Below are 929,761 nucleotides of genomic sequence, written 5' to 3' on the forward strand. Positions count from 1 at the left end.
GTCCTTAACTTACATGGAGAGGAAAGGATAGAGTTTTAAAATGGAACCAGGACGACTCAGTGATGAATTGGATTGGGAGTAAACAATGAAGGAATGGTTGGATCTGGAATGAAGCCTAGGCTTCTGATATCTTCCCAAAGATTCCCTTCTCTATGGCCTCCATGGGAGGCACTAGAGGGCAGGAATTAATAGTATAGGCTTTGGAGTGTAAAAAATATGGTTTTAAAAGTTGGCTGTACTATACATTAATATGCTAATTTTGGGGGAAATTTCTTAACCCCTTTAAGCTTCAATTTCCTGATAGGTAAAATGGAAGTGATATACCACATAACTCATAGCAAAGTGTACATAATAAATGTTCAATAAACACTAGCTGTTTACTATTACTGTTATCTTTATTGTTCTAATTTATTTTTGCCAAATAAAGTAAGGCATTATTAAAGATGATTGTATTATACACATAAAACATTGAAAACTGCAACTATTATAATTCAAAAATTGCAAAAAACTAACATGACTATTCTACTTAAACAATTTAGAATTCTCAAGAAGTTTTAGCTAATGTATTTTCTTCTTTCTCTAAACTTCCCTTTAAGTGGCTGAGACAGTTTGTATTGCTTTATTGCTCTTGGAACTCAAAGATGGCATTCTCATTTTTAAAAAGTGATCTTGCTGCATCTAAATATCTGAAAATTTCACTTGAGACATTGTTAGGGTTTTGAAAACAAATATATTGATTTTAAAAATTATCTCAAATTTACAGACAAATTGCAAGTTCAGTACACAGAATTTTTTCTTTTTTCCATGCTTTAATATCTTAGTGTGTATTTCCTACAAACAAGGACATTCTTCAACAAAACCACAATACAACCATGGAAAGCAGGAAATTAACATCGGTTCATTACTACCATCTACTCCTGGGTTCCACCCATTGTCCTCATTATGTTCTCCATAGCAACAGGATGCAGTTCAGGATCATGCATTGCATCCAGTTGTCAAGTCTTTCGTCTCCTTCACTCTGAAAGAGTTCTTCAGTCTTTGCTTGACTTTCATGCCATTGAGCTGAAGATTACCAGTTAATTATTTTGTAGAACCCCTCTCCATTTGCATTTATCTGATATTTGCTCATGATGAGATTCAGGTTATGCATCTAATCATATATATGATTCCTCTTGGCAGGAATATCAACAGAAGTGATGCTGCTTTCTTATTGCATCCAATCAAGTGACTCAAGATTCCATTTGTACCATTACTGATGGCATTTACTTAATTAAGATGGTGTCTGCCAGGCTTCTTTGCTGTAAAATTACAACTTTTGCCTTTGAGGTTAATAAACATGTTGCAGGGATGTACCTTGAAACTATGCAAACACCTCATTCCTCATCAAACTTTCAGTTTATTCATTTACTAATGTATATGAACTCACGGTTTCCCATTTTATTCAATGCATCATAATCAGTTACTATTATTAATTTTGATGCACATAATGTCCTAACTTTGGCCAGTGAGAGTCCCATCAACTTGGTTCTGTGCCTTATACCATTTTCCCATCATTCTTTGAGCATTTCCTTGCTTTCTGGCTCGACACAATGTTCCATTCCAGTCTGTCCTTTCCTGCCCAGCCCTAGATTTAGCCACTTCTTCATGAAGCCCTGGTTCCTGTCAGTGGAGAATGGATTTAGGATGGATTTAGAGACCTGGGGCACTAGTTGTGTTCACTGGGGAGTCACTGGTTCCAGACCCTGAGGTGGACACCTAGGGAATGTAGAATATAAATACACTCACATATACACAGATATATACTTACTTTTTTTTATCTATTTATATTGATATCTATTTGATATATTCATTATATATTTATATTTATCTTGATATCTATCTATATATTGAAAATCATAAGTTTACATGGGTACTTATAATTTCTTTCTTTCTTTTTTTTTTTTTTGAGGCTGGAACAACACAAGCTTTATTCAACGGTCAAAGAATGGAGAAGTGGGCACCTAGTTCACAAATCAACTTCTCCATGTATTTATAATTTTTTTTTTTTTGCAGTACGCGAGCCTCTCACTGCCGCGGCCCCTCCCGTTGCGGAGCACAGGCTCCGGACGCGCAGGCCCAGCGGCTCCACGGCACGTGGGATCCTCCCGGACCGGGGCACGAACCCGCGTCCCCTGCATCGGCAGGAGGACTCCCAACCACTGCGCCACCAGGGAAGCCCTAGATTTATAATTTTAATCCAATACTACTAAGTTCATTCAGTTTTCTCCCCCTCCATATTTGCAATTCCCTTTTCTTACAGTGGCTCCCATTATCCTTAATATATTATATATTTGATCAATTGACCTGCATGTAACCAGTCTCCCACTGCAGCCACTCCGACTTTCTATGCCAGGCTGCGTCTCTGCGGGGATGCCCTCATCCTGTTGCTCAGGCTCAATGACTTATGTTGGGCCTCACCTTGTATGGGCACCCTCTTCACCCATCCACCTCCAGTTCTCCATGCGGTGCTGTCCTCCCTCTGCAGAAATGTCCATAAGCCCATTTGTCCTCCAGCACCCAACTCTGGGCCATCATGACTCCCTCACCTGGCACAGACATCACCCTGTTCTGTCCCATCTTAGGTGTTAGGACCAAACAGGTCAGGAAGAGAAGGAAAGGAAGAGAGAAAGAGGCAGAAGGGAAGGTCATCATTATCATTAACATCATTGTATTTCTTTCTATCTTGGTTATCAGTGAGTTCTTTCCTGGCTTATCTTCTTCCTTGTATCCGTCTACTCTGGGCATTTCCCAAAGTTCTGCTTCAGTAGGCAACAGGGGAACAACTCAGAGCTTGGACTAAGTTATCTGCATTACTGCTTTCCGGATCTGAGACCTTGGCAAGGTTCTTATCCTCTTTGTGCATCTGTCTCTCTATCTGAAGAAGTGGAAATAATAATGGTACCTAGTTATAGACCCATCTTTCCAATTTTGGGCACACAGTTCCAGATGAATGGGCTCACATCAGCTCAAATTCAAAATGTAAAAATCAGCTCATTTTCCCCTCACAAAGCATCTTCATCTTCCTGAATTTCCTATTTCTGTAAATATATACATTCATTCTACAAGAATTTATTGAGTGCTTACTATGCAGCAAGCGTGGTGGCTAAGGATCCAGATGTAAAAAGCAAAGTCTTTGCCCCCAAGATGCTTACAATCAAGTGAGGAAGGTAGTGTGATAAGCACCCTGATGGAGTGAAATGGTTGCACCTTTTCTCCTCTAGGAAGAGTCCCACGTTCCACCTTTCTAACAGGAGGACCATACAAGAGTTAGCTGGATGGAGAAGAGGGAAATGGCCTTCTGGGCAGAGTGAGTAGTATGGCCAAAATGCCAGAGATATAACACAACAGAGCACATTCTGAGGTTATGGACTTGAGAACTAGGTCGAGAGAGGCCATGGGGAGGGATGAGGTTGGAGTGAGAGGTGACAGGGTTCAGGGGGCACTGCTAAGGGCTTACTCACTGGTTCTCCTATACCCTTGGTCTCAAATGCCCTTCCTCTTCCCACTTGACTCATCCAAATCCTATCCATTCTTGCTGGCTTTCTCCTTGAAACCTTTTCTTATCTGATCCTTGAGCAACATCCCTTTCCTCTGAACTTTTCTGGCAATGACTATACTACACTGTATTTTATATGATGACGATAATAATGTCTTATATATGTAGAGTAATTACAGTTTTCAGAAACATTTTACCTTTATCCTAAAGTTTGATCTGCATACTAGAACAAGTGTTATTTCTTTTACAGCTACCTGACCCATTAAAATAACCACTGCTTGTGCCCTGCCCCTCTAAGTAGATTGAGAACTCCTTCAATGCAGCAGTTTTGCCTTTGTCTTATTTATATCTCTCACGATGCCTACCAGAAAGCCTCGTAGAGAACTGGTGCTCAAGACATGTATTGTCTTAATATTGATGTGAATTTTATTGAATTCATTAGCATTGTAGTGTTTTTAGCTAGTATGGCATAAATTGTCTTATATATGCTCAGAAATGACTTGTAAGTGGTATAACTAAGAAATGGCAGCGCTGGAAGTATACTATGTCAGGGCTCTGTTCTATGAACCATCTAGTGCCCTCAACTGAGAGAAAAAAACACTCATTACTTTTAAAAACTTTAGGGACCCTTTTGAACTCATCTTCGATGGTATGGCTCCAAATGGCCTGGCATCTTACACTTTGCTTGCTGGCTGGCTTGCTGGGTAGTTACTAGTAGCCTGGGTCAATAAAACTAATAGGAAACAGGAGTTTAAATCTGATAATCTAATTAATTGCTGCAACTCAAAAAAGGAAGGCTGGTAATCGCCCTTTTATTTCCTATAACCTCCTCTCTCTCTAGCTCCATCTCTGCTCACCCTTAGGAGTACTTCCCTATGAGATTTTCAGCCGAGTCTTAAAACCTAGATGTCTGAATAACTAGTTCCACTACCTAGATATCTTCTATCCTTCTAACCTGCAATGTGTTAAATTATTGAACTGTTTGAATTGGTTCCTTGTAAACCTGTGTTCTGTGTTATATGTTTGTGTTATATGTTCTGTGTTATATGTTTGCCCTTACAAGCTCCCAGGGTTAGGTTGGGGAAAGATGTATGTGCCTTGTGAACTGGAAAGATGCAGTGAACTTGGAAAATTGAGTTCAATCACTGATGTATTAGGTTTATTGAGAATCTCCCCTAAGAAGGGCCCCTGATGTAGCTGAGAGCACTAAACAATATAACATTGAAAAGAGGGAAAACAGGGATGAAAACTACAGGGGTAAAATTTTGAAATCTGTAAGAAAAAGTAAAGGTGGTAATAAGAAAAAGCCAATGGACAATTCGAACGTGGTAGAAAGCTGGGCATCCCAAGTCTCCACACAAAGGCAAATATTGGAATGTACTAGAAAGACATAGGTCTAAGTTTTGAAATCACTCAGGTCTAGGGTCAAATCTCACCTCTACTGCTCGATAGCTGGGTGACAGAGATCCATAACTTCTCTGAGTCCTAGTTTCTGCATCTGTAAATTGTGGGTGATTGTGGCGTGCTGGTAAATATTTAACAACTGGATCATAAAAACAAACATCGCAATTTTCAGGTTTTGCCCATTGCCATAGAGTAAATACTTCCACCACAGCTGATTTCAAGCTGCCTATTTAATGTCGCTGAACATAGGGTCAGGAAGAAATGCATAATAGCACATCATCATATAGTATCTTAATTCAAGAGCATAGGCCATATTAAAATGTAGGCAAATAATTAGAAAGGGATGTTTTTGAGAATTACCTATACTTTAAAATATAATTTTAAATTGTAAGTTTATATCATTTTTAATAATGGCTGTTTAATAACCAGTTTGCAAAATTTCAGAATATTTCACAATTAGCTCGTACAAGCTTGGTTCAGGCATATGTTTCGGTGCTTTTAGCTGTGAGTTCAGTGTTGATGAATTTACAATATGTATTACATAAAAGTGTCTTTAAACAAAAGCAAGTGTAAAACAAAGTTATGTATTGATCAGCTGATGAAACTGTTGTGAACAGAGGCTCGCAGGAACCCAGCCCTGTGCTTCTCATAGGAGCGATGATTCACACTGAGTTTATAGAACATCACTCCAGTGAGCAACAAGAAGCAAGTGTATCTACCTTTTCAGAGATGGTTTGATTGAGATAGTTCTGCACTTAGCATGATGCCTGCACACAGTAGGAAAGCCCTAAGAGGTCCCTTCTCTTCCGCAGCTCGCCTTCCCTGTCTGGGGAGTGCTGTGCTAAACCAGGCAGGCTAGCTCAGACGCTACCATCAGTTATGAAATGTACAAACAGCAAGTATTGTTATTGTTGGATGCTCGGCTCCTTCAGGGAGGTGTTTTGGAAATTGTGATCATCTGTCAATTTGCAGTCCATGAGATGCCTTTGAACTACACAAAGAAATGTGTTAACTTGACAACACAAAAGAACTACATTCAGTCAGGAAGTTTGCCCTCCCCGCCAGGGTTCTCCCTGGCTGATGATTGCCAATGTCATATTTTTTCAAGCTGCTTTCCTTAAAGGAAACTGGAGGCTTTTCCTGTCCCACAGCTCAGCATCAGTAAAATCTTACAGTAAAATCTTACAGTAAAATCTTCCACCTCTCATTCTCTGTCCAGACTTACTTTGTCGCCTATGGGTTGAATCCTCAGCAATGCTTAGTCCTTTATTTCTTCCAATGGCCATGTGCCCATCACCCTGCCTTGTCATGTGATGCCCACTACACCCCTGCACACACTGCTGACTCGCTCGAAGTTGGAGCAGTTTTTCCAGTAATGGTTAGGATGGGCATTGCTTAGCCCATGTTCTTTTTCTCATGAAAAATGACAACATGGGGCTTCCCTGGTGGCGCAGTGGTTGAGAGACCGCCTGCTGATGCAGGGGACACGGGTTCGTGCCCCAGTCCAGGAGGATCCCACATGCCGTGGAGCGGCTGGGCCCGTGAGCCATGGCTGCTGGGCCTGCGCGTCCAGAGCCTGTGCTCCGCGACGGGAGAGGCCACAGCAGTGAGAGGCCCACGTATAGCAAAAAAAAAAAAAAGACAACATGTCAGATTATGCTACTTCTTGCTTAAGTCCTTGAAAGGTTCCCCATTACTCTTATTCTAAAACTTGCCCTCCTTACCCTGGAACACAGACCCTGTATGACCCGTCCCTCCCTAACTTTCGAACGTCGTCACCTGCTCTCTCCTCATCTATCTTGCTTCATCACATTGGCCTTCTCGGTGCTCCTTGAACTTCCAAGCCTGTTCCCTCAGCGGCTTGGTGTTTCGGGCTCCTGCTGCCTGGTCTGCAGCTGTCCAAGTTCTTCCTCCAGCCCCTCCTGTCAGTTACATCTTAGCCCAAATCCCCTGTCTGGAAGTTGTCTGTGACCACCCAGTCTGACGAGCCCTGGCAGACATGCAATCACTTTGTTTCTTCTTTACTTTTGTCCTGTGTCACTATGTGAAATTATCATGCTTTATGCGCTAAGTTGTGTCCCCCCAAATTCATGTTGAAATCCTAACCCCTAATACTTCAGGAGATGACTGTATTTTGAGGTGAGGCCTTTAAAGAGGCCTTGAGATACCTTTCACATTTATGCATTCTATGTACATATCCCTAAAAGCCCCAGAAATAGATTACACGTATGAATCAGTGTTCATTGCAGAAGATGGAGGATGTTAAGTTTTTGCCAAATTATGATACCCTTGAAACTTTTTTTCCGTTTTGTTGGAAGAAGGAGATTAACATGATAAAAATTTCATCGATGGTTAGAAAAAGAGGTGATTAAGGTAAAACGAGGCCCTTAGGGTGGGCCCTAACTCAGTATGACTGCTGTCCTTAAAAGAAGAGATTAGGACACAGACAGATACACAGAGAAATGACCATGTGAAGATACAGTGAGAAGGCAAGCCAAAGAAACAATCAACCCTACTGACACCTTGATCTCCGACTTCTATCCTCTGTAGAGAAAGGGGTTGCAGGGGGGATAAATTTCTGTTAAGTCACACAGTCTGTGATATTTTGTTATGGCAGCCCTAGCAAACTAATGCTCCTCGTTTCTTTGTTTTCTTTTTTCCTTTTCTTACTAGATTGGAAGTTGCATGAAAGCAGGAACCATATCTGTGTTATTCTATTCTTAGTGCCTGCAACAATTCCTGGCACCTAATGGGCTCTCTATAAATATTTTTAAATGATTGAATGATGCAGCCAGGAACCTGAGACTTTGGTGTTCAAGTTGTCTCTGGCTAGGCCAATAGATTCATTACTCATTAATTAAAAAACAAACAAAACTCTTGCCTAAAGAATTGCTTCAAGACTCAAGTCATGAGTCCCAGTGCTTAGACCTTCTCACCCCATATTTTTCACAATTCCATTTGATTAATTCTCCAGCTCTCCAACACCCTCTCTACTCAGTTCTTCCGTTTGTTTCTAGACACTTCTCTAGCCTGCATCTTTCTCTGCTGATGCCCTGCATGCCTGGGTCTGGGAAGCTGGTACCGCAGGTGGCTTCCCTGACCTGAGTCCTGCCACAAAACCCCTCAGCTTTCGTGTCCGCAGCACCAGCTGTGGAGGTGGCCCCCACACAGGGAAATGCCGAGTTCAGAAAGACTTGGAGACGAAGTGTGATCTCATGCTCACCTTGTTTCCTAAGAGATGGAATGTTATTGTTGATAGCTCAGATCTCACCAGCAGTCTCCTAAGCGGGTTCTTTCATTCTGCTAACATTCTCTGTGTCCTATTACCTGCCAGGCCCTAGGTGAGGCTCCAGGAACACCACCAGCTTTATGCTGGTTACTCTGTTTGCCCTCCAGCTCCCCCTCCCACCAGATCTCTGCTCTACATGTGGCAGGTGGACCTGTGCTACCCACATCTCCCTGGGTGCCCACTGGCAGCTTTCTGGCGGAGTTCAGCCAGTGGTGGCACGAGAAAGCAGGAAGAGAGAGATGTCAGAGATGTTGACTCCCCATCCAAGTTTCCAGCTCCCATAAGGCAGCTTCTCCACCCACCCCCTCCCACTGGCCTCTGGTTACAGCCCAGGGGGCTAACAGCTTCCCATGCTTGCTGGCCTCTGGGTGCCTTACCATCCAGTTTGACCTTATAGTCCTGCCCAGGCCTCTGAAAATAGTCCTTCGGTTGAAGTTTCTTCCACTCAAACATCTACTAGCGACTTGTTTCCTGCCTGGACTCTGAAACACACTTTACATAATTCTTAAACTACAGTGTTTAGGAATGATGTAACTTTTCTCTCCTCATGCTACAGCGGCTTTGGGGATAATCCAGGATGTGGTCCTCAGGCTCGTCGCTGAGGTGATTAGTTCTGAGGGACCACCCTGCACCCTAGTAGATCCTGGTGCGTGACTCCGCTGTTGGGTTGTCCTGCCATCTTTCACCATTGTGGACACTGCTGCCACTGCTCCAGGTGAAGCAAGTACAGGGTTGGTAGAAACAGAATTAGGGGGCAGAAATCACATGCGCCTTGGAGGGATGTGGCCCAGCAATAAGGAACGGGGCCCAAGAGGAGCTGAGTTGCATCGTGGCTATTTGGTAGAGATGCTTGCAGAGTTAGACTCTGCTGTGTTAACAGAACTGGAAGAGTTCTTGGTCTCCCCAAATGGTGCATTTGCTTATAGTCTATCTTTCTGTACCTCAGAGAAATTCTGGTGGTTTAATTTATTACAATAACTCATGCTTGGAATCAGAATGTTGCTGGGGGTGGTTATAATATTTGTAAGATTTTTAATAGGCTGTCTGCTTTATTTTTTATAATGCTGGTGGTGGTGGGCATGACTGGTTGAATGTCAGTGCTATTTTTATGGCTCTTGAGATATGAGATGACATAAGCTTAAAGCAGAAGAGCAGCTGGGAAGACAGAGTTACACAGGAAAGACAAAGAGGGAGAGAAGGTCTAACAAAGTGGGGCACAGACCCCGAGAAGATGATGTCAGCCAAGCTCCTAAGAGTGCACAAACTCTGAGGGACCATTTTGTGTGTGTTGTGCATCCCAAATGCCTCTTTATAGTTTGGAAATACAGTCTGATATATTTGATCTGATATCTTTATAAATTACATTTTTCCAGAATGAAGTACTACATAAAACTTAACCTGAAGCTTTTATATCTTAATTTGCAAAGAGATACTATAACATAGATATATGTTATGTACGTGTGTGTGTGTGTATATATATATACATATATATATATATATATATATATATATGAGTTTGTTAAATTAACCTTTGTTAAGTGGAGCACAGGGTGTCGGATGGTGAACCGACAACAGAGTTCAACAGACCACAAGAGAACTTGAAACAGAGAGGTTTATTATTCACAGGTCCTGGGGGGAGTAAATGGCACACCTGAAGGGGCCACACAGGGAGGTCAAGGCAGGGTACAGACAGAGAGAAAGAAACAGGACCTGGGGTACATGCTTTTATCAGGGTCCACACGTGGAGTGCTCTGGGGTCCCTGGGCTATGGCCAGATCAGTCAATTCAAGCCAAAAGAGGGAGGTTTTGGTAAGCCCCCTGGGGGGGGTCTTATCTAAGGGATGCATAAGGCATACAAGCACTGGGAGGCAGGAGAGACTGTTGATCACAAGGGCTGAAGTCATATATCGGGGACTTACATTTGCTTGTGACTCTGGGCTGCTATTCAGGACATGCACCTGTATGAGGGGCTAGTGTCAAGTTACGGTCCCTGCAGGCTGCGTGGCAAACAAAATGGTTGCTAAGGCAACACCACCATCAAGTAGCTTAGCTAAATTCTCGACAAAATAACGTATAAATAGAACATTATATGGAACGTATAAATATTACATCCTTTTTTGTAATCATAGCGACTACTGGGGTTTGAGGAGGCTTACAAGAAACTCATAGGATGATGTGAGGATAAATCTTGTCCAGGAAGATGTGACGTATTACCAACACAAGCTCGGTAGTGCTTACAGAAAAGGGCATTTACACTGTACTCTTAATACTTATCTTTATTATGAAAGTGTTTTCAAAGTAAAATGATCCTCATTACAATGATTGCTTCCAGGGATCAAGAATGAATAATTATATTTTCATATAAAAATCAGCAAAACATAATAACAATACATAAAGTAATTCTAATTGGCTAACAGTACATCATTCCATTTCTGACAGCGATGCTCAAGCGCTGAATTGTCTTAACAAGTAAAGGTTTTGTCACCTATTCTATTTCTCACAGCAAGTTGAAAAAAATCAAATCCTCAAACTAACCACCTTCCCCTTGCATGACACCAAATGGCTATGGAGGTAACTGATCAGGTGGGTAAAGAGGTGATGAAAATCATGAGCTTAGAGGCTTTATGAAACTTTGGGAAATCAGACTTGGAGGGTGTTTTCCATGTTTAAATTAATGAAGCTCTAAGTTCCAGAATCACCACATAACTATTCCTATTACAGAGCTAATTTCTCTTTGGCAACTAATCTTTAAAAACCCCTCATTTTTAAGAGCAGTTTTACAATGACAGTTTTAAAAAATTACTGTAGATCCAAAAGAAAAAAAGATGTCTTTATAAAATCTAATTTTTCACTTAACATAGAAATCATACCAACAGCTGTTGTTCCCTGGTTTCCAGGCCATGCAACGTATACCGAAATAGGAAGCCAAGCTTTCACGGACTTGTGTTAAGGAAAACAGGCTCACGTGGGCACAATACTTTTTAGGAAAAATGGAATCAGGCATAGAAGGAAGTATGGTACACAACTGATCCAAAGGCTATTGGGAAATTGATAGCAGATAAGTGACAATATTCTGGCTTCCTTTTATTAAGAGTCCCAGGAGACTTAAAGGAATGTGAGTGAAAGATAAACAAGACAGATCCTAGGCTAGTGGTCCCCTCCCATTGCTTCCTGGGCAATCTTGAGACTGTCTAGTCTTGTGGAGACACCATATGATGGGCCGTGTGCCTGCAGAGACTTTGATCGGATGGGGTCTCAGCTTGTGGCCATTTGGTAATGTGCTCCTTTCAAAGGCTTCAGGTTGAACTCACGTTGGGAAGACTAAAGTTCTCCTTTGGGTGTCTACAGATCTTATTAACAGTTACTTATGATGTTTTACATTCTCTAACACAATTTTCTCCATAAAAACCATTATCAGGTATGCTCCCTCTGAGCGCATGTTAGAGGTGTTCCAACAGCATAGAGTGGCCCAGTGAACAGGCCTCCTCGGCATCTACTGAGCGCCCCCTAGGGGACGGGAGGGGACCATGCATACAAATGCAAACCACAGGGCCTTTTTCTGGCCTATTACTAATGAAGAATAAAAATGTGGCCACAGCGAACCAGTGCTAATTACTATCTGGTAATTTGATAATGGTACAATTTCATTTAACCAAGAGAAACTTATCCCTGCTCTGGGGACAACAATAACTTCATTTAAAAAAATATCTTGCTGCATTTTGCGTGAACTGTTTGTGACTGACAGTACTCCTTCTGTGGACAGCACACAAGTGCAGACTTTGATCTCATTTGATCTTTTCTTATTTTAACGTTAGGAACATTTCAGGGCTACTAATATTTATCTACAAAGCAGGAATGAGCCAAAGACAAAGTAAAAAAAGTGAGCTAATTAGAACCTTAAGATCTCAAATAGCACATGAAATGTAAACATTTAACCTCTTACTTCCAAAGGATTTCTTGAAACCTCTTTGGACATAATGATATCATCACACATACTGATAAAGAGAATTATTTAATACCTTCAGAATTATTCTGTATACTTTTCATACTTCAAATTAAGAAAAAAATACTCAAATATTCAGGCAACTTTGGCATTAACATCTCCAAGAAGGGGACAAAAATAACTACCAATGCAAAAATCATGAATAGATTGGGAACAATCACGGGTGTCCATAAAGTTCTCTTGGAAGAGCTCTTTTGTAAAGACTCAGGTGACTTGGAATGAAATGTAATTTTTTACTTTGGCCCAGATAAATGAGGTTGAAAAATACAGAGTGGAAGATTCAGGCCCTTTCTACCCAAGGTGCAAGCATTTAGTTTGCTCAAATTCAAACGCCATCCAATACTCAGAACGGAAAGTTTGGGAATAGAACTGGACATTTTGAGATTTACCCACCATTTTGGCTAAAGGTGACCTGATTTTATCCCACTAAAGAGTTATTTCTCTCATCCAATTGCTTGTTCTCTTTGGAGAGCCTATCTTTTTTCCTAGTTCATCTTTGTTAGATGCCTATTTCATTATCTGATGGTACCTCAGGATACCATCTGTCTAGCAGCCTAGCAGGAGTTGGATGTTAATAAAATCCTGGGGTGAAGCAGAAATCATGTGCATTTTTTCCAACACTTAGTTTAATAATCCAAAGTAGTTGCTCCCCCATTCTCAACATTCGTATCACTTAGTTTGGAAATGGGAACTACTTAGATGCTGACTTTAGGGCCTCCATGATCTTAGCTCTGAGACAAAGAGGCTGAAGGAGTCTACCACTCTCAGCTGTCGGGGGGCCATGAACAGGAAGTGGAGAAGGAGGTGGGAAGTTTCTATTGCACATGGCAGATGGTTTTCATGAAAAAAATATGGATAAGGACCAGTCAGTGATATTCTGGTTTTATCACCTTTTTTTGAGAAACATACAGGTACATACATAGATCACACATTTTTATATCATTTATTGACCCAAGGCCAAATTCTACTTGATTTTCTACATTTTTCTCCTTCTAATCAATCTACAAAAGCTATAGAATTGGAGAATAAGATATTACCTTTTCTAGACTCCTCCCTACATATCTCTTTGTACCTTGGGAAGGTTTGAATATGACCAGGACAGGCTAAGTTAATCAATGGGAAACAACACTCTTACTAAACCTACAGTTTACTTTACAAAATCCACTTCCAAAGCTATGGCTTGGCACAGGTAGAAAATAGGCTATCTCACATATTTTCCTCTCTCAGCCTTATCAGGCCACCATGGGAGAGCAGTAGACAAGATATATTATTCTTCATCTCAAAAGCCCTACAAACACCATTCTGATTAGTCAAAAAGAACTCTTTGCCTTAAAATGTAAAATGAAATAAAAATCCACAGATACACAGAGGACTGCGTTAAGTTACTGCCATTGGTCAGAGAGGCTCTGAGAATTCTCAATCCTTCTAAGTGACTTTTGGGAAAAACAGAAGATTGTTCAGATGTCTTTGCTAAGGACAGACTTAATTCTTCATTTCATGCAAATCTTCTAAACCTTTAATTTACAAGCTGATATTCTGAAATTATTTTTCTGTGCTAAAAGTGTCAGATGATCCAAAGTGGAACACACTGTGGTTCTCTGGTTTATTTCACCCATCAGGGGACTTGCTCTAGACACTAAAGCAAGGCACGAGTCATTCTTCTGTTCCATATTTTAGCTGATAAGAAACTTTCACCTTCTCAAAAATTTTCAGCTATAACATGCATGCTGTTTACTTTTTATATATCTGCATTTTAGCAGATGTTCAGATGACTTAACAAGTATATTTGGTATTTAATGATAGGTCTTACAAATACGACCATCCACAAATTACACTCCTAGACATATCCCTGTTCTGTGAAATAAAATAATAAGGCTTTACAAGAAGAGTTAGTTATACTGTTTCTTCAATAAACAAGCAGACATATTTCCAAGGCTCTTCAATCATTACTATGGACCATACCAAAAACACACTATTTTATAAATAGGTGGGAAAAGGGTTAACATTACAGTGTGAGGTTTTTGTTTGGAAGTATTAACACTCATGTTGCACACTGTGGGCACAAAGCTTTATTTCAATTTTTAAAAAAATTGAATTGAATACGAATGGTTTTGGGCAGGACATGCACTTGCTAGTATTTTGCTGTTCCCTTCACTAGCCCTGACTTGCACATTGATAGCACTGCATTGTGGTTTGGGGCTCCTTTTTTAGAAGATGGTCTTTCTGATTTATGAAATAAGTATTTATAATACCTTTTTATTCCCTCTTACTAAAAGTTGGTTTCAAGAAAAGAGATAAAATCTTTGGTTTATGTGTGTGGTTTTCTTATCTATACATAAGTAACACTGCCCTGTAGGAGACTATGGAAACTTATTTTTTCAGTAATCTTTCTCATTGCTGAGTAGAATTTTTATTGTTTTTTTTCTGGAAATAGCTCCCTTTGAACAAAAATTCCTGGAAACTGAGCAAGTTCTTCAAAGAAGCAAACAAAAGGACTTAGAGCATAACACTGCTCAGTTTCTAGTAACAGGAAATTCTGTTATGTTATGGGTTATGTTTAAGGAGAAAAGACGAACGGTAAAATAGTCTTTCTCCCATTGGCTTTATTTTGCTCAGAAAAATAAAAACATCAAGATCAAATACTAGAGAGGGCACTTTCTTTAAAGCTGGTTGCGGTAAAGTGCTTTGCATTAGAGGTGACTTTTGCCAACTCTTGGAAGTCTCCTTTATCTGTTCCAAAATATACTTAGCTTCTTTTTTTCATGACATGGCAAAAGACGGCGCTAATTACAGGGGTAGTGGTAAAACCTGGTTGAAATCTGCTGCTCTCTTTGTATTATTCTCAGATCATGGGACAAATTCTCAGTAGGAAGAGTGACTTCTTTGTTTGTAACCATGACCTTAAGTCTTCCTTCAGAGCCGGAGCACTGACCCCGTAATAGAGAATAAAAAAATCTCTGTAACCTCCAAAGTTAATCCCCAGCTAGCTGCCATTCTCACTGAAGAGATCTTGGCTGTGTGAATAAGAAATGACATCTAATCCAAAGCAATTTACTACAAAACAAATTTTTTAAGTCCTCCAATAACCACACTCTTTAATTGCAACAGCTAATCGACCACGAAGAGTGACAATTACAAAACTGAGCTCATCCTGTTCCAACTTTACACCGGGACAAAGCTCACTGAGACTGTACAGGCCGTTTCGAAACAGGCACTGTAACACAAAGAAAGCAAACCTATTTGGAGCTGTACGAGGATCCTGCACTGGGATTTGCTTGCTCTAAGTGACCAATTAAGCTAAGGCTCCTAGCGGACTGGCTTAGGGGAATAGAAAGGGATAGAAGCAGATGGAGCGTCTCCCTCACTGTCATGAACCCAGAGAGTAAAAAGGAGTGAGGAAACCCTCTTTTGTCCACAGATTCACAAACAAATACAAAAAAATAAATAATATTCTAAGACAGTACAAATGCAAATACTGTTCCCTTGTGCCAATTACATAAAGCATGCCTACATATACAGAATGGTAATTCTTCCTCATTCACAGACAGGACATATGGCAGTGCACTATTCAAAATGCTTTGATAATCCTAATTTTTGTTTCTGGTGCTGAGAGATTATGAAAGGAACTGCATTTGCAACTTATTAAATACTTCCAGGAACAAACAGTTCACTTTATTTGGGACTTGTAGTTTTGAGTAATTAATCTTCCATGGAGCAAGGGCCAGTGAGGAGATACCCGTTGGTACCACTGGTCCCATTGGTGGTGGTCGCGGCATGGGGGTTACTCCCCGGAGGTTCCGAGTCCTCCTCATCTGAGCTAGACTCAATATCGCTTCGATCGTCCTTGGACACCTGTGGAATACGAGAAGGTGAGTGCAGCCAGCTCTGAAGGAACCGTTAAGGTATGGCATGCTCAGAAGTATATGCACAATCACACATGAAGAAAAACAGATCTAACTATTGAAAACATCGAAGAGGATAGGAACATTGCCATAGTAATAAGTTCCCCTTCTTTGGAGATAGACATTTGGGTGACTAAGTCAGTTATCAAGGAATGTAGGTGGATTTAGGCATCGCAGGGGGCTAGCTTTGTTGACTTCCTTAAGGTGCCTTTGGATACTGAGAATGTACTAGACCATGAACCCCACTCTTACTGGCAAAGTAGCATATGGTACTACCGGAATGGCACTATAGGAATTCGGTACAAATGGATCCATTTATTCTCGGATGATCACATTCTCTCTGAGAATCATTTAAAGTCAGCTCTTAATTAACTACACTAATGGAGATATTCACTAGCTCTGTTCACTAAAACATCATTCTTATTTGGCTTTTTTTTTTTCTTTTTTTTTTTGCGGTACGCGGGCCTCTCACTGCTGTGGCCTCTCCCGTTGCGGAGCACAGGCTCCGGACGCACAGGCTCAGCGGCCATGGCTCACGGGCCCAGCCGCCCCGCGGCATGTGGGATCTTCCCGGACCGGGGCATGAACCCGTGTCCCCTGCATAGGCAGGCGAAGTCTCAACCACTGCGCCACCAGGGAAGCCCTTATTTGGCTTTTTAATGCATTCGTTGATGATTTAATTTTTCTTTTTTGTCTGCTAGAATTAAGTAGAAATTTTGTTTTGTATACCACATAACAACTAATGGCAGCAGGAGGCATCTGGGGCACTTGCTGGGTGAGGTCTAGTTGAAAATATTTCCCAAGAAAAATCTACTGGCTCGATCATCATGAATTGGCTCCCATCATTCCAGGGTTCTTCCCTCCTCCATTCAGACTCTACAAGTCATGAGTAAGGCACCAGGATATAAATCTATATGTTACCATAAAGGATGAAAAAAAATCATACTGTCTCACAAGGAGGTAATGTAGGAAGAAATTACAGAAATACTCTACTGCTTATAAAACTGAAAGAGTTTGAACCTCCTACTCTATGTCTACATCATGGTAAACATTTTTACCCCACAGGCCTTAAGACCTTTGAGTAACTGCGTGCTGTTTACTTATTGTCTAAGGCGGGTGGTGGTAGCAATAGGGACCTGGTGGCTTGCTTGGCTTCATAGAAAGTTTCCCAGTCTAGTCCCTTATGATTCTCTAAGAGGTGGCTTGGGAAGTCGGCAGAATCTCCTGGGAGGCTTTTCAGAATGAACTGAGTTCCACATCTCATCCTCTCTGTCACTGCTACCCCCAACCGGAGAACCCTGGAATCCACTGCCCTCCCAATTTGAGAAGCCACCATCACTGCAGGAGAACGTCACCTTCGTCAGGTGGGGTGGGGTGAGGTGGGGACAGGAGAAAGTCCTGAGCTGAGCACTGCTGCTCCAGCCTAAGCAGAGATGACTGAGTAAATATGTAAAAATGGATCTCACTCCAATGGCCCTTGAGATGAGATGAGACTCACAAGGACCATCTCCAAGAAGATTTAGATACTGAAACACCAAAATGACTGGATTATAAGGATACTTTAACTTAAAAAGACATGGGTCACAAAGACAGCATTAGAATAAAAGCTCCACTACGTTTGGAAATCCATTAGTCATAAATTAAGCTGCTAATAGGAAAGAAAACTCCAGTTTCAGAGAGCGATTAATTTACATTTGCATGCTTAGTAAGATTATTTTTAATTGCATTTGGGAAAAAAAATCTATACTTATGTTACCTCCAAAGGAAGGAACAATTTAGAATATCTCAAAATAAACCACAGGAAAACAGAGTCCATAACTCATGGCCAAGATGAATCTTACTGCTCTAGGTGAACAGCAAAGGCAGTTAAGATATTTTGAAGCCTGAGGTCTGGAATAAAATTGACTGTCTCCTAATAAAGTTGAAGAAGTAAACTAGAGAGAAGACAGCGTATCTGGTGGAAATAGCAATGCAATAAGGACACAAATCATCTAATCTACAGCCTCCCTGCATCTTCAGTTACCATTATCATACTGACAGTATTGTGCACATTGATTTAATTTGTATCCAAATGAGAACAGGAGCGTTTTTTAAAATAGAAATACATGCTCATTTTAAAGAGTACGAGGTCACAGAGAAAAAATGAACTCTTGCTTTTAAACAATTCATTGCTAAAAATATTTTGTATTTACATAGGAGCTGATGCGGAGAATTGGCTTCATAGTACGTGACTAGATGTCCCAAGCCCCGGCGGAAGGGGCTCACAAAGCGGTCACGTGCTGTTCCGCTGCCCAGGGCAGCCCTGGCAAAGAGCCGATGCTCTGGCCTCCCTTCCGGACCGCGTTGATCCTCTCCCCAACTTAGTTCTGTTTCTCATACTTCACTTTGGTCTATTTCTGTTTTTTAGCTGACATGTTGAACATCAATTAAAGAAATCCATCTCCTTCGTTGGATCATGCAAAATTTAGCAGAATGAAAGCTCACACAAAAGGTCACTAACTGAGCTGTCCCTAGCATCCCTCACAGCTGGTGGGAGCCACACCTCGGTTACAGCCTCCAGGCAGTGCCAACAGATTAGACAGAACAATATGCATGGAAACAAAAGCATCAGAGTGCCCCTCCAACGGGCTAACGTGGGACCCAGGACTGGCATAGAGAGAGAGGCGTGAGAAACTTACATGTAAAGGGTTCCACTTCCCAGACTTCCAGGTTGGCAGAAGGAAGAGAACGAACAATGAAAGTAAGAAAATGTCACAGAGAACGTTCCAGAAAAGTCACTGCTCTACACAGAGGGCTTGAGGCCTGGGAAGCTTTATTCAAATCAGCTTCATGAGCCCATTTTTAACCAAAGGGATTTAACTAAATTTTTACTGACAAAGTCATAAATGGTCATACTACATCAAGCAACCCTTTCTCATAAAATAAAAGAATTATTAAATTTCTGTCTGGTATAAGTATAATCAGAGGAGGACCAAGGGAGACAGAGAAAGGGAGAGTAGGAACACAACAAATAATATACCTCCATTGAATCTAAAATTATAAATGCAGATCATTCAGCAAAGCGATGCTACATGTAAAATAATCAACTAGACAGAAGAAAATGAAAGTTTGTATTATGTTTCAAAGAGGTTATGCTAAACCTTGAAGGAGAAAAAACAGTTCTGATGATATTCTAAATAATAAATAATGTTCTTGTTGATTAGAAGAACACAAAACCATAATTTTCTGGGACATATTAGAAAGGGTGAGTTTTATCTTACCTTGCCTTTTGAAATAGCTTTGCAAGCTATTTTTACGATCAAGTAAGACCAGAAGCAGTTCAAGCCTTGTATTACCAACAGCAGTAGGTTAAAAACCCACCAGGAAGGGTAAGGTCCAACAATCTCCCAACTTTCAAATAATGTGGTATTTAACACCCTAAGGAAAAGGAGAAAGTAATCATTGAACACAGCTTTTCACTTTGCCTTCAAAGGAACTCTAGTTACTGCAAAGAGGCACGAAGTCAATGATATCCACTGACTACTCCCTGCAAGGATGGTCTGAAGGCTGACAAGGTACTTAGAAGAGTCATCACCGGAACGATTCCCCTGGTGGCATAACATTCCTTTGGATTCTAGCTTGAATAGTGTACTTGTGCTCCCATTCACTTTTGTTGTCATTTCTCCCGTTAATTTTCATTACGTTTTCAATTGATTCTATTTCTCACTACTGGTTAAAAGGCCTGTATCATCCTTGAAGTTGCTTTTGGCCTTTAAATACATGTGAGGAATACCATTTAATAATATTACATTGCAAGGAAAAGAAAAGAGTAATTAATTCCAGACACACTAGTTAAGTTTAAACTATATGCTTAGCACAGTGAGTTAGAATATACTTAAGACCTAATGCCTGTCCTCAAGTGGTTTATAGTCTAGTAGGGGAGCCTGTACTGGGTCCTGAATTTTGTAAGCCTTCCCCTGGGCAAGAACTGGCAACTGAAAGATATCATATTGAAGTGATGTCTTGAGATGAGTGTTGGAAGGAGTTTTTTTTTTAATTATTAGAATATAATGAATATACGTAGTTTTAAGAGTATGTACTTGAGGCAGGTGAACATATTTGAAGTAACTGGTTCCCTCTGTTATCCACCATCAGGACCAGGATGGAGCAGCCACCTGGGGCAGATACAGGACGGCTGGTTTCAGGGCTTGGCTCTCATCCTTGCTGTATCTGCTCCTAAGCCTTTGGAAGTTGATTCATGCCTTTCGGACTCACACTGCTGCCACACAGAAGCACGGTAGCCACAAAATTTTGGAATTACTCTCACTTCCTTGCTTTCCTCCTTAGCTTAGTGATGGGCTGGTTTGGAGATCTAAGTGGACTGACAAAACTCATCGAAGTGTATTTCCACCAACTGTCCCTGCAGTGCTTTGCTGGGACCCTCAGGAGAGGTTAGGTGGACAATACTCAGTGACTAAGGGGGAGGGATGGAAAACTCTTGAATGTAAGACACAGACCACTCATACAAGAACAGAAGGCACATATACAGAAAATTTTAATATAAGAGTGTGATGAATGCTTCGAGAGAGGTTAAGAAAAGTACTTAGTGAATTCACAAAAGGAAAAAAAAACACATTGATTTGAGGTGGGATAAGAGGTAAAGAAAAAACGGAGAATGAATAATAGACATAAACAGGTTCTCCATGCCCAATTTCAGCAACCTGCATTCATAGACCAGAATGAGACAAACAGAGTGTGTCTCTAACCCTGCCATATTAGTTATCTCTCAAGAACAATGCTCAATACACATGGATTTAAAATCCTAAAATCAATAGTATGGAGCTGAATTTGACAATTCATTAAAAGTATATTACTCTATGATATAGTAGTATTCATTCTGGTGGAGGGGGACCAACATTAGGAAATCTATTAATATAATTATCACACGTCCACAGGCCAAATTGGAACAAACCTAATTATTCCACCTGCACTGAAAGACATTTGGCAATGTTCAATTCTCCACTGCTGATGTTTAAAACTTGGAACTTAAAGCACTTAATATGATTTTTATCCAGCTCAACTCAGCAGTGGTCATAATACTTAACAAATACCAGAGTTACTGACTTTATAATTAGGAACAAACCATGAACAACCAGCATCACCATTATTATTTAACCCTATTGTAGTAGTTCTGGCTGTTAAGTATGGTAAAAAGTCAGAGTTCATTTCAAATAATAGGCATTAAATCTCTGTAACTATTTCAAAAACAGCAAACAATCAAAATCTCCAATAACAGGTAGTGGTTAAAAAACTATGAAGATATTCCAGAAATTATAAAGTCATCACAATATTAAACATGTTTCAAGAGTTTCTTATGACAGAGAAAAATCGTAATATCTCAATTCCATAAAATAAATATATATTTGCACATACACACAGAAAAAGTAAGAGAATTATAATTCATTGGAAGGAATTAAAGCCATTATAGACTTTCTTTCTTTGGTGGATTAGGGAATTTTGTATTTTCTTCTTTATATTCTTCTCTTTTCCAAATCCATGACAAATAATTAGGGCAAAGTACAAGTAATTTATAAAAAGGAATGTTAGGATAATGCCTATATTCCTGCCTTGTTTGTTATCCCAAGAGGCAGCCATGTCTTTATACACAGTCTGCAGGCTACGGGACAACAGGTCTAAACAAAGGTGAACTCCACGACAGCAAGGGAGGACTTACACACCTTATGCTTTTCTATCTCCAGCACCTTGCAAAACACTGCGAAGTAATGTGCTCGCTGGACCTGATGGCTGATTGACTGTGTGTTTGTTCAGTAATCAAATAAATAGATATGCACAAGACAACTCGGGAATAATCACAATAATTTTATTTCAGAACCAGCTCTGCTTCTTGACATATTAAACATGTTGACCTTCAGAGGGAATTCAGTTTCATTTGAACAGAAAGAGGTCCTGTAGAAATGGCAACCACGACTGCGTGATGCTACGCGTTATAAATTAGCCTTTGCTGAATTATAAGTTTGAGAACCTTTCTCACCATTACAGTTTGCTTGGCTTATTATGAACAGAGTGTCATGCAGTCGCTGGTGACATGATATTCACATTAATTTCTGAAACACTGCATCAGAATTTACAGGCTTTGCCATGACAATCAGCGGCACCTCTGAAATGCCACTCAAAAGTAATGGGATTTCTTTGAAAATTGACTTGGCTGCCTGCAGAGACAATTGAGAAAAAACAATCAGTGCACCTAAGAGCTGTATCTCTCAGTGAGAAGCTTGGTAAGGAAAACAATATGTGAGGAATTGAGATTGAGGAGAGAGACATGATGCCACTTGGATTCTGAAAAACAGCAAACCCAGGAAATGGTGCCTTTGTTTAGCCACAGAATGTTTCTGATGAGAAAACTGTCCCCTTTTGGGCAAACTATTAAAATGGTGATTACAGGATTTTATCCTTTCCCAGAGGTTAGGATTAGGAGTACATACTTTAATGATGTCATTACAAATCTATGGTGACAGGGCTCTGACGAGTGGCATCTCTGAGGGAGGATTGAGGGGACAGGACAGGAGGGAGGCTGCTGGCATGCTGAAAACATTCTCTATCCTGATTCAGGTAGTGATTATGCAGATTATACATATGCAAAATTTTACAAATGTAAAAATGTATCATGAAGATTTGTGGACGACACTGTGTGCATTACACCTCAATAAACTAAAATGGAAAAAAGTACTCTGGGGCAAACACTGCCAATATGCAACCTCTGGCTTGCATAATTACTATAATATCAGTGTTTCTACCCCCGCCCCACTAGTTTGGGGTCAATATATGGCTTCTAAGAAAATAGATTTTTTTCTTCCCCCAAAATAGCCTACAGCATCAAACCTCCTGCTGCTCCAATCAAGTGGTGGAGAGTTTGGAAGCATAAGGGGCCAGAAAAGACCATTTTCCTTTTCATTAATGTTAGGGTCACTTAACCACTAGATGGCGCATCACGCATGTACAAAGCGTGCTCAAGTAGGTCTATTCTGCCAGAACCTTCTGCCAGTCTGGGTCCCAGCACAGAAATCACTCCATCTTCAGGTTACACCTTCCCTTCTAAGAATCTTCCCCAACAATGGAATGAAGAGGCTCCCGTCGGTGCTTGTTTCTTCCTGCGTGATTCCCAATAGAAACGATGCCTGCAGGGCAAAGCTCCAAGCAATCCACTGGTGATGTAAAGATGCACCACTTACCACCCCAACAGCTTAGCCCTGATGGGTTCTTTTAATGGCTGTCTAATGAATCATAATTTCATTTGACTTGCCCTATAGTTACTTTTGCTCAGGCTTATTACCCTTTATGGATTTTTCATCTTCAGTTTGATTATCACAGAAATATGTATATACAGGCTATGTGGGGATAGGAGGAGGGGAATGTATACATTCATGCAGAAAAGTTTAGCCACTTTTTCTTAAGCAAAGTCAGAGTAGTCTCATTTTAATACTATATCTAAGGCTTTACTCATTCATACTCCAAGCATCAATGTGACTTCTGCTTGCCCCTTAAACCTCAGAAGTCCAGAAGTCTACTGTCATAGAGCACAGTGTGAAAAGATCTCCACTGGTGTCTCATTCAGAAAAGCTATAACCAATGCTTTTTTTTTTTTTTCATTTTTATCGTGACTGCCAACTCAGAAGTTTATCTTTAGTATGCAAAGTTAGATAAATATCCTTCCTTTCCACTCCATATATCTTACTTTTAAAATATTCCAGTGATTAAGAGGCAGGATCACATAATGGTGGTTGAGTTATTAAAGATGACAGAGGCCTAGGTGCTCTCACTGTGTGAATGAAGTTACAGGTGGACGTTTACGATAAGGCCATGGCAAGTAATCATAAGCTTTGCCTGCGTCCCTTCCTCTTCTACCCCCACCAAAGAGCTCCACCTGAGCCTTGGTTGTGTGTTTCTGGAATGATCTATAGAAACACCACAATAATTAGATCCATGTCAAATATCCAAAGAGAGCCAAGATTGCTTCTCAGGGAGAGTCAGGTTCAGGGCCTCACGCTGAGGATTGCTGCATGATGCCAGGGAGGGTAGATTAAAAAGGAAAACTTGTTTTACAGTCAAAATTAAGGTGTTCTTTACTTCAGAGCTTTTGAATGGTCTTGACTTTGCTTTCCCAGACAGACCGCAGTATATTTCAGGATGTGTGTGCTTCTCTGGCATTTACTTTCATTTGACCTACACAAAACATAAAAGAAAAGTAGATTCTACCTAAAGCTTATCCGTAATCTACCGGCATGTTTTGCTCATTTTAAAGTAGATGGTAACAGAAAAGCATTTAAAATGTACTCTCAACAGAAACCATGGACACTTAACACCTGAAAAAGAAACGTCAGGTAATTATTTCACTGTTATAAGCAATGCTCTTTGTCCTGGTTTTTCTAAAGTAATAAAAGCTCCAGACTTAAGAACAATTTGGTCAAGCGTTGGGTAGTCAAGGCTGCTAGACAGCCGCAAACCTTGCTCACAATGCCTGGATGCCTAATTATCTCGAATAATAGATTCGCAGCCTGTAGCAGACACAGAAGTAGCTTCTCTGTCCCTGAAAGGAAGCTGAACTTGAACACAGAGGGACCATCTGTCTTTCCTCTAGCAATGGGCATATCGGTTCTGTCATATTGTTATCTGAGTAAGACATGGGGATCATCTCATTTATTTTTACTTTTAGGTCACAGCCTGGCCAGACTTAGACACTGATCCCTTATATCACAGGAAGTTTGTCACTAGTAACTTCCTGGCTGGGGTGGATGTTTTTCTCAAAATGAGTCATTGCCCTCCTGGTGCCCCATTTGCTGTCTGTCTGCCTGAGTTCCCAACCCCTCCACTGCCTGGTCTGCCTTTCTATGTTCCTCATCTCCCAACCTGAGTTTCCCGAGAGAAGAACATGTCCTTCAGGCTGTATCCTGATTCCAACATACTTACACTTTCAACCCTCCTCTTTGTTGCCTACGTGCCCCTAAAACAGACTTGTCTGGTTCTCAATAACTGCTCTTTTTTTAAAGATTTTTTTGATGTGGACCATTTTTAAAGGCTTTATTGAATTTGTTACAATATTGCTTTTGTTTTTTATGTTTTGGCTTTTTGGCTGCAAGGCATGTGGGATCTTAGCTCCCCAACCAGGGATCAAACCCATACCCCCTGCACTGGAAGGCGAAGTCTTAACCACTGGACCGCCAGGGAAGTCCCCATAACTGCTCTTTATTGAGTAATTAGTATGTGTTGAGCACTGGCCCAAACACGTTATATACATTGTTTTACTTAATCCTTTCAACACCTCATACAGAAGAATCCCCATATAGTAGAATTCTTACACTAGGCTAATATTTATTGAGCTTTATGTGTCAGGAACTGGGCTCAGGCTTTAATGTGCTAACGCATAATCCTCATGAAATAAACCCTATGTGATAAATTCTATTTTTTTTCAAAGTAGGTATTATTATGTCTATTTCACAGATGAAGAAACTGAAGTACAGGTTTGTGCTGTATGCCCAACACTGTCCCCACTGTTGGGGACACATATTCGTGGGCCTCAAAGAACTCATAATCTAGTTGGGGAGTTGGGGACGGAATATAAATCGGCATATTGTCTTTAGTGGGTAGTGTCACCACATGTATCAAAATGTACATACCTACTGAGTCTATGATTCTATTTCCAACCTTTTGTCCTAAGGAAGAATTTCAGGGATTTGGAAGATTTAGCCATAAGGATGTTCATTTAAATATTATTTATAGTAGCATACTACTTGAAACATCCTAGATGATGTTTACAAATAGGGTACTGATGAATAAACCATGACCTTCTCAGAAGATGGAATATTCTGTAACCGATATAATTATGTTATAGAAGAATACTTAATGAAATGGAAAAATGCTTATAGTACAACGTTAAATGAGAAAGACAAAGCTATGAAACAGTCTGTGCAGAATGATCGCATTTTGGTAAAGAAAAAGATGTAATTTTAAGCATATAAAATGTTAGAAACAAAGACATCAGATTATGAACAGTGGTTATTTCAGAATTATGGGATTGGGATTTTGTTTTCTTCTTTGTGGTGTTTCATATTCCATAAAATTTCTGTAATGAATATTTAAGTATAACGTGTATATAATCCCTATTAAATAAATATCAGTTTAAGTTAAAATTTGAGGAGACCATAGGAGAATGATAACAGATAGCCAAGTGCTAACAGAAGCCTCTAAAGGTCTTAACTAGGGCAAGGAGGGCAACAGGTGTTCGCAGAGCTGGATGCATTTCCCAAAAGCTACCTCACTAAGTCTCAGAGCCGCACAGGGGCGGCCTGGCTTGGCCATACACGGTTTTCCTCAAAGTCCCGGCGTCCTGCTCCAGACAAGAAGGCAGTGACTGACGGAACTTGTCTGTGGTCACACCAGCTGGTGCCCTCTGTCCCCTCAGGCTGGCATGTTTTATGTGAGTGGGGGATGGCTGGCTCCTGGGAGGGTCGAGGAGGAGAGCTGCTCGCAGGGCAGAGCAGGGCGTCCCAGTGGCGGCAAAGTCCCTGCCTCTCTGGGATAGGTCTGTTCACAGCGCTGCCTCCAAAGACAGATGCTTTTATTCCCCCTGAACAAAGGAAGCAGCTCTCTAGGTTCATTCGTGGTTATGGGTGTGGAGATTCTGAGACGGTAGAGAGGCCAACTTGAACACACATCATAAGCACATTTGATCGCTTTTGTCCCTGGAATGGGGCTTTGTTGGCATGTTTGGAGCTGTTTTTGTCAGAGTCCCCTGATTTTGTTAGAGCTTAATAACTGGCCTAAGAACTGTGAAACCTGCCTGATCTCTGCACTCTCCTTCTGTTACCTTCTTATTTCATGATTCTGTGGAAGAAATGTGTTTTGCAAGATATAAGACAGAGCTTCTGGAATCTATGGGGGCAATACCTGCAAATCTTGTCTTGGGGGCAGGAAGAAACGGAAACGAGGAAGGGGAAAGGAAAGAGAGAGAAGGGGAATGGGCGGATGGGAAACGGGCAGACAGAGGGGACGAGGAGACCTGCTTCCCTGAGGCACTGCTCATGTCTGTAACTTGAATCAGGACCAGGCCTTGCACAAACTCTGCACGACATGTAATACCACACCATTTCTGGGATTACATATTACACTAATAAAAAGAGAGCCACAAGACAAATGGTTGTGCCCTGGAGTTTAGGAGGGGGAAATGGCTGTGCAAAGCTCAGGGCCTGAAACTCAAAAGCTTCTTCCACCTGTAACTGCCGGGCTGGGAATCTGCCGGGTGTGATTTATCTGCTGGCAAACTCAGCGCAGGTACATATTCTAACAATTTACTGAGGAAGAAAGAAATACAAACCCTGCTTTGGAGAGAAGGATGGCTGAAATGCAGCAAACCCAGAGGCCTCCCCCGCCACCCCATCTGACTCAGGTGGTCCCAGGACAGTTGTTCAGCAAGGGTGTCCAGACTCAGGAGCTGGATAGCAAAGAGCTCTTTTGCAGAAATCCCAACCGCCAACATATCAAGATAGTGGCCCTCGAGACAGTGGTTTTATTTGGTAAAACTTGTCTTCGAATACAGTATACAGTGCCCTAGGGCAGCGGTCCCCAACCTTTTTGGCACCAGGGACCGGTTTCGTGGAAGACAATTTTCCCACGGACGGGGTTGGAGGGGGCGATAGGGTTTGTTCAGGCGGTAACGTGAGCGATGGGGAGCGGCTGTAAATACAGATGAAGCTTCCCTCGCTCCCCCGCTGCTCACCGCCTGCTGTGCGGCCCGGTTCCTCACAGGCCACAGACCAGGGGTTGGGGACCCCTGTCCTAGGGGGCTTCATCTAAACGGCAAAAAGCCAATTTAACTGACAGGACAAGACACTCTCTCTGCTCCTACTAGCTATAGTGTGCTTAACAGTGCTTACCCATTCAACCTCAATCACTTCTTTCCATAGTCCGTGGCCATGAATAGAATGTTTACAGTCAATGAGATGAATATAAGCCTTCTCTTCTCACGGACAGAAATAGCAATAGCCAAGGCCATACCTTAAATCACAAGGAATATTTCTTACACACCATTGGCTATCCGTGTGTACTGGGCCTAGCACCTTGTTAGGAGGTTTGAGTGGTATTTGGGTAGCATTTGATGCAGTTTTCACTCACATGCATCATAGATGTTGATGATGAAAGTGCTACATCATCAATGGAGAAGTAGGCAAAGGATATGGACAGTTCACAGAAAAAATACAAATACAAATGACATATGAAAACATGCATGAAATGTTCCGCTTATAATCCAATGAATACAAAATTAAAACAAGAGATATGTAGGCCATAGTTTTTGGAATGATGTGTCATGACATCTGCAACCCACTTTCAGATGATTTGACAAATGTAAGAGAAATGCATGTATGTAAAAGAAATGCAATGGGTACTGCAAGGGGTAACAGTTGATGAGGGCAGGTGGGACTATATGAGTATTCATTATATATGTTTTTCAAATTCTCTGTGGGTTTGGACATGTTCAAACTAACAAATTAAATTAAAAGAGAAAACGTTTAAACTATCAAATCAAAAGGCATAGAGTGGCTGAATGGATAAAAGAACAAGACCCATCTATATGTTGCCTACAAGAGATTCACTTCAGAAGTAAGTACACACAGAGACTGAAGGTGAAGGGAGGAAAAAGGATATTCCACGTAAGTGGAAATGAAAAGAAAGCTCAAGTAACTATACTCATATCAGACCAAGCAGACTTTAAAACAAAGAATGCAATAAAATCAAAACGAAAAGGCCACCTACTGAGTGGGAGAAGATGTTTGCAAACCATACACTTGACAAGGCTTAATAGCCAAGCTATATAAAGAACACATACAACTCAACAACAACAGAAAAACTCAATTAAAAAATGGGGAGATGGGCTTCCCTGGTGGCGCAGTGGTTGGGAGTCCACCTGCCGATGCAGGGGGCGCGGGTTCGTACCCCGGTCTGGGGGGGATCCCACGTGCCGCGGAGCGGCTGGGCCCGTGAGCCATGGCCGTTGGGCCTGCGCGTCCAGGGCCTGTGCTCCGCAGTGGGAGAGGCCACAGCAGTGAGAGGCCTGTGTACAGCAAAAAAAAAAAAAAAAAAAAAATGGGGAGAGGATCTGAATAGACATTTTTCCAAAGAAGACATACAGATGGCCAACAGGCACGTGAAAAGATGTTCATCATCACTAATCCTCAGGGAAATGCAAATCAAAACCACAGTGAGATATCACCTCACACCTGTCAGAATGGTTATCAGGAAAAAGACAGGAGTAACAAGTGTTGGAGAGGATGTGGAGGAAAGGAAACCCTTGAACATTGTTGATGGGACTATAAACTGGTGGAGCCACTATGGAAAACAGTATGGAGATTCCTCAAAAAATTAAGAATAGAACTACCATATGACCCAGCTATTCCACTTCGGGGTATTTACCTGAAGAACATGAAAACACTATTTTGAAAAGATACATGCAAAACGGAAGCAATCTAAGTGTCCATCAATAGATGAATGGGTAAAGAAGATGTGGTGTGTACACACACACACACACCACACAATGGAATATCCCTCAACCATGAAAAAGAGTGAAATCCTACTATTTGGGACAACATGGATGGACCTTTTTTTTTTTTTGAAGAGTAAACGATTCGGTTTTTATTAAATGAGTAAACATTTGTTATTCAAGTCACACATTATTTGACATTTCTTGCAAGCAAATAACTCCTTAGAAATTCTGTGATTGTGAAAATTAGACTGTTATAACTTACTGTATTTAAGATTGTGTTAATTGCCTCTGACTTCTTTGAACTCAGACACCCCTAACTTCATACACTGTCTCCTACTGAGAATAATCTTCAAACTTTATACTGATTAGAACATGGATGGACCTTGAAGGTGTGATGCTAAGTGAAATAAGTCAGATAGAGAAAGACTAATGCTGTATGATTTCATTCATATGTGGAACCTAAAAAAAACAACAAACAGACAAAACAAAATAAAAAAAACCTCCTTGATACAGAGAACAGAGTAGTGGTTATCAGAGGGGAAGGGGGTAGGCGAAGTGGATGAAGGGGGCCAACTATATGGTGCTGGATGATAACCAGACTTGTGGTAGTGATCATTTTGTAGTGTATACAGATGTTAAACTATAATGCTGTATACCTGAAGCTTATATAATTAAACTATCAAATACATGTAAAAAAGAAGATAAACCACTGTGCTGCCAAAAATAAAATAAAAGCAACGCTCTTGTAAGTGGCTGGTTGGAGTGTAAATTGGTGAAATCTTTATAGAAAATTTGGCCATACATAAAAATATTTTTAAATGATTGTTTATCCTCATAAATTTACTTTTCCAGTTATCTATCTTTATCTTTAAATAAATACATTGTCAACAAATTTAAAAACGTACTGTTTTTCATGGCAAAAAAGAAACAAATAAATGGTTAAAATGTGTATCTGTATGGTAGAATGTTATTCATACATTAAGATCATCTCTTCTATTTAATAACATGGGAGAATCCTCACAATTTAATGAAAAGTGAAAAAATCATATTAAAATCATATGCAGTATGAGCTCCAGTTTTCATATGTATGTGTTAATACATGCGTATATAAAATGCGATTAAATTGTGATTAAAAGAACATATTCTAAAATGTTCACATTGGCTACTTCTGATTCTAGGAATTTAAAATAAAAGATTTTCTACATGTATGTAGTATTCTTAGAGAAAACACTTAAGAACTTTTTTCAAGGATGATGGTCTAAAACACTTTAACCCTTTCAAGTTAGTTCAAAAATACCTATTTGTGTTCCACTCTCAGCGGGGGAAAAGGTGAAGCTGAATCTTCGGTGTCGGGGCCTGAACACCTTTAGGAATGCCCAAGGTGTACACATGGAGGGGAACTCGAACCTGAGCCACACCTGTTGGTTTTAGGATTCACATTTCTATGAGCGAGTATCCTTAGCATGGCACTCAGATGGTACTAGAGAAACAAATCCAAGAAGAAAAATCCCAGGAGGTCAGATGGACCTTCCCGATTATTCTGCCCAACTCTTCCTTTGACTGAGATCTCACCTGGAACATGATGGCAAGACATGGCCCTCCACCTGCATTCTTGTCCTGGGACCCCCAATGTGAGGGTGAAGAGTCTAGGGTGAAGCATATAGCAGGTGCTCCACAAATACCAAGTTTTTGGCAAATATTTTAGGTTAATGAGTAAATATACATGTGATTTCTGGAGTCTCTATAAATATATATATAAATATATATATATATATATATATATATATGTATAACATGTCCATTGACAATGTTCAAAATCAGTTTTTAATCAGAATGGTGTTTTCCAGTTTTAAACTAATTCCCTTTAATCTGTAGAATTTAGAAACCTGGTTTCTTCGAGTCCCACCTTGTGCCACGTGCTTCAGTGAGGCTGTTCTGCAGGGCGGCAGTTCCCAGGCCTGCTGCTCACTGGGATTCCCTGGGGAGCATTAACAGTACTGATGCCTGGGACGGCCTCCAGAGACTGTAATTCAGACGGTCTGGGGCATAGATTGGGTGGTGCAATCTTTAAAAGGTCCCCAGATGACTCCAATGTGCCGACAAGTTTGGAAACTGCCTCTTTTGTTCTCTAATTCCCTTTTGTACTTGTTTTTTTTTTTTTAAATCTACAAACAATTCTGAATAACTTTTGATGATCCATTTCTGCTCTCAGTAGACGTGATGACTGCAGGTCATTTATGATTGTGTGTGGCTGAATGACAGTTACCAGGCTGTGCATGAAATGTTTAAAATTTTGTCCCCTCGCCCACTTTAATGAGAACAATAGCACCCTGGCATCAGAACCCCCAACTCTGAGGTTTCAAACTGCCCCAACTCAGAGATAGTCGAGGACCCCACTCTTCCCAGCCCCTTGCTTACCCTCCTTTGGGCTACACAAAGCTTATGTTGAACCTCCCAGGATTTTGCAGAAATTGTCCTTCGAAGAAAGGGTCTGAAGCATGAGCTTGTAAACTCATTCAGACAATAAGTAAAGGCTGATGCAAAGGAGGGAGAGTGTCCACAGAACCAGATCAAGAAGCCCAAAACTGGAAAAGAAGATAGCGCCCTTATCCCTGCCCACATATAATTGATATTAAAAATGATTCCAAACCACAAAACAATAAGAAAATCCCTAAAAATCTTTTTCTCTTTTGGCATGGGGAATCAAGTCAATTCTTGTTGAAATGTAAAACTACAAAAAAAAAATGCTTATGGCCCACTTTGCTTGTGTCCTAAGCACACACTTAATTGATCTATTAGGCACCCAGCATGGAGCGTCCTTGGTGAGTGTTTGTGGTTCATCACCCAGTTACAATGACTTGGGTCACTTAACAACCATGTTGCTAAAGAGAGAGCAGTGTTCATTATAGATTTTTACTTGATAAGAATATTCCCCTTTAGCTTCAGTCAATGTCATCAAGTTTCCTAAGATATATCACTGGGCTTGTTATGTTTAAAACACCAGAGGAGACTATATAAAAGATTTTCATGTTCATTTTTGAAAAGCAGCTCTCACACGGCTCCAGCTAGTAACTCACTGTCTCTTCAACCTTACCTCAAGTTGCCCCTTCCATCAGGATGGAAAATATAAATATGGACACAAATATGACCCTACTTCTCTAACTGGAAGGGTTAGGAATGGTCCCAAGTAGTGTGTGAAGGCAAACTATCCCTTCCTCACCTAGGATATCGGGAAAATCAGTCTGCCTGGAAAGGCAACCGAAGTCCCAAATAATCCATCCCAAGGAGAAGGGTGTCGAGGGGCAGCAGGTAGCCATTCTACTGCTCTGTAGCAGTGATGCCGAAAGGTCTCAGGAATAATCATAACTGTTTGAATCACTCTCCTGCTTTGAGCCTTCTAATCACGGCCCACTACAATAAGAATAAAATCCCAAACACATCCCAAGGCCCATAAAAGTTCCTAATCTGGACCTCTCCTACCTCTCCAACCTCAACTCTGACCATCTCTCTCTTGTTCATCAAGCTTTCTGTTCCAGAAATAGGCCAACACTGTTCCCACCTCAGGGTGCTGGCACTCGCAGTTTCCTATGCCTGGCCTCTTCCTATGACTTATTCTTTAATGTGTGTCTGTTTCATTTTAGATATTTTCCCATGATTTCACTGCCTCTCGCTTTAAAGCATAAGCTCTAAGAGTGCAATGATTGTGTGCATTTGATCTGCTTTGGATCTGCCAATACAGAATATTAGGTGCTGAGAATGGGGGATGGTTGATCAGTTCCCTTTCCAAGAAAACTGACAGCAGGCGTGGCCCTCACTTCAGCAGTCCCCAGAGTATTCCTGCTGGATACACTGATTTACAAGTACCGATAGAGCAGGGCTGCTTTTCACACTTGCTTTGTGATATTTATACCCATAGGCATAATTATTCAGTGCATTGTGCCATGATAATTGTTTTGGGCTTGTTTACTGCCAAGATGTTCGTTTTAGCAGCAGTATTAGACACGCAACAGAAAAAAAAAATGAGAACATTAGGCCCCTGAAAATAAAATTATTAGGATGTTAGGCAATAAAGGAGATGATATCTCACATTGAGACTAACACAGAGTGGCTCTGGAAGCCTTTTCAAGTGAACACTATAACATGCAGAACCGAAGCAATTTGCAATACCAACAAAATGCTAATGTGCATTTTTATCATTATCCACTGTGATTTGTTTCTTTCTCCGCAGAACAAGAGAAATGACAGTGAAGTCAAAGCTCAATTTTTTTGTCCTTAAAGTTCTGACTTTTTCCCTTAAAGCCTGGGTCCTCAACAACCTCGGAGCTGCCAAGAATGCGCTCATCCTTTGAAACAAATGCTACGCTGAGATTGAAGTTTTCAGATGCTAACTGTATAACCCGGGGACTGCTATGTTATTCACATGCCCCTTGTACCAAGGAACCAATACTTAGAATGTTACCCCTGCTGCTCTTGAATGCAGCGGTCACATTTATGGTCTTTGGATATGAAGAGTGACATACCTTTACAGTGTGCCTGCCTAAGCCAGAAGCTGTGGTCCTGAAATAACAATTTTCTTGATGTCTCTGTGAACTTTGATCTCACTACCAGCCTGAGCTCATGAAACAAAAGAGCACACGTTCAAAGCCATGCTTGTGATTCTTTTCTTCAGTTTGGTTTTCCAGGCAAGTCTATCTTCTTTTGTTTTGTTTTGAAATGCTCCTAGACACACACACACACACACACACACACACACACACACACACACACACACAGACACACACACACACACACACACACACACACACACACGCCTGCATGGCACCCCCTCTTGGATATTTATGAGGCACCTCCAAAACCAAGTTTATATTTTCCCCAAGCCTATTCCTATTAAATGTAGCACCACTGCCACAACTACTGCCACTCTTATTATTAACCGTCATAACTCCAGGGACATACTATTGTGTTCATCCTCAAATTTTGCAGAAGAGTTTAGAGTGAGTAGGTAATCCACCCAGAGTCATACAGTCAGAGTGACAGACCCAGGATGTGAACATATACCAGGTTTATCCAGAGCTCATTCTGTTAACCACCATCTCCTTACTTCAGTAAATGGCGTTAGCCCTCATTGAGTTACTTAAGTCAAAATTGTGGTGTCACCCTTTACCCATCCCCTCTATCACCAATGTGGCTATACACCCTGTCAATCTCCTGAATTCCTCTGGAATCCAGTTACTTCTGTCTACACTGCTACTACTACTCTCTACCACCATCAACTCCTACCTAGGAAGTTACTGTAACAGGATTCTAACTAGATTAGTCCAACCTAGATCTTGTTGCAAGGTGATTACAAACAAAAAGACAATGTGAACATGTCAATCCCACACTCCCAATCTATCCCTCCCCCTTACCCTTGCCCTCTGTATTTAACCAACAGGGGCCTACTGCATAGCACAGGGATCTCTGCTCAATATTCTGTAATAACCTATGTGGGAAAAGAATTTGAAAAAGAATAGATACATGTATATGTATAACTGAATCACTTCGCTGTACACCTGAAACTCACACAACACTGTTAATCAACTATGCTCCAATATAAAATAAAAATTTAAATAAAAAACAAACAAAACTACCAATTCCATAAATACCACAAAAACCCAAGAAATAAAGTAACACTTTAACAACAAAAATAACAAAAAGACAATGCGAGTAATGAAATCATGTGGCAGTATTTGGTCAGGAGGGGGTCATCAGATAATCCAGATTATATATATTTTAAAAATTCAGATTATCACTGTGAACCATTTCAAAACACATTCTCAGTTCTTGAGTAGATCTGTGAGCCCTGAGTGCCCAAGCTGACCCAGACTCATTCTTCAGACGGCAGCTTCAAAGTCATTCCTTAGGGAATCATCCTCTGACCCTCAGAATAGGTCAGATCCTCACAGCAGCCTGAACGTCATCACAGTACTCACCACTGCAGCTGTGTGACTGGTATCTGCCTCCCTGGATTGAAAGCTTCATAAGAGCAGGGACTGAAATGTCTACCTTTTCACTGCTGGTCTCAAATACCTAGTAGAGTGTTTGGCAAAGGGTAGGATTTGAAATATGTGTAGGATAAATGAAATTTTTCCATAATTAGAATGGCTTTAATATTTTCTAATTCTGAAGGTCATATGTACCACATAGAAATTTCAGGCTATCTAGAAAAAGTTAAGAAAGTAAAGTCAATTCCTTTCCATTTTTTCTTCAAATTGGGCTAATCAACATTTATTTTCATCTGTTGAGAACCAAAGTTTTGTGGGAAGTGTCTTTAAATCACGTATATGTGATTGAAAATCCATGGGATTTTGCCCTCTTTAGGCAACATATATGCACAAATTTTGGAAAAGGACACAAGACTAATCTTTCTCTCACTCTTTTTGCCATATTGAACTTGTCAACATCAGTTTCTAATTTGACCTGGAGAACTTAAGCCACATCCCCCTAAACGCTGGCTCTTCCACCCACCTCTCTTTCGCACATGGTTTCCCATCCTCTTCATACCTTGCTAGACAGTAGAATCAGTTGTGTTATATAACATAAAACTGAGGATCCAGCTATTTGTACTTAGCAAGAATAAAATAAAATAAAATAACAGCATAAAATAACTGAGAACAAAAGAAAAATAATTTAAATAATGTGCTTAAATAATTTAACCCATCTGTCACTTTCTTAACTCACTGGAGTTAGGGGACATGAATCCTTTGGACACTTGGACACTCTCAGTTCTTACCTTACTTGCCTTTCAAAATGAGACCACCTTGTTACATGCATCATAAATTTAGGAATATACACTCAATTTTTACCATATGACCTAACCTTGGAACCTAGTCCCTGGGTGACATTCTATTGCATTTCATATTGTGTTCTTTCTTCTCTGCTTTCATTCATGGTGTTACCTTAGGATGGCCTGTCCTTCCTCCCATTTACCACCTACTTATCCCTCAAGGCCCAGCTCAAATATCACTTCCTCAGTGAAACCATCCTTGCATCCCTGATCAGAATTAATCAAAGCTTCTACTGTGCCCCTACCACAAAATTTTATACCTCTCTTTACTACTTTTTGCTGCCAGCTGTCTAATGTCAGAACTGAAACAAAAGCTCCTTCAGCAGAGGCATCATATGTATTTTTGTATCCCTGGTGGGTAGCCCAGAGCCTGAGTAAGCTTTTGATAATTTATACTTGGTAAAAAACAGAACCTCATGAAATTTTCTTTGACTTACAACCTCTTAAAACATCCGTGATACAAATTCTAAGTTATGATGTTCAGTTCCACGCTTGCTTCAAAGTTCATCCCCTCAATGGATTGTTTAATTTAATATATTCAAGTTTTATTCTGAAGAATGATAGTTAACATTAAGCCAGAGTTTAAAACTTTCTGAAGTTCAGTGTAATCTATAAAAATATTGAATCACTATGTTATACACCTAAAACTAATATAATATTGTAAATCTACTTTAATTAAGAAAAAAAAGAACATTAGGGAGAAGCAGAAAGTTGGAAACAAAACTTCCTGAAGTTCTAAACTTCCATACTTAGCAGAGCACACCAATCACGATGTTAAAATACCGATTATATAACAAAGGACAATTTAGACGCATCACCAGAAACTAAAAGTAGTTCTTTTCTGTTTGGTTCCTGATAAACTGGTATTGTTTATTGTTTAATAATTACCACCATCTGTCATTTGAAATTTTCACACCACCTGTCAAAAACTACATGGCAGAGCAAAGCTGATTCACGCCGCTTCTATTTGGTCAGATGTAACGAGCCCTGCCCAGATAAATGTTAGCAAAGAGCAACACTTGACTTTCACGCCCAGCTTCATTTTTCACAGAGGGAAGCTAAACTTAAGTCAACCAATTCACAATATAAGTCTCTCATCCTGTATATAAAATGGAACTAAGTTTCCTATTTTGGTTTTTAACTTCTATTACTGAAAATTTCAAATCCATACATGAGGAGAAATACAATAATATAAAGACCCGACACCTCAATACACACTCAGCATGTATTCAATAATGATCAACTCATGGTCAATGTGTTTTCATCCCTATCTCCCTCTCCCTGCTTACCTTCGATTATTTGGAAACTAATCCCCAACACCATATTATTTAATCTATAAATATTTCAAACTCTTGGGAAAAAAACCTAACCACAATGCTATCGTCACACCTAAAGACATGAACAATAATTCACACTCACCCATTGAGCCCATTTTGGTTCTGCTGCAGAAATGGATCTCATTAAATATTTCCCTGTAAGCAGCTCAAAAGCCGTTTATAAACTGTACACATGGTGATTGATTATACAATGCTACTTGAAGGGCAAAGGAAAACAGTTTGTTCCCTGAATGCTGCTTAATACTAAACTCAGTTTTTGGGAAGGGGTTGCATATTTTATTCCTCATTATTATAAGGTAAAGAAAACAGTCACTGGCGCCCACAGCCATTCTTTCAAACTTGCCTAGGGTCACAAATGCAGATAATTTCATGCTGGGCTTCAACTGTACATGTGAGCAATTGGTTTTAGACACTGCAACCATTCATTTTATAATCTCACATCTCCCCTAATGAATACTGGTATTAAAGAATCTGAAAGAGGTAGATCTTTAAAAAAGAAAACAAAAAACAAATGCCATATTTTTCAAAAGGTTGCTGCAGAGTTTTTTCCTTACACATTAGAGAAAAAGGACATTCATGCAGTGAAGTGTCTTACTGTGAGCCCAATATTGAATTTTCCATTGTTGGTGCTCAGTCACTCCTGGGAGGCTCTTAATTGAATCAGTCTTGAAAGGTTTTCATTGTGTTTTTCCTCAGACCCTCTTATGAACTACAGATGCATTCAGAGTGAGTATAGCCCTAATGGAAAATGCTGTCATCCCATTACTCAGTCTGGTCTCTGTCACAATTGCTCATACCTCTTAAGTGGCTGGCATACTATCAGGTCAAAAAGAGGTCAAGGAAGACAGACACAGGAAGCAATAGCTTTTCACAGGGGACAGAAAAATAGTGGTGGAGAGAAAGAGATAGTACAACCATCATTTAATAACCTTAGCACATATTCTAGACTAATTCACCCAAGCATACAGTCAGATCCACACATATATCCAATGAGGAAGAGAGGCAAGGGAACATAACAGAATTCTTTAATGGCTTCTGACGGCAAGGCACAGTGAGACTCAAGGAGCTTGTGGGGTGGGTTAGCACTAGTGGCATGGCCTTCATGCTGCCTGCCATACCAGGGTTGTTTTCACACATGCGTCATCTCAATCTGAAAACCTGGAAGGGAAAGGCTAGCTATCAGGAGAAAAATCCCTGTCTCTGTCTAAATGCTGCAGCTGAATTACTTGCAATTTTCCCTGTTCTATATTAAATAGTCGGACTTTTTCTTGACTTAAGCCTTATTTCCTTAAAGAATCCTCCTCTGCCTCAGTACCCCCACCTAAACTCCCTACCTAAAGCCCCCTGTGTCTGATCATGTCCTCATCGACATATATGAGCCATTATTTTCAAATGAGCTAGAAGCAGTGCTATCTAGCGCTTTAAACTTCTTAAGACACTTTTACATGCACTCTCATTGGTGCACATGAAAACTCTCTGCCAAAGAATGCTTTACTACACTCACACTTCACTCACTTACAGTGGAGATAGCAAAAGAAGGGAGAAGGCAAGTGATATGATCAGGTTCACTAAAAGTAAACTAGTATCAAAATGAAAACTTGAACAGGATTTTTTTTTTTGCGGTATGCGGGCCTCTCACTGTTGTGGCCTCTCCCGTTGCAGAGCACAAGCTCTGGACGCGCAGGCTCAGCGGCCATGGCTCACGGGCCCAGCCGCTCTGCGGCATGTGGGATCTTCCCGGACTGGGGCACGAACCCGTGTCCCCTCCATCAGCAGGCGGACTCTCAACCACTGCGCCACCAGGGAAGCCCCCGAATAGGATTCTTAATTCCTAGTCCAGTATTGTTTCCACGTTATCTCACTTAAGAGGCAATTTTGAAAAACAATCAGCCCCTCCAGACTATTGGGAAATAGCTTTCTAATATCCTTGGCCCATGCAAGTTCAATGACACATTCTATACATACACACATACACTCATACATTCATATATGTTGCTTTGTCATTATTATCTGATTAAATTGGGAGGAATGGTTTTAATAATTGAAAAAGTAGGTGAAATAGGATAATAATTAAAATGATATCTATGTACCCCAAATTGTGTATGTGTGTGCGTATATACATGTACGTATGTGTATATGTGTGTACACACACACACACATATACCTTTATTCATCAATTTTTCTTTATGTAGGGCCAAGGGTTTTTTTTTTTTTTTTTTTTTTTGCGGTACGCGGGCCTCTCACTGTTGTGGCCTCTCCCATCGCGGAGCACAGTGCAGGCTCAGTGGCCATGGCTCACGGGCCCAGCCACTCCGTGGCATGTGGGATCTTCCCAGACCGGGGCACGAACCCGTGTCCCCTGCATCGACAGGCGGACTCTCTACCACTGCGCCACCAGGGAAGCCCTAGGGCCAAGGGTTTTACTTTCGAATATCGGCTCTCTGGTTGGCCTTTCTCGCATACACCATTCTTGAAATGCGAAGTCTACAATTTCCACTTTGGGCTTCTTTAAAGTAGAGTGAAAACTAAAAGCCACTTGGAAGCGATATGAGTGCAGAAGACTTTTGGGTTTTTATAATTTTCCTCCCAGTCTTTTAGAGTTATTTCATCGACAGTCAACTTGATAGCAATCTCTTAGATACGGTCATCTCTCGGTCACCATGGGGGATTGGTTCCAGGACCCCATGGATACCAAAATCTTCTTGTGCTCAAGTCCCTTATAGAAAATGTCATACTACAGTTACCCTCTGTATCCATGGGTTCCTTATCTCTGGATCCAACCAATAAGCAGTTTGAACTTGTGGTTGGTTGACCCATGGAGGCAGAAACCAAGGGTAAAGAGGGCCAGCTACACCGGCTTTTTAGTTTTTACAAAGCATTTAATTTTTATAGTTTTAGAAGAAGCTATTTTGCTTTTACACTTATATGTTAATGCATCATTTAATATTATATTTTAATATTTATTTATTTTTGGCTGTGTCGGGTTTTAGTTGCTGTGTGCTGGCTCTTCCCTGTGGTGCGTGGGCTTCTCTCTAGTTGTGGCACGTGGGCTCCAGAGCATATGGGCTCAGTAGTTGTGGCGTGTGGGCTTAGTTGCTCCATGGCATGTGGGATCTCAGTTCCCTGACCAGGGATCGAACCTGCGTTCCCTGCACTGGAAGGCGGATTCTTAACCACTGGACCACCAGGAAGTCCCCAATATTTTATTATATTGAATGATAAAATCACACACACAGCTGGCACAAAGAGTTTTGCAGACAATCATTTGACTCTTGGGTGGCATGTGACTCGACCACTGGAAGCAGTTCTCAGGCATCTTTCACAGAGCAGTGAGCGCATCACGAGCTGTCTGAATGCCATGGGTTTGCTCTACTGGGGAAAAGGAGTGTCTGTTCACCTAGGCGAGCAGGGCAGGTAAGTAGAAGATGGCTAAGTGTTTCTGTTTTGTCTTCTTCTGAGAAGCTGTGCAGTTTGGTAGAAAAAACATTTAGCAAGAAGATGGCTGTCAAGAGCTCTGGGTCTGAGTCTGAAGGACTTTCTCTGGCATTTAGTTTTCTCATTAGAAAATTAAGAGAATGGACAAAGTAGTGGTTGCCTAGAGCACTGGGAATGAAAAAGATTCTTGGCCCTGGAATTGGCCCAGCGGAAAAATCATGCCCTGACTGACTGGCAATGTCTGCTATGGGTAGTTAAAGGGGAAATGGTAGAACACAAACATCTCTTCTTGGAGCTAGATAATCGATGATCCCTGTGTAATGAAAAGGGTGCCAGCTTTTACTTGCAATTACTCTTGTGACCTTCAGCAAAGTTAATTACTTCTATGAGCCTCAGAAAAGCAGGAAAACTCCTTGGGGACCTAGCCAAGATATTTTCTAAATGCTACCCCTGGATTAACCTCTACCCTAACCCAATTAGATGTTCCTTATATAGTCTCCAATAACATGCTGTACATCCTCTGTCTTAACATTTACTGCATAGAAATAAATCGTAATTATATTGTAAAGATTGGGGCTATATCTAGGTTATACTTTAAGGGTAAGAAGTGCATTCTACATATTTAAGCCCTAACAAAATACTAGCACATAGTGTGTACTCAGTAAATATTTGTCAACTACGTGGAACCATTGTTGTTGTGAGAATTAATTATCCAGAGCTTAGCACAATGCAGGTAACAGGTGCTCTGTAAATGCTACTTTTCCTTTCTTTCCTACATTGTACAATCCTGGATGACAAATTCCATACGCATAGGGACACAATTTCCTTTTCTCTTCTATCCTTGAATATCCTTGAATATCCTTTTCTCTTCTATCCTTGAATATTTATGCTGAATATAAAAATACAGACACCTGAAAAATGGGTTGGAAGTATCTTAGTATTAAAGTGTTGGAGTTTTTTGAGCCTTCTAACCTCACATAAAACTTCAATAGAATATGGGTGTTTGTCTAGTTCACTGGTTCCAAAGTATGGTATGAAGATGATTTTAGGTGTGAGATGAATATGTATGAGTTATATATTTATGTGAATGTTTATTTTACAAAATGTAACTCATCCTGTTTAATTTTCTGTAGTAATATATAGATTAAAAAAAATAAACTTCTATAAATAAAAGGAAGTGAGTCTGGGGCTTCCCTGGTGGCACAGTGGTTGAGAATCTGCCTGCCGATGCAGGGGACACGGGTTCGTGCCCCGGTCCGGGAAGATCCCACATGCCGCGGAACGGCTGGGCCCGTGAGCTATGGCCGCTGAGCCTGCGCGTCCGGAGCCTGTGCTCCGCAACGGGAGAGGCCACAACAGTGAGAGGCCCGCGTACTGCAAAAAAAAAAAGGAAGTGAGTCTATTAAGGAAAACTTTCAAGCAAGTAATAATAGTATGTGATTCTGGCACAAATTATAGTTTGGAAGTAGCCAAAGTTTAGGAAATTTATAACTAGATAAAAGCATGGAAATTCTAGAGCTAAAGTGAAATTTGCCTTTTCTCAGTTGTAGGAAAGACAATTCTCAAGTTTTCCGTAAACTTTTGTCATTTACTTAAATTAAACTTAAAGGTATATACAAGGAAATTGTTAATCATTTATCCTAGGCATGTGTATTGGAGATTATAATTTTCTATAGCTTATATGTTATAAAGCCATTTTCTTCTAGGAAAATCATTCAGAAATGAAACAATAGCATTTTAAAGATGACAATATCTTATGGTGTCCTATAAAGCACATCATTATTTCTAGGTCTTCATTTTCTAAACAATTTTGAGAATCTCTGGTTTAGAACAGTGGTGCGCAAGTGGGGCTGATTTTGGCTCCCAGGAAGCATTTGGCAACATCTAACAACATTTTTGGTTGTCGTAACTGGGCGTGTGTGCTACTGGCACCTAGTGGACAGAGGCCAAGAACGCTGCTAAACATCCCATAATCAAAAGGATAGTCCACAACAAAGAATTATCTGGCCCAAATGTCAATAGTGCTAAAGTTGAGAAACCCTGCTTCAGAGCTATGGTGATAAATGACTTATGAATATCCTGATCTAACACCCACAGCTGAATGTCTAACTGAATGGTTCTGATGAAGCTGTAAATACCTACTTCCAGATTTATTTTCAGGAAGCAAGAGGGAAAAGAAGACCTCACAGAATTTTAACATGCGTCCACCTTCCCCTCCTCCTTTTTTAAAAATTACTCCTCCATTTAGTTTTTGAGAGTAAGCTGCTTGAGAAAAGCACCTACATTATTATGGTACAACGTCTACCCTCAGTTTACAGGTCAGCTCAAGTCATCAGCTAAGGTCCTCCAAATGTCTTCTACTCTCCATGGCAAATAACCTCCAGTTTTGGGAGAAAATGTTCTCACTTCTGATTGTGTTGGCATCCACACGGGTGTGCGTGGGGGACATGTCTGCAATCCTAGTCTGTATTCTCAACGGTCACCTGGCACAATGCTGGGCCCAGTGCAGGGGGTCCACACATTCTTACTGTGTTCTATGGTATACCAGGTGATGGTAAGCTATCAGTGGGAAATGAATTTATTTAGCCTTTCTACACTTCCTTTCTTTTCTTTCTGTGCTCTGTTAGCCTAGAAAAAATATTTCCTAAGTGCTGCCAGTGACAAGGTCTCACTAGCATTTCATGCTCTGTACTCAGAAACCATTTCAGTCCAAGGATCACACTCTTAAGAGGCCTAAAGCAGTCTGATAATAAATGTTTCCACATTTAATCTAAACAGAAGAAACAGATTAGGGTGTCACCCTCCACCCCCGACACACCTCAAGAGGAAACTGTTCTTGTATACAATTTTAGGAAGCAGAAATGACTAAGGAGGGTACAGTAATTTGTAGACCTAAATCTACCATAACATCAATTGAATTAGTTCTTGATTTTATATGCTTTTTGGGGGGTTGGGGGAGAGGGAATAGAGGTGAAATTTGTTAAAAGCGTTAGAGGACATTAAGTTACATTAACACTGATAGCTCCGAATGAGCTAGACACAGAGCTAACTGGTCCCATACTGACTGAATAATCAAAGTGCTGTACTGTTCAACGGAGGAGGGGTGACATGTAAAGATCAGTCCTGTCAACTGAAAAGACACACACTCAGTAAAGAACTGGTCTGTTTGAGCAGAACGAAAGTGTTGCAATACTTCGAGATTTGTGACCGACTGGTTTTTAATTTTTAGCTCACAGGCCTGATTTTTATTTTTTCAAGATTCTTCCACTTTCTAGGCTTAAGGAGCTGAAATTCTACAGTGTCCTTTGCTAGGATACTGATTATATATAAGTGGGAGATTTTTTTTTATCAACAATAAATGTCTTGCACTGTGAAAACAGCAGCTTGACTCCCACATTCATTTAGCAGCAGGAGGCATGAAATGGATCGGCCCTTTTGAATTATTCCAGAAACGTGCTCCAGATGCATAGAGATAGACCACTAAACATAAACCTCGTTGTTTCTTTCTTTTGTTTTGCTTCACTGCTAAGCAACTTTTTGAACTAAACTGGTATAGGATAAGTTCTTTATCATTACTGTCCTTCAGAATAAAGTTAACTTTATCAGAAAGCAAAGCAATGTAGGTTCCCCAAATACAATCTGATAAACCCTGTTTGCTATTGAAATTTGTAACTGATTGGCTGCCAAACGCTGCCATTTTGATGTGTGAGTCTTTTGTTCCTGAAGGATTTGTTCATTTGAACGGTTTAGTATTAGTTTCCTGTTTATCGTGGCCTATGTTATACCAACGAGGTGTGCTGCTTACATCTCCTTTCTTCTTGAAGAACTTCCCATTCAGCGGTGAGAAGTGCAGTTAGCTGGCAGGCTCCAGCGGCAGGGCCTTCAGAATCTGCCACAGTGTCTGAGATGAGGCCTGGGCAGTGCTTAGCCAACAAGTGAACATGCAGCAGGAATAGGGGCTACCCATTTCTGCCCAAACCAGGACTCCTCTAATGGGCACTCATTGCTCTGTAGCTCTCTGTGGGGCTGGCTGAGACTGTCAGATCAACACCACTGTCTGAAGGTCTGCCTGCCCCACTCCTGCTTCCTTCACTTTATCTTTGGCAAGGATAACCACTTAATAAACCTCTGGCCCTCCTAACTTCATCTCAGCATCTTTTTTTCAGGGGACCCAACTGATAGACAACATATAGATGTTGTCACCAAAATGGGAAGAGTGAAAAATTCTATGCTGCATTTTGAGCCAGTGGCCCGTGAGCTGCAAACACTTCCTGGGGACCTTGACCACCACTGCCAACAACTCAGTTCATATTTGTGTTGTGATAGCACAAACTGGTACATCTGCTCTGATTGGGCAGTAGCAAAATCTCCCTGGTGTCCCTGGGGCCTCAAACCAGTAACCGTAACCATCTCTTGGGACCCTGAGGGTTAGTAAGGTCCACAGCTAGTGAGAATCCCCAAAGAGGATTAGCTTTATTCTCTTTCAAGTGATGTAGAAATTGGGTAGGAAAAGACTCCTCTGAACAGCAGGATGAGCTGCCTTGAAAGATATTAATTGTCATTTCCCCGTGAGATTTGGGGAATTAAGCTGATGAAAGGAAAAGCACTCATATGAAAGAGAATCCCTGTAAATTCACTAATTTAAACCAATTGGCTATTTTCAAATTATGTGTTTCAGTTGCTCTGCCTCCATGGACAAGCAAAATGCTCTACTTCCAAGTATTTACCCACTCCAAGCACTTCACTGCCTGCTGAGGGAAGAACAGAATGTATTACACCCTTCCCAGTGGGAGGGGGATGGAAGGACCCATGTTTCCTTCTGCCATAAAGAACGTGCAAACAAAGGTAAACTCAGAAAGGAAAACAAAAAATAAAACCATGAAGAAAATATAAAACCTGGATTCCTTCCTTTCACCTGGTCCATCCTGGGAATCTCTGAACTTCTCCCATGGTTGAATCCCATGGCCAGTCATGTCAACAGAGTCCCTGATAACAACAGGCTCCCCTGACCCCCTTGGTTGGAGGCTGATAATTAACACTGTTAGCAATCCTTACCTGCTCAACCCTTACTCATTTTCTTTCCTTGTCCTATTCCCAGGTTACACAGACTGGATTTAGAAAGTCAGAGAAACACTATACCCACTTTAAATTCTGAGTATAGGAGGTCATTCTATTCAAAGGAACATTGCCACCAAGAAAAAGCCATTTAAAGTGAATCCACTGAAAACAGCACATAAATTTCACAGAAAAGAGTGAATAAAAGGGTCCATCAAGACTTTGTTTTTTGAGAAATGAAATAAAATTCATGAAAATGAATTTCTTTTATCTTCCATTTAATCAAATTTAGGTTATAATTGCAATTATGCTCTAATTCTTAGAACAAACTAAAAATGAAAGAAGCACTGATTGGGAGGGTTACATAATTTTCTTCCAAATGGAATCGTAGTAGTATATGACAGTTTTAAAGAAGATGTAAGAAGGCTCGATGGCTTTAACATTTTATCAAGCGTCTCTCACAAGCCTTTGAAATTCACACCTTTCCTTTTTGAAGTACCTATCATGTCACCATCCTTGTTGATTTTCCTTTTTTCAATATTGAATGGTCTGCCAACTCCTTTGGCCATGGCTTAGGTATGTTTTGAGCAGAGATCTAACATGACTTTCATTGACTTCAAGAAATCTTGCACCTTCTGCATCAGATACAATTTCTCACTTTGCAAGTAACTTGCATTCCTTTGACACTCGTCTTTCATCTCACTAGACTGGTGAGGAAGGCATTAATGGCACGAGAGAGGAATATATGAGAGGGCACTAATCTTTTAAGTGGTTTATTCATCACTAAATCCTTTCTTGTAATAATGAACTCTCTTCCTTCTATAATCCCCTAACTGCTGGGAGCCAGTTAACAAAATCCCAGGTAGCCAGGACCTTGGTACTTAATTTCAATTAGTCCTTAAAGTTGCTGTACATTCTTTCAGACCTAGGATATTAAATTGGAAATTTTTTACCAGTAAGGAAGATGAGGTCTAGAGATACTAAGGTCAGTGGCAGAGCCAAGGATAAGGCCAAAGTTAGCCCACTCTAGGGTTTTATTCTTCAGACCACACTGCCTTACTGATCCCCTGGGCAGAATGAACTAAAGCAGAGAACACTAGGAAAGGAAACAGAAGGTGTATTTCTATTCTTGCTCATGATGAAAACTCACTGTGGCCCTGGGCAAAGTCACTTAACTCTTCTGGGTTTCGATTTTCTCTGAGGTCTTGTAAAACAGGAGATACTTATGGTTATTGGTTTGGGGCCCCAAGGACACCAGGAAGATTTTGCTACTACCCACTGAGAGAGCAGATATACCAATTTGGGTGGTCACAACACAGTACCTGAACTGAATCATTGGTATTAAATGGTCAAGGTCCCCAGGAAGTGACTGCAGTCCACTGACCATTGGCTCAAAGGGCAATGAGTTCATGTCATTGTTCTGTTACCATTCCCGGGACCTCTCACCCCAATCCCAATGCAATTCCCACATCTTGTCAGGTATGAGCATGGTTTTGTTAAAAAGAAACTACAGACCATCAGATATAGCTTTCTACTACATGCACACCCCTTCCAGTCCAGTCTTTCATTCTCTCTTTTTTTCCCTTGTCTCAAGCTTCAGAAGGACAAGTTTCCTACTTTTAGAGGGCTGCCCTTCCACCTGACTGTTAACCCTCTGGGACTCTGCTTGCTCAGTGTTCTTTCATCATCAGTATCATCGGTCTCTTCCTTTGCACTGACTCAAGGAATCATGGGTGCTTGAGAAGTCATCTAACTGGAACCAACACTGGACACTTGCCTCCCTTCCTTCAATTCTCTGTAAAGCAGGAGTCTCTTCTTTAATCATGGGTACTTCAGTGACACCTCCAAGTACTCTTTCTCCTCTGTTTTTACAAAGGAAGTACAGATGTCTAGCATTCTATAAAAATCTTTACTTGACACTATATTCAATCTAATAATCATCTTATTTCTTTCCTTCTACACACCACAAACCTTTTAAACAAGGCATCTATGTCCACTCTCTTCTTGCCTACCACCCCCCTGTCCCCTGCTCAGAATCCCTTGCAGGGATCACTCTATAAATAAATTTCTCACTGGAAGGTTACCAACCCTCTTGAAATTGTGAAATCATAAAATCTAAACATTTTGGAAGACATCTTTGACATTTGTCCCAAGTCTCCCATTTTACGGATGAAGAAGAGCACATGCACAGTTTCACCAGTGGTCTCATTTGCCTTGATTCCCCTTGCAGCATTTGACACTGTAGATACTTTCCTTTTTCTGAACAATGTATGTTAAATATAAAATCTTGTCCATCTGATTTTTTTTTTTTTTCTGATCAGCTCAAAGAGAAGGCCTGAAAATTTCCTGAGGATAAACTACAACAGGCACAAAGACAAGATGACTATTCACATGTGTTTGTTTCAATCCAGATTCTTGGGTGAGATCCCTATCACCCCCTACTATAACCTACTATAACCGGATTTCAAGTTACTTTCAAGCTGTTTTCATAATCATTAGAGGCTCTTGTTATTGCTGGAAGAATTTAACAGAAATGTACTTAGTCTCCCTCCTGTGGAGTTGAGCTGCTTATTCCTTAGGGAAAAAAACCTATATATTGCTCTTCTACTATAAATGAAGATATTCATTTGGTTAAATGATGACTCTAGGAAGTAACATACCTTACTGTCAAACATTTTTCTCCTTTCTTTGAAAGGAAAATGCATCATTTTTCACTGCCAAGCGGTTCTCAGATGTCAGAACAGTAAGGAGGAGAAGCAGGTCATCGTTACCCACCAGAACAGGGATAGAGTGTTAATTTGAAGATGAAAAACGAACTTCTCTTCCCTCTTTGCTTGGGGGAAAACAGTCTGGATCTGTTCTCAAGTGGTTTGGGAATCTACCGGCTATTTTTCAAGGCTCTCAAGATAGTGATATATCCTGAGGATGGGTAGAAACGATGGTGTGTTGTGTTTTAGACAGATTTGTAACATCAAGACTCTCCAGGTACAAAAAATGCCAGCAAAGTACAGTTTTAATGGAACTGTTAGGTTTTCATGTAAATGCAAGGAAACTGCCTTATCAGAAATCTCAAAGCCATTATGGCCAATTTATGTGGAAAATACATCATTCAATTCTATTCCCTTTGCAGCAGGCAGCAATCAATAGCCTCCCTGCTTCTTAATTACTAAGAGAAGCCCCATGAACTCATGGAAGCAGCTGGTGTGATATTTATTTGATGTTGATAAGAGTAAGCAAAAGTTTTACTATAGGATATATTTATATAAAATATATAACTATCTATACAATATATATTTACTTAAGATAAATATCTCACATATATTTATATATGATAAATAATATACATTTATGCACAAATATAGTTTTAAAATATATAAAACAAGAAATATATGATAAATATAAAGTATATATATAAAATATCTTTATCAAATATCTATATCTATCAACTATCTATATTTATTTATCTATCTGTCCACCTCACATATACACAAGAGAGCATCGCTTTATTTCACCTCTTTTTTTGTTAGAAAAAAGTAGGCCAGAAGATAAAAATAAGCAATGATCTTAGTTGTGCATGCAGTTATTTTCAGAATACGGCAATCTTTCATCATCTTCCCCAGACTTTTGAAGGATGGGTAGAAATCAAGTTAAAAAGAAAAAGAGAACAGTCACGCCAGTATGTCTGGTGTGGGCCACCAAAAGTCCAATCCCCCTACACTCTATGCCTGAAAGAGGGCCTGTCCCAAACACTAGCTACAAGGGTAGCACGTTGGGTGGATAAATTATGTAGGGGGATTAGTTAAGACATGTGGGCTCAAGAAAGGAGGGAATTTAAGTAAGCATTACTCTGGCATTATGAATATTTCTCCTTGATTTTGGGAGAAAGAAAATAAAAAGAATGATACTCTATTATATTGAAATAAGTAAACAAACTACCTGGCTGGGGAGAGCACCTTCATGAAAGTGAATTCTGAATTTAGACCTAGAATAAATCAGAGATCTATTGTGAGATAAATCAGCAAACTTACAGCATACTGAGTATTGCACACAGTACTGAGCATACAAATGGAGAAGGAAACATGGTTCCAGCCCTGTTGGAACTCACTCCCTAGTGGAGAAGGGCGACAAGGAAATGAATACCAAACAGTAGCACCAGAAGAAGCACCTCAGGAGAACGCCACGTGATTGCTACTGAGGCCAGGGAACTCAAACATCTAATTAAATTTTTGAGTGGGGTGAGGGGGGCACAATTTGAAATAAATGCAATCCTATGGCTAGAAGAGCAAAGGGGGATCAAGCTCCATGAATAGTTCACTGTTGAGAGAGACAGTCAAGCTCTGTTTCTTCTGTTACTTCGTCACGGCAACTTTAACCTATTTTTTGAAGCACCTGACTTATTTCTGGAAGATACTGTAGACTTAATGTTTAGGACAGGGTTTTGAGCCTTTTTAATAAAGTGCTGACTTTGCAAATTGTGCTCCTCACATAAGGTAGTGTTCTGGAAAGTGAAGTAATTTAAGAGGCTTGTACACAAAGAAAAATGCTTTCGGTACTTCATGTTAGCCCCTGAATTGGCCAAATAGGGTGTGTTCACACTGTACTTCAATAACAACTTATTCACGTCTGTATCAAGGTGTTTGCCCTTCAGTAGCAGACAAAAGACAGAACATCCCAGTGTATGTTCATGGGATAGGAACAAGGAAAATGTGGTGGACTAAAATTTTGAGTAATAGAAATACTCTAGTTAACTTAATGATAACCAGAAAAATTTCCTTATTTTGTTTTGTTCATTTATTATGGGTCAAAGCGCATAATAAAAAGTCACTGAAAATATTTTACTAATTTTTGATGGCTCATAATGATGTACTGTTTCAAGTTAACATCCTTACCACTAACTATGATTACAGAGCACAGGTGAGAATACAGAAGACCCAGGTCACTCCCTGGAGGCTATTTGGGGAAATAATCCCCAGTATTTCCTTATTTGATTTTCATACACTACTGGGCAGTAAGATTACAGTTAATAGACTATTCCATTTCAGTAAATACATTTTATTACATTTACATTTCAATTCAAAGACAACCTAAAAATAAAAATGTTAAGTAATTAACATAGCACTTCTTTACCTAAAAATTTAAAAACATTCAGAATTGTTTCAGTCTGGCTATTCTTATATGCCATTAAAAAGCAGAATGTATTCAGAATAACTTCTTCAAAATGTTTTCGTAAGTATTTCAATGAATGCTTCATGCTACATTTCTTCAAATTATTGAATATATAACTCAAAGAGTATAATACAATGTATTAGTAACAAACAAATCAAAATTTCTACCCTGATAACTATTGAAAGGCATAGGTTGGGATTGTGTGGGATACAAAGTAGTCTAAGACACTAGTGAAAATTAGGTCTGTGTTTATATGCTGTCCATTCAAAAAAAAAAAAAAGGAATCAAGACAGCTAAGTTAGGTTAGTGCAAGCTGCTCTGAGAGACGCAGAGTTTGCTACGATTTTGCGGTTGGGCACCTGACATAAGTCCCCAATGGTGGCTGGGAACAACTGTCCAGGGTGCTAGGACAGAATTAATTACTACATTGGGACGGTGTTCTGTGTGTTCCTGCTTACTTTCTTTGGTGGTCCCATGGATGTAGGAAAGATGCTCTATTTGTTTTTTGTGGGTTTTTTTGTGGTATGTGGGCCTCTCACTGTTGTGGCCTCTCCCGTTGCGGAGCACAGGCTCCGGACGCGCAGGCTCAGCAGCCATGGCTCACGGGCCCAGCCGCTCCGCAGCATGTGGGATCTTCCCGGACCAGGGCACGAACCCGTGTCCCCTGCATCGGCAGGCGGACTCTCAACCACTGCGCCCCCAGGGAAGTCCTCTATTTGTTTTTTCTATCTGTTCTTCTCATGGACAATTGCTCCCTTCCTACACTGCCCTGGAACCTCTGGACAACGTCCTCTCTTCACGCTGCCCTAATGAGGAGCCACGCCCACCACCAGGCTCCTAGTCAGCCTGCAGTTTCAGTATGTCTACATGTTTTATGATTTTCCTTATATATCTTGAACTCTTATATTTCCAACTCTTTGACATTTAGCATTCCAAATTAAGCATTTCTGTCTTATTATCTGCTGTGGACAAAGGCAGCAGTTATTAAATGATTGCACAATTCTGTTTCCATAAATTCTGTCTGAGCAAAATGATTCAGTGGCTGGAATGCCCCCCTGCTTTTAAAAGTTACTGAGTCATTCCCAGCTTTGTCTTCTTGGATTGGCCTATTCTGTCTTATAAGGAAAGATGGTAGGCTGCAGAGTCTCGGTCATGATTGTGCCAAACCACACGGGAAATTCTAAAATCTCAGCTATTCAGTTAACAAATACTTACTGGTAGTTTTGCAGTGCTGGATGTTCCTGGGCTCATGACCTAATCACTACCTATGTCCCCAACACCCACATTCTGCCTGAGATATAGCAGGCTCACAGTGAAGTGCATCAAACAGACCTGTAAGAATAAATGGCTCCTTGTCTAGGAGGAATTTGCAAAGTTTTTGCTCCCTGGCCCTAAAGACATAAAAAGTTAAATAATAATACATGGTAAGATACATCCCCCCCAAGGAACAGGATGACTCCAGAGATGCTGGTCATACTGTGGTTCTGTATTTTTGGCTACACTGTCATCCCAGAGGCGACAGGGGCATGGATAAAGTTCTGAAAATGAAAGGACACAGCCAGGGTGGTCTCCACTGACAGTGCTCTAGAGCCCTGTGTACTGGGATTGTGTAGGGAGCGTTTCTGGGAAGCTCAGGTAATGGTCCAGACTGGGAAGTAGGCAATGAGCAGTCACGAGCTGGTCCAAGGTTGAGCTCAGAACTGTGACAAGGGGCTTAGCATGAACAGAACAGCCAGTTGACAGAGACCCAGGGACCAGAGTCAGGGAGGTGAGTGTAGCTGGAGGAGAGAATTAGCCTGCTACACAACTGCCCTTTATGGTAACATAAGCAAATGGAAACAGAGCTGATGTGGGTCCTTCATTTGTTACTGCATTTTCCATAAAGCATCACTCTCAAATATGTGAGACCCTTGATCAAATTTTCATATCTCTGGCCTTGGCATTAGACTTTATTACAATACTCAGGTGTTTTTAAACAGAAGAAATGGCCATGTTGAATTTTTTCCATAGATGGTAATGTAAACACATTTTATAATACTTATAGCAAACAATCTTTTTGTTCTTTTCCTCCTTCCCCCAGCAAGATTCTCTGCAGTGACTGGAGGGAGGGAACACTTAAGACATTAATTCTGTGGAGAGAGTGTTACTAGGACGCCACATTTTTTTGTTGACTCAAGTCACAAAAGCAGAAAAGCTTACTTAATTGAGAGCATATTCTGCATATCCCATACCCACATGTAATACTAAGAATATCTTCATGTTTTTCGCCTAAGGTAGACAATACTTCTAGAAAACACCCAAAGGTTGAAAACATTTAATATGCCACTCCCCACATTGCTTCATTTTTACTCATCAGACTAATTCTTTTTTATTCCTATCTCAGACTTTTAAAAAATAATTAATTATTTTGTTTGTTTTATTGGAGTATAATTGCTTTACAATGTTGTGCTAGTTTCTGCTGTAGAACCAACTATATGTATACATATATCCCCTTCCTCTTGAGCCTCCCTCCCACTCCCCCACTCCATCCCACCCCTCTAGGTCATCACAGAGCACCGAGCTGAGCTCCCTGTGCGATACAGCAGCTTCCCACTAGCTATCTGTTTTGCACATGGTAGTGTATATATGTCAGTGCTACTCTCTCAGTTCGTCCCACCCTCCCCTTCCCCTCCTGTGTCCACAAGTCATCAGGCTAATTCTCAATGGTCTTGCCTACGAGTTGGCAAACTTGTTCTGTAAAGGACCAGCTAGTAAATATTTTAGGATTAACGGGTCACATACACTGTCCCAACCACTCAAGCCAGTGTAGCAGAAAGCAGACAAGGGCAATATGTGACAGATGGACAAGGCTGTGTTCTAGTAAAACCTTATTTATAAAAATAGGCGATCGGCTGATTTGTCTCAAAGGCCATAGTCTGTTGACCCCTGGTCTAGCCCTTCAATATTAAAATTATATTAAAATTATTATGTTTACATGAAAAGAACAAAACATCTCAACACACATTATTTCTATCCAACTCTACCTCACTTTATGAAGGTAGTAACTGATACTAGTATATATACGTATTATTATAAACATGCCAAAATACCTAACAGCCAAAAGACTTAGGTTTCATCCTTTACCTTTCAAATATGTTTAATACAGACCAGCATCAAGGAAAATTTCAGAGAAAATCTGTCAAGAAGAGTCTAGAAAAAAAAAAAATCCAGCTTGTCCAAATTTGTGAACTCTAAGACTAATCTTATAAGATATTCAGAAAAGCATATAAGCCACACAACTTTGGTAAAATATGTCTTGAAAAATAAATCAGAGAAGAAGATGATATTCTCTTATGTATCCAGATGAATTTCAAATCTTATTATGGAAAATGGTAAAAGAATGATCTAGGCTCCTCTGTAATATTTTTCTTTTTAACTGCAGAGACTTTCAGAGAGTACAAATCAGCAAATGATTCCCCTACTTTATAAGATAGAAATCCACAGAAAGTAACATTCTGAGAAGCCACGTGCTTCTGTTTGAATAGCAGCAGACCACTGAAGGTACATATTTGATTCTAAGTTTCCTGTAGCCAAGGGGTGGGCACTTGGTGGGACATGACTGGGGATGTGTAAAGTCAACATTAGGCCATAGAAGGAGGCTCTGGCAATTGTGGTATGCCCATTCGTCGCTGGACAATGACTTGTGAATCTGTCACTTGCAGTAAAGAACTAGCCTATTAAAGTGGACACAAACAGATGGAAAGATACACCATTGTTCTTGGATTGGAAGAATCAACATTGTGAAAATGACTATACTACCCAAAGCAATCTACAGATTAAGTGCAATCCCTATCAAACTACAAATGGCATTTTTCACAGCACTAGAACAAAAAAATTCACAATTTCTATGGAAACACAAAAGACCCTGAATAGCCAAAGCAATCTTGAGAAAGAAAAACAGAGCTGGAGAAATCAGGCTCCTGGACTTCACACTATACTACAAAGCTACAGTAATCAAGACAGTATGGCACTGGCACAAAAACAGAAATATAGATCAATGGAACAGGATAGAAAGCCCAGAGATAAACCCACACCCACATGGTCATCTTATTTTTGATAAAGGAGGCAAGAATATACAATGGAGAAAAGACAGCCTCTTCAATAAGTGGTGCTGGGAAAACTGGACAGCTACATGTAAAAAATGAAATGAGAACACTCCCTAACACCACACACAAAAATAAACTCAAAATAGATTAAAGACCTAAATGTTAGGCCAGACACTATCAAACTCTTAGAGGAAAACATAGGCAGAACACTCTATGACATACATCACAGCAACCCACCTCCTAGAGTAATGGAAATAAAAAAAATAATAAACAAATGGGACCTAATGAAACTTCAAAGCTTTTGCACAGCAAAGGAAACCATAAACAAGACGGAAAGACAACCCTCAGAATGGGAGAAAATATATGCAAATGAAGCAACTGACAAAGGATTAATCTCCAAAATTTACAAGCAGCTCATTCAGCTGAATATATATAAAAAAAAAACAACCCAATCCAAAAATGGGCAGAAGACCTAAAGAGACATTTCTCCAAAGAAGATATACAGATTGCCAACAAACACATGAAAGAATGCTCAACATCACTAATCATCAGAGAAATGCAAATCAAAACTACCATGAGGTATCACCTCACACCTGTCAGAATAGTCATCATCAAAACATCTACAAACAATAAATGCTGGAGAGGGTGTGGAGAAAAGGGAACCCTCTTGCACTGTTGGTGGGAATGTAAATTGACACAGCCACTATGCAGAACAGTATGGAGTTTCCTTAAAAAACTAAAAATAGAACTACCATATGACCCAGCAATCCCACTACTGGGCATATACCCTGAGAAAACCATAATTCAGAAAGAGACATGTACCACAATGTTCACTGCAGCACTATTTACAATAGCCAGGACATGGGAGCAACTTAAGTGTCCAGCGACAGATGAATGGATAAAAAAGATGTGGCACATATATACAATGGAATATTACTCAGCCATCAAAAGAAACGAAATTGAGTTATTTGTAGTGAGGTGGATGGACATAGAGACTGTCCATCAGACAGACAGAGTGAAGTAAGTCAGAAAGAGAAAAACAAATACTGTATGCTAACACATATGTAATGGAATCTAAAAAAGAAAAAGACAGAGTGAAGTAAGTCAGAAAGAGAAAAACAAATACTGTATCTAAAAAAGAAAAAAAGGTTCTGATGGACCTATGGGCAGGACAGGAATAAAGATGCAGTGTAGAGAATGGACTTGAAGACACGGGGAGGTGGAAGGGGAATCTGGGACAAAGTGAGAGAGTGGCATGGACATATATACACTACCAAATGTAAAATAGATAGCTAGTGGGAAGCAGCCGCATAGCACAGGGAGATAAGCTCGGTGCTTTGTGACCACCTAGAGGGGTGGAAAAGGGAGGGCGGGAGGGAGGGAGATGCAAGAGGGAAGAGATATGGGAACATATGTATATGTATAACTGATTCACTTTGTTATAAAGCAGAAACTAACACACCATTGTAAAGCAATTATACTCCAATAAAGATGTTGAAAAAAAGAACTAGCCTAACATATACTTGCATTTTGTGAAATTCTGTGACATCCTGTGAACAATAATGGTTACTTCTGCTGGCTCAGGATAGGAACAGTCACTTAGGATTTGAGGGACTAAGTCAACCCAGCTCATGTCCATTATTACATGCTCTGAGAACAGAAGTGACTAAAACAAGATACTTTGCCTCTCATAATTGGAGAGAGCATTTAAGAATTTTATTTCAAAAGTATCTATGCTTATGGTTCCTTAATCTAGACTACTTGGAGGTTTTAAAATGCAATAAAAATTTCTGACCACTTGGCCATAATGGAAATTTCCATCTCTAACAGTAATATAACACCTTTTTACAAAATGCTTAATAGTTATAAAGTACTTTATAGTTCTAGAACACTGCTACAAACAATAGTTTATTTGATCCTTAACATTTCCTGGTAAGGTAGATGGAACAATTACTACCATTCTTCTGTGACGAGTCCACAGATGCAGAGAAGCTACACAGCTGGTTTCCTGACATGCAGTGAGGAGAAGAACCGTGACTCAAAGCAAGCAGTCTCTCTACTGACTGCACCGTGCCCCTTCCCTTTCAGGTTCTTTGTGGATTTGCCTCTTTCGATACCAGATGCTAATGTATGGCTGAAAATTGATGATGCTTACAATGCAGTGTCTTGGTTGGGACAGAATAATAGGGACAGTGATTTAAAAATGACTCTTTTTTTATGTAGCAACTACCGGAAATGTGCCTCATCAACAGCTTTATGGCCTAATTCTTAAATAATATAGTACACTGTATTGTAGGAGGACAATTAAAATTTAGTAAGTACCTGATGAATTGAACTGATGTCAGGAGACCAGAGTCCAGAGAGACTAGGTAAATCATTGACTAAATGAATTGGCTTTCTCTGTACAATAGGAGAAAAACTGCACCTACCTACTTCACAATGAGTTAAGGAGCTCAACTAAGAAAACAGATGTGAGACAATTTGGGATTAAATAGTACCTAATTCGCTCAACAAATAGTTACTGAGTAGCCACTGGGAGCTAAGCACTGTGATAGATGCTATAATGGGATTAAGCACAAACTACCCTACGCCAATGGAAACCAAAGCTTCATAAAATATGGAAAGCTGTTAGGAACTTCAGGGATCACAGACAAACGGAGTTGAGGAAAGGCAGGTGCAGATCAACGAACACGGTAACAGCTTACAACGATGGATAGGCTTACTCTCAAAAAGGAGCAAATCATTCACTGTCCAGTTACAACGTAAAGGCTAAAATACATAGACTTTTGAGTAGATGCAGTAACGTGAACCACATACCTGATTTCAAGGATTTAGTATGCAGCAAAAGAACGAAATATCTCAATTTTTAATCCTGATTACATGTTCAAATCATATGATTTTGGATATACCGAGTTAAATAAAACGTTATTTAAACAGATGTCACCTGTTTCTTTTTACTTTTTAATGTGGCTACTAGAAAATTTTAAATGACTAAGAAGCCTGACTTATCATATTTCTTTTGGATAGTGTTGTTCTAGAAGACGTATTACGGCCAAAAGAAAAGTCCGGGCAGTGTATGGTTCTGAAAAGGCTAATCATGGTGTATGATGACTTTGTGAGGCGTGGACCAAAGATACAAGAGAGAATGAGTCAAGTGTCATCAAACACACAAATCACAAAAATTCTGATGGCTTACGTGGGAACACAACTGTAGTCAGGAGGAACCTGCAAGGTATTGCTGGTGATTCCAAAGCAAATGGGTTGAAAACTAAAAGAAGCGAGGGCACAGGAATCATTTTATTTCTCCTTCCAGCTGAAGCGCAAATATTTGAGGGAGAAATAAGTCTATGAAATGCTTGTTAGAACTGAAGTCCAGTGTACCTCCAGCACCTTCCCTCCAGCAGTGAGTGACTATTTTACACACATATACTCTACCTAGAACAATGCTTCATTCAGCTGACAGAGCTCCTCGGTACGTGCAACCAAACTAGTTAATACTGACAATCCACTTCCATTATTTACTTCCAATAAATGTTCAGAAAATAATTGAGAGTCTCTACGCCCCACACAATCATCAACCAGAATACTGAAGGGACCCGTAGGGATTCAACTGCAAGTGCCCCACGGGAGGCCCATGTCTCATTGAAGTCTCAACACCCAGCCCAGTACTGGTTACACAGTAAGTGCCCAATAAATATTCATTAAATACATAAAAAGTGGTAGTATGTTAGAAGGTAAAAGTCCACACCTAGACAATACGGAAAAGGCAGAAACCAGAAATTTTAGACTGGTAAGCCTACTGCTGCAGATGGATCATCAAACAGATGGGGGTGAGCACTTAGAAATGAGGAGCCAGGAGCCAGAAAAGGCCTCCTAAAACCAAGTCACCCAGATGGGCCGTTATTCTTTATTCACCCCGCCTCCACTTGTGCAGAGAATGACTTAAGTAACAGAGTAAATCTTCATGTTCACAAGACCTTTGACAAAATCTCTTATTACACCTTTTAAAAATATGGAAAAATAGCAGGTATAATGACACAGCAGTTCTAAGATGGTAATGAGTAGAAAAATCATAAAGACAGACTGGTGGTTGAGAGACTGAGGTCAGCTTAAAGAAACAGTGTACCAGGAGTCCCTCTGGGTCAACGTTCTTCTTCAGTGAGTTGGGAGAAACATGAAAGGCATATTTGCAAGTACCATAAAAGTAGCAGGGATAAGTGTGACACTGGATGTGGTTCAGAAGACCCTAATTGGGCTAGAATATCTGAAAACAGCATGATGAAATCTAACAGGAATAAATGTAGGTGGTATGATTAGGTATACAAATGAATCATAATTAGAAATAAAAATACATAAAAATGAAATAAATGTAGGATGAGGGCAATTTGGTCTGGCAGCAGCTCAGCTATTTATCAGATCGCCACCAGTGCGAGGTGAAAGCTCCTTAGACAATGTCAATGCAAAGGCAAGCTGTATCAGAAGAAATGCAGTTCCGAATACAGCTTTTTGTTAGTGGTCTTATATTTTCTATCAGCCAGTCCACATTTGGAACGTCGTGACAAGGATTCTGAGGAACAAAGGAGAACAAGCAGGAATAACTGAAGGGATTAGAGATGCTTTCTGAAGAGAAGGCCTACAGATGATATATTAGAAAACTTCACGTTCTTAAGAGCTTTCAATCAGAAGTGGTAGCGTACACTTTGTCTGTTTTCCAGAAGGTACTTTTTTTTTTTTTTTTTTGTGGTACGCGGGCCTCTCACTGTTGTGGCCTCTCCCATTGCGGAGCACAGACTCCGGACGCGCAGGCTCAGCGGCCATGGCTCACGGGCCTAGCCACTCCGCGGCATGTGGGATCTTCCCGGACCGGGGCACGAACCCATGTCCCCTGCATCAGCAGGCGGACTCTCAACCACTGCGCCACCAGGGAAGCCCCAGAAGGTACTTTTCTGAGAAGGGGAGGGAGTCACAGATCTTTTGAGAATCTGATAGAGCCACGGGCCCTGCCCCCCAGGAAAAAAATGTACACACATACGTTTTACAAACAGTTTCAGGGGGTTCTGAACCAGATTAAGAACTCCTAGCTTAGAAGCTATAAAGACCCAGGTTTCTGTTTCGTATTAAAAACTTATTTCTCCCTCGACCTCTAAAGCAATACTCCTAATCAGGAAATTGAGAGAATTCCTATCTGGGCAGAGGTGTGGGAGAGCAGTTTGGAGCCAATAACCTATAGGGTCCCTCCCAATTCTAGTATTCCCTAATCTAAAAGGAACTTTTGAATAATTTCATAGGATTAAGACAAATATTTAAAACACTATTTGTTATTGTCATTCACCTTACTAGTTTAAATACTCTCTATGCCCATTACACTCCAGAAATAGAAACAGGATCAAAACAAAGGTCATCCAAGCACTAACATAATTTATGAGACATATCTGACAAGGATTTCATTCACTGGATGCACAACCACAATGGCAGCAGGTATACAGAAATTACTTCTTGTCTCCCAAACAATAAAACATTTCCCTCCACAAGTTGCTTTTTGAAAAACTTGGCTGCGCTAAGGGCCGTGGTAGCAGAAGCCCTCCAGCATTTGCAATATCAGCTCTTGTTGTGTATTTGGTTACAAGGATTTTTCTAAGCAGCTGGTTTATATCATCATCACAGGGCATACCCGTGAGTTATTCATTAGCAGCATTACGTAATTTCTATATTTTGAGTTTATGTTCTAGGTAACTCATTGCTGTCTAAACCTGAAGAGCTTTTGCACCTTAGCTAGAAAGGAGGAGAAGAGATACATCTCAACGTTAACTCCATCCTTACAGGGAAATAAGCAAATGAAAGTACTTGATAGTGATTCTTACTTCTTTAAAATTCAGGTTCTCTCAGAAATCCTAAGCAGGAAAAGTTTTCTATTATTCTTTTGAGATATTTTTCCTGGATTTTGCTTGACTTCCTTCTATTTAAATTCCTACCACTAGTTCTGCTAGTAATCTTGAAAGAGCTCCAATCCTGAAATAATTGTAGATGCATTATATTCAAAATTACTTCAATGTTTGCTACCTACAATCATATAAAACTATAATGACATTTTATATATGCCTGTTGCCAATACACAGCACTGCTGCTGGGATACGATTTTCATAATAAGTAAGTATGAGAAAGAGCTGCCAGCCTCAAGGAGAAGGGGTGTGTGTGTGTGTGTGTGTGTGTGTGTGTGAGATTAATTTGTTTACGGAACCTCAGTGATAGATGTTACTCGCTTAAAAGCCCCAACTTTATTTTTGTAATTTCCTATTGGACTGAAAAGGCAGCCCTTCATTTCTCCACTTTCTCCAATTTCCGTTGCTGTCATTTCCCATTCAGATCAATTTCTCAAAATGGAAAGAAATCTGCCATCAATGGTAGACTTTAAGTGATATGGAGGGATCACTTTTTTCTAGAAGTAATAGCCTTCCATAAAAATTAATGACAGTGGACCTATTTTCTATAGAAAGGATTGTCAAATTCCATCCAAATCTGTCATTATCTTTTTCTTAGCTAATGACATCCAGACATTAAGGGGTCAGAGATCATTTTAAGGGTTACTTTTGAGTTATACTTTCCAGTTGCTTTAGTTATAAATGCAGCTGATGAGGAGAATTATACAGGACAGTGGTTCTCAAACTTTAATGTGTAGCAGAATCATCAGGAAGGCGTATCAAAATCCAGATTGCCAGGCCCCATCTCCAGAGTCTGAGATTCAGTAGGTCTGGGGTGGGTGGGGACCAATAGGTTGCATTTCTAACAAGTCCAGAGGTGACAGTTGCTGCTGCTGGGGGTCCAGGGACAACCTTTGGTGAACCCCTGGTACAGGATGATCCCTGATATCTAACTGACTGCAACACCATATTTCCTTTCTTAATTCAAACTTTCATGGCTAAGGTTTTTGAATCATACTCTAGATTGGAGCCTAAAATGGCAGACAGCTTCCTGTGGCTTAAGAACCTACATAAGCCACATCCTTCTCTAACAATCCTGTGGAAAATATCCGTAAAGAATGCAACCCCCTTCTGGAAGAAGAAATCAAGCTGTTTCTTGAGTCCCTCCCTCGCTTTCTTTAAACTTCTTACTAAGTATCTGGAGTGAAATTCAACAGGAAAATGGTTCATAAAACCTATCTGGATGGGGCGCCTTTATTGGAAAGAAGACTGGCATACTCACCAGAGAGGAAATATACCCAGTCGTGTGGTGATAAAAACCATGGCAAACATAACAAACAGGAGATCACAAATTTTCTGAAACTTGGCGTAATTTGCCATTTTGGCAGCCTATGAAAGGAAGAAATGTGACAGATTAATTTAGTTAAATTGATAAATGAAAAGCTTCTTTCAATATGCATGAGTCTCCTTTAAGATATAACCTACCAGAGGCATAAAACTGCCTGCTACTTTGAAATGTCATGCATCATGTATCATATTTATAAATTACCCATAAGTCGAGTGAAATGTGATATTAACCATAAGTAGAACTACTGACTGTCAGAGATTTAATAAAATATTCAGCAACCTGAAAAATTCAATTATATGGTTGATTTCAGGAAAACAGAAAAATATGAAATTCTTGCATTACAGATGATCTTAGCAAGCCAAAGATGCCAAAACAGGAATTTGGCATAAGAGGTCAAAACAGAAAGTGCTACATAATCCTTTAAACTTTTAATGAGTCCCAAACACTAAGGTCACGAACTCTATAGAGAATATTGAGCCTTCCTGCATTTTTTTCCCCCTTTCTACTTAGAATGATAGGTTTTCCTTAAACAGGTATAAGGAGTGCTCTGGGGAGACAGTTTCCTGGCTTATCCTCACAAATTTAGAAATGAATGTGTCAAGATCACATTATTTCAGCGAATCCACTTGGGTATAATTTTCAAATTTACATGAATGGGTCATTTTCTAGATGAAAGTCACTCATGTTCAGAATGTCTGTGAGAAGTACACTAATAATTTATGGTAGTGATTTAAGGGACCACTTTTTATATTATAAATTAGTCGAAGGAAGAAATGCATCCCTTTCTCTACCATCTACTTTAAAAAAAATTTATTTATTTATTTGGCTGCATCGGGTCTTAGTTATGGCACTCGGGATCTGCCTGTGGGATCTTTAGGTGTGGCATGCGGGATCTAATTCCCTGCCCAGAGACTGAACTCGCGCCCCCTGCATTGGAAGCGTGGAGCCTTAACCGCTGGACCACCAGGGAAGTCCCTGCCATCTACTTTTTATAGATGATTCTAAGTAAGAACAGGTGACACTGAAAACATAATTGTCCTTGATTACTGCTTTTTACATTTTCACATATAATTCACAGTACCCACACACAGGGTTATAAATTGAAGAGGTCTTTTAAATTCATAACATTATTTTCTACTTCTTGTAAAGTTAAATTAGCTGAGTCAAACTTGAAAGGATTGTTGACAGTATCCACAGAAGCTGTAATTTAATAGCTTTAAGTAAAATACAAAGCTACCAGAGAAATATATTCCTAAGGGGAAATATCTATTAATTGAGTGGAAGCCAGGATTATGAACTTTTAATTTCATGCATACTTTGGATGTGACACCACAACTTATACTAAGAAAGAAAAAAAGCATCTTCTGCCTCCTTCTGGCTACGTAAACCATGTAGCTTTCTTTTACGTTCATTCACCAGTATTCAATAAAAAAAGCATTCAACATCCATTTTTCTGAAATGTCTAAGCCATAGATTCCACTTTGAAGAGTCAACATATCTCATTATTTGGATATTCTCAAGCATTATTTTATGATGTCAAAGAGAATCCAAATGATGAAGAACATTTGCTTTTAAGCCACATGACTGGGATTTCTGGATTATTTTTCTTTTCTAGATAAAAGTGGTGGAGGATGATTCAACCCACATTTTCTGAATTATGGCTCTGCCAAGCACTATGCCATCCATTTCCCCAGACATTAGAGGTGGCAGATTATACAGGATTGACTTCAAAACTGTATATTGCTATATAAATTTCTACCTCCAAGCATACTTAGGATTTAACCACATGGTAACTGATTTTCAGGAAATTGCCTTTATACTAGTTTTATTTTTCCTTTAAAAAAATGTGCTGAGGGCTTCCCTGGTGGCGCAGTGTTTGGGAGTCCACCTGCTGATGCAGGGGACACGGGTTCGTGCCCCAGCCCGGGAAGATCCCACATGCCGTGGAGCGGCTGGGCCCGTGAGCCATGGCCGCTGAGCCTGCGCGTCCGGAGCCTGGGCTCCGCAACGGGAGAGGCCACAACAGTGAGAGGCCCGCGTACCGCAAAAAAGAAAGAAAAAAAAATGTGCTGAATAGAATCTAGCTTGACTCACTTAAAAACCATAGCGCCAAACTATCATCTGACATATCCAACCCATTAGGACTACTTTTCTGTTTCATAACCTTATAGGGACCAGAGTCTTTAATGAAGTGCTGTATACACTTCAAACCTTGACTAATTGCCTTTATAGCAGATTCAATTTTATGGCCTGGAATTTCTGCTTATATTGGAATAACAAATAATTACTTGAGGGCATCTCTATTCTACATTCACAGTGGTAGCACATGCTTCAAAGGGGCAGAACTGTGGGCCAACAGGAATAAAAAATAAACATACCGATTCTAAGACCCATTTCTACATGGAATTTGTACTCTGGTAAGTTCATTTTTGACCAGCTATATAAATTTCTTAGGACTAAAATGAAAAACACTATAGTTATATAACCTTATTGAGTATGTCTCTTCATGGAGGCCATGATTAAGAGTAAATACCGCATCAAAATTTTACCTGGGATTTTATCTTTTGAAATATGCTAGAAGCATTTTTCTTTTTTTTTTGCTACTTTAGTAATTTTAAGTGATAATGGTTTAGAAACTTAATCAAAGTGCAACCAATATTTCCTCAGATATTCTTAATACTTACATGCACAGAAAACATAGTTTTTATATAAAATTTGTAATTCATATATACTTTCACTATAAAAATACTAGGAATAATATGTATATTGGTAATAAAAACTATGACTACTCATTAATTTCATCAGGATGTACTATTACTAACTAAACTGAGCTATATACGCTTCCCAGATAAATCAGTGTGAAACCTGTAACACTAGAAACAAAACCTATTCAAATAGTAATTTTCCTATTGTAAAACACTCATTTCTTAGGTGTGGAAGGGTTAAGGTTTTTATTATTCTATTAATAAAGAATGCTAACTTGGTGAATGTTTTTTGCACACCACTTTATATACTAAAGTCTCACTTTCACCAATTTAACCTACAAAAAAACACTCCGCAGTTTCAAAGCAGTCATGTACTAACTTCTCCCAGCACCATCTATCAGACCCTAGAAAAACTGATGATCTGGGGGATTTCCTGAATTCCAGATTTTGTCTTCTTACAGATGAAAGAAAACTTTTACCTCTAGAAGAGCGTCGGCTGAATCATGGAGACAGAGGACTAGGGTCCCTACTCGGGCCATGTTGTTGACATATGAAAAGGTAATCAAAAAAATAGATACAAGATGATGCAGGAACATGACGCCAAAGTCCTGGGAAGGAGAAGACACAGGCATGTTAGTTAGGACTTTGCAGCAACACAGCTTTTCCATTCATCTATTCAACCATTCATCCAATAATTTTAAGGCTCTCTATGGGCCCAGCACTGGGAACACTAATGTGAGTAAGGGATAGTTCTACACTTTTGAGAGTTTACTGAGTCCTGGGAGAGAAACACAGGACACCAGTGACTGTGGAAAACGTGATCAACACCAGGACTAAGGCCAAATCATAAAGGATGTTTTGTAAGAAGCCAAGGAATTTGAAGCTATGGGAGAAACAGCCATAGGATTTGGTGAATGAAAAATATTGCCTGCCATATCAGTAAACAAAGGATGTTGTAGCCATCAAGCCATCACATTACAGCCTCCCCTAGAGTGAGCCCTGGGAAAACTCAGGATGGAAACAGGATGCCCCCCATCTAGCAGTCAGCTGCTGCAGCCACCCCTGACAGTGCACCTGAGGAGACTCAGGATGAGAAAGCACAGGATACTGGCCCCAGATAGCTGAGGTGCATATCGAAGGAACGATTCCAGGGAGCCCAGACTCTTGCATCTTCCCCTATACAGAAAAGAGCTAAATTCCTTAACTTGAGGTATCTGGTTTTCTTTCATTAACAGGAATCTTTTGATGTTCCGACTACCTGGTGTTTGTTGCAAAAAACCCTATATATTCTGGCTCCCCCTTTGTCTCTTCGGAGCAATCTCTCAGAGTGATTGGAGATGCTGTCCCCAGCTTAAGGACTCAGTTTTGTCCGTCATTTATTTGACAATGTGAGAATTATGTTTTATTATATAATTCTCAACTTTTAGGTTGTGCCTTTTTTTTCAGTCAACAGGTTTTAAGCAAAGGAAGGTATTACTTGGATTTGTACTTTAGGAAAATCTTTTGGGTAGCAGTGCAGGTCCAACTAGACCACTTCTCTGACTATGAGTGGCTGGAGATTTGGCATCCTTCTCCTGGAATATGCCCAATGAGATGTTAAAATAAGAATCATAATATGTTGGCCTTTCTGATGGGTCCTACACAAACAAGCTCTCAATTTTAACCATTATCCATCTACAGTCATTAGAAAAAAATAATTGGCAAAAGTAATGGTAAGCTGGCCATCCTCATTTTGGTCAACTTCAAGGGAGCTGCTTCTTGGCCCATGTGAAAAGATCATCTTTCTCTGGTACTGATGTATCTTCTGGCCACCTGGTTTATTGTAACATGGAATTTCTGTTGCTTAGAAATGGTGTCTCTCTTACTGATATTTTTACTCTTATTTAACCTGAATTTCTCCCAGAGTAAACTTGAACTTCTCTGGGGCTTAAATGCCAGGACTAGCCCTCAAGATGATCTACTTGAAACCATGGAGAAAGAGGACTACTCTCTTATGGGCCATTCATGTAGAGATAAATTAGCCAAAATGAGACGCGTATTTTGCAACTGAGAGAGAGAGAAAAAGACAGCAAGTGTGTGCACACATACATATGCTGTTGATGTCAAACAGTTTGCGGTCTGAAAGGTCGACTATGATGACTTTAAAATGGTTTTAAAACATTTAAACAATATTTTTTGTTTAGATCCTGAAAGTAACTAATGATAATCTGTAAGTAATGAAATATTGCTCCCATTAGGTCATTTTTCCGTTTATTTCACTGTATAGCTCCCATATTGAAAAAATTTCCAATTATTTGATTTTAATTTATATAACTTAAACCTATAAAGCTATGGATTTTTCTACCGTTTAAATTCCTGTACTACAGAACTCTTTAAGAATATCATTTTATATTTTATAAAATCAAGCTTTAAATGACAATGATGAAATAAAGTTAAAATGGGTATATTTAAAAAAACACACACAATGTTTAAATGGTTCTGTATACACTTTGGTGAACGTGTCCAGAGGTTACTTTTCTGCCTTGGAAAGTGCCAGACATTTACTGATAACCATATTGATTTATTACTAGGATAAACAATGTATTAGTTTCTTAAATAAGGTCGAATAATTTTAAAAATGAAGTACAACTATTTCTCTTATTTTCAATTAACCTAGTCTCCGTGTTGCCATGATGGTGAATACCACTGTTGGCAGAATCATCTGTCTTGCATTAATTCATTCTAATGGCCACAGTAGAACTACAGTACCAAGTTGTGCAAACTCCTGCCGCCTGTTGACCTACCACTATACTCCTTCCTCCAGACCCACATTTGCATCTAGTTCTCAGCTCACTGGCAGAGAGAAATGAAGACCATGCTCTGAGTTTATTTAATCAGTGATTATGGACAGACTCAACTTACCAGTTTTACCTACTTCTCTTGATTTTCTCTGATGCTTTTGTAGTCTCTAGGATTTTCCTAAAGCATTAGAGTTGAACAATACCAAAATGCCTAAGGCATACGAGAAAAATTGCTTTGATAACGTTTCCCACAGGAGGATGAAATCTCTTCACTACAGGCTGTTATCAGAAATGTATCACCTGGCATAGAGTGATCTACCAGACAATAGCTACTTCAAAACAATGGATCAATTAAAGTGGAGCTAACCTATCAACTGATATTTTATACTGTTTCATAAACATAATTAAATAAAAACACAGAGTGCTAATTCAACAGTTCACTGAGTTTATATTCTCCCATGCTGAATTCACAGATTTTAAAGTCTAACTAGCTGAGTACCTAACCAGAACAATACTTTCCACATTTCTCATTGTTTAGCCCTAAATGATTGCTCTTGATTCACTGAAAGAGAAGAGGTTTTCTCGATTTAATTTTAAAATGAATAAACATAAACTGATTAAAACACGTATGGAGGATTAGGGCCATTTTATAATTCAGTTTCCTAACATGTATCTGATATATATGTCAATAAATAAAACAACGCCCTTGGCAATATAGCAAGGCTGTCCTAAAAACAAAAGCCTTATTTTTCAGACAAAGTTTGCTTTGTGAAGATGATTTTTGCATATAAATCCCCTGGTCCTAGAAAACATTTATGACTGAGGGGCTCAAAGCTATGCTCATTGCAGAAGACCAATTTTCATTATACTGTCATATCTGTATGAACATGAAAAGCATGAATAATGGATTTTGTCTTTTACACTTCTGCTTCAGAAAGCATTATACACAATGAAATACCTTTAATAAAATCCCTGCAATCATTATTTTTTGTTACTCTCATTCCCTCACCCTGACACATTTTTTTGAATAGGCAGTGAATCTGGTCCAAATAACAGTTTTTAAATGAATTGTCAATTTACACTTTATCAGTGCATGGTGGGAAATGCCCATCCTCATGTTTGTTACTGCTGAAAGTGACTGGGTACAAGCAAGTTGCAGGAAACTTAGCATTTTAGGCTGAGAATATCTCCTTCCATTTTCAGTAGCATCAGTTAGGTAGAGATTGTGATTTCTTGTTGGCCCTTATATTGAAGACGGATCCCAAAGTCCTTAGACAAAATTGACGACTGGCCTGGCTACCTGCATCAGTGGTCCCCAACCTCCTGTCATTCTGCCATATGGTTTCTGGATACATTCATAGCTCTAGTCAAGGGGTCCTTCTACATTCCCTTCCTGATATTTACCCTGACCCCAGCCCCTCATTCCAGTGGCTTCTCCTACATTAATTATCAGAGACAAGGGGAAAAAATAGATATGGACTTGACTCAAGCACGATTAGAATAAGCCTAAAATGAAAAGATTCAAGGAAAAGCCATTCATTTTAATACCAGAAGTTGGTAAGAAAACGCTGTTTTTTCCTTATTATATTTCTGAATGACATTTAGCGAACCCAGAACAGAGTCTCAGTCTGTTCTGTGTAGCTTTCACATCAGAAACTCGTAGGTGCAAGTAAACCTGTAGCTACTTGGGCTCCATCCCCGACTCTTAGAATGAGAATCGGCATCCTTAACTCAGTTCTCCAGGGGAATTCTCTGCACAATAAAAGATCGGCATCAAAGGGCCAGAGAGGTCACCCTCTCATTAAGACATAAGTCTGATGTTCTATGTGATGCAACTCCATTTGCAATCGTCAGGCTGAAAGAGGCTTTGAAATAATACTCTGTTTTCAGGAAGCACCAGAAATTCACCTTGATATACATATTTTTATGAGAGCAAAATTAACTCTATTCTCATTTTTAAGCAACTCACTACAAATAAGAAACTTGTTCTCTAAATTCTCATTTGCTGGATAAAGTATTAACAATTTTATGCAGTTTCTTTTGGGAATAATCTTTGTAACAAATAAAGAAAAGCATTGGCGAACCTTCTCAAAAAGGAGTAAGAAGACCAAGGTTTTAAGTGATGGCTGATTTAGATGCTCACGTATGGTGAAAAATATGACATACCACTATGCAAGACAAAGAAAAGACTCTTCTTTCTTGGATGCAAATGACATGTGCCAGCTTTCCCAAATTTAATAAATATCATAAATAAATATCATTAATAAACATACTCTAACTCATGAATAGAAATCAGGTAATACCAGGTCAACCATTTAACAGATTTTCAAACTCTCTATGGAACAGAGGGACAGAAACATAATTTGAAACTGATTTCATTTTATGGCAACTATAGCAGTAATAGAAATCTCTCATTTCTGTGTGTTTTGTTTTTTTAAAACAACAGTTTTCTTATTTGAGTCTTCAAGGTACAAAGAAATGAGCAGGACTTTTAACAGAGTAACATGCTCTTTTTTTCTAGAGATCAATAACACTCTCCCTATTTCTTCCCTGGCGATTGTGCAACCCGGGGGTAAAACTCAGAATGTCGGGGAGCAATGTGGCTGTGCAGGAAGTGTACTTCAAGCCTGTAACTTGGAAACGTGCAGGGGAGAGTGTCCACTCAGGTTCCCCCTCCACTCACGGAGATGGGGAGAACTTCAGCTAAAACTTACGTGTGACAAGAATAATCGTAGTTAAATACTTTTCCCATTGAGGGAATATGAAAATATAATAGATTTTCAACCTTAGGCTATGAATAGCTGAAGTCCTGACTAAGAGTATGAACATATATATATTCCTCTTAAAAAGCAAAGAAACAAACGACTACAAAACTGTCCAGGTTGTAAAGACAATGACTGCAATGAAAGTATACTCAGAGTGATTTATAAAAATCAGTTGATTCTGATTTGCCCCATATTAGGCAACTTGAAAATTATACCTTTCTCTTACCAGCGCACGATGCAAGGAGTTCATATAATGTATGTAAATGTAAATGTCAACCTTTGGGTATCTGGAATCTCCCACATTTGCTTGGTTATTATATTTTTAGCTGGCCTTGAGTTTTGGCTCACTCTAAAGAGAACCAGTTAAATGTGCCATTTAAAGAAAGGTATTTCAAATAACAAGTTCTTCAAAAATTGTAACTAAAGTTCGCTCTCATTCTCATGTATAGCCTATGCACTCTGGTGTAAATATTTATGGGAAAATCTGGAAATGGATGAAAAATTGTGATTTATTTGGGAAACGTTTAATTATAAAGTAGAGGAGTCCTGGCAGGAATGATTCAATTATCTCATCTCTAAAAGCAGTCCATGAACAAAACCTCATTCACACAAAATCTAAAGTCAAATTTATTTTTACACTTTTTTTCCCCAATAGACTAGATTTTTCACCTTTGGGCCTAAATATATACAGATTTAGGTCCTTGAGGGAGATACCTGTCTCCTACAAATATAATTCTAAAAATAGTAAGTGCTAAGAAATTAATTGGTTAAAGACTTTAAACTTGCTACTCTTACTATCAAAATGTTTTTAAAATATATACTGATAGGCTTCCCTGGTGGCGCAGTGGTTGAGAGTCCGCCTGCCGATGCAGGGGACACGGGTTCGTGCCCCGGTCCGGGAAGATCCCACATGCCGCGGAGCGGCTAGGCCTGTAAGCCATGGCGGCGGAGCCTGCGCGTCCGGAGCCTGTGCTCCGTAACGGGAGAGGCCACAACAGTGAGAGGCCCGCGTACCGCAAAAAAAAAAAAAAAAATTAATTAATTAATTAAAAAATTATATATATATATATACTGATGTGATGTGAATATCTCTACTAGCTTCTCAAAGCTGACATCCTCACTGTTCACCAAATTTGTGCGTACAGGTGACTCAACTTTAGAGCAGAGAAAGACACACTATGGCCCCCAGGCCAAATCTGGCCCTCATTTGTTTTTGTAAATAACGTTTTATTAGAACACAGCCACATCCATTTGTTTAATTATTGTTTATGGCAGTGTTCTTGCTACAGTGGTAGGGTTAAGTGGTTGCAACAGAGACTATACAGCCTCCAAGTTTAGAATATTTACTAGCAGGCCCTTTACAGAAAAGTTTGATGAGCCCTGCCTTAGAGCCACATCAAAGGCATAACATGGGAAACTCAGCCATGTAATTTGAGATGTGGCAATTGCATAGGCTCAAGGCTGGCTTCATCACATTTTCTTTAAATACAGAATATGTAAGAGGTTTAATTTTCATAGCTATTCAGAAGTAACCCATTATTACTTTCAAAGTTCAGATAAATCATTAAAATAAAAAGAGTTTTGGCAGGTATCTCCATCAAAATTCTCATGATAAACTATAACTACAACTTCAAGATCATTTTAAAATCGAGGAGCTTCTTCAGAAAAAGCTTGAGCTTTTGTAAAAACAAGAGCTGCCTGTCCGGATGCAATATATTACTCTCTCTACTGCTACATGTGCCATTACTTCAGAGCTTCTGGGAACATACATAAATGAAATAAAGTACTTCTGCGTAAGCAGTGTTTACCCAATCTTTCTCCTGTGTAACATTTGTGGCACATTTTAACATCAAGAAGTCATATAATCTCATCTACTATGAATTATTTAGCTGATATTTAATCTTTAATTGATTACTGTGGAAAAAGATGCAATAAAATTTTATTTGCACAATAGAACACAGTAAGACAGTGCCCCCAATACCCTCCCACTGTGCCTGGCCAGAGCTCAGAACTTAATTTGCAACTCCCTGGAGTCCTCCTCCCTGCTTTCCTTTCCTCTTCCCATTGAAAGTACACTCTCCAAATGCACTCTGCTTTCAAATGATGTAGCTATTTTCCTTAATTATACACACGTCTTTTTTCTCATTGAATCTTTGTATTCAGATGTTCTCCATAACTACAAGTCTTGCCAAATTACAAGCTCCAGGAGTTGCAGGCCTTTATATACATCATCTGGACTTATATACATCATCTGGGCTCTGTTTAAACTACTCTTGGGGCTTCCCTGGTGGTGCAGTGGTTAAGAATCCGCATGCCAGGACTTTCCTGGTGGCGCAGCGGTTGAGAGTCCGCCTGCCGATGCAGGGGACACAGGTTCGTGCCCCAGTCCGGGAGGATCCCACATGCCGCGGAGCGGCTGGGCCCGTGAGCCACGGTCGATGAGCCTGCGCGTCCGGAGCCTGTGCTCCGCAACGGGAGAGGCCACAACAGTGGCCCGTGTACCGCAAAAAAAGAAAAAAAAGAATCCGCGTGCCAATGCAGGGGACACGGGTTCGAGCCCTGGTCCGGAAAGATTCCACATGCCGGGGAGCAACTAAGCCCATGCTCCATAACTACTGAGCCTGTGCTCTAGAGCCCGAGAGCCACAACTACTGAGCCTGCACGCCTAGAGCCCGTGCTCCGCAACAAGAGAAGCCACTGCAACGAGAAGCCCGCGCAACGCAACAAAGAGTAGCCCCCGCTCACTGAAACTAGAGAAAGCCCGCGCGCAGCAACGAAGACCCAACGCAGACAAAAATAAATAAATATTTAAAATAAATAAATAAATAACTACTCTTGGCCCAGCCACACTACTTTGTACAGCTTTTAATGCCAGAAGGGTCACTTCTGAGACATTTAAAATATACTCAACATAACAGTCTTAAGTGATACGCAGGTTAACAAACTTTATTCTTTTTTTTCAGGAGGAAAAAGGCAAGGGCAACACTTAATATCAAGTAAACCCATTCAGGTTGAAAACGTCCAGAATGATCAGTAGGGGGCAGACTGTGTTCAACTAAAATCAGGACGGAAAAGCCATCATCCTCATATCTACTGTAACGCCCTTGGGGTCCCAAATGACAATACGCCATCAAGGTCTCAACTTAGTGCTTTAGATGGAAGATGGAAGAAGTCTCCTTTAGGTCAGCCAGGTTGGGATTATGTTGTAAGTTGTCAGGAGGGGTGACGGGAAACTCTTATTATTGTCATCAGTCTTCGCTTCTCCTAATCCCTCTTCCTTCAGCAGCCTGAGCTCCCCACCTCCCTTCACAGACAGAACTCTACGTGCAGAATTCACTTGGCAACTTTCTTGCCCCCATGCAGGCCTCTGGCCCTTCAGGGCTTTTTTGTCTTTGTTTCTGTTTTCCTGGATGGAATTCTTGTGTATTCTCTTCTTTTCTCCAAGCCCCACTCCAACTTGATTACCTGGTGAACTTCTATCTATCCTGAGATTTGCCTACTAATTCTCAGGCTTCAAAGATTCTGACACTGAGATTTATTCTCAACAACCTCCACATAAGGTAAGTACTCTTCGAACGCCATTTATAAAGAAACTGAGGCACAGAAAAGTGACGTAATTTTTTCAGAGTTACACAGTAAGGACAGGCCACAGGCAGGTCTGCATCCAGTTCTGTGTGACTCCAGAGCTCAGGCTCCGATCACTGTGGGCTGCTTCTCAGAAACACGCACAGAAGGAAAGACAACAATAAGGAATGGGGCAGTGAAAGAGGACACTTTTTTCTTTTTTTTCACATCTTTATTGGAGTATAATTGCTTTACAATGGTGTGTTAGTTTCTGCTTTATAACAAAGTCAATCAGCTATAAATATACACATGTCCCCATATCTCCTCCCTCTTGCATCTCCCTCCCACCCTCCCTATCCCATCCCACTAGGTGGACACAAAGCACCGAGCTGATCTCCCTGTGCTATGGGGCTGCTTCCCACTAGCTATCTATTTTACATTTGGTAGTGTATATATGTCCATGCCCCTCTCTCGCTTTCTGACCTACTTCACTCTGAATGACAGCCTCTAGGTCCATCCACCTCACTACAAATAACTCAATTTCGTTCCTTTTTATGGCTGAGTAATATTCTATTATACATATGTGTCACATCTTCTTTATCTATTCATCTGTCAGTGGACACTTAGGTTGCTTCCATGTCCTGGCTATTGTAAATAGAGCTGCAATGAACATTGTGGTACATGACTCTTTTTGAATTATGGTTTTCTCAGGGAATAGGCCCAGTAGTGGGATTGCTGGGTCGTATGGTAGTTCTATTTTTAGTTTTTTAAGGAAGCTCCATACTGTTCTCCATAGTGGCCGTATCAATTTACATTCCCACCAACAGTGCAAGAGGGTTCCCTTTTCTCCACACCCTCTCCAGAATTTACTGTCTGTAGATATTTTGATGATGGCCATTCTGACAGGTGTGAGATGATATCTCATTGTAGTTTTGATTTGCATTTCTCTAATGATTAATGATGTTGAGCACCCTTTCATGTGCTTGTTGGCAATCTGTATATCTTCTCTGGAGAAATGTCTATTTAGGTCTTTTGCCTATTTTTGGATTGGGTTGTTTCTTTTTTTGCATATTGAGCTGCATGAGCTGCTTGTAAATTTTGGAGATTAATCCTTTGCCAGTTGCTTCGTTTGCAAATATTTTCTCCCACTCTGAGGGTTGTCTTTTTGTCTTATGGTTTCCTTTGCTGTGCAAAAACTTTTAAGTTTCATTAGGCCCCATTTATTTATTATTCTTTTTATTTCCATTTCTCTAGGAGGTGGGTCAAAAAGGATCTTGCTGTGATTTATGTCATGGAGTGTTCTGCCTATGTTTTCCTCTAAGAGATTTATAGTGTCTGGCCTTACATTTAGGTCTTTAATCCATTTTGAGTTTATTTTTGTGTATGGTGTTAGGGAGTGTTCTAATTTCATTCTTTTACATGTACCTGTCCAGTTTTCCCAGCACCGCTTATTGAAGAGGCTGTCTTTTCTCCACTGTATATTCCTGCCTCCTTTATCAAAGATAAGGTGACCATATTTGCGTGGGTTTACCTCTGGGCTTTCTATCCTGTTCCATTGATCTATATTCCTGTTTTTGTGCCAGTATCATACTGTCTTAATTACTGTAGCTTTGTAGTAAAGTCTGAAGTCCAGGAGCCTGATTCCTCCAGCTCCGTTTTTCTTTGTTAAGATTGCTTTGGCTATTCGGGGTCTTTTGTGTTTCCATACAAATTGTGAAATTTTTTGTTCTAGTTCTCTGAAAAATGCCATTGGTAATTTGATAGGGATTGCACTTAATCTGCAGATTGCTTTGGGTAGTAGAGTCATTTTCATAATGTTGATTCTTCCAATCCAAGAACATGGTATATCTCTCCATCTGTTTGTATTATCTTTAATTTCTTTCATCAGTGTATTATAGTTTTCTGTATACAAGTCTTTTGTCTCCTTAGGTAGGTTTATTCCTAGGTATTTTATCCTTTTTGTTGCAATGGTAAATGGGAGTGTTTACCTAATTTCTCTTTCAGATTTTTCATTATTAGTGTATAGGAATGCAAGAGATTTCTGTGCATTAATTTTGTATCCTGCTACTTTACCAAATTCATTGATTAGCTCTAGTAGTTTTCTGGTAGCATCTTTAGGATTCTCTATGTATACCATCATGTCATTTGCAAACAGTGACAGTTTTACTTCTTCTTTTCTGATTTGGATTCCATTTATTTCTTTTTCTTCTCTGATTGCCGTGGCTATATCTTCCAAAACTATGTTGAATAATAGTGGTGAGAGTGGGCAACCTTGTCTTGTTCCTGATCTTAGTGGAAATGGTTTCAGTTTTTCATTATTGAGAAAGATACTGGCTGTGGGTTTGTCATATATGGCCTTTATTATGTTGAGATGAGTTCCCCCTATGCCTGCTTTCTGCAGTTTTTATCATAAATGGGTGTTGAATTTTGTCGAAAGGTTTTTCTGCATCTATTGATCATATGGTTTTTATCCTTCAAATTGTTAATGTGGTGTACCACATTGGTTGATTTGCATATATTGAAGAATCCCTGCATTCCTGGAATAAATCCCACTTGATCATGTTGTATGATCCTTTTAATGTGCTGTTGGATTCTGTTTGCTAGTATTTTGTTGAGGATTTTTGCATCAGTGTTCATCAGTGATATTGGCCTGTAGTTTTCTTTTTTTGTGACATCTTTGTCTGGTTTTGGTACCAGGGTGATGGTGGCCTTGTAGAATGAGTTTGGGAGTGTTCCTCCCTCTGCTATATTTTGGAAGAGTTTGAGAAGGATATGGGTTAGCTCTTCTCTAAATGTTTGATAAAATTCATCTGTGAAGCTATCTGGTTCTGGGCTTTTGTTTGTTGGAAGATTTTTAATCACAGTTTCAATTTCAGTGCTTGTGATTGGTCTGTCTATGTTTTCTATTCTTCCTGTTTCAGTCTCGGAAGGTTGTGCTTTTCTAAGAATTTGTCCATTACTTCCAGGTTTTCCATTTTATCAGCATACAGTTGCCTGTAGTAATCTCTCATGATCCTTTGTATTTCTGCAGTGTCAGTTGTTACTTCTCCTTTTTCATTTCTAATTCTGTTGATTTGAATCTTTTCCCTTTTTTTCTTGATGAGTCTGGCTAATGGCTTATCAATTTCGTTTATCTTCTCAGAGAGCCAGTTTTTACTTTATTGACCTTTACTATTGTTTCCCTCATTTTGTTTTCATTTATTTCTGATCTGATCTTTATGATTTCTTTCCTTCTGATAACTGTGGGGTTTTTTGGTTCTTCTTTCTCTAATTGCTTTAGGTGTAAGGTTAGGTTGTTTATTTGAGATGTTTCTTGTTTCTTGAGGTAGGATTGTATTGCTATAAAATTCCCTTAGAACTGCGTTTGCTTCATCCCATAGGTTTTGGGTCATCGTGTTTTCATTGTCATTTGTTTCTAGGTATTTTGTGATTCCCTCTTTGATTTCTTCAGTGATCTCTTGGTTATTTAGTAGTGTATTCTTTAGCCTCCATGTGTTTGTATTCTTTACAGTTTTTTTCCTGTAACTGATATCTAGTCTTATAGCATTGTGGCCAGAAAAGATACTTGATATGATTTCAATTTCGTTAAATTTACCAAGGCTTGATTTGTGACCCAAGAAATGATCTATCCTGGAGACTGTTCCATGAGCACTTGAGAAGAAAGTGTAATCTGCTGTTTTTGGATGGAATGTCCTATAAATATCGATTAAGTCCATCTTGTTTAATGTATCATTTAAAGTTTGTGTTTCCTTATTTACTTTCATATTGGATGATCTGTCCATTGGTGAAACTAGGGTGTTAAAGTCCCCTACTATGATTCTGTTACTGTCCATTTCCCTTATTATAGCTATTAGTGTTTGCCTTATGTATTGAGGTGCTCCTATGTTGGGTGCATAAATATTTACAATTGTCATATCTTCTTCTTAGATTGATCCCTTGATCACTATGTAGTGTCCTTCTTTGTCTCTTGTAATAGTCCTTATTTTAAAGCTTATTTTGTCTCATGTGAGAATTGTTATTCCAACTTTCTTTTGATTTCCATTTGTATGGAGTATTTTTTCCATCCCTCACTTTCAGTCTGTATGTGTCCCTAGGTCTGAAGTGGGTCTCTTGTAGACAGCATATATACGAGTCTTGTTTTTGTATCCATTCAGCCAGTCTATGTCTTTTGGTGGGAGCATTTAATCCATTTACATTTAAGGTAATTATCGATATGTATGTTCCTATTACCATTTTCTTAATTGTTCTGGGGTTGTTATTGTAGGTCTTCTCATTCTCTTGTGTTTCCTGCCTAGAGAAGTTCCTTTAGCATTTGTTTTAAAGCTGGTTCGGTGGTGCTGAATTCTCTTAGCTTTTGTTTGTCTGCAAAGGTTTTAATTTCTCCGTCAAATCTGAATGAGATCCTTGCTGGGTAGAGTAATCTTGGTTGTAGGTTTTTCCCTTTCATCACTATAAATATGTCCTGCCACTCCCTTCTGGCTTGCAGAGTTTCTGCTGAAAGATCAGCTGTCAACCTTATGGGGACTCCCTTGTATGTTATGTTGTTTTTCCCTTGCTGCTTTTAATATTTTTTCTTTGTATTTAATTTTTGATAATTTGATTAATATGTGTCTTGGCGTGTTTCTCCTTGGATTTATCCTGTATGGGACTCTCTGCGCTTCCTGGATGTGATTGACTATCTCCTTTTCCATATTAGGGAAGTTTTCAACTATAATCTCTTCAAATATTTTCTCAGTCCCTTTCCTTTTCTCTTCTTCTTCTGGGACCCCTATAATTTGAATGTTGGTGTGTTTAATGTTGTCCCAGTGGTCTCTGAGATTGTCTTCAATTGTTTTCATTCTTTTTTCTTTATTCTGATCTGTGGCAGTTATTTCCACTATTTTATCTTCCAGGTCACTTATCCGTGCTTCTCCCTCAGTTATTCTGCTATTGATTCCTTCTAGAGAATTTTTAATTTCATTTATTGTGTTGTTCATCATTGTTTGTTTGCTCTTTAGTCCTTCTAGATCCTTGTTAAACGTTTCTTGTATTTTCGCCATTCTATTTCCAAGATTTCGGACCATCTTTACTGTCATTACTCTGAATTCTTTTTCAGGTAGACTGCCTATTTCTCCTTCATTTGTTTGGTCTGGTGGGTTTTTACCTTGCTCCTTCATCTACTGCGTACTTCTCTATCTTCTCATTTTGCTTAACTTACTGTGTTTGGGGTCTCCTTTACGCAGGCTGCAGGTTCATAGTCATGTTGTTTTTGGTGTCTGCCCCCAGTGGGTAAGGTTGGTTCAGTGGGTTGTGTAGGCTTCCTGGTGGAGGGGATTGGTGCCTGTGTTCTGGTGGATGAGGCTGGATGTTGTCTTTCTGGTGGCAGGACCATATGCAATGGTGTGTTTTGGGGTGTCTGTAAACTTATTATGATTTTAGGCAGCCTCTCTGCTAATGGGTGGGGTTGTGTTCCTGTCTTGCTAGTTGTTTGGCATGGTGTGTCCAGCACTGAAGCTTGCTGGTCGTTGAGTGGAGCTGGGTCTTTGTGTTGAGATGGAGATCTCTTGCAGAGCTCTTGCTGATTGATATTACAAGGGGCTGGGAGGTCTCTGGTGGACCAATGTCCTGAACTTGGCTCTCCCACCTCAGAGGCTCAGGCCTGACACCCGGCCAGAACACCAAGACCCTGGCAGCCACATGGCTCAGAAGAAAAGGGAGAAAAGAAGAAAAAATGAAAGAAAGAAAAAAATAATAAAATAAAAAAAATTATTAAAATAATTTAATAAAAGAGAGCAACCAAGCCAATAAACAAAGCCACCAATGATAACAAGCACTAAAAACTATACTAAAAAAATAAAAGGACCGACAGAACCCTAGGAAAAATGGTAAAAGCAAACTTATACAGACAAAATCACACAAAAGCATACACACTCACAAAAAGGAAAAAGAAAAAAATATATATATATATTTTAAAAAAGGAAGAGAGCAACCAAATCAATAAACAAATGTACCAATGATAATAAGCTCTAAATACTAAACTAAGATAAACATAAAACTACAAACAAATTAGATGCAGAAAGCAAACCCCAAGTCTACAGTTGCTCCCGAAGTCCACTGCCTCAATTTTGGGATGATTCGTTGTCTATTCAGGTATTCCACAGGTGCAGGGTACATCAAGTTGATTGTGGAGATTTAATCTGCTGCTCCTGAGGCTGCTAGGAGAGATTCCCTTTCTCTTCTTTGTTCACACATCTCCTGGGGTTCAGCTTTGGATTTGGCCTCGCCTCTGTGTGTAGGTTGCCTGAGGGTGTCTGTTCTTCGCTCAGACAGGACCGGGTTAAAGGAACAGCTGATTAGGTGGCTCTGGCTCACTCAGGCTGGAGGGAGGGAGGGGTACGGAATGTGGGGTGAGCCTGCGGCAGCAGAGGCCAGCGTGACATTGCAACAGCCTGAGGCATGCTGTGTGTTCTCCTGGGATCCGTGTCCGTGGATCTTGGGACCCTGGCAGTGGCGGGCTGGACAGGCTCCCTGGAAGGGGGTGTGGATAGTGACCTGTGCTCACACACAGGCTTCTTGGTGGCTGCAGCAGCAGCCTTAGCGTCTCATGCCCATCTCTGGTGTCCACGCTGATAGCCACGGCTCACACCCGTCTCTGGAGCTCGTTTAGGCGATGCTCTGAATCCCCTCTCCTCGCACACCCTGAAACAATGGTCTCTTGCCTCTTAGGCAGGTCCAGACTTTTTCCTGGACTCCCTCCCGGCTAGCTGTGGTGCACTAGCCCCCTTCAGCCTGTGTTCACGCAACCAACCCCAGTCCTCTCTCTGGGATCTGACCTCTGAAGCCCGAGCCTCAGCTCCCAGCCCTGCCCGCCCCAGCGGGTGAGCAGACAAGCCTCTCAGGCTGGTGAGTGCTGGTCGGCACCGACTCTCTGTGCGGGAATCTCTCCGCTTTGCCCTCTGCACCCCTGTTTCTGCGCTCTTCTCCGTGGCTCCGATGCTTCCCCCCCACCCCCCATCTCCGCCAGTGAAGGGGCTTCCTAGTGTGTGGAAACCTTTCCTCCTTCACAGCTCCCTCCCAGAGGTGCAGGTCCCATCCCTATTCTTTTGTCTCTGTTTATTCTTTTTTCTTTTGCCCTACCCAGGTACGTGGGGGAGTTTCTTGCCTTTTGGGAGGTTTGAGGTCTTCTGCCAGCGTTCAGTAGGTGTTCTGTAGTTGTTCCACATGTAGATGTATTTTTGATGTATTTGTGGGGAGGAAGGTGATCTCCACGTCTTACTCCTCCACCATCTTGAAGGTCCTCTCCCAAAGACACTTTTGAAAACACATGTAAGTGAGAGACTACCAAATAGAACAAGGTCACTTCTAGAAGACAGGAAGAAAAGGGGGATTAAGAGCAAAGGTGAGGATTAGCCATGAGTAGAAGAGCTTTCTCCTCTTGGGAGGCCAAAGAGAACGATATGAGATGGGTCTGTTTATATTTAAGGGGATAGAAATGGAGGGAATTCACCAAGTCAGGGAGTTAGAGCCATAACAAGCCAAAGTAGGTGTTTTCCCAAGACTCCTAGGATGACTTATGGGAAACCCCCCAAAGGAAGCAGGATGACTAAATCTCCCAATGAAAGTGATACCTTCCAAGCATCAGTGGCACCTCCTGAGAGAGGGTGGGATCCCTGAGGCCCCAGACTTAAGGACCCAGAGCCCTGGACCAGCAGCATTGTGTGGGCCTGGGAGTCGTCTCTCTGTAATGTGGTGATGATGTGGCCCCTTGCACCACGCTGGAAGAAGAGGTTCCTGCTGTCACCCTTCTTGCCCTGGAGAGCAGTATGTGCCACTGCACTGCCCCAGGGCTGTCCAGGGGCTGGTCATCTAACTGTGAGATCTAAAGACACTTAAGAGCCTCTCGTCTGGCCAGGCACCTGGGAGTTTGATTGCTGGAATAAGCTACTAGTTGAGGCAGCCTTTGAATAAAATCTCATAAAATTGCCCCATACAATATTTTTTCTTTCCCAGACAATGCTGTTCCATTGTTGGCCCACCAGCCTGCACACAGCCCTAGGTTGCAATGCTTTGATCACAAATGGTGGCTTACTAAAATGAACTGCCTCTTCTTCCCTTCTTTGATTCTGAAGTCACTGTAGTGAGAGAGAAACAGGACAGAGGACCCAGAGTCAGGAATATCTGCCTCGGAAGAAACCTAAGCTTCGAGGGCAGGATATTGCTACTCCAGTCACAAGTGGACACACAGAACACTTTGGTGCCTCTGTGAAAGAGAGGTTAAGTGGCCTGCCTGCCTGTGTCTGCAAGTAGCAGCACTGGGGTTACACAGAGAGAATTCTACATCATCCTCCATCCCTCTCGGGATGTTCAGATGTCATCTGGCATGATTTTAGCTTTTCAAGCAAAGAAAAGAGACGCTGATACAATCTGAGGCACTACCCGAGAGTCATCTCCTTAGGAGAGACTTAAAAATAATCTAGATGAGCAGTTCTCAAATGTTTTGGTCTCAGGAGTCTTTTATATTCTTAAAAATTATTGAGGACACCAGAAAGTGTTCGTTTATGTGGGTCATATCTATTGGTATTTACCACATTGGATATGGAAACTGAGAAATTTAAAAAACATGTAAAACACATTTATTCATTTATTTTAAATGAAGTTCATTATATGTTAATTAACATAATATATTTACGAAAAATATTTTCCAAAATTAAAAAAGAAATCGTGAGAAGAGTAGCCTTGTTTTACATGATTGCAAATCTCTTTGATGTCTGACTCATGCTGGATTCTCATCACTGCATATATATTCAATATGTTTCCCTGTTATTTTGGTTAAAGTATATAAAGAAAATCTGGTATCACACAGTTGGAAAAGGGAAAAGTACCTTAATAGTCTTTTCAGATAGTTAAGGATATTCTTTCTTGATACTGTACCAAAACTCGACAAGAGGGATATTCTTAAAGGTTACTTGCAATGTGGAATTGAAAACTATATAAATAAACTTTTCATATTCTGTTACATAAAATCCTTTGGTCTGTCTTGACCTTCGAGTGGATCTTTCACTCAGGCATAATTCTGGAGCATCATGCATTGTCACTTGGAAAATATTGGCTCACGGAGTTAATGAGACAGATTGTCACACAGTATTTTAAAAATCACATTTACTAACATCACTATCAATCTCATGAGAAAAGTCTTTAAGTATTGAGACGCTATCAAGGTCATGCTGTTGGACATAAGCTTTTCTAAAAATCTAATTTTTTTCTTGAAAGCTTGAGTTGTATCATTGACAACAATTAATGTCAATGGTTTTACTTGAAACAACCTTGAAAAGTTCACTTTGTGCTTTTCAAGAATGCGTCTACCAAATACACAAGTTGGAATAAACATAGTTTGTCATTCTTTCAAGTAAAAATGAGATTCTTTAGGGGAAAAAAGCAGCTAGTACGTCCCTCAATGCAAACCACTAACTACACATGATTTTTCTTGAGCACACTGTACAGTGTTCTGCCACAGAAGCTCTTTATGCCTCCTTCCCATTTCATCACACAAACTAATTTTTAAAATGTATACTCAAGAATAGAGATTTAATCAGATTAACACTTTTTACTGCTTCAACAAGAGCATTGTCAAGTGAAACTGACATTTTTTTTCTTCCTGCAAGCACACGGCAGCGAGGAACACAAAACTACTCATACTGTTTGGTGCCACTGCTAGCAGTTTTGCTGTTACTTTAGCACGATTAGTGCAAATTTCAATGCAGTAAGAAAGGCAAATGACATCCTAGTATTATGATGAAGTCAGTTTTAATGTTGCAGATCTCCTGAAAGGGTCTCAGAAATCTCCAGGTGTCTGCAGACCACACTTTGAGAACTGCTATATAGACAAATGATTTCCAAAAATTGTTCTAGGAGACGATAATCAGCCAGCTTATTAATAATAGCTGCACAGTCAGGATAAGCTAGGTTATGAGGCAAAAAGAAAGCCCTTAAAATCTCAGTGGTTTATACCAAAGGCCTGTTTCTTATTTACTACATGTTACCAACTGGCTGGACAAAGGGCACTCTGTTTATCACCATCACTCAGGGACCCAGACTGATGGAGCAGCCTCCATCTCAAATGTTACCAAGCGCTGTACTAGAGGGGAAAAGAGACTCTAGTGGGTCTCACACCAGCAATTACATTACATTACTGACTGGAGTCCGTTCTGCTTACAGCCTACCAGTCACATGGCCCCATCCAACCACAAGAAGGGGCAAGGCTGAGTACAATCCTCCATGTGCCTGAGAGTAGAGAGCTGGCAATATTTGGTGAATCATATTAATGATTACAGTTAACAGCTGACATACATGGTGCATTTGTTATGTGCCAAGCACTGTTTCAACAGCATGTGTCACTTATTTATGCTCTCAACACTCCCATGAGGTCAGTTATATGAACTCTATTCTTTGGATCAGGACACAAAGGTACAGAGAGGGAAAGTAACTTGCTGAAGGTCACACCAAATTAGAAGTGGTGCCGGGCAGGTAGATGGACTCCAGAGCCCATGATTTTACCCTCTAAGAAGCCATATTACCCATAATTTTTCCCCAGTCTAGAAGAAAATGAGAGAAATAAGAACTTTTTCATACTGATAAATGGAAAGGATTGGCCTTTATTACAAGGTGCCTTTTCTCCTTTAAAATATTAACATGTTCTTTCTTTTATGAATTGATGGTAGTAAGTGGTAGGTACTTTTAAAATTTCCTTACTAGGAAAAGTAAAAGGTTGGCAACCTTAAGTTAGTCCCTTTTCCTAATTAATTTTGTTCACTTTAATTGACCAAAAATACGAAAATTTGCGAGCACGAGTTTGGGAGGTTTTTTGATTTGTTTCTGGTCTTAGCACTGTGTTTTGATTCAACCCAACTTTGGTCATTATGTGCTAGGTACTGCTCTGAGCTCTGTCAAGCATTGTACTAGATGGTTTCACGGATATTGTTTTATTTAATTCTATGCCATACTGCTTCCTTATTAAATGATCAAAACATGCTTTTTTTTTTTTTTTTTTTTTTTACCCTAAAGCTAATTGAAGCAGGAAAGATCTGGAGCATGGCAGGCCCTCAAAAGGCAGCTGAAGCACTCATAGCAATGAACACCGGTTATTTTCTATGCAAGTTACTAAAGAGCAAACACAAGCCTGTCAATAAGTTTCTTGCTAAACTTAATCATCATCTTCTCTCTCTCTTAGGGATCTTTTATGAGATGTAGATTTTCTCTCAGGTTAAAGACCAAAAGAGCAACAAGCTGATTTTACCCGCTGGGCCCTGGAACTCGGCCATAGATGATTTCCTGCAAAGGAGCCCGAACACGAGCAAGGTTCACTGGCCAAGGGCCCAGGCCATCAAGCCCAACAGCAGCTTAGTTAAAAGGGACACAGGGCTTGGATACAAGCAAGCTGTTCTGAGCTCCATCACAGTCATATTTATTAGCTTCCATTAGAAAATGTAGATGTACGGGAGAAATACTCATGGTACACAGGTGCTAAAAGACAGAATCTTAATAAATATTAAGCCTTGGGAAATAAAAGGTGATTCAAACAATAGTGAATCCCAAGAATATACCTATTGTTTTTGAATAAGGTACCTTAACTATTTCATTTTACAAAAGAAGGAAGGAGAGGAATGGACAGAAAAAAGAAGTAAAAAGTAAGGAAGGAAAGAAAAATCTTCAAAGATATATATATATATACCTTGGTGGCATATAATAGAATACTTAAATTTGAATTCCATTATATTAAATGACTACATCTTAGCTAGTCCCTTCCCTCTGCGGAGATTAACAGTATGTATATCGTCACTGACCAAATAAGTACCAACCCTGGAAATGATCAAGAAAGACAGTGCATTCTGTCACCACAGGGATGAAAGTTCTCCAATCTTTTTTTTTTTTTTACATCTTTATTGGAGTATAATTGCTTTACAATGGTGTGTTAGTTTCTGCTCCATAACAAAGCGAATCAGCCATACATATACACATGTTCCCATATCTCTTCCCTCTTGCATCTCCCTCCCTCCCACCCTTCCTATCCCACCATCATTTTTAAACTCCAGATTCTATTTGGAAACAGAGCACTTAAAAGAAAAAAAAAAAGATGGCAATACTAGGACGTTTCTAAAGGGGAAGAGTTTGTGAATATAAAAGCCATTTTTAGAAAGACTCATGAACCAATTAAGTCACTAAGAGTTATTTCTGAACTTCATATTTTAAGGTACTGATTCTAACAGCTGGAGGCGTGCATTTGGATCAAACGTTTATGAATTCTGGTGGCTATTTGAAAATGGCTGTTCAAGTTCATTGTCATTTAATAAGGCAACTGTAGAAATATTTTTATAACCTTTCTTTTTTTTTTTTTTTTGCGGTACGCGGGCCTCTCACTGTTGTGGCCTCTCCCATTGCGGAGCACAGGCTCTGGACGCGCAGGCTCAGCGGCCATGGCTCACGGGCCCAGCCGCTCTGCGGCATGTGGGATCTTCCCAGACCAGGGCACGAACCCATGTCCCCTGCATCAGCAGGCGGACTCTCAACCACTGCGCCACCAGGGAAGCCCCCCCTATAACCTTTCTATTTAACAACCCTACGGATAGCCTTCAGAAGTTGATTTCCATGCTCTGTTGTCAATGGATGTCTTCAAACATCTCTATTCTATAATTAGGAGGCGGGCTGTTTTTAGAGGGTGAGGGTTTAGTTAACAGTTGCAACATAGAAGGTGGGGATGTATTTGGCAGGAGAATATACCATAAATCCTCGCTGATGGCTGGAATGGCAGGTCCTCTGGGTGGGAGGGCAGTGAGGAGGGAACCAGCAGGGACCTGCAGTAACAGTCAGCAAGATGCGAAGGAGAAAAGCATGGGCTACAACTCATTAATGAGAGGTGGCAACAGAGGAGAAGGCCTTCCTTATTAAAACCTGTGTGGAGTAACAAGCACGTACAGTAGTAGCCAAATTCCCATTTTGTGCAAGAAACAAGAATAAGCCAGCTGCACCATGAACCTGCAAAGGTACTCGGACCAAGGGAAGAAGGGAGGGGTGCCAGATGGCTACAATAAGCTATTAGCGTTGACCAGGAAAACGTATGTATCATTAATTTATAAACCTTGACAATATGTACAGGTCTAAATCAATTCCATGGACCTCACTGCAAAAATGCCCCTTTTTGAAGGCCTTCTCTACACTGATGCAAGATAAGTTAAAACCATAGAAAATTATACACTTCGACCCCTGAAAATAATCCACTTATAGTAACTATTAAGAAGATGGTCATTTGGCTTAAAACAACAGAGCCTCTATGAGTCCTCGTGGCTCAGTGAAAAGACATGGTAAATGCATGTTAGGAAGCTCAAGCAAGCAGAAGGGGCTTGCTGACTTCTGGTGCAGCAACGGCTCCCTAGGACTAGGCTCTTGGGGGCCCAGTAACAGTCAGTTTTGCCTTCATTAATCTCTTTGACTTGATGGCATCCCTAATTCTCATTAAGCAAAAGAGGAACTCATAAAATGGCAAAGAACTGCAGAAGGCCTACTATCTCTAACGTCAGGAGCATGGCCAGGCAACACAAGGCAACAATTGTGGACAATATCTCATCTATGAGTGAATCATGGACCTTCGCTTGGTAAACTTGGGCTCTAATTGATTCCCACATGGCACAACCTTGAAAATTATACATAAGTTCATCGGACATCAATTTTTCCAACTACAAGACCAGAAGAATAGTCAAGACTCCTTCTTTGTTATGCAACTGTTTTCTGTGACTACCTGGAAAAAATGCTCCTCAAAAGAAAATACAATCTGTATTCTTCAGCCTTAAAAAGGAAGGAAATTCTGACACATGCTACAACATGATGAATAAGACATTATGCTAAGTGAAATACGTCAGTCACAAAAGGACACATACAGTGTGACTCCACTTAAATAAGGTACGCAGAGTCATCAGATTCATAGAGACAGAAAGTAGAATGGTGGTTGCCAGGAGTAGAGATTGGGTGAGGAGGGAATGGGGGACTGTTGATTAATGGATACAGAGTTTGCTTTACAAGATGAAAGGGGTTCTGGAAACTGGTTGCACAACAGCACGAATGTGTGTAACACTACTAAACTACACACTTAAAAATGGTTAAGGGCTTCCCTGGTGGCGCAGTGGTTGAGAGTCTGCCTGCCGATGCAGGAGACACGGGTTCGTGCCCCGGTCCGGGAAGATCCCACATGCCGCGGAGCAGCTGGGCCCGTGAGCCATGGCCGCTGAGCCTGCGCGTCCGGAGCCTGTGCTCCGCAACGGGAGAGGCCACAACAGTGAGAGGCCCGCGTACCGCAAAAAAAAAAAAAAAAAAAAAAAAATGGTTAAGATGGTAAATTTTATGTTTTGCATTTTTCCCACAACTAAAGATTTCAAACATAAATAAATAAATAAAATGCACAATGGGCCTGGCACAGTGGAGACCATCAGTCTACAAGTATTGACCACAGGAATGAACAGGGCTCCTCATATAAGAGAGACGAGATCTAATTGGCATATCATCACTCAAGGATCTTTAAACGTTTTGAGAAATGGACCCAGAGCATTTGGCGCAATGAGTAAGGGAACCACAAACTTTGCGTGTCAATGAGTTATCTGCTACGCCTAAGCCTTAGCTCTTGCAGGGACCGTCCACTTCCGAGAATCAGGTGACATATACCACATTAAGACCATGCTGTCAGGAAAGACAGCCTTTTGCCAACCAAGTAAGCCACTGCCATAGGAGAGTGGCAGGAGCGTACCTGGGGAGGCGATGCAGGTACGAGGGCTGTAGACTCCTAAATGCTTTTCAGCTGCCACATGGATATTTTACAATTTGGCAGATTACCCATGTAACCAAGAAATGGAATGTTATAGTATTTCATTCTATCACAATGCACAGTCCTGTTTGCAAAGGAGCCTGGGAGATATCCATGAGTAAGGGAGGAGACATTCTGATGAGTCCCTTTATTCATTCACCCTAAACTTACTGAGCCCCACCATAAGCAGGTGCATTGACAGTCACGAGAGATACAAAGATGAACACATCCTGCTCTTTGCCCTCCAAGTCTGGTGAAGGGAGACAGGCAGGTCACCATACCATTAAAAAGTACACTATGGTAAGTATTGGGCACTGGCAAACTAAACACAGAGGAAGAAGTGGTCAAAAACCATGGGAATGAAGAAGGCTTCAAAGAAGAGCCTGCTTTGGGGCTTGGTCTGGTCTAGGAGGAAGGGGAATAGAGTAGATTCTAGCCACAGGCAAGGTCTTGTAAAAAACAAAGATGTTATGGGAAAAAAAATGTGTTTGAACAATGGTGAGAAGATATCTGTAACCAAGACATGTGTGTGTGTCAAAAGAGGGAGAGAAGGGTGGGCGATACAACTACAGAGGTGGGTTTGAATCGCGGTGACAACCCTGAATATCACTCCAAGTAGTTTGGCTTTGACTTAAGGTTTGAGAAACAGAACTCTTAGATGGCAGGAAGACAAGAATGACTATTTAGATAGGAGTGCCATTTAAGAGGCCGTTGTAACAGATTAAGCCAAAGTAAAGAGGACTCTAAACGTGTCAGTGATACTAAGGAAGTAGGTACAAGGGATGGCAAAGAGGAGAGTGAAGGAAAACGTCTAGCTTACATGACTGCCTGTGATAAAGATTACTGGAGGAAGAACAAGACTAGGACAAGATGATGTGTTCGGTCGGGAGCACTTTGTAAGGTTCAGTCTCCTCATTCATAAAAGGAAAATAAATAATAATAAGTGATAATAAAAGGAAAATAAATAATAAGCGATCAGTTATTACTTATTATTACTTATAAATAATAAGTAATAACAAGTAATCAGTCTTCGGGCGGTTGTGAGGATTAAATGATAAAATAACAAGAAGAACACAATACTATCACTTATGATTAGATTTGCGGAAGTGTGGACCCAGAGAGGATTTGGTACAGGAGAGAACCATTTGGGAGTTATTGGTATAGAAGTTATGGTTGACAGTGCTGGAGGGTATGAACCTGGATCACCCAGGGAGATGATGTCCTGTAATCTAGAACCACCAGACCCTGGTGCACGCAAGTATGCAGAGCACGGGGCACTGGGGTGGAGACCAGCAAAGATGACTTGAAGGAATGATCCAAATATGGGAACCTGGAGAAAATAGCTTCACGGAAAAAAAAAAGTGAATAGCCAAAAGTGCCAATTCTGCCCAGAAGCTGGTAGGATGAGAACTAGAATGAGTGGGTCTAACACTTAAGAGGTCAAGAGTACCCTCAGCAAAAGCTATTCCAGCCGAGGGGAGGGGTGAAAACCAGACCACAGTTCGCTTAGGAATGCTGTGTTTTCCTAATGTATTTTGACATTAGATAACTCTTTAATTGGGGAAATCTTCATTCTATAGGGCTGGAACACTGAGATTTTACTCTCTCCCCAGGAGCTACAGATACAATTTTTCTTCTTTTTTTCTCTTGTGGTACACGGGCCTCTCACTGTTGTGGCCTCTCCCATTGCAGAGCACAGGCTCCGGACGCGCAGGCTCAGCGGCCATGGCTCATGGGCCCAGCCGCTCCGCGGCATGTGGGATCCTCCTGGACCGGGGCACGAACCCGTGTCCCCTGCATCGGCAGGCGGAGTCTCAACCACTGCGCCACCAGGGAAGCCCCAGTTTTTCTTCTTTAATTTGGAGAACAAAGGGACTTGTGAATCAGACTGAGAGGAAATTAATGCTGTTAAGATTCACTGTTATACTTTTTCATGGAGAAAAGAACACTAGGTTTGGTGGGGGGGGGAGCGTGAAGAGACAATGGGAATAAAATATAAAACAGCACAAACAAAAGTAGAAAATTTTCTGTAATAATGCCGAAAGTTGTACTAATGCAGTACTGATGGGAGAACAGAAGTGAGTGCCTTTGAGACTCTATATCCATCTGCCTAGGGCCATGAAAGACACCTGTTTACAAGCCCTTTACAACACACCCACTCTTACCTTTCTTTTGATATCAGTGAACTGGGAAAACATTAAAGACCAATAAAACGACAGCTCCAGGATATAATAGTAGTGAAGGTCAGGCGTGAGTGGCTGAGGATCAAAGAGAAAAAGGCAAGATTAATAATTAATAGGAAACCAAATCTGTGTGTCAAACATCTCAAGCTCAGTACTGAAAAGTGACATTGTCTTACGCCTCCACAAATTCTGGCCCCATTCTCTCTGTGGATAAGGGAGCTTTGAAGGACGCCTATAATCCACAGCTTGATGTCATTAGCTTTGTTTCATCTCCAACTAAAAAAGTGTCAATCAGTATGAACATTTGGCATTGGTACCCGATTCACCACTCATTTTAACAATTGCATTTATGGTACTTAGACATGAGTCTCTAAAGATTCCTTTAGGCAACCTGCAAAAAAATTCTAACATATACACAGAAAGAGTAACTCTGGACAACTCCTGTGAGATTCCACAGCACAGGGACCAGGGAAGCTGAAAGAAACTGGAGTACTCTATGGGTCACTGAGACATAGTTTCAAATTCTGCCTTAATTGGAGCTTTCTTGTCTTTAGGAAATGTTCTGTACATTGTAAATATTAAAAAAAAAAAGATAATTCAAAAACATTTATTAAAAGGTCAGGGGGACGAGGAAGCTGCTAAGAGACACCAGACTAGGCGCCCAGCCAGGGAATCTGAGTTTGAGTCCCCGCTCCACAGCTTCAGTAGGGCCTTCGTTTACTTATTGGAAAATGGAGGTGACACCTGCTCTACCTGCCTCACAGGTCCAGGAAGGGGGAGAAGCTCAGGGAAGCAGTGGAAGTCAGTAATATTTATTTTGCACATAAATCCATAAAAACAAAACAGAGTTTTAAAAAACCATTCCTGACGAGTTGTTTTTAATTGTTTCATTGGGTTGTAATGAAACAACTTGCTTTCCCAGAATGAATGAAAGACCTTTGAAACTCATTACATGAACACCTCCACACGGCTGCACACAAGGTGTTGAAACTGAAATGCTTTGTAAACCAATAGCAGCATAATAAGTGACTTTCGCAAGAAGTCAGCAATCACTTAACTACCAACTCTAAGCATGGACATCAAGAAAAACAGTTGTCCCCCTCATTCATCTTTGTCGACAAAACACAGGAGGACAGGATCCTCTCCACTCAGTATACCATTGCAGGGCACAAAGAGAGGGGTAAATGACAATATTCCAAGTATTTAAGACAGTAAACAGCAGTTGGGTCTGTGAATTACAAGTGTGTACAGTAAGTCATTGCTTTCAACGTTGCTTTAGTCTTCATCAGATAGCCCTGGAATGTTCAGCTCTCTCTGACCATGTCATGTTGCTGATTTAGTCTTTCTTAATTTGAATGCACTACATGAAAGAGATGGAAATGCAAACTGGAATCCCCATTTCAACATGTCCCTAGCCTTGAACCTACCCGAGGGGTAGCCAACACCAGACCCTACCCGCTAATGCAACACTGTGTGTAACAGAGAACTTGCAGGGCACACCTGCTCCCATTAACTTTGTTAGACCAAACGCATCTAAAAAGACAACCCAAAGAATCCCAAACTCAAAAATCCAAATCGCTTATCACAATGTCCGTCTCTTTATCACTAAAATACCTGGTTGTATTTGTTTCCCTTAAATAATATATCCCAAATGAACTAGAAATTCTAGAAATGGTTCAGCAAGAAATTTCGAGAACAGTCCCAGCTTTAATATTCAAATAGTAACTGAGCTAGGGACCACAACACATGCTAATATTACTGAATTCACGGACAGAGGCAAAGGTATGTCTGTGGGCAGGGATCTGAAATGCTCCCTGTCTGGGATATGATTTTAATCTCATTTTCAATGATGCTATCTTTGTCTACATGTAATGGGACAAGCCCATTTTTCTGAGTTCAAGGAAATAGTGCTTTATTTACATCTTTAGAGGCCGCTCCTAAGTCACAGAGTGAACCAAACTCAGCACGCCAGCTCCAGCTCCTCCCTTGAGCTCTGCCCGCTAGCTGCCGAGACAGGCCAGGGCTGTTATCCGGTCCTCAGTGACCCAAAGCAGACTGCTGTTAGAAAAGGAATTATCCGGGCTTCCCTGGTGGCGCAGTGGTTGAGAGTCCGCCTGCTGATGCAGGGGACACGGGTTCATGCCCGGTCCGGGATGATCCCACATGCCGCGGAGCGGCTGGGCCTGTGAGCCATGGCCGCTGAGGCTGCGCGTCCGGAGCCTGTGCTCCGCAACGGGAGAGGCCACAACAGTGAGAGGCCCGCGTACCGCAAAAAAAAAAAAAAAAAAAAAAAAAAGAAAGAAAAGGAATTATCCACCTTCTGAAGTGATTGTATCTTACTCTCCAGCAAATGCACCTTCCACAGTTCCTCCATCTGCTCAAGCTTTGATTCTAACACAAACTACCTCTCTCACTAGGCTGTGTCCACCATCAAGCAGCAGGGGGTACGGCGGGGGCAAGCAAAGTGGCTGCCCAACCTGCTGGGACCTGCCTGAAACCATGGCTTTGACCTAAGAAAGGTACTTTACATGTGTAAAAACCCAGACGGTAATGTGTCCTTACCTGATAGGGGTAGTTGTACCAGCAGTGTCTTGTATTCCACAGCCAGGGGGTCTGTAAAACATGACAAAGAAACACATTTCACATGTTTTGGAAAAGAAGCGGGAGAAGGGATGTTTATGACAGGTTCTGGCCCCCCAGTATTTGGGGATTTCAACAAACTACCTGTGTGAGAACTGAAGGACTCAGTATAATTAGGAATAGGAGAGCAAAGCCATGAGGATTCCATCATACATTCTCTCTGAGTAATCTTCTAAACTCAACCCGCAGTATTTCAGGCCACTTCTGGGATAGAGTCCTAGCTGGTGTTTTTTAATATTTTGCTGGTCCTGTAGACACATCCCTGCTAGGTAACCAGCCTCAACAGCAGAGCCCTTCAAGTGTCTCACCAAGACCAGCTGCAAATCATCAATCTATTATCGATAAACAATGCTGACAGTTGGTGCAAATCTCCTTGAAACGCCTCCAACTCAATGTTTACAAAGCAACATTATTAATCAATTGTTTCATGCATTGAGTGGGGGTCAACAGCAGGCAGGTACTCTTATTTCAGTAGGACAGCTCTGACTAATTCCAGTTCTGAGGGAATTAACCCTTACAGTACACCCCACGCTCAGACTCATCGTCCAGGTCTTTCGAAGACAAAACAATCTTTCTTAATTTAACGGCAATCACTTGCCTTACCACCTTGTAAAATCAGAGAGAACATCTAAGTATACACACAGATTCCAAATATCTGTAATAAAGAGGGAGGGGTTGGTGTGGATTTGAACAGAGAACTGAACCATCCCATAATACCAGCACAAACTTTCTCATATTTCTGTATTAACTTTATCATTCTTTTTGCATTCCTGATCTATAGCTATCAGCACTTGGTGGTATACATCTATACACATTTGATACACATCAGTATGTTTCTAACTATTAAGAAACATAATCTATCATTACTACAATCTGTGTTTATATATCTCAAAATGATAATACTGTCATTGAGAGTTTAATGTCAGATATATTTGTACTGACCTAGCCTCTGTATCTTGTCCCAGGCCCTGTAAGATCAAAAGTTGCTGCCTCTGCAGTAGGATAATGTAGTTGTCTCTCTGAAAGCCACAGAGATAACCTTCCACCCGCCATGGTCCTCATCAGCCCTGCACTGATGCGGATGAAGATGTGGAGGATATTAGCTGGTATTTGTTGAGTCCTCCCTCTGACCATACACTTTTTATGAGGGTTTTCCTTCATGATCTGTTATTTATTTAACCAATTAAAAAGTTGTTTCTCTTTAGACTGTCCCATATAAAGGATCTCACATGTATGAACTCATTTAATCCTTACAGTAACTAGTAGTAGTATTTGCCTCATTTTACAGATGGGTAAACTGAGGCCCTGAGTCCGTAATTAACCATCCAGGTTAATTAGCGAGGCAGGGCTAGAGCTGGAAATCAAACTCAGACTGTCTGGTCTCAAAGCCGAACATAGCCACTGTGACCCTAACTTTGAGTCTGATAAAAACTGAACCAGGACTCAGTTTAGGGAGCCAGGTTGAAATAAAAAGCCATGCCATGCCCTAAACCTAATGATGTCCAGGGATCTTTACAGTCCCCTTTCATTCAAGCACTCCCGATTCTCCTTCCATTTTTCCTGCTTTCGCCATTTGCTACCTGTGCTACGCTGTACGTATCACGTAATCTCTCTGCACTTAACTTCCTTGGTGCCTGAGTTGTCTGTCTGTGTCCTCCATTTCTCATGTCCATGACACTGAGGTTTATGAGTGACTGACCTCCAGGGTGATGGTGAAGATCAAATGAGAGAGCATGTATAAAAATGCTGCAGATGGGGCTTCCCTGGTGGCGCAGTGGTTGAGAGTCCGACTGCTGATGCAGGGGACGCGGGTTCGTGCTCCGGTCCGGGAAGATCCCACGTGCCGCGGAGCGGCTGGGCCCATGAGCCATGGTTGCTGAGCCTGCGCGTCCGGAGCTTGTGCTCCGCAACGGGAGAGGCCACAACAGTGAGAGGCCCGCGTACCGCAAAAAAAAAAAAATGCTGCAGAGGCTTCAGAAGCTTAATCGGTTATTGACTTATATAAACGACATATATCTGTTGAGGAAGATATAGAAAATACTGAAAATAATTTTAAAAATAATTTGAATTCTCATCACTATTAACATTTATTTTAATGTACAGCCCATTTGGGGCCTTTTTTTCTATATAATATAGATATACATGCAGATATGGATAGTTTTTTTTTTTTTTTTTTTTTTTGCGGTACGCGGGCCTCTCACTGTTGTGACCTACTCCCGTTGCGGAGCACAGGCTCCGGACGTGCAGGCTCAGCGGCCATGGCTCACAGGCCCAGCCGCTCCGCGGCATGTGGGATCTTCCCGGACCAGGGCACAAACCCGTGTCCCCTGCATCGGCAGGCGGACTCTCAACCACTGCGCCACCAGGGAAGCCCTATATGCGTTATTTTTAAATGTGGGCACAACATAGCAAAATCTACTTTAGAGTACAAATGTTAGTTATTACCTTCCTCTCTGATAAAATTGTTTACTATCTCTACAATTAGCTGAAAGTCCCTGAGGAAAACGTATGTCATATTCTTACGTTTATCCCTCCAGGATGAGACACTCAAATTGACAGTTCAGCTTTCATTACTGAATGCTAATGAGAAGGAATGCAGAATGAAATGCAACACCTATAAAAAGCCTCGTAGTCTTTTTTCTGAATGCATCAGTCCCAAGCCCACAGGGCATGTGCGTGCTTGCCTCTAAAGACACAGCAGAAATCTCTTCCAATACAGTCATCCTTCCCATCACAGGCGGGAGAGCAAAGGTACAACTCCCAGTGACCCAGGAAAATCCATCATTTAGAGCTTTCCCTCCTCTGTGAGCTTCTTGGCTCCTTGGTTTTCTTCTAACACCCAGGCTTTTCCCTGAATGCATCAGATGTGCATCACCTAGACATGCTTGTATCATGTGCAGAAACCCGACTGACCTGCAGAAACAGTGGGCGAGTCTTTGTCTCTCAGTGGGTCCCACCCACTTGAAGCAGGAGCAAAGAACACTGAGAATTTGATGGGGCTACCAAGGCCATAGCTCAGCCTGCAAGCCTGTTTGCTAAACATTTAAGTAAGCACTTTCACATACTTATTTCACAATGCGTGTTCACATATACTTCCTACTTTGACAATACTAGATATTAATATCATCTTCTATGTGCTACATTTTTCTAGGATCTCATGTTATGGCTCCCAAAACTCTTTGAGACAGAACAAACACCATGTTTCCCAATTTACAGACGAGAAGACAAGTCCATGAAATGGTGATTCTCCTAATTTCTAATAGCTCAACACTAACATAGGTATCTGGATTGGCTGCTTACATTTAATGCATTAGGTATAGTATCTTTAGTTTCAACTGATACCATAAACCTACTGTTTTTTAAATCAGTTTTTCCAGATACCTTTTTAAGAATCATTTCCATGTTCATTTGATATCAAAATCTGTATAGGTAGTAACATAATTAAGAACATAAAAAGCTGCAATATTTAGATGTCAAGAAAGAATAATGGTTATGAAAAAATACACTGAAAACCCTCATTTTAGAAGGATGGGCCTAGCATCTTCCTACATAATTAGAGAAAAGCTCTGTACCTAGGACAGTGCAAGGTGATTCAAGCACGTCTTCTGAAAATAGAAATGCCTTTTTTACATGGCATTACAATATCAGGGGACATTATCAACATTGGAAAATCCCAAAACCCAATGATTCTCAAATCTTGGCATTTCAATAACTTAAGATTCACTTTATTCTCCCTCAGACATATACAGTTAAATAATGATATGAAGCACGTTACCGATTTTACAGTATTTTATACATATTATCTCATTTAATTCTCATAGCAACATTGTAAGTGCTCAAGATAACATAGCGTGCAGGTACCATAAAAGACAAAGAATATGCTGCTGTGGAGGCTCCTTAAACTATTAAAACACAGGATCTGATTCAGTAGGTCTGGCTTGGGGCTGAGAGTCTACATTTCTAACAAGCTTCAAGGTGATGCTTGGACCCTGGACCACATTTTGAGTAGTAAGGTGCTAGAGGAAAGTAAGGAGGGTGATCCAACTTGGTATTTACCAGGTGTAAGGCACCTTGCTAGGCACTTTGTTATAATATTTCACAATTCACTGTTAGGTGAATAAATTAATAAATTATTTCTAATCTTTACAATAGCCAAATGTGAAGCAGAAATTGTTAGTAAAACACTATTTAGCTGGAGACAATGCTTCTCAACCAACTTCTGTGATTGCTAGAACCACACATCTAAGCTCTGGTGGAAGAGATGTGAGCAGAATTGACACATGGATGCTGCCCCTAAAAGTAAATGTGAATGAGCTGTTCTCACCTTTTCTCCATTCCCACTGGAGGGAGATAATAAGAGCTGGAGCTGTCATCTTTCACCCTGGGATGGAAGTTTCTGTTGAAGTTGATGTTGGAGGCCTCCTACTAGCCCTGGTCTGCTTACCTCTGGATTATATGTGTGACACAGATAAATTCCTATCATCTTCTCATATCTAAACTACTGTGTTGTCATATACATATATATATATATATATATATATATATATATACATACACAGTAGTATAGCCTGTATTCTCATTAATAGAGTCATCCCTAGGTATTCTCGGGGGATTGGTTCCAGGACCCCCCGTGGATTCCAAAATCCAAGGATGCTCAAGTCCCTTATATAAAATGGCATGAACAGTCGGCTCTCTATACCCACGGGTTCTTGCACCCGTGGATACAGAGGGCTGACTGTATACGCATCAAGGTAAGTATGATTATTTTATAAACAAAAAGCAATCTCAAAGAGGTACCATAACTAACTGAAGGCTACCCAGCTGGTAAGTAGAAAAGCTGGGACACAAACTCAGGCCAGCCAGATTCTTCCATTATAACTTCCCAAGGTACTCTGGATGTACAAAGAATGCATAATGAAAGAAAATCATGGATATTTGGAATTGATTTATCCATAACTAAGAATCAATAATTGAGCTATTACCTAAAAATATTGAATTTTCGGGTTAGAAAGGACCTCCAAATCCTGCTTAAGCTACAAAAGAAATCACATGTCCCAGATGGCTAGCCATGCCTCTCACTGTTAAAGAGTTCCATGATTATAGGTCATTCACAAGATCCCTCAGATTTACTTCCTACTTTTTTTCTTTCTTTTTTTTTTTTTTTGGTCAACAGAAATTATACCAAGTTTTTTTGTTGTTTTAGCATCTGCTATGGACTGAATTCACATATTCAAGCCCTAAATCCTCAACGTGACTGTATTTAGAGACAGGGCCTTTAGGAGATAATTAAAGTTAGATGAGGCCATAAGGATAGGGCCCTAAACCGATAGGATTGGTGGCTTTATAAGAAGAGGAAGTGAGAGAGTGCTTTCTATCTTCACATGCTCAGAGGAAAGGCCACGTGAGGACTGCAGTGATCAGGAAGAGAGGCAAGCTAGGAAGAGAGTTCTCACTGAAAACCAAACCTTGCCAGACCTCGATCTGGAACTTCCAACCTCCTGAATGGTGAGAGGTAAGTTTCTGTTGTTTCAGCCACACAGTCTATGGCATTTTGCTTTGGTAGTCCAAGCTGACTAACACAGCATTGTAAGACAACTCTCTATAAAGCTCTTAAGGTACACATCAACTAATTTCAATTTAAGAAGACTTACAAAACATCTGAAAAAGACTAAGACAGACAGTAACAGAGTGGATACAAAATGACTTCTAACACTCTCGATTTAAATCACAGTGTATAATGGGATTTTTCATTATACAGTATAGGCACATCTGCTCCCAGACACATCACGTGAGACACAACTTGGCCACAAGCACATCCATCAATAACACAGTGTCCCAGGGGAGGCTTCTGAGGCTCTTCTCACCCTGAGCAAACCGAACCCCAGCACCAGGATGGAGGTCAGATGTGCTGCTGGAGGTCACCGAGCAGTCATCATTTGCCTTTGGACCAAACGCATAAGACCTGAGTGCTATGCATTCTGTGATTTTTTTTTTTTTTTTAAAGTAGAGAAGTCTTTTTTTTTTTAAGTGTCAGTAAATGTGTGTGTGTTTTTTTTTTTTTTTATCAGGTTGCTTCTTTTATCAGTTGTTCTGTAGAGGTTTCATAGTGAACAGAACTAGCAGAAATAGATCAGGTCTGATCATTTCACTTCACCATCTGGAATAAGACAGGCTTGTTCTTATTTTATTGTTTTTAAGTTCCATTTGATATACTTCTTAAAAATAATAGTTAAAAAACAACAAATGTACCTTTCAGTTTCCATGCCACCTATCATGATGATGGATCGATCATCTGACATCAAGAAGGCCTTGTTCAAGCCCATAGAACATACAACACTAAGGGTGAATCCTGATGTAGACTATAAACTTTGGGTGATTATGATATGTCAGTGTAGGTTCATCAGTTGTGACAAATGTACCGCTTTGGTGGTGGATTTGATGGTGGGAGAGAATATGCATGTGTGGGGACAGGGGTACATGGGAAATCTCTGTACCTCAATTTTTCTATGAACATAAAACTGTTCAAAAAAAAATGAAGTCTTAAAAATCAAGGCTAACTCAGATCACTGACATTTATCATGTCACTGTGAACTAAAGGAATAATTGAGTTCGAAGCAAAAGACCAGACAAAAGGATGCTCAGTTAACCAGGCAAGTGTTCAATGATTAAACAGAAATATAAATATACATACACACCGTTTTTCCCCCAAGAATCAGTAGGTACCTACGGCAGAACGAATAGTAGTTTCTTTGAATTAATAAATATTTTGATTTAACAAAAGAACATGAATCACATAAAGTATTAAAAGCATTTCGTTGCTTCATCAAAAATGTGAAAAATGTGTGGGTCTTTACCTGAAGTCAGCATCTTAGAAGCAAACTTCCATCTTTCACTATTTCCATCCAAACTCCTACATGGCTTTCATAAAGCCCTGGTATGACAACTAACAGTGAAGGAATACAGCCTAAGAGACATGCTGGCCTCTGAATAGTTTAGGTATGAAATACATAGAGCCTTGGATTATGTTTTTAAATGCCAGAAAGCTAGATCCCTGAACTACTCTGAAACTTCTTTCACTGAAACTACTCTGAAAACACTTCCACTGAGTTATACTTAAATCTTATACCTTTGGCTTATATTGAAGATTTACTGTAAGAAATAAACATGAGAAAAATGTTTCCTTGTCTGCAATGAGTTTATATTGGAAAGGTTACCACTAGGTAACCACTAAATTCAAATACATAAATTCAAATGATATTTTTCCTTTTAAATTTAACCCAGGGGGGAAAAATACTTCCCATCGTGAATGCTTTGTATGTTTCCTGTTACCCCATTATCTTTTTACCATGGTTTTGGGAAGCTGAGATCTAATTCTGAAGCTCAGTCACTGCAGTTATGATTGTCTCAACATTTTTGCTTATTTTTCCTTTTGTGTGTAACTTTTTGATGGTAATATCTATATTAATAATTTTATTACATAAATATTGCAAATTCTTTTTAGAAATGTTGAACTGTATGATTTCAATGAATATAAATCAAATCCATTCAAAATGATAATCTACAGTTTCCATTTAATACATATTTCTAAGTAACTCATAATGGAAAGAAATATTTTGTGCTTTGTGAGTTTAAAAACTGATCAATAAACTGTATTTGGTGGTACAGATGAACCGGTTTGCAGGGCAGAAGTTGAGACACAGATGTAGAGAACAAATGTATGGACACCAAGGGGGGAAAGCCATGGGGGTTGGGGGGGGTGAGGCGATGAATTGGGTGATTGGGATTGACATGTATACACTGATGTGTATAAAATTGATGACTAATAAGGACCTGCTGTATAAAAAAATAAATAAAATTTAAAAATTAAAAACTAATACTAAACTTTCTTTGGGTTATTTGTATGGAAATATGTTAATATAAATGTAAAAAAAAATTGTATTTGGGATGAAAAGAATGAAGCCAGAAGTCTCTGACAGCCTGAAGACGCGGCTGGTCAGTGATGAGTAGACTAGAACGCTCCCCAGCATGCAAGGGGTACACTTTCCTCCTTTCCTGGGTCAGTAGATATGCGACTGTAAATCTACAAAGCAGAGTGGTGACCCCTCCCTAGAGGCCCTTGGCATCTGCATTAGCTTTGAAAGCTCTTGTGATGTGCAAATGTAATTTAGACTTGACCCCATCCATGGCATTATATAAAGATAGCAGCTTTTCATATTGATCAGACTTTAAAACAGATGCTAGTCCTCAGGACCTAGTCAAGTATGTGCCTTCAGCACGTTCAGCAATCAATTTAGAAAGTAATTTGCAGATCTGCCAAGCATACAAAAAATAGAAGGAGTTCCTCAGAGATGGGCTCTAAGCTCAAAGGGTCTCTCTGTAGGCTTCATCATACAGCCAAAGAGAAAAGAAATCTAAGTGGCATTTCCATGCCTTTTAAAACCTTCCAGCCAGTGGTTCCCAACTTTTTCTGCCTTTGCTCAGCTGAGGGTCTCCACGTATACCTCACAGTAACTATGGCTGTGATTCTCAAGAGTCTGGGAAACAGGAAGCTTAAAAAGGCACATCTCTTATTGATTCAGATGTGTACTCTCCTCCAGGCCAGTGAGAATCACTGCAAAGTAGAATGGACAGATTAATTCCATGTTTAGAATAGAAATTAGGGATAAAGGAACCAGATGACGAAAAGAGAAGATGAAAGAAAATGAGGTGGAAAGACCTATAGAGAAAGGAAAATGGTGAGAATGTCAACACGGGGAGTGGGTTACGTGGGGGGAGAGACGTGTAGAGAGGGAGGCCAGTGCAGAATGTGGGAATGAAGCCAATTACAGTGGCTACTGCGAACAAAGAAGAACAAAAAGAGTGTTGCTCACCACCCACTGAATTGCGACTCACTGCAGTCACCCACCGACACAGTACAACCCTGAGAGGAATTCAGGATGAAAACAGGATGAGGCGCTCTGTGCTTTGAGTAAACAGACCCCATGGATAGTTAGATGGATATCTCAGGAAGAATTTCAATGACCCCAGATTCTTGCATCTTCCCATACATAAACACTAAAATAATTAACTTGAGATGTCTATTCTTTGTGATTAGTAATAATCTTTTATGAAGATGTATGCTTGACAGCATGTATTTCCTAGCCAAAAAAAAAATCATATATAAACTGGGTCCTCCCACCTCTTTGGAGCAGTTCCTCAGAGCTATCTCCCAGGCTATAGTCCTCAGTAAGGCCCTGAATAAAACCTAACCTCAAAACTCTTATGCTGTGTGTTTTTCTTTAAGTCAACACTATTAAGGAGCACAAAATTAGTCAAAAGATCATTTAAGGAAACAATTTATAACATATGACAAAGGACTAAGATCTCTAATATGTAAAGAGCCCAAAAACATTGATTTAAATATTTAAACATCTGATCAGAAAAATAGGAAGATACAAACAGGGAACACATCAAACAAAAGAATATGTGACCAAAAACATATGTAAAAATTACAGGTTAAAACGAGACAGAATTTTTAACCTGGTCTGGCAAATTATCTGAAGAGGTTAATACCCAGGGGTTAGCAGTGTATAGGGAAACCAACACTCTGCAAATTGGAATAAGCTTTCTAAAAAGTTATTTGATCTTTAAAATCTGCACATCCTTTAATCCAGCATTTATTGTAAAAAAAAAAAAATTAGACTCAGAGTAAAGACATTTGTATGTGGATTTCCATTGCAATTCCTTTTCTAGTAATGAAAAATTGAAATAAATCTAATTGTTCAATAATATTGAACATTGGCATGTTCTTAGCTGGGATTCTGTGGGAGCAGACTCTGAGACTTGGGTGCTGGCTAGGTATTTGAGAGGTGATTCCAGGAAAACAGAACTGGAAAAATGGAGAAAGTGAGATGGATGAAGGAGAAAATCCAATATGGTTTTCAGAAATGAGCTGGTTATTGCACCTCAATTCCGCTGAGGACCTCTGCAGAATTACAGAGCATGTATCTTATAACCGTCCCAACACAGGACGGGAAGCTGTGGCATTTATCCACCAACTCTCATACCCCACTGGTGAGGTTCCAGTATCAACGCCTCCATATGCCTAGGTTGTACCTTCCTGTGTCTAGGTAGCATTTGCAGCTTTGGAGAAAGCAGAGCAAAGATGTGGCACAGCTTATATCTGATGTGGGACACTGTCAAAGTGCATGGAACTGTCCACTACAGCCATGCGAATATCAGATGGGCTAAGGGGACCTAACTAGCATATTCATATTTTCAGTTAAAATCAAGTTACAAGTAGAATATACAGTGTGCCTTATGTTTAAAGTAGATATATATTTAGACACACACACACACACACACAATATGCCTGGCAGGATATTTACCAAAAGTTAATTAGTGTTTATCTCTGAGTAATGATTATCTTGAATGCTTTTTTTTTTTTTTTTTTTTGCGGTACGCGGGCCTCTCACTGTTGTGGCCTCTCCCATTGCGGAGCACAGGCTCCGGACGCGCAGGCTCAGCGGCCATGGCTCACGGGCCTAGCCGCTCGGGGCATGTGGGATCTTCCCGGACCGGGGCACGAACCCGTGTCCCCTGCATCGGCAGGCAGACTCCCAACCACTGCGCCACCAGGGAAGCCCTTGAATGCTTTTTACTTTTTAAAAACATGTTTATATTTTAATATTAAATTACACAAAGTAATTGTAGCTGTAATTTTCTACAATGAACAGGTCTTATTCGAATAATAAAAAGAAGCTAAGTCCATGTACCTTTAATAGGTCTGATTAAAAAAACACACATTTGCTCTATATTCACAAATAACATTAATGGTATTAATTACTAAAATCCTCAAATTATTCAATAATTCTAATTAATTTTTTTTTTTTTTTTTTTTTGCGGTATGCGGGCCTCTCACTGCCGTGGCCTCTCCCGTTGCAGAGCACAGGCTCCGGACGCGCAGGCTCAGCGGCCATGGCTCACGGGCCCAGCCGCGCCGCGGCACGTGGGAACTTCCCAGACCGGGGCACGAACCCGTGTTCCCTGCATCGGCAGGCGGACTCTCAACCACTGCACCACCAGGGAAGCCCAATAATTCTAATTAATTTTAAACTAAAAGCTAGTACATGAAATAGCTGCCTTCAGAATATTTACATGTTGACAGTGATGTTCAAGTATAAACCAATCATCAATAATTTAATTCTAAATTCTCCATTAAGAGAAAGTGGAAAGGGGAAAATAATAAGATGAAAAAATAATACAGAATAAACTTTGCACTAATTACAGTGATGATCAATCTTTGCCACCCAGCCCACCTACTCTCATTCTGAAGATCCTTATCAACCTCTTTCTTACCACTTCTAAACCAACTTGCCTACATCCTAATATCTTTGTGCTAATATTATTGCACCTTCCTCATTCACTTGCTCTTTCAAGTACTGAGTTGCTACCATAAATCAGACATTCTGCTAGGCATGAAGATACAATGGCCAAGTTCTCCATCCTCCAGGAACTTACCATCTCCTGGGTAATCAAAATAATGACAAGTTATAGCAGAGGTAAACACAGGACACAGAGGAGTAGATATAAAAAGATACCCAGCCCAGTCTTGAAGGGACAGTGGGAGGGGACAGCTCCACTAGTGGTGCCACAGTAGTTGAGGCCAGAAGGACAAGCAGAAGATGGTGAATGGAGACGGAAGAAGAACTTGAATTCTTTATCTTTCAGGAACCATGTCATATTTCCAACATCATTTTTTCCTAATCATCCCTTTCCTTGCGTTATTCTCTGAAGGATTAAAAAAAAAAACAAACCTTAAACGCCTTCTCCTCATTTCCAACTCAGAAGGTAAAATGTCTCTGCCTGGCTGTCCATGTTCCTGTTAGGTTGGCTGTCCACTGTGACCAGGCAAGGCTAAGTCCACTCTTCCCAATAAGCAGCGCCTGCTCTCTTCAGACCAAGCACCTTGCTGTGTGTGTTCCATTAACTCCCATCTCCATGCCTTAACTACTCCGGCACCTTGTATCTGGCTTGTCATCCCCACCTCACTGCCTCCTGATCAGTCTTCCAGGTGCTATTTTGTTGGCCTCCTGGGGCCACACAACCTCCTAGAGGCTACTAGCCCCACCAGGAATGGAGGGCTGGTGATACAAGTGTACCTGTCCTGTATACAAAGGTCTTCTCACTCCTACCTTTAACATTTATTCAGGACAGAGAGAGACAATAATACAAAGGTGGGGAAAACATGAAAAAACAAAACACTGAACTTAGAAGAATGAAATGTGAATGAAAACTTGGCTGTTTATTTTTCTTCACAATGGCTTTTATTCTGAATTGAGTATTTGTAGACACTTTCTCGAAAATGAACAAAGTGAGCCTGTGACTTCAAGAAACTCAAATGATAGCATTTGCTGCCACTGATAAAATTCAAGCTTTCAAGGAAATATTAGTATTTTGGAAAATACATATGGGCTACTATATGCCTAATAGCTTCCCATTTGTTAAAAACTTTTCAGAGGAGATTAGTGAAAACAATGACAAATATGCTTCTGTTTTTGCTTTTGATATTTATAATAACATGTCAACACTTGTAAGATCTGTATAACTCAGTGAACCAATACTTTCCAAATGACCAATGCATGATGTTAAATAATCATACATGGATGAAAGGGAAAGAGTAACCAATGGATGTTAATGTAACCAAGTACAAGAATTTCACTGACATTAAAGAAATGACTTTTGAGTTTTGGCATCATATCAAAGAAGAAAATCTACAGTTTTCTGGAAAACACTATTAAGATATTTCTACCTTTTACAATTTCATATCTTTGTGAGGCCAGATAGTCACCATATAAATTAACCACACAGACACACAGACACACAGACACACACACACACACACACACACACACACACCTGTGACAGACTGAATGTAGAAGCAGGAATGAGAACCCAGCTCTCATCTACTAAATCATAATTAGAGATTATCTCAAAAACCTCTAAATTTTGTTTTAGAAAATAGTTATTTTTCTTAAAATGTTATTTGTTACCATGTAATGATTTCTTGCTATTTTAATTAAATTCATAATGCTTTAAAAATTTACCAGTTTTAATTTCTAATACAATAAGTATCGATAGATATGACTAACAAAAACAAAAGCTCTTTAAAGTCCTGTATGATTGTTACCACCAGCGTAAAGCGGTCCTGAAACCAGAAAGTTTGAAAACCACTGCACCAAGGACGGCAGATCAACAAAACGAAAAGAACCAAGTTGTCTGAAGATGGTGTGGAGCAGAGCTGCCCCGCTGGCCCAGGCCACTGATATTGGGCCTGTCACATGAGGCAGAAATGCACTTTGTTCTTTAAGCCATTGTGCTGCTGGCTCTCTTTGCTACATTACTGCTGTAGCTTAGTCTTCATCCTGACCAATTCAAGGCACATATGGCAACAGATACACGCTGGGAAGAGCCCTGGTTCCCAGTAAACGAGTTCCTTTAAATCTATTCCCTGACTAAACAACCACAGTATGTGCAATGAATGCCACATCACCTGTATCTGATACTCAACTCGATGCATTTCTTCCTCCACACTACCCAGCCCTTAACACACTAAAATAAGTCTCAAGAATTCAAAGCTACCGAGTCAAATCAGGTGAGTGGGATCACGGAAGTGATACGATATTTAATCAGATAATCCATAGAGGTGGGAAGAGAATAAGGGTTAGCCTTTGAGACAATATAGTTGAAGAGACCTTCAGAATTTTCACAAGTCATCAATTTTTTTTTTTAAATGAATTTACCTTGAGCTAAGGTCTATCTACTTACAAATCATCTTCCTGAGAACACTTTAAAGGAATTACATAAGAGAAGAGTGAAAAGCCACTGCTTGCTCTCTTTTAAAAGTACTGGGCACTTCAGGCTTGATTTTTCTTATGTATGAAATTTGACTTGCTTTTTAACGTGTTATCTTGTCACCATGTCTGTGTATTATATCTGAAAACCCATAATAGGCTACATTCTATGAATCATGAATCCAAACATATTAAGTAGAAACAGTCCTATGTTTCCTGAACTCCTAAACTGCCAGTAATCTTCTGTCTAGATATTGCCATAAATGGCTATGGAAGACACATATTCTACATGAGAAATATGTTAGAAGAAAAAATTGTATCACGCTATCATTATTTGAGAAAGCTGCAAGAAAACACAAAATTCAGATACTTGCAAAGCAGCCAAGTCCCTGTAACATTCAATTATGTTAATCGAGAACACCACTTTTTGAAAGGCAGGGGAATCTAGAAATAGAGAAATGAAAGTTCCTTAATTTCCCAACCCCTGCAGTCACTGAAAGAACACATGATGGGGAAGAGAGAATCAGAAAGGACATAGGAACCCCTCTGTCTGGCCTCAGTCTGCCGTTAACCAGCTGAGTGACATTGGGTAAGTCGATTCACCCACCTGGTTGCTCATGTGTGAAATTAGGAGTTGGACTGCATAGTTTTTATGATACCTCAAGCCCTAAATTTCACCATCCTCTTTGCCCCCGCTTTTTTTTCTCCCAAAAGACAAAATCCTGGTTTGCTGTCTCTGATCTTGTTGCAGACTCTGACACCTCACAAATGGAAACCCAATATCAGAAGAAAACCCCCTTTTTCTTCTTTGTGAAGAAACTCCAGTTACCCACTGCAATTTAGATTTTTTGAATCACTGACAAAACTCGGTCAGTCTTATTAAACACAATCAGAGCAGTATTAGTAATCAATATAATAAAAAGCTCATTTTGCCCAATTTGATGATGTGTGAATAAAAGTTATAAAGTTGAGTAATTGCTTTTCAGTGTCCTTTATCTGTGAGGCTCAAGGTTTATATTATGTTTGGTATTGAAGATTAAAATTTTCTAAATTAAACACTGATGAAAATTTGATGATGATATTTTAATTTAGGCAAATAATTACTCCCTTTGCTTACGGCCACTTTCATACATTAAAATTCAGAAGGGAATTCACAATTCAGTTTACCATTACTCATTACTAATAGGACAAATGATCAGACTATACCCTTTAAATAAGTGGTACATCCTTATAGATTATTTATCTTCTAATTATGACAGAGAAATTATCCTCTGAGTTGCTGAGTTAATTGCAAAGAAGGAATTGGTCTTCATGCAGTTAAGTTTCTGATGTTAATCAAGCCTGTTTTCCTGTCTTCCCAGCTTCTGATCTTCCAAAGATATGTAATTATTTTGGGGGGAGGGGAAGCTGAAAGATATAAGTTGGATAGATTAATGCAACTGAATTATATCAAGGGGCTGAACCAGCAATTTAGAAGTGGTTTGCTGAATATAAAATAAAGTTTTCCCCTAGATGAATAAAGAGAGCATTTTTTTTTTTTTTTTTTTTTTGTGGTACACGAGCCTCTCACTGTTGTGGCCTTTCCTGTTGTGGAGCACAGGCTCCGGACGCGCAGGCTCAGAGGCCATGGCTCACGGGCCCACCCGCTCCGCAGCATGTGGGACCTTCCCGGACCGGGGCACGAATCCCTGCGTCGGCAGGCGGACTCTCAACCACTGAGCCACCAGGGAAGCCCTAGAGAGCTTTTAAAAATCAATGAGGTGGAAAGGCTGGGTGATTAATGAAATGTGCATGATACTGAAAATGTAATCTTAAATTATCTATTTATCTGGAAGCAAAAACAAGATGGCCAAGTAGTCACAGTATATCACTGACCGACCTTTCTATGGAAATAGAACCAGGTTCCTTTTTACCTTCTGTTGTACACGCATAACTTGGAGATATTGCAGGTTCAGTTCCAGACCACCGGAACAAAGCAAGTCACATGAATTTTTTGGTTTCCCAGTGCATACAGAAGTTATGTTTATACTATACTGTAGTCTATTAAGTGTGCAATAGCATTATGTCTAAAAGAACAATGTATATACCTTAATTTAAAAATACTTTATTGCTAAAAAAATGCAAACCATCATCTGAGCCTTCAGTGAGTCATAATCCTTTTACTGAGGGAAGGCCTTGCCTCAAGGCTGATGGCTACTGACTGAGAAGGGCGCTGGTTGCTGAAGGTTGGGGTGACTGTAGCAATTTCTTAAAATAAGACAACAGTGAAATGTGCCCCATCGATTGAGCTTTCCTTTCACAAACGACTTCTCTGTAGCATACAGTGCTGTTCTGATAACATTTTACCCACAGAACTTCTTTTAAAATTGGACTCAATCCTCTCAAATTCCGCCACTGCTTTATCAACTAAGTTTAGGTGATATTCTAAATCCTTTATTGTCATTTCAACAATCTTCACAGCATCTTCACCAGGAGTAGATTCCGTCACAAGAAACCACTTTCTCTGCTCATCCATAAAAAGCAACTCTTCATCCATTAAAGTTTTATCGTGAAATTGCAGCAATTTAGTCACATTTTCAAGCTCCACATCTAGTTCTCTTGCTGTTTCCACTATATCTGCAGTGACTTCCTCTACAGAAGTCTTGATCCCCTCAAAGTCATCCATGAGGGATGGAATCAACTTCTTCTGAACTCCTGTAAAGATTTATATTTTGAGCTTTTCCTGTGAATCACGAATGCTCTTGATGGCATCTAGAATGGTGAGTCCTTTCTAGAAGGTTTTCAACTGACTTTGTCTAGATCCATCAGAGGAATCACTATCTACAGAGCTCTTGGGTGACCAGGTGCATTGTCAGTGAGCAATAATACTTTGAAAGGAATCTTTTTTTCTGAGCAATAGGTCTCAACAGTGAGACCTATTTTAAGCCCCCTCAACAGTGGGCTTAAAATATGCAGGAAACCATGTTGTAAGCTGGTGTGCTGTCATCCAGATTTTGTTGTTCCATTTATAGCATAGACAGAGAAGATTTAACACAATTCTTAAGGGCTCTAGGATTTTCACAATGGTAAATGAGCATTGGCTTCAACTTAAAGTGACCAACTGTGTTAACCTCTAACAAAAGAGTCAGGCTGTCCTTTGAAACTTTGAAACCAGGCATTGACTTTTCCTCTCTAGCTATGAAAGTCCTAGGTGGAGCCTTCTTCCAAGAGAAGGCTGTTTTGTTTACACTGAAAATCTGTTGTTTAGCGTAGCCACTTTCATTAACTATCTTAGCTGGATCTTCTGGATAACTTGCTGCAATTTCTACATCAGCACTTGCTGGTTCACCCTGTACTTTGATGTTACGAAGATGGTTTCTCTCCTTAAACCTCATGAACCAACCTCTGTGAGCTTCAGACTCTTCTTCTGCAGCTTCCTCACCTCTCTCAGCCTTCATAGAATTGAAGAGAGTCAGGGCCTTGCTCTGGATTAGATTTTGGTCTATGGGAATGTTGTAGCTGGTGTGATCTTCCCTCCAGATCACTAAAACTTTCTCCACGTCAGCAATAAACTGTTTTGCTTTCTTTTTGTGTATTCATTGGGGTAACACTTTTAATTTCCTTTAAGAACTTTTCCTTTGCATTCACAACCTAGCTAACTGTTTGGTGCAAGAGGCCTAGCCTTTGGCCTACCTCAGTTTTCCACATGCCTTCCTCACTAGGCTTAATCATTTCTAGCTTTTGATTTAAAGTGAAAGACATGCGACTCTTCCTTTCACTTGAACATTTAGAAGCCATTGTAGGGTTATTAATTGGCCTAACCTCAATATTGTCATGTCTCAGGGAATAGGGAGGTCCCAGGAAAGGGAGCGAGATGGGACAGCAGCCTGTCAATGGAGTAGTCAGAACACACACAATTTACTGATACCAATTAACTCAGCTGTCTTATGTGGGCACAGTTCGTGGATCCCCAAAACAATTATATAATAGCAATATCGAAGATAACTGATCACAGATCACCATGACAAATATAATAATAATGAAAAAGTTTGAAATATTTAGAGGATTACCAATTTGTGACATAAAATTTTTGAATTTGTGACACAGAAGCATAAAGTGAGCAAATGCGGTTGGAAAAATGGCACTGATAGACTTGCTCAACGTAGGGTTGCCACAAACCTGCAATTTGCAAAAAAGAATATCTGCACACAGTAAAACAAGGTATGCCTGTATTTTTGAAGTGCTTCTTTGTTTTGTTTACCTCAGCACCTATGAATTTCTGAGTTCACTGATGTCTATGCTATTAATCCATCAATGTAGTTTGGTTCATGCTCTCATGAGGTTATATTTATTACTTGCCAAACACCTGATTCTTCAAGCACATACACTATCAGTTACAGAACTTGCCTGTGTAAACGAGTGAAAAACAAGGCCATTTATTGTACTAGAAATTGGCAATGCAGAAAAAGGCTATGAAGTTGAACCAAGCTGGAGCCATCTGTCTCCAGGCAAAGGTATACACATGACTTCATGATTTCAGTCCACAGTTCCAGGGACTACAGCACAGAAAACATGCATGAGGTAATCTTTAAATGGGAAACAGCCACAGACAATGACATTCTACTTGCTGCAATACAAGCAACTTTAGTAACTGAGCTGAGAGCACACACTATTCTGTTATCATTGGGAAGTATTATCTAGAAGACTCACTTCAAGCTGAAGTGTAATTATCCTTTAATAAATGCATCACTGAGTTAAATGACAATGGTATTTTGGCTCTTCAATTAGAGTTTCCAAGATAGTCTAATGGAGGGGTTCTGCCACTATAAATGTATCTTCTCCTCTATAGGGTGTCTCATTTTGGAGTGCTTAAATATTACTAGGGACCAGTTCCATACATACATGTTTTATATATAAACTGAATGAGAATCCATCAATTTACCTTCTGATTCTAGAACATACACCCTGGAAAACTGCCCCATTTTTTATACACCATTGGTTACAAATAGAAATAATGTACATCTTTTGCCTCTATTAATAATACATCTATTATCTTTATAATACAACAGTATTATAAGAGCATTGTATTATATGTAGTTACTGTTCCACTGAACAAAATGTAATCTAAGATAGAAACTGTAACATCAAACTGTTTTATAATGGGACTGACTGTAATTTTGTCCCTGGAAAAACTAAGAGGACACCCAAGGAGAGGAAAATTACAGTTAGTTCAAACAGGAAGTAACCAAAAACTGTCTAAATATAGGGAAAATGGGCATCTGTAACAAGCTCCAATAATAACAAGAGGAAACCACAAGGGAAGATCAGCTGTATCATGGATTTCCTTAGTTTAGGATTACACTTATCTAAATGATACCACTTTAATAAGTGGTGTAAAAAATAAACTGAATGCTGAGACCATTAAATTCCTAATACATTCTTATTATTTATCATGCAACAATATTCACTTAGCCAGCACCTGCTCTGCGCCTGGTCATATTCTAGGCACCAGGGATTCAGGAGTGAACAAAACAAACAGAAAATCACTGTTCCTGCAGAATTTATTTTCTGGTGGAGGAGACTGACAATAAACAAGATAAATAAACAAAAATATGTATGTTATATATGACGAAGGCTAAGGAGAGAAAATCCAGCAGGAAAAAGGATATGAAACGTCAGAGGGTGTGACGGGGAGACGACACTGATAGAGCAGCTAGGGAAGGCTTCACTCAAGTGGGGACTTTTGAGTAAAAACTTGAAGGAAATCATTCTGTCACTGTAACTTTCACTTTTCTGTCCTGACTATGTTACCGTTTAGTTTCTACCTTCAGTTATATGTAAATAAAGTAAACCAGTCACACAGAGGGGGAGAAAGCATGAATAAGGAGAGAAGAGAGGGACATCTAGCTTTTAACTGGTAATAGCTTTTCCACTGCTTTCTAAATCTATCAGTCTGTGTGTCATTTTTGTGAGTATTAAGTTGCATCCTCACGGGTGGTCCTGGCTAATTCCATTTACGACTTTGCTGAAAAGAGCACTGAAATGGGGGTGATGTGATGGGGTGGGGGTGATAGTTACTGAGACCCAGATCTTCAGCAAGGCTGGCATTCTCTGCCAAGTTAGAGGATGAAAAGGAAAAAAAAAACCACTGCAGATAAATCCACTGTCCTACTGCATGGAACTGCTTCCTCCTTTAAATTGACATGTTGTCAGCTGTCAACTAAAAATAGTGCGATTTTCTGTTTCAATTCTCTGCTGTAAAAAATGGCCATGATGATCACAGTACCAGGTTTTATGAAACTGAATATATATAGAGGTAAGAATTTTAAAAGAAGAAACATCTTAGGAATGGAAGTCACTGATTTTATTTCTTAGCTGACCCACATCACAACATACTGTGATAACAGAAGACAACAACAAAGGGAGGAATATAAAAGTGAATTCATTGGAGACACCAGACTGGGAGTATAATCAGGATTCTGAAACTGTTTTTACACTGAAGATACTACATGATGAATACTTAATTCTTCAATACTGTGTGCTTGACCCATATATCTAATCATTCAGGTCTTTAAAAAAAAATCTGCGGGTTTCCCTGGTGGCGCAGTGGTTGAGAGTCCGCCTGCCGATGCAGGGGACATGGGTTCGTGCCCCGGTCTGGGAAGATCCCACATGCCGCGGAGCGGCTGGGCCCGTGAGCCATGGCCGCTGAGTCTGAGCGTCCGGAGCCTGTGCTCCGCAACGGGAGAGGCCACAACAGTGAGAGGCCCGCGTACCACAAAAAAACAAAACAAAACAAAACAAATCTGCTGTTCCTATACCACACATTCTCCTCATACAATCCCGTATGTTGATCCAGACCCTTTATGACAATTTCCCATTTTATGTTTCAGAATAACCCAGGAGCAGATGACTTCATGCAGTGGTTGTTATTCCTGGAAAATACATAAGGGGAATAATCTCTGTTCATCAAATGCTGCAAATACATGAGGGCAATGACCAGAATCACTTTTATTTTTAACTTATGGATTCCTGGGATCGACTCCAGACTGAATAAGACAGAACCTTTGGGGGGTTATTAGTGTAAGCAAGCTCGCTGGGTGGTTCAGATCTAATGCAGCGTTAGAACTACTGCACTGAGGTAAGCTGCTGAAACCTACAAAACCTACAACACATAATGTGCCGAGTGAGGAATTCTACAGAAAAGCAGTTGGTCACCACCTACTTTAGCTGCTCTGCATGTTCCTACCTTTCTGTGAAGAATGGTGTTCGGGTTCTAAGTATCAATACTTCATGTGACTTGAAAAGCAGGGGAGCAGAAAGTGAAACTTGGAAGGTGATTTTACCCTTTATTTTAATAAAGATACCTTCTAGAATGGCAACCATATAGCATACGTATCTGAGACATGAAAGAAACACCCGATAGGACCAGTGATAATAGGCTTATTCTGCCCATTACAAAGACAGTTTTATCTATCCTGAGCAGTTGCCCATACCAACGTTATTTTCCCCTTTCTTCCTTAGTGGTAGAACCCCAATTTTAAGTTGAGCACACTGTCTCCTGGAAAAACAAAGAGTCATGGGCTTCCCTGGTGGCGCAGTGGTTGAGAGTCCGCCTGCCGATGCAGGGGACGCGGGTTCGTGCCCCGGTCCTGGAAGATCCCACATGACGCGGAGCGGCTGGGCCCGTGAGTCATGGCCGCTGAGCCTGCGCGTCCGGAGCCTGTGATCCGCAACGGGAAAGGCCACAACAGTGAGAGGCCCGCGTACCGCAAAAAAAAAAAAAAAAAAAAGAGAGAGACATTTCTAAGCCTTCTTGCAGCTAAGTATCTAGCTCTGTGTCTCAGTTCTGGCCTATGAAGTAGAAATGGTGTGTGAGATGTCCATAGAGCCTCCTTAATGAGAGGTGATTCAGCTGGCAAGCAACTTTTTACCTGTTCACCTTTCCTTCTTCGGGGGAACTGTTTCATTGAAGTGATGGCTGGCATTCTAGCAGCCATTTTGTAGCAGTAAGTAATCTTGAAGATGGAAGCTGTGTACTAGGGTACTGTAGCAGAAAGACAGACTATCCCTTTATCCTTAATGACATGATGGAGCCATCATATCAGACTGTAACTGCCTCCCTCCAGACTTATTTTATATGAGAAATAACCTTTTTTCTTATGTAAGCCACTATTATTATTATTATTATTAGCTATATGCTCCAAAGCTAATCTTAACTAATATAATAAAGAGGAACACCAAGGGACCTACAAAGTCAGAGAGCGATTTCAGTGGTATATAGTACCCATCCTGTGAATTCTTAATACACTGATATTGTTTCTAATATCCTTAAAAAAGCAGGTTGCACATGTATAACTCTAAGCTTGTAAAAAGATTTAATAGCATTTCAGCCTCGTGTGGAAGCAATATGGTAAAATAATTTACCTAATCTCTGTACACTGAAGAATAATTAATGTAAGAAAAGATTAGAGTTGAAAGTGGAGAGCAGGAGATGAACTAGAGTGCCAGGTCACAGGAAGAGTCATTGACACGTGCTGTCTTGTTGACCATGGTGTAGGGGATAAAGAGGAAGTGAAGAAGACCCCAAGATCTCTGGCTTGGTTGACTGCTGCAGATGGTGACGTCCATAAATAAGATGGGGAACGCCACAGGAGGAATAAAGGGTAAGGGAAGAAAACGAGTTTGGTTTTGACTTTGAAGAGCTTTTGAGATGCTTATGGGATATAAGTGCAAAGTCCAGGAGAAAGTTAGAAAACAGTCTAGAAATCCAGGTTCACTTGTTATTCTGCTTTTAAAAAATATTTGATGATTCCACAGCAATTATTCAATGAAGCCTGAGTTCCCTACCATGATTTCAAGGTAATTTACCACCTGGCTTCAACCTACCTTTTCAGATTTATCTTTTAACATCTCTCTTTGCCCACAAGGCCCCACCAAACACAAACGCAAACCTTATGCTCAGGTCACATAAAACTGTTCATGGTTTTGCCCAAACAAGCTTCATATTTCTTCCGTAACACATATCCAACTTCGCTGCAAATATCTCTTTACCTGTCTGTCCCACATGGGACAGAACTATTTGAGGGCCTAGCCAACTATCCTGGATAGAGCACATCGAAGAGATAAGCACTGTAATACTTGGTTAATTAACAGAGGCTCACGCGCCAAGCTTCCATGTTTTTGCTTACTCTGCTTTCCTTATCTGGGACATGGAAAGGAATCAATGATGACCCCGAGTGGTCAGGGCTGCGTAAATAATACAGTGGTGCCTGTTATCTGGAGAGATCAGATCAGAAAAGGATAGAAAAAAATGTCCAACAGCTAGCAGGAGTAGGGGAGTTTTATATAAAGAAAAGAAGAAACAAATGCAGTCAAGTCTCATGACTTTTACCTCACGGGGCAAAAGACATCCAGAGTGCGGAATGGATAGCTCATGCTCAGTAAAGGAGGGCAGGAGTACAACAAGGAAGAAAGCACCGGGTTTCTTGAGAGGCAGGAGTGGGCTGGATCCAGAAAAGCGTGACAGGAATCCTTCCCAGGCCACCAGAACACAAGAGCCACTTCACTTATAAGCTAGCTCCATCAGCAGCAAATGGATGTGTCACTCTCCTCGCTGGTCCTCAGCTGTGCTTCTGAACTTGACAAAGCTCATTGCTAGAGAAGGTCTCGGTTTTTCCTGCCTAAAGGTTTTCTACCTGCCACGAGGTCATCACAAACTCCACCATTTGTTGGACACAGCCAGTCCCAATCCAGATATATAAATTTCTTAGCTTCTCCAATTTGGAATAAAAAGGAAAAATAAAATAATGGCATACTGTAGTGTAGAAAACAGAGGAGCTTTATATGTCAAATGTGAAAGTTTCTGCCAGCTCTCTGTGACACATACTCTTATTGCTGAGAATTTACAAAGATTATTGAACGTGTGTACGTTCCTTTTAATTAGTGGGACACCATACAATATAAATGCAAGATTATGTCTTATTAGAACTATGAAGTACTGACAACATGAGAGCTGATTTGAGCTCTTGTGAAATAGTGTATTTATACTTTACACACATCTTTCATGTCTTTTATGCATGGCCCTGGAATGTGGTTTTAGGAGACACTTAAAAGAGAAGAATCGGAAAAAAGAAACTCACAGCATCACTCATTCCTCACTCAAATTTAAACTGTGTCAGGGTGTTGGTTCTCAATGCAGCCTCATTATAAAGACACAAAATGAGTATTATTTGATCCAACAGTCACCCTCCTTGGTATTTACTCAAATGAATTGAAAACTTACATCCACATAAAACCTGTACACGCAAGTTTATAGCAGCTTTCTTCATAACTGCCAAAATGTGGAAGCAACCAAGATATCAATGGTGAATGGATAAACTGTGGTATATCCATACAATGGAGTATCATTCAGTGATAAAAAAGAAATGAGCTATCAAGCCACAAAATGTGTGGGAGGAACCTTAAATGCATATTGTTAGGTGAAAGAAGCCAGTCTGAAAAGGCTACGTACTATAGTTTCCAACTATAAGACATTCTGGAAAAGGCAAAACTATGGAGACAGTAAAAAGATGAGTGATGGCCAGGATTTGGGTGGTGGGGGGATGAACAGGCAGAGCACAGAGGACTTTTCAGGCAGTGAAACTGTTTGGTATGATCCTGTAACAGTGAATACATGCCATCACATGCCTGTCAAAACCCACAGAATGCACAACGCAAAGAGTTAACCCTGAGGTAAACTATGGCTCATCGACTGTAACCAAAGTAACACACTAATGCAAAATGCTAAAACGGGGGAAACTGGAGGGAGGAACAGGGAGTGGGTACAGGGGAACTCTGTACTTACTGCTCAACTTTTCTCTAAACCTAAAATTCTTCAAAAAATAGGCAATTAAATTTCTTTGAAAAGAGAACATTACCTTACAACCTTCAAGTCATTTAATAACTAATTCAGAACAGCATTTTGTCAACAGTTAGAGAAAGCAAGCAGCTTAGAAGATAATCTAGCATAATAATTCAGAGTACATATAACTTCGTGAGCAAGTGGCATGCTCTATTTCATTTCAGTGAGAATTTGTTGAGCAAAACTGTATGCCGGTCACTGTGATAGGTACGTGGCATACGGCAGTGAACACACAAAGATAGCTGGCCTTGAAGAACATATGTTCTACTGTGCAGAGACAGACGATAAAATATAAACCAACAGAGAAAGTGAGAAGGGGACGAGTGCTAGAGGAAAAAGAAAAAGGAGAGGGGATAAGGGGCATCAGGGTTACTAAGGTGGGGCTGGGGAGTAATTTCCTCATCTGCTGAAGGGGATATAATAGTTCCCACCACCTGTGGGTGCTGTGGGTTCCAGGAGATCTCCCACGTAAGGTGCTTCAGTAGTGCTGGGCACACAGAAAGTGCTGTCAGTAAACGTGACCTCTTATTACTATGATCATTGCTAGGAAACGGCAGCACGTTTTTGAATAACTTTTATCATACCCACCATATTTTATTTCCTGATTTTTTTTTCTTGAATTGCTATAGTAGAAGCAATTATCGTGGGAAGTCCAAAATCCATACACTTCAGGAGAAACAAGCACTTGTTGAATTTGTGGTTGTTTACTAGTAAAAACCACTTTTTTATTAACCTTTCTTCTCACCTCTGCCAAGAAATATCATATAATCACATGGACAGATCCTAGAAAAGATATTGGTAACTGTATTTGTGCAGACTGGCTGTATATAACGGAGTAAGTCAAAGCAACAGAGATGTAAAACAAGGCAGGCGCTCATTGGTTACATAGAAAGTCTGGAGCTAGGCCATCCAGGACTGGTCTCATGGTTCCACAAAGTCATCAGGGACCTGGATTCCTTCTGGCTCACTGCTCTGCCACTCCTAGGGTGTGGGCCTAGTCTCTACGGTCCAAGAAACCTTCCAGAGCCATCACATCTATGTGGCAGGAAGCAGGAAGAGATAAGGAAGGTGCTCGAATTTTCCTTCAAAGAGACTTCCCAGAAGACACTTCCCACAGCACTTCTCACGCATGCTATTAACCAACACGTTGTCCTGGCTCCTGGTTGCAAGGGAGGGCAAGGGTTGTTTGGCTGGCAGCACTGCCTCCAGCTAGGATGCGAGGGGAATGGGGTCTGCGAGGTGACAGTGCCTTTTCAGAGGGGTGAAGCATAAGGGGCACGCCACTTCTGTGAATGGCTGGATGGAGCTCCCATGACTCCCACGCGAAGGGAGAAGGATCCTTTCTCTCTACAGATTGTGCATTGTTGCAGAGAGCAAGGGCAATTTGGTGGTAATTACTTGTTACTGTAAAGTAGACTTGTTTTGTGTGTGTGTGTGTGTGTGTGTGTGTGTGTGTGTGTGTGTGTGCGTGCGCGTGCGCGTTTTTTTTTTGCGGTTCGCGGGCCTCTCACTGTTGTAGCCTCTCCCGTTGCGGAACACAGGCTCCGGCGCGCAGGCTCAGCGGCCATGGCTCACGGGACCAGCCGCTCCGCGGCATGTGGGATCTTCCCGGACCGGGGCACGAACCCGCGTGCCCTGCATCGGCAGGCGGACTCTCAACCACCGCGCCACAAGGGAAGCCCTGTTTGCTTTTTTTAAACCGACCCCAAATCTATCAAAGACAAAAAGATTCCAATAAATTTTAGGACTGAAGAAAGATTTAGATTTTTAAGTTTGCATTATATATGATACTACAAGAATACTTAAGCAAATTATGGTAAATCCACACACACAAAGGTTTATCATGCAACTGTTGAAATAACATTGTCAAATATTATTTAAAGACATGGGGAAATACTTGTCATGTAATAAGTGAAAAGGCAACGTACAAGATAATGTTAACTATGCGACACATGTATATGAATTACAGTGAAGAAATCAACATAAATTAATTTTATACAGTTTCCAAAATCTCTACTTAGAAAATACGTTGAATTTTAAATTAGAGTTGTTTTCAAAAGTCTGTATTGCAGTAGCAGTTCTGAACTGCCAGACTGCCTTTGCATTTTCCCATGATCTTCTGCATTATTTTAGAACTATAATCCTTAATAGTATAGAATTTCAAAACTCCAAAAGCTGTGAATCACCAACGAACTAATAATGTACTTTAATAAGTACTATCACTTTTAACTTTGGGAAGAAGGGGGGAAAATACTCCTTAAGTGTTCAACTGGATGATGTGTGAAAGCATTACTACAAATCAGTAGCTCAAAAGCATTGGGTTTTCAAAGAAGAAAACCACCCAGTGCTAAATAAATGTGAAACAATATCAACTTCCTAAAGATTTGAGCTGAAGCAGGTCCCATCTTTACCAGGAAACTCTAGTCTAACAATATGCTCCTTTTTCATCCAATTTCAGGCTTTCATTTATCACTGGGATAACATATATTTTTTTGGTCCCCAGCCTTATTTTGATAATTTTGTCTATGCCTGACCACTCTAGATGGCATATTTCAATCTTCATTTCAATAATTGTTAAGTATCTACTATGCGTCAGCCACACGTTTGACAGGAGGCTCCTGAGACTTGACAACATGTTCCCTGCCGCGTGGGAGCCTGGGCGAGGCGAGCCTGGCTGAGTCTAGCTTTCTTTCCAGGGTGTTTGCTCTACAGCTGCCCCTTTCAGCGGCTGCCTTGTAGCCATCCTGTCACAAACTCTGCTCCTCCTTTTACAGCATCTCCTCCCCACCATTTCATTTACTATTTAACTGTACAACTGTACTGGCCAAAAGAAACCGTTGTGTGGAATCCAGGAATCATTTAGTATAATATAAAACATAGCAAAATATGTTAAATGTATTGGCTCCAAAATGATTTTTTAAAGTTGGTAAGAAAAAGTATATTTTAATTAGCAAAAACAGAAACAAAAAAAACGAAAGTTAGGTTTATAGGAATATGAGAATTTGTATACAATTTTAAAAAATAGAGCATTGAATGGTACACCGAGACTCAAAGATCTCAGCCAAAAATAATTATTACTGAGAATTTAGTGATTGTAATGGTCTGTCCCGATGCGTTGCCAACTGTTTAACTAGAGAACAGAATATTCTTATTTAAAAGAAACATCAATAAAACTGTAAGTCAATCAATTTGCATAAATCTTTTGGTAAAAATAACCTAAAAACTACATCCATTGATCCTTAGCAATATAATACAAAAAGATAGAAAAAAAAGAAGCCCAAAGGTACCACCAATGTAACGTTTTCCATGAAGCACAGCTGCATGTAGCGTCCTATGCAGACATTTGTACTGCATCCCAGTGGGAAGCCCACAGTATTGATGCTTCTGTATCTTGTTACTTTCTGTATCTGGCTCTCTGCAGGGATTCTGGTTTTCAAAGGTGCTGGTGATTCTTAGCTAAATATCCCTGGTAACTTTACATTGCTGCCCTAATGCATGCAAGAAAGACAAAATCTAATTCTAAACCTGAGGAGTGAAAATGTCAGGATTAAATTCGCTCTAGAGAAACAATAACCCTCTGAACTACTAATGAATAACTAGAAATACAAGCAGAAGATAAGAACTGTCAAGTGTCTTCCTGAAACCTTAAATGTGGAGAAAGGTTTTGTCAGAGATGAAAAATGGGGACCACTGTGCTCCTTTCCACTCATCGCCCATAACTTGTAAATTACAGCCTGTCTACAAATGACATATTTGGTACTTGGGAAATTATTTATAATTAATAGACTTCACAATTCTCCAGCTGATAGTCTAGCAGGTAATCTTACATGCTTAACTGAAATGATTTCTTAATCTTCATTTCATTTAAAAACCATAATTAAGAACATCAATGATGGAAATTTCAAATAAGCGTTTTTCTAGCATGTTCATTGTTGTGATACAACTATACTTGAATTTAATTTAGTTTCTCCTTTTCCCTTGTTTTCTTGAGTCATACCTGCATCCTCTCAAGACACAGACACCCCAGAACTGCTGATCTAACAAGCAACCCAGATTGTTCTGACCACACAGGATCCTCGACCCCTACCTCCATTCCAGATAGGAACCCCCTACAGATTTATTTAAACACACCATTCTTTGTTCTGTTACATGAAAATCAGGAGACATTTCTAATTATTATGCCTCTATGATTCAACATCAAATTTCAAGGGATCAAAGCATATACTCTAGGACAGAGGTGGTCAATTTTGAAATTGCTTCAGGGTCAAATTTATTTTTCCACCATGCAACAAAATTATCTATTAAAAAAAAGACAGAGATGAATTTTTCTTTCAAAGGGCTTCAGAACCAAACTGAAGCAAAGAGGAAATAATGAAAAAGATAATGTGACAGTGACAGACTATGTGAAATCTTTAGAGAAAATGGACACCCAAAGATAATGATAGCATTGGTACTGTTTTACTCACAGAGGAGACATGCTATTCAAAGACTTCCTTTTTAATTCCTATGAATGTGTTTAGAAAGTCACAGATAGGGGTCAGGATGTATTATGAACAAAACTTTTCTTACCGTATGTTTGTTTTATATTTCTTTCAGAGGTTAGAACGTAGTTTAAAAACATTTAGATAAACGTTTTTAAATTTGTTTCAATCACACCCCTCAGAAGAAAAAAAGAAAAGAAATGCCTTTGACAAGGCATTACTAGTTATAGGTGAAAACATCACCTTATAAAAAGCGACCTTATAAAAAGGCAAGATTGCTAGAAAGTAGAGGGGAAAACTCATTAGATGATAGCTGGTCAAACAAGTGGTAACATAAAGAGGAGGGTGTCTCAAACCTCCTTTATTTGGGGAAGGGAGGAAGCGAGGTTCTAGGTTCTCTTATCTGTAGAAGTCTTAGGGGCAGAAATCATAACCTCATTACAGTGCTCTCAGAACCCAACCCAGTGCCTCACACATAAAGGCTGTGCAATAGATGCGTTGAATGTTTTGCTGAGTGAATTTCCCAGCCAGCCATGTACATATGTACAGAATTTCATTTCTAGTCCACAAGTTGTCCACGTGCAGGGATAAGGACCTCCATGCCCTCGCTGTTGTCCTGGCAACAGAAAGCATATGCTCACTTCAAACAGAGCACTTCCACATTCTTATTCCATAATGGACTTTTCCCCTCCATTAAAATAGAAAATAATCTGTTTTCTGGACTTTGTGTCACAATGCAAGACTCAAGTTCCATGTTGGCTCTTTTCTAGAATATTCTATACAAAGAAAATGGCATTCATTTCTTCATCTAAATGTTCTCTCATGTGGGTGACTGTCTTAATTATATGTTGAATGCTCAGTCTGTGCTAATCATTGTGCCAGTCACCAGGGACATTATGATGAACAGGCCACAACCCAGGCAAAGAGTTCACAGCTCAGGTAATTTTTAGAAAAACCAGACAATATAGTACGATAGTATTAGAATAACATTAGGTACCATGAGGAGTGATAACACTGCATACTTTGAAGAGATGGGAAATGGTGGTTGGGGGTTAGTATTAACCTTTCTTTTATTTACATATCTTATGATAGTTTCTCTAGTTAAAATAAAAATTTTAAAGTAATGTGATCAACGACATATATTAGCTTGATTCTGTGATTTAAAATAACGCACATATGTTATTTATGCATAAAATATCTTCCATATACACAAGAAGTACTGAAAAAACTAAGGGTAGGAGTTGGTGGGGTAGAGGGAAGGAGATTTTTCATTTTTATGCTCTTCTATACCATATGAATGTTTTCCATACGGCATGTATAATTTGAAGTTAAAAATGACTTTTAAACGTGAAATGAAATAAAAAGAAAAGATAGTGAGAGATTGAAGGCAAGGGTGACAAAACCATAATGACAAATCAAAGGTGAGCTACAAACATGATTATTAGCTTTCTAGTGATCAACTCAAAAAGGTAAAGTTTATAATGTCCAGGAAATAAAAGCCAGTAATTTGCTCAGGGAGTTTACCTATTCTCATTATTAAGAACTGAGAGAGATTTCTCCTAGCAGTCCTCATGAGGAAGATACCATGTGACATAGAATATCCTGATAATATGCTCATAATATCCACAGTCACAGATTTCATACAACTTCTGCTTATAATGACACCCAGCGCACCAAATGTAACTCCCAAAAGCATTTCTGAAGGGGGCCAGTTCAGTGTAAAGGCTCTGGAACCAGACGGCCTGAGTTCAAATGACGGTCCCAGCACATAACTTTCTATAAGAACTTAGACAAATTACTTGACTTTTCTGTACCTCAGTTTCTCTATCTGCCCCATAGGGTTTTGTAAGGAATAAATGAATGAATACATACGTAAATTTTAGCAAACAATCCACACTGGCTAGTTACATACACGTCTTTGAATTTTCTCTCACCTAAACCTTTAATAGGGCATTAAGCATGCCCAGTCCTGGGGACTGTGGTCCTTGCTGGCCATGTACAGGCTCCTTTGCCCCAGTAAAGTGTTCCCTCTTCTGCGGAGGGTCAGGAGCCCAGCACGGAGCAGAAGCCAGAGAGGACCACCTACAACCTGACATGAGTAAGGGAGTAATCGGGAGCAAGGTCAGGTTATTTCTTAGAAAATATGATGAATATGTTTCAACACACTAAGATGAAGGCAGTAGAGGCCTCAAGGTTCTACTACATGGGACAGCTCAAGTCTACTTCCCTGGGATCCCCTCTAGGACCCTAAAAGAGATAACTTGCTGCACAGAGTTGTGTATATTCTGTTTATATTATTAGTATTATTTATATTGAGTATAAACTATGGACTAAGCATTGCTCATTTAATTCTTATAATAAGGCTCTTAGGTAGGTCCAATTATCATCTGATTTTACAGGTAAGGAAACAGGCACAGAGAAGGTAACTTGCAACATGTCACCCACCTAATAAATGGCAGAACCAAGACTCCATTCAGTCCAGCAGACTGGCTCAAGCCTACTCTCTTAACTGTGGCACTGTATTACACCACGCATTACACAGATCAAAGTTACAAAACATCCACCACATATAATATACAGCACAAAGAATATGGCCGATAATACTGTAATAACTTTGTATGGGTACAGATGGTTACTAGACGTATCAGGGTGATCATTTCATAACGTATGCAAATGTCAAAGCCCTATGTAGTACACCTGAAACTAACATAACATTGTATGTCAACTACATTTCAATTAAAAACAACCCATAATCTAATCTACAACAAAGTCAAGTTTCACACACATTTTCTAGTTAGTTCTCCAACATAATAACTACCAATTGTTTCAAAATTCTTCCTATCTTTAAAAAAGACAGGACACAAACCATGAAGGTGCTTTTTATTGTGATAATTTATATCATGGTCTTTTGCAGCGTATGAGGAACTCCTAGTGGGGGAAATAGCTATGGCAGCTCGGAATTTTTTTTTTTTTTTTTTTGCCAAACCTTGAACACCTCATCAGACAGATGGTTGTCCCAAAGATATCAGCCATTGGATGAGTCACTGCCTGAGACGTACCCCGCACAGCTTACTCTTGAACGGTCCCGGCAATATGCACAGTATTTCCCATGTACTCACTAACCAAGTCAGAAAACCCCACTATTAAGGATCCATTCCTTAAGGATAATATCATCCATTTAGTTATAAAAAAAAAAAAAAAAGAAAGAAAGAGAGGAAAAGCCAATTGTCCTAGGAAGAGTAATACAAACTATAATCAGCCACTGACACTCTGGTGTCAGAGGCTTCCTTAATGACCGTTGAAAGCAAGGCCTTCCAGGAATTTTTTTTTTTTAAGTATTAATAGAAGATTTAGTGAAGAAATGGGTATGTACTTGCAGAAGCAATGGGTGCCTACTTGCATTTTTGGTCATCAAAAATTCTGCACTAATATTTTAGAAACCATCAAGATGTCTTCAAAATTCCAACACACTAATATACAAACTGTATTTCCCAGAAAGCCTGTTACTCTTAGAAAAAGCATAAATTTTTTCGTGCTGTTAATTCACATGTCCTGTTTTTGGTTGGAAACATGTTCGGTGTCCCCAGGAGGCTAGGTATGGAGCCAATACTGAGGAAAAGAAAGAAAGAAGGGTGCAGAAAAGAGCGGCAAGATGACTCTTAAAGTAAATTGTTTAATTATTTTTCTCCAGTCAGCCCTGTTAAATGTTCAGGAAAGCATTCAGAAGGCAATCCTTCTCTTCTCCAATTGTTTCTCCCCTTTGTCCTCTATTTCACATACAGCAATTTGCTCTTTTTGAACACATCAGATAAGCCATACCCTTTTGGGACTTTCACATGTGTTACTGAAGTGATAAAATGAGAAAGTATTTACTCATCAAAAATTCCTTCTCCACTAAACATAAACATTGGTTTATGATACAGCTTGCCCACCATGGTGAAGTTCAGAATAGCCATTCTAGGGAAATTAGTAACCTGCCCACGCCCCTGCCAATGTCCTGACATTTCCATTTGGAAAGTACACTCAATTGCCTTAAGGATGAAGCATAAACTGAGACGTAGTGAAAGTGGTATAATGAGAATAATTCCAAATTCTCCTTCAATCATCTTAACCTATGAAATATAAATAGTATACAGATTTTTCTAAAAGTTCACAATACTATGATAAGCCATACAAGTATGTACAAATAAGTACTGTTACCTGTCCAGCAGCAAGTAAAACAGGTGACAGGTGAACCAGCTGGCACTGTGTGGTCAGAAGAAACTCTTGGAAATCTAGAAGTTTATCTTGGAATTTTGTCCCTTCAGTCTTATTTTCTGAACTTTGACTTTATGTACTCTTGACTTTTCTTTTGATTCTATATTTTATCAATTCTGAAAACTTAATGTTTATCCAGGTTGAGACAGGCTTTTTTTTTTTTTTTTTTTAATGTATAAATAACCATAGGTCTAGGTCTTTCAGCTGTTTTAAAAGAAGGAAAAACCCAAAGCCAGAGGAGTTCAGGATCTACCATGCAAACTCATCCTCTGTAAACAGGACACACTATCCAGAATCCCAAACTCCTGAGAATATTCTTTGTTGGCAACTCCCGAATGTGCATTTATTATACATATTTCTTGCTTTGCTCACAAGTCAATTCAGGATGAGTGCTATCAACACCTTTGGGTCAATGACTGCTTTGGAATAAGAGGCTCCACCATCAAAGCTCTCTTTCTAACCCTCGGGAATCTATTTAGGAGGAAAGCTCTACCAACCTCAAGAAGACTAACACTCAACATGAAGCCCACAAGCAAGTTGGTGCTTTTCTCTTGGAGGCCAAAATGCACACTGCCCTTATGATTAAGGATATGTATGTACATGGTTGTGGTCTAGCAGCATGTAACACCCAACTTAGGACAGGCAGGCTTAGGTTAAAACCCTGGTTGTGCCTAGATGTTTGAAGAAGGGACTTTGGTCATATTAATCTCCCTGGCCCTCAGATGCTTCACCTACCACAGAGTTCTTGAGATTATCAATAAGAGTAATTCTCTGTGCTTTATAAAATTAAGCGTGTCCTATAAAAGCATGAGCTAAGCACTGGGATCATTACTTATCTTCAAGTAACAGGACCTGAAATGTCATGACATAAAATATTCGACTTTCACATGAAATTCCACCACTCACTGATGGCCAGAGCATACTCAGAGCTGGTTTTGCACTGGGGTGGCCACCATGATTCATCCATATGCTTCTATATGTCTTGCCTTCTGAGTTACAGCATACATTTTTTTTTTTTTTTTTTTTTTTTTGCGGTACGCGGGCCTCTCACTGTTGTGGCCTCTCCTGTTGCGGAGCACAGGCTCCGGACGCGTAGGCTCAGCTGCCACGGCTCACGGGCCCAGCCGCTCCGCGCCATGTGGGATCTTCCCGGACCGGGGCACGAACCCGTGTCCCCTGCATCGGCAGGCGGACTCTCAACCACTGCGCCACCAGGAAAGCCCTACAGCATACATTTTTAAAATGTGTAGTAAAGTCACAGACCTTCAAGACAAACAACACCCATAACCGTGACTTTGGCAACACCTTATTCCAGTGACTAAGAACAAACTTCAATTAAATCATTTTATATGATATTTCATACAATATTATTATATCAACTTGTAATTTCTTTCTCTAGGCTCCAGTGTTTTTGATTCCCGAGATGCATGAAGAATCTGAGTTTACGAGTGCAAGTGCTTAGTAATTTAAAACCAAAGGTTTACAACTTTAAAATTCATAGGAAGATATGTGGAGAGAGATACATTACATAATGGCTAATAATGAGAATCATCTCTTCCCAGTGACTTTTCTTTCCAACATTAACACAGTGCCAAAAGGGCCATCTGACAACCATTTCCAAGCAGATGACTTTCTAACTATTTATTAAAGAGAAATATTTTCCAGGTCCCGAGGCCTATTGCTAAGACAGGGATTTGTAAGTTCCAAGGCGTTTATTGGTTCCGGCAGAATTTTACTGTCACAGTTGTTAGCTTTGCTGGCTGTGACAGCACTTCTCTGTTGTAGTAGTCCGCAGAAGAGATGTCCTGGATTAGTAATAAAAACTAGGGGAACCAAATAACAGTGATGAAGATTTAAACATGTAACAGATAATTGAAAACAATAACTCACAAATATTTAAGATAATTAAACTAGTGTAGCACACCACAAAAGGTCCTCAGGCCATGCAATTTTAGGACAAGGTTTTTCAGTCTTCTCTTTCAAAGGAGAACTGTAATCCTTCTTTGTATTGCAGGGAAAAAATTCCATCTGCATACGAACATCCTTGTTTTATAACTAGCCCCCTGATGCGATCTAGATGGCCATTAACTGTATCAGATCCATCCAGTTGAAAAAGGTCCCCCGTCAATAAAAGTGGAGCAGCCATTGGAAATGGTGGCTGCGGTGAGACTGCTGGGGTGCAGCCTGGCATTTACATCTCTCCCCTTCAGGGTTTCATTAGGAAAACAGTCATTTACAAACAGAATATTTAGTATATTCCATCGTTCTCCCAAGAGACTTGCAAACCCTTAAATGTTTTTCTTTAAAAACGTTCTTTCACTTGTTTTATTTTAGATTCCACATATAAGTGAAATCATATGGTATTTGTCTCTCTCCGTCTGACTTGTTTCCTTTAGCATAATTCCCTCTAGGGCCATACGTGTTGTTGAAAATGGAAAGACTTCATTCTTTTTTATGGCTGAGTAATATTCTCCGTGTGTGTGGGGGTCGGTGTGTGTGCGCACGTGTGCACCACATCTTCTTGATCCATTCATCTATCGATGGGCACTTAGGTTGCTTCTATATCTTGGCTATTGTGAAGAATGCTGCAGTGAACATATGGACGTAGGTGTGCATGTATCTTTTCAAATTAGTGTTTTAGTTCTCTTTGGGAAAATATGCAGAAGTGGAATTGCTGGATTGTATGGTAAGGTAGTTATAGCTTTAGTTTTTTGAGGAACCTCCATACTGCTTTCCACAGTGGCTCCACCTATGTATACTCCCACAACAGTGTACAAGGGTTCCCCTGTCTCCACATCCTTGCCAACACTTGTTATTTGTTGTTTTGATGAGAGCCACTTTGACAGGTGTAAGGTGATATCTCATTGTGGGTTTTTTGGGTTTTTTTTTAAGCGGGCCTCTCACTGTTGTGGCCTCTCCCATTGCGGAGCACAGGCTCCAGACGCGCAGGCTCAGCGGCCATGGCTCACGGGCCCAGCCGCTCCGCGGCATGTGGGATCCTCCCAGACCGGGGCACGAACCCGTGTCCCCTGCATCGGCAGGCGGGCTGTCAACCACTGCGCCACCAGGGAAGCCGTCACTGTGGTTTTGATTTGCATTTCTCTGGTGATTAGTGATGTTGAGCATCTTTTCATGTGTCTGCCATCTGTATGTCTTCCTTGGAAAAATGTCTATGTAGGTCCTCTGCCCATTTTTTAATTGGTCTTTTTTTTTTGATGTTGAGTTTGTATGGATTTTTTGTATATTTTGGATATTAACCTCTTATCAGATACATCATTTGCAAATCTCTTCTGCCATTTAGTAGGCAGCCTTTTTGTTTTGTTGATAGGTTCTTTATAGAAACAAAGTCATAGATACAGAGAACAAACAGGTGGTTGCCAGAGGGGAGGGGGATGGGAGAATCAGTGAAATAGGTGAGGAAAATAAAGAGGTACAAACTTGCAGTTACAAAATAAATGAGTCACAGGGATGAAATGTACAATGTGGGGAATATAGTCAATAATAATGTAATACCTTTGTATGGTGACAGATGGTAACTAGACTTATAATGGTGACCATTTTGTAATGTACAGAAACATTGAGTCACTATGTTGTGTGCCAAGAACACAGTGTTTGTTGTAAGCCAATTAAACAAATAAAGAAAGAAACTCACAGAAAAAGAGATCAGATCTATGGTTACCAGAGGTAGGAGGCAGGGGGAGGGGAAATTGGATGAAGATGGTCAAAAGGTACAAACTTCCAGTTATAAGGTCAGTAAGTACTAGGGATGTGATGTACAACATGATTAATATAATTAATACTGCAGTATGCTTTATATGAATGCTGTTAAGAGAGTAAACTCTAAGAGTTCTCATCACAAGGAAGAAAATATTTTCTTCTTCCTGTATTTTGTATCTATATGAGATGGTGGATGTTCAGAGCTTACTGTAGTGATCATTTCATGATGTGTGTAAGTGAAATCATTATGTAGTATGCCTTAAACTTATAGGGTGCTGTGTGTCACTTACATCTCAATAGACTTGGAAGGAAAAAAAGTTCTTTCATATTTACCTTACTTTCAATGACCTGATTACGCTACTGCCTAGTTTACCTTTAAAGAAGCCAGACTTCGTGCTCATGTTATCCACTCCATGTATCTAAATACACTACACATATAAAGGCTGAGGGCTGGACACAGATGTCTATGGATATTGTCAATATCAAATGGAAAAAGAGAATACAGTCCACTGGTCACAGAATTACAACAGGGATCCAAGTTATCTCTCCGACATGATTTTTCATTTACTCTTACAAGGAATGAAACTGAATGAATGTGAAACAGTGTGTGTCTGTGTGTTGGTGAGACAGATCAAGAGGAAGAGTATGATTCCCTCAAGACAGTCTCAGTTGGCTCCCTAAGTGCTTAACGTGAGGGGATGAGGGAAGAGCCAGAGTTCCCAGGATATTTTCGTCGTTGCTTATGTAACAATAAATTGGTTTTTAGTTATTTTATTTATTTATTCACTTATTGGTAGCCTCACATTATTTTACCTATTTGTAAATGTCTGACTAAACTTGAATTACAACTAACATAAGGATGGTTTAAAAAACAAATAGCAATTCATTATTTTTTTTTCCTTTTCTTAACACCCCACCCTGTTTATTTAGCAGGTAAGGACTCAGAACTTACAGACCATTTAACGTATTATGCGGTTTACTGAACGTGCTTGAGTTTCCTTTGAAAGCCAAGGATCAGAGCTGAGATAACGACCACGTGACTTAATCCGTATGCTCAAGCAATAAATTAGTAACTAAAGTAACATTTAGCCCTTGATATTAACTAGCTATTCATAAATTTGCTCCTTTCATTAGCTGGTAGTCCATTTTTAGAGGTAACATTTTGATTATCAATGTGAGTAGAGGCAAAAATTCAGAGGTCAACTGGCCTCCAAGAGTGAAATTTTTCAAATTAATGAAGCTTCTGGCCACAGATCCACCGGCAACCCTAATGACTAGTTTCTATGAACCGAGTTCTCTTATTTGATTAGCATCATTCCTGGCTGTCAGCAAATGCAATCACAATTTACAGTCGCTTAACAACCATTTTTTAACAGGTCTCACGCGATGGCCGATGGCGGATGACATGAGGATTATCATGAAGCTGCAGAAAAACAAAGTGAGATAACGTAGGAAAAGGGGATTTGTAAACAACAATATACTGCACAGAACTGATTTACCAGCTAATAAATTATCAGTCGCTATAGTAGCAGGGCCTTGTGCCTGATAACTGGGGTAGCAACCATTCTTTCAAAAGACCCATATTTGGAAACAGGACCAGGGCTTAGATGTGTTAGACCTGCCTCAAAACGAAGTCACTTTAAAAATCCTAATTAAGTGATTTGCTTCCTCCTTCTTCTCTTTAATTCACAGAACTAATTTATCATTGTTCCAAAGGCTATGGAGACTATAGTTAACGTGAGCATAAATGATCACTTTGGAAAAGAAACGTTGTTTGGCCCTAACACATTATCCTTAAGAGGAGGAAGAGAAAGTGCTACCTTAATATGACATGAAAACCTAGGTAAAAACAGAGCTGGGACTGCCATACAAAACTGCATCCCTGTGACAGGCGTCACTGTAAAGCATCACAAGTCCACTTCTCTTTAGTCATCTCAGTACTGCTATATATAAATTAGTTACCAAGTCTAATGATTATCATTTAAGAAAAATTACAGCACAGATTAAGCATTTGCTTCCCAAGAAGACCCCTTCATTCCTTTACAAATAGAAACTTTTTCTCCCCAGTATCCCCATTTCCCTTTCTCTTCCCACCCAATCTCCTCAAGCTACTCCTGCCCACTCCCACTCTGCCCAGTCCACAGGATTGCCACAGTCCTAAAAGCAGAAGGAACATTTTTACCTGTGTTGTTCAAGAAGATGATACTGATTAAAAATGAGATATGTGGAAATGAGTAATTGTTGGTGCTTTCACAAAGATGGTTTTATTCGGTAGCAGGAAGAACAAAAATGCATATTCACAACTGTACGGAAATCCTGTGAAAAAGACTGACAAAATAATTGAAGGCCCACATTAATGCCCATGTAGTGGCCGACGGCATAGACCTAGTAAGTAGAATCCACAAACTGTGGAAGTCGAATAAAGTAGAGAAAAGCAACCAGATACTGCTTCTGGAATGTCATAAATAGATAAAGCGAAAAAGGTACTTTAAATTGCCCCAGCAACTCTCTGTGAATTAATTTGGTGGTGATTTAAGTGCTTCAGGAGTCAGGCTATTTCATTTAAAGACGGCATTGATATTTGTTGGGAGGGCCAAAGACGTACAAAGAAACTGATGAGCCATTCTCACTGCTCAGAGCAGGAGGGAAGGCTGTAGGAATCAAGTAATAAACTCTGTTAATGATTTGGTGGTGAATGGACAGACGTGACGACAGGGTGGAGGGCACTCTTCCCCCTGGCTCTCTCCTGGGACTAACACACTCCTTGGCATTTGTGGCTCCTGCCCCTCCCCTGCTCACACCAACTCCAATGCCTGCAGGAAAGAAAATGGAAAATCGCGATATACTGTATCCTACCCAAATGGACAGACATTTCTTTGGCTTTTTTTTTTTTTTTTTTTTTTTTGCGGTACGCGGGCCTCTCACTGCTGTGGCCTCTCCCATTGCGGAGCACAGGCTCCGGACGCGCAGGCTCAGCGGCCATGGCTCACGGGCCCAGCCGCTCCGCGGCACGTGGAACCTTCCCGGACCAGGGCACGAACCCGTGTCCCCTGCATCGGCAGGCGGACTCGCAACCACTGGGCCACCAGGGAGGCCCTTCTTTGGCTTTTACCATCTATTCCCCTAATGTCCGAATTAAACCTGGAGCAAGTAAGCAACTACAGATAAAATATTAGTATGGAGAACAGCAGCTCCTTTTTTAAAAGCTAAAGAATGTTCACAGTCCTATTTCTTTTTTCCCTTCTCTATTTTTGAAATGTCTCATTTCTTAATAACCTTACTTAACGTAGCCATCAGTTTAATCTCATTGACCTCACAGACAAATAGCAGATCTGGTTCAACAACTATTTATTGAGACTGTATTTTCAGAAACTGACCTTTGGTGCTTTCAGTAAGGCTGGGAAAGGACATTGGTAGCCATGTGACAAGTACAGCAATCAAGCTCTTCCGAGTCCACTTTGGAGGTGCAGGGTGTTATGGGGCAGGGGAGGTAGGGACTTAGGACAGACAGCCCAGAGGGAGGAGAGGGAGAGGAAGGGGAAGAGGAAGGGAAGGGAAGATGGGCGAAGCTTGAGCAAGGCTTAACGTAATCTGTAGGAGGCAACTAGGTCAAGAAGGGGTGATACCATTGATGTCAACCACTGGCAAACAAACAGAGTTGTTAGCAGGGGGCAAAAGCCGATCTTTCCCATTACAAAATGAAATGTTCTACTTTCTAGCACAGTAAGTTAAAAGCTATATAAAAATAGGACTTCTGGAAACCTTATGCTCATATAAATTTTAGTAGAACTTAAATACTTTTAAAACTAAAAATATTCTTGCATTTTATCATTTCTCTCCCATCTTTCCTGCTATAAAGTATCCACAGGAAGACATAATGTAATGTCAGTGAATAAGGTTGCTTTTAAGGATCTGACTGAACATGGAAATGGAGTATTTTTACTGAGAGGCCATTGAACAGTGATGAATGTGGGCAAAGAATCCCAGGACCTGGGGCTGAATGCCAGCTCTGCCACTTCAAGTTACTTAGCCATTTTGAAACTGTTTCTTTTCTCTTTTAAATGGGGGTAATAACACACACATCAGAAGGCCAGGGAGAAGATCAATTAAATACCACAACACAGGGCTTAGCACAGAACAGCACGTGGCAAGAGACTGAGGAAGCATGTGCCTGCCAGGGCTGAATACCCTTCTTTCTCATTCCTTCAAAGTCAGCTGCCTTCTCTCCCCTAAATATCACAGAACTAAAAGTATATTCTTAAATTATTTGTATTATGGACTAAGTATAACTTTAAAAAAATAAAGAGAAGCTTTTGTCTCTTAAAATAAAAGGATTCACTATTTTCACTGAAATGTGGATATCCCTTGGTTTTTTTCTCTTCCTGCTAAGTTAGAGACCCTAAATGGAAGAGAAAAAAAGTGTTTTCTACCCCTGTGAAAACAAATCACAACAGAAATAGCTACATCTGGGGGGGAGGCAGGTTAGTAGCAGCCATTCTTCTGGAAAAGAAACAGGAGAAATCTTTTTTAAACATTCACTTGTTTCCCGCTCCCCCGCCCCGACCCCTTTTAGAAGCAACTTTTAAATGCAACTGAGAAGATTCTGTCTCCTCTTTTCTCCTTTTAAAAAGTCAACACTACCTCTTCAGTACTGGATAGGCCTTTATAACAAGCAGGAAATGCTTTACCTGTCTGAAACTGACAATTCTGGGGGGAGTACCTGACACAAAAATCTACAGCTGAGACACAAGAGCCCATTTCTCCAACGTAGGGGCCAGTGACAGGGACAATGGCTGTCGTGACTGTTACAGTGGCCAACACAGGTCCCCCTGCCTCCAGTTTTTGCACTTCTAATTCATTCCTCACACTGCAGCCAGGTGGCCTTTCTCTAGTTCAACTGTCTGTCACCTCCTTATTCTTTCTTTCCTAACTAAACAGAAGCTCAATTCTTGACCTGGCAAACACAGCCTTTCACTGTCTGTCCCATTTGCCTCCCAGCATCATCATGCTTGCTGTGCCCCCTTCTCTTTTGCCCCCAGACACACTCCCCGCTCCTCAAGTTACAGCCTTACCACTTTCTATTCTTCCCCAACACTGTTCTTCCCTCCACTTCCTTTGCTCATCACCATCATCAGCGGAAGTCTCCATATTTCATCCTCAACACCACATCCTAGTGCAGTCTTCCCTGAACACCTTGTCAGAAATTCTCATGTGCTACCTGATGTCATATACTTGTGAGCAGGTCATATTTTCCATTAGCCTGTCAACTCTTTAAGGATAAGGATAAGTGTCTCTTCCACAGAGACACTTGAGATTTTGTGCTATCTCAGTTCTTAATAAAAATCAAAATTGTGTTATAAAATTTAATTAAATTCTCTCTTCATGACTTTTTAAGATAGTAGAATAACATGAACATCTATTGCAGAGGCAGATGTGTTACCACCTGCAAATCATCTCCACTTTCATATAAGAAGCAATGAATGCAAAATGACTCCAAATTTAAATGTGCCAAATGACATTTCTTTCTGAATAGATTAGTGACTGCCTTCCAAGAGATCAGGAGAGAAAAGTAGGAGATTTTCACAGCGAGATAGGCTGCATAATGGCCTCCAAAGATATACAAGTCCTAATCCCTGAACTTTGTAAATGGTACCTTATATGGCAAAACCAACTTACAGATATGATTAAGATAAGGATCTTGAGATGGGGAAATTACCCTGGTTTATCTGGATGGGTCCTGACTATAATCACAAATATCCTTATAAGAGGAAGATAGAGGGAGATTTGACTACAGAAAAGGAGGAGGCAATATGATGACAGAAGCAGAGACTGGAGTGATAAGCTTTGAAGAAGAGGAAGGGGTCACAAGCCAAGGAATACAGGCAGCCAATGGGAGCTGAAAAGGCAAGTCAACAAATTCTCCCCTAGAGCTTCCCAAAAGAACCAGCTCTGCATGTACCCTGACTTTTGCCCAGTGAAACTGATTTTGGACTTCCAACCACAGGACTGTAAGAGATTAACTTTGTGCCGTTTTAAGCCACTGAGTTTGTGGTAATCTGTTACAGCAGCAATAGAAAACTAATACACCTGGTAAGTGAGTATTTAGCTTTTTCTGGGTACCACACTATAACACAGCAGTTCTCAAAGTGAGGTCTCTGGACCAGCATTGCCATCATCACCATTCGGGTACTTGGAAATGCAAATCCTCAGGCCTCATCCAAACCTACTGAATCAGAAGCTCTGGGTTAAGCCTAGCCATCTGTGGTTTAACAAGCCCTCCTGGTGATTCTGAGACATGTTCAAGTTTGAGAACCACTCCTGGAACATTTTTTCTTTGAACTTGGTAATTAATATAGGGTGTCCTATATTTCAACAGGATGAAATAATCGAATAGAATATCACTTCTTTGAAACAAATGTTATAGGAACACAAAGTGAAAAACAGCAAGCACACCCTAAATACACTGTAGCACAAGTAACAAAAAAGTCTTAAAATCCGCAACAAGAGAAGCCATCGCAGCGAGAAGCCCGCGCACCACAACGGAGAGTAGCCCCTGCTCGCTGCAACCAGAGGAACCTGCGTGCAGGAACAAAGACCCAACGCAGCCAAAAATAAATCAATAAAAATAAATTTTAAAAAAATAAGAAAAAGAAATAACAACATGAGAAGCTATTACCAATCTAAAGTCTATTTTATCTGTGCTTAAAGGTTTGAACCAGCAGCAGTCGATTATGAATACAATCACTGGAGTTAGCTACTAAATAAAATACTTTTTCTTAGCAAGCAAAATAGATTTAAAATTAATGGAATCACAAATTAGTACTTTTTCTCACAATTTCTCTATCATTCAGAAGGAGTCCATTCTGTACTTCTATCAATTTCTTGGCCTAGAATCGCCACGTTCAACACCTGAGGATAAAACCTTCAGTGTTGTACTGTGTGATTTTTTTTTTTAATTCAAATGTATGTCAGGAGGAACTTATAAAAGGAAAAGAATAGCATTTCCAAACTGATACCTAAAAAGAGCCATTAGGTACAACTTTTGCACAATATTACTACATGACACCTATTTTTTAGAAAGCCAGACTTCATACTATTAATACAAGCATCTATTGATTGAATGACTAATTAATGTGTCACATGTTGATAAAAGATGATCACAGTAATCAACTAGAATCAAAATCTAAACTCTGTTTTTAATTCCTACACTCTCATCTATGGGGCTACAGAAGTTATGTAAGGAATCTGTAGCACTCTTTTTCTTTGTGGTAGTAGCTGGCAATCATCATTTTGCCAATCTCTGTTGACCACACTCCGTGCTTATCAGTACTTCTTGCATTACGCAGAAATCAAGTAGAGGAGTCCACTGTCAGAGGTTAAAAGACTGGTTAACAAGGAAGGCTAGTGGGAACTCATTTCCCAGCCTTGGACCTTGTAAATTAGGTCAACAGGTCCCAAATCAAATTGCATCCATAGCATTTAGTAATTTCAGTTTTACATGGCCCTTTTTTCATAATTCACATGAAATCAAGAAAATTAGCAAAGCACCACTTTTTCTCAATTTCTTTACAGCTTCAACCATTAGTTTAAGAAAAAAGCTGAGGTGAGGGTGATAGGAGCCATGATTAAGAACAAAGTGAGAAGAGCTATTTCTTGATTCATACCTCATATACCAATGATGCATGCGCACACTTCATATACCAACGACGCTCAGGTGCACGCACACACACACAGAGCGTGGCAGTCTAGGTATTACCTCCATTTGTATTGGAATAGCTGGTGCCAAATATAATTGTTTTGCTTATGCTGAATACCATGCACCCTGTTAAGAATCTCTGTTAGGATATTTTATATTTACTTTTAACTCCCTAATCAAGGATCTGCTACGGAGAGGAACACATCCAAAGGAGAAGCTGGCAACTCACAAAAGTGCTATTGCCTGGGAAAACAGACTATGTTTACTTATACTGTGGTTACTAAATGTCCCACTAGTGCCCAAGTCACCATAGAAACAATTGCTAGAATATTACCAATTTACCTTGAGCAAGATGGGCCTGACTGTATTAAAGACAAGAAGGTGTAATGCGAATGGTTACTCTCCACTCTGCCATTTCATGGTATCACGAGGATACTATGTACTATAAAGGAGAGTGGAGAATACTTGATCTTTCAGTTTGGGGACCTGAGAATTAGTCTGATGCACCTGCATACACTGTTCACACACTGTAGTAATGGAATCCCTTAGACTTCCTGGCGCATCCTTCAGTCAGCTCCTAGCAGTGAGACCCTGGGTATCAGTCACCACAGCTTTACTAACTGGATTGTATACACTCACACACACACACGCTCCTTTAGACATAAGACAAAAATACTGGAAATCCCCAACCAACTACTCAAAACTAACACTCTAAGGGTAGATCTGGTTGGATGTACTAATCACATAAGAGAGAGAGAGTTTGGCCAGAATTCAAACTACCTACCAGTTCAGGGAAAGAAGTTAATTTTATTAAATTTTACTGCCAACCTTCTGTACAATACTAATGGGAAATAGGGTAACCACAAACAGTGAAAATTCTCAGCTAATCTCCATATTTGATTTCAGTCATTAATTTTAAGTTCTTTTTCCCAAAACTTTTAAATAAAACTGTTATGAAATAGCAAAGTTGCATATTTTTAATTTTATTACTCAAGTTTTTGTGAACTCTCTATTGTATTCTTAGCAGGATATTAGGCAGCATGGGGAAATGAGCAGCTTATAGAACTAGATGGAAAGAAATCTGAGATGAAAGTACACAGATTAGACACTTACTACTTAAGTACTGGATGATATTATACAATAATGATAACAATAACTCCTATTTATTGAACACCTTTCATGGCTCACGGACCAAGCTGGGTGTTTTACATATATGCAATATGTGCACTAAATGAGAGATTTAAAGGGCTTTAAGTTATAGGTTTTCCATAGTGAGGTGGATCTGTGAAGAATCAGGGCTGGTAGGCTTTGAGTTAGGATGAGGAAGGTCATTCTAAGTAAGTGATGCTACAAAAGTGAACCCAGTGGTAGCAATGGGACCAGCCAGAGTAAGACAAAAGTGGTTAGAGCAGTGGAAAAACACAGAGACTATGGGACAGTTTTTTGTCCTGTTTGCCTTTGTCAGAGGTGCTGATAACCAGAGGAAAAGCTGGGGAGTCTGTTCAGTGCAGTCTCTACAGGAAGCTAGGGCAGAAACCTCAAAAATAAACCAAGGGAGGCAAGAATACACAATGGGGAAAGAATAGTCTCTTCAATAAATTGTGCTGGGACAACCAAATATCCACATGCAAAAGAATGAAACTGGATTCTTACCTTATATCATCACAAAAATCAAAATGGATTAAAGCTTTAAACGTAAGACCTGAAACTGTAAAACTCCTAGAAGAAAATCCAAGGCCAAAGCTTCTTAATACTAGCCTTGGCAATGATTTCTTGGTTATGACACCAAAAGCACAGGCAATAAAAGCAAAAATAGACAAGTGGAACCACATCAAACCAAAAAGCTTCTGCACAACAGAGGAAGCAATCAGCAAAGTGAAAAAGGCAACCTACGGAATGGGAGAAAGTACTTGTAAGTCATACATCTAATAAATAAAGGGTTAAAATCCAAAATACATAAGGAACTCCCCTGCAACTCAATAGCAAAAAACTCTATTCAAAAATGGGCCAAAGACCTGAATAGACATTTCTCTTAGGACACACAAGTAGCCAACAGGTATATGAAAAGATGCTTAATATCACTAATCATCAGGAAAATGCAAATCAAAACCACAATGGGGTATCACTTCACACCTATTAGGACGGTTATTATCAGAAAAACAAAAGATCTTTTGTTTTTCTGATAATAACCGTCCTAATAAGCAAGGATGTGGAAAAAAAGGGGACCCTTGTGCACTGCTGGTGGAAATGTAAACTGGTACAGCTACTATGGACAAAAGTATGGAGATTCCTCAAAAACATCATATGATCCAGCAATCCCACTTCTGGGTATATACCCAAAATAATTGAAATGAGGACCTCAAAGAGATATCTGCATATTCATGATCACTGCAGCATTATTCAAAATAGCAAAAGAAATAGAAAACGAATATCTACTGACAGGTGAATGGATGACGAAAATGTATATAGATACAATGCAATATCACTGGAGCCTTAAAAAAAGAAGGAAATCCTGCAATTTCCGACAGTATGTATGAACTAGAAGACATTAGGCTAAGGGAAATAAGCCAGACACAGAAGAATAAATACTACATGATCTCACTTTTACCAGGAATCTACAATAGTCAAACTCACCGAAGCAGAGAAAATGATGATTACCAGGGGCTGGGGGAAGGAGAAATTAGAGAGGGGTACATAGTTTTACTTATGCAAGATGAATAAGTCTTAGAGATCTACTGCAGAGCATAGTACACAGAGTTAGCAGTACTATATTTTATACTTTAAAATTTCAGAGAGTAGGTCTTATGTCAAATGTTCTTATAAAAAAAGGGGGGGAAGGAGGAAACTTCTAGAGGTGGTAGATAAGTTTAGGACACTGTATATGGTGACATTTCATGGGTATATACTTATCTTCAAACTTATCAAGATGTATACATTAAATATGTACAGACTTTTAATACGTCAATCATACTTCAATGAAAAACAATTGTATGAAAATAAAATACGAAATAAATGAGAGTAAATCAGTTAAACTGACTAAAACCAGTTTAATTGAAAGAAATGTCTAAAAGGAGATGATACTCCAACAGGTAGGATACCTCCCTGGAATCTGACAGTGAGCAAGTTGGGCAGAGAGGGGTGAAGTGGGACTACAGGGGAAGACGAGTGGTTTGAGCAATCATGTTGCTTGCAGAGGGTTAGAACAGTAATGGAAGGAATAGTAATGTCAGTGTCTGGTTAGGCTCTGCTGGAGAGGGTTAAGGATATAATTTCACCGCCATTCATAGATGGATGAGGCTGGGAGGGTGAAGGTAACTGAACCGACTCTCCACCATTATCCTTAGAGTTCCCCACTCCATTCATTCACCCCTTGGGGTATGTGGAAGAGAAGGGGAGGGAACACGAAGAAGACATGAGGAAGAGGTAGCGTCACGTGTTACTAAGATGAGAGGCCGTAGATCGGGTCAGCGGGGAGGCCGGATGCCCCTTCCACACAAACACCAGGTCTCTTTACAATGAAGACACGGAGAAGAACTAAGCCCTCTTCAGCTGTAAAGGCCAATCTCTTTAAAACAACAGTTAAGTCCTCCCCAAACACATTACCAGTTTTATTTCCCAATTTCTCCATCATGTAGTCTCAAACAGACCCTGTTTTGTTTTGTTTTTTCCAGTTTTCCCACTCTGTTCTATCCGCCTAAGAATGCTTTCACTAACCCCCCTGTCAATGGCAACCCATTCATTAGGGCTCAGACTAAATCCTATTTCTCTGTAGTTTTCTTCAATTCCCTTAATTGGATCCCTTTCCCGTGCTCAGACAGAACTCTGTACTTCTATCATTTATCGCAAAGTCTCATATCGTAAGTATTTAAAGAGAACTCTTAACTCTTCTACCATACTATAACTCCTCTACCATACATATAACATCCTGGAAGACAGGGATTATTCCTTCCCTCTCCTCTTCCACCTGCCACTATGTCTTGGCAGAGCAGACGTTTAATAAATGTTAGCTAAGTTGAATTAAATACGTATGTCATTGATGATCCCAGAGAAGGGAAGAACAGTAATAATATTGCTCAGGGACCCAGACTGCCTTGCTGTTATATCCATGAGGCTTAGCATATTCCTTGTCATAGGTAGATACTCAACAGATACTGAATGAAAGAATGAACAAATGAACAGAGATCAGTACCTCCCATCAGTAATAGGCAGAAGCTCTTGGAAGAGCCCTTTAAATAACATCTTTTGATCCTCAAATGCCTTGTGCCCACATTTGCACTCAGCAACATGCAGTGGCTGCTTTACATGGCAGCTACAGGAAGACCAGACACCATTATTAAGTTTTCTTACTGAAGTGTAACTGACATACAGTTAGAGTGCACAAACCTAAGTGTACAGAAACTTGACATATGTCTATATGTGTATACACTTAACATCACCTGTCTACATAGTCAGGACATAGACACCTATGTCACCACCCCCCAGACCAAGATCTAGAAGATTTTTACCACTCCAGCAGGCTCTCTCCTGCCCACTCCCATACAACTACCTCTGTCACTACAGATTCATTCTGCCTGAAAAAATTATTTTATTCCTTCCACGGTTCACTGCCTTATAGAAGCCTGAATTCCTTGAGGACAAAATGGCCATCCTCCCTGTGCTTTGGAAAAGTCATTCCGAGGTGACTGGTATCACCAGACTGCTGCTCAAAAATTCCTAAAACAACGACGGCAATGGCCTCTAGCAGGGAGGCCTAGTCTCACGTGCATTAATAAAGGAGAAGGCGGCAAAAACCAAACAAAACCCTAAGCCATTTGTCCCACCTTACAGAAAACTGAGGCTGAGCCAGTATCCAGATGCTCCTTGAGCCAGTTTCTCAGAGCCGCACGTGCAGCTATAATTAGAGCATGAGCCGGTCAGCTCGGAATGCCTGATGCTCTGCTCCATATCCTTGTCCTAAGTACCTTCACCCCACCTCTCACAGCCAAGATTGGGTCTTCCCCGAAGAGACAAAACACCAGTTGCAGAAGTAGAAAATCTCATTACTTCTCCCAGAAAGCTGTTGTTTTTAAGCAAAGAACATCTGGTTTGTTTCATTACGGTTGATGAGGAAAATGTTTTATTATGATGACCATTGTATGTGAAAGCCATTAGCTCTCAAATTTTAGTAAAACAAACCTTAAAAAGAATGCTTTCTTTTTTGAATTCAGTAAAGAATTTTCCTTTAAGTGTCAGCTGAGGCTTCAGCTAATGCAGAGTGAATGTGCACATACAGATTTTGATACATGGATCAATATTTCGTACCAAATTACCTGAACTCTTCTGAGAGTGACTAGATTTCTATTCCCCATGGAAACAGGAGAGGAATAGCAATGCAATCCAATTCTCAGCCACTGCCCTCAGCCAAAGGAAGCCTGTAGCACTAGCTCTGTTACAGCATATAAATGAGGACCAATGTGTTTCACAGTCAAGTTCAGCTCTAAACTTTTTGAGAAGTTTAAGTCTATGCCTTTAGGGCACTGTCTAATAATGAACGTCATATTTAAATCAGGGTTATTTTAGTAGCCTCTGAACTATAAGTTAGTTTTCCCTTTATTTCTAGAGTTTCTGAAAAGTTGATATTTTATTGTGGGAGCTGAAAAGATAAGATTCATGGTTTGATCAGGCACCAAGTCTACAAACCCTTGTATAAATAACTACCTAAGAGCAAGTATCACTTAGTAGGGCAGCAGTCGCCACTTGTACTTGGGAATCCACACAAGCACCTCCTCCCACATCAGCTTCATGAACTCCTGCAAGTCCTGAAATCTTTCTACCTCAACGCCTGAAGAAAGCTTTGGGTGTGAAATGACCATCTCTCAAGACAAAGCCTGAACACAAAGCGAAAACGTGGGTAAAAGGCTTCTTGATGCTCTTTACGGAAAGTTTACACAACCAAAATCAAACTATTGCCATCTCATTAAATTAAAAGCTAAAAGCTATAACCTCAGGGCTGATGAAATGGTTTTATCACCTGAACAAGTTTTAATTTATTCTAGGCAATGAACAATTTCACATTTCCCAAGCTACAGAAAACACTGAGTTGTCCCAATCAAGTTCTTACTATGAATAGTGTATTAACAGTTTACTAGTCACATTGCAGAAACTAAGCATCGTAGAAGGACAGAATAAATTGTATGGCATAATTACATTATTTGTTTGTATAAAAAGGGACAACTATACCCAGTTGGAAAATTAGTAGACAGTTTCTAATAAGATCCCAAAATACTAAGAATACACCAATTCTCGGCTTTGCCGAAGTGAGTTCATTTGAAAGCAGAAAAATGAAGCAAATATGATGCTTAATTTGGACCTTCTGAATGTAATCGCTAAATTTAACTCTGTGCTCTGAACATGAATACAGTTCAAAGAGGGAGCCTTTGCTTTTCTTTGGTCACTGGTTAATCCTCGTCAACCCAGAAGATCTACTCAGTGAGTAATTAAACCTGGATACAAGTAGACTATATGGCCAAATATACCTGGATTTAAATCTCAGCCCTGCCACTGACTGGCTATGTGACCTCGGACACATTACTGAACCTTTGTTAGTCTTGGTTTCTTCATGCATAAGGATGAGAAGTTACACTGTATAACACATGAGGAACGAATGCTAAGTGATCAACGTAATGCCTGGCCCACAGTGAGTGCTCAGCACAGTATAGCTATCATTATTATGATAATGATTATTATCAGTGATGCAAAATTTCATCCTGGCTATGCACTAAGCCAACAGTGTTTTTTCAAGGCATTACCCCACTCAAAGGAGGTGGGACTTTCACTGCAAGAGAAGTTTATTTTAAAGTACTATATGGAGAAGAATTCCAGATTATCTAATATAGGCCATGTAAATCTGAAAAAGAGCTTAAATCTTACCAGAATCCCACTGGAGACTAAAAAAGTTCCTTAGAAAGTCTATGCTAGGCCCATTCTGGGGCATTATGGGCAATAAGATCTCAGGGAACCCCCAAGAGAAAATCCAGAGATTAGGGCTGTGAGGACTAGGCAAATGGGAACAGATGGAGTCTTTTTGATGAAACTTTTGTATGTCTTTGCCATTGAAGTGGAATTCAACTTAAACAAAAGTTCTCCTTTTTAAAAGTTACAACTGCAAACTCTCTCATAACCCACAATTTCATAAATTATGCATAATCATTTCCACCCTAATTCCTACATCTTAGGGTTAACTTTTTTTTTTTTTTTTTTTGCGGTATGCGGGACTCTCACTGTTGCGGCCTCTCCTGTTGCAGAGCACAGGCTCCGGATGCGCAGGCTCAGCGGCCATGGCTCACGGGCCTAGCCGCTCCACAGCATGTGGCATCTTCCCGAACCGGGGCACGAACCCGTGTCCCCTTCATCGGCAGGCAGACTCTCAACCACTGCGCCACCAGGGAAGCCCAGGGTTAACTTTTTTAATAAAAAAGAAACTAATAAAGATATTTGAAAAATATTAACCATCCACAGTTCCTCTCTAAAAGGAAACTTAACATTTTTACCTATTACATTCCATTTGCTATATATATATGATTATCACAGCAAAATGTACAAATGAGTTTGTTACTCATTTTCATGTAAAGTTCTACTAAATATTTTACTAGAACTATAAATAATATAGTAATTTTATAGTTATTATTTTTAAGTAGTTGCATGTTATTTTGCCACTTTGATAACAATTTAAACAATTCTAATATTAGACATTAGGATTGTTTTACATTCTGTTTTGGATTTGCTATAATTTGCATGCAAATGTATCTGTATGTATATACATATGCATTTCTTTAAGTTGCAATAATAACTTTATACATGTATATTTTTTGCTTCCATATAATTTGTTCCTCAGGATAATTCATAGGAGTTGAATTGCTGAGTCACAGTATATGAACATACTTAAGGTGATTCTTCTATATCGCTATTTTGCTTTCTACACAGGTACCAGCTTGCCATATGATACGCTATTTCAAAATCTTCACTGAATTATGGGATAAGAGTTTTTTAAATGTTACATTATATATATATTAAAAAATACTCAAATGAAAAATAATAAAAATAGTTACGTAGTCTACATTACTGATTTTAGAGCTGTAGCGATTCAGTCCCAGAGAGACTAAGTAACCTGCCTAAGGTTGCAAAACTGATTAATGCCAGGTCTTCTGGCTCCTTCTTCAGTGTCCTCACTGAATCACATTATCCTCAGTGTCTCCCTGGCCTCAGAATGTTCCCTTCAGATAGGATACCAGCCACAAGTCGACACAGAAGGGCAAAGGAAAGGTATGAGGGAATCAAAAAATATTCAAGAGGATAGATGTAGGTAGAAGGGGAAAAGGCAGATACAGTAAGGAGAAGCCTTGAAGGACAATTTCCTTGGGTCACGCCAGATAATTTCCATTCCAGGAAGCGCACTTACTTATTTGCAAGCATCAAAGCATGGTCATGACAAAGGATCTCACTGGACTAGGTGGCGCCAGCAGCACAATATTCAAAAGCTTCATGTCAAAGCACTGCAGGAGACATAGGCATTCATAGTTCTCAACAGAGCCCCCTCTAAATCAGCACTAATTAGTGTTATGCCTTACATTTTCCAAGTACAGTATAGCTTCACAGCATCCCTACACACAAGCCGAGGAAGCCAGGGCAAGCATCATCTTCCCATTTCACACATGAAAAAAATGAGGTTTCAGGGAACAAAGGTCCTATTAAGCACAACAGGCAGAACAGAGACTGAAACTTCAATCCTGACCTCTAACTTAATGTTCTCCCATAGTGATATGACTTGTATTTCTTAGTTAGGTAAATTTACTAATAAAAATTTAAAATATTCCTTGAACTGCTAGATTTTTGAAACTTGTTTGCAAATACTTTTTTTTTTTTAACCAACCTAGAAATTTTAAAGACCACAAGACTGGCTGCGATTTTTGCCTCAGGCAAGTCAATTCATCAAAAGCGTTTTCACCCCTAGTTAGCTATGAAGTCAACATAATAAGTGGCAATTTGCATAGTTTTAAAATGTAATACAATAAATTACAGTAAGTTGTCAGAGTACATCACAGAATGCAGCATAATGGGAAGTTTGGGCTAGTTATTAAGATATTGTGGATACATCTCAATAGAAGCAGAAAAAGCTTTCGACAAAATTCAACATCCATTTATGATAAAAACCCTCCAGAAAGTAGGCATAGGGGAAACTTACCTCAACATAATAAATGCCATATATGACAAACCCACAGCCACCATCGGCCTCAATGGTGAAAAACTGAAACCATTTCCTCTAATATCAGGAATAAGAAAAGGTTGTCCACTCTCACCACTGTTATTCAACATAGTTTTGGAAGTTTTAGCCACAGCAATCAGAGAAGAAAAATAAAAGGAATCCAAATCAGAAAAGAAGAAGTAAAGCTGTCACTGTTTGCAGATGACATGATACTACTATACATAGAGAATCCTAATGATGCTACCAGAAAACTACTAGAGCTAACCAATGAATTTGGTAAAGCAGCAGGATACAAAATTAATGCACAGAAATCTCTTGCATTCCTATACACTAATGATGAGAAACTAAGGAAACACTCCCATTTACCATTGCAACAAAAAGAATAAAATACCTAGGAATATACCTACCTAGGGAGACAAAAGGCCTGTATGCAGAAAACTATAAGACACTGATGAAAGAAATTAAAGATACAAACAGATGGAGAGATATACCATGTTTTTGGATTGGAAGAATCAACATTGTGAAAATGACTCTACTACCCAAAGCAAACTACAGATTCAGTGCAATCCCTATCAAAGTACCAATGGCATTTTTCACAGAACTAGAACAAAAAAGTTCACAATTTGTATGGAAACACAAAAGACCCCGAATAGCCAAAGCAATCTTGAGAACGAAAAACGGAGCTGGAGGAATCAGGCTCACAGACTTCAGACTACACTACAAAGCTACAGTAATCAAGACAGTATGGTACTGGCACAAAAAAAGAAATATAGATCAATGGAACAGGATAGAAAGCCCAGAGATAAACCCACACACATATGGTCACCATATTTTTGAAAAAGGAGGCAAGAATATACAATGGAGAAAAGACAGTCTCTTCAATATGTGGTGCTGGGAAAACTGGACAGCTTCATGTAAAAGAATGAAATTAGAACACTCCCTAACACCATACACAAAAATAAACTCAAAATGGATTAAAGACCTAAATTTAAGGCCAGACACTATAAAACTCTCAGAGGAAAACATAGGCAGAACACTCTACGACATAAATCACAGCAAGATCCTTTTTGACCCACCTCCTAGAGAAATGGAAATAAAAACAAAAATAAACAAATGGGACCTAATGAAACTTAAAAGCTTTTGCATAGCAAAGGAAAACATAAAACAAGACGAAAAGACAACCCTCAGAATGGGAGAAAATATTTGCAAATGAAGCAACTGACAAAGGATTAATCTCTAAAATTTACAAGCAGCTCATGCAGCTCAATATCAAAAGAAACAAACAACCCAATCCAAAAATGGGCAGAAGATCTAAATAGACATTTCTCCAAAGAAGATATACAGATTGCCAACAAGCACATGAAAGGAAGCTCAACATCACTAATCATTAGAGAAATGCAAATCAAAACTGCAATGAGATATCACCTCACACCAGTCAGAATGGTCATCGTCAAAAAATCTACAAACAATAAATGCTGTAGAGGGTGTGGAGAAAAGGGAACCCTCTTGCACTGTTGGTGGGAATGTAAATTGATACAGCCACTATGGAGAACCGTATGGAGGTTCCTTGAAAAACTAAAAATAGAACTACCATTTGACCCAGCAATCCCACTACTGGGCCTATACCCTGAGAAAACCGTAATTCAAAAAGAGTCATGTACCACAATGTTCATTGCAGCTCTATTTACAATAGCCAGGACACAGAAGCAACCTAAGTGTCCACTGACAGATGAATGGATAAAGAAGATGTGGCACACATATACAATGGAATATTACTCAGCCATAAAAAGGAACGAAATTGAGTTATTTGTAGTGAGGTGGATGGACCTAGAGTCTGTCATACAGAGTGAAGTCAGAAAGAGAAAAGCAAATACCATATGTTAACACATATATATGGAATCTAAAAAAAAAAAAAAAAAGGTTCTGAAGAACCTAGGGGCAGGACGGGAATAAAGACGCAGACCTACTAGAGAATGGACTTGAGGACACGGGGAGGGGGAAGGGTAAGCTGTGACAAAGTGAGAGAGTGGCATGGACATATATACACTACGAAACGTAAAATAGATAGCTAGTGGGAAGCAGCCGCATAGCACAGGGAGATCAGCTCAGTGCTTTGTGACCACCTAGAGGGGTGGGATAGGGAGGGTGGGAGGGAGACGCAAGAGGGAGGGGATATGGGGATATATGTATAGCTGATTCACTTTGTTATACAGCAGAAACTAACACACCATTGTAAAGCAATTATACTCCAATAAAGATGTTAAAAAAAAAGATCTTGTGGAGACACTTGAGCTGGCTCCAAGGAGCTAGTCCCTCGCTGAGTTCTGACTCCAGGAAGGCACTAGAGGGAGGGGGAAGACTGCAAGAGGAAGCTCGAATGTGCTCCTCTCTGTTTTGCTTCCATTCTTACCACCACTCCCTCAGCCCCACCCTAACTGGGCCCTCCAGCAATGCATCTGCACCCCAGCAGTGACAGTTCATCCCAGTGGTAGCAGCTGGTTGCCCTTTTTCCTCATTCTCAGAACCAGCCTCATTGTGGTTTCTGAGACATACCAGCTGGTCAGCGCTTTCTTGTCCAGCTCCACGGCTCCTCCTTGGAGCATCTAGGTTCCAATAGCTCCAGCCTCTTCCTATAAGCCCCCGTCCTCAGAGCCGTAGCCTCTTCCTGCCATTACCACGTCCAAGATACCTCAGTGCAGCGCTGATCAAAATGCTGTGGGCAGATGAGCGCCAGTCCTTGAAGCGTTTGTTACTGTTTCATTAGAATGTCAATTAACTATATCGTGAAGAGCGCTGTTCATTTCAGCTGACTTTCCTTCAGAGGTAGACTCTCCAAAAAAGAAGCAGTGAGTTGATTTACATTCAATTCAAGCTCCTTATCTCATGGCAGACAGGTAGCAAACAGCAGATCGATTGCTCTGAGTACATAGTCTTGGTGGCTCCCTCTTGGTGAATGATTCTTCACATTACAGTCACCCCAAGAATCACTCCTGTAGTTTCTGTCTCCTAACGTGGACCCCGACTGATACAGAGGTTAGGTATAGATATATTTTGAGTAACCTTTATTTTAATCATACACATGCATGTGTACAAAACTGTGATATAAAATGCACCATATGGTCAAAAAGTTGGAGATATATTAGCCTAACATGTAGATTACATGGAAAAAAATATTTACCTAAGTCCCAATTGCACATATATCTAATGACCTTCCTGTGACACTATAGTTTTAAAAAATAAGTAAAGAAACCCAAAGAAAAGTATTCAAAGAACTCCACTCAATATAAACCTCCATCTACAAACGAGAAAAAAAGGTAACAGTAAATGAGAGATAACTTACTCTATTTTTAAAGGCTTGACATATGGTCCCCTTCAAGACCTAGAAAAATGTGTTACTCTGTACGAGTACCTTGTGCTCTGGGACTTCAGAGCACCTGAAGTAATTCTGGGTCTTCTTTCATGAAAGTACTTGTCTCTGTTAATCATATTCATGGGGCTAAGGGTCACTTGTGTCAGCAATTACAGGAGCAGACTATTGAGACAGGCTTATGTCTTTCAACTATTTAAATATTTCCTACTAACCCAACAATGACTTTACTTAATAGCTCAGTGACATGTCTGTAAGATCAATGCCTTCTAGGGTCTACTTCCATCATCAGAGTTAACTGCTATCTGTAAAGGGGGCTCGGAGCTGAGAAAGCAAAGACGACATATATGTACACCTGTTAGCCCCTCACCATAAATGAGGCTCATCCTCTTATCTGTCATCACGAAACTACAGAAAACATTTTGTTGATTTCATATACATGACACACAAACATGCTTTCTTTACAGGGTGTCTGAAAATATGGGGCCAATTATTTCATCCTTTATTACAGAACTATTCATAGGATGACCACATAACTTATCACCCAAACTGGATCAGTACAAGAGGGAGGTAAGTGCCCGGGACCCTGAGACAACTCATGTGTGAAGTCAGACTGTGTCTTGCTCCAAAGATACATTCACACATCAACTACAGGAATTATGACATAATGGAGGGGAAATCAACGCACAGTAAATAAAATGATAAAAAGGCAAGGCGGAAATAGAGACAAAGATGTAGAGAACAAATGTATGGACACCAAGGGGGGGAAGCGGTGGGGGTGGTGGTGGTGGGATGAATTGGGAGATTGGGATTGACATGTATACACTAATATGTATAAAATAGACAACTAATAAGAACCTGCTGTATTAAAAAATAATAAAATAAAATTTAAAAAAAGGACAATAGATAAATATTTCTCTATGCTTCTAGATACCTTGCATATGAAAACCATTTCTATGTGGCATAAGGTCTTATTCCATGATGTATCCTTTCTGAAGAAAAGCTGGAATATTTTAAAAATTAAGCACACATGGCAACCATGAGAATGCACCTGTTAGATCTTGTACTGGTGGGAGTGTGGCTGACTCAGGGCCCCGCTGCTGTGCAGTAAAATCCACAGCAGTATTTGTATGAAGGCCCTGCTGCCCGCAGGCTGCTGGCAGTCTATGACTGAGCACAACAGGAATACTACAGCAAGCCCATTTCTTGGAGACACAGGTCTCCTTTGATGATCAACTGTGGCTCCAGGACTGCCCAGTGGCCTGACTGAATTTTTCTCAGAAAGGCACAGCAAGCAGTCTTAGAGGCTCACCCACACTTTCCTTCTTTCCCTCTCTCCCGCACACATAGTCAGACATACATTGTGGTCTGAAGGCTCTTCCAGCCTCCCGGCCAACTCCCTCCCCATTTTCTCTTATAGACACTTCCCCTAATCAATTTCTTACACATTTAATCTCTTCTTGGTGTCTGTTTCTCAGAGGGTTCAGACTAAGACAGCACAAGCGTGTACTGACATAAACCTAGTTTATATGTATTTAAAAACTCTCAACTGCCTTATTTCTCAATACAAAGAATATTTTTAAACTGAGGGCACTTAAATCGGTCATATATATACACTGAAAATCTACGATGACTTGGTAAACCCAGGAAAATATATGCGTTCTCCCCACAGGATTAAGCCAATTCAAATTGGAAAGGTTAACAGCGTTTAATAAAATTTAAGTATTCAGCCTGAATGTATTTGAATATGGCAGAGAAAACTCAAGCTATTCTTATACTAGAGATTGATACCTCATAGCCCCATCTATAAAATGAGGTATTTCGATGAGAGGCATGATAACATTTCCATCTAAAATTCTATGGTTTTCAAAATTTTTTATTAATTGATTTGTTTTTTATTTTTTAAGATTCTCTATCATGGGTGCGTGGTACTTTGCATTTGGTAAATATCTCTTTAACGGGAGCACAGAATTTCAGGGTAGAAAGGGTAGTTAAGGTTACTTAATACACCCTAGAAGATGAGACGCATCAGATTCATTTGACCTAAAAGCAGAAGAAAATTGGACAGTGCAAGTTGCCTAGGTATTTTTCTAACAGCACATGTAATGATCCACATTTTGGATGCTGGGAATAAGAAGCAGCTGTGGCCTTTGATATTTTAAAATTGGTCCACTACCCTGCTATTTTATTTTAAAACATTCAGGGTATTGTGAAAATTGGAATTACCTTGTTTTGACTATTTCTGGTGCTGCCTTCATAATAATTTCTTTTCCTTTTGGTTAGATGGGCAAATATATTGTCCATTCCAACAAGTTAACAGAAATATATTTTAAATATCCGTTAAGGTAAGTATTTAAAGTTCAAAACAGAAACAACGACTACATTAGGTTAAGTTTGCTAACTTAACTAAAGGAAGTCATGAGGTTAAGGTGGGCTGGGAAAGTGGGGGAAGTACTAGGATAAGAGATAGCAGTGTGCATTTCACTTGAGCTTCAGCCCTTTCCTAAACTCACTGTATGACCTGTGGAATGCCATCTACCCTCTCTGGACATCTGCCTCCTCAGCTGTGAAATGAAAGAGCTGGACAAGATAGCTTATGAAGTCCTTCACAGTTAGCTCATATGGAGTCTATGCACACTTTTCTATCTCGCAGTATGACTAGACACTAAACCGTACAGCTCATCCAAAACTGAGTGCTTCTTAGAGAGTATCAAAGGAAGAAACCCCAAATACAAATTAATCCAACAAGAAGAACAACATCTATTTCTCCTTTCATTTTTAAGCATTTGTTATATCTAGAGGCAGCTGAAAGGAAACTGTTACAGTTTAAGGAACAACGATTTCCAGGCAAACATTCTATTGACAAGCCCTTTTACTGCCTTCTACAGAGCCACGGAGGACTAGGGGATGAAAACTACTCTCATTCCATTCAGTCTGTGTAGGGACGGAATGAAGCAGAGCTAAGTGTCAAAGCGTTTCCTGTTCTGATGACAGATGGCCAGGCTTGCTGAATGAAAGCTTTTAAAAGAGACCACATCCTGCAGATCTAGGCAAAAGGGCAAAGAAGTGCTCCTGGCTTTCACCAGCTCTCCTTGCTCACCATCAAAGCCCTGCACCAACAGAACCCGACGTGAATTCCAAACCGTGACCTCAGTTAGCAACTCGACATTCCCATGAAGCCCAGCTCTCCCATGTCAGCTGAAATTCCATCCAAAGCTATTTCCTCTTCCAAGGTAGTCAAGTTGGAAGCATAAAAGCTCTACAGCCATTCTTTCTATTTTTTCCCCTAGATACATAAATCTGAAAACTAGAACAGTAGGGTTCCAAAATAAGCACTTTCCACCACATTTATTTACCCCAGTTGAGAATGTCTTCATACTTAGAAATCTTACAGAGTGAAGTTCATTCTTTTAAATCTATTCAAGTGACCTCTGGGCCATGTAGTCTTATTAAGTGACAAATAACTGCAGTTACTAAAGGAAAAGACAAGTAAAAAGAATTATTTCCTCTAGGAAAATATGATATTGGGAAACAACTATTATTTATAATAGAATTTGCCACGGGCGGACAATATCTTACAACTCAGACTTGAAAAATGAAAACGTATTTGCAATTTTCATATCAACATTGACATGAGAATTTACTAGTAAGGCGTGCCACTTGGCCCAATGCCCCAGTTTGAAATTTTTTTGCTAAATAAAGATAACACTGATATCACTTTAAAGGGTAATACCGTAAAACATTTTAAAAAATAATTTCCCATTTTCTGCCAACTCACTATGGCATGACTGTGAGAACGTCTTCGTGAGACTTGAAGTTAAGCAGCCTAACTTGTTACTAGTGCCATTAAGCACTGAAATCAAGAAGAAAAAGACTATGACGCCCTCAAAGAATTGCTTTCATAGGTAAAGGTGCCTTTGTTCATGCAGAAAAGCAACACAGCAGCCAGGGAACACAGTCTATAAAAGGAATTGAATTTTCCACTGGCAGTTGGTGTTACCCTGTTGGTAGCTTTGCAAGACACTAAACTCTAATTTCTACTGATAAAGGCTACAGTGATAACACAAAATGCCAAAAGTGATTCTTTCAAGTTGTGTGATGTGTGATGTGGAAACTCGAAATTCTTTCCAAGCCTGAGATGGATTTTATAAGGTTCTAATGCCCATAGGTAGCAAATAACCAACTAGCGTGGTCAATACGCTTAGTAACATCTATCACTGGAAAAACAAATTATTTTCAAAAGTTATTTTCGGCAGATGCCTGAAAGTTGTTTACTACAAAGAATGAACGGCCAATCTTTTTATAAATCAAAGAAAAATGTACAAATAATTCTTAGCAAGTGTGTTATGACTGTTTACAATTCTACTACTGCCACAACATAAAAAATGATAGAGGCTTACAGTTACATAAGAATTACATAAAGTAACTTGACAGAGCCTACCTTTTTCAGGAACCGGACTCCATAGGTAAATACATAAAGGCCAAATGAAAATTTCCACCTGTGGAAAGTTTAAAAAAAATTCTATGATATTCAATTTAAATATTTCACAGCACATTTTGAAACACGTGAGTGAAAAAAGTCTGTTAAATGAACCCCCCCTACACACACCTCTGCCCCAACCAGGGATTAAACTTAATGAGCGATTTCAGTTCTGGCTAAACACATACACTTATGTGCATGGCATACTGCAAATATTTAAAATATTAATAATTACATTCATAAAAAATTTTCTTTCACTCAGTTATTGTATTTACCCATCTTCTCTTCTACCAACATGTGAATTTCCTCTTGTTCATCGCTCATGAACGAACAGATTTTACAAACATGAAGGTATATAAGATAGCTTTGAATTCTTTGCCTATTTCAGATATTAAGTAAATGATTTAACTTCTGTTCATATTTGTTTTAAAAATAAAAGGTATAACATTTTTAAATCAGGTAACATATTTTTCCTTCATCTTTTAACTAATTTTTATTGGCATCTTTCTGGATATTGCTGACAGAACCCATTTGGCATCCAAATCATTCATCTGATGTGCAACTGTTAACAACAACCTTATACCATCCCAAACTCTATGTCTACCTGTTAGACATTCACTTTTTTAATGAGGAAAAAATTTTAAGTTCCCTTTCAGTGACAAATGAATTGAATGTTTAAATCTTTTAAAATACGAGACTTTGCAGACACGAAAAGCAATTTGCCTCCTGACAAATTAAAGTTGACTAGTCTTGTTCTCCTTTGTGTTCATTTACAACTTGTAACCCAAGGTACCATGAACAGCATGACCTCAGGAATGCTATTTAGTGAAATCAATCAGTTTTTAAAGGCATAGCTATTCACACTCAGAAAATATAAGAAGTAAAATCGGGAATTGAGTACCAGGGTAAGAGTTTTTTTGTAGTAACCGTATATATACACACACTATGTATATAAGTTATATGAAGTCTCGTATTCAAACATGCTGGAATTCATGTCAGAACTAACACTGAGAGAAGAGCTTTGAACTGCAGGGTTGAAAATCATCAACTAATCATCCATAAAGCCTGAATTCAGGAAGGAACAAAAAGCAACGATTCTAAAACCTCTTATAAAAGCCCTCTTGTGGGCTTCCCTGGTGGCGCAGTGGTTGAGAGTCCGCCTGCCGATGCAGGGGACACGGGTTCGTGCCCCGGTCCGGGAAGATCCCACATGCCGCGGAGCGGCTGGGCCCATGAGCCATGGCCGCTGAGCCTGCGCGTCCGGAGCCTGGGCTCCACAACGGGAGAGGCCACAACAGTGAGAGGCCCGCGTACCGCAAAAAAAAAAAAAAAAAGCCCTCTTGTAAGGAAGGGCAGTTCATATACTGCAGTATCAAAGTCAAGGATTTAATTTTTTCTTTTTTGGTATTATCCTTTTTTTTTATTATTGATATATATTTTTTTACATCTTTATTGGAGTATAATTGCTTTACAATGGTGTGTTAGTTTCTGCTTTATGACAAAGTGAATCAGTTATACATATACGTATGTTCCCATATCTCTTCCCTCTTGCGTCTCCCTCCCCGCCACCCTCCCTATCCCACCCCTCCAGGCGGTCACAAAGCACCGAGCTGATCTCCCTGTGCTATGCGGCTGCTTCCCACTAGCTATCTACCTTACGTTTGGTAGTGTATATATGTCAAGGACTTAATTTTAACCCCATCTCCATTATCAATTTTTGGTGGTTATGGGTGAAAGTATCTGTGTGCTTCCTTCTGTTGGGATGTACAAATTCTAAATCAGAAGTTAAGACCAGGGATGGCTCCAAGGGTGTGTAACTTGTGCAGTTACACAGGGTCCCATGCTTGGTTTAATGTTTTGCTGTCACTATCTCGAAATTCTTAGTAATTGTTGAACAAGGGGCCCCATATTTTATTTTGCATTGGGCCCTGCAAATTATATAGCTGGTTCTGGTCGAGATACATAAATTCTCCTAACTTCGAGCAAATCTACTAATATCCCTTGATCTCAGTTCCATCTCTATAATGGGAGAGTGGGTTTATATTATACTGGGTTTTTTGGGGTTTTTTTTTTTTTGCAGTACGTGGGCCTCTCACTGTTGTGGCCTCCCCTATTGCGGAGCACAGGCTCTGGACGCACAGGCTCAGTGGCCATGGCGCACGGGCCCAGCCGCTCCGCGGCATGTGGGATCTTCCCTGACCGGGGCACGAACCCGTGTCCCTGCATTGGCAGGCGGACTCCCAACCACTGCGCCACCAGGGAAGCCCTATTGTACTGTTTTTGATATTTACACTGTTTTGATATATTGATGGCCTAAGGATTTGGTGGAACAAGTAATCTCCACTTCTCTCGAGTCCCTCCCACTCCTGATGGTATTAAACCAACCAACTTCATGCATTTGCAAGTCATTTTTCTGGTCCCTGAAGACAACTGAATTTGCAACTCCTAGATTAAATGATTTATAACAGCTGTTTCAGATCTAAGACACTCAGATCAGGCAGTTTTTATGGATAACAAAAAACTTTATGGAAGTCACTGAAATCCCTACAATCACTCATGTAACTACATTTTCTTTCATAAAATAACCCCGCTTTCATAAGACATAGGTTGTATTACAGGAACATGAATGCCTCCATCATTTGAATAACAACCTGTGATGAATATCTATAAGGCAGACATTATTTCCACAAAATATCTACAGAAGCAAAATTTTCAAGCATTTTGCCACATTCGGAAAGTCCTTTTTTTATTTGTGTAGTTTCATGTAAGTTACAGTTTTAAATGGTGTCTAGCTACCAGCCCCTGATACAGCCTCTCTCAACCTCCCACTATAATATCTATGAAAAGAAAGGTGGATGCAACCACAAAAAAGGAAGAAATTACCTTCAGCCTACTACAAGAATCAGAGAATTTTACAGCAGAAAAAAAGAATAAAATTAGATTTAAAAAATGTAATTAGAGGCAACAAGAAACAAGCTATGGGTGTTAAAAAAGGAAGTAGGAAAATCTTAGTATATCTTCCTGTCTCCACTTTCTGCCATTTGTACAGAAATGCAAAAATCTGCCAGTCAGAAACCTAGACAGCTCTCTGTCATGAATGATACTTTTTGAGGCAGCAGGAGAATCCCTCCACCCCATCAATTAGTGACTGTTCAAAAGATGAGTGAGAGGGCTTCCCTGGTGGCGCAGTGGTTGAGAGTCCGCCTGCCGATGCAGGGGACATGGGTTCATGCCCCGGTCCGGGAAGATCCCACATGCCCCGGAGCGGCTGGGCCCGTGAGCCATGGCCGCTGAGCCTGCGCGTCCGGAGCCTGTGCTCCGCAATGGGAGAGGCCACAACAGTGAGAGAGAGGCCCGCGTACCGCAAACAAACAAACAAACAAACAAACAAAAAGAAATAGAGACACAGATGTAGAGAACAAACGTATGGACACCAAGGGGGGAAAGCCATGGGGGGTGGGCTGGGGGGGTGATGAATTGGGAGATTGGGATTGACATGTATACACTGATGTGTATAAAATCGATAACTAATAAGAACCTGCTGTATAAAAAAATAAAATTAAAAAAAAGAAACCATTGTCATGCTAAGAGAAATATAGTTAAAGAATGTTTCTTTAAAAACTTAAAGATGATGCCTGGTTAAAGATGGCAATGTGAATGCATGAATTTACCTGTGTGCCTTTATGAATGTAGCACTAAACAGGAAGAAGAGGAATTTTGTTAAGGAAAACATAAACTCAAAAGTACTCAGAAAACAGGAGTGAGGACAGCCACCCCATTTTGGAGCCTGGTTGCAGAACCAGGAGCTGTGGGTCCCAAGCTGTGGGTGGAGAATACTCAGAATCACCAGAGAGTCCCAGAAAGATTCCAGACGAGGAAGCAACTCTGCTAGGAACCTCTATTGGGAAGAGAGGCCTTAGGGATTAGCTTGCCCAAGTCCACACTGCTGCTAAGTGGCAAAACCAGGACACAAACCTAGTGCAGCACTGACTCGAAAGCCCCCTCTCAAATTCCACAGAATTCACGTGCATTTCTCTGCCTAGATGTGTCCCACTACATATATTTGGACATGGAAATCTCTTATATCCATCAGGCCTGAAAATTAGAATGGAAAGCTAGTAAAAACCACCACCCACTGAATCTGGTTTATTGTCCTTATGCAACAAGGCTGAAAGGGCTCTTTGTGAAAATCAAGACTACTAAAATGTGCCATAAAAGCAGGGAATCAGAGCGTTGAGGTCTTGTGTCTTACTGCCAGGTGTCACCCACGTGGCAGGTCCTAATCTATAGAGGAGACAGAAGCAGAGAAAGACAGCCAGAGCAGCCCCCTGAGCTCAACTCAGCACACCATCCTAGAGAGAGGAAGGTAGCACATGGGCCGTTTTCTTTACAACATTTCTGGAGTGCTTGCTCTGTGCTAGCAGCTGTTCTAAGCACTTTACAAGTAGAAAGTCATTTAGTGAAACTATTCCACACAACAAGGTAGGTCCTATTAACAACATCCCTAGTTTTTTTCAGACGAGGAAACAAGCACAGTGCGGTTTAATGACTTGCCCAAAGGTCACACAGCTAGAGAGGGAGAGCACGGGGACTACGGACCAGGCAGCATGGCTTCAACATCCCAGCTCTTAAGCATTAGGCTCTGCTGCCTCTTCCTGATTTTATACACCTGAAAACTGAAGACAGTGTATTCAGCTGAAATGGTGTTTCTGACCGAGGGGCCATTCGTGGACACCACGTGATGAGAACGCTCTCTGTCCTGATGAATAGAAACTGGCTGCTTGCAAAACTGGAAACAGGGAAGGACTGCATTGGGGATTCTTTTCAATACCAGGGCCCTTAAACAATACTGAGCTTGTCCACTAAAGTCACCAGTTATTATCCGGGCGCCCTTCTCCATCTTATCCACTCATCCTGTCCATGTACTGCAACACTATGCCTCCTTTGGGATTTGTGTCAAATGCTAGTTACACCAAAAAGCCACCTTTTCTCAATGTTGCAACACTGAAAGCATTGTAATTCTCTGACGGTGTGTTTCTTACCTCCTTACCTCGTCTTTGATTACAGCCACAAACCTCTGACTTGCTTGTGAGTTCCAAGTGGATGCGACTGAATCTTACTTATCTTTGTGTTTCTGACAGCAAACAGAGTGTCTGATGAGAAATAGCTCCTAAATTGACATCTGAATTTTTATTAACGGTATGAGTACTCCCCTTGACTTCTCTACTTTTGGCTTTATTTTAAGCAAAATTGTCCTTAATCAAATAGTTTTATCAACTATTTCCATAAACTGTGCAAAATTTGTATAGGAAAGGGAAAAGACATGCCAAATGCTGCTAACAATTTTTTACATGACCCAAAACAGGAGGAATTTGGAATCAAAGAAAGTCAACTCTGGAATGGTCTAAATAATAAAAAAAAAATACTGTATTGAGTGAAAAACTAAAATACCTTGTTAGGACACACAAAAAATAGCATATAGTTCCTTTGATTCTGATTGAATTTATTAATTTTGAGACATTTCCATTCTAGCTGTTCCATAATCTAAGGTAAGAAAAAAAAAATCATTGCTTATCAAATACATAAAGAAGAGTGAAGTAGGGCTTATATCTGTTTTTCATAAAATTTAATACTTAATATAAACATGCCACTATATCTTGCAAATTATTACAAACAAAGTGAAATTATGGAGTTTGATAAATGAGAATATATTTTGAAATAAATTAGTATAAACTTTGTATATTGATACAGTCGTCCCTCAGTGTCCATGGGGCATTGATTCCAAATATCAATATCAAATAACAAAACCCAAGGATGTTAAAACCCCTTATATAAAATGGTGTAGTATTTGCATACAACCTATACACATTCTCCTGTATACTTTAAATCATTTCTAGAATACCTCATACAATGTAAATGCTATGTAAATAGTTGCTAGTACGTGGCAAATTCAAATTTTGCTTTTTGAAACTTTCTGGAGTTGTTTTCTAGTTTGTTTGTTTGTTTTTGCGGTATGCGGGCCTCTCACTATTGTGGCCTCTCCCGTTGCAGAGCACAGGCTCTGGATGCACAGGCTCAGCGGCCATGGCTCACTGGCCGATGCAGGGGACGCGGGTTCGTGCCCCGGTCCAGGTGGATCCCATATGTCGCGGAGCGGCTGGGCTCGTGAGCCATGGCCGCTAAGCCTGTGCGTCCGGAGCCTGTGCTCCGCAATGGGAGAGGCCACAACAGTGAGAGGCCCTCATATCGCAAAAAAAACAAAAAACAGTTAGCAAGTAATGAATTTGGGGATTCAAATCCAGGCAATCTGATTCCAGAGACCACATTCCTTTCTACTAAATATCGCCTCTTTATTTTAACACAAAAGTTAAAATAGAAGGTTCTTTTTCTTTTTTTTCACCAAGAACATTACTCTATAGCTCTTTCTCCTATCACATTAGGCAAAATCAGTGGAGTTACTCTGACAGCTGCAGCCTCCACTTTCAAGCTCCTTTTCGATACTATGGCAGGAGGACAAGTAAGACTTTCTCTGTTGTCTTCTCTTCCTTTCTCCACAAACGTAAAGCACACACTCAAGGTGAAATGACCTGGCTACAGTCCTAGTTAGAGCTGGTGTCATGAGTGAATGCTGCATATCCTAGTAGGACAATAGCTCACCGAGGGCAAGGATTTGGTCTTATGGGTGTCTTATTGTAACATCAGTATATTTCTGTATATATAAATCAGAGTTATCCATCTCCCATTTTTTACGTGTTCAAACACAAATTTTTCTTAACAGTCTTGTTCTACCGAACAGCCTTGTTCTTCAGTGATCCCTGGGAGTCCATCCACACCCTTGTTCTACCGATGAAAACATCAGGTTCAAAGAAATGTGTAACTTCTCTACATTCCCAGGTAACTTGGTGAAAGAAAAGAGGTCTCCCCAGTTTTCACACCAGGTCTCCTTTGTTCACATCTTGTGTCCCTATGGCCTTAAAGTCAAGACTAGAAGCAGACAACGACACCATAAGTTTCAGAAAATACTCGGCAGACACCTGATACACTGCCAGTTCTCTAAGGAGGTAGTGTGATGTCCATTAGTGCACAGACAACACATTTCACAAATTAAGCCAAAACCTAAATTTTTTTTTACAAAGCCACAGGTGTCAGACTTCTATTTGTTTGTTTGGATGGTTGGTGGGTTGGCTGGACTCTTGGTTTGTAGAACAAAATAAGGCCCCTCAATTATATTTTGCATTTAATAAGTCTAACAAAGCCATCAGGCATCATTGAATCATGTTTATGATGCAGACACATATTTCTTTCTTGTTCCACAGGCTTTTAGCCAAAATACCTCCCCCAAAAGATGAGTTTTCTTTACATTTAGAACACAGGATTTTGAAATTAAGATAGACTCAAAGTCTTAGTTAAATAACTGGTAGGTTTCAACTGAGAACATTTTTTTTAAGACGTAATGATTTTTAAGTCAGTATTCTCCTTTTCAAGCTGTTACTGGGACACTAATTGTATTACTTGAGCACAATAGAGATGTTCATCAACTAGGGAGAAAGTAAATTGACTTTAGTTTGAAAAACATCCCATATAGCTTAAAGAATGAAACAAAGGTGAGATTGAAGATTCCTTTTTTGGAAACTCTGGTATACAATCTAATTTCCCAGAATAGCCTTCAAACTTTCATTAGTTTAGGAATCCAAAGAAAAACTCTAGCTAGGGGAAAAGATGTGACTCATCCCATGGACTGATTATGCAGACCTGAGTTTTTGCCATAAAGCAAACATTTCCTGAAATTATTTCTATCTCCATCAATAATTAACTCTGTGACTCCAAATAGTTTTCCTCATCTGCTCAGCTGGTTCTCTGTTTGACAAGCAAGTCTTATCAATGCAATCACTGAGGTTGGAGGTAAGTCAAACCTATTCACTTCATTTCCAGGGCAAAGGTGAACTTAATTTGAGCAGAACTGTCTTCACTAAACCACTGATTCAAAGAACAGGTTAAGCACTTACGTAAGTTTGGTAATATGCAAAATAACGCTATATCTTTCATGAATATATATACTTATATACACACACATATATAGCATAAAAATAAAGAAGGAAATATAAACACCAAATTCAGGATAGAGATTGCCTCTGGAGGGTAGAGTAGACAGAGAAGGGGTATACAGGGAGCCTCAGCTGCTTCTGTAATATTTTAATCCTTTAAAACAGGATTGGATAGAGCTCAGAGGGTCTTTGTTATATCAGTCTCTGTATTTAAAAATACTTCTTTATAAAAAAAAGGTAACATGAATAAGAATTATGTTCAGTAAAAACATATAAAATGACTCTTTTTCTTTTCTCACACCTAGAAACTATGAATGGCTTGTTCTTTATGTACCATCAGCCCAAGCATCCTTTTCTAAGCATTATAACTAATTTTACTCTTTTCCTGTCATTATATTCATGCTTTTAGGGCTAAAATTGCCATTGGAAATGTTTCAGGTATTGTCTGCATTTATGCTGACTTCTATATCTACTGTGCTCCATTTCTTAGACTTAGCTATGATTTAGATATTGGTGTGCTTTTTTTTAACGCTTTGTTTATAAGTTCTATCAGCAGTCAAATTTTACTGATTCTCTCTTCAGTTCTCTATTGAGGTCTATTCTTTTATCTCCAGGTTGACTTCCCTTGTCAAGTGCCCAGCCAGGTGGAACTCAGCATCGCTGGCATTTGTCCCTTCCCATGAGTCTTTCCAACACCAGTCCCAGGCCTCTACACTCTACTCAAAACACATCTGCGAAAAACCAGTCTCCACAAAGTACACTTCTGTTAGGTCATTCTGCCTATAAAATATTTCTCCTTACTCTTATAATTCCCCTGAATATAGACTAAACATATAATTGTGAGCTTAAAGTCCATTCATTTATAATCAAGTTTGAAAGGCCATGATTTGTGGAAATCAGAAAAAGATAAATGAGCATTTTCCAGCTAACACTTGTCTAGAATAAGGATAAAGGAAGGAATAAAACCAAGACTGCTCTCCTGTTGCCAAAAATAAAATTAGTCAATATGACTTTGGAACATGCACTTGCAAATGTCACAATTCTTAAGCATGTGGGTGAGGCAAAAGTAGCCAAATATTTATTACCATCTAGCGTCAAACTACTGTCGTGTGCCCCTTGAACATCAAGTGCTTTCATAGTCTCTATGTAATTTTTTTTCTTTTCTGAAAGCAGACTGAAGACAAGGAGTCATTTGTTCAGATGCTGTGATTGCACAGGAAAGACACAAATGGGAACTAATGGTACTTCAGTTTGCAAAAGGTACATACTTTTGAATTTAAGAAAGAAATGAATTGGCCCCTCTCTACTGCCCTGTTTGGTGTCAACTTTCTGCCGCAGGCTCTCCTGCACATGTCATAACTGGACGAGAGACTAAGCAGCAGACCGTTCACAGGGATCGGGGTGGAGACCCTCCTTACCCTTAAATCCTGCCTACAACTCTAATATAAAATTTCTTTAGTTTCCTCATCTGAAAATGGGGATAAAAATACCTATTTTTTAGGGCTGTTAGAATTTAATGAGAAGTGAAAGAAAAAATTAAAATACAGAGAGAGGTGCTCAGGAATGGATCCTAGGATGCTAACTAGGCTCATTCTTAACTCACTTGCCCTGACACACCAGTCTCACCATGCAAACATTAAATATCATAAATCATGGCTCACCTCCTGGAGTTTGTTTTTTTTCCTCATCTTTTTTCCACCCACATCCACACCTCTCATCCCCCTGCTCCTTCAGCCTGTTCGCCACCACACTCTCTACCTGGACTTTTAAGTTGTCTGTGAAGAATACCCATGTGTACATGTAGATGTTTATGTATGTCTATATGTATGTACACACATAGATACATGTATTATGTAAATATAGGTATATGTATGTGTATATACACACATATCTATGTGTATGTATACGTATATTCATGTACATATAAAAGTTAAATCCAAGAATGTCAAGGATCTTCCAATTGGAAACAAATACAGGTATGTAGGCTTCTGACCTAGTAGCCTCTACTTGGGAGGATGATGTTCTTGCTCCTTCCTCTATTAGAGAAAGAAACATAATCAGACAAACAATTTGTAATCACTGAGGTATTTTCCAGAAAAGTCAGTCAACCTGTACTCCCATTTAAGAAAATAAGCCATTTCACAAAACTGAACCTAGTTACAACACACACAATGAAATTTTTGGCTGACTAGTTGATGCCATGTGAGTTGTATGCTGATTGAAAGGGTAATGAGTTGCCCACACACCAGCTATATTCATACTGTGGCATCTCATGGTTTTTTTTTTGTTTTTTTTTTTTTTTGCGGTACGCGGGCCTCTCACTGTTGTCGCCTCTCCCATTGCAGAGCACAGGCTCCAGATGCGCAGGCTCAGCGACCATGGCTCACAGGCCTAGCCGCTCTGTGGCATGTGGGATCTTCCCGGACCGGGGCACAAACCCGTGTCCCTCGCATCGGCAGGCGGACTCTCAACCACTGCGCCACCAGAGAAGCCCCCACCTCATGTTTTAATTAACCTGAACCCTCCTTTCACTATGAGCATTGGAAGACAGTGGCACTGAGCTGCCCACTTCCAAGTAGCATCATGCTACCAAAAACTGTTAGCATTCATAAATGAATTCGGTAAAGTTGCAGGATATGAAATCAAGGTACAGAAATCTGTGATATTTCTATACACTAATAAACTATGAGCAAGAGAAATTAAGAAAATAATCTTTTACAATTGCATCAAAAAGAATAAAATATCGAGAAATAAATTTAACCAAGGATGTGAAAGATCTGTACACTGAAAACTGTAAGACACTGATGAAAGAAACTGAGGAAGACACACACAAAAAAGAAAAAATATTCCAGCCTCATCAATTGGAAGAATTAATAGTTAAAATGTCCATACTACCCAAAGCAACCTACGGATTCAATATAATCCCTACCAAAATGCCAAGGGCATATTTCACAAAACTAGAACAAATAAATCTAAAATTTGTATGGAACTACAAAAGATCCTGAATGGCCAAAACAATCTTGAGAAAGAATAACAAAGCTGGAGACAACATACTCCCTGATTTCAAACTATACTACAAAGCTATAGTAATCAAAACTGTATGGTACTGGCACAAAAACAGACACATAAATCAGTGGAACAGAATAGAGAGCCCAGAAATAAACTCACACATATATGGGCAACTAATCTACAACAAAGGATCAAAGAACACAGAATGGAGAAAGGAGAGGCTCTTAAATAAATGGTGCTGAGAAAACTGGACAGCTACATGTAAAAGAATGGAACTAGATCATGATCTTACACCACAAACAAAATTAACTCAAAATGGATTAAAAACGTGAATGCAAGACCTGAAACCATAAAATTCCTAGAAGAAAACATAGGTGGTAAACTCACCAACATTGGTCTTAGAGATATTTTTGTGGATCTGACTCCAAAGGCAAGGGAAACAAAAGCAAAAATAATCAAGTGAGATGACATCAAACTAAAAAGCTTCTGCACAGCAAATGAAACCATCATCAAAACAAAAAGGCAACATACTGAATGGGAGAAAATATTTGCAAATCAATACTGAATAAGGGGTTAATTTCCAAAATATATAAAGAACTCATATAACTCAACAACAACAACAAAACAACCTGATTTAAAAATGGGGAGAGGATCTGAAGACATTTTTCCAAAGAAGACATACAGATGGCTAACATGTACGTGAAAAGATGCTCAAAGTTGTCAGTAATTATCAGGGAAATGCAAATCAAAACCACAATGAGCTATCACCTCCAACCTATTAGAATGGCTATTATCAAAAAGGTAAGGAATAACAAATATTGACAAGGATATGGAGAAAAGGGAACTCTCATATACTGTCGGCAGGGATGTAAATTGGTGCAGTCACTATGGAAAACAGTATGGAGATTCCTCAAAAAACTAAGAATACAACTACCATATGACCCAGCTGTTCCACTTCTGGGTATTTATCCAAAGAATAAGAAAACAGTAATTCGAAAAGATATATGCAACCCCATGTTCTTTGCAGCAATACTGACAATATCCAAGATACAGAATCAACCTAAGTGTCTATCAATGAATGAATGGATAAAGAAGATGTGATACACACACACACACACACACACACACACACACACGAATATTATGCAGCCATAGAAAAGAATGAAACTTGTCATTTTTGACAACATGGATGGATCTTGAGGGCATGATGCCAAGTGTAACAGACAGAGAGAGACAAATACCATATGATCTCACTTACATGTGGAATCTGAAAAACAAACAAAAGCAAGCTCACAGATACAGAGAACGGATCAGTGGTTGCCAGAGGCAGGGGGAGAAATGAATGAAGGGAGTGAAATGGGCAAAATGAATCAAAAGGTACAAGCTTCCAGTTATAAAATTAATAAGTCATGAGAATGTAAAGTACAGCATGGTAACTATAGTTAACAACACTGTGTTGCATGTCTGAAAGTTGCTGAGAGGACGTCTTAATAGTTCTCATCGCAAGAAAAAAAAATCCTGTAACTACGTATGGTGACAGATATTACCTTACTGTGGTGATCATTTCACAATGCACATATATAAACACAAATCATTATGTCTCTACACCTGAAACTAATATAGTGTTGTATGTCAATTATAGTTCAATAGAAAATAACTAAAAAATAAACTAGCATCATGATCTCTCGTACTAGCTAGCATTACATGGTATGACATACTGACAGTAAACCTATACTTAGAAAATAATAAACGGCATGAAACAAAGGGATAAGCATGAGATTTCCAATCAGGAAACACTGTAATCATCCTCTGATGCTCTCAAAATGACCTTGGGCAAATTCAAGTCTTTTCTGGGGAAGCAATCAGACCTTTAAGTCTCTTTGAACTCTTATATGTTGAGTCTTAGTCATATTTTGATCCTGCAGTATTTGACAAAACTGGCCATTCTCCTTTGCCTGAAAAGCTGTTGCGTTGCTCTTTTCCTCTTTTGTCCCAACTCTCCAAAGTCAGAATACCCAGGGTTCCATCCTCAGCCTCCTTTTCACTCCATATGCTCCCGCTAGTGAAATCACCCACTCCCCGTATGCTGTGCGATAGCTGCCTCTAACCGGCTTTATAAGGCTGGATACCCAAACACCAGACCTCTCCACCAATACAGGCACCTTGGGCTCAAGATTAAACGTTTCTTATCTCTCTCCCAGAAATCCACTCTGTTTCTGACATATCTTTATCAAAGACATTATTATCCACTAAGTTTCCTCTCCTCCTCCTTCAACCCCTATCTCCCATCAGTCATCAAATCTAAAAGTTCTACTTTGGAAATATTCCTTTCATTTAACCTCTTTGCTCTATTCCCTGGTCCAGCACATGTAGTTTTCATCTCTCTTGAAGGGTGGGCTAGCCTTTGCCAAGCTCCACAGACAGACATTTAAGCCAGGATGTCAAATGATTGATTGAATCATGAGAAAAAGAACAGTCGCACAGTCCAGAAAATTTGCTTTGGCATGAATGAGAGTTTCTCTTCCAACAGGCAAACCTACACAGAAATCCAGGGTATCATCAGATTGATTGCAAAACAGAACAAGAAGAGTTGGTGATCTGAAGATGGGCCTAAGGCACTTTCGCCGAAGAGCATGTCTTCCCATTTCAGAAGCCAACACTCCTTTTCCCCGCTGCTCTAATAAGCTCAGACAACCTGTACCTCAGAACGTCCCATTATACCGTGCCTGCACCCCTGCCCTCTTCTCAGCTGGGTGAAGCTAATCAAATGTTGCCCTTAGCCGGGCCTGGAGCCACCTCTTTAAGGGGACTTGACAAATCTCATTTCTAATCCATCATATGTTGATTCCTTTTTTTTTTTAACCTTAACCCTAAGTTTGGAAATAATGAACACATACTTGTCTCCATGTATTGCTCACAAATCTTACCTCTCAGGTATCAGGGATGCTTTCCATCTTCTGAATAGCCCATTCACCTTTATGCCTCAGCCTCTTTGCTCATACCTTTCTCTCCTGGGACTTCTTTTCCTCTTTATCCAGCTCAACTTATCATGACCTTTCTGAAATTTTCCCTGGTCTCCACCCCCCAAGGCAGAAGTGTTTGTCCCCATAATTTACTATTTTAATATTAATATTTATTATAGTTATCCTTTAAGAGACCAACCACCAGTTGAATTTTCAGTTCTGAGTGAAAGATCTGTGCCTTAATTCTGCCCAGGACTAACATTAGGGAGGCTACGTTTGCACTGTCTGGGCTAGAATACTGGATCCATCATTTTCAAACAGTCTTTGTGAGCATGGGTGCTCCCTGTGACTCTATCACCCGGTCTATAAAATGAAGATAGTAACACCTATTCAAAGGGTTTGAGAGAGGATTAAATGAGACAATACTTGTAATGTGCACAGAACAGCATTTCAATGCATGGCAAGTGTTCAATAACTTAACTATCTTTACTATTTTTATATAGCATGTATATGACAGATTCCCCGTAAATGATTTCTGAATTAAGTTTTATGATTAACTGTATGAGCCAGTGCAGCCACACCACTAAACTACAACATGACTTTAGGACAGACATTTCGTATGAGATTTGAAGATACAAAGGTAGAGGAGGCCTTCATTCTATTGAAGTTGTTAAGCAGTGGGTCAGTGGGTCATGTAAATGAGACTCTCTGTTGCTTCTTTATTAAGTTGATGTGTCAGAATTTGGCTGACTTCTTATTTTTCCCCTTGTTTGCAGTTTTAAAGTTATTGAATATTTAATGCTACAAAACCACTTGAGATTGCTGCTACACTAAATCTGAACATTGTACAAGCAGCTCTGAAAATGTTAAGAGTAAAATTTAGTAGAGCTGGGAAGTGAAAAGTACAGCAGTGAATTTCCATGCTAATGTGGTGTTATAAATAAAATATGATACATGGAGTAATCAATCACTGAACATGTACAGATGAAGAGAATGAGGTTATGTTTATTCAGGGTTTTTTTAACTCCTTTGCTTTGCGATATTTTATAGCCACAAAATTATAGATCTGAACTTCAAGGTCATCACCTAAAACCTGTAAACCCACAGCCTCTAAACAAGAAGTTGCAAACTTAAATTCTTCGGGGACCAGGCCTGTTAGACAAACAAGGAGATGGTTAGGCTAAGCTCTCGGTACCGGGTGAATGGCCACTGGCACTCAGTTTCCATGTTGGCAATGGGACAGGAGGTGCTCAGGTCTGTGGCAATTTCAATACCCTACTGAAATAAGGGTCAGTCAAATGTCAAGAAAAATCCAAACTCAACTGTGGCCAGATTTTTTCCATTTTTCAGAGAAAGCTGGCAATCTGATATGTTACATATTTTATATGAAATCTGATTTTTTAAATAAATGCTGGCAATTAACTCGATTGAAAAATAAAACACCAAACAGGCCAAACAAAATCCATCTTGAAGGCTGGATGCAACTTGAGGTCACCAGTTCACAACAGTTGCTCTAAGTTTTTTACTCTCATATGTGGCAGAAATGGGTGGGATGTTTTATTTCTAACCCTTACTCTCTAAACTACATGAATAAGCCAGAATGAAACTCTTTGCTTTCTTGAGGCATGGAATTTTTGTGGGTAAAATTTCACCCTCATTCTCTAATGACCTAATGAACACTTGCTTGGTTCTTAGAAAATGTCCAGCAACCAAAACTGGACAGAAGTCAAATCAAAGAAATTCTATTTGTAACTATGCTCACAAACAGATAGCCATTCATTAAGGAGGATAAATTGAGGAATTATGAAATGCCTAGACATATGGGAATCGAAATATGAATAGGTCACAGTCCCTCTCTCAAGGAGCTGACAATCTGCTAAGCTGTTTCTTGAGGGGCTACAGCTGCAAATCTAAGGGAGCCTTACCTATTTGAGGTCATCATTCACATCCTCTGTCTGCACTCCCAGCTTGGGACAATACCCAAACAGTAATCTTTATTTCAGGATCATCCTGCCCTGGTGTCACTAGGCAAAAATGCCTGGAAAACTCAGTTCTTTCACATCAGATCTGGAAACCTTGTTAAGATGGAGATGGTGTCATACCCTGTCCCTTCTCTCCATGAGCTGAAGAGAGGGACTGGTGAGTAGAGATGCAGTGGGGAACCAGGCAGAAAACCCAAGAAAAAGTTCCACTGGGCCCAATGTCCAAATCCTCAGTGTTTCCCCAATGTCCAGATCCCCTGAAGACTTGTGTATTAACACAGAGCAGGAGAAATGGTCAGGAGATCAGTGGCTCCAACACAAGGGAAAAGGGGGCTTTCATTATGCATCTGGAAGTCCCTGCCCCATGTTAGTGGAATAATGGAGGAAAAGCTCATGGGGATGGGATATGAGAGTGACAGGGCCTGTTCTGGTCCCTTTCTGAACCTAAAAGGGAGTTGGGGCTAAAGGATTCTTGACATAATCAAACATTTATCGGAATGAACTGTTATATTCTTGTATTTCCTTTCCTTTTCAAATAAAAAGGTTAGTAAAGGTATATTAATGTTCACACTTGGAGAAACAACAATAAAAATAATTATTACAAAAATGTTTATCACACTGTCAAAGTTTTGATCATAGACGTTTTTAAGTCTGAAAAGGTATAATGAAAGGAGGAAGGGCAAGGGGAGTGGGCAGGTGGGGATGCAGGGAGGCAGTCGGTAAGACAGTTACAACTAGAGCTACGATAGCAAATCAGTCACTCATAGGTGACGGCAAATATTAACGGGAAAACAATTCAAGTTATAAAATAAAATGTATTCACAATTTTCCTGGAACATCTATACTATGTAATTCAAGGCAGAGATATACAATCACACAGACAAATTGATTTTCAAGTGGTTCCTTGTAATCACTTGTACGTATTTGGGATGTAATGGCTAATGTAATAAATACACATTCTTTCTCTGCTCCACTGCATGCTTTAGAGTAACATTATTTCCTGGAGCTATAAAAGCTCTTTCATGTAGAACCTCAGGTTAACTGGGGTAGCACTGCCAAGAAAGGAGACAGATTGAGAAGCAAGCAGGTCCTTAGGGAAAGAATCGCATGCAGATTTTCTCAGAACCAAGGACTTCTTTCTAAAGGGGTAAATAATTAAACCCCATAGTATTCCTGGAAGTGGCCTCTGCCTGCAAGATGTTGCCTATTTTTAGCCAGACTGAGGTTCCTAAAAGAACAATTCTGAAGACACTTTTATGACTTGACTCTGGTCTTCAAGGCTTTCAATAACCAAATCCCACCTTTAGACTCCTACCTTGGTCTCCACTAGCCCAATGTGTGTGTCTCCTGATATATCAGATCTGGGCCTGCTGCTGTCTTGACCCCCTTCATCATCTGTCCAAAACCACTCTCCTCTACAAGACCTCACTTATCACCTCCTCTGCAAGACTTTCCTTCTTTTTCCAACCCTTGCTCCACAGAAGATTACAGGATTCTTTTGCTCTGTTTATCACCCCCTCCTTAACATCATAGACAAACAAACAAACAAACAAAAACAAAAAATATCCTAGTGATGACCTACTATTTTCTGGCCACATGGCAAACATGGCTTGTCTGAGGTCACACAGTAAATACAGGAGCGGGGGACCAAACTCAAAATGTACTTAGGATGTCTGACACAAAACCCCTATGAGTTTTGTGCAACAGCACTCTGCCTATCATTTAACAATAACAATGACAATAATAAAAATAATAGCTAACACTTACTGAGTAATTACCAACGGATACACTTCTAAGCACTTTACATGTTCTAATTCATTAATCCTGACAAGAAGTAGGTATTACAATGACTCCCATCTTAGATGCCGAAGGAGACACGGAAAGATGGAGCAACTTGACTGAGCTCCCATGTCTTGTTAAGTGGCAGAGTCCAGGCTCTTAGCCCACCTACCAGACTGCCCCATCTACTGGCTAATAGTACCATCTAACTGCTTCCTAAGACTAGTATAGCTAGTTCTTATGTTCAACTGTTCTCACTATACTCCCTATCATTCTTTTTATATCAGAAAGAGAAGCCTTGAGAAAAAAACAAAATGTTAAAAGGGATGAGTGCTGGGAGGAGGTGGGAAGAGGAAAGGAGAGACATGGCAAAGGAGCAGTTTTATTCCTTGGTCTGAAAGGATGAAACCCTTACGCTATCCTCAAGATGAAACTAACCATCAAGTTGAAACTAACCATCTTCTCCTTTACTGATGTCCTTGAAGCCACCTTTGACAGCCACAAACTAAATGGAAACGATGGAGTAAACAGATATAGGTACCAGGTCAGCCTGCAGGTACCTAGAGCCCTGGCACAGTGTGGGTATCCAAAACCCCCAAAGGTGTGACACTACCACCAACCCAACCCCTCACTGATTCACTGCAGGAGTTCTACAAGCTCCTACAAACCTCAGTTTTGGAATATAATAACTAAAATATTGGACACTACTTCCATGTCACGAATTCACAATTCATGTTTCAAGGGGCACTGCCCTTCAAAAGACACCATTAAGAAAATAAAAGTCACAGACTGGGTACAAATGTTTGCAAGCCATCTACTTGATAAAGGATTTATGTCCAGAGTATTTAAAGAACTGTCAAAACTCAAAAAGAAGAAGACAAACCCAATATAAAAATAGGCAAAAGATCTGAACAGACATTTCACTAAACAAAATATATGGATGGCCAATAATCACATGAAAAGATACTCAACATCATTATTCATGAGAGGGATAAAAAAATTAAAACCACAATGAGATACCACTTTACAGCCACTAGGAAGGCTATAATCAGAAAGACAAGACCAAGTATTTTCCAGAATGTAGAGAAACTGGAACCCTCATACACTGCTGATGGGCATATAAAACGGTGCAGCCACTCTGGAAACCAGTTTGATAGTTTCTTAGAAAGTTAAACCTAAATTTACCATATGGCCCAGCAATTCCTCTTTTAGGTATCTACCCCAGAGAAACAACAACATGTCCACACAAAGACCTGTATGTGAATGTTCATAGCAACATTATTCCTAATAGCCGAAAAAACACAAGTAGTCCGAACGTCCACCAATTGGTGAATGGATGAACCAAATGAGGTCTATTCATCCAAAGTACTGATACATGCCACAAGATACATGAAACTCAGAAACATTACGAGAAATGAAATGGAACAAGCCACAAAAGAATACACACTGGATGATTTCATTTATATGAAATGTCCAGAAAAAGGAAACTCTACTGAAACAGAAAATAGATTAGTGGTTGTGAGTGGCTGGGGAGAATGACAGCAAATGGGCACGAGTGTTCTTTTTGGACTGATGGAAATGTTCTAAAATCGAATGGTGATGCTTGTACAACTCCGTAAATTGACTGTAGAATAACTGAGTGGTACCCTTAAAATGGATGAATCTTATAGTATGCAAATTATACCTCACTAAAGCTGTTAACCACATAACAATGCCTCTGCTCCCTGGTTCCCTTCCAGCAGCTCTCACTGAACGCACAACTGGCTGTCCTGCTCTCTGTCATTATTCTGTCCCCTCCACAGGATAATCAGCTCGCAACTGAGGTTCTCTCTCTGATGCACTCAAAAGCACAGAGCACTGAAGGACAAAGGTGCCCAAAGTATTTCATGCTAGAAGCAAACACTTAGGGATTGTTCCGCTCAGTGTGAGCCCTACAGCCGACTCCTTCATGTAAGAGGGCACTCTAGAATTCTCTTCTCCTTGTACACTTCCAATTGTGAGGAGTACTGGTTGATTTTTTTTTAACATGTGGCACCAAACCTCTTGTGCCCCCCTCCCTGACTCCTGAAAAGATTGCAAAAATATGAGACATTTCTATTAGAAGATACTAGTTTTGATAACTTGGAAGAGGAATTTAAAAGAATGGAACAAAGGGGTATGAGTATTTCTTATCATCAAAATTAGGAGAGATGCCTGTGACATCATTCCCTAGACTAGGGGTTGGCAAACTTTTTCTGGAAGGCCAGAAAATAAATATTTTAGAATTTGTTGGCCAAGAGGCAAAATCAAAGATATTAAGTACTTATATAACCATTTAAAATGTAACCACTTAAAAATGGAAAAACCATTGTTATCTCACAGGGCATACAAAAACTGGAGGCAGGCCAGACGCGACTGGCCGTAGTTTGCCAACCCCTGCCCTAGACACACATGCGTATCACACCCCACCCATCTTTGCAGACCTCCTGGCAGACCTCCTGGCAGACCCCACCCATCTTTGCAGACCTCCCAGTTATATAACCATTTAAAATGCAACCACTTAAAAATGGAAAAACCATTGTTATCTCACAGGACATACAAAACCTGGAGGCAGGCCAGAAGCGACTGGCCATAGTTTGCCAACCCCTGCCCTAGACACACATGCGTATCACACCCCACCCACCTTTGCAGACCTCCTGGCAATGTGGAATCAGAGCTCTGTGAAGTTGTGCATTTGAAAGCCATAACCTTTTAAGCAGCCCAAACCTACTATAAGCATAAGCTGCTGCTTGTTTTCAAGGTGGAGGGGAAATGAGGTTAAAGGAAAGGACTAAAACCAAAGGCAAATCTTAATTAAGATTAAGAAGGGTTCCAAGTAATGTAACAAATTTATATCTTCGTTTGGTCTTCCCTAAGAGACTGAGGATGACTCCCTTTAACACATTTGATTTCTAACAAGTTTTTTTCACTTTCATTTCAAACCCTATCTAACACAGTCCTCCATAATCCCACTACACAAATAAACCAAACAGGTTTACTGTTTCACTCCTTATCTCAGGGCCTCGGTCAATAGAATGCTGACATTAAGACCTAGAGACAGACTTGGATGTAGACTATGGCCAGGAGAGAACAGAACCAACCCACAGACGAAGCTCACCTGCCTAAACTCCATTTTTTACACTTACCTGGCTCTAGGATTAAAGGCCTTCTGAGGAAGCCCCTCACTCTGAGCCTCTATTGCCTTAGTCTCCTAATGACCATGGTTCTTTGCGAATTAGGCCAACAACTGTAGCCTGGCTTTGCGTCTGAAGACATCACATCACAGAAGCTATAGATACAATCAGGTCTCTCAGTGACATCTGTGAGAAAATAGGACCCGAAGAAGCCGAGCTACACCTGTGGCCCAGGTCACAGGTGAAAGATGTTAAGAGCGTGCTGCATAGCTGCTGGGAGGGCGGCTGCCAGTGCATGGAGAAATGAGCATCAGTGAAATCCAGTACATCCGCAAACATTAAAATCTCTTGTAAAATCAAGGCACTATTTAGCTAAATCATTATTTGATTTTATTGTTCAAAATTAATGCCCAGATGCTAATCTACCTACGTGCCTATTGATAATCATACCTTGTGCGTATTTTCCATAGATTTTATAAATATACTCATTGGGGTACCCAGTAGCTCTTTCCAATCCCTCCCTTACCAAGATAACACAAGTAGCCATCTAAATGGGTGATTCAATGGGGCTGAGAAAAGGGAAACGTTCAAATATGGAGGGAAGGTCTATACTCTCCCCACCCTCAAAGTGCCTTTGGGCACACTTTCTCTTTCCCCAAACTGATAAGATACTCAGCAAATACATCACAGTATTACAAACATCACCCGGACATTCAAAGGGCAACCCGGTGAGCAGCAGCTAATAAAGAAGTCAGGAACTCTGAGCTTCTGTTTCTCCTTCCATAGGATGGAAGATCATTGTTACAATATCTCACTACATGGGAATGTTGAAGTGGAGTCCCTCAACTATATAGAAGTAGATAATCTATACATTTCACAAAATGTAAGTTCATGGAATAAATTCTCTACAACATGTTTCCTGCTGACTTGGAGACTGTTCAGTGCCCCAAGGAGTTTCCCTTAAATTATAGCATTATAGGGAGATTTATTCTATTCTATTCTATTCTATTTTATTCTATCCTATTCTAGAATGCTGACCTGTTCAGATTTGAGAGCCTGGGGCCGGAAGTCAAGTATTGTCTATATCCCAGGGAGTGACTACTAAGGTCGAACCCCAAACTCCATTCCTTGATGTACACACAAATAACTACAACCCTGAACTTCACTAGATCAGATTTTTCCCTGTCCTTGATGTTAACTCATGAGACTAATGAATGCAATTTAAGTTATATCCATTGACTGCATTGCATGTGTAGATATTTATTACCTATTCTTCTCTGCTCCCTGGGAGCGAACAACACACCTGAGTTCTTAGTATAAACTCGCTCTGCATAATTCTGGGAGCTCAAAAATGTTATTTGACTACACAGTCCTCTGTACAAAAAAGTCTATACATGTAGGTAGGTTGATCTGGGTGATTTTTTTATTTATTAAAGCTCTAAAGACTTGGATTAAACTAAAGCTTCTAGAAATGGGCCAACATCATTTTAGCACTTATACATTTAGCGAAGATACTGAAATTATAGGGAATAAAGTACTATAGCAGGCAGGTAATTCATGTATCTTTTCTCTAGTTGCACTCAGAGATATATTTCTACAGAAATGTCGTATGTAGAATAAATACATAATATTTCTAAGTTCCTTAATTTTTGCTAAACTAATTTTTAATATGCCACTTGATCTGAAAATGGTTGTGAAAATCAATCTTCTTACACTTTTTAAATTAAAGAAAATAAAAAGAATGAACTGATGCCTATATTAGTAATATTCTTGGTATTTGTGACCACCATCTTCTTTAATTTCACTATTACCATCAAAATATGTACATAACATACTGACTGCCTCCCAGACTCCTGTCTAAATCAACTTCACTGACTTGGCATTTCATTTAAAGTATGTTATGACTTTGTGGTTTAGAAGGGCAGTAAATTTTACTTTATCTGTGCTTCCTTTTCTGGAAGTCCTTTAAAATATTCTGTTCCTGTGTTTTCCAGCTGAAACTTGCATGCAAATATAAGGCCTGTGAATTAAATTTGTTTTTAAAAGGTACCAAGATAAGGCCAAGAAATTGGCGTCTCCCTGAGAAGCTTTAATTTCCTCCCCTATAAATTGAGATGGCTGGACTAGTGAATGCTAGTGCTAGGAGACTGTTTAATCAGAATTGACCACCGGTCTTCTTCAGAAAGCAGAGGTCAAAGCGGAGGTCAACAAGGGACCAGCAAATGAGCATGCAATACTGCCAATAGATACAAAATAACTTTAAATCATGAGTCAACATGAAGGAAAGAAATAGATCAGGTGTACTGAGAGCTGCAATTGTACTGGGGGCTCCTTGAAAATTGTTTCCCAGATGAGGCCATGACCTTATGTGGGAGACTGTGCCAATATCTTTTATGGAATTCTAGATGGTAAGAGAGAGCCACCTGTTATGTCAGCTGACAATGGATATTTTTATCCACCTTTGTGAAGGGGAGTAGATGTAGCCAATCTGCCTAGTTGAATCATAGGGCGTAGGCTGAAGTATAATAAGTACTGGGTGGTGAGGGGTATGAAGAAACTGATAGAGAAGCCTTGAATTCCATGGTAATAATTCCACATTTGCTCTGGAGAGCAGAAATAAATCAATCTATGAAGTCTATTTGGGTGTGATGCTTCTAGATACATCGAAGATAGTTTGTAGTATACTGGTAAACAGACGGGGTGGTGGTTAACTTTGCCCAGTACCACAGAAAAGTAGGAACTGGACTTGGGTACCAGTTATATGTGAGCATTATAAAGGCATCAGATCAATTTCATTCAATCCTCAAATTTATTGAGTGCAAGGCATTGTATTAGAAGCCATGGGAAATGGAAAGATGCCTTTAAGGAATGTACAGTCTAGAACCTCCAGTCAAGAACTCAGGAAGACACATGAGAAATCCTATCAAGTTGCCTTCAGGTTTCAGAAGCCAAGTGGCTGAGCAGTAGAAACACTTCAAGGCTGAGAAGACATATGAAGAGGGTCTGGAGCAACAACACGGATCTTGAGGGTCTCTTGCTTGAAGAATACGGTCGTTTCCTAATCACAAGGTAAGAAGTTGAGTAAGTGTATCCATGACTAAGCAGACATCACTGTCATTTATAATGTTTACGGTGAGAAGCGAAAAGAGGAAGGCGAAGCCTTCCATGTGCAAGTTACAAACACTATAACCACCCAATGAGGAAAGCTTTACTGTATCACCAGTCAAGGGGGTCTCAGAAAGGCTCATGTGAAGGGAACCCAGACTTCAACCCTGGTGAATCTGACTCCAAAGCCCACTCCACTCCACCAGTATGTTGCCAGTATATGAAAATGCTACTACTAGAGACAGAAAACCTTGGTGAAGGAATGATTGGCTATAAAAATGCAAACATCCCTGGGTCAAATCACACATGAATGCATTACAAGTATTAATACTCTTGCTAAATTAATTTGTAAGGAAGTTGGAAGTGTATCTTTGAAGGCTAATAGAGGATTGGCTGGAGGGAAACAGGGCAAGAGCCAGACAGAAGAGATTTTTGTATCCCTCCTGCATGCTGAGTCCTTAGTAGCAAGAAGGTTCTGGATAAGAGGAAAGAGGTCAAGATAAAATAAAGACTCATCTCTCTTTGTCAAATAGAGTTTGATGTAGAAGCAACGTAACAGTAGCCAACACAGGTACTGAGTATTTTGTTCACATAGCTAAAATATCTCTAAGTTCAAAACACAGCTAGCTTTCTTCCTTTCCTACCTTCCTTCAAAAATCCTTTAAGGAATTGTCTCCCTAATCCACAAGAAAATCAGAATTCACCTAATGATCACAAAAACATTCATTACACTCTTCAGAACGTGCCAAGTCCACAATCACCTACTGTGTTTTCTTCCTGACTTTCTGAACTCAGTCCTAGTTTCCCAAATATACCCTAAACTTTCCAGCTTCCATGCCTTTGCTCGTGCTGTTTCCTCTAACAGAAACCTCCACCTACCATCTCAAAATACCTCGCTTCCTGGAGAGCCCATCCCAAACTGTGAAGCTCATCCTGATATTCTCAACCTCATGGGCATGCCCCCTCTGAACCTTTGAAGGGCTTACTTTATATTTCTCTTTTTGCATTTATTCATTCTCCTTTGCCCTGAAGTCATTTTTATTCTTGTCTTATGCCTACTACCAGTGTGTTAAACCCCCTTTAAGGGAAAGAGCTTCTCTCTGTATCACCAGCTCCACTTCGTGCCATATTCAGAATTCAATAAATAGTTGTGACATTGAATTAAATCTATCCAAGACTGTCAACCTGGTTACACATGGAAAGTCCAAGACAAGGTTCTCAATAAAGTGGGACTTGATGTTCTAGAAGGGTTCATATGGTTCTCAAGCTCTATCTTAAAACCTCAAATATATATAAAAACCACATATAAAAGTCTCAAACAGATGACACATATCTCAAATGACTGTCAGCAAATGATCTCCTTCCTGAACTTACTTCCAGAGAACAATGTTGTTTAATCTAAAAGATTTGGGGGGAGGGGCTTAGTGACTGAACTACTTAAATTCAGAAGTCTTTCAGAACGAGCTAATAAACCTTGGCAGTTCACAGTTGGATTTACTCTGACAATATTCAGGTAAAATTATATCGATGTCTCCTTTGTTCTTAAGCATACCTGCACTCTCAGTATTGACAGAAGCAAAGACGCAGAGAGCAAAATATAGAAAGGATAAGAATTTATTGCCCTTCTTCGAAAAACTAATGACCCATGGGAAGCATTTCTAGCATAATCACGTCTAAAACACATTTATAACTATGTTTTACGTGTCCCTAGAAGGAATGGGAGTGAGAAATAGGATTTGAGGAGAACAGGGGAAAAAAAAAAAACACACACACACACACACATAGTGCAACTGTACCAGTATTCTTCCTCCACCCAGAAAAGCAGCCCTGTTCCTGTTTTCCCATCTTCTACAAGGCAATCTGGGTCAATCTGCTTAAACTGTCAGAGCCTCAGTTTCCTTAAATGTAAAAAGAAAACAGGGGAGGTAGAGGAGGGAATCCTTCTATCTCTTTATCTACATCTCTGGGTTGTTGTGATGATGGAATTAAATAACACTCACAGAAACTCCTTGAAAAATACAGAGCTATACAAATGTCAAGTGCTGTTATCACAACCTGCCCACTTAGCCTCTTCTGACACGTCTTTTCTCTTGCTAAATAAGAGAGCCTGAAAAAGGTCTCAAGAGAGGAGAATTAGAGTTATGATCATTTCCAGTAAGATTCTTCTCCTGTATATACTTCCTCCCCCCAAACTTACCAGATTATCCGAAGAAAATGCTCAGATTTTGGTATTCATTCTCCTATGTCATCTGACTACAGTACTTGACACCACTTTTAAATGGAATTAAGATAGATCAAAAGACCTATATTGGAGAAGTGAAGATTAGTAAAAAAGTCTTACAAGCAGTCATTAGTTTTGCTTTCTGTAACTGGTTGGGGAACTGAGATCTATTTTTCCACTAATTCTGTAGCTTTATTTTCTATGACGGCACTGTATTTTTGGACTGCCACATACTATTAAGGTTATACAAGCACCATATGAAAATCATTAGCCTATTTAAATTTCCTGTTCCAGTAAACCACATCTTTGCAACTGTTTTTTTTACCTTTAAAAAACATATATGGGGCTTCCCTGGTGGCGCAGTGGTTGAGAGTCCGCCTGCCGATGCAGGGGACGCGGGTTCGTGCCCCGGTCCGGGAAGATCCCACATGCCACAGAGTGGCTGGGCCCATGAGCCATGGCCACTGAGCCTGCGCGTCCGGAGCCTGTGCTCCGCAACGGGAGAGGCCACAACAGTGAGAGGCCTGCGTACCACAAAAAAAAAATATATATATATATATATATATATATATATGAATTCAAAATGAGTCATGTAGCACAATGTTCATTGCAGCTCTATTTACAGTAGCCAGGACATGGAAGCAACCTAAGTGTCCATCGACAGATGAATGGGTAAAGAAGATGTGACACATATATACAATGGAATATTACTCAGCCATAAAAAGAAACGAATTGAGTTATTTGTAGTGAGGTGGATGGACCTAGAGTCTGTCATACAGAGTGAAGTAAGTCAGAAAGAGAAAAACAAATACCGTATGCTAACACATATATATGGAATCTAAAAAAAAGAAAAAGGTTCTGAAGAACCTAGGGGCAGGACAGGAATAAAGATGTAGACGTAGAGAATGGACTTGAGGACACCAGGAAGGGGAAGGGGAAGCTGGGACGAAGTGAGAGAGTGGCATGGACATATATACACTACCAAATGTAAAACAGATAGCTAGTGGGAAGCAGCCGCATAGCACAGGGAGATCAGCTCAGGGAGATCAGCTAGGTGCTTTCTGACCACCTAGAGGGGTGGGATAGGGAGGATGGGAGGGAGACACAAGAGGGAGGGGATATGGGGATATAGGTATATGTATAGCTGATTCACCTTGTTATAAAGCAGAAACTAACACACCATTGTAAAGCAATTATACTCCAATAAAGATGTTTTAAAAAATATATATGAATAACAAGAAAATAATCAGTTGTCCAAAAAAGAAGAAAACCCTTTCATTAATCACTATGCCACATATACTGAGGATTTCTTTTCTTTCCCCTGCAAAGAGAAGGGTGTCATATATTCAAGTCCTTACAGTCTTTTGTTTACAGAATAATCTCTCAAGTACTTTATTTGGAACAAAGAAGTATTCTTTGAATGAAGATACTCAAATCTGAAACAATCTCAATCAAAGGTCAGCTGATGGAATCATCTATTTTAAGGAGGCAAAGAAACTGAATAAAAGCTTAGTCATGATCTATAGGGTTGTAAGCTCACAATTGTTCATATTATTAGATGTCATTGTAAACAAGCCTTTTAAAGATCACTTTAAAAACAGTACAGAAAATGGCTACATTTTGGAGCTCTCCAATATACACCTATAGACAGGGAACAAAAAAATCCGAAATGTGTGCTAGGGACTGGGATAAACTTTAGAAATAACTTCATACATGTATACCCAAAACATGAAGGTCTATGCAGTTTAGATAGGAGTGAAGAGATGGAATCTGGCACACTATACCAGGTGACTTCAAAATAGCTCAGTTACATTAAAGACATGATATCAAAGATGCAAATGTCGTCTCTGAATAAATTATTACCTGAAAGTGAATAGAAAAAAAATTATTTCTACATAAAGACAGTAAATAATATGCTATGAATGTACGTCTCATATTATTCCATCTCCAAAAGTTTATATATCCAAGTTGGCCCCGAAGTATTTTTAATCTTATTATTGGGAAGCTGGGGACCTGCCTTACATCTGAGGGTACCCTACCTTCACGCATGTATGGGCATCTACAGAAAAAAAACAGAAGCTAATTTCCCAGTACTGTGAAAGTGAATGAGTGATGAGTTAGAATACTGAATTCAATGCTCAGCTACTAGATTCAAGAGAGAGCAAAGACACAGGGAACAGAGTATTGTATTTTAAAGACAACAGGGGATACTGTTCATCACTTTTGCTGTGAAGAAAGAATTCTCCCACTCAAACTTTCTATTTGAGCAAAACTCAAATACACAAAAAGCTGCACTAACACCAAAACATTTTTTGTTAACTAAAAATTTTGTGTACTAACAGGGACACAAAAGTTCAGTAAATCAAGGCAATAGAAACAAAGGCATTGAACTAATTTTGAGTTTTTCCTAACCTCACATTTTCCCACTCCCATTGTACTCTGCTGAGGCCACTTTTCTGCATTTCCCTGAACAAAAAATCATTCTAGAGGGAGGCTGAGAAGTCAGGTAAAAACTGACCCAAGAGCCCAAACTCCCCTCCCCGCCACGTAATTTATTAAGGTCTCATTTTGCATGATTATACAACCAACAATGAACCAAATGCCCTCAATGAGATCAAAAGCAGTCACTCATTTTACACCAAACTGCGTTTCTTCCCTTTGTGACTCATGAATAGAACCCAAGTCTATTAGCCAGATGTGTGAAAACGTACCAACAAATATTGAGCTCTGGCAGCTATTATAATTTTTTTTTTTTTTTTTTTTTTTTTTTTTTGCGGTACGCGGGCCTCTCACTGCTGTGGCCTCTCCCGTTGCGGAGCACAGGCTCCGGACGCGCAGGCTCAGCGGCCATGGCTCATGGGCCCAGCCGCTCCGCGGCATGTGGGATCTTCCCAGACCGGGGCACGAACCCGTGTCCCCTGCATCGGCAGGCGGACTGTCAACCACTGCGTCACCAGGGAAGCCCCATAATAATAATTTTTAAAGTCTTGCTACTTTGGGCACCTTTCCCTTACATCTGGAAGAAAACATGAGGCCCATCTAAGTCTATGTACATTGAACAATAAATGCTGTCAAAAATAAGAACCCATAAAATTCTCTTTAATCTCCTCCAGGAAATCTTAAGTAACTATGTAAACAGCAGCATACCTGTCTTGCCAATTGTAAGGTAACATGCATACAAGTCAAACGGTAGGAGATGTTACTGAACGTCTGTATGAAGAAAAGGTGAAGGTGATATCAATTCAAACCATTAAAATTCATTTGCTGTGCTATATCTGAACATATATAATAATAATGTTAAATGAGAGATTTTTTCATAAGTACCATCAGCCTCATATTAAACTTAACATTTAGTGCGACATCACTCAAATCAAAGTCGGTATCATAAAAAATCCAATGTAAGGAAATACAGCATTTAAAAAGAAAAAAAGAGTAAAGGGGGAAATGAATGAACGCAATTATGGCATTTATACTTCGGTCTTTCATTCATTGATTTTTACAGTTCTCAAAGTGCCTCAACCTTTACCCTTGGTCTAAATCTAAGATCTCTCAAGCAGAAACCACATGAAAGGAAAGTGCAGGCTAAAACCTCAGACTAAACAATAATTCCTCTCTTCAGACTGAAAATTGTTCTCCCAAACATCTCACCAGCAGACAGTCAGGAGTTAGGAGTGGAATTATTCCGAAGCGCTGCATGTGAATACATCTGCTCCTTGTACTCTTGTGTAAACACTTGCCCTGGTGAAAAACTGGATTCAGCAAACCTCCCTAAGGGCAACCAGGAAATGACTTGAAAATACGGGTGCTCACACCCAGGCAGTCTGCCCTCTCCTAGGCATCTTGATTCCTGGTGTCCACCAGTCCTCAAAAACATCCCCTGCAGGGCAGGGGCAGCATCGATCGCACTGGGTGCTGACCCAGGCGCCTCAGGTGAGATGTTTACTTAGCAGGATACTCTCCTTAGAAAGGCAGGGACTCTCTGCAAACCAGAAAGTGTCAACCAAACAGCCCAAGAGGGCCACATCGCAGAGTGCAGGGTGGGGGTGAGGGGAGCTCTTGTCTTTGTAACATTGATGGTTTAAACTCCAACTGAGGGCAATGGTCAGTTCTCTGAACTTGAGAGTTAGCTGCAAGCTGTAGTCCCACATCCTCATAATCCTGAAATAGCACTAGGCAACTCTCTTCATCTCAAAGGAAGAGTCAATCAACAAACCATCATATATTCACTAAGCATACTTAGCATACATTTCCTCAGTCTAGCTGGGGAGAAAACAAAACAACTAAGATAGATGGAACAAAAAGGGAATAATTCTAAATAGTAGCTAATGGCCACAACTGGTAATTATTATTATCACAGGGTTCAAAGAAGAATGTCTTCTCGGAGAGATTCATGTGAGAAAGAGCTGTAGAGAGGGTTCATGGTAACAAAATGACTTGGGCTGAACCTGGAAGGATCAGAGGGACTTACATAGGGGGAGGAAGGGAGAACAGCAGAGCTAAGGAGGGGAACCAGAAATAAGCAGGGATGTGCAACAAAGGGTGAGGGACCTGTTTAATCTAGAAGATAAGGGGGTGGGGCTGTGTGAGAAGAGAGAGCACGTAGACCTAGATTCTAGATGGCCATACGGTGTGGAGATGGACAGACAGGTAAGGAGGGGATGAAGAAGAAGAGGTGGGATGGGGAAGAATTAAATAGAAAATAATAAATAGAATGTAACGCAAAGAGATATGTGTGTTTATAACATCTCAACCCCCTCCATTAGAATGTGAGCACTGTTACTTCACCACATTCCCAGGATACAGCTTGTCACAAAATGATACAGAAAACCAAAGACTACTGAAAGGTTACTCTGAGCCACACTGTAGCCCATGACTTACATATATGAGCTATTCATTGAGAGTTTGTACTGTTTTCTTCATCTGATGAACGAGGAGACCAAGGATCAGCAATGTGAGCTGCTGCGCCGGAGGTCATATTGTTAGGGAACCACTGATCAAAACCTCCCGCCTTGGCCTTGGCCAGGCGTGAGGATAACCACTTGCCTGAGTTGTCTCACAACAGAGGTCCCGGTAAGGAACACGGTGCTGCCGAAGAAAACTAACAGGGAGAATTTGGGAGGGGCCAAAGAGAGGGAGGAGATACCAGCCCATGATACTGTCCTGCCAACCTCCCAGAACCCTTTGCGCTGGAATCCATCTTGGCTGAGAGATGCATGTGCCACCAGGAAGGACCCTAAATCAGATCAAGTATGGGCCAAGCAAGATCACTGGCCAGAGACAACCCGGAAAGTAACCCCATTACCATAAAACCTGAGACTGCAAGCCACGCGACATGGCAGGGCAGTCCACCTGGGTTCCCTGACCCTGCTGCTCCCCTGCCCAGGCGCCCCTTTCCAATAAGGTCTTTTGCTTTGTCACCAATGCGTCTCCTCAGACAATTCGTTTCCAAATGTTAGACAAGAGCCCACTCTCGGGCCCTGGAAGGGGTCCCCCTTCCTGCAACAACGTGGGCCTGGGACCCCACAGTGCATCTGAGAATGGAAGATCCTCCAGGGCAGGGCCTGTGTTCAGTCCACTGCTGCATCCCCATCAGCTAGAACAATGCCTAGGGTGCACAGCAGACACGCAGTACACATTTCTGAATGAACGAAACTTAACCAGCATTCATCTTGTCTTGCTACATAACAAGTATTCCTATTACGAGTGAGTCACTAAATGAAGCAAGCAAGCACAAGTGCTTTTTTACATAAGACACTAACAATAAAGGATTCAGGAAATTTTAAAACACTGCCATAGAAATAACTCTTGTAAGTTTAATAACAATACGCTCACAAAGCATAATTGTTTCTTTATTAAAGGCAAATATTCAGGAAGTTATTTGTATATAAAATGAAATAATCATGAACATTAACATAAGCCCAAAGGCACAAGATCTAAAATAATTTGGAGAGATTTAAAGTAAAACAAAAATATCAGAGAGTTGGTAAATTTCAAAGTACAACTGAAAGCAACCTGGCAATACCATTCTCAGGGCTTACTGACACACAAAGCAGAGCAATGAGGTGTTTATGGTAACACTTAGGGCTGGTTCATGTTTCCAGGGAACAGGCATTTCTGTACTAAGACAAAGGACTCTTAGTGTAGAGTCCCATGAACCACTAGGAAGTTCAGGCAGTGGGCTTCCCTGGCAATCTGGTGGTTAAGACTCTGTGCTTCCACTGCAGGGGGCGTGGGTTCAATCCCTGGTTAGGGAACTAGGATCCCACATGCCACATGGTGCGGCCAAATAAATAGGAAAAAAAAGAGAAAGTTTAGGCAAAATTAGTGGATATGTATAAATATAAATTTTTCTGGGGATAAATTTTTATCAGATTCTGAAAAGGAATTGGGAACTTTGAAAAGTTAGGATGTACTGCAAAGTTTTGTAACATAAAAAATGCAGGAGAAACTTCCTAGTTGTAACAAATTCTTTACAGCCAAAGGCTTTTTATTCTAGTGAAACCATTTTGGACTTCTGAACTCCAAAACTGTAAGATAATAAATTTGTGTTGTTTTAAACCACTAAGTTTTTGGTAAACTGTTACAGCTGCAATAGGAAACTAAAATAAGTAATAACACCCCAAGTGGGTCACCTTAGTGAAGCTGTTATTATAGGAATGGTGGGGGTTTTTTTAACATCTTTATTGGTGTATAATTGCTTTACAATGGTGTGTTAGTTTCTGCTTTATAACAAAGTGAATCAGTTATACATATACATATGTTCCCATATCTCTTCCCTCTTGCATCTCCCTCCCTCCCACCCTCCCTATGCCACCCCTCTAGGTGGTCACAAAGCACCGAGCTGATCTCCCTGTGCTATGCGGCTGCTTCCCACTAGCTATCTATTTTACGTTTGGTAGTGTATATATGTCCATGCCACTCTCTCACTTTGTCCCAGCTTACCCTTCCCCCTCCCCATATCCTCAAGTCCGTTCTCTAGTAGGCCTGTGTCTTTATTCCTGTCTTGCCAGCCAAAGCAATCTTGAGAAACAAAAACGGAGCTGGAGGAATCAGGCTCCCTGACTTTGGACTATACTACAAAGCTACAGTAATCAAGACAGTATGGTACTGGCACAAAAACAGAAATATAGATCAATGGAACAGGATAGAAAGCCCAGAGATAAACCCACACACATATGGTCACCTTATCTTTGATAAAGGAGGCAAGAATATACAGTGGAGAAAAGACAGCCTCTTCAATAAGTGGTGCTGGGAAAACTGGACAGGTACATGTAAAAGAATGAAATTAGAACACTCCCTAACACCATACACAAAAATAAACTCAAAATGGATTAAAGATCTAAATGTAAGGCCAGACACTATCAAACTCTTAGAGGAAAACATAGGCAGAACACTCTATGACATAAATCACAGCAAGATCCTTTCTGACCCACCTCCTAGAGAAATGGAAATAAAAACAAAAATAAACTAATGGGACCTAATGAAACTTAAAGCTTTTGCACAGAAAAGGAAACCATAAACAAGACCAAAAGACAACCCTCAGAATGGGAGAAAATATTTGCAAATGAAGCAACTGACAAAGGAATGGGTATTTTTATCATAACACTGATGGGCTCCCAGGCGCTTCCTCCAGCTCAGAGTAACATAAGTGTCGAGGAAAATCTACTCCCCCACCTCACTGGGAAGGGGTAAAAGCTAGGCTCTGCATCTAAACAGTTACTAGTCATGGACACTAAGCTCCCACCATCCCTGAAATCCCTCATCCCACTGCCCCCAGTCCTCCATTCCCTCAGTAATTCTCCAGGGGACCACAACAAAGGCCTGCCTTCAACCCACGCTGCACGTTGCTGTCAGGTTCATCTTTATTTTCCCTCCCATCAAAGACTCTTCTAGCTCAGAACTTTTAATGGCCACCATTGCCCCCTGGCTAGATTCTGCTGCTGGCTTTCAGGACCCTCCCCCCATGAGGCTCCACCACCTCACCAGCCTCATCTCCCTTCCCACAGCCTGAGCTCCAGCCAGAGGGCTAGATACAGGCTCTTAGGGCTTTCCTTGGCTAGAGTACTTTTTCTACCCATTCTCACTTTTTCACCTGACAAAATTTAATCCATTTTGTTGGCCTATCTGAAACACCACTTCCTCTATCAAGCCACTGTATCCTTAAAAACATTGTTCTCTCACCCCATTTGAAGCCCCATGGCCTCTTTTAAATAAAGTGTCTAGCACAATGCCTGGCATTAATACATTCCTCTCACTTGGGACATTTATTTTATTCTCACCTCATCCCTGCTCCTAAATCCAAAGTTTCATTAAAATTGTCTCACTTATATTTGGCGTGATACCCAGTTGACAGATGCCAACACAACCGACTTAAGTCTGGATACCAGATGCCATTCTGTATCCAGACTTAGGGGATCCATGGGGAGGATCACTCTATTCCTACAGAAAGTGTGTGTACTTCTCTCTTCAAGGTCCCCTTACCTAAAATCTGAGGAGGTTTAGGAAAGCCTAGGTTATTATTTCTTTTGAATTATGCTTCTCTGAATTCAAGCGTTTCATACTTTGAAAACTTTTTTTGGAACCTGCTTTTATGTATCTTTATAAACAATAAAATTAAACCAACAAACATTCTTAAAGGGGAAATAAAATATTTAACAAAGGGCACTGCAATAGCCAATAGTTAAAGTGACACAATTTACGTGACTGTGAAAAAAAGAAGGTCTACTATGAAAAACAATAAATGTTCCTCAATGAAGGCATTAGAGAATAAATAATGTTGACTTTAGGATGAAGTTAAGACTAGTAGTTGCATAAGCATTAGTTACAGAGTATTTCAAGGATAAGCCACACATATACTAGGTAACACTGCTAACCCAAGTTATTTAGACGTGAGATATCATTTAAATACCAGTAATCTCAACTTGGGATTCAAATTCTCTGCTGTCAGCCATTTTTCACATCTGCTAGTGAAGAAATTATTTTTCCTCTAGGGACAATGTGAAATTTCATGCCACAGACAGTGAAATTGTTTGGCTTCTACTGTCTTCTAGAGACAATGGGAAATAGCACCAACAATATTTTTAAATGACTTATGAATAATTTTAAAATCATCTTTCTCTTTTTAGAATTATAGGTATTTTGATCAAGCAATGAAATTACTTGGACTCTATTCTAAGGATACTCCAAAGTACAGGGGAAAAACATACACAGAGATGTTCATCACTCACAGAGATAAACCTGACACCTGACCCATTACAAATGGCTCTAAGACACTTAGAACAACAAATATATATTAAGAATGTTCCTAGGTAATAGGAGAACAATAAAATAAACCCTGGGACATCCACTAGATGCAATATTATATAGCTGTGTAAGTAAGCACTTAAACAGAAGGGCACTGACATGGGACTCTGATGCCATGTGAAGCAGCATCATGCAAATCCCACCTGTCCCTCTACAGGTGGAGAATACAGCAAGTGATTTTGATTCGTTCCTGTAATACACCGTCCTGGTTATGGACTTTGGGCAAGTTACTCAGATTCTCTAAGTCTCAACTTCTTTGACTATAAAATGAGCACAAAAAGTGAGCCTACCACACATGAGCATTGTGAAGATTTAATAATCCCCTAATGAACAGGGGATGCTTGGCCCAACATTGGCCTTTAACTAATAGTACACTTGCCAGTCTAGTGCTTTAAAATAGCAGGAGATAAAACTGTATATGCAATATGATCCTGCAACTATAGTAAAAAACATAAAATTATACACTGAACAATGCTTTAACTAATTATATTAAAATATTCCCCCATTTTCACTTTTTTATTTTCTAAAATTCTATAATTTTTATATATTCTTATATAATGGGGATAAAAAGCAATCAATTTTACTTTAAAACTTCATCTCCAAGAGACTTACATTAGGGACTTCCCTGGTGGCGCAGGGGTTAATAATCCGCCTGCCAATGCAGGGGACACGGGTTCGAGCCCTGGTCCGGGAAGATCCCACATGTCGCGAAGCAACTAAGCCCGTGTGCCACAACTACTAAGCCTGTGCTCTAGAGCTCGCAAGCCACAACTACTAAGCCTGTGTGCCACAACTACTGAAGCCCGCGTGCCTAGAGCCCGTGCTCCGCAACAAGAGAAGCCACTGCAGTGAGAAGCCCGCACACCACAACGAAGAGTAGCCTCCGCTCACCGCAAGTAGAGAAAGCCCACGCGCAGCAATGAAGACCCAATGCAGACAAAAATAAATAAATAAATTTATTTTTTAAAAAAGAGGATTGCATTAAAATGTCTGTGCATACGTACACACACATAATATATACACATACATATACATAATGTATATATAGGTTTGATAGTTAATTCAAATATTTTTATTTAGTAATTTTTCTCTCATTGACCTGATTTATAGGATAGCATATTTAAACTAGTTACTCAAGTTAGAAATGGCTAAAAGATCAAATTAAGCCACGCCTTTCCAACAAAAGGATAGGCTTTATTCTTCTGTTTCTTTTAACTATGACCATGACCTCTTTCAGCTGCCCAGGTAAAAGAAATTACACAGCAAGAAAGCTCTTGGTAATTTGGACAAATGCACCAGGTCAGATATTTAGCTGATTTGTTGGACTCCCTGAAGCTGGCCTTGCCCAACTGAGACCTCTCCCAGGCTGGGTTCCAGTCATCTGCTTAGTTCTAGAGTCTCCTCCCGGGGACTGCACTTGTTTAACAAATTTGAGGCAGTCAAGGTCTTTCAGCCAGTGAGGTCTTCTTTGAACTCATGGCCTGGGTGACTCAGCTTTTAATTCTACAACCAAACATAAAATGTATACACCCTTCAACCCAGAAATTCCAGTTTTAAGAACTTATTCTGCTAAAAAAAACTAACATGAGATACGCACTGAAGAATGTTCCTTGAAGCCCACTTTTCAATGCTTATGCCAATAAGGAACTAACTAACAAATTAAGTTTCTGCCAAATGCAGTCATTAGTCAGAATGACGTATATCTGTACGTACTGAACTAGAAAGATGTCTTTACTAAATAAGTAAGTAGGGCAGAAGAAGTACCAGAACAAAGTACAAAGCATGAACCCTTGTAAAACTTATATTCAGATATACAAAAACATGGAAATACACATTAGAGATTAATTCTAAGGCATGCATGCTATTAGAGCTAGGGGAAAGCTGAGTTGTTATCACAAACACTTCTAATATTATTTTATTTGCTTCAATGACTGTATAATGACAGAGGCTGTAATAGCAGGGTACTAGGAGCCAAAGCCCCAAAACCATGGTGCCTGGGCTCAAATCCCAGCTCCACTTCTTACTAGCCAACACTTTGATTCTTCTGTTTCCCCTTCTTTCAAATTCAGATGATGATATGACCTCCCTCTAGGATGCTTATAGATTAAATAAATTATACATTTAAAATAAAGCCCTCAACCTCACACGTATTAAGATGTCTACCACCCAGAAACGGAGAGAAAGGAGGGAGGGAAAATAGCAAATGTTGATGAGAATGTACAGAAATTAGAACCCTTGTTCACTGTTGGTGGAAATGTAAAATAGTGCAGCCTCTATGGAAAACAGTATGGTAGTTCCTCCAAAACTAAAAATAGAACTACCATATGATGCAGCAATTCCATTTCTGCCTATATACCTAAAAGAATTCAAAGTAGAGTCTCAAACAGATATCTGGGGACTTCCCTGGTGGTGCAGTAGTTAAGACTATGCGCTCTCAAGGCAGGGGGCCCAGGTTCGATCCTGGGTCAAGGAAGTAGATCCCACATGCATGATGCAACTAAGAGTGCGCACGCCACAACTAAGGAGCCCGCCTGCAACAACTAAGACCCAGCGCAACCAAATAAATAAATATTAAAACAAACAAACAACAACAAAAACAGATATCTTACGCCATGCACACAGCAGCATTCACAACACCCAAGAAGGAGAAGCAACAGAAGTGTCCATCAAAGGATGAATAGGTAAACAAAATGTGGTCTGCACATAAAATGGAATATTATTCAGTCTTAAAAAGGAAGGAAACTCTGACACATACTAAAACATGGGTGAACTTTCAGGACATCATGCTAAGTGAATAAGCCAGGCACAAAACTACAAATACTGTATGATTCTACTTATATGAGGTACCTAGAATAGTGAAATTCATAGAGACGGAAAGTAAAGTGGTGGTTTCCAGGGGCTGCAGGGAGGAGGGAACGGGAAGTTACTGTTTAATGGGTGTAGAGTTTCACTTTAGAAGATAAAAAGAAATCTGGAAATGGATGGTGGTGATGGCTGTACAACACATGTACTTAACGACAATGAACTGCACACTTTAAAATGGTTAAGCTGGTATATTTTATTTTATGTGTATTTTACCACAATTTTTTATAACTTTAATAAAATAAAAACTAAAGCCCTTAGAGCAGTATCTTGCCCAAAATAAGTGCTTAATAAATTTTAACACTAATAGAGATTGGTTCAAGATAGCAGAGTAGAAGGACGTGCTCTCACTCCCTCTTACAAGAACAACAGAATCACAACTAACTGCTGAACAATCATCAACAGGAAGACACTACAACTCACCAAAAAAGATACCCCACATCCAAAGACAAAGGAGAAGCCACAATGAGATGGTAGGAGGGGCACAATCACAATAAAATCAAATCCCATAACTGCTGAGTGGGTGACTCACAAACTGGAGAACACTTATACCACAGAAGTCCACCCACTGGAGTGAAGGTTCTGAGCCCCACATCAGGCTTCCGAACCTGGGGGTCCAGCAATGGGAGGAGGAATTCCTAGAGAATCAGACTTTGAAGGCTAGCCGGATTTGACTGCAGGACTTTGACAGGACTGGGGGAAACAGAGACTCCACTCATTAAGGGCACACACGAAGTAGTGTACACATCAGGACCCAGGGGAAGGAGCAGTAACCCCATAGGAGACTGAACCAGACCAACCTGCTAGTGTTGGAGGGTCTCCTGCAGAGGTGGGGCGGGGTGGTGGGGGTGGGGTGGTGGTGGTGGTGGTGACCGTGCGTCACCGTGAGGACCAGGACACTGGCAGCAGAAGTTCTGGGAAGTATTCCTTGGCATGAGCCCTCCCAGAGTCCACCATTATCCTCACAAAAGAGCCCTGGTAGGCTCCAGTGTTGGGTCGCCTCAGGCCAAAGAACCAACAGGAAGGGAACCCAGACCCACCCATCAGCAGACAAGTGGATTAAAGTTTTAGTGAGCTCTGCCCACCAAAGCAACAGCCAGCTCTAACCACCACCAGTCCCTCCCATCAGGAAACTTGCACAAGCTTCTTAGATAGGCTCATCCACCAGAGGGCAGACAGCAGAAGCAAGAAAAACTACAATCCTGCAGCCTGTGGAACAAAAACCACATTCACAGAAAGATAGACAAGATGAAAAGGCAGAGAGCTATGTACCAGATAAAGGAATAAGATAAAATCCCAGAAAAACAACCATATTAAGTAGAGATGGGCAACATTCCAGAAAAAGAATTCAGAATAATGATAGTGAAGATGATCCAGGACCTCAGAAAAAGAATGGAGGCAAAGATCGAGAAGATGCAAGAAATGTTTAACAAAGATCTAGAAGAATTAAAGAAAAAACAAACAGAGATGAACAACACAATAACTGAAATGAAAAATACACTAGAAGGAATCAATAGCAGAATAACTGAGGCAGAAGAACGGATAAGTGACCTGAAAGACAGATGGTGGAATTCACTGCTGATGAACAGAATAAAGAAAAAAGAATGAAAAGAAATGAAAACAGCCTAAGAGACCTCTGGGAAAACATTAACCACAACAACATTTGCATTATAGGGGTCCCAGAAGGAGAAGAGAAAGAGAAAGGACACAAGAAAATACCTGAAGAGATTATAGTCGAAAACTTCCCTAACATAGGAAAGGAAATAGCCACCCCAAGTCCAGGAGGTGGAGCGAGTCCCATACAGGACAAAACCAAGGAGAAAAAAAAAAAAAACAAGGAGAAACACGTCGAGACACAGAGTAATCAAATTGGCAAAAATTAAAGACAAAGAAAAATTACTGAAAGCAGCAAGGGAAAAATGACAAATAACATACAAGGGAACGCCCATAAGGTTAACAGCTGATTTCTCAGCAGAAACTCTAAAAGCGAGAAGGGAGTGGCATGATATACTTAAAGTGATGAAAGGGAAGAACCTACAACCAAGATTACTCTACCCAGCAAGGATCTCATTCAGATACACTGTAGAAATCAAAAGCTTTACAGACAAGCAAAAGCTAAGAGAATTCAGCACCACCAAACCAGCTCTACAACAAATGCTAAAGGAACTTCTCTAAGAGGGAAACACAACAGAAGAAAAGGACCTACAAAAACAAACCCAAAACAATTAAGAAAATGGTAATAGGAACATACATATCGATAATTACCTTAAACGTGAATGGATTAAATGCTCCAGACAAAAGACACAGGCTTGCTGAATGGGTGCAAAAACAAGACTCATATATATGCTGTCTAGAAGAGACCCACCTCAGACCTAGGGACACATACAGACTGAAAGTGAGGGGATGGAAAAAGATATTCCATGCAAATGGAAATCAAAAGAAAGCTAGAGTAGCAATACTCATATCAGATAAAATAGACTTTAAAATAAAGAAGGACACTACATAATGATCAAGGGATCAATCCATGAAGGTAATATAACAATTATAAATATATATGCACCAAACACAGGAGCACCTCAATACATAAGGCAACTGCTAACAGCTCTAAAAGAAGAAATCGACAGTAACACAATAATAGTGGGGGACTTTAACACCTCACTTACACCACTGGACAGATCATCCAAACAGAAAATTAATAAGGAAAAACAAGCTTTAAATGACACAATAGACCAGATAGATTTAATTGATATTTATAGGACATTCCATCCAAAAAGAGCAGATTACACTTTCTTCTCAACTGCGCATGGAACATTCTCCAGGAGAGATCACATCTTGGGTCACAAATCAAGCCTCAGTAAACTTAAGAAAATTGAAATCATATTAAGCATCTTTTCTGACCACAACACTATGAGATCAGAAATCAATTACAGGGAAAAAAATGTAAAAAGCACAAACACATGGAGGCTAAATAATACGTTACTAAATAACCAAGAGATCACTGAAGAAACCAAACAGGAAATCAGAAAATACCTAGAGACAAATGACAATGAAAACACAACGATCCAAAACCTATGGGATGCGGCAAAAGCAGTTCTAGGAGGGAAGTTTATAGCAATACAAGCCTACCTCAAGAAACAAGGAAACTTTCAAATAAACAATCGAACCTTACACCTAAAGGAACTAGAGAAGAAGAACAAACAAAACCCAAGGTTAGCAGAAGGAAATAAATCATAAAGATCAGAGAAGAAATAAATGAAATAGAAACAAAGAAAACAATAGCAAAGATCAATAAAACTAAAAGCTGGTTCTTTAAGGAGATAAACAAAATTGATAAACCAATAGCCAGACTCATCAAGAAAAAGAGGGAGAGGATTCAAATCAATAAAATTAGAACTGAAAAAGAAGAAATCACAACTGAGACTGCAGAAATACAAAGGATTATAAGAGATTACTACAAACAACTCTAGCCAATAAAATGGACAACCTGGAAGAAATGGACAAATTCTTAGAAAGGTATAACCTTCCAAGACTGAACCAGGAAGAAATAGAAAATATGAACAAACCAATCACAAGTAATGAAATTGAAACTATGATTAAAAATCTTCCAAGAACAAAAGCCCAGGACCAGATGGCTTCACAGGTGAATTATATCAAACATTTACAGAAGAGCTAACACCCATCCTTCTCAAACTCTTCCAAAAAATTGCAGAGGAAGGAAAACTCTCAAACTCATCCTATGAGGCCACCATCACCCTGATACCAAAACCATTCAAAGATACTACAAAACAAGAAAATTCCAGACCAATATCACTGATGAATATAGATGCAAAAATCCTCAACAAAATACTAGCAAACAGAATCCAACAACGCATTAAAAGGATCATACACCATGACCAAGTGGGATTTATCCCAGGGATGCAAGGATTTTTCAATGTACGTAAATCAATCAATGTGATACACCATATTAACAAATTGAAGAAGAAAAACCATATCATCATCTCAATAGATGCAGAAAAAGCTTTTGACAAAATTCAACACCCATTTAGGATAAAAACTCTCCAGAAAGTAGGCATAGAGGGAACCTACCTCAATATAATAAAGGCCATATACGACAAACCCACAGCAAACATCATTCTCAATGGTGAAAAACTGAAAGCATTTCCTCTAAGATCAGGAACGAGACAAGGACGTCCACTCTCGCCACTATTATTATACATAGTTTTGGAAGTCCTAGCCATGTCAATCAGAGAAGAAAAAGAAATAAAAGGAATACAAATTGGAAAAGAAGAAGTAAAACTGTCACTGTTTGCAGATGACATGATACTATACACAGAGAATCCTAAAGATGACACTAGAAAACTACTAGAGCTAATCAATGAATTTGGTAAAGTAGCAGGATACAAAATTAATGCACAGAAATCTCTTGCATTCCTATACACTAATGATGAAAAATCTGAAGGTGAAATTAAGGAAACACTCCCATTTAACAGAACACTAAAATACCTAGGAATAAACCTACCTAGGGAGACAAAAGACCTGTATGTAGAAAACTGTAAGACACTGTTGAAAGAAATTAAATATGACACCAACAGATGGAGAGATATTCCATGTTCTTCGATTGGAAGAATCAATATTGTGAAAATGACTATACTACCCAAAGCAATCTACAGATTCAATGCAATCCCTACCAAATTACCAATGGCATTTTTTACAGAATTAGAACAAAAAAAATCTTAAAATTTGTATAGAGACACAGAAGACCCCAAATAGCCAAAGCGGTCTTGAGGGAAAAAAACGGAGCTGGAGGAATCAGACTCCCTGACTTCAGACTATACTACAAAGCTACAGTAATCAGTACAATATGGTACTGGCACAAAAACAGAAAGATAGATCAATGGAACAGGATAGAAAGCCCAGAGATAAACCCACACACCTATGGTCAACTAATCTATGACAAAGGAGGCAAGGATATAAAATGAAGAAAAGACAGTCTCTTCAATAAGTGGTGCTGGGAAAACTGGACGGCTACATGTAAAAGAATGAAATTAGAACACTCCCTAACACCACACACAAAAATAAACTCAAAATGGATTAGAGACTTAACTGTAAGACTGGACACTATAAAACTCTTAGAGGAAAACATAGGCAGAACACTCTTTGACATAAATCACAGCAAGATCTCTCTTGATCCACCTCCTAGAGTAACGGCAATAAAAACAAAAACAAATGGTACCTAATGAAACTTAAAAGCTTTTGCAAAGCAAAGGAAACTACAAGCAAGACAAAAAGATAACCCTCAGAATGGGAAAAAATATTTGTAAACGAAGTCAACTGACAAAGGATTAATCTCCAAAATATATAAACACCTCATGCACCTCAATATTAAAAAAACAAATAACCCAATCAAAAAATGGGCAGAAGACCTAAATAGACATTTCTCCAACGAGGACATACAGATGGGCAAGAGCACATGAAAAGCTGCTCAACATCACTAATTATTAGAGAAATGCAAATCAAAACTACAATGAGGTATCACCTCACACCAGTTAGAATGGCCATCATCAAAAAATCTACAAAGAGTAAACGCTGGAGAGGGTGTGGAGAAAAGGGAACCCTCTTGCACTGTTGATGGGAATGTGAATTCATATAGCCACTATGGAGAACAATATGGAGGTTCCTTAAAAAACTAAAAATAGAATTACCATATGACCCAGCAATCGCACTACTGGGCATATACCCAGAGAAAACCATAATTCAAAAAGACAAATGCACCACAATGTTCATTGCTGTGCTACGTACAATAGCCTGGTCATGGAAGCAACCTAAGTGTCCATCGACATATGAATGGATAAAGCAGATGTGGTACATATATGCAATGGAATATTATTCAGCCATAAAAAGGAATGAAATTGGGTCATTTGTAGAGACGTAGATGGATCTAGAGACTGTCATACAGAGTGAAGTAAGTCAGAAGAGAAAAACAAATATCGTATATTAATGCATATATGTGGAACCTAGAAAAATGGTACAGATGAACCGGTTTGCAGGGCAGAAATAGAGACACAGATGTAGAGAACAAACGTATGGACACCAAGGGGGAAAGCGGCATGGGGGTGGGGGTGGGGGTGGGATGAATTGGGGGATTGGGATTGACATGTATACACTGATGTGTATAAAATTGATGACTAATAAGAACCTGCTGTTTCAAAAAAAGTTTTTAACAGTAATAAATAAAGTGAAACTATCATCATATTCCACTTTTGTATCTTAAAAATGAGATTTTCAACAACTAGGCTAAGATGAAAATTCTCACCTACCCACAACTCAAGTTCCTTCAACAATTTTATATTAATCTCACTAACTTGGCATGAATATCAAATGCCTTCAGTGAAGCTTCTTTCTTTAAACTGTTCCCCCTCCAGCAAGGCATTGGTTTTTCACAGCCAGGAGCTGTCACTTAGCTACTACCTCTGGCAAAAAGAAAACAGAGGAGAAAAAGCATTTGACATCACTCGGCACTGAGGCAGAGGCCAAGAAACCCTATTACGCACGCACAAGCCTTTGGCAAGGAGAAGCCCTGCTCTGCTCTTGTTTTTTCAGCTCCATCTCTATCTCCTAAATTGGTGTCTCCCAGCCACCACCAAAGTAATACTGTCAAAGTACGCAGCATGCTACCATATTCAGTAGCTACTGTGGGGTAGTAGTAAAATGGTAGTAAAATTGCCTCAACAAAATGTCTCTTTGGCCTGCGAATTATTTTGAGCTAAAAACAGTCAAGGCCCAAAAGACTCAGGAAGAAACTCTGACCTTCCCCTTGAGTGCCTGAAAGAATTCAGACAGACAGCCTGTTCACATAATAGAGCTATCACCAGACATATCTGCAAAGAATATGGGCAAGGGGTGGTGGGGAAACTCTAGGCAGAGCCTAGAGATCAGAGTCCAGGCTGTGTCCCATTATCTCTACAATGTCCAGCAGCACTTGTTTATCAACACTTGCTTTTCCAGCTCCATGTCAATCACCTTCCCTCCCCTTTGAAGTCCCAAACCACTACCCTCAACATCCTCTTTTGTCTTTAGTTGACAATGGTATTTAAGGTGAGGGCTTCTGCCATTTTGGCAAGTTTCTCAGTTTTCCTGAGTCTCTCCCAGGTATACATGCTCTTAAACTTTGGCTTGATTTTCTCCTGTTAACCTTGTCTCTTGTCAATTTAATTCTCAGAGCAGCCAGAAGAACCTAGAAGGAGAGAGGAAAATTTCTTCGTCCTCAGCACTACCACAGAATATGATCTCCCTGGTAATTTTTAACATGATATCATGAGATCCACAGAGAAGGATATCTTGAAATGTAATACGCATCCCAGTATGGATAGAACAGAATGAGCTGTATGGAGAAATCAGAATTGAAAGACATATTGATTCAGATTCAACTAACATTTATGAAGCACCCCTAGTACACAAAAATGTACCAAGAGATTTGACACATTGTATAATTTAAAGCTCACCACTGCCTTCTGAAGTACGTAACATTATACCCATTTTCTAAGTCAGGAAATGTCTTCTGAATTCCTAACATTATTTTCTGCTTCTTGGAAAGTTGAATTAGCTGAGTCACACTTGAAAGGACTGTTGAGCCACTTCGTATTTCTCCCTTTGGGTTCCCTGGCACCAGCTCAGCTGTGCCTACCTTGGCAGAAAAAGCAGGGGAAATTACACTGGTGTTTCACTTTCTAACTGCCCAACGTTTGAACATAAAAAAGATCAAATCTAAATAATGCCTGGAAGGGGAAAGAAGTTACAGAGCGAGACAAACAGTCCCACATTTGCCAAGGGTCAGCCTTATCTTCTTCCCTCGTGGGCTGGAACTCTATGAGCCTCTGGTTCTTTCCTCTGGCATACCTAGCAGCCACATTCTTCTAATTTATTTCAAACACTTTTCCTTTCACTCAAACCCTGAGGCCAGAACATAATCACAACAATGACCACAACAGCAGAGAGAGTTCACATTCAGAGCCACAGGCACTGTGAACAGCCCTTTACCTGCATGAATCTGTCTTAAACCCAAGTTACAGATGAAGAAACAGGAGTCTTACTGTGGCAAAAATGGCTTGGCCAAGGTCACGCATCTAGTAAGTAGAGTCCTTGAATACAGGTCTGCCTGAATTCATAGTCTGGGCACTTAACCATTAGACCATTAACTTTCGAGGGAGAGACAGTGACAGGCAAAGAATGCAGAACATAAGCTCCTTGGGGGCTGCCACTGTGTCCCGTCCATCACGGCCTCTCCTGCACCTATCGTCAGCAAACACTAGGTGCCCGATGAATATTTATTAAATGAATGAAACACCACTGTAACATGGAGAGTGACCAAGAAGCTGGTCTCAACATCACCCCCCGGACTCAGGCAAGTGCTGTTTCCTCTGTATCCTGTGAACAAGCATCTCCACTGTTATTAATGGCTGGGCCCCAGAGAAGCAGTGAGTCTCGTGTATTTCCTGAAACCGGTCAAAGAACCTACACCACTCACATGCTCACTACCATTTCAACTAGAAGAATCGACCGCTTCTTATGAGCACAAAAAAGATGGATTTGACCTTTGCTTCTGTTAAACTCTCAAGACAGGAGTTAAAAATCTTGGTCACTCTTTCTGCAAGTCTCTTCCATTTAGAGTGTTCCAAAGACTGACAATGAATGCAGCCATTAATTCTAGAGATATTTACTTACATATTTTCTACTTCCTCCAACCATTTCAAAGGAAAATAATCTAAGCCCTGCTCTTAACCACTTTATTTTATGCTATAAAACAAAACGCAAATAAAACATGATTTCTTGCAGCTGTTTTTGTTTGTCAATGTCTGGGGTAGGAACATGGAAAGACCTGGCCCCAAATTCTCCAGAGCAAATTGCAAGCTGGCGCTTCCCAACTTCAGTGAAAAGCCGCCTTGAAGTATGTGAATAGATTTTAACTCAAACGGTATTATCTAACCCTAAGTCACAGGTATTCACACCATTGTCTATTTCGACAGTCACTGGGATAAACTGATGAGCCCCTAGCACCCTAAGTTAGGGGAGAGGTCCCCAGCGAAATGGGAAAATTGTGTAAAAAGAAATGAGGAACGGTGGCCAAATTTAGTCTCGGTGAGACCCCCCCCCCCCGAAGCTGGGCACATGTGCTCCTACAATTTGGTCATAGATATATTAATATGATATCACTATGTCTGTCTGTCTCACACGTGCCATACATGCAGACTCCACTGGGAAGTTTTTCTGTGTACCTATTACCAAAAACACAACTGCAAGGGGTCTAGTATTTTCTATAGACAGATATTACACAAATACCAAACACATGGGAGTTGAGACACCTAAAAAACAGTTTTCTTTTAAAGCCACAGTTCATTGCAGCTCACTGGGAATACCCGTTATGTCAGTGACTCCACAATAAAAGAAAAATGAGTAATACCCAGGTCTTTAGAGAAAGTCAACACTGAAGGTGGCTTTGAGAGAAATTACTCAGGAATTCAACTCCATAAAATTTACTTACAATTAGTTACAATCTCAGTGGTTGTGAGGAGAAAGAAGCATGGGTGTGTTAGGATCAGTCACACACAGATTGACTCTCATTATACATCTCATTTTATACACACACACACAGGCAAATTAATTCACCTTTCTGAATTGGGGTAAAATCATCTATTCAATGGGAGTGTCGCGAGGATTAAATAAGATGACACAGGTAGAAAGCATGGCACATAATAGATATTCAATAAATGTTACATGCTATCATGATGGCAGAGGCCAGGTCATGATGGCAAAATGCTGTAAGAAATAATTACCAAAGAGAGAATATTCACAGTGCCTAGGAAAAGTCCCAGCACAGAGTCACCATTCATTTTATTGAATGAGAGAATGCATTCCATGTCCATGGATGACAAATAATGCTACATCAGAGTGGAAGAGCAAATAAAATACATGAATAAATTCATCTTATAGCCTTCCAACTAACTGCACATTCTAGGCAATCCAGTCCTCTGAAGGTCCTGCTTCATGCCCATTATCCTCTTCCCAAAGTTCAAACAACCCTGACAATATTAAGAGTTGGTATTTCTGAACTATTCTCTGAAGACCTAATGGCTGGTTTGGTCTTAGGCCCAAGGGGGCTACCCAAGAGCTCAGTTCACTGTATCTGGTTAAACTGCAGCCCTTTCCTCAAAGTCAAAAGAGAAAGTAAACACAGAAAGAAGCAAGGAAGGTTGAACAGATTGTATGATTGGCTGAAAACTAGCTGCAGTTGGCTTTGCCCCCATCCACATAGAATTGGGGCTGTTTCTTGAATGTAAGAAGTAAAGCATTTCCTGCTCTCCAATCACTTTCCTGGTGGAGTCTCTATCCTTGCCAAAATGACATGCTAATCAGTCCTAATACACTACTTGTTTGTACCTGTCTCTCTTTTCCTCCCTTCTCCACCAATATGCCACACTGTCACCAATGTATATTTCTAAGGTTTAAAATTTTACTCAAGATTCCCATCCTGTAAGAGAGACTTTGCTTAGCAGTCCTAACTTGATCAATCTGTGCTGAATATAACCAACATTCCCCACACCACTTCAATTTGATTATATTCACATCTGTCTGTGCATCACTTTGTGAGAGTAAGCCTTGCTCCTACATTGTCTTCTGGCACATATTAGCCAAAAATCCCTTTCCCAGGTCGTGCCTAATACACACCAGGGAACAATGTAGGGAAATCTGTATCTTCCATGTCTTTGAAAGGCCATGTCCCTCAAGACCTTTCTAAAACCACAGCTGTACACTGTGGCTACTTAGCAAAGATGGCTATTTCACTGCTCATTAGGAAAGTTGTAGTATGCAGTTTTAGGAAATTGCTGCAGTTAAAATGGGGAATCATACTGGATACAAGGCCAAGCTGACCTTGTGTAACTTCACATCAACATTAAAATGATGTATCACATAAAAGTGTATCCAAGTTCTACTTTTCAAAGTCCTTTATCTACCACATTCAAAACCTTTGTATGCACAGCACACCTAATGTTTTTTCATTACATGATACTTACCAGATTTAAGATCTTATTAATACTTCCTTCTCCAGAAATAGCAAGCTAGGCTATTCAGACCAATCCCTTGCCACCCTGACCTATTAAAAACAACTAAACTTCTCAATTTAAAAAATTCTAAAAGCAACAGGGTGACAAGATAGTAAGAAGCTATTGGGACAAAAATCTAAGGGAAATTGCGAACGCAAAGACCTAAGTAGAGCACCAAAGTTCTTTTCACCTTGAGGGCATCTGCCACAGTCAGTAAATCTGGGTTTCTGTTTAGGCAGCCTCCTGGAGAGAAGAGGAAAGAATCAAGGTACAAAGTGGGGGATATTATAGGAGACATTGTCCATGTTAAGATGGTACCTCAAATGATTACATACATAAGATGAGTGGAAACCATACGTAAACGCTACTTCTACACCTAACTATGGGAAACTATAGGGAGGGTTGCTTTTGCACTAAGCAGGATAGGAGAAAAAAGGAAAAGGAAAACTATTCCATGAGAAGCTGTGATCAAGACCCACAACCATGACTGAAACCTCAGTTCACTATGCCTTCGTGGTCCTGGTGATCTTAACCATGGACTTGTTTTAAGTGATAGAGTGGTAGTATCTGAAAATATTTGACAGAAGCAGTTGCATAAACTCTCCGGAGAAATGCATCTTCTTCCTAGGCCTCACGACTCACCCCAATACTTTTTAAGAACAAAGGGCAGCACAAAACTTAAAAACATAAGGAAAGAAGTTACCACAAATCAGAGTCAGTAAGAGACCCACAAATATTGGAACTAACAAATATAGATTTTAGAACAGGTTTGCTTACTCTAGGTAAAGAAATAAAAAAACAGGTTAAAATGTACCTGCAGAAAACAGGAAATATTTTATAAAAAATGACCAAGCAGTTTTTTACTTTGCTGTACACCTGAAACTAACACAACATTATAAATCAACTATATTTCAATAAAAAATTTATATGTAAAAAAAATGATCAAGCAGGTTTTTAAAAGGCCAAATAGAACTTCTACAAATAAAAGATACAACCAAATTAAAAACTGGTTGGAAAAGGAAATAATAAATTAGAAAGAGTTAGTAAGAGAGTTAGTGACTTGGAAGACAGGTCACATGGTATTTAACATACAGCTAGAGAAACAAGAAATGAAAAATATGGAAAAAAGTTTAGGTACATGGAAGATAGAATGAGATGTCTAAAATACATTTAATTGTAGTTACAAAAGAAGAAAATAGAATAGGGAAGAGGCAATATTTGAAGAGGTTATGGTTGAGAATTTTCCAGAACTGATGAAAGATAGCAATCCATCAATTTAAGAAGCCCAGAGAATCTTAAGAGTAATTTTTTTAACTATAGTTATACATAGAATACTGAAAATACAGAAAGATGAAGGCTAAGAGAAAAATCGTGAAGCACACAGAGGGGGGAAAAAAAGGCATTACCTTCAAAGTAAAACAGACCTACCATCAACTTCTCTACAATGTGAGCAAGAAGACAGTGGAATGATATCAACAATGTGCTGAAAGAAAATAACTGCTTATCGTATTCTGTACGCAGAGACACAACTTTCAAGAATGAGGGGAAAACACATTCATTTGCAGACAACAAAAACTAAGGGATTTATCTGTAGCAAACCTTAAGAATCTTCCGACAAGAACTGAATGACTGCAAATGAAAGGTCTAAGGACAGAAAAAGAATGAAGAATAAAGAAAATGGTAAATATGTGTGCAAATCTGAAAGAACATTGACTCTGTGTGGTCATAGGTTAACAATGTCTTAAGATTTGAAAACACAGATAGAATGAAAGGTATGACAAAAAAACATGAGTCACGAGTGGGTATATGGAGATAAAAATATTCCAAACACCTCAGATTTTCTGTGAGAAGGGTAAAAAAATGGATTAATATTTGATTTTGATAACTTAAGTATATCCATTGTAATTTTTAAGGTAACCACCAAATAACTTAAAAATTGAACTTATCATTTCAAAACCATCAGGGAAAATGGAATCATAAAAATAATAAAGCAAAAGTCAAGAAAGGAGAGATAAAGAAACATAAAACAGACAAAGCAATAGAAACCACAAACTAAGATGAAGATTTAAAATCATTTAAAAGTAATGATATTAAGTGATTATGGGCTAAGCTCCAGTGGAAAGAGAACAAATATTTTCAGACCGAATTAAAACAAAATCCTACCATATATTATCTAAAGGAAACACATTTAAACACAAAATTACAAAAGGATTAAATAAAAATTTGGGAAAAAACGATTATGCAAATAAACATTAAAATAAAACTGATGTGGCTACATTAATATGAAACAAACTGACTTTAAGGTAAAAAGCACTATTAGATATGAGAATCACTTCATACTAATAAAACATTCAATTTACCAGAAAGTCATTACAATTTTAAATGTGTATATACCTAACAGCATAGCCTAAAACATATATAATGCAAAAACTGACAGAATTACAAGGATGAACAGAAAAATTAATAATCATAGTGGGAGATTTTAAACATTTTCCTCAGTAACTGACAGAATAAGCAGGACCCCTCCACAAAAAATTAGAATACAGGAGATTTGAGGATCATGATTAAAATCTTCAACAAATGGAAATTATACAACACTATAATCAACAATTACAGAATTCACATTCTTTTAAAGCTTACAAAGAATCTTTGTAAACACTGACCATATACTGGACTTTAAAGCAAGCTCAACAATTTCTAAAGAGGAAAATCATACAGAGAACGATCTTCTATCACAAGCCAGAAATCATTTAAAAATAACTTGAAAATCCCGACATATTTGAAAACAAAAGCACATTTCTAAATAATTACTGAATGAAAGAAAAAAATATACTAGAAATCAGAAAATTTTACATAAAGTAATAATCAAATGCAAATGTTAAAAATTGTGGGATATAGTTTTTATCCCACAAAAAAAATGTCTTAGCTGGAACGTTAATTTATGGTTACCTTAACTATACCCAAATTCTCCACCTAGTCATACAGTAGAGAAACTCATGACAGTGTGCCTAGAAATGTATACAAGAATATTTATAGGATTATTTTTTTTATTTTTTATTTTTTTGCAGTACGCGGGCCTCTCACTGCTGTGGCCTCTCCCGTTGCAGAGCACAGGCTCCAGACACGCAGGCTCAGCGGCCATGGCTCACGGACCCAGCCACTCTGTGGCATGTGGGATCTTCCCAGACCGGGGCACAAACCCGTGTCCCCTGCATCGGCAGGCAGACTCTCAACCACTGCGCCACCAGGGAAGCCCATGATTATTTTTTGCAGAAGCCCCAATCTGTAAACAACCCAAGTATCCAACAATGGTAGAAGAGATCAATATACTGTGGTATGTTTATACAATGAAATACCATGCAGCAGTGAAAATGAATAAACTGCTGCCTATTACACATACAGAGTCAGCATGGATATACTTAGAAGCACACTGTGGACCAGAAGAAGCCACAAATAAAAGAAAATGTAGTAGCATATTGTTTAGCCTCCATGTGTTTGTATTTTTTACAGCTTTTGTCCTGTAATTGATATCTAGTCTCATAGCGTTGTGGTTGGAAAAGATACTTGATACGATTTAAATTTTCTTAAATTTACCAAGGCTTGATCTGTGACCCAAGATATGATCTATCCTGGAGGATGTTCCATGAGCACTTGAGAAGAAAGTGTATTCTGTTGTTTTTGGATGGAATGTCCTATAAATATCAATTAAGTCCATCTTGTTTAATGTGTCACTTAAAGGTTATGTTACTTTATTTGTTTTCATTTTGACTGATCTGTCCATTGGTGAAAGTGGGGTGTTAAAGTCCCCTACTATGATTGTGTTACTGTCGATTTCCCCTTTTATGGATGTCAGCATTTGCCTTACGTATTGAGGTGCTCCTATGTTGGGTGCATAAATATTTATGTGTCATGTTTTCTTCTTGGATCGATCCCTTGATCATTATGTAGTGTCCTTCTTTGTCTCTTGTAATAGTCTTTGTTTTCAAGTCTATTTTGTCTGATGTGAGAATTGCTACTCCAGCTTTCTTTTGATTTCCATTTGCATGGAATACCTTTTTCCATCCCCTCACTTTCAGTCTGTATGTGTCCCTAGGTCTGAAGTGGGCCTCTTTTAGACAGCATATGTACGAGTCTTGTTTTTGTACCCATTCAGCGAGGAGGGGGCTTTCCTGGTGGCGCAGCAGTTGAGAGTCCGCCTGCCGATGCAGGGGACATGGGTTCGTGCCCCGGTCCAGGAAGATCCCACATGCCGCGGAGAGGCTGGGCCTGTGAGTCATGACCGCTGAGCCTGCGTGTCCGGAGCCTGTGCTCCGCAACGGGAGAGGTCACAGCAGTGAGAGGCCCGCATACCTCAAAAAAAAAAAAAAAAGTGGGAACCTGAGCTGGACTCTGAAGAAATGAGAATGAGTCAAAAGCAGAGTAAAAAGGATGGGGCCAGGGCCTGAGTCAGACTGTGTACAGAACTCTGAGCAGTGACTTATGACTGGAGCGTAACATGCAAAGAAGGGATTGAGCAGGTACTGCTGAACTCTGTGAACTTGAGGCCATGGGGAACCAAGGTTCAGGCCATTTACAAACCTTTGCAGGCCCTAGGTCTCTAATTTGGAGCTCCACCCTAAAGCATATTAGGCATATTATCTTGTATCCACATCCCATATTAATGTTTTGTCTGTTCAAAAAAGTTTTAATAATTTTTATAACTTTCAGGTTAAGAATTGTTATCATAAAGAGATGGCAGAGTGTATACATCGTAGTTAAAGCCGTATGACAGATACAGGTAAATTCATTACAGTATTTTCTCTTCTTTTGTGCATATGTTAAAATTCCTATAATAAAAAGTCACAACTGAAAGAATGGTTATTTTTGCTATTGAGATTAAAACTTTATTATATTTATAGAAAAACTTTTGATTTGAGTTGAGCCATTAAATCATATCTTGCAGACATTTAATTAAACATTTAATAATTTTATAGGGAAAAAGGATTTTATTTGAGATAATTATCAGAGGCAGCAGACTACTTTTTAAGTATCAAAAGAGTTACACTCATGGGATTTTATGAAAATGCATCCCTTACAGTTTTTTATTCGCTTGATTGTCTTCTAACGAATTCCTTACTTTTAAAGGGAGAAACTTAGATCGAAATCACTTAATGAGGATACAATGTACAAAGTATAAAGAGAAAAAAATCGGGGGAAAGTGCTGCTTGCCTTTTTTCCTTTTTCTCTTTTATTTATATGCAGATTTAGAAAACTGGCTGGCTGGCTATGGGCATATCTGGATGTGTTTCTCAAAAGTAAAAGCCTAAATGAAATAAAAATATCTAACGCATCAAATCACCCAAAGCTCAAGTGGAATCCATGCGGCAGCTTAAGAATCTTCAGCATGTGGTACAGAATTTCTTAGGATAGAAGGGAGTTTGGAATGCAACGTCCTCCAATTTAACAAGAATTTACTACCTCAGCAGCTCACAGGACAATGAACTAAAAGATATAATAGTGCTTTATTAAGATGGGAACATTTTCCTTAAAGGTAACCGTATGCAAAATAGGCTCTGTGGGTCAGTTCTGTCCCCTCAGTATCTCCAAAGTTACAGATTGACTGAAGGACATAAGTGACTTGCCCTCCCTCCTTTAAACAGTAAATGTAGAAAGGATAATTAGTAAATGCTTATTGGTTGTCTTAGTCAACGCTGCTGCCATAAAATACCATAGACTGTGTGGCTTACACAGTAGACATTTATTTCTCACAGTTCTGGAGACTGGGAAGTCCAAGATCAAAGTGGCAGCAGATTCGGTTTTTGTTCAGGGCTCTCTCCGTGGCTTGCAGATGGCCACCATCTAGCTGTGTGCTCACGTGACCTCTTCGTGTGAGCAGAGAGAGCGAGCTCCGGTGCCTCTTCCTCCTCTTATAAGGGCACTGATCCCACCATGCAGGTACCACCCCCATGACCGTTTCTAACCCTAAGGCCCTCACCTCCAGCTACCATCATATTAGGGGTTAGGGCTTCAACATATAAATTTTGGAGGGACACACACATTCGGTCCTTAACACTGGTTAATACCAGTTCCACAGTCTGGTCTGATAAACGCCTGCAGTGAAGCTGCACCACCAGACACCTGAGCCAGGGCTCTAAACCCCTGCTTTCTACCTAGCTGCTCATTTAAGTAGCCATTCACTGCACGGTGAAGGCGTGTCCCAACCCAGCAGCTTTGGGCACTGAAGAGTGACCTCACTCTACTGACACTTCTTTCCTAGAAAAGGCAATCTATAATGCCCCACGCCCTCCCTGCCTGCCACCCCACACACAGATAAACATACTCCATCCAAAGAAATGAATCAATACACTTCCAGACAATTATTTCACACTTTCTCTTCTCTCTTCTCAAAATTCCAATACCTTGTCCTCCCTCTTTACTGTCTGCTGATTACCTCGTTTCCTATTTCACTAAGATGGTAGAAGTGATCTCTTGACTTCTCCCAACGGCTCAACAGGACTCTACCTGCCTGCATCCCGGCTCAGGTTCTCTGGCTTCCCTCCTGGCCACGCTCCTAATGAAGGCAACTGGTACGTGGGCACCGCATTCCTGCTCCCCCTGACTAGGCAGGGATACAGCTCTCGTCATCTCTCCCTCTCTCACATCATCCATTTCTCCCCCTCTGCTGGATCAGTCCCACTGGCTCACAAAATATGCCGTAATTTTTCCCTCCTTAAAAAAAGTCTTATTGTAAATCAACTGTACGTTAATTTACAAATCAATAAAAATTTAAAAACAAAAGAAGTTTTAACCCCACATCCCTCGAGTTACCACCCTCTTTCCCGGAACCACTCTTTTACAACAAACTCCTTGGAAGTTCCCCATATTCCATTTTCTCTCCTCCCATTTTCTCTTGAGCCTTCTTAGACTGAGGTTTCACCCCCGCCACTCCATCCAAACTCCTCTTGTCAAAGATACCGACGACTTTCATGACACCCATGACCAAATAAAATGGTCTCTTCTCCGTCCTCGACTTACATGACCCGTCAGCCGTGTCTGACATCGTTGGTCGCTAGCACCTTCTTCCGGCTTTCTCCTGCTTACTCTCCCTCCTTCACCATTTCCTCTATTAGCTCCTTCCTAACGCCACTGTCTCTAACACGAGCACACCCCCAGGGCTCAGGCCTCAGATGCTTTCTCCTCTTATCCTCATTCTCCTTCTGATCTCACAGTCTCTGGGCTGTAAATACCATCTATTACAATTCACTGACAGTTGCCATATTTATACATGCAGATGTGTCCCTAACCTCCCTATTCATACACCCAGCGGCCTAGGACACCCCTCCAGCATGCACAAACTTGACACAACCAAAACTGAGACCCCAGCTTGCTCCTAGACCTGCTCCTCTCTCACTTTCCTCAACTCAGCAAATGGCAACTCCTGCCTTCGACCTGCTCGGGCCAAATCCTGCGGGGCAACGTTGAATCGCTCACTTGCTCTCACATAACACAACCAATCTCTTGGCAAATTCTGTTTGGCCTGAAACTTACATAGATCTGAAACTTACATAGAAACAATACTAAAGCAACTAGGGCATAATATTAACAACTGTTGGACCTGGATAAAGTTTATACAGAATTTCTTATGCTAGTCTTAAAACTTTACTGTAAATTTAAACTTGTTACAAAATAGGAAAGTTAAAATGAAAGAGAAAGGTTTAAGAGACATAACCACTAAATATAATGAATGAATATTGATTAGTTTCTATCTAGAAAGAAACAGATATAAAAGGCATGTCCGGGATGACAACTATGGAAATCTGGATATGAGCTATCTATTAGTTTGGTATGATAATGGCACTCTGTTTCTGTAGGAGAACATCCTTCTTTCCTGGAGATTCATGCTGAAGCACAAAGTCTCGTGACATCTGTAATTTACTTTGAAATGGTTTACCAAAAACGGCATAGGTAAAGCAAATAAGTCAAAAATGTTGATGAATATATGGGTGTTGGCTAAATTTTCCCTTTTTTATGTTTGAAATTCTTCAAAATTAAAACTTTTTAAAACTTCCTAAACTCTTCTTACGACTTCCACTACTACTACATTGGTTCAAAGCCACGGAGAACTCTCCCTGGATGACTGCAGTAGCTTCTTCTACCTGGTCTCCCATGCATGCCCCTCTTATCTCCCCACAATCCATTCTGAACACATCAGCCAGTGTGATTAACATTAGGATGTTAATCAGACCACATCCCCACCATGAGTTCAAAACCCTCCATTGGTTGCTTTCGCAGAGTAAACACTACAGTCTTTCCAGGGACCTCAGGGCTCTGTACCATCTGGCCACCCCCTGGCCACCCCTTACCTCACCTCCTACTTCTCTCTCCACCACACGCCCTCAGCCCCATACACCCCTGACCTCACATCGGCCAGGCACGTTCTTCCTCAGGGTACTTGCACCTGCACCCCCTCCACTCAAGAGGTCTCCTCACCTCTTGGGCCTTGGTCCAAATGCCACCTTCTCAACTGTGACTTCCTGACAACCCCTAAACGCTCATACCCACACACACTCCTGATCTTCCTTTCAGCTTAATTTTCCTCCAGAGTGCTCCAAGCCAACTGATATCCTATATATTTTATTTACTTGTCCATTGTTTCCTCTCCCAGTGAAATGTAAACTATGTCCCAAGCACTTCAGGACTGCTGGCATACAGTAGGTACTCAAAATATATTTGGGCAATGCATGAAACAAAGACTTGGCAAATAATCCGTAGAAGGTTGTTAGCACTAAAAATGTGTTCACTCGTGCTGAAAACATTTATTGGGCACCTTCTATGTGCAAGCACAGTCCACGTGCTGGGTATTCAAACAGGGGTAAGATGGACCTTTGCCCTAGAGGAGTTGATAGGTTAGCTGATAAAAACAGAAGTAAGAGCAATGGACTGTCATTGTTATTATTAAGGGGGTACAGAAAAGTGGGAACTGTCTGGGCTACTAGGGGAAAAAGAGAATGGGAGTATGATGCCCCCTTCATGGAGGAGGTAAGGCCACACAGCTTTTAACGATTTGCTCCCAGATCTGCTCTCACTAGACACTAAGCACAGCACCTGCCATAAATTCCTCACTCACTAAATGCCCAGATTTGCTCAGTGAGGGTAAGTAAACAGAGTCTTGATGGGTGAGCAGATATCTGTCAGGACAAGGAAAGGGAAAGGGCATCCTGTGGGGGGGGGGGGGGAGGGGGGGGTAACAGTATGAGCAAAGACCAAGGGGCAGGAACCGGCACGGCACGTCTACCTAGCAGTACAATCCAAAGAGGGATGGATTTTTATAAATCCTCATGAAATTCTTAAGAAAAGCCAACACTTGTTCAAGAAATGAGTCCACACAGAGGAGGTCCTTCTTTGCTTCAAGGGCAACTATAGTGCTGCTACTACTCATCATTAGTATGATAACAGCTAACGTTTATTTAAGTGCTTGCAAATGTGAGTGCTTTATATGTCCAGAAAAACTTTAGGGCCTCATTTGAAATTTGAAGTACTATTTTGACCCATGTTAAGTTTCAAGACACTGATGCAGGGTGAGTCGGTAAGTAATAGAGACAGGCAGGTAGAATGGGCACCCCAGACCCTGATGTCTGCTTGCGCCCTGTGTGCCCTGACTTCTTCGCCAAAATATAAGCCTCCTGATTCCACCACAAGGGCCGTATCCTGCTGTTCTGGAAAAGTGAAGGACTTTGGTGCCAAATTTCATTTCACTTTCAAAGTCAGAAAGCCAGAAAACCACGTTCTCTCTCCAATCTCCAAGAAGCTTTTCTTAAAAGGGAAGAAGTTTTTAATTATTATTATATATTACTATATATAATTTAAATTATTATAAAATAGAAATAAAGCCTAGATAAAACGCATATGGGACACTAAGGTATTACGCACACTTGGAGTAGTAGCATTTGACTAGGTAAGGGAATTCAATTCATTTTTGCCCGCCTTTAACACAGAAATTCAGACTGATCAAAAGTAATTACTTGGGCTTCCCTGGTGGCGCAGTGATTGAGAGTCCCCGCCTGATGCAGGGGACGCGGGTTCATGCCCTGGTCTGGGAAGATCCCACATGCCGCGGAGTGGCTGCGCCGTGAGCCATGGCCGCGGAGCCTGTGCTCCGCAACGGGAGAGGCCACAACAGTGAGAGGCCCGCGTACCGAAAAAAAAAAAAAAAAAGTAATTACTTTTCTTGAACTCTTACTATGTGTTAGGCATAGAAACATAGAAATTATTTTAGGTCCTAGGTACTTCATAGAAATTATTTTATTTAATCATTATGACAAGTCTGCCAAGTTTTTAAGATTATTAGCCTTTTTACAGATAGGGAAACTGAGGTTTAGAGAGTGAAGTAAAGAAACACTGTCATTTATCCATCAAGGAAAGAGGTCCTAATTTTCCAACTAACATCTGACACAGAACCCAGCATGTAGTAAATGCTCAAAAATGTTGACTGAACCACAAAAGTATTGGGAAGAAACAGAAATAAGAATTTTAAACTCGTGAAGCAAGAGAAACTTTTAGACTTTAGTACACCAGAGGTTTGGCCAGGATTCATTTAAACCCTTCATAATTCAAGATAAAAACAGTATTTTATTTTGAATTGATCAACTTTAAATGATACACACAGGTTCAAGTCCTACTTCAGAATTAGAATCAACAAGGATGGAAATAAGCTCAAATTGGACACATTTTCACAACTAAAATTAATAATGGGAGAGAAAATCACAGATGAGAACTACCATCTGACTGAATCACAGAAGAAAAAGAAGAGCGTCCTTTGAAAAGGACACGTAAAGAACAACTTTGGAGGAAATTCTGCATCTGGCCACTTCTTGAGGTCTGTATGGACCTATCAACTAGTGTTACAGGTACAAATTTAAGACTCTCACACCTTATCTCACAAAATAGGGCATGTACCACTGAGAATTTCTTACTTGGTTTCCATTTTCCTGGAAACGGTATCCCAATCTTCAGGTCATTGGGTTGGACCTGAGAAAAGCCGGAAAGCACTTCTACAATGCCTGCCCCCTCCAGCCGGTCATCTATGCCTGTCCCCACCCTCCCACCCACAGAGAAGAAAGGGACACCTAAAAGAAAGCTCAGTGATGGCTGTGGATGAAAGCTGGTTTCCATTGATAGGAGCACCAGATAAGATCCAGCATAAGTAATGAATCTTCACACTTAATGACTCTCCCAGCAACCAGAACAATAATAACCACAGTGAGGCTTAGTGGTACACACTCCATTGTAGGAAGGTCTGGAAGGACCCCATTACAAGATGGTCACTTGTTATTCCACGGATATCACCAGATAAAAATTGTTCCTCGGTATCCAAAGATTTAAATTCCATAAAGATAATTCAATATTTTATATACTTCAATATTAATTCTGTCACTCAAATCCATCATAAAATGCATTTGTAGTATGTAGATACTCTCTACATGGACCAATTCTTAGATTTGTTTATCTCAAGTTTGGTTTGCGAACCCAAAGTACCCATTATAACATGATGACTCAGCCCTGTCCCCAGGGAGTGCTACATACGCATGTAGCCCTTTGCTAAATTGTTGTGTCTTTTTCCCCTCTTACACTCTGAGTACCAGAGAACAGCAATTTTGTCCTCTTTACTTGTAAATCTCCCAGCACCTAGCCCCTGCCACATAAAGACCCTTTGTAACCATCTGGGAAATTGAAGTGAATTAAGTCCTGTGGGCATATGACTTTTTTCTGGATTTTCTGGGACAATCTAGGTTTCAAATATTCCCAAAAGCATACACTGTCCCCAAAAGCCTACAAGCATGCTCACGCTTTCCTGACTGCACGTCCTGGTTTGTTTTGTTTTTTTAATGTTGGACCCTGACTACAGAGCGCTGAGTTTATGACACATAGCCCGTTATCATGGGTCCCATACCCTGATTTTTTTCTGTAAAATATGACACAGTTGGTATAGCCAATAGTGAGGTGATAATTTAACTTGGTTTTCTTTCTTTTTCCCTTAGATGTTTAATTTTTGCATGTTTGTGGCAGGACCGGGGTCGGGGGAGGAAAGGTCATCATGCCAATTCTATGCACTATATTATCCTCTTCAGAGGACCAGACAAAGGTTGGAAGGCAGACCACACAAGGAACACAGGAAGGTCCCTGCTCAAAATCATCGCTATTACGTATTTACCAATGAGAGATTTATGTTCAATGAGCAAGTTTTTTTTTTTCCCAACAAAAAGATAAACAAAAGGGTTCAGTCTTAGTCATACATTGGTATGAGGCACTGCTAATAAAAGCCAATTCCATTCTTAAATGAGCCAAGTACTAAGCAAACATGGGATTTCTGTGAAGGAAGGTAAAGTGAGGACATTTTAGAAAAAGGTCAGATGGCCCTAGACGTGTAGAGAAGAAAGGGTGGGAAGAAATGCCCAGGGCCTCAGCTTGGCAATGGGGCTGCAGTCACCTCTTAGCTCTTCCTCTCCTCTTCACCCTTCAAGCTGAAGTTCCCCAAACCCACCATACTCCTCAGGCGTTTTCCACTTCCTGAAGCAGGCTTTGGCACCCTCACTCTTGCTCTACCTGGCCAAAGTAATCACCCTTAAAAATTCAGCAGTGTCACCACCTCCTCCAGCAAGCCTTTCCTGCCCCCTTCTTCCCCATCTCAATCTTCCCTAGGACTACAGGTACACCTTAGAGATATAGTGGGTTCCGTTCCAGAACACTGCAATAAAGCATATATCACAATAAAGTGATTCAAATGAATTTTTGGCTTCCTAGAGCATATAAGTTATGTTTATGCTATACTATAGTCTATTAAGTGTGCAATAACATTATATCTTTAAAAATGTACATATCTTAGTTTACAAATACTATATTGCTAAAAAGAGCCAAAACACACTAGTAACATCAAAGATCACTGTTCACCACAACAAATATAATAATAATGAAAAGTTTGAAATTTTGTGAGAATTACCAAAATGTGACACATACATACAAAATGTGACAGGAAGTGAGCAAATGCTGTTGGAAAAATGATCCCAATAGACTAGCTCGACATAGGGTTGCCACAAATCTTCAATTTGTAAAAAATACAGTATCTACGAAGTGCAATAATGCAAAGCCCAATAAAGCAAGGTATGCCTATAGTGTATTTGAAAGACAATAAACTTGAGCTTCTTCTAATTAAACTTAGTCCTCTAGTCTCTAGAGGTTCAATCCAGCCACTGATCCAAATAATTTATTCTTTCAGTAGACATTTCCTGGGGTCTCACAAAACACCAGGCATGTGCTGAGCTGTGGGAATGAAAAGATGAAGAAGACAGTCCCGGAAGTCATGGTCTTGGTCAGTTTAGTAACAGAGAGAGATGCAAATAGTGAAAATAACAAGTCTCCAAGTGCACTGGTACAGAATTACTAACAGTGCCAAGAGAAAGCAATGAAGTCTGGTCCCAGGCTTTCATAAACTGGAGGTGAAGAGGAAAGAGAAAAGAGGCTGTGATATGCAAATAAAACACCACAGTGCCCCTTTTCCGTATTTGCTCTGGATGCGGTAACGTATAATGTTCCTGAGCTTTCTCTAGCATTGTGCAGTTGAAATAACACAAGCTCCTGGATTTAGGCAACGCTGGGTACAAATCCCAGCTCTGTGGCTTACTAGCTGTGTGAGCTCTATAGGTACTTTCGCTGGACGCATCTTTGCCTTAAACATTTTCGCTGCATAACTAATTGGCCGTACGTAAGGCAAGGCAATTTGCTGTAAAAGATAAAATAACCGGTTGACAGTTGGTCTCATTTCTCCATGGATGCAGTACTCCCATTTTTATATCACATAAATCTTAGCCCTCATAATGGTCTACACAGTAGCACAGAGTTGAACCCACATTTCCCATAGAACTATGCAACAGCTATTGACAGACAGGTGACAATATGTCAAGAAATAAAACGATCCTGTTTTTCTTTCTTCTTAATGAAGGAAGAAATTTTAGCAAAAAAGAAAAAGTACAATGCTGAACGAGGAGACGAATCAATAAGGAAAAAACATTTACACTATGAACAAAAACTTCAAAGATAAGTGCTTAGGTACAACCCACAAAATAAAATCAGTTATCTGCACAGCATTGCCATGAATCTATACACATTTTAAATGTACTCGAATATTTTGTATTTTGCAATAAAGTCTTTTTATTTTTGTTATTCATTTAATTTTTTTATTCACTTTCACTATTACATCTTTGAAGGCAAAATTGCCTTATGGCTAATTAGTTACGTGGCAAAAATGCTTGTGGCAAAGATGTTTACAGCAAAGATGCTTATGGTGGAAATACCAGACATGAGCTGTATGGTGCTGGGTGGGTTACTCCACCCTTCCTTGCTTTGGTTTCTACATGGGTAAGAAAGGCTTTTAAGACCTAACATATGACAGATGGTGGTTGTGAGGGTTAAGTGTAAAGGCCCCATTACAGAATCCGGAATATAACATAACCTCGGTAAACAACTCTTTCCCCTCCCTGCTGGGGGTCTGGTTCTCCTACCAGCATTAGGTGTTCACTGTATCTGCAAGAAAACCTACTGTGATATAATCAGATATAAGATGAAAATATGCAATTTCATTACATCTGTGGCTAAATACACGGAGTACAGGCCTTATCAGAATGCTACAGAATTAACCGACATGGCCAAGACTTGTATACTAACCTTTAATGCCAACTCTGCTGCTAACCTTGGCCTGGGTGTCGGTGCACCATGTGTGTGGCACGGCACAATTAACTTTCTACAGAGTTGAGCCCTAGGCACAGTATATAGCCTCCCATCAGTTGGCAACTGCTCTGAGACAGTATATAGGAAACATTTTAAAAACCGGCCAAATTTCAAGTGATTTTTCTGAAATACTTTAATTCGCTCAAATCATGCCAGCCCTACAGACACAGGCAGCAGCTCAACTTGCATTCAGAACGAAAATCATTGGCTTTAATCACTTTTAGCTAAGTTTTCCAATCTTATGGACAGCTCATTATGAATTTAGATTTGGGGAGGCCGGCAAATAAACCTTAAAGACTTGCTTCCCCCATAGTCACTTGGAATCTGTTCAAATCTTCCCAAAATGGACATGGCTGGACCTCCTGTTGCTCTGTTCCAAGTGCCCACCGTTCCCACCACCACCACCTGACATACAACACATTCACCCCTTACATTACTAGGTGCTATACTCAGACATCAGGAGTCATATGCCATGTCCCAACTTTTAAGACAATTACAGCCAAATTAGTAATGACAGAGGATCCTTTTAAACCTCCTGTCTGCCCCTGGCTAAGGAACGTGGCCACCATGAGCTAATCACAGAAGGGCAAAGAGCCAGGAGGAAACAGAAGGCAAGCGCCCCTGTAACAGCAGGAGGGGGTAGGTGAGTGCAAGGGATGGGGTAGGGTGGAAAGACAAAAGAGAACGAGAGAGAAAGAGAGGGCAAACCAGACTGGATTCCCAAGAGGAAGCCACAAAGCGCTTGCTTCTCAACAGTCTCAACTACGGTTCTCCTGATGGCAAATTGAGATACAAGACCCAGAAAACCCCACGGCCAGGGCCATAAGGAAGAGGCCCTAGAAAGGAGTCACATCACTTAAGTATTCCAGCTCATGGCTCCCTACCTAAGATAATGAACAACTTAACTAATAACAGAATCAACTGCCCCAAACAGCCCACTTGAAAGGGAACCAGGCACTGACAGACCCTCTCGTTTAATCCCCAGAATGACCCCATAAATAGGAGTCATCTCCCCTTTACAGAAGAGGCATCTGGGAAAGTTAAATTATTCGCTAAGGGTAACGGAGCTTGAGCCACGACATGAACCAGGTACATCTGATTTCCATCCTCAAATATGTTCAAGATCCATTGCCCCCTTACCCCTTCGCCTGCACTTAGGAAGTAACCAAGTATTACGTTTAACAGCAAACTCCTGTCCCCAGAAGCCACGCTGACCTCCTAAGGCTGCTCAGACTGTCCTGGCCCCAGCAGAGAGGGTTTTACCAAAGCCAGCACTGAGGGGATCCAGCCTTATTCCTCCCACCCTCTTGGCAGAAACAAGCTGTGTCCTCCTCAGAATCACCTGGGCAAATTTTAAATCTCTGTGGTTCGAAGATATTCACTGTGTGTTCTGACATCTCTCATGTGGTGCTTCAAAAGCCTGGGCTTCCAGAGGCACAGCGGGCCTGGCTCCCTGCTGAAGTAGGACACCTTTTCTCAGCCGCTTCTGTCACATCGCTACTCAGCAGCCAGCCAAAGGCTCCGATGCTCTGAACTCAGATAGAGGTTTGGCATCTTTTTTGTATGCTGACATCCCTGTGAGCCCACATGGATCCTGCCCCCTTGGGGTTCCACAGGATGAAAGAGTTTTGCTCTAAACTGAGAAGCTGCTCTCCTTGCATCTCCTTGGATTTCTCCTCTCAAACACCAGAGCCACCTCTGCTAGGGAATATGCCACGGCCAGTGCATGGTTGTGACAGGCTACAGTCCTCCCTTGGTAACCATGGAGGATTGGTTCCAGGACCCCCGCGGGTACCAAAATCCTTAGATGCTCAAGTCCCTTTCACAAAATGGCACAGTACAGTCAGCCCTCTGTATTTGCGGGTTCCACAGATCCACAGATACAGAGGGACAACTGTACTGTTTGTTGCTTCTCCTGTTACACCAACTTGACTTAACAGACAATTCAATGATGTTGAAGGTAGCTAACATTCACCACCCCCTTACTATGTGCAAGACATCTCTCTAAACACTTTATATACGTTAACTCATTTAGTCTTCACAATGTCCCTATGAGGCAGGCACTATTCATATGCCCGTTCTCCGAATAACGAAACTGAAGCGTAGGGTGGTCAAACAACTCTCCCAAACATCCCACATACATCTTTATGTTAGAGAGGAGACTCAAACTCATACTACCTGGCTCCTAGAGCTCACAACACCATAATGCTACTGTAAACCATATGCTGAAACCATAAATGTCTCCCAATATTACGTGAGCATAACACGAGCTTCATATCTGCTTACATGCGATTTAATCTGCCAGAAACACTAGGTGAATGCAGAAAACTGTAATGAGTTGAACTAAGCAGTGCAGGAATACACAAAACACACACATACCACACACACACACACCTCAACATCTCCAAGCTGCTTCAATTCACACATGTTGTGAGACACATCCACCTGTGTTACAACTGTCCCTCCCATTTCAGATCACCCTCCTTCCACCCCCTCACAGCAACTTATGAGCTGTAACCCTTCCAACACTGTTTTGGACTGAACTGTATTCCCACAGTTCAGTGGGAATACAGTTCATATGTTGAAGCCCTAACCCCTAATGTGACTGTATTTGGAAATAGGCCTTTAAGGAAGTAACTAAGGTTAAATGAGGTCATAAGAGTGGCATCTTATTCCAGTATGACTGGTGTCCTTATAAGAAGAGGAAGGGACACCAAGGATGAATGTGCAAGAGGAAAGACCATGTTACGACACAGGGAGAAGGGGACCACATGCCAACCAAGGAGAGAGGCCTCTGGAGAAATCAACTCTGTAACATGATCTTGGACTTCCAGCCTCCAGAACTGTAAGAAATACATTTCTGTTGTGTAAGTCACCCAGTCTGTGGTATTTAGTTACGCAGCCCTAGCAAACTAATATACCAACAACACCAAATTACAAGCAGTCTTCAGATCCTTTTCGAGGTATAAGTGCCATATTTATCACAGTCTTTATGTATTTCTTAACCATTTAACATGTGTAGAACTGTGCTATTTTTATCAGGTTCCTATCTTTATTTAAAATGTGTCCCTGATGATGTTTCGAGTGCTGTGCCTCGACTCATTTTTCTCATAAGCCCTGTATTGTGCTGTTATATTTTTTGGTGCCATTTTGCATAGTGGGGCAGTTTTTAGGAATGCATATGTCATGTTACAGCACAAGTGGCTGGACTTATAGATCTAAATGATCTATAGATCCTGAAGATAAAGCATCAAACATCATGTTTCTACAGCCTTCTTCAGGCACCCTGAGGAGGCAGGTTCTATGAAAAAATATCTCAAGAAGGGCAGGCACCAAGCTCAGATACATAGCATGTATGTGTATTTGTGTGGGTACATCTATAGAATACAATACCATATAGGTAAAAAAAGTTAAAGTATTTATATCTGGGTGGTAGGCTTTGGAGTGTTTTTTCCCCCAATTTTTTAATAAACATTATCTCTACATTTAAAAATTCTCTATAATCAAATTTGACTGTAATGATTTTCATGATCCTGTTCCAAATCAGAAATAAATATCTTTTAACATAGACTAAACAACAATAAGAAATGGCATATAAATTCAAAAACTGGCAGACAAGAATTAAATAAGAACAGTAGGCCTTACTAAACTGTTATTCCTCCATATACTCTGTCCTTTTCATCCCTAGCCATGTTGAATCAAATTACTGGAAAAAATACAGAGCCTTGAGAAATTTAGGATTTAAAGAAAACTGACCAGCAGTACCTCAGATACAGACAGCTTGGCCAAAGCATGGCCTCTCTGATATTTTTAGCAAAAATCTGTTTTCCTTAATTAGCCAGTACACATGAATTAGAGGCCTAGCCATATACCATCAAGGAATGTGAGAGGCTTGATCTAAACGGAAAACCTGAGTTCACTTTTCACAGATGGTAGGTGTGGAGCAGAAAGAGGGGAAAAGGTTTCAAAAGCTTACTCAAGGCAGAAGAGTAAAGGGTCTATAGTTCAATTCATCAATCTTCAAAATTTCTATAGTGAAAGTGATACCGTCTTAATAATACTAACAACTTCAAAGAGGGCCTGACTGAGCTAACGAAACAGCACAGCATCAAGGCACTGTGTCCCAGAAATATTACAGATGGGCATACAGAACTGTTCTAGTGTTTCTATTATATAGTGACACTCTGAGCAATGGTGACTGTGCCTGGTATCATAAGACCATATTCTTTTTCTTGAAACTCTGACAGAACTGCTAATAGTATTGTAATCCTCAAGCAGGATTTAGCAAACTATGGCTGGCTGGCCACATCCAGCCTGCCATCTGTTTTCATATAGCCCATAAGTTAAAAACAGTTTTTAAACGGTTGAAAAAATTTTTTTAAGAATAATGCTTCAGGACACATGAAAATGATAAGTTCAAACTTCAATATCCATAATTAAAGTTTTATTGGAGCCCAGCCACATACGTTTGCTTTGTCTCTGGCTGTTTTTGTTGAGACAATAGCTGAGTTGTAATTGTGACAAGGTTCATGTGACTGAAAATATTTCTTTTCTGGCCATTTACAGGAAAAGTTTGCTGCTCCCTGTTCCAAAGTTAAAACTGACCTCGATACAAGCCATAGATTTAAAACCATTTAAAATAGTCAAGAATAGTCTTGAACACCAAGACATTCACGGGCTCGACCAAATTTGAACAATAACTAGATGTGTAACTACATACCTTAAAAGTTTTTCATCGATCCAAGGACTGTTGTGTATTAATGGGAAATAATCACCATCACAACAGTAACAAAAGAACTCAGTCCTGTACTTTTCAAGAACTAAGAGGTTGTCCTTCAATTTTATGATTCATTTTTTCCAGACTCAGGATCAGCATCAATGAGTTGCTTCTCATATATCCCAGTACTAAAAAAATGAAGATGCCATTTCTCTAGAAGATAAGACAATACTTTCTTATTCTCCCCTTCAAAAACTACATCGATCTTCAGGAGAACTTTGGTGCTAAACTTTGTAAATGATGTCATGATCTGATGGAAAAAATAATCAAAGCTGAATTTTCTCTTTGGCAAAATTTCACCCATCATCAGACTGTAGAATACATGGAAGATTCTAGAACAGTTTACAATAATTCAGTTGGGTTTTTTTTGCAAACAGGTGGCGGGGTTTTAAAAACTTGTTGAATATATTCACCACACAATTTCCTGAGATCAAAGACCTAAACAGCCCTCTTCCCTCTCCCCACCCCCATCAATTATTAGGCTCCACTTTCTTACTGAGGTCATAAGACAGCATTGCTGACCTGTCCAAGTAAAACTGCTACCAAATAAAAATAGTGACTGAGTTGGTGGCATGAGGGTAACTAGTTAAGCCACTCTTTCCTCTTTGCTGAGTTATCCTTACTTCAGTGGAATCACAAATTAAGAATGTCACAGAGGGGCTCCTTTGCAGAAATAAAGTCACAATTCCAAAAGGGTCCCAGATTTCGGTCAATCTGCTGCCACTGAACAGAGCATCCAACTATGGCAGCGTGTGGGGTAGTTTTAATCAGCATCAACTCTAAAATGGAATTCCTAAAGAGAAGACAATCTTGGGCCCTCATCTTACAATAAGAGTCCACACGGAGCAAACTGCAACCCAAATAAATTACAGTTGACCCTTGAACGACATGGGTTTGAACTGCGCAGGTCCACTTATATGCAGATTTTTTTTCAACAGCAAATACTAAAGTACTGCCCTATCCAAGGTCGGGTGTATCTGCAAATGCAGAACCATGGATGCAGAAGAACCACAGATATGGAGGACGAAAAGGAAAATCACACGAGGATTTTCGACTGTTTGGAGGGTCGGCCCCTGACCCCTGCTGCTGTTCAGAGGTCGACTGTAGTACCAATCTGTGGAGTGTGAATACTCCTTGCCCTATACTTTCAGGTTAACATATGAGAGATTTATCCGTCCAGTCAATTGGAGACTGATCAAATGAAAGCCATATATAATATGTACTCCTGATGCGTGCTATTAAATGTACTGCACAATATTCAACAATGATGAGCACGGGTGCCCTCAATGAGAGAGAAGCCACTTATTCTGAAAACTTTATTTTTTATTGAAAATATTATTTATTTTTATAGTATCTTGATGCAGTTGTTGGAGGAGTAAAGCCAAGCTTTAGTAGCGTCAAACTGTGATCCCCCAGCTAAATGGCTCCCACTTAGAACCAGTTTCCCCTAAAATGTCTCACATGCTATCTCATTTTTACAAATCCTTCACTCCCTCTTGAAAATCTCTATTTCAGTTGCCAATAAGGATTTAAATGCTTCTGGAAGAAACATTCGTCAAAACTAACACAGCTGTTGATGACTGACATCAGGCATGAAGGAAAAAAAAAATCACATCCGTGTTTCAACACACTACTTGCTGAACAATTTCTACTTGGTCCATCTGTATTAAATGGGTGTGCCAAAAATTGGACACGCCAGCAGATGGCTACCAGCACTGTTTGGCATGCCTACTGGTGCTGTTCTACACTGCCAAAAGACGAACTACGACTCCCCTGAAGGGATTCTATAGTTTCTAAAATAGTAACTTATGTAACAGAAAAACTATAGAATCTTTTCATTTGGGCTCTAGATCTACAAGCCCCAGATTTGTGCTGTCCTCCTTTCTAATTTGATTTTTTAGTACTTCTGAACAGCAGTCATCTCCTTTCAGAGATTAGTGGTTCTTTTTTTTTTTGAATTGGTTTATTTAAATTTTACAGAAACCTGATTAGAGTTAAGTATGTAATTTTAAGTTCAGTAACAATTCTACAAAAATGCACATACAATGCCAGAATTTCTTAAAAGTAACTAATATCATATTCTTGTTTTGCATTAAACATGTAAGACATGTCATGTCTTCCTTATGACAGATTAGTGCTTCTTAACCAGGCATGTGTTATCATATGTACTCAGGGTATTCCTTCCAAGGTAGATATGTCCAGACCCCACTTGGGTCACCACACTGGATCAGACATCATGGGGTGGAGCTTAGGCATGTGTATTTTGAAAAGCACACCAGATGGTTGTAAAGGGCATCCCTGGTTAAAAACAACTTTTCCAGATCATTTTTTATACTGACAAGCAAATAACTATGACATACACATGTGTACACATAGACCAATATAATTCTGCTTAATTCCTCAGGGTGTTGTCTAAATGTTCTCCTTTGCAATCTTAGAGTTGTAGAAAAATCATTAAGTATTTTTTTAAATTTATTTATTTAATTAATTTATTTTTGGCTGAGTTGGGTCTTTGTTGCTGGGCGCGGGCTTTCTCTAGTTGCGTCAAGCGGGGGATACTCTTCGTTGCGGGGCACGGGCTTCTCCCTGTGGTGGCTTCTCTTGTTGAGAAGCACAGGCTCTAGGCGCATGGGCTTCAGTAGTTGTGGCACGCGGGCTCAGTAGTTGTGGCTCACGGGGTCTAGAGCGCAGGCTCAGTAGTTGTGGTGCACTAGTTGGGGGCTTAGTTGCTCCACGGCACGTGGGATCTTCCCGGACCAGGGAACGAACCTGTGTCCCCTGCATTGGCAGGCGGATTCTTAATCACTGCGCCACCAGGGAAGCCCCAAATCATTAAGTTTTAAAGTAACAGATCATGGAGACAGTAGTATTTTAGGAAAATTATTTTTTTTGTAGCAAATAAAATATCTATGAGTATGAGATAAAGAAGAGACCTGGGAGAGCAATTAGGATCGGGGCCATAGGAGTTGGCTTTACAAAGAACTAATGGAAGTCAGTGGATAATTGGGTTGAGTTTCCAGCTGTAACAGAATAGAGGCATAAAAATAGGAGAAAAGGGGAAGTCAGGAGTAGAAGCAAATCAGAGTTGCCTGGGGGAGACAGCAGAATGATGGCTCAAAAGAAACCTCTGCACTGGACACATGGCTTTGGAAGTTGGTGAGAGGAGAGAACTTCTACAGAGAGGGTGGAAGATAGGATGAGGAAAACAAAGGGTTAAGCTGGAGAAGTAGCCCATTAAAGACCCAGGGAAAATGTAGAATAAACAATGCAAACAAAGAAAGGCAAGAGTAAAACCTAGTGGCAACTCAGAAGCCAAGGAGGAAAAGAGTTTCAAAACAAAGTTCATGGGGCTTCCCCGGTGGTGCAGTGGTTAAGAATCTGCCTGCCAATGCAGGGAACACGGGTTCAAGCCCTGGTCCGGGAAGATCCCACATGCTGCAGAGGAACTAAGCCCATGTGCCACAACTACTGAGCCTGCACTCTAGAGCCCGTGAGCCACAACTACTGAGCCCGTGTGCCACAACTATTGAAGCCCGCGTGCCTAGAGCCCGTGCTCCACAACAAGAGAAGCCACGGCAGCGAGAAGCCCGCCCACCGCAACAAAGAGTAGCCCCCGCTCGCCAAAACTAGAGAAAGACCGCACCCAGCAACAAAGACCCAACACAGCCAAAAATAAATAAATAAATAAATAAATGTATTAACCAAAAAAACAAAGTTCATCAACATAGTCTTCTGAAACAGAGAGGTCAAGGTCACCGGTATGGACTCAAGTTCTAGTCCCAGGAACCCTGCTGTGTGCCCTAGCACACAGCTGATCTTTCTCCTTTAATCTCTACTTCCTGTCCATACCAACCGTACAGCACACATATACGTTTAGTTTTTTAAATCCATCATGGAATTTAAAAACTAAAATATCTACACATATGCAGATATTCTGTCACATCTCATACAAAGCTTCTTGAGGGAAAAAATCACAGTCGATACTTTACACACCGTCCACCCGCAATGTGCCTTCACATCACCATGCCTCCAGCTATCATTTAGAAATAGTTTTAACTAAGTATTAACTATGACCATCCTGGTGATTGTGGTATGCAGATAAAGCCCAGCTAAATTCAGGGAGAAGACACATACACCAGTACAGTGTCAAGCTTTGCTATTCAAAGTGTGGCCAATGGACCAGTGGCATCACCTGGGAACTTGTTAAAAATGCAATTTCAGCTGCTATACCAGACCAACTGAATCAGAATCTGCATTTTAACAAGATCCAGGTGACCGACTCTTATGCATACTGGCCTAGAAACTGGTGTCAACTCAGTACAGTATGCAAAGGGAGAGCACTGAGTTACCAAAGAAGTTAGCTGGAGGAGGGAAAGATGGCACATGAGTTTCAGTGCACAGGCATGTGCTTAGATGCTACTTCGTCTGCTCAGACCTGCAGCTCAGCGTTGGAGCCCAGGCCCTTTGCATATGTGGCACAACCAGGCCAGGAAACAATTCCGGCTTTTGATCAGGAACCCAGATGCATAAATCCTTCTTCCATTAACTGCCCCTAAGTTCATTATACGAAGGGCTTATGCAGATTCTATCTGCTAGGTTGTTTTTCCAGGCTTTATAAATATTCTGACCTCCTGAAGACCCTGTTTACGCTCCCCATACTTATCCAACCCTAGGATTTATGATATTATTCTGCGTCTCATTCGTTTCTCCCATAAAATTAGGTTCCCCTCTAGGCTTTAGATTGCAATTGCTAAAATACTTTTTCAGAATAATTGAAAGCTAAACCTGAAAATGCAACTTTAACCCCAAATGGAAAGAGCTACACTGACAGCATTGTTGTTTAAGTGACCAGGTGTCAGGGGAAAGCTCCCAAAGGAAAGAACCATTAGACAAAGGCACAGTCATATCTCAAAGGATGAAGACCAAATGGAGCAACAAGTCTCAAAGCAGAATCTTCCCTTCGTTGGGGATGCGCTCGACGCTTCAATATTTCTTTCTCTAACTTTTCTACAGATATACGTATTGAGTGTCACTATTTCAAAATATCTCTGTGCTCGAAGAGTTCTCTGTGGGTCTTTTATTATTTATAACAGCTTTATTGACTTATAATTTACACACCATGAAGTTCACATTTCAGAAATGGAAGAGACTTTCATTCCATCCCCCACTTCAAGCAATGCTTCATTAAACTCACCCAGGAATATAATACAGCCATTTCTTAAAACTCCAGAAAGACAGGCCATCATCACGACCCTCCGATAATATATCCTAGTATCTCAGCTTTTATCAGTGGAAAGAACATCTTGACTAATCCTCCTCTATGAAAATGCAAACTACAAAAGTCATTGGCGTATGTTAAAGGTGGCTGATTGAAAATACCACGGTAGACCCTTGTAATCTGACTGCTCTGTTGAAACTCCATTAGGAAGCAAACCTCGTTTACTGCATCCAAAGTGGAAATCACAAATTCCAACAAACCACTACCCCCCAGTTCTTCATGGACTACTTTCTTCCACCAGATGGCATGCTTTTGGGGGGCTGCTGGAGCCTGCACTGAGCTGTTATTTTTCACCTCAGGGATGGGATGAGTAAATTAGGCAGGTTTTTCTTTCAAAAAGAAAAACAGCAACTCACATGCTCTCACAGAACCTCTTCAGTGTGCTTGGCTTCTCCTGGTTGCGTCTTTGTCGGAACCAGCGTTGAATGCTGCGAACATCCCAGTCCAGCTGCTTGGAGAGGCCCTCCAATCTCTTTTCATCAGGATGCTATGAAACAAGGTACCAGGAAAATCATTTTCATCTTCACCATGAACAGATCTGCCCTTGTCTATACTGGAGATATCTGTTTTTCCTGTATTTTCTATCTGCTACTGAGATTTCTATATTGACCACTGAGGACCGAGGCCTTCCATCAGCAGCGTGAACGTAAACAACCACTTAGGACAAGAGAAGTTACTCATCATGAAACAACACTAAAAAATATGAATCTCACTCTAATGCTGGTACTTCTTACAGCAACAAAGGTTCGACGGAACAGTCAGCTGGCCGCGTTAGCTCCACCAGCCTTCAAAGAAAGGAGTTAGGTGAAGGTGAATTTGCAAAAAGACATCACTCAAACATTTCACTTTCTAATGAAAAAATGCTGTACCCATTATCACATATCAGGATAACGCAGGACAGAAAAAAAGCATGGAATCATCCCCAAATACCTCACCTTAGACTAAGGTATCAACTCCACTTACAAAACATGTTTTCTCTTCAGTCTCCCCTCTCCCTGGTTCTTCACACATTCCTCTTCTATTCCTTTCTTGGTCATCCTTTTGACCGGAACTCCCTCAAACTTTTTACAATGACTACGCATTACTTGAAGATGCAAACTTGGTAAAGGAGAAGGAGAAACTATCGATATTTACGCCTGCCATATGATGACACTACTCTGTCTCTCGCTCTCATTTCTATAACATTAGGAGAGGACAGACCTAGGTTCAATTCCTTGTTCCAATGAATTCTCCGAGCCTCAGTTTCCTTACCTGTTCCAAAGAAGCCTATTGATCCACCTAAACGGTGGAATGTAAAAACGTATGCAAATCTCAGCACATGTTAGTTCTGTCCCTCCTCTCTCTTCGGGGTCTTAGAGAGCATCCCGCCCACAATTACGTGAGGGCGACCTGCCGTACAACAAAACTAAACGGAGTTAGTTCTACTCCTTTATTTATTCGACCTTTGCTTTACAATTAAGGAGATGTTAATAATCAGAGGACAGAACCAAAAATGGGGTAGGGAAGGCAGGCCAAGCGGCTGTCGAGTCATAAGGGCGGAATGCACATGGGACTCCTTTTTAAAGCCTCTCAAGAAATTCAGTGTCAGACACACAGGAAACACAGCAAATGGCCTTAATGTCATGATCGAGGTTATAAACTGTGCTGAGCTTGTGTCTGTAAAAGTTATTTGCGAACTTGCCGGGTGGCGTGTACTTTGAGGTGTTTTTCTTAGAAGTCACGACACCGTCTACACTCTCCTTCCGTGTCTCTCAATTAAAAATATGGGAGAGAGAAAAGGCACAGCCTACACTATACCTTGGCTATACCATATTCTTAAAGGAATTCATTTTTAATTTTCATTCATTTTCTAAGTCTATTCAATACGTAAAGCGTTCACATGGTCCACAAAATAAAAATTATCCCCAATTTCACCTTCCACTTTGTTCCTGTTCTCTCAGTTCCTACTCTCCCCTTCCTACCAGGTAACAGGCTATTCAATCTATTTCTTTCCAAAGTTATCTTACCAAACATAAACAAATTTGAATGTGCATTCTTATGTCTCCCCACCACCACCTTCACACAAATGGTTCTATTATTCTGGACTTCGGGTTTTTCACTTTACAATGTATCTTGGAACATTTCCACATCAAAATATTGGGAACGTCCTCCTTCTTTTGTAGAACCGTTAAGGACATGCCATAATTTACTTATCCACTCCACTATTAATGCACACTTAGGTAGCTTCCGAACTTCTACTACTAACAATGCTGCAATAAATAACCTTATCATGGGTTATTTTATACACATACAGAGAGAGATAAGTTCCTGTAAGTGAACGTTGGAGATGAAAGGGTCCATGCATTTGCAATTTTTTTAGATATTGAAAAATTACTATCACCAATGATTTTACCAATTCAGACTCTCACAAGCAAGAGTACCCATTTCCCAAAGCCTCATCAACAGAGTATGTTATTGGATTTTTCCATTTTTTTCTAGCCTGATATATAAAAAGTAGTATCTCAGTATATCTTTAATTTGATTTCCTCTCTTATGAAAGAAGGATATTTTCTTGTGTTTTAAAACCATCTGTATTTCCTCTTTAGAACAGTCTTTTCATATCTACTGCCCCTATTTTTCTTGATCTGCTAGTAATTTGTTTATTGATTTGTAAAAGTTCTTCAGTTTTTAGAGTGATCAAACCTATATCTGTACCATAAACTGCATAGTATGTACTAATGTGTCACTTGAGTTTTAGAATTAGCTTATGGTGCATTTTGCTTGTGTTTTTTTACTTGCAGAAGTTTTTTTAAATCATGTTTGAATTTATCGATCTTTTCTGTTATACCTTCTGTATTTGTGGTCATAAGTAGAAAAGCATTCCCTACTCGGAAAATCCAAGAAATTCTCCTACATTTACAGCTTTGATTCTAATACATTTACAGTTTTGATTCTTACATTCAATCTTTAGTACATTTGGAATATATCCTGGTATACAGTGGGAGGTATGAATCTAATTTTAATTCTTTCCAAATGGCTACCCAGATAGGCCAGTACCATCATTCATGTTTTCTCCATGAGAAATCAAATCTATTCTCCCACCGTTCTATTATTCATGTGCCAGTACATATGGTCGGGTTACTCAGAAATCCTTATTTATTTTTCTACATGAACTTTAGAATTAGCTTGTCTAGTTTCAAAATAAACGGGAAAACAAGAAAACCTGTCGGTATTTATAATGAGATTATACCAAGTTCTTATACTAGCATAGGATGACTTGATATCTTTAACTGAATTTGTCTTTTGTGTCCTTCACAATGTTTGAAAATTTTCCTCACATACCTTGCACATCCTTGTTACATTGATTCCTAGGAATATCATCTTTTTTGGTTTCTATTATAATTAAGAAATTTTCTTATATCTTCTAACTGCTTTTTGTGTGTGTGCATGTGTGTGTGTATGGTAACTAATTTTGTACTAACATTTTGTAATGTTTATGGTAGTTTTTCACTTGATTCCCTTAATTTTCCAGGTATACAGTCATGTAATAGGATATTACTAGAATGTAAGCTCTGTAAACAAAGGAAATTTTTTGTGTCTTTTTTCACCAGTACCTAGAATATAGTCGGGACTTAATAAATACCTCTCGAATGCATGAATAAATTGTCACATAGCATAGCTTTACCTCCTCCTTTCTAATTTTTATGCCTTTATTTTCCTTCTTTTATCTATTTGCTAATGAAATGTAAAACTAAGCACAATGTATAACAGTGTTTATAAGCATCCCTATCTGTTCCAGACTTTAGCAGGAATATCACAACGTTTTTCTCATTAAGAGGCCAGATTTGGAGCTGATATACAAGTGTATTTTTCATGTAAATGAAACCACCTATCCCTAGTTAGATTGTTTTATTTTAATCAAAATGATGTTAGATTTCAGAATCCATGGAAGTGATCATCTACTTTTTTTCTTTATGTCAATTAACATGATGAATTACAAAAACAGATGTTTTTAATATTGAATACAGGGAAGGCCTTGCATTCCTAGAGTAAGTCGTACTTGGTGATGATGAATTAATTCTTTTAATATGCTGCAAAGTTCAGTTTGTGATTTTTTTATTTGGGACTTTTCATCAATAATAATAATAATCACAATTGGTCTCTAGTCTTATTTTTTAGTGAGATACTTATCAGACTTTGAGATTACATAAAAATAGAATCGATGATTTTCTTAATTTTCTATACTTCGGTATAGTTTAAAATAGCATTTTATTATCTGTTCTTTAAGAGTGTTAGAATTTTCTTGTGATAACACACATATGTAGTTGGTAAATTATATTTTCCTAGAATAATTTTCATTTTATCCAAGTGTTTATATTTTATTTGCCATGTTAATAGTAATATATCCTTTTTATTTTCAATTTATGTGATTGTTGATTATGTTGTTAATTGCTATGTTGTTAACTTGTGCTTTGTTTTTTCTTGATTGGGTTAGCTGACTTTCTGTTAAAAAAAAAAGTAAACAGTTACCTCTGGATTAATTTTCAATACTACAGTTTTACTAACTCAATTTCTATGTTTATCTTTATTAATTTCTTCCTTCTGTTTGCCTTCATTTATTTTGTTGTTGTTTTTCCAATGTTTAAGTAAGTGGTTAAATATATATATATTTATATAAGTGGTTAAACTTATATATATAAGTTTTCATCTGAGCACTACCTTGGCATAGTACCATAGCATAGTAGTGCTTTCATCACTGTTCTCTAAATATTCTGAAATTTTATTTTTACACAAAAGTTGATTAAGAAAGCAAGAGTCTTTCTGTTTTCTGATTTCTCATATTAGTACACTGTGCCTATTCTTAAAATGTATTACCATTTTTTATATAATAAAAGCTCAATTTTTAAAATATTTAACAGGCACTTGAAAAGAAAGTATAGTCTCTATATTCAGAATACAGGGTTCTAAATGTACCTGTCAGGAGCTTCCCTGGTGGTGCAGTGGTTAAGAATCTGCCTGTCTATACAGGGGACACAGGTTGAAGCCCCGGTCCGGGAAGATCTCACATGCCACGGAGCAACTAAGCCTGTGCACCACACTGAGCCTGTGCTCTAGAGCCCACAAGCCACAACTACTGAGCCTGCGTGCCTCAACTACTGAAGCCCGTGCACCTAGAGGCTGTGCTCCACAACAAGAGAAGCCACCGCAATAAGAAGCCTGCACACCACAATGAAGAGAAGCCCCCGCTCACCACAACTAGATAAAGCCCACGCGCAGTAACACAGCCAAAAATAAATAAATAAAAATAAATTAATTTTTTTTTAATTTTTAAATTAAAAAAAATAAATGTACCTGTCAGATCTTCCTCATTAATTATGCTTCTTAGAATTAATTGCTATATTGTTTTATATTTTATATATTCTGTTTTATATTTTGATCTGTCATGACTGAGAGGTAAATTAAAATTTCTTACTATTAAATAATTTCTTCTTTTTTTATAAGTATATGGATATGCTGGTATTCAATGCATATATATTCACAACCATTTTATCTTCATTATGAATTGTATCCTTTGGCAATAAAAAGCCAATTCTTCATTTCACTTCATCCTTTTGGTCTACTTTCTTTATTATTTATATTTGCCTGTATACCTTTACTCATACTCTTATTTCTAATATCTGTAATTACTTTATCTGAAGCGGTCTCTTATAAACTATGTGACCCAAATCTGAATTATTTTTTTATTAGATGTTAAACACATTTACATGCATTGATATAATTTATAAATTTGTTTATACTTACCTCACATTAATTATGTTTTCTGTTTTCATAATTTAATTTTTTTAAATTTTAACAAACCAAATATGGCTGATTTTCCTTTGTTTTTTGTGGGTAATTTTTATTCTAGTGGTTATCCATACAATCATAATACTCTTCTATTCATTTTCAGTCAATAAAAATTCCAAATGAGCAATATTTAAAACTAGCATATTTCCTCTTCCTTCCCCACCTACTATTAGTCAATAATTTTATCTCTCTTAGAGTTTACTCTTGTACTATTAAATATGCTTCTACCTCTATTACTCAGTTTGGCTGCTTAAACAGTTAAGCTTTGACTCCCAGCTACTAGAGCTTATGCAATTAGTGAATTTATTCTACCTCCAACCTTCCTTCCCTTGTCCTGCTCAGTTATTGTTACCTGTATCATTTCTACATTGTGAGAGCATATAATGCTTACATTCTGTTCTGTCATCCTAATCATCACATTTCTTTCTATCTTAGTTCTACAGTTTAAATGTATTCAAAACTTGCCAACATTCCCAGTAATCTCTTGGTCAGCTAAAATGAATGATTATAATAGTTTCTTCAAAAAAGGACTCACGGGAACAACTCCTCCAAATTTTTGCAAGTTCTAATCTTTTTGTCTTTAGCCTTTACACTATAAAAACAATTTACCTAAATATAAAATTCTTAGTTCCCATTTTCCTTGAAAATATTGGAAATGTTGTCCTATAGAATATTGCTACAGAGAAGACTAAAGCCATGCTGATATTTTCCTAGATAAATGATTTAATTTTTTGCTTGGCTGCTCAAGGAATTATTTCCTTTATATTTCAAGTCTATTTTTAATAATGTAAGTCTTGGCATAAACCTTCCTGGGTCAACTTTTACTACATTTTTATTAACATATTAATATAAATCTCCATTTATTTTAGGAAATTTTTCTTGATATCTCTCTCAATACTTACTCTACTTTGCTTTTCCTTAAGAGATTCCAATTATACATATGCTAGCTCTGCTTGGTCTATATATCTAATTATTTTTAGCTTTTTTTCATTTCATTTATTTCAGCTTTATTATTTCTATCTCCCATGTTCCCCACTGAGATTTCTGCAGTGTCTAGTGTTTCCTGTGTTCTTTCCAATTTTTCGTCATTTCTGTGATAGCTTCAGTACTTTTTTCCTGAACCAACTGGCTAACATTGCATCTCTTCCTGTTGACCAACTGCTTTTTTCTTTAGGTCTTGTATTTCTTTTTTTGTGATCCTCCTTACAGAGTTATTGCTTTTTTTAAAATTTATAGTAAAATATTTGATCTCAACTTTCAGTTGCCCTGTGGCCTCATTTTTCCAGTGATAATTTTTGTTAGTAAGCGATGCTACGAATTCTTTTTCTTGTCTTTGATGCTGTGTGTTTCTTCTTTATTACCCAACATTGAGTGAGTTGGATTGTCTCGATCAGCTCCAAGGAGGGTGCTTTTGTAGTTTAGCTGCCTCCAAGGTACACCGCCTCTGGAAAATGTGCCATCCACAAGGTTTTCTGTGTACTTCTTCCCCTTCCCTGAATTAAACTGAGTCTGGGAGAGCATCTGCCAGCCTTGCTCACCAGTTCCTGCACCTAGTGTTGCAAACAGTGATACAGCTTTGGTCTCACAATTAGGAGGTGTCATTTTTGCTGGCTTTCCTGAAATCTACCCCCACAGGGCCCTCCATCCACACTTCATGCTCATCCCTTCCTCCTACTTGGCTTCTGTCCAACCTCAACTGTTTTTGTTTAGCTTTTATATATATATTGAAATCTAGAGATATATATCTCTTAGTTTGCCAAAATTAAAGTTTGTGAGATTTTCCTTCTTTTTTTGTGTGTGTATATTTTTACTGTTGTGTTTTATAATTTTTCTCCATAGTTTTTTTCATTTCTTAAGATTTCCAAGGGAAAAAGTGAATAATTCTGACTTATATAGACATTTTTATACCAGAAAAACCTAGGTTAATTTTAATAAACATAACCCATACAAGGATGGAAAAGAAAAATAAAAAGCACTAGGCATAAGAGGAGAATGAGGAAAAACAAATTATAGGAAATCTGCATATAATTTTTAAAATACAGTATAATATACCAAATGCAGATTATGATGTGATAATCTCGTAATTCTCTAGATCATGAAACCTAGTTTCACAGCTGACATATCTGTTTTTCCCTTAATGGCTCAAGAACTGATTTGATTGATTAGAAAATGAGGCTGTTGGGATTATAGATATAATATGTGCCAAAAGATAGATATATAAATCAACAGATAAACTGATTGATTCATTGATTTATATCTATCTCATTCCGATAACTCTGGATATAGCCAGTTACGAAACGTGAACTCAAAAACATTCACTCTAAAGAGAAACAGTCATTCCATTCATTTAAGTAAGTCTGACAACTCATAATCGCTGGTTCTTGGGGCCATCACAAGGCTACTGAATCAGGATCTCTAGAAATAGGATGCGGCAATCTACATTTACCTCTCAGGCACTCCTAATGTAAATGAAAGAATGGGAGCGCCTGGCCCAAATAAATGCTCCCTCATTAACTAACCGACTTACAGCCCACGGCCACAACACTAGGAAGCAGCAGAGACAATGTTCCAACATACCAGGGGTCTGCAACCCCTGGGCCATGGACCAGTACCAGTCCACGGCCTGTTAGGAACTGGGCCGCACAGCAGGAGGTGAGCAGCAGGCACGAGTGAAGCTTCATCTGTATTTACAGCCGCTCCCCGTCACTCGCATTTCCGCCTGAGTTCCTCCTCCTGTCAGATCAGTGGCAGCATTAGATTCTCATAGTAGCGTGAATCCTACTGTGAACTGAGCGTGTGAGGGATCTAGGTTGCGTGTTCCTTATGAGAATCTAATGCCTGATGATCTGAGGTGGAGCTGAGGCAGTGATGTGAGTGCTGGGGAGTGGCTGCAAATACAGATTATCATTAGCAGAGAGGTTTGACTGCACAGAGACCATAATAAATCAATTGCTTGCAGACTCATATCAAAACCCTATCAGTGAGTGGCAAGTGAAAATAAGCTCAGGGCTCCCACTGATTCTGCATTATGGTGAGTCGTATAATTATTTCATTATATATTACAATGTAAGAATAATAGAAATAAAGTTCACAATAAATGTAATGTGCTTGAATCATCCCAAAACCATTCCCCCCACTCCCAGTCTTCCATGAAACCGGTCCCTGGTGCCAAAAAAGTTGGGGATCACTGCAATATACTGCTCAGGTCTGAGTCAAAAACCAATGCTTTCAACTATTTTGCAATAGAGGTAAGTTCTCTGAAATATTTATAAAATTTTAGGTTTACAGAGGGAAAAAAAAGAGTGAGAAAGACAAGCAGATGTTACCTCAAAAGAAAAGACTGCTGGAGAATATGAAGGAGTTCAAATTTATCAGCTAATTTCATAGATGAGAACTGCTCAGTCAGGGCGCATGACCAGTGAACTCACAAAGGGATCTGGATTCAGAAGGGCTCGCATGTGGGGTTTAAAGTTCTCTGGTTGCCATCTTGAAATTCTTGATAATTTTGTTATGGGAATGGTGTTTTGCTTATGAAGTCCATTGGGATAGGGGAGCATGTGTCAGGGGTTCGGAGTCTTGGCTCACACACAGTCCCGGCATTGCCCCCATATGAGTCTAGGTAACTTACTTCCCTGTCCCCCGCTACCCAGGGACCCCAGCTTTCCCCTTCCCACTCCTGCCTAGTGACTACTGCTGCCCTGGGTGCAAACACGGAAAGAGATGGGATTAGATATGCACACCCCACGGTGTCTCAGTGTGGGGTATAGGGATGCCACCTGCACCCTGGGCTGGCAGTGTCCCAGTGCGTTTGGTGGATGGCTCAGTGGGGACTAGCCTCTTGCTTACCCCAATCCAGGTACCTAGTGTGTCTTGGAGCAGAGACTGCAATACACTGGGAGGTCCCCTGTCCACCGTGGGTTGGGACAGTGGGCCCATGGAAAGGGGAGAGGCCTGTCTCAACTTCTACCCCGGCCAAAGAAGGGCAGACATGTTAGCCCAGGAGCTAGCAACTAGCCGCTGGCGACTAGCAGCAGCTAGTCAGCTGTGTGTGCATTAAATCACAGGGTGGCGTTCCTGGGTACCTGTCAGGATCTGCCCTTGCCTCTTGTGTATGCCTAAGGGGGCATGGCATTAAATACCAAATTAAAAAAAAATCTGGACAGGTCAAGAGAGAAAGAGACTGTGCAAGAAAGGAAAAAGCTTTCTATTTTTATGCCTTTAATGGCACTTTTTTGTGCTTTCTGAACAAGGGACCCTGCATTTTAGTTCTGCACTGGCCTCCAAAACTTACATAGCCAGTCCTGTAAGGAGTAGATTTTAAGGGTTTTCACACTTGAAAGATGATAACCATGCCCTTCTCCAAGGTGACCTGGAACCACGGCCAAGGCCAGAATGCTGGACGAGCACTGTTCAAAGTCTCCAAATCCTGCTACTTGTATTCTGGTCAACTGATCTGTTACTTTTTCATCTCACAACTAACACTGGAGAACTACAAAGAATTCAAGGAAAAATAGTTCCAGCTTTGGCTGCATTTATGTCCAAAACCTGAGGCTTCTGCTTTAATCGTGTAGAAACTTCCAAAAGAATCACCTTGGAAACCAAGAGAATATGATCATTAAAATTAGCTAGAAGCAAATATCCTCCAGAGCAGTCAACCTGCCTGCAAAATCCTTTCATTACCTTTATAGAGAAAATTTCCCCAGTAACCATAATAAACACAAAGCAAGGGAAATAAAATGTCCACTGCAGGATTTCTAAAGGGAGGTATACATTTGGGTAGAAAATTCATTTTTCATGCATTTAGAGTAGTTCACAAGGTAAATACAAATATGTTGTCATCACGTTAAAAAAAATGAACCTTGTAACTCCCTACACATCAGCTTTTCTAGAGGGGTAAAAGGTGTTTGCTGCAGTAAACTGATATATGAAATAAAAATGCAAGTTTCTTCTTAACATTTTCTTCCTTTAAACACTATAGGATATGAGCCCCTTCAGGTTAGAAACTGGCAATCTAAAATCATCTCACGTCTAGGAATAAACCTACCTAAGGAGAAAAAAGACACGTATGCAGAAAATTATAAGACACTGATGAAAGAAATTAAAGATGATACAAATAGATGGAGAGATATACCATGTTCTTGGATTGGAAGAATCAACATTGTGAGAATGACTCTACTACCCAAAGCAATCTACAGATTCAATGCAATCCCTATCAAACTACCACTGGCACTTTTCACAGAACTAGAACAAAAAATTTCACAATTTGTATGGAAACACAAAAGACCCCGAATAGCCAAAGCAATCTTGAGAACGAAAAATGGAGCTGGAGGAATCAGGCTCCCTGACTTCAGACTAAACTACAAAGCTACAGTAATCAAGACAGTATGGTACTGGCACAAAAACAGAAATATAGATCAATGGAACAGGATAGAAAGCCCAGAGATAAACCCACGCACATATGGTCACCTTATCTTTGATAAAGGAGGCAAGAATACACAGTGGAGAAAAGACAGCCTCTTCAATAAGTGGTGCTGGGAAAACTGGACAGCTTCATGTAAAAGTATGAAATTAGAACACTCCCTAACACCATACACAAAAATAAACTCAAAATGGATTAAAGACCTAAGTGTAAGGCCAGACACTATCAAATTCTTAGAGGAAAACACAGGCAGAACACTCTATGACATAAATCACAGCAAGATCCTTTTTGACCCACCTCCTAGAGAAATGGAAATAAAAACAAAAATAAACTAATGGGACCTAATGAAACTTCAAAGCTTTTGCACAGCAAAGGAAACCATAAACATGACCAAAAGACAACCCTCAGAATGGGAGAAAATATTTGCAAATGAAGCAACTGACAAAGGATTCATCTCCAAAATTTACAAGCAGCTCATGCAGCTCACTATCAAAAAAACAAAACAACCCAATCCAAAAATGGGCAAAAGACCTAAATAGACATTTCTCCAAAGAAGATATACAGACTGCCAACAAACACATGAAAGGATGCTCAACATCACTAATCATTAGAGAAATGCAAATCAAAACTACAATGAGATATCATCTCACACCAGTCAGAATGGCCATCGTCAAAAAATCTACAAACAATAAATGCTGTAGAGGGTGTGGAGAAAACGGAACCCTCTTGCACTGTTGGTGGGGACATAAATTGATACAGCCACTATGGAGAACAGTACGGAGGTTCCTTAAAAAACTAAAAATAGAACTACCATACGACCCAGCAATCCCACTGCTGGGCATATACCCTGAGAAAACCATAATTCAAGAAGAGTCATATACCAAAATGTTCATTGCAGCTCTATTTACAATAGCCAGGACATGGAAGCAACCTAAGTGTCCATCAACAGATGAATGGATAAACAAGATGTGGCACATATATACAATGGAATATTACTCAGCCATAAAAAGAAACAAAACTGAGGTATTTGTAGTGAGGTGGATGGACCTAGAGTCTGTCATACAGAGTGAAGTAAGTCAGAAAGAGAAAAACAAATACCGTATGCTAACACATATATATGGAATCTAAGAAAAAAAAAAAAGGTCATGAAGAACCTAGGAGCAAGATGGGAATAAAGACACAGACCTACTAAAGAATGGACTTGAGGATATGGGGAGGGGGAAGGGTAAGCTGAGACAAAGTGAGACAGTGGCATGGACATATATACACTACCAAACGTAAAATAGATAGCTAGTGGGAAGCAGCCGCATAGCACAGGGAGATCAGCTCGGTGCTCTGTGACCACCTAGATGGGTGGGATAGGGAGGGCGGGAGGGAGGGAGACACAAGAGCGAAGAGATATGGGAACATATGTATATGTATAACTGATTCACTTTGTTATAAAGCAGAAACTAACACACCATTGTAAAGCAATTATACTCCAATAAAGATATTAAAAAAAAAGATGTTAAACCCCCCCAAAAATAAAAAATAAATAAAATCATCCCACAAAACTAAAATTCCATTTATTCTACTCTTTTTCCTAAAATTCCATTTATTCTACTCTTCTTCCTAGCAGAGATGTTAAGAACACCAGGTGCTTTCTTCCACTTTTCCAGGAAAAATACCATTTTTAAAAGAATAGAGGGGGAAACCCTAGAGAATCCTGGCAGAAACGAAGAACATAAAATACACAAACATGTTTGAATATTTGAATTAACAGTCTTAAGACAAGAGAGAAGCAATACAAAATGTTAGCAATACAAATACCAAAAACGGAATAAAATTTGCTTAACATGGCCAAATCACATCTTAGAAGTCTGAGTAATTCTCCCAGAAAAATGAAAGTGGGAAAAGGAACACACGATACTTCTCATAGACTGTTATGCTCCTTTTCTTCTTTCTTGTCCACGAAAGGGTAAGACAAGAGAGAAATATGAGTAAGAATCAGCTTTTTGGATGCTGTGATTTGCTTAATTTTTTATGGCCTTAGCTTGAGGGTTTCTGACTTATGTCTTCCTCCCCTTTTTGTTCTTAAGGAAATACCAGCTGGCAGTGGATGGCGATCTTTCCCTCTGTCTTCCTCCCTGCCTCCTCTTCCTATTCCTGCTTTGGACTTTAACTCTCACCAGAGCGATCATCTCCTCTCCCGTTTTCTTTACAATGAATCTATACTTTATAACTCTCCTGACCCTCGCTCCTCATGTCTTCATATTGCAGCTCTTCTCTCCTTCCATTATTCCCTTTTGTTCACCTGCCTGTGTATCACAACTGCTAGAACATATGGACAATGTTATAAGCAAACCGGCGCTTTTTCTCACAATACATTAATTATATTCCTCAGCTCTCCCCAAAGTCCCATCCAACTGTTATACATACATACTGCTTCATGTCACGTGAGATTAAGAGGCACAGAATTAGACCAACCACCATCTAATCTAGACTGTGCCTCACAGACAAGCTCCTCACATCACCTTGGGAGTAAACAATCAGGTCTCAAACACACCCACGTGTATTTGGCTTCTACGCTTTTTGGTCTAGTCACGATGCCTGTGTGCTTTCCAAGAGGACACTTTCACACACGAGGCTAGTCAAATGTTAGTTCTCAAACCCAAGAGAGAAGGAACTGAATGATTTCAGATTGAGAACAGTGGTCATGACAATTCATATCCCAGAAAAGGACAATCATACCTTTGTAATTGCAGTAAAAACCTTTTCCAGAATGGCATTTGGCTGGGCTATTTGTGGTCCATTGGCCTGAATGTTGAGGGCTATGGCACATGGTTTGGCTACAAATCTAAAAAAAAAAAAAAAAGACACAAGTTATTCTCTCTATAGATGTTCTTAATGTCATCAGTTAAACATTACTCAACTGTCCCAATAAAGTGTCGATAGGATTTTATGGGTAGACATTGTCAACATTCATATGTCAGTACCTTTAAAGCAGATTTAACTTTTTTTTTCCTCCTTTAATCTCGCAGCAGTAACAGTAAAAAAAAAAATCCTTTTAAAATATTGAAACCTCCTGATACTCAAGTTCTAATGAGACTGAACAGATAGAAAGACTATCAAATGACAAATATAAATCTGCGTGAGATACATAAACCAAAAAACCACGATTTTGAAATGACAATTTACATTCTTCTTACTAACAAGTCATGTTATATTTTTACTCTAAGAAAGTGTTTACTAACCATCTGATTATACATACAGAAAGTATGCTTTTGATCAACCCTAGTCCAAAAATTCGCCATTTTTGTCTCTATGATCAAAGTGTGCTATGTTCAGCCCCAATTCCTTAGGACGTCTTAAAATTCTCTATGCTTATTTGCTTCTTTCTCATAGACAATCATGAAAGGTGTCAAACAGCACGATGTCCCAGCCAAGCTGAAAAGTCTGAAATGGTTATAAGCATCAGCTACACCGTTTTTATTGTAAGCAAATGGTTATGTCAAGAAGAACAGGAAGACTTAGCTGCATTTCTGGCCGTGTTTGATGTATGAACGAGGCATGGGAGGGATGCAGGTAGAGGGCATGGGGCCCCAAAAGTATGATGATGTCTCTAAAACTTTTTTAAAAAGAAAAGCATTACAGTTGTTTTAGACTAAATGGTCCAGAAATAAGGTGCGATACATGTTCCTTTCTAGTAGTGACATTTAACTTTTTCTATAAATACAAATAATATAATAACATATGAAAGTATGATCCAAATTAATTTAATGTTGGCCAAAAGCAACTGATAAATATACAAAACAGGGGCTTCCCCAGTGGCGCAGTGGTTAAGAATCCGCCTGCCAATGCAGGGGACACGGGTTCGAGCTCTGGTCCGGGAAGATCCCACATGCCGCGGAGCAACTAAGCCCGTGCGCCACATCTACTGAAGCCCGCGCACCTAGAGCCCATGCTCCGCAACAAGAAGCCACCGCAATGAGAAGCCCGCACACCGCGATGAAGAGTAGCCCCCGCTCGCCACAACTAGAGAAAGCCCACGCGTAACAACAAAGGCCCAACGCAGCCAAAAATAAATAAATAAAAACAAATAAATTAAAAATACATATATACAAAACAGATCATGAGTAATTCTTAGATGAGGCTTCTTTAATAATAATGAATGAGTTAAAGAACAGTAGACAAGGGAGGAATTTTTTTTAAGGGGGACTAATGATGTTTACATACATGGTAACACATAATATCCCACTGGGTTCTATTTCAAGTAAAAGACAAAAAAATGTATTCCAACAGGAGAATGGAGAACTATACGTGCAAGCCTAAACCAGGAAAGATACACACAGAAAATGCAATATAAATCCTGTTTCACTGGGCTCTCTGGCACGAAGTTAGGAAGAATAAACACCCTTTCCTAGTATGTATATCTAGAAACTGGAATTTTCCTAAACTTTTGCATTCTCAGTTCTTCGTAACATAAAATTTTCTAAAACATGTTACCTATGCCCCTACCTTCTTAAAGAGAAGTGCAGTATTTTTTTAAATAAGTTTGGGTCTTCACTGTGAACAGTAATCGTGGAGCTATGGATGTAGCTAGTGGAAAGAAATAAAGTTTGATGGGCAATAAGCAGAAGAATGTACAGAACTTGTTCCCTTGACAAAGTTTCCTGCTTCATGGTTATCTGCCTCTTCATCATAAGGTATAATGCGGGGTGTGAAAAGACATGAGATCAGCAAAAGTTTTTTTAAAAAGGTAAAAATTAGCTTGGTATAAAAGCCAAAATCAACACTTCCAATGGTTGCCTTCTACTCTTCCCTGTTGGATTTCTCCCCAGCCCTCCCTCGTCTTCCCAATTCCCACAACTTCTGAAACACTGCATTCAAATTCCCTTTCGGAATTTGGCATCATCATCCTTGGAACAACCTCCTGTTCTAGTACATGGTCTGCTTTCTTCCTCTAAAGAGCGAAGAGTCTAAATGCAAAGGCTGATCACGTCATCTCTGAATATGCCATGACAGTGCCAGGCATACGCAGGAGAGGGTCAAGAAATCTGATCAACTGGCTATCTTCTGTAAATGTGTTTTCACTGTTGCCATCATTGTTGTGAGTACTGTGGACAAGTTAACAGACTATCGCTCTGTGTCCCACAACAATGCGCGGGCAGATGCTAGGAGAGTCAAGAAATTCACTCAACAGAATCTCTTCAAAACAACTTCCTCACCTTTGCTATCATCTCCCAGTAACATACAAAAGCATTCAAAAAGGTTCTTTTTTTTTTTAACATCTTTATTGGAGTATAATTGCTTTACAATGGTGTGTTAGTTTCTGCTTTACAACAAAATGACTCAGTTATATATATACATATGTTCCCATATCTCTTCCCTCTTGCGTCTCCCTCCCTCCCACCCTCCCTATCCCACCCCTCCAGGCAGTCACAAAGCACTGAGCTGATGTCCCTGTGCTATGCGGTTCTTTTAGTATGTTATACAATATAAGGTTTTACACCTCACTCCTCCTCTTTTAAACTTCAGACCACTTTTTTGAAACTCTTCTCTAAATTTCCAGCACTAATAACAACAGCATCTTGAAGAAGGCATATCCCTTGGTCATCAAGCTTATGAAATTTTGATAATCAAAATTAACAAATATATATGATGCTCTGTAAACATTTTTTAAGCAGTGTCTAAAGGATAGGTGGGAATTATCTCTGCTACTGTCTGGCTACAGAGCCTTAGTTAGCTTCAGAAATTAATCTCTCTGTGCCCGATGTCCTCATATGTAAAAAATTATAATTACATAGGTACATAAGTTGTGTGTATATACAAACACACGTATATGTTAAAACACCATGTTACATGGTCTCTTTGTCTAAAATCTTTGACGGGAGCCATGTGTATGGTTTCCCACCACAGCATTTACACACTGTGACTCTCTGGGTCCAGCAACACACTAAGCTTCAGCTACGTTGTGTCAAGCCACGTGCCTTCAACAAGCTCTGAAAGTACCAAGCGAAAAAGAAGAGACCAGAAACCAAGACAGGCAACTGAAAAACACAAGGGTCATCAGGTAGAGTAACCACTTACCTCAGTTTACCCTCACAGTCTCGTTGTCCCAGCATCATTATTAATGGTACCACCTTTACTGACAAAAGCATCCCTGCTTGCTATTCTGCCACAATAATTTAAGTGTTCCCCATTTGGGCAATAAATTAGCAAGCCCCATCATCAAGCCTCAGACCTGAGTCCACACCAGCAATGCCTTCAGGTTCTGAGCCCATCCACACCTGGCCTTCTCTCAGGACCCAAACCTCCCCAGCTCCCCCATCAATCTCCACGGCCCTATAGGGTGGTGTGCCCACACTTATCACGGGAAGAGTTGCTATGTATATGTGTGTCCCTCTTCCCTGTGTGTGTGGTCTCTTTCGTGGAGGCTGGAATGACCTTAATGACACTTCCCATCTCCAGGGGACCCTAACACACCAACCCACTTACTCTCCCTCAACCAGATGAGGCAGGATTATCACTACCCGCACTTTGCAGAGAGGATCAGAGAGGCAAGTATCCTCTGCCTCCAGGGCAAGGGAAGCAGAGGACAGGATACTTCTTTCCCAGGAAGGTCAATGTTATCATCAGCTCCCCATCTTAATTTACTGGCCAAGCTAAGTCCCCAGTTCTGAGGATTTGTGGAGCGGGGTGGGGTGTGAGGAGTGACAGACAAATTTACCAGAATTTATCTCAATGTAAAGGTTGAAGATGTCTGCAGTTTAAATGGTCCATGATGGGTATGTACAATAAATCAAACCACTTCAACGCTTTGAAAGAAGTTCCTATGCCATAGAATATTTTTATAAAATGCCTGGCATACTGTGGGCACTCAGTGAATACCTAATGAATGAATGAACAAATCAGCTAAAATACAATGGCAGGTACCCGTCCTCTTTTTTTCATAGGGGTTGTGCATTTTAACACCCTTAAATACCCACATCTACTCAGGGTCCTCATTTGGGACTCAGAGGGTAGGAGACTGACCACTCAAACTCGAGAAGCTGTTTCTATCATTTCCATTGTCCCTATAACGTCACAGCAGCCCTACCAACCTCTCCCTAGGCATTCTCTTTTCAACTTATCTAGCACAGACAGCCAAACGCTTAATTTCCAAGATTTAAAAAACTTCATACTGTACAGCACAGGGAACTCTACCTAATGCACTGTGGTAACCCAAATGGGAGGGAAGTACAAAAGGGAGGGGATATCTGTATTCGTATGGCTGACTCGTTCTGTTGTGCAGTGGAGGCTAACACGACGTTGCAAAGCAACCATACTCCAATAAAAATTAATTAAAAAAATATTTCACAAGAGAGGCAGAAAACATTAATGTCAAATCCCAAATGAGAGAAGAAAGAAGATATAATTTTTATCTTCCTAAAAGTATTATATGATATATATACATAATATATTATATATATCTTATGTAAGATTATATGAAAATAAAAATTTTATTTGTTTATTCTCCAAAGAATTTGTGTATCACTGCTGGCATTTTTTTTTTTTTAAAGAGAGCATATTAGACACCAAATAAAACTCATGACAAAACTACTGTAATTTTAACACCTACTGTCATGGTCCATTAGAGAAACGCTGGATTTTTTTTTTTCTCCAGTGCTGGCTCTAACAGAAGTAAGGTCACAAAAACTGTCTTTCACAAGGGTTGTCGTAGGAGAGAGAGAAACAGAATGAGATAGACAGAGGGTGGGGTAGAGTACCTACAAATATAATAGTTGAAAGGGAATATGTACTTTTGAGCTTTGATGATTGCCTCTACCAGGAAATGCTCACCTCATTACTTTTTTAATCAAAGGCAGCAACACCATCTTCGAAAGATCAAACATCTATGAAGTACTTACATATAGTATAACATATTTGACAGTAAATATAATAAGGATGTAAGCTTTGAAAAATACTAGTCTCAATGTAAAAGCAGAGAAAACACCTAAGACATTCCTACTTTTTAGTTCTATTTAACATCGTGTATTTGTATTATAAACATGAATTGAATGTCTCTACACAGAGCACCAAGGTAAGCTCTAGGCTGTGGTGTGCTTAAAGGTATACACAAAACATGAAGTGATTCTTGCACTCAAACACCTTTACACTATGGAAAAAGAGAGTGATCAAAAAAAAAATTGTTTACAGGGTACACGTCAGTTCTAATCACTTAATACTATGTAATCAGCTTCAGTGGGGGAGCATGGCCAGAGACTTAGTCCTTCCTGACTCCAGCATTTCCTACACTTTTCAAAGTAGCTGGATGGCTGTGGTGGTGGACACACAGACCTACACATGTGATAAAAACTGTACAGAATTAAATCACATGCACACAATGTACAACTGGGGAAATCTGTGTAAGCTTAACAGATTGTATCAATGTCAATATCCTGCTAGTGATGTCATACTATAGTTTTACAAAAGGTTACCATTGGGGGAAAGTAGGGAAGGGACCATGAGTTCTCAGTGTATTCTTTCTTACAACTGCATGTGAATCTATTGCTATCTCAGGAAAGATACTGATTAAAAAATACTTAAAAGAAGCATTCTGTTTTTGACATGGAGAAATGAGCTCCCAATAAATCAATTTTTCATCCTTAAAAACTCTGCAAAACACGCCAAGCCCCTAAAAACAAAACCAAACTACTTGAGGGCTCTGGAGATGGAATAAAAGCAAGTAGACTTTGGAGGGGAGTAAAAAGCTGGAGCAGGAAACCAGCAGAGAACAAGCTCCCGTCTACTTATTTATATATTTAGTTTGCAGCTCAACTCTGAGATCAATCACAGCAGCAGATAAAGCTTTGACAGGAAAACACACTCTCTTGTCTAGCTGCAGGGACCAGGAAAGGAGCCTGGGGAAATCAGATAGTGGCTAGAGAACCACAAAAGAAAAAAGCCAACCTCTAATTCTGCATATAAATGAAGTTATGGCTGACCTCATATGTACAAGGTAAACTGAGAGCAGGTAGGAGCTGAGGTTGAAAGAACTGAATGGAGATTGAAGCCATGGTCCACTGCAGGCCTGACAGGCTACAATTTGAATCTAACTGAGTAAATTGCTTGTTAAGACAAGACATCTCAACACTCTTCAGAGCAATGCAAAAAAATCCAGAATCTCTACAACATAACTCGCACAATGTCCAGGATACAATCTAACATGTTGACAGAGAGCAAGGAAAATATGGCCCAATTTTAGGGGTAAAGACATGCAAAGACATTCAGTGAACCTGAAGATAGGGCAATGGAAATAATGCAATCTGAGAAAGAGAAAGAAAAAAATGACAAAATAAAGAAACACACACTGTGGAACAATTTCAAAAAGGCTAACATATGGGTAATTGGAGTTCCAGGAAAAAAGGAGGCAGACTGGGGAAGAAGAAGAAAATATTAGTAATAGAAAGAAATAACAGTCTATAACTTCCTAAGTCTGATAAAAGAGACAAATATACAGATTTAAGAAGCTCAAGAATCCCCAAAATAGATAAGTTCCAAAAAAAGGAAAATCTAGACAAAATCACAGTCAAACTGATGGAAACCAAAGATAAAGAGAAAATATTTAAAGTCACCAACAAAATGGCACATTATACACAGGGAACAATAATTTGAAAAACAAAGGACTTCTTATCAGACATCACAGGTTCAATGACAGTGAAACAACACCTTTAAAGTGCTGGTACCAAAATCAAAACCAAAAAAATTGTCACGCCAAAATTCTATGTCCAGCAAAATTTTTCTTCAAAGAATGAAGGTGACAGGAAAACAAAGGGAATTTGTCTACCACCAGACCCCCAATTCAGTAATACTACAGAGAGTTCTTTAGGCTGAAAGGAAGCAAAATCAGAGGGAAGCTTAGATCTCAGGAAAAAATGAAGAACATCAGAAATGGCAATATATTGATAAATAAAAAGTACTTGGAAGGTCTCTGAAATTAATCACAACCAATTAATAACAGATTAAATACTTAAACCCAATTATGAGAAATAACATATGTCCCACCCCAGACTGTGCTGGAAAGAAACCTAAGTATGAACAAGTGAACGTCCAAGAAAAAAGAAATGAACAGGCGGTGACTGATTCAATTCATTACTTGACCACCAGCACCTCCACAGGCTCCAACATTCACCAGTTATGGGTGTGCCATGGCTACAGTCACAGAAAGCATTACAAACGTTAAACTTACGAGAACAGTATAGATTGGATACTGAAAGCTACGTGGGCGCATGTTTAGATACACATGGGTGCATGTGCCTGGGAGAGTAGGTGTATGTGTGGGACTGCGTATTCTACAATCCTAAGATAAAGCTGCTTCCACATTTAGTGGAAAGATGGCCAGGATGGAGACAGGAGACTGATATTTATTGATAGTTATTAAGTGTCAAGTGCTTTGCAATGTTTTATGCTTTTTTTTTTTTTTTTAGTCCAACAACAACTCTTCGAAGTAAATTTTACTCCCATTTTACAGAAATATAAACTAAATCTCAAAGAAGTTAAAGGATCTCCTCAAGATCTTAACACTTAAATAGTTTAGACAAGATTTAGGCCTGGTCAATCCTAACATAATCTATTAATAAAAACAACATTTTCTCCTTTTCCTAAAATAATAAAACTTGATTAAAAAGGCACTGTTAAACTAATGTGATATAGTCATACACCTTCACTCAGAAATCTCACTTTTAGGTATTTATCTAGGGAAATCTGTCAAACAAAGAAAAAAAAAGCCATAAATGGAAAGATTTTCACGCACCATCATTTTATAATAGGGAAAATGGTAAACAGCTTAATGATTCACTAACAAATGACTCACTGAGTACCTATGATGAGTCAGCCCTGCTTTAAGTGTTGGGGATGCAGCAGTGAACAAAATTCCCTGCTTTTATGGAGTTTACATTCCAGTGGGGAAGAAGAGAGATGAAAAATAAAGTGATGCATGTGATGCAAGATAGTGAAAAGTACTACAGAGAAAAAGAAAGCCTGCTAAGAAGGATGAGGTGGGGTTGCAATTTTCAACGGACTGGTCAGGGACGGCTCCTGAGAAAGTGAGCAGATTCCTAAGAAGGTAAGGAAATCAAGTGGGAAGAGAAGTGGAGGAAGAACATTCTGGAAGGAACAGCAGCTAAGAGCAAAGGCCCTGAGAAAGGAGTATGCCTGAGATGTTGAAGACACAACCAGAGGGCCAATGAGGCTAGAGCAGAGTTAGGAAGAGCAAGAAGAGAAAGGTGGGGTCGGAGCAGCAAGGCAGCCACATCTTCGTACCTCGTGCACTACATGAAGGACTTCGGTTTTTACCATGAGTGAGGCAGGAAGCCACTGCAGGACTCTGAGAAGAAAACCTAAATGAGTGATTTATATTTAAACAGAATCACTGGCTCATCTCTTGAGAACTGACTAAAGGGGAGCGAGAATGGGAGCAGCCAGGCCAACTGGGGGGTTGCTCCAGTTATCCTGGCGAGAGATGACAGTGGCCCAAAGGGAGTGGTGGCAAAAGAGGTGGTGAGCTGTGGTCAAGTCCTCAAACTATCTTGAATGCTGGGCTCACAGCATGCACTGGATTGAATGTGGGATGAGACGGGAAGAGAGGAATAAAGGATGCCGACTGGTCTTTGCCCTGAGCCCTTGGAAGGACAGAGTTAGTCTGGGGCTAGTAAGTGTGAGGTTAAGCTTATAAGCTATTAGGCTTATACGTGGAGATGCTAAGTAGGCAGTTGGATGGAGTAGTCTGGGGTTCAGGAGAGGTTTGGGCTAGAGATGCAAATTTGGTGTCATCAACCTACAGATGCCACATAAAACCATAAGACTAATGAAATCATCTGGGCAGTGAGAATAAATAAATATTTCATACCCTTCGGGTTGATAATGCGGCATATAGCCGAGGATTTGGAGAACAAGAATGCCAGAGAGAAAAAGATGGCGGAAGCAGGGGTCAGAGAGGAGAGAGGCTGGAAGATACTATGCTTCTGGTTTTGAAGGTGGAGGAAAGGCTACGAGCCAAGGAATGCAGGTGGCTTCCAGATGCTGGAAAAGCCATGTTAATTTTAAAAAGTGATAAGTAGAAAAAAACAAACCTGATATCAAAACACTGTACCATTATCACTGTACCATTTGCCAAAAATTTTTAAATTTTGATAAATTCCAATACTGGCAAGAGTAAGAAGAAACAGGTACTCTGGTAAACTCTTGGTGGGTGTCTAAACTGGTGCAATCTTTGAAAGGCAATTTACCAGTATTTAGCAAATTGTTGAACTGCCTAAGCCCTTGTGAGTATTACTAGTTATATTTCTCCTAGAAATTTACCCTCCAGATATACTGGCATTTTTTAAAATAAAGTTGATTGCGGTACTGCTTAAAATAACAAAAAAGACAGGAAACAGATACTTATTAGAAGGAGCCACATGAAATACGGCACATCCATACAGTGGAATTCCATAAGACAGAATGAGGTAGATCTGCTATGCTTCAAGACATAATAGTCAATGCAGAAGGCAACATACAGCACAACAAGTATAATATCTCATTTGTGTACTTAAAAACAACACTGTTTTCAGGAAGAGCAGTGAGAAATCGTTAACAGTGATAATTTGGGGGGGTTAGGAAGCTTAATTTGCATTTTATACTTTTCTGTATTATTTAAGTTTGGGCATATGTATGCTTTATATTTATTTTAAAGGTAAACAACCTTTACATGTGTTCACTGAATATTTAATAACATGGAAAAAAGCTCAGAAACAAGAGGTACAATAATGTTTATATGCTGACTACTTCTCTATACATATAAATTTCTAACACATGAAAGAAGTTGAAGATAGGCTATTGCCAGATAATAGGATCGTGGCTTACTTTAACATTCTTTTTTATGCTTTCTTATGGTTTTCAACATCTTAAAATGAGGATGCAAACCTTTAACACCAAAAATAAAAAATAAACAGCTTTAAAAATAGAGATGAACCGAATGGTCTCTATGCCAGGTAAGACTCAAAACCTCAGTAACACCAAAACTGAACATGGAAAGCCCTACGACAGCCGCAATTCAGCTAATTCCATGGACCTCTTGAAGCAAAGGACTCCGCTGTGACTGAGACAAGGGAGAGAACAGTATGTAGAATAAAAATAAAATGCCATTTCAGTACCTTGTCAAGTAGAGAAAAGGATGAAGTTCAATGGCACACCAGAATATATGAAATGGCATGAAATCACTTCAAGAAAAATGTTACCAACATTAACTAAATACTCCAAGAGAGTTCTGAGATGCCTCCAGAAAATAATTGCTTCTGCCTGTGCCTGGAAATGCCATAGACCTTCTCTATTCCTTCATCTATATAATGAAAATCATAATTACACTCTGTTCATGTCGGGAAATATTTCTAAATCATTGGCATCTTGAGACTAACTGGAAAGGGACAGAGATAGGGGAAGATGGCATGCAAAGCAGCAGGCAGGCAGAAGACAATTCTCTCCTTGGGAAAAAATATGAATTTATTTCTAGGTAGAGTAGAAAGGAAAATTCCTTTCGAGCAAACCCATATCCGAAGTGAATCTGCTCTGAGCTTGGAATGTTGGAAAGTTCTTTAACATTTCTGAACCCTAGTTACCACATTTTAAAAATGGAGCCAATAAAACCTACTTTGCAGAATGTGCGAAGACTGACAGTATTCAACATTTGGAAAATATTCAATAAGTGCTGGCTGGTCTTAAATTCTCACTACAAGGAGCATACATTTCACACATTAGGAGGACCTCTCGTCTGTGCTGCTCAGTAAGCTGTAGTGGGAAACTTATGGGAAAAACACAAGGATGGCAAAAATTCATGAAAGACCCAGAAAAGTTAAGAGCTTACTATGTCACCTGGTCCAGCCTCCTTTTTCCAAGCCAAACTTTCTCTCTAGAGAGATCATTCAAAAACTTCCTTCAAGCATGAAACCTCCCTGTACATTTCTTTGCAATTTCCTGTGAATCTATAATTATTGCAAAATAAAAAGTAAAAAAAAAATCTTCCCTTGGTATCCTAGTTTAGTTTTTCATCACGTTTGACTCAAAATGTTCTTCCCGCATCATTCTTTCGAGCTGAAATATAAACCCATTTCCTCTTTTCTCAGCCCTCTGGAGAAATGGTACAGTCAATAACCTCCTCAAATATTTGAAAACACTGATGAAGTCATCCTGCATTCTTCTCTCCTCAAGAATAAACAGTGCAGATCCCACAAACCCTTCCTCATCCATCTTTTTCTGTCCTCACTTTAAATTTTTATTTTTTAGCATTTTAAGGGTTCTTTTCTGAATCTAACTGTATTCTTTTCTCTAAGGGTGTAGAAGAGACCCTTAGACAATGGCTGTTTTTATTAATACATAATCATGGGAGAGGCTTTGCTGTTGTTGTTGCTATTGTTAAAAAAAAATTCACAAGACGCTTTCCAAAAATTACAGCTAAATCCGGAACAGCTGTAGTAAAAGGGACCCATCAGTCTAGCCTATTCCAATCTCATCAGAGGTGCAGATCAGAGACTAGAAAGGCTGAGTGTCATCAGCTGAGAGCTGATTTTTTTTAACATCTTTATTGGAGTATAACTGTTTTACAATGGTGTGTTAGTTTCTGCTGTATAATAACAAAGTGAATCAGCTGTACATATACATATATCCCCATATCTCCTCCCTCTTGCATCTCCCGCCCACCCTCCCTATCCCACCCCAAGAAGTGAGATTCTTGGAAAGCCCAAGTTGACTTGAAAAATGTCAAAATTGTCTCCGCTTGCTATACATTTCCAGGATTCTGAAAAAATAAACAAAAACTCTGGACTTCGGATATTTCACCATGAGTTCAACTATTCAAGAAACATACAATCTAGCCATTAAAAGTGAAGTTCATAAAATTCAAAGAAATCGTGTCTTTCTCTTACACAAAGGAAAATATACCCCTGCATTTTGCATAAAATAAGATGCAAAAGGCATTTAAGATATTTATTAGAAGAAAAACTATACAGCATATATTTATATATGAAAATACCTTGTAGTCAGGAAAGTCTTTAAGACATTATCACAGCATTAGGATGCTTATAAAATTACCATAATGGTCAGTGAATCGCTGGGGAATACTGTACACGTATGAGGAAGGTTTTATTTTCAATCTGCTTTCCTTTGCACACTGAAAATGATGCCATCCGGACCTCTCAGTGAGGGATACAACGGTGCCCTCATAGCATCTGCCACTGTCGGCTATGCCTCTTTAACTTACCGAGTGCGATTGCGGCAACTCCATCTCTTACTGCTGCTTCCAGCAGATTCCCTCTGACTGTCCCCCTCAGCACTGTTACAGACACCTTCCTTGTCACTGTCCTCATCCTCGCTCTGTGACGGGATCTAGGCATCCCTTATCACTCATCTTCCTCAGATGACCAGCCAAGACTTGAAGAAGCAAGTCTTCAAGGTCTGCTGACAGATTGTCTTACAGGACCTTGTTACTGGTAGATCTGTCTCGAAATCGGCCCTAAAGCTAAACGTTAGGTCTGGGAGAGTTCCAAGCCTTCCTGTAACGCATTAATCCTTTAATTCCTTACATGTGCCGGGTGCCTTGCAATTCACCAAGTGCTTTCACACTCTCCTCTCAGTCAATCTTCAAAGTATCTCCAAGGGATATGCAAGCAGATTTTCTTATCACTGTTTTACAAAAGAGGAGTTCAGTGTTTCAGTGACTTGAACTAAAAATTAAGGGGTAAAGGTGCATGCAGTATAGACCCCTTTTACTCTACTCAAGAGCTGCACTCTCTAATATTTCTGTCTTTAGTTGGTTACATGTGCTCACGGGTCTGTGAACATTTCCTTTGGCCCAGATATCAGAATCACAAGGACTGTCCACTGTGCCTCAAAACCACAAGATTTGATCATCAATGAACCATGCCTGGTTTTATTTTACCCCTGGTCTACCGCTGAAGACTTCTGGGTGTGTGTGAAGGTAACGAAGACAGTGCCCTTGAGCCTAAGGGTGTATTACCAGGAACACAACGACTATCAAAACAGAATTTCAAAACAGAGTGAGCAGTTCAGGAAGGAGAGTTTCATAAAGGTTTTCATTTGAGGTCATGATCTACCAATATGCCAGAATTCCCCCCAGAAGAATTCGACAGCCTAACACCGATTTTAACACCAACTACCTATTGTGTGCCTGTTTCACCAGCAAAGAAGACTGTAAAAAACAGACTGGACGCCACCCATCACACACTGACAGGAAGGGAGAAAGCAGACTTGACATCAGCAAAATCAGTTTTGTCTGAAAAATGGTATAAGTTGAATGATAATATACGTACTGCATTGATCACAGTGCCAGGTCAGAGCAGGTCCTCTGACTGGTCATCAGCCCCCAAAATCCCCCACCCCAATATCTCTCAAAGACTCCTATGGCCTCAGCAAACTCCTTCCCATAGAGATCAAGCCTAATGACAGCACTGCAGTATTTACTTGATCATCATGATAGTTTACTTTCATCCAAGGCTTCATACTTTTCATAAGTATTCTTACTCTCCTAACTTCACCTGACTCCGTAATTAGCATTAATGAAGATTTATAGGTGAGGGGCTTCCCTGGTGGTGCAGTGGTTAAGAATCCGCCTGCCAATGAAGGGGACACGGGTTCAAGCCCTCGTCCGGGAAGATCCCACATGCTGCGAAGCAACTAAGCCCAGGCGCCACAACTACTGAGCCTGCACTCTAGAGCCCACGAGCCACAACTACTGAGCCTGCATGCCACAACTATTGAAGCCCGTGTGTCTAGAGCCCATGCTCCACAACAAGAGGAGCCACCGCGATGAGAAGCCCACGCACCGCAACGAAGAGTAGCCCCCGCTCACCACAACTAGAGAAAGCCCACACGCAGCAATGAAGACCCAACGCAGTCAAAAATAAATTAAATAAATTTATTTTTAAAAAAAGATTCATAGGTGAGGAAACAGAGGCCCAGAAACAATGTCATCCCCAAACTTAGGGGCAAATCGGACTCTAGGATAGACAGCTTCTCTCAGTCGGCTGCCTTTTCCTATTCCTTTCTCATATTTAACATGCTGTCCCAGGATGGAATTGTGTGGGAGGAATGTGAACCTAACAAATTTGTCTGCAAATCCCTCAAGTTCTGCTAGGACCTCTGCCTGACGCCCCCATGTCAGCAGTGGGCAGTGTGTGTTCACACCACGCTTCAGCACAGCTTAGGAGTTCTCTCTGAGAGAGTGTGCGTCCACGAGGATCTAGTCAGGAAAACAGAAACTGAAAGTTATTCTGACAGAGAGAATTTAATGCAAGGAATGAGTTAAACTGGTATAGGAGAACTGAAAGACACAAAGGCGACCCTGAGAGGTCACAGAGGAAGAAGAGCAGCCAACAGCCCTAGGGAAAGAGGGGAGAGTGGAGATGAGGGAGGGACCTCCAAAAAGCTGGACCCAGAGCCCTCAGGAGGGGGCAGTCCCCACCTGGGGATGATGCCCCTGAGGGGGATGTAACACAGCTGCTTCTAGGCAGGGGCCGAAGGTGGGGGTGGGTAAATAAGAAACCGGAATCAATTGCTGAAAATAAACCACCTCTCCTGGGTGAAGAACTGCTGCTGAGGTGACACTTGCAAGAAAGTAAGTAAAGAGGATAAGTAGGTCTGGTCTCCCTCCTCCAACCTCTCTCCTCCAGCCATGCAGGCCCCTCTAATGTCCCGTATTGGCAGAAACTACAGGGAAAGAGCTGGCAAAGGAGAACTGTGGTTTTTAGAGCCTCAGTCCCAAGCCACAGTCAAAATTAGAAGGGTGGGTTTACAGCTGGGAGATGGTGGTTCAATAATCAGCACAGAGTGTTCTCACTTGTTCAAAATCTTTAGCCTGAGGATGCTCCTGCCAAACGGTCATCTACCGCCGTTTGATTTTGTAGCACAGCTGATATGAGTTTGTTGGTGGCCGCTGGATAAGAAACTAAAGAGCTTCTGACTGGCCAGGACACTTATTTTCTCCCTCTCCCACTCTGAGCCCTCTACTGTCATGCCACTGTACACGATGTGGGAACACCTGCATTCCAAAGAATCTGCTGTTTATATTAGGAAGCCTCATCACATAGAAAGAAACTAAGTGGCTTTAAAGATAGGCCATCCTGGGTTCAAATCCTGATTGACCACTTACTAGCTGTGGGATGTTATTAGCTTCATCATTTTACCACGCTGAGCCAGATTCCCAATGATGTGACTACACCACCTGGGCCGTAAGAATTAAATGAAACGTGGACGTAAAGTGCCTGGCACATAAAGCAGGCAGATGCTGGTTTACTTCCCTTTGCATGAGAAAAACAACATATCGAAAGGTTAAAAGAGCTATTAATGATCAGCTTTTCTCCAACGTTATAAAGTATATACTCAATGACTTCTAAAACACAACCCTGATATCTGAGTAATCACTTATTTCATGAAAGAGGGAAGACAGAAAAACCAAAGAATGATGCAACTCTGAAGATCACATAAAAATGTTTTCTGATTATTAACATTCGTCTTTAATTTAGACTCTAGATGACACAGTCCTGCGTTTCTTAGAGTGTTTGTAAATATTCTAAATGAAAGAAATGTTTAGAACTGTATTTGAATAAAATATTGTTTTTATTTTCAAAAAATCAGCTTTTCTTTTTTGAGGTCTTCACCTTGTACTTCCAGTTGGTCTAAGAACTGCTTGTGATTCTATGAGAATATGCCCTTAATGCCAGAAATCCTAAACCTTAAAAGTGATGTAAACTCCCAAGATTAGAATCAAAGCTCACATAAGAGGTGGAAAGACAACTTTGAAGGCAGCAAAGGCAAAACACAGCTTATTCATACAGAGTAAATAGGAGAAAACAGAATAAAATATGCACTTGGTTCTTGACTGGGAAACATACTTTTCCCCACGAGAGACATTTCATTTTCTTAATGCAACCTTACTTATCCAAGCAATGGATATAGATCCATGTCATTTTTTTAAAGGATTAGTAATCTCTTGATTTACTGTAATCCTTCCATGGCCACAACCTTCCATGGCCACAATGAGTGGACATAATGGTATTAAACCGTCAAAATTCTTCGATGGGACCATTTATGAGAAATAACCAAATCTGCAAGTAAACATCAGAGCTCAATTGAATAAAAGAACATGAAGGTCATTTCCATTTAAAGCGCAGTGGTGGCTTCAATCAATGAGGCATTTTCCTGAGGGGCAAAAGCTTACAGAGTTAAATGAGCTCTTATTTAAAGACCTGAAGAGAAGGGTCATAAAATGTTAGTAATTATGGTGTGATAATTGTAACAAGAGGGTATTTTACCATGAAAAGAAAACATTTTTAAGCAAAAGTCAACTTTTTCTATGTCCCCTTCGGGGATTTACAAAATAAAATTATTTCGCAGAAGCTCAAAGTTATCTCATCTGGTCTAACTGCCCACTGGATGTTTAAATTTCCTCAAGCCTCATCATCCCTGATGGGTTCTTTAGCCCTGCTACTCAAGCACCATGGACCAGGTACACTGACATCACCTGAGAAAGGTTAAAAATGCAGAATCTCAGGCCCAGTCCCAAACCAACTGATTCAGATTCTGCTTTTTAACAAAAGTCCCCAAATGATTCCTAATTTGATAAGTATGTTTTAGCCCAGTGCCTCCCAAATTGTGGTCCCCAGATGACCAGCATCAGGATCACCTGAGAAGTTGTTAGAAATGAAAATCCCGCCCCCCACCCCACCCCAGCCCTACTAAATCAATAACTCTGAGGGTGGTGGTCTAGCAATCTGGGTTTGAACACGCCCTCCAGGTATTTCAACGCATGCTGAAGCCCGAGAACCACTCCATCAGCCTAGATTTGAACAGACTGGTCTTAAGGAATGCAGGAATTCCCTTGTGACCTAACGCAGCCCACTGCACCTATGCGAAGCGCTCTCAGGAAATTCTTCCTTAGAAATGAGCCCAAATGTCTCCCCGTAACTCTACCAATTGGGTCTCTCCTACCAAGAGGAACAAAGACGACAAAATTCAAACTTTCTTCCACACAACAATCCTACAACATTCAAAAATAGCTATGGGGCTTCCCAGGTGGCGCAGTGGTTGAGAGTCCGCCTGCCGATGCAGGGGACACGGGTTCGTGACCCGGTCCGGGAAGATCCCACATGCCGCGGAGCGGCTGGGCCCGTGAGCCATGGCCGCTGAGCCTGCGCGTCCAGAGCCTGTGCTCCGCAACGGGAGAGGCCACAACAGTGAGCGGCCCGCGTACCGCAAAAAAAAAAAAAAAAAAAAAAAACAGCTATGAAGTTCTGAATCTTCTTTTCTACAGGTAAAATGTCTACATAGCGACAAAGGCACAGATACACACATAGATACAGTCTGGTTATATACTATACATATAAATATGGTAAAATATGTTACTATTATATAAAAACATTACAACTAATTTTGTTGGGTATGATAAGGGCACTGTAACTATGTTAAAATAAGTCCTTTATACAGAGAAATTCATTACATATATTTATATATTTTAGATAAATTATATATATATATTTATTTATTTATTTATATAAAACACCATACCTAAAATCTTACACTAACTCAGAGAACAGTAAAACTATCATCTTTCTCATTCTAGAATCAAACATAAACCATCAGGAGTTAACACTAAGTTTCTGGCTGCCCCCTCATTCACCAGGCTTATGGTCAATCCAATCCCCTGAGTGCTGTATTACTAATATTTTTTAAATCTTTTTATTCCATGGGATTTTTTCCTTCTGCAAATACCGTTCTTTGAAAGGTCACTTGGGTCTCTCAGTTCTCTCCACTGAGCCCCCAGTCTTGCTTCAGTTCGACCACACTAAGAAGCAGTGCTGGGCAATCTGCAAGGAAACATTAAAGAAGACTATTTCTTTCACAATCACCGTTTCTTTTCGTTCATTTCTTTCCATCCAGAAAAACTAGCTCAATGACTGTGCTAACTGTACCAAAAATAACTTAGTATAATTTATTAAACATCAGGAAACTAACGTAAATCACCAGCATTATAAGCCTACCACAGTTCATTAAACTGCACGATATTATCACATCACATTAAGAAAGCTGGACCTGTGGCTTGAGGTCCTCTGGGACTTCCTTAAAAAATACTACCTGCAGGGCTTCCCTGGTGGTGCAGTGGTTGAGAATCTGCCTGCCGATGCAGGGGACACGGGTTCGAACCCTGGTCTGGGAGGATCCCACATGCCGCGGAGCAACTGGGCCCGTGAGCCACAACTACTGAGCCTGCGCGTCTGGAGCCTGTGCTCCGCAACAAGAGAGGCCACGATAGTGAGAGGCCCGCACACCGCGGTGAAGGGTGGCCCCCGCCTGCCGCAACTAGAGAAAGCCCTCGCACAGAAATGAAGACCCAACACAGCCAAAAATAAATAAATAAATTTAAAAATACTACCTGCAATATTTTGTAATAACCTATAAGGGAAAAGAATCTGAAAAAGAACATATATATGTATAACTGAATCACTTTGCTGTACACCTGAAACTAACACAACATTGTAAATCAACGATACTTCAATTTAAAAATTAAGTAAAACAAAATACTGCCTGAACCCACAGATTATAAACAACAGACCTCAGAAACACACATGAGAAAGAGTGGATATATGTATATGTATAACTGATTCACTTTGCTGTACACCTGAAACTAACACAACATTGTAAATCAATGATACTCCAATAAAAAATTTTTAAAAAAAGAAGGAAACACACATGAGTTTAAAGTTCAATTTTAAATGCAGTCCAGGGTGGCCCTTGAATGAGTGGAGCGCAGAGGGGAGAGACATGAACACGTCTACCAAGGAAGGGAAGTCTGTTTGGAAAAAACACGAGCTCTATACTTGGCACATAACAACGCAGCCTTTCAGAATACATTAAGTTGCACTTTCATTCATCTGCTGCTAATGCAATGCAGCAACCACCATGCCATGTTTGGGTTTCAAATGCTCTCCACGATTACCAGTGATTACTCTTCTGGGATATCTGCTATATGACCCAAGGCCATTTGGCTGCCCATCTACACCTGTTGAAAACTTCAGTGCTCATTTCAAATGCTATCTTCCCCAAGTTTTTCTTGAATCTATACACCTCTCTCCCAATCCTCCTATAATGGTATTGTATTCGCACCTCTTTGACACTGTTCTTATTCTACAGATTGCTGCAGACGTTTGGCCAGTTGTCTTCCCCCTACCATCAGGTAGTGAGATCCTCAATGACCAGGGCTTGCTCCCTCTCTTCTCTGAAAGCCTGGCACACGCTACCATGATGCACAGCGTTGGTCTCCCATCCAACAACCACCCCTCTTTTCTTGCAAACAAAAGCTCTTTTATTTGGAAAGCCTACTTATGAATTATGACTGATCTCAGACAATCATGAAAATCAGAATCTTGTCCTCCAAATGTCCTCTGCTTTCTCTGTTTCCCTAAGAGCTACTGGAGGTGTGGAAAAGACTCAGAAAATTTTTCTCCCATATTAAAAGAACTATTTATTTTTCCACTCCGCCTCTTACTTCCTCTTCCTTCCTATTGTAAAAGGTCATGTTTGGAGCAGTGGCAGCCATAATGGGATCAAGAGTTGACAAGCTTAAAGACAAATACCAAACATTGAGAATGGCAGAGCAGAAAGGCAGAAAGAGCCCAGGTCTCTACTGGCTTTGTAAAGCTACTGCATCCCAACTAGAACCACCAATCTCTATTACGGAAGATAAATAGCTTTTACATTTAGCTAATATCAGTAGGTATTGTTACTTAGCCAAAAGCATCACTAACACAGTGACTATTATTCTTGGCATATAATAAATACTTGAATATTTATTAAGATGTATTTTAATTGAGTTTGATTCATTCACTCAAGTAGTTAGAAAACACACAAAAGCTTTGGCATCTCACTACTACCATTTTCTCACCTTCATTACAGGGGAAAACCACTTCCTAACTGCCACTGAATGCTAACACTTTCAGCATACTAATAAAATTATTTAAAAAAAAATAACAGGGAAATGTTGCCAACAAGAGATTAGATTTGCAGTAACAAGGGAGCAAAAAAAGTTCTGACACCTGCTTTAAAGGATACTTTATAAATTTCAAAATAGTCAACACTTTGCCCTAAATGAAGTAGCTGGGTTACATTAGAAACCCACAAAAACTCATGCACTTAGCTCTCTGCTGCCTGTGCCCATTACACAGATCTCAGAATCTGGGATTATAATTGCCAAAGATTTGTGGCTCCTTTTCAGTACTCAAGACCAATGCTACACAACTATGTTAGAACATATAGTTGCAAAATTTTGAGCTTGATGGCAAGAATCCAAACCAGGGAAGTCAACAAAAAAATAATTCTCACAGTAAATTCTCCAACTGTGTTCTCAAATCAATCACTGCCCAGCACAGGAAATTTAGAGATAACACACTTAGCAAAACTGGCTTTTGTTGAAGGAGCTAGAAGGGCAGGAATAACTTCTACATGCCTCATTTTTTACTTTAGAAAAAGTGCTTCTAAGAAATTATAAACTTCTATTTCCATTCAAAGAAAATTTTGCTCTGTGACGCCCCTTAGCGCCTGAAGGTTTCTGAAGGCTATTCCTTATTTTTTTAATTAGGGTAACCATTCTCTTTAATTATTTTATGAAATTTTTCAAACACATGCAAAATGCAGAGAATAATAAGCCACATACACCCATTATGTATATTAAATAATTATTGTGATTCTGTCCCATTGGCTTAATCTATTTTCCTCTTCTCTTGAAGTATTCTCCTCTAATCTGTTTCACCCACTGATGATGTTTGACTGAATCCAATATTTCACTAGGGGTTGCAAAATGATGATTTAAAAAATTATTATATTTCCTCATACATTAGCTTGGTCTTTTTTTGAAAAGAAAGAGGTTTCCTTATCAACTAAAGGAATTTGGTTATCCTGAAATTACGATAAGTGATGAATCCATACAGGATGGGAATAAAGATGCAGACCTACAACTCCAATTTTAATTTCGATCTTTCCATTGTTCCTGTCAGAGACGAGTGATCTCTTGACTCCCAGACCTTGGAAACCTTCCGCAGGGAGGCTCCCAAGCTGCAGACAGAATTCCTTTCAACTTCTGGCCTTAATAATGTCATTTATTAGTTTAACATGACAGCATCTCATCCTTCACCTCTAACTCGGTGAGAAGAACCCAAGACACGTTGTCTGGAAGTGCCTCGTTTCAAATGCACCCGAAAAGTCCCTTTAGTAATTTGCTGGAACTGTCCCTCAGAGTTCTATTACTATCATCATCTCGGTCCCCTCCTTCCCCCCTTTCCCCCGTCCCTCTTTTCCTCCTCTCCCCCCCTCCCCTCCCCCATTCCACGCTTGCCAGTTCTTCATAGCCACTACTACACTCCTCATCTCGCAGGATCCTGGTGACAAATCTATCAGGCTTATGGGGTGGGCATTATCTCTCTCTGTTGTGGCCCAGTTTTGAACCATATCAATGGGGAAAAAATAAAGGCTTCAGTTTCCCTACTGCCCCTTGCTGACTGTTAGACTGGAACATTTTGCTCCACTCTATTAGGCTGGATTAGCAGCTAGGCTGGTCCCTGATCCCAGCTTTGGAAACTATGTGGATCTCCTCTGCTGCTTCCCAATGTTATGACTGTACAGCCTTGTCATTCTTAAATTTTGTCTACCAGATCAGATTTACTTCCCTGAAGGATTAAGCTTGAACCAGTTCTGTCAAACTTGACTTAGTAATCAATAGAAAATAGAAATCCAGATATCTATAGGAAATAGTAAACAGTATTTTAATGCCTTCATAAACATCGTCAAAGAAATTGTATTCATGGAGCAGGGAGGAAAAGATTTTGGAAGTCATTCCAAAATATATCTATAATATGTAGCTGAAAGCGTGTCATAATTTATTTCTTCTTTTGAAAAGTTTAAGACAATATCCCTTTGAAGAGAAATCTGCCCCTCACCTCCCGATACGTTTTTCTCCGTGTGGCAGAGTACTGCCAAGACTCTGTGGTTTATGATGTAGGGTTACTAAGACTATTTGAAAAATGCTACCAAGGCCAGCATTCCAGTGAATATCAACCAGCACCAAAACATTAACCCGTATTTATGATGTACATAAAATTACTATTTAATCAGTTCACAAGTATTTTTTGAACTTCTACTGCAGTGGTACCAACACCGCTTCACGTTACAATCCCCCAGAGCATTTTAAAACATGCTGACGACTCAGCTGGCCTGGGACCGGGGCATCAGCTTTGTCAAACGCTCCCAGGGAATTCTAATGTGCAGCCAGAATTAGGACCAGATTGTGCACAGTCCACTGGGGGATTGGGGCTGGGGGAAGGGGTATAAGGAACAGTGGCATGTGGGAGAGAAGGCAGTCTAAAAAGAGAAAACCAACGGTCAGTCTCAGAAGACACTCCCTTCTAATGACCAAAACAAAGAAACTTAGAAAGACATCCGTTCTGCAGGGAGAGAAACTGATCACTTTTCTACATGTCAGTGCTTACTGACAGCTGGAACAGAGCGGCTGAAAAGAGAAAGTAAATGGTCAAAGGCCCACGCGATGCGGCTGTAGGGACATGAGGCAGAGGGGTGTTGGCTGAAACCTCCAGATTACAGCATACGGCTTGGAGAGCTCTGGTACAGGTCCCCAGACGGGAGCCCTGGGAGATGGTGGTTATAAAAGGGCAGGAGAGCATAGCGAGTAGGAGGGCAGGGGAGGCTAGAGGCAGGAAGAAAAAGAGACAAATCCATACCTACAGGTTTCCAACAAAGTATGTACTAAGTCACTTAAGCATTCACTATAAAATGTTCAGAAATCCCAGTTGCAAGAATCATTTCTCACAAATGGGCAGAGCTATTTTTATATTCTTGGAGGAAGTGCTTTAATGATGATCTTACCATGTAATTCGTTCAACCACAACTTCAGAAGACACTGCATCCTCGGCTATTGTTAAGAAGGGGAACCAAAGGAGTATTCCCCACCCTCCAGGAATTTATTGTATGGCAGGTCCAGACAACGCAAGAAGAGACATTTAGAATATGTGATACAGGCAGCAGCTCTGCTTTATAGCACAGAGAAGGAAAAATAAAGCTGAATTTTCAGATTCGCACTTTCAACTAGATTCTCAATGCAGAGTAAATGAAAGATGACAACAGGAACAACGACTGAATTATGACACATTCTTTAATGTCCTTTAAAGTGGGCACGTGGGTTTTTTTAATAGATCTTTATTGGAGTATAATTGCTTCACAATACTGTGTTAGTTTCTGTTGCACAACAAAGTGAATCAGCCATATGTATACATATATCCCCATATCCCCTCCCTCTTCAGCCTCCCTCCCACCCTCCCTATCCCACCCCTCTACGTCGTTGCACCGAGCTGATAAGTCATTCACTGCAGAATTATTCATAAGAAGAATCTCTCTGCTATATTACTGTTGTATGCTAACATGCTACTTCAATGCCTTAAGGACCCGCATCTTAATTTTTTCTTTAGCCTGAAAAAATGTATGACTACATTAACTATTTGATATATCCCTGCCAAATAAAAAGTGGAAAGAACACTTCCTCTCCAAAATTTTAGAGGTTATCTTCCAACAGATAATCAAGAAGGGAGTAATCTCTTACACTCCCACAATCTCTGTGGTTTGTTAGTATGAGTTTTTGAAATTAATCCCAGTTCCAAGAAAAAAAAAATTTTTTTTTTGGCTGCTTTTGGTTCTTCATTGCTGCGTGTGGGTTTTCTCAAGTTGCGGCGAGCGGGGGCTACTCTCCGTTGCGGTGCGTGGGCTTCTCATTGCAGCGGCTTCTCTTGTTGCAGAGCACGGGCTCTAGGCATGCGGGCTTCAGTAGTTGCGGCACGCGGGCTCAGCAGTTGTGGTTAGCGGGCTCTAGAGCGCAGGCTCAGTAGTTGTGGCGCACAGGCTTAGTCGCTCCGCAGCATGTGGGATCTTCCCAGACCAGGGCTCAAACCCGTGTCCCCTGCATTGGCAGGCGGGTCCTTATCCACTGGGCCACCAGGGAAGCCCCCAAGAAAAATTTTTACAGAATCTTTAACAGTACACACACACACACACACACACACACACACAAAAGACATCTATGTCTCTTCCTTTTCGTGGAAGTTGAGGCTATTTTTGCCCCCAAAGCAAAAAAACAAGAGGTATCAAAGGTCCTGACATCCTCCCTAAAACCATAGCTAAAGCTTTACCTCCACAACCTCCACTCCCATCCACTGTATCTATAAGCACACAACTTCAGCAAGCATCCTCCTGAGCTTGACCTTTACCAGGAAAAGAAAGTGATTCAACAAAAGACCCACTTCTGGTTAATTTGGGCTATATGAGAACATCCAAACAAGGTATTACTCCCTTTTCTCCAAATCATGAGATTTCCAGAGTCTGAACAACAGCCATCAAACATTAAGTTCACTAGTTAACAGTAATGAGGGGCAAAAAAAGCCCAAGTTTGTCCTTCTTCTCTTCCTCATCATTTTGTGTGTGTGTGTGTGTGTGTGTGTGTGTGTGTGTGTTACGCGGGCCTCTCACGTTGCGGAGCACAGGCTCCGGATGCGCAGGCTCAGCGGCCATGGCTCACGGGCCCAGCCGCTCCGCAGCATGTGGGATCTTCCCAGACCGGGGCACGAACCCGTGTCCCCTGCATCGGCAGGCGGACTCTCAACCACTGCGCCACCATGGAAGCCCATCGTCCTCATCTTTTAGTACAAAGTACTATACCTTGATAAACCTGAGATCAAGGGTGCAAAGCTAAAAGCAGCCAGAATTCATCTGACTATAAAATGGGACTTCCACAAGAACTGCTCAGAAGTGGAATGGGCTGCCATATCATGAGTGAAGCAGGATGTTTAAAGGTGAAGAGCAGGTCTGGGCTTCATAGGTGGGCAGACGTGGCTTTCAGTTCTCAGGTCCTTCCGCCTAAGGTCACATATCAAATAACAACTTAAATCTCATGCTCTTCATTTCTAAAATGGGAACAGTTAGCACAACGACTCTGGGCCAGGCATTCTTCTAAGCTCCTTACACATGTCATCCTCGTGGAATCCTCAAAACAACCCTAAAAGATAGGTACTATTACATTCCTTTTACCAATGAGGAAACTGAGGCACAAAACGATTAAACAACTTGCCCAAGGTCAAATGGCAAACAAATAGGGAGCTGAGATTCTGTCAGACGATCTTGCTCCAGAATCTGTGCCTTTAATTGCTATACAATTGCTATAAGGCTTTTAAAAGATTAAATGAAATAATGTACACAGCACATGAACCGACAGTCATTCAAAACAAAATCGTAGCTACCATCGCAGTTAATTATCACTGACATAAAAATAATATTTTTATTATGTATATTATACAGTCTATATAATCATATTATTGTTCTTAAGCTGAACATGTTAGACACGTTCAAACAGAAGCTGGATGTCTCTACAGAATGATCTCTAGGATTCTTTTCCATTCTGTGACATTATTCCATGGTAGGTCAGTCTGGTTCTTTGAACTTTATGATATCTTAGATCTATATTCTTCCCTGGGCCAGGTCCCACAATCCCATTACCACCTGACAAAACTCCAGCCAAAGAAAATGCAGGTGGCTTTGAATATTCTGGAAACCACATCTGCAAGAAGGAGACTAAACTATTAAAAATGGAAGACTTGGGCCATTGTTTAAATTTTCAAGATGCAGCTTAAGCTGTCAGTACAAGCATCTGCTGAATTCTTAAGTTCCAGCTCCATCTGGAGACTGCCCAACAGAAAGGATGTGAGTTCTCTATTTCTTTTCTGTTATTGTGTAAGGCAAGAGACAGACATCTCTATGAGCTGGTGTCTCTCCAAAGAAGTCACCAGGGATAGGATCTCTGAAACCCGGAGAGTAATGTCAGCAATGGTACAGTTTCTCCAACAAAACTGCCTCATTATAGATTCCCTTCTTGGCACGATTTGTGTTTTTAAAAATAGTAGCCCAATTTCACAAGCAAGTTGGAACCTACAGATCCTGACTTCTAAAATACTTCATTCCTTCTGTTGTTAGTAATGCTCAAAGTATGTCTCTTAAAATTACTTGTCAAGCTGTCCTTTAAACAGGGCCAATGACTTTCCTCCTGAGACAAAAGCATGAGAACCAGAAGCCCTGGAGAATGAGAGAATCATTATTTTACTGACATGTTTAGCAATGAACTTAAGAGTGGGTCCCACTTTACCCATCAATGCCCCTCCCACTGGTGATCAGAATGCTCATGCTTCAAAAGATGTTAGAGCTGGACCATCTTTAAATTTAAAAGAATTTTCATATTAGAAAGTTGTCCACACAGTGACCGCATGGTCCAATTATGAAAAATTACTTTTAAGGAGAAAATCAAAAGTTACGTTACTAATTTATATCCTAGGCTTTGACAGACATCACTAATTTAAGCAATAAAATTATGGGTTTTTGTGTTTAAAATATAAATATCAAAATATATATGACTGTCACTTCTCAATGATTAAATTGTGAAACTATACTTTCCTGCAATGCTTAAATATAGGCAACTGAACTATTCAGTAAAAGAATTAAATTAGTGTCCATAATTTTAAAGGCTTTTCAAGGAAAAAGTCTAAAACATTTAATTTTCATTTTATTCCTATTATCCAGCTGCCAATGTCAGAAATCAATCATAAAGAAGTTTAAATTATTTTTCCATCACACATGCATGTGTGGGCAGACATGCACACATGACTGAAGTCCACTTATGGTGCGGGCGTGAGTCAGAACTGAGATTCAGGTGTGCTTGGGTCTAGTTCTGATGATGCTGCTAAGTCAGTCTTGACCCTTTGATCAACCCATTTGCCTCACTGTGACTCAATTTCTTCAACTGTAAAACTAAGGGACTGGATGATCTCACAGGTCCCTTCTAGTTCTATAACCTTTCTAGAAGGTTCTCGTTCTTCCCTTCTCATCCTTCTCATTAATGAAAGAAATAAATTTCTACCAGAAACGGATTCATTTTCACTTTCCACTAGCCATTATTTCTCTTTAACTGAAGTTAGTTCCTAAAAAAAAAAGAGTATGACTAACCCAAGAGGCAGATTCTTCTATTCTGTAACACCTGTTTCAGTGGCTTTGACAAGCTCATTTGGCAAGCAATCAACTCTTGCCTAATAAATAAAGAAAAAAAGGTAACCAGAGGCAGGCAACAGGACAAAGGAAGATAAAGAAGAGAGAGAAGGAAGGAGGACTAACAGAGAAAGTATGTTGCTAAGAAAGAAAGATGACTTGTGGATAAGTTACCATAGTTACGAGGCGAGGTCATCCTCACTCATTATGCCACACAAGCTTCTCAACACCATTGAAAGGTATGTGTATCAATCTCCGTTTCATAGATTGGAAAACTGTGGCTCAGAGAGGTTAAACACCTTGGAGAAAGCCCCATAGCATGAAGCTAGCTCAGGTCGGATCTCATCCACATCATGTCTGAAGTCAGAGCCCATCTTTTCCAGGGGAAGGGAAGGGAAGTAATGCCTACAGAGTGGAACGACAGTACTTACTGCAGGTCATACATTATATAAGACTCTTCACATCCATCATCTTTACAACAGTCATGTAGTAAGAAATTAAGTACTATTAACCTCATTTTCCAAATGAGAAAAGGTGGGCCCCGAGAGGCTAACTTGATCAAGATGATAACAACTGGGGGGTGGCAGAGCCAAGATTTAAACTCAGAGCATCCCAACTCCAAAGCCAGTTTCATGCTCTGTTTCTCATGGAAAAGATCACAAAATTACAGCTTAGAAAGCTTCTGCCTACACAGGATAGGCATAAAAGTGTTGCCTCGGGGTCCAGCCTGCAGTTCTTTCTTCCTTCTGTTCCTCTGGAGAGGGCTGGGACAGCAGCTACATTTCTTTAGGAGCTGCCACCAGTACTCAAGGCAAAAACTATACAAAGTGACTTCTGCACAGAACGCTATCAGGATTCTGCTCTTATCAAAGTCTTCTGGGCAACAGGCCCTTTAAGTAACAATGGTCTGATCAGCTCCTCAAGGAGCCCACATTCCAAGGAAATGTTTCAACCTGACACATTTCCAAGTAACAGGCATTCTTAATTATAGAGCCAGGAAAAAATAACTAGAGCAACGTGGAAGAAATACACTGTCTCACTAGCAAGGCTGGAAACAAATTCTTACCTGTTCTAATGTAAAGAAGTTTCAGGAGGAATGGCTAAATATGGCTTAGTAACATTACTCTTTGGGTGAGACTATTAAACCCAGGGCTCTTTTTGCCAATGCAGCAGTAGGAAGCAAAGTCTGTCCAGAGAGCTATAAAAATTTTGCATGCTGCATACAATGAATATTTCCACCCTTAGAAACACAGTTTTCACCTTTTGCTATGAACTTGGGGGCTTTTAAAATTTCTTTCTATCAATATGAGGGCATACTCTGAAGTCTCTGGTCTTTTAATTATAGAAGTAGAAAAGCATATTAATTTTAAGTGACTCTAAAAACCCACAATAATTTTTTCCAGACATCAATAAGAGACGCAACAATAAGAGATGCTGTTCCAGGGAAGCAATATCTATAAACTGAAAACCTACACTCAGAGGTTATAGAAAGAAGATGGATGGATGGATTCAAGTTTTTACTCAACATTTCAGAAATCATCAGTTGAAAAGTTTATAACTGGGGAAAAACAAAGCCAGGAATGCACAGACATGTTTAAATTCCACTATTTCCCAGTGGTATCCTAGTCATTTCTTCCCAAAAGAAAGAAGAAAATTGGAAAACCACCATCTACAGAAGGAAATAGCGACAAATGATGCAGATGCTGTTTGAGAATACCATGTACTCAGCCACCTAAGAAAGGGCGGAGGTGACCTCAAGCTAGGTAAGGCGAAGAGCAGAGATGCAAGTACCTCCAGGGATATATTCTGCCCAACAGCAGCAGAAGAAACAACAGCCAGGACCTTGGAGACCGGTCCAGAGACAGCGAGCCAAGTGAGCTGGGCACCTCACTAGGGACTCGCTCTTGTTGACCCAGTGTTCCAGTGACTCAGATTCCTGCAGCCCCTTTCTGCTGGCCCTTTGTCAATCTGGGAATCCCCACAGCAGCAGAATTTACCTTCTCTAAGAATAACCAAACCCCAGCAATTGCCTCTAGCAGCCTCTGGTCCAGCTTTGGCCCCAAACCACATGACTCACCACAGACCTCTATCCCAAACTCTTCCCAGTGCCATCCCAGTTGGGTAAACGGGTTGCTGCCAGTTGCCCCTTGGATGGTCCTGCCATGGAATTCCCTCTTGTCCCGTCTTGAGCGTGGTGATCTGGCCAAAACACTGGAGCCCGTACCACAAAGGGCAGCTAGGAAGTTCAGAAGCCATAGGTGGGGCCGACTCTCTAGTCTTCAATGATTATGGGATCTGAAATCACAGAATGCACTGTATAGCACTGTATACTGAAACTTCCTACTGATTCTTGAAGGCACCATGAGGAATCACAAGAAAACTATATATTTTTGGGATATTTAATCATACAGTGTATACTATTTTCATTGTTGTATAGTATTCCATTGTATAAATAACCCCAAAATACTAGGCATTCTACTATTAATTGAAAAAAAGTTTTAAGGCAGTCATGAGCACACATGACTGTGTGTACACAAGTGTGCAAATGCGATGAACACATGCACAAATACATGTGCTTATTATTGATTAAATGCAAGTAGATTTCAAATGCTCCAGTGTAATAAAGGTCATAAATTTCTTGATCATGTACCTTCCTAGCCCATGCTGCTCCTTAATAATACTTGAGAGCATCACAACTTTTCCTTCTTTTGCACAGTGACTGGATAGTCTAGTGTGTTTTCTGCTCTTCCTCGTATTCAGAGTGTCCAGAGCTGGAACACAGTAGGCTCACAATAGTGATGTGTTCGATGGAAAGAATGAAGGGAAAAGGGAGGGAGGGAAAACACTGATCAATACAAACCAGAGTCTTCCAAAATATCTCATGAAATAGAAAGGGCTTATACAGGACCTTAAGGAGAAAAAAAAGCATGGAAGAAAGGTGAAAAGACAGTAGTTAAAGCAGCATTTTAAAGGAATGGAAGCTGCCTTAAGTATTCTTAGCAGGGAAAGGGGTTTGGTGAGGGAGGAAGCTGGGAGACCTGGCAGCTAGAAGCAGTCTCTGGAGTCCTCACACCGCATCCCAGCTGTTCATACATTAACCTTTTCCCGAGAGCCTGGCATCTCTATCTGCTACTTTCTTGGGCTAGAATGCCTGGGATTGAATCCCTACCACTTAGCTGTGTGGGCTTAAGGGGAATGACACCCTCTCAGATCCTCAGTTTCTTCTACTGCAAAGTGAGGATAATGTAATACTCACCTCATAGAGTCACCGTCAGCATTAAATGAGTCAATATACATAAAATTCTTAGAATGGTATTGGCACACAACGGTCAATAACTGTTGTATGCTAGTAATATTTTTATTGTTATTATTAATATTGTCATTATCTTTGAAAACTAGCTAAAAGTGTCACTTCTCTCTGAAACTTTTAACTCCTGCTGCCTCGCGACACTGCCCCCTTCCCATGTGTCCCACTTCACTGATCACTGCACTTACATCCCACTTTAATGCACTTCATTTCATACTTGACTTCAGTTGTTTAAGGGGCAAGGGCTATACTTTACCTGTATTTGAATCCACAGTGCTATCATTTAAGGAATCAACTGTATCACCAAGGCCACTCTTTTGAAGTTTATGTGTCATTTGGGAGAGAGGGAGAAGAGGATGGTTGAACTGAAGGAAAAAGGAAGTTCCTAGATAAAAGTACACATATTTGGTCCCTTTGGGCCTAGACCCAGTAAGGATTTGTGTGTATGTGTGTTAAGAAATAGGCTTCTAGGGAAGAATAGTGAGTAATTTAACAGAAAAGGCTTCTGCAACACAAGAGGCCTAATTTACCTTATAACCTCCATCATGTATTGATGCTCCTATGAGAAGCAGATGTCATCTCACCTAAACACCTTGAGCTCCTCAGGAGGTAGTGAATTTCCCATGGTAGTGGGTGGATTAAAGAGGCCACAAATTCTCTGATTCTCCTCCTTTCAAGAGATGGGGGTTTATCTTCCCTCTACTTGGATCTGGGAGGCTCTGAGACTGCTTTGGTCAATGGGATACATCAGAAGCAATGTTGTGCCAGTTTCTGGGCCCAAGACTTAATAGACTGTCTATTAAGCACCCTGGGAGAAGCCAACTACCAGGTGAGAAACCTAGCTATCATGAGACTCCCATGCTGTGAGAATGCCCTAGCTAGCCATTTGAAGGCCACACAGAGAGCTGCCCCAGTTTTCCCAGCCCAGGGATCAGATGCGTAATGAGAAGGAGCCTTTGGGCATCTCCAGCCTTGGCCTCATTTGGACGCCAAGGATGTGCAGGCCCTCAACCAAAAACCACCCAGCGGAGCCTATCAAGCTCAGGACCATGAGAAATAATGATCAACTGTTATTTTAAACCACTACGTTTGGAAGTGGTTCATTATACAGCAATAAATATCCAGAACACTCATCACTGGAAGTGTTCAACCAAAATTTATCTGGTCACAGGCATTACGGTGAGATTTAAACACAAGATTAAGGCAGGGACTACACCACCTGTGGGTTCCAGTACAGAGGTGTCCAACACTACTCTCGACATTCCTCGATTTTACGTATCAGTGCCCAGCAGTAAGCGGCAGGTCTGGGTCTAGAGATCAGACTCCCTGACTCCCATGGAAGTTTTAAATAGGGTGTTCCATCTCTAGCTTAATTTAGCTATTGAGCCCTACTTTCACCAATGAGAACGTTCTGCAGCATAATACATTGATAGAGGACCACTATACGCATGTCTTTATATACCCCACATGCTGAATATAAAATACATTCTTCCAAAAGTTAAAATTTAAAATTTTTAATTGGAATTTTTTTACAATGTTGTGTTTCTGCTGTATAACAAAGTGAATCAGCTATACGTACACATATATCCCCATATCCCCTCCCTCTTGTGTCTCCCTCCCACTCTCCCTATCCCACCCCTCTAGGTGGTCACAGAGCACCGAGCTGATCTCCCTGTGTTATGCGGCTGCTTCCCACAACATTGTAAAGCAATTATACTCCAATAAAGATGTTAAAAAAAAAAAAAGGAAGGAAGGAAGAAAATTATTATTTGCAGAAAATGATTGCCCAAATAAAGATAATCCAAAGTGAAAAAAAATTGTTTTAATTGGAATTTTTAAAATAAGCTTCCTTTCCAATGTTACAAAACTCATTTTGAGAATGCCCACCCAAAGCTTATGTTCAGAACCAGTGAGTTATAATATAAGCAGAGAGCAATAATTATTTATTTACATAAAAGAACATCTGAAAGGGAGAAAATTCAGAAATATAAACATATGTACACTATATATTGCTGAAGGACAGGCATGTGGCTCAAGTAAAAATTTTTCTGACTTAAATTAATCATGCAATGTGGTATCCTAGATTAGACCCTGGATTACATAAAGAACACTGGTAGAAACAATGGTGAATTCCAAATATAGTCTGAAAATTAGTTAATAGTATTGCAGCAATGTTAATTTCTTAGTTTTGACAAATGCACCATGAATATATAAAATGTTAACACTGGAGACGGTACATGAAGGGCACGCTATTATTTAAAATTTTCGGTATATATAAAATTCTCCAAAATAAATACTTTTAAAACGTACAAAAAAAATCTTATTCTGTATGGGTCATACAAGACTAAACAGTAGATGTTTTCATATCCCACCAGTAATCATTTAACTTCATTCTTCTCTTTTTTTTCCTGTAATCTATGTCAGTCAAGATTTAGAATACCCTTCCTCAATGCAATTATTTCATTCAGCCTTATTTGTCACCTTCTGAAACTCTTTCCAAAGTTTTCTTTGTCTTGACAACATACAACTTTTCAGACAATTTAGAACCAACAACATAGACCAGACTAGTTCTAATTTCCATAAAACTTTCTACATGATTTCTTCTCATTTCAATCTAGAGGATCAAAATGATATTTTTATACCACTGGCAGGAAGCCATTATAATGTTATATTTTATTATCCCTAGAACAAATTACAAATATTAATAAACAATGAACGGTAGTAGTTTACCACCTCACGTTTTAAAAGCACAACTTTAAGAAAAGACTTTCTATTCCAAATGGTGGGTTGATCTCTTTCACGTCTTCTGACATCCATGATTAAAATGATAGGAAAGGAATGAAAATGGCACATACAGAACCAACAACAACAACAAAAAATAACTGGATTAGGGGAGGAGGATCTATAAGTGGAAGTTTTCAACAAAAAATTTCTAGAAGACAGATTTAAGACAGCTACTCAGAAGCAAGCAAAGGAAACCACAGCCTGGAGCACTCCAAGGAAGATGGCTGTGGGGTAGACGGGAGTTAATCAGCCTCACAGATGCTCACTCTGAGGATTTAGCCAAGGCAGGTGCAGCAGAGAGGGGCATAGATGTGGGGCAGTGCTTGAAGCCCTGTATATAGAACAACCTTCCAACCATCTAAGTAGACTGCCCAGAACATGATCAAACCTTGGTATCTCCCTCCAGAAAAAAAACTGAAGTACTGTACCCTCTAAGAAGAAGCTGAAGTACTTTGGGAATCAAATGTCAATAGATCCTGCCCATTCCTTAAAGGTGGGCTAAGCTTAGTGACTTCTCTCCAAAGAGTACACTATGGGAATGAGGACTAACTTTACAGCAGGGATACCTGGCGGACACTACTTCAGCCAGGGGATAAAGGTTAACAACAACAGTGGTGTGAACTCTTGTATGACAGGATGAGCGTGTACTTTCCCTCTGTGGTCTTCCTCCCCAGAACCCATAACCGTAGTCTAATGATGAGTAAAACATCAGAACCTTAATTGAGGCACATTCTACAAAATACCTGACAAATGCACTACTCATAACTGTCAAGGCCATCAAAACCAAGAAAAATCTGAGAAACTGTCACAGCCAAGAGGAGCTTAAGGAGACATAAAAGCTAAATGTAATATGACATTGTGAAAGAGTCATGCACCACAATGTTCACTGCAGCACTATTTACAATAGCCAGGTCATGGAAGCAACCTAAGTGTCCATCAACAGATGAATGGATAAAGAAGATGTGGCACATATATACAATGGAATATTACTCAGCCATAAAAAGAAACGAAATTGAGTGATCTGCAGTGAGGTGGATGGACCTAGAGTCTGTCATACAGAGTGAAGTAAGTCAGAAAGAGAAAAACAGATACCGTATGCTAACACATTTGTATGGAATCTAAAAAAAAGAAAAAAAATGGTTCTGATGAACCTAGGGGCAGGACAGGAATAAAGACACAGATGTAGAGAATGGACTTGAGGATATGGGGAGGGGGAAGCGGAGGCTGGGAAGAAGTGAGAGAGTAGGATTGACATATATACACTACCAAATGTAAAATAGCTAGTGGGAAGTAGCTGCATCGCACGGGGAGATCAGCTCGGTGCTTTGTGACCACTTAGAGGAATGGGATAGTGAGGGTGGGAGGGAGGCACAAGAGGGACGGGATATGGGGATATATGTATACATATAGCTGATTCACTTCGTTATATAGCAGAAACTAACACAACATTGTAAAGCAAATAACATCTACTAAAGACGTTAAAAAATAAAATAAATGTAATATGACAGTTTGAATGGTATCCAGGGAAAGAAAAATGACATTAGATAAAAAACTAAGGAGTTCTGAAAAAAGCATGGACTTTAGTTACTAAAATGTATCAATATCAGTTCATTAATTATAACAAATATACCACAGTAATGTTAACAGTAGGGGAAACAGCCAGTGGGATACATGGGAACTCTCTGCACTATCTTTGCAATTTTTCTGTATTCTAAAAGAAAATTTACTTTTGAAAGAGTCAACAGACCTCATTCTTGTACACACAGCTGCCAACTAACTTTTTACCGTGCCAATCCCAAATATGTGGGACAACAAGGAGAACTAAACATCTGAGGAAAAACTGCAAAATAAAAGTAAGAGGAAAATATAAACCCACAATAACAAAATGACCTCCCAGAAGGAGCAGAAGAAAATTAAGAGAGCTGTAAAAAACATTTTTAGTAGTATTCTCATAGGAATTCAAGAATATACTGCACTCATGATATACAAGCAAGGTTCTTTGAAAAAGGAACAATCAGAAATTGTGAAAGTACTTTGAAATTTAAAATATGATTATAACTGCTGAAATTTTACAAGAAACCAATAGGTTTGAAAAAAAAGTCATAGAAATATTACAGAATGTAGACCAAAAGGAGGAAGTGATTTTAAAAATATGAAAGAAAAAGAATTGGGTGTGGGGGAGGGGTGATGAGACTGACACTGTCCTGTATTTCTTTTTTGTTTTAAATTTTGGTAAAATAACACATAACAAAAATTTTACCATTTTAACCATTTTTAAGTATACAGATCTGTGGCATTAAGTCTACTCACATCGTTAAGCGACCATCGCCACCATCCATCTCCAGAATTCTTTTCATCTTGCAAAACTGAAACTCTGTACCCACTCAATGATAATTCTCCATTCTCCCCTCCTCCCTGGTAACCACCATTCTACTATCTCTATGAATCTGACTACCTAGGTACCTCAGATAAATGGAATCATACAGTATTTGTCCTTTTGTGACTGACTTATTTCACTTAGCAAAATGTCCTTAAGTTTCATCCATGCTGTAGCATATGTTAGAATTTCCTTCCTTTTTAAGGCTGAATAATATTCCATTGTTACGATATAGATAGGTGGATGGATGGATAGATAGCTGGATGGATGGATAGATAGACAGATATACCATGTTAAGCATGTCATATCATATATCATATATATATATATATCATATATCATATATGTTTATTCATCCATCAAGGAATACATGGGTTGTTTCCACCTTTTGGTTAACGTGGACCCTATATCTCAATTGCGATATTGGTTACATCACCGAATACATTTGTCAAACCTTATAGAACTGTACAGTAAAAGAAGTGACTTATACTGCACGTAACTTAAACTCCAAAAAAAAAAAAACTTTAAATATGAAAGAAAAAACAAGAAAAACTGAGAATTAATTGAAAAGCTCCAACAAACTAGAAAGAGTTTTACTTCCAGAATAAAGAACAAAGACTATCAAGGGAGACATTTTCAAAGAAACGATGGCATAAGGTGCCCAGACGTAAAGTTTCTAAGTCCTCAGGCTGACAAGGCCCACAAATACTCAGCACAATGGAAAACAAAACCACTCTTGCCCAACACTGTGAAACTTCATAATAGCAATAAGACATACAAAGAAAATACAATCAGAATGGATGAAGACATCTCATGAGCCACAACAGAAACAAAAAGACAACAGAGCAATGCCTTCAAAATTTCAAAGAAAAAGATTTTCGGCCCCAAGTCTTCCAATTAGCCAAACTATCAGTTTAATTGGATGATAAGTAAAGCAAATAAACAGAAGAAACACAAGGACCCAGAACATTTACTTTTTAAACATCCTTCTGTAGGAAGTTACTTACTGATGTGCTCCAGCAAAATGCAGAAGTAAACCATGCAAGAGGAAGCTCCAGATCAAGGAAAGAGTGGATCCAACCAGAAGAGAAACGAAGACTCAACAATTAAGACCTAAAAAAATATCTAAAGAAGACAGCTGTGTAGCAGACCTATAAAATCAATTAGTCTAACTGAAACAGGAGGATGGAGGGAGGCAGGAAAAATAAAGATTTGAGAAATTTAGCACATCAATCTGTGGAGAAAAAGAACAGCAAAGTGATTAAGAGCATGGCCTCTATATCCCAGTGGCCTACGTTCAAATCCCAGATCCACCACTTTGCACTTGTATAACCTTGAACAATTTACATAGCTTATCTCTATTATTGTCTCCTCATCTGTGATAATTCCCATATCATAGGTTGTCGTGAGGATTAAATCAGTCAAAGCATATAAAGCATAGAAATTACTTGGCACTTTAAGTCCTTAATAAAGGTTGGCCATGCTGATGGTAGAAAAAGCACGCAATATAGTGCATTTAAAAATCACAAACTACAGGAACAAGGAAAAAACCTAAACAAGAAAGGAAATGTAATCATAGTTCTTGGTTTTACAGAAAAATACTTACATATTGATGATAATATAAACACTGATTATTGATTTAACTACAAATAAAACCACATAGGTAGGATGGGGGAAGATAAAAACCACATAGGTAGGACAGAGGAAGGGAGTATTGAAAAATCATTTAAAAAGGTAAATCCTCAGCTATCAGAGCAGAATGTCAATATATTAGGTATCAACTGATTATTTAAGAAGTACCTCTATAAGCTTATTATTTAGTGATTTGGAGGTCACTGGCAGAAGAAACAGCTGAAAGAATTTCAAGTGGTTGCTTCTGTAACAACCAAAAGCATTGTGGGGATTTGATGAGTTTTTTTTTGAGCGGGGGGAGACAATTTGGGAAACTTTAATATGGACTGGGTTTATCAGATGATATTACAGCATTATAATTTTGTATGTGATCTGATAGTGATTATGGAGAAAAATGTTTTTTATTGTTAGGAGATACATGTTAAAGTATTTAGAGGTGAAATACCACAATATTTGCAAGTTATTTTCAAGATAAAGATTCAAGAAAAACATATATAGCATATATGTGTGCATGCACACACGTTTTTTATATACATACATACAGAGAAGGAGAGAGCAAATGTAACAAAACATTAATTAGATATTAACTGCTAAATATATGTGAAGGGAATAGGTGTTTCTTATACTATTCTTTCAATCTTTCTATATGTTTAAAATTTTAATAAAAACTGGAAAATATTGCTTTTTATTATATGTAAGCTCTTCTGTACTATAATCTTTTAGCCACACACATGATTTACTTTGGAAAAACAGAATAATTTAAAGAAAAAAGATCTTACTATTATTCCCCCAAAACTCTCAAGCTAGCTAAGAAACATACTATTTATCATTCATTTCTATTTTTTTTAATTCACATAATAGTTTAAGTTTCAATTTTTGCATTTTCTTCATGCTGTTTTATCAGCAAGTTATCCTCTAACTAGCCTATGTTTTCTGTTAATTAAAATAGATGGCACCAGGGCTTCCCTGGTGGCACAGTGGTTGAGAGTCCGCCTGCCAACGCAGGGGACGTGGGTTCAAGCCCTGGTCCGGGAAGATCCTACATGCCATGGAGTAGCTGGGCCTGCGCTCTGGAGCCCGCACGCTACAACTGCTGAGGTCCACGGGCCTAGAGCCCGTGCTACTCAACCCCCACACTCGCTGCAATTGGAGAGGGCCCGCACACAGCAAGGAAGACCCAATGCAGCCAAAAATAAATATATAAAATAAATAAATATTTATAAAAATATATGGCACTAAAACTGCTGTCTAAACCATTTAAGAATTCATAAGAAGGACTAAAAAGAATGCTTGTTTGAATACACAGTAATTGGACCCCAGGCTTTGTCTTCAGTAAGTCCACTGTGCAGCAATCCTATACATTTTGATAGAAAAAAATTCTCTATCGGCATTTGATAAACATCAAATTAAGAGGAAATGTTAACCTAAATTACTTGAATCTGCTGAGGGGTAAGTGTGCTGATGAAACAAATGTGTTTAACTTTTCTACCCACCAGTATGCAAAAAATATATAAATCATGTTTCAAACTTTTTTCTTACAGAAATAATTGCTATTTCTACCAATAATCATAAAATATCAAGTGCTGAACCTACATTATTAAATATGACATCTTTTTCTTAATTTTTCATGCAATTACATTTTGGAGGTATGTTGCTATTGTTACCCTCTTTTTATACGTGAGGAAATAAACAGCTAAACAGTATGGAAACTTCAACAACACAAATCTACCCACAGCTCTCCTCTGAAGAAAAGCCTTTGGTCTGGCCTCAAAACAATCTCTACATTAAACTCTACCGGTACAGCCAAGTACTCTTTTTTTTTTTTTTTGCGGTACACGGGCCTCTCACTGTTGTGGCCTCTTCCCATTGCGGAGCACAGGCTCCGGACGCGCAGGCTCAGCGGCCATGGCTCACGGGCCCAGCCGCTCCACGGCATGTGGGATCCTCCCGGACCGGGGCACGAACCCGTGTCCCCTGCATCGGCAGGCGGACTCTCAACCACTGCGCCACCAGGGAAGCCCCAAGTACTCTTATGGAGATTCATCATCTGTTACCAGTCTCCTCTACTATTTAGAATATAATTAGACCACAAAAGCCAGACATTAGATATTACTTAATCCAACATTCTCATTCACAGGTGAAGACCCTGAGGCCCAAAGCTACTTAACGATAGAGGCAGGACCACAACACAGGTCTGATCATCCCTGTTCCCTCTAAATGTTACCTGGTTCACAGATTCCTTTATTTTCCAAATGGAGACCGGAATCAATATGTAAAAACAGAAGTGGAAAATAATGCTGGAAATACACGAATGTGTTCAAAAATGAAACTCACTGTCTCAATGGGATGGAATTAAAGGTGATTTTTTCGCTCAGGAGATTTTACAATAAAAAGAGAGAAAATGGTTCCTGCTCTCCACAGTTTTGTTGTTGCTATATAAAAAGTAATTTAAGAAATTTCTTCCGTGGTGAAACTGTTCAAAACCGTTTGAATTTGTGTTCAATAAAAGAAACCATTTGGCCAAACCCCACAGGATTATTTATAAGCCAACTGAGGGTATAGAATCAGTCTTTAAAGAAGAACAGCTCTACCAAGACTGAGTTGGTCTGAACTCTTTTGTAGCCAATATGTCTGCACAGCAATGATGGCAATAAAGAAAGCGGGATTACCATTTAAATTACCGTCTAAAGAGTAAACTCCAAAATCAACCCAAGATAGATAAGAGACATATAAAGTCACCTAAGGAACCAAAATGGTTCCTAAAAACAGTTGACAGTGACTTGATTTGAGACACTAAAGTATCTAAAGAAAAGGTACACAGATGGTGCTTAAGGCAGGATAGAAGGGGGAAGTGAGAAGTGGGAAGGGGAAGTGGGGCTGGGAGGAAGCGTTAGAAGTGTCCACACAAGCCTTGTCCAGGGAGAACGTGGATTTGACTTGAGAGGAGTGCTGGCCTGAGAAAGTAAGAAACCCTATTATCTTTTTATATATCTTCTGTCAATTTTAATTTAGCATAATCCAACTGTTTCAATCTAGGAGGCTTTGCTATTGTTCCCAGATTTTGCTGATTCCCCCCCTCAGATATCATACTATGTGCCCTGAAGTTATAAATTTATTCTAACACTGATGTCACAACCCTATTGTAAATCAATGTTTTCCAAACCATGGCCATCAGTTAATGAGAAAAGTTTCATCAGCACTGTGCTTTCCCCAACACAAAGCATTTCCTTTTCTACCACACACTTGCAACACAATATAGGTCAATCATAGAAGATGGATGAGAGCAAATAAGAAAACCAAGAACTAAGTGCCTTCAGGCTCAGTAATACAACTTTACAGAGGCAACTGTCTAAGAAGAGATGGCATGACCTCTATGTCAGCCCATGTGTTACATATGTGTTAAGTTTACCTAGTACCTGTTCTCTGCAGTGCGTAGGGCACAATAACTAGAACATCAAATGGTTATGAATCTGAAAGAACTCTCCTAAGGAAGGAAGGCAGGACGGATGGAAGGAATGAAGGAAAGAAGAATGGGGGATGAGGAAGAGAAAGGTCTTTCTTAGAGCAAAATGCCAGATAATAAATGTAGACAGAAGATGGAAACAGGAAGCACCACCATGTGGCAAAAGTCATTGAGGTGGGCTGAGTTAGGCAGGAATTGCCAGTGGATGTTGGTGGGTATAGATTTGATAAGGAACAAGATGCCAAATTTGGAGACACTGTCCCACAAAATACTAGTCAGTTACAAAGAGGAAAACAGTAAATTTAATATGAATAAACCAGCATGACCAGGTGGTTATAGTTAACATCTTGTGACTCCGACTCCAACGTTGTGCCCTGGGAGGAACACAACATCATTTTGTGGGCTTCCACCCCAGAACGCAGTAACTGAACCTAGTTAGGAGGATATATCAGAAAGATCCTACCTCCCACGTGATTAAAGGCGTGTACTCTTAAACACTATCAAGAATAGAAAAGATAAAGACTGAGAAATTTTTCCAGATTGAAGGAATCTAAAGAGACATGAGAATTAAACACAATACCTACTCCTGGACAAGATCTTGGACCAGACAGGGAAAAGAGCCACTTCTGAGTTTACACTGCTAACACTGTGAACTGAATGGTAGTGTTGCACCAAAGCTTGCTTCTTCATTTGGAGTGTTGTTTACTGATTATGTAGAAGAACATCCCTATCTGGAGGAAATACACCCTGAAGTACGTAGAGGACATGGGACATCACGTCAGCAGCCTGCTCTCCTAAGGTTAAGAAAAAGACTGATGATCACACACACACACACACACACACACACTCAGAGTGCACACACAATGGAGCAAATACAGTAAAACATTAACAGAGGAGAAATCTGGGGGTAGATTCCATTTGGCAACTTTTCTATAAATTTGAAATCATTTCAAAATTAATCATTTAAAAATTAAGCCATTGGAGAAAATATATATTATTATAACCTAGGTCATATATTTAATTGAAGAGAAGGATGTCAATAATGAAAATGAGTCTAATTTTTCAGCCACTAAAACTTTCCAATAGGGAACGTTAGCATTCTAATCGGCTCAACTCGACTTTAAAAGGAACAATGCTTTATTCCTTGTGAAAGTGACTACTTTTTTGGCCTACGAATCAGATCTTTTTTGAGGAGTCTGAACTAAGACAAAAGAGTCAGCCGGTTAATAGCATCAGAAGCAGCAAAAGTGGGAGCAGATGACCCTGGGGACCTATAAAGTCTATTTCATGGATCCAGCAAGTCTGCCTCATTGACTGGATTCAGAGCCTTTCAAAGACAGCAACTGGACCTTGTGCTCCTGCTGCATCCCTCCGTGCCTGGAACAGATGCTCCCTGCCTCTTATACTGTGATGTGTACCACTCAGTCGTGAGGTACTCTGTAAATAATGTGAGGTACTCCATAAATAACAGCTAGTTGCCAAAGGGACCTCTTCCTTATAGAGAGGCCTTACTACACATTCAAAGAGATATACAAAAACATTCATTCATCAACAAGTAAAAGGATAAATGAAACACTACAGTCAGAGAACAGAGTTCTTCTTACCTTATAGCAGTGAAATAACTTAGATCCCTAACAAAGGATGCCTCCGAAAAGCAGGTTATACAATAATGACTGTATCACGTATGTAAATTTTCTATGGACTCAAGACTGGAATTTACATGATCAGCTCTCCCAGTCTCCAGCTTGCCAACTGCAGATCTTGGCACTTCACAGCCTCCACAATCATGTGAGCCAATTCCTTATAATAAATCCTCATAATAAATATAAATATGTAAAGAGACTGGAATAAAACCTATTGGTTCTATTTCTTTGGAGATAACTATAACAACAGGTAAATGTTTTAAATTTAGTTATTTATTTACTTATTTATTTATTTTTGGCTGCACTGAGTCTTTCTTGCTGCGTGCTGGCTTTCTCTAGTTGGGGCGAGCAGGGGCTACTCTTCATTGCAATGCGCGGGCTTCTCATTGCAGTGGCTTCTCTTGATGCAGAGCACGGGCTCTAGGCGCGAGGGCTTCAGCAGTTGTGGCACGTGGGCTCAGTAGTTGGGGCTCACGGGCTCTAGAGCGCAGGCTCAGTAGTTGTGGTGCACAGGCTTAGTTGCTCCGCGGCATGTGGGATCTTCCCGGACCAGGGCTCAAACCCATGTCCCCTGCATTGGCAGGCGGATTCTTAACCACTGTGTCACCAGGGAAGCCCTAGGTAAATGTTTTAAATGCTAATAAAATAATAGTTTTTAGTTCATGAGCACATAACCTAAATATGCAAAACTATAAGAAGCAGACTAGAAGGAGAGGCACTAAATTATGATGTTGATTGACGGGAGGATGGGAGATGGGAATGAGATAAAGGACAAAGTGAAATTTATCTGGATGTTCTATTTCCTTTATGAAAAAAGATCACCAACTTAAAGTGGCAAAATGGGGATTTTTTTATTCTTGGTGGTGGCTGTAAGATGCTTGTTATATAATTACATTGACACAGAAGGGGTTACTCACGATAACAACCCACTGAATCATTTCCAGGCCATATAATGTAACACAAAATACTGGCATATACCTAGGGTCTAAAATTAGTCCTGACTGTATGGTTGGAAAGCTAGCAGAAAACTCAAACTGAGTAGAATTCAGTTCCTGCAGTGTTTGATGTAAGACTTTTAAATGAATGTACTTGTCTTAAATGCTTTAAAACTTTGCAAATTGTTAATTTCTTTAAGTAACTCATAAAATTAAAATGAAGAATTCTTAATCCACAGCTTTTCTCTGAAACTCTAATAATTGGATAAGTGCTTAATAGACATGCTTCAGTTTCCATGATAGTGAGCTAATTTAAAAAAAAAAAGTTACAGCAAATATAAAGATAGTCCTGTAGATTTCAGCTTTAAAAATGCTAATTTAGGTACTCTAGTGAATCAGGCATATTGGCACCTACTTAATTTTATCACCTATATAAACTATCAAAATATACTCACCAAAAAGTATAGAATCAACCTATCTGAAAGCACTTATTGTACAAGCGCTATGTGGCCACCCCAGCTTACCCTTTTTTGGAGGAGGGTTTAACTATATAAATGATCATTGCTCATTACTACCCTATTACTACAGGAGACCTAGAGCTCTCTAATAAATGACCCTTGACCTAGTCGCTTATTACCTAATCGGAGAGATGAAAACATAAAACAAAAATAATTTCGTGCTAAATGACAACAGTGACTACAAGGGCAACCAGTAAGTGAGTGAGGAAAAGCTCACAGTGGAAACGTGGATGAGATGGAGAAAAGAGTGAGGGATTTCCACACAGAAGGAAGCACATGAGCTGTACAGAGGCAGCAAGGAATAGAACTGGTGGGAGCCAAGAGTTAAGTCCAAGTGTACACGTGAGCAAGTTTATGGGATGCCATGGTATTCTAGTTGGACAGGTGGAATTACAGAAATTTGGACTGAATGCTAAGCATTTGGGAAGTCTTACTGATTTTTAAGATGGGGTTTGACCTGATGATAGTACAATTTAGGAAAGATTAATATGATATAATCTTCTGAGGGCTCTCCACATCACTGCAGGTAAAATCAAAGTCCTTACAGTGGCCTACAAGGCCGTATATGATTTGGACAACTGTTCACTCTCTGACCTCATTTTCTGCTTCTGCCATCTTCCCCCACTTTCAGTTACAATGGCCTCCTTACCCAGCCTAACACGTGGCAGCCACGCTCCGCCTTTGGGGCCCTTGCACGTGGACTCACCTGGAACCAAAATGTTCTCCCCCAGACATCACTCCCTCACCTCCTTGGTCTTCCTTCAACTTACCACCTTGGGCATGTAAAATGGTGCAGCCATTGTGGAGGATAATATGACAGTTGCTCAAGAAATTAAAACTAAAATTACCGTATGATCCAGCAATCCCACTTCTAGGAACATACCACAAAGAACTGAAAACACAGTCTGGAACAGATATTTGTACACACATGTTCAGAGCAGCATTATTCACAGGAGCCAAAAGGTGGAACCAAGCCAAATGTCCATCAGCAGATGAATGAATAAACAAAATGTGGGATACACACAGTGGAGTATTAATTAGCCTTAAAAAATACTGGCACATGCTATAGCATGAATGAATCTTGAAGACATTATGCTTAGTGAAATAAAGCAGACGTCAAAGGACAAGTATTGTATGATTCCACTTATACGAGGTTCCTAAAATAGTCAATTCTATATAGAAGAGAGTAGAAGGATGGCTTCCAGGTGCTGGGGGGAGGGGTAAATGGAGAGTTATTTAAGGGGAGTTTTAGCTTGAAATGGCAGAAAAGTGCTGAAGATGGATAGTGGTGATAGTTGCACAACTATGTGAATATACCTAACTCCACTGAATTGTCCACTCAAAAATGGTTAAAATGGTAAAATTTTATGTTAAACATACTTTATATCAATAAAAAATGTTTTTAAGTCACCTTCTGTGTAAACCCTTCCTGACCACCTCATTTCTTTTTTTTTTTTTTTTTTTTTTTTCGGTACGCGGGCCTCCCACTGTTGTGGCCTCTCCCGTTGCGGAGCACAGGCTCCCGACGCGCAGGCTCAGCGGCCATGGCTCACGGGCCCAGGCGCTCCACGGCATGTAGGATCTTCCCAGACCGGGGTACGAACCCGTGTCCCCTTCATCGGCAGGCGGACTCTCAACCACAGCGCCACCAGGGAAGCCCCTGACCACCTCATTTCGAACCGCAAACCTCTTCCCCATCTGGCACTCTTATCCCCACCGTTCTCTCCTGCCTTTTTTTCTCTCCTCTCAGCACCGACACCACCAAGCATACAAAGTTTCTGTGTTTATTGGGTTCACAGTCTGCTCCTCACTCCACAATGTAAGCTCCTGAGGGCAGGACTACTGCTTATTTTATATCGCCGGCGCCTACAACAGTGCCTGGCATTCAATCAGCAGTCAGTAAAGATTTGTTGAATGAATTATCACTGTTACACCGAAAGGACTAGAGTGGAGGGAGGCTGGAAGCAGAATTAGCCACACAGGCTATGGCTGGGCTCCAAGAAGAAGACAGTAAGGCTGGGGCTGTCAGGTGTCTGTTTTCAGAGAAGAAAGTACAAACCTGAAAGACGCTCCCCAAAAAAGGATCTATAAGATTTGGAAACAGATTGGAAAAGAAAAGGAGCAGAAAAATGTGTTAGGATGGGCTCTATTTTGAGACAAGAAGAATGGAAACACCAACAAGAGAACTGGGGACGGGAGCTGGTTTTAATATGATATAGAGCAACACAGAGCTGCCATGTCAGAGCCGGAGCTGGGGAGCTGCGACCCCTGCCCAAGGATGGATTAAACTAAAGGTGCAGTGAATACACCAAGAGACCACTTATAAAAAAGAAGAGGAAAGGCTGGAGGACGTGGCTTTGGTGGACACACACAGGAAAAAAAAAGAAGAAAGATGGCATTCGGATGACATAAAAAGCTCCAGAATCATGGAAGCCAGAAGGGGAGTTCTGAGAAGTGGAGGGGCATTAGAAAGGGAAAGAGGCCACTCCGTTCGACAAGCAGGTTATTGGCAACCTTAGAAAATGGTTTCAAACACTGGCAAATCTTTTAGCCATGTGACTATTTTCAGAATTGTGATGTTTATAAAACTGAACTCTGTAAATAAAATTTTAATGTTTTAATTTTGAGGTTTCCTCCGCCAGGGAAGGAATGGAGATGTGTAGACTCCACTAGAAGATCAGCCCACTGGGAAGTGCTCAGGTGCAGCCTGGGATGGGAAGTGTGCCGGTGGCAGAGGTGAGGCACCAGGAGCCTTCCATTAAGATCAGGTGCAGTTTTCCATCGTTATTCTTAAGGACCTCCCTAACTGATCGTCCCCACTTACCCAAGCATCCTTAGATCCTGATGACTTCAAAGCCACGAGGATCCCCAAGGCCCTACACGGGCTGGCCTGACGCCACATACACATCCTGATCGCCAGGTGACTCACCCATCCCCACCCTTTTCATGGATCAGGTCATTCAGGTACTGCCTGGGGTCACTGTACGTGATTTTGGCTCCCCTCAGCCTTCAGGTCTCTGCTCAAAGATCACCTTATTAGAGAGTTATTCCCTGACCACCTACATAAAAGCTCACCTGCAGGACCCCCATCCCTCTGTACTTATGTCTTTCTTCCTTTATTTTCTTTCTTTCCTTCTTTCCTTCATTCTTTCTTTCTTTACGTCCTTCCTTAGTTATTTATTTTTATGGTACTTATCCATACCTGACATGTTTTACTTGTTCACGGTGTACTGCCTTAGGGCACATAAAAGGTATTTGTTAATTGCTCAATCCAAGTTAATGACTTCTACTATGACTAGACAGAACTGTCTAACACAACTCAGTCGCCATCTTCATCCTTAGAATATCCTCTCTATCTACCATACTTTTCTCTAAAAATGTATTCTAACTGCCTCAATTCAGAGTAAGCCTTCTGAGGCTACCCATGCACCTTTCAGACTGCGATTCACAGTGGTTTACTTACACTTTAGACACGATTATGAAACATCCAGGTCCGATTTCTTTAACTACACTGGGTTAGAAATGGCTGATTGGATAGAAGACCTTTAGAAGCAGGTGTTTTTAACGGCATGAATTAATATCTCTCAGCCTGAGAGGCCATAAGAAAACCACAAGTAGCAGGAATAAGATCAAAACACACACGTGCACACAAACTTGTACGTCTGAAGAGTCTTAGTGTAGGAAAAGCCTAGTGTAAAAATCTCACTATTTAAAGCATGTTAATCAACGTTGATAATGATGGTTGCAAACTGTCAGAAAATGGTTAGGTTGGGTCCAAACTCCACTTAGTAACCATGAAGCTGAAAATAAAGTTTTCTTTTAAGAAATTAAATGGAAACCTCAAACTAATCTAGAAAATTCCTACATGCAATATATGTTTTCTGATCATGCTGGATTCCTCTAAAATTTAGGGCTGTTACTAGAAACAAATAACGTAAGAAATATAACTAAGTACTATATAAATAACAATATCTTATGTGCAGTACTTTCAAGTTCACACAAAAAAAATTTCTTTTAATTTCATGAGACAGGTAAATCTGAAAGCAGAAAAGCAGATTGCATTTTTGAACTCTAACCAGCCTTTCTGACCCCGGTTGAGTTAATAAGCACTTGAACATTAAAAACCCAGGTGATGAGAAAACCATAATTCAAAGAGACATGTACCACAATGTTCATGGCAGCACTATTTACAATAGCCAGGACATGGAAGCAACCTAAGTGTCCATCAACAGATGAATGGATAAAGAAGATGTGGCACATATATACAATGGAATATTACTCAGCCATAAAAAGAAACGAAACTGAGTTATTTGTAGTGAGGTGGATGGACCTAGAGTCTGTCATACAGAGTGAAGTAAGTCAGAAAAAGAAAAACAAATACCGTATGCTAACACATATATATGGAATCTTAAAAAAAATGGTTCTGAAGAACCTAGGGGCAGGACAGGAATAAAGACGCAGACGTAGAGAATGGACTTGAGGACACGGGGAGGGGGAAGGGTAAGCTGGGACGAAGTGAGAGAGTAGCATGGACTTATATACACTACCAAACGTAAAATAGATAGCTAGTGGGAAGCAGCCGCATAGCAGAGGGAGATCAGCTCGGTGCTTTGTGACCACGTAGAGGGGTGGGATAGGGACGGTGGGATGGAGACGCAAGAGGGAGGGGATATGGGGATATATGTATATGCATAGCTGATTCACTTTGTTATACAGCAGAAACTAACACACCATTGTAAAGCAATTATACTCCAATAAAGATGTTAAAATAAATAAATTTTAAAAATAAAGTCATACAAGCTGGAAAAAAAACCAACAGGTGATTTGTTATTGTTCTGTCTTGAAATTAAACACTCTAAACGTTCCACAGCTTCAGGAGAGAGGGGTAGAGTAAAAGGAGTCAATTTTTACTGCTCTACAGTAAAATACTATTATTGGCTTTGACTAAATATAATTCAGAAATCTGAGAGTCAGACTACAGCAAGTATAAGGCTATGTTTCTTGCATAATTTGTTCCAGATGAGGACATTTTATGCATGAGAGTTCAGTCATCCCATGTGCCACTGTGTGTGCCACAGCAGTGACTGAATCCAAGGCAAGGATGACAATATTCCAGGGGAGCACAGCATCTGCAAACACATCTTCCACCCAGCTCATAGGAGAGGGCTGATAAAGACCCACGCATTCTTTCATTTAACAGATATTGAGCAACCGTTGTTATATATCTTGTTTAACACACATGCATATGCATTTATGACATGTCAGACACATGTCCTAATTTAAGTATTAATTTACTTGATCCTCATAATAACCCAAAGAGAGAAACACCATTTTTGTCATCATTTCACAGATGAGAAAATCCAGGCACAGAGAGGTTAAGCAACTAGTCCAGGGTCAGAGCTAACAAATGTGGGAGCTAAGGCAGACAGAGTCCAGAGCTAGGCTCTTAACCACTGAGCTCAACAAAAGGCACAAAGCTAAGCAGTGGGAATCTACTGGGAAACAAGATCAGTGGGTCTCTGCCCTCTTGGGGGCTTACCTTCTAGCCAGGAGGGATTGGGAAAGAGCAAACAATACATAACAATTGAATTACAGTGATCGGAGTGCCACAATGGAGAAGTGACAGGATATCTCAACATAGAAGGGTAAAGGATGATGGAAAACATTCACGGAGTTCTCATTGATTCCTCACAAAACCCTGAAAAATAACCGATAATATTCTTACTGTAGAGATGAGGCAGTTCCAGCTGGGAGAGGAGAAGTGAAGGCCAGAGGCAGGATTTGCCCCTAGTTTAAGCAGTCCCAACACCGGTCTGGTTGTTAGGAACAAACTACATACTTGACTTTCTTCTAGATCCTTTCCACAAATTGTGTCCTTTTTGCATTGATCCTCGGCATCCGCAAGGGATTGGGTCCAGGACCCCGCAGATACCAAAATCTGCAGACGCTCAAGTCCTTTATATAAAATAGCAGAGTGTTTGTATATAACCTGTGCACATCCTCCCGTATACTTTAAGACATCTCTAGATAACTTATAATACCTAATGTTAATGCTACACAAATAGTTGTAAATACAAAGTAAATGCACGTAAACAGTTGTTGGGCACACAGCAAATTCATTTGCTTTTTGGAACTTTCTGGAATTTTTTTTCCAGCTATTCTCAATCTGCGGTTATTTGAATCCATAGATACAGACAGCCAACTCTATAATAATTTAATCTCTTCTGCATGTGGCACTATGAGAGGTTTAAGCATTTATCCTGGGTGTCTTGTCAAACCCAGGAGAGTTAGCACTCTGACAATAGTCATTTAATACCAAGCACTCTGCTCACATAACACTGTAATGCATGTTGGTTAGCGGCACTCACCTGAAATTAATTCCTCTCATTGTTAACCTGAGGCTGCTCTATCCTGATAGCTGAGGAGTTACAGAGTTAAGCAGATACGAGTCAGAATAATAAACAAGTATCTAATGACTTCACTCCATGGGCCAGGCTAGGTGTTTTCACAGGTTATCTTATTCAAATGGTGAGAAGAGATCAGATGTTTCAGATAAGATGGATGTGAGAGGCTGCCGGGGCTGACTTAAAAACAAGCTATTCCACTAGCTATCTACCTAACGTTTGGTAGTGTATATATGTCCATGCCTCTCTCTCACTTTGTCACAGCTTACCCTTCCCCCTCCCCATATCTTCAAGTCCATTCTCTAGTAGGTCTGTGTGGGAAGCAGCCGCACAGCACAGGGAGATCAGCTCGGTGCTTTGTGACCACCTGGAGGGGTGGGATAGGGAGGGTGGGAGGGAGATGCAAGAGGGAAGAGATATGGGAACATATGTATATGTATAACTGATTCACTTTGTTATAAAGCAGAAACTAACACACCATTGTAAAGCAATTATACTTCAATAAAGATGTAAAAAAAAAGCTATTCTGTCATTTTAAAAGTACTATAAGGAAATTAAATACAATCAAGAGAACAGAAAATCTGCAGTCATTAAAAATTATGTTTGCGAGGAGTTTTCAACAAATGAAGAAAGTCATGTTCTAATAATATTTACAGTCAGAAAAAGAACAAAAATGGATAAGGTATAAGACCCTTTATAGACTAATACATATATATATATATATATATATATATATTTTTGTACGCGGGCCTCTCACTGTTGTGGCCTCTCCCGTTGCGGAGTACGGGCTCCGGAAGCGCAGGCTCAGCGGCCATGGCTCACGGGCCCAGCCGCTCCGCGGCATGTGGGATCTTCCCGGACCGGGGCACGAACCCGTGTCCCCTGCATCGGCAGGCGAACTCTCAACCACTGCGCCACCAGGGAAGCCCTAATACATATATTTTTATACATAAAACATTTCTGGAAATACACAAAGGAACAGTATTACTAACGGCTCCCACAGGGAGATGGATAGAGGAAATTTTAACAATTACTTTATACCTTTCAATTGTTCCCTCTACATAATTTTTTAAAATTAAAACAAAATTAGATTTAGGAAGAATTTTTAAATAATGTGTAAAAATGGTGACAATGCTTAGGCTACAAAGTTACCTGAAGTGGAAGGACAAAAGTTTTTTAATAGGCAATACTTTCAACTATATCCCCCTCCCAATACAAGGAACTAGAAATTTCCTGAAACTGAAACCCTGAGGGTTCAGTTTTCACTTTTTTACTTTGTAGGCTTTATTACTGTTTGAAATATTTACACTAAGTTTTTATCACTTTCACGATTAAAAAAATCCAAGTATTACATAAGAAATAGAATATAGGAAATGTACTCATATAAGTGATAAAATTATAGTAGTTGCTTTTGCCACATTCTCAAGTCAAATATAAAGAAGCCAAGATTGTCACTATAAAATTAATAATTCAAAGGAAACACTAAAAGATCACCTTGCTGAAATACAGCCAAATGTGGGCTCAAAGTCCTATTTCAAGGAAGACAGAACCACACCTTAATTTTAAATACTTTTGACCTAATCTTTTTTTCTCCTAATCTCCTTTGCTATGGTGTTAACCCTGCCTTCTTTCAAACATTCATCTGAGAAGAGAAGATGATAGTGACAATTAGCTGGAGTCAGGTCACAGACTCCAACCTCAGGGTGACTGGCAACTACCAGCGGACCAGAAGCCTCTTCCCTCACCTCTTAGGCACTGTTGGTTTCAATAGCTCCCGATTCCTTTTGGACTTTAGTTTTCTCTAAAACGTTACCTGCCTCCACAAAGTATTAACACAACCTGCAACTTACAAAACAGTGAAAGGAAGGAAATTAATTACTGCTTTAAGTTACCCTGATGCTGAAGTGTCATTTATTAGCAAAATATGGATCCTCTTTGCAAGCTCTTCTGGAAAACGTATAGGCATCATGTTTACTATCATCATGCATTGTCCCCTTTGAGGTACAAGATCCTTTGTGAGCAGGGAGTTCCAGTTCCTCTCTGCTGGGGTAAGCACACTACATTCTCTCTCTCTCACTTTTTACAACCAAAAGCTCAGGGCACAACACAAAAAGCAACTACTAAGGACTCTGAAAAGTGAACAAAAAGGGTGAATTGTGGAGGAGAGTCAAAACTTAAGAGAAGTGACCTAAAGGGGTGAATTTCCCAGGTTGTTTTATTTCCTTTTACTCTGGACCTCTGTCACACCCTGACACCATCACAGAGTTCCACAGAGAGCAACCGAGCAGTCAGCACAGCAGCATGAACAGCTAAATCTTCAAATGAAACCCTGTCTTTTGGGCTGGAGGGACCTGGAAAAGGACCCTTGAAGGCCAGAGTATGAGTGGAATCATAGGGAGAAAGATGATGGAGAAGGGAATCTCCCAAGTCTATACATAAGGCGGCACAATTCCCAGCCTCACCTGGAGCTGTGCATTCATGGGACAGACCCAAAGCACCACAACAAAGGCTTTGAAAACTGAACTGAGATTAGAACTACCACCCACAGAAAGTGACATGGAAATTCAGTCTGAATCTAGCCAGGTTCACTGCCTGTAAAAACAAATTTAGAAAAGACATTGTTCAGAGGGATACAATAGGACCCAGAATCTGCGTAGCATAATATACACAATGTCCAGGATACAATCCAATACCAATTCATATACAAAGAACTGGAAAAATATGACCAGTTCTCAAGAGAAAATACAATCAGATTCCAACCCTAAGATGACCCAGAGGATAAATACTATAATATCCTCCATGAGGATATGAAATGAATGGAAAGACCGAAGTTCTCAGCAGAGAAATAGAAACTATCAATAGAAAAATAGCCAAGTGAAAATTATAGAAATAAAAAAATATATCTGAAATTAAAAATTCACTGGATGGCTCAACAGAAGAACAGGGACCACAGAGGAAAGAGTGAGTGAGCCTGAAGAGTGAGTGAAATTATCTAATCTGAAGAACAAAGAGAACAAAATTCAGAAAAATAAGCAGAGCCTCAGGGACCTGTAGGAGAAGATTAAAACTTCTAGTATTTTTGTCACTGGAATTCTAGAAAAAGAGGAGAAAAAGACAGGTGGAAAAGTTATTTGAAGAAGTAATAGCCAAAAACTTCCCAATTATTAAAATACATAAATCTATAAAAGCAAAAAGCTCATAAACTCTAAATAGAATAAGCTCAAAGATAACCACCCTTAGACACATCAAAATCAACTGCTTAAAAGCAAAGATAAAGGAAAAATCTTCATAGCAGCTAGACAGCAATTACACATCATATATAGGGAAACAATTATTCGAATGACTGAAAATTTTTCATCAGAAACGAGAAAGGCCAGAAGACAGTGAAAAAACATCTTTAAAGTGCAGAAAGAAAAAAATAGCCGACCTAGAATTCTATATCCCTTGATAATATCCCTAAGGAAAGAAAGCTAAATAATGACGTTTTTAGACAAAGGAAAACTAAGAGAATTCATTTTTGGCAGAGCTACTCTAAAAGAAATGTTAAAGGAAATGGTTCAGGCTGAAGGGAAATGACACCAGAAACTTGGATATTCACAAAGAGCAACAACAGAAATGGTAAATATCTGGGTAAATATAAAAGGCTATTTTCCCCAGTTCTTTAAAATGTATATAATTGCCAAAAGCAAAAATTATACCATCGCTTAGTAGGGTTTTCAATGTACAGATGTAATTTATGTCATAAAGGTAAGTGGGGGAGGATAAAGGAACCTATACGGTCATAAGGTTTCTACATTTTACTTGATGTAGAACGATATTAACTCTAAGCAGACTGTGAAAGTTTAGATAGGTACATTGGAACTCTCAAACATGCACCGAAATTTTTTTTTCAGAGAAATAGTGCCAAAAATCCAATAGAGAAATGAAAATGGAATACTACAAAGACAGATTCAAATCATCCAAGAGAAGACAGGAAAGGAGATAAAGAGGAACAAGTAGCAGAGGGACATTGAGAAAACAAATAATAAAATGGGAAATGTAAATCCAATCATATCAATAATTATATTAAACGTAAGTGATCTAAAAATACCCATGTAAAGATAGAGATTGTCAGAATTTTTCAAAATAACAAGAACCAACTATAAGCTGCCTACAAGAAACCCATTTTAAATACAATGACTTAGAGAGATTAAAAGCAATAAATGAAAAAAGCGTATCATGTGTATAATAATCAAAGGAAAACCAGAATGGCTATATTAATCTCAGCCAATCTTGCATTGTTGCTTCTCTTAATCTTTAATCCCTCTATATTAATACATTTACTTACAGAGGCTTTTCCCTCATTATTCATAAAACCATTTCCAGGGTCTTAACCTGTGTTTGGCAATGTTTTACAAAATATATCAGCATACCCCTGCCCTTTATGCACTTACCATCTGAGACAGACAACATTAATTCAACAGTTTATTAATATATATTTATTTATATTGATATATATCAAAAAGATCTAAAGTACATATTTGGGAAAGGTGTTAAGTTCCCTATATACACAGAAGATTTCACAGGCTTTAAGAATGGCATGGAATTCTCACTAAACTTACAGTTTAGGTGGTTTAAAAAATAATGCTGGGGAAGACAGAATTCATACCAGAAGCTTGAGAAAAAAATATATGTATTTTCAGAAGCAACTTAACGCAGGTTTTGATTCAGCATGCCTAAAGCAAACATAGGCTATATAGTACACAGACAGATAAACCTCTTAAAATTTTATTAGACTTATAAAGATTAGCAACAGTATTAGTTGGATCATGCCTATCACTGCATCTTTTTTTTTTTTTTTTTTGCTGTACGCGGGCCTCTCACTGTTGTGGCCTTTCCCGTCGCGGAGCACAGGCTCCGGACGCGCAGGCTCAGCGGCCATGGCTCACGGGCGCAGCCGCTCCGCGGCATATGGGATCTTCCCCGACCGGGGCACGAACCCGTGTCCCCTGCCTCGGCAGGCGGACTCTCAATCACTGCGCCACCAAGGAAGCCCTGCATCTTATATTACAGTGATAAAATAATGTTTGGGGGCTTACACCTGATAGATGTCCTTCCAGTCAATATTTTGTGTCTAGCATTCTCACTAGGAAATTACAGCCTTACAGGCATCCCACCTCCTCTCCACCAGTTGTTTTTTTTTTAAAGTGACAGAGAGAAGAGGGAGACAGAGAGGGAGGCAGGGAAAAAGAAGGAGGAGGGGGTGATTATGCAAGGGTGCAGACACTTCTGCAATGGAAATTCACCAATTATCTAAAACATACGGATCAGGGTCTTCAATGCAAAGTTTTCAGTTATAATTAAAACTAGGGGAACAGACTGATCGTTTTAGGAGAAAGTATAAAATGAAGATAGGGAAAAGTGAAGAACTGAACCCTGTGGTACATGCGGACCATCACTGTACTCCCCCACCTCATGTGTTTTCACATGTATTTTGTGATTTGATAAAAAAAATTCTGCTCTTTCTAAGAGGAATATTATTTCTATTTTACAAATGAGGCAACAGACCGACAAAAAGTACTTAAGAGTATAGGCATCCATTACTTTTATGATACAGTTCATTCCTGGAAACCACACTGAAAAAATCATTAAGTGGACTGTGTGGAATTTATTAAAATTATTTACTAGAATAGGTTTGAATTTAGCAATGAAAGCCAGTGACAAATAAATGGATAAAGACATGGAGAGGTGAAATACTGGTCCCTTATTTTGCTATATCACAAGGAATGTCTGGAGGAATAAAATACTAACTACACAGACAAGCAGGGACCATCAGCAGTCACAGGTATAAATACTGACCTACACTCTAAGGAAAATCAACAGGAGGAGAGATCCAAAGCAACTGCTACAAATTTGCAGTTAAAAAACAAAGAGTAGAGAGTCCAGAAATAGACCCATACTAATACAGTCAACTGATCTTGGACAAAAGAGCAAAGACAATACATTGGAGAAAAGATAGCTTTTTAAGAAATGGTTCTCGAACAACTAGATATATACACGCAAGGGAAAAAAATGAATCTAGACATAGACCTTATACCTTTAACAAAAAGTTAACTCAAAATGGATCACAGATCTAAATTTAAAATGTAAAAACTATAAAAATTCTAGAAGATAACACAGGAGAAAACCTAGGTGACCTTTAGTTCAGTGGTGACTTTCTAGATACAAGAGCAAAAGCACAATCCATAAAAGAAAAAATTGATAAGACAGACTTCATTAAAATTAAAAACCTCTGCTCTGCAAAAGATACCGTTAAGAGAATGAAATGACAAGCCGTAAACAGAGAGAAAATCTCTGCAAAACACATGTCTGATAAAGGGCTAGTATCCAAGATATACAACCACCTTTTAAAACTCAACAATAAGAAAACAACCAAATTACAGAATGGACAAAGATTTAAACAGACACCTCATGAAAAAAGATATACAGGTGGCAAGTAAGCATATGAAAACATGTTCAACATCATTTGTCATCAAGGAAATGAAAATTAAAACAATGAGGTAACATTACACACCTATTAGAAAGGTTAAAATCCAAACGCTCACACCGGTGCTGCAAGTGCTGGTGAGGACGTGGAAAAGAAACTCTCAGTGGTTGCCGGTGGGAATACAAAATGGCACAGCCACTTGGGAAGACAGTTCAGCAGTTTCTCATAAAACCAAACATAATCTTATAACCCAGCAACTGTGCTCCTTGTTTATTTACCCAAAGGAGTTGAAAACTTACATCTACACCAACACCTACACACAAATGTTTACAGCAGCTCTGCGCACAACAGTCAAAACTTGGAAGTGACCAAGAAAGTCCTTTGGTTGATGAATGAATACACAAACTGTGGTACATCCAGACAATGGAACATTTTTCAAAGATAAAAAGAAATGAACTGTCAAGCCACAAAAAAGCCAGGAAGAGGATGTGTTAACTAACCTTATGGCAGTGATCATTTCACACACTGTGAAATGTTATATGTCAATTATATCTCAAAAAAGCTGGAAGAAATAAATTAAATAAATAAAATCAGTACATCATCCAAGACTGCATACTGTGCAAGAGAAAAAAAGTGGTATGGACATGAAGGACAGTGTGGAGTCAATTTATGGCTGAAATCCACACAGTTGGCTGGATACAGATGAGGGTTTGGGGTGGGTTTTTTTAAAATAACTGTACTGTGTGTAGGAGAGTATCCTTATTCTTGGGAGGTGACTGGGTTAGAAAAAATATGAATAATATGGGTGAATGTGAAGAAAGAGCAAGAAAGCAAGCAAATGGAACAAAGTGTAGGTGCACCTGGGTGTTACTGCATACAGGTGTTCATTGAGCTGTTCTCACAACTTACCTTGAAATTATTTCCAAATAAAAACTTTTTTTACGTATATCCCCAAGAAAGGCATGGAGGAACCTTAACTGCATATTGCTAAGTGAAAGAAGGCTACATACTGTTTGAGTCCAGCTACATGACATTCTGAATAAGGCAAAACTATGAAGACAGAAGAAAGACCAGTGGTTCCGGGGAGGGGGGAGGAGATGAATAGGTGGAGCACAGGGGATTTTTACAGCAGTGAAACTATTCTGTACGACACTGTAATGATGGATACATGTCATACATTTGTCAAAATGCACAGAATGTACGGAACAGTGAACCCTACTGTAGACTACGGACATTGGTTAAAAACAATGTATCAGTGTTGACTCATCAACTAAAACAAAGGGACCACACCACTATAAGATGTTAATAAGGAAAACTGCAGTGGTGGTGGGCAGTGGGAAGGGGAGATGGGACAACATATGAGGGAATATATGGGAACTGTTTCTATACTCTCCATTCATTCTTCTGTAAAGTGTAAAACTGTTCAAAAAATAAAATCTATTAATTTTTTTTAAAGCAAGGCAGTGTGTCACGTTTTGTGTTCTCGTTTGATGCTTATGGATCAAGATTTTTAAATGGCACCAAAAGATATTTTAATTTCCTTCAATTTCATATGCTAGAACTGTATTGAGGCAAACAGCTGAAATAGAAAACCACCTAATGAAAGCCTGCCTATAATTTTCTATGTCTACTTTTTTCATTAACTTCCAAAATGCCTAGTTGTTCATTTGTTTACTTTCATAAAGAAAATGCATTCTATTCCATTGTGAGCAATCATGAAGCATTATTTCAGTCCGCAAGGATGTATCTGTGGAAAATAGCCCTCTCTTCACATCCCCTTAAACCTGGAGCCAGGACAGCTTCAAATGACTCTCCTCAGGGCTAGAGATACTAACAGAGCAACTTAAATGTTAAATACCTCAAAAGAAAGAAATTTTGGGTAAAAAGACACTAAAGACCGTGTTCTTAACTGAAGGAGACACACACACCCTCACTTACTTTGAAAAATAGCTAAGTATAAACTCTCCCCACAAACACCATCAACAAGCAGTTAAGCATTTCAGCTGCTCAGGAGGAATGCTCAGTTTGGAAAGATTCATGATGATGTGTCTGCAAAGGAAGCTATCACCTTACTGGTGCGGTTAAAATGGAGAGATGTTTTCTGCTCTGCTTCTTAAGATGTGTAAAAAGCCTGGTACTAAAAAGACAGTACTTCTGTTGTGTTAAATGACACGTAGAATTTTCTCCTGGTTGCGCTTTTAATAAGCAGGGCCTAACTTTTAGCTTTGAATATGGTGGTACAATATTTTGAACACGTAGATATTCCTGACCTGTAGTTCTCAAAGTGTGATCGCTAGACCAGTAGCATTGGCATTACCAGGGAACTTACACAGAAACGCAATTCTAATCCAGATCTACTGAATCAGAAATTCCAGGGGTGACACCCAGCCATCTGTCCTCACAAGCCCTCCAGGTGACTACGATGCCCAGTGAAGTTGGAAAGCCATGGTTCTAGACTTCCTAAACATGGAAACTGTCTTACCTTCCTTTCTCTACGTTGACTGGAACCAATTATTCAGTTAAGCCTGGCTCAGGCTCTCACATTCATAACACTAGTACAGCTGGTGAAGAATCTCATCTTTTGGGCTTCCCTGCTGGCGCAGTGGTTAAGAATCCACCTACCAATGCAGGGGACACGGGTTCAAGCCCTGGTCCAGGAAGATCCCACATGCCGCGGAGCAACTAAGCCCGTGTGCCACAACTACTGAGCCTGCGCTCTAGGGCCCGTGAGCCACAACTACTGAGCCTGCGAGCCACAAGTACCGAAGCCCACGGACCTACAGCCCGTGCGCCACAACAAGAGAAGTCACCGCAATGAGAAGCCCGTGCACCCCAACGAAGAGTAGTCCCCGCTCGCCACAACCAGAGAAAGCTCGCATGCAGCAACGAAGACCCAATGCAGCCAAAAATAATTTAAAAAAAAAAAGAATCTCATCTTTTGACCCCTACCTTTCCACCATGCTAGAACATTCACATACTCCCCTAAGGCAGGAGGAAGACTCACATCCAGTGCCAACTCTTAACCAACATATGAAGAGCTCTGTTTTCTCAGTAAAAAAAAAAAAAAGTCTCTCTCTCCAAAGGGTTTGGCCTTTCTTGATAACCACAATACTTCCATCTTATACTGGATAGTGATTTTCAGTTTACAAAGCACCTCCAGATACACTAAGTAATTCAGCTGTCACAATAACCCTGCGATGCAGATTCTCCACTCCCCCTAACATTTCACAGAGAAGGAAGCTGAAGCTCAGAGAACTCTGAGTAACCAGTCACCAGTCCAAGACCAGCCAAGCAGGAAGTGTACACAGCCTCCGCGGCTCACGCCAAGCACGATGCTGTACGCAGTCTTCATCAAAGAAACAACAGCTATGTGATCTTGGATGAAGTATTAAAGCTCCATAAGCCTCATCCCCACATCCATAACAGAGAAGTAAAAGTAGTACCCACTTCACAGAGTTTATGTGAGGATTAAAGGAGATACTCCATGGAAGGTTCTAGAAACAGTGCCTGGCAATAGCATGTCTGCAATAACATTAGCCGTAATTACTGATCCTGACAACACCACCACTCCAGCTGTTACAACACTGCAGTCACTACTGCTCCAGTAAGTGGGCATTTTTTAACTTATTACTGTTTTCCTTTACTCCTGCCTTCAGAGTTCTTATACTGTCCAGACCATCACATGTTGAGTGCTCATGCAGTAGACGTGATCCCGTCCTCTACTGGGCTACAGTGGAGTTTACAATAGATTAAACCATCAAAAACCTTCATAACAGACAGATATTTTGTTAGCAGCTATTCCAACCACCTGACACTTCTATTTTTATTTCAATTTAAAGATTAGCTTTTACAAAGATAAACCAGATGATTATGTCAAATGTACACAGCCTTCACCCCGGAGAGCTGCTTGAGATTCAAGGAAAACAAAAACCTTAACTAAGTCTGGCAAATTGAAAAGCTGGCTCCGGCTCCTTGCCACTAAATTGATCAAAGATAGTCTGAGTCTCCAGTGGTATAAATGAAAAACAGAAACTCTTCTCTGAGCAAATCCTTCCAGATATATGCCTGATTGCAACCCTTTGAAGTTGACACAGCTGAAATCAGATTTTTTGCATGAATTATGCACTACGGCAGAACAGAAGGAAGACCACTCAGACTATGACTCATCGTACAAGAAAAAGCTAAAGACACAACTTGTTCTATGCATCTGGGAAGCCAATATTCCTGAACTAGGTGAGAGGCTCATGGCGGGGGTAACTTCAGCTATGGAGGTGCAGCAGCAAAGCCCACGGAGCTAATGACTTCAACAACTGCACAGACTAACTCATGTGTCTCTTTGTGGCTTCTGTCCCACTGACTTCAAAGTCCATTCATCTAATCTACCATAACTAATTAGTTAACTCCTCTGAGCAAATGAGAAATTAACATTCATTTTAATTCATTTCAATTAAGTCAACATAAACCCAACAAAATATTCTCCAAGTCTAACTGTAAAACTTCACTTAATTTTTTCCCTAAATCACGATTCGAGTTTAAATGCCATAATTTATTTTAGCATTTATATGCTTCATCTACGAATTCTACAAAGATTGTTCGTACTTACTGAATTTCTGAGGCCTCCATAACAAAATGTTTGAGTACCTTTGAAAAACGTTTTTAATGATTCTTCTAAACTTATCAAAAATTCAACTAAAGCTTAAATTGTTGTTTTCTAAAAGTAAATAACTTCTAAACTGAAACTACTTCTAAATCAAATGTATTCATGCTGGTACTATTTCAAATTCATCAAGACCCAAGATAATAGATGTTCATAGTTACATACAAATGGCTTATTAGCTCAATAAGTAAACCCATATTTGAGGAAAACAACTGCTCCGTCAGCTTGCCCATGATTCCAATATTATTCCTACTTAACTTATACAACAGATAAAGCATTTATTTCTCAACACTGAAGTCAAAAGCAAAGTCAGTTTGTCAGATTATGAAGCAACTGGAGTTAGAGAGTTGCATATTTTAAATGCCAGCTTTGGACCTAGAGCTAATGATGGGTCAGGAATTACTTTATTCACTCCATTCAATATTTATACCTAGAAACCCCAATCAGCTACAGTTGACCCCACCTGATCAGGAAATTTAAAAAAACTTCTGAGCAAAGGCAAAATAGGTGGTCACTTGAAAAGCTGGCCCACTGTTGATGGCTTGTAACTGTCCCTCTTTCAAACCACAAACTCCGCAGGACAGGATGCCCACTGCACCACCTCTCGGAATGGGGCTCAGGTTGGCGCTCAGCTCTTGTTGAAGTGATGTTTCATTCTTACATGCTTTTTGCTACGTTATCACTGAACCGGGCCTTCTAACCACTTGCTTTTGCCCATGATATGTGTGTGGTCCTTATTCTTGCCTGTCTTGTTGATGTGGAACCCACACCCTACCCAAGACTTCTATACAGGCACTTAGGTCCCCAACCAACTGTGGCTTATCTGAGGGCTCCCACTTTCCCTTTTATTCTTAGATGTATATCTACTCTGTTAAGAATGACCTTCCCCAGTGCTAGCTTCTCACCCTAAATCTACTGGCCCACACCCGAATATCACACAGTTGAAGCTGTGGTTATGAGTCAGAGGAGGGTATCTGGCTCTGAAATAACTCAGAGAGAGAGAGAGAGAGAGAGAGACAGAGAGAGACAGAGAGAGAAAGAGCAAAGGCTCAAAAGTGTTTCTGTTTCTCCAAGTTCATGGGTCCTTTATCTCACATTTGGCTGAGATCCCAGACATCAGTTCTCAGGCACATGGGTGGCTTTGGATATGTACCTAAGCAAATACAATCTTCAAGAATAAATTTTAAAAAAATTTTTTAAAGAATAAATAAAAAACACAGAACTGGGAGTTAACATACCTGTTTTCTGATCCTAATGCCACTAAGATCACATCACTGTATGATCTTGGGTGAGTCACTGTCTCTCTAGGTCTGTTTTCTCGTTTGTAAAATTAAAGGACGGTACTCTCAAAGTTTTCTTCTAGCTATGAAATTCTGTTAATATATTCTGCAATTGTCCAGTAAATTCCCAGCCATGTTGAAAGGCTTAAGATATTATCTACTGTTATTTACTCACGTCACTTCTCCCCTCCATGAGTGTGGACAATTGAAACTTGATCATGTACTCTAAAGCAAAGACATTGGGAAAAATTCCCATATCAACTTTTATTCTACCAGCACATCCGAGTGAGCAATTCAATGCTCCTGTTGATAAAAGCACTCTGAAAGACCATCCATATCAACTTCTCTCACAAATCTAAAGAAGCAGAACCCACTGGCTGAGTACCTACTATGGCCCAGGGATTTAGTTAAGCACTTTCCTGCATTTAACTCCAATCCTTGCATCTGAAAGGTTAATAGGATCTCCATTTCACAAGATCAGAGAGATTCCTTAACGTATCCAGAATCACAGCTCCGATAAGTTGGTGGTGTGCTTTGGGCTGGCCCACTGGAAGGAGCTAAACGAACCTTTAATATCTCAGTCTTGGATAGAGGTAATCACAACACACTGTCTGTTATACCATATTCACGCAGTAAAGCTTGCTATCGCATTTAACAGTGTTTACGCTGTACCCTTCTCAAAAGATGGGCAGAAACAGGTTTTCCTAGGAATGGCTTCAAATTTGTCATATGTGAAAAAAGTCTATAAAAAAATAATCATACATAGGTACATAAGACAAAGCATCTCTACTTCATATATTTTAAAAACCTAGTTAGAAATAAAAACATGTTTTTGACCCTATCACTTTGAATAAGTAAACATAAAAATGGGATGAATAAAAATAAAGATGAAAATAAATGGGAAATACAAAAATCATTTATTTTGACTTAGTTTTTAAACTGTCTTCTAAAAACGGAGAAGTACTAGTACTGCCAGATAGTAAAAAATAATACAAAGTTACGATAATTAAAGTAGCCAAGGGACTTGCCTAGTGGTCCAATGGTAAAGAATCCGCCTTCCAATGCAGGGGACACAGGTTCGATCCCTGGTCGGGGAACTAAGATCCCACATGCTGCAGGACAACTAAGCCCACGCACCATAACTACTGAGCTCATGCACCCTAACAAGAGAGCCCGCGTGCCACAAACTACAGAGCCTGCGTGCCCTGGAGCCCACACACCACAATTAGAGAGAAAATCCGCACACCACAACAAAAGTTCCCACGTGCCACAAGGAAGATCCCGTATGCTGCAACTAAGACCTGATGCAGTCAAAAAATAATAATAATTATAATAAAAAAAGTAGCCAAAATGCAATGGATATTTAGTATATGATAGGGATAGCATTTCAAGTAAGAGAGGAAAATAGGGATTATTTAATAAATCATGTTAGGACAACTGGCTAGCCAATTGGGAGTGGGGAGGACTAAATCTGGAGTCCTCTTTCTGACACCAAAATTAATTCAAGACGAATCAAAGATTTAAACATAAAAAAAAAGTAACATACTAGAAGAGAGAATTTTCATTAAACATAGTAAATAAAGTAAATGTTTTATCTCTAAGCCTTCTTGAAACCCCCCAAAAATCACTATAAAGAATAAACAAGGGAAGCTTCCAAAAGGACAAAAGACCATAATAACAGATAAAAGATATCACCAAGAGTGAGTGGCGGGGCTTCCCTAGTGGCGCAGTGGTTGAGAGTCCGCCTGCCGATGCAGGGTATACGGGTTCGTGCCCCGGTCCGGGAAGATCCCACATGCAGCGAAGCGGCTGGGCCCATGAGCCATGGCCGCTGGGCCTGTGCGTCCGGAGCCTGTGCTCCGCAACAGGAGAGGCCACAGCAGTGAGAGGCCCGCGTATAGCAAAAAAAAAAAAAAAAAAAAAAAAGAGTGAGTGGCAATATACAAATCAATTTTCACTGCAAAGTAAAGGAGCTGTTACAGTGGAGGATTACTGGACTGAATGTCAATATTATGCCATAGTATGGGTGTGTTTGGTAATTGCAATCATTGTTGCTTTTGTTGTGGTCATCCACTTACAATGCTTCGTGTTAGTTTATTTATCTCTTGTAAAAATAAAATAATGTGTGTGTGAAAACAAATTTTTAAACTGTCACTGAAAGCTACAAAACAAGGTTCAAATGAAGGGAGAGATATATGTTCTAGCTAAAATTTTTGACAAATATTCCAGTAGTGTTATGGAAACCCTTGACAATTTAATTCTGTATCTCACATGGTAGAATACTTGTTGTAAATTAACTAATTAAATTTTAGGGGGCATTTACTATGTTGAATGTGAAATTGTACTCTCAAACTACAGTGACTAAAATGTGATAGTATCTAGCATGGAAATAGACTACTTTAGATCTGGATATAGATTGTGTATATATGAATGTCTGATATTACAAAGCTTATATTACAAAGCTGTAGAAATATACAATTATTCAATAGCTTTAAAACTGGTATTATATGGGGCTTCCCTGGTGGCGCAGTGGTTGAGAGTCCACCTGCCGATGCAGGGGACACGGGTTCGTGCCCCGGTACGGGAAGATCCCACATGCCGTGGAGTGGCTGGGCCCGTGAGCCATGGCCGCTGGGCCTGCGCGTCCGGAGCCTGTGCTCTATGATGGGAGAGGCCACAGAAGTGAAAGGCCCGCATACTGCAAACAAACAAACAAAAAACAAACAAAAAAACTGGTATTATATGGAAAATACAATAAAATATTCATATATTAAAAAAAAAAAGTGAGTGGCGACTGATCCAGCCAAGTGGAGAGAGCTGAAGCCCACGTGCTTGCCAATGATGGAAGTCAAAGAAAGACACCCCACTCTTATGTGACAAGAACCACCTGGCGATCCCAAGAGCATGTAGATCCTGATTCAGTAAGCCTGGCATGAGGCCTGAAGTGCTGCATTGCTAACAAGCTCCGTGGCGATGTGGATGGAGGCAGCTGCTCTGGGGTCCACGCTTTGAGTAGTGAGGCTTTAGCGCAGAGGATGCCAGAAACATTTGAGACCCACTGGCATCAGAAACCTCTGGAGGTTGGGGGAGCAGAAGAACTGGTCCTAAGTCTGTAGAAGGAAGAGGGAGACCTCCAGATTTGGTCCTCAAAGCCAGATGATTGCTCTCTCTAGCCCCAGCAGAGGAGGGATGATTTACTCCTGGACAGAGTGAGTTACAGAGGACCTGGTCACTGGGACACTGAGCACAGTGACCAAATCAGGGGACTAAGTGAAAATATGTAAACTATATAGGACCTGCACCTCCATTTCATTGCACAGCTCTCAGGATGCAGGCAGCAGGCTCATAAGCCCTCAGGCAGGGAAGAAGAGGGTTGTTCTCTAGGGAAACTGACTAACTTAAGAGGAAGTACAGTGGACCCTTGAACAACACAGGTTTCAACTGCAGGGGTCCACTTACAGGCAGATTTTCTTACAATAGTAAACACTACAGTCCACAGTCCACTAGGGGTTGAATCCTCGGATACAGAGGAACCATGGTTACACAGGGCCCACTGTAAGTTGTACGTGGATTTTCAACTGCACAGAGGGTCGGCGCCCCTAAGCCCCGTGTTGTTCAAGGGTCAGCTGTACTCTGAAGGGAAAACACTGATTACTCAAACCACATAAAAATTAAAATCTTCAGTCCTGAAAAAAAATCATAATTAAAGTCAAAAGACAAAAAACATAAGATGTTTATAATACACATGAAAAATAGCTGATTTATTTTTGCGTAGAGAGCTTTCATAAATCCACAAACACTCCTCACAGTGACAAAAACATAACGTAATTCACAGAAATTTTTTAAGTGGCTTCAAAACATATGAAAATGGGCTGAATTTCACTTAAAAATAAAGGTAAATTAAAATGATACCATTTTTCACATAGCCAATTGGCAAACATTTGAAAGTTCTGTTACATGTCACATTACAAACCTTCCTTAGTGGGACTATAAACAGGTATAATCCCCTAGGAGAATAGTTTGATGATACCTATCAAAATTCAAAATGACCCAGCTTGGGGCTTCCCTGGTGGCGCAGTGGTTGAGAGTCCACCTGCCGATGCAGGGGACGCGGGTTCGTGCCCCGGTCTGGGAAGATCCCACATGCCACGGAGCGGCTGGGCCCGTGAGCCATGGCTGCTGAGCCTGCGCGTCTGGAGCCTGTGCTCCGCAATGGGAGAGGCCACAATAGTGAGAGGCCCGCGTACCGCAAAAAAAAAAAAATAAAAAAAAATAAAAGACCCAGCCACTTCAGACTATTAGGAGTTTATCTTAAACATTCACAAGTAAACAAAGATATATGCACAAAAATAGCCATTGTGGCATTGCTTTTAATAGCATCTGACTAAAACTGAACTAAAGATACAGTGATAGGGGATTGGTTACGGAAATTATGAGAAATATATTGTTGTGTATTACATATGTAAAATATATATTTTATGTGTTAAAATTCTACACAACCATTTAAGTGACAAACTACAAAGGAACAAGATATAACATTTATAGAGAGACATATATGTTTGGATATGCACAGAAAAAGTTCCAGGAAACAACTGCAAATGCTCGTCTCTGAGAAGGGAGTTTTAATTTGCATTAAATACAGCATTTTACCATTTGACAGTTTTTCCACAATAAGCCTGTATTGATTTTTTTCTTAATCAGTTTCCTTCCCAAGAATTACACAAGCAAGTTGAAGATAATAGGATGATAAGATAAAGAGGATTCTAGAGAGGAGCACAGTTAATGTGGCGCCTGGAAGCTGAGACTCCTTTTTCTGTCTGAGAATTGGTTTGGGGGCGATGTTAACTTCTTTTGCTACTCTTTCTTTCTGTACCTGAGAAATGGGAATAATAATAATAAAACACAAGTTTATTTCAGTGTATAATTTTAGGCCTGCAACAGCGCCAGCAACTATTTATTTAACAAACTTATATCTCATTTACGTATTTCAAACCCTGTCCAACTCATTGCCTTAGGCTTACTTAGCCAACAGAAATGGTGAGTCTGGACTTGCATTCTGAGAAGGTAACTGTACTCCAAATCTGCTTTGGAGCCTTGAACTCACCATGCTACAAGAACAAACATGACCCACAGAAGTGTAAACACTACCACATCAGGGGCAGGAGTCAGCAATCTTGAGAAATGTTTGACTGATGGAAATGAGTCTAACAACTTGATTTATGAGCCAATGTACTTCACATTGATTTTCAAATGCCATGAATTATTATTAATGAATAACTACAGAGCTACTCCTTGTAAACTTATGGCTTTCTAGCTCAAAATCTTGGACACAACTCCCATGAAATAGCAAGCAAGATATTACATATAATCGTCCATGTATTTTTCATTAAAGTATCACCTCAAGCCTTATTTTTATACCACCATTAAATTTAGTCACTGAATCTAAATTTATGGCTTTCCCTTACCTTACGATTTAACCAAATCCAGAATCCATATAGCTTTGAACCCATACATTTCAAAAGTTTTTTAAAAATAATAAATTCCACAGTGTAAAATTCTTTTTCAAAGAGTTACTTTTAAAAAGTCATCCTAGAATGTCTTTATTCTTGCACAACAGATGCGTGTTCAAGTATTTAAGAATGATGTGTCATAATATCTGAAATTTACTTTGCATGGTCCAGAAGAAAAAATAGAGAGAGACAAAAAAATGTTCATCATTGAATTCCAGTGATGAGAAAGTTTAGTATTCATGTCATTTTTTTAGCTTTCCTGTATATTTGAACATTTTCATAAAAGTCAACAAATTTTAATATATGCTATTCTACAGGTATAAGAACATAACTTTTCCCTAAACAGAAAAGCATGAGGAGATAATACGATGCCTGGGAGGTAGGATGGGGTGGGCAGACAGCTGTACTGAAGAATAACCTAGTTCTAGATTTTAAAATTTCTCTTGAGTTCTAGATTCTCAGTTACTTGTTGAATCTTGGTTACTTGTTACTTGGTGACTCGTTGCATAAAAATCTTTCTACCCTCAGAATAGCTTAATCATAAGGTGACTACTCAAATAACAGATTATTAGAAAACCTCATACAAGGAGGGATTTCCCTCATTCATGATTTCTTATACAAGGTGATTAACATTTACTATATCTATAAATGACTTTTATTTGTTATGAAAGAATATAACAAAATACTATTGCCTTGGGCTTACTTAACAGGAATAGTGAGTGTTTTGTTGTATTCTTTTATATGACAAATGCTGAAAAGGGTATAAACATATGAGATATATAAGTTTGTTAAATAAATGATTGCAGTAGATGTCAAAAGGTTCAATATTATAAACTTGAATGAATTTCTTTTTGTGTTTTATGGATTATTATTCCTATTTCTCAGGTAAAGAAAGAGCAGCAAAATGTCTTTTCACGGCAGATATTATTAAATTTCCTTCCTACCCAGAGCCCCAATCTGTTCTTCTTTGTTAAACAGCATGTTAAAACAGCTGTTTTCTTTATAGAGTAGGATAGTGTGTCAATATCACATCAAATTTGCAGCAGGTTAAGTCAGGGTGGGGCGGTTTCTCATACAGTTGGAAGAGGGGGGTAAATTGGTTTGATTTTTCGTGCAAGACTTCGGCAGCATTTATTAAAATTTTAACTTTGTACATCCTCTGACCCAGCAATTCTACTTCTATAAGTTAGGTTACAGTAATACACCTGAGTACAAAGAAGTCTGTATAGGAATGATGTTATAGCATTGTTTCTAACAGCATTCGTAAACAAATAATCCCAAACAATGGGATATTATTATCATATTAGAAAGAATAAAGCGGGTTCTACATTCACCAACACTGGAAAATCTTCAAGGCATAATGTTAAGTAAAAAGAAAAATAAGTTTCAGAATAGCACTTAGAGTACATCATTCATGTTTTAAACAAAATTTATATTTCCATGTGTGTGTGCGTGTGTGTGTATGAGTGTGTAGGTAAATGCGTTGAAAAAGTGCTGGAAGAACATATGTATCAACTGTTCATTCTGATCACATCTAAGGAAAAAAGTTGGATTGAGAAAACAGAGTGAAAATGGAAAGTTGTTGCTTTTTTTCTGCATTGAGAGTTTCCCAATGAGATTACAGACATATAACATCAGGTAATATTTTTAATGATTTTAAAAATGGAAGAGGTTTTATAATTTTAAATGCTCAAAATGTTTCAAATACTGTTTGTTTTGTAGATTAATCATTTTAGATACCAAAACATTTAAAAATCCACAAATGAATATCAATACATTAGAAATTAACAAACAGTTACTGCTGAGACAATACTACACCAAGAGTTCACAGTATATTGTGTTATTACAGTTCCAAGAAAACTAGGGGGAAAATTCAGAAGCTCCATTTAAAACTAGTGTGAAAACCCCATTATCTCTAGAATGCATAATTTGGAAGAATATTGTTCTACCATACTCCCCATAGCTCTCAGAAAAGCTCTGAAAACTTTGTCCCTCAACTGCAGTGTCATGGTCATTTGAACATTTAAGATTATGAAATGGTAGTCATAGAGCACTGAAGATTTTATCAATGAAATATATTATTTTTAAAGAAAACCATTCTATTATTCTGTGAGTCCAAAAACAATAGATTTTAACCAAGCTGCTTTTAAGATATCCTCTTTATAGAAATAAGCAGAAAGTGATCCAATATTTTCTGTGTTTTTAGACTAAAACATATGGATATGAACTAGTTGAATCTATGCACAAAAATCACAAAATAATAAGAACCAGAAAGCAAATGAAAAAGAATTACCCGCAGGAACATAGGAAGGCTTCAAACAAAAATTTTAAAGAAATTGCAGGCTACATGATTGCTTGTCAGAAAAGAGAAACCAGGATTCAGAAAGTGATAATAAAATTTTTAAAAAGTTGTAAAAAGAGAGACCAGTAGAACAGAGGGAAAATATTTTTTAAAAGATTAAAGCAACGTTAAGAGCAAGAGGATAAACAGAATAAACACTGAGTGAAAGGGATACCTGGCTGGTAGGTTTGACAGAAATTAATAAAACCACATGCAATAAAGTATATTAAAATATTGTACAGAAAAGGATATGAAAGGTAGACCAAAGAAATCTGATATATGTATAATTGGTATTCCTGAAGAAGAGAATAAATGGCATAGAAGATATATCCAAATATGGAACAGAAAAAAACTTTTACTCTTTAGGAATATTTAGATTAAAATATACATGTTTTTAAGGTAAGTATAATTTTCAAAACACAGCAAGTCTTAAAGATATTATTTTCAAAACAAACACAGTATTTCTATATCACAAACACTTAGTGTTCAAAATACATGGCTTATTCAAATTCAAAGTCTGAGTCCCTTGTCTCAAACTACAAATCGTCTCAGACCTTCTACAGTCAACGAACAGGATATAGAAGCTTTCCAAACATACACACATATCCCCTGTTTAACATCATTAATGTTTTCTTTTTAAAGTAAAGACATTGTATTTTGTCCCTTCATTAATCCTTATAAAACATTCTCACTGGGCTTCCCTGGTGACGCAGTGGTTGAGAGTCCACCTGCCAATACAGGGGACGTGGGTTCGTGCCCAGGTCCGGGAAGATCCCACATGCTGCGGAGCTGCTGGGCCCGTGAGCCATGGCCTCTGGGCCTGCGCGTCCGGAGCCTGTGCTCCGCAACGGGAGAGGCCACAGCAGTGAGAGGCCCGCGTACCACAAAAAAAAAAAAAAAAAAAAAAAAAAATTCTCACTAATTAAATAAGATGGGAAAGAAAATGAATGTTTTTGACGACAGTTCTTTCTCTCACTCACTTTCCCTACATCCTCTTCCTATTCCTTTCTAAACAATTTCTTTAACATATTAAATTTTATAGCCAAATACTAACCCATTTGGTATATAAATACACACACACCTTTACCCAAGCATGTGTACAAACTTAACCCAAAGAGAAGAAATATGGTTCCATGCATGAGGGCAAGTACCAGAGCAGAGCTTATGTTTTTCTCTATAAGGAACCAATGACCTTAAGCGGAAGAATGGGTATTGCTGCATAGATTAGGAATTAAAGTTGCCTTTCATCTTCACACTGCAAATAATTTTTCCTTAATTTATAAAATGGGTAAAAACTAATAAGGAGGAAGCTTCTACAGTGCTAGTAACGTTCTATTTCTAGGTCCACATTCTGATTAGTGAACGCATGGATGTGTTTACTTTGTTGTGATAATTCAATAAGCTGTACGCTTTACGTGTACTTTTGCGCATGTTTCTGTATGTATACTATACACACAGAATAAAAAGTTTACGTTAGAAAAATAAAGCACTTTTCAAACAACACCATACAAATATTTGTTAAGCAACTGATGATTGTACACTTGAATGATGGGTTTACAGCAAATACCCATTAGGGAATTAGCTGAACTGGGGTTCCACCAAGGTGGAATTTTAAGCCAAAGTCAGGGTTCTATGCTCCCTTTTGTTGTACACATATGGCAGGGAGAGAGAGTCACTCCCTCCCTCCCTCTCTTGCTCTAGCTCTCTCTCTCTAGCTCTCTCTCTCTCTACCTCTCACTCTCACTCTTAGTCTCTCCACAAATCTAAACACTCCTCAGGACCAAAAAGACTGTTTAGTTTCACCTGCAAAGACAAGTATAATCTGTGTCAACTTCCAAAATGTATCCTCATACACTATTTACTTTTAGCAGTTCCCATTCAGAGCAGCCTCCTGACTCTTTAAAGTTGGCTTTTAAAAAATAGGGCAGTAAGAAGTTTCTAGCAGCTAAGTGCATCTAATTCAGAAAAGCTTTAGACAATTTGAAAGGACTGAAATTCCTTAGATTTGACCCCTGAGTAAAGAATTAGATATTGGCTGGGAAAATGGAATGGAGAGAAAGGCTAACCACGTTTGGTACTCCTTTTAATGCAACATTTTTAACTCATCTTCAATTCTGCAAAAGGGGGAAAACTGCTTGCCAAACAATAAACTCTTGCTTTATAATTGTGGGACGTAATAACCAATTCTATTTCTTTTTTTTTTCAATCAGAAAAAAGAATCTGAAACTATGAACTTATTCTTGAAAACAGAAAGAACATTTATTCCATATTGTTTATTACTTATTTTTTAAACACACCAAAAAACTGAAGTTATCGGAAAAGATACTTGATACGATTTCAATTTTCTTAAATTTACCAAAGCTTGATTTGTGACCCAAGATATGATCTATCCTGGAGAATGTTCCAAGAAAACCATAATTCAAAGAGTCATGTACCAAAATGTTCATTGCAGCTCTATTTACAATAGCCAGGACATGGAAGCAACCTAAGTGCCCATCATCGGATGAATGGATAAAGAAGATGTGGCACGTATATACAATGGAATATTACTCAGCCATAAAAAGAAACGAAACTGAGGTATTTGTAATGAGGTGGTTGGACCTAGAGTCTGTCATACAGAGTGAAGTAAGTCAGAAAGAGAAAAGTAAATACCGTATGCTAACACATATATATGGAATCTAAGAAAAAAAAAGTAATGAAGAACCTAGGGGTAAGACGGGAATAAAGACACAGACCTACTAGAGAATGGACTTGAGGATATGGGGAGGGGGAAGGGTAAGCTGGGACAAAGTGAGAGAGTGGCATGGACATATATACACTACCAAACGTAAAATAGATAGCTAGTAGGAAGCAGCCGCATAGCACAGGGAGATCTGCTTGGTGCTTTGTGACCACCTAGAGGGGTGGGATAAGGGAGGGTGGGAGGGAGGGAGATGCAAGAGGGAAGAGATATGGGAACATGTGTATATGTATAACTGATTCACTTTGTTATAAAGCAGAAACTGACACACCATTGTGAAGCAATTATACTCCAATAACGATGTTAAAAAAAAACAAAAAACTGAAGTTAGCACAATGGGAGGTGATAGCTCTTATGAGTAACCATCCTTCTAAGTGGATTTTGCTCAAACTCACTATTCCCCTGGGAAATGTGAGTAATGACAGAACAGCTGGTAACCGGGGCTCAAGATCAAAAAACCAGGGGGTCAACGAATCAGGAGGGTCAGTTTACCCAGGTTACCTTCAATTCGAAGCAGAGGAGGATCTAAGTGGTAAACAGAAGATGTGGAATCTTCACTAAGTGAAAAGAAGCCAGCAGTTACAAGAAGTGAGAAGCCCTGGTCTTAAGCTGGTGACTAGTTGCCCTCTACCTGATCGTCGATGGTTTGACCCTACTCCGAGGTGTGGGCCGGCTGGGGGCAGGGGCACAGCATGGGTACTGAGCGTGGCGAAAGCCTTCTGCTTGCGTAGAGCCCCACGGCGAGAGCCTGCCTCTGAGGGAGGCTAGGTCAGAGCACTGGAATCTCCTAACGCTTCCTTCATTCAACTCTATGATACAGTTCACTGCAAGGTTTATTTCAGGAGCCCAGTTCTTTCCAATAAACCACAGGTACCTACCACCAGCAAAAGAAAGCTGTATACTTTATAAAACTCAACAAAACCATGAATAAAAAATACACACACAGAAAACCACTTGATCGCCTGAACACTCGTTAGAAATAACTGCCGAGTTTATGACGGCCACCTGTATATCTATTTTTGTTCTCTTCTCCAGTCCCTTTGCAATTCTGCAAGCAGCCATTTAAGTGTGGGTGCTTAACCCGCGCTGGGCTGAAAGTGGGAGGAAAATAAAACTGGGTGCGTGGTCTCAGTAACACAGGACAAGCGTGCTGGGGAGCCATCACCACACGAAGAACTGGTCCTGGGTATCTGCAGAATGAGTTCTGCTCTCAGGAGCTCCAACCCACATTTAATGGGGAGCCCTCCAATCACATGTTTTTTTAGAAAGCCATGAAATGTACATTGACAGTGGGGCAGGCAGCACATCTCAATCACCCGGGATGCTTCTCCCCACAGCCAGCCTCATTTACCTGTAGGAAGAGGAAGAGTAGCCATTTTTATTGTACAAATACTCCTGGCTGGTGACCAGACCAACTTGGGCGTTACAGAGCAAACTATTAGGTGGGGTGACCAACTGTTCCAGTTTTTCCCGGGCTGAGGCGTTTCCTGGGATAGTTCCAGATATACTGGGATCAGGTGGTCACCCTACAATGGCACTGTGAGCATCCCATAGCAGCCGTGCTCTCCCAGGACCTGGACCTGGGTGGGTGGCACAGAGCAAGTTACTTCAATTATCTCTATAGGCTTTGTTGTCCTGATACAGAAAATGGGAAGTAGAGATTCCTAGCTCTGCCAGTATTTCTCAAAGTGTGGTTTTCAGAACATCTGTGCCCTGAAATAGCATCTGGCAGAGGTGTTCCAAGGGGTGGTGGGATAGGGGTGGTAGGAACGGTGTGCTCTGGTTGGGGGGGTATTTTTTCACTCTATCAATTCTATGTTTAGAATTTGCTTCACATGGTGCTAATGAGAAGCAGAACAACTTTTAGTCAATTTTATTGTTTTCTTTTAAATCTATTGGTAGGTAATACAGCCCCTTACTGCCTGCACCCAGGGCAGACCTCTCCCACCACTACCACCCCTCCCCTCCTACTTCGGTACAACACTGGTGTGTAACACATGATAGACTCAAATATTTTTTAATGAACGAGTTTTCAATTTCCTTTCTAAGCAGAAAATCTGTGACTCTGTTAAACTATCACTGAATTAAAATAGAGGCAGTTTTTGGTAATTTGTCACTCCACAGCACTGTAGTTTCATCTTTGCCTTCCTTCCTCATTTAAAAGACAACCCACAAAAATGTCGTATTTGATCATCCTAAGATGCCCTCTATCAGCGCCTAAAGAAACTAACAGGCTTGTTAATCTATTTACACAGCAAACTTAATGATATGCTTAAGCTGCGCAGAGCTGCAAAAGTGCCTTTAGTAGAAATCAGGTACAACCCTCTTCTGAACGAATTCGGTCAGGCTAGGTTAGCCGTATTCATACCAAAGGAAGTTCAAATTTGGGGGTGTAGATTTGTTTCTCTTAAGGAAAAAAAATACACATATTTATTATTTTCAGCTAATTCTGAATGTCTGCATCTTCACAAGGATGATCCCAAGGACACTAGACTGAATTTCTTTCTTCTTAAGGATAAAATTAAGACAATCCACGAGGGTTAAAATTCTGAAAGAAATCAATAAACGTCAGTCTCAAGGCTTTCCTTTCTCTGGGAGGCTCTTGTGAGAAAAAGAAAATGTCTGAGCTGTCTAAATAGTAACATACAATCTCAGCAAAGTGCATTACATGACTATGAGATACAGAAGGCCCAGCTCTTCACTAACCTGCTGGGATTGTTTTCTGCTGACTACAGTTGGAAGAATCAGAATGTTCCTTGGAGGGGAAAAAAAAGCGAGAGAGAGAGAGAGAGAGAGAGACAGAAGAGGAGAAATAGGGAAAATAAAACTCAAATGGCTATGCCAGCAACCCCAGCTACTGAAAGCAGGAATGGAGCCTGACATACACATCCATGACATAAAGGTAATGCTAGAAAAGGGTTTCAGAAATCTCATGGTAAAGTCTCATTTCGAAACCTTCAATAAACTTGAACAGCAAGTAACTACCACCTCCATGAACTAGGCATTGCCCTAAAGGCAACGCATGCTTTATCTCATTTAATCTTCACAACAACCCTAAGAGTTTCAAATGGAAACTGAGCATGAAGAGATTAAGTAATTGGCTCCTAGATCTGTGTCTAGTAGGTGGCACGGCCAGAATCCAGTCTAGGTCTTAAATCAATATAAATGGTGAATTTGATGTTTGCCATTACCAGTGGTTGAAGAGTACCACCTCCATGAACTAGGCATTGCCCTAAAGGCAACGCATGCTTTATCTCATTTAATCTTCACAACAACCCTAAGAGTTTCAAATGGAAACTGAGCATGAAGAGATTAAGTAATTGGCTCCTAGATCTGTGTCTAGTAGGTGGCACGGCCAGAATCCAGTCTAGGTCTTAAATCAATATAAATGGTGAATTTGATGTTTGCCATTACCAGTGGTTGAAGACCCAATCAATTTTCCCTGGAGACCACGTGCAATAAAAAAACGACCATCAGGGCCAGATGGGGCAATGGGAGATAGACTGGGATATTTGCATAAGGCGTCCCTCCACTGAAAGGCAGTTTCCAGAGAAAACTCCATCTAGTGGAAGACCATCTTCCTGGGCTCTCTCTAAAGGCTGAGCCCCCTGAGAAAGCTTCAGGCTCTAAGTGGTACACAGCTGCCCATCACTTGTCTAAAATCCTACCATTAGAAATCCTACCATAGTTTTCTGCCACCAAATACAAGGAAGTCTCTGACCTACAATACACTATTAACTGTGGAGAAGAAAAGGCTAAGAAGCATTCTCCTCCCTAAATAAGCATAGCGCTGAAGAGATTGGGGCTTCAATGCCTCTTTAAAACTCTAAATATTTACTCTTCAACAGAACAAGTAAATCCTCCAGCTCCAGGATCAAATACATAAACAGATTCTACTGCCTCTATAAGCCATACCCTCTCCCGACCCACCCCCTGCCCCAGAAAACACATACCGGACACATGAAATAACATTACAGAATATTATTTCTCAGTCATACTAAATACTGTAGTGTACTATGTTATCAATTATTTTTTACACAATGTATATTTTTAGGAAGCCGTTGAGTCTCTTTCAACTACATTTTTGCAGATAGTCTTCTAATATCACAAAGTAGTCCCATTCCCCATTTTATAAGTGAGAATACCAAATTTCAGAGTATTCTGTTCACTACTGAATAGCTGAGAAAAGGTACTGTTTGGATTTAAACCCAAGTTTCCAGTCCTTCTGATACCTCTTCCATTTTCCTTTTAATTCTAGTTAGCAATATACATTTTTTTTCTGAAACCAAACACAAATACTTTTTTTTTTATGGGGTATCATTTTACATCAGTTCCATTAAAACCTAAAACCAATTTGCTGTACTCAAGTTAGGTGGCATAACAGTATTTTAAGGAATACACATTTCTAATTAAGTCCTATAAAAGTACACAACAGTAACATAATTTAAATGCACTGTCACCCTCCAGTGTATCCAAGCACTCAAAGATATCCACACTCCCACTGCCACACAATGCCCTTATATTCTCTTAATCTCCAGCATGCCTAAGTGACTGATTCTCAATTTTCCTTCACTCAAGCTATTGTGTCCAAAACTGCCACTCTGCTTAGAGCACCAAGTCACTTTATTCTGCTTTGAAATGGTGATCTACAGAGCCACTTAGACTAGCTGGCAGCTTTTACTCTGATACTTGCCAAACTGTGTCCCTGGACAAGATTTTTGATGGTTTTCTTTGCCTCCCTCCCCCACTCTTAACTCTGTGCTGTTCCTCTGCTCTCTAAACTAAACCTCCCTGTGTTTTTAAAGGATCTGTAACAATGAGAGCAGAAGGAACGAAGGTGGAGAGGGAGAGAGAGAGAAAAGAAGAAAGAGAGGAGAAGTAAGGGAGGGAGGGAGGGAGGGAGGGAAAAGAGAAGGAAAGGAGAGGAAAGGAAAGAGGGAGGAAGGAAAAAAGAATCACAATTACAGCTTCAGGACAGCAACAATAGCTTTGTAACCTGAAAACCTCACAGATAAGATGTGGCATTTATATAGGCACTGGCAAGTCACAAAATGTTACTCCTAGATCACTGTGTGAAAAAGGCCACCTAGCAAAGGAATGTATCTTCCCTGCAATGAAAAACCATTTGGGTGTAAAATAGCTAGTGGGAAGCAGCCGTGTAGCACGGGGAGGTCAGCTCGGTGCTTTGTGACCACCTAGAGGGGTGGGATAGGGAGGATGGGAGGGAGGGAGACCCAAGAGGGAGGAGATATAGGGATATATGTATATGTATAGCTGATTCACTTTGTTACACAGCAGAAACTAACACACCATTGTAAAGCAGTTATACTCCAATAAAGATGTTAAAAAAAATTAAAATTAACACATGTACACCTTAAAAAAAAAAAAAAACAACCATCTGGATGTCTCCAGCTCCACCCCTGCCAAAAACAACCGCCACGAGCCAACTGTGAGGAAATAAAAGCAAAAGTAGGAATAGGAAGCAGGAGTGGTCCGAAAGAAATTCACTTTGAAGACCAGCAGTGAGGAAGAGAAAGTCCTCCTTAAAAAAAAACAAAAACAAAAACCTGCCCAAAATATTCTCATAAATGAATCATAGAAAGCTGTGTTTTGTACAATGCAACTTGGAAAACTCCTTTTCAATAATATACTTGCCACTGCTTACAATCGATTGCCTTATAGCATACAGCATTTAAGGAAAAACTATGTTCAAATTTTCAGGTGTTTCAATCATTTGCTTACAAAAATGGTTGTGCAATTAAATCAAAAAATAGAGAGGAAGGTCAGATCTACTCTTCTTCCATGGCAAAAGCTTCCATGGGAAGAATCTCTGGCCTAGGTCACTCGCCTTACTAGAATTTGATCCTATCTTCCTGGTTTGCTTTAAATGGATCGTGAACTCACTAGGATCCCTTTACTTTAGTCCGAGGGATCCTCTGAAACTACACAGTGTGCTTTTCCAAAGACACTTTGCTCTCCTCTTCTGGACATGCCAATTATTAAACTGTTATATCGATAAATAGATTGTAGGAGGTTGTTTGGTTGAAGTACCTTTCAAAAAAGGCCCAGGGTACACGAGTGCTCTCTGGCCTTCAACCTTCCTTCCATCACCCTTCATGGAAGTGATACTTATTAATAACTAGAAAACTGTCAAGTTTAGAAAATGAAATCAGGTATTTCTAGTAAATGACTTTTTCTTTAGTCAGTGAATTTTCTTTTTTTCTATTATTATTTTTTTAATTGTGGTAAAATACACATAAAATTTACCATCTTAAACATTTTTAGTGTACAGTTCAGTGGCATTAAGTACATTCACATTGTGTGACCATTACCACCACTGATCTCCAGAACTCTTTCATCTTGCAAAACTGATGAAAGTACATGAGAATACTCATCAAACAATAAGTCCCCATTTCCCTCTCCCTCCAGCCCCTGGCAACCACCATTCTACTTTCTGTCTTTATGCATTTGACTATTCAAGTTACCTCACATAAGTGCAACCTTACAGTGTTTGTCTTTTTGTGACTGGCTTACTTCACTTAGTATAACGTCTTTAAGCTTCATCCATGTTGTAACATGTGTCAGAGTTTCCTTCCTTTTTGAGGCTAAATCATATCCTATTGCATGTATATACCACATTTTGTTTATCCATTCACCTGTCGGTCACTTAGGTGGCTTCTACCTTTTAGCTATTGTGAATAATATTGCTATGATCATGGGTATACAAATGTCTCTTTGAGACCCGCACTTCAATTCTTTTGGGCATATACCAGAAGTGCAACTGCTGGATCATATAGTAATTCTACTTTTAATTTTTTGAGGAAACTCCATATTGTTCTCCACAGTGGCTGTACCATTTTACATTCCCACCAACAAGGCAAAGGGTTCCAATTTCTCCACATCATGACCAACACTTGTTATTTTCTTTTCTTTTCTTTTTCTTTTTTTTTTATAGTAGCCATCCTAACGCTTGTGGGGTGATTTGCATTTCCCTAATGTTTAGTCTACTAAGTCGCTTTTATCCAAATGTTCAGAGAAACAATATAAAGGTGTTTAGGCTCTATCTCTGAGTTTTCCTTCATAAAAACCCATTCATTCTTCTTTTTTTAGTTTTGTTTTTAATTTTTTATTTATTTTTTGGTCTGCAATGGGTCTTTGTTGCTGTGTGCAGGCTTTCTCTAGTTGTGGTGAGCAGGGGTTACTCTTCGTTGCGGTGTGCAGGCTTCTCATTGCAGTGGCTTCTCTTGTTGCGGAGCATAGGCTCTAGGCACACAGGCTTCAGTAGCTGCAGCATGCGGGCTCAATAGTTGCGGCACATGGGCTCAGTAGTTGCAGCGTGCAGGCTCTAGGGCACACAGGCTTCAGTAGCTGTGGTGCGAGGGCTCAGTAGTTGTGGCTTGCAGGCTCTAGAGTGCAAGCTCAGTAGTTGTGGCGCTCAGGCTTCGTTGCTCCGCGGCACGTGGGATCTTCCCGGACCAGAGATCGAACCCATGTCCCCTGCATTGGCAGGCGGATTCTTAACCACTGTGCCCCCAGGGAAGTCCCAAAACCCATTCATTCTTAATCCCTGAAACTTATTCCAAACCCTTTCTCTCTGCCTCATCTTCCATAATAAAGTCAGGATATTATCTACTTCATCCTCTTGCATGTATCCTTTCCAGTATGTATTAATAGAATCTGAGAAGCTTCCTTCCTGATGATGAGGACTTAGGTTGTGGAGGAGAGGCAGGAGGCAGAAAGAAGTGAGTATAAACACATGACTAGAGAAACAGACAACACGAAACCATCCCGATTAAAAAAAAAAAAAAAAAAAAATCAGGGCTTCCCTGGTGGCGCAGTGGTTGAGAGTCTGCCTGCCGATGCAGGGGACACGGGTTCGTGCCCCGGTCCGGGAAGATCCCACATGCCGCAGAGTGGCTGCGCCCGTGAGCCATGGACTCTGAGCCTGCACGTCCAGAGCCTGGGCTCCGCAACAGGAAAGGCCACAACAGTGAGAGGCCCGCGAACCGCAAAAAAAAAAAAAAAATCAAAGGCCACCATTTCCTACCCAAAAAGTTGAGAAGCTCATCCCAGTAGGAAAATACACATGAATTCACAGAAGGTGAAATACAAGTGATTAATTATAAATATTTGAAATAAGTTCATCATGAGTAACATAAAACACACATTACAAGAGTAACATTTTTTTCAACTTTCAAAGAAAAAGATTTCCTCAAATAATAATAATCTGCAAGCTAATAAGGAAATACAAATGAATATAATCTTTCCCAAAACGAATTTGGTGATTTGTATCTATCAGGAACATTAAAATATTTATCTTTGGGCTTAGAAATGCCACCGCTGGGGAACATTCCTTAGGAAGTCTTCAGTAATTGGAAGATTTATATACACAAACTGGAAACAGCCTAAGTATCCAACAATAATAGGGGGACTAGTGAAATGAATTATGGCATATCCAAAGCGTAGAATAATGTGCAGCCACTGAAAACACTTTTGAATAAGTTTAATTACATGGAAAATGTTCAGAGTATATCATTACATAGCAAAAGGCGGCATATAAAACCATATATATATACAGTATGAGCTCATGATACTTGCTTTAAAATAGGAGATCAAAGATATTATTAGGAGATCAAGAAACCTGGTTCTAGATGCCTACCTTGTTATTTTAAGCTGTGTAAAGTTAGGTGCCTTTCCTAAATTTTCTATCCTTAGTATCATCTGTAAAATATTGGGAAGATTAATATCTACCACACAGGGCTTATAAGAGGATTATACGATGTAAACCATGTAAAGTAATAAACTCATACTAGGAAATAAATATTAGTTGTTATTTTTTTAATTAAAACTAAAAACTGGAGTCACTTGCAGGAGTCCAACATAAAACAAAACAAATGGTGAGCTCCAAGTTACAACTTCAGACCACATGCCCTGGGTACGCCATCATCCACAGCAGTACCCCAAAAAAGGCATTGCGAGAATCACCATTTTGTATTCGATCAGGTCATAGCACAGGCATTTGGAGAAGTCAATAGAAACTATGATGGCAGGAAAAAGATGACAAAAGAGCTTATGAAACCATTTTTTTAAAAGAGGGGATGTGGGAAAGAAGGGACCAAAGAATAACTTCAGGCATAAAGATTTTCAGGGCATCACTAATACAGAAGGATCCTTGTAATACGAGTGGCAATCTTGCTAACCTCTTATTTTTACAAATAAAAAGAAAGAAAAAATACCCCCCTAACACCATTAAGTGGCACACTAGTTACTAGCAAACAAAATTTGGAAACTCTGGTATCTTGACTCAAAAGTGCTTAAGAAATAAATCGATCAAATGAAGATGGGAGGGGAAAAAAACAATATAATTTTGAGGGTCATGGCTTTGTAAGAAATAGATGACCAGTAGCTTTAGAAAATCTGGTTTGCTTGGTGATGGAGGAAGGAATGTTAAGTGCGTGTAATAAACATTTAAAATCTTCTATGTACAACATGGACCGAGATTCTAGTGCTCACCAACGAAGTGCTATCAGGTGAGTAAAACAGGTAAAGAAAGCCTGAGGCAGGTGCAGTGATGTCCTATAAAGCCATGGGACTGGTCTGATGATGGAAGAAATTCATCTGAAACTCCATTATCTTGCCAAGGCCACCTGCCCTTCCCCATCACAGAAGACAAAACACTTCTGAAATACCTTTGGGACTGGAATTGAGGAAAAAAATCTAACCCTGTCCATGGAGAATTCAAATACTTTCAACAGAAAAGTCATTAAGTGAACTCAGGTTGTTAATTTCACCAGTCCTTGACGACATTAAATCATTTGTGATAATTTAAAGTTATCTCACCTGCCTTCCCCACTATTCTGCTGCCCGTTAAGAGTAATGTCATGTCTTTTATCCACAAATCAACCTATTACAAATAGCTACACTATTGCACCCTGTAAATACAAACCTTTTATTTTGCAAGATAAGAAGGCTGTACCAAAGTTCTGCAGAGAATACCACCCCTTTGATTTTAGGTTGTTTTCCAATGAAACATCCATTGTAATCCAATTCTTCTACCCCAGTCAGAAACTGTAGGTGTCAACCTGTTTGTGTCTGACCCAAACTCTTGCCTCTTACACCAGTCTGGCAAAGCAGGTATCTGTAAGTTTTAATCTGAATCACATAATCATGTAACAAGCAAAAAAGGTACATTTATGGAGTTAAACATCCAGGATGGATTGCATGAAAAAAGCATGTTTGTATGCAGGTTGTTCTCAAGTACTCCATCTTGGGCCATTCTGGCTGCTATAACAAAATATCGTAGGCTGGGCGGCTTATAAATAACAGAAATTTCTCTCTCATAGTTCTGGAGACTGGGAAGTCCAAGATCAGGGCACCAGCAGATTTGGTGTATGGGGAAGGCAATCTTCCTGTTTCACAGACAGCCATCCTTTTACTGTGTCCTCATGATGGAAGGGGTGAGGGAGGTCTCTGGGGTCTTTTTTAAAAAGGCACTAATCCCATATATGAGACACCACCCTCATGACCTATTCACTTCCCAAAGTCCCCACTTCCTACTATCATCACCTTGGCATTTGCAACTTACGAATAAGGATCGCCACTTATGGATTTTGAGGGCACATGAACATTTCAGTCCATTGCACACTCCAGTCTTCTAAAATATATCTGACAATATCAACCTCCATTACAAGCTACATTATAGGAACATCCTTCAGTTATGAAACACCTGACACCCCACTTTTTCCTGGCAGTCATTCACTCACACCTCCCCTCTCTCCTCTAACCATTAGAAATACATTCTCACTCGTCTTCCTTCTGTCCTCTCCTCTCGTCTCCTCAATGACCTCACCCAAGGCTGCTGCTAAGGCAAAGATATTAAGTAAACGCATGATAAAAATTGACCCACTGGCCAGACATCCCCTCTGATACAACTGAGACACTGTTGTTCTCTGAGGATTTGGTGGCAGGAGGTCATTATTTGGCTGAATGAGCCAGGTAAGACCGGTGTCAGCCTCTGAAGAATGACAGCTCTCACATAGCTTGGCACTTGAAGAAGCAACCTGACAGGAATGAGCTGCTCATTTCTTACCCAGACATCACAAGAGATGCAGATCTACTCTGGGATCCATCTAAAAAAGGTCTGAGGAAAGAGAGCAATTGCTTTCTCTGGAGAATCTTCTTTGTTGGTTATTCTGAAAGAGTGTCGCTATTTGGATCACAAATGATAATAGCCCAAATGATTCTTTTAACTCAAATCGTAATTGAAAAATACAAGAAACAAAACCATTAGCTAGGATATTTGTATGAAAAAAATCCCTTTATTCTTAGATGACTAATTTCTACCTGCAAAAAAATAACATTTAGCCTGCTTCAAAGTTTCATGAGATAACAATTAGTAAGCTTCAAATATATAGCATCCCTACAGGAATGCGATAACTGGGAAAGTGCAAGCAACCTTGGATTACAAAGGCCATCTGCTTCACTGCATAAATGAGAAAATAAGGCAGAGAGAAATTAGGTGGCTGCCCCAGTGTGAGGTAAGATTGACTAGAATGCTAATGTTCTGATTCTCAATCAGTACTTTCTGCATCTCTCTCCTAAACCCACAAGGGAGAAAATGCATTAATGTTATCTTTTGTAACAATAACTCAAAAAATTTTTATTCCCAAATAGAAATTCTGCAGAACTTTAATCCCGCATTTATGAATACCATAGCAACACACATTTTTTTAATGAATTTAGAAGAAGCATTTAGTATAACTCCAGAAAATGGCTCACTGTACCTAAACAAGCATTAAATCAAGACAATTCATCAAAGACATGATAATGCTACATTATTCAATAATATTCTGCTCCTTGTCAACAAGCCAACAACATAACAGTATACACTACAATTTTCATTCTAGGAGAAACCATCCAATTATTTTTAAAAAAAACAGATATTTTACTCAGTCAATCAGGTAATATCTATGGTGATCTTTCTGGTCCCTACCCAGAGCTAATTGTAGTTTAAAGACTAATGTAAAAACCACCAGACTTCAGGCTGTTCACAGAATCAGCAAAAAGTCATTGAATTTAGGCTGCTCCATTTTTAACCAATCATGCTGGACATTCATATTGCTGTCCATATGGTACTATAACATGGCATTGCTCTGGCCACCAGTGCCTTCACTGCCAACACCCAAACAGTGGGGGTGAAAACGGGAAAAGCCCAAATGGGCAAAGCCCGATTCAATTAATTCTTCAGTGCTTCTCTTTACAGAGAGAAATACGTAAGACTGAGGAGAATGAATTCAAATTCACAATTTTTGCCTCAACAGGGCATTAAAGACCCCCATTTAATAGAAATCAAGGTCTTGGATAATCAGCTGTTTCATAGATATGTTCTCAGCTCTGAAATAAATGACAGTAGGAGATAAAAGGAATAGAATCCTGGGGGAAAGAAATCCTGGGGGATTTCCCATTACAAATCATTTCATTTTTCAAAGAGATTTACAACCAGCTTTTAAAAATCATGTTATACGTTACAGAATACTGCAAAAGAAAAACATTTACCCACAACATGTTAGAAGGGTACCGAAAGTGAGTCATACCACTGCCAACAATATCGCTTGGTTCAGTTATATTGATTCAGGTCCCTGATGGGTGCTGAAATGAAGGCCACAGGTTGGATATCAGAATGTGTCATTTAGGTTTGAGAAGAGGAGAAACATGCAGAACTTGTAATTCTGGATACAACTACACCCTTGGATTTTCTGAGAAGTGAGAGAATCCCGAATGGTTAAAGACAGAGCTGTCACTACTACAGAAAGAAACAGACACCCTTCCAAAAGTCAGTAGCATCCTGTGGTATATGGGCCATACTGGATTATTATGCTGAACATTAATCATAAACTTTCACTTTCCATACAAGCTATTAAATCACTTCAATTTGGATCAATGGCTTGAAAGAAACCCACCAACTCTCTACGTATCAATATGAGGACATTTGCTGTGACTGATGGTTGAAGGCAGCTGACCCCTTTGTGTAAATTCTAAGTCACGGGATTGTGCAAAGGAAGAAAAAAATGTTCAGGAAGAGGAAAAATGAACTTCCAGTTTGCAACCATGAAATTAGCTTTTTTTTTTTTTTTTAAAGCAGAGAAAGTCAAAGTACAAAGCTATCTCCATTCTCTAACATGCATTTTTTCCAACCAAATGAACAGCCTGGAATCAGCTTTCTGCCCACAGTTCAATCGCTGACGTGGTTTTGTTTTCCAAAATATAGGACTACACATCTCTTTCAAAATGCATTAGCCAACTAAAAGTGAGCCCAGCCAGAAATGATCAGCCAGAATTGATCAGATGTCATTCGGCAACTGTGTGGAACCCCTACTATGAGTCTCCACAGAGCACCCGGCGTTCCCAAGAGGCTCTTTTGGGACGGATTGCAAGGTCAGATATGAGTTCCCATTTTCTGTAAGTAAACATCTGCTCTACGAAGCAACTCTAACCCTGCAAACACAACACACCCACTTTCTCACAGTTAAGTCTCAGCGCTGGAGAGGATCAATGATGTATCTGTGCTAGATTCCAATCATTTCAAAACAGGTCTTTAAATCTGTTCCTCTGTGCACGTCAATCTCTGCATGTGAACAGCTGACTTAGTTCTCAAGCAACAATACTGCCCATTGAAAAATACACCTTCCTTAAACAAAAGATACCTTTTGTTCCCATGAAGCATTGTCTGTTGCCATTTCCAGCAACAAATGACACAAAAGACAAATTCTGCCATCCTCAAGATTGGTTTTGGACAAACAGAAATACCAAAAAACAGAGCAAAAGCTCAAGAAACAAGACCAAGGTGAGTTGGGGGTAGAGGAGAGGTGGAGTGGAAGTGAGAAGTGGAATCTATACTCTGTGATCTAAGAAGTTCAGCCCCTACTGATGAATGGGGGACGGGGGAGGGGAAAGGAATGGGAGGTTGAGGTTTTCAGTTGAGAAAAAGAAGTGTGTTGCTGTCCCGGTTTTGTTTCAATAGCACCCGGAGAGTGCGTGGCAGGCACAATCTAGTTTGGTGACTAAGACTGATTCAGTGAGTAACACAAGTTTGTTTATGACACAAAGGAGCTACCCAACCAAAACCGGCAATTACACAAACAATAATATGTTAATTCTTTTAAATTGTTTGTGTTTGGGTACCAAATTAAAGTTTGTTTATTAAATTTCATAGGAAACATCTATCAATTTAATATCACCATTTTGCAGGCTGCGCACCCGTCCTGGAAAGAAATCGCTAATGGCCCGGAGTCCTGGAAACCTACAAACTACTGTCACCTATTTCCCAGCACTGTGGTCCTGATACTCAGTGTCACTGATGGAAACCAAACAGCGGCCATAAGCCAAGGAGTCCCTGGTGAATTTCTCCAAAGCACAGTCCGGACAAGCCGTGCGCCCGGGTGAAAGCATTTGGAAGTGTGCGCGGTTCCTCTGCCCTCCGGGCCGCGCGTCCGGAACGTTCCTGGCTGTCAGGTGGGTGGCGACAAGGCTCGGCAGGGAAGCGCTGCCTGGCAGCACAGCGTGCCCGCGGGGCGGAGAGGGACCAGCCCGGCAGAGTGTGGCGCGTCCCAAGGCCGGCAGTCGCTCACCTTTGTTCGCCCGCCCTCTCCGCGAGGAGGAGAGCGCGGGCCAGGCAGGAGTGCGGGGGGCTACCCCAGTGCTCCGCAGGCCCTCCCCAGCGCCCCGGAGGAAATCCGGAGGCAAGCCAGAGCCGCTCCGGCTCCCACAACCGCAGCCAGGCTGAGGGGTCAGCAACCCCTTCCCGAACACAAAGGTTGGGAGGCGTAAGCGCGAGCGCTGGGGGCGCGGGTGCGTGCGCCACAGAGCACGCGAGTGTGCGTGTGCGCGCGAGGGTGTGCGTGTGTGTGTGTGTGTGTGTGTAGGGGGAGGGGAGGAGCGCTCGCGAGGGTGTGCGCGCGAGGGTGTGCGTCTGTGTGTGTGTGTTTGTGTTTGTGTGTGTGTGTGTGTGTAGGGGGAGGGGAGGAGCGCTCCAGCCCGTCTTACCTCTCGAAGATGAGCCGTACCATTAACATGCAGAAGGCCAAGGGGAAGGCGAGATAGAGGTCCTCAGCCTGCGGGAAGGTGGCTTCCTCCGTGTTCTTCAGGTCCGCCCAGGTGACATTGTGAGGGAGCCAAAACCTCTCGTTCCAGAACCAGGCTAAGATTCCTGCCATCTTGCTTTGTCCAGTCCCGTCCTGGGCTCCCGCGGCCCGCCGAGATCTCCGCCACGCAGGGCGCCCGGGGATGCGCGCGCGGCTGGCTAGAGCCTGTGCCGCCGCCGCCGCCTCCTCCGCGGCCGCTGCTCTCGAAGGCTCGCGGCGAGCCCCGGTTCTCTCCTCCCTCTGGCCACGTTGGGAAAAGGAGCCGCCTCGCCCGTCACATGGCAGCCACGGCCGCTGGCCCTGATTGGCTCGTCCTCGCGTCAAGCAGCCAGGCACACGCGGCCGGCTAGCCCACGCCCCGAGGGCAGGGCGCAGCCGCTGCGCTCAGGGCGCCAGGGCACCGCTCTGGGGAGTGCCGCCCGGCCCCGCGCTCACAGTGCTCTCGAGCGGCGCTTAGGGCAGCGACCTGGGTTCGGCCGCCCGAATCCGTTCCGGCCCCGGGGCTTGCTCGCACATGCTCAGAACGCCGGCTTCTGCCGCGCTGGAGTTTCAGGCGTTTCGGTCGGCTTCCCGTGCGCGTACAGGCGCTGGGGAGGCAGGTAGGGGTCGGGGCGATATTCAGATCCACCCTTGCGCCGAGACAGAACAGCAGAAGGAGAAGTAGGGGGCGCAAAGAGCAAAGGAGGAAGAAATAGCAGGTAAAGAGTCATCCACCCCAGCGCTTGGAGAAGGAGGGGGAAAATCGGGTTCTGGGGCAGGATGGTTTGGCAAGAGGCGTCTGCCTCCACGCCGCGCCCGTCTTTCCCCATCTCTGACCTTCCAGCCTGGTTTTACTCCGCTCGTCACCACAATCCGCGCCCCCAGGGAAAAAGGCCCTCTTTTAATTTATGAGGTGGTAAGAGAAATTAGGCACTTAACTGCTGTTTGATAACGATGAGATGATGTTGATGATGATAACAACCGCAGCCTTCTGTAAAACTGCCCCACTAAATGAACCTCTCAGAAGATGGCTCCCGACCCCGTTTTGGCTTGGCCCATGGGTAGTGAACCTGCACTCTGCTACTTGATGGGCTTGTTGTTAACGCCTTTTGCATCGGAAACCTTTAAGGTGTTAAGTCTTTGAGGCCTAACCCAGGCACCTTGACTCCCACGATACGTTTCCTCACTGATAGGGAAACCATGTGTGGATCAATTAGGTGGTACATGCAGAACCTGGTTCCAGGGAATACTTTGTTGATTTTTCTCACAAACGTTCATTTCCTGCCTGGTTCTGCTAGTAAGTTCTACTGGACCCTTCCAAGAGGAAAATAAACAGGCTCTTAATACTTCTTTACCCTCCCTCCCCCTCCAGCTACCACCCTCTTTTCACTCCTTGCCTTTAAAGCGCAACTCTAAAGAACTGCCTATATCTGTTGCTTCCACTCTCTCCCCTGCATTCACTTTCGAACTTCTGTTTGAGCATTTGCCCCTCTTTGCTGCACTGAATTGTTCAAGGTCACCAATGATCTCCATGCTGCTAAACCCAAAGGTCAGTTCTCAACACCTCTTATCAGTAGCATTTGGCCAAGTTTGTCAGTAACTGCCTTTTGAAACACTTTCTTATCTTGATTTCCAGAATCCACATTCTTTCTGGTTTTCCTCCTACCTCATGACCGCTTTTGCTGAATCTCCTTTCTGGTTACTCCTCACTCCTTAAAGTTGGTGTGGCCTAGGAGTCAGTCTTTTGTCCTCTTCACTTTTCCACCTGTGTTCATTTACTTGGTGATCTTCTCCAGTCCCATAGCTTTCAATGCCATCTGTGTGGCTTTCAGTGTCATAGTGATTGCTCCCAAATTTGTATCTCTAGCCATGAACTTCTCCTTGAACTTCAGCCTCCTAAGTCCACTATCAAGTCAACTACTCCCCTTGGATGTCTAAAAGCCATTTCCTGTCCAAACTACTAATCTTCCCCCTAATTTTTTCCCACTCCTGTCTGGAGTCACCTTTTTTCCTTTTCTCTCTCATATCTCCTTTATAATCCATCACGTATCCTGTCACTTCCATCTTTAAACCGGAATGACACCATCTCTCACCACTTCTTCTGCAACCATCTTGGTCCAAACCACCACCATTTCTCTTCCGAGTTACCCTAGTAGCCTCCTAACTCCCAATTTCAACACTTGTCCCTCTACAGTCTATTTATTCTCAGCTCATGTGATCCAGTTGAAATGTAGTAAAATCATTTCTGTGCTTAAAACCATACTGCTTCCCCATTCCTCCTCAGTTGGAAGCCAAAGTCATTTCAGTGACCAAAGATGTGGCTCCATGTTACCTCTCTGACCTCATCTGTTCTCCTCTCTCATTTCCCTGTCCCTTACTCAGTGTGCTTTCATCACACTGGCCTCCCTGCCCTTCCAGCAAAACACCCAGCATGCCTTCGGGCCTTTGTACTTGCTTTGCTCTGTCTCTGGAACTTTTCCCTCAAGTATCCATGTCCACTCTTTCTATAATGCCACTCACTCGGTAAAGCCTTCCCTCGACACCCTAGTTAATCTATAATTGTCACTCCCCACCCCTACTCTTCCTAATCAACTTTCTTGCTTTGTTTCCCTCCAAAGCGTTTATCACCATCTAACACAATTTATTTTTTACTTTTTTTTCAATTGGTCTCCCCACACGCACTAAAATGTAAGCTTCTGAAAGTGAAAGATTTGTGTCTATAGCTGTTTTATCCCTAGCACTTAAAATAGTGCCAGCACATAGTAGGTACTCAATAAACTATTGAATTAATGAATCAACACTATTCTAACCTCACAAAAATCTCTAGGAGAGGAAAAAATCTGAATAAATAATAGTGTTAAATGTTTATAAATTCATGTGAAGAATAGTGTGGGCATAAAGAAGGGCTTCATCAGTTCTAAAGTGGGGTAGGGGTGGTGTCCTTGAAGTGGGTTCATCAGGTAGTAGTTCATCACCATCCTCATTTGAGACCATGTACCCAACTGCTCATTGTTACTGGTGACTTTCCAGGAAAATGCCTTGACACCAAATGCATTCTTGTAGGCCACAGAGAGGAGTTCTATTAAGGTCTCTTGCCACCTTTGTGGCAAAAGGTCATGTCATGGTGGACCCTGGCCTTCTGGACCAGGCAAACCCCCTCCACGGCTGCCACTGGTTCCTCATGTCACTCTCATGTATGACCTGACAGGACCTTGCCTTCTCTGCTTTCCCGAAAGACCCACTGTGTGCCCACACATACACACACACATGCACACGCACACACACACACACGCGCACACACACACATACACACACACATATATGAGGAAGTGTTGGTGACTTAGTGCCCTGGGACCTGAACTTTGATCCTGGGCAATGGAAGCCAGTGGTACATTTTCATTCTTTTCCCTCCCCTGCCCTGGGACACACACAGTAGCTTCAAACAGCCTCTCTGAAAATGTCCTGTGATACACAGCGCTCAGCTTATTTCAAAACTGTGGCCAGCTCAGGAATTGCCTTGTATTTCCTCTCTTTCTCTGTCTCACTCTCCATTTCTTTCATTCCTGCTTCCCTGAAATTACACCTCCCTGGAAATGCTCTTTTTTTCTAGAGAAGCCAAACTAAGATCATGTTGCTCTCCTATTCATCAACTCTGAGAAGGTGGTGAGATTTCAGGAACATTTTGAAAGATAGCTTTTGTTGGACCCTGGAAAGAGAACTCACGGCTTATCTGTGAATCTTGCACAAATCACTTAGTTTCTAAGAGCATGTGAACACCCTCCTGCGTAAGCTGCAAGTACCTGTCTTGCCTATGTCACCTGACTGTCATGAGGTTCACATGAGATAATATATGGGAAAGGGCTCGTAAACTCTTAATAACCTCTATACACATGCACAGTGCATGTTTTGTTTTGCTTTTTTTTTTTTTTTTTTTTTTGCGGTAAGTGGGCCTCTCACTGTTGTGGCCTCTTCCGTTGAGGAGCACAGGCTCCGGACGCGCAGGCCCAGCGGCCATGGCTCACGGGCCCAGCCGCTCCGCGGCATGTGGGATCTTCCCGGACAGGGGCACGAACCCGTGTCCCCTGCATCGGCAGGCGGACTCTCAACCACTGCGCCACCAGGGAAGCCCTGTTTTGCTTTTTTATGAAAAACAATGGATGAGCAAGTGAAGCACATCTGTTGGCCAGATTTACAATCTTCAGTTACTTCCTTGTTTTCACACCTAAGGGACTGTATTCATTTAGAAGGCCATATTTTTAAAGCAATACTATCTTAAAATGGACTTTATGCAGAAAACAACAGGCAAGATAGTGAAGGATATGGAAATCTTGAGGAGACATTTAGTATACATGTTAAGTGCACTAACTTTGGAGTTTTACAAAATGTAGGTTTAAGTGCTAGCTTTGCCAATAATAGCCTATTCTTCCTTAGAAAAAGTTCTTAATTACTTAACCTTTTAAGATCTCAGTTTCTTCACATGTACAAAAGGAATAATACTATTTACCACATGGGGTTAAGGTAGGATTTAAGTGAGATCATGTAAAGTGTTTAACAATTATATGGAGGTGGTTACCATTATTATTATGTACTGTCGCAATGTGGTGAAAATTCCATTGTTTCAGGGGAAGAAGGATCAGACTCTGCTGGGATGATTTACCTTCACGGCAGGCTGAGCCTTTCACATCTGAGGATGAGCAGGCCTTTACTTCTGAGATTAGTGGAATTAGCTTTCACTCAGCAGGGGAAGTGAGGATGATGTCAGGAAGGGAGAGACAGGGGAGTGGAGGGAGATTTCAGAAGCCTGTGCACCCTGCGTGAGATTCCTCCTGATGTTTTTGCTGCTAAGCTGCCATAACGTATTAGACACAAACTGCTGAAAACCAGTGATGTTTGGGAGAAACTTGTAAAGACACCAAGTTTTGATATAAGCGGCTTGTACAAACATGAAAGCCGGAGGATGTAAGCCGAAAAGAATTTGAAAAATTGTGGAGATGTATTTTAAATCTCAAGAGGTCAAGAAACTGGAATTTGAGTCAGGTGTTAAGCAGCCGGTGTAGTCCACAAGGATAGCTGTATCCAGTCACCCTGTGGACCATGGCAGGAACTAGGGGAAAGAAGATTCTTGGGAGGCCTGATATGTACGTTCCAAGATTGGAAGGGCTGTCAGGTGGGGGCAGTTTGACTTGATCTATGCGGATCTAGAGGGCAGAACTTGGAACAATTGGCTTAAATATCTGCAAGGCTAATTTTATCTCGGTAGGAGAAGTATGCAAAGCTGGCCAAAAATGAATCAACAGAGTCTCATCAAGCAGGGAACTTCCTATCATGGGAAGTGTTCAGGCAGGAGTCTACCTGTTAGATATGTTGGGAAAGCATTCCTGTCTGAAACTGACTTGGAAGTGGATGCCTTCTAAGCTCCCTTTAGTACTTTGGAGCTAACAGAAAACACTATTTGGAGAAGAATCTGCCTTGCCCTATGAATTTTTGCAGTTGGAAGAAGACATGAGGCAATGCCCTAATACTTTAGGACCTCTTCCGTACTCAATTTCTACTCTCTTAGAGGGGAGAGGGAAGAGGGAAGAAGGAGTGAAGGAAGAGGAAAGAAAGAAACAGAAGGTAATTACCGTGGGACAGAAATACATTCAAAAGTTAGAAAGAGAAATTTAAAAGTCCAAAATAATAGATCACTTCTTGCTAAAATGTTCTGATAAAGCCTAAAAGGGCTGGAGTATGTTGCTAGCTGCCTGCAGGATCCCAGTTGAAAACAAAATCAAAGGACTTAGGCCACATGGTTATATTGGCAGAGTCTGTTAGTTACCGGCTTCCATCCCTAGCACTTTGAACGTTTTTCTGTGCTGTTTTTAGTAGTGGGAAATTAGACATCAGAAATTACTCTGTTATATGCTATTTGAGAACTGATACTACCTCAGATGACTGTGTTCTTCCTTTCCTTCATTAGTTGTTAGAGTTTAAGTTCATCCTCGTGTGGATCTAAGGAGGGTAGAATTTCAAAGATAACCTTTCCTTGCAATCATTTAGTTTTGCCTTCAGAACTGCATCTAAGGCAAATGTTCACGTCCATGTCTAAAATAATCATTACCAGGAAATCTCAGTATATATTAAATTAAACTCTACATGCTCATATTTGGAAAGTACACATAGTTTTAAAAGTTTTTCCCTTTGAATTAAAAAATATGTAAATCTGCATAATAACCAAACAGATCAGCCCTCTTTCATTGTTAAATTAAGTGCAGAGTAGATACCTAGATAGGAGAATCATATCGTAAATATTCCAAGGAATTAATTGATCTCATTTAATTGAATTTGAGACCAATAAATTGTAATACCTTCTGCTGCCCTAATTACATGTGACATTGTAAGCAATCAGCTCCCTGTGATGGATGTGTCTAGGCTGCTATGTTTCTATTTGTCTCACATTTTTATGATCCCTAAATTCACTTAAACTTTAAAATGCAATTAAAATACAGCATAATCGTGCTTCCCTGGTGGCGCAGTGGTTGAGAATCTGCCTGCTAATGCAGGGGACACAGGTTCGAGCCCTGGTCTGGGAGGATCCCACATGCCGCGGAGCAACTAGGCCCATGAGCCACAACTACCAAGCCTGCGCGTCTGGAGCCTATGCTCCGCAACAAGAAGCCGCGATAGTGAGAGGCCCGCGCACCGCGATGAAGAGTGGCCCCCGCTTGCCACAACTAGAGAAAGCCCTCGCACAGAAACGAAGACCCAACACAGCAAAAATAAATTAATTAATTAATAAACTCCTACCCCCAACATCTTCTTTAAAAAAAAAATATATATATATATATATATATATATACACAGCATAATCAAGATTGAGAAAAAACAAGCTTTCAGAAGTCTACACAGATATGAGTTATGAGAAGATTTAGGTACTCTGATTTCACCAGCCATATATTTTTCAGAAGGCCTCCCCAGTGGTTGCCACAGAATTATTAACAAAATCCAGCGGCCCTGGAGCTTCCTAATGCTTGTGAATGATTTGGCTTAAAGGTTTTTGCAGTCCTCATTTGCATTGTAAAATGGACTTCAGCTCTAAGTTTAAGGAGAAGTTTTAGAAGCTTTGACATGGCAAGATGCCATGAGAATATTTTCCCTGTGGGGAAACGAAACTCAAATGTGCTAATTAAGGGTACTTAATATCCCTCAAAATTAATTCTTTGTTACCTGCAGTGGTTTAATTATTCCCTTATGGAAAGCTCAGAAATGCCCTGAATCTTTAAATAGCAGTGGACTGCTTGATTCTGAGTCAACATCCACTTTGAAGATATTTCTTCTACTCGTTGGCTACAGCAGTGGCCAAAGAGAGGAAGATTTTTCGATGACGCAATAAAACAGTAAGACAAATTTTCCCTGGTGGTTTGCGAAATCAGCTTCGTTAATATCATCATCCCTTACATGAGAGAACCTTCCAGAAAAAAAATTTATAGCGATAAAAATGAAAAGAGGGAAAGAGCTACAGTTAAACATCAGGCAATTCTAAGCTCTGACCACCAGAAGCAGTCAGCCAGCCCTGACACTTTCCCCACTAGCAGCCTGCCCTTTCCAGAAAAGCAAAAATCAGATGTCCTCAGAAGATTTTGGTTGAACTGAGAGAGAACTAACCATATACAAGGCTGTTTATCTTGAGAAATAAACGTGAGTGTTATCCAGGTAACTGTTGTTTCTCCTGGAATTCTTCTTGAATCAGGTATCCCCATGTAGCTATGGGACACACTAAAAAGCTCTAAATGTAGGTACATGTCTTGAGTTCAAATGTCACTTCCTCTGGTAGCCAACTCTGACCACCCAATCTAAAGCTGCTGCCCAGTCACTCTGTCACATCCCCCACTTACAGTCTTCCCATCACTCACAGCCATCTGATATCTTCTTGTGGGTTTACTTATCTACCAGTTTGTTCCTGTCATCCCACCTCAAACGTGCATTCTGGGAGAGCAGGGCCCTGGCCATCCTTGTCACTGCTGTACCCCAAGCTTTGAGCAGCCCTTGGGTCATGATGGCTGTTCAGTAAATCATTGTTAAAGGAGGGGAGTGTAGTTTTTTTTTTTTTTGATGTCAAACCCCTCTAACAATCAAAAAAAGATTTATTCTGGAGCCTGAGCTAGGAAAGGAGCTGGATATCCTGTGGCAGCAACCTGGAATCCGTGAATTTAATCAGGATAATGTGCGAGGACCCAAGTCCCCTGCACACACCCAAACCTCTGCACCAAAGCTGTCCGCTCAAACGAGTTTGACCAGAATCGGTCGATCAATTGATCACTTGGCAGGACTTGCAGGGTTATCATTCTCTTGGGCTGGAATGTCATCAGCTTAACCCTCGTCTATCTCCTCCCTCTGGAGCTGTCAGTGAATCTCTGGAACTCTCGGTCTAACCCTATTTTGACCTACATTTGATAAGGTCAAGTGTGAGGCATTTCCTAAACTTAGGAAAACTAGGCCAAATGCCCTGCACAGACCCTGGGCCTACCTGTGTCCTAATGTACACCTGTACTTCTGCTACTTCTTTCCTCTTAATTTTGTTTGGGCCACAGAACCAAGGAGTTCATTCCACTGGGCTGGTGAACAGTTTACATAGGAGTGCATGTATGTATTATCTCCTCAATTAATCTTAACTTAGCCAAACATATAGATATGGTTTTCTGTGCCTTCACTACCCCCTTAATTTAGTCTCTAACCAATAACTCTTTTGAGGGGTTAACTAACCTTCAAGCTGCAGGCCAGAGCTACACAGCACCTGCGGGGAAACATAGTAGCTTGTGTGGAATTAGACCATTTGTAAATTGTAGTCAGTTTGAAAAGAGAAAATTTCATTGAGTCAAAAAGCCTGCTTTATCTCCTTGCAAGATTTGATATTCGAGCAGGAGGTACAGATAGAGTCATTTGCTCAGGCCTTCCAAGGCTACCCACGGTAAAGAGACAATACGGTCAGGGCAGACATCGATTTTCTGGATTTCAGACCATCCTCAGAAATACTAGTTAACACAACTCTTCATAGATCCCAATGAAGAAGACCTCTTCTCAGTATCAAAAGGGAATAACAAATCATTTGGAAAAACTTCATGTCTTAAGCGTCAAGTAATGGGAATTTGTTTCAATTCTTGCAGGCTAAAAATATGAACAAACACCACTGAAAAGGCCTAGAAAAAAAGGCCCTAATGGTGAAGTAACACTTTTCCCATCTTGCTGTCTTTTCCCAGGTCACCTTCAGACAAGGGGCGGATTTCCTCCCACATGCATTCTTCCCCCTTGCAAAGCTTTGCCCTCTCCAGGAATGACCCATGGTCAACATTTGGCCTCTGCTTGAGAATTTAAGGACAAATCTCAGCCTTCCTTTTCCTGCACCATTAGAAAATGTCTAAGTAACATGAGAGCCATCCAAAAGACAAAGCCACAAATATCCAACTCAAGGAAACAAAATAAAACCTGAAGATTTTGGCAAGGTGTCCATGGATTTCTGCCCAATGCATCTGGCCTTCCCTTTGGTCTGCCCCAACCAGCTGGGCAGTAAAAGAGGTGGATCCGGAAGACTCATCCATTAGAGGAAATACAGGGCCTGCCTGGTATCTGAAACACCTACGCAATCTGCCACTACTCTGTGCAAGAGCCTCTGCCTGGCTCTCCTTGTCTACAGGACAAATCCAGACTCCTTCATAGGTAAGCAGGGCCCACACGTTGACTTTCCATCTCTCTTTCCTAATCCAACACTTCACTTTCCATCTCTTTCTCCTAATCCAAATCGTTGAACTTTGTACCCATCCCGACAGCTCAACCTTCCTCTCTCACACGTGTACTTAAACAAGTTTTTTTCTTCTTCATATTATTTCCTCCTGTTTAGAATGCCGTTCCCTTTCTTCTCTACCCATCAAAATTGTATTTGTAAGCTAACTTCTGTCTCAAAAACCACCTTCTGAAATTTAGATCACATCAGAATTAGAACGAATCCCTCCCTACCTGGGGTTAACGTTGGGCATTCCACCAGGCAGGTTGTCTTTTCTCTTGAACCGCTGGCTCCTTTAGGGCAGAACTAGTTCTTATTTCATCGCTATTGCCCCAGGGCCTAGCAGGGATTTTTGCACATAGCAGGTATTTAATAAAGTTTGGTCTAATTGTATTTCTTAGGAGAACAGCCTCTAACAGTTAATTTAGGGTGGGAGACAGTTGATATGAATTGTTAAGAGTTCAGGAGTAAGAATGAAGTTCACCTGTAAATCCCAGCTTCACTTCTTACAAGCTGTATGGCCTTGGAACTAACTAAATCTTTAAACCTGAGTTTCCTCATCTGAAAAAAATGAGGTATATTTACATCTGTAATACATAAAAGTATTCACCTCATCTAGCTATTGGAAGAACTAGATAAACACGTTTAGCACGAGGCCGAGCACTTGGTAAGAATTCAATGTGTTACTTCTCCCCTCCTGCCTCTCCCCTCCCCCGTTCTCCTCCTTTGCTTCATTACTCCTCCTCTTGCTATCTTAATACCATAAGGGGAAGGCCAGCTGTGGACTATAAACCTGGTTACCTCTCCCACAGCTGGGCTCCGTCTCTAGGCTATGTCTTAGGAAGACTTTTCCTTCTTGCAAAGAATACTGTAACTGTCACCGAAATGTGGCCTTGTTATCTTGGAGTGGAGAGAATTTGTCTTTGGGTTAACCCCTCTTTTGTTTGAGAAAACTACCTCACTAGCTCTTTGAGACAAACAAATGAAAAGTAAATGTCTACCCATTGTTTGGCTAGAAACCGTGAGGTCACCAATAATTGGAAGACCCATGTTTAGCACTCAGAGTTGATGTTTGGTGTGTAAGTTCTTGTATTATTGAAGTGAGCTTCTTCCTGTAGACTTTGTTGCAATGTGTGTGTGTGTGTGTGTGTGTGTGTGTGTGTGTGTAAAGGAAAAAAATATTTCTAAGCCTTGCAGGAGTGAGTTTGGAGAGCCAGGCTGAATTCTTGCTTGCCCTAGCTAGCACTGGGCTTGGGAGCCAGGTGATGTGAGTTGTTTTGCTTTATTTTATCAGCATCAATGGCAGGAAAAGGAGACTGATGTTGGGGTGAAGTTGAAGGGCGGCCTTTCATAGAACCTTGTCACCCTCTGGGAAGGGCAGTGCCGTTCCTCTGCCCAGGTGACAAGACAGTTGGAACAGAGTCATTTCTCCCACCTCTTTGCAAAACCAGCTCCCCTCTGCCTCCCCCAGCAGCTACTGGAGCAAGAAGACCCACCTCTGTTGTCACTGTTGCTCTCAGAAGTCCAACCACTGGCAGAGAAAACTAAGAACGCGGTAGCTGTTATGTAGTGGCCTGAAGCACAGATGGGTTGGTGGGCATCTTTAGGAACTATAGAAATAGTGGGGAAGAAAGGGAAACATTTCTGGGAAGAATGAGGTCAGGGACGTGACTTACTGAGCTCTTGTAACTTGGATGTTAAAATTATTGTGACCTCATATTACCATCCCCAGTTCCAGTTTTATAAAATCTGCGGCATGCTATTTGAATAAATAACTATTTGGTTTTAAAATGGATTACTATTTTTAATTTATTTTTTTTTAATTTAAAGCCAGAAAGAATTTGGGGTGGGAGATAGCATAGCATGGTGGGGTTTTTGTTTGTTTGTTTGTTTTTGATAGGTAATAAGTGGATTTATTTAGAGAGAAACACACTCCACAGACAGAATGTGGGCCATCTCAGAAGGTGAGAAAGGCCCATGGTGGTTTTTTTTAAGAGAATGGATTCTGGAAATCAGCATATTTCTATCTTGGCTTTTCTTTTTACTAGTGTAATCACAAGCAATTTATTCACCCTCTTTAAGCCTCTGGTTTTTATCTGTAAAATATAGATGTGTGGCAGGTTGTATCTTCCAAAAACAGCTGCACCAGTATATATTTCATCTCACATGCTGTTCTCATGAAGTGACTTTGACCTTCTTTCATTAAGAGATGGGACCAGTAATCCCTTCCCTTGAATCTGGGCTGAACTTTGAAACTGCCTCAACCAAAAGAATGTGGCAAAAGTGATGTGACTTCCAGCTAAGTTATAACAGGCAATAGGCTTCCATGCCTGGCTCTCTGTCTCTCTCCCAGCCTCTAGACCCCAATCGCCATGTTGTGAGGAAGCCCAGGCCACATGGAGAGGTCATGTGTGGGTGTCCCTGTTGACATCCCCACCAGACCCTCAGCTGACAGCCAGCATTAACTTCTCGACATGGGAGTGGTCGATTCTTCAGATGATTCCATAGCCCAGTCTTCAAATCCTCCAGCTGAGATCCCAGACCTCATGGAGCAGAGATAAATCAAATTTATCATGTTCTTTCTGAATTCTTGACCCACAGAAACCATAAGAGATGATAAAAGATTACTGTTGTTGTAAGCCCCTAAATTTTGTGGTGATTTGTTATACAACAATAGGTAACTAAAATGAGAGATAATGGTATGTAATCCATGGTGGTGTTATGAGAATTTAAAGAAATAGCACAAAGCTTAGCACAGCAGTGAGGGCTCAAAAACGTCAGATGCTTTTATTATAACAAAAAAAGGCAGTTCCTAAGCAAAAATTTGAGGGAAATGAGGGCTCTTAAGAGACCTTTTCTGGGTGTCTTAACAGATAACCAGGGGAAAGAGAAGTTGAAATTGTTGAGGAACCCACGCTAGAAGCAGAGATCTGTGGAGCTGGTGCGTGAATAAAATCACGTGAAGATTTGGTTTTCCCTCTCTGGAAGAAGTCCTCTTAAAATTCCTGGAGCCAGAACCTCAGGATGGGAGAGAGAATATATGTGTCGGGGCCACTGTCATATCTGCACCCTCACAGTGGTTGGCCCACCACCCTGTGGTGAGCACCAGTATTTAAGAGAAGCTAGCTTCTGTATGTAATTACAATGACCTCTCCAGTCAGTTACTCTCCAGGTAACCTGTACCTGTACATGCAGGTCTCATATTAGTTTCTTGGCATATTTCAGAAAGGTATCAGACTGTCATAAAGCCCTTCTGTAAGGACTGCTTCAGTGGGAACTTGGAGATATGTCAAGCTTGTCCTGTATCACTAAGGTAACAAGAACTCCATCATCCTCAAAATTGGCTCTAGTTTCAAGAGCCATCCATCATTTTGATGAAGATAGATGTGGACCACTGAATATTCTCCTAGTGTTTCCAATGACCAAGGATATCAACAGGAAAAGGAAAGACAATGGCCAGTTTATACTTCTAATCTTTTTCCCCCATACACACAAAAAAAGGTTATAAAGTATTATAAAGTCAGTAACAGAATAAGGACACTGAAAATTAACCGGAAAATATATCTTTTTCCCCCGCTGTTCCTGAAGGTGTGTTGTGTAAAATTTGGGATTATTTCAGATTTATAAACAATTATTTTAAGCAATGATTTGAAAAGAGAGGCAAGACTTTAATGGTGGTGTCTGTGGCATAGTAGCTGAGGAAATGGTTTTTAGGTTAAATGTCATTTTAACATCCTTTAAATCATCCTTTAACCCTACTGATGTGGCACGTGCTAGTAAATTTAGATACCATCTACTGAGTGCTTTTCCTTGTTCTAAGCACTATACTAATTTCTTTGTATGCATTACTTCATTATAATCCCCATCACGATCAATCTTATGAGATAGGCATCACAAACCCCAATTTTTTCTTGTGGAAATTGAGAGTTACAGAAGTCAAACAGCTTCTAAGAGGAGCTGAGATGGGATCCAAAGACCATGCCTTGCCCATTACTAACTTTAGCTGAGGTTGCTTCTCCACTCTGCATGTGCAAAGGCTGCTTCAAGACTCAGCTCAAGTGTCACCTCTTCTTGCATGGTTTTCTGTTCACACACACACACACACACACTCACAGGACATACTCTCCCACTCACTTCTCTCTAAACTTCTATAGCATCGCTGGCCAAATGAAATAATGTGAGCCACGTGTGTAATTTTAAATTTTCTAGTAACCACGTAAAAACGTGAAAAGAAACAGGTGAAATTAATTATATACTTTAACCCAACATATCCAAAATACTATCGTGTCCCATGTAGTCAATATAAATATTATTAATGAGATGCTTTGCATTTTTTGCACTGAATCTTCGAAATCTGGTGTGTATTTTATACCTACAGTACATCTCAGTTCGAACTAGCCACATTTCAAATGCCCAATAATCAATAGGTAGTGGCTGTTCTGTTGGACTGTGCAGTTCTATAGCATTTAGCCCATGTCATTTCCTTTTCATTCAGTGTAAAGTAAGTCTCTTGAGGTCAAGAAATGAGACAAACTCATCTTTGTATTTCCCAACATCCCCAAATATCACATAATAAATGTTTGAGTCAACATGTGAGTCAAGAACACAAGTACTGGCACCTTACTGGATTCCTAGAAGGGAAGTATCTGCCCCACATCAAGGCATGGGTAGTTCTCACAAAGTCATCTTCCCACCACGTAGTCTTAGGAGCTGCAAGATGCCCAGAGAGCTGCAAAACAGCCTTGAGGTTGAAGTTGTGAAACTGACAAGGAAGAAAAAGAGAGAATGCTATGGGGGTTATGAAAACCAAAGACAGACAAAGCCCCAGATCACTTTCTGGTGATCGTTCAAAAAAAGAAAACGAGACAAACACATGGTGATGAGAGGTTACCAAGTGACTCAACCGTCTGAAAATAATAGAGCAGTAATTGATACTTAGTGTGAAAGGATTCTTTAAATCTCTCCGGTGTGGCTTACACACTTGAAACACATCTTGAGCATATAAAAGTGGTATATTTGGAAAAAATAACCTTTTTTTGGCCACTCAGGTTATATCTGACTCAAAATCCAACAGGTAGTATCCATTAAAAAAATCAGTTGTCAATTAGTGTCTTAAGTATTGACCAGTTTTTTCTTTTTCCAGTGAGTAGCTCTTACTATATGGGAATATAGCTTCACAGTGTATTTACTGTATTGTTTGTGAATTTGTACTCAATTATTTTCCTAGTTGGCTGTGACAGTTAGTGACACATCCTAAAATACTTTTCATTTGTGTAGGACTTTAGAGTTCACTTTTGTATATATTACCTCCCCTTGATGAAACTCTTTGGGACATTTTGTGTCACTCCCCAGGAACCTTCTGTCGAGGATTTCTGGAGTCATACAATCAAAGTCTCAGGCTGTTGATTTTGGAAATCATGTCAATTCATAGTTTACAAGTGATTAAAATGCAGTCTTCTTTAAAATCAGAGCTTGCCTTTTAAGTACATACGGGTCTTTCAGGACATACAGGTGGATTGAATGCAGAAAATCCTCAGACGCTCCCTCTGCCTGTGAAGTAATAAGGTTTGGAAAAGGCATTTTACTGATGTCCTTTGGTTTCCGGCAAAAACATGTAGGACTAAGACCATCACCAGCTGAGAGGCCACTCATAAAATATGATGAGGCCCGGGCTTCCCTGGTGGCGCAGTGGTTGAGCGTCCACCTGCCGATGAGGGGACATGGGTTCGTGCCCCGGTCCGGGAAGATCCCACACGCCGTGGAGCGGCTGGGCCCGTGAGCCATGGCCGCTGAGCCTGCGCGTCCGGAGCCTGTGCTCCGCAACGGGAGAGGCCATAACAGTGAGAGGCCCGCGTACCGCAAAAAAAAAAAAAAAAAATGAGGCCCAGAAGTTTGGGGATTTTTAATGTCAAGAAACATTCTCCCTGGAATATCAGCCTCACAGTTATTATCATTTCAAGAGGAGGCCCGAAACAGGTAAGGAAACCTCTGGACACTGTTGGCTGAAGCAGGGCTTCATCTGAAATCTGCACTCAGAGCTGACTGCACTCAGAGCTTCATCTGACTGCACTCAGAGCTGACATTGTCCTGAGGTGTCTCTCTGTGGTCTCACCATGAGGTGATTGCCAAGTAGCTCAGTCTGCTCAAAGTTTCACTAATGGAGTTTGATGGTTGGTAACAGAAAAGTAAGATATAATGCAACTTCTTTTCTTCGTTTTCAAATCTCGTGCTAATTTATATTCAAATTCTTTTAAGCATCCAGGGTGGAAGGGAAAGTTTATTCCCTCACAGGGTGGTTAAGAGTAGGGCGTGGGTAGGGTTTCCATATGCCCTTTACACCCAATTAATTTTCTACAGAATTGAGCTCTCAGGAGGCTGCTAGTTTTAAAGCCTATCCCACCCCCTTTTATCAGCCGTTGAAATGGGCCATTAGATCTTCAATCGTTATCAACCCAAGATGTTATGGTTGTAGCTTAGCAAGAATAAAGCCATTTTCTAAAGGTGTGTGTGTATATAACAGGAAGAAAACTATGTTATCTAAAAAAATTGGATAGCGTTCTACATTCTACACTAATGGATCTTTCCTAACAGTGGAAGGGGGTGGGGGAGAGTAGGCTAGAAGATTGTGGGAAAATAAGAGAGGGCTTTAGGGCCATGGTTTGCCACCCTTTTTGATCAAACATCTCATTTTTATAATAAGGAATTAAGACTGCCACCTTGACTCTCCTGAAATGAAATTCAAATAATCTTTTCTAAAAATCCAATGTACTTCCCTAACTGTAGTATAAAGGAGCAATAAAAAGGAAGCAATTTATGAAATACATAAAAATATGTATTCAATACGCAAATGTTTGGCTAAGAGGACACTAGAAAGTCCATAATGGAATCAGATGCCTGCACTGATCCTAGAATCCAACAAACACATTGGTGACAACTGCACTCTGAACCGTTGTGTGTTGCATTGAGCAATGTTGCCATCCTGATGTGATGTCCTGAAATAGTGAACACCTCTTGGGGAAGTTCCAAACCAAATGCAATCATCCCTCAAAAAGTCAAAAATATGTTGTTTTTATATATAACTCAGAGTCAGGTTCTAGGTTCAGATAACAGGATTTATCTTTACCTACATGAGTGTCCAGGGGAACTTTGAAAGTAGCAGGAGATGCCAGACAATTCTTCATTATGTGAGACTATCTCACAGGTTGAGATAGGTTCAAGGTTAAGACCTTGAACACCATTTTAAGGTCTTAACGCCATTTCCTGTTTTATGCTATGCTGAAGTCTCCTATTCTTAGGCCCAGACCTCTCGCAAAGCTGGTGAATCAGGCTTGGAGAGCATCAGCCGTGAACAATGCCCCAAATCATGCCATGAAGCTAGTTTGGTGAAGACCCTGCCACTGCCACCACAGGGCACAGACAAGTCAGTGTGTGCAGCTGCCACCACTGACCTGGGAAGAGAACACAGCTGTCTCCCAGGTATCACCCTGTACTGCTTGAGGACCACATGGTGACTGCTTCTTCACGCCGCTGGCTTTCGCCTTTGAAGTGTGGTGAGTGAATCTGATTGGCTCAGCCTCTGTCACATGTCCTTGTCTTAACTGAAAGAGAGGTTCGGAAAGTATACAAACATCTTGACCTTCTAGAGTGGGAGGCAGGCTCTGCTTTCTCCAAAACAAGAAAAGGGTTCAGAGGCTGGACAGCCTACCAGAATGACCAATGCCCACTCTAGCTGGCCAAATGAGTTCTGCAGAAGTCCCATGGGGTTTTAGAGTAGAGAGTGGTCTCTGAGGAGTTATGGGCAAGGAAGGATTTATACAGGAGGTGAGGTTTGATCAAGACTTGAAGGATGAGGAAATTAATATGGTTGTGTATAGGGATGGGAGAAGGAATTCTCCAGAGATGGAATGACATGAACAAGTATGCAGAACTGGGAAAACAAGTGCAGGCAAAGGAGTCCAATTTCACTGGAGCTGAGTTCCACGGGGAGTCATTAGTGAAAGGAGAGAAGAAGGGACAGGAATGGCATGCAGAAGTTTGGTGAGTTTGTTTAACAGCGTTTTGACGTAATCAAAGTTGTGTTTGATGAGAGTATTTGCATATTTTCTGTATTGACTTTTATTGATTTATCAAAAAATAATGTCCTTGTCAATTTGAATCTCATTCTTAGTCTTTAGGGGAACAGACCTGTTTTTATGAATTGCTAGGAGCCTGAAGGTTTTTTGGTTATTTGTTTGTTGTTTGTTATTTTTGTCACTGTTGTTGCTGTTTTTTTCTGATAAAGAGGCTAACTCCTTTATACTTTTAATTTGTATTACATTGTCTCCACTGAGGAATTTCACAAGTATCTTTTAGCTGATTCTAAGAGTGACCCCCACCTGCAACTTTTAATCAAACTAGGTGTCATAATCCATTTTTTCCAACACTCGTTGCACACCTAACATGTACTAGGATCACTATTTAATGCTTTCATCTACATGTTTAATGTTACTTTCAAATTACTCTTTTATTTATGAAGAAATAGGATCTGAGAGAATAAATAATTTGCCCAATGACACACAATTTAGAAGTGGTGGGATAAGGGTTTTGACTCATGTCTGTCTAATTCCCACATGATCTAGTGGCTTCTCTCATCAGAGTGCAATCTGAAATTATTGGCTGTGCTATCTAGATGTTCTGTGATATTTTGGTTCTAGCCATTCTGAAGCCAAGAGTCTCTGAGACTCAGTTTTAAAGAACTCAAAGGAAGCAGATCTTTTATTATTATTATTACTTTTTTATTGACGTATAGTTGATTTACAATGTCGTGTTAATTTTCTGGTATACAGTGAAGTGATTCAGATATATATATATATGTGTGTATATATATATATATATATATTCTTTCTTTTCCCTTATAGGTTAGTACAAAATATTGAGTATAGTTCCCTGTGCTATATAGTAGGTCCTTTTTCTTTATCTATTTTATATATAGTAGTATGTACCTGTTAATCCCAAACTCCTAATTTATTCCTCTCCCCCTTCCCATTTGGTAACCATAAATTTGTTTTCTATGTCTATAAGTCTGTTTCTGTTTGGTAAATAAGTTCATTTGTATCATTTTTTTAGAGTCCACATATAAGTGGTATCATATGATGTTTGTCTGACTTACTTCACTTAGTATGATAATTTCTAGGTCCATCCATGTTGCTGCAAATGGCAATATTTCATTCTTTTTTATGGCTGAGTAATATTCCATTGTACATATGTACCACATCTTCTTTATCCATTCATCTGTCCATGGACACTTAGGTTGCTTCCATGTCTTGGCTGTTGTATAGTGCTGCAATGAACATTGGGGTGCATGTATATTTTCAAATTAGAGTTTTCATTTTTTCTGGATATATGCCTAGGAATGGGATTGCTGGATCATATGGTAACTCTATTTTCAGCTTTGTTTTGTTTTGTTTTGTTTGTTTGTTTGTTTTGTTTTTTGTGGTACGCGGGCCTCTCACTGTTGTGGCCTCTCCCGTTGCGGAGCACAGACTCCGGACGCGCAGGCTCAGCGGCCATGGCTCATGGGCCAAGCCGCTCCGCGGCATGTGGGATCTTCCCGGACCGGGGCACGAACCCGTGTCCCCTGCATCGGCAGGCAGACTCTCAACCACTGCGCCACCAGGGAAGCCCTATTTTCAGCTTTTTTAAGGAGACTCCATTCTGTTCTCCAATCTTGTTGGACATCTCACTCAGGATCACCTGGCTTAAATCAACAAATCTTTCATCTTGCCAAGGATGCCCTTTGCAGTAGTGGAAGTTAACTATGCTACTATAGTCTTTATGCCATTTTTGTTTGGCTGTTGGACAACTCTGCCTTGAGGTGATATAATCTGCCTTCCTTGGTACCTCCTTGACAGTACCTGGTACATCCTTGTGTGATAAAGTTACCCCTGAGAGGATGTGCTACACTCTTGTCTCATTCTCTGAACCAGAGGCTCCAAGTCCTAGAGAGTGGTAATACAAACCAACATCCAAGATCTAGGGATCATCATGGAGAAGAATGGACAACAGAGTCCAATGGTGATGTAACAACCCATTTGTGTCCCCAGTACATCCTCCACCCCCACCAAAGCTTGAGCAGAAATTTCAAGGTATGGCCATCCAGTATGCTATAACATTTGGTTTCCAATTTCTATTTTCTTTCTTTGTTCACGCTTTGAGAGAGAGACCAACAGGCATTAAAATGTCAGAAAAAAAGCAGGCAATGGGAGGAAAATGGAAAAAATAAGTAATCTTCGGTTTCAAGCTTGGCTGGACCTCTCCCCTGCTCTGCTGCCCTTAAGGAACAGACCTTGTAGCAGGTGTCAGAGGCATTCACCACCCACCTCAAGTCCTCACTCTCTAGATCCCTCAATCTGAAGGTCATTTTGTCTCATATTTCACTGAGAAATAGAGGCCAACGGTTTGAAAATCTTTCCTTTCCCTCACCCTGCAAACCTCCCTCTATTTAGAAAAGTGTACCTCCTACTTTTCAAAGTTAAGCTCTCCTCCCATGCTCCTAACACCAGTCCCACCTACCTTCTTCTGTAACTCGCTCCATCAACTACCTTTATTTTTGTCTCCTATGTCTCTCAGGTTACAAATATGTTCAAGGGCACCATATCTTAAAGGCAAACCAACACATGAAAAGGCTTTTCTACCCCTAACCCACCCACTGCCAGTTCACTTCTTTTCCCTTTGCACAGATTTGTTGAAAGGGTAAGGCTTCATGTACTGTCTGTACTTTCTCACCTCCCATTCACTCCCTGATGCAATATGGTGTCTTTGCTGAAACTGCTTCCCCCAGACCAATGTATTGGACATCTGGGTTTTTGTTGTTGTTGTTGTTTGCTTGTTTGTTTGTTCTGACTGGCATTCCTGACCAGAGTTCCCCTGGTGGTCACAGTCAGAGGGGACATTCACAGAAGCCAATGTAGACCTCTTGAGTTTCCTTCTTTGGAATCTGACACCTGAGCAGAGACACACTGAAGAAGATGTGAGTGCTGAGCATCAGCTGGCATCACAGTGAAAAAAGTCCACCTGTTTTTTTGATGCTCAGCACCCCAGGGCTCCTATATTTCCTGCCCTTCCTGAGACCTGGTTTCTCAGCTCTTCATGAGACTGTGAGCTATACTGTATGCTGATAGCTCCCCTTTTCCTTTTTAAGTTACTGAAGGGGAAATGGGGAGTAAAGGCTAATAAGCATAGAGTTTCTTTCTTCCCTGAGATATCTTTCTCACCCATGTCCTAAGATGATGGGAATACAAGGGGTAAATCCCTGACATCAAAACTCCCTAAAAGTCCGATATTATAGAGCAAGTCATTAGCATGAATCCACCAGACACCACTTCCCCTGAGTTGTCTTACACTATGCTAAAAGGGGCATTCAGAGGTGGAGTGATGATAGTTGAAAAAAAACAGAAGAAGTGCAACAGGGATGCTTATTAATTAGTTAGAAGAATAAAGAATCAAATTGGCTTATCCTCAGTTCTAGGAGGCCTGGAGAGGAGCACACATAAAATCAGGTGGACACAGATTCATGTTCTGGAAGATCCAGCTTTAAATCCCAGCTCCATTGCTTAATCTGGTTTTAGACTCCTTAACTTCTCGAAGCCTCAGTTTCTTTACCTGGAAAATGCAGGTAATAAACGTATCTACTGTGTAACGTTCTTATGAAGATGAAATGAGCTGTAAGAAATTTTAAATGGTTAGCAGAGCGTCTGTTAACCAGTGAGTGATCAATAAATGTAACTTGCTATGACTATGATTTTTTTTCTAAATTCATGTATAATCTCGCTGGCTTGCCATGAGTTAGGCCACAGTGGATGGTCATAAAGAAATATATTTTAACTGCTTTTTAAAATTATTTTAAAATCATCCTTAAGTTGCCCATAAGGAAAAAAGAATTAGCTTGGATCCTTCAAGAAGAAAAGATAGATCTGAGCATTCAGTGGTGATAGGTGAGCTTCCTAAGGAACGTAGCAACTTGGTTACTAGGGAATTTTTTTTTAACTGAGGAAGAAATGATTATGTGTTAACATATTTTAGATGTGTGTCATGTTTAGGGATCCTTACTGTTCAAGGAAGTCAAGTAAGGAGGGAGGCAGTTTCTCGTTGCACAAAATGAGACAAAAAGAAAGTACAATGGACCCTTGAATAATGAAAGGGTTAGGTATATCAATTCTCCCTGCAGTGGAAAATCCCTGGATAATTTAGTCAGCCTTCCTTATACGCGGTTCCTCCGTATCTGCGATTCCATATCCTTGGATTTAACCGACCTCAGATGGTGTAGTACTGCAGTATTTACTGTTGGAAAAAATCCGAGGGTTTTTTTCTCTCGGGGAAAGTGGCCCCACGCAGTTCAAATCCATGTTGTTCACTGGTCCACTGTATTGAACTGAGAGAGAAACTGAAGGTTACAATGGCAATTGACACTTCATCTAAAACTGCAAAGTAGACAGGTGAGTGCTGTGTGGCTCAGTGCTAAACCCAGAATATAACTTCAACAGTTTCCTAAAAGCAATAAGGAGTATGATAATTGAGTAGAGATTTATAACACTGGGACTTTAGTTCAATGATTTACAGGACCTGTACCTAATGTTGTTCTCTGTTCATGTCCTTACAGCACAGCATTAAACAGGTTGCTTGAAAATTAAATAAGAGGACTAGGCCTTAGTACCTGTGTGACCTTGGTTATATAAAGCGTGGCCATCTGTAAAGTTTAGCAACTAAAAACACCTGCCAAACTGACTTCGAAGAACTATTGGAAACATCAAAAGGAATAATTAATGTGAACACACTTTGCAAATGAAAAGGCAGGATACAAATGACTATCCTTGTGATTATGCGAAATCAAGTGGTTAGTAAATGGTTAAGCACTTTACATTTTATTTTAAAGGTACATTTTTATAGTGAAAACAGAATTGACTTCACCATAAATTCATTTTTTAAAATTAATTAATTAATTTTTTGCTGCCTCGGGTCTTCATTGCTGCGCACAGGCTTTTCTCTAGTTGTAGTGAGCAGAGGTGCGCGGTCTTCTCATTGTGGTGGCTTCTCTTGTTGCGGAACACAGGCTCTAGGTGCGCGGGCTTCAATAGTTGTGGCACGCAGGCTAAGTAGTTGTGGCTCACAGGCTCTAGAGCACAGGCTCAGTAGTTGTGGTGCACGGGCTTAGTTGCTCCGTGGCATGTGGGAATCTTCCCGGACCAGGGCTCGAACCCGTGTTCCCTGCATTGGCAGGTGGGTTCTTAACCACTGCACCACCAGGGAAGTCCCTGTAAATTCTTTTTAAATTAACAAAATATTTAAACTATGGGCTCCAGTGTTAGACACCACCTGGTGGCAGTTAAGAGTAATGCAAGTACATTGCTGAGCTGCAGCACAAATGTCACAGAAAAATGTTAGGTGGAATGGGTACCGAGAAGTTCAAAGAAAGGCTTAGACTAAAATGAGCTGAAATGAGACTTGGCATGCTCAGGATTGAAGCTAGAAAATGGCTCTAGGGTTCGTGTGCTACAACCTGCAGCAGTGAAGCCACTGCTTGCCTCAGCTGTAACTAAATTAGGGGAAGAAAGTCAAGCCTCTTCTTTATCCTCGTCTTCCCACTGACCAGCACAATAGTGCTCAAAAAGTTTATTAAATGAAAAAAAGAAAAAGGAAATAATAAGGGAAGGGAAAGAGAAAGGGAGATAGAGAGGGAGGGAAAATCTTAAAGGAAACTCTGTAAACGAGCCCATTCTGTGTGTTTTTATTTTGTTAGCTTTTTTTTCCCTTCTTGTTGCCATCTGGTTTCTTTTGAAAAATTCCAACTCTGTGTCAACTGAACTAAGTTAAAAGATGCTAAGTTGAGATGGATGAAAAGCAATAGTATATCTTTTTGGAAATTTTATTTTATTGAAGTATAGTTGATTTACAATGTTGTGTTAATTTCTACTGTACAACAAAGTGATTCATTTATACATATATATATATATACATTCTTTTCCATTATAGTTTATCACAGGATATTGAATATAGTTTCCTGTGTTATACAGTAGGATCTTGTTGTTTATCCATCCTATATATAATAGTTTGCATCTGCTAATGCCAAACTCACAATCCATCCCTCCCATACCTCCTCTCCCACTTGGCAACCACAAGTCTAGGAACAGTATATATATATATTTTTTGGCTGCGTTGGGTCTTCATTGCTGCATGCAGGCTTTCTCTAGTTGCAGTGAGCGGGGGCTACTCTTCATTGTGGTGCACGGGCTTCTCACTGAGGTGGCTTCTCTTGTTGTGGAGCACAGGCTCTAGGTGCTCAGGCTTCAGCAGTTGCAGCACGCGGGCCCAGTAGTTGCGGAGTGTGGGCTCTAGGGCATGCGGGCTTCAGTAGTTGTGGCGCACGGGCTTACTTGCTCCGCGGCATGTGGGATCTTCTCAGACCAGGACTCAAACCCGTGTCTCCTGAATTGGCAGGCAGATTCTTAACCACGGTGCCACCGGGGAAGTCCCAGTATATCTTTATAGGCTCTTTGTGATGGAACAAATCTGCCCTGACCTGGAATGCTAGGAAGAGTCCATGAAGTAGGGCAAATACGACCAAACATTGAGATAGTTTGTGGGAGCCAGCTAAGGTCACAGCTCAGCAGTTCCTTCTTGCCTAGATGATCTTCACAACACCAGCCCCCAAATGCAAGAGTAATTCCCCAGTCTCGGTTGGTTGCTACCTGCCTTTTGGTGCTGGTATTCCCTAGCAGAAACAGGGAAATGTCTCCCTTTAAAGCCATAGTCTTTATGCTCTGGCCTTCCTCCATTTTCTCTTCTCTAGGTCTCTGCCCTGCTCCCAGTAACAGAGCGTACTCAGAACGTAACTTGTCCATGATTACTTTTCCCTGCAATGTGAGAAAATTTGCAAACAAACTACTGACTACATCATACCAGCCTCACAGACAATCAAGAACTTGGGCTTCAATTACAGACTGAGCTGATAGAAATCTTCCAACCAGCTAGTTAACCCCAATCTTCCACGTAAAATTCATTTAATTTACATAATACTGTGAAGTAGGTACTATTATGACCCTCACTTTGTAGCCTATGAAAATAGGGACTCTTCCTTGATGAAGACTCTGAAGATATGTATTACTCCAAGGGTGATGTAATACAGAAACTAGAAAAAAAATCATGAAACATTTATTAAAGTCCTAATAGGATGGTCAAAGTCATTGCTATTATGACGAGGGAGCAGAAATTCATAAAGGAAAGAAAAAGATGCAAAATAGGATGGCTGACTTTTTTTTTTGGATAATGAATGCTAGGTTTTGAAAATGATATATATTGTCAAATTGTATCTCAAAGCACAGTAATAATCTATAGTCCTACACAAAAGTCCTGACAATGGTTATTTTATTTTGTTAGACATTGTGCATTTAAGAGTCTTTGCTACTTTAATACATAAGAAAATAATATTTAAGTAATTTTATATGTCTTTGAATATCTTCTTTTTTTTTAGATTTTTATTGGAGTATAGTTGATTTACAATATTGTGTTAGTTTCAAGTGTGAAGCAAAGTGAATCAGTTTTATATATATATATGTGTGTGTGTGTGTGTGTGTGTGTGTATATATCTCCATTCTTTTTCACATTCGTTTCCCATATAGGTTGTTACAGAATACTGAGTAGAGTTCCCTGTGCTATATATAGGTCCTTATTAGTTATCTATTTTATATATAGTAGTGTATATATGTTAATCCCAATCTCCTAATATATCACTTCCCCCCATGTTTCCCCTTTGGTAACGATGAGTTTGATTTCAAGATCTGTGAGTCTGTTTCTGTTTTGTAAATGAGTTCATTTGTATCATATTTTTTAGATTCCACGTATAAGTGATATATGATATTTGACTTTCTCTGACTTCACTTAATATGATAATCTCTAGGTCCATCCATGTTGCTGCAAATGGCATTATTTTGTTCTTTTTTATGACTGAGTAATATTCCACTGTATATATGTACCACATCTTCTTTATCCATTCTTCTGTTGATAGACATTTAGGTTGCTTCCATGTCTTAGCTATTATAAATAGTGCTGCAATGAACATTGGGGTGCATGTATCTTTTCCAATTATGATTTTCTCCAGATATTTGCCCAGGAGTGGGATTTCTGGATCATATGATAGTTTTATTTTTAGTTTTTAAGGAACCTCCATACTGTTCTCCATATTAATTGTACCAGTTTACATTCCCACCAACAGTGTAGGAGGGTTTCCTTTTCTCCATATTCTCTCCAGCATTTATTGTTTGTAGATTTTTTGATGATGGCCGTTCGGACCCGTGTGAGGTGATACCTCATTGTAGTTTTGATTTGCATTTCTCTAATTAGTGATGTTGAGCATCTTTTTGGCCGTCTGTATGTCTTCTTTGGAGAAATGTCTGTTTAGATCTTCCTCCCATTTGTTGATTGGGTTGTTTGTTTTTTTTGATATTGAGCTACATGAGCTCTTTGTATATTTTGGAAATTAATCCCTTGTCAGTTGCTTCGTTTGCAAATATTTTCTCCCATTCTCTGGGTTGTCTTTTTGTTTTGTTTATTGTTTGCTGTACAAAAGCTTTTAAGTTTAATTAGGTCCTATTTGTTTATTTATTTTCATTACTCTAGGAGGTGGATCATAAAGGATACTGATATGATTTATGTCAGAGAGTGTTCTGCCTATGTTTTCCTCTAAGAGTTTTATAGTATCCGGCCTATGAACATTTTCTTATATGTGGCTTCTTCTGTGTATTATCTATTGTGTCTTTTTATATTTACTAAGTTTTAATATTTAAATTATTTTATGATAAACATATTAACCTTTAAAAAGAAAACAAACATAATAAAATGAATGCAGGTTGTTATTAATTACATTGTGCATTAGAAGCAATAAGTATTATAGCACTTGAAACCATGAAATAGAAGAGAATCTTGAAAAGCCCAGTAGGAGTTCATACAAAAAGATAAAGAGGACTTCCCTGGTGGCGCGGTGGTTGAGAGTCCGCCTGCCAATGCAGGGGACACGGGTTCTTGCCCCGGTCCGGGAAGATCCCATATGCCGCGGAGCGGCTGCACCCGTGAGCCATGGCCGCTGAGCCTGCGCGTCCGGAGCCTGTGCTCCGCAACGGGAGAGGCCACAACAGTGAGAAGCCCGCATACCGCAAAAAAAAAAGAGATGAGAGATGTTGATCCCAAACAGGATAGAGAATGAAAATCAATCCTAAGAAGTATAGGTATTCCTATGGCTGGATTTGGCAATGTGATAGGATGGGAGGAGAAGATGAGAAGACTTGATATAGAAGAAATAACTAAAGATGTATTTTAAGAAATCTGAGTTGAAATAAAAGGCTGGAATAATATTAAATAGGTGATTCTATTGTGCATCTAAATTTGAAACCCACTGATCTAATTACTTTGTGCAGTTTCTTCCACCTGGAGCACTCTATGAATTTAAATTCCAGCAATATATTTATATTTTATCACATCCTCTGCCTTTCTGTCCACACTCACTTTGGAGGGAGAATGGAGAAGAAGAGTTTCTACAGAATTTTTGTAATTTAGTGATTTCAAAATAACGTATGATCTCAATGGCTTCATAGAAAAAAAAGTGTGACTTGATAAGAGGTCAAGTGAATTTATGAATTTTTTTACACAAAGCTCTTTGAGGAATTTTTCCTATTAAAAGAAGCCATCATTTTAGAAAAAATTTTTTTAACCTTTTACTATACTTGCTTTAATTTTTTGTTTATGAGGGTGTTTTAAATTATGAAAATGAATAAATTAATGGACAGAAATAGCCCCAAATCCTCTCATGTTGATTAACATGAATGGGGTTGGGGGCAGAAGAAAGCAACTCAGAATGACACAGAGGGAGAAACTTTAGACTTTCAGGGGATTTTTCTGTTAAAATCTCACTAGGAACTGACTCTTCAAAGACTTTACAGCAACTTTCCCTGAAAACATAACCTTCCTTTTTAGGTTGCCTGTTTTTTAGAGGACTTTTTAGCCAAAGGTCAAGGGAGAACTTCTTCTTAATGAGGGTCCAAATTAATTAAAATAGTTTGCTTTTATGTTTTGTTTTGATCAAAGTTGCTTACTCTTTTTAACATTATATTAAATTATAATCAGATAGAATTCGCATTGTTTCCCCTTTTACAGGTGAAATTTCTCTCTCCTGAGTCCCTAGAGGCTCTTCCTCCTAGTCTCTCTCTCCCACTTTTCCTCCTGTCCCATCTCCCCACGTTAGGAGAGACTGATAAAAAAAAAGGTTCACCAATTTGAAATGTTGGTGACATAACTTGGTCCCTCTTTTCTTCTTTGATGTTACTGGCCTCCCGACACACTGATGGCATTCAGGTATGACTTTCCTTTCTCATTTGGGGGCACTGGAAGCAGAATGTTCTCTACTTTCTAATAACGAAGTAGCAAGCATGCAACAATTTCTCTTGACCTCGCAAAAGACCAAGACTGAAGAACATCTTATGCTATCATTCTCTTTCTCTTTGTTATAACTTATATAAATTATCTCTTGGGAATGGAGTGACCTAGGCCTTTCTCTTCCATTCTCTCTTAATAATAGTGTACCATTCTGAGTTTCCAGATGAAGAAAATATTATCAAATGACAAATGGCTGTGAAGGCCCTTTGGCCAGATTGTCTAACGGTCCACTCATACACAGTCCCTGTAGGCTCTGACTTTTTAGAGTTTCCATTGTACTTTTAATAACACTTTTTTTTTTCTTACTGGAGCACCTTTGATAGGCCTGATGATGTATTATATTTTCTGTTTGGATGAGTTCCTAAGAGATGTGTCCATTATGGGAATTACATGTTTCCTCCACCTGTACTTTAGGCCCATCGCATTCAGGACCACCTCTGACTTGAGCTGGAGGGATAAAGGGAAACCTTGCTGAGTTTCAAACTCCACCCTCAGCTGCTGGTGTCCTCTGCCTAGATCTTCATTGTATAGTTCACAGACTTGGGCTTGGGATTTTGTTTCTGCTTGTCCAGAACTCCCAATTCCTTCACTCGTCCTTCTTTCTAGGCCCTCCTCTGATATCTAAGTACCCCATCCTTGCCACTGCCTTACCCAGACTTGAAGTCGGAAGAGTAGTTGGATGGAGGTGTGCGTTTTCAGGGGTGGAAGAGTCATGAGGGAAGCCACCACTGTCTTTGAGCACATTTCCCCAAAGTGGCACATTTTCAACAATTTCTCCAAGTAAATACGAACATGACTATTGTTAAGACTGAGAAATAAAGCCTTTAGAGAAGTGAATATAAGAATAAAACATGGTGATCAGACCATGAGTTGCATAGAGAAGGTGGTTTAAAGTTCAGCCTGCCCATCCATTTTGCACCCTACCATCATTCCACAAACAACCAGGCTCTATGCAGTGGCAGTTAGACCAGGCACAAGTCTCTGCTCTAAGCATCTTCCCTGCCTAGACTTACGGCATCTTCCTGCCTCTCCCTGATTTATGTCATCCTTTCTGAACTCAAACTTTCCATCCAGTTGACTTGTAGTATGTGCCATTTCTCCACTGGTCTTGCCAAAGTCCTGCTGTTGTTCCCCTTGACTTACAAGTTCACAGCCTGATCCCTTATTCACAAAGGGGCTCAATTGTAGATTTTTAGCCTTATGTTCTATTGAGGTATTACATACAGAGATACTAACGGGGTTAAGAGACAAAGACATTTGTTGTAGAACTTTACATTTTTGTCCCTTCATTGGAACAGACTTCCACAGTGCAGTATGAATTGATATTTTTTCATGATTTGTAGTTGTGATGAATAGCATAGTTGGATTTATGATAATTTGTGTTAAAAGCACTATTGTTAATTATAAACTTATTATATGTTTATGTACAATTATTCTAAGTCTATCTTGTATTTCATCATTTTTTTAATATGCTGGAGCCTCAGAAAAATAGAAGTGACCCAAACCTCTCTTGCCCTCTGAGAGGCTCTACAATCCTATTAATATAATGACATGTGATGGATACTTGGTTGAATAGTCTACTACTGTTGTTCAGAGTTTGAAGTTATTGTGCACTGATGGAGCTCAAGAAGACTTTCTAGAGCGATGGACTCCATTCTTTCCTTCTTCTTTCCTGATGTATTATATTTTCTCTTTGGATGAGTTCCTAAGAGATGTGTCCATTATGGGACACATATGTTATGGCTTCCTAGAGCTTTTCACCTTATTGGCATCTTACTCGGGAAGTGTGTAAATGTTCCTTAACAATGATGTCTTACCTAAGCCTCAAGGGACTTATGTGTCCTGCTTCATTTGTTATTTGTTATGCCTGTGCTCTGCCAGATGGAGTTGTTTGCCAGGGTGTAGGGAGAAGTCTCTGGGGATAACCTTTCTCCCACCTCTCTCTTTCCCTTCTAGCGCCCCCTCCTACCCCCACCATGGGAATCAGGTCCTTCTAAAAGAATTCAGGGAATTCTCGCAATGAACTTGGCTTTTGGACTTTCTCTTCTATTTTCCTTTCCATACCTAACCAGCAAGGTGACCCGATTCATTTCCTCAGAGACCTTTAGAAAAGAAAATTCCAAAGACACTTTGGGCATTTGATCTGCATGTTTGCATTATGTAAGAAGGAATTTATAAGTACATCTTTAAAATTGTGCTTAATTTTGAGAGAGTCAAAGGAGAAAAAATTACAAAGAGTAACATACCAGATATCTTATTCAGTCATTCTGAATTAAACATTGTCAATATTTTGTCTCATTGACTCTCAGTTTTTTGTTTATTGGTTAGTTAAGGAATAATACACTACAGATCTAGGTCAGCCTCCCTTAAACTATATCCCCGTCATATTCCCTCCCATTCCCCACACCCCCCTCTTCTGGTGTGTTTGTAGTGCTGTCTATTGTCTTCCAGTCTGTCTTCAAATAGGTTTACATATAGTTTTACATATCTCTACATATAGAAATATACACATATAATATGCCTATGCTTTTAAATGCTATGTGTATGTAAAAGATAAGTATAAAAATACATGTAAGGGCTTCCCTGGTGGCGCCGTGGTTGAGAGTCTGCCTGCCGATGCAGGTGACACGGGTTCGTGCCCTGGTCTGGGAAGATCCCACATGCCGCGGAACGGCTGGGTTCTTGAGCCATGGCCGCTGAGGCTGTGCCTCCGGAGCCTGTGCTCCGCAACGGGAGAGGCCACAACAGTGAGAGGCCCGCGTACCGCAAAAAAAAAAAAAAAAAAAAATACATGTAAGATTATTTTCTTTTGTATATGTATATGGTTAATACACACAAATAGCATCATACTATATGTATCAACCTCCATCTTGCTTTTCTTTTTCAGCATCACTTTTGATATCTATATCTATATTTATAGATTTAGAGATCTTTTAGCTGTCGTTGAATAGTGGATTGCATGGATATAATACATTTCATTCATCCATTCCCTTATTGATGAGCATTAAGGTTTTTCCACTTATTTACTAATATTAACAGTGCTTCCGTGAACATCCTTGATGTTTCCCCTTTGTGTACATACATGTGTTTTTCGAGAGTGTATACTGAGACATAGAATTAGTGAATTAGAGGTTATGTGTATTTTCAATTTTATTAGATGCTGCCATATAATACCACTTTATATTCCCAACAGCAAAGTATATTTTTCTCCAAATCCTGATCAGTAATGATATTTTCAGACTGAAATTTTGCTACTTTGATGGTTTAAAGTAGTATCTCAGTGTTGTTTTAATTTATGTTCTCCTAACATTACTGAGGAGGAGTATGATTTCATGAACGTATTAGACATGTAGATTGCTTCATTTGTGAATTGCCTATTTATATCCTTTGTCTTTTTCTATTGCATTGTCTTTTTTTCTATAAATTTGTAAGAGTTCTATATATAATACAAATATTAGTCCTTTTCTAATTGTTATTACTGAAAAGACTTTTCCCAGTCAATTGCTTCTCTTTTAACTTTGCTCAGTGTTTTTAACTATATAGACCTTTTGACGTAGTCAATTTTTTTCCTTTGGGTTGCTCCTTTTGCCTTTTTTAAAGACATGTGTGACCACTATATTTCCTATTCAAAAATTGCCTTAGCTATTCATGTACTTTGATTTACATGAATTTTGGATTCAGGTTATCAAATTTGCTGAAGAAATCATTTTGTAATTTTATTGGAACTTATTAAATATGTAGCTTAACTTGAGGAGATATTTTTATTAAAATGTGCCCTTTCATCCTTGAAAATATTCTTTATTTATTCAGATTTTCTTATTATGCCCTTCACAAAATTTTCAGAATTTCTCTATAAAAATCTAACATTGAAAAAATTAATTTCTTGACATTTTATAATATTTGCTGCTCTTGAGAATGACTTGGTATAAAAAAATTGGTAAAAGAAATACTTTTGAGTAGTTATGCTGACTTTTTATCTTACTGGAAAATTCTGCTGAATTATCTTATTCATAGTTTTTCTGTTCCTTGATGTTGATAAGATTATCATATCATTTGCAAATAGTGACAAATTTTTCTCTTCCTCTCAGAAGTGGACAACGTGGTTAACTTTTAAAATTTCCAAACCACAACAGATTGACTGATGTGCAATCTCTCTGACACATTCTCTAATTCTTACACTGCTTATTCTTTTCTTATTCTATTGACTAGGACTTATAGAACAATGTGCAATAGTTGTGGTCTCCAGACTTTAACAGAAATATTTTTAAAGTTTTATCATTAAATATATTTGCTGAAGGATCTTTAAAAATATCCTTCTCTCGTTAGGTTAAGGAATTTCCTTATTTTACTAATTTACTAAGCATTTTTTTTCCATAGAATTCCTTTTCTATAGCCATTGAAATCACCATTAAAACATGTATTAATGTGATAACATTAACAGTACCTATATTTTTTTGCTACTGATCATGACTTTATTTCTGGAATATGTACTACTTTATCATTATTAACAAATTTTGCGCTCAATTTACTTATAATTTATTTAGAAAGTTGGCGTCTATTTTATGCATGTATGTATATGTATGTATGTAATTAAAAGTGGTGCCTAACTCTGTTCATTTAAACACTTCCATTTAATTTTGCCACTTTGGTTTATTAAGTACCTGAGAAGTAAACTATCATTTCTTCATGGGGAACTTCTCTGAACTCCAGCCTAAATTAGAGCCCTTTGTTAGCCCTCTCACTCTACCCTGTATTATAATTACATAGTTATCTATGAAGTCGATTATTGACCGAGTCACCCACTAGGCTTTAAGTTCCATAAGGTCAGGGGATTTTATCTGTTTAACTCACTGCTGTAATCCTGGGGCCTAACTTGCAATTAGTACATAGTAGACACTTTAAAAATTATTTGTGGAATGAATACATGATTAAATAAATAGTAGTTTGAAAGCTGATGATGTTCCAGGGTCTTTCTCTGTTTAAAACTTGCCAGATGTTGATATAACAACTCAATGTTCGTTACTAGGCTGCTTTTTCCAATATCTTCCCCTACTTAGACTGATATGCCAAAGTATTTCTTTGAAGTCCCTGAGACTGGATAAATCCCAGTGAACCCCCTTTCTCCTCACTTAGTACACTGCACATCATGACAAATCAGGGTAGTTTTCTAAACTTAGCAATTAAATATTACTGAAACAAACACACCGCCTAGCAAGTATTTTTTTCCATTTTCATCTATGGGAAATTGTACATTCACATGCTTCAACGCATCCTACAAACCAAAGCACAATTAAGCAATGATTGTTACTCAAGAGTTGGTAAACACTGACTTTTCAGGGCCAAAGATAAATGTGCCAAAAGCCAGCTCTGGATGGGGCCTCCAGATCCTTGGAGATTAGTCAAATAGAGAGAGGCAGTCAGCCTTTCACACCACAGCTCCTTGGAAGGTACCAGGAATTCTGTGGACAGTATCTTGTTTCTCTGATTCCCTTTCTCACCAAAGGTTCCTAATTTTCAACACAATTGTTGACATTTAGGCTAGTTCCAGAGTGTTTAACAGTTGACTAAAGGTAATCTCATTCTTTGCCCTTAATTACACCTTTGAGGACGTTCTGTGGAATTGTCAAAACATTTTTTTTTCTGATTTCTTAGTAGTAAACATGTCATCATTAAGAAAAGGAATAGCCACCTTTTGCCAGTAGTGACATTTTAAAATTAAGTAATTTTACTTTACTATATTAATATCCCAAAATAATTGGAGGCAGTTGCAAATTTCCACCAATTATTAGGCTACCCATAGTGGTTAAAATTATTTAATGCATTGCTAAAATCGCATGGTATTCAAAGTTTGTCAATTTTACAATTCCAGTTTACAATTAAATCCTGGATAAGTTTTAATTCAAAGGGTGCTTTTTTAAAATGAGCAAATTCATTTTTTTCATGGACAAAAGTAGAATTTGTTCATTTAAAAGATGCATCCTTTGAATGACAACTTATTCAAGACATCATGAGTTGAAAACTGTACTAGATGCTGGGCACAAAGTATGTTCCCCACCATCATGGAACTTATAGGCGTGTAAGGGAATGGGTAGTTTTGTACTGTATCAGCCTAGCTTCCCCTTTTGTGTATAGTTCTGGTTTAATGTTGGCCACAAGAAACATCATCACTGTGAAATTCGGAAGGGGAGGGGAAGGGGAAGTAGGTGTAAGGCACCAGGCACTGCTGCCCTCATACACGTTGTCACTGCTCTGCTGGCTCACCTTGTTGGCATCGAGCAGCAGCCAGCCGGCAGCTTCTGGTACTCCTGCCCCAGACTCCCTCTGCTTTTCTGAGTCCTGGGCCAGATATTTGTATATTTCCATGGAGAAGGGTACCAGCTTCTTCCACACGTTTACCACATCATGAAGGTAGGAGGTTGCTATAGACTGAATGGTTGTGTCCCTTCAAAATTCATATTTTGAAATCTAATCTCCAACTTGATGGTTTTTGGAGAGGAAGCCTTTGAGAGATGATGAGTATAAAAGAGATCCCAGAGAGTTTCCCCATTCTTCCACCGGGTGAGGTTACAGAGAGAAGATGGGAATCAACGAAACAGGAAGTGGGCTCTCACCAGACACTGAATCTGTTGGCATCTTGATCTTGGACTTCCCAAAGTCCAGAACTGTGAGAAATAAACTTCTATTGTTTATAAGCCACCCAGTCTATGGCATGTTGCTATAGCAACCTGAATACACTAAGACAGAGGTGGTGTGAGATGAACATGGGTTCTGGTTGTCTTCATGGGTTATTGTTTATCCTTACTCTCCCCGCTTCATGCCTAGCATTTCTTCCTAACTGCTAATCCTGCTGACCTATGGAGACTTCAGGCCCACCACCAGAGGCAAGACAACAGCCTTCCATAGACTTCACCAGCATCCACAATTGCGTAAGGACTAATCACTATAATACTTCTTGCTTTTGATATTACTCAGGGTGGTTCTGTTTCTCTGATCAAATCTGAGTGATACAGGGAGACAGACATTGCTCAAAGAATCGTGCAATATACTCTACAGTTACCACTTGTTAGGGATTTCAAGGAGGAGTATGAGCTACAGTGAGATCATACAAATACAGTGCCTTAATTTAGATTGGGGAAGCAGGTGTCAGGGAAAGCCCCTTTGAAGAAGTAATATGTTAGCTGAGATCTGGAGTTTGAGTAGACACTAGCCAGGTCAAGAGTTAGACAAGAGGAATAGCAGTGGGCAAGAGCTCTGAGGACTGCCCCACTGGAGGAACTGAAAGAAGATGAGAGTGGCCAGGACAGAGGGAAGGAGGCACTGAGTAGTAGAAGGGCCAGGTCATCAGGGCCCTGTGCCCAGTTCAAGGTCTTGAGGCTTTACTCAACGGGGATATAACAGGAGCAGTTTTCTGTTTTTAAAAGACTTCTCTGGATGCTATGTAAACAAAGTGATTATCTATATATTTGCAAATGATCATCTGTTTGTTGACAATTAAGCATTTTCTATAATGGAATTCAAAATTCAGCACTTGGCTGTCTCTTGAAATAAAAATTACCTGTCAAAAACTCAAGATTGTGGAAAAATAAAGACTTGGCCCCATAGCACTCAAAGCCTGACTATCACATATATGGAAGGCAGCTTAATTGTTATTCTTGATGAATCACATTGTAATATGATAGATGCCTTATGCCTTCACATTTTTGGCAGTAGTGAGCAAGGAAAGCTCTACACTGTCAAGATTGTAACTGCAAAAAATGAATTAGAAAGAGAAGATTATTTGAACCTCAGTTTAAAAACATGCCGACTAGGGCTTCCCTGGTGACACAGTGGTTAAGAATCCACCTGCCAATGCAGGGGACGTGGGTTCGATCCCTGGTCTGGGAATATCCCACATGCCTCAGAGCAACTAAGCCCATGCGCCACGACTACTGAGCCAGAGCTCTAGAACCCACAAGCCACAACTACTGAGCCCATGTACCACAACTACTGAAGCCCGCATGCCTAGAGCCCATTCTACACAACAAGAGAAGCCACCGCAATGAGAAGCCTGCGCACCGCAATGAAGCGTAGCCCCCGCTCACCACAACTACAGAAAGTGCACTCGCAGCAACAAAGACCCAAAACAGCCAAAAATAAATTGATTAATTAATTTAAAAAAAACATGCTGACCTTATTCTGACACAGAAGTCTTCTTAAATATCATGAAATCTGTCTCTTTACATTAGATCTTGAGTTAGCCACATGGCGATAATTTTGCCTGTACAAAACATCTTGTTCTAGCAATGGAGATGCCTTCCACCACCTCTGTTGCACTCCAGATTTTTGTTATCCATTTTTATTTCTTCTAAGGAAGGAGGGTTGGGGCTATAATTCATCAAATTTCAAAACTGTATTTCCAGGACTCTTTGCTAACTTAAATGGCCAAAATCTGAGGCATATAAAGAAAAAAAATAACAGAGGTGATGATGATGATGATGATGATGATGATGGAATATGGAGAAGTAAGGGAAGACTGGCTTAAGAACAAGTTCTTTAGGAGCTGCAGATGGCGGTGGCGGTGGCTGTCTTTGGGATTGAGGAGTGGGTTCACAGTAAAGGTGCTAAGAAAGAGAACGTAAGACAGTAAAATAATTAAATATTTTTACTGAGCCGTGTGGCTGACAGGGTCTTGGTGCTCTGGCCGTGTGCCAGGCCAGTGCCTCTGAGGTGGGAGAGCCGAGGTCAGCACATTGGTCCACGAGAGACACCCCAGCTGCACGTAATATCAATCAGCAAGAGTTCTCCCAGAGATCTCCATCTCAACGCTAAGCCCCAGCTCCATTCAACAACCAGCAAGCTACAGTGCTGGACACCCTATGCCAAACAACTAGCAAGACAGGAGCACAGCCCCATCCATTAGCAGAGAGGCTGCCTAAAATCACATAAGGTCACAGACACCCCAAAACACAGCACCGGACATGGTCCTGCCCACCAGAAAGACAAGATCCAGCCTTATCTACCAGAACACAGACACCAGTTCCCTCCAACAGGAAGCCTACACAACCCACTAAACCAAACTTACCCATTGGGGGCAGAAACCAAAAACAATGGAAACTACGAACCTGCAGCCTGCAGAAAGGAGACCCCCAAATACAGTAAGTTAAGCAAAATAAGAAGACAGAGAAATACACAGCAGATGAAGGAGCAAGATAAAAACCCACCAGACCAAACAAATGATGAGGAAATAGGCAGTCTACCTGAAAAAGAATTCAGAGTAATGATAGTAAACATGATCCAAAAACTTGGAAATAGAATGGAAAAAATACAAGAAACTTTAACAAGGACCTAGGAGAACTAAAGAGCAAACAAACAATGATGAACAACACAATAAATGAAATTTAAAATTCTCTAGAAGGAATCAATAGAAGAATAACTGAAGCAGAAGAACAAACAAGTGACCTGGAAGATAAAATAGTGGAAATAACTACTGCAGAGCAGAATAAAGAAAAAATGAAAAGAATTGAGGACAGTCTCAGAGACCTCTGAGACAACATTAAACGCACCAACAAATGAATTATAGGGGTACCCGAAGAAGAAGAGAGAAAGAAAGGGGCTGAGAAAATATTTGAAGAGATTATAGTTGAAAACTTCCCTAATATGGGAAAAGAAATAGTCAAGTCCAGGAAGCACAGAGAGTCCCATAAAAGATAAATCCAAGGAAAAACATGCCAAGACACATATAAACCAAACTATCAAAAATTAAAGAAAAAATATTAAAAACAGCAAGGGAAAAACAACAAATAACATACAAGGGAAACCCCATAAGGTTAACAGCTGACCTTTAGCAAAAACTCTGCAAGCCAGAAGGGAGTGGCAGGACATATTTAAAGTGATGAAAGAGAAAAAGCTACAACCAAGATTACTCTGCCCAGCAAGGATCACATTTAGCTTCGACAGAGAAATTAAAACCTTTACAGATAAGCAAAAGCTAAGAGAATTCAGCACCACCAAACCAGCTTTACAACAAATCCTAAAGGAACTTCTCTAGGCAGGCGACACAAGAGAAGGAAAAGACCTACAATAACAAACCCAAAACAATTAAGAAAATAGTAATAAGAACGTACATATCAATAACTAGCTTAAATGTAAATGGATTAAATGCTCCCACCAAAAGACATAGACTGGCTGAATGGATACAAAAACAAGGGACATATATATGCTGTCTACAAGAGACCCACTTCAGACCTAGGGACACATACAGACTGAAAGTGAGGGATGGAAAAAATACTCCATACAAATGGAAATCAAATGAAAGCAGGAGTAGCAATTCTCATATCAGAAAAAATATACTTTAAAATAAAGACTATTACAAGAGACAAAGAAGGACACTACATAATGATCAAGGGATCAATCCAAGAAGAAGATATAATAACTGTAAATACTTATGCACCCAACATAGGAGCACCTCAATACATAAGGCAAATTCTAACAGCCATAAAAGGGGAAATCAACAGTAACACAATCATAGTAGGGGACTTTAATACCCCACTTTCACCAATGGACAGATCATCCAAAATGAAAATAAATAACGAAACACAAGCTTTAAATGATACATTAAACAAGATGGGCTTAATTGATATTTATAGGACATTCCATCCAAAAACAACAGAATACACTTTCTTCTCAAGTGCTCATGGAACATTCTCCAGGATAGATCATATCTTGGGTCACAAATCAAGCTTGGTAAATTTAAGAAGATTGAAATCGTATCAAGTATCTTTGCCGACCACACACTATGAGACTAGGTATCAATTACAGGAAAAAATCTGTAAACAATGCAAACACATGGAGGCTAAACAATACACTACTTAATAACCAAGAGATCACTGAAGAAATCAAAGAGGATATTAAAAAATAGCTAGGAACAAATGACAGTGAAAACAAGACGACCCAAAACCTATGGGATGCAGCAAAAGCAGTTCCAAGAGGGAAGTTTATAGCAATACAATCCTACCTCAAGAAACAAGAAACAGGGTTTCCCTGGTGGCGCAGTGGTTGGGAGTCAGCCTGCCGATGCAGGTGACACGGGTTCATGCCCCGGTCCGGGAAGATCCCACATGCCATGGAGCGGCTGGGCGCATTGGCCATGGCTGCTGAGCCTGCACCTCCAGAGACTGTGCTCCGCAACGGAAGAAACCACAGCAGTGAGAGGTCTGCCTACCGCAAAAAAAAAAAAAAAAAAAAGAAAGAAAAAACATCTCAAATAAACAACCTAACCTTACACCTAAAGCAATTAAAGAAAGAAGAACAAAAAATACCCTGAAGTTAGCAGAAGGAAAGAAATCATAAAGATCAGATCAGAAAAAAATGAAAAAGAAATGAAGAGAATGATAGCAAAGATCAATAAAACTAAAAGCTTGTTCTTTGAGAAGGTAAACCAAATTGATAAACCTTAGACAAACTCATCAAGGAAAAAAGGGAGAAGACTCAAATCAACAGAATTAGAAATGAAAAAGGAGAAGTAACAACTGACACTGAAGAAATACAAAGGATCATGAGCAATTACTACGAGAAACTGTATGCCAATAAAATGGACAACCTGGAAGAAATATACAAATTTTTAGAAAAGCGCAACCTTCTGAGACTGAACCAGGAAAAAATAGAAAATATAAACAGACTATCACAAGCACTGAAATTGAGACTGTGATTAAAAATCTTCCAACAAACAAAAGCCCAGGACCAGATGGCTTCACAGGCGAATTCTATTAAACATTTAGAGAAGAGCTAACACTTATCCTTCTCAAACTCTTCCAAATTATAGCAGAGGGAGGAACACTCCCAAACTCATTCTACGAGGCCAGCATCATCCTGATACCAAAACCAGACAAAGATGTCACTAAAAAAGAAAACTACAGGTCAATATCACTGATGAACATAGATGCAAAAATCCTTAACAAAATACTAGCAAACAGTATCCAACAGCACATTAAAAGGATCATACACCATGATCAAGTAGGATTTATCCCAGGGATGCAAGAATTGTTCAATATATGCAAATCAATCAATGTGACACCATATTAACAAATTGAAGGAGAAAAACCATATGATCATCTTAATAGATAAGGAAAAAGCTTTTGACAAAATTCAACACCCATTTATGATAAAAAAAAAAAAATCCCTCCAGAAGTTAGGAATAGAGGGAACTTACCTCAACATAATAAAGGCCATATATGGCAAACCAACAGCCAACATCGTTCTCAGTGGTGAAAAACTGAAACGATTTGCTCTAAGATCAGGAAAAAGGCAAGGTTGCCCACTCTCACCACTATTATTCAATACAGTTTTGGAGGTTTTAGCCACAGCAATCAGAGAAGAAAAAGAAATAAAAGGAATCCAAATCAGAAAAGAAGTAAAGCTGTCACTGTTTGCAGATGACATGATACTATACATAAAGAATCCTAAAGATGCTACCAGAAAACTACCAGAGCAAATCAATGAGTGTGGTAAAGTAGCAGGATACAAAATTAATGCAAAGAAATCTCTTGCATTCCTATACACTAATGATCAAAAATCTGAAAGAGAAATTAAGGAAACACTCCTATTTACCATGCAACAAAAAGAAAAAAATACCTAGGAGTAAACCTACCTAAAGAGACAAAAGACCTGTATGCAGAAAAGTATAAGACACTGATGAAAGAAATTAAAGATGATACAAACAGGAGAGATATACCATGTTCTTGGATTGGAAGAATCAACATTCTGAAAATGACTATACTACCCAAAGCAATCTACACATTCAATGCAATCCCTATCAGATTACCAATGGCATTTTTCATGAACTAGAACAAAAAATTTCACAATTTGTATGGAAACACAAAAGACCCCGAATAGCCAAAGCAGTCTTGAGAAAGAAAAATTGAGCTGGAGGAATCTGGCACCCAGACTTCAGACTTTATGACAAAGCCACAGTAATGAAGACAGTATGGTACTGGCACAAAAACAGAAATATAGATCAATGTTACAGGATAGAAAGCCCAGAGATACACCCTTGCACCTGTGGTCACCTAATCTATGACAAAGGAGGCAAGAATATACATGGAGAAAAGACAGTATCTTCAAGAAATGGTGCTGGGAAAACCGGAGAGCTACATGTTAAAGAATGAAATTGTGGGCTTCCCTGGTGGCACAATGGTTAAGAATCCGCCTGCCAATGGAGGGGACACGGGTTTGAGTTTGGGAAGATCCCACATGCCGTGGAACAACTACGCTCGTATGCCACAACTACTGAGCCTGGCTCTAGAGCCTGCAAGCCACAACTACTGAGCCCACACGTCACAACTACTGGAGCCCGTGTTCCACAACAAGAGAGGCCACGACAATGTGAAAGCTGCGCACCACAATGAAGAGTAGCTCCCACTCACCGCAGCTAGAGAAAGCCTGTGCACAGCACCGAAGACCCATCACAGCCATAAATGAATGAATGATTGAATGAATTTATTTTTTAAAAAAAGAATGAAATTGGAACACTCCTAACACCATACACAAAGATAAAATCAAAGTGGATTAAAGACCACAATGTAAGGCCAGACACTATAAAACTCTTGGAGGAAAACATAGGCAAAACACTCTATGACATAAATCACAGCAAGATCCTTTTTGACCCACCTCCTAGAGAAATGGAAGTAAAAACAAAAATAAACAAATGGACCTAATGAAATTTAAAAGCTTTTGCACAGCAAAGGAAACCATAAACAACATGAAAAGCCAACCCTTACAATGGAGAAAATATTTGCAAATGAAGCAACTGACAAAGGATTAATCTTCAAAATTTACAAGCAGCTCATGCAGCTCAATATCAAAAAAACAACCCAATCCAAAAATGGGCAGAAGACCTAAATAGCCATTTCTCCAAAGAAGATATACAGATTGCTATCAAACGTGTGAAAGAATGCTCAACATCACTAATCATGAGGTAAATGCAAATCAAAACTACAATGAGATATCACCTCACACCAATCAGAATGGCCATCATAAAAAAATCTATAAACAATAAATGCTGGAGAGGGTGTGGAGAAAAGGGAACGCTCTTACACTGTTATTGGGAATGTAAATTGATACAGCCACTATGAACAGTCTGGAGGTTACTTAAAAAACTAAATCAGAACTACCATACAACCCAGCAATCCCACTACTGGGCATATACTCTGAGAAAACCTTAATTCAATAAGAGTCATGTAGCGTAATGATCATTACAGCTCTATTTACAATATCCAGGACACGGAAGCAACCTAAGTGTCCATAGACAGATGAATGGATAAAGAAGATGTGGCACATATATATAATGGAATATTACTCAGCCATAAAAAGAAACGAAACTGAGTTATTTGTAGTGAGGTGGATGGACCTAGAGACTGTCATACAGAGTGAAATAAGTCAGAAAGGTAAAAATAAATACTGTATGCTAACACATATATATATCGAATCTAAAAAAAAACACGGTTCTGAAGAACCTAGGAGCAGAACAGGAATAAAGATACAGATGTAGAAAATGGACTTGAGGACATGGGGAGGGGGATGGGTAAGCTGGGAAAAAGTGAAAGAGGGGCATGGACTTGTATATACTACCAAATGTAAAAGAGACAGCTAGTAGGAAGCAGCCGCATAGCACAGTGAGATAAGTTTTGTGCTTTGTGACCTCCTAGAGGGATGGGATAGGGAGGGTGGGAGGAAGATGCAAGAGCGAGGAGATACGGGGATATATGTATATGTATATATATTTTTTCACTACTATATTTCTGTATGTATCTTTAATTTTGAATTTTGAATTTTATTTTATTTATTTTTTTATACAGCAGGTTCTTATTAGTCATCCATTTTATACACATCAGTGTATGCATGTCAATCCCAAACTCTCAATTCATCATATCACCACCCCCACACCCCGCCACTTTCCCCCCTTGCTATACATACGTTTGTCCTCTACATCTGTGTCTCAATTTCTGCCCTGCAAACCAGTTCATCTGTACCATTTTTCTAGGTTCCACATGTATGCGTTAATACATGATATTTGTTTTTCTCTTTCTGACTTCCTTCACTCTGTATGATACTCTCTAGATCCATGCGCGTCTCTACAAATGACCAATTTCATTCCTTTTTATGGCTAATATTCCATGGTATATAGGTACCACATGTTCTTTAGCCATTCGTCTGTCAGTGGGCATTTAGGTTGCTTCCATGACCTGGCTATTGTAAATAGTGCTGCAATGAACATTGGGATGCATGTGTCTTTTTGAATTATGGTTTTCCCTGGGTATATGCCCAGTAGTGGGATTGCGGGGTCGTATGGTAGTTCTATTTTTAGTTTTTTAAGGAACCTCCATACAGTTCTCCATAGTGGCTGTATCAATGTACATTCCCAGCAACAGTGCAAGAGGATTCCCTTTTCTCCATGCCCTCTCTAGCATTTGTTGTTTGTAGATTTTCTGATGATGCCTATTCTAACTGGTGTGAGGTGGTACCTCATTGTAGTTTTGATTTGCATTTCTCTAATAATTAGTGATGTTGAGCAGCTTTTCATGTGCTTCGTGGCCATCTGTATGTCTTCTTTGGAGAAATGTCTATTTAGGTTTTCTGCCCATTTTTTGATTAGGTTGTTTTTTTTTTAATATTGAGCTGCATGAGCTGTTTATATATTTTGGAGATTAATCCTTTGTCCGTTGATTCATTTGCAAATATTTTCTCCCATTCTGTGGGTTGTCTTTTTTATGGTTTCCATTGCTGTGCCAAAGCTTTGATGTTTCATTAGGTCCCATTTGTTTATTTTTGTTTTATTTCCATTACTCTAGGAGGTGGATCAAAAAAGATCTTGCTGCGATTTATGTCAAAGAGTGTTCTTCCTATGTTTTCCTCTAAGAGTTTTATAGTGTCCAGTCTTACATTTAGGTCTTTAATCCATTTTGAGTTTATTTTTGTGTATGGTGTTAGGGAGTGTTCTAATTTCATTCTTTTACATGTAGCTGTCCAGATTTCCCAGTACTACTTATTGAGGAGACTGTCTTTTCTCCATCATATATCCTTGCCTCCTTTTCATAGACTAGTTGACCATAGGTTCGTGGGTTTATCTCTGGGCTTTCTATCTTGTTCCATTGATCTATATTTCTGTTTTTGTGCTGGTACCATATTGTCTTGATTACTGTAGCTTTGTACTATAGTCTGAAGTCAGGGAGTCAGATTCCTCCATCTCCGCTAGTTTCCCTCAGGACTGCTTTGGCTATTCGGGATCTTCAGTGTCTCCATACAAATTTTAAGATTTTTTTATTCCAGTTCTGTGAAACATGCCATTGGTAATATTTTTTTAACATCTTTATTGGGGTATAATTGCTTTACAATGGTGTGTTAGTTTCTGCTTTATAACAAAGTGAATCAGTTATACATATACATATGTTCCCATATCTCTTCCCTCTTGCGTCTCCCTCCCTCCCACACTCCCTAGCCATTGGTAATTTGATAGGGATTGCATTGAATCTGTAGATTGCTTTGGGTAGTAGAGGCATTTTCACAATATTGATTCTTCCAATCCAAGAACATGGTATATCTCTCTATCTGTTTGTATCATCTTTAATTTCTTTAATCAGTATCTTATAGTTTTCTGCACAGAGGTCTTTTGTCTCCCTATGTAGGTTTATTCCTAGGTATTTTATTCTTTTTGTTGCAATGGTAAATGGGAATGTTTCCTTAATTTCTCTTTCAGATATTTCATCATTAGTGTATAGGAATGCAAGAGATTTCTGTGCATTAATTTTGTATCCTGCTACTTTACCAAATTCATTGATTAGCTCTAGTAGTTTTCTGGTGGCATCTTTAGGATCCTGTATGTATAGTATTATGTCATCGAAGAACAGTGACAGTTTTACTTTTTCTTTTCCAATTTCTATTCCTTTTTTTAAAAAATTTTTTTTCGTTACACAGGCCTCTCATTGGTTGTGGCCTCCCCCATTGTGGAGCACAGGCACCGGACACGCAGGCTCTGCGGCCATGGCTCACGGGCCCAGCCGCTCCACGGCATATGGGATCTTCCCAGACCAGGACACGAACCCGCATCCCCTGCATCGGCAGGCAGATTCTCATCCACTGCACCACCAGGGAAGCCCTCTATTCCTTTCATTTCTTTTTCTTCTCTGATTACTGTGGCTAAGACTTCCAAAACTATGTTGAATAACAGTGGTGAGAGAAGACATCCTTATCTTGTTCTTGATCTTAGCGGAAATACTTTCACTTTTTCACCATTGAGAATGATGTTTTCTGTGGGTTTGTCATATATGGACTTTATTATGTTAAGGTAGGTTCCCTCTATGCCAACTTTCTGGAGAGTTTTTATCATAAATGGGTGTTGAATTTTGTCAAAAGCTTTCTCTGCATCTGTTGAGATGATCATATGGATTTTCTTCTTCTATTTGTTAATATGGTGTATCACATCGATTGATTTGCATATATTGAAGAATCCTTGCATCCCTGGGATAAATCCCATCTGATTATGGTATATGATCCTTTTAATGTGTTGTTGGATTCTGTTTGCTAGTATTCTTTTGAGGATTTTTGCATCTATATTTATCAGTGATATTGGTCTGGAATTTTCTTTTTTTGTAGTATCTTTGTCTAGTTTTGGTATCAGGGTGATGGTGGTCTCATAGAATGAGTTAGGGAGTGTTCCTTCCTCTGCAATTTTTTGGAAGAGTTTGAGAAGGATGGGTGTTGGCTCTTCTCTAAATGTTTAATAGAATTCACCTGTGAAGCCATCTGGTCCTGGGCTTTGGTTGTTGGAAGATTTTTACTCACAGTTTCAATTTTATTGCTTGTGATTGGTCTGTTCATATTTTCTATTTCTTCCTGGTTCAGTCTTGGAAGGTTATACCTTTCTAACAATTTGTCCATTTCTTCCAGGTTGTCTATTTTATTGGCATAGAGTTGCTTGTAGTAGTCTCTTAGGATGCTTTGTGTTTCTGCGGTGTCTGTTGTAACTTCTCCTTTTTCATTTCTATGTTTATTGATTTATGTCCTCTCCCTCTTTTTCTTGATGAGTCTGGCTAATGTTTTATCAATGTTGTTTATCTTCTCAAAGAACCAGCTTTTAGCTTTATTGATCTTTGCTATTGTTTTCTTTGTTTCTATGTCATTTATTTCTGCTCTGATCTTTATGATTTCTTTCCTTCTGCTAACCTTGGGTTTTGTTTGTTCTTCTTTCTCTAGTACCTTTAGGTGTAAGCTTAGATTGTTTGAGATTTTTCTTATTTCTTGAGGTAGGCTTGTATTGCTATAAACTTCCCTCTTAGAACTGCTTTTGCCACATCCCATAGGTTTTTGATCATCGTGTTTTCATTGTCATTTGTCTCTAGGTAGTTTTTGATTTCCTCTTTGATTTCTTCAGTGATCTCTTGGTTATTTAGTAACATATTGTTTAGCCTCCATGTGTTTGTGTTTCTTACATTTCTTTCCCTGTAATTGATTTCTAATCTCATAGCATTGTGGTCAGAAAATATGCTTGACACGATTTCAATTTTCTTAACTCCACTGAGGCTTGATTTGTGATCCAAGATGTGATCTATCCTGGGGAATGTTCCGTGCGCACTTGAGAAGAAAGTGTAATCTGTGGCTTTTGGTTGGAATTTCCTGTAAATATCAATTAAATCTATCTGGTCTGTTGTGTCATTTAAAGTTTGTGTTTCCTTATAAATTTTCTGTTTGGATGATCTGTCCAGTGGTGTAAGTGAGGTGTTAAAGTCCCCCACCATTATTGTGTTACTGTTGATTTCCTCTTTTACAGCTGTTAACAGTTGCCTTACGTATTGAGGTGCTCCTATGTTGGGTGCATATATATTTATACTTGTTATATATTTTTCTTGGATTGATCCCTTGATCATTATGCAGTGTCCTTCCTTGTCTCTTGTAACATTTTTTATTTTAAAGTCTATTTTATCTGATATGAGTATTGCTACTCTAGCTTTCTTTTGATTTCCATTTGTGTGGAATATCTTTTTCCATCCCCTCACTTTCAGTCTGAATGTGTCCCTAGTTCTGAAGTGGGTCTCTTGTAGACAGCATATATATGAGTCTTGTTTTTGTATCCATTAAGCAAGCCTGTGTCTTTTGTTTGGAGCCTTTAATCCATTTACATTTAAGGTAATTATCGATATGTATGTTCCTTTTACCATTTTCTTAATCATTTTGGGTTTGTTTTTGTAGGTCCTTTTCTTCTCTTGTGTTTCCCACTTAGAGAAGTTCCTTTAGCATTTGTTGTAAAGCTGGTTTGGTGGTGCTGAATTCTCTTAGCTTTTGCTTGTCTCTAAGGGTTTTGATTTCTCCATTGAATCTGAATGAGATCCTTGCCAGGTAGAGTAATCTTGGTTGTAGGTTCTTCCCTTTCATCACTTTAAGTATACCATGCCACTCCCCTTTGGCTTGTAGAGTTTCTTCTGTGAAATCAGCTGTTAACCCTATGGGACTTCCCTTGTATATTATTTGTCATTTTTCCCTTGCTGCTTTCAGTAATTTTTCTTTGTCTTTAATTTTTGCCAATTTGAGTACTGTGTATCTCAGCATTTTTCTCCTTGGGTTTATCCTGTATGGGACTTTCTGCATTTCCTGCACTTGGGTGGCTATGTCCTTTCCCATGTTAGGGAAGTTTTTGAAGGAAATCTCTTCAAATATTTTCTCTGGTCCTTTCTCTCTTGTCCTTCTGCGACCCCTGTAATGTGAACGTTGTTGCATTTAATGTTGTCCCAGAGGTCTCTTAGGCTGTCTTCATTTCTTTTCATTCTTTCTCCTTTATTCTGTTCTGCAGCAGTGAATTCCACCATTCTGTCTTCCAGGTCACTTATCCATTCTTCTGCCTCAGTTGTTCTGCTATTGATTCCTTCTAGTGTAGTTTTCATTTCAGTTATTGTATTGTTCATCTCTGTTTGTTTGTTCTTTAATTCTTCTAGATCTTTGTTAAACATTTTTTGCATCTTCTCAATCTTTGCCTCTATTATTTTTCCAAGGTCCTGGATCATCTTCACTATCATTATTCTGAATTCTTTTTCTAGAAGGTTGCCTATCTCCACTTCATTTAGTTGTTTTTCTGGGGTTTTATCTTGTTGCTTCATCTGGTACATAACCCTCTGCCTTTTTATCTTGTCTCTCTTTCTGTGAATGAGGTTTTTGTTCCACAGGCCGCAGGATTGTAGTTTTTCTTGCTTCTGCTGTCTGCCCTCTGGTGGATGAATCTATCTAAGACGCTTGTGCAAGTTTCCTAATGGAAGGGACTGGTGGTGGGTAGAGCTTGCTGTTGCTCTGGTGGGCAGAGCTCAGTAAAACTTTAATCCGCTTGACTGCTGATGGGTGGGGCTGGGTTCCCTCCCTGTTGGTTGTTTGGCCTGAGGCGACCCAACACTGGAGGCTACCTGGGCTCTTTGGTGGGGCTAATGGTGGACTCTGGGAGGGCTCATGCCAAGGATTACTTCCCAGAACTTCTGCTGCCAGTGTCCTTGTCCTCACGGTGAGACAGAGCCACCCCACATCTCTGTAGGAGACCCTCCAACACTAGCAGGTTGGTCTGTTTCAGTCTCCCCTGGGGTCACTGCTCCTTCCCCTGGGTCCCACTGTGCACACTACTTTACGTGTGCCCTTTAAGAGTGGAGTCTCTGTTTCCCCCAGTCCTGTCGGAGTCCTGCAATCAAATCCCACTAGCCTTCAAAGTCTGATTCTCTAGGAATTCCTCCTCCCGTTGCCGGACCCTCAGGTTTAGAAGCCTGATGTGGGGCTCAGAACCTTCACTCCAGTGGGTGGACTTCTGTGGTATAAGTTCTCCAGTTTGTGAGTCACCCACCCAGCAGTTATGGGATTTGATTTTATTGTGATTGTGCCCCTCCTACCATCTCATTGTGGCCTCTCCTTTGTCTTTGGATGTGGGGTATCTTTTTTGTTGAGTTCCAGTGTCTTCCTTTCAATGATTGTTCAGCAGTTAATTGTGATTCTGCTGTTCTCGCAAGAGGGAGTGAGAGCAGGTCCTTCTACTCCGCCATCTTGAACCAATCTCCTGTATATGTATATCTGATTCACTTTGTTATAAAGCAGAAACTAACACACTATTGTAAAGCAATTATACTTCAATAAAGATGTTAAAAAAAAAAAAGGAAAGAAGCTCTTTAAATGGAAAGGCTTAAAGAAGATACAATTATGGGATGGGTTGTTTTTCCCAGAGAAAGAAAACTCTAATAATGAAGACTGATAAATACTAAAAAGTAAAGAGATAAGAAACAGGAGGTTATTATAATGGGTCTGATGAATGAAAGGGCTGTGGCAGTGGGAACAAATTGTAGCAGAGATGTGCAAATCTTTTAAGAAGTAAAGGCAAAAAGACCTGGAGTTTGCGGGAATTTTAACGGGATAGGAGACATGGTGACTCAGTAATTATATCACGTTTGAAACTGAGAGTTCTGGAGAATGGTAGAGATTTTTTTTATTTCAAAAAATTTTTGAGATTGAGTAGTGCTAATGAAGAATATGGTAACTCTGGGCCTTCTCTTTAGGTTAAGCAGAAGAACTGAGATTCCTTTTAAACTATCACAGAATTTCCATTGTCTTCAGATATTCAAATGCAATCAAAACTATTTCATTCTAGAGACTCTTGAGACCTCAGATATTTGAGAATGGAAAGCTTTATTTTTTCAGAATAACACAACATATGGACATGGTCTCTCAAGCCAGAATTGGTATGGCCTTTAATGGCCTTAGGTCTTCCCCTTTTTTAAGTTTGTAGCCTTGGTGAATTAATGCAGAGGGAAAGTATTTCAGAATGGAATTGCCATGATAATGACATGATTGGTATTTTGATTCTTTGTATTCGCCTGAACTACCTGTAGTTACATCTATGACAAATAGTATTATAAGAATATCACCATGCACTTGGATATTCTCCTACTCAGATTACAGGCTGCCCTTGGTATTCACTGGAACTAGGTTTTCCCCAAAGGCACGTGTTCTGGGGAAAAAAGAGTGTGTGAGCTGTTTGTATATTTTGGAGATTAATCCTTTGTCAGTTGCTTTGTTTGCAAATATTTTCTCTCATTCTGAGGGTTGTCTTTTTGTTTTGTTTATGGTTTCCTTTGCTGTGCAAAAGCTTTTAAGTTTCATTAGGTCCCATTTGTTTATTTTTGCTTTTATTTCCATTATTCTAGGAGGTGGGTCAAAAAAGATCTTGCTGTGATTTATGTCATAGAGTGTTCTGCCTATGTTTTCCTCTAAGAGTTTCATAGTGTCTGGCCTTACATTTAGGTCTTTAATCCATTTTGAGTTTGTTTTTTGTATGGTGTTAGGGAGCAATTCTAATTTTTTTCTTTTACACGTAGCTGTCCAGTTTTTCCAGCACAACTTACTGAAGAGGCTGCCTTTTCTCCATTGTATATTCTTGCCTCCTTTGTCATAGGTTAGGTGACCACAGGTGCAAGGGTTTATCTCTGGGCTTTCTATCCTGTTCTATTGATCTATATTTCTGTTTTTGTGCCAGTACCATACTGTCTTGATTACTGTAGCTTTGTAGTATAGTATGAAGTCAGGGAGCCTGAATGTCCATCAACAGAGGAATGGATAAAGAAGATGTGATACATATATACAATGGAATATTACTAAGCCATGAAGAGGAGTGAAATACTGTCATTTGCAGAGACATGGATAGACCTAGAGATGGTCATACAGAGTGAAATAAGTCAGAAAGAGAAAAACAAATATCGTATAATATTGCTTATGTGTGGAATCTAGAAAAATGGTACAGATGAACTTATTTGCAAAGCCGAAACAGACACAGCTGTAGAGAACAAACTTGTGGATACCAAGGGGGGAAATGTTGGTAAGATGAATTGGGAGATTGGGATTGACATATATACACTACTATGTATAAAGTAGATAACTAATGAGAACCTATTGTATAGCACAAGGAACTCTACTCAGTGCTCTGTGGTGACCTAAATGGGAAGGGAACCTAAAAAAGAGGGGGTATATGTATATGTATAGCCAATTCACTTTGCTGTGCAACAGAAACTAACACAACATTGTAAAGCAACTATACTCCAATAAAAATAAAAATAAAACAATGTGTGAGGAGGAGATGGTATTTGGTGCCAGCCTCCACCTACCTCCACCCATCCCCTCCTCTACCTAGTACGCCAGTCCCAGTTTGAGTGATCTTTTCTCTTGCACCTCATGGAATTCTAACTCACCTTTTCCCTGTCTGGGCCTTTCTCTGATCCTAGACTCTGTAAGTAGGAGAACAGATTCCATTATTTACGTTGTTGGCAAGAGAAAAAATAGCAATTCTTATCTATGACGAAAAGCTCCTCAGATGGGGGAGTTGTGAACATTCCATTAGTTCACTCAGAGAAGTAAAAAAGTTTGGGAATCTGGGAGTAAGAATTATGTTTTTAAACTGTAAATTGTATTCTGCTGTAGTTTCTTTGGATTCAGTTACTGAGGGCTGGTGGCTCCAACTCTAGGGCCCTAAGAGGGAGCTGGTAGAGTTTGTTGTGCAGCACATGCCCTGATTCTAGAAAGCTTCTGGAAAGAGACTTCATTGGCACTTCCCAGTGCTAGGCGTTTGGAGTCTGTTCCTTTTTTCTTTTTTTTCAACATAAAAACGGTATCAGTTTCAGCCTTCATTCTCTTTTAAGGCTACCATGGATATTCAAAATCTTCAAACTTTTTCCTCCCAGCTTTCTCCCTTCCACTGATGTGCACAAATCACTAAGTTGCTTTAAAACCTTTTTATCTTTAGAAAGACTAGAGCTCCAGAAAATCTGGGCAATTCTTAATCAAGACTAACCCAAGAGGTATTGTTTAATGGGTACAAAGTTTCAGTTTGGGATGATGAAAAATCTCTGGAAATGTATAGTGGTGATGGTTGCACAACAATGTGAATATACTTAATGCCACTGAATTGAATGCTTAAAAATGGTTAAAATGATAAATTTTACATTATGGGTATTTTACCACAATTTAAAAAAGTCAGGTTGGTGGTTACCTCAAGAAGGAGCTACGGATGGGAGTATTTTGGAAGGACCTGGCATTTTCTGTTTTTCCTCTAGTGTTTACATGTCTGTTTAGTAATTATTATATTTACCTTTGCTTTGTATTCCAACATAACATTATGTTATATTTCTTAGTAAAAAGAAATATAAAATTGTCTGAGTTGAAGCAATATCTTCTCTTAGCTCTCTGTCTGAGGCATGTCTGGCTCCTTTTCATCCTCTGTAGCCATCAGGATAGCACAGTGGTTGGGCACAGCTTCCGAGGTCAGAGAGCTTGGGGTTTGCATCCTGGTTCTCGTACTTGCAGCTGTGCGACACTGAAGGAGTTCTTAAGGTTCTAGGATTCACCTCCTCATGCGTAAAATCGTGATAACAATAGTAACTTCATCATCAGGCCGATGTGAGGATTTTTGAGTAAATGATGTATGTTAAGTGTTAGCTGTGGTTGCTGGGACACAGTAAACTGTCTAAAAATGGTTGGCAATTGTTATTGCCCCATTGTAATTGCATCTCATCCCTTTCCATCCCCCTACCTCTACCTAATCCAAATTCCTTTAAAATGGATGTCTTTTCTCTATATTTCTTGTGCTTTGGATTCTAGGGTTAGAAAGTTGGGGTTCTCTTGGCAGTAAAAGAGGGTACCTATCTACCTGGCTTGTCTTAATTCTCTTGCCATAGAAAAGCAACCACCATCTTTGTTTAGTAATCAGTTCAGGAGCTCAGTAAATGCAATGAATAGTTTCTGTAAAATGGTAGCCAACCAGAGGAATGAATGAGGCATGGTCACTTACAGAATGAATAGCTTATCGCTCAATTCCTGATGCAAACTAAACATGAGTTGCAAACTTGAAGGCAAATTAAGTCCCCAAAAGCAATGGACTAGGAAAAGAGAATGGAGTAGTATTTTACTTTGATGATAGCATTATTTGACAAAATTGGTTACTCCATTAACAGCACCTTTTTATGTTTCAGGCTTTGTTTTGGATACAAAGCATACATCAATAAAAATGATCAGATAAAAATCCCTTGTGGACTTACATCCTGGTAAGGAAAAAATAGATAGATAGATAGATAGATAGATAGATAGATAGATAAATAAACTTTACAGCACTAGAAGGTGATAACTGCTTCAGAGAAAAATATAGAGTAGGATAAAAAGAATCAGAATGAGAAAAGAGAATGGAATGTTGTTTGCATTTTTAAATATTTTGGTCAGCAGACATTTGAACAAAATTGTGAAGGATCTGAGAGAGTGAACCACAGGGACATTTGGAGGAAAAAAATTACAAGTCGAGGGAACACACTGTACAAATGCCTCCAAAGCAGAAGTATGTCTGGCTTGGGCAAGGAACAATAAGGAAGCCAGTGTAGAGGCCAGAAATAATAATGATAGGAATAAAGTAGCTAATTTCTGCTGAGCTTTCAACTCTGAGCAGTCTTCTAAGCATTATTATATATAATCTTCAAAACCTTCTCACAATGTAGGCAGGGTTATTCCTTCCATTTTATAGATAAATAAGCCAAGATCGTTAAGATGTTGAATAATTTGCACAAGATTACACAGCTAGCAACCACTGGAGCCGGATGTCTCCAATTCCAAAGCTCACGTTCTTAGCCACAACACTTTTTGCATTACATCTTTGTCTTGGAGGTCAAGACTGGATTAGCTCTACTCTGTTCCCCACTTGTCAAAACTGTGCAGTTCTTTGTTCTGACCTCTTTACTGGTTCACTTGTCCTTTAGATGCATTTTATTTTACTTTATAAATCTATTTATTTTATTTTTATTTTTGGCTGCGTTGGCTTTCATTGCTGTGTGTGGGCTTTTCTCTAGTTGCGGTGAGCGGGGGCTACTCTTAGTTGCCGTGCGTGGGCTTCTCATTGCGGTGGCTTCTCTTGTTGTGGAGCACGGGCTGTAGGCACACAGGCTCAGTAGTTGTGACACACAGGCTTAGTTGCTCCGCGGCATGTGGGATCTTCCCGGACTAGGGCTCGAACCCACGTCCCCTTCACTGGCAGGAGGATTCTTAACCCCTGTGCCACCAGGGAAGCCCTAGATGCATTTTAATTCAAATACAGAGTATAACGTGTTAGCAGGGGTTTTCCATGGCCCCTTTACCGTCTTGTGACATTTCCAAATTCTTTCCTCTTCTTTCCCATTCTGATCCTCCATAATTTTACCAGCTCTTCCTTTGCATACAAACCAGTTCAGCCTCAAGCAGAAATCTATACACCAGAGGGTAACCACATCCTCTTTGGGCTTCTTCCTCCAAAGATGTCTGGTGGAGCCTCTTCGGATTAAGTTTTACTTCGTGAATATAGGATTGTGAGCACTCATACGCAGAGACATTGCTTTTGCAAGTTATTTTAGTAAATCCTTTTTCCTTCCTCCTTTTATTTTTTATTTAAATTTACTTATTTATTGTAATTTTGGCTGCGTTGGGTCTTCGTTACCATGTGGAGGCTTCTCATTGCAGTGGCTTGTGGAGCACGGGCTCCAGGTACGTGGGCTTCAGTAGTTGTGGCATGTGGGCTTCAGTAGTTGTGGCTCATGGGCTCTAGAGTGCAGGCTCAGTAATTGTGGCACATGGGCTTTGTTGCTCCGCAGCATGTGGGATCTTCCCAGACCAGGGCTCGAACTCATGTCCCCTGCACTGGCAGGCAGATTCTTAACCACTGCACCGACCAGGGAAGTCCCTATTTATTTATTTTTGTATACAGTTTTAAAGATTCACCTCAGTCTTTGATAGTATTACTTTAAAAATTTCTAAATTCTCAACCCTATCTACCACCTTCTTAATCAAATGCAAAGTAGATTAAAAATAAAGCCAGGAAATTGTACTGAAGTTTTAAAAGTCTGTTCACTTCTCTGTCCATTGATGAATGTTTCTCATCAGAATTCCTATGAGCATTATCCCTGTCCAAATTAAATCATCTCCTTCTCTCTTCAAAGAAAACACAAGAGGATTGAACTACTTTTCCTTCTTCAATATGTATAAAATATTTTCTCCTGGTAAAAGTGTTTGTCAAATTTCAAACCAGAATCAGAAGGACAGAATGTTCATTCCTCTATTAGGTTATAAAATCCTTGAGCTAGAAAGACAATGATCTTGACAAGGAAGAAATTCATCTTTTTGCATTAGTAACTGAACTGAAATGGAAAAAAAGAGAGTGGAAAATTTGGATATTTTCCCCATGAAGAACATGTAAAATTACAATTGCTTGGCTATTGGTATACTTGGAATGGGTATTGAAATAGATATGGGTGAAGGAAACCATGAGTTTTGTGAATAATGCTTTTTAAAGGAAGTTCTAGTTTTTAAAAAATGGAAAGACAAGTATGTTGACCAAATTTTTGAGACTGATGGCATTAACTTGAATGGCAGAAAGCCAATCTATGGTAATTGCTTTCTTCAGAAGCTAAAGGTACATTTACTTTTTAAATCATATGGAAAAATCAGGCATAAGGAGTAACCAAGCACAAGTTATCATATTCCAAGTGGAAGCCAAATGGTTCTTAGACTGTGACATATACAATAGTACCCATGGAAATGGCCTGACTCAACTCTTCCCTCGAAAACCTCTCCAGGTTTCTTTGCCTTCCTAGAATGACTGAAACTGATATGTCCCTAAATAAACATGACTTTACACACTTTCTTCTTTATTCTTTCATGGAAATTTTCAAATAGATACAAAATGAGAGAGATCATTTTAATGAATCCTCAGCTCTTATCACACAGCTTCAACCACTATCAACACATGGTCAATCTTATCTCATCTATACATCATCCTCTTAACACCCTTTCATACAATTTTGAAGCGTGTCTAAGAGAGCATGTCATTTCATTTGTAAATATACAATTTCTTCTCAAGTTTAAAGAGTTGTAGTCTGAGACAGGCAGTAAATCAATGTTAAAGAAAAGTGGTGAAGTCACTCCCATCTTAAATGTGCTTCCTGATTCCACTGGCTCACCATAGCTTCTCATTTTAGCCCAAGAAAGATAAGAGCACAGTTTTAACCAAGACTAGTAGTCAATCTATTGGAAAAACAAAGTCAAGAAGGTGAAGATTCACTGTCATATATAGGAGACGCACATAATTATTTTTGTCTGCCTAGCATCTGAATACCATTTTCTGTCTTTGGAGACTTCTACACGTTGAAGCATCATAGAAGAAAAATCTGTTTCCCACTGTAGGAGCTGAAAATGCAGAAGCTCGCTTTTCCAGCTCTATTGTATCTAGAGCCATGGCCATAATGGAGGCTTAGCCATGAGACACACCTGCCCCAGATTGCAAAAAGGAGTTGGTGACCCAAAGAAGAACGGACACAGAGAGGCTGCTGTGGATGCAGCGGCTCTGGCAGCCATGTCCATTTTGTGGGTAGGGAGGGAAGAGGAGGAATACAGTGGGAGACAGTGACAGTGGTGCCAGTATCTGAGTTCAGCTTCAGCGTATACAGCCTATTGATGTATGCTCAGCCATGAAGTCAATGTGGGACCAGGTTGTAAATATGATTATGGCTGGGGTGCTAGCTGAATAGTTTCCAAGCTGGCTTTTCAGCTCTGCTGGCCATTCTTTGAGCTACCAATATTTTTTGACTAAATTATTCTCTGTATAATCAATGTTTCTGTTTTTGCTATCAAGAAACCCGACTGATGCACCTGGAGTTTATGTAAAACTTTAAATAAGCACCTCAAAGGGACCCTAAAATATAAGATGGATTAAGGAAGAAATAGAGAGGAGACCAAAAATTATTCAAAGATCACCAACAAAAAGCTGGTAGAAACATCGCAGTAGCAGTTTGAATAATTGTAGAGCAGTTCTGTTGGTGTGGTAGTTGAAGTTTTTTTCACTGCATTCCATTTGAACTTCTTGGTTCAAGGCATTGTTGATATAGAACAGCATTCATCAAACATTGCCTTTAAGAGTAAAACATGTGGGAAGAAAAGTCACCTTAAATATCCACCAGTTGGATTGGCCACATTAAGACAAACTCTGCTACACTTGTCTCTTCCACTGCCCATCCCACCCCCTCTTCTGCCAAAAGTTAATGGTTTTGGAAAAATGTCAGCGACACAATTTTAAGTTAAAAAAAAAAAAGCATGAAAACCCAACATCAAGCTAGATAGAAGAACAGTCCCAAGTATAGCCCCATTTCTGAAAGGTTCGTGTTTGTGAATATATACAGTATGTAAATATAAACACAGCAGAACTTCATGATGACCCTCAGTGGGAGACAGGAATAAAGAGAGAATTTTTGTTTGTTTTTTTTCCATAAGCTTTATGTATTAGTTTCCTATTGCTGCTGTAACAAATTACCGCAAATTTAGTGGCTTGAAACAACACAAATTTATGATCCTACAATGCTGGAGGTCAGAAGTCTGAAACGAGGGACTTCACAGGTGGCACAGTGGTTAAGAACCCTCCTGCCAATGCAGGGGACATGGGTTCGAGCCCTGGTCTGGGAAGATCCCACATGCCGCAGAGCAACCAAGCCTGTGAGCCACAACTACTGAGCCCACGTGCCACAACTACTGAAGCCTGCGTGCCTAGAACCCATGCTCCACAAAGAAGAGCCCCCGCAGTGAGAAGCCCATGCACCTCAACGAACAGTAGCCCCTGCTCACCGCAACTAGAGAAAGCCCACAGGCATCAACGAAGACCCAACACAGCCAAAAATAGATAAATAAATAAATATATTTTTTAAAAAAAGAAGTCTTAAATGAGCCTTATTGGGCTTAAGAGGTCAGCAGGGCTGTTTTCCTTCTGGAGGCTGCAGGAGAGAATCTGTTTTCTTTACCTTTTCCATCTTCTAGATGCTACCCACAATCCTTGGAGTGTGACCTCTTCCTTCATCTTCCAACTACATCACTCCAACCTCTGGTCCCCTCATCACATCTCCTTTTCTGACTTTATCCTCTTGCTCCCTCTTTCACAGGCCCTTGTGATTACATCAAGCTCACTTGGATAATCCAAGAAAATCTTCCCGTCTCGTGACCCTTAACGTAATTATATCTGCAGAGTCCCTTTTGCCATGAAAGTTAACATATTCATAGGTTCCAGAGATTAGGACTTTAGGAGGCCATTATTCTGTCTATCACACATTCTAAAAACAATCTAATGTTATTGAGAATTTATTTTTTCCCTTGAAGCCTTGTTCTCAATAGTTTTATAGTGTAATTGTAAAATTCCTACAAAGCCTCAACTAGAGTGCAGTATTTAAGCCAAATAGATTAAATGATTAGTTTTCATTTTTGTCACTTCGTTTTTTTAAAAAAAAAATAATATGTTTTTTTCAAACCCAAGATAATGCTAGAAATTAAAGAATTTATAGTTCCCCGTATTTCCTTTCTTTTCACTCTCTGTGGCTTTTTTTATATCACAGTTAGATTTTTTCATTTGACAAAATGTCTTGAAAGTATTGTTCAGTATAGGTATGGTTGACATTGAATCCATTTTCTCACTTCTTAAAGATAGATATTGTGCTAAGTGTCAATGAATATATACCAAAAAATTCCATTAACAATAATATAAATAACAAAGATAGTAACTTTTTTTTACCATTTTTTTTTTGTCAAATTTTTTTCAGATTTTTTTTCATGTGGACCATTTTTAAAGTCTTTATTGAATTTGTTACAATATTGCTTCTGTTTTATGTTTTGGGTTTTTGACCACAAGGCATGTGGGATCTTAGCTCCCTGACCAGGGATTGAATCCACACCCCCTGCATTGGAAGGCGAAGCCTTAACCACTGGACTGCCAGGGAAGTTCCTTTTTAACCATTTTGTAACCTTCCTTTCATTTATTTTTTTAATTAATTTTTATTGGAGTATATTTGCTTTAATGTTGTGTTAGTTTCTACTGTTTTAAGTAATAATTCATCAATGGATAAAGAAGATGTGGTATATATACACAGCGCAATACTACTCAGCTATAAAAAAGAATGAAATAAGGCCATTTGCAGCAACGTGGATTGACCTAGAGATTATCATATTAAGTGAAGTTATATTAAGTGAAGTTAAGTCAGAAAGAGAAAGACAAATACCATATGATATCACTTATATATGGAATCCAAAATATGACACAAATGAACTTATTTACAAAACAGAAACAGCTCACAGATGTAGAAAAACTTACGATTACCAAAGGGGAAAAGGGGTGGGGGAGGGATAAATTAGGAGTTTGGGATTAGCAGATACAAAGTACTATATATAAAATAGGTAAACAACAAGGTTCTACTGTATAGCAGAGGGAACTATATTCAATATCCTGTAATAAACCATAATGGAAAAGAGTATGAAAAAGAATATATGTGTGTGTGTGTGTATAACTGATTCACTTTGCTGTACACCAGAAACTAACACAACATTGTAAATCAACTATACTTCAATAAATAAACCATCAAATGCTAATATTTACATTAAAGATATACGGCTTTTTATGCCTTTAAAATTTGGCCCAAATGGTAGATAATAATAGAATAATTTCTAGTTCAAGTGTGCTTTATGCTTGAAAACAGAAATTCATGATTAATATATTTTTGTTTAACTACCTATAACTATTAATGGTTGGGAAAGAAATATTTCTTCCAATGTAAAAGGATTCTCAGTTTCTGTTGCTGTTATATAAAATAATATCAAATCTCCATCTCCTGATTTACAGAATATCTGACGGAAAAATACTCACTAATAACAATCTGTACAGTTAGGGATGCTCTCTCCAAGGATAAATGTGATTAACGGGCTTGCTAAGTAACTCAGCTAGAAAAAAAAAAATAGACAACATAGCTTTCATTTGTCAACCCGCCTTAAAAGCAAATGACAGGAGCAATTTCTCTTTTTCTTTTACTAGCCCAATATGAATTCATGATCATTAGAGGGTTGAGTGTGCAATGCCTTGCAGGTGTTCTTTTGTAACACAGGAATATTCATTAAGTCTTTGTACAATATCCAGTCACTAATTACTATTTAGCTCCACGAGTTCATGTCTCCGAGTCTTTATGTGTTGCTGTTTTTCCCTGCTCAGCCAGCCTCCTTTGCTTGGCAGTGTTTTGCATCTGCCTTCCCCCTGTGTGTTCGTAACTATTTCTCTGGTGTAGGTCATTCTCCAGCCTTCACAGAACCTCTGGAGCATAGTGGGTATATTTTGACTCCACTGAATTTCTGTTACAGAATTCTCTCTCCACCTCCTCTCACCGCCCACGATTTTCATGTTGTTCCCAATGATATCTTGCCAACCTTCTACTTTCCTGGGAAACTGTATGAAGACTTCTTTTTTTTCTGAACTATAGAATCTTGGCAGAAATGATCATAATGTTAATAGGTGGGTCTGTTATCATAGGGAAAATGTAAGGAATGGTTTAATTCATAGGAAAGAATGTGATCGTGCAGAAGTTTTCTAATTAGAATATTTTTCTCCTAATGGTAGAGTAGTTAGGAGTCAGGTTTGTAGAGAGTTGAAATTCCCCTGAGATTATTGCTTCATACTTGAGGCCCTCCCTGCACACTCTGGGCAACTGACCAACTGGAACGATTTCCGGGGTCTGGGAAGCTCCTTGGTCGCACATATTTTCTCTGACCAAGGTTCAGAAGAACCACTCCTTAAGGGCTTTCTGGTAAAGATGTTTTAGGATTAGTAGCTAATCTTTGGGGCTAGTTAAACCTGTCATCATTCACATTACCTAAACAGAGAGCAGACACTAAAGGTATGGGAACTCATGAAGTGTAATTTTTAAATGGAAAGGACCAATTAAGAGAAGTGATAGAGAAAAATGCCTGGAGGGCAGCACACTGTAAACAGTTCGTGGTTTGAAGTTCATCAAAGAAAAGAAGCAACAGGAAAGCTTTAGGGAATGTTGCATAGTTTTCCATATAGATGTATTTATTCATCATTATTTTACATGGTTCTTATTAAGTGTCTATTGCCTATGGTCCAGTTAAACCATTTGGTGTCAGCTATGCAAAGCAATAGTTTTTCACGTTTTTATTTTACTGGCCAAAATCTTTTCCAATAAAAAATTTACATATTCTCAGTGTGTAAACCAAATGAAAGGAGAGCTATCCTGATTGAAGAGGGTTGGAATATTTGAGGATTTCTCTTTCCCACAGCACCTGGCCTCTCCTTCCTCTCCCCCAACAATCTGTGAGGCAGCTCTCTGATTAAAGTCTGTTTGAGTAATCAACATCCTTTGAAATGAGGGGCATTTATTCAATAGATTCATGATTGAAACCACCACTTCAAGAAGAAAAATCACTCTTCATTGAAGTTGGCAAACTGAAGAAATTGCTGATACCCCACTTCATTAATCCATTCACTCATTTTCTTTTCCAAAGAATATTGATAACCTAGTATGTGCCACTGACATGCTCTGGAGATAGAAGAGTGACCAATGTAGACATGGGCTGTGCCTCACGGAATTTACACCCTAATTAAGAGTCAGCCATTTGAAGCAACATGGATGGACCTAGAGATTATCATACTAAGTGAAGTCAGTCAGGCAGAGAAAGACAAATACAATATGTTATCACTTATATGTGGAATCTAAAAAAAATGATACAAATGAACATATTTACAAAACAGAAACAGATTCACAGACATAGAAAACAAATTTATGATTGCCAAAGAGGAAAAGGGGGAGGAATAAATTAGGAGTATAAAATGAACAGGTACACACTACCACATATAAAATAAACAACAAGGATTTACTGTAGAACACAGGGAACTATATTTAGTACCTTGTAATAACTTATAATGGAAAAGAATCAAAAAAAGATTATAAACATATACATATATATGTATGACCAAATCACTTTGCTGTACCTCTGAAACTGACATAATACTGTAAATCAACTATACTTTAATTTAAAAAAAAGTCAGCTATGTGCCATCACATGCACTCTTTGAACAAATGATTTGCCCAAGATGTTTGTCCTCTGTCCAACCATATTTTGCTCAAAGCATACTTTTCCATAGATAATATTCTTAGACGTGTCTTATGACAACTTGCTCACACTGTATAAAGTTCAAAAGCTTATCTAGGTGGGGCTAATACAGCAATTGAGAACACTATTTGCAATATGTTGAAAGATTGCCAAAGCATTACCCAATCCCAAAAGACATTATTATTCTATAGTCAGAATATGCAGGATTAGAAGGAGTCTTTTCCATTCATCCATCCTACTGTTTCTCAGTTCCCTCTATCTATGAAGTTCTTTGAGACATTTAAAATTCATTCTCTGGGGACTTCCCTGGTGGCGCAGTGGTTAAGAATCTGCCTGCCAGTGCAGGGGACACGAGTTCGAGCCCTGGTCCTGGAAGATCCCACATGCCGCGGGGTAACTAAGCCCGTGCACCACAACTACTGAGCCTGCGCTCTAGAGCCCTCGAGCCACAACTACTGAGCCCACACACCGCAACTACTGAAGCCCGCAGGCTTAGAGCCCGTGTTCCACAACAAGAGAAGCCACCGCAATGAGAAGCCTGAGCACCACATGAAGAGTAGCCCCCGCTCACCACAACTAGAGAAAGCCCGTGTGCAGCAACGAAGACTCAACACAGCCAAAAAAAAAAAAAGTTCATTCTCTGAACAAACTCAAAAAATCTCAACAGCTCATTTCTTTTAAGGCTTTTTCTTTTCTATCACCAGCAAATCATAGAAGAGCAGACAAGTTGCACAGCCTGTGATCTCAGGAAGCTGTGCCCGCAGAGGCAGACTGACTGGCTTCATAGGGGCCGCTGTGTGTGATCCCCAGGGTCTGCCCTTCCAGATGCCCTACATGTATAACTGAGCCACTTTGCTGTACCCTTGAAACTAACACCACATTGTAAATCAACTCGACTCCTATATAAATTTAAAAAAAGAAAACCTTTCTAGAGTCAATATTTCATATCATGCCATCCCTCCTCTTGGTATGCCCTCCAAACTACTGCATGTTATGTTTTCTTTTAAAAACGTTCTTTACTTTTATTCTGAAAACCCTTGAAATAGCTCGAACCAGTCCAAAGTGAGGTAGAACAGTACCCGAAAATCAATGGCATAATAATAACTAACATAAATAGCACTAGTTTACTACTAGTTATTCATAATTAATTTGATCCTCAGAATAACACTGTGACAGATGGAGAAACTGAGCTTCAGCAATGCAGAATAACTAAAAGGCACACAGTTAGAAAGCATCTGAGCTTCAACTCAAAAGCTGGTCTTCTGACACTCAGAACTGAGTCAAATCGGTACCCGCTGCCCCACCCGCATTTCTGGACCTGGGATCATCCCAGGCCTCAGGCCTCCACATGGGCTCGCGTTTAGATTCTTGAGAAAACTCGTCAGAAAGACATTTTAATCTTGATTTCCTGCAAGAAGGGGGAGGCGTTGTGAGGAATTCGAAGCCGTCTATGAGAAAGAGGAAGGACAGGGTGGTGAGGTGACTGCAAGCACTGACTGGAATTGTGAGGTAGCGCCACTCAGCGCCCCAGGCCAGGCCTGCCCTGCTTCCCTCCACCTTCTTCCTGCCCCTCAAGCACTCAAAGCTCTTTCCCACCCAGGGGTCTTCACACTGCTGCCCACTCAGCCTGACGTGCTTCCCCAGACCTTCTAATGGCTGGTGCGTTTCCACGATTCCCATCATGTTCAGGTGGCCTCTCCTCAGGGAGGCCTCTTCTGACACCCCTCTATGACCCACCCCGTTGCCTCTGTCCTGTCACCTCATTTTGTTTTCCTCACACTGCTTACACTCTGAACTTGACTTATTGACTTTTTAAGATTGTGGCAAAACCCAGATAACGTGAAGTGTACCGTCTTAAACATCTTTAAGTTCAGTGGCATGAAGTATACTCACGAAGTTGTGCTGTGATCATGACCACCCAGCTGCAGAACTCTCTTGCAAAACTGAAGCTCTATACCCATCGTATAACTCCCATTCCCCTTCCCCAGCCCCTGGCGAGCATAATTCTGTTTTCCGTCTCTAGAAATGTGACTATTCTAGGCACCTCATGTAAGTGGAATCATACAGTGTTTATCTTTTTGTGAGCAGATTATTGCACTTAGCATGATGTCCTCCAGTTTCACCCATGTTGTAGAATGTGCCAGAATCTACTTCCCTTTTAAGGCTGAATAATATTCCATCGTATGTATAGATCACTTTTTTTTTTTTTACCCATTCATCCATTCATTGACACTAAAGCTGCTTCTACATTTTGGCTATTGTGAATAATGCTGCTGTGAACATAGGTGTATAAATGTCTTCAAGTCCTTTCTTTCAAACTTTTTGGGTACGATACCCAGAAGTAGAATTGCTGGATCATATGGTAATTGTATTTTTACTTATTCAACACAGGCTGGCATACAGTAGGTACTTGATTATTTTTTGATTGGACCAAGGATGGCCGTTGGGCCATAGAGCACATACTTCTTCATTTAATTTTCATTTAATTAAATTTTCATTTAATTTCATTTAATTTTCAAAGTATATAATACATGTAAATGGTTAAAAAAAAAACTCTATGTAATAGGGTTTCATTGACAAGTAAGTCTCTCTCTTCTTGCCCCCAACTAACTAATTTCTCTTGTTAGAGGCAATATTTTTACTAATTTTTACTAATTTTTACTATTTTTACTAATTTCTTGTATGTCTGTCTAGAAATATTCTGTGAATGTACAAACATATATAAGATATACTCTCTTTCTTCATTTAATGGTATACTGACTTATGAACAAAGTGAAGAATTACCAGGCAGGGTCAGACTAATGGACTGATTCTGGGAAGAGTTAAGACCTCAGGATAAGAGCCCAGAAAAGACAGTCCTCAACTTCTTCCATGTGTCAGTTAAGTCCCTACTTGCACCTGGCAACACCTCTTCTCTGCCCCTTGTACACCAATTAATTCTGGGTGTCCTCCCTGCCTGCCAAGGAGAAAGGCCACGTGGCAGGGCAGAAAGATGCAGCATGAGTTTGATTGAGGGGTTTGAGGTCACAGCATGATGTGGAAGTGGGAAGTACCCAATAACCATCACAGTTATGAGGATGGAAGTGGTGGGTATGAGTCTGAACTAGAGATAAAGTCTTGGGTGTCAACTATAGAGAAAGGGGTGCTGAATTTTGTGGGCAGCAATGAGACTTCAGAGAGAGTGTGTCAAGAGGGAAGAGCAGGGCTTCCCTGGTGGCTCAGTGGTTGAGAGTCCGCCTGCCGATGCAGGGTACACGGGTTCGTGCCCCAGTCCGGGAAGATCCCACATGCTGCGGAGCGGCTGGGCCCGTGAGCCGTGGCAGCTGAGCCTACGCGTCCGGAGCCTGTGCTCCACAACGGGAGAGGCCACAACAGTGAGAGGCCCACGTACCGCAAAAAAAATAAAAGAGGGAAGAGCAGTAAGCCAAGGACTGGGCTCTGCTGATGCCCCTGGACAGCAGGCAGGGAGAGGGAAATTGTTGAAAACAAGTTATCATCAGACAGCATCATCAATAACAGAGCAAATTTAGATAGGGGCATGACGGTGACGTTTCTTCAATTAATAACTTGGAAGTTCACTCTGAATCATGTAAGCTTTCCTTTTTAGTATTTCCAGTAATTTTTTGCTCTGAGACCAAATGCTTTCCTGGAACACTGTTCTGTAAAAATATGTAACTCTAAAAGACACCATTTGCCGATGAGGAACAAGGAAGAAACAGTGTGTTCTGGCCACAAGCAATATTCTGAACATGTTCCTCTGGCCAGATACTTGCCATATTTCCACTGTTCCTTCCAGTCCTTCTTTTCTTCTTCAACCTATTTTAAAATACCATGTTTCCTTTCTGACTGACCCACTCATTTCTAAACCTAAAACAATAGTTGTTCTTTTCTCTGCATTGCCGTGCCATTTTTCTCTCTGTGGGTGGGAACAATTAGCTCTTTCTGAATCTTCAATTAGGTTCTTGATGATTTACCTATAAAAGTTACTTATAGATGTCTCTTAGGAACACTGTCCACAGTGGCTTGTTTATATCTTAATCTTTTTTTCTTTTTCTTTTTTTTTTTTTTTTGGCCACGACGCCCAGCTTGTGGGATCTTAGTTCCCCCACTAGGGATTGAACCCAGGCCCTTGGCAGTGAGAGCCCGGAGTCCTAACCATTGGACCACCAGGGAATTCCCTATATCTTAGGATAAAAGCTTTGAATCTTCAAACTTCTTTTTTCCCTCTTCTCTCCTGTTTCTTTCAGGCCCAAATATATAAGACAGCCTTCTGAATAGTAAGTACATTTCTCATGGGACAACTTGAAAAAGTGCATTTTTTAAAAAAGGTCTTTTTGTCCTGAAGGAATAATGGGAATCCTGGTTCTTTGGCTGTTTTTTTGTTTTGTTTATTGAAGTATAGTTGATTTACAATATTGTGTTAGTTTCAGGTGTACAGCAAAGTGATTCAGTTATATGTGTGTATATATATATATAATATATATAATACATATATATAATATATATATTCTTTTTCGGATTATTTTCCCTTATAGGTTACTGAGTGTAGTTCTCTGTGCTATATAGTAGGTCCTTGTTGGCTACCTATTTTATATATAGTAATGTTCTTTGGCTGTTTTATGATGAAATTTCACCTTTGGCTTTCTATTTAGGGCTCACTGTGTATCAATGCTATATTGCTCTTTGAGGGAGAGCAAGAAGGTACTTGTGAATCCTAGTAAGCCCACATATTAGGGCTGCAAACACAAGTTCCAGAATCTATAAACTCATAAACATAAGTCCATGACATGTGGAGAAAAGAAAAATAACAAAGAAGGAGCCCAGTTATTCTCAAGAAAATACAGCTAAGGGGAAGAGTCTTAAAAATTATTTAAGCCTTCATATGTGTCTATACCTACTTATTTCTATTCAACTCGCCTTTATTGACTACTTATCATGTGTTAGGCACTTGTTAATGTGGTAACGTAAAGATAAATAATTTTATAGAGCATAGGTAGTAGGTAAAATGAATATGACCTTTTCACAGAGAAAAGTAAATATGACACCATTGGTGTTACAAAATCCCAATGGAATAGACTGTCAACTGGGAATGGGGCTTTGGAAGGGAAATCTAGTTCAGGAAAGTATCTAATGGAAGAGATCTGTTGAGAAGGTATAAAACCCTGCATGAAATTCAGAAGGACACATTGGCTCTATTTATTAGGAGAGAGTTAGAAGGTACCATACTTCTTCTGCATGCGTCATCCTGCCCAAAGAGGAACATCTACTAAATCCTTGACTTAGCTTGCTGACAGTTTCTCCTGTTAGGGTAGGAAAAACAATGAGGAAACAGCTGTGTTGGCTGTACTTCTAGCCAACCTGGAAGACTGGTCAGGGGTATGGAAATGGCAGGAGTCATGAGGGAAAGTGGTTCCAGTACATGATGATAACAAAGGGGGAGAAGTTGTGAGTGGCTAAGCACTTCCCTGAACTGTAAGAAAGGGACCTGTAGAAGGTTCAAAGGAAATGTACATGTGATCCATCATCTGAGACCAAGAAGGAATATGACTAAAAGAGAGAAGGAGGTTCTACCAAGTTAAACATTGAGAAGGTAATTAGAAATTATCTCGAGTAGAAAGAGAATGGGGAGATGGCCATAGAGACCAATGCAGGTACGTAGATACTCTGAGGACTTCTGATTTTGAAAGGCTGTGTGGAAAAGATGCAAGCTGGGACACAAAGTGAAGGGCACCTAAAAAAGTGATGCAATCTTTTCAGACTAGCAAGAATCAGCCTATATATGCTGATGGAGCAAGACACTGTTTTGACACATTAACTATGATGTTTTCCCTGGAGACTTCTTGCTACCTTGTGACTCTCCCTCATCAGCAAGCTAGACACAAGGCCCCTGTTATCTCGAGTGAGAATTGTAACAGCAGCAACCCGAAGAAAATGTAGTTCAGTTCTGGGACCTGCTTTGTCGTACAGCTTTGTCAGAATAAGAGATACCCCCAAACCCCATACTGACTCACTCTGCCCCATGGCTATGCCAAGTTTGATTCTTTTTAAAATCAATGAGAAAATTTCAGAAATCAATTTTGTCTTTTTTTTTTTACTTGAAGAAATGAATAATTTTTTACTACCTTCTTTTTTCTCTGAGATAATTTTAACAATAATAAATGTTACTCAGACTACTTAAAGACATTTCTACTACAGGTGAATTTTTTCACTGGATTATACATGAAGTCCAGGAGACCACTCCCTACCCATTGCCAACAACAACCCTTACCAGGCTCAAACACACAAGAACTCCAGGGCATGGTCAAGTGACTACCACAAGGAAAGGAGGTGTTTGACTCCTTTTATTAAGAGCCCTAGGGCAGAAATGGTGAGCTATAAAGCCATCACCACCTATTGTCAACTCATCTTAGGCAGTTTCAGTGGGTAGGTTTCTTGCTATGCTTTATCAAACTCAATTCAGGTGACCTCTAGACAAAGGAATTGCTCATAGAAATTTGGTGGTCATTACATGGTCTCTTCCATTTTCGCAACATAGATTTTTATCTCCTAGAAAAGGGTCTTACATATCTTACTATGACCTACTTTAGAATCATAGTCAACATCATAAATTGCTAATCCTAGTTGTTTCTCAGGAAACAAAATCCTAGTCATATTAATTGCATACAGTTCTTCTAGACTGTTGTTCAAAGAAGTAAATATAGTTGGCTATGACACTGGTCCCTCCTGATCTCTTTATGCACAAGACAGAGCTTCTGCACAATAATGATGCAAGGATTGGATTTGTAATAACTTGAATACTCATTGGAAAGAATAATGACTTGTGGACGGATGGCAATGTGAAAAGAAGCTTCAAAGAATATCTCAAAGGAAGCTGTCCTATTAACAATTGTTTAAAGATGACTAGGATGAAGACATGAAAAACATAAAGAATTATAATATATAAGCAAAATAAAGGTGGTGGGAATAATATACCAGATAGCAGAGTCAAAATATGAAAGTGTCACAATCAGTTGATAAAGTGGGGTGAAATAAATGATACCTGAGAAAAGAAATATAAATTCCCACATTAGACCTGAAAAAAAGTCAGGTTTTTCAAATCCAGATCATGGGGAAAATATCTTAGGAGCAGGTCTTGTGAAAAATGTCAAGTGTTTACACTGAAAAGAATGTCAACATGGACCAGATTAAAGAAGCCAATAAATTTTATTTGGGACCATGGGTGGTCAGTGCATTTTAAAGTTGCATTAATAGAGTAACGATGTCCACATCTAGGGTAGTACTTGTCTCAATTGTACTTTGCCCCCAACACAACTCATCCAGATGTTATATTTATTTCTTGGTACATCATGGAAAGTATTTTGGAGTAAGGTAAATGGAATTGCAAGGAACTCAGTCAATTTTTATATACCCAGAACCCCTTTTTACAAAAAAGAAATAAGCCCCCCTTTATTCCATGTGGTCCTGGTGAGATTATCCATCATTGTACCCTCCCTAGTCTTTGGTCCAAAGAGATTAGTTCAGGGACTGATGAGATTTGTGTATTTGAGGTTCAAGAATTTTTCATCTTTGTTATGATAGGCTGTAAGATGTAGGCTTGGGGCAGCCAGGTACCAATTATCTGGCCATAGGAGCCTGTTGCCTACAGAGGAGAGTGAGATCAGCATGTGAAGCAGAGATAGTGGTATGTTACAGCCAGCTCAAACTGACTCACGAGAGCCAACTCTTAAATTTTCATGAAATTTTATGAACCAGTAGTTAAAGGCAGCCATTTTTTGTTACTTTTTATTTTATTTTATTTTTATTTTTTTATAAATGTATTTAATTTATTTATTTTTGGCTGCGTTGGGTCTCCGTTGCTGCGCACAGGCTTTCTTTACTTGTGGTGAGCGGGGGCTACTCTTCGTTGCGGTATGCAGGCTTCTCATTGCGGTAGCTTCTCTTGTTGCAGAGCACGGGCTCTAGGCACACGGTCTTCAGTAGTTGTGGCTCACGGGCTTAGAGCGCAGCCTCAGTAGTTGTGGTGCACGTGCTTTGTTGCTCCGCGACGTGTGGGATCTTCCCAGCCCAGGGCTGGAACCCATGTCCCCTGCATTGGCAGGCGGATTCTTAACCACTGCGCCACCAGGGAAGTCCTAGTTTTAAGTTTTTATTTAAAAAATTTTTTTATTAAAATATAGTTGATTTACAACATTGTGTTAGTTTCTGTTGTATAGCAAAGTGATTCAGTTTTATAGATATAGATATATAAATAATATATAATTCTTTTTCATATTCTTTATATATATTCTTTTTCATATTCTTTTCCATTATAGGTTATAATAGAATATTGAATATAGTTCCCTGTGCTATACAGTAGGACCTTCTTGTTTATCTATTTTATATATAGTACTTTGTATCTGCTAATCCCAAACTCCTGATTTATCCCTCCCCCATCCCTTTTCTCCTTTGGTAACCATAAATTTGTTTTCTATGTCTGTGAGTCTGTTTCTGTTTTGTAAATTAGTTCATTTGTGTCATATTTTGGATTCCTCATGTAAGTGATATCATATGGTATTTGACTTACTTCACTTAGTATGAAAACCTCTAGGTCCGTCCATATTGCTGCAAATGACATTATTTCATTCTTTTTTATGGCTGAGTAATATTCCATTGTGTATATATACCACATGTTCTTTATCCATTCATCTGTCGATGTGCATTTAGGTTGCTTCTGTGCTGGCTATTGTAAATAGTGCTGCTATGAACATTGGGGTGCATGTATCTTTTTGAATTATGGTTTTCTCAGGATATATGCCCAGGAGTGAGATTACTGGATCATATGACAACTCTATTTTTAGTTTTTTGAGGAACCTCCATACTGTTTTCCATAATGGCTGTACCAATTTACATTCCCACCAACAGTGTAGGAGGGTTCCCTTTTAAAGACAGTCATTACTAAAAAATAAATTATATAAATATACACTTAAGTAAATTATAATTAAAAACAAAGGTAATACCTATTCAAAACTCATTTCTTCCTAATTATTTTACTACATTTTATTATTATCTGTGCTCTTGGGACTATTTACAGCTATTGTTCTCTAAATAGTGGAAGTACTAGATAATGGTGCATTACCGCACATCTCTTCCCAGTTCTGTGTTCAGTGATATTTACATTGGTAGATTGAAATTAGCCAATGTGGGAGTATTTATACTATAGAAATTGATAAACACTACAAATCAAGGCTGGATTTTTTGTTTTATTGATTTTGGGGATCAGAGGTCAGCCAACTTTTTCTGTAAAGGACCAAATAATAAACATTTCAGGTTTTGCGGGCCGTATCATCTGTCAAAACTACTCACCTGTACCACTGCAGTACAAAAGCACATATAGACAATACATAAACAAATGAATGTGGCTGCATTCCAATAAAGCTTTATTTAGAAAAACAAGCTACAAGCCAGATTAGGACCACAGGCATAGTTTGCTAATCCTGTCTCTGAAGTTGTAGAGCAAATGTTAATTATACAGATTAAACATAAATGTGTGTCGTGTCTAAGGAAGGTATATCACGTAGCATAAAGAAATGCGGAAATACTATCCAGGTATTCAAAAATTATAGTCTGATTCAGCAAAATCAGGCTTTGCAAAAGGAGTTCCCACATACATATTTATTGTTTCACTTTCATCTTATCTGTATCAGCTTAGGCTGCCATAACAAAGTACCATAGACTGGATGGCTTAAACAACAAAAATGTATTTCTCACAGTTCTGGAGGCTGGAAGTCCAAGATCATCAACATGCCAGCAAAGTAGGTTTCATTCTGAGGCCTCTTTTCTTGGTTTGTAAGTAGCCTCCATCTCACTATAGGCTCCCATGACCTCTTCTGTGTGTGCATGCAGAAAGAGAGAGAGAAAAGGATATCTTATTCTTTTTTTAAAATTCTATCGAAGTATAGTTGATTTACAATGTTGTGTTTAACCTCTGCTCTACAGCAAAGTGACTCAGTTATCCATATATATATTCTTTTTCATATTCTTTTCCATTATGGTTTATCACAGGATATGGAACATAGTTCCCTGTGCTGTACAGTAGGACCTTGTTGTTTATCCATCCTATATATAATAGTTTGCATCTGCTAATCCCAAACTCCCAACATCCCTCTCCCAATCCCCTCCCCTTGGCAAGTCTATTCTCTATATTTGTGAGTCTGTTTCTGTTTTGTAGATACATTCATTTGTGTCGTTTTTTTAGATTCCACATATAAGTGATATCATAAGGTATTTGTCTTTGTCTGTACCACTCGCATAGTATGATAATCTCGAGGTCCATCCATGTTGCTGCAAATGGCATTATTTCATTATTTTTAATCGCTGAGTGATATTCCATTGTATATATGTGTCACATCTTCTTTATCCATTCCTCTGTCAAAAGACATTTAGGTTTTTTCCATGTATTGGCTATTGTAAATAGTGCTGCTATGAACATAGGGGTGCATGTATCCTTTTGAATTATGGCTTTGTCTGGTTATATGTCCAGGAGCGGGATTTCTAGATCATATGGCAACTCTATTTTTAGTTTTTTGAGGAACCTCCATACTGTTTTCCATAGTGATTGTATCAATTTATGTTCCCACCAATAGTATAATAGGGATCCCTTTTCTCCACACCCTCTCCAGCATTTATTATTTGTAGACTTTTTAATGATGGCGATTCTGACTGGTGTGAAGTGGTACCTAACTGTTGTTTCGATTTGCATTTCTCTAATAGTTAGCGATGATAAGCATCTTTTCATGTGCCTGTTGGCTATCTGTATGGCTTCTTTGGAGAAATGTCTATTTAGGTCTTCTGCCCATTTCTTATTCTTTTAAGGCACCAGTCCTATTAGATTAGGATTGATTATGACCTCATTTAACTTTCATTACCTCCTTGTAGGCCCTATCTCCAAGTACAGTCACATTGGGAGTTAGGGCTTTGTCTTAGTTGACTCAGGCTGCTATAACAAAATACCATAGACTGGTAGCTTAAACACTATTTATTTTCTCATACTTCTGGAGGCTAGAAGTCTGAGATCAGAATGCCAGCATGATCAGGTTCCAATGAGAGCCTGGCTAGCAGATAGCCACCTTCTCACTGTGTCCTTACATTTGGTGGAGGGGTGGGTGTGGCTGTGGGAGGAGCTCTAGTCTGTTTCTTTTCTTATAAGAACACTAATTCCATCATGAGGACCCAACCTTCCTGACCTCATCCAAGTTTAATTACCTCCCAAAGGCCCCACCTCCTAATACCATCACATTAGAGGTTCACACTTCAACATATGCATTTTGGGGAGACACATTCAGTCCATAACTGACTTCAAACATGAGTTTAGGGTGGGGAGACCCAATTCAGTCCATAACATTGTCGTTCTTATTAATAAAAATAATAGCTAACATTCAAAACTACACTCATCCTTCAGTAACCACGACATTTGGCTACAAGTACAAGAGTTTGACAAAAATCAACAAAAGCATTCTATGAGAATAAATTAGCTGTATCAACTTTATATAAAAAGGATGATATATTTTGTTATTAGTAGTAAATTGTGCTAAACATCCTTTAGAGTAGTGAAATTTACAATAAGCTTATGTATGTATATGCATACGTACATTCTTTTTCTTCAGAGACTTAGTTGTTGAACATTTCCAGCCCACCACTAGGCAGACACAAGTAGAAGTGAATGATGAAAAAGAGCTTGAGGGACAGTGTTAAGCCCCCAGATCCAGCAGTATTTATAATGCCAGATCCACCCTTGTTTTCTCCAGTTACATGAACCAGTAAATTCCTCTCATTGTGATTGCCTAAAGCTAATTTTTTTTTTTTGCGGTATGCGGGCCTCTCACTGTTGTGGCCTCTCCCGTTGCGGAGCACAGGCTCCGGACGCGCAGGCTCAGCAGCCATGGCTCACGGGCCCAGCCGCTCCGCGGCATGTGGGATCTTCCCGGACCGGGGCACGAACCCGCATCCCCTGCAACGGCAGGCGGACTCTCAACCACTGCGCCACCAGGGAAGCCCCTAAAGCTAATTTTAATTGGATTTTTGTCACCTGCTTTCAAGAATCCTGACTAATGCTATGTGTCATAGGCAAATTCGGGGAACAAAACAATAATAATAATTATTATTTTTTAAAGCCCTGAGAAAGAAGTTTCTGCAGGTTTGAAGACACAGCCTTCACTTTCAGGATCATATCAGACTTGAAGCAGAAGGGATAAATGAGCTGTGTCCTGAAACTCTGGATTTTGCATTGCTGGCTTTACTGCTTCTCCAACTCTGCTCTCATGTCCCACTTTAATAACAGGATCCATATCTGAGCCCCAGTTCCCAGTTTTCACCCAGTTCTGAAAATAGGGCTCTTCTGGTTCTAGCGCCTGATCCACTTGTCCGGTCCCAGTCCCTTTAGGCCTGCTCTGTCTTTTCCCTCCCACATGCTCCAGGGCTTAGCTGTAGGAAGGCAGTATCCCCTGTGCCACTGTCCTGTGTGTAGCTTTGTTAGACCTGCCCCTCCCTGATTTCCCATCGCAGTGCTCTTGTGGGGATGTGTTCTGCTGGCTCTCTCTGATGCGATTTGCTGTTCTCAACAGTACCTCCAATCTGTAACATGACCCACATGTCACAATGTCCTGCCTGCCACGCTAGCCCCTTCCCTGAGTCTGCCGCTCATTGGAGCCCACCTGGCTGGCCCTTCTCAGCCAGGGCCCTCCTTACAGAGTGGGCTCTTCCCAGGCCTCCGCTGCAACCAGTCAAGCCAGGCCCTGATAAGTCTCTTCTCAGAACTGCAGCTCCTGATGTCAGCTTGTGGGGAACCATACACTGCAATTTGGAAACCATGTGCACAACTACTTTTCAACACAGGCTTGGCGTTCCCCTTGAATACTGAGGAGAATAGCTCTACCTGTGAAAATGAAGTGCTAAATATTGTTTAAATTTATCACTAAAAACCAAATTAATTCTAGGTAGTGGGTTGACATGTACTTAGGTGGTTCTACAAAATAAGGCTGAAGACCGTTTCCACCTGCCTACTTGTAACTTCCTTTACCCATCCCCCCACCTCCACCTGTTCTTTTGAGATGTCAAAGCCACTAAAATCAAGGGAGGAGAGAGAAGCATTAATCTAAAACCTCAAACAGCAATAAAAAGCTTAGTTCCACAGTCCTCGAGACAAGAATCACATGTATCTTTTATCTTTGTTAGTGTGTTCCTTTGCACGGTGGGTGCAGACACAGCCCAGCATCTTAATAATGGGTCCCATTAAATTGCATTTTCCTCTTTGCTTGAAAAAAATTAATGTCATCATACACATTGTGTTCAAGCAATTATAATGTGTCAACATCATAAAGTCTGGACTGATGTGTTCGAAAGATTGAAAATAGGGTAATTTACTTTGTTCCACTTGAGAGAAAGTAAGAGATGAAGCAAAATGGACTAATTAACAACCTTACCCTGTCTGGAATTTTTTTCAGATGGTACAGAAAAAAAAAATGGCCTTAAAGAACAGATATTGCAGAAAAGACAGGACCCATTCAAGATCCATGCATATAATAATGCAATTATTACAATAGAGAGTTTCTCTCACATCATATAAAGGCTTCCATTGGGGATTTTCCACAGTAATGGGACTTGTCTTAGTTGTTCCCTGGAGCAGCTGTGCTCAAACATTTTTGTACTACAACTCACTTGATGGATGACATGTAAATATTTGACACTCCCACAGGCATGCCCAGGTTTTAATGAATCAAAAACAATTTTTGTGTGCAGAAATAAAGCGCTACAATTATTTGTAATGGTCAGGGCTATTAAATGTAGATCAGTAATGGATAGGCAAGACTGCCAGTTACACTTAATTCCTGATACATTAGTGGTAATTCCACATCTTTTTCTCCCACTCAAGACAGCATTATGGATTTTAGATGATTGAGAGTTATGTTATTTGGGGGAGTAATCTTGAATCCACTCAAATGAATATTTTAAATTTCAAATATTTGCAAACTTGAGAACTTTAGTTCTCATCAGTTATACATTACTGTGACACACCTCACATATGATGGAGACTTACAGCCTTGGAATTTAGGTCATCAAATAATAAGAGGGAAAGTGGAAGGGAAAGGAAGAAAAACCATTTTTATAGGAAATGAAAAGGGGTGGGAAAGAGAATAGGGATGAAATGGAAAAGAAGAATTTGGCAGGCGGTGTGGAGTGTTAGAATACCAGCTTCTTTGACTTCCCCCAGTTTAGCAGATGTGTTTGGAAGTAAAGAAAGCAAATTGACTCCGGCCTTTATTCAGTGGAGCCTTAAGACCGGGTAGATGGGGAGAAGAAGGCCCAAGTTGGGACCAGCATGTCCCAGAACTTTTCATGAGTATACCTTGAAAAGTCAGGAGACAAAATACACTTTTGACATCCAGTCTAATTAGTTGAATGCTTTCCCAAGATGCACTGAGAAAAAAGATAAGGATCCACCATTTTAGTACCAAATACCTTTAGTCATGTTAAACTTCTACATTTAAAAAGATTCCGGTTTCAAAGCAGGACTTCTAATTTGAAAGACTTTCATATCCCAGCTTTTAACCATAACATGATGTTGAGAAATTGGGTAGGAATTTTGACATCCGAACAGGAGTATGTGTCAGAATACCAGCAGGAAACAGCTGGCACGCTCAAAGGGGGTGGAAGTTTAATAAGGGGACTATTGACAGAGGTGAAATCAGGGTCAAGGGAAAAGATAGGGGATGGTGAAGCGCCTAGGATTAGCAGCACTGTGAAGCCATTAGCATTGCTAAGTCTGAAGGGACCAGGGGAGGTGAAGTGAGCCAGAACCTGAGTGGAGCTGTACGGCTGTGGGAGGATGATTGCCCGACAGGAGTGTGGCTGAGGGGAGGGGAAGGAGACCTCAGCTGAAGCACAGCCAGGCAAGGAAGGTCCCTGGGGGTGGCAGAAGGAGTCCCGAAGTAATACCTTGTTGGCATTTCCCATTGGCTAATCCCAGTCCGAAGCCAGAGGGAAAGGGAATAGGAGTGCTAAAGTCAGTGGAGCGCAGCCTCCTTGGGCACAGAGCAAGAAGGAGAAGACAGAGGATGGATCTAAGTGGCAAATGGAGACTAACCTGCTCAAAGAGGTTCTCTCTATACAGACCTTCTGCCACCCTTCTGCCCTTCTGCCCTTCTGTGATGTGATTGACAATGTGAGTGGACAGGAAGAATTGGTAAACTGATTCTTCCTGGATTTTGCAATACTATTTAGATTTGGGGCAAATTCCTTTATAGAAGGAAAAAATCACAGTCAAAACAAGGCCAATAGCAGGTTAAAGAGGCAACCTGGGCAGTCTGATCAAGATTTGTTGCCTTATGGACATATATACATGACCAAATGTGAAATAGATAGCTAGTGGGAGGCAGCCGCATAGCACAGGGAGATCAACTCGGTGCTTTGTGACCACCTAGAGGGATGGGATAGGGAGGGTGGGAGGGAGGGAGACACAAGAGGGAAGAGATATGGGAACATATGTATATGTATAACTGATTCACTTTGTTATAAAGCAGAAACTAACACACCATTGTAAAGCAATTATACTCCAATAAAGATGTTAAAAAAAAAAAAGGATTCGGTGCCTTGTTTCTAAAACAGAAATACAACTTGGAACATAGTGTTTAATAGAATTTGGTCCCTGCAGACAAAGGCCATTGGAGTCAACAAATTGTTCTTAACTCTTTCAACTTCATTGCATTGAGGCCCCATAATCTACAGGAACCCAAGGGAAGACATGTCCTTACAACTTGACCGTTTATTCTTCTGCTCCAAAATGGCTTGAAGATTTTCTTTCTTTTAGTGAAATTCAAAATGTCAAAGAATAACTCGGCTTGAAATTAACAAGCTCCAAAAGGTTTTAATTCAGTATAAAAATAAAATTATTTTATTCTGATATCTAGGAAATCAATATAGAAACCTCACTTTGATGCCTGGGTGCAGGAGTTTTACTTCTTCAAGACTTGTGGTTCTGCTTGTGTCTTTCATGATGCCTCAGGGGCCAGGTAAAAGGAGCCTGTACTGTTATCCTGACTAGCAAGTCCTAACTTAAATTTTGTTAAGTTTATCTCATCTCTAACACACGTTTATTATTGTTATATATCTAGAAAATAGTTGATTAAACAAATATAAATGGGTTTTGTTACTATAGAATTTCTCATCTCCTTCATATTTTAATGGAATGATGTATTGACACAAGAGGAGGCTAATGTGTTCCTGAACTTCCTTGGCCGTGGAACCCTTGTGTCACACATCATCTTGTAGACTAAAATTTCGTGGAATGAATTTTGAAACACTGTCCTAACAACAGGTCTCCAAGTCCCTATTTCTCTAGTAACAATCTATCAATCCTGGCAAGATAAGTGGTGAGACTTTAGGCTTTCAGGAATATCTTTGGGCTGATGGAAGCTTACTGTAAGTGAAGAGTTGGGAGAACTAAGTTTTGTTTTGTTTTGTCTGTTTGTTGGTTGGTTGGTTTTACCACTTACTAGCTGAGTGACGTTGAGCAAATCAGCATGATGTTGTTGAGTCTGAATTTCCTCATCGCTGGGAGTAATTATTCTTACCTTACAAGGTCATTGAGAAGTTTTCAAAAATAGCTTGGCAGTTTCATAAAATGTTAAATATACACCTACTATATGATGCAGCCATTCCACTCCTAGGTATTTATTCAAAAGAAAGGAAGTCAGATGTAATAGAGGAATGTTCATAGCAGCTTTATTTGTAATTGCCCAAACTGGAAACAACTCGAAGTCTCCACTGACAGGCAAATGGATAAATCGTGGTATATTCAGAAAATGGAACACTACTCAGCAATGAAAAGGAGTGAGCCATTCATACACACAACATGGATAAAGCTCAAAAAATAATATCCAGTGAAAGAAGTCAGACAAAATCATCTATACCATATGATTCCTTTTATATAAAATTCTAGAGAATGAAAACAAATCAACTGTGACAGAGAAAGGATCAGTGACTTCCTCGGAACTGAGGGCAAGGGAGTGACAAGGGTTAGCAGGAGGGAGGATTTACAGAGTCAAGAGTAAAATTTTGAGAATGATAGCTATGTTTACTTTATTTTTGCTGCATATAGAATTCTAGGATGATGTTTTTTTCTTTCACTACTTTAAGGATGTTACTCACCATCTTCTTGTTTACCTTGTTTCCAGTGAGAAAATTGCCATCATCCTTATATTTTTTCTCAGTACCTAACATACCTTTATTCCTCCCCTCTGGCTGCTTTAAAATTTCCCCCTTTGTTGCTGATTTTGAGCACAGGAATGTGTTTTGATGTGGTTTTTTTCGTATGCTTAGGGTTCATTGAGCTTTTTGCAACTATAGTTTATCGTTTTCATCAAACTTGGGAAATTTTTGGCTATGATTTCTTCAAACATTTCTTCTTTCCCACCCCTCTCTTTTCTCTCCTTCAAGGACTTCAATTACACAAGTGTTAATTAGACCACTTGGAACTGGCCCACAGCTCACTAAGGATCATTTTTGTAACATTCCCTCTTCTCTTTGTGTTTTATTTTGGATAGTTTCTATTGCTATCTCTTCAAGTTCAGTAATCTTTTCTTTTGCAATGTCTCCTCTATATTTAATCTCATCCAGTGTTGTTTGTTTGTTTGTTTTGACCTCAGACATTGTAGTTTTCATGTGCAGAAGTCTAATTTGAGTCTTTTCAAAATTACCTTCTATGTCTCTACTTAATTTTTTGAACATTTGGAATACAGTTATAATATATAATATATAATTTTTATATAATATATTTTTATATAATTATATATAATATATAATTTTTATATAATTGTATATAAATATATAATAAATATAAATAAAATAGTAAATATAAATAAAAAATAAATAAATATAAATAAAATAATAAATATATAATTTTATATAATATACAATATATAATAATATATAATATAATAATAATATATAATTAATAATATATAATATAATAAATAATATATATTATAAATATATATAATAAAATATATATAATAAAATAATATATAATAATTTTTTGAACATTTGGAATTATATATATAGTAAATATATATACATAATAAAATAATATATATATAATAAAATAATATATAATAATAATTTTTTGAACATTTGGAATACAGTTATAAAAACTGCTTTAATGTGCTTGTCTGCTAATTCTAACTTCTGTGTCAGTTTTGAGCCCGCTTTGATTGATTTTTCTCCTCATTATGGGTCATATGTTCCTGCTTCTTTGCGTGCCTGCTTGGTGGGATGCCAGACATTGTGAGTTTTGCCTTGTTGGGTGCTGGATGTTTTTATCTTCCCATAAATATGCTTGAGCTTTGTTCTGGGACACAGTTAAATTATTTGGAAACAGTTTGATCTTTTCAGATCTTGCTTTTTATGACTTGTAGGCAGGACAAGAGCTGTGTTCAGTCTAAAGCTAATTATTTTCTACTACTGAGATAATACCAAGTATTTTTACTCCTTTACTCAAGGAATCTACCAAGATTCACTTGGCCTCAGTCTCCCTGACCTGTGGCCTGGAAACTCTCTCAAGGTAATCTCAAACTGTGGCAACTGTAGGATTCACCTCATTTATTTGCCATCTCTTAGAGAACACTATCCTTTGTTATCTGATGTTTGGTGTCATAATCCATCAGCCTTTCACTTAACTGTTTCATCAATCATTGATGTTCAAGTCCTAGAGCCATTATCGTATTAAGGGTTATAAACTGATGATATTTAATTCTCTCACTATTTCTGCATCTGTTAGATGGAATTATTTTAAAAGATCCTTTCTGCCTTATCCAGTTTGTTACCTAATAGTATAGTTTATAAAGAAAAGGAAGAATAAGTGCTGTCTTCCTATGTTTTTCAGTTTTCAGAATAATTAGCTGTTTCACTAGCATTCTCTAAAGGTAATCAGTGAGTTTCTTTTAAAAATTGTATTTAAGAGCTTCCAGATTGGTGAACACATGGGGATTTGGGCAGAATAGCAGGCTTAGAGAAGGCATGGACACTGCCCTCTATCCTCTGACTTTGCCCTATGCGTCTCTTCTATCCTGTGTTATATTATCCTTTTGTAATAGGTGGTAATCTAATCTGAAAGACTCTAGCTGTGGAGGGAAGAAACATAGGTGCAGAGGACAAAGGCTAAAGAGGAACAGAGAAGTACCGGTCCGCCTGCCTTCATGCTTCCTGGCCCATAAAGAACAGGCTCTGATTAAGGAGGAAGTTGGAGGAGACCCTCAGCTTCCACCCCAGCTCACTTCCTGTCTGCCCCAATTATTTATCTCTCTTTCTTTCTTTCTTTTTTTTTTTTTTGCCTGCATTGGGTCTTCGTTGCTGCACACAGGCTTTCTCTAGTTGCAGCAAGCGGGGGCTACTCTTCATTGCGGTGTGTGGTCTTCTCATTGCAGTGGCTTCTCTTTTTGCGGAGCACAGGCTCTAGGCACGCGGGCTTCAGTAGTTGTGGCATGCAGGCTCAGTAATTGTGGCTCACGGGCTCTAGAGCACAGGCTCAGTAGTTGTGGTGCACAGGCTTAGTTGCTCCACTGTATGTGGGATCTTCCCGGCCCAGGGATCAAACCCGTGTCCCCTGCACTGGCAGGCAGATTCTTAACCACTGCGCCACCAGGGAATTCCTCTCCCTTTATTATTTTCACTACAAAAAATGTATTTAAGTTATTATTATGAGCTCATGAAATTTAATATATTTGATGAGTTTTAATGTACTTAAAATTTTTTAAATATTCAAACTGTTCTATGACCAAGAAGTCCCTTCAGATAGGTTTCTATGTCCTTTTGACATTACTTCAGTAGTCTTAGATAGCTTCATTGCTTTCTGAAAAAACACAATATCCCAGGTTCATCTTGCATATTTCCTGACCCAGACATGGAACGAACTATTTGTCTAGATAGCACTCAATCTTTTGTAGTAGGGAATGGTATTTACAGACCATAACCTGGGTGCTAAGACTGCTTCTTTCTCCTGGATTGTCACTATTTCTAAGCTATTCAGCGGAGAGTTTAGGAATAAGTATTTACAGAAAGAGAAAAACACATCATGAATTCATACTAATATTTAGATATAAGATTATAGAGTTTTACTTAACTTTTTGGGTTTTATATTTGTAGTCTTTCCTTTCATGCTAAAAAAATTTTCGGTTCCTAATAAGAAAGTTATTAGTTATTTGCTTTATCATATATGTACATATACATACCACATAAACATATATATAAAATAAATATATAAATACGTGTGTTTAAATAGTCTTAATACTAGTAGTAATAATTATATTGTTACTTTGAAACTATCACATACATATATAATATGTATGTGGTACACGCAGAGGCGGGGCCAAATCCAAAGCTGAGCCCCTGGGAGCTGTGCGAACAAAGAAGAGAAAGGGAAATCTCTCCCAGCAGCCTCAGGAGCTGCAGATTAAATCTCCACAATCAACTTGATGTACCCTCCATCTGTGGAATACCTGAATAGACAACGAATCATTCCAAAATTGAGGCAATGGACTTTGAGAGAAACTATAGACTTTGGGATTGCTTTCTGCATCTAATTTGTTTCTGGTCTTATGTTTATCTTAGTTTAGTATTTAGAATTTATTATCATTGGTAGATTTGTTTATTGATTTGGTTGTTCTCTTCCTTTTTTTTAATATATAGATATATATTTTTTTCCTTTTTCTCTTTTTGTGAGTGTGTAGGTATATGCTTCTTTATGTGATTTTGTCTGTATAGCTTTGCTTTTACCATTTGTCCTAGGGTTCTGTCTGTCTATTTTTTTTTCTTTTTAGTATAGTTTTTAGTGCTTGTTATCATTAGTGGATTTGTTTTTGTGTTTGTTTTTTGTTTGTTTTGTTGTTGGTTTTTTTTTTTTTGCGGTATGCGGGCCTCTCACTGTTGTGGCCTCTCCTGTTGCGGAGCACAGGCTCTGGACGTGCAGGCTCAGCGGCCATGGCTCACGGGCCCAGCCGCTCCACGGCATGTGGGATCTTCCCAGACTGGGGCACGAACCTTTGTCCTGTGCATAGGCAGGTGGACTCTCAACCACTGCGCCACCAGGGAAGCCCAGTGGATTTGCTTTTTGGTTTGGCTGCTCTCTTCTTTCTTTCTTTCTTTTATTACTTTTTAATTTTTAATAATTTTTTTACTTTTTATTTTAATTTTCTTTCTTCCTTCCTTCCTTCCTTCCTTCCTTCCTTCCTTCCTTCCTTCCTTCCTCCCTCCCTCCCTCCCTCCCTCCCTCCCTCCCTCTCTCTCTCTTTCTCTCTCTCTTTCTCTCTTTCTCTGTTTCTTTCTTTCTTTTCTCCCTTTTCTTCTGAGCCATGTGGCTGACAGGGTTCTTCGTGCTCCAGCCGGCTGTCAGGCCTCTGCCTCTGAGGTGGGAGAGCTGAGTTCAGGACGCTGGCCCACCAGAAACCTCCCGGCTCCACATAATATCAAATGGCATAAAGCTCTCCCAGAGATCTCCATCTCAACGCTAAGACCCAGCTCCACTCAACGACCAGCAAGCTACAGTGCTGGACACCCTGCATCAAACAACTAGAAAGACAGGAACACAACCCCACCCATTAGCACAGAGGCTGCCTAAAACCGTATAAGGTCACAGACACCCCAAAACACACTACCGGATGTGGTCCTGCCCACAAGAAAGACAAGACCCAGCCTCATCCACCAGAACACAGGCACTAGTCCCCTCCACCAGGAAACCTACACAACCGACTGAACCAACCTTAGCCACTAGGGGACAGACACCAAAAACAATGGGAATTACGAACCTGCAGCCTGCAAAAAGGAGACCTCAAACATAGTAAGATAAGCAAAATGAGAAGACAGAAAAACACACAGCAGATGAAGGAGCAAGATAAAAACTCACCAGACGAAATAAATGAAGAGGAAATAGGCAGTCTACCTGAAAAAGAATTCAGAGTAATGATAGTAAAGATGATCCAAAATCTTGGAAATAGAATGGAGAAAACACAAGAAACATTTAACAAGGACCTAGAAGAACTAAAGACAAACAAACAATGATGAACAACACAATAAATGAAATTAAAAATTCTCTAGAAGGAATCAATAGCAGAAAAACTGAGGCAGAAGAATGGATAAGTGACCTGGAAGATAAAATAGTGTAAATAACTACTGCAGAGCAGAATAAAGAAAAAACAATGAAAAAAATTCAGGACAGTCTCAGAGACCTCTGGGACAACATTAAACGCACCAACATTCAAATTATAGGGGTCCCAGAAGAGGAAGAGAGAAAGAAAGGGACTGAGAAAATATTTGAAGAGATTATAGTTGAAAACTTCCCTAATATGGGAAAGGAAATAGTCAATCAAGTCCAGGAAGCACAGAGAGTCCCATACAGGATAAATCCAAGGAGAATGGGAGGGAGATGCAAGAGGGAGGAGATATGAGGATATATTTATATGTATAGCTGATTCACTTTGTTATAAAGCAGAAACTAACACATCATTGTAAAGCAATTATACTCCAATAAAGATGTTAAAAAAACCACTGTTTTAAAGTCAATTGAAATAATTTTTCTATTACTATGGCAGCTAAATGATATATGTTTGATAAATTTGTTTATTTCAGTTTCTTTTTTATTTTTAGTGATTACTCTTTTTAAAGTTTACTTTTACTTTTAAATCATGCGAATATTAACATGGTTCCATAGTAACAATGTGCTGGTAAATATTTGACAACTGGCTCCCTGGGATAAAAGACCTGATTTTGTTAATTTCTATGGTTTAGATATTACCATGACAGATTTCAAGCTACTAAAGTTATGTCATTGAATGCAGAATTTGGGAGATGCGCAGTCACATATCATTATATAGTATTTCTACCATACAGATAGAATAATCTCAGTAGCATAGATAATAGTAAAATAATTACACATTGATGAGTTTTGAGTATTTATTATCTTTATTTTTAATGTAATTTATCTAACATTAAGTTTATATAACTTAATTTTTATTAATGGCTATTGACTAACTGGCTCATAAAATTCTTGAAAATTTAACAATTGATTCTTGCTGGCTGGTTTGACCTGGCTCCAGCACGTCTCTCTTCCAAAGTCAAAATCACAAAACATAGCACATTGAGAAAAGGATTGCCTTCTACCTATCCTTTCCATCTGGTTCCCTCTCTTACTGTATAGGTAACCATTTGTATTAGATTTTTGTCTCTTTCATTGTTTACTTTTGCAAATACAGGCAGATATGATTTTATATTTTCTTATACAGAAGATAGCACAGGGCTTCCCTGGTGGCGCAGTGGATGAGAGTACACCTGCCGATGCAGGGGACACGGGTTTGTGTCCCGGTCCGGGAAGATCCCACATGCCACGGAGCGGCTGGGCCCGTGAGCCATGGCCGCGGAGCCTGTGCTCCGCAACGGGAGAGGCCACAACAGTGAGAAGCCCGTGTACCACACACACAAAAAAAAGAAAAGAAGATAGCACACAAATAACACTCTTCTGCTCCATGTTTAGCTTAGAATCGTGATTCCTGTTTAAATGTAACTCCCCTAGGAGAGGTAAAGAGGTGATATTGAAACTATTTCCAACATCACACTTCAGTAAAAATTAGTTTTCTTGAGAGCTGAGAAATGTCTGAGTGGGACCAGAGATTTCCATTGAGAATATGGGTGAAACCATATGAGAGCTTCATAGACAAACTTCACAATTTTACTCTGGATCAGAGAAGTGAGGGCCAGGCCTTGGAGCTGCTGAGGTGGCAAGGTTGCATTAATGAATGTTCAAGTCCTGGCTCAGCTCCCACCATATAAATGCAGCTACTTTCGCTGAAGTCATCCTACCTCCCTGTTATAAAACTTCCGGCCATCAGAGGGGGTAATTGGTGTTTTAATGTTTTAGTTGGGTTTTTCAGCTGAGGTAAATGGAATAGGAATATGCTTATCACTCTTCCGAAAGTCATTTCTATAATATTTATACACTTAAACTCTTTGAGACTGAAAACTTTTATTGATATTCTGTTTGTTTCTGATAACTTTGCCCTGGAAAGAAACGACTGAGATCTTGGAATTCACGTCATTATTACATGACCGCTTTGAAAGTCATGAGATTTTAAAGAAACCTCTTTATTTCCTACAATGAGGATATCCCATCTTGCCTTTGCCTTAATAGGTAATATCATTAGTGATTATTAGCACTTTATGACGCCATAATATTTGCACCATAATGAAGATCAGAGACATGAAAGGGCTATTGACATGATTCGCTGGCTCTTGCTGTTAACCAGAATGGGCCCTTTTATTCTGTGCAACCTCTAATTATTTCTGGATTTTATTATGTTTTTCTGTGAATTCTAGGGGAAAATATGTAATAGTGTTTATCACAAGAATACATGTGATAGCTGGTAAAAACAGACTGATACAGTGTTTTTAATGACTATCTCCCAGCTTAAGGTTAGAGATCCCATTGGCACACAGATCCTTTCTGTGAAATCAACATGGAAGAAATAAATGCAAGATATTGTATTGCAGTGCTGGGCCAGCACTTTCTATCCTATACAGAGAAGTAGCCTCAGAAAAAAGACTATGGCGGATAACTAGGGCAACCTCTCATGTCCTTACATAGTGCCCTGACCTTTATAATGGGTATGCACAGTTACCTGAGATTGGCACATAGAAAAGAGTGGGGGGGGGATTTACATGAGCTTACTGAAAGCTGCTTTGCAAACCTGCATTTAAAGAACCTCAAGACTTTTTTTTTTTTTTTGCGGTACGCGGGCCTCTCACTGTTGTGGCCTCTCCCATTGTGGAGCACAGGCTCCGGACGCGCAGGCCCAGCGGCCATGGCTCACGGGCCCAGCCGCTCCGCGGCATGTGGGATCTTCCCGGACCGGGGCACGAACCCGCGTCCCCTGCATCGGCAGGCGGACTCTCAACCACTGCGCCACCAGGAAAGCCCTAGAACCTCAAGACTTTTGACTTGCTTGATGATTGCTGCTCTCGGCTAATTGGTTGGCCACTAAAATTTGCTCCCTATCCTATTTACCTTGATAAGAAGTTCTGAAAGAATGGGCCCAAACCCCAATTTTTCAACCTGGTGCTACTATTTTCCACAATATGCTTATTCTAGGTTAGTCCAGTGATTCAAACATAACTGATTGTGGCTGTAATCTAGCACCCAAGTACCAAACGCATAGTCTTTGAGCCATGGAATACAACAAAGAGTCCTTTGAATACAAGGACTGTTGAATACAACCGGACTCCTTTCAGTTACCTTCTTCTCTAAGATGTATTTCAGTCAGACACACCAAGTAAGAGCAAAGACTCTGTATTAGAGACCTAGAGCTTCTGAAGGAAACAACTAAGGATATTAGCTTACAGACATGGAAAGGGGTGTGTCAGGGACTTGGGAGTGGGTGCAATTCACACAAAAGAATTGGCATCACACAATCTGGCCTAAGGCATTAATTCAAGGCCTGTCTTCTCTACTTGTGTATCCTTAGACACATTACCAGGGGACAATAATCTCTATTACTTGAAGGTCTTGTGACAATCAAAGAAAATATTTGTGGAAGAAAAACTCTTTAAAATATTATAGAGCTAGAAAGACTACCATAAGGAAAGAGTGAATCCGGAAAAATACTCCCAGTGGCTCAGGGTTACAATAAGGATGCTTTGCTATCTTGGTCTGGGCTCTGGGGAAAAAGTTTCCCTGGAGAATTTGTAAGCATGGGTCTGTCATTACATTAGTTCCAAGAATACTCAAGCTGTGAAATTATCATAAACCAAGGTGGGGGCAGTAATTCCCCTTGGGCAGCTACCAGAAACAAATGCAAAACCCACTTGTTCTGGAAGACGAGGTGCTTGTCCAAATCTCTCAGAATTTCTTCCAGCCGTTCACATATTTGAAGATGCTTCTTATGTCCCCCATAAATCTTATACTCTCCAGTTTAAATAGTCATAACTCTGTCAACTACTTTTCATACAGTAGTTTCCAGAGCTGTCTCCATCCATTTTCTTCTATGTTCTCTCTAACATATGGGTGTTCCATTTAAAATGTGCCGTCTTCATCCAGTTCAGGCCTAAAGGCAACATGTCTAAGGCAAATTATTACGTTTTGTTCATGAGTGGGATAATATGAGACCATTATAAAAATATAATAATAAAGTACTATAACATATATCACCATAGTAATTCATTAATGTAATGTCACTGCCATAAAGCTTACAGTATAATAGCAAATACTACTAAATGTGTTTTATGTGCTGAAAACGATACACTTTACATGCAGTATCCTTTTTAATCCCCATGAAACACTAAGACAGGTTTTATGATTATCCCCATTTCGCAGATAAGGAGAAAACCTAGTAACTAGCCCAAGGTTACTTAGCTGCTCACAGAGATAGTAATATGTATATAACCGAAGCCAGGATGCAAACCCAGACCTATCTGGCTTCAATGGCCTTGCTCTAAACCACTAATACTCTACGCACCTTAACATAGTCCTGGGAGGGCATCTGAAAATCCAAATGCCATTTTTAGGAACTGTCACTCTCTTGACTGTGTGGGCAGTGAGCTAAAATTGCTAGGATTTTTATTTCTTTAAAATTTAAATCACAGTTATTTTTCCTGAAGATACATTTTCATAGGATAAGGGGACAAATAAGAAGTAGGGAGACACAGGGAGAAAGGGGGCAGAAGACCAGAAGGTAAAGAGAAGGGTGGTTGGGTACACTAGTAATGACTTTTGTTTATTTCCCAAGCTTTTAGTCAACCAGACCTGGCAGGTGACAAGAAGCTCCTGTGGTCACACAGCCAGGAATTCTGCTCGGTCTTAAAGACGTTTTGGTGATTTTTATTTCCTACATTTCCTTTTATTTATTTTTTAAAACATCTTTATTGGAGTATAATTGCTTTACAATATTGTGTTAGTTTCTGCTGTATAACAAAGTGAATCAGCTATATGTATACATATATCCCCATATCCCCTCCCTCTTGCGTCTCCCTCCCACCCTCCCTATCCCACCCCTCTAGGTGGTCACAAAGCACTGAGCTGATTTCCCTGTGCTATGCAGCTGCTTCCCACTAGCTATCTATTTTACATTTGGTAGTGTATGTATGTCCATGCCACTTTCTCACTTGGTCCCAACTTACCCTTACCCCTCCCTGTGGCCTCAAGTCCATTCTCTACCTCTGCATCTTTATTCCTGTCCTGCCCCTAGGTTGTTCAGAACCATTTTTTTTTTAATTCCATATATATGTGTTAGCATATGGTATTTGTCTTTCTCTTTCTGACTTACTTCACTCCGTATGACAGACTCTACTTCCACCTACCTCACTACAAATAACTCAATTTCATTTCTTTTTATGGTGGAGTAGTATTCCATTGTATATATGTGCCACATCTTCTCTATCCATTCATCTGTCGATGGACACTTAGGTTGCTTCCATGTCCTGGCTATTGTAAATAGTGCTGCAATGAACATTGTGGTACATGAGTCTTTTTGAATTATGGTTTTCTCAGGGTATATGCCCAGTAGTGGGATTGCTGGGTCATATGGTAATTCTATTTTTAGTTTTTTAAGGAACCTCCATACTGTTCTACATAGTGGCTGTATCAATTCACATTCCCACCAACAGTGCAAGAGGGTTCCCTTTTCTCCACACCCTCTCCAGCATTTATTGTTTGTAGATTTTTTGATGATGACCATTCTGACTGGTGTGAGGTGATACCTCATTGTAGTTTTGATTGGCATTTCTCTAATGATTAGTGATGTTGAGCATCCTTTCATGTGTTTGTTGACAATCTGTATATCTTCTTTGGAGAAATGTCCATTTAGGTTTTTGGCCCATTTTTGGATTGGGTTATTTTTTTGATATTGAGCTGCATGAGCTGCTTATAAATTTTGGAGATTAATCCTTTGTCAGTTGCTTCATTTGAAAATATTTTCTCCCATTCTGAGGGTTCTTTTCTTCTTGCTTATGTTTTCCTTTGTTGTGCAAAAGCTTTTAAGTTTCCTTAGGTCCCATTTGTTTATTTTTGTTATTATTTCCATTTCTCTAGGAGGTGAGTCAAAAAGGATCTTGCTGTGATTTACGTCATAGAGTGTTCAGCCTATGTTTTCCTCTAAGAGTTTTATAGTGTCTGGATTTACATTTAGGTATTTAAGACACCTGGAGTTTATTTTTGTGTATGGTGTTAGGGAGTGTTCTAATTGCATTCTTTTACATGTAGCTATCCAGTTTTCCCAGCAACACTTATTGAAGAGACTGTCTTTTCTCCATTGTATATTCTTGCCTCCTTTATCAAAAATAAGGTGACCATAAGTCTGTGGATTTATCTCTGGGCTTTCTATCCTGTTCCATTGATCTATATTTCTGTTTTTGTGCCAGTACCATACTGTCTTGATTACTGTAGCTTTGTAGTAAAGTCTGAAGTCTGAGAGCCTGATTCCTCCAGGTCCGTTTTTCTTTCTCAAGATTGCTTTGGCTATTCAGGGTCTTTTGTGTTTCCATACAAATTGTGAAATTTTTTGTTCTAGTTCTGTGAAAAATGCCATTGGTAGTTTGATAGGGATTGCACTGAATCTGTAGATTGCTTTGGGTAATATAATCATTTTCATAATGTTGATTCTTCCAATCCAAGAACATGGTATATCTCTCCAACTATTTGTATCACCTTTAATTTCTTTCGTCAGTGTCTTATAGTTTTCTGCATACAGGTCTTTTGTCTCCTTAGGTAGGTTTATTCCTAGGCATTTTATTCTTTTTGTTGCAATGGTAAATGGGAGTGTTTCCTTAATTTCTCTTTCAGAGTTTTCATCATTAGTGTATAGGAATGCAGGAGATTTCTGTGCATTAATTTTGTATCCTGCTACTTTACCAGATTCATTGATTAGCTCTAGTAGTTTTCTGGTAGCCTCTTTAGGATTCTGTATGTATAGTATCATGTCATCTGCAAAAGTGACAGTTTTACTACTTCTTTGCTGATCTGGATTCCTTTTATTTCTTTTTCTTCTCTGATTTCTGTGGCTAAAACTTCCAAAACTATGTTGAATAATAGTGCTGAGACTGGGCAACCTTGTCTTGTTCCTGATCTTGGTGGAAATGGTTTCAGTTTTTCACCATTGAGGACGATGTTGACCGTGGGTTTATCATATGTGGCCTTTATTATGTTGAGGTAAGTTCCCTCTATGCCTACTTTCTGGAGGGTTTTTATCATAAATGGTGTTGAATTTTATCAAAAGCTTTCTCTGCATCTATTGAGATGATCATATGGTTTTTCTCCTTCAATTTGTTAATATGGTGTATCACATAGATTGATTTGCATATATTGAAGAATCCTTGCATTACTGGGTTAAACCCCACTTCATCATGGTGTATGATCCTTTTACTGTGCTGCTGGATTCCGTTTGCTAGTATTTTGCTGAGGATTTTTGCATCTATATTCATCAGTGATATTGGCCTGTAGTTTTCTTTTTTTTAGTTTTCCTGGTATCAGGGTGATGGTGGCCTCGTAGAATGTGTTGGGAGTGTTCCTTCCTCTGCTATACTTTGGAAGAGTTTAAGAAGGACACGTGTTAGCTCTTCGTTAAATGTTTGATAGAATTCACCTCTGAAGCCATCTGGTCCTGGGTTTTTGTTTGTTGGAAGATTTTTAATCACATTCTCAATTTCAGTGCTTGTGATTGGTCTGTTTATATTTTCTGTTTCTTCCTGGTTCAGTCTCAGAAGGTTGAGCTTTTCTAAGAATGTGTCAGTTTCTTCCAGGTTGTCTATTTTATTGGCATAGAGTTGCTTGTAGTTATCTATCATGATCCTTTGTATTTCTTCAGTGTCAGTTGTTACTTCTCCTTTTTCATTTCTAATTCTATTGATTTGAGTCTTCTCCCTTTTTTTCTCGATGAGTCTGGCTAATGGCTTATCAATTTTGTTTATCTTCTCATTGAACCAGCTTTTACTTTTATTGATCTTTGCTATCATTTCTTTTTCATTAATATCTGATCTGATCTTTATGATTTCTTTCCTTCCGCTAACTTTGGGGGTTTTTTGTTCTTCTTTCTCTAATTGCTTTAGGTGTAAGGTTAGGTTGTTTATTTGAGATGTTTCTTGTTTCTTGAGGTAGGATTGTATTGCTATAAACTTCCCTCTTAGAACTGCTTTTGCTGCATCCCATAGGTTTTGGGTCGTCATGCTTTCATTGTCATCTGTTCCTAGGTATTTTTTGATTTCCTCTTTGATTTCTTCAGTGATCTCTTGGTTATTACATAGTGTATTGTTTAGTTTCCATGTATTTGTATTTTTTTTACAGATTTTTTTCCTGTAACTGATATCTAGTCTAATAGCATTGTGGTCAGAAAAGATACGTGATACGATTTCAATTATCTTAAATTTACCAAGGCTTGATTTGTGACCCAAGATATGATCTATCCTGGAGAATGTCCCATGAGCACGTGAGAAGAAAGTGTATTCTGTTGGTTTTGGATGGAATGTCATATAAATATCAATTAAGTCCATCTTGTCTAATGTGTCATTTAAAGCTTGTGTTTCCTTATTTATTTTTATTTTGGATGATCTGTCCATTGGTGAAAGTGGGGTATTAAAGTCCCCTACTATGATTGTGTTACTGTTGATTTCCCCTTCTATGGCTGTTAGCATTTGCCTTATGTATTGAGGTGCTCCTATGTTGGGTGCATAAATATTTACAATTGTCATATCTTCTTCTTAGATTGATCCCTTGATCATTATGTAGTGTCCTTCTTTGTCTCTTGTAGTAGCCTTTATTTTAAAGTATATTTTGTCTGATATGAGAATTGCTACTCCAGCTTTCTTTTGATTTCCATTTGCATGGAGTATCTTTTTCCATCCCTCACTTTCAGTCTGTATGTGTCCCTAGGTCTGAAGTGGGTCTCTTGTAGACAGCATATATACAGGTCTTGTTTTTGTATCCATTCAGCCAGTCTATGTCTTTTGGTGGGAGCATTTAATCCATATACATTTAAGGTAACTATTGATATGTATGTTCCTCTTACAATTTTCTTAATTGTTTTGGGTTTGTTATTGTAGGTCTTCTGCTTCTCTTGTGTTTCCTGCTTAGAGAAGTTCCTTTAGCATTTGTTGTAAAGCTGGTTTGGTGGTGCTGAATTCTCTTAGCTTTTGCTTGTCTGTAAAGGTTTTAACTTCTCCATTGAATCTGAATGAGGTCCTTTCTGGGTGGAGTAATCTTGGTTGTAGATTTTTCTCTTTCATCACTTTAAATATGTCCTGCCACTCCCTTCTGGCTTGCAGAATTTCTGCTGAAATATCCGCTGTTAACCTTATGGGAATTCCCTTGTATGTTATTTGTTGTTTTTTTCCTTACTGCTTTTAATATTTTCCTTTGTATTTAATTTTTGATAATTTGATTAATATGTGGTTTGGCGTGTTTTTCCTTGGATTTATCCTGTATGGGACTCTCTGTGCTTCCTGGGCTTGATTGACTATTTCCTTTCCCATATAAGGGAAGTTTTCAACTGTAATCTCTTCAAATATTTTTTCAGTCCCTTTCTCTCTTCTTCTAGGACCCCTATAATTCAAATGTTGGTGCATTTAATGTTGTCCCAGAAGTCTCTGAGACTGTCCTGCATTCTTTTCATTGTTTTTTCCTTATTCTGCTCTGCAGCAGTTATTTCCAATATTTTATCTTCCAGGTCACTTATCCGTTCTACTGCCTCAGTTTTTCTGCTATTGATTCCTTCTAGAGAATTTTTAATTTCATTTATTGTGTTGTTCATCACTGTTATTTTTTTTCCACACACACACTGTATTTTATTTTTACAAATGATAAATAAACTGACACCAAGCATTGTAAATGGATGACCACAAAAAAAGCAAGAATGATTGCAATTACCAAACACGAAACACACTCATACTATGTCATAATATTGACATTCAGTCCCGTAATCCTCCACTGTAACAGCTCCTTTACTTTGCAGTGAAAATTGATTTGTATATTTTTTGCCTCTTATTCCTTGTGGGATTTTTTTTTTATTCAAACAGGAAGTCACAAAAATTATAATCATCCTCATCAGTTCACTCAGTGCCATGTAATTAATTTTTTTTCATCTTGATCTTTTGTTAGCACTGTTATGAATTCATCAGTTTTCCATTAGAGTTCTGGAAATGTGTATTCATTCAGTTCAGCAGTAAAATCAGTCACCAGAAACCTGTACTTGTCAGAGTCTTTTCCATGAATTCCTTGAAGATGAAACCCTTTTATAGGAACATATTTGCAAAAGCATCAGAGTCCACCCAGAACTGTCTGTAAATAACTAGACTTAAAAATGACCACGGTTAAAGATTTAATGAAAGTTCATAGTAATGCAATTGACAAGGAAATTTAGTTATTTCTGAGATATACATTTTAAAGTAATAACTAGAATTATGACTTATAACATTATACCAGAACATATAAGATTTTTAGAATTTGATGTAATGTCTGAAACGTTTATATTAACATATTTCCACACAAATAACCCAAAGAAAGTTTAGTATTAGTTATTTTGTTTCTTTGTTTGTTTATACTGCAGGTTCTTATTAGTCATCAGTTTTATACACATCAGTGTATACATGTCAATCTCAATGGCCCAATTCAGCACACCGCCATCCCCACCCCACTGCGGTTTTCCCTGCTTGGTGTCCATAAGTTTGTTCACTACTTCTGTGTCTCTACTTCTGCCCTGCAAACCAGTTAACCTCTACCATTTTTCTAGGTTCCACAAACATGCGTTAATATACGATATTTGTTTTTATCTTTCTGACTTACTCCACTCTGTATGACAGTCTCTAGATCCATCCACGTCACCACAAATGACTCAATTGCGTTCCTTTCTATGGCTGAGTAATATTCCATTGTATATATGTACCACAACTTCTTTATCCAGTCGTCTGTCAATGGGCATTTAGGTTGCTTCCATGACCTGGCTATTGTAAATAGTGCTGCAGTGAACATTGGGGTGCATATGTCTTTTTGAATTATGGTTTTCTCTGGGTATATGCCCAGTATTGGGATTGCTGGATCATATGGTAATTCTATTTTTAGTTTTTCAAGGAACCTCCATACTGTTCTCCATAGTGGCTGTATCAATGTACATTCCCACCAACAGTGCAAGAGGGTTCCTTTTTCTCCACACCCTCTCCAGCATTTGTTGTTTGTAGATTTTCTGATGATGCCCATTCTACCTGGTCTGAGGTGAAACCTCATTGCAGTTTTGATTTGCATTTCTCTAATAATTAGTGATGTTGAGCAGCTTTTCATGTGTTTCTTAGCCATCTGTATGTCTTCTTTGGAGAAATGTCTATTTAGGTCTTCTGCCCATTTATGGATTGGGTTGTTTGTTTCACTAATATTGAGCTGCATGAGCTATTTATATACTTTGGAGATTAATCCTTTGCAAATATTTTCTCCCATTCTGAGGGTTGTCTTTTCGTCTTGTTTATTGATTCCTTTGCTGTGCAAAAGCTTTGAAGTTTCATTAGGTCCCATTTGTTTATTTTTGTCTTTATTCTGATTACACTAGGAGGTGGATCAACAAAGATCTTGCTGTGATTTAAGTCAAAGAGTGTTCTTCCTATGTTTTCCTCTAAGAGTTTTATAGTGTCCAGTCTTACATTTAAGTCTCGAATCCATTTTGAGTTTATTTTTGTGTATGGTGTTAGGGAGTGTTCTAATTTCATTCTTTGACATGTACCTGTCCAGTTTTCCCAGCACCACTTATTGAAGAGACTGTCTTTTCTCCATTGTATATCTTTGCCTCCTTTGTCATAGATTAGTTGACCATAGGTGCGTGGGTTTACCTCTGGGATTTCTATCTTGTTCCATTGATCTATGTTTCTGTTTTTGTGCCAGTACCATATTGTCTTGATTACTGTAACTTTGTAGTATAGTCTGAAGTCAGAGAGTCTGATTCCTACAGCTCCATTTTTTTTCCTCAAGACTGCTTTGGCTATTTGGGGTCTTTTGTGCCTCCATAAAAATTTTAAGATGATTTTTTCTAGTTCTGTAAAAAAAATGCCATTGGTAATTTGATAGGGATTGCATTGAATCTGTAGATTGCTTTGGGTAGTAGAGTCATTTTCACAGTATTGATTCTTCCAATCCAAGAACGTGGTATATCTCTCCATCTGTTAGTATCATCTTTAATTTCCTACATCAGTGTCTTACAGTTTTCTGCAAACAGGTCTTTTGTCTCCCTAGGTAGGTTTATTCCTAGGTATTTTATTCTTTTTGTTGCAATGGTAAATGGGAGTGTTTCCATAATTTCTCTTTCAGATTGTTCATCATTAGTGTATAGGAATGCAAGAGATTTCTATGCATTAATTTTGTATCCTGCAACTTTACCAAATTCATTGATTACCTCTTGTAGCTTTCTGGTGGCATCTTTAAGATTCTCTATGTATAGTATCATATCATCTGCAAACAGTGACAGTTTTAATTCTTCTTTTCCAATTTGTGTTTCTTTTACTTCTTTTTCTTCTCTGAATGCCATGGCTATGACTTCCAAAACTATGTTGAATAATAGTGGTGAGAGTGGACATCCTTGTCTCGTTCCTGATCTTAGAAAAAATGCTTTCAGTTTTTCACCATTGAGAATGATGCTTGCTGTGGGTTTGTCATATATGGCCTTTATTATGTTGAGGTAGTTTCCCTCTATGCCCACTTTCTGGAGAGTTTTTATCATAAATGGGTGTTGAATTTTATCAAAAGCTTTCTCTGCATCTATTGAGATGATCATATAGTTTTTGTTTTTCAATTTGTTAATATGGTGTATCACATTGATTCATTTGCATATATTGAAGAATCCTTGCATCCCTGGGATAAATCCCACTTGATCATGGTGTATGATCCTTTTAATGTGTTGTTGGATTCTGTTTGCTTGTATTTTGTTGAGGATATTTGCATCTATATTCATCAGTGATATTGGTCTGGAATTTTCTTTTTTTGTAGTATCTTTGTCTGGTTTTGGTATCAGGGTGATGGTGGCCTCATAGAATAAGTTTGGGAGTGTTCCTTCCTCTGCAATTTTTTGGAAGAGTTTGAGAAGGATGGGTGTTAGCTCTTCTCTAAATGTTTGATAGACTTCACTTGTGAAGCCATCTGGTCCTGAACTTCTGTTTGATGGAAGATTTTTAATCACAGTTTCAATTTCATTACTTGTGATTGGTCTGTTCATATTTTCTTTCTTCCTGGTTCAGTCTTGGAAGGTTATACCTTTCTAAGAATTTGTCCATTTCTTCCAGGTTGTCCATTTTATTGGCATAGAGTTGCTTGTAGTAGTCTCTTAGGATGCTTTGTATTCCTGCAGTGTCTGTTGTAACTTCTCCTTTTTCATTTCTAATTTTATTGATTTGAGTCCTCACCCTCTTTTTCTTGATGAGTCTGGCTTATCAATTTCATTTATCATCTCAAAGAACCAGCTTTTAGTTTTATTGATCTTTGCTATTGTTTTCTTTGTTTCTATTTTATTTATTTATTTTTTTCTGCTCTGATCTTTATGATTTCTTTCCTTCTGCTAACTTTGAGTTTTGTTTGTTCTTCTTTCTGTAGTTCCTCTAGGTGTAAGGTTAGATTGTTTACTTGAGATTTTTCTTGTTTCTTTAGTTAGGCTTGTATATGTATAAACTTCCCTCTTAGAACTGCTTTTGCTGCATCCCATAGGTTTTGGATCATTTTCATTGTCATTTTTCTCCAGGTATTTTTTGATTTCCCCAGTGATCTCTTGGTTATTTAGTAACGTATTGTTTAGCCTCCATGTGTTTGTGTTTTTCACTTTTTTTAACTGTAATTCATTTCTAATCTCATAGTGTTGTGGTCAGAATAGATATGATTTCAATTTTCTTAAATTTACTGAGGCTTGATTTGTGACCCAAGATGTGATGTATCCTGGAGCATGTTCCATGCGCACTTAAGATGAAAGTGTAATCTGCTGTTTTTGGATGGAATGTCCTATAAATATCAGTTAAATCTATCTGGTCTATTGTGTCATTTAAAGCTTCTGTTTCCTTATTTATTTTCATTTTGGATGATCTGTCCATTGGTGTAAGTGAGGTGTTAAAGTCCTCCACTATTATTGTGTTACTGTCGATTTCCTCTTTTACAGCTGTTAGCAGTTGCCTTATGTATTGAGGTGCTCCTATGTTGGGTGCATATATATTTATGCTTGTTATATATTCTTCTTGGTTTCATCCCTTGATCCTTCCTTGTCTCTTGTAACAATCTTTATTTTAAAGTCTATTTTATCTGATATGAGTATTGCTGCTCCAGCTTTCTTTTGATTTCCATTTGCATGGAGTATCTTTTTCCATCCCCTGACTTTCAGTCTGTATGTGTCCCTAGATCTGAAGTGGGTCTCTTGTAGACAGCATATATATGGGGCTTGTTTTTGTAATCATTCAGCTAGCCTGTGTCTTTTGGTTGGAGCATTTAATCCATTCACATTTAAGGTAATTATTGATATGTATGTTCCTATGACCATTTTCTTAATTGTTTTGGGTTTGTTTTTGTAGGTCCTTTTCTTCTCTTGTGTTTCCCACTTAAAGAAGTTCCTTTAGCATTTGCTGTAAAGCTGGTTTGGTGGTGCTGAATTCTCTTAGCTTTTGCTTGTCTGTAAAGCTTTTGATTTCTCCATTGAATCTGAAGGAGATCCTTGCCAGGTAGAGTAATCATGGTTGTACGTTCTTTCCTTTCATCACTTTAAGTATATCATGCCACTCCCCTATGGCTTGTAGAGTTTCTGCTGAGAAATCAGCTGTTAACCTTATGGGAGTTCCCTTGTCTGTTATTTGTCCTTTTTCCCTTGCTGCTTTCAGTAATTTTTCTTTGTCTTTAATTTTTGCCAATTAGGTTTCTATGTTTCTCGGTGTGTTTCTCCTTGCTTTTATCCTGTATGGGACTCGCTGCGCTTCCTGGACTTGGGTGGCTATTTCCTTTCCCGTGTTTGGGAAGTTTTTAACTATAATCTCTTCAAATATTTTCTCTGGTCCCTTCTCTCTCTCTTCTCCTTCTGGGACTCCTATAATGTGAATGTTGTTGCGTTTAATGTTGTCCCCGAGGTCTCTTAGGCTGTCTTCATATCTTTTCATTTTTTCTTTAGTCTGTTCCGCAGCAGTGAATTCCACCATCCTGTATTCCAGGTCACTTATCCGTTCTTCTGCCTCAGTTATTCTGCTACTGATTCCTTCTGATGTAGTTTTCATTTCAGTTATTGTATTGTTCATCTCTGTTTGTTTGTTCTTTAATTATTCTAGGTCTATGTTAAACCATTCTTGCATCTTCTCGATCTTTGCCTCCATTCTTTTTCCGAGGTCCTGGATAATCTTCACTATCATTATTCTGACTTCTTTTTCTGGAAGTTTGCCTATCTCCACTTCATTTAGTTTTTTTTCTGGGTTTTATCTTGTTCATTCATCTGGTATATAGCCCTCTGCCTTTTCATCTTGTCTCTCTTTCTGTGAATGTGGTTTTTGTTCCATAGTGTGCAGGATTGTAGTTCTTCCTGCTTCTCCATCATTGTTTGCTCTTTAGTTCTTCTAGGTCCTTGTTAAACGTTTCTTGTATTTTCTCCATTCTATTTCCAAGATTTTGGATCGTCTTTACTATCATTACTCTGAATTCTTTTGCAGGTAGACTGCCTATTTCCTCTTCATTTGTTTGGTCTGGTCGGTTTTTAACTTGCTACTTCATCTGCTGTGTGTTTCTCTGTCTTCTCGTTTTGCTCAGCATATTGTGTTTGGGGTCTCCTTTTTGCAGGCTGCAAGTTTGTAGTTCCCATTGTTTTTGGTGTCTGACCCCAGTGGGTAAGGTTGGTTCAGTGGGTTGTGTAGGCTTCCTGGTGGACGGGACAGGTGCCTGTGTTCTGGTGGATGAGGCTGGGTCTTGTCTTTCTTGTGGGCAGGACCACGTCCCGTGGTGTGTTTTGGGGTGTCTGTAACCTTATTATGATTTTAGGCAGCCTCTCTGCTGTGGGTGGGGTTGTGTTCCTGTCTTGCTAGTTGTTTGGAATCGCATGTCCAGCACTGTAGCTTGCTGGTCATTGAGTGGACCTGGGTCTTAGCATTGAGATGGAGATCTCTGGGGGAGCTTTTGCCATTTGATAATATGTGGAGCCAGGAGGTCTCTGGTGGACGAATGCCCTGACCTCGGCTCTCCCACCTCAGAAGCAGAGGCCTGACACCCGGCCAGAGTACCAAGACCCTGTCAGCCACATGGCTCAGAAGAAAAGGGAGAAAAAAATAAAGAAATATAATAAAATAAAGTTATTGAAATAAAAAATTATTAAAAATAAAAAATTTTTAAGTAATTAAAAAAAAAGAGGAGAGCAACCAAACCTAAAAACAAATCCACCAATGATAAGTGTTAAAAACTATAGTTAAAAAAACCACAAAAAACGGACAGACAGAACACTAGGACAAATGGTGAAAGCAAAGATATACGTACAAAATCACACAAATAAGCATACACATAAACACAAAAAGAGAAAAAGGAAAAAAGTATATATATTGTTCCTCCTAAAGTCCATCTCCTCAATATGGGATGATTCGTTGTCTAGTCACATATTCCACAGATGCAGGGTACATCGAGTTGATTGTGGAGATTTAATCCGCTGCTCCTGAGGCTGCTGGGAGAGATTTCCCTTTCTCTTCTTTGTTCGCACAGCTCCCAGGGGCTCAGCTTTGGATTTGGCCCCGTGTCTGCGTGGAGGTCGCCTGAGGGCGTCTGTTCTTCGCTCAGACAGGACAGGGTTAAAGGAGCAGCTGATTCGCGGGCTCTGGCTCACTCAGACCGGGGGGAGGGAGGGGTGCGGATGTGGGGCGAGCCTGCGGTGGCAGAGGCTGGTGTGACGTTGCACCAGCATGAGGCGCACTGTGCATTCTCCTGGGGAAGTTGTCCCTGGATCCCGGGACCCTGGCAGTGGTGGGCTGCACAGGCTCCCGGGAGGAGAGGTGTGGATAGTGACCTGTGCTTGCACACAGGCTTCTTGGTGGCGGCAGCAGTAGCCTTAAGAGTCTCATGCCCGTCTCTGGGGTCTGCACTGATAGCTGCGGCTCGCACCCGTCTCTGGAGCTCCTTTAAGCGGCGCTCTTAATCCCCTCTCCTCGCGCACCAGGAAACAAAGAGGGAAGAAAAAGTCTCTTGCCTCTTTGGCAGGTCCAGACTTTTCCCCGGACTCCCTCCCGGCTAGCTGTGGTGCACTAACCCCTTCTGGCTGTGTTCACGCAGCCAACCCCAGTCCTCTCCCTGCGATCCGACCAAAGCCCGAGCCTCCGCTCCCAGCCCCGCCTACCCCGGCGGGTGAGCAGACAAGCCCCTCGGGCTGGTGAGTGCTGGTCAGCACCGATCCTCTGTGCGGGAATCTCCCCGCTTTGCCCTCCGCACCCCTGTGGCTGCGCTCTCCTCCGCAGCTCGGAAACTACCCCCCTCCGCCACCTGCAGTCTCCGCCCGCGAAAGGGCTTCTAGTGTGTGGAAACCTTTCCTCCTTCACAGCTCCCTCCCACTGGTACAGGTCCCGTCCCTATCCTTTTGTCTCTGTTTTTTCTTCTTTTGCCTTATCCAGGTACGTGGGGAGTTTCTTGCCTTTTGGGAGGTCTGAGGTCTTCTGCCCACATTCAGTAGGTGTTCTGTAGGAGTTGTTCCAAATGTAGATGTATTTCTCATGTATTTGTGGGGAGGACTAGACATCTCACTCCTCCGCCATCTTGAAGGTCTCCCCTTCCTACATTTCTTGAAGATAGTAGTGTTACTGCTTTACTGGAAGCCAACAGTTGCTATATTGAAGTTGGTTCATTGGAATCACCTTTGCTTTTCACAGAGCAAGGTCTCTGCAGTACAGAGCGTTTACATTTGTGAAGCATGCCTCCTGCTGGATTAGTGGAATATTACATTGCACGTTTTCAAAGCTCTCCAAAATTGGATCTAATTTGTAAAGATGACCTTAACTGCGGTTCAGTTTTGGAGAGTTTGGGAAGGGAATAAATATAGCTTTTTTAGATGATTTCTTCAAGCTTCTCAGATTATTTGTATAAACCTTTAGGTGTGGTTTATGGGTTTTCAAATCATATCTGCCCCCACAGCTCAAAATAAATGGTTTAAGGACCCAAAGAGATAATACCAACAACAATAATGGTAAACATTATATTCAGTGTTTTCTGTGTGCCAGGAATGTGCAAAAATACTCTGTGAACCCTGCCCCTTGCAACACTCACCAACACCCTAAAAGAAAAGTTTGGTACATTATCACCCACACTCCCAGTTTACAGAAAGACTTAAAGAAGTTGAGAGCTCTTTCACCCCTACTGTCACACACCCAGCCAGAGGTTGGGAGCCCCTAAAGTTTTTCTTGAACTACTTCACCCCATTAACTGGCCCCAGAAATAATCAGAAATAGTCAACCGAGCTGGGCTACCCAGATTCTTTCTCCTGGGAATTTGGAGTTGGATTCAAAGAGAACCTCCAGTCTGGCTGGTTACCTAAATGGAGGTCATATAAACTCAGGGGCCCCCAGTGGAGGAGCCTTGTGCATGGAGAAATAGAAAAAGGATGATCAGGAGAAAGGAAAAGAATAAAGCAAAAAGCACAGAGAAAGGCAACGAGGATAGTTTTTCGTTCTTGGTCCCAATCCCTCAGAAATTTCCTCGGCTGGTTTCATTGACTTGGCATATTGAAATATTTCTTTTTCTCTGTTAAAAAAAAGTGTATAAAACCAAGTCACGTGAGCAATAATATGTAAAAGTGAACCAAATCTAGTGTTATAATGAAATAAAATCTGAAGTTAATATGGCACATTGAATGATGTGCATAATTTTTATTATATTCCATGGAAATTAGACTAAAATAGGGAGCAATTAATGAAAATGACTGTAATTATTGTCATGTCAACAAAGCCAAACCAAGTGATTCCAGAGTCAGCTGTAGGGAAGACAATTTACAGCAGGAAGCTGTTCTGCAGTTCCTATGAAGAACCCTGGATTGAAAAACCAGGAGGCTAAGTCCTTTCCTTGCATCCACTTCTCTAGCAACGATAGTCCAGGTGGTTCAAGAGGTCCCAGCTGACAAGTGTGTGAGCCCCTTGGAGCTCCTCACCTCTGTGTTGCAGGACGGGGGACTGCTTCTAGGGCCCCAGAGTGGGCTCTTGTCTAACACTCAGAAATGAATTGTCCGAGGAGACACACGTGCTGACAGAGCAAGAGACTATTGGGAAGGGGCGCCCGGGCGGAGAGCAGCAGGGTAAGTGAACCCAGGAGAACTGCTCTGCCGCATGGCTCGCAGTCTCAGGTTCGTGGTAATTCTGTTAGTTTCTGGGTTTTCTCTGGCCAATTGCTCCGACTCAGGGTCCTTCCTGGTGGTGCGTGCATCCCTCAGCCAAGATGGATTCCAACAAGAAGGATTCTGGGAGGTTGGTAGGGCATGTGGACTGGCATCTCCTCTCTCCTTTTGACCTTTCCTGAATTTTTCCGGTTGGTGGTAGCTTGTTAGTTCCGTGTTGCTTACCAGGACTTCCTGTTGTAAGATAACTCATGCAAGTGGCTACTATCTTGACCGGCCAGGGCAGGTGGTTTCAGTCAGTGTTTCCCCTAACACCTGCACTGCCCCTCCCCCACTGCATCTCCAAGGAGAAGAATGCTGACATTGACGGGTTGTGTTGGAATGCTGACATTGACGGCTGCGACGGGTTGTGTTGGAATGCTGACATTGACGGCTGCGTCTGTTTGGGAGGCTCTCCTTTCCTCAACATTGGATTGGTGAGATACAGCGCATGGAGAATTTGAAGCTGCTCTTAGGAAGAGGCCGCCAGCCTGCTTCCCATGGTGCACTGTCCTTTGGTCTATGTCTACCATTAACTACCACAAGGCATCATCAATGTGGTCCAGTCTAGCTCACCTGGGGTCTGAACTGAGAGTGGAGGTGAAATCCTCATGGAAATAAAAAGTGTGAAATCGTCTGACTTTGCTCTCTGTGCAGATAGCTGTCTTCCTCAGTGGCTGGGGAAGGTTGAGGGAGAATTGGATTCTGGTTGTTGAGATTGCTGGGTCCCAACCAAAGGCCATCCTCTCAGTCTCTTTTCCATTGATGTAAGACCAACAAGGAACACTCAGAACAGTTACCATAAGCCAGAATCTTAGAGTCCTGGGACTGGTTTGGCTTAAAGTAGCCATTATTTACAAGGATAAAAATTCAATGATTCACAGTAGGAATACTTCATTTCAAATTATTCTTTAAGAGACTTATACTTTCATAATTTCGGTTTTATGGCATTTTTCACAATAAAAATAAAAGATTTTTAATATAAAAAAAATTCAATGATTCAGAAATATTCCATTTTCCTCCTTCCACACATGGCTAATCCAATACGCTAGTCTGGACTTTGACCTATTAGAGGTGCATTTGTGCTAATGAACAAATGCATCTCGAATATTTTAGATGTATTACTTCCTTGAAAATGTTTTTGTCGTATAATTAGCTATGATTCTGGCATGGGAGCAATGAGAATTACAGAAAGGACCAAGAAAGTTTTTCCTGGGATTCATTCAATATACATTATTGAGTAAATGCAAGGTGACAGGCATGGTGTACGGCACTAGAGAAAAAATTACAAAATAATGTCTGTACTCTTCAGGAGCTTAATGGGTCAGGTACTCATCACTAACTAGTGTGATGACTTAGGGGAGCTTAAAAAAAAGGCTATTCCTATCTTGGAATATTTTAATAACCTTGGAACATTTTATACAGATAATGTTGGGTTAAAATAAAGATTAAGAGGAGTCTAGGAAGAAAAGGATGGGGGTGGGAGTGGGAAGACAATTATAGGAAAGGGGAGGGTGCGATCTCGGGGCTGGAGATGAATGCGTACATATACATCTGAGGGCTGTTTTTAAATACTGTCTGTCTGAAGCCTCCCTCCACCCGCATCCTCCACTTTCCACCCTCCAACTCACCCTTCTTCCTGAGTCACCCAGATGGCCATTTCTCACTAGGAAAGGAGAAAAAGGAAAGGGTGCAATTTGTCTAAAATCCCTAGAAGCTGCCAGGATACATTCGTGCATTTCATCTGCACACCCCACCATGCGAAGGGTGGGAGTTCTGTGTAAAGACGGGGAAACCGAGGTGCAGAGAGGTTGTGTGACTTCTCCACATTACACAGTTTGGAAAAGGCAGTGCCAAAATGCAAGCTCACATTTTAAAATTATAACTAGACATATGTGTGCTTTTTAAAAAGTAAAAAAATAATAGAGAAGTATGAAATATAAAAAATAAATGTCTTCCCTTCTGCACATTCCAAACTGTTTGGGGTATATCCCTATAGACATTTTTCCCTGTACATGCAAATGTGTATTTACACACATGACATATAACTGTATATGTGAACATCTATAATTTTTACATAAATGGATATTCTAACTATATCATTCTGTAACTCACTTCCATCACCTAACATTACATCATGTATATCCTTCCTTATCAGAATCTATACATTTATTTCATTTTTACCTCTAATATGTATATTCAATTTGATGACTATATTACATCTTATTTAGACATTTCCTTATTGATAAGGCTGGCCCTGTTTTGTTTCATTTTGAAATTCAATATTAATGTTTTCTAATTAAAGTATTTTCTACATGTGAGTTTTCAAATTTAAACCATGAAAAATTCTGAGATGGAAATTGAAGGCTCTCTTCTCTCACCGTCCATTCCAGTTCCCACTCCCTGGAGTTTTGTTGTTGTCATTTTTGTTACTTTTGTTTTTGTTCTTCGAGGTATGTCACCTTACAACTGAATTAAATACAGATACTTGCAGTTCTTGATTTCTCTGTGTTAGAACAAACTGTTGTCCTGCCTCAGTGATAGCTGGGAAGTTTAACATACTTTTGCTATCTCAGCCTCCCTCTTTTAATTGTTAGCTATATTACGATTTTTAAGTTATTTAGGTTAATTACAGTTATACTTTTCTCTAATTAGGTCTTCTGTGTTTGTTAGAGGTTTCAAAAAATGTAAAGCCCCATCTCAATGCAAATATATTCTGATTATGTAAATATTACACACTGAAGTGCCCAGTAGTATGCTAGGACCCATAGAGAAGTAGGTACTATCCTCTGTGACCTAACCATGCTGACAGCTCTAAGGAGAAGCACTGAGGTCCCATGGATTCTTTTTATTTCTTCTCCATTTCCTTCTAGGCTGTACTGGGCTTCCGCTTTTCCTTGTAGATCATATCCAAGCTAATGGATCCAAGCCAAAGGGCTCCATGTTCTCCAAAGCCTATAAGAGGCATGAGGGGCTGGGGGCTGAGGGAAAGTAGAACTTCCATTATGTCCCCACTGAGGGGACATGGAAGTCCTCAGAGGGCCCCTGAACTGCCAGTGACCACAGGTTGTATCCAAGAGGCTGCCAAAGGCAGAGATGGGCTAAACCATCAACTTCACCTCTGAAGTCGAGAATGTAACATCCGTAAGTGCCAAAAAGGACCAGACTCTATGCCAGGGTTCTGGTTCTAGACGCAAAACAGGAATTTTCGCTAGAACCTGCATGTGTTGATCTGAGGCCTCCCTATTCCCAAGCCCCAAGGTTACCTGTTCCCCAGCGCCAAACACCCAGATACCATTTTGGAGAGGAACAGCAGAAGGGAGAAGAAATACAATCTAAAAAGACTGTTTGAACCAGAATAGACTAATATACTGAGATTTGTCTAGTTTAGTTCTTTCTACCCCCATATCCAATGGGAAAGAGACCGAGAAGGAACATTAGTTCAGGAGACAGACAGAGACCAACCAGCTTGTTCACTAAACCCCTTTCCCTTCCTCATGGACTACATTTCCCAGCCTTCTATGCAGTGAGGTGCGACCATGCAAATGAGTTTTGGCCCCCAAAATGTGGATGTAAGTGATCTATCCCATTTCCAGGTCTGGTACCTAAAGATCTCCTCTGCATTAGTCTTCAGGTTCTTTTCCTTTTCACAGTGATCTTGGAAACCCCATATTGAAAATGGTGGAGCTTCATATGGAAGACCTCTGGGTCATCAGAGAGTTAAGGCAACCCCCTGCCGACCAGAAACACGTTTTCTGGGCTTTGAGGTTGTGTTTCAGTTACTATCACTGTGTAACAAACCACTTCAAGACTTAGTGGATTAAGTCTTTATTATAATCTCTATCATTGTAATCGACACTTTATCATAATCTCTATCAGTTTTGTGGATCGACTGGGCTCAGTTGGGTGGTTCTCAATGGGGGGTCTCATTTGGCTGAAGTCTGATGGAAGCATCTTTCTTTTCATTCATAATTCATTCACTGCCTAGATCCTTAACTAGCTCCTAGGAAATATGTTAAGAATTCAACTTCCCAGGCCCTGTTTCTGGGGAGTCTGGAGATTTGCATTTATTTTAAAGAAGATGTTGGGGTAGGAGTTCATTAATTAATTAATTTATTTTTGCTGTGTTGGGTCTTCGTTTCTGTGCGAGGGCTTTCTCTAGTTGTGGCAAGTGGGGGCCACTCTTCATCGTGGTGCACAGGCCTCTCACTATCGCGGTCTCTCCTGTTGCAGAGCACAGGCTCCAGACGCGCAGGCTCAGTAGTTGTGGCTCACGGGCCTAGATGCTCTGCGGCATGTTGGATCCTCCCAGACCAGGGCTCGAACCCGTGTCCCCTGCATTAGCAGGCAGATTCTCAACCACTGCGCCACCAGGGAAGCCCTGGAGATTTGCATTTTAACCAGCACTGTTTGGAGGGCTTTATTCCTCTTGTTGGTTCTCTCCATTTCCCAAGTCCTTAATTACCTAGACGATAGAGGTCAGCCTCTTCGTAGACCTAGTAGGCTTTGCTTTACCCAACGCTATATTTCACAACACACTTAGGAAACCTTCGATTTTGTCAATCACTAGGAATTGGAGAAGTCCTGGAGCCCTTTCAGTCCCATCCTCCAGAGAGGAGAAAAGCAGAATTGCTTTACTCAGAGGAACATTGATCCTATTTCAGAAGACCACCAGGGAGTAGAAGTGTCACAAACTAGACTGCTCAAACACAGAATTAGCTTCTGTTGTGATTAGATTAACCTCATCTAGTTGACCTACAATTATTTCAAATCCAGAATGTTAATCACAAAACAAGCCTCCCCCCACCCTCCTTGTCTTTTTTTTTTTTTTTTTTTTAATGCTTTGATCTTAGTCATTCTTTCTCTGAGCTCTCCACAGGCACTCAGCTCCCTTACTTAAAATTCTCAGCTCCTGCTTTCTGCAACTCCTCCAGACTTTCCTTAATAGTCATGCTCCTTGCCTGGGATGTGGGTTTCCCACCCTGGCCCTGCTACATTTTTACCCTCTTTGAGAAAACACTGCTAATATTGACCTGGCTCAAACAGCAAGCCATGTGGGGAGGATCAGAAAATGAGGAATGAGAAGAACTCTGTTCAAGGTCTGTCTTTGCCACCTCCTGGCTGTATTAACTGTCAACAGAAAAAAAAAAAGCACAACGTGAGAGTTGTGAGTTAAATTTTATTTGGGGCCAAATGAGGACTATAGCCCGGGAGGCAGTATTTCAGATAGCTCTGGGAAACTACTCCGAACAGGTAGGGGGGAAGGTCAGTCTATATGTGATTTTGGTGAAGGGGGGGCAGGGTACATCCATCAAGTACACATTTTTGCAGAAGGTTTCTGCTAGTCACGAGGAGCAGACATCACCATGAAGGATTTTAGTGCTTTTCTGGATATGAGGAGATGCAAGTATTGGGTTCATAAAATCTTCTCCTGAAAATATCTAACTATCTGAAGGCCTGTGCTGCCAGTTTTTCCCAGAACGCAGAGTGCCTCATTCCTGATCTCCACCCTGAACTCCTTTCAGGGGGTGTTGAAGGTCAGCAGCTATAGCAGGCTTGTAGTTTTACCCTTGTAGAGGCAGATGGCCAGTGTCGAACTTAAGTGGGCGTACCAGACAAATGAAGTCCAGTAACTGGTCTTCATTTTCCTCATCTGTAAAATGGGTTTAGTATTAATCCAACTGTAGAGGGCTTTTGCTCCAGGCCCACGGGTTTTCTTTCAGTTCTTGGAAGGCACCATGCCCCCCTGCTACCACAGGGCTTTTGCAGAATTTATTCCCTCTAAATGGAACAGAGTGTCCCTCCCCACCCCTTACCCTGGTAAATGCCTACCCTTTCTTCAGGTATCAGTTCAGTGGTCGTGTCCTCAGGGACTCGGCCAATGTCCCTTTCCTATCACTATTACCTCACCTTCAGGGCACGGTTCACAGTTCCAAATTTATATTGATTTGTGAGATTCTTTAACTAACATCCATCTCCTGTAATAGACTATATGTTCCCTGAGAACAGACACATCTGTTTTCTCTCACCCTTTTATCTCCAGCACCCAACACTCGATAAATCAGTGAATGAATATGAATGAATGAATGATAGTTGTGAAAATAAAGGGGACCATGCATGTCAATCACTTACCACTGTTTTGTTATTAATAATATTATCTTCTCCAAAACAGATTTTATAATAATAATACCGATGATCAGGTTCACAAGAAGGGAAGGTATATACAAGTTGTTCGTAAATTGTAAAGAAGTAGACAAATATTAGATTTTTGTGAGCATTGATATCCCTTAGTTCTTTTTCTTGCAAACACCTCAGCAATCCCCTGCACAGCCATCTAACGCATAAGTACATAGAGACAGCTGAGCCTCTAGAAAGTGATATTTATCTGGTTTGACTAGTAAGTAATTGTCTTCATAAACAAATCACAAGTCAAACAGCAATGGCACCATGAATGGAAGAAGTGATGCATTTTAAGGAAATGGCTCTCTTAAATCTCAGACACAGAGGTGCCTGTGATTATGGAGCAAACTTTGTCATAGAGAGAGTGAGCAAGGGTAGAGGGGGCTGAGGCTGTGCAGGATGGGGAACTGAGCTGTCTACTGCCCTGCTTACAGGGGGGCGTTGGGGCAGCCAATGCCCAAAAGGGTACGGCAAGCTCACGAGAAAGGCTTAGGCAATCATCCGTCCTGGTGCACGACCTGTTGGATGCAGCATGGACATAAATGGAGTCAAGCACAGCTATGTGCAGTAGCTCCTAATGGTCCAGTCAACCACAGCAGGACTCCTCTCAGTGGCTGAAGCCACAGGGACTTCAGGGGAAAGGGGTCACGGCAGATTCGAGATGGCCTCAAACTCTTTGACAATCCTGCCACTGAGAAGCGGAGTGTAGTCCCTTCCCCTTGAATCTGGGCAGACTCTATGACTGCTTTGGCTGATAGAATTTGCCAGAAGTGATGCTGTGCCAGTTTCTGAGCCCAGGCCTTGTGAGACTAGCTGCTTCCAAATCCTATCTCTTGGAACAGTCTCTCTGAGGAAGCCAGATGCCATGTAGGAAATCCACCTACTCTGAAACCTTCATGCATGAGAAGGCCAAGCCACCGTGCTGTCACTAGGCCCTGAAGGATGTGCCTGGGCGGGGTGGCAGGGTGAGAGATCGAGGAGAGAGAGAAAGAGAAGGCCTAGGGAGCACTGAGGCAGCACACGAAGAAATCACGATTGTTTGAAACCACTGCATTTTGAGGAAGTTGATTGATTCTGCAGCAATAGATAGTTGAAAAGGAACCTACTGGCAAGAGACAGAGACTCCCAAGCAGGTGAGGTTCAGGGAAGAGCTGTGATCCTAAAGGGAGATTGGGCTATTAGGTAACTCATCGGGCTGAGTCCTAAGAAGGAGAAGGCTAGGGAGATGACTCAAGGTTACCTGACACTCAGCATGTCCCTAGACACTGGACACACTTCACACTAGCCCACCAGAAGTGGGCCGAGGCCACTTGCCACACCTAGGCCATGCAGGTGACTAGACGAGAAACTGTCAGAGACTGAGCAGAAGGTAGGACCCATCAGGTTGCCAGGAGGAAAGAGAGAGACAGAAAGAGAGACAGAGAAAGCGTAGGGGGCTGTGTAAAGATAAGATGAAACAATACAAGAGTTGTGAATTCCAGTAAGTTGATGAGTTGTAGTAAGACTTTACAAGACTTGACTTTATAAGACTTGGAGTGTTCATATATTACTACTACTACTACTTATTCTTTTCTTTTAAATTTCAAGTTTAATGAAGGCAACAACTGTTCCGCTATATTTTTTTCCCCTCAGAATGTAGAATACATATGTTACAGGGGTTAATGTGATTTTGTTACCAAAATCCAACTTTCTTGCAGCTTCTTTGCGCAACCCCCTGCTTTTGGAAATCATAGGAGAGAGACATGAAACAGAGAATTGCAGATGACTGAGATCCCGAGGGTGGCGGAATTCTCAGGACCAAGTTATTTATATGAAGAGTAGGCAGTAAGAAAGCCTAGTTTAGCTCACAGTATTAAACAGAATTAAGAGAAAAACAAAAGAAGTTTTTGTGTAGGCTGCATTGTTTTGTTTACTAAATTACTGCAGTCATTCTCATAAAAAATTTTAATTACAGCGAGAGACAGTTCAATAACATTTTCAAATAATACAAAATTGTCCAATCCAAGAGTCCAGATTAGTATATGCCAATTCAGTGGGGAGTTTGTTATTCTGTTTTGTATTGTTTTTCCTTGTTTTGTGACCAACCAAGCTGAAAATACAGAAGGAACCTTGCCAGATTTAAATGACTACAATGCCTTAGAACTGAAAGCATGCATTTCCTATCATTTAGGGAATTACTTCCTTCTTCTCTGACATAAAGGCTCTGTAGTCAGAGGTAATTCTCTTGGATTCTCATCTCAATGTACCTTTTCCACCAAGCACTCCTGCCTAGTGGTTTCAAGTGAACAAATCTTACTGTGTTCACTAGACTAGAAGATTCACAAGGTCAGGTTCTATATATTAACTTTTTAAATTTGTTAAATCTTTATTGAAATATAGTTGATTTACAATGTTGTATTACTTTCAAGTATACAGCAAAGCACAGCAATTCAGTGACATGTATTATATATATATATGTATATATATATACACACACACATATATATACAAACTTTTTATTTAATTTAAATTTAAATTTATTTATTTATTTATTTTTGGCTGCATTGGGTCTTTGTTGCTGCATGCAGGTTTTCTCTAGTTTCAGCGAGCAGGGTCTACTCTTCGTTGCGGTGGGTGGGCTTCTCATTGCAGTGGCTTCTCTTGTCGTGGAGCACGGGCTCTAGGCGCTCGGGCTTCAGTAGTTGTGGCTCGCAGGCTCAGTAGTTGTGGTGCAAGAGCTTAGTTGCTCCGCGGCATGTGGATCTTCCCGGATCAGGGCTCAAACCCGTGTCCCCTGCATTGGCAGGCGGATTCTTAACTACTGCGCCACCAGGGAAGCCCCTGTTTGAACTTTCAAAATGTTCATCACATACTTTAGGAGAATTAATGACACACTATAAAAACTTTATGAATATGGTTGAATTAACTTAATTTCAAGGAACTCTTATAAACCACTGGTGATTACGTAACTACCCTTTTATGATACTAGAATACCTTATCATAGTGGCTGTGTGCTTTAAAAGAATAATTGTTCTCTCAGTTATTTTAAGCCCTAAATTTGCCTATTACAGGGATTAATATTTTTTGCATTGAACAATATTAATAATCTGTCTTTGTAGTTGAAAGTAGTAAGATCACTTGGGTTTATAAAACCCTGTTAAAAATCTATGCTCACCTCTTCTACCCAATCAAATAAATAGGCAACAAGACGGTACTTTCAAATACAAGTAAGGTCCACACCAGATCAGCTAGCTCTCCTTGGTAGTAATTATATGAATTTTTAAAATTTCATATTTTATAAATACAACAAAAAGAAAGGTTGAAAAACAGAAAATAGACTTTGGAATTAACTATTTACAGTTTGCTAACAACTAACAAATATGTATTAGAAATTAAGTTTCTCGGGCTTCCCTTGTGGTGCAGTGGTTAAGAATCTGCCAGCCAATGCAGGGGACACAGGTTCGACCCCTGGTCCAGGAAGATCCCACATGCCGGGGTGCAACTAAGCCTATGTGCCACAACTACTGAGCCTGTGCTCTAGAGCCCACGAGCCACAACTACTGAGCCCACATGCCACAACTACTGAAGCCCATGTGCCTGGAGCCCATGCTCCACAGCAAGAGAAGCCACTGCAATAAGAAGCCTGCGGGCACCGCAGCTTGCTGAAACTAGAGAAAGCCCGCACGCAGCAACGAAGACCCAATGCAGCCAAAAATAAATAAATTTTTTTAAAAATTAAGTTTCTCTCCTCATCTTCCAAGATTATATCCTTAAAGATTCCCAAAGTAGAAAATGTCACTGAAAAGAATTTAAGAAAGAATTAGATTAGGGGCCAAGATTAGGGGTACATCTATAAAATCTATAAAAACTTTTTAATGTTCACTAAAATAAAGCAATAGATTCTACAGCTAAGTAAAGGAGAAATCAGTGACACTTATGCATCTTAAATAGTAGTGTCATTGTTTGAATCATCTCTTGCTACGTAACGAGCCACCCCAAAACTTAGCGGCATAAACCACTTTATAAAGTTCCTGAATTCTGCAGATCAAGAATACAGAGAGGGTCCAGCAGGGATGACTTGTCTCTCATCACAAATTCTGGGCCTTCAGCTGGGAAGACTAGTATGTGGGAGATAGAATCACCTGGAAGCTTCTTCAGTCTCATGCCTGGCACATGGACCATGATGAATTGAAGGCTGGGCCTCTTGTCATGCCTTGGGCTTCCTCATAGCATGGCAGCCTCAGGATGATCCGCATTCTTACGTGGCCCCCAGGGCTCCAAGAGCATGTGAATGAGGAGAAAGCTACGTGGCTTTTATGACATAGTCTCAGGTGTCACATAGTGAAAGTCTGTGATACTTTCTGGTCAAAATAGTCACAAGCAGGCTTCCCTGGTGGCGCAGTGGTTGAGGGTCCGCCTGCCGATGCAGGGGACGCAGGTTCGTGCCCCGGTCCGGGAGGATCCCACATGCTGCAGAGAGGCTGGGCCTGTGAGCCATGGCCGCTGGGCCTGCACGTCTGGAGCCTGTGCTCTGCAACGGGAGAGGCCACAGCAGTGAGAGGCCCACGTACCGAAAAAAAAAAAAAAATAGTCACAAGCTCACCCAAGATTCAAGGGTTGGGAACATACCTCACCTCTTGATGGGAAGGATGTCAAAGAGTTTGTGACTGTTTAAAAACCACCACAATCACACATTTTACCTCTCCTAACTTACTAGAAATAGTTCTAGATCTCATCTGCCACCTGTATTAGGCACGGTTCTCCAGAGAAACAGACCAATAGCATGTGTGTATATATGTATACAGTGGACCCATGAGTCACACGGATTTGAACTGTTTGGGTCCATTCATAAGAGAATTTTTTTTTACTAAGTACATACCACAGTACTACACTATCTTCAGAGGACTGACTGTGAGGTTATATGAGGATTTTTTTTTTTTTTTGATGTTGGGGGTAGGAGTTTATTAATTAATTAATTTATTTTTGCTGTGTTGGGTCTTCGTTTCTGTGCGAGGGCTTCCTCTAGGTGTGGCAAGCGGGGCCCACTCTTCATCGCGGTGCACGGGCCTCTCACCATCGCGGCCTCTCCTGTTGCGGAGCACAGGCTCCAGACGCGCAGGCTCAGCGGCCATGGCTCACGGGCCCAGTCGCTCCGCGGCATGTGGGATCCTCCCAGACCAGGGCTCGAACCCGTGTCCCCTGCATTAGCAGGCAGACTCTCAACCGCTGCGCCACCAGGGAAACCCCTATATGAGGATTTTTGACTGCACAGACTGTGGCCCTAACCCCTGTGTTGGGAACTGTTTCAGAAGGAATTGGCTCACACAGTTATGGAGGTGAACAGTTCCAGAATCTGCAGGATAGGCCAGCTGCCTGGAGACCCAGAAGAGCCAACACTGCAGTTCTAGGCCGAAGGATGGAAGACTGCTTTCGAACCAGGAGGAGCTGATATTGTAGATGAAGTCCAAGGGCAATCTGCAGGGGAATTCTCTCTTGCTCTAGGGAGGCCTCTTTTTGTTCTATTCAGGCCTGTGCTCGATTGGATGGGGCCCACCTACCCCATGGAGTGCAATCTGCTTTACTCAAAGACCACTGATCTAAATGTTAATCTCATCTAAAACACCCTCACAGAAACACCCAGAATAATGTTTGACCAAATATCTGGACACCCTGTGGCCCAGCCAAGTTGACACATAAAATTAACCATCACCCCATGCCATACCACATTCTCGGTTTTAAAAAGTACTTTAAAATTCCTTTTGTTTTACTGCCAGATAACATGCATACTAAGGCTCGTTCTTCTTTTTTGTTGTCTGCCTTTCTGGTTTCATCAGCGCTCAGAATCGTTTTCCTAAATTACTATTTGGACTGACTGGAGAGTCACATATATTTGATCCTATAATTCTCAGTTCCTAAAGGGACTCAAAGAAGTACAGCTGCATTATACTTGAATTTATAATGCACAAGTTCAGGCCGCGGAGGCATAACCCCTGTGGTCTCCAGGTTTAAACCATCAGAGAGCAGCTGAAATGGTATCTCCATTTTGGTCCTAATGCAGATCCTAGTTCACATTTGTTATCCTGCTTCCATGTCTCCAACTTCCATTATCCTCATCTATATTCCATTCTGTTTCCTGCCTCACATTAATTAATACTCATTGTAGAGAGCTCTCAGCCCGTCAATAATTGTACAAAGTTCAAGCCATGAAATTCAGGCATTCTCTGCAGCTACAAAAATGCATCATCTGTGTTTGTGTTGCTCTTTTTCTGCTTCTAGTAGTTATTACAGAAAACATGCAATGCAGGAATCACAGGAAGGGTGACTCTCCCATGTGGCTTCCTTCAGATGAGGTGTAGAGCCCTGGATGAAGGCTTCTTTTCAGATTTCTTACAGTCAGAAATGTTATGGACTTCTGTGCCCTTGCAGGAAAAAGAGTGCCTGGAAACTCTCCCATTAAGCAAACCCCTCACTCACATAAGACTTTACTGCAAAGGAGCTATTTTTCCTAGAGCTGAGATGGAGGATGTGTTCTTCCGACACCTGTTCTGGAGCACGCTGGGCTGGATGTTCCAGATTCCTGGGCCCTACCCAGACCACTTGAATCACATTCTCTAGTTGGAGGACTGCCTCAGGCATTTGAGTTTTGTTTGTGTGTGCGTGCATGTGTGTTAAAATATATGATGTGTATGTGTATATATGTACACACGTGTATATGTGTGCATATATATACATACACACATACATAACATAAATTTATCATTTTAACAAATTTTAAGTGGATAGTTCAGTGGCATTAAATACATTCATACTGATGTGCAACCATCACCGTGACTCATCTCCAGAAATTTCTCATCATCTGAAACTACAACTCCATGCCCATTAAAAAGTAACTTTCTTGGGCTTCCCTGGTGGCGCAGTGGTTGAGAGTCCGCCTGCCGATGCAGGGAACACGGGTTCGTGCCCCGGTCCGGGAAGATCCCACATGCTGCGGAGCGGCTAGGCCCGTGAGCCATGGCCGCTGAGCCTGCGGGAGAGGCCACGACAGTGAGAGGCCCACGTACCGCAAAAAAAAAAAAAAGTAACTTTCTTTCTCTTTATTCCTCAGCCCTAATCTTTATTCTTCTTTCTGTCTCTATGAATTTGACTATTTTGGGTACCTCACATAAGTGAAATCATATAATACTTGTTTTTTTGTGTCTGGCTTACTTCACTTAGCATAACGTTTTCAAGTTTCATCCATGTTGCCGCGGTGTTAAAATTTTCTTCCTTTTTAAGGCTGAATAATATTCCATTATATATATACACACACATATATATATATACATATACATACCACATTTTGATTATCCATCGATAAACATTTGGGTTATTTCCTCCTTTTAGCTGTAGTGGATAATGCTGCTGTGAATATGGGTGTACAAATACCTGTTAGAGTCCCTTTCAATTCTTTTGCATATATATTGAGAATGCATTTGCATTTTTAATGAACTTCCCTAGTGAGCCTCTTGCCCTAAATTTTGATAGCCACTAGCTTAGAGGATTTCCTAGTTAATTGTTTTGTCAAGTCTGTGCAAAGGTATCTTGAAATTTAGTTTAAAGGGGAATGAATGAGTGGGTTTTTGCACCGTCTCTTTTCTTTTGCTATTCCCTCTTCCACATCCATGTTAAGGTCCTAAAACCTTGGGCCTCACCTCCTATGAGAATCTCCTGGGATGAATCTTTTCCTTTTCCAAGTTATTCTCAGCACAGTGGTCAAAGGACGCTTCCTAAAACACCTCTCTCATTTTTCAAATCCATCCCAATTTCTTCCAAAACCTTACAACAATTCACAGTTGGGCTCCATTCATCTTTTCAGCCTCCTCTTCCCCTAGAAAAGCTGTCCTCTTGCTTAGGGGTTCTCTGAGTAAGCTCGCTGGACCACCAGCATCATCATTACCTAGGAACTTGTTAGAGATACAAATTCTCAGTTGGCTTCAGATCTATTCAATGAGGAAGGGTGCAGGGTGTGGAACCTGGCAGCTTGTGTTCTAACAAGCCCTCAAGGTGATTCTGAGTGTGAGAACCGCTGCTATTACCAAGCAAATTGAGATAGTCTTCCTAAAACACTTCTCCTCTGCCAATTGTTTGTCTTCACACTATCCCACTTGGCAGAGATTACCCCCTCTTTCTGCCCATTCAAATCCTGTGTGGGCTCCAAGCCCCAAGTCATTTGCTACCTTCTTCACAGAGCCTCGGTTGAATACGCAGTGGGAAATCCCTCCCGTAGCTCTGCACTCGAATGGGCCCTTTTCTGCGAGCCATTTGGCAGTTCATCCTGTACTGGCTTGTATCCTCTCTTTCTCGCACATGGCAGGTAATGACTACATTTTCTTGATTCGAGCAGATTCGCTTTACCTCTGCTGGATTAAAAAAAAAATTATTGAAGTATAGCTGATTTACAATGTTGTGTCTAATTTCTGCCGTATAGCAAAGTGACTCAGTTATACATAAATATATATAATTTTTCATATTCTTTTCCATTATGGTTTATCACAGGATACTGAGTGAGTATAGTTCTCTGTGCTATACAGTAGAGCCTTGTTCATCCATTCTCTACTGGATTTTAAAGGAAGCTAAGGAATTCCTCAGACTATAGCCCTGGTCCCTTCAGACCAGCTAGAGTGCCATGTTGTTAGTCCTAAATCATTGATGAGAACCAGACCTTTCAGACAGAAATCCCACCATGACTTAACAGCCCTGAGCCGAAGGTGGGTGCTGTGAACTGGTGTGAACTGGTGTGAACGTCAGAAATAAACATTTCTTTCAGGAAATGAGAGAGACTCAGCTGTAGCCACAGATGGGTAGTGGGCTTGGGGAATCAGCCGCCTGCAACCATCAGAGCGAAAGGGCTGCAGCAAAGCACAGGTGCAAGGCTTTTGTTCCCTAGCTCGCTCCCTGTGGACTTATGGAAATGTCTGACAGCCCTTCCCTTTTCTTTCAAGCTTTATGGCCCACAGAATCTAAAGGATGCATTTGCTTCCTCGCAATTACTCTAAAAGGAATAAATAGTGAATTTTGTGTAGAAGATCTAGGAGAGTGTGCCAGGTTCAATTAAATCTTCTACAAAGCCTGTGAGAAGCAACGGTGGGAAGGAGGGATTTAATTTTCCCCCAGAGGCTGAAGAGCCTCTGTAGTCTGTGGGGAATGCTGTAATGTGTTTGGAATGGGAACGTCTATCTTTTTGTTTAAGTGCTGCCTAATTCACTAGAAAATGGGGAGGGAAATGCTTTTCTACACATAACTTAATAAGAGGATTCATTGGAAATACTGTTGTAGAATTAATAAAATGTTGAATGATTTTTCCATCATTTTTATTCCTAATAGTTGGTTAATGAGAATGAAAAGCAATTATTTTTATAATACATTTTCACGTAATTGACAGCTAAGTGTACTCAGTAGAGAATAATGAATGTACTCATTTGCAATGAATTCTGTAAAAGGAAAGAACAGAATTGGGAAGATTCTGAAAAATTTTACCCTTTGGGCTACAAACACAGACTTCCTGTCATCCATCATTACCTATAATTTACAATATTTTAAACACTAAAGATGGTGTTATTATTTCTTTAAAAAGGCATAATTCTTTGAGAGTTCTGCATTTGGAACTAGTCTGTAGTGTTGCTTCAAATCTGCAAGCTGCATACAGTGGCAGGAAAAACATGTTTGTTATTTTAAGTTGGCCATTTTTAGCTATACAGGCTAACTAGAAAAAGCCATCGTATTTAAAATTGTGCTATTGAATACGATTTCTTGATATATGAAAGGAAACTGTTTTCACTAAATGAAATTCAAAAACTACTCAGTGCATACAGGGGTCGGGGGGCAGGGAGTTGCTTAGTCTAAGAACTTTTTTTAGATCCTCTGTTCAAGAAGCTCAAGAAGGGAATCACCACCTGATATTTACATATTGTGATCACAACAGCCAATAACCATTTAGAACCTTCAAGGAAATGACTCCAGTTTACGTCTCTAAAGACTCAATCATTTCTAAGTCCTAGGAAGAGGTCTCAAATACACATGAGAATGTTTGGAGCACTCACTAGTTTCTATTTATCTTTTCAACAGAACTATTTTCACTATTACATACATAGCTCTAGGTCTCTACTTTAACCCCCTCCTGTATTCCCTTGGAGTTCTTACTGCTATTGATGGAGAGTGTTCTTCTTGGGGCGCTGTCTGATTCAAGGTCAGATTTGAAGTTATACAAAGGAATTTCCATGGGCATTCATTGTAGTGACGGCAGAACAGTACAGGCACGTAGCTTCTATTCCTTCTAAAGAGGGAAATAATTTGATGTCTGTGAAAAAGGTTGGGATTGCTAGGTGGTCCTGTGGAAATATCAGAACTTGTGGAGTGGGGGATCTCAATTTTTATTCTCTTTTTCTGCACAGTTTTGCTAAAGAGAAATTGTTTGTTAGTTTTGTGAATTAATTTCAATAACCTTACTTCAGCTGCTTTCTTCTTCATATTTAAGACATGCATTTGAATTTCTCTTTCTCCCCCAAACTTGTTTCCATACATGACTCTTGTCTGCTCTTCTCCTGAGACATGGCCAGCTCTAATGACAAACAGTCTTTAATAACTCCTCGGTCAACCATCAGGTAGGAGATCTCTGAAAGAATCTCACTGGGCCAGGTGTCAATTCGACAGGAAATTACTATGCTGCATTCCAGCAGCCTGAGAATCAAAATTTCAGCTGGTGAAGTAAAACTTGACAGAGACATTGTGAAATCTTGTTTGACTAGTGACTGTATTCATGGTTGATTTGGTTCTATCAAGCCTTGCACCCATCATGCCATGCTTTATATATGCAAAGGTACTTCCCATAACAATATGCTCATTTCTTTTCTTCATAAAAAGACACCTGGTCCCTTCTGTCTGTCTTCATCTTCCAAACACTATAACTACCATATAATGCAGACCCTGTGTGTTTTCCCTTGTATACTGCCATCTCCCCACACGATTCCACCTTCTCTATGCTCATCAAATTAAGCTTCCAAAATTGAAGCTCTGTCATATCATTTTCCTTGGAAACCTTCAGCTTTTCTCTCTTGCCTGATGAACTTACACTGGCATCCAAGGCTCTGCAAACTAGAGCTTTAGCCAACTTTTTCAATCCTATTTCCCACTCTCTCCTCCCCCCTGCAAACTTCCATAACCTTCAGCCAAAAGGTAACATACTGCAGCTTCTCACATCAACATCTTTGTTCATGTGGCCTACAGGAGGGGTTGGCACACTCTGCCCTGTGGAATTGGGTCTGCGGCTTGTTTTTGTATAGCCCTTAAGCTAAGAATGGCTTTACATGTTTAATGCTAGAGGAGAAGAAGTGTAAAAGTATGCAGTGGAGACAGGATGTGACCTGCAAACCTTAAAGTATTTATTTTCTGTCCTTTACTGAAAAAGTTTGCCAACCCCTTGCCTAGAGAACACCCTTCCTTCTACTGTTGCCATGAAAATCACATTTATTACCGCAGGCCTGTGCTAAATGCTAAATACAGCCACACACACCCCTTTCTGCCCAACTGCCCAAATGTCTCCTTTCTTCAAACCAGCTTAGGACCTTCTTGGACTCTCAGAGCTCTTACCTTTCTCTGTTATATAATAATTATATATGTAAATTTTTATTAAGCTACAGCTCCTTGAGGATAGGGATGATTTCTTTCTTTCTTTTTAAATACATCTTTATTGGAGTATAATTGCTTTGCAATGGTGTGTTAGTTTCTGCTGCACAACAAAGTGAATCAGCTATACATATACATATATCCCCACATCCCCTCCCTCTTGAGCCTCCCTCCCACCCTCCCTATCCCACCCCTCTAGGTGGTCACAAAGCACCAAGCTGATCTCCCTGTTCTATACAGCAGCTTCCCACTAGCTAGCTATTTTACATTTGGTAGTGTTATATATGTCAATGCTACTCTCTCACTTCGTCCCAGCCTCCCCTTTGCCCCCATGTCCTCAAGTCTGTTCCCAATGTCTGCATCTTTATTCCTGCCCTACCACTAGGTTCATCAGCACCATTTTTCTAGATTCCATACATATGCGTTAGCCTACGGTATTTGTTTTTCTCTTTCTGACTTACTTCACTCTGTATGACAGACTCTAGGTCCATCCACCTCACTACAAATAAATCAATTTCATTCCTTTTTATGGCTGAGTAATATTCCATTGTATATATGTGCCACATCTTCTTTATCCATTCATTCATCTGTCAATGGACGCTTAGGTTGCTTCCACGTCCTGGCTAGTGTAAACAGTGCTGCAATGAACATTGTGGTACATGAGTCTTTTTGAATTATGGTTTTCTCAGGGTATATGCCCAGTAGTGGGATTGCTGGGTCATATGGTAATTCTATTTTTAGTTTTTTAAGGAACCTCCATACTGTTCTCCATAGTGGCTGTATCAATTTACATTCCCACCAACAGTGCAGTAGGTTTCCCTTTTCTCCACACCCTTGAGGGTAGGGATGATTTCTTTTTTTTTAATTAACAAATTCCTGGGGCTTCCCTCGTGGTGCAGTCGTTAAGAATCTGCCTCCTAATGCAAGAGACACGGGTTCGAGCCCTGGCCCAGGAAGATTCCACATACTGCTGGGCAACTTAGCCCGTGAGCCACAACTACTGAGCCTGAGCTCTAGAGCCCGCGAGCCACAACTACTGAGCCCACGTGCCACAACTACTGAAGCCTGCACACCTAGAGCCCGTGCTCCACAACAAAAGAAGCCATGACAATGAGAAGCCCACGCACCACAATGAAGAGTAGCCCCTGCTCGCCGCAACTAGAGAAAGCCTGCGTGCAGCAACGAAGACCCAATGCAGCCAAAAATAAATAAATAAATAATAATTTTTAAAAAACAAATTCTTTCCAGCATCCCAGAATCTGGTAAAATGAATTAGAGACCAAATAAACTTAGTAAATATTTGTAATTGAATTCAATTAGGGTCAAGTAAATATAAGCCATTTCCTAGGTTCCTAAAAATGGATGAGAAGTTTCCTCTTTACCTGAGCCTCAGGTTATGCTGCTCCAATAAGCAGTGTTCCCTGGAGAGGGGTCCCAGAATACAGTGGAAGGGTGAGCTGGGAGCTGAGTGAACCCACAGGGGTTGCTGGAAATTCTCTTGGCCAAGGGAAGAACACATGTGAGTTAACTCCTAAAGATGTCACTTACTCTAAAATGCTCTCATGTTTGTGGAGTTTACTATTTAATAGTGGGGTGACTAATTGATTGAGATCATTCTTTTTAAGAATTTTTTTTTTTTTTTAGCCACACAGCACGGCATGTGGATCTTAGTTCCCTGACCAGGGAGCGAACCCACGCCCCCTGAATTGGAAGAGCAGAGTCTTAACAACTAGACCTCTGGGGAAGTCCCTATATGAATTTTTTTTTTTTTTTTTTTTTTTGGTACGTGGGCCTCTCACCGTTGTGGCCTCTCCCACTGCGGAGCACAGGCTCCGCGGCCATGGTTCACGGGCCCAGCCGCTCCGCGGCACGCGGGATCCTCCCGGACCGGGGCACGAACCCGCGTCTCCTGCATCGGCAGGCGGACTCTCAACCACTGCGCCACCAGGGAAGCCCCCTATATGAATTTTTATATTGTAATTTGGAAATTTACATTCTGAGTCTGTGAGGATCAAAAGTTTCCCAATCCCGGTGTTCTCTGAGGCACTCTCTCTAAAACTACTGCAAACATTTAGTAGAAGTTCTGGCATAATTCGATGATATACAGAGGTAAAATAAAGAAGTGGGCATGTGGGGTAACATGACTGATAAGTTGTTAAAGAGCCATGAATGGGGTTGATCTGCCAAGCCAGGATAAAGCTGGTCATTCGTTGGATTTTGTGCATGTCAGTCATTTTCACTCGACAATGAGTTACTATAGGAAGCATCCTTTAGACAGGAAGTAAACCTAGTGGGTGTTCCAAGGAGGGACATGGACTTTGAAATAGGAAAAGAAGAGCTGATGTGTTTCACACAGGTTTCATGCGCGTCAACATGGTCATCAATGTGAAGATCTTGTCTCATATTTGTGACAAATCCAGCAAGGACACACACTCTGAACTGGGAAGAAGTCCAAAGATGTATGTTAGGAAAACTCATGTCATAGAACCAGAAGGAGAGCTTGAATCATAGTTGAGGAAGGAAGCAAAATACTGAAGCCAGAAATGGAGTGCCTAATTTCAGGTCTAAGGAATGAGGCAAGGCCGTCATTAGCTAACAGGTAACCATGTCAGAAGTTGGAAGATTGGACACAGAGTCAGAGGGTGAGGCAGGCAAGGGGAGTGAATCATGGTGAAGACTGTGCCTGGTATGAGGGTGTCAAACACATGATCATAACTACATGGGTAAGAATTTTCAGATCAAGATCAGTAAAAAGTAGCGATCTTCTAGTGAGATTGTATCCAGAGCACAGTCTAGGGCTTTAGAACTTTAAGCACCAATGACATTTTCCTAAGTAACCACAATATCCTTGTTACCCCTAAAAGAAAAAAAAGAAAAAGAATTACTACTTAATATTATCTGGTACCCGGTCCATTTTCTAATTTTCTCAATCGTATGGAAATTCTTTACACATTTCTCATGGTGACATATTTTCAAAGACTGTGATGGAACCTAATGTTTATTGATTTTCCGTTCAGTCTGTGAGGGTTGTGAATAAATATTTTCAGAATCCCATGATGACAGAAGCAGTAGCATGATGTCATCTTGGAGACTCCAGCAAGGTCAGGAGCTGGACCGAGGGGGTGTTAATCGAAACACAAGAGAGAAGCAGGGCTTGAACTACACCACGGTGAGCAGGCAACTGCCTACAGAGGGCTGCTTTCAGGGTGAAAACTCCTTCTCCAGCTATCCCATCTGTTAACTCCTCCCTGCCACCCAGGGGAGCAAGCACAGGCACCTGGAACTACTGAGAGCCCAAATCAGGACGCTCTGGCTGGCGCTTCCCAGCCTCGTTCTTTTCTCGCAACGTGATCAGCCGTGCTGCCCGCTCTGTTTCAAGTCACGTACTATCTGCTTGCTCTGCGGCTCCCCCCTCACTCCTCTTCAGTTTGCTTTGACATTCTGACTCCAACTTGTGCTTCGTTATATAGTTCCATGTCCTCTGGCTGAATTTCAGATACCCCTCAATTTGGGATCTCCACCCCTTACTTCATTGTGCTTGCCACCTGCCGCTAGTAATGGCCCTTCAGCTCCCAAACTCCGATAGGAGAGGGGCCCTAGTCTGTGCTTCCACATCCCGGCCAACATCTTAACCGCAACTCATGAGAAACCTTGCGCTAGAACCACAAAGCTGAGCCATTCCTGAATTCCTGATTCCCAGGAACTGTGAGATAATAAATGTTTGTGTTGTAAGCTGCTAACTACAAGGTACTGTTGTTACGTAGTAAGAGATAAGTAAGTTCCTAATTTCTTCCTACATTGATTCATTTGACCCAACAAATAATTATTGAGCTCTATTGGCTCAGTTGCAAAGCAAAGTCTGTGGCAGGGTATGCAGCACAAACATCTGCGGACAGAAGAAAATGGCTACATCCCAGACTTACAGCCACAAATGGGCATCTCCCAGCCTTAGTTGTAGAACAGCCCCTATTTCCAAAGAAGCTGCATTTAACGCACCCCTGTCAGACAAAGGGGAAGTACCCTATTTTTGAGTATTTTAGGGACAGAGATTGTATCAATTCTCCCAGAGTTGTTTTCACATCTCATTACTTTGTTTAGGAAGTTAATTTCCACCCTCCCGCAAAGTTCTTGCTATGATTTGCGTCCTTTTATTCTTATCACTTCTTTGGTGAAGTTGGGAAACATGCTCAGTATAACAAAGCCTTCACTGGCTCCAAATTACCCATTTCAGCATCTACATAATTAATTTTTAAAGGGCACAGATCCCACTGTGCTAAGTACAACAGAAATAAATAATGTATATCTATGCATTTCTCATGTGCTTGTCCCTAGCCATAGTGCATGGGTGAGAGTATTAATCAATCCCAGTTTGGCCTCAGAGACCAACCCAGTGATGCAGTGTTATTACCGTTTGGTACAAGTATGCTTCCTTCAGTATGTAATTCTTTTTAATGCTTAGACCCACAGGAGAAAAAAGCGTAAGCCATCAGCCTTAGTTTCCTGTCATTTGTTTACTACACATCCCTGTTGGTACATTGCTGTTGCACATTCTGATGTATGACTTTCTTCTTCAATACAAGAATTTTAAGTGAAGTATGATTTTTCCATGATACTTGTATAGACTATACAGCAGCTTTGAATTCTTGAATAAATTATTATTATAGTCATGGCGCATGACCTAGGCCACTATATTAGACAGCTGAGGGGAAAATACATTCTTTAAATCAGCTGTAACTTTTCATTCCAGTAGAAAATAATTTGTTGGGCAAATGAGTAAATACATTTGAATTGTAATTCTATTCAAACAGTTTCCTCCAGAGCCCCCTTTTAAACCATGTTTACTGAAGACGCAGGTATGCCAATCGTTTATTAAAAGACCTTCTGACCACAAGTTGCATAAATTAGACTCCCTAAATATAGTCGTTTTTCCAATGAAATTCCTTAGCCTTTTGGTCACAGAAGCAAAAGTGAATCATTTTTCTTTGCAGATTCACATTTTAGCTACCAAAAAATGTATGATGTTTGAACATTGGAATTATTCCTGAGTGGTCAGGCATTTTTTAATATATAATTTTAGAGACTGGAGGCCCAGTGAGTGAGAGAGAAGGTAAATGGATCTTTGGCAACTAACTTCAGACCCTGTGGCAGAGTATACAATTGTCCAATATGAACAGGCTTCTAAAAATAACCATGGGCAAACGGTGCCCGCATGGTAAATTAAAATACCTCCTACTGAAGACAACGGAGCTTCATATATATTTAGTGTTTTGGGTAGGACAGAAACCCGAGTCTGTTAGATGAGACTCTTAACCAGTCTCAGTCCTGTTTTAGTTGAAGGCAAGTTGTCAAAGAGATAGTAAGCCCGAAGAAATAACATAAGTTCACATTTATTTTTAGTTTCCAATTTCTCTACACAGTAGAGTCTTAAGAGGCAAAAAAGCACATTTCATAAATGAGTCAATTCATAGAACAGCTTTGTCAGACAGGTTATGTTGACAGAAAGATAGGTTGTGGGGTTGAAGAATGTCTCTCTGCACTTGAAATTCAGTGTGTGTTAATTTTGGAGAGAAATATTTATGTTACCATTGCAAATGTTTAACTTATAAAAGCCATGCTGTGGAAGAGGGAAAGGCTGATGGGTAAGGCTTATGCAGCAAAAATATCTGGTTCTAATGTTTATAATAATCTTTTGTTTTGATAAAAGAACAAAAATACACATTTTCAGCATGTGTGTTTTTGAAAAATACCAGATGAAGCATTTGTTTAGTTTGGTTTGAAAAGGAGTTTAAACTCAGAGTTAAGAAAAAAATTCACTCTGGAAATGAATTTTGATTAATTTCTTTCATAAAGAGTAACTAAGGCAAATACTCTGTCCAGTGCATTAACTATGAGCCATGCATGCTATTTAAATTTATCTAAAATTAAATAAAATTAAAATTTCAGTTTCTCAGTCGCATGTGCTCAGTGGCCCCATGGGCCTAGTGGCTACCACATTATAGAGCACAGATAGAGAACATTCCCATTTTCACAGAAAGTTTTACTAAACAGCACTGCTCTATATCCCACCTGGAGAATAGACAAAAATAAGTCCCACCTAAAATTGTTACCTAGGGGGGCTTCCCTGGTGGCGCAGCGGTTGAGAGTCCGCCTGCCGATGCAGGGCACACGGGTTCGTGCCCCGGTCCGGGAAGATCCCACGTGCCGCGGAGCGGCTGGGCCCGTGAGCCATGGCCGCTGAGCCTGCGCGTCCGGAGCCTGTGCTCCTCAACGGGAGAGGCCACCACAATGAGGAGCCTGCGCACCGCAATGAAGAGTAGCCCCTGCTCGCCACAAATAAAGCCCTTGCACAGCAACGAAGACCCAACGCAGCCAAAAATTTAAAATAAATAAATAAATAAATTTAATTTTTAAAAATTTAAAATATAATAAAATTGTTACCTAAATTCAGTACCTAAGAGAAGATATAGGAGTTCATTGGAAAAAGTAAAGATATTTTAAAAATAGGGAGGCACCTGAAGATTCTCATGCTACATAATGGTATAAAAGTAGTGGGGTGACCCACCAAAGGTTTAACTTCTGTTTTGAATTGTGTCGTTGTTGGTAGTAGTGGTGGTTATTTACCTGTGGCATTAGCAAGATAGATTCCAGAGATCCCCTTGAATTATGCTGGGCAGGATGACTGATCAGGGAAGCGGAGAAAATATTGATATTTCCCATTAAAAATAATCTTGACCCAATCAAAGACAAGCAAGCTCTGTTTTCTGATGAAGCGTGTGGAATGAATACTCGATGTCTTGAAAGTTGGAAAGGAAAGGAGGTTGGCCAACCCCTCTCCAGCCTCCCCGAATTTCTGAGACTGGCAAGAGTAGTTGCATATTCAGTGATGGACTGACCCTCTAATCAGCTCAAGCACAGCACTTCTGGGCAGAACTTAGCTGCCTGGGCCCTTAGGTGATCTCCAGAGACCTCAAGGGAAGGAATCCTGCATCAAGCTGAGCCACGCACCTATGTGGCCTCCTTTGAAAGCTTAGGATGACCTGTGGCAGAAGTTGGCTGAGGGTGACTTCCCTGCAGCTCTGGACAGTCAAGTGGACACGCAGAAGCAGCAGTGTGTAGCAGCAAGGAATGATGACCACAAGACACAGAAGATCTTAAGACACAAAGTTCCTCCCCAGATGGACGTGAAAGTGGATTGCCCTCTTCGTTGTATAGAAAGCCACCACAATTTTTGGATGAGCAAAGGGATTGTGGGAACCCCAAGAGTGTATTCTAGGATTTCCTTCCCATCTGGCGTGAAGAGGTTTAAGCAGTTTTCATTTACCTCGGGAAAATGAAAATAGACTTGATGTTAGACTTGAACCACATGTAGTAGAGTAGTTAATACTTTTCTCATGAAGACATGGACAGCTGTAGGCTAACAGCTCACCCCTGAGCAGTTTGTATAAATATCCCAAGTTTAGAAATACTTCAATTGGCAAGAAACTCAAATAACTGGTAAATTAGCAGATGAGACATGCCCATCTGCTGAGAAAACTTAATTCAGAGAGTGAACCAGTGAAGTTAATTTTAAAACACTTTTTGAGTAAATAAGAAAAAATTTAAAGATATATTTAAATTCCCATAAGTTATAATTTTTATTAACAATTTTCAAACCCGTAATATCTCAATGAATAACATATTTGAAAATATGGACTTTTTGTTTATTAAGTTCTAAATTAACTTTTTCAGTTCTTTAGGCAGGTTTGCAAATCATTGGTTTCTGTGTATGATTCTGTACGTAACAGACTTTGTGTGTTAAAATTCATGGCAAAAATTGTCCTATTTTCAGATGAATTAACCCATCTTCAAAATTGTGGGATTTTCTAGAATAGAATAAAATAGAATTTGCTTTTACTTAGGTTTTGGAAAATAGTTCTGTTAATTTAAAATATTCTCATAATTGTCATAACTTTTTAAATGATCATGATTTGAAATATTTGACTCATTTTAATTCACATGCTTTTCTTAGAAACTTAGCTCCTTTTATAATTATAAAATTATGTTAATTTTTGTACATAGATTATTAATGTCACAAATTTACAAATGCATCAGATTGGTATTAATATGCATAACATTTCAATGTTTTCTCTTCCACTATGTACTCCAGTTCCCTGAAACCAATTTATTAGCTGTAGCTATTAGACATTTCCCTGACTAGTACCATATGAAAGTTTTTAATTGTTCAGTTCCCTGGTTTCCCAGAAGAAATGTTTATCAAAATATGTTTTCGGATAGGGTATGCTGAGCCTCACTCAACCCCACCCTATCTCCAAAGTCTGCCACTCCCACTTTAAATCCTGGTTTCAGGATATTGATGATGATAAAAGGCAAAAGAGCTATAGTAATTCTCTTTCAGTTTTTTACTAAAAGTTTACAAAATTGCTGTCTTAGACATAGCTACATACTTATACAACTATTCAATTTTGTGTGGTGTCGAGAATGACTGGCAAGTAAGTTCAAGACTAAAATAAAGATGGGATATTAAAAAAAAAAAACTTTCACATTTGAGCTGGCTAGTGGACTTGCTGAATTACTAAGTGAGCAGATTAAACATGCTTGGGCACCAAAAAAATGAGTGAGAAAGAGAAAGAAATTTAAGTTCAGTTTCAGTGAATTTATCCAGAATATTATAATCTGAAAATCCAGGGGAAAAAGTATTTTAATTTCTCTTTAATGTAAATTGTGCATATTCCAGCTTAATATTATTTTAATTTTTATCCATACGTTTTGGAAAAGGGGCACCATATCTTCCAACGGGTAGAGGCTCTAAGGGCAACAACTTTAGTAGGTTTCATAGTATCCAAAAGAGATGTGTTTCCACCATCAAGTCAGGCCATATCTGTCAGGCAATAGTGCATTTCTGTTCAGATGTAATGAACATATGTCCTCAGCCATGCCAGCCAAGGACTCAGATGGGAGGAAATTCCCAAGGAAGTAGTACTTACTACCCTAACATACCCCTGGGTTTCAGGCCCCTGTCCAGATGTCTTATGTATTCCTGACAAATCCAGGTCTCTATGTCTCCACTATCATTAGAAGAATTCATAGACTTTTTTTTCCAACCTACCATAACCTGGCTCTTAGGAGATTTCACCCACCAAACTGGCATTTCTTTCTGGTTTGGGTGTGAATGAAACTCAGCCTATACTAGGTGAGCCTGAGCCAGGGCCCCAGAAAACACTTCCTTCTTTTCCAAAGAAGGTGTGAGTATCACCAGGTCACCCCTTTCCCAATTGGAACCCCTATCTTTGCCAGGGTAACCTTCTTTTTCCCTCCTCTTAGCCACTACTTCCTGCCTCTATCAGTAGATTCTCTACCTAATAAGATGAGCAATTCTCTTCTGGGGGCTTTAAACACATGCATAATTCAATCACTAAGATTTTATGTGCTGAAAGAAAGATTTGTCTCCTGCCAGGAGTTCAAAAAGCACAGCTACTTTCCAAGTCTCTCAACCGCTAACCCTGTAAGAAAAGGTAAAATTTCTTTCAGTGAACCAACCCAGAATTTTGTTTTCATTTAGACAGATATGAACAGTGTCTTAAATAAAACCATTGTGATGCTAGCAAAACCCTCAGCTTTCTCAATCCAAACTGAAAGAATTCATAGGCCCAAAATTCTGGCCTCAGTTACAGGATATGTATGATGATACAAGTTTTACACAATGAACACAGCCATCACTCCAGTTGACTTAATCTGGCAAGATCTTCCTTAGGTATGAGTATGAGTTTGGGCCTTGAGCCAGCAATCAAAAGGGATTGTACATTTAAATGATTACCTCATTTAGTGAAGTCTGCTTTTTGGCTAGGTCAGACGCACCTTCTCCAAAATTTATTCAGAATACATTTGAATCATTCTAGCTGTGTGACCTTGGAAAAATTATTTAATCTCTCTGTAGCTCTGTTTCTTCATCTGTAGAGTGACGTAAATTATAATATTTACCTCACAGGCTTATTAAGCAAGTTAACATATATAAAGCACTCAGATTACCTGGCACATAATAAAATCTATATAAGTATTAGCTATTATTATTATTACTTTTTTTTTTTTTTTTTTCTGTAGTACGCGGGCCTCTCACTGCTGTGGCCTCTCCCGTTGCGGAGCACAGGCTCCGGACGCACAGGCTCAGCGGCCACGGCTCACGGGCCCAGCAGCTCCGCGGCATGTGGGATCTTCCCGGACCGGGGCACGAACCTGTGTCCCATGCATCGGCAGGCGGACTCTCAACCACTGCGCCACCAGGGAAGCCCTATTATTACTATTTTTATTAGATCGGTAGAGGGAAGCTGGAAACACTTTACATTTATTCTGAACCCATGTAATTATCTAGCTAATACAATTTCCACTTAGAGAATATTTTAAGATGTATTTTTTTTGTAGTTAAATATTCTCCAAATAACTATCTTAAATCAAATATAAACCCCTCTGGAAACAGTTTCTTTTTAGAAGAAAAATATTTTGCAAATGAATGGCTTATCTTTGGATGATGAAGGAAGAGATAAAAATGGGAGGGACATTCACGGAAAAATTACACCATTAAAAACTGGCAAAAGAATAAAATATTAAACAAGAGAAAAAGAGGATTAGAGGCATATGCAGATAGAGAGATAGCTGGGTTTGTATTTTTGTTCTAATACATAGAGTGTGTGTATCTGTATGTGTGTGTGTGAATATAAATATATATAATTATAGCCAGGCTTATTATTTATATGAAATTATAGCCAGCTTTTTCATTGTTGGAAGACTCTCTGAAAAAATGACTGATTCCAGGGCTTGGGCAGGAAGAGCACAAGGGAGCCTGGAACACTGTATTAGTGTGCTATTGCTTCATACAAAACTCCACAAACTTAGCAGTTAAAAATAACACCCATTTATTATCTCAACATTTCTGTAGGTCAGAAGTCCAGGTATAGCTCAAATGGATCTCTGCTTAGCATCTCACTAGGCTGAAATCAAGGGACCAACCAGGCTATGTTCTCATCTAGGGTTCAGAGTCCTCTTCCAAGCTCATGTGGGTTGTTGGCAAGATATTCAGTTCCTTGTGATTGAAGACTGAAACCCCCATTTTCTTTCTGGCTGGCAGTGGTGATTTCTCTCAGATCCCAAAAGCCACCCAAAGGCCCTTTATGACCCTCTTACTTCATGGTAGCATTCTTCTTCAGAGCCAGCGGGACAATCCCTGCAGAGAGTTTTATATAATGTTTTTATAATGTAACAGAGTTTTATATCATGTAACACAATCATGGGAATCACTATCCTGCCCCCTTCCAAGGGGAGATGATTATACCAAGTTTGTACATCAGGGGGCAGAAATCTCAGGGATCATCTTAGAATTCTGCCTGGTCTAAACATCTTGTGCCAAAAAGTAAGGAAGTTCTGAAAAAATGATGTCAGATGGATAGAACTGCCATCTTGAAAAGGCATCTTCTCCTTTCATCTTGATCAATTTGAGCAAAATAGATAAGAGTAATGGGCTAAAATCCATTAAATAAAATAAAATAAGAACATATGAATTGGTACTGATATATTGTACCTACTGATACATATATACTGAAATATATACATTTTTATATATATTGCTGTATATGGATATATACATATATATGAATAAATAAATGGAAAACAAAAGAAAGCTCTTTTTTATGATGGATCCCAGACCCTGTAATAAACGTTAGAAAATTACTATTTGTCAACCATCACAGTAGTATTTGTTTCAGGCAAGCATCACCAATAGATGATAAAATTAGTGGCCAGAAGTACAGTGAGAAACAGATTATTCACAAAGTCTCCTCTACAAGATACAAATGAATGATAAAGGAAAAGGTAGCCACTTTACAGTGGAGGAACCTGGCAGTCATTAGTTAACATCACCAGTAACAGGACAAATTATCATCATGTTCCTCCTGATGTGCTCGCTGGGATGGCATGATATCCATTCTTTAGTGTCCTGTCTGAAATGCATAACCTGATCAAATCATGAGGAAACATCAGGCAAACCCAAACTGAGGAACAATTTAAAAGATAACTTACTGGGCTTCCCTGGTGGCGCAGTGGTTGAGAGTCCACCTACCGATTCAGGGGACGTGGGTTCGTGCCCCTGTCCGGGAAGATCCCACATGCTGCAGAGCGGCTGGGCCCGTGAGCCATGGCTGCTGAGCCTGCGCGTCCGGAGCCTGTGCTCCACAACGGGAGAGGCCACAGCAGTGAGAGGCCCGCGTACCGCAAAAAAAATAAATAAAATAACTTACCAATATTCTTCAAAAGTGTCAAAGACAAAGAAAAAGAAAGACTACAGAACTGTTAGAAGCTAAAGGAGACAGAAGAAATATGACAGTTCACAAAAAATGAGATCATACCTTGAAGCCTGGACCCCCAAAAGGACATTAGTGGAACAATGGAGAATTGTAATAATGTCTGTAAATTAGATATCATTGTATCAATGTTAATTTCCTAATTTTGATAACTGTACTATAGTTATATAAGAGAATGTTCTTGTTTTAAGGAAATATATATTTCAGTATTTAGAGGTTCTTAAAAAAGTCAATCATTATAGGTCACCATATTAACAGAATAAAGGAGAAAAAAACATGTTTATATCAACATACACAGGAAAAGTACTTGATAAAATTCAAAACCCATTTATGATAAAACAAAACATGATCAAACAGCAACAAAACCCTCAAACTCTTGGCAGACCAGAATAAAAGGAAACTACCTCAATCTATGATGAAAGGTGTCTATGAACACTCTACAGTTAACATATTTAATGGTGAAATACAAATACTTTCCCCCTAGGATCAAAGACAAGGCAAAGATATCTGTTCTCACCATTTATATTCAACATTGTATGGGAGACAAGAAAAACATACAGGACATATGGGTTAAAAGGAAGATATAAGACTGTCTTTACCACAGACAACATGATCATGTATACAGAAAATTCTAAATACTCTGCCAATAGACTACTAGAGCTAATAAATGAATTTAGCATTGTTGCAGGACAAAGGTCAATATATAAAAGTCAACTATTTCTATATACTAGCAACAATTTTAAAATTAAAATAAAAAATACATTTTACAATAGGATCAAAAACCTAAAATACTTGGGATACTCTTTTTTTTTTGCATTTTGTTTAATTTATTTTTTTTATACAGCAGGTTCTTATTAGTCATCAATTTTATACACATCAGTGTATACATGTCAATACCAATCTCCCAATTCATCACACGACCACCCCCCACCCCCTGCCACTTTCCCCCCTTGGTGTCCAAACATTTGTTCTCTACATCTGTGTCTCAATTTCTGCCCTGCAAACTGGTTCATCTGTACCATTTTTCTAGGTTCCACATATATGCATTAATATACAATATGTATTTTTCTCTTTTTGACTTACTTCACTCTGTATGACAGTCCCAAGATCCATCCACGACTCTACAAATGACCCAATTTAGTCCCTTTTTATGGCTGAGTAATATTCCATTGTATATATGTACCACATCTTCTTTATCCATTCGTCTGTCAGTGGGCATTTAGGTTGATTCCATGACCTGGCTATTGTAAATAGTGCTGCAATAAACATTGGGATGCATGTGTCTTTTGGAATTATGGTTTTCTCTGGGTATATGCCCAGTAGTGGGTTAGTTGGGTCATATGGTAATTCTATTTTTAGTTTTTTAAGGAACGTCCATATTGTTCTCCATAGCGGCTGTATCAATTTACATTCCTACCAACAGTACAAGAGGGTTCCCTTTTCTCCACACCCTCTCCATCATTTGTTGTTTGTAGATTTTCTGATGATGCCCATTCTAACTGGTGTGAGGTGGTACCTCATTGTAGTTTTGATTTGCATTTCTCTAATAATTAGTGATGTTGAGCAGCTTTCGTGTGCTTCTTGGCCATCTGTATGTCTTCTTTGGAGAAATGTCTATTTAGGTCTTCTGCCCATTTTTGGATTGGGTTGTTTGATTTTTTAATATTGAGCTGCATGAGCTGTTTATATATTTTGGAGATTAATGCTCTGTCCGTTAATTCGTTTGCAAATATTTTCTCCCATTCTGATGTGTTGTCTTTTCATCTTGTTTATGGTTTTCTTTGCTTTGCAAAAGCTTTTAAATTACATTAGGTCCCATTTGTTTATTTTTTTTTTATTTCCATTACTCTCTGAGGTGGATCAAAAAAGATCTTGCTGTGATTTATGTCAAAGAGTGTCTTCCCATGTTTTCCTCAAAGAGTTTTACAGTGTCCAGTCTTTTATTTAGGTCTCTAATCCATTTTGAGTTTATTTTTGTGTATGGTGTTAGGAGTGCTCTAATTTCATTCTTTTACATGTAGCTGTCCAGTTTTCCCAGCACCACTTATTGAAGAGACTGTCTTTTCTCCATTGTATATCCTTGCCTCCTTTGTCATAGAGTACTTGACCATAGGTGTGTGGGTTTATCTCTGGGCTTTCTATCCTGTTCCACTGATCTATATTTCTGTTTATGTGCCAGTACCATACTGTCTTGATTACTGTAGCTTTGTAGTATAGTCTGAAGTCAGGGAGTCTGACTCCTCCAGCTCCGTTTTTTTCCCTCAAGACTGCTTTGGCTATTCTGGGTCTTTTGTGTCTCCATACAAATTTTAAGGTTTTTTGTTCTAGTTCTGTAAAAATTGCCATTGGTAAATTGATAGGGATTGCATTGAATCTGTAGATTGCTTTGGGTAGTATAGTCATTTTGACAATATTGATTCTTCCAATCCAAGAACATGGTATGTCTCTCCATCTGTTTGTATCATCTTTAACTTCCTTCATCAGTATCTTATAGTTTTCTGCGTACCGGTCTTTTGTCTCCCTAGGTAGGTTTATTCCTAGGTATTTTATTCTTTTTGTTGCAATGGTAAATGGCAGTGTTTCTTTAATTTCTCTTTCAAATTGTTCATCATTAGTGTATAGGAATGCAAGAGATTTCTGTGCATTAATTTTGTATCCTACAACTTTACCAAATTCATTGATTAGCTCTAGTAGTTTTCTGGTGGCATCTTTAGGATTCTCTATGTATAGTATCATGTCATCTGCAAACAGTGACACTTTTACTTCTTCTTTTCCAATTTGTATTCCTTTTATTTCTTTTTCTCTGACTGCCATGGTTAGGACTTCCAAGACTATGTTGAATAATAGTGGCTAGAGTGGACATCTTTGTCTTGTTCCTGATCTTAGAGGAAATGCTTTCAGTTTTTCACCATTGAGAATGATGTTTGCTGAGGGTTTGTCATATATGGCCTTTATTATGTTGAGGTAGGTTCCCTCTATGCCCAGTTTCTGAAGAGTTTTTATCATAAATTGGTGTTGAATTTTGTCAAAAGCTTATTCTGCATCTGTTGAGATGATCATATGGTTTTTATTCTTCAGTTTCTTAATATGGTGTATCACATTGATTGATTTGCATATATTGAAGAATCCTTGCATCCCTGGGATACATCCCACTTGATCATGGTGTATGATCCTTTTTAATGTGTTGTTGGATTCTGTTTGCTGGTATTTTGTTGAGGATTTTTGCATCTATATTCATCAGTGACATTTGTCTGTCATTTTCTTTTTTCGTAGTATCTTTGTCTGGTTTTGGTATCAGGGTGATGGTGGCCTCATAGAATGAGTTTGGGAGTGTTCCTTCCTCTGCAAAGTTTTGGAAGAGTTTGAGAAAGATGGGTGTTACCTCTTCTCTAAATGTTTGATAGAATTCACCTGTGAAGCTGCCTGTGAAGCCGTCCTCAGACCTGCTGAGCAGGTCGTCTTGAAAAGAGCTGGGAGCTCACACACAGAACAGGACCTTCTGGACTTGAGTAATTACTGTAATTTTGTGTATAATGGTTTCTTACAAGATTTCACACCTTTACAATTCTGATGCTTTTTAAATAAAAAAAAAAAACTAAGAACTCTTTAACATTTCCCCTTAACTGTACTAAAATGGGAAAGTACCTACAAAATCATGTTGTTTTTTCAGATTATAAAGTTATCTTTTCTAATAACTTGGCTATTGTAAATTTTCAGGGAGTTTAGTGGACCTCAGAGCCATACCTTTCCTGATGTCTCATCTGTGTATCTGTTTCCAGAAGCTGATTTCACAGGGTTCGGGGCGGGCGGCTGCATGTTTCTGTGCGTGGCTGTGTCAGCTCATCTCTGGAATGTTGAGAAACAGCAAACTTACAGATGCATCTTTCTCTTGTCATAAAGAAATTTGAATTACAAACTTCAACCAGGAAACAAAACACGTTTCTTAGTTTTACTCAGTGTTTATGTATCACCTTACATGTTTTTTTCCCCCAAAGATGATTAAAAGCAACATCTGAATAGAAATTGTTGGATTTTAAGTAACAATTTATTTTAAAAGGTTTAAATTTTACCAGCCTAAAGAAAGTGAGAAAATAAACCAATTAAAAGGCAGTGTGGGTGGAGAGAGTAGCTTTCTTTGATTTGAATAATCAGGAACATTTTGTTTGTTGAACTTTACCATCTGAGCAGTTCTTTCTATGTCCCAGGAAAAGTGCCCTAGCTCCACATTGTGATACTTGTCAGGTGACAAATCTCAACGTTTGTCATTGAAATGGAACAATATTTGTATAAAGCCTGAGATGAAAATAGTGATATTAGCTTCAGGACTACAAACTAGAAAGCTTTTCACTGTGAGACACAGTATACTGCTTCTTGTCATGTATTTTCCAAGTGCTTCTGAAGTGCAAAAGAGAGAAAATACTTGCTAATTTATTTGACTGTACGAATATGCTTTGATAATTTTTTAAATATTTTCACAAACGTACTTTTGCAAATATAAAATTAGAGAATTTCATTTGTTCTGTGGAGTCTGTTCCATTGTACATCACAACAGACTTTTCACTTTCAAGCACAAACAGTTAAGTTATCAGAACATGGAGATCTTAGCAATTTGGGGTGATTGCTGTTATAGACCCTGTCAGTAGGTTACATTAAAGTGGCGACGGGTTCCAACATCTAATGTGATGTGAAGGGTTTTTTTAATGTGTAAAACAAAATTTTTCTAATCTAAATACAACAAATGTAAAAAATCAAGTGTGTTTCCTTAGGTTTACTTGATAGAAATTTCTGTAAATTGTATTTTGTATTGCAAAGTGTTATATCACTGTGCATTAAAACATGGAACTTCATAGCTTTGTTACTTGAAGTAGAATAAACACCTACAGAAGGAAAAAAAAAGTCCTGGACTTTTGTTTGTTGGAAGATTTTTAATCACAGTTTCAATTTCATTACTTGTGATTGGTCTGTTCATATTTTCTATTTCTTCCTGGTTCAGTCTTGGAAGGTTATACCTTCCTAAGAATTTGTCCAGTTCTTCCAGGTTGTCCATTTTATTAGCATAGAGTTGCTTGTAGTAGTCTCTTAGGATGCTTTGTATTTCTGCAGTGTCTGTTGTAACTTCTCCTTTTTCATTTCTTATTGTATTGATTTGAATCCTCTCCTGCTTTTACTTGATGAGTCTGGCTAATGGTTTATCAATTTTGTTTATCTTCTCAAAGAACCAGCGTTTAGTTTTATTGATCTTTGCTATTGTTTTCTTTGTTTCTATTTCAATTATTTCTGCTTTGATCTTTATGATTTCTTTCCTTCTGCTAACTTTGGCTTTTGTTTGTTCTTCTTTCTCTGGTTCCTTTAGGTGTAAGTTTAGATTGTTTATTTGAGATTTTTCTTGTTTCTTGAGGTAGGCTTGTATTGCTATAAACTTCCCTCTTAGAACTGCTTTTGCTGCATCCCATAGGTTTTGGATCATCATGTTTTCGTTGTCATTTGTCTCTAGGTATTTTTTGACTTCCTCTTTGATTTCTTCAGTGATCTCTTGGTTATTTAGTAACATATTGTTTAACCTCCCTGTGTTTGTGTTTTTTACATTTTTTTCCCTGTAATTGATTTCTAATCTCATAGCTTTGTGGTCAGAAAAGATGCTTGATATGATTTCAATTTTCTTAAATTTACTGAGGCTTGATTTGTGACCCAAGATGTGATCTATCCTGGGGAATGTTCCATGTGCACTTGAGAAGATAGTGTAATCTGCTGTTTTTGGATGGAATGTCCTATAAATATCAATTAAATCTATCCGGTCTATTGTGTTATTTAAAGCTTGTGTTTCCTTGTTAGTTTTCTGTTTGGATGATCTGTACATTGGTGTAAGTGAGGTGTTAAAGTCCCCTACTATTATTGTGTTACTGTCGATTTCCTCTTTTAGAGCGGTTGGCAGTGCCTTATGTATTGAGGTACTCCTATGTTGGGTGCATATATATGTATAATTGTTATATCTTCTTCTTGGATTGATCCCTTGATCATTATGTAGTGTCCTTCCTTGTCTCTTGTAACATTCTTTATTTTAAAGTCTATTTTATCTGATATGAGTATTGCTAGTATTGCTACTCCAGCTTTCTTTTGATTTCCATTTGCATGGAATATCTTTTTCCATCCCCCCACTTTCAGTCTGTATGTATCCCTAGGTCTGAAGTGGGTCTCTTGTAGACAGCATATATATATATGGGTTTTGTTTTTGTATCCATTCAGCAAGCCTGTATCTTTTGTTTGGAGCATTTAATCCATTCATGTTTAAGGTAATTATCAATATGTATGTTCCTCTTACAATTTCCTTAATTGTTATGGGTTTGTTTTTGTAGGTACTTTTCTTCTCTTGTGTTTCCCACTTAGAGATATTCCTTTAGCATTTGTTGTAGGGCTTGTTTCGTGATGCTGAATTTTCTTAGCTTTTGCTTGTCTGTAGAGCTTTTGATTTCTCCATCCAATCTGAATGAGATCCTTGCTGGGTAGAGTAATCTTGGTTGTAGGTTCTTCCCTTTCATCACTTTAAATATATCATGCTACTCCATTCTCGCTTGTAGGGTTTCTGCTGAAAAATCAGCTGTTAACTTTATGAGATTTCCCTTGTATGTTATTTGTCATTTTTCCCTTGTTTTTTTCAATAATTTTTCTTTGTCTTTAATTTTTGTCAATTTGATTACTATGTGTCTCGGTGTGTTTCTCCTTGCTTTTATCCTGCCTGGGACTCTCTGTGCTTCCTGGACTTAGGTGGCTATTTCCTGTCCCATGTTAGAGAAGTTTTCGATTATAATCTCTTCAAATATATTCTTGGGTCCTTTCTCCTTCTGGGACCCCTATAATGTGAATGTTGTTATGTTTAATGTTGTCCCAGAGGTCTTGTAGGCTGTGTTCATTTCTTTTCATTCTTTTTTCTTTATTCTGTTCTGCGGCAGTGAATTCCACCATTCTGTCTTCCAGATCACTTATCCATTCTTCTGCCTCAGTTATTCTGCTATTGATTCCTCCTAGTGTAGTTTTTATTTCAGTTATTGTATTGTTCATCTCTGTTTGTTTGTTCTTTAATTCTTCTAGGTGTTTGTTCTTTAATTCTTCTAGATATTTGTTAAACATTTCTTGCATCTTCTCAGTCTTTGCCTCCATTCTTTTTCCGAGGTCCTGGATCATCTTCACTATCATTATTCTGAATTCTTTTTCTGGAAGGTTGCCTATCTCCACTTCCTTTAGTTGTTTTTCTGGGGTTTATCTTTTTCCTTCATCTGGTACATAGCCCTCTGCCTTTTCATCTTGTCTATCTTTCTGTGAATGTGGTTTTTGTTCCACAGGCTGCAGGATTGTAGTTCTTCTTGCTTCTTCTGTCTGCCCTCTGGTGGATGAGGCTATCTAAGAGGCCTGTCCTTATAGGGTATCACTTATTGCTTTCAGGGATTAGGCCTGATATTTTTTTCTTGGAGTTGACAGAGGAGGGCAGTATTTTGCCTATCACTATAACCACTAACAAAATTAAAATTTCAGATCACCAAAGGGAGAAAATAAAGCAGGCATACTAACGCAACCAAGTAAATTCTACTATAAAATGAAAAGGATCCTCAGATTGAATTAAAAGCACCTCTAAGTGTAAGCTAGTAATGAAAGGCCCAATTCAAACAAACCAGTAAAAAGTTAAAAATGAAGGTTATGCACAAAAGATAAAGAAAGAAAAAGTGACATTATTTGTATCAAAATAGAACTTAAGACAAAAATCATTAAATGGAACAAAGAATAATTTTATATTGATTAAAAGTAAAATCCACAACAAAAATATATTTAATAATATCTATATGCCAAATGACATACGTTTAAAATATATAAACAATTGTCAGATACAAAGTGAAACCACTAATGAGAATATACCTCCCTCTGTTTCTAAAGATGAAGTCTACAAAATTAATCAAGGAAATGGAGAAACTGAAAAAGCCAATATAATTACAAAAGTGCAGAGAAAATTTTTGAATCAGCTCTGCCCGAGGTCACTTCAGTTTTTCTAGGTGTATAAGAGAGAGTGACTCAAATGCTCTATATCTGGTAAGGAAACAGCAGCTAAAATGGTGGGTTAATTAGCACAAGTCTGATGAGTTCATGTACAGCTTAAGTGAGCAAATTCAATTTCTTACAACAAATACCAGTGTGCTGGCAAAGGTTTTACAATCAGCAATCCAGGGGGGAAAAAGGGACTCTGTTTTGTACTATTTGTGCATTTCTGTGGTGTAAATACTCCCACCATGGCTGATTTCACACTAACAATGTGAAGTTACTGAAGATCGAGCTGGGGAGACATACACCCAATTGGCTCTCACAAGCCCTCTGAGTTGACTCCAGCCTATGACTGATGCACTTAATGACTTAGATAACACGCACATTTTCCTTTTTACTGAACAAATTTAACAAGCGTTCTGGTCACTAAAGTCTCATTGATAAACAGTGCATTCTTGGAGACATAACTAAAACTTTATAGGTAAACAGTTAAGTATCACAAAAATCCACCTGCCTTTCCTTATCATCAAACATAAAAATAGGAACTGATAATAACCCTAACAAGAAACAGAGCACATATAGATATAAACTTATGGCTCCCCCAGCCCATCTCCAATGGTGCTTGTTGTTTACTATTTCTTTGTGGCCACCTGAATATAAATGAATATAAAAAGAATGATTTCAACCTAGCATTTGAATACTTACACCTACAGATTATTCTCTTTTCAAAGCTTCTTATCAGATAAGATTGTAACCTAAAGTCTATCACTTTTTATTTATACAGTCACATACACACATATAGAGATTTACACCCTACTGAGTATGTATTTCCCTTGAATATTAATTGTTAGTCCATAGGCAATTTAATAATCACAAATGTGAAAAAACTTAGAGAAGACATGGTAAGATTGAACTTAAAATATATAGAGATATATTTATAAATCAATAAACAATTGCTTATTAGTTTTGCTGTAGGCTAATATTGAATAGAGGAAGAAGAGAGGGAAAGAGCCAGATTATTTTATGGGAAGAGAAGAAATTTAGATTCATGTAACAGATGGGAAAATGATGGACAAAACCGATCAGAAGAAAAAAGTTTTAGGTTAATGGTAACTACATAAATGTATTTGTTTTTAGAGCATTTGTAAGCAGATAATTATATAATTATTCTTGGACATATTATGTATATGTGGCAATAGAAGCAGAATGTACTAAATTAGTGGATTTATGAGAACATGTATTGGTCAATTAGACGTATGAAGACACTGGCAGGACAAGAAGGAGGCAACTGCTTGTTTTTAATCCTGCAACCACGAAAATGAGACACAGTTGTAGTTCATCAAATTGGAACAAAGGGTACAACTATGACAACTATTTAGGCACCATTTCTAATTGCCCCAATGATTTACTTAAGATTAAGTTTTGATGTGTGGTCTGTAGACTGAGAGCAGCAGCATCAACTGAAAATTTCTCAGAAATGCAAATCTTGGACTACACTCCAGACCTAATGAATCAGAATTTCTGGAGGGGATGGGGGCACAGGAATCTGTGTTTTAATAAGCACTCCAGGTGAATTCTAAATGCTAAAAGAAGCATTGTATTAGTAGAAGCTCTTGAACAATGTAACTAAAGCAAGTGTTTTTTGAATCCAGCTTGTTTCCCTGATCCTGGCACTGACCTTGCATAAAAGGAAACATTAGATGGAGCTGGATACAGACATCAGCATTAGTAAAATTAAAATGGAATGTTTATATATTTAAGAAAACAAGAATAAATCTTCCCCACACTTCCGTATATAGCTGTATTTATAAATATGAATATATATGTATATGAGTGTTTCATATTACTATTAACTGGTATTATGCTTGATGTGGAAAAATTAGACATTCAATGCAATCAGTTGTTACTATTATTTAATGTAACCAGTGCAATTAATCCCCAAATCAAAATAAATATGATAAATACTGGAAAGAATGGTACAAATTTACCATTATTTATAGATATGAATGCATTTTTAGAGAAATAAACTTGCTTGAAAGAATCATGGGAAACACCTAACTATAAGTATGCCAGTTTTCCATAGCCTAATGTAGTTAATTAAAGATATTAAACTAAAACCTCAAAGCAGTTTTTTAGAAAAAATGCAACAAAACTATCCTAATATTCAACTATGAGCAAAAATAGCTATGAAAATTCTGAAAAAATTGGGATCTTGGTTTAGTATATATTATATGAACAAAGAAGAGAAAGAAATGAAAACATTGTAGTAGTGACACCAGAATAGGAGGATGAAACAATATAACACAATGGGAAACATGGATTCAGAGGTATAGATGTAAAATAATTTAATATATGATAAAAGGGTCATTTCAAGATAGTGGAGAATGAAGGATTTAGTCAATAAATGAGGTCCGTACCCTTGGAAATATTCATATGCTTTGACCAGAGATATGTATGAATGGGTATCCCAAATATTTATTTATACGTTTTTAGTTCATGACAGGAGTGGCAATTTATAGTGAGAAAAGGTAGAGTTTATTGAATTCATAGAACTTGGATAATTTATTTTACAGGAAATACAGGACTATTTTGTAGGACTATTTTGTCCTCTCAAACAAAATAGTATTTTCTAGAATGATTAAAACATTAAAATAGTTAATGGATAGAAATGCAAATTAAAATTAAAATGAGAGGGGCTTCCCTGGTGGCGCAGTGGTTGAGACTCTGCCTGCTAATGCAGGGGACACAGGTTCGAGCCCTGGTCTGGGAGGATCCCACATGCCGCGGAGCAGCTAGGCTCATGAGCCACAACTACTGAGCCTGCGCGTCTGGAGCCTGTGCTCCGCAACAAGAGAGGCCGCGATAGTGAGAGGCCTGCGCACCGCGATGAAGAGTGGCCCCTACTTGCCACAACTAGAGAAAACCCTAGCACAGAAACAAAGACCCAACACAGCAAAAATTAATTAATTAATTAATTAACTTCTACCCCCAACATCTTCAAAAAAAAAGAGAAAACCACAGCTTTAAAAAAAAAAAATTAAAATGAGATACTTTCTTAAACTTACCAAACGGAAAGTTTGAAATTGCACTATGCTGGTGAAGGTATAGGGGAGACAGAAACTGTTAAGTATTGCTTGTGGGTATATAAATTGTTATAAGCCCTTTAGAGGACTCTTTGGCAATATCCATGAAAATGAAAAATACTCATCCCCTTCAACTCACGGTATCAGTCAGGACTCTCCAGAAAAACAAAACTAATAGGATGTATGTATAAAGAAATTTGTTTTTAGGAATTGGTGCACATGATTAGGGGGGATGGCAAGTCCAAAATACATATGGCAGGCCAGCAGGCTGGAAACTCAGTCAGGAGTTAATGCTACAGTCATGAGGCAGAATTCCTCCTTTTCTGGAAAACCTCAGTATTTTCTCTTAAGGCCTTCAACTGATTGGATGGGACCCATCCACATTATCAAAGATAACATTTACTTAAAGTCAACTGATTGTATTGAATATATGTTAACCACATCTACAAAATAGTTTCACAGCAACACCTAGATTACTATTTGATCAAAGAACTGGGTACTATAGCCTGACCAGGTGATTCATAAAACTAACCATCATACTCACCCATCTCACTTCTAAGTTTACTCTAAAAATATACTTGCACATGTAAAATTTTATACGTATACACACATATTTATGGAAAATCTTTGCAGCATTGTTTTATAATAACCAAAGACTAGGAACAACCTAAATTTAAACAGAGGACTGGTTAAGTATTATATATATTGAGATGAAATATCTGAAATATTGTTAGGTTAAGAAAACTAGATACCATTTTGTGTGAAAATATCTTTAAAAAGTATTCACACTCGGGCTTCCCTGGTGGCGCAGTGGTTGAGAGTCCGCCTGCCGATGCAGGGGACACAGGTGCGCCCCGGTCCGGGAAGATCCCACATGCCGCGGAACGGCTGGATCCGTGAGCCATGGCCGCTGAGCCTGCGCGTCCGGAGCCTGTGCTCCGCAATGGGAGAGGCCACAACAGTGAGAGGTCCGCGTACCGCAAAAAAAAAAAAAAAAAAAAAAAGTATTCACACTCATATGCACTGTAATATGCACAGACTGTCTCTGGAAGAATATACAAGAAACTGCATGGTAGGGTAAAGGCCAGGACAAAGGCTTCCCTTCTAGTATGGTCTTTAGCACCTTTTGAATTTTGAACTAGACGACTATGGTAATTATTCCTTAAATCAAATACTTAAAAAGCCAACTGGTCATATATCTCTAGAATGGCTAAAATAAAAAAGACTGACAGCACCAAGTGCTGGAGAGGATGTGGAGTAGCCATAATTCTCACACACTGTTGGTGGAAGGAATTAGAAAATGCTAACTTTGGAAGAAGTTATGGTGGTTTCTTATAAAATGAAACATATATCTACCCAACAGTATAATGATTTCATTCCTTTGTGTTTACCTAAAGGAAATGAAAGCATGTGGCCACAAAAAAAGACCATTACAGAAGAATGTTCATAACAGCTTTATTCTCAATAGCCAAAAACTAGAAAGAGCCCAGATATTCATCAACAAAAGAACAGCTAAACCTATCATGGTATATTCATATAATGGAATACTAAGTAAGGAAACAGAAGAAACTATTAATACTTGCTATAGCTGGAGTGTTTGTGTTCTACCAAAATTTATATGTTGAAATCTAACCCCCAGTATGATGGTGTTTGGAGGTGGGGTCTTTGGGAAGCTGTTATGTCATGAAGGTTGAGTCCCCATGAATGGGATTAGTAGCCTTATAAAAGAGACCTCAGAGAGCTTCCTCTCCCCTTCCACCATGTGAAGCCACAGCAAGAAGACAGTCCTCTATGAACCAGGAAGGAAGCTCTCACCAGACACTGAATATGCCAGTGCCTTGATCTTGGACTGCCCAGCCTCCAGAACTATGAGAAATAAACTTCTGTTGTTTATAACCATGCAATCTACGATATTTTTGTTACCATATAGCAGCCCAAGCAAACTGAGAGACTACTCCAAGATGCAACAGTATGGATAAATTTAAAAGACATTATGCTATTTGGGGCTTACCTGGAGGCACAGTGGTTAAGAATCCGCCTGCCAATGCAGGGGAGACGGGTTCAAGCCCTCGTCCGGGAAGATCTCACATGACGCAGAGCAACTAAGCCCGTGCGCCACAACTACTGAGCCTGCACTCTAGAGCCCGCGAGCCACAACTACTGAGCCCACGTGCCTAGAGCCCGTGTTCTGCAACAAGAGAAGCCACTGCAGTGAGAAGCCCGCACATGGCAACGAAGAGTAGTCCCCACTCACCACAACTAGAGAAAGCTCGCATGCAGCAACGAAGACCCAATGCAGCCAAAACAAAAAAAAAGACATTATGCTATTTGATAGAAGTTTTAAACAAAACACTACGTATGATATCATTACACTTATATAAAGTTCTAGAACAGGCAAAACTAATCTGTGATAGAAAAAGTTAGAACAGTGGTCTCTGGAGAATGAGGGTGCGTGTTGACTAAAAGGGGGATGAAGGAACTTTATGGGGTTGGTGGTAATTTTCTACATCTTGATAAGGGCTTGGGTCACATAGGTCAAAGCTTCTAGAATGGCACACTTAAGGCTTGGATATTTCACAGTATATAAATTTTAATTTGAAAATATTCTTAAACAAATATAGAACTCTAGTTGATATGCATACGTAGTTACTATATAGTAAATATATATTAAATATAATAAATTATAAATATACTTTTACCTATCAAGGAAGCAAAGTTTGTGTTTATTTTCAATGTAAATATACAGTATTGGCTATGGTTCAGTGAAAGGGGCACTGTTATACATGATTGATGGAAATGTTAATGTACAAATAATGTTTACTATATTGTTATTCACAAATCTAAGTAATTGGAATTATTATTATTATTATTTTTTTTTTGTGGTACGTGGGCCTCTCACTGTTGTGGCCTCTCCCGTTGCGGAGCACAGGCTCCGGACGCGCAGGCTCAGCGGCCATGGCTCACGGGCCCAGCCACTCCGCAGCATGTGGGATCCTCCCGGACCGGGGCACGAACCCGTGTCCCCTGCATCAGCAGGCGGACTCTCAACCACTGCGCCACCATGGAAGCCCTGGAATTAATTTTTAAATTGAAAATATTTAAAAGTTAATTATATATATGAGGTGGAATACTTAAGCAAACTATTAAAAATTATAGAATATCAATTATGTGGAAATGTTTGAAAATTTTTATTTCAGACACAAGATGTCTGAAATAAAAATTTTAGTTAAATAGAGAATAACTCAAATTATGTAACATTTTGTGTCAATATTTAGAAATTTTATGAGGCATTGTCTTGCAGTAGAATATCACATACTAATTTTATTCCTTTTTCTGAATTTCAGTGTTTTTCAATTTTTTGACAGTTAATATGTTAATTTTGAATAGAAAAAAAGTGCAATTTATTTATCTATTTATTTATTTATTTACTTATTTAAAGTATAGTTGACTTACAATATTATTTTAGTTTCAGGTGTACAACATAGTGATTCAAAATAATATTATAGATTATACTCCATTTATAGTTATTATAAAGTACTGTCTATATTCCCTGTGCTGTACAATGTATCCTTGTAGCTTATTTACTTTGCACATAGTAGTTCGTACCTCTTAAACCCCTACCTTTATCTTGCCACTCCCGCCTTCCCTCTCCCTACTGGTAACCACTAGGTTTCTCTCTATATCTGTGATTCTGTTTCTTTTTTTTTTATATTCACTAGTTCATTGTATTTTTAGATTCCACATATAAGTAATAACATACAATATTTGTCTTTCCCTGTCTAACTTAGTTCGGTAAACATAATACCCTCCGCATCCATCCACGTTGTTGAAAATGGCAAAATTTCATTCTTTTTAATGGCTGAGTAGTATTCGTGTGTGTGTGTGTATGTCATCTTCTTTATCCATTCATCTGTTGATGGACGTGTGTGTGTGTGTGTGTCATCTTCTTTATCCACTCATCTGTTGATGACAAGTTGCTTCCATATCTTGGATATTGTAAATAATGGTTCAGTGAACATAAGGGTACATATATCTTTTCAAATTAGTGTTTTTGGATATATACCTAGAAGTGGAATTGCTGGATCATAGATTTTTGAGGAAACTCCATACTGTTTTTCACAGTGGCTGCACCAATGTACATTCCCACCAACAGTGTATAAGAGTTCCCTTTCCTCCACATCCTCACCAACATTTGTTATTTGTGTTCTTTTTGATGATAGCCATTCTGACAGGTGTGAGGTGATATCTCATTGTGGTTTTGATTTGCGTTTCCCTGATGATTGGTGATGTTGAGCATGTTTTCATGTGCCTGTTGGCCATCTGTATGTCTTTTTTGGAGAAATGTCTATTTAGGTGTTTCTGCCTATTTTTTGATTGTGTTGTTTGTTTTTGTTATTGAGTTGTATGAGTTTATATATTTTAAATATTAACCCTTTATTGGTCATATCATTTGCAAAGATTTTCTCCCATTCAGTAGGTTTTCTTTTCATTTTGTTGATGGTTTCCTTTGCTGTGGAAAAGTTTTTAAGTTTGATTAGGTCCCATTTGTTTATTTTTGCTTTTGTTTCCATTGCCTTAGGAGACAGATCCAAAAAAATATTGCTACAATTTAGGTCAAAGAGTGTTCTGCCTGTGTTTTCTTATAGGAGTTTTATGGTTTCTGGTCTTACATTTAAGTCTTTAATCCATTTTGAGTTTATTTTTGTATTTGGTGTTAGAGAATGTTCTAATTTTATTCTTTTACATGTAGCTGTCCAGTTTTCCCAGCACCACTCATTGAAGAGACTGTCTTTTCTGCATTGTATATTCTTACTGCTTTGTTATAGATTAATTGGCCATAGTGTGTGGTTTTATTTCTGGGCTCTCTATTTTGCTCCATTGATCTATGTGTCTGTTTCTTGTGCCAGAACTATACTGTTTTGATTACTGTAGCCTTGTAATATAGTCTGAAGTCAGGGAGTGTGATATCTCAGCTCCATTTTTTTCTTTCTTAAGATTGTTTTGGCTATTTGGGGTCTTTTGTGTTTTCATACAAATTTTAAAATTATTTGTTCTAGTTTGAGAAGGATAGGTGTTAACTCTTTCTAAATATTTGGTAGAATTTACCTGTGAAGCTATCTCATACTGGACTTTTATTTGTTAAGAGGTTTTTTTTAAATTACTGATTCAATTTCATTAATGGTAATTGGTCTATTCATATTTTCTATTTCTTCCTCATTCAGTCTGGGAAGATTTTACATTTCTAGAAGTTTATCTGTTTCTTCCAGATAGTCCATTTTATTGGCATATAATTGTTCATAGTAATCTCTTATAATGCTTTGTATTTTTGTAGTATCACTTGCAACTTCTTTTTTATTTCTGATTTATTGATTTGGTCCCTCTCTCTTTTTTTCTTCATGAGTTCAGCTAAATTTTTATCAATTTTATCTTTTCAAAGAACCAGCTCTTAGTTTCACTGATATTTTCTGCTGTTTTTTTAGTCTCAATTTCATTTATTTCTGCTCTGATCTTTATGATTTCTTTCCTTCTACTAACTTTGGGTTTTGTTTGTTCTTCTTTTTCTAGTTCTTTAGATGTAAGGTTAGGTTGTTTATTTGAGATTTTTCTTATTTCCTGAGGTAAGCTTGTATTGCCATAAACTTTCCTCTTAGAACTGCTTTTAATGCATCCCACAGATTTTGGATTGTTTTGTCTTTGTTTTCATTTGTCTTCAGGTATTTTTTAATTTCTTCTTTGATTTCTTCAGTGATCCATTGGTTGCTTAGTAGCATCTTGTTTAGCCTTCACATGTTTGTGTTTTTTGCAGTTCTTTTCCTTATAGTTGATTTCTAGTCTTATACCACTGTGGTCAGAAAAGATGCTTGATATGATTTCAGTTCTATTAAATTCACCGAGGCTTGTTTTGTGGCCTAGCAAGTTATCTATCCTGAAGAACACTGCTTTTGGATGGAATCTTCATACCTATTAAATCCATCATGTCTAGAGTGTGATTTAAGACCAATGTTTCCTTATTGATTTTCTGTATGGGTGATCTGTCCATTGATTAAGTGGGGTGTTGAAGTCCCTTACTTTTATTGTGTTACTGTCAATTTCTCTCTTTATGTCTGTTAATATTTGCTTTATGTATTTAGATGGTCCAATGTTGGGTGCCTATATATTTACAATTGTTATACCTTCTTCTTGGACTGATCCCTTGATCATCATGTAATGTTCATCTTTGTCTCTTGTAGCAGTCTTTAATTTAAAGTCAATTTTTTCTGATATAAGTATTGTTACCCTGGTTTTTTTTGAGTTCCATTTGCATGGAATTCTTTTTTCTATCCCCTCACTTTCAGTCTGTGTGTGACTTTAGATCTGATGTGAATCACTTGTAGGTAGCATATTTATGAGTCTTTTTTGGATCCATTTAGCCACTCTAAATCTTTTGATTGGAGCATTTAGTTCATTGACATTTAAAATAATTATTGATAGGTATGTACTTATTGTCACTTTAATTGTTTTTGGGTCGTTTTTGTAGTTCTTTTTTGTTCCTTTCATTTTTTTTTGTTCTCTTTCCTTGTGAATTGATGATTATCTGGTTTTATGTTTGCATTTTTGAGTCCTTTGCCTTTTTTGTGTGTGTATAGATTTTTGGTTTGTGGTTTACCACGAGGTTTATACATAGCCATATGTGTGTGTGTGTGTGCATGATTTTAAGTTGCAGATCTCTTAATTTCAAATGCATTTGAACAACTTTGCATTTTTACTCCCCTTCCCTCATGATTACTGTTTTTGACATCATATTTAACATCTATTTGTTTTGGGTATCCCTTAACTGCTTATTATGTATATAGATGATTTTACTACTTTTGTCTTTTAACATTCCTACTAGCTTTGGATATGGTTGATTTCCTACTTTTACTGTATATTTGCCTTTACCAATGAGCTCTTTCCTGCCATAATTTTCATGTTTATAGTTGTGGCCTTTTCTTTTTTTGCTTAGGGAAATTCCTTTAACATTTCCTGTAAAGCTGATTTGTGATGCTGAACTCAGATTTTGCCAGCACCAGTGTCCACATGGTAGAACGAGCTCCCCAAAATGCCTGGCACCAGTATCTGTGTCTCCAGGGTGAGCTCCAGTTGCCTTCTGCCTCTCCAGGAGACTCTCCAAGATCAACAGGTGGGCTTGACCCAGGCTCCTTTTAAACTACTGCTTCTATCTTGGATCCCGGAGTGTGTGAGATTTTGTGTGCACTCTTTAAGAGTGGAGTTTCTATTTCTCCCAGCTCTCTGGGTCTCCCAAAAGTAAGTCCTGCTGGCCTTCAAATCCATACATTCTGAGGGCCAGTCTTTCTGGCACAGGAGCACTGGGCTGGGAGCCCATTGTGGGGTTCAAACCCCTCACTCCTTGGGAAGAAACTCTGCAATTGTTATTATTCTCCTCTTTGTGGGTTTCTCATCTCAGGGTGTGGGTCTTTACTATACCATGAGTCCACCCCTCCTACCTGTCTTGTTGTGGTTCCTTCTTTATATATTTACTTGTAGAAGACCTTTTCTGGTAGGTTCTGGTCTTTTTCATCAATAGTTTTTCTGTAAATAGATGTAATTTTGGTATGCCTGTGAGAGGAGGTGAGCTCAGGGTCTTTCTACTCTGCCATTTTGGAAACTTCCCCAGTACTTGCTATTCTTGGAAGGAAGTAATCCAGATATTTGAGGCACTCAGAAAATTTAAACAAGGTTAACTGAGAACAGTATTTAACTTTGCTGCATAACAAATACCCCAAAACTTAGTTTTTAAAACAATAACCATTTATTTAGTTCATGATTCTGTGGATCAGCAATGTGGGCTGGGCTTAGCAGGGTGGCTTTTCTGGCCTCAGCTGAGGTAACTCATATGACTGTGATCAGCTGCCAGATTGACTAGGGGTGGCTGGCTATTGACTCGGGTGTCTTGGCAGTCTTCCATGTTGTTTCTCATCCTCTAGTAGGCTAGCCTAAGTTTGTTCACAAAGTCACTCAGCAAGTGTCCAACAGAGCTAGTAGAAGTGTGCAAGGACTCTTGATGCCCTGGTGAAATTGGTACACATTTTTTCTGTAGCATTCCATTGGCCAAAGCAAGTTACAAGACCAGCTTCGATACTAGAGGTAAAAAAGAGACTCCACCTGTTAATAAAGTGAGCTGAAAAGTCACATCATGTAGCAGTTTAGATAACAGGGGGGGAATAATTTGTGGCCATTTTTGCAAATCTATGATAGTGAACACTAGCCCTTATGTTATAAAAAGATAATATACTGACTGTTAAGGGTATGAATAATATGTAAAGATTTTTAATGGAAACTTTCCTGGTGGTCAATTGGTAAAAAAACCACCTTCCAATGCAGGAGATGTGGGTTTGATCCCTGGTCGGGGAACTAAGATCCCACATGACATGGGGCAACTAAGCCCATACACCGCAGCTACTGAGCCCACGCACCACAACTAGAGAGAGAAAACCCACACACCACAACTACAGAGAAGCCCGTGTGCTACAATGAAGACCCAACACAGCCAAAAGAAAAAGTAATAAATAAATAAAATAAAAGATTTTTAGTGATAAAATTATAAGTAATCAACCAATTCATATGTAATTACTTACAAAAGTTAATAAAATTCTACTTTTATAGTAGTTATTCAACATGGTAAAGCCCATCCACAACTTGCTATTCTTTTTTATATCTGGAAAACCTTAGTCATGCTAAATTTAATGAGCCTGATTCATTTTAGAAAAAAGAAATGTGGGAAGCAAATATAAGAATTCAAAACCAGACAAAAACGTGAAGCAGAGTCTACTTCATTGTCTATATTTACCATATGTATTGAATTTCTGCCAGTTTGCTTTTACCTAGTCATGAGAAATTTTATTCATGAGAAACTTTAATTGACTTGCATTTACATGCACAATGCATACACGTGGGCGCACACACACACACATTCCTATACAAATTCTCCCCCTCCAAAGAGTAAATCTACTCTCTGCACCTCTTTGAAGACAATTAAACGTTTACATACACGACATTGTAACTCACCTATACTCCAATAAAAATTTAAAAAAAAGAAAATTAAAAAAAGAAAAAAAAGTTTACATAGTGTTAGCATGTAGGTGCTGTAGAATTTCTATCCAGTATCTTTTCTCAAGAAAGTCTAGAAAACTATGTAAATAAACATGTGGAAAATATGTTTTTATATACAGATTTATATATGGTTTAAAAATTTAGAATTTTTAAATTTTTAAATCAATCTTAGTTTTATACAGATAACTGAGATCCAGGAAATTAAGTGATTTAATACATTTAATGCTGGTAATTTCTGAATTAAAGGAATAATTGCATGAACTATCTGTAGTAAATATGGTGGATTGGTGCTTAACATCTCTTTTATCTTCCTGTACTGTGTTGTCTGGAAAACGAATAACTATACTTCCTAGCCTCCCTTGCAGCTAGGGTTCTGGATGTGATTTAGGACTGACCAATCAGATGCTTTTGCCACTGTGAGGCATAGGCTGTGCTTCTGCTGCATTTTCTTCCTCCACTGCTGGAAAAAATGATGATGGAAGTGTTTGCTTTTTCTGTGGGAGTATCAGCTAAAGTCCTATTGTTCAAAGAACGCTGCAGTATGCCTTAAGACAAGGTGTGGACTGTTTGTAGGAGGTGTGCCACAATGCTGGAACCAGGAGTAGTGACATTCCTTGACCATGGCAGGTTGCCTGATCCTGTTGGTTTCCTGATTGTAGTAGTTTCCTGATCTTAAAGTCTTATTAACTATTAAGGTTCTGGAACTGGAGGATCCCTGATTATGAAAGATTCAGCAGCTCCCTTGGTGCCTATGTTAGTTTGCCAGGGCTTCCCTAACAAAGTTCCACAAACTGGGGAAGCTTAAGACAACATAAATGTATTCTTTCACAATTCTGCAGGCTAGAAGTTCAAAATCAGGTTATCAGTAGAGCCATGCTCTATCTGAAGGCTCTAGGGCCAATCCTTCCCTGCCTTTTCTAGTTTCTGGGGGTTGCTGGCAATCCTTGGCATTCCTTGGTTTATAGAGGCATCACTCCAATCTCTGCCTCCAGCTTCAAATGTCCTTTTTTCATGTGTCAGTGTCTCTTCTGTCAGTGTCCTTTTAAGGACACTAGACATTGGATTAAGGCCCACCTTAATCGAGTACAACCTCATCTTAACTTGATTACATCTGCAAGATCCTATTTCCAAATAAGGTCACATTTACAGGTTTCAGGTAAATATGACTTTTGGGGGGATAGTATTCAACCCAGTATAGTGCCTCAACAGTGAAATGTAGCTGTGGCAATCTTTCCTGAAAGTTCAATCCAGACTCAAGTCCCTTTATCCCTCCTCCAAAATCTGAAAGTCTTTTAATATCCTGTAAACTAGCTAGAGTGGATTCTATTCTTCGCAAATGAACTCAGACAATATATTTTTGTACATTTTTTCCTTAAGTGTTCCACTGAAGGTTTTTTTTTTTATCACAGGTGTCAGTAAAAGAAAATTCTTCCTAATTTGAAACCTAAATCTTTCATACTCAGTCCTTTGAAATCTCAAGAGTTTCATTTTTAATTGCTACTTTTGGGTCCATCGACAAAGTCCTAATCAGATACAGATATGGGGAAGAGAACCAGAATTTTTTTTTTTTTTTTGCGGTACGCGGGCCTCTCACTGTTGTGGCCTTTCCCATTGCAGAGCACAGGCTCCGGACGCGCAGGCTCAGCGGCCATGGCTCACGGGCCTAGCCACTCCACGGCATGTGGGATCTTCCCGGACTGGGGCACGAACCCACATCCCCTGCATCAGCAGGCGGACTCTCAACCAGTGCGCCACCAGGGAAGCCCGAGAACCAGGATTTTTTGAGAGACTACTATATGACAGAGACTTTATTAGTTAATTAGGCACTATAATTTGTTATCTGAATTTAACAGAAAAGAAAACTGAGGCCCAGGTAAGAGGCATAACTTTAATAATACTTTGCAGCAAATAAGTGGGAGTCTAATAAATTAAACAATAATGGTTTTTTTTCTATAATTCTATTGTTCCATGAAGTACTTTATTGGAGAGGGAAAGGGTAGTTGAAGGATTTTAAGTGTCCCTGATTGTTAGATTAACATGGCATAAATAATATAATTATCCAGCAATGGAACCAACTTAAAATAAGAACTTCTAAATCTAAGAGAGTATTGTTTCCTCCAAATAAGTCACATTGGGAGCTATGTAGTGATTTCAAGTATTGCCCCAAGTATTTTGAATGTTTTCTGTTGGAATTACCATTAGAACTGAAGTCACTGTCTTTTGAATATCCTCAATGGCAAGTTTTCTTTCCTTTTTGGGTTGCTTTTTCCCTTTTAGAATGGCACTGATTTTAAAGACTAGTCAAAGGTTGTCCAGAGCAAAGTGTAGTAAATAAAGTGGATGATCAAGCAGTGATTTGTGCAGTGTACAATACCACAGATGTTTTAGAATTTCTGCATAATAAGCTTGCCTGGCCGTTTGACCTTGTAGATTAATTCGGCATGGACAATACCATTTATGTTGATGAAACAAATTAACATTGTCTTCATTTGTGATTCAGGCAGGCATACTTTCTTAGATCTTTGGTTTCTTGGACTTTTCCATTCAAGAGTTTGGCATCTTCTTTTCAGGTGATACTTGAAATATCAAGTTTCCTTAGGTTTCTATTGTCCTCAGAAACACATTACTTTGTCCAACTTCTCTTGAAAGGTTAGAATAAATGTCAAGTCTTCTGTGTTTCTGTTCATCACTCCAAATACATGGCAGTCTTCACAGCACCTCTGCTTTGGCTCAGATTTTCTTTTGGAATGAAGCTATTTTTTTTTTTTTTTTTTTTTGCGGTACGCGGGCCTCTCACTGTTGTGACCTCTCCCGTTGCGGAGCACAGGCTCCGGACGCGCAGGCTCAGCGGCCATGGCTCACGGGCCCAGCCGCTCCGCGGCATGTGGGATCCTCCCGGACCGGGGCACGAACCCGTGTCCCCTGCATCGGCAGGCGGACTCTCAACCACTGCGCCACCAGGGAAGCCTTGGAATGAAACTATTTAATGCTTCTTAAACACACGAAAAGATGCTCAGCATCCTCCGAATGAGAGAAACAAAATTAAAGCTACAATCACCCTTTATCCACCTACCAGTGGGCAAAGATCAAGAAGTTTAATAACCACAGTATACTGCAAAAAAAACTTTCATAAATTGTCAGCCAGAGTGTACAACCCCTATGGTATGTAATTTGTCAATATCCTTCCGAGTTAAAAATGCACATACCCTTTGATGTAGCAATCCTAATTCTAGGAAATATCCCATAGGTGTACTTAGACACATGCAATATCATACATATACATGTTATTCACAGCAAACTTATTTATAACAGCAAAAGAGAGCAAAAGTAGAGGTTTGGTTAAATCAGTCGTGGCACATCCATGCAGTGGAATATTAATTAGCTCTCAGGAATTATTATGAAATATTCTAAATCTTGCTTTGAGAGATGGATACACCCTTGTATTCAATTCTCCAAATGTATGAAAATGAATCTTAGCATTTTACTAAGTGCAAATTTTACCCCAGTATAAAAAGAAACATGGACAGCATAGAGCTAGGTTAAAAAAAAAAAAAAAAATTAGGACTCCATGACACCTTTTCCAAGACATTTGCTAAAGTAAAAAAATGGGACTATGGATCAGTATGTATGTTATTATTAGTATAGAAAACAACATATAAATATGGTTGCATAGGCATGGGATATCTCTTGAAGGATGCAAGAACAAGGTAATAGTAGTTGCTTCTAGGAAAGAGAACCACATGGGTGAAAGATAAAGGCAGGAGGGAGATACAGTTTTCACTTTATACCCTTCCTACTTTCAATTTTTATAACTTGTACATCTACTTATGTATTCAAAAGGAAAAAAAATTTTAATGAAGCACTTTCATAATCTAAATTTGTCATCAGCCACTATTCCCATGATTAATTGCTTATCTGAAAGAAAAAACCTGTCAATAGATACATGAACTCTTTGGGCTTCTACTGTGCTACTGTTTTCCACCTCACAATAAACATTCTTGCTATCTTTGAAAAAAATGTTTGTCCCAATAAAATAATATTTTCTTGACATGATATTACCTCCATAAGCTCTTTCTTTTAGTATAACGAGTACCTCATTTGCTGAATTAAATCCATCTGTGGCAGTATCTGGGCAATACAAAATGGGCCATGCATTTTCATGAGAAAGGAAAAAATAATGGCCTTTCTTTATGCACACAGCTGGTTAAGGCAATGATCGGCTTCCTTTGACAGCCCCAGTCACGGGAACACAAAGTGGTAAGCCGGCTATAATGCTCAATATTCAAATAATGTGTGCATTAAATGACTTGAAAATAACACCAAAAACACTGTGATTTTTTTTCTCTTTTTTCAAAACTTTCTTTTATGTTTTAGTGGAATTTTAAAGAGTTTAACTCATGAAAATGAAAACATTATTGGATTATCTATTGAAATATGTATCAAAATTCTGTAACATTACCTGGCCTTTTCTAGTCTCTTGAATTGCTTATATATACACCACTCTTCTTTGTATTTAAGGAACAACAGATTTGAAGACTACTTGACTGAACTATCTGCTTCATTGAGCTGTGAAATACTGTCATATAGCTTCTACTTGATTTGGAGATCAAACTAATAGATTATTTATATTGATTATTCAAATTAACGGTTTCTTTAGCATTTTTAAAACACAGATTAACAACAGCCATCGTTCACAGAGTATTGTTGCAGGTGCATAAAGGTAGTTTTGGAATTAATATTTATAATATTTGGATGGAGGATACAGGCACATATGGAATATTTGTCTCTTAACTGAAAATTACCAAAAATTGATGCTTGAAGAAAGAACACTCCACTCTTAGTGATTGTCTCCTGGCTATCTACAGCCTTACCTTCTGGCTTTAAATGGTCTCAAACTGCATAGTACCTCCGTAGGCATTTTTAATTAAAATAAAATTGAAATTTAATTTAATTAATAAAATTTTGTTTAAAAGTTTTAATGTAATAATAGCGAATATGCCTTGTCATATAGGAATATAGTGCTGAGTTTAAGTTTTAGCCTTTGGAGTCAGAGCATGTTTGAATCCTGGTTCTGCTGCAGATAAACTGAGATTAGGGTTCGGTTTGTTATTTAACCATCATGACCTTCAATTTCTCCATCTATAAAAATGCACATAATGTGATCTACCTCAGCAGGTTGTAGGTGAAGATCAGTCAGGAGAATGTATCTAAAAATGCTTAGTGCAGTGTATCCATAAACTATAGCTATTGTTATTGTTGTAAAAGGAAATGCTTTGAATCATAGACATTCCTGAAAATTATCCTAAAGGAGTATATTATGATTCAATGTTATCTCTGTTATGAGGATTGAATTCTATTCATTCACTCAGTGATTCATTCACATGTGGGGTTCTGAAAGAGAAAGTCATACCAAAGTCTTCTTTATAGCAAAGGAAAAAAAATTTCTTTGTATCAAGAACAAAGCTTTTGTGGGACTTCCCTGGTGGTCCAATGGTTAAGACTCTACGCTCCCAATGGAGGGGGGCTGAGTTCAATCCCTGGTCAGGGAACTAGATCCTGTATGCCATAACTAAAAGATCCCACATGCTGCAACTAAGACCAGGTGCAGCCAAATAAATAAATAAATAAATAAAAAGTATTTTTTTTAAAAAAGAAAAAAGTTTTTGTGGATTAACCTGATTAACTTATAGTAAGAATAGTCTTTCGAGACATCATTTTTAAAAAATTTATGTTATTGAAGTATAGTAAGTCCCCTACATACGAACAAGTTCCATTCGAGAGTGCGTTTGTAAGTCCAATTTGTTCATAAGTCCAACAAAGTTAGCCTGGGTACCCAACTAACACAATCAGCTATATAGTACTGTACTGTAATAGGTTTATAATACTTTTCACACAAATAATACATAAAAAACAAACACAAACAATAAAGAACATTTTTAATCTTACAGTACACTACCTTGAAGAGTACAGTAATACAGTACAACAGCTGGCATACAGGGGCTGGCATCAAGTGAACAGGCATGAAGAGTTACTGACTGGTGGAGGGAGAGGAGGTGGGAGGTGGTAGAGCTGAAAGATCGTCAGCAGTAGGAGACGGAGGGCAAGCTGCAATTTCACTCACACCTGACGTTGATAGAATGAATGTTTGCATCTTTGAAAGTTTTCAACTTAAAGGTTCATATGTAGGGGACTTACTGTATAGTGATGTACAATGTTGTGTTAGTTTCTGGTGTACAACAAAGTGATTCCGTTATATATATATATATATATATATATATATATATATATTCTTTTTTGTATTCTTTTCCATTATGGTTTACTACAAGATATTGAGTATAGTTCCCTGTGCTATACAGTAGGACCTTGTTGTTTATCCATCCTGTATATAATTGTTTGCATCTGCTAAACCCAAACTCCCAACCATCCCTCCCCCGCCCCCACCCCCCACCCACCCCGACCTTGGCAACCACAAGTCTGTTCTCTATGTCTGTGAGTCTGTTTCTGTTTTCTGGATAAGTTCATTTGTGTCACATTTTAGATTCTACATATGAGGATATGTAAATACTAAATATCATATAGTATTTGTCTTTCTCTGTCTGACTTACTTCACTTAGTATGATAATCTCTATGTCCATCCATGTTGCTGCAAATGGCATTATTTCATTCTTTTTTATGGCTGAGTAGTATTCCATTTTATATATGTTCCACATCTTCTTTATCATTCATCTGTCAATGGACATTTAGGTTGTTTCCATGTCAAGGCATCATTTTTGAACCCTTCATATATTTAACACTGTCTGAAGTCAAAGTCATTTTGAGACGATTCCTTTCCATTCTGCTCTTCTCTCCCAGCTTCTGGGGTCTCTCCACCAAACCCAGGCCATCAGAGAATGGTTAAAATAAGACCCTGTGACCCAATAACTTGAATGCTCTAGTTTTGGAGTCTTTGAGTCAAAACTACAGTCATACTCACATGACCAGTCTCCGTCTCCCAAAACGACAAATTATTTGTTGACATGTCTGTCTGCCCCATTAGATGTTGTTTCTTTGAGAGTAAGGGATGGGGCTCATCCATCTTTCCATCATTCCACAACTCTATGCAGAAAGCTTGCACACAGTAGGTACACAGTTTGTTTCTTTAAAATAATGTACTGAATAATATTTTATTCTAACCATTTCAATGAAAATATTTTTTTAAATAGTTACTCTTTCAATAGTTCTTATTTCAATTTTCTTATTACAAAAAGACTTAGTCCTTTTTAATGAGTATTTTGCTTTCATTGTCATTTGTTATGTCTAATTCCAGGAAAGCCACCAGTGACCACTGAGATTTTTAAAGCTGTCACCTATCTGGGAGCCCCCCCCCCCCCGACTCAGGTGCTTTTCTAGTTGTGGCTTTCCTGTGTCACAGTAATCTTCTCAGAACTATCACAGTTATTTTCAACTCTGGTTGCACATTAGAATCCCCACGCTGCCCAGTTTCTAGATGCAACTTATTATTTAGTAGAATCTAGGTGACACCCAGGCATGGGAAGTTTTAACAAGCTGGACAGGTGACTCTGATGTCCAAGCAGGTTGAAAACCACCTGAACCACCTATGTTTTACTCTTGGGGGGAGGGGTGACCAAAGTCTGCTCACCCTGGTCTAACCTGAGTGTGAGCTCTATGCCTTTTGAATCATGCTATGCAGAGTCTGCAAAATTCTGCTCCACTGGTCTGATGTGGACTAAAAATGTTTGGCCTGTGCAGTATTATTGTCTTATAATTGTGAAATATTTCAAGCGTACAGAACAGTAGGGTCACTAATGTAATAGAAACTCATGGACCTATCATCTAGTCTAACAAATCTTATCATTTTGCTATATTTATTACAGATTTTTATTAAAGCAATAAAACATTACAGATGCCATAGAAGCTCTTTATGTGCCTCTCCCCTGCCTACCCTCTCAAGGGATCACCACTGCCCAGAATTTGAAGTTTATCGCTCAGGCCCATGTTTCACTATGTATTTATTCAAAGACTGTGTTTAGCATTTTCTTGTTTTGAAACATTACGTATATGGTATCAGATTCTGTGCAGTATTTTATAAAGTCAGGCCAATATTTAAAAATGGAAATATTTCACATAAAATCAGATTTGTTGGCTTCTCCTAAAACAACCAGAAGATCTGGCAGCACTGGGCGAGCTTTCTGGCATGATGGTATACCATGCTGGGCCAACGCTGGTCGGTGTGACACTGTCCCACTGCTCACACTGTGTAGACATATGTGCTTGCACCTGGGCTGTGTCTCCTTGGATGCAGGTCTGGCCCCTGATACTGAACTTCCTTCCGTCATGATTCTTTGCTTTCTTCAAGGCCATTTCTGCCGTCCTCTCCTAACTGCTTAATAGCAAAGGCATCTACCTCTCTAGCTGCCTCTAATATCTACCTCTCCTTCTGCTGTTTTGTTGCATTTTTATTTTATTTTTTTGCCATGTTGTGTGGCTTGTGGGATCTTAGTTCCCCTACCAGAGATTGAACCCCTGCCATGGCAGTGAAATTGCCGAGTCCTAACCATTGGACCGTCATGAATTCCCTCTTTCGTCTGGTTTTCATTTTCATTTTCTTGCTATTTCCTGCCATTTCTCTTAGAGTTCTTGCCTTTAGCAGCAGTAGGGCATGGGTTTTTTGGTTTTGATTTGTAGACTTTGCCAGTCAATAGTAAGAGAAGTGATTTATTTTGATCAGCAAATCAACCCATCATATGGCATCTCTGGGACCTCTGGTTTGGGCTAGTCTCCTTATTTTAAGTGTTGTTTACATGTTTCAGTAACTTGGGGGCAGCTGGGGTGCTGGAAGATTGGACACTGGATAAAATGGGATTGTATGGGTTATACAATTCTTAAGGGCTAGAGATAGTTTTTGGAAGGCCAACTGGCCCGAGGCAGGGGAACGCAATCAGACTCACAGGTTGCATCAGACCGAAACTTTCCGGACCACCCAGTTCCAGAAACTGACCAGGAGACTTTCCGGACCACCCAGTTCCAGGAACTGACCTGGGGACTTTTCCACCCGGCCCAGCCTTCCCGCCTTTCGAGGGGCGGGACTAACGGTCCCAAGACTGGTGCAACCGGCACGGGATATTGCCACGATACCCGAAGAGACCACCAAATAAGGAGTAACCTGCGCCCTCCCGGATTCACCACACCCCTTGCCCTTCTTCCCCTATGAATTCTGCCCAAACCCTCGCCCGGGCGCGCCTTCTCTGGCCCCTTTGTCTCAGATCAGTGAACCTCGCCCGGGAGCGTTCCCAAATAAATCTTGTTTAAGCTCTCCTCCGTTTCTTGGTGCCGTTCCTTACAGTTTTGTCTTTTATTTTTCTACAGCATTTGGCAAAGTGTCATGCAAATTATAGTCCCTAAAAATGTATTTACTGAATGAAAGAATATTAGTAAGTTAAATTATTAAATGTTTTATTACATACCCCTTATAAACCAGGGCAGCCCCTGACCCTCTTTTGTTTTTCAGAATACAGGTAACTCAACATGCCTCTCCTGATAAAGATCTGAGGCTGGCATGGAGGCCGGAGAGGCAGAGATGAAAGAGTGTTCAGGGTTTGTTGATAGTTTTGGTGGGAGGATTTTTTTAATAGAGAGGAAAAGAGAGGCTTTGAGACATCCTTGGTGTTTGGAAAATTTTGAAGTTGAGAAGGGTTGAACAAAAATTTTCAGAAAATGCTGTTTTGTGTAATGAACAGGATTCCTATTTGAGATTCTTCAGTGGAGACAGCAATAAAGAATCAAATTGCTTTTAATTACATTTTTATGTCAGTCTGCCTGGGACAAGACTATCAGGTTTTAGACAGGTTAAAAGACATATATATGCCACAGATTTATGATAATGCCTTTGGATGTTTTAGCAAAGGGCAAGCCTTGCTAAATATGGAGGTCTTCCCTATGCATACAGAGAGTAGGGCTTCTAGTGAGACTTCTATCAGGACCCAAATCATAGTCAGAAACCTCTAAGGTAAGTGAAGAGGCATTAATTGTCACCAGAGCAATTTTGTCTGTAACATAAAATGCAATAGAAAGTCAGTTTCAACAGTAGGTTGGGAAATAAATGAAAACACGTGTCTGGAAGTTACAATTCATATAAGTTTAATTCCTTAAATCACATGAATTTAAAAAGCAGTGTCTTTGCAATCATTTAGCTTAAAATAGATTTAAGCCTCTCTTTCCATTTATGGTTGGGAAATAGGCACCAATGACTCCTTAACATTAAATTGTGTTAACCTGAGAAAACTGGATCACACCAGCTCTGGACTTGGGGTAACAGATATCATCAGCTGTGTCAGTGGCAAGCACATGACATCTCTATGGGTAAGCTCATTGTAGGTTGCCTGGGTCTTCAAAGTTGGAAAGGTTCATATGTTCTCAAATGCATTTTTCAGATGGACATTTGACATCTGTGCTGAAAATTCATTCAGATATTTACTCTGCACTTTTTTGTGTTTTTTTCCCCCCACTTAAAATTGGATTAAAAACAAGTTGTAGCGTAAGGTCCAGGGCTTTGGTAGAGTGATGGCTCCAAAGCAGTGGTTATTTCAATTGGTGCTCATTGCTAAATTTGGTCCAAATGAAATGCAGTTGGCTAAAGAACAAATCCCATAATCCCGCAGTATTACTTCCTGTAACAAAGTACCACAGACTTCAGTGGAGTAAAACAACAGAAATTGATTCTCTCCCAGCCTGGAGGCTAGAAGTCCAAAATCAAGGTATTAGCAGTGTTGGCTCCTACTGGAGGCTCTGAGGGAGAATCTGTGCCATGCCTCTCTCCTAGCTTCTGGTTGCTGCTGGCAATCTTTGGCATCCCTTCACGTGTAGACATACCGCTCCAGTTTCTGCCTCTCTCCTCACATGGCATTCTTCCTGTATCCCTGGGTCCAAATTTCCTCTTCTTGTAGGGATACCAGTCATTGGAATAGGCCCAGCCTAATCTATTTTGACCTAATCTTAACTTGCCAAGACCCTATTTGCAAATAAGGTCACATTCACAAGTGTTGGGGTTTGAGCCTTTGACACGTCTTTTGGGGCGATGCAGTTCAACCTGAGACCACCACCCTTGAGTCCCTCCCAGGAGGAAATTCTGGAGCCACTGCTATACTACTGAAGTGTGTCCCTGTGGGTAAGGTGTGTTACACATACCAACTCATTTCATCTTTACTGCAACCCAATCATCCTGGGATAATTGTCCCTATTTTAAGAAAACAGAAGCTCAGAGAGTTTGAGCTGCCAACTAGTAAGTGCAGATCAAGTATGTAAATCCAACTATTACAGACTTAAACCCATACCTTTTCTACTATGGCCCTGCCATCACTTTAACTCAAAAAAGTTGGGTGCTTGTCTTTGGAAGCAATTGTTGAAATAAATGTTCAGCTCTGTCACAACTTTCCCCTCAAACATAGTTACTAAAACAGGAATTATAAGAGAGTTGAAAATGGGAAATATGGTTATAGATATTCTTCACACCCAAGAACATCTGGCCTTTTCTCACCAGGCAATGGAAGTGACTTTACAATAGATTATAGGTTAGCCATGGGAGAAGGACCACCTGTCAATCAAGAGAACCTCTCATTCCTTCAATAGAAGTATTTCTAAAACACTGTATACATTGTACTTGTGTTCATCTACTTTTTTAATGGATTTGGGCAATTTGACTTTTAAAGGAAACTCATCTGTCATTAAGTTCCATTTTTCTGCTCCTTAAATAATTCTTAAATCTACCCCCTCATCATTATCCTCAATATCATGGCTTTATTCATATACACATTTCTCTAACTTTATTGCAGTGGCTTCCAAATCCGTCTCTCCGCCTCCAGTTTCCTCCCATCTAATCCACCCTTGGCATGGCTGACTCATTCTGATGCTTAAAAGCATGTTTTTATCCATTTAAAAAGTGTGATATTCATTCAACAAATATTTACTGAGGATATTCTGTGGCAGATGTTATTCCAGGCACTGGGATACGGCAATGAACCAAAGGAACAAAAATGCCTGCCCTCAGGGAGCTTATAGTCTGTACAGTTCATGATTGCCATTATTATAAATCTTTCTCTTCTATGTTTTGTTACAAATCTTGGCAGATAGGAATAATGATGAAGACATTGATAAGGGTTTTCATTTTATTGAACATTTACTGTGTCAGCCATTATGTTAAGCTGTTTACATACAAATTATGTTGTAACAACCCATGTCAAAGTTATGATGCTGATTTTGTGAATGAGGACATTGAGACTCAGAAAGTTAAAGTCAGTCCAAAGTCAGAGATTAAAAAAAAAATTGTTGTTGGTGGTAAGATTTGAATCTGGCACTTCCTTTCTTCAAGGTCTTGGCCAGTACACTACACATCTTCTTTTAGATGTTCAAAAGGTTGTACAGGAGGAAAAGCTTTAACTTCTCAAATTTAGTAACTGGAGGCCTGTGAATTAAACTGACAAAAGACAGATTAGCAAGAGGAAAAAACACAGTTTATTTGCATGTGAAATGCACATTTGTGTGGGAGTACTCAGTGATGAATAACTCAAAGGGGTGGTTAGAATTGGGGGCTTATATACCATTTTAACAAAGGGTGATAAATTATGGAGAAGTGACTAGACAAGGAAAAGGGAGTTTGGGCTTCTGGGGGTATGGGTAAGTTGTGGGAAGGTAACTAGGAAATGTATGGGGGAAACTACTGGTAGATAAGAGTTGTTTGTGCAGACTCATCTCAGCACTATCTCCACGATAACATTCCTGGTATGGGAGAGGGGGCACCTTTGCAAATGGAAATTTCCTTTATAAATGGAAATTTCATTTACAAAAGGGCAATTTATGCCATGTTTTTAGGCAGACTGGGGGAGGGAAGAGAACTCTTCCTGTGTCTATTGTTTCTTAATTGCCTTCAGCTCAAAATAATTCTTATGCCAAAGTGGCATATTTGGGGTAGCATATTCTGATCCTCTTCAGGATTTGTGAATAACTAAACTCTATTTAAACTCTTTGTAATGCAAATAACCACTGCAATAATCTGTTTATAAAATGACAATTTTGTATATTCAGTTTACCTAAAGCAGTGATTTGCTCTTCAGAGGACATTTGGCAACATCTGGGGTCCTTTTTGATAGTCCTGACTGAGAGCGGGGGTACTACTGGCATCTAGTGAGTTGAGGCCAGGAGAACAGACCTCTACAACACAGAGAATAACCCGGCACAGAATATCAAAACTGCTCAAGTTAAGAAACCCTGACATATAATGAGGTAGTTGTAAACACTTAACAAAATTTGGCCTCTTATTTTTTCTTTCTAATGTTTTAAAGTCTCTGACTAAATGTAAATAAAGATAAATAAAGAATAAAGATATGTATTGAAATAATCGTTGTTTACATTTTAAAGGCTTCCTCCCCTGCCACCTTTCAGTTTAAATTTAGTAATAGGTTTTCAGGGGAAATTGCATATCAGTTAAATACTTTTTAAATACATATATTTCCTAGTTTTAAGTACCACTCTACTCAGTTGTTTATGGAAACATTAACTTAAAATTTGAATCCAATGCTTTTATATAATTTAAAAATATAATTCATGCTCTGTTCTTCATATATAAAAATGATGCCAAAGGCCACTGATAGTAAATGTTCTTTAAACTGATTTACTGGCAGTAGTGATGGGTCTGCACTCAGTCATCAGTTCTTACAAGTCATCATCCTAGGAGCCACTTGGAAAGTAGTCTGCTGGGTACAGATATCTGGTATATGACTACAGAACACTTGTTCTTTGTGGGAAACTAAGTGATCTGTGTTTGATTCAAATCTGTGCTATTGGTCTTGACAACATTATGTTTTCTTATTAAGTTCCAAGAACTTTCCTGGCCTTCACAGTTTCCCGGCCTTCATGGTTTGAAAGTCAAAATATAAATTCATGTGACAAAATGGAAGTCATATTCATTTAATCATTTTTCTTTTCCCTAAAAAATAGTCCTTAAATGTTCTTCGGCTTGGGAGTAGCACTTTAAGAGGTGAACAGTTAACAGCATTCCTGTTCCCTGTTCTTTCCCCCCTTGAAACATCAGAGGCCTAGAATTTATTTGTTCTTGAAGTTGTCTGTTTCTTGACAGACATTAAAATTAATACAGTTTTTGAACACTCCTTCATAAAAGAATGTACAACTTCTCAGTTCAGCATAAATTTCTGTGTGTAGACCAGAGCACAGGAGTTGCTTTACCCCAAGTGTTCCATCATGCTGTGAGAGATTAAGCATACTCACCGTTCGGTTTCCATCAATATTTTGATTAGACATACAACGTTTCTCCTAATGAATTTCTGGGTTTCATCGGAATTATCTTTAAAAAAAATTAAGGAGATTTTTGTATATAAACACGGGAGACAAAGTATCACAATCTGATTTTCTTTTTTTAATATGCTCATTATTCTTATTCAGTAGTCCTCATCATGAAAACGACACAAGATAATTTTGGCCAAATGACCATTATGACCATTGGGTCACTGCACCGTTTCACCTTAAGACAAGGATGGTGCAATCTTGGTCATCTATACCAGGGGAACACAGAGAACATTCAGCGTTAAATATGACACCTGTAATTAGGAAGACCTATGGTTATACCATAGCAATTTTAAGGATGAGGTAATTTTGGGAGTGATGAAAAGCAGCAATTGTTTCCAACGCAGTTTATTTACGCTGCGGTACAAACTTTCACAACCAGTATGCTCTGTAAAAGAAATGCCTGCTATCTGTTGTCCTAACGGGTTAATGTGGCTTGTTATTAAGGGTCTAAAATTTGAAATAGTGTCCAAAGTTTTCTTACACTTCTTATTCTAGCTGCACAGGCCCTTTCATCACCTCCCTGGGATCCAAGCGGCTTGGAACAAATGAGTAAAGTCTGTGAACAGCCAGAGACCTAAGGAATCATGTTTCACTAAGAAAAAACCAGAAGGGCTGCGATTAGATTAGGCAAGGTGGGGAAAGGGATATTGGCAGGTAGGTGGCCGGAAAGTTACAACTCGGGTTGTTTTTTAACTGGCGTCCTACAAATGGCCGGCGTGTAGGTGTCTCACTCGCTGACTTGTAAATGAACTTCAGGTTCTCTTTACTTGGGGAGACTTCTGAATCTGAGAACCTGGCGGCGGCTCAACGACCCCGTCCTCGGGGTCCCCAGGGGACATCTTCCGGAGAGTCCGACTGTCTGGGGCGAAGGCGCACGGAAAGCAGGGAGTGAGGGGGCGAGGAACGCGGGCCCCGAAAGCCAACCTAACCCGGCCTCGCTCCCCTCCGGTGGAAACTTCCCCGGCCGCAAGCAGGGCGGGAGAGGGCGGCGGGGCGGCGGTTCCCCTCGCGGAGACAGAGAACTGCGCGCGCGAGGCGCGGGGCGCGCGGCGAGCGCCGCGGCCGCCGCCTCCTCCCCTCCCCGCCTCCGGTGGCGCTGCCTCCTCCCTCCGCCCGGCTCGGCCTCCCTTGCTCCCTCCCCTCGTGGCTGGCTCCAGCGGCGGCGTCGGCGGCGGCGGGCGGGGAGGGCGTGCGCCGGTCGAGAGGTGTCGGCAGCGAAGGGAGGGAAGGGAAGTTTCAAGTGGAAGGTCGTCCGCCGGCCGGCGCGTCTTCTCGCTCTCCTCCGGCAGCATCATGGCGGAGCCGAGCGGCTCGCCCGTGCACGTCCAGCAGCCCCAGCAGGCGGCCCCGGTGACACCGGCGGCGGCGGCCCCGGCGGCCGCGACAGCAGCGCCGGCTCCGGTGGCACCCGGGGCCCCAGCCCCGGCGGCGCAGGCGGTCGGCTGGCCCATCTGCAGGGACGCGTACGAGCTGCAGGAGGTTATCGGTCAGTGCTGCGGGCGCGGCGGGGCTGGCTCAGCCTGGGCGCTGAGGCCGGGCGGGAGGCGCGACCTGGGCGGGAGGGGACGCGGGATGCTGGGCTTGCCTCCATGCACGCCCGGGAGGCAGAGCGGTCGGCTTCTGGGCCTACCGGCTTCAACAGCTTTTTTTTTTTTTTTTTTTTTTTAATTTATTTGTTCGTTCCGTGAGCGCTGGTGCTGCAGGAGGCGGCGCGGCGGATGTGACTCGCACTGCAGACGAGCCGCATGCTGCAAACTTTTATCTCCCCGATCGCTGGGGCGGCGGAACTGGGGACCCGGCAATGCTGCCGCATTTTCTTCCTCCCGCGCGCCGGGCCCGCAGCCTGTGGTCGGTGGCCACGCGAGCAGGCAGCCGCGGCCGGGGTGGGGTTGCGGGGGCGCCGCCCTCGGCTTCCAGCGCCCCCGCGCCGCGCCTTGGGGGCCGCGTCCTGGGGGACCCAGCGGGCGCAGCCGCGCCTCTGCTCTCCAAGCTCCGCGCCTCGGTCTCCCGTCAGCAGCCTCTCGGCGTGGGTAACCGGGCTACGTAGGAGTTGCGGAGGCCCAGGTTCTTTCCCGAGGCCGGGGAGGATGCTGGCCTCCCTCCCTGACAGCCGCTGCTCCACGCCCGCCTCACAGCCCGGCTCTCCGCGCCGCCCGGCGTTCCCGGGTACCCGCCTCTCGGTAGCTGGGCGCGCCGCCTACTGCCCAGCCCGGTCGCCCGTGGAAAGCAGGCACCCTGGCCTTCTGCCCTGCGCCGGGCCGATGCTTCCCTCTGGTCCAAGGCCGAGCTGCAAGAATGAAAGCCGAGGCTGTCGGTGATCTGCTCTCTGCCTTTCGGTGCCTTCTAGTCGGCCCACAAATACCACCTTATCTTACATTTTAAAAACTTGGCAAAGTCGAATGGCAAGAAGCCGGCATTACCTTTCCCTGGGCCAAGCACGTGAAGGACCAGGAGAGTTGTGTTGGCCCTTATTGGATCATCTCGTCTGAGAGGCTTGTTAAACCCAGTTAGGGAACCCACCAGGTAAAGTGGGCCCTCAGCTTCTAACCTTACTGGCGCTGGGATGGGATGCTGCCTTCCCATATCTTGATATTTAAGTACGGTGATGAAAAAGGAATTCAGGATATTCCTCTTAAACTTTTTTTTTCTTTTCATTAAAAAGAATGCTCCACTCCTCCCTTAAAAAAAATTAAAACAGATACTAAGAATTTCATTAGGTGTTTAAACGAGCCTTTATCATCTGCTACTGTGTGAATGAAACAGCATAGACTGAAATAAATACTGAAGGGCAGAACCCTAACCCTAACCTAGGCTATAAAAGCTCCAAATAACCTAAAATAAGCATCTGTACATAAAATTCTTTGAAAACCAAAAACTTTCATAACTTTTGGCCAAAGACTCTAAAAGGATGAGTCTTCCTGTCACTGCGTGGATTAAATATTTTCAAGGGCTTCTCAAAGCCTAGAGTATTTAGTGAAAACTCCTTTAACCTGGTAGCTAAGCCCCTTCGTCTTCCCAGTTTTAAGGCCTGCTCTCAACTGGCTTGCCCCCTCTCATATTCTGATTGCATTGATTGTATCCTGAATAGTCAGCTGTCTTAGGACCCGTCTGGCCTTCCATTCCTTGTTGCCTTTCACAGGCTCTTTAAGTGCCCATCTCTGTAGTGAATCTCACTCAGCTTTCAAGGCCAGTGTGAATGTTCTTGAGAAACCTTCTCCTTCTCCCAAGGCAAAGTATGGTGGCTTCTTCTGCCCCTCTTTTTATATCTCACAGCATGTAACTCCATAATTTTTATGTGGTCAACAAAATCTAAAGGCCTACTATGTCCCAAGCATCGTGCTAGGTGCTAGCAGTATAGAAATTAATAAAAATGGTCCCTGCCTTCAAGGACTTCCCAAGTAAACGACTCTGTAAGATGTGATGAGTGAGCACTGGTAGAGCACAAAGGAGGGATTGACTGCTAGGAGAAATAAGGAAACAGGGTATTCCACAGAAGACATCAGAGCTGAATTTTGAAGTCTGAGTAAGTTTGTAAGGTGCCTGATTATTTCCATTGCTGCCTTTCCTAGCTAGGAGTTCCTAGCTGTGAACTCTTCCAGGGTCTTATTTCTCCCTCTGTCTCCAGCACATAGGGATGATGCATACAAGTTGAATGATGGTGTCAGCCACATAGTTTCCATAGGGTCAGGACCAGCACTTACTTATAATCAATTTATATGCTTATTTTGTTAATTATTAGGGTCAGTATGCAAGCTTTGCTTTTTGAAAACAATGTTCTGAGCTCATCAGTTTTGTCAACTAAACTGAAGAAAATCTTAGTTTAATTAAGGTGAGGGGATTGATTGCAGGGCTTCCTTCTGCTTGCAGTAGCAGCATTGTTAATTATGGTTGGTCCATTTAATTAAAAAGAAATTTACCTGAGGAATTTTCAAGCAGAAACACCTGCTTATTACTTCTACATTGATTTTTGCACATTCACAGTGTGGAAAGGGCTTTTCTGCATTTAAAATTTATCTCGTAATTTTCCAACTGAAAGAGATGGCCTGTGGGGGGCCCGTGTTGAAGTCAAGTTGCTGGAATAGGGCTTTCCAGGGTCTTAATGTTTATAGGGAATTACAAACCCATTTCCATTTAGCGTTTAATGCTTGTTAAGTAATGAAGAGTGAACTTGCAGTTAAGCACTTCTGCTTAAACATTACACGCAGAAGTTAGTAGTTCAGACATTGGACCAGTTTCGGCATGAGTGCCGGTGGACAGCCTTGGCCTCTCCCGGCTACAAGGCAGGTGTCATATGATAGGGCTGCGGCAGTGTGAACCGTGACCAGCAGGAGGCTCAGATGTGCCTGAGCAGAAGGCCAAGAGAGGCAAGGTGTTTTAGCTTTGCAGCGTGGCACCGAGCACTTTTTCTTCTTCGTTTCCTTCTGGCAGAGGTTGGGGGTCTCAAGATTAGAGGAGAAGAGGCTTACTAAAGTCCAAACAAAGCAGGTTCAGTTGTTCGACTTCTGTTTTAGAAAAATAAACACAGGATTTTGCAAGTCTAAAAATAAAGTTTTCTCTTTGTTATATTGTTGTTCTTGTGTGATGAAGGATCAGTGGAGAGTTTGTAATGGTAATCTGGTTCTAAAGTTTGTGTGCGACCTGGAAATGATGTACAATCTATTGGAGGGAGCTTTATACTTAGGGGTTAACCATGTTATGAAATGATTAAATTCCTTGTTTTAGCCATCAATATGAGTAGATTTCAAATATTTCTGTCTCCTATAGAAATAACTGCTCATGGGAGGTGTTCTAGCTTAATACTCTTCAGCCTCATCAATCCTTGTTCCTCAACCCCCCCCCCCCGCCGCCATCTCTCAGATTCGCTCTTTAGAAGTATATGGGGCACCCAAAGATATGCTAGTTGAAAAATTAGTTTATTTGTTGGTGGTATTAATATTATCACTTTGATTTGCTAAACAAAGAACAAAAAGTGAATCATGTAAATGTTGACTTGGGCTTCCTTAATCGATTGAACAGCCTCAAGGAACTTTCCTGTCAAAGAGTTATATTCAATGCAGTATCAGTTTCCTTATTAGAATCGGATAGTTCTAGCAGGGTCTGTTATCTTTGTTGCTTTTCCTCTGAGAAACACTAAATAGACCCATGCCTCAGAGCATGTTTGATTTTCTTAGATATTTTTTGCAGGATGAGTCTGTCTGTAGTTTTGCACCTTATTTCTCAGCGTTGCTTCACTTTTATCCTGGGCAGTCATTTAGAGTGATCCAAAAGTACCACCTGCTGCATTTCTGGTTCTAGTCAACAAAAAGAATTTGGTTCCTAGACTCCTAACTGTAGTTTGACAGAGGGGTTCTCAAGTACTCTGTTTTCTCTCCCGGGAGCTTTGTTTAACCATTCCGGTGCATCTTCCCCAGGCACAAGTAATAGGCAACTCTCCAGGTCTTCAAGGAGCAGTAGCCCAGAGCTCTGCTCTGTGCTCTCAGAGGTTCTGTGGAGCTCTGTGGTTTAGGGATTAGAACTGGTTTTATAGATGTTCTAGAGGGATCTTGAGGACAGTGGAACCATACTGCGTCACACTCTTTTGAACAGGACCTCAGAGGCCTGGAGCACTGAGTGTGTATTTTAATCTCCCAGACCTTTAAACTGGGCTGCTTTGCTGTTGCTGTCAGTTGTTAACTTGCCTTTTATTTATTTATTTATTTGGCTGCGCTGGGTCTTAGTTGCAGCACGCGGGATCTTTAGTTGGGGCATGCGGGCTCCTTAGTTGTGGCATGTGGGCTCTTAGTTGGGGCATGCATGCGGGATCTAGTTCCCTGACCAGGGATAGAACCTGGGCCCCCTGCGTTGGGAGCGCTGAGTATTAACCACTGGACCACCAGGGAAGTCCCATGTTGGCTTTTTTTTTTTTTTAGAAGAAACAGAGTCCTGAGATGCTTAGCTTCGCGCAGGTGTTTTGATTTTCATATCGTTTCACTATTTTTTTTTTTGTAAAGAGAAAAATGTATATAGAACTGCTCTTTTCGTTTTTTTTCATTATTGTGGTAAAATATACAAATATAGGTAACATAAGACTTACCATTTTAACCATTTTCTAAGTGTACAGTTCGGTGGTGTTAATTAATTCAATAGAAATGCTTTTAAATGTGCTGTTCAAACTAGCATGTGGGAAAAATCTCTGGGTTAAGAGAAGCTAATGTTAGAATTTCTATAATACTTTATGCATTTGCTTTGTGACAGATAAAATTATAAATTTCCCCCTGTCTCTTATAAGTCTGTTGTATCCCCCATTTTTGATGGTGTTGGAGAGTAAATTAAAACGTGGCGGGCTCTGGAGTCAGATGGCCTGGCAGTGGCAGTCGCTGGCCTCGCGACCTTGAGCCAGTTATTTGGAGGTGTCTGTACTCGGTTTCCTCATTTTCGACCTGGAGATGATAACGATAGGGTTGCAGAGAAAGGGAGACTCTGGAGCACTTAGAACAGTGCCTGGCACAGGGCGAGCTCTCCGGGAGTCTGAGCCTGCGCTGCCGTGCGCTGCGCCGGCTGATCAGGTCCGAGTTACCGGCAGAGAATACTGCCCTGACTCTGGCCAGACTGTGGAGCGTCCTGTAGAGTTTCTCTGCTCAGTTTGCATCAGGGAGTTTGCAGGAGGGGGAGTTGGCCCGCGAGCCCCCGCCTTCCAGTGGGCGGCGCCTTCCAGTGGGCTGCTGGCTGGGCAGCCTGAGGCCCCTGCGGGGAGGTAGCTGCAGAGACCTGTGGAACAGGACAGCTCGGGGCCTCGGGTGCCAGATGGCCCTCTGACAAGTGGTGAGAGCATCCTGCGGGAAGGTTGCTGGAGATACGGCCCGTCGCGAAAGGGCTCTGTGAGCAACCTGCTCCGACTGCATTTTTCTCCCACCTCTGCATCCGCCCTGCGGAGGCTGCCGTGCTGGCAGGAAATGCTGCTGACTAAAAGAAATGGTCACTGTGTGCCCCAGCGGGTCAGGGGACGGGGCATTTGTCTGCAGATCAGGTCATCACTGTTGCTCTCCTGTCTCCTTCCTTGCCTTGCTGCTCTTCCCTCTACTTATAAATATTCTCGTCTCCCTCTAATCATTCACAGCAAAAGAGAACAAAACACCGACACTCTCACTACTCCTTCTTCCTCTAGCTCCTGCCTTATCTCTTTCCTTCCCTTCCCAGTGGAGAACCTCCCATCCACTTCTCAGCTCACTGCAATCTGGCGTCTGCCCTCTTGCTAAGAAGCCAAAATTGGAATGTCCACAGTCACCGTGACCTTCTGTGGCTGCAGCCAGTGGACACTGCAGGCTTTCCCTCTCTTCCTCTCTCTGCAGGAGTCGGCACCATCTGCCGTTTCTCCTGCTCCTTCCCCGCGTATCTCTGCTACAGGATCCACTTCTCTATGGGTCTGAGGCTTCAACCACTGCCTAAAATGCCCAGGGCCTCTCTGGTCTTTGGACTGGTATGAGGGCTGCCTTTTAAACATCTTTGTTTAGATACTTCACAGAACTTCATACTCACAGTGAAACTCACTGCCTCGCCACCTTTGCTTCATCGTAATCCTGCTCCTTCAACGTTCTCCATCTTACACAAGGCCCTTGAGTGTGAAGCAGAAACATGCTGCTCAGCCTGCGCTTGCCCGTCTCCCTTCTCTCCCACATCTGATTGGTCCTCAGTCCTAAATACTCTGCGTGCTGGATCCCTTCTTTGATCTGTCTCTCACTCTTCCTCTTGGCCATTGCCAGTTCAGTTCGGGCTCTTATCAGTTCTTAACTTGGATGACTGTAGTGACTTCCTGACCAGGTTCCTTGTCTGCAGCCTTGCTTCCAGCTCTAGTGTGCCTTGCTACCAAAGCGATACTGCTGTACCCAAAGTTTTATCAGTTAACCCCAGGCTTAAACGCTTTTAGTGGCTCTTCCATCATCCTTAAGATGAACTCTGAGCAGGTGTTTAAGGCCTTCGGGAATTGTCTCTTGCCTCCCATTCACTGTTTCCCCCCTCTGCCCCACACCCTTTGTCATTTCTATTCTCAGGACAGACTCGCAGCCAGTGGGAACCTTTTTGCAGTTGCTGAAATGCTTCATGCTTTCTCAGCCCCTGCTAGGCAAGTTTTCCCTGTGCTTGGAACACCCTTCCACACCCCTTCCGTTCCATTTTCATGTATTTAACAGAGAACTCCGGTCTCTCCTTTTAAGCGTTACCTTTACTGAAGTATAATATGCACAAGGAAGAGTATACATGTCATAAATGTATAGCTTGATGCATGTCCATAAACGGAGCCCACCCTGATCCGGTCTCCCTTTTAAGACCCGGAATAAATGATTTCACAGAAACAGTCTCTGCCCCTGAACCGCCTTCCCCTCTGCTCCTCTCTTGTCTCTTTCACCCCTGGTGGTCCTCATACCCTGTGCAGATGGTTTGCCTCCTTGCCCATCCCGGCACTCCTCCTTGAGGACAGGCCTTTGGCCTCCATAGCCCACACCTCCTATTAAAGATTCGCTAAGTGTTTTCTGGATGAAGGTCTGAATTTTAGGGATAAATGCCCTCCCACCCCCTGTGGAAGAGGAACATTGCCTCGCTTCTGAATATTTGCCTCCTTGGATCCTGAAGATTTCATCTTGCCGGTGGTTAATGATGATGCTTATTCAGTTGCGTTTGGGCCAATCAGCTTAAAGGGCTCTGTAGAAATTAGCTCATTAATCCTCCCAGATCAAGAGTAAGCACTTTGAGTACTTGCACCTGCCTTGCTGTGCAGGCAGGCAGGCAGCCAGCCAGAGGCCTGGCTTTCCTGAGGTCATTGTTCTGCGAGGTGGCCTCTGCAGATTAAAGGACCCGGAGCTCCCTGCCACAGTCTCTGCGTCCTTTCACTCAGGCATTGCAGAGCAGGGTGGGGGGAGTCCTAGCGCGCCTCTCCTCTTCTTCAGAGCTTTCCTTTCTTGAGTGTACCCATGAGCTCTCTCTTGCTGTTTGTGTAGTTATATATAACCCAACCTTGAAGATCTGTGGGCCTTCTTGCTGTGTAGAAATCAGGACTGTTGAAGAAGATCAGGGATACAGGTGAAACACAGCAGCAGAATATCAGACGGGTGGTTTTCAAAGGTTGATACGATGGCAGGAATTGTATTTTTATAAGTGACAAGGGACTGGGGGGTGATAGGATTGGTGTGGTACATGCTAAGACCATAGAACTGGATCTTTTAAAGTCAAAACCAGTCTAATAGGTATTGTAATTCCTCTGTGGTGTATTTTTGGGAAAGGTTTTTTTCCCCATTAAAAAAAAAAATTCTCCATGTAATCAAGTGAGGTTTTACGTTTTCCTCCAGGACAGTTCTGCTTAAATTATCCCCAAACAACTCCAAGATGGCTGAAGTGATTCAAGTGCTTCAGGTGTTTCTTTTTCCAAATCCGCTGTTCATTGGTCAAGTTTTTGCTGCTAAAGAAGAATTCAGTATATTAATTAGAAAGGCATTTTAGATTCGGCTTAACTGGAAAGTAGAGGAGAAATAGCAGTCCTTTAGACAATGGATTGGCAGAGCTTTAGTTCAGAATTGATTTACATAAACATTTTGGGAACCTGATGTGAGTAAATGCTGATGTATTTCAAGTTTCTTCCCATTTGCCAAACAAATATTTGGGAATAAACTCTCACTTAAAGCTTTAAAAAACTTCTTGGACATTGAGGAATTAGATGAATTGACCTTTTAAACTAATTGTATATTTTGATGTATGGGAAAACATCATTTTAAGATAGAACTTAAAACATCATTTTAAAATAGTTTTATCTTCAAACTTCTTCCTAGTAAGTGGCATTTAGTATAACTCAGAGGCCTAGTCCTGGGTGTTCATTCACTTCTTCGCTCAGGTGAAAATACACATTCTTGTGACATTTATGGGGTTCAGGTTTCCAACGTTTAGTCACTGATGTACCAGAAGAACTAGTATGGTAAGTAGAGATGGATGACTTTCTATCATGTGAATGATAGATCTTCATTGGGGGAGTGTTTTAGAAGCCAGTGACCTGTGACAATTCTGAAACTTCTCACAATCACTCTATTTGATGGTTGAGGTCTTAGAAGAACTTGTGATCTTGTTTTGAATGGTAGCATCAGTTTGTACCGGGGCTTGTAATAAGGGGCATCCCTACTGGTTTCTTTCCTGCTCTGTTTTGTTTGGGGATTGAAAAAGGATTCATTTTATGGATTGGTTCCTATTGGCGTGTCTTGTGTTGTTGACATTTTACTTTGAATTATTTGGTCTGTCCTTCCTTCTTCCCTCCCTCACTTCATCCTTTCCTCCCTTCCTTTCCTTTCTTCCTTCCTTCCTTTGAAATTGGCAATGTCACCAGCCCCTTTCTTAATTATGAGATGACTCAAGAAAGCAGGGGAAGAGAGTGCCCAGGGATAGGAATGATAGGTTAGTGCTGGCTTTTTAAGGTCAGCTCCTAAGTGAGGAATAGCATAGGAATATAGGGGGATAATGAAATTTAATTTTGGAGGAAACTGAAGAGAAGGTCCATTCCTGTTCCTTTGTTTCTACAACTGAAGATTCTAACAACCTAACTTAATTTGCCTGTGGTCCAGAAGTCCTTAGAATCTCAGGCCGATGCTTCCTACCCGGTTCAGTGTTTCTTTTTTTCCTTATATTTTGGCTGCGTTGGGTCTTCGTTGCTGCGCGGCTTTCTGTAGTTGCGGTGACCAGCGGCTATTCTTCGTTGCGGTACGCCGGCTTCTCCATGCGGTGCTCGGGCCTCTCATTGCCGTGGCTTGTCTTTGTTGTGGAACGTGGGCTCTAGGTGTGCGGGCTCAGTAGTTGTGGCTCGTGGGCTCTAGACCGCAGGCTCAGTAGTTGTGGTGCTTGGGCTTGGTTGCTCCCCAGCATGTGAGATCTTCCCGGACCAGGGCTCGCACCTGTGTCCCCTGCATTGGCAGGTGGATTCTTAACCGCTGCGCCACCAGGGAAGTTCCCAGTTCAGTGTTTTCTTCTACTTACATCATGTTGATTCCTCATTGGTGGGAAGGAGGAAGTTAGAAATGTTATCGACTCAGTGAATTTTATAACTACCATTTTAATGAAGTAAATCTATATCTTATCTGGGAACATATTTACCGTATAGATTTTATAGTAAAAATCTTTCTTTAGAGGGGTTGAAATGATCTTTATATATCTTTCTTCATTAGAGCATGTTTATTTAACACATAAACCAGGTGATATATAAACATAAAAGTTTCATTTCACCTATCATCTTTTGCCTGGCTGTTAGAATAGACTATAAATATATATTTTTAAAATTAATTAACTTATTTATTTTTGGCTGCGTTGGGTCTTTGTTGCTGCGTGGGCTTTTCTCTAGTTGCGGTGAGCAGGGGCTACTCTTCGTTGCGGTGCGTGGGCTTCTCATTGCGGTGGCTTCTCTTGTTGTGGAGCACGGGCTCTAGGTGTGCAGTTTCAGTAGTTGTGGCTCGCGGGCTCTAGAGCGCAGGCTTAGTAGTTGTGGCGCACGGGCTTAGTTGCTCCGTGGCATGTGGGATCTTCCCGGACCAGGGCTCGAACCCGTGTCCCCTGCATTGGCAGGAGGATTCTTAACCACTGTGCCACCAGGGAAGCCCTAGACTATATTTTTAATCCTTAGTTAGAACCTGTCAGTGAGGTGGAACCTGTCAGTGTGTGTGTGTGTGTGAGTGTGTGAGTGAGTGAGAGAGAGAGAGAGAGAGAGAGAGAGAGAGAAATGGCAAATAAAAGGTTGAGGAGCAGGAAATAGATGTACTTCAGGGCTGATCATTAGCTGGAGCAGAGCTTCTGCACTAGAGCCAGGTCCCTGCTGCCAGGCTGATAACTTTATAGCAGTCAGAGCAGCAACGGCATTCCTAGCAGTGTCTAGTTCTGAGCTGTCCGGAATGGTAGCCACTAGCCACATGTGGCTATTTCAGTTTGAATTAATTAAAATTAAATAAATTTTGGGGTGGAAAGGAATGAAGAGGCAGAGCACAGAGGATGTTTAGGGCAGTGAAACTGCTCTGTGTGATACCATAATGATGGATACGTGTCATACATTTGTCCAAACCCACAGAATGTACAACACAGAGGGTGAGCCCTAACGTAAACAGTGGGCTTTGAATGCCAAGGATGTGTCAGTGTAAGTTCATCAGTTGTAGCAAATGTACCACTCTTTTGGGGGATGTTGGTAATGCTGGAGGCTGTGCATGTGTGGGAGCAGGGGGTACATGGGAAGTCTCTGCCTTCTTCTCAATTTTGCTGTGACCCTAAAACTGCTTTAAAACAATAAAGTCTTTAAAAATGAAATAACATACAGTTCCTCAGTGACACGAGCCACATTTTCAAGTGCAGCCAACTGTGACTACTGCAGCTGAGGAACTGTATTTTATTTATTTAATTTTAGGTCTATAACCTGCACTGTCCAGTAAAGTACCTTACTGGATAGTGCGGATACAGATTATTTCCATCACCACAAAAAGCCTTACTGGAGAGTGCTGGATGGTAATTTCTCAGAAATGTTCAGAAACTGACTAAATATTATTATGATGGCTGTAAATATCCCGAGGCTACCTCCTGATGACATGCTAAGGCATCGCCACTGACTTAGAAGTACAAAAGGAGAAAAACAGTGCTAACCTGATTAAAAAAAAAAAATTGTTTTCACCCTGTGCTCTATTAGAAAGCGAATTGATTCATATTTTCAGAAGGACAGTTATTTTTTGTGTATGGTGAAACAGATACCCCTGCTGACGTAGAAAGACAGTTTTGAAGTATGAGTTTTTATCTTACTCACTTAACTCATTCTAGGATATTCTTGTGATTACTGTAAACACGGAATCCTCCCGAATGAGATCCAGTATTTTCAGAAGTATCAAAATGTTACATTTCCTTGAGAAATCACTTCAGAGTCTTGGGGGCTGGATGTGGTAGACAGAATCACTTCAGTTTATCTTCTTTTATGTAATGAAGTAAGAAAGAACTGACAAAATAGTTTTTTTGGTGAAATTACAAAGACATTGTGAAATTAACTCCACTTAGAAAAAAAATGATACCTGTGTCAGTTTTAGTCACTTAAATGGTGAGTTTGAATCATGGTCCCTTCTTTTCCCTTGATTTTAAAACATTTCGGTAATTGAGTAATTAAAGGATTTAATAGTTTAGTCTAAGTTATATAACACAAAGCAAATAAAACGTTCAGTATTGAAGTCAGTACCTTAACAGAAATTCAAACTCAGTCATCACTGTTTGGTTAGGACACCTTTTTTGTTAGGAGAGGGAATTAATGACATAGGGGTGGGTGAAAACAAATATCTGTGTAGGGAGATTAACTGGGTTTAATTTTGGGCAATTTAGAAACAGTTTGTACTTTCTTATGTTTAGTGTCCCTAGGGTGACTGGGGCCGCCACAGAGAATGCTTTACTATGTAATCCTTTTTTATTTTTCCTCGTAGATGCCCTTTCAAGTTTCTGGAGTCCTAAATCCAGTGCCTGACCTTCAACAAGGGCCGTTGCGGAAACATTTTTAATATGGCAGTTTGGGTGGCTGAAATAGTACTAGGGGAAGTGTCTCTGTGTATTTTCAAATTAATGATCATTAGGACAAATTTAAGAATAGTGATATTTTTGGCATAAGTCTAGATCAGGACTAGATTGTATATCTTTACTAAAATAAATTCTCATTGGTTGTTTAAAAAGTGACAGTCTCGGGCTTCCCTGGTGGCGCAGTGGTTGAGAGTCCGCCTGCCGATGCAGGGGACACGGGTTCGTGCCCTGGTCCGGGAGGATCCCACATGCCGTGGAGCAACTAAGCCCGTGAGCCATGGCCGCTGAGCCTGCGCATCTGGAGCCTGTGCTCCACAACGGGAGAGGCCACAACAGTGAGAGGCCCGCGTACCGCAAAGAAAAAAAAAAAAAGTGACAGTCTCTAGGGTGAAGAGATAATGAGCCTCTTAGTTCATCTATAGCCATCTTCCTGATTGTTTCCATAGAAGCAGCAAGACTGTTTAAAGGCTATAATTTCATGTCCTACTCTTCAGAGCCCATTAAAAATAGGCAACATAGGCGGCTTTGTAGCTTATATATTTGCTTAAATAGTCTTAAAGACAAAGAGGGTAACTGCTGTGCGGTCATTGGGATAGGTAAACATTGCAGTCAGGCACTTGTTTGGCTTTTGCTTATAGGTTATGGTCCATTTAGCCTCCTGTATTAAGAGTGACATTTTTGGGAGTTCCATGGTGGCCTAGTGGTTAAGGATTCTGGGCTTTCACTGCCATGGCCTGGGTTCAATCTCTGGTTGGGGAAGATCCCACAAGCTGTGTGGCATGGCCAAAAAAGAAGAGTGACATTGTTCTCAGCTATACGTAGTTGTTTAAAAATGAAATATTCTCTTGGAGCTCCTTGGAAGAAAGGGAGTGACAAAAATGTGAAAAGGTGGTATTTATGGGGTCTGACCAACTTTAAAATTAATCATATCAGGACTGATATGCACAAGAAGTATTGTTTCCTTCAGGGGGACATAGTGGAGGGGGGTCCACTTATACTTTATAGCGACATTTTATTTTAAATTAAAAAATTACCCATTTCTATCAGCCCTCTAATGAAGAAACGAGACTGATTTTCTAATGTGACATTAATTTGCTCTTGAGGTATTGCCCAAGCTGTTTTTATCAGTTGTAGCTTGATCAGAATCGTTATTTAGCCTTACACAATGACTCTAGTCTGAACAGTGCTGTTAGTTGTTTAAAATCAGTTTTGTTTACTGTTATTTTTAATAGATTCTGCATCACTGCTTCATAGAAGTAATGAGATTATCTGGGACTGTGGTTTGCAATTACAACGAGCAATTTGTCTAGAGGCAGGGATAGCAATAGCAAAAGCTGAGGGGCTGTGAGGATGTGTAATAGAGGGGTTGGGTGTGAGATTCCAAAACCAGATCTGTGAAGCCAGAGACAAGATGGGATCATTGGAAGACAAAGACTAGCATGAGGCACCAAAAGACGTCGGATCTGAGCAGGAGTGAATAAGATGGAGAGTAAGGACTCAGGGACATTTCCACGTTTTGCAGGGGTTCAGCAAGGGGCCAAGGCAAGTAGGGACAATGTAACTTTTCCCAGAAAGTTTTAGTGGCAGCATCTTGCTGAGGTGGGCCCCTCATTTGAAGCTTTGCCTTCGAGGGAGGTGTCTCTGATGAACAGAAAGGCTCAGTGCTGATGGTCTCTGCGTCAGCTATGTATAGCTGTGTAACAAACCACCCCAAAACTTAATGGCTTAATATAATGACCTTTTTATTTGCTTACAGTTCCATGGGTTGGCAGTTTGGGCTTCACTGGGCAGTTCTGCTGGTCTCGCCTAGGGACAGTCTTTGACCAGCTAGGCTGGGGCTATCTATATTAAGATGGTCTCAACATGTATGTGGTGGTTGGTGCTGGCTGTTGGCTGGCCCTCTCTTTCCGTTGATTCCTCATTCTCAAGCAAGTGTGCCCGTACTTCATCCCTTGGCTGTGTTCCAAGGTAGCTGGAGTGGAGCTGCAAGGACTCTTGAGGCCTGGGCTTGGTGGTGACAAAGCGTCACTGTGTCTCTTTCAGTTGGTCAGAGCACATCACAGGGTAGCTCAGGCTCAGGCGGGAGGGAGATTGATTTTCCTGCTTGCTGGGAGGAACAGTAAAATCACATGGTAAAGGGACATGTGTACAGAGACGGGAGGAATTCTTATTACCATCTTTGCAAACTCTCTACCACACAGCTTTATGTAGCTCAAGGGTGATGAGTACACAATGTTTGTCATTCATTTAACATTCGTTTCTAACTTGTGGTAGGGGAGCTAATTACCTGACTGCCTTACCCCTGATTGTTATAGTGTGGTTGATTACAGGTTTCATAAACTAATTTTTTGTGTGAACCATCCATCAGCATGATTTTGGCTAGAAAAGTGGCTTTAGAAATGTATAACTTTCTAAGAAATCTAAACATGTCTTTTCTAATGTAACATTTGAAGGGCAGAGGGGTGTGTGTTCTGTGTGTGTGTGTGTGTGTGTGTGTGTGTAATGCTGATCCTTTTTTAGCCCTGAGGTGTTCTATTCCAGACTGACCTTCTTAAAACTCAAGAGCACCACATTAAAAATATAGATTGTTTGCATGCATATGTAATTGTTTCTCCTGCCTCATAGAAGTCAGTGAAGTAGGTCTATCACAGCTCTAAAAACAACAGATTTTCTATGCATCACTCAGTTTAAAGGTAGATTGTTGCTTAGACAATTATGAAAGTTTCTTTACTTTGAAGTCAATCCAGCAATATTGTACTGCCCGTTTTATAGTCAGTTTTCAAAAAAGAATTGCCAGCCTATTAGGATAAAAATATTAGAAACCCATTAATAGTTATTGACAGAAGTTGCCCATCATATACTAAGGGCAGAAATCATAGAAGGACGGGAGTTGTGCAAGTATACCATTTTTTAAATTGCAATGTCTTTCTGGTAAACGCCCTTACAAAATATTATATGCTTTTAGATGTGGAAAGAGGGCTGGGTGTTATCTTCATACATATACAGATTTAAATGCTAAGTGGCTTGCTGTTTATTCCAAAGGGGAGACAGATCTGTACATGGATAAAATATGTGAAACCGGTTGGCTCAAACTGCTTTCTCACATTAAGGAAGAAAGGCTGAGAAAAGGATGTTACCAAGACCTCTGAGTTATTAAAAAAACCTCCAATCTAATTTATTTTAAAGTTCCAAAATATCATTCAAGTAATAATAGATGGTCATTATAGAAAGTTTGGATAATACAGATGGATAAAAAGGGGGGAAAATCACCAGTTACCACCTGGCCCAGGACTAGATGCTATTTGTTTGTTTGTTTGTTTGTTTGTTTTGCGGTATGCGGGCCTCTCCCTGCTGTGGCCTCTCCCGTTGCGGAGCACAGGCTCCGGATGCGCAGGCCCAGCGGCCATGGCTCACGGGCCTAGCCGCTCCGCGGCATGTGGGATCTTCCTGGAACCGGGCATGAACCCGTGTCCCCTCCATCGGCAGGCGGACTCTCAACCACTGCGCCACCAGGGAAGCCCTAGATGCTATTTGAATTTTGCTGGAGGAGTGTAAGTTTAAATGGGATAGGACTGCAGAAAAACATAAATTGATAATTTTGGAAATTAATGCTTTTCAGCATTCCCGGTACTTTCACATTTAATTTGTTTAGAGCAAGAAAAATAAACTAGTCTTAGATTAATACTTGCTTGGCAAAAGTGATTTGTTTTTTGAGAACTTGGTACATACTGAGAGTCAAGCATACTTTATGATTACTGGACAGAGAACTTATGTGTATTTTTTCACACTTAAGTGTTCTTGAAATACATTTACAGTCTAATCTTAATGTCTGTGTTACAGTTCATTTCTTAGAAGTATCTGTTACGCTTTGGCTTTTGTTCTCTATGTGTTATGGATCACCGTATTTGGTACTTGGCTGATGGGAAGTGAAAACATCTTAACAGAAAGTTCTGGGATAGAAGTAAATTAAGAGTGAGTAACTTTCCCGTTGTTTGTGGGTGTGTTTGAGCACAGTAATGACTTTTAGATTTCACATTGACCTTTCATATCAAACCTCGAGCTGGCAGCGGGAATTTTCTAGATTGGTAAGATATCTTTTTGTAGAACTGGCTTTTTGATTTCAGGGACATGTGGGAGAAAGGAATCTCTAGGAATTTAATTTGATGATCTGAATGTTGAGCTTTTCGGTCTTTTAAGGTTGAATTTCATAGCATTTTGAACAAAAGGATGAAATACCTGTTGGCACGACTAGTCTTTATTTTATTAAAAAAGTTTTAAATTACAAAGATATAATAAATACTTTTGTGTCAAATAGGTGAAAATAACAACCCTCAAATTTTCATTCCCCAGCGATACACGCCAAATTGACCATACAGGGTATCCTTCTAGATGTTTTTCTGTGTATAAATATACACATAGATTTTTTCTGAATGTAAATATTGTACATGAAATGTGGTAACTGTGCATCATATTCTACCACTTAACAGATTTTACTTCTACAAGTAATATATATTACATGTATATTTTACTCCTGTGTATTTTTTATATGTATTTGTAGTAAAATATTATAAATATTCACAGCTTTCATTCTAAGTCATTTCTTATAGATCCACCTCATTTTAAAATATGCCAATTTATTTCTGTTCCGGGTCCATTTCTATTCTGTGATGTACTTTATTTGACCAGTCCTCTAGTGATTAACTTATTGGTTGTCTCCAGGTTTCCATACTTCTGTGGGATGGATACCCAGAAGTGGGATTGCAGGGACTAGTGGTATTGCCATTTGCACTTTTGCTAGATACTGTGAAAAATCTCCTGCACTTGTTATGTTAATTAATTGCCCTCTTAGTTGCTCCCATTTCTGGTCTTAAAGATAGAAGAGTGTTAGATTGAGATGGCATCTTGCCTTATTCCGTACTTGACCCAGACCTACAATATCTAAGACTAGGAGGAGAAAATGGCGGTGGGTTGGAAAGAGAAAAATAATCACCCAAGTTTAAGAAATCAAAGTTGCATCACTTTATGAACTAAAACAGTGTAAGGTCGTGCAGTTTATTACTATGGACAAATGTATGGAAAGACTTTCTGAATTGGTGAAAAGTCTGGGTTATAGAATGTAACTAAATTGATAAATATACCCATTTGGTTAAAAGGACCCGGGATTCACTAAAATTACCCCCACATCACAGGGCATTCTTTATAAAGGTAGATATGGGGATGGGGAGACAGGAATCTCATCCATCATCCCAGGTTTTGCAGCAGCCCAGGAAAAAACTGAGCCTCTAGGTCTTTGGGAATTGCAGTCAAATATGTTCTCGTGAACCCTGGGAGTGGACAAGACCTCAGCAGCAGGAATTTTTGGATCCTCACTTCCGGATCCTCTAACCTTGGTGTGACTTAGCCAGTCACTGTGCGTCTGCTTTTGCTTGTGTCTACCTGTTCCTCTCTTCTGCTGAGTCAGGATTTTGGCTCATTCATAATCCTTACGGCCCTTTCAGCTTCTCTTTTCCTCTTTCCCTTTTAGCCATAGCGTCGGCGCATCGGCTGCTAATTGCTGGCTGTTTCTCAATCTTAATCCCAAAGATTGAGAATCTAGTTTTTACCAGAGTCCCTGCATAGACACCTCCCAGCCAATGAACTGCTGCCTTAAGCTCAGGTACCCTCCTAGGATAAGGATTTAACATCAGAAGCTCCCATCGGGGAAGGGAACTTGGATGTGGCAGGCACCACAAGTTAGTGTTTAATGTAACATTACTCTTAGATAAGTAACCCGTCTAGAGTGTAATCCTGAGTAATGCACTTTTTTAAAATTAAAAAGTATATACTTATGATATGCTTTAAAAGCAGTTTGTTCATTGAAGTCAGTAAATACTTCCCTGGGAAGCAACCCCCCTTTTCCCATATGGAATGTAAATTTGGAAAAATTGTGCCCTGTCACAGTTGTAAATTGTCTTCAGTTCTGCAATACTGATGCCTGGATCATGAGATATGGTCTTGCCTTTTCTGCTGGACTTGAAAGTGCTACGAAATAGTTCATCCTGTTTACGCAATGATGGTGAAGTTCTGAAAAATATACGTAGAACCCGAAACTCCTGGAACAGCTCATATTCCTATGTGAATATTTTTTATCTCAACTGTATCTTTCCTGTGTACATTGAGAAGGGTATCGGGTTCTTCCTAATTTCGTTAGGTGTTTGGCGCTCCAGCGTTTCAGAGGTGAAGAGTTGCTAATGTATTTCTCTGGAAGGTTTCTCTAAGCTGTTTTGTTTTCTTCCTGAGGGTTACTATCAAGTATCCACCCACATCCCCTTTTTCTTGTTTTCTTCTCTCCTTAACCCCAGTTTGCTTCTCCTTCAAGTAAAGGCTGGCAGGCTGAATGTTTCAGTGACTCTTGAATTCCTGAGTCCTTCATTTTGGTGCGTATGTCTCCCAGCATCTCAAAGGGCAGTTTCCGTGTTACTTTTAAAAATGAGAACCATGCTCATAAAATGCTGTCTTAGTGTGGTTTCAGATCACTTGAAATGTAATCTGATTTGCGAGGCAGCATTTAAGCTCCTGTTGCCAAAAGGTTTTGATTATCATTTTGTAGGAATTTTTGTTGGGTCAGAGAAAGATGAACAACATATTTGCCTTTTGAAAGGACACCAAATGGTTTTATTTCATTTGGGGAAGTTTCTTCTGATGGTCTTGAATTCTGTGTTTTAATCTGCTTAAAAATGCCTTCTAGCACATAAGCAAAATTAAACATTTTATTAAAGTCTGTGCAATGCTCTTTATTATTTTGGAGAAAAATCTCTTAAATACTTTTCTGGTAAGGCCATGCGTAATTTAAAGCTTTCATTTTGACAGCCTGGTCTTAGCTGATAGACATGCTAATCTCTATTTGATTGCTTTGGTGGGGAGTTGGAAATCGCTGAGTGCCTGGCTTAGAGTGTGCTTATAACTGTGCTTTCTTTGGGTTTTCATTTTGTGAAATAATAAAGTGAATTTCCCTACATGTTGTTTTAGTATATTTGACTGTTCATCTGATTTCCAGATTTAAATGAAAAGTTTAACCATTTTCCCTTTTGGTGACATGTCCCTTTGTTTATCCACCCCCCCACACACTTTTTTTTTTATAAATGCTGGTGAACACACATGTATGTGTAGAGGCCCTTTCATCTAGGAAAATGGATTTTTTTGTGTTTTAAGAATTTCCCATTCTTTTCTGTTTTGGTTTAGTTTTCATTACATTCTTTTCATTCTCCTTTGGAAGTGCCAAAATGTGGCAGAAATATGATTACATATAGAATATAGGACTATATATCACTTTTTTTCTTTATGTGTATAGAGGGAAGAGAGATACATGGGTGTAAAGTTACATATGACCGAAGAAAAATTAGGGGTGATGCAAGTTATTTGACTCTTGGGGGAGAATTTTATTTAATACCTCCTGAGATATAGTTATCTTTTTTTTTTAATATTTATTTATTTGGTTGTGCTGGGTCAGTTGCGGCAGGTGGACTCCTTATGTGGCTCGCAGGCTCCTTAGTTGCAGCTTGCCAGCTCCTTAGTTGTGGCAGGCGGGCTCCTTAGTTGTAGCATGCAGGCTCCTTAGTTGTGACATGCTAACTCTTAGTTGTGGCATGCATGTGGGATCTAGTTCCCTGACCAGGGATCGAACCCATGGGAGATCGGAGTCTTAACCACTGTGCTACCAGGAAAGTCCCTGAGATATAGTTATCTGTGAAAAAAAAAAAAGTCAAGAATTAAAATTCTTGGAGGTTTTTTCCCCTCTATATATCATGAAGACTTGAGGACATGTAAGGATGATTCAAGTCGACAGGATGATTCCGATACAAATTTATGGAGTACCCACTGTATGCCAAGGACTGGACCAAGTACTTTACATACTTTATGTCTCATCTTTACCTTATTCCTGCTGGGATTGGTATGATTATCCCAGTTTTATAAATTAGGAAGCAGAGACTTGGGTGATCGCATTACCTTTTGAAGGTCACACAGCTGGATCTGAACCCAGTGATGTCTGATTGTAAAGCCCCTGCCCTTTCCAGGGTTCCCTTTGCCTCCTCTGCTTTTGCTAAGCCATCTGCCTTTAGAATTCTCAAGCTATCAGGACAAGGAGTTAATTTCCAGAAGAAAGGTCGCTTCTTTAAAAGCAGCATCACATGGCATTAAAGCTGGAACTTGCACATTAGGCCAACTCGGCTTGGAGCCCATTGGCATCATTTACCAGCTTTGTGACTGCGAGGCAGTTCCTGGGCCTCATTGAGCTTCATGGTATTTCATCATCAAAATCAGGACCATCGTATCAGCTTTGCAGGATAATATAATGCATAATAAATAATAATGGTGATGATGATTATCATAATAGTAGTTAGCACTGAGGAGCTGTTATGTGTCAGCCCCTGAACTAAACGCTTTTCATAGTTAGTTCATTTAATCCTCACAACAACCCGATGAGGCAGCTTCAGTTACCCCTGTTTGACATAGAAAGTCATCAGTACGTGAAGGCTGTTTTATTTATTTATTGCTGTGTTAGGTCTTTGTTGCTGTGTGCGGGCTTTCTCTAGTTGTGGCGAGCGGGGCCTACTCTTCGTTGTGGAGCGTGGGCTTCTCATTGCGGAGGCTTTTCTTGTTGGGAGCACGGCTCTAGGCGTGCGGGCTTCAGTAGTTGTGGCACGTGGGCTCAGTAGTTGTGGCTTGCGGGCTCTAGAGTTCAGGCTCAGTAGTTGTGGCGCATGGACTTAGTTGCTCCGCGGCATGTGGGATCTTCCTGGACCAGGGCTTGAAGCTGTGTCCCTGCATTGGCAGGCGGATTCTTTTTCTGTTTTGTTTTGTCTTTTAAACATCTTTATTGGAGTATAATTGCTTCACAATGGTGTGCTAGTCTCTGCTCTGCACAACAAAGTGAATCAGCCATACATATACATATATCCCCATATCTCTTCCCTCTTGTGTCTCCCTCCCTCCTATCCTCCCTATCCCACCCCTCTAGGTGGTCACAAAGCACCGAGTTGATCTCCCTCTGCTATGCAGCTGCTTCCTACTAGCTATCAGTTTTACATTTGGTAGTATATATATTATATCCATGCCACTCTCTCACTTTGTCCCAGCTTACCCTTTCCCCTCCCCGTGTCCTCAAGTCCATTCCCTACGTCTGCGTCTTTATTCCCGTCCTGCCACTAGGTTCTTCATGACCATTTTTTTTTTTTTTTTAAGATTCCATATATATCTGTTAGCGTACGTTATTTGTTTTTCTCTTTCTGACTTCTACAGACTTTAGGTCCATCCACCTCACTACAAATAACTCAGTTTCGTTTCTTTTTATGGCGGCAGGCAGATTCTTAACCACTGCACCACCAAGGAAGTCCCAAGGCTGTTTTTATTATTTATATTTTCTTTAAAAAAATTATATTGGAGTATCGTTGATTTACAATGTTGTGTTAGTTTCAGGTATACAGCAATATTATTTATATTTTCCACAATATTATTTATATTTCCTTTCCATTGGTACGGACAATTGAGTATTCGATAACTTAGAGAATCCACTGTCATTCAATAAACTTTACTTAACACCTGCTGTATGGTTATTAAAATAGGTAGTGATTTTATCTCCAGGCTTTTTATCTTAGTGATAACTGTTTCATATATAACTAATATTTTAACAGGTTTCTTTTGTGTTGTTAAACAGGATTAATCTTACAACTCAAGTGCTTATTTAAACATTTCACAGACAGGAAAATCATGGACAGAAGTGCCTATGTTCCGAACCAGTTTTTTTAAAAAATAAATTTATTTGTTTAATTTATTTATTTTTGGCTGCGTTGGGTCTTCATTGCGGTGCGCGGGCTTCTCATTGCAGTGGCTTCTCTTGTTGTGGAGCACAGGCTCTAGGCACGCAGGCTTCAGTAGTTCTGGCATGCAGGCTCAGTAGTTGTGGCTTGCGGGCTCTAGAGCGCAGCAGGCTCAGTAGTTGTGGTGCATGGGCTTGGTTGCTCCGCGGCATGTGGGATCTTCCTGGACCAGGGCTCTAACCGTGTCCCCTGCATTGGCAGGCGGATTCTTAACCACTGTGCCACCAGGGAAACCCCCGAACCAATTTTTATGTGTCCTCAAAATAAAGTAATGTCACTGTGTTGATAGAAAGGACTCTGGAGATTATATGAGAGGATGAGGAATCTTTAAAAAATGTCCTCTGCTGTCTGTCCTCCCATCCTTTCTTCTTTATCATACAACGTACCCCCAAATTCAATCAATAAATATTTGCATAAAGCAGCAATTCTCATGGCCTGTCATCTACCTAAATCAATGATGGGGTCTTGGGAGGTTTAAAAAAGTTACTAACATTAATGCTGTTGTGTTGACAACTGTAGAGAACACAGAATTTTGGCAGTGGACTCAAATGCATTTCATTATAGAAGAGAGAAAATAGTAGAACTTCGCTCGTGTACTTCCCAACATTGAAACCAGACTAAAAAATTCAGCCAAAACAGCAGACTGTTAAACATTTAAAAGAAAACAAAACAAAACAAACCTGTGCAAACATACTACTCTCTAAATATTCCTGTAATACCCTGGAATCTCGTGGCTGGTAGTCAGAGGCCTCGTGTGGGTTAAGAAGGTTGTTCCGCACATACTGAAGAAAGTGGAACGATGGTTCTTAGAACCCAGAGAAGAGGGAAGGGATGAGTCTGTTCTTTAGAAAGACCTGAGCCGATGTGAGCTGGCCGAAGGTCCGAATTTATACACCTCCCTGCTTTTACTTGATCAGAGGGTGGGTTGATTGTCCTCCACCTATTTATTTGGTGTTCGCTGAGCTCCGGTGTGTGCAGGCATTGCTGCATCTTGGTGGTGTAAAATGGAGCTCCCTTTGGGGTCTGACCTTGAGGAACTTAGAAGGTCTAGAATATGGGCTTCCCTGGTGGCGCAGTGGTTGAGAGTCCGCCTGCCGATGCAGGGGACGCGGGTTGGTGCCCCGGTCCGGGAAGATCCCACATGCCGCGGAGCGACTGGGCCCGTGAGCCATGGCCGCTGAGCCTGCGCGTCCGGAACCTGTGCTCCGCAGTGGGAGAGGCCACAACAGTGAGAGGCCTGCGAACCCCCAAAAAAGGAAGGTCTAGAGGAGAAAACAGACAGGGAACCGATTACACCCCAGTGAGGTCATTCTGTAGTGGACGTGTGTAACTAAGATTCAGAGCTAATCACCTCTTCTCCAAAGTCCTTCTGACTTTACCATCAGCCTGTCATATAGGTATTGTCAGAATTTTAAAGGAAGGGATTTCAAATCCAAGTTGTGAAACTCCTGCCACCTACTGTGTGTTGTAAAGTTTGTTTCAAGGCAGAATTGTGGTGAGAGTTAGACAGGACTAATGTTCCGATGAGATTTGGAAATCCTCTTCATAAAAAGCAATTTCTGAAGTTTATTACTGTCTATACAAACATGGGTTAAATACTAACATTAGTTGAATATCTGTATATGTAAGTATGTGTATGTATGAATCTGTGTTTGGCTTTTTGATGCGCATGTATTAACATGCTTTTACCTTGTATATAAGCTGTGGACTCTTAGACAATCAGTGTTTAAACTTTCAACAAGGAAGAGAACTAATGAAAAGGAACAATGGTTTTTTTGTTTTCCCAGTAATTACATTTATCATTGTTCTGAAAACTCAACAAACCACCACAGGATGTGAATTTAATCAAGTTGTGCCTTTGAACAAAGATACCCTGGTTGTAGTGGAATTTTTTTACTTCCCATCATCCTGCCCACATGTTCCCTCGCCTCCGAAATCAACAGCAGTTCACTGTGGTTGAACCAACTTAACAAATACTAATTTCAAAAGAAAAAGAAATGGATTTGGGAAGCAAAAGGAACTATTGTTTCTACTGTGTCTCCTAGATCAGCATTTGAAATCAAAGATTTTAACCTTTTACTAGAAAAATATTTTTCTGTGTATGGTGGCCCTCTTTAAAATATAACCCCTTCTTTATAGCCTAGATTTAATTGGAGGTGCTATTTGAGTGAGTGAGGCAGGGTATATCATCTTAATCCCTTCAGTTGCCCACGTGTACAATTATATTATCTTTGACAGTTTAAATAAAAAGTTTTTTATTTTTATTTTTTATCCAGAAGAAACTAAAGCATTTAGTGGAGGAGTATTTAGAACCAGAACTTTTCCTAGAAATACTGGCTTTCATTTGATGGACTGTTTTTCTTGATCCAGTAGAAATGCCTTGCCTTTGATTTCAACGTCTCTTTTGGCATTGCCTATACATGTCATCTCCGTGAGAGAAAAAGCTCTGTGTCTGTGTTGTTGGTCTTCAGCACTTCATCAGTGCTGTGTTAATAGCTACTCTTCCCAGTACTTTACATGCATATTTTATTTAGTACTCATATCAAGCCAGTGAAAAAACCAAAGCCTTAAGATTACAAAAATTTGCCAAGGACAGATTTGGTTTCTCTTTCTTCAAAGTCCATACTCTTTTTTTTTTTTTTTTTTTTGCTGTAGGCGGACCTCTCACTGTTGTGGCCTCTCTCGTTGCGGAGCACAGGCTCCGGATGCGCAGGCTCAGCGGCCATGGCTCAGGGGCCTAGCTGCTCTGCAGCATGTGGGATCTCCCCGGACCGGGGCACGAACCCGTGTCCCCTGTATTGGCAGGCGGACTCCCAACCACCGCGCCACCAGGGAAGCCCCGAAGTCCATACTCTTAACCATCATTGTCATAACAGCTTAGAGTGGCTTTCTCTTTGTCCCAGAATTCTCACCAGGTAAGCCAGCTGCACCACTGTCACTTCTCTGCAGAGAGATGCTTTCTTTGGCATTTATTGCTCTTGTTAATTGAGCCGTTTAGTTTCATCCCATTACTTTTTCTCACACTGAAATCTGTTAACAAAGAGAAACATTGATTATCACGATTATTCAGGTACACAAGGAAATGAAGACTGTTCATCTCTTTTCTGCATGAGTACTCCATAGCATGCCATTATGATCTGAGGTGCATTCCATGGTAAGATAAGCAAATAGTGCTTACATGATAAAGTTTAAAGCAAATAAGTCAATCAAAATTAGCAATAGGTAGATAAAAAACTAGATGAAGGCAAGAAAAGCAGGTTAAAGAAACTTGATGTGTCCTCCATCATAACATCAAGGTAAGCGATGGCCTGGAAGGCTGTCTGTGAAGCCTCATCGTTTGAAAGGTTGACTCTAAGAAATAGCTTCTTTTGTTCCTAAGCCTGCATCATTAGGCAGCACTGAGCTTGCCAGGAAAGTAGTCGAGAGACCAGAGTGTTTGTGCATTAAGAGGGGAGTGCTAGCTTGCTACAGACCACTCGGGGAACAGATCAGGGCTGGGCTAGGTAAGTTTTCTTCTTTAGCTGAGGGCATCTGTCTGATAGACATTGGGTTTGGACAGTGGAAGGACAGAGACCTACAAACAACCCTCTGTGATCTAGTAGGAGGGAAGTAAAAGAAGCCGCAGGAAAAGCCCTCCCCTCCCGAGGAAGGGGACAGGGCTATGAGACCTCCTCATCATGGGGTGGGAGGAAGTTCCCCTACTCACGACTTACCTGTGCTCTGTAAGGCAGCTGACCAACAAATTGAGAGTTAAGTGTATATGCCGAGATGTGAACACATTCAAAGTATCGATTATTTTTTTTTTCACTTAATGGCCGTAAAGAGTCACGTTTGGTTCACCAAGGTGCTTTAGGGACCACATAAGACTGGTAAGAGAGTGGAGAATTTTGCCTGGCCAAGGTAGCAGTGCCTCCCAAGGACTGGTGTTGCCTTCGTGGGTACCTGGGATCATTTGCTCATCTCTTAGACTAATTGGATACCTCTTCTCCCCTAAACAAATAGTACTAGATGGAAAAGGAACAGAGAAAAGCAGTGATCATCCCACATTTCATACTTCTCTGTTTGATTTCACTTTGAAGACAGGGCAGTCGGCGATCATAGCAGGTGATGTCAGTTGCCGTGATGTGTCTCTGCTCCTCTTACTTCCAGCCCTGCTCGTCTGCTCTTTTAGGATTTCATCTTTTTTTTTTTTTTCTTGCATATTATTTAAGCCCCTCCGTGATCTATCTGGTCCTAGTCTGCTTTTTTAAGTAATCTTTCATTACTCTAGACTTGTACTATTTCCTTCTTCCTGAAAATAAATGGTTAGTCCCACCTTTTTGCCTTTGTTGCTCCTTTGGCTACTTTCTAAGAGTGGTAGCATCCCTGTTATTTTCCGCCTGGTATATAAATTATATGAGTCTTTCAAGGTTCAACCCAAATGCCTATCGCAAACTCTTGATTTATTCAGTTCTTAGGGAAAATCGCCTATAACCAGATAATGCAGCTATGTGGGCATAAAGCTTATTTGCTCTGGTAACTTTTAAATCCTTGAGAATAGGAAACATGTCTGTCCCAGGTTTTATATCCTGAGTAACGTTAAACATGGTTCTTGCCACTTGGCAGGAGCCGGTGGTCATTTGTTGAGTGGCTGCATGAACATCAGTCTTCTGACCTGTTTGTGTCCAGTTCAGGCTTTCTCACCTCCCTTTTAGACCTTTTGGGATCCGTTTTTATTTATTTTACTTTTCTGGGAGTTTGGCGGGAGGAGGAGAAGTCTGTCCTCTGCTCTTGCCTTTGCTCTCTGTGCCTGGAATTACCTCTGGGGAAATGTGACACTTTTTGCTTTTGTCTCAGGCTTTCCAGGCTAATGTGGAGAAGTTTCTCTCAGGTCGGTGGTGTTCTTTAGGTGACTTGTTCTTGCCAACCCTCCTTGGGGAGCCTTCGTTGGGGAGGACGGGGAGGGCAGAGGATGTGGGCACCTCTGCCCTTACCTTGGTACGTGTGGTGTTTCTGTATCCCATGGTCACCGTTTCTGATGGTAGGACTTTGACCTGACCGGTCAGCTTCCCGGGAAAGATGATACATGTTGATACTGTGAAAGTGAACTTTCCCAAGACATTCTTTTGGGAATTTTCAACGCTTTTGTGGTTCTGTGCAAGTCACTTACCTGCTTTGGACATCCAGGCCAGGCTGCAGGACCCTCTGTACAAATGAAACAAAATCTTCTGCTGTCCTGTGGGACTTCAGTGATGGACAGCACCAGTGCCGCTGATTCCAGAGAAAGGTTTTGTTGGGCAGAGCACAGGACTCGTCTGCGGTACCCTCTTCCAATTTATGTGGTCTGGTGCTGTGTAAATCCTTTGTTGGTCAGGATTCCCATCAGCAAGAGTAACTTCCATTTATTTCCTCCTTAATGATGACACAGTATTATAAGATGTTTATATTATCCCTATACATATTGTATTTTCAGAGTGGAGAGAATTTAAGTGATTTGCTGCTAGTAAGGTTTTTCTAAGTCATGATGCTAACATGGACTTGACCTTAAAATCAGTAGTTAATGCTTTTTCCTCTTTTTTAATACACATTTGCTTCCCGGACTGGCTTTGATTATCTATCTATCCATCCATCCATCCATCTCCATATCTATATCTATACCTATTCATTGAGTATATTCATGAATATATATATATATTCATTCATTCTATATATGAAGATCGGTAGGAAATTGAACAAGGTAGATCTGTAATGGAACACATTCCCCGTGTGACAAGGAATTCCAATATGTTACTTTCCAGGCTTCCTTAGTGGAATGTTCTTCTTAGGTAAGTGGGAAGAATGGGATGCTTTTGAAGATACTGGTAGAGTGGCAGTGAAACACATCACCTCTTTGGGTTTTGGGAGTTGGTTCAGGCTGGTAAGGAAATGCCTTGTGGTAATACAGCCCGGGCAGGCCTAAGAGAAGTCTCCTTTACCTGACACAGTGCATCTGCTATTGCTGAGAAGCCAGGGCTGGAGCTGACCTCATCCCTCATCCCAGCCAGGTGCTCCACCCTTGGCCACACAGCACCTGGGCTGGCTTTTTAAGGAGACCCTGCTGGGGAAAGCTTCCTGGTCCGGAGAAGGGACGGGCTGTGCAGATAGCTGCCCAGCTGGGGAGGCCTGATGCAGACGTGACTGAGACCTCCTTGGGAGATTGACGTCCTCTCCTGTTCATGAGCTCATCTGTGGATAAGAGGTGCTGTGGTGGAATGGGCTTTGCCTTTAGAAGGTGGAAAGTACCCAAATGATGCGTTCTTTTGAGTGCAGCTTTAACGTTTCTCAGCCTAAAGACTAAAGACGTATTTCTGTAAGGTTTGCTCAAGCTAAGAATGGTGATTCGCCACTTCATTAGATGGCTCACCTCCCTGAAAAAAGACATTTAGCCTCTTCTCCTGGACTGCCCTGAACCAGGAATTTCTTGCAGGAATTCCAAGGACATCCTTAAACAGCCAAACACAACTTCTGCCTTGGTGTGTAGGCACACTTCTGTTTCTGTCAAAGTAAATCAGGCTGGTAAGTCATAAATTAGGAAAACATTTTGGGACTTGTGTTTATTTATTTAACAAGTAGAATAAATAGCTGGCCTCAGAAAACCCAAAACAAAACAAAAACAAAAATCCAATCTCGGGTCAGTTGACAGAGGATCGTTTTACTGTTTGCCAACAGTGAGGCTGTACCTTCTCTGGGAGGTGGGAAGCCTTTCCTCTGTCATACTCTGATCTTATTTGCTGTCCCCTTCCATCTTTTGTCACCTTGCTCTTCTTGCCTCTGCCCCATGAGTTGGGTGGGGACATGAAAGCCTAGGAGGGAAGTGCTGGGGGCCCTTTCCTATCTCAACTGTTTATTTCCCTGTCTCTTCTCCCTGTTACAAAGTTTCTCCTTGATTTGCTTTTATCAAGTTTGTGAATGACTCCCTTTGTCAAGCTTATTGGAATGCCCTGTGGGAGGGATGCTATGCAAAAAAATAATTGTATTGCATAACTGCCCAGTCCTTAGAGATGCCAGAAAGCCCTTGGCCCCAGAACAGACCCTCCTTGCTGGCAGGTCCTGTGAAAGCAGGACACAGTGTATGTGAGAGGTGGCTCTGTCCTCCACCCAGGTACCACAGGGATGACCTTTACCCCAGCTCTGATAAAAGGCTTATTTTAGGTTTCTAAAATGACTGTCTTTCCTTAGCCCAGAAGGGGGTGTTTTCCTGAGTGTATGGGTGCTTTCCCTGTGTGATTGTTTCCAGCTGCCGTTTCTTCACAAACGTCAAGTTTGTCTTTCCTGTGTCACCTCGAGGCACCTGACGTTTGTGACTAATTATTAAAAAGGGCAGCCTTTTAGTTTATTTTGATGAAAATAAAATCCCAGAGAATTCTGTTCAATACAGTATAATCGAGCAGGTGACATGTTGGTGTTTGGGATTTGGAAAAGCGATCCAGAAAAAAAGTAGAGTTTTTGGCATCATAGTTGGAAGAGCAAGAAGCTCCAAGGTGAACTTCAGGGATTTGTTACTGACACTGTGTGTATCCTCTGAACTAATTCCAAGCCTTTAAACTTAATACCAAGCAGCCAGGCCAAGGCAGTCACTGGGCTTAGGGAAGGGCCATTTTGAGGCAAAGAATCGTGCAGTGTGCTCCTATCCAGATAACATTTTCCTCCCCCTGTGAAATCAGATTAAATCAACTTCGGTTTGGAGGGTGTGGAAATGGAGGGGGTGTCATTGCACTCTTGGCTGTTTTGTTTTGTGGTAGCAATAGTGATTAGTGGGAGGTATCTAGCTGTGAAGGATGCAGATGAGATAGCTCTAAAAGCTAACATTATTTCAGAAGAGGATTTTATTTGGTATAGGCAGTTGCACACCGTGTTTATTAACCTTTCTTTATGAAACTTTCATTAATTGGCATGTTCTGTATGCTCAAGGGCAAAATATCATGTATGATGAAGTACAGCAGGTTCAAAGTGTTTGGGTCATGGTACATCCCTAGAGCTCCGAAACAATGTCATGAGGATGATACGTACTAACACAAAGAGAGCTCCAAGATATACACCAGTGGCTAAAAGCATCACATGGCAAAATGAAGAATCGAGGTGAATACCATTTCTTTTTTAAAAAAGAGATGGCAGCAGACCAAGGCAGAATTTGACCCCAGATGAGGAAGGTTCAACCACTCCGAAGTCTGTTCATGGAACACTGTCAGCAGGGCTCTTTTCCAAATTATGCTGTGTCACATTATTTTTTGGCTTTCATTTATGCTTATTCCCCTTACTCATGCCTTTCCCCCTTTGAACCTTTTTGCCTGTGTCTGTTCATCTTTTAATTTGTATATATTCTTGACAAACATGTTGTTTAGCGTTCGTTTCCCTCCCCCGCCCAGGTGAAATTCATGTAAACAAAATGACAGAAACGTCAAATTAACCCTTTAAGAATGAACAATCCAGCTGCATTTAGTGCATTCACAATGCTGTGTAACCACCACCTCTGCCTCGTTCCCAAACTTCCATCAACCCGCAATAAAACCCTGGCCCAGTCAGCAGTTGCTCTCCGTTCTCCCGTATCCCAGCCCCTAGCAACCACCAGTGTGCTTTTCTCTTTTATTTTCCTTTTCTTGGGGGACCATGCCGTGTGGCTTGCGGGATCTTAAGTTCCCTGACCAGGAACCGAACCCGGGCCTTGGCAGTGAAAGCACCAAGTCGTAACCACTGGACTGCCAGGGAATTACCCTGCTTTCCATTTCTAAGGGTTTACCTATTCTAGATATTTCATATAAATGAAATTACAGAATACTGTGACCTTTTGTGTGTGTGCATGTATTTTTGAATCAACTTAATTGAGGCTTAATCTACATAAATAAAAGGCGCACATTTCTTAGTGGACCTTATACATAGTTTGTGTTTGCTTGTTTTGCATCGTTTGCATTTACTGACAGCACCCCCGTTTTGCAGACGAGGACTGAGGCTCAAGGAGGCTATTCCATTGCCCTGCAGCAGCGTGTGACTGTGGATGGGCCGGCTCCAGAGCCCGTGCTGCTGACCACTGCTGTCCACGGCCTCTCAGCTCTCCTAGACGTGCGGTTCCAGAGCTTGCGTTTTCTCGCGCAACGTGCTGTCTTTCCACGCTGACAAAAAGTGGCTCTAAAATATTCCGCTGTTTGTACCGTGGTAGAACTATTTCCCCATTGACGGGATGGATTTTTGGGATGTTTCTATTTTTTGTGTGTCATGAATCATATTGAAGGGACCATTAAGGACTAAAGAAAATTCTAAAGTAATATATGTTTATACATTATGGAAATATAGCCAAGCAAGGAGAATAAGTGAAAACAAATATATGAGTTTCCTCAGAGGTAACCACTATAAACATTTTTAAATATAGCTTTCCAATCTCTTTTATGCATTTTTTTTTTTAGAGGAAAAGAAAGCCCTTTAGGAAAAAGGATGATGGGCAAATGAAGTTTTATAATAGAAGGTTTACAATATATTATATAGATAGATTTTTTTTGTGGTACGCGGGCCTCTCACTGTTATGGCCTCTCCCGTTGCGGAGCACAGGCTCCGGACGCGCAGGCTCAGCGGCCATGGCTCACGGGCCCAGCCGCTCCGCGGCATGTGGGATCCTGCCGGACCGGGGCACGAACCCGTGTCCCCTGCCTCGGCAGGCAGACTCTCAACCACTGCGCCACCAGGGAAGCCCTAGATAGATCTTTTATATATTGTATATATAGCTCTTTTTATCTAATTAGTAATAGTGAATATTTGCTAAGTGCTTAAAATGTGACAGACTGTTTTAAGTGTTTTCTACCATTTCACAGGAATCACGTAAGGGGTGTTTTGTTATTACAGCACATGAGGAGGTTTATGCATGTTTTAAATTCATATAAAAGGTTTTGTGTTCTAGCTTTTACTATTTTTTACTTTTTTTTTTAAACTCAGCACTATGTTCTTATGGTTAATCTATTTACCTTGCTGTGTTTACCTAGACATCAGTGCCACCTTATCTTTTCCTCTAACTCCATGCACAGGACTGTAGGGCACATCCTGTATGTGCCCTCAAGGACCTGCGGGAGGAGTCGCTGGGACATATGTCCAGGAACAGGATACACGGATCACGGGAGGGTGTACTCAGACATATAGACCAAGGCAGATCCTCCTCCAGAATGGCTGTGCTGGAATCTACGCTCCTAGTCTCTCTGTTTTCTATGGTTTCAAAGATATGTGTATAAATGTCTAGAGAAGGAACCAAAAAGATATATACACCACACCGGTGACACTGGGAACACATACAAGTGGACCAGGAGGAAGAGGATGGTCAGAGGGTACCTCAAGCCTTGCTGGTCATGATTTGATATAAGGAGGATGTCTTTGTGTGTAACTTGTCATTATAAGTTACTGCTTAAAAAGTCTGGAAACCTGACCTTTACGTAAAGTTTACTGTTGTGTTCTATGAATATGTTTGGAATTGTGAATGCATGGATGAAGATTAGTCGTGGCACATGGGATGAGGTCTTTTGCAGCTCGGTGTGTTTTGAGACCTGCTCTGAATAGTTACCCTAGTAGTACCCGTAAACCCTCTTTAGACATTTAATCCAGGCCCCCCACGTCAGGTGGCTCAGCGAGGTGAAGTGATTTTCCCAAGGGCGCAGGGTCAAGACGGTTGGCCAGGTTTGCTGTGGAGAGGTGGTGCTGGGGAGATGGGCCGGAGTAGAAGCCTTCTCTCTGGAGGGCTAATGTTTTGAAAATCAAGGTTTGGGAGGAAGTCAGTGCTGCCTGACTGAGGTGGGGAGGGAACATTCTCAAGAACAGTGAGTTTCAGTAACTTCCTTGTCCAAACACTTAACTGAATGAATGTATTAGTTTGGTCTGTTTACTAAGCACAGGGTATTAAGATACTCTTTTCCTTATGAGCGCTTCTCTGTAGAGTGAAGGTGTGTGGCCTTCACGTCGGGATTCAAGCTTCCTTCTTTTCACCTCTTCTGAAGTGGGAGAAACAAGGGTTCTGGATGACTGAAGAGACACTTTTTAAAGGGACCATTCTGGTTCCTCGGGGATATTATTTTCAACTGAGATGCCTCATACTTTCTCAGGAGCCCAAATGCATGGCGAGCAATTGGTCACCTTTTACGTGCAGTTTATCTTCAAGGATTTCTCCAGTGCCTGCCCTGTCACCTTTACCCACACCCTGATCATGGTGCATAACTTGGTTTATAACAGAACCAGTGAATGTTTGTGTCTGAATTTTACTTTCAAAACCAGGAATAGGGATATTGGCACGAATGCACTGTGCAGAAAGAGGAGGTGTTTGCGCACAGCCACAAAGATAGGTGCTTTTCTCCTCTTGCCCAGTGGTAATGCTGGTTTCCTCTGAGGAGCTACCTGGGGACAGAAGACGGCATGTTGTGGATGGTGCTTTATGAGGTAGACATAGGTTTACTGCTTACAACTAAGTAAAATAAAAAAGAATATATTGGAAGGCAGATGCAGATACAAAGTCACATCTTTAAGACAGGAATGTTTCCTACCACTACCTGTTGCCCAGAACTCACTGGTTTGGAGGTTAAAGGAACAAGGCATGGTTGAGAAGGCAGAACTGCCAGCTTCTGTGTTCTTCCCAGGGTTGGTGAACTCTGTGTAAACTAGAACAGAAATGACCCTTATGAACAGGTACACATGTGTGGTAAGTACCTGATGGGTGTGTGCTGACCAATAAATACTACTATTTCCTCCTTCTGACTCATATAGTTGAAATGAAGGCTAGTCCCTCTGATTGCCGTGTATACTTATGTTGAGCAGGGAAGTTGAGCAATCCTGCTATATTAAGTAACAGTCTGGAGACAAAATAGGTGCAATGGGAGAGATAACAGTTGTGCTTTGCCTTCTGGGTGAATTTAAGTTAAAACCTTCTTATTATCTAGACTTACAGCTACTGAATAATCTTTTGCCCAGAATACTGAAGATGCAAGATTTTTAAGTTAGCTTGAGAGGAACTGAACAGTTTGTTCAGTGAGATTAGATGACCATAGAGAGAACGGGCTGATTAATTACCTTCCCTTTTTTTTTTTTTTTTTTTTTTTTTGCTGTACGCGGGCCTCTCACTGTTGTGGCCTCTCCCGTTACGGAGCACAAGCTCTGGACGCGCAGGCTCAGCGGCCACGGCTCTCGGGCCCAGCCGCTCTGCAGCATGTGGGATCTTCCCCGACCGGGGCACGAACCCATGTCCCCTGCATCGGCAGGCGGACTTTCAACCACTGCGCCACCAGGGAAGCCCCTTACCTTTCCTTTTTAACTATATAATTCCTGCTCATGCTTGAGATTTTGATGAGCACATTTTTGCTTTACTTCAGAGAAAGACCAGTGGAATAACAATTAAATTGTATAGCATTTTATGTAGATTGCCTTTCAGATGAAAAGAAAACCTACCCCGGTGTTCCCACAGAAAACAAAAAGGAGATGAAAGAATTTTTCCAAGTGCCGATTTTAGATCCTTTATTCAAAGTGCGACAGTTTGCTTAACTGGTAGATAAATAAATGGGAGTGTGTGTCTTGATGTTTCTCTGCAGCTTGTATGATCTGGGAACTGGTAATGAAATTTGCAACACGCCTAGGATAGAAAATTATATGAAACCACGATATATATTTTCTTTCATAGCTGTTCTCTGAGCCAGCATGTGTGGGCCCCTTTCAAGAAGGGGAGGGAGAAAGGGTGATAAATGACCTTTGAAGTGAACTTCTGATACTTGCATTACAATTTTGTGGGTTTAAGCTTTTAATTTTTATAATTGTGGGCGATAGTTGTGAAGAGTTTCCAGTATGTTCTCAGTAGTAGTGTTACGACCCTTAAAAAATGTAGCACATTTATCTGCCTGTTTTATCTGCTCTTTTGAGTTCAGACCTGGCATACCCTTGCAGCATGGTGGTTTGGAGGGGGGGATTGGGATTTTTTTCAATTACATTAGTTTCTTATGGTAGGAGAAAAGTTATATATCTAAGTAGACATTCGGCTTCATGATTGAGTCTTATTCCCCACCCCCCCTCAAAAATGGTCTTTTGGTAGTCTCTTGATAATTTCCATCATTCTTTTAAATGTCTAACTTAACTAAAATTCATTTGATTTTTTTTTTGCTTAAGACTTTGATCACCATCAATGAAAATTTATCAAAACTGCTTCAGTGCAGTTTCTTCGTTCATGCCTGGGGATGCAAAGGAAAGGAGCAGAACCTAAGATTTGGGGGGTTAACCAAAACAGAAGGTAGGTGGGCTTCTCCGGGGTTAGGTGGAAGACGGTGGAACATTTGGTTTTAGACGGATTTTTGGTGCCCTTGGGATGTCCACTAAGCTTGTTCTCTCAGGTAAGCTGGGCGAGTGGCGTGGTAGAAGCTTAATACAACAAAAGCGTACTTCTTGTTCTCAGAGTCTTTGGCGAGTCTGGGAGATGCTCCAGGTCAGCTGTCTTTCCTGCAGCAACTCAGTGATCCAGGCTGCTTCAATCTTGTGGCTCTGTCATCTGATTGCCGCAGGAGGGGAGGGGCTTCGGAAGCTTTCCGGTGCCTCAGCCGTGAAGAGTGACTCGTCACTGCCCACGTTTCATTGGTCCTGCCAGTCACGTGGCCTTGCCTATTGCAAGGTAATGCAGTGCTGTTGCCTTCAGGAAGGAGATACTGGTGAGCCCTCGTAAAGTCTGTCACGTGTGTCTAATTGAGGACGGGATCTCGGAGGAGAGATTGGAACTAGACATGAGGATTTGAGAGGAGTCATTGTGTGCACTCAAAGGCGCAGCTTTCCATGATGGTTTCTCTGCACGTAGCTTTCTTCATAACCTAGGCTGTATTATGCTGCCCTAGAAAAATATAAAGGTAGCTGTTGACACTGTCAAGGAAGTCAGGAAGGTTTTGTTGGTCCTTTGTTGATTCCTGTGCTGTGTTTACATTGTCTGCCTCCAAAAGTGTACTTGCACCTTGTCGATTGATCGGTTAGCGGGTCCTTAAATCTTTTTTTTTTTGCGGTACGCGGGCCTCTCTCACCTTTGTGGCCTCTCCCGTTGCGGAGCACAGGCTCCGGACGCGCAGGCTCAGCGGCCATGGCTCACGGGCCCAGCCGCTCCGCGGCGTGTGGGATCTTCCCAGACCGGGGCACGAACCCGTGTCCCCTGCATCGGCAGGCGGACTCTCAACCACTGCACCACCAGGGAAGCCCAAGGGTCCTTAAATCTTGATGACAACAATTTGTCTTGGCCAGAGCTTAGGTGGTGAGCGGGTGAAAATGCTTATTACTATTCTCAATGGGATTAGGAGAGAGTTTGTGTGTACTCTCATGCATATTAAACATTATGAGGACACTGGCTTTCTACTATCTTTTTTCCCAAGAATGTTCATCACTTGCCCTTGACATTGGAATGTATGATCATACTTCTGCCACTAAGCCCGAAACGTCCACAGAGAAGGGACCTACTGGGTCAGAGGATGAGCCAGTTTTGGTGGGTGTTTACTGCTCTGATTCTTCGTCTCTGATCTTGCCTTTCCCCACCCCTTTTTCTTCTCAGCAAGTCTTCCTCTTTACTCTTCCCTCCATGGTCTTTGGGAGCAGGCAGACCTACAGTTGGAGCTTGTTCCTGTGACCAGCTGTTTGACATTGGGCAAAATTTACTCTTCAGTCCTCAGTGTTCTTATCTGGAACATGGGGCTAAATGGCTGCCTCATGGGCTTTTTAGTGTTTAGAGATGTATGCAAAATACTACAGCACCTGGCATTTAATTGCTCAATAATTGTTAGCTGTGTTTAGAATTATTTCCCATATTTCAAGGCACTCATGAATAATTCCTTCATGAAAGCTTACTTCGTTATTTCACCAGGCCATGGATGTTATTTACTCCATTGATCTGCCAAAGCGCCTGAGATCTCTGCTAACATTTTGTTTTTTTCTTTATGTGTATTCATGTACTGAGACTTAACATGCTGTGGGGCAGTGAGTATCCTTAACTCATTGCTGATTCTGCTGCATTGCCTTCCCTGTGTGGTGCAAGTAATGGGTGCTCAATTAAAGGTTAAATTGGCCCAAAATGAGACAGAAGGGGAGAGTTGCTTCCCTAGTTAGCATATAGATAGATAGATAGATACACACACACACACAGAGATGTGTGTGTATGTATGTGATTCTCACTGTTTATGTAACTGAAACTTTAACGTAACAGAAAGGGGGAAAACAAAAGAAATAATGAAAACGCTGCAAATGGCATAAACAGTAATCATAAAGCAGCAGTTCCCGAGTGCTCAGAGGACAGCTTAATACGACCTTGGTCATTTATGTCGCCGAGAAGGTGGCTTTCATTTCTCTGCTCAGCTGCTTGCAAGGCTCACAGCTTTCTGACTGGTTCTGCCTATGGGAAGTTGTACCTGTTGAGGCAAAAGAGGGGTGTTAAATGAGTCTGTCCTGGGGGCTTCCCTGGTGGTGCAGTGGTTGAGAGTCCGCCTGCCGATGCGCAGGGTACACGGGTTCATGCCCCGGTCCGGGAAGATCCCACATGTTGCGGAGTGGCTGGGCCCGTGAGCCATGGCTGCTGAGCCTGCGCGTCCGGAGCCTGTGCTCCGCAACTGGAGAGGCCACAACAGTGAGAGGCCCGCCTACCGCAATAAATAAAAGAATTAAAAAAATGAGTCTCTCCTGAAGTCGGAGACTCATTAAGTGAGTGGATTTACCCACTGTTATGCTTGTATTGTAGACCCAACTTGTGTCAGTGGAGTTGGTTTCCTTTCCTCTTAGAGGGGCCTCATTGGTCTTCCTGCCTCCAGGCCATCAGAAGAAGCTTGGAGACGTGTGTGAGTCCCCCCGCCCCTCACTCAGTACCTCGGATTGATCGCCGTCTTTGAACGCTGGATCCTCCAAGACGTCCTTAAGAAAGCTCTTGTTTTCTCATTCCTTTATTCTCTTTGATAAGTGAGTGGAATGTTGGGGGTCTGCCTTATAGCCTGTAACACCATAAGATGTGAAAGAATGTAGAGCGACCGTAGTGTGCGGAGGCAAGTACTCTCATTTTACAGTTAGGGGTTGCGTGCTTTGCTCAGAGTCCCCCAGGGAACTGAGAGTTTTGATTTTCGGCTTTTTGCTACAGCACTTGGCTCGTCAGGTGTCTCTTTGTGCTTGTGCCAGGAAGTAGGTATTGTACTGTATGCACCCGACAGAGAAACATGGGTAAACATGTCCCCTGTGGGATTTTTGGAGACCAAAGAAGGCCCCTGTGAGGACATTGCTGTCCTGTGTGTTGTGACTGGGATTGTGCTATGCCTTGGTGTCGAATCAGACGGATGTGACGGGGTTGATAGAATTATATAAATTTACAAAGCTGCTTAAAAGGAACCGACTGCTAAAACACACTTCCTCGTTTCTTGCCTTAATTGTCAACAGTAGGGCTTTTGTAGGATTGTCCTCTACTGAGTTGCTTGTTCAAAGATCTGCTACTAAGGGAGTTGAATGTATATATTAAAAAACCCATTACAGTAAAACTTATTATAGTCCATATAATTCTCAATAGTAATTTATTTATTTATAACTTATTTATTTATTTTTGGCTGCATTGGGTCTTCGTTGCTGCACATGGGCTTTCTCTAGCTGCGGCGAGCACGGGCTGCTCTTTGTTATGGTGCGTGGGCTTCTCATTGCGGTGGCTTCTCTTGTTGCGGAGCGTGGGCTCTAGGCGTGCGGGCTTCAGTAGTTGTGGCATGCGGGCTCAGTAGTTGTGGCTCATGGGCTGTAGAGCGCAGGCTCAGTAGTTGTGGCGCACGGGCTTAGTGGCTCAGCAGCATGTGGGATCTTCCTGGACCAGGGCTCGAACCCGTGTCCCCTGCATTGGCAGGCGGATTCTTAACCACTGCGTTACCAGGGAAGTCCCTTAATAGTTAGTACTTTAAATTTGGCTTCAGAGATATTATTTTTTTAAACTTTAATATTATAAAGTACATTTTAATTGCAAAACAATGCACGCTCATTGAAGAAAAATTGGAAAATGTAGAAAAGCACAAAGAAGAAAATATGTCACCCGTAATCCTATGGCCAAAAGAGGAAGCAATATTTTGGTGTTTACTGTATATTCATAAAATTGGAATTACATTGTACATATTTTATAACCTGTTATATTAAATATAGTATTAATTTCCCCTTGTCATTACATATTATTCTAAGATAGACATAGGGTTATTTAAAAATTGCTTTCAACGTTTTCTCAGGAAAAATTTTCAAACATGCAGCCAAGTTGGAAGAAACATGCAGCAAACCTGGAAGAAATTTACAGCGAATTCCCATATGTTCATCACCTATGTTTTACCATTAATACTTTACCATACTTTTTTCATCACTTATCCATCTATCCACCCTCTCTCTTCATCCGTCAATCCATCTTGCTGCATTTTCCCTGCATTTCAAAGTAAATTTCCGTGCAGTGTATTGCTTTTAACCAAGCTAGTTAACCTTCATAATTGTTTTTGGTTTATACCAATATTCAAAGGAATTTGTATTCTCTGAGCACATACAAAGGAAGGCCCGGAAAACTTGCCAAGAGAATTTTGTTGGGTGTAGTGAGAAGGACATCCAGGGACCTAAAATTTGCCTTCGAACAGGGTGTTTGTCATTAGCATCTGAAGTGGCAAATAAAGAACCATCTGCTTTTATGCCTAAAGCTGAGTTCAGCATGGGGACAAGGAGAATCTTTAGAGGGTCCAATGCTTCTTTCCCTTGTGGTTCTCAATGCTGTCAGAGCCCCCAGTACTTGGTAAATAGCGAAGGTGGATTGACTTGTTGGGAGGAAAAGCACTTCTGCTCCAGTTGGGGCGGTTGACTCCCAGCTGCCCTGTGGCCCCGGGAATGTGCTTTCCTGCTTGCTTCTGCCTAGGGCTCCCTGGGCAGGAGGTTGAGGCCCTGTTGCTCTGCTCTGTAACTGCACTCTCGCTTCTGCTGGGGACAGATTTCCTGCTAGTTTAGGTGGCTTCCTGTTTGAGTGAGAGGTTCTTCTGTTTTGGCGATGGTGGTGGAATGTTGATGGTGGTGGAATGTTGATGGCCGGCGTGGGCCGACGACCTTGGTGGCCACAGAAAACACCTCTGGCTCGTATCTCTCCGATGCCTGCTTTTAAAGCTGTATATCCTAAGGGGCAAGACCGGGTGCAGCCACCTTGCTCTGTGTGCAGTTCCCAGCATATAGCACCTTGTGTGCTTAGCCCCTTAATAAATGCTGATAGCCAAGGAGCCTGTCCCTGTTAAACCCTCCAGAATCCCTGTCGTTAGTTCTACTCTGCTAGCACGTGGTACCCGCTCACAAGCATTTTAAGAACACGCATTGGTTCTACCAAGCGTGTCACCTTTTCTTGTGTTTGCAAGTGGCTGTAGGCCCTGGAGAGAGCAGGCTCTGTGCCTCCTCCTTCCCCTTCCTCTTTCCCGTGTTTCACATTCCAGGGTGTTCAGTCTCAGTGTCACGTCAGCGCCGCTGAAAACTATAAGAAGCCTCAGTCCTGCCATTGGTGACAGCTCTCACCTGTTTTTTCTCATAAACCCAACTGCCTTCCCGGGAACTGGGGTCTGTGGAGCCCTGACTTGACATAACTAGGCTGCACACGGCCATTCCCCTTCCCTTATTTTTGTCTTCATCTCTTCCTTATTCTTGTTTTCCTGAGGGCAGTCGATTCTTAGCCGTCTCAGGCACATCATCTGGTTTCTGAATTATCCAGATTCCTTGATTTTTCCCTCGGGCAATTTCAGTTCTCATTGTCTGGGTTGGCTGGGACCCTGATTGTTGGAAAGAATGTCTAGTTTCTCTTGCGCCCCACCTGCTTTCTCTCCCCTCTAATTCATGGAGATTTGGACCTCTGGAACATTTGTCAGTGTCTTCAGAGATCTTTGGTTGTCCCAGCTGGGGAGGGCTGAGAGAATGCTACTGACCTCTCATGGATAGAGGTCAGGGTTGCTGCTAAACATCCTACCGTCTAGGGATAAGCCCTTACAAGAAAGAATTATCTGATCTAAAATGCCGATAGTTCAGAGGCTCAGAAACCCTGCCCTAGATTTAAAGGTGCTTTTTGGGAAAATCTTCCCATCGATGGCATTATATGACCTCCATGCCAATATTACACCATCCCCTATCAGAAAGTTCATCTGTACATCCAGCCTAAGTCTCTCTTTTTTTTTTTTTTTGCGGTACGCGGGCCTCTCACTGCTGTGGCCTCTCCCATTGCGGAGCACAGGCTCCGGACGCGCAGACTCAGCGGCCATGGCTCATGGGCCCAGCCGCTCCGCGGCATGTGGGATCCTCCCGGACCGGGGCACGAACCCGTGTCCCCTGCATCGGCAGGCGGACTCTCAACCACTGCGCCACCAGGGAAGCCCAGCCTAAGTCTCTTATGCTTCAGTTAGTTGCTCTGAAGTGGAGATGAAAATGTGTGCTCACCGTCTCCTGAGTATGGTCATACTCTCCCAAGCTGATCTCAGTTAACTTTTAAAATTTATCCTCTTATAGCCTCTTTTCTGCCTCTCTTTTTAATCTCTTGAGATGTCTTCCAAATTTTTCAGGTATTAATATTATGTCTCAAATTGTAGTGACCCAATCCAGAGGCAGCATTCTAGCAGTTTGGCCAATACCGCATGCGACGAAAGTGGTTATCTTTGGGGTGGATCTGGTCGAGGTGGGAGGGAAAATCATGACCAACCATGTAAATGACTGCTAGGAGAGCAAGAAAACAGCTACTTCTCCTGCTCATTAGAGGGAGTCCTTTTCCACATCAGGGAGACCTGGGTAGAAATCTTTACCCTGCCACGTGCAAAAAGCGGGCCACAGGCCTCAGTTTTCTGAGCCATAAAATGGGGATGAAACACTTCAGAGGGTTGTTGGGAGTGTAAAGTGAACGGGACGATGTCTGTACGAATGATCATTAGCTCCTTGGGGTAAGTAGGGACTTGGTGTTTTAATTAACTGCGTCCATGGTTTTCGTTGGAGAAGATACTCAAAAAATTGGGAAATCTACAGAGGTAGTTTGAGTTTGATGGTGGTTTTCAAACTTTATTGTGCAGAAGAGTTCCCAGGGTGCTTGTTCAAGCATGCAGGTCCTCAGGCTACAGCCCCAGAGATTCTATTTGGGAAGTTTGGCCGAGTCTGGGGATTTTTTTTTTTTTTCAGAGTAACCCAGGTGGTTCTGATGCAGGTGGTGCACAGGTAACACTTGGCGAAATCCTGGCTAGTGGCTACCAGGTGAGCTTGAATGAGGAACCCCCACCTTCTCAGGAAGCCTGGCTCCAGCTAGTTGGTTTCTGTTTCTCTGGGGCCATTGACAAAGAAGAATGTTTTAGAGCTGTTTCAAGCAGGACAGAACTGTTCTTTGTTCTTGCTTTTAATGGTAACTGGAGGTATCTTATTTTTATTTTATGGAGGTATCTTTTTATTGGATGATCTCCTCGAACGTTATTTTGACTCAGAGTCCTAAGTCTCGCGGGAACTAGCTCAGGAACCTGGACTGGGGAAATCTCCTTGACCGTTGGATGATGGAATTGTGATCTGGGGTGGGGAAGGGGCACGTTAGAGGGAGGTGGTGCTTATCCTTAGTGGGGGTTTTGGAAGGCTTTGGGGAAAAAGAAGTGAGCCGTGGACGGGATTCCTCCCGGCTCCAAACTGCATTCCTTGAGGAATGGGATGAAAATGATCACGTTCCATCCATTTGCAAATTGTTCGTATCTAGTTTATCTATTTCGTTGAGTTATGCCTGGCAATCTAGAATACTGACCACATTCGTATTTTAAAAAGTTTCTTTTTGCAGCCGAGGTTTGAGGGGTGGGAGGATGGTTCACTGAGCGGACCCCTGATGACCAGAGTTGCTAAGTCCTGAAATGAATGTTTGTGATTTCCTGACTTAAGGACAAAATAAACATCCAAGGCTTGCCCAGGAATATATTTTAGTGCTTCCCCTGTGCTGCAGCTTCGGGTCTGCGTGTGTTCTCAGATCTCTTTCTGTGGCATATATTCTACCCACACTTTCTGTCAGGCACAGCTTCTGGTTGCCAGCTAAGGTCCGGCCTCTGCAATGTAGGCTGCGACTCCAAAATATTTTAAAAGAAAACCTTGGAAGGAATTTTCATCATTTATTTAATAAATGAAAGTGCTAGGTAGAAATCAAAAGTCAACCAGGGAGTGTAGCTGGAAAATGTAAACCATGTGAGATGTGCCTTTAAAGTTTAAAACCCTTCTTGGAATCCCCTCCTCTCCTTCCCTCAAGAACTCCCTTTAAAGTCCTGTCTGTTGAATTTAATGAGTTTGAAGCTGTGAATATGATTTTTACATGAAAAGTGTATAAGCCAAAGAGTCAGGTTGCTTTGGTTGATATTTTTCAGTCCTGCATATAAGATGTTTGTTAAATATGTCCTAGTTTCTCTGAGTTAATAGAAGATTGTTTTGTTTGATAATGTTGGGTCCCTGAGCCCATGGCAGGTGGACATTTCTGTGGATTTTATCATAATAAAACCAAATAGAGGACATATTATTTGTAAACTGGTACAGAAATAAAAGGTGAATGTTCAGTGGTTAAATGGTAGTGAAAAATGAGAAAGAAGGATTTGCTTAACTGAATAGTTTTTTTCCATTCCAAGTTTAACTAGTAGTATCCTTTAAATACATTTGTTTTAGAGTCAGGAATGAGGTTAGATAGTAGTTGGGTGTGGCAACTCTTTGTAGATTTAAAGTGTGCTGATCTCTAAGACTAATGGTGTGGCATTTAATACTTCCATGGATTTTTTTTTTTTTTTTTGGTCTCGTAAGTCATTGCCTTTTCCCACTTCTTAAATATTTTGATATGGTTTTTGATATGTTTTGATAAAAGCATGGCAATGTTACTTTAAAGTTCAAGAGAGAAACGAAGGTGAATGCAAAATAAACATTATTTTGCTGGCCATATTTGGTCATTTTGGTTCTGGCTGGAGAATGTGAGGAATTGTAATACAGGTCAGATACCATCATGAAACATAATAGGACATCCGGATACTCTTAAAGCCCAGACATTTCCAAGGCCCTGCTGACAGCTTAATTATTTCAAGCAATATTTGATATGGCTGAATACCAGTTGTCCAAAGAATCTGGACATCCTTTTGGAGTCATTGTCCAGTGTGAGCCCTGGCAGAAGATGTGAAAGTCTGCATGGACATAATGTTGAGATGCAGGGTTCCCTTTTCCCTTTACAAAGGGAATCAGCATAAAGTGGTGCTTCTCCACCAGTGACTTTGAAATAGGATATAGTTTGCAAAACTGAACAACTTCCTCCGTTTTCTAGGATGGAGTTCAGGTTCTCCCAGGATGGGATCTGATGCCTAGATAGCCATCTCTTTTTCTCCTTCAGACATTCTCCTGAAATGATCGGCCTCATGAGTTAAGGATGGTGCATAAAAAGGTGGAAGAGGTGTCCCACTGTGGTCTCTGTGGCCGGTGGGAGTCTTCACAGAGGCTGCAGCTGGCCTCCTTTTAAAGCTGAGAACAAACTTCAGTGGTGTAAGCCTCTTGTCTGCTGAAGGGTATAACCCCTTTAAGGATCAGGGTATCAAAGGATATGGGATTTTTCTTTTAAGCATTTCCTGAAGCTAAAGCCCCTGGAAGCCCCGCCCTGCACCCCTGTGATACTTTTAGCATTGCCTAAAATATGATGCCACAGTGGAGAATCTGGAGGACAGCTGGGAAGCTGGCGATCGGATGAGCATGTTCCACTTTTTTTTAGTCACTCCTCAAGGAGTTAGGAAGCCTTAAAGGGAAGGCACAGCACAGTATTCTCGCTATATATAACATTTATCTCTATGTGTACTTTTTTAATTAAAAAAAAATTTTTAGTTTTTATTTTGTTATTGGAGTAGAATTGCTTTACAATGGTGTGTTAGTTTCTGCTGTGCAACGAAGGGCATCAGCTATACATATACATGTGTATAGTTCAGAGTTACCTGCACGTGTTTAAATGTAAACTATTTTAATGTAGTACTATTCTTAAAACATTCAGAGAGTTGCCGCCTGCAGCATTTCATCTGTGGACTCTTACCTGTAAGTACTCAGCCACTAGTGAAAGCTAAGACTTCGGCGAAAATTACAGTGCAGAGAGCGTGATGTCTCCTCCAAGTCCATATTCCGTTCGCTTATTTAAAAAAAAAAAGTGCACACTCTATGGTGCAGGTTCAGCTAATTTCCTGCTGGGTTGGTGAGTTATTCTTGTATCCTAGGTAAATAATCCTTGAATGAAATTGATGTATTTCTTTTTACTCACTTGGTTTGGCAAATCATTGACAGACAAATGATTTTATTAGCAATTTAATGACTTAACAAATAGAGCAATTTTATAAGAGCCTTGAAGCTTGTGCATTTGGCATTGTTTTAGCGTTTATTTGCGCCAAAGGTGGGTTATCCCTTTGAAATTGTTAGATAAAACAGAGAGAAAGGAGAATTCAAATGCCCACTTTTAGGGTTAAAGGCAATATTTTATGGTTTAGTAACGTGTCGGGATATTGTGTTGCAACTAATGTAATTATAAACATTTTAGAAACGTGAAAAATGTTTATGATCTAATTCACAATGCATTAGCAGAATACAGAGCTATAATTACTGTGACTGTATATGTGAGTGCATATAAATGTGTGTGTGTATGTATGAATAAGGATTAGAATGTAATATGCAACTATGAAAATAGCTGTATTTGGGTAGTGGGATTTAAGAAAAATTATTTAAAACATTCTTTGTCCTTGTTGTTTAGTATGGTTTAAAGCTTTCATTTGACTGGTTTATTTCTTTTAAGACTCCGAAAGTAAAAGAGTGGGACGGAAAAAATACCTTCAAATACTAAATATTTATATTTCTTCTTTTGGTTTTATAAAGTCTTCTTCATAGGAATCAGCATCCACAAATATCCATTTGTAAGAGAGGACCGAACAATTTGTTTTTTTCCCGGAACTGTCTCTTGAATGTGTGCAAACACCGCCCCCCCGCCCCCCCTTGCTGGCCTCTTCTCACTTAGTAAATGGGAGATGGCAGCAATTTGGTTTTTACATCTCCTTCCCCTGCATCCTCAGCCTTCTTTGCTCTTCCTGGTGGAGGTTGATTGAGCAATGCCTGGTAGCTCAAGCCTTTTAAATGTCATCTGGAGCAAGTGGAATTTATTCTGGGGGACAGACCAGTCCTGGTGGACAAGTTTTGGGAAGGGTGAAGAGAGAATCAAGGCTGTTCGTTAGAAAATTCAGTGATGATTGTAGTAGAGGCGATACGTATTTAGCTTTAGTACCTCAGTATTCCCCCCCCCCCAGGTAATTTCCAATCCATCAGCTCTCATCCTTGCCCAGATTATCATTAATTTGTGCCCACATATTTATGGCAGCTCCCTAATCAATCTTGCTGCATCTACTCTTTCTCCACATACAACCATACCTCCATAGAGCAGCCAGAGTGAGCTTGATAAAATATGAACCAGATCGTCTAATTCTTCTTTTCAAAATCCTCCAAAGCACTTATTTTGGTCCACAAGTCTCTCTCCATATGGTCCCTGCCTACCTGTCTGACCATCCCTTTTTCCATCTGCCTTCTTAGTCAACAAGTTCTGGCTACGCTGCCTTTGTCTGTGTCCCTTGAGCTCTCCAAACTCATCCCTGACTCAGGCCCTTTACACGAGCTGCTCCTCTTCTTGGCACGCTCTGCCCACAGATCTTTGTATGGTGGCTTCTTCTCATCCACCTGATGTCAACACCTTAGTGAAGCTTCCTTGACTGTCGCAGCTCCGGGACTCTCCCCACCATTCAATATCACGCACGTCTGTTTTATTTTTTTCACAGCACTTACCGCAAAATAAAATTATTCATAGATTTAAAAAAAGCTAGTCCCCACCCCCATTAAAATGTAAACTCTAGGAAGGCAGGCACTTTTTTTGCTCTCTGCCTCCAGAACTTTAAATAGTGCCTGGCATATACAGGAAGCTCAGTGGAATCTGTTGAATGAATAAACAAGTACATATTCTCTGTCCTTATATGATTATATAACCTATAAATAGAAGTTCTTTTCAGCTCCAAGATACTGTTATTCTTTGCATGTTGAAGGTGTTATTACAATTATTATACATGGTTAGTAGATCAGGCTTTTGGTTACTGCCCCCCCGCCCCCCCATTGGTGATGGAGTTGTTATACGTATCTATCCGTTTTGTTCTTACTCGGACGGGATGGGCTGAAGCAACAAAGTGAAGCTAGGTGATACATGAGGAGATGGAATCTGAAACTTGGGCTTTTTCAGGAGTTTGGTCCGCATACCATAGGCCACAGCCCAGAGCCTAGACCTGAAGGCCTGGCCATTATCACCAGCAGGTTTTTATTAAATTATGTGCAGGAGGGGTCATCTTGGTGGTGAACGAGGCGAATGAAGAGGGTAGGTAACTGCCTACTGAGAGCTTAGAGTTCAAGGTAGAAACATTAGTTAACCAAAAACTTGACAGCAAATTAATAAAACTAAATTACTTCCTATCATTTGTCGAGAAAATGAAACAGAAAGGAAATAAAGAAGTTTATCTGTTAAAAGATCAATTTAACAGGTACTTATTAATCCAGTTCAGCCCAGCTGTTAAAAAAGGTAATCAATGAGTGACTACAAGACATATTGAAACTCATGCCATCCTAAGCAGCTCTCCCTAGAATATACATCTGCTTCCAGAGATATGGTCACAGATATGAGGATCTGGGCCTCATGCTGTAAGAAGGTTTCAATTAAACAATATTAGTAATGATTCTTTTTCTTGAAGTATCATACTAAGTAATCTGTATATGTTGAATTTAGACATCATATTGCTCTTGTAAAGACTAATTGTTTCATGTGAATGTGACTAGGGGCCTGATATATATTGAATAAAAGCATTTGCAGATGAGTATCCTTAGTTGATTATAATATTTGAGGAATCATGTTTTCTGGATTAATAAATTTCCAGGTAACTGAAGCCCAACTTAATTTCAACCGTAGTTGCTGGAAGTAATTCTAAGTTTAATTACACTTTGTTTACTGAGGCAGGGAAGGAGAATCGTCCTCATCTTTCATTTGTGGTGAATTTCTGAAAATATACCTGAAAAGTAATGAACTTTACATGTTAAGGGGAGGAGTGTTGAATCTTCATTTCTGAAGAGCTAAATACACATAAAATTCCTAAGTGTGGTTCCTTGGAGAAAGGGATTTGCTCCTTCTGGTGTCTTGCAGGCCGGGAGCCCATTCCCCAGGCTGGTCCCTCTGTTTTTTTGGGTTTTTTTTAAATTGAAGTATAGTTGATTTACAATGTTGTATTATTTTCAGGTGTATAGCACAGTGATTCAGTTATATATGTATATGTATGTTTGTATATATATATATGTATATATATGTGTGTGTGTGTATATATATTCTTTTTCAGATTCTTTTCCCTTATAGGTTATTAGAATATTGAGCATAGTTCCCTGTGCTATACAGTAGGTCCTTGTTGATTGATTGTCTGTTTTACATATAGTAGTGTATATATATTAATCCCAAACCCCTAATTTATCCCAGTGCCCTCACCCCCTACTTCCCCTTTGGTAACCATAAGTTTGTTTGCTATGTCTCTGGGTCTGTTTCTGTTTTGTAAGTAAGTTCATTTGTATCTTTTTTTGTTTGTTTTAGATTCCACATATAAGCAATATCATATGATATTTGTCTCTGTCTGGTTTACTTCACTTAGTATGATAATCTCTAGGTCCATCCGCGTTGCTGCAGATGACCTTATTTCATTCTTTTTCATGGCCGAGTAATATTTCATCGTGTATATATGTACCACGTCTTTTTTATCCATTCATCTGTTGATGGACATTTAGGTTGCTTCCATGTCTTGGCTGTTGTAAATAGTGCTGCAGTGAACATTGGGGTGCATGTGTCTTTTTGAATTAGAGTTCTCTCCGGATATATCAAGCTGGTCCCTTTATCCCTGACACCCCAGTCATCTGCTTTCCCATGCCTCATACCTCCCTCCCCAGTCAGCCATAGGGGGCTAGGAAGTGGGTCAGGCAGTTTCTAAACTTTCTACTCCCTTGTTAGGAGGTAAGTACCAGGAACCTTTGGGGGTGATTTGGGGAAGCTATATCCCCTGTGCTTTAGCAATTCAAAGAGGGGCCCATGGACCAGCTACATCTTACGTGTCACGGGGGAGCCTGCAGAAACATAGAATCTCAGGCCCCACCCCAGACTTACTAATCAGCATCTACATTTTCACAGGATACCCAGATGCCTTATGCTATCTGCACATCTTCCAATTCCTGTATGGTCCTAACACTTTGGCCGCCAGCTTTAAGACCATGGGAGGGAGAGTTCTGAATTCCTGCCAGGCCCCACCGATGGCAATGTGGGATCCTGCAGGAAGACCCACGAGGTAGGGCTGGCGGAGGCAGGGGCTGACAGCTTGCTGCTGCTCCCGTTGGGGCCCTTCGCGGGGCACTTCTTCCTCCTCCTGCTCATACAGCCGTGATCTCAGGCCTGATGGGGTTACCAGGACACTGCTTCCCCTGTGCCTCTTCTTTTCTTCTATCGTTTCAGACTGCCTGCGGCATCATTCCCCTGCTGCTGGGTGAGAGTGAGGCAAGAGAGAGGCAGGGAAAGCCCTTTCCCCTGTAGGGTTGCCTGTACTTCCTCTTGGATGGTGTAGTTTGGGGGAGAACCTCAGGTTGCCAGGGAGACCAGATAAGCAGGAGTTTGATCATGAGTGAAGTCAGATCAGATGGAGACATAGGGAGGGGTGGGTGGCATTAGCGGGATGGACTCTTTTCCTTCTGTCCTTGCATTAGCGGGATGGACTCTTTTCCTTCTGCCCTTGAGCTAGGAGAAGCTTTTAGTTCCTTGCTGCTTCATGGATCTGGTCGCCAAGGATATTTAACTATCAGAGAAGTGGATCTGGAACAATGAATCATTTCCCTGCATAATTTTCTGTACACCCAGTCATGGTGGTATAAGAGTTGGTTGTCAGTGCTGGCTACCAGGAGTAGGGTTTAATGGGGTGGAGTTGAGAAGAAGCTGGCAGAAGCTGAGGCTCTGGGGGAGCAGAGGTGATCTCAGGGAGGGCGTTTTTCTGAAGCTTGTAGTAGGTCTAGTTCTAGTTTCCATCCGGGTGTCTGGGATAATCATAGTGTTGATAATATTCACAGTCAGAACATAATTAAACACTTAAGTGCCAGGCATGTTCCTTTATATGATTACATTTGCCTGTATCATCTCATTTAATATTTACAGCTCTGCTGTGAGGTGGAGGTGATACTGTTGCCATTCCCTTTTTGTAATTGAGGAAACTGAGGCACAAATGCCTGAGCAACTTGCCCAAGGTCTCATGGCTGCTGGGGCTGTCTGGCCCCAGGTTCCCACTCGTCATTACTACATGACCAGGAGGAAGTTGAGTGGGCTAGGCCTGGAAGTACAGAGTGAACATTTGGGGAGTGTTAGATGCTAAAAAGGGCTATGATAGAAATTGTGTTTGAAAATAGAGTGAAATGAGAATTAAATTAAAAAAAAGAGAAAACCTGGCCTTTGTTAGGGGGAGCTTGGAATAGGCCCCATCCTCCTATTGGAGCCGATGCACATCAAACTCCTTTGGCTCCTTATTAAGTGATTGTCTCTAAGCGCTAGACACCTTTCTAGACTCGGCTTGTATATTGGGCTGGTACTCGGCAAACCACGTTCCTCCTTTGCCTGCTGTTCCCTGTTAAGCTCTGCTAATAGAGGGGTGCTGAGGGAGTCTGGGAGGCTGGAGGAGGGAGAAAGGACATGCTTCATCCTGCTTGCTTACGGTCCTTATCAGCTTCCTTCCAGAAAGGGTCTTTCACTCTCTAGCAGCAGTTGGTTCCGGTCTGCAGCTTCTTTCTGCATCCTGGAACCAGCCTCCTGACATCCCTCAGAGATGCCATCAGACGGCCTCCCAGCCCCATGTGGACCCTCACTGAGAGGCCCTCCTTGGAGCCCCCGAGGTGTTAGCCCCCGCTCCTCGGACATCTGGGTCCCAGCTGTGCGGGTCTCCTCCTCTAAGCTGTCAAATTCTCATAACCCCAAGCCCCCTCTCTGATTCCCCCGGCTCTAGGGGACATAGCTGCTTCCCGCAGCTACTCTGTGTCACTCGTCTTTTCATTTCTCTAACGCCTGTGGAACACTTCTTTATACTAAATAATATCTGTTACAAGACTTCGTGTAACTGGTTTTCCTGACTGACCCCGGGCTGATAAATTTTCCCAAGACCTGGTGCCCTGGCTGGCGAGGGGGCAGAGAAGCCGACACTCAGCATCTGTGGTTCTCAAATTTAAGGACGTAGGGAAATCGCTGGAGAAGCGTATTAAAGATGCAGATTCCAGGCCTCTGTTGGCAACAATTCTGATTCAGTAGGTTGGAGATGGGCTCAAGAATCTGCTTTTTAAACAGTTACACACTATACAGAAAATAGATAAACAACAAGGACCTACCATATAGCACAGGGAACGTATTCAATATCTTTTAATAACCTGTAATGGAAAAGAATCTGAAAAATAATACATCTATATAACTGAATCACTTGGCTGTACACCTGAAACGTAAATCAACTGTACTTCAATTAAAAAAATACAATAAAATCAGTTCATCATAAACAAAACAAGGAATCTGCTTTTTAAACAGACATCTTAGGTGTTTCTGAGATGAGTTCAGCTATTAATTACTCTGTCTCGCAGGCTTTGAGAAAAATCTGCCCAAACCCAGGGCTTCTCATGGGGACTGTTTCTTAGATCTGAGGCGGTTGGTTGTCTTGGGGCTTAGAAACAGACTTGACTTATTTTTCTTAAACAGGCTTGGGGCTACGGATGTGCTAAGCTTAGACCAGGGGCCCCCAAAGTTGTACCCTGGTCCCTGGTGGCTGAACACCCAACCCTTGCTCAGCGCAGCAAGCTCTGATGCAGTCAGATGGGAGAAAGGAGTTTTCTGCCCAGTCGTGTGTTGTCCACTTGGCAGGCCTTGCCGTCCAGTGAGGGGGATGCCTTTTTCTTATTCCTACAAAGACAACGTGCATGTGGCTGAGATGGGTAAGTGGGACCGACCTCGATGTGTAGATGCTGGCTCTTCCTTTTGCATTTAGAGCCCTTCCCACTTCCCGGTGGCGTAAGGTTGGAGCAGGAAGGAGCTGGAGACCATCCCCATACCATGTTAAAATACCGTATGAGAACCAGGGCACTCAGCGTCTTTTGGCCTTTGCCAGTGGGTGTATCTGTTTATCTGTGTGAATAGCAATGGACATTCCTTTGTGGAATGTTGGCTTCTATTTGGTTGATTTAATCAGTAAAATGAGTGGGTTTTGCTGGGAGGAGTTGCTACCCCCTCAGAGCAGAACAGGAAGTTTTTCAGTCTTGCCAGATCATGGGGTTTTGAGTTTACAGGGGGTGAGGACTTCAAAGTGACCTTTACTGAGTATAAAAATCCAGTTTGCTCTGTAGGGACGTGTCCCTCCTGCAGTCTAGGGCCTGATGCAGTGTTTCCTAAGATGGATTTGGAGGACTGTCATCGGCTCCTGTCTGTCACATCTCCACATTACCAGGTGTTTGATGTCACCTCTTTGTCATCAAGTGGAATCATTGAAGACCCTACTTTATTTTAGCCTGCCTCATTTTGCACGATTCCTGCATGCTGAGCAGTGGCCAGGGGATTCACTTTTTCAAAACTGAGGGTCCCAACCCATTCTGGTGGGACATTGCTCTTCAGTCTGAGCTTTCCCGTGACACTTGACGACACCAGAATTGAAAGGGATGTTCTACAAACCATAAGTGCCTTCAGGCAGATGGCCTTGCAAGGCTTGTTCCTCCACGTTAACTGCCATGTCTACCAAAAGCTACCTACTTACACACACACACAGTGAGCATACTGAGTAAAAGTGCTCTGCCTCCTTGCCTCCAGGTTATATAGCCTGTTGGGCTGAGATGACTCTGTATAGACCCAGCTTTGGGCACAGCTACACCTCCCTTGTTTACCTTGTCAACCCAGGGAGAGGTGGATGGGAGTTTCATCCACTTAGCAAACAGTTATTGAGGACCTCCTGCGTTCCAGGCAGGGGCCTCAGTGGAAGGGTTGGTTCTAGAGTCATAAGGCTGTGGAGACCAACTCGATGAGCATGTTAAGTGCTGGCATGAGACTGGACTGCGTCCTTAGGGGCAGAGAGGAAGTGACTAACTCTGCCTGGGGCTGTTAAAGAAGGCAGCATCTCAAGTGATTCATAGCTAATCCCTGGGACTGTGTTGTCAAAGCCCCCCACCCCACCCAAATAGGATGATCTTTTTCTTAAACAATAAATACACATTCACGGACAGAGAGATCATATGTTTCACTCCAACTTTTCTGTTGGTCAGCATTAGAATTAGTGTCAGCGTTAGAACTCGAATCTTAGAATAACTATTCTGTTTCAGCTTTAAGGGATCTGACCTTGAAGTGAGTGCTCTTCAGACTACAGCTGTCCCCCTTATCCATGGGGGACGTGTTCTAAGACCCCCAGTAGATGCCTGAAACAGCAGATAGTACTGAACCCTACATATACTATGTTTTTTTTTTCCTGTACATACCTACCTATGATCAGGCTTTACCTGATCGCAGCTTGCGATACCTTGACAGTTGATCTGATAACCTTAGATGGCTACTAAGTGACTTACAAGTGGGATACGCTGGACAAAGGGCCGATTCACGTCCAGGATGGGATGGAGTGGGATCTCATCACACTACTCAGAATGGCACAAACTTTAAACCTTGCAAATTGTTTATTTCTGGAATTTTCCATGTAATGTTTTTCGATCACGGTTGACCTTGGGTAACTAAAATCACGGAAAGCGAAACCACAAAAAAGGGGGGGACGACTGTAATTGTGAAATGTTTTTTAAACTGGCAAGTAATCGTATTTACAGAGTGACTCTTTTATCTACTGTGTATCATTAAGGAAACCAAAAATGTCTAGGAGTAAATCACAGTATCAATCCCATTGAGTTAGACGGAAGTTAGAGTCTGATACTCAGCAGATTCTTATCCCATACATACCACTCCTCTTCAACCAGGTACCTAGACTTTACCTGTATCCCTTAATAATCATTTTCTTTGTGTTAGATAATCCCAGTCCACTTTCCGAGTTTAGTAAGGGTAGTATAGAGCTGTGTTTAAAATTTTTAAAACATATTTAATTGTTGCTTTAGGTGTAGCTTGAGGTCCAAGGTGAGCATATGACATTCATTCCAGTTTGATTCCACACACCAGTTTCCCTGTATCTCCCTTACGATCAGAGCCCCGGGTGACTTTTTGTTTTTCTGTGGTATTATCAGATGGCTCTTGCTGAGTTACACACAAGCCTTGCTTTTCTTTGGTGAGGTCTGTGACCTCTAAAGGTTTTAACAAGCCAGGCTTTCCCAGGGAAGGTAGTTTATCCAGGTCAGTGGTGAAACACAAGTTCATTCACTGAGTGACCATTTCTGTAGCTCACCCTGGTCTTTAGGATTTTTTTATAGTAAGCTCTAAATCTGCTCCAACAGCCCCAGGAGGAGGCTCTGCTCACTGGTTCTTTTGACCGAGGCCGAAGGACATAACTCAACCAGCTTCGCTGTTACACAAGCCAGGTTGCTTAGGAGGGTCACCTGTTTGTGGCTGCCGTGAGAAACGTGGCCTTGCTGTGCCTGGCCTGGTGTATCCTGACAGGCCAGCAGTAGCATCTGTTTTGTAAAAGAATCTGTCCAGCAGATTGCACATAACACCTGTCTCACTGTTTCTGTTCTTTGTGTTTGACTTGAGAGTTTACTGTGCCCGTGTTCCTTCCACATAGAACGCACCAAACGACCGAATAGCTCTGATGGCTTTCTCTTTGTATGAAGTAGCAGGATGCGGTGGATGGCCATGTGGTGACCTGCTGTAAATGAGTGTGGGCCCGTGTCCTGAGTATATTCGCGTATTATGTTGAACTGTAGGAAATGTGACCGTTTTTGATATAGAAGAATGACAGCTTCGTATGTGTAATCGAATAGATAATTTTAAATTTGTACCTTCAGGTAAGGAAAGGTACACATTTGAAGCCAACTAGCAGTCACCCAGGGAGGCAAATACGGCCTGTGGCGAGCTTCTTTTTTTTTTTTAAATATATTTAAAAAATTTCTTTGTTTTATTTATTTATTTTTGGCTGCATTGGATCTTCGTTGCGGTACACGGGCTTCTCATTGCAGTGGCTTCTCTTGTTGCAGAGCACGGGCTGTAGGCACACGGGCTTCAGTAGTTGTGGCTTGCGGGCTTCAGAGCACAGGCTTAGTAGTTGTGGTGCACGGGCTTAGTTGCTCCACGACATGTAGGATCTTCCCGGACCAGGGCTCGAACCCGTGTCCCCTGCATTGGCAGGCGGATTCTTAACCACTGTGCCACCAAGGAAGCCCATATGGCAAGCTTTTATGTGACTTACCATATTTTTATGTTTTTAAACATAAATTGCTAACCTTAATTTAGGAGCTCTCACACAAAATTCTGGATTTTCAGCTTTTCTGCGAGAATCAGAATCTTGCCCCGGTAGGTCAGTGATGTCACATGGCGCCAGTGGACTGAGGCAGAGTGGCAGCTGTGTCCCCGTGGAGCTCACGTGTGTGTCCATTCACGCCCTGGCCAGCTTGTGGTCCTCATGGGACCTGATTGGCCTCATGAGCTATGAGGTTGGACACATGACATAAATAGGGCACCTCGAGCAAGTTGGGTAAAGAGAGAATTGGAAGAAATCACCAGCTGGACCAAAGTCATCTGTTTTGTTTACTGCATACCAGCAGCCAGCACCTCTAAAAAGAAAGCCTGATACAGCTCTGGACTCTATTCACTGAAAAAGGACAGCTATGCATAATTAAGGAGCTTTCTCAGGTGCTAAGAGATGCACAAACTCTTGTTAAAGTTTCGGCTTGGTGCTCTTCATTTAAGTAGCGTATGATGACAGAATTTGCTTCCCCTGGCCACCATTCCTGTCACAGGCTAATGTAATACCTCTCCTGTTTACCTTTTTGCTTTTTAAATCCTGACATTTATGGGAAGGGGTTACTCAACAATCGACCAATTGTCCTAACTTTAACATGAAAGTTCTTGTCGACTCATACATATTTTAAGAGTTCCAGATATTTATTGTTACACTGTTTGTAATGTGGGGGGAACTGGACATAAAAAAAGTACTCATCAATAAAAGAAGGGCTGAATAAATTGTGGTACATCAAACACCATGAAATACTATGTGGTGTTAACATGACAAATTGACAGGACACCAGCTGACCTGGAGGGATTTCCCTGAGGAGTAATTCTAGCTGAGATTTAATTAGTACTTCCTGTGTGCTAGGCACGGTTCCAAGGGCTTTCCATGTATTAACTCACTGGATCTTCACGGCTGCCCTGTGAACTCAGTGCTATTATTGACATCTTACAAGGGAAGAAACTGAGGCATGGAGATGTTAAGAAGGTTGTCCAAGGACAAGCAGTTAGTATGTAGCAGGGCTAGGCTATGAACTCATGCAATCTGGATGAACAAAGACTTCTTAAGATCATTTTGTTTGGCTAGGTGTCAAAGTACATTTTCAGCGAGAAATGTAGCTATAGGATATTAATTCATAGCTGTTCCTGAATTCTCTGGCTTATTCTCTTATATCTTAGACGCTTAAACTCATCATGCTGTATCAGACCTTAGAAGTCATTTAGTCTTCTGGTTTTCCTGTTTGGCCCACCTGTTCCCCTGCTTTTAAACCAACTGAATCTTCCTGGTGAGCAAAATGAAACTCAATCCTGACCTGGAGCTACTTTGCCCTCTCTCTTTTCCCCAGTCCATCTCCTTCATGTTACAGATGGAGAAGTGAGTCCCAGAGAGAGAGCCTAACATTTATTGAGTCGATGTTTTCCAGGGATGTGAAACTCATTGTTATTAAGCCTTGCAGGTAGCTTTTATTATGCCGATTAAGGAAACGGAGGTATAGGTAGAAATAGGGCCAGTGTCACAGAGGGAATCAGTATCAGGGTTGGATAGAATCCCTGTCTAACCTTCTTCTCAAGGGTCTTACTGACCTACGACTTGAGAATTACAGAGGCCTTCCAGAGGCCCTTCAGTTGTATCTTGTCTCTTATTGCTGTTGGAATTAATTAGGAAGTTTTTGAGAACTTCTAACTTATATGGCATAATTTAGCATAGGTGACCGTGGGAGAGTGGCTTCAGAACAGACAAAGAAAGCTTTTTGTATTAGTCAGCTTGGGCTGCCATAATAAAATACCTTAAGAATGGGTGCCTTCAACAGCAGGAATTTATTTCTCCCTGTTTTGGAGGCCGGGAACTCCATGTCAGGGTGCTGGCTGATCTGGCTTCTGATGAGAGCTGGCCTCCCTTCCCTTCCTGTCCTCAGCCACATGGTGAGGGGCTAGACTTGATGGTCTTTAAGGCTCCCTGCACCTCTAAAGTTGTTCTTGATCTCTCTTAGCAGTTGAAGGAAATCTTTGGATTCAAAATAGACTGTTCCAAATTGTCCAATGGGTGGTTAAACCCATTCATGCTGTGACAGTCACCTCAGGTCATAAAGCTTTCATATTTATTCTTTCTAGAGATGAGAAGCTGCCAGTTGTTCTTTAGTCAGCTGTAGTTATAAAGCAGTAACAATCCTCTAGGTGTATGGCTCTAATAAAAGACTTGCCCCAACACTCCCTCCCCCTTTTAAATTTAAAAAATATATTACTATTTTTTAAATTAAAAAAAAGTTTTTTACAATTTTTAAAGATTACTTTCTACTTACAGCTGCTACAAAATATTGGCTGTATTCCCCATGTTGTACAGTACATCCTTGAGCCTATCTTTTTTTTTTTTTTTTTGCGGTACGTGGGCCTCTCACTGTTGTGGCCTCTCCCGTTGCGGGGCACAGGCTCCGGACATGCAGGCTCAGTGGCCATGGCTCACGGGCCCAGCCGCTCCGCGGCATGTGGGATCTTCCCGGACCGGGGCACGAACCCGTGTCCCCTGCATCGGCAGGCGGACTCTCAACCACTGCGCCACCAGGGAAGCCCTTGAGCCTATCTTACACCCCGATAGGTTGTATCTCCTACTCCTCCACCCCTTTATTGTCCCTCCTCCTCTCCCCACTGGTAACCACTAGCTTGTTCTCTCTAACTGTGAGTCTGCTTCTTTTGTGATATATTTACTAGCTCTTGTATTTTTGAGATTCCACATGTAAGTGATATCATACAGTATTCGTCTTTCTCTGATTTATTTCACTTAGCATAAGGTCCTCCAAGTCCATCCACGTTGCTAGCTGCAAATGGCAAAACTTCATTCTTTTTTATGACTAATATTCCTGTGTGTGTGTGTGTATGTGTATGTAGGTATGTATCATATCCTCTTTATCCATTCGTCTGTTGATGGACACTTAGGTTGCTTCCATATCTCGGCAGTTGCTAATAATGCTGCTATGAACATTGGGGTGCCTGCATCTTTTCATATTAGTGTGTTTGTTGTTTTTGGATATATAACCAGGAGTGGAATTGCTGGGTCATATGGTAGTTCTATTTTTAGTTTTTTGACAAACCTCCATATTGTTTTCCACAGCGGCTACACCAATTTACATTCCCACCAACAGTGTACATGGGTTCTCTTTTCTCCACATCCTCACCAACATATGTTATTTGTGCTCTTTTTGATGATAACCATTCTGACAGGTATGAGGTGTTATCTCATTTTGGTTTCGATTTGCATTTCCTTGATGATTAGCAATGTTGTGCATCTTTTCATGTGCCTGTTGACCACCTGCATGTCCTCTTTGGAAAAATGACTCTTCAGTTCTTCTGCACATTTTTTAATCAGTTTGTTTTTTGAAGTTGAGTTGTATGAGCTCTTTACATGTTTTAGATATTAATCCCTTATTAGACATATCATTTGCAAATATTTTCTCCCATTCAGTAGGTTGTCCTTTCATTTTACTTTTTTTAACATTTTTATTGGAGTATAATTGCTTTACAATGGTGGGTTAGTTTCTGCTGTATAACAGAATGAATCAGCTATACATATGCATATATCCCCATATCTCCTCCCTCTTGCGTCTCCCTCCCACCTTCCCTATCCCGCCCCTCTAGGTGGACACAAAGCACCGAACTGATCTCCCTGTGCTATGTAGCTGCTTCCCACTAGCTATCTGTTTTACATTTGGTAGTGTATGTACGTTCATTGCCACTCTCTCACTTCGTCCCAGCTTACCCGTCCCCCTCCCCATGTCCTCAAGTCCATTCTCTATGTCTGTGTCTTTATTCCTGTCCTGCCCCTAGGTTCTTCAGAACCTTTTTTAAAAAATTTTTTTTAGATTCCATATGTATGTTAGCATACGGTATTTGTTTCTCTCTCCCTGACTTACTTCACTCTGTATGACAGTCTCTAGGTCCATCCACCTCACTACAAATAACTCAATTTTGTTTCTTTTCATGGCTGAGTAATATTCCATTGTATATATGTGCCACATCTTCTTTATCCATTCATCTGTTGATGGACACTTAAGTTGCTTCCATGTCCTGGCTATTGTAAATAGTGCTGCAGTGAACATTGTGGTACATAACTCTTTTGGAATTATGGTTTTCTCAGGGCATATGCCCAGTAGTGGGATTGCTGGGTCATATGGTAGTTCTATTTTTAGTTTCTTAAGGAACCTCCATACTGTTCTCCATAGTGGCTGTATCAGTTTACATTCCAACCAGCAGTGCAAGAGGATTCCCTTTTCTCCACACCCTCTCCAGCATTTATTGTTTTTAGATTTTTTTTTTTTTTTTTTTGTGCGATACGCGGGCCTCTCACTGTTGTGGCCTCTCCCGTTGCGGAGCACAGGCTCTGGACGCGCAGGCTCAGCGGCCATGGCTCACGGGCCCAGTGGGATCTTCCTGGACTGGGGCACGAACCTGTGTCCCCTGCATCAGCAGGTGGACTCTCAACCACTGCGCCACCACGGAAGCCCTGTAACATTCTTTATATTAAAGTCTGTTTTATCTCATATGAGTATTGCTACTCCAGCTTTCTTTTGATATCCATTTGCATGGAATATCTTTTTCCATACCCTCACTTTCAGTCTCTGTGTGTCCCTAGGTCTGAAGTGGGTCTCTTGTAGGCAGCATATATATGGGTCTTGTTTTTGTATGCATTCAGCCAATCTATGTCTTTTGGTTGGAGCATCTAGTCCATTTTCATTTAAGGTAGTTTTCCTATTACCATTTTCTTAATTGTTTTGGGTTTGTTATTGTAAGTCTTTTGCTTCTCTTGTGTTTCCTGCCTAGAGAAGTTCCTTTAGCATTTGTTTTAAAGCTGGTTTGGTGTTGCTGAATTCTCTTAGCTTTTGCTTGTCTGTAAAGGTTTTAACTTCTCCGTTGAATCTGAATGAGATCCTTGCTGGGTGGAGTAACCTTGGTTGTAGGTTTTTCTCTTTCATCACTTTAAATATATCCAGCCACTCCCTTCTGGCTTGCAGAGTGTCTGCTGAAAGATCAGCTGTTAACCTCATGGGAATTCCCTTGTATGTTATTTATTGTTTTTTTCCTTACTGGTTTTAATATTTTTCTTTGTATTTAATTTTTGAAAATTTGATTAATATGTGGTTTGGCATGTTTTTCATTGGATTTATCCTGTATGGGACTCTCTGTGCTTCCTGGGCTTGATTGACTATTTCCTTTCCCACATTAGGGAAGTTTTCAACTGTAATCTCTTCAAATATTTTCTCAGTCCCTTTCTTTCTCTCTTCTTCTTCTGGGACCCCCCCTTTATAATACGAATGTTGGTGGATTTAATGTTTTCCCAGAGGTCTCTGAGACTGTCCTGCATTCTTTTCATTGCTTTTTCTTTATTCTGCTCTGCAGTAGTTATTTCCACTATTTTATCTTCCAGGTCACCAATCCGTTCTTTTGCCTCAGTTTTTCTGCTATTGATTCCTTCTAGAGAATTTTAAATTTCATTTATTGTGTTGTTCATCATTGGTTGTTTGCTCTTTAGTTCTTCTAGTTTCTTGTTAAATGTTTCTTGTATTTTCTCCTTTCTGTTTCCAAGTTGTTTTTTTTTTTTGTGGTCCGCGGGCCTCTCACTGTTGTGGCCTCTCCCGTTGCAGAGCACAGGCTCCGGACGAGCAGGCTCAGTGGCCATGGCTCACGGGACCTGCTGCGCCGCAGCATGTGGGATCTTCCCGGACCGGGACACGAACCCGTGTCCCCTGCCTCGGCAGGCGGACTCTCAACCACTGCGCCACCAGGGAAGCCCTGTTTCCAAGATTTTGGATCATCTTTACTATCATTATTCTGAATTATTTTTCAGGTAGACTGCCTATTTCCTCTTCATTTGTTAGGTCTGGTGGGTTTTTACCTTGCTCCTTCATCTGCTGTGTGTTTCTGTCTTCTCATTTTGCTTATCTTACTGTGTTTGGGGTCTTCTTGTTGCAGGCTGCAGGTTCGTAGTTCCCATTGTTTTTGGTGTCTTCCCCAAGTGGGTAAGGTTGGTTCAGTGGGTTGTGTAGGCTTCCTGGTGGAGGGGACTGGTGCCTGTGTTCTGGTGGATGAGGCTGGATCTTGTCCTTCCTGTGGGCAGGACCACATCTGGTGGTGTGTTTTGGGGTGTCTGTGAACTTATTATGATTTTAGGCAGCCTCTCTGCTAATGGGTGGGTTTGTGTTCCTGTCTTGCTAGTTGTTTGACATAGGGTGTCTAGCAGTGTAGCCTGCTGGCCGTTGAGTGGAGTTGGGTCTTAGCGTTGAGATTGAGATCTCTGGGAGAGCTTTTGCCGTTTGATATTACATGGGTCCGGGAGGTCTCTGGTGGACCAGCGTCCTGAACTCGGCTCTCCTACCTCAGAGTCTCAGGCCTGACTGACACCCGGCTGGAGCACCAAGACTCTGTCAGCCATATGGCTCCAAACTCCGAGCTCCACAGTCAGAGGCCCTCTTTTGCATGTGCTGTCTCTCCCCTTCTGCCATTTTTAATTTTTTAATTAATTGATTGATTGATTTTTGGTTGTGCCAGGTCTTAGTTGCAGCATGTGAATTCTTAGTTGTGGCATGCATGTGCGATGTAGTTCTCTGACCAGGGATCAAAGCTGCGTCCCCTGCATTGGGAGGCGAATTCTTAACCACTGAGCCACCAGGGAAGTCCCTGTCTTCATTTTGTCAGTGGTTTCCTTTGCTGTGCAAAAGCCAACTCAACATCCCTTCCCCTTTTTAGAATTCTTCTTTGTGTCCATATTCTTGCGTTTGTCTGTGGAAACCAGAAGGCTTTTATAGTCAAGGGCTTAACTGACTGGGCGTGGTAGTCCCATGTCATGTACACTTATTTTACCGTTTCTGGGAATTTGTTTTCTTCTTTCCTGTTTTGCAGTTTTCCCAATGTGAGAATGTTCTGGGATGTGGATGGAGGATGGAGGGGTGGGATTGGGGGGCGATTTACAACAGGTAGGGCTGAGCTTCCCATCAGCAGCTTGTTAAAGACTTTTGTTGATTTCTCTGCTGGGTACCAGGCCCAGCGCTAACTTGCTACTTATCACTTTCTCTGTGGCTCCCTTCAGTGATGGTCTCTTGTTCTGGAGACCTTGACTGGAAAATACACTCTGCTATCAGCAGGGCTCTTTGTAGTGTTTGGCCCTGGTATCTGGAGCATTCTGGATTGAGCCCAACATGCTGCGATCTGCAGGGCTGGTGAGGTTGATCCAGTGGGACTTGGAGTAACAGCTGATGGAGAAGCAGTGAGATTAGGGACAGGCAGCCCCTTTTAAACAACCTGTGACAGTGGCGTTTGCTCCTTGCACTGAGCTCTAGAGAGAGTGAGGTTCTCTAGGTTGTTTCTCTTTTCTTCAACCATATAGGGCAGAAAATGTTTTCCTAGGAAGGGCAAAAGAGGGAAGGAAAGGGAGAGGTGCGCTTCTGACTTGTGGGAGGTAGGAAAAAACCATGGACGTTAGAGTCCTGCAGACCTGACTCAGATCCCGGCTCAGGTACTTGTTAACTGTGTGGGCAAGTTTTCCGAGTCCCAGTGTTCTCACATATAAAATGAGGCTAATAACAAAAACTGCACAGGCTTGTAACAAGAATTATGCGAGGAAAATGCCGACTATATAGTGGGTGGTCAGTATCTGTGGAGTTTCTTCCCCAGTGAACACAGGTGGGACTTCCTGGAACAGAAGCCGTGAACTTGGAGACCTGTCTTTGGAGCATTAGGGTGACCTGCTCGGGTCATAGATCAGGGGGCCAGAGCTCATGATGAGACCACAGGGCAGAACTTCAGTGCTTAAACACACCCATTCGGGCGCTTCTTTGGGGTGGGAAAGCCTTGATTTGCACAAGAAGTGTCGTGCCTTTCTCTCACGTGTGTCAGGAAATCTAAAACTGGTCTCCCCTCCTTATTGACAAAAGATCCTCCCTCCTGCCCTTTGGACGAGATTCGGTGACTCATTTGGGAAAGAGTACCCAAAGAAAAACTTGAAGGAGAAAAGTGGACGGTCACATCTGCCCCCTTTTGCACAGTCCCGAGTACAGGCTGTTTCTCTCCTTGGCAGTCTTGCAGGGAGAGGATTTATGTGATGAGAATGAGATTTTTGGTATTCTTTGCAGAATTGAGATGCCTTAACCTGGAGGTCTTTTTGCCCCTACGGAATACAAATCCGTTTAGGAGCTCTTTGTTCTCTGCCACAAATCATTACACGTCTGCAGTTTGCTCTTATAAAATATGGATGCTGACACGACTCTGCCTCTTAGGAATTTGAGTGCATTAGCTAATGATCATGAAACCTTAGAAATGGGAAACGCATATGAATGCTGAGAGCTTTTGTAATTACACATTTGCATCATTTTGCTTGGTATCCTTGAAGAGTCCTGCTTTCAGCATGAGAATACTCAGGTTGATTCCTGTTCTTCTAATTGTAGAGCAAAATTGGAAGACATAAGCTCACAGAGTGCTCAGAGTAGATAATAAGTTGTCACAGCATCTCATGGAAGCCCTGAAGTAGCTCAGGCTGGAGTGGTTTGGTTTGGGCTGAAGGGGGAGAGGAGCTTGAGATACTGTAAAGGCACTGACATGGGAAGGCATCAGCATGAGACGATGGTAATGGCGTCCACGCAGGGGTGTGCTTAGATGCTTATGTCTCTTATTCTTTTTTAAAATAATTAATTAATTAATTATTTTTGGCAGCATTGGGTCTTCGTTGCTGTGCTCAGGCTTGCTCTAGTTGCGGTGAGCGGGCTTCTCATTGCAGTGGTTTCTGTTGCGGAGCACGGGCTCTAGGTGCACAGGCTTCAGTAGTTGTGGCTTGAGGGTTCCAGAGCACAGGCTCAGTGGTTGTGGCGCACGGGCTTAGTTGCTCCGTGGCATGTGGGATCTTCCCGGACCAGGGCTCGAACCCTGGCAGGGCTCGAAATTGGCAGGCGGATTCTTAACCACTGCTCCACCAGGGAAGCCCTCTCTTATTGTTGTGACATGAGACCCATCACTTTCTCAGCCTTTGTTCTGGGCAGCAGTGAACACCCTGTATTGCAATGGACTCTTTTTTTTTTTTTTTACACCTTTATTGGGGTATAATTGCTTTACAATGGTGTGTTAGTTTCTGCTTTATAACAAAGTGAATCAGCTATACATATACATATGTTCCCATACGCAATGGGCTCTTTTGATGTGGGTCACCGTCCTGGATCGTTAAGCCTCTGAAGTGCAGGTACTGTCTTTGTATTCTCTAGAAACATGCAGTTTTTCCTTTTTCTCCTTCATAGAATTATTTTCGGACTTAAGAAACTCTTTAAAAAGATGTCAAATGATAATGTTTTGAATACTTGGAGTAGAAACTTAAAAAAATAGATATTAATTTGTGAAGGGGGTCACAGATAGTAACCAGACAGCGTGCCACTTGATAGCTGATGCTGTTTTTATTTCGTTTCAGGCAGTGGCGCTACAGCTGTGGTGCAGGCTGCTCTATGTAAACCCAGGCAAGAACGTGTAGCAATAAAGCGGATCAACTTGGAAAAATGCCAGACCAGCATGGATGAACTATTAGTAAGTAAAAGTGAAGGGGATACTGCTCGTTGCTTTTCTTAACTCATGGATACATAGAGATGGGCCGGAGAAGCAGGAGAGCAGAGAGCAGAGGCAACCTGGTGTTTTCTCCTGTTCGGACACACTTATTTCTTGGAAAGCAGCCCACAGGGCTTTTTTCCCCTTACGATTGTGTTGTGTAATATATAGCTTACTTTGCTTTGACAAACAGAATTTTGCTCAGTCCTCATAATCCCCAGGTGGGGAGGGCCTCAGTGTTAACACTCTTTTTTATGAAATGAGGGAACAGACTCAGATGACCTAAGGTCATGTGATACTGAGTGCAGAGACTCAGATGACCTAAGGTAATGTGATACTGAGTGCAGAGTTAGATGGTGAGCTTCTGGTCCTCAGTCTTGAATCCTGATGCAACTAGGACTTACTCCCTAAACAATTTGCTGGTCATTTTGGCTTTCATAAATTACAAAATCTCCTGTAAATTTCAGTTGTTCAAAATACTGCTGGGTAGCTTGCATTCTTATTGGCTAATGACAGGAGTTTATTTTTTGTACAGGGCAACTTGTACTTCTTCTAAATAAAGTACATTACATAAATAACAGGAGCTTGTCGGTGTGGATATGACTGTAGTACCACTGGTTGGTTGAAGGAACATTTGCTTTAGGCTTAGCTGACTCATTATTAAATGAAGAGCTTGGCAAATGGTTATTAGTTGCCCAGCAAACTGTGAAGGGTTTGAGAGTTTAATCTCATAAATATAGTTGTCGATCCGCCTACCAATTTTCTTTTTTTCCTTTTGGTCATTTATTTGAGGATAATAGAATACTGCAGTGGAGGAGTTAACTGATTGGTTATCCCAGCACTAATCCCAGGACAAATATTAGTCCAATAGCGCCATACACGCTACAAAGTGTAATGACAGTTGGCTCCCAATGAAGAAGCCTTTTGTTAAAGCCTACATTGGGGGAATGGAATGTCATTAACAAGAGCTTTTTTGTCTTTACTCAGAATATAGCTTTTACTTCAGGCATAATTACAGTATACAACTATAGTATAAATTAAGTACTAGGATAAAGCTGTACTTTTCCAGATCTGTTTGGTCTTACATTTCAAATTAGACTACACAAGGCATAGTTTTCACTGGGATTGAAGCAGCGGATTGCCTTCTAAAACTCAGATTAAAGGAAGGGCTTCCACAACTTAACGTTAATTTCCAAAAAAAAAAAAACCAAACTTTTTTTTTCCCCCATACATTTAAGGCTTTTACTCTCTTCGAAATTTCAGCTGTGCTTTGCTCTTACTGAAATTATTACTGCATACTTCTGTTGCTTGTTATCACAGTGACCAATAAAATTGTGCCTTTGTCATCGGACCAGTTTTCAAGATCACTTTCCGGAGTGGAAAAAGCTTTAAACAAACTGTGGAGAGAGCTGTGTCCTGCTTTCGCCACTAACTTGTTTTTCAATTTTCGTCAAGTTACCTAACGGCTCTGCACGCTTTAAAAAGAGCTGAATCCCAAGATCTCTAAGATCCCGTTAGGAGTCCTCAAGTTCTGTGGCTATACAAAGTACACATTAATTTTTAAAAAACCTTGGAGTATACATTTATACTTATGCCCTATTTGGAAATAGCACTCTTGGCCATGACAGCTTTGCCCATGACAGTTGTATTTGATCGTGGTGTTCTGTTGGAGGTCTCACAGCCATCTTTTTACCACCAGCAGAATATTTATACAGAATATGTGTAAGGCTTGTGTGTACTTGTATCTGACAGCTCTGAAAGCAGCCTGCTGGGCTGATGCTTTGGTCTGTGGTTCCTACCAAGCTGTCAGTTGCCCAAAGCTTCCGTGTTTTCCCCTTGCTGACTTCTTACCAGCAGTCGGCTGCCAGCGATGATAGCTGTGTAAGGGTCCTAGTGGAGGCATGAGGGAGAGACTGTCATTCCGGGCCATTTTCTCTATTACCCCGGCACCAGGTACCATAGCTGTGTCATTTGGAGTTACTCGTAATTTAGCCAGAGCTGTCACTGTGAGGACTGGTGCTTTTATGGCTTTGTGCTTGGCTCCATTAATCTGAGGTCTTAAGATTTACAAGTTTGCTTATTAGCAGTTAATTTATTTCTTTCGTTCTTCCCCCCTGCACCCCCGTCCCAGCAATGCCCATGTTGTGTTAATGGAGTATAGTGTATGTGCATAATTATCTGTTTTTCATTTTAAAAGATGTATTGATTTGTTGCTCGGATCTTTCCTTAATTTTGAACCTTTGACCTTTCGATGTCTTGCTATTTCTAGGGATGGGGAGAATGGCTCTGGTTGTTTAGGACACAAAACTCCCAGGTCCTTTGCAAACAAAAAGAAATGGAATTTACAGTATAGGCTGCCTAAAGTTGTCAGGCTTCTGTAGCCCAGCTATCGGCCTGTGATTGTGTGGCGCAAAGTTGCTGTAATCCTTTTCGATTTCTAATCCTGCTGCTGCTCGCGCTTTTATTATCTCTGTGGGTTCACATTTTGGCAGTGTTTGGACATCCGGTATCCTAATAATCCTTTAATTCTGTGTGTGTGTGTATTATATACAGGTCAGTGCCTTGTGTCATTTCACAAACCGTGCCCTGTGTTGACTGGAAACCATTGTCCTTATAAGAAACAATGGCCGCTGGAATCCTTATCTTGTGGGAGTGTTATGTTATAGAAGTCACAGTTATCAGCTATTTGCTGGCTACAGGAACAGCTGCCTCCCCTGTTGAAACTCTCACCTCCCACCCCTACTGTCTGCCCTGTCCCTACCCCGCTGCCCTGACTTCCATAGGTGGGATTTACCCATGGAGGTTGGGTATGATGGCAGAGAACAGTTTTGGAAAACTGGCCCTGGACTCTGCTTCTTTATGTGATGGAGGCTGTCCGAGTTTTCCATGGTCATAGAGTTTGTTCGAGGTTTGACTGAAGAAGATTCGAGTGGTCATGATTTCTTTTCCTTTTTTTAAATTTATTTTTTAATTGAAGTATCATGATTTCTGAAGCAAAGTAATAATCACGGTGTCATCTTCTCTGAGAATGAAGGGAGGAAAAGAAATGTTCAGTGAGATCACTGGTGCTAAACAATTGGTAATTTAAATAAAATTTATGCTGTTGAAATAAGTACTGTAATATCCTCAGAGATACTAATTTATTTGGTAAATACTTGAGTTTCTCCATTGTGCTTAGGCCCGTAAAAAGGATGAGTTTGGGGTATATACATGAGAGGACAAAGGTATACGCTCACTAAAAATTCATTTCATTTTAACAATTAGATTAGAACACCCTAGAGTAAATGTTTTCCTTGGCATCACATGAGTAGCATTTAACCTACTCAGTCTAAACTAATTGTTTTTCTATGCATTGTCTTGAATTTTCTTGTGCGTTTTTGACTTTGGCTTATACATCCTAATCTTGCTAGGTTTGATGATCTTGGTGGTTCATTTTCCAGGAGCCAAGGGGTTTTACTGGTCTGTTCTATATTCTTAACCATCCCAACCTAGAAACTTTGATAATTTCTGAGAGTTGTTAATCCCATGTTTGTTGTTAACCCCATATTTTGTTAATCCCACAGTGTTAAAAATGACTAATTATAATTAGCTTAACACCCTCTGGGAGATAGAGTTTTAGAGCAGAATTTGTTCACTCCATAGTTATTAAAACCCTGCTAGATGGTAGGCACTGAGCTAGATGGTGGGAACACAAAGAGGGGTCTTTTTTGTTGTGGAGCCCAGGGACTGGCCAGTGAGTCTCTTCATTTTGGTACTGGGTTGGTGAGATGTTTGAGCTAGGAATATCTTTCTGCAGAGTTCCTCTTTATTTGTCTAGAAATGGGTTAGCAGATTGATAGATTCTCTAATGTGCACTCCATTGAGGAAGTCCTTGCTTTCCAGTAGGAACCTAAGGCTTGCTAAGTGGGTCTGACCCACCGTCATGCAGACTAGTATATTCTTGTTGAAGATGGCCTCGAGGTTTCTTGAAAGGCCTTGGTTCTCTGGTTTGTGGTCAACCTCAAAGGTTAGGGATGCTACTCGAGGGCACACTTGGCTTCCGTTAAAATTTATTACGTGGGTGGAGAATTTATTCCATGGTCAGATGACTTTTCTGAAGTCTATCTTTTTCAGTCTCTGTTAAACCAGGTGACAGTGAATTCCATAAACGTGACACAGTCCTTCCTTTTATTTATCCTAAATCCCACTTTTTTCAGCCTGCAGGGCACACTCTCCTTCAGTTCTACCCAGGGATTGTTGACCATTTTGGGTCATCATCTTACTTGACTTTATGATTTTTAGATTTTAATCATATCCTTCTCAATTTTTTTCCTCTAGACTAGAATTCTCATATTTTTAGTCTGTCCTTGGTACTGAGTCACAGAAAACTCAGTACCATTTTCTCATTCTTTAATATACATCAGTGCTATCAAATCTTACAGTCTAATTCTTAGGTGCAGGAGCGCTTTAGGTGTAGGAAAAACCATGGCCCTGGACTTGGACAAAGTGCTTATTTCTTAAAAAACACCTATGCACCAGTGATGAATGCTGCAATTTGTGGTAGAGGGAAGATTGCTTCCTGGGTCAGAGGGCCTGCATTCTCCACTTGGGTCCTGGACTTGGGATGAATCACTTTCACTTCTGGTGCACAGTCTCCTCATTTGTTCAATAAGGAAGTATACTCGAAGGCAAAAATTTATTTTCACCACCAAAAGTTCTATGATTCTGTGTATTTAAAAATTAATTCTTTTAATGAAATCCCCTTTTAAAATCATTTAAATAGAAACACTAATTACTAGCAAATTATGCTTTATAATTCAGGATACTTTATAATTCAGGATAGTGTCAAGTCACTCCAGTGTTGTGGTGTAACGGTAAAAATTCACCATAAATTCGTAGATTTGGGTACACAGAGGGCCATCTGTTTCTCCTATGTACATAATGAAAAAATTTCTCAGTCTTGAAATAGAACAACTCTAGCATTTGCCCTTCTCTTCCTGTATCATCTTATAAAGATATTTTGCTCTCACTGACAGTATTTGTAAGTAAATCGTGCTTACATTGCTCAGAACGAAGCCCTGCTCATTTTGCTTTCTGCTATAGTGCTATTTTATGTATATATTTATTTTTTAATAAATTTCTTTCTTTCTCCTCCCGCCGCCCGGCGCGGGCTTCTGATTGCAGTGGCTTTTCTTGTTGTGGAGCACAGACTCTAGGCACGTGGGCTTCAGTAGCTGTGGCACGTGGGCTCAGTAGTTGTAGCTCACAGGCTCTGGAGTGCAGGATCAGTAGTTGTGGCACATGGGCTTAGTTGCTCCGCAACATGTGGGATCTTCCCAGCCCAGGGCCCGAACCTGTGTCACCTGCATTGGCAGGTGGATTCTTAACCACTGCGCCCCTAGGGAAGTCCCTATTTTATTAATTATTTTGCTTTTCTCTTGATCTGCAGTTCCCTCTGTACTCCCCTTTCTCTACCCCTGACCCTTTACCTTTTCCCCCTCACTCCTTCCATACTTTCCTTCCATTTCTTTAGAGGAATGAATTAGCTATGATTTGTAGGTTATTTTAGAGAATAAAGCTCTAGATATTGACTTTGCCCAATGGTCATTTGAGAGAATAGTTATCTCCTATTATCTGACACAGGCTTCTCTCTTCCTTTTAAAATTAAATTATAGTATTTGGGGACCTCTAAGCAGTTCCTCTAGTCAGAAGGCGTTTTTTCCCTTTTAATTGAGATTTTAAAAAATGAAGAAGAAAATTTCTTCTGGTGCATTTTAACCCAATCTCTGTAATTGTGTTAATACTTTTGCAAATCTTGTTTATTATAGAAAAAAATTTATACCAGTTTGAGGACATCAGCTTAAAAAGCTGGAAGCTATAATGTATGTGTTTTCTCTGTTGTGTCAGTGAAAGTACTTTACATTCATTTTGAACTGAAGAACTTTCTAATTAGTAAATTAATTATTCATATCCCAGCACATCCCTTGTGATATGTGGTAATAAATTGCATTTGACTGTTTCTTGTAGAATCTTTTGTTCCAAGGGTATAGCGTTAAAATATAAGCCTACTTCACTGAGTGTAGTACTATTTTGAGCATTTCAGTCTCAAGTATTACATTTTATAGTGTCATTTGTCCCTTGCCACTTGGCTTTGTAATTATTTTCATATGATTTGATGTTTGTGCTTACCCAAGTATAGTCCAATTGAGGGCAGAATTAGAAATGAGAAACTTTTGGATAATTTGAAGACGTACCATTTTGTTTTGTTTTGTTTTGTTTTGTTTTGTTTTGTTTTGTTTTTTGCGGTATGCGGGCCTCTCACTGCTGTGGCCTCTCCCATTGCGGAGCACAGGCTCCGAACGCGCAGGCTCAGCGGCCATGGCTCACGGGCCCAGCCGCTCCGCGGCATGTGGGATCTTCCCGAACCGGGGCATGAACCCGTGTGCCCTGCATCGGCAGGCGGACTCTCAACCACTGCGCCACCAGGGAAGCCCAGGACGTACCATTTTTAAGAAATTAGAGAATATCACATATGCAAAAGTAACTTATTTTTACAGCTCTAAAGTTACATTAGCTTAGGAATATGTATAATTTGGCTGGAGAAAAATAATTTTCTTTTTGGAACGTTAAATTTAAAAGTTATATCATAGCAGATCCAGATAATAATTAAATATCCTAATTGAATTTACTTTTAAGTATTCTTATACATTTGTTAGAAATGGCTTGCTAAAATGTTTAACATCTTTTTTTTTTTTTTTTTTCCAAAATGTAAACAGAAATTAACATTTCAAGGCCCCTCAGGTTTCTGGACTTACATGTGCTTGGTAACAGAGAGACCCAGTACATACTCATTTTCAGAGTAGGAGAAAACGGGGAAAACATTCCCAGATTGAATGAATACAACTTCAGTTACATCTTTTTTTTTTTTTTTAATACTTCACTTTTGCCATCCTCATAAACTTCTGGAAAATGTTATTGCTTGGGTTGAGACAGATGGTTCTGTTCTTTCCTATGTTATTGTCTTTCTTATTTTGGTTTGATTATATTTCCACAATTAATTAAGCTGACTCTGAAAAAGAAGGACTCGGAAACAGGGAGAAGGCTGAAGAGTGTTCAGCGGGGTTTCTGCCTCTGTTCCCTGGCAGAACCCCAGACTGCAGATCATACCCAGGCGTGGGACACGGGAGGCCGCAAAAAAGAAACACACGTTTCACCTCGCACTCTTATCCTTTGGTGATGAAGGCAAAAATAGCAGCAGTGCTGAAAACTGGCCTGGAGGTTTCTAGCAGCATTAATTGGCTGACAAGAAAGATGCTTCGTGTTTCTGTTTTTAACGAAGTCTTCGACTATTTTTCCCCCAGTATACCCAGTCATGGACAGTTAAATGATCAGATAGCAGTTGTTGACAGCTGAATCTGATTCAGATTCCTGATGGCCAGCTTAAGAGCTTGCAGAACCCATAAGGCATCCTTGTTACTGTTTGCTGAAGAACTTTTTCAGCCAACTCTGAAAGAAAACGGTTCTTCCCCATTGAACTTTGCACATCACTCCTTTACTCTTTGCTTTCTTTCCTCTCCTTGGAAAGAGTTATTTTCTCTTGGTGAAAAATAACTATGGCGGCGACTTTTTCATTTCCAAGCAAAATTCTTTAGTGTTTTGGGGAACAGTTTTTGCAGAATGACCATCATTCATAACCAAGCAGATAGGCCCTGGGATGGGCATTCTGTTCTGTCGGAAGTAGATGTTTACCCTTTGTGATTTCTCTGCTGATTTCAAGGGATTTTCCAGACCTACCTCCAGCTCCCCTGATACTTTACCTTTTACAACTGCTCTCTCTAGTTTTAAATACTTCTCCACAAACACTGATTAAGGCTATCACAAAATTCGTTTCCCTTTTCCTAATTTCTTACAAGTGTTTCCCTGTCTTCAAAACATCTAGACTTCCCCCATTTCTAATCCTGTCTTCAACTGGACTGTACTTGGATAGACAGATACCAAATCATATGAAAATAATTATAAAACTAACTGGTGAGGGACATTGGTTGATTTACTCATAAATAGTACAGGTCAGAATATGTGACTTAACTCTTCCTTGAGTAGGTTTTTTCCTATTGGTACTCTTATTCTAAAAGAGGCAGAAGTTTGCTGCATATGTGGCATTTAATTTTTTCTAATTAAAAAACCCTCACAATGACATTTTTCATGATTGAAAATGACAGTCCAAAAAATACAGTGCTCTTAGGAGAGCTTTGTCATCTTTTCCTTCCAATTCTTGGCTGACATTTGAAACCATTGAAGTTTATGGGGTTTTTTTTTCTTTTTCTTAAAAAAAATTCAGCTACTTACAGTATTGGGTTACTTATGAATGTTGATGAGCTTACCCTTCATAATGATGCTGATGTTATGGAAGTGCAAGCCTGACGACGCCTTTCTGAAAAGTGTTTTCAATTAACGCGGTTACCCTCATATCATTTAAAGAATTCTTTAGATGCGTGGAGGGTGTTGCATACATTTTAAAGATGTATTTGGTTATCTCTTGCATTTGGAAATATATGTTTTATTTGATAGTATTTGTGGGTCATATATTTATTTTTCCTTTTTAGATTAAGTTGCAGTGTGGAAATGTGCTTGGGAGGTAGATGTTTCTCTCAGCATTTCCTTGAAAGAATGAATGCATCTCAGTGCTTAGCTGGAAAGCAGCGCTTCTCGGCCTTCGCTACACAGTAGAGTCACCTGGGAGCTTTTGAAAAATTTCATTCCCAGGCTGTGTCGTAAACCAATTTTACATCAGTGTCTCTGGGGCTGAGATCCAGGCATTGGTATTTTTTAAAGCTCCCGAGGCAGCCAAGGTTGAGAACAAGTACTTTAGAATAAAGTTAGAAGTAGCACCTCCTCAGATTTAACTGTACATGATGTTGGAACTTGGGTGGGTGTGACTTCTCAACCAAGGCTGAGTAGGATATTTTGCCACTAGTATCAGATAAAGAAGAATTCATTTAAAATTTAGCTAAGGTATTAAAATATGCTAATTTGGTTAAGTATAGTTTACTCTTTTGAATTCAGGATCCATTGAAATCTCTTTCCTTTTAGCACTTTGTGAGTCGCATCGTCTTCAGGACAACAGAAACTAGACTTTAACTTTTTCCTAATTCTTATGTCTCCAAGCTCTTTTTTGTTTCTCTTTGTTCTGAAAGCTTTGCATAAGTATCTGTTTAGACTTCTTAATTTCAAAAGCGTTTGAGGCAGCATACTAGATACATGAAGTATGATAAGGTGGTATACATTAAACACAGGATGAGATACTAAGGGAAAACACAGTTGAGGATGTTGTAGAGTTACGAATGAAGCGAAAAACTCATGGCCCGATGACCTGGACACGTGTTACAGGACACTCCTTGAGCCAGCAGGGCACAGAGCATGTTCATTATGTGACGTTTCTGTGGGGAAGGGTGAGGGCTGCCGCTAAGGGCTGTCTCTGTGCCTCTGAGACTTCAGTCGGGAACGTGGGACACGTGGGATTAGTGATCAGCGTGGGCATGCTCACACACAAAGAAGGAACTGAGACATCGAGGGACTGACTTTCAGCCTTCTTGTCATGTGCTAGGCCTTCTGCAGGGAGTTGTATAGATCTCATTTTGCTTATTTCACAACAGTCCTGTGTAGATGGCATTATTAAGCTTGTATTACAGAAAAGGATTCTGAGGCTCAAAGATGCTGGATGACCTGCGCAGGTAATCAGGCTGTGGTCAGTGGCAAAGCCAAGCTTCCAAGCCAGCTGTGTCTTAGAGTGCAGCCCTTCCGAAGTGGCTCCTGCTGGCTCACATCCCTGTTAATCATGGTTCCTGCTTATTCTCAGTAATAGTAATAGGAGAAAAAAATTTGGGGGGGGATGGTTAGACAAAGGCCATATAGCAATATTAGAAAATTGCTCATAAATATTTAAACACAGTTTTTTTTTTGTTTTTTTTTTAAATTTAAAACTTTCCCGGCTTCCCTGGTGGCACAGTGGTTGAGAGTCCGCCTGCTGACGCAGGGGACGTGGGTTCATGCCCCGGTCCGGGAGGATCCCACGTGCCGCGGAGCGGCTGGGCCCGTGGGCCATGGCCGTTGGGCCTGCGCGTCCGGAGCCTGTGCTCCGCAACAGGAGGGGTTGCGGCGGTGAGAGGCCTGCCTACTGCAAAAAAACCAAACCAAAACAAAAAAACTTACCAGTTTTTGGGGGTAGTTTTTTTCCTCCCAGCTCATCACATTTTCAGGGTAGGACGCTTTATGTTTTTTTGTGCAGCCAAACCTAGTTTGTCCCATATAAGAGGGATGTGTCATGTCCTGTTTCGGCAAATTCATCCGGGCTGGGCCAGCAGCAGTGTGTGGGTGTCCCTCTTTGATCTGCCTTCAGCCCACATCTCTCCCAGTAGAGATGCTGCTGTGGCTGCCACTTTGGTGTTAGCAGGTGGAACGGGTTTTTACTCGCTGCCCCATTTTAGGTCGCTTTTCCCACTCTTGTGAAATTTCACTTGTACTGCGTTTCAGGTGAAGCTGCAAGAGCAGATCCAGCTCTTCAAGCCACTGGGAAGCTTAAATACCGTGCTGTGGCTTGGTTTGGCACTTGATGACATGTCTGAGTCAGATTTCACTAGACTTCCAAGGGAGCCACTGTGTTACATTCCTTGACTATAGTTTTGGCAGATGTGTTGCCTGGGTTTCAGAGTTCTGTGAGTTCTTCCAACTTTGACCTCATGTTTTTCTCTCGCTTTGAATTTTTTACCCTTTCCTGTAGTTGTGAAATTCAAACCACTTTAATCCCACGATCTCCCACATTTCCAGCTTTGCCTCCTACCCCTTTCACGAGGTCTCACTCAGCTAGGCCTCGCCACCGGGCCTGTTCTCCTACCCTTCCTTCCAACCCTGGGGCCTGGGTTGCAGCCAGTCGTCTGTGCTCCTTCCTTTCACATCCCCGCCACCCGAGGGCCTGTCTGCCTGCCTTCTGCCACTTTGTCACTCAGAGTCTGGTTTCTGGACCTGAAGCATCAGCATCAGTTAGAAGCCTCTTAGAGATGCATAATCTCAGGCCCCACCCCAGACCTACTGGATCAGAATATGCATTTTCACAAGGTCTGCAGGTGATCTGGGTGCACATTCAGGTTTGAGCAGCGCTGCTCTAAGTCACACATCTTCCATAGATTGTGTCCTAATTGAGGGAATAGAGTGTTGGAACCCAGGTATTCTGTAGGAAGAATTGGATAAAAAGGATTCTTTTTTCATCCATTTATTCATCTTTGGGTGATACTTTGGTTACTTTTAGGGACGGAAGGGATGAGTATGTTTGGGGGTAAATGGCTTTGCCTACCCATGTGGGTAAAGTTAAGGCACTGGGAAAAGCTTGGATAATTTAGTTGATAGGCTGTTACCAAGAAAGGATTCATACAGCAACCATCATCACTGTTGAAAGAAAATGGGGAGAGTAGTTCTGTAGAAAGAATATTTGACTCAAGTAATAGTTATATTTTTCAAGTTATAAAAAATATATAGGGGTCTTCCCTGGTGGCGCAGTGGTTGAGAGTCTGCCTGCCGATGCAGGGGACGCGCGTTCATGCCCTGGTCCGGGAGGATCCCACGTGCTGCAGAGCGGCTGGGCCCGTGGGCCATGGCTGCTGGGCCTGCGCGTCCGGAGCCTGTGCTCCACAACGGGAGAGGCCGCAGCGGTGAGGGGCCCATGTACGGGGGGGAAATATATATATATATATATAAAATTGTCTTGGCTGGGTGAGGGTCCTCTTCCAGGCTGCAGACTTCTCTCTGCTTCCTCATGTGGTGGAAGGGGTGAGCTGGCTCTCTGAGGTCTCTTTTATAAGGGCACTAATCTCATTTATGAAGGCTCCACCCTCGTGACCTAATCACCTCCCAAAGGCCCCACTTCCTAATACCATCAGCTTAGGAATTTTGTAGGGACACAAACATGCAGACCACAGCAAAATTATAAATACATTTGACCCCTGAACAATGCAGGTTTGAACTGTGGAGGTCCCCTTATACTTGTTTTCTTCAATAGTGAATACTATAGTACTACATGACTATGGTTGGTTGAATCTGAGGACACGGAGGAATGAAACCTTGGATACCTAGGGAGGATTTTTGATGAACCGAAGGGTCGGCGTCCCCTACGTTGTTCAAGGGGAAACTGTATAAAAATTTTATATCTCTGTAAAAGGCAACTAAGCAAAAGGTTTATATATAAATTAATTTAAGGGTTGGATAGGCCGGTATAACACCTATTTCTTCCTTTTTAAAAGTGTATTTCTACCCCGTTTGTGGAAATATTACTTAATATGGGGGTTCAGTGGTAGCACAGGTCATATCCCAAGGCAGAGTGACCGGTGTTTTTCCCTAAGGCAAGTTTCATCGTGTCTTTACACATTAGAGGCTCTACTGCATGGAAAGGCTGTGTAATAGAATAGGTGGTGTAGGAGTGGGGGATACGGACCCCTGGCCAAGCGGCGAAGAGGGCAGTGAGATTATGAGTGGTCAGACTGATGCAAGTCCCACCTCTCTTCTCAGGACCCACCTCGTCTTTGATCTGCCCTTACACTGCTCATAGGGGTATATTAGTAGTGGTAGTATCTGTGTCTCTTCTTTTTTTTTTTTTTTAATCTTCAGGACTTTTAAATATCCAGCTGGTACCTCTAAGGCCCTGAAATTTGAAGGAATAGAATTTGATAAGTTACATCCATAGGCTATCTAAAACAGTTTCTTCATAGGTTAATTAAAAGAGTTTCTCTCTCTCTCTCTCTCTCTCTCTCTCTCTCTCTCTCACACACACACACACACACACACACACACACACACACACACACACAGAGTAGCTCACTGCCATCATCTCAGAGAATCTGATCCTCTGGGTAGGAAGTGATACTGGCCATCTAAATGCAAAGGTCTAAAAAAAACGTGTTTTTCCAGACTCTGACCCGGCTTTGCTTCCATGCAAAAGAATTTCCTTTCATACGAGCACCGGTTGTTGATTGTATGCTTTAATGATTTAGAAGTTTGGTGTTAGAGAGCTAGAAAGGCATTCATTTACATCGGATATAAAATGGTGAGAATGCAGAGCACACACACTTGGAAGACACATTATTCTCATTTCTGTGAATAACGGGGGCATCTGTTTAAACTGGACCCTACATAGAGCTGCAGGCCTTCAAAGTGGGCCATCCCCACACCGAGCAGATGCTAGCCACTTGAAATAGGAATGCTGGTCAGCGTTCCATTTCTCCTTCAGAAGCGTCTTACGGTATCAAAACCTAACACCAGAAACAGATGGAAACTGGACCTTAGGTTTCAGATCTTCTTCAAAGGACAGGAGGTGCTGAATTGAAAAGTGTTAGATTTAGAAAACCTGTGATCAGTGAAGGGGATGAGGAAAATGATGAAGGGGATGAGGAAAATGATGAAGGGGAAGTGTTGTCATATAATGCAAGGAAAATAGAAAAATTAGTGATTTTCTTACAAGTTTATCCATGATAAAAAGCACCTAAATAAATGCATGTATTAAGATGTATATATGTGTTATATGTCATGGTATTTAGGCCAAGTTAATTGACATGTAGGGTCACCTTAGTAATTTGAGGATTAAAGTAGTACTGGATATATAAAGATAGCAGCTCAAATTGGAATATTCTAGTTGGCAACTTTCAGTTAACGCAAAGTAGACACTCATTATTGAAAATATTTACAAGATGCACAGATACACTTTTATTTCATCATAAATACATAATAATGTAAGTGAGGTTTCTGTGATGACGTAGGTTAGTCATTCTTGTGGCTTTTGGTCAGCACCTCGAAAGTGAGTTACACTGGTCTGGTACCTTTGATTGAGGGTTAGCATTCAACTTTTTTTTTTTTTTGCGGTACGTGGGCCTCTCACTGTTGTGGCCTCTCCCGTTGCGGAGCACAGGCTCCGGACGCGCAGGCTCAGCGGCCATGGCTCACGGGCCCAGCCGCTCTGCGGCATGTGGGATATTCCCGGACCGGGGCACGAACCCGTGTCCCCTGCATTGGCAGGCGGACTCTCAACCACTGCACCACCAGGGAAGCCCTCCACTGACATTTTATAGGAGTCATGTGGCGGTAACATAAAACAGCAAACCAAAACCAACATGAGCTTGAGTATTGCAGAAAACTGTGACTTGTTGAAGTTGCCCATGTGTGTGGTTTCAAAGCTTTGTTGTTTTGTCTTTTGATAAAACTTTTTTCTAAACTGTGACCCACAGAGCATTATTTTCCTGCATTGTTCCTGTGGATTCAACTATGACAGTTTGTCTACTGCAGGACTTCTCAGAGCCTTTGACAGTACTAACATACCCTGTGACGTGACGCCTGTAAACTGAGATGTAGTATCTGATGTTGCCCAAGCTTATTTCGTTTTACCAGCTGCCTCTCCCACCCCCACCTTGCTTTTTTCCTTGATGGAATATCTGCCATGGAAGATAGTTTGGGAAATGGTACTCTAGCATTTTTATAGGTAGTTTTTCATGTACCATCACAGCAGTGCTCAGAAACAAGCAGTTTTGTTGCCCCTTTATGGATGAGTGAGGAACACCAGGGTTCAGGTTGGCACCAGGACCCAGGTCTCCTAATAGCTCGCCAGGCTTTTATCTCTCTGTCAAGGCTTTGGGTTCAGGTAGGAGGCACTTATCACATATGGCTGCTGGGGGGGGGGGCTATAGAGCTGTGTGCTGATCTGAAGTTCCTCTGTCCTGTGGCTGGTCCTCAGGGCTCTGGGGTCTCCTGTAGAGGCCTTCCTAATTCTAGCAAGTTGATAACGAGGGTGAGAGAGTTAGTTCTCCTGTGGTTTCTGTGAAATAATGGTTTAGGCAGCCCCTTGCCCAGGTGTGCTTTAAGTAGGAAAGTTATCCAGATATTCAACTATGGTTCACTTGTGTCTTGCTTCCCGATTTTCGCCCCATGGTACATGTCATGTTTTGCTTTTTTTATAGAAAGAGATTCAAGCCATGAGTCAGTGCAGCCATCCCAACGTAGTGACCTATTACACCTCTTTTGTGGTAAAAGACGAACTTTGGCTGGTCATGAAATTACTAAGTGGAGGTAAGTGGATTTTGTCATTTTTGTTTGTTTGCTTGGTTTCTTTTTTTCCTTTTGTGCGAGTCAGCATATTGAATAAGACTTTAGATTTGATCCCCTTACTCCCGTATTTATAAGTTTTCTTGGTTTATTCTTTGCCTAGAGAGTAAAGTCCGGATTTCTTCACACTGATATTCAAAGCCTTTCATAATTCAGCTTAACTTGTAGAATATCTGTGTCCTCTTTTACCCCGGCCTTCCAGGTGTGGGTGAGACTCCCCAGATGCCTTCTGCCCTCTGATGTCTCTGTGTTGTTACTTAGCCCCAGATGTCTGTCTGTCCTTCTCCATGTGCCCAAGTCCTGAAAGGCCCCATCCTCTCTGTAGCCACCCCTTACTCTCTTTAGAAAAGTAAACCAATCCTTCCTCTTTAAAGCCTTCATTCTTAACGTTATTCAAGTCTCTAACACACTGTAATGAGTTATTTCAGTGTGGTTTACTAAAGGTCCGTGGTGATGGAAATGTTCTGCGGCTGTGCTATCCAGTTTCTACTAGTGGCTCTTAAACATTTGACATGTGGCTAGTTTTACCCAGGGACTGAATTTCTATTCAATTTTAATTAGCTTACATTTAAATAACCTCAGGTGGCCAGTGGCCTATGGTATTGGACAGTGTAGTTTTAGATTGTGGATTTCATGAAGAAAGCATGTGGGAAGGTGAAGGAACTTTGCCTGTCTAGCCTCAGATCACTGAAGTTAAAAAAGCCACGGACAATTAAATTTATAAGACACTTTCCCATTCCTGTATTTTATCTCTTTTAATCTTTGAACGTCACGCTTTGATAGGGGAGGATAATGATAACGGTTAATTTTCTTGAACACTTCCTCCGTGGCTGGATCCTGTGCCAGGTGATTTACTGACTTTATTTCATTGTAATCTGGACAACACCATTGCATGGCAGGTGCCATGATCCCTGTGTTTCAGAAAGGACACCAGAGCTCAAGAGAGTTAGGCTGCTTGCCCAAGGCCACACACGTCGTGCCTGTTAGTGCTGGGATCTGGACACGTAAAAGCTACCCTGCGCTGCAAGTGTCATCACCTTCATTTTACAGACCTGAAAACTGGAGCTGAGAAAGCCCGAGGGATTCCTTCCTAATACCCAGCATCCCCATACCTCTCACGTGTTCTCTTTGCAGGGCGTCCCTCCCTGTATATCCATCTTACTGAGACGTGAAGTATGGTTAGGAGTAGAGGAGAACATTTGGTGGTACCTGGACGAAGCCAGAACTGACAGTGCAGGGTTTATTTGGTGGAGCCCATTTTTGTCTGCAGACCCAGTTCAGCTAAGGCTAAATCAAGGCAGCATCACAATTAAAAAATTTTTTTTTTTTTAGAGAAACTGTCTTGGATCCAGCAGAGGCCCTGCAATGAGATGACGAAGGCATTGTAATTGCCTTGGGTCTGCTCGTGTAGGTCTCGGTAGGGAGCCTGGGAGAGCTTAGTTTGGTTCTGTTTCCAGTCTTGTCAATCCTATTAGTTATTGTTTCCTTGAGTGCTGACTCTGGCTTTTAATTAAAAGGGAAAAGAAAAATGGAAGGAAAAAGGAAGCCCGTTGGAGCCTACCGCAATGTTGAGTGTCAGGACTGCTTCTTGGTTCTGCTGAGGGTGGTGCTGTATTGATAAGATGATCTTAACCTGGCCTCTCCTTGTAGGGGGTCCACTAACTGAGGAAACAAGAAATTCTGGTGACCTGGGGCCCTGTGGATTTTAATTCCTCTCTTTATTTTTATCCCAATTAACCTTTTATAAGCTTGAGAATATCCCCTGTGCCCTTTTCTAAGGACTGGATAGAAAGTTTCATTGTCTTTTTGAAAGAATCCAATTTAGTCTCCCCTGGCCCTAGGTAAGAGGAACAGGTTTCCCCAGGTAAGGGGAATGTGGGCAGATGTAGCCTTTCGCTCATTTTGCTTTCAGCAGGCCAGAAATGCATGCATGCCTGGTATGGTATATCCTTAAAAGAAAAAATTAAAATGTTTTTGGAAGTATCGTTTTCTAAATGACCCCCAAATCCAAGAGTCAGTGAATAAAGAGATGTTTGTTTCTCCCTGAGGGGAAAGGTATGCATTTGTTTTCTTCTATATTATTTTATTACATCAGATCTCTTACTGAGTGGCAGGTGGCTAGCCTGGTGTAGTAATATCTGATGGGGAAACTCAGTCCTCTTAGTTAAATCAGGGAGAGCCTGGAGCCATGTTCGGGTCCTGAGATAGGCTATTTGGTAACTCTTCAGAAGTGTTGAACCCCCAGGTAATTATGGCTCTTAAGGTGACCGGGAAGTTTGGAATATTAATTAACATGTGTTGAAGCATGAATTCACAGTGCCAAGGATACTAATCTGTTTATAGTAACAAAATACTATGTATTTATTTCATTATTATTAAACTCTGTACATCACACCTCAAGTAAATGTAAATGAAGATTGCCTGGAGTCACAGAAAGGAATCTTCTGGTTATAAGCAGGGGTCTAAAGGCAACAGACATTTTTTCTCTCCTCCTACCTGAGGTTAAGGAAAAACTGTGCTTCTTTCTCTCAGCAGTTCCCTGCTGTCTTTTCTCCAGGCCTCTTATTCCTTTCTTTTTCAGTTTAGACATCCCGAACCCTCTTTTAATCTGTAACCAGTTGCATGTCTACGGAAAAGGGACTAACTGTGAAGTGGCCGTGGACAGTCTTCTGCTTCCTGACCCAGAATCCCTCTCATTAAGTTCAGCTGGATGTGTGCTTGCAAACTTGGATTTAATGCTTTTCTGGTCACGGGCTACCATGCAATTGTTTGTATGCCTTGGGAATATTTGTGTTAAATGAACAAATGAAAACTATATTTTGTTGTTCTCGTTTAGCCTTTTATTTTTCTGAGGATTTTTTTAAAAATGTATTATTTATTTATTTATTTATTTATTTGTGGCTGCATCGGGTCTTAGCTGCGGCACACGGGATCTTCGTTGAGGCATGCGGGGTCTTCGTTGTGGCTTCTCTCTAGTTGTGGCGTGTGGGCTTTCTCTTCTAGTTGTGGTGCGCAGGCTCCAGGGTGCGTGGGCTCTTTAGTTTGCGGCACGCAGGCTCTCTCGTTGAGGCGCGCGAGTTCAGTAGTTGTGGCTCTCGGGCTTCGTTGCCCTGCGACATGTGGGATCTCAGTTCCCTGACCAGGGATTGAACCTGCGTACCCCGCATTGTAAGGCGGATTCTTTACCACTGGACCACCAGGGAAGTCCCTCGTTTAGTTTTTTAAATAGGGAGGACTATTCTGGAAAGGTAATGAAGGTGCTTATACAGTTGTCTAATTCTTCTTTCTGTCCACTTAGGTTCAATGTTGGATATCATAAAATACATCATTAACCGAGGAGAACACAAGAACGGAGTTCTGGAAGAGGCAATAATAGCAACAATTCTTAAAGAGGTTTTGGAAGGCTTAGACTATCTACACAGAAATGGTCAGATTCACAGGTATGACCCCTGCAGAGATGTTTAAATTCAGCTGTTCATATCTTCAGTCCTAGTTAGTAAAGAATACTAAGGAAACACACCTCACAGGTAGGTATTGACATATCTCTAACTTAGGTAGTTTAAATAGATGGGAACAAAGTACTTAAGAACGAAACAAGAGAACAAGTTTTGATGAATTATATTGGTGTATTGGTTTATCTGCTTTCACTGAAATAAGAGTAGACTACAGAAAGTACTGTGGGGACTCAAAAAAAATCAGTTTACATTTTATACTCATTTGAAGTATACTCATTTGAACTGGATAGCATCTCTAACATTCTAATGCAGGCGAGAGTGTTCCAAACATTTAATATGTTAATTATTTTTGACATGGTGGTGGAAGAGAAGGAGGGGAGGCACTAATTTCATCTCTTTTGTGGCATACAATGCTAATTCTTTAAATAGCTAAACAGCATCGCATATGAGTGCCTGATGCTTCAAATGGGTTAGTGCTCCTTGGGCTCTTAGGAATTGCTGCAAGTAAATAACCACTTACCACTAATATGAATATTGCAATTCCCTTGCCCTGAGCTATAAGTGAACTGTATGTTTAATGGTATCTATTATGTTTTTCAATAATTAGAAAAATATTACTTTAGAAGGCAAACTTATAAATTGTCATTTTTCGCACAACTTCTACATAGTGAAGAAATACGTTACAGAGTATTGTAATTAGTATTTACCATCAGTCTCTCCCCAGAGGAGAGACTGATCAAGTCCATTGTTTCAGAGACTGAGGGGATTGATTGGAAATTGCATCACAGACACATTTAAGTGGAAGTAGAACAGCTTTACATAGACTGGGCTTTAATTCTTGATAAAATGATAGTATTGTGTGTATATGGCAATCTGTAACTCTGTAACATGAAATAATCTACTCATTATTGTTTTAATTAAATCTGGATAATGATATCACATAAACTGTTCATTACTAAAATCCTAATCATCCCCCAGGAGCAAACTATAAAATCACAATGTACCTTTGTAACTTTTAAAATCTGTGATATAATTTTAATATTTATAAAATAATAATTTTGTCAAACATCTCCATTGTATGATATGTATTAAAGTCTCCCTGAGTGAATATAATGTCTGTACTCCATAATTAAATTCTCTCTCTCTTTTTTTTTTTCTAATAGGGATTTAAAAGCTGGTAATATTCTTCTGGGTGAGGATGGCTCAGTACAAATAGCAGGTAAAGCTGGCAAAGATAAAACATTCTTTACCTGTTTACAGAAGTGTTAGGGCTTCGAAGAATGTAGACTTGTTCCTAAGAAATGAACAAATTGCATGTAATCTGTGTTTTTAAATTGAAGTATAGTCGATGTACAACATTATGTAAGTTACAGGTGTACAGTGTAGTGATTCACAATTTTTAAAGGTTATAGTTATTATAAAATATTGGATATATTCCCTATGTTGTACAGTGTATCCTTGTAGCTTATTTTATACATAGTAGTTTGTACCCCTTATACAGTCCCTCCCCCTTTCCCTCTTCCCCTTGGTGACCACGAGTTTGGTCTCTATATCTGTGAGTCTGCTTCTTTTTAGTTATATTCACTAGTTTGTTGTATTTTTTAGATTCCACATATAAGTGATATCACACAGTATTTGTCTGTCTCTGTCTGACTTATTTCACTTAGCATACTACCCTCCAAGCCCATCCATGTTGTTGCAAATGGCAAAATTTCATTCTTTTTAACGGCTGAGTAGTATTCCATTGTATGTACCACTGTATCTGGGCTGCCCTATCATAGAATGTTTCGGTCTGAGGTATAACATGTTTTCCTGCTATTTTAGAATGTGGCCTTTTAATAAAAAACAATTTTACCTTTAATTTTTTTATATTTTCTACCTTCCAGATTGAGTAATGGTGATATTTATATAACTGTAAGAAGCACTTTTGAGAGTTTTTGGTTGAGTTTGAAAGTTTAAAACCATTGTACACATTAATTTTAAACCTTTTATTTCTCAAGAGGTAGCTGAAAGAATTGTGAACTCTTAAAATCTAGGGCTTATTTTGCTCTTAAATTTGACCCTTCATGGTGATTCTTGACAGTTGATAGGCATGGCAAGGCAGTAAAGGTCAAATGAGTGAGAGCATCAGGCAGGAGCCTTCTATGTGCAGAACCTCTCATTTTGTTAATGCTCCTAGAATAGCCTGAAAGGCCTGGTTCCCAAGGTAGCCATGTTCATACCAACTCTTGTGTTACGCCCGGTCTGGGAAGGTCTGTCTCAGCATCCTCTCAGCCATCATTGCTTTGGGCATTTTTGGCCGAACAGCCCTTCTCCGTACTGGACTGTCCCTGTCATCGCAGGGTGTTCAGCCTTCTGGCTTCCAGGCATTAAATATCACCAGCAGCACGTCCTCCCAACATCCTTGGTGTGAAGATCATCCATCTAGCTTGCATTGTTGACGAAATGCTGAAGATGTTGAATCAGGCTAACCTGCTTCTATTTGAGTTGGAGTGGAAGAGTCCTACCTTCTAGCATAGGTTTAGGGTCTTTACACGTCTAGTTATTAGAACAAAGTTGATGGCATTTCTTCCTCCCACTCTTGTTTCTAGACAAATCTGAGGATCTGGGGTTATTATTAGAAATGTGAGAGTTCAGCAGAAAACAAACCCACCCTCAACACAAAGGATAAGCCTCGAGTCATCTCTTTGTTTCATTGTCTGCCCCTCTCTCGGTACCAGAGGACCAGTCAGGTGATGATGCCCTGGCCTGTATGGCGAGCGTGATGCTGACCTTAGGCTCTGTATTTAGTTAGGTACACTTACGGGGACCCTTATTGAGTTATTTTTTAAAGAAGAGACAAGGTGTCTTGAAAATACCAAAGGGAAACTGAGAATTTGTTTCAGATCAAATGTTTCTTCCCTAGGGAACTAATAATGGAAGTGTTATCTTGTAATAGTCCTCCCCTTTGAAAAGATAAATTAAGTCAAGTTCAAGACCGCTGGGGAGGCACTTGTTGTGTCAGTTAAGCACAAAGGCTTTGGAATTAAACAGGCCCAATTTACTACCCACTGTGCAACATGGGGCAAGTTATTGCATCTCTAAGCCTCAGTTTCCCCATCTGTGAGATGGTGATGATAATGCCTATCATTCAGGAAGACGTGGATTTCCTGTGCAGCTATTGAATCATAGGATTCAGACCCCTGTAGTGCAATGTGCTTTTGGGAGTTACCGAGTGTTCTAGGTAGAGAGGAGATGCCAGTTTGCAGTTGGGAGGTATTTCTATACAGGCATTTTTATTAAATTGTCTAAAAAGATCCTAGAAGAAAGGACCTTAATCTTTAAAACTCCAGTGAAAGGCTTCCTTGGTGGCGCAGTGGTTAAGAATCCGCCTGCCAATGCAGGGGACACGGGTTCGAACCCCGGCCTGGGAAGATCCTGCATGCCGCAGAGCAACTAAGCCCGTGTGCCACAACTACTGAGCCTATGCTCTAGAGCCCGCGAGCCACAACTACTGAGCCCCCTTGCCACAACTGCTGAAGCCCACGTGCCTAGAGCCCGTGCTCCGCAACAGTAGAAGCCACTGCAATGAGAAGCCCGCATACTGCACCAAAGAGTAGCCCCTGCTCACCGCAACTAGAGAAAGCCGCGCACAGCAACGAAGAACCAAAGCAGCCAAAAATAAATAAATAAATTTATTAAAAAAAAACACTCCAGTGAATTGGTAATGAATTTTTTAAATTAAAAAAAAAAATATATATATATATATATATATATATATTTATTTATTTAGGCTACGCCGGGTCTTAGTTGCAGCATGTGGGATCTTTAGCTGTGGCATGTGGACTTCTTAGTTGTGGCATGAGTGCGGGATCTGGTGTCCCAACCAGGGATGGAACCCGGGCCCCCTGCATTGGGAATGCGGAGTCTTACCCACTGGACCACCAGGGAAGTCCCTTTTTAAAATTAAAAAAGAATTTTTTGGCCGTGCTGCATGACATGCGGGATCTCAGTTCCCTGACCAGTGATCAAACCCGTGCCCCCCTGCAGTGGAAGTGCAGAGTCTTACCCACTGGACCACCAGAGAAGTCCCTGAATTTTTAATTTTAAAGAAATACACACATTTATACCTATTTTTTTCTCATAATTTTATATTCTCTGTTTTACAGAGGATCTTCCAAATTGTATAAGTTTTATGTCCCATGAAGCCTGGATCCACCCTTGCTTACTGTTGTTGCATGAAGTAAATGAATGTGAGAAATGCTTAGTGTGAGCCCCAAAGTGGCAATAGACAGGAAAAGACAGTCTAAGCTTATTTATCATGATAGCGACGGAGGTGTCCCAGTTAAACATGGTATATGGTGTATCTTCACTATGGAAGACCTACCAATGGAGAATGAAAAGTTCTCTGTACACTGACATGAAAAAAAATCACCAGGCTACGTGGTTAAGTGAACACAACAAGGTGAAATACAATGTATATAATATGCCACCTTTTGTGAAAGAAGTGGGGAGAAATAAGAATATATGTGTTTATGTGAAGAAACGTTAGAAGGGTAATGGCAGTGGGAGCAGGGGTGGACTGCTGAGTAGAGACCTTTTGTAACATTTTGAATTTTGAACCATGTGGAAGTATGACCTAGTAAAGCAAATGAAAAGAAATGACTCAACAAACTTAATGAACTCGCAATAAGTCAGAGCCGTTTTTAAACCTTTTATTGTTGAAGTTATCAAACGTAGCCCAAAGGAGAGAAGAGTAGGAAGAATCCTCTGGTACCCATCACCTGGCTTTGGTCCTCATCAGTCTTTGGCCAATTTTTGATTCACCTCTCTTTCCCCTCCCTGCTTTGGAGGCTCTTATCATTATTGATGCTGACTTTTGTTCTTGAGTCATCTAAGTTAGTGCCTTATGTATGCGTATCTTGTCCTTCCTCTAGAGAGTGGCCTTTATCCCACAGGCTAGGGACATTATGAAGAAAAGACTTAAAGTAAACAACTGAAAGCTTCAAACCATCCAGCATCAGGTAGTCTAGCTGTTAAGAAGATAATCTCTGAGATCAACTGGCTTGGTTGAAATTCCCTGGTTACCACTCAAGCTCTGGGACCTTGGTCAGGTGGCTCAACGTCCTAAAGACTCAGTTTCCTTAAAGGGAGATACAGGTATAACCCACTTCATCTTTTTTTGTGAAATCAAATGAGGCTCTTTGTATCTAGCAGTCTTATAACAGTGGCTGGCACATTATAGATACACAGAAAATAGCAGCAGCTGCTACTGCTAATCCTATTACCGCTACTGTTTCTACCTGTTAACTACCGCTACTACTGTTACTCCAACTGACAGGATCGCACCGACCCCCTCTCGCACTGCCTGGAGGTCATATGTACCTCAAATTTGTCTTGCAGGAGGTTCAGCTCTGAGGGGCTTTATGCGTTATAAAAAGGGGATGCTTTATTAATTATGGAACTTGGAAGCTAACTTGTCATTAATCTTGCTCTAAGCTGATAAAAAAGTACAGCTAATTTTCTCTGTTTTGTGATGAAATGATCATTTCTCACTAAAAGGGTCAAAACAGCAGTGAACTGCCTTTGAAATGCAGAGGCAGGTCAGCCCCTGGCTTATTCTACCACCTGCTACTCTGCCAGTCACTCCGTTCCATTATTCTTTTTTTTTTTTTTTTTTTTTTTGTGGTACACCGGCCTCTCACCGTTGTGGCCTCTCCTGTTGCGGAGCACGGGCCCAGCCGCTCCGCGGCATGTGGGATCTTCCCGGACCGGGGCACGAACCCGTGTCCCCTGCATTGGCAGGTGGACTCTCAACCACTGCGCCCCCAGGGAAGCCCTCATCCCATTATTCTTGTCAGATTACCGACCCGAGCTCCTTCTCTGGGCCTTCAGGAGCACATTGTCCTTTTCTTTTTTCTCAGTTGGGATCCCCCGAGGTAAGATTTCCCGACTTTTTCTCTCCCTCTCAGGTCTGTGGGTTTTTTCCTCACCCTGGGTGGTGGTGTTGAGTGTAACCAGCTGGTGGGTGCGATGTTTGGCTCCTGGGTTCGGAAGCGCCCGTGCAGGAAGCCACTGCTTGGGTTGTCATGAGGATTAAATGTGTCAGTGTCTGTGGTGCTTAGGACGGTGCCTGGCACATGGTGAGGACTTTATAGCCATTCCAGGCTTTCCTTGGTGTCCTTTTTGTGTGTGCGACTTCATGCTTGTGTAATGACGTTACCCGGAAGCCTCATTTCCGGGTGAGTAATGGTCGGCTATCAGGCGTGTAAGTTTCCACTTTCTGTTGATACATCTCTGGAGCCATTATAGCTTTTCTAGAATTCACAGTGAATGTTCTCCGTGTCCTCTAACCTGAGCATAACATTGAGTTTATACAGTATTTAAATTTTTTGTGTGGTTTTAACTCTAAAATAAGATTATTGCATTAAAAAGAAACAAAACCATTTGTAATGATTTCTTGGAAGAGCTGGATGCTGCTGCTCTCCCCGTGTTACAGGAGTTTGACTTTCTTAGTCAGGCAGTGGGTCACTGCCTGAAAAACTCGGACCAGGAGTCCTCAGGTCTTTTGCTGGCATCTTGGGTGGGTGAAGTAGGGGAGGAGGGTGGGAGAGTTGAAAGCAGAGACTCACAGCAACAGCAGAGCTAGACCATCTCTTTGTTGCTGTTATATTTGGACAAATAATCCATTGCTTTTACTCGGATTATTTGTATTCTCTTCCTTTCACATCTTTATGCTATCTAGGCTCTGTTTTTTGAAATACGAGTTAAACTGGGGAGAACTTTGCATTTATTTCTTTGAATGTAATGTTTGTTTACCTTGGGAGTATTAATACGAGTATTCTTTTAAAAAGAGTTTTCTTGCTATTCTAATAGAAAACATTTTTTTATTAAAATCACTCTATATGTACATATACGCACACACACATATATGTGCGTGTGCGCGCGCGCGCGTGTATTCTCTTTTTCAGAACTTTTTATTAGAAAAGGGAACATTAAGGGGCCAGGTTCAGACCACTAGAAACTCTTGCCTTATTATACAGCCAACAAGTGTGGTGAATAACGCTGGTATGCTTGGTTCTATTTTCAGCAGTTCCAATTCCATGGATATTATATATATTTTTATTGAGTGTGGCTGTAAAATCAGTACCTAACGTGTATTGAGTGTTTCCTGTGTGCCAGGCCTGGTTCCATGTGCTGAGTGCACCGTGACTCATTCAGCCTCACCGCAGCCCCATAGGGAGGTGCTCTTATTATGCCTACTTCACACGCTAGAAGCTAAGATACGGAGAAGGGAAGTAAGTGGCCCAGGTCACACGTAGAATAAGTGGTGGAGTCAGGCTTCAGCTTTGGGCAGTTTGACTCCAGAGCCTGTGATGCCACGTCTGTGGGTTTTCTGGGAAGACAACCCTAAATCTGGATTTGAGTGATCTCAGTTTTTGGTGGAAGACCAATAGCAATCACTAGCGCTTCTCCATCTCTGCAGATCGATTCTGTTTGGGACCAGGGAAAATATTTAGCACCTTTTCCCTCCTTGCTCACAGCATCACGGGTAAGGTTTTAGGGGATGGGAGAAGCCATCATCTTAGGCATCATCTGGTGCAGGATTAAGCGTGGTAGTGACACCACACTCTTTTCAGACTAAAAAACTTCAGGTTAAATGTAGTGAATTAAAACCTGAGGATTGCCTACTCCGGGTTTAAAAGAAAATGCTTTACTTCTTATTAGATCTTCTGTGCTCAGAAAACCTGTGTGTGTGTGTGTGTGTGTGTGTGTGTGTGTGTGTGTGTGTGTGTGTGTCTGTGTGTGTCTGTGTGTGTCTGTGTGTGTGTGTCTGTGAGAGACCTCCTGATAATAAACTTGGAGCAGATGCCTTGGTAAGTGTAACAGATTTTGCTACAATATGATAGAAGGAGTGGCTATTTGAATGGCATGCCTTTCCCACGGCCTAGCATTTTCTTTTCCAATATGATGCTCTGTCATAAACTGTCAGGACGAGCTTAGTGCTTTGTCTGGCAAGTGTCTAAGGCTGTTTGTCCAGAATTACGAGAGATGCTATTTTAAAACATTCATATAAAACAGGTCTCTTTGGGGTGGTCACTACAAATATATTTATCTTAGGATTTTTAAAAAATAGTGACCACTCTTAATCTACTCTAAAAATGTTAATTTCAAAACGATTGATTTCTGAAGAACTTTCCAGAAACATACAACTGCATTATGTAAGGTAGATCTCATGCTCATTTCCACTTACTTTTGCCTTTCAGGTGTGTGTATGTGAGTGAATGTGAATTTCCCATTCCTAGTTTTTCACGACAGAAATCAAATCTGGTGCTAGCTAACTATGGCAGCCTAGGAATTTAGAAAGTTATCATCACATCTATCTCAGTGTATCTGAGCCCATGCATATCAGCTTATGCCCTAGGTTTTTCACTGTCTAAGGCACGTTGGGTAACATCTCTGTTTTCTGGGAGGGAGATTTTTTCCTTAGTCAGCCTTCAAATGCATTTTCAGCTTTAGTCAGTTTCTTGAATACTGAAAACCCTATGACTAAAATTTCTGCCAGGAAAACTTGCAGCTAGACTTAACTTGCTTCCAGTATTCAGATATTATTCTCAAGGAGCCAGAGGAAAGTGCAAGGTGGTGGAGTTTTTATACCTAGAGCTGCTGGGTTCTTTTGTGTTCCTTCTGTGTTCTTTGGCTTTGGTAAAGTGTATTGGATGGGGGGAGGAAAGGAATATTTCTCATGTTATAGGGAAGAGAGGCTGCTGCTTCAAGCAAGGTGGTTTGGGCTCCCTGGGTGCACCGGAGGCAGCCTCTGATTAGTATAAGAGAGCTCTGAAGCCCATGAGGCATCGGATCAGGAAAGGATGATGTCGCCGTATTTAAGGGTGCTTGGTCTAGAGCATGGGCTCTGACACCTGCCTGCTGTGAGTCCAGTCCTGGCCCTGTAGCCAAGTTATTCAACTTCCCTGCACTTCAGTTTCCACATCTGTGCAACGTGAAAATACCAGAGGGTTAAAGGAGTTAACACACATTCCATTTTAGAATTAGTTAGCTCGTGTTGCTTTTGTATTGAAATGGGGTCGTGCCCTTTAATTATGCAAGGTGTCCTAAGATCACAGGGAGGCGGCCGGGAAGGTGAGGTTGAAGGCACCTCGCGTGACCGCCTGCCATATCATTTTGCTCTCCCTCTTTCTTTCTTCTTTCCATCAATTTCCTCAGTATCACCGGAGTAAAGAATCTGCAATGCAAATCTCACCATCTGATTACCTGGCCTAAAGTTTAAAACTGTTGCTGATGGAATAAAGCCCTGGTTCCCTAATGTGGCATATGAAGGCCCTGACTGTTTTTCCAGTCTTGTCCGCCACTGCTTTCTCTTTACTTCTTTGTGATCCCCCTTCTCTACCTGGCTCACTTCTTCTCCTTCCCGATTCAGTTCAAGGTGTTCTTTCCTTGAGAAAGCCCTTCCCATCCTTTCCTCTACCACCCCCATTCTCGCTGCATTAAGCACCTTACCCTGGTGGCTTGAAAGTGCCCTTAATACACTCCAACTAGATTGCCTATTACATGATAGTGAAATTGGGTCTCTACGTCCCCCTTTTCCCTCCAGACCGTATATCAAAACTTACCAGCGGTAGAAACCCCATGGTGTTCATCTCAACACTCCCTATTAGTGCCTGGCACATGGCAGGTGTTCACGACCTCTTGGCCAATGTGATCTGAGCGGTCTCACCGGGCTCTACACCCATATGCATCCATCAGTGATAGGGGTGCTCGTGTGAGTCACAGCTGAAAGTTCAGACAAGCAAGAATATATCACCTTAACAGAGAGGAAGGTGAAAGTATTTAAAATATTTAGGCACATACACTAATGCATACTTTTAAGGCTGAAATAATTTTTTTTAAAATATAATTCAATTTAGTAAATTTCTCCAAACTAGTCTCCAGAAAGTTATGAGATTTACATCAACTAACGCATCTGAACAATTCAGGATATAGTTTCAATTATAATAATAAGTGGACTATCATTCCACGTGAAATGTCCATTTTATTAAGCCTGAAATAGTTTTTTAACAGACACGTTTCAGCTCTGATTTTAGGCAAGCTCCGCCGTAGCCAGCTGGCGATGAAATGATTAATTAAGTCAAGGAAGCGTGGAGCAGAAACGTGAATTTAAGAGACATTGGGCACACTCAGAAAATAGAGTACAGTGCAAGTTAACATCTTGGGGGAGGGTATAAATTGCTTTATAGTGAACCAAAGTATGTTTTGAGTTTCAGGAAGTTTGATAGTTATGTGAATTACGGTTTAACAAATTATGCCAAAATTCTCATTTATTCCTTTTTTTGGGGGGGAGGTTAAGTAAATAAAGACAACAAATTAATGTGGCTTCCTGAATCTCGGGATCTTGACAAACGGTACCGTTTGGTGAACCCTCTGGTGTGAACCACGTATACAATCAATTCTGGAAACTTGGTTTTCCTTTCCATTTGTATACCATCGGGGAGAAATACTTGGGGAGATTTTCAGCAGCCTCCCATCCTTTAACAACTGCTAGCAGTTGTTTGAACAGCAGTCTAAGGAAATCTTACTGGGTGAACTCAATGGGGGAGGACCACTTTGCTCTGTATGCCTGCTGGAATCTTTCCTCAGCTGTGCACGTTCAGCTGCAGGGGGACAGGGTTGAGCTTCAAGGAAGAGTGCAGGAGGACCCTTCTCCCTCTGTCCGCCCTTCTCCCCTCCCCTGCCCCTTTCCTTTCCTCCCTTTCTCTCTCTTCCTCCCTTCCCTTCTTTCTTCCTGTCTTTAAGGGCCTGCACTGTCATTATTAAATTAAATTTCATGTATTACCACAAGCTGCTGCGGTCTGGGGAAAACAAGAGTTTTTTTTTTTTTTTTTTTAATTGAAGCTTAGTTGGTGTACAGTATCATGTTAGTTTCAGGTGTACAACAAAGTGATTCAGTTATCCATAAGTATGTACCTGTTTTTTTTTCATATTTTTTTCCCTTATAGGTTATTACAAAATATTGATAGGAGGTCCTTGTTGGTTATATATTTTGTATATAGCAGTGTGTATATATTAATCCCAAACTCCTAATTTATTCCTCCCCATCCCCCCTTTCCCCTTTGGTCACCATAAGTTTGTTTTCTAAGTCTGCGGGCCTACTTTTGTTTTGTATAAGTTCATTTGTATCATTTTTTCAAGATTCCACGTCTAAGTGATGTCACATGATATTTCTCTTTGTCTAGCTTACTTCACTTAGTATGATAATCTCTAGGTGCATCCGTGTTGCTGCAAATGGCATTATTTCATTCTTTTTTATGGCTAAGAGTCCAGTGAATACACACACACACACACACACACACACACACATCTTCTTTATCCATTCATCTGTCCATGGACACTTAGGTTGCTTCCACGTCTTGGCTACGTATATAGTGCTACAATGAACATTGGGGTGCATGTATCTTTTTGAATTATGGTTTTGTTTGGGCTGTATGCCCAGAAGTGGGATTGCAGGATCTTTTGGTAGATCTATTTTTAGTTTTTTAAGGACCCTCCATACTGTTCTCCCTAGTGGCTGCACCAGTTTACCTTCCCACCAGCAGTCTAGGAGGGTTCCTTTTTCTCCACACCCTCTCCAGAGTTTTTAGACTGAGAGCAGAGCAGTTCAACTCCGTGCTTTGCTGGCTCATTTTTATTGTTTTCGTTGACTTTTTGTTTCCCAGAACCTTCAATTGTTCTAACAAAAATGGTCCTTCCCTGGTGAAAAGGTGAACGTTAGGTGCTTGGGTTCAATGCCTCTGGGGTGGTTAGTTGACAGATATTCATTGAACATTTACTATGTTCCAGGCACAGTCTCTGAGCTGATCTGTCGTCAGCAATGGAGACTTCGTGTCTGCTGTCCTGGAGTTTACGGCTCAGGTGAAACAGACAGCTATCAACAATTTGCTGTGACATTTAATTTAAAAAATTTGTAAGTGGAGAGAAATGCATATACCCGAGGAATTTAAGTTAGCCACTCTAGGTCTAGTTTAATATGTTGTCCTGGGGATAAATCTTAAATATGTATTGTACATATGAATAATTTGGGACTAGGCATTTTTGATCAATAACATCTCATAAGTTACTGCATGTATCATAGGTAGATTAGAGATTTTTAGGAAATTTAAATAGATTTAACATGTATTTACACTCTATGTAATATAATTTAACACTTGATTTCACAGAGTACACTTGAGAACACAGTCACCAAGGATTATCTAGTCCCCAGGTCACTAACGTACCCTGTGCCCTCCCTCAAGTTCTTTGCTGGCCATGTATCACCTGTAAAGTGAGGCTCTTAGGCTCTCAAGTTTCCTTTCAGCTCTAAAAATTGTATAACTGCAGTACAGAAGAACTCTGTAACCCCCATGCCCCCCAACAAACTGCCCTTCTCACAGTCTTCCCTGCTTCTTTTAATGGCAGCTCTATCCTATGTAATAGGGCAGGAATCTGGTGTTCCTGACCCTTCTTCTCTTATACCCCATGTCCTGTCCAATTTGTCAGCAAATGCTATTGTGAACCATGCGTCACCACCTCCCCTGCAGTCATCCTGGTCCAAGCCACCATCATCTCTTCCCTGGATTATTACCGTAGCCTCCTAAGAGGTCCTCTTCTGTCCTTGTCCCTGTGTGCTCAGCTGTTTACACGGCATCCAGAGTGATGCTGTTAAAATAAGCCAGCTTGTATCAGGGCTTTACTCAAAACCTTGTAATGCCTTTCCACCTCAGTCAAAGTCCTAGTGGTGGCCTCCTGGGCCTTACAAGATCTAGCTCCTCCTTAGCTTGTTGACCTCATTTCCTAGCCCTTCCTTTCCCTCACTTTCCTCCAGTCAAACTGGCCTCCTTGCCACTCATGCTCCTGTCTCATGTCCTTTGCATGGCTTGTTCCCTCTACCTGGAATGCTGTACTCAGTACCTCACATGTCCCATCAGTGAGGCTTCCATGGATGGCATCCTGTGGTGAATTGCAGTGCCTCTGTCCCATACTCTCCATCCCCTGATCTTTTTATCTTTATTGTACACATTAATGTATTCTACATTAGTGGTTCTCAAGGTGTGATTCTAAATCAGCGGTATCGGCATCACCATAAGAGCTTGATAAAAATGCAAGTTCTTGTCCTCTTCCATCCCTAGTTTCTGCTGAGTCAGATTGCTGGTGGGGTCCAGCAATCCATATTTTAAGAAGCCCTCTCATGATTCTGATGCACACTGAAGTCTGAGAACCACTGCTGTCTATTGTGCTTCGTAATTTTATCCTCCCCACCCCTGTCCCGACTTAAAGTCAGCTCCATGAAGGCAGGGGTTTCTGTTCCTGGTGCTAGAGTTTAGAATGGAAATGGTACTTAGTAAGAGCTGAGGAAATAGTGGTTGAATGAATGAATGAACATGTGACTATGTAGTAAATTTAAATTAAAAGAATACTGAGTGGGGCTTCCCTGGTGGCGCAGTGGTTGAGAGTCCGCTTGCCGATGCAGGGGACACGGGTTCGTGCCCCAGTCCGGGAGGAACCCACATGCCACGGAGCGGCTGGGCCGTGAGCCATGGCCACCGAGCCTGCGCGTCCGGAGCCTGTGCTCCGCAACGGGAGAGGCCACAACAGTGAGAGGCCCGCGTACTGCAAAAAGAAAAAAAAAAAAAGAATACTGAGTAATAGAGTTTAATGTATGTTCCTCATATTTTAGTGACTCTGCTCAGTGTTAGGAGTTTTAAATATGAGGTTTTCTTTATCACAGATTTAAAAATCTGCAGATCTTCGAAGATTGCGTTATCCCCGACTAATCCTTCTTGAAACTTTGTGCAAATGATGTGAATTGTTGCTTTAAATACTTGTGGCATCTGGAATTGGGCTATTTTAATCATCTCCCGTAGGGACCATCTCTTTAAAAGTGTACAGATAGGTCATTCTGGTTTATTGGAAGCTTCTGATAGTCGAGCTAGTTGCGTGGAGATTTGTATGAAAAAGACCACCTGGAGGTATATGAATATTGCATTGGAAATTTAGACATTAATCTTTGATCTAAGTTGCTTGTGCCAGTCTTTGTGGGTATGGCCAGCCAGGAGCCCCCAGTGACTGCAGAGCACGCCTTTGGCTTCGGAAATGATGATCCCTGTATAATATGCTTACCTAGTGTTCCCCTCGCTCTGCTGTCAGTTCAGCAGAGTCGGTCTTACAGATGAGGGTACTGAGGACTGCTGAGTGATTGTGGCCTCGTTGGAGGTCATTCTGAAGGTCATAAAAGCAGATCACGCCAGACCTCCCCAGACTTCGCTTTTTATCCTCGGCTGACTTCCTCGCCATTAGGCTCCCTGCCCCCTCCCCCACCTGCTTCTTCACGCTATGCCTTTTGACAGCTCAGCGGTCCCGGGGTTCAGTTTCTCAGCTGAAAAATAAGGAAGGTTGACAAGATGTTTTCCGAGGATCTATCTTGCATCAGAGTGTTTCAGTGTCCCTTCATTAGCCTCACTCACTAAAGGCATTCTCAGTCCTATTTGAAAGCATTCAAAGCAGAGGGTGATCTTGGGCATGGAGCAGAGAGTAAGCCAAGCATCTGTCCTGTGGCTACTTTCACCAGAGCATCTTTAAAACTATCCCTCCCACTCCCACTGGGGAGCCAGGGAGAATGAGTTTGTGACTTGGGGAGTATCTGTGGCTTTCCTTTGCTCACTGTAATTATCATAGTTGATAGAAAGTTGACCACGAGTGAGCTCTTGGTTGTGTCTGTCTTTAGACTTGAGAAAGCTGGCTCTTGCCTGCACCTGCAGCACACCTGGTCTGGGTTTACTGCTCCAGCCTTCCTGGCCGCCCTTTCTTCTGCTGCTGCCCCGCCAGGTGTGGCCTCTGGCTTCATGTCTCCCAGGAAGTTCACCTGCTTTGGGCTTTGGGGGAGGGTTCAGTGACTCTGACATAGATGGGCAGATTATCGGTAGTTTGCCATTGTCTTAAACTAGTGTTCTCCTTCACGCTGGGGCTAATTGGCTGTATTAGTCAGCAGAACTGTGAGCCAAATGTGAATTGACACCAGCCACCACTTACTCTTCTTCTTGTCTCTTTTAAGCCTGTGTTGTCTTGATTGTGAGAATGGTTGAGGAACTGGCAGCCTGCGTAGCCTCCAAATTTTTACCAAGAATACCTCTGTTGAATTTTTAACATAATTTGTCTGTGTCATTGTGGATCGATGTTGACTCCATGGACGAAGTACAGATAAGTGCTAAGAGCTCTTCCTTTCTAAGTAGAAATGTAGCACATCTGAAGGAGCCCTGTTGATGGCAATTTCGAGAGTCTGCCCACATGAAATACCAGCCCTGGGAAGGTTTGCTTCTTTGTGGGTTTGTTTTGTGTGTGTGCTTTGAAAGGTGAAACTCTAGCTTTAGGGAATAAAAAGATGTCTTCTAATTTCTTCTTTTGCCATCAGAAAAGGCCGTGAAATTGTTATTCTCTGATGTTTCAAACACGGTCAGGACTGCCTCTCCCTCATTAATAGACGGGAAACGTGGACTTGTGCAGAGCAGCTAGAAGTGACTCCCTAGGGCCCAGGCTCTGGAACTACGGCAGATCCTGTTTTCTGATCCTGAACGCCTTGGACACCATGCCACATGTGGGTGGGGCTGCAGTCTGTAGAGCCAGCCCAGGCCATTGAGACCACTTGCTTACGAGAAGGAATAAATAGAATTGAAAACCAGGAGTCTGATTCAGGGAAAGAGGTTTGGGTGGAAAGCGAGGGTTTTCAGAAAACTCTCTTTGGTTCTATCTGGTCCCTCTTGGGGTCCCTCCCTCCTGAGCAGGACAGGTGGTGTCCCCCACCCCCCCCATAGTGAGGCGGTGTGTGAATAATTGATTACTAATAGCAGATAAGGTGCCGACATATTTCTTATTGACTTGCCTAAAAATTGAGTGGATTCAGTGTTATCACTTTAATATTATAATGCTATCACCCTCACACAACTGCATTTCAGAGCTTTCGTGAGGGGGAGAGAGAGGTTTAGTGTTACAGATAACCTGTGCTGGGGCTAATGCTTACCCGCAGCCCGGCTCTTCTATGCCCTGGCACCTCCAGTGAGCAGCTCTTACGGACGGACTGTTAATAAGTTTTGTGGTTTTAACTTATGGAAATGTATCATAAAAAGATTTTGTACAAATCTGAGCATTCCCACAGAGGTGTGCCACGTGTGTGAATTTGTCCTGCGTGACACATTAGCATCGCTGGGCCAGACAGTTCTGTGTAGGACATGATTTTCGTTTGTAGTGTTGGCCTTGTACTTACTTGTCATAAAATACATGAATGCGCACTCGACTTTCTCCAAGCCACTCTCTTTCTACTGCTGTGGTTCTCTTCGCCAAAGAGGTGAAGGAGGGAAGCCGTGGAGCTGGCTGTACTTGGAGGTCTTCCGGTCATACTGAATCGTGCCGTGGTGCCTGCTAGGAAGACGGTGCCCTTGAGCAGCGCTTCTTCAGCTGCACTGCGCATCGAATCAGCTGGGGCTCTTGCTATAGTACAGATTCTGTTCACTAGGTCTGGGGTGGGATCCAAGATTCTGTGTTTCTCAGAGGCTCCCAGGTGATGCTCATGCTTCTGGTCTATGGACCCCACTTTGAGTAGCAAGGACCTAGACGAGAATGTTGAAGATACCTCTCTCTCCTATTTTCCTGGAAGTGTATTATTGTTCCATTTTTGGAACATTTATGTAAGCGTAGCCCCAAACAGAACTATTGGCAAACAAGTGAATTAGGCTCTTCTTGTAGTATGTGTTTTTTTTTTCCCCCTTGAGACGCTGGTGCATTTATTTGTTTTGATTTGTGCCCCTGGTATTAAAAGCCATGCTTAATACTGGAACTGTTTAAAACTCCAGAATTGCACTGTGTGCCAAATCGTTTTCTTGCTGATTTTTTACCAAGCCCATTTGGGAATTGCATCGACTTTGGCCTCTGATGCAGTGGTTAACTGTTAACAGTTAGGAAGTATGAATAAACATGGCTGGACTGGGGAAAGACAGGGGATTGTAAAAATTAAAAAGCCTTTGGGTACAAATACCAGAGGGCTTGACCGTCAGGGGATGAAGCAATACGGACGTTTAACAATCTCACGTAGCATTAGTCTGGGGTATACTGTTCCAGGGTTGGTGCAGGAGCCCAGGGTATCACAGAGGTCTTGGGCTCTTTACTACTCTCTGTTCTGCACCTCAGTCATGTCAGGCAGCCCATGTCCCCACGGGCTCCTTTGCTCCCGGCATCACATCCTCATGCGACAGTGTCCCTAACAGGCAGGGGGAGTGGGGAGGAAACCACCCTGGTAGGGTGGTTCTTGTGTTAGGCAGAAAATATCCCCATGAGTGTCTGTACCGTATTCCTCTTGGATCCCATGGGTCAGGACTAGGGCAGACCCTCAGACCATTCACCAGCCCAGGAATCAGACACCATGATTGCCTTAGATCTGTACAGTTAATCCCCCTGGGGCCCGGCACACCAAATCAGGATGCTGGTAGAGATCGGGGTGTGGATGTTGGGTAGCAGATCACCAGTGTGTGCTGCCAGGGACTTAATATTATTAGGAAACTACTATATGCATTCTGTGCCCCTCATTTTATAGCTTGTGAAACTGTTGCTCAGGGAAGTGAAGTGGATGAGCGGGGAGTGTAAATGGCATCACACGCAGGCCTGTTCGATTCCAAAGTACCTTCTCGGGGTGGAAATGTGGTTCCTTGCTACTCACTGTGTCCTCCCTCGGTGCCTCTCCTCTCCCCTGTAGCTTCAGGGATCATTGATGGGGACACACTGGGAACGATCAGGACCCCATGGTGTGCCACGTATCCCACACCAAGTGTGTCACTATTTGGCCTCTTACTAGTTATGCCCACACCACTGTTAGAGTAGAGAGAAAACTTCGCCTATGAGTAAAGTGACATTCCTTCAAGAAGGAAACCAGCCTGGTGAACGTTGGCGGCCACTGTGTAGGTCTCGCCACATCCTGCCTTGGCCCGCTGGGCTCTGGGCTCTGCTTCTTGCTCTGGGTTTGCTGAGTTCTGCAGGTACCTGGAGGCGCCGCGTCCTCCTGGAGGACTTGAGGCATCCCCTCTGCCACCTCTGAGTCAGTGCTGCCCTGCGCTGTCTCCTGCCTGGTTTCAGGGGTTCCCAGCAGGCACGAGGCAGTGCTGCCCTTGCCTCCCCACCGTCCTGCCCCTGCAGACTTGCTTCTTATTGCCTGGAGGTCTGATGACACCCTGAAGATGGCAAGCCTCCAGGAGAGTGAAAAGTTGTTCCTGTTTAATTTACAAACAGAAATAAAACAAGCAGTAAAACTGGTAGAAAAGGCTGGGTTTAATTATACATTAAAGAAAAGTAAAATTGAGAAACAAGTGATTAGGTCAGTTAAAAAAGCGAAAAGCACTGTGCTCAAGGATGTGATAATGGGGTAAACATTGCAATCAGAAGGAAAGAATACTGGGAGACTGTTGGCTCCTACATACAGGATGGATTATGCCCGGGGATTCTGCCTTGTTATTCTTCAGATGCAATGTGGGGAGAGAGTTTGACCAGAGAGGGCTGTGATCAGAACTGTGCTTTAGGAAGAGTAATCTGCATGGAATAAGTCTGGATTGCAGTTGGAGGAGGCATGCCTCTGATTCTGTAATTGCTAAAGCCTTCAGTTATCCTGGTCTGTGTCTTTGCTCTCTCACCAAGAAAATCTGGGGGCAGAAAGGACACCTTGAAATTACCAGCAAACAGAAGACGATACCTTAACATAATTCTTCTATTCGTGTTGTTTAGGTCATGTAATAGTCACTCTATTTCAATTAATGTCATATTTTCCCATGTTAGCTCTCACTAGAAGGCTGGCATTGTGTTTGAATCAAAGCTGTGCAAAATCAAAGCGACACCCACGCCGGTTGGACACTACTGTGCCTACGGGGGCGCTGCACCACTGACACACGTTTTACTATAAAAACAACATGAAAAGAACGAAATACGTCATTTAAAGCAAAACAACTGTTCATCCAGTTCCTAACAGAATTAAGAAAATATTTGCTTCTGTTTTATACCCATTATCATAGTTTGCATAATTTAAATCATAATGTGCTTCTCTATAGGCTTCTTCATTCACCAACATTGGATGTATAACATTTTAAGGACACCTGTGAGACTCACGAAGGCCGGATGCTGGCAGCCCTGAAAATGTTTCCTGGGTGTTCAGAAGTACATTTCAGTTTTGCCAGTAAAGTCTTGACTCTCTCATGAGAAAAAAACAACAACTGGGAATCAAACCAAATTATGCAGGGATTGTTTTTGATGATATAAATATGACATTTAGGATTAACCAGAGAACCTCAAGCCAGTTTTTCTATGCTGGGTGATCACAACTTGATCTTTACTCAGGGAAGAGTGTAGGAGTTGTGGAATATTAACCCCATTATTCCTTTTTGTGTTTCCGGTACCTAAGAATACACCGAATTTTCCCAAAAAGGAGCCTGGGGCTATGTGGCTAAAACTCCTCTGTGAAGGACTGTGGATTTCATTCAGACCTTCAGTAACTTGCTATATGGTCCTTGGCAAGTTATTTCATCTTGTTTATTCCTTCCTCTTTTTTAATTCCAGTACTCACTAAATTATCACATTTCATTAAGGATTTGTCTCATGCTTTCGTTTTTCAGAGTCTCTGTTCAAATATAGGCCCTGTTGATTTTACTCCTGGGCTATGGCTGTGGTCTTCCTGCTTCTAGTCTTTCTGTTTTCCTGAACATCCCTGCATGATTTCTTGTCCCCAGCTCTCCTCTTGACTAGAGAGAAAGCAACAGTAGTCCAGGGTAGTAACTGGATCAAGTACAGCTTCCTTTACCTGCAACTCAGACTCTGTAGTTGGGCTCCTTGACAGGCTCAGTGCTTCTTCCCTTTTCCAGACCATGGCCTCTGGGGAAGAGAGGCTGCTTCTGGCAGGGAACTACCAGGGGCCCCTGTAGCCACTGTGACTCTCGCTGCCCCAGACCTGCAACCAGCCGCTCGGAGGTCTAAAGGATCAGTATCTGTTGCAACCCATTTTGAATACGATTTAGGAAGCTCTGAGCTCTCAAATGTTGGTTCTATTACTCTCTAGCCAAGTATGGAATGGACCTAAGCCATTTTTTTTTTCCATGCACAACTCAGGTTCCCTTTCACAGATATTAGTAGATTTTATAGATGTTTGAGGTAGGTTCGGGTTGGCTAACTCACCTACAGCGTCACTCCCAGGTTTGAAGGAAATCAAGATTCAGACCAAATTTTGCCCTTCGTTAGCAAGCAAGAACCCTAGAGATTTCTCACAGTTTATTCCGTAAGCTCAAGGAGATTCCTGCTCTCTGTCCTTCTAGGTGAATGAAAAATTCACTCGAAGCCGACATGCCAGCATTCCAGATGCAGTTTTCTCATACACTTGTGCTTGGCATCTAGAATCTAACTAGGCAGAAAACTGGTTAGGGGTTTAGGTTCCTCTTGGGCCTGGCTGGATTCTTTCTTTCTATTCATGCCAGATGGGGAGTATATCTAAAATATTTTAGCCCCTCTCTGTGTGCTCACTACTTTGACTTTTACCAGTGAAAGCCTGTTTCTAACATGCATCTTGCCTATCAGCAGGTGACTCTTTTCCCCAACAGTAGTCCCTTTTGGGCATTCACCTGGCTCATACTTATCTATACTTAGATACGGATAACAGAAATACTTCTAGCAGCTGCCTCTGGCATCGTGAATCAAGTGCTGCGAGACCCTTCTAGCACTGGGCATTCTGGCTCAGAACACCAGTTGACCACCTGGGTTGCAGTACCACAAATATAATATCACACGGTGTATATTGAAGTATTGTAGGTAAATTTTAGACATCATATAACAACACAGTTGGCAGACTAGTTTTGCAGGTTAAATCAGGCAGGCGGAATTGCTTTATCGTGCTTTTCCACTTTTTTTTTTTTTTTTTTTTAATGTATTTGTTGCCAGCGACAGCAAAAACGAGAGGTTTTACATCAAGATCTCAATGTTTGGCTTTCTGTGGGAAAATTGGGGCATCTGCAGAAACAGGGCCATTTTCCTCTATGACAGTTTTCTTTTCCAGCGGAACAGCAGAAGCTTGCTTTAGACCTGGGGATGGGCTCCTGGGAAGGGCCCTGCACTTCCTAATGTCCCCCTATGCTGAGACAGATATCAAGTGCCCTTCACCATTGAGATGGAGCTATTGGTTTGCAGGACCCCCTTCCCTCCTTCTTATTCCTGCCTGGGCCCCTGTAAGTATTTGAGTTTTTGAGCCATGCAGCTGTCAGACAGTTTTTCTTCTTGACTCAACACTTGTGCTTTGCTTGTGCTGCTTCTCTGTCTGGAAGGTCACTTCCTTTTGGGCTCGTCTGTCCAACACTCAACCTCATCTTCAAGGCCAGGTCCAAGGCCCACTTCGAGATGGAGTCTTTCATGGCTATTACAGTCCTAACTCTTCCACTTCTACATGGACAGCAGAGCATAGCGTTTGATTCCACACGTTCTGTTTCATGCCTTCTCCCTCCTTGGTGGTAATATTCTTAAGGTCAGGAAGCATGTTCTTCTTGTATTTTATATCTACCACTGTAAAAACGTTCATGCTTATCCCCTCAGCCCAGTTGTAAGGCAGAGAACAGTAGCTTATTGATCTGCCTAACAATTATTATAAAGCCTATTTATCCATGGTAAAAAGAAGTAGAGGGGTGTTATAAATGTGAAAATAATGTAAAAACAAGCATAACCAAGAAGCCTGAAAGGTTAAGTGCCTTGCTGGAGTCACACAGTTGGGGAATAGCTTCGTCTTCAGCCTAACCACTGAGCATCCTGCCTTGGTTCCTTAGGGCTGTGCTATTTCCTGGCAGATCTGCTACTTGCTAAATCAGGTAGCTGCACCCCAATCGCCTGCAGGTCCTCCACAGGGCTTAGTGTTCACATATCAAAACAAGACTATTCCCAAAGTCACTTAAATCGTATGCCACAAATGAGGGAAGAAAGGTGATGAAGGTACATCAGACTTAACCATACAAGGCACCAAGAGTCAGGATGCCAAAGATGCTTCTGTCATATTTTTGTTTGTTTTTTTTTGTTTTGCGGTACACGGTCCTCTCACTGTTGGGGCCTCTCCCGTTGCGGAGCACAGGCTCCGGACGCGCAGGCTCAGCGGCCATGGCTCACGGGCCCAGCCGCTCCGCGGCACGCGGGATCCTCCCGGACCGGGGCATGAACCCGTGTCCCCTGCATCGGCAGGCGGATTCTCAACCACTGCGCCACCAGCGAAGACCCCTGTTAGTTATTTTTTAATTTTTATTTATTTATTTATTTTTTGCAGTACGCGGCCCTCACCGTTGTGGCCTCTCCCGTTGCGGAGCACAGGCTCCAGACGCGCAGGCTCAGCGGCCATGGCTCACGGGCCCAGCCGCTCCGCGGCACGCGGGATCCTCCCAGACCGGGGCACGAACCCGCGTCCCGTGCATCGGCAGGTGGCCTCTCAACCACTGCGCCACCAGGGAAGCCCGCTTCTGTCATTAATAAGGACCAGCAGAGTGTCCTCTGCTGATGGTCCTCCCCTTAGTGGAGGGAACAATGTACTGGGATGATGCCAAGGTTGGAATTTGGGAGTAGTGTTAGATGAGGCGGAAGAGGAAAGGGGAGTCAGATTTGCATGTTGTTCTGAGGGATTCTGACTTTATCCTGGGGGAGCAGGGAGCCTTTAAAGACTTTTAAGGAGCCGTCAGGCCTGTGACATAGAAGTGCCTGGCTGCTGCAGGCTGGTCTGGGGAAAGCAGGGAGGTGGTGACCTCGGAGGCTGCCCCAGGACTCTTGGGCTGGGGAAGGAGAGAACTGGATGGATTCAAAAGATGTGAAAGCCTTTTCGTTACCAGGATGACCGCACTCTTTCTGGTTTGAGATGCAGTTATTCCTTGAGGCTGACTAACTTGATGTGTAGCCTTTGATTCCGTGTTGCCAGAGAAATGTTCATGGTTTCTGACCCACACGTATCTGCCTCCACTCCCCTGGGCTGTCTGGAGGTCCCCTCAGCAGTCAAGGGCACTTTTCACTGTTTTCTGCTCTGCCACCTCCACTGCTCTTGTCACATGTAAGCTGTCTCCACAGCATATACCCGTCTTCCTGTTTACACAAGCACCCTACAAAGTTCAGTCCAAAAGTTCTCTTTCACAGTACATATAAATCCTTTTCTATATACACTGCCCATACGTATGAGCAAATTGTACATTTATTCTGTAGTCATAGGGTGAGTAGATGTTAGGATTGGTGTTTTCTGCTTCTGGAATTTTTCTTCTGAGCTTTAAAGATGTTTAACCGTCTGTTTATGAGTTAAAAGTGAGTGTTCTAAGTGGAGTCTGTGAATACAAATGTGAATCAGGAAAATACATTGAAGAGGCATTGTCAATAATGAATTGCAACTACGCATCTCTCTCAGCAGTTTTTGCAGCTTTAAAAGGTCTAATGTAATCAGATGTTTTGGGTTTTTTTTGTTTAATTTTTATTTATTTATTTTTGGCTGCCTTGTGTCTTCATTGCTGCGTGCGGGCTTTGTCTGGTTGCGGCGAGCGGGGGCTACTCTTCTTTGTGGTGCGCGGGCTTCTTACTGTGGTGGCTTCTCTTATTGCGGAGCACGGGCTGTAGGTGCACGGGCTTAGTTGCTCCGCGGCATGTGGGATCTTCCCAGACCAGGGCTCGAACCCGTGTCCCCCTGCATTGGCAGGCGGATTCCCAACCACTGTGCCATTAGGGAAGTCCCATCAGATGGTATTTTTAAGGAATTAAAAACAATTATTGTTAACAATGGATTTTTGTCTAGATTATATCTTTTAGGAAGATATATGTATATTTGGGGTGTAGAATTGCTTCAACTGCATGGAAAAGAATTTATTTTTCCTTAAAACAACTTTTACCCATATCCTTAATTATTTACAGATGATATGTATTTATTTAATATTATCGTGTTACACAATTATTTTAATAAAAACAGAATGTTGGATTCACTGTTAAACTTCTTTTCCGAAATACAAATGAGGTTGAAATTTATATTTTCGAAAGCCTTATCATGTTGTTTCTTCCTCTAGCCAAATATAGTAGATACTTACAAATGATTAAGTTGACCTAGCTCTTCTGTAAGAGAATGAATTTTATCTCCTCCTACCTGAAGGAGACCGTTTCAGTGGTTTCTTTTCAGAAAGCTTGATTTTTCTGACTGTAATGTAAGAGTTCAAATAGAGTTCAGCACATCATGCAAATTAAATGATATAGCATTTTCAGAATATACTTTTGCTCACTATTAACACGAGAGTAGCAGTTGGAATAAAGACACCCTTTGTCAATTTTTCCTTTGACTTGAAGTTGTAATCCTATTGGGATTTGAGTGAATTTAAACGTAAATAAAATGGAACAGGCAACAGATTTCAACTAGGGGAACTGGTCCCAGTGTTATTGCATAACTTAATAATGTAGATCTAACGCAAATGCTAATATTTGACCTTGGTCTGTACTTGACGCTGTTCTTTGGTAATTGCCATCATCCTGGCAGTCACCGAAGGGGGCCAGCAAAGGAGAGTCATGTGAGAGCAGTTTGAAGGGGTCCACACTGCATAATCTGCTGCAGTGTTTTGAGGTGTTGACATCCCTTTTTTATAACTGTTCACCAGCTTTCTATTGAGGTGCCCTTGAGTTGGCTCTTACTGTTAGGTCTGTACTAGCCCTAAGTAGTTGGTAGTTTAACTTACTAACTAATTTTAACCATTAGTAAAACTCTAAGCACAGATGCATGCATTAATAATCACTGGGTATTCCCTCTCTACTTTCACATATACAAACATAATTTTTGCATAAATGCATGCACGTATACAGTATGCTTAATTAATTCATGTCCTCACAAGAAGAACTCCTAATATATAATGGATGTCAAGAAGAGTATTATTTCATTCTACAAACCTTTCTGTCTATATCTATGAAAATTATCCAGAAAGCAAACGTTGAAAAAAAACCCAGTCTTTACTGACTGGGCTTATCCTTTGTGTTGATTGCTACGTGTGGGCAAAACTGGGCATGTTGGCTTTAGGTACCTGGGTTTGTGGATTTGCCATTATGATTTTGGCTAAAGTGTTACCGAGCACTGTTCAAGGAAGGGCATGGGAATGTGGAAGTTGTGTGTTATTCATGCTTTATTTCAAGGAAGAAATCCGCTCCCCAAACATTGATGATGTGGGATTAAAGAGGCTAGAAAATAATCATAATAAAAGAAAACATAAAAAGAAACACATGCTAGTTTTACTACCATTGATGCTATTCTTATAAATGATTTTCTAAAATGAATCTTAGCTAAAAGCTAAGATCCTTTAATTTAGGGCTTTGGAAAGCCCTAAATGTATGTATGTATATTTTTATTGTGGTCTTTTATGGTTAGTTATGACTTGTGATACCTTTTTGGTAGAAAATATAAAAATGATATGCTGAGCTTTTGGACTGGTGAGCTTGCTGACCCATAACCTGTGATGAGGGCGTTCTCTGAAGTGTAGGGCAGGGGTACCCAACCCCCAGGCCACAGACCGCTACCTGCCCACGGCCTGTTAGGAACCCGGCCGCACAGCAGGAGGTGAGGGGCGGGTGGGCAAGTGAGCGAAGCTTCATCTGCCGCTCCCCATTGCTCCGGCTGGCATTACCGCCTGAAGCATCGGCCGTCCCTGCCCCCGGGGAAAAATTGTCTTCCACGAAACCGGTCCCTGGTGCCAAAAAGTTTGGGGAACGCTGGTGTAGGGGATGGCGGGTGGCAGGACTGCCCTGCTGTATGGCTGAGAGAGCTCCACAGTGTTTGGAGCAAGTCATCACCATTGCGAGGCCCATCAGGAAAAGAGATGTTCTTAAAGGCAGAATTTGTAAGCCATAATGTCTTACCTAAAATAAGGGTGATTTTTTTTTTTTTTTCTTTTCAGATTTTGGGGTAAGTGCTTTCTTAGCAACAGGGGGTGATGTTACCCGGAATAAAGTAAGAAAAACATTCGTTGGCACCCCGTGTTGGATGGCCCCTGAAGTCATGGAACAGGTGAAATAAATTAATAAAGAAAATAAAAGTGATGTTTTGATTGACATAGTATAGTTGTACAATACATGTCATTAGTACACTAACATTTTGTTCAAATCAATCATTTTACTAGAATGCGTCATGCAAGATTTAATTCCCGATTGCTGGGCCTTAGCAAAGTAATCTCAAGGTTGTGCACACACGGCCGTGGACTTCTGACATAATATGGACCCCGTCATGTATAACATGCCGGCTGTATAACTGTGTTTTTTTCCCTGCTTCCCTTCTTAGGTGAGAGGCTATGACTTCAAGGCTGACATGTGGAGTTTTGGAATAACTGCCATTGAACTCGCCACAGGAGCAGCGCCTTATCACAAATATCCTCCTATGAAAGTAATTGCTCTTGGAAATATTATGTCGGGTTTGAAATATGATTTAACAGAATCCATTCTCTTAAACATAGTCATTTCTCTCTTAGACCCAAGGGGAATTAATGGAGGGATGCAGCCAAGTTAAATGTTAGCTGATGCTCTCAGCGGACAGAATGGGACAAAAGTAGCACAGTTGCCGGCTTTGAAGCTTGCTTTGCGTTCTTAGCACAGAAGAATGTGGTCAGATTGGTCGATGGAGGTTGATAGATGAGACAAATGCTGGTCATTACTCTCTCTATCACCGAATACCCCCAGCTCCCCAAGAAAAATCTAAAAATAGATTATAGTGATATCATCTTTACAGATGGATTTCCCAAATTTTCAGGCCCTTTTTTTCCCCATGGTCTGTAACATTTCACTCCTGTTCTCATAGTGTCATGTTGGTGACTCATCTGAAATAAGGGAGCCCAGTGTTTTTAGGAACTAACATACATTTGGATACCATTTTTAGATTTTTGTTATTTTATTTTTTTGGAAGTTACTCTTTATTGTTATTATTTTTTAAACTATTTATTTATTTATTTGGCTGCATGGGATCTTAGTTGCGGCCTGCGGGCTCTTCACTTCGTTGCGGTGTGTGCGCAGGCTTCTCTCTAGTTGCAGCACACAGGCTCTCTAGTTGTGGTGCTTAGTTGCCCCTCAGCATGTGGGATCTTAGTTCCCTGACCATGGATGGAACTGGCATCCCCTGCACTGCAAGATGGATTCTTAACCACTGGACCACTAGGGAAGTCCCTATTTTTGTTATTCTTTTAACTAGCCTACATCATTATTTCTCTTAGTTTTGAGGTGGTGGGGTCAGGGCTAATTTACCCAAATGGATTTTGTTTTGTGGCTGAAATAGTTGAATGGAAATTATGAAGGTATTTTACAGAGAATATGGTCCATGTTTGTTTCAACTTTTTCCTAGGATTTTATTGGAAAAGTTTTAAGAGGATTTAGGGAAAAAAAGACCTGAGGATAAAAAAAAAGTTAAATGATTTTACTGATTAAAAAGTTAATACGTTCTTATTGTAGAAAATTTGGAAGTCCAAATAAGAATAAAGGTGAAAACAGTCATCCATAATCTATCTCATCAACCACAGACAATCCCTATTAAAGTTTTAGTGTAGTTCATTACATTGTTTTTCTCTCTATATTTATATACATGTTTTTTAAATAGTTAAGATTTGGGGGTTGTGTGTACACACCTGATTTTGTCAGCAGAATTTTAAATTGAGGTGTAAACAACTGAAGTGACCTTTTGGGGAAAAAGCACTGAAACAGCGCTGAGGACTTTTCTTTCATCTGGTTTTTCTCTATTATTTTTTCTTATTTCTTGTTTGCTTTCTTTCTCTACTTTTTAGTGTTTTCCACTTGAATCCAGTCACATTGCTAATTCTAGCCTAAAGTCCTGCAGGACTTTTCTTAAAATCTCACAGATCTCCCACTTTTCTTCGGTTTGCTATTATCCTCCACAAACAATATACTGTCACTTTTAATCCTTCATCTGTTCACGCATCTGAAAGTGTTTGAACAGTGTCTTGGCGTGTATAGCATTTGCATAAATTAAGGCTGATGTATGCATTAATGAGTTTTTTTTCATTTTATAGGTCAATAGTTTGCTACAAATTCTACACTTTTTTAAAAAAAAACAAATAATTTTGACGTTAGTGTGAAAGAATGGAATTTTTTACCTTTTCGATGTGAAACCTGTGTTTTGATTTTGTTTTGTCCCTTTCCAAAAGCAGCATGGACTTTTGTTCTGGTTATGGTTTTTAGTAACTCACTTGTGTCCCAGCTATCTTTCAGTGTCTTACTGTCTCAGTTTTGCCAAGCCTTTGAGCAATTTTCTGTATGTTTTTTCATTTAAAAAAGAAAAAGGGAGACCACGTGTTACCTCTTGGGATGTTGTGGATTTATTTTTAGGGCTGGTAATGTATTACAGAAGCCTTGAGTACAGGCGGTCCCTTCCTTAGGAATAACCTGTATACGTGAACATTCCCTGCTGCTCTGGGCCTCTCTTTCTCTACCCTCCACTGCCCCCTTTCCCAGCCAGAGCACAGCCTGCACTAAGCTGGTGCTGGAGCTATGTGCTCCTGCAGGCCTTGTGAGAGCTAGTTCCCAGGAAGCCCTTGTCCTGGCTGCTTTGGGAGAGCACTCTTAACACATAGAGCAGATTTTGTAAGTTCTGTCAATGGAATAACAAAAAGGTTAAAGGGCCCGTGAACAGGTTTGCAAAGGGAACTGAATACTTTGCACACTTTCTAGAAGATGAAAATCATGAGGAAGCACGTTTGTACCTAATCAAGGAGGGTCTTTGAGGCTTTGCTGGAAAATGAAAAACTCAGTTGTAGCAACTGCTGTCCTGAGATCCTGTCTTCCTGTTTGTTTCTGCTGCAGGTATTGATGTTGACTTTGCAAAATGATCCACCCACTTTAGAAACAGGAGTAGAGGATAAGGAGATGATGAAAAAGTACGGCAAGTCCTTTAGAAAATTACTTTCACTGTGTCTTCAGAAAGATCCCTCCAAAAGGTATGTCAAACTGGGTGGATGAGTGAGTGATCATGACTGGGTGGGGTCATGACAAAGCCTGGTTTGTGGATGGGGAAGGGCTGTGTGAGGAGTCCTGAAGTTTAGTTCTATCCAGTTCAAGGGAAATCCAGCTCTGGTCCCCAGATTTCCAACCTGTTAGTGGAAGCTTGGGTCCAAAAGGGAGAGAAGTGAGTGAGGACGAGGGAGAGGCAGAGGAAAATTTTCCGTGTTAATAAGATTGGTGGTGCTTGTTAGGTATGGGCTCTGTCATCAAAGGAAGTGAAGTAAAACAAATCAAAAGCAATTGGCAGTGGTGAATTCAGAAGCTGAGCTAATATTCTGCACTGTGTAGGTTGCGCTGACCTCTCAGGATTTGAATATCCTGCCAGCTCCAGTCTAAACCAGGCAGAGCTGTTGCATTTTGCATGAGCTTCCTTTGAGTTGCAGAACAAGTTGTTTGTGCTGTTTAAAAGATTATCAGTAAAGAAGATTAACATTTTTACATTCGAAAGATTAATCGTATAAATAGAAGCAAATGGTTTTAAATTAACTTTAGTATTTCCTCTTTATTCTTGGGTTATTGCCCTGCACTGAGGTATGTCTGTTTTTTTCTGAGTTTTGTTTCTTCTTCTTCATTTCTGTGAGTTTGAAGTATCCTGGGTGGTGATAGTAGAGCCCAGTGTCCTTTGTCACTTGAAGGAGAATGTTAAGGACGTGAACTGAGCATACACCTTGGCTGGGGAGGGTCCCTTTGTAGTGCTTGTCTGTGTGCTGCATTGTCCTAATGTAAGGTGAACTTGGATTACACACCTGGAGAGGCTGCTGAGAAGTTACTGGCTACCCTGATCCACCCAGGACTCCAACTTGATACTTAACGTTCTAAAACATAAAAGCTGGCTTCTCTTTTGGAACTTTCTTTTTCAGGGAAGGACCCTGCTTTTCGAAGGATTCCTTTATCCTTAAGTTCTTGATGAAACTTAAGCCTTTTGCCTTCGCACAGCGATCTACTGTTTGAGCAGGCTACCCTTCTCTAGAATAAACATAGTTTCCATTATTACACCTGTTCTCTGTAGCAGCTCTGTTCATTCCTTTACATTTTACTGAATTTGCCTTGAATCTTTTCTATATCAGTTAGTTACCTCTCTCATGGAGCCAGTTTAAAGACTCTTTGCTGTTAAGCATTTTGAAATTATTTATTGTAAAAGGGGTGCAACACTTGCTTGTATTTGGTGTCATCTCCAAGCGTAAGTTTTTAGCATCACCGAGGAGACAGACTTTGATCCTCTAAAGCCCAGTGAGAGAAGAACTCGTTTTCCCGTTTAGAAGGACTGGGTTGTGACTGATGGTCTTTGTGATTCTCAAAATAGTTGAGATTCCACCTAGTGGTGATGTGTAATGCCGCACGATTCCAGCTCTTTCCAAAAAGGATTCTGTAGGTAGAACTGTTAGTGTACTAACTGATAAATATATTTCTTTAGGAGACTTATAATTTGGTCAAAATAAATTAGATTAGACCGTCATACATTATATTTAACAAGCCATCCTTACTTCTCAATAATCTTGAAAGTCTTTCCAGTTTTTATTTATTATATGAGCTCAAATATCAGGTTCCCACCACCCCACCAAACAACAACAATAATAACAGCAAAAGTTTTAGAAGAGAGCCATACAGAATTTATTCGAATTCTCACAACATCTTTCCCTCAGAGTATTCTCTTGGTAACATTATTGATTTACAAAGTATTAATAGGTTAAGAACTTCTGTTAGATACTTTCTGTATAATGTAATCTGTTCTCACTATCGTGCAGTTGTCCTCTATAACAAACAGAGAGTGTCACTGGTGTACAAACTTCCCAGGTGATTTTTTCTTGTAATGAAAAGACACGACGTGGGAAGTTTGGGGAAAAAAGATTCAGGAAATGTGAGAATGGAAAAAAGCAATATTATAATTGTTGAATTATTTATTATACAGGATGCAATTAAAAAATATGTATTCATGACTGAATTAATAAGTAAACATCTAATTGCTGCTCAGGTCTGAAAGAAACCTGTGAGTATTTCTTATCTTCTCTGCCTTTGTTTATATTGTCCAAAGATTTTTTCCTCTTCTCCTGTCCCCCTTCTACCTGTCTTTCAATACTTAGTTCAAAGGCCCCAGGTTCTCAAAGGTACATACATCTGGGTGCGATTCCTAGCCCTACATCATCTGCATGACTTAGTTTCCTTGTCTGTAAAATGGGCCTAATAACACCACGTCATAGGGTTGCTATGACGATGGAGATGATGCCCTTAAAGCAGAGAACAGTGCCGGAGCATTCCTAAGTATTCAGGAAATTGGGGTTGCCATTCATTATTTGCCTTTTCTTCCTGACCAAGTAGAGTTGTTGCAACCTTGAGTTTCCTGCAGTATGTTGATGATATGTCTCTTGTAGCACTTATCACACTGTGTACATTTATTGACTTACATATTCAATTTCCTCATGAGTTTCTGAGTTTTTTAGAAGGAGAATCTGTGCCTCTCATCTTTCTGTCTCTCTTTTTGTCCACAGTGACTGGTCTGTATTACGTACTCAGTGGTATTTCTTGAACACCTGCAAACAATTGGGAGCTTGCAATTTGGGGATGATTTGGACTCATTGAAAAGAGTTTCGGAACCAGACCAGATTGGAGTGGGTTGAGGAGTGAAGGCAAGAGTTTCGATCATTGTATTTATTTCTGTTGCCAGCATATAGATCCTCTGCTTGTAATCTAAAAGCAGTTGACTAGTACTGAAATCCTGGTCTTGCTGAGTACCTTTTTAGCAATGAATGAAAACATATATCACAGGGGAACAGTGACCAGGACAGAATCATTCCTATGCTGGAGCCCTCAAGCTAGCTGAGAAGGAACTGTGCTTTCTGTCAACCTTGAGAGCTCGTGGAACTTTCCTATTGCCTGAGAGCTGGGTGTCAGAGCTGTTTGCCTCATCCAGGTCTGTGCCCTGCATTTGCATAGGTAAAGATTTGCTTATATTTGCACAGCAGAACATTTTGCTATTCTTAAAAAAAAAGAGCCTTAATCTTGGAGGTTATATACTTCATATGGATGACAACTATAAAAGTAACTATCATTTTTTTTGGAGCAACAAAGGGGTGGTTGTTGCATAGGTAAATCCACTGGAAACAAATAAAACTTGGAATATTTCTTCTGAGGGAAGGGGTGGGGTGAGAAACGCAGCTCTGCCAGAGGTCAATGTATTGTTCTAAAAATTTGCATTTTAATTTCTATTTAAACTGTATCACATTCATCCTGAATCCTTTGAAAATTATTTTAAGTCTCAGTGGACTTTGGTTCATCCATATGTATTGGAATCCTTTAAGGGATTTTCTTCTGAGAATGTTGGTACTTGCAGACTTCCGCATTGTTTTTAAGGATTTAAAAGTGAATCATTATTCAAAGTCTGGGCCATCATTTTGGTTGCTGGTATATAGCATTTTAGCATTTCTTGTAAAATGGTGTTTGTGTTTACATTATATTGTATTGCTTGATAATTGGTAGTGGACATGTAAGACAGAATGGTGCTTGCAGAATTCTTTCGTCTGTAGTACTCGGCTAAGAGACAGGCAGCACTGATGGTTCCACATTAACCCTACACTAGTAGTTTCTATAGCATAAGACTAAAACAGACAAAACACGCAAAAACCCTAAAATCAGATGGGCAGCACACATCTTGGCTTCTCTCATACCTTCTAATCACTTTCTTCCCTTCCTCATTCTTTCCACTTCCACTTTTCCGTGCTTTTTATGGAGATAGTTTGGCACATGTAGGATTCAACTCCAAAATTCAACACCTGCTCTTTAGTTCTCTGTGTAGAGTAGAAATTACCTATTATTTAACATAAATATTAAGCCTGTTAAAAAAAGGAGCGTGGCTTCTTAAACCACTTCTCCTTTCTCATGTCATTGTGTTTCTGTATCTGTCGATGAAGGCTGAGGGTGGAGTCCAAAGGAAAGAGTTTTCTCTGCAGCATGCTTTTCCCCTTTACAGTTTTGGTTACTATAGAAATGACCTTGCTGGGGAAGGGAAAGTATTCCCAGCCCTGTGTCTCCAGGTATGCCTGGCATTTCCCAGCCTTCTCTGTACGTGGGTCCTACACTTGACCCTGGGTTGAGGAGGGAGGAGGTGGGGTGCGGAGGAGAGAGGGGGTTGTCTGTGGCCCCCCTCCTCAGTGCCTCCTGTGCACAGACGCATCCCTCGCCTTTTCTTTTTTGTTAGCCTGAGTCTTGTTTTCATTACATCATTCTCCTGCTCTCTACCCTATTGAGTAGATGCTTAGAGTGCTGACTGACTCTGGCTCCAGAAGCTGTGGTTTGGGGCTCCAGTGTCTAGTGGCATCATTTTTACCCCATATTTGATGATAGCATGAAACTGAGCTGTAGCAGTTTTGTGCTCTGTGTTAGGCTTTGGGGATATAACAAATGAATACTGTGTGGTCCCTTTCTTGGAAAGGCTTATAACCTAGTGGGGTGGAGGCAGGGAGATACAGAAACAGATTATTGCAAAGTGTGGTGGATTGGTGTGTGAGCACCAAGGTGGGAGCAATGAATTCCGCTACTTGTAGGACCTGGGAGAAACACCTCTGAAGACGGATGGCATTTAAATGGGTTCTTGACTGACGAGCAAAGATATGCCAGTTGGTCACAAAACATTCTAAAGCAAGAAGAGCAGTGTGTGCTTTGCCGTGAAAGAGCAAGAGATGGCGGAGACCATCACCGTAGCTGGAGGATAGAGTTCATGTGGGGCGTGATGGGAAATGGGGCTGGAGGAGTCGAGGTCTCAGGCCACTGGAATCCATTAGGAGGGATAAGAAATTGTTTCCGTTTAGAAGCCAGCTAGGGAGCAGTGTGGGTGATTGGTTGGAATGAGAAGAGAGAAGTGGCAGACAGACTCACCGGGAGGCTGTTTCGTAACGCTGTTGACCAGAGGGGATGAGGGTCTCTACCAAAAGAGTGGCCTTGAGTTCCTTCACCATCTTGATTTTCTTCGGTTTCTTTTCTTTTCACTCTAAAAAGTTAAATCTAAGTTATTTTGTATGCCTCTTGGTTTTTAAATTTTGGTTTCATGTGGTAAGGTACCACACATGGTCAGTCCCTTGTGTAATGGTTCCTCTTATATGTTTTCTCAGTAGCCCTCTCCTTTCCCCAAACACAATTCATGTGTTTGAATGTTCTGACCTTCCTCTTACAGTCTGACAGCACACTCTAACTCTTATCTGCCAGACTGTAAGTTGCTGAGCGTAGTATTTCTGTCTGTCATAGTCATTAGAGTGGGCCTAGCGCCTAACATGATGCCTGACAAACAGCAGATGCTCAGTATATATTTACTGAGAGAATGAAATGATGAGTTTGGAGTAGCTGGAAGCCCAAAACTTTGCCAATCATCACTAAGAGTAGTCTACATTAAAGAGACAACCAAAGTTAAGTCACTTCAGTTATCCTTTTTAGTTCTAGTGCGTGGTAAACAAGGTCCAAAAACAAGGTCCAAGGTACAGATTCATGAATTTGAACGAGCTTACCAAGGGATACGGGAACACAAAATGTAAAGCGTGGCCCACCTGTTGTTTAGACCTTTGTTTACTCCAAGCAATTAGCAATTAGGGGCTCTTGGTTGCAGTGGCTGTGGCGATTTGGGGTTCTTTGTTAGGTACCCCTAACCAGTGTTCCACTTGAAATTGAGGAAAAGAGCAATAACAATTGAAAGAGAAAATTTCTTCGCACAGAAATACGGTTTATGGCCCCTGCAGACTTACACAGTTTGTATACCGTTGCACTTAATGATGCTTCCTAATTCTTTTATACGCGTGGGTTTTGTCCCTGGAAACATTTTAGTGGGGCTTCCTGGTTCAGAGCACTGGTTTCCAATATCTTCAAGTGTGAGGACTCCCTTTAAACTTGGATCCGCTTAACACAATAGTCATGATCCCTTTGGCAGTCACTGCCTGAGAGGAGACCTAATGATATTCAGTCATGCTTCCCTCCTCCCTCCCAGTTTTTTATTATGAAAAATTTAAAGCATACAGAAAAGATGCAAAAATTGTAGTGTTTGCTTCTACAACAACACTGAGATTCAGCAGTTATTCACATTTCCCATATCTGCTGTCCCTATTACCCACATTTTATTTGCTGAACAGTTTGAAAATAAGTAACAGATGTAATACCTCAGCTTGCATTCCCTCCAAATACAGACACGTTCCTACGTAACCACAATGCTTTTCCACAAAGTAAATGAACAGTAATTTCCTAAAATTGTCCTATACCTGGCACACTCACCTATCTCTATCTCTAAATGTCTCTTGCAGCCTCTCCCCGTCCTGTTCAAATCAGGACTCAGGAGAGGGGCATGTGTTGCGTTTGGTTGTATGTTCCTTTAAGTCTGTTTTAATCGAGAACAGTCCCCTCACGTCTCCCCTTTTCTTCTATGACACCGACTTTTTGAAGAGATCAGACCAGTTGTCTTGCGGACTGTCCTATCCTCTAGGTATATGTGATTCTTCCTGCATGGCTGCGGGAACTATTGATGAAAGAAGCTGTTCTTTATGGAAGAGTGCCAGTTATTAAACGTAGAAGGAATGAGAGAAGTAGAAAATCAGTGTTCTGCCACCTCCAATGAAATAATTATTTAAGGCAAAGATGCTAAAATCATCAGGTGAAAGTTTCTCCGGAACAGGATATTCATAACGTGGCAATGTATCATCCAACAGAATACTTGCCAGTTGCAGTGGCGAAAACTTACCTTTACCGTGGAGAGATCTTGGGCCTGGGGACCACGCGGTTATTAAACTTAGCATCCCTCCCGCTGAAATAACCTATCATTATGTGCCTCCCCCATGCTGCAGTAAGATGTGTGTCATCTACGACATGTTCTTCCCCCAAGTGCTTGTGTCAACCTAGCCAAGCCTTCAGACCCAACTTGCGTTTTATGGGAAATACAGTACAGAGAAACAAGTTAAATGACACCACGAGGAAACAATCAGACCAATCCCATAATGCTTTAAAATGAATTTGCATTCTGTTAATCACCATTCTGTTAATTACCTTCCCCTGAAAAACAATAGTCCATGGACACTTGAGACCGGGTTACTCGGTGGCCAGACAGAGCTCGTACACATGCTGCATCGTCCCCTTGCAGAAACTTCTGTTCTTGGGGAATCATAGAACACTGTGGACACAGTTTCTTCGATAGGGTCATTTCGCAGCTTGTACTGCTTCTTAATAAATACAGGGATTCAGCTCACAGACGTGTCAGTCTGCCACCTTTTAGAAACACTGAATTCACTTAGTGAAGTGTAAGGATGAAGGATGGAAGGTCGATCATGCCCCAGGTATTTCACTTGCAGGAGTTTATGTAGAGGAGGAGTTTTGCAGTAGAGGCGTCTGGAAGGAACCGGAAAATTGGCACCATTTCATTTGGTGCCCGCTTATGAGTAATTTAGTCTGTGGCTTTGCTATTCCTGAAACTGGTCTTCCAGAAAGACTCTAGGATTAACTTGTTTCGTCAAGGCAGTGTCTTTATTGAGCGGTCATTGTTTCAACTCTAATTTATTATTGATCTTTCAGGCCCACAGCAGCAGAACTTTTAAAATGCAAATTCTTCCAGAAAGCCAAGGTAACATGCTTAAAAACCCAAGTAAATCTGCTATTTTGAAATCACTGTGAATTTCAGTGTCTTGTATTTGATGTTAAACTGTTGGGAATATTTGTTTTGCAGAACAGAGAGTACCTGATTGAGAAGCTGCTTACAAGAACACCAGACATAGCCCAAAGAGCCAAAAAGGTAAGTGCTATGAGCCCTCCTGCCGCAGTGGGAGCTGCTCCCCATCCAGGGAAATGGAGCCTACAGAAAAATAGGAAAACGATTTCACATACTCCGGATATGTTATGTAGAGGTTATCTGACCAGCGATTACTCAGATAACTGAGCCTTTTGGTTATCTCAGCCTGCTGCTGTGTGTTTGGGTGTGAAGCTCAAATGACTTCAACTTTCCACTTATCAGCCTGTTTAAGGAAGGTCAGAGGGGAGGGGCTTGTGTTGAGGCTTAAACACTGCAAAGGTAAAATATCTTTGAATATCTTTTGGGGCTGGGGGGGGGATTTTTTTTTTTTTTTTTTTTTTTGCGGTACGCGGGCCTCTCACCGCTGTGGCCTGTCCCGTTGCGGAGCACAGGCTCCGGACACGCAGGCCCAGCGGCCATGGCTCACGGGCCCAGCCGCTCCGTGGCATGTGGGATCTTCCCGGACCGGGGCACGAACCCGCGTCCCCTGCATCGGCAGGCGAACTCTCAACCACTGCGCCACCAGGGAAGCCCTGGGGGGGGGGGCGATTTTACTGAAGAGGGACAGTCATTTTAAATCAGTTTGAAATGACAAAACGAAAAACAAAACTTTTTTTGTTTGTTTTTTTGTTTTTTTTTTACGGTATGCGGGCCTCTCAGTGTTGTGGCCTCTCCCGTTGCGGAGCACAGGCTCAGCGGCCATGGCTCAGGGGCCCAGCCGCTCCGCGGCATGTGGGATCTTCCCGGACTGGGGCACGAACCTGTGTCCCCTGCATCGGCAGGCGGACTCTCAACCACTGCGCCACCAGGGAAGCCCAAAACTTTTGTTTTTAACGGTTATTTTAAATATCTGTGGGATATAGGTTCTTTCCCCATAAAAGACCCATGTATTTTTTTGTAGTCTACGCTGTGTGAACTAAATTATGCTAACAATTACCTGAAAAACTTTGCATTCTAGTATTTAGATTTTTTTTAAGTGGTATGTATGTGTGAGTGTATTTATTTATGTATTTTTACCCAGAGTTTTATTTATTTGTTATTACAGATTTCATCATGGTATGAAACCTAACAAAATTTAACCTCTGGTTTGGTTTGGTTTAGTTTGATTTGAAAATTATATTAGATATTTATAATTTAAAATATTGACGTAGTCAACAGATTTAGAAAGAGGAAGCTTCTTTGTTTTTTGTTTTCCTTTTTACAATTAATAGTTACAGGGAAAGGTGATATGAATCTGAGTTGTCTGCTCTGTAAATAAAATTGACAAAGAAATAGACATGAGAGATTGCATCTCATCATGCCTAGGTGTGGGTAACTTGGACTGTTAACTTCCAGACATTGCCCTTTCGAAAACATTGGATATGGAACACATTTAGCTGATGCTTTAGAATTGCTTTAAATAGATTTTAAAATAGACTTCAAGAAATGACCCATTCTGTGTGGGTATCGAGCCCCTCTCCTGGACCCGCAGAATCCTTTGCAGTGGGCTGGTTCCCGGGCTGTGGGCCTGGGCCAGGAATGGGGGATTGCTGTGCTGACTGTGCAGCCCTGAGCCACAGTAGGCCTCTGGGACAGCTCAGAGGGAAAAGTGAACCTCTAGCGATGGTCCAGCAGAGTGGCACATCCCACGGGGCAGCGCGGAGAAGCTGAAGCTTCAGTTTGAGGCAACAGAAAGTCAAAGTGCCCAACCGAGTGCGAGGGCTCCATCCAGAGGGCTGAAGGAGGTGCCTGGAGCACTTCTCTGGGGTGTCGGAGTCTAGCAATGGGGCCTTTTGATCAGATAACTAAAACGCCAACCAGAGTTGAAGAAAGCTGTTAAGAAAGCCATTCATTTGGACAGTATGTGTCCCCAAAGGACATTGTTTTTGGTTTCCCTCTGATCTCATCCTGTACTGTAGTATTTACTATTGAAAAAAACCCATGTATAAATGGACTTGTGCTCTCCAAACCCGTGTTGTTCAAGGGTCAACTATATTCTAAACTCCAGCGAAACTTGAACCGTCTATAGTTCTTACTACATAACCTATACTTTCCTTTGAGATTCCATCAGTGAGGAATCTGTTCAGGCTCTCACTTTGTTTTCTTTCCTTTTTTTTTTAAATTCAGATTATTTATTACATATTAGTGTGTTGTGCATTCCAGATTCCATTTTGCACGTATCTTAAACCATAAGCAGCCGGAGTTTCGGGAATTATGATTTTCCAAGCGTGTCTTCTGTCCTTTTACTAGCTCCTCAGGGATTGTTTTGTCATCCATCCCTTCAAATGGAAAATGGCCACACATCTGAGAGTCACACAAAGGAGGAAAGGGAGAATATAAATTAGTTCTTTAACCATCTTAGTAGAGAAGACAGGGGCCCATAATAATGCTCTTCTGGCTCTCCAGCTTCATTAAGTTGGCTGTTTTCCTGTCATAATTCTCATTTTAAAGTGCACTTTGGTTATCAGCTATACTCTACTCCTTGCCAGTAGGTTCCGTGGCAGGTACACCGTCCTGGTCAGCATCAGTCAGTGTGTGTCTTGTTCATAGTAAGTGCCCACAAAATGTCTGCTGACTCAATGAACACATGCTTCAGTGGACCAAGGAAAGATCATTTGAAACGCTGTGTGTCTATCACTTGAACCCCCCAAGTGCTTGGCATATACTTGTTCCTAGGCTTCCTGTTAATAATAGGCAGACTGCCCTCATTCCCCTGGACTCGTGATGTTGATAAGCAACCATACTTTCCTTGTTTGAAACTCCTCATTCGGGCTTACTGGCCACTAGGAAGTAAATATTATTTTAATTGCCATGTGCGTTGAAAACCTTTGTGGCGCTATGTCTTTGCTTGTCTTAGGTCCTTACGGTGTTTAGGTAAATTTAATTTAAAAGTTGATACAGGGGAGTCCTCAGTGTTATTTGTGTTATTCACCCTTGGACTTGTCTTGATTGGCACCTGCTCAGCTGTCTCCCTTCCTGTTTGCTGTGGTGCCCACTAGTTGATGGTGCTCTAGTTTCTTGGTGGGCATTTGTTCCTTAGACGATAACTGTCGATGTTGGTCCCTTGACTTTGGTCACCTCAATTTGTTGTTTTTAAAACAGGAACAGACAGTTCATTGATACTCCAGTGTTGACGTGACAGCTGGGCCTGTTGACCAAGCTCAGGACATTTAGGCAACCATGTTGATTTGAAATTTGTTGTCATAAACCATAGTCTCTGCTTCTCCTCCTTTACGGTAATCAGTATTAAGAGCTATTTTTCAGTAACATGAATAACTCTCATATTTAAGAGGGAGAAGGACTGGTATTGTAGCTGCTCTCAGGAGGGCCTATGGAGCCCGTCAACGTGGTCTTTTGGTGTGACAGAGACAGAGGCTTATTGTATTCATGTTTGCCCAGGATGTGAAGCATTAGTTGAGAGCCACATAATTCCATGTGGGTATGTGATCTTCCCTGCATCCACAATGACTCCTGTAAATCAGGAAAAAAATATTAAAAAATAGAAACAGGCCAGTGTGGCTTCTCTGGTAATTTAGTGACATAAAATGATTTTTTTTGGATGTATTAATTGCAGAAATCAGGGATATTTGTGGGTTTTTTTGTTTCTTTTCTTTTGAAGGTAGCGTATTTGGTCCATTCTGGGTTCTTTTGCTAAAAGGTAGTGTTGTTTAGGGATCATCTTAATTTTCTTTTGCCTTGATTTTTCTGACTGTGAAATAGAAATTCTGTCTGACCCTAGGAATGTGATAAAGGGTAATGGGAGATTTGATGTTTCTGGACCTCAGCACACTCTGGAACTTGTAAATGAGAGAGTGCTAATAATGACCCGTGAGAACAGGGTGAAGTGCAGCTGTATAACTTCTTTTCAACTTTTCGCTTATCCTTGTGCATGAGAAGAAAAGGCTTCATAGCCATTAGTCCTTCTCATGTGGCTTTTTAGCGGCCTGTCTCCAGCCATCTTTTGAGGTTTGAAAGCTTGACCGCGAGGTGTTCCACCATTTACGCTACTGGAATCACTGGGTGGAGAAGGTGTAAGTCATTCTGTTAGAATCAAATGCAGATTCTTCAGGCTGTGTGCACTTTCTGTAGGAACATCTAAGTGTCCGAGTTGGCTGATGTCTCTGTTTTACGTTAGCAAAATGAACCTTGAGTCACCACACTCACACTCATATCATATACTTTTCTGTGGCTAAAACCCATCGATGCAGGGCAGGGCAGGGCAGGGGCAAAGGGATGTCTAAATGCCAACCGCTTAGCCAAACGTGTGTTGGCCAGAGAAAGGATGAGGTGGGGAAACGTAATACACAGTGTATCTTTTTATTATGGTGGTCTGTGTTTTCATGGGAAGTGGAGTCACTGGAGGATTTTTGGTTTGAATTTTCTTAATTATGAAATTGAGAAGTTAGGAACAGTTAGTGATTATCAGAAGGAGGAAAGGGGTATTGCGTCACTGCTACATTTGGGCAGAACCACTGTGAGTTGGAAAAACTAGGGTGGTATTTGTGGGTACCAGAATTTCTTATATCAGTCTCTAAGATTGCTTTCATATTAAGGACGCAAGGCTGTTGGTTCTTTTTTTTTTTTGTGGTACGCGGGCCTCTCACTGTTGTGGCCCCTCCCGCCGCGGAGCACAGGCTCCGGACGCGCAGGCTCAGCGGCCATGGCTCACGGGCCCTGTCGCTCCGCAGCATGTGGCATCCTCCCGGACCGGGGCACGAACCCGTGTCCCCGGCATTGGCAGGCGGACTCTCAACCACTGTGCCACCAGGGAAGCCCTGTTGGTTCCTTTTGATCCTCCTGTGTGTGTGCTTAGGAATCAGTAGGTAGGAATATTACAATTCACATTTATTTAATACTTGACATGCATTGATAACTTCTACTGTTTTTACTTTTTGTTTTGAAATAATTTCAGACTTACAAAAATGATACCAAAATAGTACAAACATTTCTGTATATATTTTTCTCACTCTTTTTTTTGGAATGTTTCAAAACTATAGACATGATGGCCATTATCTTTAAATATACTTCAGTGTGTATCTTCTAAAAACAAGGACATTCTCTAACATAGCAGTATAATTGTCAAAATCAGGAGATTAACAGTGACAGGATTAATTTTCAGATCTGATACCAATTTTGCCATTGGTCATTTACCTGGTCCAGGATCCAATCCAGAATCATGTAGTTGTTATGTCTCCTTTAGTCTCCTTTAATCTGGAATAGTCTTTCTTTTCCTTTTACAACTGTGACACTTTTGAAGAGTACAGGACAGTTATTTTATAGACTGTCGCTCAGTTTGGGTTTGTCTGATATTTCTTTACGATTAGATTCAGTGTATGCATTTTTGACGGGAATATCTAGGAAGTGATGCCATGTTCCTCTTGGCATATCATGTTGATTTAGTCCTTTACTGGTGATGTTGGCACACGCGGAAGGAGGTATCTGCCAGCTTCTTCACTGTAAACACAATTACCTCTTAATAGGAAGAATTCATTAATGTTACATTCCTTCTTTATATTAAACATTAAAAAGTAAAGTGAATGTCCTGGGTCATTAGTCTTTTTTCAAGGAAACATATCTGCTTGGTGTCATTATGATTGTGCATTCATAGGATGTTAATGATAGGATTTCCATGATTTCTGAGCAATCTTGCAGACAAGGAACCCTTTGCTAGCGTGTGACGTTCAGATTGAGGTGGGAGGTGGCAATGGTGCTGCTCCAGTCTGCACCGGGTCTGGAAGCAGAAACAGCTGGATTTGTGTCCTTTGTTGGGTGAGCTGCCTAATCTTTCTGATCCTAATCTGTCAAATGGAGCCAAGGACAAGGACGTTGTGCTGCCCTGGGGGTGAGAGATGATCTGCCCAGGGAGTCTGGTGCTGTGTTTGACTCATAGCCGGTGCTCAGTCCAACAGTGGATGCCGTGACTATCATGTAAATAAGGAGAATAATTTTTGCGGGTATAGGAGACAGGCATTTTAGAACTATGTAGTGAAACAGGGAGTGAGGAAAGCGGCCTGGTAGCGGGCAGGTGGGGATGGGTGATGTGGGTGTTTCTCTATTGCTGTTGCTTTGGGTGGAATGGAGTAAGAGCCCATGGAAGCCTACAGAAAGAAGGAAAGAATGACGCTCGTTATTTCATCACCATTGCCTATTCACCTGTCTTCGCGTGTTCTTTTCTGCCCTATCAAAGTACTGACAGTGGGCAAGGGCCAGGGTGGTCCCTCTCTGTAGCAATCCCCTCTACTGGGTGAAGTGCAGGATGTGTGTTTGTAAAGAGCCTAAGAATAGTAAGAATTAAATGCACACAGAGCTGTTATCCTTTCACAGCTTTTAGATTGCTTTCGTATATGCTTCCTTATTTATTTTAAACAACTGTGCTCCGAGACAGGTAGGGCAGGTATTATTATAATTATTATTTTAAAATTTATTTATTTATTTATGGCTGCGTTGGGTCTTCGTTGCTGCGCACGGGCTTTCTCTAGTTGCGGCGAGCAGGGGCTACTCTTTGTTGTGGTGCGCAGGCTTCTCATGGCGGTGGCTTCTCTTGTTGCGGAGCACGGGCTCTAGGTGCACAGGCTTCAGTAGTTGCAGCACACAAGCTCAGTGGTTGTGGCTCGCAGGCTCTAGAGCAGAGGCTCAGTAGTTGTGGCTCACGGGCTTAGTTGCTCCGCGGCATGTGGGATCTTCCCGAACCAGAGCTCGAACCCATTTCCCCTGCATTGGCAGGCAGATTCTTAACCACTGCGCCACCAGAGAAGCCCCAGTTTTTGTAACCTGTTTCACTGCTGCTTGGGGCACCAACTGCTGCTGTTCCTGTTTCTGCTGCTGCTGTAACAGCTGCTACCATTACAACCACTGCTACCAATAGTGGACACTGAGGTGCAGACAGATAAAGGACACAGTCCAGCCAGTGAAACTCACCTTTCAGTGGGGGACACAGTGCAAGCATCACAAGACCTGGAAAATTGAAAGAGTAGCAGAGAATGAATACTTTCATTCTCTGAAAGTATGGGATATGGGCATAGAATATGTACTACAGGAATGGAAAGGGTCATGGAGCTGGTCAATGGGGAAACCTGGGGAGGGGAGAGAGGGAAACTCATACTTACTGTGGGCCTTCATGCACATGCAAAACACTTGGTTTACATCTATCTCATTACTGAAGACTTATAATAATCAATGAAGTCCTAAGTAATAGGACAGAGGATATCATATGTTAGATTATTAAGACGGGTTAAGAAAAAGCTATGGGGCTTCCCTGGTGGCGCAGTGGTTGAGAGTCCGCCTGCCGATGCAGGGGACACGGGTTCGTGCCCTGGTCCGGGAAGATCCCACGTGCCGCGGAGTGGCTAGATCCCGTGAGCCATGGCCACTGAGCCTGCGCGTCTGGAGCCTGTGCTCCGCCACGGGAGAGGCCACAACAGTGAGAGGCCTGTGTACAAAAAAAAATAAAATAAAAAATAAGAAAAAGCTATGAATATTTTGAAATCTGAATAGAAAAGAGCAACCAGGATCATAAATGTCTCCTGGTTTGCAATCCTTCTATTTGCAGGCCTGAAAATTGAGACCTAGGGTGATTGGGCCCCGACCAAGGTCATGCTGTCCTGTAGTGGCTGAATCCGAAGCGAGCCTCCCAGTTTGCTATCATTTAGTCTCTTCCTTTTAGTCGATAAAGAGGGAAAATGACTGAATTTTTGCAAACTTGCTCTGTTTTTCCCTCCTGGAATCTTATAATTAATTTATAAGATATTGAAGGTTATACATTATCAAGAAACCAGAGAAGAAATTAGGTGATGTCAAATGCTTGATGGGTGGATTTTTAGTTTTGTTTCAAGTCTGCCCAGTAGAGGGCAGCAATGGCTTTTAATTCTCTGTGGTTGTGGACCGGGAGCTGAGCAAAAGTTTCCAGCTTGGTTGAAGGTCTTAGGTTCGGTTGGAGTAGAAGGATCCAAAGTATGTTAGGCCCCTACTGAACTACTAGGTACTAGCACCAAGTACTAGGCATCTCAGTCAGTTGGGGTGTTTGTTTGTTTTACTGGGCAGGAGGTTGAAGGGTGATGGTTTAAGTACTTCTTGTTATTACCAATTTCAGTTTTTTTTTTTTTTTTTTTGCAGTACGGGGGCCTCTCACTGCTGTGGCCCCTCCCGCCGTGGAGCACAGGCTCCAGACGCGCAGGCTCAGCGGCCATGGCTCACGGGCCCAGCCGCTCCGCAGCATGTGGGATCTTCCCGGACCGGGGCACGAACCCACAACCCCTGCATCAGCAGGCGGACTCTCAACCACTGTGCCACCAGGGAAGCCCACCAATTTCATTTTAAATTACACTTTCTATGAACATATCACAGTAACCTAACATTTATGTTTTACATAGTTCATGTGAGAAAGAAAAATCTCAGTTTTGAAGATACGATTTGAGAGCTTCCAGTATTTTGTGGTCAAACTAATACCGTTCTGGGTGGTGGCAGAAAGTTCCAGAAGGTTCAGTGGTCCCTGCAGTCCTCCTCAGAGCCAGTAAAATAGGGAAGGAGAGAGTCAAAGTGTATACACCTGTGAAGCAGAAGTGAACAGAACTCTGTACCCGTCACCAGGTATGTTATGCGTTTAACAGAAACACTCCTGATGATCCAGGTAGGCCCGAGGGTGCGTGTCCTCTTATTGCTTTGTGTTTCTCTTCCGCTTCCTCTTGTTTAAAAACAGCTGTATGTGCTTGGGACTGTATCTTATTGAGGAACTCACATGCTCACAGGGGAGAGGACTAGGGTGGTTGGGGATGTTAGTTTTCCTATTTTAGAGCTGAGAGAACAGTTGGCCAGAGGTTAACATTATTGGTTTAACTGGACAGGTGTTCCCAGAGGGTAAGCTCACTGATGTGTTTGCTATTTTTAAAATTTTAAATGCATTGGTTTTCATCAGTTTAGCGTGCAGAGTTCATAAAGTGATTTTGGTCACTAGGGGGCGCTATCAGAATAGTTCATTTACTCAGTCTCTGTGGACAGGAATTGCTTCCTCGTCTATAAAAACCCTTGCAGCTGTGGATGTCTTCCTTTTGCTCTATGCCTGCTGTAAGGAACTTGAGTGGTGTTTGTGCTGGGGGTGAATTAGGCAGAGGGGAGGATAGAGGAAAGAGCAAGGGGGAAAAAGCATCATAAATCACTTTCAGTTCAGTTGGTGAATTGAATTTAAAAATGCGTGTATTCTGGGTAAGTGGCCTCTTTCTGGTGGCATTTGACTTAGAGCAGAAAGGATCCTCTCTGGAAATTGTGATTTGCTAATTCTGGCGGCCCAATTTAGGACGAATGTCTGTATTTTCAGGTTGAGGTATCTTTTTTTTTTTGCGGTACGCGGGCCTCTCACTATTGTGGCCTCTCCCGTTGCGGAGCACAGGCTCCGGATGCGCAGGCTCAGCGGCCATGGCCCACGGGTCCAGCCGCTCCGCGGCATGTGGGATCTTCCCAGACCGGGGCACGAACCCGTGTCCCCTGCTTTGGCAGGCGGACTCCCAACCACTGCCACCATCAGGGAAGCCCTGAGGTATCTTTTAAAGATACCAACTGCTTAAGAGAATGTTTTAAACTTTTACAGATCTCGGAGATCCACTTTTGGAAATTTAAAAATAATGACATACATTCTGAAAATATTGTGAGAGATAGTGTTTGTACAGCTTAGTTTGTAGAGAACTGATTGTTTTCTGTTACTGGAAATGAATAGGCAGAGTCAGTGGCCTTATTTCCCATCCAGCTGGATTTTTGAGACCTGTGTGTTCAAGTGCATTATGTGCTTCATTTTGGCCTTTGGGAAATTTGCTAACTTTTTCCCAAGCTTGTGTGCATCACCTAACTTTTGGAAACTTAACTGGCATGTGTGTGCTAGGAGAGGGGCCCTGACTGTCTGCCCATCCGGTATTCACTGAGCATCACTGTTAACATACAAGGTACTGACTGTCGTTAAGGTGGTTTGTCTTTATTCAGCTTTATAGCTCGCTCTAATACTAGCATACCATGTCTTTTAAAAGTAAATAAACCGCAAAGAATGGAAAGGAATTTGTCTATGGTTGCAGAAAAACTCGGATAAAAACTTAGCAGATGCCTTTTTGATCTTGTCAAAACCCTAATATGATTGATTGTTCCTTCTCCCTGGTTTAAAACCAGTCAGTGGCCTCTTGTCAATTACAGGGTAAGGTTCAAGTTCCTGCCGCTGATAGATTAAGGTCCATGTCACTTGCAGGATAAGGACCACGCAAAGCTCCTGTGATCTGTGTTTGGGCCTCGTCTCCAGCCTTTCATTCATCCACTTGCCACCTCACCCTGGACACACTCCTGTAGAATTACTGATTCTGCTTTCCTACCAATACACTCCTGAAATCCCATGCGTGTTCTCCATGAAGGTGCACGTACTGGTCCCTCTGTTTTGGCTTCTCCCTGAGCTTGTAGCTTTCCAATGCTAGCGCCTCTACAGTGGAGCTTCCTCGTACCACACCCCGAGCCCTGCACCCCAGACGGTTCATCCGTCCTTCATTCCTGCTGCTTCTGAAGCTCAGGCATAATTCCCTTGTTGCACGTTACACCGTTGGTAGTTTATTTCCTCGCACTTTTGCCTTCTGTACCAGACTGTGAGCTCCTTGGGTGTAGGAATGGTGTCATGTTATCCCCCATGTGCCCAGTACCCAGCACAGTGTCTTGCTCAATCAATAAGTACCTCTGGAATTGAAGTTCAGCGAGCAGGGCTGTGAAGTTATGATGACAACTTATGTAGGGGTTGACGTGAGAGCACGAGGGGAGGCAAAGCAAATCTGCTTTTAGTTTTAACGGAGAATTGCTAAGATGTTTTTCGGTTGGTGCTGTGTTCTTGTATTTCAGGTCTAAGACTCAGAGTTTCTCTGATCCCAGGTTTAAAATCCTTTGTTATCTCCAACTTGCTAAGAGTCTTGGGTGAGCCAATTAATTTTATTCACCTTTGCCGCCTTACAAAATAGAATGGTTAGATTTTATTATCTAACAATTGTGCATTATCCACTTTGGATTACTTGGCAGCAAAAATTTTGTCCCTAGCACTCAGCATGTTTCTATGTTGTCATTTTCTTCACCCAGCCAGTATGCATATAAGTTTTCCTGTTACCTGAAGCCACATCTAATTAGGAATATATTTCTAAACTAGATTTAAATTAGTTTTCAGTACTCTCTCATTTTGGGTTACCTGTTACTTATCTCTTCATTTAGGGGAAATAATTTAAACTTAACGTTTATATCAAGATCCTGTAAATCTTTAAAACATGTATGACATTTTGGAGAAGGGAAGGATAGAAGAGACAGAAAAGAATGGAACTTTTGTACATAATTCAGAAAGGAAGAACTCCATGCCAGCGGAAGAAATGCAGATGTTTTGCCCTATTTCCTAGCTGCATTATGGTCATTCTGGAAATGTGTTGTGGCCAGCAGAGGGCGTGGTACACATGCCTGAAAATCATGTGGGGTGGGGTAGAGGACTCTGCCTGTTTTATGTTGATCAGATTTGACTGACGTAATAGAGGTATGTGGCTCTGTTTTTAAAAAAAAAAATCCAGAAGTATTTTTTTAAAATTTCTTTTACTTTGAAATTCAGTAGCTTTAAAACAAATTAAAATTCAAGAGGCCCAGTTAAGGTTGCACTTTGTTAGAGGATTTTCTAAGCTTCCCATAAAATTAGTCTCACAAATTCAAATACTGATTTAGAGGAGTGTATAATAACTTTTTAATTTGTTTCTCACATATAGACATACAGAAAGGCAAAGAGCCTTATATTACAACTTACAAAGCAATAACAGAGCTAAGAGATTCAAACAACGGCCTTTAATTTAACCCAAATTTAAAAGACCATTTCAAATTGTTTTGGTTGTTGTACAGCCAGCTTGTTGGCTGATTGTAATTGAATTGGGGAGGAACTGGGAAGGTCCTGTTTCATCCAGATGGGAAGGATCCCTTAGGGGATAAGGACAAAGTTCTGAGGGGGGTGGGCTTTCTCTGTGACTTTTTGGAAAGCAAAAGGAGGTAGAGGAAGGAGAGAAAGGAAGAGGAAAATGAGAATCCAAGTCTGGAAAGAGGCGGAACAGGCCTGGAGAGAGGGAGAGGCACATGATCAGGAAGCTGGAATGCACAGAAGTCTGTGACTGAAAGTTATGGCCAAGCTCAGGCTCTGCGACAGGCCCCAGCCTGACCGTGGCTCTACCACTCACTCATGGCATATTCTTGAGCACCAGCTGAACCCTCTGTGCCTCATCTGTGAAATGCAGACTTCCCATTGACCTTCTGGGGTGAAAACCAGAATCCTTAATCAGGCCTCTAGGGCTTGGCATGGTTTAGTCCCTTCCCCACCCTTAGGACTTCTCTCACACTCTCTACCCAGTTTTCCATGTGCCCAGTGGCCCAAGGCTATTACAGGTGCTGCTTTCCCGTGTGTTCGGAAGGGTCAGCCCCTCCATCTTCAGCAGACCTCAATTTCAGCTTAGTCGTTTCTCCAGAAAACAAAATTGGAATCATGCTGTATTTACTGCTCTATGATCTACCTGCATTTTCATTTAAAATATCTGTGGACATTTTTTGTGTCAACAAACATAGATTTACATGACTTCGTTTTTCTTTTTTTATTAGCAAAAGAGAATAGTTCTTTCTTTTTATTGAAGTATAGTTGATTTACAATATTATATGTTTCAAGTGTGTAGCAACGTGATTCAGATACATATATATATTTCAGTTATTTTCCACAAATAGATTTTTTTTTGAATTTTATTTTATTTATTTTTTTATACAGCACGTTCTTATTAGTCATCAGTTGTATACACATCAGTGTATACATGTCAATCCCAATCTCCCAATTCATCACACCACCACCACCACCAACTCCCGCCACTTTCCCCCCTTGGTGTCCATACGTTTGTTCTCTACATCTGTGTATCAATTTCTGCCCTGCAAACCGGTTCATCTGTACCATTTTTCTAGTTTCCACATATATGCATTAATCTGCAATATTTATTTTTCTCTTTCTGACTTATTTCACTCTGTATGACAGTCTCTAGATTCATCCACGTCTCTACAAATGACCCAATTTCGTTCTTTTTGTGGCTGAGTAATATTCCATTCTGTGTATGTACCACATCTTCTTTATCCTTTCGTTTACGGCCATTTAGGTTGCTTCCATGATCTGGTTATTGTAAATAGTGCTGCAGTGAACATTGGGGTGCATGTGTCTTTTTGAATTATGGTTTTCTCTGGGTATATGCCCAGTAGTGGGATTGCTGGGTCATATGGTAATACTAGTTTTAGTTTTTTAAGAAACCTCTGTACTGTTCTCCATAGTGGCTGTATCAATTTACATTCCCACCAACAGTGCACGAGGATTCCCTTTTCTCCACACCCACTCCAGCATTTGTTGTTTGTAGATTTTCTGATTATGCCCATTCTGACTGGTATGAGGTGACACCTCATTGTAGTTTTGATTTGCATTTCTCTAATAATTAGTGATGTGGAGCAGCTTTTCATGTGCTTCTTGGCCACCTGTATATCCTCCTTGGAGAAATGTCTGTATAGGTCTTCTGCCCATTTTTGGATTGGGTTCTTTGTTTTTTTTAATATTGAGCTGCATGAGCTGTTTATATATTTTGGAGATTAATCCTTTGTCCGTTGATTCGTTTGCAAATATTTTCTCCCATTCTGAGGGTTGTCTGTTCGTCTTGTAAGTAGTTTCATTTGCTTTGCAAAAGCTTTTAAGTTTCACTAGGTCCCATTTGTTTATTTTGGTTTTATTTCCATTACTGTAGGAGGTGGATCAAAAAAGATCTTGCTGTGATTTATGTAAAAGAGTGTTCTTCCTGTGTTTTCCTCTAAAGAGTTTTATAGTGTCCAGTCTCACATTTAGGTCTCTAATCCATTTGGAGTTTATTTTTGTGTATGGTGTTAGGGAGTGTTCTAATTTCATTCTTTGACATGTAGCTGTCCAGTTTTCCCAGCACCACTTATTGAAGAGACTGTCTTTTCTCCATCGTATATCCTTGCCTCCTTTGTCATAGATTAGTTGACCATAGGGGCGTGGGTTTATATCTGGGCTTTCTATCCTGTTCCATTGATCTATATGTCTGTTTTTGTGCCAGTATCATATTGTCTTGATTACTGTAGCTTTGTAGTATAGTCTGAAGTCAGGGAGTCTGATTCCTCCAGCTCCATTTTTTTCCCTCAAGACTGCTTTGGCTATTCTGGGTCTTTTGTGTCTCCATACAAATTTTAAGACTTTTTGTTCTAGTTTTGTAAAAAATGCCATTGGTAATTTGATAGGGATTGCATTGAATCTGTAGATTGCTTTGGGTAGTATAGTCATTTTCTCAATATTGATTCTTCCAATCCAAAAACATGGTATATCTCTCCATCTGTTTGTATCATCTTTAACTTCCTTCATCAGTGTCTTATAGTTTTTTGCATACAGGTCTTTTGTCTCCGTAGGTAGGTTTATTCCTAGGCATTTTATTATTTTTGCTGCAATGGTAAATGGCAATGTTTCTTAATTTCTCTTTCAGATTTTTCATCATTAGTGTATAGGAATGCAAGAGATTTCTGTGCATTAATTTTCTATCCTGCAACTTTACCAAATTCATTGATTAGCTCTAGTAGTTTTCTGGTGGCATCTTTAGGATTCTGTATGTATAGTATCATGTCATCTGCAAACAGTGACAGTTTTACTTCTTCTTTTCCAATTTGTATTTCTTCTCTGATTGCCATGGCTAGGACTTCCAAAACTATGTTGAATAATAGTGGTGAACATGGACATCCTTGTCCTGTTCCTGATCTTAGAGGAAATGCTTTCAGTTTTTCACCATTGAGAATGATGTTTCCTGTGGGTTTGTCATATATGGCCTTTATTATGTTGAGGTAGCTTCCCTCTATGCCCTTTTTCTGGAGAGTTTTTATCATAAATCGGTTTTGAATTTTGTCAGAAGCTTATTCTGCATGTATTGAGATGATCATATGGTTTATATTCTTCAGTTTGTTAATATGGTGTATCACAGTGATTGATTTGCATATACTGAAGAATCCTTGCATCCCTGGGATAAATCCCACTTGATCATGGTGTTTGATCCTTTTAATGTGTTGTTGGATTCTGTTTGCTAGTATTTTGTTGAGGATTTTTGCTTCTATATTCATCAGTGATACTGGTCTGGAATTTTCTTTTTTTATAGTATCTTTCTCTGTTTTTGGTATCATGGCGGTGGTGGCCTTGTAGAATGAGTTTGGCAGTGTTCTTTCCTCTGGAAGTTTTTGGAAGAGTTTGAGAAGGATGGGTGTTAGCTCTTCTCTAAATGTTTGATAGAATTCACCTGTGAAGCCATCTGGTTCTCGACTTTTGTTTGTTAGAAGATTTTTAATTACAGTTTCCATTTCATTACTTGTGATTACACAATCATTTTTAATGTCTGTACAATATTCTAGTGTAAGAATGACTACAGTTAATAATAAGTTATTTCTTGATGGACAGTTAGATTGTTTCCAATTTTTAAATTTTATTTTTTTTGAGAATTTGTTGCATTCTTTTTTTATTTTTATATATTGTTTTTGTTTGTTTTCTTCATATGTTTCTTTTTTAAAATTTTTATTTTAAATTGGAGTATAATTGCTTTACAGTGTTGTGTTAGTTTCTGCTGTACAGTGAAGTGCATCAGCTACATATATATATATCCCCTCCCTCTTGGGCCTCCCTCCCACCCCCTCCCATCCTACCCATCTAGGTTGTCACAGAGCACCAAGCTTAGCTTCCCATGCTTTATAGCATGTTCACACCAGCTATCTATTTTATGCATGGTAGTGTATATATGTCCTAATCTCCCAGTTCGTCCCTCCCTCCCCTTCCCTGCCGTGTCCACATGTCCATTTTCTGTCTGTCTATATTCCTGCCCTGCAAATAGGTTCATCTGTGCCATTTTTTCTAGATTCCACATATATGCGTTAAGAAGCGATATTTATTTTTCTCTTTCTGACTTACCTCACTTAGTATGATCATCTCTAGTTGCATCCATGTTGCTGCAAATGGCATTATTTCAAAATTTTTTATGGCTCAGTTATATTCCATTGTATCTATGTAGCACATTCTCTTTATCCATTCATCTGTTGTTGGACATTTAGGTTTTTTCCATGTCCTGGCTATTGTAAATAGTGCTGCACTGAACACTGGGGTACATGTGTCCTTTAGAATTATGGTTTTCTCAGGGTATATGCCCAGTAGTGGGATTGCTGGGTCAAATGATAGCTCTATTTTTAGTTTTTTAAGGAACCTCCATACTGTTCTCCACAGTGGCTGTGTCAATTTACTTTCCCACCAACAGTGCAAGAGGATTCCCTTTTCTCCACACCCTCTCCAGCATTTATTGTTTATAGATCTTTTGCTACTGGCCATTTTGACTGGTGTGAGGATACCTCATTGTAGTTTTGATTTGCATTTCTCTAGTAGTTAGTGATGTTAAGCATCCTTTCATGTGCCCCTTGACCATCTGTAAGTCCTTGGAGAGATGTCTGTTTAGGTTTTCTGCCCATTTTTTGATTGGGTTGTTTGTTTTTTTTGCTATTGAGCTCCATGAGCTGTTTGTATATTTTGGAGATTAATCCTTTGTCTGTTGCTTCGTTTGCAAATATTTTCCCACATTCTGAGGGTTGTCTTTTTGTCTTGTTTATGGTTTCCTTTGCTACTCCAAAGCTTTTAAGTTTAATTAGGTCCCATTTGTTTATTTTTGCTTTTATTTTCATTACTCCGGGCGGTGGGCCAGAAAAGATCTTGCTGTGTTTTATGTCAAAGAGTGTTTTTCCTATGTTTTCGTCTAAGAGTTTTATAGTGTCCGGTCTTACATTTAGGTCTTTAATCCATTTGGAGTTTATTTTTGTGTGTGGAGTTAGGTAGTATTCTAAATTCATTCTTTTACATGTAGCTGCCCAGTTTTCCCAGCATCACTTTCTTTTTCCTTAACATCTTTATTGGAGTATAATTGCTTTACAATGTTGTGTTAGTTTCTGCTGTATAACAAAGTGAATCAGCTATATGTATACATATATCCCCATATCCCTCCCTCTTGCAAGTCCCTCCCACCCTCCCTATCCCACCCGTCTAGGTGGTCACAAAGCACCGAGCTGATCTCCCTGTGCTATGTGGCTGCTTCCCACTAGCTATCTATTTTACATTTGGTAGTGTATATGCGTCCATGCCACTCTCTCACTTAGTCCCAGCTTACCCATTCGCCACCACGTCCTCAAGTCCATTCTCTATGTCTGCGTCTTTATTCCTGTCCTGCCCCTAGATTCTTCAGGACTTTTTTTTTTTAGATTCCATATATATGTGTTAGCATATGGTATTTGTTTTCCTTAATGACTTACTTCACTCTGTATGACAGTCTCTAGGTCTGTCCACGCCTTTGCAAATTACCCAATTTCGTTCTTTTTTATGGCTGAGTAATATTCCAGTGAATACATGTGACAAATCTACTTTAACCATTCCTCTGTTGATGGACCTTTAGGTTGTTTCCATGTCTTGGCTATTGTAAATAGTGCTGAAACGAACATAGGGGTGCAAATGTCTTTTTGAATTATAGTTTTCTTAGTTTATGTGCCCAGGAGTGGGATTGCTGGGTCATATGGTAATTCTATTTTCAGTTTTTTAAGGAACCTCCATACTGTTCTCCATAGTGGCTATAGCAATTTACATTCTCACCAGCAGCCAGCACCACTTATTGAAGAGGCTGTCTTTTCTCCATTGTATGTTCTTGCCTCCTTTCTCATCAGTTAGGTGACTGTATGTGCGTGGGTTTATCTTTGGGCTTTCTATCCTGTTCCAGTGATCTATATTTTTGTTTTTGTGCCAGTACCATACTGTCTTGATTACTATAGCTTTGTAGTATAGTGAAGTCCGGGAGTCTGATTCCTCCAGCTCCGTTTTTTCCCCTCAAGACTTCTTTGGCTATTTGGGTTTTTTTGTGTTTCCCTACAAATTGTAAAATTTTTTGTTCTAATTCTGTGAAGAATGCCATTGGTAATTTGATAGGGATTGCATTGCATCTGTAGATGGCTTTGGGTAGTATAGTCATTTTCGCTGTATTGATTCTTCCAATCCAGGAATATGGTATATTCTTCCATCTGTTTATGTCATCTTGGATTTCTTTTATTAGTGTTTTATAGTTTTCTGAGTACAGGACTTTTGCCTCCTTAGGTAAGTTTATTCCTAGGTATTTTATTGTTTTTGTTGCAATGGTAAATGGGATTGTTTCCTTAATTTTCACAAATCACTAAAATTAGAAATGAAAAAGGAGAAATTACAACTGACACTGCAGAAATACAAAGGATCGTAAGAGACTACTACCAGCAACTATATGGCAATAAAATGGGCAGCCTTGAAGAAACGGAGAATTTCTTGGAAAGGTACAATTTTCCAAGACTGAACCAGGGAGAATTAGAAAATATAAACAGACCTATCACAGATAATGGAATTGAAACTGTAATTAAAAATCTTCCCGGACCAGATGGCTTCACAGGGAAATTCTATCAAACATTTAGAGAAGAGCCAGCATCCATCCTTCTCAAACTATTTCAAAAAATTGCATAGGAGGAACACTCCCATGTTCGTTCTACGAGGCTACCATCACCCTGATACCAAAACCAGACATCGATATCACAAAAAACAAAAATTACGGACCAGTGTCACTGATGAACATACATGCAAAAATCTTCAACAAAATGCTAGCAAATAGAATCCAACATATGAAAAGAATCATATACCATGATCAAGTGGGTTTTGTCCCAGGAATGCAAGGATTCTTCAATATATGCAAATCAATCAATGTGATATACCGTATTAACAAATTAGGGAGTAAAAACCGTATGATCATTTCAATAGATGCAGAAAAAGCTTTTGACAAAATTCACCACCCATTTATGATAAAAACTCTCCAGAAAGTGGGCATAGTGGGAACCTACCTTAATATAATAAAGGCCATATATTACAAACCCACAGCAAAATCATTCTTAGTGGTGAAAAACTGAAAGCATTTGCAATAAGATTAGGAATAAGACAAGGATGTCCACTCTCACCACTATTATTCAACATAGTTTTGGAAGTTCTAGCCATGACAGTCAGAGAAGAAAAAGAAAAGGAATACACATTGGAAAAGAAGAAGTAAAACTGTCACTGTTTGCAGATGACATGATACTATACATAGAGAATCCTAAAGATGCCATCGGAAAACTACTAGAGGTAGTCAATGAATTTTGTAAAGTTACAGGATACAAAATTAAGGCACAGAAATCTGTTGTATTCCTATACACTAAAAACGAAAGATCAGAAAGAAATTAAGGAAACAATCCCTGTTTCCAGTTTTTTTAAATTGTTCACCATACCGGAATGAGCATCATTGTATGTGCATTATTGCAAACAGTGTTACCTATTTTGTTAGGGTATGTTCCTTGGGATGGAATAGCTTGGTCAGCTTGGTCAAAGAGTGGATGCCTTATAATTATTGATGTCCCTTGGCTTAGTCATGTCTAAAATGGGAGACCTTGTATTTCAGATCTTTCCCTGAGTCTCAGGTCTCTCATCTGTGAATAATATATTACACACACACACACACGCACACACACAGACGTTTAGCCCAGTGCCTGGCATTTGATATTTAATATTATTACTTATGTATTTTTGGTATTGAAATGTTTTCCACGTACATTTATTTTATTTCACTCTCTCTTAGATCTGCAGTCAGCTATTTTGTAGAGAGTATTGGAGGGCTTCTAGCAATTTTGCAACCTTGAGACATTCACTAACTTTAGGAGAGATTAGAATGTACCATGTACTAAAAGCTGATCGATAGAGAGCCTATTATGGAGGTCCCAGCTTGGGGTCCTAAAGTCTTAAGGCCATTAAAGGTATTTTAGAGAGTGCCATTGGTGGTGAAAAAGCATGACAAGCCCTATTCTTCTGCGGCTTGTTTTTGGATAAGGAATTATTTTCAATGTTAGGACTGGGCTTGAGTGTACAGTTTACGAGGTGTTTTTGCCCATTATTCTGTCACTGTGATTTCGTCTGTCCAGAACAAACAAATGACAAAGCAGCTGCCAGCCTGTGCGTAACGATCAAACCATTTTCATTATCCCTTGGTTTATGGTGTTAGTGTGCTCATTATGAGGTCTGATGTCAGTCATTTGTGCTGCACAAGGTGTTGGTCATGCCCAGCATCTACATTCAAAGGGTGGTACTACATAGTTTGGGTACTGAGCTTTTCCTGTTTTTTTTTTGTTTGTTTGTTTGCTTTTGTTGTATACCAGTGTTCTGGTTCAGAACCAATTACAGCTTTTAAAATTGTAAAATTGTAAACCCCATTTAAAAAAAAAATCATTGTGTGCCATGTTTTAAGTAAAGTTAACCTTGAGATTATACTTCCCCTCAACTGCCCTTTGGCTGGCTTTGAACCTTGGGGGTGTCACCCAGCTTCTCTGAGCCTCGATTTTCTCACCTTCCCAAACTCCGAGGGTTTTGTAAAGTTTCAGTGTGACAGTTTATATCAAATGCTTTTGCAGCATCTGTATCATAACAGGGATTCATAACTGCCTTTGCCTTATCTCCCTTTCCTCATTGTGCATCAGGGAAGGATTTGTAAGGAAAGAGAGTGTTATTTAAGTGAGCAGGAAGAAGTATTTAAATGTCATGTGAGGATTGTTTTTTATTTTGTCAAGGAAATTAAAGTCTAAGATTAGTGAATTTCATCCCTCTCCTTCCTTCCCTCTTCCTGTCTCTGTAGAGGCCCAGCCGCTAACCCTTGTTCTTCAAATAAAGCTATTCTCCTCCTTCTGCCAACACACACAGTCTTACTAGTTTCCTTGAGGACTTCAGATTATTGAAGTTTAGCTAGAACTCTTATTATTTATTCTTGTTTTAATATTAAGATTTCTAGTTTCTTCATTTACTTATGAAGACTTAAGTTATAATTAGAAAGGTTACCTATTTAATGCATTTTTAACAACTATAATGAGTTTATCTGTTAGAACGAAGTTATAAAGTTTTGTGAAATAAATGATGTCTAATCCAGCCCCTCCACCACTAATGTTTTCTGTAATTGAATGTTACTTCCGTGGGACCCTCCTGCTTTTCTCTTATTTACCACCTCCAGAGATGTTCTCCTGTCCTTTTTCTTTACAGAAGCTTAATAGCTAGTTGTTCTGAAACTTCCTGTGTAGACACCCAGGTCCCTTAACCAGAGATCCACATTCTTAGGTCTGGGGCCATTACCCAGGATGCTGCATTTTTCATAAGCAGGTCAGTTGATAGTTATACAAGGGATCGAGACAAACCTGGTGTGTCTCCAGGTTTGGAAGGAAATTATATTGCTAAGCACACTTTACAAAAAGTTAATAGTCCTGGTACAAAGCTGCTGGGCTAGAGATAAGAAGGCCCCTCTTCTGCAGAGCAGTATCAATCCGCAGAATGGGGAAACAGTGCCAAGAGGAGCCGGAACGAAGATGCAGGAGTAGAAGGACGTGCTTTCACTCCCTCTTGTGAGAACACCAAAATCAGAACCATCTGCTGGACAGTCATCGACAGGAAGACACTGGAACTCACAGTAAAAGATACCCCACATACAAAGACAAAGGAGAAGCCACAGTGAGACGGTAGGAGGGGCGGAATCACAGCAAAATCTAATCCCATAAATGCTGGGTGGGTGACTCACAGACTGGAGAACTTATACCACAAAAGTCCACCCACTGGAGTGAAGGTTCTGAGCCCCATATCAGGCTTCCCAACGGGAGGAGGAATTCCTTGAGAATCAGACATTGAAAGCTAGCGGAATTTGATTGCAGAACTTCTACAGGACTGGGGGAAAGAGAGGCTCCACTCTTGAAGGGCACACACAAAGTAGTGTGCACATTAGGACCCAGGGGAAGGAGCGGTGACCCCAGGGGATACTGAACGAGAGAGCTACCTGCTAGTGTTGGAGGGTCTCCTGCAGAGGTGGGGGTGTGTCTGTGGCTCACCGTGGGGACAAGGACACTGGCAGCAGAAGTTCTGGGAACTACTCCTTGGCGTGAGCCCTCCCAGAGTCTGCCATTAGCCCCACCAAAGAGCCCACCCAGGTAGGCTCCAGTGTTGGGCTGCCTCAGGCCAAACAACCAACAGGGAGGGAACCCAGCCCCACCCATCAGCAGTTAAGCGGATTAAAGTTTTACTGAGCTCTGCCCACCAGAGCAACAGTCAGCTCTACCCACCACCAGTCCCTCCCATCAAGCCTCGTAGATAGCCTCATCCACCAGAGGGCACACAGCAGAAGCAAGAAGAATTACAATCCTGCAGCCTGTGGAACAAAAACCACAATCACAGAAAGATAGACAAGATGAAAAGGCAGAGGGCTGTATACCAGATGAAGGAACAAGATAAAACCCCAGAAAAACAACTAAACGAAGTAGAGATAGGCAACCTTCCAGAAAAAGAATTCAGAATAATGATAGTGAAGATGATCCAGGACCTCAAAAAAGAATGCAGGCAAAGATCGAGAAGATGCAAGAAATGTTTAACAAAGATCTAGAAGAATTAAAGAACAAACAAACAGAGATGAACAATACAATGACTGAAATGAAAAATACACTTTTAGTTGAAAATCAATAGCTGAATAACCTGAGGCAGAAGAACAGATAAGTGACCTGGAAGACACAATGGTGGAATTCACTGCCACGGAACAGAATAAAGAAAACAGAATGAAAAGAAATGAAGACAGCCTAAGAGACCTCTGGGACAACATTAAACTCAACAACATTCGCATTATAGGGATCTCAGAAGGAGAAGAGAGAGAGGAAGGACAAGACGAAATATTTGCAGAGATTATAGTCGACAAATTCCCTAACGTGGGAAAGGAAATAACCACCCAAGTCCAGCAAGCGAAGCGAGTCCCATAGAGGATAAACCCAAGGAGAAACACGCCGAGACACATAGTAATCAAATTGACAAAAATTAAAGACAAAGAAAAATTAGTGAAAGCAGCAAGGGAAAAACGACAAATAACATACAAGGGAAGTCCCATAAGGTTAACAGCTGATTTCTCAGCAGAAACTACAAGCCAGAGGGGAGTGGCATGATATACTTAAAGTGATGAAAGGGAAGAACCTACAACCAAGATTACTCTACCAGGCAAGGATCTCATTCAGATTCGATGGAGAAATCAAAAGCTTTACAGACAAGCAAAAGCTAAGAGAATTCAGCACCGCCAAACCAGCTCTACAACAAATGGTAAAGGAAATTCTCTAAGTGGGAAACACAAGAGAAGAAAAGGACCTGCAAAAGCAAACCCAAAACAATTAAGAAAATGGTCATAGGAACATACATATCAATAATTACCTTAAACGTAAATGGATTAAATGCTCCAAACAAAAGACACAGGCTTGCTGAATGGATACAAAAACATGACCCATTTATATGCTGTCTACAGGAGACCCACTTCAGACCTAGGGACACATACAGACTGAAAGTGAGGGGAAGGAAAAATATATTCCATGCAAATGTAAATCAAAAGAAGGCTGGTGTAGCAATACTCATATCAGATAAAATAGACTTTAAAATAAACAATGTTACAAGAGACAAGGAAGAACACTACATAATGATCAACGGATCAGTCCAATAAAAAGATATAACAATTATATATGCACCCAACACAGGAGCACCTCAATACATAAGGCAACAGCTAAGAGCTGTAAAAGAGGAAATTGACAGTAACACAATAATAGTGGGGGACTTCAGCACCTCACTTACACCAATGGAAAGATCATCCAAAGTGAAAATAAATAAGGAAACAGAAGCTTTAAATAACACAGTAGACCAGATAGATTTAATTGATATTTTTAGGACATTCTATCCAAAAACAGCAGATTACACTTTCTTCTCAAGTGCACACAGAACATTCTCCAGGATAGATCACATCTTGGGTCACAAATCAAGCCTCAGTAAATTTAAGAAAATTGAAATCATATCAAGCATCTTTTCTGACCACAACTCTATGAGATGAGAAATGAATTACAGGGAAAAAATCATAAAAAACACAAACACACGGAGGCTAAACACTACGTTATTAAATATAAAGAGATCACTGAAGAAATCAAAGGGGAAATCATAAAATAGCTAGACGCAATTGACAATGACAACACGACAATCCAAAACCTATGGGATGCAGCAAAAGCAGTTCTAAGAGGGAAGTTTATAGCTATACAAGCCTACCTCAAGGAATAAGAAAAATCTCAAATAAACAATCTAACCTTACACGTAAAGGAACTAGAGAAAGAAGAACAAACAAAAGCCAATGTTAGCAGAAGGAAAGAAATCATAAGGATCAGAACAGAAATAAATGAAATAGAAACAAAGAAAACAATGGCAAAGATCAATAAGACTAAACACTGGTTCTTTGACAAGATAAACAAAATTGATAAACCAATAGCCAGACTCATCAAGAAAAAGAGGGAGAAGACTCAAATCAATAAAATTATAAATGAAAAAGGAGAAGTTACAACAGACACCACAGAAATACAAAGTATCCTGAGAGACTACTACCAGCATCTCTATGCCAATAAAATGGACAACCTGGAAGAAATGGACAAATTCTTAGAAAGGTATGACCTTCGAAGACTGAAACAGGAAGAAATGGAAAATATGAACAGACCAGTCACAAGTAATGAAATTGAAACTGTGATTAAAAATCTTCCAACAAACAAAAGTCCAGGACCAGATGGCTTCACAGGTGAATTCTATCAAACATTTAGAGAAGAGTTAACACCCATCCTTCTCAAACTCTTCCAAAAAACTGTGGAGGAAGGAACACTCCCAAACTCATTCTATGAGGCCACCATCACCCTGATAACCAAAACCAGACACAGATACTACAGAAAAAGAAAATTTCAGACCAATATCACTGATGAATATAGATGCAAAACGCCTCAACAAAATACTAGCAAACAGAATCCAACAACACATTAAAAGGATCATACACCATGATCAAGTGGGATTTATCCCAGGGATGCCAGAATTCTTCAGTATATGCAAATCAATCAATGTGATACACTGTATTAACAGATTGAAGAATAAAAACCATATTATCATCTCAATATGTGCAGAAAAAGCTTTTGACAAAATTCAACACCGATTTATGATAAAAACTCTCCAGAAAATGAGGTAGAAGGATCCTACCTCAATATAATAAAGGCCATATATGACAAACCCACAGGAAACATCATTCTCAATGGTGAAAAACTGAAAGCATTTCCTCTAAGATCAGGAACAAGACAAGTATGTCCACTCTCACCGTTATTATTCAGCATAGTTTTGGAAGTCCTAGCCATGGCAATCAGAGAAGAAAAAGAGTTAAAAGCAATACAAATTGGAAAAGGAGAAGTAAAACTGTCACTGTTCACCGATGACATGATACTATACATAGAGAATCCTAAAGATGCCACCAGAAAACTACTAGAGCTAATCAGTGGATTTGGTAAAGTTGCAGGATACAAAATTAATGCACAGAAATCTCTTGCATTCCTATATACTAATGATAAAAAATCTGAAAGAAATTAAGGAAACACTCCCATTTACCATTGCAACAAAAATAATAAAATGCCTAGGAATAAACCTACCTACGAAGAAAAAAGATCTGTATGCAGAAAACTATAAGTCACTGTTGAAAGAAATTAAAGATGGGACCAACAGATAGAGAGATATACCATGTTCTTGGATTGGAAGAATCAATATTGAGAAAATGACTATACTACCCAAAGCAATGTACAGATTTAATGCAATCCCTATCAGACTACTAATGGCATGTTTTATAGAACTAGAACAAAAAATCTTAAAATTTGTATGGAGAAACAAAAGACCAAGAATAGCCAAAGCAGTCTTGAGGGGAAAAAATGGAGCTGGAGGAATCAGACTCCCTGACTTCAGACTATACTACAGCGCTGCAGTAATCAAGACAATTATGGTACTGGCACAAAAACAGAATCATAGATCAGTGGAAGAAGATAGAAAGCCCAGAGGTAAACCCACACACCTATGGTCAACTGATCTATGACAAAGTAGGCAAGGATAGACAATGGAGAGAAGACAGTCTCTTCAATAAGTGGTGCTGGGGAAACTGGACAGCTACATGTAAAAGAATGAAATTAGATCACTCCCTAACACCATACACAAAAATAAACTCAAAATGGATTAGAGACCTAAATGTAAGACCGGACACTATAAAACTCTTAGAGGAAAACACAGGAAGAACACTCTTTGACGTAAATCATAGGAAGATCTTTTTTGATCCACCTTGTAGAGTAATGGACATAAAAACAAAAATAAACAAATGGGACCTAATGAAACTTAAAGGCTTTTGCACAGCAAAGGAAACCATAAACAAGACGAGAAGACAACCCTCAGAATGGGAGAAAATATTTGCAAGTGAGTCAACGGAGAAAGGATTAACCTCCAAATATATAAACAACTCATGCAGCTCAATATCAAAAAAACAAACAACCCAATCCAAAAATGGGCAGAAGACCTATACAGACATTTCTCCAAAGAAGACATACAGATGACCAAGAAGCACATGAAAAGCTGCTCAACATCACTAATTATTAGAGAAACGCAAATCAAAAGTACAGTGAGGTATCACCTCACACCAGTTAGAACGGGCTTCACCAGAAAATCTACAAACAACAAATGCTGGAGAGGGTGTGGAGAAAAGGGAACCCTCTTGCATTGTTGGTGGGAATGCAAATTGATACAGCCACTATGGAGAACAGTCTGGAGGTTCTTTAAAAAACTAAAAGTAGAATTACCATATAATCCAGGAATCCCAGTACTGGGCATATACCCAGAGAAAACCACAATTTAAAAAGAGTCATGCACCCCAACGTTCATTGCAGCACTGTTTACAATAGCCAGGTCACGGAAGCAGCCTTAATGCCCATCGACAGACAAATGGATAAAGAAGATGTGGTACATACATAGAATGGAATATTCCTCAGCCATAAAAAGGAACCAAATTGCGTCATTTGTTGAGACGTGGATGGATCTAGAGACTGTCATACAGAGTGAAGTAAGTTCAGAAAGAGAAAAACAATTATCTTATGTTAACACATGTTTGTGGAACCTACAGAGATGGTACAGGTGAACCAGTTTGCAGGGCAGAAATAGAGACACAGATGTAGAGAACAACCATATGGACACCAAGGGGGGAAAGCCGTGCAGCGGTGGGGAGAGTGGTGTGATGAATTGGGAGATTGGGATTGACATGTGTACAGTGATGTGTATAAAATTGAAGACTAAGAAGAACCTGCTGCATAAAAAAAAAAAAATAAAATTTTAAAATTTTAAAAAAGTTAATAGTCCTTTTTCCTAATTGTTTACCCATAATTAAAGTGCCTATATTTCATCCGCTGATTTTCTCCTTTTTCCTACCCACCTTTCGGCAGTGTTGTCCTCTCCTCTCTGTCATTTACAATCTGAGCTCCACTGGAGCAGCCCCTCATTGTTGTTGCACATCAGACCTATCTTATCTGCATTCCATCAGCTGCTAGCAGGGCTATACCATGTGAAGTAGAGTTGTGGTATCTTCTTAAACCATGGCTTCGTTTTGTGTTGCGTAATAGATCTTATATTCACTATTTAAGTGGGCCTGTCAGTCTTGAGGGTGCTCTGATTTTACTGGCACTATTAATGTAGGCACTTGTTTCTACCATCCCCATAATGCTGGTTTCTTCGGTGCGTAATACTGGAAGGTGTGGGGCAGTCTCATATGTTCTGGTGGCAGGATGGATGTATGAGCCTTCAGCATACCCTAGTTCAGAGTTGTGCCCAGGACTCCAGAATTAGCTGATAACCTTGCAACTTGAAAGATGGCTAAAATGTAGATGGTGCCTCTTGGCTTCTGGCAGAGGCAAACACAAATATTTTTTGAAGGAACACTTTCCTCCAAATATAAATAAAACATTAAAAATAAAGAACTAGGGACTTCCCTGGTGGTCCAGTGCTAAAGAATCTGCCTTGCGGTGCAGGGGACGTGGGTTTGATCCCTGGTCAGGGAACTAAGATCCCACACCCCGCGGAGCAACTAAGTCCACACGCCACAACTACTGAGCTCAGACGCCTCAACTAGAGCCAACGTGCCACAAACTACAGAGCCCACGTGCTCTGGAACCTGCGCGCCACAACTACAGAGCCCACACGCCCTGGAGCCTGTGCGCCACAACTAGAGAAGAGAAAACCGCATGTAACAACTAGAGAGAAGCCCCCGTGCCACAACAAAGAGCGTGCGCCCCAGCAAAAGATCCTGCATGCCTCAACAAAGATCCCGCATGCCACAACTAGGACCCGATGCAGCCAAAAACAAATAAAATAGATGAATAATAAATAAATCTTAAAAAAAAAATAAACAACTAATTTAGGTAGCACCCTCCCAATGAAATTCAGATGTTAGAATTATCTATATTATGCATTCTATTAAAAATCATATATATAATGTTAAAAGAAAAAAAAATAGAGAATCGTAAAAAGGAACAAGCAACACAATATCAAAAGTGACCAGCAGATCTGAAAAAGAAACAGATTTTAGAAATAAATCTTATAACTGTTAATTAAAATAATAAAAATAACAACCAAACAAATAAATAAAGAACGTCAGTGGAAGGTCTTAGATGAAAAAATATTTGGTGATTAGACAGATTAGACACGGATGAGAACTGCCAAATTGAAAAAATTGCCGAGAATGCAACATGGAGAGATAGGAAGATGAAAATGATCAGACAGAGAGGTTAATAATGTACAGGATAGAATGAGAAATTATGGCATAAATCCAGTCGTAGCCTCAGAGGAACCCAGAAGATTTGAAAGATAGCAGTCCACAGAAAGAGGAAAAGTATTTTGAACCATGAAAATAAATGGAATCTGCACTTTGGTATTTTGAACTAAGATTGCAGAACCCCAGAGATAAAAGGAAGATCTTAAAGTGAGCTAGCGAAGTAGAACAGATCACCTATAAGGGAATAATAATAACCCGACCGACAGCAGACACCTCAGTAGGAACAATCAAAGCCTGAAGCCAGAGGAATCAGTTAATATCTTCAAAGTTTTGAGAGAAAGTTAAAAATTTCTGAGACTGAAGATGAGATGAAGCCACTTTAAAATGAACAAAAACAGAAAATTTATACTTAATGAACCTACATTGAAGGAACATTCAGGAAGAAGAAAAGTGAAAACGAGGTAAGCATCAAACTTGAACTAGGAAAACAACAATGTTAATATGAAAACAGTAGAAGGAAGGAATGATAAAGGCATGAGAAAAAATTAGTGAAATTGGAAACAAAAATATATCACAAATAAACTACAGTTTTAGAAGAGATTAAAAAGAAACTGTAATACTACTATGAATTACTGTATGCCATATATCTAGAGGAGATGGATAAATTCTAAGAAAAATGTCACTGAACAAAATTAAGGTAAGAAAATGAAAAATTGAGAAGTCTTATAGGTTAACAGACAGGACAGATTATTGTTTATTATTTCTATTACCTTAAGTAAATTCTAACAAAGGGTGTATAAGAATTTTAGGTAGAAAAACTATAAAACTTATTGGAGGATTTTGAAGAAAACCTAATAAATGGACAGGCAAACCATGCTCATCAGTAAGAAGACTCAGTATAATGAAGAAGCCAGTCATCCTCAGGTTGATTGATGGAGTCAGTGCTCTTCCACATCAGATTTTCTACAAAGACTTCTGAGAAACTTTATTCTAAAATTTATTTGAAGAACTAAGGCCCAAGAATATACAATGTAGCTCAATAAGACATTGTGATATTGGGGATAGACAGGTGATCAATGGAATAAAATAAAGAACTCAGAAACAGACCCTTGGTAAGTGACAGAGATGTATTGCAGATCTGAGTGGAAAGAGGGAATAATTAAGTAAATATTTCTGGGACAAGAAACACATCCCTATGGAAAACAGTTCTTTTTCTGTCAATACACAAATGTATAACTTCATTCCTGACTAACCAGAAATTTAATGTAAAGGCAAAACTTGAAAACTTTTTGAAAAAGACAACATACTACTTTGGAGCAGGGAAGTTTTTCTTAAAGTAAGATTGGAAAGGTCTATCCATGAAAGAAAAGGCTGTCACCTGCATTAAAGTTAAGGACAACTGTTCATCAGAGGGCACCATTAATGTAATAGAAAGACAAACCTCAGGGACTTCTCTGGTGGCACAGTGGTTAAGAATCCGCCTGCCAATGCAGGGGACACGGGTTCGATCCTTGGTCTGGGAAGATCCCACGTGCCGCAGAGCAACTAAGCCCGTGTGCCACAACTACTGAGCCTGCACTCTAGAGCCGGTGAGCCGCAAGCACTGAGCCCACGTGATGCAACTGCTGAAACCTGTGTGCCTAGAGCCTGTGCTCTGCAACAAGAGAAGCGAAGCCATGGAAATGAGAAACCCGTGCACCACAACGAAGAGTAGCCCCCACTTGCCGCAACTAGAGAAACGCCGCGCACAGCAACGGGGACCCAGTGCAGCCAAAAAACATAAAAAGAAAAAGACAAACCTCAAACTGGGAAACGATATTTTTTTGTTGTTGTTGTTGTTTTTTTTGCGGTACGCTGGCCTCTCACCGCTGTGGGCTCTCTCATTCTGGAGCACAGGCTCCGGACGCGCAGGCTCAGCGGCCATGGCTCACGGGCCCAGCCGCTCCGCGGCACGCGGGATCTTCCCAGACCGGGGCTCGAACCCACGTCCCCTGCATCGGCAGGCGGACTCTCAACCACTGCGCCACCAGGGAAGCCCGGGAAACGATATTTTTAAGACATACACAGACAAGTGATTTTTGTCTAAAATATACAAAGGACTTCTTCAAATCAGTAGAAAAATGAATATAAACACACAAGCAGGCATTTCCCAGATGAATAAATATTGAAAACAAGTTCCCCAGAAACATATCAAAAGATGCTCAACATCATTAATATTCAACAAAATGTAAACCAGGAAAGCAATGAGGTACCGTTGTATCCCTATTATATCAGCAAAAATTAAGAAGCCTGGTAATTCCATGTTTTGTTCGGGATGTAGACCTACTGCACCTCTTAAAAATAGCTGGTGGGAGTGAAAAGTGGTACAACCAATTTGGAAGAGAATGTGGCACCTTCTTATAAACGTTGTTTCTACGTCCTATAGCCCAGCAATTCTACACTTATGGAATTTATATCCAGAAAACCTTTTGCACACCCATGCCAGGAGACATTTATGAGAATGTTCGGAACAGCTATGCTCGTAATCATAAACACAAGAAAATAACCCATATATTCTTACATAGGAGAATGAATAAATGTTGTCTACATGCACATCAGAATATCATATAACAGTGAAATTGAGCAGCGTAGATGAGTCTCAGAATTTAATATTGAGTGAAAATAGGCAAAATGCAGATGACTAGTCAGAACGATACCATTTTTATAAAACTTAAAAACAAGCAAAACTAAATGATATGTGTAGAGATAGGTATTTGAGATAATATTGTTTTTAAAAAAGAAATAAATGTCAACAAAAGTTTTGTGGTAGTGACCAGGACTGGGACAGGGGAGGAACAAGTGTCAATGTAGCAGTATTTTAAGTTGGATATTATTATTATTATGCGTTATAACTTATATATATGGCACATATGTTCATTTGTATGTATCAAAAATCATATAGCAACAAGGTAAAGAGCCAGACAACCTGGGTTCCTGTTAGGGTACTTCTGTTCACTAAAGGTTCAACCATGGACAAGTTACCTAACCTCTTCAAAGATCAGTTTCCTTATCTGAAAAATGGGGTGATAGCAATGGTACTTATATCATTGAGCTGTTGTGATTATTAAATGGGACTCCACTAGGCTCAAGTTAGTACCAAATACAGAGTAAGTGTGTAGTATATTTAGCTTTTATTTCATTATCTTATTCTTAAAACATGATATGTGATGCTAAATACTTCACCTAGAATTAAAGTAGACAGTGTTCCCACACAGAATGCCCTTCTGATCGTACGGCAGAAATGAGGTGTTCACAATATGCATAAATAATACATGTTGATTTACTCAGAAGGGTTAATGAGTTTAGTAGCGATTCCTTGACTCTGACAGACCAAAGAAGAGGTCTTCTGGAAGGAGGAGCAACTTTTATGCCCGCTAAGTCTTGTAAATTCTGGAATATTAGCAAAAGTGTTCCATCATTTCTTAAGTACAGCGTGAGAACATTAGAGAAAGGCCGTTTTCCAAAAGTGGGTCACAGGTTCATACACCATGGGGTCAAGACATCCCCAAACAGACATCCCATTGTACTCTTAGAAGTAATCACATTTAACTTCAGTGGGTATGAATGGAGCTCAGTAACTCCAGAAGACGTTTTATAATGTAAAATGCAATTCCAATTCCAACGGATAATTTAAACTGGCATGTATATTCTGTAGTAAGTAGGATTTTGCCAGGGCTGTTGAAACAGTTGTGCTAGAATTAGAAAGAGAGCATTTAAAATTTGGTTGGTTTGAAAATGTTTTGACTGCACACATTGCGAAGCACTAAACTGGATTTGTCAAGAATGGCATTATTGGTGGAAGAGCGGAAGTCGCTGTATAACGTGGCGTGTTACCCCGAGCGTAGGAAAGTATAAAAATTTTTATGTGTGGTCACAAGACATATCACCAAGAACAGTGTTATCGTAGCTGTTACCACTCGGTGGATTAATAAGGAATGTGAAAATGTGTAAAATTTCCAATAATGCCCCAATGTTTGGTTATATTTACACATATGTTCATTTTACTATTCAGTGTAACTGTGGCAGAGAAAAGGCCACATATTCCACTAAGCAGTCTGTTACAAAGTTGAACATAGGTACATAGATGTAAAGTGATTTTTTTTTTAAGGTGAACTAGCGAGTCAGTCCAGATTTCCTTTATTTTGTGGCAACTCCCTGATGAGGGATGTTTGAACTAATTCCACATTTAAATGCTTTACAGAGGCTGACAAGCAGGTATGTTGTGTGTACTGTGAATGAAGTATAATTATCCTTCTGTCTTTTAGGACAGGTGCTTTCTTCTTTCAAGTAGGCACATGGTGAGGTGACTCTCTCTGAAAAGCTTCAGATTCCTAAAATCTTTGAAAAGGTTTTCCTATAGCAGGTCCAGTCCAAGACCTATGGGTTTTTAAAAGACCAATTCATCATGTTGTAATTCATCATCTGAAAATTAGACTTAGAAAAAAAGCAAAGTTTAGAATATTTGAGAATAAGACCTGAGGATAAAATCATAGTCACCTCTGAGGTCCAGTTTAATGGCCCTGAAGTTAATTAACAATTATTTAAAAAGTATTTTGTAAGCAGTGACCTTGATGCTAAATAGATGTTTATGGTAAAATAATCAGCTGAGATAGTTTTTTACATTCAAAGCTGTCATATGAGACAACTGCCCTTCTCCAGGTGACTCATATATTGTAAAAAAAAAAAAGATAAAAAACGATTGCTTTAGTTTTTTTTGAGTGAGTTTTGTATTATGTATTACATGTAATTCTGGATTATAGTTTAAGATTCAACCTAGGTGCGACTTAATCCGGGATATAGTCTGTTCTTTTTAAATTTTAGTTCTAACGTAGGTATAGTCAATAGGAGAGGAAGTATTGATAACAGCAATAACAGTAACAGGAATAATAACCATGATAGCTAATCTCTATTGAGTTTAAACTAGGCAAATACTGTGCTAAGTGCTTCACTGAAATCTCACTGAATCATTGCATAATCCTTATAAGGCTGGTACTGTTCTATCTCCATACTACAGATGAGGGAACTGAGGTGCATAAAATGTGATTTCATGTGGAATCTCACCACTGGTAAGTGTTAGGGTGGGGATGTGTACAGGGGCAGCCTAGCTCTAAAGATGATGTTTAAAAAGAGTATGCAGTTCCGCCTCCACACTGAGCATCATTACTTTACAGATATATTGGAGCCTTGTTATATCACTGTTTCAATGTCTGTACACTAGGACTGCAAGGCAAGACTGCCTTAAACGAAACCATCATTGTTCTTTAAAAGAAGACGGAATTCTTATCTTGAATTTCATTGCTAAAGTGAGGTTCTGGAATAAACGTAGCCCTTCAGTAGGACACGGCCGATTTCATTTCTCCCAGAATTTGGAGTCATTACTCCCACAAAGTTTTGCCCTTTTGGTTATGAAGCCTGCAAACCCTGGCTTTAAAAATTTCGATTAAATGTGTACATCTCCACACAGTCCTCTAAGACATGATTGGTATTTCCTGTATATGTAAGCTCCTCTAGGAAATGGTGTTTGCTTATTTTAAAATTTCCCTTTAATTTTCCAGATTTTATGGCTGCACTGTGTCAGCGTAAGCTTGCCTTTGAAATCGATTGATAAGCCCAGACCTTTTATTTCTATGCCAATTAGATAACGTCGTATTGTGGGGAGTTTCTGAAGTATGCCCACTGAAACAAGGCGGCCATCTGCCTTTCCGAGGTCTGATCTGTTGACTTCCGTTGTTTTATAAAATGACTTCAAGGTACCTGCGTGGGCTGGATCTGGTTTGCAGTTTGCTGAATCGTTGAGTTATGTTGTCCCTAATGGAGCCCAGGCCTTGTTTTGTTCCCAGAGAGCATCAGGTTGGAGGGAGAGCACAGGAAGCTGTGAAGTTCATTGGAATGAGTAAGGTGGACTGAGTTCTTTTTCTCATATTAATGAGTTTTCTGGCCATAATTAGAGGTTATAATGAAGAAGCACTTTGAAAATCCAACCTACCTACCACTGTCAGACTCACCTTTTAAAAATAGTTTTTCACATGTTTATCTGCCCAGTACGGACACAGATTCTTAGTTTTCAGTCATTTTAACCCAGAAAGGCCGCATGTTATACAGTTCTTTGCCTTGGGTTTTTTTCACTGAATATATTTTCATGTGTGTACACAACTTCCCCATTCTTTTGTATTGCTACTTAATATTCTATTCCAAGGCATATTATAATTTATTTAACCAGTTCCCTATTGTTGGAAATCTGGGTAAGTTTCTAAACTTTTGCTATCACAAGCATTGCTTCATTAATTATTCTTGTATACATGTCATCTTCCATGTATTTAAGTTTTTCTGTAGGTTAAATACTCAAAACTAGAAATGCAGGATCAAAGGGTGTATGTGTATGTCATGTGGGTAGATATGGCCCAGTCGTCTTCCAAACCCTCATGATTTTTAGACCCCTCACCTCTCATTACTCTGCAGTCAGAATGCTAGGCTTCAGTTAAACTAATTAGGAGCCCTAGTTAGTGGCCCTGGAAAACTTGATAACGATTTTCACCTATTTTCTGACTTTCTCAAAACATCCTTTCCTTCTATTCCTTCCACTCCACACCTTCACAAATCCTTCCCAAACACACAGGAAACCCTCCTCCCTTCTGGGCTCACAGCCTCACAGTTTACGTTGCTTTTCTTTTCTGAATGTTTATGGCGTGTACACACTGTACTCAGTTCGAAAATCCATCTTATACTGCTTGCAACTTAATTGCTTCTTTTGCAATGTCTGGCCTTCCCAGCAGGTTTATCAGCAGGAGGAGGGCTCTTAGCTTTCTTTTTCACATTTTGTATACTTCTTAGTGCCTAGGACAGTGCCATTGTGGGATTCTTTTCTAATCTTCTGAGGAAAACAGATTTATTGTTTTGGTTAAAAACACCTGCTTTTTATGAGGAAAAAAATGGTACGAAAAAGTGCCAGATATAGAAAAACTCCCTGAACTGTCACTACCCAGAGATAGCTACTCTTTTTTTTTTTTTTTGCAGTACGTGGGCCTCTCACTGTTGTGGCCTCTCCCATTGCGGAGCACAGGCTCCGGACGCGCAGGCTCAGCGGCCATGGCTCACGGGCCCAGCCGCTCCGCGGCATGTGGGATCTTCCCGGACCGGGGCACGAACCCGTGTCCCCTGCATCGGCAGGCGGACTCTCAACCACTGTGCCACCAGGGAAGCCCTCTCCATCTGTTCTTACATGCTGTCTACTTTATCCATTAGAGGCCTTAGCATATTAATCACGGTTGTTTTAAATTCCTGGTCTGATAATTCCAACATCCCTGCCGTGTCTGGTTCAAATGCTTGCTCTGTCTCTTTAAGGTTTTTTTTTTTTTTTTTGCGGTAGGCGGGCCTCTCACTGTTGTGGCCTCTTCCGCTGCGGAGCACAGGTTCCGGACGCGCAGGCTCAGCGGCCATGGCTCACGGGCCTAGCCGCTCCGGGCCATGTGGGATCTTCCCGGACCGGGGCACGAACCCGTGTCCCCTGCATCGGCAGGCGGACTCTCAACCACTGTGCCACCAGGGAAGCCCCAGAGATAGCTACTCTTGACATGTTGTCACACATCCAGTTCTCTCTTGATGGATAAATATACAGATCTACAGATAGATGTGCACCGTTTTACAGGTGACCTCACAGTGTTCCAATAATTAAGTACCTTGCTTTTCTTCAATAGAAGATTTAGATCTTTCCCCATGTCAACTGGTATGGTTCTATATAATTTTTAATGGCTATATAGTAGTTGTTTTTACACACACATGGTAGTTCATTTAACCAGTACTGAACTGATTGACCTTTGTGGTTTACAGTTTTCTCTCTGAGTCAGTGCATCTGTCAGTACTAGTGTGATGATCTCTTTAGGTAAGGTAAAGTCTTGGAAATGAAAAAACTGTGTTAAAGCATGGGTAAATCTTATGGGATCTAAATAATTACTCATAGAAGAGAAGAAAGTTTAAAGCAGCGTTGAGTACTTTTTCCTAGGCAGCTGTCAAATTCTGATAGTTAGCTGTGGCCTTCAGTACAGCATTCAGTCATCAAAAAGTGTTGTGAAATAGTATACATAAATAAAAGGAAAAAAAATCTCAAAGAGGTACTCTAGGAGAAATAACCTTTGCATGTATTCATGAGTGTACAGAAGAATCATTGGTTTCTGCCTTTTATCCTGCGGGGCAGTGACTACCTGTCTTTCTCCTTCCCCAAACTATTTTGGAAAGCTTGTCTAATTTAGAATATTGTAAAAGCATTTTCTCTCCTGCCAAGGTACAGAGAAGAGCAGTGTTTTCTGTTTCTTGGAGAATAGTTTGCTTAGGAAAGTACACAATCTGATGAAAGAGCCTGCAGCTGTGGGCTATTTTGAAGCCTACTTGAAAACACTCTGATATGTTCCTTTACTACTCCACTTTATTTCAGAAAAGATTTGAGATGGTTTACAAAGATGAAAACAATGGGCTAGATAAAATTTATTTGATAGATGAGAAAATAGAGGTAAAGGGAAAATGAGGGTAAGAAAGTGCATAGAAAGCCAAGCATAAGGATAGTTCACAAAATACACAAGCAAGATGAAATTGCTATCTTCGGCATTGTAGAATAGTTGCACCTGGGCACTTTTGTATGGTTCAAACACAATATTAAGTCATGTGTACTTGCTCGAGAGGGGCCTCAGGTTTGGCCCTGAGCTGGCATGTGGGGTTGTAGCCTGATCGTTGTTATGATCAGAACACAACCCTCCTACTCAGAAGAAGTCAAATGTTCCTGATATTGAGGCCAAAGTGAAAATTCACCTAGAGAGGAGATTTTTAAACAGTGTAAATTCAGGAACCCAGAATATCACAGCTGGAAAGGCCTTAAGAGGCCGTCCTGTTCAACCTTCTTAGGATCGTGTGAGGCCTTGTATTGGCCTTGTAGTTGTATAGTGCTTTTCAGGGGACTCTGGAGGGAACAGAGTCTGCCTATGACCCGACCTTGAGTCAGTTGCTTCACCTCTCCAATCCACAGTTTCTTTGTGTACCAAATAGGAGTAAGAACTGGTTCTTACCTCATGAGGTTGTCATGAGGATGAAGATAATGCAAGGGAGGGAAATGCAAATGAAAACCAACCACGATGAGCTACTACTTGGTGCCCATGAGGATGGCTGTAACCAGAAAGACAGACGATAAGTGTTAGTGAAGATGTGGAGAAACCAGAGCCCTCATACACTGCTGGTGGGGATGGAAAATGGCAGCTGCTTTGGAAAACACTCTGGCAGTTCTTCAGAAGGTTAACATATAAACCAGAAATGCCACTCCTAGGTGTGTACTGAAGAGAAAACACCAGAACTTGTATACAAATATTCATAGCAGCATTATTCGTAAGAGCCCAAAGTGGAAACAACCCAAATGTCATCAACTAATGAATGGAAAAAAGGACAATATACTGCATGATTCTATTTCTGTGAAATGACCAGAAAAGGCAAATGATTAGAGACAGAAAGTAGATTAGTGGTGTCTCGGGCTGGAGGCTATGGGGGAAGTAGGGAATAACTGCTAGGGACATGGGGTTTCTTTTGGGAGTGATACAATTTTTCTAAAATTGATTGTGGTGATGGTTACTCTGTGACATGTACTCTTTTTTCTTTTTTAATTTATTTTATTTTTATTTATTTTTGGCTGCATTGGGTCTTTGTTGCTGCGCATGGGCTTTCTCTAGTTGCGGGGAGCGGGGGCTCCTTTGCAGTGTGCAGGCTTCTCATTGCCGTGGCTTCTTTTTTTTTTTTTTAAAACATCTTTATTGGAGTATAATTGTTTTACAATGGTGTGTTACTTTCTGCTTTATAACAAAGTGAATCAATTATGCATATACATATATCCCCATATCTCCTCCCTCTTGCGTCTCCCTGCCTCCCACCCACCCTATCCCACCCCTCTAGGTGGTCACAAAGCACCAAATTGATCTCCCTGTGCTATGTGGCTGCTTTCCACTAGCTATCGATTTTGCATTTGGTAGTGTATATATGTCCACGCCACTCTCTTACTTTGTCCCAGCTTCCCCTTCCCCCTCCCCGTGTCCTCAAGTCCATTCTCTAGTACATCTGCGTCTTTATTCCCGTCTTGCCCCCAGGTTCTTCATGACCATTTTTTCTTAGACTCCATATATATGTGTTAGCATACGGTATTTGCTTTTCTCTTTTTGACTGACTTCACTCTGTATGACCGACTCTAGGTCCATCCACCTCACTACAAATTTTGTTTCTTTTTATGGCACAGTGGCTTCTCTTGTTGTGGATCATGGGCTCTAGGTGCGCGGGCTTCAGTAGTTGTGGCACGCGGGCTCAGTAGTTGTGGTTCACGGTCTCTGGAGCACAGGCTCAGTAGTTGTGGTGCACGGGCTTAGTTGCTCCATGGCATGTGGGATCTTCCTGGACCAGGGCTCGAACCCACGTCCCCTGCATTGGCAGGCAGATTCTTAACCACTGCGCCACCAGGGAAACCCCGACATGTACTCTTTTTTTTTTTTTTTTTGGCGGTACGCGGGCCTCTCACTGTTGTGGTCTCTCCCGCTGCGGAGCACAGGCTCCGGACGCGCAGGCTCAGCGGCCATGGCTCACGGGCCCAGCCGCTCCGCGGCATGTGGGATCCTCCCGGACCAGGTCATGAACCCGTGTCCCCTGCATCGGCAGGCAGACTCTCAACCACTGCACCACCAGGGAAGCCCCCGACATGTATTCTTTAAATAGGTGAATTGTATCGTAGGTGAATTATATTATTTATGCATATGTGTATATACACACATATACACAAAAGATAATGCACGACAAAGTTCTTAGTGTAGTGCAATAAGCAGTATACTAAGGAAACACTCAATCAATGTAGCCTTTTCTTTTTCAAACAGATGATGAAACTGAGGCTCAGGGAGGTGAAATGCCTTATCCTAATCAGGTGGCTCCCTTGGCCTAAACCAGAGCCCGGTTCTCCTGAACCTAAGTCAGAGTTCTCTCCTTCTTCAGGAGAGCAGCTGTAGAGACCCTATGGTTTCTTCTAAGGAGATCTTGGATTGTTTTGACTTCAGTTGACCTTCATTTGGCCTTGAGCCTTTCTATCTTGAAAAGATTTTTGAGTTTCCCAATTGTGGATGTAACATAAACTGTGAAAGAGTCAGCAAAATTTTCCATTAACCATGATAAACTGCTTAAATTGATTCATGGCCCTGCCTGCTATTCACTTCTCAGAGACTGAGTAGCCTGGCTCAGAGTTACCCAGGCACTTGGCTTTTTTTTTTTTTAAATTTATTTAATTTATTTATTTTTGGCTGCGTTGGGTCTTCCTTGCTGCGCGCAGGCTTTTCTCTAGTTGCGGTGAGCGGGGGGCTACTCTTTGTCGTGGTGTGTGGGCTTCTCATTGCAGTGGCTTCTCTTGTTGCAGAGCACAGACTCTAGGTTGCGGGCTCAGTAGTTGTGGCACACAGGCTTAGTAGTTGTGGCGCACGAGGTTAGTTGCTCTGTGGCATGTGGGATTGTCCCGGACCAGGGCTTGAACCCGTGTCCCCTGCATTGGCAGGTGGATTCTTAACCACTGAGCCACCAGGGAAGCCCCCAGGCACTTGGCTTTTTAACTTTTTCTCCATGCAGCCTGTCTTTAGCCATTTCACTTTTCAAACTTCTCTCTTGAAATAGGCTGGGCAGTCAAAAGCAACGGAGCCCCGTCTGTCGAGTTTTCTCAGTAGTAAATCTGGCATAACTTTTGAAGCTGTAGTTTTGGTGTCAGGTGAAATTTGGGTTTCCCATTACAATTTTTTTTAAAATGTTTATGTCATGGGGTTTTTTTTTTTTGGCCGCTGCGTCTAGGAGTTGACTAGTCATTGTGACATGAAAAAATTATGAAGTTCAGTATCAACCTGATAGTCTCAATCCAGTGAAATTGACAGAGTTTTAGATGATTTGAATTATATCATTTTGTTGTTGATTAGTGTTAAGGAACATATAAATTATCAATAACTTAAACAATGTGCATGTTTAACTTTGTATAAAGCTTAGGGCTTTAAAGGGTATAGCTGAGGACTTGACAAATATTACAGTGAAATGGAAACTTTCTGATTAGATTTCAAGAATACTTAGGTTTCCAGAACAGCTTTCCCTTTAGAAGTAGTTGCGGAATAAAGCAGTAAGACCCTTCTTTGGAGCATAAAAGTAACCTCCAAGTAATAAACATGAATAAAAAGTTAACAGAGGTTAACTCTTCACATTAACAACCCCACTTATGTTTGGATTGGTAATTTCACTCTGTAGATGTGAAGGCACGCTCTGATATGTTAGGTCACTATTGATTATTATCTATTGGTTATCTACATTTTAAAAATTTATTGAAGTATAGTTGATTTACAACGTATTAATTTCTACTGTACAGCAAAGTGATTGAGTTATATATATATATTCTTTTTCATATTCTTTTCCTTTATGGTTTATTACAGTATATTGAATATAGTTCCCTGTGCTATAGTAGGACCTTGTTGTTTATCCATTCTGTATATAATAGTTTGCGTCTGTTAATCCCAAACTCCCTCCCAGTACATCACTCCTCCACCTCCCATCCCCCTTGGCAACCACAAGTCTGTTCTCTATGTCTGTGAGTCTGTTTCTGTTTTGTAGATTAGTTCGTTTGTAACATTTTAGGTTCCACATATAAATGATACCATATGGTATTTGTCTTTCTCTTTCTGACTTATTTCACTTAGTATGATAATCTCTAGGGCCATCCCTGTTGCTGCAAATGACATTATTATTTTTTTAAATGGCTGAGTGATATTCCATTGTGTATATGTACCACATCTTCTTTATCCATTCATCTGTCAGTGGACATTTAGGTTGTTTCCATGTCTTGGCTACTGTGAATAGTGCTTCTATGGACATAGGGGTGCATGCATCTTTTTGAATTATAGTTTAGTCCAGATATATGCCCAGGAGTGGGATTGCTGGATCATATGGTAATTCTATTTTCAATTTTCTGAGGAGCCTCCATACTGTTTTCTATAGTGGCTGCACCAGTTTATATTCTTACCAACAGTATAGGAGAGTTGCCTTTTCTCCACACCCGCTCTAGCATTTGTTATTTGTAGACTTTGGTGATGGCCATTCTGACCGGTGTGAGGTGGTACCTCATTGTAGTTTTCATTTGCATTTCTCTAATAATTAACCGATGTTGAACATCTTTTCTTCTGCCTACTGGCCATCTGTATGTCTTCTTCGGACACGTCAGACATGTCTGTGTAGGTCTTCTGCCCACTTTTCGACTGGGTTGTTATTTTGTTGTTGTTGAGTTGTATGAACTGTGCCAACTTACATTCCCTTATTGGTTATCTATTGCTGTGTAATAAATTACCCCAAAACGTAGTGATGTAACCTAGCAGCAGCCATTTTATTATTCTCTCTCATGGTTCTGGGGCATGGTAGGCTCAGCCAGGTGCATCTTGATGGGCTAGCTCATGTAGTTGAAGCCATCAGTGACTAATGGCTTCTTGAGGCTGGTTCGCTCACATAGCTGGAAGCAATTGAAGATGGCTGTTGTCCGGGACCTCAGCTGGGACCACGCGTGGTCTGTTCGTGTGGTCTCTCCTCATAGTGACTGGGGTCCAGGACTGAGCTTCCCCAGTGGGCCAGGCAGAAGGTCTATGGCTTTTATGACCTAGCCTTGGAAGCCAGGTAACATTGCTGCTTCTGTGGTTACAGGCTGACCCAGATTCACAAGGAGGGAACATGAACTCTACCCGTCAATGGGATTAGTGTCAATGACGCATTGTAAAAAAGCACATGGGATGGGAAATCTCATGATCGTGTTGAAAAACACCATCTGTGTGGTCACTCTTTCAGTAAAAGGCAATCATGGGAGGAGGAGACAAGAAATAAAAAGACGAACCCGAGGGGTTGGTAGTGGTATGGCAACAGTGAGTTGCATACAGCATAAATGAGAGTGGGAGGTAAAGGCGGGAGATGAAATGGTTCAGATGGAGGGATGGGGGAGGCAGGATGGAAGCCCTGGTGCATAGGGTGTCCCTGATGCTTATTGCCCCCACAGTCACAGGGTCTACACCTAAGGATGTGCCCTTGATAGTATCTCAGTCATGAGTACAAGGCATATTAACCCATCCCGTTCAGCATCTGGGAGGCGGCAGGCCCACACTCTGGTTGCCGTAATAAGCTGGCCAGGATGGCATGTGGTAAAGTACAATAAGTGTAGTATCAGAATTGCCTCGTGATAGATGGGGATTTCCAGTCTTCCTGTAAGGGAAAGTAAAAGATACTAGTAAAGAAATGATCATGCAGACCTCGAATGAGAAAATGGACACTTAACAGTTGTCTGTTCTCATTCCCTGTTTCCTTTGCAACAGATATTTATTTATTTATTTATTTATTTATTTTGCGGTATGCGGGCCTCTCACTGTTGTGGCCTCTCCCGTTGTGGAGCACAGCCTCCGGACGCGCAGGCTCAGCGGCCATGGCTTACGGGCCCAGCTGCTCTGCGGCATGTGGGATCTTCCTGGACTGGGGCACGAACCCATGTCCCCTGCATCGGCAGGCAGACTCTCAACCACTGCGCCACCAGGGAAGCCCCAGATATTTATTTTGATTATTAAAATATGTGCACTTGATAAAAAGAATCAAATATTTATCGGGTGCCTACAGTTTGCTAGGCACTATTGTAGGTTGGGCTATTTGAAGGGTGAAGATGAGTAAATCTAGTGATTACTTTGGATTGTTTTACACAGCTGTTTCAATTACTCTACAGGAATTTTGAGAGAGGGTTCGTGTTAGTTTGCTACGAGACCTCCAGGAAATCATTTAGCTTTGATGAGACTCTCTTTTTCAGACTCTATCTGTAGTGCCCATTTGCACAGCACTTGGAGGTGTTGGAGACATGTTTGTAAAATGAAAAGCACACAGAAGCACTTAATACATGCTGAGTTTAGCACCTGTATAGATTGTGATCCCACCACATGTTCCAAAGCAGAATCATATGACATAAATTCTGGCATAAGTTCAAGCATTTACTGACTGTCTGCCTTCTTTCATTACACTACTCTTGGTTGAACATCCGGAACGTGCCAGAGTACCAGGCTCTGGGGTTCAGGGAAGAACAAGCTGGGCAAAGTGTCTGTTCTGTGGAACCTACATAAGGAGGATTCCTCTGTGAAAAGGATCCGAAAATGCATATGACTTAGTGAAAAGGTGACATGGCCACAAGAGCACACGTAGCCAAGTGTGTGCAGTTTCGGAGGTGGTACTTCTCTTTCAGATAGATACGGTATGGAAGGGGTTTCAACTGGTTAAAAAGCAGTCAGCAATGATGCGGTAGAACTCTGGCATTTTCAAAGAAGTCATCGCTGAGTGCATTGTACTGCCTGAATAGTTTCAGAGTGCTGGAGAAATGGTCTACTTGGTGGTACTTGTCAACTTTAACGCAGGCTGGTGTTCAGAACCCAGGTTTAGTAGGACAAGGACACAGTAGCATGTGTTAAGAAAGGGCCCTACAATAATAAGTTAATAGCTTGTTCTGTCTCCCTTGTGGGTATTTTGGGCACAGGTTATATCCTATGCAAGATTTTTTTCTATGCTCACTGATTCAACATAGATATTTATAAGAGTATAATTCAGAATATAAATATAGAAAAGGTCTCATAAGGGAGTTTATCTTTAACTCAGACATTGTATCATTAATACTTTAGATCTCATTATTACATTATAACCTGAGTCCAACATCTTTCTTCCTGTATGGAGGCCTTAGAGGACATTTGCGGCCTGATGCCATCTTCATCCACTCTTTAGTAACAGTGTTTATGATGATGAGCTCAAATATCCAAAAACAGTTGTATCAGGCCGGATATTTCTAAGAAAATAGGTAAGTCTACAGCAGGTTTTAAACCTCCATATATTGGGATGTAGTCCACAGTGATTCATTCTCTGAGAATTCTTGAGGCTGAGGATATGCCCAGTTTTTGTTTTTTTCTGGAGAAGAATTCAATACAAATCAACCTTTTTTGAACACCTGCCAAGTTCTGGGGCCCTGGCCTAAAAATGGTTTATACACGTTCTCATTTGTCCTCATAATAAGCTGATGAGGTAGATATTATCACTCGGTTTTGCAGTGAAGAGACAGACACTTAGGCTAAGTATTGGCGTCTAGTGGGTGGTCAAGTTGGAACTTAGCCTCAGATCTCTCTGACGTAAAAGCCCCTTTGCTGGCATCTGCTGTGTTGTACCATCACCTAGAGGAAAAATTCTAATTTCGTCTTTGTTCTTTGCTTTATTTCCCAAATTTTCTATAGTAAATGTGAATCAATTTTATATTCTAGTAATCTCAACCAATACCATTTAAACATGTATCGTAATGCAGTTAGATTAAAAAACATTTTTTTGCGTGTGATGTGAAAAGTATAAAACTACATGAATCTGAACATTACACCCCTATATTTAGCAATTAGATAGGTATTATAATTAATTCTTAAAATAAAATGTAGTAGACATATAAGTATTAAAGTTTCTGCTTCATTCATTTTTCTTGGGAAGATAAAACCTATTGATTTAAGATCTTTACCCCCAGATTCTAAATTGATTTTCTTATTTCCTTATCATCGTGTTTAGGGCAAGGACAAGAAAAGCATTTCCTTTCCTCTTTGTAGACATTTATGTATACAGAAAGATTATAGGTGATACTTGAGGGAGTTTGATGATTAAAGGAAGAGAGATACCTAAGTGGCTAGAAGACTCAGTAAAGTTTCTGATAATAGTGGGGATTTGAGCATTTTTCCCCTTTTCTTTCTCGTGCCCCACCACCATAATTTGATTTTAGGAGCAGTTATCAGTACTGTGAGAGACAAATTAATTTAGATAATTAAATCAGCTAATCTTAGGCTGTTTCTTTAATCCCCCCTCCCCCCAAATCCATCCTTTTTGGCATTGAGCTAGTTGCAATGGTCCCTTGGAGGTTTTGCCTCATTGGGTCTCGGATAGGACCTGACAAGCTGCATTTTTAACAAATGATCTGGGTAAGTTGTATGATTAGGCATATTTGAGAACTCCTGGGTGAGAGGAAAGCCTGCATGAAGACAAGCAGTAGGAAATGAGATTTTAAAGTTGGGTTGGGTCCAGAACGTGAAGAGCCTTGAATCAGAAGGCATGGGTCTGGGAGGTGGTGCCATAAGCTGTGGGGAGCCGATGAGGGGCAACTTGTGAGCCGGAAACAGCTGTAGAAGTCAGATTGGAAGCGGTGGAGAGCAGTGGGCAGCCTGAAGGAGGAGCTATCGGCTGGCAGAAGCTGTTAAAGACCTCGAGGCATGAGATAATGAGGGTTTGAACTAGAACCGTGGCAGAGGTATAGGGAGGAAGGGACATGAATAAGCACTGTTGAAGTGTCAGAGTTGAAAGAGCCTGGCAACTGATGGAGGTGGAAGGCAAATCCCAGAAGGGAGACAACAGAAAGAGATTGAGGCTGTATGGATAGCAGGATGGCAGTTGAGTAGGGAAGAGGGATGCCAGGCTTGTTTGCATCTACTGGAGTTTGAAGCGCCACTGGGGCTTCCGTTTGAAGGTGTCCTGTAGGGAGACAGAAATGTGGAGCTCAGGAGAGACTGTGACTGCAGGAGCTGTGCTTTAGCAGTTCTCCCCACATAGGTGATTGTGGAAACCACGTGATCAGGTGAGATTGCCAAGGAGCACATTGCAGGGGCGATGGAGAAGGCCTGGGGGAGCAGTTATGGAGCAGGTGGAGGATGGAGAGAAAGAAAGTGCTGTCACAGGAGCCAAGAAGGTGGAAGTGGTCAGCAGTTTTGAATTTTGCAGAGAGGGAAAGGAAAATGAGGTCTTCTCAAAGGACATTGGATTTAGCTCAGTTTTCATAGTAAGGGGAGAAGCTGGACATTCAGATTAATGAGTAAAGAGATGGTGATGAAGTGCAAGTGGGTAATGTTTCAAAGCCTGATGGTGAAGGGCAGGAAGGGACCGTCATAGCTTGGGATGTGAGGAGACTTTGAGGTCACTGGAGACTTGTATATATTCCAGAGCTCCATGTGGAGGAGGCCTGGTGTGTGTCGCAGAGGAATCTAGAGGGCAGTGGTTCCAAAGACACTGACTTTTCATGTATCAAGTTCCAGGACTGTGCTAGGGCTCCAGAGGTAAGAGTCAGCCTTCATCTGTAAGTATCCCGAGAGAAGGATGAAAGTTGACAGTATGGATTTGAGCCTGGATGACTCAGGGGTGGCAGCCCCACAGACGACGGGAGGACGTGGGCAGGAAACGCCAGTGGAGCATCAGGATCAACGCTCCGATGAAATGATGCACAGATGCCGGCCCGTGTCGAGGAGGGCGGAGGGCAAGGCGGCCAAGGACTTCATCGAGGACGTGGTGCTTTTGTTGTCCTGTGTAGGATATATGCTCCTTCGCCAGTAGGCAAGGAAGCTTCTTGCAAGTTGGGAGCCAACCTGGGCACATGCTTGGAAATGTATTGGAAGAGTGATTGTCTGTGATTGAAGTAGAGGGAAGATACTCCCAGGTGAAGCTGGAGGGGTGGACAAGAGCCGGAGCAAAAAATGTCATGTGGGGCTTCCCTGGTGGCGCAGTGGTTGGGAGTCCGCCTGCCGATGCAGGGGACACGGGTTAGTGCCCCAGTCCGGGAAGATCCCGCATGCCGCGGAGCGGTTGGGCCCGTGAGCCATGGCCGCTGAGCCTGCGCGTCCAGAGCCTGTGCTCCGCAACGGGAGAGGCCACAACGGTGAGAGGCCTGTGTACCGCAAAAAAAAAAAAGTCATGTGTCTTGATGAGGAGTTTAGGTTTTTACATTTGCAAGTTGTTGTTTTTCTTGATAGTTTTGGGGAACTGTGACAAGAATTTAAGCAGAGATGTGCAGTGATCTAGTTTGCCTTTAGGAAGACCGCTCTGGCAGCAGTGTGGAGGATGGCTTGGGGGCAAGGTTGGCAGCAGCAGCCAGGTTGGAACCCGGTGCCTAGTCCAGGTGAGGATCGGTGGGCACTGAAGGTAGAGCAGGCAGAGAACAGGCAGAGGAGACGCTTAGGAAGCAGAGTGGACGGGACTGAGGATGTGAAAGATTTTCATGGGGATGGGAGGTTAAGAGGGAGAGGGAGAGGGGGAGGTTTCAGGAGAAGGTGAGGTTGACTTCCTTTCTGACATCGAGACTGTTTGGAAGGTAGGAAGAAACATTTACTGGGGGAGATGCTGAATGTCTAGAATGTGGTGAGCTTCATGGGATGCCTCTTATCAAATGGAGAGGAGAGTAGACCAGTGTCCGTGTCAGCAAATCGTGGGAGGGTGTGGCCTGGAGACAGAAACATGAACACTCTCAGCACAGGAGCCATAGCTGAGACCAGTGTATGCAGATGATACCGTGGAGTGTGGAGCCCACGCATACACACACACACACACACACACACACACACACAGAAACACATGCAGAGCCTCTCGACTCAAGAACTAATGATACATTTTCTGGGTGCCTTCTAACTTTCCAGTCTTAGCTATCTACAGGTTAGACATTGGACTCTTCCTGGCATTAGGCAGAAAAAGAAAAAAAATGATGGCATCCAAATATATTTAGCTTTACTACCGATTAGCAGATGGTATGAGATGTTTGGATCCTTAGAAGAAGAGCATCAGATCCCACGATAAGACTTGGATTACTTGTAAAACTCATTTATATTTCAACGCGTGCTCCCACCCCACCCCGTCCCCTGGCCCTTACCAAGGACACCAAAGCTCCTTGGTGTTAAAAGGAGCTCCTTGCTCCTTTTTTTTAAAAAAAATTAACCTCATGAGAATATACAACTATGTTCTTTCTTTTATTTTTCTTTTTAAATCGGCGGTTGGACAGATAATTGTCTTTGGCAAATACATGAATTAGAATATATAGTTTTTCGGAATCTTTTACAGGGAAATCTATGTTACTTACTTTGCTGCTCTGGCAATCTCTTCTTAGTACTAAATGAACTAACAAAAATAGAATTTATGGGCCTTTTCAGCATTGAATTGAAACACAGTTGAGACCTTGCCCCAGAAATAAAACTCCTGTCTGGAGCATTTTTATGCTGGAGCCTTCTAAAAATTTATTACTGAGAATTAATTTTCCCGGTGATGTTCTCCCGCTGGAGGTGGTGTTTCTTGTTAGCAATAAGAAAAGAATGAGGCTCTTATGGTGTCTTTTTAGTTGAAAAAGCGGCATCTAAGTCAGAGCCTGCTTAAGTGGGTATGATGGCGTGCTTTTTTTTTTTTTTGGCGGTACGCGGGCCTCTCACTGCTGTGGCCTCTCCCGTTGCGGAGCACAGGCTCCGGACGCGCAGGCCCAGCGACCACAGCCCATGGGCCCAGACGCTCCGTGGCACACGGGATCCTCCCAGACCGGGGCTCGAACCCGTGTCCCCTGCATCGGCAGGCGGACTCTCAACCACTGCGCCACCAGGGAAGCCCCGACGGCGTGCTTTTTAAGAGAGACCCTAATGAGAACTATTACAGATTTAAGAGTGTGGATCGTATATGGGTCTTGTTTAGATCCTTTTTTGAATAAATAACTGAAAAAGACATTTTTGAGATAGTGGGACAAGATTGAACCTAGACTGATATTTAATTCTACTAAGGAATCATTGGTGATTTTGTTGTTCGTGAAAATATCGTGATCGTGTTTTGAAATGTTCTTCTCTATTAGAGATGTGTGCTGAAGTATTTACAGGTAAAATGATATGAAGTCTAAGGATTGCTTTGAGAATACTGAAGCTTGAAGAGTTGGGGTGTAAAGATGAAATCTCAATGGCAGGACAGTTCGTTTAAAAAAAAAAGTCTTAACAAAAGTGAGTGTAGGAAAATGTAGAAGCCAGGAACAGGAGGGAGTTGAAGGTCTGCTTCTCAGCCCATTTTGACACTCCTGTGGACGCGTGTCACTCTTTCTGCACATATGGTGGTCATCGTTTTGCCTTTTTGACCTGAGAATCCAGGAATATAGCACCACCGTTAGATTGTGCTGTTGTGATTGTAACACCGCACCATCCGGGACTCGGGCAGTGGTCTGGGCAGTTCCTATCTCATCCTTCTCAGAGGCTTCAGCCCCTTGTGGAAAAATGACCATGCAGGGTATTCCTTGTCCCCTGTTACATTTTTGAAACTTTAGACTGAGTAAGACATGAGATGATAACTTGGGTGGAGTGGTCTGTAAAGACAGACGGAATGGGAGAGAGTAGAGATTTCAACATGAGGTATGTTTTTGCATAGAGACCTTATGATGTCATTGTTGGCTCTTCTTTCTTATCAGTTCAAATTTGTACTGGAATCAGACTCTTCACACTTTCAAACCAAAGTGTAAGTCAGTGCTGTGTGTGTATTTTTTGTTTTCTAACTAAACCCCCATCTGAAGTCTCTGCCCTTTGCAGACAGCAGGATAGCGAACTGAGTCCATTACAAAGGGAACACGATTTCAGCTGACCACCACGGACTTGTTTGCTTCTTTGAATTATTCCCAGCACAGTGGGTTGTTAATATGTTGTCTCCGAGGCAGATGGGCCCATCCATTTTGATCACCAGCTTTGCTCTTAATTGACGTTTAGAACTATGCCTTTCGTCTCAAGATCTTCAGATGCTTAGAGGAAAGCCCAGAGTTTCCTTGACACCAGCTGCTGCTTTCCTTAAACAGGTGGAAGAAATTTAGCCCCTCAGCTTCCTCATACGCATCTGTTAAGCATGTCACCACAATGACAGGGTCCATGATGGCAAAGGGTAGTAGCTTTCTGAGGACGTGATAAAATGCCTTTGAGCTGCAGGTTGAGATATTTTGGCCGAGAACTTTACTGTGTCTGTATGTTTTATCCAGGGATGATTTAACTTGTTCATTTGTCCAACTAACACGTTTTAAGTATCTGTTATGCAGTAGTAGTCTGTATTGGGTGCTGGTTCACAGAGCCGGGTTTTCTGTTCACTGCAGCAATTTTCAGGTATGTTCTGACTCTAGGGATTATGGACGTGAGGAGCTAAAAGGTTTTCAGGATGTCATGGGGTCTTAACTTGCCTTTCCCCCCATATCCCTTCAGCAACCCCATGATGCTGTGTCTGCCGCCCCTGACATCCCTCTCCAGGGGAAATGGTGAGAAAAGGATGGGGAGAAGTTCCCTCCTGGTGCGAGTTTTGCTTTGGCAAAGCTATTTTTTGGGCAGCAAAAAAATGTTATTTATGCATTTAGCAAATATATATTTGTCACCTACTAAATAAAAGATACTCTAAATATATAAGGACTCAGAATAGATTGAACTGTGTCTTACCACCAGGCCACGTGCTTTCCCAGCTCCAGATTTTCTTGCATGCTGGAACATCTTCTTAATATCTTTGGAATTTCGTAGCAAATACCAGATTAACAAAAACAGCAGAATCCATTGCTCTGGACATAATATAGAAGAACACAAACTCATCCACTTGGCTAAGAGAAATGTAAAGGCAGCGCACTGACAAGGACCAGCTCCTGTCAGTACCTGTCCTGTGTGTGCAAAAATTTGATGATCATTTCATTGACCAAATAGTGTACTGTAATGGTGAGTCTTCATTCCAGAGTTCATTGCATAAAAATCAAACATTAAAAATGTTGGAAATCCTAAATTGTTACACTTGTAGTAAATGCAGGTGCACATAAGTTGATCCCATTGTCACATCAAGGTTTTAGAAGGTTTCATCATTTTCAGTCTTGAGAATTTGTTTGAAAGCTCGTATTTCCATCACTTCCTCCCCTCCTGGAAAAGTCATTGTCTTTGAACATCGTTTAGAAGTAGGAAGTGGTTACTTTTACTTTCTGTTTTATACACTCCCATGTTGTTTGAATTTTTTTTAAAAAACATATGTGTATCTTTCATTTTTAAATACCTGTTTTCCAACTGATAGCATCATAGATAATAATGATTAAAAATTCAGAAGATACAAAAGTGTGAAGGGGCAGAGGGAACATTTCTTCTCTACTGCTGATGGAGTGAGCAACCCCTAGATTAGTGTTTGATTAATAACTGCGGACGGTAGCGTAGCCAGGTCGACACCTAAACCCAGCCATCACAGTGTGTCTCTCTGCGGCTTGTTAGAATTCTTCTGGTCCTCGTGGTCAGTTCTGCTGCCTGCCTGGAGCTGCGTGCACTTGGCCGTATGCTCTTCTTTCTCGTTCCCATGCCTCCTCCCCCTGCAATTAAGTTAACTTGGTAACTCATTGCTGTATCCAGAGCATCTTTGGCTCTGCTCCACTGCCAAACATTTATTCTCCCTTTTCACCCTTTGGTTTTTCTCATCTGTGTTATTTGTCTTACCAGGACAGAACGTTCCCATTGTTTTCTTTATTAGCTGAAGTCACAGATCAGCTTGGCACCCATTCCAGCAGGAGCTTTCCTTCTCAAAGACGGTAGCTGCAAAATTGGATGCTGCTCTCTTGGCTTCTGGCTGTTGTTATTGTTCTTTGTCACCCTAACTTGGGGAAATGCCATATTGGAGGTTTGATAGGACTCAAACAGAATAAGAAATCTAATTACTTTTTGTTTTGTGCTGCTGCTTCAGAATAGCTCCCTTCCAGCTTCCAGAACATTCTCTCTCACGGCATTGCCCTTTCATGTTGGATTTCCGAAGTTACAAAATTCCATTGTCATTATCTGAAGAGCGACATTTATCAAATTGGATTCTTTCACATTGGAAACTGTTCAAGCATTATAAGAAGTCGCTACAAGTGTGTCCTTCACTGAACTAGCCCGGTGTTTTGAATTGTTATTATTGAATTCTAAGAGTCTTTGTTTCTCTAGAATTTCTTCCAGTTGCCTATAGAACATTTCAATTCTCTCCTTTTACATTCTAGCAAAAGGGAATGCCAAATTTTAGCAGAACCAGATAAGCATTGAATTCCAAGAGGTCAAAAAAAAAAAAAGTTAATGCAAATCACTGGCAAAAGTTCCAAGATTTAGCTGTAGCCAGTTATCTGTCATTGATAGAGATGGACTTTTTTCTTCTTGGTATTTTAATGAGTAATAACAGGGTCAGACAGAAAAAAATGTGTAAGTATAAATTAAAATCTGAGGGTTCAGATGCCCAGAAAATCCAGTCAGAAAACACTGACCAAGGAGCAAAGTATGGTAGAGCCTGTCATTTGTCATGGGAAGGGGTATCAAATATGACCTACGAATTTTTAAAGAATTCCTAACTACACAAAAATGGAAATGAAATTCAATAAATAACCTCATCACCATCTTTATTCCGATTATAGCAGCTTCAGACAGTAACAGTCATTTTAATAAGCTTCTGTGGGTCAGGGGTTCGGGATAGTGTTAGCAGGCTGCCCTCTGGTCATGTGCAGCTTCAGTCAGATGGTCAGGCCTTGTCTTCATGGGTTCTCTCTAGGCTGGCAGCATGGAGGCCTCAGGGCCGTCGGACTGCTTATCTAGTGGCTGCAGGCATCTGCTGCCCATATTCCAGTGAGCAAGGTGGAAACGGCATCACCTTTTCTGATGCTTGGTTCTGTCGGTTACAGGCAAGGCACAGACCCACCCAGGTTTAAAGAGAGGACACTGGACTCCGTCTCTTGACAGTGAGGGTGGTAAGATTCTGGAAGAACACGTGAGGCAGGAGGTACTGATATGGGCATCTTTGGAGAGAAGAAGTCTGCCCTGGTCTACCCTCTGGCCACAATAATTCACATCTCTCCCACATGCAAAATACACTCTGCGCTTCCAAAACCCTCCAGAAGTCTCATCCCATTATGGCTTCAGGCTCAGGCTCAAAGTCAAGGGCCTTACCCTCTAATCGTGTGCCTGACACACACCCAGAACACGACAGGAGGATAGGCCTCTTAAAGGTCTGCCCCAAAGAGGGAAAACCAGAAGCACATGGGACCATGACAGTTGTGGAATTTGGCCAGTTGCCTGTTGCCTGTTCCACTGCTCTCTTTGGCTCTTGGTTCCACGCTCTGGGATCTTACTTCTACTTTTTAAGTGACCCTTCCTTTTTCAAAAGAAAGAGCCAGGGCTTCCCTGGTGGCGGAGTGGTTGAGAGTCTGCTTGCTGATGCTAGGGGACACGGGTTCGTGCCCCGGTCCGGGAGGATCCCACATGCCGCGGAGCGGCTGGGCCCGTGAGCCATGGCCGCTGAGCCTGCGCATCTGGAGCCTGTGCCCCGCAACGGGAGAGGCCACAGCAGTGAGAGGCCCGCGTACCGCAAAAAAAAAAAAAGAAAGAGCCAGTGTTTGCAGTCGAAGTAGCCTTCTCAGACTGCTTCCTGCCCCTAAAAGTTTCGGGAGCTGAATGCTCTTTTCATTTTGTACTCTCTCTGTTTTAGTCGAACCTGGCAGTAATTTCACAGTACAAATGTCTAAAAAACTTTGTGGGTTTTCTTTGACTGTTGATGGGTTCATGTCTTAGACAAGAGCCATGACCTCAAGATGCTTTGCCTACCTTGGGCTCCCTGTGACCCTGAGGGACCACACCCTTAAGATTCTCAGAAGCCTTATTATGTAATGCAGAGTTTCTGCAAGGTTTGCTCTTCCGAGCCTTAGAAAGCCTTAGGTCTGTTTGAAAGAGTCCAGAAGGCACCGCCTTAGATCTTTCTGAAGTCTTAACAGAGTGTCACACAGTCACACCCTGGATTTGGTCTTCGCCTTGAAGCCCTGGCTGGGTTTGAGAACTGCTGGGTGTCTGGAGAGGCTGGGGATGAGGAACCATTTTGTATTTCACGGTGTGTCCTTTTCTCTCATCTCTCTCTGCTCACGTTTTATCACAGGCAGCGAGCAGCACCCAGGTGTCCCTTCGAGTACCCTGCCTGGAAATCTCTTCAGCTAGATCATTAGGTCCATTTCTGTTCCCGCTTTACCGCAGATATCAGTGTTGCCAAACTCTGTCACTGCACAGCCGGGTCCTCTCATCCTCCAACATCCAGTAATATTCTCCTCGCTTTCCTTTACGCCCTCACTAACCACCTTCTTAAAACAACAGTCCTTTCATTATCTTCCATTATCTTGCGTGTCAGGAATTCAGGAAGGGCTTGTTCTGATTTGGGGTCAGAGTGGAGCTGAAGCACTTTTGCTAGGAACCCAGGCCACCAAGGAAGCCAGTCTGACTGCCCCGGAGGCTCCTGGGACTGTTGTTGCTTTAAGTCACACAGTTTGAGTGTGATTAGTGACATGTCAGTAGTTCCTGGAACCAGTAACACTACTGTTTTCTTTCTGGCCTTTGTCACCCTGAAGTCCCAGTACGTCTGCTTTCAGGAATCCAGATTGGATCATTCCCCCCACCCCCACCCCCCGTGGCCACTGGAAAGCCTTTCTGCTTTTCAACTGTCTGAATTCTAAGCCCCTTGACTTGGTAGACCACAGCGGGTACAACTCACAGGCCAAAACTATCCCACAGACACATCATTTCTTAGGCTGTGCAGGAGAATTTTATTTTATCTTGATGTACACTTGTTAACATGAAAAAAAATGAAGAGCATTCACATAAAAATCCACTTCTCTGGAAGAATCAGAAGATCTGGCAACACTGGGATACCTTCCTGTGGCAGCAGTCAGCTCATGCTGGGCACTCCCTTTGGGTGTGTGTGGTGGTGATGAGGTTGGCCCTGTCCAGACCTCCCAGGTCCTCACTGGGTCTCCTTTCCATTTCCTACCTGGCTCCTGCAGGCCTTTGAAGTGGCCATTCTTATTGTACAAGTGTTCCACACAGCTTTCCAGCCTTATTCTTAGCTGTTTCCTTAAACCCAGCCCCTAGACCAGCCCCAGTCCCATGTGACCCAGCCCTGGCACATGAGTCAGCAGAACTCTATAAGTTCATACCTTCCCACTGGGTGGAATAACTTCTCCACTTCCTCTGCCTGGTGAGTTATACAGGTGGTCATCCTCTCTTCTGAGATTTCACAGCGTTTGTATCTCTGTTGTAGCATTCACATTTTCTTGAAATTATTATCTTAAATGTCTGTCCACCTCTCTGGATTGTGAGCTACTCCAGGATGTAGGCTTTTATTTTATTTGTCTTTTGTCTAGAACTTGTCACCAAGGCAGGTATTAAGTAAGACTTTGTTGACTGACTGAATAAATGATTCTTTGAAAAGGCTAAAGCTAGCTCTCTTCCCTGTAAGAGTATACAGTTCAGTATGTCATCTCTTAAATGTAACACAGAGTAGAATGATATAAAGGTGCAGGCAAAATACCAGTGAAGCTTCTTGGATTGGAAGAAAAGAGGTAAGTAGAGATTGTGGAAGGGCAGATCAGGCCAAGATATGTATGTGATACACATGTAAAAAGGTAGAGTTGTGTAAGTATTTAATTTGTACAAAACTGTATTGTGGGTGTCTGATGGCATATGGTGGGAAATAAGTCTTGAAACGGTAATTTGGAGCAAGGGTATGGAGAGACTGGAATATTAAGGAATCTGAACTCATTCTGTAGGCGATAGTGAACTCCTGTTGTTTTTTTTTTCTTTTAGAGAAAGTTCTAATCTGTGACTTGTGGCAATATGAAGGAGAAAATAGGCAAGAGTGTAGAGGCCAGAGGATTGATTAGCCGTTCGTTTTAATAGGAGAGACAGGAGATCAGCGTTGAAGGGGACCTGATCCAGCACAATGGTAGCTGAGGAGGTGAAATCTGCAGAATATAGTGTTTGATAGATTTGGCTTGTGAGAAAGGTGATAATATTCATGATAATAGCACCTGTCATGTCTTGAGTGTTTATTTATGTGCCAGGCATCACGTTAGAAACTTTATATGACTGTGCCCTTTGGCCAAAATGACAGGGGTGGGGGAGTTTCAGAGGTCTTTTTTTTTTTTAACCCAAAATGGAATTTTATTTTAAATTGAAAAAATTTATAGGAAATATGTGCCTTGTTATCCAGTGAATGCTTCATGCAGAAACTTTATATGTATATACAAACACACACACACACACATACCCATGCACTGTAGAAATAATACATTTATGTGTGTATTTCTGTTTCTTCTGGGATTAGAAGGTACAGACAGAAATGTCAACTAGGCTGGTAGTTCTCCATCTTTCACCATTTTACTTCTCCCAAATAATCTATCAAATAATCAAGGTTCCAAATTGTTATAAACAAAATGAATGATCTTTCAGTGACATTTACGTTTACCATTGATCTGTTGTCGTGTTAATATTTACAGGAGATTTGAGAACCTAGTTTCATGCTTTAACTAGAAGGATCTTTGTTTCCATTTTGCAGAAAAATTAATCAGGTATAAAATTTTTGATCCTGTTTGTAAAATTTATCATGCATTCCTAGATACAAAGGAAGCTTGAAAATACTGTGATACTTTACTTTCCAAATCTAAAGATTAGAAAAAAAAAGTTTTCTGGTCAGTTTGAACTTATGAACACTTATGGACATAGGTGAAATAACAGAATATCTACTCATAATAATTTATTAGGATAACTATATATAACTGTTAAATAACTTGCGCAAAACATTTTTATTTAGAAATACACCATTTGTTCTCCTTTCTTACTGTGTATCAAGCAGTATTATTTACGCTCTGACTTGCAGTGTTGGCAGTAACTATCATAAAACCAATTTTTGCATCATCTAACACAGTTTTTCAGAGGACGCCCTTTTCACTTCTATCTACATTAAAAAAATATATAGCCCTGTGTTTCCTCATGATGCTTTCATAAGAAGTGTTATCCCAAGCCATATGTATCAGTTTGAGAAATGTTAAGATAGTTTCCCCCCTGCTCCCGTACTTATATTGGTATATGTTTGGTATATAAAAATCAATTACTGTGTTGCTTTTAAAGGTGAGATTTGAGAGGCTTGTGTAAGAAAATTGAGATATTTGCCATTGCAAAGGAAAGTAGTTATTTCCAGGAATAACTACTAAGTTCTTGTGAAATGTTGTCAAATTTTAAAATGTTTCCGTGAGCTGAGTCTTAGTGGCGTGCTTGTAAACCTTGAGAACTGCCACTTTGGCAGTAAGAGGGGAGTGCAAATCCTAATTTGTACTATTTTTCTATTTCCATTGTGTAAATACTCCTACCCTGGCCAATTTAAGTGAGCACTGTGAAGTCAGGTGTCTTGTAAACTTTCTGAAATGCTAACAGTGGGCTTTCCTGAGCTAGCATGAGCCAGCTGCACCCCGGAAGTGTTAACTAAGACAGGCGACCCTGCAGAAGTGTCGGAGTGAGGCTGGGGTGGAGCATTAATAAATGGGCTGGAGATGGCGAGCTAGAAATTGATCAGATGTTCATATCCAACAGAGCATTTGCAAAACAAGACTAAGAGATGAAGTCTCCAAGGTCATTGACTTCCATGGAGAGAGGGGGCTCTGGAGACTGTGTGTTTTAGGTCACTAGACAACGTCGTCTAGTGAGCTAAGAGCAACCATTTTTGTGTTAAAGACAGAGAACAGCGGGAGACAGAGCAGGACAAGAGAGGAGGAGGAGAAAGGTTACCAACACAGGTTTGGAAAGAGTGTGAAACAACGGAAGAATGGATTTCAGCTGTGTCTGCAGGATCACATTATAGCAACAGAGAGGAGTGCTGAATCACACAATTGTGACGTTGTTAAATCTTGGGGAGAGAAAGCAGGCAGTTTTCGTGGCCAAATGCGGACAGATAACATTTTGTATGAGACTGAAGATTGAGGAAGTGAGGGCAGCAATCAGAGATGCTCTTTAGAAAAATGTTGACAGTGAGAGGGGAGAGTGATGGAGTGATGGAAGCAGCAGAAACTGAGCCCCCTCCCCGCCCTTTTTGTTGGGGGAAGAAGTATAGGAGATACTTACACATGTTTGTGATGGATGTAGAGGATCCAGAGCCTGGCTGTTTGTGTCTTGAAGGAATGAATGAGTGAATGAATAAATGAGCACAGTAGGAGGCGTTGGTGTTGTAAAGGAAAAGGAATCCATTTTCGTTACACACTGGAGGGAAAGAGGCTCGGGGGGGTGAGGGTGTGAAGACTTTTCTTGGGGATAGAAAGCTTGGGGTATAAGTTGGATGGCCCTGTTGCTCTCAGGGTCGCAGGTGAAGTTATTGGGGTGAGTGGGGTAGGGCGGGATGGGCACTCCTGTGAGTAGCGGCAGCAGGGGATAGTCTGGGGTGGGACTTCCAACGCCCTCACTCCCAGCTGCTTGAGCTCCAGCCGGTTGTTTAAATTCCCCTGCGCCTCGGTTTTCCCTCTGAAAAAACGGGGGGAATAAAATGGTTCTCAGCTCCCAGGGCTACTGTGAAGGTTAAATTAGTTAATATGTTTCAAGTGCTGAGTCACTTTTGGTACATGAGTAACAGCTGGTATCAAGGGCTGGGGAGGCGGACTTGGACTAACAATGAGCACAACTCCTCAAACCTGAGGGACCAGACTAACAGTGAGCACAAGTTCTCAAACCTGCGGGACATGTGAATCACCGGCGAGCTTGCGAAAAGGAAGATACTGATTTAGTGGGTCTGGGGTGGGGCCCAAGGTTCAGCATTTCTAGGTGATGCTGTTGCTGCTCATCTGGGGACCACGCTTTGAGTGGCAGCGTTGTAGCAGGACCACGCTTTGAGTGGCAGCGTTGTAGCAGGACTGTTGCCCCGACTAGGAGTGGCCAGTGGTCCCCTGTGACATCACCAGGCAGTGTGCCTCCTCTCCATGGGCTCAGGCTGAGCCCAGGCTTTCCTCCAGGTGTGGGGCGGCCAGGAATGGGCACGGGGCCATGGGGCACTAACAAGTGCAGCCTCAAGAGCGTCAGCTGTGGGCTCCGGGCTTTATATGATACGGGAGAAGCCAGGCGGGGTTGATGGAAGAGGCGGAAGCAGACCGAGGGCCTGAGAGCACAGTAAGGCCAGGCAGTAGGCGTGGGACGGAGGTGCCCGATAGCTGGGGGGCACAGGGGCCAATGTCAGAGTATAAGCTATGGGGACAGGCAAATATTTACTGCTGAAAACTTGGTGAGTCTAATTTTATTTCTTGGTGTTTAATTTCTGATGAGTTAGAAGGCTTTTTGTTTGCTGGGCTGTGCCTCAAGGACATTATAAAGGGCAGTTGATTAGAAACAGGTTTCCTACTTCTGGTTAGTAGAATGCCTGAGGAGAGAAAAGTTACTGGGTGTTGCTTTCTGCCATGTCCAGGGTGTCCTTGGTGGGCAGATGTGAGGTGGGTGGGCTCCCCATCTTGGGTTCAGGCTACATACAGCCAGGCACGTAGTTTGTCCGGCAGGTGGAGGGGAGGTGGAGAACAGGATTCCCAGAGATGGGAAAACCATTCCAAGGAGCTCCTGAAATACCACTCCAGGGAGAAGTTATGTGGCAGTGGAAGTAGCTGGCCGGTGCCTTGGGAGGAAGGGCATGCAGTACTGAGACGAATTCTACTAAACTGTGGTCAGTATTTCTTTGGGTCACATTCATCCTTTGTTCAGGAGTGTGTTAGAGAAACACACTTGCACTTCTAACATTTAACCCCTTGTATAGAAAGTGCTTCCGTTGGCTCTCTTGTACTCTCTTGTATACATCCTTCCTCCTGTTCTGGTGTCTGGGGCCAGGTGGCAACCTGAGATACTGTATGGAGATCCTGGGTCCTGGTATTTATAGACAGCTCCTGTTCGAAGGGGCACCCCTGGGAAGATGAGTCCCGGAACAGATCCAGGGACTGTGTCCCTTGTTGCTGCCATTCCCTCTCCCTGGCCTCCCCATCCTGGCTCTGCCTCTGACCTGACCCCGTGGCCACAAGAACTGGCCGGGGAACCACACCGTTGTTCCCTCTATCTGTCTGGTGGAGCCTGACTTTTTGTGGGAATCAGAACTTCATTTCTTTAATGGATTTTCATAAAAATGCTGTTTCAAGGAAGAGAAGATAATATTACTTTCCTTTTCAGAGGTATGGTATAAATAGAACTGCTCAATTGTGTTTTATTCCCAGTTTTGGGAATAAATGTTATTGCATGTAAAACTTGGTCTAACCTCGCTACTGCCAGCTCTGACCTGAGGAATTTGTGGGCTTATGAATAGCTCTAGCTGTCACTTAAGTTGAGCTCATTTCTCTGAGAAGCACTGGGTTATTTTTTTAAATCGCCAACAGAGAAAAAATTTCACTTAACCACCTCTTGGCTTTACTCAGTGAGTGAGCCATTTAATAGAATAAGAGCGACGTAACAGGAATGCAGTCAGAGTTCTGAGGGTGGGTAACCTCCATGCTCATCACGGTAGGGGATGGGGGAGGTTAGAAGCTTTTACGCATCTTCTTTTGAAGCATCTATTTTGTAGATTATTCTTCAGTTCCTAAATAAAAACCCCATTTGTTTAAACTATATGAAACTTAGTTGCCTTGGCTCAAGACCTAAAAGCTTCCTGTCATCCCTACAAACTCCCCACAAGGATGTAATTTTGTAAAATTGCTTTCTGGTCTCTTCCGCAGAGGTCAATGTCGCATAAATACACTGTGAAACCTGGGTTTCACATTATGCTGCGAGTTTTTTCCTTTCCAATAAACGGAGACAACAGTCTTAAGGAATAAATTTGTATTCTTATTCTTGCTACGCTTACACCAGTATTTTATGCTACCTAGATTTTTGAGTGTTCGTTGTCTTAATTTCGACATTTATTTGTTTAATCAATATTTACTACTTACAGGCCCATCCCACCATTTCTTTCAATGCCTGAGGCTATAATCCTAGACATTTTGCTTTATCTTTCTCTCTTCCAGCAAATAAAACTAAGAGGAGGGACACAGTCAGGGTTATAAAATAAAATAGAAATAGAAGTTGGCCATTTTATTGTCTGTAGTTGGATCCCACTTGAAGAAACAAAACGGACAGCTTTTGTAAACATAGAGCGAGGGGAAAAAACATAAACTAAATTTTAGGGTGTGAAGCTGCCCTATCTCTTTTCAGAAAGAGAGATTTCCCTGCTGTGATCTTTTGAATGAGTGCTTGAAGAATACTAATTCGTCAGCCGTGCTTGGGTTTTACAGTCTGAGTGAAGGTAGAGTTTTTTTCTGTTTATGATCCACAATTTTACTTTTCTTCTCACTTCTTAGTTAATAGTATGTTTTGTAGTAGATGTGGCTTTAAATGCTTTCTTGTAATGTAGTCATTATCAGATTTTCCTCCGTATTGCTCTCGTCATGATTAGTGTTGCTAAGAAAATAATTAACTTTACTGTATATGTCAACAGGAAATCTCTTCTGTATCCATTCTTTGTAGCTTTAAAATGAGCAGTCTGTTCTAAAAACCCTGAAGTGCATTTCAGCGTCTTTTCTACAGTACCTTGCCAACATCTATAAGCATCATTAAAATCACTGTCATTAAATAGGTCTTTCCAATGACTCAAAATGCAAGTGGAAAAAGTATCTTATGCCAAGCACAGAAGGAGTTTTTACTAAGTGCTAAGTGTTTTGAAGGTGAATTAGTGGAGAAAAAAGCTTTTTAAAAAAAAATTGAGCACAACCGTTTGCAATTACGAATAAGAACCTTTTGCTTGTTTTTTAAGTTTCTACGTCGCAGCTCAGGACCAAGTGGTCAGGCTTACTTGTACAGGTTCCACATGGTAATGCCTTCAAATCAAACCCAGCCCCAGGTCTGCATTGTTTATGACTTCACATTGATCCAACATGTGTGAATGATTACTTTACACCTAAATCCTGTGGTATTTCCCTTGGAACTCATGAACTTCCTGTGGTGTAACTGGATAGTTTCTATTATGGAAAATAGTCTTTCTTCATGTCATACTCTTTCAAAGTCTTCACAGGACATTTTTAGACAGCTGGTTTTTCACAGTTACCATTCAGTGGCATAGGAAAACTTGCATTTGAATGGGAATCTGAAGGCTTTTTTTCTTGCCTTCATTTTGCTTTTACACCTGTGTGATATCTTGGGTCACTTGCTGGGCCTTCGTTCTCCCATCTGTAAAGTGAGGGGGTTTGACTAGACAGTCTCCAAGGTCCCTTTCCACTTGCGGTTTCTCTGAATCAGTGGATCACTGGTTGTTATGTTCACGTCATGTTCGCTTGCTACATTGCTTTGTTTAACCACGTCTCAGACCATGTTTTGCTCTGTTTTTTAAATTGAAGTAGAGTTGATTTACAATGTGCCAGTCTCTGCTGTGTAGCAGAGTGACTCAGTTGTACACACATATGCATTCCTTTTTTATATTCTTTTCCATTATGGTTTATCACAGGATATTGAATATAGTTCCCTGTGCTATACAGTAGGACCTTGTTGTTTATCCATTCTAAATGTAACCGTTTGCATCTACCAACCCCAAACTCCCAGTCCCTCCCTCTCCCTCCCCCTCTTCCCCCACCTTGGCAACCACAACTCTGTCCTCTGTGGTTATGAGTCATCTCAGTCCATTTTTTAAAGCAAATTACTTTGGTCAGAGGCTCATTATTCTCAGTCATCCGCTCCTTTGAAAAGTTTTGCCTTTTCAACCACAGAGACACGTGGAAAGCATTCCCCGTGGACCACATCTCTACCCTAGCTCAAAAAAATACGAAATCATGGCAGAAAATTGTTATCATCTGTTTAGTTCATCTGACACGGCTGCTGGTTGTCTTGCTGTGTTCCTGGCAATCGCGAAAGGCGTGTTAAGAATAGCCTTGATGTTGTGTTGTTTTGCTCAAGTAGGTTGAGCAGAATCCTGGGAAAATAAGCATGACGTCAGGTTCTGAAAAAGAGCAAGGTGGCAACAGAGGATATTTGCGTTTTTGATATAGGTTGGAGATGGCTGATGCCCTAGACTAGTATGCTTCTGTAGGCTGCCTGAGTCCCTTGTCTTCCCTTAGTCCTCAGTTTCTCGCTTGCATGCATTTCCTTAAGCAGTTTTGAAACCTACCACGTGGACTTTCACGTGTAATGATTCATACAGTGTTAACTGAAGCCAAAGTGAAAAATGGGCTTGATCCTTCATGGCTGACGTGTGTTGTACTCTTCCAAAATATTTTGTTCTACACAGAGTAAAACATTTCAAGAACTTAATATCTTTGGAAAGAGGATGAGTGTAGGAGTCTGGAGGCTGTGTAGTCTTTTGGGGTATTCACTGCTAGTTACCCCTGAATTCATAACCACTCAGGTTACTTTCAAGGTAAGCGTATGCTGTGTAACCCAAAGAGCTGCACCCGCAAACACAGGTTGTGTTCAGCTGGTGAAGAATTGGGTGGATTTGTTTTGGTCCAGGTGAGAAGAGTTCCGGGGTCAAGCGGTCACCTTCATAAAACCGAAGACGGTGACTGGGAGTGGAGTGACGACGAGATGGATGAAAAAAGTGAAGAAGGGAAAGCTGCGTTTTCGCAAGAAAAGGTAAAATGACATTGATGATGATTTTCTAACCTGTGTCAGTTTTATTTTTGTGTTTTTGGGGGCGTGTGTGTACTAATGAATATGTAATTGTTTTACAGTCACGAAGAGTAAAAGAAGAAAATCCAGAGGTGAGTGGTGGTTATTTATTTAGTTCTTTGCCTCGTCTCCCCCCCAGCCTCCTCCCACAAGTATCAGTCTGATCTCTTTGGGGAAGAACCTTCAAACTTTGTTCTCGTGGTATAGAAAAAAAAGAAAAGGCACATAGGCTTTGCGGGTCTTGATACTGTCTGAGTTACTTTGGAGCTGTGTATATTGGGGCAGATTACTCTCTGACCCTCAGTTTCCTCCTCTGTCCAATGGGGGTGATCACAATACTTATAAAATTGCTGTGAGGATTGATAAAATCACATACATGAAGCACTCAGTGGAGTTCTTAGCACAAATTAGTTACTCACTTCATCTTAATTCTTAGGATTACTGCCACTTAGAGAACATACTAGGCATACAGGAAAATGTCTCCTAGATTTTTAGTTTACCATAAAGCAAGATATTAACATGGTTAGGAACTCTAGGTTGAATTTGTTGGTTTTGATTTTTAAATCTCCCGGGTAACTTAGTAGGCAAGGAACAGTCTTTCATCAGCCTCCCTTTGAGAATTGGTCATCTTTTGATTAACTTTACTTCCTCCACTGGTTAATTATTCTAATGACTAATGATGACTGTAGTTCAAAGGACTTCCTCATTCTCCTAGAGGAAGTTTAAGCGTATTTAAATAGTTCCAAGTATTTTACAAATCTAGTATTTAATGTGTACTTTGATAAATTCTCTTTAAGAAAACAGAAGACTTCGGGCTACAGATGATATCCATCCCAACTTTCTTTTTAAATTTCCTTTTAATTAAATGGAGTAAATCTTATCATTCTGCTTTAAGTGGCAATAACCAGCTGTACCATCTAAGAAGAGAGCATCAGAGCTACAAGCCACTCTTCCCTCTGTCATTCTCCCCCACCCCGGCTCTGGTCTCTTTTCATTCTCATGCCTCCTTGATGGGCCTTTCCTAGGGATTTTTCAGTCTGCCTGCCTCCTACTGGTAACTCTCCTTCAGATCCTGTTTCCTCCTATATTTATCATATGAATTAATCTCTCTGTTTCGTACATCAAATATGAGCTTTGATCAAGAAGTTAGAAGGATGGTGGTGTGCTCCACAGTAGGACATGTTGGCTACACACATATCCTGCTGGATTTTTGTAATGATCTTAACCCATTATCATGAACTCTGCCATCTTCTTGCCCACTGTTTTATCTAGAGTGAAGTGCAGATCAAGGTTTTTCATCTATTTCTAAGAGTGACTCTAACTAAAAGTGTCAGTTCTCCTTAGAAATAGAACAAAATAACATGATTCAAGTAGCGTCATTGACTCAAAAATCATTCGTTATTGGTTCACTGCAGGACATTTTCGTTGGAAGATACTCACTGGAATTCTGCCTTACTAGTATAGGCTGATGGGTGTAGGTCTTTCCTCATGAGGATTTGTTAAGTTTATTTTGAGAATATCTTACTCTGTACTCGTTGCAATTGCTCTGATAACTGATCTGTTATTTGGATAATAGCAGTATCTTTCTGGCAAACGTATTTTCTTCGTAGACAGGAAAAAGAGTAGTGTATAGCATGCTGTCAGTTGTTCATCAAACATCCCTGTCAACCTTCTTGAGTGGAATTTGAAAGTCTTAGGCACCTTACTGTATCTAGACTCGCTTGATTTCCCAATGGCATATGTCTGTTCCCATACTGGCTTATAATTAAGGAAGCATATAGATAAGCTTCTTATTTCTGTGGAAGGATATATTAGTTTGAATGTAAACACTCCCCCCAAACTTTAGGAATCACCAGCTCTCTCTGCTATTACACAGCTTCCCACGCCATTTTATTGTTTTTGTCTTTTGGGGGGTATTTTTCGCAAGGCTGGCGTTTCAGCATCCTGAGCTGTGTTCAGAATCTCTTCAGTGTTGGTTCCTGTGTCCTTTCAGCTTTTGATTAAAGTAGCCCCCTGATTTAGCAGTCACACCAAGTCACTTTTTGGATGTGAAGCAAAAAATATTTTAATCTATTATACAGGGAATTAAAATGGTTGAATATGTAAATATTCAACAAACATAAAGCATATAAATTATATAAACATAAATTATATATATAAATAAATATATATAAAATATAAATTATATATATAAAATGTGTGTACTGTGTGCACTGTTTTAGTAGATGTTGGGGATACATCAGTGAGAAAAACAGAGTGCAATCCCTGTCCTTGTGGGGCTTCCATTCCAATGGGAGTAGATAAACGATATCCAATAGCCTTCATAAGTAAGTAAGTTATGTGGTTTGTTACAATGGAATAGGAGTAATGGAAAAAAATAGAATAGGGTAGAGGGTGAGGTAGTATGGTAGGGGTTTATAATTTTAAAAGGGTTAGTCTGGATAGGCCTTACTGAGAGGCACATAAAGACTTGTAAAAGGGCTTCCCTGGTGGCGCGGTGGTTGAGAGTCCGCCTGCCGATGCAGGGGACATGGGTTCGTGCCCTGGTCCGGGAAGATCCCATATGAGCCATGGCCGCTGAGCCTGCGCGTCCGGAGCCTGTGCTCCGCAATGGGAGAGGCCACAACAGTGAGAGGCCTGCGTACAGCAAAAAAAAAAAAAAGAAAGAAAAGACTTGTAAAAAGGTATGGGAGAATTAAATAGAAATAACTCTGAAGGACCACTTTTATCCTGCTACCATTCTTACCCCTGTGACTGTCCTATCTTTCCAGAGGTTATAAGTTTGCAATGTTTTCTTCCAGACCTTTCCTGCTCATTCACATACAAATATGTACATAAGAAGTCTAGCATATCATTTAAAAAATATAAATGAGATTATAAAAACTATAAAATTTTGCATCTTGCCTTATATCTTGGAAATCTTTCCACAGTAGTCACTCTAGATCTACCTCTTTATTTTTAACTGCTGAGGAGTATTACCTGTCAAAATGGTTTATTTAACCATTTCTTTCTTCTTGAGCATTTAGGTTGATCTTGCAAACTGTATTCCATTAACATTTTTTGTGTACGCACTTTGAGGGGCGCACATATAAATAAAGCATAGGTACATAGAACTGTGATTTACAGAATCTGCTGATTTGGGATTTTTATAGCTGTTATCAAAAGCTGTATCATGTTAAATATCTTATTGTATTTGTCAGTTATACCTCAAAGCTGGGAAAAAAGGCTGTATACAGTCTCAGACAGTGTACCTTATACCTTTAAACATCTTTTAAAGGGAAAAGATGTACTAAATGGCACATTGAAATGCCAGTGTGTTTACTTCGTAATAAGCTTTCCAGTAATATGTGTCATTGAAATTGCAGTTGAGATATTTACTTGACTATAAGCCACTAGGTGACTGGGGATAGTATTTTTTTCATGTCCGTGTTCCCTTAGCATCTAGTAGACATGCTATGTGTATTTGTTGGTGACATGGAAACCTATGCACTGAGAATCAGACTCTAAACAAGTGCCTGAATAGGTCTGTCATATTTATAAGTAGGTAAGAAGTGGGGGAAGGATCAGAAGACGTTTTATAATCGAGCTGAAGTTCAGAAAAAGTAGTCTTAGTAGTTCCACACTTAAGAGTGAGATGCTGCAATAAAGAAGGGGCATTTTAGAAATGCTTATTTTGTAAGGGGCTATTTGGCTTCCTGGAAGTATAGGCAGAATGTCCAGGTATTACAGCACTAGTTGGAGAAGACTGAGAAGGCAAGGGTGGGGTATTTGCCAGAGGGACCTTGGGTAGATGTGCCTGGTACAGGACCGTATTTGGAGATGAGAAATTCCAGTGTAATACGTAAAGTTCCAGAGTTACACCACTTGTCTAATGAGATTCGTAGCCAAACTTAGTGAGAAATTGGTCCTAGTGTGTTCTTAACCTGGTTTTTAAGAAATAGCCTTGCAAAGTATTTGTCACCTACTAGTAATTATTAGTTTGTAATAAGTAAATAATTCATGCTAATTTCATTTATTTAGTATCTTATTCCACTTGGATGGTGGAAGCCAGTGGAGACTAAAGGTTAATAATATAACAATAATAAAGAAGTTAGTTAATTGGACAAATGTTTAATCTGGGTCTGATTCCCATGGAGCTGCGTTAGGCACTGTGGCATTGTGGGAATTATACAAAAGCACAGAAGAGGGCCTTCTCTCCAGAAGCTGCTCATCTCTTTGGGGGTAGGGCTCGGGAGTGGTATTTGCAAGGACAAATACCAAATAAGTGGTATTTCTTAGGTAGGGTTTCCTAGTTGATACAACATCCTAGCTTATATAAAACCTTTCAACTATTATCTCATTATTGATTTTTTTTTTTGCTTTATAAAAAATTTTCATTGTTGTGGTTTGATCTTCTTTTTTTTTTTTTTTTTTGCGGTATGCGGGCCTCTCACTGTTGTGGCCTCTCCCGTTGCGGAACACAGGCTCCAGACGTGCAGGCTCAGCGGCCATGGCTCACGGGCCCTGATCTTCTTTTTGACCAGTGATTTTGGAATCCTTTTGTCAGTCTCTAAAATAATCAGTACACGTCTTATAATTCTTTAAGCAATTTTTATACCTTAATTTTTTATATAAAAGTAAAACTGACTTTATTTTTTATTCGTTTTAAATTTATTTATTTATGGCTGCATTGGGTCTTCGTTGCTGCGTGCAGACTTTCTCTAGTTGAAGCGAGCAGGGGCTACTCTTTGTTGCGGTGCGTGGGCTTCTCATTGAGGTGTCTTCTCTTGTTGCAGATCACAGGCTATAGGTGCGTGGGCTTCAGCAGTTGTGGCTCGTGCTCAGTAGTTGTGGCTCGCGGGCTCTAGAGCGCAGGCTCAGTAGTTGTGACGCACGGGCTCAGTTGCTGCCTGGCATGTGGGAAGTTCCCGGACCAGGGCTCGAACCTGTGTCCCCTTCATTGGCAGGCAGATTCTTAACCACTGCACCACCAGGGAAGCCCTGACTTTATGTTTCAATTCACAGTTTCTTTTGGTTTCATTTAAGTGAGGAGGACATTTTCCAAGGCTTCTATTAAGGAACCACTCGGTTTATAGTAGCCCTTCTGTTAGGGGTCATGAAAACATGGTTTGCAATCCTGGCTCCACATCAGAAAAACCAAAGGCTTTAAAAATGCGGATCCCTAGACCCAGCAAATCAAATTGTGATTTGGTGGTTTGGGGTGATGTCCAAGGCAACTCTGATTTTTAAAAAATCTGTTCATGTGATTCTGATATGTGACTAGGATGAAGGACCCACTGACTAGGAAAACTGCACTAGTCGCTCTGAATCCAAAAGCCCAGACTGGAATCCAGGAAGATTGAGTGCTGCAAATACCTGAAGATTTGTTTTAAATATCTGCCTATCAGAAGTCTAAAAAAAAAAACCGCAAACAAAAAAACAAAACGACTAAGACATTTCAGAAATTCCTTGGAAAAGTTGTCCTTATTTAATCAAGTGTAATGGTGCCAGGTGGGAAGGTTTGATGACAGAAGCCCTGTAGGGCCCATGACAGGTATATTGAAGAATTTTGTTGTAGGTCTAGGCTAGGTTAATTGTTTCCCAACTCTGATATTTTGTTCTGAGGAGAAAATCCTTTTGGTGTGGATTTAGGTTGAGTGAATTTTACCAGAGCTTAGACACAGTGTGAAAGCTAAATTCATTGCTTATGTTACTCAGTGCTATTGCTGGATGATTGTTAAAACTGCCTTTAGCTTTTTGAAATTATTTCTGAAGACATTGTGTTTTCCAGACGCCTGTCAGCTCTCATGTTGTCTTATACCCATTTGTAGTTGGAGGCAAGATTTGATTTCTCCCTCCAAATTGATTGTACTGGATCACAGACGGCTTTTGTTTGATGCTTTTATGATGTCACTTTCTAAAAGGTGTTCTTATTACAGGTGACTGGCTTTCCAACTAGTTGTTGTTAAACTTAGAATCTCCTGTAATTCTGAAAATAAACCTTTTGTTTTGGAGTAATTTTAGGTTTACAGAAAATTTGCAAAGATAGTGTACTCTGTAGGGTTCCCGTACATTCTTCATCCATGCTCTTTTACCGTTAATTTCTTTCGTAGCCCTGACGTGTTTGTCACAACTAAAAACCATCAGTGCTCCATTACTATCTGCTACATCTCAGATTGTATTTGTATTTCATTAGTTTGTCCACTAACATCCTTTTTCTGTCCCAGGATCTAATCCAGGATAACACAGTGCATTTAGCTGCAGTATTTTTAAAAACAGAAAATGAGAAGATTAGATAGAGCACTATGAAAAATTAGAAAGTGGATGTTGTCCCTTTTTTGTCTCGATTCCAAGGTGCTTTCCTCTTTCACTCAGTCCCAGAGGCCTGTCTCCAGGGCCGTGTCCAACATTAATCTGTTATTCTTCTCTTCCCCTGCTATCAAAACACCCATTCTCTCAAGTATCCTTCTTAATAGCAAACTGTTTAAAATTTTAAAAAATTCCAATAGACAAATTTATATTATACTGTTAATGAATGACAGCTGCTTAATGTGTTAGGCTTCTTGTAAGTTTTTACATTTAAAAATGCATGCCCAGAAGTCATGCCCTAAACTGGTAGAATGGGGTCCATAATGGTGAAATTTGGCAGACTACAGTTGGTTGTCAGGGAAGATGTTTTGTGCAGGGAACCTCCCTCTCCAGCACTCCTGTGCATCTCTGCACATTTCCTGCCCCAGTGGGAGCTGGAGACTGGTTTCTTCATCACGTGCAGGGTTACACCTACACAGTGAGGTTGCACGGTAATAGCTCTCTGTGCCCCTAACTGTCCGGGAGTAAGGGACAGGGCATGAGATGGGCCTCCCCAGGGGAAAGAGAAGTTGTCACCTCTGGTAAATGCCATTAGGAATTTTCCATATTACAAACCTTCTTTGACTAAAGGTAGGATATTCTGTAGGTGATGTGATGTGGCTTTTGGTAGTATCTCAAACCTTAATTAAGAATGAACTTATGAACAAAACGGAAACAGACTTACAGACATAGAAAACATATTTACGGTTACCAAAGGGGAAAGGGGGGGTATAAATGAGGAGTTCGGGATTAGCAGATACACACTACTATATATAAAATAGGTAAACAACATGTAGCACAGGGAACTATATTCAACATCCTGTAATAAACCATAATGGAAAAGAATATGAAAAAAATATATATGTATAACTGACTCACTTTGCTGTACACCAGAAACTAGCACAACATTGTAAATCAACTATACTTCAATAAAAAAGAAAAAGAAAAAAAATTTAAGTTTAAAAAAAAAAAGGTTGTGGAATCAGTCTGAAAAATTCTTTACAAGAGATCGTTTGGGATAGACCAAGGCCCTCTGGCTGGTTAATGAACACAGGTTGTTTGTTCTTCTAACATAGTCATTTCCCCCCAACATTTTAATATGAAAAACTTCCAAAATATTGCAACATTAAAAACATTTTATAGTGAACATCCACCCAGCAGTCACCTGGATTCTGCCATTACTATACTTCATCTCATGCACAGCCATCTATTCATCTGTCGGTCTATCTTTGTTTTTGGATGCAGTTCAAAGGAAACTGCAGACGTGGGTGTACTTCCCCTTATTTCTTCATTACTAACAGAGTTATTTTCGCGGAAGCAGAGAGAGTAAGAATTTTACGCTCTTAGACTTTAGAAAACTCTTGCCACAAAGAATTTCTGATGACTTCTGATAATTTTAGAATCGATAGTAAGTTTAGGGAATAATATATATTTTTCATTCTTTGTCAATGTTGTTTCTCTTTTCGTTTGCCTTTCAAGTTTTGTTCCAGGGCAGAGTTCACAAAAGTAGGGATTGAGGCAGAAATATTTTGGGTATCACATGAGGGTCAGGTTTCCAGCTTGGAGAGAAAAATATAACCTATTACTCTAGCTTTTCTTTTGGGGAAAATGTGTTTTAAAAATCCAGCTACCCTTACATATTTTTGAAATCCAGTGCTGTGAATAAATTGTTCAAAGTAATGATTAAAGGGGCAGGTTGTGCTAATCCTAACATCCTTTTATTAGGGGCCCTTAACTTGCGATGAAGTTGTGTGACAAGAAAAAAATGGTCGTTGGGCATCTTTCTGTTATCAGGTTTAAAATATCAAATAGTCCCTGCCTTTTCACTTTAGCTTGGTGGTTCTCTAAAAGCTTAAGGATCACCTGGGGCACTTATTAAAGATACAGATTCTCTTCTGTCTCCATGAAATTCTGAATCATAGGCTGGATGGTGCCCCGGAATCTTTAACGTGTGTCGTAGGTGATCCCAATGCAAGTAGTCAAAGGACCACACTCTGGGAAATGGTGCTTTAAAATTACTTAAATTATTTAAGATTTTTGTCTCTGATAACTGAGACTTACTGTAACCACACTGAGCTTAACGTCTTATTTTGGTGTTCTTACGTGCTGTAACGGTGGCTCTGTTAACAGATCGCAGTGAACGCCAGCAGCATACCCAAGCAGATACAGTCCCTGTCTGTGCAGGACCCTCAGGTACGTTTCTTTGCCTGTCATTTACGTTGTAGACAGATTTTCTTTTAACAAAACCTGACATTTTAGAAAGATAGACAATATCAGGGTGGTGCTTCCAAAGCAGGGGCTTGTAAACACTTTTTTAATAAGTATGGAGAAAAGAGGACTGTCACTATTGACTGTGATTTTCAGGGCCTCCAACCTTTAAATGATAGGTTCAAGAGCAAGAATTGATTACCAGACTGCTTTTGAAATTGCTGGTACTGTGTGAAGTGAGAAAAGGAAAGAAAATGACTCACCATTCTGCTAGATTCCAGCCACAAAACATTATAATTAATTGATACTTTTCTTTTTTGCTCCTGGTTGGATTTCTAAACTGTTTTTATAATTCTTTTATCACTGAATTTTATGGGCCAATTTATCTCTACAACTCGCCTTGTAAAAATAATAGTCCAGTGACTGTGAATGAATTCATATTAAAAGTTATACGACAGAACACGTGTGCCACGAGTTGTGTCGGGTGCTGATGAAGGATGCTGAGCTATCCAGGGCAGGGGCTGTGGACATAGAACCAGAGTGCAGGCCCCCGTTCTGGTTTTGCTGTGTAATTAATAGGCAAGCCCTTCAGCTCTCAAAGTGGTTATACTTTCAAGTATCACCAGCTGGAGGATCACATCTTCCCTCCAAAGCTGCATATTCCATTTAAATTTATTTCTGTTCTACCTGATGTGTATTTTATGAAACAGCTGTATGCAGAGGAGAGAGAGTGATGGGATTTCATGATTGCAGGTTAGACATCTAGTCTTTGACCCTTATCTTTTATACCTGAGGGAGCAGAGATTTGCAGAGGTGAAGTGGCTCAGCCGAGGTTGCACAACTGCTTAGAGGCAGAGCCTTTACATTGTATTGGGCAACTCAGTAAAACACCTTGAAGTAAACTGTAGGGATTGGTTGAATGATAAAAGGAAAGGTAGGGATAACAACAGGTCACAAGGCAACGAGTAAAGGAAACGGGAAAAGGGATAAGGATACCTAGTAGTAAGTAACATGGTATAGTTTGACTCATTTTCATACACATTATTTTGTTCTCCCAGGAAACTTTTGAGGCAGGTATTATCCCCGTTTTGTAAATGAGAAAACGAGTCCGGAGAATGACTCGCCCACAGTCGCATAGCTGGTCAGCGGCAGAGCCAAGTCCTGACCTAAAATCCATTATTTTTCTACTCCAGTAGGAATGTCGCATGTCCAGGAATTGGTAGGAGTAGGGAGAGGCTGTGTAGCAGAGGCAGTCATAACTGATGATCTGTGTTCAAGGAAATAGACTCTAGGGGAGAAAGGCGAGAAAGGTAAACTGTGGCGTCACCTACTAGGTTCCTCCATCCTCTGCATCATGAGGTTTAAAGTGCGCAACCTTTGTGCATCACCCAGGCCCAGTTGGTACAGTCCACGGCTCGGGTTGCAAGGTTCCCCTCTAGATAGCTTTCCTTTGGACTTAACTGCTGCTTATACCAGTTGTTCCTAGGGCCCGTCCTCCTACTGAGGCTTTCTGTATGAAACATTTGAATCCACAGTTGTGATGGGAAGTAGACACCATTCTAGTGTTCACACAGAGGTCTTATATGGACAAATAAGACCTGCATGTGTAAAGAGCTAGACTTGAAATTTCCAGGAAGAAAGGGCTCTATGAGTCAAGGGCTGTCATGATTTTATGCATGTATTTTCCGAGTTTATAACAGTTTGCTGTTTTGTTTTTAAAGGGCTTACTCAATGCTAGTGAAGACTACAGAGAAGCTTCTTGTGCCGTGAACCTAGTTTTAAGATTAAGGTAAATAATATTGTTTATTTTGCATCACTTTCCAAGGTATAGTACAATATTCGGATCTCCTTCCTTAGCTTTTCATAATATTAGCATACAATAAAATTGTTACCTTGTTTGATCTCCCCAAATAGCCTGTGGGTGCTGTATTCCCAGGACTAATTGCTCTCTTCTAGTTGCTTCCCCAAGAAGAATAAGAAAGAAAAGCACCATGTGAGTGTATTTGCAGGCTCAGTGTACCCTTCATTAAGTTTTTTTTTCCTTGCCTTTTCTTCCTTGGGTTTTTCTTTCTCTTTTTTTTTCTTTTCTTTTTTTACGTTAGATCACAGTAAGAGATTTTTAATGAGTTTCTTTCTCACTTCAGCAGTCAGCCTCTGACAGAAATAAACCATGCTTGTACGACAAGTTGCCTGTTCAGAACATTCTTCAGTGACAGGTTTGATCAGCCACTGTGGAGAAATGATAGATATATTATGAAAGAACCCTTAGTCTTCCAGGAAATGGATACAAAAATGGTGCCTGACAGTCTAGTCTTTGTATCTAGTGAATGAAAGCTTTCTGTATCAAGGATTTTTAAAAATAAGGTCAATTGAATGTGCATTCTTTGTTAAGAATTTGGAATCTCAAGACAAAAGAAATTTGCTTGAACTTAATTGTAAATAGCTGAACTTACCAGGTCAATCACCGTCACATTTTTTTTAAAAGATTTCTATTGGAGTAGTTGCTTTACAATGTTGTGTTAGTTTCTACTGTACAGCAAAGTGAATCAGCTATACGTATACATATATCCCCTCTTTTTTGGATTTCCTTCCCATTTAGGTCACCACAGAGCACTGAGTAGAGTTCCCTGTCACATTTTTGAAGGCATTTTAAAATATGTTCTCCTTTGACAATTAAACAAATAGAACACATGGCTAATGGGCCTTTTTCAGAGCCATGGCTATAAAAGGTGGATTCATTTTCAAGGTTAGTTTCCAGCCCTGTGAATTATCATAATTTGTCAGGGTCGATTATCTTCGCCGTAATCGCCCCTTCCTCCTGATGGTCATTCACAATCTGCAGTGCATTTTCCCATACTTACCGTGGGAGCCTCACCGCGACCCTTGGTGCAGTTTAATTCAGAGTTGATTTCCAAGTCAAGATGTGAAATTATTACAAGACTATTCTCCTTCTATTTGAGAGTAACCTTGCTTGTGATTCACAGTTAGTGTATCTAGCAGTCTCCAGAGAATGAAATGGCCCTTTCCCTTTTCGTTTGACTTTGGAAACAGGTACTCCTTTTATTTTTCACTTGTTCATTTATTCACTTATAAGTATTCACCGATATTTCTGAGAAAGCAATTCTGTGCGGGGCTCAGTGTTTGTCTTTGAGACGCAAGGGTGAGCGAGACTACAGAGGTTACAGGCTAGGCCGCTGAGCATGCAGTGTTGGAAGTCACCTTTAGAGCCCAGTCATCCAACCTCCTACTTGACATACGCAGGAGTCTTTTCTTCAGTGCCCCTGCTGGGTATTTACCCAATCCCCATGCATGCTTCAGTTCACTCTTTTTCTGTGATCTCCTCTGTGATACTGAAAAGCTTTAATTGCTATGTCCTCTTGAAGATTTAGCTGACCTTCCTATTCTGGGCTCAAATTCTGACCCTTAGAGCGCATATCAGGTTCTCTGGATAAGTCTCCTGAAGAGTGTTAAAATGCATACTTTGAACCTTATTTCCAGATATTGTTTTGCTCTAGGTACTGGGACAATATAAAACAGTTGCATTCTCTCATTTTTCTGAGAGCCATTTGTTGTTTGCCAGGCTTGCTCTTCTCCTTTCCTAGGCAAAACAGCAAAAGTAACTTTAGCCTTGCTTCTCACAATATAGTTCTATATCCCCCTCACAATCATCCTTGTTTACTCTTATTGACTTTTAGTCTGTATCTGCTTTTGTTACCCTTTTTCTCATGGGCTTAGGTGGTGGTTTTCCTGAGTTCGTGGCTTGGGTCACTAGTCTTAAAAGATTCTCCATGAAGAAAGAGTTCCATGTTCAAATAAGTTAAGAAACAACGGGTAGTATCCATCTATTACACACACACACACACACACACACACACACACACACACACACACACACCTTTTTTTGGAAATCACAAGGAACAATAACATTAAAGGTTCTAAGAAGTTCTGCAGGAGAGGAATTTGTTTAACGTTGTTTACTCTAAGACCTCTTCAACTTCAGAACTCTTTTCATGGTATTATTTTCCAGTTTAACCTTGTCCCTTTTAAATGGAGCACCCATATTTAAATGTAGGTCTCCAGATGTGATCTGAGCAGGCTAGAATACAGTAGTTAGATCATGTGATTTTTTGCAGTTCACACTGTATTTCTCCTAAATAGAGAAATTTATAAATTTCTCCTAAATCAGTCCAAGTTTTCATTGCCTTTTGAAATACCTGTGTACTTTGGTGATGAATTTAGCATGACCCAACAGTCAAACAAAAACCTCTGATTGTGTTTTTTCCATTTGAAGGGCTACCAAGGCTGACTCTGAACTGCAACCTATGTTTTAGAACTCTGTGCACATCTTAGCATTTGTCACTATAAGAGTGGACCTGGTGGTTTTGACTCATTGCTCGCCCACCGTACATTTCACTCCTGACTGTCAATGTGTTATATTAGTTACAATGTTTGTATATACATCCCTTGTCAATTTGATGACCCTGTCTTTTGCACCTTTATCCAGAACATTGATTATCGTGTTCAACAGTTCAAGTAGGACAGAACCTTCTGGCATCTGTTAGAAACTGCTCACTTTCTGAATGCCTTTCAATAATTAACTAGTATTTTTTGGTATAGTTGCTCAATCAAAAACAAATCCTATTGACTCTACTGCCTTTTAGTCAACGTTTAACTGACTATTCAAAAGGCTATCATAACAGGATCCATTAAAAGTATTTCTGAAATTAAGACATATCAATGATATTTTCAAAAAATGGAAGTGGATTTTAGTATAACTTATTTTTAGCAAACACATGTTTATGCCTAATTGCTTATATGCATCTTTTTTGTTGTTCAGTGGTTACAAGGTATTTATTTAAATTCGTGTTTTTTTACATTTGAGAACTCATGAATCTCTCAGTATGTTGCTGGACCCCTTTAAGGGCAATCCTTATACAGTTGTGAACCGTGCAGGGGTTAGGAACACTGACCCCCAGCAAAGTTGAAAATCTGCTTATAACTTTACAGCTGGCCCTCTGTATACACAGTTCCACATCTACAGTTTTAACCAGCTGTGGGCTGTGTAGTCCTGTGGTATGTATGTATTGAAAAAAAAATCCACATATAAGTGGGCCTGTACAGTTCAAATTCCTGTTGTTTGCAGGTCAACTGTACTTTAATTTGAGAAATAGCCTTTGAAAGTTAACAGTTAAAAGCTATTAAGTTTTGGGGATCACTCTCTGCTGATATAAACGTAAGCAGCAGCTACTCTCATTCATCCTATAGATATTTATCAAGCACCTACCTTGTGCATGGCACTGTCCTAGGCCCTGGGACGCAATAAGGGAAAAAAACAAAAGACAAATTTCTTGCCCTCCAGGAGCTTACATTCTAGAGGTAGGGAGAGGAGCAATTCAAATACAAGCATTACTGATACGGTATATCAGGTTCTCTGAAGGAAAAGCTTCATCAAGAGGCTAGAAAGTCTGAGGGTGCTGTTCTGTATTAAGGAAGGCATGTTAGTTTTCTATTGCTATGTAACAAGTTACCACAAATTTCGTGGCTTAAAGTAACATCCATTTATTATCTCATAGCTTCTGTAGGTCAGAAGTCTGGACTCGGCCTACTTGGGTCCTCTGCTGTGGCTCACCAGGCTGCAGTTAAGACCTGCTCACCTGGAGCTTGAGGTCTTCTTTCAGGCTCATTTGGGCGTGGCCAGAATTCAGTTCCTTGCAGTTGTGGACTGAGATCTTCGGCTCCTACAGGCCATCCCACCCCAGACAGTTCACAGCCTGACTTTGCTTTTTTCAGGGGCAGTTGGAGAACATTTCCCCTGCACTCCAAAGGCCCAGTCCCTCTGTTAAAGGTTTTTCACCTAATTAAGCCAGTGTCATCTAGAATAATCTCCCTTTTGATTAAGTCGAAATCAACTGATTTGGAACTTGAATTGCATGTGCAAAATCCCTGCACCTTTGTCATAAAACATAACTTAATCACAGGAGTGACAGCCCATCATATTTAAAGGTCCGGGTCACACTCAGGGCAGAGGATTATGTAGGGCATGTACACCAGGGGACAGGAAGGTTGGAAGCCATCACAGAATTCTACATACCATAAAAGGGCTCTCTAGTTAAAGGGATAGTTGAGCAGACCCCTGACAGAAGTGAGGAACCAAGCCTTGAGGTTGCTTGGAGGAAGAAAGTTCTAGGCAGAGCAAACAGTGATTGCAAATATTCTGAGCAGGAAGGATGTTCTAAGTAGTTATAGAAACAGCCAGGGAACCAGTATGGCCAGAGTGGTGGTGGGGGGTGAGGTCTGAAGGTTAGCAGGGGCTGAATCACGTAGGGCCATATAGCCTGTGGTGAAGACCTTGGATTTCACTGTTTGTGGATGGGAAACCGTGGTGGAAGGTTTGTGAGCAGAAGAGTTACAACGTGGAGACTAGACCATATAGAGACCATTCAGGGTGGAAGCAGAGGGCCCATTGGCTGGCTATTGCCCTGGCGCAAAAAATAATGATGTGACCTGGACCCGGGAGGGAAGTAATGGAGGTGGCGAGCGATTATCAGATTCTAGATGGAGGAGAGAGGACTTCAAAGGTTTGGGCCTGAAAATACAGATGAATGGAGTTGCCGTCTTCTGAGATGAGGAGGGCAGTTAGAGTCGCAGGTTTGGGCAGAGTCAAGAATTCGGTTTTGGACAAGTTCAGTTTGAGTTGTCTAGCGGAAATCTATCTCATGATGTCAAGTAGGCATTCAGGTACACGAGCCTAGATTTCAAAGGAGATACATTTCTGGGTTAGAGAGAGAAATTTGAGAACTGGTGCATACGGTGGTCCTGTAAGTCAAACAGAGGAAGTCTCAAGAAAGGAGGAGGGAAAAGCTGCATCAGTTGTTATCAGTAGATCAAGTACAATGGGAACTGGGAATTCGCCATTGTGTTTGGCAAAATATCAATACATTCTTAACCATTCTTGACCTTGGCAAGAGTTATTCTAGTGGAGTGGTGGGGATAAATGCCTGATAGAACTGGGTTCAGGACAGAGTGGTGAGAGAAAGCACAATGTAACAAAGATAGATGACTTGTTAGTATGGATAACTCTTGCTAGAAATTTGCTGTACAGGAGGAGCAAAGAAATGGGGTGTTAGCTCAATGAGAATATGGGATGAAGGGAGGGTTTTTTTTTAAAAGTATTGTTTATTGGAAATGATCCAATAGAGAAGGAAAATGGAATGAAAGACGGGACGTTTGTAAGTCTGATGTCCTCAGGTGGGTGGGAAGGGATGATGCCCAGGTATCCATGTGGAATGTGCCTTAGACAGGAGAATGGATAGATGTCTGTTTGACATTGCAGCCGCAGTGATGGAAGAGCAGGCAGAGGTGCAGGGAGCTTGGTGATTTGGGGTATGGGCTTGTGGAAGTCTTCTTCTGTTAATTCTCTTCTCTCAGTAAGGTAAGGAATATCATCATTGAGAGTGAGGAAGGAAAAGATGTTCAAGGTTGGAGAAGTGAGGAGATAATTGTGTAGGAGAGCTGGAGAGTCAATTCACCAGGGAGATGTGATAGGATGAACAGGCTTCACCGGTGATCACTTGAGGTTAGGGATTGTGAATTTAAAGTGAACTAGTAGCTTGTTCCCTGAAATGGACATTATCCTGATGTCCCAGAATATAAGTGCGTGTGAGTGTGATCATCATCTAAATGCAAACACAGCATTTCAAAACATTCCTAGAGGGTTCTATGGGCACACCCTCACAGGCCCCAGCTTGAGTCACTTTTTAAATCATGAACAAATACAGGTCATAGAGTTGCCCTCAGTGGTCTCTTGTGTGCGGGGTGGCAGTCTCCTGGCCTCTTCTTTTACCACCAGCACCCCCTCATAGGTCCAGCTTCTCTTAGAACCTTCAACGTTACATGCTCATTGAGTATCAAAATCTGCCATCTGGTGTTGGTCCCTGCCATACAATTTCTTCACACCCCAGTCCCCATGTGAAACCCACTCTGGATCACTTGTACCACCCTGTGTGAGAGGAAGCTGGAAGGTTGTTCTGGCCAGTGTGGATCGGATTTAGGAAATCCATGTGCTGTTTTGTACCCTTTTCATTCATTTCCATCTAGACCACAAGATTCTGACGTATGTATATGGTACATATATAGACACATTTATATACGTACGCAAACATATGCACATACACACACACACACAAATATACCCTCACTCTGTCCTTGTGGGTCACTGGTCGAGACAACACGTGGCTATTGGGTGTTAGGAAACAGCGTGCCTGCCTTTCTTATCCCCTGAGGCTATCTGGGCATGACATGTATGTGTATCGTGCTCCACAGGCTAGTGAGTAGACACCGTTTCATGCCAGCATTTCACCGGTTGTTAACTAATGCTGTTTGGATGGCTGCTTTCTCCATCTCTTGGAAAGGTCACTCTGACTTTCTTTTTGAAATAGCATTTTATAGACCTACCTGCTAGGAATATGGCTTCCTTCTCCAAGATGCTGGGTAAACCTCACCTTCATTCTCTAGGTAGGAAACTGGGAAATACTTTTCACAACGCCACCTTCTGAAAAGAAAAGACAAATACATTTTAGCTACAAGTAGTATATTTATTTCTCCACTTCTCATTCTGGTGATCATAGGCAAAAGACTGAGGAGACAAAGGCTAATTTCTTCTTTGAAAAAATATAATATTGCTTTAACTTGCTTTTAAAACTGATCTGTTATATGTAAGGTTGGAGAAAAAGGATTAGACCTTACATCTCCATGTTAAATGCTGAACATAGTTAAAATGTAGTTTTTTCTTTTTCCATGTATGTACTTTTCTGCAAATATTCTCTTGTCCATTGTGTGTATGGTAATGTTGTCGAAAAAAATGAGTGTCATAAATTTAGGTACAAGATAAGGAAATCCTCTACGTCTGAGGAGAAAAATACCAGCTCCCAAGTGAGCCACCTCATAATTTATGTAACTGTCTGTAGATGTTATTACAGTTTCTGGTTTGAGTTAGGCATTGCACAAATATTTTGTCATTAGTATATTTTTCATAAAATAGAATAGTCATATTTGGCATAAAACATGTTTTCTTAGAGTCAGGCTCAGTGATTTGGAAAAATGATAAACTTATCAGTTAAATTGTTAATTCCGTTGTGTTGGGTGCTGTTCACGCTTTGACCGTGCAGCCCGGTGGATTGCAGTTAGTTTAGCTGAAGGCAACTGTGACAGTTATCACACATAGATGCTTTGGTCTATCCCATCAATTTGCTAATAATGACTTTAATTGGTTATTATGTAGGAATATCATTAGACCTTGATGGGCCAATTAAAGACCCTAGACCAACAAAATAGTTTTCCTCTTTGTGGGGGAAGAGGATCTCTGGAATAGGATATTTATTTTACAAAAATCCTTTAGCATGACAGTATTACTTACTTTGACTTATTACTTTAGTTTCTCTTTTAAAAGGTGAACTTAGATATGGGTAAACTGTAGAGTTAGTAAGTTATAATTTCATAAAGAAGGCTGAAGCTGCTAAAAACAATGTTGTTTAGCATTAGTTTGCCTGAATTCTAATTCCATGTTATCGTCATTCAGGAGGGATTAGAATTCTTAAATGATTCTCTAGTCTGTAAAATCAGGTTAATTCTCGTCAAGTGGTTGGGGGGCTTGATTAAATTTTCCCCCAAAGGTTAAGTAGTGTAGTCATAGTGACCAATTGTGGCAGTGCTTTTTAGTACATGGTCTTTCCCCCCCCCCCCAACAAACTACTTATTTATGGCTTTCTTTGTGCAAGGCTTTGTTGAAAATCCAAAGTTGAATATGACAGGGTCTCTGCACTCGAAGAGCTTACTGTGTAGGCAGATAGATCAGACCCTGCACAAATGACTCTAACACAAGGTAGAAAGTGATAAATGCCATAAGAAGACGGATGAAAAGAAGAGCTCTGGGTAGTTAAAGGAAGGTGAGAGCCCTTGTGTCTGAATGTTATCTTTGGATTACTTGTTCCCATAGTAACCAGTGTTTATTTTTTTCAACACCCACGTTTTGCGAAGAGTAATGGTTGGGTTGAATCCAGGGGCAGTGTCAGGCTGTGGTCTTTGGTACAGGCCTTATCAGACTTAAATGATTCCTGAGAAGACTATGTTTGTTTTTCAGTAGAGTGGTGTGTATTTTATGTAGGTGCCAAGTTATTAGAAATACTGTTCTTTAGTATGAAAAATACTTAGCATTTAATTTTTTGGAATGTTCTCCTCCGGTAATTTCCTTTCCTCTGAGAATTGGAGTCGCTGCTGTACTTCTTGGCTATATTGTGAGTGAGGTCCTTCAGAAAGATGAGGTTCCCACAAGGGACCAGTCACAGCGATAAGCACTGTGTATGCATTTTCGTGTTTAATCATCACAAAACCTCTGCAACGTCGATACTGTTGTTTCTGACATCTCACAGGTGAGAGACTAAGGCGTAAAGTCGTGGGGGTTACTTGTCCAATACCTTCCAGCTCAGATGAAGCAGAGATGGGTCTTGAACCTGGGTCTGTTGAGCATGCTGGTCCTTGCTGTTTACCACTTGACCCCGTGGCCGTGCTCTGTTCAGTTCCATTCTGAATGCCATTAGAAACCCATGTATTTTTAAGATTGTTACATTTACCTGTCTTCTCACTGACATTTTACCTAAGTATTCTTTTAACAGTGTTTCCTGTTATGCCCATCATTAAATATTATGACAGGAATACCTGAAAATATTATTTTAGAGGAGATACTAAAGTTGATGATGAAAACAGCAGTCAGCATCTGTAGTGTCTTACAACTTTAAAAGCACGGTCACATCACTTGCCTGATTTAATTTTTTTCTTTCATCCTGTGTTTGCTGCTTACAGGTGAAAAAGCAAGATCAGGGATGTTAAGTAACTTTCCTGCAGTCACAGAGATAGTCCACTTAGGCTGGAGACTGGGTCTTCTGATGTTAATCCAGTGTTATTGGTGGTGTGGTATAGGTAGATGGTATAAGTAGAGATGATACAGGGTAGTGCAGGGTGTAGATCTTTTGCATTTACAAAATCCTTCTGCTGGTAAACATGCTAAAGGAAGGAACATTTGTATTCAGAAAAATTCGGTAATGCATGAGAAGCAAAATAGAAGAATTAAAAGCCATTCATTGTGAGATAATGTCATTTTCTTTCTGACAGTGGAGCAAGCAGATGTTTGCAAGTGCAAATACTTTCAGCAATAGGGAATGTATAGAGTTCTGTATTTTCAAGCAATATATGGTCATCTTAGAAATTTAGAAAATCAAAGTAAATTAAAAGAACAAGAAATAAAATCTTCTATATCTCACTACCCAGAGATACGTCATTACTAGCCTCTTGACAAATATTCTTCTACTCTTTTCTACACTTAGGTTAATAATGTTATAGTATAAATTTTTATTTTTTGCGGTACGCGGGGCTTTCACCGTTGCGGAGCAACAGGCTCCGGATGCACTGGCTCAGTGGCCATGGCTCACGGGCCCAGCCGCTCCGTGGCATGTGGGATCTTCCTGGACGGGGGCACGAACCTATGTCCCCTGCATCGGCAGGCGGACTCTCAACCACTGCGCCACCAGGGAAGGCCCTAGTATAAATATTTTATTTCACAAAACACATAATGTTTTATGGTCTGCTTTATTTAGTAATGTCTTTGATATCTTTTCATATCTTTGAGTATAAATCTACACAGTCCTTTTGGATGGCTTCTTTATATTTTGACTGAGTGTGCCAAAACATGTTACTTTAAAAGTATTATTTGATATTTACGGAATTCCCAGTTTTTCAGTATGGCAGTATATGAAACCTTCTATGTGCAAAAATGATGTTTTAAAACTGCCCAGTAGAAAAATCCCCTTTAGCATTGGATTTCGACCTTGATGAAGTGCTCTCAGACTTTGAGAAACCTGGAGATATAAAACGGAGTAAGCCCAGTGTCAAAGCACCTGGGGATTCTAGGGGCTGGTTGTGGCACTTGGGCCAGCAAGAGGTGTCACTGTCCATGTGGCAGCTGACACTGCTTCCTTACTCTTCGTTAGGGCTGAGTTCTTAGGCACTGCACTGAGAAGCCATCAAAATGAATGATTCCTGAGTGTAACATGCTAACAACAGTAGAACACAAACACCGAGTTCCATTTTGCAGCCATTCTTTTGGGTTCTTCCCTCCAGTGCATGTTCTTTAAGAAATCCTCCCTTGGCTCTTGCTGTGAGCAGCCTGGGGTTAGAGGAAGTGACATGTGTGTGGGACATAACTGTTGGAGGAGATGACAGATTGCCTTTATTCTCTTAGAGCCTTACACAGTGCCTAGCAGGTGATAGACCCTTAATACATGTGTATTACACAAGTGCCAACTGAATGATTCTTAACTAGAGGCATTTTCCACAAACTTTGAATATCAAGATGCCTTCCAAGATTTGTATGTATGTATATATGTATGTATGTGGCTAAAGATGTTACAGTAGAACAATAGTTTTTGATGTTATAGTGGAAATGTGTACAAAAAGTACTTCTTTACTAGATTTTCTCTACAGAAATTCCCACGTGAGATAATACTTCAGGTATAATCTATTTTATTTTTTAAAATACATACGGACTCCATGCTATAAGAATTGCAAGATGGTTTCTGTGGCAGAGATATGAACAAAGTCATGCTGGAAGAGGATCCTTACAGGAGCATCCTCTGCCCTGCCTATGTATCCAGCTTGGATTACTTCCTCTAGGGTTGTCACCAGCATCCATTGGCCATACCTGCCTCTGGGTCTCAGCACCAGGTCTCAACTTGTGAGTTTTGAAGTGTCGGTGTGTTACGCTTCTTCCTCCAGACTCGTCTCTAGTAGAAGTTTCCCTGTTAAAAAGTCTTCCTGAGTCCTCCAGGCAGCTTCAAGGTGGCAGCTGGCGTGTCTCTGTGGAGCTTACCCACAACTGCAGCTCTGTTGCAGAATGTTTTCAGGGCAGCTCTCATCTAACCTCGGAAGGGCAGTGAATTGTGCAGTGTCACGTGACCAGTCACTATCGGTGCCAAGAATAGAACCCCAAAATCAGCCTGCGGAGGGTTGCCTCCTTGCCGTCCTCTCTCTCATCGTAAGTTCCGCCATGCTCTGGCCAGCTGTCAGTCTTAATTGCTGGACCAATTGTTTGGTCACATTTCTGGGACTTACATGTCTCCCCTGAACTCTTGCATCTTTCTCATGAGCTTTTTAAATGTCATCGAACAGATAGGCATGAAGAGAAAATGTCTTAAAATAGTGGGTACCTTAAGAAGATTTGGTGTCATTTAAGTCAATGTTAATTACCTGAGATACCTTGGCTGGCAATAGCCTGAAATTTTAGCAAACACCTGAGTGTTTTAAGTTATCCTTTCTGTCACTTTGCAGAGGCTGTCTCTTATCCTTTTTTATATTCCACCTTTCCTAGCTGCTGATGACGTAACCTGATGCTCTTAGCATTCTAAGAATTCTCCTCTCCAGTTTTATCACGGAAGGTTTTCTCTTAGGACGCGTCCTCTTGATCAGAGCTGAATAATTCTGAGGTCTGTTTGCAAAGTTATTTCAGTTACCATATTCCTGGAGATAACGAGCGGTGAGATTTCTTCCTCAAAATGTTGAGTCTTGGAAAAGCAACAAGCATATGTCAGTTTGGAGGCTTTCTCTGCATTAACTTTTCTTTCCCCATTGAAACCAGACTCCCTGGAATATACTTTCAACTTTATTTTGCAATTCTCAGAGTGCTAGAAAACTTTGTTCTTCTTGTAAAATTGATACAGTTGTTAACTGGTGGTGTAGTGGGAAGTCTCTGCTGCCCAGTGAAATTCATTGATTGGTCTTTGTATTAGTTTTCTATTGCTGCTGTAATAAATTATCACAAACCTAGTGGCTTAGAACAGCACAAATTTATCATCTTTATTATTTATTCTTATCTTACAGTTCTGTAAGTCAGAAGTCTACATGGGTCTCAATGGGCTAAAAAATCACAGCGTCGGCAGGTCTGTGCCGTTTCAGGAGCCTCTAGAGAAGAATATGTTTCCTTGACTTTTTTTTTTTTTTTTTAAAGACTTTTTTTTTTTTTTTTTTTTTTGCGGTACGCGGGCCTCTCACTGTTGTGGCCTCTCCCGTTGCGGAGCGCAGGCTCAGCGGCCATGGCTCACAGGACTAGCCACTCCGCGACATGTGGGATCTTCCCGGACCGGGGCACGAACCCGTGTCCCCTGCATCGGCAGGCAGACTCTCAACCACTGCGCCACCAGGGAAGCCGAAGACTTTATTTTTTAAGAGCAGTTTCAGGTTCAGAGCAAAACTAAGAGGAAGGTGTGGAAGTGTCCCATTTACCCCTGGACCCCACACATGCTTAGCTGCCTTCCCCGTGTACACCCCCAACAGTGTGGTACGTCTGTTACAGTCCGGGAGACTACAGTGACATGTCCGTATTCTTCAAAGTCCTGTAGTGTACATTACAGTCCACTCTTGGTGTTGTACATGCTATGATTTTGGACAAATGTATCCACCATTATAGTACCACGAAGAGTGTTTTCACTGCCCTAAAAATCCTCTGGGCTCTGCCTGTTAGCCCCCTCCCACACTCCTGGCAACCACTGATCTTTTTACTGTTTCTGTGGTTTTGCTTTTCCCAGAATGTCATATAGTTGGAATGTGCATTTAAGGTTCCTCCACGTCTTTTCATGATTTGATAGCTCATTTCTTTGTAGCCATGAGCACTGTGCCTTTTCTGTATGTTCCACAGTTGGTTTATCCATTCACCTACTGAAGGACATCTTGGTTGCTTCCAAGTTTGGGCAATTACGAATAAAGGTGTTATAAAACATCCACATGTATGTTTTTGTATAGACAGAAGTTTTTAGTTCCTTTGGGTAAATACCAAGGAGCACGATTGCTGGATCGTATGGTAAGAGTATGTGTAGTTTTGTAAGAAATTGCCAAACTGTCTTCCAAAGTGGCTGCACCATTTTGCGTTCCCACCAGCAATGAATGAGAGTTCCTATTGCTCCACATTCTCACCGGCATTTGGTGCTGTCATTATCAATGTTCCAGATTTTGGCCATTTCTAATGGTGTGTAGTGGTATCTGTGTTTTAATTTACATTTCCCTGATGACATGTGATGTGGAGGATCTTTTCCTATGCTTATTTGCCATCTGTGTATATTCTTTGAAGTGTTTGTTAAAGTCTTTGGCCCATTTTTATTTTTCTTATTGTTGAGCTTCAAGGGTTCTTTGTATATGTTGGACAATAGTCCTTTATCAGATACATCTTTTGCAAATATTTTCTCCCAGTGTGTGGCTTGTCTTCTCCTTCTCTTGACATTGTCTTCCGCACAGCAGAGGTCTTTAAATTTAGTGAAGTCCGATTATCAATTATTTCTTTCATGGACTGTGCCTTTGGTGTTGTATCTGAATAGGCATCACCATACCCAAGGTTATCTCCAGGATGCAAACTAGTAAGACGATTATCAGGGCTTTCACTTACTCAGAAATTGGAGTTTATTTTTCTTGCTGCTTTCATTTATGTCGTTATCCAACATTACTTACGTTTCCTAGGTATTAAGGGTGGCTGGGAGGGAATTGGTTAACTCGGGGAGTCTTTGCCTTCTCCAGTTCACTCTCATAGACCTGGAGTGTTCTGCAGTGCTTGTTTCACACTGTTTCTCCTTGACTCTGCATCAGCTGACAGTTCACAGAGCATCTGGGCAAGGGCCTGCCTGTTTATAAGATGCTCAGTCACCACAGGTTATCAGTGCTGTCACTAGTTATTCCTTTTGCAAATGGCGATTTAAAAAAAAAATCATCTTCTCAATAGCATGATGTATTGGGTTGTTTGCTGGAGTTGACGATGTTTAGTCTGAGGGCTGCTGTTGAGACTGTAACATAGGTAAAGGAAGGTGTGTGGCTGGGGGCTGGAGGTGGCCTTTCACAAATGGCTAAGCTTGGCCCAGTGTTTATGAAAGAAGATGAAAAACATTAACTTACCTGAACTTAAACGCATAGTCTGAGAAAGAGGTAGAAAATACTCACTAGATTTTAGGGGCCCACAGCAAAATGAAAGCTCGTCACGTGATAAGGCTCTTAATTTAATCAGAATTTCACTGCATAGAGAAACTAGAGATTATCTTCCGAGTTTCCAGCCTCTGGGCCACGTGGAAATCGGACCGTTACACAAATACGGGAACTAGTCTTCTTAAAATTTTTCAGAAAATAAAACTCTATCCTTTCCTCTGATAATCTGCTTAGCTCTGTGAGTTTTCCCAGTGAGGTATGTAGTTAAGTAACTTTAATCTCCAGAAGGAAGTATGAGTTTTGGTGGAGTTTTTAATGCATTTGGACACTGAAGATGCTGGAAAGCACACCTGGCCACAACATATTTATGAAAGTCGTCTTCAGAACCCTCAGCTCCTTTTTATCTGCAGAGGTATGTCTCTTCTCAAGGAAGTGGTGGAGGGCTTCTGCCCTGGGTGGTTTCCACTTTCTCCGACACAGGGAGCCCCCAGGACCAGGGGTTGCTCCTCTCACGCCCATTGGTTTGGGGCTCTACCTGTGCTCGTCGTGTGTAAGGCAGAGCCCACTTCGGTGGGTTCTCTGTGATGACTCGTCAATTTCCTGAATGGAGGCTTGCCCACTTGCCAGCTGGTTGCCTTTGTTGTCTGAATGGAGAACTTCTGGGGATTCATTAAAATCAGACTGTGCACATTTGTCTGGAGTTGGTTCTAGATTTTCATGCAGCGGAGTGGGTACGAGGTCGGCTCGGTGAAAAAGGTATTGGAATTTTTGTACTTTGATCCATTCTCTTTTTATGGCTTGATTGAACCATTTTGCTCCCTCGCTCAAAGAGAGGTCTTTCTCTGAGAATGTTCAGATGAAGTATTAGTCCTTTAAAAGGCTTAAAATGAATGTTTACTACCACAGCAAGGACTGTACCATTTTAAACTCTTGCGTTGTAAATCACACCCAGGATCCTCCGCAGGTGGGCCTCTTGCCTGCGTTAGACTAACTGCTGTGTTGCAGGAAAGTGTGGTGTTTGCTCAGAGTTCCCTGAGCAATATGCGAGTAGCTAAGATAAGTCTTTTTCCTTTCTCAAAATATTCTGTCTCCCTCACTACCCCCTCTCAGAAAATCTAGAAGAAAATGAGGAGGTGAAAAAAGCAGGGCTAGAAGATATTTAATAATCCTTCCTTCATTCTTTTTAATCAGATTGTTGAATACTCAGTACTGTCTGGGGTAAAAATGAAAGTTTTACTTTTCTTTCGTCACCATTTTCAAAGGGCTTCGTTGAGTCTTCCTTTGCCATCTTTTAATGGTGTCTTGGGCTGTAGGCCATAATTCTCCGGTGAGCTATGACATAAAAAAGTCAAGTCTAGTTGAAACTTCAGTCTCTATTCAATTTAGCCTTTATGTCTCCTCCCCTCCCCCACTTGTCCCCTCTGGCTGAGTAGGGGACACACTCAGCTCTTTCGCCCATTCCACCCTCCCTTTTCTGCACTGCTTTCTCCTCTCGGTTGTCACTGCTTCGAAAACACTAACTGGCTGCCAGCGTCCTCTTTGGTGGGGACCCTGCTGGGACTCTCTGAAGAGTTCTGATCCAGCCCCTTCTTCCCTTCACCTGGGCGGGTGGGCAGGAGGTCCTCAGGAGTAGGACCGTGGCAGGATGGCTTGGTTTTGGCTGCCTTCCCCTTGACTCCTTTGGCAAACCAAGCGTGAGTGTGTATACAGGCTCTACGGCCGCTCCTTCTCTCCACGCTGCTGTGTCTCCCCAGTTCTCTTCTCCTTGCTCAGGGAGTTAGGAGTAGGCTGATAAAGTTGATACATTTGCCCCATAAGCAGATAAACATGTGGAGTGAGATGCCCACCTTTCCTCCTTACAGGCACCTCTGATGTGTTAAGTGATGCTCTGGGAGACTTCTGTAGTTGGCTTGGTATTGGGGCTGTCCCAGCACATTCTCTGGACCAGTAATTCACCACTGAAGATTGCTTGACCTTCTGCACCCACACCCTCGAATTTTGTTCATATAGGTAAGGGTCGAGGGAGTCATAGGTCATGACTGGTGCTAGTAGAGTGATTGTGGTAAGTTATTAATAAGGGTTGGAGTGGCTGACCTCTAATATTTGCAGCACTCTTTAGAATACGTGGTTTCTGATGCCTGTCTGTCCTTGCCTTAGCATCCTGGGAACCAATTCTGGAGTAACAGGAAGAGATCCACTCAATGTCTGCTGATACAGGCATGCATCTCCATGTAGAACTACTTCTGGGCAAGTTACCTAGGGAATATCATGAAACATAACCCTTGGCCTTTGAGGATCATATTACATTTTAATTTAAGGAAATAAAAATAGAAACATAGGAAATATTAAATAGCTGTATCAGGCATCGTGTGATGAATTGTTCAAATAAATGTAATTGAGGATAAATGGTGCAGTAATTGAGGATAATGGTGCAGTGGTACAGTGTCCACTGGATTAGCCCACCAAGACCACATCTCTGACCTGTTACAAGGGCTGTGGCAGGGGGTGAGTGAGGAGGTGACTGTGTGGGGTGCCTTCCAGCTGTGCTGTGCAGCCGCTAGCTGTGCTCTACAGACTATGAGGAATGGGAGGAGTGAAAGAGGAAATGTGAAAAGGTACTAATGCACAGTTTTTTTTGTTTTTGTTTGTGGTACGCGGGCCTCTCACTGCTGTGGCCCCTCCCGTTGCGGAGCACAGGCTCCGGATGCGCCGGCTCAGCGGCCATGGCTCACGGGCCCAGCCACTCTGCGGCATGTGGGATCCTCCCAGACCGGGGCACGAACCCGCGTCCCCTGCATCGTCAGGCGGACTCCCAACCACTGCGCCACCAGGGAAGCCCCCTAATGCACAGTTTTAAGACTAACTTGATTTAAAAATAAAAAAAGCAAGCTGAATTTTGAAATATTATTACATTCTCGGTTGCAACTTTTTCGGCGGGGGAGAGGGGTCTGTCATACTTGCGAAGGTGCGAATGAGAAATGTACCTTTGAGAACTGCTTTTCCTTTTTAATAGAAATTGCAAGGAGCTTGCTGTTTGCTCACTGCTTTTCTTGCCTGTCTCTGTTACCAGGTGTATTCCTATGCGGTGTACTGATTCATTTTTCACTGTATTTAATTGATAGGGAATGAAAAATGCCCACCCTCTTTGGTAATGGTCCTGCTAAAATTGTCGCTGTGCTTGGGTTTTCGGATACGGTTGGTGGTTTTGCCCCCGGTTTGCGGCTTGCTGCATTCTCAGCCTCCTTCCCCCAGTCTGATTTGTCTTCTGTGACCCATGCCCAACATGCTTATCACCTCTCCTTTCACTTGATACAGTCTTCACTGTCCTTCCTAAAAAAGCTGTCACTGGTTTCGCTGAGTCTGCCCCACTACAGTGCAGCAGAGACAGTGTATGAATTCGGGGTGTTGATGGACTTAGTAGCATGTACCTTTTACTCTTCTGCTTTCTTTTCTTTTTGTAAGCTCCTGGTCTTTCTGTCCTTTCCTTTTTGTTTCTTAGAGAATTATTAGAGGCTACTCTCTTCATTGTTGTCATCTTTTATATAAAACAGCCTTTGGGTCATATTCCAGTATTGTATCCAGATTACCTTAAAGACAAACCAAGCTGCTGCTCGGTAACCTCTCTAAGCCTAGAATTGAATTTATGACATTCATTAAATCACCATGTTTTAAGGACTCGAGATTTATCTTAGTGGCCTTGGACTTCAAGTTGTGTGTTGAGTGATAAGGAAAAGACATTTTTTTCCCCCTTTTATTCTCTACTGTATTACTACTGTTGAAGCTGGAAGGTTCATTAAGTTTAAGCTTACCTTAAAGGGAGTCTATCTCAGCCATTACCCCGACAATACCCTTGATGTCCTCAATAGTATTTCAGGGACCTTTCCTCTGTCCCTCAAAAGTCAGCTATTATTATTTACTGACATTCCTGCCTAACTCAGAAGAAAGGAGCCACATAAAAATGATACACTTTAAACAGCCTATGGATACATTTAGTGGCCTGTGGAGCTGCTCTCAAGGAAAGTGGAAGGTGGACTGTGGACACCGTCTCTGCACTCGCCCCACGGCCTTGCTCCAGCTTGCCGATAACACCCAGAAAAGAGCGTGTACAGTTGTCTGGAACCCTAATTTTTGTGACTGCTGCCCAGGGGACACCTTCAGATTGTCTGGCTCAGGTAGCCAGCAGGGCTTACACTTGTGGCCCCTCAGAATTGTATATATGTGTATACTTTTAAAAGCTGCTGCCTGAGGGTCTGGCTTCTAGTCAGCATGAGCCTAGGTGCTGAGATCCTCCCCTTTGGGACACTGACAGGTCTTGGCACACCCTCAACATCTGGGAGCCATTAAAAATATAATAGGCTGCTTGGTCAAGCACAGAGGTTTAAGAGATGAAGAGCCGGGGCATGGCTGGGCAAAATAGTTCATCTCCTACTCCTTCAAGATGGCGGAGATGGTTGTTTCATCTTCTGTATACACAGAAAGTCAAGCAACATAAAGAAACAGAGGAATATGTTAATGAAAGAACAAGATAAAACCTCAGGGGGGTACCAAAAACCTCAATGAAATGGAGATAAGTTAATTTACCTGATAAAGGGTTTGAAGTAATGGTCATAAAGATGCTTACTGAACTGAGGAGATGAATGGATGAACACAGTGAGAACTTCAACAACGAGACAAAAAAATATATGAAAGTACCAAGTAGAAGTCCCAGAGTTGACAAATACAATAATTGAACTGAAAAATAGAGTGGGTCAGTAGTAGACTAGATGAAACAGAAGAAAGGACCACTCAAGTCAAAGACAAGGCAGTGGAACTGACCCAATCAGAGCAGCAAAATGAAAAAAGAATGAAAAAATGTGAAGATAGCTTACGGGACTTATGGGGCAACATCATACAGACTAACATTTGCATCATAGGACTCCCAGAAGGAGAAGAGAGAGAAAGGGGCAGAAATCTTATTTGAAGAAATAATGGCTGAAAACTTCTCTAACTTGGAGAAGGAAACAGACATCCAGATTCAGGAAGCCCAGAAAATTTCAAATACCCAAAGAGACCCACACCAAGACATGATACAATTAACTTGTCAAAAGTTAAAGACAAGTTGAAAATATTAAATGCAACAGGAGAAATCAACTTTTTACATACAAAGGAACTCCCATAAGACTCTCAGACGATTTTTCAGCACAAATTTTGCAGGCCATAAGGGAGTGGCACAATTAATTCAAAGTGCTGAAAGAAAAAAAACCTTCCAACCCCAAATAGTCTACCTGACAAAGTTATCATTCAGAACTGAAGGATAGATTAAAAAGTTTACCACCCAAGCAAAAGCTAAAGGAGTTCATCACCACTAAACTGGCTGTATAAGAAATGTATAAGGGACTTGTTTAAGCTGAAAAGAAAGAACACTGTAAACAGTAACAAGAACACATATGAAAGAATAGATCTCTCTGAAAAAAGTAAATATGCATTAAAGGTAGTGGGTTAATTATAAAGCTAGTTTGAAGATTAAAGAAGAAGTAGTTTTTTAAAAAACCCCATGATTACAATAGTTAGAGATTCACAAGATAAAAATGTAAAATGTGAGATCAAAAACATAAAATGTGGTGGGGGAGAGTAAAAATGTTGAGCTTTAGAATGGAATCAATTTTAAATTGTTAATTAACTTAAAATAGACTGCTATAAGTTGTTATATGTAAGTCTCATGGTAACCACAAAGCAAAAACCTATACTAAGTACAAATGATCAAGAGAAAGGAATACAAGCATACCATTAAAGAAAGTCATCAAACAACAAAAAAGAGCAAGAGAAGAAATGAACAGAGAGGAGCTACAAAAACAGCTACAAAACAATTAACAAAATGGCAATAAGCACATACCCATCAATAATTACTTTAAGTATAAATGGTCTAAATCCTCCTGTCAAAAGACATAGAGTGATGGAATGGATAAAAAACAAGACTCACCTATATGCTGCCTACAAGAGACACAATTTAGGTGTAAGGAAACACACACACACTGAAAGTGAGGGGATGGAAAAAGATACTCCATGCAAATAGAAACCAAAAGAAATCTGGAATAACTATACTTAGACAAAGTAGACTTTAAAATAAAGAAATAAGAAAAGTCTCAAACAGCCTAACTTGACACCACAGAAAACTAGAAAAAGAAGAACAAATAGGCCCAGAGTTAGTAGAAGGAAGGAAATAATAAAGATTAGGGCAGAAATGAATGAAATAGAGACTGAAATGACAATAGAAAAGGTCAATGAAACTAAGAGCTAGTTCTCTAAAAAGAAACAAAACTCACAACCCTCTAGATAGATTCACCAAGAGAAAAGGAGATAGAACTCAAATAAATAAAATCATAAATGAAAGAGGAGACATTACAACTGGTATCAAACAAATATGAAGGATCATAGAGACTACTATGAACAAGTATATGCCAAGAAGTTGGACAACATGGGAGAAATGGATAAATTCCTAGAAACATACAACTTGCCAAGCCTAAATCAAGATGAAATAGAAAATCTGAACAGACCAATTACTAGCAAGGAGATTGAATCAGTAATCAAAAACCTCCCAACAAACAGAAGTCCAGGATCAGATTGCTTTGCTGGTGAATTCTACCAAACATTGAAAAAAGAATTAATACCAATCTTTCTTTAAGTCTTCCAAAAAATAAAAGAGAGGGGAATACTTCCAAACATATTTTATGAGGCCAGCATTACCCTGGTACCAAACCCAGAAAAGGATGCCACAAAAAAGAAAATCACAGGCCAGTATTCCTGATGAACATAAATGTAAGAGTCCTCAACAAAATATTAGCAATCTAAATTCAGCAATACATTAATGATCAAGTTGGATTTATCCCAAAGATGCAAGAATGGTTCAACCTCTGCAAATCAGTCAATGTCATATGCCATATTTACAAAAAATAAGTCATATGATCATCTCAGTAGATGCAGCATAGATCTCAGTAAATACAGAAAAAGCATTTGACAGAACTAAACATCCATTTATGATTAAAAAATCTCAACCAAGTGGGTATAGTGGGAACATACCTCAACATAATAAAGGCCATAAAAGACAGGCCCACAGGTAACATCATACTTAACAGTGAAACGCTGAAAGCTTTTTCTCTAAGATCAGGAACAACACAAGGATGTCTACTCTTCCACTTTTATTCAACACCGTATTGGAAGTCCTAGGGAGAACAGTTAGGCAAGAAAAAGGAAATAAAAGGCATTCAAATTGGAAAGGAAGGAGTAAAACTCACTATTTGCAGATGACATGATATATGTAGAAAACTGTAAAGACGCCATCAAAAATTGTTAGAACTAATAAATTCAGTAAAGTTGCAGGATACAAAATCAGTACACTAAAACCTGTTACATTTCTTTATGCTAATAACAAAATGTCAGAAAGAGAAATAAAATCCCATTTATAATTGTATCAAAAAGAATAAAATACCTAGGAATAAATTTAACCAAGGAGGTGAAAGTCCTGTCTATTGAAAAGCACAAGATGTTAATGAAATAGAAGATGCAAATAAATTGAAAGATATCCTGTGCTCATGGATTGGAAGAATTAATATGGTTAAAACGTCTGTACTATCCAAAGCAATATACAAAATCAGTGCAATTCTTATCAAAATTCCAATGATATTTTTCACAAAAATGGAAGAAACAATTCTAAAATTTGTATGGAAGAACAAAAGAACCCAAAGAGCCAAAGCAATCTTGAGAAAGAAGAACAAAGCTGTTGGTATTGTGTTCCCTGATTTCAAATGATCTTACAAAGCTGTCATAATTAAAACAGTATGGTATTGGCATTAAAACAGACCCATAGATCAATGGAACAGGATGGTCAGTTAATTTGCAGCGTACGAGCCAAGAATACATAATGTGGAAAGGACAGTCTTTTCAATACAAAAGCAAGAATAAACAAGTGGAACTATGTCAAACTAAAATGCTTCTGTACAGCAAAGCAAACCATCATCAAAATGAAAAGGCAACCTACTGAATGGGAGAAAATAATTGTAAGTCATACACAGGCATACCTAGTTTTATTTTGCTTTGCTTTATTGTGCTTCACAGATATTGCATTTGTTACAAATTAAAGTTTGTGGCAACCCTGCATTGTCAGATGATGGTTAGCATTTTTTTTAACAATAAAGTCTTCTCTAATTAAGGGAGGTGTATTGCTTTAGACATAATGTTATTGCACACTTAATAGACTACTGTATAAACATAATTTTCATATGCACTGGGAAACCAAAAAATTTGTATGACTTGCTGTATTGCAATATTCACTTTACTGTGGTGGTCTGGAACTGAACCTGCAATATCTCCAAGTTTTGACCATACCTGATGAAGGGCTAATAATATCCAAAATGTACAAAGAACTCATAAAACTCAATAGCAAAAAAAAATCCCATTAAGAAATGAGCAGAAGAACTGAATAGACAATTATCCAAAGATGTCTTATAGATGGCCAAAAGCTGTGTGAAAAGATGCTAAACATCATCAGTCATTAGGGAAATGCAAACCAAAACCATAATGAGACCAAACCAAAACCAAAATCTTACACCTGTCAGAATGGCTGTTATCCAAAAGACAAGAAATGGCAAGTGTTCTTGAGAATGTTGAGAAGACATTCTTGTGCACTGTTGGTGGGAATGTAAATTGATGCAGCCATTATGGAAAATATCATGGCGCTTCCTCAAAAAATAAAAAAATAGAACTACCATATGATTCATCAATTCCAGTTCTGGGTTTTCATCTGAAGAAAATGAAACTAATAATTCAAAAATATGTATGCACCTCCATATTCATAGCAGCATTTTTTACAGTAGTCAAGATATGAAAACAATCTTCTAAGTGCCCATCAATGGATGAATGGATAAAGAAGATGTGGTATATACATGCAACAGTACATTATTCAGCCATAAAAAGAATGAAATCTTGGTATTTGTGACAACATTTGCGACTTTGAGGGTATTATGCTGAGTGAAAAAGACAGAAAAAGACAAAGACCACATGATCTTTCTTATAGGTGGAATCTAAAGCAAACAAACAAATAATAAGGTCAAAGATACAGAGAACTGACCGATGGTTGCAAGAGCTGGAGAGGGTTAGAAGTTGATGAACTATGGTTCTGTTTTGTTTTATGGGTTTAAATAAATTGAATGGAAAATTTAAAGATAATGACTTGAGTCAAAGAAGAATAAATAAGCAGTGCATTTTAACATGTTGCGGCTTTAAAACAGCCTCTCCAGAGAAAGGTATAAGAATTTTTATAAAATGCTGAGATCCCCATTCTAGGGGATTTCGATACTGGTTAATCTGCACCCTCCTGAGCTCACTTAAAAAATGGAAATTAGAACCCTCTAGTTTTCAAGTATACATAATCTGCCAAAATTACAAGGTCAGAAATTTGGAGAACGTAAAAATCTTCACAAAGTAGTAGGATGTGCTTTTTTTTTTATTATTATTAAGAAGATGATTTTATTTTGAAATACATGTACACTAAATAAATTCCTCTCAGATACATAAAACAGAACCTAAAAAAATGACAAGAAAAATAAATAGTTGTTGACTTTAACAAATCATCCTCACATAAGATTAAATAAATATCAAATTTATAAATTTTGATAACATGATTAACAGTTTAAACATATGTAATGAATAAATGAATAGAGAATACAAATTTTTTTAATTCAAACAGAAAGTCACAAAAATTATAATCGTACTCATCAGTTCACTCACTCCCATGTAATTTTTTTTATCTTGATCTTTTGTTAGCACTTTTATGAATTCATCAGTTTTCCATTCGAGTTCTGAAAATGCTTATTCATTCAGTTCAGCAATATAGTCAGTTACCAGAAACCTGTACTTGTTGGAGTCTTTTCCATGAATTCCTTGAAGATGAAACCCTTTTATAGGAACATATTTGCAAAAGCATCAGACTTCACACAGAACTGTCTGTAAATGACAAAAGATTTAAAAATGGCCACGGTTAAAGATTTGATGAAAGTTCATAATAATTCAGTTGACAAGGAAATTTAGTTATTTCTGAGATATACATTTTAAAGTAATAACTAGAATTATGACATAACATTATACCAGAAAATATAAGATTTTTAGAAATTTCATGTAATGTCTGAAACATTATATTAACATTCCATACAAATAACCCAAAGAAACTTTATTATTAGTTGTTTTGTTTGTTTGTTTGTCTATACTGCAGGTTCTTATTGGTCATCAGTTTTATACACATCATTGTATACATGTCAATCCCAATTGCCCAATTCAGCACACCACTATCCCCACCCAGCCATGGTTTTCCCCGCTTGGTGTCCATATGTTTGTTCTCTACATCTGTGTCTCAACTTGTGCCCTGCAAACCAGTTCAACTATACCATTTTTATTTAATATATGATATACGATATTTGTTTTTTTCTTTCTGACTTCACTCTCCATGACAGTCTCTAGATCCATCCACATCTCAACAAATGACTCAATTTCGTTCCTTTTTATGGCTGAGTAATATTCCATTGTATATATGTACCACATCTTCTTATTCCATTCGTCTGTCGATGGGCATTTAGGTTGCTTCCATGACCTGACAGCTGTAAATAGTGCTGCAATGAACAATGGGGTGCATGTGTCTTTTTGAATTATGGTTTTCTCTGGGTATATGCCCAGTAGTGGGATAGCTGGATCATATGGTAATTCTATTTTTAGTTTTTTAAGAAACCTTCATACTGTTCTCCATAGTGGCTGCATCAATTTACATTCCCACCAGCAGTGCAAGAGGGTTCCCTTTTCTCCACACCCTCTCCAGCATTTGTTGATTATAGATTTTCTGATGACGACCATTCTAACTGGTGTGAGGAGGTACCTCATTGTAGTTTTGATTTGCATTTCTCTAATAATTAGTGATGTTGAGTAGCGTTTCATGTGCTCTTGGCCATCTGTATATCCTCCTTGGAGAAATGTCTGTTTAGGTCTTCAGCCCATTTTTGGATTGGGTTGTTTGTTTTTTTAATATTGAGCTGCATGAGATGTTTATATATTTTGGAGATTTAATCCTTTCTCCGTTGATTCGTTTGCAAATACTTTCTCCCATTCTGATGGTTGTCTTGTTTATGATTTCCTTTGCTTTGCAAAAGCTTTGAAGTTTCATTAGGTCCCATTTGTTTATTTTTGCTTTTGTTTCCATTACTCTAGGAGGTGGATCAAAAAATACCTTGCTGTGATTTATGTGAAAGAGTGTTCTTCTTATGTTTTCCTCTAAGAGTTTGATAGTGTCTGGTCTTACGTTTAGGTCTCTAATCCATTTTGAGTTCATTTTTGTGTATGGTGTCAGGGAGTGTTCTAATTTTATTCTATTACATGTAGCTGTCCAGTTTTCCCAGCACCACTTATTGAAGAGACTGTCTTTTCTCCATTGTATATCCTTGCCTCCTTTGTCTTAGGTTAGTTGACCATAGGTGCGTGGGTTTATATCTGGACTTTCTATCCTGTTCCATTGATGTATGTGTCTGTTTTTGTGCCAGTACCATATTGTCTTGATTACTGTAGCTTTGTAGTGTAGTCTGAAGTCAGGGAGTCTGATTCGTCCAGCTCCGTTTTTTTCCCTCAAGACTGCTTTGGCTATTCGGGGTCCTTTGTGTCTCCATACAAATTTTAAGATTTTTTGTTCTAGCTCTGTAAAAAATGCCATTGGTAATTTGATAGGGATTGCATTGAATCTGTAGATTGCTTTGGGTAGTATAGTCATTTTCTCAGTATTGATTCTTCCAATCCAAGAACATGGTATATCTCTCCATCTGTTTGTATCATCCTTAACTTCCTTCATCAGTGTCTTATAGTTTTCTGCATACCGGTCTTTTGTCTCCTTAGGTAGGTTTATTCCTAGGCATTTTATTATTTTTGCTGCAATGGTAAATGGCAGTGTTTCCTTAATTTCTCTTTCATATATTTCATCATTAGTGTATAGGAATGCAAGAGATTTCTGTGCATTAATTTTCTATCCTGCAACTTTACCAAATTCATTGATTACCTCTAGTAGTTTTATGGTGGCATGTTTAGGATTCTCTGTGTATAGTATCATGTCATCTGCAAACAGTGACAGTTTCACTTTTTCTTTTCCAATATGTGTTCCTTTTTATTTCTTTTTCTTCTCTGATTGCCGTGGCTAGGACTTCCAAAAGTATGTTGAATGATAGTGGTGACAGTGGACATCCTTGTCTCGTTCCTGATCTTAGAGGAAATGCCTTCAGTTTTTCACCATTGAGAACGATGTTGGCTGTGGGTGTGTCGTATATGGCCTTTATTATGTTGAGGTAGATTCCCTCCCTGCCCACTTCTGGGCAGTTTTTATCATAAATGGGTGTTAAATTTTGTCAAAAGCTTTTTCTGCGTCTATTGAGATGATCATGTGGTTTTTAGTCTTCAACTTGTTAATATGGTGTATCACATTTTTTAATTTGCGTATATTGAAGAATTCTTGCATCCCTGGGATAAATCCCACTTGGTCATGGTGTATGATCCTTTTAATGTGTTGTTGGATGCTGTTTGCTAGTATTTTGTTGAGGATTTTTGCTTCTATATTCATCAGTGATAGTGGTCTGTAATTTTCTTTTTTTGTAGTATCTTTGTCTGGTTTTGGTATCAGGGTGATGGTGGCCTCATAGAATGAGTTTGGGAGTGTTCCTTCCTCTGCAATTTTTTGGAAGAGTTTGAGAAGGATGGGTGTTAACTCTTCTCTAAATGTTTGATAGAATTCACCTGTGAAGCCATCTGGTCCTGGAGTTTTGCTTGTTGGAAGATTTTTAATCACAGTTTCAATTTCATTACTTGTGATTGGTCTGTTCATATTGTCTATTCCTTCCTGGTTCAATCTTGGAAGGTTATACCTTTCTAAGATTTGTCCATTTCTTCCAGGTTGTCCATTTTATTGGCATAGAGTTGCTTGTAGTAGTCTCTTAGGATGCTTTGTATTTCTGCGGTGTGTGTTGTAACTTCTCCTTTTTCATTCCTAATTCTATTGATTTGAGTCTTCTCCCTTTTTTTCTTGATGAGTCTTGCTAATGGATTATCAATTTTGTTTATCTTCTCAAAGAACCAGCTTTTAGTTTTATTTCTGCTGTTGTTTTCTTTGTTTCTATTTCATTTATTTCTGATCTGATCTTTATGATTTCTTTCCTTCTGCTAACTTTGGGTTTTGTTTGTTCTTCTTTCTCTAGTTCCTTTAGGTGTAAGGTTAGATTGTTTATTTGAGATTTTTCTTATTTCTTGAGGTAGGCCTGTATAGCTATAAACTTCTCTCTTAGAACTGCTGTTGCTGCATCCCATAGGTTTTGGATCGTCGTATTTTCATTGTCATTTATCTCTAGGTATTTTTTGATTTCGTCTGATTTCTTCAGTGATCTCTTGGTTACTTAGTAACGTATTGTTTAGCCTCCATGTGTTTGTGTTTTTTACATTTTTTTCCCTGTAATTGATTTCTAATCTCATAGCGTTGTGGTCAGAAAAAGTGCTTGATATGATTTCAGTTTTCTAAAATTTACTGAGGCTTGATTTGTGACCCCGATGTGATCTATCCTGGAGAATGTTCTGTGTGCACTTGAGAAGAAAGTGTAATCTGCTGTTTTTGAATGGAATATCCTATAAATATCAATTAAATCTATGTGGTCTATTGTGTAATTTAAAACTTCTGTTTATTTATTTATTTTCCTTTTGGATGATCTGTCCTTTGGTGTAAGTGAGGTGTTAAAGTCCCCCACTATTATTGTGTTACTGTCGATTTCCTCTTTTATAGCTGTTAGCAGTTGCCTTATGTATTGAGGTGTTCCTATGTTGGGTGCAGATATATTTATAATTGTTATATCTTCTTCTTGGATTGATCCCTTGATCATTATGTAGTGTCCTTCCTTGTCTCTTGTAACATTCTTTATTTTAATGTCTATTTTATCTTTTATGAATATTGCTACTCCAGCTTTCTTTTGATTTCCATTTGCATGGAATAGCTTTTTCCATCCCCTCACTTTCAGTTTGTATGTGTCCTTAGGTCTGAAGTGGGTCTCTTTTAGACAGCATATATATATGGGACTTGTTTTTGTATCCATTCAGCAAGCCTGTGTCTTTTGGTTGGAGCATTTAATCCATTCACGTTTAAGGTAATTATCGATATGTATGTTCCTATGACCATTTTCTTAATTGCTTTGGGTTTGTTTTTGTAGGTCCTTTTCTTCTCTTGTGTTTCCCACTTAGAGAAGTTCATTTAGCATTTGTTGTAGAGCTGGTTTGGTGATGCTGTGTTCTGTTAGCTTTTGCTTGTCTGTAAAGCTTTTGATTTCTCCATCGAATCTGAATGAGATCCTTGCCGGGTAGAGTAATCTTGGTTGTAAGTTGTTGCCTTTCATCACTTTTAGTATATCATGCCACTCCCTTCTGGCTTGTAGAGTTTCTGCTGAGAAATCAGCTGTTAACCTTATGGGACTTCCCTTCTATGTTGTCATTTTTCCCTTGCTGCTTTCAATAATTTTTGTCTTTAGTTTTTGCCAATTTGATTACTGTGTGTCTTGGCATGTTCCTCCTTGGGTTTATCCTATATGGGACTCGCTGCACTTCCTGGACTTGGGTGGCTATTTCCCTTCCCATGTTAGGGAAGTTTTCAACTATAATCTCTTCCCATGTTAGGGAAGTTTTCAACTATAATCTCTTCAAATATTTTCTCTGGTCTTTCTCTCTCTTTTCTCCTTCTGTGACCCCTATAATGCAAATGTTGTTGTATTTAATGTTGTCCCAGAGGTCTCTTAGGCTGTCTTCATTTCCTTTCATCCTTTTTTCTTTAGTCTGTTCCGTAGCAGTGAATTTCACCATTCTGTCTTCCAGGTCACTTATCCGTTCTTCTGCCTCTGGTATTCTGCTATTGATGCCTTCTAGTGTAGCTTTCATTTCAGTTATTTTATTGTTCATCTCTGTTTGTTCTTTAATTCTTCTAGGTCTTTGTTAAACATTTCTTGCATCTTCTCGATCTTTGCCTCCATTCTTTTTCCGAGGTCCTGGATCATCTTCACTATCATTATTCTGAATTCTTTTTCTGGAAGGTTGCCTATCTCCACTTCATTTAGTTGTTTTTCTGGGGTTTTATCTTGTTCCTTCATCTGGTATATAGCCTTCTGCCTTTTCATCTTGTCTGTCTTTCTGTGAATGTGGTTTTTGTTCCACAGGCTGCAGGATTGTAATTCTTCTTGCTTCTGCTGTCTGCCCTCTGGTGGATGAGGCTATCTAAGAGGCTTGATGGGAGGGACTGGTGGTGGGTAGAGCTGACTGTTGCTCTGGTGGGCAGAGCTCAGTAAAACTTTAATCCACTTTACTGTTGATGGGTGGGGCTGGGTTCCCTCCCTGTTGGTTGTTTGGCCTGAGGCAGGCCAACACTGGAGCCTACCTTTGCTTTTTGGTGCGGCTAATGGCAGACTCTGGGAGGGCTCACACCAAGGAGTACTTCCTAGAACTTCTGCTGCCAGGATCCTTGTCCCCATGGTGAAACAGAGCCACCCCACAGCTCTGTAGGAGACCCTCCAACACTAGCAGGTAGGTCTGGTTCAGTCTCTATGGTGTCACTGCTCCTTCCCCTGGGTCCTGATGCGCACACTACTTTGTGTGTGCCCTCCAAGAGTGGAGTCTCTGTTTTCCCCAGTTCTGTCGAAGTCCTGCAATCAATTCCCACTAGGCTTCAATGTCTGATTCTCTAGGAATTCCTCCTCCCGTTGCTGGACCCCCAGGTTGAGAACCCTGACGTGGGGCTCAGAACCTTAACTCCAGTGGGTGGACTTCTGTGGTATAAATGTGAGTCACCCACCCAGCAGTTATGGGATTTGATTTTACTGTGATTGCGCCCCTTCTGCTGTCTCATTGTGGCTTCTCGTTTGTCTTTGGATGTGGGGTATCTTTTTTGATGAGTTCCGGTGTCTGCCTGTCTATGATTGTCCAGCAGCTAGTTGTGATTCTGGTGTTCTCGCAAGAGGGAGTGAGAGCATGTCCTTCTACTCCGCCATCTTGGTTCATCCTCCAGGATGTGCTTTTGACAGCGGTGGGGGGAGAAACCAGGGAAAGGATTGCAAAAGGACTGTGGTGGTGTTAGCAGTGGCCCGCATCTTTGACGGTGGTGAAAAGTTATTCGTGCTTTGACTTCATTGTAAGCTCATGTACCCCTTCTTGCTGCCTCACTCTTGCAAGGAGAATTTGCAGGGGAAATCCACATTTGCATTGCTTCCGTGTCTTAAGGTTTAGAAACAGCTGCAACACGACATAATCAAGCAGGGAAATATTGTTTAGTTATATCTAGGGGATTGTTTGTTTGCCTCTTTTCTGTACATACACACTTAATTGCTCCTATTACTATGGTTTATATTCATTTTCAATTAAAAAATTAGGACTCCAGATTAGGCTTATCACTATTAGTTATTGGTGAGTGGTTCTTTGCTATCAGTGACTAATACATAGAACTCCTCAGATTAATTCTATTTGCTCAACAATTTTTTTTCTCTTTTTCGTTTTCACCATATGTCAAGCACTGTGCTAGGGAGACAGAAATGAATAAAACAAGCCAAAAGATAAATGGAAACATACTCTGGTTTCTGAGTAGAAAGTGGCCTTTGAGCTATGTTTTGTATTTGTGGTCAGGATTCTGTAGTTGCAGATTGATTAGGTGGAGTTGGGCAGTGGGGGCCAGAGGGGTCGAAAGGGTAATAGCTCTTAACCATTTTCGGGATGGTTATAGACTTAAAAATCAGATTCAAGCTATGGGCTGCTCCCCCCCCAACCCCAATGTGCATATTTAACAGCATTTTGCATGCAGTTTAAGTGGGTTTGCTGATGCTCAGAAACCCTTCGTAGACGCCGCAGGTCTCCTCGATTAGAAAGCAGGGAGCTAGAATTAGAATCCTTATAACCTGTTGTTACTGTTGTTGTTGTCTTTCTGTGAATGTCCAGGCTCCACTGTAACCCCTACCTTTGAACTGTGTTAACCTGAGTTGAAATATTAATTATGTCATAACATATTTGTTTGCTGTTTTGAATGTGCAAAAGGAAGATTGCTCACTTCTGCCATAGAGTATAGGCTATGTGCAAATGCGATTTGTAAAGAGAGAACTCTTTGATAGGTAGGTAGGTAGATGATAGATAGATAGCGATAGGTAGGTAGATCGATGGGGTGATATTAACGCAGTGGCAGAACAGATGAATGGACACTGCCATAAGTGTTCAGAAAATAAGTTCTGTGCATTTGACCCCTTTGCAGTTTGAACTGCTTATTGCTCATTGAAACAATTAGGTATTTGTGAAAAATGGAGCAGTGAAGGATGTAAGCACCGGTTCAAGCCAGGATGCATGAAGAGAGATTTAAAATCCTCCAGTAAAACCCATGCATTTAAACACTGAATCCAGGCGCCCGCTGAAGCCCCATAAGCTTCAGTCAGTGGTCTCCACTGTAGGCCTTTGCCCAGGATCCATCCCCATTTGCTCTAGGTCGACTGCTTTCTTCCCTGACTCCATTCCCAGAGTCTTAGGTCGCACTCTGGCTTCTCAACTTACTTTTGGCTGATCTGGTTTTGGTGAGCCCCTTGGACTTCCTTCCTGAGTTGCTTTTGGTTCCTGCCTAATTCTCCCCTCTACTTTCCTCTCTGGATCTGTGTCCTCCTTTGTCAGAGAACAGAAACATCCCACACGGGCCAGTCCCCAGGTTCTCTATGGAAGGAGTGCTGGTGGACTTGGACATGTAATTCATGTAAAATTATGAATAGGCCCATAAGTGCTACATATGTGTTTTGAGAGTATGTCTCCTGTTAGAAATGGGGGAGTAAACGTTGTGAGAAAAAAAATACTTTTAAATTGTGTCATTTTAAACCAAGCAAGAGTTACTTAACTAGAGGAGCTTTGTGATGTTCGTGGAAAACAACGTATTGAATAGTGACTTGGAAAAGGGGGATTGGTGTCATGTGCCATAGAGATATTTAGAGGTACTAGAACGCAAGTGTTGGTTTAACCACATGATATACACGAATGACTTCTTATTTCTACCTTGCCTTTTTTCCAGAGAAGACTTGAGATAACTTAAAATAGGAAGACATCAAGTAGGAGAAATAAAATGAAACTAAAATGAGATTTTAAAACTATTTTGAGAGTGGAAAGAGAATTGGACCAGGAACCCAAAGTGATATAATTACAACCACTGAGAGGTAAATTTAGGTCTCAACTTCTTAGCAACCAGGAAATTATAGTAGTCAATGTAGTTCTCCTTTCCCGATAAAAGTAAACCTGTACCATTAAAAGATTATATAGAGAGGTAAGCTTTTGCTTGAAACTAAATTCAAGAGAAATTAATCTCATGGTTCTTTCTATAAAGAACCTTGGATAACAGAGCAGAAAACTCGACTCCCTGTATTTTTGCAAAAAGTGCAAGAAGTGTTGTTGAATTGTTTTTTTCTTAGATAGACCCTCCTTATAAGTCAAGGGCTTGTCCTCTTTGAATTACAGCATAAAGTTATCTCTTCAGGGGATAAACCAGGTTCAGGTTTATATTCTTTCTGCTCATCAGCTCAGAGAGGGCCCTGAGCTTAGGGAAGTTAAGGAGATGCTTTTGGCAGGGAGAGGATAGCAGTTAGTCCAAGTTAAGAGTCTGACAACCGGAGTGCTCCTTTGCAGCGCGTTGTTCAAAGAAAATTCTTATGTATAGATATTAGATGTGCAACTAGCACTGTTGCCATTCTCATAGGAATATTCAAGAAGCTGATTTGTACAGCACCCATATGGAGGAGTCCTCGTTTGCAAACCTGCTGCAGAGAAGGAACAAAAGGCCTCTAATACTTTCCCCCAAGTATTCAATTTATACTCCATGATTCTGAACCGTACAATACAGAAGAAGTGTTTTTAACTGGAGCAAAATTATTTCACAAGTAGATGTGATTAATGGCTTCCTCTTCTATAAGCCTAAGGTACATCCTTTAGAACTTTGATTATATTAAATGCTGTGGTTTCAATACATTTCCAAGAGTTTTGCTGGAGGGTCAGAAGGATTGCACACTTTTTATTTTAGCGTTAGCAAATGTTCATCACAAACACTCCATGTTGGTTTTAGAATCCTTTTTTTTTTTTTTTTTTAAACAAAATCAAAAGAATCATCTGCTCTGGGAGACTCCTAGTGATTTCAATCCTGGCTTCTTCCTACCAAGCAGTAAGCTCCAGGCAGACAAGGACCAGGTCTGTTTTTTTATTTAAATTAAATTAAATGCTTAACTAAGCATTCAACTGTGTATATGATTAACATTCACTTTATTTTCTTATTGAGATATAATTAACATACACATTATATTAGTTATAGGTGTGGAGCATAATGATTCAATATTTGTGTTGCAAAATGATCACCCCAGGAAGTCTAGTTAACATCCGTCACCACACATAGTTACAATTTTTTTCTTGTGATGAGAACTTTCAGGATCTACTCTTATCAACTTTCAGGTATACAGTACAGTATTATTAACTTTAGTTATCGAGATTAACTTCAGTCACCATGACTATAGGTCTGTTTTGTTCATGTCTGTATGTTCTGTGCCTCACACATTCCTGCCATTAGAAGAGCTTATTAAAACACTTGTTAAAAGGATAAATGAAGCAGATTCTTACCTTCCTCTATGCTGTGTTAGAAGGGCATGACACCACGAAATTTAAAAACCAAGGCATTATTTAGACGTATTAATGAAAGAGAAATTGGAAAGAATCCCTTCTGAGAGTGAAATCGATGTTAGGTTATATTAGGAGATATACTGTGTTTTCCATTTCGATTATACATAAAATATAAGGGGGCACGTGTATGGGACCTGTGCACCTTTATCAGGTAGCAGCTGCCATGTACTAAAAGAAAGCTCTTTTCACTCAGCTTGATTATTTTGAGATTCACGCGTGTTGCATGTATAAACAGTTCACTCCCTTTTATTGCTGGGTAGTATTTCATTTTATGGATATACCTCACTTTGTTTATTCACTCACCTACTTATGAACATTTCTTCCCCCCCCCTTTTTTTTTTTTACTATTATGAATAATGCCGCTATGGACATCCATATACAAATCTTAATGTGGACTATATTTTGATTTCTCTTGGGAAAATACCTAGTTGTAGAACAGTCGGGTCAGATGGTGGGTTTCTGTTTAACTTTGTAAGAAACTGCGAAAACAGTTCTCATAAGTGGATTTTCCATTTTGTACTCCATCAGCAGTATATGTGAGTTCTAGTTCCACTACAGCCCTGCTGTATGGTATGGTCAGTCTTCTAAATTTTAGCCATAGGTGCGTAGTGGGATCTCATTATGGTCTTAATTTTCATTCTCTGATTAGGGGCACTGAGCGTCTTTTCATGTGTTTAATAGCCATTTGTATATCTTTTAAAATCTTGTGTCAGTATTTTATTGAATTGTCTTTTTATTACTGAGTTGTAGGAATCCTTTGTATATCCTGAATATGTCCTCTGACAAATATATGTATTGTGATTATATTCTCTCATACTTTGGCTTGCTTTTTGGTTTCTTAATAGTGTCCTTTAAAAAAAGTTTTAAATCTTGATAAAAAGTTCAATTTATTAATGGTTTGTGCTTTTTGAATAACTGTTTACCTCAAGGTAAAATTCTTACCTCAAGGCTGCAGATATTTTCTTGTTTTTCCCCTGTTTTTCTCCAGAAGTTTTATCATTTTAGCTTTTACCGTTAGGTCTGTGGATATTTTAAGTTAATTTTTGTGTATGGCGTAAGGTAAAGGTCAATTCTCATCTTTGTTGTTCTTATAGATAACACAGTTACAGCCTCATTTGTTCAATGAGCTGAACATTTGTCAAAAGTTTATTTGTCATAATAAAAATAATGTTTGGGGGGGAGGATTCAAAAGAATAAACTGAAAGATTGTTTCCCATCTAAACCATACACCTACATGTTGGTGTCTTTCTTTCAAGCACTATCTCCCTGCTTGCATATGTGTTTTTAATTATTGCCATAGACATGGCTTTGTAACCTAGCTTCAGGTAACATTCCTCCAGTTGTTTTTAGATTATCATCTCAACCTCACTCAAGGATCCCTATTTCACTGTTTTTTTCCATTGGTGACCAAAAATACCTACCTAGTTGTTGCTTTTATTTTTTAAGTTTGAGCTCAGTTCTGCCTTTTCTTTTAAGTCTTTTTTACCCAAATGATGATGAGTCCTTGTAGCACATCTTCTCTTTCAAACCTTAGTGGATCGTTTAAAGAGATTTTTTTCCCCCTGCATTATAAAAGTAATACACGTTCATTAGAGGAAAATTGAAAAATGCAGAACATTATAAAGAAGAAAATGATTACCCATCACTCAGAGATAAGCACAGTTAAGGTTTTGGTGTATTTCCTTCTACTTCTTTTACTCTGCACATATATTTTTTTGTTGTTCCAATTATGCTATATATGCAGTTTTGTTTTCTGCTTTTAATACTGCTTTTAATATTACATTAGATCCATTTTCTCATGTCATTAAAAATCCTTTACAGACAACGTTTTAATAGCTACATAATATTGCATCCTGTGGTTATTCCACTGCAGTTTATTTAACTGTCTCCCTATCATTGGGGATTTAATTTGGTTCCAGATTTTTGTTGGAACCAAAATGCTGTAAAGACTGGCCTTATACAGAAAACTGTCAACTTTCTCATTTTGTATGTCAAATTCATAGATGTAGAATTGGTAGATCAAGGGGTATTTTTGAAATTTTGTAAACATATTGCCAAACAACCTTCTCAGAAGAGAGTATCAATCTATATTCCCAATAGCAGTGAAAGAAAGTCTAACGGACTGTATCTTTGCGAGCGTTTCACGCTTTGCTAATTTAATTTGGTAGATTAAAAAAGTAGTAATTGGATTTTTAGTTTGCATTTCTGTTGAGCCAAATCTCAAAATCCCCAGGTAGACAAAGTCAGGGAGGGCATGAAAAGACCATTTGATTGCTATAGGGTGTCCAAGCCCAGTAAAATAACTTACCCCTTTATAAGAAGAAATTGAAATTTCTATTATTACCCTGAAAGAATTCACACCATCTTCCAAAATGTGTTTTAGTCTTAACAGAGCAAGCCTAAGGCTTTCCCTTGAAATTGAAAAGTTTATTAAAATAGCAAAGAAAAGAAATTAGGTTATTCCGAACTTATCTGTTCTTAGCGATTTACCTGCTGAAGTCCAGCGATCATTGAGTGCTCTCACCTTATCCCTTTAATAACGAAATGTGGAGGAGCAGCTTCTCCATAGCAGTCTCTTTGTTCCCTCTCCTTTCCTAACTTTTCCCTAAAAAGACAGTGTGCGTACTCTTGCCCTCACCCTTCCTCTATAGTGGGCAGTAGGAATCTAGTGGCTAGGTTTCCCTGCGGGCTTTTAGGAAGCAGAAGCAGGGCATCTGTGGGAAGCCCTTGACTTACGAGTATCCGGGGGTACTGCTCTTCCGAGCGCTCAACCAGACAGAGATACCCAGATAAGCCTGGAACTATATGTCACCCTCTCCCCTTAAAATCTCTGCTCCTGAGCCTGTTGTCTGTTGATATGGGTAGACAGTTTTGCTCCACTTAAGAACTGTAAGCCCAGTTTCAGACAGAGCTTAGCAGAGCTCTCCACTCTAGGGCCAGAATCTTTAGGCTTGCCTGATGCCACGGAGAAAACAATATGGCATCTGTTTTCCCACAAAGGCACATGGCGACATGTTTCTGACTCTGATGGAGTCCTGGATTGTAACCTCCAAATGACTGACAAGTACTGGAATGGGCGAGGGTGGGGAGCCCACTCTGTGAGTCTTGTTCATCCTCTTGCCACCGGGCAGTGAGCGAGTCCTTCCCCTGTGCAGCCTTCACAGTACCGCAGTTTTGCTCACGGCACAGTAGCCACACAGATCTGGGCTAATCTCACAGAAAAAATATTCTGAAGTTATGCACTGATCTTTGGTAAACCTGCCCTTGTCTGTTTTTACGTAAGAAACCCGCAAAGGGGTATTGAAATTCCTTAGTCATTTTCTTCCTGGCTTGAGAGATCTGAATTTTCTCTGTGCTTGAGCATTTATTTGCCACTTTATTTTAGGAAATGTGAAGTCTGGGGATGACCTCCGTTCTGTCACCGCTGCCTTCATAGTAGTAGCAGTTCCCTTGCTGTTTAAGTGTGTGTGTTTAAGGAGAGGGTGGTAGGGATGGAGAGTAGCAGAATGGGGTAGGCATTTGGAAGGTAAAGAAAGAGGTGTTCCTGGTCCCAGCGTCTGAGATGGGAATTCTCTTAAGGACAGCACATCAGACACCTTTGATGCACCTCAGCTCGCTCACCTGTAGAGTTTCTCTCCAGCTCTGAATGCTGTGACTGGTCGTAAACCCACTGGGCACAGTCTGTTCATCATTTTGTCTCTGTACGCTCTCTCCTCCGAAGATTCCACGTTGCCTACATGTGTCCTCTCTGTGTATCTGAGTTGAATGAGTGAATTTCTCTGCTTGCCTCATTTAAAACTCACCCAGATACATTTGATCACATCTTCTCAGTTAAATGGCCTGTAAAATATTGTTTGAAGTTGAAAGAATTACATATTTGATGCATATTTTTACTTACGTTATTTTGTCAGAAGAAAGGGAGGGCAAGGTAAGAAAGGATCAAACTCTTCTCTCTGGTTTGCTTTCAAGAACTCCCCACTAGGATATTTTAGAATTGCAAAAGTAGTAATATTACTTTATTATTCTGACATTAACAAGAGTTTGTAAGAAAGCATGCTGGTGATCACATGTAAGATAACTGGAGTGAAATGAAATCAAGTCTTTATGCGTCCCAAGCAAAGGGAGACCGTCATCACAGGCATCCTTACTTCCAGCTTTTAAAACTCCTCAAGAGTGGGAATCATTTTTTCATCCGTAACCAATCAAAAGCATGAATAACCTTCTGGGCACAGGAGGTTCCCAGAACAAGCTTGAATCATCAACAGCCAACTCTGACACCAACTCCAAGTCTTTCACATACACAGCTGTGTGGCAGCCAGATTGAGGCTCTAGTTCGTAGGAAGCCTTTCAGGTCATTTTTATTAATGGCCACATCAACGGGCTGGAGGAGATCCGTTTGCTGAGGCGCAGATAAAAATTAGTGTTGTATTTCTTTCCCCCTCCCAGTTGGCTCAGTGGGAGATCCTATTAGTGTTCTAAAAAGTTATATAATTGGCTTGACACCCGCTGCTCACTTGGTGAGCCAAACTGGTTTTTAATGTTGAGAATACAAAACATGGAAGTGTCATCTTCATAACGCGCCATGCTCTCACTGATAGCCGAGAGCGTTTCCGATGACAGATCTGTAATAATGGTGATGATGAGAGTCACAATTAAATAGCACTCTGAGCTTGGAGCACTGTTCCTTCAGGCCTTCCTGAGTTCAAGGAGGCCCTCAGTGGTGGAGAGTATATAATATGAATGACATGTGTGTGCTGTCTTCTGGTGCAAAGGAAAGAAAGTTGTCAGAAATGCTGGTCAAACCATCTGCAAAATGGGTGCTTTTGTTGTGTCTCCTTCCTCAGGAAATTCCCCTAATCCCACAGACAGGATTACATACCTTAGGCATTGTTTTATTCTTCTGAGTGTCCTTCTACCGTCACGTAAACTGTGATCTTTGATTTAACCGAACAAAGTGGAGAATTTAAATTATTCAGAAAAGAAAGAGATATGGGCTGGATTATCAAGAGAATTCTCAGCTCTTCGTGGGTTTATTTCACTTTCTGAGGGTTATGGAGGATTCCAAAGCAGGCCCAGTTACCAGTTGCTTTGTCTCCTTCAAAAGCTCAGCTGGAGGGCTTCCCTGGTGGTGCAGTGGTTGAGAGTCCGCCTGCGGATGCCAGGGACGCGGGTTCGTGCCCCGGTCCGGGAAGATCCCACATGCCGCGGAGCGGCTGGGCCCATGAGCCATGGCCGCTGAGCCTCCGCATCCGGAGCCTGTGCTCTGCAGCGGGAGAGGCCACAACAGTGAGAGGCCCGTGTACCGCAAAAAAACAAAAACAAAAGCTCAGCTGGAGAGTGCCAGTCTCCTCCTCCCCATCAATTCAAGCATTATTGGGATTCTTAAGGAGAAATAGAGACTTTTACCCCCCTGAAATCTTCTTATGTATGTTGGGTCTTATGGTTAGAATCTACTGTAGGACTCAGTGGAGGATTGGATACCTACACTACTGCTCAGATTAGGTGAAGGGATAAGAAAGAACAGATCTCAGGGCAGGGGCTAATAACAGACATAAAGAACTCAATGGTGAAAGAGTGTACTTACTACTACTGTTGTTGATATTTAACGAATACTGACTAGAATGCTTGCTGTGTGCCCGGCCCTCCCATGCCTTCTCTCTGATCCTCCTACGAAGTACTTACTGTTTTTTTACCTTATTTTACAGAGAGCGATACTAAGACTTGGATAGTTAGGTGAATTGCCAGAAGATGTCATAAGTAGTCACTGTTGCAAGTCAGTGTTACAGTTGGCATGTGAACTCAAGAATGTTGTCTCCAGAATCCAAGCTATGATAGGCTTAGTGGACCAAGCAAGAAAAGTATGTTTTGTGCCCTTTGACTCACCATGAAACCAACTCAGAGATTTCAGATAGAGGGTAGGAAAGGACATGAGGTGGAGAAGAAGCCAGTTATGAGGAGACGTGCTCCCTTGCCTTTTTTTTTTTTACTGAAATACAAATAAGTCTGCTGTTGACATTACAGCAGCCTGAAGCACAGTGCACAGGTGCCGTAGCAGCAGCATTTCCTAACTGGACTTTTCCGCCACCCAGAGCCTTGGCGCCAGGCAGCTGAGCCCACAGCTCGTATTTAACGTGAGTCTTGTCCAGGTTGAGCCCACCCCCTGGATGCTGACTGTTGGCTCACTGCTCACGACAGATAGCTTCTTGGCCAGAAATCTCTTCAGTATAACAGACCCTGCTTCCCTCTCCCAGATTCATTCCTAACGTGACATCTGCTCTTTTAATCATAGCTCTGGCCCACATAGCTACTTAAATGCCCACAGCCCAGAAACTCATTTTTTAGGTTATTTGGATATTTACGTAGGGTTGGTTAACGCCATACCTAGGAGTTTTGTCAGGTGTACTTACATTTAATACAATGTCATGCAGCTGGTAAGGAGGAATAGTGTACCATTTGAGTCAGTTTGATATCCTGAATATTTATTGAGAACTTACATGGCAGACACCATGGGGAAGACATGACATCGCATCACGGCTCCTCTGGCCCATCCTTTGGATTCTGTTCTTTAGCTTAGAACGCCCATGATTGTTCACCTTTACCATCTCTTTATCTCTCTTATGGATATTTAGTGGCTTGCTTATTTTTGTTATCAACTAATTCTCTGACATTACATTACACTTGACAAATCATCAATGATTATTTTACTTTGCCTCACACCAATGGAAGGAGGCTCTCCTGATATGTTAATCATATTGGAAAGGGCCCCTTGACCTTTCTTTCTGAACCCCTACCCCCTCCCTAGTGTAGCGGCACTTATTTTTTGGACTTCCTTTATGAAAAGCACATCTGTCCACCTTACAGTAAAAAAACAAACAGCAAGTACTTTGCAGGATGTACCGTATAAATATTTCTGTAGAGTGAGAACTCTTCTTTATCCACTCCTTCATTTTTATTTTTATTTTTATTTTTTGCGGTACGCGGGCCTCTCACTGTTGTGGCCTCTCCCGTTGCGGAGCACAGGCTCCGGACGCGCAGACTCAGCGTCCATGGCTCACGGGCCCAGCCACTCTGCGGCATGTGGGATCTTCCCGGACCGGGGCACGAACCCGTGTCCCCTGCATCGGCAGGCGGGCTCTCAACCACTGCGCTACCAGGGAAGCCCCTTGACCTCCTTTATTGTATTTTTACTTAAGAGATCTAAAAAGCTAAGTCAGTCCCAATAACTTGTCAAAGATCAACAGACCTGGTTTAAAGATCAGTCACTTAAAAAAAAAAATCGTGAAGGAAATCCTTGGATATATCTTTTCAATCAGTGATTCTAAGATACGGAAAATGTATGAAACCTGCAGTCACGCTAAGTCCTTCACTTTGTGGTGCAGTTACACACATGGGTGTTGATTAATAAACATTCCCAGCATGTTTTTCAAAATCACTGAATTTTGAGTTATGGCTCCAAATGGTTCCAAGACTCACACATGAAAATCAGTTTTACTATTTGACGATTTGTACAGCATGTGTTTGAACCCTGGCCAACGACTGTTTGGAGCATTTGGAATAAGATATATTACACCAGTCTGCTTTTGAGTCTTGTCCTCAGATATGCCTTTTGTGGAGGAGACAGCGTGGCACCATTGCAGGGTAGCCTCCATGATTCAGCTACGGGTCTTTCCAGTTTTGGTGAACGGCGGATACTTGGAATTTTCCAATAAGGACGGTTGGATTTCTGGGTCATCAGTGCCATTTTATTTACTTTCTCTGGGACTGTTGAAGGGATGGTTTCTTCCTGAAACACTGTAATGAGTGCCATACATTAGTGCTCCAGAGGCCAAGAACAAATTTAGTGGTTGCTAAAGTTTATTGTAAATGTTAACTTTTAAAGATTTGCCAGGATCAGATGAGAAGGAAGAAGGCATCACGCGGTGGCTGCGTTCTAAGGGCCACTTTACAGTAATAAGAGTCATGCATTCAAGAGCGTCACGGGGGTTTTCAAAAGGGCGTCCATGGAAAGCAGATAAGATCAACTACAGACTTCCGTCTTCCTGCTCGTGGCGATCTTCAGATTTAAAAAAGAAAATCAATTTTGTAAAAATACCTGTAAACACTTCCAGGTATTTACCCTCACTTTAAGTCATATCATGCAAATAATGAACTCCTTCACAGCCCTTTGCCTTTTTGGAATATGTTAATCTGAATGAAGCCTCTCACACTCTGCTCTCTGTGCCGTTTCAGCCCTATTAGGTCCAAGAATTGGAGAATCACGTAATGCCAAGTCTCAGAACACAACAAGTGGTTGCTTTTTTTTGGCCTTGAGAGAGGTTTCGAATTTTTTAATTTTTGTTTTCACATTACCCTGAACAAAGGTCCTGTCCTAATCCAGCCTCCTGACAAGTGTGGCCTGATGTACTCTAATATACATTTATTTCCTTCAGATGCCCATCAACAACCTATCAAATGCCTAGTAACAAGATTATTTTCTGTGCAGCTGTGTATTTTATAAAGAGCCATTTGCGGAAGTAATTTCAGAAATGTCCAACTTGAGGATTTATGCTATCTTTGACAAAGGGTCATCCACACTAGCTTGTAAATACATTTAATTGTAGGCCATTTCTCTGAAATGGATCAAAAGGGGAAATATTGCTCAACCTCATTTATCATTAAATATAATTGTCTTCAGATCTTACCTGTGGAAAAACCAAGGAGAACTATGCTTACATTTCTAACCTAGAGGACACTGGAATTAACACTTATTATTCATTAGGCCTTATAGTTTTCTCCTTCATTGGATGGGTATTTTGTTTTATTTTTATTGAAGTATAATTGACGTGCATTATATTAGTTTCAGGTGTGCAACATAGAGTTTTTTTTTTTTTAAATTTATTTTATCTATGGCTGCATCAGCTTTTTATTTATTTATTTATTATTTTTGGCTGTGTTGGGTCTTCGTTTCTGTGCGAGGGCTTTCTCCAGTTGCGGCGAGCAGGGACCACTCTTCATCACGGTGCACGGGCCTCTCACTATCGTGGCCCCTCGTTGCGGAGCACAGGCTCCAGACGTGCAGGCTCAGTAACTGTGGCTCACGGGCCCAGTTGCTCCGTGGCATGTGGGATCCTCCCAGACCAGGGCTCGAACCTATGTCCCCTGCATTGGCAGGCAGACTCTCAACCACTGCACCACCAGGGAAGCCCCAACAACATAGAGATTTGATATTTGTATATTTTTGTGAAGTGTTCGCCACAGTAACATTTGTCACAGTACATAGTTACAGAATTTTTTTTTCTTGTGATGAGAACTTTTAAGATTTATTCTCATAGCAAGTTTCAAATATACAATAGAGTATTATTATTTTAAAAAAATTTTATTGAAGTATAGTTGATTTACTGTGTTGTGTTTCTGGTGTACAGCAAAGTGATTCAGTTATACATATATATGTATTCTTTTTCATTTTTTTAATTATGGTTTATCACAGGATATTGAATACAGTTACCTGTGCTGTACGGTAGGACCTTGTTGTTTATCCATCCTATATACAGTACTTTGCATCTGCTAGTCCCAAACTTCCAAACCAATGCTTCCCCCCTTCCTCCCCCTTGGCAACCACAAGTCTGTTATGTGTGTCTGTGAGTCTGTTTCTGTTCAGATACATTCATTCGTATCATATTTTAGATCCCACATATAAGTGATATATGGTATTTATCTTTCTCTTTCTGCCCTAGTTTGCTGAGGATGACGATCTCTAGGTCCATCCATGTAGCTGAAAATGGCATTCTTCTTTTTTATGACTGAGTAATATTCCATACAATACAGTATAATTAATTATAGTCACCCTACTGTACATTACAGCCCCATGGCATATTTACTTTATAACTGGAAGTGTGTACCTTTTGACCCCCTTCACCCATTCTCCCCACCACCATCTCTGGTGACCACCAATCTATTCTCTGTGTTCATGAGCTTGGGTTTGTTTTGTTTCTTTGCTTGTTTTGCTAATCTTTAATGTAGCTTTCCCTGGATTCAGTTATACATATAAATCAATAGGAACATTACAAGAATAGGAAAGTTAAAATAAAGCGTGGTTCTTGCTCCTTTTGTGATCCCCTAAGGTTTAAAGACTTCTGTTTTCATCTACTCACTTTATATTTATTGCAACTCTACTAATGTTCTTTTATGGCTGACTCTCTTGATTAGTAGCACAAATTCTTTAAAGCTTTTAAGCAAAAAGTTATCCTTTCTGTGTTCTGAAGCAACAAAGTTTGGTGTTCAGCTCAGCACATGTGCAAGTTCTTGGCCAGACACAGAGCTTCCTTTTGAAGTTCAGACAGCCTGCAGCCCACCTGCCTTAGCAGCTAGTTAGCCAGCTCTCATGGGGAGGACATAAGTCAGTCTCCTACAGGTTCACAGCAGAGTGTTACCTCTGCTTCCCATGTGTGTTTTAGCTCAAGTGAAAGATCTGTGTTTCATCAGCACACAGACCATCAGACTCCTTCCAGTACTTGCCAGAGTTCAGTCATGAAATCGCCCATTGCAGTACTTGGCAAAGACACTCTGGGGGCATCAGGAAGCTGTCGCGTAGGCCATTCATTTCTCCAGGTTCTTTGAGCTCCCTCTACTGAGGTAAATCATCAGGAAACAATGTACCTTGGCTATATTATTTCAGCTCCCAGCAGAAATGCCATCATTCAGGTGAGATTTAATATTGTGCCTTCAGCACATGGGAGAAAAAAAATCCCATCTTTTGCACCACATAGTTGAAGACATTTGTATGAAAAAAAGTTTCTGTCTTTTACACCATAGATCTGAAGACGTTACTCAGTGTCCCTGATAAAGGGGCTTTCATAAAAAATGTCTCCGTGATATTAATGCCAAGGGGGGGAAATGTGCCTTGCATGTTTCCTTTTTGGTAAATTAAGAACTGTATCATGCAGTATTTCCTTTTTTCGTCTTAGCTGCAAGCAAACAGAGCTAAGTTCGGTGCGCTGTTGGAGTACTTGACATCTCAAGCATGTGTAATGTTCCCTTTAACTAATTTCTGTTCTTTTCAATAATCAAATGTTTGGTTACATACTTGATTTATTTTGAAAGTACTTGCATCCTTTTTTTGCAAGAATTAAACGAACCAAATCAATAGTTAGCAAGGGAGATGATACTTGGCCATAATAGAGTTTGTAGCATTTGGTGCTTTAAAGAAATAAGCTTCCATTGTCTTGCAAATTTACTCATTCTGGAACCCTGTAAATACGTTCAGCCCCGCCCACCTCCCCACATACTATATCAAACTGCATAAATACACCTGCCTTAACCTGATGTCTAGAGCCCAATTGCACATTTATTGAATTCATGTCTTAGGGGTACCTTTATGTTTTTATTGTATAATTGGCATGTTGATACAGGGTCCTGATTCATTGAAGAGAGGTTTCCATCACAAAAACATTGATGAGTCTGGGTTTTCTGCAGTAAACCCTAACACACTTCAAACTTTCAGGCACAGATGTTAACAAAGGCTGCTTCTATACTTACATCAGTGGATTATGATCAAGAGGCATACACAAAACCCCTAAGTAAGAAGTGTGCTTAATATTTTTTTCCTGCTGCTAAAACATGTGAACTCCGACTCGACTAAGTTTCTGTTCTCACCAGCCCTACACATGAGCCAGGTTTTTGTGTGGTCACTGCATCTCCCTTTTCCCTGTGGGTGAACATGGGTTCAGTAAATATGTTCGCCGGACATTCTGAATGCTGAAAAGGACTGCTACCCATGAAATATGGTTCCACAGTCTTGACAGGAAGCAGAGCCCTTACACAGGAATCTGTTTGCTCATGGTTTACCACAGCTCAGATGTAACACAACTGATTTTGTACTGTGTAGGTCAAACATTATTAAAATTTTACGATTAGGCTCTGAAGAGAATATGACAAAAATGTTACCATTTTAAAATTTCGGGGTGGTAGGTACATGTGTATTTGTTTTGTTACTCTTGGCACTATCCTCCGTGTCTGTCATGATTTTTGAAAGCACGTACTGGAGAAAACCGGACCAGATGTGTGTGTTTAGGTTGGAGAGTGGATCGGGTTGGGGAGAGGAAACAGCTGTGTCCTCTTCTTGGCGGGCATGGAGATTTTCAAGAGGTTTCTGTTAAAGAACAAAACCTTAACCTAGTGTGGACTCTTGCCAGATGAAAACTATTGTTTGTAGACAGGAAAGGCGATTATTTATGATAATTTTTTGCATGTGATTTATTCATAGGTGTCAGCCTGGTACAGAGCATCAGAAATCTCTGTATGCAAGGCTCTGCATATGCACCTCTAATTTAAGTGTCTGCTGTATGAAATCATAGGCAGCCAGATTGTCTGCTCCCTGCGGGCTGCAAATCTAAAAGGGTCCTTCAGCACGCCCCACGGCAGTGGGAGGCTTCAGAGTCCTTAGCCTGTGGTTTTAGTTGCAGAAAAACCAGCAGACAACCAGCACGTAAGGTCACATTTTTTGGTGTGTCAAGATACCTTATTTAAAGGAACCCGTGTCTGTGTGTGTGCAGGTGTGTCCGCTTGCACATGTGCATGTGTATGTTTGTCACTGCTCTTGTTTTTTTTTTTCTTTTCTTTTTTTTTGGTTAAAGGGAACAGTATGATATCCTGCTCTATTTGACATTGATCATGAGCTATGTGATGCTGCATGGCTTCACGTAGACTAGAATTCTGGATGCTACGAACTTATATACTTTCTAGACTATAGGCATAATTCTGGGTGTCGAGGTATAATGCTGAGAGGAATTTTCACTTTCACTTTTTAGGACACTCACTGGTCTAAAAGGCTCTTTTGAGGCAAGTCAAATGCAAGGCCGGGGGTTGGAGGGGAGAGGGAGGTATAGGACTCAGTTACTATTCTCACATTCCTGGAGCATGTGGCTTGTGGTACGTGGAGATACATACGTATAGGAGAGCTTTGGTTTCAGGCAGGCCTTTGGGGCACGGTGCTGGTGGGTACAGCGGTGGCTCTCCACCTTTACTTCTGCCATCACATCCATCATACGTGAAACAAATTCCCATCAACAACACTGTCATTGCATGCAGTAATTCTTAACTAGGGGCAGGGGGTTACTGGGGGCAAAAACTTCTTTCTTTAGAGATTGTGCATCCGTCCCCTGCCTGCAGCTTGAGAACCACCAGGTGGAGAATAAAGAGCAGTCATCTAGGAATCTCAGTCCCTGGTTTGGGTGTCCTTTCCGCCATGAGTGGCTACTAAGATAGGGCTGATACCTAGTAGGTGATCAATACGGATTTAGGGAGTGTTGAGTGAATTAACCAGCTGTGTAGCCTTAAGCAAGCCACTTAATCTCTGTGGCTTCTGTTTCCTCACCCGAGGAATGAGGGAAATGGATTAGATGACCTCCAGGGCCCCTTTCAGTTGTAAAATTATATGATTCGGTGATTGGACCTTTACCCCAGAGGAAGATTAATTTGACAGGAGTATGAAGGATGGATAGAGTGAGAGCCAAGAGGTGGGGGATGCTCCTTCCTCTGAATCAGTCTGATATTTCCTTTTATGCCCCTATTTTTAAAGCACGCGTTTACCTTGGGGTCTTCCCGGTGATTTTACGTAGATCAGCTGTCATTCTCTGGGCAGATTGTAAACTCATTCAGGACTGGAACCGTGGCTTTCTGCCCACTTCTGTGTGCCTCAAAATTTAAGGCATCACAATGCCTGTTAGTGGCGTGAGGGAGCCACGTGGTGCTTTCACACAGTTCGCTTAATCTGTGAGGGGAGCTGAGGAAACTGCAGGTGAGGCAGGGGAAGCAGCTGGCGAGGGTCTGAACTGCAAAGTGAGCTTGGATGAGTCCAGGTGGGTCTCCAGCTTTTACGGCAGTCTAGTTAGCTGACTTAAAGACCCTGTTCTGGGAAAGCCCAGGGTGAGGTAAACGTGGCCTGGCCATAGGAAGCTTCTTTTTTCTCTTCCTGATTCTTTTGTCACTGGCCTTACGCTGTAGGTGTCCTTCAACTTATCGCTGCGTTGGCATTTTTCACATCTCATGAAGTACAGCAGTTTTCTTCCTGGGCTACACATTCATCTACCAAAGGTCACACCCTGAGTACTAGCTCTCTCACCTTTTGTGGCCCTTTTCCCTTCTGCTGTACATCTTTAGTTTTAGCAGCAGCTTTCTCTGTGTATATCTGCATGGTGCCTGTGAGTGTGGATAAAATACTCTTTGGTCATTAAACCATTTTTTCTCATGTGCAGCAGATAATGGTGGTGACCTGCCCTTGGTCAGTAGTAGTGGCGTCTTAGAGAAATGGATGACCTGAGAAACTTAAGGAAGGTATAGCCCACGGGTCATGGCAGGTGGCTGGTCATGGTGGGGAGACGGACAAGAGCAGGTCTCAGAGGGTCATGCTAAGGATTTGGAATCTTGCTTTAAGAATAAGGAGACGGAAATGGAGTTTTTCAGCAAGGGAGTGACCTGACTGGGTTTTCAGGTACAAGCTGACTGACTCCTCTGGACACCGTGAGCTTGAATGTGGAGAGACCAGTTAGGAGCCCCTGCAGACTCAGGGCGGGGCTGATAGAGCCTCAGGTAAGGGTTGTGCGCTGGCAAAGACGATGTGTAACGTTTATTAAGTTCTAGATCTAGTCCAGACGTGCTGTTCAGACACCTGCTTTTGGATATATCCTTTACCCTCTCTGAGCCCCCTCCAGTTCCTCATCTGTAAAACAATAGGGGTAATAGTCATCCCTACCTGAAGGGTTGTTTTGAGCATGGAATGAGGTGACACATGTGAAGCCCGAAGCACGTACCAGCAGGTTGTAAATGTTGTTAATGATTATTTTCCCCACCTCATAGTTGAGGAAACGGATTCCAGAGGCCAGACAAGCAGCAGGTGGATCTGAACTCAGACCTCTCTCCACAGTTTCACAGGCTCACCTCCTTAGCACCTCGCTGCCTCCTGTTACGGAGAGGCGTCTGTGTCTCTTCCTAAACCCGTGGGAAAGGACGTCAGTTCAGTGCCAAGAGTAGGGAAGAAGCAAGCTGAGTGATGCTCCAACTGACTCCTAGCCCAACATGTTTGAAAGGTCCCCATCCTGCTCCCAAGAGGGGGAGACGCTCTAGGGGTCCAGGAGTCCCTCTGGACTTCCTTGGACACCAGCAACTTTCCCTCACTTGGAATGTTGTTGGCTAAGAAAATCCCCTGCTGCTTAGGAGGGAGGGGCCACCTCTGGATCCTGGGAAACACTGTACCTACTGCCCTTACAGGGATCCTGAGTGGTGTTACTCCAACTACATCCTTCAACTTCAGGGCTTGGGGAACTGGTTGACTTTCAGCCTCACTCCAGAGCACTCTGTGATGGAGGATACACAGCGCCAATGGCACTTAGAGTTTATGATGCCCTTTGGCAGTGAGTGGTCTTTGGACTTCTAAGCGTTTTGCTTCCATCTGGTTCTTGGGGGGGGTGCCTGTGCCCCCATGTGTTTGTTGGCACGGGCTAAGAGACATTCATGTGCAGCTGAGGAATGCAAATAGTTCTGAGCTGGCCTTTTAGTTTGGGAGCCCTCCAAAAGCAGTAACTCTTTCAGGTTGTCTTGACATGGTAAATTAAGAGGTGCAGGAAAATGCTACATCCTGTAAAGTATATACTTCAACTGTCCAGGCCTCCTGCACCTCCACCACCAGGAAGGGTACGTGTTCACTCATGTGTTTGTCATCACCACCCTCTTAGCCAGAGGCCTCCATTGAGTGTTCACTGTGTCCCTTGCAGATGAATTGAAAGAGCAAAAAGAAAACCCCTACGCATGCCAGTCTGTATCTTGGAACTTCTCACTTTGAATGGACATAGCAAAAAATAAAATTTAACGAAATTAAGCCCCAATCCTGCTTCGTCGTAACCGGGTGGTGCTGAGTAGAGGTTGCCCCCTTTCAATGAGGAATAAGTTTTCCAGCTGGCATAGTCCCCACATTTCCCTGGTTTTTGTCTTTTTGTTTTAAATACACTTTCTGCCGTACTCCTTTAACGTTCCTGCAGTAGTGCTTTCAAATTGCTTGTGAGAGTATAAATTGATACAACGTAAATGAAAGGGAATTTGACAGTATCTAGCAAATTGTAAATATATGTATCCTTTGACCAAGCAATTTTCTTCTAGAAAATTTATTTTTATACTCACATATTTGCCAAGTGACATAAGAACAAGGTTATTCATTGAAGCGTTATTTATAATAGTGAAAGACTAGAAACAATCTATTCATAGACTGGTAACTGGTTAAAGAAGGATATGGCATACAACAGAATACTACGTCGCTATAAACGAACAGAAAAGAATGAGAAAGCTCTCTGTGAACCTATACGGAGAAATTCCAAGGTATATTATTAAGTTAAATAAAAGGCAAGGTGCAGAGCAGCATATAGAATGCTACTGCCATCTCCCACTTGAATTAAACAGGCTAGAGGGAACTCTGTATGTGTATTTGCTAGAGCACACGTAGAAAATCTCAGGAAGGATGCACAGAAAGCCTGCAGCATGATTGCCTCTGTGAGGTAGACCAGGAAGATGAGTGACAGCAGTTGAGAGGGCTAGATTGCATGGAATACCCTATTGTACTTTTTGATTTTTAAGCAATTCTTAAGCCATGTGATTGTATTGCCTATTTTAAGAAAGAAATTTTTCTGCCTGAGCCCTGTAGGCATTTGCGTCTGTGATGCAGTGTATACTCCAATAAGAAATAAGGGATTGTGCCATACCAAGTTTAAGAGTTTGTTGTTTTGGGACTTTTTTTTAGGATTGAAAGAGTTTTTTTAATAAGAGTTATTAAAGGTCCCCTGGGTCTTGAAACTGTTGCTCTCAAGTTATTAACGTTTCCTCTGGAAAGTTGCACAGACATAGTGTCTGGCTTTAAATCATACCTATTTTCAGCTTCCCTTACATCAGGAGTATCTTGTGCCATATCAATTAAAGTAAGTGTCCTTTCAATTAAAGGTGTTAAGTATGAGTCCAAAAAAGATTAATTCTTTGTGAAAGGATGACCTTCAGTAGTTAGATCCAATTAGGCAGTTTTCCAACTATATTTCATCCTGATGGGACAAGTCTACTACACACAATGAATCACTGTGATCTTTTCAAAGGTGGGTATTTTAGGTCAGAGTCATAAAAGAATGATGTGACTAGGCAACCTCCATAACTTGAGCCACCGTTGATGTAGATCAAGATTATGGATGTTGGGTATGTATTACTTCTGTGGGATTGATATGTAAAGGATAAGGATGTGCATGATGATATGTTGGATATGGTTCTCATACCTCTCTGCTCATGACCTTAGTAGAACAAACTAATTTAGACAAGCCTGATCAAAAGAAAAAGAGGAAAGGAACAATGGCATGAATTATGGTCACACCTAATTCCTTTTCTTTTTTTCTCCTTCTGTCATTTCATTATTAAACACACTATAAATACTGGCTTTCCTAGTGATTATTTTTTCTTTTTGAATTGTTGTCCTAATTCAACCTTTGCTGATGCACAACACACAAAACGAAGGCGTAAATGAATGCTTGCTGATCTTTTTACAGTAACGTGTAAAATGTTGGGGAATATTTATTTTCACTCAAAAGTTAAAGGGAATTGAACATTTGTATTTGCATTAGGTATTTCCAGTATGGAATTGTTGCTCCTCACTCTGCCACTCATTAACTTTGTAAAAAAAACCATTGAATGTACTCACCAAAAAATGGGAAACAAATAATACCTGCTTTGTATATTTCAAAGGTTTATTATCAGGATCAGATGAAATTTGGTATCAGTATTTCTCAAAGTGTGGTCCTGTAACCCCCGGGGGGTCCTTGAGACCCTTTCAAGGAGCTTATGAGGTGGAAACTATTTTTATAATATTAAGAAAGTATCGGCCTTTTTCTCTCTCATTGTTTCACATACATACAGTAGAATTTCCAGTAGCTGGCTACATGATACGTGATATTGCAGCAGATTGAATACAAAGGCAAATATAAGAATCCAGCTACCTGAAGACAGACGTTACAGAGGTTTACCAAAATAGAAAACAATGCATACTTTTCACTGATTTGTTTTTCTTTTGGAAAGTAAAATAATTTTATGTAAAAAAATTTTTTTGACATTAACATGGGATGGGCTGATTATTTTCATTTTCAAGTGAATTAATAAATATTTTAAAACTTATCAGTTTTAATTCCTAATACAGTAAATATTGATAGATACAACCGACATAAACAAAAGTTCCTTAGGGGTCCTTGATACTTTTTAAGAATGTAAAAGAGTCCTAAGACCAAAAAGTTTGAGAACTGCCAGCGGATATGAAAACGCTGTGTAGTGTGTGGTGACATTGTAGTTTATGAAGAAAATTCAGGCAGCATGCAGACAGCCCTTCCAGTGCAGGCACTGGTTGTTCACTCCACCTCCAGGGCAGGCTTGCTTTCCCTGGGGTCCAAGATGATCTCTGAACCATCTACAGTTGCCTGCAATTTCACGTGTCGGTCATGTGTCTTGCTTTTTTAGGGGGAGCATTCACAATTTTCACAGTTTTCAGATTCTCAGAAGGTCCTGAAAGAAGCACAGCTATAGGAATTGCTAATGTCCGCTAGTTCCCATTCTGTGTTCGAGAGGAGTAACGATAAAGTCGTGGTGCGGACACCCGAGAGGAGATTCTGAGGTTCCAGGCTCTCATGTCGGTAGCCTGGGCTTGGTTGTCTCTGGAGTTCCTGACCCTTTACCTTTCTGGTTGTGGAAGGTATTAGACTTGGGTCAGCTTCTCTAGGCACTGGGAGAAGGGCTTTCTCTCAGTTGGTACCATGCCTTTGTCATCGTTCTGGGCCTCCTCACACTTTGTGTCATAGGATGTGGTAGGACATAAAGAACCACCATCAGGCTATGGACCAAAAAGGGCCCATAGACTGACATCATCAAGATTCGGGCACTGTACCTAGAGACCAGGAGATATTACCAGAGTTTTAGAGTATCAAAGGGTTTGATCAGACTTGCCTGGCACTGGAAGGAGGATGTTCAGGGCTTGGTGTTCACACCATCTCTGTCTCTGTCTCTGGCACTCCTGGCAGCTGAGCAAAAGGTTGAATGCATACAGAAATTACTATTTCATATGTCCTACTGCAGTTTCTTAAAAGTTTTTTTTTTAATTAACTTTAATTCTAGCATCTGTCGAGAGTTACTCATAATATTTTAGTGTTCTTATGAGAAAATAAAGCCATTCTAATCATAACTCACGGGCCCTTACTGTTATGTCTTGAAATTAATATGAATGGAAAAATCGTATCTTAGATACTTATTTGTTCCATATTTCCCCAGTGTCATTTGATATTTTGATTGAATGTACATATATGTGTCTATTGTAGTTTTATGTAAGCGTTTTAAATTTCTTAAAAGTTTTATATATTCAGTGGGCAATTTCATAACATTCAGAGGTCCCCCTCTATTTATTTAGATAAAATTTTTAACAACAAAATACACATCTTATTCTGGACATTTTTGTTGTATGATTTAATGTACAGTGCTGTTGTGAAGTTTATCGCTAAGGCTATCTTCCTTGTTTGTTTCACTTTTAAAAATAATTTGAGGGGACTTCCCTGGTGGTACAGTGGTTAAGACTTTGCCTTCCAATGCAGTGGGTGTGGGTTCGATCTCTGGTCGGGGAGCTAAGATCCCATAGGCTTCACGGCCAAAAAACCAAAACAAAAAACAGAAGCAATATGTGACAAATTCAATAAAAACTTTAAAAATGGTCCACATCAAAAAAAAAAAAACTTAAAAAAAATAATTTGATAAAATATTATTTTCCCAGGAAAAAATATGAAAAATGTATTGAATACTATTTATGCTAGACTAAAAGCTTCTGAAATTTTTAATTATGGAATTAAATTTAAGATTACTGATTTAGTGTAGATTTTATAAAAGGAACATTTAGTTTTGGAATTTTGTGATACAATCATGTTTGTATAAGGTAAATTCAATCAGTTAAACAATACCTCCCTTTATTCTTGTCATAACTGCCTCTTCTAGTGGAAGAAGTATTTAGAAGTAACCCAAAACTATTAAATGCTATCTATATGTCAGTAGCATCTTGTAAAAATTGGAATACATTTAGTTTGGTTAAACTCTGCTTCATTAGATTTTAATGTGCTATTCGTTATGTATTTCAGGAACTCCAGAAAGGAACTTAATGATATACGATTTGAGTTTACTCCAGGAAGAGGTAAGCTTTAATTGAAATTATCATTTTATTGCTACCAAGAGCATTTCAGAAATTGATTACTAGCATGTGGTTATAATTTGCTATTCAAAAATGTGTTCTCTAAAAACAAAGGAGGGAAGGAAGGAAGAAAGGAAGGATTTGCAATAATTGTGGGGAATCAAAACCGAACCCACTACTGACTGCATGAATTCCAGTGACACGTGCTGCACAGAATATACGCACTTATAAATTACATCTGTTAGCTCGACCATGAAAAGAAGTGCTGGCGTGGTGATTCGGGGCCTACAGGACATTATGATGAGTGTGATGAGACACGCGTAGCAGTCTTAATTAGGGTTGAGCAACAAACAGTGACATCAGACCAAAAGGTAGCATACTTTGCCTCTCTGTTGTCGGTTCAGATTACACGAAGCCTGTGCTGAGGAGTATCTGGGCCTCTACTGGCTGCAGGCACCGCTAGGAAACTTGGTAGGAACAGTGCTAGTCTTTCAGCTGAATATAATTTTAGTATTTTGAGTAGTTATTAAAATAGTTTCAAGGCTAGACTGGTTGCTCTTTTAGCGCCTGGATGCCTGGAAGTCATTGAGCCATGTCCTGTTTCTTGGTGTCTCTAGCACCTGGCAGGTGCCTGGTATGCACGAGAATCTCAAGTCATTTTGGTTAATTATTGGATACAGGCTTTGGAGATCACGACATCAGTTGTTAAACAAAAATTGCTCTTTGCACTCTTTAGTTCATAACCAAAACAATCTAGAGAAGTGAAAAACAGATGCTAATGCTAAGACTGGAGCTGTTCACCTTGATCTCTGGTTTCAGACTTTTATATACATGAAAACAGCTTTGATGTCTCATTAGTCTTATACATTTGAACATATTAATATATGTAAGCTAATAACATTCGCTATTTTATGTATTAGAACTCCACGTAAATTTTTATTCGATTAAATAAATTGTATTTGCTAAAATTTTGAAAACCCGAAACTTTCTAGCTTGATAGCTAGTCAATCAGTTAACTGCTTGACCTCCCTGCTATTATCAACTGTAAGAAGACACAAACTCAAATGCTTACAGGAGCCAAAGTGAATGGTGGGAACTTCAGAAAACCAAAGAGTTCTGTCTAAATACATTCAGGTTCAGTGCCCACCAAACAAAATACGTTCCTGGGCCATAGGTGGTCAGCCATAGATTCACTGGCCCTGATGTCTAGTCCCCTGTAAACACAAAGATTTCATGATTTCCAGTATATTTGAATTAAACATATCTTTTTACAAAAGAAATGTGAATAAGGCCCTGGCGAATTTGCTAACTGATCTTTCTTTCCGGGGGCAATCTTTGACAATTTAGAGTCAGTCTGTGAAATTGAACAGTTGCCGGTTGCTGTTATCAAAAAGCTGTTTTGTCATAATATAAAGGTATGGAGCAGCCAATACTGTAATAAAATCTAGCAATTTTATAATAAATGTTTCAAGTATAGTAAGTAAAAGAATTCTTATTTTAAGGGTTTCTTTTCATCTGATTGTGTCAGATTGACAGTGGCAATAAGAATCAATTCTAATTTCAAAGGTACCAAGGAAATGAATTTCTGAGTTGAGGATTGCTGGGGATAAGACGGCCTTATCAGCGTTACCTGGCCCTTTGTGCTAGCTTTGGTAACCTCATTTGCCATGGTTAGATTCAGAGTCTCTGCTTTTGTTGCCCAGACAGAAACCATAGTGCTCGCTTCCTGATGATAGCTGGCCTTCCCTGGGGAGCGAGCACAGCCGTTTAGTTTCAGAAACACCATAGCTATATCACTGTACCTCTGTGATTACTGATGCTGTCTGCATTTGAGATGTTGTTTGCGCTCGATCTGTGCATGCATACCATGTGTACTATGTCTCTGGTGTATACACAGATAAATATATACATCATTGAGTGTGTAATATGAACATATCAAATATTCTGTCATTTGAGGGCAAGCCCTTTGTGTTTACTATGTTGCTGTAATGATCTAGAAAGCAGGGCGTACGTGATTATGATTATTTAACCCGTTTACACATTAGGAACGTCAAGCAGCTTAAAGAAAAATAAATTACCAATTACCTTCAAGTTTTTGTTCTAAACTATTACTGATATGTTACTTAACTTGCATGAAAAATAACTGCTTAATGGCACACACACAGACAAGGAATATTTCCATTTTGACCAACCAGCACAACCCTTTTGCTATTTTAATATGACTCATTTGGTACCCAAGAGTCCTGAAAATAGTCAGAGGTGCTGTACACTTGGCTCATTTGGGAACGTTAATTTGCTTCCGTACTGCTTTAGTGCTAGCCCTCAATGTGACTTTGTCGATTATTCCATTCTCAACTGCTTTCTTTGATTATAGCTCCTTACTCAAGTGTAAGATCTTACTGATACTTTAGAGATGGTGGTAACACATCCAGTTGCTTTTAACCACTGACTACTCTGTGCCCAGTGTCTACGAGGCAGGCACTTTAATTCAATAGGCTTCTTTTCCTGAAGTTTCTAGTGGCATCCAGGGAGATGGCGATTGTGAGGCTGAATGTTCTAAAGCTACATCATTTTCAGAGTAGAGCCTTTCATTATGCTACCTTGGGTTCCATGCTATGAGAGGTTTTATCTCTGAGAGAATTTTATAAGGTGTTTCTTATACTTCTAACAGTTAAGGACAAGGCCCAAGATAAGCCCACCTTTTTTTTTTTTTAAGCCCACCTTGTATGGAATTTCATTGTTTAGTAAGAGTCCTATGTTTTTCTTTTCCATTTTCTTCATTCCATTCCACTGAATGAGTAAAATGATAGAATACCACAGATTCTCTGAAAGTACAAAGAATATATATCAGCTCTCAAATTTTTATTGGAGATTTAGGAAATAGGGCCATGTATGAGGGAGAAAGAGCACAAGGGTGTAAGCAGCATTTCACATGACCTTTGGCTGCCTCATCATCATCAATTACCATTTGTTGAGTAATTACGATGAGTCAGACCCTGGGCTAATAAGCACATTAAAGCCCGGTGTGAAAGATAATTATACCTTCAGCTATGTGCTCATGCAGGTACACACACACACACATATACACACACCCCACACACCTGAGCCCACTTACATAATCACCACATGTGAAACACAGGCTAAGCAGGGAAACCCAGTCTGTGTTGAGGGCAGGCTTTGGCATAGCAAACTGCAATTCAGTTTAGGCTTGTTTGATTCAGGAGCTATGCTTTCCCAGTTTCTTCTCATCCAGCTATAGTATTGGCTATTTGTGAGAATATCAGGCCGCCATGGAGACCATGTCATCTCCCTTGTGAAAACGTAGGGGTTCATAATGGTTCTTTGAGCACATGGCAGTTTATCAATTTCCCTTTACAAAGTCTTCAAACAGACTTCTCACTATTGTCGTGTTCGTGTATAACCTCTCAATTAAGTAATTTCAGTTATATTCACTTGCTACAGCCTGTTCAGTCCCATCTTTATGAGATTGCTAACTCCTGTCACATATCATTGAGAAACTACATTCTTTTATCCAACCACATTTTCTAAGAGAATGAGTCTGTTGCTATCAAATGATCAAAGTCATGTTAAAGGATTTTCTTAATAGCATAAATTTAAAGAGCTCATCTTAATAGTCCAACAAGCTCATAGGCTGTTTGTACCAAATATAAGGTTGTATCAAATGCTACGTCTTCAACCTTTGCCATAAATTCTAACTCAGTAGCTACTAATGATAGAAAAGGATTGATGGTGGCTGGAGTTTACCTTGGCAAGAAAGAAGAGCAGTGTTCATAGGGAACAGTTATGAGCTAACTTCTAGAGGGGCATTTGAGAATGATTCAGATAGTAGACAAAGGGTAATAGTTTTTTGGTTCAACAAAAATGAAACAATAAGTTTGTAAAACCTCTGTTGAATAAAGACCAGTATGCAAATTGTACGTGGCAAAAGTATTTCACATTTTGCTTCTGATTTTTCCTCCTGATAGAATCTGAATTGTTGAATTGAAACACACATGGATGATTTTTCTAAATGAAAAATCTATATTTTACATTGTACTGGATTTTGGGGTTTTATTGTATGGTTACTGATACACCTTCATTTCACGTTTGGGCAGATACGGCAGACGGCGTTTCTCAGGAGCTCTTCTCTGCTGGCTTAGTCGATGGTCATGATGTAGTTATAGGTAAGTCACTTTTTAATGCATGTAGTGTCATTTTGTTGATACATCAAATGGAAATGCACTTAGAAACAGAAGTTTTCATAAAGGAATAATTCTGTGAATTTCTGAAAATTTCTTGAATTCTTACCTTTTATGTGAAATAGGTATATTTAAGAGTCATATTTAACTTCCTGTTTCAAAAGCTCTTAAATGTAATTCTGTCCCATTTGTCTGGATGTGATTTATCCAGTGCAGAACGTCACTTATTGGAGATAAAACAAAGAACCTAGAAGACCGAAACGTCCATGACATAGCAAACGCAAGATACTATCAATTCCATGCAGCAAAGTATGGGAACTTCTGAGGTCCTTTCTCTGAGTTTCTCTATTCTTTTTCCTAGCTCTTAGTAAGGTTCATTCATTATAAAGTGTTAAGGTTGGTTAGGACTTAACGATCATTCAGGCCAGTTCTACCATTGTGTAGACAAGGAAGCGAATTCCTAAAGTGATTCAGTGGTTTGTCCAGGGCCATGCAGCTGGGTTCTGGCAGAATCACCACACTTTGAGACTGTGGCTCTTTCTACTACTTTTAGAATCAAGAAAAGGCTGCGTTGGAACTAGGGGAGCCTGCTAGCTCTAGGCATGCTGACAGGAGCAAGAAATGACTGCTGGCCAAGCAAGGCAGAAAAGCTGTGTAGAGGCAGAAAGTGTCATCTAAGAAAAAGCACAGCTGATTCTACCTAGGGTGAGGGTGAAGGGCTCCACACTCTTCAGCAAATTCTGAGTTTATGAAGATTTTATAATGTAGCCTATTACTGCATATTGGTAATGAAGATCCTAAGTAATAAGGATGAGTTAATATTAATTATGACATTATGTTCATTATATTGTTAATTATATATAATATAATTATAATAACACTATAATAGTATTATGATAAAAGTTTCTTTAAAAATATTCAAATCAAAACCAATCCTTGAAATAGCTTGGGGCCCTTAAATGATATGTTTTAACTTTTTTAAAAAATCACATACTTGAAATAAATCCTTCCCCAAAAATACTGGAGTGTGTCACTAAGAGGGAGCTTGAGGTAGATATACTTACCCATCAGAATAGCTTGTTCTGGGCTTCCCTGGTGGTGCAGTGGTTGGGAGTCCGCCTGCCGATCTAGGGGGCATGGGGTCGTGCCCGGGTCCGGGAGGATCCCATATGCTGCGGAGCGGCTGGGCCCGTGAGCCATGGCCGCTGGGCCTGCGCGTCCAGAGCCTGTGCTCCGCAACGGGAGAGGCCAGAACAGTGAGAGGCCCGCGTACCACAAAAAAAAAAAAAAAAAAAAGAATAGTTTGTTCTTAGAATCTCTATAATATACATCATTATAAAGTGAATTGTTTGGGCTTCCCTGGTGGCGCAGTGGTTGAGAATCCGCCTGCCAATGCAGGGGACACGGGTTCAAGCCCTGGTCCGGGAAGATGCCACATGCCGCAGAGCAACTAGGCCTGTGCACCACAACTACTGAGCCTGCGCTCTAGAGTCCATGTGCCACAACTGCTGAAGCCCATGCACCTGGAGCCCATGCTCTGCTACAAGAGAAGCCACCGCCATGAGAAGGGTGCGCACCACAATGAAGAGTAGCTCCCGATCGCTGCAACTAGAGAAAGCCTGCACGCAGCAACGAAGACCCAATGCAGCCAAAAATAAATAAATTTATTAAAAAATAAAGTGAATTGTTTTATGTAAATAAGAGTAACAGGGAGTTTAGTGGGAGATTGGAATTCTGACTAAAGAATCAGTACCTAATATGTTATTGGTATACAAATATTCATAAATGTAGGTACAAAGATATCTTTGTAATTAGAAAAAAGTAAGCTTTTCCTGATTAATTACACATGAAGTATACACATTGGCCTCACTAGGGAGCTCTGTTTCCTTTGCCAAGTGGTACATGTGTAAAGAGATAGAGACATATTTTAAAGGAAAGTGACATGCACATGGACCTACAGGTGTGTGTATATATTTCCTTGTATATTGTCTTTCCTACTTTACTTTAAAACCTTGTGAGGTCCCATGGCCAGCTGAGTTCTTCCCTCAGTTTTCTGATCAAAGTGAGGGGAAGTTGAGTAATAAGATCAATTCAACTTTGGCATCTATTGTATCAGTAAGTTCCATCTCAGAATTCTTTATGTTAACAGTTGATAAACGTAGATTCTCTCATTTGAAAAAATGAGCACACACCTCTGTGTCTTAGTTTACCTGAAGAAACAAGGAGAAAAGTTAATGGCTAGATCAAGATACCCTGTAAGGTATTGGTATATTTTCCTTAAAGAGAGCTATGGTCCATACCCAAAGCAGCCAGAATTTAAAATTAATTAACAAATAAGAAATAATTTTAAAACACCCACTAATGTCTCCTATTTGGCAAAAAAGTTGAGGAGCACATGGTCTTTTGATTTGAGGTCATCGTGGCAGGTGGTAGGGCGCAGGAAGAATGAAAGAGATTCGTGGAGAAGTATCAGGTCACATCTTTATTTAAGCATGATCTTGCTTCAGGCCTACCGTCAAATTTAGTGTACTTCTTTTTTCGCCCCAGGCTCAGCTGAATCTAAGCTAGAGGATTTTGGATTGTTGAGTTTTTTAAAAGTGGAAATTAAGGCATAATTCACGTCCAAATTATTGAGTGTGATTTAAATAACCAGAAAGCTTGGGGCTTCCCTGGTGGTGCAGTGGTTGAGAGTCCGCCTGCCGATGCAGGGGACACGGGTTCGTATGCCGGTCTGGGACGATCCCAAGTGCCGCGGAGCAGCCGTGCCCGTGAGCCATGGCCGCTGAGCCTGCGCGTCCGGAGCCTGTGCTCCGCAGCGGGAGAGGGCACAACAGTGAGAGACCCGCGTACCGCAAAAAAAATAATAATAATAAATAAATAACCAGAAAGCTTCTGTTTTTCTATGCTGTATTTATTCTTCCCCAAATTTTTCATTTTGCCTTTTTCCCCTTCTTAGAGCTGAAGTGTAGAGTGTTGGAGTGAGACTGAGTGTGTGCACTTGTTCCTTATCTAGCAGTACTGACCACACCTCACAGGGACAGCTCACCTAAGAGTTACAATGTCTGCATATTTCATTTGATTATCACATCAATTCTATAAGGTAGAGAGGACAGGTTTTAATCAATATTTTATGGACGAAAAAGGGAGGTCAAAAGAAGTTTCTGGGTTATTATAACTTGTCATAGTCCCTGAACTTGGATCTTGTGATTCCAAGCCCAGAGCCTAATCCTGAACCTGACACTCTGTGTACAATTAATCCAATATCTTTAGCCTTGAAGAAGGGACCTAGATAATTTTAACTGGTTTCGTTGTCTCTTGGGGAAAAAAAAAATAGCTTGCCCTTACCTGTTTTTCCTGTATCAGTAGATGATTTATATTCTAAGTGTTGACTATTTGATAGACAGGTGAAATGTGTTTAATTCTGTCCCCTCTAACCCATCTCAGCCCCTCCTGCATCACTTACCTCCCTCTTTACTAGATTTGTCCCGCCAGCACATGGACATGTTTTTGTCTCCCATTCTAAAACCCTCTCTTTACTCCACCTCCCATTACAGCTACTTCTCTTCATCCCCTTGCAACTAAAGTCCTCAAAAGAATTGCCCCTGACTTCAGTTCTTCTTCTACCACTGTCTCTTGAACTCACTCCAGTCAACTTCCTCACTCCACTCAGACTATTTTTTCCAAAGCCATATCTGGGGAAGGCACACCCTTGGTAAATGCAAAGACAGATGTGGCCGGAGTGGAGTGAGCAAGATGGAGGGAGAGAAGACACATGATCTGTGAATGACTGCCTGCCACGCTCCTAAATCCATTGGTTAATTCTCAGTGACCTGTCAGCAGCATTGGGCATAGTGGACAATGCCCTGCTCCATAAGTGTTTTCATTTGGTTTTTAAGACTCCATTCTCTCTTGGTTCTCCCACCTTATTTATGCTTCCTTCTTAGTCTTTTTTTTTTTGTTTTGATTTTTTGTTTTTTGCGGTACGCGGGCCTCTCACTGCTGTGGCCTCTCCTGTTGCGGAGCACAGGCTCCGGATGCGCAGGCTCAGCGGCCATGGCTCACGGGCCCAGCCGCTCCGCGGCATGTGGGATCTTCCCGGACCGGGGCACGAACCCGCGTCCCCTGCATCGGCAGGCGGACTCTCAACCACTGTGCCACCAGGGAAGCCCTTTAGTCTTTTTTGTTGGTTCCTCTTCATCTCTCTGACCCAGAAATATTGACATGTCCAAGGACTCTTTCCCTGGATTTCTCCTCTTTTCTCTAGTCACTCACATCCTTGGTGATACCATCTGGTTTCATGGTATTAATGCCTTCCACTCTCTAACTCCCACATTTGTATCTCCAGCACAGACCTATCCTTTGAATTCCAGACTCATATTCAGCTCTCTTTTTGGCATCTTCACATAGAAGGCTAATCACTGTCCCAGGTTTAATTAACATCTCCAAGAACCAGCCTCTGTTGTTCCTCCCAATCTGCCCCTCCAGCAGCCTTGTACCCTAAGTTGATGTCAGCTCCATCTTTTCAGGTGCATAAGCCCCAAACCTAAGAGTTGTCCTTGACTTTTCTTTCTCTCATAGTCAATACCCAGCCTATCTAAATGTACCCGAGACCCAGCCCTTATTCACCATCTCCCATCCTGTTTCAAACCCCTCTCATCTCTCAGTTGAATTATTGCCTTCATCTAGTCACTGGTCTCCCTGCTTATGACTTTGCCTCCTTTCAGCCTATTCTCATCACAGCAGCCAGAGAGATACAAGTAAAACATAAGTCAGATACAAAAGGCCACACATATTATGATTCCATGTATATGAAATGACCGCAATATGCAAATCTGTAGAGTCAGGACATAGAGTAGTGGTTGCCAGGGCCTGAGAGGGACAGGGAAAAGGGGAGTGACTGCTTAGGGGTCTTGGGCTTCTCTTTGCAGTGCTGAAAGCATTCTGGAATTAGAAGTGATGATGGTTGTACAGCCTTGTGACTATACTAAAAACCACTGAATTGTGCCCTTTAAAAGGGTGAGTTTTATGATATATGAATTACATCTCAATAAAAACGTGTGAGCGAGATCACATTAATGCTTTAAATAAAACTCTAATAGCTCTCCATCCCACATCTCAGTGGCTTACAATCCTCTATATGATCTGTCCCCTGTCATTTCTCAGACCCTTCCCTCTCTTTGGCTCTCCCTCTTCCCCATTTCACCCCAGCCACACTGGCCTTTATACTTGGGATTCTCCTTCCCCAGGTATACCTGGGTATCTCCTAGCGCTTAAATGCTGCCTCTCAAAGGGGCCTTCCCTGCCGGGCTACTTAGAATTGCAACCCGCTCCCAACTCTCTACCCCCATCCTTACTTAAGTACTTTACCTAGTCTCTCCCCATCTAATAGGCTATATTTCATTTATTCATTATTTAAGTATATAGGATTTTCCCTTGAGCATGAGTTTCTTGAAGGCCAGGATTTTTGTTTTGTTAAGTGCTATTTTCCCAGTGCCCCAAACTACATTTCATATAGTAGCCACTCAGTAACTTGTTAGAGATAAACAAATACTACCTTGAAATATAGAGATATCTCGTTAACACTTTCTAAAGAAGGCTATTTTAAGTATAGGATTCAATTATTTTAAGAATCTTGCTTTCAAGAGTACAGAATTCGAGTGGCATTTCACAAATACAAAGTACATTCACTTGACAAAGTTTGCATCAAAAATAGTCCAGTTCAATTGAGAACATTGGCACGTAGAGGTGTGGGTGATTTCTTGTGTGTGTATTTTTTCAGTTTCCGTAATATAAAACAGCTAACATTTAAATAGATTAAACATTCCTTTTTTTCCCCCACCAGAATTTCCTCTTGAATCAGAGTAAATGCTTCGGGCAATATAAAAAAAACTGAATAAAGCAATAGTATATGTTACGGTGCAGTGAGTGTTATGACTTTTACTATAATGTGGCAAACAGAATGTTACAAAAAAATTTTCAGTATCCAGCTTCAGGGTAATCTGCCTTTAGTGCCAGCCTTCACAAAGCAGAATTTAAACTGAAGGAGCAGTTTAGTGACTCGGAGTGATTGCTTTCTCACACAAGCAGAGCAGCACAGAAATTAAATGCAGCATTTGTAGACTGAAATCATAAACCCAGTTCAGTTGTGCTTCAATGCAGCACTGCCTTAGGCAAGAAACAGAAAATATATCTAGGCCTTGTGTAAATCGGAACTAAGAATGACAAGCCCTCCTGGGTGGGTGTTGGTTTAAAGTAAGTTAACTTTGCAAGATGCAAAACTTGATGCATGTATGAATTTGCTTCTCTTGCCTTGCTGGGATGGCTGACAAATAGACCAGATGTGAGTCCTTGATCCATTTGTTTCAAAGAGGGACCCTCAGTGAGGCAGCAGAGATACTTGGTCCCTTTGCCTCCTAGTTCAGAAACAGCCCATCTGAAGTTTTCTCAGCAGTAGAAGCAGAGAGGAGAGAAAATTAAAAACAAATTCATGTAGAAAAGAAAGCAAAAGTTCTGAATTCTCTTCACGCCTTATGCTACGTGATACTTTTGAGTCTCTGTTGAATTGAGTGTTAGGACCTCAGCAGTGGAAGGAACGCTGATGAGTGTGTTAAGCTAGCCAGTTACCTCTCCTCCTTCTATCTCCAAGGCCCGTTCCAGGGTCCAAGATTTGACAGTGAGTGAATGTGGAAGAGGAAGCCGCTTGGTAGCTTCCTTTTGAGAAAGTGCCTACTGACGGCTCTTTGCTGGGTTTTTACACCACCATTTCCTGGCTTTGTAACATATATCTTTTTTTTTTTTTCCCCTTTAAGTGGGTTGAGAACCAGATGTTGGAACTTCTGTGTCCTGAGAAGGGAGCTCTGTTTCTGCATTTATTTATACAATTTTCCTTTGAGGGATTTTGTGCCTAGGTAACTAGTTAGCATGGCCCTGGAAGCTAATATTAGCTATATATATTCCCATAAGCTCTCTCAGTGGACTTTCGGACATTCTGTTGATGTCCCTGGCATGCTGTTTTCCTGCACATGGAGAATCCTTTTCAAAACCTGTCTGCCCTCAAAGATTCACTGTAAATGCCACCTCCAGGAAGCCTTCTCTGATGGTCACCCCCTCCCTAACGAAATCTAGAGGACAGTTTTTTCTTGGCCTGAACACCAGAGAACTATTTTTACCTTTAGCAACATGTGTCTTTCATCCTTCTCTGCTCCTGGCACCGACCTTCTCTTTGTGAGGAGGTTGAGTGCACCTTTAGGGAAAGGCCTGTTTTCTATTTTTTTGAATCTCTACCATCCTTGCCACACATAGGCACTTAAATATGTTTTTGGATAAATGAATAATTTTAATTCCATTTGGGAAATTTAACACTGGAATAGTTCATGAATTGATGACCTGGGCAACACAAATATTATTGCACCCTCTCAAAACTGAAGAGTAATTCACCATGATTGGTTTCTCTCTCTCTCTTTCTCTCTCTCTCTGCCCACCTTCCCCTTCTTTCTCTCTTTCTTAAGAATTGACTTTTTACATGACTTTTGAGTCTTGCCTCTTGGGTAGGAAATGTGGTTGCTCTCGAAGGCCTTCTGTCTTCCAGTGCTTGCTGGGGTTACAGTGTTTGTCTCAGAAGTATAGACTGTGAGATGGCCTGCATCAGAATCTTACCTTGGGTATGTATTTAAAATGCACATTTCTTTTTTTTTTTTGTGATACACAGACCTCTCACTGTTGCGGCCTCTCCCATTGCAGAGCACAGGCTCTGGAAGCGCAGGCTCAGTGGCCATGGCTCACGGGCCCAGCCGCTCCGCGGGATGTGGGATCTTCCCAGACCGGGGCACGAACCCGCATCCCCTGCATCGGCAGGCGGACTCTCAACCACTGCGCCACCAGGGAAGCCCATAAAATGCACATTTCTTGATTCCAGCCTAGAGTTATAGAATCTGGAGTCTTGAGCGTAGAGGGTGGAAATTTGCATTTTTAACAAGCATCCCATGTGATTCTTAAACACAGTAGAATTTTGTGGTTACTTCTTCAGTTCTGCTTGTGGTAAACTTTGGAGATTGTTTTAGCTCATTTTATCATCTGTATCTCCTTTTCAGTCTCACTAATCTCCTTTGCTTTTCTGCCTGGATTCTCTTCTCCCTTTAGGAGTCTCTTTTAAAACTGTGCCAGTTAACTTTTAAAAACTGTGTGTGTATAAATGGTGTAGATGCGTGGAGGAGCCTCACTGGTATAAATTTTTACCATAATGAGTCATTACAGTTTTATTAAAACTACTGTTGTTGCTTGGGGTGTAGTAGGTCCTCCAGGTGGCCTTCACCTTTTATGTTTCTCTACAATGGCAACGTATCTTTAGGCTCCAAAGTACGCAAGCAACAGAATATTTGCTCGTTCGTGAGCATATGGTTGGATGTGTGAAGTGCTTTGTTTCCCCAGCTATAGCCAGGGATATTTAAGTCTGTTGTGAGAGATCCAGGATTTATTGAGCAGCCGTGCACTTTTACAATGCAAGTCTTGGAAAAGAGTGAACATATTCTATCTTACATTCAGTTCAGTGATTATTCTGTGATGTTTATTGATGTTGAAATTCAATGAAGGAAAACTGTCATTAAAAAGTAGTTAAGCAACTGTAAGCAACTGTAAGCAACTGTACTATGATTTTTAAATGGTGACAGATAATTTAAAAAAGGAAGAAAATTCGGTAAGCCCTTCCTGGGTTTAGACAGGCTTAGTGTTAGTTAAATGATGTCAATAAGTACAGTCGAGTGATTCCTGATTAAAAGTTGTCTGTATGTTAAGTTTAATAGGCTAGGGAATTAGGGACTATAAGTGGCTTGGGAGAACTATACTGATTACTTTCCTTGTATATATTTACTAGAAATAAATGTTGAACGGTTTGATATGGCGCAGGGTTACCATTTTCAAAAATGTGCCACTGCCCATTTGATTGTAGCTCATTGCTCCTGGTTTTCCAAATACCATTTTTTCTTTAAAAAATCCTTATTGAGGGCTTCCCTGGTGGTGCAGTGGTTGAGAGTCCGCCTGCCTATGCAGGGGGCATGGGTTTGTGCCCCAGTCCGGGAAGATCCCACATGCCGCGGAGCGGCTGGGCCCGTGAGCCATGGCCGCTGAGCCTGCACGTCCGGAGCCTGTGCTCTGCAACGGGAGAGGCCACAACAGTGAGAGGCCCGCGTACCGCAAAAAAAAAAAAAATCCTTATTGAGGTATTAATGCCTAAGTAGGAAAATTTATTTTTAATTTTAATATGAAAAAATAGTGTACAGAAATTATTTTAAAATATTTACAAGTGGTAGGCTGGACCATCTAATATATATAAAAAATATACCATGCATTAGATGACTGACCATCTTATTCAGCATTTGTACTCTTTGGCAAGGTGGTAGAATCACAGTTTTGCTGTTTAAATATTTAAAGAGCTGTTTGCTCTGTCGAACGCTGGGAGCCAGGCCTGAATAAATATGCAAAGAACAAGCCCGTACACATACACACACTCAGCATTAATTTGGTCAGAGACCTAAAAGTTAATATATTTTTTAAGTTTGTTTAAGTGCAACAGGAAGACAGACTGAAGTAAAATACAATTTTTGTTTTAACAAAGTATCATTTTTATAGTCTTTTTGACCATACTCCTCCTGTCCCCCAAAATTCAAGGAAATTAAACATAAGGAAAGTTTTCCTAGCAAACCAAATCAGAACCCTGAAAGAAGCTGCCTACTCCTATGGCTGAACCCACTGCCAGCCTTAGCCACCCCCTCTGCTTACTTATCTGCAGATTCCAATGGAAAATGACTGACTATCCTGATAAGGGTTGGCAGACTTATTGTTTACAAAGACATCTGATTTGGGGGGTGTGGGGGGTGATTCAAAATTACTTTTCAAAATGTGGGCAAAGGTTATTTCCAGGAAGTTCTAAAAAGCATAAAATCTGTAATTACCCCCAAAGGTGTTCTCAGTTTCTGTATCACATGATTGTGAATCAGTACATCAGTAGACCACACCGTAAGCTCTGATTTTCTAATTAACTTTGTCACTTTTTATTTAGTTAGGAGTTGTGGATCCTCTTTAAAACCACTGATAAAGTTAGACTCCAGTTAAGATCTGTGCTTAATTTCACTTAAGTGAAACAAGAGCTTGCTAGTGGATTAGTTTTAGACATCCACTGTCAGAGTCTTGCTGTTTTCAATTACTTTAAATTGTCCTGTTTTAATTTATGTTAATCTGTCTTGTAAGTCTAGAATCAGATAACGCCTGAGGATTACGTTCAATCCAGCCAAACTTTCTGACTAAAGTATTACCATAAACCCCAAATACCGATCCCTACTTGTACTGAGAATGTCTTTCTGGTGGAAGTAAAGTAGGTTTAATCTGGTGCAGGAAACCTAGTTTTTCTGATATTATATATTTTTCTAACACTACCAAGTATATAGGATTTAAAAGAAATGGCTCTTTTGCTGAACAACCTATTTCATTAGTAGATTGATCTGTTTTGGGCTGTAGTGTGTGTGTGTGTGTGTGTGTGTGTGTGTGTGTGTGTGTGTGTGTGTGTGTGTGTGTGTGTGTGTGTGTGTGTGTGTGTGTGTTTACCCACTTCAGAAATCTCTGGCCCATGGAATTTTAACTATTCCATCAATAGTACAATATTGCAGATATAAATAGATTCTTAGTTGTGCTTGTTAGTACATTGACAAGCAGATCTCTTAATACCAAGCCAAATCTCTGCTGCATTTTTTACTCTATTAGTAAAAAAAAAAAGACAATGCCTCCTAATTTCTTCTATAACAGAAATTAAACTTGTAGATCCAATCAAGAACATTTTAAAGCCAAGAAAGAAAATTAGGTCAACATTTTTGACTAAATGTGGGCTTATTATCCTTTTATTTTTGGCTTCATATCCAATTACACTCTTAACTTTGATCCTATATCTTGTATTTGGTTAGCATTTTTCTAAAACAAAGAGTTCCTTCCTGCTGACTCTTAAGAATACCTTCTTCTTAATCCTGCACTACTTACGTTTAGCATCCAAAAGGTGTCTAAGAATGTTTCACCCCAGATTCATTTAAAACAAGGTTAGGCCCTGATTGGTCACATTCTAATAGACACACGCCCATGTCTGATGAGCCATAGACCCACCCGGCAGGAATCTGTTGTCAGGATATCATTTGAATAGCCGTGGGTGTAAACCCGCGGGCTGGCTCCGTGCCCCTTCTGGACAGAGTACACTATGGCAGAAAGTGAAGAAGAGGCTGTCCATGAGACCTGGCAGACAGGTTTGGGTAGTTTTAAAAAATTTTGCCGAAATTTTTAATAGGCAAAGATTAATGCCTTAATCTTCACTCTTAGGGAACTTGGTCAGCCATGAGAAGATTGTTACTTGAAATAAGAACGCCAAATTCAAAGCATCTTTTCAGTAATAGGCCCCCAGGAGGTCTAATTTATAATGGATTTTGAGCCTCCTTACCCGTCTGTGATCGTTAGCCGGGTCTTTAGAAACTCAGTGTGCTCGTGATCCTTTTCTTCATTGGAGGGATGGATCCGGGGTCAGAATTCTACTGCCAGGTCTCTGCACTTTCTAATCTGTCTGTGATACGCAGGGTCAGAAGGACAGGAGAGACTTCCAAATGGCATAGGCAGTAGCCTTGCTTTCCTCCCCTGTGAGCTGACTGTTCATTCCTCACACAGACTTCTCACTGTTCCGCTTCTAATTCTTGCAGTTGTCAGTGGAACTGATTGATAAGGTGAGAATGGCATACACTGGAAATCTGATATCTAACAGAAAGGTAGAATACAGGTGAGAGGACATGATTTGGACAGCACAACTCTTGGGAAGCATAAAATGCCAAAGGTTATCTGACTCATGGGATTCTTGGCCCTGGCACAGTAGACTGGAGCTCTAAGGATTTCTTTAAAACTGAAAAGTTGGGGATTTTTCCTGGTGGCGCAGTGGTTTAGAATCCGCCTGCCAATGCAGGGGACACGGGTTCGATCCCTGGTCTGGGAAGGTCCCACATGCTGCGGAGCAAGTAAGCCCGTGCACCGCAACGAAGAGTAACCCCCGCTCTCCACAACTAGAGGAAGCGCGCGCACAGCAATGAAGACCCGACGCAGCCAATAAATAAATAATTAAAAAAATAAAAACACATGGAGTTTTAACAAAAAACAAAAAGATGAAAAGTTGGCTTTTTAATTTAGTGCTCGTGAAAATTGTCATTAGGTGAGGAATGGGAATGAGAAATTAACTTGATTTTTTTTTTCAGGATGGATTTTTTTTTTAACATCATAAATACAGAATTCTGCACTTGAAAGAGCTCTGAACAGTGGGTTTACATGATTCATCTGCAATAATTAAATAGAACAGCTCAGGCTTGTTGGCGTACCCTGAAATATCCATGCAGATCAGATGTCTGCAGACTAAATAGTTCTTAGCCAATAATAATAGATATTCCTCTGGGATATTACTGGGAGTCTCCAAAGGAATGTGTCCCAGGGGTTCTTAAATCGCTCTGTTAGTGCTGGTTACCATGTGGCAGGCTCATTGGCTCCCACTTGTTCCCTGCCCAAGAGACTCTTGAAGAAGCCTCACCAGCGTCACCAGCCAGCCTGAGGGCCTGAGTGCTCACCTCAGGGGTGCTGCTTCCAGAAGGTCCCAGGGGCCTTCTTGTGATTCAGCCAGAGTGGTGGTTGCTTTCATGCAGAAGTGGGGAGAAGCGCCTTCTACCACACTTGTCACCCAGGCCCTGAAGCTGCCCTCCTTCATTTACTCCCTAAATAAAGCGTCACATCTACGCTGTGCTGGGTACACCAGGTGAACGAAAGAGACAGGGTTCTTGTCCCGCATGAAGCCTCCAGTCTCACAGGAAAGGCAGACATTAAGTCAATACACAGGTAGAAGTGAAATTACAAATTGTGAGGAGTGTGCAGGAAAAACAATGTGCTACAGAGACAGTAACCAATAGTGGGGGTCTGGGGGTGCTTCTCATTTAGATTCAAGAGCAGAGTGAGCCACTCTGAGGGAGAAATATTTGAGTGAAGTCCTGGATTTAGCCTGGCCATCCCGGGCAGACACACAGCCTGTGCAAAGATGATGAGCTTTGTAAAAGATGACCAGTGTGGCCAGAAGAGGTGAGCGAGGAGAGGGTGATATGAAATAAAGCCAGGTAGGAGTGAGGGCTGGATAGTGTAGGACCTTGTAAGTAGCCACTAGTCATAACGCCTTGTGAATACTAAGTTCTAGTTGTTCAACTTCGATTGTCTCTACGTAGGTAAAGTAGAAATCCTGCGCCTTTCTTGCCTTTTTCCTATCAGGGCAAATAAATGCTTTCCTTTAGCCTCATTTATTCTGCCAGGGAATCTAAGCAGTTTACGAAAGCTTGGATCCCTTCGCTGCCTGAACGTGGTGCCCATTTTGACCAAAGTGAGTAGGAACCACAGAAGGAAAGGACAGTAGCCCTGGAGGATTTGAGAAAAACTGAATGGTGTTTCAGCATTCTAGGTTCATTTAAGTTTGAGGGCATCAGATAAGTGACTTGGGATTTATTGTTTGGGGATCAGGAGAATTTCAGAGATATCTTCCAGTAATTCTGAATCCAGTTATTCCATCAAAGGGAAATAAGGATTCCTAGAAAAGACAAAACTTGGATATTAATTGCAGACATTTTCTTTATATTAATTGTAACCAAGGGGCCTTCATGTATATTCCCAAAGAGGATGAAGTATATTTTCCATTTCATAATATTGCCTAATTCTCACACAAATTATGGAGTGGGCTGAGATAGTACTATACATACAGTAGAACTATTATCATTATAATAGAGTACAGAAGACATAAAATCTTCATGTTCATTGGGTTAATGAAAACTTGCCATTTCAAGTCCATTAATTGCAGTTGAACTCGGTAAATTTGTTTTCAGGGACTAATACTCTAATACCTAAAGTAGGCTTTCAGGTGGCCTCATGTTCAGAATGCAGGCATGGTAAAATAGCTTCTTGTTTAGCTACCCTTTGTCCTGGTAAACTGGCTATAGAGTTGTGACAGTGTTTTCTCACAGTGGTGATTTCTAGAGTGTTCATCAACTAGTAAAGCTGTCTGACAGTGCTGGTCATGCCTTTTTTACCCTCTCCCCTTTATTGGCTTTATTCTCTATGGAGTTCTTTCTAGGAAAAAGTCTTTTCAAACTTCTGAGAAGTAGAGGTAATAAAAACATTAAATGGCATAGAAATTACCATACAAGCTTCCAGGCTCCTTTAGCTGACGTCTCCTATAATTATTTAAATAACCGATTTCAGATTGGTTATTGGTAAATTTGGGTAAAATCAAATTTCACCTGTCTCTTGAGTGTCTGCTTTCCACAGTCCCTGCTTTTTGTGATTAAACTCATAAAACATCCTCCATCTTATTTCTTAGACTCTCCAAATCCGAGGCATATAGAGACCGCGTGGTGTAGGGAAGGGAGTGACTGCTTTCGAATTAGACAGATTCGAGTTCAGATCCCAGCTCTGTCAGTTATTAGGTGTGACGTTGGGAAGTTAGTTCTTCTCCCTAGTCTTCAGTTTCTTCTTTACCCATAGAGGGACCCACTTAACTCGTAGAGCTGTTATGAGTGTTACTTAATTACGTGGAGAGGTTGGTGTGATAGCGGGCCCACAGAGGCACTCAGTAAGTTCTTTCCTCTTTCTATTTTGGAGTGAATTCATCTGGCCTCCTATCCACTATGATACTTCTTCTGTGACATGCCAGTCGGAGAATGTAAGGCAGTCCTGCAGTTTCCCAGAATAAGATGGGAGTTCCTTGGCGGGGACTGGAGGTAGAAACTCCGCTTTGGGGAGAATGACCGAAACACTGCGGTCTACATCGGGTTCATGAGAGTCACTGTTAGTCACCTCTGCCGCCTCTGTGCTAGCACTGGGAGTTACCTTCCCCCGTTACTGCTCTGGCCCAAGCAGTGCTGGAAAGTGGTGTAAAAACAACAGAATGAACAGTGACACGCAGGCACAGGCAACTAGATAACTGGTCCTACCCAGTTGTTTACTGGAGGTCAGCCTGGTGTGTGACTCTGAGGACACCTCCTTGTTTAGTTTTCTGCCTGCTTCCCTGGGACTGAAGTTTCTCATTCCTACTGCCTGGGAAGACGTCACACACATGTGTACTGGGTGGCCTAAGAAGACAGGTCCAGAGAGAAATGTGAATTCCCTCGTCTCCCTGAAGCTTGCCTTTGAGCTCTATTTCCACAGCAGTGAGCTGCCTCTTTCTCCATCACCTTTTGAGTTATAGTTCCTTCACCAAAGACCTACCTCTTTCTCTGAACTGGGCAGCAGGAATGTCCACCAGCTTCAGGAGGAGTTTACACGCCTGCCTCAAGGAAACACACTGCTTTCTCATGGGCGTGCGGCGGTGTTCATCAGCCTCAGCAGGACAGCCCAAACAGGAGACAGTGCAATAAGCCTGATGCTTCTGCAGAAGGATAGCCAGCCTCCATGAACTTGACCCGCTGAATTAAGTGGTGCTTGCAGTTCCCTCTGTAAAATGCACTGGTGATGCCCAGGGCGTGCCGGCTGCTCACTGCTGGGAGATGACACTCTAGTCTGTCCCCCCAGCACCACCCCCATGTCAGTTCCCACCAGGGAAGGTCCATGTTTAACAAGAGTTTGTTCCCATGTTTGTTTATGCAGGTTTACTTCTTACTAAAATTATATCATTTAAATAAGTGATAAAAGATTAGTTCCAAAAGTGAGTTGTTTGTTCAAAAAACCAAGTGGGATGCTTGGGGAAATCTATTAATAAAGGCAAATTGTTACCTACATGGGAAAAGAATCTAGAAAAAGAGTGGGTATATGTATAACCGATTCACTTTGCTGTACACCAGAAACTAATACAACCTTGTAAATCAACTCTACCCCAATAAAAATTATTTTTTAAAAAGGCAAATTGTTGGGACTTCCCTGGTGGTCCAGTGGTAAAGAATCCACCGTCCAATGCAGAGGATGTGGGTTCGATCCCTGGTGAGGGAACTAAGATCCCACATGCCTCAGGGCAACTAAGCCCATGCACCACCACTACTGAGCTCACGCGCCTCAAAGAGAGAGCCCGCGTGCCGCAAACTACAGAGCCCACACACCCTGGAGCCTGCGCGCCACAACTAGAGAGAGAAAGCCCACACACCACAAGTGGAGAGAAGCCCGTGTGCTGCAGCTAGAGAGAAACCCAAGCAGACCGCACGCCGTACGAAGAAGATCCCACATGCCTCAACAAAGATCCCGTGTGCCACAACTAAGATCCGATGCAGCCCAAAACAGGGAAAATATTTTTTTAAAAAACCAAAAAACAATTCATTAAGAAAAAAAGATAAATTGTTAAACACAAACTGTTATTAAATTCTGTATAGAAAAGATAATTGTAAAAGAAGAGATTTTCTAAATCTAGGATTTTTTTTTTTTTTGTGGTATGCGGGCCTCTTACTGCTGTGGCCTCTCCCATCGCAGAGCACAGGCTCCGGACGTGCAGGCCCAGTGGCCATGGCTCACGGAGCCATGGAGCCTAGCCGCTCCATGGCATGTGGGATCCTCCCGGACCGGGGCACGAACCCGTGTCCCCTGCATCGGCAGGCGGACTCCCAACCACTGTGCCACCAGGGAAGCCCTCTAGGATTTTTTAAATGGCCTTGACCCTACATCACGATATTGGTAAAGGAGTGTACATTAATGTGATTTAAGTTAAAACATTAATCTTAAGGTTTATTTGTATCACAGTTTTATGTTTCCCTGCTTAAACTGCCTTTTTACATTAACCAACCAAATAGCACTGCCAACTTCGTCAGATTATAGTATTTCTTCTGCATCTATACACAGGATTGACTACATAATTTGCACAGCCCAGTGCAAGATGAAAATGCAGGGTCCCTTGTTCTAAAATTAATAAGTTCAAAATGGTGACTGCGGAGCATTAAAACAAGCACAGAGCCCTTCTAAGCCTGGGGTCCTGTGTGTCTGGATGGGCCGAGGGGGCGGGGAAGGAGAGGTGTTCGAGGGGCTTACTAGCTCTCTGACTGTCTCTACTGCTGAGGAGCTTCCCCTGGTGAGAGGCACCATTGTTGTGAATTACTGGTTGGAAGGTCTTTATCCCGAGCCAGATGCAGTCTCTTTAATTTCTGGCCTCTGGAGCAATGCAGAACACATCTAATCCCTTTTTCAAGTATTTATTCAAATATTTAAAACTGCCAAAGCTTCCCCTTATCTCCTTTTCTTAATGAACTTTCTTGGGTGGCAATATCCTTTTTAAAGCCGCCTCTATCTCATCTCTCCTGATGCCCTGTAGTTTTTCTGAATCCTCCTGAAGGGTAGTGCCTGTCAGTATTGTATACGAACTCCAAATTCCTAATGCAATAGGGGGGTTGCAGGGCTTGGGGACGCCTCATTTGTGAGGGGAATACTACATTTCAGCTAATGGCATCAAATACTGTATGAGAATTTTAAATAAAATAGATGTCATTGTTTTACACTGAACTTCTCAGCCAAAAAACTACTTAGTCTCTTTTAATTTTTTCATGTTTTTATTATTAAGTATTTCAAATATCCAGAGAAGTCTGTAGATTACTGTAGACGTACGCACTTATCACTGAGATCTCATTGTTTTTGACATATTTATTGCCTGTCACTCCCTTCCTGCATCCCCTTTTAGAATCTTTTTCCCTCCGGATGCTACTTACCCAGTGTGCTCTTATTCTGCATTTGTACAGTTGATTTTTATGACCTGAAGGCTTTAACTTTGTCTGTTATTAGTTTTCTTTGTTTGGGCCCATACAGGGTCTCTGTAGCTGTGCTAGAGGCCTCTCTCTGGGGAGTTCTAAAAGGAACACTCTTTCTGGCATAATTTTTAAGTTTATTTAAATTCTATGAAATGAACCTTGAAAGCATTATGCTAACTGAAGTAACTAGACACAAAAGGTCACATATTATATATGATTCCATTTCATATAAATATCCAGGATAGATAAATCCACAGAGACAGAAAACGGATTAGTGGTTGCCAGGAGATGGGGATGGGGAGTGGCTGCCTAATGGGTGTGGGGTTTTCTTACAGGGAAATGAAAGTGTTTTAGAACTAGATAGAGGTTGTGGTTGCGCAACATTTTGAATGTACTAAATACCACCAGATTATTCACTTTAAAAAGAGTTACTTGTTATGTGAATTTCATCTCAATGAAAAAAAAACAGGGCTTCCCTGGTGGCGCAGTGGTTGAGAGCCCGCCTGCCGATGCAGGGGACACGGGTTCGTGCCCCGGTCTGGGAAGATCCCACATGCCGCGGAGTGGCTGGGCCCGTGAGCCATGGCTGCTGAGCCTGCGCGTCCAGAGCCTGTGCTCCGCAACGGGAGAGGCCACAACAGTGAGAGGCCCGCGTACCGCAAAAAAAAAAAAAAAAAAAAAAGCCCATGAAATGATATTTAAATATTTGCATTGAGCGTTGTGTATAAATATTGAAATCAGCAATGTTGATATTTCTTTACTAGTAACTGTATTATGAGTATCATTTACTACACACCTAACCTCAAGTCCTGCTTTTTTCTTGGTAGGTGGGAAGATGGTTATTGATGGTGTAGCAATTCTTGTAGATAGTGTTTTAAGAACAAATTATGTTCGTATAATATTTGAGACTGTCGTTTCCTTGTGCTCATAGCAATGCAAGTTCTGTCTTTATTAATGTCTTGGGTACTGGTATGTACTCTTGCCATTCACTTAAGCTGTTCACGGGTTGGTGTAAGACTGTATTCCAGAACTGGCAAAAGAAATTGGTTGGGTCAAACCCAGAAGGTTTTCCGTTGTGGAGACTCCAAAGGAATCTCTCTCGGATAGTGTGAAAAAATTGCTCCATTTGTATTTAGCCTGTTGACATTCATTTCCAAATAAAATACATCATTCCTGGCAGATTACAGTGTTTTAAGAAACTGATAAGACCGAGGGAATCTTTTTCTCTGTAGTTCTATGTTTTTGTAGGAACAAAATCAGTGCCTATCACTGATTTTCACCCAGAAACCACCCTGGGTGAAAATGGACTCTTAACATTTTGAAGAATTTGAATGATTCTCCAGGGGAAAGTGCATTTTCAGTTGGAGTGATTTAAGCTACAAGTAGCAGAAAAGGCTGTTAAAATGGTTTTCACAAGAAGGACTCCTAGCTTATACAACTGGAAATGCCTAGAGGAAGGGAAGGTTTCAGGGTTGTTAAGCATCGCAGCGACATCGATCAGGACCTTCGGTCTTTCCTCTCTTAGCCCGGTTCTCCACAGCTTTGACTTTTATCCCAAGTCTCATTCCCGTCACTGTCCTAAGAGGCTGTCCAGGGCAAAAAGTGCTGCATGTTTCCTACTTCACATTTGGCTTTTTGTGGTCCTTACTAAGGAGCAAGAAGGTTTCTTTCTTAGAAGCCCCCAGCAAGCCTTTCCCCCTCTGTCAGTGGTCCACATTGGCTTACCATCCATCTGCCCAGCCCTAAACAGGCCCCATGGGGGTGGCGCGCTGAGATACCCATGAACTGATTGTGGGGCATCAGCCACAGTAGCCACTGCTGGCCCTGTGGTATTCTTGCCCATCTTCTATCTTTTTTTTTTTTTTTTTTTTTTTTGGCGGTATGCGGGCCTATCACTGTTGTGGCCTCTCCTGTTGCGGAGCGCAGGCTCAGCGGCCATGGCTCTCAGGCCCAGCCGTTCCGTGCCACGTGGGATATTCCTGGACCAGGGCACAAACCCGTGTCCCCTGCATCAGCAGGCGGACTCTCAACCACTGCACCACCAGGGAAGCCCCATCTTCTATCTTTTAAAATTGTCTTCTTTTAAACTGTCTACATTCTTGGTGTAGACAAGAAATATTTATTGTGCTGTGTTTAGGTTATGCCATGGTAGCGTAACATATCTTTCAAATGTGCTATTGAGATGTGCTATTTGCAGCCCATTTTCAAAAGCAAGGAATATTAAAGAGGAAGAAGAACCAAAATGTGCCTTCCTTTGTGCTCATATTTCATTGGTGAGCGCCTCATACTTGACAGAAGAGGAAAATCTAGGTTGTGTATGCACCCGTTTTGGGACTCTGCATGCTGTATAGGTTTTTTTTAATAGACAAGCCCTCTTTTCAAGTTGGTGCACACTTGGTGCTTCACTGCTGACTGTGTTGTTTTGTTCCATTTCTTTAACTGCATTTGGTATGCAAAAGCTCAACCTTCATTATGTATTATACACTTTCCCCTGACTTTAAACCATGACGCCTTGTGTTGGAATATGTTAAAAAATAAGTCCCAAACTGTGAAAAACTGATTTTTAAAATTACTTCAGCCTGCATTTTCTATCTCATGTCTTAATTTAATCACAGTTTTTGAGGAAATGAGCCTAGGCAGTCTTAATTGAGTGTCTCTCTGCCTGTGGAATTTTTTTCCTCTGTTGGCATACCAAAATTGAAATCTGTTGAGCTTCAAGTTTTTACTGCAGAGCCTCGGAACCACATTTTAGTCATTAGTCCATCCCGCATCCTTTTTTCTGCCCCGGCTCCGGTTCCCAGCAGTTCCTTCTGTTTTTTTTTTTTTTTTTTTTTCCTTTTGCTGTACTGCAGAGGTTACCACCTAGTGGCCCAGGCTTGGATCTTCCCTACAAATGTATTCTGTCTGGCTTAGACAATGTTATTAAATTGGGGGATCAGTTGCCAACGTTTAAATATAGAGAGAGAGTGGACGTAAGGTCCACTTCTGGCTTGTCTTAGAAAAACCAGATCTGAAAACAACTGGCATAAATTCCTAGATGGAAAAATTCTGCCCCCTCCTCTCTGAATGACTCACATGATCTCCCTGGCCCCTGGAGACATCTGAGTTTCTGACCCCTGTAGAGTGCGCCATCCTGTTTTCTTCCTTCATCATAGCATATCGGCTCTGCAGACCTAGATAAAGTTAGCTTAAGAGTAGTTTTCTGAGCAAAATACAGGTACAGTTGTTTCCTCTTGAAGCAGGCTATTGACATAAGGCTCTACAGCTTTTTAAAGCCTCGCATCTCCCTTATAACTCGTTGGAAATCAGCATCATGCTTAGACGTGATCTTGGACCAGAAGAATTCAGTAGGCACCCAATTGGCCAGTTTGGGAAACGATTTAATACCGAACCAGTAGATCATAAAGTCCTACACCATTTCCCGTAAGGGAGGAGGAGCCATCTGGAATCACGAGGATTTACACAGACTTCTCAGGGGGCCAGGCCCTCGGTCGGTCGCAGCCAGTGCCTGCAGGAGCACCCCCTGTAAGAACCCCCACTGTGGGGTCACCCCTCCTGGGATTCTGTCTCCTATACAGATTCCCTGCTCATTCATTAATTCTTTATTGATAGAGCTCAATCAGTATGTGCTCCCCATCTGACATGTAAAACTGCAGCGTGAACTTACATGCCGTACTCCTGTGACTCGGTAATCAGGCGGCAGCAGCAACACATGGTGTTCTTGTTCAAAGTCGATTACAGTGTCACCCTAACATCCCCTGATTGCTCTTGAGGATTATAGTTTTGAACTACCTCCAAGACCTCTCCCACCCCCATCAGACAAACTCGTACTGAAACTCTAACTCACATCCCTTTAGATTATTTTTAGGCAGACTGTCATTTCTCAGGTCACCGTTCTCCCACTTCCTAACCAGGAGCTGAATATTCCAACGCTAATGATAGTCTCAGACCAGGCACACAACTTAGAGTAATGCTCTGTTCTTGGCTTCGTTTTTCTAGTCTGATTTAGATGTTTGTCATGGGAAGTTCCATCACTGGAGAAGTGTGTAAGTTGAAGGAAACTCTTATGTTCTCCCAGTAGTGATTTATAACACTTTTATGATTAATAGGATTGTGCAGACCAGCAAGTTTTGAAAGTGTTTATAACATCCACTCAGTAATCCCAGATAGTAAGTGCTTGTTACTTTACCCATCTAGGTAATCTGGGTGGTCCTTACAACTGAAGCTAGTTCCTCTCCATTATTTCACTATGGCATCCCCTCCTAGTCCAGGTTCCTAGGTTTCTGCCACTTGGGACTCTGTTTGGGCACTGTGGCTAGTAATGCCTGGTAAAAGGTAGTTTCTGGAAAATGCTGGGCGTTCAGTGGCTCTGCTGAGAAAGTACACTCATTACTGGACCCAGCTCCATGCACACAGGGTTTTCTTCTGCTTTCTTGACAGGTGTACCTTAGAACACTAGAAGAATAAAATAATATTGAGTGCTTAGTAGATACCAGTAAATATTTGTTGATTTCTTGGATGAATGAATGATCGAGTTCACTGAAGACATACCCGTGTACATGCTATAAAAATGTATGAGGTTCTTCTTTGCTGTTGGGTTGTTTTGGTCTCAGTCAAATTGCCGGCATGTGTCAGCAGCCGAAATTGGGGTCTGCATTTGTACTGTTCAGATTCATGGGCTAAGCCGGATGGGCATCCTGGAGCTTTATGTCTCGGAAACCAGAAGGTGGAAGGCAATCATTTTTTACTACATTACCCAGGCAAGAATGAATTCATCATTTTTATCTCACCATTTCTCATTAAAAGCCTCATGCCCGTATCTCATCTAGAACACTGCCAAATTTCGGACTCTGCTACAGTAAGGATTGAATGTATGTTCGAACAGCGCACTGTGGGCCTATGGCAGATCAACTTTTGGGAAATGGAAAACATATATATTTGACTGACCTCCAGCCAGCCAGAAATAAATCCCTTGTATAATCTTGCCACAATGTCATTTGGTTGTGAACAGGGCGCCTCATTTGTCTTATGAGAGCCTGCATATCAAATGCCAGGGCCCTGCAGTCTTTTCTGCTTCTCTTTTGTAATCCCAGGCAGCTGCATCTTGGATAAGGTGCATTGGTGAAGAGATATAATTGTCCTCCTTTACTTTGTCATTAGCTGCATTCTTACCTTATTGAAATATATGTTGGATGAGGTTTTGTCTTTTTTTTTTTTAATTTAGTTTCTAATAACCGTTTAGTTGGTGTTTGACCATGTTTCTAATTTGTTCTTAAGGTTTCAACCCATTGCTTCTTTTCAGTTAGACTTGGTATTATATCTCACGTTCAATTCTATTCTAATAGCAGCTAGAAATTATTTAATCTACCATCACTACATTTAAAAATAAGTTCTCTTATGCATCGGCGTGGGCAACTTGGATCATGCTTTTCCTGTTGCCTAACACTCTGTTTACTTAGTTATGCTTCTAATGGGTGATTGATGTGTTTTCTTTTTTTAGTTCAGAGTTTCCTGCAATTTAAAAAAGTCCCTGTCCCTAGTGTCTATGATGGAAATAACATTTAATGGGACCAGGTGACTATTTCATTTTTGCTCTTCTAGAAAAAAATACCTGTTTCTGGATATATAAATAGGGATGAAAACTTACAAACAATATCCTTTTGAAGTTTCTTGAATAACCATTCTGCACTTTGGAGTCCAAACCTTCAACTCAGTCCCAGTCACTCCACTACCCACTTGCTGCCTGGCCATCCTTGCCAAGGACCTCTTAGGTGTCGAATTTACCCCCCCTCTCTTCCAGCATTGGTTGAATGTTTAGCATCCTGATTTTGTTTTACTTGTTCTTGCATAAAAAGCAGACAAATTCCCTGAACCAGTTGCTGCTGGTTCTTTAGGGACGATGGACAGGAATGTATTGGGTAGCAAGGGAATTCCACCAGAGGATGGCTATTTAGTGAAGACAATTTACCTGACAGTTCGCTGTAAGGGTCAGTTCCCTGATGTTATTACCAAGCACTGGACTTTCAAAACTACACGCATGATCCTGCGTTCACCACAGTTTTTCTTATTCCTTGTTTTGGAGAATGACTGGCTTTATTGCTTAGAGGATGATCCGTCCATATGGTGGCTCCTTACGATGACTGGGAGTGGGTTCAAAGCCCTGAAGCAGCTAATGAGTGATGGACCATTGGTCACATCCTCAGCCCTGCCCTAGCCTAGTCTCAGCCGTATTAACTAAGGGATGTCAGTGTTGAGGAAGAAAAGTAACAGCTGGGAGTACTTCTCACCCTGGGTCTTTGGGCGTTGAACACTCTGGTCTGAGGATGGTGAGGTCTTCAGTGCTGCTCTAGGTGAAAGCCATAGGTTGTTAATTGCACCCTATTTATCAGTGTGGCTGCCCTCACACAGAGCATAAGCAAGCAGTGAAGCTGCCTATCTCCTCACCCCCTCTGCCTGCTAGAGGCATTTTTCTCAATATATACAAATACCACAGTTTTTTTTAGGTGGTTTTAAACACACTCATCTCTCACGAATTTTATGTGTGAATTTCTAAAGATTGTCATTTAATGTAAACTAAATCGACTCTGTTACCATCTTCTATTCAGGCAACACTTTTTTCCCCCTTACATTGACAAGATGAAGCCTTCATCTAAGGAAAAAGTTTTGTTTTGTTTTTCTTAAAGCAGGAAAAAAGACATAGAAACATCAATAACAAAATAATCCTCAAAGCTTACTTTTCTACTACTTTAACTGGGACCAGCTGTCGAGTGTTTTCAGTGTTGAGGCATCTGAAAATTTTTGGCTGAAAGACACTAAGATCAAAAAGATGATGGTATGTTCTGTTGGGAAGTATTAGCCCCAATTCTTTCTAGAACAGTCAAGCTGGAGGGCACAGAGGGCTTTGCGATGTGTGTTTTGCTTTGCTGCTTCTCTTGGTTCACTATTTGGATCGCCAAGGGGATCTTCATAGGAGCCTCGTGATTGCTTTGCAGTAGCAAAATTGGCTTTTCGATGAGTTGGAAGCTTCACTGGCGCCTGCTCTTTGATGTAGGGGAGAGGATCCATACGTGAAGGGCACCAATAGTGCTTCTTAAATCCCAGGTTTTAAGTATATTCACACAGTAACTGTATGTTTTAAGGAGGTAGCTATCTGAGAGGCAGCGCGCACTGTGGCTGTGTACACGAGCTCTGGAGAGCCATATTGCTGGAGTTCAGGTCCTCCCCCCATCCCCTCCCTAGCTGCGTGACCTTGGGCACGCAGTGCTTTCTCTCTCAGTGTCCTCTGTAAAACGGGGCAAATGCTAGTTCCATCCTCATAGGGCAGGCGCCTGCGAGGATTACAAGTTGTTACATATAGAGCATGTTAAATCTCAGTAAACATGTTATCATTAATAATAGTTTAGAAATAGAACCACTTCATTATTCCAGTTTGCAGAATTCCTCAAAGTCAAAATCAGCTCCGGGGCTCGTTCAACCAGTGGTCGCTAGCAATCAGTGAAATTAAAATCTCATTAAAAGGAACACAGGAAGTCATGATTAACTGGGCGTTATTTGGAGGTTTCAGTATTCCCTGGGTGGTTTAGTTGCAGAATGCTCTTTGATTGTGAAAACATCAGGATCTCAGCCAGCTGGGGTTACCTCTGCCGTGCCCTTCCCAGGACCTGATTAGAAGTTCAGTGATCATCTCCTTAATGGTCTGTTCTACTAAATGACTGGACAGTCATGAACAAAATACACCAGTAAGAAAGAGAAATATTATTTACCTTTTGCCTCAGGATTAGCATGTCATATTTTTCTCATGCATGCTCTGCTGCCGTAGAAATTTCTATGAAGAGTGATGTTATCACAGAGTTTACAAAGGCTGCAGTCTGTACGACCTTTCTCTTCTCACAGTTGGCTAATCTAAGTCTATTAACCCTCTTCTTCACGTCCTAAAAGTATAGGATTATGATAAGCCCGGGGAAGGGAAAGGGAACAGAGGGCTTGTAGTAAAACTACAGTGAGGCTGGGAACTGCATTGTCTTTGCTTGCGGCCCCGTGCCCGCCGTGCCCCCCTTCCACCCCCCGCCCCCAACCCCGGTCTTTTGAACCTGGAATCGACTTTCATTGCATCTCGCAGCATTTCATTCGATTTCTTCCAGTGGGTAGGAAAAGCCAGGCCTGCCCAGAGTGAATGAGATCTTGCTGCCTTAAACAGCCCCGGAATAAGTAGCACAGACCTGTTCTCCGAGGCTGCACACACAGTCCACAGTCTTGTTTGCTGTTTTCACTGCTGCCAAACATTCTTCTGATTTTTTATTCCTTAGTGCATTATTGATGATCATCCCCAAGTCAGCATCTCTTTTCTGGCTCCTCTTCTGTATTTTGACTGCCTGTGACTCCTCTGAGTCCTCGGTCTCCTTACGGCACTCAGCGTGAGCCCCCGCTCGCGTCCTCTGACAAACGCAAAGACAATCGGAAGCCTTATTTATATGGATAGTAAGCTACCTGCGCTTCATGACCTCACGGTGTTCCTTTCTTGTCTGTTCCCTTGCCAAAAGTGTTTTGTTCGTCTCCCTCCAGTTTTTGTTCCCCAAATCAATGTGATATCTCTTCGGCTTATTTTTTACCTGCTATCTGTCGTAAAAACCTAAATCCATTTGTTGTGCTCAGGTATCTAAGGTTGAAAGACAGCAAGTTGATCTCTTCTCTCTTTATTGGGGACAGGATGGAAATCTGAAATTCAGTTCGTTTTATTATGTTTCATGTACGTGCAAGGAACTTGTGACAGCTGACCCCTTTATAAATGTATAACATCTCTGAAAGGTTGATAATCTTCTCCTTCAGAAGTTCCAATATCATTGCAAGGACCGAAGCAAAAACTTCCGTCGTTGTTTCCCAGATTGCTTTGGGTTGCTGTTTTTAAGCGTAAGAATGATTTAGTCCCCCTTCAGTCCTTAGAGACCCAGCACATCCTTCCTGCGGGCTGTCTTACTTCCCCTGGCATTCTTTCAAATAATTTCTGATAACAGCAACAAAAAGTATCTTTTTGATAATTATCTCGACTGGGGTTGGCATTAAAAGCAATGTTCCTGAAGCATACATTTAAGATTATCTCTGCTTTCTCCACCCCAAACAGGGTTGGAATGTCTCATAGATCAGTGTATTGTGCAAGCAGGCAGTGCTGGCTGTGCACATTATAACTGGTGAATTCCAGTCTAGAGAAATATTAGTGGTTTAAAGATTTAGAAAGGCTGTGATTATGGACTCTGTGATTTAAGTGTCTGGCATACTCTGTATTTTCTTTCTTCCCCCAAATACTGCATTTTATTTAATGAATAAGACAGAAGTTCAGGCCCATTATAACAATTTTCAATATAAGGTTGTTTTGAAGCTGTTGGATTTTTACGATATTTTCTTTTTAAAAGTACCTTCTTAGGGATTATAGTAGGTGCTGAACAAATGTCTTGATACCCCAAAGCATGCAATTTAATATTTATTATTGATAATAGTAATGCACTTGTGGAGTCCTTGAGGCTATGTGTTACTATTTAGACAGCCACTGTTCCCCCTAAATTAATGTCATTTATCCACCAAGAATTCAGTAAGGCTGCTGGTTTCATTAAGATGCGCTACCATGGGAGGGAAGCTCAAGGGGGAGGGGATATGGGGATATCTGTGTACATATAAGTGATTCACTTTGTTATACAGCAGAAACTAACACACCATTGTAAAGCAATTATGCTCTAATAAAGATGTTAAAAAACAAAAAAGGATGCACTACCATGTCATAAAGTTGTAACTGGTGTGCTATGAAAATGGGTAATGAAGAAGGATCAGAACGTCCTTCTGATGGTAGTCAATCTCAGATGTAGGATAAACAACTTCCTCCCAGTCTTGAATGATGTACAGCAATCCTGCCTGAAGAAGAAAGGCCTGGATGCCCCTTCTCACATCAGGACACGCTGTAAGCTGCTTTTCCACTGACACCTTTATTCATACAGTATTGTGGTAAAACAAACAAATGTACAAACAAAAAATTCCGAACTTCTTCCACCGAAGATTTCTTTTCCCACTCCTGTTTATTTTTTATCTGTTTATAATGATAGCTCTTACTTCTCCATTACCCTGGTGGTAAGAGAACAATATCAGGAAAGAAAAATGAATTCCCTCATAGGGGGTTTCTTATCTGTCCAATTAGGGCAACTAACATAGCGAGATACGGTGATTTCTCAATTAATGAATCGTCTGGAGGAAAAAAGCTCCTCTACGTAAGATTAGTTGCGTTAAAACCCACATCCCCTGCACACAGGCATCTTAGAATATATGAGGCAGAGCTGCCTGCGTGAGAGTACTAAAGTCGGGTATTTTAATGCCCACTTCAATTTCTCTTAACCCAGACAGTGTACTTTATTTATGAACCTCTTTCGCAGTCTATGTGAGAACATCAGTTTCCATGAGCAGTAAGTGTGAACACTGCTGTACATGTATAAAGCTTTTCATTTAAAAATGCATTAAAAAGTTGACATATTTAATGATATTTTCAGTTCTAATCAGCGTGTATCACATGCCTGTTAAAATATTTTTCCTTTTACAAAGCCAAACCCAAAGTTTGTATTTCTCCAGACTTTCATAAATAATGAGTGAGTGCAGTTAACATCGTTATTACCTGGTGTCATGTTTAAAACCTTGTTCCTACAAGATGAAGTCCACACTCCTTGGTGGACCAGGCGTAGACGACTGGCCCCTGCCAGCTCCTCACCTGTGTCTCCCCTCGTCCCTCAGCCCAGGCTCCCTCCGGGGCACTGGACCACTGCAGTTCGGCGCTCAGCCTTGCTGTGCTCCCTCCCGCCTCTCACGTGCTCTTCCTCTGCCTGGAATGCTCCCGGTCACCTGGCAAACTCCTCCTCTTCTTTCAAGTATCACCTCTTCCTAGAATCCTGCCCAGAACTCTCCAGGCAGTTGGCCTCTGTGCTGTCCTTGCTCTGTATTCCTCCCCGGCCAGCAGCACTCATGTAGCCATTCCTTTATGAATCTGCCCATGCACTAAGCAAGGCAAGGTCTGCATTACTCTAGTCCGTACCTCCCCCAAATCTAGCAGGAACACCAGCTTGGGGCACACACTTTTGTAAGAATGAGTTTACTAGCAGTGCTTATGGTATACAGGCTGGAACACACACCTGCTTTTAAAAAGTCTCGGATTTTAATAGGCAGTAACTTGAATGTTCTCATCCCCAGCTTCTCACACTCCGTGCCCTCCCCCCGCAGCCTTTGCCCTACAACACAGAGGAGCTGAGTTCTCAATAGCCTGTCTCCTCGTGAGCTACTTTCTGATGATGAAATATACATCTGAAGGATCTTTGAGTTAGTACTACTGCTCCCCCCTCCCCCCTGGAGACTCTGGAGGGTTGAAAACAGCAGAAATTAGAGTCCAGAAGGCTCTGAGCTTTCAAGTTGGGATGGGAGCAGGCGCAGGAAAGTAGGAGAACATAGTCCAAGTCGCGTATTATGGTTCAGGGAGAGGAGACCTCTGGGCGTTAGGCTACATATCTAGCATAATTAGAAGGTGGGATAAGTGTGAGCTGTCATACCCAGCCTCCAGCATCTGGGAGACCTAATTTAGGAGGCAGGGACGGGGATGTCTCAAGTTCAGTGTACTATAATCAGAAGGTACACTTGAGGGCTTCCCTGGTGGCGCAGTGGTTGAGAGTCCGCCTGCCGTTGCAGGGGACACGGGTTCGTGCCCCGGTCCGGGAGGATCCCACGTGCCGCGGAGCGGCTGGGCCCGTGAGCCATGGCCGCTGAGCCTGCGCATCCGGAGCCTGTGCTCTGCAACGGGAGAGGCCACAACAGTGAGAGGCCCGCGTACCGCAAAAAAAAAAAGGTACACTTGAATGCCTGAACTCCTTATAGGTTTGGTGAAATTTCGGGAACACAGAGGCTTTACCCCTTCCTTCCACAATAAAGGAGAATAATTCCATCTCCACTCATTTCTGATTACCTAACATTTCCTTACTGTGAAATCTGTCCTATCCATAATGAGAAATCAAGGCTCAGATTTAATTGCAGATTCCTAGAAGAGTTAACATGTTATCTTTGAAAAAAATTACGCCACTAGTTTATTTTCATTCATCCCATCATTAGTTATGTGCACCTTCTTTGAGGTAGACCCTGTGCTGGGTATTGGGTGTACAACAGTGAGCTAAACAGACCTTGTCTCTCTCTCTCCATGCCTCCTTGGCCTTTGCCACTTGGGGAGAGGGAAGAGTTTGTTAAGCACCTAATAAGGTCGAAGAGGTGACTTCTGTGGGATGAGATGGTCATGTACAGTGGAAGGGGGAAGGTCTGATACAACAAGCTTTTATAACTTCATCCTGATCAGCTCTGCTTATCTTCTTCATCTTTGTGGGGGGAAAATATCAGCTTCTGAAAAAATACTTTCTAATCATGGCAACCAGGCACTTTCCAATCTTTCCTTTGTTCATTCGTTTAGTGCCTGCTGGGCACTAGGCCCAGTGCCGGGTACTGACTGGAGATCTACAGGTGATTTGACGGTGTCTGCTTTCAGGGAGCCTCAGTCTAGCTCCCTTGTAATAAGTAGGGCGACCATGTCCTTTATTTTTTAGGCTATGGCCTAACCTAGAGTGAAGACCCAGTCAACCCATGAATTGCTTTGATTTCTTATTATTAAAGAAGAAAATTATTCAACCTTGCTCTGTACCTTTCACTGGCTACTAAACCCTTACGTTAAATGCTTTGGAACATACCACAAGTAAAGAAAAAAACCTCAAGAAGTGAAGACAAAAGAGGTGTCCATCTCTGGAGCAGTGCCAGGTGATGTAAACAGAAGGCCGCTCTCTCCTCCTCTGCGTGGGCGGGCCACATGGGTGAGGAATGTTTGTCTTTGGAAGGCTGCCACCACGTTCCAGGCTCAGAGTCCTTCAGATCTCACCGCTGTTTGTGCTCATGCCAGATGGCTCTGCCTCAGTTGGCTGCATTGGCCCATAATTTAAGTAGCATTCCTCCTATCAGTGTGTTTACTGTCTCATTAATTTTAACTTTTCCAAAGCTTTTCCCAGTTCAGAAGCTACTGGGTTAAATCTCAAGCTATGTGCGCCTTATTAATATATGATTATTGGAAAACCTCTTTCTAAAACAGATTAAGGTAAAGCAAGAGTGACAATGAGAAAAAGTCCTATGAAGTTAAGTGTTTTATTTCCCTTTGGCCTATTTCCTCTGGCTGATGAGAATTTTTCTAAAATGTGTATGATTTTACAAGGTTGTAAAGACAGCTTAAAGACATACACAGACTTAGGTTGTACAGACTTATTTCTGTAAGTGTTTTTGTTTTTAATCAAGGGATTATAGGCACTGAGGGAGACACAAATTGTTTTTAGTCTTACACACATTGGAGAGCAGTCGCCCTTTTGTCTTAGTTTGTCCTTAGTTAATACTTGCCGTGTTACAAGTCTTCCCTCCACGGTGGCTGTGAGATTGTCATCAGAATCCCAGAGTATGTTTTGCCTTCGTGCTTTATACACACGTAGTCTTGTTAATATTTCCAGAATGTGCTCCTGGGTGTAAGACTCTTCTCTTGGAATCCAGACATCTAGATAATTCAGTAAAACCTTTTTGCTGTAGACCTGGAAAGGCTTTTCTTGATGCCTCTAGAAATCAAAGTTGGATGAATTTCCTGTGTCTTCTGCCTTCCATGGTATGATCATTTCCTTCTTTCCTTTAATTCAACTCAGACTTAACGACCTACACATTAAAAAAAATCCCTAGTGGAAGAGGGCTGAGGTTTCTGCACTGTACAGGAAGCTCTAGATTTTCCAAGACGTGGGCTGGTACTGCCTGCGCTCTGATACCTGTATAAATGCTTTTTATTCATTTACTGGATGATCTAGAAGAAGATCTGATAGACACTCTGCATATCTTACCTCTCAGATGAAGAAATGCCTATGGTTCCTCAACAAAGGCTTTTGATTCTTTTTAGAAAAAGCCTTCCTTCGACTTAAGCCGGAAAAGCCACACTTGTATTTGTGGAACTCCTAAATACTTTCATTGTCAGAAAGTGGCTGTAACACAACTTCACTAAATATGTACAATTTAAAACTACAGTGAGATTTCACTACACATTAATTAGAATGGCTAAAATTAAAATGACCGATCATACTAAGTGTTGACAAGTGTGTAAGAAACTGGATCTCTCATCTGCTGGTGGGAGTACAGAAGTGGCACAATCACCTTCCGCAACATTTTGGCAACCGCTTTAAAAGTTAAACATATATCTACCATGTGATTTAGCCTTTCTACTCCTAGGTGTCTGCCCAAGTGAAAGGAGAAAGCATGTCTCTACAAAGACTTGTATTTGAATGTTGATGACGGCTTTATTTGTAACAGCAAACCCTGGAAACTGTCCTAATGTTCATCAAGAAGTGAATGCATAAACAAACTTCCATATACTCATACAATGGAATACTTCTTAGCAATAAAAAGGAAAGAACTTTTGATACCGCTGCAACATGGACGGATTTCAAAATAATGATGATTATTTCATAACAAAATGAGTACATACTCTAAGACTCCACTGGAATGAAATTTTAGAAAATGCAAACAGCGCGTTTACCGTGACAGAAAACAGAATAGTGGTTTCCTGGAGAGAATCAAAAGAGGGGAAGGTGGGGAGAATCATAAAGGGTCTGAGGAAGTTTTGGAGTGTGACGAACATGTTCGTTATCCTGCTTGTGGTGATAGTTTTACTGGCGTATACATGTGTCAAAACTTACCACGTTGTACTCTTTAAATATGTGCAGTTTATTGTATGTCAGTTATACTTCAGCAAGGCTGTTATAAAGAGAAACAAAAGGCCCCACCTCCAAGCTGCCTGCGTTAGTGTAAGAAAAGATGGTAGTAAGCATTTGGAACAGTGATTATTAAGGTTATAAAGGACATGACCCCATAAGAATCTGGTAAAAGGTAAACACCCTTTCTCCAGTAATGTAGTCACAAAATTTTGCCTACAGTTTAAAGGGGTCCACGACTAAAAGCCCCAGGTTAAGACACCTATCGAATTCTTCCTATTTTGGGAAGAACTAAAGCACTTCCCAACAACTGTGTCTCCTAAGCAACAATCCTCTTTTCTTTTCCAAAGCAAATAAATTAATTCTTACCTTCATCTCAGATGAATGCTGGGTATTCTTGGCAAGCACGACTGTAAAGTTTAGCTGTTCTTCACGGTTAACTATAAACGTACTGGCACGTGACCTCCACCAGCTGAATGAGGCTGCAGTTTCATTGATGGTACCATTTCATTGCTTTCAAAATGAACAATAATAACAATGCTTATTGGACACTTTCATTACCATGCTGTTGTCCAGTTCAGAAAACTCTACCTTAGGCACAGTAAAGGAAATTCAGGATAAAAATGCCAATTTTATTATTATATTTTAGAGGACACATTGAATACCAGCCACTTGAGCTATTCCATACTGTTTCAGACTTTCCCATTACGCCAAGATAATAGTAACAAGCTGGAATTTGCCCAAACCTTAAGGAGGACGGCAAGGGTATTTCTGTTTCTTTTATATCCTGTAATCCCTTCCTGCTATATGTAAGTAACACTAATACTCAGCTCTGTTTAAAATTTTGACCTCAAAGGTTGCTTGCTTATAGTACCTGTAACATTCCTAAAATCTCTTCCAACTACTGCTTTTTCTCATCATCCAGGATCCTGATTCTGAGCTAAATGCAAAGAAAAATGTCGTATGACACACTGATTTCCCCCCTTTCCTTGAACATTTTATTTATCGTTTGTACTGTCTTAAAATTTCGTTAATGAAAACGCCTTCTAAGGTGATCTTACCATGTCTGTCCGTGCGTGGAGTCTTAAGGTTTCCCAGGGAAAAGACTCAGAGGCATAGGTTTGCATGCAGGTGGTTTTTCGAGGAGTGCTTTCATGATTGACATCTGTGAGGGCGTAAAGGAAGTAGAATTTTTGCAGATGGAGGAATTAAAACTAGGATTCAACCACAGCCAAAGCCTCCGCTAATCCCATGAGGAGCTTTGGATCTGAGCTGACTCTTGCGATTGTCCTGCCTCGAGGCACCAGGGCCTTTTCTGCTGTCGTGGGCAGTCACTGATGCGGGCAGCGTTTGGGGAGAGGGCAAAGACTCGGGGTGAGATAGTACTCTTTGGCAAAGGGAATTCCCAAAGAGGGGCGAGGCTGAGGGTCATGAGCCACCAATAACCCCCGCAGATAGGAGGACAGTTGCCTCATTCCTAACGAGAAGATCTGGACAGCACAAAATAGTATTCACTCCTGAGAGATGAGCCCCCAGACCATCTAGCTTTGAAAGGCTGGTGTCTGCAAGACACACAAGACTATAGTGGACTGAGAAACAGTTGTCAGAGGGCTTACGGGACTCACCGTGGCTACAGCCAGGGCCCAGCATGTGATAATGGATGTTAACTAGACCCCTTGTGGCGATGATTTCATAATATATACATACATCGAAATAATACCTTGTACACCTGAAGCTAATATAGTACTATATGTCAATTATATCTCAATTTTTTTAAAGATGGCTAATCTTTATTATAGTTGATTTACAATCTTGTGTTAATTTTTGCTGTACAGCAAAGTGATTCAGTTAAACATATATATAAACATTCGTTTTATATTCTTTTCCATCACGGTTTATCACAGGATATTGAGTATAGTTCCCTGTGCTATATAGTACGACCTTGTTGTTTATCCATTCTATATACAATAGTTTGCATCTGTTAATCCCAAACTCCCGGTCTATCCCTCTCCCACTCCACCCCCCATCCCTTGGCAACCACAAGTCTGTTTTCTATATCTGTGAGTCTGTTTGTTTCGTAGATAGGTTCATTTGCGCCATATTTTAGTTTCCACGTATAAGTAATATCATATGGTATTTGTCTTTCTCATTCTGACTGACTTAGTGTGACAATCTCTGGGTCCATCCATGTTGCTGCAAATGGCATTATTTTGTTCTTTTTTATGGCTGAGTAGTATTCCGTTGTATATATGTACCATATCTTCTTTATCCATTCATCTGTCAATGGACATTTGTTTCCATGTCTTGGCTCTTGAGAATAGTGCTGCAATGAACATAGGGGTGCATGTATCTTTTTGAATTACAGTTTTGTCCAGATATGTGCCCAGGAGTGGGATTGCTGGATCATTTGGTAGTTCTATTCTTAGTTTTTCAAGGACCCTCCATACCGTTTTCCATAGTGGCTACACCAGCTTACATTCCCACCAACGGTGTGGGAAGGTTCCCTTTTCTCCACACCCTCTCCAGCATTTGTTATCTGTAGACTTTGATGATGGCCATTCTGACTGCTGTGAGGTGGTACTTCACTGTAGTTTTGATTTGCATTTCTCTAATAATTAGTGATTGAGCATCTTTTCATGTGCCTGTTAACAACCAGTCTTCAAAGTCATGGTTGCCTAGGATACTCGGTATTCATTTGAGATGAGCCAAGAGTTAATTGATTTGCTTTGGGAAAATAAACTAGATTATTTCAGGAGACACATTTGTAGAACTTCTTCTAAGATATGAATAATTCTTCTATAAAAGGATATTAACCTGGGGTTTTTAGAATCTTAGAACCCTCTATATTGACACTATGTGGCAGGCAGTAGCAACATAGCAGTGAACAGACAGAGTTCCTGGACTCATCGAAGCTTATGTGCCTCGTGCGGGGATAAGTGAAAAGCCATATCCAAAACGTCATAAATATATAGCATGTCTGGTGATGATAAGTGCTATGAAAAAACTTCTGGGTAAAGAAGTAGAGAGTGCAGCTGTGGAGGGGTGTTGATAGGGTGGCCAGAGACATGTGAGCAGCAACTTGGAAGGGAGAGCCATGGAGAAGCAGCGTTTCTGGCAGAGGGAATGGCAGGTACAGAGGGTCTCCGGTGGAAGCCTGCTTTGAACACTCAAGGAGCAGCACAGAGGCTATTGTGGCTGGAGTAGGGGCAGCCAGAAAGAATGGTGAGGGATGAGGTCAGACATGGACCAGGAGACTTGCTCATTGTAGAGACTGTGGTTTTTAGTCTGAGCTGCACCGCTGGCAGGGGGCTTTGAAAAGAGAAGTCACGTGGTCTTATTATATGTTAGAAGGCTCATCGGACTGCTGGGTGGAGGCCAGACTTGAGGGACTGGGATGGGAGCAGGGAGACGATAGGTGATTGTACGAATCTCGACAGGATGATGGTGGCTATACTTGTGTCGTAGCAGTGGAGGTGGTGAGAAATCGTCAGTTTCTGTGTATGTGGATATATGTCACACACACATATATGTCAAAGGTAAACCTTTTGCAGAGGTGGGTAAGATTTTGCCTGGGTTATCAAAGAGTTTAGTGGGGAAATCAGGTCTATAACAGATAATTTCAGCACACAGTGGTAGAGGTGTAGAGGAGAATGGGGGTTACAGAACCCTTCCTGGGGAAATTCGGGGTAGGAAATGACAAAAAGTAAACCAGGGAGGTAGGACCATAGAGGGTCTGTTGGACCACATTAAGAACTTGAGCTTTATCCCAGAGTTGATGGGAACAGTTAAACAGTATTACCTAAGGAGGCAACACGTTCCAATTTATGACTTAAATTCTCCAGGTAACTCAGGTGTGAGAAACAGGGCTCTTGAGAAGTTTAGACTGAAAGCAAGGAAACCGGTTAAGATTCACAGTTGTCCAGGGTAGAGGCAATAAGCTAATGTTTATTATGTACTTGCTATAAATCAAACACTATTCTAAGAACTTTGTTACTAACTTAATCCTCAAAACAACGCTATCAGGTAGGCACCATTAATATCCACATTTTACAGATGCATAACTTCAAGCACGAAGAGGCTAAGGAAACTTGCCCAAGTTCGTGGGCCACACAGCTCTCAGCAGGAGGATTTGAACACAGGCAGTCTGGCTGGAGAATTCAGGCTGTTGCACACTGTGCTACACTGCATCTCCTGAAGATAAGCGCCAGAGATTAGGGGGAAATAAAAGGGCAAATCTCTTTTATTTTGTCCCAAACTGAATTGTTAATTAGCCCTAATTTTGCATTAGTGTTATAGCCGTATCCATAAGAAACTCACTCTCCTAGCCTCTCCTTTTCTCCTTAGAGCTTGGATTCTCTTTTGGCACCCATGTCTCTTTTTTCGCAATTTCATGCTGCCTTTCTGCACCAATGCAACCTACAGGGTGTGTCTTTGAGTAAAACACATTGTGACATTATCGTCGTCAGGTAACCCAGGTCTACGCTTTTGTCTCACCTTAGAATTTCTTACTAGGGGAATACATCAGCCTTGGGGTTCATTTGGTGTGCTTTTCCCCACAGCTTTTGTCTGAGAAGAGCTCAAATTAAATTCAGTCACCTCCATGAGAACATCAGTACCATATGAGATTGTTGTGAAATACGCTGGTACGTAGGGAGAAAAGTGTATCTTTTGAATGATCACTCAGAATACAAACACAAACTGTAAATAGTCATTATCTAAATGTTACTTTTCCTAACTGTCAAAATGTGCAGAATTGGAGTAGTACAGGGAGACTGTAGAGAAAACAGTGTCTGCAGAATGCCTGACTTAGTTGGCCAGAGAAATGTCCCCTCTGCTGCCTGGCCTCTGGTAGCTTACCCCTGGGAGACTCTTTATTTCCTTCTCTGTTTAGATTCAGGAGGGTATTGAGCATCACCATCTTGTTCCATGTGGTTGTTAATGATATTATTACAGCTTCATAAAGGGCAGTACTTACTGTACATTAGGTCAAATGTTATTCAAAAGAGCAAACAGAGACTTCCAGCCCTGACAGAGATTCAAGCCTGAAGTGTGATGCAGGGACACAAAAATAGCAAGAAACAGGGCTTCCCTGGTGGCGCAGTGGTTGAGAGTCCGCCTGCCGATGCAGGGGACACGGGTTCGTGCCCCGGTCCGGGAGGATCCCACATGCCGCGGAGCGGCTGGGCCCGTGAGCCATGGCCTCTGAGCCTGCGCGTCCGGAGCCTGTGCTCCGCAACGGGAGAGGCCACAGCAGTGAGAGGCCCGCGTACCGCAAAAAAAAAAAAAAGCAAGAAATAGATGGCTCACGCAAAGGTATCATGTACTCCCAGTGGTAGGGCAAGAGGGCCACAATCCCTGGGGCCTTAGTGAGTGTCACCTGTGTCCTGTGTGGTCAAGAGCCAGAGAAAGCACCGAGAGCAAAGACAGTGGGCTGTGGAGCACGGAAGGGACAAGTTCAAGGAATAACACAGAGCCTGCATCAGAAACTAGGGGAATGAGTTTTTTTTAACATCTTTATTGGAGTATAATTGCTTTAAAATAGTGTGTTAGTTTCTGCTTTACAACAAAGTGAATCAGTTATACATATACATATGTTCCCATATCTCTTCCCTCTTGCGTCTCCCTCCCTCCCACCCTCCCTATCCCACCCCTCTAGGTGGTCACAAACCACCTAGCTGATCTCCCTGTGCCATGCGGCTGCTTCCCACTAGCTATCTACCTTACGTTTGGTAGTGTATATATGTCCATGCCTCTCTCTCGCTTTGTCACAGCTTACCCTTTCCCCTCCCCATATCCTCAAGTCCATGCTCTAGTAGGTCTGTGTCTTTATTCCCGTCCTACCCCTAGGCTCTTCATGACATTTTTTTTTCTTAGATTCCACATATATGTGTTAGCGTACGGTATTTGATTTTCTCCTTCTGACTTACTTCACTCTGTATGACAGACTCTAGGTCCATCCACCTCACTACAAATAACTCAATTTCGTTTCTTTTTATGGCTGAGTAATATTCCATTGTATATATGTGCCACATCTTCTTTATCCATCCGATGATGGACACTCAAGTTGCTTCCATGTCCTTGCTATTGTAAACAGAGCTGCAATGAACATTTTGGTACATGACTCTTTTTGAATTATGGTTTTCTCAGGGTATATGCCCAGTAGTGGGATTGCTGGGTCACATAGTAGTTCTATTTGTAGTTTTTTAAGGAACCTCCATACTGTTCTCCATAGTGGCTGTACCAATTCACATTCCCACCAACAGTGCAAGAGGGTTCCCTTTTCTCCACACCCTCTCCAGCATTTATTGTTTACAGATTTTTTGATGATGACCATTCTGACCGGTGTGAGATGATATCTCATTGTAGTTTTGATTTGCATTTCTCTAATGATTAATGATGTTGAGCATCTTTCATGTGTTTGTTGACAATCTGTATATCTTCTTTGGAGAAATGTCTACTTAGGTCTTCTGCCCATTTTTGGATTGGGTTGTTTGTTCTTTTGTTATTGAGCTGCGTGAGCTGCTTGTAAATTTTGGAGATTAATCCTTTGTCAGTTGCGTCATTTGCAAATATTTTCTCCCATTCTGAGGGTTGTTTTTTGGTCTTGTTTATGGTTTCCTTTGCTGTGCAAAAGCTTTGAAGTTTCATTAGGTCCCATTTGTTTATTTTTGTTTTTATTTCCATTTCTCTAGGAGGTGGGTCAAAAAGGATCTTGCTGTGATTTATGTCATAGAGTGTTCTGCCTATGTTTTCCTCTAAGAGTTTGATAGTGTCTGGCCTTACATTTAGGTCTTTAATCCATTTTGAGTTTATTTTTGTGTATGGTGTTAGGGAGTGTTCTAATTTCATTCTTTTACATGGAGCTGTCCAGTTTTCCCAGCACCACTTATTGAAGAGGCTGTCTTTTCTCCACTGTATATTCTTGCCTCCTTTATCAAAGATAAGGTGACCATATGTGCGTGGGTTTATCTCTGGGCTTTCTATCCTGTTCCATTGATCTATCTTTCTGTTTTTGTGCCAGTACCATACTGTCTTGATTACTGTAGCTTTGTAGTATAGTCTGAAGTCAGGGAGCCTGATTCCTTCAGCTCCATTTTTCATTCTCAAGATTGCTTTGGCTATTTGGGGTCTTTTGTGTTTCCATACAAATTGTGAAACTTTTTGTTCTAGGTGTAAAAAATGCCAGTGGTAGTTTGATAGGAACTGCATTGAATCTGTAGATTGCTTTGGGTAGTAGAAACATTTTCACAATGTCGGTTCTTCCAATCCAAGAACGTGGTATATCTCTCCATCTATTTTTATCATCTTTAATTTCTTTCATCAGTGTCTTATAATTTTCTGCATACAGGTCTTTTGTCTCTTTAGGTAGGTTTATTCCTAGATATTTTATTCTTTTTGTTGCAGTGGTAGATGGGAGTGTTTTCTTAATTTCAGAGTTTTCATCATTAGTGTATAGGAATGCAAGACATTTCTGTGCATTAATTTTGTATCCTGCAACTGTACCAGATTCATTGATTAGCTCTAGTAGTTTTCTGGTAGCATCCTTAGGATTCCCTATGTATAGTATCATGTCATCTGCAAACAGTGACAGCTTTACTTCTTCTTTTCCAATTTGGATTCCCTTTATTTTTCTTCTCTGATTGCTGTGGCTAGAACTTCCAAAACTATGTTGAATAAAGGGGAATGAGTTTTATTTGGGAAAGCCAGGAGGGATCAGAAATGACTTGATGGCCACTGAGTAAGCAGGGTTCAGAAGCCCCATAATTTATTTTTGGAAACTAGGGTATCTTAAAACATTAAGCATATACTTGAGGAGCTCTAAATTAACAGCCAGCCCTACCCAGCCCTTCCTTCTCAGCTCACGTTCTGGGTAAGGAGCGTTTTAATTTAGAAATCGGGGTGCAGTCAGGAGAAGGGAGGAAACAGTGACACCCATCTTTTTTAATGAGCATTGCTACTAGAAGAGAAGTTAGCATCACCCTGAATTTTATGTGACATCAGTTAAATGAAGGTATTTTGTAGCACTTTATAACAAATTAGAATCAACGAAATTGAAAATAAGCGTAGCACCTGGGATGAGTAATCGGGTAAGTGGCCAGTTTTGCTATTTTTGCTTTGAGCTGAAGATAGAATTTGAATTTCTAATGTCCCCCAAGGTGTAGGGTTCACAGTTCGGGGACATGGTTTCTGGGATGACTGTTTAAGATGCCAGCAGGTCATTGTTGCCCTCCAGGCTACAACTTGCTTGTAGCCATGTTCCTTAGAAATTGGCCCTACCACAGATGCGTGTCCACCAGAGAGAGGGTTGTGAATTAGTGTAGGACGCAGCTCTGCTTTGGGTGGAACGTTAAAGAGCAGACTGGAAATAGATGACCAGAACAAGGCAGTACGTCATCCACATTTATGGGGAGACTCTAATGAAAGAACTGAAATTCATGTGAAGACTTTACGGCCACTCGTGAAATCAGCCCAAATCCAAGGAACTATTAGAACACTTTCATGCTTTAAGAAAAGGGTGACTCTGCTCAGTTGCTGCAATTTTCGTATAGTCAGAATGCCCTGACACCATCAGTACTGGCTTTAGTGGGCAGGATTTTACAGCAGAGCTTTTCACTCCATGAGCCAATGTTTCTTGTGTAGACTACTAGATGATTTTAGTATCTGAGATAAGTTCAGGAAACTGTGGAGGAGGCCAAAAGAAGATTGAGGTTGGTGGCCCAGAGTCTGTACATGATGTGTGTAAGTTTGCTGCATGGGCAAAATCGAGGGAGAGAAAAAGATGAGTGGGGGAGACGGGTGTTAACAAAAATGAAACTTTGTTACTAAGATTGGAAGTATTAAGAGGGCAACAGATGAAGATAAAATGGTGCTTGTAATTGTGGTTTATGAAGAGGAACAGGCCAGGGCTTCCCCTGGTGGCACAGTGGCTAAGAGTCTGCCTGCCAATGCAGGGGACACGGGTTTGAGCCCTGGTCTGGGAAGATCCCACGTTGTTGCAGAGCAACTAAGCCCGTGTGCCACAGCTACTGAGCCCGTGTGCCACAACTACTGAAGCCCGTGCGCTGCAGTGAAGAGTAGCCCCCCCTCGCTGCAACTAGAGAAAAGCCCATGCAGCAACAGACCCAACACAGCCAAAGATAAAATAAATAAAATAAATTTTAAAAATTAAAAAAAAGAGAAACAGGCTATATTGAATATATAATTTTTTTCCCTCCACAGCAGATGGATTAAATGAAACTAATCTGCCGAGAAATTCTTGTGTCTAGGTTGTTTTCAGTCAACCTTAGAGAAAAATAAATTTGTACAGATTTCTTTCTACTTACAAACTTGCTACTTGAAACACTCTTCTCAAAATATTTATATGTTTACTGTTTTCTCCTAAATTGGTTTTCTTTTTCCTTAAAATATTCAGATAACTTTTCAGACGCCTAATTACTGAAGCAGCAGGGGGTTTTCCTCATGAAAAATAAAAATGATGAAGAGGACCTCTCTCCTAATTTCTTCAATATAGTAACTTCACTTTCTTTGACCAATAGTACTTACCTGACGTTCAGGTTTGGTCGTGGAAAGAGGAAGGTGTTAAATTTCCATCGGCATCGCCTGTTGAGGATTCTGTTCATAAACAGTACCCAAAGCAAGAAAGGCTGACTTCTCTGTGAGAGCCTCAAATACGTCATGGCGCCACAGAGAGCAGGATGGGGTCTCTGATGAATCTGGCCAGTACTAAAAACACAGCTGCACTGTTGAGCTCCAAACGGACAGCCTCTAGTGCTTGACCCTGTTCAGCCAGTTCCTGTGTTGCTCAAGGTGGTACTTCACTGCTTTGACAGATCATCGTGCCCTGAAAGCACTAAAACACATGCCTGAGTCGTAGAGGTTATCCACTGTATTTTGTTGCTTTGATAAAAATGGGTGCAGAGAATTGAGTGAATTTATAGGGACAGGAGTTCGAAATGCTGACCTATTATTTCCAGAGAAATGGGTCGTTGCGACACCCCTCCTCTGTTTTGTACTGCCCTCTCCTGGCTAACAGATCTCTTAATAATGAGTGTTGAGAAAAACCAGGTGGTGGAAACAATGGGGGGCTACTATCATTTCTACTTTCCACTAGAAAGTCATTTCTCCTTTTATTGTAGAAAACTTGGGGTCAGTGTATAGTGATTAATTCAGATGTGCTGAAGATGTAGATTGTGGTAGAAAACGTCTTTATGAGAGTAGTTTGGTCATTTGTATGGACTTCGTAATGTCTGTGAAAGAGATGATTTTGCAGGTTATTGCATCATTAGATTTTCTGAATCATTGATGTGAAAATCCAGTTATTGGAAATAATTTGGACACTTTTTCTCCATGTTTGTATTTTACAGTGGCTGCTAATTTACAGAAGATTGTAGATGATCCCAAAGCTTTAAAAACATTGACATTTAAGTTGGTAAGTGGAAAGTTATGGAACGAAGGTAAATATTTCGCCATGCTGTGCCAATAAGGAATAATATCATTATTAACCTGTCCTGTAATTCTGCTGTTGGTTTTGGGGGTGGGCATCCGTTTTTGCATTCGTCATTTACCTGGTCAACATTTGGGAAGATTTGCTGGGGTTTTTTGTTTTGTTTTTTAATTGGAATATAGTTGATCTACAGTGTTGTGTTAGTTTCAGGTATACAGCAAAGTGAATCAGTTATACATATACATATATCTACTTTTTTTTTTATTCTTTCCCCATATAGGTCATTACAGGTTATTGAGTAGAGTTCCCTGTGCTACAGAGTAGGTCCTTATCAGTTATCTGTTTTATATATAGTAGTGTGTATATGTCAATCCCAATCTCGCAATTTATCCCTCCCCTCCCTTTCCCCCCTGGTAACCATAAGTTACCATCTGTGACTCTGTTTTGTAAATAAGTTCATTTGTACCCTTTTTTTATTTTTGGATTCCACATATAAGCGGTATCATACGATATTTGTCTTTCTCTGTCTGACTTACATCACTTAGTATGACAATCTCTAGGTCCATCCACGTTGCTGCAAATGGCATTATTTTGTTCTTTTTTATGGCTTGGGAACAGTTTCTGATCATGACTGGAAAGTTCCTCTTCCATGAGCATAGCTTGTTCTTTTACCATCACATCTTTAATAAGAGTAGCCATTTGAGAAGTCTTGAAGTCTGTACCCTTTTGCTTCCGGTTTGTATGGCAACTTGACCATAAAGACAAAACTAAACTGAGTTTGAAGCAGCACTCCTAGTAAAGCTTTCCTGAAGCAAAAGCCAAGTGGTTCTAATGTTTAAAAATTGAGGCCGATTGTTGTAGAAATGGTTTAAGTAATTGGAAGCGATTGTAGAACAGCCCTCTGAAGGCTAGTGAGCAATGACATAACATTTTAACTCCACATTTCAAATCACAGTAACAGATTCTTGTGGAGAGGAGATATTCCAGCAGTTTTTCTGCACTAGCAGATTTTAAATTAAAGAACTAGAGTAGCCATAGAGATACAGATACTGAGCATTCTGAGGTCCTTGTGAAACTAAGAGATTGTGATCATGGCCAGAAATGGAGAGAAGCCCAAGTAGTCAAAAGTGACGATTTTCCTGAAGGTTTTTGCAAGCAGGATGTTAAATGACTCATTTTTTAAATTATAAATTATTCTTATCAAGGGCCAGTCTTGAATGCTGCAAGCAATTTAAGATCTAGATGACCAACACTTTGTTTTGCACAACATACGTTGATGGTCTGTCTGTTTTATTTCTCGTGAAAATTTAATGGAAAATGTGCGTGGCCAGAAAATGCTAAATGATTCGTTACAGCAAATGTTAACCTGGTGCTAATTAACTTTCTGGGTCTTGCGCCTCAGCTAAATTCAGAGGGCCAGGCTGAGTGATAAAAGAAAAACACAAAGATTTTCACAGAAAGAATTTAGCTGAAGAAATTCATTTTGTTTTGATAATGAAAGAACATTTTAGTCAGACAAAGAGTGAGAAATTAACAAACTGAAAAATTCATCTTCTAGCTTGGGGCTCCTCTGTCACCTCTATTATGTTTCTAATTCACCTGCATCTTCACAAACATGTTTCACTTATATGAGGATATATGGATGAGAAAGATGACACCCTGTGTCTGCATTTCAAGCCAGTAGTAATGTTTCTTCGGTTTTTTTCTACTGCAAAAAAAGAAGTTACAACATACCACCTCCTGAACATTTTCCCAATTTTGAACATGTAAACCTAGAGATAAGAGATTAAAACTTTTATGCTGGCTTATTCCCATTGTCTCTAAACTCGCCTACCTATAAAATAGGAGTAGCAACCCCAGGCCTTTCATAGTACTGAAGGTTTTGTAGAAACACCCACTATACTGTCCCTAGATAAACTATACTGTCCCTGTGAAACTAGTTCCCTGGATTCGCTCTCTTGAGTCTGTTCTTCTCATCCCCATTCTCAGCCCCCTAGCGGGATCCTCTTATCTTCCCAAACTGAGCTTCCTGCCTACAACTTGCCAGCCTCCAGCTCTGTTTACTACACTGGGGCTCTAGCCCGCGTAATTCTTCGTTAATTCCAAAATGCCCCAAATACTCGACTGGCTCTCCACTGTCCTCTTCTGAAACTCAAACCCTGATCATGGCTAAAGGAAGTCCTCCCCGATCAGACTTCCTTTTAGGTCCTGCTCCACCTTTCTTTATCCCCCCATTCACTTCTTCCCCTAGTCCTCTCTCCTCCTATTTTCATCAGCTGACCCTTTGTATGTACTCTTCCCTAAAATACCCTTCTCTCCCAACTTCTCCAGGCCTGCTCGCTGTGTCACCAACACCTAGACACGTTCCAGTTTTCTGCCTTAATTTCACTTCTCCAACAAGCTTTTTTCTGGCATCCGATCTTGGCCTCGGTGCTCCTCCTGTATTCTCTCCCCGAAAGGTTATATTATATTGAAATTGTGTAGAATCTTGTTTGTGTCTCTAATAAGTTCAGAGGCTCCAGGCAGGCAGGGACTTCTGTTGGATTCCCTGCACGTAGTAGGGACTTGATCATAATTAATAAAATATATCAGAACACAAACCTCATTTAGGAAAATTTCTCTCAAAATGCCTTGGCCTTGCCTGCAGAAATAACAAGAATCACTGCTATTTCATGTGCATCCACCGTTTGCGGGCCATTGCATGAGGTGTTTTACCTACTTCAGCTCAGTTAATTTAGTCCTCACGAGCCTCCAAGGTGGTGATGTCATTGGGTCCATTTTATGTCTTGGGAATCAGAGGCTCTGTGAGGTTAACTTGCCCAGGATCAAGCAGTGCAGAAGCTGGGAATTCAACCCTGATCTAGCATCACGGCCCAGTGCTCAACAACTATTCAGTCTTACAGGCGGGACCTTGCAGCCTTATGGTTTTACAGGTTTCTGTTTGTGGATTCACCTTTTGGATGACTAGACACACTTACACTGGTTGAGACCAGATCTCCTTTGTACCTTAAGCAGAGTGAGTAATATTGGCCTGTCTGGCGCAGGAGACCTGCAGGAGAAGCCGTGCAAGTTTTTCTTTCCCCTTATAGCTTGAGAATGGATTGGAATGTGTGGCATTCTCAGTAAATGGAAATTGATGGCTTTCCCCCCAAAGACAGTTAAAGGTGTTAAATAAAGCCAGACTCAGGAGTGACCTTCTGTTTCTGTCAGTTAACTCTCCATGCATCCCTAGTTAAAACCTGAGAGGGTTTCTTTGTGGCTGTCGGTTGCCAGCCAGTTTGAGACCCATTTGACGGAGCTCATTTGAAGTGCTCCTTGCCTTAATCTTCTGTCGGACACTAATAACATCCTGGTAAAACCACAGAGATCCAATTTGGTTATTTTATTGAAGACTAAAAGATCAAAGTGTTTCGGAAGCATTTTTCCTCCTAAGCGGCTGCTGCTTATAGCCCTTTCATCTCTCAGCTGTTTATCATTTTAATCTCAGCGCTTCCTTTGCTTTCTAAAGGAGAATGTAAGGGGCCTGAAAATTATCGAAAGAGTAGTAGTTAGTATTGTGGTTCTTCACCTGGCTGCACAGTGGTTTCACTGAAGGAATGGTGGAGACACTTTAAAAAATTACGAATGCCTGCGTCCCGTTCCACATAGCCTAATTTAATTGTTCTTTGTGGAGTCTGGGCTCTGGGAACTTGGAAGGCGCCCCTGATGATTCCAGTGTTTAGCCGAGGCTGGGAAGCATTCTAGTTGTAGATGACTCCTTCTCCAATCTCTTTCCTCTCCCAGCTCCCACCACAATGTAGGCTTGAAAAGGCTTGAAAAGGCCTCAGGCTTGAAAAGGTGTCTCTTATCTTATATATCTGCTTATATAAGAAGGACAGTGGCCTGAGGGGCAAGGAGATTGGTTATTTAAAGAAGTACATGTACTTTTTTTCCTCCACCCAATGAGATCTTTAGCTTCCTTTGACAGGTAAGATAGTAAGTGAAGTATGATTTCCGTTGTTGACGTGGCTGGGAGCCGGGAGATCAGTAAACCTTCTTACCACTTTCAACAAAGTGGTTCAGGCATAGGCGGCATTTCAGCTCAAGTACTATGTGCTTTGAGTTTGACATATCAGTATGGTTTTATCGTTGTAAGCCTCAAGGCAAGTCTTCATAAATTTTTTTAAGTCATGCTACCTTGCAGTTTTGTAAAGTAGGTAAGTCTTGGCTGCTTTCAGTGTGGGATTTTTAAAATCGTGTTAGTGAAAATGTAAAATATTTAATTTGTTCTTGAAGAAACAACACAAATTGTAAGTACAGTTGACCCTTGAACCGCATGGGTTTGAACTGCACAAATCCAGTTAGACACGAACTTTTTTCAGTAAACACCTACAACAGTACTAACAACCTGTGATTAGTTGAATTCGCAGATGCAGAGGAACCATGTTTAAGGAGGGCCAAATATAAGTTACATTTGGATTTTCGACTGCTTGGAGGGTTGGAACCCCCAACCCCTGCATTGTTCAAGGGTCAACTGTGCATGTAATTAACATCCAGTTGGTACACATTTACATGAGCCGTACAGATTTTAGTTTCTGAAGTTTAATCACATAGATTGCAGATAACTATACTTCAATTTAAAAAACTGCTGATTTCCAAAGTTGTGTTAATGTCTGCTGTACAGCAGAATGATTCAGTTCTACACATATATACATTCTTTTTTAATATTCTTTTCCATTATGGCTTATCATAGGATATTGAATATAGTTCCCTGTGCTATTAGAGTAGGACCTTGTTGTTTATCCACTCTATATATAAAAGCTTACATCTGCTAACCCTAACCTCCCACTCCATCCCTCCCCCAACCCCCTTCCCTGTTGGCAACCACCAGACAATTCTCTACGTCCGTGATTCTGTGTCTGTTTTGTAGGTAGGTTCATTTGTGTCATATTTTAGATTCCACATATAAGTCATATCATATGTTATTTGTCTTTCTTTTTCTGACTTCACTTAGTATGATCATCTCTAGTTGCATCCATGTTGCTGCAAATGGCATTATTTCATTCTTTTTTATGGCTGAGTAGTATTCCGTTGTATATATGTACCACATCTTCTTTATCCATTCATCTGTCGATGAATATTTAGGTTGTTACCATGTCTTGGCTATTGTGAATAGTGGTGCTATGAACATAGGGGTGCATGTATCTTTTTGGATTAGAGTTTTGTCCAGATATGTGCCCGGGAGTGGGGTTGCTAGATCGTATGGTAGCTCTATTTTTAGTTTTCTGAGGATCCCCATACTGTTCTCCATAGCGTCTATACCAACTTACATTCCCACCAGCAGTGCAAGAGGGTTCCCTTTTCTCCACACCCTCTCCAGCATTTGTTATTTGTAGACTTTTTAATGATGGCCATTCTGACTGGTGTGAGGTGTTACCTCATTGTATTATAGTTTTGATTTGCATTTCTCTAGTAATTACTGACGGTGAGCAGCAGATAGCAATTTTATAAGCATTGGTAATTAATGACTAAAGAGCCTTCTTTCCCGAGGCTGCACAACTAAGGCAACATTCCCCAAAGTACAGGTAAAGCCAGGACTGAAATGATATAAAAACTAGCTGAGAGTATTAAACTTACTCCCCCTGCTGAAACTGTCAGTTCAAGAAGGTCCATGTAGCATAGCAGCTGTCTCCTGTTCAGTGTGAAACAATGGTTCTGCAAAGTGTGGTCCCCAGATGGACAGTGTCAGCTTCACCTGGAAACTTGATAAAAATGTGAATTCTGGGGCCCCATCCCAGGCCTAAGGAATCAGAACGTTGGGGGAATGGGGCACAGGAATCCATGTGTTAACACGCTCTCCACATGATTCTGATGCTGAAGTTTGGGAACTCCCGTTCTAAAGGAAAGGGAGGTTCACACTTTGCGGCACACTAGGGTAGAACAGAGGTTCTCAAACTGCTGAACCTTTGAATCACCTGAGGAGGTCAGAAACTCTCCAGGTGGTGAGGAATCCTTATGATCGATGCTGGACAACCGCATCTTCAACTCCTCCGCAGGATGTGGGCCACACCTGCTGGTGTGTCAGGAGGGATGGGGAAGTGGGGGCTTTCAGGAATCAGTACAGACACTTGAGTGAGAGCAGTGGTGTTACACTATCATGCTACAGTCCTGATAACGGATACATTTTCCTTTGAAGCGGAGTTCTCAAAGTGAGGGTACTGAACTTCTGGGATTCCTTGAAACCATTTTAAGGGACCCTGAGTGTCAAAACTTTTCATAACAATACTAAGGTGTTACTTGGCCTTTTCCATTGTGTTGACATTTGGTGTAAAAGCCATTGTGGTTAAAGCTACTGATGTTGGCACACATCAAGGCAGGAACATCAAACCGTAGTAGTAGGCATCATCTTCAAAGCACTCATTCCATCACTCAGCAAGTAAATAAAATTTTAAGAAATAAGTGGACCTGGCTCAAGTCCCCACTTGAGAACACATCTTTTCTTCAGTACTGAAGTATGATGGTTGTCTCCAGGAAGACCACTGGTGAGTTGTTGGAGTTGTGAGCCGAACTAGCCATATTTTTTTTTCATGGAATATCACTTTTACTTGGAAGAACAACTGACAAACATTGGCTATTCAGACTAGGGATTTGGCAGACTTGTTTTTCGAAATGAACCAAGTAAGCCTGACACTTTAAGGAAAACAACTGACAAATTTGTTGTCGATAAGAAACTTCAGATTTCAAGCAAAAACAGGATTTTAGAAAACTTGTGTCTGCCATGGTAAGCTTGAGAGAAACACCCCCCGCCCGACCCCCAGTACTTAAAGGCATTTCTGATGAGATTGGGGATGGGTAATATTAATAAATATGATTTGTTGATATTGTTTAATGTCAACATTTGGAAGGTTTGCATAGCTCAGTGATGCTACAACATCATACACAGGTAACAGATCCATTCAAAGGTAAAACAGACCACTGTTTACTATAATAGTTATGAAAAGTTGAATGTGATGGTTTCACATTCTACATTGCAACTAAGCTTTAAGAAAATACCACTTGGCAGTCAGCCTCGCAGTGGTCCCCATGGCAGAGAGTGCAGTTGAGAGGAAGATCCGGCCTTCTTCCCTGGGCCCTCCAGGTCCTCCTGCCTCGGGGCCAGCAGGGGAGCTGAGGGGCCCGGGGACAGGCTCAGGGCTGTGTCCCCCGGCGTCCTCTCAACTAACACTGTGTCCCCCGGTGTCCCCCCGGCCACCCACTGGCTGGGCCCAGGCGTTGAAGCAGCAGCGAACCTCCCTCCCCCATCCCACCTCCACGACGCAGTGACGGCGACTGTCTGCACGGGTCGCGGCCCATGGAGGCCTCAGCAACTGGAGTATATATGGACACTGCCATTAAGGGTAACCAAACAGTTGATGAGGAGAAGTTTCTTTTTGTAGAAGCATTCAGCTAGCAAATAAGGAAGGAATGATAGAATATCATCATTTTGCAGCCCCTGATGAATGAATGGATCTTGACAATGCTCACCATTGGCGTTATGAAAAGACGTTCTCCTGAATAAAAAGGAACCTGAATCTGAAAAAAAAAAAAAAAAGAAAAAACCACTTGGCAAGTTTCGGCATAGTAACAAATGATATCCACAATTATCTGGAAAGGCTGTTAAGATACTCTTCCCTTTTCCAACTACCTATTTTGTGAAAGACTGGATTTTCTTTATACACTTTAAGGAAAACAGAGCAATAGAGTGAATGCAGATGCAGGTGTAAGAAGCCAGCCATCTTCTATTAAGCAAAAGATTAAAGATTTGCAAAAATGGAAGAAGTAGTGCCACTCTTCTCATATTTTTGTTTTAGGAAACTATGATTATTTATTTTTCATGAAGATTTTATTAGCACACAGTGGGTTTATTTCTATAATGTTTAAAGAATCAGTAAATGAATACTTTAGAAATAACTATTTTCTAAGATGGTCAGTACCAGATAATCTACATAAACATGTTTTATGTTTTAAAATATATTTAGTACTTTAACATTACTAAAAATATTTTTTATTGAAATATAGTTGATTTACAACTTTGTGTTAATTTCTGCTATACAGCAAAGTGATACATTCTTTTTTTTAATATTCTTTTTCCATTATGGTTTTATCATAGGATACTAAATATAATAGTTCCCTGTGCTATACGGTAGGACCTTGTTGTTTCTCCATTTATATCTATAATAACTTTAACCCCAGCCTCCCACTCCATCCTTCCCCCAACCCCCTCCCCCTTGGCAACCACAAGTCTGTTCTCCATGTCCATGGGTTTGTTTCTATTTCGCAGACAGGTTCATTTGTATCATATTTTAGATTCCACGTAAATGATACCATATGGTATTTGTCTTTCTCCTTCTGATTTACTTAATACGATAATCTCTAGGTCCGTCCATGTTGCTGCAAATGGCATTATGTCATTCTTTTTTATGGCTGAGTATTTCATTGTATATATTGTACCACATCTTCTTCATCCATTCTGTTGATGGACATTTAGGTTGTTTCCATGTCTTGGCTGTTGTGAATAGTGCTATGAACATAGGGGTGCATGTATCATCTTTTTTGGATTAGTTTCGTCTGGATATATGCCCAGGAGTGAGACTGCTGGATCATATGGTAACTCTAGTTTTCTGAGAAACATCCATACTGGCTGCACCAACTTACATTCCCACCGACAGTGTAGGAGGGTTCCCTCTTCTCCACACCCTCTCCAGCATTTGTTATTTTTAGACTTTTTAACGATGGCCATTCTGACCGGTGTGAGGTGGTGCCTCTTTGTAGTTTTGATTTGCATCTCTCTAATAATTAGCGATTGAGCATCTTTTCGTGTGCCTGTTGGCCATCTGTATGTCTTCTTTGGAGAAATGTCAGTTTAGGTCTTCTGCCCATTTTTTGATTGGGTTGTTTGTTTCTCTGTTGTTGAGTTGTATGAGCTGTTTGTATAGTTTGGAAATTAAGCCCTTGTCGGTGGCATTGTTTGTTTGCAAATATTTTCTCCCATTCTGTAGATTGTCTTTTCGCTTTGTTTACGGTTTCCTTTGCTGTGCAAAAGCTTGTAAGTTTGGCTCTGTCCCATTTGTTTATAAAAATAATTTTTTTAACATCTCTAAGTCGGTACAATAAATGTAACCCACAGAGACAGAACTGTTGGGAGTTCTTGATAAAGTTTGAGAACTGCTGCGTTAAGGGTTTCTGGTCACTTTTCTCTAGATGTATGTTGCCCTCGTGAGCATTTTGCAAGCCGCAAAGAGGCAAGGACTTGGCATTAAGAGAGAGCTAGCAAGATAGTTGGAGGAGGGAGGGCTGAGTGCCTTGAAGCAAAGCCAAACCCCCGGCCTGTGCCTCTTTGCCAGGAAACAGAACATAGGACGGGACGTGGGCCCCCTATGCCGTGTACCCACATAATCACTGACTACACATTCTCACTTCTATTACTCTTCACTGGAAGGATTTTAATGTTTTTATTTCTAGCCATTTTAACCTCCTGCTATTCACATTTACAAATTTCTGATGTAGCTTTCAAATGCACTGACGTGCTCCACACTTGCTAGTCTGACCTTTGTCAACAGCAGCAGCAATAGCTTGACCTCAGATGTTTGTCAGTTGTCTACACAGATTGTCTCTGCCCGCATCAGTGGGCTGAGTAAATGACGCTGTTAGCAATAGCGACAAGGAGAGAAGGGGAGGTTTAGGGAAGGATAGGATAGGTTTAGGGAAGGGAGGATAGATCAAGAAACAGAGGTAGTAGAAGGAGAAAATTGGTGGGGTGGTATGGTAAGCATTACAGTATCAGTATGCCTGCTTTGTTCAGTGATAAGGAAAGAAGCACTTCTGACCTTTCTGCCCCTGGCAATGCAAACAATGGAAATTGGAAATGGTATTTTACTGAATATCTTATCTGTCAAGTGAAACTAGAGACATCGTTAGACAGACACAAAGTTTGTTAATATTCCTACTCTTTAGGCTATGGATTTTCTTATCAAGCATAACTGCTCACACTGTTATTTTAAGGATAATTATTTTAAAATATTAAGTTATATGTTCTAATTAGCTGCTTATTTTAAAGGAAAATGCTGGGGTTGGCAAAGGGCTGGTTTCTGTACGTTTTTTTGGAGCAATGCTAAGCAGCTTCACCGTGATGATTTTGGAAAGGGCTTCGTACCCTGGGAAACTAATTGTTTCAACAATAATTTAGCAGGCATTAGGCCAAGAAAAGGTTTGTATGGCCCTTTGGTAATTAACTGCCCATTCCCAGGCATTCAAACTTCCTTCCCCCCACTCGTAGTACTTACATAATGTCCAGTTGTGATTTTTGTACTACAGTGAAGAGGCAAATTAGAATGGTGATCTGAGTACTGTGTGCGTGTGTAGGAGAGGGAGGTCAAAAAGAGAAGAATAAGCTGAATTAGGGCCAGTGAAAGCTTTGATGGGCAATGGCTTATTTGCAGTTTCTTTGGATTTTGCAATGATAAAGTATTTGGCACTCTATAACTTGGTAATAAATAGTATGTCCTAGATTATTATAAATTGTTTACACATATTTAAACAACAGTTGTCTGTTATGAGCTGTTCCACTCACTTTTTTTTGGCCAGTTTGACAAAGGAAGTGATTTTGATAAAAACCAAATTACCCTTGAGTGTGACCTGTTAGATCTCTCCTGCTCACTTTCATAATATTCTTTTAAAAGTAAAGCATATTTAAAAGCATTTTACTTAGTTGTTGAGATTGTGTATGTACCTTCTGCGCAGTCCTGTGTTCATCGGTGGTTCCAGTGGTGGTGTTTTCACGGGTAACAAATCCCTTCTGTACTGGAGGTCCAGATTTCTCAGGGTCGTTAGCGCCCAGTAGTCACTGAAGAAAGTGATTCTTAGGATGTCTCCTGGAAGAGATGAGACACCTGGCCCCGTGAAGACGGTGCTTGGATCTGCCGTCACACGAACAAGTCTGTAAAAAACCAGTAGCAACCAACCAGCACTGAGCGTTTCTTTTTCCCTTTTCAGGCTTCTGGCTGTGATGGGTCGGAGATTCCCGACGAAGTGAAGCTGATTGGGTTTGCTCAGTTGAGTGTCAGCTGATGTCTGTCCCTTGATGTCGCCCTGATCTGCCATGCCTCCCCCTCGCCGTGCCCTCCCCCCAACCTTTCCCTCCCCTGCCACCTCCTCCCACCCCCCCTAGCAAAATCAGAGGATTGTGAAGAGGCCGGCTTCAACATAACGGGATAAAAAAAGAATTTTTTTAAACTTAACAACACTGAGTTCTGCTTTATTCTATAGCAACCCACAGTATGAAAACAAGCAAACACCACAGCTGCACGACTGTTGCTCATTTTTCCAAAAGCTATTTAATACCCTCAGCAGTCAATTCGGATCTCCCTTACGTGAAAAGAATCTGAAACACACTCAGGTGGTCCTATTTATTGGCAACGAAAGGAATTTTTTCTATCAGAAGCCTATTTCTTCTCTCATTGTTGTCCTTCCTTTCTGTTATAATACTTTATTGTACATCTGACAATACTGCCTCTTCTGTTGTATTTAGAAATTAATATAAAATTAAGATTTATTAGCCGAACTTGAATTCTAGTTTTAAAACTGACTGTGAATTTTATTTTTCATATATTTATGCATTACACACCTTAGCTAGAAGAAAGAGAAAAACGTTTTTGATTATATATGCTTCTTGCAGTTACTCTCTTGTTATTTAAACAGAAAGTTTCCGGTCTATCTTTGGAGTATTTATAACTTGTGATTTTTTGAAATGACTGAATTAGGAACTAGGATGCTTACTCTTTTTGGTTTGCCTGAAAACCAGTCCACAAGCTGATTGTCTCTTGGGAGAGGGAGGTGCCTTGCAAAAACAAAAAACAAAAAAACTTTCACATTAAGAATGTGCCTGAGGCTGCTTTACTCTGGAATAGTCTCAGATCTAAAATTTCCTCTACATAAAGTGGCATATGTAAGTTTTGCTTCACTGGGACGTTTAGGATGCTCTATAAAACGTTGCCATTCTATTAGATTGCTAATTATGTACCCACCTCTGATTTGACATCTCCTGAAGTGATAGGATCTGTCGTTCCAAAGGTGATAAACTTGAACATATACCAGAATCCGTGTTTTACTTGAAATTCTGCAGAATACCCAGATGGAGTGAAAAATAATAGAAAGGGTTTTGTGCAATGACCAAAAGGTAAAACGCTGTTAAGTTTCAAGAATAAATACTTTCAACCCAAATAGCCCTCTGCTTGACTGTACATTATGGAATAGTAAACCTTAGGATTTTCAAAATTGGAGTCTCAACTTTCAGGGAGGTGGCTCCCAGATGGTAGCATTTGCTCTTTCCTAGCTAACCCTAGATACGGCAGCTCTTTAATGTACTTTAAAAAGCAAATATATATTACTAAGGACAAAAAAGTTATTTATAATTGCCTTGTCATAATTGTTAAGGTGTTCTAGAGCCATTTGCATACAATTTAATGTAATTTCATTCCATTCTATTGTTTACACAACAATTACTCAAAGATGACTGCAAAGGTAAAAGGAAAATAAAAGTGTATTATTGCACAAAGAGGTAGTGTCACATTGTTTCATTCCTCCTCTAGGCAGTGTCTGCACTGCTGCAGTGATATTTAGTGCTTTCATAAAATGCCTAGTGAGAATTAACTGGTGAAAAGTGCCCCGGAGGAAGACTAAGGCATCCATCAGGCATCCGTCCAGTCACAGAAAATCAGGTATGACAATTGCTTGATAAAAGAATGAAAGACAAACATTCACGCTCCATGTAGACAGTCTGTCTTTAAGTCAAAAAACCACAGGGCTGCAGGGGACAAGTGAGAAGAATTCCTTCCAACTGCTAAGGCAGGAGTGGTTATAGGGCTTGTCCAGGGCCTTTCAGAGCTTCCTGCAGAGCTGGCCTCCTAGGGCCCTGGCTTCCTGACATCCACTGCACAACTTGTGGCCAAAAAACAGTGTAAGAAAAGACCCTCATATTCTTTCACTTTCAGAATAAAACGTACATGAGGAACTGTAGCGCTCTCTTTTGCAATATAGTAAAGAATAATGCTATATTTTCTTTACGCCCATATTCCCATATCTTTCCTAATGATATCTGAGGGCGCTTACATATATTTATATACCAAGATACAGACTTTCAAATACATAAACAAATTAGGATGAAGGGTCAGTAAGATCTGGCTAACAAGATGAATGCAGGTATAAAGTTAGGACACAGAAGTTCATGATGAGGTCCTGCACCATTGCTAGAGCAGCACACAGATTGGGATTAGAGCTTCCAACACAGCAACAGTGAAGAGGAACACTTTTTTTTTCTCTCAAGGAGAAACACGATTTTTCCTAGTTCTAAAACCTGAGATGAAATTCTTCTTGGAAGTTCGAGTTATGTATTCAGAAACTTAAAAACGCTCAAAGCATTGATACATATATCGCAAGTTTTGAACACTTACTTACCCTTTCTAGTACTTTCTGCGGGGGCCCAGATGTGTAGGGTATATGATAGGAAATGCTGGTCAGCCAGGAGCTGAGAGTGTGATCCAAGCAGTTGCTCTCACTTGCGGTCTAGAAAGATAAAACACATTTAAAACTGAGTGGAATGAGTGGGCTACGTTTCCTTTAGGCAATGCTCTGTGACTGTTTCTCCTAATCAATCAGGCTTTTGATTAAACCTGACACATTGTGATTGTGCTCACTGGCAAAGACCTAAACTTCGCTAACACAGATATTTGGACAGCTTCACATGCTGTGACAAACAGGAGGGTTTACATTTCTTCGTAAAATCAAGGCACTCACATCTCATACCTAAATATATACAAAAAACTGTCCCACATCCCATGTGTCTCTACTGTGGTCAACTTGCAAAGATCTAAAATAGAAGGAAGTTATCATTATCTTTTTTTTTTTTTTTTTTTTTTTTTTGCGGTACGCGGGCCTCTCACTGTTGTGGCCTCTCCCGTTGCGGAGCACAGGCTCTGGACGCGCAGGCTCAGCGGCCATGGCTCACGGGCCCAGCCGCTCCACAGCATGTGGGATCTTCCCGGACCGGGGCACGAACCCGTGTCCCCTACATCGGCAGGCGGACTCTCAACCACTGCGCCACCAGGGAAGCCCCAATATATTGTTCTTGTATGAACAAAATGGTTTTCTGTATATAAGACAACTTTTAGAGACACCTACAAATCGTGTGTGATGAAAACTTAATTTCTTTTTCCAAATAATTATCTGTGTAAAGTTATAAATTTCCCTATGTGTTGTTACATACATGCTGGTAAATATGGTCTATCTTCATGCCTCTTCTTCATGTGGGAGTAGGGTGAAGTAGCAGTCTTTAGGGGAAGAGCCAAGAATTCTCTCAAAAAACAAATCTAGTCCCATATAGGATCCTAGCATGGGGAATTTTTATATCAGGATTTTCACTCATCTCAACAGTGCACCTGTGGTCTATTTTGTGTTGAGCAATATACCTTCCTGGTGAACCCTCCAAGTTAAATTGGTAAGCAGAATCTACAGTTAAGTAATTAAATTACAGAGATGATGAACATGAGCTAATTAACATTGGAGGACTTCTGCCCAGTTAGGATTTGCATTTGATAGTAAATAATCTTAGGTCTTCTTTTGCCTTAGAGGTGTATTTGATAAGAGAAGCTGTCACTTAGTGAGGCCCATTAAGTTTGTGACAGTACAATCATATGATCAGTTTAAAATATTTATCCATTCATATAGCAGAGAGCATGCTTCTAGCTCATCCAAAAGTGGCTTTAGCCAATTATGATACAATTAAAGGAACTCAAATATATCCCCATTTTTCTGCTGCACACATTTATTGTCTAATTTGTTAGGAAATCCTAGCCCACTTCATACTCTCACCAGGACATTAAGGGGCAGGTTGGGTTTAAGTATAAGTGGTGTGCCAGGGTGGGGGGTACTAGAAACTACCCTTAGGGCCAGAATGTCCCAACCTAGAACTATGTAATGCTTTCTAGGGTTCTAAGTTTCAAGAGGTCTATTACTAGGCCAAATAGGCATAAACAACTGGTTTTCAAGTGACAGTTTCCATTGTATATTGGCATGAACTAACATTTCAAGTAATGAGCTTTGATCATACGAGAGTGTTTCCTTTAAGCTGATGCAATACTTGCTAGAATTAGCTGCTTAGGATGTGCACTACCAAGAATGAGTAAAATATTTACTGCATATAAAGAGTGGAGACTGTAAAGGCATATTTTAAAAATATTAAGTGACTGACTCCCTCAGGGACCCTAGACACAATATCAACACCCAAAAACACCACATGAAAGGAGCTGGCACTCCACTGGAATAGACACGCCATAAAAAACAGTCAAAAGTACCTGTTTCCAGAAGGTCCCAGTGGTTGCCTCGGTGCTATTTTGCCACAGAGAAAAAGCGTGGTCCAATAACAGTGATGTTTCTTTACCTGTCTTCTTATACCTTGCTCAGCATGTATGGCTGGTTTGGGGACCTAAAAAAAAGGAGAAAAATTTGCACTGTTAGCATACCAGCTACTGTGCATCTATGTCAAACCAATGGATGCTAAGAAAGGTACATAAAACTTCCCCACATGAATTGTAGCATACAAAATGAGCATCATTGGCTGAAGAGGTTTGCTGAACCTGTATAATGCAGCTTATAACTCAAAGGGCAAGGAATATTATTTAAAATTACCATCTTATGCTATTATTTGAATTTGCTACAGAATGAAGACAGGTATTATTGTTTAGGTAAAATGTTCAGTAAACTAATGAGTCTACAATCTGGAAGAAGTAGGATAGCGCCCTTTAAAAAATGGTATAGAGGGCTTCCTTGGTGGTGCAGTGGTTAAGAATCAGCCTGCCAATGGAGGGGACATGGGTTCAATCCCTGGTCCAGGAAGATCCCACATGCCACGGAGCAACTAAACCCATGCACCACAACTACGGAGCCTGCGCTCTAGAGCCCGTGAGCCACAACCACTGAGCCTGCGTGCCACAACTACTGAAGCCTGTGCTCCGCAACGAGAAGCCACCGCAATGAGAAGCCCGTCACCGCAACTAGAGAAAGCCCGTAAGCAGCAGTGAAGACCCAACGCAGCCAAAAACTAAAAACTAAATTTTTTTTTAAATGGTATAAACAACACTCCAGTCCAACCTCCACCCAGATGGACAATTTGGTATTGAACAATTCTGGCAGCAGCGCTTAGATGTGTAAAGTAACATTACGTTCAAAATTAGCAGGTGCTCAGAGTGAGATTGAGTACATTCAGGTAGATTTTTCACATACAAAAGTAGTTTTCTTCTCTCTGCAAACTCTATGGGATTCTGAAGAAAGAAAGAAGTGAATTAAGAGGAGGAGATCAAGATGGCGGAGTAGGAGGATGCGGAGCTCACCTCCCCACCATGAACACATCAGAAATACCTCTACATGTGGAGCAATTCTCACTAGAAACAAACTGGAGACTGGCAGAATGACTTATACAACCAAGGCTGTGAGAGAGATCCACACAGAGTCAGGCAGGAAGAGGGGAGATGCAATCAGGTCAGGACCTGTGCCCCTGGGAGGGGACACAAAAGAGGAGGGGGATTACACAGCCTCAGAGATCGTCCCTGGGGAGTGAGGGGTCTGAACCACATATCAGGCACGCCATCCCTGGGGTCCAACACTGGGAGGAAAGATCCCCTTAGCAGGTTTGAAGGCCAAGGAGACTGACAGCAGGGCTGCCAGAAACCTAGACTACTCTTATGAAAGGTGCATGCATGCTTACTCCCTCAACAAGGCAGTGGAAGCAGATTGAAATGACCCAGGACTTTGGCTGGTTTTCTGCAACTGCCCCATTGCAGGCCCAAGGCCAAGCTGAGCACCCACCGTGGCCCCTCTTGCTCTGCAGAGCAGCTCCACACTAGGGCAAAGGCTGCTGTAGCTAAGTGCATAGCTGTCAGGGACAGAGTCTGCTCAGACCTGGCAAGGCATCCATCCTGGTGTTCACAGGGGTGAAAGATCAGTGCTCTGACTGGGGCCGGGACCACCCCAGCGCACACTGTGGCCCCTCTTGCTCCACAGCACAGCTCCCCACTAAGGCAAAGGCTGCCGCTGCGGAGCAGAGTATGCAGTCGTGGAGGATGGAACCAGCTTGGACCCAGCACTGTATCTGAACAGGGTGAGGATGGCCATCACTGGCACTTGCAGAGGCAGCAGATTGGGAGTGATCTGGAGCTTTGACTGGTGTGGAACAGTCAAAGCAATGGAACACCCCAGCTCACACCCTGGCCTGCACGGGACACCTACTCCCACAATGCTCCCCTGCAGGGCAAAGGTGCCCATGCTGGGAGGGAAGAGAGCACACACTTAGAGGGAACATTACCTGACCCTCAGGGCTTCTGCTCCAGCAACTTTAGACCCGCCCCCTCCCTCGATAGGGTGATGTTGGCCACTGGGCAGAGGAGAAACCCCCTGTCACACCTGGGTCTAGCTCTAGCCCTCCCCCATCTCTGCCATCTCCAAGTTCCACCTCCTAGCAAGGTGACAGCTGCCAGCACACCTGGAAGAGGAATGTGACTTATGCTCACTTCAGATCCAGCTCACCCACAAAAGCCACTGGGCACATGCAGACTGCATAAGGACACTCCCACACAAGGACACCCCGTCAGGACCAGGATAGGTAACTGTTTCATCTAATTTCATAGAGACAGAGAAAGATAAGCAAAATGAGAAGACAGAGGAGTTTGTTTCAAATAAAAGAACAAGAAAGGAAAAAAACCTGAAAAAAAATGAATGGAACAGAGATTGGGGCTTCCCTGGTGGCGCAGTGGTTAAGAATCCGCTGGCCAACACAGGGGATATGAGTTCAAGCCCTGATCTGGGAAGATCCCACATGCCATGGAGCAGCTAAGCCCATGTGCCACAACTACTGAGCCTGCGCTCTAGAGCCGGCGAGCCAAAACTACTGAGCCCGCATGCCTACAATAAGCCACTGCAATGAGAAGCCCACACACTGCAACAAAGAGTAGCCCCCACTCACCACAACTGGAGAAAGCCCGCGCATAGCAACAAAGACCCAGTGCAGCCAAAAAAAAAAATCTTTTTTAATGAATGAAACAGATAAATGATTTACTGAATAAAGAGTTCAAAGCATTAATAATAAGATGCTAACTGAACTAGGGAAAAGAATAGATGAACACAGTGTGAATTATAACAAGGAACTAGAAAATAAAAAAGAACCAATCAGAACTGAAGTATATGATAAGTGAAGTGAAAAACACACTAGAAGGAATTAACAGCAAACCAACTGATACAGAAGAACATATAAGTGATCTGGAAGATAAAATACTGGAAATCACCCAATCAGGATTGCAAAAAGAAAACAAATTTTAAAAATGAAATCAGTTTAAGGAAACTCTGGGACAACATCATGTGTACCAACATTTGCATTATAGGGGTCCCAGAAGGAGAAGAGAGAGAAAAAGGGGTTGAAAATGTATTCAGTGAAATTATGGCTGGAAAGTTCCTGAATCTGAAGAAGGAAGTATATCCAGGTACAGGAAGCAGAGAGAGTCCCAAACAAGATGAATCCAAATAGATCCACACCTAGGCATCAAAATTAAAATGGCAAAAGTTAAAGAGAGAATTCTTAAGACAGCAATAGAAAAGCAACGAGTCACATACAAGGGAACCCCCATAAGTCTATGAGATGATTTTTCTGCAGAAACATTGCAGACCAGATAGGAATGGCATGACATGTTTAAAGTGTGGAAAGGGAAAAACCAACAACCTAGGATAATCTCCTCAGCAAGATTATCATTCAGAATTGAAGGAGAGAGAGAGCTCATCAGTACTACACCAACCCTAAAAGAAATTTTGAAGGGTCTTCTCTAAGTAGAAAAGAAAAGGCTATATAACAAGAAGGTAGAATCTATAGGAAAGGAAAAATCCCACTAGTAAAGGCAAGCACATAGTAACGGCTGTGGATCAACCACTTTAAAAAGCTAGTACAAAGACTGAAAAAGAATTGTAAAATCAACTATAACTACAACAAACAGTTAAAACATAAAGATATGAAATATGACATCCAAAACACAAAATGGGGTGGAGGGGAGTAAAAAACAGATCTTTTAGAAAGTATTTGAAATTAAATGACTACCAGTTTAAAACAAATAGATATATGTATAGGTCAACATGTATGAATTCCATAATAATCACAAATCAGAAACTTACGATACACAAAACCTAAAGAGAAATGAACACTAGGATACCATTAAAGAAAATCATCAAACCACAAGGGAAGAAACAAAAAAAGAACAGAGAAGAACTATAAAACAACCAGGAAACAATTAACAAAATGGCAATAAGTACATATGTATCAATAATCATTTTAATACAGCCACTATGGAGAACAGTATGGAAATTCCTTAAAAAACTAAAACTAGAACTACCATATGACTCAGAAATCCCACTACTGGGCATATACACAGAGAAAACTATAATTCAAAAAGACATATGCACCCCAATGTTCATTGCAGCTCTATTTACAATAGCCAGGACATGGAAGCAACCTAAATGTCCATCGACAGATGAATGGTAAAGATGATGTGGCACATATATACAATGGAATATTAGCCATAAAAAGGAACAAAACTGGGTCATTTGTAGAGACATGGATGAACATAAAGACTGTCAGACCAAGTGAAGTAACTCAGAAAGAGAAAAACAAATATTGTATATTAACGCGTATATGTGGAATCTGAAAAAACTGGTATAGATGTTCTTATTTACCGAGCAGAAACAGAGACACAGACATAGAGAACAAACGTATGGATACCAAGGGGGAAAGTGGCGGAGGGTGGGATTAATTGGGAGATTGGGATTGACATATATACACTAATATGTATAAAATAGATAACTAAGAAGAACCTGCTGTATAAAAAATAAAATTCAAAAATAAACTATGTAAAATGAGGAAAAAAGACATAGAATGACTGACCAGATTAAAAGACAAAATACATGTATATGCTGCTTACCAGAGACTCACTTCAGAGCTAAAGGCACACACAGACTGAAAGTGAGGAGATGGAAAAATATATTTCATGCAAACAGAAATGACAAGAAAGCTGTGTCAGCAATACTCATATCAGGTAAAGTACCTTACAACAGAGTCTACAACAAAAGACAAAGAAGGGCATTATATAATAATAAAGGGATCAATACAAGAAGGGGATGAAACATTTATTAATATATATGCACCTACTGTAGGAGTACCTAAATATATAAAGCAAATATTAACAGACATAAAGGGAGAAATTGACAATAATACAATAATTGTAGAGATTTTTAATACCCCACTTACATCAATGGATAGATCAACCAAACAGAAAAGCAATATGGAAACAGTAGTTTTAAATGACACATTAGCCTAGTTGGACTCAGTAGATATTTATAGGACATTATATCCAAAAACAACAGAATACACATTCTCTTCAAGTGCATTTGGAATGTTCTCCAGGACATATCACATCCTATGCTACAAAACCAGTCTCAATAAATTTAAGACAATAGAAATTCTATCAAACAGTTTTTTCCTGACCACAGTGGTATGAAACTAAAAATCAATTACAGGAAGAAAAATGGGGGAAACACAAACAAGTCAAGACTAAACAACATGCTACTAAAATAGATAAACTAATAAGGACCTACTGTATAACACAGGGAGCTCTACTCAATACTCTGTAATGGCCTATTTGGGAAAAGAATCTAAAAAAGAGTGGATGGGGCTTCACTGGTGGCGCAGTGGTTGAGAGACCGCCTGCCGATGCAGGGGACACGGGTTCATGCCCCAGTCCAGGAAGGTCACACATGCTGCGGAGCGGCTGGGCCTGTGAGCCATGGCCGCTGAGCCTGTGTGTCTGGAGCCTGTGCTCCACAATGGGAGAGGCCACAACACTGAGAGGCCCGCGTACCACAAAAAAAAAAAAAAAGTGGATGTATGTATATGTATAACTGATTCACTTTGCTATACCCTTGAAACTAACACAACATTGTAAATCAACTATACTTCAAAAACAAATAAACAAACACTAGTGGCTAAATGAAGAAATCAAAGAGGAAATCAGAAAATACCTCAAGGCAAATGAAAGTAAAAGCACAACTTTCCAAAATCTATGGGGTGCAGCAAAAGCAGTTCTAAGAGGGAAGTTTATAGTGATAACAGGCCTACTTCAAGAAACAAGAAAAATTAGAAATAAACAACCTAACATCTAAAATAGTTTGTAAAAGAACAAAGCCCTAAGTCACCAGAAAGAAAATAATAAATTTCAAAGAGAAACTAAATAATATAGAGACAAAAGAAAAAAAAAAGAAAAGAAAAGAAAGATCTGTGAAACCAAGAGCTGTGTTTTTTTTTCAAGACAAACAAAATTGATAAGGCTTATCAAGTAAAACAGAGAGGATCCAAGTAAGTTAAGAAATAAAAGAGGAAAAATATCACAAAGATACAAAAAAAATCATAAGAATACTACAAACAGTTATATGCCAACAAATTGGATAACCTAGAAAAAAATGGGTAAATTTCTAGAACCATGCAATCTTCCAAGATTAAATCAGGAAGAAATAGACAATCTGAACAGATCAATCAATAGTAATGAAATTGAATTTGTAATTTTAAAAAACCTCCCAGCAAACACAAGTCCAGGACCAGATGGCTTCACAGGGGAATTGTACCAAACATTCAGAAAAGGATTAATACCAATCTTTCTCAAACTCTTCCAAACACATTTTATGAGACCAGCATTACCTTGATACCCAAACCAGATAAGAATGCCACAAAAAAAGAAAATTACAGGTAAATATTCCTGATGAACATAGATGCAAGTCTTCAAAGAAATATTAAGCAAACTGAATTCAACAATACATTAAAAGGCTCATACACCATTATCAAGTTGGATTTATCCCAAGGATACAAGGAAAGTTCAACCTCCACAAACCAGTCAATGTGACACACCACATTAACAAAGGATTAAAATCATATCATTTCAGTTGATGCAGAAAAAGCATTTGAACAAGTTCAACATCCATTTATGATAAAAACTCTCAACAAAGTGGGTATACTGGGAACGTATCTCAACAAAGGCCATAAAAGACAAGCCTACAGGTAACATCATACTCAAGGTGGAAAGCTGAAAGCTTTTTCTCTAAGATCAGGAACAAGAAAAGGATGTCTACTCGTCACTTTTATTCAATATAAGAGCACTTAGGCAGGAAAAAAATAAAAGGCATCCAAATTGGAAAGTAAGTAAAACTGTCACTATTTGCAGACGACATGATACTCTCTATAAAAAACCCTAAAGTCGCCACAAAAAAACTATTAGAATAAATGAATTCAGTAAAGTTGCAGGATACAAGATTGACATATAGAAATCTGTTGTTTTTCTATACACTAATAATGAACTTTCAGAGAAAGCAAAAAAACAGTCCAGTTTGAAATCACATGAAAAAAAATAAAATACCTAGGAATATACTTAACCAAGGAAGTGAAAGCCATATGCTCTGAAAATTATAAAACATTAGTGACAGAAGTTGAAGATGGTACAAAGAAATGGAAAGATATTTTGTGTTCATTGACTGGAAGAATTAATATTGTTAAATGTACATACTACTCAAAGCAATTTACAGATTTAATGCAATATCTATTAAAATGCCCAGGACATTTTCACAGAACTAGAGAAAATAATCCTAAAATTTATATGGAACCACAAAAGACCACAAATATCCAAAGAAATCTTGAGAAAAAGAACAAAACTGGAGGTATCACACTCCCAGACTTCAGACTACACTACAAAGCCACAGTAATTGAAACAGTATGGTATTAGCACAAAAACAGACACATAGATCAAGGGGATAGGATAGAGAGCCCAGAAATAAACCCACACACTTAAGGTCAATTAATCTACAACAAAGGAAGCAAGAATATTCAATGGAGAAAAGACAGTGGTGCTGGGAAAACTGGACAGCTATGTGTAAAAGAATGAAATTACAACATTTTCTCACATCATATACAAAAATAAACTCAAGATGGATTAAAGACCTAAATGTAAGACCAGGAACCAGAAAACTCCTAGAAAAAAACATAGAACAATCTTTAACATAAACAGTAATATTTTTGGATCTCTTTTTAAGGTGAAGGAAACAAAAGCAAAAACAAACAAATGGGACCTTGTTTAACTTGAGAGCTTTTGCACAGCAAAAGAAACCATCAAAATGAAAAGACAACCTACTGAATGAGAGAAAAATTTCCAAATGACATGACTGACAAGGGGTTAATATCCAAACTATATATAAAGAGCCCATACAACTAAATATTAAAAAAAAAAATTAGAAGTGGGCAAAAGACCAGAATCGACGTTTTTCCAAAGAAGGTATACAGATGGCCAACAGGTACATGTAAAGATGCTCAACACTGCTAGTCAGAGAAATTCAAATCAAAATCACAATGTGATATCACCTCACACCTGTCAGAGTGGCCATCATCCAAAAGTCTACAAATTACAAATTTTGGTGAGGATGTGGAGTAAAGGGAACCTTAATATACCATTGGTGGGACTATAAATTTGTGCAACCACTATGGAAAACAACATGGAGGTTCCTCAGAAAATTAAAAATAGAACTAACATATGATTCAGCAGTTCCACTCCTGGTTGCATATCCAAAGAAAATAAAAACACTGATTTGAAAAGATACATGTTCATAGCAGCATTATTTAGAAATAGCCAAGATATGGAAGCAACCTAAGTGTCCATCAATAGTTGAATGGATAAATGGAATATTGCTCAGCCATGAAAAAGAATGAAATTTTGCCATTTGCAACATGGATGTGGCATTTGCAATAACATAGATGCATCTGGAGGGTATTATGCTTAGTGAAATAAGTCAGAGAAAGACAGATACTGTATGTTATTACTTATATATGGAATCTAAAGAATAAAACAGATGAATGAATATAACAAAACAGAAATAGACTCACAGATATAGGGAACAAACTAGTGGTTATCAGTGGGGAGAGAGAAGGCAGGAGGAGCAAAATAGGGGTAGGGGAATAAGAGGTACAAATAAATACTATGTATAAACTAAAATAAGCTACAAAGATATGTTGTACAGCACAGGGAATACAGCCAATATTTTTTAATGACTTTAAATGGAGTACAACCTATAAAAATATTGAATCACTATGTTGTACACCTGAAACTAATATAATATTGTAAATCAACTATACTTCAATAAAAATATAAGTGAGCATATCACATACTGGGATGCCAATGCTATTCTTGCATATTTGGAGGAAAACCTGAATTCGGATTCCACACTCTTATTTTCCCATTCTAGAATATTGTATGAAGCTTGGTCATATAATCAAATTTGATTCACACATTAGTCCTGTGATAAAGTGTATTTGTACACTGAGAAACAACATAAGATCTATTTTTTATTGTGGGCTGTAGCCAAAAAGTTAACAGCCAGTGTTTTAAGCTATTTTAAATGTTTGTTCTTGATGTTACTTGCAGCCAAAAGCAATCACTCTGATAAGCACTTTACATTATCTCACTTAAACAATTGATTAGGTTTTAGTAAAATAAGTCAGAGAAAAATACTGTATGTTAATTGTAATCTTAAACAACTCTATTGATTAAACTTAATCTTAAACATCTCACTTAATCTTAAACAACTCTATTGATTAGGTTTTAATACCCCATCTTAAAGATGAGAAAACTAAGGCTCAGAAATACTAAGTTGCCCAAGATAATACAGTAAGTATTGGAATATAAAGCAGGAATTTGAATAGAGGTATATCTGGTTCTAAAGCCCACTTTCTTCATCGCTATATCAGACAACCTCCCTACATAATACGAGAGTGCCTTTATTGCAGGTTTGCTCTGGCCCAGGCACTAAACCAAAGACTTTTCCCATCTTACCTTGCTTAAGCCCTGCAAGAGCTCTAGGAAATCAGTTTCATTATCCGCCTTTTATAAATGAGGAAATAAATGTACCAAGATCTTCAGTAATCTCTCCAAGGTCAGCCAGGTAGTAAGCGACAGAGGGGAATTGAACCCAAGTCGGTCCGACTCCAAAGCATTCTCACTATATCCCTTAGAGAGATGCCTAAGGGCAAATTCAGATTTTGTGGGTCCTGAAGTGTATACACTTTGGAGTAGGAAACGCTTAAGTTTTGTGTGCAAAATCATTCATGGAAAATTAGGTACTGAGTCACACAAAGGGACCTGAAGATTATTCCTGGTAATTCTGCCCCTGAGCCATAGATGTTGCACTTGATTTACGTTCATGATTTGTACTATAACTAACTTTTATGTTCATCAGAACCTTTTGTGATGTGGCTTCTGAATCCAGGAAGGTAAGTAATTTTCCCAGGATCAAAGAATCAGAAATAGTTGTTTGAGAAGGGACAGTTTCAGTTTGATTCTTTATCTTAAAGTCTTTAAAAACCTAAAATAAGAAAACAAATTACATTCTTTTTACATTAATGAAATATCAAAACCAAAATGGCTTCTGCTCAGGCTTTGTTGCTGACTGTCAGCATGACCTCACCCAAGTTCTATTCCACTAAGCCTCAGTCTACTCAATTTTATTTATTTATTTGTTTATTTATTTATTTTTGGCTGCGTTGGGTCTTCGTTGCTGCACAAGGGCTTTCTCTAGTTGTGGTGAGTGGGGGCTACTCTTCATTGCGGTGCGCAGGCTTTTCTCATTGCGGTGGCTTCTCTCGTTGCAGAGCACAGGCCCTAGGCGCCGGGCTTCAGTAGTTGTGGCATAAGGGCTCAGTAGTTGTGGCTTGTGAGCTCTAGAGTGCAGGCTCAGTAGTTGTGTTGCATGGGCTTAGTTGCTCTGCAGCATGTGGGATCTTCCCAGACCAGGGCTCGAACCCGTGTCCTCTGCATTGGCAGGCAGATTCTTAACCACTGTGCCACCAGGGAAGTCCCTACTCAATTTTAGATTGAGGGGAATTAATTAGTTAATCATTAACTTTGAGCATTCTAGGGACCTAATTGAGGCGAGAAACGAATAAACCGCTTACTGCTTGACTGAACTGGCCATCCATTCAGCTGTAACAGTTGAGCTGTTGGTGGAATTGGGTTTTCAACATTCTAATCAGCTAATTAGGATCTTTTGTTACAGCAAAGAGTCGTGTAGGGAGTCAGGACTCACCTACTGGAAGTTACAAGGATGGTATGTTAATGAAGTTGATTGTGGTGATTATTTCATGACGTATGTGTATATCAAAAACGTCAAGTTGTACCCCTTAAATATACACCGTTTTTATTTGTCAATTACACCTCCATAAAGCTGGGGAGCAAAAAAAGAGGTGGAGGGTCATTGTTCTACAACGCAGCTTTAATGCTTTCTGATTCTTCCCCCAGAGCCTCTTGAGAGCTGATGCGTGGGAAGAGAGCTGGTGGGAAGGAGACAGCACAGCTATACCCTAAGCACACAGCACTCCGCAGGGGCCGTTCCTCCAAGCCCTTTCTTTCTCCACAGAGCTCCCCTTACAGGAAAAGAGGCAGGACGTATGGTGGAAGGAGAGGCAGGGAGGGAGACACCTAACAAATGATCCCAACCACACACCCTGCCAACCCTGAACAACAACAGCCGTGGCATCCTTACTGATCCCAGGATCTAAGTCAAAACCAAAGTCTTGAAATTGCATATTCCTAATATTTCTAACATGTTTGTTCTCTGAATAGTTAATATTAAAATTATTAAAAATAGTTACCATTACCTAAAATAGTAACCCAAGTAACCATATTCTAGGTGCTTTTCATACATATTATATCTTCATCTTATAACTATGCCAAGTAGGTATGCCTATGTCCAATTTACAGATAAAAGAAATGAAATTCAGAGAAGTTAAGTAACTTATCCAAGGTCAACAGCTAGTAAATGGCAGTGCCAGAATTTGAACTTGCCTGTATCTTCCTACCACATCACTTTGCCTCTCAGTTAAATCTGCATTTTCCCTGTATTGCTTAAAATGTTATTTGATTGCCTTTCAATCCAGTAGATTATAAGTTTCTTACAGGGGCTGTTTCAACTGAAGCTTGTAATATTAAATTGTCTGGTACAATTTACACTCAACATGTGTTGGAAAATCCAAAAAAAAAAGTCCATCAGGAGAAATATATTGTTGAAAACCAATGACTGCAGTCAGACCAGCAAAGAATCCAAGCTATAAAAAGTACGAATGGTAGTTGCAGGCTGATCAAGTAAAGGACAGTCTGGCTGGGAAGTAGCATTTTCAGCTGTTCCTCTATGTTGGCAGCCTTTCAAAGCCACACAACCGTTAAATGCATTAGTATAAGGAAGACTGTGATGACACCACAGTCAGCTGTGCAAAATGAATCTAAGAGTGATTGACAGATAAGTAGAATTGAAGTAGCAAATTGCTAAAAAGATCAGCCCAGAACTGTGAAACATAAAATGATACTTCAGTGTGGGTTAAAAGAGAAAGAGTTGACTTGTCCATCACTAGAGCCACTTTGGGAGATCAGTCAAGTATTTCTTGAACTTCTCAGAACCAGCAGGGATATTTATACTGAATAAGGTTAAACTTCTCCTTGAAGTGTCACCTGGACAATGCTCACTACCATACAAAGATGATCTTTGAGTCTAACTCGCTTCTGTCTCCTGTATATAGCTCTTTCCCTTCATCAGGAAGATAGGAGACTGGTTTTAAAACAATGATATAATGTTGGGCTCTATATGGTAGAGCTCTGTAAATTTCAGGAAATAGTTTGGGATTGCCTCTGAAAAAGTATCATCAGTGACTGGGCTCCATCTGTACAAGGAGACTTTGCATTTGCTCATGGTAGACATGGCTAATCAATCACAGTTATCTTCATCGAGCCTCAGTATTTTTCAACACAGCAATGCAGACAACCCCGACTAATTAGGCACTTATGAAGTGAGCTAAGCCATGAAAACAAGAGCCTCATGCCTATTTTATTAACAACTTTACACACAAGACTTAGCGTAATTATGCAATAATTGTTGAATGAATGAATGTCATGGCTGACTTATACCAATTCTCTCAAATTTAGACTCATTGAATATACTTCTTAAAAGATCACAGGACTTCAGAATCATCTAATCTAATCTCCTGGCAATCCTCCTTGGAACCCAAGCTTTCTAACTCCCAGCATTGTATTTCTTATACTCTACATCAAAAGAATTTCCCTTATTATTAAAGGAGAAAGAGCTTGAAAATAGGAGACCAGACAGTTTTCTGAGTGGGCCAGGGTTTGTGTTTTTGAAGGTTTTAATCAGAGAGAATAAGTTAAATGTAAGGTGATACCCAAAATATGACCCCCAGAAACTCCTGGTCTGGAATAAGCACATAAGTACACAGGGACGTAATTTGATAAAGTTTCACCAAATCACCTTGAAGCTTTTAGTTGCAGAGAAACGATTAATTTTTCAACAATGACTGAGCAAGGGAAAGTTCTCTACACCCATGTTCTGTGTTGAAGACTGCTGAGGCTTTGAATTCATTCCTTATCCTTGAGTTTGCAGCTGATGACGATGAGGTGGCCGTATTTGGAAAGCCAATCTCAAAGGAGCCCATTGACCAAAGCCAGTCCAAAATGAGGAAAGAGAGCCAAGTACTCATCTGTGATGACTTTTTCCTCAAACACATTGTTCAAAGAGCAGCATTTTGTCCACCTAGCTCAGAACACATGAGGATGAAAGTGTCGATTTCAATATTTTTTCAACTTCCTTTTCTTATATGGATATAAAGCTCTTATTACCTTCTACTGATCTTGAGAAGATAGTTACTGGTCTACAAAAAAAATTCTTCCATACAAGTTGAATCCTCTGTCTCCCTTTCCCCATTCGTGTTTTGTTCCAAAGACCCCCTTGCTGTCCTGGGAGTAGAAGTGGAGAGCTAAGGATCCTTCAGTTGCCTGAAGATGATGGTTCCCATCATCTCTATGACCTCATCTCTTACTATCCTCCTCTATGCTCTCTTGACTTCAGCCACATTGGCCTCCCTGCTATTTGTTCCTTTAACACACCAGGCACTGCTTTATCCATTCCTTCAGAGACAGGGTTCTCCCAGACCCCCTTGGCTAATTCTCTCTTCTCTAAGTCTTTGCATAAATGTTACTTACTAATGAGGCCTCCCCGAACTCCACATTTAAAATTACAACCTTCAACCCAATTACCTGGCACTCTTAATCCCCCTTGCTCTGCTACTTTTTTCCCCAAAGCATGTATCACCCTCTAACAGTCTATAAAATGTATTTATTAGGTCTAGTATATATTCTCTCATTCTGCCCTCCAAGGTTAAAGATCTTTGTTTACTAATGCATTCAAAACTCCCAGAACAGTAATGAGGATATTATAGGTTTGCAAATACTTGTTGATGAATAAATGAATGAATTCTTAAGAAAAAACTTAGGAAAAGCTGTGAAACAACAGTAACAGCTCAGAGAAGCTAACCAAGGGAGCTCCATCTGGAGCTTTTTATGTTCTCTTTCCACTCAGCCTGAAATTTTACCAATTATAGATTTATTTGACATAAGGGATATTATCTTTTTTTTAACATCTTTATTAGAATATAATTGCTTTACAATGGTGTGTTAGTTTCTGCTTTATAACAAAGTGAATTAGCTATACGTACACATATATCCCCATATCTCCTCCCTCTTGCGTCTCCCTCCCACCCTCCCTATCCCACCCCTCTAGGTGGTCACAAAGCACCGAGCTGATCTCCCTGTGCTATGCGGCTGCTTCCCACTAGCTATCTATTTTACATTTGGTAGTGTATATATGTCCATGCCACTCTCTCACTTCGTCCCAGCTTACCCTTCCCCCTCCCTGTGTCCTCAAGTCCATTCTCTACGTCTGCGTCTTTATTCCTGTCCTGCCCCTAGGTTCTTCAGAACCATTTTTTTTTCTTTGTTAGATTCCATATAAGGGATATTATCTTTTAAAATGCAAATACTGTGGTGTTCATGCTAAGGACTGTCAGTTACTAACACATTATTGTGAATCAGTTTGAGTTCAGTCACTCTCTCCCAGTTTCTAATGGAGACCAGCTTCCTGATGAGGACAAGAATGGTAGAGGAAGCTAGGACATTTTGGAACACAATGACTTTAGGGAGTATGGAAGCCCTCGGTGGGCACCAAAGTGGGTAGGTTTAAGGCAGTATATTAGGGCTCAGCCTCTAGGGATGGGAATCCACATTTACGTATTAATGTTTAGTTTCTGTGATGATCTTTTCAAAAATCCCTCGAAGAAAAGTTTGTTTAGATCAATGACCTCTTCCCTTAAATCAATAAGTTCTGTTGGCCAAGTAGAGCCTACTTCCCAAAATGTGCCCAGCAGGAGCTTGTTTAAAGGAATAAATGGGAACAGGGATGTTCATTTGGTTTCCTGGATCTCTCACTGTGTCTCTCGCCAAGAGGCTAAAAATGCTTATCAGATTTGCTTCATCTAGAAAGAATGGTTCTATGTTTCCCTTGCAGCTCTCTACAGGCTGGTCCAGCTGATTAGCTATCCAGATTTCACTGCCCAACATTGCGGCACTTCTATAATTTATTTGGCTGCTATGAATAACATAAACATTATAGCCTACACAAACTTCACTTTATGGGTATTTTATGGCTGTTAGATGGTTGACAGTCAAGCTGTTTTCAGAGTCAACACATCAGTCCGTAGTGTCCAGGGGTTTCAGAACCAATCAAAGATCTGAACCAAACAACTTTGGGATAATGGTTGAGGGGCTGTGTGGGGTTGGTATAAGCAGTGGTGTATTGAACTCAAGCTTAAAAGTTTGTGGCCATTAAAGTTATTCATATTCTAAGGCTGCTTAATGAAATCATTTTCCTCCCATCTTTCCTGGATACCAAATGATTATTTGTAGTGCAATTTGAGATTTGAGAAAACAAGAAAGGATAGGATGAGAAAGCTATTGACTCTCAAGGCATTGTGTCCCTGTGAGTCAAATGGAGGGATGTCTTTACAGAAAAGCTGAAAATTCCTCTGCAGATTCTTCTGGATTAAAAGTCTTCTACAAAAAATAATATTTACGGAATATTATTCCAGCTACCATTTATGGAATGTGTACTCCTTGTCAAGCACTGTATATGTAAGGTTGCATTTGATCCTCATGATAGCTCCCTAGAGATGGCTGTTATCTTTGTTCTACAGATGAAAACAAATATCTCATTGGATATCTGCCCAGGCTCCCAAAATAAGGAAGGGGCAGAATCAGAGCCCAAATGAGTGGCTGAGCTAACATGCATGTGCTTCCTCACTGCATTACACTGTCCCCACAGAGGAACCATGAAGGGTATCTGGGTCTCTTGGCACTGTCTAGAGAGAGGATTTCAAGATAGTTGTTTTACACTAGAAATTTCCCCCATTAGAGCATGGAGTCAGCTTTCAGATTGAGAATTCCCTTCATCTTTGTCTTCTTATCAAGCCCTCTGACAAGAAGAGTGGTGTGGACCCCACCTCTTCCTCCCACCTGGGCAACCAGCTGCCCACAGGAAACATACATTCTTCTCTGCTGCTCAGTGCCATAAGCTTCACATGGAGAGGGCTGCAGGTTATACCTGGAGAGCGAAGGCATCAAGAGGGCGACATAGGTCATCCCTGACTGTGCTCCCCGTCACAAGAACAACAACTCTTCGTGAACAAGACAGCACTAAGGGAATCCTAGAACATGGGGGTGAGGCTGAAGCACCCTCCTCCACCACAGAGACCAAGAGATACTGCATTAGAAGGATAAGAGAAGCAGTTACACATGACTGCACTGCCTCTCTCTCGGGCCAGCCCAGCACCCTGCTGAGAAGTCTCCCTGGTGCCTTTGATTCCTCCAATGGGAAAAGAGCACAGGGGTTTCAACCCTCTCTCCCAACACTGCGGGTCACTTTGTGGGAGCCCCTACTCTGGTCTACCCCTTGCGGACTGCAGGGGAATCACTGGGAATCTGAAACTATGATAGAGAAGGGGGAGGGGACTCACAACAACCAGCACTTGGATCTTGGCAGATGGAGCTCATTATCAACCAGCAACTTTGATCACCTGTAGACCCAAGTTGGTGGTCCACTCTGACCAGGGAACCCACTGGGAGGCAGATCTGCCTGCCTCTAGGTCCTCAAATGAGGAATTTTACCATTCGTACAGTCTGGTTTGCCTACACCCATGAAAAAAACCGAGTCATAGCCCCACTCACTGGGGAGAGTGTTGCCTGACCCCATCTGGCCAGAGGGGTTGGTAAGAGCACCTAGGAGCTGGGTAGCCCAGCACTGCTCTAGCTGAGAGGTGAGTGGGAGCCAACTGCCCACAGAGCAAAGCCAATACAGGGAGTTCTTCCACTACACCCAGGCAGAGGATTCATTCATAGCCAAGGCTGAGGGTGGCTCAACCCCTCGCAACCAGAAAGCCTGCTTGGAAAAAACTGGAGAGGGCTGGAGTGGCCCCTCTCTCTTCCGCCAGACAAGGGAATGGAAACACAGCAGCCCTACCTGCTGTAGAAGGTGTTTCCTGGTCCCATCTGTCAAGAAGGGCTGGTGAGAACACCTGGAGCCTGCATAACCCAGCAAAGTTTGCGCTAAGGGACTGGGAGGCATAGCCAATAATGTGCAGAGCAGAGCCAGTGGCCCTTTTTGGCCAGGGAACTTGGGGCATGGGTTGGCTTAAGGCAACAAATAAAGAGTTTTACCAGTTTTAGAGCTGCTATTCCAACGCTCCTGGGCAGGGAAACAAATTCATAGCCCCACTCATTGCTGAATACCACTCATTGCCTTCAGCCTGCCTAACCAGGAACCTAACTAGAGCACATGGGATGCAGTGTAGCCCATCCAACAGGCCTGTTTACACTGACACTTGAACAGAGAGCATAGCTCATGGCTTTCCCTGTCTGCAGGACAAAACTGGTGACCTAACCTGACCAGGGAATTAAGTGTACATTCTTGCCTGACATGGGTCTCCAAACAATGTGTGTTAGAGGCCCTGGGCCCCATCCTACTGCCCTGCCATAGCAAGGAAGCTAATTTATAGCCCTATCTACTACTGAATATAGTAGTCAGTCCCAACGATCTAGAAAGCCTGACCAGAGAATCCAGGCAAACATGGAGCCCATTCTATAACCTCACTTGAGAACCAAGCCAGCAGTACTCAACTAATAGGTCCCCATCCCCAGTCAAAGAGCTTGAACAGTTGCCTTGCCCCCAAATAAACCATAATAGCAGGTCCCACCTGCCCAAGAATATTACCAGCAGACACACCCACAACCCAAACTGAGCTGACTAGTGAAAATCTGTCTCTGTCAATGCAAACCTCTAATGTCTAATTACTCAAATGTGCAGATAATGACATAAGGATTCAAGGGTCACAAAAAATCATGTAAACATGACATCAAAGGAAACAAGTAAAGCTCTAACAACTGATGCTAAAGAAATGGAGATCTATGAACTTTCAAAGAATTCAGAATAATCCTTTTTTTTGTTTGTTTCTTGTTTTTTTTAACATCTTTATTGGAGTATAATTGCTTTACAATGGTGTGTTAGTTTCTGCTTTATAACAAAGTGAATCAGTTATACATATGTTCCCATATCTCTTTCCTCTTGCGTCTCCCTCCCTCCCGCCCCCCCATCCCACCTCTCTAGGTGGTCACAAAGCACTGAGCTGATCTCCCTGTGCTATGCGGCTGCTTCCCACTAGCTATCTATTTTATGTTTGGTAGTGTATATATGTCCATGCCACTCTCTCACTTTGTCACAGATTACCCTTCCCCCTCCCCATGTCCTCAAGTCCATTCTCTAGTAGGTCTGTGTCTTTATTCCTGTCTTATCCCTAGGTTCTTCGTGACCTTTTTTATTTTTTGCGAACTATAAGAACATGCAGACAGACAACTAAGCAAAATAAGAAAAAAAATGCATGAACAAAACAAGAAGCTGGGCAAAGAAGTAGAAACCATTAAAAAAAAAAAAAAACCCCAACAGAAACCCTACAGTTGAAAAATATAATAACTAAACTGAAGAATACAATAAAAAGTTTAAAAAGCAAACTTGAAAATGCAGAACTAGTGAAATAGAGGACAAGGAATTTGAAATTACCTTATCAGAGGAACAAAAAGAAAAATAAAAAAGATGAAGAAAGCCTAAAGGACATATAGGACACAACTGAAAAAACAATATTCACATTATGGGATTTCCAGAAGGTTAAAAGGACAGAACGTATATTTAAAGTAATAACAGCTGAAAACTTCCCAAACCTAGAACCAGAAGCTGGAAGCCTCAGCATGAGATAAGTCCTGAAAACCAATTGGACTGGAGGTCAGTGACACCTACCAGACCACCCACAGTAGTTAGTCTGCCACAAGAGAAGGACCCATGTAGCCCACATAGGGGATATCCCTAGAGCATATACCTCTGGTGACCAGAGGGGAGTGTGCAACTGGTATGTAGCCTACCAGCTACATACATCCTTTTTATAGGATGTCTCCTATGAAAGGCCACTTCTCCGAGGTCAGGAAATGTAAACCTACCAGATACATAGAAATAAAAACAGCAATTAGGCAAAATGAGGTAACAGAGGAACATGTTTCAAACGAAGGAACAAGATAAAACCCCAGAACAATAACTAAGTGAAGTGGAAATAGGCAATCTACTCAATAGAGAGTTCAAGGTAATGATCATAAAAGATCAAAGAGCTTGATGAACAGAGTGAGAAGTTAGAAGTTTTTAAACAGAGTTAGAAAATATAAAGAAGAACCAAACAGAGATGAATAATACAATAACTGAAATGAGAAGTACACTAGAAGGAATCCACAGTAGATTAAATGATACAGAGGAATGGATCAGTGAGCTGGAAGAGGGAGTAATGGAAATCACTGAAGCCAAACAGAAAAAAGAAAAAAGAATAAAAAGAAATGAGGACAGCTTAAGAGACCTTTGGGACAACATCAAGCATACTAACACTTGCGTTGTAGGGGTCCCAGAAAGAAAAAAGAGAGGCGCAGAGAATATATTTGAAGATGTAATAGCTGAAAACTTCCCTAACCTAGGGAAGGAAATAGGCATTCAGGTCCAGAAAGCAGAGAGAGTCCCAAACAGAATCAAGCCAAAGAGGAACATACAAAGACACATTGTCAAAAATTGTAAAAAAATAAAGACAAAGACAGACTATTAACAGCAGCAGGGAAAAGCAACCAAGTTATATATAAGGGAACTCCCATAAGGCTATCAGATGACTTTTCATCACAAACTCAGTACTCCAGAAGGGAGTGGCATGATATATTTAAAGTAATGAAAAGGAAAAACCTACAACCAAGAATACTCTACCCAGCCAGACTTTAAGACTTGAAGGAGAGATCAAAGTTTTACAGGCAAGATAAAGCTAAAAGAGTTTATCACTACTAAATCAGCTTTATAAGAAATATTAAAGGGACTTCTCTAGGCAAAAAAAAAGGGACACAACTAGAAACATGAAAATTACAAAGGAAAAAGCCCATTGGCAAAGGCAAATATACAGTAAAAGGTTATAAATTAACCACATACAAATCTAGTAGGAAAGTTAAGAGACAAAAGCAGTAAACATCATCTACACATCTGCAATAAGTAGTTAAGGAATACACAAGACAAAATGATGTCGGGAATTCCCTGGTGGTCCAGTGGTTAGGACTCCGCATGTTCACTGCTGGGGCCTGGGTTCAACCCCTGGTTGGGGAACTAAGATCCCGCAAGCTGCCTGCAGCGTGGCCAAGAAAAAACCAAAACAAAACAGAAAGATGTAAAATATTATGTCAAAAACATTCATGGAGGAAGGGGAGTAAAAATGCATGGTTGTTAAAAGGCCTTTGAAATTGAGAGATATGCAATTTAAAATAATCATGTGTGTATTAAACCTCATGGTAATCACATACCAAAAATCTATAATACAGAAAAGATAAAGGAATCCAAACATAACACTAGAGGTACCGTAGTCATCATATCACAAGGGAAGAGAACAAAAGAAGAAACAGACAAAAAAGAACAACCTCCAAACAATGAGCAAAATGGTAATAAGTACATGCTTATCAATAATTACTTTAAATGAACTAAATGCTTCAATCAAAGGAAAGAGTGGCTGAATGGATACAAAGACAAAACCCATATATGTGCTGCCTACAAGAAACTCACATCAGATCTAAAGACATACAAAGCAAAGGGATGGAAAAAGGTATTTCATGCAAATGGAAATCAAAAGAATGCTGGGGTAGCAATACTTATCAGACAAAATAGACTTTAAAACAAAGACTGTAACAAGAGACAAAGAAGGACATTACATAATGATTAAAGGATCAATACAATGAGATATAACAATTACAAGTATATATGCAGCCAACACAGGAGCACCTAAATACATAAAATATTAACAGACATAAAGGGATAAATTGGCAGTAACAATAATTGTAGGGGACTTTACCATCCCACTTACAATGAACAGATCATTCAGACCAAAAAAAGAAAAAGATCAATAAGGAAACACTGGCCTTTTATGCCACATTAGACCACGTGGATTTAATAGATCTATATAGACCATTCCAACTAAAAGCAGCTGAATGCAGTTTTTCAATTGCACATGGAACATTCTCCGGGATAAATAACATGCTAGGGCACAAAAACAAGTCTCAGTAAATTTAAGAAAACTGAAATCATATAAAGCATCTTTCCGACCACAATGCTATGAGACTAGAAATCAACTACAAGGAAAAAAAATTGCAAAAAACAAGTGGAAGCTAAACAACATGCTACTAAACAACCAATGGAGCACTGAAGAAATCAAAGGAGAAAAAAATCAAAAAATAGCTGGAGACAAATGAAATAAAAAAAAAAATCCAAAATCTGTGGGACACAGATCAGAAAAGCAGTTCTAAGAGGCAAGTTTATAGCGATACAAGCCTATATTAGGAAATAAGAAAAATCTCAAACAACCTAACCTTACATCTAAACTAACTAGAAAAAGAACAAACAAAACCCAAAGTTAGCAGAAGGAAAAAAAATCATAAAGATCAGAGCAGAAATAAATGAAACAGAGACTAAAAAACAATAAGAAAGATCAATGAAACTAAGAGTTGGTTCTTTGGTTCCTTAAAAAAATAAAAATAGAGCTACCATATGATCCTGCAATCCCACTCCTGGGCATATATCCAGAGAAAAACATGGTTTGAAAGGATACATGCACCCCAATGTTCATTGCAGCACTGTTTACAATAGCCAAGACAAGGAAGCAACCTAAATGTCCACTGACAGATGAATGGATAAAGAAGCTGTGGTACGTACACACAATGTAATATTACTCAGCCATTAAAAAGAATGAAATAATGCCATTTGCAGCAACATGGATGGACCTGGTGATTATCATACTAACTGAAGTAAGTCAGAGAAAGACAAATATTGCATAATATCGCTTATAAGCAGAATCTTAAAAAAATGATATAAATGAACGTATTTACAAAACAGAAACAGATTTACAGACTTAGAGAACACACTTATGGTTACCAAGGGGGAAGGGTGAGGAGGAGGGTTAGACTGGGAGTTTGGGATTGCCATGTACACACTGCTATATTTAAAACAGATGACCAACAAGGACCTACTGTATAGCACAGGGAACTCTGCTCAATATTCTGTAACAACCTAAATCGGAAAAGAATTTGAAACAGAATAGAAACATGTATATATATAACTGAAGCACTTTGCAGTACACCTGAAACACAACACTGTTATTCAACTATATCCAACATAAAATAAAAATTAAAAAAATAAAAATGAGTTGGTTCTTTGAAAAGCTAAACAAACCTGATAAACCTTTAGCCAAACTCATCAAGAAAAAAAGGAAGGGGCCCCAAATCAATAAAGGTAGAAATGAAAGAGGAGAAGTTATAATTGACACCACAGAAATATAAAGGATCACAAGAGATTACTGTGAACAGCTATATGTCAATAAAATGGACAATATAGAAGAAATAGATTCGTGGAAATGTACAATCTCCCAATACTGAACCAGAAAGAAAAGGAAAAATATGAACAGACCAATTATCAGTAATAAAACTGAATCAGTAATAAAGAAGAAAAAAACTCCCAACAAACAAAAGTCCAGGACCAGATGGCTTCACAGGAGAATTCTATCAAACATTTAGAGAAGAGTTAATACCTATCCTTCTCAAACTATTCCAAAAAATTGCAGAGGAAGGAACACTTCCAAACTTTTTCTATGAGGCTAGCATCACCCTGACACCAAAACCAGACAAAGATATCACACAAAAAGAAATTTACTGTCTAATATTACTGATGAACATAGATGCAAAACTCCTCAACAAATTAACAAACTGAATCCAACAATATGTTAGAAGGATCATACAATACGATCAAATGGGATTTATCCCAAGAATGCAAGAATGGTTCAATATCTACAATCCATGTGACATATCACATAAAAAATTGAATAAAAGACTAGCCAGAGCAGCTGAAGCCCTGCAGAAACCAAACTGGCGGCTGGCAGTGGACCCTCTCTAGGGCCTAAGATGGATCTTGTACCCAATTGTTTTTTTACACCATACATATATTCGGCCACATGGCCAGAGGATGACATCTTCCAACAAGCTATCAGTCTCCTGATTATAACAAATCTCAGTGCATATAACCTTTATTTCTTCTTTGCAACACTGAGTTATTATTTTGTCTATGATCATTCATTAATGAAACACTCACAATTTTTCAAGAATCAAGTCTATCAAGAGATTATGCATTCTGTCCAGTCAATGCCATGGATCAGCATCCCCAGAGTTTCACTGTTCCTGATAGAGGTTACAGCAAATTGTATGACAGCATAAAGAGTTTCCATACGGCTGGTTTTGATTCATTGCTGTTATCCTGCTCTTTCTCTTTTTCACTGACATGCTGATCTACTGGATTCACAGAGATCTTCATCATAGACTTGTATATAAGTGCTTACACAAACCTCATCACATCTGGAAGATTCTGACTCCATTTACAAGTCATGCTTTTCACCATCTGGCTGGCGTCCTTCAGAGTCTGCCTTGCCACATATACCTTTTTATTTTCCCCTTACACACGGTAGTTTATTTAGGTTTGTATGTCTTGGTCAATATCTGGACAATTTCCATTCATGATGGTGACTTTCATGTTCCCCAAATCTTAAGGCCATTTATTAGTGGCTCAGCTCATCATACAGACAACCACATGCTCTTTGACCATAACTATGGACAGTATTTCACATTGTGGGATAGAGTTGGAGGCTCCTTCAAAAATCCCTCCTCCTTTGAAGGGAATGGACCAATTAGTCATGTGAAGATGACAGAAGAAGAGAGCAAGAGCCATGCAGGAAATGGTTGTAAAAATGAAAAATTATTCAATGTAGAGTTTACAAGACTGAGTAGATTATTGCCCAATTATTAAATATTTTTGGTCAAGAAAAATAATCTACATACATACAGCCAAGAGGCATAGCAAGTGAATAGTATCATTTGAAAATCAGTATTGTGGGTATAGCTGAGTAATGATCATAATGGTAGGTCAAGGGAACATGTCGTGAATACCAAGATTTTAACCTCATGCTTGAAATAATGGACGTTGGTCTAAGGGACAAGTTGTGTCTTTCTAGCCAGCAGATCTGTAATTTGAATAGCTTGAACAATGATTTTTTAAAAGATAGAGGATAAATTATCAAGGGGACTAGGTTATGCCCTTTTGCCTTAATTCATCCATATTCATTAAGTAAAATTCATTGTGCTTAATGGTATCAAGACTAAACACCACAACAAAGAAATATTAATATAAAGATTGTTCCTTGTTTCAGGAATGACTATTCAGTATTTGTATGATAACGACTACTTGTAGTATTTTGTTCAAGTGGAAACACTGGTGTGAAAAAAATTGTTATATAATGTATTAGCAGCTCAGTGGCCTGATTAATAGCAGGTGTTATAAAATTATTGTCTTCCTACGCATAGAAAACTTATTTTCTGGAGACGCTGTCAAATATTACATTTTAATGATGAACAAATAAATTGAAATTTTAGAAAATATTAATACTCTGATGATTTAATCCAGATCTGGGATTATTTAAAGATTTTGATGGTTACTGTTTTAAACCATTATTTAATAAGTGTAAAATTATGTGACTGAATATATTTAGAAAGGCAAATTTGATGCCCAAATAATATATTTGATCCTACTGACTTTTTAATTAAATTGATGCATTTATGTTTCAAAGTTACAATCCTATGATTTTCCATAAAAGGAAATAGTTGCCAAATATTTAGGCCTATCACTGAAGATTAGTTTTGAAATTTTATTTTCCCTCCTCTTTCTTCACTTTTCCCCATTTCCTCTACAAAACGATTTAACAAATACTTTTATAAAGAAATGTCATGTGTTACAACAAATATGTTGGGAAAACATGGTTTGCAAAGATATTCTATAATCTATTTATGTAAAAATCAATAGAAGTTGATTATGACTGTTTAAAAAATTGAATAAAAATAATATGATAATCTCAATGGATGCAGAAAAAGCCTTTGACAAAATTCAACATTCATTTATGATTAATCCTTTATACCCACTTTGTGAAGTTAACACACCTCAATGTAATAAAGGCCATATATGAGAAGTCCACAGCCAACATCATACTCTGATAAAAAGGTGAAAGCATTTCCTCTAAGATCAGGAACAAGACAAGAATGTCCACTCTCACCACTTTTATTCAGCACAGTATTGGAAGTCCTAGCCACAGAAATCAGATAAGAAAAATGGGAAAGAAAGAAGTAAAATTGTCACTGTTTTCAGATGACATGGTACTATACATAGAAAATCCTAAAGACACCACTGAAAAACTACTAGAGTTCAATGAATTTGGCAAGGTTGCATGATACAAAATTAATATACAGAAATATGTTGCATTTCTGTACACTGATTATGAACAATCAGAAAGACATTTTAAAAAGAGTCCCATTTATCATCATATCAAAAAAATAGGATACCTAGGAATAAGTCTAACTAGGGAGATAAAAAGACTTGTACTTGGAAAACTATAAGACACTGTGAAAGAAACTGAAGATGACACAGATGGAAAGATATACCATGTTCATGGACTTGGAGAATTAATACTGTTAAAATGATCATACTTCCCAAGGCAATCTACAGATTCAATGAAATTCCTACCAAAATACTGAACATATCTCACCCAATTAGAATAAATAATTCTAAAATTTGTATGTAAACACAAAAGACCCTGAACAGCCAAAACAATCTTGAGAAAGAAGAACACAGCTAGAGGTATCACGTTCCCTGACTTCAGACTATAATACAAAGCTACGATAATCAAAACAGTATAGTGCTGGAACAAAAACATACACATATATCAAAGGGAAAGAACAGAGAGTTCATAAATAAACCCACACATTTATGGTTAACTAATCTATGATAAAGGAGGCAAGAATTTACAATGGGGAAAAGACAATCTCTTCAATAAGTGGTGCTGAGAAAACTGAAGAGCTACAGGTAAAAGAATGAAATTAGAACATTTCTTCACATCTTATACAAAAATGAACTCAACATGGATTAAAGTCCTAAAGGTAAGACAAGAAACCATAAGACTCCTAGAAGAAAACATAGGCAGAATACTCCTTGACATAAATCACAGTAATATTTTTTGTTTCCTAGGGCAAAGGAAAGAAAAGCAAAAATAAACAAATGGCACCTAATTAAACTTAAAAGCTTTTGCACAGCAAAGGAAACCACTGACAAAATGAAAAACAGCCTACAGACTGGGAGAAAATATTTTCAGGTGATGACTAAAACGGGGTTAATATCTAAAATATATAAACAGCTCATACTACTAAATATCAAAAAAGCAAACTCAATCAAAAAATGGGCAGAAGACCTGAATAGACATTTTTCCAAACAAGACATACTGATTGCTAACAGGCACATGAGAAGATGCTTGACATCACTAATCAGGGAAATGCAAATCAGAACCACAGTGAAATATCACCTCACACCTGTCTGAATGGCTATGATCAAAAAGGACCACAAATAACAAAAGTTGACGAGGATGTGGAGAAAAGGGAACTCTTGTCTACTGTTGGTGTGAGTGTAAATTGGTGCAGCCACTATCAAAAACAGTATGGGGGTTCTTCAACAAACTAAAAATAAAACTACTAAATGATGCAGCAATTCCACTCCTGAGTATAGATCAAAAGAAAACAAACACACTAATTTGAAGAGATACATGCACACCAATTTTCACAGCAGCATTATTACAATAGCCAAGACATGAAAGCAACCTAACTTTCCATCAACAAATGGGTGAAGATGTGAGACATCTATATCTAAATATAGATATATATTAAACACACACACATAGTGGAATGCTATTTAGCCTTAGAAAAAAATGAAATTTTGTCATTTGCAAAAACATGGATGGACCTGAAGGGTATTATGCTTAGTAAAGTAAGTCAGACAAAGAAAGACAAATATTGTATGTTACCACTTACAGTGGAATCTAAAAAATAAAACTAACTAATGAATATAATAAAACAGAAACAAAGTCATAGATTTAGAGAACAAACTGGTGGTGACCAGTGGGGAGAGGGAGGAGTGAGGGCAAAAAAGAGTATGGGGAGAGTGGAAGTGACCCCTGAACCAAGATGGTGGAGTAGAAGGACATGCTCTCACTCCCTCTTGTGAGAACACCAGAATCACAACTAGCTGCTGGACAATCATTTGACAGGAAGACACTGAAACTCACCAAAAAAGATACCCTACATCCAAAGACAAAGGAGAAGCCACAATGAGATGGTAGAGGGGCACAATCACAGTAAAATCAAATCCCATAACTGCTGGGTGGGTGACTACAGACTGGAGAACACTTATACCACAGAAGTCCACCCACTGGAGTGAAGGTTCTGAGCCCCACGTCAGGCTTCCCAACCTGGGGGTCCAGCAACGGGAGGCGGAATTCCTAGAGAATCAGACTTTGAAGGCCAGTGGGATTTGATTGCAGGACTTTGAGAGGACTGAGGGAAACAGAGACTCCACTCTTGGAGGGCACACACAAAGTAGTGTGCACATCGGGACCCAGAGGAAGGAGCAGTGACCACAGGGGAGACTGAACCAGACCTAACTGCTAGTGTTAGAGGGTCTCCTGCACGGGGAGGTGGGGGGGGTGGGGTGGAGGGGGTGGCGGTGGCTCACAGTGGGGACAAGGACACTGGCAGCAGAAGTTATGGGAAGTACTCCTTGGTGTAAGCCCTCCCAGAGTCTGTCATCAGCCCCACCAAAGAGCCCAGGTAGGCTCCAGTGTTGGTTTGCCTCAGGCCAAACAACCAACAGGGAGGAAACCCAGCCCCATCCATCAGCAGTCAAGGGGATTAAAGTTTCACTGAGCTCGGCCCACCAAACAACAGTCAGCTCTACAAACCACCAGTCCCTGCCATCAGGAAACTTGCACAAGCCTCTATAGCTTCATCCACCAGAGGGAAGACAGCAGAAGCAAGAAGAACTACAATCCTGCAGCCTGTGGAACAAAAACCACATTCACAGAAAGATAGACAAGATGAAAAAGGCAGAGGGCTATGTACCAGATGAAGGAACAAGATAAAACCCCAGAAAAACAACTAAATGAAGTGGAGATAGGCAACCTTCCAGAAAAAGAATTCAGAATAATGATAGTGAAGATGATCCAGGACCTCGGTAAAAGAATGGAGGCAAAGATCGAGAAGATGCAAGAAATGTTTAATGAAGACCTAGAAGAATTAAAGAACAAACAAACAGAGATGAACAATACAATAACTGAAATGAAAACTACACTAGAAGGAATCAATAGCAGAATACCTGAGGCAGAAGAACGGATAAGTGACCTGGAAGACAGAATGGTGAAATTCACTGCCGTGGAACAAAGAGAAAAGAAATGAAGACACCCTAAGATACCTCTGGGACAATGTTAAATGCAACAACATTCGCATTATATGGGTCCCAGAAGGAGAAGAGAGAGAGAAACGACCTGAGAAAATATTTGCAGAGATTATAGTAGAAACCTTCCCTAACATGGGAAAGGAAATAGCCACCCATGTCCAGGAAGAGCAGAGAGTCCCATAAGGATAAACCCAAGGAGAAACACACTGAGACACACAGTAATCAAACTGGCAAAACTTAAAGACAAAGAAAAATTATTGAAAGCAGCAAGGGAAAAATGACAAATAATATACAAGGGAAGTCCCATAAGGTTAACAGCTGATTTCTCAGCAGAAACTCTACAAGCCAGAGGGGAGTGGCATGATATACTAAAAGTGATGAAAGGGAACAACCTACAATTAAGATTACTCTATCCGGCAAGGATCTCATTCAGATTCGATGGAGAAATCAAAAGCTTTACAGAACAGCAAAAGCTAAGAGAATTCAGCACCACCAAACCAGCTCTACAACAAATGCTAAAGGAAATTCTCTAAGAGGCAAACACAAAAGAAGAAAAGGACCTATAAAAACAAACCCAAAACAATTAGGAAAATGGTCATAGGAACATACATATCAATAATTACCTTAAACGTGAATGGATTAAATGCTCCAACCAAAAGACACAGGCTTGCTGAATGGATACAAAAAAAAGACCCATATATATGCTGTCTACAAGAAACCCACTTCAGACCTAGGGACACATACAGACTGAAAGTGAGGGGATGGAAAAAGATATTCCATGCAAATGGAAATCAGAAGAAAGCTGGAGTAGCAATACTCATAACAGATAAAATGGACTTTAAAATAAAGAATGTTACAAGAGACTAGGAAGGACACTACATAATGATCAAGGGATCAACCCAAGAAGATATGACAACTGTAAATATATATGCACCCAACATAGGCGCACATCAATACATAAGACAACTGCTAACAGCTCTAAAAGAGGAAATCGACAGTAACACAATAATAGTGGAGGACTTTAACACCTCACTTCCACCAATAGACAGATCATCCAAACAGAAAATTAATAAGGAAACACAAGCTTTAAATGACACAATAGACCAAATAGATTTAACTGATATTTACAGGACATCCCATCCCAAAACAGCAGATTACACTTTCTTCTCAAGCGCGCATGGAACATTCTCCAGAATAGATCACATCTTGGGTCACAAATCAAGCCTCAGTAAATTTAAGAAAATTGAAATCATATCAAGCATCTTATACGACCACAACGCTATGAGATTAGAAATCAAGTACAGGGTAAAAAACTTAAAAAACACAAACACATGGAGGCTAAACAATACATTACTAAATAAGCAAGAGATCACTGAAGAAATCAAACAGGAAATCAAAAAATACCTACAGACAAATGACAATGAAAACAACGATGATCCAAAACCTATGGGATGCAGCAAAAGCAGTTCTAAGAGGAAAGTTTATAGCTATACAATCCTACCTCAAGAAACAAGAATAATCTCAAATAAACAATCTAACCTTACACATAAAGGAACTAGAGAAAGAACAACAAACAAACCCAAAGTTTGCCAAAGGAAAGAAATCATAAAGATCATAGCAGAAATAAATGAAATAGCAACAAAGAAAACAATAGCAAATATCAATAAAACTATAAGCTGGTTCTTTGAGAAGATAAACAAAACTGATAAATCTTTAGTCAGACTCATCAAGAAAAAGAGGGAGAGGACTCAAATCAATAAAATTATAAATGAAAAAGAAGTTACAACAGACACCACAGAAATACAAAGCATCCTAAGAGACTACTATGAGCAACTCTATGCCAATAAAATGGACAACCTGGAAGAAATGGACAAATTCTTAGATAGGTATAACCTTCCAAGACTGAACCAGGAAGAAATAGAAAATATGAACAGACCAATCAGAAGTAATGAAATTGAAACTGTGGTTAAAAACCTTCCAACAAAGAAAAGTCCAGGACCAGATGGCTTCACAAGTGAATTCTATGAAACATTAGAGGTGAGCTATTACCCATCCTTCTCAAGCTCTTCCAAAAAATTGCAGAGGAAGGAACACTCCCAAACTCATTCTATGAGCCCACCATCACCCTGATACCAAGACCAGACAAAGATACTACAAAAAAAGAAAATTACAGGCCAATATTACTTATGAATATAGATGCAAAAATTCTCAACAAAATACTAGCAAACAGAATCCAACAACACATTAAAAGGATCATACACCGTGATCAAGTGGGGTTTAATCCAGGGATGCAAGGATTCTTCAATATAGGCAAATCAATCAATGTGATACACCATATAAACAAACTGAAGAAGAAAGACCATATGATCATCTCAATACATGCAGAAAAAGCTTTTGACAAAATTCAACACCCATTTATGATAAAAACTCTCCAGAAAGTGGGCATAGAGGGAACTTTCCTCAACATAATAAAGGCCATATACGACAAACCCACAGCAAACATCATTCTCAATGGTGAATAACTGTAAGCATTTCTGCTAAGATCAGGAACAAGGCAAGGATGTCCAGTCTCACCGCTATTATTCATCATACTTTTGGAACTCCTAGTCATGGCAATCAGAGAAGAAAAAGAAATACAACGGATACAAATGGGAAAAGAAGAAGTAAAACTGTCACTGTTTGCAGATGACATGATACTATACATAGAGAATCCTAAAGATGCCATCAGAAAACTACTAGAGGTAGTCAATGAATTCGGTAAAGTTGCAGGATACAAAATTAATGCACAGAAGTCTCTTGCATTCCTATACACTAATGATGAAAAATCTGAAAGAGAAATTAAGGAAACACTCCCATGTACCATTACAACAAAAAGAATAAAATACCTAGGAAGAAAACTACCTAGGGAGATAGATAAAAGACCTGTATGCAGAAAACTATAAGATACTGATGAAAGAAATTAAAGATGATACCAACAGATGGAGAGACATACCATGTTCTTGGATTGGAAGAATCAATATTGTGAAAATGACTATACTACCCAAAGCAATCTACAGATTCAATGCAATCCCTATCAAATTACCAATGGCATTTTTTTACAGAACTAGAACAAAATATCTTAAAATTTGTATGGAGACACAAAAGACCCCGAATTGCCAAAGCAGTCTTGAGGGAAAAAAACAGAGCTGGAGGAATCAGACTCCCTGACTTCAGACTATACTACAAAGCTACAGTAATCAAGACATTATGGTACTGGCACAAAAACAGAGACACAGATCAATGGAACAAGGTAGAAAGCCCAGAGATAAACCCATGCACCTATGGTCAACTAACCTATGACAAAGGAGGCAATGATTTACAATGGAGAAAAGTCAGTTTCTTCAATAAGTGGTGCTGGGAAAACTGGACAGCTACATGCAAAGGAATGAAATTAGAACACTCCCTAACACCATACACAAAAATAAACTCAGAATGGATAAGAGACCTAAATGTAAGAACGGACACTATAAAATTCTTAGAGGAAAACATAGGAAGAACACTCTTTGACATAAATGATAGGAAGATCTTTTTTGATCCACCTCCTAGAGTAATGGAAATGACAACAAAAATAAACAAATGGGACCTAATGAAACTTAAAAGCTTTTGCACAGGAAAGGAAACCATAAACAAGACAGAAAGACAACCCTCATAAAGGAAGAAAATATTTGCAAAGAAATGAATGGACAAAGGATTAATCTCCAAAATATATAAACAGCTCATGCAGTTCAATATTAAAAAAACAAACAACCCAATCCAAAACTGTGCAGAATACCTTAATACATTTCTCCAAAGAAATACATTTCTCCAAAGAAGACATACAGATGGCCACGAAGCACATGAAAAGCTGTTCAACATCACTAATCATTAGAGAAATGCAAATCAAAACTACAATGAGGTATCACCTCACACCAGTTAGAATAGGCATCATCAAACAATCTACAAACAACAAATCCTGGAGAGGGTGTGGAGAAAAGGGAACCCTCTTGCACTGTTGGTGGGAATGTAAATTGATACAGCCACTATGGAGAACCGTATGGAGGTTCCTTAAAAAACTAAAAATAGAATTACCATATGATCCAGCAATCCCACTACTGGGCATATACCCAGAGAAAAACATAATTCCAAAAGACACATGCACCCCAATGTTCATTGCAGCACTATTTACAATAGCCAGGTCGTGGAAGCAACCTAAATGCCCATTGACAGACGAATGGATAAAGAAGTTGTGGTACATATATATAATGGAATATTACTCAGCCATAAAAAGGAACAAAACTGAGTCATTTGTTGAGACGTGGATGGACTCTGTATGACAGAGTGAAGTAAGTGAGAAAGAGAAAAACAAATATCGTATATTAACGCATGTATGTGGAACCTACGAAAATGGTACAGACAAACCGGTTTGCAGGGCAGAAGTTGAGACATAGATGTAGAGAACAAACGTATGGACACCAAAGGGGGAAAGCGGTGGGGGTGTAGGGATGGTGGTGTGATGAATTGGGCGATTGGGATTGACATGTATACACTGATGTGTATAAAATTGATGACTAATAAGAGCCTGCTGTATAAAAAAATAAAATAAAATTCAAAAAATTTTTTAAAAACAGGAAAGAGTATGGGAACAAGAAGTACAAACTACTATGATTAAAATAAATAAACTACAAGGATATATTGCACAGCACAGAGAATATAGCCAATATTTTATAACTTTAAATGGAGTATAGCCTATAAAATTTTTGAATGACTATGTTGAACACCTGAAACTATTGTGATATTTTTCTATTATGACATTTTAAACTATACCTTGATAAAAAATAAAAGAACATAAATAAAAGTAGCAAAACGGAGGAGTTACATACAAGGGAACTCCCACAAAGGGTTTCTGCTGAGAAATATGCCAGCATAAGACTACTGGCATATTTCTCAACAGAAAATTTTCAGGCTAGAAGAGAATGGGAAGACAAATACAAAATGTTGAAAGAAAAACACTCACCATGAATTCTATACTCTTTGAAGCTGTCCTTAAGAAATGAAGGAAGGATAAATAGTTTGCCATACAAAAGCTGAGGGAGTTCATTATCACTAGACCTGTCTTACAAGAAATGGTGAAAGGCAGTTTTGATTGCAAGTGAAAGGCTGCTAATTAGTGTCATAAAAACATAAAAAGGTAGCATAAAACTCACTAGTAATGATAAATATATAGTGAAAGTTAGAGTCTACAATATATTAATGGGGGTGTATAATATACTAACAACACTAAAAGTTAAAAATAAATGTAGTAAAAATACCCATAAATACAAAAACCTGTTCTTAGTTTTACAATATAAAAGCATGTAAATTTTAACGATAATCTAAAATGTGAGGGATAGGAGAAGTAAAAGTGTAAAGTTTAGGAATTCTACTGAAATGAAGTTGTTATCAATTTAAAATAGAGTGTTACAATTTTAAGATATTTTAGGTAATCTTCATGGTAATGACAAAGGAAAAATCAGTAACAATTTCACAAAAGAACAAGATAAAGAAGTCAAAGAATACTGATGCCAAAAGACATCAAAACATGAAAAAAGATAGCAGGGTAAGAAACAAGGAACAATGAATCTACAAAACAACCAGAAGACAACAAAATGGCAATAATAAGTTCTTGCCTATCAATAATTACTGTAAACATATTAAATTCTCCAATCAAAAGACACAGAATGGCTGAATGGATAAGAAAACAAGCTCCAAAAATATGCTGCCTTAAAGAGACTCCCTTTAACCATAAAGGCACACACAAACAGAGAGAAGGAATGGAAAAAGACACTCCAAACAAATGGTAACCCCCCTACTCCCCACAAAAAAAAGTGGCGGTAGCTATACTTACAGCAGACAAAATGGACTTTAAACTAAAAATCATAAAAATAAATAAGAAGGTCATTATCCATTATATAATTTTTAAAAAGTCAATCCATAATGTTATAGCAATTGTAAATATTTGTGCATCCAACATCAAAGTGCCAAAATACACACAACAAAAACTAACAAATCTAAAAGGAGAAATAAACATCAATACAATAATAGTTGGAGATTTTAATACTCCACTCTCAACAATGGATAGATCATTCTGATGGAGAACAAGGAAACAGTGTATTTAAACAACAATACAGTCCAAATGACCTAACAGACATATGTAGAACATGCTAGTCAACAGCAGAATTCACATTATTCTTGAGTGCACATGGAACATTTTTTAGGAGAGACCAAATGTTAGGCCATAAAACAATTCTTCAATAAGACTGAAATCATAACAAGAGGAAAACTGGAAAAAATTCACAAATACATGGAAATTAAACACTTTCCTGAACAACCAATGGATCGAAGAAGAAATTAAAGATAGAAAAGTTTGAGACAAATCAAAATGTAAACAAAATATATCAGAACTTATGGGATGCAGAGAAAAGCAGTTCTAAGCGTGAAGTTTATAGCAATAAACACTTACATTAAGAAGCAAGAATGATCCCAAATAAACAAACTAATTCTATTCCTTAGGAACTTGAAAAATAACAAGCTGAGCCAAAAGTTAGCAGGAGGAAGGAAATAAAGATTAGAGCAGAAATAAAAGAAACAGAGAACAGGAAAATAGAAACTATTAAGCAAACTAAGAGTTGGTTCTTTGAAAAGAAACAAAACTGACAAACTCTAAGCTGGACTATCCAAGGAGAAAGGAGAGAGGATACAAATCAAAATTTTAAATGAAAAAGGAGACATTACAACTGATACCACAGAAATACAAAAGATCATAAGATGATACTGTGAACAAGTATATGCTAACAAACTGGATAATCTAGAAGAAATGGAAAAATTCTTAGAAACATACAACCTACCATGGCTGAATCAGGAATAGAAAATCTGAATAGACCAATTACTAGTAAGGAAATTGAATCAGTAATCTAAAACCTCCCCATGAAGAAAAGCCAAGGGCCAGATTGCTTCACTGGTGAATTTTACTGAACATTTTGAGAATAACTAAGACAAATCCTTCTCAAACTCTTCCAAAAAATTGAAGAGGGAACACTTCCAAACTCATTTTACAAGGCCAGCATTATCCTGATACCAAAGCCAGATAAGGACATTACAAGAAAAGAAAACTACAGCCCAATATCCCTAATGAATGTAGTTGCAAGTATTCTCAACAAAATACTAGCAAAACCAAGTTTAGCAGGCACATTAAAAGGATCATCCACCATGATCAAGTGGAATTTATCCCTGGGATGAAAGGACCGTTCAACATACGTAAATCAATGTGATACATTACGTTAACAGAATGAAAGAAAAGAATCATATGATAATCTCAATGGACAAAGAAAAAGCATTTGATAAAATTCAATATCTATTCATGATAAAAACACTTAACAATTAGGCCTAGAAGGAACATAACTTGACATAATAAAAGACAACAAGTGACAAGCCCACAGCCAATACTATACTCGATGGTGAAAAGTTTAAAGCTTTTCCTCTAAGATCAGGAAAAAGACAAGTGTGCCCACTCTCACCACACCTAATCAACATAGTACTGGAAGTCTTAGCTAGAGCAGTCAGGCAAGAGAAACAAAGGCATCAGAATTAAAAAGGAAGAAGTCAGATTGTCTCTATTTGCAGATGACATGATTTTATATATAGAAAATCCTAAAAACTCCACCAAAAAACTGTTAGAACTAATCAATGAATTTGGTAAGGTTGCAGGATACAAAATTAACATACAAAAATCAGCAGCGTTTCTATACACTAACAATGAATTTTATGAAAAATAAATAAATCCCATTTATAATAGCATTAAAAATAAAATAGTAATAAATTTAACTAAAGAGGTGAAAAATTTCTACTCTGAAAATTACATTTCCATTGATGAAAGAAATAGAAGACACAAATAAATGGAAAGGTATTCATGCTCATGGATTGGAAGATTAATATTGTTGAAATGTCAGTACTACCAAAAGCCACCTGTAGATTCAATGCAATCCCTGGAGTTTGGGATTAAAATATACACACTACTATATACAAATTGGATAACTAACAAGGTCCTACAGTACAGCACAGGGAACTACACTCAATATCTTATAATAACCTATAATGGAAAATAATCTAAATATATATAAATAAAAATTATCTATATATATATATGTACATATATCTGAATCACTTTGCTGTACAACTGAAACTAACACAACATTGTAAATCAACTATATTTCAATAAAAGTTAAAAAAATAAGATTCTAATGGCATTTTTTTTACAGAAATAGAAAAAGACACTCCTAAAATTTGTTTAGTACCACCTAAAACCCTGAATAGCCAAAATAATAAGAAAGAAGAACAATGAAGGGGGCATCACACTTCCTGATTTCAAGCTATACTATAAAGCTATAGTAATTAAAATAGTATGGTACTGGGATTAAAAAAAGACAAAGAGACCAATGGAACCGAATCAAGCATATGCCTAACAAATTAAGCATAGAAGGAACATATCTCAACATAATAAAGGCCATAAATGACAAGCACCCAGCCAACATCATAAATCATATAAGGCCAACTAATATTTGACAATGGAGCCAAAAATACTCAATGGAGAAAAGAGTCTCTTCAATAAATGGCAGTGGGAAAATAGATTATTCACATGTAAAAGAATCAAACTTGACCCCTATCTTATACCACTCACAACAATTAACTCAAAATGGATGAAATACTTAAATGTAAGAACTGAAATCATGAAACTTCTAGCAGAAAACACAGGAAAAAAGCTCCTTGACATGGGTCTTGTTAATGAATTTTTTGAAGTCATACCTAACGTACAAGCAACAAAAGCAAAAATAAATACACGGACTACATCAAACTAAAAGGCTTCTGCATACCAAAAGAAACTCTCAACAAAGTGAAAAGACAACCTATGGAATAGGAAAATATTTGCAAACCATGTATCTGTTATTTATAAAATATATAAAGAACTCATACAGTTTAGCAAAAAACCAAGTAATCCAATATAAAAATGGGCAAAAAAAAACCCTCAAAAGACATTTTTTCAAATAAGATATACAAATGGCCAATAGGTACATGAAGGGATGCTCAATATCACTAGTAATTAGGGAATTGCAAATTAAAACCACAATGAGATATCACCTTATGCCTGTTATAATGGTCATTATCAAAAAGACAAGAAACAAATGCTGACGTGGACGTGGAGAAAAGGGAACCCTTGTGTTGGTGGGATTGTAAATTGGTGCAGCCACTTTGGAAAACAGTACGAAGTTTCCTCAAAAAATTAAAAACGGAACTACCATATGATCCAGCAAGTCCACTTCTGGGAACATATCCAAAGGAAATGAGAACACTAACTCAGATATCTGTAATCCCAGGTTCATAACATTATTTACAACAGCCAAGACATGAAAACAACCTAATGTCCATCAAGGGATGAATGGATAAAGATGATGTGGTATCATATACAATGGAATATTGTTCAGCTATTAAAAAAATGAGCAAATTCTACCATTTGCAACAACATAGATGGATCTTGTAGGCATTATACTAAGTGAAATAAATTAGAGAAAGACAAATACTGTATGATCTCACTTATACAGGAAATCTAAAAACTAACACACCAAACTCAAACAAAAAGATCAGAGATCAGACTGGTTATTAGAAGGGACAATGAGGGGTGAGGGGAGGGGGAATTGGAGGAAGTTGATCAAAAGGTATAAACTTCCAGTTACAAGCAAGTACTAGGAATGTAAGCTACAACATGATATAGTTAACACCGCTGTATGATATACAGTATAGGAAATCTGTTAAAAGAGTAGACCCTAAGAGTTCTCATTACCAGGTGAAATTTTTTTCCTTTTGTTGTATCTATGAGATGATGATGTTAGACCTATTGTCATCATTTCAAAATCTATGTAAATCAAACTATATTGTACACTTTAAACTTTATACCATGGTACATGTCAATTATTTCCCAATAAAACTGGAAAAAATAGTTGAATAAATAAAAAAGGTGTTTGGTGGGGGGCAAAAGGGTTCATATAAAAAATAATTGAATTCACTGGGATGTATATTTCACTAACATAGGAGGAGTAAGATGAGCTTTTTTGGAAATAAAAAGTGTTTATTCTTAGTCTAAGGTAGACTGTTTATCACAAGTTTTGTCTGGCTTTCCTATCAAGACATTATTCTTTTGATAATTTCTAGAGTTGCCTTTCTATCGTCATTTAGCAAAGCACCCTCACCGTTCGTCCCTTTTAAGGAATAAAAGGCCAAGCAGATGAGGCAAAGTCTCAGTCTGTTTCCTTCACAAAGTGAAGCTAATGTTTTCTGAAGCAAGAACCCAGAGAGTTGTCATTAGTTGGTAGCACTGATATAGGGTTTAGGCGACTCACGCTGTCTCCTTAAATGTTTTCAGAATACGTTAATGTGAATGAACATTACAATTCTGTTGCCAAATGCTTTCAGGGATGTGAAAATGAATAATTTGGGTAAAAATTGGGAAATCTCTCAGATAAATGCTTCTCTTTGATTGAACAGGGACAGGATGTAATTGCCCTAGTGTGCTGTAATTTGGAAGGGCTTCTGGAGAAGATCCATGTCTTTAAAAATTAAGTATATGTTCGACTTTAACGGTAAGCTTTATAAGGATTCATGCCATTGCGTAGTGCAGAAAGGAAGTTGAATTAGAAAGGCTATAAAACAAGACATGAACAAATGAAAAAATAAAGAGTGAAAGTTCTCTTAATTTTTTTCTTTACCCATAAAATGCCCTGGATCTATTTGACTGTTTCTTGAAGAATTTCTTCACTCCATATACTTCTCTTGGTATTATTTATGTGGTACAGCTGCCACAGGGTGTTTTTTTAAAAAAAACTATTAAACACAAGATATAAAAATCAATCCATAATGAAAACCACAAGAGCCCACAACTCAGAAATGAAGCATATATATTTCCAAGTATTTTAATTTTTCTGAAAAGTCACATAAGTACAATATTTCTCAACTTCAAAAGGCCAAACTAACCAGGTGGTAGTGAAACACTGTTCTCTAGTGAAGGCATTAAGCCTTTTGTCTGTGACAATCCTAAATAGAGAGCGCTGTTCACTCTTATTTTATTCCTACCATCCTAGCCTGGAACTAGGTCTACGTATATTTTGGTGGATATGTACTTTTTGCTTGTATTACAATGTGTACAGCCAACAATTATTTCTATACAGCACCTAAACTGAGTACCAAGAATCCTTGATGTTTTAAAAGAAACTGATATATAGAACTTTAGGAAATAAAGAATGTCTAGCCAGAAAATCTCTCCATTTAACTAAAAGGAACATAAATGTTCAGGATTTTCAGTTTTGATTGAAAGAGTAGGGGAAAGAAAAAAATCTAAACTGGTCCACCATAAAGTCTACCATAAACCTGCTTTTCTGTTCAAAGCATTTTGTTAGAATCGTGCATAAATGGAACTGAAGCTATACATCTGCTTTTTCATCCACAATCTCAATTACCAACATAGAACCGAAGCAAACTTTGGCGATGACATAGTAATTGAGTTTTTCCAAGCTAATTACGGGCTACGCCAAACAAGTAGACACCCACCAAATATTCATCGATTCCTCCTTTTATTCACCAACAGTGAAAAGAGTCAAACTAAGCTCTTTAAAATGTGTCTTCCCATTTTTTGGCTCTTGCAAATAATAGACACATTATAATGCCTGAGAGCTCAGATTCAGGAGAATATTTTGACAGAAGTCATGAATCTGAGAAATTCTATGCTCTAGTCCTGTCTGTTTGCATATGGAGAAAGCCGGGCCCAGAGAGGTGAAGCTCAGGGCCTGCATCCCACACAGCTTGGCAGGGGCAGAGCCAAGGCAAGAACTTAAATAATTTTACCTTCAGGCTCATGATCTTCCCACTGTGCCATGCTGCCTTCTCTTTACTGTGACAGGTGTGGCAGCCTTAACTACATTATCCCTCCCATACTACTCCAGTGACTTGCTGGTTTTCTATAAATGCTGAGTCATCTGAGGAATTAGTAAAGGGAATACCTCAATGATACACGGAGGCAGTGTATAATCATGCATCATGTTAACTGTGATTCTTCCAGAGTCCCGAATGATAGACCCTTGAATGAACCCACCAAGCTGACCACTGGTACCTGATCAGTTCACATTTGACACGCTTTTTGTAGCTGACTACATGGTAAACATTTTTCTTTTTCTTTTCTAGCTTTGAGGTATAACTGACAAAAATTATATGTATTTAAGGTCTAGCAACTTGATGTCTTGATATACATATACCTTGTGAAGTGATCTACATGGTAAACTTTTTATGCTGGCTTATAATTTTACAAGGTTCAATCACAAAGAAAATACCTTGTTAAGAAATAATATTGAATCTAAAATGACAGTGCTAGAGTAGCAGAAGAAAAACATTTTACCAGGCACATTCTCATGTATAAAAAGAGTTTATTTTTTTGCTTTGGAAGCTCAGTTATGCTTGTTTAGCATAACATGTTTATAGTGAGAGAGCACTTAATATATTAGCATGTGTCATCCAGTACATTCCTGACAGGAAACTGAGCACAGATAAATGGGACCTTAAGGAGACATCCAATTCCTGCATTTATACTTAGTCTGGGAGCCAGAGAAGAGGCAAAGCAATGCACATAAGTATAAATATGCATGACCAGTAGAGTGGTGTTATTCAGATGACTTTCTGTCATCAACAAGCCAGTTGAACACACACAGACATTAAAGACTTTTTTTTTAACATAGAAGTTTTTTTTCCTCCAATGCATCTCTGCCATGTCTGGTTGTTTTCATTGGTTGAGTGGGCAGTTTTCTTAAGCTACTTTACATTCTGTATTAGTTTGCTAGGGTTTCCATAAAATACCACAAACTGGGTGGTTAAACAATAGGTGTTCATTTTCTCGCGGTTCTGGAAGCTAGAAGTCCTAGTTCAGCATGTCAGGAGGGCTAGTTCCTCCTGAGGGCTGTGAGGAGAGGATCTATTTCATGCCTCTCCTAGCTTCAGATAGCTTGCTAGCAATTTCTGCTGCTGCAAAACTCCAATCTTCTTCCTTACTGGGCATGGCCATGGAATGATATTCTGGCCAATGAGATGTGAGCAAAAGCACTGAGAGCAGGTTCTGGGCAATATCCTTAATGAAAGTTGCTTTCTCTCCACTTCCTCTGCCTCCCTTCCCTTCACCTGGAACATGGACATGGTATGAGCTCACTTCAACCTTACATATGAGGGAAACATCCTAGGGCAGTAATACTCAAACTTTATGCTTTCTGGATTCCTTTAAACTCTTAAAAATTGAGGACCTCAAAGAGCTTTAATTTATCTATTGATATTCATGATGCTTGATATGAAGTGAGAACATTTAAATATTTATTTTAAAGCAACCATGAATCCATTACATGTTAATGTAAACAAAATTTTTAGTGGAAGATAACACATAAAACAATTCAGTGAAAAGTGTGGCATTGTTTTACATTTTTGTAAATCTCTTTAAAGTCTAACAATAGAAGACAGCTAGACTCTCAGTTCTGCATTTAGTTTGTTGTGGCATCACGTATCATGTAACCTGTGGAATATTTCACAGCATACCCATGAGAAAATGAAAATGACAGAAATGCCTTAATATTTTTATAAAAATAAGTTCTTTTGAAAATAAGATCACTGATAAAAGAAATCGAAGATGATGCAATCAGATGGAAAGATACCACATTCACAGACTGGAAGAATATTGTTAAATTGACCAGACTACCCAAGGCAAACTACAGATTCAATGCAATCCCTATCAAAATACCAATGGTGGCAGAGCTTCAAGATGGCAGAAGAGTAAGACGTGGAGATCATCTTCTTCCCCACAAATATATCAGAAATACATATACATGTGGAACAACTCCTACAGAACACCTACTGAATGCTGGCAGAAGACCTCAGACCTCCCAAAAGGCAAGAAACGTCCCCACGTACCTGGGTAGGGCAAAAGAAAAAACAGAGACAAAAGAATACGGATGGGACCTACACCAGTGGGAGGGAGCTGTGAAGAAGGAAAGGTTTCCACACACTAGAAGCCCCTTCATGGGCGGAGACTGCAGGTGGCGGAGGGGGGAAGCTTCAGAGCCTTGGAGGAGAGCACAGCAACAGGGGTGCGGAGGGCAAAGCGGAGAGATTCCCGCACAGAGGATCGGTGCCTACCAGCACTCACCAGCCTGAGAGGGGGCTGGGAGCTGAGGCTTGGGCTTCGGTAGGATCTGAAGCACCTGCTTCTTTAACCCCGTCCTGTCTGAGCAAAGAACAGACATCCTCAGGTGACCTACACGCAGAGGCGGGGCCAAATCCAAAGCTGAAACCTGGGAGCTGTGCGAACAAAGAGAAAGGGCAATCTCTCCCAGCAGCTTCAGGAGCAGTGGATTAAATCTCCACCATCAACTTGATGTACCCTGCACCTGTGGAATACCTGAATAGACAACAAATCATCCCAAATTGAGGAGGGGGACTTTGGGAGCAACGATGTAAATATATTTTTTCCTTTTTCTCTTTTTGCGAGTGTGTATGTGTATGCTTCTCTGTGTGATTTTGTCTATATAGCTTTGCTTTTACCATTTGTCCTAGGGTTCTGTCGGTCCATTTTTTTTTTTTTAAGTATAGTTTTTAGCACCTGTTATCATTGCTGGATTTGTTTTTTGGTTTGGTTGCTCTCTTCTTTCTTTCTTTTTTATTACTTAAAAAAATATTTTTTAGTAATTATTTTTTATTTTAATAACTTTAATTTTATTTTATCTTCTTCCTTCCTTCTTTCTCCTTATTCTCCCTTTCATTCTGAGCTGTATGGATGACAGGCTCTTCGTGCTCCAGCCACACATCAAGGCTGTGCCTCTGAGGTGGGAGAGCCAAGTTCAGGACACTGGTCCACAAGAGACCTTCCAGCTCCACATAATATCAAACGGCAAAAATCTCCCAGAGATCTCCATCTCAACGCCAAGACCCAGCTCCACTCAACGACCAGCAAGCTACAGTAGTGGACGCCCTATGCCAAACAACTAGCAAGACAGGAACACAACCCCATCCATTAGCAGAGAGGCTGCCTAAAACCGTTATAAGGCCACAGACACCCCAAAACACACCACCAGACGTGGACCTGCCCACCAGAAAGACAAGATCCAGCCTCATCCACCAGAACACAGGCACCCGTCCCCTCCACCAGGAAGCCTACACAACCCACTGAACCAACCTTAGCCACTGGGGACAGACACCAAAAACAACGGGAACTACAAACCTGCAGCCTGCGAAATGGAGACCCCAAACACAGTAAGTTAAGCAAAATGTGAAGACAGAGAAACAAACAGAAGATGAAGAAGCAAGGCAAAAACGCACGAGACCTTACAAATGAAGAGGATATAGGCGGTCTACCTGAAAAAGAACTCAGAGTAATGACAGTAAAGATGATCCCAAATCTTGGAAATAGAATGGAGAAAATACAAGAAACGTTTAACAAGAACCCAGAACTAAAGAGCAAACAAACAGAGATGGAACAACAGAGTAAATGAAATTAAAAATTCTCTAGAAGGGATCAATAGCAGAACAACTGATGCAGAAGAACGGATAAGTGACCTGGAAGATAAAAGAGTAGAAACAACTACTGTAGAGCAGAATAAAGAAAAAAGAATGAAAAGAATTAAGGACAGTCTCAGGGACCTCTGGGACAACATTAAATGCACCAACATTCAAATTACAGGGGTCCCAGAAGAAGAGGAGAGAAAGAAAGGGACTGAGAAAATATTTGAAGAGATTATAGTTGAAAACTTCCCTAATAAGGGAAAGGAAATAGTCAATCCCATCCAGGAAGCACAGAGAGTCCCATACAGGATAAATCCAAAGAGAAACACGCCAAGACACGTATTAATCAAACTATCAAAAATTAAATACAAAGAAAAAATATTAAAAGCAGCAAGGGAAAAACAACAAATAACACACAAGAGAATCTCCATAAGGTTAACACCTGATCTTTCAGCAGAAACTCTGCAAGCCAGAAGGGAGTGGCAGGACATATTTAAAGTGATGAAGCAGAAAAAGCTAAAACCAAGATTACTCTACCCAGCAAGGATCTCATTCAGATTTGAGAGAGAAATTAAAACCTTTACAGACAAACAAAAGCTAAGAGAATTCAGCACCATTACACCAGCTTTACAACAAATGCTAAAGGAACTTCTCTAGGCAAGAAACACAAGAGAAGGAAAAGACCTACAATAATAAACCCCCAAAATTAAGAAAATGGTAATAGGAACATACATATTGATAATTACCTTAAATGAAAATGGATTAAATGCTCCCACCAAAAGACACAGACTGGCTGAATGGATACAAAAACAAGACCCGTATATATGCTGTCTACAAGAGATCCACCTCAGACCTAGGGACACATACAGACTGAAGGTGAGGGGATGGAAAAAGATATTCCATGCAAATGGAAATCAAAAGAAAGCTGGAATAGCAATTCTCATATTAGACAAAATACACTTTAAAACAAAGACTATTACAAGAGACAAAGAAGGACACTACATAATGATCAAGGGATCAATCCAAGAAGAAGATATAACAAATGTAAATATTTATGCACCCAACATAGGAGCACCTCAATACATAAGGCAAATACTAACAGCCATAAAAAGGGACATCGGCAGTAACACAATCATAGTAGGGGACTTTAACACCCCACTTTCACCAATGGACAGATCATCCAAAACGAAAATAAATAAGGAAACACAAGCTTTAAATGATACATTAAACAAGATGGACTTAATTGATATTTATAGGACATTCCATCCAAAAACAACAGAATACACATTCTTCTCAAGTGCTCATGGAACATTCTCCAGGATACATCATATCTTGGGTCACATATCAAGCCTTTGTCATTTAAGAAAATGAAGAAAATGAAGGAAACGATAGCAAATATCAATAAAACTAACAGCTGGTTCTTTCAAAAGATAAACAAAACTGATAAACCATTAGCCAGACTCATCAAGAAAAAAAGGAAGGGCTTACCTGGTGGCACAGTGGTTGAGAGTCCGCCTGCCGATGCAGGGGACACGGGTTCGTGCCCCGGTCTGAGAAGATCCCACATGCCGCAGAGTGGCTAGGCCCATGAGCCACAACAGTGAGAGTCCCGTGTACTGCCCAAAAAAAAAAAAAAAAAAACAAGAAAAAAAGGGAGAACACTCAAATCAATAGAATTAGAAATGAAAAAGGAGAAGTAACAACTGGCATTGCAGAAATACAAAGGAACATGAGAGATTACTACAAGCAACTATATGCCAACAAAATGGACAAACTGGAAGAAATGGACAAATTCTTAGAAATGCACAACCTGCCAAGACTGAACAGGGAAGAAACAGAAAATATGAACAGATCAATCACAAGCACTAAAATTGAAACTGTGGTTAAAAATCTTCCACAAACAAAAGCTCAGGACCAGATGGCTTCACAGGCGAATACTATCAAACATTTAGAGAAGAGCTAACACCTATCCTTCCCAAACTCTTCCAAAACATAGCAGAAGGTGGAACACTCTCAAAATCATTCTACGAGGCCACCATCACCCTGATACCAAAACCAGACAAAGATGTCACAAAGAAAGAAAACTATAGGCCAATATCACTGATGAACATAGTTGCAAAATTCCTCAAAAAAATACTAGCAAACAGAATCCAACAGCACATTAAAAAGATCATACACCATGATCAAGTGGGGTTTATCCCAGGAATGCAAGGTTCTTCAATATATGCAAATCAATCAATGTGATACACCATATTAACAAATTGAAGAAGAAAAACCATATGATCATCTCAACAGATGCAGAGAAAGCTTCTCACAAAATTCAACACCCATTTATGATAAAAACCCTCCAGAAAGTAGGCATAGAGAGAAGTTTCCTCAACATAATAAAGGCCATATATGACAAACCCACAGCCAACATTGTCCTCAATGGTGAAAAACAGAAACCATTTCCATTAAGATCAGGAACAAGACAAGGTTGCCCACTCTCACCACTATTATTCAACATAGTTTTTGAAGTTTTAGCCACAGCAATCAGAGAAGAAAAAGAAATAAAAGGAATCCAAATTGGAAAAGAAGAAGTAAAGGTGTCACTCTTTGCAGCTGACATGACACTATACATAGAGAATCCTAAAGCTGCTACCAGAAAACTACTAGAGCTAATCAATAAATTTGGTAAAGTAGCAGGATACAAAATTAATGCACAGAAATCTCTTGCATTCCTATACACTAATGATGAAAAATCTGAAAGTGAAATTAAGAAAACATTCTCATTTACCATTGCAACAAAAAGAATAAAATATCTAGGAATAAACCTACTTAAAGAGACAAAAGACCTGTATGCAGAAAATTATAAGACACTGATGAAAGAAATTAAAGATGATACAAATAGATGGAGAGATATACTATGTTCTTGGATTGGAAGAATCAACATTGTGAAAATGACTCTACTACCCAAAGCAATCTACAGATTCAATGCAATCCCTATCAAACTATCACTGGCATTTTTCACAGAATTAGAACAAAGAATTTCACAATTTGTATGGAAACACAAAAGACTCCGGATAGCAAAAGCAGTCTTGAGAAGGAAACATGGAGCTGGAGGAATCAGGCTCCCTGACTTCAGACTATACTACAAAGCTACAGTTATCAAGACAGTATGGTACTGGCACAAAAACAGAAATATAGATCAATGGAACAGGACAGAAACCCCAGAGATAAACCCACACACATATGGTCACTTTATCTTTGACAAAGGAGGCAAGAATATACAGTGGAGAAAAGACAGCCTCTTCAATAAGTGGTTATGGGAAAACTGGACAGCTACATGTCAAAGAATGAAATTAGAACACTCCCTAACAGCATACACAAAAATAAACTCAAAATGGATTAAAGCCCTAAATGTAAGGCCAGACACTATCAAACTCTTAGAGGAAAATATAGGCAGAACACTCTATGACATAAATCACAGCAAGATCCCTTTGGACCTACCTCCTAGAGAAATGGAAATAAAAACAAGAATAAACAAATGGGACCTAATGAAACTTAAAAGCTTTTGCACAGCAAACCATAAATAAGATGAGAAGACAACCCTCAGAACAGGAGAAAATATTTGCAAATGAAGCAACTGACAAAGGATTCATCTCCAAAATTCAAAAGCAGCTCATGCAGCTCAATATCAAAAAAGAAACAACCCAATCCAAAAATGGGCAGAAGGCCTAAAGAGACATTTCTCCAAAGAAGATATACAGATTGCCAACAAACACATGAAAGAATGCTCAACATCATTAATCATTAGAGAAATGCAAATCAAAACTACAATGAGATACCATCTCCCACTGGTCAGAATGGCCATCATAAAAAATGTACAAACAATAATTGCTGGAGTGGGTGTGGAGAAAAGGCAACCCTATTGCACTGTTGGTGGGAATGTAAATTGATACAGCCACTATGGAGAACTGTATGGATGTTCCTTAAAAAACTAAAAATAGAACTATCATACTACCCAGCAATCCCATTACTGGGTTATATACCCTGAGAAAACCATAATTCAAAAAGAGTCATGTGCCAAAATGTTCATTGCAGCTCTATTTACAATAGCCAGGACATGGAAGCAACCTAAATGTCCATCAACAGATGAATGGATATAGAAGATGTGTCACATATATACAATAGAATATTACTCAGCCATAAAAAGAAACGAAACTGAGTTATTTGTAGTGAGATGGATGGACCTAGAGTCTGTCTTACAGAGTGAAGTAAGTCAGAAAGAGAAAGACAAATACTGTATGGAAATACATTCCACATATATATGGAATGTAAAAAAAAAAAAAAAAGGTCATGAAGAACCTAGTGGCAAGATGGCAATAAAGATGCAAACCTACTAGAGAATGGACTTGAGGGTACAGGGAGGGGGAAGGGTAAGCTGGGACAAAGTGAGAGAGTGACCAAATGTAAAACAGATAGCTAGTGGGAAGCAGCCGCATAGCACAGGGAGATCAGCTCAGTGCTCTGTGACCAGCTAGAGGGGTGGGATAGGGAGGGTTGGAGGGAGGGAGACGCAAGAGGGAAGAGATATGGGGATATATGTATATGTATAACTGATTCACTTTGTTATAAAGCAGAAACTAACACACCATTGTAAAGCAATTATACTCAATGAAGATGTTTAAAAAACAATACCAATGGCATTTTTCATAGATCTAGAACAAATAATTCTAAAATTTGTACAGAAACAAAAAAGACTCCTAATAGCCAAAGAAATCTTGAGAAAGAAGAACAGAGTGGAGTAATCATGCTCCTTGACTTCAGACCATATTACAAACCTACAAAAATTAAAATAGTATGCTACTGGCACAAAACCACATGGATCAATGGAACAGAATAAAGAGTCCAGAAATAAACCCACACACCTATAGTTAATTGATCTTAGACAAAGGAGGCAAGAATACATAATGGGGAAAAGAGTCTCTTCAATAAGTAGTCTTGGTAAAACAGGACAGCTACATGTAAAAGAAAGAAATTAGAACATTTTCTCACACCATATACAAAAATATACTCAAGAGGGATTGAAGACCTAAATGTAAGACCAGACACCATAAAACTCCTAGAAGAGAACATAGGCAAAACACTCTGACATAAATTGTAGCAGTATTTTTCAATCTGTCTCCTAAGGCAAAAGAAATAAAAGCAAAAATGAACAAATGGAACCTAATTAAACTTGAAAGCTTTTGCACAGCAAAGGAAATCAACAAAAATACAACCTACTGAATGGGAGAAAATATTTTCAAATGATATGATCAATAAGGGGTTAACATCCAAAATATATAGTCATACAACTCCCTATCAAAAAAACAACCCAGTAAAAAAATGTGTAAAATAGACATTTTTCCAAGGAAGACATACAGATGGCCAATAAGCACATTGAAAGATATTCAGCATCACTAATCAGAGAAACGTGAATCAAAACCACAATGAGATCATCTCACACTTGTCAGAATGGCCATCATCAAAAAGACCACAAATAACAAATGTTGGTGAGGATGTGGAGAAAAGGGAACCCTAGTACAGTGTTTGTGGGAATGCAAATTTGTGAAGCCACTATGGAAGACAGTATGATGGTTCCTCATAAAAACAAAAATAGAAACTACCAGGAAGATCAGTCAAGATGGCAAAGTAGGAAGATGTGGAACTCACCTCTCCGCCCGAGCACATCAAAAATACATCTGTGTGTGGAAGAATTCTCACTGAAAACTAACTAGAAACTGGTCGAGAGACCAAGGCTGTAAGAGCCACACCATCAGGTACAAAGGGAAGAGAAATGATCAGGTCAGAATCTGTGCCCCTGGAAGGGGACTCAGAGCAAAAGTGAGATTACACAGGAGGAGATCCACCATGGGGAGTGCGTGGTTTGAACCACATATTGGGCACCCCAGTCGGGGTGAAGCTGTTCTGCCTGGCCCAAAACCTTGAGGGTGGTAGAAGGTAATAATACTGAGTGATGTCTGCTCTGGCTCCAAAGGGCCAGAGTGAAGCCACAGGCCCACCCCAGGGAAGAGGCATGAGCCCAGATCCCCTGGGCCTATGTGCTGCTGGGGTGGATCTTGTTTCTGGCCCACAGGGATGCCCTGCTGGGCCTGTAGCCAGACCAATGCCTCGACTGGCCTGAGCAAGGTGACTGGGCGGGACTGGCTGCAGGCCTGGAGAGGGGCGGAGGGAGGTGAGGCTGGGGTACCACTGCTCCTGCAGCCACGCAGGCTCTGCAGCTACCACTCCAGCTGGTAGACGTCCTCCGTGGCCTGGTTGAGTCAGTCAAACTGGCAAGTAGGGCCTCGAACATGGCTTGGAGGCAGGAGGGCTCAGGCTCAGGCTCCTCTCAGGGTCCCGGCTGGCCCAGGCTCATGCTCAGCCCGTCCAGCTGGCTGGAGTTGGTGGAGGTTGAGAGAGGCCCTCTACTGGGTGGGAAGATGAGCCCACCTTGACTGGTTGGAGAGCTGGTGAAACTAACAGGAGGGCTGTGGGAAACCCAAACTCCACTCAAGAGGAATATATGCATGTTTGCTTGCTCCTGAGGCAGGGCAGAGAGGCCAGATTGCAAACTGCTGGAGTGGTTGCCCAATTCCCTGCGACCGGCCCTGTGTGTGTGCCCCAGCCTGAGCCCAGTGAACTCTTTAGCCCAACTTATTAAGTCACAGCTCCACACTGGAGCAAGAGCCATCACAACAAAGGAAAGAGCTAGGCCATAAGAGGCAGAGGCCACTCAGACCCAAAGCAGCATCTGAGTAGGGTGGTGGCCGCCATCACTGGCGCTTTCACAGGTAGTGTATCAGAAGCATTCCTGATCTCTGATGGCAGGTGGACCACCACAGGCCGTGCATCAACACATGCTGAGTTCACATGGGCCCTGCCTGCCCTGCAGTGCAGCTCCACACGAGGGTGGGGGTGGCAGATGCCGAGGGGAGAGAGCAGATGTGAGGGACGAAAGAGACTCAGACCCAAGCATCGTCTGAGCAGGGCTGAGGAAGCTATTATTGGTGCTTGTTCAGGCAGCACACCAAAAGCAGCCTGGACCACTGTCTGTGGACAGACCACCACACCCCACACCCTGTCACAAACTGAGAGCCCTCACAGGGCCCTCTTGCTCTAGCACTGCTCCTGTCAGGGCCAAGGGTGCTGGTGCTGGCATGGAAGACAGCTCACATTTAAAAGGGGCAGAGCCAGCTTGGATATGACCCTCAGGGTTTCTGCTCCAATAATTTGGGATCAGGGCCTGGACCTGCCTCTGACAGGTGATGGACCCTGAGCAGAGGGGAATCCCTGCCTCACACCTGGATCTGGCCCTAGTGCCCCTCCATCTCCAGCCCCACCTCCTACCAAGGTTATAGCTGCCAGCACACCCTGAGGTAAGATGTGACTAGTGTTCATGTCAAATCCAGCTCTCCTACCAAAGCCACTTGGCACAGTCAGATTGTATAGGGCTACTTCCACATAAGGATACCACTTCAAGACTGCAATATTTAACTGTTTTACCTAAATTCATAGAGACAGAGAAAGTTAAACAAAATGAGAAAACAGAGAAACCAGTCTCCATTGAAAGAACAAGAGAAAATTCCAGAAAACATAATGAAACAGAAACCATTTACCAGATAAAGAGTTCAAAGCATTAGTAATAAGGATGCTAACTGAATTAGATGAATACAGTGAGAATTTTAACAAGGAACTAGGAAATATTAAAAAGAACCCATCAGAACTGAAGAATACAATAACTGAAATGAAAAACACACTAGAAGGAATTGATAGCAGACCAAGGGATAAGGAAGAATGCATAAGTGACCTAGAAGATAGAATGGAAATCATCCAATCAGAGCAGCAAAAAGGAAAAAAAAAATAGTTTAAGAGATCTCTGGGATAACATCAAGCATCCCAACATTCCCATTATAGGGGTCCCAGAAGGAGAAGAGAGAAAGGGGTTGACAAGGTATTTGAGATTATGGCTAAAATCTTCACAAACCTGAAAAAGTATATCCAAGTACAGGAAGCACAGAGGGTCCCAAACAAGATGAACCCAAACAGACCCACATCAAAACATATCATAATTAAAACAGCAATAGTTAGAGAATTCTAAAAGTAGCAAGAGAAAAACCAAAGGCACGTGCAAGGGAACCTCCTAAGGCTATTAGCTGATTTCTCTGTAGAAGCTATGCATGCCAGAAGGGAGTGGTATGATATATTCAAAGTGCTGAAAGGGAAAAATCTGTAACCCAGGATACTCTACCCAGCAAGATCATCATTTAGAATTGAAGGAGAGATAAAGAACTTCTCAGACAAACAAAACTAAGAATTCATCAATACTAAACCTACACTAAAAATATGTTAAATGGTCTTCTTTAAGTGGAAAAGAAAAGGCTATAACAAGAAGAATCTATAGGAAAGGAAAAATTCTATGAGGAAAGGCAAATATATAGTAAAGGCTGAGGATCAACCACTCAAATTAGCTAGTATGAAGATTAAAAGACAAAAAATTATAAAAGCAACTATAACTGCAACAAACAGTGAAGGGATAAACATGAAGATATAAATTATGACATCAAAACACAAAATGTGAAGGAGGGGAGTAAAAAAAATGTAGATAATTTAGAATGTGTTTGAACTTAAATATTTAATTACTTTAAATGTCATTGGACTAAATGTTCCAAAAAACATGGGGTGGCTGATTGGATGAAAAAACAAGACCCATCCACATGCTACTTACAAGACACTTACTTCAGAGCTAAAGATACATACAGGCTGAAAGTGAGGGGATGCAAAAAGATATTTCATGCAAACAGAAATAAGAAACAGGTGTAGTAACACTCATATCAGACAAAATAGCCCTTAAAACAAAGTCTGTAACAAAAGACAAAAAGGGCATTATATAATGACAAAGTGATCAATACAAGAATCAATACAAGGAGAGGATATTATACTCATTAACATATATGCATCCAATAGAGGAACACCTAAATATATAAAGCAAACATTAACAGACACAAAGGGAGAAATTGACAATAATACAATAATAGTAGGGCACTTTAATATCCCACTTACATCAATGGAGAGATCATCCAGAAAAAAAAATTCGGTAAGGAATGGTCTTAAATGACAAAATAGGCCAGTTAGACTTAATAGATATCTACACGACCTTCCATCCCAAACACAGTAGAATACACATTCTTTAAGCGCACACAGGACATTCTCCAGGATAGATGACATGCTAGGCCATGAAACTATTCTTGACAAAGTTGAGAACATAGAAATTATATCAAGCATTTTTTCGACCGCAATGGTATGAAACTATAAGTCAGTTACAGAAAGAAAAATGGGAAAGCACAAACGCGTGGATACTAACAACATTCTACTAAAAAACCAATGGATCAATGATGAAATCAAAGAGGAAATCCAAAAACATCTTGAGACAAATGAAAATGGAAACACAACTTTCCAAAATCTATGCAGCAAAAGCATTTCTAGGAGGGAAGTTTATAGAAATACAGGCCTACCTCAAGAAACAAGAAAAATTTCAAATACACAATCTAAATCTACCATCGAACAAAATTAGAAAAAGAACAAATGAAGCCCAAGGTCAGCAGAAGGAAAGAAATAAGATCAGAGAGGAACTAAATTAAATAGAGACTAAAGAAACAACAGAAAATGATCAATGAAATTAAAAGCTGTTTTTTGGAAAAGATAAACAAAATTGATAAACTTTAGCCAGGCTCATCAAGAAGAAAAGAGAGAGGACCAAGTAAACAAAATAAGAAATGATAGAGAAGAAACAGGAGAAACAATCACCAATACAACAGAGATACAAAAAAATCATAAGAGAATGCTATTCACAGTTATATGCCAACAATTCAAACAACTTAGAAGGAATGGACAAATTTCTAGAAACATACAACCTACCAAGACTGAATCAGAAAGACAATTTGAACTGACAAATCACTAGTAGTGAAATTGAATTTGTAGTTGAAAAAAAAAAAAACTCCCAGCAAAAAAAGTCCAGGACTGGATAGCTCGACAGTGGAACTGTATCAAAGTAGAGCTATTACTATCCTTCTCAAACCATTCAAAAAATTGAAGAGGACGGATATTCCCAAATTCATTCTACAAGGCCACCATTACCCCAATACCTAAACCAAACAAAGGCACTACTAAAAAAAAAAAAAGAAAGAAAAGAAAATCACAGGCCAATATCTTTGATGAATATAGATGCAAACATCCTCAAAATATCAGCAAACTGATTTTATACATATATATGCACACACACACTATATATATATATACACACACACACACATACACAAAAGGGATCATACATCTTGATCAAGTGGGATTTATTTCAGGGATACAGGGATGATTCAATATTCACAAAAATCAACACGATACATCACAATAACAAAAAGGATAAAAATCACATGATCATCTCAATGGATGTAGAAAATGCATTTGACAAAATGCAATATCCATTCATGATAAAAACTCTCAAAAATGGTGTAGAGGGCTTCCCTGGTGGCACAGTGGTTGAGAGTCTGCCTGCCAATGCAGGGGACACGGGTTCATGTCCCGGTCTGGGAAGATCCCACATGCCATGGAGTGGCTGGGCCCGTGAGCCATGGCTGCTGAGCCTGCACCTCCGGAGCCTGTGCTCCACAACGGGAGAGGCCACAACAGTGAGAGGCCTGCATACCGCAAAAAAAAAAAAAATGGTGTAGAGGGAATATATATTGACACAATAAAGGCCATTTATGACAAAACCACAGCTAACATCATACTCAACAGTGAAAAGCTGAAAGCCTTTCCTCTAAAATCAAGAACAAGACAAAAATGTCCACTCTTGCAACTTCTATTTAACGTAGTATTGGAAGTCCAAGCCACAGCAATCAGACAAGAAATAAAAGGCATCCAAACTGGAAGGGAAGAAGTAAAACTGTCACTACTTGTAAATAACATGTTAATATAAAAACCCTAAAGTCTCCACCAAAAAATTATTAGAACGAATAAGTGAATTCTGTAAAGTTGCAGGATACAAGATTAATATACATAAATCTCTTTCTTTTCTATGAACTAATAATGAACTATCAGAAATAGAAAGAAAAAAACCCAATAACTCTTAAAATTGAATTTAAAAAAAAACCTAGGAATAAACTTAGGAGGTGAGACAACTATACGCTTAAGACTACAAAACATTGATGAAGGAAACTGATGATAAAAAGGGAAAGATATCCCATGTTCTTGGACTGGAAGAATCAATATTATTAAAATGGCCATACCACCCAAAGCAACCTATGGATTTAATGCAATCCCTATCAAAATACCCAGGACATTTTTCACAGAACTAGAATAAATAATCCTAAAATTTATATGGAACAACAAAAGACCCCAAATATCTAAAGCAATCTTGAGAAAAAAAGAACAAAGCTGGCAGTATCATGCTCCCTGACTTCAGAACACACTACAAAGTTACAGTGATCAAAACACCATGGTACTGACATAAAACCAGAAATATAGATCCATGGAACAGAACAGAGAGCCCAGAAATAAACCCACACACTTACGGTCAATCAATCTACAACAAAGGAGGCAAGAACATACAATGCAGAAAAGACAGTCACTTTAAAAAGTGGTGCTGAGAAAACTGGATAGCTACATGTAAGAGAATGAGCTTAGAGCATTTCCTCACACCAATACAAAAATATACTCAAAATTGATTAAAGACCTAAATGTAAGACCTGAAACCCTAAAACTTCTAGAAGAAAACATAGGCAGAGCACTCTTTGACATAAATTTTAGCAATATTTGTTGTCGTCTCCTAAGGCAAAGGAAATAAGAGCAAAAATGAACAAATGGAAACTAATTAAACTTAAAAGCTTTTATTCAGCAAAGGAAACCTTTGACAAAATGAACCACCTGCTGAATGGGACAAAGTACTTGCAAATGATATGACAAATGAGGAGTCAATATCCAAAGTATATAAACAGGTCATATGATTAAAAAAAAAAACTCAATTAAAAAACGGGAAGACCTGAATAGATATTTTTCCAAAGAATACATTCAAATGGCCAATAGGCACATGAAAGATGTTCAACATCACTAATCATGGAAATGCAAATCAAAACCACAATGAGAGATCGCCTCACATCTGTCACAATGGCTATCATCAAAAAGTCTACAAATAACAAATCCTGAAAATGGTGTGGAGAAAAGGGAACCCTCCTGCACTATTGGTGGGAATGTAAATTGGTGCAGCCACTATGGAGAACAGTGCAGAGGTTCCTCAAAAAACCAAAAATAGAACTACTATCTGATCTAAGCAATTCCACTCCCAGTTATGTATCAAAAAAAAAAAGCCCTTGAAAACACTCATTCAAAAAGATACACGCACCCCAATGTTCACAGCAGAATATTTACAATAGCCAAGATATACAGGCAACCCAAGTGCCAATTGATAGATGAATGGATAAAGATGTGTTTTATATATATATATATATATATACACACACACACACAATGGAGTATTAGTCATAAAAATGAAATTCTGCCATTTGCAACAACGTGGATGAACTTACAGAGTATTATGCTTACTGAAATAAGTCAGAGAAAGACAAATACTGTATGCTATCACTTACACATGGAATCTAAAAAATAAAACAAACAAATATATATGGGAAAATAGAAACAGACTCAGATATAGGGAACAAATTAGTGGTTACCAATGGGGAGAGGGAGGGGGAATGGAAAAAATAGGGGTAGGGGATTAAGAGGTACAAAATACTATGTATAAAATAAGTTACAAACATATATTGTACAGCACAGGGAATACAGCCAACATTTTATGATTATTTTAAATTGAATATAATCCATAAAAATTTTGAATTACTACATTGTACACCTGAAAATAATATAATACTGTATATCAACTATACCTTATTAAAAATATTTTGATTTTGTAAACCCTTGAAAGTGTCTCAGGGACTCCCCAAAAGTCCTTGGACAAGATACCGAGAAACACTGCAGAGGACAAAAGAGACTGGAGTCCCAATATAACTGCATGGAACAGAATCCTCTAACCCCGACACCCCAGACCACCTACCAACATATACCTTCATGTGAATGATAAATAAATCTTCTATCTTCAGTTAGCCACCGTACTTTGATCTCCATTTATGCAGTCAAACCAACAACCTAAGACAATCATTTGACTAGCAGGGTTGTTTTTCTTAAAGCAGTTAAGAATGAAGTGATATTTCTCATACAAAGTGTGAACTAAAAGTGGAAAATAAACTGTAGATTAAGAAAGCCTCCACTATCAAAATAAATGGAAGGAACTGCCTCTCCTTATGGAAGTTAGGAATGTTTCCAAGCTTTCAGATCTGAAGTGTGCCTGTTTCATTTTGTCTGGTCCACTTTGCTCACTTAGAATACCTGGTGACCCCAGTAGGTAAATGAGTCAGCGGAGAGCCAATGGAAGGTTTCTGGTAGGGAAGTGATGTGATCGGAGCAATGTTTCAGAAAGAGCAATCGGATAGCCCTGGGCAAGAGGACTGGAAGAAGAGAGGCTAGCGATGGGAGAGCTGGGCAGACGTAAGGTACCGTAAGATTCTAGGAGAATAATGAGTCTGGATTAGGTCACCGGAGAGGAGGAAGAGAGTGGATTGAGAGTATTAATGCCTGGATCACAGTCCCTACACTGTAATAGTTACAGAGAACCATGGCACAGAGCACAGCCCAACTCTGCACCCAGAATATTCCTTAGGATGGCTTGTTTTCAGAGCCCTGCCTGCTGGTCTGGACCCTGTCAGAACATTAAGGATCCCTTTAAGTCATTCCCAAAGCTGCCTATAGCTGATCCCATGTTTCCCTCCCCAGAGCCGAATTATCCCACTCTCCACCTCCACACGCTGATGGATCTGAAACAGACAGCACACGTGGCCACATCTCACCTCTTAGTAGGTGGCAGTGGTAAAAGAGTTGCCTCCTCGGGCTGCTTGCCTTATAATCCCACCAAAAGTCCCTGCCGGGCTTCCCTGGTGGTGCAGTGGTTGAGAGTCCGCCTGCCGATGCAGGGGATGCGGGTTCATGCCCCGGTCCGGGAAGATCCCACATGCCGCAGAGCGGCTGGGCCCGTGAGCCATGGCTGCTGAGCCTGCGCATCCGGAGCCTGTGCTCCGCAACAGGAGAGGCCACAACAGTGAGAGGCCCGCGTACCGCAAAAAAAAAAAAAAAAGTCCCTGCCTCCCAGTCCTGGGAAGGGAACAAGGGGGTCACTGCCCTGGGCTGTGGCCCTTACCTGTGTTCAAGATATCCTCGATGGTTCTTTGAATTTATCATAGTCCTCCTTCCTGCAATCTGGAATGAAATATTAGTGTGCTCAGCAATAGAAAGGATAATAGTCAACACGTACAGATTGTTTACAATGTGCCGGGTACACATTTAAGTGCTTTATACACACGCAGTTGTTTAATCCTCCAAACAACCATTGAAGACAGGTAGTAGTATCATCACCATACAGATGATGGAACTTAAGCACAGGATATTGAACAACTTGCTGATATCGTATATCTAGTAACTGAAGCAGCCTGGATTTAAGCCAGGTCATCTGCCTCCAAAACCCTGCAGTCTTAACCGTAACACTCGACCATCTCAAATATGGTGCCCAGGGTTGAAGCCTGGGCTCTGGAGGATAGCCATTCCCAAGAACGTGAGAAAAAGAGAAGGCAGGGAGGGCTTGATATTATATTCACAGCACCTAATACCCAAACACACAGAACTGGAGAAAAATCAATTTGATTCTCTTTCTGTGCCTTTACAACACATGCCCAAATTCATCGGATCTCTTGTGTCAGAAATAGAATGGAATCAAATACAAGTCTAAAGTGAGGAGTCTGGAGTGCTGGACTATTGGTTTTAAATCAATCAGGAGCTTTCATGTATAACTTGCTGAAAAGCAGGGAGAAGTGTTCCTGGTTCCGGGTTGCTACTGGGCTTCTAATTACCCACTCAGAAAGCAGTCTCTCACCAGGGCCAACACCTGGTGCATTCACAGCCTTACTTGTGTGTTCTAAGGAAGATGGCAAAGCCCTCTACTCTCTCTTCACCAAGGAGCTGCCTGATAGCCAGGGTCCTTGAATCTCCAGGTTTTATCAGTAGATGAGATACTTAGGCACAGTTGGTCAAAGGCCACCCATGTGTTTTTCTTCCAGAATGATTCTGAGTTTTTATTTGTGGAATCCATGTTTATGCCTTTGGCAGCCAGGCCAGTTTTCTACATATTTAAAATACCAACTCAAACCTTACCAGCACTGATACCTTTTCGTCCCGCAATAGACAGAATCTCCTTCCTGGGGTCTTCACAGCACCGTGACCATCCTTTAGCACTTACTAAATCACATTATTATTGATTGCTTAAATAACTGTTATTCCACCAGATTATGAGCCTCTCTAAGACAAATGTTACCAAACCAGGTTTGTTTTGCTTGATGAACAGCAAGCCAACACTCTGATACCGAGGTTTGCAAGCGAAGAGAGGGTTTATTCACAAGGCAGCCAAGCGAGGAGACAGGAGAATAAACCTCTAATGAGCCTACCCCTAGGCAAGGGGCTTTGCAGGGTAGAAAGAGACTGGGAAAGATTGGGCTGTGATGTTGCCCACGATGGGTTGTGTCAGGCAGAGGGAAAAAGCCAGAGACAGTAAATGTCTTGGTAGGTAGAGGAGAGAAGGGTAAGGGAAGGGGACGGGAGGATTTAAGACAAATTTCCTTACATCATAATTGTCTCTAGAACCAGCCCAGAAGGGAAAAACATATGATTATTCTGCATATCTCATTGATGCATTTTTGGAATCCCAGTGCTTAGTTTAGTATTAATTTTATGTGTAGATATCAGGGTTAGACCAACTGGTCTAATTCTCTTGGAAATGTGGCACCCAATGAACCAAACTGCTGCAGTGTATAATTCAGTGCTTTCAAGGCCAAAGCAAATGCTCCACATTTAGCCTTCTTTTTTCTGAATAAACTAATCAATCCACTGGATGAACCCACATTTCCTTTTCACAGCCAAATCCCAAACAATATGATGATTTCTCAGTTCCCAATGGCAGTTTAGTCTGGACCTGGTTGTGCTATATGACTTGGTGGCTTAGAGGGCACTTCGAGACCCCCGTAACTGCAGAGACCTGGGAAAACACAGCACATTGAGCTGCTCTGTGCTGTGGACGGGAGGCTCATTTCTGCAGGACGCCAGACTTCCCACTCCTTATCCACCACCCCCCTTCCACGGTTGTTTGCTTCTCCCCTCCCCTGTTGCTTACCTTCAGGGCCATTTACTCTTCCAAAGCCACCTGCTCCTCCTTGCCTTTGAGTCTCTAGGTGCCAGCTCTCTAAGATCTGACCTCGGGACCTGCCAAATCAGAGCTGGGATGGCTTTTCCCATCTGCAGCAAAAGCCATTTCAAAGCAGACAGAGCGCTGGGCTTCTCATATCTTCCTTGCTGCATGTGTTTGTGGCTGCAAAAACCAATTACTGAAGCTCAGCTGTAAGAAATGAAATGTATTTAGTCACAGGTGAAGTTCATGAACACGGTATTAGCTGCAGAATGTGTGCGGTGGCATCTTTTACAAATGAATGCATATCCTCAATCCTGCTCCTTTTACAAATAAGCCATCTCCAGAGCGATGTTGTTGGCAAAAACAGAAGTAAGTCTAATGGCCTGGCAGCCGCCAAGCTGCTCAGAATAATGAGCTATGGCACATAGCACTTTATCTTCATCTGATTTTTCCCTCTGCTTGTTTATAGCATCTGAAATGCCCATATTCCCTTGGGATCAAACAGGCTTTTAGCCCTGCAGGACAAACTCTCCCCTCTACACTTTCCGAGTTAATATTTGAAGCTGTTGAACCAAGAGGAATTGTTGCACAGAGAGAACACAGAAAGCAAATGAGGGCACGTTTGGATACCACTCAGACTTTCCCAGCACAAGTCCTGAGAATGACTGTATACTCTCTTCCAATTGCCCCAGAACGATTTGGACAACCAAACCATCAGATTTAGTTGACCTGTTTACACTAAATACAAACTTTGGTGGAAATACATTTTTTATTGAGAAAGCAACTTGATTTGATAATTTGTGCTTCCACAGAGAAGTTACACCTGGTAGACCCCTCAATATCAACTGTTATTCTAGGTGAAAAGGGAAAGCTTTTTAAAACCAGATCTAAAAGGACCTTGAAGAGGCCTTGAGAAGTCAGACTTTTCAGGGTGTTGGCTTATTGTTCAAACCATACAAGAGGTATCTGTATGGGTCACTTAGATCCTCGGTTGAGCCATGGCCTCTGCTAGTGGTGGCTCTCCTTGGTTTGCCTCCCAACAGAAGGCGCGTTGACTTACCAGGCTGAGTGCTGGTTTCCACTGCCAGCTCTCTTATCCATACTGCTGGAGAGTACTAGGTTAATCCTACAATATTATCTAACTGCTTTTAACTCTCCTTTGTTCTCTACTTTCTACTTGGAGCCACTATGAGGTTAAAAAAAAAAAAAAAGTCTGAAGGAAGCTTAAACTTACCAACAGAGTTTGTTATGAAACTTTGCAAATGCTTGCAGAGACCTTCATCCACTCAGCTCTTCTCACTTTTGGCCAATGCCTCAGTACTTCCTTTACTGGGAGGAAAAAAGTCTACAGTTGTGTGTTTTCTTGTTCACCCTCTGGTCTGTTCAAAATTCTATCTGCATATGAATACGCTGCTCTTTTTTATGATCTCCGGTGGTGTCTAACCCTTCTTTCCCAGACTAATTAGTCAACTTGAGTTCTTAAATCCATACTCTCTTTTTCCTTGGTGCCTTTGCTCCACTACGTTTCTTCTTCCCTGGTACCTTCAGTTTCTACTCCTGCCCTGGCTCCCCTTCCTAACTGCCTGCAGATATGCACACACCCGTGCCTGGGAAGATTTCCCAAGCTATCCGGCTACTTTACTTCTGCTTTTTCCTACCAAGACTCTTGACCAAATGCCACCCAGCCTCCACCTCCAGAAATAGTAATACTAATAAAGAAATGATGTTACCAAACCAGGTTCATCTTACCTGATGCACAGCAAGCCAAAATGCTAAGACACCGAGGTTTGCAGCAGAGCGGGTAATTCACAAGGCAAACCAAGCAAGGAGATGGAGGATACGTCTCAGCTGTGCCTCACGGAAAACAAGGGGTATGCGGTATTTATGGGATAAAGAATAAAGAATCAGGGTGGTCTGAGGCGAGGGGAAGGGCGATTGGGAAAACGGGCAGTAATCATCACTCTGCACAGGCTTAACTATGCTACAAGGCTCTGCCTGTTCGAAAAATGAAGGCGCTTGGCACGCTCTGAGGGTGGAGTTTTCGGCCCTCTGACGTCAAAAGACACTTGCGCATGCCCAGCTGGAGGCTCCGTGGTCCTATCCTGTCTCAACCAGCTCAGCTGGAACTAGACTCAGCTGACTCCAAGCTGCCGGAAAAAAACTTGGACAAACTTTTAATTTTTTTTTTAAACATCTTTATTGGAGTATAATTGCTTTACAATGGTGTGTTAGTTTCTGCTATTGGGCAAACATTGTTTAGGCTACTTGCCGCTTGGAGGACAAGTCTTTTGTAGATGACCTTGATTAGCGAAGACAGGTAAAATGAATTTGACTAACGATTACCCACGGTTTCAATGATAAATAACACTTGAGTGCCTACTCTGTGCCTATACTGTCTTAGAACTGTATACACATTGTCCTTTAGCCTCACAAAAACCTTATGAGTTAGCTACTATTATTACCATTATTATCTCCATTTTAAAGATGGGGAGATGGAGGCATAAAGGAGTTAAGCATCTTGCACAAGATCACACAGCAAGCTTGGAGCAGAGATGGGACTGAAATCCAGGTAGTCGGCTCTCAGGGCCCACAGTTTACATCATTATCTTCTCTCTTGTTCTGCAAATGGCCCTCCCAGCATTCTGAACCCATATGCAAGAAGCGCACTGACCTCATAAGAGTTGAACCCACGGACATTATCAATTTCTTGTTCTCATCAACCTTTCTGCAGTATCTGATATGGTTGATTTTCTGTTCCCATCTTCGTTTTGACCCTCTCCTCTCGTTTGGCTCTCACAGCACCATACTGTTATAGTTCTTATCCATTTTCTCTGACCTTTCTTTCTCTGTCCTCTTCACTAACTCCATTTTCTGCCCTTAATATATATGAGCATGCCTGAGACGTTGCCACTCTTAATATAAAGTCTCTCACCCCATGCCTTCAACTGTGTCTACTGCCACTGAATCTTAGTTCTATAGCTTTAGCTCCACTGTCCCTCCTGGCACCAGGCTTGCATTTCCAACTGAATGGTGAACTTTTCCACTAGATTATATCACCTTCACTTCAAATGCACTATGTTAATATAAGTGAATCATATTTTCTGCAAATTACTAAAGCATTGTTCTTCTCTGTCCTCCACCTCTGCTTTTGTTCAATGGTGCTATTACTCATCTAGTCACTGGGCTTAGAATGTGGATGTCATCTCTGAAGACTCCCTCCTTGTCACCATTTAGCATTACCTACTCAAAATTCAGTCTTTTCAGTTCTTACTTTCCTGATGCTCACAACTTTCTCTTCTATTCTATTGTCTTTCCAATGCCAGCACCCTAGAAGATGTCCTTATTAGCTAATGCTTGGCCTACAGTTTTAGCCAGTCTCTGACCTTCTTCCCTCTCTTGCTGACCCCAATCTATATGGCTGGCTGCCAAAATGTCATCAATCCAAAACACTACTTCCATCACATTATAACCCTGCTCATAAATCCAAAGAGGATTCCTATGAGAAAGTCCCACACCCATTAGCCTGGCATTTAATGCCCTCTCTAAGCTGAGCACAGTCTGTCTTTCCAGCTTTCTGCCCTCTACTCCAAGTGGGCTCTGCCTATATCCAAACATATTCAGCACACTGTTGTGTCCACACCTTGGCTCTCCCTTCCTGGGATGATGCCCTTGCTTTTCTCCACAGACTACTAACCTTTCAGGATCCAGCTTCCGTTCTTGTTTCTTCAATCAATATGTTATGACCACATTCTCCTAGAAATGAGCTCCTTCCTCTGCATTCTATAGTAATGATCATCTATGCCATCAACGTAGCACTAAGCATTTCCTGCCTATATTTTCATGTGATAGGCATTTCCTCCCAAACTCTTTTTTTCAAACACACTGTGCAGTTGTTAGAATCTGGGTACTATATTTGGTGTTTTAAAGTCACCGTATTTTAATAATATATTGAGAAGTAGGTATTTTATCTGTACTTTACAGATAAGGAAACTGAGTCTCTGAGAAATTAAGTAAATTGGCTGAGGAAGCAGCTAACATGAATCTAAGCAGGGATTTTAACCAGGGACTGTGACTCTGGAGCCCATTCTGTTTCTGTTGTACCACACCATGTCCTTTCAACTGCCTTGAGGGCAATGATCCAATTTTACATCTCTCTGTATACTCCATGGTTCCTAGCACAGCTCTTGAACATACTGCTCAAAACTGTTGCTGTGTGAAAGATGGTGCTGCCAAAAAATTAAAATTTCCTAACATAAAAAGCCCGGGTCCTCCATAGGAGCCCATTGTCAACATGGGAAAGGAGGGGCGTCAGTCTGCCATAACAGCCTCATTGTCAGTGGGGTGGAGCTGCAGCCACAGTGGGTTCTGTGAACTCTGTGGGCATGAACATGCAGAGGCGGGGCTGAAGTATGAGCCCGTTACTGGCAATCCACTGTGGGCCTGGGGAGGCAGCCCTGTTGGGTTCTCACTCTGGTGGATTTTGGAACCAGGACTGTGTACGTATTCCTGAGTTGATTATCTGTGGGTTCAGGGGATGCAGCTCCCGAGGGTTTATGTGCTGATGGTTTTATGAGTGTGCATGTGTACCTAAGAGACTTCTGAGCCAATGACTGGAGTCCACAAGTGGAGGTGGCTCCCGAGGACAGCACCAGCAACAGTGATCTTTGTGGGCACACACACCAGGTGGCAGGTGGCATCACAGAATCAGACGTCCTGGTAGACATCTCCTGGGGAAGAACACACACAGTCGCTCCTTTCCCAGCGAGAATGCTCTAGTTCTGCCTACCTCACAATGCAGCTTAGAACCAGACCTGGGGGCTTCTATTCCAACAGCTGGAGAGCAGACCCTGACCCCAACAGGGCTGTGACAACCACAGAGCAGAGAGGAAGCCCTGCCCAACATCCAGTGCAGGCTCTGGTCACCACAACACCAAACACACCCCCTATCAAGGGGACAAGGGCCAGCACACACTAAGGAAAGATGTGGCAAGAATCCATACCAAAAACAGCCCTCACACCAAAAATACTGGACTCAAGCAGGCTACACAGGGACAGCCCAACATAAAAAACAGCCCTTCAAAACCACGGTTGATAGCTGTTTCTCCTAGATTTATAGAGTCAGAGAAACATAAGAAAAATGAAAAAGCAAAGGAACTATTCCCAACTAAAAGAACAAGAGAAATCCCCTGAAAGGACAAACAATGCTCCAGTCTGAAATGCTGAAAGAATTAAGAAAGGCTATCAATAGAAATGGGGATCACTAACAAGGAATTAGAAACTATAAGGAAAAGCCAATCAAACTCAGACAACTCAATTGCTGAAATGAAAACCGAGTTAAAGACAATAAATAGCAAACTAAATAATGCAGAAGGATGAATGAGCGATCTGGAAGAAGAATAACAAATCACCCAATCAGAACAGCAGACAGAAAAACAAAAGAAAAAAAATGAAAGCACCATATGAGATCTATAGGATAATACAAAGCATGACAATCTATACATAATAGGAATCCCAGAAGGAGAAGAAAGAGAAAAGGGGGTCAAAAATGTATTTGAAGAAATTATGGTTAAAAACTTCCCAAACTTAAAAGAGAAAACAGACATCAAAGTATAGGAAGCACAGAGGGTCCCAAACAAGATGAACCCAAACCAAGACATACTATAATTAAGACGGCAAAAGTTAAAGAGAGAATTCTAAAGGCAACAAGGGAAAAAGAAAAAGTCAGTTATAAGGGTACCTCCATAAGGCTATCAGCTGATTTCTCTACAGAAACTTTGCAGGCCAGAAAGAAGTGGCAAGATACATTCAAAGTCCTGAGAGGGAAAAACCTGCAACCTAGGATACACTACCCAGCAAGATTATCATTTAGAATACGAGAGAGAAAGAACTTCTCAGACAAGTTAAAAACGAAAAGAATATAGCAGTACTAAACCTATCTTAAAAGAAATATTGAAAGGTCTTCTCTAGAGACAAAAGAAGCAAGAATCTATAGGAAAGGGAAAATCAAAACTGGTAAGGTAAATATGTAAAAGGATTGAAGATTACTTTAAAAAGCCGGTACATAGATTAAAAAACAATCAAAAAATTCTGTGAAAGTAATTATAATTACAATGAGCAGTAAAAGGATAAACATGAAGATATAAAAGAGGACCTCAAAATCACAAAATGTCGGGGAGGGAAGTAAGAATATATAGATCTTTCAGAATGTGTTTGAGCTTATATGACTACCAGTCTAAAGCAAATAGATATAGTTATGTGTTAACATACTTGAAAATCAGGGTAACCACAAATCAAAAACATACAATAGATTCACAAAAAGCAAAAAGAAAGGAACTCAGACATAATACAAAAGAAAACCATCAAACCACAAAAGGAAAAATGAAAAGAAGAAAGGAACAAAGAAGAAATATAAAATCAACTGGAAAACAAGGTCTAAAGTGGCAATAAATACATACTTATCAATAATTACTTAAATGTTGGGACTTCCCTGGTGGTGCAGTGGTTAAGAATCCGCCTGCCAATGCAGGGGACACAGGTTCAATCCCTGGCCAGGAAGATCCCATATGCTGCAGAGCAACTAAGCCTGCGAGTCATAACTACTGAGCCCATGTGCCACAACTACTGAGGCCTGCTCACCTAGAGCCCATGCTCTGCAACAAGAGAAGCCCACACACAACAAAGAGTAGCCCCCACTCACTGCAACTAGAGAAAGCCCACACGCAGCAACGAAGACCCAACGCAGCCAAAAATAAATAAATATTTTAAAAAATTACTTAAATGTCAATGGATTAAATGCTCCCATCAAAAGACTCAGAGTGGCAGATTGGATAATGAAACAAGAATCTACAATATGCTGCCTACAGGAGACCCACTTTAGGGCAAGGACACACAGATTGAAAGTGAGGGGATGGACAAAGTTATTTCACACAAATGGAAATGACAAGAAAGTAGGGGTAGAACTACTCATATCAGACAAAATAGACTTTAAAACAAAGGCCATAAAGAAAGACAAAGAAGGACATTATATCATGATAAAAGGATCAATACAAGAAGAGGATATCGCACTTGTTAACATATATGCACCCAATATAGTGGCACCTAAATACATAAAACAAATACTAACAGATATAAAGGGATAAATCGATTGGAATACAATAATAGTAGGAGATTTTAACACCCCACTGACATCAATGGACAGATCTTCCAGACAGAAAATCAATAAGGCAACAGAGATCCTGAATGACATAATAGAACAGTTAGACTTAATTAATATCTATAGAACACTACATCCAAAAAAACCCAGAATACACATTCTTTTCAAGCACACATGGAACATTCTTTAGGATAGACCACACAGGTCACAAAACATGCCTCAACAAATTTAAGATGATAGAAATTATTTCCAGTGTCTTTTCTGACCAAAATAGCATGACACTAGAAATCAACCATAGAAAGAGAAACGAGAAAAAATGATTACATGGAGACTAAACAACATGCTACTAAAAAAACCAATGAGTCAATGATGAAATCAAAGAGGAAGTTAAAAAAATACTTCGAGACAAATGAGAATGAAAACACAGCCATACAAAATCTATGGGATGCAGCAAAAGCAGTTCTAAAAGGGAAGTTCATAGCAATACAGGCCTTTCTCAAAAAATAAGAAAAATCTCAAATAAACAATCTAACCAACCACCTAAAAGAATTAGAAAAAGAAGAACAAATAAAGCTTAACATCAGCAGAAGGAAATAATAAAGATTGTAGAGGACATAAAGTAGAGATTTAAAAAACAGAAAAAATCAATACAACTAAGAGCTGGTTTTTTGAAAGGATTAAAAAATTTGACAAACCTCTGGCCAGGCTCATTAAGAACAAAAGAAACTGAACTGAAATAAACAAAACAAGAAATAAAAGAGGAGAAATAACAACTGTTTCTGCAGAAATATAACATACCATAAGAAAATATTATGAACAGTTTATATGCCAGCAAAATGGACAACCTAGAAGAAATGGATAAGTTTCTAGAAACATACAACCTGCCAAAACTGAATCAAGAAGGAACAATGTGAACAGACTGAACCCTAGAAGTAAAATAGAATCTGTGGGCTTCCCTGGTGGTGCAGTGGTTAATCCACCTGCCAATGCAGGGGACACAGGTTCAAGCCCTGGTCTGGGAATATCCCACATGCCATGGAGCAACTAAGCCCATGCGCCACAACTACTGAAGCCCACATGCCTAGAGCCTATGCTCCACAACAAGAGAATCCACCACAATGAGAAGCCTGCACACCACAACGAAGAACAGCCCCTGCTTGCTGCAACTAGAGAAAGCCCGTGTGCAGCAACGAAGACCCACTGCAGCCAAAAAATAAATTAATTAATTTTTTAAAATTATTTAAAAAATGGAATCTGTAATTAAAAAACAAACAAACAAAAAAACCTCCTTGTAAACAAAAGTCCAGGACTGGATGGCTTCACTGGGGAATTCTACCAAACATACAAAGAACAACTTATAACTCTCCTCAAACTCTTGCAAAAGATTGAAGAGGAAGGAACAAGCTCAAAGTCATTCTATGAAGCCACCATCACCCTTACACCAAACCCAGACACAGATACTACCAAAAAAGAAAATTACAGGCCAATATCACTGATGAATATAGATGCAAAAATCCTCAGCAAAATATTAGCAAACTGAATCTAACAATACATAAAAAGGATCATACACCATGATCAAGTTAGGTTTATTCCAGGATCACAAGGATGGTACAGTGTACTCAAATCAATCAATGTGATATACCACAACAACAAAAGCAGACAAAAACCACATGATCATCTCAATAGATGCAGAAAAAGCATTTGATAAAATTCAACATCCATTCATGATAAAAACTCTTACCGAAGTGAGTATAGAAGGAACATATCTCAACATAATAAAAGCCATTTATGACAAACCCACAGCTGAAATAATACTCAATGGTGAAAAGCTGAAAGCTTTCCCACTAAAATCTGGAATAAGACAAGGATGCCCACTCTCACCACTTCTATTTAACAGAGTATTGGAAGTCCTAGCCATGGTAATCAGACAAGAGAAAGAATTAAAAGGTAGCCAAATCAAAAGGGAAGAGGTAAACTTGTCATTGTATGCAGATGATCAGTACTCAATGTAGAAAACCCTAAAGATTCCACACACAAAATAAACTATTAGAACTGATAAATGAATTCAGCAAGGTAGCAGGATATGAGATAAATATACAGAAATCTGTTGCATTTCTTTACACTAATAATGAGATATCAGAAAGAGAAAGTTAAAAAAAAGTCCCTTAAAAAATCACATTCAAAAATAAAATACCTGGGAATAAACCTAACCAAGGAGGTTAAAGACATATGCTGAGAACTATAAAACACTGATAAAGGAAATTGAATGTTATTCAAGGAAATGGAAAGATATCCCATGCTCTTGGATTAGAAGAATTAATATAGCTAAAATGGTCATACTACCCGAAGCAATCTACAGATTTAATGTGATCCCTATCAAATTACATGACATTTTTCACACAACTAGAACAAATAATACTAAAGTTTATATGGAACAACAAAACAGAATTGCCAAAGCAATCCTCAGGAAAAAGAACAAAGCTGGAGTCACGACCCTTCCAGACTTCAGACAATACGACAAAGCTACAGTAATCAAAACAGCATGGTATTGGTACAAAAACAGACATATAGGTATTTTTTGATTTCCTCTTTGATTTCTTCAGTGATTACTTTGTTATTAAGTAGTGTATTGTTTAGCCTCCATGTGTTTGTATGTTTTACAGATTTTTACATGTAATTGATATCTAGTCTCATAGCATTGTGGTCAGAAAAGATACTTGATACAATTTCAATTTTCTTAAATTTACCAAGGCTTGATTTGTGACCCAAGATATGATCTATCCTGGAGAATGTTCCATGAGCACTTGAGAAAAATGTGTATTCTGTTGTTTTGGATGGAATGTCCTATAAATATCAATTAAGTCCATCTTGTTTAATGTATCATTTAAAGCCTGTGTTTCCTTATTTATTTTCATTTTGGATGATCTGTCCATTGGTGAAAGTGGGGTGTTACAGTCCCCTACTATGAATGTGTTACTGTCAATTTCCCCTTTTATGGCTGTTAGTATTTGCCTTATGTATTGAGGTGCTCCTATGTTGGGTGCATAAATATTTACAACTGTTATATCTTCTTCTTGGATCGATCCCTTGATTATAATGTAGTGTCCTTCTTTGTCTCTTGTAATAGTCTTTATTTTAAAGTCTATTTTGTCTGATATGAGAATTGCTACTCTAGCTTTCTTTTGATTTCAATTTGCATGGAATATCTTTTTCCATCCCCTCCCTTTCAGTCTGTATGCGTCCCTAGGCCTGAAGTGGGTCTCTTGTAGACAGCATATATATGGGTCTTGTTTTTGTATCCAGTAAGCCAGTCTGTGTCTTTTGGTGGGAGCATTTAATCAAAAAATACCTAGAGGGCATCCCTGGTGGTGCAGTGGTTGAGAGTCCGCCTGCTGATGCAGGGGACACGGATACGTGCCCTGGTCCGGGAAGATCCCACATGTCGCGGAGTGGCTGGGCCTGTGAGCCATGGCCGCTGAGCCTGTGCGTCCGAAGCTTGTGTTCTGCAAGGGGAGAGGCCACAACAGTGAGAGGCCCAGGTACCGCAAAAAAAAAAAAAAGAAAAAACCCCTAGAAACAAATGACAATGGAGACACTATGACGCAAAACCTATGGGATGCAGCAAAAGCAGTTCTAAGAGGAAAGTTTATAGCAATACAATCCTACCTTAAGAAACAGGAAAAAACTCGAATAGAAAACCTAACCTTGCACCTAAAGCAATTAGAGAAAGAAGAACAAAAAAACCCCAAAGTTAGCAGAAGGAAAGAAACCATAAAAATCAGATCAGAAATAAATGAAAAAGAAATGAAGGAAATGATAGCAAAGATCAATAAAACTAAAAGCTGGTTCTTTGAGAAGATAAACAAAATTGATAAACCATTAGCCAGACCCATCAAGAAAAAAAGGGAGAAGACTCAGATCAATAGAATTAGGAATGAAAAAGAAGAAGTAACAACTGACACTGCAGAAATACAAAAGATCATGAGAGATTACTACAAGCAACTCTATGCCAATAAAACGCACAACCTAGAAGAAATGGACAAATTCTTAGAAATGCACAACCTGTCAAGACTGAAGAAATAGAAAATATGAACAAACCAATCACAAGCACTGAAATTGAAACTGTGATTAAAAATCTTCCAACAAACAAAAGCCCAGGACCAGATGGCTTGACAGGTGAATTCTACCAAACATTTAGAGAAGAGCTAACACCTGTCCTTCTCAAACTCTTCCAAAATATAGCAGAGGGAGGAACACTCCCAAACTCATTCTTTTTTTTTTAAATTAATGAATTAATTAATTAATTTACTTTCGGCTATGTTGGGTCTTCATTTCTGTGCGATGGCTTTATTCAGTTGCAGCGAGCGGGGGCCACTCTTCAATGCGGTGCGCAGGCCTCTCACTGCTGCGGCCTCTCCCGTTGTGGAGCACAGGCTCCAGATGCGCAGGCTCAGTAGTTGTGGCTCACAGGCTTAGTTGCTCCACGGCATGTGGGATCTTCCCAGACCAGGACTTGAACCCATGTCCCCTGCATTGACAGACAGATTCCTAACCACTGCACCACGAGGGAAGCCCCCAAACTCATTCTACGATACCACCATCACCCTGATACCCAAACCGGACAAGGATGTCACAAAGAAAGAAAACTACAGGCTAATATCACTGATGAACATAGATGCAAATATCCTCAACAAAATACTAGCAAACAGAATCCAACAGCACATTAAAAGGATCATACACCATGATCAAGTGGGGTTTATTCCAGGAATGCAAGGATTCTTCAATATACGCAAATCAATCAACGTGATACACCATATTAACAAATTGAAGGAGAAAAACCATATGATCATCTCAACAGATGCAGAGAAAGCTTCTCACAAAATTCAACACCCATTTATGATAAAAACCCTGCAGAAAGTAGGCATAGAGGGAACTTTCCTCAACATAATAAAGGCCATCTATGACAAACCCACAGCCAACATTGTCCTCAATGGTGAAAACCTGAAAACATTTCCACTAAGATTAAGAACAAGACAAGGTTGCCCACTCCAGTCTTATTCAACATAGTTTTTGAAGTTTTAGCCACAGCAATCAGAGAAGAAAAAGAAATAAAAGGAATCCAAATCGGAAAAGAAGAAGTAAAGCTGTCACTGTTTACAGATGACATGATACTATACATAGGGAATCCTAAAGGTGCTACCAGAAAACTACTAGAGCTAATCAATGAATTTGGTAAAGTAGCAGGAAACAAAATTAATGCACAGAAATCTCTTGCATTCCTATACACTAATGATGAAAAATCTGAAAGTGAAATTAAGAAAACACTCCCATTTACCACCGCAACAAAAAGAATAAAATATCTAGAAATAAACCTACCTAATGAGACAAAAGACCTGTATGCAGAAAATTATAAGACACTGATGAAAGAAATTAAAGATGATACAAATAGATGGAGAGATATACCATGTTCTTGGATTGGAAGAATCAACATTGTGAAATTGACTCTACTACCCAAAGCAATCTACAGATTCAATGCAATCCCTATCAAACTACCACTGGCGTTTTTCACAGAACTACAACCAAAAATTTCACAATTTTTATGGAAACACAAAAGACCCCGAATAGCCAAAGCAATCTTGAGAACGAAAAATGGAGCTGGAGGAATCAGGCTCCCTGACTTCAGACTATACTACAAAGCTACAGTAATCAAGACAGTATGGTACTGGCACAAAAACAGAAAGATAGATAAATGGAACAGGACAGAAAGCCCAGAGATAAACCCATGCACATATGGTCACCTTATTTTTGATAAAGGAGGCAGGAATGTACAGTGGAGAAAGGACAGCCTCTTCAATAAGTGGTGCTGGGAAAACTGGACAGGTACATGTAAAAGTATGAGATTAGAACACTCCCTAACACCATACACAAAAATAAGCTCAAAATGAATTAAAGACCTGAATGTAAGGCCAGAAACTATCAAACTCTTAGAGGAAAACATAGGCAGAACAATGTATGACATAAATCACAGCAAGATCCTTTTTGACCCACCTCCTAGAGAAATGGAAATAAAAACAAAAATAAACAAATGGGACCTAATGAAACTTCAAAGCTTTTGCACAGCAAAGGAAACCATAAACAAGACCAAAAGACCATCCTCCGAATGGGAGAAAATATTTGCAAATGAAGCAACTGACAAAGGATTAATCTCCAAAATTTACATGCAGCTCAATAACAAAAAAAAAAACAACACAATCCAAAAATGGGCAGAAGACCTAAATAGACATTTCTCCAAAGTAGATACACAGATTGCCAACAAACACATGAAAGAATGCTCAACATCATTAATCATTAGAGAAATGAAAATCAAAACTACAATGAGGGCTTCCCTGGTGGCGCAGTGGCTGAGAGTCCGCCTGCCGATGCAGGGGACACGGGTTCGTGCCCCGGTCCGGGAAGGTCCCACATGCTGCAGAGCGGCTGGGCCCGTGAGCCATGGCCGCTGAGCCTGCGCGTCCGGAGGCTGCGCGTCCGGAGCCTGTGCTCCGCAGCGGGAGAGGCCACAAGAGTGAGAAGCCCACGTACCGCAAAAAAAACAAACAAACAAAGAAACAAAAAAAAACTACAATGAGATATCATCTCACAAGATTCAGAATGGCCATCATCAAAAAATCTAGAAACAATAAATGCTGGAGAGGGTGTGGAGAAAATGGAACACTCTTGCACTGCTGTGGGAATGTGAATTGGTACAGCCACTATGGAGACAAGTATGGAGGTTCCTTAAAAAACTGCAAATAGAACTACCATATGAACCAGCAGGCCCACTACTGGGCATATACCCTGAGAAAACCATAATTCAAAAAGAGTCATGTCCCAAAATGTTCATTGCAGCTCTATTTACAATAGCCGGGACATGGAAGCAACCTAAGTGCATCATCGGATGAATGGATAAAGAAGATGTGGCACATATATACAATGGAATATTACTCAGCCATAAAAAGAAATGAAATTGAGTTATTTGTAGTGAGGTAGATGGACCTGGAGTCTGTCACACAGAGTGAAGTAAGTCAGAAAGAGAAAGACAAATACCATATGCTAACACATATATATGGAATCTAAGAAAAAGAATGTCATGAAGGAACCTAGGGGTAAGACGGGAATAAAGACACAGACCTACTAGAGAATGGACTTGAGGATATGGGGAGAGGGAACGGTAAGCTGTGACAAAGTGAGAGAGTGGCATGGACATATATATATATACTACCAAATGTAAAATAGATAGCTAGTGGGAAGCAGCTGCATAGCACAGGGAGATCAGCTCGGTGCTTTTTGACCACCTAGAGGGGTGGGAGGGAGGGAGACGCAAGAGGGAAGAGATATGGGAACATATGTATATGTATAACTGATTCACTTTGTTATAAAGCAGAAACTAACACACCATTGTAAAGCAATTATACTCCAATAAAGATGTAAAAACAAAAACAAAAACAAAAAAAACCCCAGACATATAGATCAATGGAACAGAATAGAGAGCCCAGAAATAAACCCACATACCTACAGTCAATTAATCTTTGACAAAGGAGGCAAGAATATGCAATGGAGAAATGACAATCTCTTGAGCAAGTCGTGTTGGGGAAGCTGGACAGCCACATGTAAATCAATGATTTTAGAACACACCCTCACACCATACACAAAAATAAACTCAAAATGGCTTAAAGACTTAACTATGACATGACACCATAAAACTCCTAGGGGAGAATATAGGCAAAACATTCTCTGACATATATTGTAGCAATGTTATCTTATGTCAGTCTCCCAAGGCAATAGAAATAAAAACAAAAATAAATGGGAACTAATCAAACTTATAAGCTTTTGCACAGCTAAAGGAACCATAAACAAAGCAAAAAGACAACCCACAGACTGGGAGAAAATATTTGCAAATGACGCAGCTGACAAGGGATTAATTTCCAAAATATACAAATAGCTCATACAACTTAATAACAGAAAAACCAAACAAGCCAATCAAAAAATGGGCAGAAGACCTAAATAGACATTTCTCCAAAGAAGACATATAGATGGTCAACAGGCACATGAAAGGATGCTCAACATTGCTAATTATTAGAGAAATGCAAATCAAAACCTCAATCAGACACCAGTCTGAATGGCTATCATCAAAACATCTATAAATAATAAGTGCTGGAGAGGGTATGGAGAAAAGGGAGGCCTCCTACACTGCTGGTGGGAATGTAAGTTGGTGCAGCCACTTTGGAAAACAGTATGGAAATTCCTCAGAAAACTAAAAATAGAGTTACCATATGATCCAGCAGTCCCACTCCTGGGCATATATCCAGAAAAGACAAAAGTTCTAATTTGAAAAGATACATGCACTCCAATGTTCATAGCAGTACTATTTACAATAGCCAAGACATGGAAGCAACCTAAATGTCCATCAACAGATGAATGGATAAAGAAGATGTGGCATACACACACACATGCACACATATACACAATGGAATACTACACAGCCATAAAAAAGAATGAAATAATGCCATTTGCAGCAACACAGGTGGACCTAGAGATTATCATACTAAGTGAAGGAATCAAAAACAAATATTATATGATTTCACTTACATGTGGAATCTAATAAATAGTACAAATGAACTTATTTACAAAACAGAAACAGGCTCACAGGTAAAGAAAACAAATTTATGGTTACCAAAGGGGAATGTGGGGGAGGGATTAACTGGGACTAGGGAATTAACAGATGTTTAAAACTGATAAACAATAAGGATTTACTGTAGGGAACTATATTCAATATTTTGTAATAAACTATGATGGAATTGAATTGAAAAATGAAGAATACAGATATATACATATATACATATAACCAAATCATTTTGCTGTATACCTGAAACTAACACAATATTGTAAATCAACTATGCTTCCATTAAAAAAGTCATATTAAATTTACTTATTAATTTAGGGAGAATCGATATCTTTAGTTATGATGTTGAATCTTCTATCCAAAAACAAGTTATACTTTTTTATTAGGTCAAAAAAATTTATTTGCTTCTCTTAAGAGAATTCTTAAGTTTTATTAATAGAGATTTTATACATTAATTGTTAACTTCACTTCTAATTATTTTATTTTTAGCTTTAGTTTTTGCATTTAATTTTCAATTTTCAGTTGAAATTATAAATGGGATCTTTACTTCCATTATATTTTGTACCTAGTTCTTCTTTATTATATAAAGGCTGTTAATTTCTGTCTGTTAATTTTATGGTCAGAACTTTTACTGAATCCTCTATTGTTTGTAGGCAATTTTCAGATTATTCTCTTGTATATTCCAGGTATAAATTATATCATTTATATTTAGTTTTTTCTCTTACTGTCCAGTTTTCATACACCTAATTTATTTTTCATCTCTAATTTCACTGTCTAATACATGCAAAAACTCTTAAATTTTAGTGTTGATAGTGAAGACATTTGTTTTATCTCTAAATTTAATGGGGATGATTTTAGCATTTCTCTATTAGCCTAATGATAGATGTATTTTAACTAGTTAAGGAAATATTCATCTATTTCTAGTTGATTAAGATTCTTCAGCATCACAAATGGGCTTTGAAACTTACCAAATGCATTTCCAGAAACTCTAGAGGTGATTTTATATGATTTATCCACTCTTAGATTTATTGCTGTAGTGAATTACATAAATAGCTTTCCCAAAACTAAAATTTCTTACATTACTGGAAAAATCTTACTTGGCTAGTATGTCATTTTCTTATACTGTGGTGTTTAGGTCTGCTAATATTTTATTTAGAAGTATTTTGCATTGATAATCATAAGAGAGATTGACCTATAAAGATTTTCATTTTGGAAATTTTTGTTGAATGTCGATATTAATTATTGCATCATAAAAGAAACCACTGAAACTTTTCTTCTTTTCCTATGCTATATAATTATTTGTTATTTCAAAATTTATAAGAAATCCACCACAAAACCATTTGACCTTTGTGTTTTTGGGGGAGTAAGGTAGGGCTAGCTCTTTGAAAACATTCTCTATTTCTTTTATTTAATTGATATGTTTACATATTTTATCTTTACTTAAATATGTTTTGAGACAAAAATTATATTTACTTAGAAAATTATTTAGTTTATCTGGATTTTTTAATTTATTTGACTGTAATTAAGTAATACTATGTTTTATGATTACTTTAATTATTTCTGTAAATATAATTCTTCCCCCTTATTATTCCTTACTTTGTGTATTTGTACTTCCTCCTATTTTTTTGATTAATTTGTTATGAGCTTACCTATTTTATATTTCCAAAAACTGGATTCTGTATTTATTTATTAGTTTTATTATTTGTTTCTTAATTTATTATTTTCTGTGTTTATCTTTATTTATTTTGTTCTGCTTTCCTTTGATTTATTTTATTTTGTTGCTCCTTTTCTAAATTCTTATGTTGGATATTTAGTGGATATTTCTATTAATAGTTATTGAAGTTTTTGCATTTTCTTTTGAGTGCTGCTCTACGCAATCACACAGATTCTGACATGTAGTCTTTTTATTTTTTTCCCCCAGATACCCTAAAACTTGTTTTGGAGTTTTTCTTTTTCCCAACAGTTGGTTAAGAGAAAGTGTTTGAATTTCCATGTAGTTTTCTGGTTTTGGTGTTTGTTTCAAGTTTTAATACACTATGGCCAGTGATTATACTATTTCTAAAAACTTTAGAACATAAAGAGGGTTTTTTATGACTTAATAAGTTTTTATAACTTATAAACTTATAAGTTTTTATAAGTTTTTATAATTCCATAGATTCTTGAAAAGTAGAAATGTTCTGTTTCTTGAATACAGCATTGATGTCCATTTTTATTGTTTTATCATTTGCTCAGTCATGGCCTGAGAGAAATATATTAAAGTTTTCTCTTATTAATATACTTCTGCCTTTATCTTCTTTAATTCCTGAAGTTTATGATTTATGAATATTGCTGCCAAGTTACTTGCTTCATAGATATTCATACTTATTACAACCCTATTATGTGCCTTTAATATTATAAATACCTGTCTGCTTTGTGCCCTGTTTATTGCTTTTGGTCCTGAATGATACCTTTTCTGATATTGAGATTGTGACCCCTGCTTTCCTTTTGTTTGCTCTCCTGTGGTGCCCTAAACTCTTCTTTCATTTTCAACTTGGTTTAGCAATTCCAATTCAATGATTCATGCAATTAAAAAATCCACTTCCTAGAGTAATGGAAGTAAAAACAAAAATAAACAAATGGGACCTAACGAAACTTCAAAGCTTTTGCACAGCAAAGGAAACCATAAACAAAACGAAAAGACAACCCTCAGAATGGGGGAAAATATTTGCAAACGAATCAACGGACAAAGGATTAATCTCCAAAATATATAAACAGCTCATGCAGCTCAATATTAAAGTAACAAACAACCCAATCCAAAAATGGGCAGAAGACCTAAATAGACATTTCTCCAAAGAAGACATACAGATGGGCAAGAAGCACACGAAAAGCTGCTCAACATCACTAATCATTAGAGAACTGCAAATCAAAACTACAATGAGGTATTACCTCACACCAGTTAGAATGGGCATCATCAGAAAATCTACAAACAACAAATGCTGGAGAGGGTGTGGAGAAAAGGGAACCCTCTTGCACTGTTGGTGGGAATGTAAATTGATGCAGCCACTATGGAGAACACTATGGAGGTTCCTTAAAAAACTAAAAATAGAATTACCATATGATCCAGCAATCCCACTACTGGGCATATACCCAGAGAAAAACATAATTCCAAAAGACACATGCACCCCAATGTTCACTGCAGCACTATTTACGATAGCCAGGTCATGGAAGCAACCTAAATGCCCATCGATAGACGAATGGATAAAGAAGATGTGGCACATATATACAATGGATTATTACTCAGCCATAAAAAGGAACGAAATTGGGTCATTTGTTGGGACATGGATGGATCTAGAGACTGTCATACAGAGTGAAGTAAGTCAGAAAGAGAAAACCAAATATCGTATATTAATGCATGTGTATGGAACCTAGAAAAATGGTACAGATGAACCGGTTTGCAGGACAGAAGTTGAGACACAGATGTAGAGAACAAAGATATGGACACCAAGGGGGCAAAGCTGTTGGGGGGTGGATGGTGGTGTGATGAATTGGGCGATTGGGATTGACATGTATACACTGATGTGTATAAAATTGATGACTAATAAGAACCTGCTGTATAAAAAAATAAAATAAAATTAAAAAATTTAAAAAAATCAGTTATTTACACAGATTCATGTCTAAGAATAATCATTAAAAGAGGAGGTTGATTAAATAAATTATTCTATACTCACAATGTGTAATAACATATGTGCTAAAAGCAGATTGAATAAAAATACTTAATGACAATGATGTTTAAAACATAAAGATATTTTATATGCTTTATAAAATACTTTCTGATAAAGCCAGTTACCAAATAGATTGTGTAGTTTGATCCCAACATAAGTATCCATTCCCATATCTTTAATCATACCTATGTATCTATACAATATAGCTCTATAAAAATTGGACAAATGTGTATAAAATACTAAGTTATTATATCTAAGTAAGAGTAGTAGTATAGATGGTTTTAATTTTCTTCTTTGTGCTTTTCTATATTTTCTGAAGTTTTAATATTTACATATTTTTTATAATCTCAAAATATGTGATTTTTTTCCCTAAAAATGAAGGAAAAAAAGCTTATTGTCTAATAATTTGACACTAAAATCCTGGCAACAGTTAATGATAGGTCTCCTTATTACCTGCCTTACTCCCCCAGCATTCTGAGTAGAGTTCTAGAAAGTATCTAGTTTTCCATTAGTTGATTCCTTAAGACTTTGGCATGTAAAGGAAACTCAATCACTGTTCTCTCTCTCTCTCTGTCTCAGGCTTCCCTCTGCCTGCCTGGAAGGGGGAGGGCTGCCTTAATCCTCTCCTAGGGTCCCCGTTGGCCTTCAGGCCCAGGGCATGTAGCTTTCTTTTACCTACAGGTTTCTGTAGCTGTTAAGAATTCCTCACAGACTAGCTCCCAGAGGAACAGCATGTTCTTTTTCTTCCTTTTATTCACTCACTAGTCTTTGTTTACTTAGGCGACATGAACACTCCTTTGACTAAAAACCTGTCAATTTTGCTTTTCAGCTCCTTCAATGGCTAATTTAACTGGCTCATTAGTGTTTTTAATGTGTGGATTTTTACTAGAATCCCTTGGAGTTTTTGTTGTCCCAGTTGATGTGGAGACACAAGCTGTCATTATAAAGCCTCTTAAGAAATTAAAACCATTTCTCTGAAACAATCTCCATAACGAACTCCCAGGATTTGTGTTTCACATCTCAGGCAGGACTTCTCTCTGATTAGATTCTTCATTTGTAAGCTTCTGAGGTTGAAATGAAGTTTCTTAGAGCCTTGGTTATGTGTCCAACTTGGAGAGGGGTGTCCTGAAAGCACTTGCAGTGTATGGTTTTTGTTTTTTTAGTTTGATTTTTGCTTCTCTTTTGCTTTGTTGTTACTGTTGTTTTTAAAGATGTGGCTATTTCCACAAAGGTTTGGGCAATTACATAACCACTGAAGGAGAAGAACTATCTAAAAACAAAACTGGGCAAAACAAAATGCAGTCTCTCAAACAATCAATTTCAACTTCTCACAGTATAATTTGGGGCTGAGGTGATATTCAGAGTAAAAACCTATAATTTTGTTTTAAGTGTATTATACTCCTTCCTCTCGTTAAATTTCTATATCCAATTCCTCAGTGAGTTCTTAAAGCAAGTAGTGTATTGATTAGGTTTTTATATCAAATCTACTGCTAGACTGAGATAAAACTGACCTAGCTGATAAAACCAAAGACTTCCTTCTTTTTTTTTTCTCATAACCAGGGTCAATCCTAGGAAAAAATGTCAAGTAGGCACAGAGTGTCACTGTCTCTCCTCCTGTTTGGGTCCTTCCTTGGGGTCCCCAGCAATAAACTCCAAGTGTCTGTGTTGCCACGGATGACCCCCTAAAGAAAACATTGACCACAGGTTGCATTTGCCTGGCAGATATACTTTATGAGGCCTGTACAGAGTTAATAATTGGTAAATGTCACATCAAAATTCAAGTATCAGAATCTCTTAGAAAACTAAAAAATTTGGCCTACAGAACCTAGAGTCTTGCAGAAAAGCAGCTCACTTCTTTTTGATTTATTTTTATTTATTTATTTTGGACAAATAAAAATCGTATATATTTAAGCTATACAATGTGACGTTTGATACATGCATATGTTGTAAAATGATTACCACAATGAAACTAATTACAATATCCATCATCCCCCATAGTTACTTTTGTGTGTGTGTGTGGTAAGAACACTTGAGATCTACTTCATTTTTTCTTAATGTAAGCATTTATCACTCACTATAAACTTTCCTCTGGGAACTGCTTTTGTTGCATCTCATAAGTTTTGGTATGTTGTGTTTCCATTTTTGTTTGTCTCAAGATATTTTTTTATTTGTCACTTTCGACATCTTCTTTGACTCATTGTTTGTTTAGAAGCGTGTTGTTCAGTCTCCATATATTTGTGAATTTTCCATGTTTTCTCCTGTTATTGATTTCTAGTTTCATACCATTGTGGTGGGAAAAGATACATAATATGATTTCAATCAATTTTCTTAAATTTGTTAACTTGTTTTGTAGCCTAACATATTATTTATCCTGGAGAGTGTTTCATGTTCACTTGAGAAGAATGTGTATTCTGCTGCTGGCCTGCAAGGTATGTGTTGAGAAATCAGCTGATAGCCTCATGGGGTGTTCTCCTGTATGTGATGAGCTTCTTTTCTTTTTCTTTTTTTTTTTTTTTTTTTTTTGCGGTACACGGGCCTCTCACTGTTGTGGCCTCTCCCGTTGCAGAGCACAGGCTCCAGACGCGCAGGCTCCGCGGCCATGGCTCATGGGCCCAGCCGCTGCGCGGCATGTGGGATCCTCCCGGACCGGGGCACAAACCCGTGTCCCCTGCATCGGCAGGCGGACTCTACCACTGCGCCACCAGGGAAGCCCTGGGCTTCTTTTCTTTCTCTGCTTTCAAGATTCTGTCTTTATTTTTGACAGTTTTATAATAAAGTGCCTCAGTGAAGTCTTCTTTAGGTTGAACTTGATTAGACACTTTTGAGCTTCATACACCTGGATGTCGGTATCATTCCCCATATTTGGGAAGTTTTTGGCCATTACCTCTTTAAAGAAGCTTTCTAACCCTTCCTCTCTCTCCACTATCTGGGACTTCTATAATGTGAACATTGTTTTGCTTGATTGTGTCCCATAAGTTCTATGGGCCTTCTTCAGTCTTTTTCATTCTTTTTTCGTTTTATTCCTCTGACTGCATAATCTCAAATTACCTGTTTTCAAGCTCACTGATTCTTTCTTCTGCTTGAGTCTCCTACTGAAGCTCTCTATTGCATTTTTTTTTTTAGTTCAGTCATTATATTCTTCAGCTCCAAAATTTCTGTTTTGTTATTTTTTATGTTTTCTGTCTCTTTGTTGAACTTCTAATTTGTTCTGATATTGCTTTCCTAATTTTGTTAAATTGTTTATCTGTGTTCTCTTGTAGCTCTCTGAGCTTCTTTTGGAAAATTATTTTGAATTCTTTGTTGGACAATTTGTGGATCTCTATTTTTTGTGGTCCGTTATTGAAAATGTATTGTTTGGTGGTGTTATTTTCCCAGCTCTTCATGATCTCTGTAGCCTTGAGTGGGTGTTTGCACATTTGAGGGAGCAGTCACCTCTTCTAGACTTTAGGGACTGCCTTTGGTAAGGAAAACCTTCCCTGGTGTGTGGGGCCATGCTGGAATGTGCTGCGGCCCTGGGTCTAGTTGTGAAGGGTGGCAAGTATGAGCATGAGTGGTGGCTGTGGGTCTGGGGGGGTATAGTGTCTTGTTGGCTCAGGCAGCTGGGGTCCACAATATCGAATCTGCATTCTGACAAATTCTGAGATGATCCAGATACGGCTGTTCCGGGAGCCACACTTTTTGAGAACCACTGCTTCAAGGTATTATTCCTCTGAGGGTTATTTAGATTTTCATTCATTCATCCATTCATATACTCAATTTTTACTACAAAGTACTTCACTCTACATTGAAGATTCATTACTGATCAAATACATACGGTTCTTAATTGATAATCAGGCAAAATTTTAAACTTTATAATTATATATATATAATTACAGCTGTTACAGTGTTGTGAAGAGTATTCAGTATGGCTTCTTTGAAGAATAACATTAAGCTGATCTATGGATCTAGTCCTAAGTAGGGCTTGGTCAGATTAGGGAGGAGAGGGGACCTTTTTAGGTCATAGGAAGAATGTCTCTGAAGCTAGGCAAAGCAGTCTCCCAGATCTAAATGATGAATCTCTGTTGGGGATTTGAGAGACTATGGGAGATATTTCAGGTTGGGATACTGCCCAGTCATCATTCCAAGGAGCCAGGTGCCTATTCTGATGACTTCTGAGGCTGATTGTTTCTAAAATTGCAGGGAACAGAGCCAGGAGAGAAGGAATTGTCGGTCCTGGCGACCTGATCCATCAGTCCTAATGTAGTGGTCTACACAAGGGAACAGTGGCAAAAGTTATTTTGAGATCCTCCTGTTGTGGGGGAAATCTCAGTGGCATGTTGGCAACTCATCCCAGTTTTTCTCTACTCCAGTTTCTAGGCCTCTGAGCATTGCCAGGAAAAAAAAAAAAAGAGCAAATTGCAAGATCAGATCATTAAAATTTCAGGCTCAGCTCACCTGAGCCTCTGCCCTGGCTCATCACATAAGCCTTGGATGCCAGTTTCTCCTCACATCTCCAATCTCATCTCCTTCCTCTCACCTATGCCTAGGCCTCCCACATCATCTGTGGATTCTCCTCCTGTGCCATCTGAAAGTATGTATGTATGTATGTATGTATTGTCTCATAGCTCTTTTATCTTATTCTCAGATGTCTAAATATAAAATGCTTTGTTTTTGTCTGCCTTCTATTTCCTTTTCTCTTTTTGCCACCATCTATAAACAAGAATACCTTCTACTTCAAAAATATTTTTCTATATTTCTTCTCAAGTTTCTTCATCCATTTATTCTATTTATACACATAAAATTTATTTGCAAATAGGAATATCCAATTCAGATCTCCAAGCCTTTGTTTTTACTCTTTGAGCAAATGGAATGGCTTTGACATGGTCAACAACTGTTGGCTCTTTTGGAGGCTGATTTGTTTTCTGCCCCTTCATTATTCCTCATAGATTATCTTAGGTCTTAATTTTCTAATATAGCAGTCATATGGAATGTTTTTTAAGGCCGTCTTTAGTTCTGAAATATAATAAATTTGCTCTTCTTCCATATAAATTTTTATTGAATCCCCAGGTTTTAATAAACTAATTGTGGTTGTTCTCACAGCATCATCAAAAAAAAAAAAAAAAACAAACAAAAAAAACCAGACACGTCTTTCACTTTACATTTTACAACTTCTCTTCTCCTTTCAAATTAATTGGACCAATGCTCTTGGCCAACTTCTTTTTATGTGATTTTCTTCTGGATTCTAAATACCTAAAAATGGTTCCTTTTCCAAAAGTGTATCTTCAACACTGATTTTAAATATTTAACTTTGGAGGTTACTTTTATGCCCATCCAGATTTTTCCCAAGGTGGTGGAATCCTTGTGCCATTTTTCTTTTATGCAGAAAGCATAGCAGGTCCTTAAATAATTTTCTTCTCACACTTCTTTTGGGAGTACATGCATTTTACACATCTAAACTTGTGCCCTTCCCAATTCATATCCATGCATTCTCTTTCCAATACAGATCTCATGGATCTTCCAGTATTTGACTGATAATCCAAAACTTCATCCAGAAATAAGCTTCCTTGGTTCTGGAGGAGGTGCAAATCCCAGTCCCTAGTCCTCTTGTATCCAGTAAAATTTTCTGTCTCTTTTCTCAAATATGACATTTGCCATTTTCTTTTCTCAAGGTCTGATAGCACTGACAGTTTTGAGTTTTGTTTCCTTGTTTGTATTATTTTCCAATTTAGGTAATTTTTATTTATTCGGTTAAGATTTTCTTTAACCTCACTCTTTTGACTCCTTGAGTTCTAACTCTTTGCCTTATTGAAAATATGGTGTTATTCCCTTCTCCTGTGTTTGAATTTCATTTATAGTCTGCCCTATTATCTCCATTTTCTATGATAGTTTTCTCAATGTTCTTGCCTTTTCTTTCTCCCCCACAAATTTTGAGTGGAGATGTGTCATTATTCTCTGATAATTTGCAATGCATTCATATAGTCTTAAATTCTATTACTTTTTTTTAAGTGATTTTAAATAATTAAATAATTATTTTTGGCTGCATTGGATCTTCATTGCTGCGCATGGGCTTTCTCTAGCTGTGGCGAGTGGGGGCTATTATTTGTTGCAGTGTGCAGGCTTCTCATAGCAGTGGCTTCTCTTGTTGTGGAGCATGGGCTCTAGGCATGCAGGCTTCAGTAGTTGTGGCATGTAGGTTCAGTAGTTGTGGCTGGCGGGCTCTAGAGCACAGGTTCAGTAGTTGTGGCACATGGGCTTAGTTGCTCTGTGGCATGTGGGATCTTCCTGGACTAGGGATTGAACCCGTGTCCCCTGAATTGGCAGGTGTATTCTTAACCACTGTGCCACCAGGGAAGTCCCTATTACTGCTAATCTTTTTCTTTCAGTACACGGGCCTCTCACTGTTGTGGCCTCTCCCGTTGCGGAGCACAGGCTGCAGACGCGCAGGCTCAGCAGCCATGGCTCACGGGCCCAGCCGCTCCGCGGCATGTGGGATCTTCCCAGACTGGGGCACAAACCTGTGTCCCCTACATCGGCAGGCGGACTCTCAACCACTGCGCCACCAGGGAAGTCCCTGTTACTGCTAATCTTTATGTTGACATGTTTTGATTCATATTTCTTAAATTGTCAAAAACATGAAAAACATAAAGACTTCTGACTCTTGTCTTCATAGACTAAGGAATTTAGCAAATTCTTATTTCTCATCTTTTTAAAAATGCATTCTTGTGTTTGTTATAATACCTGAACTCTTTCATTTAGATTATTTTCAAATCACTATTTAGTATCGTCTGTCTTCTCTTAATTTCTATTTTTGAAATATGTATTTAGTTATGTAGCCATATAATAACAATTATTTTATTTAACCTTTTTTTAAACATGTTCAGCGCTAACTATCAAGACTTTTTAATCGTGTGTTCAATATTTTTATTCATCTCAAGAACAAACAGAATATATTTTAAATTTTATCAAAGAAGTTCAGTCAAAATACCTGGGAATCTCTTACTGTTAACTTCTCCTAAGAAAGACAACTTACACAGGAATAGATTTTTCACCTCGAAATCTGTACTAGGTGGAAAGAGCACAGATATTCATCGATATGGAGTTAGTTAACTATATACTGGTCCATCAATACAACAAAATGCTATGATACTATTTTTTTAGAAAAGAAACAAAAAGCTCTCTATACATAATATGGAAAGATCTCCAATTTATAACACGGATGAAATGAAAACATCATGGCACACTGCACATCCATGTTCAGAGCAGCACTATTCACAACAATTAAGAGGTGGGAGCAACCCAAAAATCCACCCATGGATTAATAGATAAATGAAATGTGGTATATACATACAGTGGAATATTATTCAGCCTTTAAAGGAAGGAAATTCTTCTATGCTGCAACACAGATGAATCTTGATGATATTAGCTAGTCACAAAATGACACTGTATGATTCTACTTATATGAGGTATCTAAGGTAGTCAAATTCATATAAACAGAAAGTAGAGTGGTAGTTGCCTGGCACTGGGTGGGGGGTGAAGAGACTGGGGAGTTATTTAATGGGTATAGAGTTCAGTTTTGTAAGACGAAAATATTCTGGAGATTGGTTCCACAATAATGTAAATTTTACCTAACACTACTAAACTGTACACTTAGAAATGGTTAAGATGGTAAATGTCATGTCATGCGTTTTTTACCACCATATAAAGATCATGGTACAGGGTATGAAAACTTCAAGGTAAAAAAAAATGGTTCAAAACATAGATATATTTGTAATTACTTGAATATGCACAAACAGTATAACATTCAAAGGAATATATCAATAGTTATAAGTGGGTAGAAGTTTAGAACACGCAGATGTGTGCATAAGCATTGGGAGGGAGATTTTTCACTGGATAGTTGTTTTTATATTCTATTTTTTTAATCATGAGAATGTATTACTAATTCATTAAAAATATAACGAACAAACCCAAACAGTGGTAGATAGTGTTGGTGTTTATGTTCCCCCAAATCCATCTCCTACTTCATAGTAAGAGAAGTTATGTAACTGATAGGAGCTAATGCTTCTTGAAGCCTCCATTCCCAGGGCCCAAAATGTTTCTTTTTACTGATAAAACCTGTGAACTGACTGTAGTAAGCACAGTAATCACCCCCTTCCTCCTGCAAAGATGTCGTCATCCTACTCTCTGGAACCTGTGACTTTCCATGGCAAGGGGGAATTAAGTTGTGGATGGAATTAAGGTACTTATCAGCTGACTTAAGATAAGGGGTTATTCTGGAGTATCCAGTGGGCTTAATATCATCATAAGGGCTTCTTAAAAGGGGAAGAGAGGCAGGAGAGGGAGTCAGAGAGACATGATGTGAGACTCTACCTGCTGTTGCTGGCTTCGAAGATTGAAGAAGGAGGCCACAATCCAAAGAGTGTGGGAGGCCTCCAGAAGCTGGAAAAGGTGAGGAAATGGATTCTACTCTAGAGTTTCCAGAAGGAACACAGACCTGCCAACACCGTGATTTTAGCCCAATGAGACCTGGGTAGGACTTCTGACCTATAGGAGTGTAAGATAATAAATTTGTATTTTTTTTCAAGTTTGAACTTTTAAAAATTAATTAATTATTGAAGTATAGTTGATTTACAATGTTGTGTTAGTTTCAGGTGTAGAGCAAAGTGATTCAGAGATAAATCTATTCTTTTTCAGATTCTTTTCCCATATAGGTTATTACAAAATACTGAGTATAGCTCCCTGTGCTAAACCGTAGTTCCTTGTTGTCTGTCTATTTTATATATAGTAGTGTGTATATGTTACTTTTAGGCCACTAAGTCTGTAGTCTTTTGTTACAGCACTCATAGGATACAGTGACTATGGAGTGGGCTGAGGAAACAAAATAATCCAACTCCAACTAGTCTCTCTAAAAACCTAAGTGTTTATTCATTTTATGAATTAAATTGGGATAAAGATGAATAAGAAAAAACCCCCACAAATATTGGCACATCATCATCTATTCTTCAATGTAGGAAAGAAGACTGAAATCAGAGTGATTCTCTTCCTTTAAAAGTAACATATTTTTCTATTTTTCTAATTGTGTGATTTTTCCCTCTCCCTTAATCCTTGAAAAAAAAAAACAAAAACCCAAAACGGTCACTACCCAATCAGCAAATAGAAAATACAAAAGAACAAAACATCACTCTTGAAATTAAACACAAATCAGGACATGCCTAGGTGGGATCTTTTTTTGCACTGAGGTATTTTGCAGTTTTTCCTTGGTGTCAAGCACAATGCTTTAATTCTGAAAACCACATCAAGTAGGAATGATCAGTATCCCCATTTTATTGATGATAAAACCAAAGCTTAAAACAGTTGAGTAATTTTTCCTAGCTAATCAGTTTTGAACCCACATCTGTTGACTCAAGGGCCCACGTTCTTACGCACCAAAGTTCCCTGCTCTCATGTCCTACTTCCATTCCTCCTGGCTGTTCTTCAGAAGCATTGCCCTTTATATCTTGCTTCTGTGGCCCCTGGCCTCTCCCTATGATATATTTCTCATCCACAGACTTTATCATGTTATCTTTTTCCCTCACATTTGGTCTTTCAAATCACTGATCCCTATTTTTCCAATATTACCTCTACTCTTTACTACTTTCAACATAGATTTTAGTATACTATTGTACTTTTAGTGTCCTTGTGTGTGTGTACAAGTTTGGCTTTTTTTGAGGCTGATCATTTAAAATAATTCTATACTCTTATTTGCTCTTTCATCTCTTGATTCATAGAAACACATAGGAAAATACAAAGTGAAAACACAAAGTAAATGCTTTCTAATTTTTTCCTCTGTTTTCTATGACAGATTCCCCTCCCCTCTTCAAATCTATGGCATCTTTTCACTTCTCTTGGGTTCTCTATTCCACAGAAGAGAAGATAGCCCTACAAGTACAAAATGTTAAGAACTAACCATTCCCCCACCTTCCACGTGGAAACTGGTGGCATCCCTCTGGTGGATCTTTACCTGCAGGGACCACCCAGTGCGGATTCTGACCAACGTGATCTAATGCAGCTTTCCTGAACTAAGGAAGCATTGTTTACTGCTTCCTGCTCTTCTGGTTCAGCGCAAAGCAATTTGTCTTTTCATATTAGAAGTTGTTTGAAATTCTTCTCTGGAATTTTCTCAAACACTTAAGCAGAAGCATGAAAAATACAATCCCCAGAGTGCATTAATCCCTGAAGCTTCCATTTATATCCCTTCTTGAAGCCTCCTTCACATGCTACAATGTCATTGATCGCCTGTCTGCTTTTACCATTGCCTAAATGCCCAATAGGACATCTTTAGGGACATGGAGGAAGAGGGAGCGATGAAGTTTCTATAAGTGGACGCACACTGTGTGTGCATGCTTCACTCTGTTTGTCTTAGCACTTACATCTTTTTTTGCTCCGGACACGCAGGCTCAGCGGCCATGGCTCATGGGCCCAGCCGCTCTGCGGCATGTGGGATCTTCCCGGACTGGGGCACGAACCCGTGTTCCCTGCATTGGCAGGCGGACTCTCAACCACTGCACCACCAGGGAAGCCCAGGACTTACGTCTTTGAGGTAAGGATCCATGTAGGACAAAGGGCATGTGTAGGAGTCTCTTACTCCCTCTCCTCCCCTCCACTCCTCTCTCCTGCAGGAACCTACTGTTATGACTCACAGCGTACAGCATTCTCTTGCCACTGTTATTTTTCTCACCTGACCTCCTCTGGGCTTTGTCTAGTAGAAATTCCTTTCAGAGTATCAAATTGTTGATATTCATTTTTGCTTTTCAGTTGCAACTTTGCAACTCATTGTAACCTTTCATTGTTATTCCAGTGGGAAAGGTGAGAAGAGTGAATGGGAACCACTCCCGTAACCCAGAAGTCAGCTCCAGGAAGACATTTTTGCTACCTAAGTGCTTCTTGTTTTCATCCTCAGCAGGAGCCATCATCTCTGCATGCTACTTTTCCATCCCTAGTGACTTGCTCTATTTTCTTTTGTCTTCCTCTTCTTTACTTCCTTTCCATTTCTTTCTGAAGCCCACGTAGGCTCTGTCCTCTTACAGCACCAAAGATTTTCTGTGTTCAGGTGGCAACTCTGTTCTGCTATCTATCGCTTGTCATCTTTAATTGCAGGCCTTTGAAACTGGCACTGGTTGCCTGTCTCCCAGTCAGGACCTTGAGCACTTTGCTTGTATGTAGCCCCCTTTCATCCCAAAGGATGCCTGCGATGTTCTTCCCAGGAGGCCCTGCTGTGACCTTTCCTCCATCCGAACATGCTTTCCCAACTGTAGGTTATACTCAGATGATTTATTGAGCCTCGTCTGTAACATGTCTTTGATTCCCATATACTCACTAAGAACCCTCTGTATCCCTAAATGAAAAGCACTTGGCAGGTAGTTAACCTTATCTTCCTTCGCCACAGTTCTATTTCATGCCTGTGTCAGCGAGACCAACTCCTAAACTGTTTGCTCCTTCTACTGAAATCATCCATATGTCACAACTGCTTCTTAACAAGTCACAGAATCATTGATCCTTAGGGTTGAAAAGGATCTTAAAAGTAATTTAGCTATATATAATGACATTGGGATAACATGACATAAAATTAAGCAGTCATGATGTGAAATTAAATATACAATATGACCTTGTGTGTGTGTGTGTGTGGTGTACGTGTGTGTGTCCTGAAAAATGTAGACATCACAATGTTAACAGGGTTGTCTCTGGGTGTAGGATTACTGTTGCTTTTAGTCTTCTTTCCTACACTTATTCACATTTTCTTTAATAAGTAATACCAGATTATAGGAAACACTGGAGAATCACTTTTAAAATTCCAAGGGGAAAATTTTTCAGCCTAGAATTCTATACCGATCCAATTAATTATCAATAGCATGCTGAAATGCAGACATGTTAGACATGAAACTACTAAAAAATGTATCTTCAACTTGTCCTTTTAGGAAGCTCAGTGAAAATGATTTATTACAAAACAAGGGAATAAGCCAGTGAAGCAGAAGACATGGGATGTAGGAAACAAAAAACCCAAACCAAAAAATCTTTGAGGAAATAACTAGGAAAGTGGACATGAAAACAGTCATGGAAAGAAATCACCTTAGAAAGGAGAAGAGGCTGAATTGGAGAGCTTGTTGTTTTTTTTTTTTCCTTTGGGAGAAATAATTAAGAAGAAATTAGCTCTGATATGTCCCTAGATGTCATTTTCAATGTACAGAGTTATTCACACATTCACTCACACAGCACCTATTTACTAAGCATATATTATGTGCCATTGCTATGCTAAGCGCTGCTTAGAACAGACAACCAAAAAATCATCTTTTTCTATGTAGCATAAGAAAACAATGGTTAATATCTCCTTTAATTTCCCCCCACAGCCCCATTTTATAAATGAAATCTTCTCTCCTTGTAATAAATAAGGATGTCAAGTTCAGGGGGTTTGCATAACTTTCTTAAGGTTGCCAATTAACAAGTGCCAGGGCTGACATTGAAACAAGGACTTAAAGCCTGTGTTGTCTTTCCTCTGTTCAAAGTTTTCTCTTCTTCTTCTCCTTCTCCTTCTTCTCTCTTCTTCCTGTTCTTCTGGAAAAGAAGTCTCTGCTAGGAAATCCACTTTCTTAGAATTGTATACTTAGCAAAAATGGTGAGGAAAAGAATTTTGAAATCTCTCCTGGCTGGCCACTTTGCAGATGATGTGTCTGGATAAATCTGCACCTGATTGTCTATGACAACCCGCTCCTGTATAGATGGATGCCCAGCAGACGATGCTGCAGCTCGCAGCCTGAATTACTGCCGCACTTCGCAGAATGTCTGCTCAGCATAACCGCAAATGGAAAATAAACTTGTAAACCATCGTCAGTGATGTAGGTCAAAGACTTGACGTGCTGAAGTGTCTTTAAAGTTGTTGTTCATTACAGAATGCCCTTTTTCAATGGGCAGAATTCATTTTCTCCTCCTTAAGTGTGCTCAGTGAGGGGAAAACGGATTGCGAAAGGAAGACGAAGGTCTGATTTCCTGGTGCCCTGTGTGAAATACATCGTCTCTTTCAAAGCGAGGGTCATTCTCTTCCTTCTTCTCCTCACCCCGCGACCTCACCCCACTCCACAAAATTCCTTCTCCAACAGTCTGTCACTCTCAGGCAAACTGCCCCAAGGTACCCAAACTCTGTGTCCAGCTGTGAGAGATTTGCTGGGTGTGGACAGGTGTGCCGTCTCTCTGATGTTAGGTTGGATACAAGCCCTCAACTAACCTCAGGTTTGGTTAGCACAGTGGTTTCAGGTTTCAACTCTGCAAACCAGGACTGCCTTGGTTCTGATCTCAGCTCTATCTCCACCGAGCTCTGTGACTCTGAACAAGCTATGTAATTTCTCTGTGCCTTGACTTAGGAATGATAACAATAGCCCTTTCTTTGTAGGATTTTAATGGGCACTAAGTGAGGTCATGTATGTAAAGCACTATTGGCAAAGCATGTGGGTGATTTGGGGTTTTACCAACTTCCTTTTCACCTGTCATCCTAGCCTCAAAATCATATGTCCCAGGATTACAAACGAAAGATTCCCACAGTATGATCTGTCTCCATGTAACTGACTCTGGATTCGATAAGCAGTTTTCATTCCCAATCTCTTCTCCCTGATCAGACACTGTGTCCTCTATAGAAATGCACTCAGCTCTGATGCCTCACGTCTGCAGTTCCATGACTCTGCTGCTGCTAAATGCTTAGACTCCAGACACATCTTTCCTGCCCAAGAGTGAGCACCTTTCTCTTTCTACAGTTGTTCCTCCCCTGGCACCTCACAAAACCTGCTAACTTAGAAATCTGTGTCAGGATTCCGGCGAAAATTTAATTGGTAACTTTCTCAAAGTTATACATTATTAAGAGGTTCTTAAGGGCCAAACAAGGTTTCCAAAAGGGAAATATTTCCCCTCAAACCCAGAAAATGCAACTAATGCTCTATGTCAGCTGTCTGGGCTACTGTATCTCCAGTCCTGAGCACAAAGGACAATTCCCCCACTTACCAAACCTCCTCCATGCACGTCCAGGGCAAGCCTGAGTCCCCTGCGGTTCACTAATCAGGGATAAGGAGACAAGCCTGTGTCCAGCCTGCTTTTAACCTTCAAGGACGCTGAAAACCAAAACCAACAAAACCTGTGAAGGAAAAGAAAGCCTACCTTTTCCTTAAAGATTGGGGCAACCCCAGGATCTATCCTAGGTGTGTCTCTATCTTCCTCCATTTCTCTTTCCTCTCCTCCTCTCTCCTCACTTTACACACATCCACGGCTTAATAACCATCTTTAAATGTGTAGACCTCTGGGAGAGGGGTAGCCCCACCCTCTCCATCCTCTCTGAGGAGGAGCAATGCTCATCTGATGACTGCGCCCTTCCGAGAGTAAGCAGAATCACTGCGTCTTCAAAGACCAGTTCATGGGGTGCCTCTTTCACTGGTTTCTTCCTTTCTCCTGGCTTGGCTATTAAAGACGAATTCGCAATCACTCAGGAGGGGAGGCTCTGGAACCTTGCTCTGTCTCTGCTCTCTGTGCAGCTGCCCTGCTCGGCTGCCCCAGGGCCTGCTGCTTCCAGGTAGACCTGGCCACCCCCTGCTGCTCTTGTTGACTTTCCCTGGACTTCCGTCTTTCTCTTCACCATGCTTGCATGGGGTAGAGATTCAGCCATCACCCCTTTCTCTCTCAGCCTCTCTCTCCCTCTCCTTTTTCTCTTTCTGCCAGATAGCAGCTGCTGTAGTCGGGGCCTTGTTTGGTTAAGCAACAGGACTTGGGAAATAATGTCCATTTTAAAACAATTTTTTTTGAATTTTTGAATTTTTTTTACACAGTAGGTTCTTATTAGTCATCAATTTTATACACATCAGTGTATACATGGCAATCCCAATCACCCAATTCATCACACAACCACCACCCACCCCGCTGCTTTCCCCCCTTGGTGTCCATACGTTTGTTCTCTACATCTGTGTTTCAACTTCTGCCCTGCAAACTGGTTCATCTGTACCTTTTTCTAGGTGCCACATACATGTGTTAATATACGATACTTGTTTTTCTCTTTCTGACATACTTCACTCTGTATGACAGTCTCTAGATCCATCCATGTCTCTACAAATGACCCAATTTCATTCCTTTTTATGGCTGCATAATATTCCATTGCATATATGTACCACAACTTCTTTATCCAGTTGTCTGTCAATGGGCATTTAGGTTGCTTCCATGACCTGGCTATTGTAAATACTGCAGCAATGAACATTGGAGTGCCTGTGTCTTTTTGAATTATGGTTTTCTCAGGGTATATGCCCAGTAGTGGGATTGCTGGGTCATATGGTAGTTCTATTTTTAGTCTTTTAAGGAACCTCTATACTGTTCTCCATAGTGGCTGCATCGATTTACATTCCCACCAACAGTGCAAGAGGGTTCCCTTTTCTCCACATACTCTCCAGAATTTGTTGTTTGTAGATTTTCTGATGATGCCCATTCTAACTGGTGTGAGGTGATACCTCATTGCAGTTTTGATTTTCATTTCTCAAAAAATTTGTGACGTTGAGCAGCTTTTCATGTGCTTCTTGGCCATCTGTATGTCTTCTTTGGAGAAATGTCTATTTAGGTCTTCTGCTGATTTTTGGATTGGGTTGTTTCTTTTTTTAATATTGAGCTGCATGAGCTGTTTATATATTTTGGAGATCAATCCTCTGTCCGTTGATTCATTTGTAAATATTTTCTCCCATTTTGAGGGTTGTCTTTTCATTTTGTTTATGGTTTCCTTTGCTGTGCAAAATCTTTGAAGTTTCATTAGGTCCCATTTGTTTATTTTTGTTTTCATTACTATTACTCTAGGAGGTGGATCAAAAAAGATCTTGCTGTGATTTATGTCAAAGAGTGTTCTTCATATGTTTTCCTCTAAGGAATTTTATAGTGTCCGGTCTTACATTTAGGTCCCTAATCTATTTTATTTTTGTGTATGGTGTTAGGGAGTGTTCTAATTTCATTCTTCTACATGTAGCTGTCCAGTTTTCCCAACACCACTTATTGAAGAGACTGTCTTTTCTCCATTGTATGTCCTTGCCTCCTTTGTCATAGACTAGGTGACCATAGGTGGTGGTGGGGGGTTATCTCTGGGCTTTCGCTCTTGTTTCATTGATCTATATTTCTGTTTTTGTGCCAGTACCATATTGTCTTGATTACTGTAGCTTTGTAGTATACTCTGAAGTCAGGGAGTCTGATTACTCCAGCTCTGCTTTTTTCCCTCAAGACTGCTTTGGCAATTCGGGGTCTTTTGTGTCTCCATACAAATTTTAAGATTTTTTGTTCTAGCTCCGTAAAAAATGCCATTGGTAATTTGATAAGGATTGCATTGAATATGTAGATTGCTTTGGGTAGTATAGTCATTTTCACAATATTGATTCTTCCAATCCAAGAACATGGTATATCTATCTCTCCATCTGTTGGTATCATCTTTAATTTCTTTCATCAGCGTCTTATAGTTTTCTGCATACAGGTCTTTGGTCTCCCTAGGTAGGTTTATTCCTAGGTATTTTATTATTTTTGTTGCAGTGGTAAATGGGAGTGTTTCCTTAATTTCTCTTTCAGATTTTTCATCATTAGTATATAGGAATCCAAGAGATTTCTGTGTATTAATTTTGTATCCTGCAACTTTACCAAATTCATTGATTAGCTCTAGTAATTTTCTGGTGGCATCTTTAGGATTCTCTATGTATAGTATCATGTCATCTGCAAACAGTGACACTCTTAGTTCTTCTTTTCTGATTTGTATTCCTTTTATTTCTTTTTCTTCTCTGACTGCCATGGCTAGGACTTCTAAAACTATGTTGAATGATAGTGGTGAGAGTGGACATCCTTGTCTTGTACCTGATCTTAGAGGAAATGCTTTCAGTTTTTCACCATTGAGAATGATGCTTGCTGTGGGTTTGTCGTATATGGTCTTTATTGAGTTAGGTTCCCTCTTTGCCCACTTTCTGGAGAGTTTTTATCATAAATCGGTGTTGAATTTTGTCAAAAGCTTTTTCTGCATCTATTGAGATGATCATATGGTTTTTCTTCTTCAATTTGTTAATATGGTGTATCACATTGATTGATTGGCCTATATTGAAGAATCCTTGCATCCCTGGGATAATTCTCACTTGATCGTGGTGTATGATCCTTTTAATGTGTTCTTGGATTATGTGTGCTGGTATTTTGTTGAGGCTTTTTGCATCTACATTCATCAGTGATATTGGTCTGTAATTTTCTTTTTTTGTAGTATCTTTGTCTGGTTTTAGTATCAGGATGATGGTGGCCTCATAGAATGAGTTTGGGAGTGTTCCTTCTTCTGCAATTTTTTGGAAGAGTTTGAGAAGGATGGGTGTTAACTCTTCTCTAAATCTTTGATAGAATTCACTTGTGAAGCCATCTGGTCCTGGATTTTTGTTTGTTGGAAGATTTTAAACCACAGTTTCAATTTCATTACTTGTGATTGGTCTGTTCATATTTTCCATTTCTTCCTGGTTCAGTCTTGGAAGGTTATATCTTTCTGAGAATTTGTCCATTTCTTCCAGGTTGTCTATTTTATTGGCATAGAGCTGCTGGTAGTAGTCTCTTAGGATGCCCTGTATTTCTGCGGTGTCTGTTGTAACTTCTTCTTTTTCATTTCTAATTTTATTGATTTGAGTCCTCTCCCTCTTTTTCTTGATGAGTCTGGCTAATGGTTTATCAATTTTTTTTATCTTCTCAAAGAACTAGCTTTTATTTTATTGATCTTTGCTATTGTTTCTTTGTTTCTATTTCATTTATTTCTTCTCTGATCTTTATGATTTCTTTCCTTCTGCTAACTTTGGCTTTTGTTTGTTCATCTTTCTCTAGTTTCTTTAGGTGTAAGGTTAGATTGTTCATTTGAGATTTTTCTTGTTTCTTGAGGTAGCTTGTATTGCTATAAACTTCCCTCTTAGAACTGCTTCTGCTGCATCCCATAGGTTTTGGATTGTTGTGTTTTCATTGTCATTTGTCTCTAGGTATGTTTTGATTTCATCTCTGATTTCTTCAGTGATCTCGTTTATTTAGTAACGTATTATTTAGCCTCCACATGTTTGTGTTTTTTTCCCTGTAATTCTAATCTCATAGCGTCGTGGTCAGAAAAGATGCTTGATATGATTTCAATTTTCTTAAATTTACTGAGGCTTGATTTGTGACCCAAGATGTGATCTATCCTGGAGAATGTTCCGTGAGCACTTGAGAAGAAAGTGTAATCTGCTGTTTTTGGATGGAATGTCCTATAAATATCAATTAAATCTATCTGGTCTATTGTGTCATTTAGAGCTTGTGTTTCCTTATTAATTTTCTCTTTGCATGATCTGTACATTGGTGTAAGTGAAGTGTTAAAGTCCCCCACTGTTCTTGTGTTATGGTCGATTTCCTCTTTTATAGCTATTAGCAGTTGCCTTATGTATTGAGGTGCTCCTATGTTGGGTGCATATATATTTATAATTGTTATATCTTCTTCTTGGATTGATCCCTTGATCATTATGTAGTGTCCTTTCTGGTCTCTTGTAACATTCTTTATTTTAAAGTCTATTTTATCTGACATGAGTATTGCTACTCCAGCTTTCTTTTGATTTCCATTTGCATGGTATATCTTTTTCCATCCCCTGACTTTCAGTCTGTATGTGGCCCTAGGTCTGAAGTGGGTCTCTTGTAGACAGCATACAGATGGGTCTTGCTTTTGTATCCATTCAGTGAGCCTGTATCTTTTGGTTGGAGCATTTAATCCACTCACGTTTAAGGTAATTATTGATATGTATGTTCCTATGACCATTTTCCTAATTGTTTTGGGTTTGTTTTTGTAGGTCCTTTTCTTCTCTTGTGTTTCCCACTTAGAGAAGTTCCTTTAGCATTTGTTGTAGAGCTGGTTTGGTGGTGCTGAATTCTCTTAGCTTTTGCTTGTCTGTAAAGCTTTTGATTTCTCCATCAAATCTGAATGAGATCCTTACCGGGTAGAGTAATCTTGGTTGTAGGTTGTTCCCTTTCATCACTTTAAGTATATCATGCCACTCCCTTCTGGCTTGTAGAGTTTCTGCTGAGAAATCAGCTCTTAACCTTATGGGACTTCCCTGGTAAGTTATTTGTCTTTTTTCCCTTGCTGCTTTCAATAATTTTTTCTTTGTCTTTAATTTTTGCCAATTTGATTACTATGTGTTTCAGCGTGTTTCTCCTTGGGTTTATCCTGTATGGGACTCTCTGTACTTCCTGGACTTGGGTGGCTATTTCCTTTCCCATATTAGGGAAGTTTTCAACTATAATCTCTTCAAATATTTTCTCAGGTCCTTTCTCTCTGTCTTCTCCTTCTGAGACCCATATAATGCAAATGTTGTTGCATTTAATGTTGTCCCAGAGGTCTCTTAGGCTGTCTTCATTTCTTTTCATTCTTTTTTCTTTATTCTGTTCCACAGCAGTGAATTCCACCATTCTGTCTTCCAGGTCACTTATCCGTTCTTCTGCCTCAGGTGTTCTGCTATTGATTCCTTCTAGTGTAGTTTTCATTTCAGTTATTGTATTGTTCATTTCTGTTTGTTTGTTCTTTAATTCTTCTAGGTCTTTGTTAAACATTTCTTGCTTCTCTTGATCTTTGCCTCCATTCTTTTTCACGGTCCTGGATCATCTTCACTATCATTATTCTGAATTCTTTTTCTGGAAGGTTGCCTATCTAGACTTCATTAACTGTTTTTCTGGGGTTTTATCTTGTTCCTTCATCTGGTACACAGCCCTCTGCCTTTTCATCTTGTCTATTTTTCTGTGAACATGGTTTTTGTTCCACACGCTGCAGGATTGTAGTTCTTGCTTCTGCCGTCTGCCCTGGGGTGGATGAGGCTATCTAAGTGGCTTGTGCAAGTTTCCTGATGGGAGGGACTGGTGGTGGGTAGAGCTGGCTGTTGCTCTGGTGGGCAGAGCTAAGTAAAACTTTAATCCCCTTGACTGCTGATGGGTGGAGCTGGGTTCCCTCCTTGTTGGTTGTTTTGCCTGAGGGGACCCAACACTGGAGGCTACCAGGGCTGTTTGGTGGGGCTAATGGCTGACTCTGGGAGGGCTCCCGCCAAGGAGTACTTCCCAGAACTTCTGCTGCCAGTGTCCTTGTCCTCACGGTGAGCCACAGCCACCCCCTCCACCCCCCACCACCACCCACATGCAGGAGACCCTCCAACACTAGCAGGTAGGTCTGGTTCAGTCTCCTATGGGGTCACTGCTCCTTCCCCTGGGTCCCGATGCACACACTACTTTTGTGTCCCCTCCAAGATTGGAGTCTCTGTTTCCCCAAGTCCTGTTGAAGTCCTGCAATCAAATCCCACTAGCCTTCAAAGTCTGATTCTCTTGGAATTCCTCCTCCCGTTGCTGGACCCCCAGTTTGGGAAGCCTGATGTGGGGCTCAGAATCCTCACTCCAGTGGGTGGACTTCTGTGGTATAAGTGTTCTCCAGTTTGTGAGTCACCCACCCAGCAGTTATGGGATTTGATTTTATTGTGATTTCGCCCCTCCTACCGTCTCATTGTGGCTTCTCCTTTGTCTTTGGAGGTGGGGTATCTTTTTTGGTGAGTTCCACCGTCTTCCTGTCGATGATTGCTCAGCAGTTAGTTGTGATTCCGGTGTTCTCGCAGGAGGGAGTGAGAGCATGTCCTTCCACTCAGCCTTCTTGAACCAATCTCTTGTTCTTTTTTTTTTAAGTTTGATTTTCAAATGTACTTTTTACTGCTTTTTCTCTCTCCCTCTGGATCTGATGGATGTTTTCTAGTTGTATCTTGCATGAAACAAAGGGAAAATTATTAGCTTAGAAGAATAAGGTAGTGGAAGCCTCTGTTGTTTTTACTTCCTAGCACCCATTCACTCTTCTCCTGGAAACAGTTATCCAGTTTATCTCTGGGAAGCTACCCTCTTTCCCACCTTCCATTTATATTTGTTGGGTGGAGCTCCCACCCCCTGGAGCAAGTGGCTCAGGCCTGGGCGATCACAGCATTGCACCACCCTGGCCGCAGTGTTTGTTTCAGGGAGAAGAAACCAACGAGACAGTTTCTGAGACTGTTAGGAAAAGGCTCTTTTCCACTGAACTTGAGATGGGAAGATGTTAGGTTGGAACTTCTGGTGGCCATCATCAGTCACGAAGGGACAGCGTGCCTGAGAATGGAGCCAATACACAGTGGTGTGTTATGATATGGATGGAAAGAGACCTGGGGACTGCGCTACAGGACAAAGCATCCTTGAAGCCAGCTCCACCCTTGAACTTCTCATTTACAACCCAATAAATTCTTTCTTCTTAAGCCAGTTTGGATGAGATCATTGATCAGTTAACCTGGGGAAAATGCCAATTAAAGAAGGGGGGTTCAATTCCAGGCTCTCCAATTCAGTTTACCACACTTTTCATCATTCAGATTTGGGGCTCATACCCACATTAATCGTAAGATGGTGCTGTGACTTTCTTCAGCTATTGTTCCTTGTGCTTTCATCTTCCCTAGCTAATGTTAATGGGGCAGGGTTTGAGTGTTCCTGGATTCCCTGGTGACAGTATCTTCTGGACACAACAAAAATGACATTCCAATTTGGTAATTCTTAGATTCATTTTTTCTCAGAGCAGACTTTTAGCTCTTACATTAAGATCTATGATCCATTTTGAATTAATTTTTGTGTGTGGTGTGAGGAATCAGTGAGGTAAAATCATTTTTGTTGCCTGAGGATATCTTACTGTTGCAGATCATTTTTTAAAAAGATTATTCTTTCCCTATTGAATTCTCTTGGCACCTTTTTTGAACAACATTAGACCATAAATGTAAGGATTTATTTTTGAACCCTCAATTCTATTCCATTGATCTATATTTCTATCCTTACACAGGTACCCCACCATCTTGATTTACTTTGTAATCAGTTTTGGAATTGGGTGATATAAATCCTTCAGGTTTTTCCTGTTTTTTTTTCCCTTCAAAACTGTCTTGGCTATTCTGGGTTCTTTGCTTTTCCATGTAAATCTTAGGATCAGGTTGTCAATTGAAAAAAAATTTAAAAACCTGCCGGGATTTTGAATATTGAATCTTCTAATCCATGTACATGGAATGCCTCTCTGTTTTTGTTTTTGTTTTTGTTTTGTGGTACGCGGGCCTCTCACTGTTGTGGCCTCTCCCGTTGCGGAGCACAGGCTCCGGACACGCAGGCTCAGTGGCCATGGCTCACGGGCCCAGCTGCTCCGCGGCATGTGGGATCCTCCCGGACTGGGGCACGAACCCGTGTCCCCTGCATTGGCAGGCAGACTCTCAACCACTGCGCCACCAGGGAAGCCCTGCTTCTCTGTTTTTAAAGATCTTCTTGATTTATCTCAGTAATTCATTGTAGTTCTCAGTATACAGATCTTGTACTACTTTTGTTAAATTTATTCCAATAAAAAAATTTTTTTGATGTGGACCATTTTTAAAGTCTTTATTGAATTTGTTACAATATTGCCTCCGTTTTATGTTTTGGTTTTTTGGCCCTGAGGCATGTGGGATCTTAGCTCCCCGACCAGGGATCGAATCCACACCCCCTGCTTTGGAAGGCGAAGTCTTAACCACTGGACCACCAGGGAAGTCCCCAAAGTATTCTTTTTGATGCTATTATAAATGAATTGTTTTCTTAATTCCAGTTTTGAATTGTTCAAATCTTATATCTTTTAAAGTAATTAAGAGAAGGACAAATATTTGTACAGGCTGTTAGTAGTTTTCATTTCTTTCTGTAGAACCCCCTTAACATCTGGTACCAGTTCCTGTCCTTGAGAAGGACTCGAGTATTCTTGTAAGGCAAGACTGCCAGCAAAGTAGCTCAGTTTTTATTCATCTAGGCATGTTTTTATTTCATCTTTATTTTTTAAGGATAGTTTTGCTAGATATAGATATATTCACTGACTTTTTTAAAAAGAATTTTGAACGTCATTGCACTGTCTTTTGGTCTCCACTGTTTCAGATGAGAAGTCAGCTATTAATAATAGTGTTGTTCCAAAATCTCTCCATTAAAGTCCTGCATTGTCTCTGGTCACACTATCCTTCCCAACCGGAACTGCAACTTTAGGCTAGCAGAGCAACTAACTTAACTTAGCAGAGTTGCTGATTACCAATACTGCTACTTTTATAATAGCCTGGTGAAACATGGATTTTCACTTTCTACTCCAAATCAAGTGAGTCCCCTCCAGCAACAAAGCTCTTGCTTTTCATGGCTAGCCTCACCCTGGCAAAATTACTACACTGACTGAACCATCCCAGAAAAGAACGCCAAAGATTCCCTCTGTTCTCGTAATAGAGCTCTAGCAGCTTTTTGTGAACCAACATTCCTCAATTTGTTGGTTGCCTTTAGTCAATTTCCAGAACCCTGAAATGGATGTTTATGAGAATTTGATTGAGCTTTATAGCTGTTTTTTAGAAAAGGATTTGCCAATCTCTTCACTCTACCATAAGCACTGGTTGGGTGATTTGAAACATAATTTTACCCACTTATGAATGTATTCATATCCTTAATTTTCTTGGACCATTTTGAATCAATAGGAAATATCTGTTGGTCAAAATCATTCCTTTGTAATTGTATAAAGGCTTTAAAATTTTGGTAACTCCCTAATAATCCACTTGTCATAAAACACTCACCATACTCAATAGCAAATTGTCTGTTTGATTATCGTTAACCCTCTCTAAACTGGAAGCTTCATTATGGTAGGGCCTATATCTCTTTTGTTCACTACCTATATTCCAGGACCCAGCACAATCTGGTATATTAGGAGGTGCTTAGACTTACTTTTAAATATTTGCTAAGTAAACAAATAGATTTCCCCAACCCTGTTCCTCGTCTCACGTAGGTGAGGCTGTGCTGAGGTAATAGGGAAGAGCCTAGGAAATGTAAAAAGCATTTTAACTAGAATTCTATGGTTAAATATTTAGTCACTGGGGGTCTTCTTTACTTAAGAAAACAGTGCTTTGCTCTCAAAATGAGTGATCGTTTAACTCATTAGAGCTTTATTCTGTGAACCCTCAATGTATCTGAAGGCACTTAGCCTGTAGTTATAATTTTAGGAAGACAGGGCAATAGAATGGAAAAACTAGGACTGGGAATTTTGATTCACCTCTGTCAATAGCTGATTGACAGATACCTGATAACTGATTGAATAACTGATTGAATATCATTCTCTCTGGGCCTCCATTTTCTCATTTAAAAATGGTTTGCAAACATGGCCAAGCAGAAGAATCATCCATCAATGTCGTCCCATTGTTAGAATCCTTGGAGTTGAGGTGTGATCACCTGTATTATTAAAAGCTCCAGTGGTAAGTTTTTTGTAATCAGCTAGACTGGCAAATGGATAGTGTTTGAGACTCACTGGACTAGATGATCTCAACGGCCCCTTTCAGTCCTGAACTTACTCGCTTCCATTTATCTCAACAAAAGTGAAACTCTCTTTGGGTTATGCACCCAGGGTCACCCCAAACCTCTGTGTGGGAGGGTAAGTCTTTGAAGATGGAGTTTATTTAGGCCAAAGAAAAGACAGCTTCTGGCTTGTTTCTGCATAGTCACACAAAACGTGGGTGCATGTGAAACAGGAATTGGGGAAAGGAAACTTACACCTCTTTTGGCTGAATGACAATTGATATAGGAGGAGAACTGCTAATTATCTAATAAACGAAGCTGGCAGGGTATTTTGATCACTTTATTCTTTTTGAAACTGCAAGTGAGCATCTGCTACTGTCTCTTTCATTTCCCAACTTTTAGAAAAGCAGCCCTTCCCAGCATGAGCTTATTTCAAAATAAACTGAATAAGGCTTTGCGCGTACAGAGGGTGTGCTGGGTACTGTGAACAGGACTCTTCTTAACCAATTCCACAGTCTATTTTCCTGGGAATAGAATAAAATAAACTTTGAGGAAAGTGTGGCAGATAGCTGCCTAGACCGTGTAAATGTTCCTGCTTAAACACAGGCGTTTGATTCCTTTTTGTCTGTGAGAAATAAAGACCCATCTAGGTCCCTAAGAGGGAAGCTGAAATCAATGTAAGGATCTGAAGATGCTGGTGCGCTCTCTGTTGCTAGAACAGTGCTTCCTCTAGATGCCAAACCCTGATATTTGCTGAATTAGGCTTTCACTGGAGAAGCCTAAGTGCATGGTCGAACGGCTGCCCCCAAAGCACCAGAGATGTGCTCTGTCCTGCAAGAGAACCACAGGCTATGTTTCCCTCTTCATGGATGCTAGTGAACTTAGTGCTTTTTCTGATAGGTAGCAATTCTATTTAGAAAGCTGAAAATAATAAACGATTTTCATATACAATTTACTAACCCAGTGATTCTCAGTCTTCTTGGAATGATGAGCCACTTTGACAGAAATGTCTGATAGCAGTAGACATTTTAATTAAATTAAAATACGTTCCCCAGCAGAAATGTAACGTATCCACTAAAAACAACATATACAGAGAGCAGAGCAACACACACGAAAAACGTTTATAACTAAGTAACAAAGATAAGATTCCAGATTGCATGGCAAATGTTACTAATAAGTAAAATAGACACAGGAGAATTATTTAAAGGGAACATATAGAATAATAATAATTGCATTAGAATGGTGTGATTAATAGCTGATATTTTTTTCTTTTTCATACTTTCTGTAAGAAGGTTTAAAACATTAAAATCTCACTATGGCTAATTAAGAATAAACACTATTGAATGAAGATCATCTAATGATCTGAGCAGCCACCTATACCTCCCTGTCTTCCCCTTCCCCACACATTCCTTCAGTCAGAGTAACAAAGGAAGAGGCAAGAGTTCATTTATGGGAAAAAAAAGTTGGAGGTTTGAGTTGATTGCAGGCTTAATATGAGTCTAGCTATCCCAAGCTTAGGTGGTTTAGGGATGATGGACCACTGAACACACCTAGACTATTTTTTGTGTGTGTGTGTATGTGTGCATGCATTTATTTTATTTTATTGTTTTTTTAACATCTTAATTGGAGTATAATTGCTTTACAATGGTGTGTTAGTTTCTGCTTTATAACAAAGTGAATCAGTTATACATATACATATGTTCCCATATCGGATTGTGTATGAGAGCATCTATGTTACAAAGGATACTGACAAATCGTACTGACAAGGGGGAACTGACAAAGGAATGCTGAAAATGTTGCACCACCTGCTCCCTCCGTCTTGCACTTAAGTGGTCATCTATACCTATTCTATTTGAATCCGAACATGACTCTTCAGTCTAATCCAAGCTCCACTGCCACTACCTTGAATACCCCACTACCACTACCTAGTCTGCTTTAAAACCTTTAAGTTACTCCCTATGTTCTACAGCCGCCCCCTTCTAACACTGTGTTTCAGCTATACCTAGCACAATAATTTTTGGCATACGCTAAATAACAATAAATATTTGCTGAATGAAAAAGCACTCCTTTATCAGGTACTGTGTGAATGAGAGAATGAATCAAAGAACTGTCAACTATCATTTTCCAGAATAGTAGAATAAGGACCTCTGAAAATCTGCTCCTCCATGAAAGCAGTGAGAATATTAGAAAAAACTCTCAACTGTCAAAATGAACTTTATCAGAGCTCTGTAAATTAACTAAAGCCTTGCAACGATCTGAGGAGTGTTTATTTAAGAAATATGGCTGGACCTTTATAAGAACAGCAAGCTTTGTGGGGTATTAATTTGCCAGTCTTATCCACCTCTCCCTAGCTCTGCAATAGTCTTGAAAACAACTATGGTAGCTGTGGAAACCAGCAGCCCAGAAACCCACGATACGTTTGGAACTCCCCAAATACCCCATAACCAGAGAGTTGTCACTATTTGACCAGCAGCCCAGAAACCCACGATGCGTTTGGAACTCCCCAAATACCCCATAACCAGAGAGTTGTCACTATTTGACCTGCCTGGCAACTTGCTGATGGGCTCCATTCTCAGGGCTTGCCTTTACTGCAACTGACATGGATCTCACTCTGTGAAAACAGCCCTACCCATAGAGCATTTGTCAAATACAATCAGTGGCAATTGTTTAACATCATAGCTGCCTGAGACAGTGTTACCAGCAGGACTAACAAGAGGCTGACCAAATTCTTCAAAGAAATCCTGGAGAATGAGACGTCCATAGGGGGCTTTGAAAAGTAGTTCTGGCATATTCCTGGGAGTCAAAAAGGCCACGAATATGTACCAGGCTATGTATTTGCCCAGGAAAGACTTAAGAAGGCCTGATGGTCATAACTCTAGCTAACTCAGAATCTCTGTGCAAGCAGAAAATGAAGCCAAAGGTAGAGTTGTAAACAGCTTTCCAGAGCACTGAAAGCATGGCCAAGCATGCACACATACAGCCCCTTTGCAAAGGCTGGAAAACATATTGGTTCAAGGCATTTAAAGAAACCTCTATCCAAAAAAATAAAAACCAAAAAAGCAAACCCCAAGAATTTCAAAAGAAAGAAGTCTCTATCTAATCACTAGTTGGCCACTAACCTTACTGAATAGAGACTTCAGTGGCCAATACAACAAAGAATATAGACTTTACAAAGTTAGTCCAGGAAGATCACTAAACAAAGAAATAGTTAATAACTACCACAACAAACAGCAATAATAACAAACCCTGAGGAGGGGAGAGAAATCTAATTTCCAGAACTGGCATATTGTATTATTTAAAATGTCCAGTTTTCAACAAAAAATTATGAGACATACCAAGAAACAGGAAAGTATTACCCATCTGGAGGAACAAAACACTCAATAGAAATTGTCCCTAAGGAAGTCCAGATGATGAATACTAGACAAAGTCTTTAAATCAGCCATAATAAATATGTTTAAAGAATCAAAGAAAGCTATGTCTAAAGAAGTAAACTATGAGAACAATGGTTTAATAAATAGAGAATATCAATAGAGAGAGAATAAAATTATAAATAACAGCCAAATATAAATTATTTTCAAGTGCATATGAAAATCTTCCAGGATAGACTATATATGCAGCTACAAAACGGTAAATCACAATAGATTTAAAATAAATGAAATCATTCAAAGTATGTTTGCCAACCATGATGAAACTTAACTGGAGATCAACAATTAGAAAGACATTGGAAAATCTTTAAATATTTGAAAATTAAACAATACGCTTCTAAATAATATATGAGTCCAAAAAATCACAAGGGATATTAGAAAATATTTTGAACTGAATGAAAACAAAAACAAAATATATCAGAATTTATAGGATGCAGCTAATGCAATGGCCTAGGGGAAATATATAACCCAAAGAAGCCTATATCAGAAAAGAAGGTAGGTCTAACATAAATAATCCAAACTTCACCAAAAGAAACTTAAAAGAAAAAAAGACAAAATGAAGCAAAAAACAAACAAAAAAATTAAACCAAAAGTAAGCAGAAGGATAGAAGTAATACAGACCAGGGTGGAAATCAATAAAATAGGAAAATAAAAGCAATAGAGAAAAATAAATGAACCCCAAACTTGGTTCTTTGAAAGATCAACACAATTTGGGAGAAGATAAATAATGTCTGCAAAGTTTAAGGTTGGCAATCATTGTCTGATCCATTCTAAAGGAGCTCATCAGCTCTTTCAACATGAAGGGCAATGATCCAGGGAATCTTCCCCTTATACCAGTGGATTGATACTAGAGGGTATTTGTGACTATAGCATTATAGTGGGTGAACTTCATATTTAGGGAGATTACATGGCATCATCAAATGCATTTCTGAAGGATTTTTATTTTGAGAAGTCCCTCAGCTCTCATAATATATGATTGCCCACACCTGCACCTTTCTTTGAATTATGGAAAGGCAATCAAGAACATCAATGAGCAATATTTGACCTGAGTCTTGAAGTTTGGGTAAAACAGAGGTTTGCATTGGGGAGATCATCCAAGACCATGGAGTGGCTGCCTCGCTTTAGGAGAGACTTTAAACAAGCACTTACTTTGTATGTAGGTGGAGATCAGTCAAGCTGAGAGGTGCCTCAGCCCTGGTGGGGCGACTGCTGAACGGTCTGGAGATTTCAAACCATGTCCAGTTGCACATGCATAGCTGTGAATACACATTGGGCATGGCTGTTGTCTCAGGACAGGGAGCTGGGACAGGTCTGCTTCCTCAAAGCTTTTCAGCAAATTCTATTACCCATTGTGCAATCTGCTTCTCTTAATTTCACAGAAGTACATTTTCATCTTCAATTATTAAACCTGTTTAAAGTCCTGGTAATCTTCCATTTGTTTGAAGAAACAGAAGTATCAGCACACAATGTAAATTAAACCTACTGTTTCCTGTTTGGGGCTGGGGCTCGAAGACAATATTTGTTGCTATGAGAATGGATTTAGCATTTGAGAGACAAACATGTAGGACTACATATGCATTGCTATATTTCTTTTCTGGTTGACAGACACTAACCTTTATTCTAATGCATTAGGTTTATTCATAATGCTGAATCCACAAACCAAGCTATAAACAATTCTGCCTTGATGATCATGGGATCACAAGTCCTTCTAAAGTGAAGAAAAAAAATAAATAAATAAAAAAAATAAAGTGAAGGATCTCCTACTAAGGTAACCAGGGATTAGGAATTCTAAGCATATTCTGATTCTGAGTAACAAAGAAGCTTTAGCTTTGAAAGAATATTGGAAAATCCGCTCCTAAAATGTATAACACTTTGTGCTAACAGTGCATCTGGTTCCTAGTCAGCCTTCAAGGAATATACATTGAGTGAATGGTTGAATCAATGAATATGCCTTCATGGACTTCCATCAACATTCTGCCTCTCCCCAAGGGTAAGGAAGCAAAATGACAGCTTTCTCAACTAAAATTGGTTTTATAGTTTATCAGAAACTTAATGTGAATCTCTTTATATTGACTTTAAACCTAGGTTGCTCTACATTATACCTGCTTTCTAGTGTGGAGAAAAAAATATCTAACCATCTCTTTCTCTACTTAAAATGTTAGGTATTTCACTTAATATCTAATCCAGGCCCATGGAAATCCAAGCAGGTCTAATTTCTGTGATCCAGTCCACAGCAATCCTACAAAATTTAATGCAAAAGAATGTAGCATTTCTGGTATGGGCATCAGAAATGAGAATAATTTTAAAGCAAAAGTAAGCAAAGCAAAACAAACAAACAAGCAAAAAATCAAGCTGATACACAAGAGAATGTGAACCGACAAACACATTACCTTAGAAAAAAGCACGATTGCAAACTGCCTCTGGGGAGCCTCCCTGCTCCCCTCCTTTTTCTTTACTTCTCTAGCTGCAAGAGAATTTGCTGGAAAATGGATCGAAATCTATGACACTTAGATACTTTTCACAAAAGCAAAAGCAAAAGCGAAAGCAAAAGCAAAGAAGCATCGGTCAACATAAAATGAAAACAGGTGTGACCCTTCCCCAACCTTCCACCTCACCTGAGTTAACTGCTTTCTCTTCTCTTCCCTTTCTTCCTGCTCTTTGCTCCTGGTCTCCTTTCAAAGTCCTCATTGTCTCTGTTGCTGACTTCTCCTTTGTCACTTTAGAGTCATTTTCTCCTCCCTCCGTTTAACTTGGAAATAAAAAAGCACATGCAAAGCCTTTGCAAAGTGTGCTTGGTGTTCTTGTTGGAAAACATTTATGTGATTTGTGGCTGCATCTGATCTAGGTCGCCTCCAGATTCAAAGCAGAGTTACAGCCCTCCCTCTGAGAAACCTGTAGCCAACCCAAGACATGGCAGTTAAAAGTATCCCTGGATGAGAGTTTCTGCCTGAAAAATCTGCTTCTCTGTTTTTTGCCACTTAATATTAAGTAATTCTGATGGATGTTCTGAACCTATTTCTCTGACTCTTGCCTAGATTCTGAGGCTATTTTCTCAGCTATCTGCATACTCTTTGGGCTGCATATCTGGACTCTGGGTCTTTCTGATATACTGACTTTCAAGCACTTCAAGCACTGACTGCCCTTTTGGTCTTGGATATAATGCTACGTCTAACCTTTAAAACCAGGGTTTCCCCCTCTTTTGTTTCCAAAATTGCAAATGGAATAGAAAAGAGTATGATATAATGGAAAAAAGCATTTGGACTCCAGTCAAAAGACCTAGAGTTTGAATACTATCTTTCTGGTTACCAATTTTGGACCCAGGAGAAGTCTCTTACTTTGACTCCTGGATTCCTCATCTCCAAAGTGGTACCAATAATAAATGCTGGATTCCTTACTTAGGAGGGACCACCTAGCTTCTGATTCCATGCCAGAAAAACTTCCTTCCTCTCACCCTAAACACTGCTCCTCTGAATGGCCATATTCCAAGATGATGGTTAGGCCACATTTATGCCTGTTTGGGGGTCACTGTTTGTTGGCAGATGACATACGTGTGTGTTTCTCTCTCTGCTGCTTTTCTTCTGTTCCTGTTGTCTCTGTGCTCCAGTACCAGGAGCCCTGTAGCCTGGCCGTACGTGCTTTCCTCTTTCTCCTCTACCTGCGGGATAGTATCCTTCTCCTTAGGCTTGGTAAGCATTTGGTGGTTGGTGAGCAGATGAAGCCATCTTTGATCTGGACCTACGTTATCAGTTGCAACTTGGTTTTAAGATAGAATCCTGTATTGGGCTACTGGGCACTGTACCAGCGAAACAATAGCGTGGTATTTTGCTTCCCATTGTTTTTGTTTCTTGGGTGTATTGCTTCCTCTAGGACCTCAATCTTCTCCCATGAGGACTTAGAGAAAAACTATATAAAAGAAGAAGAATGAGTTTCTAACCTAAGATTATACCAGAGAGTCAAACCTCACTCAATCTTTAACACCTTCCAACAAGTTTTTGTGAAGATTTAGAGGCAATATACACAAAGGCCCCTAGTGCAGTCCATAACAGAGGCTTATTTTTTTTAAAATAAATTGACTTTTTTTTTTTTGGCTGCATTGGGTATTCGTTGCTGCACATGGGCTTTCTCTAGTTGCATCGAGCGGGGGCTACTCTTCATTGCGGTGCGTGGGTTTCTCATTGTGGTGGCTTCTCTTGTTGTGGAGCACGGGCTCTAGGCGCGTGGGCTTCAGTAGTTGTGGCTTGCGGGCTCTAGAGCGCAGGCTCAGTAGTTGTGGCGCACGGGTTTAGTTGCTCCGTGCCATGTCGTATCTTCCTGGACCAGGGCTCGAACCCATGTCCCCTGCATTGGCAGGCAGATTCTTAACTACTGTGCCACCAGGGAAGCCCCACAAATGCTTATTGACTGCTGGTACCTTGAATCCTAGAGTCTTGCTACTAAGGGCAGTCCGTGTACGAACAGTATCAGCATTGTCTGAGAGCTTATAAGAAAATAAGAACCTTGGGTTATACCCCGAACTATTAATCTGCATTTTAGCAAGATTCCCAGGTAATCACTAGGCACGTTACCGTCTGAGAAGCATTGCTGTAGAGCATACATGTCCTTCATGCTGGCCTGCGTGCTCCAGTCTCCTGTTTCTCTCCCACACCCATGCTGCCTGTAGCTTGGATGGCCTCCCAGACGGAGGGGCACGTTGTTACCAATGGCATGCTTTCCAGTTAACTCAGATACTTCTGCCAAGGAAGTCTGAAGAGAAGCTTGTAGTGGTGAAGTTACCTTTTCCTAAAGGAAATGTGAACTAGCATACGTTGAAGAAACCCATAGAAAGGAAGCACAGGCAGGTACAGAAGCAGAGCTCGTCTGAGTGTGGTTTGAGACAAATCCCCGAGTGCAGAGAGCGCTTGCCTTCTTAATGAGCTCGCAAGTGATGGATGCCTCTCCAGAGGGTCCTTTGCTTCCAAGAGGGGAAAAAGTATAACTGAGCTTATAGATCGTTCTTTCTACTCCAGAGAAATGTGTGTGTGAGCTCTGAAGGACAGAAGCTCTATTAAAGTTCCCAGTGAGTTAGGTTAGATCAGAGTGAGTGGGGTTATAGATTTTTGACTTGCACCTTCTTATTAATATTCATTAGATTTGGATATTATCAAACCAATGGTGGTTTATTTTAAAATTCCTGAATCTTTTACCTGTACTTTCATGTTGTTTAACTATTATCTTAAGATGTGTTGTCTTTTTCCATTGTCTTCCTTTTCAGATTTTTCCTTTTCTTTGTACTAAGTTGTCATAATGGGTTATCCGAAGAAACTTTTTCTAAACGAAACCTTTTTTTAAAGCAAAAGTAAGCAAAGCAAAACAAACAGGCAAAAAAATTAAGTTGATACACAAGAGAATGTGAACTGACAAACACATTACCTTAGAAAAAAGCACGATTGACAACAAACATTAAACATCTATATGGTGGCTACTGAATAAGATGCAAATCTCATGTAAAACAGAAGTTTGGAAACAGATCAGTGATAGCCAGAGGGTAGAGAAGGGGGCTGATTATGAAGAGGTGTGAGAGAATTTGTGGGGGAGGTGATGGAACTGTTCTATGTCTTGACTATGATGGTGGTTACTGGAACATATGCATTTGTTAAAACTAACTGTACACTTCAAAAGGGTAAATTTTAAAGTATGTAAATCATAACAAAATAAGAAAGGGGGGGAAGTTCCAATCTGAAAACAAATTTAAAAAATTACACTGTGTTGCATAAGACGTGGGTATGTGTGGGTGTATATGTTCTTACCTTTGAGATGCAGCTGTATTGGTTAAGAATATGGCTCTTAGAGCCAGAGGACCTGAGTTTGCCCTGAAAGGTATGAAATTCTTTGTTGCCTCTGTTTCCTAATCTGTCAATTGAGGTAACAGCAGCATCTACCTCATGGGGGCTATTGTTAGGAATAAACAACAACAAAGACAATGACAAAACAGGGTAATGGGCACTGAAAATTTAAGGCTTTGCAATGGGAGAAAGTCTCCGATGTTTTCTTTTTCCTCACCTCATGCTCGGTGAGGTCATCTTGTCTCTGCTGAAAAACAGTCTTCATCACAAAACGCCCACACGTAAGTCTTCCCAGCCTGCCATATCAGGCAGCCACTGCTGAGGAAGTGCTCTGGAATAAACCTCAGAGAGAGAATAAATCACCTCTCATGCCATGCTCCCTCCAGGTGAGGACTGAGGTCATTGCAAGAGGCATAACAAACAGTTGACACAGTGTACCAAACTAATAGATTCTATAAGGAAAACTAAATGGAAAATTCTTCTTGAGTGCTAGGCACCTCTGGCTGAAGAGACAGTGGAGCCTCTGTTATTGTACATGTAGTTGAATCAGTAATACTTGTTCATTTCATTTCTTTTTCATTTCACAAAAATGCCTCTTTTAACCAAAGAGGTAAGGGAATATTATCGAGGGCAATTTTTCATGCTCACATAGATTATATTCTGGGACACCTTGCTTTTCTAAACAGCCCCATTTCTGTTTTTTTTTCCTCTCAGCAATGTATTCAATTCTCTTTCAGCAGCATGAATTCATCTGGAAAGCTATAACAATCAATTAAGTAAATGAGAAAATAGAATGCTTGTAATTATGATAATCGAGCTATATATGAAACCCACCCTCTTAGGTCTACTACCCACACATCTTTAAGCAATATATTAATTAAGCTTTGGGTAATTGTTACAATTAGAATCAAGCTTTTATCATTTAAAAAAATCACTATGAGAGAGACAAATGAAATAGTTTAAAAATATATGCAGCTGTCGGTTTTTAATGCAATTCATTATCATAACTCTACTGTCATCTCCCTGGTTGCATGGAGACAATTCCAGGATGCTTTACTGATGTGACTTTTCATTGACAAGTGGAGGAATTTCATATGTAGCAGCTTCTTCAGATGTTTTCCTGTTTCTCTAAATCAGCGGTTGGCAAACTTTTCCTGTAAAGGACCAGATAATAAATATTTTAAGCTTGCAGGCCAACAGGCAAAGTTGAAGATACAGGAAAGTACAAATGTTGGCAGTTTCTGTATCGATGGGTTCAAAATATAATAAAATAATAATTAAGTACAATTTTGTTTTTTGCAATACACATCTACTAATGAGAAAAGCAGAATTCTTCCTGTTGGGATAATATTTTGCTTAGTCGGAATTCAACGTTAGTGTCTCCTATCTTTAAGTCATTGCAAATGTTCATTGTGAATCCATTCTTAGAAAGATGTGGTTCAGAGTGTGGTTTGCCAACCCCTGCTCCTGATCAGTGTTCTCAACTTTAGGGGGCAAGAAAATCACGTAAAGGGCTTGTTAAAATAGAACGCTGAGCCACACCCCCAAGTTTCTGGTGGAGCCTAAGAATTTGCGTTTCTAATAAATTCCCACTTAACACTGATGTTCCCCGTCTGAGACCATACTTTTAGAACACTGCTCTTGATGTCGGTCCTTTTAAAAAGTCACAT

At 40.3% G+C, this 929,761-nt stretch overlaps 2 protein-coding genes, 1 long non-coding RNA gene and 1 pseudogene across 5 annotated transcripts; 2 read left to right on the forward strand and 2 right to left on the reverse strand.

Annotated features, from left to right (window-relative positions):
• Positions 1 to 10,489: 10,489 nt before the first annotated feature.
• CERS6 (ceramide synthase 6) lies at positions 10,490 to 333,404 on the reverse strand. The gene is made up of 11 exons (XM_060302302.1): positions 333,075 to 333,404; positions 244,559 to 244,664; positions 230,940 to 231,070; positions 156,210 to 156,267; positions 94,218 to 94,268; positions 91,638 to 91,730; positions 66,019 to 66,147; positions 62,769 to 62,875; positions 19,394 to 19,550; positions 18,812 to 18,835; positions 10,490 to 16,083 (listed from the first exon to the last, which is right to left on the reverse strand). Exons 1-11 carry the CDS (start codon positions 333,242 to 333,244, stop codon positions 15,931 to 15,933), a joined length of 1,179 nt encoding a protein of 392 aa, XP_060158285.1. The 5' UTR covers positions 333,245 to 333,404; the 3' UTR covers positions 10,490 to 15,930.
• A 187-nt stretch (positions 333,405 to 333,591) lies between these two features.
• STK39 (serine/threonine kinase 39) lies at positions 333,592 to 811,592 on the forward strand. 3 transcript variants are annotated; one of them, XM_030852534.3, is made up of 20 exons: positions 333,592 to 333,870; positions 342,388 to 342,844; positions 350,204 to 350,458; positions 567,733 to 567,845; positions 582,833 to 582,941; positions 586,276 to 586,417; positions 587,596 to 587,651; positions 612,397 to 612,506; positions 612,777 to 612,878; positions 615,299 to 615,432; positions 623,030 to 623,078; positions 623,181 to 623,246; positions 687,184 to 687,306; positions 687,405 to 687,434; positions 695,800 to 695,862; positions 697,599 to 697,666; positions 751,794 to 751,846; positions 755,959 to 756,027; positions 798,940 to 799,004; positions 810,030 to 811,592. In XM_030852534.3, exons 3-20 carry the CDS (start codon positions 350,413 to 350,415, stop codon positions 810,102 to 810,104), a joined length of 1,473 nt encoding a protein of 490 aa, XP_030708394.1. In that variant the 5' UTR covers positions 333,592 to 333,870; positions 342,388 to 342,844; positions 350,204 to 350,412; the 3' UTR covers positions 810,105 to 811,592. The 3 variants fall into 3 exon arrangements, with proteins under 3 accessions (XP_030708394.1, XP_060158287.1, XP_030708391.1); XM_060302304.2 differs by lacking the exon at positions 342,388 to 342,844; XM_030852531.2 differs by lacking the exons at positions 333,592 to 333,870; positions 342,388 to 342,844; positions 350,204 to 350,458 and adding an exon at positions 502,546 to 502,920.
• An 897-nt stretch (positions 811,593 to 812,489) lies between these two features.
• Positions 812,490 to 876,040, reverse strand: LOC132597570 (uncharacterized). Its single transcript, XR_009564468.1, has 5 exons — positions 874,984 to 876,040; positions 872,965 to 873,023; positions 860,130 to 860,257; positions 814,385 to 814,515; positions 812,490 to 812,597 (listed from the first exon to the last, which is right to left on the reverse strand). It is a non-coding gene; the product is annotated as an uncharacterized lncRNA (long non-coding RNA).
• Positions 833,187 to 838,778, forward strand: LOC132597569 (lathosterol oxidase pseudogene; annotated as a pseudogene).
• Positions 876,041 to 929,761: the final 53,721 nt, after the last annotated feature.

This window comes from Globicephala melas, chromosome 7 (assembly GCF_963455315.2).
Source record: "Globicephala melas chromosome 7, mGloMel1.2, whole genome shotgun sequence".
In the NCBI taxonomy this organism is placed as follows: domain Eukaryota; kingdom Metazoa; phylum Chordata; class Mammalia; order Artiodactyla; family Delphinidae; genus Globicephala; species Globicephala melas.

What these genes read in the sequence shown, in the direction of transcription:
- CERS6 (XM_060302302.1), bottom strand. Translation starts at nt 333,244, where the DNA reads ATGGCAGGAATCTTAGCCTGGTTCTGGAACGAGAGGTTTTGGCTCCCT. An exon ending in GTACGGCTCATCTTCGAGAG is followed by an intron (nt 244,665 to 333,074) that starts GTAAGACGGGCT and finishes TTTTTTTTTTAG; the next exon opens with ATTTGTAGCCAAACCATGTG. An exon ending in GGTACAACTACCCCTATCAG is followed by an intron (nt 91,731 to 94,217) that starts GTAAGGACACAT and finishes TTTGATCCTCAG; the next exon opens with CCACTCACGCCTGACCTTCA.
- STK39 (XM_030852531.2), top strand. Translation starts at nt 502,728, where the DNA reads ATGGCGGAGCCGAGCGGCTCGCCCGTGCACGTCCAGCAGCCCCAGCAG. An exon ending in TGGCTCAGTACAAATAGCAG is followed by an intron (nt 587,652 to 612,396) that starts GTAAAGCTGGCA and finishes TTTTCTTTTCAG; the next exon opens with ATTTTGGGGTAAGTGCTTTC. An exon ending in CAGAAAGATCCCTCCAAAAG is followed by an intron (nt 615,433 to 623,029) that starts GTATGTCAAACT and finishes TTGATCTTTCAG; the next exon opens with GCCCACAGCAGCAGAACTTT.